At 44.2% G+C, this 1030341-nt stretch overlaps 19 protein-coding genes across 45 annotated transcripts; 10 read left to right on the plus strand and 9 right to left on the minus strand.

Moving 5' to 3' along the window:
• Window positions 1-10650: 10650 nt before the first annotated feature.
• COL17A1 (collagen type XVII alpha 1 chain) lies at window positions 10651-52932 on the plus strand. The gene is given in 57 exon segments (XM_068139435.1): window positions 10651-10930; window positions 15339-15404; window positions 16074-16118; window positions 16873-16971; window positions 18927-19064; window positions 19423-19470; window positions 20340-20375; window positions 21883-21930; window positions 22334-22477; window positions 23412-23555; window positions 24287-24358; window positions 24993-25064; window positions 25425-25490; window positions 26719-26883; window positions 27271-27348; window positions 27476-27520; window positions 28107-28256; window positions 28706-28921; window positions 29522-29560; window positions 30498-30524; window positions 30999-31025; window positions 31625-31687; window positions 31795-31899; window positions 32398-32460; window positions 33089-33124; window positions 33235-33288; window positions 33637-33672; window positions 33860-33895; window positions 34314-34376; window positions 34724-34759; window positions 35105-35176; window positions 35502-35528; window positions 36175-36210; window positions 36751-36786; window positions 37017-37097; window positions 39009-39044; window positions 39732-39812; window positions 41025-41078; window positions 41720-41782; window positions 41941-42000; window positions 42504-42530; window positions 42618-42659; window positions 42828-42893; window positions 43254-43301; window positions 44350-44463; window positions 44724-44861; window positions 45439-45522; window positions 47134-47262; window positions 48350-48439; window positions 48979-49092; window positions 49349-49501; window positions 50276-50683; window positions 50867-51007; window positions 51201-51263; window positions 51468-51508; window positions 51510-51539; window positions 51742-52932. Coding segments are annotated over 56 exon segments (4539 nt in total). The 5' UTR covers window positions 10651-10930; window positions 15339-15349; the 3' UTR covers window positions 51841-52932.
• A 1186-nt stretch (window positions 52933-54118) lies between these two features.
• SLK (STE20 like kinase) lies at window positions 54119-108518 on the minus strand. Of its 3 annotated transcripts, none has more exons than XM_068139437.1 (19): window positions 107625-108518; window positions 85156-85320; window positions 82722-82770; window positions 81832-81981; window positions 78956-79028; window positions 78542-78736; window positions 77727-77808; window positions 76610-76738; window positions 73207-74619; window positions 71782-71912; window positions 71384-71507; window positions 70933-71112; window positions 68828-68920; window positions 65524-65653; window positions 65154-65278; window positions 64056-64244; window positions 62820-62945; window positions 60683-60796; window positions 54119-59657 (listed from the first exon to the last, which is right to left on the minus strand). In XM_068139437.1, the coding sequence occupies exons 1-19, from the start codon at window positions 107772-107774 to the stop codon at window positions 59511-59513; spliced, it is 3765 nt and encodes a 1254-aa protein (XP_067995538.1). In that variant the 5' UTR covers window positions 107775-108518; the 3' UTR covers window positions 54119-59510. The 3 variants fall into 3 exon arrangements, with proteins under 3 accessions (XP_067995538.1, XP_067995537.1, XP_067995539.1); XM_068139436.1 differs by having other exon boundaries at window positions 73207-74622; window positions 107625-108517; XM_068139438.1 differs by lacking the exon at window positions 68828-68920 and having other exon boundaries at window positions 73207-74622; window positions 107625-108516.
• A 164-nt stretch (window positions 108519-108682) lies between these two features.
• Window positions 108683-150919, plus strand: STN1 (STN1 subunit of CST complex). 8 transcript variants are annotated; one of them, XM_068139445.1, is made up of 14 exons: window positions 108771-108813; window positions 114010-114070; window positions 116715-116836; window positions 118829-118875; window positions 121319-121451; window positions 124245-124384; window positions 129097-129192; window positions 134039-134110; window positions 136263-136424; window positions 137635-137746; window positions 138490-138652; window positions 144939-145061; window positions 145643-145715; window positions 149830-150919. In XM_068139445.1, exons 6-14 carry the CDS (start codon window positions 124252-124254, stop codon window positions 149985-149987), a joined length of 1092 nt encoding a protein of 363 aa, XP_067995546.1. In that variant the 5' UTR covers window positions 108771-108813; window positions 114010-114070; window positions 116715-116836; window positions 118829-118875; window positions 121319-121451; window positions 124245-124251; the 3' UTR covers window positions 149988-150919. The 8 variants fall into 8 exon arrangements, with proteins under 8 accessions (XP_067995542.1, XP_067995541.1, XP_067995545.1 ...); XM_068139444.1 differs by lacking the exons at window positions 108771-108813; window positions 121319-121451 and adding an exon at window positions 108696-108710 and having other exon boundaries at window positions 114013-114070; XM_068139441.1 differs by lacking the exons at window positions 108771-108813; window positions 116715-116836; window positions 118829-118875; window positions 121319-121451 and adding an exon at window positions 108683-108710.
• A 13065-nt stretch (window positions 150920-163984) lies between these two features.
• Window positions 163985-435881, plus strand: SH3PXD2A (SH3 and PX domains 2A). Of its 6 annotated transcripts, XM_068139448.1 has the most exons (15): window positions 163986-164247; window positions 209568-209648; window positions 239908-239983; window positions 271525-271601; window positions 281182-281273; window positions 332028-332056; window positions 347469-347516; window positions 356292-356423; window positions 392944-393057; window positions 398521-398604; window positions 410331-410448; window positions 417593-417927; window positions 418791-418840; window positions 421933-422052; window positions 422168-435881. In XM_068139448.1, exons 1-15 carry the CDS (start codon window positions 164176-164178, stop codon window positions 424061-424063), a joined length of 3324 nt encoding a protein of 1107 aa, XP_067995549.1. In that variant the 5' UTR covers window positions 163986-164175; the 3' UTR covers window positions 424064-435881. The 6 variants fall into 6 exon arrangements, with proteins under 6 accessions (XP_067995551.1, XP_067995549.1, XP_067995550.1 ...); XM_068139450.1 differs by lacking the exon at window positions 398521-398604 and having other exon boundaries at window positions 163985-164247; XM_068139449.1 differs by lacking the exon at window positions 347469-347516.
• Window positions 435882-438623: 2742 nt separating this feature from the next.
• Window positions 438624-609836, minus strand: NEURL1 (neuralized E3 ubiquitin protein ligase 1). Of its 4 annotated transcripts, none has more exons than XM_068139455.1 (6): window positions 609562-609834; window positions 506482-506723; window positions 500356-500677; window positions 457780-458460; window positions 443870-444016; window positions 438624-441923 (listed from the first exon to the last, which is right to left on the minus strand). In XM_068139455.1, exons 1-6 carry the CDS (start codon window positions 609644-609646, stop codon window positions 441682-441684), a joined length of 1719 nt encoding a protein of 572 aa, XP_067995556.1. In that variant the 5' UTR covers window positions 609647-609834; the 3' UTR covers window positions 438624-441681. The 4 variants fall into 4 exon arrangements, with proteins under 4 accessions (XP_067995556.1, XP_067995557.1, XP_067995558.1 ...); XM_068139456.1 differs by lacking the exon at window positions 609562-609834 and adding an exon at window positions 532077-532194 and having other exon boundaries at window positions 438625-441923; XM_068139458.1 differs by lacking the exon at window positions 609562-609834 and adding an exon at window positions 579243-579327 and having other exon boundaries at window positions 438626-441923.
• Window positions 609837-631851: 22015 nt separating this feature from the next.
• Window positions 631852-634786, plus strand: CALHM3 (calcium homeostasis modulator 3). Its single transcript, XM_068139265.1, has 3 exons — window positions 631852-632138; window positions 633026-633281; window positions 634325-634786. The coding sequence occupies exons 1-3, from the start codon at window positions 631852-631854 to the stop codon at window positions 634784-634786; spliced, it is 1005 nt and encodes a 334-aa protein (XP_067995366.1).
• Window positions 634787-638175: 3389 nt separating this feature from the next.
• Window positions 638176-640534, plus strand: CALHM1 (calcium homeostasis modulator 1). Its single transcript, XM_068139216.1, has 2 exons — window positions 638176-638724; window positions 640067-640534. The coding sequence occupies exons 1-2, from the start codon at window positions 638176-638178 to the stop codon at window positions 640532-640534; spliced, it is 1017 nt and encodes a 338-aa protein (XP_067995317.1).
• Window positions 640535-643436: 2902 nt separating this feature from the next.
• On the plus strand, window positions 643437-648695 carry CALHM2 (calcium homeostasis modulator family member 2). The gene is made up of 3 exons (XM_068139463.1): window positions 643437-643733; window positions 645570-646522; window positions 646606-648695. Exons 2-3 carry the CDS (start codon window positions 645980-645982, stop codon window positions 647020-647022), a joined length of 960 nt encoding a protein of 319 aa, XP_067995564.1. The 5' UTR covers window positions 643437-643733; window positions 645570-645979; the 3' UTR covers window positions 647023-648695.
• Window positions 648696-650087: 1392 nt separating this feature from the next.
• PDCD11 (programmed cell death 11) lies at window positions 650088-677989 on the minus strand. Its single transcript, XM_068139459.1, has 36 exons — window positions 677899-677989; window positions 676539-676650; window positions 675838-675969; window positions 675490-675657; window positions 674364-674525; window positions 673654-673777; window positions 673120-673301; window positions 672519-672626; window positions 671832-672038; window positions 670785-670909; window positions 670137-670197; window positions 669322-669468; window positions 668946-669197; window positions 667921-668064; window positions 666768-666968; window positions 666058-666228; window positions 665466-665685; window positions 663744-663896; window positions 662881-662996; window positions 662191-662711; window positions 661647-661709; window positions 661087-661195; window positions 660541-660630; window positions 660116-660218; window positions 659424-659601; window positions 658615-658671; window positions 657334-657456; window positions 656908-657030; window positions 656533-656722; window positions 656005-656127; window positions 655534-655677; window positions 654133-654383; window positions 653349-653517; window positions 652936-653089; window positions 652237-652402; window positions 650088-651568 (listed from the first exon to the last, which is right to left on the minus strand). The coding sequence occupies exons 2-36, from the start codon at window positions 676638-676640 to the stop codon at window positions 651397-651399; spliced, it is 5511 nt and encodes a 1836-aa protein (XP_067995560.1). The 5' UTR covers window positions 676641-676650; window positions 677899-677989; the 3' UTR covers window positions 650088-651396.
• Window positions 677990-678163: 174 nt separating this feature from the next.
• Window positions 678164-680974, plus strand: ATP5MK (ATP synthase membrane subunit k). Its single transcript, XM_068139464.1, has 4 exons — window positions 678164-678270; window positions 679876-679973; window positions 680066-680161; window positions 680873-680974. Exons 2-3 carry the CDS (start codon window positions 679887-679889, stop codon window positions 680156-680158), a joined length of 180 nt encoding a protein of 59 aa, XP_067995565.1. The 5' UTR covers window positions 678164-678270; window positions 679876-679886; the 3' UTR covers window positions 680159-680161; window positions 680873-680974.
• Window positions 680975-682037: 1063 nt separating this feature from the next.
• TAF5 (TATA-box binding protein associated factor 5) lies at window positions 682038-695202 on the minus strand. The gene is made up of 11 exons (XM_068139460.1): window positions 694642-695202; window positions 692875-693115; window positions 691418-691733; window positions 690607-690770; window positions 689282-689417; window positions 688666-688786; window positions 687587-687716; window positions 686201-686365; window positions 685603-685780; window positions 685287-685464; window positions 682038-683936 (listed from the first exon to the last, which is right to left on the minus strand). Exons 1-11 carry the CDS (start codon window positions 695168-695170, stop codon window positions 683719-683721), a joined length of 2376 nt encoding a protein of 791 aa, XP_067995561.1. The 5' UTR covers window positions 695171-695202; the 3' UTR covers window positions 682038-683718.
• Window positions 695203-696239: 1037 nt separating this feature from the next.
• PCGF6 (polycomb group ring finger 6) lies at window positions 696240-719899 on the plus strand. Its single transcript, XM_068139461.1, has 10 exons — window positions 696240-696586; window positions 697858-697957; window positions 699407-699503; window positions 700080-700135; window positions 700897-700956; window positions 701580-701688; window positions 703874-703901; window positions 705678-705776; window positions 712883-712969; window positions 718241-719899. The coding sequence occupies exons 1-10, from the start codon at window positions 696305-696307 to the stop codon at window positions 718295-718297; spliced, it is 975 nt and encodes a 324-aa protein (XP_067995562.1). The 5' UTR covers window positions 696240-696304; the 3' UTR covers window positions 718298-719899.
• Window positions 719900-724366: 4467 nt separating this feature from the next.
• On the minus strand, window positions 724367-730949 carry INA (internexin neuronal intermediate filament protein alpha). The gene is made up of 3 exons (XM_068139465.1): window positions 730008-730949; window positions 726380-726504; window positions 724367-725796 (listed from the first exon to the last, which is right to left on the minus strand). The coding sequence occupies exons 1-3, from the start codon at window positions 730947-730949 to the stop codon at window positions 725523-725525; spliced, it is 1341 nt and encodes a 446-aa protein (XP_067995566.1). The 3' UTR covers window positions 724367-725522.
• A 5888-nt stretch (window positions 730950-736837) lies between these two features.
• On the plus strand, window positions 736838-800837 carry NT5C2 (5'-nucleotidase, cytosolic II). 4 transcript variants are annotated; one of them, XM_068139467.1, is made up of 19 exons: window positions 750514-750562; window positions 752964-753099; window positions 756858-756978; window positions 768132-768205; window positions 785273-785390; window positions 786567-786662; window positions 788361-788452; window positions 788617-788674; window positions 789984-790077; window positions 791087-791140; window positions 793129-793212; window positions 793941-793982; window positions 795101-795208; window positions 795558-795624; window positions 796276-796446; window positions 797248-797299; window positions 797551-797611; window positions 798149-798325; window positions 799088-800837. In XM_068139467.1, the coding sequence occupies exons 3-19, from the start codon at window positions 756878-756880 to the stop codon at window positions 799343-799345; spliced, it is 1707 nt and encodes a 568-aa protein (XP_067995568.1). In that variant the 5' UTR covers window positions 750514-750562; window positions 752964-753099; window positions 756858-756877; the 3' UTR covers window positions 799346-800837. The 4 variants fall into 4 exon arrangements, with proteins under 4 accessions (XP_067995567.1, XP_067995568.1, XP_067995569.1 ...); XM_068139466.1 differs by lacking the exons at window positions 750514-750562; window positions 752964-753099 and adding an exon at window positions 736838-736883; XM_068139468.1 differs by lacking the exon at window positions 752964-753099.
• Window positions 800838-804657: 3820 nt separating this feature from the next.
• On the minus strand, window positions 804658-939864 carry CNNM2 (cyclin and CBS domain divalent metal cation transport mediator 2). Of its 2 annotated transcripts, XM_068139470.1 has the most exons (8): window positions 938262-939864; window positions 835466-835609; window positions 829268-829405; window positions 827005-827174; window positions 822843-822936; window positions 819931-819996; window positions 815130-815314; window positions 804658-812940 (listed from the first exon to the last, which is right to left on the minus strand). In XM_068139470.1, exons 1-8 carry the CDS (start codon window positions 939847-939849, stop codon window positions 812731-812733), a joined length of 2595 nt encoding a protein of 864 aa, XP_067995571.1. In that variant the 5' UTR covers window positions 939850-939864; the 3' UTR covers window positions 804658-812730. The 2 variants fall into 2 exon arrangements, with proteins under 2 accessions (XP_067995571.1, XP_067995573.1); XM_068139472.1 differs by lacking the exon at window positions 819931-819996.
• Window positions 939865-944458: 4594 nt separating this feature from the next.
• Window positions 944459-948567, minus strand: AS3MT (arsenite methyltransferase). Its single transcript, XM_068139473.1, has 10 exons — window positions 948273-948567; window positions 947646-947773; window positions 947392-947542; window positions 947183-947319; window positions 946868-946937; window positions 946548-946629; window positions 946329-946460; window positions 946065-946207; window positions 945520-945645; window positions 944459-944657 (listed from the first exon to the last, which is right to left on the minus strand). Exons 1-10 carry the CDS (start codon window positions 948351-948353, stop codon window positions 944571-944573), a joined length of 1137 nt encoding a protein of 378 aa, XP_067995574.1. The 5' UTR covers window positions 948354-948567; the 3' UTR covers window positions 944459-944570.
• A 727-nt stretch (window positions 948568-949294) lies between these two features.
• BORCS7 (BLOC-1 related complex subunit 7) lies at window positions 949295-952804 on the minus strand. Its single transcript, XM_068139474.1, has 5 exons — window positions 952645-952804; window positions 951952-952014; window positions 951452-951495; window positions 951022-951042; window positions 949295-950581 (listed from the first exon to the last, which is right to left on the minus strand). The coding sequence occupies exons 1-5, from the start codon at window positions 952783-952785 to the stop codon at window positions 950530-950532; spliced, it is 321 nt and encodes a 106-aa protein (XP_067995575.1). The 5' UTR covers window positions 952786-952804; the 3' UTR covers window positions 949295-950529.
• Window positions 952805-953831: 1027 nt separating this feature from the next.
• Window positions 953832-957344, plus strand: CYP17A1 (cytochrome P450 family 17 subfamily A member 1). The gene is made up of 8 exons (XM_068139219.1): window positions 953832-954149; window positions 954646-954784; window positions 955334-955563; window positions 955792-955878; window positions 955973-956182; window positions 956387-956556; window positions 956633-956736; window positions 956956-957344. The coding sequence occupies exons 1-8, from the start codon at window positions 953832-953834 to the stop codon at window positions 957222-957224; spliced, it is 1527 nt and encodes a 508-aa protein (XP_067995320.1). The 3' UTR covers window positions 957225-957344.
• A 7481-nt stretch (window positions 957345-964825) lies between these two features.
• WBP1L (WW domain binding protein 1 like) lies at window positions 964826-1029828 on the minus strand. Of its 6 annotated transcripts, XM_068139479.1 has the most exons (6): window positions 1029720-1029806; window positions 1010735-1010881; window positions 1009115-1009249; window positions 981264-981366; window positions 968755-968916; window positions 964826-966801 (listed from the first exon to the last, which is right to left on the minus strand). In XM_068139479.1, exons 4-6 carry the CDS (start codon window positions 981349-981351, stop codon window positions 966059-966061), a joined length of 993 nt encoding a protein of 330 aa, XP_067995580.1. In that variant the 5' UTR covers window positions 981352-981366; window positions 1009115-1009249; window positions 1010735-1010881; window positions 1029720-1029806; the 3' UTR covers window positions 964826-966058. The 6 variants fall into 6 exon arrangements, with proteins under 6 accessions (XP_067995580.1, XP_067995579.1, XP_067995578.1 ...); XM_068139478.1 differs by lacking the exon at window positions 1009115-1009249; XM_068139477.1 differs by lacking the exons at window positions 1009115-1009249; window positions 1010735-1010881 and adding an exon at window positions 1017080-1017229 and having other exon boundaries at window positions 1029720-1029804.
• Between the last annotated feature and the right edge of the window lie 513 nt (window positions 1029829-1030341).

Here is a 1030341-nt window from a genome sequence, read left to right on the forward strand (position 1 = left end):
GAAATGTTTGTATGGTGAGGAAGTCTGTAGCAGGGTGTCAGATGTAGATGTGGAACTTGATCAAGATTACTGAAATGCTGGCATATCACAATAGAAGGGGGTCCACAAATGCTATTATTAAAATCAATGCAACAAGATACCTATGAAAGGCACTGTGAAATAGGTAAATGATATGTATAAAAATCTCTATATGACAACAGAATTTGAGAAAGATAGACCTTGTACCTTTCAGCCAAGATCTTAACAAAAAAATCCCAGTGTGGAACCTCTGTCTGTGCCAGCTTCCTCTGTTTCCTCCATGATAACTGTCATAGAGCAGGCAGCACAATGTAGACAGTTTAGCCTCTCTAAATCTTTTCAGTGATGGGGTTGAACAAGGAAAGGCCACTGTGGTTTCTGCAGACCTGACAGAAAGGTGTCTTTGTAAACAACTAGTTCATCTGGTTGACATTCAGTCAAGATGAAAGAATGTTCTAGACAAAGACAGACGTCTCTGTTGACAGACATCTTAGCAGACTGACTCAGCTTCAGATCTGAAGAGTATGACTCCTTTAATGCCTGTTTTTAGTGTGTTCTTGTGGAGTCAAGGGTTGCTTATCATAGCCTTTGTAGCTCTTATTACTCATGGCAGATAGTTTAAAACTTGTTGACTTTGGTTGTTCTGTACAGTGAGTCTACCATTAACCTTGCTGAAGGATTGAAAGTCTGACATGTTATCATTCACTCTATCCACCTAATTCCTTTTCCTAAGGAATTGGTTGATGAATTTGAAATGGCTTAAGATTTTTATCATATGGAATAAAGATAGGCAATTAAGAAGAGAAAGATACTGTGCTGGTATGCAAGTGATTTAGAACCTGTGACCAAATCCATTGCAGCCTAATGTGATGCCTTCCACTGTAAGCCTCCCATCCCTATGTTGAGGACAAAAGCATTTGTCCTGCTTTCAGGATTGTAGATCAAAGAATTTGTGGATATGGTATTGAAGCTGGGATATGAGTTGCTGGGTTGTATCACTTTAAATAACTTCAGCCAGACTTCTCTTTTTATTCAAAGTGCAATAAAAATGAAGTATTTACTTCTCATATATTCATCCTGCATTTTTGCCACAGGCACTGTGTATAATACAGAATGTAGCTTTGGACTTTATAGCCTCTTTGCTTACCAAAACCAGTATTTTAAAAAAGAAAGACTATAGAACAGTTGCATCAGTCTTTTATTCTGGACTCAGCTTTTTATTGGTGCCATAGATGACATACTTCTTATTTGCAGTAATTCAGTTCCTCATTTTATCAATATTTACTGAGATGAAGAGATTTTGAGGTGTGAGGGAGGGGAGTTTGAAAAGCAAACCACATTTAAATTGATACTGTAAGCAGTGCAATAGCTGATATTTCTGGATAAAAGAATATTGCCTGCATGATGAGTAAGTGCTTATCAAAACAGGTGTTATGTACAACTTACCTAGGCACTATGGAGCTGATGGTGCATTTGCTTACCTCCAGGGAGTAAATGTCCTTCCAGCAGAACTCAGCAAGGATGGTGATGTGTTTTTTGTGGGTTTTGTTTTGTTTTGGGGGTGTTTGTTTTGCTTTGTTTTTTGTTGTTTGTTGTTGTTTTAAATTAATCAGGAAAGCTGAAAATCTTAGCACTTGTAAATTAAAGCTTCAGGTATTGAATCAAGGAGTAGAAACAATGCACTGTAAATGAAACCATCAGTTCTATTTTGTAAATTAAGACTAGTTCAACACACAGTTTAAGTGAATGGGCCAGGGAAATGTACTAAATTGGAAGAATGACAATGTAACAGCTCACACAACTCTGCTGCCAGTCACATGAATTGAAATAACACCTTCCCTATGATCCAAATTCTTAGGAGTTAACACATTTCCACAGATCCTTGCTAAAGAGAGAGGATGGTTTAAAAATTGTGAAAGAAATCGAATGAGGACAGTTAAGATTTCTGTCTTGAAGAGGGACAAGAGAAAAAATGATAGAGGCATAATTTTGGTAATGTAGGCAAATGTTTCCAAAGAAGAGACAACTCTGAAGACAATCAGTTCCCAATGAGATTAAGTCATTTGTTACTCAGTACTTCTTGCAGCGTGAGAGAGAAGGGTCTCCAAGGCAGTCTCCAGCCTCAGTACTGATAACATATACAAAGCTTCCAGCTGCCATGTGAGGTGCATTCTGGAAGGAGATTTTACCAAGAGTCTCATGTCCCGTCTTGTGCTTGCAGTCCTGCAGGAGATCAGCAGTCTTCTAGCCATGTATATTGGATAATAATATTTTATGCCTCTGGAATGTATCTTCTAATAAAGGAGTGCCATTTAAATTGGAGCTCTGCAAGCCTGCACATGGCAGGTGAGGCTGTGTGCCCCAGGAAAAGCAGGTGCAGCATGACAGCAGCCAAGAAGAAGGTTTCAAGCCTTTCTGAGAACCAGTTCAACAAACAAACAGAAGGAGAAATACAAATAAAAACAATTCCACATTGTTACAGTTTGAGCTGGGTGCCCCCCTGCAATGTTTACTTCCTGTGTCCAGAAGTCCAGCCCAGAGGGGTGGACACAGGAAATTATGTAGTATTTCCTACCACAATCCTTTGCACCACTATAAGATCCAGTGCGGAGTCTAGCACTATCTCTTTTCTTCCTCCTCCGTCAGCTGGTAACTGGGGGAGATGTCTCCTGGCTTTGGGCCTGGCTAGGCCCAAGGCCACGGGGGGATGGGCAGTCTCAGATCTGGCCAGCTGAGACTAGCCTAGCAGTGGGAGGGGGAAGAAGGAGCCCTGGGGGTCTCGGGTGTACCCTCAGGTAGGGATGGGATCTCTCTGGGTCTGTTTGGGGATTTTTCTTTGTCACTCTGCTTTTGCTTTTCTGTAAAACTTCACTGCTTTCTATTTAAACTTTCCATCACTTTTGCAATCCGTTTGTCTGAGTGTTTATTGTTGTCAGGGGTGGGGGAGGGGGCTGCCTCAACCCAGCACACACATGCTTTCTTGCTACAAGCAGTCAGCAAGTGGTGTGATGTCGTCTTCAGAACCAAAACAATATCCAGCCTACTCCTCTATAGATTGTGGTGCAAAATCCAGTTTTACACTAATGGAAGCCAGTCTCCAGATTTAAAACTCTCTTATAATATTCAGATAAGCATATGTTTGGAAATTGATTTCTAGTTGTGAAACATCTAGGAGAACACAAAGCTGATGCAGACTGAAATTCCCATCCCTGATTAATATAACACCAATCTTTACTGTGATAAACGTCAGTCCAGGATAAATCTGTAGTGAGCAGTGGCCATAAACAGGGCTCTCAACAGAGCATGTTCCCTTAGAGGGAACGCCTTAGTAGCCCAGCAAGGCTTGTTTGCTTTGGCAGTGAAAAGTGAGCACCACCCTGAAATGCTTGAAAGCCTAATCACAGGAAGTACCTTCCTAGTGAAGAAGGAGAAGGATCATGTTGACAGGGACCATCTTTGGAACAGAAATCTCCTATAATGCTGTAGTCTTTCATTTGAATTCTGACTCAGGAAACCTGCTGAGTGGTCTCAGTCTTCATCATGCATGGGCCCAGGTGGTAGTCAGAACTTCTCAGGGTATACAGAGCACAGCTGTTTTAGCATGTTTGTACAAACCCACTTCTTTTTCCTCTCAGAAACATTTCTACTAAGCTTGACAGTTCCCCCAAGCATCCTACTATTTTAAAGCAAACATAAAATCTGAAGAGCTCAAAAGCTTGATTTGGCTGCTTTTAAATTTTGTTGTTGTTGTTGTTGTTTCCTAAAGTGGCAGACTGGTATGCCTGTGTTAATAAAATAAACTAATTTTGAATCATTTGCTTTCTACCCTGAACCCAAAATCACTAAGTACTTTCAATGGGCCAGGATGGATCCCCACAGAAGGGATCAACATATGCTGCATGTCCTGTGCCTGTAGCATGTTTTCTCTGATCTGATACGATAGTTTCCAGTCTTTTCCAACTTAGACTTTGAAGATTTTAAAAGACTTTTAACAGGAGGGGAAAATCCCTCCACTGTAGACTAAAATAATTTGGCAATATGCTTCTTTTACTTGCCACAGGTTCCTCTGAAAGCCTCTGGCTGAAGACAGTGGGTGAAATGTATTTCATCCACAGTGGGCCCTAAATTGTCAGGTTGCAAACCAGAAAAGCCAACGTATTGAATACACATTTAAAATCTCCTTTCTTTCCCTGGGTGATCATTTGCTTCTATGTAAATCAGAATCCTTGACAACTGAAGCACATTCTCTTGGTGACCTGCAAAGCTGTATCACTAGTAAGTGCTTTAAGAGGATGTGCTCATTGTGCTTGCTTCTAGTGCTGAGGATCCCCCACCCAAAATCAGCAGCCCTGCTGCTAGAGAAGCTGTGCAGAGAGCCCTCTACATTTTATTGACGTGTCTCTCAGGAAGATCCCTTTTTCTTTTGTACCTGGCAGAGCCATGGAGGGTCTATGAACACTGCAAGCATCACCTCAAGAGTGAGCATAAACCTGCCGCATCAATTAAGTCACTGACTTTAATTCCACATACTTGGTTTTGGCTTGATATAGTAGTTTGAGTTCATTCTGTCAATACAGCATTTAGGACAAGCCATGTTCTGGAGAAGATACACTGCCAAATCCCTTACATATCAGTTAGAAAACTTTATAGGGATGGCTACTAGGCTGTTTGGGATATGTGAAAACTGGCAACACCTGCCTATCTGGACTGTGTGAGCAAAGGAGTTCTGGCTGCTGCTTGTGCTCTGGGCCTGCCCCCAAGCTGCTCTGGAGCTCAGATGAATGCTCTAGCTAGCATAAGCTTGTGTGTAAACAACATGGAAAATGAGGAAATGTGTTATGGAAGCAAAATCAGATCTTGACAATACAGATAGGGCTAGGAGGTTGGGAATGGGATACAGAAGGTGTACCACAAACTGCATAGATTAGGTTGCAGTTCAGCTGTCCCTGCAGCAACAGTTCTGGTTATTTCTTTTCTTATTACCCCTGCAGTGATCCGTAGTGCTTGGCCAGGCTGCTTGTTCTGGATAGGAGTTACAGGCTTGATCCAAAACCAATCCTTTGAAACCTAGCAGGGAAAAGGACTTGCAGGGCAGGAATGTACAGAGATAGAGAAGGGTGTAGGGCAGAATAAAATGGTCTTGGAGCCCATTCAGTCACTTTCCCATGCATTTCCCATCTTGCTAATGAGAATTCCTCTCTATAGAAGGTGAGTTGCTGCAAGCTGTACTTGAGTCTGGCAGAGATTTTCCATTAGGATTTTGTTGCCAATGTGTTTTCTGAATTTTCTGTCAAGATGGCAGAGAGACATCAGGCTCATGTGCCAGCACACATCATTTTCTGAGGCAGATCTCCAAGATAAGTGTTGTCTGCAGCTTTTGTCCTGCATGCACTGTTGCACTACAGTTCTCCCTGTGGTGTTTTTTGTAATGGTGCATAAACTTGCAGGCTTTAGACTGGCAGCAGGTAGAACTGGTTGAATTGTTTGTTTGAAAAACTAATTGCTTGGAATTTTCACCATGGGAATAGCTGGTGAGCAATTCACAATTCAGATTTTGTTTTCTTTGGGGCTGCCTGAAAAGTTGGGGTGGTTTTGTTGTGTTTTGATTTTGATTTTTGATTTTTTTTAATGGTGCCAGTCCTTTGTAAAGAGTTTGCTTTGACTTTTCTCCATTATTTATATTGGCAACACCACAGTCAGGTCATCCGTCATTGCTGCCTGGCTAACTAAAACATCTGATGCACGAGGGTAGCAAATAGAACATTTTCTTGTGCATATATCTTACCTGAAAGACACTGTTGCTAAAACTGTTTTAAGGATTCACAGATGGGCTTGCAAACAGTTTGTAGCCTTCTAAAAGCTAGAGGACAGGAAGTCAAAATTTGCATTCTCTGAAATAAGATATTTAAGGGCCTTTGTCTAAGTTTCCTTTGTCTTTGATCAAGCAGACTGGGCTTGGGCTGATTGTGAGTAACTAGCAGCATCAAACAAGAGATTCAGTCCAGCACGTTTCAAGCAACTCTTACCTAGAGGACAATGTGAAAGGGATTATTCATCATGCCAGCACCAGGAAGCAGAGGAATCTTATGGATGAATGTTACTTAGTTTAAACTCACAGTGATACCCCTCAAAATAGCAGTGATCAGGACCATCTGCTTTACAGCTGTGTTCCCTGGCAGATGCTGTGATTTTCTGGACAGCTGGAGTAGCTCTTTAACTGACATAGATGAGGGAGGAGAGGGAGAGGAAGAGAGGCAGAGTAGGAGAGGGATAAAGAGGCAGAGATGACAGGAGGTCTCCTTTGCAAACAGGTCGGTTAACATCCCAGCCTTGATGCCATTAGAGGTGAGTCTGGTATGGCTGATAAATCCTGGCTCTGCCAGCCAATTCCTGCTGTACAGCCTGACCTGCACTGAGATGTAAATGTGGTGCCCAAACACAAATGTGCATAAAAAGCTGCATGGAGGACAGAGGGAGTTTAAGAGGGTGTAGTGCTTTCCAAAGCAGTCCCAAACACGTAAGACAATGCTTATGTCCATCCACAACCTTTGGACTGGGATGCTTGCTAGTAACTATTAGACAGTCGTGGTGCAGAGCAGCAAGACAGCATTTAGACCATAGTGTCTGTAGAGGATGGACTCTGAGCAGAGATAGACACTATCTACAGATGGTAGAGAGTTCTGCTCCTCCTGTCTGCATGATAATAGTAGGGGCAGCAAACCCACATTTTCAACCATCTCCCCCTAGTTTCTGCCCTCTGCCAGAACATCCAAGGCCCTTCTGTCTAGACCAATACAGTTCAGTTAGTGGTTTATAATATTTCTAATACATGTGTAGCTATTTTGTATTTATTACTGTTTATTATTTGCACTATGATAAACCTTGGAAGCTGTGGCAAGCCTCTGATTGTATGGAATGCTATATAAAGGAGAGAGAGAAAGCAGTCCTTAGCTGTACAGCTTTTGTATTAATGAGTGCAAGCAGGCAGAAACAGGCAGAACATCTCTTGATCACTGAAGTGGTCTTGAGACCTGTAAGATTGAGTTAGCAATGTTTTTCTGCATCCTGACATTACTCACCTCCTGGCATCCCAAAACCAATGATCAGTTGCCCACAAGGCCTTTTACTTGCCCAAGTTTACTCACAGTGAGTTTCTCAAGCAGTGTGCAAACCTTCGACTCAGGGCATTGAGTCAAGGGAATGACTCAGGAGGCTCTGGTTGGTTCAGTAGCTGCCCAGCTCCATTGCGTAAAACCAAGGCAGAGGGATCTGCAGTTGCTACCCAGAAATAGGTGTGGTTTCTTCTTCCCTGTGCCAACCATCCTTGTGTAGGCCTGCACTATTCCAATCAGCTTCTTGGCTGATTTCACTAGCCATGTAATATATGTGTCAATGGAGACAGGATTATCAGACCAGTATGTACCTTATCCTGTGCTCCATGGCTCTTTTTGAAGTTGAAGATAAGAAGTTATCATCACTTTCTAAACCATGAACACACCTAGAGGATGGCTATGACAAAAACCAGCTGCTTCATCTTTGGGGCTCCCCTTTGGGCTGCCCTTGTAGAGTGAGAAATTATTTGGATGTGCTATAGCACAGCACCCTTCCAGGTGCAGGGAATGGGTAGTCTAGAGTTCTGCCTCATGTTCTCAACTTTTTCAGTGCCAGCATCAGCTGCTGTAAATTTTTGGAACATCTTTCACCAAAGAAAATGGTGCTGTCTTCAACTATGATTTGATCTCTCTAGCTGCCAGACTGAGGCATCATTTGAAAGCTCAAAGTCTGTAATGCTGCTTCTTGTGTTTGGAGCATGGAAAGCAGCAAACTGCATCTGGTAGAACATTCTTAGGTACACCCAGCAGCAGTGTGACTCCATCTGTACAGATTTCACCTTCTACAAGCAAAATAGAGTAGGACACATGATAGAATGGGGAGATGGTGACTGTTATCTCCAAGAGGAACTCAAGGTGCCTCCCCTGCTCTAACTGCCAGTCTACATACCACTACTGTTGCTGCAGAAGTGGCAGGTGATGACCTGAAGCTAGGTCTGCTGCAGTTCATTGTATTGTGCCAGCTGGACACCTGACTTTCAGTCACTTTAAGTACCTGAGGTGGTCACTGACATCAGTAAAAGGTGAAACATCTCTGGACTTCTCTAAATTACATCCTTGATGTTGACACTTGCCCATTAGGAATCTGAGTGAATTAGTCAGTGTGTTTCAATCAGGCAGCATCCTCAACTTTGTCTTACTCTAAATTTCCACTTTTAAATGCAGAGTTCAGTGATGTGATTTATTTTCAGTTTCCTTTTAAGGGACCTCTATGTCATACTCCCCTTACCCCTTCTTTTTATTTCCAGTAAGAAATAACTCATGGCAAAATGCTTCATGAACACTTTGTTTGTAAGAAACATTAACCCAATGTCTTTGTGACTGATGACACTGCAGGGATTAAATACTGTAATTTTCTTATTTTATCAGAATTCTGGTGGCTACCTTTTGTTTATACATATATAAAGAAAACTGGTAGACAAAGGTAAAGGAGGGAGAAGAATCCCCCAGTCCTGAGAACTTAATATGTGAGGTCCCATCTCTTTCCCTAGTGAAGCCTGTGTGCTGTCCCAGTGAGGTTCCCTCATACTGGTGCATCTTACAGAGCTAGAATAGCTCAGTGAGTTCAGTTCTGTCTTTTCTTGAACAACTTCCTTCTGTGAGCAGCCACAATACACAATATGTCTGAAGCACACAGTTGTGGATGTTACTGGAAGATATAAAATGTGATGACCAAAGGGCAGGTTTAAAGTGCAACTGATCATAAGAGAGACAGTAATGTGTCATGTTTAAAGAGCAGGAACTTCAAAAAAGCTAAAGTCACTTTTACTCCTTTAGGTCAAAGCTTAAGTCAAGTGCAATTTGGCCAGGACCCAGGCCAGGCCTTACACCTTTTAATGACTTAACTGCCACCGGCAACTTGTTTGGACAACTAAATATCCTTTGATTACAGAGTCTAGTTGAAGGCTTGTATTTTGTGGAGTCCCTCACGGGTCAGTACTGGGTCCAGTACTATTCAATATATTCATCAATGACCTGGGTGAGGAAACAGCCCCATGTACCAGCATAGTCTGGGGAATGATCTGTTGGAAAGCAGTTCTGGGGAAAAAGACTTGGGGGTCCTGGTGGACCATAGGATGACCATGAGCCAGCAATGTGCCCTTGTGGCCAAGAGGGTCAGTGACATCCTGGGGTGTGTTAAGAAGGGGAGTGGTTAGTAGGTTGAGAGAGGTTCTCCTCCACTTCTGTTCTGCCCTGGTGAGGCTGCATCTGGAATATTGTGGCCAGTTCTGGGCCCCACAGTTCAAGGACAGGGAACTACTTGAAAGAGCCCAGCACAGAGCCACAAAGATAATTAAGGGAATAGAACATCTCCCTTATGAGGAGACCTCTTTAATTTTTATGAATGTGTGAAGGGTGAGTACCAGGAGGATGGAGCCAGGATCTCCTCAGTGATGTCCAGTGATAGGACAAGGGGCAATGGGTGCAAGCTGGAGCATAGGAGGTTCTGTGTGTACATAAGGAAAAGCTTTTTTAATGTGTGGGTGACAGAACATTGGAACAGGCTGCCCTGGGCTGCATCAAAAGATGCAATGCTAGCAGGTCCAGAGCGGTGGGTCTGTCACTTTACTCTGCTCTGGTGAGACCTCACCGGGAGTACTGTGTACAAGTCTGGAGCCCTCAATACAGGAAGGACATGGATCTGATGGAGAGGGTCCAGAGCAGGGCCACTAAAATGATCAGGGGGTTGGAGTGCCTCTGCTATGAGGACAGGCTGAGGGAGCTGGGGTTGTTCAGCCTAGAAAAGAGGAAGCTCTGGGGACACCTAATAGAAGCCTTCCAGTACCTGAAGGGGTCCTACAGGAAGGATGGGGAGAGACTGTTTACAAGGGCCTGCAGTGACAGGACAAGGGACAATGGCTTTAAACTAAAGAAGGGCAGATTTAGGTTGGATATCAAGAAGATCTTCACTATGAGGGTGGTGGAAAACTGGAGCAATTTGCCCAGGGAGGTGGTTGAGGCCTCTTCCCTGGAGATATTCAAGGTAAAACTTGATGAGGCCCTGGGCAACCTGATCTAGTTGGGGATGTCCCTGCTGACTACAGGGAGGTTGGACTGGATGACCTTTGGAGGTTCCTTTTGGCCTGGACCAATCTATGATTCTGTGGTATACATGAAAAAAATTTGTTCCTTACTCAGTTTGTTGTGTTTGTATTTATTAATAGTACTGTCTTCTGAATAGAGCATAATTATCTGTGGGGTTGGCAAGGCAGTTCAGACCACTGACTTGAGTGGCTTTCAGCCAGCTTTACTACTTGGGAGCTTAGCCCCTTGTATTGTGAGCAGCAAAATATGCTTAGCTTGCAGCCAGCTTTGCAGAGACATCAGCAGGTGCTGTGTAACCTCCTGTAAGAGAATGCCAGATCATGTATCAGAAAATGCTACCATAACAGTTAATTTTCCTTGAACTAAGCTGTCACACCTTTGTCTGTCTGGGATCTAAACAGTTAATCTACCTGAGCAAATAGGTAGGAACATTTTTTCTTTCAATAAAGTTTGATTCCTGGAGGCAGATCTTTTTTTTCCCCAGTGAGTGTCAGATAATTGGAAGGGTAGGGTGAGGCAGGAAACCACGACACGCCTTTGTTGGGACTTGTTTAAGAGCACGGGAATAAGAAAAGCAGAAGAAGGGTGAGAATAAAACAGGTTGAATAAAGAAGAGGTGAACATTTTTGGATGATCACTCAGATTCCACACACCTTTGGAAGGACATGATATAAAGTGTAGGTGGCAAATTTTGGTAGAAAGGAAACAGTTGAGGAGAAAAACAGATTTTCCATTCAATAACCAAAGTACTCCAGGTAAGTTCTATTACTAAAAGAAGATAAAAACAAGTATCCTTTATTTTCCCTCTTCCAGATTCCTTGAAGAAGAAGGCTGTTTGTATTCTTAGGCAAAATAGAGGAGGTTTTACATTTTTCCACGAGGAATACAATGTAAAAATAAGATTGTGTAAGAGCTGGGTCATTTTGGTTTTGTGCCTGTCTGTGAGTATAGCTCTTTTAAACTGAGAATACCTGCTGAGAGATAAGAAGTGTGAACACAGGCTCTGGGTACACTTTTAATGCCTTTTGTGAAGCTGTTGTGCAAATTGATAAAGTTTAGCTGAATGTTCTCTGTTCCATAAGGGTACTGGCGTGGTGAAATATAGATCCCCTGTTGGCTGTCTTTAAAACTGAGTGAATCTGAAATGTGCTGGAGGAATAGTGATAGCAAATTGGAGCTTCAGATGAAGGATGCCAGGTGTAATATTAAGGAATTGATTTCTAGTCCTGAGAATGCAAAAACTGCTTCTGAATGAAAGTTTGTGTTACTATGGACAAGCTTCACTTTATCTCAGACAGGTGGGTTTATTTATCAGCAATGACTCATTGCTTATGGACTTTGGGCCACATATTTTCTTGGAGGATTAGGAGGCACTGTAGAGTGTTTTGAAGCTTTGTCACAATATGTCAGAAAAGCCTGAATCAGTCTGAATCCTTTCTGTTGCAGATCTAGAAATTTGGATATACTGGCATAAAGTAAAAGACTTGTATTCTTTTCCTGCCTTTGGACTGACATGTAGAGTTACTTTGGGGAAGTTACTTGTCCTTCTGTAACTAGTTTCTTCATCTGTGAAATGGTGACAGCAGTAAGAGACTGCTCTGCAAACATTTGTTGTGTACTACCAGATTATTTGTCCCTCTGTGCCAGAGGTGAGAACCTTGTGCAGGTCAGAATGGCCTTACTTTGGCCTCTTTGTCTTTGGGTAGCACAATTAGGTAGGGGCAGTGAGGACGTGACTGACCTGGCAGTGCAGAGTAAAGTCTGGGCAATGCTCCTGCTTGTGCTCTGGCAAATGAGAATATTTTGGTGTCAAAAGAAGCCAGGCTAGCTGTGGGCAGAGCACAATTTTGTTCCTATGGCATGTTCACGCTGCGGTTGGGCATCTAACCTGTTTCTCTGGCATTAGCATCATTGCAGTGAATCTACAAAATGAGCAGATTTGGAAGCATGATTTGGTTGATTCAATTCTGACTGGGTTGGTTTAGGTAGAATCGCTGGAAAGGAACAAATTTTAAATCAGAATGATAAGGTCCAATTCCTATACTGTGGAGTAAAAGAGAGAAGGAGACATTTTTAAGTAGTCCCAAGGTGATGGCACTTGAGAGGCTTGATTAAGAGGAAGGGGCACAAGAGACATTTGATGTGATGGTAGACCTAGCATTTGCTATGTCAGTCACGTGGTACGGAGGAATCTACTGAGTCTCAAGAGTATTCATGATCAAAGGGTTCAACTGACATTAAAAATTATTAATCTCAGAACCTGCTGGTGCCTCTTCTCCTAATGGAACGTCTCACGGCAGGGGCCTTATTAAGGGAGGGAGGAGAGAGCTGAAAGAATGTGCTATGAAAGCGTAAAAGCATTCTGACATGAAAACTGGAAGAGCATTGTGGAAGAATAAAGCATCTGAAACATGCCAGCTTTCATTTTCCATTAAAATATGTCTTTGTGACTATTCTCCTTCCCTTTGAAAAATGTCTATCATAAACTTTATTTTCATTGCATGCAATAACTAAATTCTAAAATACTAAGAGGGATTTGAATGTCTCATCTCAAACTGCTTAGAATCCTTGCCAGTGTGCTGCACTGCAGTCAGGTGGAAGAGGGTGTGCAGAAGGCACCCTGCAGTGTCAGGCTTATGTAGAAAGCAGAGACCTAAGCATGCCTTCAAAGCTGGGCAGCTATCACTACCCTGCTTTTCAGTAAAGAGAGGAAGCAGTGTGCACATGGGAGGCAGTGCTAGACCTCTCCTGGTTTCCAGTGCCATTAAGGTCTGCAAGTTTGCTGGTTTTGTGAGTGCCACAAGTGCACTGCAACCCCTGAGCTCTTGCTCAGGTGATGATAGGGTGTCTGTGTCTTACACTGCCTGCACTGTTTAAGAGTGATCCTACTTCACAAATTCCAGCCTGTTGCTTAGAGATGGTTGCAAGTGGCTTCTCTGATTCAACAGTGCTATTGCTTTGTCACAGACATAGCCCACAGCTATGTCTTCATGAATCCAGATAGGAGCTGGGGAAATGAGTCAGTCCTGGCAGCTGGAAATCCAGCTCAGTCAGCCTGCTGGAGCCTGGGCTGGCTTTTGCACTCGTATGGCAAACACACATGCAAATATAGATCATGTGCTGGGGCTGGGCTATGGCTTGTGTGGCTCCAAAGATGTGATTTAATCTCATTTTGGTTTTGGAGGGGCTTTTTGTTTGTTTTGTTTGTCTGTTTGTTTGTTTTTTAGCTGATATCAGAACAAGATGCATGGCAGTGCTGGCCTCTTCCAACATCCATAACCATCACCACTTCCCAATAGCAGAAAGGAAGTGGAGTTCTGGGACTACAAAGCAGTAGGAAAGCTGTGTTTCCTGCCAAAATAAACCACTGTCAAAGCCAGCAGTTCTGACATCTAGACAAGAGCTTTTAGCACCTGTTTTTATGGAAAGAGCTTAGAAGATGCTTCCACTGTTGAAGCAGTAGAGTAGCAGGAATACTGCTATTCCTTGGAGCCACAGGAGAAGGAACTCTGCTAACGCATATATATATAGCTTCAGTCCTGCATGTACCTTGGAATCAATGGCCTGGATAGTCCTTTGGAAATCCCCAGTGTTAGCAAACACTGTAAGGGCTGAGTAGTAGCCTGTCTTCAAGGTTGTAGACTAGGATGTAGACTCAGAAGCCCCTTTTGCAGAGCCAAGATCACGGTCTGAGGTGCAGAGAATGAGGACTGTGGGCACCGTGGGTGTTTTCTGCAACGTTCACCTAGGTCTGTTATAGGAGCCTAAAGTGGCTTGACTGATAGACTCAAACCATTCCTCTGAAGCTCTGGGAATAGCAGGAGCTGCTCAAAGAACTGAATCTGAACTTCAGATATTCTTGCAGATTCTCCACTTCATCCTGCCTTATGTCACTATTCGTGCATGGGCAGTACAAGCATAGCATCAAGGGGGCTACTTGGTAGATACTTTGCAGAAGGGTAAGCGAAATGAGGATCATACTCAAATGGTACCTGAATTAGAGAACACTGTCTTGGGCTCTGTCTGGAGCTAAGCTCTAAAACTTGGGAAGAATTTTGCCCATTTTTTTTGTTTAGGCTCAACTTGTTAAGTGTGTAGTTTTCATTACAGCTGGGCATTCCATTTTAAGGAGGAGTCTTCAAATGCAGTAGTGAGTGTTGGCCTACTGTCACCTTGCATGTAAATTCAAATCTCTTCTTTCTCATTGTTTGCAGCTGCTCAGGAGAAAATCTCATATTAGAGAGGCTAGGAGTGTGTAATAGTATATGTCCTTCAGAGAGAAGTGGTTTCCCTTTTAGTTAATGTTTCTTTTCCATGATCACAACATTTCTTTATGCTATTCCTGCCTTGGCAGACAGTCACACCTCTTCAAGAGACTAATTTTCACTAGAGAGGTATCCAAGTCATGAAGAAGAGTATACACAGCATGTGCAGCAGTCATTTCAATACTGACCTGAGCTGGCATTAAATGAGATCATATTCTAAATCCACAAACAGGTCCTCCAAACCCTCTCTACCCTTCCTGTAAGGCAAAATAAAACACTTCCTTCCTTAAGTTTCCTGCTACAGAAAATAGCTAGTTTAAAGGTATCTCCTGTGTTTTTCTGCTTCACTAAAGTCAGTGCTGTGGCTTTATCATCAGTGTGCCCTGAGAATGTACAGTATTGCTGTCAACAGTGCAACAGTGTCTCTGCTTGGGTTTTTCTGGCAGTGTTAGCAGGGTGCAGGTAGCATACTCCTGCAAGTGCCTGCCTTTCCAGTTCTGTACTGTTGAGTCCTCCCCAGAGCAGATGTGTAGAGCTGCATTTCAATCCTGTGGTTTTGACCAAGCCTTTGTAGGGGCACAACTGGAGACCATAGTGTAATGCAACAACGTCTAAATACAAATCTAGGTCTGAACTTCTCCCTCATTGAGTGGATTTGCTTCAGTTGCCCCTATCTAACCTGTTGGGTTCACAACCCCTTCTGCTGTTTGACAGCATCCAGTTTTGTAGGCAATCTTCACATGGCTCTGGAATGGCTCTATAAACTCCCTGACATAGATCTCTTCCAGGCAGTCCAGTCCGCAGCTGAATGGAGAATAAAACTGGGACTCCTGGGGAGTTCCTGTCATCTCCTACTGTTCACAGACCTCTGAGTGCATTCTTTCTGTTTTCCCTGCAGGTGGCAATGGTATGGATTCTGTAACAAAGAAGACGAGGCAAGATGGATCAGAAGTTACTGAAAGACGTAAGAAGAGTATTTTTCATTTTTGTGTCAGGCACCCAAAACCACAGAAGTGACTGCCCAGTTTCATAAGGGCTTGAATGCTGACCAGGCCTTCTCTCTGTTGAAGTCAGAGGAAGGAATAGAAGGCATTTAGAGACATATAATATGAGCTGATTGTATAGCCACAGATGATTTCCCTGTGGTAACATTTCTAGCTACAAGTGCAGACAATTGTATTCTCTTCCTGCCTCTGACAGCAGTTCCCTGCACGGCCTAGAGAATGTTCTTTAGATCATTATTTTTTTTCCTGTGTATTATACAGAAGTCCATGTTATGGGAAATAGTTAACAGGGATCTAGTAAGGGGTTTGATTTTGCAGCAATGGCTGTGGTGCAGAAGTGCCCAGAAATACTACTTCCATGTTTTACAGTGATATTGTAAAGAAAACAGTGTCTTTTATGGCAGTGATGTGCTTAGTTACTGTAGAGTTAGAAAGGCCTGTAAGCAAACACACAGTATTGTGTGCTAATGAGACTGCAGGCTCCAGGCAGTATGATATTAAGGGACTTTTCTTTAAATGAGTCAGTCTTCTTTGAATAAGTCATGTTATTCCATGGAAATTAAATAGACTATGTACCTTGTTTGACTATATTAACATGCCATTACTTCTGCACCCTTTTCTTTCCTCAGTTATTACAGAGACTGTAACCACAAGGCTGACATCCTTACCACCCAGTAAGTGTCAGTCATTCCATTACTTCTGCTCCGTGTTCTGTGCCACTCCATGCTGTTTAACTCTGTTGTTTCCATAAATCCCTGGGTGCAGCAGGTCTTGGTGCAGAAAGACTTCCACCCAAAGAGAAGCTATTTTCAGAAATGCCTCTCCCAAAGTACTTATTGGAGAGAAGGAGCAGTATGTGGGGAGCTCTCTAGGTATTGTCAGAAACAAAGCCACACAGTCCACTCAAACTGGTAGACCAGACTCTCCAAGGGCTTAAGCTGTGATATAGGGTCTCCAGTAGTGAGTGGCTGCTGGAGACAAGGGTCAAAAGTGATGGGTCAGCAGCCTCTGCTGCTGGGGCTGCGGTGTATTCTCTTGTCATCTTATCCAGCTGACAACAGTGAGTGAAACTTTTTGGTAATATCAGATGTCAGGAGTGATTTCTACCTCTGTGGGGAAGTACAAGTACTGAGTAGGGAAGAATTCTCCATGCTCTTCATACCATGCTCTTGATTAACTTGCTGCAGTTGGGTTGGGAAGAAATTACACTGGTGATGATTAGCAAGAGTTCAGTCCATGTATAGAACAAAACTTAAATACAAACCTGCTGTGTCTCTGTGTAAATGCAGTAAAATGTCTGCTCTGCCAAGACACCTCTGCAGTTGTGATAATCTTGCCAGACATGAAGCTATACCTGTCACTGAGTGTCCTTGCTTTTCTCGTCTTTTACCCTGAGAGAATACCTCATCTTGTGCTCATCTCTTCCAGAAGGAGGAAGCAGCACTGGGCTCAAAACATCATCCCACACTGGAGGGACCGGAGTGGAAAAGAGATCTTACACCCATAGCAGCAGCTATGTGACTTCAAGTAAGCAATGATGACATTATACAGTGAGGAAACAGAGCAAAGACAGCAGAAATGGTCTAAGCAGAGGCTCAGGGCAAGGAAGTAGGATGAACCAGAGGTAAAGAAAATAGGGTTTATGAAAGTAGAAGAGGTGAATACTGAAAGCAAAAGTATTAATTCCCTAAGTTGTGTGTGAGGATGGGTGAGTAAATGGCAAAGTTCACATTTTCAACTGGGAAATGCCATTCCCAGTCTTGTTAAGAAGTCATTTGGAAACCAAATTTACCTTCTTTTAGGCTTTCCAAATGCAATCTTCTGACTGTTTCTATTCAAAACATAGTTTTCATTAGTCTTTTTGTTAGTCTTGCTGAAGATAGAATATTATAAAATAATTTCATAGAAAATATTTTCTTTCACGTGTGTCCATGGCTTTAGCACTTCAAGCAGTCTACAAGATTTTCTTGATGTGCCAAATCAGTATGTGTTGTCTACTCTATCAAAACAAGGGTCTTCTCTAACAGAATTCTTTGCCCTGATGGGTTGTCATAGCAAAGGTTTCTGAAGAAAAGCTTCCTAGCCAGGTTTCTGGCACACATCTCGCTCTCTCTCTCTCTCTCTCCACAGTGGGACAAACTGCGTAACTAGCCTTGTAGAAAACATTCTCCATGCTCCAAAAGAGCTGGCAAACCAGTGGGAATGAAGTGCAGTTTGGAGGCTCAACAGGAGAATTAGCCATAGCAAATAGATCTGACAGACACCTCCATACCAATTAAAGGCCACAGTGTGGAATCACTTTTCCTCAGGGTAGATGTGAAGTAACTGCAGTGAAGAAGTCAGTCTAATTGTCTGGACTGGCACCAGTCTGAGAACTGAAGCCAGCCCTGCAAACTCAGATGACTGTGAAGGATTCCCATCTTCCCTCGTTATTTCTTTTCAGTGTGTGGAGGAAGAGAAAAGACCCTGCACTTTAGAGATAACCAGCTCTACAAGTTTCACAGAGCATTTTCTAATCTCTGCTTTCCCGCTCCGCTTGCAGAATGCCTCTAACGGCAGCCTGATTGTCATAGTAGTTCTTTCTACTGTATTAAGTAGAAAAGCTGCAGAACAAAACAAATCCTTGTAGAGGGGAAAGTTGGCAAGAGAACACTCTGTTGATATCACAAGGGCATGCTTTTTTGGTTTTTTTCAGGGATGGGTAAACAATATCCAGTCTGATCCTGCTGATATGCATGGATGTGGCACACTTTATATGTTACACAGGGCCCCCTTTGTGCTGCACTCTGATCATACTCCAGCACTGGATTTCATACAAGAGTAGGAACTCATTAGTTATGGCTACTCAGTTTCTTCTCCACAGTACCGATGTGAATTAGAGAAATTCTTTCCTTTGTCTAAATTATAGCAGCCACTAATAAACTCCAGGCTGCCTGGGGCCTGATGCACATCTCAATCACTTCTGCAGAAACTGGACTGACTAAGGCATGACTAAGTGAGAATGTGGACAGGTGCTTTGGAGGGGAAATGGTCTGGCCTCTGCTTTCTCTTATCTCATGAACTGTGTCCTTCAGCACTTTGAGTTTTCCTTAACAATCTCCCAGTTTTTGTGGCCTGTGTCATATAGCACTTGAGTTTACAGGTGGGTTGATATCCAAACCATAGCCCAGCACCAACAAGAGCCAGATTTATTCCTGTACAGGAGATAGTTCATCTGTCCCCTTAGACCAAAACCTGCTGTCATCATATGTATCATTGACAAGTTTTGTTTTGAAACCACAAAGAAAGCCAATACTCCTCACTGCTTGAAGTGTGGAGAAGAGTCAAAGCTAGATACAAGTATGGTTCTTGCCCATCTCTAGTTGTGAAATACCAATGCAAATTTGTCCTGCCCAGAAGACAGTAACATAAAGCATCCAGGGTGTACATCCAGAGCCTATCTTCAGTTTTGTGAGGGTGTTGGTGTTTTGTTTTTCCCATAGGTGGAAGTGGTAGATTGAATTCATCATCATCATCCTGTGGCTACAGACAAACCCAATCTCCCAGCTCTACTCTCACCAGATCACCTGGCTCAACATTTGAAAGAAAAACATATGCCAACCGCCATGCAGCATACGAAGGTATCACAGAGCATGCCATCAACAGCAGGCAATGTGTAGCTTCCACCGAGGTCACATTAATGCAGGATTGTCCCAAATAGCAGAAGAATCCCATTGTGGTTTTGCTAGGAAGTAAGCCATCAGGGATGCATTTTAATGATTAAGTCCTATATTTAGTAATGCTCATTCCTAAAAAAGGTTGTGGCATATTTTTGTAGAGAGACATTAGCAGCTCTTCCATGTAATCCTGAATAGCTCTTTCTTTTAATGGAAATGTTCCTTATCCACTGGGATTTGACAGCTACCAGCAAGACAACTTTTGAAACCTTTTAATGAACTTATGCAAAGTATTAATGAAGATCTTTCTGATTTTTTGCAGGGAGCTCCAGTGCCAACTCCTCTCCTGAGATTCCCAGAAAAGAGTTTGGTATGTTTTAGAGCTTTCCTCTGAACATTATGGCAAGGTCATGTGAGCTGGTGACCACAGTGGCATTTTGCATGTTATTATGCCTTGCTGTACCTTTGCTGCCTTTGTATTGGGCCATCAGTTCAGCTTCATGACTTCAAAGGAGACATTAACAGCTGACAGCAGGGTCTTTAGCTGATACATACTCAAACAGAGGGTGCATACTGTATTCCTACTACCTTAACTGCTTCTGCGATGCTCCCCATATGGCATAGGACATGGATAGGAGAACACAGACGTGGGATGCTTCCTAATATTTCCTGCCCTCTTTCCCTGCACCCCTAGTTGGGACTTCCAATCAAAAAAGCCCAGATACTTAGGATTTTGAGCCATTGCTGGATATACTTTTCCAGTAGCTCTTTCTAGGCTTCAGCGTGTTTATATGGAAAGTTGAACTGGCTGTCAAGTGGTATATTTACACTGAACAGTGTCAGCAGATATGGGCTTGCCCTGTCCAAACTCTGAGCTGCTGATCATGCCATCTTTCTGGCTTAAAGAGTCAGAGTTTCATGGTGTCCAACCTTGGTCAGCGGGGTAAACAGGCCTGCTAGCTTCCTTTTGGCTGTTGGATGGGAGATCACCATGTGGGAGCAAGATGTTTGTATGCAAAAATAAAGAGCAGTTGATCCAGAAAGGCTAAGCATCCTACTTATTCTTTAAGATACCCTAAGGTCTAAAAGGGGTCTGGTAAAAACTCTAGGCTTCAATTCCCCTAGCAGTGCCCCACGTAAAGAAGGCTGCTTTCTGAATCTGAGCACTCTGAGCAAGAGTGTGCTCATTTTCAGAGACAGTAAAGCCTAATACTGCTTTTCTCTCATTGCTGTTCACAGCATCTACTTCTACAAGAGGGAGAAGCCAAAGTCGAGGTGAGTGATATTGTTCTTTTAGAAGCCTTCTTTTGTGTTCTTCAGTGTGATCCAGGGTGTATTAAATGGACCTATTCCTTAGCTGAAATCAACCAGTTTACTATAGAGCAGTCAGAGCTCAGTGTAAAACCTGAGCTCTGTCATGGTTTAGGCTGTGTCAGGAAGGTGGAACTACCTGGGACCTGGACATCTAGGGATATAGGATATAGTCTTCCATCTTGTCTGTTCACTACCATAAACTCAGTTGATCCATCTCTATGACCTGCCTCTGACATATTTACAGTAATTGTATTCATGGTCCTCCCACTGTGATCTACATTACAAACCATAATGCCAAACCTTGAAATTATCTCATGCTGGTAGTAAGGAGATGGTGAGGAAATTAAGGGCTTGCTGTGGTCTGTTTAGCCAGCTCACTGCAAAGCTCTGCATTGTTTAAATCATTCAGCTCTTCTAATAATTTATTAACAGCACTGGGGAAAGCAGGACTATATTGCTCTGTAAGAGTGTAATATCTGTTCCCAGCTGCTTGAAGAGGAAACTATAATGTCACTTTATCCAAGTTAATTTTAGCAGTGCATATAAATCAAACTGTGCTTTTGCACACTCCTCCTGGAGAGTATCACACTTACCAATTATTCTACCTCAGATCTCCTCTAGCATGCTATATACCTGAGCTCCCAGCAGAACTAGGCCATACATAATAAAACAGACACCAGAGAATCAGCTCCAGCTTCTCATATTGCTTCAGAAAATAATTCCAATCCATCAGCTACTCCAGATGAATGCCAAAGCTACTACTTCTTCTATAGTGCATGCACTGTCAGATTTCATATTGAGGAGCATGTATCCCATGTCCTGGCTGGCCAGTTTGCTTGTAGGTAGCAAGCCTAAAGGCTTGCCCCAACCTGATCACATTAACTCTATACTCTCTTGTGCTGGACAGTAAAAGTCAGTAATACGTTGAGTACCTAGTGAAAATGTTGGCTTAAAAATGCCCTGGTTACATTCAGTGAGCCTAAAGAGAAGTCAGCAAGTTGTAAGAGGCTAAATCATATAGCTCATGCAGAGAAGACACAGTGTGAATTTTACCTAAAAAGTAGTATGGAAGTTTTGTGTTTAGTAAACTACTTTTGGCTCCTTAGGTTTTTGTCCAAAAGGACAATAATAATTGTGGTTAATAGGAATATCAGTGTGATTGAGGACTGCATAGTTAGACCTTCTGTATGTCTGGCAGTAGCAATGCTATTGACATCAACAGAGGCGCTCATGGAATAAAATATAGCTCTCTGGGATTAAAAGTAGCAATATGTGACCCCAAACCAAAGTCAGCCTAACCAATTTACAGCCAATTCACATGGGCCATTGCTGCTCAGATCAAGCAGCAAGACAGCAAGATGGAACATATCAAGAAGGAAGGAATTCACTTCAGCCTAAAGATTCATTCCCAGCCCAGGGCACAAATGCATCTCACTCCATATTCATGAGCTGCTTTTTCTCTTTTCAGAGAGTGAAATACGAGTCCGGCTGCAGAGCGCGTCTCCCTCTGGCAGGTGTAAGTGCCATGGCTTTTATTCCAAGGGATCAGATATAAGGCAGAGGGTGTTGCTGCTCTGGGTATGTCTGCAGTGTCTCTGGGACCCCAGTCTTCATGTTGACAGATGGCAGCAAGCAATATTAATTTTTTTTTCTGTTGGGAACATTAATTTGTCTCCCCTTTCTGAACAAGGAAGCCTGCTGTGAGTTGGGTGGTGCTCTTGCGAAGATACTGTTGTACTTAGTTTGAGAAATCAGGCCCCAGAGCTTTGTTATTCAGTGGCACCCCCAATAGTCAGGCCCAGAAAGTACAACTTTATAGACAGTCAGGTAAATTCCGCTGAATGGCTTAGCCAGGGCAAGATTACAGATCAATAAAGCAATGCTTGGGGATGAGTCTGGACGCTTGGTTTTTCTGCCAGGGACGGAGTTGGATGACGTGAAGCGTTTGCTGAAAGGAAGTCGATCAGCCAGCTGCAGTCCCACTCGGACACCATCAAATACGCTCCCGATACCGAAAAAGGCTGTGGTGGAGACAAAGATGGTTACTGAGAGCTCTCAGTCAGGTACTTGGCAAAGGATGGTTAGCAATGCTGGAACCTCTCCAAACACTATTTGCCATTCAGTACCCAATTGCTAAGAACATGTCAATAAGAATACATGGCTTCTGTGCCCAGAAGCTGTGGGAATATAGAAAAAGAGTCAGAATGCTGGAGGACTGTCCAGATGTTGCTCTAAGAGCCATCTTGGGTAGCTTTCTAGTGACTTGTCTAATTTCCATAAAATTATGCCAATTCCTGCTACCACCAGCTTTAATTCAGAGGTGATTCTGGCAGAGACAAGAGCTCTAAGCAAACATGTCTAAAAGCAATTTGATCTGTTATCTCCAAACAAGATGGAGATAGCACTGAAGACAGCATTTGGGTCACACCACACGGTTCAGAGATCACTAGAACTTAGTAATAATAGAAGTGGTGCTTAAAGTACTGGTACCAGCTTTTCTTGTTTACAAGCCTCACTGCAGTGCTTGAGACAGTAGTATTCACATTCAATTCACTATCTTCCACCAGTACCTAGGAACAAGCAAAACCTTCTTTCTTGTGCACGGCTCAAATTCTGTCTAAACTGGAAATTTTAGTCCAATGCACTAATGAATGAGTTAGAGCCACGTGTGGGAAGCAAAAGTTATATGTCCAACTGAAGTGCTTTATTCTGCTTAGCATCTACATGCAATGAAATCTCTTCACAAGTTATTTTGTGAATGATCATACTATCAGGTCAATCTTTATCCCATTGGTTAAAATTCAGGTGGTTGTAATCAGCTGGCATTGGAGATCAGTTATACCATGTTAACCTGGAGTCATTGTGTTTACTCCACAAAGGTAATTGAAATTTAAGGCAGCTGAAGTTGATTGCCATGGCCGTGCCATGCTGTTGCAATGCATGCTAAGCCACAAGCCTGGTCTCATTAAAAACCACTTTTGTTTGTGTTTTTCACAGTGTCAGGGACGTATGATACAACCATACTGAATACTGCCCTCCCTCCATACATGTGGTCTTCCACTTTGCCTGCTGGGTCTTCCCTTGGTGGATACCACAACAGCTCTTCCTTGATCAATGCTATGTCTCACTCTACAGGATCAGGTATGCTCCCTGGACTGCCTAGGCTTGAAGGATGTAACTCCATACTGAAACTGTGTCAACTTCAGAGCTTTGTTTTGCACATCAAGAAGAACTAAAACGATAGAAGAATCATGATGGCAGGGAATATGCTTGACCTTTCTCTGGTTTTCTGTAACCTGATGCTCTCTGCCTCAACGCTGACTGTATTTGAAAATCCTTCTTAGAGATCTGTTGCCCTGACTGCCTGATCTGTCAACTAGATTTTGATGATAGCTTTATCAGTGAGGTCAGGCTCACATTTGCTGTCAATCTAGTTTTACACTAGTTAATATTGGATTGTCATGGTCCATTGTAAGAACAACTGGGCCTAACCCTTTGGTCCTCATACAGTAAAGATGTAACTGATAAGTGTTGAGTGTGCTCACTTCTAAATGCCAGGGATGCTGCATTTCCCAGCTGCAGAGAAAAACCACAGGAAGCCTTATGATGGCATGCTACTGAAAGCTTTGCTTTCTCACATGGTCTCATGATTGCAACTTGTCTGATGTAGGGTTTTCTCCCCGTTGTCAAATCAGTAAAAGAATGGTTTGGTGTCACAATTGTGAAGATTTTTCCCCTGTGCCACTATTACATATTTTCACTTCATTTCTAAGTGACTCTGACTCTTAATTTCTGTGACTGGGCCACTGACCTTCAGGTGCTGGATTTCTGATTCCAAAGAAGTAATAACATTTCACTTCCTCTTTTTGCAGTTTTTGGTGTTCCTAATAACCTATCTCCCAGCAGTCATACTCTGAACACAGGCCTGAGCACTTCCTCTACAGGTCAGATTTTTCTCTTCTTCACTTCAAATAGACTTCATAAGACACTCTTCAATGTGACTAAACCACTGCTCTTCCATTCAGTCAAACACTATGTCTACACAGCACAATGTCATTGTGTAGGATTTCTGACTGGGCCTGCAGAAGGAACTGGGTATATGAGAGCATAGTGTACACTGCACTACTATTGCCACACTGATTCTGGCACTAAAGGTGCCACTTTCTAAACCATTTGCTTCTCTCTGGACATATTGTGTGCTGTTACCTCTTTAAATTTCCCTTAGTCAGTCCAAGGCAGTTTTCTGAATTTATCTTTTTCCCAAGTGTTCCACCTGCAGAAATGTCCATGCAACCATGAGAGTGGCCTTACAATCTAATAATGTTTTTTAATGGTCACTATTACTGCCTTGGGACAGCAGTACCTTACACAGCAAAATTCTCTATGGTAAAAAAACCCAGTATTTTGTAAGGAAGATTGTTGAACAGAAATGGTTAGGTCTGTGATACCTACATCTAGCTGTCAATGTTTCTTGGGAGAGGTCATTGTTATTATAATTGTCTTTGTTTTGGTTTTAGCCAGTATACCACCTTCACTGCAGGATTCCTATAATCCTCATTATGATGTTATTCTTTGCAGTGTTTGGAGTTCAAAACAACCTTGCTCCAAGCTCTTCAACCCTGACCCAGAATGCTACTGCAGCCTCCGCAGGTCAGCAACATTTCAAGCCTAGATAAAGTGTGAGGGTGTGCTGCCTTCTCCCACTTTTTCTATAGTGACTAGAAAGTTCTATGGACAGAGTTTCCTTCATTACCATCTTCTTGCGTGGAGCAATGTGGTATGAAGGGATATTGAGGAACATTTCCTCTGCTTTGTGTGTGCAGAAACAGCTCCCAGTGCCTATGTAAGCATTAAAGACTTGCTTGCTGAGGATGACCTTGCTTGTTTGAGTTGTCCTAGGTACCCTGAATGATAAAAGGGTTTTGAAATGGTGTACAGTCCAAGGTCAGAATGTATGTATGTACCTCATTATCCTTCATCTCTTTCATTCTCTTCATTTTTTCATTACAGCATATGGGATGAAGAACACTTCTCAGAGTAACACCATGACAAGTACTGGTGTGTCTGCCACATCAGGTGAGTGTGCCATTCACAGTTGTTTAGGTACAGCCTTGGAGAAGCATATCATGATGCAAACAAGTTAGAGATTCAGGCAGTTAAGTGACACTAACACCTGGCTCCTCAGAAGCACAACTTGTCACTAGACAACTCTCCTACCAGTACCTTTCTGAAAAGAAAGCAAATGAGCCAGAAGCTATGAATGAGCAAATGAGCTGGTCTGATTCAGATCTCTCCCACTCTTTTGTAACTTGGATGATTTAATTGCAGCTACTTCTGCCCAGCTGGCAGTTAACTGGGTAGATCAGATGTGTGAAATTGTGCTTCATCTGAAGCCAAAATATTTGCAAGGGTGCTTTTAAACATAATTTTGCAGTAGTACCAGCCTCAACCACTTAAAAAACAGGGAATTAGCTTACATGTGATGAGACAAGTTTTTGCAATGGGAGAAGCTGAGGTCCTTTTACTGGCCTGTGGTCCTTGAATGATTTGGCTTCATCTTCTCCAACTTTTTTTTCTTTGAGCAACTTTGAGAGCTATAAATTAGTCTTACTTTCTGTGCAAGGGAAGCCAAGTTTCTTTTGTAAACCAATGGCTCCCAAAGATTAAGCTAAAAAAAGCAGATGTAAATACTACAGAAGTGATGATAACATTTCTAACACAGGTTTACTCCAGGTTTGTGCTTGAGCAATAGAATAATACCATTCTAGTTATCTTGGTTTTCAAAATTGTGTCAATTTGTGTGCAAATTCAGGTTTGTATAGCATTCCAGGCATACCTGACACTGTGTCATGGCAGAAGGGTGACCACACCAATGTTTCTGAGTCTTGCTTGGCCTGTGCCAAACCTTAGTAAACTACAGTACAGTGCTTCATAAGCATGCTTGGCTCACAAGGATATAGACTGCTTTGTGCTTGACAGAGTAGGTCTACTAAAGGTAGTCCTCAGACTGAATTTCTGTGATTCTATAGTAAGAGTGTTTGAGAAGCAAAGAGGTGTTTTCTATATATGATAGAATTAGAGATGCTCTCTATTTCTGAAAGCAGTTGCTCCCCTGCTAGTGAAATACACATATCTAAAGAAGTCTAACAATATGCACATCACTCCTCAGCTTCAACAATGGCTGTGCCTCTTAGTGGGTGTTTACAGTAACTCCAATCACAGCAGGATTATGTATTTTAATGAACAGAAGTGCTGTGGCACACATTCATATCTTCCTCTTTCCCATCATTTACCAATATACCAGGGGGAACTGTTCTGAGCTCCCAGGGAGATGATGTTCTGCACAAAGACTGCAAGTTTCTGCTGATGGAGAAGGAGAATGCCCCAGCAAAGAAGGAGATGGAGCTCTTGATCATGTCAAAGGACAGTGGCAAAGTCTTTAATGCCTCTGCTACTGGGCTTAATGGAGGTAGCTTCTCTTCTTTGGGTCATGTGGATATGCTGAGGGCAGAGAAATGGAGACTGATCTTAGGAGAGAGTTCAGAGTTCAGGACATTACACCTGACTCAAAGGCCTACAAGCCAAATAAAAAGCTCCAGCAGGCAGTTAGCCTGTAACCATGCTGTCTGCAATATAGTTTTAGCTTTTGCATTTGAAGCTTCAGAGTATGCCTTGGAATACTTTACAAAGCTTAGGAGCTTTGAAAACAAAACCCCTAGATCTAGTTGAAATGGTCAGAGCTATTGTGGTTTCTTGATAAAAAATAGGTCTTTTGCCAATGCAAGAAGATAAGCCTGACCCAACTTCTATTCTGATGGTTTTAATTATATTCAGTTCCTTTTCTGGATCTTTGTAGAAGACACCTTGAAAAAAGAGAAGCAAGGATTTTCCTCCTCTTATGCTACAGACACTGGCTTAAAATCAGATGCAAATGGTAAGAACTTGTCCCCTTGCGAATGCATCAGAGCTTTCTCCTTCTCCCTCCATTACTACCTTCCCCTTTCAAGCCCGTGCCCTAAGTTTAATCATGCATACAAAGACCATTAAAATCTCTGTTGCAGGAGGACTGAAATCCATGCCAGCAAGGGACAAAGCAGCTTATGCAGGTAAGTGATGCAATTCAGAGTATGATTGGAAGAAGCACCAAAGCACAATGTATAAAAAAGCAATGGTTCTCAAGTGACATGAGCGGTCTCTGTGCAATGACATCAGAGGGAAGGAATGTTGGGCAGGCTACTCAATCTGTAATGAGCAGGGCACATGCCAGAGGAATCGGTACCAGTGATTTGATTCTGGATGAGTAGGCATTTGGGGTATTTTTTTGTATTGCTGGAGAAAATTGGATAGAAAATGGTACAGATGCATTCTGCTACCAGGACAGATTAATGGGGAGGAGAGGGTTCAAACAGACCATGCTGGCTATTGCTGTCATTTATGGCTCAAAAGTGTACAAAAACCTGAGCATGTTTTTCCAGATGTCATTTTAAAATACACTGAGTATTGTCAGATCTTGGAATTCCTGTTGGGAACGCTCTTCCCAGCATCCACAAGGACTAGAATTAGGCCCACTGTGTGTAGAGTAAGATGTAAAGATCTTTTCTCTACACTGTGGTGGTCTTATTCTAAGAGATTCTTGAATCTGAAGTCAAGTAGCTCCTCCTTAACTGGGAGACTGCCCCTTCCCTCTTCCAGAAATACGGAATGGTGATGTGGGAGGTGCAGTCGGATCAACACCATCCTGGTGTCCCTGTGGTTCCTGCTGTAGCTGGTGGAAGTGGCTCCTAGGTTTGCTTCTGGCCTGGTTGCTTCTCCTTGGATTGCTTTTTGGACTCATTGCTCTGGGTAAGAAATAACTGAGGAACAAAAAATGTTGAATGGGATAGAAAGACCAACAGGGGATGCAAGGTGGCAAAGAGGCCAAGTACCACAGATATCGAGCCAAAGAACTGAGAAGGAGCACATTCAGCATGATGGTGACTGTCATTAAGATACTACAAATAGAATGGATAAAGAATATAAACCCTTGATAAGGGGGTGTATAATCTTGAGATGAGCAGCATAGGAAAACTCTGGGATCTGAGGTCTTACTTCTCAGAGACTAACAGATTCCAAATTTGTCATTTAAACTCCTGTTATACCTAGTAGGATGAAAGATGCGAAGACCAAACTTGCAAAACTCAGTGGCCATAGCTATCTAACACGGTGTTGTCTTGTCCCTGCTACTAGAAGTGGGTATTTCAGGAATGCATCTGTGGCAGCATGATCCTCAGCATTGTGCTTTAACCTTGCAGCGGAAGAAGTAAGAAAGCTGAAATCGCGTGTTGAAAACCTGGAAAAAATCAACGGTGGCCTCCTGGCACTTAACCAAGGGAATTCCAAAATAGAAAAGGATGTTTCAAGGGTAGACTTTCTTCATGGTATTTCACCCTCCTCAAGCTTCCCCTATGAAAATGAAGAGTCAGTCTGGTTGATGGTGAAGAGCAGACTGAACAAGGAAGTAGAACGAGGTGAGCAGAGTCAGTGTCTGTGATGCTGTGTGAGACCAGATTACTTAAAGAGGAGTGGAAGGATTTGCTTGCCTAGAGGCCCTAAAGACCAGGACTTTTTGAGTGCAGTTAAGTCTGTTGAAAGTGGTGTTATCACCTGCCTTCACAGACAGGCTATGCTGGCACTCGGAATGCTGCCACTAACACTGGTACTGCATCCCTTAAAGCCAGCAGAACAGGGAGAAGAAAGGAGGTTGTGGACGTGTCGTCTTGTTCCAGGGTCTATCGTGTTTGCTATAGCAAGTGAGTTTTCCATCTTGAAAGAAGTGCATGGAAAAATGAACCCACACTTTATTTCTTATGCCACTTATGTTAGCAAGGGAATAATCTACTTCTGTTTAGCAGATGATGGAAATAAGAATAGCAGAGCCTACATTTGGAAGTTTCATGGATTTCTGAAAGCAAATTTGCTGAGGAAAGTACACTCACAGAGCCATACTGTGCTTGATAGTCTGTACTGCCTGCAGCCTCAGAATCCGAGTAGAAGGATCTTTGTATGTCAAGCTAATACCTGTTCCCTTGTGTAATGCACTCTAACAGCCTCTTCACGTCCTTTTACAGGATACTTCCGAGGGGAGAAAGGAGAGCCTGGTCAGAAAGGTACAGCCATATAGTCCTTCTCTTCTCCTGTCCTATTCTTTGGCTCTGGCAATTGATGAGTTTGGAGTGGACGTTGCCCACAAGGGCCAACTGGCAGTGATAAAGATGACACTGGTTTATAGTTAAACAGGAATAATCATAGAATCATTTAGGTTGGAAAATACCTTTAAAATCATTGAGTTCAACTGTAAAGTTACCACTGAACCATGACCCTAAGCATCACATACATGTGTCTTTTAAATACCTCCAGGGATGGTCACTCAACAACATCCCTGGGCAGCCTATTCCAATGCTTGCTTTCGGTGAAGATATTTTTTCCACTGGCACAACTTGAGGCCATTTCCTCTCATCCTATTGCTTGTTACTTGAAGGAAGAAGCTGACACCCACCTTACTGCAACCTCCTTTCAAGTAGCTGTAGAATGTGAGGTCTCCCCTGAGCCTCCTTTTCTCCAGACTGAACAACCTCAGTTCCCTCAGCCACTCCTCATAAGACTTGTGCTCCAGATGCTTCTCCAGCTTCATTTCTCTTCTTTGGACATGCTCAATGTCCTTCTTGTGGTCATTGGCCCAAAACTGAACCCAGTATTCAGGGTGCAGTCTTACCAGTGCCAAGTACAGAGGGAAAAATCACTTCCCTAGTTCTACTAGAGTGTAAAACTAGTTGGCTGTGTAAGCTGTAAAGGACCAGATCCCAAGCAGACCTAATACAGGAGGCCCAGTCTTGCACTGTGCCAGTGTGAAAGGCCAGATCCTGTTTTCACTAGGGGGATGGGTCTGATCCTGCACTATTCAAGTGTGAAGTGTCTCTGTTCACCCAAAACTCCTTCATGTTTCATCAAAGATGAGAAAGCAGTTAGAGGAGTAAAAAGTATGAGTAATCACTGGAAATATCTTCAAAGTCAATCCTGATTTTAATTGTTTTCCTCCCTTCTCAGGTGACATGGGAATTCAAGGTCCCAGAGGTGAGTTTGGAGTTACCTGCTTTCTCAGGTAGATTGGCAGCCTGCCATAATGCCTGTGTACCAAAAGTATTTTTGTTATTCCAGAGGTTAGGTTAAGAAGCTGATGCATTTTGCAGTTCAGATATTGTTGTGATGATTGGATAGTTTTGCTCTTCTTGACAAAGAGAATTTTAGAGTTCACAGCAGAAGAAATAACAGGTGTCACTGTGAATCTAGAAACTCCTTTCACCTGGGTAAAATGATTCCTGAAGCCAAGCTCTACCTGGTTTAATCATAGAGAGCTTTCCATGGTGTAAAGGATTCAATCCGTTGCATGAACACAAGGGGGCCGGTGTTGCATGGCTGGAGATAGTAGAACTTCTAAACATGCCAGGAATATAAACTTGTCTTTTGAGGGGCGAGGCTTGGCTGAAGAGGCAAGTGGGCAAAACAAGACCTATTCCCCACTGATTGTCTATTTCTTTCTCTCTACAGGAGAGCGAGGACTTCCTGGTGTCCCAGGTGGGCAGTAGTACAATTCCCCTTTAAGGAGGACATTTAATGACATTACAGTAGGCAGGAATAAATTTTACACTGCAAACCTAGCAGGTGGTTGTCTAGAATCAATATTTAGCATAGACTAGGTCAGTTGTTTACTACCTTAGTGCTAAGGTACAGACACAGCTCAGAGACCTGCTTACAGGCAAGGCCTCAGCTTGACTTCCACTTTGTTGAGCATGTCTAATTTGGGGTTGTAAAGATCCCAGCCTACCTGTGAAAGAGTCCCAGACCTGCATAAGTATTTGGCCCAACTTCTTTGTGCTCCTATATGTATTATGCTCTTCTAAAGACATCTGAGTCCAAGCACTCACCTTCCAGGTAATATAGAATCACAGAATGGTCTGGGTTGAAAGGGACCTCCAAAAGTCATCTATTCCAACCCCCTCTAGAGTAAGCAGGGGCATCCTCAACTAGATCACTTTGCCCACAGCAACTTTACCAGAGCATTCTTTACCCCAGCTGATTAGTCTCTCCAGGCTTCAGGTTCCTCTAATTTGGATGTTATTCTTTTGTAGTACACAGACAAGGACTCTGAACATTTGTTGTGTTTTTCTTTCCAGGTATTCCTGGTCCAATTGGGCACCAAGGACCAGAAGGACCAAAAGGACAGAAGGGCAGCATGGGTAAGCATCTCTGTCACTGCTGTGAGTCCTTCACAACTGCTGACACATGGTGTGATTATTGCCTTCCCTCATGGAGGTGACCTTTACAAGGTATTTGTTTCCTGTAGGTGAACCTGGTGTGGAAGGTCCCATGGGACAAAGAGGTCGAGAAGGGCTTCCAGGACCTCGAGGGGAGCCTGGGCCACCTGGATTTGGAGAAAAAGGAGACAGAGGTAGGAACTAGGTGTCCCATTCTTGCATAAAGAGGAGAGGGACAAAAGCTAGAGTTTGGTCCCAATTTATAAAATGCCCCAGTGATAGAATTTGACTTGATTATTCAAATGCAGATTTCATTTCAGACATTTCCCAGCACAGATCTGGCATAAGGGCCCTTTTTTTTTGGGCAAATTTAAAATGAATAAACTAGAGTTGTTTTGGTTTATCTGGTCTCACAATCAGATTTGAATTTGGCAGAACCAAAAGCACCTTAGTATCAAGGTCATCTTCTTCCCTCTTATCCATTCACCAAAACTGGAGGATTTGTCTTGCTCATTCTAAAGCCCAGTGAGATGTTAGGGTGTTTTCATGGACAATTCATGCTTGCTTGGGTGTTTTGAGCTGGCCAGCAGATTACTTGTCACACTTGCCAGAGTAAGAACAGGAGATAGGATTATGGGAAAACAGGGTCACAATTGTATCCTACAATATCTATTCATGCTTTTATTCTGCAGGTGGTGTTGGTGAGCCAGGCCCTCCAGGGCCACCTGGACCACCAGGTTCTGCTGGCCTTAAAGGTAAATATGAAGACAGGCAGAGAGAGCCTAGCAGGCTGGTTAGGTACAAATGAACACTTCAACCTTCCTCTTTCACTGCACTGCAGTAATCAGAAAAGTGAACTCATTTTGGATAAAATATACTTTGATAGGTACACAGAGCCTTTAGAGCAATAAATTCTTGGAGATTTGTAGTGAGAATGGAGATTGGCAGGGTGGTTTTTCAAAACACCAGTCTTTTAGATGTGTGATGTTCCAGCTGGTTTTGTTCTGCTTTCTGAAATAATAAGGCAAGCTCCTCGTCCCTAACAGGCTTTTAACAGAGCTACAGCTCTACAGTCCAAGTAACAATGATTGAAGTCAGACTATAAAAGAAATGGGACCCACCTGAAGCACAGATCCCAGTGTCTCAGCCAAGATGGAAGGCCTGAATCTCTTTATGTTACTTGAGGGAAAACCACTTTCTCTATGTCACAAGAACTAAGTTGTGTAGGTTTCTTGTCCTGGTTTAGAGGATGCCAGTGATGCAAATTCCTCCAGTGGCTGTGGGACTTAAAATCTGCTAAACACCTATTGATTTGTGGAACAAAAAGGTTTGCTCATTTTCTAATTGTGGTGATACTGAAAGAAGATCCATGTCTATTCACAGGTCTAATGGGTTCTCCAGGCCCACAAGGTCCTCCAGGTGAGTGCTGCATTCCTTTGCCATGGCAGCTAGAGACTAGAGAAAAACAAAACCAGGAATGCATAACTGTGAGTGGAGTAACTCAAACCTCCCATCTCATTTTTCTGCAGGTCCTCCTGGCCTGCAAGGATTCAGAGGAGAAGCAGGTCTCCCAGGTGCTAAAGGTAAGCTTCTTTCTGCCTCAGCAGTTCCAGCAGCACTAGCTGATGTGCTTCCCTAGTGCTGCTCTGAGCAGCAGACTGAGTCTGAGCATGTAACATTGGGACAAATAAAAGTGTAAGACTGGGAAAGGTGAAGGAGAACTAAACTTAGCACTAATAGCAAAAATTGAGAAATACAAGAGACACAGAGATAATAAAGCAGTCTAGATAAGGAAATATGGTTCTATGGATATGTATTGAAGGATACAGGTCTGATATCAGAGAATCTGTGTTTCCCCTATGATTTTTCTTGATGTAAGAAATTCCTTTCCCTTCCTGACTTGTTATTACTATTCTTCAATCATCTTTCAGGTGAGAAAGGAGCGCCTGGAGCCCCTGGACCCAAGGGTATGTTGATCAATTAGATATCTTCTTGTGGATATTTTCTTTACATTCCTTTAGATACTGTCCATAGGTATTAATCCATCTTATGCTTCTTTGGCTTTTTCTTCTGTGCTTTTGTCAGAAAGCAAACTGATGGAAACATTTTACAATGAAACGGTCTAACAGATTCCTTCTCTTTTTTGTACCACAGGTGATCAGGGTGAGAAAGGTTCCCGTGGAATGACAGGTCAGTGGATTGTTTTCCTGGGGTAACAGCCTATCTAATCTACACATGCATGATTTGTGTTTTCAAATGACAGTACAGCCCAGCCAATCCCAGTTTGCTTTCTGAAAAAAAAATACAGTGAAGTTATTTTGTTACAGCAGGATGGGGCTTTTTGCACCCAAGCTTTAAACAAATAGATCTCACTCTTGATTCCCATAATCTTGGTAGCAATCTTTGGATTCAGCTTTAGGGAAATTCCCCCTCACATGCCTGGTGTTCACACCTTGAGCTTTTCTAATGGCCAGAGACTTACAAATCATGAGGCCTGAACATCCTGTCAGTGTTGGTTCTCAATTGCAAAGCACCGAAGATTGCTGAAATCATAAACTGTGTCTCCACCAGGACTTTTTGGATTAATTTTCATACCATTTCACTACAGGTGAACAAGGCTCAAGAGGAATGCCTGGTCCTCCAGGAGAGCCAGGGGCTAAAGGACCTGTAGGTGAGTAACAGCAAACAGCTGTGTTTGTATGTGGGGCAACATCATTTCCACCCAGAGCGTGCTTCTATGAGCTTCTGTGCTTCCACAGGGAAGTGGAATCATACTGTGATCCTGGGTCTTTTCTCTAGATGGCTAGGATTAGTCTGTGTACTCAGAAAAAATGTCCTGCAATTAAGTTTCAAGTGAATGTTTTCTGGATCTTCAGTAACTGCAGCTGAGGTTTGTTTCAGGTGGAATATGATGAAAAGCTACTCTCTTGTGTTCAGGGCTGTGCTCTGCTTAATAGAAGGACAGGGCAGCTGTGGCACTATTTCAGTGAACACTAACAATCCTTTTTCTTTGGGTAGGACAACCTGGCCATGATGGACAACCAGGTGAAAGAGGTAAGGAATTGCTTTGAGGTAGAAGTGCAGGTACTTTGTGATTTGAGAGAAAGTTGATTTGTAAAAGGGTAGAAGGTGGCAGATTCATGTTCTAGGGTCTTGCTGTCTCAGGAGAACTGTAGAGTTAACTGAGATGCATAATGGAGCTGGCTGTAAACTTATGCAAAGTTGGTATCACTGAAGAACTCTTCTGTTACTGATGCTCACCTCCCAGACACTGATGCTGAAAACAGCCATTTGACCATGAAGATACAAGAGGTGGAAAGGAGGGCTGGTGGTCAAGCTTGAACAGATTGTTGGATTGTAATCTTGTTAATAGCTTGTTAATGGTGATTATATCCCTAGGGGAACCAGGTCTTATGGGGATGCCAGGAGCCCGAGGTCCTCCAGGACCCACTGGAGATGCAGGACAGCCAGGTAAAACTACAGAGAGAACAAACTCACTTTTTGTTCAGCTTTTGTTAACAATTTCCAGTCTTAATTTGAAGTTAAGGCTGGCAGATGATCTCTGTACTGTAAAACGGTGATGAATCTAGACTCTGTGATCTCAGGGTTGCACACACTGCAAGCGAGATCAGCTGCTATGAGTCAGCGTTCAGCTTACACAGCATGTGCTAGGCCAATTTACACCACTCATGCAGTGTGTGCTATTTCAAGTAAATGTTGTCTTTTTCTCCCTCTGTATCCATTCCTCATTTGAAATTTGTTTAAACATCTTAGAATTTTTGCCTTCTTTTACCAGGTCTCACAGGACCCCAAGGACCACCAGGTAGGCTTTTTCACCATGTTCCAATTTATCAGTGACAGACATTGATAGGGGCTCAAAAACTCCATGTAATTTTCCCTCTGTGATGCTCAAGGCTTCCAAAGTGTTATCCCAATGTTTATGCATCTCCTTTGGCTTTTGAGGAATACAGGGACTTGGAGCATTGAAAACTTGCCTCTCCCTAAAACATAGTTTTAGTTCCCTGTGCATCACTGAAAAGTCCTAATGAGCAGTTGAAACAGAGAGGAGAGGATGTAGCAGTACAGGTGGAAACAGAGGACATGACGTCTGCAAGCAGAGTTGTTTTGGGGAGCAAGTCACCAGGGAATTTATCCAGGAACCTTGGAACAGAAAGTAGTACTTGGAAGAAGCTACAGTTAAATTTAGGGAGCTGTGCCATCATCCAGGGAGCAGTGGGAGAAGGGGATCCCTTAACTATGCCCAGGGACACTACCAGCAAAGAGTACAGTCCACTGTGAATTCCTTCACTTGCTGTCAGGAATCTGTTTATAAATTCTGAAAGCCAGGATCTTGAGCAGGGAGATTCTTCTGTAAAACCTCAAGTGGAACTCAGCTCAGGAACCTGGAAAAAATAGAGCAAACTGTATTTGCACTAACCATTTAAAATTGTTTATCTACCTTGTATCAGGACTTCCAGGCAACCCTGGCCGACCAGGGGCTAAAGGTGAGTGTTGTTTCTATCCTAATCCTCGTATTTCTACTAAAGCACTTCATTACAGGGAGGATTGTTTGCTGTGCTGACCAGTCCCTGAATCAACAGTGGCATCTAGTGGCTTTAGGAAAGAAAGGTCTGAGAAACACAGTAGCCAAAGTCTCCCTGGGTGTGCACCAAAGGCAGGACGTTCGTTGAGGCGCTCAGCATGATAGTTCTCTGCTGAGAAAACGTTAACAAACCTGGTTCTGCTCTGAGTATACGAGTATGATGCCTGGTGATTGCAATGGAGGTTGCATGCCTCCCTCTGATAAATCAAGGTCTATTACCTATAATGGCAGACTAAGTGCTTGGCAAGCTGATCAGCAGCTCTGATCAGCTCTAATGAGCTTTGTCAGTTCCCCCATGACCTTCTAGCTCTGTGACTTCTCAGACAAGAGGTCACAGGCAGAGAGAACAGAAATCACATGTTCAGTAAGACAAAGTCATTGAGCTAGTGACAGATCTTCCCTAACAAAAAGAATTTAATCTTTTGTCTCTTTGTTTTCTTAGGAGAAACTGGAGCTCCAGGGAGAGTCATAAGTGCTGGTATGTAGTGCTGTGAAAGTTCAAGCACCTCTGCTTTTGGAAGATTTTCTCTGGTTTTCGTTAGGCCTCCTAAATGCATCTTAGCTGTGCGTCAGACCTGTCCTGGGGTTCCCTGCGATGGAGAATGCATATGCTAGAGATGTGTCATTTCTTAATGATACCTTTGTTACACAGTTGCTGGAGGTGTGTGCTTAGGTGTATGTGTGCAAGACTATGTGTTTGTGTTGCAGAGGGTTCGTCGACTGTTGCTTTGCCAGGCCCACCAGGTCCCCCAGGCCCACCTGGCCCCACTGGACCCCCAGGTGTTCCAGGTGAGCTCCTCTGCTGTACTCTTTTCAGGCATCTTACATTGCTGTGCATCCAGTTCTTAATGTAATATGTGATGTTTATTGTCTCTGCCAGGCCATTCTGTCTCTGGGGCAAGATTGCTCAGGCAGACCTTATGGTCCTCACCCTTCCCTGCAGAAAAAAAAATATCTCAGGCTGAGTTAGGAAGATAGCAGCCTCAAGGGGAGAAATGGCATATGATCTCAGAGGGAAGGATGGAAGGAAGGGCTGAGAAGATGAAGAAACTGGGAACACTGGTTATGTCCTTTGATCTGATGAATACAAACTAGTGATAGGTCAAATTCAGCAAGTTAGAATCAAGTTCTTTTGCCTCTCAGGAAAGCAGACTTGTGTCTAATCCCTCTCCCAGCACTGGTACTGTAATGTGCTTGTTTTCCAGTCTTAGCTTTGAACTTAAGACAGCAGAAATCCCACATGAGCTTCTGCAAAACTTTCACACAAACACACACAGACAGACTCTGGCTATGCATGAGCTTAATCCTCAGACTCCTCTGTCTCAGGTCAGACACTGCCCTCCAGCATGCTGGTGTCAGTCAGCAGAGTTCTGTACTCATGGCACTTCTGTGCCTCTCCCAGCTGTACAGCTAATGCTGGAGATGGTTTGCTGGTGCTCACCTATTGAGGCAAGCGACCTTCTGGTTACTTCCTCAGTCTAAGAGGCATCATGCACTTTGATTGCCACATGATGGGAAACAAACATCTCCAGAAATTCAAGTAATACTTGGGACATTGTCAAAAAGGAACAGTATTTCCTTTATTTGTAAATGATATGGCAATAGTAATCAAAATATTAATAACCTTTATTAACATGAAAATTGCCCAAAGATATCAAAAGGTTTGATGTATGGTCAGAATACATTTACAATGGGAATGTACAGTGCTTGGGCAACTATAACAATGTAACTGTTTTGTGCAAACTGGGAGGAATATAACAGAAAGAGAATACCCTGGGAGCAAAATGGCTCTCGACCACAGTGTGGGGGGAGAGATTCAACAAGAACCATTATGCCACAGAGGCAGTGAATTAATTACTCACAGCTGGTTGTACCCAGCTAGGGAGTGCTGCTGCTGTGTATTAGAGGCTTGGGGGCACTCTCATGTGCCAGGTACGGCAGGTTGCCGGCAGGAATGCCACGTGGTCTTCCATGGCTGGTCTGGCTTCAGCAGACAGCAGGCTGTTAATGACGCTATCACGAGGGGCGCTTGCTTTGTCCTGGGGAAACTGAGGCACAGCAAAATCCTGGACACAAAGGGATTGGCTCCGACTCCTAAGCTGGTGGCTTCTCTCGTAGCTTGTGGTGTGTATGCTAGTGGCTTTATCCCAGGTGCTGGGCCGGGCAACTCGAGGCTATGCAACTCGAGGCAGTTTCAAGCCAGACAAGGTCCAAGCAGTTTCAAGCACGCAAGGCTTGAGCAAGGCTTGAGCAAGGCACAGGCAGCTAGAAGTTAGCCTATTTATAAATCTTGCCTGAGATTGATTGGACCAATAGGGCAACAGAACCCAGCACATCGTTACCCAATGGGAAGGGGTTCTGCCAGGCTGTGGCAGGGTTGTTTACCAGACATGCATGGTCCTGTCCCCTTTGTTCCTTTTCCTGCATTACCCTGGCTTTCTGCAGGAAGGAGAGGGGAGAAGGGGACCATGTCTAGACACCTTAGTGTTTGTCTGGGTTTGTGTTGGGGCCATTTGGCCCTACCATGACAGACATTGATAATTCATTCATACCCCATAGCAATTCCATTTACTTGTGCAGACAAATATATTACTTGATAGTCTCCATTCTTGTAAAAGACCTATTGTTTTTTTCCTACTACTGTAAAATACAACCAAGAAAATCTAATATAATCTGTTTTTTTATTTCTGTTGAAACCAGGTCCTGTTGGACCAGCTGGTCTCCCTGGACAGCAAGGTACCAATCTCCAACAGCTTTAATTCTGCTTCTTAAGAGAAATGAATTCATTAGTTTTTCTTTGTTTCTAATTCTCTCAGCCCTTGGCACAATCTTCATCCCTTTTGTTTGCAGATTTCTTCCCTTCAGTTAATTTTGCTGTATTATTTGACTTAATTAATCTTGGAAAGAATTTCTATTCTTTTTTTTCTTCCCCAGGGAAAGAAGGGGGATTGTAAGAGCCAGTGTGATGTGGGATGCTACAAATGTGGTTTTTTTTTCTTATGCTATTTTTTCTGGAGGCTGGTACTGCCTGAGGCATTTCTCAAAGGCAGTTGATATTCTGAGGCAAGGGGGTATAGCCCAGCTACCACTCCTGCCATTTTGAAAGGTGGGAGAACAAACTAGAGACAAGTTGGGAATAATGTCATTGTGAAACTGCTGCCAGGTGGACAGACACCTGTCTAGGAGGATCTGAATAGGGGGGACTCCTGAGAAACTTTCTTAGCTCGTTCTCTATGTCCCTGTTAGAGCAAATTGTGCAGTAATTTTGATGTTTGAATACAGTGTCCCTCAGAGCCAGGGCTCAGTTCATGCTCCCAGTTCACATAAGCAAAGACTGAAGCTCTTGTCAGGGAGGTTAGGAGTGTGTACAAAATGTCACCCTCTCTCAATTAATTTATCTTTTTTTTTCCCTTCTTGACAAAGGTCCACGTGGTGAGCAGGGATCCCCAGGTGAAGCTGTGATGGAAACTATCAAAACAGAAGTCTCATCATTAGCATCTCAAAGTGAGTGGGCCTGCCATTCCACTCCCTCACATGCATGGGTGCCATGTCTCAAGGCCTGCTCACAGATAACTGGAGAGGCCTCTACCTTTTCTCCTCAACATGACATGGAACAAATGTGTGTATCTGTGCTTGGTGGTGGGACAGCCAGACCAGCTACTTTTTCTGCCTTCCTTTCCATATGAGCATCCCAAAGTGCTCTCAAAAGGAGCTAGATTGCAGCAGGCCCATGGCACTAAGGCTAAGGAATGGTGTCTGGTGAGCAGTCACTAACAGTAGAGATGGTCACAGAGCTGTGAGATTTCATCCTGGCCTTTCAGTCAGTGTGTTTACACAGCCTGCTTCCCTATGTAATAGGAACACAGTGTCATCTGTAAGAGGAGAACCAGCTTAAAAGGCATTGTTTAGATTACAAACAAAAGAAATCAAAATATCTCTGCAAATTAGAGGATAAATTCACAGGCAGTAAATGCTATTTTAAGATAAAAGAAGTGGAGCACAACAGAGTGGTTTAGCAGCACCCCAAGAAAGTGTCTGCTTGCTCTGTGCAATCCTAGATGTGTGATGCACTTACAGTCAGTATTCTTAGGGTTTGAGACCCCTGCAAGTGTGCAGGAGAGGTAAGGCAGAAGAGCATTTAAAATCAGAAATGGTCCTTTCCTGATCACCATCTAAAAGGGTTCATGTAGGTCCAGACCATGCTTCAGTATTGTCACATCCCCCATTTGGGACTCTTGGCTCTCAGCCTCAGTGAGCCTTGAGTTTGTGGCTCAGCTCAGAGGTGACAATGCACCTCCAATCAAGGTAACACAGTGCAGCTACTTCTTAAATAAGGGCTGTGTAACATTATCCTCCTACTACTTGCCCCTAGTTGAAAGAATCTTTATTCTCCTTGAAAGTTCTTTCCTCCTTCTCTAGCCTTTGAGTCCTTTGCTCTTTCCCTCAGCAACCAGAGAGATCTCTTCCCTGTTTCCAATACATTTCCAGCCTGCTCAGCACTGTATTTGGTTCATGTCTTAACCTGCAAGGTGACAATAAAACACACCTCTCCGCTCCCCTCTCTGCCTCAACTTTGGCTTTGGGTCAGCCAGGTCCAGCATTAGCCCATTTTTAATTGTAAGAGCTTCTAACAGCAATGTGATGACAATGTTTCCATAGCAGCAGTAGCTCTATAGCAACAATATTTCCTTTTGTGTGTGTGTTTCATGTGCACAGTGCTGGCAGATTTCCAAGGGCCGCCAGGACCACCAGGTCCCCCTGGACTACCAGGTATGTAATATAGCAGGGCTCAGTACATAAGCAGGGGATGTTTGCACACGTGGCACATTTACTAAGTAAATATTCTATAACAGTTCTGTTTCTTTTGTCATTGGGTGAATCTGTGCAGGCAACTCCTGCACCTCGTGGTCCCCCAGGTAAAAGCTTGTTTCTCTGAAATAAACCTGGAAAGTGGGAGGTTTTCCCACTGCCTCGATCCTGTGCCTTGAGATATCCCAGATGCAGTCTTGGACCTAGTGAAGTTAGTGGGGATGACTTTAATGGAAGCAGAATTTCACATAGTGGGTTCCTACTAACATACTTACTGAGTTTCACAGCAGCAAGATGCTGCCTAAGAGAGGAGATTTGCTTTGGTAGAGGTTTGCTGGCCAGAGTAGTAATCAATAAAAGCCATACTTATAGGGAAGACACTCAACATTCTGAAGGGCCCCAAAAGAAGTAACCTCAATCAGTTCTATCTTTACTTACTTATCCAGTCTTAACTTCCTGCTGTGATAGAGGTGTGGAGAAAATAGTGATACTGGCCTGTATGTGGAAATATTTGAGCTATGACTGTAGCTGGAGATGTAGCAGCTCTGACATGCATTGATGAGGCTTGTCCTTCCTGAATCCTCTTTGTCCCTTTCGCCTAGGAATAGGATTGCCAGGGCCTCCAGGCCCACCAGGGAGACCAGGATCTTCCATGTCCACCTCAGGTAGGTTTTTCCCATTCATTCCCCTGCTGTGCCCTGGGAATGTCCTGGCTTTTGGGGTTCCAGAGAGCACATCCTTGGAGAGGACCAGGTGGAGCCAGAGGAAGCTTGTGTCATGTTCTGTTGGATGTCCTGAGGAAACCTTTTTGTTTTAATTACAGAAACATTTGTCACTGGCCCACCAGGTCCACCAGGACCACCAGGACCAAAGGGAGACCAAGGTAGGTATATCCTTCTACCTCACCAAGATCTTAGCTGGATCTTAGTACTTCAGACTGGAAAAGAAGGACAGGCTTCTTTTGGAAGCAGGAAGTGTCCTGCCTTTCAGTGGCTGTAAGAAAGCTAGCACAGTGCTCTCTAAGACTCCTGTCTGATGCCATAAAACAAGTCAGTCTTTGTCAGATAAAGTTCTGTTAGCATCCAGTGGTGCCAAGGCAATTGCTGCATTCAGATCCCAAATTTGCAAGCCCATTGGATTCAGGAGCATTCAGAGCTTCCAGTTTGCCGGTACAGGGGAACAATCTTTTTGCAAAATGCAGTATGGATTTGGTTAAATCAAGTGCTAGGAGGTGGCCCTGTAAAGCATATCTCAGCCCTCAGCTGGCAGGAAAACATGAGACCTGCTTCCTTTACCCATTTCTGCCTCTTCTGCAGTGTTTGCTGGGATGTTGCAGGTCAGAACAAAGCAAATGCTAACACTGTTCCTCTGCCCCCCTGTTTACAGGTGAACGAGGTCCACGAGGATTTACAGGTAAGGAGACGCCCAGGAGATACCAGTGTGGTGCAGGGTAGCTTTCCTGTGTATGTGACTGCTCCTCCATTTCTGTGTCCCCTGCAGGAGAACCGGGTGAGCCTGGCCTTTCAGCATTCTCCTCCCACGGTCAGTTGGTGACAACTTTCCTCCTTTGAATTCATTGTCCCTAGACTGAAACCAGGGGGCAAAATCCTGCTCCGTTGATTCCAGCTGAGTGAATACTAAAGTGGAGCTAGGATTTTGTCCGCACACTTTGTTCCTGTGAATCTCTGACTCTCCTTCTGCAATTGGCAGGTGACAGAGTTACCTTACAGGGACCTCCAGGAGTTCCAGGTCCACCAGGCCCACCTGGACCTAAAGGTGAAGTGAAAAGTCTTTTCTTTCTTTCTTTGCTGGTGGCCTCATACAGCCAAGACTGCTTGAAACTGAAGGATGGAGCATCCTGGTCCGTTGGGAACTACAGCTGTGCCCATCCCTACAGAGCAGGACTAGGGCAATAGAATAGCTCTGAGCACAAGGCACCTGGGCCCTGTCACAGAAGGCTCAGAAAAGCTGCCATGGTCTCTTCCTTAAGCTCTTCCCCAACAAGCTTCTAATTCCAGATCGTCATTACAAGGGCTGGGTAGCTGTTTCTCTGACATGTAGCTCAGCTGTTTTACATGACAAAGTATGCAACATGCACCCATTACAATCATCTCTCTCCCTCACTCTGTTTTCCAGGTGATGCAGGTGTTCCTGGTGCTCCTGGCATCCCAGGAGCATCTCGAGGTAAGAGCCAGACCATCACTGCTCTGATACTATAAAGAAATGCTGACAGCTTGGTGGAGGCTTGGAGAAATCTCCTCTGGGTTTTACAAGTGTGGGTGCCAGCCTAATAGTGTTGGGATTTGCATCCAAAACCTCTTATTCCACAGCCTGCCTTAAATCAGGCAAGTTAAGAATTACAAGTTTTCTGTTTCTAGCCTACTGGGAATCATTTGAGCCAGAGTTTGTCCTCATGGGACATAAAAGAAATGGATAGCAGGTGGCTAGCCATGTTTCACAAGGGATTAGGGAAGCTGCATTGAAGCCTCTAGTGGAAAAACTTCTGATCAGAAGGAGAATGCCCTTTGTTCAGTTCTGCTTATCCTCAGGTGGATTCCTGTGAATTAAGCTGCTGTCATCCTGTGTAAGAGATCTATGCATGCAGACTGTTAATGCAGCTTCACAAAAAGTGTGTATGGATGAACCTCACTGTGTCTCCATGTGGATGAGCCCTCTGCTTCTCCACATCGTGTCTTAGGAGTGCTACCTCTGGGTGCTGGGAAGACAGGCACCTTAAGGAGCATGAGATGTCATTCAACATCATGGTGACAGGAGTCATACAGGGCCTACCTGTATCTTGCAATGGAGATCAATAAAGAGGTTCTTGAGCTGGTGGTGCCTAGACTGGCTGTGACAGGGGGCAGTAGGGCTCTAAGGTCAGCCTGATGAGCTTGAGTGCTTTATGCATCCCCACCTCTATTTCTGCACAGCATTGCACTTTGGTGCACAAACTGGCCAGGTCTGTCACTATGAAGCCAGGGAGGTCTCTGAACTCAGTCCTGCAGACCTGCCTAGGCTGATTTACACAAGATGCCAAATTACTTGAAGCTGTTATACTGCCTGATAATCCCAGCCTCGGGATGTGTTGAGAGGTGGAGAGGGATCCCCTCCATGGTCCACTCACAAAGCTTTTTCCAGGTCTGTGAGAAGGGCTCAATGCAAGCCCACTTCAGTATCACCTGGTCTAATGCAACCATGTCAAAATCTCTCCTGCTTACAATGTTTTCTGTAGGTGGATCCAGACAAATTCAGGGACCTCCAGGACCTCCTGGGCCACCTGGTCCTCCTGGCCCAGGTGGAAGTTCATCTCAAGAGATTCAGCAGTATGTCACTGACTATTTGAAGAGTGAGTACAATGTGATTTTGCCATGGGTCAGCAGACACCTGCTCCTCTCTTTTGCTTCCTGAGCCCCTTGTCACTCTGTCTTTGGACCAGCAGCACTGCTACTCTGGCTTTATCTCTGTTGAGTACTATGAAGTGCTGCTGACCTCTGCAGGACTGTCCTGTTGGTCTGCTTTTTGCCAGGGGAAGAGTGTCCAGTCATTGAGCATATGGCCATTGTCTTGCCTTTAGTAATGTGAGCAAACCTTGTGCTTCCTCCCTAGGTGACAGTGTAAGGCATTATTTGACTGGTGCCCAAGGCCCACCAGGCCCTCCAGGCCCACCTGGAGTCATCACCACTGCAGATGGGACAACCTTTGATTATGCAGAGCTGGCTACCCGTGTTATGAGCTACATGACAAGTAAGCACCATGTTGGTGAAATCTGTAATGGGTCATGCACTTGGCTGAGCTTGTACAACACCTAGCAGGTGAAAAACAGAGGAGAAACAACAGTCTTTAAATAGCAGCACCCCAGATAATCATCTCCTGCAGTCTTGACACAGGATTTCACACATTCAAGGCCACTCTGAGGCTTGTCTCATTTTAATGGTTAGATTATAACTAACTTGCTGCTGTTTAAAAAGTTCCATGTTAAACATTAGCTGTAACCACCCCCAAGACCCAAACAGAGGTGGCTCTCTTTGGTATACATGGTCTGAAGTATTCTGAGGCTGTCTTGTACACTTGGAGCCCTCCTAAATTAGATTAAATTCCCAGAGCTTTTGGAAGTAGCCTGGAATTTCAGTCAGAATAGCACAGAACATACAGCTGTGGACATGACCAGGATGTGTGAGACAGCAACTCATTCATAGCTGGGGGCATGGGAAGCCTATTCCACCAGTTAAACTGGATTAGTTCAGCTTTCCTTTGTCCCTGCCTGACTCCTCTTCACCTTTTGTCTCATCCTGCCTGATGTAAAACCTTTTAATTCCCACAGGCTCTTCAGATCGCTATCAGTCATTTGCCAGTTCAGTATCAACTACATCTGTCTTATATCAAGAACTTCTGGACATGCTACAGAGTAAGTGACCCTCAAGGGAAACATGAAAGTTGGGGGTAAAGCACCTCAGCAGCCTAGAGGTGTGTCCTTCCCTTCCAGTCTCCTATCTCCACCCAGAGTTACCAGCAGCTGCTTCAGAGGGCAAAGGCCTACCAGAGGGGCTGCTGAGCACCTTCCAAGACTCCTTCCAAGTCTTTTGGAGTTTACATGCCTTCCAGAATCCCTGTGTGCTTTTTATACCCTCTGTTGTAATTCTGCAGTTTCCCATTCTCTCCCCTCCCTTCTCCTTGGCTCTCTAGACAGCAGCTCTCTACATCCCTCCTTTTCCCCACAGTTTCCCCCAGTCTCTCATTAAACTTTGGTCTTCTACTTTCCAGCTGCCTCACTCTCCTGGGGTCTCCCCCATTCCTTCTCTCCCACCCCGCAGCCTTGTTCTGTTCTTAAGGTGAGAAGGATACCCAGCTCTGGTATTCTTTTCTATGCACACTGTTATTGTGGGCTGGCAGGCAAATCACCAGGATGTCATTTTCACAGAATTCATCAGGCTGGAAAAGTCCTTCAAGATCATCAAGTCCAACCTATCACCCAACACCATCTAATCAACTAAACCATGGCACTAAGTGCCTCATCCAGTCTTAAACACTTCCAGGGATGGTGACTCTACCACCTCCCTGGGCAGCCCATTCCAATGGCCAATCACTCTTTATGTGAAGAATTTCTTCCTAACATCCAACCTAAACTGCAAAATTGTTTTATAATCATAGAATTATTGGGGTTGGAGGGGACCTCAAGTGTCATCTAGTTCCAACTCCCTTGCCATGGGCAAGGACGCCTCACAGTAAATCAAGTTGCCCAGAGCCACATCTGGCTTGGCCCTAAAAACCTCCAGGGATGAGGCTTCTACTGTCTCCCTGGGAAACCTGTTCCAGTGTCTCACCACCTTCATGTTGAAGAACTTGGTTGGTTGGTTATAAAGCCCACAATCACATGCTCACCAATGGAGTCAGAATTATGCTATATCTTTAAACATACAAGCAGCAGCAGAACATCTGCCTGGAGGTGTTCAGGGCCAGGCCAAATGAGGCCTTGAGCAACCCGGCCCAGCGGGAGGTGTCCCTGCCCACGGCAGGGGAATTGGAACAAGATCATCTTCAAGGTCCCTTACAACACACACAGCTGTGCTTGAAGTTATTGATAATGCTGGCCAACACTGTGCTTCTCCTGTGTGACCCAGGGAGGAGTCAAGCATTTCACCTTCCAAACAGACAAATGGTTTCTGAAATGGCACAGAGCTCAACAGGATCTTTTCCAGCTCAGCCACTTTCTTTTTTTCCCCTTTTACCCAAGATGTCTTCCAGGGTGTGTTGAAGAAACAGAGCACAAGGAAGTCCCTTTAGCAATCCAAATTCTCATCCTCCTCAGACTTTGAGCTGTAGGAAATTGCCAGCCTTGTCACAAGTATTTCTGACACCATACACTTGGAAAAGGAGGAGTGGGGAAAAGGTCTTTGCCTCCATAAGTTTTGACAGTCTCCCTTGTACTGGGGGCTCAGCTCATAGACTGGGAACTCCTCACACCTGGTGTCTCTGCAGCAGCCTGCACAGCCTGAAAAGATGTGTTTTGCCTTTCCAGGAGAAGAAATTCGTCAGTATCTAATTGGACCTCAGGGCCCACCAGGACCTCCTGGACCCGGGGGAGGTGGCCTGTCTCAGTCCCTGGATTATGACGAGCTGACCAGACGCTTTATCAGCTACTTGACAAGTAATGGCCTTTATTAGTGTGCATTTCCCTCCTTTCCTTTGGGAGCTGAGTAGAAACCTCATGCTGCCAGCAAAAACTCTTCCAATGTCTACTGTGTGAATCCCTATGTACAGAGACCTCCTCACAGGGGTTATGAAAGACCTGGAAGAGAACAAAGATACCCTGTAGCTAAGATACTGTCCACAGACTCTGGTAATGAGTTCTGGCTTTGCTGAAAAGTGACTTCAGCAACATAATTTCACCTTAGAAGGCCCATCAACACCTTCAGGAGCCTTTGTAGCCCTTTTCTCCCTGGCTCTGTGGCCAGGATATATCTCCCTGTGAAAGAGCTGATCTGTGCCCACTTTGTGTCAAGGCAGCTCAGGCAACAAACTCTTAGAAGTTTAAAATTAATTGAAACAAACTATCTCTCTGCTTCATCTTCCCATCTGTAAAGGGGTGATAGGGCATGCAAAAATTGTCAGAGAGGACTCTGGAGCATCCCCAACAGTAGTGCTGAATTGCCTGATCCTGGTAGCTGCAACTATGTGCTTCAAAGCCCAGCCTGGTCCCTGCTCTGTCTCTCTGTAGTGCCCTTGGAGACCAGATCTCACTAATGGGCCACTCCAAAGATGGTGGGAATTTGCTGCTTCCAGAGCCTAAGAGCAAGCTGCTGTTTAACAGCAGCACCCCAGCAGCTCAAGCAGGACAGCTGCAAGTTTATCAGCAAGGACATTCAAGCAGATCACAAAGGTGCAAGGTTTTGCACCAGAGCTGTTTGCAGAGGCAGACACAGGGAAAGCATCCCATGCATCAGCCAGGGCACAGCTGAGTTGCTTGTCCTGGGCTGTCCCGAGCTTTTTCCAGGAATAGAGGCCCAATCCCTGCCTGTCTGCAGGTGTCCTGGTGCTGGGATTAAAGGAACAGGCTCTAACTCCAAGTTCAGAACAAAGTTTGAGCCCTAGTTCCCAATACAATCTGCTGATGGAAACACTTCACCCTCAAGGAGTCCCACCTGCATTGCCTGTGAACAAGCCCCTGCAGCCTGTCTGCTCACACCATAAGAGCCCGTTTTGGTAATGTGCTCCTCTTGAATCTGATTCTGCAGGTTCTGGAATGAGCATTGGGCTTCCTGGACCACCTGGGCCTCCAGGGACACCTGGTATATCTTACAGTGACCTGACAGCCTACCTGAGAAGTAAGTCAACTTCTTCAGTCCTCTCTCACAGGTCTCTACATGCCCCAGGATCATTTTACAGGCTCAGGCAGAGATTTTCCCCTCTTACCCATCACAGCAAATAACCTACTAAGTAAGGCAGAGGGACCATCAGCGTCTCTTAGCAGCACTGCAAGCCCCCTGGGCTCTGCCAGGACCTGCACAGACCATGAGGGACTGTGGATGGTTCACTGTGCTCCTATGGAGAGCAGTAGCAGTGAGATGGTCTCCTGGGGATAGGGATGAAGGAGCCCTCTGTCTTCTCCAGACAGTGCAGTATAAAGGAATTTTTATGCCACTTTAAAAAAGATATTTAAGAAGTAGGGACTTCTACCTTCTGTGGGATCTCTTGACTTCTCAGTGTGCTGTCACACAGGGAAGTGAGGTGCACCAGGATGGCTCTGCCAGAAGGTGCTGGGGAGGAAAAAGCTGCAGCTGGAATTAGCTGTATTGTCAGGGAAGGTTCATCATGGGTGCAGTGGTTTGCCTGACTTCTTCTTTTTCTCCCTTGTGTCTTACAGACTCTGACTTCAGTGGTCTTGTTGGGCCCCCTGGTCCTCCAGGGCCCCAAGGACCTCCAGGGATCCCTGGATCACCAGGCACCACTCTGGAGGATGTCTCTGCTTACTTACAAAGTAAAGCACTCGTGTTTCTCACAGCTAGCAGGGAGTTGCTGTTTGTAGGTGCTGGGGGGGACTGAGGCTGAGATTTCACTTAGCAGGGGCATGACTGCCCACTGAGAATGAGCTCATGATTTTACAAAATCCTCATCAACATCAGCTGGGCAGGGATGGAAATTGAGATTGGAGCCTTTAAACTTGGAAGCTCTCCAGATATGTGTGAATTTGTTGTCCTTTCACTGTTGGAAAATAATTCTTCCTCTCTCTCAAGATGTGGGATACTCCTCCCACTCTGGCATCCAGGGCCCACCTGGCCCTCCTGGCCCTCCAGGACCACCAGGCTTCTCAGGAACTGGCCTCCTGTCCTATGCTGACATCACAAACAGCGATGAGTTCAGGAGTGAGCTAATCCAGTACCTGAAGAGTAAGTGGACACCATCCATCCAACCTACACAGTCCCTGACAAGTGCTTTGTCTTGTGTAGGCTGCTGGTTCTGCCACAGCTGAGACAGTCCTGTGGGAGACTTTGCTGAACTGAGGCTGCACCAACATCTTATCTCCACAGCCAGATCTATGCAGGGCAGCAGTGCACCCCTAGGCTTGTGTCCTCTCAGTCCAACTGCAAGGCAAAAGTCCATGCTGTGAGCCAAAAGGGACCGGTGCTGGGCACTTATAATTGCCCTGTACTGAACAGTGAGTCCCTAGTAAGGTCACCTGCAGAGTTTTGCTGTGAGAAAAGCATTTTCCTTGACAAGCATCTGCCTGCAAAGGAAGGGATGTAGGGGTTAGAGGTCAGCACTGAGCCACCTGTGAAGCAGCAATGGTTTGAGCTCTCAAGCTGGCCAGTCATCCCAGGCAGCCTTTCAGAAACATGAGGATCTCCTCACTCTGGGGATACTGGTCACAGAATGGCTGTTTAGCAGAGGTGCTGCAATTGGCCTGAGAGGAACACCCATCTGCAGAGTCATTGGGCATGCTTCCAAGATTTGGCACCCAAAATTGTGGGAGAGATGAGAAGGAAGAGGCTGTCATGCCTTGTGTAGAGAAATGGCACTGGCTGGATGAGGCTTACTGTGATAACTGGCATGACACAATTTCACACTCTTGCCTTCATTCAGGTGGTAGCACAGGACCTCTTCCAAGCTGGAGGGGCCCAGGTACCCCGGTGTTCCTGAAGTACCCCTCTTATATTTTGCAGGTGATGAAGTTCGAAGCTACATCTCAGGGCCACCTGGGCCCCCGGGGCCACGGGGACCCCCAGGACCCAAAGGAGACAGTGGCTGGGTGGCTGGGTCTATGTCTTCATCCTTACGGACTTCTGAGCGCTCACATGGAGGATCCCTTGGTGCTGAGGGATCCCATGGGGGGTCAATGGGCACAGGCAGCTCCTATGGCAGCTCCATGAGCAGCATGTCATCTTACAGTGCCTCAGCAGGAAGCAATGGCTTTTATGATGCCTCCATGGGCAGCGATGAGGCTTTCGATAGGTTGCTGACGGAGGAGTCACACAGGAGAGCAGCAGATTCCAGCAGATCCTACAGCAGCTCCTTCACTGGACCCCTGGATTACAATGAGCTGGCACTCCGTGTGTCAGAGAATCTGCAGAGTGAGTGGAGAGCCTGAACCTCCCTGCCCCAGCCCACACCTCCTACACCCCTGTGCCTGCTGCCAGGCTAGTCACTGCCCTCACCCTTCCTGCTGCCTGCAGCTCTCCCTCACACCTTCCTGCCTCAGCATCCAGACACAGTTTTTCCAGATCTCCTTTCAGATGACATCTTTAATTCCTCAGGTCAAGGTATTCTCCAGGACTTGATGTCTTACAATGCACAGGGCCCTGCAGGTCCCCCAGGCCCTCCTGGTCCTCCTGGTATCAGCAGGGTCTTTGCAGCCTATGGCAATGTCACTGAGGACCTCATGGACTTCTTTAGAAGTAAGTGACATATTGACTTGGGTGTTTCTGGCTCATGCCTGTGAGATGACTCCAACCCCAGTCAGTCAGTCTAATCCCATCTCACCTAGAGAAATGTTCTTCCACTGTGCCTGGCTGCTTCTCTAAGTGAGCACAGAGCCCTTTGCAAGTGGTTTGTCCCAGTCCATCATCCTCTCCTTCATTTCCTCTCCAGAGCATGGTGCCATCCAGGGGCCGCCCGGTGAAAAAGGGGAGCGGGGCTATCCTGGACCCAAAGGTAAGGCTTGCCATGCTTTCCCTCTCAAACCCTGGGATCCCCAGGAAGCAGAGATAGTTGGCACAAGGCTGCACAAGGTCACAGCCTCCTCACAGTGGAGGTGGCACCTTCAGGATCTCTTTGTCCTAACTTGATCTTCCTCACCCTGGCCTGTTTGTAGGCCAGTCATGCTCAAGGGTAAACTTGGTCTTCTAATTCCTCCAGGTGACCCCGGACCGATGGGCCCACCAGGACGCCATGGGCACAGGGGACCCAAGGGAGAGAAAGGGGAGAAAGGTAGGAACATCTGCCACCCCCAGGAGAGCAGAGTGTGCATGTCAGGCAGTAGAGGATTCCTCAGGCACCAAGCCTGTCTCTGGGAACTGCTGGAAAATCCTGAGTCCCTTGGTTTTTTTCTTGTTGTTTTGGGTCTTTTGTGTTGTTTTTTTTAACCCCATATGAACTTTTCCAATAACCTTCCTTTTGATTTCCTGCCCAGGTGAACAAGTGTATGTTGGCAGAAGAAAAAGAAGAAGTGTTGGGGTTTAAGAAGCAGCAGCTTAGTTCTGCCCTGGGCAGCGTTCCCAGCAGCCTATAATCACCCTGAATCTTCACTGCCTTATCTGTCAGCTAACCACTTAGACTTGATAGTTCAGTGTCACTGCTGAGGTGAGTGGCTCTTTCACCTGGCCAGTGGGACCCTAATGTAGGTATTTGCTCTTTTTGCTGGTGTTTGGCTCAGTACTCCCAGGCTTCTATGTCTTTGGGCTGACAAGTGGCTTCCTGTCTTATCCAGTCCAGGCTTCTTGTATTACCCCAAGCTCTGTAAAAACCTTGGCTTCTACAAACCAGCCAACTGTCCAGCAAAAAGGGGAAAAAAAGAATCCAATCCCTCCCCCATCAAAAATTATGGTTTGCCAGAGAGCAGATTCAGCCCACAGGACAAAAGGGCCTGTAAGAAACCCTGGGATTAAGCTTGCTCACCGCACTGGGATTTCCTCTCTACAAACTCCACTGTGCCAGCCCAAAGCAGGAGGACCTGGTGAAGCAGGTGCTGGTGGCACCAAGCGGGGCTGTGGCTCCAGGGTCTCTGGAAAGGGACATGCTGCACTGAGGTACCCCAGCAGTGACCTGCATGAGACACTGAGCCCATCCCTGCCACTGCCCAGCTGCTGCAGCACAGCAGGTGGCACAGGGAGCAAGAGCTGGGCTCTGCCTGTGCCACCAGCTGCCTGGCAGTGCTGACAGCCTCTGCCGCACAGCTTTCAGACCCCTGGAGTCTTCACCTTGGCCCATGACTTGCTTTGGAAAGCGATGGTCTCCCAGCTCAGCAGTTTTGCAATGCTCTTGTGCACCACTAGCCCTGCTCCCAAGCCCAGCTCCTTGGACAAACTGGTACCAGCAGGGCACAGACAGGAGTGGGGAGAGCACGTGCAAGTGCTTGGCAGGACGCCTGGCTCAGCTCGTGCTTGGTGTTTAGAGCGGCACAGCGAGCTGTGACGTGCACAGGGACCAAACTGAAGCACTTTTAATGTAATTTGTTGATCTTTTAAAAAATATTTTTGTAAATTTCTTTTCCTCCTTTTAAACATTGGGGAAAAATATTTTGTAATGTAAACAGCCCAATTAAAGTGTGGTTCTCACCCCCAGCTTGCCTGATCACTGTTGCATTGGGCAGTCAGCACTCTGACCCTGTGGTTTCAGTGGCTGGTTTGTTTCTCATCACTGCTACATGACCTGAGCAGATGCTGAGCTGCTTGCTCAGGTGTCACCAGTTTCCAGTACATTAGCAGGAGCATCTGCACATTGTCCCAGAGTGCCATGGTCATTATCTTCTTCCTTGCAGTGAGGCAGTGCTCACAGAGTTTGGATATGTTGGGGGAAGGCAGGTGGCTGGGTGCTGGCCGAGCTGCGAGGTACCACCTGGCAGAGGCCAGTGTCTAAGTGCAGGAGTGCAGTCAGGGCAGCCGGCAGCGCCTGGTCACCGTGTGACACATCAGCTTTGTGGTGTTCTTGGGGCCACACACTGAAGTGCTATTTTAGTTCCAGGTCTTGGCCAAAGCAGGTTGGTGGCTCACTTCTATATGGCAAAAAGCCCCCTAACTTTCTGGAATTAGGTATTTTCAGTCCAGGTTTAAAAAGCTCCTGCCTGTGTTTATTTCTAGTGTTAGCAATGTCAAGTTTTGGTGTTCTGCCCACATTGCTACTTAGGAGACTTCAGAGCAAAGGCCTGAGTGAAGCAGGTCAGCTTTCAGAGCACAGCACCTTGCAGTGTTTGCCAATAAAGCCTGCATCCTGCTGGGTGATTGATCCTCTCACCTGGCTCTGCTGAAGAGCAGTTTTCCTTTTCTCTCTTTACAATAACAACCAAATGCTGGTCTTGCCGTGTTTAAGCACAACAGCTTTGTCTGAAGTCAGCCCCCAGCTACTCAGAACCACTGGTTCACAGGTTGTATGACAGGGCAGGGTTAGAACAACGTGAGGCACTGGAACCCTACAGCCTCTCATTTGCTCTGTCATCCAGCCTGCAGTGATTGGACCATTGCCTGGTGGAGGGGCCCCTCACACCTTCACCTGCAGGTGAGTGACAAGGGTGGCTATCACAAAGTGGCACCCAGAGACTGGGGGAGGAAGTAGAGCTCCTACAGCTCCAAGCTGAATCACCACTGACAGCACTGGGCAGTCATTGAAAACAGCTTCCTTACAGGTTTGTGCTGACTGTGCATTCCTGCCCTGGGCTATTCCAGTCAGGGACACAACACACTGTTAGATACCTTTTACACTCAGGCATTTTAAAAGCTCTGAATTGTTCCATTCATTCAAACGCCATTTTGTAGCTCATGCAAATTTTCCACCCAGAAAACAAAGAGGCCACCTCAGCAAACTGTGATTTTATTGTATTTACAGCAGAATTATTACAATATTCTACAGAAAGCCATGAAATCAAATTACTTTTAAAAACAAGACCAAAAAAAAACCCCAAAAAAACAACCCAACCCCAAACCCCCAAAACCAAACCAAAACCCAACCAGACCCCAACCCTGTTGTGTGGCTGCTACTGCAAGTTCACTTCCATGAGCTGTACATACAGAGACCCTTAGCCAATTATCCATCCATCTCATGATTTTTGGTTGCTTTCTGTAAGGCAAGAGTAGCTTGGTTTGAAGTTAACATAAAACATTCAACAAACTGCTGGGACAACAGGAGGCTGGAGATGCCTCAGCTGTGTGCTTCAGCACAGAAGATCACTGCTCGGCTTTCTCACAGAGAACTGGGGGATGACAGTTCAACACGACAGATTTCACTCAATGTCCCTTTCTAGTTTCTGTAATTTCCACCATTTTAGGGTTGATATTCAGGAAGAAAGAGGCTTCACCACCTAACTTGCTCATTGTGGAAGAGATTTTGGAAATTCAGAGCATCTTTGGGCTCAGCTATACTCCCTTCTGCTTTCAGTACAGCTGGAGCACATGAGCTGGTCTTGCACATGTTCTTATCTAAGAGGTTGTCTTCTTTCTCTGGCACCACTGACTGCCCAGAAGTAGCTACAGAAACGGAATTATGAGGATTGAGAGAGAAAGGGGATAAAGAAAACTTAAAAGCTCTGTAAGTGCAGAAACACTGCCAAGTTTCTTTTATCTTCTCCTTCCCTTGTATCTGTTCTCACCTTGTAAGACTGAGAAACTACAGGGAACCCTTGGCTTGCCTGTGAATGACCTTATTTTGTATCTGCTGCAAAGATGGCAGGAGTAGTTTGGGAATAGGAAATGTGTGTGGACACATCAACACAAAGAAGTTTTGGAGATCCACACTACAGGCTTTGAAGTAAAATGACCAGATTGTAAGTGTTAGCATTCATCAACAAAAGCAGTTACCTACACAGTGACCATCCTCCTCCCTGCCCTTTCCTGTAACGTCCTCAAAAACTTGCCCCCACTTCCCCAGGGCAGATCAAACAAAAAGCAGCTGTTCAGTGGAAGCTACTAGTGCTCAATTTCTTTGCACACTGAAGCCTGTTCCCTGGTTTTGAGTGAAGATGAGCATTTCTCAGGTTCTAGGAGCTGTAGCTATACAGCAGCTCTGAAAATCAGGCTACTTAAAAGCAGATTTAAGTGCCTGAATTTCAAAAACCCTTATTCAACTCTTTCCTACACCAAAGCATCCCTGAAATACTTGCAAGATAGACACTTTCTCAGGTTGGAGAATCAACCTGGACTTCCTTTGTGATAATGCAGTCATCTATAAAGACACTGTGGTGTGATGAAAGTCATCACATTCATGCATTACTTGGCCCTGTCTTAGTTAAGGTGCTAAGCTTCATACTTTTAAAGGAGGAACTAAAAAAGTCAGTATCCTGGAGTTATCCCAGAGAAAATTCTCTGGGATAGAAGAACACATTTTTTAACCATGTGATTGATTAGATCTTGAATACCCATGAATTTAATTTTTAGCTTTAGCATTTTCATTTTAGCTTAAAGCATCTGGGGGGGGGGGGGGTGGAAAGGGAAAAGAAAGGATGCAGCTTTGGAAGGTTGTGAAAAAAATCACTTTGAGTGAGCACCATGCATCAGGACAGCACAGTACTGACTCTGAGTTCAGGTGTCAATTCAAGGTTTTCCTTTTGAAGGTGTTAGTAAATCAGGCGTAACAACCTCAATATTGTATCTTTTCATGCCATATATGCTTCTTGAGTATTCAGCTGAGACAGCAGAGTGCCTACAAAAAGAACAAATTTCCCTGCATGGGAATCAGAAAGGAACAAATGCTGCAGCATCTCCCCTTCACCAAACAGCAAAGCTCCCCTGGGCGTGCAGGAGGCCAAGGGCTGAGACACAGCCCATGTTCTCCATGGCTGGTAACCTCTCCTCAGACAGCCCCATGGAGCTGAGATGCAGAATTTATTCAGGATGCAGAACCTCATAAAAAACAAGGGGAGCAAGACCACCTAAGTTCTGTTAGCCAAAGATCTCCCTGGGCTACCTGGCAGTGTTGCAACAGCAGAGGACTCTCAAATCCTGCAAATAGCTGAGTCCTAGTACCTGCTGGGCTGCAAGCAGAGCTGCTGGCTCCTCCACTTACAAGGTCCTATCCCAAGAAAACTCACTTAGCAAGTGCCAAGATCTGCTTCCAGAGCTCAGAAAGGACAAGTTACAAGGTAGGAATCTTAGAAGCTGTGGGCCTGCAGGCAAGGTGCTTGTGAGAATGAGTTGTAAATATAGGAAGACAACCAACTGCACTGCCATTCATGCCTCTGATTGCCTCTTCTCATATTCCTGTGGACAGTATTTATGATGTAGTAAAACAGGAAGGCTACAGATTTGTGGTTGTCTTTTGAAGGACACGTGGGGAAAATGAGATCTGCCAAAGTGCATTGTGTGGTCTAAGGAAAATACACCTAACTACCTTGGAGATGGAGCTTCTAATAGTTGTTACAGGGAGGTGGCATGAGATTGGATTTTGTATCCCAGGACATCTCTTCCAGGCCTGTGTGAGACCAAATTAATTTGAACTGAGTTTTCTGATACTGATACAATAAATGCTGCACACCTCTTTCTTGTCTTGCAGTACGTAAAGCCCTTTTTTTTTCACTCTAAATGTGTAGACACCCTTGCCAGTTCCTGATGTCCCCCAGACAAACATTTTCATGCTTGATAGCAGATCTCAGCACAGTTCACAAAGATGCAACTGCTTAATGGTGCTGCATACCTGGAGACCTGAGCAAGAACCCACAAAGGCTTCCATCCCTACCTTCGATCCCTCCCTCCATCACAGAACTCAGTCACTTGTTTGTACAATTTACAGTGAGATCAGGTTGCAGGAGCTTGTGTGGAAAGGATCTTCCAATGAAAGATCTAAAAGACTTAGAGGTAAGCAGGATGCCACTGTGTATCAGCAAGTTACCTGGCTTGGGTTTAGAAAGAGGAGATGCAGGCATTCTGGGAATGAAGTAACAAAAGATTACACTTTCCGGTCCACCCCTGGACCTATCTAGTCCCTGGACTCTATGGTTAAGACATCCCAGTTTCTTAAACCCACAACATTACCACTCAAACTGCCAAAAATGTAAGGAGAAGATGAACATTTTCCTCTGAGGACTTCATGTGGACAAAGGTTAGAGGAAATCCAGGAAGGGAAATCTGCCTGCCCTGTCTTCTCTTGCAATAAAGCACTGAGCCTCCTTCATATGGAACTGCAAAAAGCAAATGCTGTTAAATACAGAGATGAAGATTATTTAATGGTATTTTCCTAACAGTCAACTGATGATGGTGGAGCTGAAAAAGAAAAAGGCCTTCAAAGATATTTTTCACCCTACCAAGTAAACAATTCAAAGAACTTTGCATTTAGCAACAAGTAACATTCTAGAGATATGGTAAGTGAATTGACAACAGTACACAATACACAGACATATAATAAAATGCCAAAAACTTAAGGCTAGCTATTAAAGTAATTATACTATCAAAAAGTTACAAAATTTAAATTAAAACATGCATTTTCCAATTATTTTTATTTTTTTTACTGTGCTGTAAATTAAGTGTCTTCATTGAGAAGGTATCAGTTCATGGTCCAAGGATTTCAGCATCCAAGATTTCAACCACATCTGAGTGAAGTCCTATGTTAATTAAGGAGTTCATTCCCATGCATGAATACTGCTCCCATGAAATGAACATCGTGTACTGGGGCACCAGTCACACGCTTAATGCAAGCCAGCAAAACAAAACCTTTACAGCTGATAACCAAAGAGGCTACAAAGTCAGGCCTCAAATGACAGAAAGCAAAGAGCTTTGTACAAATTGAACTCCAGCATACCCAAGTCCAGCCTGTAATACTGTCTTGATACGACTCAAAGCCAGCCAGCAAAAGGAGTGCAGTAAAAGTGACCTCATACAGTTGCATTTCCCTACCAGCTACAGGAGTACAAGTTCAGACTTTTTTTCCACTGCAGGTCAGTCAGACATATAACTTATTGTACATCAATGAACTTGCAAAATAAAACCCACCTGTGTTAGTACATGGCAGCACAAAAGCCTAAAACCCCAGCTTCATAAAGTAGTTTGTCTATAGAGTTAACTTAAATCTTTCTGTAAAATAGAAGGAGTAAAAGGAAAAAAAAAACCCACAAAGAAAAAAAAAAGAAGAGAAAATCCAATCTACCACTTCTAATCCAATCAGATGTTAGCCATGGTTGTTCATAAATATGACCACCCAGCCCCACTCTTCTGAAGGAGTTCAAATGAACAGGCTTTGGTAAGAACAGAAAAATGGCTCTACCCATTCCAGGGACAGTTAGAGAAACCAGGCTGCTTCCTAACAAAATACATTCTACAGCTGTTCAATTTGTAGAACTAACCCACCTGTAACACCTAAGGAGGATAATAAACTGTGCATCTTAAAAGTTAGCATTTCTTTCACCTTTACATATTTTTAGTGCAAAATATTTTAGGGTGAGGATTTTACAACAAAAAATGGCAGTAGCAGCAAGAAATCTTCTGGTTTTGTACAGTAACGACAACGCCAAGGAGTTTTGTTCCTTTTGAGTGACAAAACACCACCCTGTTGCCAGGATTAGCCTATCTAAGTGTTTCAGGCACTGTAGTAATTAAACTAGCACCCCCGTTTCGTTATGGAACTAATGGACAAAATACGCCATGGAGATCAGTTCAGCTTAATTTATGCCAGAGGTTTCTTTCTAGAGAGGTCGCGAAGGCTTTCGCCATTACCAATCCTGTTTATCAACATCAGGGGTTATTTTTGTGCTTATTGGCATGTTCTGAGTAATTAGCTTCAGTCCTGCCTATCAGGATGCTCTTCAACATTATAGAAATTTAAACCCCTCCCAGCAGTTTGAGTTGTGGAATTCTCTCATGGAGAAGTCAGACACTTAAAAACCCCAGCAGCAGAACTAACATTACACCGTTTAAATGGTCACACCAGAAGCTTCATGATGGTTTTTTGGGTGATCAGAAAGAGTATAATTAATATTTCAGGCTGAAAGTCAAACCCATAGGTAACACACTTTTTGAGACCGAGAGAAAACCCCTTGCTTGTTCTTGAAACATCTGAGGGACACCACGTCACCGTCGTACAGCAACGACTTTGTCCTTCCCTTCAGGGAAGCGAAGAAACCGATCGTGACACTGATTGTCTCCACTGAAAACAGAAAGCGCTAGGTCCTTTGATGTACACCACAGATCAAGTCAGGTTAGACAGTGAGGATGGAGAATTCCATTATGGAAAAACAACCCAACAACCCTACAGCAGTTCCCAGAGTTAGGAGCCAGTGGAGTGAAGGCTGGGGATTGGGTAGAACTTGGAAATCCGGCTTTGTGTGGAAGGGTTAAGGCATTCGGACTCTCCAGTCATTTTAAAGAAAACCTCTTGTTCCTGCAGTTTTCTGGCAAATTCCTCCTCCAGGGTCTAAAACCAAAATCAGATTGTCACAGGGTTACAAAGAAAAGAACAAGAAACCCCTTATACTGGTGGCATATTGTCACTTCACACACCATTGCCAAGAAAGCCTCACAACTCACCTACCAGTCTGAGCACTGCAAGACAGCACAGACACAGCAAGCTAAGAACATCATCTGCCTGTGGGACACTCGCTGAACGGGGTAAAAATCAAGTATTTATCACTTAAAATACGAACCCCAAGATCCACCTCCACCACCCTTCCTCTGTCATTTAGCACTCCATTTCTGTGGCAACCAACTGGATGATCTCAAAGGTCTTTTCCAACCTGGTTAATTCTAAAAGATTCTAAACCTCTGAAAAAAAAAAAAAAGGCTTCTGAAATGCTTCCCTAAACACAGACTAACCTCCAGCCAGTAAGTTTTATGTGCAAATATGCACACAAGTGCTGCAAGGGGGAGCATGGTAAGAGGCTGAGAGCACACACGTGGGGCTGATAACACACGAGGAAATAGAATGGAATAGACTAGAATAGAATTAACCAGGTTGGAAAAGACCTTTGAGAGCATCAAGTTCTAAACTATCACCCAACACCATCTAATCAACTAAACCATGGCACCAAGTGCCTCATCCAGTCTGCTCTTAAACACCCCCAGTGATGGTGACTCCACCACCTCCCTGGGCAGCCCATTCCAATGGCCAATCACTCTTTCTGTGAAGAACTTCTTCCTAACATCCAGCCTAAACCTCCCCTGGCGCAGCTTGAGACTGTGTCCTCTTGTTCTGGTGCTGGTTGCCTGGGAGAAGAGACCAATCCCCACCTAGCTACAGGTGTTATCAGGGGCTGATAACACAGAAGCTTCTTTTGCTGCATGTGCCCATTGCACATTTTCTAACAGCTGTGATTATTCAGTGACCTACAGCAGTTCTGTACAGCAGCTTCATTCTCCTCCTCTGCCATCCTTTTGCTATTGTCTGTATTTGATAAATCCAACTCCCGGTTATTTTCTGACTCATAAACTGCTCCAACTTACCTTTTTCCTTGGTCTCAATTTCTCTCTCCATTCCTTCAGCTCTTGGCTGTGCTCTTCATCCAGCTCTTTTAGCTTCTGAGTCTCGTGCTCAACCAGTAGATGGCATTTTTCATTCTTAAAACGAGATAAAGATAATCCTTATGTAAAACTAATTCAGATTAGGCAACCCCACATTTGTGCAGCGACATATGTTGTCCTAATTCTTTTTAATTAGCTTATTCCCTGTAAATAGTGAGGTGAATAATTACAAGACAAAAGTATGTTAGGAGGCTGCATTATCAAAAGCTGATCTTTCCATCAGAACCAATTGAGATAAGAAATACTTGTAAATCCAAATATACTGTTGAGTCTCATTAAAGCAGCGGCTGACAGTGTTACTCAGAACAGTTTCACTGCCTAATGATGCTTTTCAAGGTCATGCAGCATTTCTGCTTTGCTTTCTGAAGGCAGTTTGTATAATTTATAAAGATCAATTACATTAAAGGGGAGGGAGCTTCTTTGGAAATACTTCAACTCTTGGTGCCAAGGAGCTGAGACTAACAAACGGGGCTTGGAGAGGAGAGAAATGTGCTTGTAGAAGCAGCCTCAGAATTCCCCATGAAAAGGAAAATCACAGGATCATGGAACAGTCAGGGTTGGAAGGGACTTCAAGGATCTTCTATTTCCAACCCCCCTGCCATGGTCAGGGACACCTCACACTAGATCAGGTTGCTCACAGCCACATCCAGCCTGGCCTTAAAAACTTCCAGGGTTGAGGCTTCCACCACCTCCTTGGGCAACCTGTTCCAGTGTCTCACCACCCTCATGGTGAACAATCTCTTCCTAACATCCAATCTGAATCTACCCACTTCTAGTTTTGCTCCACTGCCCCTAGTCCTATCACTCCCTGACATCCTAAAAAGTCCCTCACCAGCTTTCTTGTAGGCCTCCTTAAGATACTGGTAGACCACAATAAGGTGTCCTTGGAGCCTTCACCTCTCCAGACTGAATAGCTCCAACTCTTTCAGTCTGTCTCCATAGGAGAGCTGCTCCAGCCCTCTCAATCATCCTTGTGGCCTTTCTTTGGACACATCCAAAGGGTAATCAAACCACACACCAGCTTCACATTCCTCTCAGTAAAGTGCATATGTATCTCCCTAACTTTCAGAGGACTCCTGAGGCATGGCAAGAAAAAAAATGAAGTATTTGGCTACATCAGATCCTTGATTTTTAAGTGCAGCCAATGTCTGTCTCTAAACCCCGTGTTATTTGTTTCTAGGGTTCCAGTCCCAGCTGGGTCTGAGGCAGAGGACAGAAATGATAAGCACTTAGCTAGATGTGGAGTACAGCTAGGGGCCAATTTTTCTCAGTGAAGCTCAGAGTAGCCCTAATCTGCTCTATTTTACTTGAGCTGAAACTCTCACAACGCTCCCACTGTACTTGGGGATTTACTGAGGCGTATTAGTGGCACAGACAGGAATGGTTTTTGCAGAGTGCAAGAAAGTGAATAGGGCAGAACTGGCTTCATTGGGCTCTGGAGGATTTCTCTAACAAAGGTTATCAGCAGGTAATCATTTAATGCTTTAAAAATGCCTTGTGTCCCTGAAACATGGAAAAGCTGATTTAACAGAGAAGGAGCTCTGGTATACAGCAGCAACTTTTGCAGAATGCATACCACAAGAGACAAATGTCCACCATGAGTTCCCTGCCTCAAGGAAGAGCATTCCTTCTAAGTACCTACCAGAAGCTTAGGTACAAACAGCAGCCTGCACTTTGTAAAAACCACCTCATTGCCACAAACATTTTGTGGGTAGTGCCTGGTGCTGTTTACCTCTGTTCTGACTGATGACATTTCAGCAAAATCAGGTTAAAAGGAAATGCTGCCTACAGAAAATAGCAGTAGGAACCTAACTGATGGTCTCGAGGTGCTCATCTGATTCTGAATCATGCTCTTCCTGCATTTAAAATGATTTCCCTTTAATTGATGTAAGTTTATGAATCTGGTCAAGCAGTATGCTGCAGGCCTTTGAAAGCCAAGTGGGAAAAAAACCTACACCAATCAGCAAAAACGCAGGAAAAGGTGTTTCTGCTTTGCCTGCATCTGTCACTAACTTGAGTCTTCCTACTGAATGTTCATTTAGTATCATCTATTTTTAACCTGTAACTGATGCAGTTCTCTGATGTTTGCTTCACACTGCAACTGAAGGTCCCGCATTTGGTTTTCATGCTTCTGATGCTGAGCCAGTCTCTCATTTTTCTGTCTCTTTTCTTCTTGAATAGCAAACTGAAATGAAAAATAATAAAAACCCCCAGTTTGTATGTGCCTCTAGATACAACATATGTAACAAAAAAGAACAGGTTGAAAGGATTTAAACAATAACTGTATTTTCTTTATTCTTTCTTGGTAAGAACTCTTATGAAAGGAATGCCCTCACAGTTCTTGTTTTGTCTATCACTCCATTTCTCTGCACTCTGGTTGTTCCTAAAAACACAGTACATTTCACTTCCCAGCTCCTGAAATTATCTCCCTCTGAAGTTATGTGACATAAGTGATAGCTAAGGTTGGTGTTACACAGCTGTGGGGGACTCTCTTTTCCAGATGTTGCTTCCTTCCAGGGCTCAGCATGTGAAATGGTGACTTGGGGCTTTTATGCATCAGGAGAAAGCAAACCTCTAAACACCTTCACAACATTCCCTTTTAAAGAATGACGGAATGCCTGCAGTTTTAGTTTAAAAAAACTGACAAAAATCAAGTATTCTTAAAAGCACTTCATAGAATCACTGAATGGTCGAGTTGGAAGGGATCTGTGCAGATCAACAACCTGCCAAACCACGGTCAGCTAGAGCAGGTTATGCAGAAACGTGTCTGCTTGGGTTCTGATCATCTCCACAACCTCTCTGGGCAACCTACTCCATTGCCTGACTATCATGCCCAGAAAAGAATTTCCCTGTTTGAACTACATTTCCTGTATTTCAGTTGTGCCCATTGCCTCCCAGCCTGTCACCAGGCACTCTTCAGTCTGGATTCACCTTCTTTAGTCCCTCCCACTGGGTACTTACACACCCAGTAAGATCCCCCTGAGCCTTTTCTCCTCCAGGCTGAAGCATCTCAGGGTTTTTTTAAACATCTTCTATAACAAGACCCACCAGGCCCTCAGTCATCTTCAAGGCCCCTCATGGGACTTGCCCCAGTAAATTCATGTGTTTTGTACTGGGAAGCCCAGGACCAGACCCAGCATTTCAGGTAAATTTCACCAGAGCAGAGGGGAAGACAACATCCTACGACCTCATCCAGGGCATCAAACCAGTTGTGCACCACCCGTGGGCTCCATCCCTCCCTCCCACTGACACTGCATGAAGGTTTCACACTACCAAACCTGGTTTTATTAATTACCTGCTTAATTTTCTCACGATCCTGGTCTGGAGAGGCTAACGAATTGATTCTTAAACTTTTCTTAAACATAGCCATGCGAGTCTTGGCCTCGCTCCGCTGGATCTTAGGCAGCCTGGCTCTCTCTTGCGTGTGTTTGTTCTTCAGCTCCTCGATCAGGCGCTGATTGTATCTCTGCATTTGTTCTGTTTCCTAAAACGTGAACCATATGGAAATGTTACAGAGTAACTGTTAGAAGATCTGCCTGCCTTTCATCAGCTGGAGGCAGCTTCTTTCAAGGGAAACCAGTCCCAGCCCTAGTGGTATTGATGGGGAGAAGCAGGGAGAGGGCTTCCTGGGAACTCTGGATCATGCCCAACCCATAAAACTCCCTTAACTAATACAAACACACACCTATTTTACCAGTGGTTGTTCAAGTCCTGATTTGCATTTTAAAACTCTATGTTATACAGAGAAGAGAACCTTTTGTGGAACTGAACTTCTGCTGCTGCAGTGGGGCAAGGCTGGTTTCTTGCAAAAGCAGTAGTTGTATGGGGATAAACCAAACCCAACAGAAACCTTCAGTGGGGGCTGAGCATGCTGCTATCAACAAGGAGATCCTGTAGTATCTCTCTGCTGGGCTTACACTTTCAAACATTTGACTAGCCTTGTTTAGTGTACTCTATTAAAAACCCAATATGCCTTGTGGACAGTAAGTGCTGTGTTCTGGGCTTTTATAGGATTTAGCTATAAAGAGACAGTTGTCAGCTCCTTGCCCAAAAGCTAATCCAGTTCATTCTGCTCATTTAATTCCAGGATGATTTGGCTAATGAGCAGACTCCTCTGAACAGAAGTTGGAACTGGTTTTGGTGTATAAGTAGAATTTGGTATTTTTAATAGAGAAAGGCTGATGTTTATTGTGGCTGGGTGTTTGTTTTTTTTCTTTAAGAATCAAACAACCTTCAGCATACTCCTAAGTTATTAAAGTAAGATGATTAAGACAGAACGTAGCTTCAAAACGGCTGCCTGGGTCTTGCCTGTGCAAGCAAACAGCTACCAAGTAAAGACCGTAAGAGAAGGACATTACCATACACAAAAGAAAGCATCAAAGTCAACACTAACTTTTTCATGCCTCTTAAGCAGCTGATGTCTCTGCATGAAGTACTGATCCTTGAGTTGCTGTTTGAGGAGCTGGTGCTTCTCTTGTAGGTGTCGCTCTTCCAGCTCCCAGATTGCAGCTTCACGAGCTGGGAAAAAAGGAGGAAGTCCAGTTCAGCAAGTGCAACACTTGCTAATGTACCTGCTAGCATGTGTTAGAAGTGGCCTACAGGTGCAATGCAAGAACACTGCTATTCCACAGCAAATGCTTTTATTGCAGTTCCAGGTAAGTCATGAAGACTAGCCTTTGGTTTCTTAAATTTAGGGCAGGCTATTTTTTATTGCAGCACAACACCAATGTCTGGTTTTGAAGAGAGAGCCTGATGCTGCATACCTCTCATGAGCTGCTGTTTGTTGTTGAGGCAATCTCGCTCAATAGTGGCTAGCTCTGTCTTCTGCTGCTGAATAATTTTCTTCAGAGATGCATCCAGTTCCTGTTGCTGTTTCTGCACAAATTCCTGCTCCTGGTAAAAGCCAATAGAAGTAAATTAAATTGTGTTCTTCTAACCACATTACATTTTAGTGAAACTCCCAGTTCTCTCAGCATTAGCTATATATGAAAACAGATACCCCTATGAAAATTTGAGCTAACGTGCCTCAGCTGTAAAATCACACATCTTTTGTATTTTCTACATAGACAGTAGGTAAGAGCATATTGAATGTTTAAATAATACCTTCAGAAGTAAGACCAAAGGCAACAAAACTAGCCAGCAATCTGCAATTCGTTCCATTTCTTGTCTCTCCTCAAAACAAGCTGCAGGCTCAAAGCTAGCAAAAAGAAGTACTTAGTATGAAGTCAGTCTCATTTATTAAGGGTTAATTATTCATGGATGTAAGAAAATGAAAGTGTGTATAGTTATTTTGCTTTGGATGATTACTTAAAGCCTGTTTATTTTACACAGTTGGTTTTCAGATTTGTGTCTCAATTTCAAGTGATTTATCTTGTCATGAAAGCAAAGAGGCTGGGAGTTCTCCAAGACTGCTATGAAGACACTCACTAGCTTTTGCAGAAACTGCATATCCTGCAGGACTTGCAGGCTTGTCACACCAGAGCTGAGCTGGCTCCTTCCAAAGAGCTTTGCCATCTGCCTGATGCAGTCCCCATATCACTTGCATCTTCCCATTACCCAAGGAGAGTCACTCTGCTGCATCATTTAAGCAGGGAGTAGTAGGAATTCCCCTCCCATGCCCCAAGACCATACTATTGCCTTTCTCTTTGCAATCACTAAAATAAGGCATCTGCAAGCATGCAAGCATGCACACACACACTCCTGAACAACAAGAAATTAAAGCAGATGTTCTTCCTATGATCTAAATTCAAAAGAAAGGATGATGACAAGTGTCCTGCCAGAGCCAAGGTGGGCAGCTGGAGTATTTGCTGTTGTACCTAATGAAGCAATGTTACAGATGGTCTATTGGAAGGGAGATGAAGCAGGGAAACAGTCCTGGGCTACAGATGATTGGTGGAATGGTCTCCTAAGCCACTGGTTTTGATTTTTTTACCGAACCTATGGTAGTTGATGTAAGACTGGCCCCTTAAAAGTGTTTTTTATTATGACCAGATGAGGTTTTCATCTCCCCCAGCTGACAGTGGTTACACTTAGTGACAGGTAACAGAAAACCAGAGGTGGAGTGAGTTGACAGTGACAGACCCAAGGGCATAAAAAGACCAGGAAGGCCTTTCTGTTTCCCTTTCTAGATACAAAGGATAAGAAAACTACAAGTTTATTATCCTGAGAGTGCAGCCACATAATTTACCTGGTGCTTGATTTGCATGGAATTTTTTGTTTGGAGGGAGTGGGGAGAAAGCCTTTCTAGTATAGCCATGGTCAAAAAGTAATTATGCTTCAGCTTTACTCAGTCATTTAAACCTCACTGCTGGTCTTTCTACATGGTAAATCTTAAGAAGTTTTGTAATTGCTAGCACTGTAAGACAAACCAGGCAGTCTCAGAAAACACTCCAGCATTTCCACTTCCCACATCTACTCAAGTCTCACACAGAATAAGTCATGGACTTTACTGAAGAGCACAGTGGATGGTTAACAGGTTAAAAGATGGTACAGTGCGAGGCAGTCCACCTTTATAAAATGACAACTTGGTTTTGCCCAAGAAATTCCTTAAAATAAACCCAGACATCTTTAAAATACATGGCTTCACTGCACACACGGCACAGAAGTCACACGTTGCCTCTCACATGTGCTGAACAAGTACTAAACACCAGAGACCAGTATTACACTGCAGTTGTGTGAAGCTTCAGTGTCTTGCCCAGAGGTAACCACTGGAATTGTGATCTTTTTCACTGTGAATAGTGCACAATTGCATAAATTTGTGCTGACTAGTTTGGAAACAGCAAGGCTATTGATCAGCACATATGAGCATGAAGAGAAAACACACAGCTGGAAAATTAGGGAGATAAAACTTGAGTTGTTTTGCATTTAAGACTTACATCCTGCATTTGTGCGTTGAAAAGTGTACATGAAGACAACTGAAAAGACTGAATCATAACCTGAGCAACGCCCTGTGGGATACAATGTTACTTCCTATGTCAGAACAGAATGAAATATATATTCATGTTCTTAAAAACAGAAACAGAAGAAAGAAGATCTGTTGCAGGTTAGTAATATGCATTCAAAATGTCAGGCCTGATCAAAGTAGTCACTGTTCTAGAAGTTCTAGATATTCTAAAACTAAACCTCTGCACCTTGTCTAGAACTTATCATGCCACGTAAGAATACCTCACCTTTAAAACAGTCTCCTTCACCTCTCCTATTTCAACAAATTGAAGCCACAAAGAGAACAGGCTAAAGCATTACAAACACTATGAGAATACAGGAGTTTTTCTAGGCTTCCTCAATAATTTCAGACATATGCCCTTGGTACAGGGGAAGTGCTGCAACTCAATCACATGCTACCCTGGGAAATTCCCTCATGATTTAAACACATAATCAAATAAAGTTGGTATTATGCTCAATTAGGGTCACTCATATAAACCTTTAGTCTCTAAGTCGCTCATTCCAAACCTATTCTGCTGTGGTGCAAACTCACTCTGTACAAGCTGTGGCCACCACAAAGCCAGTATTTTTGTAAAATACCATCCCCCTTTCTAGCTGGCTCCTATAAAAGCAGGAAACCTGATGGTGTGAAATTATACATTATTTGTTGCAAAGTTTCCACACACCTCCACTTTGACATTTAAATAACTTCATTTTACCCAATCCATTCTGCTCTATGAACAAGATGCCTCATGCTTACATATTATGTACATTTTCCTCCCCTGCACTCATGTTGTTCAAAACTCACTTCTAACTGTAACCTTTAGAATTTGATGGACCTATAGGGTACTTACCACTCATAAAAGCACAGTAAATGAGCTTGCCATTGAAAAACACTGTTCATTTTCGATAGAGCACACAAAATGTCACAGGGAACAGCACAAACCTGGAAATGGCTGCTCCTACATTTCTAGCCAGTACACTCTATGGGATGTGACAGGGGGGTACTCAAAGGAAGAGAGCAGTACGGAGGGTTAGTCCGAGTTAAGTTCCATATTCACTCAACAACAACAAGAAGTGAAATCATCAAGCTGTGTGAATACTGCTGCCTTTTGTATTTTAGTAGCTTGAAGCTGCTGTTGTTACCTGAGCATGCTGGCTTTGTGCAAGCTCCTCTTTCTTGCGTTTCATGAGCTCTTTTCTCAGCTCTTTTGGTGCTTTCTCCACTTCACATAAAACCTACAGTGTATATAAGCATGCAGAAGGTGGCGAAAAGAACACTTTTTCTCCACAGCAAGCATTACTGTGAACACAGGACATGCAAGTCAAGCGCTAGAGGTACTGGGAAGCATGCATTACTTCAGTGGCAGGGATGTTAGCTTAGTGACAAGAGCTTAATGAGAAGAGAAGGAACAACAGGCGCTTTATGTATGCCAGTGCGGCGCAGAGAGGAGGTATATGCCAGCCTTTTTTGCATGCAAATGCTGCCCAGTGCTCTCTGCCATGGCAGCCTCTCCCTTGCGCTTTCATGCAGCAGCTAGAGGAGTCAATTGTTAAGAAAACCACCACCTGCAAAAGTGGTATTTTCTTGAAGCACTACAGCAAAAGGACCACAGAGTATGTTTACCTCATGGTAAAGCTGTGAAAAACGGTTGGAAGTTTAAAATAACTTCCACTGAGAGCCAACTATTTCTGACCCTGTCTCAAAGGGGAATTTGTAAGATGCCATTTTCAGTGTCTCTAACAACAAATGACATCTACATAGGCAGTGCCTTTAAAATAACCATACAAGCAAATTAAAAATGAATTGGTTGTAAGGGTTTGGTTGTGAAGAATTTAAAGGCAAAACCCACCAACAGCTAAGTATGTTTTCAAGCAACTTTGCATGACACATACGCTAGAATGGAACATGTTTCGGTCCAAAGTGAATTAGACTAGATTAGCAGAAAGGTTCTAAATATAACCTGGCTAAATCAGCTGACTATTAATCTGTTAATTTGCTGATGTGTTTTATTCATTTTACACTCCAATATAGCATGGGCATAGTTTTAGAGCACCAGCTGCACTTCCCTGCAAACTGTAAATCGCCTTCTCAAGCTTTAAAACGATGCACTGAGAAACAAACGCCTGTTTGTGTAACAGTGGAAGCATCATTAGAAAACAGAGTCCAAATCACCACATGCTAGTCCTGTTTCCATGAAAGAACTGCTTTTAGCTCAGAGCGATACGTGACACTCTTCCCGCTTTCCCATGTAGGACCCAATCACCAGTAAAATAGAGAGAGAGACTCAAAAATGCAAGAGGTACCGCAAAAGAAGAAAAATCGTTATTTACACATGAGCATACGGTTCAAATGCAACACAACTCAGATACGTGGTTTTTATGCACCTTTGTACTACAGCATCACTCTATGCAAAAGCATGGACAGCACAGATGTCTAAAGAAATCTAGAGACTACTGGAGCACGTTCTAGAGCCGCTGATATACCAACGAGCACTGCACAATTGATGTGAATATGAAATAAAACAGCTTTTAAGATGCAAAACCTATGTGGAAACACATCACCTTCTCTTACTCTGATACAAGCAAACTCACGGCACAAGCTGTCACTGTCAAATGTCATTCATTTTGCCTTAAGTGTATGACACATAAGAAATTAACTGTAAAAGGCTTTAGGTTACCCAAACTTGTTTTCTTCTGGCTTTCTTTTTGCTTTTGAGTTAAAAAAAAAACTACACCCATGTAACAGCTGTCACTTTCATATAAAGAAATTCTAAACCACAACAGCACCCATTTAATAAAAATGTTAACAGATTCATCAAAAAAAGCTAAAATCTCTGGAATTTAAGTAGTTCTTAGTAGTGAACAAGAACATATTCCTGCCTTGGAAAATCCAATTGGGTAAGCATTTACTAAGTAGCTAAAGCTGGACTTGTTTGAAGTAGAAATCTCAAATATTCTTCACAACCTTTAAGAAAACACTTTTTCTGGATTTAATGTTTGAAAGAAAATATTTTAATGTAGATTCTGTGAAAAATGAAGTCTTCTTTCTAACTTGGTGATGTTTTCTAGGTCTACCTAAATCTTCCCGTTAGCCGCTTGTATTTCACTTGAGGCAGTAAAATGAAAGAAATAACACTGGCTGCTACCCACCCTTCCACAGCCCATGAGAAGGCTTCAGGTAGTTCTACCCTCCACTGTTTGTTATGCCCACAGTTGTTGTTCTGTATGTTGCCATCATTGTCTCTTACCTCTTTTTTCTTGTTCTTCAGCATGTTCTGGAATTTGGACAATTCCTTCTCCTGTTCTGCTTTGATGCGTTTTGCTTCATCCCGTAACCGGTTTGTGTGTTCCTGTTCCAAGCGCTCTATTGTCTGCTTCTGCTGTTTTTCCAGATTTTCTATTTCTTGGTCATACTGTCGCTTTTTACTCTGTAAAAAAAACACATTTTGGCATCTTCTTTTAGGAAACTAAATGCTGTGCAGTGTACCACAGCAGAGGATGGCCACAATGAACTGTTTGAGCAGGTAAGCACTAGCATAAAAGCAGGGCAGCTGGTGATGGAAAACATTGCTATTGGCTAGTAACAATGAAAACTAAGATATAGCCACCAAAAAAGGAAACAACTGATTTCTGCTAGTAGTGTTCTGCCTATTCCATCAGGATGTCATGTTTTAAGAGCACCAAAATCCAGACACTCACTGTCATTTCCTGTTCAAAACGTCTGTATATCTGCTCTCGCTGTTGTAAAAGCTTATTACTGAGTTGCTGTTGGGCTCTCTGCTCTTCTTTCTGAAGAAGCCGCAGCTCTCTTAGCTCTTGACGCCTAATAATGAAAAAGAACACTTCATGTTGATGGGAAAATAAAAGGAGGGGAGAATCACAAAAGAGGAACAAGGTATCTGCTGCCTCCGGTAAAGCTAGTTTTGAATTGATTGTCTTATTAAGAAACGCTTTTTACATTCCTTTCTGCTAATGAAATAACTGAGAAACTACTTCCCAAATATTACAGAACGAAGATTACTACACACCTCCTTTATTCCAAGAGAAAAAAAATTAGCTGCTACCCCCTTGTAAATTTTACTTTGACAAGCACTTACCGTAGAAACCGCATTTCTTCACTTTTGGAGTCATTCTCAGTAACTATTTTTGATGTGGTTACGCTCACTTCTACTCCATCTACAACAAACTTCCGAGTTTTCTTTAACGTTTTCTTCTGTCTTCTGGTTTCCTGAATAAAGCATTGGTTAAGTTATTCTGTACTCATTTAAGTGATATCCTTTTTTCCCTTAAAATTAAATTACTTCGAATATTTCTACACTTCAGGAGTTCTTGCTTATCAGGTACCTCATTAATCAAGTGGGAACTTGAAAGATTCTAACGTAATGAAACTTTCTCTAGCAAAGGCAAACCATTAACATTTATCATCTAAATTACCAGACAGAAAACCAGTATCCAGATAAACCTTGAACAGAGCTGATGCAGTTTTCTTTACAAGAGCTGAAGACAGTTGCAATTACAGCTTGCTTTTGACTGTCATTTTCCCAGTCACCAAAAAATGTATTTAATTCTGAAAAACAGTACTGAAGCAGAACAGCAATTGACTCACCTACTTACTTCTGCATTGGAAATAAACTAAATGAGCAAATCTACTGTTTTTATTTATTTGCATTAGTCAAAAATCATGTGGCAGTCTTGCTGACAGAACTGGAGACTTCTCAGCTTCTCAGAGCTCCTCTGGTTTCATTACAAGAGAAGAGAGCCCTCAGCTGAGATTGTGTCTCCACCACTGTGTTACAGCTACTGCATGCAGGCTGAAGTCACGCTGAGCATAGCTATGCCAAGTTATCATTTTGGTTTGTGTTTTAGGTTTGGTTTGGTTAATTTTTTTTCTTCAAACCCCTAGCTACACAGCTACTATCCTAGCAGGGCTATAATTGTATACAGTATAAAGATATAAATAAATTTCATGATCTGGAATGTGCTTCCTCTGAATAAGGTCATTCACACTGGCATAACTACATCGATATAGTACAATCTAGGAGGAAGCAGCAGCCTGGGAGACTGCCTGCCTTCTAAATCTAAGCAGAAAGGCAGAAGATGCAACTGATAGAAATTCAGCATAAGATCAGGTAGGATAAAGGAGATTTGTCCTGTTATTCTGTGCAGAGTGAGGCACTGAATTAAGTCTTCCTGAAAATCTGAACTACAACCATTCATAATATTTACCTTTGTTAGATTTCCCGTTACATGCTAGTCCACAGTTTAAAAACACAATTATGTAATGAAGTAAGAAAATACTTAGCAGCTCTGTAGCTTCCAGTTTTGCTGCATAACTGCACAAAATCTAAGACACTGCCAGAATGCACAATTTAGAATACTTTAGTTTCTACAAAGTTTTATACCCCACGCTGTCATACTAGGGTCTCACCCAATCATTTTCTTCGTTGAAACACTCAAACTTGGAGACAATTTTGGGGTCACATTGACACTGGATTTTATTAAAAATATATGTTATCACTTACCTGCAGAGATATTGATCCTGTCTCTTTGTTTTTACTAAGGAAACTGGAAATGGACAAGTTCAAATCAATGCTGCTGTTATCAGCTGTAGAACCAGTGCCTGAATCCGCATCGTTTTCCTTCGCACTTTCCGCTTCTAGCTGCTGTAAAGTTTCGGTGCTGTCTCGATTCTCTGCTTTGACTTTCTCATGATTTTCTTCAGTGCTAATACTAATACTGGGGACTGGTGTGACTTCAGAGTCATCAGCTTGTTCATTGACAGTGTCCTGAAGCTTATTCTTTGTCATTTCATCAGAAGTAATTTCCAAATGCTCCTTGTCTGTCTGAATGTTGTTCTCCTGGATATTCTCAGGTCCACGCTCTTCTGAATGTTGGTCCATATCGGCCAGTTTATCCACCACATCACTAGAAATATCCTCAGCCTTGCTCTGTATCACCTTCTGGTCTACCTCATCTTTTCCAGATTCTTTCATTTCTGTTTCCTCCATGCTGCTTATATGACTAATATCCTCATTTTCACTTTCTGCCAGTTTCTTGTCTACCTTGATCGCTTTATCTTGGCTTTCCGATAGAGTTTCTTCAGAGCTGATTATCTCATGGACCTGCTTAACCTGACTTTCCACTGGCTTATCCACAGTCTCAGGTATTTTATCCCCATCACTGATCCGTGTTTCAGCAATATCACCTCTCTCCTTAATGTTGTCAATTCCATGCTTTATTAGTTCCTTTTCTTCATCAGCCCCTTTATCTGCAGCATTAGGCAGAGTTTCTGTAGCGGTGTCTGTTATCACCTCTTTCTGCGCTTCAGCTTTATCTTCCTTTTGCTCTGTAGTGTTTTCTGCAGGGACCTTTTCTTCCTTACTTTCTGAGAGATCTATCCTGTTCTCTTCTTTTTCACCAGTTTCCTTAGAAATTGTTTCAGTTTCTAGACTATTTTCAGCTGCAGGTACTATTTTTACTTTATTATCTCCTGCCTCTTCATTTCTCAAGTCATTTTCTTTCACTATTTGTAGGTTGGGTTCATCCTGTATTTCTGATTTTGCTACCACATCAGTTTCTTTCCCTTCTTTCTGAGGTTCTGTATCTTCATGTTGTTTTTCCAGGCTTTCTGTATCCTTTTCCTCTAGAACAATTTTGCCATGCTCATCTCCACCAGTTGGCACGGAACCGTTCTGCACTTTTATATCACCAGCAGGAGCATCACATATGTCATCAGCTGGTTTCTTAAATTTAGTGTCATCAGATTCATCTCCAGTTGTTTTGTCATGTGGAAATATAGTGCTGGCCTTGTCCTCAATTGCACTGCTTTCTGTTTTCTCAGAGAGCACTTCCAAAACAGAGGCATTCTGTGAAAGTTTATCCTCTTCAGAGCTGGCAATACTAAGGTCCGAGGATGCACGTTTCTCTGCAGGTAGCTGCTAAACAAATTAAAGGAAAAAGAATATTGAGTATTTTTCTAACTTAACTAAAGCAAAGTTCTGTTGAAGAATATCTGAGCAGAGACAAATACTGTATTTATATGCAGAATTAGAGGAATGGGATAATCTCAAGAGAACTTCACTTGGTATTACCACAGACCAAGTGCACGAGCTGCAGACAGGCTCTGCACGCTTTCACAAGAACCTTCCTCCACCTCTCACAATTTAATAAAATATACTGTGGTTGAGGGGGAGGGATCATGGATCATGGTCAGCCTTCTACCTGATGCTTAACAGAATCTTCAAGAGTCTTTTGCCAATCAGGTTGCTTTTGGTTTTCACTAGTTCAGTTCCCAGTATTCACAGCTACAGTTGGATTTAAAAGACATCTTTTTGCCAGTTTGGCTACAGAAGAACCCGTGTAATTTTAGTTAGCACAGCACTGATAAAATGCAGTATTAACACCTTCTTCTGCTTCACCAAGAGCAGCATCTTTCCTTGTGTTCTTGTTAAAAATGCCCCCCAAAATTTTGGTCTTTTTATCCATTGTGAAACTCCCCTAAAACGGTAGAAATCTCCAGGAGATCTGATTAAGTGGCAATATGGAACTAGAATAGAAAGAGTTACATAACTGTAGAACTGGCTGCTGCTGGCACAGGAATGAATGTTATCAGATTACATAGAGACATATGAAAGAATATAGCAATAAAGTATCACTTTAACCATAATTGCCCTTTCACTCTTCAAAGCAAATGTGTTATCAATCTCTCTGTCTATATTTACTGTTAGAAGTCTGTAATTTGCAGATCAGGCCTCTGATTTGCCTCTGGGAATGCACTGTGCTAGCTATTGTAACAAGCATGGGTCTGATCGTGCATTTCTACCTCAAGGTTTTTGTGAGCATGCAGAAAACAAATCCTTTTAAGTCAAAAGTGCATTTAAAGTATTTCTTCACACAGTTGTTCCTGAAGCTGCGTTGATCTCCAGGCAGTTTCTAAAATTACCACAAACCAATAATGTAAAAGCTTCTACCTCACAGCTTCCTAAACTACTGCTTGTGTCAAGACACTTAATTGAGTTACAAGCTGGACCTCACTCCAGCTGTCACAGGGACTGATAGCTTAGCAGCTAATCAGCTGGAAGTGGTGGCCAATCCTTAGGAGACAGAGGTTACGTCCTAGAGAATGCACGTTTGCGGATCTGCTGGGTTGAACAGGGAAAGTGGTATGAAGGCCAGGGGATGTGACTAACACAGCAAGGAGGAAACAAATGTGTACTTCTTGTGCACATGCATTTTGTTTCTTGAGCATTTCTGGCAGCAGCAGCCACTAGTCATACTGGTCACTGTCCATGTTTATATTGCTTGAGCCAGTGAAGTCAGCAAGCACACTGTCTGTATACTCTGCAACCTAATGCCAGATTGATCTTCAGGGTTTTTGCCCTTGATGACCTGAATCTGCACTGCAGGATTCTTCAGCACCTTTAGAAATACATTCATAAATGCAATCCTGGCTTGGTAAAACTAGAGCTTTTTTTGCTTTAGTTTTTCTCTTTGACAGCCATTCTAGAAAAACACAAACTTAGTTTATACCTCGATGATCACATATATTCCTAAATGTTTGAAGCCTCTTATGAAACACAAGTACATATTTCTTCATTCATCTAGTCATTTACACTTCCAGTAACTTACATACAAATCACTATCCGGTTTGTAAATTTTTATGCTACACACACAAGTAAAAATACATAACATTCTTTATCAGACAATATTCTGCAGAACATTAGGTAATATACTTTATTATTAATTCTCAAGGAGTTTAGGAACATGCTAAACTTGGAACTGCTGACTGCTTAATTGGTAATGAGGCTAGAATGTGTTTATATTGTTGATGGAAAAGTGGGGTAGTACATCAGCAACTGAGTTCTCCATAGGAAACCAGTGACTGAAACTAGCTGCATACTTTAAAAAGAGAAATTTTAAACTGACCAGAGAGTTATCTGTTTCCTCTTCTTCATCCTCATCTTTACCGTCTTCCACTTCTTCTGTAACTTCAGCTTTAGCTTCTGCAATCAGTTCTCTTATTGGTTTATTTGAAGTAACAGTAACAAATGGGTGCTTGTGAAAATAAGAAAATAAGTGCAATATAAGGTGCTGACTTCATTATAGGCAGAGGGAAAATGATAGCCTGAAAGAAATACCTCTTCAGGGGAACGTTACTTTGGTTCTCTCAACCTTAAAAGATTCACAGTCGACATTAATCATAACTGTCCTAACTTACTTGTTTTCTGCAGAAGTTTTAAAATCAAAACATTTGTATTCAAATATCCTGTGAAAGTACTCTAAGAAAGTTGCTAAAAATACAGATAATTCATTTGTACTGACCTGCTTCACAATCCAAAGACAAGTAGCAAGATTGTTTAGTATGTTCTTTTTCCTGGAAATGAGTTTCATTTCTTTTCAGTTCCACGTTTAAATTATTTTCTGCTAAGATTTATCTAGACATATTGTTTTCTAGAAAAGAATCTGCTTTGTCTTTAGAACAATTTGTCCTAACAAGAGCACACAAGTCCGCATTTTTCTTTCAGGGGAAACAGCTACCTGCTCTTTTCCTACTGTCTGAATCTTCTTTCTCTGCTTGGCCCTGCTGCTTAAATCTATCCAACTTATGCCGGATGTATTCTGGATAAAGTAAATGCATGCTGACGTTAAACAGAATCAAATGTACCTAGTCACATCTACTCCTCTTTAGCTATTCTGCAGTGACAGCATTACAGAGGAAGGCTGAGCACTAAAGCTTTTAAAACACCTGTCAGCAATTGACTACTTACGTAAATATCTTCTTCATCCATTGTAAGTATTGAAGTATAAATACTTATGCAAAGTAATTAGTTATATTACATCAAAACATGGAAACAAAGAATTTGATCTGCACTTGGTACCACCTAAAGAGATTTTACCAACTGAAGATCATCAGTGCAACAATGTTAAGAACAGATTGTGAACAAACAATTGGAAATAGTTGCTTACAATACTGCTCTGCTCTGAAGAAATACAACACATGCTGGCCTTTGAACAATGGATCTGATCAGCTAACCCTTCTTACCTGTAGAAGCTGCGTTGCACTCCACCTTGCATCCACATTCTTCTCCAAACATTTCTTCAGAAAATCTTTAAAATCTGCTGACCTATACCAAAAGCAAACAGGTAGTGGTTCTTCTTTTGTCTTGACATTAGACTAGTTTATAGTGAAATGTTCTTTTGCTTTCACATGCATCTACACAGCAAGTCTAAGCCCTTCCATTGGTTTACCAAACCACCAAGATAGTACAGGAATGACCCACATGGAACAACATCTGTCCATTAATAGAAGAGTTTACTTTTGGCTCTGGATTTGCAACACACCACATCTGCTTTATCACTAACTGAACCACATAAAGATATTAAAATGACCAAACAGATAATAGCTTTTTAAAAATGTTTTCTGAGTATAAAAATACTTTGGTCTCCTTTCGCCTGATTTTTGGGTGACCATCATATCTTTCATTGCATTTGTAAAAACCTGTTTTGCACACATTTTGAAGCAAAATCATAGAATCAATAAGGTTGGAAAAGACCTCAAAGATCATCGAGTCCAACCTGTGACCCAAGACCTCAATCTGCAAAATATTTCAGCATAAAAGTCTTACAGAACTATGACAAGATGACCATGCATAGTGCAAATTACAGAAAGAGATATGTATATGCATGTATACATGGAGAAACAAACATCTTTAGAACACGTACTTTGATTTTATAGTTAGGCCCATACAATTTTGTAGGTCTATGCCCATGGACTAAGTTTAGCAAATATGTAACTTGGCATGCATTATACACAAAATCTACCAAGTGGGGTAGGAAAGTTGTAAGTGAAATACTAACCACTTTGAAGGCTGTGCTAATGTAGGTGGATCAGATTTTGCTATTTTCAGAAGCACACGCATAGGATTTAGTTCATGATGAGGTGGCTCTATTTGAGCCATTTCTATTAAAGTAATGCCAAGAGACCAAATATCTGCCTTGTAATCATAAGGCCTGTCTTTAGAGGTCTCACACATTACTACTTCTGGAGCCATCCTGCAAAGAGAATAAATGGAGTAACAGATTAGCAAATGTACTCTGTATCTGTTCTGGAAAAGGCTTTAGATAGCTAAGTTTACTGAAGTACTTTAAGAAGCACATTTTACTCTCACGTAATACATTTACATGATACGGTATCAAGCCTTTACTGTTAACAGCAAAGGTAATATTAACACATTAGTTCATACTAAAAAGTCAGCAAAACTGTGCACTTACCAATATGGTGTACCGATAAAAGAATCTCTTCTTTGTATTGTTCTTGTGTTTTTAGCTGATACTCCAAAATCCGCTGAAAGCAAACAGTAAAATGCTATTAACGGGGTGGTGGAAAACATTACATTTTACAACTGTCTTTCAAATTGTTAAATGTTGCAGCATAAACATTCTACAGCATTAAAACTTCACAGTGAGATGAAAATATTTGTCTTCTGAGAACTGAGTGCCAAGGCTCTACAGCATTTTTAATAAAGGATGCTGACTAAATGTTATGCTCCGTCGCTGAAACGTCATGCGATTGCTGAGCGATGTGGGACATGAGCAATGCTTGCATTTACTGGAGGAATAAGTGGGTAAAGTTATTTTAATTAGAAATTAATCTCTTGAGCTTGTGAAGGTTGTATTCCTAACACATGGCATTAGCTCTCTTTTAATTCAATATTTCATTCCATTTTTAGTTTCAGGATTCAAATTCTCATAAATCTACATTTTCCTTTTATCTGATGAGTTTCTTTCCACAAGACTTTTCACTTTACAGTAAATGTCTGAAAGCTTGCAGATCACAGTATCACAGTACCACCAAGGTTGGAAGAGACCTTGAGGATCATCGAGTCCAAACTGTCACCACAGACCTCATGACTAGACCATGGCACCAAGTGCCACATCCAATCCCCTCTTGAACACCTCCAGGGATGGTGACTCCACCACCTCCCTGGGCAGCCCATTCCAATGACTAATGACTCTCTCGGTGAAGAACTTTCTCCTGACCTCGAGCCTATACTTCCCCTGGCACAGCTTGGGGAAGTTTATGCACCTCTAATGTAACATTCAACCATAAATCACTTCATCTTTGCAATTAACATTACCTGTCTCTAAAGCACTACATTTCTCGCTTAGACAAAACCCCAAACCCCCAAACATTTAAATAAGTGTTATATGTTTATCAGAGAGGAAACTTTCTTAATGAAGATGCAGAGATTAGAGCAAAGGGACAAAACAGCTTTATTGCTGTGCTTAATCTGTACAAAATTACTTGATAGGCTCAATGCTTGAGAAGCCTAATGTTGTTCTGTGGTATAAAAAGTCTACAAGAGCTATTTGTTCAAATGCAACAGCTGAAAATCTGAGGGACTACAGATACTGGAATAATAAAATGCAAATCCTTATACAGAAAAAAAATAGTCAATGAAGGGCATCTATTTGCTGTTCACGTATTTGTAACAAGGAATCATCCATTTCTGTGTGTAAAAAAATCCAAATAGTTCAAAAGGAGTAAAATGCTCTTTCAAGGGATGCTGCACACTTTCCAAAAGTAAAGCAACCCTTTTTAAAGATTTAATTAGCAAACTGAATACATCACAAAACGTATGTGTGGAAGAAATCTCCCTGTTGTCTGAACTGGAAGTAGCATCTTGGCAGCCTGCACAGTTCTGTATATCAGCTAAGCCTGACAACCTCCTAAAATAGTTCTGTATGAGGAGGAGCCAAATCATGTGAGGCAAATAAAGTGAATAGAAACAAATGATTCTCTCTCTGACCACCAGACTCTTGCAATGATTTCTTTCACAGCAGTATTAAGAAACTGATAGAGTGCTTCTATTACATTTATAACTAAGGCCTGTGATACTGAGTCCATCACTAAATCTTCAGGCCTTCAAGAAAAGCCAGAACAGTGAGGTTAATCCACACTTCACACATTAAGAGAAACACATGTGCAAGTATTACTTCTGCAAGGAAGAATCTTGTGCAAGAGAATCCATGCAAAAGGCACAGATAAACGTAATTCATCAATGTAGCAAAGCAGGTCCTTAAATATTCTTAACAGAGATTAGGCACTACACCTTGCAGAGACACTGTGATCAATATGAGTTAGGCAGAAGATACAATTGTGAATTTGTCTTGCTCACATTTAAAAAGAAATTCTGTAGCACGTCTGGGAATTCAGAGCCCTTGTCACTGTGATCTTCTGATTCTCCTTACCTTTACCTTCTGTGTAATTTGCATCCATAGAAGTACAATCAAAGAACATTTGTTGAGAAAGAGAACCCTGAATGCAAGCTGCTGTGTCATGGAACTTTGACACTGGTAAAGCCATCAAAAAGGCTGACAGCTTAATACACATTTGCCCCTGATGAAGCACTGAACAAAACAGATCCAGACAATTCCTATCTTTTCCTAGCTGAACAAAGGGATGCTATTCACTACTAGGAGTCCTTTGTCAGCTCATGGAGGAATCTTCATGGATTCCCTACCACATCAGAGGGAAAATGTGGATGACTGATTAAATTCAGATAAAAAATTTGGAACCAACAAGAGCAAGCTAGTGTTAATTTTCTTGTAGACTGTTCTGTCATCATTTCAGTGTAATGAACAATGAAAAATGCATGGGAAAACTAAGTTGAGTAATTAAGATTGCTACTTCTCAGTCTCTCGACAACAGAAGAAACAACACTACTAGGTACTGGTTTTTGGTGGTAGTCAAAGATGTTAATTTTCTAGACTAAAAACTTCAAAGGGAAGTTCTGATGGTACCACAGCAAAGATAAGTATAAATAAGAAGTTTATACTAAGAAAGGTTAGGACCAGTATCTCACTTTGTGCAAACTAGTACAGATATTGATGATACAACTCCTATGCCTGCTGCCTTTGGAGTCTGGAAGATGTGCCAAGAACGGTTAGGATGTTTACTCGAGCTTTTGTTTGTTTGTTTTTCCTTTCTTCATGGTAGGAAACCACTTGCATCTAAAAAACCTCTCATTGTTACATTCATATTTAAATGAATAAATACTGAACCCTACCAAACTACAGCCTAAGGAAAACACAATTATAAGATTATGCAAAGTTCTGGGAAAGACCTTTATATGCAACATGCTTACCTAGTTTAATGTCTCCGTCTAACGTGAAAAGAATATTGCCAGCTTTTAGATCTCTGTGGATGATCTTATTTTCATGCAAGTAGTTCAATGCTTCCAGTGTCTGCCTGCACACCACTTTGATCTGTGGCTCTGTTAATGGCCTTTCAAGCTCTACAAGAGGAAGAGACAGAAATAAACACAGCATTTTTGTGTGCATAGCAATCAGTATAGAAGTAGATGTGAAAATGCATTAACCTGACAGATTCTGAACATCACATGTCAGAAAAACTTCTATCTTAAACTATTAGTTCCTTTCAGTAAAAATTTCATCCCTTGTACCCAAGCCCTCCTCATTATGACTACACATACCTGCCTATCTGCACTGTGAAAAAGCTATAGAGTTTAGAAATTGGTGGTTTTTTGTGGCACACAGACGTGTTAAAGAAATCCTTTACTTACTGGCATTAGTATTTACCTAATCTGAGGAATAAGCACAGAAAAAAAAAATAATCTAACATTAAGGTTAAATTTATATTAAAAAAATTATCATAATGTAATTTGGAAGATGGCAGGGGGAGGGGAAGAATGAGGGCTCATAGAGATTATAAAATCCAGAGAGCTCCACAAGCATATCAGCAGAACTCACCGTGTTCACTTACAGAATCAAGATCAAAGTGTGTTTTGAAAAGAAAATAAACACTTTAAGAATGAAGGAAAATTACTCTAACTTGAGATATTATAATGTCCATAGATAGAGCTGCAAATGCTAATTTAACCCCCTGACATTCAACACACAGAGCACACGACTTACACAAATATTTGCATTTCAAAACAACAGACATGTAAAACAAGTCTTCCAATATACAATTTTAAGATGTTATTAAATTTCTTATTTGAAACAACTTATTTACCCAACATGACTGCATCTACTGCTCCACCTGCACAAAATTCAATCAGGATCTGCATGTAAACAAAAAAATACACAAATTACAAGTTAAATAGTTGTGATGAACTGAACCATTAATTAAAGGGAGTATTACTAGGAGGCCACAGTTTCAAACTATTGGGCCTTCATAAACCATTTCACTATCCTCTGCACTTTCCTTTAGGTGTTACCCAGCTAAAAGCAGAGCTCATTGTTTGCAAAATGCTTGGGGATCCTCAAAGGCTTTAATCCAGATATAAAACTGCATAATAAAATTTATAAAACAGTCAGCTTGAATCTGACTCATTGTAATGTGATTTACATAATCCCTGGAAACTAATTTCTTGATTATTAAGATTTATTTCTATACTACAATCTCTCTGACTTAAAAGTGCAAGCATAAGAGCGGCATGATCTTCCAGTAACAGATTGTTGTCTCCTATGTTGTTTCAGATGAGATGAAAATATGGAAATACACTCTTAAAAGTTACAGAAAATTATTAAATTCAGCTGTCCTCATTAAATTTTGACCATTTAACCCAGAATCCAAGAACAACTCCATCTCCAGTTCTCAGTGTCCATCTGAAACAAAAATAAACTGCAACTATTTTGGGGCACAAACTATGCTGACACGTAGGACAGAAAGAACACACACAAAAGAGAAAGAGGCCAGACAAAGGCAATGAGGAGAGCAATAAAGAGGAAAGGTCATAAAAGATCTACAGCCCACTCTTCCTTACATGTTTTTTCTTCTTTAATTTAAACTTTAACCACTTAACTACAATTTTCAGACTGACAAATAAAGAGTATTTCTTGTCAGAATCTCAACAGTCAATATTCTGGGAAATGATATCCTAATTTTTTTCCTTTGGAGTTATTTTAAAACTCAGGTATCAGTTGCCCACAAAAGAGGAACCCCCAAGTTATACCTTTTACCATAACACTTACATATACACCAGTTACGTTACATACTACTTCAAATTACTACTTTAATTGAGCTTCACAACAATGGTATTAACAAGTGTATTAAATAATGCAACTCTTTGCAAATCCTTAAGACCATTATTCCATTTACATGCTTCTACACATCTGCTGCCAAGTAAGCTGCATGTGACAAAATGTAAACAAAGAATTTCTTTCTATAAAACTTGCTGTTTGATCTGACAAAGGCTTCTTTGGTAAAGAAATTGTGTTTCTAAAACTGGACAGCAAATGTGTATCTTATGTCCAACTACCATTCTTCTCTTCTTTCTCTTCCACTAAATTCTGTTTGCTTACCACATCATTACAGCCTTCCTTTTGTCACTTTTGTGCCTCTGCATTTCTGTAATTACATGACTACAATTTTATTCTCAAACTATTTACTCCTCTTCTATGTTTAGTCTGGCAATGAAGCTATCCACTCAGTTTCATATTCTGCCTCTATGCACACTTGCTTCCATGCTGACCTTGAGGCACTGAAATTTTGTCAGTATTCCACTGTTTTATACAATAACATTATACTCTGCACTCACATCAGACAAAGTTTTCACAAAGCTTATCAAAATTAATCTGCATGAAGAAACATGGTATTATGCTTCCATTGGTTTCATGCTGCAAGGATAGGGCATGTGTCTGAGAATTCCAAGGAAATAGGTTTTTATTTGGTTTAGGTATCATTTTTAAGAAAGAGTTTATCATTTTAAAAATGTATTCTTTGTACCATTCACAAAGCAATTATAACGACTGTATGGGAAGAAAATTTGTACTTTCATAGATAAAGCTGTTCAGTGCACAGAAGGGTGCTGTATAGTTGTATGCATGCCAATGCACAAGTATCTTAGGTTTAAGCAAATCAATTATGGTCCTTCCTGGGAGTACCAATGAATTCACACATACCTAAAATACATACTTCAGAGGCTGACCTTTCCAGCACATTGTTTATTTTTCAGCTGTGGATTCTGGATTTCACCCCAATTTGTGTTAAGGTAATTAAAATCTGAGTCCTGCTGCTACAAATGAGCACTGTTTCCATTCACCAAAATGAATTGTGAATTTCCAAATTTTGGATTCAAAGTCTGACCCAAAGACTCAGTGTAGCTCTACTTTGCAGTGATGACTTCTTGGAAGTCATACTCAGGATTTACAAAGTAGTTTTGAAACAGAACAGAACAGAATAGAATAGAACAGAATAGAATAGACCAGAATAGAATAGACCAGACCGGGTTGGAAGAGACCTTCAAGATCATTGGTTATCCCCAAAAGTAACAACCCACAAGTAATATGATTGATAAATGATATTTTACTACAGTCATGAAAAAAAATATTATTTCAATAATGTTTTGAAATAAGTAAAAGCATTTAGGGAAGAAAAAAAATAAGTAACAGCATTTAGGGAAGAAAAAATAAGTAACAGCATTTAGGGAAGAAAAAATACTTACCCACAGATTATTTTCATAGTAAAAAGCATCTAGGAGTTTAACAATATTAGGATGATCACAAGATGCTAAAATATCAATCTCAACCATGTAATCCTCAAGTTCTTCTTCTGATTTAGTATCAATCACCTTTGCAGCAGCCAGCACTTTTGTTTCTTTGTTCTGAGCCTATAATAGAAAAAATCATAGGAAAAATATAAATGCAAGTTTCACCAGACAACTATCTCCAGAAAAAAAAAACCCACAATGAACCACAGAACTCCTCCTCTTGACAGTTCTGTACTATTTCCTGTCTTTAGTTTGCCTCTCTGCAAAAAGAGAACACCTGCATTTTAAAGACTCAGTAAGACCTATCAGAAAAAGAGATTTTTCTCATTGTCAAGAAACAGTGAGAGGCAGGGACATAAAAATGCTTAATTCTCATCACAGTCATTAAACCACCATGCAAGTCAATAGCTTAAGAGTTGATACTATTTTGTACACCTCAAAAAATATCTATTAATACTTGGTAAAAAATAGGATGTAGCCTCCACTCTCTCATTTCTGACTGCAAGTTTTTGCCCTTGTGACACTCCCCGCATTGTGGCAGCACAGCTGTCATAAAGCTACACAGAAAACCAGATCCGCCACCAGTAATCAGTAGGTTATGCTCTTCTTCAGCTACGGACTATATTCAAGCTCTCATGTAAAAGCTGCCAAGCCTTTGGTAATTTGTGTGGTCATTTTATTCTCTGCTTCAAAAGTTCTAGGAAGACTTCCAGAGATGGCTACCCATTGAAGTTGGTCACACTGAAAATGCTGCCAACCTCTATTACTCCCCACCTAAAGAGTAGGGAGCTAGAACTGTGGTAGTGATAAAGTCAACTGGAGAACAAGCAAGATTGTCATTTGAAAAGCAAAAGAACACACCTATGTGCATGCTTAAGGAAAAAAAGAAAAAAACACCCCAAAAAACCCCCACAAAAAAAAAAACCACAACCAAAACCCCTGCAAACAAACACAAATAAAAACCCAAAACACAAAACCAACCCAAACCCAAAAAACAACCCCAAACCAACCAACCAACCATAAAAAAACCCTCCAGCACTTCTGCTATATTCTTTGTCTTCTTTAAAACATAACACATAACAAACAATTAAAGTGCTGTCAATACTTCTTCACTGAATGCTGCAGAGAAACAAATTCAGGAAAACTAGGAAAAGTGAGATTTTGATTTTTTAGTATGTGGAGGAATATGTATAAGCAAGTATTAAACACACAGTCATACACACTTTCTAATAGTTCTCTTGCAAGTTACATTTGAAGGAATACTATAACCTGGAATTTAGTAAACTTTAATCAGGAAGGTATATTTTCAGCTATCACAGAATCACAGAATGTTAGGGGTTGCTAGGGACCTCTAAAGATCGTCTAGTTCAACCCTCTTGCCAGAGCAGAATCACCTAGAGTAGGTTATGCGGGGAAGTGCCCAGGCAGGTTTTCAGAGCATAAACCACTAGTTTGTCAAGGTGTTTCCAGTGGTTATTTTTTGCCTCTCAACAAATGAATTTGTAGAAATGAAGTTTACTTGACTAATTTTATGTAAAACCACGAAGAAAAGGCCAAACTTTACTCCATTTCACTCCTGACATTCACATAAAATTAAAAGAGAACTGGGTACATTGGCTCTCTCCAAAGCAGGAAAAGACAAAAACCTGCAGAGGCAACTCTTAAGTCCTGATGTGAAGCATCACAAGGTAGTTGGTTCATCCTGACTCTGCTGGTGTGGCTATCACATGGGGAATCTTGGCCTCAAACCTAGTTGATCCCACCTAGGGTTGGGTGATAGGTTGGACTGGATGATCTTGGAGGTCTCTTCCAACCTGGTTGATTCTGTGATTCTATGAAACGAGGGCAGGGTAATAGCAAGAATCCCCAAACCTGGGTTTTGTCACCAAATCCCATTATACTACTATTGGAAAAAAATATAGTATCAGACAGCAAGGACTTTTAAGACTTATTTCCAAAGCCTAGGTATTATTATTTTCACGACTGTTAATAATTCTCTCAAGGTGGCAAAAGAGAATGTTTGAAGACAAACATTTAAGATAGCATTCAGTAAAAGAGCAGCAAGAACAAAACATAAGCATAGCCCTAGCTGATTCATCATTATGCTGAGGGTAAAGGTTTTGACACTGGTTTTTATCTCAATATTCCTTCCAAAACAAGAATCAACCAATCTGTTTAACCTCAGTACTGCCTTCTCATTTTTAACAACAGAGATCTGCATAACATTACTAAAAAACAAAACACTGCAAAGTTTTCCAAAACATATCCTAATAATAAAAACAGCTACTTAATAATTCAAACATCATTTGTTTTGGTTTCATGCTTCATAGTCAGAATGAAAGAGCAACCTTCCTATTCTAGAGCTACACTGTAAATTTAACATGGAAAGTGAAACAGATGCCTGAATCCACAATAGAATGAGACTTGGCAGCTTTACATCTGCAGAAAAAAAATGGTTGCTAAAGGCCCATTGTAGAGAACTCTAATATTACTTTTTTGGTTTTGACATGTGGATGGCCACACACTTTCCACTGTAGTTTACAAGGACACTTGGAAAAAATGAACTAAACAATCTGAAACTAATTTTTACACAAATTGGCATGTAAAGTACAGAATGGTGACAACATTTTGTTGAAATATGACAATTTAAAACTTCTACATCAGGTAACAAGAACAGCTGCCGCTGTTTTCAGATTCAGTTTCACCTCTGTGAGAAAGGAGAGAGGGGCACTGGCAGATGAGCATGCATGATGACATGCCAGGGATTTTCCAGCTTGTATATACTATTGCTTTTGTCTACTGACAAGACTGCATTGTATTTGGATTTTTTCCAGATCCTTTTGCTTGAAGTAACTAGAAATCTGCTTTGGGTAAGTTTATTTCCTCCTTTAGGTTAGCTCTATTAAAACACCTCATTAAAAAACAGAGGACAGCATGATTATCTTTATGAGCATCTTAAAAAGTATATGCAAAACAAATGCTTGTCTTTGTTCTGACTTGGGATAGTAAAATTTTGTAGGTCTAGATCCAGACTTTTCCCCCTGTTCTTAAAAGAGAAAAAGCCTTAGAATTACCACGTATCCACTGGGTATTTATGAGGACTGATAACAGTTTAAATATAGAATCATAGAATTGTTTTGGTTGCAAAAGACCTTCAAGATCATAAAGTTCAACCACTGTCTAACTCTCCCAAGTCTGGTGCTAAACCACATCCTTTAGCACCACATCTATGCCTCTTTTAAATACCTCCAGGGATGGGGATTCAACCATCCCTCTGGGGAGCCTATTTCAGTGTTTGACAACCCTACACATACAGCAAGTTACAGCTGAAAAAAAATTATCTATTTTAAACATTATTTTAGAAGTTGGTTTTGAATAAGACATGTTATTAATTTCCACCTCACAATGTACTTAGTAAATACCCATCTATGTGAATCGCTGTAAGAATTATCTACCCCAAAACCAAGCTCCTTTGAACTGGGTAGGAAAGGATTTCACTGTTCATACACAAGATTTATGCAGCGCTGTATTGTATGGGACAAAAAACAGCCCCTTGATTAAGAGGCACAAAAAGCACTTAGAGCTTTGTGAGGGCTGTTTGTTTTTTCTAGACTTTGGCTGAAGCCTTTCTTCTGTCACATAGCACTCTCCAAAGGTCACAGCAGGATGAAAAAAAACCAAAATGTTTGTGTAGATGCAGTCTTGATTTGCACAGACTCATTTTGCATTTGGGTCCATGAACATTTAAAGTCAAATAACCATTCAGGTTATTCAGAGGTTATGCACTTTCAAAACATGTCCTCTACCAGTAGCCCAGCAGTTTCTTCCTATATTTCAGCTCTCAACTAGCAACTGAGGTTATTTTTGTTTATATTCTTAAATATATTTGATTCTGCTCCCATGACAGGTGACTTAAGCTTCAGTCCTATCCCATGAAATCCAAACTGGCATATTCAATGGTTAGTTTCCAATCCTGCCTTATGTGGAGACAAGGAAGAAAGAGAGAGAAAGATTTTCTTTCCCTGCATTCACAACATTTGATCTTCTCTAATGATTCATCCACAGTGACTGAAAACTGAATTGGGATAACCCACTCTCCCAAGATCTGACTAATGCAACATGACATGTTATTAACTATTACATGCAACACTACATAAAAATTGCAGTCACTCACTAAAACTTCTGTTTTGTTATTTGGATTACATATTTAAGGTTACTGCAGGAAATATTAACTTAGAGAGACCTGCACAAGGGAATAGCAAACTTTGTTACAAGTTACAGTCTTGCAATGGATGGAACAGTCTCAATACCACAAAGCACACAGCAAAATACCCTTATTCTCCTCACTCTACAATAAAGTGCTTTCAGAGAGATGGTTTGCATAGACTGTTTTTTTGCAAATTACTTTCTCTCCAAACCTTAATCCCTCACACTAAATGGCAATGACATCTAGTGCACAAAAATGTCATAAACAGTACAAGAAAGAGGAATAAACTTCCTATACAAAACTAGGACCTGCAAGCATGTGAAATTAGTGACTCCTCCCTACCACTCCTGGATTTTTTTCCAGTAACATGCAACAAAATAGAAGCTCCAGAGCCAGAAGCTTTGCAAAGAGACTGATGGCAGAATATTAAAAGGCAGGTTCACTGTCTGGGCACTCAGCCAAGTTGTTGCATATTCCCAGCTATGGACAGCAGGGAGAGCAGAGCCACTGTTCCTGAGTAATAGGATTACAGCTCAGAGATAACTCCTAGTCTTTCATCTTTAGGTGACCAATATGAAGTTTCAGCCTTGGTAGAGAGGAGCTGTTTCAGTTTCCTATCACCAGAAAACGTTTCCTTCAGAGCTGTGCAGCTCCTCTCCTGCAACACAGCATGCAGGTATCTGAAACCCAAATCCTATTTGCAACTGAAAAAAAAAGTTAAATATGTTCTTCATCTACTGTTCAACCAGAAATGAAGCTGAGATGTAAGATGGAAAATTGTTCATCACCTTTCCTCCTGATGCCTGATCTTTTCTGAGATGTTATATAACCACACCACGTTTTGCAGGCAGCAAAACAAATCAATTAAGCAGCTTATCCTTTCTGACTCAATCTTCTTCTAAACAAAACTGTACTCATAATGATAGATCATAATGGTTGCAAACATGTGTGTGACAAAAAATGGTTCTGCATATTTTTGTTTGCTGCTGGCCTTTTGTTTGTGTGTTTGTTCTTTACACCTGCATAAATGTCATATTGTCAGATCTAGCTCCGTAAATGCCTTCTGATGATGCCCCAGTAATCAGTTCTGAAAGACGCAAAGGCAAGAGCAGTTCTCAGAGCTATCAGAAAGCAATGGATCTCAGGCTTTCTTAAACAAGCCATAAGGAAAGAGAAATGGCAATAAGTTCAGATTTTAACAGCCTGATCAGAGAAATCTGCAACAAACTGTGGCCTACTGGAAAAACTACACTGGATTTTGATTTTCTTAAATTTACTATATCATAGCATTTTCCTGTCCATTGTGAAACAGAACAAAACAAACAACTAACCAGTCATAACCCCAAACTAATAATAATAATAATCACCATTGTCAACACAGTATCACAGTATCACCAAGGTTGGAAGAGACCTCAAAGATCAAGTCCAACCTGTCACCACAGACCTCATGACTAGACCATGGCACCAAGTGCCACATCCAATCCCTTCCTGAACCCCTCCAGGGATGGTGACTCCACCACCTCCCTGGGCAGCCCATTCCAATGGCGAACGACTCTCTCAGTGAAGAACTTTCTCCTCACCTTGAGCCTATACTTCCCCTGGCACAGCTTGAGACTGTTCTGGTGCTGGTTGCTTGAGAGAAGAGACCAACTCCCTCCTGGCTACAACCACCCTTCAGGTAGTTGTAGACAGCAATGAGGTCTCCCCTGAGCCTCCTCTTCTCCAGGCTAAACAATCCCAGCTCCCTCAGCCTCTCCTCATAGGGCTTGTGCTCAAGGCCTCTACCCAGCTTTGTTGCCCTTCTCTGTACACGTTCAAGTGTCTCAATGTCCTTCTTAAACTGAGATAATAATAATAATAACAACAACAACAACAATCATCATCATCATTATCATCACCCACAACTGCATAATTGACCAGTATCAACTCTTCAAGCTTCTTTTCAAAACATGGGAAGATTTCTTTATTAGAGAGCTTTAGAAAAAAAAAAAAAAACCAAACACACCAACCACCAAACTACCTTATTCAGATAAAAGAAGTATTAATTCTAACATCAAATGTTGACACATGCCATTAAAAGTACTAGTCTGAATTCAAGAGTAAGTAGCTACCTCTACAATATCAAAGCACAGTTTTTACAAGAAATCACAAGTTAAGACAATGAAGGGGATGGCAACCTCTGCAGATTTCTGGAAACTGTGATGAGCCATTTCAAGGAAGCTATGTACTTTTGCACCAGCCTCCACTGCACAATGTTTGAAAATGTGGTAATCATTTAAAAAATCCTATACAGAATTTCAAGTTTCTGTTTCATTATAACTCTGGTTGGTCCAAGGAAATAAAACTAACTAATCTGTTAAAACTCATTGAAGTGATTGTTGTGAAAGACCTATCGAGAAGGTAATGATAGTATCCACCAATGAAAATGATACATCCTTAAGCTACAGCCTATCAGCCCCAAATTATTCCTGCCTGCACAACATATCATACTAACTACTGTGCAGTTTATTCCACTTAAAAAGGTGTTCAAGGCCAGGGAAAAAAATACTGAACTAGAAATGTAGATAAAGTGCCTCCATTTCCGACAAGCAAATACTATTACTAAGAAAGTCTTCAACCCAGACTACTGAAGCTCATCTTTATGATACTGTGGTCTGGGGCTGCCTTTGTGGCTATACTGGTTTTGGAGCAGTTTCCATGGCAACTCCACTCTTTTAACATTATCCTTGTACTTCATACTCGTGGTGGTTCTTCTGCTTCCTCCACAGTTATTTTTCTGAGGATACCACAAGTTATTTCTGGGAGTGATATGGAATGTAATTTTCATGTTTAACCTCACAATTCCCTTCACACATTTGCATTAATCCTGTGGTATTTTGTACACTAGCTAAGCTGAGTTTCCATCCTGATTCATGCATTGTGTCTCTGAAATCAAAAGGGATGTTTATATGCATATTTGAACAGTACCAGGGCTAAACTGGTAAATATGTGCAGAATAAGTGAAACTGCTTTAGAGGAAAATAAACAGAGGACATTATATCAGATTTCACTATCATTCTTCTTATTTAAGCAAATCTGTTTAAAAAACAGAGAAAAATAATAAAACCAAAACCCTGATAAACAATGGCAAGAAAAATCTCAAAATCTGCTGTGTTGTTTTATAAGAACACATTCTTGTTTTCCCTTCCCTTGTTGTGTGATAGCTCCCATAAAACCAACAGGGAAAACCAGGTGACAATATTGGGAAAACATGTAGAATTAAAGCATTAAGTGGTGCCAGAGGTGCAGGTGCCAAGAACTGGTATTTTGTTCCTACATTCAGTTATAATAATAGTATATACTACTTGCAAAAGCAGCATTAGAAAACACTATGCTGCAATAGAATCAGCTGTTAGATTTGAGACAGGGGAGGTGTGACAAATTATGATTTATTCTTGCATTGCTAAGCTGCTTTGCCAATATCTTTCATCCACAGAGGACACTAACAGTTGCTGGCAGAGCTTTTCTCCATTTTATGGAGATAATGTCAGCCCCAAAGTGACTTACAGCTTCCCAGGAAAAACAGTAGCCCAGCATATCGACATCTTGGATTACACACATTGTAGCTATTTATTCAGCCCTATGTCATTAGGAAAAAAACCAAACCACCAAACAGATAATGATTAGTGCTTATTGATATGTAAGTTTATTTCAGTCACTACATCTTAAAGTCTTTATTCCAGCAACAAATACACTTTTGTTCTAGTTTACATAAAATTGCTGTGAGTCCAAGAAATAATTTTTAATCTCACAACAAATTACAATTCTAGCTGTTCATGGGAATGACTTCCAAGATAATTCATAAACCAGAGTTGAGGCTGTCTCCAGACTGTTGATTTTTCAGAAAATTATCATGTTGCCAGGTTGAGAGTTGAGAATTCTATTATTTGCTCTTGATAGTTTTATTATTTGTTTGAACATCCGACTTCAGAAACTCCTGATGCTTTTACTTGGGAAGATTCTGTGTTATAAGCTGGCCTCTAGTCATTCAGCACCTGTAACAACGCTTTAGGTCACTTGAGCTCAGAGAGCCAGTCCTGCTAACATCTTTTCACCAGGGAGAAGGCCTAACTGTAACTTCCTGCAAACAGATACACCACAGAGGGTTTTGGCTTCATGCAGCACTGAGTCATTTTGTCTTTTGGCACTTTACAGACTGCATAGTGTACATTCAGAGGAGTACATGTATCAACCTAGAACACCCGTTTTGTTTGTTTTGTTGGTTCATTTGTTTTTGGTTTGGATGTTTTCTTTTGTTTGTTTTTCTCTTTTAAAATACAGTGGCTGGGTCAACCCACAGTTCCTCCTTACCCTGTTCCTTGGAGCTAGTTCACAAACCAAAATTGGGATCTCCTCTGCCCGGAGCCTTTAGCCAGATCAGATGCAAGATGGTTACAGCTGCTTGCTGACCCAGTGCTGCTATTTATGTTTAACAAAACGATAACAAAAAAAGGCATCTGACTTGAGCACAGAAAATTGTCTTGCCAAACTGTAAATGAACAAGTCAACAAAGTTACAAATATGGGAAGATGACAACTTCTTTGGACTTTAAGAACTCTTCAACAAAAGCCTTCTGACATGTTACTAGGGAAACTACACATTCATAGAAATGAAATGTGGCACAGCCATTAAAGTGAAAAAACCTGTACTGTCAAAAAAGTAAAGAATATTATTAAAAGTTCTACATTTATTCTACCAGAAAGAAGACCTTTAAAGACCTCTACTAAGACAATTTATTCTATGTATTTCTGTAGAAAATGATGCAGTATAGCAGATGTAACTTAACTGTCATTTAAAGAGCATACATTTTCCTACATCAAAACTATGGGCAGCTTAGGAAGAGGTTCTGTATAATTTCATACTGCAATGTGAACCATAATCAGGACTTGCAATGAGCACAGAGAAATAGCCAGAGGGGAAAGATAAAATGAAACAAGATGAAGCATTATGAACCCATTTCATTCTTTGTCCTGCTAAAATGAGCAATAAGTGATGTATATTCCATATATTTCAAGGGGGAAATATAAACTATATAGGCAGTTTAATGTTCAGTATTTTACAAAAAGATGCAGCTGTAAAAGTGGGAAATGAAACAAGACTACATCAATACCACATCAAAACTGGCAACAACTCTTGCAAAACTATCAAAGCATATATTGTTGCTTCATGCATGCTCTAGTCTCTCAGGATAAAACTTCCCCTATTCGTGAAGTAACAAAAAGGAAGTAGAGTAAAAATGCCCTGTACAACATCAACCCTGCTTTTTAAACCAAACTGTTGCAGAAATCAATGCAGATCCTCTTTATGGTATTCCTATCTTTTAAAAAGAATGAGAAGTTTAGCATTCTAGAGGGAAGTTATTGCTTCCTTACGTACGGAACTTTAAAACAAGCTTACAGAAACCAACTGCAAAGGCAGGAACAAGAAGAAAGAAACCAATAAAGCTAAGCCAGTGTCTTTCAGCTCTCTCTCACACAAACAAGTTATTTTCAAGTCAGTTATACAATGAACTTTATTAATTACAAAATTCATTATGATGATGCAGGCTATTTAATGCTTTTAGAGACTGTGATTTCTGTTTTTTTGAGTCATGAGTAATGACCTTAAAGCTACAAACCATCTCATGATAAAAAAGTGAAATCTTCTGACATGCAACTTAAAAAGGTTGCAGCACAGGCTGATTAAAATGACCTGGCTGTCTTTGTGCTGCAAGTATGACATCTCAAGAGATGAGGAAGAGCCATTGGAATAAACATTTGGTATTCCTTGAAAAATCAGCTATTCAAGAGCCACAAAAATAGCATCCTGGGTTCTGTAAGTAAACTTCATTCATATTCAGCACAGTAGTGGAACATGCTGCTGCTTCGGATTAACTCTTTGGTTTGTTGGATTTTTTGTAATTGGTGAATTTAAATGACTACACACTTAAGAATTCTTAACTGACTACTCTGAAAAACTCCATGAATGCAAAGTCTATTATTAATCACTCAATTTCAAAACAGATTTTAGCTTACAAGCATGCTGATAATTACAATTGTGGTGGGTTGAAGGGCAGATCCTCCCTTCCCTCCCACCAGGGACAGACAAACAGATTGCACTGGCTGTTTGCTATTTTACTGATTAGTGTACTTCATTCAGAATTTACCTAATGCACTGGTGACAAACACAAATGACCACAGGAATAACTGCATCACTTGACAGAATTATTAAAAACAAATCCAGGTAAACAAAGCCAAGATAAAATACTTCAACACTTTGCAGAGTTTGATGCACTAAATATGCAAAGGAAAACCAGGTGATTTACTCAAGACTTTTGCAGATAGCGGACTTGTGAGCTTTTACCACAAAGATTTTCAAGCAACAAAGGAACAATGTTCTTCCTCTGACAGAACTGCTGCATAAGATGATAATGTTTAAACACTGCAAACAGTTAAACACACAAGATGCTAAGGATGAAGTACTATTCTTGTCTCTTAATAGTGTGGCAACACTACTTTTAATGGAATTACAAAAGCTTTATTTTGCTCATGTCCCCAAGAAGTGGCAGCTATGAGGATGTACCACCACTGCTGTTAGAGATGAAGTAGTTTTCTCTTTGACAAGACTTCCCCTCTCCTCCTACTCTTTTTGTCTCATGTTTATTTTTTAATTCTTTTATTAGACTGAAGGCTTTTTGAAGCAGAGGGCTATCTTTTGTTGTGTATTTGTACAGTGAGGGGGAAGCAAAATGCCATTCTTTTTGGAAAAATTATCTAAGCCACTTCTGGCTTCAAAACACTCTGCTCACTCTGAAATGCAATTCAGTTTCTGTACTTTCCTCATACAGGTAAATTTAGTTCTCAATATGAAGCCTTATAAAATTTTCATTCCTTTCTAGCAGTTATGTAACATGCCTAAATTAGAGAAAAGAATCACCACCTGAAACAGAACTGGGGACATAGGCTTTTACTAGACTTCCAGTTAAAGGTATGTCTACATAACAAAATTCTTCTAGTATGGATGTTAAGTGATGCCAAGAGACAGAACTAGTGGTGGGTAACAATACCAACAGCAGCATTTAGCAAAGCTGCCCTTTTGTAAGTACTGTTGCTAAGAGCAGATTGGTTTTGCAACAGAAGTACATCCATTTTTTCTTTTGTCCTGACAAAATGCATTTACCTAATACACCATAACAACTTCAGAATATCAATATTTCACCTTTATGCTTCCCTTTTATAGCTGTTTAAGCTAATGCAGAAACTGTTCTGTCATTTTTTTCCCCTTATATTGGCACTGTCACTTGTCTGGCTCTCCCATGAGCCGGTCCGCGAGCCAAGAAGATTACATGTACAATCAGCTTTTAGGTGGCTTAGTTCCTTGAAGCAGATCATCATGGAGTTCACAAGCACAAGACCTGTCACAAGGAAGGAGGTGGGAATGGGAATACACTGCCAAACTGTCTGCATTGCCTTCTATGTTGTAGGAAAGACTCCTGGTAAAGATCCACCTACTCATTCAAAAATCACTTCTGTACTTAAGCTATTGAAATGCACCACTTGGAGAAGATCACAGTATCACCAAGGTTGGAAGAGACCTCAAAGATCATCGAGTCCAACCTGTTACCACCGACCTCATGACTAGACCATGGCACCAAGTGCCACGTCCAATCCCCTCTTGAACACCTCCAGGGACAGTGACTCCACCACCTTCCTGGGCAGCACATTCCAATGATGAAAGATGTGCTATTGACTGCTTCACTTAGTGGCACAGTTCCATAACTGTGCAACCCCATGCAACCCCATTCAGAGCTACAGGCTGGGGTCAGAGTGGCTGGAGAGCTGCCAAACGGAGAGGGACCTGGGGGTGCTGATTGACAGCTGCCTAAACATGAGCCAGTAGTGTGCCCAGGTGGCCAGGAAGGCCAATGGCATCCTGGCCTGTATTAGGAATAGTGTGGCCAGCAGGAGCAGGGAGATCATTTTTCCCCTGTACTCTGCATACTGTGATAATGGCTTAGCACTTTTCAGAGATTCAAAAGAATCTTCTTCATATTGCACTGGCATGGTCCCATGCTGGGTGACTAAAGATGAAGAGGTGACAAGAACGTTGAAAGGGGCATCACAAATAGGTCAGTTAACAAGTATGTTTCAATTTTAAATGCCAGGGGAGGTGTGAGATTTTTGGTTTTTATTTAAGTCTAACAGAATCACAGAATGGTTTAGGTTGAAAGGGGGTAACATGCTAAATTAACAAAAACTTCTAGGGTTATTAAGCTGACCACAACATCTAAGTCTGCTGCTGAGAGACAGCTTAAAGTTCTTGGTAGAGACAAAAGCAAAGAGGAATTTTCAAGTACTCCAGCTACCTCTGTCAGTCAATAAGGAAATACTAGACAGTATTCTTGCTTCTATAGTGATCCTTAAGGTCGCATACTTCCTATCCCCCCTAGCTGACAGTGCCTCCCTTCTTTCAGGTCACTTAAAAAAGTCAGTGAGTGCATCTCCACTAGTAGTAAAAAATCAGCTAGAATGAGTGAAAAAGTAAAATGCTTGGCTTAACTCCAAGAATACCCATTTTTCCACATTACTGGAATGACTTGAGGTCATTTTGGAGATTTCTGTTCAAACTCTTCTGACTGTATTACCGAGCCATGATGACAGTTTGGAGTTTGCACAGTGTAACGTACTTACACAGACCCAGCGCTGAAGAAGGGGACAGTTTGCCTGAATGGTGAACTAAAAGACTTGTGGCATCTGCAGAAGTTGAGCAAATAAGACAATGAGAGAAAACCCATTAAAACCATTAAAGGGTCAAGCAGTTGCCTTACAAAACGCAGACTAAAATGGCTGGGCCTCTTCCATTCAAACAGGAAAAGCTGAAGGTGGGGCAGGAACATGACTGAACTTCACAACATAAAAAAAAAGGCAGCACATTAATTGAAAAAAGCCTGATTCAGACAAAGGTTGTGAAGGAGATGAATGCTTCAGCAAGAATTAGCATGTTGCAGTAAACCCTCAATTGACATTTTTCCATTAAGGTTTTACTGCCTTCTGATTACAAACTATTAACTCTTTTCCTGGTAAAACGCTGCTTAGAAATACAAGTTAAAAGTCATTGTCTATACTGTGAAATCCAGACATGTGCTAGAGAAAAGCTTTATCTACAAGATAAAGAAAGAATAAACTCCAGTGCAAAAAGTCTTGCCAAGTTATTACTTTATCATTAACGAAGTTACATTAACTTCCCTCAGAACACTGTTTTCTAAATCATGGTTTCTAAATATTTTGAGACAGAATCCAGTCCTTTAAAATTGTCCTTAAATGAGAAAGCCGCAGATCTAAAATGATCTCCAGTAAAGGGATAGCCTTCTCCAATTCATTATCAAGCTATATGGATTCAAACCCCATTCTCCTTAACATGAGGATTCCCCATTGCTTTCATACTTAAACAATTTTGATGTAGGCACAACTTACATTTTAGGGTAACAGTTCCCCCCAAAACTTTGGTGGACTCTACAGTTGCCCTTTCAGCCATTCATTTTGAATAACTGTATTAATGAAACTTCAGAAGAATTCTTCCTGAAAATAAGGAAAGTCTGTTCATTTATTGTGGCCTCCCTCAGTTTCAGGTTTTCTCAAACAACTCACATTAATTTTTAAGAGTAACACTTTAAGGTTACAGTCCCTTAGTCCTCTGTAGTAAGGATAGTTTTAGCAAATTTTAAAAGCTGCTCAATAAACAGATCTGTCTATTGTAGCATGATCCTGCATTTTACTTTGTCATATTCCTTGCCAAAAATAATATCACAGAATAGCATGCTTCAGAGAATTGGTTATCTTCCTAAAGCCAGATTTTGTGTGGAACTTGACTCAAGCACGAATCTACGCTTGAGCAATTTTGTGCTCTAGGCTACAGGTAATTAACTACATAGAAAATGTCTCTACCATGCAAACATGGCTACATAAAGGGTAAAAAGTTGGTGTATTTCTCTTAGCTTTCATATCAGCAGTCAAGCTCAGTTCTTTTACATGAGCCTCTCTACATAAACAAATGCACTCCCACAAAATACTGCAAACCAGCCTCAACCCACAGAGCAAAAATAAACAAGAAAAATTCGTAACTTAAATATTGTAACTTGCTTTTACAAGCATTTAGAACTGCTTAAAGAAAGAATATATCCTCCTAAGCTAAGTACGACAGTAGGTCCTTTAAATATGTGAAGAATATTCCATTACTATTTTATTGTGAATTGTTTTCTGCACATCCTTCTGCTGCATGTCCTTTAGTTGATTTGCATCATTAATGTAGAGCACATTCAACAGAAAATTTAAACACCAATTGAAAAATCTTCAGGTTTTTGTTGACATATGAGTACTATTGCAGAGCAGTTTGAGGGAGACTACTAGGTTTTATTGAACATCATTGAGTTATTTTTTGTTGGATAACATTCTTCAAACATATTCTGCAAGAATTAGGTTCTCTTTCCCTCTGAAAAAAGAGATTATTTCTGATATCTATCTGGGGAAAAAAAATGGTTTTCCACAAGACACATTTGACAGCTAGAAATTTATTTCAAGCATTCCATACTGTAATCATGTTATAAAGCCATTAAAAATTAATTAGAGGGAGTTCCAGTATATATTTTACAGGAATTTGGAGAAAAATTATAAAACAACATTCTTTTTTGAACACTGTGCTATTAACACATCTGATTTGTTTTCTAACTGCAAACATCATAGCTATTCCATCACTCAGCATTTAAAACTGGAACAATCCAATCAGTATAGAATTAAAAGATAACACAAGCATTTTATTTGAGTAATTTGGCAGCTACTGTAATGTAAGATAACAGGCAAAAGAGGTGAGACTATGAATTTGTCAATTCTGTGCATAATCTGAATATAATTAAAGGTTATTGGGGAAGCACAATGAAGCAAAGACCTAAAAAAAAGCACTCTTAAAAGATTTCCTGCACTGGGATCTCAAGGAATGCATTTAAGATCTCAGACCCGAGTCTTTAATTACATGCTGCCTCTTTCACACAGTCACAACTGTCACTGAAGAAGAATGACTTTTATAATGTTACCAGATTCTCAAAACATGGGTCATGGCCCATCAAATGTGTAAGGCCTATCTGTAATTGCATTCAATTAAAAGATAAATAAAATTTAAAAAAAACCAAACTGGGTGACTCTGACATTTGCAAATCCAACCCAAACAAATTATTTCATCAATATTGTTTGTGGACTGGTCACAACTAGAATCTGAGCCGCCATCAAATGAAACTTGTGAACTACTGCTGTGCAACAACAGCATGCATTACTGCTTGGAGGACTGTACTACTGGAGGACTACTTCCCAGCCAAAAAATTAAGCACAAAAGGTTTAACCAATTTGTTAAAAAAACCACCCAAACAGTATCACAACATTGGTTTAGCTCCTGTATCAGAATTATTCAATTTAATAGACTGCATCTGACTTCAGTATGAAGAATTATTTCACCAAGATAGGACATTTAAAGCAGCTTTGTTCTGCAGGCTATCTGGCAACACTGTCACATTTAGCTTATGCCTGAAATCCAGTTTTACTCTCCAGACAAGAAATCAACAGTCCAAGCACATACACAAATAGTTAGCTAAGAAATATGAAATATTGAGTGACATGAAAAAATTAGGAACTTTTATAAACATAGCTAAATAAAATCAAAGAATGGTTTCCTATTTACTCAGAGTTTTAAACAGTTTATAGAACTGAGCTCACACGTTGGATAAGATGACTGCCTTACCAGGGACTGATCATGAGCATTTATTCCCCACAAACATGTCTGCAGTTCCAATTCTGAATGCAACAGACAATACATTACTCACAAGTTTTGTGATGCTGATTTTAAGCCAAGTGAATTAAAGATGTCAAACAAATGAGACTTGAAACATCTGCTATACTTTTAAAATCTTTTCAATATTTCCTTGCTACAGAAGCTGGAAAGAAGGTACTACCTTCTACAAACAGGCATTTAAAACAAAAAAAATTATCTCAGTTAAGAATCCAGTTGCAATTGCCCATTTCCCCAGAAAAGTTAGCTGGGTGTAAAGTGCTCAGTAAAGCTTTCCCCTTGATATCTTTCCTAGGATTTAAAACAGTGATACTGTCTTTCCTTATCTGCTATTTTCAACATCATAAAACTGCAATGGGGTGAAAATAAAGATAACATAGACCATCTCACCAAGTTGATCAGCAAGACTAAAATCATTCATCTTCTATGAATGGTCACACTTCTTTTTTCATTTAGACCATAGGGAGTACACTTAAAATACCCAGGCTACTTTTACAGCAATTATTGTTCTTAGCAAAATTAAGGGAAGGTTTTAGTTCTATTTCACTCAGACTAAATATTTAAAATTGAACATTGCTCTTGAAAGTGAATCAGCTTGTCTCTCCTCTATCTACTAATGCCTCCATGGCTAAACAAAGCAAGTGAATATTATTAAACTCTCCTGAGGGTAACAGTACTATTTTACTGGTCCATTTCAATTAGAGGTCAACTCAGATAGTCAGTTATGCATTAAAACAGATTAGAACAAAATATATTTAATATACCATTTCAAATTAAAATTGCCACAAGTTCTGCACTGATTTATTGCTTTGCATTAAAATTCAATTTATGACATTTCCCCCTGCTTTTTTCTTTCCAGGTCCAAGCTTATAGCACAGTTACCCATGAAAAATCAGGCTTGAGAAACTGTATTTGACTGGAAATTTTCAAATGTGAATTAATCTTCCATTTAATACCAAACGTACAAGATTTCAGACAAACTCAAGAACCATCCTTCCACAGGGAATGTTTAAGTTCTGATGCAGACTCAAGCAAATTCTTCTAAAGAAGAGATAGAGGCACCAGGTAAGTAAAAAGATAAAAAGCAGACTAAAAACAACCTAGCTGTGCTGCAGATATGAAGTCGTCAAAATTTATTCCTATGAGTGTGAAAACAGAGATACAAGATTACCTACCCTAGCAAGTATCACAATACATTAGTATCATTAAAATAACTTCAAGTTGCAATATACAAATGTAACAATCACAGAATCACAGAAACATTCAGGTTGGAAAACACCCTCAGGATCACCGAGTCCAACCTATAACCCAACTCTACAAAGTTCGCCCCTAAACCATATCCCCAAGCACCACATCCAAACCACCTTTAAACACATCCAGGATTGGCAACTCAAGCACCTCAATTCCTGACCACTCATGCATGAAGTTCAGCAAACCGATAACCTTTCCTCTTTTGTTCCCCTTTCTTTCAACTAATTCAGGCATTGGCAGGGGCAAAGACATGTCTAATACCACAGGTTACAGTGGAAAAGACATTTCCACAATCCTGGAGGAGGAAAGGAAGGACCTCAAATGACTTGGAGCAATGTGCTGTGAGACCACAGAAGCCAGGAAATACAAATTCTCCTTGCTCTGCCCTGATTTTCAGGTCAGAGTAATTAAAGTATTTTCTAGGATTAGAAAATGAGTTACAATGTTAGTGGTACACAAAAAGTACTCCTATGCAGTCACCAACTGTCAGTTCATATTTATCATTAAAAGGACTTAAGACTGCACTATCATCAAATTAGTTAATTGGTCCAGCCTTGTTAAATCACTGTTTAAAAATTCCATTTGCTTCCACCCTCTGCAGAAGACATTAAGGCAATGCCAAGCTCTCCTTGAAGTCATATAGGTATATTACAGGTTAAGATTGTTTTAAATACAGAAACAAAAACAAGCTTAACCTAAATGTTAGAAGCAGCATCATTAGTTTATTGGACTTGAATAAACACTGTTATAAAAAATCCACTATCATTAGCCCAAAATGAGTTTGTATTGGCTACTATTGCAAATACAAGTACATTTGAATAGCTAATGTACTTGTAATTTTGAGAAGATAATGCATTTGAGTAATGCTGTTCACCATGATTATGGCTATCAGCTCCCACAACACTTCACCGAACCTATAAAAAAAGCAGAATAGGCTTTTTAACCCAGCACCAGTTAATTGCTGAGAGTTGGAAAACTTGTCTTAGTAACTTTAAGTGAAATACAAACAATTGATTTTCCAAATTCCTACGAGAATCTGGTATACACAATACTTCCAGCATCTTAGACTCAGGGTTATAAATGGCACGGTATAAATGGGCAGAGAGTATTTTGCATACTGCCACATCTATTCTACAATTATAAAACCTGTTTCCACAGAGGACTTAAAATTGGTGTATTTGGACAGGTGATACCCATAATTATCATAATGATGGCAAAAAACACTTGAGTTCCTTGGAGGACTACCCTCTGGTGAAGGGTGCAGGGATGACACCAACTAAACACTAGAAAAACACCCTTCCGCATTATAAGTGCTCTTGTTCTTACTACCAAAAAAAGGCTGGCAAATCTTACTGAAATATCATCCCAGCACTTTATCTCATTCAAAAGGTTCAGTTAGGAAGATATCTGCATTTTAATTAGTTATATGCATCTGTATTAGAAATATTCTCTATCACAAACTTTAGCAGCAAAAAACCACAGAACACATTCGGCATTTTAGAGGTCTGCTTTCACCTCATGTGAACATTAACTTCTGGGAATTTGGAAAGTAGCTTAAAGCTGATGCAAGTCTTTAACACTTCCTTATACTCATTTATCTTACAGCAATGTCTACTATTTGCACTGAACTGATATGTGACACAATAGGGCAATATGACACACAATAAAGTAATACAGTACAATAACGTAACTGATTTCTAAAGCAAACTGATTACAGTTTTAACAGTTTTAAGTCCTCTGATTCTTCAGAGGACTTAACCGGATCAAATAAAGAGCCATTTCCAACTCTTTTGTTTTTCATTACGTCTGTGGTTTTGTTTTGGGGGTTTTTGTTCTGCTTTGTTTAAAACAAAAAGCAAAACCACACAAAGAAACAAATAAAAGCCCAAGAAAGTGTAGTATGCAACCTAACTGCCAAACTTCAAAGTTGAAATCAGCTCCCAACGGTAATACTATGCCTCTTCAGTAGCTGTCAGAACCCAGGCAGTCCACTCACTCTGAACAACTCATGAAAAGCAATTCAAAGAGACTGGGAAAAAAGTCTATTTTCAGCATCCTTGAAATTCTCTTTACAAGGGCCATCACCTGATACTGAAGTACTGCAAGGGTCTCTAAATTGAAAAAGGATGGAAAACGACACCATTACTCATCAGCCAAGAGCAAAAAAGAAAAGAAAACAGACTAAAAGGGGTGTCTTAAAAGAGGCTGAAAAGGGCTAGAATGAAAGTCCTATAACGCCACAAACCTTTGCCATCAGTAACCTGCAGTTACATCACTCCTCTGATCAGAAGAGACTCACAACAGCAGTTGAAATGCTTAGAAACAGAGTATGTCTAAACATTACTTTGCGACCACAAATGTATGAATTGTCAGAGCTAAGAAGAGCTTTAGAGAACTAGAACAGCTTCAAAGGAAATAAACTCTTCTAGTAACTCACTTAAGTTACTAAAAAAATAAGCAAGACCCTTGTACTTTATTGAGAAGAGGGGGAATGAATCACAAGTTTTCAGTACCCTTAAGACTTCTGTATACAAAACTAGCTATCACTGAATATAGCATTTTTTATCTAACTAAATTTACCAGCCAGGCTTCATAGCACTGCCAGAAGCATTTGAGAGTTGCTCTTGAGTTTTTATATAAATAAGTTTATACTTTGTCCAGAAGATGAATTTAACAGCTAAATCTAATACTTCTCCACAGGAAATCACAGCAAGTAACCAATCTAACCTATTTTTTATTAGAAGTCTAAAGCATATTAAGGCTTATATGATAAAATGGAGGTGCCTGATAACATATGCCAAAACTCTGTCACACGCTGACCTCTAGAATCTTAAACAGAGGCAAATGTAGTTTTGGCAAGTGTAACTGACAGTAGGGTGTGAAAAACAAAGCCACAAAACGAGAATAAACACCACAGAAGCAAAATTAAAACCTACCCCTCCCCCCCACACACACACACTTACATTACTTAAAGACAGAGCCTTCAAACATTGACAGTTTTGTTCTGTTTTTTAGTTTTGATTGCAGTATTTGTGGAAATACTGAACAGCTATTGGTGTGGTGTTCTCATGCGAGGTGTATCTCCAAGGAAGAAGAACCAACACACACCAAACAATTCCTTGTCAAACGTGCTCCAGTGCAAGAACTCAAGCACGGCTAGTATTTATGTGAAATCCTCCTTCTCAAAGTAGATGGAAACAAAGTAAGTAGCTGAATTCACACAACAGGACTTTTTATTTTTTATTGGATTTCTTTTTCCCCAGGCATACTTTTACGTCACGTGTGCTACACTTTAATCTTCACATGTGCTATATTCAACAAGTTTACCAGTGTAATTGCATGTGTAATTCTGACTAGTAGCTTTTAAAACAGGATTTAGTTTTGAAACATTCCAATTCAACAGTTAACACTGTGACATAAAGTACAGAAATTAATCTCAAAGTGAAAAATCACAGTCAACTGGAAAAGTACCTGCTACTGCACACAAAGGACATTGAAATGCAAAAATCTACCAGTTGTCTTGTTCAGGCACCTTCCTGTGCAGACTATTACTAATACAGACATGCCTATAGGTAAACATGAAGTGAGAAGAGGTTTGGGGATGGGAGGGGAAATGCATGTGGGAGAGGAGGAGAATGCATTTAGTATTGTATCTCTGAGGCTTCCCGAGTCATCTCTACGGGACAGAGCATTATATTCACAAACAGGGGAACAAAACTTCACTATGAAGTTTAAAGGACAACATTAATACTCTGCAAATGCCATTAGAGACATTAGGGTTTTTACTCAGAAAGCTTTACAATACAGGAACTTCAGACGTATTTCCCCCTCATTTTAATAAAAAAAATCTCTAACTTTCCACCATCTAGACTACATATTACACCAACATAAAAATAAACTAGATGATCTTAAAATAGAACATTGACACAAATTCCTTGGGTGAGAAAACCCTACCCAGCCTTCTGAGCTAACTGTGGCACTTCTGCTCAAGTTTAAAAACACGTAACACCACAGTACAATAAAATCGACAATAATTTCTACCAAATCTATGACTGGTTTCATGAGCACCCAGATTTCATAAGCTCTTAAATGCAGCACTCTAAATATAGTTGTTGCTTGACTGAAATAGCTCTAAGAAAGACTGCAAATGCTATTCTTTTTCATACTTTATTTTTTGTAGTTTCAAGAACCTGTCTCAGTTCACGTCAGTTCCCCATTTCTCTCATGCTTATCCTCCATGATGTTTTTTTTCCAAAGTATCTCTAAACCAAACGAGGGGCATTAGTGCCCTTTTATAAAGTGTAAAAACAGTTAAAAGATTTCTCTGAAAGCTAGTCTTGTCAAGCACTAGCAGTGTTATCATCTATGCCACTCTACTCGACTTTGTTAGACTACAGATAAGCACTCTTAAAAACACTACTTGTACCACCAGTACCCTTAAGATTTAAGGATTAAACAACTGAGAGAAGTTAGGAGAGCCATCATAGAAAATCTGCCACATAAAGAAAGCCAAGATAACACAACTATTTAACTCCACATGAAAGAAGATCGAATGGCCATTCAATGCGGCGTGTGCTTGGCCCTACCAGCTACGCACGAGGCACACGACTCAATTTTTCTCTGCACGAACTTCAGTCCACACAGAAACTTTACCGAAAAGAAGTATGACCTCCGCATATAAGCAAATAGAGGCTTTGTAATGTTAGAAGCCACACTGTACACGAGCCCAAAATAACAAAATACAGGCGAAGCAAACGATTCAGCAACGGACAGGGTGGAGCAGAAGGCGGGACAATGACCTAATAAGTCTTTTCTATCTTTAGTTTCACGAGCCTCGGTGGACAAGAGGCGTCTGGATCACACGTTCTGCTCTCCAACACACACCGCAGGATCTCGCATACGTCCCTTCTCGCAGGGCAGCAGGTGGGCGCAGCGCTTACCTACCTCACTAAGTTCTCTGGAAACCTGATGCTTACCACAGGTATCCCAAGGTGGCAGAGCTTACAGACAGGCGAGCTTTAGACAGCTGAACTCAGAAGCAATACTACAAGTCACTTTGTTTTAAGCTACGAGCAATAAATACTACAAGTGATTGGAGTCACCCGCATACCCTTACCTTGAACACTTTACCGAAAGCACCATCTCCCAGCTCTCCTATAATTTCCCAGAACTCCTCAGGGTTCAAATCCCTCTTGACGTGCTCGTATTGTTTCTTCTTCTTCTCACCACCCAGCTTGAAGATCTTACGAAAGTTGAAGAAGGCCATTTTTCTTCCTGCCAAGGGAGACCAGCCTAGAGACAACCAGGAGGACGGAGGGGGCGGGCGGCGTCTGTTGATGCCCCCTCAGCGCGCCGTGACCATCCGGGGCGGGCGGTCCTGCGAGCGCGATCCCCTCGAGGGCCGAAGCAAGTCCGTCACCGCCACGCGTTAAGAGGAAACAACACCCCGAGATCACCCGGGAGCCCCAGAGGGGCCGGGCCCTCGACACCAGCCGCAGCGATCTCTTCCCGCGGCGGGTTTGGCGGTCCCTGTCTACTCGGCCGGGCCGGTGACCATCGCGTCAGCAACAAGTGCCGGGCTCCCTCCTCGGGACAGACGGCTCGGCGGCGGCGGACAGGGCAGAGGACACAGTCTCAAGAGGGGCGATGAAGTGGTCCCGGCTCCCGTTGAAAGGGGGCAGTGGCTTCACGCCGGGCAGGAGGGAGCGATTACCCCACTGTCCGCCGAAAGCGCTCTCGCCTCGGATGGACGGGGCGGGTGTGAGGAAGGGGTCTGTCCCACTCCTAACTCCCGGCCGGTGCCCTCACGCCGCGGGGCCCGACGGCGTCCCAGGGTGGCGGAACGGAGAAAAACGACGCTTCCCTCACGATCCCCCTCACGATCCTTCTCACAATCCCTCCCCCGCCCTCTCGCAGAGCGGGGCCCGGGCGGCACCGTTTCCTGCGGGGCGGGGCGGCACGGCACCTCCTTCTCCGCCCGCCGCCGGCGCGTGCGCGCGCCCCGTGACTCCGCCCCTCTTCCCGCGCTCCCGGAACCGCCTCGCACCCCGGGCCGCCACCTTCTCCGGCGCATGCGTAATCGCCATTCCGCCAGCCCGCCTGACGGCCAGTTGCTGGTAGATATGAGGGAACAGGCGGGGCTTTCCGTTCCCACGTGATACAGCGGCACGGGCCAATAGGAGCGCGCCGAGGCCCCCGGCGGGTAAGTTAGTGGCTGGCCCAAGATGGAGAGGGGTTTCACTTCCTTCTTCTTTCCCCTTTTCCTTTGGCTGCGGGAGCTGGTGTTTGTGATAGTCTTGTTCTTGGTTGGTTCCTTTTGTGTGTGTTTTGCTTTCCACCATTTTTTCCGTCGGGGTAGGCTGTGTACTCGAGGGGAGAAGAAAGTGACTTTTCCCTTTCGTCCCCTAATGGGCGTAATGGGAGGGGTTATGTATTCTTTGCCCTCTCTTGGCTCACTTATTTTTAGGGACGGCTTGCTCTTTCCTTATTTCCTCTCAACTATCCCGTATAGGGAAGACTCTTCCAGTCCTGTGGAGTGATGTTTCCTAGGTAGAACAGCTTCCTTTTAGGGATGGCTGCGTAGTTCAGTTCTTTTCGGCACAAGTGGATTTCCTTGTCCCGCTGCATTGCTCTCAGGTCGGATTGTGCGAGCTGAGGGAAGTATGAAGCCCTCTTTGCCTGCCAGGAGCTATATAATGTCGCGGGCGGTACTTCCTGGAGGGTTTAACAGGGAGAGGAATTTTTGAGGAAGGTGTCTCTGGAAAAAAGACCATATTGGACTTGTTTGTGAGCCAGTGCTCCCAGGCTTGCTACTGGTTTGTCACAGTGCTCAGGCATAGCAGAGCATGACGTTACTCTGCTGCACGTGTTTGGTGTCTTGTGAGGCTTAATCAGTGCACAGGCTTGAATTTCCTTATCTACTGGCCTCTTCCCACACGTGATCCCTAAATCAGCCTGAAGTATGGTTGTATGTGTATATATATATATAAAATCTATTGTTTATATGCTGCCAAATATGTGGCATTTATTCACATGAAAACCAGAGATGTTCTGACCGCCTGGATAAGGCTGGTAAGGCAACGATGTGAGGCCTAAGAGAGGTCTGACAGGCAAATAACCAGTGAAAATCTTGTGATGCCTTATCCTCGGGAACCTGAATGCCTGTAGTTAGGACTGCATTTGTAATGAACAAGCCTCTGGTGTGTATCATTCTTCAAACCATTTTATTAGCATGGCAGTAGTTTGCTAAGGATGGTTGTCCTTGTGTAAACTTGGTAATAATAATGAAACATTGAGGAATCATACCACTAAGACCTACTACAGTCTGCTTGCAAGAAGCACGATGTACAGGTACTTGTAATAATAAAGATGAGAAAGGTGGTTCAGAAGGAAGTGAGAACATAGAGTTAGCCTGAAAAGGATCTTTACATCATGTGTTAACAATGTTTTTTTAAGCTGTATCATGTTGGGGTCATATATTGACTAAATTGTGGTGCTAATAGTGTTTGTACCATACAACTATACATTGTGCTAGGCACTGTCCTGCCATAGAACAAGGAGTTGGTCCCTGCCACAAACAATTTATGAATCAAAAAGCAATGTTGTGTCATGAGTTTATTTTGTTAACCTATGTAACGTCTGTTTCAAGGGCAGTACTACTCTATGAATCCTCTAGAGAGCCTGTCAAGTCCTCTTGCTAGCCTGAGACTGGTCCTGACTTGCAATAATCAACATCTATTGTTCAGAAATTATATTGAGCTTTGTGGTTCCTTTGTACTTGCAGCTTGGCCACAAAATGTTAAACTGTTGAGGAAGGTGTTAAACCTGAGACTGTTTGTGTGTAAGGGTAATGCCAAGAAACAGCTGCAATCCAAATGAGTTGTTTTCTCCTCTATGATCTGGCTGGCTGTACCTATTAACTTAATTTGCAGCTTTCATGGATATATCTTAATTATCAATCACTTTGTTACTCGTGGAATTTTGATTTTTAAAATTCACTTTTTTCCTCCCTATGATAACTTTGATTTGTATGCTGGGATGCCAAGATGACTCTAATAATAGTTTTCATTTAGTTTTAAAATTGAATCTTTTTATTTTCAACTTGCTTTCTCTTAGACAAAATGTGCTTTGGGACTGAGTTCCATCTGTTTATTTCAATTGACTAATGGGTAGAGGATGGAGAGAGAAAAAAAAGAATCCAAAGCCACAGAAGGAAATCCTTGTGTCCAGTCAGGATTGGCTTTTCTTCAGTCTCAGGGTTAATGCCATAGGGCAGTGTGTGTGTGTGTGTAGGGGGGGTGTGTGTGTGTTTGTGTCAAAGTTAACAATTACTGTCAATAAATGCAAAAGAAAATTTCTTTCAGCTGTATGTGAACAAACGTTGTTGAGCTTGCTGCTTTAGTCTAGAATCCTCTAGAAACTGGGATACCATGGCCTGGTTCTTTCTCATCGCTATTGATTAATGAACTTTTGACAGAAAGCACTTCATGTGCAGCATCTCTGTAATATATCAGTTTCCGTAGAACATGTCTAAGACTGGTTTGCTCAGAATAGAACAGGGACAGTAGTGTCATCCTACCAATGACTATGTTAGTAGATGTTGCTTTAGACTTCCTTGTTCTGGAAAGCTTTTAAATTTGAATAATGTTGAAAATAATAAGATGAAAAGCTGCCACAAGAAAGGAACAATTAATCTAAAGATTTGCCTTTAACTCCTTTGTTTGCTTACTGTTTAACGAGTAATTCAAGATAAAAATGTTATATCTCAAACCGGAAAACTTAGTCTCAGTCTCAATTTTCTCCTTAGCCTTCCATTCTAGATTTGCAGCTTACCAGTCAAACCTAAAAATAAGCTCGGTAAGGTGAAGGTTAAGTGCTAATAGCAAATCCTTCCCAGTTTGCATGACTTCCTGATGTGGAGGTTGTATCAACCCTGGGTTTTGTGTGGTGCTTTTTTTGTTTATTAGGGGTTGGGTTTGGTTTGTGTTTGTTTGGTTTTGTTTGGGTTTTTTTTGTCCTGATAGCAGGAGTTTTTAGCAGATGGTTTGCAGATGGTAAAGGGACAAAGGTAAAAGTGAATTATAAGTATATTAATTTTTTCCTTCAGGACTTTTAATGTTATAGCTTTTGAAAATTCACAGGTTCCTTAAAAAGTCAGAGTAAAGTTAGAGTTGCTTTAGTTGTGCATCAAATATGCTGGCTTAAGAATACCTGTAGCTCTTTTCTGCACTCTTTATAGCATTTTTGAGGTTTAGAATTCTTGTTATGCTTTCTACTGCTTAATATCATCATCTCTTCCCGCTGGCTTCACTTACATTTGCTCCTCTTCGTAACTCTCTCTTTAAATTCTGCTTGTTTCATTTGACCTCTTTTGGTTTAGCTTCTCATCATTGAAAGTAACCACTTACTTCAGAAATTCAATCAGAAATGGTGTTTTTCACAGCATATATTACCCTTTCACTGCAATCCTACTGCTTCTCTTCAGGTCTTTCAAAATACGTAAAGATATATTTTTATATTGTCTTGAGTTTCTGTCCACCCACCCTTTCACTGATCTCCTCCAATCTTCTTTCTGATGTCTGAGTTCATTGAACTGCTGTAAGGTCACAGGTAGCTTGTTCATGGTTAAATCTGAGGCATAATTCTTTTTTCGTCCGTCTTAATCTGTCTGTCACCTTTGGCACTTGAGGCTGTCCCCTTTGTTTTCTTTATGTGATATATGCCATCTTTTCATGGATTCCTTCCAATTATATGGTAGTGTTTTCCCATAAACTGCCATTTATGCTCATAAAGTTAATGTTTTCTGCTGTATTGGACTTATTTCAGTTCTAAGCACCACTGCAACATCGAGATTGTTCTAGTTAACCCACTACCTTCCTTTTTAACCTCCTTTTTGCATGTAAGGTATTTCACCTCTCGCTTTTGGAAATAACTTCAGATGCAGAGGTTGGACACACTGCCTTCCTTTCCTCTGGAGTTGACTCATTTTTCTTTGGAGTTTAAAGGTTTATGGGATTAAGTTCTGACACTTTGCCATAGCTTTACTAACTTTTTTTGGAGACATTTTTGGTGACTCTCACACTTGACTTTTTTTCTCCCCTCTCCTGTTTCTCATTTACTTTTCCTGTTCTTCTGAATGTGTTGCTTTCTCAGAGGAGCACGTCAACTTGGTTTTAAATACCATGGTATTTTCAGTCTCTTTCAATATAGTGTTTTGACCTAGAACGTACTTATTTTCTTCCCTCTATGCTATTTCCATCTTCTTTGTGTACATGCCAAGTTTTTAACTTTTTGTCCTTTTCCTGAGACCACTCCACTACTTATGCTGCACCTGGCTCCTGTGTGCTAATACCAAGTATAGAGGAGCTTCATTAGTTAATAACTCATGTTTATGAGAAGGTGAAGAAGGAAATGCAGAAGAGGGCTAAAAAATTTCATCAGGGTGTAAAAACATAGTCTAAAAGGCTGTATGTTTTCTTGCAAGTCATGTTGCCCATTTATTGGAATTTTTGAGAAGGAGATGGTATTGTATAGTACTCTTAAAGCCTCTCTATCAAATCTAGTGTCAATAGATATATAGCTTAGGGACTTGTATTTGTTTTGCATTTGAAATTTAAAGCGGCCTTTAAAGGAACAGAAATGAGGCCCTGTTTTGTACTCAGCACTTTGTGAGCCTTTCTGATATGAGTAACAGGAACAGTTTAGTAATTTATCACACAAATGGGGGGTGGTGGGGTGGTGAGGGAGGGGGAATCAGAGTAGAGCTTGCCCACAGCTCATTAGCCAGAATCAGTGCTCAGAATCCTGTTAATAACCTGGAAACTAGACTTTATATGACATGCATTACTGTAGGTCTAGTTAATCTAAGAATTGCCATAGAAACTTGTAACAGTTGGAAGATTCAGCATATGAGGATTTTACTCTCTGCTTGCAGTAAAAAAAAAAAAGGTGTTAAAATGTTTAGGAATAGGATTGGTCTAATTTTGGCTTCAGAAAAGTCTGTTTAGTCTAAATTGGCCTAGTTCTTTCTGTAGTCAGTGGGGAAAGGCACCTTCAGAGGACAATTCACTCTTTTGTATTTTAGATGCTTATCACACAGTATTTAACTGTGAGGGAGCTGTCCTGGAAACGTGTGATAGGGGTGGTTCTTCCAACCTGGAAGATACCCTGCTGAAGATACCACTGCCAGCAGAATGATTGGAGTGCAGTTCTCTTGATAGCAGTCAACACCTCTGTAAATGATGGTAGAGCTAGTATAACAGTTACCGCATTACCTGGATGTTTCCAAGTAAACTGGTGATGTTTTATTGAACAGGTGTTACTTGAAATCGGGTGTCAGAAGAAAACCCAGTAGTATAGGATAGAAACCTTGAATAGGGATTGCAAAGAGTACAGGAACATTTCTTGAAAACATATTGGATCAAAGGCTTGTTCAAGCTTTAATGTGTTAACTCAATTGAAGTTATTGCAAAAAATTAACGTGTTTCTTTTACTCGTTCTAGCAGATGTGCAAGAAAACCACCTTCAAGACTGATACTTGGAAATAACAGTATAATTAGAGGGGTAAGTTGTGCTTTTTTCACTTAGACCAAGAAGCAGACCTCAGGTTTAATGGGAAGTGTCAACAACTTGAAACTTGGATAGCTGGATCTTGTTATTGATTAACAGACTAATGCAGTTCAAAATTTCATGTACTCTTTCATAATAAAGTTTTTCAAGAAGGCTGGATGCAGTTTGTGTTTAACTCAAAAACTCCTTTTATAGTAATTTTTGGGTAATGTTAGAACACTGTGCTGCATTGGTGGGTAGCTGCCTTTTTAAAATACAGAGAAGGGCCATGAGGATGATCAGAGGGCTGGAGCACTTCTCCTATGAGGACAGACTGAAGGAGTTGGGGCTGTTCAGTCTGCAGAAGAGAAGGCTCCGAGACCTAATTATGGCCTTCCAGTATCTGAAGGGGGCCTACAAGAAGGCTGGGGAGGGACTTCTCAGGATATCAGGTAGTGATAGGACTAGGGGGAATGGAATGAAGCTGGAGGTGGGGAGATTCAGGCTGGATGTGAGGAGGAAGTTCTTCCCCATGTGAGTGGTGAAGCCCTGGAATGGGTTGTCCAGGGAGGTGGTCGAGGCCCCGTCCCTGGAGGTGTTTAAGCCCAGGCTGGATGAGGCTCTGTCCAGCCTGATCTAGTGTGGGGTGTCCCTGCCCATGGCAGGGGGGTTGGAACTAAATGATCCTTGTGGTCCCTTCCAACCCTGACTGATACTATGAATTAGCCTAATAAACATTCTTTCCTTCCATGTCTTGATGACTATAACAATCTTCAAGAGAACTACACATGAATCAGTCCATTTAGAACATAGATTGTTTTTTTAAAGTTTAAAATACTACTCAGCCAAAATGCTGTGTTCTTTCTAGCAGTTGTAATCATTTGAGAATGTATTTCCTTTAAAACAATCTAATTGTCCAAAACTGCACATGAACATCAGGCAAAGTATTTAAAACTTGCAGAGCCTCTTCCATCTGATGGCTATTAGAAGCTTTAGTTAAGTCACATGAAAGCATGTATTGCAAATGCTTCGCCATGTTTGTCTTTCCTCCAGATGGTAATTAGACTTTTTCCTCTTGCACAGCAGTCACGAGCTGATTTGCTCTTTTTGTTTGTAGCTTTCGAATTTGCCTTAGCTCACATAGCAGCTAGGATTAGAAATTTATTAAGGGATAAAGATAGCTTTGCATCTTAGTATTGCTTTCAGTCAATATGGGCTCAAAAAAGTACCTGAACAAATACCCTACATGTATTGCTGCTTTTCTTTCTGTGAATCCTGAATTTCTTCCACTGTTTCCCAGGAACCTTTTGGCTTTTTTTTCCTGGAATGGACTTTGTGTTCTCTTGTGATCCTGATCAGTTCTGGAGTTTTTGAACTGACTAACTTGTTCTGTAATATGGAAATCAATTATTTTAAAATCTGTTTGTTAGAGCTGGCCAACTAGCTGGCAAACCCAGTCCTGATTATGTGGTAAGCATAAGCAGGAAGTTTGTTATGCCTTCTACAACTATTACAAATATACCATACAGAAAAGTAGGGAAAGTTTCACACAAAAGCACAAAAGGACCACCTGACAACAAGGTAGCACTGAAAATTACTTTCCTTACTAATATCCCAAAGAGAGACATTGTAGTGGGATACTATTGGAGAGAGTCCAGAGAAGGGCAACGAAGTTGGTGAGGGGCTTGGAACACAAGCCCTATGAGGAGAGATTGAGGGAGCTGGGGCTGCTTAGCCTGGAGAGGAGGAGACTCAGGGGTGACCTTATTGCTCTCTACAACTACCTGAAGGGGGGTTGTAGACAGGCAGAGGTTGGTCTCTTCTCCCAGGCAGCCAGCACCAGAACAAGAGGACACAGTCTCAGGCTGCGCCAGGGGAAGTTCAGACTGGAGGTCAGGAGGAAGTCTTACACAGAGAGAGTGATTGCCCATTGGAATGGGCTGCCTGGAGAGGTGGTGGAGTCGCTGTCACTGGAGGTGTTCAGGAGGAGACTTGACAGGGTGCTTGGTTACATGGGTTAGTTGATTAGGTGGTGTTGGATGATAGGTTGGACGCGATGATCTGGAAGGTCTCTTCCAACCTGGTTTATTCTATTCTATCAGATGTTTACTTGCAAAGAGAAATTATATTTAGAAGATGAGATGTCAACTGTGTATTAATGCAAAGCTAGACTTTATAAACTGATTTGACTGTGAAAACAGCATAGTTTTTCATTGAAAAACATTATATGAGGTCTGTGGTGACAGGTTGGACTTGATGATCCTCGAGGTCTCTTCCAACCTTTGTGATACTGTGATATTACAAGCATGTTTAAAATAATTTCTGTATGTGTAATGTTCTTTTTACCTAGTTTATGTAAGCTGTTGTGTAAATCTCATAGTAAACTTTGTGCCTCAGAAATATGTTGTAAAATTTAATGTGGTTTTATGTTTATGGCTCTGTAGGGGGAAAACAATGAACAAATGCAGCTGGCTTAGAAAGAGAGATCAGTGTCAAGCTACCTGTATTAATCTTTCTAAGAAGATTAACAGTTAGATCTCAGTCTTCCAAAAGAGCTCCAGATGAGTAATCACAGTCTCTTAGTCATGCCCATAAAATGGATGATGTTCCTAGATGGATGTGAGACATCAAAAATGCTCTGATTTGAATTCTTTTGTAGATACCAACAACAGTGTCGTTTGGACACCGTATTCTAAGCTTGGCCTCAGAGTGCTCCAGTGTAGTTGAAAGCAAAGTTGTACAGCAAAAAAAATCCTTAATTGATTGCAAAACTTCAAGCAGGTCTGTAATAATCTAGTTCTGTGTTGTGTGCTGGGAATATATTGAAAACTACTTAGATGAAGTGGTGGGTTAATTTTTGGAAGTCTCTGGTTGTAGTGGAGTGCTCTCTTGTGCTATGAATGCTCATATAAATTGTGATCTTGTTCCAGAGGCTGTCTTAATTTACCCCAGATGCTAATACACTAATTCAAAGGACAGGGAAGGAAATGGGTGGTCAAACTTACCTCTATAAATCGAGTCAACCTTGTCATGGAGTTACAAGCCTAATAGCAAGGGAAAGATTAAGTAGTGCTTGCAATTTCTACCCAAATTTCTCAAATCTGAAAATGTTCATTCAAGAAGTGTCACTGAATCTGTTTTACTCTGCCTTACCAAAGAAAATAAGCTTAAAGATGGAGTGAATTAGGTTCTGTTCTGTTAATTTGAATGAGTTAATACTCTTTTTGTTGGATCAGTAAATGACACATACCTGTCAAAACCAGCCCAACAAAACCCCAGCCCCTCCCCCCAACAAACAAACAAAACCAACCAAACCAAACAAACAAAAAAATCCCACCAATCCAAAAAACTTTCCTTTACCAAGAGCCTGTTTGGAATCCTCTCGCTACAAAAGCTCCCATAGTGCTGTTATTAAGAACAAAAAACTTAACTGTTTACAAGAAGTAATTTATTTTTAGCTTTGCTTTTAATAAAGGCTAATAGCTGAAAACCTTCTCTCCCAGTGAAAGAATGCCTTTTCAGCAGCTCAGCTCGTTCTTGCAGCGCTGTGGGTAATTAAGAGCTTTCTGAGAGAATTAATCATCCTCATAGATGTCCTCCTGCCCTCACTCGAGACAGGCTGCAGAATTAGTTGAAGAAGGTGCTTCAGCATGATTTTTTAATAGCTTTAAAATACAAAGAGCAAGTGAATCTTTCTAATTGGTCATGGCTACTACTTCTTTATTTATGACAGCATACAGCTGTCAATGACAAGCATAGACCTAGTTCATGGGTCTGTTGAGTGATTTCTTTTATATGTAGGAAAATATGACTAATGCATAGGACAAGGATCAGAAGGAGCTACTTCTGTTTATTGCATTCTTGTTAGTTTTCTAGAACCATAGTTTCGGAAAATTGGGTGCCAAAACCTTGTTACAAGGTTTAGCTTGCACATAAACAAAATTCCAATGCCAAAACTGGCAATCTAGAACTGCAAGCTTTGTCCCACTTCCTTCCAAGACTGTTGATGTTGGAGGGTCCAGTATGTGTGGTCTTCTGCAGCCACATACTCCTATTTGGAAGGATTTCTAGGCAGTGGTATGGAGGGGGAAAAAGAATGCATTGGAAGTTAGGACATGGAGACATTAACTCCACTTTAAAAATACTATGCAGGAGTGCTGCCAGTTTATTAATAAAACAAGACCTTTTTTGCACCTGTCTCTAGCCTGATTATTATAGGCATTACAGAGAATACCCTTCTGTATTGATGGTACGCTCCTTACTGGCTAAACATGGAATGAAGCTGGAGGTGGGGAGATTCAGGCTGGATGTGAGGAGGAAGCTCTTCACTATGAGAGTGGTGAAGCCCTGGAATGGGTTGTCCGGGGAGGTGGTTGGGGTGCCATCCCTGGAGGTGTTTAAGAGCAGGCTGGATGAGGCTCTGGCCAGCCTGATCTAGTGTGGGGTGTCCCTGCCCATGGCAGGGGGGTTGGAACTAGATGATCCTTGTGGTCCCTTCCAACCCTGACTGATACTATCATACTAACGTTGGGATGGGGAGGTGTGTAGGGGGATGTCTTTTGTTTTGCACCATCTTGTCTTGCTGCAGAAGGGTATTGCAATCTAATATAATGTAATTAAAAGACACATGACATTTAAGATTTAAAGAATTGATAACCTTTACAGTTAGAGGAGTTCTAGCCCTTAGATTTGAAACCTTCCTTTTATTTTCTAGTTGTAATTGTACTGTTTTGTGTGTAAGACCTACAGAACCCTTATTGACATTTGTTGCAGGGTGGAGCATCTAAACTTAAAGGACTTCACTTGAGCATCAGCAGAAGGTAGTGTATTATGAAAAACTGAAAGTGCTTACCCTACTTTGATTTTGTTGTTGGTGTGTTGTTTTGTTTTTTTTAATAGAATCACCAGGTAAGAAGTGGATCCAAACTGACCATATCTTACTGTTAATTTTCTAACAGCTGTAGTGTTGATATGAGTACACCTTTTTTTCAGGGACTTTTTTGTCTTTCAGTGTTGTATATTGTTAGGGTTTTTTTGCCTTAGAACTGGTGTTGAAAACTTTCTTCTCCATCACCTTTTGAACAATACATAAGGGAATGAAGATTCCAAAAGTAACTTTTCTCGTAGTATCTGTAGTCAAAGGCTTTACTTTTCATCTGACTAAGATCAATAGTATAGCAAAATACTGGGTTTGTTTGGTTTTCATTTAAAATTATGTATGTGGTCTCAGATAATTAAAAAAGTTTATTGAAACATGGTGAATTTAACAGTGTCATGCTGGAGTTGCCTCTGCTGATCATGAAGAATTGAGTAATACTCATTTGTCACATAGAGTGTTGACTCAAACACAAATGAGTTCAATTCAGATGACAGAGTTGTTATAAAACCCAGCTGTTGTCTCTGCTCCTCATTCCACAAGTTGTTTTCTCTGTGGCAGGGATGTCTTACCCATGAAGCAATTCTTTAATGACCACAGTTTACTGTCATTTGTTCAAGTAAACCAATGGTGACTTTAATACACGGGGTTGGCAGCTCTAACAGCTTAAGAGCTGCTTCCTGTGTAAATCATCAGTGCTAGTATAGGGGTGGCAATCTTTGGAGAAGAGTGAATGCCTGGTGGGATGTTTAAGCTGCCTGTACTGGTGGGTAAATATTCTCTTCTGCTGATTCACAACTATCTTGAGCAGTGATCTGCCAGCAGTTGCAAAGTAGTTGCAAGTATTCAGTATTCCTAAGGTTGGAAGGGACCTCAAAGATCGAGTCCAACCTGTCACCACAGACCTCATGACTAGGGTAGGGAGGGCACTACTGCCCACTGCAGGCTTGAACTCAAGACCTTCCCATTAAGGGAAGTAGCTACTGGCAAGATAACTTTTGTAGGGCTCCAAATGATTTATCTCAAACTAAGGCCATTTTCTCCAAGAGCTGTGATTGTTAAGCATATAAGGAGAAAAGATAGCAAGAAACATTAAAACAGATAGTCCTCTTTGAGGTTTCCATTTCACTGGGATTACAAGACAAGGCCAACCACCAATTCTTAATTTTATTTTTGAAAAAGGTACTTGATGAACACAGGAATAGGAACCAACTTATTAGCCAGGGCTGTTTGTTGAGCAAATCACTCATCTGTAACAAGGCTACCAGGATGCTTCCGAGGGAAGAAAGAAAACAGGCTTGATTTTGGGTGGTGGGATTGTTGGGATGGCTGCCAGTTTTCCTTGGTTTCTCTTCTGTCCTTTTTAGAATATCACTTTGAGCTCACAAGGTAGCTCTGAGGATCATACACTTGGTTTAATACTCGCTAGTTGGGAAAGCCAACATTGATAGCAGTAGGTGAAAGAGATAGCCTTGTTTTAATAGGGTAGCAGTATCTAGAATCTTAAATAGAGGCTTTTTGTTTGTTTGTATTTAGATAACTACTGTGTAAACTTTTTTGCCCTTGAAATAGAATGATTTTCCCAAGAAGTGGTCCAAATAGCAGAACTTAACTCTGGATTTGTTTTGGATTATGCCTTTATAGCTCTTCTTTAGAGTTGTTTTGTAGAGATGTAAAAATATAATGCAGATATCTTATATCTAATAAACTTGCGGGCCAGATGCTTCTCTTGTGGGTTTTTTTTTGTGTTGTGTTGTTTTTTCTCTCTCCTGTAGCAGGATTGAATTCCTTGAATTACAGCAACTGTAAAGTCATTACACTGCATTTAAAACAAAATGCAGAAAAGGATGACCTATAGCCAGGACTCTGTTGTTTGTATTGCTAAGCCTTATCGCTGTCTTTCAGCAACAGCCAGTTTAATCCTTAAACATTTGTCCATGTAGTATCAGCTCAGAAGTGTCTTTTGTTCACTGTCTGTGTTCTCATTGATTGTACTGCTGTGCGTCTCCACAATGCCTGCTATTTGCCCCTTGGATCTTCATTTTAGAGGAGAGCTGTTATCTTCCTTGCTGATAGCATATCACCAGTGGTACCAGTTAAGAGCTGAAACTGCTGCCAGCATAATGGAATATTCTGCTTTCACCAGGGTGACTCACTAATTAATTAACCCCTGGGATATTCTGCCTTGGATTGAGAGGCTTCCTGTGACAGCTTATGAAAAAATTGAGACAGTACAAGGTATTCTATTTAGCAAAGAGAAATTGAAAGAATTTTACCTGCCATGTAAGAATTGTTTTCTAGTCTGCCTGAAAGAAGCTTGGGAACACTGAAAAATACATACTTTAGAAAGGGTTGCTTCTCTGATTCAACATCTTCCTTTGCTATAGGAGTAAACAGGCAACTGCTGTTTAATACCACAAGACAAAAGGACTTGTAATAGGAGTGTGTGGAGGGAAGCAGTACAGGAGGCAGCAAATATCTTTTCCTCCCACCAGGCCACAAACTTTGGGCTTCAAACAGGTAACTGTTCAAATGTAGCTGTCAAGTGGCCGCTTGAGAGGGAGGAAAGAAGTGGGTTCAGTTTTGTGTGGTGGTTGGATGAACTGCTGGGACAATGAACAGGCAAGGCAATGTCCTGCAGAAAGCAAGTGAGGGACTGGATTATGGCTTCGCTGTCCCAGTCTGGTGTGGATGGAGTGTCTAACTCATTACTTTAGCAGATTTGCCCCGTGCACTTCAAGAAATCTTTTAAGGCCTTCATAGTGCTGAGGGCATGATTTACTTTTTATCAAGGAACTTTTACTTGGATTGTGAGATTAAACTTGGTGTGTCTGTAATGGACTTTTAACCAAGCCTAGTGGTTCTGTTAGGTGTCAGTTTCTCCAGTGAGGTGCTGTAGCAATGCCTGGGAGATAGAAGGAAGCTCTTGAGATTTAACTCTCAGTTGTTTCTGAGATGGAGAGAAGCAGCTTTTACTGTGGAAATGCTTCTCCCCCCAGGACAAGGGAAGCATCTGGGGAGATGCTTTGCTTAAGCCAGAAGTGGGGTTTTGGTTTTTTGTTGTGGTTTGGTTTTTGGTTTTTCTGGCATTTCAAACTTGTCATAGTTGATGAAATACCAAAAGACAGATACCTCCAATGGTGGTGGTTCATTGATGTCTCCTCAGTGTACACATGTGCAGGTGTGACTTTTGCTTATTATTTCATGAGTGGCTATTCAAACAAAATGCATGCACTTGTAACTCAGTTCTCACTTTTTGGCTTCTTTGCTTGGTGTGTCATATGTCTAGGGAGAAAAAGGGGATGCTGAGCTATGACAGACATTGTAACCACTCAGTAAGTTTTGGGGCATGGTGCTGAAAGGAGTATTACTTTTGCATAAGAGATGATAGAGAGCAAAACTGTGACTGTATCCGTGTTTCTTGTTACAGAAGAAGTACCTCTGGAAGTGAGTAGCTGGGGGAGCTGTAACACCATTAAGAATAAAAGTACATTAAAAGTTCCTCTTTGCAGGTGGGAAGCAGGGTGAAGGTGAGGAGTAGTGCTTCTGTTTGTTACAACTCACATTAACCTTCACTGTCTATAGTGTGTGTTTAGCAGCTGATGTGTGAACTCTTCTAATTCACCATGACAACTTGTTGGACTAAAATTATTTATTGAATTCTTCCCTACTGTTTTTTTAATAGAAACTACAAAAGCACAGTAACATAAGGATAATGCAGGCAGCTTTGTGCTAAAGCAACAAGAGGGATGGGGAAGATTAATTTTGTTATGAAAAGAAATATGCTAAATAAAATACAGGTTCAAACCACGTGATTGCTTGGGAAGGTTTATCATCTAAATTTGGTATAGACTATAGCAAGCAGCCATAGAACTGCCATATGGAGGCATAACAGCTTTGCATTAAGATCATACACTCAACAGCTTAGTTTATAAATTTCTCCTGATGCAGTGTCTGCAATTCAGCAGAAAAAATATGCTTCATGTGAAGGCTTGAGTGAGGATAGGATGGCAAGGTGTTTTTGGGTAGACCTTGCATGTGCAAAAGGGGAGGGTTGGGAAAAGCTGCCTGGAGTGGAGAAACAAATCCAGGTGTAAACAAAACTATTTAGTTTGTTACTGGAAGATGAAGACTCTGATGAAACTGACTAAATCATGTCTTCATCTTGCAAAACAAATGAACAGTCTAAGAAAGGTTAAAGTATAACCAGTTTTTTGTTCTTTAGGAAAATAAAAATTACTTAAAAATTGGAAATCTAATTGCATCTGCAATTCTTTCCACATTGTAGATATCAGCAGTGCTTTAGCCTGTTGTGTTACTCTTTTTTTTTCTGATCCAATTAAAGTTTGAAAATGGTAGTGCTGCCTAATCTAAGCTCTATTTCTCAAAGAAAAAAAGATGCTATCATGATATTTGTGACATGCTACCTCTGCATCAGTAGCTGGAAGTGTCTCCTGCAGATTACAGAGGTCACTGGCAGCCTGTAGCAGGCTGCTACTCCCTTTCAGGAAACTGTAGCTGCCAAATCTTAGCTCTATTACACACTATTTGTAATCAGTCCACTTGCACATTTGCCCTACAGCTCTAAGTGGCTGACACCCATTTGAGGGTGACCTGGAAAGCTTTGTGGGAACAATTCAGTTATCCATACAGGAGCAGCTAATAAAACATATGTTCAGCTTCCAGATCTTTAGAAAAACCATTCCTGAATTGAGTGCTGCTTTTTTTGACACCAACTCTGTAATAAGAGGAGAATTGACTCTGGTAATGGCAGAAGATAACAGGTGTTAAAGGGGACAGTAACAATTACAGTTGGAGCCTGTATGCTCAAATTAAAGACAGACTTGCTGTTTTGTTGGGTTTTTTTATGTAAAATAAGCCACCACCACCACAATAAAGCACAGGATGAGGAGAATATCAGTGGAAGGGAAAGAATGATGGAGGGGAGGAAAGTAATGAAGTATACAGGACGTAAGCAGTTATCATCCCACTATCCTGCTCTTTTAAATAACTGTTGTATTTGATTATTTGGGTTTAGGTCCTTAGAGGAGAAATCCTTGAAAATATATTGGTTTTTTTAAAGGAGCTGGGTGAAATACTGTTGTATCTCAGTACTTCAAGTTAATCATCTGTAGTGTGACTTGGATTATTTAATTTGGTGACAAAAAGATAACGTTTTAGGTAACATTCCTGTGTCTCTTCATCGGTTCTATGTTGTGTGTAAAATCACAAGCTAGTCTTTCATTCTTTTGGAACACATGTGGTCTGCTCTTTACCTGTGTAGAAAATAATTTAAAAGCTCTGTGTTCACAGGTTTTGAATGCAGTCTGAATCCAAGAAGCATGAAGAAGAGACACCTTCTCTACACTGGGGGATGGATCCCGTGTTTTCTGCGTTTGCAAGACTCTATATTAAAGATATACTAGAAATGAAAGAATCTAAACAAGTGCCAGGTATGTACTGACACATAATGATTGTGATGCATGCAGAATTACATTTGATTTGTGTTGTGCTCTTTATCAAGGGCTTCACAAACACTGGTAATTTTCCATGCTCAGTGACATTAGTGTCTTTAACAAGTCTAACAACAACAGGTTGTATGTGAAGCAAAATGAGTTTCTTCTATTGGCTTGTATATAGATGCAGGTCCTGTTTTACATTAAGGTAGCATTGTGTTTCCTCTGTATGGTAGTGCTTGTGAAATTCTAACAAGAGATAATTCCAAGGATGCTGATCCTTTCTAGCCATGTGTTACAGCTATGCGTGTATGTGTGTTCCTTTTCCTATGGATTTTAATAAACACATAGAGATTCTGAGCTTGTGCTGAACTCCTACGTATGGCAGATATGCAACATTCTTCATACACATGAACCTCCTTATTTTAAATTCTAGTATCTGTGCTGAATCTTATACCACACCTTTTATTACCTAACTGTTGTTGGAAATTGTGTGCTTTGCAGTCTCTTTCCTGCTGGTCTTCAGCCAATATCACCCTCGTGTATATCGTCTAAAGCAATATGTGCCTGACCTTGAATTTCTTCTTACAGTATGAAGACTTTAAATAGACTACAGTATGTTTTCTGCTGTAGAAATGCTCATTACTCCAAAATGAAACTTGGCAAGTTGCAGGATTGCCAGGGAAGAATCCGAGGAAATTAGAATTAACGAGGAAAAGCAATAAAGCTGAAGTGGTGTGTGTGGTTTTGGTCTGGTGGATTAGTTTTGGTTTGTTGTTTTTTATGTTGTTGTAGTTTGCTTGTTTTAATTCCACAGAGACAAGACACTTGTGGAATTTTATGCTATTTGGTGTAGGTTTTGTAATTCTTGTTTTTCTTTAACAGCAAGGACAGCCATGGTGCTGTTCTTGTAGAAATGGTGTGTTTTTAACTGTCACAACCACTTTTGTGTACCTAGGGACTTGACAAATTGCAAAGCCCAGTATATATATTTGTTACCTAATGTGATGGGAGACTTCTGTGTTAAATCCATTGCAAGAAGTAAACAACAGTCTGTTGTTGATGTCTTCATTAATGAGTGAGCAGTACTTGGGGACCTTTTTAGCGTGCAGTCTTAGCAGTACTTGTGTAGCAAATGCAACTGGTAAAACCTGTTTCTGCTTCAATTAGAGCAATTTTAATTGTTTTCAAATGAAATCCAAACCAATTCATTATCAGCAGAATAGGATTGTAGTTTGGACTTGAGCATTAAAACATACCCATGCAAAAAAACAATATTCAGAAGAAATTAAGTTTCCAAATATCATCACAAGAGTAGGAACAGTCCTAGGAAGTACAATCCTGCTCTTTCTTTTAAATTACCTGAATTTCCCTTTTCACTTCCCCCCTGGTTTTTTTACTTAAGTGAGTTGTCTTCTGCTTCAAGATTTGTTTCAGTTTTGTGGGGGGGTTCTACTTGTTTTATTTGGAGGGGTTTTAGATTTATTTTTTGTTTTGAGGTTGTGTTTTTATTTGGTTTTGCCTTTTGTTGTGTTTACCTAAGATGTTCCTAAGGAAATGATATCTGTCATGTCAAGTTATCAGCCTTTAAAATTGGTGCACACAAGCTTTCTCTGTTTCTTGTGTATCTAACGTTTTGCACAACTCATCCTGTATTGTTTTCTACATAAAACTTTTCTATGAAATTTAATTTCATTCTTTATAAACATCCTGAATTTTGTTCATCTGCCTGGTGCTGTGTATAAACCAAACCAGACAACCTTTCAGCTTATTTATTGGCAACAAATGGTTGCATAATAGAAACACACACAGGCAAAAAGTACCTTTTGGGGAAGAAAGATGATAGATGTTTGCTGTCAGTGTTTCCTGTCTTTAATGGGTTTGTTAAAGACCAGCTGAAGCTAAGTATAGGATTGGCTGCAAATCAGTCATTAAGTAATGGTAATTAAGAATGAATAAGTGCAAGCCAAAGAGTTGTAGCTAGGAAGACTGGAAAAAACCACAGAGGGAATGTCAGGAAAAACATCCTTAGAATGACAACTGGGAGCAGCCTTCCCCGGAAAAAGGTGGGATACCCTTCACTGGAATTGTTTATATCCTGACTGTATAGATTGCCAGGAATTTACTGTATGAAACTGTCTTGCACTGGCCCTAAGGAAATGGACATAATGACCTAATAAATGTTTTCTTTCCATTTTTAAGCATTAGGATTTGATGCCACAATGACTAATACCTTAACAAAAAACACCACACAAAAAACCAAACCAACAAAAGAAAAACCAACCACAAGGAAGCAAACAAACACCACAATAAACAACCCCCAGAAGACCCCAACAAACCAAACACAACACAGGGAAGCAGTAAACCTGACCAATTAGTCTTCTGCTATAAATGGTGACAAGAAAGCTGGAAAACCTCCCAGATAAAAACCAGCAATTGTGTTGTCTCAGGGGCCTTGAAATGAGAGTGAGTGTCAAATGCTGTTGTAACACATAATCATGTCGTGGAAATGAGATGCTCTCAGAGTTATCATGCACCACTGCATTGTGACAGCTTGTCAACAAGCAAGGAAAGCTACAACTAGCATAAAAGGACATAATAATAATTAAAGCACTATCTAACAGCTCAGTGCTCAGTAATGTTGGTGAGGACACAACCAGAACTTGCCCTAGAGAGATGTCTATCTGTATCCCCCTATACTGCTGCTGTGGCTTCCTGTTGTGCTGACAGCTTAAGATGTGTCATATTACTGGGTTACTAGGAGCTTGAGTGGATGTTTTTATACATAACTTCAAATGTTTAGTATATTTTTATTGCTAAGTGTGAACACAATTTGAACAAATAAGCTGGCAAGAGAAACAATTTACACCTTGAAGTCATCAACTTCAACTTTTAATAGTGTAAATAGATTAATCTTTCAAATTAATTCAGGTAGTTTCTCAGACATTAAGGGTGGAGTGCTATGTGACTTTATGGGCATGGAGAGAACCAGTTTTATCTGGTCTCTGTCATTTGCCAAAACTCAGATTACTGAGAAATAAACATAATAATATGTTGCTTGCTCAGTCAAGAGCTTCGATTCTCTGCTACACAGGCTTACCTTGGAACTGACCCAGACTTTCTTTTATAGAGATTTTGTAAGGTTTAGTGAGTAATTATATTCACCAGAAGCATCTCCATCAAGGGGGTTTTATAGCAGTGTTTATTGGTATCATGGTAAAGAGAATGAGAAAAAAGTGGACTGACCTGCTAAGCATTCTGTGTACCAGACCTGACCAGTGACTGCATGATTATTACAGCTGGCTCTAAGATGACTGTGACAGATGCATCCTCAAAACATGGCAGTGGATTTTTGAGTAGAACTTTTATTTATTAGTTGCTTGGCTAGTCACCTATGATTTCTTCTGAGACTTTGGGGATTTTTGTCTTTCTCATGTAAAGAAAGTTAATTCCAGGCTCATTTAAGGCTGCTGGCTATGTAGGACAAGTTATTTTTATATTTTGGGTTTTATATTTATTTTTTTTCCCCCAAATACAGAACACTTCCTGACTCCCTTGGTGCAGTGTTTCTCTTTCCTTTTGTAAGAATAAGACGTGCCACAGCATATGGAGCCAAATGTTTCCTTCTGATTCCCTTGAGCTATCTAGTTTTCAGAAGACAGTTATTGAACATCCCAGATGGCATACTTGAGTAAAGCAGTGGTATTTGAAAACCAAAGAAAACACATTGACTGAAAATTAGCCTGCCCAGGCTGTATCTGGGAGTTTATTACCCTATTATCCTCCTGTTAGTGAACTGTGAGGCTTTGGTGTGTAATGTTTACATCAGGGTTTGTTAACAACATTTGTCACTCTCTTGCAACGGATTATAGCATATGGCAGTCTCATTGCTGTCAAAGTGCACGGGGCTCTGATTCCTCACTGTTTCCTGGACATGTTTTTATGTGGTGGTATTCCAGTTACTTTTATAGATTCCCAAAAATATCTTTGAAGAGATGTTTTTAGAACATGTCACTTCAGAAACTGAACTTCAGCGTGCTCTGTGATGACCTCATAGTGTACCCTACAATCTAAGAGGGTTGTTTCTGTTCCCTCATGCCCCATGGCTCCTGTTCTTTCAGAAATGAAAGATAGAATGATGTTTGTTTTCCTTTTGGAAGCTCTGCCTTAATCAGGAGCAGCTGCATTCTGACAATCTCAAACTGCTTCCATTGTGTTCTATTTATTCTGAAGCCTGAAGAAATTGGGGGGGAGGGGGGGAAGAGAGAGGGAAAAAACCAAACAAACAAACCCTGAACAAAACCAAAACAAAACAAAGAAGCAACCCCCTCCCCAAAGCAAACAAATAACAATAAAAACACTCAAACCACAATGAAGAACAAAACTAATGGAAAAAAAAAACCTAAAAATAAAATCCTAGTGCCTGCAGCAAAGAAACTGTTTTTCAGATCCAAATATGCAAGAAAACAAAAGGTTAATGAGGTTCTGACACTGCAGAAGAAAGCTTTTCATATCTTAAACAGAGATGTTCCTTCTTCCTTTTAGTGTTCACAGCCCTTACTGATCCAGGGGATTTTTCACATGTATAGGCACTGTATGATTTAAAATTTATTAAATATGCAAGAAAGTATGTCTTTCACTGACAAATGTGACTGTGTAAGGTAGGATGCTGAAAGAAATAGACTTAACCAAGCTTTTTCTGTGTCTAGGGATATTCTTTTATAATGGACATCCAGTGAGACAGGTGGATATTGTTGGGATAGTGGTTCTAACAAAAGAGAGAGATGCCTTTTATAATTTTGGAGGTAAGAAAAGTTTCTTTCTTCTTGGCACTTTAACCTTCTCACCTCAGTTACTGTTAGAACTTAAAAATTGCCTTAATCATTGTCTTCAAAACAGCTGTGCTCTTACCCTTCTATAATGTGTGTCTGCAGCTCAGATTACTTGGCAAACTCCGTGTCCAAGAGGAACACAGTTAAAACAGTGACAGTAACATTTGGGGTCTTCTAGCAAGCCTTAATTTTGATTATTGCTTAGCTGCAGGACTCCACTGTCTTCCTCACATATACACAATTTCTTTCATAAGATTTAAATGGATTTAACTGTGCCTGCAAATGGGAAGTAACTTCTTCCTTAGAAATCCCTTCTAACTTTTTGTATGTTTTGTCATATCTTGGAGTCAAGTCTAAGATGTTTAGCAAATTGAACTCGAGCATTACAGTACCAGTCCTTGCCCAAATTAGCTGGGAATTATCTCCTCCCTATTGCTTTTCCCAATATTCAGACTGGTTTATTAACATGGAAACACTTGATTGTTATTCTGTTCACTTGTCTTTTTCACATGGAGAACCAACAGAGTGGAGTATTTGGGGAGAGGGTGGGGAAGGAGGTGTGTGCTTGGTCATCTGGCAGAAGGCAGAGCCAAATGCATAGATCCTATTGAAGTGCTCAAAGGACTTATGTCCAGGGTCTTCCTCTGCCATGGGTTTCCACCTGATGGAGGTAAGTCAAGGGGCACCTCTTCTTACCCAATTTCTCAACTTATAAAATCAACTCAACCCCAATTCCTTGACTCACAGGACTATTGTGAAGATACAGTTGACAACCAGGTCCCAACTTCCACAATGCCTGCAGTTGCATCACACTGCTGCAGAGTTCTATGCTGTTATAGCATACCCCACACTGGGTGTGGCTGCTTAAAGCTGACCCTGTGCTCTGTAGAAATGCCCCTGCAAGTTTCTTGGAGTGGATGTTTTCTAGCTTTTTTTTAAACTAATTTCTGGATATTTGTTGTCATCCTGCCATTATGCTACATAACTATTTGATAGTAAATGTTTTGAAGCGCAAGTTTTACTGGCATTTGAAGTAGCACAGGCTAAATAAGCACCTGATTTAAGAGGCAGAGATGTTACTAATGATGTAATGAAGTGTTGAAACTTAAATTGAACATCAGCTGTTATCCTCTTATTGCACTAGTATGCAGGTGCAGTTATCACTTCATGAGAACTGAGGAAGACAGAATTGGTTTTGCCTTGGTCATTTAGATTCTATGAGCCAGGGTTTCCCATGCTGCTCTTGGTGCTAGTTTGAGTATCATAGTATCAGGCAGGGTTGGAAGGGACCACAAGGATCATCTAGTTCCAACCCCCCTGCCATTGGCAGGGATACCCCACATTGGATCAGGCTGGCCAGAGCCTCATCCAGCCTGGTCTTAAACATCTCCAGGGACATCCCCCCAACCACCTCCCTGAACAACCCATTCCAGGGCTTCACCACTCTCATGGTGAAGAGCTTCCTCCTCACATCCAGCCTGAATCTCCCCACCTCCAGCTTCATTCCATTCCCCCTAGTCCTATCACTACCTGATATCCTGAGAAGTCCCTCCCCAGCCTTCTTGTAGGCCCCCTTCAGATACTGGAAGGCCACAGTTAGGTCACCTTGGAACCTTCTCTTCTCCAGACTGAAGTGCCCCAACTCCTTCAGTCTGTCCTCACAGGAGAGGTACTTCAGCCCTCTGATCATCCTCGTGGCCCTTCTCTGGACATACTTCAGCACGTCCAAGTATAAACTTGTTGGACTGTTTGATTGGGGCAGAAAATGGAGGAATGGAACTGAAAACAAACTGGATAGCAGTGGAATTAAAGCCTTAGTGTTAGATCAGCTGATCTTTTAAGTACAGCTCTCAGTGAACTGGGCTTCCTGTTGTCCTTTCACATCTAGCTCCACTCTTTGTTCCACAGCAGTTCCTGGTTTGAGCTTTCAGGCTACCTGCCAGGGTGCTCCTCCCCAGCCTGCCCTCCCTTTCAGGCAGGCCGACTCCACCAGCATAAAATTGTTAACTTCTTAGACAGTTTCCTGCTTGTAACTTCTTGCGTCTCTCAGTTCAGCAGCCTCTGGTTGGTGAGTCACAGAGCAGGAGTTGCATCAGTTGAAGTGCTGCGCACTGCTCAGTACTTGCTCACTTTCCATTTGCTTAGAAGTGACTTACAAAGCAATTCCCCCTTTGTACTTTTTCTTTGATAGAGAACTGAAATGTCTTTGTGTCACTGCTGCTATCTCCCCCCTCATTTCCTATCTGTCTACTTCAGAATATACACACTGCTCATTTTAAGAGAATTTAAGGTCCTCTCTATGCTGAAAACCATACAGCCAGACCTGATGATAAAATCCCAGTGGCAAAAGTGAGTGAACTGAATTTTTCCTCCCTTAAAAGGAAAAAAGAAAATTACTCTCTTTGTACAATCTGATGTTCTGGTGTTTTGATTGGGCTGTTTATTTGCAAGTATGATTAATTAGATGAAAGATATCTAATTAAAGTGTAGCTTTAAGAACTCTTATATTTTAGTAAATGTACCTCTCAGACCTTTTTTTTTTTCCCCTTTGTGTCTTACTTTAACAAAAGAAAAGATCTCATGTGGTTTTCTTTATACTCTGGAACTGTTCTGAAAGGCTGGAAGGCACTTGCCTTAAAAAGACATTTTTGGGGGGGTGGGGAGGGGAGGGAAATCTCACTGGGATGTCGGAGGATTCATGCAAGCGCTGCAAGAGCCATACCCTTTTTCTTTTTTTCAATAAGGAAATAAAACTGAAGACAATTATTTAATTTACCAGGGAACTTTGAGGGTGCTACACCTCAGATAGTTAATGGAAGAGTAAAATAATAATAATAAAAGGAAAAAAAAATGAAGAACCCCAAAGCAACAAAACAGAAAACACCTCCTCCCCCAAAACCAAAACAAAGAAATGTTTAAACCCAAGGAGATGATGAAGGGCAGCACAGGGAGCACAGGAAGTTCTCAAAAGCTTGTAGACCCCCTGAGTGCATTCTCCTGTCTAATTTTAATGCAATTATAAGAGTTCTCATTCAGGAGTTATTTGTCTTCTTGATCAAAGTGTTTGTGAACTGGGAAAACTTTGTTTCAGAGTCTTGCTCTGCTACCAGATTGCCTGGGTGGTAAAGAGCGGGTCAGCCTCTCCAGGACTCCATTTTCAGCTGTTACATTGGTGAGGAGGAGCCTGGCCTCCTAATCCCTCACTCTTGTTTGTTTTGTTTCTAAGCCCTTAGGAAGCCTATCTCTCACAGTTGGTGCAACTCCCAGTTACAAGCTGGAACATCTAGAAGCTGCAGTAATGTAACAGTGAAGTGTCATCTGTTGTGTTTCTTGTTGCCATTGCTGGCTTGGCATGGTACATGGGAACTCTGACTCTTACTACAATATTTGGGGTTTGTGTATACCAAGTAGAGAAAACCCTACTATCTAGATCATTATGCTCTGATACAAAATAAATGGTGCTGTGGCAGACACAGCAGCTCATAGTGGGACAGCAATGAGATGCACATACTTCTGTGATGGAATTTGCAATTGCCTGTGTCTTACAGGTGTTTATTAGGAGTGTGCAGCTAAGGTACTGGAAAACAGGAAGGCAAGACAATGATTTGAAATTGGACCCCTCAAATAGGGAGATCGTTTCAAAACATGTGAGACAATGCAAAGGCATTTTGCTTTGATTCTGTGGTTCCCAGAGGAAACAACTGCAGGTATCAATCAACACCTTCTGGTAAACATTGCAGTTACTTCTATAGTAATGGACCTGGTTTAAGGAGCAGAAGAAAATTGCAGATTCCACTTTATGAAGAGCAGAAGCTCAATCCTGGAGATGGTTACATTTAAGGAGCAAGATGCTTGGACTATTAGCTGGACATGAAGTGGCATCCTTGTTGTGATTTGACAGGCATTTAGTGCCTTTTTATTTATAGACTATTAGACATACCACTAATATGCAGTCTCTTCATATTCTTATGATAGTTTTGTAGTTTTCCTTGAGTTTTGTCTTTTTCTTTTGCCCTTTGCACTGCTGTACCTGGGGCAGTAATTGCAAAACTTCTGACTGAATATTAACAAGATAGGAAAAGCTAAGTAGCTGCTGTGCTTAGGAGGAGGTGTTCAGCTTTTGTGGCACGGAAGTGGCTTGCATGCCACCAACAGGTATACTTTAAGTTGGGAATTCTTGGCCTAGAGCAGAACCACAGGTATGTGCTGTCCTCTGTCCTTCCTGGCTAAAGGAGCTGCCTTTTTACTCTCTGGAGCATCTTGTATGGAGAGAGGCCAGCAGAGTTTGTGCGCAATATTAGCATGGAAACCAATGCAGCTGGAGGTAGCAGCACTCCTAGTCTGGTCACATGACTGTACTCCCCAGCGTTGAAGTGCTGTTTCCTCACTATTACAGCAGTGTTTCTGTGGTTTGTGTCTGCTTTCTTGTTTTAATTTGCCTGGTTTCAGCTTTCAGTACTGGTTTTCCTTCTGACCTTGTCAATGTGATTAAACCCCTTTAGTATCCAGTATGTGTACTGAAGTACTGAAGCCTCATATTTAAATTTGTGCTTGCTTGAATGTTGTTGTTTTAATAAACCTGTCACTTTAGGGCCATGTATATAAGCATTGTATCTGGTGCTGAGCTAATTCCATGACTGTAATGACTGTGGGGATTATTGCAGGGGTTGAACACCCACTTTCCCTTTCAGACTGGTTGGAATGAGATATCCTTGGCAATCATCTCCCTTACATATCTGTGTCTCATCATTTCTTAACCACTTGCTTTCTTACTCTGTAATTCTTAATTACTTTTTTGAAATGTTGTTTTCTTTTACAGTGGATGACAGTACTGGAGTTATAAACTGCATCTGCTGGAAAAATCCCATGGTAGAAGAAACATCTTTATCAGGTAATTTATCAAATAATTTTTCTTTTGACACTGCATTTTTACTGATAGCTGTCTTACATAATTTAATAAATGATCAAACTTGCAGAAGAGCAAATTCAACTCTCTTTAGAATTTTAAGCCATCACATCCTACAGCCTGGGCCATTTGGGGAGTTTCATATTACTTTTTGTGTGGTGTGCAGCAAAACCTCAATGTTAGGACCTTTTAATATCTTTATCTGAGTAATATGGTATTTCAATTCTATGCTGTGACATTGTTCAGAGAATCTTCTTCTTACAGTTCTTTTTGTGATTTTTGTCTAGTGAGGAACTAGGCTGGATATCTGCCATATGCCACAAAAGTCAATCCATTTACCAGCAACCTGATAAACGTTCCACCCTTCCTTGTGACACAGTAGTTTCAGGCTTCCTCTTCTTTGTTTGCATTCATATTCTCCTCCTGCTCATTCACGTACTGTCAGTGATGAACTTGAAAGTAGATGAAAACACAGTGGGAGTATGCCAGCAGTCTTTTATGATTTGAGAAAGTTCTACATGTGCTGAAATTGTGTGTTAAGTGCAGTAATTACTGCATTTCAAGCAGAAGAATTCACTGGTGTATGGCTTTCTCTTTGCTTTTACTCCTACAGTTTCCCGTCTATCAAAGTACAAAATACTCTTTGCTTTGGACCCTCTTGAAAGGTCATGTAGTTGACAATCCTGATGTGGAGCTGATCAATTCCTACTGAAATAAATGTTGCAAGCATCATCTGCTAGTTTTAGTGTTATATAAGCACAGAATGGAGAAAGGAAATCTTGATGTAAAAGTTCAAATCTGATGCCTGTGGAACAAGCCCATTTATACCGACAGATAATTCCTACTTACTTACAGCAATGATGTGGCAACTGGAATCTAAAAGACAGCAATCACTTCTAGAATGGTGGTGATGTGGCATAGCTTTCCAGAAAATTAATGGGGGGCCATAATCAAATAATTTTTTAATGAGCAACTTAAACTCATTAAAGGAACTGCATGAAATACTGCTTGAAACAGAATGAGGACCCAGAATGCTTGTTCCAGCCTTGTGTTCTTATTTTACATGCACATCAGTAGTGTTTGAATAGAAAGAAAGCAGCTCCCATGTGGCACAATGATGTTTCTTCCAGCCCTTTGTAATTGTGTTCAGGGATACTTGGATTATTAATCAGGTTTTAAGTCATGAACAATTTACTCTCCCACAGAGGCGTGTTACATAAATGCAAAGTTCTGTCAAGCTGCATTCACCTCAGTGTAGAAGTCAAATTGCATCACTTGAATGCTTTTGACCTCACCTCAGGTGACTCATTCTTCTTTTATGTGAAAGGTTCAACTGACCTTTCTTTTCTCCTTTTATCATAGTATGACAAAATCAATTTAAAATTTCAGTTTTGCAACTCATCTATGACATTTTCCATGGCAAATCAGTATATCTTCCCTTTTATACTTTCCCCTGCTGAACTATTTAAGTATAATACTGTAAACTAGTGTTATCACACACAAGTTTTGCTACTCAGGACATGTAGACCCTGCTACCTTTTTTGGTAATATGACTCCTGTTATGCTTAGGTATTTGGATGAATGCAATAGAATAGAATAGGCCAGGTTGGAAGAGACCTCCAAGATCATTGTGTCCAACCTATCATCCAATACCACCTAATCAACTAAACCATGCAACCAAGCACCCTATCAAGTCTCCTCCTGAACACCTCCAATGATGGTGACTCCACCGCCTCCCCGGGCAGCCCATTCCAATGGGCAATCACTCTCTCTGTGTAGAACTTCTTCCTAACCTCCAGCCTAAACCTCCCCTGGTGCAGCCTGAGACTGTGTCCTCTTGTTCTGGTACTGGTTGTCTGGGAGAAGAGACCAACCTCTGCCTGTCTACAACCTCCCTTCAGGTAGTTGTAGACAGCAATAAGGTCTCCCCTGAGCCTCCTCATCTCCAGGCTAAGCAACCTCAACTCCCTCAGCCTCTCCTCATAGGGCTTGTGTTCCAAACCCCTCACCAACTTTGTTGCCCTTCTCTGGACACGCTCCAGCAAGTCAACATCCTTCCTAAACTGAGGGGCCCAGAACTGGACACAGTAGTGATCCTGACCTTAATGCTTGATCTGTTTTCCCTCATTTCTTTCAGGTCACTCAAGCGCACCTGGCAGTCTTAGTGTGCTCGAACAGATGAAGAAACTGCAGAAAATGGTTGTTCAAAAAACCAAGCTGAGTCTTGGGGATGTCATCAGGGTCAGAGGTCTCATCCGAACCTACAGGCAACAAAGAGAAGTTCAGGCTTCATGTTTTTGTGAGTGTTATGCATCTGACACATGTAACTTAGTTGTCTTGAATTTGAGAAGATCAGAGTTGTGTGTCATTCACTGAATAATTTCCACTTTATTTTCTGGCATCTCATTTTTCTAATGTGGTTTTCATCTCTGTTTCTGTTTTAGCAGTGTAAGGTTAGAAGACACTGATGTGTGTGATTAGATTGCCTGTAGATGAGTCATTCTTGTAAAATCTATACAAGGTGACTAGCATGTGTAGAAGAATACAGATACAGTGGTGGGGTATCTGTGAGAGTGACTTAGTCTTCAGTTTTTCATTGTGCTAAACAGCTAAAGACCATGGGAAGGGAGTTGGTGACCTTTCATGTCATACTTCATCAAGAGTATTAGCTGCTTTGGAGACATGATTGCTGTTGTGGCCTATGTATTCCATTCCATGAGCAGAGAGCAGCGCGTGGGCACACTGTGCAACTGAAGTGCAGATTCTCCTAAACTTTGGCTTTGCAGCATCACTGAGACATGTTCCTCATCTTCAGTCACTTGGGCACCAACCTGTGTGCAGGTGCAGCCCCTATATCTGATGGCATTTTGGGCAGCAGAGTTTTGCAGTCTGTTTACTCCTTGGACCTTTCAGTTACAAACCTTCTTTCTGCCATGTGTGTGCTCTTGTGTAAGAGTTGTTTTTCTACAGTGAAATCTTTCAAAGACAATACTGAAATGATTCCCCTGGTGCAGAGGCCTACCTTTTAAAGCCCTTTATAGCTCAGATTTTTTTCATCTCTAGCTGAAGTCTGAGAGAGAATTCAACCCTTCTTTCCAGACAGAAGACTTATGAATATATAACTCACTTAAAGACTGGTAATAACACCATTGTTTCATTAAAGGAGAACCATGCAATTCAAATAGCCTCTAAATTGCTTTAATTTTGGCCTGAATAAAGCTCCTTGGTATGTGTTAACTTAATCTAGTGCTGAAATGTAAAATAAAGATTATAATTTATGACTAAACAACTTGTTAGACAAAAGTGTAGTCTGCAGTGCACCAGAACAGGTCATTTACCCCCTTGTGAAGTGTAAAAGCAGGATTGGCTTTTGTGGTTTTGTTTCTATACAAACAACAGTGAACAAAATTTGCCAATTTAATGCTGGCATGTGAAGCCCCAGGTATGCTTGCTTAAAAGATTGGTATGGCAGTCTTGGCCAAGCATGTGTGTTCTTTTTGCTGCTCCAGATAAGGTGGATGACGATTTCTGTGATGTTCAGATTTCAAGAATGCTGGAACTCCCCTGTCTCTATAGAGAAGTTTATGATAAACCTTTCCAAGGCTTGGAGGAAGGAAAAAGGTAAACGTGGGATCCAGACTGCTCTTGGGGCAAAGCATGTGGGTTTATTATTGTTTATTTTTTGTTGTAATAACTATGGAGAAAGAGGGCCCACTTGAGGCTTAGATTCTGCATGAGCATACAGTAGCAGCCTGCTTGGCTCTCAAATAATTGGTGATACCTGCAGATGAGATACCTGTCCATAAAATCTGTGGGGGAAAAAAAAAATCTGATGCTGAACTAAACTGAATATTAGGAAGGAAGTAAAGTATTGTGTACAGACCTCTTGCATCTAGTTAAAAACCTTTGGAGCTTTGAACAAGATATAGGGGTGTAATCAAGAGATTACAGGAGGAATCGGTCCTTGCCTGATTTCATGTGTCTGATTTCATCAGACTGCTCTCAACTTCTGCTGTCATTGTCATGAAGTCACAAACACATAATCTCAATAAACTGAGTCAAACACTCATTCCTGTATCCAGTCTAAGGGTAGCTGTGTGCTCATTGCTGACTCCGGTGGGTATAGTGTACTTTCTCAGAGACTGCAGTTCTGTTGCAGAAAATGATTGAACAAGAACAGTTTGATGTTTATTGCTTACAAAAATGGTCTGGTTTAGTTAAGGGTTTAAATTCTTGGGGGTGGGGGGGTGGAGTTAAGGACAGTAAAAGACATTTTAACCTAGCAGACTAACTTTAGGTAATTGTTCTAAAAAAAGTTATTGGTAGATTTCTTGCCTTTTGATGTGTTCTGTGTGTCCTTGTAGTGGCCTGGAGGGTCAGAATTTCTCAGTCAATGTGCTGCATGAGAAAGTGAAAGGCTTTCTCTTAGAAAACAAAATTCAGACCTTTTACCAACAGGACTTGGAAACAATTGATAGTCTGGTGTCACTGGCTGGTGTGCGTCCCCCCAGTCCCAGCTGTCAGGAGGTGAGTGAATCACAGAATATAACAGTTTCAGGTGTTTAGTGGGGGAGAAATAATACTATGCCCTTGTTTGGGTTTTTTAAAAGCCATAAACAACTGGACAAGATACTGCTGCCTTTAGAGGATTCAACCAGAAGTGCTTTAGATTTATGCATGAATTTTTTTACAGAGCTTGAGGAAACCTTGTCACTTGAGACGTAGAAAACTGGACTGAAGAAAGCCCTGTGAGAGAATTCTGGTTTTCAAGGTTATCTTGTATTAAGGTTGAGTAAAGTTACACTCTGCAACTGGCACTAACTTGTCTAGATCTGTAAACAGTAGTAGTATCAGAAAAGGAGATCCCTTCTAGGCACTTGAGCTGCTTAGGACAGGTGTCCAAGATCTTGAATGATCAGGAGAAGGGAGCACAAGAGTCTGTCTTGTATTTTATTTGAAGCTCAATCTATTAATAGAGATGTATCTTTAAAAAGAGATTGTGATCCCTGAAACTTGGTTCTCTTGTTACAAATTCCTAGTTGTGGAAGGCCATGATTGAAAGGATCAGAAGGTGGGATGTAGCTGAAATTGGTTTACATGCAGTTGTGTGTAACTAAACAGTTAAGAAACTTTCCAGTGAGGTAGTACACTCTTAGTCAGCTGCAGAATGGGAAACAGAACAAAATAGCCTTTGTAATATAGCTTTTTATTACTTTGCTGTTTGGATAAATTACAAACTAGATTCTCAGCTGGTGTGAAGTGGTAAATTTCTGCAAAAGTTAGTGTTATGGCTTTTACCATGTTGCCAATGGCAACTGAAACTTAACCTAGAGGGCTGTGACTCACTTGTTTACTTTTGGCTTTTTGTAGAGAAATAAATTCATGGCTGTCATTTCACTGCCTGATTCTGATGTGCTCTGTAAAGTTAACATCTAAGGGTTTTTTTTAATTCTTTAAAAAAAACCCAAAACCAACCACAAAACCCAGTCCCTTGTAGATAAGGTATAAAAAATGAAATACAGCTCTCTTCTTGTTAGCCTACTTGAATTGCTTCTGATAGCTGCTTCTTGAGAGTGGTTTCTTTTGTTTTCATTAAAAGCATTTTAAAGCTTTTTTGTTGTTTGCCTGTATCCACGCTTGCTTTAAAGCAATAACAGGAGCTGCTCTCATTTTTGACATGAAGCTTTGATGCTAGAATATCCAACAGGGGACAGGCTATTTATTTTTCTAAACACTTTACATTAAAGGAAGTAGTGATCATTGTGACTAATGCTGGAAACTTCCATCTTCTAAATTTCAGCATTTATAGAAAGATCAAGATGAATAACTTGAAGCCACTCATAGTAGGAACTGGTATAGAGCAAACACAGAAAGGCACACAACTCCCCCCCACAAACCCAGCCAAAAAAGCACAAACCAGCAAAAACAGTGTAGCATCAATGGTGCTAGCAGTCATGAGGTGCTATCATGATAATTAATAGTTGCTTCTGACCCTGATGCAGGGGTGTGAGTGTATGTCCCAGGAATTTGGACAGATACTTATTTAGAAATTGCAGTTCACTCTACTGCCCTTTGGTGTTGATTCCTTGCAAAGACATCTATATGTCTTCATATAGGGAAGAATCTGCAGTGGTCAAGTTATCTGAGTGCCTTAAAAGGAGCAGATAGCAACCCTGATTCCAGTGTTCTAGAGCACAGTTACTCTCCATGTGCCATACAGATCCTCCAATACCTAGTTCCACTCCTAATGGCTCCCCATCAGTGCAGTCTTCTGGTTCTCCAGAGTAGAGTTCCCTCTAGCAGTTGCATGTGGCAGAACTCAGATCATGTCCTCTGCTCAGGTAAATACTAGGAAACATAACCTACAGAGAAAAGGGTAAGAGAACTAGAAAGCTTAGTTGTTTTAAAAATAACTAAAGATTAACAAATCTGTTATGACTTAAACAGTGGATTTTTATTTCCCATAACTAATGCCTTCTCTATTCCTAAACTGTAGCCTTTCCCTGTCCCTTAAAATAAATTACTTGAGACTGGAGGGAGTGGGTACCCACACAGAAGACTACAAGCAAAACCAGAAAAGTTTGTACTTAGGGAGCCTAAAGAGTGTACTTACTGGACTTAGGCAATTATGTTTGGCAAAGCCTTTGGTTCCTTTTTTTTTTAAAGAAAATTGCATGTGAACTTGATCCATCCAGTTTCTCAAGTGGATTAAATATGACTTGCAACCAGCCAATCTTGATTAACCATTTTTATGCACTCCTTCCATGTATAAGCTCTAGTGTGTGTTATTTTAGTGTTGCTGTTCCAGTTTCTATGTGTCAGTAGCTTGGACACATTAAGTTGTGTCGTGCTTTTCAGACTGTGTGCTTTTCTTGATTCGAATATTATCTCAAGGTCAGCAGTGGTAAGTAGTTAAAGCAGGGAGTTTTACAGTGCTGTTCACACTTAGTGTATAGACCCTGTACATTGTACTGTAGGCATAACACAGTGTGTTTGCTATGGGCATGTCTTTCTGGCTCTTGAGCAAGCTTTACTGCTACTTTAAATGTGCATATTGCAAGGCTTATTATAGGACTTCAGCACTGACATTTCCAGAATTGCTATTACTGAAATTGTCACCTGTCTGAGCTGAGGATTAAACATTGCAAGAGAAGTTGCAAAGGGCAATTCCGTGAGTAGAATCACGTGTGTGGTTATACCAGGAAACTTTTAACACCATCAGAGTGTGTTGTGATGCATAATGAGCCAAAGGTTACATACTTTCGGTGTTTTGAACAGGCTAATTCCTGTACCACTTCATTCTTTGACCTATTATTGATTGTACAGGGAGTTTGTCTTGGTTTTAAAGATCTGAGAATAACTGATTGCGCAGCACCAGTTTGCTAAGCTGTGTGAGACACATCAGATGGAATATATTGATTAAAATACCAACTTAATTCTGAACATATATTCTTCTGCTGGTTTTGCTACAGAGTCCTTGGCTGGGCTTGGGAGGGAGGGTAGTGCTGGTAAATTTGTTATTTAATAGCTGCTTCTTCCTGTGAGAAGAGCAAATATGTTTTGCAAATGATTTTTGCATCCTCCTGTGTTTGCATGTACAGCTTCACTTGAACATGTCCAGAGAAGGGCAACAAGGCTGGGGAGAGGCCTTGAGCGCAAGCCCTATGAGGAGAGGTTGAGGGAGCTGGGATTGTTTAGCCTGGAGAAGAGGAGGCTCAGGAGAGACCTCATTGCTCTCTACAACTACCTGAAGGGTGGTTGTAGCCAGGAAGGGGTTGGTCTCTTTTCTCCAGCAGCCACCAACAGAGCAAGAGGACACAGTCTCAAGCTGCACCAGGGGAAGTTTAGGCTCAAGGTGAGGAGAAAGTTCTTCACTGAGAGAGTCGTTCACCCTTGGAATGGGCTGCCTGAGGAGGTGGTGGAGTCACCATCCCTGGAAGGGTTCAAGAGGGGATTGGACATGGCACTTGGTGCCATGGTCTAGTCATGAGGTCTGTGGTGACAGGTTGGACTTGATGATCTTTGAGGTCTCTTCAACCTTGGTGATACTGTGATAATTATTTGAAAGGGACTTAATTTGGGAGAAGGGGAGTCCCCTGCTGTCAGCACTTTAAGGGGACATGAAATTGTGCACTCTGATGCTAAGGCATGCCAAAGGGTGGCACTTTGCAAAATGTGGTCTGTACATTGTGAGAAGGAAATTAAAAATCTAGAATCAAGTCTTGCTGGTGCTTTGGATTAGCAGTTAAAGTACCTAATACATGCATTTCCGGAAGAAAATCCTTGTGAAAGTGATGGCTAATAGCTGTGACTCAAAAGGAGCTGTGTTAACAGCTACAATACATCTTTAGAACTATTCAAATGCAAGCAGTCCCCTCCTGAAATAAAAGCAGGATGTGAAATTACATAGGATTTCATAGTCCTAGATGTCTTTCTCTGTGTATAGCTCCATGTTCAGTCTCCCATAGATTTCTGCTCAGCAGGCTAAATCGCAAGTTTTAGGTACACATTGATGAAGGGATCGACATCCAGGGGAAATGAAGTCGTGGTTTGGCAGAAAAGAGTGATAAGGTATTAGGAAGAAGTACTATTGACTTAAGAATTTGCAGGATGAGATGCTGGAGATATTTTGGGTGGACCAAAAGAATGGATTAAGTCATTTTAGATTGTGTTCACAAAGGAACTCCTCAATTGTTGCTTTACTGGGAGGGATGGAGAGGAGGAAGCATTTTCTAGGGCACACTAGCAAAAAAGGCCCTCAACCGTTCCTCTCATTTCAGGATAATATTAAAGCCCCTGAAGAGGGCCACAGCCCTTATTTGCTTTCCAGGAGCAGTCCTTCATGATGGAGAGCTTTCTTTTAGACTCTCCAGCACATATGAGAGTGCTGATATGTAGCAGCTGCTTACTTATTTTTCTCATCCCCGAGCCTGCCTCTCTGCCTTCACGTTGTCAGTGCCTTGACTTGCATTCTTAGTGGTTCTGTTTCAGTATCCATCCAGGCTGAGCTGTGTGTCAGTTCACACAGAGCCTGTTTTTAATTATCTCCCTTTTCTGATGGGATCTCAGTGTTAAGCCTAACTGAATAATTATCATGCTTCTTGGGAGATATTTTTATCTTCTTTCTTTTTCTCCCCAAATGTTTGCTTTCACATTAAAAATTGATCAGAGATGGTTGCTTTGCTAGCAGTTTCTTAGATTCTTGAGTATTTATTACTGCATTTGAGTGAGAGGCAAAGTCTCTTCATTTTACATAGGCTATGAGAATGTGCTTTTCCATGAGAGAAATCATTCTTCACCTCACCCTTTCTGCTACATTTTTTGTTTGTTTCTTCAGTTCATCAGAAGAGACACTATGAATAGAAACATGATAGTAGTGTTAACACTGTGACTGGAATGGTGTCCAGATGTGTGGTCAAGTTTGTAACTAAAAGCAGTGTCTGGTTCTACTCAAACAGATAAATCTGTGGTGGACAGAGGGACAGACAGATGTGTGGGCACTTAAGTCCTTTGATCTGGAAGAGGAGAAAAACGGAACCGAGAACAAAAGCTATTGTTCTGGGTTAATTATCTTTAACTATTAGGCAGTTATTTTTGACTGTCAGTTTGAGTGGAAAAGGACAGTTAGCTGTTGTGGGGGACAGAGGGAGGTGTGATTTATGCCTGTTGAAATATTGAGGATTAGCTGGAGGAAGGGGGTGGAGAAACTTGTGATGCGTGGTAATGCTAATATCCCTATTGGATCTCTGAGCTATTCCTAGTTAGATACATCAACTTCCAGGCTTAAAAGCAGTTGGAATGTCACTTGAGACTTGTAAATGGATCAAATGAGTGTTTTCTGAATAGGTATTCTTCCATTGCTAATGTGGTGTCTGTTTCACATATTCTTCTGAATTCATTCTAATGCATAGCAGTTGCCTGTTTCACCCCCAGAGCTTCTGTGAGTGCTTCTGACAGTGAAGCAGGACATGTTTGGAACAGGATGGGAGCATTTCTGGTGATAGCTGAAGCTTGGCAAATCTAGATTTGGTTGCTCTGGTGTGGTTCTTGCCTGTTGGGTTAACTGTCTTGTCAGAGAAGACCATAGGGAGCATGCTGTGCTCCCAACACATGAGGACACAACAGCTGGGGATCTGGAGCAGCTCAGGTAGCAGGATATAGTAGGATAGGTAGAGATGGAGAAGGTAAGTCCTGTTCTTGCTGTTCTATACCCATACTTTCTTCTCTTAACAACTGAGTCTTTATTTCCTTCAGCTTCCCTGTCATTCCATTGTCGTAGCTCTATTGTATTTCCAAACAAAATCTTGATATTTTTCCCTGAATTTTCAACCTTTCCTACTCCTTTTGATGTGTCCCAAGCACAGAACTAGATCTCTTCAGATGTGGCACATTCCAGGCACACTGTTCTTTCACAATATTCTCATTTCCCACCTGCTCTTAAAACTGAAACCTTTGTTCTGTATCTTGTATATCTGGCTTAATTCCTGCATGCACTTTGTCCTTTAATTTCATGAAGCTGCAGAGAAACTCAAGAGCATGACTAGAACATGTGTAAGAAACTTGGAAATGAAGGGAAGAAATAAATACTAGTTAAGAAGAGGAGCACAAGCTTCTGGTGTGTGTTTGTCTTTTAAAGCTCAGGGATGTTGGTTAGTTCATACATAACAGATAGGATTTGTGAATTACTAAATGAAGAAAAATGTGTAACAAAATTGCCTGAAGTCCTCTTGCTCTTGAAAGCATCTGGAGCTTTTGCTGGTAACTCTAGTTGAGCTGAGATTTCTCACCATCTGCTTCATTTCTTTCTTCCCAGGTGAAATCAAAAAGTAACTCTTCTTCCAAAGTGATTCACAGTGCTTTTAAGGAAGCAATAAACATGCTACAAGAAGAAGGAGTGGTTTTCCAGAAGCCTAGTAGCTCCAAGGACTTATACCATGTAAGAAACTGAGCTATGGTTGCAAAGAGGTCAAGGCAGTGAGTAGAAACAGCAAAAGTGTTTCAGAAATAGTAGAAATGTTGCAGAAAGAGAAGCTGGGCATCAAAGTACTATCTGTTTACTCAAAAGTCCTATCCTGAGCTTACTTCACTATGCTTTTACCTCTGTATCACCCACAGCTGTTCTTTCTGTAACTCAGCACCAGACAAGTGCTGCTGCTGTTCCAAGTGCAGTCTGTTTGCTGGCTTGGCCAGCTGTGTGCTAATGCAGCTGAGCACACTCAAACCTGGGACCTGGGAGAGTGCTCTTTACTGAAGTGGGTTGAAACTTGGTGTTTTCTTGAGTCAGTCACCTTCCTTTGGGTTGAATCCTAGTAAATTGTGTTATCCCAACTCATGGTTGCTCCTAATGGTACTAAAAATAATAACGTTCATTATTAATCTCTGAGTCAGCATAAAATGCAGGCTGAAGCTATGACATCAGTTTAGAATATGTCATGGTCTTGGACTGCTTTTCAACAGCCATGCCATCTATGGTGAAATAGACCATTATAAGTTGCTAGTTTGTTCTGTTTTCTCCAGGTGACTGACCATGATAAGGAGCTGCTTAAAGCGACCCTTGATGTGATTAAAGAAGACTGTCGAAAACCCAGGCGTAAGTAGCAGTGTGATCAGGGCTCTGATAAGCTGGTGCTGATATACTGATGACAATACCTACTCCTGCTGGATTAGATACACTTCTTGTCCTTACCCTTGAACTCTGAGCTGAGTTGCTAGTGTAGCTAATCAGTATAGCTATAAGCAGGAGTGCAAGAGCAGCTTCCTGTGAGCATGGAGAGAAGAGCAGGTGTGCCAGCAGGAAGCAAACCTCTAATATCTGAAATAAACAGCTATTATCTCAGATCTTTATCTTTGAGAATACTTAGATTTTGGGAGGAACCAAATGTAATGAAGCTAGGTCAGCATCTAGCAGCTGTTACTTTGTGCTCTGGGTAAGTTGCAAATCTTGCCAGTTCAGTTTCCACAGGGGAGCTGACACAAACGTGACTGTACAGAAAGGTGATAACCCCACCTCCATTAAGTCAACAATAAAACTTACTTAAGTCAGTAAGATATTCTTGGTAACTTTTTAAGCTCAGGTAGAGCTCAGTTGGTTGTTCTTTGTAGGTAGGGATTTCAGTCTAGCAAAATCCTCTTCAGATAATGTACCCCTGCGGCCTCTAAGTTATCCCTGTCCCTTAAGCCTATTGTGTCTTATTGCCATAGTGATAGCCTGTGCTTTACTTGAATGTCTGTTAATTACACAGGTACATTGCTGCAGAGTTTCTTTCAATTCATTGGGCAGAGTATGTCAGCAGGGATCACTTGCTGCTGGAGTGCAGCTATTTGTGGGGTAGAATGCACTTCAGTGCAGAATAAATGACTGACTGGAACATAAGGCATATAATCTTTAATTGCTCCTATCCTTATACTATCATAACTGTAATAATGCATGTGGAACTGGTATGTTAAGGTTATCCTGCAGTGCAAAAAGGCTGACTGAAGTAGTATTATTTTTGGGTTTTCAACTGGATACCTTAGCAATAGTAAAATTTTAGACAGTTTGTATGTGAAGTAAAAGTTCTGGCTTTGAGGGACAGAGAAAGTAAATGTTACTGGGTGTGCAGGTAAAGATGAGCTCATTTGCCTGAGACTGCTTCAGTGCAGCAAGTTATCATATCACTTTTGTCTTTTATTCAATTAACATGATCACAGACAACATCTCTGAGAGTAAAATCATTCCTCTGCCCATTTTATACACCAGCTTGTTCTCCTGAGAACCTGAGGTTTTTATACCGTTGTGCCACGGTAAGAGCTGGAACCTGCATACAGCTGACATACAACACTGAGTGATTTCCTAGTGTTTAACTCCCCTCTTGTGCATTATCACATTGGTAAAGTACTCTTAGAACTTCTAGAGAGGTTTTGAAGTTCTTTCTCCTGCTCAAGAGGAGTCAACAGTAGAGAGAAACTTGTAGATCAGTCATGGAAAAGACACTGAAGAGTCCTCAAAGCCATGTTTTCTGTACTGAGCACGTTAAAAACAGCTACTGCTTTACAGAACCTCTTGTTCCTCTTGACGCTTTCCACCTACGTAGTATCCTGTTGTGAAGGCGGCAATTTCCAGGTCATTGTCTCTTTGCTAGCCTTCAGAAGGGCCGTTTCAATCTCCTGGCCGCAGACGACTTTGACAAGGAAAGCTAAAAGCTTCAATCAAACCCGACAGAGTACTGCGGATATGGTCTCTGAATGATGCAAGAGCATAGAGCTCAATGTAACTGTAGGACCCCCTCTGCTGGAGGGATGGCACTTTGCCACCTACTTGGCCTTGACTAGTGAGCAGTCTTGTAGTGGGAAAATAGAAATATGGTAGTACCTGAAGGGCTTTTGCTTGTCTCTTACAAGAAATTCCTACCCACTTTCTTACAAGAGTACTATTAATATTCCATGACAGAAAGACTGATTTATGGTAAACAAAGTTCTTCTCTCACCTGAGTTACTTCTCTGCCAGTTTTCAAGGCAATGCCTCACCCTGCTGCTTTAGTTGTGACACATTCTCAGGCCCAACCCAGCTGCCTGAAATTATTGTACAAGTTAAAAAAAAATCCTCAGCATGCCTAGTCAGAGCTCCACAAACCCTGATCCTGTAGCATGCTTATGTTACGATCCCTGTCCTTGGCTCTGTAATCCCAAACAGCCTGATCTTAAATACCCTCATTGTGAGGGTACTGTGGGTCTATCTAGAGGCCTAAGAAGCCAGGAAAGGATGACAGTACATTTTGACTCCAGTCTGAGTCACAAAATAGTAGATGTAGGACAAATTTATTTCCATGTTGGTTTTGTTGGTTTTGGTTTTTTTGACAGATTTGCTCTGCTTTTAGGCTTAGATGAGGTTGATAGTAGAGAGAGGGGAAAAACAGAATAACTTGAAGTTTATGTCAGAATGAGCCCTGTGTGATGTGACTGTAGTGGGCAAATAGTAATTGTTCCAAAACTCTCTAATCTCTGATATTAGTGGTGAGGCAAGACAGTCAATCACAGCTTGGCCTTCCTCAGGTGGTGGACTGGCTGGTATCTCAATGAAAGAGGCAGCATCACCCCACTCCAAAGAGTATATTTCTGCAAAGATGGGCTGTAGACTGAGAGTGTTTCTGGGTTACCTACTGATTGTCTACACCTGCAGCTACCCTAAAATGCCATTTTCTACCAGCATCTAGGAGGAAAATATGTATGGTGCTGTTGAGTAACACTTGAGTCACTAATTCATCAAGATTTAAGTTATTGTTGATCAGGGATGGGCACTTTGACCTTCTATGACAAACCTGTGACTAATGCAAATGCAGCTACTCACTTTGTTTGAATCAACAGTCACTTTGACCAGGTTAGAGGTGGTGTTCTGTTCTCTGCACTTATCTGTCACTGGGGTGGTGGATGCATTTTTTTTTAGCTACCAGCCACAAAAGTCTTTTATCACTCTGGATTACTGACTTCTGAAGAAATACCTTTGCCCAATTCAAAGCCTAATAGCAATTAGACTGAACTGGTTTTGGTGGTTTTGTTTTTGACCAATAACCACCATTGCCTCCTCTACCAGTGACTTTTCTCACAGCTTCTAAGGCAGTTCTGGGGCTCATATGATTCTAGAACAGAGACTGGCAAAAATAAAATTCAGAGCAGGAAAAACCAAAATACAGGGATGTCTCTGGCCCTTGGCAATTCCTCAGTACCCTTATCAAACTTCTTTTGCCTGATGTGAACTGAGAGCTGAGGAGGAGGAAAGTCATTTGTTCTGCTATGTCTTATTTATAGTAGTTTTCCATTATTAGCCAGAGAAAGAAATCCGTTGTGGAGTTCAGGGGACCGGCAGCTCTGATGATTAATGGGTTTATAGGGTCTGGTGGAGGATATCGCCAGGGGAAGTTTAGGCTCGTGGTGAGGAGAAAGTTCTTCGCCGAGAGAGTCATTGGTCATTGGAATGTGCTGCCCAGGGAGGTGGTGGAGTCACCATCCCTGGAGGTGTTCAAGAGGAGACTGGACGTGGCACTTGGTGCCATGGTCTAGTCATGAGGTCTGTGGTGACAGATTAGACTCTGTGATCCTCGAGGTCTCTTCCAACCTTAGAGATACTGTGATACTGTGATATGTTGGCTGGGACAGCTGAGTTTTAAGCAATATTGAAGCTGTTAAGGACTTTTGTCTTTGGCTTGACCTCTAGGAAAAGAGGTCGTTTTCACATTTGCATTCTCTCATATATTTTCATGGTTCACTTCTCTGAGGAGGAGATAAAACTGAATAAAAAAGTTCTTTGACTTGCTAGTTGTGTAATTGTTCATGTAGTCTGACGTGCAGGTGTTGGGATTGCATTGCTAGGTTAATGAAAGCTGCACTGCATCAGATTTTCCACAAGATGGCAGCATTGGGCAAGCAGTTACAGGTCCTGGTCACAGACCTTCCTTCTGTTCTGGAGAGTTTTGAAGTTGAATATGAGCAAAAGGATTTTCACTTGGTTTCTCCTGAAGTTGCAGAAAGTGGATGGCTCACATAGGTGGACAGTGGAGGTACTGTTATCCTCATCACCCCTGCTTTACTACCTAGGGTATTCTTCCTCCAAGATAGCTGTACAGTTTATTTATGGCTAATCTGAATAGTAATCAATAAAAAGAGGCAATTAGGCTGAAGTCTTTCCTTCATTCCTGGATGCTTTTTTAATGTATTTTTTTTTCCTGCAGATGCTGAAAAAGGCTGTCATTTTCTTCATGTTCTGACGTGTGTTAGGCAGAGCTACAACCCCTCTCTGACCGAAGCAGTGATGCATCGTGTCGTGGAACTGCTTGAGTATAAAAGTGACATTGTCAGCAGTATGGAAGGATATTATATTGCCTTTTAAAGAGAGAAGATAAGATATATTCATTCTGATCCACTCAGGATAAAGAAGGGAAGGAGGATATGTTGTGTGACCCTGAAAAGCTGATAACGCCTGGTATGAACTAAAGGGGGGCGGGGAGAACATTCTTCAAATGCTGCTTTTGTCCATTTCTAGAGAAGTCATCTGAATAGCACTGGCCTGAGGAAGGTTACCTTGCAAGACATTTGATCTGAAATAATTACAACTCTATTATATGCCACAGTTCCAAGCCCAGACGTATTCAGTATTTATCCTTAGAAAAGACTTGCTGCTGCAGGGTCTTGTCTGTTTAATTAATCTATCTAATGGTGTGGAGGTGAGACCTTTAACTGGAATAGAGTAGAAAGGATTGAATGTATCTGTCCTCTTTCCTCTGCACCTTTCCTGAAACAGTTGAAACAGCAGACTCCCAGGAGGCAGATGTAGTGGTAAAGCCCTATAAGGATTGATATAGCAGGGAAAAATAAACCATACACATGAGGAAAGCCAGTGAGTAGCCCCATGTGCCAGGTCTCTGGTTTGTTGTTATAATGTATGCCTCATTCCAAGCCCTGGCTGCAGTGAGATACAGGCTAACAGAAAGGCATGACAGAATATTTGGCATTTATATTCAGAGGCCTGTGGAAAACTCTGGCCTTAAAGAGGTGGTACATTTATCCATAGTGGAAAACTATGTATGAATCATTCTTTTGCTGTAGATTACTTACTTGCTGCAGGGCTCAATTTCCCTGCAGGCATTCCTACTTCTAGCGTTGCTGTTCTGTTTTGAGTTGGTACCTTCCAAATCAGGTCTTACTGAACAAGTGCTGAAAAGATGTACCTGTGCAGAAGGAAATAAAGAGGGTTAAGAAAGAATTATAGTATCCTTCTCATCCCTTGCCTACCCACCCCCCACAACATCTCTGGAAATCAGGGAGAGAAGTCCAGATTCTGAGTGAAGTGGTATTGAGAGGAATTGCAACTTCAATTTATGCTAATGAAAAGACCTGTTTTGCCACAGGGCAAATTTCATTTTGAGATTCCTGTTGTGATTGCTGATCAGTTTGAAGTAATGTTTAAAAACAAAGGTTATCTATGTAAGAAACATTTGGAATATTTTCCTAAATTCGCACTCACTTCAGAGGTTCACTGTATGTTGCTGCTTGATTGTGGATGGGTTGCCTACCTTAAGAAAGAAGTTGACTCACTGGAACATGTCCAGTTGGTCTCTTCTCCCAAGCAACCAGCACCAGAACAAGAGGACACAGTCTCAAGCTGCACCAGGGGAGGTTTAGGCTGGAGGTTAGGAAGAAGTTCTACACAGAGAGAATGATTGCCCATTGAAATGGGCTGCCTGGAGAGGTGGTGGAGTCACCATCATTGGAGGTGTTCAGGAGGAGACTTGACAGGGTGCTTGGATACATGGTTTAGTTGATTAGATGGGTTGGATGATAGGTGGGATGTGATGATCTTGGAGGTCTCTTCCAACCTGGTTTATTTTATTCTATACTTAGTATGAGTTTGAGAATATTTTAGGGGAAATAAGTGGTGTCTTGAACCATACTGAAGAGCATGGTATCTCATTTAAGAGACTGGCTTGGCTGTTTTCTTGAAATGTTCTGTATTGGCAAAAGCTGATTTTGCTGGGAAAGGGTTAAAAGAACACAACTAGGTTAATGGGAAAGGTGATCTCTCTCAGAGTAGAAGAAGGGAAGATCCTGGTTGTCCTGAAGGTATCCAAGAAATGTTTGTGGGCTGGATGAATTTTTGGAGGAACTAAATAGTGGAGGAAAAGATAGTCTGGAGATTGTGTTTCTCTTTAGGGTGTCTTAAAAATTCATACTGAAATGGTATTGCATCTTTGTCCTATGCAGCTTGTATAGTCATATATGCAATTCCTAAGGGGTTGCTTCCAACTTTGATGCTTCATTTCCTGTGGTTGAAGTGTGTTTCTGTGTGAAACCCCATGCCACCTATTTTAATATGCATTGGAGGTCGATGCAGACACAAAGCGTTTGCCTTCCCGGTCCTGCCCCTGCTGCAATTTGAAAGCAACTGTAAAGCTGGAGATGAGGTGGGAGGAACTTATCCCAGGAAAGACAAATAAGTGACTCTGGAAAGAACCTAGCCTTGAAGTGTTAAAGTTGGTCATTGCTCACTCTGCTGGGCTCTCATCATGGAGGGTGTAATCTGTCAGAGGTTGCTCTCCAAGAACAAGAAAATGATTTTTCTCACTTGAGTTAATTTAGGGAATTAATGTGAATGAACACAAGGGAGCCTACAGTTCTTACAAAAGGAAAAGGTTATGTTACTATTAACAAATTACACAGATTCTAATTCTGAATAACTGTACCCAGTTGTACCTTAAGCTTTTGTGTTTTATTTTTTTCCCCCAGTAGCCACCCAACACAGACTAACCCTTACTCGAGTTCATTCCCTCTCTTGTACCTACAGGGAATACCGTATGCATATTCCTGCACAGAAGTAGCCTGGGTAGCTGTGGGAGCACAGAGCTTACTAGGTGGTTTTACCTATTTATTCAGTATCTCTACAGTATGCTTCTGTGACAGCAGTCTAGACATACCCATATTGGTATAAGTCACCTTTATGTAAGTCTACCTACATACACTAGGGCTTTTACTGCTAATAAACTGTCTCTCTGTTTAAAGATCATATCCTTAACCAAGAGAGTCATATCATGCACACTGTTAAAATTCTTAGACCCCACCTACAGAAGATTGTGCAGAATATTTGGTGAAAGCACCCTTTATTGTTTTGTTTAATTTGAAAACTTGTTAGGCAACACAATTATTACTGGTTTATTAAAGGACTTTGAAGGTGGCACTTTAATGTAGAAAAGACAAGTCAGAATTCATGTTGTAGGGCTGCTTCAAGGCCAATTCCAGTTTCCATAGAAACGATTATGGCCATAAAAAGCAGGTAAGTAAAATGGAGTCTTTAAAAGCTGTCAGCATTTTTCTCTTACCTTAAGATATGTTTCCGTGGAATTGCAGCACCTGAGAACAAAAATTACCAAAGAATCTTAATATTTGCTTTTAGTAAAATACAAGGGGATGGCTGTTCTGGTGAGGAAACAAATTTGCCATCTGCTTAGGTGAGAGAAGAGATGAGCTTCCTTCATGCCTCAGTTCCCTCTTCTATAAACTGGGGGGAAACCAGCTTCATCTGTAGGGGCTTAACCCTCAGTTTTTCTCAAGGTTAGTCATTAAAAGCTCTCAAGATATGTCAGTGGGAGCTGTTACACAAGAATTTTGTGGCTCTGTGGGAGAGGGTGAATGGATAGGTGCTGCAGTGGGACTTAGTTCTAACCCAAGCCACACTTTGGCAAATAGCTTGCTTGCTTTGCCTCTTTCCAAGCATATCCCTTTGCCTGTCTTTGTCTTTCTGCTCTCCAGGTCCTATGAAGTCTTTGTTTCCATTTGTATCCAATATTTTTACAGCTATCCTGCTCCCTCTCATGATTTTTTTTTTTTGATGACTTCCTAAAAATAAGAATCCAGGTGAATGTTCTGAGTGTTCTTACTCTCAAACAATTGGGTTGTAAGTTTGTACCCATGGTACGCGTTTTACACAAGCTACCCGGGAAGTTAAGCTTGTCTTTTGAAGTGAAAAATGAAAGCGTTAACGACTGGCTACATGGCTGAGAGCTGTTGCTTTTGTGTATCTGTCCATACTTGTGTATTCTAGTGATGAACACCATAAGTAGGAGGAGTTGCTAATTCATTATTCAGAAGAGAATTCCTCAGCGAGCAGCCAGTGAGGCATGGAGCAACACGGAGAATTAGGAGACAAAGTACTGAAAATCTGCTTGTCAAAGAAATGCACTTTGGTTTCCTTTGGGAGTAAGCTGAATCTGTACCTAGCAAAATTTTGTATCTTTATACTACCTTTAGATGGGAAAGGGAGCAAGTTCAGGTCCCGTGGGCAATCTGAATTTTGAAACTTTGTGTTAGTGTGGCACTACATTCTTTATTGCTGTCCTTCAGCACAGTTTCCAGCCCCAAGCCTACAGCTGCAAAGATAAAAGAATAATTATAATTGGCTGCTATACTCCTGGAGCCCCAGGATTACAGAGTAATTTTTGTGCATGTTTGTTGGCAGCAGGAAAATGCTGAGCCAGGGATCTTGGGTTTCATTCCCAGCAATATGCCCTATCAGACACAAAGACCTACCTCTAATTTCTTTCATCTATTTCTACTCTCTCCTTTAACTGTCATTTCTCAAGACCCTCATTTCATTCACAGTCTTATGGTTCATCTCTGCCCCACAGATTCTGGTCCAACCTCCTTTCTCTCTACTTGATTCCCTTTTTCTTTTCAAACAGATGTCCTTGTCAGCATCTGGCAATTGCAACTTTCAGTATAACCCTGTTGCTTAACTGGCCTGGCAGTGTTCACAGCCCCTTCTGATTCTAGCAGGCTGTAGTTTGCTCCTTGTCTAGGCATCAGAATAGGCAGATATCCCCCACTTCATTCTTGACCTTCCTTGTGATTTGCAGCAGGAAAAAGCTGCAATTTCAGGACACTTGTGGGTTTTTTTTCCCACTCCACCCTCCCACAGACCCTGTAGCTCCCTCAGATTCTTGTGGCGGTTTTCTTGTGGATATCCAAGTATAAAGTAAATATAATTATAAAATAAATCACTTGTCTTTCCTAGACCTGAGCAAGCACATCTTGGGCCCCTGACAGAAGCTGTCTCCCTCTCCCTGTCACTTTCATGTCCTTGCAGATTTCATTGCAATTTGTGTCAGCTAGTTAGTGTATCTTCTTTTAGCCTACTTGTTTTCATTTGCTGTTTGTTTGTTGTGTGTGGTTTTTTTTTCCTGAGAATGTCTGATTATACTCTGCTTATACTGTGTGTCTGGGTGTTTGTCAACTTTTGTCCCACCACCCCAAGTAACTTTGTAATCTGTTGGCTGGTTAAGAGGGATTAAGGACCCTGAACTGTTACCATATCACACATTTTTAGAAGATGAATGCACTGACACAAGAAAGCCTGAAGTAGTGCCTCTATTAAGAGGAAGGAAGAGACACAGTCATATAACAGGAGAGAAACCACAGAAGACAGTCCTAAGGAACTTGGCTTTATGATTTCAGTAACTTCAGCTGCCACAAGAGGTACTTGTTCTCCAGCGGTCTGTTACAAAATGACTGGATGGCTTTTCCTGAAGTTTGCTCATAGAGATCACCCCAAGCCATTTGTGATAGGAAACTGCAACTCAAACTGTTAATATCTGGTAAACTTACAGCATGGAGATCAGTTGACTCAACAAAGTTGAGTAACGTTGTTTGGGATGCCACCAGCCTGTTCCCACTAGCATCTTTTAAATGCACAGTTGGAGGCTCTACTAACCTAGTCACAGTAATTTACAAGATGAAACCAGCCCAGATTAAAAATGTTGCCTGAGCATAACACAAGCAGGAATTTGCTAGAGAAAGAAATATCCTAAAGGAAGTATTTTCAGCAAGTGTGAACCACTAAACGGTGTGGTGCCAATTAACCTGGCACAACATGTCCTACAGCTCTTGTTTTGGCTTGCCTCTTTTATTTTTATTTTTGATTGGAAGAATAAATGTTTCTTCCTTACCAGCTACAACTGGAGCTCTTTGCCACCTCAGCCTGTGATCAACAGGCTGTGAATCTACAAACATGTAAATGCCAAAATATCTGCTTGTCTTGCTTGAAAGCTGGAGGAGTGGCTGCAGCTAAGCCACTGCTTCCACAGAAGATTGAGGCTTGAGACAAGATAGTTCTTTGTTCTGCTTTTTAATTCCAACCAAGTTGAAAGTCAAGCAGACAGGGAAGTGACAGGGAGGTCATCCCACATCTGCTGTGAGCAAGGTAAGACAAATTGCAAATGCATCACCACCTAACAGCCAATGTGATTGCAGGAAGCATGTGCCCTAAGTCTCTTACTGACCTGGAAAGTCCATTATCTCTTCCAGGTGTGGAGACCTCATCCAAATATTACAGTGATAACTGGAAATAGGAGGGAGGAATAGGTTCTCTCAAATATCTTCTCCCCAACAATAGAGTTGTGCAAGCCCTGCAAGCCTACCTGCTTCCAACATGTACTTTTCTTGGCCAGGTACAAAGGTGGTAGGAAAACTAGAAAGATACTTGGAGTTGGTTTTCTTTCCCCCTATTGCCAATATTTAAGTCATTCACATTGGGCACATAGGAGTTGTCCTCACGTGTGTGTGAAACTCTTCTTTGTTGCAATGTCCACAAAACTCCCAGAGCTGTAACAAGTCCAGCTGGTGTTCTGAAACTACTGCCTGCACTGCTAATACTCTCTCATGGTTGTCTTTCCCACCTTGTCTTTTTTTTTTTGCTTTGCCCCAATAAAATATCTTGACCTTAATTTTTGGTTCAAAGTAGTTGTAGTTTGTCATCCTGTGAGTGCAGCAATTCAGGACAAACAAAACAGAAGCAAACTGATAGAAGTTTTCGTTGGTATTCTGGATGTAGGAAAGGATGAGAAATGCAGAGGAAGGTAAAGGAGGAAGATTTAGCACAAGGATGTCTGAAATTAGTCCCACTGAAAAAGGCTAGAGAAATAATTGCCTAATGATGCTTTAGACATCTGTTTCAGGCCAGGCAGCAGGTGCTGCATGTAATGAAAGCAAGGACTTGCACAATTTTATTTTCTGCTATTAGAAAGCAGGGGAGGAAATGAGAACAGGAAAGAATAGAGTAAGAGAACATTTATCATAAACAGCTGGACAAATTTATATAGAGCACAGTAATATTTATATGTTTTTCTTCTGCCTGCCTTATGCTATCCTTTAACAGTTCCTCTGTTCTGAAGGGTGGTTTGCCTTTCTAAAAGATCAGTGCCTCAGCTGCTCAAAATTAGATGCTGAAGTAAGAGCTGGCCACCAAACTCTCATTGAGGATCAGAATGTTCACAATAATGTAATTGTAGCTTACCCAAGTGCTGTTACTGATGGAAATGGTCCAGATGAAAAAGTTGCCATTGTCTTATAGGGGGTCCCTGTGTGCCCCAGTCACTGGACTAGTGGCTGAGAAAGATTCCCATTACTGAAATGGTCTTTAGAGTTGCAGCCCTGATGGTCATGGTCACAGCTTTATGCAGCCTTGGATCCAGGCCCTGCTAGATAAACTATAGTTCCAGTTTCACAGGATTACAGGATCACAGGGGTTGGAAGGGGCCTCTGGTGATCTTAGAGGCCAACACCAAGACATTTTCTGGTTTGGGATGATTATTGCTTTTAAAAAAGAACCAAATCATCCTATAGAGCATCTGATTTTTCATAGAATTGTTTAGGTAGGTTTAAGGGCTGGACACACAGATCTTTCCTAACACTGCCAAGTCCACCACTAAACCATGTCCCTAAGCATCATGTCTACATCTTTTACGTACCTCCAGGGATGGTGACACAGCCACCACTTCCCTGTTCCAATGCTTGCCAACTCTTTCGGTGAAAGACTTTTTCAGAATTTCCAACCTAAACTTCCCCTGGTGCAACTTGAGGCCCTTTTGTCTTGCCCTATCACTTGTTACTTGGGAGAAGAGACTAAAACTCACCTTACTATGGCTTCCTTTTCCCAGGCTAAACAGCCCCAGTTCCCTCAGCCACTCCTCATGAGATGTTCTCTAGATGCTTTGCCAACTTTGCTCTTCTTTGGATGTGCTCCAGAACCTCAATATCTTCCTTGTAGTGAGGGGCCCAAAACTGAACACTCTATTTGAGGTGTGGTCTTACCAGTGCCAAGTAGAGAGGGACACTGGCCACACTATTCCTGATACAAGTCAGGATGCTATTGGCCCTCTTGGCCACCTAGGCACACTGCTGGCTCATGTTCAGCCAGCTATTGATCGACATTCCTGGGTTATTTTGTTTCAGAGAGCTTTCCAGCCACACTTCCCTAAGCCAGTAGCATTCATGGGGGGTTTGTCACCTGAGAGCAGGACCTGGTACTTCCTTGTTACACCTCATACAATTGGCCTCAGCCTGTCTATCCAGCTTGCCTAGATCCTAAGACTTCCTATCCTCAAATAGATCAACCCTACCCCTCAAGTTGGTGTTGTGTGCAATCTTACTGAAGGTGCACTCAATCCCTTCATCCAGATCATTGATAAAGGTATTAAAGAGAACAAGCCCCAATACCAAGCCCTGGGGAACACTTGTGACCAGCCACCAACTGTATTTAACTCTGTTCATCACAACACTTTGGACCTGGCCATCCAGCCAGCTTTTGACTCAGTAAAGGGTACACCCATCCAAACCATGAGCAGTTTCACCAGAAGAATGCTGTGGGAAACAATGTCAAATGCTTTGCTAAAGTCTAGGTGGAAAATGTCCACAGCCTTCCACTCATCCACTAAATGGGTCACTTTGTCATAAAAGGAGGTCTTGTTGGTCAAGTAGGACCTGCCTTTCATAAACTCATGCTGACTGGGCCTGATCAGCTGGTTTTCCTGTATGTGCCACATGGTAGCACTCAAGATTATCTGCCTCAATCTTCCCTGGCACCAAGATCAGACTGACTGATCAGGCTTGTAATACCTCAGATCCTCCTCTTCCAACCTTTCTCGTAGATGGGTGTCACGTTGGCTAGCTACCAGTCAGCTGGGATCTCCCTGGTTAGCCAGGACTGCAGGTAAAAAGTCTAAAAAAGACTAAAAGTGACTTGATGAACACTTCCACCAGCTCCCTCAGTAGCCTTTGTGGGTAAATCCCATCTGGCCCCATAGATATGTGTGTGTATCGAAGTGGTGCAGCAGGTCACTAACCCTTGGATTTGGGGGGGTTCATTCTGCTCCTCCTCCCCATCTTCTAGCTCAGGGGCCTAGGTACCCCAAAACCAACTGGTCTTACTATCAAAGACTGAGGCACTTCCCCAATGCCCTGCGAGGTCTAACCTGGGAATTACTGAAAAAATTACCATTTGTGTCTACCTATGGGATGCTGTTGCTGCTGAGAAGGTCCAAAAGTGCTCCTCCTAATGCAGTCTCTCTGCTGAAAACCACTTTTCTTTTACATGAAGGTAATTAAAATAAAATAATCAAGGCACTCCACTGCTGAGTGTGAGAGGTTGCATGTCTCAGATCTTCTTACAGTGTCAAGCTTGTGCTTTTATCATTGATGGTCTGACTTCAGTTCCTTGACTGACTTTTCATTAAGGTGTTATTGCTACATTTTTATAACTCAGTCCATCAGTCTGGTTCATCTATTGGCAGATTAACTCTTCCATGTTCTTCAGGGGATGTGCAGACAACTAAAATTGCTGTTAGGTTTCAGAAGGGGATGAACAAGTGAAAGTAATAAACAAGGACACTGGAGTTTTAAAGGGAACTTGGTGTCCATCTATATGCTTGGAGGTAACATGAGAAGAAAATACAAAGAAAGACTTCTTCCTAAATTGACTTCATTTGTAAAATGCCTGCATTTTCAATAATAGGTTGCCAAGTTGTTGGTTTGTTGTGGTTTGTTGGTTTTTTTTGCAGAGAGTGAGGCAGAGGCCAGACTCAAAATGTACTATTTTGTGACCAGGAAGAGTGACTGAAGTCAGGGATAGCATCCAGGGAGAAACCTGGGGAATCCCAAGCCAAACCTGTGATCAGTTTGATAAACTTCATCTGTCTCAAGTGTAAGCCTGACACGTATACAATACCTAAAGAAAAGATTGGTTTGGGCTTGCTTTATTTATTTATTTTTTTAACCGTGGCAACAGATACCTATAAAGCCTCAGTAACAATGGAAAAGTACAAGGTGTACATGGATGAAAAACAGCCTGCAGTTTGCTACTACTCCCCATAACAGAGTGTGCAGTGCATGCACTGCTGTTGCGAATCCTTCATCCATAACTGGTAAGAGGAACGAAGAATTCCACTAGCCCTGAAAGAGTTAAGTTTTAAGATAGCTGCTTCAAGAAAAGGATAATCTATAATTTAAGTCAAGAGGGTGAAGCAGCTCTTTCATAATGTAAGTAAAAGCTGTTGTGCCGTTGGGAAAGAACCTTGCTAGCAGGGGGAATGATTATTTTGGTTTTTCCATTATACTGGCTTACACACAGGGGCTGATAGAGCAGCACCAGAGTGAGGAGAGTGGGAGGGGAAGGGGGCACGCTACTGTGCTTGGGGAGGGGGAGCTGCCCTGCCAGGGCTGCAGCTGGTTCCTTCGTCTCCTTTCTACTACATTAGCTGGGCTATTTATCACAGAGTGAATTTCATTTGAAGAGCAGTAATCTCCTAAGAAGATGAAATGCAATTGGCTTCTAAAAAAATAGGGGAAAAAAGATTGCATCGTGCTTTGTGTTTCAGAGTTATAGATTTGAATGGCAGAGAGGCTCTACTATTCTTCTTGTCCCTATCAAAAGACGTGCATGTTGAAAATCTGAAGTGGAAGGACTGTGTGGAAGGCAGCCCTTTTAAGAAGCTGAGGTTTTGTAAGTACAGAAGCTGAGATGGGAGTGTAACAAAGGCTCTGTGTTGTGCTGTTGCACATCAGAGCCAAAGAAACCCTAAGGGGCACATCTCTAGTACCATGTCTAGCAGATTATGCATGCAACTCCAGTTGCCAGGAATGAGTTGTGTGGCTAATCTGTCATGCATAGCACTGAAATGCTACCCTTCCCCCGAGGACCTGAGCTCATGGGGCACTTTGCTTTCCCCCAGGGTGCTGAACACAGTTAGAGCCTCTCTTGCTTAGTGGGATAGGCAAGTGCTGTGTTCAACCTGGCTGCCCAGCCCTGGCAAACAGAAAAGCAAAAACAAGAAAGGAAAATCATATTTAACAGCCACTACACGGAGGGTTGCTAGGCCATAGCATGGTTAATATTCGGGGAGGGTTATTTATTATCTACAGTAATATGCCATGAATTAATAAGAGGCATTAGAAATGGCCCTAATGGAGCACAGAATATCTGTCCCTTGTTTTTTTCTCACTGATTTAATGATCCAAGTGTTTTCAATTTACAAGTCAAATGCTTATTTACAAGAAAATTGCCAGTGTAATGAAGTCCTGTTGAAATATGAAAACTCAAGTCCTGCCCCAGCTCTGAGACCATCACACACACATTCTGTCACGCATCACCTTTTGCTGTAATTGAATCAGGGTCTACGTTGCCAGACCATGGTTGTGTTAGATCTGTGAGGCTAATGTGATTACCTGTTTGGGCAAAAAAAACCCAAACCAAACAACCTCTTTGCCCAATTACCCACCCAGCAAGTGGCAGAAGAAAGCCTTTAAAATAGCTGGTTTGTCTCAGTCTTCAGAAGTCTGAATTTCCCAGGGTGTTCTTCAGGTGAACTTTATCAAAAGCATGAGTCCATAAAAGTGATTTATTAAATCAGCTGTAAATAGTGATATGTATTAAAATTATTAATAATGGCAGCAATATTCCTATGTAATGAGAAGACTTCAGTAATGCAGACTGTAAGAAAAAAACACAACATAATTACTGAGCTATTTAGGATTAAAATCCCTTGAGTTAGTTATTGTCCTACAAATTGACAGTGTCTCAGCCATGGTCCTATTCAGGGACCTGCTTTTCTGCACACAGGGTCAGTCATCCACCATGACTGCTGTGCTCTTTGCTGCACACTCTCTTTTCTTTTGCTCAGTCCCAGCTGCTGGAGCCCCCCTCTCCAGCACAAGGTTGGAAGCTTCGTTTTCCCAGCTGCTGCCAAAGAGAGGAGCACATTTTCCCAAGCCTGCAGCATAATAAGGGGTTTCAGTTATTTTTCTGCCAGTCTTGCAACAGTCTAGGAATGGACTCCCACTAGACAGGGTGTTGTACATATTTAAAAAGAACAATCCATGCCCCTAGCAACATAGCATTTTCCCTGTGTAGATAGATGGATGCAGCAAACAAACACGGAGAGCAGAAGGTGGCGGTGAGCACAAAACTGTCTGACAATGGAGGAGGGGAAGGGCTGGGCAGGCTCTGCAGCTGGAGGAGGCTGTCTTGAAGAAAGGTGAACAGGGGACTAGGTACTGTGAAAGCACAGGGTAGACATCAAGGGAGCACCGGTCCCAGGGTTAATTGGAAATAGCATCTCCTTCCTTACCAGAGCAGATAAGAGTACCAGTAAAAAGATGCCAGTTAGCAAGAATGTCAGGAAGGATGGGGCAGAGTGTTTGGAGAATGATTTATTTAGTCTCTTTCCCTCACAATGACATGTTTTGAAAGCTGATTTAAAACAAACTCTGAGTGTTTTTAACGATGGAGGAGACCTTTTATTATTTTTTGGACAGGGTGATAGGAGAAGGGGATGGAATGCACAATGTTTATTGATAAAGGCTCACAGGGAAGAGGCATCCAAGACCCAAAAGATGGCCACATCAGCCATATTTTTATCAATGGGCTATTTGAATATTTACATTTTCAAGGAAGAGCTTTCTTTGCACAGCAGGGACTTCTTGGCCAGTCTAAACAGTAAAGGTTGCTAATGTAAGTAATTGCTCTGCTGTTTTGTGTCATGCAAGAAGATTAGAAGTGGGAAGTCCTTCAAATAAGAGGAGGGAAGAGGGTGCTCTGAAGGATGAAAGACAAACCCAAAAAGTGACTACAGAGGTGGCCATATCAGCTGTTCCCCTCTGTCAGCCTTCCCGTTACCAAAAGTGTGTCTTTGCACATCCTGTGGTGGGACACGGGGATTCTAGAATTTTATGTTGGTTCATCAATTTTGATAACCTGTGTAACATCTGAGGAGGCAGAAGCAAGCTGGCTCACAGTAGCTTTCCCTGGCATTATGCAGCAGGTACCTGGTTCCCACCTGGCAGCAGCTGGTAGCTGTGTGCTGCTGCTGCTGCTTCAGGCTTTCCTTCCTTTGTTAAGCTGCTTGTGGAAAGCAGTTACCGTGTGAAACCAGCCACTTTCAAACATCAGACTTTAGGATGAGGTATCTAAGGCTTTATGACTCGGGTGTGTGTCTCATGATTGCTGTTACAGGGCTTATAATGGAGATAAGGTGAAGAATGACCATTCTTACTGTAAATATGGGGCTGCTTTTGCCAGGAGTTGGGACCTTTCTGTACTCTTAGGCTTGCAGGACTGGAGCTGTCAGCAGCACTCCGGAAGGCTACTGGAAAACCTGCATGAGCTGGTGTGGAAAAGACTTCAGAGAAATCACAGATCATAGCGATTTCAGTTAATTTGAATAGCTAATGAATGTCACGAAACAAGCTGAGGATCACACGTATGGTCCCATTTCTGTTGTAACTTTCAAACAGTCATATGCAAAGTGATGATGCATTATTGGGGGAAAAAATACAAACAAACAACAAACCTCAAATTTCTAGGGCACATGCTTTTTGAAGTGTGACTGGGGAAGATGATGCTCATTCATCTACATATGTGCAAAGAGCCAAAACGGGTTTGTTGCACTGAAAGCTCCGTATGACAGAGAGTTTGTATAACCTCTAGCTTTGATCCTTCTGTAGCCCCACAGACCAAGGCAGTGTGGACCTCCCCAGGTTGTCGCTGACCTTGAGCTTCCACATGGAGCCAGGGGGGCTGTGGGCTTAGACCCACTCTCTCACGAGTTTCCATCATGACCTTGGCCGGCTGCTTGGGGAAGGTATTTTTGACACTATCTGCAAGGAAAGTTGACTTAGAGCCATCCCACCCTTCCTGTGCCCCGGGTGGTCCCCTTTCCTCGGGGTCTTCTTGAGGATGATCCGAGGGGTCTCAGCAGGCTCGGGCTGAGGCAGAGCGCGGGGGGCCTAGTTGAGTTTGGGGGCAGCTCCGGGAGGAAAAAGTAGCCCCCAGTCTTCGCCACCTCCCCGCGGGGTTGAGGGGGCACCGGGAGGGTAGCCGGAGACCGCCGCCATCTCAGGGCAGGCCGCGCCCCCTGCCACACGGGGGCGGTGGCTCCCGGCCCCCTCCCGTCCCGTCCCGTCCCGCCGGCGCCCCCCGGGGCCGTCTGGGGGCGGGGCCGGCGGCCGGGCCCTGCCCCTCCCGCTGCCGCTGCCACCGCGCTGGCCGCGCAGCCCGAGGCAGCAGGCAAGGCGCGGAGACGGCCGTCGCCGAGAAGGGGGAGCTGCTGCAGCGGCACGGGGCGGAGCCGGCACCGGGGCATCTTTCCTCTCTGCAGCCCGCCCGCCGCGCCGGCCGGCATCGCCGCGGCGGGCAGCGCGGCGGAGGGTGCTGCCAGTGCCGGGAGGAGTGGCGGAGCCCCGCCGTGGGGTGCGCGAGGATGCTGTCCTACAGCGTGCTAGACGCCAATGTGGTGGACGTGGAGAAGCGGAGGAACCCGTCGAAGCACTACGTGAGTGGCGGAGGGGCCCGGCCGAGCCCCCGGTCCGCCGCCGGGCGGGCTGCCTGCCTGCGGGGGGTGGCGCACGTGTGCGGGCGGCGGGACGGGGCCGGGAGCCGTACGGTGCCCGGAGCGCGCCCCAGGTAGTGTCCTTGGCGGCCGTATCGCTGACCGTAACAAGGCACCCCTGCTCCTGGGCAGCCCTGACTGCTGCCGTGCCCGCTCCTTTGCCCCGGCAGGGACTCAGGTGAGCTGCCAGCGGGGCTCCGGGCGGCCGGGGGGCAGCGTGGTCCCACACGAAAATGGGTCTCGTTATGGAAATGCAGCTCATCTTTCTCGTCCTTTTTCATCTCGTTTATAATTTTGAAGTTTCCTACCCCTCTGAAGGTGGGTCTTATCTTCTTGCTCAACAATATCTAGCACAGGATGGAACGGGTCTCGGTTCCCCGGATTGTTTCCATCTTGGCCACAGGAATACAGAGTACCCCATGGGGAGTGGGGCAAGCCTCTGCTGCTTGTAGGGTCAGTGCTCCGGGGGTGCTGAATGCATCTTCACTCATTCTCTCACGTGAGTTATAGTCAGACCTTTTTTGAGGGGAGAGACGGTCTGCGTGATTATCGAGGCAGATTCAGTGTTTGGGATCTCTTTCATCTCTCTTACGCCTTCCTCCTTTCACACCTTACTGCCAATAGCACAGCATCAGAGGAGGATCTTTAACAACCTTTCTAGACTCCAGTGTTTGCCTGCAAGAGTTTGCAGCATACAGCAGAGTAGCTTTTGCCCATCCACGTTAAGTAGAGAAGCATCTTTTCTTTCCTTTCTGGGGTTTAGTTGCACCAAGTCCTTTAACTCTTTCCTCAAAATACAGCCTGCATTTTGACACACAGAAGGCTGGATTTTTTGCAGGGATAAGGTCGATCATCCAGCCTTGGTAAGGAAAAGGCCGATGGGGTGTTGTGCTTGGTGTGAAATCACTGATTCTTCAGAGCAGGTCAGCATTTGGATGGGTTGCCAGAAAGATAAGGGCAAAGATTGGACATAAAGCTTTGTTATTAGTATTTCATATGGCTGAGCTTTTTCCTCTAAGACTTAAACCATAACTCAGCTTAAGGCTAGAGGGCACTATGTTGCTGAGAGATACTGGTTTGTGGATGTAAAGCAGAAGCTCTCGCTACCATGGAATTAAGCATCTTGTGCCCAATTCATAGGAACGAGTGCGAGTTTTAGGTCTCTGACTGCCAGCTGGACCTGCGCATTCAGTCTATTGTTCATTCACCACTTCCAGACAGGACAGGCTTTAGCTTTTGCAAGCTGCTGCTGTGAATTGTGTCTGACACCACTGCAGGCTATTATGTCACCTGAAAGGTGGCAGCAGTTCAGCATCTGAGAAGTACGTCTGCCAAGCACAAAGATATACAAAAGAACTGGTAACAAAGTCTTCCTGATTGCCAAGAGAAATCGACATTCATTTCTTATTTGTTGGAAAATTGCCAGAAAGTAAGGATTTAAATCCTATAGTCACAGCTTTGAAAGAAAATATTTCCATGTTTTTCTGCAGAAACACATTTGTATTTCCTTAATGATTATTGTAATTGGATTTCAGTAGCAGTAACCTAAGCTGTTCCAAGGAGCTCTCTTCAGTGCTTCCAGTGGCAAATCTATTTCTTCCCCTTCACCCCTCTCTCCATATGTATTTTCTAATACTGTTTTCTGCACAACAGTTCCATGTCCCACTGTGTCCAGTTCTTAGCCAACAAAAGAGCAAACTAAATGGTGTGTTGGGTGACTAGTGTTGTGTCTCCCATGTAATCCTTGATCTCTGGCTGTATGATATTGGGCACAGTAGAGTCTCAGTTCACAAACAAGCTTTGGGGTACTTAGGTTAAAAACAATTGTTATCCATGTCCTGCGTGAATTAACCCACAGATCTAAAAGTCTTGGACTCTTCTTTGTTTTCTAGATTGCAGTTTACTGCAGATGCATGTTCTGCAGTCTTTCACCTGCATAGAGTAATTGAGGATGAACCCAGGCTGTCAAAGAATTGGGGCTGATCCATTGATTGCTGTTAGTTTGATTCTCTGCTCTTTTTTTTTTAACACAAAGCAACTATGTTTTTTTTCTTTCCCTGAAATTAGTATAGATGTAACGGGATTTAGTACTTTCCATTGCCTGTGGATAGTCTGGAGAGTAGAAAGCTTAGTGCTCTCTGCCTTATGTGGCTCTATAATATCAAATAGCCTTTCTACCTCAAACATCCATAAACACCTTCATGCCATGCCTTAAGGCCACACGACACGTACCTTGGCATCAGATTAATGATGTGTTTCTCTGGTGGATGGTGACATAGGTATTACAGGCATTTTAATGTGGCTCCCTTTCCTTTTAATTGTGATCTTTCAGGGCCACAGAGGAGCCTGCAGAGATGAAGGCAAGTCTTAGGCCTTGTGGGCGTGTGTAGAGGACTAAATGTGAGCAGCGCATAAGCCTCTGCACTGCTTGGCCCAGATGCCAGGAATCGTTCCCTGGAGCACATGTCTCACATGTCTTTCATGATATAAGCATAGCTTTTGTGGCCTTGACTCAAGAAAGTGAAAGAAAGAAGGCAGCTTTGCATGTCTTCTGCTATGATCCCTGTGTGTGAAACTTCTGAAGAGATGAATACCTTACTGGAAGATTTGTAGGGCTCTGCAAATGGGAAGAGATTAAAATCTTGGATCCAGCACTGTTTGACAGGAACCCAGCCAGCTCTTTTCTCTCCTTGGGAATTGCTACTAGGGACGGAATCTGGAATGCCTCCCTCTGCGTCCCTTTCAGCAACTGGGTAGCACAACACCCCCCAGCTGGCTGGAGGTCCTTGATGTGAAAGGGTAATCAGAAAGTTGGATCAATAACCACGTGCTTTAATGTAAGCTATTGCTGCTCTTACAGCTTGTGACTTTCCAGATGAACTTACTATTCTTTCTCCATACCAATGGACTTTTAAAATATTGACTTGCCCTTGATAAAACTTCAAAAATGTTAAATCTCCTTGCTTTCCCCCTTCTCTTTTAGCAAGGACAATGTCAGGAAGGTCAGGTCTGGGTTTGTTGGAAAGACCCTTGATGCAACAGGGGTCATACATTGGCTGAGCAATGCTGTGGTGAAGTTGGGGGGATTAGGAAGTGGCAGTTAATGGTTGAAGGTGTCAGTTAATCATTTTGAAGATAAAAAGCTGGTAACAAAATCCAAATCCCTTTTTCTGGCCCCTGCTAAGTTTTAAACAGTCTGAAAGTCTCTTCTCTCAGTTATTGAAGTTTGATTTGCTTATGGGGTAGCTTCTTTGGCCTTTAGTCTGAAATTGTGATTGTCTGAATTAAACTTGAAATGATTCTAAACCAGAAATGCATTCTCTACTTAAAGGGACTTGCTGTTGATACTTGCCTCCTTTAACCATCCATCAAGAAGCCTTTTAATCCTCCTTTCTCTCTCTCTGTTTTCAGGTTATCTTTAGGCAGATACCCTTTACCCAAATAGCTGATTCCTTTATAAACCCTGCAGGAATTGTTTGCCTACCAGATGTGCTTGATCACCTTCTCAGGGAGGTGAGAGTGGGTTAGCACCATCACCTGTTCACAGTTTCACGGAATCTGGGTGATGGCAAATGTTTATTAAAAGCCAAATGAGTGGTATCTCCCATCCCCCTTCCTGCTCACTTGTCTTTCACAGACAGCCAAGCAGTTACTGATGTGCATTATCTCTCTAGATGTTTATATGCTTGAGGTAATTTCTGAAGTCCCTTAAGTGTACTTGTGTTATCCCAAGGGCAGGGATGGATACATGAGTACAGATATTTTTCTTCCAGCACTACCCTACCTTTCTAGCTAGGCTTTGTGTGGTTTTCAGCTTTGTATAGTATGGAGGGAAGGTAAAATACTCTTGCTTTACAAGAGGCTATTCTGTCTCTTTCCAGTTAGAATGAGGTTCATTGCTGATTTTAGTCATCTGAGATGCTGGCATACTGTCCCAATTCCTCCTCAGGGTAATATGTTTCCCAAAGCCATCTCTGAATGTCTTGAGATTGGTCTTGTAGCAATCTCTCTGCTGCATGGATATGGTTGCTAACCTCCTCAGGGCACTAGCATTGCTGAATTGTAAGGGATTGAGCTTGCTGTCTTGGGTTTCAGCATTGCTCCCAGGAGAATGTGAGTGTGCTTGTCACAAGTGACCTGCTGTAAAATATTAGCATACTTTGAAGAAGAAATTTGTACTGCTAGGGTCAAGCTCTGTTCCTTGTGTCTTAGCTGATCCTGCTTAACTATTCAGGCTCTAGAATGCCTTAGATGCAATTCACGGGTTTATTTCTCTTTGTTGCAAGCTGCTGATTATACAAAGACCAGCACTGGCAAGGAGGATATGGACATGTCATGGGCTTAGTGGCAAGGATCTTTGTTCCTGTGTTTGTGTCTCATTTCTACCATGAGAGAAGGAGCTGGATTCCTTGTGCTTGGGCCATCACATGGGCTGTCCAGTGTAGCACTGACTGCAAGTCTGAGTTGAGGAGCTCCAAGTGCCCCATATACTAGCAGTATCAGTAGATTTTGGGTAAGGAAAGCTCAGCCTGGCTTGTTTTCATCCTTTTAATTACCAGAGCCTAGGAACGGTGACCTAGATTTCTTCCAGAGTGAACAGGATATGACATACATGGAGCTCACATGGCTGGTGGCCTGTGGTTAGAGCACAGTGAGGGACCTGATGTGAATCAGAAGGCAGTGTTAGATGAGTAGATGGAATACCGATGTAGGATTTTGCCTTTCTCCCACCAGGACACTCTGTGTGGCTTTCCTTCCAGGGACCATGATCCAGCTTGACTCAAGTCTGAATTAATGTTATTACTGTTATCTTTGCCTGGAGCTCTGGTAAAGAACCAGAAAATTAGCAGGCTCCTCTGTGACTTGATTGTTCCTTCTTAACTGCTGTGCATTGGCAAGGATTATGTCAAAGGTGGCTGTGATCTCCTGTGTGCAATGGAGAGCTCAACAGAAAGCAGATTGGGGTAAAACATTCCCTCTCCCTTGCAGTGGCTTTCTCTGTATGTAGACCCTCACCCTTGCTGGGGTAGTCTTTAGGGATAATTTCCATCACCCTGCCTGTTTTAGATGCAAATCTTGCAGACCACAATATTTTCATTATATTTGAATGTCTGATGAAACATCAGGAAGCAGTCAGTATTTCTGAAACATCTGGAAGCTGTGGATAGACAGTTCTCTGCAGATTGGATCAGCTCTTTGCCCCTGCTCCCAAATGGCCAGAGGAGATCAAATACCAGAGGAGATCAAATACCAGGAGGGAGATGACCAAACCTTGCTAGTCCAAACATATCTGCACCCACCAGTGCTCAGAGGACTTCTCTCTTCCTTCTGCAACCAGTTCTTAATGGACATGTTGCTTGTTGAAGTGAAATTCTACCCTAATAGCAGAGGGTTTAGTTTCTGTGTCCTGTTGGTTTGAGTGGTTTTTTTTCTAACTTTTTTTGGGTACTGCTGTTTTATGAAGCCAACATAATGTACAGGTTTCTCCTATTCACTCTCTTGAAAGACTCACTTTTTTCCTCTTCCTCAGCATCCTCCTAACCCTCCGTGGGAAGTGCTCAAGAGAGGCATAGTCCCTTTGAGCCTTGCAAAGTAGCTCAGATGTTTTGGACATCTACCTGCTTTTCATCATGAGCTAGCTGTCTTGCAGTTACTTTCTCTGTAACTCCAGGCTTCTTCAGCAGGCAGCCCGGCAGACTAAGGAGTGCTCACAGTTCTTTCTTCTAGTGGTGAGTTTGTAGCATTCAGCCAAGAGACAGAACTATCTAAATTCAACAGTCTGCAAAGTAAATGGCTGTCCCTAGCTTTAGGAATAGATTAAAAACCAATAGAGAGATAAGGTAGTTGTCCTCATTTGTTGTGGTTAGGGCAGAATGAAATAATGCAGGAGGCTTTACATCCCGGCAGGCTGCCTGTACTGGTGGAGGGCAGCCAAAAGCAAGCTCGGAGAAAAGCTTTTAGCAAGCTCATGAGCTGGGGGGCAACAGCTCCAAAAGCCTCCAAGTTCCATTTTAGCAAGTGAAGAAGAGGCCACTGCTGACTTTCACTGGGACTTGGTTACCAGGGAGATGCTGCCCTAAGAGATAGCACAAATGCTTTCAGCTACTGCAAACTGCAGGTGATCTCTGGCTTCTTAAGAGCCCTGAATGGGATGTGTGTATGAGTGCTGGGGCACATTTGTGCACTGCTGCTTAATGGGTTGTAGTCAAAATTATGCCAATCTCACTGCTTTGAACTAAAAGGGAGAGGAATGGAGAGGCCAAATCGTGCCTTTTTCCCATAAGGGGTGACTGGAAAGAGATGAACAGACATCCTAAGGAAGCAAATGATGGAATAGGAAATAGAGCCCAGACTTCCTGTATCCCAGAGCAGCCCATCTGTTCATTACCATGCACCCAGCACTTAGAGAGATAGGCAGCACAAAGGTATTGCTCCCCTCCCTTCCCAGCAAGGTAGAGTACATGCTGGTAACCTCACTGGAAAGATGAAGCTAACAGAGATTAAGTGGTTGGCCCAAGGCCGCCCATCTGGACACATTCTTGTGTGACCTGCCCTAAGTGGTCCTGCTTTGCGGGGGGGGTTGGACTTGATGATATCTGGAGGTCCTTTCCAACCCCTAGCAGTCTGTAATCCTGTGATTCTATGAAGTGTGTGGCAGCATTCTCTATTCTTTCTGTGACTTCCAAAGCAGTCTTGCAAATTATCTGATAAAGGTACACAGCCTGAAAAAATACTACTCTCCTGTTCTGTCATTGTCTTTCTCAAAACTCATTTCCCATTTTATACGGATTAAACAGGAAGAGGGATTCAATGTAGCTTTACCTGAGTCAGGAGGTGACGTACAAGCTCTCTAATTTAGTAATTTGGGAGGAAACAGCTGGGCCTTCTAACGTGAAATGACTTTTTTTTTTAACCTTCCTTTTACATGCCATATCCTCAATCCATGCCTGCTCTTGCAAAGGGAACTGCTCAGTAAGCACAGAGCAGAGCAGAATCCTTAGAGAGGAGCTGTGTGTTGTTTGGCATTGTGAAGCTGGAAGCTTTCTTGTAGCTGGAGCTGACACCTTCTTGTCTGGAGCATGCTGTGTAAATATTGCATGAAGAAGGCAGAGAGCTGCACAGTAGCATGCTGTTTGAGATTAGTGGTGTCTGCTGCTTAATCAGGTAGTGTCAAGACCAAATACAGTCAAATCTACAGGAAAAAAACCCTCCTAGTAACTTCCCTGGTCCTTGGTTCACACCTCTGGAGGGAGGCTTTATTACAAGTTTTACTGAGAACTTTGTAATTAGTAAGTCTTTTTTTTTTTTGTGTGTGTGTGTATTGCATCTCCCTTGGTCTTTACTCTTAAATGCAAAAATACAGTCTCCAGGATCTCTTTGTTATCCTCTGCTAGGCAGGGACATTGTCATGTTTGGGGAGGGGTGGAAGGCAGAAGGAAACTAGATGGATTTCTTCACCTGAAAGGTTTTTGAAGTGGAACATCTTGCAACCTAGTTAGAATCTTTCCACTTTACAGAATCAGAGAATTGTCTGGGTTGGAAGGGACTTCAAAGATCATCCAGTTCCAACCCCCCTGCCATGGGCAAGGATACCTCACACTGCATTATGGCCTTAAAAACCTCCACTCTCACTCTTTGCATCACCTTCTAGTGACAACACTAAATATCAGTAATATGGTGTGCTCATTGTATGTATTTACAAATATGGAGGTTTTTCGAATGCATAAGAAGCCAGAATGCATAAAAAGACAGACCTGAAAGATGGTCTGTGTGCTGAGCTGCTAAGACAAGTGATGGCACGCAGATACAGGCAGGTGGGGGCAGTGAGACAACATCCACTAGCTGAGCAGGTAATCATCTCAACATAATGGTAACCCAAGCTACTGTCTGGTGGTCATTTAGGCATCATTGCAAAAAACAGGCATAAAGGAGGATAAAATACAATAACAATTTAAATTTCCCTGGGGTGAAGGTACAGCAGAGAGATGTGGTATTTATTTTAGTACCTGTAAGTGCTTGCATGTGCTGGTTTTAACTGATGTTCTCATGCTTAGGGTGGTCTTTGTGACCTATTGATTTTGGCAAAGCTACTCCGTATTCCAGCTTTTGGAAGAGGAGTTTAGTAAGGGGGCCTGCATGGAAGCTGGAAAGGGACTGTTTATGAAGTCCTCCAGTGATAGGATGAGGGGCAGTGTTTTAAATTAGAGAAGAATAGATTTAGACTGGATGTTGGGGAAAAGTTCTTTACAATAAAGGTGGTTGAGCACAGGAACAGGTTGCCCAGAGAGGTGGTTGGGGCCCCATCCCTGGAGATATTAAAGATGAAGCTCAACATGGCTCTGGGCAATATGATCTAGTTGAATATGCCCCTGCTTCTTGCAGGGGGGTAGGACTAGATGACCTTCAGAGATGCCTTCCAACCCAGGTGATTCTATGTTTCTTTGCAGGTAGCTAAGCACATCTTTGAATCGGGAGCATTCTCCTTTTGAGTCTTCATCAGAATTTCAGATATTGCATAGTATGCTGCAGTGTATACTTATGTGGTCTTAATAGTCAGTGACTATTCTAGCACAGGATCTGGGTGTACCATGGCTTTACCATAAGGCTGTGATGTTGTGTTGTAACATTCATTATTATAATACAACCCTGTAGTTTGTGATGGTTGACTTGGATGGAATAAAATATTTGTAGATGCATAGATTTTTTAAGTGTCCATAACCACGTGTGTGGTCTCATACCTACGGTGTTTGAAACCTAACTAGCAGTAGTTATGCTTTGATATGTTGCTGGAACTGTTTCCCTGGCCAATGGGGTGTGTTTTATTTTTCCTGTAAGCCACACTAGCTGAAAGCAGTGATGCACTAGGCTCCTATGCTCTCAGCAGTCAGTGGCATGATTTTATAGGCTTGATGTAAACTTGTTTGCAAGGAAAACACTCCTGTCTATGCTCTTAGGAAGAAACGTGCCAAACCTCTGCTAAGCATAACTGTGTTTAAACAAGAGCTCCACACTGCCATTCTGTCTCCTTTATGGAAGTCTTCCATAGCTCTCCCTGAAGTACTGGCACCATGGTTCTCCAGTGTCTGGGACGTGCCTGTAGGTGCAAACTTTAATGTGTAAAGTTCATGAAGCATCCCTAAAGGTTTGAACTAATGTCCTGTGTGGTACACACAAAATCCTGCATAGTGTTGTAGAAGAACTCACATGTCCTCTTTACTCCTGCTGTGGCCTTGGATTATTCGTTTAACCTCTCTGAATCTCAGTGTGCTCTGCTGCAAAGCCAACAGAGTTTACCCACCTGTTATAAAACATGAAGATGAGTGTGTTAGCTCAGTGCTTGCTGCTGGAACCCCTGAGTTTGGGTCTTACTCCTCTACCAGCAGGTCCACTGCTGGGAGCAGCAGTTGCAGGGCAGCACAGTCATGTTGTTGTCTGGAAATGGGTGTTAGACCATTGCCACCCTAATAGCATTCAGCAGACACAGTAATGAATAGGATGGTTTGAAAGCTACATCACCCTCTGAGGAAATGTACATTCAGGATGACAATCATGCTTGTCAGCTGTGAGCCTGTTTCTCTGGGGCATTCCTTCCCATTTTGGAGTCCCAGGGTCTGTGAAGCTATTTGAGATGGAGCATGTACTCTGAACTTAGTATATTTCCTTTGCCTGAGAGCTCTCCATTCTCTGACACCTGCCACATTGCAAGCAGCCTGCGCTGGAGGATGGTTATTCATGGGACAGATGCTGCAAGAGGCAGCTGAGCTCCCAGTCTTCAGCAGGGCAGCTGGCACAGCCCCTGGTACTGCATAAGTGGGAGGCCTGCAGTTTCCCAGGGCTGTAACTCCAGCAACTCTCACCAGCATTAAAGTCACTTAGAATTTAAAAACAAACAAATAAGGATATGTGAAGTATTTTCCTGGAAGAAAGCCACAGAGCAGATTAAGTGCATCTCCCTCCTCCCATCTCCCAAACATGTCGCAGGAAGAAAGACTGGAGTTCAGTTTTTCCTAAGATTAAAACAGGTTCTGGGGTGGGCTTCTGGGACAGGATGGAGGAAAGCCAGGAGTAGGAGGGAAGCTCTGTGTGTGTGTATTTTATGAATGTATCTGTATGAGGTGAAACTGTCAGAATTCCTAACCCAGCATTGGGGTGTTATCTCTTTGTAGTATCAAAGGGGCTGCTTGTTTTCCATTAATAACAAAAGATTAGAGCTGTTGGCCGAAGTAGAGAAGAAGTGACTGATTCTACAAGAACATCCATGTCGGTTTTGTGTGTGACAAGGGCTAGCAATACTGTATCTTCTGCATTTTACAAGCCTTGGACATCCTTGACAAGTTTGTTCTTCCCTTGAATCCAGGTAAGTTTTCCTCTAATGCTTCAACAGAGGATGCTTTACTAAAGGGGAATCTAGCACAGTAGCTAACCTCTGAAATATCCTCCCTTGAGACATATGGAAGAGTCTTCTGGCTGTTACTGTTCAAAAAGAGATTTTCTGTTTAATGTTTTGCTACTGTCTTTGTGACTGTAACAGTCTGTGTCAAAACTCTGGACTGCTTTGGGTAATCATCTTTCTGCCTGTTTCTGAGCTAGGCAACTGTAGCATGGATTTTATCCTTTTATACAGACATCCTTGATTTGTAAAGATAAGTCTAAATAGTTCAGTTTAAAAATCTTTTTAAGAGGATTTGTCATGGGTAACAACCTTCAAAGATTGCAATGGGTATGATCTGGGCAGGAGAGTCCATCAGTCTGTCATTAAACCTCCCTCTGTCCTCTTGCCATAAGGACCAGTATTATTTTTATAGCAATGGCAATTTGCTACAGACACTGGGGAGTGAGAGTGTGTGAGCACAACCACCTTGGAGGGAGCCTCCTTTTTTGAGGGAACTGAAGCTCTGGCCCAAGTGAGCAGGATCTGAGGACATACAGCCTGGTCAGGGGAGCAAAGCATTACTGCCTGTGCCCTTGGCTTCCCTGCTGAGGATGCTGTCCCAATTGCTTGGATGTAGCAGTGTTGGGATTTGTACTAGTCCCTTCAGCTGTAAGTAACACTGTGTATCTATGTGCCATTGGATTGGATTACTGGGATTACTGTTTTAGATAATTTTTCTCTTCTGCTGGGGGAGTATGCAGTTATTTTGGAGAAATTGGGTTTTTGATGTGAGGTTTTGTCTGTGCGTGCATGCATGTGTTTTGCTTCTGTTTTAACTTCTGTGCTGCTTTCTATTCGAGCAGGAAGAGGGTATGGTCAAAGAAATGGGGTGGAAAGCAGAAGTTTGAAAAGGATTTTTAAGTCTCCTTGGAGCTGATGCCAAAGTCATGAAACAATACTCTTCTATTCTTCCATTTTTTTTTCCTCATGTGAAAAGCTCTAATCTTGTCCACAGCATGGAGTTATTTCCCATTGTCTTAATTTTGGTGTTTTAGGTGACCTTCCAGGTGTAGTAGGGCTGGACTGGAGATCACCACGTGGCTAATCACTGTGGCCTTCCACTTCTCAGTCTGTAGAAGGATTGAGAGTATAGAACTGATACACTTACTGCAGCCTATACATCTGAGGAGCGGTGACACAAAGATTTCCCTGTGTGCTAAGGGATTTGTGGGGCTCTGCTCACCATGTGATCGTGTTGTGATGCTAAGGCATCAGGGCTTTAACTCATTTGATAAGCAGACTGACATCATGCTCTGCCAGACACTGGCATTTATAGAAGTCCAGGTGTCCTTATGTTGGGATCTTGTATGGGAGGAGCTGAAATTTCGGGGCCATTGTTTTGCTTTATGTGAGAAGTGTTGGCTGGGCATGATGAAAACTTTGATAGACCAGGGTGAGGGCTCAACTGGGCATGTGTTTTGGATCACGGGGGACTTGGAAACGTCCTAAGAAGCCAAAGGAGAAAGTGACAAACACTGTTCTTGTTTGTAGAAAGTAGAGACTTTAGTTAGTACCAGCAGAGGACTGATAGTCCAAACCTGATTGACTGTGTGTTTTATCTGCCAGCATCCTGTCCTGCCTGATCCTGTCTTCTGCATCTGGTTAGCATGAGCTGAAGCAAATCTAGGTCAAACCCTTACTGCCACAAGGCCAACTTGTCTTTTCTGCATGTTGTGACAGAAAGGGTTAAGCCTAAGGTGATGGTGGCTTGTAACTTGTTTTAGGCAGTAACACTGTAGTAAATGCTGACATGGGAACACTCTTCAGCTGACGTCCTCGTGAGCCTCTCTGTGACATCAAACTACTGGACTTTCTCCAGCTGAGTTTGGCCTTGCCCCAGTGACAATAGATGTTAATCTGTTGGCTTGTCAAAAAAAGTGTTAGTGGTTTCTTCACAGACCCATTTCCAGCCCTCAGATTTCCCTGCTAGTAAACACAGTGTTATGTCATTGTTTTACCAGGAGCCAAGCACTAAAGCCAACTTTGCAGTGCTGTCATCAGCAAGCATCTATTCAGTTTGGGGCTTTATCTGAGTTCCCAGGCTTTCTTCCCACTGTTGCCTTTGTTCTGGTCTGTGTCCATCAAAAGCCTATGGATCCTTTATAGGAAATGTGTAGGGTCTGGCAGTTGTGGCTAACGCTTTCCAACTTATTTGTCTTAGATGGGTCTCCAGTGCATGCTTAGCAAAGATACATTGATTTGTAAAGCTTCATCTCCTGGTGACTTTAGCCAAGACAAACTCTTGGATTCATGAATTCCCACATGCACAACAAGGTGAAGGGATTTGCAGCCCAGCTTTGCTCCTAATTGATGAAATAACAGCAAGGTCATAGCCAGGGGCAATAGCCCCCTATGTTAGCTCCAGTTTTTCAAAATACAGTAGCTTGACTTGCTATTAAAAGACTGTTTGTCAAATTGGTAACATTGTGAATTAACTTCCTTAGCTTTGAGAAACATTACCCAGATGAAATAAAGCCATTTATAACGTTCTTGTAACTATTTTCCCTTGTTCTGCTTCTAGACTTTTTTCCAGCTGCCTGTGTGAAGGATATAAAAGTAAAGAATCATAAAGTTACTTTCAGTGGTTGGGAACTAAATCTCTTAATACAACCCTCCTATCCCAAGCTTTGAAAGGCTGACCATGGTACAATCCTTCTCATACTAAACCTGTCTGAAATGATATCCCAAATCATCTGAAGCAGCCTTGAGAGGGGGGAGAGAGATGTTTGTCTGAATGCAGACCATTGAATTCTTCTGATAGAGACACAGATAGATGATGAAGGAACAGGTTTAGCCTCTTGGCAGTTGTGCAGGAATTACAATGTTCTTGGGTATGAGGTGAAATAAAATTAAATGTATTTTCCCCACTCTGTAATTAAGCTGTGCAGCACCTTGCTGAAAAGTGATAGGAAAGCTGAAAGTATAAATGGCTTAAATAAAGAGTTGATGGATTTCTGGGCAGAAGATTGACTGCTGTTGAAGTTATCTGGCTGGGTCAGAAAGCCTGTAACTTACAAATTGCTTAAGACTAAGCACACTGTCTTTAGCAGTTCTCTCTTGTTGCTATTCAGCAGTTACCATCCAGCTTCATTAACATCACAGTGCTGAACTTAGACACAACTTCTTTCTGTCACAGCCTGGGTCTTCTGATGCTTCCCCAGATGCTCCTTAAGTGTATGGCACTAGCTTAGGTTTCAGAGGCTTGCTCTGTGTTATTAATACTAGCGATTGCTGTTGAGTCTTAACCAGGTGAAGTTAGGAAGCGTGGTGCATGCTGCTAGGAAGTGAGTCTCCCATTATGACTTCCAGCTCCCTTCTCTGCTCCAAACACTTTAAAAAAAAAAATCATCATGCATTTATGGGCTAGTGTCACACAGCTGGGCCTTGGCAGATCATTTTCAGCATCCTAGCTTTGGGTCAAGTGGCAATTTATTTTTGTAGAGCTAGCATGCCTGGTATTACTATTAATATACATTTAGGCTTTGTACTTATCTAATGCCTTTCATCTAAGCATCCCCCAACACTCTGCATCAGCTCCTCTTTGCAAGGGGGGGCAGATCAGACAGGGAGAGCATTGTTTTTGTAGCAATATACCTCCTGGCAGAAATGCCTTCTCAAAGCTGCCACAAGACTAGTGGATAAGTTGGACTAATGGAAAAAGCTTGTTTGTTTGTTATTTTTTCCTGGCTGAAAGTACTGTGGGTACATCATGGGCCTGTAGAACATAGACCTGAAACAGACTTAGAATACGATGGGTGTGCAAGCACATTGCATTCTACATACAAACCTTCAAGATCTTTGTGTTGACATGACAGGAAGCTTCAAACTTCTTTTGACGGTTAACAACTTAATTCCCAAGCATCCTGTTTGTTCTCACACCAGTATTGTTTTTTTTGCATAAACAGGTCTCTTCACTTGGTTTGGTCTGACCTCCTGTCTCACTCTCTGCTATTTTGTAGAGAGTGATCATGTCCTGTCTCAGCCTCCATTCTGCTGAGCTGCTCTAGCTTCCTTCTGTAGAAAAGGCAACCCTGAAAGGTGCATAGCAAAGAGATTTCCCTGCTCTATACTACTTGCATTCATTGCAGGCTGAATATGAGAGAGTTCTTTAGCCCAGGTGCTGACAACAATTCAATCTGGGCAACTTCAAGCATGTAGTGATTTACTGAGCACTGCTAGGTACAGTCTTGCCCGTGTTTTCAGGAGCCATATGCAACCATCTTGGAACAAGCTTGACCTCAGTGGGGTGATTTGCCAGATGTAGTCAGGTGTAATTTAAATGAAATGGGCTCCAGTGTCTGTCCTGTCCCTGAACTGTGTGTTTTGTCAGCATGAAGGAGGATGCTTTTTGGAGAGTAACTGGTGGTTCTTCTGTGGTTTCATTTTCTTCCCTTCAGGGAGTCTCAGAGCTAGTCCCAAAGCCTTGCACGTGACACTCCACTTGCAAAGCAGAGAGGAGCAAATGTGGCTGATCATGTTCCCCTGTTAACATTAATGAGGGTAATTTTAAGCAGATGCTGTCTATTTAATGTTCTGAAAGCACAGATAAATTGGTTTTCAGTAGATGTTGGGAATGGAGCAGGTGAGATGAAGGGCACTGTTTTAGTGAGCAGAGACTTCCCCAATGAGATGCTTGGTAGGCTTGCTGGAGCACTTGGATGAAGCCCTCTCATCTGGGCAACCTCTGTGTGTCCCATTTGGGTGATAGGAGAGGTGGCCTGTGGTTTCTGTCTGAGCTTCAACAACAGTAAACAATTTGAGATTGATGTTGTGGAAGCGTGCTGGTTTTGTGAAGGGAGGACAAAGGGGGAGCCAAACGTAATAAGAATATCTCAGTGCTGGGGGAAGAGAGCCAGGGTCACATTTGGAGCTTGTACTGTTGGCAGGCACAGAAACGACGTGCCACATCACACGTGTCTTAGTGGAGATAGCTGGGGTGATTATCAGCAAGCTTCTTTGTGGATTGGTTTGTGATGCTGATGATCCAAAACTGATGCTGGGATGTTTCAGACAAACACTCTCTCTTTTCAGCTTCCATATCTTCTCTCTTTTGTAGTATTTTTTGGCATTTGTCTTTGGGGTAAGGAAGAGGCCATAGCAACCCCCGGGAGTTCAGTTCCCATGAGTCCAAGGTGTGCAGTTATAGATCTGCTGCCGTTAAAATCATCATCGTTTGAAGTTTGTCCGCTTTACAAAGCTGGGTACTGACCCTGCTCCAAAGTACCGAGTTCCTCATCCAGAGCTGTTTGGCCAGCGATCCTCATGGCTGATGTATCTCCATCCTCCTTTGCTGGGGAACATTCCCAGAACCCACATCTTGTAGGATTTATTTGTTATCAGTGAACTTAAGAAAGCTTTGGGATGGCTGCAGCTTACTTCATCAAAGCAATCTGAAAGTCATTTGACCTTCAGATGTTTAAGTGTGTCTTAGAGACTGATTTGTTTGGGAGACCTAAGAGGACAACACAGTGTCTTATGTTTTAAGGCAGTAGTTTTCATAGTGAGGTTTGTGGCCTGTGTCAGAACCACAGAATCACAGAAAGTTAGGGATTAGAAAGGACCTCGAAAGATTATCTATTCCAACCCCCTGCCAGGGCAGAGTAGGTCACACAGGCGGGTTTTGAATGTCTGCAGAGAAGGAGACTCCACTGGTAGAAGCACTGGAAGTAACAACTGCCAGTGGTTTTGCCATTCTTAGGCTTAAATTCACTCTTTGGTGGATGAAAACCCCACTGTGCAGAGGCCCCTTGTTAAAATTATATTTGGTGTCTTTGCAATTCCTCACAAGCTTCAGTAAAACCACAGAAGCACCTTGGGACGTGTGCCTACTGTGAAAGTGTCAGCAATGGGTAGGAGCATGGGGTATCATGAGGGAAAACCGTACAAGTCTTCCATGTAATTAGCAAAAGATCAACCCAAAAGGTTGCAGGCCTTCTGTGGGAATGGAGCAAGACATTTGTGCTGGTAGAGCAATGGTTGTTCAGTGGCAGCATTTTTTTAAAGCTTCTGGCTAAAGGGTTCATGTGTGGAGAGGCTAAAAAATACAGAGGAGGCAGGGGGGGAGCAACCAGTGGTCACCAGTAGCAAGAGCACTGATGCTTTGCACTTCCACCTAACTGCTTCTCTGAGACTTGTGAAAACCTCATGCACAGGTAATGAAACTTCTCTGCAGCCCTGCAAAAGAAATGCCACAGTTCCATCTTAAGAGGTTTGTTGTGGGTTTTTTTTTGGCCTGCAAGTTGGGAGACTCGGCATGACTTGCCTATTTTTGCTGAGCAGATCAGTGGTGAAATTAGGAAAGGGTGGCCCTGAGAGAGTAGATTTGGGTGTTGTTTGGGGTTTTGGGATCCCTGTGATTTTTTTTCTCAGAAGGTGATGAGCACCTGTGTGTTGGAAACTGGACTGTTCCTGGGAGTGTTTGAGCTGCCCACACTAACACCCCTTCTGCTCGCCTTGGCCAGTATCAGCTGTGACTCTGGTTTTCCACCCCTGCTCTAACTGCCTGAATATGTTTCAGAGTGAGGACAAGGATTATCCTCAGCAGTTTCTCAGGTTACTGCTGATCACATTAAGGAGCATATTATTTTAGTGGCTATCCCAACTGATCAGTCAGGAGACAGGAAGAGTCATCTCCTGGGCAGTGGCACAGTTAGGACCTTTCAATGTGAAAGGTCTGATACTACAATGAAATGTTGTATCAGATGCCATTGCAAGCACCTTAGTCAAACAGCTGATACCTCTTTCCAGCAACCCCAGAGATTTGTGCCCATGAAAGCACGGAAACAAAGTGTAAAGTGGTAGGGTAGGACAGCATTAATGATGGGGCCACTTCCTGAGTTGGCAGATGAGGATTAGCAGGAGTTAGGCTGGGGAGTTTGCCAACAGCTATCACTTATTTTAGAAAAAGGGAGGGGGTTAGCATTTGGCAGTGCAACTCTGGCTATAAAGTACTTTCTAGGCTTCTTGTTTCTGTGGTGTTTAACCGTTATACACAGGCAGTTAAAATGAGGAATATCTATTGCAAATTCCCAGTCTTTTCTCCTAGGTGATTCTTCAATAATTGGTTAGTTCTCTTGCACAGCTGAGGGTGAAGCCCAAATGACTCCTGCCAATTAACTCAGCCTCATCTGGATTCCTGCTTGTGACCATTGTGAGATTCCTCACACTTGAGCAATGAACTGTAATAGTGATTTTGACTGCACACGCTTGACACCAATCTTGCAAAAGAGATGCTGTGCCAAAATTGCAGGGGCGGGATTTGCTCTCCCTTTGATCTCAGTTTACATCGCATGGGCAATTTGCTGCGACTTAATAAGGAACAGCACATGAGTGCTGGGCTGCTCACTCTGCCTGCAGACCCACAGTCTGCTCAATATATGGTAGAGCAAAGTTGCTTTCTTTTCAGCTAAACCTGGTCAAATTGTCTTGCAGTGAAGGCCAAGATTTACACAAAGTTGCCATAAATTAACCAATAGATGTGATAAGGTAAATCGTAGCTCTTTGGTAGTGTACCTGACCTATCTGCTGCATGATCTACTGAGCCACCTGAAATGACTTCAGGGCTTGGGAGCTTTTGATTGAATCTCTTCAGTGTGGTTTGGTGTTTGTTCAACATGAAATGATTCATCTGGTGAATTGAGGGTGAATCAAAGGTCTCTTTTGCAATTGCCACTGTTTCACTGGATTTCCTTGTGAAGATCTTTTAATATCTGCCCTGCTTTGATTGATCTTTGTAAACATGCTAATGATGATTCTGGCTTTGGAGTGCTTTGTATTTACCAAAAGAAGAGTCTGTTATCACAAATTGGGATGCCTCCCTCTCTCAAATTACAGCTGCTAATTTGATTTGTTTTGAGCATGTTTGTATTTCAGCAATCTGTGGTTTTATTATCCTGTGTTTGTTGCTGTCGTCTTAGCCTGTAAGACCTTTCCTTCATACTGGGAGGAGGAAGAACAGGATAGAAATACTATTATCATTACTGTTGCTGAAAACTGGCCAACTTTCCAACACACCAAGTGTCTCTTTCAGTCTTTGTTAGAGACACAGTATTATTCCAAAGGATGCCCTAAAATTGCTCTAATTAAATTTATTGTGAGCTGACTAGAACTGTCATTTTCTAACAAACAGGAGTTTTAAAATCGGGATTCAACTGCATGCTTAGCCTTCCCCAGGTAGCACAGACTGATGCTGATAAAAGTGATGTGGGCAGTCCGGTGCTGTGGGAGAGATGTATGTGTAAGGGCCGTGAAACTAAAGTTAGTGGAGCAACTGTTCCACAGATTTTTGCAGAATGCATTAGCTCAGTTTTTCCTGGGCTCTCACCTGGCCCTGCAGCTGTGATGGCTTCTTCAGCACATCTTAACTCGGCAGCTCAGCTGTCAGGGAACAGCACTGAGGCAGAGAAAAGTCCCTTGCTGGCTCTATAAGTGTAGGGGGCTGTCCTAGGAACATAATTCAATCTATTTTTATTTTTGGAGACTGACTGGATATAGTTCTGCTCTGTGCGGTGCTCGGCTATGGCTGAGGGGCATGTGTGTCTCTTCCTTTCTCCCTGCAAGGAAGACTGTGAAGGGTATTTGCTTTATCTTATCCCTCCCCTTCCCCTCCCTCCTCCCCCCCACTACTGTTTTCTGTAAGGGTAGAATGAATGTTGCTCACACCCAGGCAGTATCTTCCACTGGTTTGACTGACACGTGTTAATACTGATCCCAGCCTTTCTCCACTCTTTGGAGCTTGCTGGAGAAATGATGAGTACAGCGTGGGAGGCCAGCAGGCAGGAACCTGGGCTGGCTTTTGGGCTGCCCTCCATCTGGGTCTGTCTCTCCTTAAGTGGGATATAAAGTATAAAGTTCCCTTTTTTCTTTTTCTGAAGGTGACAGCAAATTTTGAAAGCTGGTTTGCAGTGAGGCCAATTCATGGGCAAGGAAGAAGATATGGAAATAATGTAGTTAGAAATGTGTCCACATTTCTGCTAGGAGGGCTAGAGACAGCTACAGTTTTAGCTGTCTCTAGGCATGTCCGAAGCTCACTGGTTGCTAATAGGTGGGCTGGTGAACAGAGGGCAGGAAAAAGAATCTTTGAGCCTCTAAGCCATGACAGCCCTGTCCCTCTGTAGGGCAGTAATGCCTGTAGCAAGGGCCCCTTGCAATGCAGCACCAAACCAATGGCTATTAAGGATCAACCCTCCCTTTTTTGGGGGGTGTTGTATTCTCTTTCCTTTGTCCTACTTCTCTGGGACTTGTTTCAGACATGTTTCTGACATGGTAAAGATGAATCCAGCAGCAGTACCGGTGATGCATTTTAACCCCTTTATTTTGTTATTCTATTTCAATTTAAATTGTTTGTATTTGTTGAGAGCAGAGGTGCTTGGGAAGATATATGTCTCTGTCCGTTCTCACATGTAGCTGATATGAGTTCCTTCAGATAGTTGCCTATCTATGAGTATGGTATATGTTCCTATTCTAACACCCCATGCAGCTCCTGTCACAGTACCAGATGAGTGGAGTCTCATGAGGCTCCTGCTGTGTAGGGTGACAACGCTGCTGAGCCAGGATAACTGCCAATGAAAGTAGTCCTGATCCTCTTTCCTGAACCCGCTATGTTTTGGCACCTCTCTGAGACTGTGGTTAACTAATTCAGTGAGCAAAAAAAGTCCCAATTTATTTCCTTTTTTGGAAGAGAAGCTTTTCTGTTTTATCAGTGGGAGCCTGGATCTGTGCTCAGGGATGCTATCCTGTGCTGGGGTGAAGTGTCATCATTTCCAGCTACTCCTGGCCAGAGGTCACATCCTCCCACAGATTCAGTCCCCAGCACCCTCCCTTCTCTCAAACCAGCAGCAATTAACTAGAGCCCATTTCCTAGAAGGATTTTTCTCATCAGGATTTTCAAGTGACATCACACCTGGTCCTTCTGGCAGATGTGAGATGGTGGTAAGCAGTGGAGGGAAGGGGCAGCGACAGGCTGGTGAGTGGTGGCCAGCTGCCTCCTACATCTGCTCGGCTGCAGCTCAAGCATGTCTGACCTCAGCCGGGCAGTGGTTGCACCTCCGACTCGCCGGTCTGTGACACACACGATGTTCAAAGTGCCTTTTCATATAGGAAGTAGTTTAATCATGATTTTGTTCCTTGTTTCAGCAAATCTGACAAGAGTCTGCATTGTTAAGTGTAAATGTCACATACTCAAAACATAATAACATCTGGTTTAAAGTGAAAAGAGTGAGGAAATGGGTGTTTTGGTTAAAATAAATCTGCATCCTGAAGTCACTCCTCCACAGCTAGGTTTTGTTTAGGGAGATTGAATGTAATCTGTAATATCAGCTTGTATGTGGAGAGTTGGAGCGAGGGTTGAGTTTGTCGTATCCCTGAGCTTTCTGCCCAGGTCATAAACTTTTTGGAAACATTTTTCCTGTCTCCAAACATCCTTTTAGCAAGTTCTCTACAATTCACTACCCCTTACTCTGGTGTGCAGCCTGATAGGGATATCCTCATTGACTTCAGATTATGATTTACTACAAAAGGATAAATTACTTCACAGCCCATCTCAAATGGGGCCCATTTATCAAGACAAGAGCTCCCAACTGCAGGCAGCTGTAGAGAGCTGCCTTCCCAGTGCACATGGCCAGCTGCCTCTCGAGGAACTCGGTGCCGTGTACATGGACCTGGGTCATCCTCCAGCTTTTCTTGTTACTGGAGTGCAGTGCAAAGGAGCATGCAAATAGATCTTTACAGATGGCTGCTACTCTCTCAAAACCCATCTTCTTATTGGCAGCTTTTAAAACTGTGCTTGCTCCAGATTTTTGGCTGCCTCTGGTGTCTGTGGGAAGCGTTTGAATTTTTGATTGCGTGTGTTGTACAACAGCAGATGTGGTGTCACACCGCGCAAAGGTTTAATGTCATTTTCATATGGCCTAGAAATTGTAACTTTTAAAACTAAAACTGGAACCAAGTGAACTTCTTCTTGATGCCTTTAGGACAAGAAAGTGTTGGGTGCTTGTACCTTTCTTATTAGAAACCATTAGATGTCTCTTTAAAGGATGCTCGATATGTGCACCGATTACGTGTTTATCATTTAGACAGAAGCCTTGCACTAGCCTGCAGGCCTCTTTTAAACTTTTTAACAGCATTAGCTTGGAAACAATATATGAAGCCATATCAATGCAGCCTATCAGGATAACTAAATATTATTCATGGAGCAAAATATTTCCCTTTCATTATGAAAATAAGGATTCTCTGCAGTGTTACGCTTCAAGCGTGTTGTTCAAAAGATGTGATCAAGACATCAAAGGGAGGGAAATTATTAAGATAGCAGGAACTGAACCAGCTGCCTTCCCTTTGGTAATTAAGAGACAATCTCATGCATTGCCCTGATGAAATTCCAAACTTACTTTTTTCCCCTGAGAGCTGTGTTCTGAAGTGGGTGTCATTTTACTGCTTTTAAAATGAGCTGTTTAATTTTACAGTCAGAGTAAGCCTTAGCAAGAAGCAACAGTCGGCTTCAGCACTGTGCTGTAACATGGCTCATTAGTCTTCAGAAGAGTTTAAATGGTCAATACTATTTTCTCCTCTGTTTTGGATGGGAGGAGGCAACAGTTTGATGAGTGCCCTTGATCAATCTGACCCGGCCAAGGTGTGCACTCAGGTTTGTCTCTCTGGGGGGTCTGAGAGAAGGTTTCCTAGTGCAAAAAAAATTATTAGATATGCTGTGTTGGCATCCTCACAAACTCCCTGGTTAGGAGGGGTGAAAGCAGTCAGCAGCTCTGGCCCGTTCCATGGTGATACTCAGCAAAGCCACAGTGCAAAGATGTCTGCTTGGGAGCCACTTCTTTGTAAATTGGCATCTTCTCAGTTGCACCTGCTGCTACATACTCCATAGTCATGGTCCAAAAGGCAAGATAAGAAAGTAAATGCAAGCCCCACATGGGCGATAGTTTGATGCATTTCTCAAAATCTGGGGTCCCTGCCTTAGTGCACATCTGGGGTGACCTGAAGTAACTCTTTGGATTCTCATATATCTCAGTTCGTGAATGCTTGAGCATTAAAAAATCATTGTAGAAAAGATGAGAAAAGACTGACTGCTTTCATTTTTGTTCCTGGCAAAACAAGTGAGTGTTGGCTGTGACAGCACTTTGTGTCTGTAGCCTTGAGTTCATGTAGCTGGGACAGCAGAGAGCTTGGTATATGTAGTTTCTCACCTGGATGTGGCAGTTTGCATTGCAGTATCTACCCTGACTCTTTGAGACCAGCTTAGGCCTGCCTGCCTTTGTGCTGTATTGGGGGTGTCTGTCTCCATCCCATGCCATTAAGGTGTTACAGTCCTCCTGTCTCTAGGATTCACAGCCTGGCCCACAGAATCAAAGTTCTCTGCTCAGAGCCTGCAATTGGGCAAGCAACCCAAAATACATTGGATTTTCCTTTTCCTGAGTTTGGTCTGCTGTGGACACATGGCTCAGAAGCCATCACTTTGGTTTGTTAATGTCCCTCTTTAAGAAAGAGGCAGCAGCTTCTCCTCTGGGCAGCAGGAAGAACAACCTGGGGATGAGTTTGTGTGGAAGAGTCATCTTTTTAGCCTGTTGAAGTGAAGGATATTTGAACTGGGTCTTCAATCAGAGCAAGTTTTGAGAGTGAAAGAGCTATGGTGAAATGTCTGTCATAGCAGCTTGAGTGTCAGGAGGTATGGCTTCTTTCCTCACCCTTGCCGCAGACTCCCGTGTGACTGTTGGCAAATCACTGTGGTCTGATTTGTGTTGGTTTTTTCCTTCCTTTTCTTCCCATTTTTAAAAAAATCTTTAAAAATCAGTTGCAAAATTACCATAACAAAAGCCAAGGTGGGCAGTGGCGTTTATTAGCTCCACACAAGTTACTGCCTATTCCTTGTCTTGTCTCTGCTTCAGTTCTAGGGGATATGATGGCGTTCTTCCATTTTTGTCAGATGCTTTCAGCTTAGCCAATGGGAGATAATGCCTTCATAGGGTTGTGCAAGCAATGTTGTGTGGTCACAAGGAGACAGTACTTCAAGGTTTAGATTTGATCCTTGCCCGGTTGTCTTTGACTGGGTATGCAGCAGTGGGTTTCTGGAGCCACATGTTAGAGCAGCCTTTTGCAGAGTGGTCAAACCTGTGCTTTTCCCTCGGATATCAGCCCAAGTTTCAGATAAGGATGAGGGTTAAAACCACCCTGCAAAAACTACGTTGTAAAAATTGGTCTATCAGACTAGCTGTAGCTGGAAATAGAGAAGTCCTTCCATGTGCTGTTTGTGGCAGGTTGTTAATTTATTCCTGGAAAGTTCCTCTTCGTGTTTTCTTCCTCAAAATTGCTTTCTGCTTTTGTACAAAGACACAGTGTAACCCCATCATCTATCACAGAGATGCACTGCATTTAGAGGTGGCAGAATATGTGTGATGTGCTTCAGCTCTAGCCCCGACCAAGCCTTGTGAGTCAGACAATGTCAGGAAGGAGAGAAGATGACACCATTAGCTGTTTAAAAATCTGATCAAGGGATGCAGGTGAATTTAAAACAAAATAATAAAATGGAATGTGAGCTGAGGCTGCTTAGGGAAGCCAGAAATTTAGTTTCTTTAATCAAAATTTCAGCTTGCCTGGGAAGTGATGTTTGGTGCCATCTCTCTGTGTTTTTGGGGCTGAGCTGCAGCCCTAAATCCACCAAGCCTTGATAATAATGCACAGAGGTGTGGGGGAGTAGAGCATGCTCAGCACTTTGCAGGATGAGAGCATTTTGGCATCTTGTGTGAAATCAGAGCTTTGGGACACAAGTAATGGGTGTTAGACAGCTTGAACAAGGGGGAGCAGCCTTCTCCCTGTGAATAGACCATAAGCATTCCCTCCCTCAGTGCTTTTTTCCAGCTGTAACTTTGTCATTAGGGGCAAATTGGTCACAGTTTCATGCACTTACCAAAAACCTCTGCTGTGCGTAACATAGTCCCCCAATTGTCCTTAATTCCTGTTGTGAGAGCGCTCTTGTCAGCAGTTGAAAGCACTGTGGCTAAAAATGTGCATTGAGAACTTTTGTTTTAGTGAAAATAAAACAGATTTGCAATTACACAGAATTGCAATGGCAGTTCATGTTCAGGCAACGCTAATACCTTAAGAAGGGGTGTTTTTCTTGTTGAAAATCAGGTGGAAAAGCTTTTGTTTGGATTTACATGCTCTAGAATAAAACACTGCGTCTCCTGCAGAAACTCAATGCACTGCTGAAAAATACTAAGGGCAACAAATAAGTCATTTATTTAGTTAAAAATATTTTGGAAGGAAATCACTCCAGTTTTGATCACCCTTGCCATAGAAAAGAAGAAATTATCTCTATGTGTAACATAAAAGGGAGTTTAACCAACAGCCAAAATAACCAGGGCAAGGGAACATCCAGTGTTTAAAACAAACAACTCTAGCTTTAAGCTTCTCTCTGATCTCTTCCATTAAAATTCACTCTTGGAGACTATTTGATAGGGAAGCCTCCTGTTTCTTTGGATAAAAGAGAAATGTAGCTATAAGTTTTGCATTGGATGCCCCTGACTCTGTGGCCATGCAGAATGGGACTGCAATGGCAGGAGGTGGCTCTGTGTCCTACTGGATCTTTTCAGCTCCTGCCAAGCAGCAAAGGAAATTGCCTGCCAGTGTCCCCATCACTCTCCTTGGCACATGTGCCGGTCATTGCTTCCTCCTGCCTTATCAGGATGAAGGTGACAGAATGAAAGTAAGCATCCCAGCTGTATAGCCATCTTGTAGCCATGTAGTGACCATGCTGGCTTTTGGGAAACCAGCCACAGTCTGAGCAGGGCTTGCTTGGGATGCCTACTGCCAGTGGTCTCAGAGACAGTTTCCATGGGTGGTGAAGGGGTTGGGATCTCCTGCTGTGCCCTTTCTCAACAGTTTCTGATGTAGCATGAAAGGACTCCTTGCTCACTCTTAACCTCTGATGCGACTTCTTCTGTTCAATCCCTTAGTGCAAGGGCTATACTGAATAAATTAAACATACCTGCCTTTAGCACTCTTGATAAGAACTTAAAGTTTACCCAGAGGGGAACCTTTCTCTTCTTCGTGTTGCACCCTGAGCAGTGCCTAATGAAGGGATATTTGGAAATACTTTGCTGCTGTGGGGAGCAGGCCTGGCAGGGGCCATGTCTGCACCAGGGAACTGAAATAGCGACAAGGGAAGGGCTTGGACAGTGTGCTCCTTTGAGTCATATATATGAGTTGAAACAGCTGCAGACTCTGTTGGTACTTGCTGGTGGAGAAGTTTAGAGATTTTGCACAAAGCCCTCTGCACCTGAATGGTCTGAAGGAGCAATCAAGCACATGGGTTTCAGGCATGACTGCTGCCTGCATAAAAAAAGCCAAGTGGTGTTTTAAGTGCCTGAGAGCAGAGGATCTTGTTCCAGCTTGGTATCATGCTATTCACTTCAGCCTAGTTACTAAACCCAGCACCAAGTTTGACCCTTAAGCTCTCTCTTCTTTTTTTTTTTTTTTTATCATGTGCTTTGATATGGTCATAAAAATACTGACTTGGCTGGCAGAGCTCCAGTGCTTGGCTTTAGATTCTAGCAACTGCAAAACGAATGTGCTTAAAGTGGGTTTATGCTTCAGGATATCATCCTTCCCCCCCAGATTATCTTAAAGATCACATTCCCTGTTCTGGGGACATCTCTGTTGCCCTTTGCACGTTTTGCAGAGCAGGTTCATCTCAGGATTGCCTTTGCCCTGGACATATGGAAACACAGGACTGTAGTGGAAATACTGCTGCAGGCTCCACAGGAGAGGAGATGAAGTAGGAGATGAATTGGTATCTAGGAGGCCCTCCTTCCCCCAGGATGCTGAAGTTTATATTGCTCTCTCCATCAGATGTGACTAATTGTTTTAACTTTCTGAAGCATTCAATACTGGGATATCCCATCCCTGCTGGCCTGGGAGACCATGTGTGTCTGTATGCCTGCACACAGAAGGAGACAAAAAGTATTTTAAGAGAAAATCCCTGTTCGTGACTGAGCTGCTATCCTCCCATGCCAGGCAAGTCAGCAGGCTTTGAGTGTGTCACAGAGAGTGGCAAGCTTATTCTGCTAGCTGGAGGGGCAGCTTTGGCTGAGTGGGGTGCGCTGCTCTGCTGCTGCATTTCAGCAACATGTTCTTAGTGTCGTATTAGTTTTATTTCAGTGTTAGCTGAAAGGTTATTATTTTAAGAATGAATGTGTCCTTGGTACTTGCTTCACTAAGCTGTTTGTCCTTCATTTCTGTGAATAACTGTCCTCTGACTCCTGGATTTTAATCTTTGCTCTGCCTCATTCCTGCTAAAGGACAACTCATTTGTTGCAGAGGAATATTGCACCCTGTAGGTGCCTATGTCAAAGTGGATAAACAGGACTTGAATGCAAGTATCCCAAGAGAACATCTTTTTTACACTGGGGTAGGACACAGAAGTTGAGCTGGACATTATCAGCCTTGGAAGTACTCATGCCCTATGGTAGGCAGCTCTCCAACACATTCCTGGTAGCCTTCTGTTTCCTCTGCTGTCCTGTATGAGGAGTTGAGCTGGGAAACTCCATCTTGGTCCTTTAGAGAGGGCAGTCTGTAAACAGCTACAGGGCAAGCACCAAACTGTCATGGATTCTGTCCGTGGTGTCTAATTTGTTCCCAGATCTGTTAATAATTAGGCAAATAAAATGATTAGTTGGAATGGGAATTCAGTCTATTGGGATCATGTTCCGGGAGGGTTTTAGCACTCAGGAAAAAACAATGTTGCCAATCAAGGAAGTATTGCCGAGTGAAGAGGAACACAGTAGCCAGCTTGGCGGTCAGCAGGAGAGGCCAAGGCTCAAAGTAATCTTGGTATAAAAATTCAAAAAACAAAAGATCTTGCTTCCAAAAAATGTTTTCCCCCCGTTTTGTGCCTGACACTATGAAGTTTACCTGTCCCATCTGTGTGTGCTGGTATTCCCATGGGATGTTGGCTTGTGAATTCCTTCTGCATTTCACCACCTTTTAAGGGTCTTTAAGTGCTAAGCACAAGAATTTCCTGAACTGTTTCTCTTCCCTGCTTGAAAAAGCCTGTCCTGTCCCTCTCATCTCCAGATTCCATCACCTCCTCTTTGGGCCAGTGATGTGGTTGTATTTGCTCTTGGAGGGAGCTTCCAAACATGTTTGGAACAGTGACTCTATATCAATGGTGCAGCTTCAACTCAGTTTTCCTCTGGAACTGCTGAGGTTCTTTTTAAGGCCACATTCTCATGGTTAGGAAATAATTGTGTAGTGTTTCACAGTTATAGTTCAGACTGGACCTCTCATGATCTCCATACATCTATCCCACTGGCATCAATGCCCCTTTGCCTCATGCTCACCTGATTATAGGACTTAGTCTACACACTGTTTAGATTGGTCGGAGTCCTACCTGATTTTTTGGTGAGGAGTTTGGTAAGGCTGCTGGAGCCATAATAAATATCCAAGACCATCTCCACAGTTCTTTCTGGGGAAAAATAGATGGTTTCTTGGTAGTTGGAAAAATCACAAGAACACAAAGTTTGAAGAGAATTTCAGGTTGTATCAATCTGAAAACGGATTGATGATTTACTGTAGTGGTCTTGAAATTACATTTCTAAAGGGGTCATGAAGGTACCTGCAAGAGCTCTCTTCACAGACAAGCTCTTCTTAGAAACAGACTGTTTCAACAGCCAGATGTGTCCGGGCTGAGGCACTTCCTGAAGAGCTTATCTTTGTGAGATAGGAGAGATGCTTTTACCTTCCTAAAGGAGGCTGTAGGTTCATTGCAGTCTGCCCCTGTCAGCTGCTGATTTTGGAGTGGCAGTCACCAGAAATGTTGTTTCCTTCCCCCGTCAGCTGCAAGATGATTGTGGCAATTGTGTTTGTCTACTGGAGGGGGAAGAAAAGAAGGGAATGGGAGTCCAGCTCTTTGGAAAAGTGTTGGAGCCCTGCATGAACTGACTGCATCCCTTCTACTCCCTGGTTAGGGAACCTTTGGAAAATGTTGCTGCTGGTTTCCCTGAGATGAGAGAAACCCCAAGTCTTGCATGCCAGATGTCCTTTCAAGGGGAAAAAGAATAAAGTGACATGGCTGGGATATTATTTGGATTGTTTTTTAATGTCACACCTCGATGGAGTCTGAGGTTATTAACTGAGAGACTGACTCTCAATATTGTGGCCAGATGCAGTAGTTGGCTGAGCTCCCTAGCTTCAGAGCTCACTTTTAAATCATGCTTCGATAATTTACTCTGCCAAGGAGACTTGCAGTTCAGTGGTGTTTTGGAGTCAGTTTCGGAGTGAAGGAGAGCTCCCATGTTAGTGCAAAGGTAGTTGCACCTCCAGTTGGCCTGGCAGGTGTTTCCAGGTAGGCCAGTTGACCTGCTGAGTGGCCAGGTCTGCAGATGTGAATTGGTGTCCGTCTCCCATAGATGGATTTTGTTTGAACTCCTGAAAAAAACCTTCAGCCTCTTTCGTCTGTCCCACTCCTTAAATCCATGGGACAGAAATGGAGCTAGTCAGCCAGAAGATGTGACACATTTTTCTGTTTTCTGTATTTTTGTGTGCTTTTCTTGCTGTGATAGTGATTTACTGACTTCGGAAGTTGGTGACATGCTTGCTCACTGTGGCTCTTCATGGTTGCAAGAGTCAGTGCAGTTGACAGACCAGAGCCATGTGGCAGCCTTGCCAAGGAGTCTTAGCTACTGAGTGACCTGGCTTTCTTGCCATCATGGGGGGCCTGCTTTGGAGCCCTGCCCAGACTGCATTACTGGCAATGTGGTGTCCACAGCTAGGGCAGTTTAACAACAGTTGCAAGTGTGTGTAGACTGCTGCAGCTGTGACAAGAAGTGAGCCAAGCTGGAGGGGATTCAGTCATCTCCAGCTGAAAGTTGGCAGGATGTAACTGATGTGATTGAGGGTATTAGAGCAATTCATGTGTGCTGGAATGAGGGAGGTGTTGGGCTTAGAGGGTTCCTGCTCATCTCTGCAGGGCTGGAAGAGCATCATCATACTCAGTCAGGATTGTAGACTGACTGCATGGACCTGGTTTTGGAAAAGCCAAAATTATGATGGAAGAATGATAGTCACCAAGAGGTAGGATTTTCAACAATGCCTGCAAATATAATTGTACAAGTCCAGGGCCTGTAATTTGTTGCTGCTTTGGCCAAAGTGGCAAAGAGGAAGTCCTTGACAGTCACAGGTTGCAAGTCAGTAATGGAGTTAAGTGTAGGCTTAAATCCCATTGAAATCTCTGTAATTTAGGCCCTTTTGTGAAGTTCAGTGCCTTAGCAGACTGAGCCTCCAAGGGATCACTGTTTTGATCTCTGCAGACCATTCAGTCCTTGGCCTAGGCTTTCCAGGAAGATTTCCTCTGTTGGGGAGATGATATTTTTCCACAGGACCAAAGCAAAACATTAATCATCTAAGTGTTTGGAAAAGGAATTGTCACTGGGGAAAGTGTTTTTGTCACGACAAAGAACTGAAACCATCAGGCTACCATCTCGTATTCAGGTGAAGCTTGCCTCTGTGTTTACAAACCATAAGGAACTTTTTGACTGTCTTTGGGTTGCTGACAGAGAAGGCTTGCAGGCAGTTTGGGAAAGCAGAAAGTACCTTCCATGTAGCACAGACAGCGTGGGTCTCAGGCACGCAGACTCAGGTTTCACACTTGCCTATCCCATCTAGGGCTGTCCTAGGCTTGCTGAGCCACTCCTGGAGAATGCTGGTGGGAGCAGTGGTTTTGCCATGTGGTCAGCTGTGTCTCAGGGCTGGTGGTTTTCCTCCTCTTAAAGTACTGGTCAGTTCTCCAGCTGGCCTCCTTCATTTACCCTCAAGAGCAATTTGGATGGTTTACAGAGAAGAGAGACTGTGGGAGCCTAATGATGTGTCTCTGGCGTCTGGACCTGTGGCTTTCTCATCTGGAAGAGCTCTTGCCTTCATTTTGTCTGACTTTGTCTCTTCCTTCAAATACAGTAGCCATGGTGGCAGTCTCAGACAGGGTTTGGTGTGTCTTGTGACAGACCTCCTCCATGTTTGCTGTTTCCAGTGGGATTTGGTTGACCTGGCAGCAGATCCTTGCACCAGATCTTTTTTTTCTCACTTGTCCTCCAGAGAGTGATGAATCATCCTGCCAGGGCACCCAGGAGATATCCAGGATGTGCATTCCTTCTACCTGAGGCAAACCAGAGCGAATCCTGGAGCAAATGGCCCAGTGGCATTGCTGAGGGCAGCCCCTTTCATATAACAGTCTGCATCTGCTGGTGTGTGGGCAGGGGGCAATCTCCTCATAGAGAGCCAGCTCACATAAGTGGGCTGTAGAGTTGAACCAATGGAGATTGTGAGACTTGAACCTGGAGACCTTCCTTTGCACCTTAGTTTAATTTGTATGGCAGCCCATCTGTTTCTAGTACAGAGCTGAGCATGGAGGTAGATGGAAAGGGAGGCACTCTGCTAGAGCATGGGATGTTATGGCTCTTACCAGACCCGCTGATAGCACCCGTCTATGAAGTGGATGATTTTACATCTATCTTCATGTTCCAAGGCAATGAGTAGTTTATATTTGAAGAGTATTAATTTAATGTTATTGAAGCCTTAAGAAAGGACACAGTGGGCCAAGCCCTGCTAGTTTTGCTCACATTTCACAGGGCTGAGGAGGGTGGGATTTGATCCTCTTTGGATGTATCTCTACGCAAAGGGCAGTTGTGGGGGAGAGAAAGGAGGCCTGGGAATTACAACACTGAAAAGAAATCCTACCTCTGCCCTGAGCCATTTTGCAATAAGACACTTCAGGGCGTGAGTTATGATGCTGTAATTCACACCTCATGTGTCTCATGGCATTCAGCCCACTGCCTCATGTCCTGCACACGTAGCGTGAATGATTTAGGCTCAACTTGCCCCCTGGCCAGCTCAGCCCTCAAGTAGAGATCGCTGCATGGAGATGGCTGCAGGCCTTGGCTCTCCTTCTGCTGCTTTTGGTTTCATCTTCCCTTTGACAACCCAAACTCTAGCTGCTCAGGGCAGGCCTTGCATCTTCCTAATCCAAGACAAATTTGGTCTAAATAGCAAAACCCCAACGATATATTTGGTATTGTGGAAGCAGCATATTGCTCAGTTGTGTCTGCCCTGCTCCTGTTACCTGCTTGAAACATCTATGGCAGTAAGGCTTGGTGCCTGGCATCAGCAAGAAAGTTTTGAAGTCTGAAAATGGGCAAGAATTAGTTGAGCACATCCATCTTTATCTCAGCCTTCTGCTTTAAATCATCTCTGTAAGAGCGAACACTTAGGGGAAGGATTATCAAATCAGGTCATTGTTAATGAAAGGCTTTGCAGGAGATGCATTCATCCTGCAGCTAACTTCAGGGATACAGTAACCCATTCGCTGCCCTTCGGTGGGACAAAAGTTGTTGCTTCCTTTTCTGTCTCTCTGGACACCTGCAGGGTAACAGAACATTTCTGTGGCCTCAGCCAAACGGACTATCCAACTCCATCAGCCCCATCATGTGCCTCTGCCTGGGGATGTGTTGGTAAAGCGACTGCATGTTGAGAGTGCTGCTCTGAACGGGGCAGCTGAGCCAAGTCAAAAAGGAAACATCTCTTGAACTGCATTGTCCTCATCCTAAACTCCATGACCATAAGTTACTGCCTGCCCAAGGTCAGTAAATGCAGAAGCTGACTTTGATCCATGCTGTGCCCGAGCAGGACATTGGTGTGCTGGCAGTCAGGCCTGGCCTGCTGTCATGGTGCTGTTTCATGTGATTATCTTTGCATATCGCTTCATGGTAAATTACAGTGGTGCCTCCAGCTCCTTCCTGTGTTACACTTCATAAATTGGAATTTAAAAATCACTCTGGGGACTCAGGCTAAAAACTTTGAATCCTCTGAATGAGGATTGAAGTCAAATCCTCATTTTTTAAAAGGGTCTGGCATTTGGAAGTGTTACGCTGCTAGCAGTTGGATCCAGTGGCTGTGATAGAGACATATGTGTTCAGAAGTCCCATCAAGCAGAGCAGCTGCATCCAAGGGATGCTGTGCCTTAGCTAATGAGCAAAGACATGGGCCTCTGTTGTGAGCAGGGCTGACAGAGCCAAGCTGCTTTGTGGACCACCATGGACTGATAGTGTTGCATCATGGAGGAGACATAGGTAACCATCAGTTCAGGCATCTCTGCACCATGTCAACCTTGTCTTACTGTACCTCTGCCTTATCTTCAGCCTCATAGACATTAGATGTCTGATATAGGATCCTCATGCAGGCAAAGGAAGAGACACCTTCAGAGACGGATGTCTACCGTAGCCACGTACCTAGAGAAGGCTCTGAGATGAGTAACTTTGGTTTGAGGTCCTGACTTTGGGGTGCATTCCCCCAAATCCTGCCTAGCAAAGTCTTGCTGTCTCCACATGTTGTATGTGGTGAGTGCAGTTGTATTAGTTCTTGATAGGCTGCTGTTACAGACAGTGTTTTTTCTGGGCTTTGGGTGGTCACTTAAGCAGATTTAATAGAGTTTCTTCCTGTGGAACATTAATAATTCCCTTTAACCATCTAAGAGTGGGAGAATATTCAGGCTTGGAGACTGAAAGGAAGAGGTTTGTTTATTGTTCCAAGGCACTGTAAACCTTGAATCTAACAGAAATGTAAATGCATGCAGTCATTTTGCTGATTCATATTTTATTACCGGTTTCGATAGAACACATAATATAGGCATGGCCCTAAAAGGCTTTTTTCTAAGGTGACACATGCTGACTTGCAGCCACACACTCTCCTTCCAAAAATGAATAACTCCTGGGGTATGTGTGGCTTTTGGCTGGCTTATGATAGATAAATGAGAAGGGATTAGCATGGTCACCATCACTGCCACCCTAGGCAGCTCTGACAGAAAGCACATTACCAAGCAGCAGTGGCTCTCTCTAGAGGAGATGTGGAGTTTGTTATAGGGGGGAAGCTGTGTGAGTGACAAAACCCAGCCCAGGGTGACTGAAAATCCCTGGGGATGTAGTTGGCCCCCACATGGAAAGGGTCTAGGCAGGTTGTTAAGGTGATGGTGTGTGCCAATACATGAGACAGATTTGAGGGCTGGTTTGGTGACGGTGTCCTTTGATGGTATGCTTGCAAATGCATCCACAAATTTTACATCCTTTTAATGACCTATCTCCTTTCTACCCTGTGTACAATATGGAGAGAATCAGGCTGGTTTGGTGGGCAGTGCAGGTCCATAGCACAACATGGGAATTTTTCTCCTCTGTCTCTCAGCATATCAGCTGGGGATATACTGTGACAGTCCTGTCCAGTGTGACAGTCCTGTCCAGCAGTTATCCCTTTGCCCAGCAGTTACATTTGTTTTCCACAATAAGATTTGCAAGTTTTAAAGGGGGATTGACGTTTTGAGCAGAGATGCCCAAAGCACAGTATTGCTGCAGGCTGAAAGAGCATCTTCTCCCTATCCCTGTATTCCAGCAGGGCAGATCAGTAGATCCATAGATCCTGCAGCCCAGTGTGCAGAACAAACATGATCTGGAAACTGGTGAGTATGGCTGTGGGTGTCTCTGCCTGTGTGTGGCCTGGACTGCAAATTGTAGAGTTGGAGAGGGATGGGTTTATGCTGTCCATGATAATACTGCATGTCTGCAAGTGGGAAGGCAGGAAGCCAAGCGTGGGAAAAAGAGGGGAAAGGAGGATAATTGTGAGAAGAGTAGGAGGTAAGGAAAGGTCAGAGACAATAGTTCAACTTAGCAAAGAAGCAGTGATTAAGAATGCAAGGATTTGGCAAAGTATCTTCCTGAAAACCCTGAAGTTTCACAGGAAGAAGGTAATTTTTAAGTCAATGTTGTGCCCTGATGAAGGGAATCTGTTCTGTGCAGGACTGTTGCATCAGTTTTCCTGCCCTGGCTGGAAGCACTGGGAGGGAGTGAGGAGGGTAGTCTGAGGGTACTTCACATTTGCCTCTTCTTTGGCATTTCACAGTACAATTCAAGTGTTCTTTGTGAGACTAGGATACAAAATTATTTTCTTCTTTCACTCATCTCCCCAGAAGAAACATGGATTTCTCCAAAGCTCGAAACCAAAGGTCACTGCAGTGAGAGACATTTTTCCAGTGACTTCAGCACTGCATCTTTCTGGGGTTGTGGGTATTTGTTCCTTTTTTTTACAAGAGTCAGTTTCACATTGTTAGGATTATACTGTAGAGAAAAGTAGATTCAGTCTTAAATATGTGTGGACATACATATTGTGTTTGTTGAATGCTGTTTACATCTGAGGCCAGGTTAGTTTTTCAGTCACTGTCAAGCATTTTGCAATTAAAATGCAAATACTCATCTGCCACTACCTCATGCTGGCAGTTCTGTGATGCTTTGCTGGTTGATCTTGTTCACTTCACCCTGAGTTTTATCCTTCAGTCACACATGAAAAATGCAGCTGCACAAACTGAAGAGAAATTAAAAGAATTTTTCACTATTGTTTTTTGTCAGGTAATGTAGATCATGTTTAAAATACTATACCTTCAGGTCTGGCTTTGTACATCTGAGGGTCTCTTGGTTTACATGAAATTTTGTTTCCATCTACTCAGAATGAGAAAGGGGGGGAAAAAAAAGTCATCCCACTATTTTATGGCAAAATCCCAGGAGAATTTCCATTATTTGGACTAAGAATGTCCCAGAGCTTTGTCATTGTTCTGGAAAGGCCTGGAGGAGTTTTACTCCCTTTCCCAGGCCCTTCCTTTGCTTTTCCAACACTGCATCTGGGGGTCATATGTAAGGTTACAAATCAAAGCCAGAAGATTTGCATGCTAATATAAACTACATGCAAGTGTTAGTGCAGACCAGGAATCACAAACATGAGAAGCTGAAAGGGAGGCTGTGTTTTAGTAATGCTTCTTTGCAACTGTAAGACTGACTGCACATGGAGATTTTTCCATTTGCATAAGTAAGGCTACATATCTACATTGTGCAAAGATCTCTTCTATGCCTGTACATGAAACAGGGTCAGCAATGTCATGGTGTGCTCTGTCTTCATGTGGCCACAAGCTCTGTATGCTGTAGCACTGTGTATGAGCTCCACAGTTGGGAAAACACAACAGTACAACCCTGCTGATACACCATAGACAGGCCCTTGCTCTCCAAGCAGAAAGTAAGGTATTTGGAGATCTCCCACAAGCATAAATAACTGTGCAAAGGCATGTGAGATTTGGTGTTAACTAGGAAACATAGATTTCCCAGTCATATTTTCCCTCTCTGTCTGGATGCATTTAACACAATAGCAATCAAATTCATGTTAGTTGTCATTTGACCAAGCTATTTCTGTATCCCTGGCCCCAGAGCACTCAATGACAGAAATCCCTTTGCCTCAAATGTGAGCAGTGCTCTACTCATCCAATTCTGAACATCCCCCAAGTCAGTTCCTCTTGTGCCAAAATCAGTTCATCTGCTTCTGTCTTAAGTCTCTCTGATTTAGCACCATGCTTCTAGTATTTTAGCAGTTCTAGTTTCATGTGAGGTTTGATCCAGCACCATGAAAAGAATGAAACTCTTCCTGTTGGTTTCCATGGGTCTGATGACTCCATAAGGGCTGTCAAAACCAGATGCATGTTGCACCCCTTTAGGCTGGGGCTGGATTCAATTTACAAACATTGCCCTCATCTGAATGGTGGCAGCACTGACTGGACAGCAGAGTAATGTGTTACAGCTGAAGCTCCAAAGACTGTTATGAACTAAGAAGAGATTTTAAAGGAGCTCATGGCTCATTTCCTATCAAAATTAATTTCAGTGGAAACAGGATGAAGCCACTTTTGAGTCAATTTTTAAGATCTGTTCCTGTGTAGAGAGTAAGGGCAATGGAATAAAATTATCTTAGTTTTGGAAAATGGTTTTTTTAAGCACTGTTTTCCCTTTGTGTCTATCCTTTATAACCCACACAATGGCTCTGAGAGAGAGGAGAAGTGACTGGCTAGAGGGAACTCCACCTCACTTCCACATCTGCCACTGAGGATTACTACATTGAGCCATACTATTCAAGGGTGATATGTTTCTTTTCAGGATAACTTCAACTACAAACCAGTTTCTAAAATCAATTTAGTGACCTTGGTGCAATTTTTGTGTTAAAAATCTTCCAGTGAAACTTACCTGAAGTACTTGAAATTCAAGGGTCTGTTTTGTCTGTTGATTGTTGCTCTTGCCAGTTCTTCTTATTTTTGTTTTTAATGGAGTTTTTCCATGAGGATATTCTCATATTTTGGGGTCTTCATGAAACACCAACCACCTGCCAGGGAGCAAGACACAAGCACTGAGCTAAACCAGTGTGTAATTCATGTGGCATGCAGATTTAAGAGGCAGTGAGCTGAAATTTTTTTCCCTTTAAGTGCAGCTGGATTGTTTTCATTTGCTTGCCATAGAGAGCCTCTTTCAGAACCCAGGTAGTGTATTTGAGAAGGCCACAAGGGAGCCAGGTTTCACAGAGAGGCTGTATATTCTTGTTTCCATTTTACATTTGTCATTCTACTGTTCTAATGCTCTTTAGGCTTAGATGTTGTGTTTTCTAATCATCTGTCAGCTCTTAAACGGCAGAAGCTCAGTCCTGTGGTTATTCTGCTTCACAAATAGTTTCATCACACGTGGAAAGTAAATGCAGGTGGATAGAAACAGATTGGAAACAGAACCATGAATCCACATTTTGCTCTGCACAGATGTTTTACTTCCCTCATGCATGTATGTAGTGGGTGTTGTCCACTTCCCTTGGCTGCCCTTTCCTTGCAGGGGTGCTGCTGTTCTGCTTCCCAAAGCTGGGAGGTAGTAGCAAGGAAGTGGCTAGTCTTTACTTGTCCTGTTTCTTGTTTTCTTTCTGTAAGCTCCAGTTACTGGCTATGTTGGAGATAAGATAGGAGCCTTGACAGGTCTTTGATGTGATCTAAGATGTCAGTTAAAAAACAAAGCCTTGGTAATGCAACAGAGGTATTGCATGTCTGCAAAAATTAAACACATGATGTTCTGCTCACACACCCCAGAATGAAATTAAAATAAAGTAATCAAACAAGCCTGGCAAGAGGCTGGAAGATGGTTTGCATCCAAGCTGTAGTGCTCCCAGCCATTCCCATTCTGCAGCTCTGTGGTTAAGTTATTGTCACAAATGATGGGTTCAAATTCCAATTTTTACCTCTTTATGCCTCTCATGGCCCTGCAAATGACCAAAGAAAGAAATGTGGCAGGGAGGTTTTTCCTCTTTTGGCTTACTGCTCTGACTGTATGGAACTTTATAGTGTCTTCTTGGCAGGAAGGTGCAGGGAAGGCCTGAAGTCACTGCTTAAAAACCCAAGTTGGCAAATGCCAAAATCCTGAGGGGTGAATGTGAGATTAAATAGAAATTTGTACCGTGGGCTTTGAAACCTCATCAATGAGAAAAATATGTGAGGCTCTGCCTGTGTAAACACGATGAGCTGGATTCATCATTCAGTCACAACCCTCTTACTTGTCTGGTCCATACCCCTGCAGCTAGGAAACCAGCAAAAATATATAGCCAGGTGCCTCCAGCCTCCATACTCAAATGAGCTCCTCTTCCTGTGTTCCCAGGGGCTTCTGCTGCCTGGCTTGAGGCAGCTGTTTGCTATTCTAATGTGTTTAAGGACCAGGATTTGGCAAAGAGAAGTGTATTTCATCCTGGTTAGCTCTTCACCAGGAAGGTCTGTGCCCAAATAGGATGCAGTAGTAGGGGTGTTTCCTAAACTAGAAAGGAGTCTCAGAGCATGGCTGGATCCAGAGCTAAAAATTAGTTTATTTTCTTGTGCACAGACCAGATTTGATGTGATAGGGCTAAAAAGAGTAGCAGCAGTAATCCTTCTGCATTGTTGTTCGGAGCTTAAATCGGCTCCACAAAAGAAAAAACTGTGAAGGAAGGAAAACTCTTCTAACTCTTCTGTGATTTGTTTTTGTTGTTAGTTGGGTTTGGTGTTTGTTTGGGTTTTTTGTTTTTTTTTTTTGGGGTGGGGTTTTTTGTTTGGTTGTTAGTTGGTTTTTGTTTGTTTGTTTTTCTTGTATGGTGATTTTTGTTAGTTTTCCCCCTCTCTTTGTATGTTTGATTAGACTATAAATTACCTTGCAAATTGTGATGTGAGCTGGAATTGCTGTGTCCTGCTTAAATTGCCTGTATGGTGGTGGTTCTCACATGAGAACTGGTGGACACTGCGGGTGTCCAATTTGTTCCCTCCCAGCATACTGCAACTCCGATTTGGCTTTAAAGCTTTGCTACGTGAACATTTGTCCACGAGACTTGGGGGTTGTTTTGGATTTTTCTCAGTTACATTTTCCCCGTTGGTAATGGAAACATGAGCCAGTTCGAGGGATGTCTGTGAAACCACATCTGCTTCATGAAAAAGCCAGATGCCCTGCACCTGCATACAGCCTGCGTTGGCCCCCATGTTTGGGACTGCTTTAAGGCACCCTGCCCATGGCAGCAGCCACCCTGTGAGAAGCTTTCCTGTTTGGCGATGATTGGGTTTCATATTTCTTCTGAGTCTCATCTCTGCTTCTCAGCTCAGGCTTCAAATTTCTCGAGCAAGAACAGCTCTGGGCTGGGGTGGAAAATAGCTCTTCTTTGGTCCTGTCTCAGCCAAGCTGTGGTCCCTTGGAGACTGTCGTGTTGAAAGGTGACATCATTGAATGGCACTGATGATGGACTTCCAATGGGCTTGGGGCTGAGGGTCTGACTTCATCTCTGCAGGAATTTCCCAGATGTTGTGGTGCTTTTCAGGGTCTTTTGGATGCTGATGAACTGGGCGAGGAGCCCACACTGCACTCTCTGTTCCAGAGTCAAGTGTGATCCAAGCCAAGTGAAGGCACAGGTGATGTGTGCAGGAGGAGGGCTTGCATTCTCCATGCTTATTCCTGTGGCATTTTACTCTCCCTGCTACCATGCTGGCTTCTGTATAGGGCAGGAATTTGGGGGCCCTTGCCCTGGGGAAGCCCTGGCTACTTGTGCCAGTGTCTTGTGGAGTGCTAGAAGGTATCTGAAGTCAACCACGTTGCTTCTGGAAGACAAGCAGCTTTGCTGCTTTGCCCATGTGGCTACTGAAAGTGCTGTCTTTAGCATGTTACTACTCCAAACCTGATTTTGGGCCAACACTGATCTGTGCTTGTTAGAATATCTGTGACATTAAAATGGCTATGCAAACTAAGTCAGTACATTGCCCACACTGGCAACTCAGGGCATAGATGTGTGTGGACTTTGAAGAGGGCTGCTGCTGGTTTGAGCTGTTTTAATGTAAACTCCACCAGCCAAAAGAACCTGCTGAGGTTGCTGCGCTTCTTGCAGGAGTTGGGCTGACTTTGCACGGAAGTGGGGTTGACTTTGCACGGAAGTGGACCAAGGAGTGTTTGTATGCTGAGCTGTGCTGGTGGAAAGTTTCCAGCTCACAGGCAGTGATAGTATCTGAGTAAGGGGAAAAACCAGTGTCCTTTCCAACTCACTCGTGAGTTTAATATGAGACTTTGAAGAAGCTGCCATTCTCCAGGATAAAAGGGACTGTGGTGATGGTATCCGCATACAAATTACACCATGGGATTGTTTTTTTGCATTCATAAAACCTCCTTAAAAGCTGATATTTACTGTAATTATTTATTGAAGGTTAACAGCACCCTCTCTTATGTGTGCAGGGATATTGCTAGTCTCTGCTTTTCAATCTTGTCCTTGCCAATAGCTCATGTATTTGTGGATGTTCTTATCTAGTCTTATCAGACTGTTCATTTCATGCATTTATCTTCCACTCCAGCTCATCTGGCTGTAGAAAACAAAACATTAGCCTCTAAAAAGCCAATTGAAAAATCAGTCACATGAGAATAACCTGAATGCTTTACCTCTGGGGTTTGTGCCAGCTGGAACTGGATATTTTCCATTGAAAACAAGACATTTGGTGATAAAGTCATGCCCAATGGCATTTGAGTGAATGCTTTTTGTATTAGGAAGTCATCTCTCCTCGTGGCTTGATGTAGACAGTAAAGAGAGAGCAGTAACTTCAGTTTGCAATAAATTTTCTGCACTGGGGTGGGTAAAATGGAAATTTCCCAGAATTAGAATGAAACACTAATAAGCAGCTGATAAAATCCCCCCTGACGTCCTGCACGTTCTTTCATGCAGCATGAATATTAAGAGCTGCTTATCAAGCTCCCTTCCTGATTAATATTCTCCAGTTTGTACAGGCTTGCTTCTTGTTTCTTTGAAGAAGGATTTATTTAAACATGTGCAGTGAGTTGTTTGTAATTTGTATTTCCATTACTGTGTATTGTAAAGGACTTTTTTTTTCTCTTATTAAGGATTTTTGAAGTGAAGCATTTGAATAGAAACTGTGTTTTGATTCCTTTAAGGTCATAAACATGGCAGATGTTTTTACCTTAAGTAATTAAGTAATATTGTAGTAAACTGTAATTTGCAATTACAATTGAAGTTTAGGATTTTGCATGTATGGACTGCAGGAAAACAGCAGGTACTTAGGTGGAAGAGCTTGCACCAAGACATGGAAGATGCTTTTATTTTCATTTGCTTTTAGCAAAAGGCAGTGTGCTGAGCACCTGGGACTCTCCTGTGGGCAGGACCAGCTCTGTGTTGGAGCAGTGGCTTGCATGGCAGTTAGATGCCACATCAAGCCTGGCCTTGGCTCTGCAGGAAGCTCATAAGAGCGATGCTGAGCCTGCTGAGTGTTTGAGCGTGGGACAGCTCTCCCTATTTATCTGATATTTCCTGCTGCCTCCTTATCCCATTGCATTTGCATGACCGTGGGCTCCCCCAGGACTGCTTTTCTTATTCTCCCCTGGGATATTGTTGATTGCTTTCACAGTGACCTCTTTCAAGATTTGAGGGGAGGGGGGGAATAAAAAAATGAGGTAAGCTGATGTAATTTTAGCTGCTCATGAAAATATTATGGGTCTAACTAAGGCAGATCTTGCTTTTAGACCTTGGTTTTAAAGTTTGGCATTTTACAGATCTTTTTCAAACAGTTATTCCCCATGATTTTAAATGGTAGCTTTTGAGAGGCAATTAGATTCATGCAAATAAGCCAGGAAAATCAATAGTCATTTCATTTCAGATTTTGCACCTGTGTCCTACCAAGATTTTGAGCCCAATCTTTTTCTGCTTCGGAGATATCCAGGTTATGATTAAAGGCTTTTCTTGCTCCTGCTATGATCTTCCCATGAAGTAGAAGTCAGTGCATCTGCATGCTGCCTGCTTCATTATGCTGCCTGCCTTGCTGAGCTTGAAGAGATCTAAGGCTCAGAAACATTTAATTGCTGCTTTAACGGTGCAGCAAAATCCTGGCTTGACTGAAGTCAGTGGCAGCTTCGCTCCCACAGAGCCTGAATTTCAGAGCTGAGGCTGTATCTGTGCTGTGCAGTGGGGTCCTGCTCCTGTGCCTGCTCCCTGCACCAAACATATAGGCTGAACACGAGCCAGCAGTGTGCCCAGGTGGCCAAGGAGGCAAATGACATCCTGGCCTGTATCAGGAATAATGTGCCAGCAGGAGCAGGGAGGTCATTCTGCCCCTGTACTCAGCACTGGTTAGGCCACACCTTGAGTACTGTGTCTAGTTCTGGGCCCCTCAGGTTAGGAAAGATGTTGAGTTGCTGGAACATGTCCAAAGAAGGGCAACAAAGCTGGGGAGGGGTTTGGAGCACAAGCCCTGTGAGGAGAGGCTGAGGGAGCTGGGGTTGCTTAGCCTGGAGAAGAGGAGGCTCAGGGGAGACCTTCTTGCTGTCTACAACTACCTGAAAGGAGTTTGTAGCCAAGTGGGGGTCGGTCTCTTCTCCCAGGCAAGCAGCACCAGAACAAGAGGACACAGTCTCAAGCTGCACCAGAGGAGGTTTAGGCTGGATATTAGGAAGAAATTCTTCATAGAAAGAGTGATTTGCCATTGGAATGGGCTGCCCAGGGAGGTGGTGGAATCACCATCACTGGAGGTGTTTAAAAAGAGACTGGATGGGGTTCTTGATGCCATGGTTTACTTGATTAGATGGTGTTGGGTGATAGGTTGAACTTGATAATCTCAAAGGTCTTTTCCAACCTGGTTAATTCAGTTCCATTCTCATTCTCATTCTCATTCTCATTCTCATTCTCATTCTCATTCTCATTCTCATTCTCATTCTATTCTATTCTACTCTACTCTATTCTACTCTATTCTATTCTATTCTATTCTATTCTATTCTATTCTATTCTATTCTATTCTATTCTATTCTATTCTATTCTATTCTATTCTATTCTATTCTATTCTTCTATTCTATTCTACTCTATTCTATATACAACTTCTTGCCCTTAATATCCCTTTGCACTCAACTTCGTCACCTTCCATGTGATCAGGTGTTGTGCCACTCACTGTACCACTGACCAATGCTAGACTATTAACTTCTGTCAGGACTAGATCTCAATCAAGCAGACTCGCATGCTACTGAAAAATATAGGGACATGGAGTTTTTGAGTTCTGAAGAGTAAGCATGGCCTGAAATGCCATGAAATTAAAAAAAGACAGGATATCAGTGGCATATGTGTTTTGTTTTTAGCTTCTGGAGAAAAGATACATAATTTAAGGAAAAAATAGAGTCTTTATTTGCATGTACAATATGTTTGGCCCATCCCTCTCTTGTCCCCTTTGTGAGAACTGGAGGCCAGAATGCTAGTATCTGAAGTTGCTTTTGGATCCTAGTCAGCTCCCATCTGTCATGATCTGTTTTTAATCGAATGGGTTTTCCATCTGAAAGTAGCTGTTGGATAGAGAAAGAGTAGAAATATTTGTGTTGTGAATTAGCTCAGAGTGAAGCTACAAAGTTGTTGTTTTTTTTTTTATTGCAACAAACACATGGAAAAATACTCTTCAGTCTAGGGTGGCTGGCCTGAAAGTTGGCAACAGCAGCTTCCTTCCCAGGCTCTGACTCCTCTAGCTTGTCTGTGTGGGTAAGATCTTTAAGGGGGACCTGAAGTCTTCATGCTAGGCAGTTTTATCTCCCTTCCATGAAGCAGGATAGTGCTGGTGTCACCCTTGTTTATGTGGGCTAATGCAGGAGGGAGGTTGGTTGGCTTGGTTTTCCAGGAGAAACATAAGATGCAGCAGAGGAATAACCTGGTTTTGTGGAGAACTGTGCTCTTACCCTTGGGCAGTCATTCCTGTGCTAGCCTGGTCTCTGCTCTGGTGGGAGAAGCAGTTAAGTTTGATACAATATCTGAGTCAAATTCAGGCTCTTAGTCCTTACCCTCAGTGCCCTCCAAAAGGCCCCAGATCTCCTTAACAGCCTGTGCTCAGCATGTCCAGTTCTCAAATGGGAGCAAACTGCCTTAGAGACCAAATGGGGTCATAAAAAGCAGAGAGGAAAGTGAGGCTGAAGGACCTCCATGGTTTCCAGGACAGCAAATGACCCCTGTTTCCTAGCCCAAAAGAAGAAGGAAAAAAATCTCACCGTGGTCCTTGGGAAAGCATTGTTAAGCCTGTTGTTCAATATCCCCCCAGGTTTTTCTTACAATACCTGTTATGATTGAAAGCACAAAAGCAATTGCTCTACATCAGCACTTAGGAAGATGAGCTAGTGCCCTGGGGGAGTGGCTGCAGAGAGTGATGCTTATCCACCCCCCATTGCTGGAGGTCCAGATCTTCATTTCTGAGTCTGTAGTAAAAGGGAGGGCTCCAGCTGCAGTGCTGAGGCTGAAGGAGGAGGGATGCTTTCCTGTTTCCTCAGTTAGATCTTTATCTTACTTCATATGTGAAACATGGAAATTGCTTTAAAGACCCAGGAGCTGACCTGGCTGAGATTTCCATTACATTGGTGTTGCAGTTACCTTCTGTGGTCAGGCTTGATGGCTCCATCCTGTGTTTGCTGAAGTCTTGTTTGTGTATCTGTCATCAAGGTAGCAGGATTAGCATTTGGCCTGAAGGCCAAGTGCATGAGAGAGCAGAATCTGTCTCATTTTTGCCTTCAATAAAAATAGAAAATGTTTTGGAGGTCAAAATGAAACATTTGTGTTACAAACATACATGTATGTGTGCATGCATGTGTGGATACTTTTTTTATCACAGCTTCTGGCAAAACAGTGATTCTGTAAGATGGTTGCTTTGAGGGGTGGATTAGGGATGGACACGGAAAATCCTGGACTTGTTCTGGGCTTGTGTTGCTGTTTCCACTGATGTAAGAAAACAATGTCACTCTCACTGACCTGCTTTATATCACCTTTGATTCAGTCTGATTGGTGTCAGAGGTGCTGAGTGGTATGATGTGACCCAGCAAGGGCTGTGTGTTGTGGGATGGAGCTGTTGTCGCTTATGTAATGGGTGTGCACAAGCAGCTGTGTTGCACAGCTGTAATCCCTCAACCACCCTGGAAGCAAGTTCACTTCGAATTTCTGTGTTGAACTGGAGTCATGTCTTCCCTGGGAAGGGCCACAGTCACATCTCCTTATACGAGGACAACCTGGAGCAAGCATGGGTGTGGAGATGAATAGTCCATGATAGGATGTTCCTTCAGGGGTTGAACAGCTCTCTTAGGCATGCCTGCAGCAGGCCCTGGGACCCTCCAGACAGGCAGAGGTAGAGGGCAAGGTGTGCTACCATGGACTGGAAAATGTGCCATCACTCAAAGCCCTCCCAGGAAGGGCAAAATCAGTGAGCACTGTTGATAGGGACAGATGGGAGAACGCTGGGTACTCTTCTGAGATCTCTGCTAATAGCTGCAGCAGGGCAGTGGTTTTAATTTAGGCCAGTCCTGCACCTGGGTCTATATGCTTCATTGTGAGCAGCAGCAGCAGCCAGCAAGATGTGGAATTAACCTATGCTGACTATTCAGCCTTTGGATGAATCCCATACTTCATGGCCTACACTGATGTGGGTTTTCTTTTTCCTAAACAGGTCTATATCATCAATGTAACATGGTCTGACCTGACTTCCCAAGTCATCTACCGGAGATACAGCAAGTTCTTCGACCTGCAGGTAAGTCTGTCTTACCTAACTTAAAATGTTATTACTACTCACACTTCTAGTTTTGTTTCCAGCTGGGTAATAGTGCCCCTTTAAATAAGGCTTTGTGCTGGCTTTGTCTGTTACATGTCATGGTCTTGGAACTTTTTAGACTTTGTCCTTGTAGGGTATAAGATAAGTGGGTGGCATGCTCACAGTGCATAACTTGCACCACAAAGACACTTCAAGCTGACAGTGTCATGAATGGTTCCTATTGAAGAGGGGTTTAATTTTAAATATTTCAGAAGCACTTAAACCAGAAGAGCAGTTACATTCTGGTTCCCAAGAAACTGCTTACCCAAACTGCTGAAAACAGGGCTTTTACAGACTCCCACAGAATTTCAGTAATGGAGATGGTAGTGGAAACCTTCCAGACCTTCCTTCTAGCCACCTACCCAGCCAGCCAGTGTCCTGGCTCTTGCTGTTTTGTACAGATCCTTTGCTGTATTCTGTGTCTGTATGTTCAGATGCTGGCTGAAGTCTGAAGCCAAGAAATGGGAAAAGTCCAAACTGCAAAGTTTTAGTGTGGGCATCAACTACTTCATATTGGTACTGTTGTTGCAGGGTGCCTGTGTGGTGAGGGAGGGCTTTCTGGCTCTATTTTGCAGTAATCCAGATCCATTGATACTTTTGCATTATTGTAGCTTTGTAGACAGCAAAGCTGTAACTGCCTGAGGTGAAAACAAAAGCTGTGGTTTGACAGACTCCTGAAGTTAGGGGAAAATGTCAGTTTTGAGATGAAGCTTGTGCTTGAAACTGAGATGTAGTTAGAATATCAAGTGAAGTCAAGAATATCCTCACAGGTAGTATTAAGGATGTCCACAGGTGACTGGGCTGTGTCCTGGGAAACTAGATTGAGCATTTTTACCATGATAAATTATGAAACAGAGTTCCTCCCTTGTGTACCTGATCTGAGATATCTTGAAGAGTCCTAGTTTCATCATTGCTCCCCTTCATGTGTCATTTCTGGTATGTGAACATCTGAAGTCTCTAGCCCGTTTTGCAAGCTGTATTGGTTACAGCCTTCTGGTTTTTCTGGTGGACAACAGGACCGTTTCTATGGCCAGTCCTGACTTCTGTGTTTGTTGTGTGACTGGAGACAAAAGAGGGACGTTCTTAAGCTTTCTCTTGTGCCTCTCTTACTTCTTACAGGGCTGAAGTGCCAGACCTGCCAGTTACCCCTCTATAAGGGGTATGCCAGTGGCTTCTCTGTGTCTGATGTACCTGCTAAAGCTGCACAGCTCCAAAGTCACAAACATGTGTTGTCGGCATGCAGACTGTGGCCAAACTTTCTATCTCTCTCTTTTTCTTTTTGCATCAGTTCTGTTTTCACATATATGTTCTTCTGGGTCTCCTGGCCTTTCCTGGAGGGTTTGAAAAGTTCCCATCAAGCATGGAGTTATCAATGGGGTTAGTGTGTTGGACAGGAAATGATGTCTCAATCAGGGAGTGAGTCCTGAAAGGTCCCATTGATAAGTGCAATGGGGCCTAGCGCCAGTGGAAAACTCTCCCAGAAGCACAACGCTTCTCCCCCCACGAGAAAATACGACAAGAAAGTAACAAAATTCCCTTCCTTAACCCTTTTCCCTCACAGAGATCCCTGTCAGGGCCACCACTGCATGAGCAGTGACAGCCTTCTACAATAGCTGTTTAGCTCTTGCAGTGCAAGGCAAACAGTTACCGAAACCAAGGTCATCACCTGGGATTTCCACAGTCTGCCGCTGTGGCAGTCTGTGCCTCAGTTTCCCAGCTGCAAGGTGGGAAAAAGGCCCTGTGTGATCAGCCTGCCATAAGGTTCTTTTAGACTCCCAGTGGTGATAGGTGTTTCTTTTCTATGACATTTTTGGGGGTTTTGATGCTGCCTGGGCATCTCCTGAGTAAAGCAAGGGAAATGTCCATTTGGTACTGAATTGCTACTTCTATTTACAACTCTTCTGAAGTCTGCCAGGGGAACTGGAAAAGCAGATGAGAGATTAAGACACTTTGGGAAACCCTTGCATTTTGGGAAATCTCTGGCTTGATGTGCAGTAATTCTTGCTCAACAGCAAATTTGATCCATATAAAGGGATGACCTGCACTTTCCAGATTTTTGGTGGAAGCTTGAACTTCTAACATAGCCCTGGAGTTTGCAGCTTGATACTGTGCATGGTAATGTGTCCTTAGCATAATCCATCAAATGGTCTTACCATTACTACTTTGGTAACCTCTCTGCTTATCCCCATGTGGCCCTTCCAGCAGGATATCAAGTGAATGCTCAGTGAGTAACGCTTGACCGATTCATGGGTACCACCCATGTCCAAAACAGCTGGAATCTGCAGGTCTCTGCCAGCTCCACTTATCCCACTGTGTCCACAACAGAGCTGCACTTCAGGCCTTCCTAAGCCTGCATGTGTCTCATTGGCCCTTGACTGGAAGCACAGGAACAAAGGCTGACTTGTAATGACTTCATCAGTGCTGCAATGCCTGGTGTTGACAGTGACACAGGATAGCACCCATGGGGAAACCCAAGGGGCTGCCCAGGGACAAGGAGAGAAGCGTACAGGTAATAACACCACTGCAATTTCATGTTTCTTTAAAGAAGAGCTTACCCTTCCCTGAAAGACTGGCTCTGTGGGAAGTGGCTGGGTGTTTTTGAGAGCCCTTGCATTACGATTTTTTGCAATGTTTCCTAACAAGTCTTCTTAGGCACTGCAGACATTATGAGGCTGCTCTGTCCCAAGAATTCAAATCCCAGAAGCAGTGCCTGTGCTTGAATGGGGTGTCAGGTCATTTTCCAGATGAGTAGGAGGTCAGTGAGGCTGAACATACCATGGGATTTAAAGCTGGAATTTGCCCCATGAAGTTGTGAGAAGTACAGCAAACAAGACCCAATGCCACAAGCCAATTGTCAGTCTTGTGCTGCTTCAGCGAGGACTAGAGATCTATAAACACGGGCTTAAATTAAACCAGAGTGTTAATCAGAGTCATTTAACTGAGCAACCATGTCACATCTGCTGCTGAGTGTGGGTCAAGTGATGGCAGCAGAGTACATGTGGGTGCCAGTGCTTCACTAAATAGGATTGAAAGTATTGAATTAACTCCGCATAGATGAAAGCATTACGATAAATTGCTTGTCAAGTCCAATTATCCATTGTCTTTCACCCTGGGGAGGCATTTGCACCTGAGCACCACCTCCTAATGTAATATTTTAAGTGCTGCTTTCTCGTGCACCTGTCCATGATGCAGAATAGTGGAGTGTGAGGTGCCCACCACTGACAGAAATGTGAACATCACTTATAGGTAGTGCTGACCCTTGTGCCGCACTGGTGACTCAGTGAGGCAGATTGCCTGAATGCCATTTGAGGTCTCCCATCATCGCTGGTGGACTTCCTGCTGGTGGTAACAGAATCCTGTCCTCAGCTGGTAGTTCAGCAATGCTCCTGTTGTACCCAGAGGAGCAGAGGAAGAACTCTGTTTTATTGGGATAGCAGGGATGACTGTGCAGTAAAAGACATCTACAGATGTAAGGCCCACATTTTTCTTACTGGAAGGTGCTTTTGGGAGTTATTAGCAGGATGGGGATTTGTGGCTCAGCATGTGCATAAATAATTAACTGAAGTGGAGAAGTGTGAGGATGCTGACAGCTCACCCTCCCAGTGGCCGTGCTGGGTCTGGTGGCTTACCTTGAGTCATTAGCAGTTCATCTTCTGCATTTTATCCAGTGACTCCAAATGCTCTGCTCTGATTTCATGGCTGTGTTATTGGGTGCGTAGAGGCAAGAGTATGAACAGGACCAGAGCCTCTGCAGAGGGACCAGACCCTGCATTCTGATATTGGCCTCTCCATTGCTCCCATGAGGACAGCTGGGTCCCCATATGTAGGACAACCTCTCTCTCAATAGTGAAATGCAGCTTCCTTCAAGGCAAAACACAGCAGCTAGCTTTAGGGGCATGCTGTAATCCCACGCTGTGTTTCTGGCTGTGTGAGACGCAAACAACGTCCTCACTTGGAGCCATGGCAGGAATGTTAGGTAGGCAGATAGTTGTCTCTCTGTACAATAAGCCACACAGACATTTTGGCTGCAAGGAGAGGTCTGAAATGTCACAATTTTGAAAAGGCAAATAAACAAGGCTTTCTTCAAACATTCGCTTTGTGTATTGGTTAGCAAAAACTTATCTGCCCGATGCGGTCTGCTGACCTAAGCAAGTTTTCTTCAAAGTGGTGCAGAAAGAGGAACTCACTAGCAGCCAATTAGAACACTAAAAAAATAAAGAATATCAAGAATTTTATTAGGGAGCGGAAGGAGATGTAAGTTGTTTCCAGGCTGACGATAAAACATCAAGAGCTTCAATTGTTATTGCTAGGGTCATCCTGATTGTTTATAGTGCCATAATGGAGTAACTGAGCATTGAAGAGGACATTAAACAGAAATAAAATCCAGTCATTGCTGTCTGTATCTCTGCTTTTCTTACTCAGACTGGAGTTCATCTGAATGCTGCTGCTATTGATCGTTCTTCCGTTACATGCTCTCCTGTACAAACACCTCTTGCTCTGTTACCCCAAGCTCTACCAGATACTGTAATGCCCATTCTCATTTCCAGTTAGGTGGTTGTAACTCTGCCACATGCCTGAGCACCCTGTATTTCAACAGGTCACTGTGATTTGAAATGGGACCTAGTGGCTTTGGGGGGGCTGCTTTTTGGTGCAAAGCAAAGGGGGAATTGCTGCCAGGTGCTTGCAGAGTTGAGGCTTGATGTGATTCTGATGAAACTGTGAATATTCACTCTGTTGGTTAATTTGGATCAATTGCCTGTGTGGAGACCTACAGTCCTAAATCACAGAGTGTGTCTGGTTGGAAGAGACCTCAAAGATCATCCAGTCCAACTCTCAACCCATCACTGAAGGGCTGACACTATACCATGTCCCTAACTGCCAGGTCCACATGCTGCTTGAACGCTCCCAGGGACAGTGACTGCCCTGGGCAATGTTTGATAATCCTCTCTGTGAAGAAGTATTTCCTAACATTCAGCCTAAACCTCCCCTGGCACAGCTTGTAACCATTTGCTCTAGTCCTGTTCCTTGTCACCAGGGAGAAGAGGCTAGCCCCCTCCTTCTCCAACCTCTCTTCAGGTACCTGTAGAGAGCAGTGAGGTCTCCCCTCAGCCTCCTCTTCTCTAGACTGAACAACCCAGCTCCAAATCTAATGGTCCAGTGCAGTCTAACTTGGTAATGGCTGTTTTTGTAAGACCTACGATAATTTGTGTTGTAATGTTCATCATGCTTTTAGCACTGCAGGAGTAGTGAATGGACAAGCTCAATCATGCACTGAATTTATCAGTGGTGAAGCGTATAGGTAAGAATGCAACGGAGCAAGTGTGCCCCTCCTGTTGCAAATCCTAACTCCTAACCCTCAACCCACCAGGCCTTTTTAGCAGGATGAGTAGAGCTGCTGACCTCATCATCCACCGCATCAGGGTCACTCTGCAGTGCTTGCTGCTCTGTTCTGTAGGAGCTACCCTGCAGCTAGCTCCTGGCACTGTGGGAAGTGAATGGAAGGGAAGGAGGGCTGTTGATGTGGCTCCCTGCGTGATGCAGCTTGTCCCTCTTGTGGCGTGGGAGGTTTGCGCTAAAAAGATTCCCAGCCTCTGACAAGCTCAGGGAGTGTTCTGCTGGGCTACGTGTGTACATCTGAGGGTGCATATGGAAACAGGCAGGAAAGCTGGAGGAGAAGGTGGAGAGAACAGGGCAAGAAAGGAGGTGGGAAGGAACAGCGTGGTAGAGGGTTGCTGCATCAAGCCGTGGTGTGGGTGCACAATGAAACAAAGTGCAAGAGGAGAAAAGGAAGATTTTACTTACTGGTGTTTCTTGCACTGGGCTTTGACAACAGCTCTGAAGTCAAAGCATATGCCTCCCTCTGTTCTGGGCTCTTCTGGCTCAGCCAGGATGGTCTGGGTTGCAAGGATCAAATTTCTCCTGCTCCAATTCCCTCTCTATAGGATGCTGGGCCTCAGCAGCCTGGCCCTGCTGTAGATGTTCAGAGCTTCTGTGAAATCCTCTTCCAGATCTGGGGCCTGGCTCCATATCTGACCCATGAAGTTCAGACCCAGGGCTTGGCTTCAGGGCCATTCCTGTTAGTCACAGGACTGGGGGGATGGAGTTACTCCAGCAATTGGGACATAGAGTTTGGTTTGAAAACAGCTTCCTTAAGCCCAAGACTGAAACTGAAACAAGCCTGGGAAAATTCAGAGGAAATCTGAACATGGCTCTGTCAACATGTCTGTTCCCAAAGGTCAGCGCCGGCTCCTTGGGGAGAGATGGCATGTCCTTTCTTCTGAGTAAACACGGCCACTTGTCTGCTGACACTGTCCCAGACTGCATGTACAGAGGCCAGCAGCAGCATGGTTTGTTGCAGGTGATGCAGAAAAACAGATTTCCAGGAGGAGCCTTGAGCTGCCAGCTGTGAGGGCTGCCTGTGCCTTCTGCATTTTGGCAGCTGTGCTGGAACTCCCAGCACAGCCGTGCTTGCAAGACTTGGCTTTCAGTGGAAGAAACACCCCCCCAATGCCTGCCCTTGGGAATATAGCCCAGCAGCAAAGACTGGCAGCAACAGGGCTTGCTGGGGGAACTGAGATGCCTCTGAAAAAAAATAATGAATAGTTGTCTCAGCTAATTTAAAGGCTATTTAAATACCATTTTTCCTTCTAGCACTCAGTGCCTTATGATAGCAGCTGGCTTAGGGTAATATCTTTGTCTTCGATGAATAAATGGAATTGTTTATAATTCTTATTTCCATCACTATTTAAATGTTTGCTTGGCAAAAGAATCCATTCAGCTTCCAGTATTTGTTTCTACAGAGACTTTACACGTCAAAGATGAGGGCCATGATGGGGAAATGGCAAAGTGCCTGCTAAAACAGTGGCCATATTCAATTAATATAGCAAATAATCTGCAGCTGAGAAAGTGATGCAGCCTCCAGGAACCCTCCCCTTTGTGCTTCTGAACTTGGATGCTGTTGAGCCGCAAAGCTGGCACTTTAATGTTGCCCATCCGTAGCTGTGTGAGAATCTTCTGCATGGTGGCTACAGGGTGATATTTGCTGCTCAGCACTGATTTTAATATGCTCCTCAGTTTGCCCCACGTGGTCTAGGATGCAGACCGAGCTTAGAAAGTGGTGTGTGATGGCCAGCTCCTCAGAGTGTGTTGACATCAAGGTGAGAGCAGAGATGATACCCATGCTACCTTATCTTGATGGTCTGAAGATTCTGTAGAGATAGTGAATTGATTTTGCTGTCAAAGGATTAAGGGATTTATTTTCTCTGGCAGCTGCTGTGAGTCAGAGGTGAGTCTCCTGCTGATGCCCCATGGTGCCATCTTAATCTCATCACTGCGCACAAAAGGAACTGCGGTATCAGGAGCACTCACAGGACTGTTACAGCAAAGTGGTAGGGAGGTTCTGGGGCTGTGGCTTTCTGACTGTCCTGACTGCAGTGTGGGACAAGAATCCCTGGGAGCTACATCTCTGATGCTTCTACCCTTCTCTGTTCCTCTGCCACACCATACCAGGTCTTGGATCCCACCATAGCATGAGTGACTGCAATGAATACTGTTTAGGGGTCATTGCACTATGTGGGCATTATTCCATGTGGATGTTGACAAGTCCTTATTTCCTTGGTGTTCATGTACTCCATGTGGAACCAGTAGTATTGAAACATTTCATTGCACTTTCGAGAAGCTTTCATATTTTCTGACTCAGTTTAAATGCAAATTCACTTCTAAGATCTTGTAGGAGCAAGACATCAAGTGGCAGGCTGCTCTGAAGATGAGTTTTTCCCTCCATTCTTTCAATCTCCTCATGTAGTCTGCTAGAACTATCTGAGCCACTCCGGAGTGGCTGCACAATTAGTCATCTGCTCACACTGCTGAAGGAAATACACTGTCTGCTAATAGCTGCCTTCTGTAGCCTCTGAGCAGAAGTTTAACACTGGCACATCTTTTCTAGTGTTTAATTTGTAGCTCTTTATGCAGGCCCCTGAGCCTAGAAGTGAAATAGAGTTGAATTAAGCTACAGGTTGTATATGTAGTTAAACAAATGGGTAGAGTTGGGTATTGGTTTTGGTGTTTGTTTGGGTGGGGTTTTCTTGTTTGTTTTTGTGGGTTTAGGGGTTTTTATGTTTGTTTTGGTTGGTTGGTTGTGGTTTTTTTTCAGAAAGATTTGGAACATCACAAAAAGGTTATTGACTTCTTTACTGCATCCTTCTAACTATGGACAACCTCCTCCTACTATTCCTTCACCTACTTAGAGGGCATCTTCCATCATCACTCTAAGGAGAGCATGGGTGTGTGAATGCATGCAGACATATCCCACATCTCTGCTCAAGTAAATCAGAATTATTCAACTGTTTGCTTTTGGCCTGCAGGTACATTTTGTTTATCAAGAGAAGAGCCTGTGTCCTTGCTTCCCTAAAGTGCCATACAGCTGCAGAGTGCGTGGTCCCAGGTGGGCAGTGCTTGGAAATTGCTGCCCCTGGTGATTCTTGGGCTTTGCTCTGCAGCATGGCATGAGGCCTGGATCCCACACTGAGTGCTCCCATCAGCCAGGGGAGAGTTTGGAAGTCCATCTCCAAGGTGTGTGATCTTTCTGGGAAGATAGTGACTGCTGGCTCTGCTTCATGGAGGAAAGCCTGGAGGAGTTCAGAGGGGAGTGTGAAGTTACAAAGTGTCTCCCATTTCATGCGCAGAGTGAGAGCTCATAAAGCAGTGTTTGTCTCATCTCTGAAACAGCAGCTATGGGAAGTGTCCTGATTAGGAGACCCGAGTAATTGGTCTGGGCCTGGGCAGCTGGGCCAGAGCTTCCCCTGGCTGCATAGTTACACGTACAGTCAGTGGAATCTTAGCAATTTAATGAATAGTAGAGCTCAGCAGTGATAAACTCTCACTCCTTATTAAGAGCCCAGCGGGGTGGGTATTTTAGAGGATGTGTGGACATCTGAGTATGGGACAGAAGCCTGCACTGAAAACTCTTGGCCTAAAGCTGTGTAAGCTTTGGGAAAGATCTGTGAAAGTACAGCTGTGGTGTTAGTTCCTGGTTCAGGTTCTCTCCACTGCGGATCTGGTGTCTATAAAGTGATGCCACATTACTAGATGCTCACATATTCGTGGGAGAGTATTTTTAGAGTGAGACAAAGGTTGACTAAGTGTATGGATATTGTTTGGGCCCTATAAGCAAATTAGTTTACCTGCTTTTTACACAGAAAGCAGTGAAATCAGCCAAAAAGGGTTATTTAATGGGAATTATTCCCTTGTTTTCTAGAGGTTTTGTATGTATAAGGTTTTTCTCGTTATCAGTACCTATATCCCACACCTATCACTGATCTGGAGGCTGTGAGGATGGTGAGGACCTGTGTTGTGGAAAGGGCTTTCCTGGATACAGTAAAGTTCTTCCAAGTGAACTGAGCTGACTTACATCAGCTGAGGAGGATTCAGACCTATTTCATAGCTGTTTATTGCATTTCTTGTTAAAAATTGACATGCATCGAGATGCATGTGTCCCTGTGAGGTTATGGTGCTAAGGGAAAGCACACATTTGGAAAACATGCCTGAAGTTGCCAAAAATTGGGAACCCTGGTGGAAAAATTTGATACTGGGTACATAACTCCTGGCTTTGTCCTTGGACAATGTGTTGTACAAATTGTTATACAGAATCATAGTAAAACTGGGCTGGAAGTCGTTCTTTAGCAGAGCATGTCAAGGCTCAATATATACCTGCTATGTTATCCCACCCTCAACTCCATTATTCTGGTGGTGGAAGGTCTTGTCATAACCCTTTAAGTCTCCACAGCAGGATTTACAGCTCAGCCTTGGGAGGAGCCCGCTTGTTTGTTAACCGTGTTCCAGGTTTTGTTTGCTGGAACAATAAAATGCAGGAGAGCAGTTCAGCTGCAGGACTGGCCCCAGCCAAAGCTAGGGCTCCGGGGCTGCTCTCATACGGGCAGTGAATTCTCTGAGTGCCACTTTATTAGTGTATTTCCTCTTTTGCCACAGATCAAGATCAACCTTTTAGTTTTTGTTCTGAAATCTCTGTGTGAACATTAAATTCCTCGGCAGGATTTTTCTGTGGGCTTTCTTCCCCAAAATACCTAAGCCCAAAAAGTTCAGGCATGACAATTCCACCCCCTCCAACACTTTGCTGCTCTCCCCTAATCATACTCAGCTTTCAATTATTTATACTACTGGAAAATCGCACAGAGTTCACACCCCCAGCCCTGAAACACAATTCTGCTTTTGTGCAGGGAATACAATCCTTCACTTTCATTAAGTGTGTGGAGACCAAGATGAGTAGTGCCTGTTGTGTTCGCATCCCTTGGCTCGTGATGAGAGGAGCTGGTTGTTTTCACAAACGTCCTAAATAGCCCTGCAAGGGTTATGGGGAGTTTATTTACATTATTGCATTTAAGTGCAAATAGAAAATTGCCCAGCCATAATGGAAAGGTTATGCAGGGCTCTGTCAGGGCTCTTTTCCCTGCCACCTCACCCCTCCTGGCTTTCTGTGCATACAAGCTCCTATGTGGGAAGGCTGCGTCTGGAAGGAGCCATTGCTCTTGGTCCTGTTACACCAGGGTTTGCTTTAAGGACAAACAAAAGCATCAACTGGCATCTCTTCTACTGTGGACTGTGTGCAGACCTGCCTGCCATAGGAAAGGCTCCTCATCAGGCTCACCTCAGCCTGATTTATGAGCATTGGGTGCTGTTTGCTTTTCCCCTGTAGCACATAAATAACTGATTTTTTCTGCAGAAGCATCCCAGGGAGCATGAAGCTGGGTGTTTGTTTTCTACTTTATTCCCATCCTGCTTGCCTAAAGTCACGGCATGCTTCTCCTTTTCTGCAGCCAGAGTGGTTTCATGTCTCGTGCAAACACAAATATTCCCACTGCAGAGCTGTCTTTTGCAATTTCCTCTTTCCCTCCTTCAGGGGAAGTATCGATCAGTCTCCAGTGGAGTGATCAGGGCAGCAAAACCCACAGAAGGGCCACGTTCCTGAGCAGAAGAGTGGTGAAGTCATGCAGAAAGAAGGAGAATACTGGTGCTCTGGGGAAAGCACAGCTTTGTGCACACTCATTCCAGGCTGCCCTGTTTGAACATCACCTGGCCAGTCTGGGGGCTTCGCTCTCCTCCTTTTGCTTTGCTATAAAAGGAGGGATCTGCTCTATAGGATCCATGCAGGAAAGGGAGGACTTGAACTGTTACAGCATGTCAGATCCTTTGGTTCTGCCCAGGTTGTTAACCCACTGACTCCACACCCTTCATTTGGCATTTACCTATATGAGCATCTGTAACCATAGTTTTCTGAAGCCATTCCATTAAACTGCATTAAATGGCATTTGCTCTTCCCTGCCCATGCCCAGGAGAAGTATATCAGAACTGATGGTCCCTTGGTATGTGTGTGAGAGGAGGGTGTTCTGGAAGCATGCCTCAAGCATGTTTCTTGCCTGCTGTGTTTTTAGGTCCAAACCCTGAGACCTTCATTCTGGATGGGAACTGCAGGTACATAGCAGCAGTTCACACTGTTCAATCCTGCAGCTGCAGCAGGGCTGGTGTGAACTGCAACTATTCTAGTGGTGCTAATGGGTCCTTGGATGTGGGGCTCATACAGGTGCATCTGGGACTCTGTGAAAGTGCAAAGCCAGCAGAGAGAGGAGTTGCAGTCTAGTGAGTCACAGAACCACAGAATTCATTGGATTGGAAGGGAGTCTCTAAGGTCATCTTGTCCACCCCCATTGCAGTGAGCAGGGACATGTCCAACTAGGTCAGCTTGCTCAGGGCCCCATCAAGCTTGACCTTGAATGTCTTCAGGGATGGGGTCTCAGCCCCATCCCTGGGCAACCTGATCCAGTATGTCACCACTTCCATTGTAAAGAACTTCCTCTTTATGTCTGACCTAAATCTACCCTGTGCCAGTTTAAAACCATTGCCCTGAGTCCTATTGCTACAAGCCCTTCTTAGCCAGTCCTTGCCCAGCCTTCCTGTGAGGTGGCTCATGTTTTGGAACAAAGTGAGTTGTTGAGAAACTCTTGTGAACAAGCTTACAAAGGACTAAGCAGAGACTCTGAAAACATCTCTGTGTAAGATAATTTCTATAAAGATGTAGTGCAAGCAGGGCTCTCTGGTGAAGCCATTCATGAAGCATCAGTGTTGATGCAGAGAGATCTCTGATTCACCAGGTGCAGTCAAGGGCAGACCCTAATCCTATTTAGTGGCCTTTTTGTAAACTGAGTTAATATTGGTGTCGTGTGCCTGGGTCTTGGTGTATTTGGTTTTTTAAGGGTGTGTTAAGAATACCAGTGGTACTTGCTGAGCTGCTATTTTCAGCCAGGTGTTTTGAGAGAGATGAAGGACAAACCACATAAACACTGTGTGAGAGAGAAAAATGCCGAATGGGAAGGAATGGAAAGCAAACCAGAAAAGGACTAAGTAAAATTATAACAGGGGAAAAAAAATCTTTGGAAAAACTAAGGTGAGTTTAATGATCAAGGTTTTGTCTTACAGGAAGTACATCTTATCCCTCTGGAGCAAAAATTATTTCACAGGCTTATCTTTTTATCTGGCTAATCTCTGGCTTTTGAGATAGCCCCATGAGTTGAGATGTTTTGGCTTCTCTGTGATCTGGGGAGCTTTGAAATCCAAGTGTAGGCTTGTCCTGGTCACTACAGTTTTGTGCTGCTGCTTCAGCAAAACTGACTTGTGTGTCTTCAGGTGAAGAAAATATGTTGTGGGGTGGCAAATGGCAAATTAATGCATCCTTGTAACAAGTCCCCACTTTGTCTTATAGTTTTTGGTAAGTTGGTGGCTTTATTGGAGCTTTGCACCTCTGGAGATATCTGCAGTGCTGATTGCGTTCCTGTGCTGAGGGTTAGATGTGTCTCTGACACATCTTACTTGCACATAAGGGTAGGATTTAGCATTTAGAGCAGTAAAACAGGATGTGCTCCACAAAGGTGGTCTCTGGCCATCATTGCAAACATCTCCCCTTGCGTTAAGTGTTTCCAAATTGGAGAAGAGCCCTGCCAAAGCTTCAGATTAGTTCTGGATGATACAGCTGAGCAAGGGTGTGCTGTGGGCTGAAGGAGCTCTAGGGCTAGAGGTTATTCCTGTTACTGTTAAGAAATCTAATGTAAAATCCTGTTCCACTTTTAGGTCAAAATATAGTTCATCAACTTAATGTGGGCTGGGGTTTTTTTGTGTAATTGGGAGCTGGGGAGTCTGTGGTGTGGAACAAGGAGTGGAGAAACTGCTGGTGTGGCAGGACTGTTATCTGGAAATATCCACCCATAAAATAGGGGCTATAATCAGCCCTCCTGGAGAAAGTTTATTCATTAATGTTTGTAAAATGCTTTGAAGTCTTCGGCTGAAAGTCTTTTTAACAGAGCCAAATGTTAGTTGTATTACAGTAGCTAAGCCAGACCTCAATGACCACGTTCCCTCTCCTCCTCCCTGAGCCCCCAGCCATTTCTAACAGGGTTTGGTGAAGAAGTCAGACATCAGCAGAGTGACCAAAGAGAAGTGAACTGCTCAGCAGAAATATAAATAGTGTTTTTCATTCTTGAGATGATGTCCTGATCCCGTGGACTTTTGCTGCCAGGAGTGGAACTTGCAAAAGAGATGAGGAGTTTGTTTCCAGACTTATACCATGTTATCCTGGTTGGTAACTGCTGTAGTGTCCCCTTGCATTAGTAATCACTGTTGCCCTTTGGATGACTAATGTCATCCCAACTTGCCTTGATGGGAAGTCACCCTAGGGAGACTGGCACACTGGAATGGGAGGGAGCTGTGGTAGTCAATGAGGTTCATTGCAAGCAGGGAAAGGATTTATCTGGGGTGGAACAAGGAGGCCCCAGAACAGAGTGCAGGGGGAAGCTGGTTTGATGGGGCACTTGGATCTGGCTGCCTCTGTGCCTCTTGCTCCATGACTATTCATTTCCTAGTGCATTGCCTATCCTGTTGAAAATCAAACAGCCTTTGCCGCTTGATTTGCTTGATTTCTGGTGGCAGCAGGTTAAACTGGGTGATGGCGTTGGTGGCAGCAAGGGTCGTTTTCTTTTATATGAAGGAAATGAGGCAGGTTCAGTCCATGCTGTGTTCCCAAGGTATTTGTGGATGGGATTGCAGCATGGAGACAAGCAGGTAAATGGGTGTGCCAGAAGTCATGATGCAGGGACATGTCCCAAAGAGTGTGCTGCTGTTAAAAATTTGTTCTCTAGGCTTAGTCCCATTTCCTCTGGGTGGCAAGCAGGAACATCTTATGAGTGTAGCCTGATGTGTCATGTGTTCAAGCACGACCTATGACTTTCCTGGCTAGCTCTGACACCCTGGTTCATTGTGCATCTGTACCCTGGCCTCGCCTAGGATTAGGCTGGGATGTCATCCTGCCTCGAAGACTGTGTTGCTAATCATTGCCTGAAGATTTGAGTTGCCCACACATGCCTTTGTGTGTGGGAAGCTGCTCTGTGTTGGGATGATGGGTTTCAACTGGTTGAGAAAGGAGATGCCTCCAGCCCAGAGACTAGGATGCTGAGGAGGTGGCATGACAAACCAGATAGGAGCCGGCGTCATCCCCAGAAAGCTGATGGTTCTGGTGACACGTCCTTCGAAAGCCTCCTCTGTCCACGGGACTCTTGGGAAAAGATCAACCCAGCCCTTGCCTGTAATCTCATCCTTCCTCTTCAAGTCCCATCCCTGGAAAGATGCAGCTCTCCAAGAAGACATTCCGGGGGGATTAATCAGTGTGCTCCCTGCAGCCCTACTGTGCTTGTGGTCTAAGCACCTGCTATTGCATTTAATTAGCAACAAATGGGAGGCGTAGGCTGGGGGGAAGAGAGAGCAGCACCCTGGTGAAGTATTTGCTGCGATGTGATATATTTTATTTTGGGTTTGGAATGGAGGCCATGAGGAACATTTTCCAGAGGGCTCCATAAACCACCTCTGTTCACAGGGTGATTATTTGAGGAGGGAGGGGTGTGTGTGTGTGGATTCAAATCTGTGACGCTAATTTCTGCAAACAACCACATTATTTTTAATTCATACTCCAGACTCCCTCCACCCATGGCTTGATGTTCAGAGCTGTGAATTTTCCACGTCACAACAAAGTCCGTCTATAAAAGAGAGCCCTTTCAATATAGTTTTAAAAATTGATTTCAGATAGGTCAGGGTCTCAAGGAAGTCAGTCTTCAGAATGGAAAACTAACCCTTTCCTTCCCTCATGGTGACCTGTTAATGTATTTGTATTTCAGTTGCACATGCCAGCTTGAAGCAGAGATAGGTTTCTCCAGCGTTAGTAGAAATGCATGAGAAGCTGCAAGCTCTGATGAATACCAGCTGAAAGAAATAGTTGCTTTTGTTCCCCATGATGAGTTAAGCTTGGGAGCTCTCTGTTAAAAGGAATACATTGCTAGCCACATTTTACTGGTGCAGGAGAAGGAGATGGGATCAACTGGGATGTGTCTTCAGGATCAAGCCTCTTGTGCTGAACATTGCCTGTTACCCTGCCCTTGGGAGATCAGAAGGCAGAGCTTCGTGCAGGGAAGGTTGCAGTCCCAGCTTCTGTGTGCTTTAGCCCATCAGCACTGCGAGAAGTTTTTCCTCATGGGGGTGGCAAGTTTAACTGTGATATCTCATGCTTCTGCATCTTGAACAAACTTTAATTCGTCTTCTAATGACACATAAGGTTTATTTGCCTTCTGTCTTATTTTCTAAGAGTGGTTAAAGCACCACAAGGACTGCAAGGAAGAACACTGTATGTTTTATGTGTTCATTTCCCGCCTCTCTGCCCTGGCTCAAGCAGAATCACTGGGTTTTAGAGATTTGGGCTTTTGATTCCCTGCTCTGCAAGAGTTTTCATCTCCCATGGATCTTGAGAGGATAAATGCATTTGTGGCCATCAGGTGCCCAGATGCAGTGGTGGCTGGGGTCATGATGAAAACTTAGGAGGAATCATTTTGTTCTCATGTGGAGTTTTAAATTCAGACCTTACTACTGAATTCTGGCCCAAGGGAAGTAAAAGGACACAGCAAATTCTCATCTTAAGAGCGTGTCATGATCTTGAACATCAGAAATATGGACATTCTTGCTATATGTCCATCCTACAGATTTCAGTAGTAGAGTATTTCAGTTGGAAAGGACCTACAATTACCCAGTCCAACTGCCTGACCACTTCAGGGCTGACCAAAAGTTAAAACATATTATTAAGGGCATTGCCCAAATGCTTTTAAAAACTGACAGGCTCGAGGCATCAGCCATCTTTAGGAATCCCGTTCTAGTGTTTGGCCACCCTCTCAGTAGAGAATATAAGCCAGTTTGTAGTTATTCATTGCCCACACAGCGTTTGTGTTCTCACTGCTGTCAGTGGCACCGTAATTGCTCCTGGAGACTTCCCAGTTGGGAAGGCAAATGTTAGAAAGGTTTCAGTGGGAAGGGAAGTTGGTTGTGCCTGTAAATCCTGTGGCAGTGTGGAAAAAGAATCACCTTTACATGAAGTGCCCAAGCATGGAAAAATGGTCCTTTTGCAACTTAGAAATCATTGATTTTGCAGCAATCACCCTTCCTCTTGCTTTTCTCAGGAGTTGCTTTTTTTTCCATCTGCTTGCAGGCACACAGGGCACCTACACATATCCTGGCCCTGGCAGACTCCTGCATGTCAGCATTGTGCTGAGAATAAGCCCCATAACCCCTTTGCAGTATTTCTTCCTTCTCTTAGTTTTTCCTCCTTTCTCAGTATTTGTGGCTGATGTTAGATACAGGTTCTTTCTCTGTGGATCAAATCTGGAAGCAATACCTCAAAGGGACACATTCAGACTCAGGATATAAAGTTTGGAGTTCTCTTTCCACCTTTGACATTTGAGAGATGCTATTAAGTAGATGTGATACTATTACAGCACTGGCCCATCTGTCATTGGAAGTATTGATGTTTGAATCATTTTCTTCTGATTGGTTTTAACAGAAAGGCAAATGAAGCTGTTTGGCAGCTTGCCTTGTTGCGTGCCTCAATATGGCTAAGAAGGGCATTTTGTTTTCCAAGCCTCTGTTGTATTTGCACTGTTTAATGCACTGTTTAATGCTGTTCAATCCCACATCCAAGCAAGGGGATTGCCTGCCCAAGCAGCTCTTTACTGCCTGTAATGGAGAACAGCCCCTTTGCTTGCCCCTTCACCTGCTGGTGCTTGCTTTCGAAATATGAGCATCTTCCTCCAGCTTCAAATCCTTCTCCACGTTGATGCTAATCTGCAAGGTTCAAAGCAGGGGTGAGATTTCAAAGCCTCCTCAACCACGTTAGATGTGCGGTGTGAGGCTCAGGCCGTGTTGAAAGCCCATGTGGTGAAGCACGTATAATCACCACTCTGCACCTGTTAGAGCAGGGAAAACGTCGTCTGAGTTGGGTTTCTGTTTTTCTTAACCCACACTCAGGTTTTCCTCTGTTTCTGGCCAGCATGGCAATCTCCTGCATCTGACCTCATGGAGAGACATGCACCAGCCTCAGCTGAAGGGCTAGAAACAATTGTCTGCACCTGGCTGAGCAAAATAGGTTATTTGTGTGTATGCCTGTGTGTCTGGTAGTGTAATTTACTTGTTTAGTTACTTGAGCCAAGGTTTCACCCCAAAGGAAGCCCTAATTAAGTGAGATAACTTTGCATCTGGGTTGCTGGCGAGGAGCAGCGTGCTGGGCTTGCCTGTATGTGATGGCCACAGGTGTGTCATTGCTGCCCTCCCATACCCTTTTCTACCTCTGATAATGAAGGGAGATTAGCAGTAGCTGTGCTTCCATGAGGCTTTCTGATGGAAAACAGACCATTCTGTGCTCTGAAATAGTCTGTCTTGCCCTCAGCAGGGTATATACATGAAACCTAATTTGAAATTGCATGTGTCCTGGTAGAAAGCAATTGATGTGTTGTTCCTTCTCCCACCTCCTCCCCAGTTCTGTCTTTCTTATCTCTTACAGCCATAATGCTGAGGCACTAAAGGCTAATCAAGTAAATAACCCTATGTAGTACATGAGGATCATTTGGGCTCACAAACCCATCAGTAAGGTCTAGGTAGTGCAGTGCCATCAAACAACTTGTCTGCTTCCTGTAAGAGAATTGCAGGGTTTGGATGTGGCCTGAATATCTTTGATGCAAGTTACCATGTTTCTCAACACTTTTTATGACAAAGTATCATTAAGTAATTTCAGGGGTTGGGAGTGGAGGTGGGGGGTTTGATGTGTCTGTGAAATGTTAATTCCCTGCTCTAGCCAGGGGCTAGGGCAGAGTAGAGCTGTGTGATGCAGGTTGTTGGTTAGACTTGGACTTTACAAGACATCTGCAAGGATATTTCCACATGCTGGAAATCCTTCTGATGTCCCTTTTTTTATGGCTTTGCATGATGATGAGGAGAATAGAATAGGTTAGTGCAAACCCATAGGGAGGATGAGAAATAGCCCTGGATGTTTGCACAGTGACCAGCAGGGTCAATGCAAGTGACTGCCATGCTTGTTTAGCCTGCCTGTCTGCTCCACTCAGCTTCTGAAGCTGCTCACAAGATGCGGAAAAGCACAGAAATCTGTATCCTCACTGATCTTGTCCTGGATGGACATCACCAAAACAACTTGTAGGTCACCTGCATCCTCAGAAAACCCCTCAGAAATGTTTGGGAAGGAGCTGCTGGATGGGGTGAATTGTTGTGAATGTGTACTTCCTGCAGCTTGCTCTTCTCAGGACCCTTTCCTTGTATCACCAAAACACACGTGAATCACTGAGTATCCGTCACCTGGCCACAGCATGCATGTGGAGCAAACTGGTGTTTTCATAACATGTGCCCAGTTATGTACAAATGGTCCCTGGTGATGTGATTCTCCTTGTGTCATTGCAAGGGCATCTGCTAGAGTTGAGTAGACATGGATGCTCACTGCCAAGGCAGACATGTAGCCAGCTGTCTACGAAGCAATGGGTGCTGGTGTGCAGCCCACGTGGATCTGCAGCCACTCTCAAAGCTCAGGAAGCCACTGCTGTGACAGGGATTGGAGAGGGTGCAATAACTCTGGCTTTCAAAGCAACACTGCACTTCATGTGGCGAGTAGCAGTGTGCTGGATGCCTCCTGCATCTGGTCCTGCTGACCACACTTCCACATCAGGTCTCCTAAATGCCACACAGCGGGGATGCAGGCTGAAAATCTGATGGGAGAATGGAGCTTGCAGGAATCTCCTTCTGGATGCAGGAGTCTGCCTCCAGGTAGTGCTTGTCCCTCACAACTTGTAGAAGTTTTATCATGTGCAAGTTCAGAGAAGTCATAGCCCTGACAGTATTTCTTGACAATGTGTCTGTGCCACTTAAAAGCTACTGAGATTAAAAAGGAAAAAAAAAAAACAAAAGACCAAAAATACCTCCACTGTTGTGAAAGACCTCCATTGGTGCTTTTAATACCCTGCCAAACAGTGTGTGATTAGTTGGTATAACACACAGAATACCATCTGGTTCACAACTGGTGCATCCAAGGGTGGGTGATGATTATCTGAATGAGAATGCTGGAGTAACATGTGAGCATGCAGAGCATAACGTGGAGGCCCCATAAACACTCAGTGTGCCCACCCTGCTCCAAGCAGTGCATGCACAGCCACCATGGCTGCTGTCCAAACCCATCTACTTTCCCAGGGTTTGCTTTCATTCTCAATTAAATTAACAAAACTCCTCAGGCGCTACTTACAAAAATAAGGTTTCCGTCCCAGCCTCCCTTTTAAGGTGGCAGGGCTGGGTTTATCCTGCAGGATGTGTTGTCCCTCCTGTCAGTGCAGTCTTTTGTTATGGTGTGGTCCATCTGCAAGGTCCCTTGAGATGTCTGTGTGGGTCCCCTGGCATCCTTCTTCTGAGCATGGACCTTAAGGATTTGCATGTTACCCAAATCTCCCTTTTTCTAAAGAGAGAACAGTGTCCATGCTGCACCTTGGGGCAGCAGCTGAAGGAGCTGGCCTGAGTTTGAGTGTCCAGCTGAGATGCCTGTGTCGTGAGATTATGCTAGCGACAGAAGGTCTCTTTACAACAACTTTCCTGATACTGGTGGACTTTATCTTCCCTGCCTAGAAATAAGTCTACCAAGAGAAACCAGTCCATGAGATATCATTCCAATAGGCACCAGTAAAGACAGATTGCTACAAGCCTGGGTTAGTTCTTATATTCTAGCCCCTAAATCCTTCCCTCCCTGCACTGCAAGCCCAAGTGGGCAACCATGACTTGCAGTCTGTCTTCCCTGCATGTTGAACGCCTCTGTTCTCTCTATATGCCAGACGAGTGTGCTGCAGAGATGCCAGCATCTGGGGCCTGGCAGTGCCTGAGCTGAATTGCCTGCACTGGGCCTGGAACCAAGACTGGGACCATGGAGACTGGCAGCTGCCTCTGGACTGTTGGAAGCCACCTGTCCTGCTGGCTCCTTGCTTACCTCCCCTGAGACCTGGAGCAATGTATCTGTTATACATGCAGCTTCATCTGCCTGCTCAGGTGGTAGGATTTGTTGTCTCTACTCCTTTCTGAATCCCCCCAAAGACAGGAGACATGTTTGGAAGCAGATAGACAGGCAAAACGTCTCAGGGTTTGGAGGTTGGGAGAGAGAGAGAAAAGAAGAGAAAAGAGTCTCTTCCCAGTGTGGAGTTAAAACCTGTGGTTATGTTGTGCTTGGCGTGGTTTCTTCATTGTACTGAGCTGGGCGGTCGCTTTACTCCATCTCCACAGAGCTACAAGCAGTGTCCTACAGAGATGAGTAGATACCATTTCAGATGGAGTTTCTGAAGTAAAATGTGCCATTGTGTTCAGAGCTATTGTTTCTGGTTTTAATATTGAAGTTACTTGTGGTTTCCAGGGAACAATATATCAAGCAGAGCTAACAGGCTGTAGAGAAGATGTAGATTATGAAAACAGAAGGATTAAGTTTCATACTTTTGGAGCTAAAATCTCATCTGTCATAGTAGTGTAAGTAGGGGGGTAGCCTTGCAGGCTCACAAAACTACAATTTAACTAAGGGTGTGTTATTAAGCAGGTTATAGTTAAAACCATGGTCACCACTGTGTAAGCAGCAGAGGTCTCAGAATGAATTCTGTGAGTGGAAGACTATTGACCATCAGATATATAAATCAGGTTCCAGAGTGTTCCTGCACCAGGCTTTGCACCAATTCAAAGATCAGTTTGCAAAACTGGTGTCTGGCTGGCTAGCCAGTGCCTGCCTAAAACACCCATGAAATCACCAGTTACATTTTTGAGAGAAGAGTAGCAAAGAGTAGAAGAGGACATAACAGGACAGATTATATTCTACAGCCTCTGACACTCCTATTGCTCTCTGGGGCCCAACTGGATACATAAGGGGACCCTTAAATGAGGAACCAGCGCCCCCTGCAAGATGCCATCCTAAATCTGTGCCGTTGTGAAGCAATCCAGCAGTTCTGTTTTCTAGATAATCTGACAGCACTGGGCAGAACAAAACCAGTCTGGAGATCATGCTGACCTTAATATTTGGTGCCTGATTTTGCTAACAGCAAGTATGTAATTAATGTCAGCACTCTGCTAATGACTCTGTGTTGCTTTTAGGATGCATCCTCCACCCCCTTGCTTGCAGCTGCAATGCAGTGTTCACCACTGGCAGTATCAGCCAGGAGGTTCATAAAGATTGAGGGGTTTGAAGCCATATAATCTATCCAGCCTGAGCTGCTCCTGCCTGCACAAACAATCTCTTGGGCAGGATTTGAGCACTTGCGGTTTTTAACACTGTGTGGCCTTGGGAGGGGCTCAGTAAGGTTAATGCACTGGTAAACCCCAAAAGCTCTGTGGGGCTATGCTGTATCTCAATCATTGGCTTGAAAGTGTTGAAGAGGATGGAAGGTAATTCTTAGAAGCTGTGATTAGTGGAAATGACCTTGGTGCTCTTCCTGCTGCCTTTCAGTGAAGCTCTCGAAATTGCCATCATGTTTAAGGATGGGACCTTGCTGACACGGTGCTGTCAGATGTAGTTCTGTTGCTGTCTGGAGACCAGTATTAGGGGAGAGCTTGGTCCTGGTCCCCTTATAGTCCAAGGGCAATTGTCACTATTACTGCAGTGTCTATTACTGGAACATGTTGGGCTTGTGCTGCTTAGTGCAGTCTGAAGAACACTTGTGGGTTTTGTAAAGGTAAAAGTTGCAGGAGGTAAGGAAAGATGCTCTTCTCTTGAGATCAGCTCTTCTCCCGAGACAGGATTTTCGCTGTGACCAGCAGGGAGCCTTTTAGGACATGCCCAGATAACTCAGTCTGAGCATTTGGGCTGACTGTGGAAGTGCCAGCTCTGGAAAAAAAAGCAAAATACTTGCACCCTGTTGTAAAATTATGAGCCTTCCTCAGAAGCTAATAGACCTCAGTGGGCATGGCATCAGCATGGCTCTGACATCTCTGCATGACCCTACTGTGCCACATAACTGCAGCATTCATCTCCCTGTGCCTCTCTGAAACAGGCATTATGGAATGGCCTTATGTCCCACAGATGCCATCAGGACGAATCCACTGTAGATCCCCGAGTAACAAGGGATGTGTAATCACCATGGATAGATGGAAAAGTATGAAGTAGCCTTTGTCCAGGCATCTTCCAGTGTGGTTAAGTTGGATGAGGCCAGTCTAATTTAGCAGTGGGGAAAGAAAACGCTTCGGGCAGGAAACATCAATAGCTGCTCTGTGAAGGGACAGTGTGGGCTTTCTGAGAGGTTCTTCAGAGATGCACCAAATGCCTCTGTCATCCCAAAGTAGCACCTCCAAATGTTTTGCCAGCCTGTGTTGGCCACAAATGCTGGGCTTATTCTGCAGAGCCTTCAGAGAAAGCTCAGATGGAAAACAGCATTCCCTGTTTTGATGGATTGTGCTGGGGAAAGACCCCCAGTGTCTGCTCCTCCCCCATCTCCTCCCCTGGCTGTTTTGGTTGGATACCAAGAGGTTTGTAAAATTTCCAAGATTTCTGGTGGAAATTTTCAGACCTGTGAAAGGCATTTTGCCTTTGGGGATTGCACCATGCTGTAAATGCCTGATCTCTTTGTTTTATATGCATTTTCCTGCTTTTGTTTGACTTTCTCATGGATTGCACTATATTTAATTCAGAACATATCCTGGAGTGCTGTAATTGTCAGGCGTGTTAGCTGCCTATCTGGACAGATTTTGCTTTATTTATTTATTCTTAGTTTTGAAATAAAAGGAAAGCCAGTTGCTGCTGCTTCTCAGGGATCGAGTTAATGCACTTCCCTTGCATGCTGTGGCATCATGTAACCCCATGAGAGAGCCAGTGTCACTGTCTGCGTGATATAATTATTCCTGCTGCATTGTGGAACATGTTACTGCTTTAGGAGGAGATGGAGTTTCACCTCCTTCTGCTGCATAAGATGTCAGTTGAACATGTGAGTGACTAACAGATGGGCTGTGCTTACTCAGTTTCATGCCTTCACCCAGAGGTCTCCAAGTCTTTTGCAAATTTTTGCCAATTGATACTATCCTCAGGAACAGCTCTGTTCTGACTAGTTTTGAAGGGGTGGGTGTTAGGCAGACCTCCTACTGTCTTGTGCCTGTGAGAGGGAACAGTTTTGTTGTTCCTGTGAGAGGGCGAAGCAGAGAAAAAATAAAAAGAAGCTCAGTGTGACCCACATCTAAAGAAAGTTCTCCAACAGCTGTATCCTGCAGAGGTATCTGCCTTGAGGGCAGGGGCTTTGCTTCCCATCATCCATGTCTTTCTGTCTTTGGTTTCAGTAGATACGGTTCTGGGCTGGAGTAAATCAGACCCTTCCACTTATGTCATGGATGCTTGTCTGATTAACCTTAGCAGAAAACCTGTCCTGAAATAAAACCATTGAAGAAGTGATCTTCTCCAGATGGTCATATAGAAGAATGAATCTGTGGAGATGGGCTTTCATGTTCTCAACTCTGTTTCTTGTTTTCACCTATTGACGCTTAAATGCTGGATGTTACCTAATAGTATGAGATCCATTTGCTGGAAGTGGCGGATAACCATCTTCCTTTAGAACCCCTTTGATGCTCTGGGTAACCAGGATTTGGACTATGCTACAGAGGGACAAACCTACACATGGTAGAATAAGCATATGTGAAGACTACCAATAATAATCCTTCCATTTGCTTCTGTCCTGCTGATGTTAGATGTGTACAGTTCCTCTGAATTCAGTCTCTGACTCCTGCTCTGCTGCACAAGGATCAAAGTGTTTGGTGGCTCTTGATTAGATCTTGTGCCACCTTCCTGACATCTGTCTTGCATTTTGCAGATACAAAAGCAGAGATAGGAGCAGAGGGGCTTATCCATGGGAAAAGTCCAGCTGACAACAGAATTCGGCTTGATTCTGGCGCTTCGTTTTCCTGCAAAGCACACTGTTTATAAGCCAAAATGTAGCTGTTGGTGCTGTAACCGTTCCTCATGTTAGTAAGCAGCACAGTTGGTTTTCAGCTTCAAAATTAAAGGAAATTGCTGCTGCTCCTCAGGGTTTTAATTAATAAGCCTCCTTCTATTCTGGTTTCTTACTTTCCCTTTTCATCTAAGCTTTTTTTATCTACATCAGGAACTTTCAATCATTTCTGATTTGCAGAAGCTCTGAACCCCTTCTGCTGAGGATGTGAGTTCCATCATCGCTAATTTCAGATCCCTCGCAGCACCTTTGCTTGTCTTCCAGTTTCTTTGGCAACCTTCCCTTAGAAGTGTGCACATAATCCCATAAATACACAGGTGCCTCCTCCCTTCCACCCCATCTCTCAGTTGGCTGTAGCCTTTCTTTCCTCTTTGAGACTCTGTGCTCAGATCAACCTCATGAAAAGGGATCTCAGCCGAGAGCTAGGATCACTGTGTGCCCGATGGCTAACTGTCCTCACGTGCTTTACCTTCCAAGTCCAGCTGTGACTAAACTGAGGTTATGGTCAGCTTGCTCGTTTTTAATGAAAAATACATTTTCTGATGAGCACTTGGAAAATGGGAAGCTACTATGTGTGTTGATATTCAGTGTAGGAAGATTTGTAGCCTTGGGACCGCTTGAGTGACTGAAGGTGAGGTGGTAAACTTGCTGCCTTCAGTGTCATGGTCATGGTTTGAATTTCATCTGCTGTTTGTCTAGGACATAAGTAAATCAGGAACTGTGGAAAGGGGATTGAGGCCTCATCTCTCTGCAGAAGGTTGGAGTCTTGCATTCCTTTGCACCAGTGGATGTTGTTTTGCTTGCCAAAGTAAGGGGTTTGGATAAAAGTCATCCTTGGGGTCTTTGTGTGCTAAAATAAATCTCCCATGATTGCTTTGCCGACCTCCTGTGGGGCTTTGATTTTATCTATGCACATGGCAAACTTACATCCACTTGAAGAGGAACCAGCAAGATATGCATACTGATAAGAGATTATGTGGGTGTCCTAATTTGCTCATTTTAAGAGGTGTGGAGAACTTCACTCTTCTGACTGGGGGGAGAGCTAAAACTGCTGCAAGGAAGAGGAAATAACAGCTCAGCAGGAAGTTCCAGCTAGAGTCCATGGTATAAGGCATAGGTGGAGGTCAGGTAACTGCTTCAGTGAATTAGTTTCAGAGGGTTAGGTTTGGTCACAAACTTCCAGAACCTCAAGACCAAAGTAGGAGCAAAGTTCCCCCTGGCAAATGCCACAGGATCAAGCCAGTGAACAGTCTATATGTTCATGTTCTCTGTGTTGGTTGGCTTACATCACAGTAAAAGCCTCTCTTGCAAGAGAGAAGTGACTCCTTAGTCTCAACTGCTGTAAGTCTTTGTAACTAAACCAGAAAGAGATGTTTTATGAAAATCTGACCAAGATACAAAACATGTAGTAAGTAATTGTCAGGAAGATGCTTGGTTTCTCATCCTCAGAGATGCTACTTGAAGCACCTCAAGGGGTGCTTGGTTTTCTTTATGAAGGTTTTTAATCAGGTGGTACCACTGCAAGGCAGACAGGGGCCAAATCTTATTTTCACAGCACAATTGATGTGAAGTGACCACAGATACATCATTGTGATTGCTGACCCCAGTCTGTGTGTGCAGGAGCATCTCTTTCTTAGTGGCATATTTGCACTCTTAGGTAAAGATGACCTAAGGCAGGACTCTGTGCAGGACTTATGTAGGAAAGCTGTTGGCAAACTCAGAACAATTTTGAGAGACAAAGCCTGGGAAGGTGATTTGGGTGGTGAGTTATTTGTGGATCTGCATCTGTTGTGCCAGAAACAGGCGTAGGATGTGTTTGTTCAGCCTGACTCCAGCCATGCTGCCTGAATGGGTGGGAAACTCAGTTCCCAGTTTCCATATACCCTCCCTATGTCAAGACAGATACCCCACCCACTGAAACAGTGAGGTGGTAACAGATTTCTTTCTGGTCATCACACCAGCTGTGTCATTGAAGGCTCCCCCATGGTGGGATTCACATACAAAAGCTTGCAAGCAGGTGAGCTGGGTGTGAGCTCCCCCAGGTTTGCCAAAATGAGTAGCCTCCTTGTGTGTTCTTGCTTGTCCTAAACCAGCTCCAACCCTAATTCCATCCTTTGAGACTCCACATCTGTACCGCCCTTCTTTCCCTTCGTGCTGGGATGGTTTTACTATAGGTGATGTGATGACTTTCCTATTCAACAAATCTTGTTCCAAAGTCAAATGTCATAAAATAAAGATGTGAGCAATAACTTGTGGAGACTGCCCACATCTGAGCAGGATAATGTGGGGCATTAAGTGAAGGGTTTTTTTCATCAGTCATATGTATATTTGCAATAATAACTATAATGATGGAAAAACATTTGTCACAGACTAAAGAGTTTTAAAGTTTCAGATGCTCTACAGACATCTACTTAAGTGAACTGACCATCTGCTTATTGGTCTTTGGCTGCTAATAAGCCACATGGGGAAAATGCTATGACTACCAGGAGGAGTTTCTGTGGTTCAGCCCTTTGCTCCCTCCATTCCTGGCTGCTCCATTCATCTCCATGATTAGTGTCTCCTCTTATCAGAGCTGGGCTGAGTGGGGCTGTTACTCATTGGCTTAGGATACCACATCATCTCTGGGAGATTTGGGATGTTTCATTCCGATCCATTGCTCGTGGTTTTCCCCCTGCATCCATTTCTTCTTCATCTTTTGCTTTGCATCCTTTTCCATGAGGGAGAGGATACATAATCTTGATTTTCTAGGATTTTATGTCTAACATACACAATTTTTAATGGCAGCCCTGGATGAAAGGAAGTGCTGAGGAAGGGTCCATGCTTCTGCTACTCTTTATTTGTCTTTAACATCCTGAAAGGTTTCCTGCACTGCAGAGCTGAAGGGCAGTCATTGCCAGTCAGTGCTGCAGGTTCTCCAGGTCCTTACTACTCATCCATTCAGATGCTGTTGTACTGGGAATGCTTTTATAGGTGTTAATGAGAACAGCAGGGCATAAAGGCAGGAACATAGTTGCTGAGCTGCAGTTGTGTCTTTGCTCAGATCCTTTTTAGGTCTGTTGGGTTTCCTGTGTCATGCCTGAGATTCAGCCAGTAGTTTCCTCATGAACGTCCTACACATCTTCCCGACACCAGCCTGTCTCTATTGCTAGGGTAGCACAAATGACAGACAAAACTCAAGTGGCCTAGGAGATGATGCACAGGCCAGCGACAAGTGTCATCTGGTATCAAAGGCTTGGAGAGGGACAGTCATGCTCCTCTCTGGATACTCAACATTGTATGGCCTTCCAGAGGAGCAGCAGCTTCATTCCTGGTCTCCGGTTTTGCCCAAATGTGTGCATGTTTCCCATTGCATATTGTCTCATATATTGAAGGAGATGGGAAATCTTCCATGCTTCCTGGAGACTTTACACTGGGACAGGCTGTGTCCCCGTGAGCTGCATCAGTGACCCTCCCCCCCAGCTCCTTCCCATCCAGACCCTCCCAGAAGAGACAAGAGCCAAGGCGGAAACTGTTGTCGAGGAAAGTGTAGCCAAACTCTTCCAGCTGCAGTTTATTGTATCTATTTTGCTGATATCCACCCTTTAGATAAATAGTGCTAAGTTAGACACGTTGGGACTCTCTTGATGTGGTTAAAATGCTCCTATTAGCCAAGCTAAGCTAAGTCCAAGAATAACCATGGGAATTTGATTGTATCGGTTCCAGCTTGAATCAGTCACCATGTAGTGAAGTGAGAATTGCCTTCCTGGCTTAAAGACTTCAAGTGAATTGGTGGGGATTCCCTCCCCCTCTTTTTTTATTTTTCTTCTTTTTCTCCTTTTTTTTTCTTCTTTGAACAAAACTTCTGCCCATGCTTGACCTCAGATACCTGGAGCTCTACCTACAAGAAAACAAGATTTCCCATTTTCAATTACAAAACATGTCTCTGTAAGAAGAAAAGTGGGTTAGCTAACAATCTGCAAAGCTCTGGCTTATTTATTTACCAGGCTGACTCCCTGATGGGGAAACATGTGGGATCTTTTAACTTTTTCTCCTGCACAGATGTTTCTTCCACTCCTGAGTTTCCTCTTGATCTCTGGTTTGCTGTACCATCTGGTGAAAACGCTGGAGATGCGTGCACTGGAAGAGGAGGTTTCTGTGTGCCTAAAACAAAAACAGTAAAACAAAACAAAACAAAAGAAATCATCTGTTTTTTCCCTATGTTAGCAAAAAAATATTTTTAAAGGAAATCTCTTGAACTAGCAACACTGCTGTTAACTTACACACCCTCACTGTTGGACATGTAACATTGATGGGATTAAATGCTGACCGACAAGTCCCCCCCTGCAGCTTTTGCTGCCACTTCAGGTATTTGTACTGAACTGTAGATCCAGTTCAGGTGTGGAGATAAGGGTCTTGCAAGGTTAAGTAACAGGACTGCTTGCTTTCTTTCCTTAGAGACTGCAGGAACTGTGAACTGGGTTGAAAGACATCTCTCCTGGTCTCTTAGATACAAGTCATTGTGTTGACAGGAGCTTTGGTGTTCTTCCAGCCCAAAGGAGCCAGGGTTTCTCTGTAGGTTCAACAGAGACACAGAGCATTGCAGTGTACATCTGAAATGGGGGAGAAAATGAAAGAGACTATGAAGATTTGGGTATTATTAAGCCTGGTAGCACCACAGGCTGAGTGACAGTGAAAGGACACAGGAGGTAAATAGGAAGGGTAATAGGCTGTGGCAGCTGGGGATGATCTGGAGCAGGTCTGTGAATGTGCCGCTGAAGCAAGTGCTTTCCTTTTCTGACTGACATTGTCCATGGCCTTTTGGCTGCTGTTCAGCCTCAATGCCACTAATCCATCCAGGCTCTACTACCAAAGAGGAGTTGCAGGGCTCATTTAGGAATATCAGAGCAGCATACTGATTTCCTAGGCTTACTTCCATAGAAAGTCACTGGTGGTCAGCAGTCTGCTCCGCTGTACAAGCTGGCCATAGCTATCAATATCTGCTTGAGCTCCTCAGGTTGAAGGCTGGTTGCAGCCCTGCAGTGCAGCAGGATTCTGAGCCCGGTTGGCCTTTGGGTGTGTGTTAGAAACAGATGGTTGTGATGGGCATGAGTTAAGAGCTGGTGGGGCAAGATATGGCTGATACTTCGTCTCAGATGGTCCATAACCATGTGTAAAGGATGCTTGTCATGAGTTGAGAATATACCTACCTTAAGTTGTGCCTTCTGGCCATTTGTTGTGGTGGTGTTCACTGGGATGCTCTGCTCTGAGGCCTCTCTCTGCTGCCCTTTCTCTGCTACTGTCCTCCATGTAGGGAATACAGTACAGTATATTCTCCCAAAACTGCATCTCCCTGGTAAAGCATGAGTGCTCTTACTTGACCAAAGCAGTGGCCAGTATCTTGCCAGCAAGAAGGCAGAGCAGGTGTTTTGTTAAGTACATTTGAATCTGGCTGCTTGAACAGCATTTTTAGTCAGGGGAGTGGTCTGACACCCAGGTAAAAACTCTTGCCACCATGGTGGGTAGGCTGTGGTTTAGAGACAAGGCGTGTGTTTTGTAACAAAGACTGAGAGCCTAATTTTAGAGCAGCAACAAGGCCAGGCTCAAACATCTGCCTGGGTCCTGTCCCAGCTCCTGTGTGCTGCCAGAAACTTGCCCTGCCTTTCTTGGAGTGAACTGTGTCCTACCTTTTTATATATAGACTCCCCTGCAACGAAGCAGAGGAATTCCTGCAGTTGCTTTGCTTTGCTAATCCTCTTTTAAACCACACACAGACCAAGAAATTACCTGGTCCCTAGACAGCCAGTCCATGTTTTGCCTCTAAAACATTTGTTCTGTTTCCTTTGCAGATGCAGCTTCTGGACAAGTTCCCTATTGAAGGAGGTCAGAAAGACCCCAAGCAAAGAATTATCCCTTTTCTACCAGGTAATGCTGTGGGGAAAGCCCTAAACAAGATGAGTGAAAACAATTCCTCAGCTACTGTCTCTAGTACTTTTTGTGACCATTTTTACAAATACCTTTCTCCTGGGATACCAGACCTGTGCCTTCTTCTAAAATAACTGGCAAAGTACTTAGGACTCCCAGGGGATCTTGCACCAGCTGTTTAGGTTCAGGTTGGCTTGTGCCCTGCCACACAAAGGGATTCAATGACTTCTGGGGAGCAGCGCCTGTGGGGTGCAACCAGACAGTCTGAGCTTGGGCCACCAGTTGGAAGGCTACAGGAAACCAGGGACACCATTGTCCTTGGTTCTGGATATTGTGGCTCTGCAGGCACTGTTACTGTACAGGAAGAAATTAATAATTAGAGTTGCCACTGGGATATAAAAGCAATTGCAAGAAGGTTGAATGCAAACAGAAATTTCTGCAGTGCTGGCCAAAAAGATAAGTAAATAGCTCTTTGGCCAGAGCCACTGTGCCTCTGACAGCCTTCAGTGAGGGCCTGGACACGATGGGTGTCTTCTCCTCAGGATAATGGCAGACACTTCCACACAACTTCTTCCAGCAGCAGCTGCAGGGATGGCATGGGGGAGGTGAGCCACACTGCAGAGTGCTCTTGGAAATGCATGCCTGAGACAGCTTTTCATTGTCTGCTCAATCCTGGCTGTTGGTGTAAGGTTTGGCTCGCTGCACTACCTACCAGAATAAGCAGAGTATTTTCAGCCTGTTAAGAGGTCCATTCTGTCTTCAACTGTAAAAAAGAGATCCCAGCTCTTTCCCAAAGGTCTGTGAAAGGAAATAGAGATGGGAGAATGTAGTGCTCTCTAGAGCGTGATGCAGTCTCTGACTGCAGGCAGAGCAGCTGCTCCAAATGTGTGGTGAGCACAGCTTCAGGGCTAGTGGGGAAGCAGGGTCTTGGAAGACAGCGGCGCAAATACATGACACAAGCCTTGGAGCTGCAGTAGAGCAGCACAGCAGCCTGGCAGCCTCTGCAGACCTTCTGGAAGGCACCCCTAGGATTGGGGGTTACTTTGCAGTGCTGTGTGCTACATCCACACCTTCAGCAGCCAGAAGGAGATGGTGTTGCCCTCTGTTTCCAATCTGATGAGGGGAGGAGTCCAAGCATGAGGTATCTTTCCAGCTAGACTACCAACAAACTCATAGACAAGTAATTTGTGAAACCTTTATACAATGATGATGGATACTTGTTGCCTGCCTTTCTTGCTGGAAAGCACTTTGGGATCCTTGGAAAGCACTGCAGAGGAGTGCACATGGCTTTAAGTGAGGTGCAGGAACAGTTACTCCTTCTGTATTTACTGTCAATAGCCCATTTCTTTTACTTTGTCCTAGAAAAATGCTGGCTGAGTGCAGGTGTCTGATGCTCAGCCTGTATACAGTTCTTAGTGACAGATGTCCTGATACATGGGTGGGTGATATTTGCAAAGGATGAGGTACATCCCATATGCCAATTACAACACTTCCTACCCTCCAAGAACATGAGGGAGATGGTACTGCCACATGTCCTTGAGGAGAAGATTGATATCTGTAAAACATTTGAGCTGACTTAGTGTCCTAAAGAGAGAAGTTGCCAGAGCAGTCTTGATCTCAGCTGTCTTTAATTTAAAAATTCTGTGATATGTGTTCTACTTTTGATATTGAATCTCTGCCTCTTTCTTGTTGAACTACTGAAAAGCCCTCGTTGCTTTACCCGAGAACAAGGTGACTCAGCTAAATGTCAAACACTGTCAAACTCTGTTAAATGAACTAGCTGCTGTAATTAGGATACACATGGCATTTCTGCAGCTGGAGATGTGCCTCACTGAAACAAATACCTAGCTATAAACTGTGTTCATTAAAAAACAGCAGGGCAGATGTTTGTGTTTAAATCCTACTTCAGTGAAGATGCTATGATCTTGCTTGCTTATTACGGGCCTGCTGCAGCCAAGAGGGAGTGACTCTTGTGTACTGGATTCTGAGTGCCCAGGGTTTGCCTGTGCCACTTGCAGGCATTGGGTGACTTCCTGCCATCAGGGCTGGCTTAGGAAGCTGACATAAACCAGACCATGACTCCCATCTGTCAGCAAAGCTATGGTGCTGTCCTGGGATAAAAGCATGATCTGAATCTGGGAATTGAGGAGATGCCTTTGCAGCTCATTTTGCTGTGGCAGAGAATGTGTACAGTACTGGCTGGCAGGTCACCAGTAATGTGGTAGAGCCACAGCAGCAGCCTGTGCAGCCACTGCTCCATGGGCAAGGAGTAAGTGGTGGTGGTTCCCGAATCTTCTGCTGCAGAAAAAGGCTGGGAAGGAAGAAGGAAGAAAGAGGAGACTCAAGGGTGACCTTATCACTCTCTACAACTACCTGAAGGGAGGTTGTAGACAGGCAGATGTTGGTCTCTTCTCCCAGACAGCCAGTACCAGAACAAGAGGACACAGTCTCAGGCTATGCCAGGGGAGGTTAAGGTTGGATGTTAGGAGGAAGTTCTATACAGAGAGAGTGATTGCCCATTGGAATGGGCTGCCTGGGGAGGTGGTGGAGTCGCCGTCATTGGAGGTTTTCAGGAGGAGACTTGATGGGGTGCTTGGTGCCATGGGTTAGCTGTTTAGGTGGGTTGGATTGGTTGATGGGTTGGACGCGATGATATTGAAGGTCTCTTCCAACCTGGTTTGGTTTATTCTAAACAAAGGTTTATTCTACGTGAGGGATGGTCATGACAATCTGGGCTAATGGGTCTCCCAGTCCTGGCGGTGACCTGTTGTGGGTCCCAGAGGAGGAGTACAATGTCTCCCTTTCTGCACCCTGTTTAGCAGTTGCAGCAGGGGTTGGGGGATCCAGGATGCTGGAGGAGAGCTCTCTAAACAAAGAGGTGAATGGTCTCTGGTACACCCTCTTGGTCTGTTTGTGATCATCTGGATGGCAGACAGGGCTGTTTGGATTGACACCTGTTACTGAGACTGACAATTTATACCGGGGTTGACTGGAGAATAGAATAGAATAAACCAGGTTGGAAGAGACCTTCAAGATCATCGCGTCCAACCTATCATCCAACACCACCTAATCAACTAACCCATGTAACCAAGCACCCTATCAAGTCTCCTCCAAGGCTTGCATTGGTTTTTTTTATTTCTCTTGGCACTAAATGGTAGAGCCATCTGGAGACAAAGCTGAGGGATGCAAACTCATGTTTGTCCACTGTGTCTTCCAAAGTGCAGCCTTGGGGAAAATACTGCAGAACATGAAATCATCCTGTCATGCTGGCTGCTGGGCTGCAGATCCCTGTAGTGGCGATACTGATGATAATAGCTCCATCTACCTAAATTCCAGCTTGGTCCCTGCCTGGACTTAAAACCAGTTTTGAGCCCTGCTGAAAGCAAACAAACAAACAAAAACAAACTAAACCAAGCAAATAAATAAACAAAACAGAACAAAAAATAGGAGAATTTTGCATAGGCTGTGCTGGAAGGGAAAATTCTCTCAGGGTGCCTGCTCTGCAGCTTCCATGCTGCCTGGAGAGGGAGACATCCTGCTCCAGAAGACTGTTCTGTTTCCTTGCCTTTGGGGAGCCGAGTCATATCCCAGGGGACCAGGAGAGTTTGGTGCAGTCAGCTGAAGAAGCAGTGTCCAATCTGACTCCAGTCCCTGCTTCCGGCACATTGGAGCCTCTGCCAGAGAGGCACCTTCTCTCTTCCTTTCTTTTCCCCTTGGATTTGTTTAGGGAGAGGGACAAGGAAACTGTCCTTTTTGAAGTGCATGGCAGCATTCCAGGGCACAGGAAGGCATGCCAGCATGGGGGATGAGATGTCACCAGATGTTGTCTGGCCACAGTGTGTCCTAATGCCCTGCTTTACCCCCTGCCTCAAGAAAAGAAATACCCCTACGCGATCTCAAAGAGTTCTCTGGGGCTTTCTCCTTCCTAGGGCCCAAGGCAGTGTGTAGTGTGCCAGCTGAGATATTTGAGGGACAATAAATATAGGGGAGTGTGGGATTATTCCCCCACAGGTAGCGCAGGTCTGACCCCATGGTTTGCTTCTGAGTAGCTTGTGCCAGTGACGGTGGGTGGGAAGTAGGCTGAGCTGAGAGGGCTCAGAGAAGTTCCAGCCTCTCCTCACTCCCCAACCTGAAGTTTGCTGAGGGCTGTTTCCCCAGTGAAGTGGGAGCTGGGGGTGCAAGCCCCAGCCAAGCCTAGTCCCATGTGTGAGTCAGGAGGGAAGGGAGAGGTGCGGTTGCAGAGGGCGCAGGAGGCCATCCCAGCACCGCCCAGATACCTGGGGCTGGTGAAGGGTGCCGGCAGGCGGGGAGCGCTGGCGGCAGCTGGGAGCCTCCCCATTTTGCACAATGCAGGAGGATGGGGAATAACCACTCACCAAAGCCAGCTGGGACCTTCCTCGCCTTGGTTTCTGCTGCTCGCAGGCTGCAGTGGGGAAGGAGATCTGCTCATGAACTGCATCCCAGGTGGATATGTCTGCTTTTTGGGTTTGGTATGGTGTGTTGGGTTTTCCTCCCATCCCCCTCCCCTTTCCAGTGTTGTCTTTGGGGAAAAGAAAGCTGAGGAGAAAGGCTGGAGCAGGTTTGCAACAGCAGGATTTCATCCAAGGTGATGAGAGCAGCTTTTTTCCCACTCTTGTTTATGTATACTCCAGCTTTGCTCTTTTTGTTTTCCTCTGGCCCGGAAGCGAAATAGCATTTTGTTCAGAGATCTTGAGTGGTTATTCTTACACTGAAGCAGAGGTGATGGGCTCATCCTGAACTATCAGCATTGCAGTGACCTTCAGATCCAGCTTTTCATGTTTCTGTAGATTGAGACCAAGATCAGCAAAATGAGGATGTGGCTGGGTGTAATGTTGTTGAACATGCTGTATTTCAGCAGTGGTCACTGCATGTGAGGTGTTTTCAGCATTTATTCTACCCACCTTGGGAGGCAGTGGCATGGTAACTGCAAACATACTGCCCAAGGAGGACCCATAGAAATCTCAGAGATACTTTTATTGTAGGCTGTTTTCTCCTTTTGGAGAGGTGGTTGCTAGCTGGGCACTTAAAAGGAAATGCACTTCCTGTCCTAATTCTTAGGTGGATTTTATGTGCAAAAATGTATTTCATTTTAGACTTGTTTTCCATTTTTGATTATTCTTTCCTGTACTGCTCTGAGTCCCGGCAACAACGTGCTAGTAAGTGATTTTAACTTTTCTTTGGAGTCATTTTATATTCCTGACCTAAATGGAAATGAACAGTGTTGTAGCAGTTCAGAGCCAGCCAAAAAGTAGTTTGAAGATTGGGAAAAAAAAAAACCAGAGGAATCAGATAAAAAATTCTTTTAATCTTAGATCCAGTCATATCTTACTTTCTAGATTAAAAAGTGAATTAAATTACTCTAAATGACATTACAGAGTATGAGGCAGCAGACTTTCTCAGATGGGGAAGAGGGGCTCTACCCTGCATCTCCTTTTACCCACATGCAGTAAAGCAGCATCACAATCTCCTGTCTCCACCTCAGAGGAGCTGCTGGGGAGCGGGGAGGTGGCCCATGGTACTGTGGCATGGGATACTGGGGCCTTGAGCAGCTATGGAGAGCTTTTGGCAGCCCATTCCATAATGCAAAATGTTTTCCTTTTAATATCCATCTTTTCAGTTTTCTTTTCAGTTTTCTTTTCAGTTTTCTTTTCAGTTTTCTTTTCAGTTTTCTTTTCAGTTTTCTTTGAAAGGGGAGAGGCTAGTGTGTTAGCAAGATGGCTAACAGGTCTCTGGCTTGTTTCCATTTCAGCTTGTTTAGGACTTGGGTGATGCTGAGCTTCTGGTGAGCTGCTCTTTAGCAGTTCCTATTGTTTGAGAAAGTGGTTTCTATTGTTTCTTTCTATTTTCTGCCTTGCTAGGAGGGCTATTGCGGAAAATTCATCTCCTGTCTCTCACAAGAGGAGAATGGATTTCCTGTCGGCTCTGGGCTTGAAGGGAAAGCAGGGACTGCTGGGAGGAAGCGGCTGTTGGGTCGGAGGGGCGGTGGGAGGATTGATGATTTCACGGGGGCCAGAAAGGATTATTATTTACTTCGGGCTCCATGGAGGTATTTTTAGAGTTCAAGTCTTTTCTGTTTGAAAGACGAAGTGGTCAAGTGTGAGATCATGGGATACCCTGAGGCTGCTTCCTATTGAAGAACCTAGGGAAAAGGCAGCCACCGGTGACTGCCAGCTTTCAGAGCTGCTTGCGGAGGAAGGGGCTGTAATGAGCCCCACATAATGGAGTGCGGGGGGGCTTTTGGCTTTGCATGCTGAGCCTGTTTCACAGGCATTGTCACGCCTTCTAGAGGTCTTTGGGCCTTAGTAGGGCATGAGCCAGAAGCCTGATTTCATTACATAAGGATGAAAAAGAGAAAAAAACTACCGGTGCTGGCATCTGCCTAAGTACCTGGTCCTCTTCCCTTGCTTTCAGTCTCTTTTGAGTTCATCCTCTGTGTACAGATCCAAAATCCCATGGCTGGCAGCAGGAACAAGGGGCTGGAATAGGAAAAACCTACAGAATATTTTTCTGGGACTTGTACTTGCTCCTGTCAGGCAGATACAGAGCTGATATTTTGTTCAACCAGAAACCACCTCTGGGCAGAAATCAGCATATGCAGAACATGATGTGCCTTTCATTAGACCATTTGAGTCTCCTGATGGGAGTTTTGTAGTGATCAAGCCACAGTATCAAGGGAAAACAAAGAAGGGAAAGGCGGTTTTGGTTTGAGTTTGCTTGAAGCCAGAGCTAATGAGAATTATTCTGCTGGGTGTTTTTACAACACTGGATGCTGGACTGGAAAGGCCAGGGAAGGTTTTCAGTGTAACATAGCAGCTTGGATTCCTTGGGGAAATATACAAATACATTTTTACTCAGAAATTAGTTCGATTTTGATTCTTGTTTTTAAAGGCAATAAACAAACACATTTATAGACTTGAAAAGCAGTTTGAGCTGCACTGGGCTTGTTGTTTCCTCAGGCAGCCATTCCAGATGAGTGTGCCCTCTACTACTATAATTACTTTTTAAAAATAACTCTGCAAGTCTGTAATCTAAAGTGGGTGGTATGTAGCAAGTCTGAGAGCATTCTGCATTCAACCCACAGGCTGGGGAGAGGGTGACTTTATATAAGGGTTTGCTTGTCTTCATCTCTGAGTTGAAATCTGACTTTTTTTCCCACAATCCATCAACAGATGGCCCATATAATGAAAGTGCTTTTTAACACAGGAATCAGGCTTGCCAGGGACTCAGATGGCTTTGCAGCACCACAGGCTCTAGGTATTCCCTCTGGATGTTACTTCTCTGCCCAATCTTGTCCCTATGGTATTCAGATTTAAGGTGCCTGGGCAATAGAGGAGAGCAGAGCCCAGCTGAGATTCACAACTAATAATAGTCTAGACCTCTGTTTGAATCTGTTTTCAGCCCACTTTGCCTTTTGGCTGAGCCAAATGATTTATTCATATACTCACATGCTTAAAATAGGTTGTGATTATTTTTTCCTGTGGATTGGAAACAATGAACCTGGGAATTTGCTGCTTGCTCTCAAGTGATTTCTCCTATGTTATTTTCTCTACTAAGATTTTTTGGGTGCTGATGTTCTTAAGTGTGGTATATTTGCAGACCTCCCTACTCCACAATGCAGCTATTTTCAGGCTCTTGTGAACATGTTTGTCCTTACACATAAGGGAATCTTTATACTTAGGAGCAGAGTGAGGGGATACTGTGAGCAGGGATTTGTCAAAGTGAATCTATTTCCACTATAATGAAATAACCCATGGCAGTATCCAACCCCCTGTGACTTTTTTTTTAATTATTATTATTTTTAGAGTTGTAGTCCTGTTTAATGGGAAGGCTGAGGTGGAGAAGGAAATAATGTGGGAATTGGAAAGAGGAAACCAAGGGTAGGTAGATGAGGAAAAGTAAGTAAATCCTAGAAGTGGGAAATTCAATCCTCTTGAGCTTCTCCCATTCAGAGAGGTGCTAATACAGGCCCCAGGCTTGTATTCAGGATGAAGGTAATTAATGTTTGCTCTCAAATTTCCTTGGGTCTGAAGTTAAGCACTTTCACCATGTCATTTTCTATCAGAGTTTTGCCACCTCTGAATAAAGAGCAGAAAATTACATTCCTTCTTCTACATCCTAAGCCCTGGCAAGTTCAGACTTGCAAGTTCGTTCTCACATTCAGGACTCCGAACAGCACAGGGCTGCCCTGCAATAGGCAAAATATTTGCAATTGGGTTCAGCCCTTGATGGGGTTTTACTGGAGGTGTTCAGGCTGATTGGAAGATTTCACTTTTTCACTGAGCACACTATTAGATGTGATTCTCATCAAATTGTTCCGGCTTTTTTTCCCAACTCTTCCTACCAAACACAGGGTAGCTTGGTACCCTCTCAAGTCGGCCATAAAATCACCAGACCAGAGGACAGAGTAAAGGCATTTGTGCCTATTCCCACTAGGCAGCATTGTCACTGCTGTTCTATTTAAATCATTAGATGCAGAGAATAGAAGAGAAAATATTCCCATCTTAATCCTGGATCCTGCAAAACAAAGCAAATGCAGCATCATGTGTTTACCAAATTTCCTCTTGGGAAAAGAAATCTCCTATAGATAATAATCCTTTTAGCAACATCTCCAGTGAACGAGGCTTTGTCCAAAGAACAAAGCCAAAGTCACCAGCTTGAAACACGCCTGCATTTCCTGAGTGTGCTCGCTGCTGTGTGCAGGCAGGAAGCTGTGTTAGTCTGGGTTGGATGTTTGCTCTGAAGCGGCATAAACAGAGTGTCAGGTCTCCTGGGATCCTGGCCTGACCTGTGAACCAGGGGACAGGGGTTCCTCTAAGCTGTTGCTACAAGAACAACTACCATAGCCAGGCAGCTCTGTGTCTGTGTTCTGTAATGTCCCGTCTCCCCTCCAGCCAAATCCACCCTCTGAAAATCCTGGGTGGACGCAGAAGCCGGCAGCAGAGATGAGCGGTGCAGCCGCAGTAGACCCAGCACACGTGGGTGTTAAGCTGCCAGCCAGCAGGGAACTCATTTCCTGCACAATTATGAAAACAGCTGATCTGTGACATTTTAAGAAGGGGGAGAAAACACAGGGTAGGGGAAGGAAGGCCCTGACTACGTAAATATTTACTTTTGCACAATGTCTCAGCCACCCCCCTTCTCCCAAGGGCTGAGAGAAGAAGGGTTTGCTTGCTGCTGGCTCTGGGACGTGGTGACAGGAGATGGGAGAGCTACCAGTGGGCTGCCTGCAGCTGGAAGGAGCACACTGTCTGCCAAGCAGAAGCTGCTCTGCTGGAGTGTGATACTGCCCTGCTTGACCCCCACTCCATTCTCTGCTACATCCCACATACAGGGATGTGCTGCTGGACCACCAAAAGCTTGCTGGACTCACCTGCCTAAGCCACTCTTCCCCATCCTTTGTTTTGCTCTAACAAACCCAAGTTCCTGAGGTACCCCTGATAGCCTTACTTCCCAAAGAGCATCCCTGGGAAGAGGGTTGGGGAAATGAAGGCACAAAGCTTTCAAGGTAGTCCTGCTGCAAGCAGATGAGGTGTCCGGGATCTGGGCACTGCAGCATCTTGTGTGATGCCACCATGTCACATACTCACTACAGGCCAGGCCTGGAGCAGATGTGAGCCATGTTGTGTGCAGAGGAAGCTCTTGATAGACCTGCTTGGAAAAGACCCTCAGGGTTGGGGAAAATATTTTCTTTAGATTACAGTGCTGTTTAATATGACATAATCCTGGTTTTCAATTCCTTTTCCTGACCCTAGACAAAAAGTGTTTTTTCCATCCTTGTCAAAGAGAGGGTGAGTTGGTGCTCTCAGGCCTATAAATGCTGCTCAGTTGTCTTTTCATTAGCCCTCCTTGGCCAGGGTGGCCAGTGCAGTGCTGTGCAAATGCTGTGTATATCTGACACAGTATCTGACTGCTGGGGCAGCTGTGAGGTCCCTCCTGTGTGTACTCAGCGGGTGGAGAGAAGGCTGTGGTGTGCTTTGCCTGAGTCCAATTAGGCTGTGTTTGTAGCCAAGAATACACTGTCTGTGTCATGTTTCTGTAGTATGGCAGTCTGTGATGGGTCAGCACAAGGTGGTGACCTATGTGTAAGGAAATTCAGTGAGTCCCAGTAATAGTGATGTTGATCCACTGATGAGTCTTGGCACATTCTGCTCTCCCAATGGTGTCTGTGAAACTAGAGGAGCTGGAATAGGTGGGATTCAGAGATATATTTCATACAAGTGGTTGAGGTGGTAACAGAGGTACCTCCAACCTGTTCACCTCCACCCCTTTCATCAAGGAAATATTGGCAAAGCTCACTCCCCAGGACATGCACCATCGCTCAGTGAATAAACACAAGGTATTTGTGTTGTGGGTTAAGTCTGCTGCTGGAAATCAAATCCCATACGTGGTCAGATGACATCTTTTTTTCTTGGCATGGAACCAAGGTTAAGAAGACAAGGAAGGCAGGTTAGTGAAAATATGTTGAAGCCTCTTGGGTTTAAGTAGAGACTATAAATAGAAAGCTTTTAACTTGGAAGAGAAGTTTAGAGTGATATGATCAGGTTCAATTTAGTCCAAATATTGCTTTATGCCATTAAGCTGTTATCAAGTTTTGGTTCAGTTGCGATAGGTTTATGGCTTCAGTGCAGTGGGAACAGTTGTAGCCTTTATGCAAGTAAAGCATTTCCCCTGAAATATTTGCAGTGAAGACTGCTGTATTGTGCAGGAGCCTAGGAGTGGAACTGCCTGGAAATGAATAGTCAGGGAGGTGACCTTCTCTAGCTCTTTTCTTTCTCCATTCCACAGTAACTACACAATCTAAGGATTTATATCATGAACAATAAGGGGATTTAATGAGGTTTAGTTTTACATTCTTGTAAATGAATCCTCAAACTTAGTAAAAAAAGCTGAACAGTTTCACTAACTTCCTCTTAAGCTGCAAGCATGTCTGATTCAGCAGCGTCTTGAGATGATTTGTTAGGTTGAGAAAATAAGTCACATCTCTCTTCCTCTTGGGATTAATAGGCAGCTAAAATAATACTGCACCCATAATGTTATTTCAGTTGGCTTTGCATAATAGCCTGGTAATGGTTATAGTCAATGCAATGCTTTGTAATGATGATGTTTCATCCTTTGAAGTTAGGTTAATTCATGTCACAGTGTCAGATCCACACAAATAATAAAACACCTCTTGTTTTTTTGGTTTGTGGTGGGGTTTTGTTTTGTTTTGTTAAACTGCCCTGCATTTTCTGATTCAAGTTTCACTATGGTTGATTAAAAATGAGTTTTGATTAAGATGAGAATTAATGCTCTTTCTAAAGACATCTGGCACCATCACAGCTGGAGAAGCCTTGTCTCATGTTTGCTGTGTTTACTGTGTGCATGCCTGTGCTTGAAAGATCTACAGAGTGTAGGTAGTTCCACCAAAATTGCTGCAGCTGACCCTCTCTGTCAGCCAGAGTTTTCTACATGCATCTGGAGCCTTAACTCCTGCCTTATATTAGAGTAAGTGAGAGAAATCAGGTCACTCACAATTACTTGCAAGCTGTGAGCTAGGCACATATGTAAATATTTTGAGAGTCACAACACAGCTCTTTATTTTTCATATATTTTGTTATTAATGATCATGTTTTAAAAGGTTGGAAATGCCACCCGTATGTTTCTGCAGCGTCAAGCCTACTCAGCCTTGACCCCTGCTCCTAGTGGTATCATTGAATTTACTGTTGACTTCAGCAGGAGCAGTTACTGTGAGTCCAAGTGCTTTGGAAAAGCGTTTTCCTGTGTTTCTCTGTACAAAGCCCATCACTGTAGCTGCCAGGTTATACAATGCTAGGCTTTAGAATGACTCAAGAATTAAATCAAACTGATAGGAAGGCTAAGGTGTAATAAAACTAAGCAAAGGAGATTTGCTTTCTTTTTAAGACAAAGTGACTCACACAAGGCTTTAATTTTCTCTGGCCCAAGTGGATAAACAATCAAGTTTGGTTCATTCTATGTGTGTATGCTGGGTATGCATCAATACTGTTCCTGTGAAGATGTGGAGATGGCATCCTGCACTCACTACCACATGTGGGCTTACCTTGGGCACATGTGAGCAGGTGAGGCAGCTGGATTCCACTTGGCAGGTTCAATTTCAGTTTCTCACTCTCCCCCAAGCACACAGTGTAACCTTGGGAATCATCAGTTAAGCCCATGCATTGTCATTATTTCCACCCAAAACTCATCCCTGGTTTTCCCCACTGCCAGGTGTGCTTTACAAATAAGAAACAGAACAACTGAGGACTCAGGTAGGACAGAGAGTGTCCAAATCGACCACCAGACCCTCTGCACCTCTTCTACAGGGAAAGAGAGAAACAAACTGGAATTGCCACATCTCCCCATGGTGTTAAAAGTATAAATCCTCAAAACATTGTGTAGCACTCAGGTCCTTCTGTAACTGCCTATGCCCAACTGATGCCTTTATTGCTGGGCTTAGAGTCTCCAGGCTTGGATGTGTTTGCTTCTCTGGAGCAGGGTGGTCTCTTGCTGTAACAGTAATGATAAATGCTTTGCTCTTATGGATTCAATTATCCTCACCAAGTCATTCTCTGTTTCACTGAAGACCAGCTATACTCATCATCATGTGTTAGAATTTGCTGCCTCAGGCCCTTTTCTTTTTTCTTTTTTTTCCAATTAAACCAGATACTTCCTCCTGTAGTGTCAGCACATAGGAGTGTTGCTCCATGAAGCTGCAAAGCAAAAAAACAGGCATGGATGTTGCCTCTCTCTGCAGCTTTCTGCTTCTTTCATTGCCAGTTCCCTGTGTGTGATGCTCACTCCAAGAGGTGCTTGTGTCCTTTCCATACCATCCATTCCTTGGTTCACCTCCCCTTGAAAAGAGAGCCCAGATGTTGTAATCCTCTGTTAAACCCTAGAACTGGCAGGATTTTTGTGTTTGTTTCTCTCCTCCTGTTTTACTTTTGTAAGCCTATAGATTGACTTTATTTCTCTTCAAGATTTCTAGGCTGACACATGACTATACTACCGGAAGGGAGGTTGTAACCAGGTGGGGGTTGGTCTCTTCTCCTGGGCAGCCAGCACTAGAACTAGAGGACAAAGTCTCAGGCTGCTCCACGGGAGGTTTAGGCTGGATGTTGGGAGGAAGTTCTTCACAGAAGGAGTGATTGGCCATTGCAGTGGGCTGCCCAGGGAGGTGCTGGAGTCACCATCACTGGAGGTGTTTAGGAAGAGACTGCATGGGGTGCTTGGTGCCATGGTTTAGTTGATTAGATGGTGTTGGATGATAGGTTGGACTTGATGATCCCAAAGGTCTTTTCCAACCTGGTTAATTCTATTCTATTCTATTCTATTCTATTCTATTCTATTCTATTCTATTCTATTCTATTCTATTCTATTCTATTCTATTCTATTCATTCACTTTTAATTAAAGCATTATAAGGGAATTAGCTTTTCACAAGGGTGGTTCTGGTGATGACTGTGAATGTTTTTGTTATTTTTTCTCCATTCTGAGCAAATGCCTGAAAGTGTGAATTGGAGCTTATTTTTTTTTATTTTATTTTTTTTAATGATAAGGGAGTAAAATTTCTGCATTACAGTGAAGTGGTTTCTTTGCAAAGGAAAAACTGTTTCTTGGCTGCTGCTGTGTGCAGTAATGTCACTAAGAGAGGATGGTTTGATCACCCCTATACCCTCAGAGGACAGGAAGGTGGCAGGTGCAAGCAGGGAATATGAATTTGGGTGTCAAAGGGAAGGATGATCTGTGGCTTTTGCAGTGCAACATGAAGGAGGGAAGGTGAGTGGGAGCCTGGTCCTTGTTCCTGGCTCTGCCCAACTGTCTCCCACAAGTGTTTGGTTTACATTAGGCTGCCCAAAGCACAGTTTCTCTGGTGCTGGTACCACACTGAAAGAGCATTGGTGAGAGTATCAGAGAGCTAAGTACTGCTCTCCCCAGGCAGTTAAGTGTCTTTAATTCCCATTTTCTCCACTTTCAAGTAGTGTTCTTGGGCTCATAAAACACAGGCTGGTGCAGACAAGGTGTAAGAACCTCCCATTGGCATATGGGGATCATAAACTGGGCTTTTTCTGGGAAGGCAGCAAAAGCCTTCTTCCCAAGAATGGTTTGGGGTGAGCAAGCGAAGGGTCTGAAGAGCAGGTCTCAGGCTGACTTAGGGAAGCAGCTGGCTTTTCCGCCCAGAGTGTTTGAAGTATTTCAGGATAGTTTTACAGAGTGAAAGACTCTGGCAGGAAATTTTCAGAAGAGCCTAAGTGTCACCTGACCCCAGCTCCTGTTTTCTAAAATGTCCTTGTGTTCTTGGGGTGTGTGTGTTTGGAAATGTGACTTCTGTTTCAGATTGCTTAGCAATTTTAATACAATGGAAGGAAAGCTAATTACCCTGAGTGTCAAGAGCATCAGTATGCTTGCAGGAAAACCTGCATTTGCTTGTGGGTCTTTGGGGAGAGGGGATAATCCTTCTCAGTTTCATTAGCTGCTGTCTCTTGCTTCTGTCTTTCATGCACATTGCTTTCTTTCCAGCACAATGATGCAGCTTCTCTCGGCTTCTTTGGCCCCACATAGGTTTTTGTGGTGCTATGGAGTAGTCGGCATGGGTGTTTGTGTCCCATTCTGAAGCCCTTTGGGTCAGTCTCAATGCCAGCACATGATGAAGGGACTATGCTCTGCCACGCTCCTCTCTTTTCTTCTCTCATCTAGCCTGAAATGTTTTACTGGCCCTCAGAGGCTGACTGATGTGGCACATTTATAATCCTGTGGGCTGGCTTGATATGTTGGCTCTGATGTCACTCAGTTTGGTTCTGATCCATGCTAGTCCCAGGGCCAGACTCTGCTCTCATTAATGACTTTTTAATTCAGAAATGTGCAGTTTCCTGTTGCAATACATAGAAAAGGCCAAGAAATAATTTTTCATTCCACCATTTGCAATGCTTGGGGCTCCTTGGAGACTGTATCTGTGGTTTGTTACTAATGCAGGTTTCCTGGGGGTTGTAAAATTACCTAAAGCATGGAATCATAGAATCATTCAGGTTGGAAAAGGCTCCTGGTATCATCAAGTCCAACCCCTGATCCTGCTTTACAAAGTTCACCCTGACTTGTTGAGCTGGCTCCGAACCGACCCTCTTGAATGATTCCCAGGCAGCTGAGCTGTCTGAAGAGTTGACTGCAGAGGATTGATCTGCTCATAGTTAAACCCAAAATCTTCTGTATGCCTTAAAAAATGTCAATCATAAGTTAGAATCTTTGTTTTGTGATTGTTTTCAAAAGGTATTTCTGTGCCCTCTTTTTAAACTAATAGTTGTTTAATTAAATTGCAATGCAGCATCTGAAATGTACCTGTCTTACCCTCTTGGCACACCAATGATGTGGTAGTTTTAGGCTGTGCCTTTAAAATTTTGTTACAGATTTTGAGCAGAAAAATAGAAAAATGTAAATAAATCACTAGTGGGTGTAAAAAGGAAACCCAAAGCTCATTCTAAATTATTCCCTTGGAGAAATATCTGCCATAAGACTGTTTGTACCAATACATTCTGGGGGCCCCTCTCCCTCTCCCTCTCCCTCTCCCTCTCCCTCTCCCTCTCCCTCTCCCTCTCCCTCTCCCTCTCCCTCTCCCTCTCCCTCTCCCTCTCCCTCTCCCTCTCCCTCTCCCTCTCCCTCTCCCTCTCCCTCTCCCTCTCCCTCTCCCTCTCCCTCTCCCTCTCCCTCTCCCTCTCCCTCTCCCTCTCCCTCTCCCTCTCCCTCTCCCTCTCCCTCTCCCTCTCCCCACTTTATTGCTCTGGAGAGGATACTAACCCTGCTTCTGCTTGACCTTGGCTGCATTGTTTTGGTGAAGTCTAAACACTACTTTTTCGCTGCTCCTTTCTCCCTTTTTCCATTGTGTGGGGGGGTGGGCAGAGGGACATCTTTCCTGGTCTTCTTGACCAGGGGGGTTCTTGTGTTGATGATCTGAGCTCCCTTCCAGTGCTGTATTTCTATGATTTGGTTATTCAGAGCCATACTGTGAAAAGATTGTGATGAAAATTAATTCAGAGTGTGTTGCAACTAGACGTGAAGGGTCAGTCTCAAAAAAAACCCAAACCAAACCAACCAACAAACAAACAACAACCAAAAAAAAAACACCCAAAAAATGTAGTCTACCCAGCAGAAGCAAACCTCTTAAGATCTGATGTTTTCCTAAACTACTCTAGGTTTGTAATCCAGTCCCTGTGATTTCTGGACAACACCTCTCTGACTTGTAAGTGGCACCAGAGTAATTCTTGTCACCACAACACCGTCCCCTCATTTGAATGTGCTCTTTGAAGTATACATGTATGAATATTGCATTCAGAAGGTGGTGTGTCACAAAGCAATCATTGTAGCAGTTGAAATAAATAATTTTTATTTCCTCCTTCTTCTCTGTCTGTAAGCAAAAAGCCCCATCTTTCAAATCCATTTGCAGCAACATAGTTTTGTGTAACACAGCAGCTAATACTCTCTTGGCCGTCTTGAAGCACAGCAGAAGGATCTGCTGCATGGCGAGGGCAGTTGGGCACCTGAGGAATTTCTCTGCTGGGCTCTACTGGTTGGTCCTGCTTCCTTTCTTTTCCCATCCCCATCCCCATCCCTTCATATGCAGGACCTCACCAGTGGCTGAATCATACCCAGCATTGCTGTGCAAGTGCAGCATCACCAACTGCTGAGCAGGTGGCCTTTAATGCTGCGTATTTCTCACAGTTGAGTGGTTTTGAGGTGTGACTTGGGTTTTGTTTTGCACAGGTGCCCAGTGTTAATTCAGGTGCTTGGCACTGCTCTGCTCTGTATTAGCTTGTTCAGAAGCCACAGTGGAACTGTGCGTTTTGATTGTGAGCTAATTAATCTCGGGAACTGTCTCGTGTTTGTACAGTGTCTGGGGTGGGTGGGTTTCCGCCCTTGTACTGCTGGCTGGGAAGTGACATTTTCACTGTGCTGATCCCTAGAAGAGACCCACTCTTACCCTGCTCAGGGAAAAAGTGAGGGCTCATTCTGCTCAAATCAGCATGGAAAAATATTATGCGAGGTGAGGCTGAATTCCATCCAAACATAAATAGAGTGGCATGCCTCAGAATATCTTTTTGGCCTAAATCTTGCTCAGCAGTTGAAATTCCCAAGTACCAATAAAGTCACTGATTAATGAACATTACTCAGTTCCTTTGGGTGCTTGGCTAGGGGCACTCATAGTTTCCAGTCATAGGATTACTCCTTTTTACTTTAAGCCATCCTGTTTCCCTTTAGTCTTTTGGTCTTAAAGAAACATTGGGTAACTTTGGGTACTGCTTCTTAAGAGCAAAGTCAAAGGATCCCAGGGATGTGGATCTTTTTTGCTTCCTTTCCTGTTATCTGGAAGCATCTTCTTTATTTCTGGTGCCAGCTGAAGTGTTAATTCTTTGGTTTACATTCTTTTACCCTTTCTGAGTCTCTCTTTCATGCCACTTTTCCACTGGAACCAAAACCAAACTTGGGATTTTCCAAAAAGAAGTGTCTCTTAGATATGCAGTGGAGATGAATCGGCACCAGGACATTTGTTATGCATACTGGACATGTCACAAGGAAAAGGGAAGGGATTAATTTGGACTGAATGATTTAGGTAGTTGTGCAACCCAGGAACTTGTTTCACACCTTCCTGTCAGAACATGGGTCTGTGAAATGGTGGCTTGATCTGTGTCACTGAGTGTGGTCCTGAGCAAACCCAGATCAGCTGTTTCATCTGGCCTGGCTCTGGGTGATTTGTTTAGGTTTGCTGGTTTGGAGAGATTTGTTGTCTGCTTCATGAATTTGGCCTGAGTGTGTGTTTTTCACAGAAATAACACCAGAGTATGCTTGGACTGTACAGAAAAGGTAGTGAAAATTCACTGGCAAGTATTTTCTGCAATAATTATCTACAGTCATAGAATCATAGAATGGTCTGGGTTGGAAGGGACTTCCAAAGGTCATCTAGTCCAACCCCCTCTGCAGTAAGTGGGGGCATCCTCAACCAGATCAGGTTGCCTGACAATACCTGACATAGGCCACAATCTGATTTTGGGCTTTGCCATGCTGGTATATTTGACTTTTTTCATTGTGGGCACTGCACAGAAGTGTCATCAGTCAGTGAAATATCTCTATCTGTGGAGTCTAGCGCAGTGAATTTTGGATGGCAACGCTACACCTCAGATTATGAATAGGGATAAAGAAGAATTCCACGTCCAATTGACCATGGCAAATCCAATTCAAACTGCACAGGGATATTTTTCCTCCCATTAGTCAGAATGTGATTAATTTCCCATGTGGAAAATTGTTCAAGACAGACATGCTCGTAAATTATGGCATAAGGGATCCTATTACTACAAGCTCCATCATAACCTACTGTGCTGCCCAAAATAGCAGTAAGAAGATAATTATATTAGCAGCTTTTCTTGTTATTTGATGTATAACTGACATAGGCTGTAAGCTTATTTTCTGCCAGATTGGAGCCTCCATTGAAGGCTGGATGCTTTGGCATTTGTGGATGTTAATAGTAATCCTTGGTTTCTGGCATTTGAAATGAAAAATATTAGAGGAAAGTTTTTTAACTTAGGGAATTGAAAGAAAGTAGGTGCAAATGAGCCCACAATTTAAAACAAGGCATGCTCAGGGAACGATGACTTAAAAGCTTCATATTCATATTCAAACCCCCACATTTTTACTAGGAAGAATTCTTGAAAGTTCTCTTCTGAAATCTGTGCTGTTTAACCTAGGACTTGCAAAAGAGGGTGGTAGTGATATAACTAACTAAGCTGGTCATGAAATCTACTTAGGATGCATAAATTGGGAGCTGACTGTGAAAAGCTGGAGGAGGATCTCATGATGTTAGTGGTAAAAGGCAGTTCATCAGTGTTAATCATGAAGTAGTGCTTTGGCACGAGGACTACTGCCATCTAGGAAGGAGAGTTCAGTAGTTCTTAGGATGTTTCCATGAAAGCTGTAGCTCAGTAGTCAGCAGCAGTCAGAAAGCCAAAGGTGGTATTAGGAAGAATCAGGCAAAGAACGGACAACAACCCCCAGAGCTTTAGCTGCAAATGGTATGAATACTGTGAGGAGGTCTGGTAGCTGTCTCTCAGAAAGGGTGTATACAAAATAAGGTGCTGAGAAGAATGACAGAGCTGGGATGTGGCTCAGTTGGTAGCGCATCAGACCCTTAATGGGAAGGTCATGAGTTCAAGCCTGCAGTGGGCAGTAGTGTCCTCCCTAACTCTAGTCCTGAGGTCTGTGGTGACAGGTTGGACTCGATGATCTTTGAGGTCCCTTCCAACCTTAGAAATACTGAATACTAGTCTAAACTAGATTACAGAGGTGAATTGGCTTCTGTGAGAAGTGAATAAATAGACTTCAGTCTGGAACAAAGGTGATGGTTGGGACAGTAGAAGTTGGTGTCATCTGCAAATTTACTGATGATGGACTCAATACCCTCATCCAGGTCATCGATAAAGATGATCTGGAGCATGGGGCCCAGCACTGATCCCTGGGGGACACCACTAGTGACTGGCTGCCAGCTGGATGTGGCACCATTCACCACCATTGTCTGGGCTCGGCCATCCAGCCAGTTCCTGACCCAAGACAGAGTGCACCTGTCCATGCCACGAAATGCTCCTACATTGCTGCAACAAAGCAGCCTGCTTTTTATTGTAACTACCAGTGAAGCTGTGTGCTTGAGCTGTAGCAGTTAAACACAGAGATGGTGATCCTGCATCTAGAGGTGTAGGAGATAGCATGTGTCTATTCTTGACCCTGTATTTGGAGACCACAAGTCTGCAGGCTAGACCACCTCAGGGGGGTTATCTGAGGTACCCAATAGTGAGACTTTGTACCTCTGGCTAGCTCTGTGGTGCACTGCACACCAGGACACAACAGCAAACAGCATTTGGGGAGCTGCCATTCCTGTGTGGTGGCACGACTGGAGAAAGATCAGTTTGTTTGGTGGTGTGGATTTTGTTGGCTGTCAGTCCCCTTTGGCTGCTCAGTCTCCCCGTGGCTTCAGATGCAATTAATCAGGGCCCAAAAGGGTAGTTATCAGCTCACAGTCCTAATTCAGGTTTCTGTGCCTATTCACATTACTGCTTTTTCTTTAATTTAGCAATAAAGTTGGGGCTATTTTCATGTTTTTTTATGATACTGCCCCAGCAATCCTTATTAGTGTTTTTTTTTTTTTTAAGTAAAATAACAAAACACTGGTTTCCAATCCACCTTTTTTGCTTCTCCCTAGGAAATGAAAAGGCCAAATTAACTGTGAAAGGGAAACGAAAATGTGCATAGTCCTAGAGTCCTGCTGTCACCTTGGCTGAAGGAACTTTTCCTTTCATGGGCCAAGTAAATGCTTAGAGCAGTAATCCCTGAAAGAGGCTTTTTATTCTGCAGTGGGCAAAGCTGTTGACATCTGACAGTGCTGTTTCCTCCTTTGATCAGACCTTAGTGAACCTGGGAGAAGGTGGCCTTGGAGAGCTGGGTACGCCTAGCACCCTCCAGTGCAACAGCTCTGTCCTCTGGGGTGCTCTCACACCCTTACTGTTGTGCTTACTTGCATGTGAAGAATCTGAGAGGAGTTTTTCAGAGAGATCATCCTCAGCTGTTTTCTGGCATCAGCAGGCACTGCTGGTGCCAAGCCACGTGTGCTCATAGTTTGGATTAAGTGGCCTGAGCTGGAAATGGCTGGAGTGCTCACACATGGAGGAGCTAGGTGGGAAGGAGGCTGGTTCTCTGATAAGTAACTATAAAATCATTTCCCTGCTCCTGTGCATCGGCTGAGCTGTGGTAACCACTGAGGTGGGTGCTTTTAGTTGTGCAGTTGAGGTGCAGCAATCTGAGTTTTGCTGTCCCTGGGAGGCTGAGTGACTGGATGCTGGCTTGCATTGGTGCAGGCTACCTGTACCCATGTGGATCTCAGCATCCACTGTCTATCAAAGGAATGGGTTAGCTGTTTATCCATCAGTTAGGAAGGGCAACAGGGGTGGCTCCAAGAGTTGAAGAGGATGTGCTACTGGGTGGCCTGGCCACAAACCTCATCCAAAGGCTGTTTTGTTAGCCAGTGTGGTCAGATTGCATGTCCTAGCTGGGTTATTTCACTGCAAGCTTAGAGGAGGCAAGGGAAAGGGTGTGGGTCTGGCTTCAGAGTCAGCACAGGGAGGTGCAAACATGACTGCACCAGTCATACTCCCAGCATGTGTTGGAAATAGCCCATCTCTCTTCTCCTGTAACACACAGAAATCACAGAATATGTCTGGTTGGAAGAGACCTGAAAGATCATCCTGTCCAACACTTGACCCAGCACTGAAGGGTCAACGCTCAACCATGTCACTAAGCGCCAGGTCCACAGGCTGCCACAAGGATGGTGACGCCACCACTGACCTGGGCAGACTGTTCCAATGTTTGACAACCATCCTGAGATGGTGTCCTGGTCTGCAGATGAGCTTCCTGACTCAGAGGCCAGCCACCTTTGTCTGGATGTTGTTTAAGAGCTTGCTTCTGTGCCTGTTGTTGTCTACTGAAAATTCAGCTTAAAACTAGTTAGAGGTTTCACTTGGAGAACTCCAGGAGAGCACTTCCATTTGGAAAGAGAGAACAGTGCTCTGTTTTGCAAAGCACAGGGGTTTTTGTTTCTGAATACTGCTGTCTGAAACCCTAGCTGGCAAGTTCCAGCCTCTGACAAGCACAGACACCTAGCTATGTTTGCCACCACGTTGTTTGTTTGTTTAATTTTAGTGTTAATTGGTGCCTTCCAAATACCACAACAGCTGTGAGGAGCCCTGTCCCCACCGATCCCCCTGCTGCATTTCATTTCCTGTGGGACATGTGTACCTGGCAGCTGACTTAATCAAGGTCTTCCACAGGAGAGAGTTTTGCCTCATTTGTGTCAGAAATTGAGGATTTGTGTTCTTATTAGAATAAGGGTTTGAAGAGAAAGATTTTTCTGGCCCCCGATGCCATGATAGATGTATTTTCACTCTACATGTGATCTGCAGGAGGATCTAGGAACTGGCTGTATTGCTGTTATTAGCGTGCTCATTTTGTGACCTTGTGAAGCCACTTTTGCATCCCTACCCCTCAATTGCTACCTGCAATGTTCCTGTAAGAGTACATGGCATAGCACTATGTTATTGCATGACCTACCTCCTAGTAATAATAACTTTGATCTATAGTGGTGTGAGTGCAAATATTATTTTATTCATAGCTGCAGTTCTCAACCAGCTTAAGGGTGGAGTCTCCTAAGCAGTGTTTTTGCCAGTCACGCCAAAGGATGTGGCTAGGACCTTACTGTGCTTTTCCAGTGTGCAAGGGTGTGGTGCAAATCCATCTCCCTCCAGCGACCTTGCTGAAAGGTCTTTCACCCCAGTGGATGGAGTTCAAAGGCTCCCTGTCAGTGAGCCTGGTGTTGGCTCAGTGTCTATGAGGCTTAGCATCACACCAGTGCATGCATTAATGACAAGTCTCATAAGAGCTGATAAGACAATGCAAATGTTTTAATAGGGTCAATTCATTAAGGCTCCCTCCTGCTTTAAAAGATTACAGTGGGACCATATGGTACTTCCCTGAGGGTCCATATACCACCAACTGTCAATAGAAAGACTCCTGCTGACTTCAACAGAGACCAGTGTGCCAGGTGGTACTTGGTGTGCTTTTGGAAAGAGCAGAGGAAGACTCTAGTTTGTGTAGCTACAGGGGCATGGCCTTGCTCTTCAGTAGGAGTATTTTTCATGGTTAAGGTGGCACAAAGGTGTTTGCGAGGTTCTTGCCTTTCTCTGCTCTGAGGTCAGGAGCTGGAGTAGCTTGGATAATGCAAACATGTTCACCAGCAAATATGTTGTTCAAACAGGGGTTGCTGGTTCCCAAACTTGTTGGGCCAACGTATAATGATCCTCAAAATTCCCACACTGGCCAGGGAGTAAAAGTTACTCTTGAACATGGCTTTGCAGACTGTCTGTGGGCAGAACACTTGGCATCAGCTGGTACAAGAAGGAAACCAGGTGTTTCAGCAAGGAGACACAGCAGCTGACATTTCAGTGATCAGTTTGGTACAGAGACTGGATAATTTCATCATTATTTAAGCTTCCACATGGTTGATGGCTTTGTCCTGGAAATTTGGAAATGGGTGTTTGTGGAGGATGTTTAGCAGCAAAATGCAGGGCACAGTGGATGTGCAGTGTGCAGATTCTTACCTTAGGGGAGAAGTGTGCATTGGCAAGGGTGATGCTTTGGCTCTGCACGGGATTTCCAGTTTTTCTGTAGCCTCTTGCTCCCAGCATAGCAATGACTGTATGCAAAGAGGGGGCCAGTCCTGCACCCTCTGTGTGAGGAAGCTGTGCTGTTCCCTAAGGCAGTGCTTCTCGGATGTTTTGAATGCGTGACCCTCTTTTGGCTCCTTGTCTCTGTGGGGCTCAGGATTATCATCAGGTCAGTTCCTCCAGGTGAGGGTGTGCCAGCTGCCTGTGTTGCTGGCTTGCAGGTATAAATACCATCCTCCCTTTACTCTCAGACAGACTGACTGCTTTCTGCAATTAAAAGCTGTTGGCTGTTTGCAGGCTAATGTAGCACTTGCAACCAGTATTACAAATGAGTTCACATTCTACCACGCAGGTACTCAGCTGTCTAGTTCGAGGAGGCACCAGCTTCACTGCAGGAGTTGAAGACTTTACTCAGTGAATTAACCCAACATTTCACAACCACTCACAGACTGGAAAGTTCAGATTTAAGGAGTCTGGGGACTTGTGCTCACACTGAGATGCTCTTCTGTGGGATAGGTGCTTTACTTTCCTGTATTCTGGTGTTTTAAGCAAGGTGATAGATCTCTTCTGGTTTGCTGGGGCATAAAACCAATGCACAGAGAGGTGTCCCACAGTAAGAAAACCGAAAGGATAATTTTGCAGCACTTTTGCCCACCCTTTCCATACCAAATACTGCATAATTTACCTGCACCATGATCCCTTCTTGCTTTTAAGAGGTGAGAGATTTGCAGCTGGGGCAGCTGAGGAGCAATAGGTTGTTTGGGTGATAGCAGCAGGACATAGAGCAACATTAATTAGCTCTTGGCTTATACAAAACATTGTACAAACAGTAACAGAGCTGTTAGCTTGAGACTTGCACTCTGGCCCCTCTCTGTCACTCCTGAATTTTGGCATGGGTGCTCATGGCTTTTCTACTTCTAGAACAGCCCTGCCTGGTGCTTCAATTCCCAAAGTCTATACTAGCAGAGCTGTTCTAGAACTGATGTTACTGTGCCTATAGACATTGGAAAGCAGCCAGGTTCAGAGGTAGGAGCTCTCTGTTGATGGAGAATGGAGCCTCACCTCTTGCTTGTCTTTGGTTTCCTCTTGCAATTATTCACGCAGGGGCATTTTCTGCTTATCCCTTCTAATGGAGGAAGATTTCTCTTCCTGGTGATATGCTTTTATACAAGCCATGTTATTTCCCATGTTCTACTGCTTCTTGGTGATTTGCTTTAACATGCACATTAAAAACAGGATCCAAGTGCAGAAGGACACCCTCCCCACCATCCCCCGTATCTCAGGGCAATACTGTTATTGCTTTTGTTGCCTTTCCTCACTGCCCCATCTGTCTCCATCACCTCTTGTCACCTTCCATAGTAATTCTTGCTGATTAGCAAAGGCCTTTATCAGCTGAGACCCTTTGGCAGCCAAGTTCAGCCAACAGTTCTGATTCTGTCAGGAGCTTCTACTTAGTGAAAAAGACCTTCCCCCTCCCACTGCTGAAAACACTATGAATCATTTCCCTCCCCTTTCTTTGTCAGGAGCAAATGCCACCAGTGTTAGGACCCTGGCACTGGCTTTCTGAGTTCAGGAAGTCATGAGTGAAACAATCCATGGAAACTGGGATCCCCAAGTAAAAGAAAGACATTATTTTATAAGGAGCACACCTCTTTTTTGGTCGCTGTCAGATTGCCATCTGGTTGACAATCACACTTACTTCCATGAGAAACAGAAAATTATTCTTCTACCCTATAATGCTGTGCTGTTGAATTATCTACTTTACATTGTGAGGGAATTTGGGTCATAGCTGATTGCACATCTGTGCTACTTCAATGTATACAAATAACAGTAATACCTGTATGTAAGGACTGGAAGCGTTCATAAAAATATCAAAGCAGCCAAGTGTGTTTAGTTAAAGTGGAGGAAGCTGCTTTGCTCAAAAGGAGAGTCTGTAATTGCAGGAGGGCTAAATTTTATACCAATGCAAGCCAAGTGAAACTGCAAAAAGAGTCTGGCCTCTTCTCATAAGCAGATTCTGTCCCTGAGAAGTTGATATGAGGTTAAACACATTACTTGACGACGTATATACAGAACCTGGTACCTCCCAGGTTCTCAGATAAAAAGAGGAAAGGATCAACAACACAGTAACAAGAACAATATGAAGAGGCAGGAACAGGGCCGCTTCCCTGCTTTTGGGAGACAGCTGACTGACAAAGCACCCGCAGCTGGAGCGTCTGTAGTCAGAGGCAGCACATGTCTCTCTTAAACATAAATCAGATGAGACATTATAGCATTTTTAACACACCCATTAGTCTTCAGGCTGTCGTCTGCTGAGTATTTATCATATGACTTGTTTCATGTACTACCCTCTGAAGTGTGGTGACAGTACTTGAAGTAGAAGATTAAATGTGAATTAGTCCATTGTCCCTTTAACAGTGGATTTGGGCTTTTCCTAGCCTCTGACAGATACTCCTTGCATGAAATAATTGGTGTCCTCAGAGCAATCCATCACTTGGACATCCCTTGAAAAGAAATCAAGCTCAGCAATTATAGAGTAAGAGCAAGAGGTGGATCTGTTCTCAGGTAGATTTGGAAAGGAGCTAACCAGAAATTTCCCTGTCTCCCTGTTGCTCCCTACTCAGTGCCTGACTCCAAAGAGTAGCAAAGTTGGCAGCTCAATTCTGAGCCAATGGCACAGCAGTGGGAAGATCGTGAAAGCATCTCTAGAAGGTCTCAAGGCACCTCTCCTTGACAGCCAAAAAAAGTGTTATGAGATTCATTATAAAGGCTGTCTTAGAGCTTACAAATCACCAGTCTAGGGTAGCAGCTGCTGTGACAGCTGGCTCTTTGATACTGGAATGACTGGATTCTACTGCTAGGCATCCCATCTAGGACTTCTAGTGCTTCTTTGCCTAGTGATGCTCAGTGCTATCCTGCCTCCAGACTGTGCTCTGCTGTGTCACCAGGCTCACCAAAAGATGGGCTTCTTCCCTGCATGAACCACCTTCTTCACTATTACAAAGCATTGCTGTGGACCTTTCTAGTGTGTTCACTGTAAACCTGTAGGCTAATGAGAGGACCAGAATGCTGGGATGTTTTTAAGCCTGTTTGTTCTTGTGGTCCATGGCACTTGTTAGAATCCATGATACTCTAAGTATGAAGTTTTGCAGGAATAAAGTGATATTCAGAAGATACCTTTAAGATTGCAGACTCAACAGCTGCTCAAAAGAGAGACTCCTGCATAGTTTTATTCCCACTTTGTGCACCAACTGTGTATACAGGAGGAAACTGAGGTCTGGTGGGAGAAGAGGTGTGTGGTCGCAGAATTAAAGACTCCATATATATATACACACACACACATATATACAGAGAGATGAAGGGATGACTTAAGATGCCTTTACAATGTTGAACCTGATACTTTGCCTCTTATCCACATTAATTTCCTAGGAAAAATATTTTCTTTAAAGAAAAAAGGATAAAAATAAATATTGTTATCCTGTATTAGCAGCAGGGCTGCAGCCCTGTGTCTTCCCCATGTCTCTCTTTTGCAGTGCTGGAGTTCTTGGAGTCCTTCTTAATATGTGCCAGACCTGCCTTGGACCAGTCCAAGCCTGGCACATCATTGAATTAAATATTTGCATGAGGCTGCACCATCCCATAAAGCCTGTAGCTTCCCATCTGAGTCTGAGGCAGACTTCCCATTCACTTCCTAGCTGGGCAGCAGCATGGTTAAAAAACTGCCCATCCTTCTGTAAAAGAGGGGTATAGTGCCTGAGGGGGGCTTTAAGGAGCTGCAGTAATATTTAGGAGAGAGGAAGCAGCACTGTACTTACTTGCATAGAAGTAGATCTCCTCCTTAGATATGTGGAAACTACCCAAAGGAAAGGCCAAGTGGCACATAAACCGTTACTCCACCCTCACAAGGAAATTGCCTGGGTTGTTCTTCATTTACGGGCCACTGTGGGACTTCCTTGCTACATATTAGCACTGCATGAAATTCTCCTTTCCGTTGCTGTCCTGAGGACTCCTCACAGGGTCTTGTGTGCCTCCACTGCTTGGCAGCCTGCCTGCTCAATTTCTTTATGATGACCCTGGTTACCTCATTAGGCAAAGCTTTTCATTAATGAGGTTTGTGTCCAGTGCACCCACTTGGAAAACCAAGAGTTTACAGCGTAGGTCTCTTGGGTTACCTTCCTTTTGAAGTCCCATGGGACCTCCTCTGCATTTGGAGGGAGACCAGTGGAAATGGAGAAACTGCAGTAGTAATTTGTGCTGGATCTGCTGTGGTTCTGCTGGTCAGTTGTGATGGCTTTGGCAAAGCTTCTGTCAGCACAGTCTGTCTTCCCAGAAAAGGGGAAAATCTGGGTGTTTGGGAGGTTGTCCCTCCTTCGAGGTGCTTCAGTACCTCTCTGCCTGAGGACCAGCAGGACTTGTGAGTGGGTCCCTCCTTGCTGCCCACCAGAACTGGATGTGCTTGCAAAATGTCTTTATTTTCCTTCTTGCTTTTTTCCTTTGTTGTCTGGTAGTCCATGATGCTCTAAACTACTCACCTTTCTCCCTGTCTCAGTTTTGAATGCCATACTGGACCAGGCAGCTACAGATCTTTCCCAGCACCTCCCACTGAGCCTTTTCCAGCATCCAGTAGCAGAGGGAAAATCTTCCTGTTTCTGAAGGAATAAAAATGGAAGCACCTTCTGGGCATTCTTCATCCTAACACCACAGTCATCCTGATATTTTCCATCTCCATTTAAGGACTGAATTAAGACTCATCATATCCTGGGATCTTTTTTGTACTCTGTGTTTAATATAACATTCTTTATTATATTTATCTTGTTTCTTATGTTTGAATCTTTCATTTAGTATGTTACTTTGAAGACCAGGGCCTCTCTGTAAACTATCTTTTTAGGAAAGCTGAATTGCATTTACAGGAGATCTTTCATGTGTTTAAGCCTTTGGTTCCTTTATGTTTTGATATGGTCACCAGTTTGACTTTCAACTCATGGTTTGAACTGAAAACAGGAAAGCCAGCAAATGAGAATGTTTCCAAAATGTTGCTTTCTCTTTGCAGTATATTTATAAAAGTTGCAAAGGAATAGGAAGATCTCCCTGACCAGGATTTCTGGAGCACTGAGAAAGGAACTAGTCTTTATTACTACAGCTACCCCAAGACCCTTTCCTCCTAAAAAAACAGCTTCCTGCAGTTGCAGTACAAGTACAGTGTGATTCTGGAGGCTGTCAGGAAAAATAAGAATTGTTTGGGTAGTTTGTAGATAGTTCTCTCCATTTACCAGAGAGAGAAGAAGGAAAACTGCAAGGTTTTAGTGTGGCCAAAGTCAGTTGATACAGAGAGACAGAACTGCCACCTTCCTTCTCCAGCAGTTTTTGGCTAAATCATTCAAGCTTAGATGAACATCTCAGACACCTATGGAAGATTTACCCTGTGCTCTGTGATTGCATCCCATCGCATCCTAAAGGAATGGCTCAGCACCAGCTTTGTAACAAGATAACCACAAGGAACCCAGAGAGATAAATTTATGGCACTAGGAGATGGCTTTACCTCATAGGACAAGCTGTTTTGCTGTCAGAATTGGGGATGGACATAAACCACTTTCTTGTATAGGGAACAAAAGGCTTTAACACCTTCCAGGTTAGCAGTTATGGTAAGGATGACAGAGCACTGGAACAGACTGCCCAGAGAGGCTGTGGAGTCTACCTCTCTGGAGACTTTCAAAACTCCCCTGGATGTCTTCCTGTGCAGCCTGCCCTAAGTGATCCTGCTTTGACAATGATCTCTGGAAGTTCCTTTCAACCCCTAATATTCTGTGATTTTGTGGTTCTGTGTGATTCTGTGAAAAGGCAACTGATAGGGGCAGAATCTGAGAGGATTTATAGCCCCTGCTACTGGATGGTTAAAGGCTGCCATTTCATTAACATAAAGTCATAGGAGCATTTTGGTTGAAATAGACCTTTAAAATCATCAAGTCTGACAAATTATCTAGCTCTACCAAGTCTGGTTCTAAACCATGACCCTGAGCACCACATCTCTGCATGTTTTAAACATCTCCCTGGGCAGTCTGTCCCAGTGTTTGATAAGCCTTTCAGTAAATAATTTTATTCTAATATCCAATCTAAACTTCCTCTGGTGCAACTCGAGGCCATTTCCTCTTGTCCTATCACTTGTTAGTGGTGAGAAGATGCTGACACTTAGCTCACTGCAACCTCCTTTCAGGTAGTTGTAGAGAGCAAGGTCTTCCCTCAGCCTTCTTTTCTCCAGACTAAAGAATCCCAGTTCCCTCAGCTGTTCCTCATAAGACTAGTTCTCCATAGCCTTCAGGAGCTTCTTCACCCTTCTTTGGACCCACTCCAGGACTTCAATGTCTTTCTTGTAGTGAGAGCCCCGAAACTAAATGCAGTACTCAAGGTACTCAAAGTGTGAAGTGGTGACAGTGCAGGGGGGTGGTCACACCCTTGGTCCCGCTTGTCACACTATTCCTGATGTAGGCTAGAATACTGTTGGCCATCATGGCCACCTGAGCACACTGCTGGCTTTTGTTCAGCCAACTCTTGACCATCATGTCCAGCTCTTACTACATCAGGCAGCTTTCCAGCCACTTTGCCCAAGCCTGTAGTGCTGCCTGGGGTTGTTGTGACCCAAGTGCAGGACCTTGGCACTTGGCCTGATTGATTCTCATACAATTGACCTCCATCCTGCCCAGGTCCTTCTGCAGAGCCTCCCTACCCTCAAGCAGAACACCACTCCCTCCTGACTTAGTGTCATCTGCAGATTTACTGAGGGTTTTCTCAATCCCCTCATCCAGATTAGTGATGAAGATGTTAAAGAGAACTAGCCCCAGTTCTGAGCCCTGACTGGCCACCAACTGGATTTAACTCCATTCAGATTTAACCTCTCAGCTTGTGTAGTCATGACAAAATAAAAGCCACATACTTAGATTTTGGATCTGATTTCATTTCCTAGTCCATTTGCTTATCCCATGATCTAAGGATGAGTATCTTATTTGCCTGTTGGCAGAAGAAGTTTGGAGCAGAGGGTGGTATATATGTCAGTGGGGTTTTTTTACATAGACATTTCATGGCCTAAATAATGCTGGCAGATACTGTTTTCTTCCACCACAAGGAGAACATATAATTTATTTTTGTCTCATTACATTAAAAGAAATACAGTACAAAAGAAAAAGAGAAGAAAAACACCAAAAAAGGATATGAAGATATAATCCCTTCTGGCCAAAAAAATACCAACTCTATGACATCCCTGTGTGTGGAGTAACTCAGCTCCTAGATTATTTTGATAAACTTTGTTACAATCAGTTTCACACAAAATCCAGTTGTTTATTTAATCTTAACTGCTTGCAGAAATGTCGTCTAGAAAGGACACCAGGGTTATTTTCTTTTTACTTTCAAAAAACTAGAGTTTGTTTATTTTTCTTCTATTATTTGGTTTCCTCTGTAGATTTATAAGGGTGCTGTCACCAACATCCTTGTGTTTGCTTGTGAACTGGCTGCGTGTGTTGCCTGCCTGCAAGGGCAGGAGCATCCACAGTGGGAGGTAGCTGAATGGGCAGGCATGGGGTGTCGGTGGAGCCCACATCCCACCCCAGTGGTGCTCCCTGTACTGTCAGCATGGACATGCCAAAACAGTCCTGAAGTAGACGAGAGTCATAACAGTGCACTAGTCCCTTCCAGGATACTGCCATCTCTAAAAGGGAAGCAAAACTTTTTGTGTAAGGTACAGGATGAAATCAGAAAACCTCCCTCTGCCCCATGACTCACTGCAGTCCCCTTTTGGTGGCTAACACAAGCAGGATCTCACTGGCAGTTGCCAAGATTTCATGGAACTGCTGTGCCTGTAGTAGTTGTTGGCCATATGCTGCATCTCATGTGCAAACTTCAGACCCACAGTATCTTAGCTGTTAAAGGGGCCTGATAGCTGTTGCCCAATGTTTCTCTGCTGCCTGCCCTGCAGTGTGCTTTTGTGAAGTTTGCTCTGAGGGCAGGAACAGATCTGCTGCTCACAGCTGCTCCAGCTGTGCCATCCTGTCTCTGCGGTAGCAGTGGGGCCATGCTGTCACACAAAACTGCTGCAGTGTGAGCCTCTCCAGTATTGTGACTCCTCCACTGTGGGTATAACAGGGTTGCAGAGCTCAGCCATTGCCACTGCTGAGAGCTGTGGTTGGAGCCAGCTTTAAAACCCCATCTGCTGACCTTTCTGCTCAGTCCTGCTGTGCTATGCCACATGGTAGGTGATGCCCCTAACACTCCCCTTTCATCTGTTTTCTCCTCAGGCAAGATCCTGTTCCGGAGGAGCCATGTCCGAGACGTAGCTGTGAAGAGGCTGAAGCCCATCGACGAATACTGCAGGGTAAGAGCTCTGGGGCAGCGTCTGGCAGTGCTGTTGTGTGGGTGCTCACAGCCACCACCAACTCTCCTGCTAAGCTCTTCACCTGTGTTGAGACCATCACAAGGAAGGATGGATGGTCCTTGCCAAACCCTGCTCCCAGAATCCTTGCAGTGTTTTCCCTGGAGACTTTATGCACCGAATTGGTGCCTCATTTACTCAGTAAAGGCTGTAAGCCTCATCTCCCCTAAACGTGGATTTTATTGCTACATCAACCTCAAGGAAAGCAGGAGCTGAGCAGGCAAAAAGGCACAACTAAGATGGCATTGTCTTCTGTTCCCTCCCTGTCTGTCCTCCAGTGCCACCTGAGGGATAGTGATGGCTGATGCAGCACTGGTAGTGGACCAGTGGCTTCCAGGAGTGCTTCTCCTGATGAGTGAAAGCCTGGACATTTATTGCAGGACAGAAAAGTATGGCTGTGTTGAGAAGAAGGTTAAGTCACCTAATCTTTCCTTTCTAGCTTAGAGTTTGTGATTCGATGATAATTAATCTTCTGACCATAGATTAAAAGTGATTTCTAAGCAGGGCAGATACCCAGGTTTTGTTAGAGATATTGAGTGCATCGGTCAGCACATACTTTAAATCCCAGACTTCCTCTCTTATTTCCTGTGGGGCTTTCTTTCCGTTTGTAGAAAGCCAGTGGAGCAGGTGGAGGGGAAAAAAATACGTTCCCAAGAACTTCTCCAGTCAGACATTGACTCATCCAAAATTGGGAGCAGATCGCCAAAGTGCCCGAGGCATGCTGGGGAAGTGGGGGGTGGTGAGACCCATGCCATCTGCACCCCCTGGGCGAGGAAGCTGCTATTAAAGTCTTATCTCATGAGATCAGGCTTTCTTGCGTGACAATTAATGCACTGTCTTCCTGCCGGCGGCCGAACGGCTCTCGGGAAAAAACGTCGGGTCTTGCTGCACCCCCAGACAGCCTCCTTCAGACAGGAACTGCCTGCAATGCAAGTAGTGAGGGCTGATGTCAGGGTTCACCCAGCAGATGCATGGTGGAGAAAGCAGTTACTTGCCCTGGAGGGGGCAGCTGCTTCTCTGGGACCCCTTTGCACAGACAGAGCTGACCTGACCCAGCCAGGCACTGACGCCCCGCCGATCACAACAGAGGGCTGTGTTGTGGCATTGGCTGCTGGCACGCTCCTTGACACCACAGTGCTGTGATTGCCACCCTCCTCCTCGCTTCCTTTTTCCCTCCTGAAGAAGTCTGGCTCCACTCATAGAATCATAGACTGGTTTCAGTCTGTTTCAGATGATACGGAGCAGATCTGCTGCTACTGCCCAACTCAGAAGCATAGTTGGATGCTTCCCCGAGGCCAAGCTGTTAACTTATTTATTAATAGGTGCTGCTTTTGTAAGCATAGCCCCAGCTGTGTTGGGTTCACAGAATCAAAGAATGTTAGGGGTTGGAAGGAACCTCAGGAGATCATCTAGAAGGCCAGTTTGGCCCAGCCCACTGTTCCCTGTTTCTAGCAGCAGCCATAGTAGTGCCCAGCAGTGAGAATGACATACCTATAGTGACTACTCAAGAATATTATCCTAGTTTCCAGTGATCTCTGGCTTTGCTGTGCCTGATGTATTGTCTTTTTATTTTATTTTCATTTATTGTAATTTATATATAATTTGTGTCTGAACTTCATGGTAGAAGATGCTTAAAACTGGATGTCACTGTAGAGTGAGGCTCATAGTGACTGAAAAACTTGAGTAGGTATTGTATCTCATGTCTGTGTGAGCGCTTCAAGAGGGCTACATCCTTCTTAGTGCCTTTCTGCATGGCATGTCAGGTCTTCAAGGAGAGAAGACTCTAACTCACTCATCCATCCCCCTGGGATGTGTCTTATTGGTTGTGCCTGAACAGTATGGGCTGAAGATAGGTGAATGCTTCTGCTGGTGCTAGGAAGTAAAGCAATGCTGAGCTTTTTTTCCCTCCATTCACTGCTTTTGACTTCAAATCCATGCCTGGATATTAATTCATGTCCAGTGTGGATGGTAGACAAGCCTGTGGCCACCCATTAAAAACAGTACAGAGGTATCTGTGATGTTTTGCCTGTCATCAGATCCAGTTTTCAGTTGATTTCTTTGCCCTCTGCTACAGCCTCCTGCTAATTATAGAGAGTAAATGAAGATAGCACGGCCTGTCCCAGTCATTCCTAAATCCCACAGCAAACAATTGGTAACCAATGTGATAGGTTGGACTCGATGATCTCAAAGGTCTTTTCCAACCTGGATAATTCTATTCTATTCTATTCTATTCTATTCTATTCTATTCTATTCTATTCTATTCTATTCTGAGCAACCAGAGAGTTACAATTCATTGCTTTCCCAGCCTTTTTAAGTCTGCACATTTTAAGAGAATAAGTTTTTCTTTTGAATATTTATGGTTCATCCAATTTGCATTTATTCAAAGAATTGTTGTTCTGTGTTCTGAACCTGACCCAGAATATGAAAGTCCACAAGACTGAAATTAATGGTGAAAATCAAGCACTGAACTTCAAAGGTATAAAGAATTTAGGAAAATAGCTTGTAGGAGAAAAGCTTCTTGGTACACTGAAATCAGTGGCAGTTTTGTTTCGGACAGTCAGCAGGGACAGATTTCATCTCTGGGGCTTAGCAGAGGCTTAAAATTCAGAAATGCTTTCTTGCTACCTTCACCAGAAGTCACCATTTAAAAGGTTTCTGGGAACATGATCTTTATAACTGTTCTGTAATCTTTTAATCCCAATGTGAAGTTAACTAGGGATGAGAGAAAGCTGTGAATTTGGAACAGAAAATTAGATGGTGTGTCTGAACCAGAGTGGCCTCACTTCACCAGCCTAAACTAGTCACAGGGGCTCTCTCCATTGAGCTGTAACTACAGAAGAAACCTGAGTGCCTCACTTAGCTCCAGTGCCAGCTTCTAGAAAGCTGTAATACAATGAAATCACTTCTTGGTGTAAGAAGGGAGAATGCTGTGGGGTTATTTTGCTACTAAAATAATATTACTGCTACTTTTTCCTGCTCCTTAGCAGCTACTAATGCGTGTGTGTGAATTGAGAGTGGGACCATGCCCAGCTCTTTTGAAGTGTTAACTGTTCTCTGCATTTCTTCCCCTGCCCAGTAGATGTTTTGCCTCTTTAAAGAATTGGATAGAACTGTAGAGGAAAAGTATCATTTTGACAAGTTCAGTCCTGCTATAAATGAAGAATGCAAGTCCTAAAATGGGTAGGCAGCCAACATGGTTAATTTTGAAAAACTAAAGAGAATTCTGCTGGAATGATGTGGGTGAAGTTGATGGACAAAATCTGAGATGGATAATAAATGAATAAATGAGACAACAGGCTTTTGTCCACTGGATTGTATGAGGAAACAGAGGAGGGAGGCAGATTCAGGTACAAAGTGTGTGGTACTTTTTTTGTGCCAGATGAGGATTCTCCATCCATTTCACCTACCCTGGCAAGACAAAGCACAGATGGGTCCTGGCAAATGACTGGTGCAAATGTTTGACCATTTGCTGTTTTGTTTTTGCAGACTGGCAATTTGCATGGCTGAGAAGCAGATCTGACTTCAGCTGTTTGGATGTATTGTAGTTTCTGCACCAGGCACAGAAAAAGTGACAGGCAGAGGTTGCCTGAGACTTTATGGGGATACTTGGGAGTAAGGGGAGATCTGTAGGATGTTGTGTATTAGGTGCTTGAGCACTCTGGATGAGTCTCCCAACCCTTCACCCCTGGATTATTCTTCATTGCGTTGTACCAAATTAGTGAAATGCCATCACAGAGGTAATTAGGCCAATGTTTTTGCTAAGGCTGCAAGGAGTTGCAATGAAAAACAGATGAGTGAAACACACAGGGCAAGTTTTCTCATACATAAACATGAAAGTGCAGGGTCTGTATATCCTTACTGGTAAACTGAGTGAGTTACCAAACAAACTGCCTTTTGCCAGTAAATGTGTACTGCTCACTGGCATTGATATATCTGGATGATTTCCCTGTTGAAGGGAATTATTTTAGTATGAATTAAGGTCTTCTGGGCTCATTGGGCTTAATTTTCTTAGTTTATTTAGGAGGTTTTGCCAGTGTGAAGGAAAGAGCAGCTTCATAGCCTTGCCTTGCTAGGGGCATTTTATTTATTAAGCTTCTGATTTTGCAAACACACCTCTGGTGTGTGCCTGTCCAGTGTCCTGTTCAGAAAGGACCTCTCAGGTCAGTGGTTCGCAAACCCATGACTCTCTGCTTACACAGCCCTCTGGGAAGACTGAGGCCGCCATTTGCAGACTTGCAGATTTGTGTGTGTTGGTCCTGAGGGAAGCATGCTTATGCAGAGAAGCTATTAAGATGTGAAGTTCTATTGTCATAAACACTGAGTTTCTCACATGCCTTCATGCTGTCCCGACTGGAGGTGGATTTAAGTAGAAGCTTATAGACTTTTCTGTTGTGAGGCTTAAGAACCCAAGAGCACACTGCTTAAATAAAAATTAGACGAGCAAGGCACATCAGTACCAGGAAATATTGGTCATTCTTTTATTAATGTTCATGATGTGAGAGACCACACTTCAAAACTATAATTACCTCCCTCTTGATCTAGCCCTGCCTCTTTTTCAAGATTTATCCTTGAACCTGTCAAGACAGATGCATAGATGTTTCTGTCTCTATCCATTGTACCACCAAGCTAGTGTTGACTGATGATGGACTAATAGTCCTGGTCAAGAATGAAAGAGTTGATGTGAAAAACTTTGTAAGTCTGTCATTTTTAAAAATACATTTCAGAATCCTGATGCATTTAGACCAATTGCAGCAATGAGAGCCAATTATGTGCAATGCCCCTAAGCATCTGGAGTAGAGCCTTGCTTTCCATTGCCTTACAGTCCCTTCCATGCCAGAGGCCCAGAACCATGTTCCAGTTACTTCCAAAACTCTGCACCCTATTTCCTCCCTTCCCTCTGCTCTTTATTCCTAATTCTTTTAACTTCTCCAGTCTGAGTCACTACCATGTATTCTCATTCATGTCTGACACCCAGGGTTTGCCATCCAACCTCTACACTTCAGTGCTTTGAGTTCAAACTTGGTCTTACTTGAGGCCCTCAACAAAACAGAAATGGGATATCTTTATGTGTAGGTGATACAATTTATTTTCCTGTTCTGAGAAACAAACTATTTTAATTGCACCTTCCATCTTGCTGGACTCACTGCCATCCCCAAATGTCTGGCACTAATGATGAATGTTAATTAAAATGGTAAACCACTGAGAATAGATACTTAATATGAAACATCAGAGAGTCATAACAATGCAGTGCTGTCAGTTGTCTCTGTGTTTTTTGTGCAGACCTGGGATTAATGCCACTGAACATTAGGGGTCTAAAAGCAATGTAGCTGAACTCCCTCAATGGGCTGCAGGGTACAGTCAGTAAATTATTTACCCCATCCAGAGCTAGATGTACATGGTGGGGAAGACAGGGCAGCCTTTAAAAATGCTTGTCTGTCTCTATCAATTTTACAAGTTGATAGATGAGCATGACCAGTTTCCCATTTTAAATATAAGTTCAGTGGAGTGAGTGTCCTTCTGTGCATGGTCACACAGAGGCCTACTCATGCATATCTCTCTACATGCACGTCTCTGTGCCTGCTCTTTATAGATTTATCTGCCAAACATAGCAGACAGCGCTCAAATGCATCCTTGCAAGTACCTATATGGGTTTATACAGATGTGCATGTATTTTGAGCCTTTGAGCTGTAATGTAGTCCCACAGGGCTGTATGCAGTTCATGTAACCTTAAGCAATGAAACCCTGTGCCTGGTGCTCTGCTTTGAGCGCAGTGTGCGGCGTGCAGCAGCCTGCCCACAGCTGAGTTGGTGCTGTGTGAGTAGCCAGCCATCCCCGGTGCCAGGGGCTGCTTGCTCATGCCCTGCCTGATGTTAGAGCTTTCCTAATAGCTTATTCCCTCATCTGCTCTGTGAGACTGTCTGAAACCAGTAACAGGGAAAGAGAGACAGACAGTTGCAGAGTGAAATAACACACGGAAGCAGATCTCCTAAGGAGCACGTGAGGTCTGACCAGTCCGCGTCTGCCTTTGCAGGCTGAGCAAGGAAACCTGCTGTTACTGATAATGCTTAATGGTTGTGCAAGGCTGAGGTCTGCTCCCTGACACTTTTTATCTCTCACCTTTCCTGTGCAAATTCCTTGTGTTTCTGCATGCTTGCTGTTTGTAGCTATGTTTGTTTATGTCTTCTTTCGCCATCCCAGGAAGAATGTCACTTCCCCATCCTTTCCATCCTTTCACCATCTGCTTTCCTCTTTTTTTCTCTACCTTTCTTTCCTTGACCCTTCAGTCTTTTCTTCAGGCTGTTACAGCTCTGCCCTAAAACTGTCTTGCTGGAAATGCCAGAAACTTGCATTTTCCCCTTGCAGAGCAACAGGAGTGTCCCTCTTCTGCTCAATGCACTTTTTGTTCACTCTCTGGAATCACATTGGACTTGGCTTGCTCCTGGGTGGATGTTGTGCATTTGCTGAAGAGACACTTGTTTCTCATGAAAGTGTTGCTGTTCCCTGCCACTGTCTGAAATCAATAGACCAATTCTGCCTCATTTTACACCCTTGTTTGCACTTTCTTACCCTTTCTTAGCATTTTTCACCTCTTCTTAAGATTTTGTTCCTTAACAAGTAAAAATTGACTTACTGACTTGCAGCCTTACACCTGAGTTCCTTGAGAAACATGCAATAGCATGTTACTACTGGGTGGATTTCATTTCACCTCTGTGCGCTGGGCTGAACATTGCAGCACTTTGATTCACCGTGATTCAGAAGCAGGAGAGCCTGCCCTGCCCCAAGGCTGCTATGTCCATGGGGTGGGAAGGTGGATGGCTGGGTGTGGAAATGGATTAGGCTGATTTTTATCCACTGCCTGTGGAACCCTGGGGTCATGGAGGTGCTTTTCAATTGAAGCCCATCATCCCGGCAGGACTACAGTGCTCATGGAGATTTCCAGGCAGGGGACTACTGATTCAGACCAGTCAGATTTTCTAAAACTTCTGAATATTTAGAAGCACAAATCTCCATGGGAACATGGTAGGATTTGTGCTCCTCCATCACTGAAAACCTGCTCTGTGCTCCAGCTAAATATTGACATCTGTAGCTTGGTTTTTTTGGGAAGGATGAACACCTGTGACTTGAGGGAAGTGGTGACTTTGAGAAGGCATCTGATGTGCAAGCCCCCCTGCAATAGGTATAACCTGGGTGTTTGTGTTTCTCTAGTAATGATGTGTATCATTTGCAGTGCTCTTTCCCCATTGACTTCACAAGATCAAGCCATTTGAGATTTCAAAACGCACTGTAGATATTAAATATCTGAGCCTCATAACCTTTCTGTGAATTAGGTAGGTGTTACTGCTCAGCGTTGTAAATGGGTAATTGAAGATATATCCCTGCTGAATTTGATGGGAAAAGGTTAAGCAACCTGCCCAAACTGAGAAGGGCATTAGTAATAGAGCCATTAGTAAATCTCAGCCCATCCACTGTTGGTCAGGCAGTATTACTTCTCTGTGTGTGTCTGTCTCCTGGTTGAGATTCAGATACATGAAACATGCTGTAATGTTGTCTGTGTTGTTGTTAGCCTGTCCTGGCAAAGTATTTGTCTCTTTCTTGTTTTTCTCTTTTTTCAACATGCTTAATTGTTACTTTTCCCAGACAGTTCCTGACTTTTCTCGATTTGCCAGCTGGATGCATATGTTTGCACACACTGGGAATAAGGGTAGAGAGCTCACACCTTCATTAACACTTTTAGGCAAGACAGAGTGGATAGCAGTGAGGGTCAGTGCATCCTCCATTCAGATTAAAGCACTTCAGTTTTCCACCTGCTGTGTTTCATCCTGTGTTAGTGCAGCAACCAGCAGTGCTCTCTATGCATGCCACAACGCTTGGATACACCAGGCTGTTGTCTGGCTTCTGCATCTGATGCTTCTTCCTTTTGTGAGGTATCTTTTTCTGCTCTACAGTGCAGACCATAGGCCAGAACCTCATTCTTCACAGGGTAAATATTGCTGTAGGTGGCTTGGAATTTTAGGTCACCTCAAAACAAGCCTCCCATCATCTAATACTGACACCTGCAGCTTCAAAGAAGGATTTTTTAATTTTCCAGCTCTTTCCATTCACATCCCCAAGAAGGAGTGGTCTGGAAAACAAACCTGGCCACTTCTAAAGCCTGTGAGGGTAACCAAGTGCCCAGTCCTGCCTTCGTGCTTTGACTTGGCCTTCTGTTGTGTCTGACCAAGATCAATCAGATGTCTCATGGGTTAGTATAACCAGTTTGCCCTAATGGACTTTCATTTAGCTCTGGTGCAGTTTTTCATCATCTTTCAAGATTGTTTGTCCTATGTTCAACTTGCAGAAGAGCCAATCTTATTTTGTCAAGCAGGTTTACAGTACCTCTAAGAAGCTTGGTCTATATTTAACCTGTGGCCTATTTTCAACATAGCACAGGAGGAGGTGAGCTCCAGCCTCTTTTCCTCTACTACTGGTCATTTCTGGAGGCAATCTGAGTGTCATGTCACTTCATAGAATCATAGAATCAATAAGGTTGGAAAAGACCTTAAAGATCATCAAGTCCAACCTGTCACCCAAGACCTCATGACTACTAAACCGTGGCTTCAAGTGCCACGTCCAATCCCCTAGAGCTGCTTTCCCATTTATGTGCACTGGGGACAGCTCTTTTTTCTCTTTTGGCACCATCAGGCTCCAGATTCTGAACAGCAAATTTGTAGCATGTTTCTACCTTTATGTGCTTTTCTACTGGTTCGAAGTCTTGCTTCCCAGTCCACTTCAACATAATGTGGTTGTTTCTTCACATTGCTGAATGTGACAAGTGCTGCATACCTGTGCCTTGCAGCGTTCACAGACTGTTAGCCAGGATGTGCTGTGAAGCCTTCTTCAAGCAAAAATAGCCTTTCTGCTTTCCTTTTTTCCAGACACTTAATTAAACTTCCTTTCCTGTTAATTTGTTGTTTGGTTTGGCTTGTTTGTTGGTGGGGTTTTTTTTTAGCCATCTCTATTTTTTCCTATTGTCAGTACTTAATAGAAAACTTTATGAAGCACATTAATCTGTTGTATTAGTCGGTGTTGGGTCTGTAGTTTGCCACTGCTTGAATTTGTGTGCATTGACATAAAGCATGCAAATCCTAACTGAATTGTTTGATGTGTGGTGCAAACACATGTCGTGGAGACTGTCCCAGCCACAGAGTACTTATCTACTCATCGTATAGCTTTGCACATGTGGACCAAATTCTGCTCTTGTACACATGGAAAAAAAGTTACTCCAGGAACCATTGCCTGTCTCAATTCATTGCATCCTGCATGTTATTTGCAGTGAAGACACGCTATTTCCTTTTTTTTCCCCCTTCTCAGGTTAGTAGCCAGGCATGGTGCTTTCCTTTTGTGTTTGCTTCCCCCTGCCAGAACTGTTTTGTGTCCTCTGGCTTGGTAGCTTAAATGTTTGAGGCCCTGATTTGAACCTGACTTTTCTAAGCGCTTCTCCTTCCCTGCTTTTTTCTTTCTTTTTTTTTTTATTTTCCCTCAGGCGCTGGTTCGGCTTCCTCCTCACATTTCACAGTGCGATGAAGTCTTCAGGTTCTTTGAGGCTCGCCCAGAAGACCTCAACCCTCCAAAAGAGTAAGTGCTGTGATGGATTTCCAGTGCTTCTCAGCTAACTTTGATTAGCTGGAAGGAAAAGGTCATTTGTTTTTATTACTACTGTAAATGCGGGAACAGATTTTGTAGCTTTCAAGTACTACCTAGAAAATACCCAGCGGTTGTCAGATCTGTGGAGGACACTCAGGCAACCCTTAGAGACAATTGTCAGCCATCCTCCACCCACCTTTGCATTGTTTCTTGCTGATGGTTCTGATGGGGGAACCTTCCTTAGCTTGTGGTTTTTACTTGATAATTACCACCAAAGAGTCGTTTATTTCCCAAAAGCATTGGCTCAGCAGCAGGGGGAAATCCTACCAGTAAGCACTTGGCTCATAATTACCAGCTGCCTCTTTAAATGTACTCCTGCCCAGAGATACTTAGTTATCTAAAGGGTGCAAGATTGTGGTCCAGATCCAAAACTGTCTCTGGGGAGTCTATTCTTTCTAAGCAGGAAGCCAAGGAAAAATTAAGCAAAGTTCCCATTGAACACGAAACAGAATTGTAGCCTTTTCCTTGGAGCAGACAGGCTGATTCATGCTGATGTAATCAGGGTTCAGACTAATTTACCCAGAAAAAGCATTTGCAGGAGAGCATTCACAAGCCTCTATGCTGCCTCTCCTGATATTTGCTTTTCTCCTTCAATACCACACAGGATGTATTTTATTGTGTTCTGCAGTAAGAATTCGACTTGGTCCCGTTGTGTTTTGAGCTACTTTTTTGCACAGTTTGAAACTTGATTTCAGGCAGTTACTGTAATTTGCTTCCTTTGCTATCTGCACAGACCATTGGATAAGGGGAAATGGACGTAAAGCGTTTGCATTTTGGCACGTCAGTGCACACAAACATAGTGAAAAGATTTGTATTGGCTTCAGGTGTCTGTACCCATGTTGGTGTAGAGGAGAGGATTGCTGCATCTTGCTGTCCCAAACTTTGTCTCTTGTGCATATGTGGTTTTATATGAGGGGATATATTAACATTTATATTAAAGAAAACACTGGTAGCATAGCTGAGAGCTACGGGTGAATAGATACAGTTGCATGTTCATTGTTAAACACATATTGCAACCTTAGAAACTACTACCTATGCTCTTGAGACCTGCTGACCATCACAGTTTCCATTTACAATCTGTAAGGAGGTTTGCAAAGGTTGCTTCATCCCACAACACCCCCATGTCCCAAGCAGAAACAGACACCAAAAAGTGAAGTGGGAAAGTTTACCTGGAGGATCTCAGATGGACCGCAGGAGCCTGCTTTAAAATGCTGTTCAGCACTCTTCTTTGCTTTCTGGACTGATAAGGACTCAGCAGCTTCTGACTTGAGTGAAATAGAGTCAGGGTTGGACCTCCAGAAGGCAGGGAACAAGGGCCATGGCCCACCCCCGGGCTGGCACTAGCCATTTTGGCTTTTTTTCTCTTTTTCCTCCTACAAGTTCTTGAGGGCTTTTTGCTGAGCTCCTTGTTTGACAGCCTTGCAGCAATTTTCAAGTTAGCCATTTGCTCCCTGCCAGAAAAACAAAAACGACTAAATGTTCTCAGCCCAAGCCTTGCATCTTATTCCAACCTAGTAATAAGTGTGATTTATTTCCCTGGAAAATGTAGAGCAATAACCTGATTAAATCTCACTTCACTAATGTCTGCAAGACATTAATCTAGCTGGGTTTAAACAAATCCTACCTCATCTTCTGTAAGCAAACATATCTTAGGGAAGGTGTCTAAGGTTTCTGCTGAGTGTACTTCACAAAAGATGTATTGTTGAAACTGAAGATTAGTCTCCTCAAAAAGACGATGTACAAGCCAATGGAAACATCTTAGTGTTTTTCTTCTGTGAACTGAGGGGGAGGGGAGATCTGAAGCTCACTGGACCACTGTGTAGGGTCCAGGGGAAGGACACCTCCAGGGCAATTCTCATTCTCAACAGCCCCTGCAGGAGGGAGTGCTATCAGCCAGAGACATCCACTCTTTATCTCCTCATTTTGCTATTCTGCCAGCCCCTCCAGAAACAGTGATCCAGTGCTGCCCTATGCATTGGATCTTCCCTGAACATCATGGTTCATCATTTGTCTCATTGGAGGTGGTAGGGACATAGCCTGGGGGCAGCATCTAGACTACTCTAATTATTTTATCCATTTCTTCAACTGCTCCTTTTAGCCCCTAGTGCAGAGGTGGTTCATATATGGTTACATCAGCATAGACATGCTTTCAACCATCTGGATTAAAGGAGAATAAATATTGCCAGGTGAGGGATTCAGCCACCAAGGAACAGCAAAACAGATTTGCTTGTGCCACCTTCATGTCTTCTCACTGTGCACAATGAGATGGTCTTCAGTTTCACAATTGCCAACTCTGTTTTTCTGCAGCAGCTCAGCCTCATAAGACAAAGCCTGGCCTAGAGGTTAATGAACCTGTTTTCAGGAGTGTAGCCTTAATCCCATGGGCATTTGTTGTTGAGCCCAGACAGTCCATTGAGTTATTGCATGTCCACAGAGCAGTGACTGAGCACATGCTCCCAGACAGAAAAAAACATGGAATCCTAAATTCCAAGGGAGAAGGCACTAAATAACATGTTTTACCTCTCAGCTGGGATATGCAGAGAGATATCCATACCTTAATTGCTGAACCATAACTCATGGTGATGCACGTGCAGTGATTTTTGTATCGCTGCAGTAATTTAGCTGTGAAGCTGTGCTCTTCACTTCTGTTTCTATTGTCCTAAAAGAAACCAGCATTTCCCTGTGGTCCCTTAGGCACTTTTGCAAATGTGTTGCCATCTTCTTCCTTACAGCTCTTCATGTGCCTTACTCTTGCCTCCTCCCTGCTTGTGTGTGCTCTCCTTTATGGCATGTTTGGTGTGCAGGCTGTTCCCTACAGGGTCATTTCCTACTGCTGCTGTGCTCCGGTTGCCTGCAGTGCTGAGCAGCAGCAGTGCAGCTCTAATAAAAGCTGGGCTTTCCCAGCACTGTCATAATCCAGCCAATTTGTTCACTTGGATTCACTGGTTAGGTTTTCTCTCTCCTCTTTTGGTGATGGTCCAGGCTTTTGACTCCTGTGACAGTAGGCAGAAGGTATTACTTTCAGACCCATTAAACCTCCTCTGGATACAGCAGCTTACAGATAGTTGGAGAGATGTCTCAAGAAATCACAGAGTTTGAACTGACTGACATTCTCCTTTGAGTCTGCCCCTGCCAGTGGAGCTAGCTCTGGGTTAGATAGATCCCAACCGCAAGTTTTCTTCATGCCGCATGGGAAAAACCACAGTAGGACACAAAATCCCTCCAAAGGATAATCTGGGAGCTTTGTTGTACTGTTTCACATGGTGAAAGCATGGCCTTTGTAAGGGAACTGGCATGCATTGGGAGCATTGATGTTAGGCAGTGTGAAGCTCCAGTGGCAGTATTCCCAGGGCAGTGGCTTGTACTGCTCACTGTCTGCTTCACTGATGAGATGCAGAGAAAGCAGGCTTCAAACCATCCACCCTGGTACAGGAGGAGCAATTTTCAACTTCTTAGGAGTGTAAAATGTGGAATTTTAGTGCTTAAGCAAATGTACATGTGTTTAGTCAAAAGGCCAGGCATGTGTCTATCACCATACCCATGTAAGGACCAGATCCTGCATTGTTATGGGAAAAGATACTCTAAGGTAAGAAGGAAGTACATTTTTATTTATCCCTTATTTTAAGTTAAAACTCCCTCTCACTGAAAGCCATTCATTTACTGGATACTTCTGTTAGTAATTATAATTACTGATAACTAAACCAGAGATGGATTAATTTGAGACTTCTACTGGGGATTTAAATTCAAGGCTGAGGTCAGGCCAGGGCTCACAGTCAACAAACAAAATCTCAGAAACCATTTTTTTGTAATGATTATTTTTTACTAGAAATAACAGGAATGCCCAAGGAGTAGGATTAATCAATTAGACATTGCATATGGTTCACTACTTGTAGGGCTTTTTTTTGCAGTTAGCTTTGAAATATCACAGCCAGACCACTCATGACAGTTTGCTTTTCCTTCCTGGGTCTGGATCTAGTCTAAAAAGCAGATCAGGAGCCAAGGATTCAATCTCCAGTGCTCCTCCTGCAGAAATGCATGAAAGCTCAAATGAGATTTATTTTTAAACTACCACTAGTAATATTTACAACTGAATTTAAAGCAGGGTGTGGTGTCTGAGAATATTTCTCCTATAAGAATCATAAAGCAATTTTCAAACAAAAAGCAAATCCAGGAAAATTAAGGAACTTATTAGGTACATATGTTAAGAGGGGCGACTCAGAAAATGGACTGAATGCTGGCAGTGTCTGTACTGGAGACCAGAAATACTTTATTGTGATCTGTAGCCCTGAGCTTTACTGATCATATCTCTGTCACCTAAGTGGTGTAACACTCAGATACTCAGATACCAGGCAGCCACTGTAAAATAGAAACTAGATTCTGCCTTTATTTTCACATATTAGTGGTTCTTAATAAGGAAACTGGGAAGTTACCAGGGTAATGCAGTGACCATGTTAAGAAAGCATGCTTACTAGCAGTGCTAAAGCACAGCTTTCTCACTTTTTCCTATCCATAGGGATGACTGTGTTTCCATATGACTGTGTCCCATAATGTAGTCTGATCAGCCCTGTAATAACAATTCACTTACCTGTTGGCAGGAGGATGGCAGAGGAGGAAATCTTTTCATCTGTAAAATATCTATAGTTATTCTGATCTGTTTGATATTATGCAAATATTTTCGCTTAGATTTCGTCTCTCATATTTCTTCCTTTGTATTTCTCTTTCATCCCATTACAGTTGTGTTTCCCCAACACATTTGATAGCTGAGTCTCTGAGCAGATGCGCTATGAGGAGAGCTGTCATTCTTTTCATGTGGTTGCTGTTTCTTACAGGACTTACAGTACAATTTTCACATTGTTTAGGAATGTGGTCAGCACCATTTTATGACAATCACTGCTACAGTCTGCACTTGGCACCGATGTTGTGACTGCTCCATGCATGCATTTTATTAGGGCAATTCATTCCATTTGAGAGATGCAGAATAGAAATTCTTTCCCTAAGAAATGCAAAGTCAGAAAAAGGTGGAAGCTTTATTTTTATGTGATTTATCAGCTGAGAAGTAAATTGTAAAATATGGAACAGGAAGAACTCTGAATAAAGATGACATCCACCTGGAGGCATTCCTCTGCACGCTACCCTAAGTGATCCTGCTTTGGCGGGGGGTTGGACTCAATGATCTCTGGAGGTCCCTTCCAACCTCCAGTGTACTGTGATACTGTGATAATGCAGTCAAGACTCACTGTTCTGAAGGGAAGAAAAAGTATTTTCAAAGAATTACTTACTTGCCTTCACTGAGAATTAGGTAGCTGAGGATGCATTATCCTGTTAATGCTGATTTGCCAAAAGCCTTGCTTGGCTACTCCTCTTTAGTCATACAGCTCTCAGTGTTTTCAGTGGTAAGTAGGGACCACAGCTCCTGAAGCATCTGAGTGTAGCAGAGCATCTGTGGGTTTTGTTGTTTGTTGGTTTGGTTTGCCTTCAAAATCTAAATTTGTCATGAAAATGTTTTGTTGGCTTCTGAATCACAGAATGGATTTACAGTACTGTGCTCATAGTGTGGCTGAGAGGTCAGGCAGCCTTGTGTCCCAGAAATAGAGTGAAGTGTGACCAATCCTGCTCTCTCAGTCAGAAGCAGGAGCTCAGTCTCTGGGACTTGGCCTTTGTTTGATGGTGCTCTAGAATTCCCCAGTAGTGTGTGCCTTTGATCAATGCATATTACCATGATCTTGTTTGGAGATTGTTATCTTAATAAACCAAGCCAATGCAGGGACAGGGAAGTCTGGAGATGGGGGGAGGGGAGGGTCAGAAGTAATAGGAAAGATGCATTAGTTGTCCTCCTCTTAAGTTTCACATGGGACTTTCCCTTTTGTTTGCAACAAAACATGATTTGGGCTGGAATATCAAATGGACAATGCTGAAATTTGCTGCTGGCTGCAGCATCGCTGACACCAGCAAATAACTCTGGCATCCTGACAGAATATTGACAGCTTTTTGCTGCTCATCCAGAAAATGAAAGAAAAAAAATTATATGTAGATAAGTGTCAAACAATAAACCTGGGGTAAACAGAAGGCACATTAAATTAAATAGTTGCAGCAACCACACAGAAAAAGCTGTAGAAGAATGGTAGTTGGAACAGCATATGTTACTGCTCTTACTGTCCATCAAGAGCTTTTATTCCTTGCCTTGAATCTCCCATTTAGATTTGCCCATGCTTTGTAGGTCTGACTGAAAGGACATGGAGCTGAAAGGAGCAGATAGTTTAATGCACTGACACTTGACACGGGTAGCCAAATGTACAGAAATAGCTTTTGCTATGAGCATGCTGCAGGGTTTAAAAGCAGCATGCTGTCCTGGGCACAAGATGGATTAAGAATAACCAGATTTATCCAAAATCCATCAGAATATGACCAAGAGCAGAGGCTGGCTGACATGGTGCTGCTTCGGCAGTTGCAGTGGACGCTGCCTTGCTGGGGCCAACTGCAATGATAGTGTCAGTGTTAGTAAAAGTTTACTGTTTATGGGCATAAATTCAATATTGTTTTCTTTTCTTTCACTGTAGAATGTTGAGACTGAAGGGGTGTTATGAAATGTGGAGATGTTTGCTTGAGAAAAAAAATAAATGCTGGGCTTGTTGGCTTGAGGGCTTGGTGCCATGGTCTAGTCATGAGGTCTGTGGTGACAGGTTGGACTCGATGATCTGTGAGGTCTCTTCCAACCTTAGTGATACTGTGATACTTGTCCAGTAATTTTTGTTCATATCCTGGAGGAACAATCACTGCTGATATTTTGCCAGTGCCCATTTTGTAGATTAGAAAGTAATAGTTTGCTTAATGTCTAACTTAACCTGTAAAATTCATTCCTTCCACAGAAAAGAAGTTTAGTGCTTAATGCAGGGGATTGGGAAATCTTTTCCTTACTGTCTCACTGATTTATTTTGTGGTGTTGGAAACATCTCTCAAATCTCCTGGCTGTATATCCAGTATGATTACCGAGGTACAGTATCAGATAATTGTTAAGAGGATTTGATTCTAGTAAAGAAACCCTGTCCCTTCCATAAGAAAAAGTTCTAGAAACGACCAGTTAGAAAGATAATTTGTTTTTACAATCACCAGTCAGTGCTGAAAGAAACATTGCTTCCAAATCTGTGGGGAAAGCCTGTTCTACTGGTGCTGCTATATGCAAATCCAATTAAGGAGCCAAAAGAAGAAATTTATTCATCTGGCATTGGGAGAAAGCTGGGCTAATGAGGCATAATTGGAGCAAACCCAAAATAACTAGATTCAGAGCTTATCAAGCTTGTGAAGGATTTGGGGTACCCTTCATCCATGAGCCTTTACTTCTAGAAATGTTTGGCTCAGTGCCACAGGCTCTTCTGAAAGTCTCTGTTTAAAGACTGGCGGTGCTTGGTTTGGTGCCCTGAAATAGGGGCAGCCCACAGAGATGAATTGCCTATGCTGATAAGCACAGAAGAGATCTTTAGATCCAGACAGGAGAGAGGTGTCCAGTCCTTCTGTGCTTTGTGGGTAAGCATGAAACTGAGGAGACAAAGAGGGATGGGGACTTCCACTTCTTATCTGGATTTCTTGTAAGCCCCTGCTAGCAGGTTAATTGCATGCACTGAGGTGTCTATCACAGTCGACTCATGACCTGCCAGGCAGGAGGAGATGGGGTGGAGTTTTCTGTTCAGTAACATGACAGAGTTTAATATAGCCTGTCTTATCCCCTGTGTGTCATGTCTCTGAAAAACAAGAATAGGCAGCTTATGTTAGAAATATAATTATATCATGGAGAAGAGTCAAGCTTGTCATTGCAATGTCTATATTTAATGTGGTCACACTATTGTTTAATCAAGATCTTTTTCCACTCTGAAGAGGAGTGCACAATGAACAGACACCATCAATGGCATGTTTGCTGCCAGGGTGATAAATTATCCCCTGGGGTGCCTGGGGCCAAATGGGACTTTTCAGTACTCTGTGCTGCTTCTTCTTGTTCACTATGTAATTTTGACATTGCTTGTCTGGGAAGTCATTTTATTTTTAATACTGTTGAGGATCAGTAGCCTCACTGGTTATAAAAAGCGTGAGTTTCTCATGTACATGAGCCTAGTGCAACCCTCTCTGTGCTTCTGAACTGGTTGGGGACAACGTAAGAGAGTCCATTACTTTCAATAGTGTTTTATCAGGCTGTACTATATGTTACAAGGGAAGGCACTGCTGTTGACTAGAGGCCAGGTGGAGGTGAAAATCATGCTTTTTTTTTTTAAGGTGGAGCATTTCTGTCTAAACACTAGAAAGAAGAGGTGTTGTTCTTCAGTAAATAGGACTATGAACTATGAGAGTCCCTGGTACTGCCCTTTGCGTCTAGCAATTGCGACCGAAGAGAGAGGAGGAAGCATTAGTAATCAGAGTGCTAAACAACAGGTAAAGCAAGTCAGGTCTCTTTGGACAGTCACTGCTTCAGGCTTTGAGTTAGGAGGAGAGCTGGGCTTCCTTTCTGGCTTGGCTGTGTCATAACAGCACATTAGATATTGTTGGGTGCACCCTGCTTCACCGTTCACCCCATGCCACCAAAGGATTTGAGCTGGAAATCCATTTCACTACATAGACAGGGCTTGGTGTTCCTTGTCCACACAGTTCTGCATTCAGGTAGGTCCTAGTGCTGTTGCCATTTAGAATCTTGTTTGTAGGAAGGCTGGAAAGAACAAACATTGTGGCAGTAGGGAACTGTCTCCTGGAGTGCTGCAAACATCCAAGATGATCTGTTTTGCTCTATCCTCCTGTCTCTTGAGGAATGGGGTGCCTTCTTAAGGACTTAGGATGTATAAAATACCAGACCTCAAGCGGCTCTGGCTGTAGGTGACACAGATTCATTTCCACCCTTTCAATCTTCTTGACTGGTCTGCAGCTGACTGTCTTGCATGCATGCTGTTCACAGAAACACAAGCAGAGGTTCAAATAACAACATGTTTTGACTCCAAACTCTGGAGTGACTTATCATGTTATCAAAGCTTTTGATTTAATTGAAATTTCACAGATAACCCTAGGCCTGCTTTTAAGTGCAGACTTCAGTGCCAGTGGGAATTCAATTAAGCACGCCCCTCACCCCCTTTAAATGCTTGCATTTTGTTTGGGAGGTTTATGGAAGGGGCTTGCTACTGCTTATCTCTACCTGGAGCTGTGTGTCTGGGTTCAAAGATGCCCTTTGTCTTTAGACTGCTTTCTTTTTCCCAGTTATGCCAGAGTTTGAGTGGAGCAATCCTGCTGACAGTAATGAACTATTCAGGATTTACATTGATGTAAGGACTGCAGGGTTTTTTTTGTGTTAAAAACCAAATTATTTTCTTGTTCCCATTAACATTACTTAACTAAAACAATTGGCCTAAGCTCAGGAAAGATGTTCATTTAAACAGACCTCAGATATATTCTGAATAGAGGATTGATTGTGGTTTTGCAATACTTCAGTCTAATCTAATAAATGCTGGTTATTTGCTGGATTCTTGCAAGCTGTATTAGTATTCCAGCTCCAAGGAGTTTTAATAGCCACTCCAGTAATGCTGACTGCAGTGCACTGTGGTGAACCTCAGAACATTGCATATGTCTGGTTACATTTTTTTTCAATTATAGTCTTGTGGGTTTGAAAAATCAGAGCACTTCAGGCTCATTTGGGAACCACTGCAAAAAATGACTAGTAACCTGAGATACCTAGTGCTTGAAAATATACCAAAAAAGAAGAAAATGTTGAAAGTTGGAGGCCAAAATATGTCTATTTTGCTTTATAAGGAGAGATCCATTGCAACAGCTATAGGGTTAGGATGACAGTATCACCATATCTAACAGATAAACCTTTTCCTTTCCCGTCCAAGTGTGTTGGGAATGAGGTGTGAATGACTCAGACCAGAGACAGCACTCATCAGAGACTTGAAGCTGTCCTGGTTCACTAGTGAATTAGTAATGTTGCCATCATTGCTACTCCCTGTTGAATAGGTTGCTGGTCTCAGTCTTTTTTCTGATGATTGCTTGGTGAACCTGATCTCCTTCTACAACAAGGTGACCTGGTTAGTAAATGAGGATGTTGTTACCTGGACTTCAATAAAGCATTTGGCACTGCCTCCTACAGCATCCTCCTGGAGAAACTGGCTGCTTATGGCTTGGATGGATACTTCAACTGGGTAAAAAAAACAAACTGGATGGCTGAACCCCAAGAGTGGTAGGGAACAGAGTTAAATCCAGTTGGGGGCCAGTCACAAGTGGTGTTCCCCAGGGCTCAGAACTGGAGCTAGTTCTCCTTAATGTCTTTGTCACAGATATGGATGAGGGGATTGAGAGCACCCACAGTAAGTTTGCAGGTGACACTAAGCTGGGAGGGAGTGTTGATCTGCTTGAGGGTAGGAAAGCTGTACAGAGAGACCTGGAAAGACAGGATTGATGTGGTGAAGCCAGTTGTATGAGGTTCATTAAGGCCAAATGCCAAGTCCTGTGCTTGGGTCACAACAACCCCAGGCAATTCTACAGGCTTGGGGCAGAGTGGCTGGAAAGCTGCCTGGCAGAAAATTACCTGGGGTTGCTGGTCAACAGCCAGCTGAATATGAGCCAGCAGTGTGCACAGGTGGCCAAGAAGGTTAACAGCAACCTGGCCTGTATCAGGAATAGTGTGACAAGCAGGACCAGGGTGTGATTGTCACTCCGTACATGGCACTGGTGAAGCTACAGCTTTAGTACTGTGTTCAGTTTTGGGACCTTCACTACAAGAAAGACATTGAAATCCTGGAGTGCTTCCAGAGAAGGATGATGAAGCTGATGAAAGGTCTAGAGAACAGGTCTTATGAGGAGTGGCTGAGGAAACTGGGATTGTTTAGTCTGGAGGAAAGGAAGCTGAGGGTAGACCTTCTCATTCTTTGCAACTACCTGAAAGGAGGTTGTAGTGAGGTGGGTGTCAATGTCTTCACTCTAGTAATGAGTGATAGGACAAGAGGATGTGGCCCCAAGTTGTACCAGAGGAGGGTTAGATTGGAATTAGAATAAAGTTCTTTACTATAACAGGCTGTCCAGGGGAATGGTCAAATCCCCATCCCTGGAGGTGTTCAAAAGGTACAGAGATGTGGTGCTCAGGGACATGGTTTAGCACCAGACTTGGTAGTTAGATGGATTTGATCTTAAAGGTCTTTTCCAACTGAAATGATTTTATGATTCTATGACTGGAACCTCATCAATGTTGTCCTCTCTTGTTATGAGAGCTGCAGAGTTCTTGAGGATGTTAAGATTAAATTAGCTTTGTTTCCCTCAAAGTGCAGTACTTTGTGGAGATGTTGATTATCCTTCAGATCTGGCTGAAAGAGGAGCTTTCTTTTCATGAAAACATTGTTCCAAAAATTAACTTCTCAGTCCTGTTGATATGTGGTCTCACAACAAGAGTTTGAATAGTTTTCGTCACCCCTCCTGAGCAGCAGGATGGCTGTACAGTGAACAGACAAGTACAGGGACATCTGGCTTTGCAAGTAACCCCTTCTTCGGTGGCATTCAGGTCTCTGGGTGCTGCGTGGCTGGAACATTATCTGCTGTTCACAGTGCTGCAGTGTGTCTGCTCTTGCCTAATTAAGCCTCAATCTGCCAGTGAGCAACTCAGTGACAGCATCAATCTCATGCCCAATCCCTTTCTCCCCTACCAGTATCTGGCAAGCAAAGCAAAGGCTGATGAACATTAAAGAGCAATCCCTGTTGCAGCACTTGTTTGGGACAAAATAAAAGGGTCAGGAAGGGTTTCTCTGTGAAATACTCCAGCCACAGCACTGTGGCACCAGTAATAGCACAGTGCATTTTCACCCCAGGTGAAGAGAGTGATTTCAGAAGGTGAGGTGTAAGGCTGTCATCAACCCCCTGAAAGTAAAACAAATTACACAGTAAAGTACAGGCAAAGTAAAACAAGGTACACAGGCTGAGTAACGGGGGATAGCTTTTACTTTACTTTTCTTCACAGAAAGCATTATTGGCCATTGGAATGTGCTGCCCAGGGAGGTGGTGGAGTCACCATCTCTGGAGGTGTTCCAGAGGGGACTGGATGTGGCACTTGAAGCCATAGTTTAGTTAGTCATGAGGTGTTGGGTGATAGGTTGGACTTGATGATCTCTGAGGTCTTTTCCAGCCTTATTGATTCTGTGATTCTGTGGTTTATTGGGGAGATCAGTGCATGTTGACAGTGTTCTACATCTCTTCCTACAGGATGGGACAGTTTTGCAATACAGTTTCCAAATTTGGGGAAACAGGTGGTAAGAAAACTGAACACTTTCCCTTGTGTGGTCCAAATAATGCTCTCCAGCGTGCACATAACCTCTGCAGTTCCTGCATCCCGTTGCCTGGCTGCTGAGACATCTTTCTAGGACTGAATTAGTTCCTTCACTTCCACCTCCTCCACCTACATACCATTGTAATGAAGCTAAGGGTCAGGGAAAAACTGCAAGAGTTGTTCACGTCCCTGCAAACAGCTTTAAACTCTTCCAGCAAGAGGTCAGTGGAAAAGTATCTTATTGTTTGCTGGGTCATCTCAAGGCACAAAGCAGGGCTCTGTTGGACACACACTAACAATGTTATTCATGTTCATGATGCATCAGTGTCATCCCCTGAGGGAAGGAGGAACCCTGGTCGGCTGAATTGCATAGACCATACCAGCTAATGAGATGCTCTTCTTGCCAGGCCTGACAAATAAGCTTCTGTTAATCTTCATTATCATTTTGATGCCCAACTGTGTGTTGGGAGTGGATTGTTTTACAGTGCTTGGCTGAGGGATAGCAGCGTGACCCTCATAGCTAGGGACCAGGCTCCAAAGGTGAGCTGGGACTTTAAGAAGAGGCAAACACTCAGCAGAGGATAAAGCTTTGAATCTCTTCAATAAAGCAGTATGCTGGAGTGAGTAGCTGCAAGAAGTAGGAGTTCTGCAGAGAACAGAGATAAAAGGAGGCTTTCAGGAAGGAGAGAGGATTCCAGCCTTTTCCAGATGTAGCATTTACATTTGAAGAAGGAAAACTGCCAGAAAGCTGGCTGGTGAAGGGTGCTTTATGGTGCTTCCAGCCTATGAAAAAAAACACAGTATCCTGAAAGTTAGGTGCTTTTGGATTATTGGGCAAAGGATGAAATAGACATCAGAAGCAGAGTCGCTTTCCCCTGTTCTTGTGGAAGGCCGGTCTCCAGTGCATTATATAATTACTGCCTTTTCCCCCCTTCTTTTTTATTTGCTTTCTCTGAAGGCTTTTAAAAATATTCACTCTTGCCTCAATCATTCAGCATCCTCATAAATCAGTAAGTTTTGTCAGTGCAGATTTATGACAGGTGTTTCATATTTAATTTTTTTGTTGACAGGCATATAAACCACTGAGCCCTGCTTTACTCTCCAGTAAGTCCTGATCCCTGGCAGGGTAAATAATGTTTGTGGGAGAAATTGAATTAATGTCAGCAAACAGAGAATTTTTGGCTTTAACAAACAAATGCTGCTTTCTTCATGATTTTGCCTATCCTAATATGTGCTCAGGAAATCTCCAATCTTATCTCCATTTCAAATATGCTCAATTCAGATAACTCACATGCCAGGGAATTGTATAAGTAGAAAATGTGACTATCGGTTTAAGAAAGCACTGACCCAAAACAGACCATTTAAGAGCTTAGGGCTCTGAAAGTCCTTTGCAAGTTTTCTGAAGGAGTTTTGCCAGTCATACCTGCTTCTTCTGTTTTATTTTCAAAACATCAAAGCAAATTCCTGATTTTGAATGAAGTAGGACAGAACCCTACAGAGACACATGTCAAAAACATTTCACCTCCAGAGTACTGTAGCTAGATAACATTAAACTTACTGCCAGCCTTATCCTGAGAGTGGCCCTCCTCCTCCAAACATTTATGCACATGGGTAGTTTTCTACACAGTGAATAGCTGTATTGAATTCAACAGGAGCACACATGCATTCAAAGTTATTTGTCTGTATATTCATGTGTATGCTTTCTTTGATGGGAATGAGATTCTGGAAAGGGCTGGAATATATAAAGGATGTTCATTCATCAGTAATGCCCTCTGCAAATCATGTTAACTCTTCTCTTTTGTCTGGAGATGGGTATGCATAGAGTATGTGCACACAGCCTTTGGGGCCAACACAACAAATTTCATCTGAATTAAGTCACCAGCTTTCAAGGGATGAGGGTAGGTAACATCTGTTCTGAGAGACTCCTAAATACAGCAAAACCAGAAACTGGCCTGGGCATTTAGACATTTTATACAGTGGATAATTTGTGTGTGTCCTGAATGCTCTCTTCATGCATTTATTTTTACTAATATTTCATAAAAAAAACCAAAACCAGCTTGAAAGCAAGTAGGTCTGTATCTTCATCTGTGTCTTTGAGGGGCTTTTTAATTGTGTAGCTGTGAGCTGATGGAGCACCAATACAGTATCCATAAGACCATGCAGCTGCTCTGAGACAAAGCAGTGATCACAAAGCTATGCAGAATGCCTTTCTGTGGCTGTGCTGGCTGCAGCATCCTGTTCCATACCATTTTCACTGTGCTTGGTTCACTTCAGCTAGTGCTTGCTCCAAAATCAGAGGAAATTCAGCCATCAAATGGGGTTTGGCAGGTCACACTCCAGTATAAAGGTCTTTGCAAGTTGTCCAAGTGTGTGTTGTAGGCAACTGACTTATCATCTCCTACTTTACATATTCACATACATCTTTAACTGGACACTTTAAAACTGTACTTTGTTCTTATCTCTTGCTTTCATACTACCCCTGACTGCATCAGCTTCTCTGCCCCATGTAGACATATCTTTTCTTGTGCTGTTTCTAAGAATCCCTGGGTTTTTTTTCCCATTTTCCTTACATCTCTTGGATATTGTTTACTTTGTCTTATCCTGCTTCCCCCAGAATTGCTACGCTCATTTCTATTTGTCCCACTGATAGTCTGTATGTTTGGTTTATTTGCTCTCTGATGTATTTCTTCCATTACTTTCTCTCTTTCCCATATCTTTTAATCTCAAATCCCACATAAGAGATAGCAGAGGGGTGGTAGGAGTATCCAGGATGCAGGCCAGATCCTGAGGTTAAGAGTGTCCTCAGCTGCCCAGTTGCTGGATTTGCTGCTATCATAGGCTACAGCCGGCAGAAGCCATTCAGGGGCCATAACAGAAAGTGGAATTAAATCCTGTGTTGTGCTTGGGGTAAGGGTCTGCCCTCACCTGTGTTAGTGACCCTGACAACTAAGACTCAGCAATACGAAGAAAACCACTCTTTTGCCACACTAAAGGCGACTTCTTTCAGGAGAAGTGATGGAAACCTTATTTGGCAGAAGTGAAACCATCAAGGTCTTGTGCTGGTGTGTAACCTGTAATTTTTAGACAAGTTGTCTCTGTGATCTGCCAAACAGAAATTCATCATCTCTGGCCTGAAGTTACTGGGTAATTAATCTTCTGTGGTGGATAAGGCAGGCTAGGTTTTTGGTCTACAGGCAAGGAGAGAGCTATAAGCTAACCTGCAGCACTGCTGAGCCTTTTCTTTCTCCCTTACTTCTTCCTTTTCCCATGACCTTAGGAAAAACAAAAAATAAAATCCACACTTCATCGGTCTTTTTTTTTTACTTCTCCTTCTCCTTCTTCTTCTTTTTTTTTTTTTTCCTTAAATCACACTTTATGGAACACAGTTTTAATACTGTACAGTGGGTGTTTAATGATGTCCATATGGGTTTGTGGGTACAGGAATTAAATACATAACAGTTCACGATGACATAACACGGAAATGCAGCTCCCGCGGTGCTGGTGTGTAGGCTGTAAAGGGTTATTAATAAAAATGAAGGTTTTAAATAGAAAACAAGCTTAGCAGCACCGTTTTGGCCTCAGGCCCATCTCTGAGTGATGGAAAAGGGGGGGGGGGAAAAAAAAAAAAAAGGAGGCTGGAATATGTGGCCTTTCCTCAATACATGAAAATAAATACGTTTTACCACCGTCCCCTGCAAAACGTTTCAGAGAGAAAGCTGCCGGCCTGATGCGTGGCGTTTCTCTTCAATCAGAGCCTGAGCTCGGGGAGGTCTGGAGGGGATTTTTCAGCAGGGTGCAGAACACATCAAACAAATACTAGGGGGGAGATTGATGCCTTAGATTATTAAAATGGGGTAAGGCCACAATGTTTTGATTGGCAAAACCTTTCAACAGTTGGACATTAGTGTTTCAGAGGAGCAAACCACTCTGTTTGTGGGTGAGCCAGGAAAATAACGACTCACACGGTTTGGGGGGAATGACCTCAAGGAAATCCCATCCCATCTTGTAACCAGAATTGCTGCATCAGTAAGCCAAGAAAATTACATAATGCTCCTATTAATATTATAGACAAACAAAACCTAATTTACTGTTCTGTGTTCAGCCTAGTCCTATCTGCTGTTGCTCCAAATCTTTTAAGTCTTTAGAATAAATGAGACAGCAGTGGATGATGTGCTCCGCGTCTCCCACTGAAGAAGCTGTGTCTGAAATATCTCTCTCTGATTTCCCACTGGTTATTAGTGATAGTAAACTACATGGGCAGCACCAGCACAAGTTGAATGTGGTCCTTCTCTTGGCTGTTTCATTGTCCAATGTTCTTGCTGGAGTTTGAGATGGTCCCAGAGCAAAAGACATTGTTCTAAATGCACCTAAACTAATGCTACAGACTGTAGCTTGGGATTTTGCACATTGCAGATGTGTCTAAATTACCACCAGGTTGTTGTCCAGTTCAAGGTTAATGCTTCACAGCAGTTGCATGAGGGTCAGAGTGTGCCAGAACCAATGGTGATGCTGCCCTGTTTTCACTCTTTCAAAATACCAGTCCTCCTAGCTTTGTCCCTGTGCTCCTCCTGCAGTCCCTGCTCGATCTGCTCCAGCACTTACTTCAGCCCATTCTTGCACCTCTGGAACCCAGCAGATGGCTTTCCCCAGCAGACAACTATGAAGGATGCAGAGGAATGCAGGAGGGATAAGACTTTTCTGCTCTATCTGGTGCTGTCTGGGAAAAGTTCACACCGTTTGCTAGTTCCTTGGTGCCTCCAACTGTTGTTTGGTGCGAGATGCAGATGCTATTAACTCAGTGGCTCTTTTCCAACAACCAGATACTTCATCACAAGAGAACCCTTCCCATTGTGTGGAATTGCAGATCATGCTGAATATATGGCATCATGTTTTTTCCCACCTGACCATAGCCAGGACAGTGAACAGAAATGTGGGAACATGGGACAAAATACTCTCCCTGCTTGGCCAATCCTGTGCTGCTGTGTTCACCCTTCAACCTCCTGGCTTAAAACCAAGATCTTCTAAAATAACTGAATGGAAAAACTACTCCTTGCTTGTGTTCTTCTGGAGTGCTGGCTGGGGTCTATTGCACAGGGCATGCTTTACCCCCTTCTCTTATACTCTGGGTCATCTGAGGTACAACTTAACCTTTTGGAAAATGATATTGTGTATATTTTTTCAAGTGTTTTTGCACTGACAGATGACAGTCTTTTGACACTGAGCTTTAAAAAAATAGGTGTTATGTCCCTTTAAGCAGTACAAACCACATGGGAACGGGTTTATTTCTGTCCCTAGCAGCCTATAATCTATCTTTTTTTTTTCTTTATTTAGTGAACCCAAAATCTTCCCAGAGATTGTTCCTAAGAATAGTACTGAAAAGAAACCATCATGTGAATTGGACAGTAGTAGTAATGGCAATAGTACTACATTGCCCTTCTATAGAGCTACCTCACACTCTGTCTCAAGGTATATCCCAAATATGAACCTCCTGCCTCAGCTTGACTGCAAGTCACTGGTTTTATTTTTGAGCTAGGGAAGCAAACACACAAAATTGATTTTGAAAGGTCACCAAGTCTGGAACAGGAGCCAGAAAGTCTAAATTTGAAAGTCTAAATTTTAGCTCCATGTTTTGGCTCTCAGCATACTTTCCATTATTTGCCTTTGTGAACACTGGTAACACAGTTTGGCTTGCTGATATACAGCTCCCTGGATCTGCAGGAATAGGTTGACTTCCATATCAGTTTTTGGAAAATGCTATATTTGAGGTGAATGTAGTAAAGAAACATTAAAAATAGTTTGCCCTAGATTACAGCAGGGTTAGGATTCCCAGAATCACACAAAACATCCTTTTGGAAGAGACCTTAAAGATCATCCAAGCCAACCTTCGACCCAGCCCTGAAGGGTCAATACTAAACCACATCTCTAAGTTCCAGGTCCACGGGTTGCTTAAATACCTCCAGGGACAGCGACTCCACCACTGCCCTGGGCAGGCCATTCTGATGTTTGATCACCCTTTATGTGAAGAAGTATTTCCTAGCATCCAGCCTGAAGTCCTTCCTGTTTCTGTGACAGCTATCCAGATTACTCCATCTGCAGGTCCTTGTCTAGAGTCAGCATTGAATGTCTTTTAATGCCCCCTGCTCTCTACTTTGACTGCCTCCTCCACCATTTGTCTTCTAAGTCCCTTACTGCAGTGTTTGCAGATGGTAGCTTGTGTTGGAGAAGCCTCCAGCCCCACTGAGCTGTTTGCACAGAGAGGTTTGTCTGACACTGTTCAAGCAGTCAGGCAGCAATGTAGTTTTGAGCTTGAGCAGGGTTTCCCTGTTCCAAGTTACCTTCCCAGGCAGATGGAGGAGGCATGTGTCAAAAGTGTGTTCGCCTTCCTGCTGGCTTTGTTCTCTCCCTGCCTGTCCAGTGCTGTGTTTCCCGTCCCTAATTCTTGTGCCTACTGACTTGTGAGCTAACACGAGCACATCTGCCTTGGATAGACCTTTAACTGCCTGACCTCCCCCTCAGGAGCTACTAAGACTTCCCATTAGTGTGTGCTCCATTACCCACGCCATCCTAACCCTTGCTTCTACACATCTTTTCCTCCCACAGGACCCTTTACAACTCTGCCTCCCCATTAGATTTTGCAGTCACCAAATGTGTGGTCCTTCAGCAGTTCATGCTGTGCAGTAATCTGACTGGAGACCCCCTGCTTTGTCCTCCTTTATAGCCACTGGTGCTGAAGATAGACCTTGTCCTACACAAAGCCAACCCTGAGCATGCCCGTGCCAGTGGGTGAGAGAATGCTCCCTTGCATGTGGCTTTTGTTCTCAGTGCACAGCCCACCTCCTGGAGCAGCACATAAACACAAACAGCCTTATTCTGCAGTTTGCTAAGCAGAGCAGAGCAGGGCTTCTGACCTTCTTTTAAACAGCAAGGGCATCTTGGCATCCTGAGCCTCATGTAAGTAAATCTGTCATCACGCTTCAGTCTTTCTTTTGTATAACTTTCTTAGCAGCTCCTCTTAAACTTGCAAAATCATTTTCTGGGAAATTTTGCGTGGGAGATGGGCAGCTCCTTCCATGTATTGCCAGCTAATCCCTAATGCTCTCCTTCATCATAACAAACGAGGCAGGTTTCTCCAAAGCAGTAACTCAAGCTGTTCTTTTATCTCCTTCCTTTTGCTTCAAGTCTGAAGATGAGGTTCTGCCCTGGATTTGGGGTACAAAACGTGGAACCAGGACTCCTGGCTTCTGTCTTGAGCAGTAGATGCTCACGACTGTACTGAATCCTGGTTGTGCAGTATCTTTGTGGACTGGAAGGGGGGCTGTATGCATGAAAAATATTGTGTTTAGTCATAAATGTTACAAAATATAGAGCGGGGTGGGGGTGGGGGGAAAGTGTCACAAAATGCCTAAGAGTCCAGGAAACTGTAACCGTTCTTCACCTTGGGAAAGAGAGGAACTTTTACATCCCACCACTCTCCCCAAGTGCTTTGGACAAGTGAAAGCTCAAGCTTTTTTTGCAGATTCTTGGGATAAAATGTTTTGCATTCCCTGGGATCCATCATCTTTTCACACCTCTTCTCTTCTGTTGATCCATCACCTCCACCACCTCCTCCAGCCTGGTAGGTGGCACAGGAGATATCACATCATCCCTGTGCAGGAACATTAGCACAGAAGTATCTTGGAATTCGGCAAAGCACAGCTCTCTTGCTGCAGCAGGGCTCATCTCCCTTTAATGGAGATTGTGTGTCTAAATCTTTTCATCTTATCCTCTTTCTCAGTTTTACTGTGTGCTCGGGGGTGAAGTTTTGTTGTGCTACATTTATTTCTTCTTGCCAAGACCTTCTTTATGGCCTTGATTTAAACTAAAGTCCAATGAGATGCAGTGGAAGGCTGTTGTGTTGTAGTGCTGGGGATGGGCTTTGGGGGCTGTTTATCTTTTTTTCTAAGGATAACAGCACATTCATGTTTGTGTTGTGTGTGTGTCTTGGGCTTGCAGAAGAGCTTAAGGATCAGATTTTGGTGGGTCATGCTGGCAGGTATCCAGACCCTGTAAATCTGGTCACTGTGCTTTTCCAAATGTTTATTGTGCTGTTTAAGCTTTTATGGGCTCTTGTGCATATTACATATGGTCTGAATAAATGTAACGCAGTATTACTGTGCTTAGCTCAGATGCAGAAGAGCCTCCAAGGGGATCATTAGAGCTGGGGCAGCCGTTGCTGGCATTTGGAGATGAGTTTCTTGCTTGAGCTTTCCAGGGTTGGTGGCTTCAGCCCTGTTCTGTTGGGTTTTAAATGCCACTTGATCTGAGGTTGCAGGGGTGGAAATAAGAGTTGCAAGTTTGTGGATTCAGTCCAGGATTCTTGCAGCAAATTTCTCCTTTCTGAAGCTAATAAAAAAGCCTGGATTTTGCATGCATTTGCTCTATTTCCTCTGTGCTGCTGCTGTGGCAAGCTCTGATGCCAGTGGGCTTCAGGGGAAACCTTTAAGGAATAAGTGGACACATAGCAGGGCAAAAGTCACCCTCGCAGCTGTAAGTGAGGAAACACCTACAGACTCCATCCAAGAGCCAAAGCTTCATTGCTCTTTCAGACAGATGGCAAAGAGGATACTCCCTGCCCCTCTGAGCCTACAGTTCCTCTTTGATCGTGGAGATCAAACACAAGTCAGACAGACTGAGCCAGTCAGACTCTGTCTGTTGGAAGTAGGGGCAGAAACAGGCATGTACAGAAACTTGTGTTTGAGGGATAGCAGTGTGGAAGTGGTACCTGGACCAGACCACCTCTCCCCTCTGTCGTAGCCTTGGCAGCATGTCAGGAGCATGCATGCTGCTGAAACAGTGCCATGGACCCTCTGCTTTGCATCCTTGCTCCCTTCTGGCCCAAATGGATTGAGGAGAGGAACTGCAGAGGAAAACCAGCCAGGCTCTAGCCAGTCCTAAGAGCTGTCAAAGCAGCTAGGCCAAGATCTTGGGACCTTCAGAGTCCTGCAGATCATCTGTGGGGTTTCCTTCGCTTGGCCAGCTGGCCTTCTGTTCCAAGCTCTCCTTCTAGCACTGTTACTTTCTGCTACTAACCACACTGGCCCCAGAAAAATACAGGCTTGCAGCTAAGCTTGCTACCAACACTGGCTTTCTTCAGCTTGGGCTTTCTGCTCCCTTGCCCCTGCCCTGTCTGACTATTCAGAATGCAAGTTTTGGGGCAGAAACAAGCAGGTTTGTGTTTCTGCAGCAGACATACAGGCTCCTATTTGGATTGGCCATTAGGGCTGATGTAACATATACCATCAATAATTGCTGTCTGCTGGGGGACATGCTGAAATAGTGAACACTTCACAGAGGCACGGGAGAGGGATGGAGGAGGCAGATAGAGTTGGGACTGGGAGGAAGCGGGGGGAGGGCCAGGAGCACTAGACGTTTCTTTGCCTCAGGAGAGCTGAAAACTGCAAAATCTGTTCTGATTGCTTTTATTTCATAGTTTGCTTTTTACTGAAACTGAAATTCGGATATCCTCTCTGAGTTGGCTCAAATGTTGGCACTAGTGGGAAAACAGATAAAAAAGAAAAAAATGGTGAAAATGTGCAGGTGGGAGTAGAGTGCTCTTGGCTGTAAAAATGGTTGGATTTCTCTTCCTTTCCTGTTCCTTCAGGCTGAGCATTAAAATGTGGCTTACTGCTGGTTGTGCTGAGATAGGAGCAAAACCTCAGGTAACTACTGCAACTATATTTAGAGAATTCCTTTTGCTAGCTACCTGATGCTGGATGCTGTGTGCAGGGAGAATGAGTGACAGCGCATACTGCAACCCACTTGGATGTGGAAGTGGAAACCTCTTTCTCTGGATAAAGGTTATTTATGTGAGCTCCAAAACATGAATACATTTGGAGCTAGATGATTTATGGAAGAAATCTCTTCTGTTGCAATCTCCTTTCTTCGACCTTGAGGCTGTTAACATCTCTGTGGTCAAACAGAGAGATAGGAAGGATAAATGTAAACAATGGGTAGCACTAACACTGACTGTGATGGGCTACAGCTTGCATGATGCTCTTCATCTTGTCTGGTTGAACCAGGGAAATAGGAAATAATAGGAAAATAAAAATTGAGGCATGTAAATGGCCACACAGTGTACACCTGAAGTTCTCCTTGTACTGTGCTATGAGGACTTTCTTCCTGCAGGAAGGATTTGAACCAGCCTGTGCAGAGCTCATAAAAACAGAGGCACTGCAAAGTGCTGACTCAGAAGCACAGAAACCTTCTTGCTCCCCTTGCTCAGCCTGGTAATTCTTCAGCAAGAGAAGTTCTGTTCCCATTAAAAGCTATCATTCTACTTCCGCCTCCATATCCAGCTGCTCCACAAAACCTGATTTTTCTGGAAGGAAAAAATAATGGTGACCATGAGCAGATAGACTGAGGTGAACATCATCTGAATCTGAGGTGGCACATGGGATCACAGCAGCAGATTTTGCCACTGGAGCTCATATTTGAAAACAGGTATTAGGGAGTTCCATTTATTGGATTGATCTTTCCCAGGTTTGGAAAGGCAGGGGTTTTGAAAATGTAGAGCAAGTTCCAGAGTCCTGGAGTGTTGCAGCCACTTGATCAACTACTATATGAAGACATTTAAAAGTGTATTGTCAATGGAAAATGCTACCTCAGATTTCTTTGCTTTAGGATGTAAGGCCTGAATAGAGGCTGGGGTGTGTGATGACACACAAAATTGGGGGACACCTTGAACAAATTCAGTATTTTTATTACCTGGGATTTGCCTACCTGTAAAATTAAAAGAATAGTATTATTCATCCAACTTTTCTGAAAATAATGGACTTTACTGGGAGCCCACTTGGCTCTTTGACTCCCTCAGAGCTTGGAGGTTTGCAGGGGAAGTGCCAAATGCATGGAAAATGCCATTTAGTGTCATAGGGTTTGTTGGCAGCTTCCTTTCACTTGCAATATCCATTCATGCTGATCATTGGTACTGCTGACTAGGCACTGCACTTATGTCTTGAGTGTGTCTGAGAGTGGGGAAGTAGGTGGAGAAGTGTCACAAAGGGGGCTTTTTGCTAGAATAACCCAATAGCTTCCCTTTCTCTGCTGCTCTGTCAAACGTCCTCAGTGTGATGCTGAAATGTGAAGCCAGGAGGGACATGCTACTGTTTGAGCTATGCTGGTTCCCATCAGTCATGTGTGAAGGCAGGAGTGAGAGTAGAAGTTCTGAATGTAAGCATGAAGTATGTCCCCTTAAGCTGTTTCCGAGTGCTCTTGGGCTGCTTAAAGCATTATCATCATCCCCACCACTAGTTTTGGCCCTTCTCTCCCTACTCCTTGATGGGGTTTCTCCTCTGGCTGGCCATATGAGATGAAATGGAAATGTTACTTTGCTGCTTAGCAAAGAAGGGAGGACAGGAGAGAGCATCTGGGAATGCAGAGGCTCTACTTTGCAGGGAGATATGCTGGGAGAGGAGCTCCCAAAGTGGAGAAAAGTCTTTTTTGCCAGCAGTCTTGTGTCACGTGCAAGTGGCTCCAGGACTCCCAGTTCTTCCCCTCTCACTCTGGATGTGGAATCAGCTGTTTGTGCATTCCCACACAGCACAGGGGGCAAACCCTCTGGCAGAAGGACTTATAATGGGGATGGTTAGTTTGTTCACAAACAGCCTGCTGCAGGCCTGTGCTCAAAAGGTGAACCAAACCACTAGAGCTGCTCTTAGGCTTTCCTCCTTGTATGTGCTTTGCTAGTGGTTCCCACTGCAGGTGTCAGGGGCCAGCTAGGGAGAGGATGGCAAGGGCAGCCTGCTCCTGCATGCCTCTCCTCTGCACATCCCAGGGCTGTGACCTCCCAGCTTTTAGGGAGAGAGGAGGGAGGTGGGAAATGGGGAGACAAGAACAAACTTCCTGCAGTGGAGCCAAGTGTGAGGGTCGGTTCTTATCACAAGAGAACAGCCTTGATGAGTGCAGCTGGAGAGGAGCCTGTCTCGCTTTCCTGAGGCCCCAGCCCTGCTCACTCTGCAGCTTGCTGGCAGCACAGGAGCCTGGCTGACTCCAGCATGTGGCCCTGCCAGTTTTGCCTGCAGAAAACCATGCATCCCAGAAAGACAAGGGCTCATGGCTTGGCAGCACTGAGGGAAATGCCATCCAAGATGCATGACAAGGAAAGGCAAGTTAGCACCTGGCTGCCTGCGGAGTGGCTCCTGCTGCTGCAGGTACTGTGCTGGGAAAGCTGAGCTGTGCTTCCAGGGAGCTCATCAGACTGTGTGTGTTATGGTGAGCAGCTTTGCTTCCTGTCTGGGCTCTGTCTGCTGTGAACAAGCAAGACTCCACTCTCCTCTGAAAGTCAGAGACCAATGCATAGCAGTAACCCTACCCAAATTTGGTCTCAACACACTTTAGTCCTCATTCATATCTCCAGTGTGAAGTGGAAGAAGATGGGAGCGTGTGTTCCATGTAACCTGCCTGGAAGGCAGGTTCCATGGTCGCCGGGAAATGAATTGTGCTGGGCTGGAAGGTCCAACTGAAGGTCCAGAGCAGTCCCTGTGTTGCACAGTTGCATGATGCTGGTCTAAGAATGGAGCCCCAAAAGCCTCTCTAGCTCTAAAAGCAGAACGCAGTGCTGCAGAAGGAGCACATCACAGCATTCTCACTGTGAGAGTGGCAGCACCTGGGCAAGGTAGTGGCGATGCTGCCTACACATCATTGCTTCCGAAGCTTGAGGAACACTGGATTGTCCATAGGTCCTCTCCTGAGTCTTGCTGACTGAAGATGGCTCTTGAACCCAACGTCTGTAGCGTGAACTGCACTAATATCTAATGTGACTTGCTGCTGCCATTGGGTCCCCCTTGATGAACACCTTGTCTCTTCTATAGTGGGTTTTTTTGTTGTTGTTCCCTCATTCCAACAGTTATTTTTGTCAGTGGTGGCACAACTCATTTAGTCTCCCAGCAGATCCAGTCTTGGGCCACTCATGGGCACTGCTTATCAACCCAAGGAATGGGTGGACTAAAGTGTCCTCCAGAAGCAGTGTCAGGAGAGGGCTGATCTCATATGAGTGCTGCTCAAGGAGGACTCACAAGGAAAGCAGCATGAAGATCGAGAGCACAAAGGCTGCATTCTTGGAGACCAGGTGCCAGGGAGTTAACTGCACCTTTATGCCAGCAGAAGGATACATCACTGGGGAGGGGACAGCTTCCTTTCTCATCCTTGCACAATCTGTTTCAGTGTGTCCTGTCCTTTATAGTTACAGACTACATTGAGTCTGCTGTGAAACCAAGCTGATATGTAGTGTCTCGTTGCCACTAGTTTGTGTTTTACAAAGAGCTTCCCCAGAGACAGGCTAAACTAGACTCTGACACCCTGTTCTTCACTACCAAAGGCAGGCACAGCAAACTGAGCTCAAAGGGTGATAGTCAGGGCTCCACTTGCCCTGTGTCCTTCCCTTCCCAGAAAGTGAGAAGACGGACTTCTCAGTACACTTCATGATGTTGGAGGACAAGCAGGGATGTTAACAAGCATGTCCACCCCCATGCACAAAATGCTCTGTGCTCAGCGTTGCCCCAGAGGGCAGACCTTCCTGGCTGGCTTTCACACAAAACATCCAAAAGTCCATTATGCACCAAAAACTGTTTGATGCAGGGAGTAGTATTTTCTGTGCATGTGTTTAGACCTGTAGATGTGTAGAGTCTTTCTACCACAGCCATAGCTCAGCTTCCCTGTGTCTGACTTTCTGTTTAAGAGTGAATGGCAGTGCTTGCACTGCACAAGCAACCTGCAGATCAGCCTGGCTAAAAACACTTGCCAATGAGACATGTGAGACTACATCTTTACGGTTTGCCCTTGGTGTTTTTTGTAGAACTCTCCCACCCTCTTCCAGAGCTCTTCCAGAGCTGTATTTGTCACACAGCTTTTTGCAGCCTTTATAAATAGCTCCACATTGTGACACAGGTCCAGGCATGGGAAGGCCCTTTCTTAGGCGCTTTGCAGGCAGCTACTGCCACACCGTGGGGAGATGATGCTTTACAAGCATTTACTGTGCAGCAAAAGGCACAGGCTGAACCATTGAAAAATGCCTTTGGTTTGTGTGGACGTTGGACACAGTGGTGTATGTGTTCTCCTTTCTCCAGAAATGTGCCCTGCCTGACGCCCTTGCCATGCTCAATTGGTGAAGCTGACTTTCTCTTGGTTCTTACATCTCAGGACAGTGGGACAGCTGTGACATGTTGCTGTGAATAGATATAAAATAGTTTTTCCACCTGGGTTCTTATTAGGTGTCACAGCCTTATCTTTTTCCATTGGTCTTGTGATGGTCATTTTTGGTGTGTGTGTATTTAATTATGTTGCATCTAGGACTTGACAAGGGAATGGGAAAGAAGCGGATTTGCAGTCTCGGATGTTAATAGTAGTAACTCCAGAGCCACATCTGGATCAGATATTTGTAAGCATATGGAAGAGACAGAAGATTATTTAATTGTGTCTTTAACACTAGATACTGGACTGAATCATCTCTCCAGGCCTGAGAAGCTGTGCTGGTCACCAGGCTCTCCTTAATTCTGGTCCACTAGGGTAGAAAGCCAACTTGGAAAGGGAAACCTTTCTCATGCCCAGCTTTGTCTGTGCAAGGGCACTCAGTGGAATTTCACTGTGTAAGGTGTCACTGGCTTGCTCATCTTTTTGGCTGTTAAAGTCAGAGTGACAGCTCTTCTTAATGGCCAGTTTCTGCATGATCCTGTTAGGGGAGTTGTCAGCACCTAATCTGGGTGTTTGCTGTTGTCCAAATAATATTGCCAGTGCATTGCATATGCAGCCTGACACACTACATTAATCCTGGGTTTGGCTTGCTTGCTTGGCCCAGGAATTATTAAACCCTACCCCACATCTGCTGAGGCTCCATTGGACTGCTGCTTAATCACACTGATGCTCCTTAGCAAAGCTCAGAAAAGTCTTTCCTTCCACAGCTTCCCAGGCACAGCTCTTCCCTGTGTGGCAGGGACTGCTCCTTCTTGTCCTGTGTGCTTCCCCTCTGTCCTTCCATCGCTCCCTCTCCAGCACAGTGGTGTCTGCGGACTGCATACAATCCTTAAGGGAATCTGGCAGTCAGCAGCTGATAACCTCTTAACTGGGCAGAGTTATTCACTGCCAAGCCCTGCTCCTGCCTTGCAGTGAGACAAACAGCTGTCCCAGTTGCTCCTTTTAACCTGGATTGCAAATGAGGCTGGAACTACAAAGCTTTTGAAAAAACGATGGAACTAAGACAAATTTCTGATCAAAGCCTTCCCAATACTACTCTGAAGGGAAATTGCCCTTCATTTGCAGGTGAAATGGGAGACTCAGTACAAGGACGTCAGTGGTGAAGAAAAAGATTTGAGTCATCAAGTAAAGAAAAGAATGAATGCTCCTGGGGGAAGGACAAGGGGCCTGGGACCTTTTTAACCTGATTTAATCATTGACTTCTGATGTTTTGCAATTGCAAGCAACTGTCTGACCAGAGCTGGGCAATTTGCAAGCCCCAGAGTTATGAACTGTTGGTGGAATGGTTTTAAGAGGAAAACACATTTGAAATTATGGAAAACCTGAGCAATAGCTCTTGAGGTTTTAGAGCCATGTCCAGCTGCTGTTGTGAGACTTAGGGTCTCTCTGCCCTCCTCATGGCCTCCCACCAGTCAGCAGCATCCAGATAAGTTCCCAGATGAGCCTCCTTGGGCAGCTGCTGCCTTGGCCATGAGGTTCCTCCTAGCAGGAGAGGAGTTGGGGCTGCAGGCCTTAGTCAAGGTGCATCCTTACCCTGGGAAGGGCAAAAAAGCTGGGAACAGCCCCAGGTGATGGAGATAGTGACCCAGCCTGTGGTCCTGTGAGCTAACCAGGCTCTGATTTGAGCCAGCTGCCTGTGGACAATGTCCTGGGCCTGAGAGGAGAAATTTCCTCAAGCTTGTGAGAAGAGGCACCAGTTGCAGTCCAGGTACTTGAATCAGTTAGATTTATACTAAGCAGTTTGTTCTCAGAAGTGCCGAGCGCTCCCAGCTGTGGCTGGGGTTCCCCTTACTGCAGTGCCAACCCTGAAGGGGATGTGCTTGGGCAAATTGTTTCTGGACTGGGCCAAGCAGAATTTTCTTTCTCTTCTGAGAAACTGTCTGGTTTTATACTCGTGGTATTTACAGAGTGCTGACAAAATGCCCTCCCTTTGCCATGCCGCCTGCCTGCTTAAGGTGCTGTTCCCTGGTGCTGCGCTTTTTCCCTTTCAAGGCTTTTGATGTATTTTTCCCATGTTAGAAAATTCCAAAAGGCAGCATGAGAAGCTGGCTGAGGCCGGTGAGTATTGCTGGGGGCAGCAGCTTTGATCCTCAGTGGGAGTTTTGCAGTTAACTTGAGATGCATTTTTCATCATTTGCTCTGTGCGCATATGTGAGTGTGCAGGGGGTACAGGCCCTAATCCTGAAGCTGCACTCAGCGCGGGGGTGAAACCCACTCATAGTTCACCACTGGTCCAAATCCATCGCATCCCCAGGGTAACTCAAGGCACAGTTATCCTGCATGAAATTTGACCCGACCATCTAACAGCCAGGAGCTGCTCTTGTCTTTAATCTGCCAGTGCCTAGTCAGGGCTTTTTTAAGCATTTCCTTGGCCTTTTTTTCCATATACACATTGCTTTTCTTTGTCTGGAATGTTGTACTGCTATCTGACCCATTTTCTTGCAAGCCTACAAGGAGAGCTTGGCTTAGAAGAGAGCTGGGCTTGTGACCCAAATAGGAGTCTTTCACTATTAATTGTATTAGCATTCATAATTGTATGCACGTTGCTAAACTGTCATGATTGCCACATCCTTTTAAAACAGAGAGCAGGACATCAGAAGCATTGTGTCTGCTCAGAAATCAGCAGAGAAGAAAGAAATTGAATTGCCTGATACCTTAAAAACTGTGATGTGAGCTGGTTTGCCCCCTTTATATCAAAAGTAACATAGGAAAAATAAGTCTGGAATTAGCCTTCAAGATGTTGGTCCCTTCCAACCCTGACTGATACTGTGATACTATGGTACTATGTAATGAACAGGAAGCAGGCTGTTTGATGGAGCTGCCCTGCATGTTGCTATTGTATGGGCAGGGGTTCTTGATAGCCAGCACAGAGGGAGCCTTTTTGGATGGGTCTGTGGCAGGACTTGTGGGATGAGTGAGAGGAAAGGGTTAAGAAGTCCTGAATTCAGGGTTTCTCTATGCTGCAGATTTGCTTTACAGGAGCTACTTCCTCTCCCTGTGCATTGCATAGTCTCTATTTTAGCTCTCAGGCCAAGTCCCAACAGAGGATGCTTGTGGCTGATGGGTAGCACAACGATTCTGTGCTCTCTGATTCAGACTTTCCAAAATCCTGCTGGTGACAAGGCAGTGCCAGGTTTGTGCTATGGAAATATATATTTTATGAACTTGAAATACAAGGACATGCAGACATGCTCCATCCCTGAGTCTGGCAGCTGCATGGATCCAGATGCCTTTGTATTCTCAGGTATTGCCGAATACATTTCACCAACAGACGTTTTGGAAGGCGGATGGATTTTGCAGCTAAGGAGCCCTGCTTGTCCAGGGATGCTGTCAAAAGAGATTGTCAGGGCGAGGGAAATGAAAGCATTGCCTGTAACAGAATTGTAAACTTCTTGTTTCCCAGAGTGCTTGACACCCATGAACCCAAGGTGCCTTGTGCATGTTTCGTGCCTGGTGATGGGTCCCCTGTTACAGAGACAAAGCGCAAACTTCTCAGTCCCAGCTGGAGAGTGTTTTGTCACAGCCCTGTGCCAGCCAGAGCTCAGCATCATCACATAGGCGCTGCTGCTTTTATTCTTTATCTGTGTAAGTCCAAGCAGAGTGGGTCTCACGTCACCGAAGGTGCCTGCACAGATGTTGCCACGATGCAAGCAAGAATTAGTCATGCCTGGCCTCCACCAGAGCAAGAAGCATCAGCTCTGAGAGCTCGGAAAGGATGCTGCGCTCAGCAGAGGCAGCCAGCAGAGGGAGCGTGGAGCATTGCAGGCTGTCTGCTTAAGTGGAGTGCCCTGCAAACAGGCCTCTCTATTCCCTTCTCTCGGCAGACTGCTAAGTGGGAACAGAGCAGTGCGATAACAGATTGTTTATTATGGAAACATGCCACTTCTGGAAGATTTACAAGCAGCTTTGTGCAGCTCCTGATGGCTCCGTATTTTTGGATTTAGTCCGTTACTCATCTTGATACATTGTTGGTATATGTCTAACCAGGGTTGTAAAAGATGCTGGTGGGGACATGGTGGAGCCAAATCATGGGAGATAGAAAGCAGCTGTCAGGCAGCATTTCTTCCAAGGGTTTGAGAAGTACCAGCAGGCCATGTCAGCCCGGCTGAGACTGTTTCTCAGTGACTGACTTTACAGTCAGACTATTTTGTAGTTCCTTCAAGGCCTTGTGGTTTAGCAGCTGCACAGATGGTTGCGTTGCATTTAGAGCAAAGTGAAATAACACTAGTTCCTCCCATCCTCTGCTCTCTCACCCTGAGAAATTAGGAGCCTCTTTTGGGAGCTACTAGTCAAAATCCCAGATCCAAACACCTCCGGACTTTCAGCAAAGTTTGAAACCAAGTCAGGAGCTGAATTTCAAGTCTGCTTTTCCTGTGCCAAAACCATGAAAGCTCAATACCTGGGAACTATGGAGGTGGGTTAACTCCCAGACCAAACACACTCTGAGCTTTTCACTGTCTACCTTTAATGCTTAAGCTCTCCCAAAATACTATGTCTAGCACGGTTCTTTCCACAGTTGCTGCTGTAATCACCACTGAAACGTGGATAGTTAGAAATCCATATATGGATCTGCATCTGGGTGAATTAGGCAAACAAAAAGCAGTTCCCAGGAGGCTATTTTTTCCTGTCAAATCATCTGCCAGTTTTGACAGTTTTGATTCATGCTTTTAAAGATTACTGAGTTCTTTTCTGAAAGAGCTGAAGGGCATCTCCACTGGTACTGTTATTGAATGAGTCACTTCAGGAGTAAGACTGGCTTCCAGATCACGGAGTAGCTGGGAGCTTGTGTCTTTTACATGTGAGGTTTCTCTGCCTGTCTTGTTGGTCTCCTGCACATCTTTGGCTCACACAAGTGCTTCCAATTACAGGAAAGCATGTGACATACATCAGTCATGGTCAGGTTTTGTGCACTGTACTTTGAAGTGTTGAACTTGTACCTGCTCCTTTACCTGTTGCTGCAAGTTAGGGTAAAGAAGAAATGTGCCATATGGGTATAGAACTCTAGCTTCTTGTTGTTGGTTTTTTTGGGGGGGCATTGCTTTTATTTGGCCCTGAAAGGAAATAATTTAGGCCAGGTGGAAGTATACAAGGGCTGTTTTGCATAGGGAAAAACAGAGCAGGTGAGCAGTTCTTGGGATTGCTTGTACTATAGCATGGAGTAAGAGACTGATGTGAGGACAGTTAGAAAGATTGGCTGAGTGCAGCAGTCTGGAAAGTAAATTATCTTTCTGAAAGGCATAAAGAAGAAAAATAAGGGATCCACATTCATCCCTTGTGTAATTCTTTTGAAGTTGGTGGCTCACACCAGGATGGTTTAACCCCATTAATTTTAATGGGTCACTGCAGTGTCCCAAGAGTTGATTTTTGCTGTGCAGATTTTTTCTGAGGCAGAGATAAAGCAGACCCTCTGTGTCTGGGCTTGAACCCAAGCTTGGTGTCCTCATACAGCTGGCTTGGGGTTGTGGCTGGCTCCAGTTGGAGAGGGAAAAGATGCAGAAGATGATGATGTGTCTGAGACCCTGTCCCGTGACAGCTGGGTGCTGCCAGGATTTTGTTGTGAGCCATAACCTGCCTGAAAAGTGATATCTGGTCTGAAAACCAAGAATAGCCATGCTAAAAGCACTCACTGGACTTAACATTGCCCCTCACTCTGCTGTGGATCTGCTCATCCAAAGCAAGTAGCACATGGAGAGATAAGGAAGTGCAGAGAAGCATGTCAAAGAAAAAAAAATCTAAAGTCGAGCAGAAACCAGCACCAGATGAGTCCCAGTGAGACTCAGTGGGCAGAGAGCGAAGGTCAGTGCCCTTGACACACAAACAGAGACTCAGAGGTCATGGCCAGGGAGGGATGAGGTGCATTTACCACCTATGGATCAAAGCACGCTGGTCATAGCAGGAGTTGGCCATGCGTGGTTAAAAAGCTCGTGTGTCACAGGCTGGAAAATGTCATCTACTGCCAGAAGAAGGGACTTGTGTTTGTCACCAGGTGGCAACAGCTGAAAACCTGGTGGCAGACACAGCCGTAGTGCTCAGGCAGAAAAAGTGACCGTGCCCCAACCTCATGAGGCAGGATAATGTCATGCACTGTGCTCAGCCCCTGCTCCTTGGGGAACTCTGAGCCCACCTCGCACCTCAGCTCTGTGCCTCTCCTCGTGTGCCTTGCTCCAAGAAACATTTGTAGGAAAGTAGATTACTGTCCTGTTTTGAGGGTTGCACAGATTTCACCTGACTGTCCTTTGTTTTGCAATCATTTCCAAGTCATGCTCAAGTGTTGACCAGAAAACAGGAAATGAGCCACAAGGAGCAGATGGACCACATTGAAGTGAAGTGGTAAATCTTCTTGCAAAAGTTCTTAGTAATAGTCCCATTTGGTGAAGATTGGGTGTAAAGTCAGCCTAAGCAGCCTGCTTTTGTCGAGGCATCAGCTGCTCTTTAGCATGTCACAGATGGAAGGGAAGACGTTTCTCGCTTGACAGGCTCCGTGCACAGTGTGTCCAGGGAGAGGGTGCAGATCTCTGCAGAATCTATTTTATGATTCTATGAATATCAAGGGTTGTTCTTGCAAGAATGGGGGCCTTGGAAAGGCCCTGTGTGCTGATACCCAACATATCAGTGTAATATTGACATGTGAAAGACATGTGCCAGATGTGAAGGGTGAAACTCAATTTGCCTAAGATGAAGAGATGATTGCAGTTCACTCCAAGGACTGGAACAAGTGCTGCTGCCACTCTGCAGCTCCCAGGGAGGAATTCCAACCACGCTCCTGCAAAGACAGATGGAAGATTCCCAGGAAAACCTCACTTTTCTGTCAGATTGCTTCAAGTAACGACAGCAATAGTCTTCACCCAGGGCCCTCTGCATGGACCTTGTGCAGCCTCTTCAAGGGCATACAGGCTGACAGCATGAGGGAGTCCAAGTGCCACAGGGTTCTCTGGGAAATTAAACCATTTCTGTATCCAACGAAGTGACTGAAAACACGCAGGTGCTGCTGAAATCCTGGCTGCACGTCCATGAGCAGCGTCACCAGCCCAAGGCTGTGCTGCAGTGTATTAGTACAGTTCTGTACCTCTGAGCTCCTTGAGTTCATACCCTCAGAGCATCCTACCTATGGACCAGCCCCAGCTTATGTAACTAATAATTTTAAGTAATGGGGAATTCTAAAGAAAAAATGGCAAACTTTATTGAATGAAGGAGATACTAAATATGCTGAGAAAAGCATTTGTTACTGCTCACAGACTCTGCTCAGTGTTAAATGTGAACAGATCCCAGCAGGTGTGAAGGGACGTGATGCAGGCTTGGAAACCCTGGAGTGAGCTGAGGGAAGGTCTGTGAGAAGGAGAGGAAAATACAACTGGATGATGAAATGCAAATATTTCTGCAACTGTGTTTGAGTGTGGGATCAGGAGCCATCCAGCTGTCCGTTGGCTGCTTTCAACCAGAAGACAGCAGAAGGCAACAGATGATCTCACCCTGCTCCTTTTAAATCGACAAATCTCCACAGTTGCTTAAGTATCAGTTTTTTGAAGGTTATTCTTCACCAGCTGTTTGGCAAAGCCTGATGTGGGCTGAATGTTTTCTTCTCTCACTGCTTCCTCATAATGCAGGAAGCAGCCCAAGTGGTTCAGATGGCCATGGATGAGAGGTAGGACAGCCCAGACCTATTTCAGAGGTTTGAAAGTGTGTCAGCAGAAAAACCCTCAGCGTGAGGCCAGCTTTTGGGAGGATAGTGCTGACATAGGGCATGTGGGGATCACAGCCCAGGAGAAGCTCAAACAGGGTTGTCTTTGAAACGCTGGATCCTGCAGGTATAATTGTGGTGGTTTTATCTGACCTGTGAAGATCTCTGACAAGGCATCAGGTCGTTAGTCTTGTGCTTGTTATTGTACCATTTGCTGGAGTGAAACGCTGGCATTTTTAAATCACAGCTATCAAAGCGTATCATAAATTGTAAGCAGTTTCTTCTCCTTTGTTTGAGTATATCCCCGTGCCAGATCATTCAGCCTTCAAATCTTCTAAATTGGGCATGACATTACCAGTGAAAAACTGTGACTGAGCATGAAATAATTATTTTTTTAGGAAACAGCACTTTAAAAAAATCATATGTGTATTTCCTAAGAAAATGAATAGAAAGTGACCCCTACCTCTTTAAACAGTTCTGCTTCCAGCCTCTGATAATAACAGTGTGCTTGACTCCTGAAGTGCTAAAAAGTCTATGCTTTGTAAAGAGGAATTTAAAAGACTTGCTACTCAGAATAAAAATAAAAATACATATATATATATACACACACACTGTGCAGTTACTCCCACCCACAACCTGATTTTCTTGCCTTTAAGTGCTGTGACACATTTTTAAGAGGAGTGATGTATTTTTAAGCTCCCACTATGGCATGAGATGAAGGGTGGCCCATGGGAGCCTTTAAGGGACTGAGAAATTAAACCCCAGGCTCCATTCTTTCTTTGTGACTTTGGACCAGGAGCTCTTTGTTCAGCTTTGTTCTGGCATGTTGTTGCTGGTTCTGAGGAGAGAAATCCACACAGATTTCTGAGTGCTCAGCTGTGAAGATAGCATGGCTATGGTTGCTTTAGTAACCTTTCAGTAACTCTTGAAGTCTTTTAGGTCAGGTCTGTTCCCAGCCTGAACTGCAGTTTTCCTCCTGAGATGTTCCTGACTTTAAGCTTTGAGCCAAACTGCTCCTGGAGACACATTTGCAGCTCTCTGGGCATTGTTGTATTTTTCTAGTCCTCTTTGGGAGATGGACTTCCCTTGAAACTGGTGATGATCCCCATCTCCAGGGTGTGCACATGGTATTTCTGTGTACACCTCATGCCATGTGTGCTGAGAGGTCACCTGCTTTCAAGCCTTCCTCGCCTACACTTGGAAGACCCTCAAGGCAGGTGAAGGAGGAGTCAGGGAGAGGGTATAATGTTGGCATTTGGACTGTTTTTCTGCTGGTTAGAGAAGTTCTGGGACCTGTTGGGCATGGGGTGGCCTGCAGACTCTGAGGGAGTAGGTGCAGAGAGTTGGCAAAAAATCTCTTCACCATCCCAGATTAATTTTGGTATATGCAAGGCTCAAAGATTTTCACAATATTGTTTGAAAAACTGTTTCTCCTTGGGTAAAACTGGAGCACTTCTCCTTTTTCTGTCATTTTACAGACAAAAGGGTCTTGGTATTGCTGTCATGGTAAATAAATGAAGCAACTTATTCCCATACCATAAAACCTTGCATTCTTCAGCCTAAAACAAACCCACATAAATAACCAATATAGGGGATGTGCCCAGCCTCTAATGTGCTTGGAGTTCACTCTTCCAGACCCTTGGTTTCTTCTAGACAGTGATTTAGAAGGGAAAGCTTTTATCTAATCATGAAGTATGTCTCTGCACCACTCCCCAGACACCACTAATGGATGGGATGCACAGCAGAGCTTAAAACTTCTTTTATTCTAGCTGGTAAGACAGAGAGCTAAGTTTATGATGTTGCACACACTGTTGCTAGGTAGCTCTGAGTTGGGTTTTGTGCAGGGCTTGGGATGTTTATGTAGTGATCAGAGCAATTTTGCATTATGAAGAGGTGGATGTTATGAGGAGGGAGGCATGAAGCCAGGAGCAGTGAGGAGAAGATGGGTAGGTAGCTGGTGCCAGAGAGGCAATGGAGACAAAGCATAAGGTTCCAGGAATTAGCTTCAGTCCCAGAGGATGGCTGGGGAAAAAATGGTTAATAGGTAGGTTATTGGCAGCAGGATACTTTGTGCTCTGATTCATAATCCCTACGTGGCTGATGTGCCCAGTTTTGAATCTTGCAGCGTTTTACAGCCATGAGAGATTAATCAAAATAGCTCTGAATTCAGGCTGGTAATGGGAGCTAAAAGCAGTGGTGACCTTTCACATTTACCGTTGGTTTTGTGCAGAGCAGTGGTAGTATAATATGATATCCAGTGTATCTGCTTGGTTGGACACCACAGTGTGGACTTCAGCACACACAAACCTCCCCAGAACCTCAGGGATACTCTTGTCATCCCGTGGGAGATGCGGCTCCACGGGGAGGAGCACACCACCAGGCACAGAATGGCATTCCTCTGTTCCTGCTGAGAGTGTGGTTTCTTGTCATCCAGTTTCTGGCATCTCAGGTAACAAAGGGAGAAAATAGTGTGCAAAAGCCGATTGCAGAGCACAACATTTGCAGAATCTTGTTGATATTCTGAGCTTGTGAATTACTGATTGAATGAGATCAACAGCCTAAAGGGGCAGTGTAATTCCTGACAATCAATGGCATTTTCCCTTCGCCCACATGTGGTATCTGCATCAGATAACTTGAACAGTTCCAGCAGTAATGAGCTGCCAATGACCATTTAGCTTTGAAAACACAGAGATCCTTCACGCTTAGCAGGTCAGAATTACCCTCCCAATCAGTGTTAATTTTGAAGGAATGAGTAATTTCTCTTTTAGCTGATTTAAAACAGCTTCTGTAACCATCTGAATGGATAGAAATAATTGAATGAATTCATTATGCCTCTTCACTTTTATGAACATAGAACATGGAAAGAGATACTGGAAATACCACACACAAACACACCCTTTGGAGATGTATGAGGTGAATCGGAGGTTAATGTCTGGACTGAGAACTGGAAAGAAGTTACATAAAAGGAACAAGGAGGATTTTACTGTTTTCTTCGGGGGCAGCTCTGAAAAACATCCAAATTTGTATCTTAACTGGACTGTGAAATTTTTGGTCTGCTCAAACATGGCACTGTCTCATGGTGTTTGATGGCACTTCTGTGTCGTGAAGCTTTGCAGTCTGCATATGCTTTAAATGCATATAAAGCAATTATTTTCTTGTGGTGCTTTCCAGAGCTATTAATTTATTAGTTAATGTTGATCACCTTAGAAAGTCATTTGATAAGATTTGAAATGCTTTCAGGCAAGTGGATAGAAACATATTTAAGGTCAATGTTATTTTTGTTTCATTTGTCCTCGTAATTGAGTAAGGCTCAATAGGAAGCATTAGTATGGATCCCTTCACCTACCAGCAAAACCATGTTCTGCCTCTGCAAAGTGAGTTTTGAGTTCAGCATCACAATCTCTGTGTGATCAATTACCAGCCAAGCATAATGTACTAGAGGTTTTGATAACTTCGAGTATGGGTATATAAAACTTAGTGAGTATCTGTCCATCTCCAGTCTCAGGAATCTTATGCTGACCCAGGCTGAAACATCTGTGCTGTTTTCTTTGTTTCCTTCCCGAAATGAACTGAGCAGTGAGGCCAAAACAATCTTACTCCATCTTCAGTACAGGGCATTTTTTTATTATTATTTCATACCCACAGTATGAAGAATAGCATCAGCATTCGCTCATGGGGTTCTTAATAAATCCTTCTTCAGCAAATCTGATAATTCCAAGGGTGGAGTAGTTAGGGAACTTTGTGATGCTTTGCAAATGCCACATAATTTAGCTCTTTAACCTTTTAGGGAGCAGGCAAGAGTGAGACCTGTTATCAGGGTTGGATATTTGAAAGGGGCTATGGTCATTACCTGGAAAAGTAACCCTAGTGATGGAAAGGTTTTGTCCTTGGGAAGTTGTCTTCCATTTTCTGACTTAATTGCTGCCTGCCAATGGTAATTTGGAATCATTTCATGAATCCCAGCTGTTATGTTGGGCAAGACCAGTTCAAGACTTCTCTTTTTTTTGGCTTTTATATTTTAATGTTAGAATCACAGAGTATGTTTTAAGGCTGCCTGATGCTGGTAGGTACTGAGGGAAGACAAGACTGCTTTTAGTAGTTGCCAACCCAGCAAAATTTACTAGATATGTTTTGGAGTTTTATAGTTTCTGAAAAAGCTCAGTTCAAAAGACAGTGATTAGAAAAATTTCCTAGAGTTCATGAACTCACAGTAGATCTTACATGCTGTGATTTATGTCTCTGACTAGTAAATTAAAGAACCTGATGACTTGAAAGAGCTTTCCATGTGCTGCTTTGTAGAAATAGGCAGAAAACAATTCCAAGGTATATAAAACTGGTGTCTTATAGAGAACCACATTACTTTTTAGTATGCTGGAAAGACATTTGATGTTGCAAGGCAGTTAACTGAGGGCATGCTGCTGAGGCAGATTTGGGATCCAGCCATGTTTTAATCTCACTGTTCTAACTGAAGGAAATGTAATGAGGAAAGGAAAGACTACAGTCACCACATGAAGAAGTCGGAGTTCATGCTGTGGGCTTGATCTTGTCTTCCCATGTGCATTGTAAGTTTTTGCCTCTCCTGGAAAAAATATTTACCATTCTTAGGGCCATATGTACAACAGATGATATTAAGAAGTCAGGAGAGGGATCTACCATTAAAAGGGGATGTAAAACTAGCTAGGGCAATAAGGTATTTAAGAGTGCAAAGTAAGTACAGATGCAATAGCCATCTGCTGTCTATGCACATTATGATCTTAATCTTTCAGGTCCTACTGCCCTTGGACAGATAGCAGGAGCAGCTATACCGAGGGGTCCAAGCAGCATGTTGCTAAAAAGCCAGCTGAGTATGCAGAAGTGCTGGACACCATGAGAACAGCACCAGAAAGGAACACAAAATTATATAATACCAAGCATCTGGCACGCTTTCTTTTATACTGGAAACTCAGAGATCTAGTAGGGCCTGGGCCATGTCTGGAAATGCCTGTAATTAATTTCTAACTTTTCTAACGTAGATCTTTTAAAATGTCAAAAATGCCAGTGGCAGCCTGGGAATTCCTTGTGCAAGCCTCCAGTGTGTAGGCTGATGCCAGCTCTTGCAACATACACTGAGACAGACTACAGGGAATCCCAGGGAGCAACACTGAGACCCAACATCTACTGTGCAGTGGTTTTGAGGCTGATACAGGGCAAAGGACAGTGTCCAGGGAAGGCTGTGATGGGATATCTTCATGTCCCGGGCAGTCAAAATGAGAAGGGCAGAAAGGAAGATCTTTTGCTTTGCCTTCCTGGAGGGCTCCCTCTAGGGTCCTGTTCGCCTGGAGCTCCCCAGGGCTTGGTGTCCCCAGCCCCTGCAGATTTGTCACAGGGAACTGTGCTCACAGGTCGGATGTCGCTGATGAGGTTGTATGGGTCAAGGACAGTAGCATTTAGCACCACTGGCAATACACCTCCTGGCCACAGGCACTTCACAATGGCTCCTGTCCTGCTGGCATCTCTTCCCTGGTCTGAAGAGATCTGCTCTAACCTATGTCCAGGGCTGTTTGGATGCCACTGGAAGGTCAGGTCAGGCCATCAAAACTCCCAGGTTGCTGCTGCACCACTGAGCTGCACGAGCTTGCTTAGTCACCATTTCTATGTCCCTCAACTCTAAACTTGTGATGAAGTGACTCACTCCAGTTGAATGCATGCTTGAATTTATTAGATAGTCATCAACGCGTTTCACGTGCTCTCTGCTAAAGAATCACATGTTTCTTTCCTTGAATATCTGCTGGAAACAGCTTGGACAGGGGAAGCTCAGTACCCTTTATGAAAAAAAGAATAAATGTGCTATACATTGTCTTTTGTCAAGCACAGGATGGGCTGTATGGGAGAGCTGGGAATGATGAAGTATTTGCTCAAATTGCTAGTTTCCGCTGCATTGAAGTCAGAGACACTGAAGGCACTACAGCATTTATAACTGATTTCCTGAGCAGTGTAGCCAATTGAGATGAGAGCCCTTTTCTTGTAACTCACATTTGCAACAGAAATCACTTAGCTAACATAAATCAGGGTTAAATGGCTTTTAAAGGCTCACAAGACATTTCTGAAAGAGACAGGATGAGGAAACCATTTTGCCACAGCAGAGTATGTCCCCATGATGAGTCCTGTTAAAGCCTGATCAAAGAGCCTTATTGGTTTTTCATTAGAGCCTGGTTACGTATAGTTGAAATTCAGTGGTGTGTTCATTAGTATAGGCACAGAAATATGCACAGGAGGTAAATTTAAGCAGGGATATAGACCATTGAAGTATGTGATTAAGGACAATTTAATGTGCTGAGTAATGCGGTGTGATTTGGATATAATTTATCCTAATCCAGTCTGATCTTTTACAGGAGAATATATTACAAGGCCACAATTAGGTGAGACCAGGACCCCATCTGGCCTCCTGTCTCCAATAGTGGCTTACAGCCAATACAAGAAACAAAGCAAATACAGAGTGAGCTTCCCTTGTGTATGCTCTCTGCTTCTGGCATTCAGTAATTATGGGACTTTTTGGGTCAAGCATCCAGAGCATGGAGTACAATAGCCACCATTTATGTCTCCTTCATGAATTTATCTCATTGCTTTTTGAACCCATGCCTAGTTTTGGTGATTGCAAAGTCTGACACCAGTGAGTACCATGATTCAACTGTGTTGCATGCAGAAGCTTTTCTCTTGGTTTGATTTAAATTGCTGTGCTCCAGCTATTCTTTCTGGTGGAAAGGTTCAGTGGCAAAAGCCATTTTGGACAAGCTAAGCCTGGACCTGTGGTTGAGGTCTGAAAATCTGTATCTGCCAATTTTTATCCTCTTCCTCCTTCTCTCTGTCCTCTCTGTGGCATGAGAGTTTGGAGGATAACACTTTTAGTCTCTGTTGAGGTGATGGTTTTCTGCCTCCTGTGAGCAGGCACAACTTGTCAGGCAGTGGGCAATGTGTCCTTCCAGGGAGATTATCTGTAGGGAGCCAGTGCCACCAGGAGATGAAGGAGACAGCGGTTTTCCACCATACATGTAACTCCAAGCAAATTTAGTCTGAAGTAGCAGAAGGAAAGTGTTCCTGGAGAAGGACAGCTAAAGGAATCTCTCTGCCTTTTCAGCCATTTGGGCTGCAACTGAGAAACCCAGATGGACCATGTGGCTGCTAGCCGGAGGCTGGACCCAAATCTCCAATGGAAACCAGAATTTAAGGGGCCCAGCCTTAAATTAAGAAGGGCTAAAAGAAAAAAAAAAGAAAAAAATACCCAACCCCCCAAAAACCCCAACCACCAAACTGAAAAAGAACTAAAGATTCAAAGCCTGTGCTGCCTTCTTAAGTTCTTAATCAGATTCATATGATGTATATGCAGCTCATTAGCCTGACTGGTTTATAAGATCCATTTGTATTTACGATTCTGATATTCAGTACTTAATTTGTAGCTATGATTGGATGCATCTTTTCCACATATATTGTATCTGCGTGAGGATGTGTGTAATAAAATCCCAAAGTGAAGGACACAACTGGGAAAGCTGCACATGAGAATGATTAGTTTTTATTACCTTGTTTTTATCACTCAGCATTTATGCAATACAGGCTGTAATAAAGCGACACATGCTTGGTCATTGTAAGACAGAGATGAATTTGGCCTCCTCACAAGGGACAAGCAAGGTCAGTTTGGAGGAGGTGAAGAGCACCTCCACCCAGAACTCTTGCTAAGGTAAATACATTATTCTGTCTGATGGAGAACTTTGCCATCAGAAGAAATAAATAAGATAAAACAAAACCAGATGAGGATGTGTCTCTTAGGCAAGATCTTGTTTTTATACTTCTTTCCAGGGAAAAGCTTGCTATAAACATTTCTGTTGTCTTTTTCAAGGCTGCTGAAGCCTTGCAGTGGATGGTCACATGTTGTTTGCTCATTGCCCCAGTGTCTTGCAGCTTCCAGGTTGTGCTAAGCCATCTCTCCCTGGTGCTGGGGAGGCCAGACTTTGCTGTCAGACTACCCTGCCCTGTATCTCAGCCTCATGAAATGCTGAATGTGTGATTCCAAAGCACTGTCTTCCTCCAGGAGGATAATTTCATCGTAAAAAAAGTATATTTGTGGAAAAGTCAAGAGGCTAATTCTGCATTTCTTCATCCTGAGCCAAATACTGAAGCTACATTCTCGAGCCAAGCAATCAACTTCACTGCTGAGGAATCTTGAGACAGAAATCTGTGACATTCCCCAATCATTTTCAAAAGAAGCAGGGTACCTCGAATTCTTCTCTTGTCCTTCCACTCTTTGTACACAAACAAAGACATTATGACAGCTGCCCCAAAACACTCTGGGTCAGCATGGGGCTGAATTGGTCCATGGGAGGATGTCATTTATCTTGGAGCTGTCTGCATCCTCTGCACCTTGGACTTGGTGGCAGAGCTCAAGTTTTGCTGTGCAGGGCTAAACTCCAGGATTTTCTGAGTGCTGAGCAAAGTACACTGGTTTTCCTTGTCCTGCACCTCCCCTTCATGATAAAAATCCATGGATTCAGATGCAGGGAGCATTGCTGGAGAAGAGGCAACATCATCTCTTTCCATCCTCTTTTCTGTGCAAGGTTACTGGTATAGGGAAGGTGTCTTCTGCATTTAGAGATGAGTTTCCATGTTGTACTTGGTGTTTCTCTGGAAGAACTTGGTCTGTCACTGCTGGGTTCAAGAGAGCTGTCAGAAGTCAGCACTAAAACAGGACCTCCAGCTGGGTCCTGGTGAGCCAAACTGGGCCACTGATATTATTTGATGCAGAGGAAATCACTGCAGCCTAACCAGAAGTACATAAAGCTGTGCTGCCTGTTCTATGCCAGCATTGCAGCCATGCTATGAAGACAACAGAAAGGTGGCACAAAGGCAAAACTCTCTCTCATGTCATCTCGGTTCTCTTAAGAAGGTGATTGCACAATAGTGCTTTACCCTTCTTAGTAGCGAGTAGAGACTGCTTCCAGCCATCAAGAAATGCTTGGGTTTGAAGTCACATCACCAGATTTTCTTCTTGCTCCTCAAGTCCCCTTTGCTTGCGGCAAGGAATTCTGGAGTCTTGGGACGGCCACAATGGAGCCCTTTTTGACAGGGCTCGAGAGCTCGACCTCTGCTCAGAAAGGACAGATTCATGTTCGAGAGGGTTCCACAATGCAATGATTTATATCAGGAAATGAGCAGAATATTTTCTGGGGGAAAAAAAGGGTGTGGAGGGTGGGGAAGTGGGGAGAAGCCTTCATCTGTTTGTTTGGCTCAAGGAGGAAATCAGATATGCTTTTATGATTTCAGAAGATGTATAGCTGTATGTATCCATGGGTTTGAGTTTGTGTTCCTGATGCATAATGTATAATTTGCTTAATTATGTGTCACACGGGTCTCAGAGCTCAATGGGAATTAAGGTATCTTCATGCACATAGTTAAACTTTTGCCCTTTGAGAGTTTTAACCCTGTGCTCTCCATATAGCCCCTGTGTGTTTATACAGTATGAAGGCATTCAGAGGCTCCTCTGGCCATAGCCCTTGGTGACAGGCAGGCACCTAGTGACAGTTCTCAATAACTCTTGATTTTGAGCCTTGTCTCACATAGGAAATGTAAGTCTTGCTGTTGAGGAAAATCAGTTAGGAGAGTTCCAGGATGCAAATATATTCTCAAGGGCCATGTTCCTGTGCATGTAAAGAGCAGTAGTAAAGTATTCTTGTATTGGTTTACTTTGAAAACAGTCACAGAATCTGATAGCAGCACTAAGGAAAATACTTGGTGAACAAGTGGTCTTCATTTACTGACTGCAAACCATAGGAGTGTTGAGAAGGAGAGAGTGGACTTTCTTGTTAAAACAGTTCTGTGCTTTTAATGTGCCTGGCAAATCATTGGTGATTAAATGATAATCCAAGTAGTTTGTTTGAAATGTCATGCGACTCCACCGCAGCCTGCCCACACCACTAGAGACTTACAGGAATTCAGGAGCATGGGAACATAAACGCCTACAATGTATTTGCACATGAATTAGTAAAAGCCAACAAATACAGAACAATTTAAATATATGTATTAAAATGCTCTAGAGGATACATACCAGCCTCCATTACTCAAGAGCTGGTTACAATCTCCTTTGGACAGCAAACACTGTGGAACAGTGGCAAAGATTATTTACTTTGCGTTTAGCCTCTGTGTTGTCTGATGAGATGTGTGTTGTACAGCTGCCCTGGTCGTCCTTCTCTGTGGTTCTGAAAGTTCCTCATGCTTTACAGGCACTGTTTGCTCTATGGTTGAAACTCAAGGTTGTCTAAAATCTCTGCTACGTGAGTTGAAGCCAAGCCATGCTTTATTGACAAGCAGAGGCCCTGGGCTGAAAGATGATGTATCTGAGAAGGGAGGAATGTCACAGAGTGAATTTGGGTGGAAGTTGAGGCATAGGAAGTTCCATGTAAACGTGAGGAAAATTTTTTTCACTGTGAGGGTGACAGAGCACTAGAACAGGCTGCCCAGGGTGGGTTGTGGAGTCTCCCTCTCTGGAGATATTCAAAACTTGCCTGGATGCGTTTCTGTGTGATCTGGTATAGGTGATCCTGCTCTGGTGGGGGGGTTGGACTGGACAATCTTTTGAGGTCCCTTCCAGCCCCTAACATTCTGTGATTCTGTGAATTTGCTGGTATGCTGTCCTGTAGAAAAGGAGAAAAGCTTTTAAAGAGGCCTTTGCATTGTGGGTACTGCAGGGATGAAGTCCCCTGACTGAATACGTCACCTCTGATGAGGATCTGTGCAGGAGCCAGGTTCCAGCTTTGCAACCCCACTGCTGATGCAGTATTGCTCTGCAAACACTCCTGGGTCCTACCAGGCTTCCACTGACTTGATGGATCTCCGTGGAATATGCAGGAGAAACCATTTGGGCCAGGTGCAAATCGGAACTGAGTTAGAAGTACAGCTAAAGAGATAGGCAGTCCATTGCAGATGCACCTAGTCACCTCCTTCCAGTTTTCTCCTCCTCTTAGGCTTTTTTTGAACACATGTCAGGATACCCTTCATTTGTGACAAGCTTTTCCCATTATACCACTGCTCGTTTGTGTATCTTTAGATAGATGAAAACACATGCACGCACACATCAGTGTTTATTGAGTACTCTCACTGAATGCAGCAGCAATGTCACTGCCTAAAGAAAGAAAGTGTCGTAAAACTTTTCCATAACACCATTAGTATAACCTTAATAATTAAATTAGATTGCAAGTGACACATAAATTCCATGACATAAAGTATTTTTGTCCTTCACAAATTTCCAGACTGACTGTGGATAGCATAATGTGATAACAAGGCAATCAGCTCTGTAGCAATGCTCATGCTCTACCCTTCACATTCATGGCTAGATTTCAAATGAGTAATATTATCCTGGTGTAATGCTGACAAGAAAGGAGATTTAACCTCCCTCTCCTTTGTCATTCAAGAAGAGTGTGTCCAGCTTGTGTGGTGTGCTTGGCACCAGTGATATTTTAATACTGTTAGCAGCAGGAAATACTTCCCTTGCCAGTAATGAGGTTCAGTGTCAGCTGAAGTGCCCCACAGGAAGACTTTAAACAAAACTGCTATATTCTAGTATGAAAAAGGCTAGAAATACACTATTCCTGCAAAAGGCATTTGTTCGGTATGGAGTCATCCTGGCTAATGAAGCAGGGAGCTGCCAGAGCTACTTTTAGTCCCACCCCCTGGTTTCACTCCTCTTCTTGGAATCATAGAATCAATAAGGTTGGAAAAGACCTCCATCAAGTCCAACCTATCACCCAACACCTCATGACTAACTAAGCCAGGGCTTCAAGTGCCACATCCAGTCCCCTCTTGAACAACTCCAGGGACACTGACTCCACCACCTCCCTGGGCAGAACATTCCAATGGCTAACAACTCTCTCTGTGAAGAACTTTTGCCTCACATCAAGCCTAAACTTGCCCTGGTGCAGCTTGAGACTGTGTCCTCTTGTTCTGGTGCTGGTTGCCAATAGAAGAGACCAACCCCCTCCTGGCTACTACCTCCCTTCAGGTAGTTGTAGACAGCAATAAGGTCTCCCCCGAGGCTCCTCCTCTCCAGGCTAAACAACCCCAGCTCCCTTAGCCTCTCCTCAAAAGGCTTGTGCTCAAGGCCTCTACCCAGCCTTGTTGCCCTTCTTGTGGCTATGGCTGGAAGGGAAATTAGGGTGGCGGTGTCTGTTCTCATACAAGAATGGAATAAGAATGTGTGGATAAAAATAAAAAGATAAAAAGAGCAAGAGCTAGAGAGAAAGTGAGCTGACCTGTGTAGCTGCAGATACACTGCAGGTACATCCATTGTACCTTTCCTTAGAAGGGTTTTTCTTCTGCAAGACCAGGTTCCATGTCCGATTTAGGAGCTAGCTAGTGTAGAGCTAACTGGAAACTAGTGTTTCTATTCTGTATTACAGCAGAGGATCAGAGTTCCTACTTGGAAATTTGGTTTAGTTTTAAAAAAAATAAGTAATTTCCTTTATTGTTCTGTGGACATATTCCAATACTTCAGCCTCACACTAATGCTCCTCTGGAAATAGTAAGGCTAAGAGGTATTCACCTTGTAGATTGTAACTTGAGAGAGGGAAAAGGCATCAAAGAATCACATGCAGAATAATAGGACATAAAAAATAAACACAGAGTCAGGGAGGACTCCATGCTGCTGCAATTACAATGCAGCAGCACAGGCTTTCTTCATTAGCAGAAAAGAGTATGTATACAAAGCACACTTCACAGAGCTGGAGAGATTATTTGCTATACCTTCTTTGCTTTCTATTTTAGCAGTGATTTTTTTTTCCCCATCCTTGTGAGCAAGTTTTGGTTTTTGGAGTTTTACTGAGGAGATGAGGATTTTATTTCACGCTCTGTTTTATTTGGTACTGCTTTGTCCTGGTTTTATGAGTGAAATGTAGGTGGTCAAAAAGTGGCAAAACAGGGAGACATGGGGTACACAAACTTCAGGAACTCCAAAATCAGAACCTGATAAAACTTTAAAACTTAAAGAAAGAATAAAGGAAAAGATGAATATTTGCCCAATAGGTTGCTTGTTGTTTTGGTGGGGTTTGGGTGAGCCTCAAGAGCTGGGGGGTTGTGGTGATTAAGGTAATTTAAAGTAATTCAATGGTTTTCAGTGGTTTTCAATGATCTTGTGCTTAAGACAAGAAACTAAAATCAGAAGTTGTAGGTTCAGGTGCTTTCAAGAGTTGGAATACAGGCTGGATACTCTGCTGATGCTAGTTACCCTCCTGATCTCAAAGGGACATCATTGAGAGCTTCTTGGCGCTTCATCCTCCTGTGCCTGACCCTAAATTGCTGAGCTCTGCACTGTGCAATGGCAGCAAGTGTTTTTTCCCTCTTCAGACTAACCTGAAGGTTTGTTTTCATCATGCAAGAAGCAATGATTGGCTTTGCTGGAACAGAGCTCCTGGCCTACATAAATGCTTACTGCCTCCATTGCCACCATGTTTGCCATTGCCCAGCAATGTGGCTTATATTATAAGGAGAACAGTGCTCTGTGCTTGGACTAGTGGTGTGGTGTGGAACATACCTGCTCACTGCAGGACTTGTCTGAGGAAACTTAAGGGCAAGTACCCTTCCATAAAAGGTGTGCTTTTGCTGTGGAAGAAATGCCAACCAGATAAGGAACTGAGCAGAAGAGAAAAGCACAAAAACTTGAAAAAGGTCTTTAGGGAGTAATATCTCTTGTCATAGAAGGAGAAGAGGGAGGAGCAGGAGGTGCTGCTGGCCATGTCACAATCTGCCTGAAGAAAGAAAAAAACAGTTTGCAAATTTTCCTTTTTATTAATCTCCACCTTTTAAAAATTGTGTGGATGAGTCATGGTTTAGAATTAAGAGAACAAGCCTCATTTAAAACCTTGTTGAAGTCACTCACACAAGCCCTAAAACCAGCTAGAGTCTGGGATGGGAGTTGTGGGAGAGCTCCCAGAGTGAACGTTTGAATTCTGAGCTGTAAAGCAGGAGCATATTGTCTACTGTACTTGCCAAACTTAGTGTTATAGATGTCTGGTACCAACTTCGGCTTGATTTGGTGGACAAAGACATTCAGCAACATTTTTATCCACTTTTGGATGCTCATTAACCACAGCAATCTATCCATACCCCACTTCCAATTGGTGATTTCTTTTTTTCTCTCTAATGGCTAAATGGAATTGGGTTTTCTTTTGCAACTTCAATCAGGCTGAAGGCTCTTCCACCTCTGCCTAATGGCACTTATCATCACCCTTTTGTGCCTGCTCTGTTCACCAGTGATTTCTCTTAGGATGCTTGTAGGGTGTCACTGGCATGGTTGGCTGGCTTGGGATTGCCCTGGAAATGTGTGCTGAGGGTCTTTTAGCAAAGGCTGGGAAGGTGGTTGTTTTTCTCTGGTAGGGACTGTGCATAGCTACACCATCCCCCCAGGGTCCTCATGGTTGATAGCATTTTCGAGAGCTGGGTACAGCCTGTTTGCATGAAACAGGCAAGGGAAGAAGTGGAGATGCAACGTGCTGCAAAGGGAAATCCTACCTGAACCCAACTCCAAGCTGTAGTACTGTGAAGGTCCAGGAGCTTCACTGCAGAAAGGCAGGACAGGTGGAGAAGTTTGAAGTGATCATCAAGCATGTGCATAATGGAGATACCAGGCTAGAGCAAATTACACGTGTGACTTGCAGCAGGGTCACACTTTCTTGCCATTGGCTCTGTCAGAAGAGAGGCAGTTCAGGGCAGAACCCAACATAGATTTCTGTGTGCCAGGAGAGTTGTACTGACAGCAACCACGAAGCTCCAGGCTGGCACAGGAGCAGAGCAGGTTCAGGGGACTAGATTTTGGGGAATGTGCCTTCACTTCTGAGGGATCTCTGTGTTGGGCACCATATAGCAGGCATTGTATTTTAGGAACAAGTTCATTACCATGAGAGTAGTGGAACAATGAAACAAATTGCCCAGGGAGGTAGTTGAGGCCCCACCCCTGTTGATATTCAAGGTGAGGCTCAACAGGACTCTGAGCGACCTGATCTAGTTGAAGATGCCCATCCTTACTGCAGAAGGGGTTGGACTAGATGACCTTTCTAGGTCCCTTGTAACCTAAACCATTTTGTGATTCTATGATACTGTATTTGCATATGATATCACTTGTGTAGAAGCAGCCTATCATGAGCAGGAACATCTTTGTATCAAATGCAACTGCAGACATGGCTGAGAAAACAGCCATTTAACTGAAGTAGAAATGACACTGGAAAATTCAAACAGGGTGCAGAAAAATCCCCAACAGTTCTTACTTGCTGCAAGCGAATCCTATACATGTAGGGCATGGAATGTGCACAAAGTGCTGGCAGAAACACAATGTATGGATACAAATACCTCTGCCTTGAAGATGTGTCATTTCTTTAGGTGATCCTCCAAACTCTCTTGAAATTAAATAGTTTGGGACAATCCTTCTCTGATTCCTGTGGTGTACCATGTTGTCCTGCAAGGGATAAGACCCCACTCCTGACAGCCTGGCCCCCCAGAATTTAGAGGCTGCTGCCTGCCCCTCCAGTGGGGTTCCTGCAAACACAGCCTGCCTCCACAGTGGGTTCATCAGGTGATTTTCCCAACATTAGCACAGCTGAGTGCAGCGTGTTACTGTGCCATGAGCCCACACAGTGATGCTATCTACTCCATCTGTCATTGCCTGGGCTTATGTCTGTGCAGACCACTTCAGAGCAGGGTTTGGGAGGTTCTGGAGATCACCAGGAGGAAGCACAGCCACAGTGAAATACTTCCGTCCTCCGTTTTCCTTATCCCAAATCAGTTCTTTCAGCTCCCTCCTGTGATTTCTTCCCGCTGCTGTAGCAGCTGTCAGAGCTTTCAGCTGTTCTGCCACCAGCAGAAGTGCCAGCACCCTTTGCATTACTACAGAAAAGTAAGGGTGTGTTTCCCCTTCTGGAAGAAAGGATGAAGTTTGGGAGTTTATTGTTATTTGTTGGCTTTATTTTCCCCTCGTGGAAAACAAGTGCTAGTCAGAGATAACTAGGAAAGGTCCGGAGGTTAATCACAAGTTAATTAACCTCTGAAAGAAGAGGACTGCAGGCAATGCCAGATAAGCCTGTAGCAGCTGCACCCCTGCAGCAAACAGTTAATACTCCCTTGCCTCTCCAGGGGAGCCTTAGGGGTTAATTCAGTAGCTGCATTTAATAGCTCAATTTAAAGGGGAAAAAAATGACACCCTTCTCCCCTGCCTTGCTGGTTGTGGATGGTTTGCTCTGTCTCGTTGATCACATGCTCCCGGAGCCCCTGGTGCTGCAGAAACCCCAGCTGCTGCTGCTGCTGCTGATGATGAGCCGGTGCTGCTCAGGATCCGTCCCAGCCCCTGCCTGTCAATGCCTTGCAGTCCTCACCTCCTCTTTAAAGGAGGGAGTGTGCAGGATGAGCCTTTGAGCATATGGGTGGAAATTTGGAAATCACCCATTCTCTCACCACCATTTCCAGCTCTAATCATGTCTATTTGTTGTTGTCTTTTTTTCAGGGACTATGGCTCTTCAAAAAGAAAATCAGGTAAGATACCAGGCTTTCTATGTACTGCATGATTATAGAGATCTTCTCCACCCCCCCTCCCCCCCATCCCTTTTCTCACCCTTTTAAATCTTCCTTTCTTCATGTGTTGCATGAACTCCTGTATGCATGAAATTCTTTAGCAGTTTAACTTTCCATTGCTGAAGCCTGCTAGAGATCTGGGCATCAGTTTCTTTCCTCCTAAAGAGAAGAAACCCACCTTACGTTGTATGCAGTTAAAATGACTACTCCCTTCTGACTGTGTTTATGAAGCTCCCTCTCTATTCTGAGGGAGCAATTGTACTAAATCTCTCTCTCTCTCTCTTTCATTGGATTTTATTTTTTTCACTTAATTTTTACCTGAGCAAGCAGTCAAAATGCAGCTCAGGAGTTTGGGTTCTTTTCTGTAAGGAAATGGAATGCTCTTCTGTTCTGAATCCTTCTCTTTCTCTCTTTCTTCTTCTGTTTTGTTGTTGTTTGTTTCCCCCCGCCTCTTTTTCCAAAAGGCTCTGATGAGGGTTCTGATGTAAAATGTTCTCAATGCCTGTGTCTGGCTCAAAGGCTCTAGCTTAGTGTTTTGTTTTTAAGATTCTGGATTCAAATGTCCTATAAAACTCTGATTTGAAACTATATAAATCAAATTTTTCCCCTCCCCTGTAGCTCTTAGTGATTTTTACAGATGTCTTTTCAGCAGGGACATGTAATTACGGGCCTGTAGTTTTGGCTGCTCTGAGCTGGATGTGTCAGGGCTTTCTCTTTTTTCTTCTTTTTTTTTTTTTTTTTTCCCCAAGCAAGCATTGAGCACCTGCAACTCTCATTGACTTTGTTTGGAGTCTTGGGTGCTCCAGATTGCGTTCAGGGCATCCAGAGAGGCCTTTCAAAACCAATAGCAGCAACTCCTGGAAAACCATGGCCTGTGTTCAGGGGAAAGGAGAGATTCTTTTATTCTTGCTTTTTTAAGATGGTGAAGAAATGCTGCAATGGCTTAATCTTTGGGAAGGAAGGGAAGATAAATGTGACATACTGGACTCCTATGAATAACTGCCTGGATTGATTTGCTGGTTAATTATGAGAGCTTTTAAGCTTCAGTCCTGTTATAAGCTAAATGATGCACTAAGGCAAAGGTGCTGCTTTGACCTTGGCATCCTGTGCATCAGATGGCTTTTGGAAACCTTCCCCTGAACCTCTCTGAGGTGGGTTGTGGTAACAAAGAAGCAAGTGTGGTACAAGGTGCTGTCCTGACACAAACTAGGGCACGCTTCATCTTTCTAATCTCCTACAAAGCTTCTGTTTGGATTGCCCTTCGAGGACCTCCTAAATGTGACATTAAGCAAAGTGTTTCTTCACAATGGCCTGTGAATTACATTGGCGACGGCCCTTCCTCTAGAGTGGCCGACTGTAAGGGTCCAAGTGACTCAGTAGAAGGCAGGAGCTGAGTATGGGAGCTCCTGGCAAATCCTGAGCATCTGAGGGCTTTTGAGCCATGTAAAGACCTTTGAAAAAACATTACAGAAGTCTCTGGGGCAGCCTAATTTAGCACTGACCTAGAACAGCATTAGAAAAATCAGGAAAGCTTTTGGGCTCAATGCACCAGTTGATATGCACAGGAGTTGCAACGCTTCTGCAAACGATGCGAGTAATTGCTTTGGGTGTGTGAGGAAACTGCTGCTTCTCTGTCCCCATGGCTTTGGAGCTGCCATGACATTGGAGGAAGAGGGATTAAGTTGAGTCAGTTTAGCTGAGATGCCATTTGCTGGACTCTTTGTTGGCCTTGTGCCCTGAGCATCCCAAGTGACATGTTCATTCATCCCTGGATGTTCAGGTTTGGCTCTCTTCTTTGGTTGTCCGACCTCCACATGTGGCTGGGTCTCCTTTTGGGATTATTTCCTCTTCTTTGCTTCTTGTTGCTTGGCTCCTAGCACAGCTAGGGTTTGGAAGCAGTGGAGTTTGGGGAGGCTCTTTCTCTGCTTACTGTGTACAAAGAGGAATGTGAAGCAGCTCTCTGACCAAAGTTAGTTGCATAAAGGGACTCTGTTCTCTGCCATCTTCCTGCCTGATTTTAGAGTGGTAGAGGAATGCTGGCTACTGTTTGGAGCTGGATATTGTGAGATACACACAACAAACAAAGGAATATGCCAGGGGAGTTGGTAGTTACAGCCTCTAACAATGACACTTGAACAAGTGATGGTGTAAACAAGCACAGATTCTGATGGTGTGCTGTGAGTTTAAGATGACAAATAGCTTTGAAAGTTAATTTTCTCTGTAGGTGCAGATTACTACCTTGAAATAAGAGACAAATACAGACTTTTAAATGCAAGCAACTCCCAACAAATCAGACTGTGAACACATCTTCTGTCTTGACCAAAGATGTGCTGGGAGGAGGTTTCTGGGTGTGAGCACGACTGTCCCACGCTGTCCAGCAGGAATTTCACAGCTGCTGCGGCTCAGGCATGTGCAGGCACAACATGAGCATGGCTGATCACAGAAACATTTGGAGAATGCCTCTGACAGCCAACATCACCCCTACCCTGACCTCTGCCTTGCCAGAGTGCAAGTCTAGCTAGTCCTGTGCTTGCCCCTTAGAGCAGGGAGAAATTGGATAAGTTCAGAGTTTAATAGGTGTTATGGAAATGTTTATCACTGCAGCTGATGCTGGTTGTAAACATTTGAGACCTTCTGAACCAAATGCAATACTGTGGCATGTCCTTAGCTAAACAGAATTGAGGGCTGGATGAACCTGGGACATCTCTGCATGCCAGCCCTGAGCTGGTCTTCCTCTTGTGCAAAGTGCTATATAAACACACAGCCCTTTACTTGGACATGATATAGTTATAAACACTTCAGCCTCCAGCTCAGAGACCTGGAGATTCCCTGAAGCAGCTGATGCTCAGCGTAGGCATGGTGTTTGCTGTGGCCTGAACTGCTACATTTGCTGTTACCTTGGATTTGTGGGGCTTTGTTTGACATGCTACAGAGCTGCTTCAGAAAGCTGCCTTCATATTTCCAAGCAACTGAATTGTGTTCCAGGACCATCTGTCAGTGCCAAAGACCTCAGCACAACTGTAAGGAGTGGTTGCTGTGGGCGTATTCTGTACCCTTGCAACAAATGGTCTCGTCTAGGTCTCTCTAAAGACCCTCTGTAGCAAAAAAGGAAGGAATTACTTTCCAGGCTCCAATTTCTCAGTTGTGTTAACCAAGTGAACAGTAACTCATTTGTCCCTCAAAACAGGCGTTACTTCTACGTAAGCATCCATTGTGTGCTTTTCTCTCTTCAGATCAAAATAAGGACCTAAGTGCTGCAAGTCTACTAATGGATATTTGCATGGTACATTACAAACCACAAATTAGGTTAATCCACTCTGCAAACCCTACCAGCTACCATCTGTGCATGGTGAACTAATTAACCCTTGAGACATCTGCTAATCCTGATGTGGCTTGCAAAACCAGTTGGAGTATATTTCACCTCAGAGATGTTCTCTACACTTCAACCCCATCCCCCCCATCCTTGCTGGCTAGATAAAGTTTCATATTCCTGGAGTAAGATGGTCTTGCCCTCTTCTTGTGCTGAGAATATTTCTTAGCTGGTTTCATGCCAAAATTATTGTTGCTTCCCCAGTCATGAAGATGAAACAAGCACCTGGAGCCTGGTGTTTGGTGGCAATAGGGAGTGGGTGTGGGCTCTGCAGCTTTTTCACACAGAGTCACTGCTCCTCAATTAATAAGAGGATTCTCCTTCCTGTGGTGGAGTCAGACCCTGCTAAGACATGAATCTCTGCCACCTCCCTGGTAGGTAGCTAAGCCATTGTGCTTGCTGCTTTCAGTCTGCACTAGCAGGAACAATGCTGGCCACCCCCTTCTGAAACCATAAAAAAAAACACCCACTGGTTGCTCACTTCCACTGCTCTTGACTGCCCTGCTTGCTGCTGGGAGCACAGCTGGCTTCAAGCTGCTACTCAGCAGCTTTCTCTGGCACCTTATCAATATGCAGTAGAATGCTCCTCTAAGTGAGGAGGAATAGACCTTAAAAGAAGTTTGTCTCCGTCAGTACTGCAGTGTCTTATTTTTTTTTTAATTAGTTGATCAGCTACTGCCTGCACCAAGCTGGCTGTGCTTTTGCAGAGTCTGCCAGCTGAAGCCTATGTAAATAGCCCCTGTAATTGAGCACTGAGAGTATTAACACTTTGGTCCAAGCCACTGTTGCCTTGGTGAGGATGCTGATGAGGCTTGGCTTCCTCAGCAGATAGAACTGTCCTTCAACTTGTTTCTCATGTCCAGTTACTGGAGTAGCAGATTATGGCAGCACCCAGGCAACACTCTGCTTCATTTCCCTCCTATAATATAAAACTAAGTAGGATGTATCTGTTGGCAAGTAAATGAAAACTTTCGAGTCCTCTGGAAGCTACTTCTCAAACTTTTTGCAGAAACATCTGTAATGTACTTTTCCCACAATGGGGAAATTGAGTAGGCAGAGTTTCAGCAGCGACAGAAGTGAGGCTCCAAGTGAGAAATGAGCATATCACTGTAACAACACCAAGGGTCCTCATGGCTCATCACTTCGTGGGATTTCTGCCTTGGGCTTATGGGTGGAGCTGACAGCAAGAGTGGGATTTTTGCCTAATCCTTTGTTACTAGGGAAGCCCTTTTGCACACTGAGGATGCGTGCTGTCAGCTTCAGGGAGCTGCCTTAGTTGCTGTTCCTTTGAGTTATCAGTTATAGTTTTCTGCTTCCATTGTAATTGCTGAAGGGCAACAGCTTAACTTTTGGCTTTGCCTATCTTTACAGCTGAGCTATGCTCATCACTTCAGGGCTTAACCTTTCTAGTTCTGTCATGCTGCACGTGTTTAGCCTGCACTTACAGTTCCATGGCATGTCTCACATTATTTTTACAAATGAGCTTTATTTTCTTAACTTCAATTTGAACTGCCTCCTTTGAGGCAATATGGAGAAAATGAATGGTGCGTGCTGTCCCTACTCTCCTTAATCATTCAGCAGGGTCACAAATGTGTGAGCCATTAGCTGGACCAGCAAGGCTGCATGGCTGGAGCTGTCCCTACCTGTTGCAGGACTGAGGTGCTGACCCAGGGACAAAGTTCTGTTGATGCAACTGAATGTGGATCTGTCTGCCAGCCTCATAGTTCTGCAGCAGGTATTTAGCTGCACACAGTAGCAACCTAGGGAGAGGAAGGAACATAGAGCCTCCTACTCTGGAAGATATTTTATGATATTTGTGGGAGGTGACGGCAGTGGAGGGAGAAAAAAGAACTTCTCCAAGAGAGGCACAGTGCTGTCTTTCATTTGCCTTAAGGTTGTGGCAGTGTTGATGGGATATCACCTGGAGTATTGGATGCCTTTTTAATATTGGAAGAGCTGTGAATGCAATTGCAAGTGTGCTGTGGACTTGCCTTAAACTTACTCAGCTGACTGCTAAACTCATCTCAGTTTTTTTTCCCCCCTCATCAAGAGGAAGCCTGAACCTTTTGGATGAGTACTCAGAAGGGCCAAAGAAAGATTGTGTTACCAAAGATTTTTAAAAGTCCAATTAACTAACATGGTGAATCCCAGCAAGAGACAACACATCTTCTGTCAGGGTGGTGTTTGTAGTAGATGTCTTAGGGCATCTGTGTTAAGTGTTGCAGTGTGCCCAGGCAGCCAAGAGGGCCAATGGCATCCTGGCCTGCATCAGGAACAGTGTGGCCAGCAGGAGCAGGGAGGTCATTCTGCCCCTGTATACTGCACTGGTTAGGCCGCACCTCGAGTACTGTGTCCAGTTCTGGGCCCCTCAGTTTAGGAAGGATGTTGACTTGCTGGAACGAGTCCAGAGAAGGGCAACAAAGTTGGTGAGGGGTTTGGAACACAAGCCCTATGAGGAGAGGCTGAAGGAGCTGGGGTTGCTCAGCCTGGAGAAGGGGAGACTCAGGGGTGACCTTATCACTCTCTACAACTACCTGAAGGGAGGTTGTAGACAGGCGGATGATGGTCTCTTCTCCCAGGCAGCCAGTACCAGAACAAGAGGACACAGTCTCAGGCTGCGCCAGGGGAGGTTCAGGTTGGATGTTAGGAAGAAGTTCTATACAGAAAGAGTGATTGCGCTATGGAATGGGTTGCCCGGGGAGGTGGTGGAGTCGCCGTCATTGAAGGTGTTCAGAAGGAGACTTGATGGGGTGCTTGGTGCCATGGGTTAGCTGTTTGGGTGGGTTGGATTGGTTGATGGGTTGGACACGATGATCTTGAAGGTCTCTTCCAACCTGGTTTGGTTTATTCTAATAAAGGTTTATTGTAATAAAGTGCATGAGTAAAGAAAGTAGCACTTGGGTTTTGCTTAATGACTCTGAGCCCAGGTGATAGCAACAAAGCTAGAATGTGCTTTTTAACTCCAATGTTAGTTCAAGTCATTCTGTTTTCATGTTTTCTCTGGTCTGCCTCCCTGTGCTCCATACAAAAGGAAAGCTTCAGCTTGCAAGGTTAACTTTTTAAATATTTTTTTTTTAAGGTGGTTGATGGGGATCTAAATTTGTCCAAGCCCATGGCAAGCTCCCACGAACATCTTAAAGCATATAGCTTGGGCTTGGTGTCTTAATCCTTGTAAGAAATCTTTGGTATGACATGATCCCTGCAGACTGGGGCATGTGCTCTTGTTTGTTTCTTGATGAGTCACATGTGCCTGCTGTGTTCCTTGCATTGCTTTCTACAGTTAGTGCAGAAACTGGCTCCTTGGTGCCATTTGGCCTGCTGATGAGGATGGCTGGGTGAGGTACTTTGCCAGCTGTTATTTTGTGATTTACCAAGCATGTGCTAACAAGATTGCTCTTGATCAGGAGTTGGGATCTGTTCCCCCCCCTCATATGATGAACCTTCTTGGCTGTATCTACTAATTACCGCCTGGAATTTAAAAACAGCAGATTCTGGCAGAACATTTTGGTTCTCATATAATACAGCTATTTTTTTTTTTTTTTCTTTTTTTTTTTTCCTTAATAGGAGGATAGTAAAGAAAGATAGAGTAGGCAAGTTCTTCCTGTAATTGAGGGAATGACACTCTGTTTTTCTTCCTAAGCAGTGCTATTGCTCTGTGCTTAGGCGTGATGACACGGAGCAGCATTTTAGGAAGAGCTTCAGCTAAGTCAGACAGTCTTCATCTCCTTGCAGCATCTGTGTGTGACCCATTTCTTCACCTTCAGTCAAGATGTGAATCTGTCCACTCCAATCCCACACTCCAAATCCAGCCTGTGGTATTCTGGCAGGAGGAAAGTGATCTGACACTTCTCCTTGTACACCCACTGTTTAAAGTGAAATGCTTTGGATTTCTGCCTGAGGCTACAGGGGAGAAGAGCAGATAGGAGACTTTATTTGCACTGCTTTAGCTTTCTGCTGACAAGACATGTGGCCAGTTAGATGTATAGGATCACTGTCGTCTTCTGGGTGGCCCATGTGCTGGGGTGGGAGGAAGGCAGGATAAGAGAGAAGAGTTGTTTGTGTGCTCTGTGGGTTTTTTATTTTGTTTCTTGGCTTTGAAACTGAAGTGTGGGGACAGGGTACAGGATTAGGGAAAGGAATGTGTTTGTGCTCTTTGCCGTTCCCAGTTCAGCGTCGATGCCGCACAAAGGCCTGTGTCAGGGAGAAAGGCTAGGGAGGCTGGGCAGGCAGGGAAGGACTGCAAGTATGAGGTGTGGCTTGAACACAGCCATGGCAGAACAGTGTGCACCCTTGTGAATACTTCAGAGAGCCTTCAGCTGAGTGTTGAGAAAGTACTTGGTACCTTAGGAGATGTAATGGCATTTCTTGTGGTTGTAAGGAGTTCTCTCTTCTCTATCTGCTCCTGTTCTGCCTTCCTTAGTCTGTTGGTGGCAGATGGTATTAATACTGCCTGCATGGGTTTTTTTTCCTCTCTGGCACAGAGAGAACTGTGTGGTATCAGATTTTGACTTGGCTTATTAGATAAGGCAGGTGAGAAATGCACTTGGGAGCTGGAGTAGAGGGTGATGATCCTCAGCCTTTGCAGGAATCCATACATGGCACAGACAGGGCTGGCTGACTGAGGAGCAGACCTCTTACTTGGGTGTTTCAGATAACTTCGTCTCAGTCTGGTGAGCACCTGAAACCTGAATCTCTCTTGTGGGGAGAGAACCTGGATGGCAGAGTGTGTGTCCTTAAGCCATTAAGAGCACTCACCCTTAAAGCAGTGCTCCCTAAGTGCCTCCAGCTTTATGCATGGTTTTATACCTATCACATTCTGGCTGGCCTGCATCCAGGCTGTGTGACAAGTCTGCCCTGGATGGTGTATGCAACAATTGGCCAGCTCAGTCTGCTGCCAGTTAAAAGAGGCTGCCTGGACATGCCAGTGCTGCAGTACATTTTCCGTGCTTGGCAACAGTGTGGCTTCTTTGCACTTGGGATTGGACTTTTTTTCCCTTTTCTTTTTCTTTGTTTTTTTTTTTTTTCTTCAGTTGAACCATGCATGAATCCTGCTCTGTGTACATAACTCTGACCTTCCAAGTGGTTGCAGTTTCTCTGCCTTCTTCCTCAGCAGTGCTAGAGGCTGGTTTTCTCCTCAGAGGGTTGATGCTCTCAGTTTATACAGCTGTAGATGTCAATTAGCATTCAGATATTCTCAGCACTTCACAGCAAAGCTGGGAACTGCTGCAAATCTCTGTGTGCAGGGGCTGTGCCACAGTGAGTGTGTGGGAAGCACTCCTTGCTTGCCACGTGGAAAGAGTTAATATGATCTGTGACTGCCAGAACAGAAACTGAACAATCCTGGATACTTCTGGGTCTGGAAATGGGATTAGGACAGGCTTTTGAAGAAATAAGCAGAGTAGAAAATTGGGACTCGGTTTTGTTCAGGTTCATACATTCAGATGGGACAAAGAACTGTATGAGGCTGTGGAAATGCAGCTGGTGAGTGTGTTGCTGTGCAGTTTGTCAGCCACACGATCTTCTCGCCGTGCTGTTCTGTTCTGACTCAGGAAAGGGCTCTCTGGTTGTGGATTTCTCCCCTGCAGGAGTGAGTTATCCAGATGATGAATTTGAGGCATGCTTGAGTCACGTGAAAGCCAGATGTGAACGTTTTCCATGCAGTGTATGTGGGTCTAGCATATGCCAGACAGCGCTGCTTACGTGGCAAGTGGAAGTGGTCTGAGATTGGTCTGCAGCGTGGTGCCAGGGAGGCAAGGAGCCTCCAGGGAGCTCCTGGAACAGCCACTTCCTTTGGGATGAAGAAGGTGCTCTCTAGGCAGCTCAGCACATTTGTCTCCCACCCCCATCCCTGCACAAATGTAGCACCTCTTCCGGAGTACAAGCCTTGCAAAGGCTGTTCATCATGGGGATGAGCTCAGTGAATAGGACTAAAATTAACAGCCTCATTTAATGCCTGCTGCCAGTTCTCTGACTCATGTACTTCAGCTGGGTTTGTATGTTTGATAATCCACTAGTCAAATACTTTTTCAAGATGTACCCCCTTTAAAATACTGTTCTTCAACAGATGGCATGGGGAATGAATGTGATGTTCTGCTTCAAGTATATAGAAGAGGAGATATCTCTGCAAGGATGAGAAGTTGACTTTAAAACAGTCTCCCACATGATGCGTCTGCATCCCTCAGACATAAAAGCAAGGAAAGCTTATTTAAGCTGTTCTGGTGATGGACAGAGGTGGCTGGTGTTTGCCCAGCAATTACAGTGGCAAATAAATCTGTCATTGTGGTACCTAGGAAGCATAATGGCCCACCAGGCCCACTCTGGGTCAGGCACTGGACACAAATGTTGTCTTTGTTTAGGCCCCTGTGGAGCCTGGAGGGAGTAACATCAATGGCACAATTAACAAGGGTGCCTTGAGCAGTCATGCTTAAAATAGATCAAAACACTTGCAACCTTTCTGTGCCAGCCTCCCATTTCTTTGACTATCTGTTGTACTCTCTAATTGAATGAGCTAATTGTGTGAGCCAGCAATGTGTGAAAATAGTTCCAATTTAGATTAAGGCTCATCTGCATTTTTCCTTTCCAAGCTGTTTTACAGCCATGTTACAATATGCCTATGTGTAGACTATCAGTAATTTTCTGACAGAAGTACTTCTGTTTCTGGAGACGATTAGCAACACTAAGTATTTTTTTCTGTCCTCTAGTCTGCTGCATCTTGTTGCCTTCCCATTTAACCAAAGCATCAAGTCTCAGCTGAAGGGGAGGCAGGTAGAGAACAGAAATGTGGAAACAGCCAGATAAGGGATGGTCAATAGGTCTAGGGGTGGAAGGGCTTGGAGGTGGATCACAGAAATATAGGGGAACAGTGAGCATGGTGCTCAGACTGCAGATGGGAGCAGAAACAATCTTCCTTATTAGTTAAGGATGTTGTTCCTCATCTTATCTGAAGAAGGCAGGGAGGAAGTGATGAGGGAAGAAACAGAGACAAAATCCCAGCAGGAAACACTGCAGGAGGGATCAAGTAGACTGAGCCTGGCCCTCTCCAGTTCCTTACCTGCTCTGAGCAGTAAGGTGTCCCACCCAAGCACCTCGGACTACAACACATACTTCATGTATACCAGCTCCTTGACAGCCTGAAATAAAGCTTAACTTCTGGTTTCTGCCATATGTGATAAACATTGCAATGAACAAGGCTCTAAGGTGCACCCTGCTCAGCCCATTTCTTGCTGACTTCTCAAATACCACTTTTCAGATGACAGCTCCCTCATTTTTCTCCTAATGGCTTTTATTTCAATAGTGATGAGCAGAAGCAGCATTTATTTTCCCTAGCTCTGTCCTGAAGAATCACTGCCAATTACTGGACCACCAGTGAAGTTCTCTGGAGTAGTGCACTGATTGTTGACTTCCAGGAAGCCAGTATAGTTTCAGTTTACTTTAGGATTGTACTGCTTAGTCTCTTTCCACCCTTCTCATTAAGACAGGAAGGGTGTATATCTGGGAAATGAATCTGCAAAATGCTCAGCTGCGCTCACCACTGTGGTCCTCAAATAACTCAGCCAGTACTACCTCATCATGGAAAGGACTAACGACCTTCAAAACTGATCACCGTTGGAAAGGGGCAGTGTTTCAAATGCTAGCATCTCTTCTACATGGCCACTTGTAGTTAGAATACTTTTCCCAGTATTTTAATGTGGCCCTTAACAGCTGCTGGGAGATTTCAGTATTCCTGTGTGATTATTTTTTTTTTTAAGGTAGGGTTTGATGAGAGTAACACTTTTATTCTTTACGTGGACCTGGAACCATTCTTCCTTATGGAAGGCAACTTTTGTAGATCATGTTGTGCCTGTGTAACAAACACTTTTGGCCCTCCAAAGCAAGGTAGCCACATTCCTATTACTTGTTGGGACTTGTCTTCTGCCCATGCTAACTTCTCAGCTATGTGCAGAAATCATCTGAGGTGAAGGCTGCGTGGCCAGAACTATTAAGCACATATGGTAGTAACTATAACCAATATGATCCAATTCCTGCAGGACTATTTTTGTGCAATATGTAGCTTAACTGACTAGCCAGATATACAGACACTAGTTTGGGGAAAACACAGTTTGTTTCTGATAGCCCTGACAGTGTAGAACCTGTGACTCCTTAGGAGGGTGTTCCTTCTGGCCCTTTCAGCTACTGAATGGATGCCACACTCAACAATGACCTGAACATTTTAAGCAATGTTAGTGACAAAAAAGAAATCTGCATCAGTAGCTACTGCTGAAATGCCAATAGAGGAGGAATTTCTCCATACTTGCTGGATCAGGACCCAGCTGGATGCTGGGTGGGAGCCATGAACGTGGTATCTTCTGGACTTCGGTACCATTGGGCTTGTGTATTCAACTTTAGACTAACTCTAGATTTCAGAGGTTTTCTTTGAAGCTCACTCTGCTCTAGCTGAATAGAAGACAGAGTCTGCTGCTAAAATGAGATGAGCAGGGATGTATCACAAGCCTAAAGTCGGTCCCCAGCAGTCTGGCACCTGTTCTTTTGCCAGAAGTGGGAGAAGCAGCAAAGCAACCAGTCTCATTGGCAGCAGAAAAGCTGCTGGCAAAATCTGAAAAGCAGCTATTTCATGTGTTTTGCTCGTGACAACAGCAGTTTAATTATATCTTTAAAGCATTCCCCTCCTTCCTCCTCAACTCCTTTCTTTCCTTCCCCACCTGAGAAGTCCAGCTGACCCATTTGGGGTTTGCCCACCTCCATGTTGGCGGATGGGATGGAGTTGAGCAGCCACTTCCAGCGACACGCCTGTTCTGCTGCTATTTCTGTGCAGTGCGGCTCCGGCAGCGAGCCTCCTCTGTGTTCTTCACGACCGCCTTGGCCCCGTGGCTTAGCTGTAATTTATAGACCCGTATTTCTTTTAAACCTTTAAAAATAATTCTGGTCAGCGGGGTTTGTTCTGACGCCAGCTGAAGCTGGCAGCAAGGGCTGGGGAGTTGGTGTTAGGGGTAGAATCGGGATGCCGTTGCTTTAGGAGTGGCTTGCTTTGAGCAGGCAGCTTTAATTTCCCTTCCAAATACTGAGATTTTACCCCCCCAATACCTCCAAGTCATCTGAGATCAGGCAATGCTCAGCTGTGCAGTGACAGGGGAGAGGAGAGGCAGGAAGCAAGGGTTTGTTCATTTAGCATTAGCAGTCTGATTGGAAAACAGCTCCAAACCCCATGCAGAATTCCAGTAAAACTGGCCCAAAGGCAAAACCAGGGGCTGTTCAAAGCTTGAGTTTTGTTGGCTTGGGCACAGTGTGCCTCTGGGGCCTTTGACCTTCTCCCCATACCCTGGCTCCCTCCATGGCTCTTCATTTGAGCTTTCTGTGAAGTGGAATCCATCACTAATGTCTGATATTTTTATTATTTGTAGGGGGAACCTCTTAGAAGCTGGTAGCAATTAGAGCTTAAGTGTCTTGGAATATATCTTAAAAAAAAAATCCCCAAGAAGGAAGTTTAATGCTAAGCACATGTGCAGGAGCAGCTGAAATATGCTAGCTGTCTTCTGCTTCAGAAGCAACCTCATCCACATCTAGCTGCTGTCAGGCTGGGGCAGCTGAGAAGTGCTGCTGGTTTTATGCTGCTTCTTGAGCCTGGGAGCCCACTTTGGGGACCTGTGGAATTTTTTTCCAGTCAATACTTAGATTACCCTTTTGTTCGGTCTTAGACCAATGGTTTTGACAAGGAGAAAAAAATTCTTTCTTTTTTTTCATTAATAGCTCACAGAGCTAGGTGTTGGGTTGCTTTTATGGTGAGTTTGGTTCCTTGAGTTCTCACACAGTGTAGATATTACTGTGGATGTAGGTTTAAATTCCCTGTTTTCTTAGGTGGGCAGATCCAGAGTGTGAAGTGTGGTTTATTCCTCTTTATCTTTAATTGTTAACTCTTTCAGCCTCTTGCAGCCATCTTAGATCAGGGTAAACTGTTTGAAATCTTCCCAGGTGTTCCTGCAATACATCATCTGCTTTATTTATTGCTGCTATAGTCAGGTTCTTCTGTCTGGAAAAAGATCTGACAGCTCACTGAAGTTCGTAATCCTAGTCCTGAAGGCAGTGGAAGTCTATTCAAAAGCTAACAGACAAGTTGCTGACAACTCCTTCACACTCCTTTCCATGCATGCCCCAAGTCTGTACTAGAAACATGTCGTATATTCCCTCCATAAGCTGGAGCACAAATTACTCTGCCAGATAATTTCCTGTTGTAGTCTACCAGTGCAGAGGCTTTTTCTTCCAATGCAGAGCCTTTCCCTTCTTTCTTTCTGTTTTGTTTTTAATTCTTAAATGACAATCCAAAGTAAATTAATTGTAGTTTACCATGGTGTATTTTGTTGATGTATTGTGACAGTGCAGTGAGTTTGAGAGTTAGACGGTTGGAAGACTTGAGGTTTTTCTCCAGGCTGCTGCTGTTGAGAATTTACTGAAAAGTAAGCAAAATACAAAATTCATGAGAATTCCAGTTTAGCTCTAATGCAGTGAAAGCTGTGTGCCCAATTTAAACAGAGAATTTCAAAACCTCACCATTCCCTTAGTGCTGAGGAAATGCAGCAATGTGTTTCTTGGACCTCTGGTTTCCAGTGGGAAGGTTTGAAAGCTATTTCTTTTCCTTTTTATCATGCAAGCAATTTCTCAGTTACCTGCATAGTAGGACTCTCTTACTAATTTTTGACTGTCTTGATGATACTCTGCAGGTCAAAAGACAGTAACAAGTCAGATGGACAAGGCCACCAGTATAGCTTGCCTTTCTCACAGTATCACAGTATAACTTAGGTTGGAAAGGACCTCGAGGATCATCGAGTCCAACCTATCAACACAGACCCCATGACTAGACCATGGCACCAAGTGCCACATCCAGTCTCCTCTTGAATGCCTCCAGGGATGGTGACTCAACCACCTCCCTCTGAGTTCCCACCTTCTCTCTGAGTGATTCTTCTATGCTGTTAAACTGATGCTTCCATAACTGATTTCCTCATTGGAAATGAGTTTTTTGAACTTCATTTTTAGATTTGTTTGTCAGAATGTAGGAAATTCTTAGCCTGTCATATAAATACCTCTTCTCTGGGGCCGTGTGAAAGTAACAGCTGCCCATACCTCCCCCATTCCACAAAAGAGGAATGTTTGCTGGTTATTATTCTGTGATGAGGACAAGTGTAATAACTCTTGACATGCTTCCAGGGTATTCCAAAAAAACCAACCAAACAGAAACCCACAACAACCTCCCCCCCAAAAAAAAACCCAACCCAACCCAACCAACCAAACCCAAGCCAAACCAAAAAATCCCCACCGGTTAACATTTGAAGATTATTTCCGGAATCCCAAACCAAGTGTTTGTACCTCATTTCGTGGAAGGGGAAGGAACTCTTTTGACTTTTATTGGTTGCAGCTCAATTAGTTTTCTCCTTAATCAAGTTTCTGCCTCATATTCATTTGCTTCAAAGTGTTATTTGTGGTTATACTTTGAATGTACCTTTATTGGAGCTTTATATTCTTTCCCATGGAGTATTACTTGCCTATTGTTATTTTCCTTAATGCAATTCCAGGGTAACAAAAACAAAATGCTTGTAGAAACTTGCATGTGTTTGCTCAGCTCAATCTCTGTGAGTTGCCTGTTGGTCTTTTGGGGATCATTAGCAGCTGCAAAGCTAAATACTTTTGCAGGTCTGAGGCTTAATAAGTCAAACTGACTCTTGGTATGTACTCCCTGTTGTACTGGGATCAGCTCAGAGCATATCTTATTCTGAGGTCTCAAAATTGGATCACTACAGATCAGTTTCATAAGTTCTGCAAGTCTCCTAAAAAAATAATAATTAACTGGGTAGTTCTTATGGTTTTGAGTCCCCATCATACCAACACCACTCTTAAGAAAAGCTTAGTGTTTCTTTCAAAGCTGTCTTGACTAACTTTTAACTTTCTGAAATGACTGTTTTCTTGTTTCTCTAATGGCTTTCTCTTTTCATGGCTGCTCTCTTCTTGGATTTCAAGTTTGGATGTCCAGTTTGTCTGAGACTCCAAAAAAGAGTGTTGCTTCAGGTAAATTCTTGTCTTGGTGTTCTGCATGCTGCTAAAAGAGAAGTTTGTTGTTCAAACTATGTGTTGTCTTGAATGTAAGTCTCTGGCAGTGGATATCCAGCATCTGTTGCCTACACAATGCAGGATTTCTGATAAGGAAGAACTTTGCTTTTCTGACTGCTTCACCTTGTTGTCGCTGCTAGCAGTGGATAGTAGTTGCTGTCTTGTATTTTCCTTGCCCAGCTCAAAGCCACACTCCAAAGCAGCTTCCCTTTTTGTGGTGGGTTGACCCTGATCACAGCTAAGTATCTGCATAGCTGCTTTCTCACGATTCCATGTGGAATGGAGGAGAGAAGAGGAGCAAAAGTGAGAAATCTTGTGTGTTGAGATAAAGGAAATGTGACTACATGTGCCTTGTTCTAAAGTGCTCTTTTGCTTTTCCACAGTAAGTAGAGTTTTAGATTAAATACATGGGATTCTGAGGAAGATGGAAAAATTCTCATGGGAGTATCAGACTTATTATAACAAGGAGTTGGGCAGAAGGAGGGATTGGAAAAACAAAGTCTAGGTGACATGTCAGGGTCTGGGGAGAAGTAGTCCAATACAAGGTGACTAAACCAATAGTATAAGGAATTGGGATTTCTGATAACCAGTAGATTTCTTCTGCAAACAAGAAATACCAAAGAGGTCTTCCTTCAAACTTAGGAAGAAAGATCATGAGCTGTAGACTGTATAGGATGTCACCCTGCACACGATGACAAAGCACCCAGGTGATTCAGGTCACACATAGGTCTCAAGGTAAGGAAAGATGGAAATGCTCCTGCTGTTTTCCATACCTGAGCTGGTAAATACATAAGTTCGTGCCCTGTTTAAAGTATGTGAACAAATACCCACCATCCTCAATGGATGAGTGCTTGCTTGCCTGAGATTCTTAGTGAGCAAGATTGCTGTGATTTCAGAAATGCTGCCCTTGACAGAAGTTGAATATATCCCTGAGGGTGTTCTGCCTAATCTTAGCAGAGTAGCTCTAATTTCAGGGTGGTAGTTGGATATAAAAATGCAGAAATATCTGAAGTATTCATTTACAGGAGCCTAGTGGATGATAAGTCATCTGGGAGTTTAGACAGGGAAACAGAATGAGACTAAGCAGGAGTGAAATGTGTTGAAGAGGAGACAGAAGTAGTGGTGTATCTTGGGAATAATGACAAGAAGCCCTACCTAGCAAGGGGGTGAGTTTGGGTTTCTCTGACTCCCTACATCTGCAGGGACTGTTTAATGTTGCTATATGTAAAATAACAAATCGATTGCCAAGGTTTTCATCCTGACTTCTAGTTAAATGAATGTTGCTTGTTCAGCTTACAAAAAACACCTATGCATAGTGATAGGGCAAATGTAAGTGACTGGTTGTATTGCATGGTGCTCAAGAAGAAGGAGAATGTTGATATGTCGTCCTGCTCAGAAGTTCTATGGGACCTCTGTCTGTTTTCCAGTTCACATGGCCTTTCAGTTCACTTCTCATCCAAGTGGCCCCCCAGCTTCAAACACAGCTACTCTTCAGTAGAAGTACTCTTCACCTGCCATGGGCTGTAGCCTAATGTGGCAGGCTGGTGGAGCGGGCCTCAATTTGAATATTACCCACATAGTACATCTGTGTCCGAAGCTGGGGTTTGGAAACTAGAAGAGAAGCCAGGTTCATACTGCCTAACTGAGGGCATGAACCTGCTCCATACCATGGAGACACTAACCAAGGCTTGCAAGTGGTTTAATTTCCTCCTATGGAAAAAGACAGGTGCCATACCGGTGCTGTGGTGTGGCATGAATTTGAATTACCCCAGTTGCCGTTAATTCCTTGGCTGGTCTGCTTCATGCCATGTGGAGTAATGTGAATGTGTTACACTGCTGAGCAGGACTAGGGCAAATGCCAGAGTATATAGGTGACTTCAGCCTGGTAGAAGACCTTGACTAACAGCTGTGTGAAAATCTCCAAGCAGTTTAACAGATTTGTGTGCAAAATACTTAAGTATTCCTAGCTGTTGTTACCTGTAACCTAGTTGGTTGGAGTTGCTGTTCAGAGAGCCAAGTTTCTGAGAAGGAGTGGAAAGAGGACTCAATAATATTTTTTTTTTTTCCTTTCACTCTCCTGCCTCTAATTTTTCTTGGCTCTATCTTAAAATGTAGTAGACCAAAAATAAAAAATAACAATCCTGAGACTAACAAACTCTGCTTGGCAGAGGCCAGCACTGAATTTCTCTGTGTGTCAGGATTTTGTTGGAAGTGCTGCTGAGGACTGTAAAGAAGGAAGAACTGAACTGGAGTGCGCACTTGGGTGGGTCGGCCATTTCCTATGGGCCGAGACACATTCCCTGTGGGGACTCTGTTTTGCTGCTGGTTTTAGCTGGGTGTCAGACATACATTTCAGTGCTGGAAGGTACAATTTATGTTAAAGCAGTCCCTTGTCCCAAGGTCTTGAAGTTAAGATCTTGGTTCTCAGAAGCACTAGGAAATATTACACACACCTTGTGCTGGAGAATGAATCAAGGTGTCAGGTTAATATTCTGGTGCTATGAATGCTGGTCATATTCCCTTCTTGGTGGTAATGCATGCTGTAACTGTATGTAGCAGCAGCCCAAGAGGGAGTTGATGCAGCTCGTGGAGTTACCATCAGTACCACATTTCTGTATGTCTAACCAGAAAGATGATAAAGACTAGAGTTTTATCTGCTCTGCAAGAAAGCTAGTGCCCTGAAAGACTTGAAGAGCACTTGAGCACTGTGGACAAGAGGAAGGTATATGTATGGGTATTCATTTATAGAAAACCTTCTTGTATGTTAAACTTGGCTGCTAACCTGGGGTGAGAGGGTTTACATGCTGACCTGGCCAACACTGGGTGCATAGTGTTCAACCTTGGTTCATTCTCATTCTTTGGATTTGGACAAAATTTTAGGCCAAACTTCTCTGGCTCTGAGTCCTCTGAATTACTTAAACAACGGGATCCAAACCCTTCCCTTTTTTGCTTTCAATCCTATCTCTGCCCAATAGCAAGTGTCACCTGCTTCTGAAACTCTCTTCTGAACACACAACAGAATTGATTTGTTCTTTGTAAAAGAACTATCTGATTGAGCTCAGGAAAGAGCTAAGGAAATGATACTATGTTAATAGCCCATTTGGTGAACTTAATCAGATACTTATTTTCATCTATAATGAAGAAAATGGATTTTCACCAACACTGTTTTATTGTGAAGACCTGGGGACTGGACCGGACTTGTACTGAATTACCTAATTTACTCTGAGTGGTGCTGAATTTCTGTCTCTGTCCCTAAAACTTTGTGGCTCAGGATTGCTACCCCAAGAGTTGTTGGTCTCTGAAGCTAAACACTGCTGGGACTGAAGGGATTTCTGTCTGATAGAAGGGGTGGATGTGAATCCCTTTTCCTATTGCCACAAGCTGTGAGTGAACTTTTACCTCCAAAAGTAATTGATGTGCAAATACAGCCTGAATTTTGATAAGCGGGAAGGGGGCTGAAAAATGCAGGAGTATCGAGGAGATGAGTCAAAAGCCCTGATGGTTTGTTTAGGTCATATTAAGAACACAAGCAAAAAAGAACAAACAAATGAATCCAAAATAAATAAAACCCCTTAAAAAGGAGAGAGATCCTAGGCTTAGAAACATGGTTTTGATCTGAGTTCCTATTTTCCCCACGGAGATTTCTAGGAGGATTCATCAGTCTCATCCCACTGCTTGCTCTAGGAACTGGTTATTTTAGGAACTGCTTTTCTGAGACCCCTTTGAGGTTGTGAGCTCTTGTGTAATCTCATATGCTTTACATGGTAAAGCCTGGTTTTTGTCTTATGTGCAGCAGACACTTAGCCCAGTTTTTAGGCAGACCTAAGCTCTCTGTCTTAAAATACTTGGGGCTAGGTCACTGGTGGAAGGCTCCAAGAAAACGTGCGGTTTTAGCATGTTTATTTATCATAGTAATGTGGTCCTTGTGATAAGAAAGGAAAGAGGTAAAGTTCATAGGGGGAGAAAATCTCTGTGTTTGGAGCTGGGCAGATGATTGTTGTGAGGGAATAGACTGATCTGAGGAGTTTAAGTAGTCTTGCTGCTTCTTGCTCTCGAATAACTGGCTTTAACAAGAAACCACAGCTCTAGATCCAAGCTACCACAGTTATGCTCAGAGAAGTGTGAAGTTCTGACTTCATTGTATGGGAAGCCCTGACACTCAGGGTTGTTTTCTGCCAGGCACTTCTCACACAGACTCTGCACATGTCCTTGGCAGTTGTGCCCAGGTTGGAAGAGCCGAACTACCTGGCAGTTGGTTGTTCAGCTGTGAATCATCCTTTTGGTGTTCACTGACCGTTTCTGTGGTTTTGGCTGCTTCTGCAAAACTTCCACTGACCAGCCCAGTACTAATTCATTTAGTCTGAGTCTGTAAACAGTTGATTGATAATCACAAAAGGGCAACAGAAAAGCCTGGGTGCTGTGTAGATTGAAAGAGCAGACATGTTTATAGTCTGATAACAGCAGAGTATTCTGGCAAAGATCTTGAGTCTCAGATTTCCATATCCAGAGGATTTTATTTTTGGAGTCCACTTGGTGGTTTTGATTTTTGGCTGTTGCAAAACCATCATAGGTCTTAGATGTTGCAACATAGGAGGAGGAGGAGGAAGACGTTGCTAGTAACGGGTGCTCTGCATTCCTATTTAGGAGGCTTTTACAGTAGTTGCTGGTCTCTGAGTACAGCGGGAGGAATGATGCTCCCTCCTCACTGCCTGGTGAGGGGGATAGGGGGCAACTGTGTCACTTAATAGTGCCAGCTTTGAGGGGCACAGACAAGCTCTGATGACATTTCTGCCCAGCCCCGGGAAGGGAATTACTGAGGTGAGGAGCAGGAGGATTGTAAAGTGGAGCCCTATGGAGAGGAGGAGGGGTATCCTCAAGACTTTAACCAGGAAACGGACTCGAGGCAAAAAGAAACGGAGAGGCAAGCAAACTCTTAACTTCAGCCAGTGATCTTTCATATGCTCTGCTCTGGGGAGGGCTTGCAAGTTGTTGCTAAACCAGAATACTAATTTTGCTTTTTGTGGGGAGAGGAGTGGGGATCTTTACTTTGCATATCAGCTTTATCCTATCCTCTGCTTTCCTGGGATGAAAAAGTTTTTTAAAAGTGGGGCTATAGTACTGGGGTGCATTTCACGTGCATGTGAGCTTGCTGGAAGACTCATGTCACTGGGTATTACTCTTCTCTGGCGTGCTTCACATTGAGCAGGCTGTTGTTCTTGAATGCAATGTGTCCTGTGCTACAAATTTGACCTAAACTGATTGGCAGGGATGGAGAAGCACCCACATCAGTGGCTGAAACTGGTGCTCTGCCTTCTGTGGTGTTGCCTGTCTTGCTTTTCTTGGGTGCCTTTTGTGGGGGAAAACCTACAGTCTGACACAACATACCAGTAATATAGTGGTCATCCTGGGTGTCATGAGTAATTCACCTAAAGATGCTTGTGGGGGATGGCAGGCTAAGGAGGGTTTGAGTTCTTCTACCTTACTGACTGTGAAGGAAATAGAGTAACAATCTAAATTAGGCTACCTAGAAAATGTTTTAAGTCTTTTGATCACTGAGATCTTTTCTGTTTTCTTTCCTCCTTTGTTGTTACCAAAGTCTTTCCCACTGTGCAGTGCCAAACCCTGAGCAAGTATCGCTTTGGGAGCCACAGGAACCCCACCCCTTTCCAAAGGGCGATATCCTCTAGGCATGATCTGCTGTAGCTGTAAATGAATAAGTTTATTTGACCCTGGTTGCTTCTTAGGCCAAGGAACTTATCACCATCTGCTTTTCTTGTCTTAATAGGATCCCTGTAACGCTTATACAAGCTTCTGTTAAAACAATCTCTTAATTGTGTGTGTTGCACCAGACACTGTAGTGACAAAGCAATCCTCCTGCAGTCAGTACCTTACCCAAGGCAGGAGAGACCATTGTACCAGCAGGCAACATTGTAAAGTCCTGTTGAGTATGAGTGCAGATATAACTTATCTTGCCAGACTGTAAACTGGTTTTTTTTTCTTGTGTTGGAGCCAGAGTTGTGGAGGTGTATTTGAAGTGCTTCATCTCAGGGTTTCCTGGTGAGGGCATTCCCTTGGCACATGATCCAAGGCTTGGCCTCAGTGCCTGACAGTGACATGTTTGCCAGCCTGCACTCCAGCCTAGTGCTGTCCTTGGTCCGAGCAGGGACATGTGCATCACATTAGTACCTCTCCTGCCACCAAGCCAAACCTGTCTTTTGTGGATGTTTTTGCTTACTCTACTCCCATGAAAACTGTCTAGGAGATTAGAGGAAAGAAGATATTTGGATATCTATTTAGCTGGTGGCTTCCTGCACATCCCCTGCTCCCTTTGCCACTGTTTGGTTCCCTCCTTTTGCCTTTCCACATACTGAATTCTCTGCTGATGCATAAGCATAAGGACATGATGGCTTTTGTTTCTGGTTAGAGAAATTATACTTGTCTTAGGAAGACTAAAACAAAGTAGAGGATGTAGGTGTAACTTGTATAAATAGGTTGAAGATGATAATGGTATGTGGGAATCAGTGTGAAATAGGGAAACCATCTCATCCCACTCTAGATAACCCGATTAGCAATGGTTTAAACCAGAACACACAAGTCATGTTGATTCATCATGAACAGAAACACAATCCTTATTTGGAATGAACAGCTATGGTGAAAATTACTGTACACATCAGTGATGTCAACTCATGGTCTTCTCCCACTGGTCCTGTTACAGGCCGTGGTTCAACTAACTGCAGAAAAGCTGAATCCCTTAAACACAAATTGTCAGAGGAGATGACTCCACCTTAAAAAAGAAAATAATTAACCTATGTAACCTGAGGGGAGTCAGAGGCAAGCTTAGGAAGCAAGGAAGTCTTCTGATATTCTGAATTTCTTAAATCAGGTCCTAAGGGAGGCATTGTGATAGCATTTCCTTTTGGGAAATAGATGAATTAATTGCTTTTTGTTCTAGGATTGTCTTTCATTTCTCAGGATGCTGTTTTGATGGCTGATGCATTCTTTACATCTTTCTTGGCAGGGATGCTAATTATTTGTCTGCAGAATCACTTTGCATCTTCAGGCCAAATTCATATGAACATGCTGTGTTTGGAAATACATTGAGCATCCTGTGCTTGGCTGTCAGTCCCCTGACTTGTCTGGTGGACAGTTTCAGACCATGCTGCTTCCTTCCCATCTCTTGTAGCCAATTTGTCATCAGAGATTCAGGAGACCTGGAGTCTACTCCTAGTTCTGCCAATGTGTCAAGTGAAATGGGACTTTCAGCAAGTCATACATCTGCTTCTGTCTCCCCTTTCCATCTGTGTCTTAATCTAGAGCGACAAGAACTGCCTCTTAATCTGTAAAATGTATAATATTGCTGCTGGCCCAAACTGTGCTGCCCTAATACACATTGCTGTGATTCAGAAAACCTGTGACAGAATTTTGCATTAAGCTTTGTGGGCTTTTAGATGGAAGTTGTAGGTGCTTTTTGTTCTGGTCTGACACTTTGGAGAGTGTATAAATGAGGGCAAATTAAGAAACCCTGATATCCTAAAGGATTTTGTGATTTCTCCAGGCAGAGCAGCATCAGTCTGTGCCGGGGCTTGGAAGGGCAGAGGCCCCATTTGCACTGTTTATGTTGCACCAGAGAGCAGGGATCTATCTCCTATGACAAACAGCAGTGCAAGGAGGGCTGCCTCCACATCTGGCACTGTAATATGCCTGCCTCACAGCTCCACCCCGAAATGCATGATTTTGGTTTGGGGGTGGAAAAGTCAGAAATCAAATAAAGCCAAGAATAAACTCCAGAAGTGTGGGGGAAGGGAGGAGAATTATTATTTTGCACCTTTTTCACCCCTGTTTGTGTGAGAGCCTGCTCTCATTCATAAATTGCTCTGACAGCTGAAAGCCCTTGATACGACGAGAAACCAAACTACTGGAGAGGTTGGCTCCAAGGGCTCCAAAGAGGTGCTGAAGGGCGATGGAGACAGGGAAGCTGGAGTGCGCTGTGCCCCTGTCCTGTTTGTTGCTGCTCTGCCGCGGGGAATGCGGAACTGCGGAGCTGGCGGGGGGCAGGCAGGGGGTGGCTGTGTTTAAGCAAGGATCTGGCGCTATACTTTTTTTTCTTCTTCTGTTTCAAGTAAACAGTCTTCCCCGCCCTCCCTTCTCTCCCTCCACCCCACCTCCCTCTCTTTCAGTCCCGCTCATGTGTTTCTATTTAAGGGCTGCAGTGCAGACGAATATGATTGGCATCTACAGCCCCCTCTTGACTTTCAGCTCAAGCCTTTAGAGTGGAGAAAGAGCTGAGCCGCCAAGGGGAGAGCTGTTTTTTTTTTTCTTTGGGTTTACTGGGGGGATGGTTCAGTTGTGGATTTATGCTGCTTCTGCCCAGGATTTTTCACTCTGAATGGGAGCAAGGATTGTGGAAACCATGTTGGGAAGATGTTTATTTCCAGCATCCATCATGAAACTTTGCAACTAATTCACTGTTTTCGGCTCCTCTTCGTATTTTTTTTTTTCCTCCCCTTTTTAATTTTTCTTCTCTCCAATGTCCCTCTGTGCTGCTGAGTTGTGGGCCAGAGGAGGCTGTTTCTATATGGCCAGCCATTTGGGGATATGCTGTGAGCCAAGGTTGTTTGCTGATTTGCTTGGCTCTAGTGACAAGTTGGCCTGTTGTGAATCAGATGGACGGAGGTCGCTTTCAAGGAGCCATGGCTGGAAGCTGGCTTACAGCTTGCTTTTTCCCTTCTCCAGGTGCTGATGCTAGCTCTGAACCCATGATCCTGGAACAATATGTGGTGGTGTCTAACTATGAGAAGCAGGAGAACTCTGAGATCAGCCTCCAGGCTGGAGAGGTCGTGGATGTCATAGAGAAGAACGAAAGTGGTAAGACATGTTTGCTGCTTTTTCCCTCATCCAGTGGTCTGATTTTTGCATGTGTTCCTCCTCTTTTGCTTCCCTCGTCACTACTTCTGACTGCTCCATCTGGTACAGTTACTATGTCTGGCTGAGGATGTTGAAGTTTCTCAGTGTTGATTTGGGCTGGGGGCCAAATGTTGCCTTCTACTGTAAGAATGTTTCATAGGTTTTGTGCATTAATTAGCCAAAGTACGGTAATGGAAAATGAAGGTGAAGGAGAGAAGGATCTGCAGCTAATGAAACTGATGTATAGTAGGCTGATATAGTTGCCCTGCTGTCTCAAGTCTCTGTCAGCATTTCCATTACTAACTCCCTTTGTGGAGGGTTTATAACATGAGTGTTTAAAAATTGCTGGGGATGAAATTTGGCTTGACAGCTTAGCCCGTGGCCCAGAGCTCAGGAGGGAGGGGAGAGAATGTGCGTAGATAAATGCGTGGCTATGCACAGTTTCAAACCTGCTTGCAGAGTTGTTAATTGGGGAGTTTTGAGGGAAGGAGGCAGAGGCTGCCATCTAAAAGCAAGATGAAAGCTCCTCTTCTGCCGTCTGTGGAACAACCGGCCTCCACTTGGAAAATGAGCTTTTGGCAAGTGTTTGTATAGATGTCTTTTGTATGCTTTAACTCTTAGATGCCTGGTAGCTTTGAGTCAGGCTGAACAAATGCAGGAGACTGTACATGAGTGGCTGGAGCGGGTTAGCAGCTGGTTCAAATAACTGCCTGTCTTCGGCAGCTCTCCTCCTCCCCTTCAGTGATCCTTGTGTATTAATCCAAAGCTGTTGTCCAGGAATGATTTCCAGGCCACTCGTGACTTGTGTGTCCTCATCCAGAGGAGCTGCTGGTGTTTTGGAGCCATTCAAGCAAAGGCTCACATCAGTGGTAGTTCCATGTTCAGGGCTCTCGTTGCTGGCTGTCTCTGGAGAGTTCTGGACACGGAAACCAGAGCACCTTGATCAGAGACTCAAGTCCATCTTCTAGAGCTTTGAGTCAGGTTATCCAGTGATGGCCATACACTGTTTTGTTTTGATTTTTCCTTCTTCCAATGGAGTGGTGATTTCTCTGCTGTATGAAAGCCTAAGGCTCAAAGTGATGCAATCAGTTGCTGGCTGGTGATTTAGTATGGTGTCCAAAAGGATAGTGTGGAAATGCACTGGCTAGCATGAACAGAAGTGCCTGTCTCCCGGGTACTGACTGGATCACTTGCAAAGCTAGTAGAGGCTCATCTGCCCCACTTAAAGCAATCATTTTGGCTGAAAGTGGGGGACAATGACGGGAACCTCTTCTTAAACTATGTCTGGGCTAATGGACAAACATCCTCCCTTCCAAGCCTGAGGGTTCCTCATTGACAATAGTGGGTGTTGCTGCTGTCAAAACAATCGTGGTTATTGTCACAGCTTACATTCTTATCCGTGATACCCCTGCCTTGGATAATGGCTTATGGAGCTAAGGGAACTGGACTGTTAAATAATGCAAGAAGTGTCTGAATTCCAAATTACAGTTTCATTTGGTGTTTTCTTTTAATGTGGCCTTTCTGTCTTGCAGTTTCCATCATACTGTATTGAACGCGCACAGTGTGTGGAGATAAAAATGGAGAGCGTCAGGGTTTGAATCTAATTAGTGTGTCCAGGAATGCTTGAATTTGGATTACAGTGAAGACCATATTCTGATGCTTAGCAGCCAGCTTTCTTAATGTTTGTGTAAACAAGGAAGGAAATGTGAGGTCTGAACTCCATGCTATGATCTTTCCATTTGTGTATATGTATGTATAATACAAAGATACAGATGCAGACTTTGTTAAAAACAACATTAAGTCAAGGAGCAATGGATATAAGCTGCAGCACAGGAGGTTCCACCTCAACACAAGGAGGAACTTCTTTACTGTAAGGGTCACAGAGCACTGGAACAGGCTCTCCAGAGAGCTTGTGGAGTCTCCTTCTCTGGAGACTTTCAAGGCCCATCTAGATGCATTCCTCTGTGACCTGAGCTAGATTGTATGGTCCTACTCTGGCAGGGGGTTTGGACTCAATGATCTCTTTGGGTCCCTTCCAACCCCTGTCATCTCAGTGGAGAGGGTTTGTTTTAACTGTTCTGGCAAGGAAATAGTTTTATTTGTTCTATGAACAGGATTCCAAACATACACTATCCTTCTCCCTTAGGTTAGGGGTACCACAGGAATGACTTTAATACTGTGGCTTCTTGTCTCTTCAGCTATAGTAGCATCTATGAAGGGCATGTAATGAAACTGGCAAAAGTTTCTCAACTGTCAACTTTTAAAACCCATGAGTTATTTGAATTTGGGTATCCTTCAGCATAAGCAGGCAAACCTAGAAGATGTGGTTATGGCTTCTAAGAACATGGGGATATCCTTTTCAAGAAAACATTATTGGATGATGCACATGTGTAGCAATTCATCTGTGTTGGCTTGACAAGTGTGGTGAAAGTATAGCTGTGACTGTATAAAGTAAACTTGTTTTTCTCCTGCTCCAGATAGACACAGGTGATGTAAAGTGTTATGGATGTTATCTGCAGCAGGGGGAGTTACTACTTTTATTGAAGAATGCTGGGTAGCTTGTTATTTGTGTAACTGAGAAATTCTATCAGGCAGCAATGAGCATTGGATGTGCTGTATCACAAACTTCCTTGTGTGTACACATACATAGAGCATTGGAGGTCTAGCTAGATATGAAAAGGCACAGATGACCGATGGATTTTGAAAACCTTGCCTGAACAGGGTTGCTTGCTAATGCCAAGGGACAGTTAAACAGTTCTTTTGTTTCCTGGAGTGGGAAAAGCACTTAACTTGGGATTGTTGTGTAGATCTGCAGGGAAGAACACCTTCTCTTTACTTGACAAATGGCCCTGTTTTTTGCATAGGAAAGCTAAAAAATCTTTTCTGAGCAATGGTGCCTGTTTCATGTCCTGCTGGATGTTTTCTTCTGAACAATTCTAGGGCCTGTCCTGACCTAGAATTACCATCTCTTCCAATGTTTGCCTCCAAATTATGTACCCCCCTTGAAAGGAAGTAAGCTTCAAAGGCCACTGTATAGGGCAGAGGTAGAAAGGGGGGTGGAACCTGATTTATTGTAGTTCTATTTGGTTATAATGAAGCTGTGTTAACTTCTTAAGTAAGTGTCTTGCACTTACTGTAGTATCATCCAGTGTTACTTTTCTCATCTATGAGAGAGAGTATTCAAGGATTCAGCAGGCAGATGTGTGCAGGTTCATGTGGTAGGGCCTTGTCTCATGCTTGGCTTTCTCTTTAACTAAAAGAGTTGGAATAGGTTGTCTTAATTGTGCCAATTGAAGTTACAACTTGGGCATCGTTTGAAATTTCTGTTCAGTGTTGTGACTTAAAAGAAAGGCCAGTGCAGCATATGGAGTGCACAATTGCTGAAACCCTCAGCTGTGAAGCCCATGGGTCACTGTAACCTGACTGTTGCTGCAAATGCCACAGAAGTAAACCTTGCTAGACTGAAGGAAATCTGTAGCATTTCTATACTTCAGAACAAACTATGTAGTAATAGATATTGGCACTTGGGTTTTGCAGCAAATACCTGTCTTGGCTCAATAACTGTTCTTCAGACCTTAATTTTGGTGACATGAGCAGAAAATCCACACTATGCCTGATGTATGTGATGCATCTCTTTCTTCTTTCTTTTTTCATTAGTTGAGAAGGAAACCGTGGTAGCAATGGTCACAAACACATCAGGAGAAAAATGGAGGTTTGCAGGCTCTACAGATGGTGTCTGGGAACAGGCTGCAGTTTCAGGCTTGTGTTGCTTGCTAGAAGTGACTGTGATTTGTTTAAAGGCACTGTGTAACCAACCTGTGCTGTCCAATGCTATCTAAACATTTCTGGGCTCTTTCAAAATAACAATATGAATAGTTGACTTAAGTCTTCTGTCAAGTACTTAGGCTTCCTTTTAAACCTTAACCAAAAAAGCCTTGTGGGATGACTTAAATGTATTTCTACTGCAGAAAAGAAATGTAACTTCAAAGCAGGAATCCAGCACAGATTTCTTAAAGGTAAAAGGAGGAGGGACTGGGCCAGAGCAGCTCCCTCAGTGCCAAGTTTTGTGTGGATATGGCTTGAAATGGTCAAGCTATAAACTGTGGCAGTAGTGTTTGCAATGGAAAACCTGACAGACAGTGAAGTTTAAACATACTCCTGAGCACCTCTGCTGCCACTGCTGCTCTGCTCTTAGGCAGAATGGGTGCTTTTCCCTCGCAGCCCTCAGGAGCCTTGTCTGTGGTGGAGGCATCCTGGGATGGCATTTTCAGCTTCACTGAGCAGAGCCATAGCCATTTCCTTTGCAATTATATAACTGCAGTCCAATTTCCAATATTATATTACATGCAATACATGAGACAAAGCTATTATGGTTAGTGTAGCTTTACCAGGACCCAAAGGGATCTCTGGGAAGAGGCGATACTCTCTTAGCTGAGATGTGGGGCATGGCACTGAAATATCACCACAAGAAATGTTTCTATTTGTCATAGTGCCCTGGCTTTATGGGTCCTGGGACTTGTCAGCTGTCTGCACAGCATCAGGAGACCAGTGTGTGCCTGGCAGTATGCTCTGCTATACCATTTGAATTCACTTGTGCTGCTCACATGTAGCCATCGTGATCTAGGAGGGGGACAGAGTGGCCACAGCTCTCTTGAGACTGACTTTTGGGTGTGTATTGGCTTCCCTATTGCAAACTCCTCCTTGGATTAATAGCTTTTGGAAACTTTCTTCACGGGGAACAGAGCACCCTTTATTTGAAGGCGTTGCTTTCCAGGGTTTCACTTGGTACCAAATTGGGCCAGGATTATTTTCATGGTTAACTACTGCATCTTGGCTAAAGGTGCACCCTTAGCATTCCACGTAGAAACAGAAACTTGGGGGGAGGGGAGGGATTATTTGGGATTTGTTGTCTGTTGTTGTTTTGTAACTCAGCTCTATATCCCCTCTGCCATGCATGTTTTTCCAAGTAGCCTTGATTTTTGGTCCCCTTTCTTTAGTGTTGATGAGGGTTTTGTTTTAAATTCCATAAAGACCACTGTTCCTGTAGTGCATCTGCTTTCTGCTTGACTCCTTCCTCAAGGATGCTGTCTCCATGATCCTCCCTTTGTACATAGGGGGAACTTGACACCCTGTGCACTGCTAGCAAATGTCTCTGAGCATTAGTATTACCTTGTGAAAGCTGTCTCCACTATATTTTTATTTGTTCTGACAGATAAGTGACACACCAGTAATTTCCTAGGTTTCAAATGTGGATGTAGCTCTGCTCCAAATGGCAAACACAGTTACCATGTTTGCTTATGAGTGTTTGCATCCACTGGTCAGATGTGTTGCCAGAGAGAGTATGCCTGATTGCCAACATCATGCCTTATTTCAGGTGTAATTGTGCATGGTGGCTTTCCCTGGAAAGCTCTTTTGTTTTATTTACAAAGCATTTCAGGAGAATGTGATCTATCAGATGCAAGGCAGGACTTGATTTCTGTTTGTACACCCAGCCATGCCCTGCTGTTTGCTCTAAGAAAGCCACTTCAGTGTTCTGCATTTCCATTTCTTCCCAGCATGACTGTGTGTTTGAATTATAAACCTTGTAAGAGACCATGGTTGTGATATAAAAAGTAAATACTCCCTCATACAGCAGCTTCTCCTCTTCATCAGTCCTTGAACTGTGCCTGGAATTTGAGAGGAAGAAACAAACACTTTTGTAGCTTGGAAGACCTTTTCCCTAGCACAGGTTTAGGTGAGTGACCACCACTTAATGTTTGTGTAAGTATTCCTGCATGCACTAGTACTCATAACTCTTTAACAAGCCGAGTCTAAGGACCTCTAAACCTCTCCTTCAAAAATGAAGACCTGTGGACTCCAGTGCCCTGTTCTGAACACAGAGCTGATATGCCATGCAGCCTGCCTTTCTGAGACCATCACCAACAGAGGATACATGATCTGCTTATGAATCAGTTCCTGTCCTACCATAGTTTTCTGCCCAGCATAAGTACTAAGGCAGACAAACATCTGAGGAGGCAGGGTGAGTGATCAGGATTTTTTGGCTAAGGTGTTTAATGTCCTAAAATAGTGTTTGTGGAAGTTTTCCCTCTGAATCAGGACAAAGATGGCAAAGCAGAGATGCTTTTCTCCTTCAGATGCTGGCAGCTCAGGGGCTGGAGGAGGGCTTCTCTGTGCAGGCAGAGTTTCAGACACATCTGTTGTGAGGGTAAGGATGCTCAATGGCACTTGCTGGTCTCAGTGCACAGGTATCTTCAGGCTTTTTGGAGGTAGTGATTAAGTTTGGCTACTCTATGGCTTTGTTTTGCAGCAGTGTAAGAAAAGCATCCTGTTATGTGTCTGGTTGCAAAGGGTGAGTTTTATTTTAAGCTTTAGCTGTCTGGAAGCTGATGTGCATGGAGGGAGCCTAGGTGCTGTGTTTGTCAAAGTCAGTGGAGTGGATAGGAACATTTAGACTAATCCAGGCTCCGTGCTGGCTCCAGGGGAAGCCTGAGACAAACTTCTACCGGAGTGATAAAACTGGATGTGATTACTTGCTCTAGCCAAGTTCTAAGTGGAGATAGACCTTTTCTGGGAATACAGTGCCTGACCAACCCTACAAACAGGCACTCCCTCTTCCAGTGGCCTGTTAGCAAACAGTTGAATGAATAGTGAATTTCCATTCACACCAGAAACAGCCAGATCAGCAGGAGATGAAGAGGACCCCTCCATCCTCATCTCTTGCCCCTGGGAGCCCAAGGATGGGGGTGACACTAATGACTTTAACAGATTTGCTAAGCTGGAAGCGGCCCTTGACTGTCTACGCTGCCCTCTCTGGTGATTCTGTTTTGTAAGCTATTTTCTGGCCTGGGATTTTTTCCTTACCTTTGTTTTTTCTAGTCTGACTGGATTTTTAAATGTGTGTCTCTGCAAGGATAAGGAGGTGGTGGCTGCTTTCTTGTTCTTGGTGTTCAACTTTTAGCAGGAAGAGGATGTTGGTATGCCTGAAGCCCTCCCCTGAGTTTCAAGAACTTAACTTAGATCTACTGTGTCCAGAAAGGAAACATCCCACAACACTTCTGAAGCAGTTACCTCTGAGTTGCAGTTTAAGGCTGCCCTGTACATAGGGTGTAATGATAAACTCTTCAGCCTGACGTTTCTAGACCTGCTTATTACTTGAGCACCACCACCACAACATCTCAGTAGAGGTTTGGAGGTTCCTGCATAAAACAAAGTACTTGCATTCTGAATGTGTTGTAATATTCATGCTGCTTCCTTGTGATGTCTAAATGACTTTCCTCTCCTCACCTAGTAATTTGCATGACAAGTGATGTTTGTTTCTGTGTTTAAGACCTTAGAAGGCAATTCTCTGCACTAGAATCAAAGCAGGGTTAATAATCTGTTTATAGTTGCTCCCTATCACTGGAAAGTTAGATTGTTTTCTATTGCCACCTCCGAAATACCTTTGGTTTTGTAACTGTGCATAGGGTAGAGGTCGGCCCCTACTTTTCTGCTGAGAATGCTTGTTCCAGCCCAGTGACAAGGATAGAGAGATAGTACTTTTAATTGTGCTATCCCATTTCCATCTTCTGGAAAGCCCTTCTGCATTTCTTAGACATTGATGCTTGGTTTTCCTTTGCTCAGCTTTGAACTGCAGGGTGTACTTGCTCTGACCTGGTGACAGGCTCATTAGGAGCACTTGAAATACGACTGCCCGGTCACACTGTGCCCTTTGCAGTGCCTAATTCTGTTGAAGCTTTCCTGGGACATCTCCAGGCTATTCTGGAGCTCTGTTCTAGCAGGGATGTTTTGCTTGTTGGGATGCAGGAGTTGATTGATGACTTGTTTTATTCAGGTCCCACTTGAGTTGGTGACAGCTGAATGTCATAGTAAAGTGACCATCAGTGCATTCATAAAGCCTTGCTGAAGTTAAGTGGTAGTGCTGCTCCTTCATGGACCTTTTCAGTATAGTAGGAAATTAATTACTGTTTTCAAAGCAATGCTGCCTCATCTCATTCTTCCATAGAGAGAGTAGAATGATTAATAAGTAATAGGGACACAAGAGATGTCATGGGGTCATTTCTCTAAAGCAATCTCCTCTTTAAGAGTATCTAGCAGATTCCCCTCTACATAGTGTTTGCTTTTATGTTGTTTTAAATAAACATCTCTCCAGATAGACACAATAAAACTGAGCTTCCAATTTGAAATCATTCCTCTGGAGCATGTTTTCTCAAATGCTTTGAGTTGCAGTGTGGTTTATATTAATTTTTTAGTCCTATTTCCATTGTTTGTCATAATCTTGGGCAACTAGTGTTTTGACAAAGCTACTTCAGTTATGTGTTTGGGTTTCTTTCTTTTTATGGAGACATCTGAAGTCCAGCCACTTTGACTTCTGTACTCATCTCTCCTTTAGATGATACAGTGTTTCTGGGACAATTCTCCCCCACCCCCAAACTTCCCTAAGCTAAAAGGAAGGTTTATTGCTGTGGATAGGAAGTCTCGAGATATTTATAGGGCTGTTTTTCACGTGTACTGTCTTTTAAACATCTCACTTAAGTATACAGATTCCCTCTTAAACTTCCTTCTACCTGGCTTGATATGGAACAAAATACTACATTTTCAGTTCTACATCTTTCTAATATTTCAGATGGGAATGGGAGCCCATGGGAGAGGAATTCCCATGCCTTCAACATCCATCAGAGGAAGCCCACCTGCAGAGGCAAAACCTTCATGCAGGCAGAACTGAAAGAGGTTGCCAGATCAGAATGCATGGAGACTTTTCTAGTCTCCAAACCAGAAGAAGTGTAGTTCAAAGGGAGGGTGGGCAAGTCAATGTCAGCCCTTGCAAAGATTATTTCTTTTCTGCAACTGTCTTGACTTCCCCATATCTATGGGCCTGAGACACATGAGGCCCTAGGAACATGTTCATGTTTCATTGCAGTGGGCGTGAAATTTCTTCCAGGACTTCTGAGACTGCCCTGTTAGTCTCCTTGCTGGGGAGAGGGTGGGATGTGACTGCTGAAACCACAAACTTGAAGACTTAGTTGTCTATAAAGGCAATTTAGCCTTCAAGGAACAGCGTGCACTAGAAAGCATGGAGAAGCCAGGACAACAAGCAATGCCACCTTGAAGTTTGCCACATAACACAGCTAAGTACTTCTGAATAGTAGACTCCCTATCAGGCCTCTGAAAACTTCAGTTCTGAAATTTCCAGCTGCCTGCGAGTTCCCCGTTCATTCCCTTCTCATCTAATCCTGCTGTGCTGAGACTTGATACTCAGGCAGATAGTTAAATTCTCTGTTTCCACTTCATACCCTGTTTGGAGCCCAGGATGGCAGGCTGAAAAGGAAAAAAAATTTACACAGCATCCCTGGTTGGAGTCTGTACTCGTTACCTCCTCTGTTTATGCAGTCACTGCCAGTTGCAAGACCCTGAAGCCTGCCCCAAGAAAATGTTTCCAAGGAAAATCTGCTTTTCATATTAGAATACATAAACTTTCTAATGATTCGGTTTCCTATATCAGCCAAATAGGTCACCAGCTCAAAACTGCTGCAAGAAACTACCTGAGGCCAAGAAGATACAAGGATATTAACTAAGGCCTTCCCATGAGTCCTGTAGGTACTTTCAGGCTATGTTCCTTGGAATATGACTACCTTTAAAAAAGTTAAAAAGCATTGCTTTCATAGGTGTATGTTATAGCAAAGTTTCTTTTGAGAAAGCAAGTTACTGAAATGCTTTTGAATAAACCCTGAAAAGAGTAAACTTAATGCATGGTGACTGAAGTCTTCTGCCCTTTGTTCTAGTTAATCGAGAAAGCCTTAGCTCTTGTGGTGACTTTCAGGCCTGTTTTTCAAAGTAAGCAGACTGTTGGTGCATTTTTGTTGTGTCATATGAGGACAAGATTAATAAAGGATGGAAGAGGTTTGGTTTTGGTTGGTGGTTGGGTGTTGTTTTTTTTTTTGTTGTTGGCTTTTTTCTTTCCCCAAAGCTGCACAGCAAATAAGCAGTTCTAATAATACTTTGGCAGTAAAATGGAAGCTGTAATCATTAGCAGACACATTTCAGTTACAACCAGCAACATAACTCCTTACTTTTGGTTTTCATGTTAAAGAGTTCAGTTTCCCCACAAGCCAATTTCTTGTCCATCTTCAGATTAAGCAGAACCTATAGAAGTAATTGTCATGCTTAGGAGTTCCATAATCAGATTTCAGGGGGTGGCTTGACAAAGGGATATATGTCAGCTCTTCCTGTCTGCCCCTCAGGCTGGGACACCAGACTTTCCAACATTCTTGATGGAGACTTTAATTACTTTGTGGTAGAAAGATGTTGGCTCATGGCTGGATTAACTGAGGCAGTTCTGGAAGATGCAGGGGATGAGATGGGCTCTCTTGGATCTCTGCTTTACTGTCTGGCTTCTTAACTATTTTTATTGGCCAGTTCATTAATATTTTTTTTTCTGTATCTTGATACTGTGTGACTTCATCTGAAAGTTTCACATGCAATGGGACATCACTTTATTTCAAATAAAACTGGACTGAACTTGCATTGGCACTGCAGTCAAACTTCAGCTTAATGCTTAAGTCAAGTATTTCCCAGACCTTGCTGGAGTCTGTATCTCCTGTTTCTCCCTGCAATGTGAATGCATCCTGGAAAGCCCTAGTGTGTTGCTTTGAGAAGCTGTTTTAATTCTGTTCACAGAACTGCCTCTTGCTGATCTTTTACTGTCTCCCATTATGCCTGCACACCTTTTCTGGTAGTGTGCTGGTGGGAAGGGCATCGATGCAAGCATATCTTCCAGTAGCTGGAGGGTAAGGGCAATACTGGGTGCGCTCATGCTGCAGACGTAACTTCACTTTGCTCCTGTATTAATACAGCTGCCATACATTTGATTAAGAATCCCAGTCTGGTTTGATACTTGGATAAAAGAGAAAATATGTTGTTGCTCTTTCATGATTAGCAGCAGCTTGACTACCTAGACTAACACTGGCAAGCACATGTCTGCACTGTCTGACAAGTGTAAGATAACACCTTCATGATTTGATGTCCAGGTCTTGAGGCACTGTGCTGACTGTCAAATGGTCACCATATGTGCAGGTGAAATGTATCCTTCTTAAAGACAATATCTCCTAGGAAGTCCAGGTGACTGTATACAAAACCTGACAAATGCAGTAACAAATTTCAGTGTGCTGAAACTGAAATGAAGTTAAAGAAACCCTGAACACAGTCCCTACTCAGGCATGAAATCTATGTTTCTGGGTGTGGGCAGGGAAAAGAGCGCACTCTCACTTTTGGGAGAGAAGGTGAAGCTTGTTTATTTGCCAGAAAACAGGATCAGGAATCTGAGAGATGGTTTCTTGGAGGCTTATTCTTAAACTGACTAAAATTCTTTACTATTATCTAGAAGAAAACTCTGCAGAGTATGAAAACCAAAATTACTGCATGTCTGTATGCTCAGGGTGAGCTTGCAAATCATTCCCTTGCCTCAGGTAGACCTTCTGTGACTGAAACATCCCTGAATAAAAGTAGAATGACCAGAAATTGGCATGTCCATTGTCTCTTTTGATTCTCCTGAGCATAACAAGCAGAGCTGCTTCACGTACCAGCTACAAGTTAAAATAGACACTCGGTCATTCAGACGTCTTTGGTGTATTTTTGGAGCTGACACTTTCTGGGCTATTAGACTGTTGCTTTTAAAATAAGAAGTGAGCCTCTGGGCATTGGTGCCTGAGCACTTCCACTCAGCTGTGATCTGGGAAGTTTAAGACTTTCTTTTTTTTTTGCAGAAGTATCCAGTTTAAGAGCCAGCCACATGAAAGGGTGGTGCTTTCCCTGTGCCACCCCCAAGTCTCTTGTAAACAATCCCAAACAGAAACCCGCATTCCCTGAGGAGGATGTAGAGTGTACATATGTGAACTCAGGGACTGAAGGGCTCTGGGGATGATTTGCTGGCACTGGTTCAGATTTGGCTCAGGCTACTAGGAATTGTGTAGTGGCATTTGGGGGAAAAAGGGTAGTTTCAGGGAAGCTTCCATTAAAGATGTAGCCACCCTTTGCAATGCTGTGACATGCTGGTGTTGAGACTTCCTTGCGTGGTGTGCTTGAGCTGCACAAAGGCCTTTTTTCCACCAATTATGTGCAGACATGGTAAAAGCTGAGTGACTGACAGTGCTCGCACTTGCTCTTGACAAGTGTGTCTTAGGGGCAGTGCAGCAAAAGGAATAGAAAAAGTGACTGAGCCAAACTCCTCCACACCTTGGCAAAGGCTGCAGGCTGCCAAGTGAGCTACCCTGGCTCCTATAAAAGAAGAGTGCTGGGTCTTTGGTACATCAGGAATGGAATCTTCTCCAGCTGTAACTTGCTTAAACTAGTAATTCTTCTCCATAATGCTAAATCATTATAATCTTTCCTCTTTATCATTGCCTCTCATTTAAGCATACTCCTGAGTGGACCATCTGACTGGCCTCAAGTAAATTTGGTAGAAACTTAAGTACATGCAGGAGGGAAGGCCCAAAACAAGGGTAACTGAGTGCAGGTGAAGATTAGTGACTTCCTTCCTGGGTATCATAGATTCTGCTGTGTTTGTTGTTCTTTTCTACTGAACAGCATGTGGTTAGTGCCTTTTGATCTTTCATGATTGCTTCTGCTAGTTTCACCTGTAAGGAGCACATCCTGATCTAACGAAGTGTAACACAGAGTGTTCCTCAGCTTAAGGAAATCAAAATCCTGTGTTTCTGTGGGACTGAAGTTTTGCCTTAGCCTTGAGAATGTGGTGCTGAGGCATTTTTCTGTAGATCTCTCAGAGCTGTGCCTTCATCAAGTCTTGGTGGATGGTGTAGAACTGCACCTGTTAAGTAGAGCTCTTGAGTGAGACCATCCATTGGTTCATAAGTGTTTTTCTTGTACATGAGTTGGCAGGAAAGAGCCTCAATTGCTGTGGCTGAGCCTGACCTGGACTGGTAAAAGCAGTCATCACTTGAGCAAATTCCACAACTGTAGTCACACCTTTTCAACTGGATCCCCAACGAAGGCCAGAACTGCTTACCTTTTGACTTCTGAAGCTGGACAGCCACTTGCTCCCAGGAGAAGTTAACCTGTAAAGGCAAGTTTGCAAGGCTGGAGGTGACAAAGTTCCACTGAATGCTTACCTATGGCCTACTCACACTTCAGACAGACCACTTCCCTCAGTGATATAACAAACAACTAGAGAATGAATGGCAGAAAACAGTATAGTTAATGATGTGAAGTAACTCAGGGCTTTTATTTTGGTGGTACATGCTCCTGGAGTGTGTCTGTAGCTTCAGTAATATCTAATCTGTAAAGAGTCCTTTGCATGTTTTTGAAGAGGAGGGAGAAGCTGCTGGTTTATTCCTTACGAGTTTTTAACATGAGGCAAAAGAAAAATCTAGGTGTGATGTGTCCCATAGGCTGTACTGTTAATTCCATGAAGTTTGTGAGTAGTATATGACAAGCACCCTTGAAAATGCTCCAGGTACGTTAGTTACAGGAGGTGCCTTGTGGCCTGAGAGGCAAAGCAGCATTAAAATTAACTTCTTTCTTCATGTCTGCTGCTCAGTTCTCTCTGTCATGCACACCTTTCTTTTGCCTGCTTTGCTCTCTGGTGTCTGAGCTAAATTCTAATATGGAGGAGAAAGATGAGTTGTGTAACTGGTCATGTTTTCCACCCATCTTTCTCAGCTCTTTTGCTGCTTTATATTCAGGGATGCCAACAGTGAGGCAGTGATTGACTGGACTTGCGCAGTCTTGCCAGTGAAGTGATGTAACAGCTTTGTTGGAATCAACAAACAGTTTCTGATCATCCTAGTTCCTACAGCTGGGTGCCCACCTGGGCTTGATATTTGTGTGCCCCTTTCTGTTTCTCAAGATGAACCACATCAGGTTTTTGTTTTACTGGATGCGTATGGCTTCATAATCTTCCCTGAAATGACAGAGCTGTGCCTCCTGTCACATGCTCATGTCTGGATATTCCACTGGCATAGCATGTGAGCCCTGTGCCATGCAGGTTCTAAACCAATGGGCACACAGTTAGCCCTGACTTTGTTTAACAGCTTATGAAATGCATAATGCAGCAGTAGCCAGGAAGCTCTTGAGTGCGTAGGAGGCTGACCGCTGTTACGCAGCTATCCTGTTTTGCTTCTTTACTATCCAGCTCTGGAGAACTTGGAAGTGGAAGCTGGCAGAAGGAAAATCTTCTCACAAGACTCTTACTCTGTGCTTGGAGAACTGAAGTCATGTTGTGAAGTCTAAATCCATAGTGGAATTTGATGATGTTGACTTAAGGAGTCCAAGAACTGTGGTAGAAGTACATTTTTAAAAATAAAAATGTAAGGTGTTGACTAGTCAAGAACTATTGAGATGCTAGTGGAGTCTTTTGAGCAAGTGCTTTCAATTTGTATTTGGATGTTTCTGTCCTATTTCAAAGCCAGTAGTATCTTGTAGGTGGAATTGTGCCCAAAAGTGCTCAGAAATTACTGTTGGAAGGTTGGCACAAGAGAATCGAGAGGCAGAGGACTTCGTGGTGTGACCAAGTAGGGGCAGAAGACCTGGCAGTAGTGTAGAACTTGCCATTTCTGCTCATGACTGGTTTCTGAATAGATGGCAGAGAGTCTGGAAAATCTTAAGTGCAGCTTCTAATGAAAATGAGGAGCAGGCTTGGGGTAAAGTGGGACCTGAGTGCCCAGCCTCCCTTCATAAAACTGGAGTTTTCAAGCTCTCAACTCATCACTAAATTGCACATTCCCCCCACCACATCTCTTCTGTGCAGCAAAAGGTTCTTGGTGGGCAGCAGTGGTATCGATATGATAGGGGTTTGCTCCAGTTTATTCTGTGCTGCATTTTGTACTACATTTTGTTGATGATTCTCACACTCTTTCATTAGCTTTCTATGGCATTCACAAGAATAAGCTGTAAATATTGTCTGGCTCCTGAACTACACTTGAACAGCTACACATGGGTTCAAGATGAGAAGTTAGGGATTCCAGTCCACACTTTCCCAAAATAAGGAGGAATGTGGGTTGTGTTCAGTCTAGTGCTTTTGTTTTGGATAGGAGGCTTTTGTTTAATGTCAGTCTTGGAGGAAAGCTGTGAGATACCACAGGATCCCAAATGCTCTTTGTACAGTGGCTACAGCCAAAGACTCTGGAGCCTGGCGTTGCTGCCGAATTAGTGAGTAACTTCTTAATCATGTGACAGCAGCACCAAGGTTTCCTGGCCAAAGATTTAATAAAAAAGTTTAAAAAAAGAAAAAAAGAAAGACAGAAAGGAAAAAAAAAAAAAAAAGAAGAGAGTAAGCAAAATTTAGTGAGTCCTAATAGGAATGTGCCTAAGGTGTATGTGCAGTTAGCAAAAGGTTAACTTTTGCAGGCTTCCAGCATCCAAATCCCTACTTGAAAACCTGACCTTCCCTTGGAGTTTTAGGATACAATCATCTTCTTTCCCCTTCTGCTTTACACAGGGTTTCTACTACGTTAGCCCAGAGTAATCCACCTTCAGCATAATAATGGTTTTGATGCTTTTCTGTGGAATGTGATAGCAGATTTGCTTGTTCCTTAGTCCCCCCCCAGTTAACTGAATAGCCTGATTACTGTGCAGGAGCGGTTCAGGTGTAGATCAATTCTCCCTGTAGTGAATTCTCCCTTCTTTCTGAAGCTGAGTGATCTGAAGTGTCTCCTCATGGACAGGAGCTTTACTATGAAGTGGCTTCTCTTACTGTGGCTTGTATCCAAGCCATCGTGGAAAATCCAGGCATTTCTACTGATGGCTTTGGCATGCCAAGATTCAAATTCTTGGAGCTCAGGATTTTCCTTTTCCTTGCTCTCCTCTTCAAAGCCTTGCAAAACTGAAAAATAAAACTGGACTGTGAGTGGGATAGGCATTATTGCTGGCTTCTTTCCTGTAACTAGGATATACAGTATTCTGAAAACCAAACAAAGCTATTCTCCTCCACCCATACCATGATACTTTTCTACCTCTCAAGCCTGTTTGACATAATGGGTTCAGACTGAAATCTTATCTGTAAGATAAGCTGGGCTCAAGATATTCTTCTATGATGCCCTTTTCAAAGCTCCTGAGGAAAGGGTGAGTAGCTGTGTGCTGGCAGACCTCCTCACAGCAGCTCTGAACCTGGGGAACAAATGGGCAGTGCCTCAGCTGGATGATCTGCTTGCAGCATATATTGGTCAAGCATCAACTTCCAGCCTTGCAGGGGCCATGGTTATGCTGTCAAACTACACAGCCAGAGAAAAATAAAGATCCTAATGGAAACTTCTTGGAAGGCTGAAACTACTCCTGCACATCTGTCCTCTTTTGGAAAAGGTGCTACGTGCTGAAGTTACAAAGTATTGCCATAAGGGAAAGTGCTCTCTGCTTTCCAAAGATCCAAGAGCATCTAAGTGAATGTACATGGGCCATCAGCAAATCACAGGCTCTGAAGAGCCAAATACCATATTCTCCAACTGCATGGAGGACGTGAGCATGACTTCACCAAAGACAGTAAGTTGATACCTACTGGCCAAGAGTTGATATCACTGCCCAGCCTCATCTAACTTCATATTCGTGTGAAAACAAAGATTTGCTTAGCCCGGTGCGACTGGCCTCACAGAACAAAGTGGCACATGAAGTTAATACAGCATACAGCCTTCTGGAGTCCAGGTTTCTGTGCACTTCCAATTAATTTATTATAGTAGATGTTATGTACCCATTTGGAATCACCCTCTGTTCATATTTAAAATTTGGTTGTATTGTTAAAGCATTGAGAACGTCAGGGGTTTTTGGAGAGGGTTTTTGTACTGACTAGCCTAGCTTTGATGTACGTGCCAAACATCTGTGTGCTTTCTATATATTTTCCCCTTGCCTTCAGAAAAAGGATGGTTGAGTTTATTTGTGGATAAAATACTTTGCTAGGAATGATCGTAAATCTGAGGAGCTGAAAATTGTCAAGATGATAGTAACAGAGAATAAGGAATTGAGCCTGGTATGTAGTCTGGAAAAAATGAAATTCCTCAGAATCTGTTTTGTTGTTGTTGTTGTGCACTGGCACGTGGATATCCAGAAACTGGAAATCCAGCAACGTTTCTGGTTTGGAAACCTGAAACCACTGCATGGTGTGGATGTTGTGATGAGACTAGCACAAGTACGACTGGAAGGTGCTGGAATTCTTGTTGGCACAGGTTGTGCTGCATGGGCAAGAGCTGCTGCTGACAAAGATGTCTGTTCTCTTCCTAAATCTTCTGGCACCCTTTGATTTACATGAACAGTGATGTTACTGGTACTTTCTAATGTTAAATTGGGCATTCACATTACGCAGTTGAAAGCCATATTGCTGAATCCATGAAAAAGCCATGACATCTAAACTCAAAAGAGCTTGGTACACTTGAGTTAATGTTTAAAAAGAATTTGAAAATCACAAAAAGCCCAAACAAACAAAAGCCAAACCAAACCAAAAAACCCAAACAACAACACACCTTGGGAAATGGGGCCACTTGCAGCCATGTGTCTCTGGAGGATGTCAACTCTCTAGAGAGCCACTGTGTCTGGAGTGACAACAACTTGATTCCAAATGTGCAATATGAATCAAGTGTTGGACTTCAAGGTTGGATCTTGGCTTGGACATACAGTTGTATTTGTAATCTGAGTGGACTCCTCAAGATGCTTGTGACACTGGTAACCAATAACTGTCTTTTGCTTGCAGCTGGCTTTCTGTAAATCCAGCCTCTTACTGAGCATTTCATCGTGATTTAGAATAAGGGTAGTTTTGGCAAGTTTTCCGTGTGCAGACTTAGATAATCTGAGTGAGAAAATCAACCCTTCAGGGGTGTTTCACAAGTCTAATTCCCAGGGATATCCATCTGCCGGCTTGGAGTGCTGCTGGAAGTGCTGTATCAGTGTTCTAGAAACAAGCGTCACTGGTGCCTGTGGTGGTGCTCAACAAGCATGGGCTGAGCCAAGGAATGTGCCCTTAATATAGCCGGAGTGCCCCAGATGTATTTCATGTATCAGTACAAAGCAGAGCTGTCTAATCTGCTGCGAGTCTCTCCAGCCACGCGTGTGTTTGGCTTGGACGCTGCCGTTCCCACTCTCGGAGCTGGAGTGTGTGTTGGCAGCAGGGAATCATTGTTGCAGAGTGATTCCGAGCACAGAGGAGTCAAACCAAAGTTCATTTTGTTCTTTTTCTTGAAACCTTCAGCTTGCCCGAGCAAGCAGGGGGTGCATCAGCCATTTCTCTTTATGGTGTGTTTGGTTCTTGCTAACTTTGAAACTGAGTAGGATTGCAAGTATTTCATTAAAGGAATGGTGGTTTGAAGCAGAACAAGAGGACACAGTTTCAAGCTGTGCCAGGGGAGGTTTAAGCTGGATGTTAGCTCTTCATAGAAAGAGTGATTGGCCATTGGAATGGGCTGCCCAAGGAGGTGGGTGAGTCACCATCACTGGAGGTGTTTAGGAAGAGACTGGATGGGGTGCCTGGTGCCATGGTTTAGTTGATTAGATGGTGTTGGGTGATAGGTTGGATTTGATGGTCTCAAAGATCTTTTCCAACCTGGTTTATTCTATTTTGTTCTAACCTGAAGCTGACCTTATGTTTGGGGTAGGTAAGTAACCTATATATTAAATATCTTTATATATTTGGGCTGGAAGTGGGGTTTGTGACTTTTTTTCCCAGTCACAAAGGCTTCATCTCACTTTTCTTACTTGCTGTGAAATACCTGGGTCCCATATGTAGTTGAGAAAGGAAGCAAATGTGATTTTCTTACTTTGCTGTATTGAAACCTCTTTAGCTATTTTCTAGGACCTCATCTGGAGAAGCTGCTTGCTGGGTCTGGCTCAGGATTTGAAAATTGAGCTGTGAATAAATAAGCGTAGACTCGTCCAAAGGCCTGTGATATAGTTGGAAGGAAAAGCAAACAAGGCTGGAAGTGACAGCACAAAGCTGTGATGAGTTAAAAGTCTAATGGCACTGCAGCACAGGCATCATCCTCAGTAAAGGAACAAGTGGCTTCTCACAGATGGGGTTTTTATATCTTAAAAATGTTGCTCATTCCTTGGCTCTGCTCCTCAGCTGAGCAAAGTGCTTAAGCCTACACTTGATTAGAACATGTGGTTTGGGGGCATTTCACCATTTTCCTGCTAAATACCTTTACTGAATAGGCAACTGCAACCTACTTGGATAGTCCAAGTGAAAAGAAGTTTTCTGTTGTTATTTATAAGTGCACTGCATGGGAACATTTTTTACAACTGTAAAAACAGAGGTGGAAATGGCATGAAAGATGAGTAACTCCACTGCTTTGTGGTGGGGGGGAAGCAACGCTGCTGGCAACTATCAGAGCTACCTCTGGGCAGAAGATAGGTCAGAAATGAAGAGACAGCCTCTGCTCAAAGATAGATTCAGCTTTTTCTGACCCCCTTGTTGTAGGAGATTGTCCTACTAATGGAGAGGAAAGAGAGTAAGAAAACTAAGTCAACTGGTTAATGGGTTTGCCCATCCTATTTTCTATGGCAAAGAAATACCATGAGGATAAGGGATGTGGGTGTGAAGTTTCTACACTCCTGAAGGAAGGAGCATTAGGACAGGCAGCTCATGCTGACATCTGTAAGTCATATCAGCAAATATATCAAATGTCATTCTGAGCCCTAAGGTTACTGTAATGAAAATGATCTTCTCCTTAGAGATCAGGACTTAAAAGAAAGAAACATGAGCAAAAGTGATTAATTCCTTCTTGTAGTGGGAAGGCACTTTGAGATCACCTCCCTCTGTCACATTGCATCTGATCACACATCCATCGCATTGTATCCAAGTGGAAGCAGATCATGTCCTCCTATAAAATTAGATCTTCTCAGGCTTTAGGAGACTATGAAAATATAGCTCTGCATTTTGCTCAAACTAGAAAACAGGTCATGAAGTCAAACCGTATTCTGAAATAGTTGTGATGCATAGGGCTTTGTCTTGGTCATTCTGACCTCATGTGCTAATGTGATAGACTGACAGAAATATCTGAGGTTTTGTCTAGATCATCCTTGAGGTTTTCTGAGACTGTGGAAGGTGTTGCAAAAGCTGAAATGTCAGGGGAAAAAAACCAATATCAAAGTTAAATAAATTAAAATCCAACTAAACAAGTGTTGCAAGGTTGAATCTTTCTACCTTCTCATCGAAATCTTCAAGTATCTTGGAAACCAGGTTAGATGTCTATATGATAATTTCTCAGATACTAGTTGCTGGTGTTTCTTTCTGGAATAGCTTCCAGACCGTAACTTCAGCTATGACAAAAAGCCATGGTCCTCAGAATGAGTAGTCTGGTAAAGGTTATTAGGCACAGCATTGGTGAGCCAGGTGATAAGGCATTAATGGCTTGTGAGATGCAAGAGTGCAGACCAGATGTTGAATCTCCTTTTGTTGCAGTTTGAGCTGGGTGCCCCCCTGCAATGTTTACTTCCTGTGTCCAGAAGTCCAGCCCAGAGGGGTGGACACAGGAAATTATGTAGTATTTCCTACCACAATTCTTTGCACCCACTATAAGATCCAGTGCGGAGTCTAGCACGCCCTCTTCTCTTTTCTTCCTCCTCCGTCAGCCGGTAACTGGGGGAGATGTCTTCTGGCTTTGGGCCTGGCTGGGCCCAAGGCCATGGGGGGATGGGCAGTCTCAGATCTGGCCAGCTGAGACTAGCCTAGCAGTGGGAGGGGGAAGAAGAAGCCCTGGGGGTCTTGGGTGTACCCTCAGGCGGGGATGGGATCTCTGTGGGTCTGTTTAGGGATCTTTCTTTGTCACTGTGCTTTTGGCTTTCTGTAAAAGTTCACTGCTTTCTGTTTAAACTTTCCATCACTTTTGCAATCCGTTTGTCTGAGTGTTTATTGTTGCCAGGGGTGGGGAAGGGGGCTGCCTCAACCCAGCACACCTTTGAATCTTCATTTTCCTTCAGCTTCAAGTGTGGACTGGTAAGTAGGAGCATACCTTAAAGTACATGCTGGTAGAGGACCCAATAGACTTAACCTTTTCTGGGACACAGAACTAAGCCTTTACTTTTAGCGCCATGTAAAACTGACTTCCAAGTTTTATTAAACTATTTCCTATTATTGCTTGGTCTCTTGATGAACTTGTTCATTAGCAGGGTAAATTGGAAAGATTTCTGGTAGAAATAAAATTAAACTAATACTGCTGAATTTAATAATTAACATGAACTACTTCAAGTATAGCATGTGACTGTTCCCAAAATAAGCACATCAAAAAGCTTGGTTTGTGGTCTCAGTTCGTACTATGTGTGGTGGTACAATGTAGTTGCACTCACTGACTGGTATTAGCAAATGGTGACAAAGAGGTCACATGAAGAAATGATCTCCAGGAAGATGGCTTGTAAGCACAAAAGAGCTGCACTGTATCTTGTAGGATTGAAGAACATCAGGAAGCAGTTTTGAAACTTCAAGAAGCTTCAGTTACTAACCAGAAGATTGACCAAGAAATTCCCTGAGGGACTGGTGTGCCTTGCAGGTGGCTCCACTCACAACTACTGTGGGAGGGTCTCTGCCTAAGTTAGAAGGGGTTTGGATATAATATTTGGTTTTGGTTGTCTTCTGCAGGGTGCATTGCATGGTGTTTGCTGAGCTGGCATCTGAGAACTTGGTGCGTGTCTTGAAAAGCCCATGCAGACAAAGGTGGGGGGTTGATGTCTCTGAAATGCAATGGGAAATCTCTTTGCCAGCAGGGATTTGGCAGCTACAGGAATATGTACTTTTCTTCCTACCCAGGCTGGGTTCTTTCCACTCAATAATCCTTGCCCACAGCCCCAGGGAAGGAAGCATGATGAAGAAAATTCAATTCATTAGTTATCCTAAAAATTTACTAGTGGTGCAGTTGTTCTGCCTGGAGGTACACTGTTGTGTATACTTCACATGTGGACACACAGTCACCAAATGGGATGTTTTGGAATAAAGTTTCAGGCCATATAAGCTTTTGTTAAAACATAGCATTCAAACACTGTAATTAGTATGTCAGCTAACAGAACGATCCAAAGACTTATTTACTATACAGGCTGTTTTACGTCGCAAGAGTCATGCTTCTGTGATCTCTGTTTGGCTTTTATGGCAGTGCCTAAGGCCCCATTGATCAGGGTCCTGTTGTGCTAGACATTTAGGCCTTGTCTCTAGAGAATGGAAGTCTACATAAGGGACAGACAAAGGAAACACTGTTCAAATTTGGGTGTTGGGGGAGGGGAAGGGAAGTAACTAAGACTTGGAAATTGAGAAGGAAAAACTCCTCCTACAAAAAGAATTGGTCTGGTTCTCAGTTCTCTTACAGAGACCTTCTCAAAGTCAGGACAGCTCCCCAGCAGCAGAGCCATCCACTTTCTCAGCTTGCAATGAACATGCAGCCTCAGTACTCCATCACAGACCTTTCCCCAAATAAGAAGGGGAAATCTGTGCATTTGGGGTGAAGGAAGGAGGAGATTTTAAAAAAAAAACAGAAGGGGGGAAAAAAAATGCCATTGACCTGCCAAGAGTGAGATCCTGAAAAGTGCAAGATTGCAAAATGCCTGCACTCAATGCTATGGGTTTGAGGGTTTTTTGATGCCAGAGTGATGCGGGAGTAGCAGTTGCCTGTGCTAAGAAAGAAGATCTATGGAAAGTATGGTACTTGCAGTGGAGTCTGGCCTGGGGTGGTTACAGTCAATCCAGCATGTCCTCTTTTAGTAGTTGTGTACTGGAGAGAGGGAAGGGTTTAATCTTGCATGCTCTCACAGGGTAAGCTTAAGTGACTCCCTGTTGAAAAGATAAACACTGTGCCTCTATATCATCTGTCTAGCAGGTTTACGTAATCCCTTACTGTGCTGCTTATTTATTTTAAATGATGCTGCCCTGTATAACATATGTGTGTTTGTAATGGAGGCTCCACAAATCTCAGGGTTTTTGCCCAAGGACAGCATTATTCTTACCCTTGTTTCATGGTTGATTTATTCCTAATGGAAAGGAATAAGCCTCACAATGGTATATTTGTTTTGTCTCAGCTTTGTGAAATGCATGGAGATTGACAGCTCTTCTGTATCTCACATCATTAATTTGCCTTGCTAGCCTTTATTTGCCATCAGAAAAATCAGCCTCACAGATTATTGCTGGCAAATATGTGGTATGTCTGCTCTGGCTTTATTTGATTAAGCTTGAAGAGGCGGAGAGTCAGAAAATGAAAATGTTTAAATATTGGGACTTGGACTTTTTGCACACTTAAGAGTGACTTCCTGGAGGCAGAGCAGCAACGGAGGCTTCTGGCAACCCAGCCTTTCTCTGTGTCAAGGTGGTGTTAATAGGAATGTTGGTGCTCCTGTAGTGCAAGACTTACTCAGTGAGGTGTTTCTAGTCTCTTGGGGCAGAGCAGTTCTCTGCTCTGAGTTTAGGCTGCCTTTCCCGTCTGTAAGGAGCACCAAAGGCTAAATATCAGTCTTCAAAGTCAATGTGCCAGGTAAGACAATCAAGCAAATGGCAGGGAAATCATATGCCTACTACCATGTAGCAAAGAGGCTGCAAAGGTGCTTGAGCTAAGTGTGTAGTCTTCTTATCCAGAGGCTAAGCCAGAATAAACAGAAGCAAGTGCTTTGTTACCTGGCTGTCTGCAGAGTGTGTTCTGCAACATAAGATGAGTGACCTTTGCAGGGGGGGGGGAGGGGAAAATAGGCATCTTTCCAGAGGTTTTTGTCGTGATAACTTTCCAATGTTCCCCTTCTTTACTTATGCTGCTGGTGCACCTCTTTGTTACAGCTGGTGGAACCAGATACCCCAGTAAGACTTGTTTGCTTTTTAAAAAGTCTCTGGGTGAGCTCAGTTTCACCTTTCTGAAGGTAAATGTGCCCTTCTGTTTCCACCTGCATATGCTGTTCTCACTGTTTAAGTCTTCATGGTGGATAAAGGTAAAAGGCAAATGTTTTCCCTCATTTTTTTTCTTTCAGTTTTCCATAATCTGCTCAAAATGAGACAGGCTCAGCTTCCTATTGAACAAATTATATAGCAATGAGTCTGGAAGCTTCTACATTTTAAAGAGGACTGAAAAAAAGCCTTCAGAAAATACCAAATTAGGTTTGTAATCTCTTCTGGGGAGTGTCAGTGATACTGCTCGCTCGTGTATCTCCTTGTTCAGTACAATGTAGTTCATTAATTGGCAGCCCACTAAGGCACTGGCTGCTCTTGTAGCCTGCTATTCATCACTCTGGTACTCATTTCCGAAGCTGTCATTTCCTGCAGCCTTGTGCAGGCAGCTCTTTGAGGCTCAGCTCCTGGGGTCACTGTAGAAACACGGCTTGAATGGAGCTCAGGAGAAAAGCAATGAGGCTGCGTTGAAGGGAGAGCAGAGCATTCAGTTTGGCTTACATCAGTATTTGTGATAACATACCATCTGGGCTATGATCTTGCCAGATCTAGCTAATAAATAGAGCTGGACAGAAGATGTATTTGGCCAGCAGAACTTCAAGGAACAGCCAGGATATGGAAATGGCAATTTGTGAGATGGTTATCTGAGCTCTGTGGAGCAGTGCTGCTCTGTACGCTTTGCTGAGCACCAGGAAACCAAGGTGTCTCCTTTCCTTAGCAGTATTGTGGTTCAGAAGGATCCCATAAAAGCTGTTTGTAAAAGGCAGCTCTCTTAATCTGGTGAGTCAGCTGTACTTCAGATGGAGCTTGTATCACTGTTGGGTTGCTTATCTTCTGATTTCTGCTGGATGTAGTATAGCCTTTATTCCTTGCTTCAAGCTCTTGTCCAGTGTTTTTCTGTTGTGTCCTGTCCTGAGATAACCAAAACTGGTCTCAGAGGTGACAGATGTATTTTTTGATTGAAGTGCGGGACTGTATGACTGACTTTCACATCTGGAGTGCCTCTTGGTGCTCTGCTAGGATTGTTCCTAAAATGTGTGTCTTTCCTGGTTCTGTGGGGTTTTGAGGATATCCCAGTAAGCAACTGACACCATGTTCTCTGCATACTTCAGAACAAGAAATTAAAACAAAAGCACCTTTTGTCAATCTGTGCAGGAAATAAGTATTGGCTATTCTCTGCTGCCTGCGAAGGCCATTTCCTATCAGCTGGGACTGGGGGTCTGTAACTTTTTCAAACCACTAGGAAGTAATTTGTAATCTTTGGACCAGATTACTATGAGGCCTGTTTGAAAGCTTATTCATGTTTTCCTAAAGAAAGCTTGGACACAAAATGTGTTTGCTTTAAGATTAAGTCCTGTGAACGTAAAGGAAATTACTTGTGAGCTTGACTGTTGCACCCTGTTGGCTGACCACAGAAAACACAACCCCACAACTGGTAATGACTAATAGCAAGTCTTTGTTGGCTCCTGGGGCTGAGCTCCCTATGCCCCATGGGGTGGAAAGCCATCTGTTTGCATGCCTTTACTGGAAAATGTGGCTCTGGAAAATGTACTGCAAGAACTGTCTGTGCTGGCATAGCCCTTCTGAAGGCAGTGGGTTACTTCTCGGCTCCCATGGGCTGGGTTTGCCCTCCTGATTTCTGTATACTGTGCACTCTGTGCTGGAGTTCTTCCTTGTTCATGCCTCAGCCAAACCCACTTGTGTTTGGGAGCTCTTGTTAATTATTGATTTTATGTAAACATGGTGCCTACAAGTATCACTTAGGCAGGTTCACTAAAACCTGGGCTCTATAGTTTTCAACCTCTAAAAGATGGGCTGCTGGAGATGAGATGGGGGACAGCCTTTAAGGATGGTGGGAAATAGATTTATAACTTAACTTTCCTACCAGAGCTACATCTTCTTAGTGGCAGAAACACTGGCAGAGAAACAGAACTCCTTTTGGAGCTCTAATCAAACATGGAGGAAGGAAAGTGCCCCAGGAACTTAACATGATCAGGGAAGCTGTACTAAAAGACGTTCGCACCAGTCACTGTACGTGTGCCCTTTATCAATCTTATCTTGCCTTGTGGTAACTAAAATCAACAAAACCTCATATTTGAAGGGTGCATGTAAATCTGTCACTTTCCAATGGGGTGGGGGGGTAGGGGAGGGTGGGGGAAGAATTGCAAGAAAAGGTGAAAATTGATATGTAGTGTGACCAGAACACGAGCTCAGATAGGAAATCCTATTTCCAAACACGATCAGAAGGAAAAAGGAAAATCAGTTATCTGAAAACAGGTGTTTTCTGTAACAGTTGAGTTGGTACTGTGGCTGGATGGCAAGACTGTGTTAGTCAGTATAGCAGTGCAAGTCAGGAAGCTCTTGAAAGCTATTGGTCTCTTGGTGGGCCTTGTTTTATTCCGGTTACTGTGTAGTACTTGACATTCACAGGCTACAGCTGTGTCCAGGCTGCTTGCACTATATAGTACTAGTACCCAAAAAATAGCTTTGTTCCTTGTCATGATTGATGAGATTTCCTCCCAATAAAGCATTCCCTCTCTTTTGGGTTTGTTTGTTGGGTTCTTTTGTCCTTATATTGAACAAGGACTGTGAAGTGCAAACCAGGTGGGCTGTGTGGAATCCAGCTCGCATGCCCGAACAGTTTCACCTCTACATGTTCTTGAAATGAAGTAAAGCAAGAAGGGAAAGAGTACCTTAAAATTATTTTTAGAAGGTATTAGGACTTTGAGCCTTGGCAAACATTCTTCCTCCACCTTCCCCAGCTTCTTGGGTGCTGATTGGCCTGTAGAACCAGCTGTCTTCAATGCCTTGTTGATCCCCTAATTTCAGTGGTCTAGGGATGCTGGCCAATACCTTAGATGTGTTGGGTTGGCTGTGTGAGTGTCGGAGTTGGCTGTGGGCAAGCTTAGCAAGTGCTGCTTTCCTCTGCTTCTGTCTTGAGAAGCCCGGTTTAGGACAGTTCAGGAGAAGCTGGTGACCTAGAGTTATAATGGGAATTGATCTGAGATTTCATAGAATCACAGAATGCATTGGGTCAGAAGGGACCCTCAAAGGTCTTCTTGTCCAAACCTTTTGCAGTGAGTAAGGACATCTTCAACTGGATCAAGATGCTCAGGTGCCACAGGTAATATTGAAGACTCTTCTAGCTCTTCACCATGAGGGTGGTGAGATGCTAGAACAGGTTGCCCAGGGAGGTAGTAGAAGCCTTATCCCAGGAGGTTTTTAAGGCCAGGCTGGATATGGCTCTGAGCAACCTGATCTAGTGTGAGGTGTCCCTGCCCATGGCAGGGAGGTTGGAACTAGATGATCTTTACATTCAGTAATGTAAAAGGTAGTGCATTCACTCCCTTGCTTTAAGGATGCAACTGGTGTAATTTCTACTGGATTACATGATGGCTTTGTGGATGTACGTGCCAATTCTTGAAAACATTTGGCAGATTCCTTCATTCCAGCTGTGTCAATACACAAATCTGAGGGGCTTGGGTTTTGTTCTTGTTTTGTTTGTTTGTTTGGCTTTTTTAAATGGGGAGGAGAAGCCCCTGGGTAACAATTAAACCGCGGCAAATTGCTGCAGATACGCTTGGTTTGTCACTATCAGTTTATATTATCAGAACCCAAAGGTAAACTGTGTGCTTTGCTTACCTCCACACACATACACAAGAAGTCACAACTGTTTTGAGTGATGAATAAATTAATATGTTGCCAAATGTGCACCTCTGGAAAGCTGGTCACGTACTAGCTTACAAGATTTGAACAAATACAGTAATGTTGTATTTTCTAATTGTCTAATACTCTGAATGTCCATTGTCTCTACTGGTGATGTAACCCATAAAGTATTAGAGCTGAGTTGTATATTATCCAGTTTTCTCTTTTCCCATGAACATTTCCCATGTTCTGGACACTTTTTTTTTTTTTCAGAAGTGTGAGGAAATATGGTTCCAATCCCAGTAGAAGACAAGAGGAATATGTATTTGACTGCAGAGGCCAGGGTGTGAATTTCCACGTATATCCGTGTATGTTTATGCATATAATGTGTTGTGAAACCAATCCAAGCAAACTAGATGTTTAAGCCAGAATCTGAGACACACTTTGGGATTCTTCATCTAGCACTTCTGTACACACCTAGTCAGCCACTTTTTGGTCTAGGAAAACCCTGTGTGGCAGCAATAGCTAGGATAGTTATTCACATGTAGTGGGCACTCTCTGCCAGCCACCTCTGCAACCAGAGGAATTGGAGTATAGCAGCAAGGGGACATGCTAACAGTACAGCTGAGAAGTCTCTACCTACCAACAATACAAGATTAGTAGTAAATGTGGAAGGAGGCAGATTGGAGGGATTAGAACAGCAAATCTACAACTATATATGCTTGAAACAACTAGTTACCTTAATAGCCAATCGTTGCAGGAAATACCTTGATTTTCTCCCTCACGTATTACAGCACCCAGGCTCTGGGATTCACGTCTATTTTCCTTCAACTCAGTAACACCTAAAGCAGTGCACAGAATGCAATTCCTTATGCTACTGCTGAGCCTTAATCATTTGCAGTTACTATCAAGTACTGGTGAAGAACAGCAAACTGTGGTCTCAGCTCTTGCCCTTTTGTTCCAACTTTTAGCTCTGTAAAGCCAAGTGTTGTTCTGTTAATGGCCAAAAACTGCCAACAGGGTCTTGCCTTCCAGAAGTCTCCTCTATAATCAGAAGTGTTTTGGAAGGAAAAGACCAAGATATTCAACCATCCACCTATCACCAACATGGCCATTAAGCCGTGTCCTGAAGTGCCATATCTGCATGTTTTTTGAACACCTTCAGGGATGGTGACTCCACCACCTTCATCGGTAGCCTGTTCCTATGCCTGACTGCTCTCTTTCAGTGAAGAATTTTCTCCTTATATCTAACCTAAACCTCCCCTACCACAACTTGTGGACATTTCTTCTCAATCACTTGATACTAGGGAGAAGAGACCAACATCCCCCTCCTTTCAGGTAGTTGTAGAGAGCAATAAGGTCTCCCCTCAATCTTCTCCAGACTAAACAATCTCACTTCCCTCAGCCGCTCTTGTTCTTCAGATTTTTCAACAGCTTTGTTGCTCATCTCTGGACCCACTTCAGAACCTGAATGTCCTTCCTCTGAAGGCCCCAAAACTGAACACAGTATTTGAGGTGTGGCTCACCAGGGCTGAGTACAGGGGCATTATAACTTCTCTACTCCAGCTGGCCATGCTATACAGACTAGGATGCTGTTGGTCCTCTTGGACACGTGAGCAAACTTCTGGCTCATCTTCAGCTGGCTTATGTTCACCCCCAGGTCCTCTTTACTTTTCTTCCACAAGCATGTAGTGTTGCCTGGGGTTTTTGTGACCAAAGTACAGGATCTGGCACCTCACCTCTGGAAGCCTTAATTTCAAATACTGTTTCCATCACCAAATGAAGCAAAAATTCTTACAGCCTGTACTCCAAGAATACAGCTGAGCTTTCAGACTGTCCCTAAGAAGAGAACAACAAGTGTCTCCAGGGGCACCCCATGTGGGCTTTGGTTTATCAGAGTTCCTAAGTGATGCTAAGGATGGGTTCTTACTAGATTTTTAGTAGGGACTCCTGAATCTTAGTTGAATACTCAAGCAAGGCACAAGAGTTCAATCTCTTTGTGTTCTGTCTTCACTAAGTACTTAAACTCTTATAGTGGTTAAAATATTGAGAGTAGCTTGCTGGGCAGAATGTAGCCTGTAGCTGTCTGACTGCTGTTCAACAGCAGTCAGGTGTGTGGCTTACAACGTATATCCTATCAGATGTGGTGTCGCATCTGGTACCAGGAACAAAGTGCTTGCCTTCTATGTTTCAAATCTTAGCTTCTTTCTCAATGAAAATATGTTCCTTAGGAACTCTGCCTTTGTGTGTGTTTGTAATTCTTCATTCAGCCTTTAATGCTATGACAGAAAAACTGTTTCATAACCTGTATGGAAGCTCCACTTTCCCCTTCTGGGCTGCCAGGAAAGAAGTGACAGGCATGATCCTTTTTTCTCTCATATCTCACATGAGAATCCTAACAACTCTGCCCATCACAGTGCTGTGAGCTCTTGGCATATTTCATCAGCAGTAACTTGGGCTGGTTAGTTCTATTCCTGCATTCCAAAAGCAATACTTGGTACTTAGAGTTGCAACTACAGTAGTTGCAGGAAAGATAACCTTTACACTTGAATGTGAGAACAGTCAGACACACATATTTGGGGCTGTAACACCTTGCCAAACGTGGCTTCTGTGGCAAGTGGAGTTGCCCATACAAACCATGCTTCCTAGTGTGTAGCTTTAGGATGTGAACTGGCTGGAAGGATCATGACATATAGTTGGATTGGAATTCCATTGTGTGGTCCAGTCTGTTTTGGATATAGTACATAAAAGGCAGTGAACCTGTGCTGCAGATCTTCATTGTTTTCAAGTAGGGTATCTGCCACAAGCACATCTTTCTTCCTTGACTATGTCTTTGAGCTCCACTTCCATCTTTAAAAGGAGACAAGTATTGCTTCATGGTTGAGTGGTGGCTGCAGGAAAGTCTGCAGTGCACACAGTCTGGAAAAGAAGATGAAAGCTGCCTTATTACACCAACTTTAATAATTCATCCTGAGATGACAGCTTTAGTCCGCAGTGCAGTGACTCATGCACAGACTTCTGTACCCCAAACTGTAGTCAGCTCCCTGCTAGGAACACCTCTTGCATATATCTCCATATTTAAAAGAAAGATGCCTCTTTTGTGAACTGTAAGGACAAAATGCTTAGAAGGACACCAACCTTCATGCAAATTCAATGCTTTCAACCCAGAGACTGCCAACTGTGTGGGGCTGAAGGAACCTTTTAGAGAGAGAAGAGCCGGCATGTCCAGTGATAGTGTGTAACAGCATACAGACACTGCCGTGAATTTTGGGGAAGTGTGAGAATATGCTTACTGCAGAAAATCCCTCTTGCAAAATGCTACTTCTGTTCTGCTTCTGCATCTTCTTTGGAGGTCTGTCTGAGGCAATTAAGACTGACTTCCCTGTGTGTATGAAATATACATGTACTGTGTGGGAAGGGCTCTAGAGAGGTGGTTAAAGCAAGCACCTTTATCCCTGCAGAATGCTGTTACTTTAGCTGTTTTTAATGAAGCCAATCACATCTCTGAAGTAATGTAATCAGCTGTTGGCACAAAAAGGTCTGTGTACCAGGTCTGGAAGTGACCTTATTGCATTTAGAACTGCTTTGTAAGGAGAGGAAAAAAAAAAAAAGAAAATCAAAGAGAAAAAAACCCCACCCAAAAAACCCCAAAAGAAAACAAAAGAAAAAGCAGCTCAAGACTAAAGAACATAAGGAGGAGGACTTCTGAAGTCTAGAAAAGCACATCAAATATACCAGACTGCTGCTTGAGTGGGATTTTCCCAAGACTCTTGAGAGGTGGAGGGTTATTTAAGTATCTGTTTAGAAGAATGTGTAGTCTACTCCTGCAGGAGAGATTCCTGTTCCCTTTTATAGCATTGCTGTCCTTCTTGTTTACTTTAGTTAAGCTCATAAATTGACAAGGGCTGCAGAGAAATGAATGGCTGGGGGAGAACTGGAAACCAGCATTCATCATAATCCCACAATTTTAATACTTTTTTTAAAAGGTGATTTGTAGCATTTTGATTGGGCAAGCTTCTACAGGAATAGCTATTTTTCCTTTTGGTGTGGAGAAAAGTGCAATATTGAAGCATGGATGGGTGAGGATTCATGTAAACATAAGCAAAACTTGAATTCAAGAAGTCCTTTCACTGTGTTCTGGCAGTTTCCTGGGGCGTGGGTTGTGGATAACGCTTCCTTTAATTCTTTTACTTGTTTAAGTCTTTTGGGGAGAGGACTGGGAATACAGTTGAAAACTAGAGCATGATTGTTAGAATCAAAGTATTTTTGTCACTTATTCACTCTCCAGTGTGACCAATCTACTTTTGCAGTCATCTTGCTGTATGTATGTATGTATGTGGCAAGTGGGACTTTTCATCTCTTAGTAAGTCCATGCTGAAAATGCCTCAGAGTTACCAGAGCCCAAATGGACTCTGAGTGTGGAGACATCTGGGCTGTTGCTAGCAGTTGCCATCCAAAGGGTCAATGTGTGTGGGGAGAAAATTGTATTTTTAAGGCAGAAGTGCATATTCTTTAGTTAGTTATTAAGGAAGGATTTGGAGTATTGCAGTAAAGCTCAAGTGGAACTTGATCTGGGCACAGTGGCTGCAGACCCTTGTGTGCCTTCTGTGAGGTTCAAACTCATTAGGGATGAAAGTTGATGGCTCAGTTTAGACATTAATGCCACATCAGCTTTAAAGTTATATTTTTGAAGCCTGAGAGAGAAGGGCACCTGTAAGGGTTAACTCAAGCTGTAAAGCACTGCCTAATTTTTACAGATGGTGAGTGCAAGAGTGAACCTCAGACTGGCTTGGCAGTGCACAGAGATAACTTTACGTAATTCCCTGCAGATGTTGCTGGAGAATGGTTTTAATAATGAATTGTGAAGTCAAGCTCAATTCCACCGTGGAGGGAGAACTCAAAATAAATGCAGTGTTTTGTTCTGTTTCATAAGCATGTTTTCTAATAATGGATCTGTGATGTTCTGCATTGAGAAAGATGGCATGGAGGGGACAAGAGATGGTTTGAACCCTTACAGCCTTGACTGTCTGAAAAGAAAAGAAAAAAGAGGAAGAAAAAGGCAAAGGTGGCTAATTTATCTGCAAACTATGAAGCTGGGGGGGAAGAGTGGCAGGGCCAAATGCAAGTTGCCCTCATGCATGCTTCTAATGAGGGGATGGTGTGGAGCAAGTGCTTCATGATCAGCCAGGTTCTGCAGTTTGTGTTATGCATGGACTGCAGTGTGGAACATTGTCTGCACTTCACTTGTTTTCTGATAGCAGCTTGTCAGTTCTTGCACTGTGCTGTGATTCCTTTTCTGGAGGGCTATGGTTGAAGTGTGCCTTCATAATTCAGGTCTTTGCTTTATAAGGTCTGAGCTGCCTCTGCAGTGTCTGCTTGGCCACTCAAGAGACCTTGCATGTCTTTCTCGTGAGCATCCAATTTTGAATTCTCTGCTGCTGGACTTTCCTCAGGTTTTTCAGTTGTTCAGGCAGTTTAAGTAAAACACTTTCTTTTTCTTCTGGACATGCTACTCTAATAAGCTGCATTAAAGCCTTTCTTTTGTCCTTCTGAATAGCAAGCTTGAAATAGGAGATAGGGGCTGGTTTTCTCTGAACCTGAGCAGCCCTATGAGGAAAGACTGAGGGAGGTGGGATTGCTCAGCCTGGAGAAGAGGAGACTCAGGGGTGACCTTATCACTCTCTACAACTACCTGAAGGGAGGTTGTAGACAGGCGGATGATGGTCTCTTCTCCCAGGCAGCCAGTACCAGTACAAGAGGACACAGTCTCAGGCTGCGCCAGGGGAGGTTCAGGTTGGATGTTAGGAAGAAGTTCTATACAGAGAGAGTGATTGCCCATTGGAATGGGCTGCCTGGGGAAGTGGTGGAGTCGCTGTCATTGGAGGTGTTCAGGAGGAGACTTGATGGGGTGCTTGGTGCCATGGGTTAGCTGTTTGGGTGGGTTGGATTGGTTGATGGGTTGGACACGATGATCTTGAAGGTCTCTTCCAACCTGGTTTGGTTTATTCTAATAAAGGTTTATTCTAATAAAGATGCTGCTGTTTTCCCAGTAGCTGGCAATGTGTGCTTGCAGCCCAGAAGGCCAGTTGTATCATGGGCCACATCAAAAGTAGCAAGACCAGCAGGCTGAGTGGTGATTCTGCTGCTCTGCTGTGATGAGACCTCACCTGGAGTACTGTGTCCATATCTGTAGTCCTCAGCACAAGAAGGTCATGGATCTGCTGGAGCAGGTTCACAGTAGCGCCGCAAAAACGACCTGAGGGCTGGATCACCTCTCCCATGAAGAAAGGCTTACAGAAGTGGGGTTGTTGAGGCCTGAGAAGGAAAGGCCTGGAGGAGAGACCTTACTGTGTTTTTCAGTACTCAAGGGGACCTGTAAGAAAGATGGGGATAGTCTTTTTTTTTTTTTTTTTTTTTTTCAGCAGGGCCTGTTGTGACAGGAATGGGGGTAATGGTTTTACACTAACAGAGTAGGTTTATGTGATTCAACCCCCAATTAGTATGTGCAAACCTGTTTGTAAAATCAGTGGAGTCATGAGGACTTCATGCTGAGGCTTTTCAGGAGCAAGGAACAGCAGTAGGGAGGCACAGTGCTATGTAGGAGGCATTGTGTATCTCTGTCCAAGCATGGGGGTTAGGGATTGCCTTTTAGCAGGGAGCCCTGTTCAGATTGATGGTGGCTCAGCTATTCTATGGCTCCAAACACAAGACCTTAAACTCAGCTCCAGGGCCATGATGCAGCTCAGTGAGCCAAACCAGAGAAGCTGTATTGTGAAATGGGCTAGCACTGGGTTGACGTCAAGGCTGTGTAATCCAGCCCTCCAAAGACAGCTTTACCATGGTTTGAATTTGCCCCAAGCACACATTTTTAAGTGTAGGCAAGTCCTTTTTGTGCAATTGTGTTTAATTTCTGAGGAAGAGTTTACATAAACTATTCCAGTCTAATTGGTATCAGCTGAAAGCCAGCTTCTGATATTGTGTCTAATTATAAGTGTATATTAAACTGTGTTTGCTACCCGTGTCAATACATTGCTAGTAAAATAAAGAACAACCATGAAGATGTGTTTTTGAAATGCTCTGGCAGATCCTGCGTGTTCGCTGCTGTGGGCTTCATGGCAGGAGAATCCACCTCCTGCTGAGGGAGGATAACTAAATTTAAACTTTCCAACCATGAGCCTTGTGAAGCAAAGTTTCCAAACCTCTGCTGGGCCAGAAAATGGAAAGCCGTGTCTGAGTTTTCAGAGTAAATAAATAGAGCTACCTAGCAGCTGTGTGGTGGCAAGTGGGGGATTTGTCCCTCGGGCCGCATTGTCTCCCGGGCAGGAGTAAGATAGTTTGTAACTACCATCCTCAGTTCTCTGTGGCAGGATTTGGAACAAACTTGGGTGACTTCTAGCATGAACACTTCAGCATTTCTTCAGCTGGGGTTTCTTGCTTGTTTCTTTGGTGGTTTTTTTTTGGTGTTTGGGGGGTGTGTGTGTGTTTGTTTGGGGGGGTGTATTTTTTTGGTTGTTTTGGTTTGGAACTTTTGTTTTGTTGTGGTGGTGGTGTTTTGTTTTGTTTCCTTAAAAGAAAGTTACATGTTACATGGCAGCAGAGCCTTGCAAACCCTGCCTTGCCCTTGCCAAGCCCAGGGCTGCAGCCACCCACCTCTACGGCGGCTGCATCACCATCACACAACTTGAGTCTTTGTCCCACCACAAATTTACTCATTTTTGTGCCCCATCTCTTTAGAGAGCAAGCTGGCTTCTCCCTGCCTTTGTTCATCGGGCAGGCTTGAGAGTCTCCTGTGAGTTTTGTTAGGTTTATGTCGAGGTTTATGACAGCCATTAAAGTCTGTAAATTGTTCTGAGGTGCACATACAGAAATAGCTGTTTTCTCAGCTCCTTTTAAGGAGGCTGAAAGACAGATGTGGAACAATAGCTTGTATTGTCCTGACAAAGCAGCTTGCATTTTGGGGCTGAGACTAGCAGATTGTAGGAAACAGAAGTGGTCTGCCTGCTTGAGGTTTTTTTTATTGTTCCGTGTCTTAACCTTGACCTTTCCTGAACAGAGCAGAATCTAGCTGTGCTCATATTTGAGAGCAGCAAGCTCTTGGGTGAATGAGTCTACATCAAAAGCAGTGAAGGATTCAATAAATCAGTATAGCCAAGCAAGAAAAGAGGCAAGGATAGTTACGATTTAGATGCATTTAACCTAAAAATGGCTCACCTATAATTTTTTATTCATCCATCCATGGATGTGACCCTAAGGTTATATTCATATTGTTGGTGAACATTTACCCTTTTTGTAGATAGTCGTAGAAATCTGGATGTTTGTGTAGGAAGGCAAATAACTGGTGCTTATGGTCTGAAGTCACATTTCAGTTAGCTTTTCTCTCTTATTTCTGTTCTCTGCAGTGCTTTCCAGCTTCCCAGAGCACTGAATTCAGGTCACTTTTGTTAAAACGCCAGCTGTGGTGATAAATGCTCTAGAAGCACTTACTGTTTTGTATCCTGTTCTGAAATCTAGGCCCTTCCAGTGAAGTCCTTCTTTGAACTTCTGTGTTGCCTCATATGAGGATTTGGACAGCGTTTGTGCTGTTTCACACTGACATACCCAGAGATGTGCATGTGAAATGTTTTGATACAGTAGATGCACATGTTGCAAGACTTGCTTTGAGAAACTAGAGATCTCAAATTGAGAATTGTCATGGATAGACTTCAGATTTCCTGAACTGTTGTTTGCTCCATTATAACCTTTTTAACGTGAGCCCTGCCTGCACACTCATTTATCTCTGTGAGAGTATGTGATATAAAGTGGTATATGCGAGTATGTGATATAAAGTGGTATATATGTGGTATAGGAGTGGTATAAAAGAACTAAACTCTTTCCTTCTAGAATTCTGCATCAGAACCCAAATCTGCACTGAAGCTGCTGACATTGTACTACTTTTTCAACAGCATCATGTTATTCTTCTTCCTCTTAATGCTAACCAACTACTTCTTTTACTTCATTTTGTAGGCTGGTGGTTTGTGAGCACAGCAGAGGAGCAGGGCTGGGTCCCCGCTACATACCTGGAATCACAAAATGGAACAAGAGATGACTCTGACATCAATACATCCAAACTCGGGGAAGGTACGGACAGCTTTGTGTTATCAAAGGGAAACTCATGCACTTGCTTTACGCTTTTCTCCCCACAGGACAACTTGGAAAACTTGTGCTGCCACTTGTGGCTGCTAGTGCAGTGCAGTAACCTTTTTCTCCTGTCCTGTATCAGTCAATAAATTGTTGCGGAAGAAATTGAAGTACTATGCCTGTAATCCCTCCGTGACCTGCTGTCAGTGTGACAAAAGGTTCAAAAACTGAAATAGTGCTGATTTTAATACTCAATACAACTAATGTACAAGTCCAAGCGGTACGTTCTACCAGAGGTCTTGTACTCTTGTGTCCATGGAAGGAGAAAACTGACATTCACAGAAATTATACCAGTGAGTGCTTTTATTGGGATGATGATGCTTGCTAGAGCCATAAGCCATTAAAAGGAGTAAGATTTAATTATTGCTTCTCACTACAAGTATTTTTTTTTTAATTAATCCTTGAAACTAGTTTCACTGCTGTATTCTGTGGTCTGTGTGTGGAAAGAAAGTATTTTTGTTTGGTGTGGTCTCATTTTATTAAAGCTTAGATGGCATTTGTCATGTACATGTATTTAGCTGTGCTGGTTTTTTGGCTAAAGATACTTAATCCAGGTTCCAGAAATTGAATAGTACAACCTCACATTTTCCTCTGTTCCATTATGAAAGACTAACCACATCTTAATGGACTTCTCATGTAGCAGCTGTGTACAAAGGACATTTTTATTATGTTTTGCTCCATTCTAATGAATCTCTTGCTAAATTTCTAGGTCCTCTTGACATGACAGTTATGTAAAATGTATGTGGAAACTCAACTGACATTTCCTTAGCTCGGGCAGGAGTCTTGGGGTGTTGGGGTGACCATCTGCCCACTGAGAAAGCACACAGGCAAAACATAACTTTGTGCTGGGCCTCAAGGGTGACATCTGTGGCTCATTGAAGTCTTTGGCTCTGTAACTCATTTTTCCCTGCTCAAAGCTACCCATATCCTGGGTCACTTAGGGTTTAGAGACAGACTGGCTGTAGACTGGTAACCAGTCTGGTATGATGCAACATCTTAGCAAACGTAAAAGTAGTTAGTGATGTTTCCCTGTTGGTAAAGAACAAAACTTTACTGCTCCTTTCTGAAAGAGTTGAAGAATGCCTTGCCTGCCGGTCTGTAGCTTCCTCCCATTTCCTAAGTCTTAAATATGGTGCATGTTTGACAGCCTTATTGCTTAGACTGCTTTTGGTTTAAGCTCTCGTCTGCCTTTCATGTTGCCCTCTGGAGTGTATCTCCACAGGGCTGGGTAATGGAAAATCCATCAAATATTTCTTATCTTTTTCCTCTCAGTCTCCTCAGCTATGGTCAGCAGTCATTCTCCTTGCCTTACTCCAAAGCCAGATGCTGAAACCTGTTCTTTCTGTTCAGTTCCATCTAGGTGACAAATCTAATTACATAACCTCTACAGCTGCTTTGATGTGCCCCAGCTTTTGTTTGCTTCTGAGTAACTTTGCTTTCTGTTATTAGCCACAGAAGCAGAGACTTCTCTTGTTCTTTGTTCCACCACCCCCCAGCCAGTTATTCTTTACTTGGGCTATTTTTCTCCTAGTAGTTATTCTATCAGAAAGAGCAACTCAGAATCACTCTCTGGAGAAAAAGTGTATGAAGGTAAAACCAGTATTACACAGAAAGCGTTCCAATATAACTGCAGAGGAAAGCAATTTAAGTGGATTAAGTGCCCTAGCCTGTAGAGTTCCCACAACTTTGAGTGACTCCTGGAGATACATACTTCCTGCAACTGTGCAATTGGTACTCTGCCTACTTTGAAAGGGTGGAAACACTGTTGTGGGGAGCTTTCTGTATCAGCCTCTTGGCCCTCTTTGTTTGCAGTGGCTGTGGAACAAGTCCACAAGCCTGGCAGATGTAGATGTCTGCCCTGCTGTGGTAGGTCCTTGTAAAGATAAGGAGGTGCTGAATGCAACTTACTTACAATGTTGCCTCTGTATAGCAGTAATATTTCCATGTGTCTCTATTTAAGTATTCTGTTCCCTGAGAAAGGCAAAGTTTTCTCTCTGCATCTGAGCCTGCACAACATCTTTTGTCAGGATGAGAGTAGGCAGTTGGCTGCTACCTGGGCCTGTGTTTAGACCAAAACCATCCTGCAAGGCTTGGCAAACATTCAGAAAGCAATCTAAAGAAACATTTGCAGCCACAGGAGCTATTAAAGTAAACATCTTAAAATGGTCACTGGAAATGTTTAGATAATTTGTTGATAGATAACTTTTCTGGTCACTGTGGTATGACCAACTAAGTCCAAGTCTGAGAGCAAATGGTAAGTTCAGTATTGTTGACAAAAAAACACCTGACTGATAAAAAAACATCATTGTGATATATAAAAGGACTATCACAGCTGCAGTGTGGTGGATATGTGGGACCCACTGTGTTCAAGAGGTTCTTCTGGGTGACTAAATCCTCCAAACTCCTGGTGTGATCACAAAGCTATGGGTGACTGCCCTGTGTTAACACCTGAAGCAGCTTTCTATCCCTTCCACACTCCTTCTTCCTGCAAATCTTTAAGTTCAAGAACTTCAATTTTCTCCCTTCTTGTATAGAAATCTCCTAGTGCAGGCAGCCTTATTGTGAACTTCTTTATCTTCTCTCTCTGCTATGATCTGTTTGTTGCTTCTTCTGTAGTGTGTGCAACTGGCAGCCTAATGTTCTGTTGATTTGGAAGAAGCCTCCAGGTTAAGCCAAATGCAAAGAAAACACTACCTAATGAGTAAAGACAGCTCACTTTCTGTGTTACCATGGGCTTCCAAGAGGATCACTGATTTCTATTAGCAATCTATAAACTTGAAATCCAATTCCTCTGAAAATTTGTCATGGTGCTTTGGCCCACACAGGATCAAAGGGAAGTACAGAGTACCAGAAACTAGATGCGTCTAGTTCATGTGTCTGACCAACACCACTCACCACACCTGCACTAGGGTGACATGGGAAGTAAGCCAAGGACAATTTCAGGAGAATGAGTTGGTCTTATTTAAGCCCCTGACAAAGGGCAGAAAGGGAAAAGCCCCTATGAGGAGAAGCTGTTATTCTTATTTGTTCGGCTAATCATTCCCCAATCAAATAACTTTGCTGTGCCTGATTGTCCACAGAACATAGTTGTTGTAAAAAAACAATGGTGTTTGCTCTCGTAAGGGTATGTTCCCCAACTGAGTGCTCCTAAGCAGAATTGATTGTTCATGATGACAGAATTTATGAACAGCTTCCCTGCATCACTAGCAAAACTTTTGTATTTGCACCCTAATGATAGCTGAAGAGAAACGGTTTGCATTGTTGTGTGGCAGCACCAAGCAGCGCCTTTGCAGTAGTTGCCAAACTCATGTGGAAGCACTTGAATGGCAAGAGGGAAGTGTTTGTTTTTCTGTGATAGTCAAATGCTTCATGTCTCATTCACACCTTCTCAAACAGAAGGAACTGAGTGCAGATCTACTGATGTGATCTCTAATACAAGTGGTGTCCTCTGTGTACAGCTGCTCTCACAATGCCATTTCCCTAGGTGTCTTCTCTTTGTATATATTAGAAGTGTAAATTATTGTTTCAGTGTGTAACTAATTCTCAGTTCAGCCTGTTAGCTTCTTGAGCCTGCTCAATAATTGCAAGGTTAGATTTTTTCCTTGTATTTGTAATTGGCACGTTAAAAGTTAGGATCATAAGAATTAGCTGTGGCAGTGATTGTGAATCACTTCTCGCAAGCAAGGAGACATCAGACGCTTTTGACTTGGGTTATGTTCCTGAGTGCTGTTCTTACAAGTGAACTCCCATTAAAGAAGATTTTTTTTTGTTTTTCTTCCCCTCCTTTCCCCCCCTTCTCTCCTCTTTCTTTCCCCCCTTCTCTCCTCTTTCTTTCCCCCCTTCTCTCCTCTTTCTTTCCCCCCTTCTCTCCTCTTTCTTTCCCCCCTTCTCTCCTCTTTCTTTCCCCCCTTCTCTCCTCTTTCTTTCCCCCCTTCTCTCCTCTTTCTTTCCCCCCTTCTCTCCTCTTTCTTTCCCCCCTTCTCTCCTCTTTCTTTCCCCCCTTCTCTCCTCTTTCTTTCCCCCCTTCTCTCCTCTTTCTTTCCCCCCTTCTCTCCTCTTTCTTTCCCCCCTTCTCTCCTCTTTCTTTCCCCCCTTCTCTCCTCTTTCTTTCCCCCCTTCTCTCCTCTTTCTTTCCCCCCTTCTCTCCTCTTTCTTTCCCCCCTTCTCTCCTCTTTCTTTCCCCCCTTCTCTCCTCTTTCTTTCCCCCCTTCTCTCCTCTTTCTTTCCCCCCTTCTCTCCTCTTTCTTTCCCCCCTTCTCTCCTCTTTCTTTCCCCCCTTCTCTCCTCTTTCTTTCCCCCCTTCTCTCCTCTTTCTTTCCCCCCTTCTCTCCTCTTTCTTTCCCCCCTTCTCTCCTCTTTCTTTCCCCCCTTCTCTCCTCTTTCTTTCCCCCCTTCTCTCCTCTTTCTTTCCCCCCTTCTCTCCTCTTTCTTTCCCCCCTTCTCTCCTCTTTCTTTCCCCCCTTCTCTCCTCTTTCTTTCCCCCCTTCTCTCCTCTTTCTTTCCCCCCTTCTCTCCTCTTTCTTTCCCCCCTTCTCTCCTCTTTCTTTCCCCCCTTCTCTCCTCTTTCTTTCCCCCCTTCTCTCCTCTTTCTTTCCCCCCTTCTCTCCTCTTTCTTTCCCCCCTTCTCTCCTCTTTCTTTCCCCCCTTCTCTCCTCTTTCTTTCCCCCCTTCTCTCCTCTTTCTTTCCCCCCTTCTCTCCTCTTTCTTTCCCCCCTTCTCTCCTCTTTCTTTCCCCCCTTCTCTCCTCTTTCTTTCCCCCCTTCTCTCCTCTTTCTTTCCCCCCTTCTCTCCTCTTTCTTTCCCCCCTTCTCTCCTCTTTCTTTCCCCCCTTCTCTCCTCTTTCTTTCCCCCCTTCTCTCCTCTTTCTTTCCCCCCTTCTCTCCTCTTTCTTTCCCCCCTTCTCTCCTCTTTCTTTCCCCCCCCTCCTTCTCTCCTCTTTCTTTTCCCCCCTGGATTTTGTTCATAGTCTGATGATTTGCTTAGAAAAAAATAGAGCCCTGATTGGTTTGATGTCATATGCAGTAGACTAAATTCTCCAAAGATAATGCAGCCTGACTAGGAGATGGAAAAACAGTGATGTAGATCTCTCCTGCCACTGCAGCTTCCTTGGACAAGTTGTCTTAAGTTGTGCAGCTTGATTTGCGGTGCGTGTATGCTTTTGGGTTTCTTAAGGAAAGACAGTAGTGACAATTTGTGACCATTCATGATGCTCAGGCTCAAGAAGCTAACTTGTTCCACTGTACTATGTAAACTAAATCAAAATGTCTACATCTCACCTAACTCATTCCTGCTAACAAGGTCAGTGCTTGTAAATACCATGTTTTATTTTGATTCCTCACCCTGCCATCACTATTTTTTTTCTTTTTCTTTTTGTTGTTTGTTTCCATCCATGTTCCAAACTAGTTTCTAAGCGACGCAAGGCTCACCTGAGGCGCCTGGACCGGCGATGGACACTGGGCGGGATAGTCAACAGGCAGCAGAGTCGAGGTGAATTAATAGCTTCCTATGGCACTATGCCCTAAGGGTGCACCAAAAGCAATGCTGCAGCTTCAGCTGTTGTGTGCCGGGGTCTGCAACTTTGGCACTCTGGTAAGAGAGGCTGAAGCTCTGGAGTTCAGATGTGGAGCCTATATATGACAGCTTGAGGGTGTCTTGGAGACAGGATTAGGCACACCAAGAGCTGGAGGCTAATAACCAAGGGTGACTCTGTAGTCTGACTCCTTGTGCTGCCTGGAGAAGCTCACATCTGTTGTGTTTTAACTTTGGGCATATTTGTACTCAGTCTTTCCTACCTCAGTAAGGACAAGTGATACTTTTGGGGCTGTTAAAATGAGAAGAATGCCAAAAAGGTGTGGTCAGAGATGTACATGCTGGAAAAGTACTTGGTATGGAAAGATGAGAATCAGTCCACTTTCAGTCTTCTCTCTTCCTTGCAGTCTTGGTACCAAAGACAGCCTTCTTCAGAACTTTTGGGAGCTTTTAATGTTAGTCCTAGGTGTTTAAAATACCACTACTAGTCACTAAATGTCACTACTAGTAGCATTTTGGGGTGGCTGAGTTGGTTGGTTGGTTTGCTAGACAAGGAGCATGGCAGGGGTGAGGGGAACACCTTGTGTTCTGAAGCTGTTTGAATAAAGTTTGAGGATAAACTCTTCAAATCCAAGCATTTTTCCAGTGCATGTGAATCATCTTTCTTAGAGTTAAGGTATTCCTTTCTATCCCTTTTCCCTTTTCTGTCAAGATTGTCCAGTAAAAAGGAAGGCAGTGGGGAGAAGAACCATTTGCACCTTTATGTACATTTTAGGCAATCTAAGGGAGTGCAACCAAATGTAAGCACAAGAGAATCTTCCCAGTTGATGAAAAAGAGGAAATGTGCTTCTAAAGTAGCAAATTTATCTTCTGGATTTTCATGGCTGGTCTATGTACATGTGTTTGTGAAGCACATACAACTTTTCAGTGACCTTTTGCCTTTGCCTCCCAAGTATTTCTGAGGAAACCAAAATGAAGAAAAGACTGTTTTTTTTTTTTACTGTAGCTTGACCAAAAAACTTCTTATGAGCACACATGCTGGCTTCTGATAAAGGTCTTTTGCTTATTTCTGTACCCCAGCTGTTTGGGAGGTACTTCATGGCAATTTAAGTATCAGAATTTCTGGGAATCAGTCTTCTAAACAATGTAATTACTGGTGTAATTAAATATATCCTTTCATATTCATACAGTATTGCAAACAAAGCTCCATAAAATATTGACTGCATGATCAGTCTCTTAACATAATTGACTGGTAAGGCTCAAGACCTAAGTTCTGTTCCCATGTTTTTCCTCTTGCACTTTTATGCCTACTGTCTGTGCACGTCTTCTCCAGACCTGTCTTCTCACCACTGTCACAGCATCTTCCCTAGCACAGACTCTATGGATTCAAAACAATTTCTTCCCTATTAGGCCCAAAGAGTTCTGGGGGGTTGGGTTGTGTTGGACAACACATGGTTTATCTCAGACTAAATCCTGGAACTTGAGGTTAGCACAAACTTCAGGATCTCAAGGTTTGGGGCACCCTCCATGGCCAAGCTGCTTCTATAAGCTCTCTGCAGTGTTTCAGCCACAGTTAGCCAGAATGGATAAAGATGACTGAGTTAGTGTCATCTGAAATAGTGGGTTACAGAGCTCTTACAAGAGCAGGCTCATTGGAAGTAAAGAAAGTTATCTGAATACTCAGGGACAGGTTGGAGACTTTATCTGGCATAGCTGTAGCCTATGTAGATATCTGAATCTTCCAAACTGCAGTTCTTGAAAGTGTGTGGCTCTCTTGGATGTCCAGCCTGCTGTTCTCTTAACAGATCACAGTTTATGTGAGGTCAGGAGAGATTCTTTCTCCTTTCTTTCCCTCCCATTCTAGTCTAAAAGACTTCTAACAAGGCCTAATTTGGGTGGGTTTGCACTGAAATGACAGAATCCATGAAGTGTACACATGCACCCCCTGCCAACCTTCAAATCCCTCCTCCAAAAGCACAGAACAACTAGAGCTGCTCAAAAAAGAGGTTGCCAGAATTGTTCAACACAGGCAAAACAGCTTCCCCTCCCCCACTTGGCTTCTTTCTTGGAAATAAATTCAATTAAAGATTTTGGCTGAAATTCTACCTACCCAGCAATATTCTGCTGTTGGAAGGGTTAGCTCTCAGAGTTCACTAGAGTTTAAAAGCAAGCTGTAAAGGATGCTTCCTTCTTTATTTATGCTTGGGTACCAGTAATAAGCATTTTTGCCAATTAAGTCTATGATAATCACTTAAAAGCCAGAACTGAAGGAACTAAATGTTGGTTTTGAGGGCCAGGGTTTTCTAAGTGACTTGGATATTAAAATCAGTGGGGAAGCCTGAGCACAAAAGGGAAGGGTGTTTGCATCTCTGTTACAGACAGCCCAACAGAGGACTATTACCAGGGGTAACCTATGGCTTATTGATTTCTACCTCTTCGAAAGCCATTTCACAGAATCACAAAATCACCAAGGTTGGAAGAGACCTCAAAGTTTATCAAGTCCAGCCTGTCACCACAGACCCCATGACTAAACCATGGTACCAAATGCCACGTCCAATCCCCTCTTGAACACCTCCAGGGATGGTGACTCCACCACCTCCCTGGGCAGCCCATTCCAATGGTGGACAACTCTCTCAGTGAAGAACTTTCTCCTCACCTCAAGCCTAAACTTCCCCTGGTGCAGCTTGAGACTGTGTCCTCTTGTTCTGGTGCTGGTTGCTTGAGAGAAGAGACCAACTCCCTCCTGGCTACAACCACCCTTCAGGTAGTTGTAGACAGCAATAAGGTCTCCCCTGAGCCTCCTCTTCTCCAGGCTAAACAATCCCTGCTCCCTCATCCTCTTCTCATAGGGCTTGTGCTCAAGGCATCTCCCTTCTCGGGACACGTTCAAGTGTCTCAATGTCTTTCTTATACTGAGGGGCCCAGAACTGGACACAGTACTCAAGGTGTGGCCTAACCAGTGCAGAGTACAGGGGCACAATGACTTCCTTGCTACTTCTGGCCACACTATTCTTGATGCAGACCAGGATGCCATTGGCCTTCTTGGCCACCTGGGCACTCATGTTCAGCCAGCTGTCAATCAGCACCCCCAGGTCCCTTTCTGTTTGGCAGCTCTCCAGCCTGTAGCTCTGCATGCGGTTGTTGTGGCCAAAGTGCAGCACCCAGCACTTGGTCCTGTTGGACTCTGCCCATCTGTCCAGTTGGTCGAGAAGAGCTTAAGCCCCCCAAACATCAGATATTTGGGAGCAATGTTAATGGGGCTGTGAAAAAAACCCATGAAAGGCAAATTGCTGAATCTCATGGTAAATGCTTCTTTTTTAAAAAAGCTGGGGGAAAAAAAAATCTGCAAAGAGAACAGCTGTAGTCTGTTTTTACAAAGAGAAACAGATGACATTTGTTGCTGAACCTCTCTCTAAAATGGTCCGTGGTGTGCCCAGATCTGAGAGATTATGTTGGTTTGTGTTTCTTATGTAGCTGCAGAGCTTGTTTTCTATAAAAAAAGAAACAAAAAAAGTGAAACATTTTAAAATGTGGGAACATTTTCTAAGCATTTCTCTGTATGTTTCAAACTCCAATGCCACAAGTATGGATTGTGAGGAAGGGCCTAAATCTTTGTAGTTTTCCTCAGTTTCCTGACACTTGTTCGACCTGTAAGCTGCAGAATTCATGCTGTCTTATCCCAGTTAAAATGCTAATTCTGCACAAGCATTTATTTGGAACTTCCCCTGGAAGAGGACTTAGGACTGTTTACAGGCTGGTTTCATGAGAAGTCACTTGTTCTACCCAGTTTCAAAAAAAACAGGGGGTTACATGCCTGTTTTATATGCCAAATGTCTGACAGAAGTTATTGCTGCTCTGGTATCATGCCCAACACTTTCAATTGGAGCTGTTACCGTGCAGGAAAATATTTTATAGTTATTCATATCAAAATGTAGTGATATAGGGCTGAATCTCTGCCAGATGAGCCTATTATTTAAGAGTAGTTGCTAACATGAGAAAGAAGCTATTCAGTGAAAGAGTTAAAGTTAGAACTTGGAAGCTTGAAGTCTTCCTGCTGCTTGCTTAACTTAGAGAGGGAGCTGGATAGGAAGAGATGGATGGGGCATAGAGGGATGGCAGCTGTGTAACCCCATGGCCTTGATACTTTAACCCCATCTTCTAGCCTAGGTAGGTTATTCTACAGCCAGTTTTGTAGCTGTGGAGAGAGCCCTCAATCAGTAATGGTAATCCAGCCTACCTGATGTGCTTGTGCACATCCTTTTCTGCATCCCACCAGACCTGTTGTGCCCTCTTAGGCAGCCCCCTCATTGCCCACTTCTGATTTTGTTTTCACTCTTTTTCTGTGCTTGTTCATGATGCTGGTGAAATGTTTGTCACTCACAACACGAGGCTGCTTTGCTGTGCTAAATCAAACCAGCACAGCAGCTTCAGACTTAGCTTGTTCATTCTTCTTTCTTTTTCCTTTGTGTTCCCCCCCCGCCCCGTGCTCCAAGGAAAGTAGTAAATGTTTATTGCCCTTTGCTGGTTGAAGAAAGAGCATGTGCAGTACAGAAATGTCAGAAGAAATGTCATTATTTTGTTCTTTACTATCTTTTGCTCTTACTTAAAGTTTAAAAAAAAAAGAGAGGGGAGGAGGAGAGGGACAAAGGCCGGAGAGCTTCTGTCTGCAGATGAACACATCTGATAACTGTGGATGCTCATTGTCTCTGCTGAATATTTAGACAAGTAAAACAAAGCCCATGTTGAATTAATGCATTGCTTTCTGGAACAGCGAGACTTTTTCCAAAGCTGGTCTGACAAAGTGTTGGGGGGGGTGGAGTGGAGGAGTGGGGGAGGGCGAGTGCAGACTGCTGACTGAGGGGAAAGTATTTTGAAAGAAAATTCTTCTGTGGTTTGGAAGATGGAGGTCTGGGGCTGTTGCGTTTTGCTGAGAAATCATTAATTGGCTAATTCCTAGCCCAGCTCCTCCCTGTCCTCACCCCTACCATCAAACAAGGATTGGGGTCACAGAAAGGTGGGGATGTGTACAAGGAGCAGCTGAGCAAAGGAAATTACTCCCTTACTTGGCTGGCTCACGAAGTGGTGCAGATAACCACGACATTTATTTATGGAGGCAGAGAAGGGCAAACTTTTAAAATATAGGTGAAGTAGAGGTATGCAAAATGGAGCACTCAGAACTTGGAAGCAGAAGCGTTATGAGCGCTGGCCGCTTGCCTGGGAGCGATGAGACTGATTTTTGCAGGGCTGGAAATGTGCGTGGTATTTTAGCTGCCTAAAGGTGAGGTTCCTGCCCCACATAGTTTGCAGCCTAAACAAAGAGAAGCAGATCTCTGCTTCAAAGAAACTGGGCAAAGTGGCAATTTGACATGCATCTCATTACGACCAAAAGGTTTTTCACAATGGAAAGGGATATTTGGTTGGTGTTTTTAAAAGCTTTTAGAAAAGAACTAAAACTAAGCTTGTTTGGCAAAGCAGGAAGCTGGGGTAGGTAAGGCTTATTTTAGGAAGGATTTGAGAATTTCAGGTTATTTGATACCACAGAGGAGGGAACGTACTCAGGTTGAGGAGGTATCATAAGAAAGACATGGGGCTGAGTGGGAAAAGATTAAAGGATTTGGAGGAGTGGGAAATCCAAAGGGAGCAAAACATGTGAGGTATAGTAGGATATTAAAGCAGGGCACAGCACACAGGCTTGAAAATCCAAGATGGGACAACAGAATTTGATGTATACTTGGTAGGACTCTGGCTGAAGTAAGAGAGTGATACTGTGCCAAGGTTGTAGTGGCTGTACAAGAGAAGCTGAAGGGCCAGTTCAGGACTCTAGCTGTGAGGAGCAGCAGTGACAGAGTATTTTTAAGATGTTGGGGAAAGGAACTGTTACCTTGGTGACAGACTTTGAAGAATCTGAGATGAGCAGGGCTAAGGGAATCAGGAAGATTGAATAAGGAATATTTGGAAAGTGGCTGCTGAAGCTCTATGTTACAACTCTAGCAGCAAAACTGTAGATCTGCTTTTCTTGACCTCACAGTAAGTATAAATCCAGACAGCCAGAGAAGGAACCAAGTTGCCTTCTCAATACACTTCATAACTTTTATGTCTAGAATATATGTGCATGAGCACATGGTGTGAAATATGAAATTCTGGTTTGACAGGTGGGATTGGAGGAACCTCACAGGCTGTCAAGTTCTGTGTCTTGCTCTGTCAGATGATTAGGTACAGTTTCTTCAGGAAAGGATGTGGCTTCAATTTAGCTTTTCTGAGGTTCTCCCTGTGGGAGAGGTGTCTTAAGAGGTCACTTGATATGAAAAATACCATGCCCAAAGCCTAAAAAATTTTTGAGATTCCCATTTTACTAGTAGACATAAATACAGCAGGTGAAATGGAAGATGGAAGAACACCTGTTTGGGTATATGCTGTTTAAGGGAGCATGATGGAATGAGTAAGTCTGCTGGCTCTTTAATGACAAGCTGGCAATCTGAAACAAAAGGAGAAAACCACAAAGCATTGTTGCCATGGTCGGCCATTATCCAGAAATAAATCTCATGAACATGAAATCTTCCAATCTTCTACATCTTCCAAAAATTTAACAAGTGAAATGTAGCATCCCTCCTTTTTCTGCAGTATGTTGTGTCATAGCCGTGGAGCAGACTGGGAAAGGCAGAAGAAATGTTTCTGTCCCCACCACAATATGACCACAAAGGTGACTTTTTAGTACTTGAATAGCATTGCTAAGTTGCCTACGAGTCTGAGCAGTCATGGAAAGGCATTAAATGTCTGTGGCTTGTGAAGGAGTGAGCCATTAACTCTCAAATACCACTAGCTACTTTCTAGGTCTATTGAAAGCAGCACAGTTGCACACACTTCTACAAAACATATACTATACAAATTGTACAGGAGAAGTGAAGGCTCCAAGGAGACCTTATTATGGCCTTCCAATATCTGAAGGGGGCCTACAAGAAATCTGGTGAGAGCCTTTTTGGGGCATCAGGTGGTGATAGGACTAGGGGGAAGTGGATCCAGGCTAGAGTAGGGGAGATTTAGATTAGACATCAGGAAGAAGCTCTTCACCATTAGGATGGTGAGACACTGGCACAGGTCAGGCTGGATGTGGCTCTTGGCAGCCTGATCTAGTGGAGGATGTCCCTGCCCATGGACGGGGTTTGGAGCTAGGTGATCCGTGGGGTCCTTTCCAACCCTATCAATTCTGGGATTCTGTGAACTCAAGTTATTTGACCTGTATATCTGCACAACTCCCAGCTGGAGTGCAGCAACCTGTGTTACACCTGTTGGGGGGAAATCTCAGTTTCTAGAAAAAGCCCTCTTTGCACTATTGTACACTGTGCACTGTTACAAAGACAAGGAACTGCCCTGTGCTGTCCACATCGTTTTCCCAGTGATCCACCAGGATATTCCTCTATACTTTTGCCCCAAGCCTTTACTGTCTCTGTCTCTTTGGGAGCCTTTAGGCAGAACCACAGTAAAATAGAAGGCTCACATTCTTGGAGGAGACAAAAAAGGAGAAGTAGTATTTGATAGCAAAGTAAGTTTTCAGAATAATTAGTAGAGTGAGCATCAAGGTACCAGGGTGTCTGGGGAGGCTGCTGGTGATGGGCACAGCATAGTTACAAGTGCGTGGTATGAGTTGGGTAGACTGAACAGTGCAGAAATCAATGTTGTACATGTTTTAAATAGTGTTTGTGTCTGGGGAGGAGGGAGAATGAGCCATAATAATCCTCCCTTTCCAAACTAAGTAGGTTTAGAGTTGGACAATGCACAATGTGACAGAACTGTACCATACCTCTTTACCAAACAGGCTTTTCACCTTTATGCGTGCCTTGTTCAGATGCAAGGCACTACTATTGCAACTGAATTTCTAATAGAGCTACCTCCTTCAGTTGAGCTGGGAGAGATATATCTGCAAATTAGATGTGAAGAAACAAAACTTAAGTTGGCCATCTTCATCTTGAAGCAGGGTAGGACTCTCATTCCAAAGTGCAGCTTTTTAGCTGCCACGTGTGCTTTGTAACATGTAGTAAAGTTTATTCTGCCCGCTTGACCTCAACAGTAAAGTTGATGTAACAGAAGCTGTAGCTGGGGAATACAAATTATACTTTTGTTTGCATTTTTTTCCTTTTGGTAATTGCTGAGGCAAAACCTAATGAAACAAAATTAAACACTTTTGTATTCTCTGTAGACCTGGGCGTACAACTGTGATGGTAGGCCTGAGATGGTTCATTGGCTTGTTTTATACCATTGCCTGTCACAGTATCTGAATCAATCTTGGTATCATTCATGAAGTGTCAAATATCTTCTCTCGGAGACTTTTCAATAGGAATCTGATACACTGAATGCTACATCAATCCTCTTAAGGGGTACATCTCCTGAAAGCTCCACTGCTCCCTTCAGCAAATCTTGGTTTATAGAGAACATCCACTGGCTTGAGACAGTCTTTGAGAAACAAAAAGAATTGCTCTTTGTTTGCAAGGGGGCCCGCATCTCCAGAATACCAAGTTGCAAACTTCATGTATGTTTGTGGTATCCCCTGCTCCACTGAAAGAAACCAAATGTATAATCTTGGAAATGGCTGTAATTTTTGCTGTGAAAGCACTTTGCCAGGGGAAACTGTAGCAGTGGATTCCTGGTTTTGAAACATAGGTATAAAAATAGAAATGCTGAACGAAAACGTTGTTCTTTTCTAAGAGAATTTCTGTAACGCTTTTGATTGTCTTGCTTCATGGGAAAATTTTTTCTCTCCCTCCTACTTTCAGTCAGTCTCTTTTTTTCCTCCCCTTCTCTATACATGGAGGAGTCACCTGAAGGATTGTCCTTTCAAAGAGTAGTCCTGGGTTGAAAGCCACAGGGCTGCAGATGTAAGCAGCAGAGCTGCTCAGTGACAGAATGAGGCAGTGGCAGTTCAGAAAAGCCTTATGCATGCATCCCAGTGTCATGGTATCTGGTCTGGGGTTTCATCCTCCTTAGCAAGCTGATGTTTCAGTTTCTAAAGTGGGACAGTGTCTCTGGTTTTTCGCAGGCAGTGACAACTAAGGCGTGTGCAAAGTGGTAAGGTGAGAGCAGCAACAGGCATAAGGGGTAATCTCAGTACTGGAGGTAGAATGCTGCTCAAAAGCAGAGGCTCTTCTCAGTAAATTTAAGTAACTCTCCTAGCTGTGAATGTAGCTTCCCCATGTAGCTGGCGGCCACTTTTTCAATGCTCCAGCTCAACTGTATGGCTTTCTACCCTGCCCTCTGCAGAAGGGAGGTCACATCCCTGGAGAGTGAGAACGCTCTGCCCAGCAAGCAGAGCAAGTGCTGCTGCTTCTGTGGAGGAAAAATAAGATTAAAAGAGAAGCTTCTGTTGTAGCCGTAGTGGCAAGGGTGAAGTCTGATAGCCTGGGTTACAAAGCATCTTTGATATTGTGGAGAGACAAAGCAGGGCCTTTTTCCAGTGCTCAGAAAACACATGGCTTAGCTTTTTATTACTGTCCTAGAAACATCCCTGAAAATGTCTGAAGCAATGTGTATCAGGGCAGTGCAGCTCTGTGTGCCTGAACTTTCCCTTGGCCCTCTCTCCTGAAGAATGCAATCTAGCAGTTCAGGGATCTTCTGCAGTTCAGTTTAGTGCTTGGAGCTTTGCATGCAGTGGAAACTGGGCATGCAACACCTTTAGCAGCAGTCACTTGAAAGAGAGGAAAATAAGTCCATCTTTATAGCACAGAGCAGAAACCCAGCAATGAAAACCATCCTGTGACATTGGAGCTGGGTTTCATTTGTTGGGTCCCACCTTGTAGCAGAGTATTTCTGTGGGGAAGGTGTCATATCCTGATGGTGCAAATTACAAACTAGCTGGAATTTCTTACTAGTAATAAAGCAGTTAAAGCAGCTCTCTTAGGGGAGAGCAGGAGAAAGTATTTTTCTCTTGGGGCAAAGATTTTTAACAGGTTTTACCCCACAAAACTTAGAAGGATCCAGGTATGACCCACTGAGGGAAGCAGCTGACTTCAGAGATGTAGCTTTGCTGAATGTTTTGCTATCAGATGCTCTGTCAATGTTTTCTTTTCCCTTTCTGAGGCATTATTTCTTACTTTGTCTCAATAAGGTGGTTTTGGCTTTGGTTTTTTTTTTTTTTGGGGGGGGGGTTGGTTGGTTATTTTTTGAAGCTTCCAAGCTTCACCCAACAACAAAATGCAGTTGAGCCACAAGACCAAATGGATCTGTTGGGTCTGCTTCACTCTGTCCGAAAGAGCGTTTACCTCAAACTGCTGCAACCTTTTCATACCTCCTTTGGTTTGCAGTGATCAGGAGCTCTGAATTCACTTAATTTCCTGCCTGTTCCTGTGCACTGACAACCCTCTATTTGTTCCTTGTTGTATAATGCTAGGAAGGCTGTTTGGGGTGTGCTTATTGCTTGCTTATGCTGCCTTTGATCCCACAACAGGAATCCATGCTATTGCATGCGCTGTAGCTTCAGCTCAGAAAAGAAGTTCGGTAACACTTTCCGTGCCTGCTGCTGCAGAGCAAAGCTGGTACAGGTTGCCCAGAGAGGTAGTTGAAGCCCCATCCTTGGAGATCTTCAAGCTCAGGCTCAACAGGGCTCTGGGCAGCCTGATCACTGCAGGCAGGTTGGGCTAGATGACCTTTGGAGGTCTCTTCCAACCCAAACCATTCTGTGATTCTATGGTAGTTCATGTTTGTGATGCCAGTTGTCATTTTTTTTTTAAGCTAATGGAGGATAAGGTTGACCTTGAAGTGTGATGGATATTCTGCAGCAAATGATTTCTGGTGGGTGGAGGATGATGCTGAAAAACTGTGTTCTGTTCTGCTATGCTCATTGGCTTGCTCTCACCAAGTCTGCTCACCCCTGGCTGGCTGGGGAGAGAATAGACACTAGAGATGAATAGGAATGCCAAGGTTTTGGCTCAAACACCATATTTGAAATCTAGCCTGTGCTTATGAAGTATGTTAGATCTGGTTCTCCTTTACCACTGCCACACTTGTATTTCTCTGGAGCAAGGTCTAGCAAAACTGTTTGCAACACACTCCACAACCCATGGATGCAAATGCTGTATGGTTGCCTGTTGACTGCAAAATCTGTTTACTCTTTTGTCACTTTTTTTTTTCCTAATGCTGTTTCAAACTCATTGCTGTAGACCTGTGCTCTTTGGGAGGTGCAAGGAGAGCAGTGTGATGGGCCAGCCCCTCTGAGTTGGGAAGGATCTGTCCCTCTCGGGATGCAAAGCTCGGATTTCAGCAACACAATGCTTTGTGCAGCCATGTGCGTGTTCAAAGAGCCAACTGGCTGCAGCTCCCGCAGTGACGCTTGGCTGATTTGGCAGCCAGGTTGATTCTGTCAAGTTACAGTATGGGAGTTAAGTCCAGCTTCAAATCCTCTCCCTTACCCATTTGAGGAACTTGGAGGGGGGCAGGAAGAAGCGGGGCAGCTCTCTGGGGACTGTGTGTCATTATTGGCTTAGAAACACTTTGTGATTATCAGCAGCAGGGTAGTGGCAAGGGGCTGATTATCTATCATGTCGTCAGCATAAATAATCAGTGGGCCCCTGAGCGGGGCTCCGCCTTTTGTAATGGCTCCACGTAATCACTGCATAACAGTTTAAAAGCAAGCAGAACAGAAAAACAGCTGGACTGATTCTGACCCTAACTGATGTTGCCTTTTCTCCCTTCACTAGAAGAGAAATATGTCACTATCCAGCCGTACGCCAGCCAAGGGAAGGATGAGATTGGGTTTGAGAAAGGGGTCACCGTGGAGGTCATCCAAAAGAACCTGGAAGGATGGTGGTACATAAGGTAAAGAAGCCATATGGATGGATTGCTTCAGAACCTGTGACAATGACTTTTTCTGCTCATTCTTTGACTGTTAGCATTTGAATAATTCTGTAGCTCAGCAAGAAAGGCCAAATTGTTCATAATGGCTGTTGAAAAACTGTAAAGGAAAGGCTAAAACAGTGCAATGGTGATTAAAGTAATGCTGCAGTGTCTGCAAAAGCTGTGGGCCAGTCAGGAGGGAAATTCCTGAACTTGGAGATTTTCTGAACTTTTTTTTTTTCCCCTCTCTCTCTTCAAGTTAAAAGCCTGTATCAGCGTTTAGATCTGAGGCTTAACAAGGCTTTCTGCTGTGTACAATTTCAATGTGTTTCCAGTATAAGAGTTACTCTGCAGCATGTTTAAATCTATTTATAGCAGTGCTCAAAGGCTGATTGTGATCTCTTGAGCTGTTTGGGGTAGGCAGGTAGTGTTATTTTCAGATACATGAGAAATCAGTTTGTTTGCCCCAGGCTTTTTCCAAAATTATTAGTGGTTTTGACTAAACTGCCTGATTTCTGTCTGTCCACATGACACATTCCTCCCGTAGAGGGACTGGGTTCCAAGGGGCAGGTGGAGTTATCATTGTGCATCAAGCTCTCTGTATTTGAATCAGCAGTCGTAGAGGAGACTTGTGACTTTAAACCCCTTTTTAAATGCTTATGGAGATAATGTAGGTTAGATGCCTCAGGGATATGAGGTGTCAGGAGGTGTACTTCATGAGAGCTTTTCCATCTATATTCATGTGGCACTTCAGATTTTAGTGCCCTTTCGTGATTTCTGCCCCCTGTAAACATCTCATCCAGTCATCTTTTTTCCATTCAGCCTGTAATTATAGTGATTATTTTTTCCCTTTTCCCTCTCCAAGTCATAACTTGCTTTTGTTTGAACTCTGCTTGATTTATCAGCTATGAATGATGACTATTGAAATGCTAACTGAAGCAATGTTGTTGGTTTTCCTGAAGGCCTTTACTTAGAAGACTGATATTTTTATTTCATTATTTTTCTACCTAATGCTTTTATAGTGGGAACAGGTAAATAAAGATAGCAGTGGACCCAGGAAGGCACTCTAGATAGGGGGAACTGAAAAAAATGCCTGAGTTTGGTCAGGTCACATTTTTTTCTCCTTTAATCATTCACAGAAGTGGAATCCAAAGTTGCAAATAGAGGAATGAAGAGCACAGAGGTTTTCTGAGGAACAAAACACTGCGAGACATCTTCAATTTCTTTTGGTATTCTTTCTGAAATGCAGCCTTATCACGAAATCACACAATGGGAGAGGCTGGGAGAGACCTCTGGAGATCATCTAGTGCAAATGCCCTGCTAGGGCAGGTTCATCTAGATCAGGTTGCACAGGAACATGTCCAGGCAGGGTTTGAAAGTCTCCAGAGAATGAGACACCACAACCTCTCTGGGCAGCCTGTCCCAGTGCTTCATCAACCTCAAATTTGAAGTTTTTCCTCATGTTTAGATGGAACTTCCTGTGTTCTAGTTTGTGTCCATCATCCCTTATCCTATTGCTGGGCACCACTGAAAAGAGACTGGCCCCATTATCTTGACACTTGCCCTTTAGGTATTGATAAACATTGAGAAGATCTCTGCTCAGTCGTCTTCAAGCTGAATACCCCTGGGTCTCTCAGCCTTTCCTTGCAAGAAAATTGATCCAGGCCCCTACTCCTCTTTGTAGCCTTCTGTTGGACTCTCTCCAGTATTTCCCTATCTTTTGTGGACTGGGAACCCAGAACTGGACCCAGTACTCCAGATGTGGCCTCTCCAGGACAGAGTAGAGGGAGGAGAACCTTCTTCAATCTGCTGGTCACATTCTTCTTAATGCACCTTAGGATACCATTGATATTCTTAGCCATAAGAGTTGTCCATCAGGACGCCCAGGTCCTTCTCTGCAGAGCTACTTTCTAGCAGGTCAGCTGTTACTGGTGCACACCCCAGGTGCAGGACCCTACACTTGCCCTTGTCAAACCTCATTAGATTCCCTTCCACCCAACTCTCCAGCCTGCCCAGGTCTCACTGAATGGCAGCACAGTTTTCAGGTGTCAGCCATTCCTCCCAGTTTTGTAGCATCAGCAAACTTGCTGAGAGTACAGTCTATCCATTCTTTAAGGTCATTGATGAATATGTTGAACAAGGCTGTACCCAGTACTGGGTAGCACCCACTGGGGGAGCACCACTAGCTGCAGACCTCCAACTGGACTCAGTGCTGCTGATCTCTATCCTCTGAAGTCTTGTCCTTCAGCCAGTCTTCAATCCACCTCACTGTCCACTCATCTAACTCACACTTAGTATTACTGTAGGTTCCCTTTTGCCATATTAATGGTTCTACAATAAGCAGAACTCCTCTCCCCCCCACCCCTCTCCCCTCCATTTCCCTGCACTATCCTTTGGGCTAATCCCAAACAAAAGATATTTCTGTACAGCAGAAGTGTGTTCTGGTGGACAGTGACAATGAAACACGCTGTAGTGGTTGAAGTGACTTCTTCATGGTGATCTGTGGATGCCTCAACCACTCAGTGGTAGTTCACAGTATCACTAATGCAGCATGCCCTTGGCTGCTTTATTCTAAGAGGTATTTTGAGTTGAGCAACCCCTCTTGTTGAAAGGTGGATTAGGTGCTCTCTATACGTGTGTGATGTGTGTTGGGTGTCAGCCATCATATTCTCTGCTGCTCTGGATCTGCTCTGGACTGGTGCTACAGTCTTGCTGGAATATTAAACTGCTTTTTTTTCCATGGGCAACACTTTTGGAAATACTGATGTGGTGATCCATCCCTGCAAGCTGGTCCTTTGCAGCCTGAGTAGCTAGCTGATCTCCAACTGTTTATTAGATTTAAACTGCTCAAAGTGCTGTTGGGTACCACTCAGAAAAGGATTAATTTTCTGCAGAAATGTGCTTTTATGAGTACTGAGTGTCTTAAAAGTGCAGCTCCTTCGCCTGCTCTGAGTGTGAGCAGAGAGGGAGCAGGAAGAGACTGCTGTTGGAGCCTGCTGCTGCCTTGTTGTCTGCTGGGCTGGGTAGTGGAGGCTGAGCACACACTTCGACGTGTAGAAATAAAAACAAATTCAGCAGCTTGCAAATGGAATCCACCTTAAAGACATTGGCTTGTTCCACCTTAAATATGTAATTTCTCCAAATTCCTGGCCATGTGCTGATCCTCATTTCCTGTCCTTCTTTTTCTTTTCTTTTCTTTTCTTTTTTTTTTTCTTTTTTCCCTTCCCCTCCCCTTAGTTTGCTTCCCTCTGGAGTAATTCCAGTGCTCTGGAGCTGGAAAGCAGATGTTACACTCAGACTCACAGAGGCACTTCTGACTTTCTTCCTTTTTTTTTTTTTTTAACATTCCTATGGTTTGAATCCATCTTTTCCTTCATGTAATATAAACGGGGAGGGTTTTGGAATCGCTGAGGAACCAAATCTCTGCACCTCATTCCCTGTCCCTCTCAGTTAAGTGCTGCAGAAGCTAGAGGCAATATTGGTGTCTTCCTTTTTGTGCAGTGTGCAGTGTGACTTTTAGAAAGTCTAGACTCTTGAGATGTGAAATAAAGGCTCTGACCTGAGATCCTCCTTACTGTTGTGTTGTTCAGTGGATCTGTGTGCTTCCTGCTATCATCGCAGCTGGCATTTAGTATCCAGTACTTAGATTGTTCTTTGTATCAATTATTGTCTCACGGTGAGTAAGTGGAATGCAGGCCAAGCAAGTAGCAATATTCTAAACAAAGCTTTTTGTTCTTCCCTTGCATCATCATTTTGTTGTTCATTCTGAGCCTCAGGCTCTGTGACTGTAGTGTAGCTGGGAGGTGTTAGTTGCAGTGAGATAAGGAGGGATCTAGGATGGGGTTTGAAACTTCTCCAGTAGGTTGTGAATATAAATGAAGGAAGGATAGCTGGGATTGTTTAGCCTGGAGAAGAGGACGCTCAGGGAAGACCTTATTGCTGTCAACCTGAAGGGCGGTTGTGGCCAGGAGGGGGTTGGTCTCTTCTCCCAGGCAACCAGCACCAGAACAAGAGGACACAGTCTCAAGCTGGGCCAGAGGAGGTTTAGGCTCAAGGTGAGGAGAAAGTTCTTCACTGAGTTGTTAGCCATTGGAATGTGCTGCCCGGGGAGGTGGTGGAGTCACCGTCCCTGGAAGGGTTCAAGAGGGGATTGGACGTGGCGCTTGGTGCCATGGTCTAGTCATGAGGTCTGTGGTGACAGGTTGGACTTGATGATCTTTGAGGTCTCTTCCAGCCTTCATGATTCTGTGATTCTTAGATGTGAAACGAAGATCGTTACCTATTCAGGACTTCTCTGCAGCTGATTAGCAGTTGCCTTGGTTCTTTCCCCCATAAAATGGAGAGATTAAGTAGTTTTCTAAGGTGATATTTGCAAAGGGCTTTGGGAGTACCAAACTCAAGGACTCTGGTGAAAATATAATCCAGTTTGACTTGACTGAGTAGCTTTTATTTGTGACATTGCACAAATAAACTGGCAGCTGCTGGCAAGTACTTCTCAGCATTAACTTCATACTGAATTTACTAACTCATGGAAAGAAATAACTAGCAACAGCCTCTCTATTGAGTGTATGTTGCCCACAGTTGTTAACTGTCCAGCTATTGCAGCTACTATTCATTGGGGTCAGAGGTGTCTGAAGCAGCAGGGTTACATGGGCTGATCCACATACGTACAGTTGGCAGGAGAACTAACGAGTCAGTACAGAACCTGCCTGCAGCAGCCTTTCTGATCTTAAACATGCTAAGTCTCCCACAAACTAAGATGGATGTAAATTGTTTTTTTCTTGCTGATTTTGCACAATCAAGCTCTGTTGAAAGTAATGTTTGGAACCAGAGTGCTTAGTGCGTTGGCCAGTGTGGTTTTCTCACAGATGAAAACCTTTACATCTCCAGATGATGTAAAGTTACAAACTTCCCTGATGAACAGAAAGCAGGAAGCATTGGTCAGTGGTTCTGCAAAAGGGCCATCAGATGCAAAAGTGGATGAAGCAGTAGTCCTTAGGGCTGGAAGATGGCACTGAGAGATACCCTGCGACAATAGTGGATGTGGCCTTTTCTCTTTCCTTTTTTTCTGGCTTGGTTTAGAGCTTATCAGAAAGGGGGGTCAAGGTTTAATAGATAAAAATTATATCTTAACATAGTATCAGTGGCCAGATGCTGTGTATCTGTTGGAAGTCAAATCAAGTTATTAACATTTTGCTACTTCTTGCTAGTCTTCATGCAGCAAACAAAGATCAGGGCTATTGGAATGCTTTCCTTTGACACCAGAATCTTTTGAACAAACTTGTCACTAAACTCTCTCAGGAGGAGAGATCCCATCTCTTTGCCTTCATGTGTGACAGAGACCGCTATGCAGGGTGAAGCAGTATCTCTACTATCCTGGCTGACCTAGGTGGAAGTGGAGGAAAAGGCAAGATTCTGGACAGAAAGGTCCTTGTGGTTATTCCTCGGTGGTATTTGCCTTTGTACTGGAGTAACAGTGGAAAAAGTCTAGGGAAGCAAACCTATGCTGTGTTTTCATATAATCATAGGATGCTTTGGGTTGTAAGGCACCTTTGAAGGGCTAACCTCTCTGCAATGAGCAGAGCAATTTTCAATTAGATCAGATTGCTTAGAGCCCTGTCTAACCTGACCTTGAATGTTTCCAGGGATGGGGCTTCTGCCACTCTCTGGGCAACCTATGCCAGTGTTTCACAACACTATCATAAAAATGATTTTAAAAATTCTTCCTTATCTCATCTAAATCTACATTCTTTCAATCTGAAACCATTATTCCTTGTCCTGTCACAACAGGCCCTGCCAAAAAATACTGTTCCCATCTTTCTTATGGGCCCACTTTAAGTATTAAAAAGCTGCAATAAGGTACACCCAGAGCCTTCTCTTCTCCCAGACTGAACAACCACAATTCTTTCATCCTTTCTTCATAGGAGAGGCCTTCCAGCCTTCTGATCAATTTTGTGGCACTCCTCTGGACCTGCTGTTCTCTCCATAAAGTCCCAGTACCACTCTTGAGTGTCTAGATGTGATGAAAGAGCCCAGGGTGTGCCTTAGTGTAGAAACCTCACTGCAAACCTCAGAATCCACGTGTTGGCATGACAAAGTTCTTACTTGCCAGGGAATGATGTGTTGGTATCACACACACCCCAAACCCCACACCCCCCAGCTTCTTCCTCTGTTGTCTAATGAGCTTCCATTTTCATTAAAGAGCCTTAGAGTCCTACCATTTTAACCTTTGTATTTCCTGCAGATTTCCTGAGTACCCAGGGTTTTAATGGTGCCTTGCTTTCCTACATACAGTCAAGTGCCTGATTTGGGTATCCTGAGAGATTAAAGAGAGAAGGGTTTCAGTTTGGGTTTCCTTACGAAAAGCAGAGTTCATCCATGTGGTCTTCCCTAGAGTCTGATTGTAATCTGAAATCCCTGCTGAGGTGTTAGGAATAGCAGGAGTTAGAAAAACTATCTTCCCAAAAGCCCAGTTGTGTAAGAATGACTTCAGTTTGAAGTGTAGCATGAGCAGCTTGGGCTGGTGCTCCAGGAACGTGTACTGGATTGAGGTTTCTCTTCAGATTCCCCAGTTTATTTCTTCAAATAGCCTCTAGCTTGTTCAGGAAAATGAGTCTCCATCAAACACATTTTTCTTTAGTCAGATTGTTTCCTAGCCTTGCAGTGCTAGAGGAAGCTGCTGTAGTTTGCGTCCCATTAGAGAAGCAGATCTTACAGGGCTGAGAGTTATGGGAGGAGGGGAAGTGTTTGTTACAGTGTTATAGGGGGGAGGTTTGAACACAGGCACGATTTTTTTTGCTGTATGGGGAAGTGCTGAGTTTGCCTAGTAGTGTGGCATGAAACAAACTGGTGAAGCTGTCTGCATTGTGAGTAATTGTATTTCTTATCCAGAGAGACTTCTTACTTAGGGTGAGAAGTGGCTTTTAACAGCAGTCCATAGTTTCCTGTTTGCTCTGCTGACTTTGGTCTGTCTAATCCCTAGGTAATAAATTAGAGATGACAAAAGCTTATATGAGAACCACAATTTTGATTTTGTTATCATCCATCACTTTTGCCTTAGCCATTATAGCTGAAGTGCATAAGAAAGCTGTGTTTGATGTGGTAATGTTTCCTTTTGTATCTGCAGGTATCTAGGCAAAGAGGGCTGGGCCCCAGCGTCCTATCTGAGAAAGGCTAAAGATGATCTTCCATCCAGGAAAAAGAACTTAACTGGACCAGTGGAAATAATAGGAAACATAATGGAGATCAGTAACCTCCTGAACAAGAAATCATCCACTGACAAGGAGACTCAAGCAGAAAATGATACTGCAGAAACCCATATCACCAAGAAGGAAATCAGTTTGCCCATCCTGTGCAATGACTCTAATGGCAATGCCATGATGACCCCAGACAAGCAGGCTTCCAAACTGGCCCAGGGATCCCCAGCCATAGCAAGGATAGCACCGCAAAGAGCTCAAATAAGTAAGGCAGTAAAGTAGTTTGGGTTTCCACTGGGTTGGAAGGAATTTCTATTTTCTACCTTTCATGGCTGGCATTGCCTGTCAGCAAAGGTCTCATGTGTCCTGGCCTTATATCTGAGGCCACTGCAGCAGACCTTTGCATTGTCTGTAGATGTTCAGCGATTCCAGGACATGGTCCTTCATTAATAGTGATAAAATTTACCTTCACTTTGTGCAAGAACTGGATTGTCCTTCCCTATCTTAGCCAGCACATGTTTACTTTTTTCCCAGGGAAGATTTTCTATTTTCTTTCTTTTGAAACTCTACAATATGCCTCCCACTTCCACTTACAGAGAAGACGTGATGGTGTGTTCAAGTCAAGGGGACCACCTATGTCTTCTCTTGCATTTATCCTGCTGTTTTCCTGGGGGGAAGTTTCTATAATGTTTTTACTACTTCATTGGCAAAATGCTGATGCTAATGCTAATCCGTGTAAGGAATGGTAAGATACTGTGGTGGAGGACAGTGTGTTATTAATTTAGTGGATTATTTTTACTGCTGGGGGGAAAACTAGGTATTAGGCCAATTTTTTACTGGCCAATCTCCAATGGAGCTGGTCAGTTCCAGCAGAAAATGCAATCCACTACTTTCTGGCAGTGATTTCCTCTTAAATTTGCTGGCTTAGCTGAGACTAATAGCTAAGCTACCTTGGTATTTCTAATATACCCTCATAGTTTCCTACCTTGTTTTATAGAGATGCCTTAAATATTGCAAATACTGACTTCTGATGTTCTCAAACTGCAAAACAGCAGAGAGTTACTGCAAAATGTGTTTAGCAGTACTTACAAGGTTAAATAAACTCTCCCTTCTCCCTCTCCTCCTCAGGTTCTCCAAATCTAAGAACAAGGCCACCCCCACGAAGAGAGTCCAGTCTGGTTTGTATTGGCTTATGCTATATGTTAGCAGTGGGGTAGGTGTGTGGGTGCTTTGTGAGACTTCCTACAGCTCTGCAAGGTCCAGTGGATATCTGAGAGGTCCTTTATTTGTGTGCCTGTTCCCTTTATTGTTTAAATGTTGAGCAGGCCTCTGGATATCCTGATGTTCATTGGAAAGTTCTCTTTTTTAAAATGTTGCCCCAACTAGGTAATATCCATCAGGTACTGAACTGAGGGGAGAGCATCATAAAGCTATTATGTTCTGTGCATGAGTGTTAAAGCCTGTTTGGCTGACTTGAAAGGTTTTAAACTCCTGTGGGTGTCTTTAGTTCAGGCTGGATGTTTTGACATTGTTTTAACAACTGATAAGGTCTCCCCTCCTTACATTGCTACCATCTTTGAGGTGCCTAAATGTCCCTCCTCTTGTATATTTTTAAAGTGACTTGAAATCTTATGGAAAGGTATGCTCTGCAAGAATGAGATGATCCTCAAAGCTAGAATTCTGGAAGCTTGGACCAGTTTGAGATTAGACATGCCATGTTCAGATAGGAACTGCTCAGTAGTCTATTTGAACAAAACCAATACTAATAGCTTGTTTATAACTAGGGAATAGAATAGAATAGAATAGAATAGAATAGAATAGAATAGAATAGAATAGAATAGAATAGAATAGAATAGAATAGAATAGAATAGAATAGAATAAACTAGGATGGAAAAGACCTTTGAGATTGAGTCCAAAGTATCATCCAACATTATCTAATCAACTAAACCATGGCACCAAGCGCCTCATCCAGTCTCTTTCTAAACACCTCCAGTGATGGTGACTCCACCACCTCCCTGGGCAGCCCATTCCAATGGCTAATCACTCTTTCTATGAAGAACATCCAGCCTAAACCTCCCCTGGTGCAGCTTGAGATTTTGTCCTGTTGGTCTCTTCTCCCAGGCAACCAGCACCAGAACAATAGGTTTAATCATTGCTGTACCCATTATGAGCCATATGTGACCTGTAATTTTTCTGTCATTTGAGATGCCTCTTAAACTAGAGGAATAGCATATCAGTATTTTCCTCCAGTTTCTCTTTGTATTATTTACAAATAGATTTTGTTCTGACAAGAATGCTGCACTTGATCCCATGCTAAAAATAACAATGGAGATACATGTCAGACAACATGTCTGCTGTTTCCAGTTATCTTCATTTAATCAAAACCATCCTGTTATGTGAAGGCATTTTATTATGCTGCACTTTGGCTGTATTTCAGCATTTATAGTGCAGAAACATCCAATTACAACATTGTTAGACACGGTTCCTAAGGTGCAGCGATGCGTTGGCTGTGAAGCGCCACATGCCGTGCATGATGAAATGTGGATTGTTAGTTACAATGGGGATATCTTAGAAATGGAGGGATGTGTGAGTAAGCCACAGTGTGCCAATTGCCTTTCTCCCATTAATGGCTAAAAATGATGTTGTGTCTTTGGCTGTGGCAAAAGATCCTGACGTGCTGCAGTTCTTGCATTTGAACCATCAGCAGTGAAGTGCAGAATCGTAGAATTGTCAGGGTTGGAAGGGACTTCAGGGATCATCTAGTTCCAACCCCTCTGCCATGGGCAGTGGCACCTCACACTACATCAGTTGCTCAGAGCCACATCCAGCCTGGCCTTAAAATCCTCCAGGGATGAGGCTTCTACCACCTCCCTGGGCTACCTGTTCCAGTGTCTCACCACCCTCACAGGGTAGAATTTTTTCCTAACCTTCTATATGAATCTACCCATTTCTATTTTTGTTCCATTCCCCCCTATTCCTATCATTAAGTGACACCCTAAAAAGTCCCTCCCCAGCTTTCTTGTAGGCCCCCTCAAGATACTGGAAGGCCACAATAAGGTCTTCTCAGAGCCTTCTCCAGACTGAATAGCCCCAACTCCCTCAGTCTGTCCTCATAGGAGAGGAGCTCCAGCTATCTGATCATCCTCTTGGCCCTTCTCTGGACACGCTCCAGCACCTCCAGATCCTTCCTGTAATAGGGGCTCCAGAACTGAATGCAGTACTCCAGGTGGGGTCTCACCAGAGTGGAGTAGAGGGGGAGAATCACCTCCCTTGACCTGCTGGCTATGCTTTTCTTGATGCAGCCCAGAATGTGATTGGCCTTCTGGGCTGCAAGTGCACACTGGTGGCTCATATTTAGCTGTGAAGCTTCACCATCATCCAGTCATTCTAGAGATGAGCAATGTGCTAATGTGAAGAGCTTGCAATATTGAAATTCTTGAAAGGACTCATCCCGTTTATCACTTCAAAAATAAATGTAGCAAACTCTAATGTGACAGCTTAATGTATAGGCACTTAGCTTTTAAAGAAGTTTGGTATGCTGCCAGAATGACTGTAAAGAGTAGTGTCCTGTTTCTTGTGGAGCCTCTATGTGATTTAAATGCATGTTGTGTTGGGACTGAGTGTTGCTGCTGGGTCTGTGTTGCGGGAAGGAGATGTAATCTTTTGGTAGTGAAGTCCTTCCTTTTTCCTGTCACTTTAGCTGAGCAAAGCTCTTCATGGGGGTCTGTGATATTATCCTGGTTTCTTGCTAGGACAGATGCCCTAATGCTAATGCTCATATTACTAACTCTTTCAGATTGTTTAAAAATCCAGCAGCTGATTAAGAGCAATAGCTCATAAGGATTACATTTTAAGGCAACGTATTTGATGGCAGGCAGAACTGTAATGCAGTTTCCTGCAGTTGTGGCAAGCCATCCAGCACTGAGTCTTTCTGGACAAAATCTCAGAGTAACTGGGCTCCTGTTACTATGACTGGAATGGCAGCTCACCCTTTATGGCTCATCAGTAAAATGTTTTACTGTTCAGGTAAAGATTATCACAGTTCTTAAGAGGTGGCGAAGGCCAAATGAACAGTGTGTGTTTTGAAAGGCTCCTGTCTTGTGGCCCAACTCAAGACATCAGCTTCCACTCTGGAGAAATGGGAAGTTATCTTTAGGAAGTAGCACAGGAAGAAGAAAGTTTTAGTGAATGAAGGCAAATGTTTTTTCAAACTACTGTTCAGCCCAGGGTTTTCTTGGTTTGGTTGAACAAAACTTCCTATTTGCCATAGGGTTTTCAGCTGCCCAAACCACCAGAGCCGCCCTCAGTGGAAGTGGAATACTACACTATTGCAGAGTTCCAGTCCTGTATCTCTGATGGCATAAGTTTTCGTGGAGGACAAAAAGCAGAGGTGAGCCTTAAGAATGCAACTGGGAAAAATTGTAATATTTGGCTATTGCATGAGGATTGAATGAGGAGGGGTGGAAAGCAATTAATTGAGTAACATGTTCCTTGTCATCTCCTAGGTTATAGAAAAGAATTCTGGTGGATGGTGGTATGTGCAGATTGGAGAGAAGGAAGGATGGGCTCCAGCATCTTACATTGACAAAAGGAAAAAGCCAAATTTAAACAGAAGAACCAGTACTTTAACCCGCCCGAAAGTTCCTCCCCCAGCACCTCCCAGTAAGCCAAAAGACTCTGAAGAAGGAACAACTCCTGGAACAGTTTCCTCGGGAGATACCCAGGATTCTCCCCATAAGCTGAAATATGAAGAACCTGAGTATGATGTGCCTGCCTTTGGCTTTGACTCGGAGTGTGAAGTGAGTGAAAGTCATCATGAAGACAGCACTCTTGAGAAACGACTGTTCCAGCCCCTCAAGCCCTCTTCTGTGTCAACACTTCAGAAAGCAAAGTTCAAAGTAGGAGAGTCTTCAGAAGATGTTGCTCATGAAGAGGAGACCATCTATGAGAATGAGGGATTCAGGCGTTACGTGGAAGAAGCTTTGTCCAATAAGGAATCCAGTGGAGACTCTGACTCTCAGAAAAGCTCCTCCCTCTCTTTGATCCGAAAGAATTCGCCGTGTTTGAGCTCTCCTAAATCACCACTTGTGAAGCTCAAGACAGAGAAAAATATCCAGCCAGATCTTGGAAAATGTCATTATTCCAGGAGTGAGGAGACAAAACCAAGGTCAGCTTCAGATGTTGGCTTACGTAGTATACCAAGAACAGGCATGAAAAAAGAACCTGGGCAGAGTCCTTCCATTAGAGCAAAGCCAATTGTTAGGCCCAAACCCTTCCTGAACAAAGCAGACTCTCAGAGCCAAGAAAAGATGGATATCAGCACTTTAAGGCGTCAGCTGAGGCCGACTGGGCAACTCAGAGGTGGGCTTAAAGGTTCAAGAAGTGAAGAGTCTGAGAGCCCTCCACGCACAGCTTCTGAGAATCAAGATGATCCTGTTAGGAGGGGCTCAGCTGATATCATTACAGCCCCTTCCCGTGGCATTTTCTGCTCCAGCCATCCAGCCAAAACTGAGCAAGAAAATGACTCCAGATGCTTCTATGTGACCACTGACTCATACCAAAAGGTACAGGACTCTGAAATTTGCTTCCCAGCAGGAGTAGAAGTGGAAGTGCTGGAGAAGCAAGCCAGTGGATGGTGGTACCTGAAATACGGAGATGTGGAAGGCTGGGCTCCTTCCCATTATTTGGCTGTCCCTGATAACCAGCAAGAACCCACATCAGCTGAGTCTGATGCCTCATTTACCAGGAACAGGAAAAATGAAAACAAGTCAAACAGTTTAGAGAAGATAGAGAAGAGGGTTCAAGCTCTGAACACCATCAACCAGAGCAAGCGCGCCACACCACCCATCCCAAGCAAACCTCCTGGTGGTTTTTCAAAGCCATCGGGGGCAGTCAAAATGAGGAATGGTGTGAGGCAACTTGCCGTCCGTCCACAGTCAGTGTTTGTGTCTCCACCACCAAAGGAGAACAATCTGTCATGCTCCCTGCGCAGAAATGAGTCTTTAACAGCTACAGATCACCTTAGGACCGTCCGTCGAAATTCCTCCTTCAGCAACGCGTGGTCACAGCCTGGTGACGTGAAGGGAAAGCAGCCTGAGCGGTCAGGTACAGAGGGCTCAGAGGCCACCTCCAACCTCCCTACGCAGAAGAATGGTATTCCTGTGTCCACAGTCAGGCCAAAGCCCATCGAGAAATCCCAGTTCATCCACAACAATCTCAAGGACATCTATGTTTCCATTGCAGACTATGAGGGGGATGAGGAGACTGCAGGGTTTCAGGAAGGTGTCTGCATGGAGGTCCTTGAAAGGAACCCAAATGGCTGGTGGTACTGCCAGATTATGAGTGGTGTGAAGCCATTCAAAGGCTGGGTTCCCTCAAATTACCTGGAGAAAAAGAACTAATATTTGCAATATCTTTAACCTCCCTAATTTATACTGTTCCTGCTGTGTACATGTGGAAAAAAACAAACAACAAAAACACAAAAAACAATTGCTAAACAAAAAGACGTTTCCCTGTGCTCCAGTTTGTACAGAGGGACAAAGGAGTCTATGCTGAGGACAAATCTGCCGTGTTCTGGAGAGGTTTGTGGGCTTAATGTGTCATGAGAAGCAGCATAGTCAAATGCCTTTTTGTGAAGTTGTTAATAATCTTGTATGTGTAACAGGGTATAACATCCCACCTTTCCCATTATTGATAGGAAACCAAATGTGTGCCTTTTGTGAGAGAGAAATACACCTGCATCTACTTGGGGAGTTTCGTGCCAAACTCTGTTGTACAGTCTTGGCTCCCTTTCTTGTCATTCTTGTCCATACCTGGAATACCCAGGAGTCTTGAATGCATTTCTGCAACTCACAGTGAGAAGCAAAATGGAAGTTTCTGAAACACAGAGGGACTCTAATCCTTTGGAGAAATTCACGGTTTTTTATACTGTGTTCAACAGTCGGGTTGGTCAAGAGTCAGAACCTTTTCATCACAGAGAAATTTGGTTTCTGACTTCAACTGTGTTTTGTTGTTACTGGTAACTCACCCAAAAAGGCAATCAGGTGGTATTGGTTGGGGGCCTTTTGTTTCCTCTTCTTCTGTCTTGTTCTTCGAGTTGGGATTTCAGGTGTTCTAAGGCAGCAATGCCTACTGGTGCTTGTGAAAACAAAGCTACAAACCCCGTGCTGAAGCACATCGATTAGTTTCTAGGCTCGGTGTTCAGTTCTGTGCCTGACTCCTGCCAGGTGATACTGGTCGATCCTCTTCCCAGAGTTGGGTTTCTCAAAAATGTTACAATATCAAAATGTACAGAAGTCCCTTAAGACACTAAAGGCAAAGCTGTCAAACGTTACTGAAACGGTTTTGCCATCTGGTCTGAATCCAGGTGTACTGACTGCTGGCAGGGCCCACCAAGGCATTGGTCAGAAACAGCAGTAACCTTCTGCAACATCGCTGTTTACAACGTGGGGGGGAAGCCATCAAACTCAGTCTGCACATCCTTAATTTGTATATTTTGGGGGAATTGGTTTTCTGTGTTTTATTTTTTGTCTTTTCTGTGCATTCTGGGTTTACTTCTTTTTCTTTTCTTTTTTTTTTCCCCTTTTTTGTGTGTGTGTGTCTTGTTTTACCAGGTAACACTTAAAACTGAAGTTGGAGCCAAATGTATGTTTCTGTTCCCACTTGAATCCAAAAAGTACATTTGTACTGGAAAAGTGTGCCTCTGGCTCAGAGATTTAATATCAAAGCAATTAGGTTTACAATGCATCCAACCAGGAAGCTGCCCCTTCTAATTCCATTTCTGTTTGCCTTTCTTAACTCATGCTTGGAAATACGACACGTGGCAGGGGTAGCCTGGTAGGAAAAGGAGGAGAGGTATCCGTTGGAGTATGGAGTTATTTGTGAGGCAGCCAACTCTTGTACTGTAAACATCATTGGCTAGATCCCTACTGTACACAAGGAAGTTGTGGGGTTTTTCAAATGCCCTTATTAATCACTCAATATCTACTTCCTTTAAATTGTAGGCAGCATTGTAAATCTGTTTGGAGGAGGAGGGGACAGACCGTTTCACCTGCTGGGTTACACAAAATGATACACACCCTTTTTTCCAACAGAGTTTTGTTCTGATTTGGCTTTGAAGGTTAAAGGTTATAAAGGCTTTAAAATTGCTGGGATCAAGGGGCTGCTGAGTAAAATAGCACAACAATGTCATGTATCACTGGGATGTGTCACTGCCAAAAAAGAAAATTACACGATTTGTGCATTGTTGTTGTCTGTCTTTTTCTTCTTCTTTCTCTTCTTTTTTTTTCTTTTCTTGTTTGTTTGTGGGGAGTTTTGGTTTGTTTTGGTTTTGTTACAATTTAGGGGTTGTTTAATTTCCATGATAACACTGAGGGAGCTGCTTCTAGCTAACCTGACCAATATCGTTATGATAGCTGAAACAACATCCAGGTGCCACAACTGGCTACAAACAGTTCTGTGGTTCAAGCAGCTCCCTGCATCCAGGTGGGGAGGGAGGCTGTTTGGTTGGGATCCCTTTAAATTGTGGTGGCAAGAGAAGGAGGTATATCTGCACAACTGCTTCTAACACAGTGTGCTGGGTCCTCTTTGTACCTTAATGTCCTACCATATAACATATATATAGGCTTATATCCAGTTAGTTCCATCTTACTGGATGTGCATCTGAGGCGTTGTGGCCCTGTCTCTCATACTTCTCCCCATTTTTAGTTGTACTAATATGGTAGCAGCCATAAAAGGCTGCTGGAGCTGTTGTGAGATTATAATGGAAGTATTACGTTCTTCTGCTGGACAGTATTAAATAGAGCAATACATAGAGTTATCTGCTAGATTGCAGTACTAATAGTAGTGATTTAGTGACTCATATTAATGTTGTTATGACTTTATTTTAACAATAATGATGCGGAAGTGGTTCATTATTTTGAATTAGTGCACTTTAACAATAAAACCAAAATGGAAGTCAATGCAGAGAACTAAGTGCATTATTTAAAGGTGCAGTATATAATTATCATTTTCTTGAAGCACATATTTATTAAGAATTAACTTATTATTTAAAATAGTTTTGTTTTAAAGACATTCCCACCAGGTCATCTCTTTGGGGGGATGTAAAAGCACAGCTCCCAGATCTTCTGCATTGAGCCACTGAATTCTCCAAGTACGGTGCAGCATGCCATGAGCCCCTACCTGAGGAGAGGAAAGAAGCAGGCAGATGGGAGAGCTTGGACTACTAGAAGTATTCACACTTGCATCCAGCAAAGGCGAGCCCAGAGCACCTCTGAACTGCAGGAGACCTGGCCGGGTGTGGGGTGGCAAAGCCATTTTTGGCAGATGGTTGTGGTGCTTGGCTGTTCTGTGCCTTGCATGAGGCTGGTCCCTGGTGGATGCAGGCTCAACATAAGGCTCAAGGTAGTGTGAAGGCTTCAGGATCTGCCGGTGAAACACAGGCCTGCTCTGTAAAGACAGCCATCAGCCTGTTGCTCTCTTGCTGGCTCACTTCAAGTCTGGCTCTTGTAGGGAGGTTTGCCGTGCAGAGGATGACACAGTATGAGGGTGCCTGCAGTACTGCTTGGTTTTCTCAAGCAGCAGCACAATGTCCCATGGCTCACTTGCTCCTTTATCCTGTCTTAAGGGAGTCATGGTGCCCTGAGGAGAGGCCAAAGCCTGTAGACAGGCTTGTGGTCTCCCTCTTCCCACTGCTCTCACCTGCACCAGCAAAAAGGATGGGGTGCAAATTACTTACTTGATGCTAGAAAAGAATGTGGGCCACGCTGGGCGCATAGGACTTCCCCCATGCTGGGAAAGCCTAGGTTTGGGATTCCCTTTTTTTGGTGGCTGTTTTAACTGCTTGTGTTTAAAAATGGCACTTTTAAAGCAAATATTCCCAGTGCAGAATTTTTCCCCCTCCCATCTTATTATTCACAGTGTCTCTCACTTAACCTCTTTTTTGTTTCTTTCAGCTAAGAGATCAGGAAAATAATTGGGGTTTCCATTAGCAAGCAGCTAGTTTCAGTCAGCTCCACTGATACCCAAAATAGCAAGTCCTTTCCACTGTAGGCAGAGAAACAGAGCCTTAAGCTAAACCAGAAAAGCTGACTGCAGGGCAGGAGAGCCTGGCAGGGTGCTTCAGGGGACAGTGTAGTGCTAGAAGTGTTTTAGCTCTTTTCTAAAATGTTAATGTCACCTTAAGCTTTGTTTACTAAATTTGTCAGAACTGACACTGGATCAAGAGCAATATTTAAATGTAACGTACACCTCAGTGAACACTCAATGCAGAAATCAATAGTACTGTTTAAATTTATCTTCTTCTGGTTTATCTTTGAACCAGATTAAGAAGGAAGAGCTCTGCAGGGCTTGGGCAAAGCCATTTGCAGCTGAAGGGGGCCCTCCTCCGGGGGGAGAGACGCCTGCTGGCACTGCAGTGCTCTCACCCGCTGTCCGTGCTTTACAAAAAGTCTTGAATTAGGACCAGAGGAAAATCCAAAGTTCAACGCCAGAGAACAAAAATGTCAGAATGTGAAAATTTGTGTCTTGCTGTATACTGCAACTTTAATAATAATGAGCACTTCTGAGTTCGTTATTGAGGTTTATATAATGCCTGAAAAGTTTAATTGCTAGTTTCCCTTGGCTCCCCTTTCAAAACACTTTCCCGTAACACCGAAGGTAATTAATTCCTTTTTGTTAGCAGCCCTTCCCCATGGGAGGCAATTCCTATTCATTGTTTGAGCTCTCACGCCTTGCAGTGGGTGGGTGTAATCATACACACCAGTCCTTTGCAAGCCAAACTTTCCAAGCTAAAAGCTATGGTGGGTGCGTGTCAAGATACTTAACTGATACGGCAACGGGAATTTTTGCAATAATAGCAAACACAAAAATAAAGGAGGACTGAAATTGGCTCACAGACTCCTAAAAAGGGAATTTCACCTCTGCATGTGCACAGCTAAAGAGATGATTTGGCTTTTGCGGCTACACACACCCCAAAGACTATGACGCTCTCAAGTTCGACGAAGGCATTATATAATTGTTTTCATCGCTTTCAGATCTTAATGAATCATATTTTATTGTAATATATAGTCATTGCTTTCCTCAGTTAAAAAGAAAGGAAAAAGAAGTTACTGCTTTTATCTTATATGAAAACAAGGGAATTTAATAAAGCATTCATTATTTTCATATTACTAGTATTAACACAATAGAACTAGTACTATTTAATTTTAGACCTTCATAGATAGCTTGTTAATAACTCATATTTTCCTGTGTTGTATCCTACGACTTTTTTTTTCTATTTTTCCCAAATACTCTGCATTCTTGAGGAAAAAAAAAAAAAGAAAAAGAAAAAAAAAAGGAAATCCAGTGAGTGGATAAGTGCAATATTCATAGAATAAACAGGCCCCTCATCCAGGACTTGGAGTGGAACGTGCAGTGTGAAATGTTTGCAATTCTCTATTCATGCACTCATAAGGGAAAGGGAAATGCAGGAGAGGGGGTGGCTGGATGAAAACAGGACCCTCAGACAGATAGGGACTGATGGGTGGGGTGGTTTGGGGTGGGAATGAGTATTTTTTTTTTTCATTAAATAAAGAAAAAAAGGCATCACCAGTTACTGAAAGTATAAGGATTATGCAGCATGCTGCCAGAATTATGTGTAGAATGTGCATTAACATCCTTATCCATACAGGACTTCTGAGCTGTGTGCAAAACACTCTATATGTCATCCATGCATGATACTGTCTTCTGTATGTCTCTGCTGCTTGTGTCCTCTGTTATGCCTCTGAATTGATGGTAACCTCAGAAGGGAAAATAATTCTGCTGGTGCAGTCCCAACTTTTGATACTGTATTGTTATTTGTATTTATTTGGAATATTTTTTTACAGATCCTCATTTTTTTTCTTTCCATATTGTTAACCTAAGGAAAAACAAAGAAGGCCACACTTTACCTGGATTAGTTCTCACCTGCAGAATTCCACAGCTGATTTGGGTATTGATTTCATATTTCTTGGCTTGCAAAGGCCAATGTCTCGGGTCTGAAATAAAGTTAGACATAAACTTTGCTCTTCAAAAGAGGTTTTGTCTTAAATCCCATTTGAATGGAAGGAGACCTTCCATCTGTTCAAAATAATGTGACTTTCCAGGTAGCAGTAACATCTACTACCTTTGAAAAACTGGACTGTTTTATAAGATGCAAGAAAAATGTGAAGGCCAGAGTGTTTGATTCTTCGAGCTCTGGGAAGTACATCTTCTGTGGCTCTAGCTCATGTCCCTGAAGAAGGGTTCCTGCTGTTGTCCTGCTATTCTTAAGTTTGTCAGCAGGCCTTGATGTTACCAGAGACCTTTGCATTCAAACAAAACCCCCTGAACTCTGCAGCGGTACTGAAATGGTATCAGTTACATGATTTTGGAAACCCTCCAATACTTTACTAATTAATTTGGTTTTGAGGAGCAAACTTAATTCTTTCACATGGTCTTGTCTAAACTGGCAAGAAGTCTAGAAGCATCAGCAGAGTTACACTGACAGAAGACCCACAGTGGAGCAAAGTGCGTTGTGGGTGCTCAGCATGGGCCTTTGTCTGCAAAAGCAAGCATGATGCGCTCAGTTTCTACGCCTTTGAAGGGTGCACAGGACCACTGAGTCTCGGTGCTGCCATGCCACTTCCCTGCAGGTCTTGCAGCTTTTAAAACTCAACTGGAGCTTTGCTGCTATTTGCTGGTGGCTTCCCATCACCAGTGGCTCCTTCTCTGGCAACTTCAGGTGCTATTTGGCCATGTACCAAAGTGCTGTGTTTGATAGATGCCAGCAGTACCAATATGGTGGTCTGAGAACAAATGTTTGTCTAAATTATTTTATTTTCTTTTAGCTGCTTGCTAGAAGCAGGGACCAGCAATGTGGTGATGCATGAGAGATGTGTCTGCACCCCTGAAGCATTTGATGGCCTCTGCTAGCTCAGCCCAGTGCTTGTATTTCTCTGTCTGTCTGTTGCTCAGTGGTCACGTCTGTCATGTATGTCTAATTTTCAAATAAAGTACTGTATGTAGGGACGGATCCAGAAGCCCCCACAGTCAGCTGATTTGGGGCTGGGATGAAGGTTGCCATTGCTGCTTTTCCTCCTCCCAGCTCCTTAGACTCCTCCCCTCCTCCCTAGACCCAACTTGAAGCAAAGCACAGATGTCTGTAAAAAAAGTCTCCCATAAGTCCAGTATGGGGTGTCAGGTTTGTGGGGTGTGCACGTGTTGCCAAGGGTGGGATGAGGAGATCTTTTTTTCTGGGGTGCCCTCACATCAGGGCTAGGGCTCTGCAGTGATTCTTGGAGCAAAAGCTGTGCCGCACCGTGTGCGCACCTGGCTGATGTAGGCAGAACAAATTAGTTTCCCCATTTTATTATGTCAGGGCTGGGCTGGTCCCATCAATAATGTTCTCCATTTGTTCTTGCATCAAGGTAGTATTGATTCTAGTTGGAGAGTGCAATTTTTTTTTGTTTGTGTTTGGTTTTTTTTTAATAAATGAATTTGGTTGAAAGCTTCACACTGGCGTTTTACAGACCTGTTCTTGTCAGCATAAGCCACTACTGTCCTGAGTTGAGATTCCTGTTTGTTGCTGAATTAAAGTAATGGGAATTACATGGTTAATTTGGAAATAAATACAATGTAACTATATTGGCAGGGGAGAAATAGATAAAATACAAGGGGGAAAAAAAAAAGATGTTTTAATAAGGCCATAAATTATTTGGTCTGACACTGCAGGTGCTTTCTCTGTTTAGATGGTTTAAATACATCACTGCTCTGTGTTTAGAATTTTTTCTTTATTAAGGAAAGTTGGGGTTTCACTCCATGATATGCTATGACAATCTATATCCTGAAACCAGTGATCCACCAAAGGAAGACAAAGATGGATTATGTGTTTCTTACAGTTGAGGCAGGTTGTGTCTGGGAGGTTCAGCTGATGAAGCAGGCATGGGCGGTGGCTGTTCCAAATCTGTCTGCACCGCCCCTCTGTGAAACAGCCCTGTGCTAGTGGCACTTCAGGAACACATTGGGTTTAGTGATCTTTTCCTGATGCTTAGGGTTATTTGGTTACAATGGTACCTGTCTGTCTTGGTCCCTGCTCGGTGGAGAACAGAAGAGAGGGAGAATCACTTGGCACTGTAGGAGAGTTGTTTGTCTTTTTTAGTATAACATTTAATGTTCAAATGTATGTTTTGGGCTTCTCCAGATATTCCCCTTCAAAGCTATGTGTTTGATGTCTGAAATTTAAGCATGGGAGCTTTCTCTGTGCAAACAGTTCTTTTGTGGTTTGAGAGGTTGTTCTTGAACTACGCTGGGTCACCACAAAATCTCACTATTTACCTTTGGGGGGTTAAACCAAGGGGGCATCAAAATGTATTCCAAGTCTGGGTCCCCCTAAACATTCACAATGAGTTTGTTTCTGTCTCCTAGATGCAGGACAGAAGAGAGCAGTGCAGTCACTGGAACTTAAGCTGTAACAATTAGTAAACCTGAAGAAAGGAATTAGTAAGAAAGGAATTAAAAATAAACCTTGTTTCAGAAATGAAATATTTCAGTGAATAGTTGACTTCACTATTTCCTGTCTTGCATTTTCATGGTGAGGCAGGGGGGTATAATTGTTTCCAGTCTCTAGGAAGTTCTTCTAAAGTATGCTGAATAAGCTTGCTGAAAAGGCTTGCTCATTACTCATGATGAGTTCAAACATTCAAATATTGCAAAAGCAAAGTGTGTGTAGCATTACAATGACCTTTTTGTACCGAAATTTGAGTATTGTGGGGTCAGTAGCATAGAGAGTAGGTGTATTTCTGTTGTCTGGCTAACCTCACGTTACATCAGTGCCAGTCCTTTATTGCAGATTGAATTGCAGGTAGCAGTACGCATTACTCATTGCAGTCTTTGAGGAGAATCAAGCAGATGAGCCTCTTCAGTTAAGACTCAGTAATCAAGTTTCATGTCAATTTCTTGCCATCAATTTGATTGCTGCTTAGGCTAAAGTTCAGATGCAGATAACTGAAGGTGGATGGCATTGAAAGCCACTCAGCTGGATGGTGTGCATCTGTAGTTGTTTCTAGAGCTGTTAATTAGCCCCAGTTATCTCTGGAAATGGGTAGTCAGTTAATTGGAGGCTAGCTTGATGCTGAATAAAAGCTGAAACATCTTTGAGCAGTTGTTAGCAGAGCAATTGCATGTGTCTAGAGTGTTTTGCTGTCCCAGCTTTGTGTTTGGAGGGGGGATGGAAAATGAACAAAAACAATCAGTCTAGGCCTGGTCAAAGTGAGGTTCTGCGGTGGGTTTCCTGGATGGTTGGTGGTTTGAATGAGACTACTAGAAGCTGTTGTCATTTCTGTGTCGGTGCAATGCTCCATTTTCTAGTAGTCAGGTGATGGGAATGTACCTGGTGGGAGCTTGGGAGAGTATGTCGGTACCCAGAGATAGAGGAATGTGTGGCTGGTCTTAGTGTGTGTGTAGGCAAGTTGGTGACTGTTGGTTGGGTTTATTTTTTGATGTGTTAACATGGGAACTATTCTGTTTTGCTTAGAAAAAGGTCTTGAAGTTGGTGTGGTTTCTGTTGCAGTGTATGTGAGAAGGAGTAACTGAGAGGGTTTTTTGCTTTTTGTTTTTTTCAAGAGAGTTTATGGGCAGGGGTCTGTTCAGTTTGGTTTGGGTTGCAAGTTAGGGTAAGAGAGGATGAAAATGGGTCTGGGGAAACCCTTTTTTTGTAATAACAGCTTTGGACAGTGTTTTCTTGTGGCTTTTAAGCCAGATCCACTGAAGGTAGTGGAGTGACGCTTGTTCATAATGCAGATGTTAGAACTTTAGGCCAAGTATTGATTCTTTCAGAACTGATAGATACTTTGATATTTTTGGCATCACTCCTTAACACAGTTATGTAGTAAATGGGAGCTAGAGACAGAAGTAGCAATTACAGCCTCATGTACTGTCCAAGTTCTGTGTAATGAACTCAAGACAGTGACCCGCTGAATAAGACTGTTTGTACAGTGAATAGCTCCTGGTCCAGATGTGTCTCTGAGATGCTTTCCAGTGTAATTGAAAATTTTGCCTTTCTCAGTCATCCCAGTAAAATTGAAACCCAGAAAAATGACCTTCACACACACACACATCACTGCCTTTTGCTATTGATGGCAAGAGGTATTGTTAATGAGGGGTCTGTCTGAATTGGCACAAAACAAGACCTTTTTGTGACTGGTCCCTGAGAGAGACTGCATGCAAATGTGGTAGATTTGATGCAGATTAGAGAGCCAATTAACAAATATGAGTAACTTCTCCATGAGCCAACACAAAAGATATATTATCAGTGGGGAAAACATAGCTCTCCTTTTTTGCCAAGTGACCCTGAGAAACATCCTTCAAGCTCTAGCACAGATAAGCTGAGGACATGTGATAATTTAGCTGATGCATACGGTACTTTGATCTTGATTCTGAGACTGGGACAATAGAAATGCAGCTCTGTCCCAGTGAGACTGAATGAAGTCATCATGGAATAATGTTTTAATTGATTCTGGATTTGGCAGTGGTGGGGACAAGCAGAGCATCCCTCTAAACCTGACTTGCAGGGTTTGCTTGACTTTTGTGCCCAGTCCAGAACGGGTTTTGGAGCTGTCCTCATGGTTATATCATAGCCCAAATGCAGTAAATGTGGGGCTGAATATCACCAAATCAGCCTCTGTCTGCTCATGACAGGCATGGCTGACTGGGTCTCAGGGGTTTGCTGCTCTGTGGGGGACAGGGGCTGCACAGGAGGTGCTGCCCTGTTCTGCATGACTGCCAAATGGCTGTGTGCCATTCCCAGGTGCTTGCTCAGAGAAAAGCAAAGCAATATAAAGCAACCAAGCAGCACATCCTGAAGCAGTGAGGTAAAAACAAATATTTGTTTGGAAGGTTTTAATCATGTCTGTGTCTGTAAAGGTGAAAACTCTGCATAGGTCTCTTAACATGAAATAAGAAACACAAAGTAGATCTTGGTATTTCTCTGTAGGCATTTATTAGAACTAGTGTTATCTTGGAATTGAATTGCATTTAATAATGGTTAATTAAGACTGCTCAGAAATGCCTGGAGGAAAAGACAAATTGTGTTCTGGAGACTTGCAGAGCAGGGAGTTGCAATAAATGTAAAATATTGCCAGGTGCTTTATTAACTTAATTTTTTCTCCTAGGATTGTAACAGATCCTTGTGACAGTCTCCGGGCCCACAGTAGTGCTGAGGCACAACAACTGCATAGTGACAGCTCACTGCAAAAAGTCACAGCCATGCATCTGTGGTGATGGGAGTGTGCATGTATTGGAAAAGATGAACCTAAAAAGGGCCTGGAGTAAACTAAGTTTGGTGAAGGAGCTCCTGATTTGCATGCTCCATATATGCTGATGTAGCTTGCATTTAGGCAACTTCATCTCCCTCCAGGCACTGGCCACCGCATGCCCTGGCAGCACAGAGGTGATGCAGTCTCTGCTGCATTTCGGAGGGTTACAAATGCTAGTCCAAAGGAAAATTCAGGGTGCACGCTGTCACTGCCCTTACTGTTCTTCAGCCATGCCCCTAGTCAGAGCTCTGTGAGGCCAAAGCAGCATTAGACCCTTGGCAGAGTATCTGCCGTGTCTCACAGGGCCAAGCTCAGCTCTGCCAAGTGCTTCAAGTGATGTTCGCTGGCACTGTGCACTGCTGCACAGAGGTGATGCTCTCCTCTCCATGTGTGCAGGACCTGGGGAGGTTGTGAGGGGCTGCCAGAGTTTGAGGGCTGTTTTCTCAGAGTTAATACAAGTTCTTGCAACATGAACCTCCGATGTTTTCAAAGACTCAGGCAGAAAGGACTTGCTAAACAGACTGGACCTGTCATCTCCCAGTTAATTGATTGCTTGGACCAAAGGTGGTGCTAAATTTGGTCTTTGTCTGTAATATTTATATTTTGTTGGACTTTTTAAGTGTTTGATAAAACCAGATGCAGTGTCCTCATTACATGAGAAATTTAGTCCCAGCTTGGGACATGGCAAAACTCACTGGACCTTTAGAGTCCAGAATTGTTGCTTGGTAACATTTGAACAGGCTTGCAGTGTTCTCGTGGGAGGTGGGCAAAGGGTACTCTTATCTTCAAATGCTTGCAGACTGTAAGAATAGACTTGTGATTTATTTTTGTTGTTGTTGTTGTTGTTTTGATGGTATTTTGTTTACATTGCCTCATGCTCTAAAGAAAAATAAATTTTTGACCTTTTTAATTGTGATTCAGTTGGGGGTTTTTGTTTGTTTGTTTGTTTGTTTGTTTTTCAAGTTGTTTTGGTTTTTAAAATTCTTTTCAGTCCTGTTTTAATTCTGCTTGTGTTTGTCAAACCACTGACTTTAGCTTTCCCAGAATAACTTACACATGCAATTGCAAAGTTCAGTTTAGGCTTAAATGTATAAACTCCCGTCCCCTGGCCCTGAGTCGTTATTGTATGCTATTTTTTTTGTCTCTTTGCTAATCTGTGAAGTTTTGTGGACTGCTGACCTCAGCCCTTCAACATGAAGACCTTTTGTCTGTGTTGAGCAAGGTATTGAGGTTTAAAATAGCCTGTCAGGATGTTTTTTTGGAGAGGCATGTGGTACCAGATCCAAAAATAAGGAGAAAAGCACACTTTACATGGGTGGCCCTTCAGTTCTGTGATAAAAGGGTTGTTCTGTAGGTTGGGCTGAGCCCTTAACACCTCTGCATGCAGATGATGCTTGAATGTGGGATATTATGGTCCAATCCTGCAAGGTTGCTGGGCCCTGCTGATGACTTTCATCTCACTTTGGAAGTTGGAGGCCCCAAACAGCTAGACAGCTTTGCTGCCTGAAGCAGCAGATAGGTAAAAGTGCAGAGTTTCTCCTTATGGATCCCTACTGCTTAGGTGAGACATCTCTCAGGGATGCAGAAGGCCGTGTGTTAGGGGATAGAGTAGGGGAGCACTTGTAAGAGGAGATGTAATTAAGTAGTGAAGAAATGAGGTGGGTTTCTAGCACTTCAGTTCCCAACCTGGCTATAGGAGCTTCCTGTGAAGAGAGACACTGTCTGTTATGAGTTTGCGAATCTGTAAGTCACACCTTGGAAAGTAAGACTGCAATGTTTTGTTCCTGCAGCAGAGAATGACATCCCATGAATGAATGCATCACTCATTTTAGCATGGGGCTACACCACCATCCTGTGCTGTAGCACTTTATAAACATTCTGTGGACAAATAGTCTCACCCAGGTCCTGAGATGAGCCAGCTCTCATTGGCGGTACAGTGGTTGCTGACTGTGCCCATGAGATGTGTCTCCATGATGGCACACAGGTGGATGTTACACGAGGTTACCTGTTTGTGCACCCCAGCTTCCTGAAGGATACCAAGAATTAGATCTGGGGCAGGATTCAGTCTTGGGCATTTTAAGGCACAAACCTGGTGACATAAAAGGGATCCTCAGGACTCATGCAATCACCATACACTGCTGAGTTGTACAGAACTCAGACTAAATTATTCTGTTGATCCTACTTATGTAGTTTTAGTATTAGTGAAAAGGACCGAAATCAACCTCGGAAAAGTGGGGAGGGGATAGTAAGAAAGGTGAAAGGAGAGAAGAAGGGGAAAAAGAAGGGGGAGGGGGCGGAATAAGGCTGTATGCCGTGCCTGGCACGGAGCACCAGGTGGCGATGCTGCACCAGCTCTGCCACTCCTGGACAGTTTTCGGAGGATCCTCCTCTCCTTCCTTCTTTCAGCTCCTCCTCTCCTTCCTTCTTTCAGCTCCTCCTCTCCCTCCTCGCAGGGTCCGCGGGCCCCAGTCCCGCAGGCTGTGGCGCAGCTGGCCGGCGGCCGGGAAAACCCTGGGTATGGCCCTGCCGTGAAAGCCTGGGGTGCCTTGTCTCGTTGGATTACAGCTTTGGAGCAATGGTGAAAGTGCACATCTGGTTTGGATTCCATCAGCTGATGGTGATGGTCCGGGGAGGTAGGTCAGGGCAGGATGGCTATGGTAGTGCTCAGCAGATGAGAATGCAAAGCTCCCTAGAGCTGTTGCACCTGGCAGCTACAGGAGGGAAGGAACAGGATGGGGCTATCAGAGAGGAAACAGGGATGCCTGCCCTGGTGTCTCTTGCTGATGCCAGGGGAGGATTCAGGTTTAGCCCAGAGCGTTAGCACTTCATTTGTCCTACTCTGTGGCAGTGCTTGGGCTCATCATGTTTAGTAGGGGCTGTCTCTTCAGTGGCTAGGGACCGGCTGTGTTGTACAGATCTGTCTCTTGCTCCTGAAGGAATAGAGGCTTCCTATGTCTAGGCTGTGGCCAGAGTGCTTTCCAGACCCACTAGAGGGCCTTCTGGCCCTTGGAAATGAGGAACTGGGCACGGCTCATGGAGTGTAGCACAGGGATGTGCAGACATGCATTGTTCCAACAACTAAGCTCCTCGGAGTGATACTGGAAAAGGTTGTAGAAGTGGCTTCACTTTACTCAGCCTGGAACGTTTTACTCGAGGAGCTGTTGAGAGTGGAATAGCTTCAGCTGGAGAAGATGAGATGTCCCTGTCCCTTAGCAGACCTAGCAGCCACTCAGTGAGGGAGAAGATGGCAACTCAAATTTGTCCTGTGACAATAGAGAGTGACCCAGCTAGTCTCTTGTCTTCCAACCAGCTGAAGGAAATTTCACACAGCTGTGCTGTAGATGTGTTCCTGAGCAGGTCCCTCCAGCAGAGGACTTACTGGTTTAGGAGGGAACTGACATCACTGGAGACTCCAAATTTCTTTTGGGTCCCTATGTCCTGTGCTACACGCAAGGAAGCACCTGCATCTTGCCTCAGCACCTCCCTTGGCCAGATCACAGCTGGTCAGCACGCCACCTCAGCCTGTTATTTCATCCTGTCACATCTCTGCAGAGCTGGGCTGAGCACACAGGCCTGTTTCGCTAGTGCTCTGCCTCATCATTTAGCCACCTTACCTGGCCCCTACCAGGCTGAGCACTATGGTCCTGGGTTTCCTCACAGCATGCTTTCTTATCATGGTGGAGGGCTGCTTTTTATGGGTACAGGGACACAGGAAAGACTGTGCAAGCAGGGCAAGGAGAGTAAAGCACCTGTGGCTTCTTTCTGGAGAGGGTGTGAGTGGACTCAGGAGCATGGGGCTTAAGCTTGCTGGAATGTAGTTAGCCCTTGCTTTTAGTTTTGTGGCTTCCTTTATTCGTTACGTGTGTATTGGGTCCATCAGGGGGCTCTTCATTATCCAGCTCTCAGCACCCCCTCATTCTCAAGCACTGAAGGAAAGCCTGAGCTCTCTGTCCACCTCTCCCCAAGAAAGAGGCTCTCATGCCACTGTTACTCTTACCTCAGCCTTTTGCCAACACACTGCCCATTGTGTTTTGCCATGCTTCTGGAAGTGGTGAACACTCAGTTGCCCGTGCTGCTGCAGGATACCTAAATGAACTTTATTCACAATCACAGTTACCCAATTTTTTTTCACAATGAGTTATTCTCTTTAAACAGAACACAAAAACATTTTAAAATAAAGCAATGAAATGCAAATGACACAAGAACACAGAGGTACATGGGAACCTACACCAGTCAAACAAAACAAAAGGTTAGTATTGTTGTTACTGTTGCTGCTTTTGCTGTTGTTTTGTTGTTGTTTTTCTCTGGAGAGAGCCTTGCTCTCCTCCTTCCTGCTCTCAACCAGAGGCCAGCTGATGCCAGGAGCAGGACTTAACCCCAATTTGGAGCTCAGATGTTGGGGAAGCTTTCAGCTTCTGCTAACTCCTAGAGTTTGGTCCACAGTAAAACAAACACAGTTAAATATTAAAACACTCTGAATTCAAAAGGTGAGAAGGGAATTCACACCACTGCACTGATACCCATGGATGGAGTTTCTTTAGGAATAAAATATACCCCATGGCTTGCCCTGCACAGAGGGGAACTGGTCCCACTGGTGTGGTTAAGTCTTGGGAGGCTGCTTATTGCACGTTTCCCCACATCCACTATTTCATTGACAACTTTCTATCATCTCATGGGTTCCTCCTTTCCAAGCATTTTGCACTGGAGTTTGTGTAAGTACAGGAATAGGCTTCCTGTGTCTGCTGGTGCCAGCTCTGTTCTCAGGCAAGCTGGAGGCTGGCTGCATGCCTGGGGACCTGCCATGCTCCTGGCATAGCTGCTGTGACTTCCTCCAGGCTCATGCCAACCTGGCCTCCTCCCGCCCCTGGGTAAGTGTTTCTGGGCACAGAAGCAATGATGCTCTGGAGCTTTTGACAGCTGGCCTGGAGTGCAGGGCTGGGTTAGGGGTGTACATGAGAGGTATGCAAAAAAATAAAGTAAATCCCTGTAACCAGAATATCAGCATTCAAGCTGGTACTGCCCGCTGGGGGGGACACCTGCCCATGGGGGAACCCCATGGTAGGCTGGAGTGATGGTGATGACTTTACAGAAAGACTCTACCATGCACTCTCCAGCTAGTAGCCTCTTTCATTTCCTTGAGAGGATGGGGGGGGGGGGGGGGGGCATGATGGACCCAGCAATGAGCAGCTGTGTATATTACATGCCATGCTGTTCACTCATGTTCTATCAGTGGCTGTATGCTGAGGGGTAGGAAACGGCTTAGCAGGAGGGGTGCAGCTCTGTGGCCTTCCCCAACCTGGCCTGGTGGGCAGCATAGTGAGGTGAACACTACTGCTGCTGTGCCTCAGCTCTGATCACCCTGAAGGATGCAGACACTTTCTTTACTTCCTGTGTGGGCCTGGAAGGCAGCAGGATTGAGGTGGAAGAGAGGCTGCTGTGGAGCCACCTTGTCCAGGCCCAAGGGCCAGCAGCGCTGAGCCAGGCTGGTGGCCATGGCAGAGTGGTGGTTGTCACAGCAACCAAGGGAGCTGCCATTGCCGGCACCCATCATGGGGACAGCAGGGTTCCCAAATAGGGCAAGAGGGAAGGGAATTTATTTAAATAAACCAAAGCAAACCAAATCCCTCAAGTTATGTTTTCTTCTTTCCTTGCTTCCTAACATGTAAGGGCAGCCATGTCCTGGTGGGCTGGCTGTGAGGGGCTGAGTACCACCTGGCTGGTTTGGTCTTAAAGCACAGTGATAAAGTTACCAGTAAATGAAACCCGCAGACATGTGGGTTTGTACATTCTTCCCCAGTGGGGCTAGGGGTTGCTTTCTTTTTCCTTTTTTTTTCTTTTTCCTTTTATTTTCTCCCTCACAAGTGCTGTCTGGATGGGAGATGAAGGAAAGGTGGCAGAGACACATCTTCCTCTCCTGCAGGCCCACGTGTGCAGAGATGCTGTTGGATCCCTCCTGCTGCCTGCATGCAAAGAGGTGGTTGGTTCTGAGAGCTGCTCCTTGTGCAGTGGGGTGGCAACAGGTGGTGGCTGGACCCCAGCAGGAGGGAACAAGGCCAGCTGCCAAGCCCACCATAAATGCCTCTGCTAGGAAACAGAGAGGGAGGAGGGACAGACAGCCCTCAAGGAGATGTCATGGAGCTGTTCTTCTGCCTGCAGACATGAAGTAGCTTTTGCTTCACAAATCTTGTGTCCTTTTCTGCATTAGTCCCAGCCTTACCACTGTGAATGTGCTCATTGCACCGCCCTTGCTGGGTCAAAGCTCTGTCCTTCCTATGGTCGGGCTTGTTGTACACACATTGCTCATGTCTCCTCTTCTGTTAAGCTTCTCTCCCCACAGAGTGTCACTGGAAGGAGATGTGTAGCATTGGACCTTTTACTGATGTCCCTACTATATACTGGAGACTCCTCTCTGCTGTGTAGGTGTAGAAAAGGGATGATTGCACCAGCTGTTTTTTTCTTCTGAGATAAAGTTTAAAATCCACAAGGGAGCAGCTTCCCTGACACACTGGAGTTCAGCCCCAGGGCTGGCTTGGAAGGTAGAAGAGCAGCGTCTAAGCTTGTCTCATCTGTTGTCCATGTAAGGGAGGATCAGAGTGGCGGTGGATGAGAGTTTTTGAATCTCATGGATGATTAATTGAGACCAAGACTTGTGTTGTTTCACAGCCTCCTCCCCACCTGTCCAGTCCCCACTACCAGCATCTGCTGCTGCTCTAAGTGCTGCGGTATGTTTTGATGATATCTTTGATGGCTCGTCTGCAGATGGGGCAGCAAGCGTTGGCCATCTTCTTGAGCTTCAACCCACATGAATAGCAGAGACACATGTGTCCACAGGAGTAAATGACTGTGTCTACCATGTTCTCGTAGCAGATGGTGCATTCATCTCCCCAGGGCCCTGAGATGGATGGGGAGATGGGTGACTCAGGCAAGCTGATTGGAGAGTTGGGAGCTGTGCCTGGAACACAAAGAACAGGGTCACTCATGCTGCTTAAACAGCTTCCTGATATCTCAGTAATTTCTGTCCTGAAGCTAGCTAGAGAGGAAGGAACCATGCCCTACCATAAATGTATGCTCCAAAATCAGAGGTCCTTCCTGTGACCTACTGTCCCACTCACTAAGCCCTGGTTCACATGCCAAGCTCAGGGCAGCAGAAAAGCAGTATCTGCTGCTCGTGTCAAAACAAACCAAGAGACAGCTGTTCCCATACAGCAGGGACAAAGAGCACTTTCACCTTTTCCAAACCACTGTCTAAACATTAACAAAGGAAGAAAAGTCTACAGCTTTCTACAGCTACCTGAGGGGAGGTTGTGGACAGGCAGGGGTTGGTCTCTTCTCCCAGGCAACCAGCACCAGAACAAGAGGACACAGTCTCAAGCTGGACCAGGGGAGTTTTAGGCTGGAGGTTAGGAAGAAATTCTACAGAGAGAGAGTGATTGCCCATTGGAATGGGCTGCCCAGGGAGGTGGTGGAGTCACCATCATTGGAGGTGTTTAGGAGGAGACTTGATAGGGTGCTTGGTTGCATGGTTTAGTTGATTAGATGGTATTGGATGATAGGTTGAACGCAATGATCTTGAAGGTCTCCTCCAACCTGGTTTATTCTATTCTATTCTGAAGTCAAGAGGGGAAGATCAAGGCATCTCTGAAAAGCGAGGAGCTGGGTGGCACATGGTGGCAGCAGCTCCCAAGACAAGCCATTGCTGCTGCTTTAGGGCTGCTCCAGGGATGTGGGACCATAATGCTTGCCTACAAACCACCCCATGTGGCTTCTTCAGGGCAGGGGTGGGGTGGTGTCTGCAAAGCCAGCAACTAGCTCAAAGTGGCTCATTGCTTTGAGAGGTATAAGGGGCTGCAATAATTATGTATGTTTGTGGCACAGCTATAATGAGGTCCCACCCCTGAAGCGCGATGAGATGGTGAGATAATAAGAACATTTCTACTGGTTTTTCCCAAAAGCCCATTAAAAATCTGAGTGTTTGCTCTCAGTTATACTGGAGACTGGTGGCTACCTTCAGAGAAAAACACTTAGTTTGCACAACAATGACAGGTATTTGGTAAGTCATATATTCCACCATTAGTGCTTTGGGATCAGGCAGTCACCTGAGATTTTAAAACTGCTGCAGAACAACCTATGATTTTCCTACTGCAAGTACCTTTAGCTAAATCTTACTGGAATTTATCAACATAGTAGAAATATCAATACTGCTTTTTTTCCTGAAGATAGTACTGAAGGTGTGTGGAGAGGGAAAGGGGAACTCTAGGCATAGCCATAGCTCCAGCCTAAACTAGCATGCAACATGCAACTAGCAGGCAACCAACACCAGAACAAGAGAACACAGTCTCAAGCTGCACCAGGGGAGGTTTAGGCTCGAGGTGAGGAGAAAGTTCTTCACAGAGAGAGTTGTTAGCCATTGGAATGTGCTGCCCAGGGAGGTGGTAGAGTCACTGTCCCTGGAAGGGTTCAAGAGGGGATTGGACGTGGCACTTGGTGCTATGGTCTAGTCATGAGGTCTGTGGTGACAGGTTGGACTTGATGATCTTTGAGGTCTCTTCCAACCTTGGTGATACTGTGCTGTAACTGCCACACAGCTTTCCAGAAGGAGCTGTGTGTCACAAGGCCATGCATGTAACACTCTGCTGCTTCCCTTGGGACCTCCCATGACAAAAAGGGTTGAAGAAATGCAGATGTTTAGGCATCTAAACAGCTTCCACATAAAACTGACTGAAAACAGCCTTTGAAGAGGCTCTCCCCTCCTCCTCAAGGGAGCTGACAGGAGACTCTGTGGATCATTAGGGTTTTAGAGTCCTTCTGGGAGACAAGTGTGAGACCAGGAAGGGAGGCAGTGCAGGAGCAGGCAGGGGGAGGCAAAGGAAAGGCGGTGGAGGATCCCACCACACTTACCACTGATAGAGCTGCAGAGGGGGCCAGAGCCACATGTAGACAAAATGGGGTCAGAGACACCGCTGCAGAGGACAGTAGGGGAATTGGGTGTCGATGTGGGCGAGCTTGGTGTGGACAGTCCCAGCCGCTCGGCTAATATGGTGGAACCTGTACCACGAGGAAAAAGAACCTGCAGTTACTTTTTAAAATTGGGAATGATGAGGTACTGGGGAGATATGTGGCATGGGGTGCAGCTCTCAGTGCTTGTCAGGATTTTTGTCTCATCAGCATGAAATGTAGGGAAGAATTAAAGGGAGGGGAAAAAAACCACACCTCATGTGCCTTAAATGCTAGCAGCTGGGACTGAAGAGACATCAAGCTCCCACAGGCCCTGAAAATTTCTGGAGCTTCTTTAGCCATCATAATCTCTTGTTTCTGCCCTTAAATGTGTCTCAAGTCATTAAATGCAGTTATTTTCCTTATGGTTTCATGCTTACATGCACCCTCATCACTATATCCATCAATAGGCTTGTAGCCAGTAGAGGACACAGCCGGCAGCAAGAGTGGGCTGGACAGGAACATTTCACCTTGTCAAAGCACTCTTTGCTAGCACAGCGCAAAACTGCATCACTCCAGGCTCTGAGAATCTCATGCAAAGTTACTCAAGGACTTGCCAGAGACAAGCATGAGGGTTTGGCAATCAGGGAAACTTAGGTCTGCTCACTGCTCTGCCTATTTTTTAGAGTGGATTATGTCTGCACTTCGGATAAGTGACCAAAATGCATTTGGCTCTGAGATGAACAGGGACACTTCTTCCCCCATTCAGGAATGTTTTCTCCACTCCCTGCAAGCCTGGAAGTGATGGATCAAGAGTGCACAGCCCCTTCAAGTACCTCTAAGGGTGTCCCCAGCTCCATTACTTCCTGCTCCCACTGCCCACTACCATCTCTATATCAGCATGCTGTCTACTGAAAAAAAAAAAAATAGCCAGCTCTGCCATACAGCCTGCTTGGCACTGTCCTTCTGTCTCAACCTTTTAATTTTGCTGTTATAACAACAAGTATCTTAAAGTCTCTTCCAGAAGGGAAAGAAATGAGTGTGAGTAAAACTCCAGCTGCTTCAAAGTTTTCTTAGGGGAATTTCATTGTTAATGCTGTAGTTAGACAACGGTGAGACAGTGGCATACATGTGTATGAACCACGTTATGGATGGGTTCTTTGTGGTAAGAACTGGTTTGCCTGTGATTTTAAAGTTTCTAGCTCCCCAACAGAAAAGACAATCAGGGTAACTGCAAATCTGAGCTAAAATGCTAAGACTTCTTCATGTTACCATAAAAGGAGCCAAGAGACACAGAGAGTTTGGATACACAGTGTCCTTAATGAGTCCGAGGCTACTCTCCAGAGAAAAAGCAGCAGGAGGAGGCCAGGAAATCCCTATGCACCAGAAAGGTCCTTCAGTTCCTTCAGGCAGGGAAGCTACAGAGCCAAGGAGGACCAAACCTGGGAAGCAGGGACTCCAACTGCCAGCTGTGGATTGTGCAAAAAAAAAAGCAAAAGCCCAGGAGCAGCCAGTGCCAGATTCTCCTGTCCTTTTTAGCAGAACAACACTGAGCACTTTTAAATGTAGCACAGGGACTGAGGGAGGGTCATGTTAGGGTCAAAACATGTTCTGGGGACTGCATACAGGAGAAGCAGCAATTAGCTTTGGGTCCCAGTCCCTCAGTTTTACCCCTCTTCAGATGAGTGCTTTGCTTCCAACACAATATAAAGTTGAATTAGCCTCTATAAAGGGCCTTGGGGCTCTCACACTTGAGATGCTGTAGTGTGTCCTTCATCACACAGATGAGAGCTGAAGCTGGAGCTTAGCTCAGTAAATATGCAAAGAGAATGATGCAGTCTCTAATGACAGCCACTAGCCATGGCCCTTCCCCTCCAATCTGACAGATGACAGTAGCAGAAAGCTTGCCCTGTGGGTAGCACAGACTGTAAACAGGCCCAGCAGGGGCACAAATTTCAGCTTGTTCACTGCACACAGAACAAATATGAACACTGAACAGCTGAACAAGTTTTTCAAGCCTTCCATCTCCTCCCTGAAGCCTGGAGAGATTTCTTCCACTTGGCTGACACACAGCACATTGCATTGCTAACACCAACCTGATCATTTCATTAAATGCAAAATAAAGACTATTAGGACATTGTTCTTCCCAGACTAAAAGGAGAATTTGAAAGTGCCCCAAGTGTCACAGAGTATATGAACTGATGAAGCAAGCTGGCAACAGTCCAAATGGCCTTTCCACAGTGTAAGGGGAGCTTGTCAGGGCAGGAACCACAATCTTTTCTGGTTATAGCTGGTCTGAGTCCTACAGTGGTCTTACTGAAGGACAGCACACACCTTCCCACTTCTTTCTCCTAACACAAGGCGTAGCTCTCTACTTTTCTCCAGCATATGTGTAGGGCTTTGTTTAAAACAATGTGAGTTCCTTACCAGACAAGACATGCTTCTCCCATGGTGACAGAATAATCAACACAAGATACGTTACTCATGCTGTTAATATATTGCTGGATGGTGTGCAGATACCATGACAAGGAGCATGGAATGAGATCATGTGCAGGGTGGAATGAGTGTGGCCAGCTTGGCTTAAGTAAAACCAGATACATGTGCTCTAGGCCAAACACGCTCATTGTGAGCACAGAGCTCCCACCAAGAGCCAGCTTTCAAACCATGATTTAAACAAACAAAAAAACCTCTAAATAAATCAATATAAACATTCTTCCTCTCTCTAAACTCCTCAGATAAATTGTTGTTGCTGCTATCTTCTCTCATGCTTGATCTCAAACATGCCAAACATTCTGGAATCCCCTTTAAATGGATTTTGAATCAATTCCACTTGCTGTTTTATCTTTGCAAAGTCCAACTATTAACAAAATCCAACACAGACTGATGCTCTGCACTTCTGCCATCAGAATGAGAGAGGTGCAAGTAAATGAAGCTGTATGTCCACCCACAAATGGAGAGTACTTTATTTTCAGTAGAAGAGAGCATTACCACGGAATGTGCAGACAACATCACGCCAGGAAAGGCTGCTTAGTATGCTAAATGTTTGTAATTCAAAATGGTTTTGCCAAACTGGAAATAGAGGATCAGAAATAAATGGGATGGTATTTAATATGATGGAATGCAAAATCTAGCACTTAAACAGAGGCAATCAACTACCCAAATACAACAGGGAATTAGTCCATTCAATTAGAAATAGAGCTGTCCTACAGAAAAAGACCTGGGGATTACTGGAGGTCACCAGATGATAATAAATCAACAATGCCATCTTGTTACAAAAAAGTTGCTCCAATCCAGAGTCATCTGAGGCTGGTTAAGGATTGGAGCAGGAGCCTGGGGGCTCCTGTGGTATCTCTGTCCCTGAAAATACTCAAAACATGGTTGGGCATGGCCTCATACTAACTTGGAAGTTAATCCCTACTTTGAGCAGGAGGTTGGATTAGATAATTCCCAAGGGTCCCTTCTGAGCTAAAACGTTGTATGATTCTATGATTTTTAGATGGCAACATTTTCACAGGCTGATAAAATGAGAGAAGCAGCAATCTGTTCTTTGTGAAAGTTCAGATTCCTCAGGCATTCAGATTAGACATTATGTAGGTAGAGAAGCACCGTGAAGCAATCAGACTTCCCAGAGAGGCTATGGTACGTCCATCATTAAAGCTCTTTAAGACCAGGAAGGTGAAGTAGGTAGTCGCTTGGGATTTCACCCAGCATTTAGGATTTTTATGGGGGCAGTTATCTGTATCCATACTTGTCTTTTTACAGAACAGTCTAACTGTAACCAAAATACAGCAGCTGTGGCCATCAGATGCCTTCAGCTCTCTGTGTCTATTTGGTTTCCCAGAACATTACAATCCACTCTCAGGGGATATTTCCTGAGGCTGTCCCAACTTTTAAGTATCTCTCTTAAAGCAGCTGTCTGGGGAGAGCTATATTGCTGAAAAATTTATGTCAGTAAAAAGGCCAGATAAAAGTCAATACTTCCTAAAAATACAGGAAACATTCAATTAACTCTCCCTTTAATTAATCTGCTAAAATGCTGTTTCTACATTTATTTCTCATAACAAAGTGAGTATGTTGACCTGCTTATTATTGTGTAGGCCCCAGAGAGAATCAAAGAACAACCACAACAGCAAAACCAGGTGGGAAGAGCAATGTGCTGTCTACATTTTGTCTTCTGAATGTGCTTAAGGGCATTTGCTATGATGCAAATGAATGCCCAGGGCATCTCTGTGGCCTAGAGCAGGGAGTAACTGCCACAAATCTGTTCTACAGCTATTCCCAACTCATTGCTAGCAAGCAGTATATTAATACTCAGATTCAAACTACAGTGGAGATGGAAAGAGAAGTAGACTAATTCCAAAGAGCATGTTGTTTCCATAGCACTGTTGACTTTGCATCAATGAAGGTTGGGAAACTGCCACTTTAAGATGTTCATAACACATTTCTTAATCTGGTATTTGTTCCTGGGAGAGGTGATAGAGGGGCAGGGCCATTCCTAGAACTCAAATGATGACAACAGGCTGAATTCCATCAGATTATGAAAAACATCCATCAATCATTGAAAGATAACTTCTTGGGATTTGACCAGGGCATTCCTCACGTTGTCCCAGTCTGGGGAAGAGCACTGATGTTCATAAGGAGACAAATCCAAGACTCAATCCACTCTACTAAATCTCTGTCTCCCTCCCTTATCCCTTTACCCTTTCTCATAAGTAAATTCAATGTTATATTGCACTGTTTCAGATCTTAAAACAAAAGGCCTGCAAGTGCAATGTTTCCATCAGAGCACTGGCACTGTGCTTGTGGAATTCTGGCAGAAACCAGGCTGAAAATACCTGCTGGCCTGAGGTAGAAATGTAGTACTGTGTGATTTCTGCCCACAGATTTCTTTCTGACAATGGCAAACACCATCTAGAGTGTTTCACTCACCTTCTGCTATTTGCATTACCTGTTTGGGCTCTTAAGGACTATTTCACAAGCCTTATGAAAACAAGACATAACCACCAGGTCTGCCATCCACAGCTAAGGATGGTCCTCTGAACCCATCAGGCTAAAACAATGTTTTTCCTGGCTTACAAGATGCTGTTAATAAATGCCCACTACTGGCCAGCTCACAGTTCACACCATTTGATCATCTTCACCTTTTTAATGGGATTTCCTTAACCATAACCATCTTAAGGACTATGTCAGGATCTTAACTACACATTGTACCTAAAAAGGCAAATTATAGAAGCTTCTTTAGAAGATGTGGCGCGAGGATTAAGTTTTATGCAACACACTGACTTGCCCACAGTATTGAGTATCATGTGGAGCACATTGATAGCCTCTTCCCTTTTTATAATACATTTGCTCCATAAATAGGACAGCTAATAAAGATCAGGTAGTTACCAATCATAATCACAGATTTTCAACATTGTTTCATCCTTCTGCAGGTCCCAAAGCTCCCAGCACACAGTAGAAAAGATTATAACAGCTGCTGAAATCTGGCTGCAGCCTTCAACTGCCATAAGCAAGGGTGCTCATGAAAGCTGCACACTTCTCATACATTTGACTCCACTGGGCACCTGACAGTCATAGTGATTTAGAAGCCTGTCAAAACTCTCAATTTCCCTTTAGAATAGCATAAACCAGGTTGGAAGGGACCTTCATCATGTCCAACCCATCACCCAACACCATATAAGCAATTAAACCATGGCACCAAGCACCCCATCAAGTCTCCTTCTAAACACCTCCGATGATGGTGACTCCACCACCTCCCCAGGCAGCCCATTCCAATGGGCAATCACTCTCTCTGTGTAGAATTTCTTCCTGACATCCAGTTTTAGGAGCCAGATTTGTAAGCCTATCAACTAAAATAATTCCCCTATCTCAAAAAACTGCTCAATATCCATTCTCACATTTCACAGTTTTAGGGCTATTGAATTTGTTATCTGAGGATGAAGGTTCTTTTAAAAATCTGGCACAACTGGGGGTACTGAGCTCATGTGAGCATCTGCTTAAGGAGCTCTGTCCCATGAGGCCTGAGCTCCCACAGTGTGAGTGGGCTGTGATGTTGCTAGAGCAACTTAACCCTTAAGAGTCAAAGCTTTGCTTAATCTAATTGAATCTACTACAGATCTTTGGCTTTATATTGACCACCAGAAAGTGAACAGCCTCAATAAATAACCATATGTAATATTGGTAGGGCTGGGATCTCAGTTTTGGTGCTTAATTTTTACTGGATGTTTAGGTTGGATGTTAGGAAGAAGTTCTTCACAGAAAGAGTGATTGGCCCAGGGAGGTGGTGGAGTCACCATCACTGAGGGTGTTTAAGAGGGGACTGGATGAGGCACTTGGTGCCATGGTTTAGTTGATTAGATCATGTTGGGTGATAGGTTGGACTTAATGATCTCGAAGGTCTTTTCCAACCTGGTTTATTCTATTTTTTTTAATCCCTTCTTGGATATAGCTTGTATAGAACTTTCCCACTTTATTTTTCCTTCTCTTCTCCCACCCATTTTACTTTTAGCTATTACAGAAGACAGACTGGTGAAACTGCACAGCTTTTTTTGCCTATTACAAGAGCAGATGCAGTGGGGAACCTGGAGCAGTACAGTTGCAATCTAGTGGCAAGACACAGTTCACAGAGCTCTGCTGGGTTCTTTTCTCAGTATTCTCCCAGAAAGATGAAGTTTCTGTCTTTGGAAGTTCTCCAGGTGGGTCTCAGACTAACATCTTTCCCTTGACACTGGTACTGCATCAGTGGCACATCTCTTAGCAAGATGAGCTTTGCAAGAACTAAATCCTGCATGTTTTATTTCAGTAATTTGTTTTCATTAATGCAAATGTTCCACAGAGAGCACCCCAAAGACCAAACACAGGTTCAGCAAGATAGTCCCAGTGCTAAAATGACAGCCTCCCCCATAGCAGCCACGTGCATTTCTGCACATGATTACATTTTCTTGCCTCCAGCCAAGACTACAGGAGAGCTATTCTGTCCCCCAGGGACACCCAGGTCTTGCCTAACAGGGACTTCTGAATCCATCATGCTAAAACAAAGGAACAAAGCACCTGTTGCTGCCTGGGCACATGGTAGTTAAAGTTCAACAATAATGTCAGTGAAGAATGTAAGCATATCCATCACTTCTGAATGCTATAAAATACATGTATTTACACAGCCACTTGTTATGTTCCCACAGTGACAGGAACAATACTGCATTGACCATAAAACTTCCTTCCCCTTGGGCTCAAAGCTTTTCAGCCAATCATACCCTCAGAGCCCAGCCTCTGTACTGCAGCTCATCTCTGCCCCTTACGTGACTGAGATCAGCTGATGATCCATGAGGGGTTTTGCACTCAGGTATCTCATGGAGGATTAAAAAACTGTTATAAACAGAAGGATATCACATTTTGTTCTTTAAAGGTCCATAAAAACATACAGGATTTTGCATGACACTACAGAAATGTCTAGAAATAGGTCAAAAAGCAGCCTGGCAGATTTTGCAGGGAAAACCATAAAGCATGTATTTGCAGATGGGTGTCAGGCAACCACTGTTCAGGGAAGTAGAAGTTAGATCTAAACCACATGGAGAACAACAGTTCATGTAGATCAGAAAAGGAATGCTTCACTGGAGCATCACTGTCTGCTGTGTCCAGCAGGGCAGCAAGACACCAGCACATCTATGAGTATGATTCTGTATCTATTAGTCATATACATGCTCCAGCTAAGCAGGAGACATGTGAAAGCTCCAGACACTATGGAAGTTTGTGATTCAGCAGCTTTCACAGTCCAAGCTCAATGTGCTGTCTGAAAGCAAAGAGCACACTGCAGACCTAGAGGGTAAGTTTCCTGACCTAGCACATAAAGTGCTAGCACTTCACATCCTATTCAGCACATCAGCTTGCAAAATTCTGAGAGCATGGATACCAAGCAATGAACATCTACCTGAACTGAGGTGAAAGAGCCTCTAATGAGGCTCCATCTCTTGACCTGAGAAACACCAGGACAACAAAACACTCAGACAGATGCTTAGATCAAGAGGTTAAAAAAGAAGACTGGGTTAAGTAAGCTGAACCATGTGAAAAAAAGAGAGTTGAAACTTCCATCTTAAGAAAAAACAAACAGAAGGCCCCCTAAAGGATCACAGATATTAACCACCCCAACCAAAAGTGTTTCTGTTAATAGACAGCACCTTTTCCAGATCCATCTCAAAAAGAGTTGGCTAGGAGTATTTGTGAGACAACAGTAAAAGTAGTTCTGTGAGCAAAAGAAAAATCACTGCCTAGACCAGCACCTCCAAGCTCTATGCTTCCCCAGGAGGGACATGTATAAATAGGGTGGGAGATGCATACAGGAAACAAATACTTCTACTTTTCTTGGCCAGCGCTGCTCTGAATTTCTCTGGGAGGCTCTACTGGATGAAAAAGCATCTGACAAAGAATGAAAAGAAAGAGTTTATTCTGCTGTGTCACTTTCACAGTAGCTAGAATAACTAACTCATGCCAGTGTTAGTTCACAGAATAGGCAGGATTTTATCTGTCCTGACAAGCTGCAATTCAAGGAGGCTAGTGCATGATCCCATATTCTCACAAAGGTATTGTGAGATAAGGGAGATCTATACATTACTTACTTTGAACATCTCACTGCAGCCAGGGATAGTTTATTATCCTATCATTGCTGCTCTTGTTGAGGAGAGGATGAGACATTTGCAGGCCCTGTGACTGTCTCTAGGAGGAGGTGCACTTGCTTTACTCAGCTGCTGGCTGATTCTTCAGTCCATAGGTTTATGCTCACTGACTTACTCGTAGCAAGTGTGGGTTAATTACTTGTCACCAGTGATGAGATCCTTAGTGGGATCGTCAAAGGTGACATGAGCAAGTATTAATTCTGACACTGGTGACACTGACCACAAGGGACAAGCTCTTGACTGCGTTCAACTCTCCACGACCATGCAGCGTTCCAAAACACAAGTTTCTTTATAACTTGTCCACTCTAACACAACTAATTATCTTTTAAAATGACAAATATGGAACAGGACATGAACAGAGAGCCCTGTGCAGTGCTAGAACCAGCGCCAGAAGTTATGGACACTGCAATGTTGTTGTGAAGCTCTTACAAATGAAAATCAGTAATGTGCACTTCACTTGCAATGAAAGATAAAACCATGCATGATAGGAGGGTTTATGAGGAGGCATCAATTAATACAAGTGGATTTCTCTACAAGAGGCACTGAATATTAACCCTACTCACTAAACATCATAAAACAACCTGAAGTGCATAGGAGCTGCAGGCACTTAAGTGCCACAGAACACAGACCTGTTAGATCCCAGTTAGCATCACAAGGCCATTTTCTATACAACCAGGAAATGTTTCCAAAATAAAAATGAAAACATGGATAAGTAGTACTCTAGAGCACTTCTAACTGAACATGTTAAAGAAAGAGATTCATTGCATGCACCTATGTGCAACAATGCCAACCATTTATCAGGCTTCTCTTATGCTCTTTAACTTGGCAGTGCCCACGTGACTGTAATGAGCCAAAGCAGAGAAGGCTCAGGTTCCCAGATGGGTAACATACTTCTGAGATCAGAGATGAGGGTGTGTGATTTACTAAAGAGCTATCTTCTCTCAAACAGGAGATTAGAAACTCAGAGCTGGAGAATCAAGATCCCAGATTCTCCTTGCTTGTGTAAGATACCTTTTTACACAGTGTTGCCCCATGGCAATGTGTAGAAGAACCGTACCTACCACTTATCATGTAAGTGATTGCACATGCAAAGTGAGTCTGTAACTGCACCCAGAGTGGCTGCTGGGACAGTCAAGCAGCAACCACAGCCTAAGAAAACTGTTTACATAAGAATGGACAAAAGCCTGAGAAGAGGAGGTCAGATGGGATGAGTTCACAATAAGGCCCTGTAGATTCTTAGGAGGCTCAGGCCAGACTAATGCTGCAGCAGAGACCAGAGGAAAGAGGAGAAAGTCTCCCTTGGAGATAATCTGGAGACAGTAGTTGAAGGAACTTTATCAGTGAGATAAGTGAGGAATCTTGGGATGCAGAGGAATAATCCTGGTCAGAAAAGAAAGGACAGTCTTCAAGGCTCAGATATGGCCTGTGAATCATTACTTATCTTTGGAGAGGTGGATACTCACATTGGATGGAGCTAAAGTCAAAGAAAATCTGCTTCATTAGTATAACCATTGATGGAGTATGTTATTTCATTGCTCAAAAGAAAATGGCAGTATTACTGGAAAGAAAGAAATTCACAAGGGAAACCACACTAGAAAAACAGAAACTAAACAAAACAAGATAAAAGAAAACAAAACCAAACCAAACCCCAACAAAATAAAGGGGACAAAGGAAGACTTTTTTATACATGCTGATAATTCACTCTGAGACAAAAGAATATGAAAGAATATTCCCAACAATTTGGATCCCCGAATGCTAAATATGTAGTTACTACTATGATAGCTCCTCCAGACATGAGTCATACATTTTAAAACCTTATAGGGTCAATCAGTTTAAATTCATAAATTAATTACACCAGCAAACCCAGACCAATGTATTCAGACTGGCTCATTTCAGCCTCTCAGAGCTGTGGATAAAATGGTGTGTGAGCTGAAATGTTTACCAGCAAAAGCTGAAAGCAGTAAATCAAATTTAGTAGGCTGCTTTTGTCAGCTGTACAAGACAAAAAAAAAAAACCCAACCCAAAACACAGAACAAAACACCAGGCCTGAACTAATGGAATTCCTAAAGGATATGCAAAGACTGTTTCGGTTTTTCATGCCTTATGATACGCAGGTTGGTTTGGTTGCCTTTATGTGCATGACCCACAAGATTTCTCAGTTAAGACCTGCAATTTATGTATAAAATATTTAGGAAGACTTCCAATCATGATAAAAAGATCTATTGCCTCTCTCAATGGGCAGTTCCTGTAGTTAATTGCCCTCACTTGTTTAATTTAAATTGGTGTGCCTCCATTTCCCAGCAGCTAGAGGGTTTTTTAAATGCTATTATCTGCTAGACTGAAGTGCCCTCCTCTATTTATCTTCCCTCAAGTTGCCTTTCTAACCATTTCTTTGCAGCAAATTGACATCCTACCACCTAACAGTACAGATGACTGTGGCTTCTCACTGATACTATAGTGGGGTTTATTTTATTTTCCCTTTGCTGGGATGACATAAAGACAAATAGTGTTTCCAACTTCACCTTAATTTTCTGCATTTTTAGTTCTCCTATTGCAAATATATTTCCAGTATGCAATGCCAGGCTGATAAGATGGAAACAGAACTCAGAATTCTTTATTATCAAACCAAGTCCATACTGCTCTCCTCTCTTGCAGAGTTCGGTAAGACCTGGGTAGGGGTGGTCTCCCCTGATATTTAGATTAGGAAATGTTGTACCCCCTACACTGTGGAATAACTGCAGTTAGCAAATGTCAGCTTCTATGGGGTAAAGCTCTGAGTTAGGGCCAAATAACTAATATCAAGATGCAAAATGTAGTATCCAGTGATTAGGAGCCTAAGCCATCTTGTTTTCTGACTCAAACCTTCTCTAGGCGCAGGACTGGAATTGCTGCTTTCCACCTTCCCCATCCCCCAAATGAAACAGAAAAGATGAGGAAGCAGCAAAGCCAGCAACTTTAATTTCATTTTATAACTGGCTGTAATGCTGATATTCCCTTAACACTACATAACATTGTTTTGATTAATCTAATAATGGTATGCCCCCAGAAGTAGAATGACATCTGCTATTTAAGATTGGTTTGGTACAATAGTGCCTCCTGCAGTATTTGCTTCTCATTTCTTTCAAGGATATGAAACTTCACTTTTTCTATTAAAACTGGGAAAAGATGACTATAAACATGTCTTCTACTGTGATATCAAAGACTACAAAAGACAGATCACACAAAATTACTCATTTGCATTGTGAAGATGGAGCTTGTCATTAGAAAGATGAACATTTTATATTCCTCTTACATGTTCTAATATTATAATGACAGATATTATGGCAGGCACCACAATCTGTTCTACTGCAGTGCAAACAGTGCACATCAGCTCCCTAATAATGCTGCAAAAGCTAGAGAAGGGAGTTCATTATTTTGTTTGCCTTCTCTCAATATATTGCTGATCTGCACAGCTACTGCAGTTGCAGAGATGTGCAGCATTGAGACGTTGTCAGTGCACTTCTCTGGGCAGTCACACTGTACTGGTACTGGGACTCTACTGCAGCACCATTGTACTGGAAGTGTATTTTCAGCTTCTCTACCAGTGTTCAAGGCCAGAAAATTCTGTTACGTGGTGAGGAGTTTTGCAACTCAGCAGATTTCATTTAATAGATCCAAACACAGATTTATCTAAAACATGCACTGGGAGTGTACTTGTTCAGGAGGTAGGAAGGACATGCACAAGGTATGTGCTGCTGGAGGCCTGCCCAGGACGCAGAAAGCCTGAGTTCAAGTCTGTGCTCTGTATGAGGACACAAATCTGTTCTTCTGTTGAGAGACATCCTCACTGCCCTGTTTCAGGACTCATCACAAGCAGGCTATTTGCTTTGTACAGAACTGTCAAGAAGTAGTGATCTCATATGAAAGGAAGCATTGGTTAATGGCTCAGTTTCACCAGCAGCTCAATGACCTAAGGATGTTTTCCTTCTAATGCATACAGGCACATTTAATCTCCTACTTTACTGGGATCTGTTTGGCTTCACCTACCATTATCACAGCGACATGTTGGTGGAGAAGCAGAGCTAGCCATGGATTATACACAGTATTTACAACAAATATAATCAGGCAGAATTATCAGGGATTGAGTTCTGAGCTCCTGGAAATAAACTGCAGTATTACATTTGTTATCTGTCAGCCTTTAACAGCCACAAAACACTCACAGCACAGGGTTGTGGTCAACTTTAAGCACATCATAGTGTGATGAAGGTGAACTGGACCCTGAAGACATATGTATGTTTTCACCACAATTTATCTTCAAAGATTATCTATAAATCCTTAAAAAAGGAAGTGTTGGTTGGCTTTTGAGTTTCCTTTTGGGCGAGAGGAGAGTTTAAATACTGAGGATTTGAAGCAAAAAGGAATGTAAATATATCATAAACAAGAAATAATCTCCAGTCAGAGGAGTACCAGGAATTACACCATGTTCTCAGAATCCATCATTTGCTTTCTGACACTGACACCAGAAGAAACATGATATGGTCCAAATTCAGGGCCAAACACATCCTACACTTGTGTCTAATACACACACACACAAAAGTAAAGCTGATCCTGAGCCACTGCTATTTCAAGGCTTTTCCCTCCACACCTTCAAAACACAACTTTCATCATCTGAATGAAGTACTTCAGTTAACAAAGTTTTAAAACAGAGCAAAAATATCAAGGAAAAGAGACCAACTCTCCAGAGGTACATCATCCTGTATAAGCTACACTGCCTTAAGTAGAGCTGGAGGAGAAGGAAACCCCTTTCCTGTTTAGCTGGTCAGTGCCTCACTCTGTGCACTGCCATGATCACAAAGTACAAGTCTTCCTCTCTACTTGCTAGCTGGCCTGGTCCATATGAGCCTGGGGAAAGGAAAAGGACCACCTTTTTAGGCAATCAGCCATGACAGATAGCTAACACACAAAGAAGGGCACCAAATGTCATTTTTCCTGCTGGCTATGTCTGAAAAGACCTTTGAGACCATCAAGCGAAGGGTGCTAGAGAAGTATGAAGAGGTAAGCTATGTCTTGTAGCTCATATCCATGTGCTTTTTTTTCTTTTATAAACCCAAAATTTGTACCTGATCCTAGAGCAGCGAGGGAGCCTTATTCCACTCCACTTTCCCCCCATGATGTGTTCCCCCTTGCTTACTTGTGCATGAAGTTTGAAAAAAGAAGGTCCAACATACCCAACAGTCGAATCTGCATGACCGCGCCGTGTAAAACGAAGAACATCCAGAGGGGCTGGGAACAGTCCACGCAGACCTGCATGCCCGTGCTGGCACCATTGTGACTCAAGTGCAGCTCCCCATCTGTATTCACCATAAATCCCAGGATGTCTCCACTCTGGAGGGGCACCACGACTCGGCAGATCGCCCAGAACTCCTTTCGGTCAACCAAGGACTCAGGGTTATAGGGGAGGTCGCTGGGGCGCAAGGTGCTGGGGTCACAGGACGTGACCCCGTAGGACAGTGTCCCCATGCGCACAGCGTTGGACTTGTTGATTTTAACAAAAATGGTTTCGTTGATCCGAAGAGGTCTGCTGGTGAAAACCAAAGTCCTCTCCTCCCGGGCGTGTTCCAGACGGGCCACGGTTTGGTCATCAAGGATTTTGACGTGGGGTCCTCGGAGGTGGTGGAAGCGGAGGTCACTCTCCAGCTGGGAGGGGAGAAGGTGGGAGTGCTGGGAGTTGAGGGAGTTCTGCGGGATGGGACACGTGGTGGCCGTCACGTGGAAGGTCTCCTCCTGCAGGTTGAGGTCGCACAGGCTGACGGAGAGACGCGTGTCCTCTGTCTCCCGCCGCAGCGAGGGCCGCCGGATAGCGGTGAATGAGCGCGGCCGCAGGCAGTCTGGAGGAATGATCTCGCTGTCTGTAGGGAGAGAGAAAACAGAAAAGAGGCACTTCAGAGAAAATGAAAATGTCCAGGGGTTTGCAAATCACCACTGGTTTGAATGATAGGTTTAACAGGGAAAAATCAGAGACCTGCTGCCATTAATAAATTTTCCCCTTTAAAGTATGGAAGTAGAGTATCATAAAATGCATTTACAATTGATTTCTGTTCTTGTACTTTCCCCACCAGCATCAACATTTTCAACTTCTGAGCAGGCAGAGCCAAAAACGCATTGACCAGGGGAGGCTCTCCTTGGAGAGGGGCAGCAGAGGGTAAATATCTGAAATACACCCTGAACATATCCATCAGTATCTATAGAGCCTCCAGGTTTTCATGCCTTCTTTATTGTCATCTGAAATTCTCACAGAACCAGGTAATAACTATCTAACTAAGCATTTCTTTGCTTTTAAAACAAATGCTATGTTCAGTTCCAATTTATTTATCACCATATGAAATTTAATTAATACTCCTGTATGTAACGAGTCAGTAGCACTCTAGTGCTTACTGCAAACCAGGGCAGATATGGGTTTCACAGTGCAGAATTTGAGGATATGCAGGTTTCTATAAATAACATATAATCATTTATTATCTCCAAGTGAAATAATTAAAAATCAAATCCATGGATATGTAACAAAGAAAGATGCTGCTCAGACATTCAAATCCACCAGTGGAAACCGAATTGCACCTTATCCTCTTTGTCACTTTTACCTGCTGCTTCAAGAGCTAATCATCAATTTATTTAAAACCTTTTTCTAAGGAACACAATCACCTGCCTTTATTGCCTAAACTACTTGTATTTAACATAGCCTTCATTATGCTGTTGCCATAGGAACCTTAAAGAGCTATATACTGAGAAAAAATGATTATTCAAATAGATCAGAAAAGCAAATTGAGGCAATGCACAGACTTAGACTTATGCCTGACTTTCTGAACTCTGAGAAGCCTGCAAGCATCACTGTGAGAAAACTGAGCATATGGGTTACTCTCTGAAAACATTGTAATAAGCGGTGGCCCACACTGACCTCCTCCTTCACAGGAGCTTTGCCTGAAAATTGTTGTCAATTCAAGCCCAAGTTTGAGGTGGGCCCACTCCATGCATCACAATTCCCATGCAACACAACAAAACGCAGAGGTGGCACAAAGCAACACCACCAGACCTCAGCACCGAACCTGCCGCAAACATAGTGTGAAGAGGAACAACAGGAAGAGTCCGAGGGGCAAAGACTAGTTCCTAACCCATATGCTAGGCCCTTATAGTAGGCACCTCTTCTGGCCACATATCTTTGGGATTCTCTTCTATGACAACAACAGAGCAGCATCTCAGGTTATCTGAGGATTTTCCCAATGGGATGCAGAGTGTGGTTCGGTGCTGGTACGCCAAGGAAAAATGCCAGCTACTGAATAACCAAATCTCCTGCAATATCTGTGGTCTGACTAACGCCTTTCCTGCCCTGCTCTTCTGGGAGCCCTGACAAGAGCACACCCACACAGAGTTTGGCTTGAGTGGAGCTGTTTGCTTTGCTTAAACTGGATTATTCCAGGCTCCTCTTTAAATAAACTGCTATTACAAGGGAAGCACAGTCTCAAAATAAAAATGGGCTTTGTGTCTAATATGTGATTTTCCCCATACTGATATTTCAGCTTCTCTTCCCAGAAGTTAATTAAAGAAAAGAAGGAATAAATAAAATCAGAAATTACCCCAAGTAACCTAGAACTGGGTTGCATTAATGCTTTGTAATATATGGGCTGGCATTTGCATTGCAAGTGCTCCTGCTGGATAGAATTAGATCTATTTGACTCTCCTTTGGCTGGAAACCTACATGGGAGAACAAATTAATACCGGCAGCTGACAGCGATACTTTGGTGTAGGTGATTGGGTAGAGACCTTTCTGAATCGAAACAGAAGGTCCTCTCTATTTTATTCCCTGTAACTATGCATGTGCAGCTTGGCTGACAACTGTGATATGTGGGTAGCTTGCAGCCAGGGTTTTGAAACAGCTTGTTTTCCACCAGGATGCTTGCATTTCCCTTTGGCTGCTGGACAAAATATCTTTTTCCATCTGAAAAGAGGTTAAGAGAGATAGGGCTCTTCTGCAGCCCAGACACATGGCAGTGATAGCAAACCAGGGTTATGCATCCAACTGTCTTACTTAAATCCATCAGTAGCTCAGATGCCTTGCCAGTTAAGGGATGCATGGCATATGGGATTTACTGTGAGATTTAGTTCATTAATGTTTGCAAACACCCATGGAAGAAAAGATTGCAGTTTGTGAACATTTAGAAAGGCGAGTCTAAGAGACACATGCCTGCTCCAAGGATCTATATTTTTATACATCACAAAATAGACAAAGAAGAAAGAAAATGGAAATTCCCATTGACTGCAAAGTAAAACAAAAATGGGATTCATCTTTTGGGGTAGTAGGAAAGTTGGAAGGAATATGGAATGCCATTTACACAGAAGGACTGATAATAATCAAGGGCTATGAAATAACAATTCAGTGAAATGTGAAACAAATGAGGTGATTTTGAGAGTTTCTTTCACCAGAAGATGGCCAGGAATTAGTTGTTTTCTTCCACTATAGCTTCAGTTGTCACTTTTCAAACACTGACCAAGCTGTTCATGCTGAGCACGGACCAAGAGGTCCATAACAACACTCTTACTCCTGAAAAACATTTACAGCTGACTTTTAATGCTTACAAGGGAGGGTCTCTCCATGTAGGAGTGGGTTCAGGCACACTTATATTTGCAGAGAAAAACCTGGAGCACACATCAAAAAGACAGAATGACTTTATGTGAGGAGAGTGTAAAACACAAAATAGGTCCAATGGCTTCTCACTGAGGAGACCACCCAGCTTCAGCCTGAAGAATTTAGAAATCATCCTTTCTCATTAAAACTTCAAGGCTATAAAATTTCCTGCACAAGGCAGTTGGCAGTGTTTCTGTGAAAAAAAATGAACTGGTAAGAGACCTCCTTGGGTGAGAACAGATGAACTTGTGAGTGAAGACCATGGCTCTCACTGAGTCACCAGAGCAAGATTCAAGCAAGCTTTGGGGCACCACCAACAAGCTGGCCATCACCACAATGCAGGATGGCTGCTTAGGGATCTTTTCAAAGAGGTTTTGCTGAGCCCTGCATCAGTGCAGTTACAATGTTAGTGCTGGATTTAGAGATTTAAAGTTTGTGGTAGTAATACAGACGTTGCGAAAGCAAAAAGGATTTCTACTTAATATAATTTTTCTGCTCCTCAGTCGGAGAATCTGAATTTTTGTAAAGGATGCCTAGCTTCACAAGAACCTTTGTGTCTTTTTCTGGCATTGTTTAAGGAGAAAAAAAAAAAAAAAAAAAGAAGAAAAGAAGTACGCAAAATTAATTAAGCAAAGTAGCAATGAAGGGCACTTGAGCAGTTCAGCCATCTTCTGTTTTCTCCTCCTTTTTAGAGTGGCTTTATCTGCAAAATTTATATTTTCAGCAGCTAATTCCTTGCACAGAAAGTTAACTTGAACTATTTCCTGAAACCAGAGGCTCCAAACCTCTCCTTTTTCCTGCTTAGAGTACATGGTAGAGCCTACTGCCTCATGCAGGCTCAAAGCAACTGCAGTCCCACTTTAAAACAGCACTTACAAGGTACTGGTAAGCAGTCACATACAGCTGCAATCACTGCCTCCAGATCAGAGTTATTTCACTTACACCTTTTTTTGTGAACCACTGCCACATGATGTCATCTTAAAACCATCTTTTTCTCAAACAAGGGTAATATGTACAATACCTATTTATTACAGATATCACATACACACATTAAAATACAGCTGTGTGCACATCCAAATATGTTTCTAACCACCAGCATGCGCAGATCAGATCAGCCCCACACAAACCCGAAGAGGATGTGTTGCTGTCAGACTGTCAAATCATTATTTCCTTCCTCTTTTTTCAGTGCTGTCTGTTACTGCCTGAAGGCTTGACTTTCCAAGGTCATAAGCAGCCAGCATTCACCCACCTGTAAAGGATCTGAGAAAGCAGAGCAAACTCAGCATGCATACACACACGTGCTGGAAACTAGCAGAGTCCAGTATTCAACTGCAAGCTCTAGGGACAGAGATCTCCTCTTGATGAGTTTTCTGAGACTGGTGCAATCCCATGGCCTCACATGAACTCTAGAGTATCTGGGCTGCAACCACTCTCCAGAATGAGCTGTGGAAGACCTAGTATAAATAAACCAATCTTGAGATTTACTACTGCAAAAGAATAACCCAAAATGTGGGAAATTAGACTAATAATCTAAGAATCTCTCCCTTTCATAACGATTTTCCCTCCCAGAGAAAGTAATTTGGAGAAGTCAAGGAACAACTTGGTGATTCCTTGAATCTGGAGAGCATTTCTGTCCTCAGCTACTGAGCAAAGAGTGAAAAATCAGTAAGGTCTGAACTGTGTTGATGTTCTCCCTCCCTTACTGTGCAAACCCTCATGTTTTTCCTTCCTTCTGGTCTTTGCTTTACTTCTTCACAACAGCACTTTTCTTCTCTTAATCCTTGACTTCATTGAGTCATAGTACTTGTAGTGAGTACTGGTGCTCACTGTATACTTTCTGTGACCAAGGTGCTAAATGACATATTGGTAAGGAAGTCAGTGGTCCCTACAGGAATACTCTGTATAAATGTATGGCTGCAAAAGGATGCATACAGTAATGTACAGCTGCAAAAAGCATGCATATTGTATTATTCCCATCATGCTGGAAGGGCTCAATTCCTATTCAGGAGTGTTGATGAAGGCTCCTTTTACCACCATCAGTGTTACCTGTCACAAAGGGTTATGTAGGGAAGGCAGCTGGCTTTCTGACACATAGAACCTTGCACTATCTCTTACATGGTCTACAGCAGACTTATGCTGCTAATAGTCACTTTGGGAAGACTCTGATATTGCAGGGACATGAGTTTAAGGTCTGAGGCAGGTGTATCACAGAGTAAAATAACATTGCACTCAAAAGCAATTGGGAAAAGCAACCAGTTATAAGACAAGAAATAAACCTGTGCTTCTGGAAACCTTCTGTCACTCACAGCCTTGTACTCCCCATGGCTGGAGCACAGGTATTAATCCCAGCTCAGCTGCCTGCCTTGCCAGCTCTACCTGTGTCATGCTGTAGCAGTCTATGCTCCCTTGCTGATTCAGTCCTAGTGAGCTGATGTATACTGCTCAGGAAGGGCCATGCTTCAGCGCAGGAAAAGCCAGAATCATTTCTATATGTTTATAGTTCATTTCGTTACATACTTTAATGTGAACAAGGACTGAAAATTAAGTAGAATGAAAACAACTTATATTCTCATTTACCTCATCTAAAATAATGATGACTGTGACTAAGGACAAGGAACAATATCCATTCCCAAACCCTTTTGGTTACCAGCTTGCCTGACATGTATATGGCATCCAGTCCATAGTATCAGCTCCACTGGAATGAAGAAAAGCAGCTATGACTGGGTTTGGAGAGAGAAGGACCACTCTGCAGCCCTGAGTTCCAAATTCACTCAAATTACAGGGCAGCTGGAAGCAAGACTTCATGCAGCCTACGGTACTGGTGACATTAAAGACGTCTCACCACTATGGGACGAAGAGAGCTCTCTGCTCCCTTGGTCTCTGCCACGGGTATCTTAACAGTCTTATTGTACCAGGAGGAACTAAGCAAACAGGAGAGTGAAAATCATCCCTACTTAAAATAAACAGAGAAAAAATGAGAAGTGAAGAAAGCTGAGGCTACATTTACATTCATCAAGAGGCAAAGCTCCACTCACAGGGCATGTCCAAAGTGCCTGCTGGCAATGTGTCTGAGCAGGCACTCATAAAAGTATTTCTTTTCTTGCAAGATTGTACTCTCCATGTGAGGTCTGGAAAGAGGCTCAACCCTGCCATGCTTGGTACAAGGCTGCAGAAACCTATGCTCCTGAGCAGATGCTTCTGCTCTGATGCTACACACAGGGCTCCCCATCCCCTCCCTGCTTGTTACTGTTATATCTTGAATTTATGATTCAAGACCACTCCATTGTGTTTATTTGCCATAAACCATCAGGCGCCAGAATGCAGCTTCTTGGATCATACAATGAAGCCACTTTCAAAGCATTACTGTGGCATGTGGGAGGCAAATGTTTAAAATCCCTCAAAGGAATGATTCAGACTCAAAATCTCCTTTGCCATATATTTAGGAATTCACTTCTACAAAGTACATTTCTCTTTATGAACAGCTGAAAAAAACCATCAAACTGCCCGAGTTACTGTCTCAGATCCTTCTCTTTGAAAACACATCAAATCAAGGACAACAGTCAAGTAAATACCTGCATGTGTTCTTGTCTCTATTTCATTGACAGGATAAATATCCCATTTCAAACAAATCTGCTTCCTTTTGCTCTTGTTGCTCTGGCTCTCCTCTTTTTGCACTTGCAGGAATACTTGCAAAACTACAGCCAACAGACAATGTCACTTGAACTTAGCTGCATGCGTACGATGCCTAGACTGCTCTTTAAGAGACAGTAAAATCTGCCCTGAGGCACGTGGCATTGGAGAGCAGGACTCAGCTGCTGGGCTCTGCAACAGAAGACTCTCCTCACCAAGTAAATAGAAAGGAAATATGGTGAGTGGGAGGCACGAAGAAGTAATAGTCTTATTTTATAGACTGGACACCATGCGATGGAGTAAGCTGTCCAAGGGAACAGAAGACTCCTCTGGCAGAGGATTCCTCATCTAAGGAACGAAAGCATGCAATCTCATACATGAATAAGATTATAGTTGAAGGTAAACGTTGAGTACTGACTGATAAATTGTAGTTCTGGGGCATGTGCCATGTAGTAAAATGCTCTGAGCCAGTCTGGTTCATACCATTCATAGAATTCTAATGGGTGTAAGCATGTCAAATTGATTTGCACATGTGAAACAGCACAAAGAGTATAACTAGCTTCATAAAATTGAAATCAGCTACCGTTTTTCTTAGCAAATATGAATGTTCTGGAAGAGTTTGACAGTAGATTAGGAAGAACAAAATTCTAGATGTGCGTTACAATTGTGGATTCGTTTTCCACAGCAGCTGATGCCTAGAGAGAGCCTGCAGGGTGCTGGCAACATCTGTGTTAGAAACAACACAGCTTGGATTTCGTTCAGGAAGGCTTTCCATTTGGGCAAAACTCATCCTCCTTAGCTAGCAGTCCTGAAGACAGATTTGTGTCCTTCAGGTTGAAGATGTGCATAACCACTGCCACAGCCACTTCTGGACGTCAGCACCTCCTTGTCTGGTTCTTTTTACTGTGTTCATGCATGTTCTGTTTGGTGTTTTCTAACTCCTTGTGAAGTCAAATAAATATAGTCTGAGCAGAAACCATGTGACTTGGGTTTTATAGAGGCCGTCTAATCTCCACTATTCACTCCTTAGTCTATCTCCCACTCATGCACATAAAGTCTCTGAAATTTACTCCCACCCCAATGCAATCATTTCCACCTCCATTGCCCCAGGCCTGCTAGACTCCACGGTCAGCTATTATTATCCCCCATAGAAAACAACATCAGAACAGGCAGCATTTTTAGGTCCATACTGGTGTTATTTTAAGCTCAGTCCTGCCTCTCTTTAGAGTGCCCTACCTTTACCTTACATTTCCTCTTACCCTTTCTACACCTAGCAAGTCTTTTATTACTTGTTTTAATTACCTGTGCAAGATCCAGTTCTGCCTGGAGATTGTCAATTGTCGCTTTATCTAATACTTCCTGATCCTTAAGACGGAAATTTCTCTGTAGGAAAGGTGTTTTGTTCTTCTTCATGGGAAATTGTGGCAGTAATTGAAATCTGTGGTTGTCTAGTAACTTTCTAGAGCCCTCTTTCACATACCTGATGACTGCATTGCTTGCTTCTGGCACTATCACCCCTTTTGCCCTCCTTGCCTCCTAGAAATGTCGATTCTTGTATCTCACTGTTTTTTAAAGACACCCAGCCTAAACTGACACATTTAGCTAAGACAGTAGTTTGGCACTGCTTGCAGCACTGACCCCACAACTTTACCTTCATGTATTGTGTTGCAGATTGTTATGGGACCTCAAACAATTCTATTTCCAGATCTCTCTATATTACTGTGAAAATGTTTCCATAGCATTTCAGTGATCACAGCCAGTTCCTAAGATATATCAGACACATGCCTTCATACCCTGAATCATCTGACAGTAATTTTCTTCAAAATAAGTACTTTCTTCCTTCTTCCCATGCTATTTATGTATCCTACATTTATCCTTTTTCACTTGCTTTCATGTAGCCCTGTGCCTTCATGGAGGTGTGGAGATGACTCCTCCTGCAAATTCTCCCCAAGTTTTACTGTGAAAGGCTCCTGCCACTGCTGACAGTTTTACAGCCAGCTGCTCTGGGAGAATTCAACCCACCAGCCACCTCCCTGCCAAGGTCTCCCCAAGGTCCAGCATTTTGTCCTGCACTATTGCTTATCACATTGAATTAACACCAATGTGTCTTCCCCCTTGACCTTAGGAAACCAAGAAATGCTGCTTGCTGCAGTCCTGTTGGTTTGTCAGAGCTGCCCAAAGGCACTGCTAAATGATAAATTGCCCAGACGTCATAGGCATTTTGCTGTCCCACAGCAACCTCACTAACCAGAGATAAAAGCACATTTTCCAGTGAACACACAGCCTATGAAGGGCAGTGATAATAGATAATATTTGTCAATTGATTGAAAGAAGAAGAAAAAAAATGAAAAAAGGAAAAAATGGGAAAGATACATCAGGCTAACCTGAAACAAAGTGCTCAGTTTATCTTATTCCCTTCTGTAAAAGCAAATAAATACTGAACTGAGAACTTCTCTGGTTGGTTTCTGGGGCTTGTTTGGAAATCACTGGGATTTTCAAAACTGAAATGTTATTTCAAGACCCCAAATTGACATATATAATTTTGAAAACAGTGAAAGAAAACAGCAAGAGTTTGCCAAAAGTGGTTCACTTTTTCAGCCACGACTAACAAAGTTTACAGATCATCTGTCTTCCATCTGGTTCCTCGCTTGAAGATCAAACAACTATATGTCTGAAAGAACACATATTATGCATTTTGTCCAGAATATTTTCTGTGTTTTAATTCCTTTTAACATCTCTTTCTTGGAGATTTTCCACCCTAGAAGCAAACATGAAGAAGCTCTCCAAAAAATTCTGACTTATTTTTCACATGTACAAAACGACAGTGCAGGCATTACACCTCATCCACCCCACTCATATTCCAGAGCTGGCATACACAGAATCACAGAGAATCAACCAGGTTGGAAGAGACCTTCAAGATCATGGCATCCAACCCCTCATCCAACACCACCTAATCAACTAAACCATGCAACCAAGCACCCCATCAAGTCTCCTCCTAAACACCTCCAATGATGGCAACTCCACCACCTCCCCAGGCAGCACATTCCAATGGGCAATCACCACTCTCTCTATGAAGAATTTCTTCCTAACGTCCAGTGTAAACCTCCCCTGGTGTAGCTTGAGACTGTGTCCTCTTGTTCTGGTGCTGGTTGCCAGGAAGAGAGACCAGTCCCCACCCATCTACAACCTCCTTTAAGGTATTTGTAGATGGCAATAAGGTCTCCTCTGAGCCTCCTCTTCTCCAGGCTAAGCAACCCCAGCTCCCTCAGCCTCTACTCATAGGGCTTGTGTTCCAAACCCCTCACCAACTTTGTTGCATCAAGTCCAAATGATCACGCAACCCTGTCTAATCAACTAGACCATGGCACTAAGTGCCTCATCCAGTCTTTTCTTTAACACCTCCAGGGACATCGACCTCACCACCTCCCTGGACAGACCATTCCCATGGGCAATCTCTCTTTCTGTGAAGAGATGCTTTCTAAGATCAAGTCTGAACTTCTCTCTGTGCAGCTTGAGCCTGTGTCCATCTTACATCATCTGCAAGAAGTGGTCTCCCAGTTATGCATGGAAACATTAAAATAAGACTTTGCTTGTTGTAAATTAACACAATTCCTGCAGTCTCTTGCATTTCTTGACAGCACTTTAATATCCATTTCATCCAAACAAGTATTTATATCCCACTGAAGGCAACGGGATGTACAGAGTGAGCAGCAAAGGAGATTTCCTGAAAGAGTAACCCTAAATCAGTCATTCTAGCTATCACAGCTGGACAAAATTAGGGGAGAAATCAAATAGAGAGTCAATGTCCACTTCTGCTAAGGTATGTAGTTTAAAAGTTTATTTCTTCAATACATTCTTTGTATATTCTGTCATGGCAAATGCCCATTAGGCTTGTAATTTCTTTATGAGTTATTTTGATACCCTGAACTAGAGGAACTAAAGAGCTGCATCTTGTTGCCAGAGCTTCAGCTAACTCCTTAATAAGCAAAAAGACAAATTCCACTCCACAAGCATTTTTGCTAAGATGTAACATTTCAGCTTATGCCAAAGGTCACTCTCTCTGACTGACACGTGCTCTAACCCTTTTTCTTTTGTTGTTTTCATACCGGTTTGGCTAGGAATAGGTACCAGTGTTTGTTCATGCACTCATTCAGTTTCAGTCTGTTAAATTCCCATGCCTTTATTTTGACCCTCAACTTCCCTGAGCCCTTGATGCTATATTTCTGTAGTTTGGGAAACAGCTAATCAACCCTCTAGTCTTTGATGGTTTGTAAAAAGATAAAGTTTAGCTCCAGAATGTTGTGAACAAGCTTAATTTTGGAGATTAGACTGAACTGAGTATAATTAGAAACAAAACCAGCCAATACAGCAAATCATAGGCAAGAACCTTGCTGAGATCTGTATGAGTTAGAAAGATGGTAACCAATATAGGGGTGACTCTTCAAAACTCAAGGATTTCTCATCACATTAACAGAATCATTTCTCTTCAGCTTCCATCTCATTCAGCATCAAAGTTTAAAGCAATATTCAAGGAGAATATTATTGTAAACCTTTCTACACACAGTCTGAACTGTTGTAAAGAACTATCACAGTATCACAGTATAACTAAGGTTGGAAGAGACCTCAAAGATCATTAAGTCCAACCTGTAACCACAGACCTCATGACTAGACCATGGCACCAAGTGCCATGTCCAATCTCCTCTTGAACACCTCCAGGGACGGTGACTCCACCACCTCCCTGGGCAGCCCATTCCAATGACTAACAACTCGCGCGGCGAAGAACTTTCTCCTCACCTCAAGTCTAAACCTCCCCTGGTGCAGCTTGAGACTGTGTCCCCTTGTTCTAATGCTGGTTGCCTTGCTATAAAATAACAATTTATGGGCTTACATCAACTGAAATGCCATCACCAGCACCAGTGATGTGCTGGTGGACTAAGGCAGCTGGTGATGTGCTGAGGACCTTCTCAGATTAAGAGAATCTGGTACCAATCCCAGGTCTGTCTGGGACCTAGCTATCAGAGGAAAATGGTCCCTCTCTCCACTATGCTCAGTACAGTCCCACTGTTCCTGATACTATAACAGCTTTAACTTTTACAATATCTGCTTCATTTTTTTCATTTACAACTGGGAATATTTTCTTCATTTCAAAGCAGAGATGTAGTCCAGTCATTCAAGCAAAAGCCTGGAGAGTTCACAATTAGCATTCATTCTTGCCTGACACAGGATGGTACTGGCAATTCACACAGCTAATAAAACATTCATTCCTAGGAGCCAGGCAAGAAGAAAAAGCAGAGTGTGTGCTCAAATTATCCTAATAACTAAGAGAAGAAATGGTTACTACTAGATGTACTTCTGTTCTGTAACACTTTTTCATATCAAAGTAAGCAAGGGTTGGGGGGTGGGGGGAAGAAAGAAACACCGAAAACAGAGAGGAGTGTAGATGCTCTGGAGGAAGCTGTTGAATATGTGCATAAAAGGCCCCATGAAACTGTACACATTCTGCTTCAGCCCAGGCTGAAGCAGTGTTACCACTGGAGACACAAAGCATCCAGGCAGCTGCTGCCATTGCCAGGGTCAAGTTTCCCTCTGCATTGAAATATTATTTATAAGGTGGCTTAGGTGTGCCTTGTGCCTGGCAGTTAAAAATGGCAAGCCCCATCCCAGGGGAGCTTACAGCCCAAATTAGACATAACACAGAGAGAGGGTATGATAAACACAGGGAAGAGACGGTCAGGTCAAGATGGTGAGATGCTGTGTATATGCCCTGTCAGCTCTTCCATTCTTCCTGTCAAACACTGTAAGGGCTCTGCATCCCCAGCTATTTTTCAAGTGTCCTTCTGGTCTGTTACACTACAGCCACCTGGTGATGTCCCTGCTCCATCTGGGACAGGTTCTCCAGGCAAAGCTGAACCCTCAACTCTGGAGCTAAGCAGCCCTTCTGAGGAGCTGCCATGCCCATGAAATTCCTCTTGGCCAAGTGTCATTCCCTCCACTAGGTCGCAGTGGTGCCCTGGCATCATCCCGCTCCAGCCCCAAATCGGGCTGTGGGGTGGCAGGCCTGCCCTTTCCAACAGGGTCTGGCATCTAGTGAGAAAAGGGAGCAGAATTTACTCCCTAAATTGTTCGGGGGAAATCATGGGGCTCATCAGGACTGCTGGAATAAACATAAACTTGTCCTGAGAGCAACAGGACCCAACAGCAAAGAGAAAGAGGAGCAGGGTCTAGAGCACAAGTCTTGTGAGGAGTAGCTGAAGGAACTGGGGCTGTTTAGCCTGAAGAAAAGGAGGCTAAAGGGAGACCTTAATGCTCTCTACCGCTACCTGAAAAGAGGTTGTCGCAAGGTAGGGGTCAGTCTGTTTTTCCAAGTAACAAGTGATAGGATGAGAGGAAATGGCCTCAGGTTGTACCAGGATTAGGCTAGATATTAGGAAATAGCTGGGAGAGCTGCCTGTAGCAGAACAAAACTGTCTTACCTGCAGACAACAGAGATGAATCTGGAAGAGTGGTGATAAATTTACTATCCACAGCATTTCACTTCTTTGTCCTGCCAGAAGCATTTCACTCAGGTCTGTTAAAGCCACCGTGGTCACCCATGCTCTCCCAGACTTAAGCAATGCAAATTCCTTCCTGAGTGAGCTTTGCAGCACTTTCAAAATTCATATTTATGGGTAACATGAAGCAAACAGAATTTAATAAGGAAGCAAATAACTGGATGGCTGCTGGGTTCACTTTTACATCCACCACAAACAAAACATCTGTGGGGTTAGCAGGTCTTTTAACTGTAGCTGAAGCTGCAGCAGAGCTGAAGGTGCCAATTCATTGCTACACAGCATCTTCACCTGGGGTCAAATCAGCTGCAGCACCTGTGGGTGCAATCAGAAGGCACAGTGTAGCTCACATGCTCACTTCATGCTGTCTACTACTACATTAACCCTGAAAGAAATTCCCCAAAGGCTGCTGATTACAAGGCATCATCCTCCAACTCTGTCCCCAGGAGCACACAGTCACCTCTAGACTCATGTCCTCCCGATGGCTGCTGCCTATGCCCCCCAGCACCCAATTTTGCACTCAGCTCAGTGTGTCAGGGTGGCCCTCCCCAGAGGCACTAGTGCTGCAACAGAGCTCATGGTCCATTTGAAATTAGCCATGCCAAGTAACCTCCAGTGCCTACTTTCTCCACCTCTCAGCCCTCTGGGGAACCCTCTTCTCCCCAGAATTTTGACATTTCTTAATCTTGGCTTATTTTCCAGGTCAGTACTCTTGTTCCCCAGCACTCCTGGTCATTCAGCAAAGGCACGTTGAACGCTGTCACAGTTTCTGTGCCTTTGCCATCCTGCTGAGCCTGCCTGCTCCACGGGCAACTGGAAGCAGAGCCGCTGGAGCTGGCTCCTCTGACAGCAGCTATGCCTTCTCTCAGAGGATGCTCTGCCACTGCAGTACTTGCCAAACCACCTCAAAGTCAACACCAGCATACATATCACCGGTCCCAGTAATTATCAGGAGACAAATGATTCAAGGGACAGACACAAGCAAGTCGGGCACAGCCAAGATTAGCCACTGATCTCTTGCAGGCTCTTTCCCTTTCCCGTGGTTGGTCATTTCGATGCCATGCTGGTGGCAGTGTGTAGCCTACCTGTCTACACTGCACAGCCAGCTCCATCTCGCTGGAGCTTGCAGCCCCTGCAGCTAAATTCAAGGCTGCACAATCCAGCACCATCAAGGAAAATTATCAGAATGGTGCCGGACAGCACTCACTGCAAAAAAATGACACTGCTGCAATGAGAGTACACAAATTTCAACAGGCAGAGGCACACTGGGATTCACTGCTATCTCAAAACTGGGGGAGGGTGGGAGGGGAAGTTATCTTTTCCCAAATTAATTGTAGTTCACAGGATGTTAGGGGTTGGAAGGGACCTCTGAAAATCATTGAGCCCAACCCCCCTGCCAGAGCAGGACCATAATTAGCAATATAATCACTAGCCTAGGCAAACCTTGTTGTGTCAAGCCATCTAATTCTGTCCTGCTATAAACCTTGGAGAGTTTTCTGCTCCCCAAACAAGGTGCTTCTGGGTGGACTCCTTGGGTAATTAAAAAAAGGATGAAAAAAAGAACAAGGCACTTGGGAGTTCATGCATCTAGGTACTTCCCATCACCAAACTGTACTTCAAGTCCAGACTGAATGCTGGAGCTCGGGCTGCATTTTACAGCAAGCACCATTTCTGTCTCACAGAGGCATCCCTTGTGCACGTGGCAGTGTTAATGTTCACAACTGTTCAGCTGGTTCTGTGGTATTACATTGAAAATATGTTGCTATAGAGGGTGCAGCACGGGAACGTGCAGCCTCCACAACACACCACAGCAGAAGCAGCCCACAGCTTCTGCTGATATTTGCAGGCCCTCTGCTGCCATCCACACAAAAGCTGAAAATAGATCTAAAGCTCAAATGAAGCAGCTGTAATACTTCATTTCTGCTCAGCCCTCCCCAAGGCATTGAGACTTTTCACAAAAATCATACCAAGCATCCCACATACACTTTGACGTCATCTCACTGATTTCTAATTCCTCACTGCACACATGCCTCAAAAAGGAAATTCCTTCCAGCCCCATTTTCTTCCTATGTCCTATTTTTGTCTGAGAAGTAGGTTTCCCTCTGGAGCCACCTTTTTGCCTGTACCTACAGGTGCTGCTCAGTCCTTATGACCTTTTAGCCACTACATGGAGCAAATCCCTTGCGCTGTTCCAACTTGCTGCCCCTCTGACTGTGAAGGATCGGATCTCTGTCATTTAAAGATGACCTTGGCAAAGGTCATTCAGCAGCAGTAAAGTGATCTGCAGATACATATTCAGTGCAGGGGAAACCTGCCTGAATCATTAAAGCCTCAGCCCTCACAGTCCCTAAAATGAATTGGCTGCATCCCGAAGGAAGCTGAGTATTTAGTGATCTCAGTCACTTGATGAGATTTGGGAGAGCTCAGCCAGAGCAACGCAGACTTGAGTTTATAGCACCATGAATGGAGAACACCTTTGGGGTTTTTTCTTCCATTTGAATTTTTAAAAATATCTGAACTACTGTTTGTTTTCTTTCTCATATTCTGGAAGAATTGATAAATCCTCAGCCACGCCATAAACACGCAGCCATCAGCCCTTGATTTCTTAAAATGTATTTGTATTAAGCAATGAAATTATTTACAGTGGCCATAAACATCCTCCCACACCATCTGGCAGCTGGGAGAGAGCCTTGGAACTCACTAATTTACTTACATTGTAAACCACTTTCTAATAAATAAATAAGCTCTTAATATCTCACCCACAAAAAGAGGCATGTGGCATACAATACTATATTTAGGGGTCCTTTGGAGGTCAAGCATTCAGCAGCCGAATTTCTCCAAGGATCTTTCATTGGTGAGTGTATGTTTATGCTCAAATGAATTGTTAGCTGAAAGCCTTTATTTCCAAATCAGTTTTAAGATCTTGCATTGCTTTGAATGCTGCTTATTTTTCTTTTGGCCTGCTCTGGGGTCATATTCTGATCTAAGGGGCAGAAAGGGACACTTCGGAAGCCAAGCAAATGCCTGCTGATCCTTTAGTAGTGACCTTCCTAGGTGGGACTGCTGACCCTCTGGGATTGCTTCTGGAATAGAGGTGCTCTCCAGGCCAGAAGAATGCCCAGTGCCAGAGCACATGCAGAAAGGAGAAGGTCATGCAGCATTACAAAAAAGTGCAAAATGCCATCCTACATTAGTGCTGCCTTTGGGGCTTACTGCAGAGCAGCAAGTCAGGACTTCCTCCCTCCTGGCTCAGCATCCACAGCAAGGTCACTGCCTTCCAGGTGATACAGAGGGCAGTGAAGAAAAAATAAGCATCCAAACACACCCCATCAGCCACTGTGCAAGGAATGGGCCATGCTAAGTACCCTAATGGATTATGAGAATATTTAAGCTGATGGAAATGTTATTTTCAACTTCTGTGCCCTTGAGAACAAAGGAGAATAAGTGGCTGGCTCAGAACAATTGGTCTAAAATCTGTAATTTGTGAAAAAAAAAAATAGGAACAGTCTATCACAAAACCTAAGGCAAATGAGGACCATTGCCACATGCTACTGCATTTAGATAAAAATAAAAATCAAGCACTCCTAGTATCACATAATCACCATAGTTGGAAAAAACCTCTAAGATCATCAAGTCCAACCATTATCTGTCTCTACCAGGACCACTACCATACCATATCCTTGAGCACCATATCTACATGGCTTTTAAATACATCCAGGGATGGCAATCCAACTGCTTCCCTGGGCAGCCTCTTCCAGTCTTTCAATGCAGAAGTTTTCCCTAATCTCAAACTTAAACCTTCCCTGGGGTAACTTGATGCCATTTCCTCTTGTCCTGTCAGGTGTGAATTGTGAGAAGAATAGAATAGAATAGAATAGAATAGAATAGAATAGAATAGAATAGAATAGAATAGAATAGAATAGAATAGAATAGACCAGACCAGGTTGGAAGAGACCTTCAAGATCATCACGTCCAACCTATTATCCAACACCACTTAATCAACTAAACCATGCAACCAAGCACCCTATCAAGCCCCCTCCTAAACACCTCCAATGACAGCGACTCCACCACCTCCCCTGGGCAGCCCATTCCAATGGGCAATCACTCTCTCTGTATAGAACTTCTTACTAACCTCCAGCCTAAACCTCCCCTGGCGGAGCTTGAGACTGTGTCCTCTTGTTCTGGTGCTGGTTGCCTGGGAGAAGAGACCAACCTCCACCTGTCCACAACCTCCCTTCAGGCAGCTGTAGAGAGCAATAAGGTCTCCCCTGAGCCTCCTCTTCTCCAGGCTAAGCAACCCCAGCTCCCTCAGTCTCTCCTCATAGGGCTTGTGTTTCAAGCCCCTCACCAACTTTTTTGCCCTTCTCTGGACACGTTCCAACAAGTCAACCTCCTTTCTAAACTGAGGGGCCCAGAACTGGACACAGGACTCAAGGTGTCGCCTAACCAGTGCAGTGTGCAGGGGCAGAATGACCTCCCTGCTCCTGCTGGTCACACTGTTCCTGATGCAGGCCAGGATGCCATTGGCCCTCTTGGCTGCCTGGGCACACTGCAGGCTCATGTTCAGCCTACCATCAACCAGCACCCCCAGGTCCCTCTCTGCCTGGCGGCTCTCTCTGTACAACCTCCTTTTGGGTAGATTCCCTCCAACCAGTGCTGGCAAAACAAAAAGTTTAAAACTAGTGAAGAGGAGAAAAAATATTAAAAAATCATTTACTCTCCCTGCCGCAGACATGGAAGACAGGGAAGAGTGAATCAGTCATTAAAATCAGTTTTGTTTTAATCATGTGAGGTTATACTCAAGGGCATCAAGAGATCTGAAAGAAGAGAATTTTAAACAGGAGCCCAAATGGAAGCAGGTCCTACAGTAGCACCAGTGCTATGTGGACAAGCTCCATCTATTTAGCCCATTTATCTACCATTTGAAATGGCTCCAGAGATTTCTGACTAACTGCAGAGCAAAAAAGCTCTCTCGTTTGCCCAAAGCTCCCATCTGCTCCACTCGGAAAGGTGAAGCTCACTAAGATGAAACTATCACATGGAGTCACCCACCGTGCAAGGCATGGGCACTTCACCTTTTTGGTGGCACAGCCAACTTCCCTAGGTGTCCTGAAGAAGCTGTCCCTATAACACAGTTGCAATGGTCTCTGATGTCTTTCAGGTATCCCGGGAAGAAGGGAGTTTCCATAAAATCCTTAGCAGAATGCAAAACAGCTTCTCCTTCTCCAGATGTTTCCCAGTTCCTATGAGTTGTCTGCTTCATGTGTCCCCCTGTTCAGTTAGAACAGAAGCGCTGTGGAAATCTCTCTCACACACAGAGAGCTATGACCTATCTCAAACACAGTGAGCTATGTCTTGCTGCTTTTCTAACCAAATAAATAGATAAATTTCTAGCCAGCAAGGGACTGTTCCAGTAAAACTAAGCAGAATCTGCTGTTTTCTTAAGAAAGATAAGCAAAAAGCAAATGCAATGGGATCTCTGCTGGTTTTCAGAAAAGAAAGAAAGAAAGAAAAATTTGCATGTCAATATTGCAATACTTGAAACAGCATTGATTTCTTGCTGTTGATTGGAAACAACACTCCTGTGGTAACTGCTCCACTTACCCCAAACGGCAACTTAGCTCTACAGTTCTCAAACTATGCATGGTCAGCGTGAATAAATCTCATCACCAAGGGTTTCCTGCCATTCCTGCTGAATATCCAATCCTATTAGTCAATGTCAGGCCCTGGGCTACGTAAAAAAATTGCAGAAATCCATCCTGGCTGTCACTGGAAATCAAAGGTCAATCTCAAAAACTGAGAGAGGGCTTACAGCCTTGGAAGGCATTCAAATTTCAAGACTACAAAGTGCAATTGTCGAAGCCCTGCACATTCATGTGAAACAGGAAGGAAAAATAAGACCCTGGACAATGAGACCCCGGAGGAGTGATGGAGGAATCTGGCTTTTCCTGGGAAGCTGTTTGCCAAAATGTTAAAATAGAGTCCATTTACACAATAGATTGGAAAATATTAACAGCCCTAAACATGTTAGACAACAAGATTTCAGATCAGATTAGAAATAGTAGGTGAGTTGTGTCATGAGCATGCTCTAAAGTAATTTATGGATTCTCCAAACTGAACAAAATTAGCATTTTCTGTAATGACCCTTTTGGTCATTTTACCTCTGCTTTCACTATTAAGCTTCCCTCTCCTCCATATCCACAACCATCTGCCTCTGTCTCATCCCGTTCTCCAGTCTCTCACTCCTCCTGATCCCATCACTACCCAGAACTTCCCTCCCACGGTTCTCCCACCACATATGTAGCCACTAATTGCACCATGTGAACAGGCTGTGCTTTAACTGTACTTCAGAATAAAAGGCAGAAAGATGGGCTCCTCTGTTTCTATTCCTGTCCCTTGTCCTCCCTGCAGAGCCTTCAGGAGGTTATTACATCCTTTCACTTCCATGATCTGTGACTCAAGTCTTCCTTTAGCAAGCAGCTTGTGATGCTCTGAATACCCCTGGGTGTCTGTGGGGAGGGAGGTCCTGGAGCCTTCAGTGACAGATCCCACACTCACTTTGTTGAATGTTGAAACATTTTACATGTTAAAAGAGAGAAGGGGCCCTTTTAAGCCTTTCTCTGGGGTGCAGATGGCCAGCAGCTGAACTTCTCCTGGAAATCTTAGCAGTTTTATGTGGGAAATATGACCCTGTAACACTTCATATAAATCTGTTGTAGACTGTGTAGTAACTAGTGACAGTTGCTTACAATCTGCCCTGTCCTTGCTGTTTCAGCAGCTTTCTTCTGGCTGAACATGAAGTGCTTTCAACATACCTGTGAGCCTTCTCAGGACTGCAGGGGATTCTGACTCCCTGCTTTTGGAGGATATCCTACAATCGATTCTCCCTCACCAGCCAGGTCCCTGCTTTTATCTTTCCACAATGGCCAAATCTATCATCACCATCCAGTATCTAAGTAAAATCATCACAGAGTTCATGTCTGATAATTCAAACGCTCAGATCTGACTCTCTGCTTTTAGTAGGTACATACAGAGGTTGAAAGAGAGATACAAACCGCTGCCTGAAACACATTGTTACTCAGTTAAGATGATGTGGACAGAGAGGACACACTTGGCATAACTTTTAAGTGCTTCTTCATTGAGGGCCTTTACCATTCTGTACTGCAATCACAGTATCACAGTATATTAAAGGTTGGAAGGGACCTCAAGAGATCACCAGGTCCAACCCCCCTGCCAGAGCAGGATCACTTAGGGTAGTCCTCACAAGAGTGCATCCAGGTAGGTTTTGAAAGTCTCCAGAGAAGGAAACTCCACAACCTCTCTGGGCAGCCTGTTCCAGTGCTCCATCATCCTCACTGTAAAGAAGTTTCTCCTCATGTTGGGATGAAATCTTCTATTTTCAAGCTTGAACCTGTTGTCCGTTGTCTTACTACTGTGCACCAGCCAAAAGAGCTTGGTCTCCTCCACTTGACTCCCGCCCCTCAGATATTTATACACATTGATGAGATCCCTTCTCAGTCTTTTTGAGACTAAATAGTGATGCTGCAAATGTGCTTCCCAACATGAAGATTCACACTGGTCATACTTGAATGTTCTCCTGGTAGATAATTTTGCAATAGGTGATGAACTTTGTGCTGGCAGGGAGAGTAATGGTGTTGAATCTTCTGCCCACATGAAAAATAAACAGAATAGCTCTGATCTACAAAACTCTAGGATGTCTGCAATACAAACATATCATGTCCTGCTCTGCTTTTTACTCCCTGTATTGCACAGGTTCAACTGAAAAGATTTTATCCTATGCCTGAAGGTGAGCAGGGAGAAGAGAGGACAGTCTGTAAGATGTTTATCTTCACACTCATTCCTGTTTTTAAGAGCCATCCAGATGGCAGAGCCACATGGCTCCAGCTCTGCACCAGGCTCACCTGGCAGTGCTGGGTGTCTCCCTGCCTGGGGAGTCAGGAGGGGAGAATGGAAAGAACAAGAGCACGCCCCTGCATGTCCAATGGGAAGAATCAAGAGGTACTTTAGTGTTCAAGAGACTTGCTACACTTAGCCCTACACAGAAGTCGCATCTTGTGCTTGTGCAATACAGGGAAGCACAAGACCAGAGCACAATCCCATGACAACAGAAGCAACAACAAATTCCCAATTTCACAAATTCAGAGAAGCAGAGATGAGGCCCATTCTTCTCTTCTGAGACTTAATGCTCAGGTAGAGAGTGGACAGGTTGCTCCCATTGCTCTTTGGACCTTTTCAGCAATTCCTCCTTGCTGTCTGCATGGGATCTGCAGTCCTAAGAGAATTCCCTTTTCAGCTAGACACACTGTGTTATTTCAGTATAGTACTGTCTAGACAACTGAAAAAAAAGTGTGAACAATTTAATGTATTACCTTCCCTCTGCTTTTCATGAAAATGGTGAATGTCTGGAAGATTTCTAGTCTTTGTGCAGTGTTTGTTAGGGGCTTGATTGTTTGTTTTAACATATACATACTTCAAAAAGCCATTACTAGTTTCAGTTAGGGAGAGGATTTGGTCTCACCATCAAGATTTCTACAAGATTCAGCACTTTATTCAGACTATTCTGTGAATCAAGTGGTCACTATCCAACCAGACAGAAAGCAGATACTATCCTCTCCCCCCTTGTAAAGCAACTGACCCGCCTCAGAAACAAGCAGCAGCAGTTATTAAATGCAAGAGAACTTCCCCTTTCACCCTGCTGAACTCCATCCAGCTTCAACATTTCCTAAAACTGAAGAAAAGGATGACACTGCAAAATGTCTTATATAAATTTTGCTGTCCCTGGAGTCTCCACAGCCAATCCAAAGGGTCAAAGTACTTTAAGAAACCAGATTCTTATGAGATTTCCAGCTCCAACTTCCCACTCAGTGACTACAAGAAAGGCAGCCAGGCTTACCCTTGACAAGTACCCACCACTGCACCAATTAAATGTCCAAATTTGCCTGGGTTCCTGCACCTTTTGCAGGAACCCTCCAATGTTTTCCAGTACACTCTGGATGGGTAAAAGCCAGACAGCAGCGTGAAAACCACTGTAGTCTGTTCAACCACTATTGTGTGTTGGGTTGTTGGGTTTTTTTTTAAAGAACCTTTTCTAGTATTTTCCCACTTAAATACTGGAGGAAGCAAACCTTTCTGATATCTGTATGAAGATACAAGAGAGAAAACCCATGTGCATTCCCAAGTCCTGAAGCCACCAGCATCTTAAGTGCCAACGTGAAACTTTGCTCAGTGCTGGCTGGCCAAGGACTTTGAGTTCAGCACAAGCCATTCCAAGAAACATATACAGTGGGACAAGGAATCTTTGCCTCACCACTTGGCAGAGCAGTACACTAGCTATCTAAACTGACAATAAACACAGAACAAATTAACCTCACCCACTCCGCTGGAATCCCAGAGGTGCTTTTTGGAGGCTGCTGTGTTACATGCTGCAAAGTCAGGGCACGTGGGGATGCACACAGTGTGCAGTGGGCAGAGGTGCTGCTGCCGTGGAGGGAAGCTGTGCACATGCTCAGGTAGGCAGATACTTTTCACCTTGGCCTTCACATCAGCTTGGGGGGTGGGAACTTCAAAAGTGCGTGCTTCTTGCTGATATTCGTGCTTCTCCCCTTTCCGCTGGGGTCAGGAATAAAAGGAGAGTAGACTCTTCCCCAGTCCCTCCACTCCTGTAGTGGATGTGGCCAGCAGCACAAAGAGCAGGGGCTGAGGAACATGCTTGAGTTACTGAAGCAAATGTTTCTTGGTGCCTCTGGATGTTCCAAGTTAAGCTGGGACCACACTGCTCTTAGCTTGCGTGTTACCCAAATCAGTCCAGCAGGGTCTAATCCTGATGAATAGCTGAGTAGCTATTAAAATTGTTTTCCTTGAACAGCTAAATGGAAATGTGAGGGCTTGATGCTTGGGCTAGCACTTAAAATGGGCTCAGGTAATCACAACACCAGATGGGAGAGTGCTGGGAGCTTTGGAAAAGCTGAGATTCAGTTCAGCTTTAAGCCTTTAGTTTATTATAGCAAACAATTCCCACTACCTATAAAGGAAACTAGCGCTGGCTCCTTATGGAGACTGGCTGGACCTGAACACATGGTTTCACACTAGCTGCTTATACCTTTTTGGCCAGCAGTGCCTCTTGTGCAACCTAACACCATCTGTCTGTCATTCTGTCATGGCACCTCAGGATGCCACTTGGGAACAAACACATCAATGGTCATCTCTCACTGAAAATATCTGAGATGCCAGCATCCAAGATTAGAGCCTTTTCTCTGTCTGAGCAGCAAACATCCAGGACAAATTTAGAGCAATAAACAGCATGAAGGCAACTCCAGTGCCTGAAAATTATTTGCCTGAATACGTGGCCAAGCTGCAAACCATTACCAGAGAGCTTCTGGCAAATACGATATTCTATGCCAGTGACGTAAGTAGCTTTTGACTCTTACACACTAGCAGCACAGATACACAGCAGAGTGATGGATAAACAGATTAAATATATGAAATTTTGCTGCTATGCTAACTTCCTCCAGGCCCTCTGGTATGGGATAGTGGGAAAGAAGGTGAAGAGCTGCTGAGGAGGTGAGAAGACACTGATAAAGTAACTGGTGTAAGAGTCGGCGAAGGAGGAGACAGAGAGTCTGTGGGTCCTGCATGCCGTTCATTTCCATACTCAACCATTCTCATACTAGCACATCTGAGGACAGGCCCATAAAGATGGAGCCCCCAACCATACAAATTGGGAGGATAAATGGTGGGAAGGTGGTCTCAGAGCACAGTTTCCAAAGCATGGCAGAGCCATATGGCTCCCTGGGCAGCGCTTGCCCCCAGCCAACATCATGTTGGACCACTGGTTGGAACAGGCAGCTCCAGCAAACTGAGGAGGCATTGGAGCCATGTGCCTGCACGTGCATCTGTCCAAAACACCACAGCCAGAAAAAGCTGGCATACTACATCCAACCAGATGAATATTTCCTGAAGAACAGAAACACAGTTCAGACATTTCAGTCAAGTAAACTGGACAGTATATGCATGTGCACAGAGGCAGGTGTGCTGCTTAGAGAAGACTATCAGATACTGAGCTTCACTGATACAGGTTCCTGAGGAGGCTGAGGGCAAGTTCTAAAAGACTCCTCTCCAAGTTATATCCTTACACAGAAGCCTGTGTTGGGGGGGAGGGGGGAAGAAAGAAAAAAAGAGAAAAAGGAAGAAGAAAGAAGAAACCATGTTTTGAGCTCAGCCAATGCTATGCACAGTTCACTAACTGCAGCAGTTCTGAAGAACACTATTGTGGGCTCAGCCTGGCTGCAGAGGCAGCAGATCAGCAGTGCTCCTTTCTGGCAGCCCTGGGTGGCTGTAGAAAGGACATGTGTGCTAACTGCCACCCAGATTGGACAAGGGGGAAGACTTGTTTCCATAACCATAGCCATGTAAAACAATTTGTTACCAAGAGTGGCTCCTGCTAGCAGTCTAGCATCCTTGCTTTCTGTAAAAAACAACAAATGAAAACACACCAAAGAGACCAACACAAACAAACAAACACAAACTAAACAAACAAAAAAACCAAACCAAAATGAAAAAAACCCACAACACAATAAACCAAAATCCAGCAATTCTCAATACCTAGAGTGCATGTACTTCAGGCAGCTTGCTGTTGTGTAATATGAGGACAGCAGCAGCTCTGCAAGGGTTTCACAACAGGTAATCCACGAGTTAACTGAGAGCAAAGGGACAAAAGCCCCAGGAAGAATGTCAATAACATTTGCATAGATCTGATATACATAATAAGAGCTGTGACTCAGACTTCACCTAGGGACCAAAGATGATGCAAAGATGCATTAAATGCTTCACATGTCTCCTTATTTAACCTTTGATGGCTGCATCAGGACAGTGCCAAGGGTGTTCTGGTGCACTGTGCAAGCAAAGCCCAAGCACTTTGTGGGGCTCCCTGGGACTCACTAGGAAATGTGGGCGCCACTTAAGTTGCAAAGCATTGTGCAGAAGCCTTTGGCACCCAGTGCCAGCTATGGGGATGGAGTTCCTCTCTTTCCAGGTGTGGGCACTATGAGACAGTCCGAGCCTTTGGGAGAGACCCCAAGAGTCACCTGTAGCACAATGAGGAGGTTTCTCCAGCTCTCCATTCTATGATTACTCATGGATGAGCTGCACAGGCAGCCCCATGCCACAGCCTATCACCCCTGCAGCCCCTGTGGGACACACTGAGCATCCCCATCCAGCATGGCAGTGGAGCCATCCAGCTGCACAGCACACAGCTTGGGCACGCTGGGTAGCTGGAGGGAGCACACGGCACAAGCCAAGTGTGGAACCTTATGTTCAATGAGACTTGACAGGTCCCACTGAGGTCTGCATGCAGAGAAAGAGGCCAGGGGCCGCAAAGCAGTGACAGTGCCTCAATTCTGCCCAGCCCCAGCATGCCTGGGGCATGTGGGATTCAGCATTTGGATCATCTCACAGCAGGCTGGCAGGAACCCAGCGGCACGAGCATCATCCCATCTGTGAGCACGTGGGGCTGGCTCGCAATGCACTTTTACCCTTGCTATGGGGGTGGGGGGCAGGATGCACACACCGTGACATCCTTCACTTGTCACCCCCGGGCTTAGGCTGTTTCTTTCTTTGCAATCACCTAAAGGTGAGGAAGAGTTGAAAAATATGACACTGACAGTGCTGTCGGAGCTGCGGATATAGGGCCTTCCGCTCCACGCCAAGCAAAGCCTCTGGAATGGTTTGGACACAATAGGTAAACAGTGTTGGGCTTGCTCAGCGGGGAGACATTTGTATTTAGATGTTATAGATAAGTGCTGCATATTTGAGACATCTGAAAGTTATTATTCCAGGCAGTTTCTAAACAGAGAATCACAGTTGCATAGCCCTTTAACTCCGAGCTGACAGGCAGGATAATGATTTAAATTATTGTTAAACATAAGCTCTGTTTTAAGTGGATGGAATTCAACATCATGGTAGCTTCGGGGGAATGGGGGTGTATTGCAAAACACGTTTCCAGTTGCTGGAGCTCTGATCCATGGGAACTGCTCTGCCAACACCGAGCATCACTGTTCATGCTATGAAAATGGCAGCGGTAGAGGTTCTCAAAAGGCAACATCACTCAGCTGTCTTCTGGATCGTTACCACTCTTTCTAATTGCAACAGCTTTGATTAAGAGGAATGCCTCTTCGAAAGTAAAACAATTCACAGCGTGTAAGACAGAGCTCAACAGTGAAACCTAATTATTTTGTGCAAGGTTTTTTTTTTTAATTACAAGTGATTTATACTTCCTTCAGTTCAACAAAATTGTATTTACTATGCTATCACTGTATCTTTAATGAAGAGTGTACTGATTTGTTCTTCATTATAAGCATTTGAAGCAAAACTAGGTTGTATTAAATCAGAGTACCAAAGTTGTTTCACTTCCAAGGGGTTTGTTTTCCAATATTTTAACATATAACTGGTAGCCCTGAAGTCAGCTTCCTCTCGACCCCTTCCACACTGCAGGCATGCTCAGCAGATGCTACCATCACAGAAGGCTTCCCCCCCACCCCCCCCCCATCATAAACTGCCTTCTGACATGCCAAAGGTTAAATGTGACAGCACACACTGGCTCCTTACTGCAGTCTTTACAGAGGCAAAGGTGTATCAGAACCAAACCATCTCTTATGCAGAAAGGAGAAAGGAAAGGAGGAATGAAATGTCTTGCTTATTCACAGAATCACAGAATATAAAGGACTGGAAGGGACCTCGAAATCAGCTGGACATAAACTACAGCATAGGCGGTTTCACCTCCACATGAGGAGGAACTTCTTCACTGTGAGCACTGGAACAGGCTCCCCAGAGAGGTTGTGGAGTCTCCTTCTCTGGAGACTTTCAAGACCCATCTGGATGCATTCCTGTGTGACCTGCGGTAGATTCTATGGTCCTGCTCTGGCCGGGGGGTTGGACTCAACCTCCTGAGGTCCTTTCCAACCCCTAACATCTTGTGGTTGTGTGTGATCCTGTGATTGTCTCTGTCACAAACACAGGCCGTATCTTCAATCTACAGCATCCTCATTTCCCAAGGGGGTAATTCCCACTAATGCAGGTGAGAAGGTCTCATTCATGCATAGCATGAAAATGTAATTGGGCCTAAAGAAAAAGCAATCACACCTTGTCACTCAAGGGAAATTACATGGCTGATTAATAATGGATGAGCCTCATGAAGACCACCCATTCTGCTCAGCATACCAACATCTTATCCTTATTATCCTCAGCAATAATGTTTAGAATTGTTTGCAAATGGAGTTCACTCACCTAAGCTTTAATAACTGCTGTGTCTAGCAGAGTGTAGGAGCATCACAGCATAGCCTTCAGAATATGCAACACTAGATAAAAACTAATAATGAAACAGTAACTCATGTCTCTGCCAGAAACATGCACACAAGGCACCCAAGACAAGGATAAGGCGCTTCTATGGGACCAGTAGCTTGGCTCACCCATTTTAGCACACGAGGAGTCCAATAACTCAGAGGCGTTGAAACCCACAGTTGCTGTAGGGAATAAAAGTGGTATCTCCATCCTGTAGAAAGCAGGCACTTGTGAGATTTGTCTCAGAAAGATGAGAAAGTTGAGTCTGAATCAGGAGTTCAAGCCTTTACCACTAAAATTAAGGATGGTTTGTTATCCCTTCCTGTTAACCCCTAGTTATTGATCTGATATACTCACACCAGTGTGCAAAGGCTTTTCCCTGCCAACAGCACTTGGCTGCTTTTCCTGCACAATTAAATCCTCATAAATATTCTTCCCTCATAAAAATAATGAGCCAATGTATACCTGGCCTTGTTTGTTTGCTTGTTTGTTTTATCAGGTGATAAAACCCCAACAAATCAAGTGAGTATTAAATTTACTGCTGCCTTATTTGAAGAATCCGAGAGAGGCACAAAAGGGAACTGTAGCAATCAATAGAAAACACAGAAATAATTCCTTAGTCCTCAAGCTGGACATTAAATTTGTACAGCAACAAACCCCCTGGGGCAGGCTCACCAGCCTCCTGTGACCTATGAGAAGCAATGCCTGCTCCTTCCTGCAGCCCTTTCAGCTGCTGCTCAGCTGACAGCACAGCCTTCAGAATAAGGAGAGGTACAATGGTGAGTGGAAACAGGATTTCCCCCTGTGTTTGCTTCCAGAGCCAGAGGCTCTGTGCAAGGGAGAGGAAGCTTCCTCTTGCCTCCAAACCCCTGCTGACCACAGCACAGCCCAATACAGACGAATATGCTCATGGCATTCCACTGTTATAATGGACAATCAATGTGGTCTTGACCTCCAAGACACAAAATTTGGGAAACAAATGAGTACTGGAGAGAATAAATAAATTATAAGGGCCTCAAAGAGAGAGTTCTGTGGGTTTTTTGGTGGTTGGTTTGTTTGTTTTTTGCTTGGGTTTCCTTCTGGTCTACTTTCAGTAACTCCAGATAAGTTGCTCACTGAACCAGTGGAGCCCAAAAGGATTCAAAACCTATCTATCTGTAACACTTCAGGATGTTCTGTATTGGCAGATCTCAGCACAATATGGTGTTTGAAACCCCATCATTAATAAATTCTCAAGTCTTGGAAGAAGCTGATAAAGCCACTGTGTTCCCTCCCCACCTATGACCTAAGATTTCTTAGTATTCAGAGAAACAGACACTGCTAGTGTCTGCAGTGATCTTTATGCTGTGGAGCCACTGTGGTTTCCACTACCTGATGATGGAAAACTACAACATTAAAATTGTTCTGGAATATTCTTTGGTGTCACCTTTTTGACCTGTGGTATCAAATGCCAGAACAACAGACAAGTCTCGAAATAAAATCACTGTGGCCTCAACTGCTTAGCTCTACCATAGTCAGAAAAACGATATTAAATACAAAGAGAGGGTTGCAATCAGCCTTTCTGTGGAAGTAACAACCTGGGAAATTCTGACTCATGCTGATTTGTGATCAAGAACTGTGACCAAGATACCAAAAAAAAAGGGAATTGAATCAGATTTTCATGGCTGTGTCAGAATGAATTAATTTTCATCACATAACTGGAAAAGACTTAACATCACAGAAGCATTTTTAGAATGACAGCAGGATATGGAGGCTGTAGCAAAGAAGAAAACATGATTATTGGGAAAAGAGACTGACAGTGAGGAAAGATAAAAAAAGAACTAAATACACCATAAAATAATAGCTGCCAGTAGGAGCATCCTAAGGCAGAGACAGAAGCTGTAAGCATCTGGGACTGCTGGCTGCAAAAATACCTGAGATGATGTTTGTGCCAGCACAACCAAGAGTGACAGCTCCAGGAGTGAGAGTGAAGTTACTTTTAGATCTACCCAAAACAGTTTGAGAAAACTTCTATCGTTCACTGCTGGTTTTCACCCTTCTGCTAATGCCAGGAAGAGAGGGCTGTCTGGATTTCTCCATGGGCCACCATTCGCCCCTGTAACTGTATCAGAGAGGGACCAAGCTTTTGGTTTTGTTTGTTTGTTTCTCAATTCTGCAGTTGCCAGTGAATCTCTTAAAGGAAAACAGTTGGCAGCTGAGCTCATTCTGAATCCGGCTAAACCAAACTAAGGCTATTTCAATTCCAAATACCTGCTGATAGAAATTATTCAGTTTAGCATAGCTAGTCCTGTCTAAAGTCAGGCTTGCAGTTCATTTGCATTAATTTTCTCAGTTGTCCATTGTAACTAAACCCTCTGTTGGAAAACACTGCATTCAAAGCATATTTTAAGGAGGTGGTATTCTTTCCTCAGCCAAGCAGGCTAGAGATGCTACTAAGAGGCAGATTAGACTCTAAAGTGCAGCCCAATATACAGGAATTTATCTGGCAGCAAATTCCACAGGCACAGACTGAGGAGTGTGAAATTCCCACTACAAAGCACTGGCAAACAAAACAGCATCTCCTCTCTCCCCACATAGCCTGCTCCCCTTCATCCAAAACATCCCTTTGATAGATATGTCAGTATTTGTTATTTAGCAGAAGACTTCTATAATAAATTAACCATATGATGAAAAGAGCTATTGCATAAAGAGGAGCAAGTACTACCAAGGGCAGAACAAAACCCCACCAATAAACTGGTGAATAGACTGGGCATTGACTGGCTTGAGAGCAGCCCTGAAGAAAAGGACCTGGGGGTGCTGGTGGATGAAAAGCTCAACTTGAGCCACCAGTGTGCACTTGCAGCCCAGAAAGCTAATCACATCCTGGGCTGCATCAAGAGAAGCACAGCCAGCAGGTCGAGGGAGGGGATTCTTTCCCTCTACTCCACTCTGGTGAGACCCCACCTGGAGTACTGTGTCCAGTTCTGGAGCCACTATTACAGGATGGATCTGGACATGCTGGAACATGTCCAGAGAAGGGCCATGAGGATGATCAAAGGGCTGGAGCACCTCTCTTATAAGGACAGACTGAGGGAGTTGGAGCTGTTCAGTCTGGAGAAGAGAAGGCTCCGAGGAGACTTTATTGTGGCCTTCCAGTATCTTAAGGGGGCCTACAAGAAAGCTGAAGAGGGACTTTTTAGGGTGTCAGGTAATGATAGGACTAGGGAGAATGGGAAGAAAGTAGAAATGGGTAGATTCAGATTGGATGTTAGGAAAAAATTCTTCACCATGAGGGTCATGAGACACTGGAACAGGTTGCCCAGGGAAGTGGTGGAAGCCCCATCCCTGGAGGTTTTTAAGTCTAGGCTGTATGTGACTCTGGGCAACCTGCTCTAGTGTGAGGTGTCCCTGCCCATGGCAGGGAGGTTGGAACTAGATGATCCTTGAGGTCCCTTCCAACCCTAACAATTCTATGAATTAGAATTCAGGACATAAGAAACACCTCTGATGCAGATATTTCTCCATGTATCATTTGTCTCCTGTATCTCCATGATTCTTTTGATAGAGTGTTGGCAGTATGTACTTGACCTGATAAAGGAGCTCACTTATCTTCCAAGAACATTCCAGGCATCCACAGTGACCCACACAGAACAGGTCAAACACACCTAACACTCTGTGCTGTCTAGATTAACAGAATGAAAAAAGCCTCTGGGTTATTAATTAACATAAAATTGAAGTGAGCTAGGGATTTACAAATGTAAACTGAAACTTGTGTGAGTGAAGAAACCAGCCAGAAAGGGATCCTATCTTAGTCACTGGGTTGTTCTTGCCTACCCAATCAATCTAACCAGATCTTTCTTTGCCTGTACTTCTTCCATTGCTTTCAGACAGCAGTCTACCCTTTTCCCATGCTTTCATCTTCCTGCTCCCTTCATGTTTCTGGAACCCTTCTTAACCTTCCTGCACAGAAAATAGCTGTATTTTCCAAGAAAAGCAAGCATTGCTAGGAGGCAACCTCTCTACCTCCCCTCCAACTTTAGCAGTGCATTCCATCCTCCCCTGCTCATGCTCTTCTTTCTCCTCCTCCCTTTCCTCCTGGAAGTCTTTGCTTCTCAGAAAAACCATTAAGCATAGAGCCTAATCCCTGCATTGATTACTGATTAACTACAGACCACTTGATTTGACCTGGCAAGCCCTGCTCAGAACCCAGTAACAAGCAGATGGCAAAGAAAAAGATCCAGCAAAGCAGTTAAGCACATGGCTATCTTTAGGAATGTGAATTAACATAGTTACTCAAGCATATACCTGATTTCTGGCACACCAGATACAACTACGCATGCATAAATGGTGGGTGAGTAGTTAACTACCATGCTGAATTCAGGCCCTGCAGCCTCTGCAGTCATCTTTTCTGAGCAACTCAGAGTAGGTAATCTGCTCAGCAGGAGAGTCACACCTTTAAAAACTACTATTTCACTTCCTACTTGAGTTTTTTGACCATCAGTTTTCATCCATCCTTTAGCCTGTCAACAGAGAGCACTGTCTGCTCCACCATTAGATTGTTACTTGGACTCTTTGGAGTTTATCAGAGTTTTATGGAGCATTGGTCTTTTAGGTCTCACATCCAAAACTGTAACACTAATAATTATCATGTAAATAGCAATAACAACAGCTATGGCCTAAGACAAAATTATCTATCTATTTTTCTTGAATGAACCAATTAGGCTGAGTTGAAATTGCCCATCCCTGCAGATCTCTAGTGAAATTCCCCATCAGTTCAGTTTTCCTTCCAACTGTCTCTAGCACTGACCTTCAGCATGAGGCTAATTTCCTTCCACCTGGCCAAGCAGCATTACAGTCAAGATCTGCAGACTCTACCACATATTTTGACAAAATGCAGGCAGCACTAGGGCTCACCTCAGACACGAGCACACTCCAGCATATGGAGTCATTGAATCAGATCCAGCTAGAACCAGTCAGGCCTAGAAACACGGACAGAAGCCAACAGGACCAATATTTTTATCAAAAAGATGCTTTCACACAAGCCATAGTAGGATAACAGAATAGTCTGCTGATGCTTGTGAAAGGCGCAGGAGGGTGATGGCTGCTGCCTACAGATACAAAAGAGGGCAAAGAAAATCAAACAGGGAAACACAGAGTGAGGAAGAAACATGTTGAACGAATTGTCATCAGTCTCCCAGATGAAATAAATACACAGAGATGAGGTCCTTCAGACTCAAGCATAAAGAGGAAGGGGGAACACTCTGCATTAAAAATTTTGGAGGCTTCAGATCTTTTCATACAAGTGGTGCAGTATTATTGGCATGGCACTAGCTCAGGAATAGGATTATTGGATTCTAAAGGCTTTTTCCCTGCAGTGGTCTTTATCCTCTTAAAAGAAGATAGAGCAATTAAACATTTTTTTTCCCCTAAGAGAATTAATTGTCTGTGAAGGGTCACACTGGTAGCCAGATGCATCACAGGAGATTTTCATCTTCTTAAACACACCAGCCATAGCCAGTGGCACAAGATGTGATTCAGCAGCCAGCAATCTGATCTCTTTATCAATCTCTTATCTCCAGCTACACACTAAAAATTTACCAATCCAAAATAAGTTTAATTTCAATATCTAATGGGAGCAGATGCTATGGAATATTTCTTTAAAAAACTCAGTTATCAAAATTATGCCCAAGAATCAAAACTTGTGACTGGAGATACTGTACTAGCCAATATACACGTTCTAGACCTGACGTAAAGTCTGCATCAAAGTCAGGAGTTGATACAACACATATAGTGTATCTTGGAGAACAGAAGTAGTAGTTCAGTGTGACTAAAGATGAAAGGCAGGAGAAAATAGCATCTCCATTTACAGAACTTTTTTGTCAGGGATAGGACACTGGATTCAGTGGACCTTCAGTGACACAGTGTGGGTGCCCCGAGCAAAGACCAGGACTAGGAACAAGACCTTAGAATCATAGAATCAATATGGTTGGAAGACACCTCAGAGATCTTCAAGTCCAACCTGTCACCCAACACCTCCTCACAACTACACCATGGCTCCAAGTTCCATCCCCTCTTGAACACCTCCAGGGATGGTGACTCCACCACCTTCCTGGGCAGCACATCCCAGTGGCCAATTGCTCTTTCTGGGAAGAACTTTCTCCTCACCTCCAGCCTAAACCTCCCCTGGTGCAGCTTGAGACTTTGTCCTCTTGTTCTGGTGCTGGTTGCCTGGGCAAAGAGCCCAACCCCCACCTGCCTACAACCTCCCCTCAGGGAGTTGCAGAGAGCAATAAGATCTCCCCTGAGCCTCCTCTTCTCCAGGCCAAGCAACCCCAGCTCCCTCAGCCTTTCCTCACAGGGCTGTGCTCCAGACCTCTCACCAGCTTTGTTGCCCTTCTCTGGACACCTTCCAGCATCTCAACATCTTTCCTAAACTGAGGAGCCCAGAACTGGACACAGACAAAAAGCATAGTTCAAGAGGAAGGGCCCATTTAGCCTCAGAGAAGCGATGAATAAGCAAAAACCTGGGGCTAGATTCTCTTCATGGTGTGGCTGCAAGTTTAGGCTGGCAAAACTGAGAGTAGAGCTGGGCTATAGGTAAGGATTTCCAGCCTGAGCCAAACAACAAGAGTTCTACTTATACAACTTGGGGGTTAGAAGAAAAAGAGCGAGAGACTCTAGAGTACACAGGGATCTCATTTTTAGCTCTGGTGTTGATACAGCTAGAGAAACCAATTTAATTTTATTAAAGGTGTCAAAAATTTTTAATAACTCAGACACCTACAAGGATAGCAAAATCTTATCCTCCCTAAGGTAAATTGCATATTCAGCAACTGAGATGCCAATTAGGTGCTGAAATTACAAAGCGCTATCTCACACCAGCAGAGACATGCTGTACAAGAGCCAGTGTTTAGTTTTATCATATAAGCAAAGTTTAGCTGTCATCTGTCATACAAGCTTAGGGGAAAGGGCCTCCACAGCTGGAACAGCTGGAATTGCAAGATTAGCACAATAAATTATTACAATTCTACCGAATCGTTTACCCAGTTCACATGCAAAACTTACCTCCAGCTCCAGCTGTCTCACACTGAAGGAAAACCACTCTTTTTCTTTGCTCAAGCTATAGCTTTATGAAGGCAGAGGAATTAGCTTTCAGCATTACAGCCCAAGGTTTGTACAGTTTCAACTCTTTTGCTAAACATTTTGGAGAAAGGTATTAAGAAAGCTGCGAAGATTATTTTCCTGCACCGACATTTTCTTTCCACCTTTGTTTTTAAAGGCACTTATTACTTACAGGATTACAATAGGAACCACATTAGACAAACCAAGGAAGATACAATTATACATGGTATTAAGGAGCAATTAAGAGATTTTTGTTTGAAAAAGCAGCATAGAAATCTGATTCTAGTGGTTTAAATCAGAACGGCAAAATCTTTGCTAACATAAGGAGCTCTCTGAAATATTTCTCAGAGGAACACAGCAGTCCATTCGTGGGGAGTTATTGTCCTCCGAGGCCCTGTCTATACTATAAACTTCTGCAACTAACTATAGCTGTGTAATAAATTCAGTATATATTCAATTATCCCAGTAGTTTATACCTTTAGTGGAAGTAAAAGAAGGTCAAAGCTCTTTTAAATGGAATTACCATCCCCACACTACAGGGTCCACACTTCTGCTAACAAATAAAAACACCTAGCAAAGGCAGTTTCTTCATGTAAACTGCAGTATTTACCTCTTTAAAGCAACAGCCAAATGTATCACCACAAAAGACACAGTGTGAAGACATCACTTTTAACATAGGGGTCTCTCTTTGAACTGTCAGCATCCGAACTGCAGGGGGGTTGGAACTAGACAATGTTTGAGGTCCTTTCCAACCCTAACAACTCAATGATTATATATACCCATAACATAAATACCACTTACAATTGTCACAGTTTCCTTGAGCTTTTATGGGTAACATGGAAAATAGTATTATGTAGTCCTTGCCTGTGTTGGAAACTATACTTCAGCTTACCAGAACTAAAGGAACTTTCTGAAGATAAGACTTTATTTTTCCAGTGGTCATTCTGCCTTGAAACAGTCTTCGTTTTACTCTGCCTGCTCAGTGACAGCCACACTAATCCATCTCGAATTTATTCCTACCCAGGTTCTCTTGCAGGATCTCCTGACACTAATGTGGCTGTTTTGTGGATATAATGTTCCCAATAGCATGTTATGTGCCAACTTTTCTGTTCACCAGCAGCAATGCTTTAGCTCCATGAGTACTCCTAAGACAAAGGAGGTTCAGGTAACAAGAAGTATGGCAAGGAGAAATGCTGATAAAAAAAATAAATATATAAAGCACACAACCTTTGTGCAATTTCATGATTCAACACCTCATCAAGAACTGGTGAAGCCTGAAATGCTGATCCCTCAGAGACTTCATTTTACTTACTGTCTGGCTGGTCTAACTAACTTGGTATTTGCCATTCAACTGCAGAACCTGACCACTCAGGACTGCCTGTGCAGGCAGTGGGAGCACCAGGCAGGACTGGGGAGATGTTGCCTTCCCCCATTGGCCAGCTCAGGCTCGTGGGCACTGTTTGCAATCAAATAGAAGCAGAAGTTAAAAAGCCAATGTGTTCACACAGCCAAGATGAGCTTTAGCTTGCATGAAACTGCTGTGTCCAGCAGCCTTACCGTCATAAGCAAGACAAACCTGGGAGGACAGACAGCTTCAAACCCAAGGAGCAGCCCTGAGCCTTGTGGGCTAACCTGCGGGCACCTATCACATCTGGGAAAATCCAGTCCCTCCAGAGGTGCTAAGGCAAAGCAGGGATTAATTAAAATGGCAGGACATGAGTTAATTATTAAACTGGTTTCACATTTTTAGCCTTGTAGAGAGCTTCCTGCAGCTGCCATAGAGACAACAGCTACAGACAATAAAATTTTATGAGCGATTTAAATTCCCTCTGCCCTTAGGAGATGCGGAAAAACAATGACAACTGACTATTTGCAGGTCATGTGTATCTTGCCTTCATTAAGTAGGGCTCTATTTAAACACATATTATTCTTTTCCATCAGATAGTCACAGGCTTCCACACAGAGGGTAAATAGTTTATAGCTTCCACTTTCAACAATACGCTATAAAAGTACACTGCAGTCATATTTGATTATCCAATTTTGTTTAGTGCAAAGCACTCCCAGCAGATCAGTCTGCTTACTTGCATGCATCAGAATAGCAACAGGAATGGATTCTCATGGGCAATGGAAAATAAGTTTCACACTTGGAAAATAGAATACCAATCACCACATGGCAAAACTGCAGATGTGTGCAATAAATTAGATATATCATCAGTCATACCATTCACACTTGAAATTTGCCCATAAATCCACCTCACTTGAGGCTTATTTAATGTTCCTTCTGAAGGTGCCTCCGAGCTAGAGACTCGGTTTCTTCTTTCCTTTAAAAACATGCAGCTTCCTTGGCAAATATACACAAGCTCAAGTCCCAAGATCAGTATGTTTCCATCCATTATCAGTTCATATTTTGGCTTTTGATATTTTGCAAACACGAAGTAAGAAGAAACCAGGAAGGGTGTGGGAAGAGGGTTGTTTTCAAATAGCTTTAGAAGACTATAGGGAAGATTTTCCTTTGCTCAAGTTAGAGAAAGCTATGTTTTGTCTTTGACTCTGAGAGTAATGAAAACACCTTGTAACTGAAGGAGAGAAGCTGGGCAGAATCTGGTTGGATGTGTTAAAATGTTGTTTTGTTATTTTGGCCTATTGTATGCCTTAATTACACGTATGCCAGTAGAAAACGACCAATTGAGATGTGACACATGTGCCTTCTGATAGACTATCTAACTTTGCTGCATAAGGTAATAAACATCTTTGTCTGCTTACATCTGGTCCTGAAAGCATTGCTTAGGGTGCTTAAAACCTACAACAAATGGTGACCCTGACGTGATTTGAACACGCAGCCTTCCCACAGAAGGGGCTCTAGGGAAAGAAAAGGTTTCTCAAACATCTCATACACCTTACAGCATTGACAGTTGATTCTACTGGACTCTGAATAGGTATTTATGACTGAAGTATATATTTATACCTTTTCTATTTCAGGTAAACCTAATACATGTACATTGAACACATATGCATTAAAAATCTTCCCAATTTGCAAGGTCTAGCTAGTTTTCCACGTATTTTCTTTACAAGAAGTGGTGAAGCTTTGCTTTCAACAGGTACCTCTCAGTGTGCCAATCTAAATAAAATTATCCTTGTTTTTCCAAGTCTGTGATGGTTAAAAAGAAGACTACTATGGATGGGAGAAGAGCATGAACAGATGGATGCTGACCACAGTAGGAATGAGTGAGACTAAGGAAAATGAATAGACCATTCCTCACATTACCCCACTGGAAATACAGGGTAGATGGAGGAGGGGTAGGCTGAAGTCATGATTTCTTTGCAGTCTGATTTTTCCATACTCTCAGAGCACATGTGCTGTGCTTTAAATGAAAAGACACTGGATCATAAGGAAATTCCCCCCAAAAAGGTACAGGAAAATGCTGAAAACACACATCACGCTTTCACCTACACATCACAGAACTGTCAGGGTTGGAAGGGACCTCAAAGATCATCCAGTTCCAATCCCCCGGCTATGGGCAGGGACACCTCTCACTAGATCAGGTTGCCCAGAGGTCCCTCTAGCCTGGCATAAAAAACTTCCAGGTTTTGTTATATGTTTAGGACTAGTGTCCTGTTATAAATAACAATTTTGCAGTCCTAACCCTGTAACAGGCTTCTACCACCACCCTGGGCAACCTGTTCCAGTGTCTCACCACCCTCATGGTGAAGAATAGCTGCCACCCCTTGCAGTCCTACAGTGAGTCCATAAAAAGGTTACACAAACATTTCTGTCTCTGTGCCAGGCTCACTAACCAAGCACTTGAAAGCAGCAGGCTAATGTGTGGCAACACCATTAGGTCCCCATGAGCTGCCATCCTTTCTCCAGGGCTGTGAAGTTCCCAGGATTTAAACAGCTGGTCCTTCCCCTTTCTTTTTTTTGAGGCTTTATTATAGCAGTGAGGCAGCAGATTGCTTATATTCCATTTTCCTTGGACTCTTTTTGAAGTGTGACTGAGCATGTGTGTATGTTGAAGTGATAACATAAGGCTAAGCCACACTTCTAGTAAATATTACTTTAAATTATCCTGGAATGTAGAAGTGCATTTGTGCAAAACTAGCTGCCCAAAAAGGGAAGCAGAGCTGTAAACCATCCTGCTGGCAATTTGAGCATGTCAGCAGGAGCGTCACTGTATAAGGGCATGTTTACAGGTCATGTAAGCCTGCATCTGCGCCAAGACTCATGCCCTAAAACACAGAACATATGTGCCCTTGACTGTAGCAGCCTCCCCTATGTGGGCCTTTCCACTGTGGCAGGAAACCAGCTGAGACCTTGTGGTCAGAGGAGACCAGATTCCTGGGTGAATTTAAGCCTCTTCCTCTTTGTAACATGGGTAGAGGTGAGGAAAGCAAGGAGTAGCATCTCGCCTGTGACCAAACATGCAGGCACTGTGAACCTCATCACTGAAGGCACCCTTCAAGGTGGATTTAAGCCAGTCTCTCATTTTGGCTCACTCCAGCAGTGCCAGGCAAGATGGGCTGCTAACTCAGGGCTTGGCCTCTGCTCAGCTGATGTGCAGTGGCCCTTTTTACCTTTTTCAGAACCAAATGAAGCAGGCAAAGAAGCTGCTTAAAGGATTCTGCTTCTGAACATACAGCAAGGACAGACAGACTCAGGAGCACTTGAGACAGCCACATTAACATTGACAGCAGTAGTGACCTGTGGGTAATTATCAGTAAGGCTGATGCAATGGGTAAAGCCATAAGTAGGAGGAAATAAAAAATGAAGGTACAAACCAGCTGTTTCATCCACAGGCACAATTTAGTGGTGAATCTTGTGCAATGCCTGCCACGCTGGTAGAGAGGGAGGCAGGATTGAGATAGACAACAAGGCTGATGGCATCCCTGAATCAGATGACTCTGAGATATAACCAAATCATTTAACTCTCCCAGGCTTTGTGCCCCTTTTTCTCCAAGTCTCTCTTTATTAAATCTGTAAAATAGGAAAAGTGTCACTAGACTTGCTCTACTTTACTGAGACCCTTATTTTGACTGGAACTGCTACTGTAATGCAGATCAGCAAGACAAATATGTGAACTTCTGGAAGCTGTGACTTTCAGGAACCTAAATGCACACTGTGCATTCCTCTACACAGCTGGGATCTTGCAGTGACACAAGACAATGTTGCACATTTTTCTTTCAGGCAAGTCTGGTTAAAAGTGAAATTACATTATTGGGAGAGTGGAGGGAATAATTCTCCTATAAACAACCACCAGGAATGTTAGAGCTTTTGGTCAGATTCTTGAATGAAATGCACATACAAGAAAATGGACAGCAGTGCTGTCCCTGCAACCCTGAAGTCATCTGGAAAATAGTGAGGCTCAAGAACAAGGAATATGTTTGGATTTCGGAGGGGGGAATCAATTACTGCACTGGAATCTGAAATGCTAGGCTTCTCTGTTCAACATAGCACTCCAGCATCCCCAGACTTCATCAGATGCCCTGCATGCCATACCAGGCTGAATCCTACCATATGTTTGTAGCTAAGCTATGAAATTCATTTGTCAAGTCCTGGGAGTTTTTGGCAAGTTGTCCTGTACGATATGTGTGGTCTGCTACAGCAGAACAGGCATGAAGAGCATTGCAGTGGGTATATCTGTAGGATCCAGAGGCAACACTGTTACCATTTCACTGCTCTGAATTTTAGTGGTGTGTAAGAATGAATGGAGATAAACAGTCAAATCATCAAGTAAAAGATGTTTCAGCGCAGTTACTAGGCTTAAAGACTGCTGAAGACCGCTGGATCAAGCTACAAATACATATCTCAGCTCCACGCCAACTGTGTAAACTCAGAAGCTGCCTGCTTCATTCAGGGACTTTATACCCACCAGCGAGTCTGGAGCCTGTTAGGCTAGAGGTAAGTCAGTAGCTGGCAAGAGTCACATTTTCCTTGTGAAAGAGTATGCGGAAGGTGCTAGGACAATGCAGGGGCGGATGACGGATAGGAAATGATTGCTTGGGTATTTTTAAAGGAAACACATAATCCAGAGTTATGGGCCCTCATTAATCAGGTGGAGAAGTCCTGAGGTGCCAAATCTCACAAGAACAGCCAGAAGACTTGAAGTAATTCATAAACTCTTCCCAGTTGAACCCTTGTCATGACATTTGCCCAAATTATGAATTCCAATTCAAATATCACCACCTTGGCCTATGAACGGTTGCCTAGTGGCTCTGATTCAAGCTGATTCACAACACAAGATAAATCTTTCCTGCTCCATAAAGAAAGCAAAAAGCTGCTGAAAAATTTTTCATTCCTCTGTCTTGTGCAATCTTGGGCTGGTTGTTTTTGCAACACAAAGAGGCCAGTCCCATTTCTTCATCTTCTGAACCCACATCCCTCTTCCATGTCATGTAGCTTGCTACAGGCAGTTTTGCTACCGTATTTTTTAATACAGCAAACAGTCCAGAAAGGAGGCAAGGGCTGTTAGAATGAGGTTTCATTAAGGTTTTTGATATACAGCACAAAGGTGTTATTTTCACAGAGATTGTCAGTCTGCACCACAGGAGAAAAACCATCTAGCAAGATAGCCTCACCTTCAGGAGAAACTTCAGCTCATAAAGTTCAACAGCTACCAATCTTTCCATGGTGAAAAACAGACTGGTGAAATTACTGTTACATAGAGAAGAACTGTGATTTGCTTTTCAGTGACAATGCAAAACCAGCTCTAAGGCTGTATGTTGACACCCCTGGTCCCCCAGTAACATAGCTGCCCCTTAAGCTGGGTCCTTGGAGACTCTTTTCAGTTCTTCTAAGATGTTAAAACTCAAATAGCCAAAATTTTGACAGCCTGCACATCTGGGGCTAGACTGGGTCCTCATGAATGCCAGACTACCTCCATTTCAGCTGTGGGTGGCAGAAGACACGGGCTTTCAGCACTCCTTGTCCTCCAACCCCAACTGCATATTCAACCTTCAAGCTGCAGAGGATGAACCAAACTCCTCTGCGAAAGCAAGATCCTGACGAAACCAGCTGCAGCTTCTCACAGGTAATTTGGAAGACATCCACATTTCAAATCTGCCTGCCAAACCAGCCATAAAAAAACATAATAGTGCCACCCAGGAAGGATTTAATCCTTACATATAAAATTAATTTCCCCATTTTGGCATGGGGAAAGCAGCAGGTAAAATAAAAAGAAAGTTTTACAAGGTGTATGCCACATTCTAGACTATGGCTTGACACAGCAACCCCTCTGAGAGGAAATCCACTTATTTATAGGTGGCTTCCAGTGCTATACTGTAGCAGTTGCTTCCCACCTCCCACTCATATGATATTTACATGATAAGTTTCAAGCATGAACTAATCCAAGCTGTGGTCCTGAGATGCTCTGGGGAGAAACAATGGTCATTTGCCTGTGACTGTCCCAGCACAGCAAGGATAACAGGCAGTAGAAGGCTGGCCCTCTGCCAGGGAACAACTCAGCATCATGCTGGCACATTTGAACTCAAGTACTCACCTAAGAGCTGCACTCCACGGGTGAGTCCATAGACATCAATCAAAGCCCAGAGGGGCTCTGCCGTCCTCACCCCACTGAAGAAGAGCATTGCAGCGGAGTCATTCACCCGATAAAAAACCCGTCCCTTCTTGTCCACCCAGAAGGCAATGATGTTTCCCTCGTTTGCAAACTCTTCTGGCAGAGCCTTGGCCCAAAAACCACTTTGGGAAACCAAATCAGGGCACGCATACTTGGGCAGAGTGTCAGGGTTAATCCTCGATGGGTCCTTGGAAGTAAACCCCAGCCGAAGAGCTCCACTCCAGCAACACTGCTTTTTGGTGATCTGCAAAGACAATGGCAGCAATAACAGCGTGTGGCACTTGAACGTCTACTTAAGCACCACAGGCTCTGTGCCATCATGGCCACCACACAGATGAGCCCATGGCATTTAGGAAACATTTTATGAAGAAGCATTGCTGTAGCTTTTTCAGCTGCAAGCAGCAACGCTACACGCTCAAGTTAGAATAGACACACTAAAAACCCCAGCAAAACAAGCTGGAACAATCCTCACTTTCGATACAGACTCAGGGATGAGGTGTCAGAAAGCAGCCCTGAGGAAAAGGATTTGGGGTTGCTGATGGATGAGAAGCTGGACATGAGCAGGCAGTGTGTGCTTGCAGCCCAGACGACCAAGTCCTAAGCTGCATCAAAAGATGCATTGCCAGCAGATCCAGAGAGGTGGTTCTGCTGCTGTACTCTGCTCTGGTGAGACTTCACCTGGAGTACTGTGTGCAGTGCTGGAGCCCTCAATATAGGAAGGACATGGAGCTGATGGTGAGGGTCCAGAGGAGGGCCAGAAAAATGATCAGGGGGTTGGAGCACCTCTGCTATGAGGACAGGCTGAGGGAGCTGGGGGTGTTCAGCCTGGAGAAGAAGCAGCTCTGGGGAGTCCTAATAGCAGCCTTCCAGTACCTGAAGGGGTCCTACAGGAAGGATGGAGAGAGACTGTTGATAAAGGCCTGCAGTGACAGGATGAAGGGCAACAGCTTCAAACTAGAAAAGGGCAGATTGGATGTCAGGAAGAAGTTCTTCACTATGAGGGTGGTGGAACACAGGAACAGGCTGCCCAGGGAGGTGCTTGAGTCCCCTTCCCTGGAGATATTCAAAGTGAGGATTGACGAAGCCCTGGGCAGCCTGATCTAGTTGGTGATGTCCCTGCTGACTGTGGGGAGATCAGACTAGATGACCTTTGGAAATCCCTTCCAGCCTGGACCATTCTATGATTCTATGAAATTAAATCTATGTGAAGAAATTCCTTTTGGCCTAAGAACCATCTTCTCACAAAAATGTGCCAAAAACAGCTGTAAGAGCTTCATCTCAGCACCTGCAGCAGCAGAGCTCTTCCCTCATGGTGTTTAGATGATGGAGTCTCTCATGACCCAAGGGAAAAGCACTGGCTCCAGAATCATAGTCACCACCACTGGGTTTTCTGAGTTTGCCAGCCAAGTAAAAGATAGCTTTACCCCTGTTCAGCTTGGATTCAATCACAGCCTTGCAGCAGAGAACTTGTGTGTGGGAAAGCATAATTAAAAGTATTTAACTATATTAAATACACACTTAGGACGTAATAATAAATGTTGTTTCCTGACTGGGGAAAACTATTTATTTCAGCTGCAAGTGGTGTTTTGAAGATAGGTTGTGCACATTTACATTCCACCTGTCAGCACACAAGTTACTCACTGTGTCTAGGATCATGAACACTCACTATATTTTTTGGGGTGTCATATCCACCTTTCTGCACCTAAGAGATAGCAGGAGAAATGACCACAGATGCCTCCAAACTCGTCAGCCTCTTCTCACATGAATTAAGTAAGCCCTGGACTGAAGGGAATCTGAAGGTAGCAGGCAGGAAGTCCTAAAACATCATGCAGCTGCATGGCCTTTTTCTTTCCATGGAAGCAGAGAAGTCTTCCAGGGTTACTATGGTTTAGATGAAGATAATGCCTTTGAGAATTTTTTCCCTCATTTTGTTGAGTATGAACCTGCTGGGAGTTGTTCCTCTCAAAGGGATTCAGCCTGTCAGCATCCAAACTATGAAGTGAAAGGCACAAGAATGCTGGATCCAATCCTGATGTGGGGCCAGGGCATCTCCTGCATACCAGTTGACAAATTATTGCCCTTTCTGTTCACACACTGAACCTGCAGCAAATACGAGAGCACTTGAGATAGCTTTTTTCCATCAAAGACTGGCAGCCTCAAGCTATTGCACTCTTGGTTGCTAAAGGCTCAGATGAGTGACTGAACTGTCCAGGACTGCAGGACTTTGTCCTCAAAAGCCTGGCAGCAGCCCCTTGTGTCCCAGCTTGGAAGCACGGTGTTTTCACCATGGAATTCTCCAAGGCATTTTCTTTGGGCTTCTGAATTCTCTGCTAATCACATTTGTAAATATTGCATTTCTCTTTCACGTGTGCCTCTCCAAAGCAAATCTGGAACCTGTGCCCTTGGGGACACAATAATTTCACAACAAAGACAATCACTCAAATCCTAGAGATCTCTGTTTTATCATTAAAGCATCAGAGAAAATAACTCTAAGCTTCAGAAAACAGTTATCAACAGCCAAGCACCTAATCTGTTTACATGAAACACTTGAGCACTGACCATCCCCATGAAGCTTCTGCTCACTGGATGGACACTGAGGTGGCACTAAGAACTGAAGCAGACTTGCTATTTTATATATGCCTGGGCAGAAGGGATGGGATCATGTGTACACCCAGGTGAAAGGGAGTGGATGGAGTGTGCACATGACAAAAGGAGCAATATTTGCACACCCCAAGAAGAAGCCTGAATTATTTTTTGCAGTAAATGTACTGCAAGCTCTAAAGGCTTTTGGGTCTGAAATAAATATGGCCTCATTGTTATTTCTACAATTTACACTCTCACAGTTTCTTGCCAATACTTCACAGCAATCACAGCCTGTGTGAAGCAAATATTCACATGGTAATCAAGGCTGCACATGTTCCATGTATTAATCAGCACCTATAAACAGTCTCAATACAGTCTGACCACAAGCAAACCAATACCCAAATTAAAATCTAGTATAAAGCCTGCCAAGAATTAGGCACAGCTGGACAAAGGGTACACAGTTTTGCTAAAAAAGGCAATGGTTAATGACGGACCAAGTTCTCTCTTCAGCAGCCACTGCTAGCAGAAAAGCCTGGGAGGTCTACCGGGTACCAGAAAGGAAGAGAAAGATGCAGTCTGCATCCAAACTGCTAAGCCATGATTGCTTGCACAGATCCAGACTCCTGCTCTTTTGCTCATTTGTGCCTTGTGTTACACTCGACAACCTCACTCCTCTCTCTAGCAGCACCCTGAATTACAGGGAAGAAACAATACTGGGAGATAGAGCTTGGAGGCAAAGAAAAAGGAAATCTTGATAGCATTCCCAAAACTGCAAAGAAATCTCAGAATAAAACCCAAGACACAGTATCTAGTAAACAGAATGAAATACCCTAACCTCTAGTTATCCAAAGGGAGTTTAGATTTTATGGGACCTAAATAATTGGGTTCATGGTCAGTCTTTAGATAAGAAAGTTTGAGACAAAATTTTCCCCAGGTATGCAGAGTACTAAGGCAGTTGAAGGATAGACTTATTGGAAAAGCAATTTTCACATTTCCATCCATCCCTAGAGTACTGTTGATTACTCCCATGGGACCCTCCCACTGGACTCAGCAGGAGCTGTTTGTAAACCCCTTGTGCAGATCTGCATGTGTGTTCTTCACACATATTATGCAAGCTAAAATCCTAAAATATACAGTGACAAAGAAGTGTGAATTTCCAGAGAGAGCTACATTGTTTCAGAATGAGGAAGAAATAGCCCCAGATCTTTGTCTAAATCACTACAATCTTTGATGGTGTTTTCAAAAAGAAATGTTGCTTTCATCCTCTCCCAAATACTTTTTCTATTATTATTAATATTTTCTTTGGTAGTTATTTGTTCAAACTGCTAGCCCACATGGAAAGAAATCCTATTAGGCAATGTGAGGTAGTCCTGCTGGGTTCCTAGTCTGAAAGGAAGTAGGAAGAGTGCCACAAGAAAGATAACAAACCTGTAGGAGGGATTTTTTTTTAAACCTATGGGCCTAAGGCAGAAACCACAAAATCTCTATGCTTTCAAAAGGAGGCAGCTTCCTCATTTCTTGCTCCTTTGCTGGCTGTAAGAGAAGAGGCAAAGAGGGCTAATATGCTGCTGTAGGTGCCAGCACTCTGGGACCTCTATCAATGGGCAACAGCAGGATCATTCGGACTCAGCAGCTATACACAGATAAACCTCCTGAAAAGCTCCTTGTGTTTAAATTAAGGATTTGCAGGCAGATCTTTCCTGTGTACCATGAACTAAAGTTGCCAAAGAAGATGACCTACTTTATGCCAATGGAAGGAATGAAATCAGCTAAGAATGGAAAAATGCAGTCCCACAACCCACAGGGCATAAAGGCTGGAATATATCTGCGGATAAAATTTAAAGGGCCCCAAGCTCCTTTGAGGTGCTGAAAGCCTGAAAAGTGCTTCAGTTCCAAAAGGGACCCAGGAATTTCTTCATCAAGAGGCAGTTCCCAGTGCACATGGAGGCACACTGTCTTAAAGGAGCTGAACTTCCCATGCCAGCAGCAGCACAAGGGGTACCAACTCCATCCTCCTGGCTACTATGACACAGTAGAAGTGAAATCAGCCTCTGCCAGCAAGAAAAATGTGATATCTGCAGAGTTCTCTCCTCTGAGCTTAATGCTACCAGGTGACTAATTAAACAAAGCAGTCAGAAGACCATGAGAAATAGCTGTTTCTTAGATGGGAACTGACTGCTCCTTTCATCCTCTCAGCCAAACCCTTTTGTCTTCCTTGCCAAGCATGCAAGCAAGCACTTTCATTTCCAGGTCTTTTTTTACCTTTTATCAGTTGTCTGTGGTGAGGCTGACTCCCACCTCCATGAGACCAGCCTTCATATGCGCCTTGTTTACAGGAAGTGCTCATTGTGGAACTGAACACATTCACTAACTCCGTGCTCTCCCATAGCCCACCCAGTAAACTTCCTTTACAGGATGCACACAAAGCCTAGAGAATATGTTGACTAGACAACCTTTCAGGCTGACCAATTTTTTCTTGCTGTTTTCCCTGCAATCTCAACTTACTCTGTTGTACATTGTCTAACATGAAGATAAACTCTTTTTGAGCATGGATTTCCCTTATGTTACCAGTTTCTGCAGTCGTCTGTCCCAACAGCTTCAAGAACTGCAGTGACAAAAGCAGAAGTACCAAAAAAAGACTGCGGATCTTTAAGCCCAAGTTCTGACTACTATATATACTGGGGGTACTGGTTGGCAGTAGGCTGAACACAAGCCTGCAGTGTGCCCAGGTGGCCAAGAAGGCCAATGGCATCCTGGCCTGTAACAGGGACAGTGTGGCCAGCAGGAGCAGGGAGGTCATTCTGTCCCTGTACACTGCACTGGATAGGCCACACTTTGAGTCCTGTGTCCAGTTCTGGGCCCCTCAGTTTAGGAAAGACGTTGACTTGCTGGAATGTGTCCAGAGAAAGGCAACAAAGTTGGTGAGGGGTTTGGAACACAAGCCCTATGGGGAGAGACTGAGGGAGCTGGGGTTGCTTAGCCTGAAGAAGAGGAGGCTCAGGGGAGACCTGATTGCTCTCTACAACTACCTGAAGGGAGATTGTAGACAGGTGGGGGCTGATCTCTTCTCCCAGGCAACCAGGACCAGAACAAGAGGACACAGTCTCAAGCTGCACCAGGGGAGGTTTACACTGGATCTTAGGAAGAAATTCTTCATAGAGGGCCCATTGGAATGGGCTGCCCAGGGAAGTGGTGGAGTTGCCATCACTGGAGGTGTTTAGGAGGAGACTTGATGTAGTGCTTGGTGCCATGGTTTAGTTGATTAGATGGTGTTGGATGATGGGTTGGACATGATGATCTTGAAGGTCTCTTCCAACCTATTCAATTCTATTCAATTCTATTCTATTCTATTCTGTGTTGTTCAAGGAAGGGCTAAAGGTATGGTGCAAGCATCAAAAGCTTGGTACACCCCAACATTCATTCACAGCAGTTCCCATGACAATAGGGCAGGAATCATTTACTTACCTTAAGCCTGATTTGTTCGTAAATTACAATGGGCCTGTTGCTGAAGGTGATGGCATTGCAGAAACTAGCCTGGCGCTTCACTGCCTTCTGGGTCGTGTCCATGATGATCTGGGATCCCTTTGTGTGAGGATGGAAAAGCAGAGGGCTGATGGACAGAGTTCCACACTGTGGGATAGGGAGACAGTGCTTCTGTTTGTGGTGGCATCGGTGGGAGGAAGCTGAAAATGACCCACCTATGGAATCTGAAAGCAGAGTGAGGAAAAAAGGGTTTCAAATCTGCTGTGAGTCAATGAAAAGAAAAAAAAAAAAAGAAAAGAAAAGAAAAAAAAAAAAAGGCAGGCTTACTTCAGAGAGGAACTATAGGTAAAAACAGAAGTTAGTCATTGTAAAGCACTAAGGCTTTCTAAACCATCTTGAACAATAAAAGGCTATGAGTATACTGAAGGCTAACATCTGGACTGTCTGCTAGTACAGACCATGGCGTGGAGACCACAGCTGAATACTGAAATCACAGGCCATCTTGAGGCCACCAGAAGAGAAGGCAAGAGCCAGTTCCAAAACTGGGGCAACATACATGTGAAGTTGTTTCATTGAAGTTGTCACATTTTGGGAGCAACCTTCCACTGCCAGAGGACTCCCACACAAGCTGACCATTTTTCTCACTCCTCCATTGCAACAGCACATCCAGGGAAGGAGATCCTGCCTTTCTCTAGCCAAGGCCCTAGACAAAGAGTCAATGCGTGGTCAGCACAGTCAGGACAGCAGCTTTGTTCGTGAACAAATGGATGTGTGAGTTTCTTTTCAACAGGGAGCCTGTAGTAGTTCAAGCACAAAACAGTCATTATGCTGAACACAAGTCAGCTGCTTCCTTTTCCTTGTGTGCACATACACACCACACTATGCACATATGTTTGGGAGGAAATACTCATAGATATGGAAACAGAGCATCAACAGAATAAAGGATTATTTTGTGATAGGCTCAGGGATACCAGCAAAGGCAAATATGACCTTAAGAATGTGCCAGCTTGTTCTGCAAAGATGCATGACTAAAGGGTATGGCTAAAACTTCTACCCCTCAAACATGTAAACTATAGAAACTAATTATAGACATTCTTCACACAAATTAATTGCTGACAGTTATGTCTTTTTATAGCCACTATAAAATAATGCTTACAACTCTGGTGCAACTCTTGGCTTTGCTCCTCCTGGCCTTTGAGGTAGCTTTGGCTTGTAGTTACATGAAGTCATAATGGCACATCGTCAGGGTGAGCCTGAATAACTACCAACAGAACTTAAAATCCTAGTTTCTGATGAGACTATTTTAATTTAACTTCAGCATCAGACACTTTGCCCTCATCTCATCTGCTTGCTTCCTCCTCCCCTCACTCCGATTTTCAGCAACAGTCCTATCCCTTCAGAACAGAGCAGGGAGGCCAGACAAATGAGGCTTTTACCTTTAAACTCTGCCATTAATGATTTAAGGGAGAGATGAACCATCTGGGGGTTACTTGATGCTAAAAATACTGTAGAATAGAAGACATCATCCTTCTGCCATGCCTCACACGTGGAAGAGGATGAATAAGGGGCAGAAAACCAAGAAAATGCAGAGGTGAGCAAACACATCAAAGAGAGAAACCCTCAGGAAAAATAGATTGCATGGAAGGGGGAGCTTAACACAAGGAAGGTCAGGATGCAGCAGTTCATATGAGCCTCACCTTTTCTCTTTGGAGACACTACTGACCTCAGCAGTGTACCCTGTGTCTCCCCACAGCCAGGACTGTGTGGTCAGTAGACAATACAAGCTGCAACAGCCTCACAGAGAGAACCTTCTAGGGTTACTTCCTAAGATCTGTTTAATTAGAGGCTGTCTTATGCCCCAAAGAAGAAGGGGCTGAATTACTTTCAGTACCACCAGCTTTTTTCCAAACTGACTACTACTCTCTACTACCACTCCTGTGGAGCCTTGTTAAGTCCTCAGCTTTAATGATACCTTGCTGATGAGTTCTTCAGGCTTAATAGTATTTTGCAAAGAAGTACTTTATCACTGCAAATGTGATGCTCTTCACCATCACAAATGGTTATGAGTCAGAGACAGCAAGAGTGGCTGACTTAAACTTGCTCCAGTTGGGTCATGCTGGTCCGCAGGGACAAGATCATTGACAGATGGTCAAAGCAAACCATTCCAGCCTCTCTTTTGGCTGAAAATTTTTCAGGCTACTGGATCTCCTCACTGTTCATCTCTTAGCTGCCACTCTCTTTCTGCTATATCACTTTTTTACAGGTAGACTAACTGAAAATAAACATCCAGTGTAAAATCCTAAATTTTTCATCTTCTCTAAAATAGACATGAAGTCAGTCATTTCTGAAGCAAGACATATATTGAGGCATACAATCAATTGCTTGAGATAAAGTGAAGTGATCCATAGAAAGTTATGAAAACCTCTTTTTCTGGTCATTTCCAGTCTTGGGTATTATTATTTTTTCAACACCTCTAATAGTTTCTAGGGGTGCATCAATGAGAAAGACAAGCTACTAGTGAATATACATTCAATTCATGCCATCTTTGCATCCAGATTATACTTCTTGCAAGTAGCTACTCACCACAACACACTTGTGCAGCACAAAGGCACACACATTTTAAGCTCTTTGCATATCTCACTGTTCTCATTTTACTCGATATTTTGCTGTGACAATAGCTGACACACCTCTCCAGAGGACATCACACCCTTCTCAAATGCAGTAATGGAGTCACCAAAATGGTCCACAGCTTTCAAAACAGGTTCCAGTAACATCACTGCATATGTCCAGAGCATCTGCTGGAGCAGCCATAGGGTCCTGCCTCACCCTATGGGAAGGATGTTAGAGAAATGCTTATTTCCTGTGACAGCTCAGCACTGCTGTGTGAGAACGGGTCAAACTCATGCCACATCAGCGACTGTAGGATGAGCGCTCCCTGTGCAGACAGCTGAAATGCAGGGCAGTCAAGCTCTACCAGAACAGAAGAAGCCACCCCAGGATCAGTTTCCACAGGCAGATAATGCAAATGGAGGGGAGATCGCCTTCTTTCTCACAAACGTTCTTACACAGCAGTGACTCCTGCATGATGAACACATTTGGGTACAGACCAGAAAAGAGAAAGTCTTAACTGTTGAAAAGTACATCTGTTTTATAGTGGGGATTTACACCTTACATATACTTGGAGAAGTTGCAAAGCAATGGGTCAACATCTTTAGGCAAGTATGTCCGTTCCAAAAGAAGACACCATGCAACTTCAAATGGCAGCAAAACCACCTCACATGGGATTTAGATAAAGGACACTTTAGCTGCACAAGTTGGTGAGACATATTGATGTCCTTGCTTGATAAGCTAAAACTAAAATAAATCATCTGACTAAAGTTTCTGTTCTCACTGGGCTGGACATGGACTCCAGCCTTTTCCCATCCCCTTGTTTAAACTACTACACATTTTGACATCCTCAGCCCTTGGTATACAGCTGGGGCCCTTGCAGTACATTTCATGTTTTTTTCTTCTTTATGTAAAATAATTGAGTGAAACTCTCAAAGCCAGAGTTTCAGCTGCCAAAATAGGCAAGAGCCCTCCTGATTTCCTAGCAACCACAAAGCTATCCCAGGCTTCTCTGCCACAAAGTGACTTATCAGTCACCTAACAAAGGCATGGCTTGAAATAAAAATCACAAGCAAATGTGTGTTTGGGGAAAAAGACTGACATATAAGAATGTGTTCAAGGGCACTGAAAGTTTCCCATTCCACAATAAAACACAATTTCCCCCTGACCAGCAGAAGTAGTAACAACATGCCATGACTAGGCAAACTGGCATCTTGTGATAAAAGTCACAAGGGCAAAATCATGCTACAAATCTGGAGACAGACCGTGTACTTCCACACAGCTCTCTGAGTTTTGTACTGAGCCTGACAAAGAACAGCATCTGCTCACTCATATTGCTTTAAAGACTGAATAGAATCACAGAATGCTAGAGCTTGGAAGGGACCTCCAGAGATCATTGAGTCCAATGCCCCTGCCAAAAGCAGGCTCACCTAGGGTAGTCCTCATAGGAAAGCATCCAGGTGGGCGGATGCATTCCTGTGAGGGAAAACCCATTGAGGGGGGGAAGAAAACCCATCCAAAATGTGGATGGGTTTTGAAAGTCTCCAAGGAAGGAGAATCCACAACCCACCCCGGCAGCCTCTTCCATTGCTCCATCACCCTCACTCTAAAGTTTCTGCTCATGTTGAGGTGAAACCTTGTATGTGCAAGTTTGTACGTGGAAATCAGCTTTAAATTCACATCCAGTAATAGACTGCATTTGAACCCTGAACACAAGATGCTCCTAATACTCTGAGCCCCACCAAGAGAGCAACAAAGTGGTAATGCACCAGATGCTCTACCATGACACATGCACCTGGTCTGGATCTTCTGAAATATTTAGTAAGCCAAAGTGAAGGAGTCTGAACCGCTCTGCTTTCAGTGTCCCAATCCTAAGTGCATCCTTTTCAGAGTGCTGTTTGAGAAAGCAGAATATCACCCCAAATGTGGCACACTTGCCCCTCCATGTACATAAGATGTCCCTGTTCTCCTGGATCACAAGGCCTGAGCAACATCTGCACACTGTATAAGAGGAAGCACTGGATATTCTCAGCTTAGCAAAACGCATCACAAAGCCTGTTAGGGGTTTCCACCCAAGTGCTCATGCTTTGCAAACATTAAGCATAATCTTAAAGACTTGGGATTTCTTAAATGCTGCAAGAAATCACTGGGTTGGTTTTTTTTTAATACTTTTTTTCCAGTTGGAAAAAATCTTGATAGGCACCTATCAGAATACCATCAAAACTCATTTCAGACTGAAAAGTAACTGCAAGGTATTTAAAATTAACTTATACTCTGGCATTCAGGATAGAAAAGAAAAGACTACTATAAAACAGAGCAGGGCTAGGGAAGTCATTCTTCCCCTATACTCAGCACTGGTTAGGCCACACCTTGAGTACTGTGTCCAGTTCTGGGCTCCTCAATTTAAGAAGGACATTGAGATACTTGAACATGTCCAGAGAAGGGCAACAAGGCTGGGGAGAGGGTTTGAGCACAAGTCCTATGAGGAGAGGCTGAGGGAGCTGGGGTTGTTTAGCCTGGAGAAGAGGAGGCTCAGGGGAGACCTTATTGCTGTCTACAACTACCTGAAAGGAGGTTGTAGACAGGTGGGGGTTGGGTTCTTCTCCCAGGCAACCAGCACCAGAACAAGAGGACACAGTCTCAAGCTGTGGCAGGGGAAGTTTAGGCTCAAGGTGAGGAGACAGTTCTTCACAGAAAAAGTAATTGGCCATTGGAATGTGCTACCCAGGACAGTGGTGGAGTCACCATCCCTGGAGGTGTTAAAAAAAAGAAAGACTAGTTGTAGCACTTGGAGCCATGGTTTCGTTGTCAGGTGGTGTTAGGTAATAGGTTGGACTTGATGATCTCTGAGGTCTTTTCCATCCTGATTGATTCTGTGACTGACACACAGCAGCAAGTGGGAACAAATCCCTGTCCACTGGGGAGAAGTCTGTTGGTGACAGAGATATCTGTCCTGCAGACTAGTGACAGTGAAAGAGGGACAGGGCAAAATATCATGCTATGAAAAGAGAAAGGAAAACATCTTTGCATTATTAAAAGCAGCTGACAGATAAAGCACTATCTGGCAGGTGGCCTTACTGTATAAAAAGAAAGAGTTGAGAAGGAATAAAAGGAAACCATGTGCAGGTGTCGGAAACATAAGGGAAGCCCTGCCCCAGGGACACAGGCACAGCACAGCAGAAAAGCCTAGTCATGAAAGAATACTGCACAGCCTCTGCCAAGATGGTTACACAGAAGAAAAAAACAACATAAAAATCAGCTATTAGATGAATGTTTATAAGCCTTATTGCTTTCTAAGGTGGTCCCATAGTTCCAAGGATTATCAGTGAAATATAGTATGACTAGTTACAGCGATCCTTTACATTTCTTAATAAAGTTCTAAAGGAGAAAACCGTAATGAATTCATCGTGCTAGGCTTAGCAAATTAATTCTTAAAAGCACACTTCAAGGTAGAGTTTACTAAAAATAAATATTAGCTTAACACCAGTGGAAACTGAAAAGGGGTTGCAGACCTTGATTTCTCACATGCAGTCTGACCCAGAGCATGTGCACAGAAGGCAACCATAAACTAATGCAAATTAAAAGCAAGGGCTTCTTCAGTGCCTTTAAAAACATGTTTGCTGTTCTAGAAAGAATAAGTCATCATGCGACTCCAGTCTACATCCAACTCCTCCTGTACCCAGTTACAATGATAGTGATCCTGTCAGATTGCTGTCACCACGGTCAGCTGCTAGCCTCAGAATTACAAGATGATCAGAAAGAAAAAGCAAAGCTTTGCTCTTCCACACAGACAAACTAGAGCATTGCAGGTGCTGAGGCATTCCATAACAGAAATGCAAAGGGTTAATTCTGGAGCATTCAATTAAAAACATTTGAAATTATGAAGCATCTTGAGTTAAACTTCAGTGAATTAAGGACATATCAACAAGGTGGATCTAAGCCAGCAGGTCAGATCTAGCACTCCCATCCAAGAGTCCAAAACAAGTCAAAGCCAAAACGTAACTTATTTTCATCTGTGCTATTTTAGCAGTGACAAGATGTATCAAGAGAGTAGGTTTGCACATAGTGTAAGATTTTCCATTTAAATTGCAAGCTACAAGACAAGAGGCAGGTGCAGACAGCCCACATGCACATGAAAGGAGATAATACCAGTCTGGGTAGGGCTTGGAGTTGTGCCTTTTTTTTTTTTTCCCCCTTTCCTTTTTTCCTTTTTTAAGACCAAAAAGCAAACCTGTGTTTAAAGTAATAGATCTGAAAGACAAGAAGGATGAATTTATAGACATCTATGAGAAGCCACCCCCACTATAAAAACTGGGCAATAGAAACTGGAGCATCTCTCCTATGAGGACAGGCTGAGAGAGTTGGGATTGCTCAGTTTGGAGAGAAGAAGCCTCTGAGACCTTGTTGTGGCCTTCTAATATCCGAAGGGGGCCTACAAGAAAGCTGGTGAGGGACTTTTTAGGGTATTGGGTAGTGACATGACTACAGGGAATGGATCCAAGCTAGAGAAGAGGAGATTTAGATTAGACATCATGAAGAACTTCTTCACCATGAGGATGGTGAGACACTAGAACAGGTTGCCCAGGGAGGTGGTAGAAGCCCATCCCTAAAGGTTTTTAAGGCCAGGCTGTGTTGTGCATTTATGTCACATACAGTGCAGCAGCTAGGGAGCAGAGATGTGTCCTGTTCAACAGTCACTCCTCATGTGGAGGCAATAACCTCTGCAGGAGTGCCAGGCACTTACCTGGGCATGGGGCTTGTTTAGCAACACCTGCTGAACCCACTAACTTACAAGCACCCAGGCTCTAGAAGGCCTGCTTGAAGACAATGTTAAGCTACGAGTACTAGCAAGAATTGGGACAGTAAGCAATCTTCATAGAGCTTGAAAAATTAAGGTGAAAAGAGCTGAGGAGTTACAGAAGAATGAGGTCTCTGCTTCAGTTATGTTAAGCCTGAGCTGTATGTAGTATTTATTTATTTAAGAAGGGGGAAAAAAAAAGGGGCAAAAATTCAGGTTGGCCAAAGGAAATTTAAGTATTAGAGAGGAGAGGTGAATCTGTTAATTAACTGTAGGAAGGATATGGCTGAACTAATGCTTTATAGTTGAAATTCTTGCGAGAAGGGTGGGAAGATGATCTTGGGCAGAGCATAGAGGATAGTCTACCAGATGTGGAAAGGAAAGTGAGGAAGACCCATAAAATAAAGGAGAAGACAGCAAGGCAGGACTGAGTTGGGGAGGTAAACCCTCACACGCACCATCTCCAGGAAGAACAATCTGGCTGACCAAGTATGTGAAAATACCAAGCACCATGAAAATGGCTGATAATACCCTTTTCTTTGGTGAAGGAAAAAATTAAATCTGAAGGTATGTGAATATATAAGATTTTCTATATGTGCACACAAAGCTGTCAGGAAGAAAGAAACCCCTTCCTCCTCAACTGAGTTTTAAACTTCTCACCTTCAATAATGATGCCATGTAATCATTAACCATCTCCTGGTCCCTAATTAGGCACTGTTTACTCAGCATCCCCCAGGCTTTTACAGCAGTTCATTCACCAAGGTGGCACACCACAGAGGATAACCATGAGACCTCTGGCACTGCGCTGCTTCCCACAGGCGCTGCCCATGCTTTGCTTCCCTCCTCACACTCCCCATGCAAATCCCCACACACCCCCACCCACACACACCCTGAGTCCCTGTGGACCTAAGTCTGCTAAGCACATAAGAACACCATAAGTAAGCAGCCATATGCTCCTGCTGCTGGGTACAGAGGGAGGGGGTGAGAAGCCCTCCAGAAAGACGCTGAGGAGAAGCAGGATGAATTGCCTCAGGAGCCACATCTTCTGGGTCCAGCCAGATCCATGCAGAGAAGACCCACACTTCTCCACGCGTTATCTTCTAGCAGCTCCTCCGATCCCCAGGTGGAAATGACTTGTATGTGGCATATAATTTTTTGGTTTTGAGAGCAATAAGGCACTTCTGACCTTATTCTCTTTACATCTTAGTGATTTTGCATCTTTGTCATTATTACTAAGGCACCACACCTCAAGTTTGAGCAGAAAAATGAGAAGATCAAAGTAGAAAAAGGTACTCTGGAAGCATCCAGAGCATCTTTCTTGATTTAGAGTGATTTTGCTCTGCTGTGATGAGGTCGGCTCTGTCAGCAGTCTAACAAAAAAATGCAAAAGCATACTTATGTCTTCTAACAAAAGAAAGCAAGATTAAGTCCAGCTCTGTTTAAGATTGAAGGATGTTTCAAAAATTCTGTTTATCCTTCTCTTGCAAATGTGCAGTTTGAGAATATTCTCCTTTGCTAATATCTGATGCTTCAGAAGGAGGAGGAACAGCTTGCCCAGGATGATGGCTGATCTGTCCGTGCTGCAGATGGTGGGGCAGAAGGAAAAAAACCCAAAATACAAACAAAACTTTCCATGCTACCTCTTCTTCATAATCCTTATCTTCTCAAAGATAAGAAGATATACTCTTGGCCATGGAAGTTTGTATACTTTATGTGCTTCTCTGACTCACTGTATTAATGAATCAGTTCTCTGTTGTAGCTCATTTTCCAGAAAACCTCCACTTGGGACAAGCCAGTGAACATTCTCACTACTATAATTCCAGTTATTCATTTTCTTAGTTCGAGTTACTCATTTTCTTAGTGTATATCAGAATTATGCATAGAACATTTTGCACCTGAATGAACAATACAGAGTTCTTCCTAATTTATAACCATATAAACTAAGCCCAGCTAGTTATTGTAGGCATTTAACTATGAGAAAACAACACCTCTGCCCCTGTTTTAAGCTCATACGAGCACACAGAGAGGGCAAGCTCAGTTTCTGCTCTCATTCACATCCTGCTGTAGGTCTTCTAGGAAGCCAAACGATGGCTCCACATGTGTTCTCCCCAAATAGCACATCCCCTTGCTCCCATCAAAGGCAAGCACCTGGGCTACACAGGTCCCAGGGTACAGTACAAGTATAAACCTTGCACCAGTTTTGAACCAAAAGGCTCATCCTCACAAGCCTGGTGTTTCCACTGAAGTGCTAAGGGCATGCTGCTTTTCCCGTTCCACTCCTGCAACACACAACACAGCTGTGATGCCCAGCTAAACTGCTGTCCTAGGGGCAGCCCTCCTTCCCTGCACAGCCCAGTCAGCAGAACAGCCACTGTCCAAGGGTTTATGACAGTTCACACTGCAAAAAAAAAAAAAAAAAAAAAAAAGTAGCTACATAAAAGCAGAGCCTGCCTGCAAGTATTTTATGGCCATGTAATATTTCCATGCACTACAAATCAATGTAAAAGATGTTTTCTTCAAGGGGCCTCATACAGACGGTGTTTTTAAAATGCATTCCCTGTGCTAAATATAAATCACTAAGAGTTTTTGCTCTTCCAAAAGATTAACTAGCCTCAGTATTTTGGGATCTAATTCTGGAATACTTGTAGAGGTGCCAGTATTCTCTTCCAATTTAAATACAGTTTAATGGAAAGTCTGTCCTGGGCATATTTTCCGTGTACAATGTCATAGCTTGGAAGTCTGAATCTTGAGAGTTCACCAGCAACAGAAGTAACCTGTCAAGGTTAAAATTTAGATATTTGTCAAGACAAGAAGGAAGGTGGGAGCAATGGAGAGGAGAGAAAAGGCAAATATGAGTAGTGGAGACAAACAAGTGGATCTGCAGAATCAGAATCCAAGAGATAGTAGAAAATGGTGGAACTATGCAAAGAAAATCCAAGTTAGGGAAGTTGCGGTTCTGAACTCCAGCCATTGAATTATATTTGAGTTGTACTTGGGTAAAATCAAAGGCATGCCTCTGAACTCAAAATGCTGAACTGGGGCCACAGCAGGCTAATCTGCATATTTCCAATATAATTGGAAGGCCGCTCTGTATACTCCATCACCTTGGCATAGCACAGGCTCCCCAGCACAGAACAGAAAGCAGGGACATTTGCAAGAAGGTCATGGGGGTGCTGGAATCATATTCATAGCTCTTGAGCAGATAACAAAGACTGTTGGAAGGTATAAAGAGCTTGGAAAACACTTCAAGACAGGGATAACATCATTTGTCTCCAAGCAAACTCTGGAGTCACCCTAAATGAAATATCTCTGAGATTGTAGTGATTTAACTCTCAAATACCATCAGCTCTTCAAAGCCACAAAAGGTTTAAAGACCAACATGCTAGGTGAGCTTAGACTACAGCAAATAGCAAAGAGCTCCTTCCTCAAGAGCTCATGAGCTTAGCTACACTGGGGATTCAGCATTCACACATGCTTTGTGCCTTCCCCAATACCCATCTCTGTGTACAGTGTAGGTGTGCCCAGTACAGTCTGAACGTGCTCCTGCCTTACAGCACAGCATGTTAGTAAGGCATAATAGCCCAGAAAATAGTTCAGAAACATTGTTGACAACTTTGGACTGTAGCTGTGAAATCTCCAGTGGTTTTGTTGTCTTCTCTCCATTTTGCTGCTTGAAATTATTGAGAATGTTACATTTGTGTGCCCTCATTTGAATTTAGCATCCGAATGGGCCAGGATATATATCCCTTGGCCTACTCTTCTACTGTAGATTATATTTATCATTCAGTACCACACCCATGAAGTTTTATGCCATAATGCCATTTCTAAGGAATATTAGGAAGCAGTTTTTCTTCTATCATACATGACATTTGCATTTAGTGCACACCTATTTTGCAAATATAAACTATCCATTTAGAGTCACTTCAAGGAACTGTGAAGCTGGGTCATTTTGTGTGTAGTCCTGTTTAAAAACACAGGGCTCAAGTCATACTTGTTTCATACTCTTCCTCCTGAAGTTCCCTGCTACTGTTCTTTGCAGGGTCTCTCAAGAACTTGCCTGCCAGTAATGGCTCCTTAAGCTATCCATATTTAACACTAAACAAACACTTCTGCGATGTAGTGATTCTTTTTCTGGAGCCCAGGCAGTGATTTGCCCAAATGCTCTTGTTCCCTCCTTTCCGTGGTTTAAGCACACCTCCTCTGCTGACCGCTGCCTGCAAGTGCATGTGAAATGGCTTTCTTCCAAACCTAAGAGCCAGAGCTCCCCTTCCCATGGAGCAACCAGAGGACACACCTGCCCAGGTGACAGTATAGCCAAAGGATAATGTCCAGCTGCAGATGCTCCTGTGATGCAGACCTACCACCGCTCAGAGACACCAAGAATTTCCAGACCACCGGAATCTGTTTTACAGCTGCATTGCTCTCACCAACCACAGCTGAGGGTCAGCCTGCATTATCCCAGGAGCTGGCTGAACAAGCACTTAGTCTTGTCTCTCTAGGGACAACATTCCTAAGCTGCATGAGCAGGCCTGTGAATCTTTTGCAAAAACCTTCTGTTGGTGATATCCTCTTACTCAGGTCAGTGCTTTCCACTCTGCAGACTGGTGGCCATAGATATACTGTCACACAGTACATCTTCTCTATGTCTTTTTCCATCTGCTTTCATTTCTTTCTCATCAACTGAAAATGTTCCTTTTCAGCACAAGAAAATTGCCCTGTTCACTTTCTTGGTAGCCAGTTCAGTCTCCAAACTGTTTCCATCCACATCACCTAGATTTAGGTTGGACTCGGTGATCCTCGAGGTCTCTTCCAACCTTAGTTATACTGTAATACCTATGTAAATGTCAAAGATTTTCATTGAATACAAAGTCCAAAGGTAATCCTAAAGGGAAGCCCTTTAAACATACCTCTGATGAGGGTTTCCTGGTTGCAGGGTTTGTGCTGTTGCAAAGTGGAGTATGAAAGTTCTTTGCTCACAAAGAAAAATACACCTTAAATTCTAGTCTTCCTGGACACTGACTAGACCCAAAAGATATTGATTCCAGTGGTGTTTTTCCTGGCTATGTTTGGCAGCAAATAAATCCTTTAAGTATGGAGTAAGCCAGCAACCTATCAGGTCAGTGAAAACTTCACCTTTTTTGTCTTTACTATTTGGCCACATTTAACATCCTCCTAAATATTTCAGAGTTACAGGACCCATGTACTTCCTTGAATTCCTCTCTCTGTGTCCATTTCTCCTTGAGGAAAACTCACAGAACACATCATCTTCCCTTTTGCTTGCTTTGCTGTGCCCTCCTCTGCAAAACATCTTCCACCTCCCTCTTTCAAGTCTTCCACTTCTTCACTGCTCTCACCTTATCCAGAGCATTTTTCTCTCTCACTCACTTAAGTTTACTCAGGATTTTTTTGTTTAGTTTTGTTTTTTTAATCTCTTGTAGTCTCTTGGTTTCTTCTCAAGACAGACATGCTACATATATTCTCATTTGGAAAACAAAACAAAAAACCAAATCAAACCAACCTACAAACTCATCTGTAATGTATTCCCGCAAAGTAACATACACTGGATACTAAGAAAGGTTGCAGGGTTTGTGATCAAAACATCACTTTTTCAGGTGCATTGCTGGGCTTAAAGGATGGGAGCTCCATGTCTGACTCCCACCACTGAGCTGTTAAACTTCCAGCCTGCATGGCAGAGCTGGCATGAGGGCACAAAAGTGGACCTGCCAACCCAGTGCAGGACATCAGCCCTTCTCTCCAGTAACTCTCACTGCACAAATAGAACCTAGAACTTTTGCCCGAACCAGAGGGGTTTCAAGTAGCTCTAGAAATGTTAACCACTACATGATTAAAATATTATTTTATTCCAGGCAAATAATTTAAGTACTGCTGAGGCAAAACCAGGAGGAGGGGCAACATTTCTCCCTTTACGCAAGAATTTGGCCATCTAACACGCACATTCCTTTGTTAATCTGCACTTTCTGCAACACAGTCACAAGTGGAATCTAAACTACTGACTTTCCCACTCTCATCTGGCTCTAAAGCACTACCAGTGCACAGCCTACCAGTAATTAACACTGCTTCTTTAACAGGCTGGCACCTGAACCTGGACCACTGAATTAGAATAAGGAGCCTTACCAGACAGTTAGGGCATAGAAATAAGCACAACTACTACTCCATCATCCTTCTTAGCACTTCCCATGCCAGATCCATGAAGTTATTAGAGAACATTATGCTTTAAATAGTTGCTGGAGTAGTCCACAAAGGGACTTTTTTTACCTTAGCATCTCCTGCAACAGGTCAGCCTGTAAAAAAACAAGGGTGTTGAATCCTTACTCTCTGGGCACAAGAGCACATAGAAATGCTTAATTTCTTTTTCAAATGATCCTGCCTGCTAGCCGCTCCTTCATTCTAAAGATGAAGAAGAATCCTGGCCAAAACTGTCTACAGTCTGCATATAAGAAACAGCAAATAAATGGGAGTAAGAGGAAAATAACTTCGTGAGTAATAGTATGTTTTATCTGTATTTCAGTTGATTTGAATGAATGCCAAGACATGTGCTTTTCAATACCCACAGCTAATGTAATTCCTTGCACCAGAGGACAGCAGGAGGTGACACCACAACAGAAAGAGCTCCAGTTCTCTCTGATTTGCATGGGCAAAAATACACTTCAAACTAGGAGCTCAAAGCCCTTTCATTATAAGCCCTCACAGAACTCCCATAAATGTCCATGATTATTTTCTTATGACTTGGGTAACAGAGTCAAAGCCTCAAGTTGTAACCCCATGTTTCATGTAAGAGGGTATAGAATCATAGAATTGTTAGGGTCGGAAGAGACCTCAAGGATCATCTAGTTCAAACTCCCCTTCCACGGGCAGGGACATCTCACACTAGATCAGGTTGCCCAGAGCCACATCCAGCCTGGCCTTAAAAACCTCCAGGGATGAGGCTTCCACCACCTCCCTGGGCAACCTGTTCCAGTGTCTCACCACCCTCATGGGGAAGAATTTTTTCCTAACATTCTACTGAATCTATTTTTGTTCCATTTCCCATAGTTCTATCATTACCTGAGACCCTAAAAAGTCCCTCCCCAGCTTTCTTGTCGGCCCCCTTAGGGTACTAGAAGGTCACATATAAGGTCTCCTTGGAGCCTTCTCTTCTCCAGACTGAATAGCCCCAAGTCCCTCAGTCTACCCTCATAGCAGAGGCGCTCCAGCCCTATGATCATCTGATCATCATGAAGGAAGCTTCATCACCACTTGCTTGGAAATTGTGTTAACATCAACGTGTGACAGCTATGCAGAAGAAAATTTCCCAATGATTCAGTTTTCAGTAATTTTATTCTGCTGCAGACTTACTCACATGGTGTTTCCTGACTCAGATGACCAGTTAACACTTGCAGAATGTGGGTTATGTATAGCAGGTGACTGGGGAGGAAAATCATCAAGATTAAGAAAAAAACCCAAAAAACCCTGCATTTCTAAATAGCTGAAGTAAGAGAAATGTTCTAGAAAAGCAAGCCAGAAACACATGCTGGTTTAAAATCCATGCAAAAGGGCATTTTTGCATATAGAGTATTGATAAGAGTGGAAAGGGGAAGAAATTTGATGCCATGCAATTCAGAGCACTGTACCTGATGTGGCCACATTCAAAACCTGACTGGCTTGAAGGTCATGTGCAAATAGGAAACAAGCCTAAAGGGCTCATAAGGCTTTATTCTCCTGGTGAAAAGACACCTACACTAATTTTGAAGGAGCAATTAAATGTGGAGGGTAATTCATTTATTCATTTTCCTCATTCTTTGTAGCTTGAAAAACTGTGGGAAATCCTTTAGTCTTTGTCCAGCTAAGGGACATATCCACAGATGACAAAGACCACTGGGATTTTTATTTTGTTTAGTATATAATTGCACCTGTTTCTCTAAGCTACAGCTCTAAATTCTAATTTAATAAGGACCACACTGCATCCCCGACAGATGCTCCTTTCTGCCAGCACAGAGAGATGCAGCTGTTGAACTGGAGTCTGCAAATCCAGACCTCTGGGCCACAAAGCATTTCCCTGATTAGTTTTCTGAGCCCCAAAGCAGATCACAATGCATAATCTGAAAATACTGCTGCAAACACAGTACATGGTGGAAAAGCACAATGTATTTGCCATCAAACTGAGCTTGCACAAGGCCAAAACTCCTATCAATCTATGTTTTTTCTCACAGGGTACAGGTCAAAACCACCTCTCTGGAGTACTGAAGTTATTTTAGGTAACTTGCCCACATTTACATTTTATTACAGCTGCCCACACAATACTACATACCTCATCCTACATCAAGTACCAGGCACATAAGTATCATAAAACTACTGCTTCTGCCACACACTAAAGACAAAACAGATAAAGTCTGTCCATGAGTATTCAAGCACAGATTTCCCAAAGCACAGGATTAAGCGAGGATGGGAAGTGTAAATTGCCATGTATATACAGCCAATGAACCTCCAAAGATTCCTGTCATCATATGCCAAAGAACTTCTCCTCCTTTAAGTGATTGCCTGCACACCAATCAATCAGCAGCTGCAATCAAGCCTGGGATGAGGCATGACCTGGAGCCCTCAGTGAGTGGCTTTGCTGTATAAGGATTCAGAACAGAAAGCTGTCTGTGGGATAACTCACAAGAGGGTAAAGATAGCTCAGGTAGTCACTTGATGGATAATGGGATAGGAACATCTTCCAACAAAATGGCTGAGGTTGCCACATCTCTGGTGAAAAGCACTGCAAGAACCACAGTCATCTCTTGCAAGCACACTAAATGACTTTAGCACTCTTTCAAATCTATTTGTAGAACACTTGAAGGTTATTTCTCTGCATTTTATCCTTCCCACCATGGGATCAGACGCCCTGAATGTTTTATTCTTTGCATGACAAATGCCATCGAATATCTGACTAGGAATGAGATAGGGAGATGTAACAACTGCATCTCCATCTCAGGAACTAACTTCTAACGCGATGCAAGATCTTCTACTGCATCCCAAAGACAGCTTTGCCCACTTTCCTAAGTATGACTGACAGCAACCATGCACAGAATGGCGTAGGCCAAGGAGATCACTTAACAGTCTCAGCCAGAGATGCAGAGACATATCTAGATACTGAATCATACATCGTTATTGAAGCAATAGAGCCTTGGGCTGGACACAACAGAGAGAGGTTTTCCAGGAATCTTGTCACAGACATGCTGCTTGATCAATGTCTCTTCAATTAATTTTGTAAAGCCACTGATGGACAGGGGGATTAAGAGAAGGATAGGAGCTACTACCATGCTGCAGCTCCAGCTCGGTTCCTTCTAAATACATCGTTTCGCTCAGAAGCAGAAAGCAAGAAGGCAGCACAAGTGATGCTCTCCTTCCATTTGGAGATGAAAAATCAGAGGGCTGCACTGAAGTAGTTCAGGATAACCAGAAATAAATTGAGCAATTTTCCTTTTCCAAGTTCCATGACATTCACAGCATCAATAATGACTTTGTAAAAGGAATTACTCTTAGGGTCTGTTTTATATTTGATAATCTGATTTCATTTGGTGTGCAAAGACAGAAGTAATTTTGAGCTGAGATGCTTCAGTGGTTTATAGGCACCCATATATTTCTGTTTCAGAGAGATGTTTCTCTTTTAACTTTCTTTTTCAAATCTCAGTCTCTTTGAAAGCTGCTGATTTTTGACCTTTGAGAAATAACAATTTTCAGCAATCCTTATGTCTCCACTCAGCCCCCCCAACAGCCCTAGAGAAAAGTAAGGATTTATTTCTTTATTTTAGTTGAGTCAGTGAATATTAGAGATAGACAGATCAGAGCTGAAGCTGTGACATCCAAAACACATAACCCAAAAGCCCTTTCTGCAGAACTCATCCCTGCAAAGCCCTTTCCCTTCTCTCTCCTCCTCCCAAAGGCTAAGGCAAATGAAACTTCTTTTTCCTGCCTGTCTTCTGACCGAAAGCCTCTGATCTGTTCAACAGAAACAAAAATCCAAGAATTAATTCCAGAAACCATATCCCAAACATCCTTGCCACCAAGTTTCCATTTGTCCAGTTTTCTAATATTTAGACTTTGTAAGAGAAAGTAAAATCATGGAGATCTTATCCTTAAGCAAAAGATGTTTACTGGAAATATTCTTTACTTTAAAGCAATGACCAACCCACAGCGTGTATCGCACTTACGCCAGAGCTGTGACAAATGCCTGTTAGGCTGCAGCACTTAAACCACTTGCATTTTAAACAGCAGTTTGTCAAGTGATGTTAATTATTTGGGAGGTCTCTGCACTAAGAAACATAAACATTTATTTTCATAATGATCACATCTTCTTTTCCATGCGGAGCTTCCCACAGTGGCTGAAATTAAAATGGCTTCTTTGTGTGCCACAGTGTGGTTTATGGCTCAGTTTCCCCTTTACACTTGCAAGTAGGGGCAGCACCACACCAGGGCTCTGCACAGCACCTTTCCCATACTTGTTTTGCAGGCGGAAACCTCCTCTTCCAGGCTCAAAGCCATCCACCCCCCTTGAGGCTATACAACTTCTCTCTGGCTAGCACAGGTCTGGGACTTGCAGTAGCCTGAAGATCACTTGACCTTTGTAAAGCAAGCAAAGGTCTTAGTTGCTAGGAAGCACCACAGGGAACAGAAGAAGAATAGGCTCTTGCAGGAGTCTGAATCAAGAAAAAAATCCAAACCCAAACCCAATCTCCAGAATCACCAAGGTACAACTCAAACACAGACATATGCATCCTTCAAACTGCCTCCCAGTTCAACAGGCACTGCTTTTGACGTTGCAGCCTCTATACTTGAGCCCTGCTTAAGCCAGACCACAAGCCTCACAAATCCTTGAATAATACATTTTCAGTCCTGCCCTGGTATCTCACAGCAGCTCCTGCTTTCACTGACAAATCTAATGGCCATGAATTTCAAATGTTGGTTGTATCCATGTAGTGCCACATGGCTGCACAGCAAGGTCTGTCACTGAGAAAATACAGCGGTATCTGCCAGAGAAAGTTCCATGAAATCACAGCAAGCAACCCAGAGACTTTATTTGCAGCAAGGATTTTTCAGAACGACCTGCAATTCGCTTGCAGGCACTTTACCTAAGGGCTCTGCAAGCTTCAATCCATAAGGATTTATCTCCAAAGATAAAGATAGGCATAGCATCTGCTATCCATCCTGCTTGCAACAAGTGCTGGGTCCCTTTGTCCAGACTTCATCAACAAAGGCTGCTGTGAGCAACTTCTTGGGCCCTGGGCTAAACCAGCTTGTCCTGGCAAGTGACCTTGCATGGACACAAGCCCCTGTGCAGAACTGTTGTATTAGGTACAATATGGTGGGGCAAATTCAGACCACGAGCACATAGTTTTGCTTGACACACACCCCACTGTGCTTCCCCTCTGTGTTAGCATGCATTTACTAGTATAAGCAGAAAGGGATGCAAACTGAACCACAAAAAGGACTTGATTTTCATAGTTAGGGGCCTTGGTTTATCACAAAGGCTTCTCAGAAAAGAGCTGATTTTAACTCGATGGAGAGGGCAAGAACTCCAGATTTCTGGTGACACTGCCTGCTTGGGAGGAGGCAACCAGGAGCACGCTGTTTACATTCTGTATATGGCTTTTATTATATCCCCTTCTTACTGATTTCCCTTTTCATTTAAAATAAAAATCCTATCAGTGTTTGTAACTAGAAAAATATGTTCATGTGTCTGATTAGTGTCCCTTTAAGAGACAATGAAGGACAGTGCCAAGGAACAGAAATGTCAATGAGACTAACTCAACAAGAGCTACAGAAAAGATGGCTCTGACTCATTTTATACCAGCTTCACTCAGATAAATACATCAGATGATCCTGAAGGTCTCTTCCAACCAAAGATATTCTGTGGTTCTGTGATTTAGAGTGGGAAAGACAGAAGAAAAATGAACAGAAAACATCATGAATAGGGATCAACCCTAGAGCAAAGGACAGAGACGGGCAGGGCTGCAGCATATGCTCTGACCGTGGGCTCCTGCACCATGAGGTTTGCGTCTGGCAGCCACACTTATTTAGCCTCTAGGAGGCAAGATCTCTCCTGACTTCCAGCTAGGTACCCTGCTGTGCCGTCAGTAATCCCTGCCGATTCCCGAGGACAATCGATCAGGATCAATTCTTTACTTTACTTTCACTTTCCAGGAAATTCCTCCTACTTTGGGATTAATTCTTTTTCAGTGAATTTAATAATAATAATAATAATAATAATAATAATAATAATAATAATAATAATAATAATAATAATAATAATAATTTGTAGAGACAATTTATCTTATACTATTAACAATACAAATCTTCTGGCTGCAGGAGTACTTGTTTGGATCAAGCATGCAAATCATTCCCTTGAACATGTCAGAGGATCTTACAAGACTCCCTGAAGAGACACCTGCTACATCTAAATTAATTGAATGATAACTGAGCATATCACTCATAATTTTTTAAGAAAACAGGAGTTAAATAATGAAAAGGTAAATAAAGATCAAAGGTAAGAATGCTCCCTTGTCAAAGAGAGGAGCAGTAAAAGAGGACACAAATAAGACAAAATCTGACTAACAACATTCAGTCCCCGGGCCCCATCAGAATAAAGCAACAAGACAAAACCAGAAAAGTTAGCAAGAAAATGCCATGAAAGCAAAGGACAATATGAGAACAGGGATACTCTTTACTCTGACCACTTGTAGCAAGACTCGTACTGTCAAATAATACCACAACTAATGAAAAATTCGTTTGTCTTTCACAATAAATAGAATAGTTCTCAAGTCTAAACATGGTTACTCTACAGAGGTACTACACACTTCATTTTTGTAAGCATTGCCAGCAGTCAATACACTTTCAAACACTGGCAGGTGACCCACAGGTCAGAGGCACAAACCTAAGTAATCCCTGGAAGCCCCACTTTTAGCAAATGCCAACACTGGTTTGGCACCCTGCCCAGGATCTTCTGCACCAGCTAATCCATCCCTGATCAGGATTAGTTTCTTATACACATACATACACACTCATTGTCTTTCAGTGCTATATACTGACTGTGCCAAAACCAGAGTTTAGAGACTTTTTTTCCCCAGTTCCATATTAGTTCTCAACAAGCCAATGTCTGCAGAATGGGAGATGTTAAACCCCCTAGTGAGGCTGATCCCATCACCAGTCACTTATCAAATGAGAAGCCACCCCAAAATCTAGACAGTAACTTAAGATTATGAGAATACAAAGTAATATTAACATACAAAGAAATCTCATTAATGGTTGGTGTTGTCAGATCTTCACTTTGCTGTTGTTGTTTCTTATTCCTACTGCAATATTTGCAGTTTTAATTTGGTATAGGAAAATAGAAATTATTAAATTCAAGGGTGTGCACAGCAGTGTGCAGTGGAGTAAAATGTTCTTTAGTGATACTAACTGCAAGGGTGAAATGTATTTGTCACAGTTATTGTAGTACAGGCAATGCATATACAGTGAGAAACAAAGCATGGGGCTGATTTCAGCACTTGCTTATAGATACACCATTCACTACACTATAAAGAATTAAGAGAAAGCTAAAAATAGAGATCTATTGTACAAAGTAAGAGTAAACAAAATTGCACACAGTAGCTATCTTACACTGGGGAAATGGCCTTTGACCTCTGCTATTTCTCCAGTCCCTACGTCAGCATCTCAGCAGCTCTTGCTAGAGCTGAGGGGTTCCACAGCGCACCCAAATATCCTGTAACACAGGATCAGGGGTTGGAAGGGACCTCTGGAGAACATCTAGTCCAACCCTTCTGCCAGAGGAGGACCATAGAATCTAGTGCAGGTCACACAGGAATGCATACAGATGGGTGTTGAAAGTCTCCAGAGTAGGATACTCCACATCTCTGGAGAGCCTGTGCTCTGCGACCCTTACAGTGAAGAAGTTCCTCCTCATGTTGAGGTGAAAGAAAAACTCAATAACTGTTCTCTGGGAGAATAAAACACAGGAGGAGGACAATGCCAGTGCTTTACACCTCTTCTGCACAGGAATAAATGCTCAGCCAGTTAAAAGAAAATCTAAGGTAAACAAAATCGTGATGAAATGGGAAATTAATCCAGCCATCCATCCAAAAGCCTATTGCCATGCTGTGTGGATGGAGTCCTGCTACACCATAACTCCTGCTTCCTTCTCCCTTTTATGAGCACAACCACACAGCTGTAGCTGAACTGCTCACCAAGTTACTACCATGCAGGTAGTAAGGGGAAACATGGCCATGCACAATACTTATGTGGGCCTATACATACACAAGGACACACAACTAATTATTTATATTGTATCAGCAATTTACAGAGCATCATCTGTAAGCAGCTTAAAATTCAGCAGTTCAGACTGAAAATCCTGTCTTTCAATCAGTACTGCTTGCCAGGCTAAAGAGGCAGTGGGCTCTCACCAGGGGCTTCTGTGCAATTACATCAGTGCCATACAACTACAGTTTGGAAAATGTGGCACAAGATACCTTCTTCCTGACTCCTTGTAAAATTATTCCACTACAGAACACTCATGAATGCCTGCAACATGAAATTAAAAGTAAAACAGAGTCTTGCAATGAGGAACATATTAAGAATAGTGACTTGTAGCAGGGCATTGATCCAGTGTACACTAGCTAGTCAGAAACCCTCTGAAGAGATGTGTAGATGGTAACCCCCAGCCTCTGTATGTCTACACACACCAAGCCCCTCTCGCACCACAGCGCAGCAGCTTCCTTGGCCAGACCATCACTTTGTTTTAGTTTGGTTCTGAGTGAAATAAATTAAATAATTTAAAAATATATAAAAAATTAAAACCTCATTTCTTCCTCCCCCCATAGCCACAAGGAGGAATTAAAAACTACTGCAACAGGTGACAATAGAAATAAACAACATAAGAACATGTTTTCTGACACCTGTTACAGATATGTTTCAAACATGATCAGCTAGCATGTAGTTGAATATATTTAGTAAACAGCCTGTGTTACAGGAGCAGCATAGGATACAGTTAGCCTTGAAGAAGCCAGACTCAGATGAACCTCAAGCAATCATATTAACAGTTCTTGTTTAAAATATGGTTAAACACCTCATATATAGATATTATTTTTTAAATAGGTTGTGATACTTTTGAACTTTCTAGTTCACTTTCTCTTCTCTTTGCACAGAGAGCTCTAGAAAGCACCCCAAGGATTTCTGTGGATGACAGCACAAATGTGAGAGGGAATGGGAAAGAGTAGCAAAGACCATCATAAGGCCAAGCACAGGGACATAGATGGAGACTGCACAAATGCACTTCAACACTGCACAATTTCACGGAGGAGAGTGACCAGCTCTTGCATCCCAAAATGTCAATCCATCAGGTGCTTCCTTTCAGAAAATAAAGGTGGTGCCTTTCATGGCACAAAACCATTTGGATTTCTTTGCTAGCAAGGGAAGAAGCTGGGGGTGGGTCTCTCCTTCCAAACTCCAGCAACTGATGTTTCACTGACCCCAACTCAAAGCTTCTTTTTCCTCCCAGTCCCATCAGGTGGGAAACTTTCCTCCAGATGTCTCAGAACCCATTCAGCACCTACTAACTCCATCATAAGGACAGACTAGCATGACTCTCCTACTCTCCCACTAAATCAATGGGAAAGCAGTATTTTTACTCAAGGAGCTGTTTGCCCATGTGAGCATGCATGTATTTTACTGTATGGCTAGAATCTGATTGTCTCAGCACTGCCTTGAAGGCCTTCACACAACAGACCTCAGCAGCAGTGCAGTACCAGGGAAATCCAGTGTCACCAGCACTGTGAACACAGATCCCTGAGCATGACGTGTCACCCACCCATGACTTTCCTCGTGGTAAAGGAGGATGAGACAGCTCTGCCTGATAGGAATGCTGCATGGCTTTTCTTTCCTGTTTGAAAGCAGATTTGTGGATGAAATAAGGTTAAATGATGCCAGGTGTTTGTATAGTTGCACTTTACTATAACCCCTATCTTCACATCAGGGCACTCACACCTTTTAAACATCACCACTGATTCCATGTTTTTTTGAAAGGGTGCCTCCCTTGTGATCCACTTCAGGAGCTTTTATCTCAATTTCCCTTTTTCAATCCCAACAAGTTCTGAGTGAGGCTCGGAAGAGGCAGGGACCCAGCACACCATTTTGAGAGTGCATCTTAGGGAAGCTGGCTACTGCCCCAAGACTGGCTCAGCAGCCGGCCCATGAAATATCTCCCCATCTGAGCTAATTTTCAGTGAGTTTAAATTACTTAGGTGCTTATAAAAATCCCAGCCCATCCTTGCAATGTGGAGATACCACCAGAAATACCTGGAGGACATGAATTCATGCACTACCTGTACTTTCTAAAGTCAAAAGATGTCAGCCCCCAGGGCTGTCAGTAGAGCTCTTTCCAGTATTGTTACATTTACTTTCGATTATCCTTCATTGCAATGGATAAGTTTCAGTTCTCCTTCCCCAGCTATTCTGAGACATGTATGAAACAGAAATATTAAGCACAAATAAGGAACTGGAAGAACGGTAGCCACAGACAAGCCACAAGCACAGATGCAGTCTATTTTTGTTAAATATGTTTGTTACATGACTCTTAACCTTTTTTTTTTTAATATAATGCACATTTTTAATGATTTTATGTTAAAGAAATCTCTGGGCTAAACAGAGCAGTGCATCACCTCTGAATGTAACACAGCCTGTAGCCCCTCTGCAGGAAGAGGGAGATCTGAGTTAATTACCCTCATTCTCCTCATTAGTCTCCCTTTCCCAACAAAAATAAAGATTAAAAAGCAGTACACAGGCTGGAGTAGAATCGCTGAAAGGCAGAAGTTGCAGGACTGCTGTGCAGTGCACTGCCGGCTGCAGGCAGGGGACAGCCCCAGCAGGAATGCCAAGTCCCTGGCACATAGAGGAAGCATGTAGCTATTAGTCTTTCCCAGCTTGTTTTTAATTTCTTTTTTTTTTTTCTTAATTCATTCAGATAATGCTTTGAAGAGGCACTTACAATCACAAGACAACTGCCAGAGCTCTTTTTTTTTCATGTAGTCACGACAGTACTGTTACTCTGCAAATTGCACGTATATCATGAGATCAGAGAAGAAATATGGTCAGGCCATGGAAAATGCAGAACACAAATGATAAACAAAAATCTCTATTGAGACATGCTTGCTAAATATCTTCAGGGAGAAAGGCAGCTACTTCCTAACCATGACCATTTGTTTCTTAAAATCCACAGAGTTTGGACTCAGAGAAAAATAGAAGAATCAGTACTGTAACATGAATATTCACAGCCTGAGACTACAAACCTCATGCATCTCTGCTCAAGGAAAGAATAAGAGATACTCCAAGCTGTGTCTTTGTGGTGGGTTGAAACTACCACGGTCTTTCATACCTGTATTTACTATCATAACAAGGAAATGCTTCTGAAAATACACTCATACCACACTGGACATGCTGCACATTTACTGCATTTGATGTTAAACAGAACACTTCAGAGCAATAGGAAAGTTTAATATTAAGGAGTGCAATATTCCCACAGAAGTATTTGTGGGCTGAGATTTGGGCAGACAGGGACATGGCTGGTAGCGCACACCATCTGTAGGCTCACATTCTGTTTTAGCGATGGCCTGCGCAGGATGTCCCAGCGCCCTGGCAGCTCTCCTCTCTGCCCCGCTGTAGAGGACCCAGCCAGTGAGCTGCACCAAGGGCTGTAAGCGTCCTCTGACACCAGGCAGCTCAGACCGACCTTCATTCCAAACCGTACCGGTTTAAAACGAAATAAACCAGACTTTGCGTTAGGAAGAAACTGCTAGTGGAAAGGCAAAACAAGGTGACTAGAACGAGAGCTTGCTGAGATGCCTTGCAGTAACCTCTACCACCTCCGAGCCGATTTTTCCCCGGGGGGAGCTGTCAGACCGCGCACACCCCCCCCCTTACTATCTTGTCGACCCTGACACCTCTCAGCACTCCTATCAGCACTGCATAGGCGGATGTTTTGTCCCTCATCCCCCAGCCCGGGCTCCCGCTACGGCCAGCCGCGCTCCGGGAGCGGGATGCTGCTGCTGGAGGACAAGCCGGGCAGCGCCCGCCTCACCTTTCCCAGCCGCCTCCAGCTCTCCCCCCGCCCCGTAGCGGAGGGCGGCAGAGGGTCGGTCCTTACCGTAGAGCAGGCTCCGCGTCACCTGCCCTCCCATGGCGGCACAGCGCGGCGGGGGCCCAGCTGGCCCCGCTCCGCAACCCCCGGCCCAGGCGGGAGCCGGCTGCCCCACGCCGGCAGCCTCCACCCACTCCCACGCCTCCCGCCGCGGCACCGGCCCTGAGAGCTGTCATCTTTATTTACATAAGAAGGAGGAGACTTCGCGGCTTCCTGAAATAGCCGCCGGCGTTTCATGGATGCGACGCGGCCCTCCCGCGACCCCCTCCCCACGCACACACACACAGAGTCCCACGGCGCAGAACGCAGCGGGCAATGGCATCCACTCGCGATGCTCCCCTGGTATCATGCTGCTGGGGCGGGGGGAGCTACTGAAAACGCGGCGGTACCCGGCTCCCCGGCACGGGCACTGGCAACTCCACCGAGAACACGTTGAGACCTCATTTATAAAAATCAAACGGCTTCGGGCATTTGAAACTTTCGCTGCCCGTTGGGGTGGTGCCTACCGCAAAGCCGTGGCATAAATTAGAATGGCGCGCACACACACGCACACACACACACAAAAGAGTTACGAAAATAAATATTACCAGACATCACTGCACCAGAGTCTTCAAACGGCCTCTGCTGGTTAATTATTAATTACTTAATAGCAAAGAAGTGCTTGAAACACAGAATTGTTTGCCACAGAGTGTAATAATAAAAACATTACCCCCCGTAAACTCTTTTGTTCACAGCTTGCACGCTCAGACCACGTACAAAGCTTCCTGCTCTCCCGTTATTACCTCTGTTGATGGATACTGGCCAGCACTATTAAAAACGGTCGGGATACCGAGGGGGGTGCAGGGAGGTGTGCAGAGGGTACCACAGCCAGGGTTTGGTCCCTCAGTTGCTCTCTGCACCCCGCGGTTCGTGCAGGAGCTTGCTACTTCTCTCCTCTGCCTCTCCAGCACCACATGCCCCTGCCCACAGTCATGTCCTGCTGCATCTTTCCTATCCACTGCTCTAAGGGTAAATTAACACAGCAGGCACTGAGCTGATACAGCCAACCATGGCATATCCCAGCTGGTTCGTTTAACACCAGCTCATGCATCTTTATGCTATGCCGCAGTCACTCTTCACTCTGCAAAGGAACAGGAATCAAACTTACACAGCCATGAGTGCAGCTCTGCCTCCCACCTCTTACCATGGTGCTGGGCAAATCCTGCCATCCCACTGTCTTGACTCTGCCACCGGAAAAATGAGAAATAAGATGCTCTCTTGCCTGTGTTATAAGGATTATTGCTTAGGATGCCTAGGTGCTGAGGTCTCAGCAAATCGGGGGGGTAAGAAAAAAAAAAAGTAAAAAAATAAAGCAGCTGCATATAAAGAGCACAGTCAGGGTGTCTGCACTAACCCTGCATGCATGAGGAAAGCTGTGCCCAGCACTTCCAACCTGTGAAAGGAGCCTCTGCTGAGCCCCCCAGCAGCAACCAAGCACCACTGCCAGCTCACCCACTAGCTCCTGCCTGCCCAGACGAGATGATGTGCACTGGGACCCCACAGCCAAGCAGCAGCTCTTCACTAGCTGAGCAGTGCACAGGCAGCACTCCACTCCTCCCTGCCCAAAGTCACACTCTGCAGAGCTTACAGCAGCTTCTTGGCAGAAGACTTTCTTCCTTCCCTTCCTTTTTTTTTTTTTTTTTTTAAACTTTCTATATTTTTTCCCTCTTCCCTCCCAAATGATGCTGCATTAACAGCAGCAGCAGTGCAGGGTGAGGACATGTCCCCAGGTGCACTGCAGCACGGCCTTAGCACCCTGACAGGTGCAGTGCATCTCTTGAGTCACACCAACCCATCATAGAACCCAGCTCTGCTCGCAGATGCCACAAGGACATTGCTGGTTTCATCTCCTGGGGGGCAACCTCTCCGCTCAGGCTGACAGCAAAGAATCTGGGTGTGAATAGAATAGAATAGAATAGAATAGAATAGAATAGAATAGAATAGAATAGAATAGAATAGAATAGAATAGAATAGAATAGAATAGAATAGAATAGAATAGAATAGAATAGACCAGGTTGGAAAAGACCTTTGAGATCATCAAGTCCAACCCAACACTATCTAATCAACTAAACCATGGCACCAAGTGCCTCATCCAGTCTCTTCTTAAACATTTCCAGTGATGGTGACTCCACCATCTCCCTGGGCAGCCCATTCCAATGGCCAATCACTCTTTCTATGAAGAACTTCTTCCTAACATCCAGCCTAAACCTCCTCTGGTGCAGCTTGAGACCAACTACCATGTTTCACTTAGAGGAATGAAGATGGACTTGGATGTTTAGCCCTAAATTTTCTCCTTCAGTTTCTCATTTCAGCTCTGCTTTCCATCCTCACCTTAATCTTGCTACAGCTCTGTGAATAATTGACTTCTTGGTTCACTGCCTCAACCAAGAGATTGCTAAAAAAAACAACAACCAAACAAAAAACTCCCAAACAAAACTCATTTTGTGCTGGCCCAAACCCAAAGGCTTTGTGCGTCTCACTGAACAAAATGTTTCTTTAACTCAAAATGAAGCATTTTATTTTCTGAGGTATTTTTACCTCTTTTTTTTTTTTTTCAAGTTATGGTCACTGAATACAGCTCTGAAATGATGTCTTAAAAAAAAAAACAACAAACAAAAAGAAGGCATCAAGCCCTTTGTTTTGAATGTGCCAAAAGGAAAATTTTGAATTGTTCTTTTTTCAGAATATTTAATACTTCCCCCCCCCCCCCCAAATTTATTGGCTTTGTTTGTTTGTCTGAGGGGGAGAGTGAAGAGGGCAAACTGCCAGAATGAGTCATCTTGTTTGGCAGAAAATTATAAACAATTTCAATTGATTTTAAAATTGCTGCCTTTTCTCTCTTTTTTTTTTTTTTTAAATCCAGCACCCCTGTCTTGAACTTCACCTGCTGCTGTGGAACACCTCCTGGAGGACATGGAGGAGAAGAGAAGGCTTAGGGGAGACCTCATTGCTCTCTACAACTACCTGAAGGGTGGTTGTTGCCAGGAAGGAGTTGGTCTCTTCTCTCTAGCAACCAGCACCAGAATGAGAGGACACAGTGTCAAGCTGCACCAGGGGACATTTAGGCTCGAGGTGAGGAGAAAGTTCTTCACTGAGAGAGTTGTTCACCATTGGAATGTGCTGCCCAGGGAGGTGGTGGAGTCACCATCCCTGGAGACGTTCAAGAGGGGATTGGATGTGGCACTTGGTGCCATGGTCTAGTCATGAGGTCTGTGGTGACAGATTGGACTTGATGATCTTTGAGGAGTCTTCCAGCTTTCATAGTATATAACCTTGGTGATACTGTGTGATACATAGCCTCACGGAGCCAATAGTCAAACAGTTTGTCCACCCTATCCCATGATAATTCTCAAGGATTATTAGCCATATGGCAAACCTTTCCTTCAAAGCTGTGTTGCGGTGGAGCACAGTCCAGGTTTATTCTTATCACCTCCAAGTCCATTTCAGACCTATCCCTTTCCCAAATTCCTCTTCAGTTTTTTGTGCTTCTGATTTTTCTCTAGACATAGAAAAAAATATGAATTCTCTCTACAACCCTGTTCCTATTTTACAATTTTCTCTACCAATACCCTCTAGGTCCCCTCAGGGTATTTCTTTTCCCTTGCCAAGACATGTAAGGCCTCCCATTTTGGCATCAGTTATAAAAATCAGTATCATCACCACTTCTAAATCACTGACAGAGGTATTGGCGTTGGACCCTAAATCCATTCCCATTCATGAACAGCATCCAGCAAATCCTGGCCAAGCATCAGCACTGCTGTCCAAGCTGGGAAGAATCTGCTGCAGGAGTATTTTGAGGCAGTATCTGATCTTGCTAAATATACTTAATCACTGCAAGAGTAGAATGCTGAGGCTGCAGAAGAGTTCTGTAGATAGATTCATGGTCACCAGGCTGTGTATTAGATTAGTACCTTGGACCTTTCCAAATGGCCTTGAGCAGGCAACCCGTCAGTTGTCCCACTCCTCCTGGGATAAAGCCCTCAGGGATAAAGGGATAAAGCCCTGAGCATTGGGTAATGAGATTGAGTATGAAGTCAGGGGGTCATGAGCAAATGCATTGCTTCCCTGGTGTCCTGGTCAGGAGGCTAGCAGTCAGCAAGAAAATGCCAGAAACTCACCATGGTCTGGAAAAAGACATCCCAACATGGCCAAACAGCCCATTCCACCCTGACTAATGGAAAATCACAGAGATCCTTGCATGGAACTACAGTGGGAAAAGCCAATTCTGTAGAGACTTGCCTTTCACAGCAGGAAATAGAAAAAGGTACAAAGGAGATGAGAAAGGAGGAGAGGAAGCAAAAATAAAATCAGTGGAGATCAAGGACAAGATTATACATATGCACAGTCCAGGGAAATTAAAATCCAGTTCATGCAATCCTCATGCAGCTACAGCTCGTTTGGAACTAGATTTGAGTCTGTGAAGAATCAACGTTTGCTCTTCATCAGAAAGGCAGAACAAGCTTGATGGGGGTTTCACTTACTTGAACAGTGCTGCAGGTAAAGACATCCTGCCAAGAACTGGTCCAAAAAGTTTTCTTGAATATCAGCATGAGGGAGAAGAGGGAACTCTAGAAATCAATCAGCTATTTGCCAGAGAGAGTGAACATTCTTTTAGTGAACTCAACTTTATAGTAACAAACAGATTGACTAGAAATTGTTCTTTTTCGCTCAGTACAGTAGCTCTCAGCAAACAGCTGGAGATCATCTAGAAAGTTGTGAGAATGTAGGGGAATGCATTCTCAGGTCCTTTTTCAGCATGAGTCTCTGACTGCTGTTATGGGGAAAACTTCACCTGTACACAAAACAGATTTCCTCCAGGAACCACTGCCACTGTAACTCCAGCAGAAAAATTATGTTCTCAACAGGAGAGCATCCAAGAGAAAATATCTTGTGCTAGTGCACAAGAAACATGCACTAGAACTAGGAAATCTTGCATTCTGTGCATCTTTTTAATATCAATGTGTTGCCATTAATGGAGAGGGCTTAGATGAAAGATGTGTCTCTGATTTCAATTCTTTATCTCTAATTCAAAGATGAAGACACTGCCCTAGCAAAAGGTATGCACAGTAGCTGACATTTATCCAGCCATTTGAGAATATGAGTTATGCTGTTACTAAGCATTAATATAAACCTGCAGCTCTGTATGAAAGAAAATTCTCAATGAGTAAGTCAAAGGAAATTTAAAATTCTGTCTGGAATCCCTAAAATAAGAACCACCTCTCATACCTAAAAACAATGACACCATGATAGCTAACCCAGGCGCTCAGCTATCCCAGTGCAATTCTCTGCAGGCACAGCAGGAAGGGGAATTTAAGGACTGGGAAAATCTTTAGACTAAATACCTACCTCACATTTGCACTCAGCATAAATGAGACATCAGCTGTGTCTGCTTTGGTGACAGGAGCTGCAGTGGCACAGCAGGAAAAGCTGCCTCACGACAGGACAATGAAGACATCAGCGAGGTGTTGTAATAGCTGTCCAGGATGCGGATTGATTCCATAGACATGGCAGTGACAGTAGAGCCTGATGTCTGATGTCACTGCTCAAGGACTTCAAGCCCAGTTCACACAAAGCGAAAGCCATGGACAGGCTTAAGTCTGACCCTGCCAGCACTTGGGTGGAGGAGTGGAAGAGGGGAATAGCAGTGCTGGAGAGAAGCAGGAGGCTGAGCAAGGAGAAAGATTTCCAAGGCAAGGAACTGAACTGACCTCAGGCCAAGTTGCACAACGGTTTTTCCATCAGCATGTAAATGCTCATAAGTCCCCCACTGGATGCTGGGTTTATCTTCAAAGACAGTGACTCAGTGCATGAAGGTGTCAGAAAATAAATTAATGCCCCAAAGGCCAAGAGTTGCCCCTCCTTCTTGAATACTTGTGGGATAATATATGGAGAAAACCCTGTGGGACAGTACAAAGTAGCAGAGACTGGAAATGACAAAATTCAGCATCAGATGTGCCACATATTAAATCATTGCATTGGGCTAACCAGTCATTCTGAAAAGTAGCTTCTAAATGATACTGGAAACCTGTGCCTGTTCTGGGGAAACATCTGCCAAAAAACCCCCACACCATTCCTGAGGGAAAGTATCATGGTGGACATGATACTGACTGTGCCTTGGAAGGCCTCCTTCATTTATACACTAAATTAACATTAATAGCTTAGCTGCTTATTGCCATTTCAGACTAAGTCTTCAAGCACAAGAAGTTCCAAAAATATCTAATTAGAAGAAACATTATAATTAAAAAAAAAAATAAATTAAAGCTTTAAATCCACAAAGAAATGCTGATGTATAATACTCACCTAGAGAGGAAGACCTTTGCTTTCAGAACAAGCATAAGAACCAGTAAAAAACAACCCTGAAGTTTCTCCCTCCAAGCAAAGATTTTCTACAGTCTCATGTGAATACCTTTATTTTCACTCTGAATGAAAGTAGAGCAGAATAACAGCATGGCAGGACCAAGAAATCTGTTATTTCAAGCCCTATTCTGTTGCTGCTAAGCATTTGGAAACTTTGAACAGTAGCATCCCATGTGACAAGGTACCACAACAGCTGCAAAAGCATAGTGTTTTTCCACAGAGAACTACAGGGAATACTGGTGCAATTTTATATAGTATAAATAGCTTCTTCACACTTTATCAGAGGCAACATCCAAACCCTGCACCTGAAACCCCCAAATTATCATCAGCTGGGATCATCATCATTTTTGTGGCATTTTCCCTTTAACATGAGACTGTCAAGGAAACACTACATTTGTTTTCATGATATTCCTGTAGGAAGCAGTAATGCCTCTATGCCTGGTCTGGAGAATCTTATTTTGAGGTTTTGCAAAAAAGTTAAATGAGGATCTTATGAGCAACAGGTGGATTTGCTCTAACAACCTTCATACAATGACCTCTGGAAAGCATACAGGCAGGAGCCATGTGAAACCAGAGGTAAATAAGGTAATCGGAGAGCACTGGCACCAGGGCACAAATGAAGGTTAGATAGATAACTTCCACTCCAGCATGTGTGAGCCTCTGGGAGCTTGGCTTCATAATCTTGATAGTGTTCCCTTGATGCAGGGGTATAATTTCTAAAGATTTTCCTTAGCAAATACAGTGAGAGGAGAGAACAGCCTCTGTGTTTCCTGTCCCGCCCTTTCTGAGAAAAGCCTCTCACATGCATGTGCTGATGTTTACAACCAAGCAAAGGCACCATATGTGTTTGGGATGTAAATATTAGCCCAATAGAGAAACACCTTTTTATTACCCTGTTGAAAGTCCTTCAGAGAGGGTGGTGAAGGGCAGCAGAGTCCAAAAGAAACCTTCTGGGCTGGTAAGATGGGCAGACAGGGCAGTATCACACATCACAGTACATTGCAGGTTGGGAGGGACCTCAAGAAATCACCAGGTCCAAACCCCCTGCCAGGGCGGGATCACTTAGGGTACTCCTCACAAGAATGCATCCAGGTAGGTTTTGAAAGTCTCCAGAGAAGGAGACTCCACAACCTCTCTGGGCAGCCTGTTCCAGTGCTCTGTCACCCTCACTGTAAAGAAGTTTCTCCTCACGTTGAGGTGAAATCTTCAATGTTCAAGCTTGATCCTGTTGTTTCTTGTCTTATTACTGTGCATCACCAAAAAAAGCTTGCCCCCCTCCACTTGATACCCAACCCTCAGATATTTGTAGACATTGATGAGATCCTCTCTCAGTCTTGTCTTCTCAAGAAACAACATTCCCCACTGCATATGCCTGCACAAGTTTTCAGCCTGAGCTTAAAAAGACTCCTGGGGTCACAGAGGAAAGTCCCCAGTACTCTCCCAGGGCTGGCTCCCCATGCAACCCTTCTCACTCAGTAACTTCCTTGTCTCCTGCTAAAACACCATCCTACGGTAAACGAGATTTGTTTACAAAACTTGCTGTTACAAGGCTGCTTTCACAAGCTGTTTTATTTTAGACTTCAAGGAACCAAAGGAGCTAGAGGTCAAATACTTCAAGGACAAAATGCACTGCAAGGGTGAATTTTCCAGTCCAGACGAGATGAATCTTGCAGGTGTAAATAAGAAACAAATCATGTAATGCCTGTTACATATGTTGCTCATTCCCATTCATCATCTGTTGCTCACCCTCCTCTGGTCTCCTGCTCTCCCTCACCAGATACCACTGTCTCATAATTCCCCAACCTAAACTCTGTGGCTTTTCAAGCTTAATGTAAAAATCTACCCTTCCTCCTTTGGTATATCTTTTAACTCCTTTATTTTGTTTCTAAATTTACAAGATATTTTTCATGTAACTCAATCTCACAAAAGTATTACGAAATGCAGTAGACCAGGGATGAGAAATAAGTTTTGGTCCTTCAGTTCAGGAAAACAAGATTTAATTAGTACAAAAATCAGAGCTTTACCTTCACAAAATGCCACTTGTTTTGGACCTACTTTAACACAGCACAAAGCAGATGAACATAAAGTGCAAATACTGTACTTAGCAGAACAATGGTCATGATCCCCCTCCAGCCACCCCTCTGCCCAACATCCCCATTTCTAGGTGGGGGGATCAGAGATCTGTAGTACATGAGCTTCATAGAGTTATCAAATGCAGAAAGACACATGTTTAGGATCTAAACCATTCTAATATGTTCCTCACTTACAGCATCTAGGCTGAGTGTCTCTGACCTACCACAGCTTCTTCAGGTCTGCTGTAAAATTTTGCAAGCCAAAACAACACTGCCTCTGCCATTGCATTCTCTTCCTCCCATACACCATGCCTCCCATCCAAAGGTCTTTTTCACTTCTCTTTCCTCCCTCCCCTATTCTTTGTCTCAGCATCCTCTTCTGTGCCACCCACACACTTGGAGAGCAGACCAATCTGGCAAGCTCAAATAACAACACCAAAAAACAAAAAAGTTTTTCTGGCCTAGCAGACTCCTCTATATTTTTATCTAGAGGGAGCAATCAAAAACTCTTTTCTGTTGAGCAGAAACCAAAGAGAATGGCGATGGCTACCACGTGTCACAAATCAGTCTTGACAAAAATGAGGAGGAAAGCCTGGGATTTCTTGCCAGCACATGGGCACTTTTAAACAGGAACGTTAAGTCTATTTTTAACTGTGCCCTCTTCCAGCATCAAGCACCAGTTAAAAATATCCATTTTTACAAGGTGGGGTTTGATTAGCCAGTTTTCTTGTTTGCTTTTCTTAAAAAGTGCTGAGTACAAGCTGAGGACAGCCAGGCAGTTATCAGCGCTTCAGAAACTGTTGGTTGGCTGGGCATACACCCACACATGCAGCATGAGAAGGGGGTTTGGAAGGGTATAGTTCTTCATATGCAGCATGAACCCCACGGTGCCAACATGGCACCAACAGCATTTACTCATCTAGGCCCCACTCCTGTAATCTCATCAGCATATGCAAAGAAATCCACTCTGGCAGAGAGCATCTAATGACATTAATGGCACACAGCACAGCAATACGGTCCAGGCATGTGGAAATAATCACAGGCCCAGAACCCAGGATGACTGATTTTTTTTTTCCCATTCAACATATGTTTTACTTAGATCTCTGCTTCTTCCCGTTTTTCTTTCCCACCCTTCTTTCTCTCAGTCTCCCAAACTGTTATTTTGGTTTGGTGGAATATGGGAAAATGTCTTTAATACAGGAATACTATAGGTTAAATCACATCTATCTGAGAAAGAAATTAAAAAAAAGTTAAATATAAACAAGAGATTTTACTAAATTTACATATTCCTAATCACAGGCAGAATCTGAGCCCAGCACAAATGGCCACTGAGCTGATAAAATACATCTGAGCTCTGTTCAGCGTGAGAGTCTAACCAAAGAAGTTGAGTTTCAACGAAGTATAAACATTGTTTATTAGGATCAAAGTGTATGTTCCACGGGATGACTCAAAAATTCTAAGCTATTCTGTGCAGCTATTTGCTTTCTTAAGGTGACCTGTGAGCTATACCCTAGGCTAGTAAAAAAATCAGCAATGACATCATTTACAGCATCAACCCAAACAGAGTATCTTTCTCTCCCTATCAGGTCATCTTAACTCAGTGTTCTTATGTCCTGGAGATGTTTTATCGGCACAAAAGCATTTACCTGTGCAGCTACATATCACCTACATTGACTTCTGTCATTTCAGCTTTCTATAGCTACACAGGCAAAATGCCCATCTGCAGCGGCTTTGTCAACACCATTATAGCAACAGGGCCTTCATAATGCAGATACAATCTGTAACCAGGCTTACACAAAGTATCTACTTAGGTTGTTCTGTTGAAAGCAAGTTTTCATGTGTCTGTCTGAAAATGAATCATCCATCACACCCTTCGCCAATGTTCCTGACCTGTCAGGACAGAAGGGGAAATACTCACACATCTCTTCCTGCTTTGTAACTTCAGGAGCCAGTACTAAAGGTTTGGTGGCAGCAGTGCATCTTTGCTCACAGGATATTGTTGTTCTTCCCAGGGGAAGCTCAGTGCTTCCCAAATTCAACCCGATCTTCAAACTGCACCATGACTCACTTGTAATTTACATACAGTGTACTCAGTCCACTGGCATTTTCAAGACCTTCTTCAAGGGTCTGACCATGGTGTCACTCTCACTTCAGAGACTTTTCCCCTTGCAGCTTCAGAGCGTGTTTTAAGAATAATGTGGGGGTTTTTTTCATTAATATAGAGTAGCTTAGAAGCATAAATCTTTTTCAATTTGTCTAGATTAAGATAGGAATGTTAGATACAGGCATTAAAAGATTAATACCCCTGCATGTTCAGTGTTAGCAGGACAGGTCTCTACATTACATGGATGCAGTGTTATTTTAGTTTATGGTCCTTTTAACAGTTAGAAGCCTATTCAAAATCCATGTCTTAGGAGTTCATGATCTTCCCAGGCAGAAGTTTTTGCTTCAAGACAAACCCTAGTATCACCTGTCAAGGCAGAAGTTTAAGAAAATATGTATGAGATATAGGCAACCTATAACACACTGACCCTAGCAAAATTCCTACAGATTTAGTGTTCTTCTTGAGGAGGGCAGGGAGCTATCTGTCCCTGCATGCCCAGAGTTCAGAGTTTCTTTGCTAGTCATTCCTTCTGGATGTTGTTCAGGAAAACCTAAAATTCAATCAGCACCTTGTACTTCTTTCCCCACAACCTGCGGTATACTGCTGATATCATTTAACTATCTGCTGATCCCAAAACTCAGGCTGCAAAGAAAAGCATCTTTATTCAACACTTTATTTCACCTTGTAGCAAACGAAGCAGTATCTCTATCACACTATTGGGATGGACATTTATCTGGGTAAGACCATAGTCTAAGCCAATACTTGCTAGGATTTAGACAGCTTGAGCTGGAAACCTGGAAGATGTTGACATTTAAGTGGGAGACCTGTGTAAAGACACCCAGAAATATTTAAAGGAGATGGGCACAATAAAGAGGAAGGACATTTTTTCCTGGCTCATGAAAATGAAATGTAGGCAAGGCTTAAGCTGTCACCACTGAAATCAATAAGAATTTTGTCAGTGAAGCAAAACAAAAGCAGAAATGGAAACACCATCTGACATTTGCTATGTTAGACTCATACAAATTGCTGTAGTTAATAGCCTATGAGATTAATAAATAACATACCATAGAAAGGGGATGATTTTAAACTTCTGTTTTCACAGCATGAGAGTGTCATGATCTGGGGAGTTTTGAAGCTTGTAAAGGCTGCTTGTTTTGAGTCATATTTAGAAAGGGATTTTCTATTTGGATAGTCAGGCTAAATCCATAAAGACACCAAACAAAAGGACATGTGAGAAGAAAAAAGATAGAAATACAACATAGGGATTAAGCTGCATGCACAAGAATAGAAAAGAATTTGGATAAAATTTGCTGTAAATAATTTATTGTTGAAGTAGATCTCATAAACTTAAACTCTTGGAATGTAAAAGGCAAAGAATTTCTGTAAATTATTAATGTTTGGGAACTGATCATATAAACCTCGGAGGCCAACTCCTTATCCAGTATAAATGAAAGCATCTGGCTTTGTATCTTTAAGATCATAATGAGATAGCCGCTGAGCAGTCACTATGGAAAGCATGGTATTCAGAAATTAATATCTCTCTAGGCACAGAGCATATAATGAAGATAACAAGGCAGAACAGAGAAACAGGACTTGGACTATCACATCAAAACCCAGGGATACTCAGTAGATTAGTCACGCAGGCAGCAGACCCACACTGGGAGACAGAAGAAGAACTGGCACATACACAGATCAAGCTCCAGGACACACAAAGTGTCAGCTGCATTCTCTAAGGGCTGCAGTTTTGCAGATGTATTTGAAACACCTAATGACTGCAGAAAGAAAGTATCTGTAGAAACCCTCCTCTCTCCCACCATCAGCTATTTCAGCAGCCCGCAAAGGCAAAGAAGATTCTCAGCAGTGCACTAGTCAGTAAACAAATTTTTTAGTATTCATAGTTTGATTTAAAAACATTTCAAAACTGAGAATTGCAATAATGTACATTGGTTGGCATCCTTAAAAATTATCTGCCTGAAAATTCCTAAAGTTTCAAATACCAGGGGGTTTAGCTGAAACCAGAGGTCAGACAAGCACCCTTTGCACTCAGCATGGAGACTGACCCAAATATTACCATGTAGCGGTAACCTCACAGCAAAAGGCTGTACTGCTGAGATGTGAAGAAATTATACTGTTCCCAGTACAAATTCAGCATATCACTTTCAGTAATGAACATCAGTAAATGAAGCTCCGGTCTCTGCCAGGAGCACGAGATTTGCTCCGCAGCATCTCTCCTGGACATCTGCAGGAGGGAGGTAGTTGCCAACTGGTCTCTGCTGATAGCAGGGACAACTGACCCCCCAGCCAGAAGGAGGAAGACAGGATTCAAAACAAAACAAAAAAAGCATCTCTAAGATTCTCAGATGTGTTAAATCTCATGCCCTTGGACTCTGCCCATCTGTCCAGCCTGTCAAGGTCCCTCTGCAGAGCTCTCCTACCCTCTAACAGATCAACTCCTGCCCCCAGCTTGGTGTCATCTGCAAACTTACTGATGATGGACTCAATGCCCTCATCCAGATCATCAATAAAGACATTAAAGTGCATGGGGCCCAGCACTGATCCCTGGGGGACACCACTAGTGACTGGCTGCCAGTTGGATGTGGCACCATTCACCACCACTCTCTGGGCTCAGCCCTCCAGCCAGTTCCTAACCCAGTGCAGAGTGCTGCTGCCCAAGCCATGAGCTGACAGCTTGGCCAGGAGTTTGCTGTGGGGGACAGTATCAAAGGCCTTGCTGAAGTCCAGGTAGACAACTATATGCATGCCTAGCATTTCAGGGCAGTTAAAGCTAGGATTAGATCCCATTTGGGAACTCTGTGTGTGTGTGTGTTTTAGAAGCGTTTCTACAATTCACAGTCCTCAGAATGCAACAGGGTCTGATTTCATCATTTTCTAAATACTGTCTGTATAGCAGCTGTTCTATGTGCACAGCACCCCTCAAGCATCTGCCATCTGTTTTTTACCTAACAAGTCAGGTGTTCTTTTTTTATTTACTAAAAACCATGAAGAAAATTGTAGGGGGTTCTTCAGTTATTTTTCACACTCTTGCAAAACCTTGTTAGGAACTTCTGAAAAACACAAAAATTTGGAGCAGTAAGTGGAATGATTCCCCTTTATTGACACATGAAAAATTACAGAACAGAGCTGTAACAGGGTGAACTGGCAGCACACACAATGGAGCCTGACACCACCTGGCTTTCTTTTCCCTATTTAAATAAGCAACGAGTAATATGAAGAGGCACCACGGAGACGGAGAGCTCTGACACCAGGCAAGGAAGAATAATGCTGGATGAATGCTGACATATAACCATGGCCAACAAGAGCAAAGGATGTCACACATGAGTCAGATGCAGAGCCTTTTGGAGACCTCAAACTGTGCTCCCCAGCCAGCCCTGGTTCATACCCCAGAGGAGATGGAAGAGCACCAGATGCACAGAAACAGGAGCACAGTGCTAGGGAGCTGCCCAATCCTCTGCCCCTCTTCCCACAAGGGATGCAAGACAAGAAGCAAACATCTTAATGCACTATTACTGGCAATGGACCAGCAAAAATCAAGCAGCATGAATTCCCAAGCCTTACAATGTGGCCATGATATCACAAGCTCTACCTCAATAAGAACCTTAGACATTGCCAATGCTCTGAAATCATAGTGGCAAACATAAACCCGCCAGACGTGGAAATAGGTTGTATTCAACACTGCGAAACCTGTGCAGGCAAGCAAAACTCTGCTAACAGGAATGTTTGGAGAAAATGTTATTTCCCATCCCAAACCAGACAGCTACAATCACCCAACCAATAAGCAGAGGCACAGTCAAAGATTTGCCATATGCCAGGGAGGTGAGCAGTGAATGAAAACTCATTATTAACAGATCAGCAGCAGTTGATTGTTCAACCAGGAGCAGACAAGAGATAAAGACACATGTAAACATCCCAAATGTACCAAAGGCAATTAAGGAACAGTAAATGGGACAACTCAAACTGTTCTCTGCACACAGTGTACCCAGTCTGAGGAGCTGTTGCTACCCATGGGGACTCTTTCCTACAGTCCCCAAGCCACCTTCTGTAGGTAACCTTCTGTGCAGCCACTGCCATTCTGAGCTTCCCTGCTCACGCTCTCAGAGTGGCAATTTCAAGGGTGACTTTTCTTACCTGTGAGGTGAAAATGGAACTGAATCAAAAGCAAAGCCTCTTTCACCAGAGGTCACCCACACAGCACCTTAAGTCAGCACATGATATCTTTGGTATACAGAGGAGCTGTGGAGGATGATTGACTGTCAACAGCAATGAAATTGTAAAAAAACCTCCCAGCTGCAACCCTTGCTAAGAGTTGCAGGGTTTGCTCTATAACCAGTCCACAGAGGATAACATATCCACAGCACCTTCTTCAACTGCAGCTCCCTTTTTCACACCATCAGCTGTTGGCAAAAAATTATTAACTCCCTTTCTTGTTTTGAGGATTAAGAACAGAATGTCTCCTACAGGACAGAATCTGTTCTGACAATTGCCAAAGTCAGACCAAGGCTGTAGATAAAGACCATCAATCATCTATCCATCCATCTCCATGTGGAGCAAAGCCCCCTCACATGCCTACCTTCCTCCCATCCCCAAATCACGCTTGGTTCATCCTTCTGTGGCTCTAAGGGTAGGACAGGGATGCACAAGGTCACCCCTACCTCTGCTCTATCCAAAGGGGAGCCCAGGAAATGTCACAGAAGGAAGGGCTGTCTCCTCCAGACATGAGGAGGAGAGGCAGTAGGCAGCAACCACTGCCACAGCACTTGCTGCTTCTTACACATTCCCTCTTCTGAGTTGTCTGCCTTTTTCCCATTTGTGAAGCAGAGCACTGTTTACTAAGTCATATGGAAAAAAAAAAAGGGGGGGTGGGGGAATGGGGCAAGGAAACTAAACCCCCCTCTGAATCGTTGTGCTATCCAGGGTGAGGACGAGTTGCATTGGTCAATGCCATGTTCCACCCTGTGCTCACAGGCAACACTCTGCCACAGCTCAATAAATATGTAATAGCAAAACAGATCCCTCATTCAAGGATGCCGGGGAGGACAACACACAAATAAAAACTTTCCTGGCTCAAAAAATAGTGAGAACAGCAAGTTACTCTATTCAGATCACAAGCAATTGGTTTGCTGCCTTTGAGCACGACAACTCTGCAAAACCCCACTGGATCCCTTGCAAAACACAAGGAAGTCTGGGTGCCATGAGGCAGAAAGCAATCAATTTGTTGAGGGACCATTAGGGAAAAGTAACAAATAAGAAGAAAAAAATAGGGTAATGCAGATTTCTTTGCATCCCACTTGCAGACACTACAGCTGCTGCTTCTGTAGTTACATGCAGATGAAATTAACAGATAGTGGTGGCCAAGACAACTCTTCATCTCACCTCTAGAATGTTTATAGGAAAATCCCAGGGCACATGACTTCTCCCACAGAGAGAGGAAAGAGGCCACACAAACCACTGACTTGTGCGAAATGGCAAATAGGATGCACAGAGCTGTGAGCAAGGTTAGGAAGGGAAATGTTCAGAAGTCCTTACAATCCTTGCTTTAAACCAGGGATGCAGGAAGCTCCCAAATTACAGGATGCAAGGGTGGAATCTTTATGGGAAGAATATAGAGATGTAAATAACTGTTGTATATGAAATAGACTTGGTCTGCAGAGGCAAAATGTGCAACTCTCTGGCATATAAACATAATGACTGAGTAGATACTATCGTGATGAACACCCTTCCTTTCACTGTTAGCATTGCTGCCATCTGACACCTCAGACTTTTGGATGGAGCCTGAGAGACAGCAAGCTTTCAGTGTGTTGCTTGCCAAGCAGAAGGGAGCATTTGCAAGCAGAAACCACAGGAAATATCCAGTTGCCTAAAAGGAGGATGCAGGAAGTCGAGCAGAATGATGTCTCCTACCCTCAGCACTGACCAACTCAGCAATATTCTATCTAGCTTGAATACCTTTTACATGATCTAGTTCAGGTTTCCTAAACACACACTAGCATAAAACCAAATGAGTAGTTTTTGTTTTGAACAGCCCCTGGATGGCACTAAGTCAGCAACACACCACGCTGAGTCTGCTTGCAGATGCACACTGTGGGCTTACTCCCTGCAAACAGGGGAGGGAGTTCAGTGATATTATTCATAAACAGATCTGCCCAGAGGCAGTGAAACCACATAAGCTGTGCACAACCTTTCCTTCCTTCTGTTGCCAGGAGGAGGTGGTCATGCAGCCAGCAGCAGCTTTATGGGGCTAATTAAGTGACTACAGAAAAATGGAAAGACTTGGGGTCAAGGAGAGGCTGTAGGTTGAGACCCTCTTGTGTCCAGGAAACCAGCCTCTCCTTGTGCTTATCAGATCCTGTGGATGCCAAATCCTCCCAAGCAGTGCATTTAAATGAGATGTTAAAAATTTGTGAGTATTTTTCCTTCAAGGAAAAAAAAAACCAACAAACAAAAAAAACCCACCACCAAAACCACAAAACAGCTACCAAAAAAACTCCACACACCACCAAACAAACAACAAAAGAACCCAACCACAAAAAAACTTACATATATAACATCACAAATATAAGGAACATTTTTACTTTTCTTTTAATGTGAGTGAGTTTAGTGGCTGATCTCAAGGATGCTACTCCCTAGGCCTCTGCAGTGGGTACCTTCATCAAAGATAGCCCCAGACTCTCCAGTCCAGGAGCCACATTTGGGAAATGAGTAGTGAGAAGTTAGAAGATCAGATCTGAGAGATACAGCATCTATGAAAAACACCTGCCTATTTCTACAACTAGAACTAGGCAATCCTCTGAACCATGAGCAATTTTGCACACTTTCCTACAACTGAGTGGAATATGTGCCAGAGAGAAACAGCCATGTGTTTTGTTATATCCCACAGGTGCTAAGTGTTTTGCAGCTTAAAGAGACTAAGGTGCTCAGTACCTTATAAATATATAAATGCTTCCACAGTTGCAAGTAATTGAGACAAAATCTACAGTAAGAGCAGCAAATTTACAGCTTTGGCTTCATTCCATTCTAAGTTTGTTCACTATTGCTTACAGCATATACCTCAAGACAAGCAGGGCTGCAGAAGAAAAACAAGCTATAAATATACAGGAGACTATCTGAGCCAGCCCAAACAGAATGAGATTTTTTTCCTATATAATTCCTACAAAGCCTTCAAGATACATGCACACCTATCAAGTGAGCTGAGACCCTGAGCAGGACATGAGCAATAAACCTCTTCACAGAGATTCTACTGATAAGCTATAGAACACTCGCTAAAGATGGGACCATGAACAGCATCAGTTCTTGATCACCCTACAGATTTTCAGCGGTCTGGATGATACAGATGGCTGGCTTTCCTTTCCAGCTTAGTTTTGAGCTTTTCTTAAAGAGTATGAAAGCTGGCCATTGTCAACTCTGCTGCTGGAATGACCCAGACAATCACCAGGCTCGTTCATAGTGAGGATAGTCAAAGGGAATTGAAGAAATGTTTAACATCTAGTTCAGGAATCAAAACTGCCCATTGGATTGGAGACTTAAGTAGGTATTAATTGAAGAAAGTTTCAAAGCATTCTACTTAAAAATCCACCAGATCATCTAGACTTCATTTTCACTCTTACTGTGTCCTGTACCAGTACCTTTCCTGAGCAGGCAAGACTGAAAGAGAGAGGAAACAAAAGCAAAACGATGGAACAGGAAAGACTTTTGGGTTATGTGCCATAAACCAGACAAGACAACACAATAGGATGGGCAATACTTCTGCAAGCTATCTCTAACCCCGGTTTGCTGGGACATCTGGCTGCAAAGCACAGCAAACTCATTCAATTTATTTTAGACAAACAGACCTTTCAGGAATTTTTATCATCCCATTTCAGCTGCAGCTTGCACAAATGGTCTTCAGCATTCATTCAGCTCCCATTTCAGAAATAGACGAAAAATATATTCCCAGTGCTGTCACAGAGAAAAACCAAGTGGTAGGGTCTCTCTCAGACTTGCCCTCTTCTTAGAGTGGATGGATGTACCAGTCCCCAGGAATTTTTAAAGTTGCCTATTGTGTCAACATTATACAGGAGCATTTTGTCGTATTACTTCATAAAAATAAACCCCACCATCTCCACAGAGACCAAGGTGCCTTTCATTTCAGAGTTGAGTTGCCCATTTTAACAAAAGGATGCCATTAAGTTGCTGTGCCCAAGCCCAGCAGACTACACCCTGTGGTGAATGTGGATGGGGAGGCAATGAACACTGCCTCTTTGTGCCATTATACAAATGTCTGGTAACAACAGTGGCTAAAAAGGCTGAGAGTTCAAATGACGTAACATATAAGTGAATTCACTGGAAATACTTTCATTTTTTTTAACCTAATAGATAGCCTGAAGATATGCAGAGGCTGGAAAGTGCATTCAAGATGCTGAATCTGATGTTGCTGTTTGTTTACTTCAGTACAATTTCCAAATCAAGATACTGAAGTAAATGGTCTTCCCCAGGGAGCAGATGTTTGAACACAGCCATGGGGACTATGATACAATGGGAATGTTTATATTATTTTGAGGTTCTAGCCACCTTTATCAGATACAAGATGTGACTCAGAAAGGAGATGACTCCACCAGAGACAAGGATGAATAATTAATTTCCTTTTTGCCAATGGTGGACTGGTGGAATGTAGGAGAGTATCTTTCCAAGGGAGATGCTGCCTCACACACCAAGCTACAAAGACAGGCTGAGAGACCTGGGGTTGTTCAGCCTGGAAAAGAAGAGACTCTGGGGAGATCTAATAGCAGCCTTCCACTACCTGAAGGGGGCCTGCAATAAGGATGAAGAGAGACTGTTTACAAAAGTCTGTAGTTACAGGATGACAGGCAGTGGCTTCAAACTAGAGAAGAGCAGATTTAGACTGGGTCTTAGGAACAGGTTGTTTACCATGACAATAGTGGAACACTGGAACAGGTTGCCCAGGGAGGTGGTTGGGGCCCCACCCCTGGAGATATTCACAGTAAGGCTCAGGGCAGCCTGATCTAGTTGAGGATGCCCCTGCTGACTGCAGAGGGGGTGGACTAGATGACCTTTGGAGATGCCTTCCAAGCCAGACCATTCTATGATCAGCTATTTTTGAAAGGCAGTTGCAAACAGAAGACAAGTCTCTGCAGTTCTTCTGCTCCAAGAAATATTTTTCTCTTGTATCTGGTTCCAAATTAGGTTTGTAAGTGCTTCCCTACTTCAAAACATGAACAAAGCAGTATGTGTGAGTGAATTGAAGAAGTAAGAGAACATAACAGGTTCAACGGATGCTGAAACACATGTACAAGTTCACTGCCTTTGCATCTACAAATATATTATTATTATTATACTATTTATATTTCAGCAACATCTTGGGTCAGGGCAGGGTGAAGGCATCATTTTGTCAGGCTCTGTACATAGTTACGGGTAGACAATCCCCATTCCTTTGGATCCAGCTCTATAGCTGAAGCTGTTTACAGGACAACGCTGGCTCACCTTGACTCAACTTTTCCCAGAGCATGCATGGGCACTCCTATGCTGTGCCAGGGTTCACTGCCGCTGCATGTAGAGCAATGTTTTGGGTTACACTGTGTGAGCAGCTTTATATTGTTATTTTGCATGGGTAAATAGGAGACCGTGGCAGCCTAGCAACTTAACAACAACAGAAGACAGGTTGAGCAGTAAATTAATAATTGTGGGTTTAGCACCGTTTTCCTTTCCCCACTTGTGATCTAGATTTTAGCAAGATCAGAAACCATGACTCAAAAGAGTTGGTTCTATTTCCAGCGCTGGCAATGTTTTCCTGACTTTGAATGTCTGTTTGTAGTTGCTAAATTTACAAAATAGAGATGATAAATTTCCTCCACTTTGGACAGATTTGGAGATCTTCAAATGACAAGTGCTATATAAAACAGTGTAAGTTTCTGCCAGCATACTACCTAATAGATGGTCTCTTAGACAGCAAAGCAGCTGGCAGAGTAAGCAATCCCTAAGCAAGTCATATGCCCTATTCAACCATGAACAAAGTTTAGATGAAGTCAGAACCCTGCCTGAGAGAAAGGACCTCTTTGTCTGTTATAGCTTTTGACAAGTGGGGATTCATAAGTGAATATTTTCACAGAATCACAGAAACATTCAGGTTGGAAAAGACCCTCAGGATCACCAAGTCCAACCAATAACTCTACTCTACAAAGTCCACCCTTAAACCATATCCCCAAGCACCACATTCAAATGACCTTTAAACACACCCAAGGTTGGTGACTCAACCACCTCCCTGGGCAGCACATTCCAATGCCTGACCACTCTTTCTGAGAAAAAAAATTTCCCTAATGTCCAGTTGCAGCTTGAGGCCATTCCCTCTCATTCTATCACTGATTACCTGGCAGAAGAGACCAGCACCAGCCTCTCTACAATGTCCTTTCAGGTAGTTGTAGAGAGCAGTGAGGTCTCCCCACAGCTTCTTCTTTTCCAAACTAAACAGCAGTTATTGATTGCTACTGTGTTATCACTAATTCTCTGGCTTGGCAGTACCCTTGTATTTCTCTGTTGTGATGCAGAAATTAAGACAATGATCAGTTTTGCCAGTAAGTTGGCTCTGCAACTGAGTCTTCACCACTTTTCAGCAACACTGATTTAACTGCTGTATCTACAGCAGAAGGAAGTCTGTGCTTGTGCCATAAATGAGAGGGGGCTGCAAGCTGACACAAGGCTTTAAATTACATGTAAATTCTCACCAAGGTTATAAAAGGGCCACTTGAATATGAAACAGGGGTAGTGAGCAAATCCTGGAATAAGCTTTTATAGCGAGAGGAATCCAGGCCAAATGGAAACACACTAAGTATAATTTATAATGAGCAATATGTAAAAAGCTATCCAAATCATGGAGCTCAAAATGAGAATAAACAGTGATCTTCCAACAGGGACAAGTACAGATAAGCTAAGTATCTGCTAAAAGGCTGAACTCTGCGTAACCCTTGTTGAATCAGCTGGTAACACCCAAAGTCATCACTATGTTTCACTAATGGCCATACAGGTCTGCAGGAAAAACAGTGCATCCTTCAACGTGTCCAACCTGGAATTCAGTACCTGTCACCATGTTCAACAGAAAACGATTGTTGCTGGGCAGTAAATTGTGCGAAAGACAGACGTGCGATCCGCTTCTGCCTGCGGTGAGCATGGCTGATCCGGCAAGATAACTGATGTGTCCAACAAGATGGAACAGTGCCTGCAGCCACTGAACTATTTCAATAAAGAACAAACAAATGAACAAAACAAAACAAAAAAAGGAGAGAACAGAGCCTTACTCTAAGCACACATCATGTATTCATCCCCATCTCGATCTGCACATGCATCAGCAAAGGTCAGCATCATCACTTTGAAATGTGAAACGCGTTGAGTGTAAACATGTGGAAGAGTGCTGCCCACAATAGAAAACAATAGAGAATGCCTCTTTAAAGTATTTTTGTACATTTCAAAGTGGTTTTAGATTTGTTAAGGGTCCTTGACAGACCAAATCCAGCACAGAATGAAGCTATTCAGGTATCACAAATATGAGCCCACGGATGTGGTTAAGGCCCTGTCCCTGGACCCAGAGAATGGTGGTGAATGGTGCCACATCCAGTTGGCAGCCAGTCACTAGTGGTGTCCCCCAGGGATCAGTGCTGGGCCCCATGCTCCTTAATGTCTTTATTGATGATCTGGATGAGGGCATTGAGTCCATCATCAGTAAGTTTGCAGGTGACACCAAGCTGGGGGCAGGAGTTGATCTGTTAGAGGGTAGAAGAGCTCTGCAGAGGGACCTTGACAGGCTGGACAGATGGGCAGAGTCCAACGGCATGAGATTTAACACATCTAAGTGCCAGGTTCTACACATTGGCCACAACAACCCCATTCAGAGCTACAGGCTGGGGTCAGAGTGGCTGGCAAGTGGCCAGGCAGAAAGGGACCTGGGGGTACTGGTTGATAGTAGGAGGGTTGGACAAGATGATTTTGAGGGTCCCTTCCAAACCAGTGCAACCTGTGAGTGCAAGGAGGCTCTTGAAGCGCTGTTAGCAGTGGAGAGAGCAGCCTGGGTGGTTGCAAAAATGCCTTCTCCAGGGGGGGTTGGAAGTTCCAAGGTAGGAGGTAAATTGTCACACCAACATCATTTTCAGAGCAATGACTGCCTTTCAGTAGTTGTTTGGTTTTGGAGGATAGAGGTCCTGTGCCCTTTGCCTGAGACAGATTTACTTCTTAACTAGATAGAATTTTAAAATATAAAGTGGCAGCTTTTATATGGAAACCTTTCTCCTTGCCCCAGTCTCCTCCAGACCTCTGGGAACACAAACCATCATCCAGTAGTTTATACCTTCCCTGAGGTGAGCCAAATATTCAGAGTGTTGATGACAACATCTGACTTACAAGCAAGCATTATTCTCTCCAAGGGGAAAGGGGAAATGTGCAAACACACCAGAAATATGACCATGTGTCATGCTGGCATCAATCACCTCTCACCAAACAGAGCAGTTAGAGCTGCAAAGAATGAACCATCCAGGGCAACAGGGCACTTACTGTGGTCTGTAAAGCCACGCTGCATTCTCATAAGCTAGACAGCAGAAAGCAAAAGGTGAATTCTAGACAACTGAAGATATGAGGTCAACAACTGCCCATTGCAATCACTGAGCACAGCAGAAGAACTTGGCCAGCTCAACAAGTATCTCAAGCGTCCCTTGCCAGGTACTTGAGTTTCCAGCAGAGATGCTGTAGTTTCTTCCAAAACTGTTGCCTTCTTAAACAAACTGGACAGATTGTTGTGGAGATGCTAAGAGAATGTCAATCTGCTAAATGTCAGAAAGATTTTGACTAAACTAGGAAGAAAAGTAGTCAGGAATTGCAGCTACATAATTAGTAACAAGTCCTTAATTCTACATGTTTGGATAGCGAGGCTGATTTAGAATCAATTGCTGAAGTGGAGCAGGCAAGAGGACAGATTCAGATCTTCTTTACATCAGTGTAAGTGTGGAACAGCTCCACCAAAGCCAAAAGAATATGTAAGGCTGGAGCAGTCCCATGCCTTACAGCTTGTTAAAAACCAGTTTGATTCTTTAATTATTTTCTTAGTCATCTTGTTACCTATTCGTGAAATGCACCCAAGCCCAGAAAGATTAAAGTCCCTCAAAGGCCAGGGCTGAGCCAGGAACAGGTCCTGGGGTGATCAGACCTCAAGCTGACTGCTTGTTTCAGCACCTGAAAGCTCAGGCCCCATGCTCCTTTTCTTCATGTAAAGAGTAGCTACACCAAGAAAAACACCTCCAGAAAGCAGTTTGTACCTGCTTGAATGGTTGGACTACAGAGCTGGATTTCCAATGCAGACACTGCACTTCCAGCAGGCTGTTGGTATGGAATGAAACTCTTTTGAAATGCTTCTTTAAACTCACAAAAGAGCAAGCAAATCACAATCTGTATCTGAAAGTTGTGTGAACTGACAGTCCTACATTTTTCACATTATTCATTTACAATCTGTAGAAGACAGTCAGTAGTTGACCTCAGTAAGATGCTCAACATCTTCCAGCTCAGAAATGCTTTCAGTGTTCCTTCAATTGAAATGAGAGTGGTGCTTGTAATCACAGAAAAGCTGCTGTGTTTAATTGAACTAAAATGTTATCTTCTCCCCCTTGAAGCTGTTACTACCAGCAACCCTAGACCCTGTCATCACCATGTCTTTCAAAGGAAGCAAGGCCAGAAATGTCAGGAAAGGCCTTTTTACAACAGATGAACATGGGTGGTGAAGAAATTAAAAATAAACCAGAAAACATGGAAATAAAGCTAATACCAGTTGCTTTGGATGCAAACTAAAATGTATTACAGAAACATACCACATATAGCTTCAGACCCTTTCATAATCTCCTTCTGATGACTTTAACATGGTAGCCTTGGATGAGTCAGTGGGAGATTTGCCCAAGTAAAAACCTCAGAATTGCACCCTCCAGAATTATCTTAACCAAAATCCAGAGAGCTTAACAGCCTTGATGTACTCCCACAATGCATTTTGTGTCATTGCAAAGATGAATTCTGGCTTACCAAAATTCTTTGGCTAGTTAAAACACAAGGACAAAAATAGTGGTTCCTACCGAAATGAAAGGAAAATAACAAATCTCAAAGCCATTTGTCTTTAAAGTTATGCTACAAATATGAAGGTGGCATATGGCAGTCATACAGGGTTTTCATCACTCCTTGTAGCACTGAATAAGAGAGAGGAATGTTCAAGATGCAGATTTTGGTGGTTGAGTGGGGTGTAAGTACATGGGGGAGGGAAAAGGGTACTGGAGGACACTGAAGAAGGAAAGCAGCAGGATGGAACTTGGGGTTTGACTTCTGATGAGGGTGTGGTTTATTAAGCATGAAATAATGAACACTAATACTTCTTAAAGAGTCACTACCGGCTTGTACAAGGAATATCAACTAAAGCAATTGGAAGAAATGTCCCAGTTTCCAAGTCCTTGTTTCAGACTGTTTTGAGAGTTGGGGTTCCAGCACAAAATATTTCATCCAAGGTCACATAGCAAGGCTAAAACATAGTAGGAAAATCATGGCAGGCATAAGACCACCATCCCACCTCCTGACTGCTCTCTTTCACCACACTATTCACAATCCAACCATGCAGAAGAACTTCCCTCTGCAACTGCACAGGCCAGGCATCAGTTAAAGGAGTGGTTTTCTCTGGAGAAAGGCAGAGGAAGCTGCAAGATATTCCTTGTGCCAGCTCTTCTCACACCATTAGGTGACAAAATTAATAGACGAGGGGCGAGCAACTGATGTCGTTTACCTGGACCTGAGCAAAGCCTTCGACACTGTCCCACACCACATCCTGGTCTCCAAACTGGTGACACATGGGTTTGATTGGTGGACCACTAGATGGATAAGGAACTGGCTTGATGGCCGCACCCAAAGAGTGGCTGTCAATGGCTCCATGTCCCAGTGGAGGCCAGTGACAAGTGGAGTCCCTCAGGGATCAGTCCTGGGACCTGTCTTATTCAACATCTTTGTGGGTGACATGGACAGTGGCATTGAGTGCACCCTCAGCAAGTTTGCTGATGACACCAAGCTGTGTGGTGCAGCAGACACGCTGGAGGGAAGGGAAGCCATCCAGAGGGACCTTGACAGGCTGGAGAGGTGGACACAGGCCAACCTCATGAAGTTCAATAAGAGCAAGTGCAGGGTCCTGCATCTGGGTCGAGGCAATCCCAGGCACAAATACAGGCTGGGCAGTGACTGGCTGGAGGGTAGCCCTGAGGAGAGAGACTTGGGGGTGCTGGTGGACAAAAAGCTCAACATGAGCTCTCAGTGTGCACTTGCAGCCCGCAAAGCCAATCAGATCCTGGGCTGCATCAGGAGAAGTGTGGCTAGCAGGTCGAGGGAGGTGATCCTCCCCCTCTACTCAGCCCTGGTGAGACCCCACCTGGAGTACTGTGTCCAGTTCTGGAGCCCCTATTACAAGAGGGATGTGGAGGTGCTGGAACGTGTCCAGAGAAGGGCCACGAGGATGATCAGAGGGCTGGAGCACCTCTCCTATGAGGACAGACTGAAGGAGTTGGGGCTGTACAGTCTGCAGAAGAGAAGGCTCCGAGGAGACCTAATTGTCGCCTTCCAGTATCTGAAGGGGGCCTACAGGAAGGCTGGGGAAGGACTTCTCAGGATCTCAGGTAGTGATAGGACTAGGGGGAATGGAATGAAGCTGGAGGTGGGGAGATTCAGGCTAGATGTGAGGAGGAGGTTCTTCACCATGAGAGTGGTGAAACCCTGGAATGGGTTGTCCAGGGAGGTGGTCGAGGCCCCGTCCCTGGGGGTGTTTAAGAGCAGGCTGGATGAGGCTCTGTCCAGCCTGATCTAGTGTGGGGTGTCCCTGCCCATGGCAGGGGGGTTGGAACTAGATGATCCTTGTGGTCCCTTCCAACCCTGAATGAAACTATGAAACTATGAAACATTAAGCTTTCCTCATATTGTCTAATTCAACCCTCACCTCACACCGTCAACCCTTTTTTGTTTTGCTCAATATTTTACTACCCTCTTACACTCATAACTGCTAGGAAGGGCACTCAGCATTTCTGTGATACCCATGGACCTAAAGCCACACAGGACCACTTAGCTGTACCCAGCAAAAGGTCTTGCTGTACCAGGATACCGGCTGCTACCCAGGGCTCTTCCTGCACACCTGGCAGCTTGCACGTGTTTACAGTGGCTTTTCACCAGCAGCATGGAGACTTTCCTCAGAGTAAAGCATCTTATGAAGCCAGTGACAGAAGCTAAGGCCACCTGGCCCAGAGCTGCACCTACTGTCACAAAGGGGATTTCAGCCAGGCTGTCCTTAAGAGGATTAGAGAATCATTTACTTGCAGAAAACAACAGTCACATCTGCTGCCCTAGTGCAAGTTTCTCTTCCCTGCTCTCACAAAGCTCATTTCTGCTCACTCCTGACTACTTCCCATATGATGGGATCCTGCCACATAAAAGATGCTGGCAAAGAACAGGGGGTCGGATACAGGTGGATGATGAGCACTAGATCATGTGTATTCCAAGTGCTTGGCAACTAGCTCTGTCCATCACAGCGCTTTAGACAGAAGTACTCACATCCAATAAACAGACCCAAATTTTAGAGGTTGGCTGTTCACAGCAGGCTGGATATCACAAAGCAGTCAAATTCCTGAGGTGTCAGGGAGGATTTTGTTCAATATTTGTGAAATGTTGACCAGTTATTTAGCAGTTTCAGTTATGCCTTAAAGCTCAGCTCTCAGGTGATATTCCTAATATACTTCCTATATCATAGAATCAGTCAGGGTTGGAAGGGACCACAAGGATCATCTAGTTCCCATGGGCAGGGACACCTCACACTAGATCAGGCTGGCCAGAGTCTCATCCAGCCCGGTCTTAAACACCTCCAGGATGGCACCTCAACCATCTCCCCTGGACAACCCATTCCAGGGCTTCACCACGCTCATGGTGAAGAACTTCTTCCTCACGTCCAGCCTGAATCTCCCCACCTCCAGCTTCATTCCATTCCCCCTAGTCCTATCACTACCTGATATCCTGAGAAGTCCCTCCCCAGCCTTCTTGTAGGCCCCCTTCAGATACTGGAAGGCCACAATTAGGTCACCTCGGAGCCTTCTTTTCTCCAGACTGAACAGCCCCAACTCTCTCAGTCTGCCTTCATAGGAGAGGTGCTCCAGCCCTCTGATCATCCTCGTCGCACTTCTCTGGACACATTCCATCATGTCCATACTCCTCTTGTAATATCAGAGACAGAAAAATCATTGTGTCAGACATACAGGTATAAAATGGTACCAAACTGGTACATCTGAAAGGATGAGTCAAGGAAAGCAAATTGATCAAGAGAAGACCTAAACCCTGCCTGCTTTTCCTAGCTTCTTGAATGCTGGGATACATGCAGACCAGCCACCTTGATTTTTCCTCCTTTCCATTGGTAAGATCAGCAAGGCATCTACAAAGCGCTTTTTACAAGTAATGTTGGGGGTTTGGTTTTTAGATTTTATAACTACAGTTGCAATTTAGATTTGAAGCTATGGTTTTGTAAATTAAAAAAAAATAAAATCCAGGATTTCCCATCTGACCCATAAGCAAATGAATCCTAATCCTGTACTATAATGCTCTTCCCCAGGATTGAGCACCCTTTCATCTCTGGGTTGGTCCAACCAGGTCAGGATTAAACACCATACTCTTGCTCATCCCACTGGTGCCACTGCAGTATACCTGATGCATGGATTAGAGATGAACTTTCTCTGCCAGGACTCATCTTGTGGTCATTAGTAGGATTGGCCTGGATGTATAGTGCATGTGAGGATGGATGCAAGCAAGCAGAGACAAAATGAGCTGCAGCATACATAGGGCATAGGGCACAGGGCAGAGTGAGAAGATGGACCTGGTGGATATTGTCTGACTTGTTGCTAAAACCTCCCACAAACCAGGTTTCTCCTGCAGGAAGCTAGTCTTAGTGCTTATCTACCCCTACCTCTAGATTTTTTTTCCCAAGCATTTGACTAAAATGTGTCCAGCTCTGGGCCCCTCAGTTTAGGAAGGATGTTGACTTGCTGGAATGTGTCCAGAGAAGGGCAACAAAGCTGGTGAGGGGTTTGGAACACAAGCCCTATGAGGAGAGACTGAGGGAGCTGGGGTTGCTTAACCTGGAGAAGAGGAGGCCCAGGGGAGACCTTATTGCTGTCTACAACTACCTAAAGGGAGGTTGTAGTCAGGTGGGGTTGGTCTCTTCTCCCAGGCAGCCAGTACCAGAACAAGAGGACACAGTCTCCAGCTGTGCCAGGGGAGGTTTAGGCTGGATGTTAGGAAGAAATTCTTCATAGAGAGAGTGATTGCCCATTGGAATGGGCTGCCCGGGGAGGTGGTGGCGTCACCATCACTGGAGGTGTTTAGGAAGAGACTGGATGGGGTGCTTGGTGCCATGGTTTAGTTGATTAGATAATGTTGGACAATAGGTTGGACTCGATCTTAAAGGTCTTTTCCAACCTGGTTAATTCTATTCTGTTCTAAAATACTCATTCATAGAATTAATTGAATACCAGGTTGGAAGGAACCCCAAGGATCATCTAGTCCAAGGATCGTCTTTCAGGGAATATAGTTTAAATGAGCTGGCCCAGCACTCTGTCAAGCTGGGCCTTGAAACTGTCTAATGTAGGGGAATCCACCACCTCCCTTGGGAGCTTATTCCAATGTTTAATAGTTTGAATGGTAAAAAAAAAATTTCTGGCATAGAGTCTGAAACTCACCAGTAGCAACTTGTATCCATTATTCCAAAGTTAGTTGCCTCTTCCCTACTGCTGAAGGACAGATTGCTCTTTGCTTTCTCATAGCCTTCTTCAAGAAAGACTTCCCTTCCCATCCTCAAAGGAAATTAATCCACTTCTTTTAGTCTTCTCACTGAAAAGAGCTCCCTGTGCTTCATTCTTGTTTGCCTCCTCTGAGCTCTATTAAAAGCTACTACATCTTTTTCAAAGCATGCTGCCCAAAACTGGGCATGTTACCCCAGATCAGCCTTCTTCACTGAGAGGAACCACTGCCCCAGCTCTGGGGCTTCTGCCAATGCTCCTGAGAACAGTATTTTGTTCTTGTGCAGACTTAGACCTCTTTTTGCTGACTTTTCCTCCCAAAACCCCACTGCACTAGTATTCTCTCAAGAATTCTCTCCAAGAACAGCATTATGTTGCTCTCTCTATTGAGTCACGTCTGTCAATTCCAAATTACTTCGCAAACTTTAGCGTCAAGGTGGTTTTGAATTTCTAACAAGTAAAGTGCTGCCAGATCTGGTCCACTGGTACACCAGATACTGCAACTTACACTCAAATGAAATTACTCCTTTCAAACAACTGTAGGAACTTAAGTCTGCCTCAGACATTAAGTCACTAAAAATACATAGGCAGGCATTTTTCAGATAATCTTCTTTCCAAGTGTAGCTACTAATGCAGTTAGTTATCAGGTTTTAAGGTTACTTTTAAAAAACCCAGTTTCCAAGAATGATCTCATTGAAATCTCCATCAACCATACCTCATGTCTTTGATTCAGAGCTTAGCTGTCCAGGTGAGATCAATACCATAGGCAGAGGGGTGCTGTAGGCACTTGATCAATTGTGAGATTTTTCTCAGGCCCATTCATTGCTTTTAAAATGATTTGTTGCACCTCAAACAAGAACAAATATTCCTTTAACATCACTCTTGACACCAATTCTAGCTGCTTTCCTAGATAACCACTAATGAAAAAGCAGTAGCCTCTTGGACTGGAGGGAGTCCAGGAGCTCAGAAAAGTTTCATAAAGGAATTAGGAGCTGCTGTGCTAGGTTAAGTCACTGATCCAGTTAAAGGATTGACGACATGAGCATATAACCAGTTACTTAACTAATTACTCCTCAGAAAGCAAGCCACACTAATTGGAGACATCCAAGCTCTCAGCCTGCTGAAAGGCGCAGTACAATGCTACAGCTTCCCTCATCATAGGCTGGATGTTAGGAAGAAGTTCTTAATGGAAAGAGTGATTGGCCATTGGAATGGGCTGCCGAGGGAGGTGGTGGACTCACCATCACTGGAGGTGTTTAGGAAGAGATTGGATGAGGCACTTGGTGCCATGGTTTAATTGATTAGATGGTGTTGGAGGATAGGTTGGACTCGATCTCAAAGGTCTCTTCCAACCTGGTTAATTCTATTCTATCATGGAGGAGAATCTATTCCTGAGGGAATGTTTGCTAGCAATGTTCATTTCAGAAGCATCACTGCATTGAAAGCCTGCCCTCAGTGGCATCTTAATTATCACACAAAGGATAATCAATATAGAGAAATCATAACAAGTAGGCTGCTTCACCAAATAACTAGTATTTTAAGACTCTCCAAGAGAAGAGGCAAAACATAAAAGGATCTCACTGGCTATTTCTTCTTATTTCAGAGCTACCTCAATGCTGTTAGATGCTGCCAGTGCAGCAGCAGGGAAAGCAGAAGCGGAGCACTCAGCTCCTCAAATCTGCAGTGAGGATCTTGGATGCTGTCAGCTTGGGAAGTCGTGCGGGGAGAAGAGAGAGCAAATACAGGAGAGGTTCAAGTCAGGACAACAAGGAGGGTCCCACTGGGGATGGATGCCTGGCTAACAGCTGCTTTGGGAATGCAGAACTATAGCAGTGAGTGCCTGATCCAGCAATACCATCAGCAATGAGCTCCTATCCACATCCTGTAAGACTCAAATGTTTAATTGAAGCTAATCTGTAATTTGAACATTCACCTTCTGAGATCACCATTAAGGGGAGAAATGCCACATCAGATCTCATCTTCACACAGAAATAGGAGGTAAAGAATAAAAATAGTAGCAGCCAGGTGCTCCAGTTCCTCAACTTGATTGCATTTGGCATGTGAAATACAGTAAGTGCAAAACAGTAATTACAGAATAATGCATATGATAAAAAGACCCAACTCACAAAACCAAAAGCAATTATAAGCAAAATTAGCTGGGAAAGAGAATTAATGGAAAAATATGACTGATGATGGAGATACTCTACCAGGTGTCAGAAAAGTGACAATTTTAGGGAAAAAAAAAAATCTGCTCTGAAAAAGAGAGAGAAAGAGAGAGACATTTCATCAAATAAATCAACTAGAACTCCAAAATTATGGAACAAGTGAGTGAAAGGAATTTGATAGAATTATTAAATAATCTAATAGTCAGGAGTTGTTTTAAAAGCTGATTGAGAATTATGCACATTCCATCAGTCAAGTCCATTACCAGAGGTAAGTGGGTAGCTGAGCACACAGGAAGAAACCAGCAGCCATGAGGATATTGAGAATGTTTTCCAGGAATGACACTACAAAACCAGTGCCCCTGTATTTGGGAGGAAGTGAGTTGAGGTATCCATAGGACTATTTGATGGACAGATGCATATTGAGTCACATCGCTTGAAGAGGGCCACAGCACATTAAGAGAAACGAAAGAACACACTAACTGGGGAATGTAATCTTTAGGAAGAATTAGTAAATAAGCAAGAGGTGTGGGGAAAGCTGGCAGAAGACAGCAGAGGGAGAGCAGACTCCAAGGATACAAGCTTGATGCATCCTGAAGAAAACACCCTCTACTAAATAAATTCCACAGGGAAAGGAAACTTGCCCACTTCAACAGTATTAACAAGCATTAATGAAAAGTAAATTTGACACAGATGTGAAAGAGGCCATCATGAAAAGCTGAGTCATTGCAGAGGACTGGGGTGATTATACGATGATTTGAATGATTACTGTCTTTGTGATCACATACAACATATGATGATTACACCTGAAGTACTATATGCTCAATGCAGTAATTTCCAGTCCAGCCCATTATCACAAATGGAATATCTGTAAGAATATTTAAGAAGTAGAATTATTTCTGAAGACAGATGAAGCAGGCTTAAATCTCTATCATCCAGCTAACAATCTCCCACCCAAGGTGAGGCCCTGTTGGGTCACACATCGTATTTCAGATGCCACAGTCCTTGGATTAAAGACAGGCATTTTCCAGGCATGATGAATATTTTAGCTTTTCACTGTTCTCTGCTCTTGAAAATTAGAGAAAGTTGTTAAAACAAGCATTGCTACAACTGAATTCACAAGCCATTAAACTGAAGTTCTCTGACTGCACTCTAATTGCCATGCAGAAAACATTTCATGGTGCAGATTTAAATATTAACAGCCTTTTAAAGTGTATGCAAACATTAAAATATTTACAAGCAAGCAATGATTTTGAAGTGTATTATACAATACTAAATGGCAACATTCAGAGCCCTTGTTGGGGAGAGGTGCCTGTCACAGGGGAAAAACCTAGCTTTTGCTGGTAAGCAGTAACTTTGCTTTACCTCCTCGTCAAGATTAAATATAATGAACACAGAGCCAACCAAAAGTGCTATGTTAACAAAGCAACACCTATTATTTGCAGAGCTGCTTAAAACACCTTTGTCTTGAATGCAGATAAGCTGAGATACCTAAAAGAGGCTCTTTCCACAGTATCTACACAAACTTCCCACTATTCACCCATGCTGAAATCCTCCCTTGCTGGAGAGTGTCCAGAGAAGGGCAATAAAGTTGATGAAGGGCCTAGGAGAACAAGTCTTATGAGGAGTGACTGAGGGAAGTAGGAAGGTTTCGTCTGGAGAAGAGGAGGGTGAGGGGAGACATCATTGCCCTCTACAATTACCTGAAAGGAGGTTGTAGTAGCAGGGAGGGTGGTGTCAGTCTTCCTAGTATGAGGTGATGAAACAAGAGGAAATAGCCCAAAATTGTGCCAGTGGAGGTTTAGGGGAAAATCGCTTTACTGAAATGCGATCAGACATTGGAATAGGCTGGCCAGGGAGCTGGTGGGGTCACCATCCAGGTGATCAAGAAACCTATGCACATGGAACTTCAGGACATGGTTTAATGGCCATGGTGATCTTGGGTTGATGGTTTGACTTGGTGATCTCAAAGGTCTTTTCCAGTTGAAACAATTCTATGATCCTGTGTGACCCACACTTGATTGAAACAAATCACAGAATCACAGAAACATTCTGGTCGGAAAGGACCCTCAGGATCACCAGGTCCAACTGAAAATCCAGCTCTACAAGGTCCACCCCTAAACTATATCCCCAAGCACCATGTCCAAACGACCTTTAAGCACATCCAGGGTTGGTGACTCAACCACCTCCCTGGGCAGCACATTCCAATGCCTGACCACTCTTTCTATGAATTTTTTTTTGTCTAATGTCTGGTCTAAACCTACCCACTTGCAGCTTGAGGCCACTCCCTCTTGTTCAATCACTAATTACCTGGGAGAAGAGACCAGCACCAGCCTCCCTACAATGTCCTTTCAGGTATTTTCAGACAGCAATAAGGTCTCTTTTCAACTTCCTCTTCTCCAAACTAAACAGCCCCAGCTCCTTCAGTCGCTCTTCATAAGATTTATTCTCCAGGCCCTTTACCAGTTTTGTTGCCTTCCTCTGCACTGGCTCCAGCACAGAAGAGTCCTGGAATGAAATGTATCTGTTGATCACTTCTTTGCCTTTTAAAGGAATGCTTGCTATATTCACCCTACAGCACAACTTGAGGTCACCTGAGTAACCTCCAGAGGCACATTCCCTGGGAAGCTGTTGGGAACACAAACTCCTATCACAGACCGTGAGCATTCCTCACTGGGTCCTGATGGAGCTCAGTATTAAGCACTGCCTGTATCTCAGCATCTGCCATTATTCTGAAGAATAGGCAGCAAATGAGAAGTGACAATGGCTACTTGTATGCTTAATTTTAGTGAAAATGACAGCAATTGCTCAAAAGGATAAAAATACAACTGAGATTTGGAACCAACTGCAGATACTGCCTGCTGCAGCTTTCACAACCAAAGCACAGACTCCTCTTTCAACACAGCATGAACACAACTTTAGCAACGGCTCCCTGGTATACCCACAGCCTTGAACCACGTTTCTAGAAGCCCCTTGGACTTTTGTCTCTCTCAAGCAATGCAATAGCTGTTACATTTGGCACTGCTGAGTTTTACTATTACATGGCAGCAGTGTTGTGTGTTGAACTTGAGTGGCCAAGAAGAGATCACCAGAGCTTGCACAGACTGGGAAAAGAAAGAAATCTACAAGTGTAGTCTGCAGCAACCAGGGAAGGAGAACATCTCACAGGAACAGATGATTGATGGTTTACAAGGGCAGCTGAATGTAACAGCCAGCAAGACTTGAGGACAGCAGGCAGACAGCATCCAGCCATCCTTTCCAGCAGTACTCCACATTTATTTTCTTTAGACATTCCCCACGCAGTTTTCCAGAGCTCTAAGAATCATTAGCCTATCCAAAACAGACACCAAATTTCCTGGGCTTTCTGCAAACCTGTTTCAGCTGGTCAGGAGCCTGTGATAGCCTCTGGATGGAGACTGCCTGCAGATGCAGCATGTGCCTAGGGAAAGAGGGTATCCCTGAACTTGCAATTCATCCTGCGTGCCCTGTGCCCACTGCAGCATGCTTTCTGCACATCAATGCAGCAGCTACCCAGGTCTCTGAAAAAAGCATATTTGGTCTTCTTTCTCCTTCTGCCCTTTCCTTCTCTAGCCATCAGTAAGATTGTCTCATGGTTAAATGTGAGCACTGAAGAATACCTCAACAACCACACAACTCTCTATCAGCACCACCATGGAGCACACACAGTCCCTCCTGTGTCCTTCTCTCCTGCCACTCAAGTTCAATAGGTAAAGCAGGAGGACACAGAAAAGTTTTCCTTCTGCTTTATGAACTCCAACCAGTTTAAACACAATTGCAGTGTCTCAGATTATTCTTCTATGCTGGCCTCTCCCAGCACAGAAATTAAACCATTAATGATAAAACAAATTAAGCCGTCCTAGCCAGGGAATAAACACCCTCTGGGTGCTGGTCAAAAACACAATATTTGTGCACTTAAAACATGTGGCCCTGATTGTCAAATATGCTGTGACTGTGCAGCTGCCATTCCTTTTCATCAGAGGACCAAGAGCTCAGACCCCTTGACAGGCTGCCCAGGGAGGTGGTAGAAGCTTCATCCCTGGAGGTTAAGGCCAGGCTGGATGTGGCTGTGAGCAGCCTGATCTGGTGTAAGGTGTCCCTGCCCATGGCAAGGGTGTTTGAACTAGATGATCCTTGAGGTCACTTCCAACCCTAACAATTCTATGATTCTATGACAGTCAGGTCTCCAGTCATTCTCTTGACTGTTCAACTCAAGTACCCACAACATTTGAGATTTCCAGGCAGAGTGGACAATGTATTTCACTTGTGAACTCAACAGTCTGTGTTCTGCAGAGCAGTTTCCATCTTGTTTATGCAAAATCAAATCAGGACTACTCCAGAGAGGGCAATAGCATTTTAGGCAGGCATTAGACTCAGGCACCCATTGAGGAAAGAGTTTTCAAGGAAGAGAGACAGCCCTGGAAGATGCTGCTGCCCTATTGCTTGGCTTAGGCAAGACAGCATCACACAACAGATGCTCCAGGTCACAGCCAGAGAAGAAAAGCAGGCAGCATGATGAGCTGTGTGCATACAGGGTGTAGAGCAGCTCCCAGGTGATACCTATTTCTGTGAGCTGCAGCAAGAAACTTCATTCCCCCAACAGTGGACAGCACTGCACTGGGCTGATACCCGGTGCTTTGAGACCGCTCTGCCTCAGCTCTGCTCTGCTCTGATCTCCACAACCTTTGCATCTCCCCCATCTGCTCCAATGAATTGAAAAAATCCCTTACAGTAGTAAAGCACAAAACTCCAAGTCTTCAGCTGTTAGAGTTTGCATGAAGAAAATGCCAGGATGCCCAGCTCTGCCCTGGAGGTGAGATTTGCATGGCTATGAGGAACTCTTCAACAGACAGTGGTACATCCACAGTGGGTTTTGTGGAGACATATCAAGTATTTGTACAACTGAGGAAGGACTGGAGAGCACAAACAGTGGTGCACACAAACATCCAGTTTGCAAATGCAAATACTACTTTGCAAATTGCTCTCCTGCACGTACTAACAGAGAACATAGATGGAGAGCACAGCAGGCAGGAGCAAATCTGAAACCCTAGCAAGTGAGCAGTGCCAAATATTTAGGAGAGTACCTTCTGGACCAAGAGGCTGTCTGCAGTCTTGACTAGCATGAGATGTTGATATACAGGCCATGTCCACCAGTAGATAAGAGGAAGTCAGATACATTGGTTATCTGCAGGATGTTCAAAGTCTTAACAGACTGGGAGCTTTACATATAATACTGAAAAAGCCTTTGTTGAAGATGGGAAGGAAGTAGCTCTTTTTTGTGAGGCTTCAAGAGTCTCAAGATAGTGTCATAGTGTTTAAAAAAAATAAATCTCTGTCTTTTGACAGAGAAGATACAAACCCAAAGACACTTGAGCAGGCTAGGTCCTCCAGCTTTGCTGCAGGAGAGATGATGACAACTTGGGAACCTGCACAGCCATCCTCTGTGCATCACTGAGGGCCATGAGAATGATCAGAGGGTTGGACCACCTCTGCTATGAGGACAGGCTGAGGAAGCTGGGGTTGTTCAGCCTGGAGAAGAGGAGGTTCAGGGGAGACCTTAATAGCAGCCTTCCAGTACCTGAAGGGGTCCTACAGGAAGGATAGCGAGAGACTGTTTACAAAGGCCTGCAGTGACAGGACAAGAGGCAATGGCTTCAAATTAGAGAAGGGCAGATTTAGATTGGATATCAGGAAGACATTCTTCACCATGAGGGTGGTGGAATACTGGAACATGTTACCCAGGGAGGTGGTTGAGGCCTCTTCCCTGGAGATATTCAAGTGGTCCCACACTTGGGAAGAACATAAAGTACTTTTGCAAATATGTGCAATCTGCCAAAGCTTTGGAAATCTGTTAAACACTGCTGAAAAAATATTAAATAGTTCATAATGTCTTATTATCACATTAAAAAAAATCCTAAAAGAGAAGCAGCTTGTATTAACACTCCAGTAGGCAGTGTTACAGATAAGACCACAGCACTCAAGAAACATCACTCAGTTGCATGCTTTACAATGAAAACATGCCCTGAAGGCTAACAGCAATTGTGCTTGCTAGAATCCTGAAATCAGCTAAAGCCATCATATGGTAAACTGGAAATAAAAGCATTATTCAGGCAAAGCTGAGTTAATTCACTGTTCATGCAACACAGCTTCTTGTTTGCACTAGGCTGGGCTGCTTTAAACATGGCTGTCCAGCCATAGCTCTACAGTTCACACAACAGCTACACAGGTATAGTGTGGCCAGCAGGAGCAGGGAAGTCATTGTGCCCCTGTACTCAGCACTGGTTAGGCCACACCTTGAGTGCTGTGTCCAGTTCTGGGCTCCTCAGTTTAAGAAAGCTGTTGAGATGCTGGAACCTGTCCAGAGAAGGGCAACAAAGCTGGGGAGGAGTCTGGAGCACAAGCCCTATGAGGAGAGGCTGAGGGAGCTGGGGCTGCTTAGCCTGGAGAAGAGCAAGCTCAGAGGAGACCTTATTGCTGTCTACAACTACCTGAAGAGAGGTTGTAGCCAGGAGGGGGTTGGTCTCTTCTCCCAGGCAACCAGCACCAGAACAAGAGGACACAGTCTCAAGCTGCACCAGGGGAGGTTTAGGCTGGATGTTAGGAAGAAATTCTTCATAGGGAGAGTGATCGCCCATTGGAATGCGCTGCCTGGGGAGGTATTGGAGTCACCATCATTGGAGGTGTTTAGGAGGAGACTTGATGGGATGCTTGGTGCCATGGTTTATTTGATTAGATAGTGTTGGGTGATAGGTTGGACTTGAGGATCTTGAAGGTCTTTTCTAACCTGGTGTAATCTGTACACTGACACCTTCCCATTCACTTAGGGCTGGATTGCAGAACCTTAAGTCATGGTGTTTACATGACTCAGTCCATTAACATGATGGGAGCAGTTTGCTGCACAGATACAGAATGCACCACTTAATGGGCTGTGCAGAATCCAGCCCTCATGATTATATGCTCTATTATTGTAATAATACAGATCCAGAATACACTGGAAAGCAACATAACACACCCTGCCCTCTGTACAGTAGTATCTTGGAGGACCAGGAGCCCTGAAAGGACTGCTGGAGGAAGGCTGAAAAAGGTATTAAAGGCATTTAACCCTTCTCACAATGTATTGAAGATCCATGTCACAGAAACTGCCTCTGGTAGGGGAATGCTTATGCACTGACATAGAGCATACATTCTCAAAATAGAGCCAACACTCTCAAAAGGTGTTTATCATCTATCCAGTCACTAACCATGATGCTCCTCAGGTGGAGAGCCAAAGACCATGGCTACAAATGCATTTTACTGTCCTGAACTCAAATACAGGGCCCTTGCTTCTGGGTTCCTGGATGTAACGTACCACAGCTCCATCAAACATGAGACCAGCCTTTTGCAACTGACATCTTGCACACCTGTCACAGTTTTAGACTGTACCTTGAAAATTTTCCATGGATCCTGAGCAGAAAAGTAGTAGAATGTAAATAAATCACCGTTGGCTGTAAAAGGGAAAATAATTATAAAGTCTAAATAATCTCACTGGTCTGATTACCAACATAAAGTTAGTTGTGTACAATAACTTTCTCACTTTATGGCTTCCTTCACTCTGGCAGATACTAGCTACTGCTTCTGCTGGCTTTGCTGACCTTGAATGTGTTCGTGTTGTGGTTAAGTACTAGAAGCGACTCTCCGCTCTTCTTTCTCGTCCTGTGTGCAGGTGGAGGGAAGGGAGCAGGGAAAGGGAAGCTGGTGGTAACCCCTTGGTCTAGCCCAGGGCAGGGTTCTTGTGTTGTCTGTAAATTGTAAACACATGTAAACATTGTATATTTGGTACATATTCATTGCATTTCGCATTTCTGGATTGTAGTTGTACTTGCAAACACAGCTTCATTTGCTTTCAACTGAGCTGGCCTGGCAATTTCATGCTGGGAGGATTTTTCAACCCACCACAGCACCAAACAAGATGGAGGTTACAGACAGTAATGTGTAAGGCTGCATCCTAACCCAAGCAGCTGCAAAACACTATCTGATCCAGTTCAGATTCACCTCCTGAAGGCCCCAGGGGTCCCAGGAGATAACACATCTGACAGAAGAGTAACGCTAGATATCTCAGCTCTGCGAGTCAATGCGTGGCTAAGTCCTGAGCACTAAATGTATGGTAGATATCACACTCCAAATATGTATCCTCACTGCAGCACTGGCTCTTTTCTACTCAGAGTTCCTTTTCTTACATACCAAAAACATTTTTTTGTGTATGATTCAGAAACATGCTATAGTAATAGAGGGGAGACAGGGTGTCTGCCCAGCTCCGTTCATTTTTATCTCCACCAGCTGCTGTACAAAGCAATTCAGGAATCATGGCAAAAACATTTTGCTAAATGGTCCTATGCTCTATTGAGAGGGACGGAAGTTTATTACCATCAGTGACTCACTCCCTGCTGAAGATTTTTCCTGGATGAACTGCATTCTGCATTATTATGTTCCAGTAACAATAAATTAATAATAGGCAAGGGAATTCATAGTTTGCCTTACAAAAAAAATGTAACCAAAGCTAGGAAAATATGGAATATGCTATAGAGATTAAGTGAAATCTTTCATTCCTCCCCCTCTGATGTGCAAGAATAACAGCTCTTCATAACAAAGTCTTTCAGTCTCTGTCACATGACATGTGCAAGCACAAAGCATTGAAAATTAATTGTGTTTATACAAAACTCGATTTAAAAAGACATTTTTCCTCTGCCTTTGCCTGTTGTAAGTGTAGAAGTTTTGCTTCCTCTGACAGAGACAAAATGTTAGCAGAGATTTTTAGGATACCTAGGATCAATTCCTGATCCTACTAACCTTCCCCTGTGATCCCTGACAAATCATTTCACCGCCCACTGCCTCTTCCACAATTGGTAAGTTAGGAACAACACTTCCACCTCAGCAAAAGGCTGTGGAATTAGCCTCTGTTAATGAGTTTTAGGGCCAAATTTAGCTATAGGAAAACAGGAAGTGCCATCTTAAACCTAGACCATCTTAAACACAACCCAGACAACTAGAACCAGAACAAGAGGACACAGTCTCAAGCTGCACTAGGGGAGCTTTAGGCTGGATGTTCAGAAGTTCTTCATAGAAAGAGTGATGGAGTGGTGGTGGAGTCACCATCACTGGAGGTGTTTAGGAATAGACTGGATGGGGCACTTGGTGCCATGGTTTAGTTGATTAGATAGTGTTGGAGGATAGGTTGGACTCTATGACCTCAAAGGTCTTTTCCAACCTGGTTAATTCTATTCTATTCAACAGCATCCATTAGGCAGATTGTTATGTGGAGTAAGAAGTTGAACTCCTCTCTAAATAAATACTAGTTTCATTCTCCTGGTTCCTGTGCCACTGGTTATCTTTGAATTTCATGCTATAGAGGTAGGATTTCTGTACCATCATGCCAGAAGCTTTTGTTTTTTAAAACCACGCAGAAATGTGGTGAGCTCTGCAGAGTACCTCCCAATTTGAAAAAAAACAAAACCTACTTTAACACCTGGCTCATACTGGAAACTATGGGTTTTCATACCACACTATCAAGGAACTTATGTTTACAGATAGAAAAGCAAGACAAGACAAACAAGAAAGAAAAGCTTTTAAGTCTGGAAAAGATACTTTGAGCCTCATTTTCATCTATATCTGACACTATGAAACTGAGGCTTCCCCTAAAACTGACTCAGTCCTGAAGTCTAACAACATTCAGTCTCCTCAATCTTATGATGCACTCCTATCAGCATCATAACACCAATGAAGTCATGAGCATGTGTACACTCTCCCACTCACGTGGAAACAGACCCTGTTTCACAAGTTCAGCCATGGAAGTACCAGCCCTTCAGTCTGGGGCTACCATAGGGTTTCACGGATAAGCATCCTCCATTCAGTTTGTGTAGGGAAAGATTTATCTGTTTAGTGCCAGGGAGGTATGACACACACAGCCCATTTACAGGAACGATCAAGGTTCAATAGAGTGAATTTAAAGTATGCCAGATGTCAGGCTCTGTGTTTACAGTGACAGCAAAGCAATCTGAAGGCACCTGTAATTATTGCTTGTTCTGGAAGTGGGAGTTTTAAGGGCAAAGGTGCATGGAAAGGGGAACAAACTCCTGTGGATCTAACTGTCAATTAAGAGCAAGTGTTAGTAATGGGAAGATTTTTAAAAGTAGCAAATGTGCAAAAGCTCATCCAACCCATCTGAGTAAGCAGGCAAAGTAAAGGGCTTGGTTGGTCCAAAATGGTGTGGGACTATGCAGTCTGAACCAGCCTAGGGAGATCCTAGAAGCACCCCGCTGCCCCCATTCCCAGAGCCAAGACAGCTCAGCATTGCTCCATCCTCCCAGCACAAAACATGAGCTAATTGCAGCCATACTGACAAAACTCACCAATTTAACAAGCTCTGGACAGTGTCTCAGATGAGCTCTGACTCATCTTAATTCATTCAAGAAGTCTTGGAGTGGCAATGTGATTGAAACCCTAGATAGACAGCTGCAGCGCTCACAGTAATGCCTTGAGATCATGGAATGGACTGGGCCAAAAAGGACCACCAAAGGTCATCTAGTTCAACCTCTCTGAAGTCAGCAGGGGCATCCTCAACTAGATCAGGTTGCCCAGGGCCTCATGAAGCCTCACCTTGAATATTTCCAGGGAGGGAGCCCCCAACCACCTCCCTATTCCAGATCCCCTAGTTAATTCAAGGGACAGGGATTAGCTGCTTCTGGGTCCCCTCCTGTTTCTGACATGTGAACTGGGTCTCCTTCTCTTGTAGCAGGAATAATTCAGATAGGCACTTCAATGCTTTGTAAAACAGAGAAGGATTGGTAAAATAGATACAGAATTTATAAAGTACCTTGAACAGGAACACAAGTTATTGTAGCAATTAAAATATACAATTATATGTGTGTATATAGACACTCATACACAGATCAGCTTGAAAGGAAACATTTCTTCATGGATTTCCATTGTCTTAGGATCATCATTAGGATGTGAAAACGGTCTGTGAGCCATGTGAGATGGCATGGAAATAATTCAGGCAGTGCTTAAAACTCCATTTATGGAAACTTGGTTAGAACAGTATGAAATTATAAATACCTACCTATAGAAGCAAAATTACCTCCCAAATTTATTAACAAATTTAATAAAGACAGCTGGATTAAAATCAAGTTTATTGATACTGCAAAATCTTTTAGGACAACACTGAATTTGTCTAGGATCTGAGCTTGTCATTAGTACTTTATTTTTTTTTAATAGACTCTTTCAGTGATGAACACATATCCAAGCACCATCATGTTTTAAGTGTGCTTAGCATCTGCCATTCAATATTGGCATGCAATGCAGCTCCAACAAGCAGAGCAAATAAAGGTATTTTAACAGAGGAAGGCCTGGGAGAAAGAGAGAGCATTCTCACCAGTAGCAGCTGAGCAAAAGTAGGCTCTTGAGCCACTAGTGAAGGGAGAAAGCATTAGAGAATGTAAATAATTAGTTTGACATAAGGTACAATAATTTAATTTAAAAGCCATATCTAGAAATTAAATGCACATTTATTGTCAAAGCTAAATAGTAACCAGACTTCAAACACAGAACATGCCCAAGTTGGAGCAAAGACAAAGATGCCAAACCCTGACAGCAAGCACACACACACACCGTCATCAGGAGCTCCGAGAACTCACCCCTCCTTTAGCCATGGATGAAGGGATGTAATTTCGGACCACAGACAGTTGTAAATTCAAAAGGCTTACAAGTCTGCACCATTAGCAAGTTATGGAGAATCTGATGCTTGTAGAGAAAGTGAGAGGACATTAAGGACAATATAATGAGCAAATGGGCTATGCTGTGATCATTTCTGCAGGATTAAAATCACTATGAACAGCAAGAGGAAGACAGTGATGGAGAGGAGGAAGGATAGCAGCAATGGGGAGGTACTGAGCTGGTCCACAGCCACTGTGCCAGCCTGCTAACAGCCAAGGATCACACAAGGATCTTGCAAAGATGGCACCTGCTTGACTGCAAGAGACAGCAGCTCTTCCTGGAAAAACCTGTAGGATGCATCATCCCCTGTAGAAGGGAAGAAACAAACCACAGCCGTGGAAGTTTAGCTCCACACATTTGTTTTGTTTTCATTTTTCTAAGCCCCATTCAGGCTTGCTCCTACAAACTGAGCACAACCAACAGGCAGAACTCAGGACAGAATCCAGCTCATCGAGCTTCTGCAAACACATCCATCAGTGCTCAGTTCCCCCCACCATAGCCCTGCGATGCATCACAAGACCAGTCCGACCCCTCAAGCCCCACTGGGGTGGGAGAGTCTCAGGGCTGTCACACTACAACAGTGACTGTTATTCCAAATAAGGGAACTTGTTGCAAACTCCCCTCAAGCTGCCTTGTTCTGGCTGGTTTATGTTAGGGAGACAAGACTAAACAGACCTTCATATTTTCAGAATTAACCACTAAAAATGAAAAATCGGTTGTTTGTTTCCAGAGCGCAGATGAAGGAGAGTCCTACAGCCAGTGGCCTCTTTTGGAAACCACACCACAGAAAACCCAGCACCAGGTTATCTCCTTTTTCTTAAGGGTCTTTGGGATGGATTCAGTGAGGAATAAACACTTGCAAACCCTAAGTTAAACTTTGGTACAACCACACCGTCTCACTCCGGTTTCTCCTGACATGGACCAGGCTTGAAGTGTGACCCCATGGCAGACCTTCTATTGCCTTTCCTCATCATTTTTGCCAGCGCAGAAGTCAGATTATTTTTTTTTTTTAAAGCTTATCTATTTAATGTCTGATCAGGGGAAGTTTCACTGCTCTGCAGAAAACTTGCACCACATAGTCTGTATCTTTTCACTGCTGCCATGAATGTAAATAGGAAAAGGCCACTTCATTTCCCTCTTGTTATTTAAACAGTGTCAGTTGTCCTTCTAACTATCAGGACTGCGATTTAGTGTAGCAAGGCTTGAATTAGGTATCTTTAGGCTGCACTTCTTGAGCAAATGCAGTATTACTCTGTCCCTTAAGATGTGTGGAGGCTGTATGACCACTTCTTCTGCAGGGCTGAGCTCAACCTAGTATTACCATCTCTCAGCAAAGATTATTTACTCAGGTTCAGCCTAGGCAAACTGTATTTGCCTCTGCCTGACACATGGACATATGCTCACATCGCAGCTGGCAGTATCTGGGTATCACCCGATTAACCCCTCTTCTCCTTTTCCCCATCTCTGCACAGCCACAGGCTATTTACTCAAACTTGATAAACAAGAAAAGCTTCAATGTGGCAAAGAAATATGGAAAACAAAGACAAATACTGCCCAGGAAGTGACATTTATTCAGCAGCAGAATTTTAATACAATGCTTGAGGTTAAAGAGCAAGAGAGAGAAGAGATAGATTTTCTTTTGTGATTCCATCACAAGAGAGAGAGAGAGAGAGAGAGAGGAGAAACAAGGGAAGGTCCTTGTTGCCCTTGTCAACCCTGGGCACAAATCCCATAATTCAGCAACACTTAGAGAAAACCCATCCTCAGCTCCTCTTGCATAAATCAAGACTTAAGCACCATCAATTCAATGAATAAATTATTGCCCTCTAATTAAGCTATTGAGAAGCCTTGTTCTTCTCAAAACTCACATGTGAGACAATGGAGCTATAGCAGGCAGAGGACTGGCATGCAAAAAGGGAAGGATCCCAGCCAAGGATCAGCTCCACTGTTACTTCTCTGCAGGGAGTGTGAAAACTGCCCTGTGTCACTGATGGCTCCCTGGAGATCCAGACAGAAGTCACTACACCAGCAGCAAGCAATTATATAAATAGTCTGGAGGAACACTGAGCAGCAGCATCCAGCTGCAGGCAGGAGAGGCGGCAAAAAAGCTCAAAAGGACCAAACTCCTTATCAGCCATCATCCACATCCCCCAGTCTAGCAGTGTTTCCAAAGCAGGCACCAGGACGTCTCATTTCTGGTTATGTTTAATTGAACTGCATATGTACATACCTTATGAAGAGAAACAAATGGCCTTTTTGATCAGAACATGCTGCTTTGATGATAACTGCATTCCTAAGCCTCTGGTACAAACACACAGTGATGTGGACAGCAGAGGCACGACTGCAAGCACAGCTACTCACCTGGCTCCAAACCAGGCCTCTGTACAATCAAATTAAAGACAGTGCCGATAGGAAAGATGCCTTATCCTCCCTAGCAGCAAAGCCACCTAGTTCAGAAGGAATCTGACTGATGCAGTAGCACAGATGCAAAAGGAAGAACCCATTTTTAACTCAACCGAGCTCTTCCCAAGAGACTCCTCAGGCAGCCCTGGCTGTGCACTGCTTCATGTTCCCACAAATTCTTCCCCTTTGTAGTCAGCACTCCTAATCCAGTCAGGCATTGAGAAAACTATTGAAAAACATCAATTTTCTGTTCTGAATGCTTAGCTTCAAGAGAAACAATGAACAAGAAAACACATGTTTGAGAGGTGACAACAGCAAGTGTGCGAGCACAAGGCAGAGGAGAGGATTATCTATCTCTGCCAGGAGCTCATTTTCACCCCTGAATTATGTTTCTATGAGGCAGGTTCTACTCTACATTTAGAAACTTGAGTAGATTGGTGCTTGCTTCTACCAGAATTGAATTTTAAAGGTCAGGTGCCGCAAATCTAGAGCTGCACTACTGATGGATGGCATGACTTCCAGTTCACATCTGTATCTCACAGCAGAAACTGATTCAGTAAGTATCAGGACCCAAATCCAAAACAAGGTTACATGTAAAACATGGTGTGGGAAGGGGTTTTGCTGCTACATCATTTCCACAAAGTACATTAACAGTTAACTCAAGTAACACTACGCTGACTTGGCCCTCTCAAGTATCAAGCGTGGAGGTAACTGAATTCAAGCAAAACTTGATTATAATAAAGGTAGGTCTCTAAAACCGTTGGTCAGGCTAATTTTAGATGACTCTTAGGCTGATGAACACCAATTGAGTTTTGTTTTTTTTAGCTCAGAACATAAAAATGCAATAATTTGAAGAGACATTGTCAGCTTCCGCAAGTAGCTTTAGAGTAGCCTTCAGCAAACACACATAAGAATGCCACCATCTCTAAGCCATTTCCCACTGGGGGGGGCAAAACTCTATCTCCTTCACTTTACAAGCACAAGCAGTTCTTATTAATTCATTTAAGTCACAGAAATTCATAACAAATACAAGGTGGGAGAAGATGGTTGCCTATGCACACAGAGATAGGTATGTGGAGATCTCTGTGTGTATGGATGCTGCCAAAACTTGCCAGATCCTGCTGTGACCACTACTCCTGATTTACCTTCTCACCCCCACCACCCATCCTCAATTTTACAAACCATTATTGAATCAGAGAAGCAGTTTGAGGGAGTTTTAATTCTGAAATAACCCCTAAAAGTAAAACAAACAAACCAAAACACCAACAAAAAAAAAGAGCCCCACAAACAAACTAAATCAGTTCCTCTAAAATGGTTACATTAAAAAGAGAGAAAATGGGTATGCATTGAAATTATTTCTGGAGCTCTTACAAAGCCTTCTGATAAAGTTGCAGCTTCAGGAACAGGTTAAGGTGAGGCAAAATACTCTCACTTACACCGAGATTGAGCCAAATATCACCTTGGGCATTTCATGGTGACTATCCCGAGGGGACTATCCCGATGGGCCGTGGTCCAGCCTGGAAGATGGCAGTGTAGAAAAGCTGAGCTGTAACTCACAGCCAGGCAAAATGCACTGGCTAGCCCGGGTGTGTGCAGCAACAGTGACAGCTGGCGGACATGGGGGGAAAGCCCCACTCCTCCTTTTCTGCTTAGGAAAGCCTCGGAGGGGGGAAGCGCTGCTTGCGCTGTGCCCTTTGAGCAGAAAGCACCCGGGACTGAGCCCTCCCAGCTGATGCAGGCAGCCCCCTCACCTGGTGCTTTTACCATCAGAGCTGTAGACCCTTCCTCTAATGAGATTTTGGGTGGGTCTGAATTATGCAGGCACATGTGAAAGAGTTTCTAGCATATCCAGGGCACAATTTACTGCCTTGCAGTTTGCTCACCGCCTCCTCCCAGTGTCTGCCATGCTTATCTGCATTTATGCATTTTCTTCTTGTGGGGAAGAAAATGGACTGATGAAGGCACAAAGTCTGACTCTTCATAGATTTAAAGTTACTGGCAATGGCCTCATCTTATAGAGGGGACAGTGAGTGACAAGTGGTGAGGAGTTATGACAGGGCACACCAAGAAAGCCACCAGTAGTGTGAGACAGAAGTCACAGAATCAAACAGGTTGGAAGAGACCTCCAAGATCATGAAGTCCAACCAATCAAATATTGATAGACATTTTCTGAGGCAGATTTCTAATTCAGCTGCAAGATCTTCAAAGTTAACTTTAAAGGTCTCCATGTAAGTGGACCTTTTCTTCAAATTCATGGAGTAAAGTTAGTTTTACTGGTTTCAAGAGGCAAGTGATATGAAACACATCTATTGAAATGGAAGCTATGTTCAGTGTCCTTTGAAGTTACTGTGTTAATGCAAACTCTCACTGAAGTGGGAAAGTAAGGAATAGTGAAGCTAAGTAACAATCAACGTAACAGAATCTTTCCACAGAAATCTTGGTAGTGGTTGAAATAATTCCACTTAACTAAAGAGAAAGTACATGCTGGAAGCATATTCTGAACAAAATGCCTGCCTGCCTCCCCCTCTCATTCCCAAAACCCCCAAATTCCCAACTCCATTACTCAACAGAAAAGCCCTAAAGATGCTAAGTGTCAAAGATTTAGTAATACTTGGGAGCCATCCCATCACTGCATTTGAACTTCAGATCAAGGTAATTAGAGGAGAAGTGCTACTTATATATATGAGGTTGCATGTGTATGGCAAGCAGTGACAATTACACTTCACAGATTTCTGTATTTCCATGGATTTTTGTATCCCCATGGATTCCTCCATTTGTGATATGTCTTGTTAGTTTAGTAATAAAGTAATATGAAATAAAGTAATGTGAAGAAACAGATAACTATTTTGCCATTCATGTACTTTGGTAGTTCAAGTCCCAAAGTTTGGAAAAACCCACAAGTCAAGAAGCACCTTTGGTGCGGTTGGCCCAGGGAGCAGCAGGACCACAGTGCCAGGGTTGGTGGCAGCCATTCACTCCAAGATGCTTAAGAGTCTAAAACCTGATTCTTATTCTTCTTCTGGGAAGAAAAGAGCTTTTTGAAATTGTCCATTATTTTCTCTCACACACCAAGCAGGGAACAGACTGTACTTTTTGCTTTTGCTTCACAAATATTAAATCCCCTTTTCCCAGTATTGGTGACTCATGAAGGTGACTCATTCACCTCCAGATAGTTTTATTTCCTCCACATTTTAAATTAAGGAAGGGAAGAAAAAATAATAGGGGGGGGGGGGGGGGGGGGGGGAAGAGACCCAAAACAAACCTCATGTTGGACTCTTGGGGGAAAAAAATAATAGATAATAGCCTTTCTTCTACTCATCATCCTTTGCTTACAACACAGATTAAAAGAGAGTCCACCTCAGGCTCCAGATATTAACTCACTCCTCTGGCTGGCTTATGAAGTCAGTAGAGTAACATCACAGGGGGAATCCTGCTCTGGCTTTAACCTTCTTACTCTTCCTACTAGGGGCTGCTGAAGTGAAAGCAGCATGACAGCTCTGCTCCATGCAAGGTGGCTCTAGCTTCCCAACCCACCTGCAAGCAAAGCCAAAGCCCTAGAAATAACATTAGGAAAAGGGTGGAAAAGACAATATTTTGCATGTTGAATTGGGATTTGGCTTTGGTGTTGGTTGGGTGGGTTTTTTTATTTTGAGAGGCTCTGCAGTGAGTCATAGATTCACAGGGACTGTAGCCCAACCAGGCAGCTGAGTGACAGAGGGCAGGGAAAGAGGGCACTGACACCCTTGTACACAGACAGTTGTGTGGGAGGAGAGAGGGAAAAAGCAACCATGCCATCTTTGAGCAGCAGAAATCATCCCAGCTTCCTAATGGATGCATCAGGAAGCTGGGATGATTTCTGCTGCTCAAAGCACTTTCATTTCCCTATTGACAAAAAGGGTGAAGAAAGGGGTTAAAGCTAAAATCAAAGCAGTATCAGTCTTCCCAACTATCTGTTGAGGCTGGGAACACACAAGAGCATGACAAAAGGTGCCACACCACATTTCACACCAAGAAAGTTGTTTGTAACAGAGTAAAAAGGGACATGCAAAAGGTAGGGCAGCACACACTAACATCCTTGGACAATTACACAGTGCTCTTCACCACAGATCTCAGAATTTCTCACCCAATTACTCAAGAAATCCCAATTCCCTCTGAGGCTAGCAATATTCCCCTGGCTGCACAGCATCAATAAGCACTTAGGGGGAAGAAAACTTGCTGCAGCAGGGACCAGATCAAAATCTAATCAAGATCAGAATAATTTCTATAGGTCAAATCTATTAATTTTCTCTACTAGAGTCTTAAGATCGTTAGTGGATTGAATTTATCACCCAAGAACTGAATCAGTAAGTCTGATCTCTCAAGGCCTATGGCTTCTATAGCACAGTGACATCTCAAAATTTACCCACTGATCACATCAAGTCTATTTCTCTAATCTTGCTGTATCCACTTCACATTTGTACCCGTCAAGTACAGTAAAAACACCTCTACTTATTTACTCTTTATTCTGCAAAGCTAGGCATATCCAGCTGTTAAAATCAATCTTTTCAGTCCAATTGATAACCATATACTTATTTTTTGATAAATTTTGTGTTAATCTTCCCAGTAACAAGGTGCCCAGAACTGACACAAAAGGCTTGATGTGGTCACTTGCAAAAAAGAAGCACAAAATCATTGTGTTAGAAATAAAGAACGTGCTGAGGACAAGCCATGTGCCAGAGAGCTGGAACAGCTGTTAGGTAATGAACATGATAAAGCAGGGTGCATGTCACCAAACCGCTGTCTGCACAGCTTTGCCAAACCAGTCTTTATGCCCTCATGCTCCCCTCCAGAGTCACACATCCAGATCTCCTTTATATAAAACATTTGTGCAAAGTGAGAAAAAGATCCCTATTTTGAGCATGCCCTCCAGGAATGCTTCTGTTGAACATTTATCATTGTTAGATAAGATAACCAAGAGTTAAAAATAAGATAAATTACCCTGCCTGCAGCAGAGAGTTAAAGAAACCAATTCTTACCGGTAAGGGAATCAGAGAGATACCTTGTAGCTAAAGACAGCTATAAAATCGCTACCTTAGCAAAGCAATTCTTCGCGTCACACAATACACAAAAGACATCCAGGAGCCACAACAACAGACACAAAGCTCCAGCACAATTACACAATTCTCATCCAAGGATCTCACCCCACAAAGTGAAAATGCCAACACCCATGAGGCTAACACAAACCACTGTTATTTCCCAAGCATAGGTTACACTTGAGGTTTTACTATTCCAAGCCCTTTTGTAAGCTGCAGATCTTCCCTCCAGTCAAGCATCAGAATGCCAAATATCAACAAGCTTACAATTAGCAATACTCTTGCCCTGTGATAAATGGCTACATTGTTATGCAGTTAGGGAAAGAGACATGCAACAACTAAAGATGTTTCCAGCAATACACATCTCTGATTTGTAAGAACTCTGGGTAGAGGGGGAACAAATCTGAGTAACAGATACCACTTTCTTTGCTATCCTAGAGTTAGAAACTGATCTTTATCACCCAAGACACTGATTGGAGCAGAGTTGGTACCAAACAGTCAGCCAGTTGGCACCCCAGGAAAATTCAAGAGCTAGATCCAAACACAGAGGCTGAGCCTTGTCTCTGCTTACAAACTTAGATGAAGTCCCAGCTGAAAAGGCAATACAACAGCAGGCAGCAGCAGAGAAGCAGCAAGCAAACCTACACACAGCAACTGTCCATCAAAGACACTTAGTGAGGCTCATCTCCCATTATCAAATGAAAGCACAAAGCTCATCACAGGGCTTGGGCAAAGAGAAAGAACAATGTATTACTGAAATGTCATTAAAATACTGACCTGCTGCTTTCCTCTCCATGAGTTTGAGTAATAAGTCTGAGATATTCATTATTTCTGGTTTAACAAAATCTGTGATACAGAGTTAGTTTCAACCTTTTAGCTTCCAGCTTCCAAAAGAGCTTCCAGAGAGCCTTATTTTTAATGCACTCTTGCACAGGGATAGAGTTTCCAAGGAAGCTGCCAAATCTAGCCAAGGTTTGTGCTTTGCCTTTCCAGCATTTTCTTAGAAAGCTGGAAATAGCATTACCTTGCCTAAGTGGCCATTTCAATTAACTTAGCTTTGCTTTAAAAAACAACAGCAGCCTATTCCCATTAACTCCACCCAAAGCAAAATAATTCTAAGCTTTTAATGCCATAACATATGCCTGGGGAAGTACAGGAAGGCACAGCAATGAACATTCCCACCTGGTCAGATGCAAGCCCTTTCATTCAGTGCTTGATGCTTAGCTAAGTTTCTCACCTATCTCTGGCTCCTCTTGGTCATTAAATAAGAAAAACACATAACCCTACAGAGGTACAGAGGTATCTTAACACTAGCAAATTCTATTAGTGTAGTAAAGGAGAAACAGATTGCCCAGGCTGTTATCGCAGTCTCTCCTGCCTGTTTGAGAGGAGCAATCTCCTCATGAAACGTTGGAAGGAGGCTGCTGTTCTCCATACAATGGGTGAATCACATCAGGCACAAACATTCAGAACACAGAAACAGGGTTTTTAAAGAAGGGTTAAAACAGGCCTAAATTTGTGTAAGCATGCCCTGGTCCTTTGCACAGGCAGGAATGTTCCCCCATGACATCCACACGCCTGACAAATGGCCGAAAGGAACTTTCTGTGCTATTGCATTTTTCTCTTCAAGATAGATACTATCACTACATTAGTCATGCTAGAGCTGAACTGTCACAGCTCTTCTATTATTATTTACCAAAAAGAGTTATCAGCCAGATTTGTACTATTAAATTCCTGTATCACAGAATTACTTTAATACCCAGGAAATGTAATATTCTGGGAGTGCCAATATTCCTCAGCTTGCATTCACATATCTCTTTTACAAGGCTCTTCCTGTGCTGGCTGCTCTACAGGGGACTACAGGAGTCACCTTGTACTTGGGGGTCACAACCTGCATGCTTGAGGTGCTGCTGGCTCACACAACACTGCTCACCAAAACCAGCGCCCATCCTTTTAGATCACCTTATTTTTTGAACCTAAATAATCAGTGCACAACACAAGGGTTTGTAAGTTTTTTTTCCAGCAGCCATTTTGTTTCCTGCAGTAGCTGACACACACTAGTCCTTTGAGCTGACTCAATGCAGGAAGCACTCTTGTTATCTTTGCAGAATACTAATATGGTCTTTGGAAGCAAGTTCCTTGATTGAAGCTAACAGAGTATAATCAGGCCTCTGTACTGAGATGATGAAGAGGCCAAAGTACTGTTTCTTGCAAGAGGCTCACTGTTCCACACACCAAGTGGTCTTGCCTGGACTCTCTGCAAGACAGATTTGTTCCTGTGGTGGAGATACATGGGTGGAAGCACAGAATCACAGAAACATTCAGGTTGTAAAAGACCCTCGGGATCACCAAGTCCAACTGATAACCCCACTCTACAAGGTTCACCTCTAAACCATATCCCCAAGCACCACATCCAAATGACCTTTAAACACACCCAGGGTTGGTGACTCAACTACCTGCCTGGGCAGCACATTCCAATGCCTGACCACTCTTGCTGTGAATAATTATTTTCCTAATGTCCAGTCTAAACCTATCCAGTCACAGCTTCAGGCTCTTGTTCTATCACTAATTACTTGGGAGAAGAGACCAGCACCAGCCTCTCTACAATGTCCTTTCAGGTAGCTGTAGATAGCAATGGGGTCTCCCCTCAACCTCCTCTTTTCCAAACTAAACAGCCCCAGCTCCTTCAGTAACTCTTTGTAAGATTATTCTCCAGGCCCTTCCCCAGCTTCATTGTCATCTTCTGCACTGGCTCCAGCACCTCCACATCTCTCTTTTATTGAGGTGCCCAATACTCAATGTGTGGTCTCACCAGAGGTGAGTGCAAGGGGACAATTGCTTCCCTAATCATGCTGGACACAGCATTTCTGACACAAGCCAGGATGCCATTGCAAAGATGCCATTGCCAGGATGCCAAGCAGTATGACAAGGCTGCCTCATTGGCTTCATCTGTTGAATTCATGATGCACAGCTGGTTCACAGAAACATGAAAAACACAGCCCTGGGAAACTCACCTTCAGGAGGTTGTAAAGGACAGCCTTGCAAATCAGTGCACATAGTCATCTCCAGGAAGGTCCTTTTCCTGGGTTTGGCTAAGATAGGGTTCATTTACTTCACAAGGAGTTGGGAAAGACCACACCCAGGATAGCCAGCTGAACCACCCAAGTGAAGCATTCCATACCACCCAACATCATTCCCACTGCATAAGGGGAGGGTAGATTTGGGCAGTCAGTGATGGTCTGGCACAGTGAGTTTTGGCATGGATGGCAAGCACAGCAATGTCAGGTGAGGTGTCACATTTTATATTACTTGTTTGATATATTATTTCTTTATTACTTCTTTATTATTCCTTTATATATTACTTCTAGTGCTGTTATTGATGTTGTTCATTCCTTCTTTGTATTTTCTACTAAACTCTTATCTCAACCCATGGGGAGAGGCTGGGGGGACAGTTGTGTGAGCTGAGGTGTGGCTGAGCCTGAAACCACAACAGTCCTGCTTGCATGGGGCTGTCAGAGAGAGTAGAAGAGGTGTCATCAGGAAGAGAATCTCCCTTCTCCCCTAAACTGCACAAAAAAGTCAGTAAGTCATGCCAACGAGCTGGTCAAATGACAGCCCACACCCTGAGTTCAACCATGCCTTCTAGTCTTCAGTACAATCTCTCCTGTGAAGTTTAATTTTCAGCAGAGCCATGAGACAATCCTTCCACAGAGATGATTTGGCTTAATCTCCCTGGCCATCCCATCCCATCCCATCCCATCCCATGGTTCACCTCAGGGCACATTACATGGCACAGCAAACCCATATGGGGAGCTGGACTAAGAATACCTTAACCACTTGAAATAAAAGGTGGGGAGAAGAGGAATTGCTTTTTGTCCAAAAGAGAGAGGTTCTTTCATGTGGCCACCACGGGTAGGGGAGGAAATTCAGCAGACCCAATGCTGATCTGCTCAAACCTCCTTTAAACTCACACTGAGTCACTAATTTGGATCTAAATGACGACAGCAGGAACCAGGAGCTGCCAGCTCTTTCTTGACACTCAGTTCTAGTTAGAATTAGACCATAACAATAATGTGACTACATCTCCCCTTCCTTCATCCCTACTCATATGCACTGTGAGGCACAGAGAGGTGAAATGCCTTGGTATCTGTGTGGGAGAGCTGGGAACATCAAGTAGAGGTATTTATCTCCACTAAGCCTTGCAGTGACTAGTAGACCATGCTGTCTTACCTTAACAAGCAGATTTCTGCAGTGTTAAGATTCTGCTCCGCTGCAGAGACTGCTGGAAAAGAGATGATGGGGACAGAAAGTGCCTCACACGCTTTAGGACCGCCCCACCGCCATGCACGTGTCCAAATCAAAAGAAACAGTGAGACTGTTCCTGCCCCCCCTGCACTTCACCTGACTGCAACAGTCCTCAGGAAATCAGAAAAAAGCAGCAAGAAAAGTAGCCAGAACACCACTTTGCTGGCAGTAGAGGCACAATCATTAGCCAAGAGGACTGCTTAATTTAATACTTATTTCCAGACACTGAGGATTTCCTGAGGTTAGATGTTGATTAATCAAGCCACAAAACAGCTACTCAGTGCCTGTCCCACGAAGTTTAAAAGCTACCTTAAAAAAGAAAAAAGACATTTGTACCACAGCAATACTACAAATTATGCTTCCAACAGAATTTCCCATGCTTATCCTGGGGTTTTGGGTTTTTTTTCCCTTTCTGGCATATCACCACCCATATGGAACACAAAAAGAGAGTGTAGTACCTGATTACACAAGGGTAGCCCATCACAGTAGTGATTCAAAGGCTTCTTCTATAAACCAGCAACATTTTTTAATACAAAAGTCTCATTATAGATTGACTGACACAGCTACCCATCCCAAAAGCCCTCCATTCACTACAGCAGTAACCTCATCAAGTGCATTGAGAACTCTGCTGTTGCCTGTCTTTGGTGCATTCTCTGGCTTCATTACATCCATCAGCGCAGCACAAAGCTATGGGAAACTATTTCATCGGGGTCCCATTAGGCTTAGACAAGCTGGTCTTTTTACATGTAAGAGTATAGTGGGGACTAGCTTTGGGTGGAGATTTCAGTGCTAAAACCACTATCTAAAGAACAGCTTCACAGACTTCCACCCATATTGCAGCAGCCCACATCAGCTGTTTTGGGGCCTGGTGCTTATTGTGTGGTGGTATGGGTAACAATGTTCCCCCAGGCTTCTGCAGCTTTTAGGCACCATGTGGACACAAGGGTGATTCACATTAGTTCACTACTTTCTGAAAATCTCTGGAAGCTGTCACTAGGCTGGGAAGGACTCGAAGAGTTTTCCATCTTCTGCTGGAAAGTCAGCCCTGCTTTGTTTGGTTCTTTGCAGTTTGCCTCCTGCACCACTATTGGCCCATCCTGACCTGGCAACAAAAAAGGCACTGCACAAGATGCTTATTATGTTGATTTAGGATAACCCTGCATGGAATATTGCACAAAAGATTTTGATTTTTAAAAGGATAATTTGGTGTATCCATTCAGCTAAACTGAAAACCCTGTGTCATAATAAAGCTGTCATGATGTTCCAGAAATATGGTCTCACTGGAGGAACACATTGTAATTTTATATCCAGCTATTTAAGATGAGGCCAAGACCTCAGTGGCAGACACTTTGATGAAACAACACATGAATTAAACATAATTACATTAGAAAAACAGTAAAACAAAACTAATAATCAAGGCCCCTTTATAGTACTGCAAGCCGTGACATTTGCATTGGCACAGGGTGGCTCCAAATCCTCCATATATGTCAATAATTAAATAGTCTGCCATGCAGCCAAGGGAGGGAGGTTTTGCTGTCCCCGGTTTTGCTCTCCCCAGTTTTGCAGCTAGTGAGGCTGACATCCTGCCATGACCTGCAGGAGTTCCAGCTGCCTGCATGGCCTCACACGCTCCCTCCTGCCTGCGTGGGCAGGGGTCTTCTCCACCTCCTCTTTGCTCTTTGAAACAGTCACTGTGCCATTCTCTTTATTAGGGTTTTCCTGCTGAAAGAAGCTACATGCTCCAGCTAGATTCCACCCAAAATTCAGACCCACGGTCTGCAGTCATAGTCTACTAGGGAAGACTCAATGTATTATGTTAGGAGGAAATTCTACACAGAGAGAGTGATTGCCCATAGGAATGGGCTGCCCGGGGAGGTGGTGGAGTCACCATCATTGGAGGTGTTTAGGAGGAGACTGGATGGGGTGCTTGGTGCCATAGTTTAGTTGATTAGGTGGTGTTGGATGATAGGTTGGACAAAATGATTTTGAAGGTCTCTTCCAACCTGGTCTGGTCTATTCTATTCTATTCTATTCTATTCTATTCTATTCTATTCTATTCTATTCTATTCCTATTCTATTCTACTCTACTCCATTCCATTCCATTCTTCTTAAGAAAGCAAGCTGTAATTTTACATGGGCCTGCCTGCTATAAAGCTGCCTCCATATGCAAAGTTCTCCCCAACCATATTGAATCTACAAACCAGAGCATAATCAGACCCAGGAAATCAGCTTTTTTCTGGGCTTCCATGTAAGCTGGATCTCAAAACTCTTCTTTATGGCAACAGCAGACGACTGTTTCATAGACTTGATCTAGCAGGGTTGGCAACTAACCTAAAAATGGCAGATGGAAGCATTAAATATTTATTGGGCTGGAGTGCATTGGTTTTGGAAATTAACACTTTGCAAATTGCTTCTGTGTGAACACTAATTAAACAGTCAGCCACGGTCCAGTCCAGGTTCTGAGTAAGCAACAACTCTTTTTCTAAAACATATGTATACATTAAAAAATACTTAAGCACAATAAACTAAACCAACTTCCATCTGCTCACATCAAATTGCTCCACAATCGCGAATTAAAATTAATTAAAACTTTAGAATGGTTTTGCACATAAAGTTGGAATGGTGAGAGCCCTTGTGGCAGGCACTCAGGCATCATGCCAGCTAAGCTTGCAGGGAGCAGGAGTAGATGATGCATTGCTTCAAAATACCAAAGGCTTTGTAACCTCATATTCCCAGTGCTAATAATGCTAGGATTGAACTGGTGATAACAGTGGGATTGAACTGACGCTTGCAACAGGAGGAAACCATGAGAGAAGTGCAATTGATACAGCCAGGTACCTTGCAGGCTCCATGTGCTCCAGGAGTGCAATTGTAAATAGCATAACACTGCTCTTTGCTTTTGAGCTCCCTTGTTCATGTGGGAATAGTTTTGCTCAAGAGATATTGCAGTTTTATTTGCTTAGAAGTAGCTTCCTTTTCCTGAACTACAGGTCTGCCTTTCAAGCACTGCCCAATATCCTTTCCAGAACTCTTCCCCCACTCATTGTACCTGCACGCTCAGGATCTCATGAAGGTAAGTGTGTCCTATTCATTAAGGCAACATTAATGTTAATAGCTGCTTGTCCATTAGTGAATTGGATGCGTTGGCTCCATTCTGCAACCTTTCCTTCTTCAGCACAGACTGTTATACACTATATTTTGTTACCATAGCTGGAATTTTTCCACGCTCTGACTACATCACTGCTTTTTTACTTTCTCCCTTCCCCCAAAACATATGTACTCAAAAACACACCAGAAATGAACAAGCCCACCTACACAGGGATGGTGAGTGTGTAAATCGGACTCTGAGCTCTTCTTGTGGCTGTGGTGATTAAAGAGCAGAGGCTTCCCACAGGCTGTGCTCAGGAATAAGCAGCTTATTCTCATTTTCCATGCTGGGCTTTGCTGTGATGGGCAAGGGGTACAGAGGGGGTAGCCATCACTCCAGCTGGGGAGTGATCCTGACCCCAACACACAGCCCATCCCCAGGTACCAGCTGGCTGCAGCTATGCACAGAAGGGGGAACTGTGACGCTGACTCCACAGCAGCATCAGCACCCACAGCAAGAACCCCAAACAAAGCATTGGACAAAGAAGGAAAAATCAGAGGGCTCCTCTGGTTTAGTCCATCCAGGCAAGGGCAGGGTGTTGCTGAGAGCATAGGAGAGGGGACTCAGGTGCAAGGGAGTGGTGGTACTCAGCACAGACACAATCAGAAGCTCCAGTGGGATCCAGATGTGCTGGCAGGGCTATGCTCATTTTATGGTGTGCACATGCATGCAGTTTTCTTCTGTGTGCTTTCTCCCTTTTTCTCTCATTCCAAGGTGCAGACTGGGTTCATGTCCCCAAGAGCTCCTTGGAGCTCATGAGCAAGTTTGCAGAAGATGATGAGAACTAGGCTGCCAGGGGACTTTAATGAGCTACTTCTCATTTCATGGTGCAGTTAAGAGTCACATAATGAAACACAGGCTAGTTTGTTTGTTTTTTAATGAGCTCTATTTACATTTCACTTTAACTACCCTCATTCATTTTCTCTGAATTAAACCTCTACTGCTGAAATCTTGTGCATGAGAGTTAATAAAGGGCAGCTATAACATGATTTACTGCATAGCCCTCAACACAAACACACTTGCAGGAAAGGCCAATAGTTTACAGCAGAAATGTTTAAAGCGGACGAATTGACAGTAAAATTGAACATAACTTCTCAGCTGCCTCACAGAAAGCTGAAGTAATCCTGCAGGCTTGTTTGGAGGCATTTTTATTCCATGTTGTTGTAACACTGAGAGGTTAAGACTGCTATTAAAGCTAGTTTTATGGTTCCCAGGCTGGAAGCTGGTGAAAAGTGAGTGCCTTACCCAACAGAGTTTGTCTGGCTGTCAGAGATGCCTGAGTTTCAAGACACCAGAGAGGTAAACCAGAGAAACTGCATATGAACCAGCCCAAGGAATGAAAGATCCTCTGGCTTTTTACTTTTAATAATGAAGAGGAGAAACAAACCAAAACCAAACTACATGAAGGGAATTTGTGGCTCACTCCCTACATAGAGGTTTAAATCAAAAATCTGCAGTACCATTCCCTTGACTTCTTCCTAAAGCTATTCTTTACAACACAGCTAGAAATCTGAGATGGAGGTTTTTCTCCTTGGAGGGAAAAAAAGATTGCCCCTATCACCAGATTTAAACTTCTAAACAAACACATTCTAAAGGAGCCCTTGTGTAATTAAGCCAATTTGGGGATGAACAAAATACTATTTTAATTACATGCATTAACATTCTGCTAAGAAGATGCTTATAAAAAAAAATTCTTCCCCATGAGGGTGGTGAGACACTGGAACAGGTTGCCCAGGGAGGTGGTGGAAGCCCCATCCCTGGAGGGTTTTAAGGTCAGGCTAGGTGGGGCTCTGAGCAATCTGATCTAGTGTGAGGTGTCCCTGCCCATGGCAGGGGGGTTGGAACTGGATGATCCTTGAGGTCCCTTCCAACCCTAACAATTCTATGATTCTATTTATGTTATTGCATAAGGAAGACCACTAAAAATGCAGAAATTACATGGAGAAGTGCCAGTCAAAGACAAGATAGATAACTTGTATGGTGCAAAAGCTTCTCCCAAGCTACAAAGGAAGCCACCAGCAAGTAATGGAAAATATTTGCATCTGAGCAAGAAGAGAGTAGCCAAAAGTCATCTGTTGTCAGAGGTGAATACTGAATGAGGGACTTCTGTGTCAAAGGGTGAGTCACCCTGTGTCTGCCCCAGCTGCCTGGGAAGGATTTCTGGATGCAGTCTTTTCTGGTTTTCTGTGAAGAAATGCAGAAAGGAGCATTCTCACAGAAACAGGCAGCAAAGAGAGAACTACTGTCAAAACAGGGAGGTTAGAAAGAGGAGTCTCATTTGCAGGACCAGGCACTGGGATGCCCTCCTGCTACAGGGACACACCTCAGTCCTCATCTACAAACCACCTTGATTAGCAGGAAGTGGGTATGAGGGATAGTGCCTGTCCTTGGGTAGGTTAAAAGGGGAGCCAGGCTGGCAGATATGGAGCAGCCAGTGCACGGAAGACAGAAGTGGGGCAGATCAGGAGCTGGAGAATGAAGTCTGCTGCTTCATCAGATGGGATGCAGTATCCCTCATCAACGCCATGATGTGTCCCCACACTGATCCCCTTCATTCTCTTTGAAGCTGCATTACAAAACTGCACCATCAGCTGACCAAGAGAGACAAGAGATTTTATTGTGGGTTAGAGGGCCACGATGGGATGTGAAACTCTTGATTCCCACAATGGACAAACATAAAAAAACACAAGGTCTCAGAAAAGCCAGAGCTGCCCTGACAGTGTCAAAACCCTGGTTGAAGGAGCTTTGCAATTGCACAGCAAGAGCCATCTGGCCTCAGGTAGGCAAGTTGAGCTTGGGCACAGCGTGACTGTGAGGCCCTGTGCTCTCATCAGCCCTAAGAAGCAGGACTGGCTCCATGTGGCAATAGGAAATCTCCAAGGAAAACCCAGGTGCTGTGGGAAGCAAGGCTGTGAACACAAAAGCATTGCTTTTTCCACTGAACAAGCAATGAACTCTCAGCATGCAAAGGTGCTGTTTGGGATGAGACTGCAGTGCAAGTGCAGAAACACCTGAGTTGGCTCAGGTCAAGGCTGCAGTTCAGCTGCATCTACCACCTCAGGGGCAGGTGGTAGATTGGAAGGTAGATAGATGGAGGGGCAGGATCAGTGTACCCTCCAGAGAAACCCACAGGTGGAAAAAGGACTTCACGCCTTTGGATGAACTGGTGTGGTCCTACCTGTCATAGAAACAGTCTGTAGGAGTAAAACACCAGCCAGCTCTTCAGCTACACCAAATCAGAATCAGGTCTAAATCATCCTAGATAGTCTCATGTTTGGTTTTGCAAAATCAAAGCTCAGAGAAGAGCCACAGAAACAAGTGTGTTAAGCAATGACGTCGAGAGGATTTAGGTCTGTTCTTGCTACCTACACATTTTCATTTGGAGACCCCCAAAGTGCCATGAGAGGCCATGCAGAAAAACCTCACTTACCCCTCCTGCCTTTTGATTCTCCCCAAGAACCAGCAGAAAAATGCCAGGAATACTGGGGAGAAAGAACATTTCCCTGTTCCAAGCTGGTTTTAAAAAATAAAATTATGCCAACAAATGTTTAAGAATTTGTTATCCAGATGAAATGTCAAAAACACAGCACCTTGGCTTTCCTGGAAAGAAACACTCCATATCCCGCACACAGCTGAAGGAAGGGCAGGCTGAAGGTGGAGCTCCCATTCAGCAGTCATTTGTTTAAGTTCCTGTGTCCTACTAAGCCATAGGCCATGGTGGTGAGAAACAGCTGCTCAGTTCCTCTACTGCAGAACAATTTATATGCAGAGACAAACATCATCTTGAAATTGGTTCCAAGACCCACTGCAGGAAGGTCATTATGCTGCACAAGGAAAACAGAAACATTTTGTCCCAGGGCTGGAATGGCATCCCATGGTCCACTAACCCCAATGTCGCCTTTACAAAGCAGAACACTTACCAGTGCCTTCAAGTGGGCTCCCAGGAGGCCAGCACAGGAATGGGATGGGGACAAGAAGAGTAATGGTAGGGAGACTCCAGACTTTCCATTTTAATCTCTAAAAGGTTTAGGAAACACTTCTCTCACTCAGTTCAGGAAAGTTTCACTTGCATGCTTTTGTTACTAGAGAGGTAGATTGATGTTTCGGACTTTGCCTTTTACAGCTTGTCATGTACAAGTCTAACAGCCCCAGTGCCTTGCCCTGGGAAAGGGAGATATAAGGGCACCCATCTTGCAAACAAACGTTGCATTGTTACTCATCTTAATATACAGAGGGCTGAGGTCTCATTAAATAGCACTGACATTTACAATGGTGGCCACGAGATATGAGAGATATGAAGATGGATTAATTCCAAGAGGATTTGGGAGCAAAAAAAAAGGGGCTGGGGGGGATGGTTGGGGTTTGTTTTTATCATTCTGAGTTTTCTTTGTAAAGGGGTTCTGTTGACATTTGCACTCCCTTTTGCATTAGCATAGGAAAAACTTCAGTATGTCATTTGCCACATAACTAAATTGCAAGGTGCTGCATGCTGTTGAAATGGAAAAGGGAGGCTTGGACTGGCCAGTCTCCAGTCACTGAACTTGTCTGTGGACCTGAAGGTCACAGATCAAAAGGTGTTTTGTTGAAAAGGTCTGGCTTAGTGTTGGTTCAGAGGATTTCCAAAGAGAATGTGAAAGTCTACCATCTGTCTGCCTCTATGGAAGCAGGATCAAGCTTGTGATAAAATAAAACCATCAACTCTTCAGACTTTCATCACAAACCAGAGTAAATCTCTTTTGATGCTCTCGTGGACTTGGCTTCTTCCATTGTCTTTCTTGTGTTCCAGTGACATTATCTGATGTTCAGATTCCTTGGATGAGATCCTCAGGCAGCAATAAGGGGGATGGAAGTAAAGATCAGTTGAAAACAAAAGCATTCGTGGTTCTTTTGTAAACTTTCTGAGTTTTGGTCATATTGGTTATATTGTTTTTATAACTTGCAGCTTTTCTCTGTAACAGAGAAGTATATTAAACTGAAGAGGGTGGGGGTGGGAAGGTGTTCAAAGATAGGATTCTCATGTGATCCCTTCAGTCCAGCAGATAGGGCTTTAGGAAAAAAAAATCAGTTATTATGAGCACTAGAAAAGCTGTCCCAATTCACGACTCTTTTCTATAGGATAATGCCCGCAGCAGAATCAATTGCCTCGTTTCTGAGCACTAAGTAGCCCCATTTAGAGTCATAGAACCATTTTAGTTGGAAAAGACCTTTAAAATCATTGAGTCCAACCACTACCTAACTCTACCAAGTCTGGTGCTAAACCGTGCTCTCACCTTCATCCCTACTGTTGCTGATCCCTAGGAAATGGTCTTCAAAATTCAACAAAGAAATCCAAATCTGGTTCCAGAAAATTCAGAATCCATTGACAATGATTCTGAGGGAGAAGCAGCACAGCAGAAAGGTAGGAGATCCTGTACTCGGTTCCAGCCCAGAAGGAAATCTTCCACCACCACCTCAACCTCCACATCTTCTTCATGCCAGGTCACATAAATACTCAGCTCTGGGGTCTCCTTTCCTCGCTCCTTTCTAACCTCTAGATTGCAAACTTACTGAGGCATAAGTATGGTATTAGGGTAGAGGGCAGAAGGGCTGACAAACGCAATCTGCATCTCCCAGGGAGGCAAGAGGACACAATGTGTGTCTCTGACAAGTGCCATCAGCAGGCAGGGACAACACTCTCCCTCTGTTTAAAACCTTATATAAACCAAGTCAGAAAGCCACATCACCACTGACAGTGTTTTCTATAGCACAATATGTAAAACACTAAAAGCTCTATGATCCTCAAAACAGCTTCCCTCTCTCCTTTTGCCATCCTGATAATGATGATGTCTGGGGCTATAAAAAGGCACAGCACAAGAGCATGTCTCTCATTCTGATCTGCTTCCGTGTTTATAACCATCGCTTATCTAATGACACTTAGGAAGTGTTACCAAGGAGACTATTTGCATCCTGCATGATGTTGCTAAAGCAACACTGCTAAATTAGATGCAGCAATCTTAGCCTTCACTTAGTGTATTTGCATTGCTATTAAAATGAAATAGTCACAGGCTTAAACTATATTTGAGTCATTTACTCAGTCAAACACCTGAAAATAGTCCAATGGCAGCAGTTACAGAGTTCCTCCTTAAATCCAGCACTTCTAGGTCTCCATCTCCTACATGTATTTCTAGCTCTCTGTGTGACCTGCAAACAAAGCAAGCCTCCTTTGCTTTCATACTATAACCTTCCTCCAGAGGATGTGCTTTTTCTATATGTTTGGCTTTTATTTCAGGACTTCAGGAGATTTTAACTGTCATAAATAATTACAGCATCTTCGTATTTGGTGGAGCATGGCAGAAGGCAATTTGTAAGTAGCATTAATTTTTAAGGAACAAGATGGCTCAGAGGCACTGGAAATGCGACAACTTGCCTGAAGTTTATGGGTCAGCTGTTCACCCTCATCCCGAGTCTTGGTTCAGCTGTAAAGAGTCACTGTTCTAAGGCTTAAAAATGGCCCACGGAAAGATTAAAAGGCCAAATAATGACTAATTGGATAAAATACTCATTAAGAAGGTGATAATAAAATTGAAATCGTTTAAAACCACTAAGAACTATAAACGAGACATAAACAAAAATAAAGGCCAAGGGCTATTTTTTAGGTGAGTTACAGAATAAATTTAAAAAAAAAAAAAAAAGAAAAAGAAGCAAAAAAAGACTACTGGTAGCAGGGAGAGTGAGCAAAAGGAACCAAGCAGTGTGCTGGCAATGGTTTCCAAGGCAAGCAACAGCTTCTCTAGGGCTTGCACTCCTGTCAGTATGCTAAAAACTATATCAGTGTAGACATATGGACAACAGTCAGGAACTTTACAGCAATGTCACAGTTGTGTTGCTGTAACAATACATTGTATGCAGTTGTACATATACAATAAACATAATTTGACCACATTCTTCATGAAATGTTACAAGCAAAGGCATCAGGCTCTCTGAGCTCAAGTATTCTGGTGCAAATCTAGAGCTCCACAGCTTTCTTTTCTGACACTCTGAGCAGTACAATTTGTACAACTACACCTAATAATAAAACATCATCCTACTTATACCCATCTGGAACTCTCTGCCATTATTTAATATGTTTATTCAAAAAAATAACTCCTGCTTTTAACACTTCCAAATTTAACAGATAAACTCAGCTGAGGACATAAATACTTGGCATCTGTCACTGAATTCAATCATCTCCCTGAATCAGAACAAAAGCATCCTGTTCCAGCTCTGCTTCAGAGCATAATACAGTTTGGGTGCTTCTCCTTGCTTTAGCCAAGATGTGCTAGTAAAATGCTCCCAGGTGTGCTTTTAGTATATATAAAAATCTCTGTTCCAATAGCAAATTTGATCTTTCTGCAGAATCTAATCTTGCGAGGGTAACTCTCCTTCCTGCTGAACAGGCAACAACAGGAGAAAACCCATTGTCAAAAAATCATTTTACCAGCCAGTGTTTAGAGATGCTTATGCCTAAGAATTTAAGCTGAAATACCATGGTCTGGGCTGGGAAAGAATTTGTTATCAGTATCAGGCCCAGCTGAGCTAGGCAAGTATGTCCTCTGGCTCTTGTGCTTTTAACAATACTTAAGGATGCATTTCAAAAGGCTGCAAGAGAGAGAAGCCCCCAGGTCATTGGCAGCTGAATGCTATTGCCTCCTCTCAGATGGACACTGCTGATGCATCACCAGGCAGGGAGAGGGTGACATGGGCAGATGGAGATGACTGCCTCCTCAGCTCTGTCTGTGGTCTGGGAATACCAGGGGAAGCCCTCCAGACCAAGTATTTTCCTAGTAGTCAAAATCTGGATCACATGAACTCTCTGGGATTTGATGGATGTAAGGCTACTGCATTCAACAGATGAAATGAATCTTCCTTCTGCTGAACTGTTGTACACAATATAAATAAATAATTTTATCTCCCCAGACATCAGCCTATTTTAAGATGGGAATGGCACAAGCTTTTTCATGCCTCCCTCCAATGGCTGCAGTGAGGGCTCAGTTCCTCAAGCTTTGTCTTTGCTTTAGCTTTTCCATGAGAAGGTGTGATAAAAACACAGAAGGATTTCTGTAGCTGATTGTGTTTGGAGAACATGCATACCTCTCTGCTGAGCTATCTGGTCTTATGCTGAAATAGTGCTTGGTGGAGAGCTTCTTCCAAATCACATGGGTGGGGAAGCCACCTTGCAGAAGGTGAGCAGTGCTGAGGTTTGAACAAACACTCTAAGTCTTCCTAATTCCTCTCATATAGCAAAAAGAGGATGATTCAAGCCATGTGAGGCTCTAAATCTAAAACAGCCATATTCTCTCAAACCTCCTTCAACATCTACACATCCTTCTACACAGAGAGAGTGATTGCCCATTGGAATGGGCTGCCTGAGGAGATGGTAGAGTCACCATCACTGGAGGTGTTCAGGAGGAGACTTGATAGGGTGTTTGGTTGCATGGTTTAGTTGATTAGGTGGTGTTGGATGATAGGTTGGACACAATGATCTTGAATGTCTCTTCCAACCTGGTCTACTCTATTCTATTCTATTTGTCAAAAGAAATTTTAACAAAAGTTTATAAAGCAGTCTGCATATTTCTGTGGGAAAGGTTCATTTGTGTCCATGGATAAAGGCTGCAGAAGGTGCTTTTTAGCTGCACCTGCTCAAGGGGAGCTTTCCCTGGACTCAGCCCTCCTCACTGATTTCAGGTGCCCCATGTCAAATGGACTGGGAGGGGCTCCAAGGAAGGGTCAGAAACAAGGATTTGTACCACCAGCAAGGCAGAGAGAGGGGAGGAGAGGAGGTATTGACCTTAGCACAGGACAGTTCCTCCTTTTACATGGTAAATAAGATTTTTTTTATAAAGGAAAAGCTATTTTCTCTGTGCTAGCTATGCCTCTGAATTTTTTTCAAGGGACTTTCTGTTGGCTTTGGATCAGGTCCTAGACCTGTGTGGACAGATCCCACACTGTATGATTCATCTGGATTATTTATTAGCAAAACGGTTCCCTCTGCAATCAAGCACGTGGAGCATCTTATTACAACATGCCCTGCTTCAGAGCTGACCCAATGGAGGTGCCACAAAAGGTTCGCACTGCACCCTAAGAAACAACTCTGGACTGGGAATTATCAGTACATCCCGCATCTCAGTTCCTACAAGACCTTATCTAAACTATGTCATAAATCTTCTGGCTTTTATCTGAACTCTCCTCCTCTTAGTGACATTCTGTACTTCTGAATAATGTTGTCTCCATATGAAATACAAGGGGGAACAGCAATAATACTCCAGCAGCAGCAAGGGAAGCAGTGGGGGGGAAGGCTAAAATCTACACTGAAGTGTTTTCCTACTTGTAATCTTGTGGCATATTCTGAGCTGGAAGATTAGATAACAAGACTATTTATAGTGGCATTGCTGGGTGTATAACACAAAACCTTTATTGTAAGACCATGGCAAGTATGAAATTTTAATTCTGCCTGCCACTTGCCCGTGACACAGCTTCATTTGCAGTTTTCTTCTTTTGCAGTGAGGTTATTAATAATGGCTGTAGTGTACAATTTCCAAACTGGGAGTGTACCTTCAGTCTCTGTTTCCATCCATCGCTCCATAATTTTACCTCCTGGTCTTTGTGTTGGACTAAAAACCAGAGACTCGCAATATCTGCTCAGCCACACATTGAGTGGGCAATCAATGCTCACTGCTAAAAGTCTCACCTGCAGGACTTCTCTGGTTGAAAACTCAAGCTGCTTTTTAATCTCTGTTAAGTCCTCCAGTGCATGTCAGTATGGCCTGAAAACAACTGTCCAAAGGCAATGCACTGAACACCAGATGATCTCCCCAGGCCATGAGGCATCCAGCAGATGGTGAGAACTTTCTGCCACAACTAACGCAGGGCAGATTGTAAGCAGAGGAGCAAATCTCTCCACTGTCTGTATTTATCACTTGGCATCTCAACCCTGAACCTCTAAAACCAAAATATACTGATGGATTTAAATAGGGAGAAGTTTTTGCTCCTGTATTTTGTTTTATGCCTGTTGAAAAAGGTAATTGTTGAAAGGTCACACCATCAGAACAGTGCACTAAATGGGAGTGGGAAGGTAGAAATCCCTTTCTCACATTAGAGGTTACCCAGGTGCCTTATAATATGTTCATTGCATACAACTGCTCTTCTTTCTGTATTTATTGAAATGCTGCAACATAATCAGTGAGGCACATTTTCTCTTTTCCATCACATATCTTCAAGTGACTCACATAATACACAGATTCTGTTTGCAGCATTTACAGTTATTTGTATCCCATCCTCTACAGTGACTCAATATTTCTATGGGAAAGCATCCTTTCCCTTCCTACCTAGTAAATACTCATTAAGTACAAAAAACAGTCATTCATCATGGGCAAAAACTTGATCCTGCAAGGTAGACAGACATTTTAAAACACAATGGCATTGGTTGCTCAAATCAAAGAAATCCTGAGTAATACCAATAAAATTAAATGCTAGACTAAACAGGTAGCCCCTGAAGAGGAGATCTGGATTAATACCCTGATGAAGAGTTAGAATCTGGGTGGTAATTAAGCTCTGTATCTATGTCTGCTTGGCTTATTTGGCAAAAGTCTGTCTAGTAGCAAGTCATGACTCTAACACTTAGCTTTACATTAGATGGTGTTGATGAACAGCAGAGCACAAATCACAGTCATGTCTCCATCCAAGTAGCAGTTAAAGGGAAATCAAGCAGAGCTTATGCCTAACAGAGGATAAAAGATGATCAGTGGGGTTTTCAAATCATATGTTGACATATGGGAAGACAATGTAAATTAGAATGAATCAAGCATAACATGAACACGTTTCTTCTGACTGGGTCAGGGTTTGAACTACAGATTTCAAGCAGGGTAAAGCCTGCTCCTGTTCAACTTCCCAAGTAAGAAACCATTACCCTAGAAGTGTCTCCGATTAATTCCACTGGGACAAAGGATCCCAGATTTCCAGCTCTGCTTAGCATTCCATAGTCCCTTGTTTCTTCAGAAGCCAAGCTCCTTCTTTGCTATCCCACTGGCAGGAAATAAGATAGCAAGGAGACTATACAAGCAATGGCATTACTTTAGAATTTATTCTGTGTAAAATTTTATTACTGATTAAAAAAAAAAAAAAGTTATACCTGCATGGTATTTTATCTCTAAGGCTGGCTGAGGACTATTAACATTTACTTTGTAGAGTTTGGCATAAAATAGCCCTGAGGTTTAACCTGACAATTATCCAAGAACTGTGAATATCTCCTTCAGCAGAGAACTGAACAGTGGTGGACTAATGGAGAATTGTATAAGCATAATGCCACCATGGCATCCTCCACCCTGTAATTTTAAAACACAACCCTATTTTAATCCTGTAAGTGGAAGGCAAAATAACCAATAGTGCAAGCATGAATTACAATCTTATAGACAACATGCTTTTATCAGCTAGAGATGCCCAAGAATGAATGGAAATTAAACCCTATCCCAACTCAGTTTTAACCACGTAGTTCTATCAGCCTGAATCTTAGTATGGTTAAATATCCAACTGTTTGCCTTGCTGCCCAGGTACGTAGCTAGTAATAAGCTAGTCAGATAGGTTAAAAGGGAGCTTGGGTTCATGCATACATGTTGCAGTCTGTGGTGAGTAGAAATTAGCCCCTGAAATGAAACTGCCAGACTAGCTCAGATGGAAGCAAATGAAGCTATATTTACAAGCAAAACTACAATCTAAAATATGAAATGAAAATAATATGTACAAAATATACATCATTTACATACATTTGCAATTTATAAACAATACAAGAGCCCCGCCCTGGACAAAACCAGGGCGTTACCAACAGCTTCCTCCTCTCTCCCATTCCCCTTTCCCCCTGTACATGGGACTAGGGAAAGAGAAGAGCAGAGTTTGTTAGTACTTAGCCACAACAAAGAAATGCAGCCAAGGTCAGGAACAGCCAAGCCAAAGCCAGCTAGTATTGGCCAGAGTGAGGAAGCAAAAAAGAGCAGGAGTTCATTTACACAGCTAACGTTATGTTAGTAATCAGACCAATGGGATTAATTGGACTTCATCATTATTTTCCTTTTGCATCCAATGGTAATGTATTTACATTCTACTACTTTTCTACTCCATTTACTCCATTTTCCTAGGCACAGCCTGAAACTACCATACAGTCACAGCAGAAACTTTAAACATTGCCCAACCCTAAGCTTCGGTTAAGATTCAGCTCATCCCCAAAACGACTTTGGGATTCATCAATTTGTGGCACAGAGCTAGGCACCTGCATGGTGCTGTGATAAAGGTTAATCTTAGATCAGCCATTCCTGGATAGAGACAATATGCAGACACAGGCATTGCAGACCCAACTCCTCAGGACAGCTGAGAACTGGATTGCTTAGATGGCCTAAAATTTCAAGGCAGTCAAATCATAGCACACGTGGATCCCCAGCATGAAGTGCGTGGCCACCGTGAAGGTAAGCAGTGTCAGGAAAACAACATGTACTTATATGCTTGCCATGGGCAACAATTTCACTATGCTGAAGTAGCTGGTTCCTGCAATTATCCTAGCAGCAGTAGGCAAGAACAACTGCCAAATCTGAGATCTTCCAAGCCTCTGTACTAGAAACCTCCCCAGGCAGGTGAGTACTCACAGAAGCTGCTATTTCAACAGTCCAGGAAACAAAATTAAGCGGGGACTGCTTTGACTCCTGTCACTTGGAAGGTCAATGTAAGCAAAGAGAACTTGCTTTCTCTTATTCCAGAAGAGCTGATAAATGCAAAAGGGCTTTTATTTATTGAAAACATAGGGTGCAGAAGGTGCAGTTTCATCCCAGAAAGATGTGATGGCAGCTTGAACAGGGACATCATCACAAATCCATACCATCACCCAGTTATAGCCCAGATGTTCTGTGCATGACTTTGATGCTGCCATGGCAATGAACCATTCTGTAAACATCCAGGCAGAGTATGGATCCAGCTAGAGACCAGGCAGCATGAGAGCAGGCTCTATTCCTTCTAGCCATCTCTGCAATGTCTGAACAATCCAACTCCATCTGTCTCTGGTATGGAGAAGTTTTAAGTTCTCATCTCAGTGTTAACCTTAACCACTGAACATGTGTAGCCTTAGGAGGATGTTTTTGGGAAGTCTGTGTGAGCAGGGTGAGTATGTGGTATTTGTATGTAGCAAAGCTGGTCACTTCAAAGGATTTGTCATTCATTAACTCCTCCAATTTCCCATAAAACCAGGCCCATTTTGGCATCAAAAGCTTGACAGAACTACTAGCCACCACAGATGGCTACAACCTCCTTTTATTCAAAAGGAGCTGGAATCTACCTATTGACTTCATTTGATGTCCTCCTAATTCTTGTACTGGAAGATACAATGAAGAGTCAAGCTGTGCCCCTTCTCTACAAGCCCGTCAGTTCCCATTCCAATTGTTCTATTTTCCAGAGGTACGAGTCATAGTTTGTTCAATCCTTCTTTATATGACATTAATCTAGACTTTTGACTCTCCCTGTTGCCCTCCTCTGAGCCTTTCCCAGTTCTCCTGTACCTTTTATAAGATGATGGAAGGGGAAGAATTAGAACTACACACAATATTCAAATTAATACAACAATCTAGTGATGGCATCTATTTTCTTCTGCTGGGTTTTCTCTATAATTTCTAATATTTCATTTGCATCTTTAAATGGCTACTAAGCCTTGGACTAACATCTTCAGCTCAGTCGCCCTACTGATGGTTTGATTCCTGGTGGTTTTCAAAAGCAGCCTTTCTTGCCCTTAAGAAATACAGAGCATCGCATGTTTACAGAGCACCACACAATGTCCTGGGAAATTTCTGCAAGGTGCAGCATTATCTGCTCCATCAAGAGGCTTCAGTACCTTACAAAAAGGACAGCGGGGAAAAGGAAGGTTGATAAATTGCTGCCTTTGGAGCACTGGGCAATTTTAGGCAGTTAAAATGTAATAAATCAAAGTTCACTAGCTTGGGACAAAATCTAGTGCTTGGAAGGTCATCTAAACCTGAGAACCTCAGCAAAAACTTTATACCTACAACCCAGACACACTGACAGGTCAGAGGGAAATAAGGACATAGTCTCAAGCTGCACCAGGGGAGGTTTAGGCTGGATGTTAGGAAGAAATTCTTCATAGAGAGAGTGATTGGCCATTGGAATGTGCTGCCTGGGGAGGTGGTGGAGTCACCATCATTGGAGGTGTTTAGGAGGAGACTTGATGGGGTGCTTGGTGCCATGGTTTAGTTGATTAGATGGTGTTGGATGATGGGTTGGACATGATGATTTCGAAGGTCTCTTCCAACCTGGTCTATTCTATTCTATTCTATTCTAAGCATGACCCAGGACAGAATGGAAGCAGAAGGACAGGAAGAAGGAGGCATCCTTCAAAGCCTTGCATGATGAAATTTCTGATTCTCTAAGGTTGGAAGAAAATTAAATAGTACTTCAAAGTATCAGTTATGACAGCAATGGGAGCTGAGGTTATCTCATAGCATCACTATTGGCATCCTGCCTGCTGCACTGCTTGCACCCCAACTTCTAACCCCCATGATCATCAGCTGCTGATGTCCTTTTACTCCCCCATTAGTTTTATCTAGCAAGTGCACAAAACGGAGCTGGCAAGAGGACAGGCTCCTATCAACAAGATATAATTATTGAAATGCCTACACTATCCAGATTACTATGTTCTGCACATATTTCAGAAACCCTTAAAGTACCTGTGAAAGTGGGGAAAAAATCTAACATATTTCTGTATTGGTGGGATTTAATGTTTGGAATAGCAACTGCAAAAATGCAGGCAAAGACTGGTCACCCCCACGGGCCAGAAAAAGCAGCAAAGCTCCTGCCTCCTTGGTAAAGCACTGCACAAGAGGCTGTTTCTTTCTGGCTTGCAGCCGGGAAGGCAGTCACTCCCTTCAGCAAACCCCTGCTGACTCTGCTTCAGGTTTCCTAGCTAAAGAGGTGACTACGAAGCACTACCCTGCCGAGGTTCCATCCTGCTTCATGTGGTACTCCGGAGATATAACCCCCAGAAATTACCCAGACACATGAGCAAGAGCTATCTGTATGAATGAGCAGTAAGTGAAGGGGACCAAGGAAGCACCCAGCACAAATGACTCAAATCTCAATGGGAGCCTCCAGATGCCACTGTAATATAAATGATAAAGAATAAACCGTGAGTAATAAGCCACTGCTGCAAAGAGGATCTCTGACTAGCTCAGGCTGTCTCTGTAATATAGCACATACATTCTTTCTCACAAATATCATATGTGCATTAACCCATGAGAAAACCAAGAGGAAAAAAAAAACTGCTTTCTGTCATTCACCATGGAAATCTACCTTCCAAGAGTGGGCTCAGGAAAAAAACAGCAAACCTGAGTAGGAGGCTAGAAGAAAGGATTTAAAAGACAGACAGTAATACTTCTTAACTTTTAGAATGTAATATTGATCTGCTGTCCACAGAAACGGCTAAGCCTTCTTGGAGACAAGTGGGGATAAAGAGCTGCTTGCCCACAGAGCACTGGAGATGGCATTCAGGTCCCATGCTTCACCTCTGGCCCAAGGGCTAGCAAAAATTCCATTTCTAGCATCCTGGACCAGCAACTCTGAGAACTACACAACATCCCTAACAGGGTACATAGCCCACACATTACAGCAGGAGGGGTCAAACACATCCAGCAAAGCTGAGCAGTAGCTATGGAAGGAATGCAACAGCCACAGAGATTAGGAAGATGCAACACCAAGCAAAGAGGGTAGTTTACCAAGATACACTAGGATTAAAAAGGAGAGTTAAGAGAGGAGATTGTATAGACTGCCTTCGAAGAACCCTGGAGCAGGCAGGTGGGATGAACTGAGGATGTCTGTTGAGAAATAATAGAAGACTCTGTGGTTGAAATAGTTTAAACCAGACTGCCCTGGCACTAGTAAATAAACAGAACTCAGAGCCACTGATGTAAAGGTTGATCTTTTTCATCACAGAATCCAGAAGTTTAGATACAGTTGGAATTTCCCACTCAGTTCCACTCCAAACAGCCACACCACCCTGTTTGACAGTTACCTCAAATCACAATTCAGAGAAAGTGGACAACAAAACTTTCCTGGCATTTATCTGGCTGCATCAAGGAGATCGTCACCAGATAATCATAATCTTTTTCTCAGCATTAGGAAAGTACAAAATGGATCACTTTCCATTGCCCCAGAGAAACAGCCATGTCTCGGTTATGAGAAGGTAAATACTCACCAGAATACCAAAAATAATCTCACCTCAACCTCCCCAACAGACCATCACCATGTGACAACCTCCTTCCAACCACTGGCCATGACTAAGATTAACAGCCACATCAGGACCATGGCACCTAATCCCCTGCAGTCTTGGAGGACCTCTGTTTCCACTGACTTCAGTTGTCACTGACTCCAAACTGGTCAAAGCCTGCAGGCACAACTGTGACACCAAAATCTGGATTAACAATCCAGGCATGACATACTGCTTTGGAATAAGTAATTCCAAAGGGCTTGTTTCTAGTGATTTCTAGTGAAGAGCAATGTGAAGTCCTTTTACAAAGGGCTTCTAGATTTTAAAGTACTATCCTATTCTGAAAGCAACTCTAAAATCATCAGCCCGGGGGTCCAGGTTTGTTGTTGCAGGCAGCCTCAAAGAAGACCTGGCTATTTCAGCTACCTAGTTTTAAAATTGCAGCTGAAGTCTGAGGATCAAGTTGGGTGATTTCCTTCTTATGTACTGACACCAAAAGCAAGGCAAGTATTCTGCCAGCCATGCCAGTCTTCAGTCTTCTGTGTTATGCCTTCAATACCACCTAAAGTATGGCATGGTCTTCAGAAGGCTTGCTTAACTAAAGGTGGCCTATTTTAGCCAGACTAAAAGAAAGGTATAAAAATTTTATTCAGTACATGTGGGCAACAGCTTTACTGCATGTGAAGGTCTTAGTTCTTACACAGCAGAGATGAACTTTTATGGTTCAGAATTCCCAGACCACCTTGGGAAAATTAATGCAATCATAGTTTCTTCTTCAGCAAGAATGAGCCTAAATCACTTCCAGTGCCAGGTTAGAAAGAGGTCATCACAGAAGGAAAGTACTAGATGGTGGCCAAATTACCAAAGTTCAGTATCCTTTACACAGAGCCAGACACTGAGGGAAGAACCACTGAGGACCTTCAATGAAAACACACTTTACAAAATGTTAAACAACACGTACATAACAAAACTGTGTGACATTCATGCTTTCACTGCTATGCCTTCAGACTATTTTACAAGAAACTGTCAGATGCAATCAGACTTGTTTATTCTGCATTTAAATGAAGGACCTGAAGCAGTCTGATTTCAAAGGGAAAAAAAAAAAAGAAAAAGAAAGGAAAAAAAAAAGCACATATTGTCCCTGGTAATTGCTTTTTTTTTTTATAGGGCCTATGTCACATTAGCTCTTTACACCAAACCAAAACTGTGTCAGTGCCCTGCTACATTACAGTCTTGAGATAATTTCTGCTTGCTGCCTCAGCACAGGTAGAAATTTAATCAAAATGGAAATTAAAGGGAAAAAAGAAAGAGACAAAGTTCCATTAACATACAACCCTCCACTCCAACACAATGAAGTGATTCATACAGAGCATCTTCAAAATTGCATGTAGGCCGCTGAAAATGGATTAAGTGGCAGTGTCCCTTCTGGCTCTAGTTTATAAATTCTTATCTGCTTAAGGCTGCTCCAGAAAGATTTCCAGCTGACATCATGATTCTTAGGAGACAAATCCTTCCTGGCAGTTTACAATTGCATACCAACTACTACAGAATCTCATGTGCCTGCATGTTTGCATTGACAGAGGATGATGGTTCACCATTCAGGGTTCAGCATCCCCCTCCTTGAAAAATCTAATTTTAAGCACAGCCATTGTCCGGGCTGAGCTTCTGACCGACTATGTCCATGACAGAGCAGTAAGCATTTGGGAGGTTTTCTTGAACAGCCATCCCAAAAGCCATAATATAATCACCGTCAGTTCATGCAACTGTTCTAAACCATCCAAGTACAAAAGAAGGGAGCAAAGAGGTGCAATGGAAGAATAACATAAGTATCAGAAAATCCTTCGGTATAACAACCAGTCTCCCAGTTCATCATTAACCACTTCCACTCCCCTAGACAATGCCAAAGAAGCATCCAAAATCTGTGAAAATAAGGGTGGACATTGACATCCCCATTTTCCACACTGGTGGCTGCAAATTCCCCAGCACACTGGGAAAGCTGCAACAAGTTTTGATCATCTGAAATGGCTGTGGAAGCAGCACTTTCCCTCATTCCCTGCTGGAGAGAGCTGTCTGACATACTCTGACACCATCACTCACTGCCTTTGGCTGTGAAAATGTGCCTAGTGAGGAGGTACCCAGGTAGTGGTGGACATATACGGTGTTCGCTGCTGCCCTAGGAAATGTCCTTCGAGAGTGAGAGGTTATTTTCTGCTACCACCCACTTGACTTACAGTAAAAGAGGGCAAAAAAGGGCAAGGACAGAGGAGACCTTGGGCAGTCATTCCTGTTCATCTTACAGAGACATTCCCATCAAGTTTGGTCCCGACATAGCCCCAGGATTTCAGAAAAGGGAATTTATCCCTATGAGGAACAGAATAACCGTCTGAGCTAGGGTAACAAGCACCAAATACCACCCCACCCCTACGCACCACACCCCCACACAAGACTGACAATCTCATGCACACACATTCCTGAAGCACTGAGAAAAGACGCAAAGCAAAAAGAGAAACATCTGGGGATGCTGTGGCTGTCGAGTTCCTCTGACATGTTGTCCCTGCTTTCCCAGGTTGCCCCTGCCCGGGGACACCTGTGCACGGATCAGCCATCCACGGGGCACTGCCGGGGAAGAAGCGCCAGGGCTGGAAGAAGGACAGGGGGTTCCACACCGCCAGAGAGCCTGGGATGCCAGGCATGCAGCCATCCCACCCCTGGATGTTCAGGGAGCCCTGCTTGTCCCTAGATGCCCGGGATGCCTGTGTAGCATGGGGTGCCAAGGGCGCTATGAGCGCCTAGATCTCATGCCAATTTGGGGTCCCGGAGGTGCCCATCCCACCTCGGGGTACCCAAAGCACCCATGCCGCTTCGGTTACCCCGGGGTACCGCGGGTGATCGTCCTGCTAGGGGTGCCCATCCTGTCGGGAGTGCCCAGGGCGCTCATCCTGCTGGGGGTGCCAGCCGAGCCGTACCTTTGAGGTGGTGGTGGCGGGCGCGGTGCAGGCGGCCCTGCCCTCCTCGGGGCAGCGTGGGGATGCTGGAGAAGCGGATCCCCATGGCGGCATCCGAGCCGGGCCGGGCGGCACCGCTCAAGGTCTCTCCCCGGGGGTTGTGGCAGCAGCGGCGGGGCGGTGGGGCGTGGAGAGGGCGCTCGCTGCCTGCGTCTCCCGAGCTCACTCTGACGCCGAAAGCCCCGGTCCTGCCCGCCGCCCGCCGGGCCCCATGCCCCGCGGTACCGCCGCCCTCCGCGGGGCCGCGCCGGCTCCGCTGGGCTCGGCAGCGGCTCGGTACGGCGGGGCGGAGCGGAGCGGCGGCACTGCGGCCCCCCCGCCGCGACTCGTCGCCATGGAGACAGTTGTTCTGCCCCGGGGGCGGGGGTGCCGCGCTCCGGCCCGATGCGCCACCGCTGTGGCGACAGGTAAGGACACGCGGGACACTATCTCGACACCCCCACTCCCCAGATCCGTGCCAGCCACACGGACCTGCACTTGCCCAGGACCGTGCTAGGCTGGACTTCCCTCGCACCTGCTGGCCCTCGCTTTCCCAGCACCAGACCAATCACTCCCAGCAAGGAAATTTGTGGCTGACCCCAGAATCCAGCCCCCCACCCCCACAAAAGCTGCACTATGCAGAAGCATCCACCCAAGCAGATGTGTTGTGCTGAAATGCAACTGTCCTATAGCAGTTGGGATTCTCACAGAGGCAAGTATGTCAAACCAGCACTCAAAGGAAGGCAAAGCAGGTGGGCAAGCAGCTCCGAGGCAGGTGGACAAGAAGACAGATAGTCAGAGGGGCGCCTTACTGGTGCCAAACTCATCCATTAAGGTGATTATGTACCCTCACCCACTACTTTACTTGCCCTGGTGTCACAAAGTAGTGAGGAGTTCAAGAAGCAGCCAAGACCAGGAAAGAGAGGTAGGGTAGAAATATGGTGAAAGGAAACACTTCTATGGCAGGTCTCCTATGAAGGGTCAGGAGCTTGCACTGGTGAAGAGCTAGCATGGAATGCTGCCTGCTTATGAAAGCTGCTGCAATACAAACACATCCCACATGAACTGGGACTTCCTGTCTACTGCAGACACAAACTCACTTGTCCACATGGCTCTTCCTCTTGCCACAAGAGAGAAGCTCCAGTCTTAATACCATGCATGTCCATAACCAGCCATGGGAGTCCTCTCTGCCTTGCTCACTCTGGAGCCACTCAGGCCGTTGAGTTGTTCCACAAAAGCAGCCAGGACCATACATCATGGTGAGGTTCCCCTTGTCCTCACCCCAGCAGCACCTTGGCCATACAGGGATTTCTGCTGTGAGGAGCACAGCCCAGGACCAGGAGGAGGTCAGCTGGTACCACATTAAAATAAATCCACAGCTGATTCTGGTCAATTGCATACTTACATTATCTTTGTCTTTAAAGATGACTGTAGGTCCTGGAAACACGTTTGCAAGCCTCATCTGGAGTTTCAGCCAATGCTGAAGACCAAGGGCAGCTTCAGTTCACACAATCACAGAACCACACAACCACAGAATGTTAGGGGTTGGGAGGAACCTCAAAAGATCATCTAGTCCAACACCCCTTCCAGAGTTCAACTATGTCAGGGCTGTAGAATGACCTTTTCCTTCCTTCTGCTGAGCAAAAATGTAATGTTCCAGTTCCTTCCAAAAGGTTATTTTCTCCATCTATCCATCCTCCTAGTAAATGTTTTTAATAAAAGCCGTTCCTGGTCTTGGACCACACATGAACATTTTCAGCTTGAAAACAGTTACTGCCACAATTTCTCTACCCAGAGAGCCAAAAGGCCCACTGTTCTCTGAAACCACTCAAATACATAGCTTCAAGAGGAGAAGCAAAAGACTTCTGGGGTTAAATAAGATGACTTGACAAAAGAACAGCCAAAATCTTGACCCAAATCTGATGCTGAAATCAGAATGAGTATTTCTTCTGTCCAGGAGGCCAAGCTGAAGAATCATTACAGCATGGGTGAGATGTGCATCATGGTTTTCCATCCTTTCTCGTTCTCTCAGAAGCAGAAAGCAACTACTCTGCCAGTCAGAGTGCTGCCATGGTAGTGCTGGTCTTGAACTCCTCTCAATGTTCAGTGCTGCCAGTATATCAGGTCCTGCTCTGTCTCCATGATAACTCCACTGGACACATGAATAGAATAGAATAGAATAGAATAGAATAGAATAGAATAGAATAGAATAGAATAGAATAGAATAGAATAGAATAGACCTTTGAGATCATCATGTCCAACCCATCATCCAACACCATCTAATCAACTAAACCATGGCACCAAGCATCCCATCAAGTCTCCTCCTAAACACCTCCAATGATGGTGACTCCAATACCTCCCCAGGCAGCCCATTCCAATGGGCAATCACTCTCTCTATGAAGAATTTCTTCCTAACATCCAGTGTAAACCTCCCCTGGCACAGCTTGAGACTATGTCCTCTTGTTCTGGTGCTGGTTGCCTGGGAGAAGGGATCAGCCCCCACCTTTCTATAACCTCCCTTCAGGTAGTTATAGAGAGCAATAAGGTCTCCCCTGAGCTTCCTCTTCTCCAGGCTAAGCAACCCCAGCTCCCTCAGCCTCTCCTCATAGGGCTTGTGCTCCAAACCCCTCAGCAGCTGTGTTGTATCTTTTGTGAATGTTTTATTTCCATCCAAGCCATGACAGTGAAAGTTACAGGACTGGAACAGCTCTTAGACAGGCAGCTCCAGCTCCTCATCATACAATACCTTCCATCATGCTGAACCAAATGGTCTGCAAGCAACAACAACAACAAAAATCCATGTTTTTTTCTCAGTTTCTTTTCTCTAATCTCCCTCTGTGCCTGTCCTTGAATGCTCAGAGATTTTGAGTAAGGACTGTCATTTTTCTGGGAAACTTGGTGTTTAATGTGGCGGAAAGAGGTGGCAGCATAAGGCAAATTAAAATGGAAAAAGACATTTTTCCATTATATAAAAGAGATCTTAGCCGGGGGGGAGGGGGAAGTACCTGAGTTTTGGACTGGAGGCATGGTGAGCATCCATCTAATAACAGCACAGGGAGCATTTCTGTGCAGTCATCCATTAAACTGCAGGCACTCACACGTGCATCATGCACGCTGCTAACCATGCCTTGCTTTATAGCTTACTACGTGGTAGACCCACTCCCAGGAGGATCAAGTGCTTTCTGCTTCCACCAAATATGCTCTGAGTTTTGGACACAAGGAACAAATTTAATTTTGGTGCCATGGTGTGACTGTTAAACTATGTCCCACATCACTGATAGACAATGTGCTCAACCAGCTCCTTTTCGCTTTGGAGAACCGAGGTAAAGCATCAGTGAAAAGAGGAAGCTGCATAGATCTGCCTTAGCAACATGTTCAGCTTCTGTGAAGGATGGGCTTTGCTTTGCCTGTCACTGCAGCCTGCAGTTAACACCATGGGGAAGAATGCAAAACAGCATCAGAGTTTTGCTGTGCTCATAGCTTGGTTCACTTTATCAAAGAGTCTTTGAATTTGCTCCTGACTCTGTTTGGAGAAGGAGTGAGAAGGAGGGGCTGTTTGCTGTCCTTGCCAACTTATGTCATCTCTTCCTGCAGAAAATGTTAAGCAGGGTGAGAAATATGCTCTGTGATCACAGGGGCTCTTGATAGACAAAACAGGATCACACTGACTCTGGGGTTTTGCCTTTTTCCTGTGCTGCAGCAATAGGAAGCATTGAAACAGTTTGCCAAAACTGCAGGCTTTCATGCCAGTAAGCCCTTGTTTCTTAGTATTAGTAGTATCACTTGAAATAGATAATTAGGGACATTCAATTTCTTGGTACCTGGTGCGGGTCTGATATAGAGAGACTGCTGTGTGATAGAGCAGGATGAGTTTGCACTGAATTAGAATTCCTCTTCACCTTCTGTATTTGTGTGGGGGCTGCTGACAACCAATTTTTAATCTGTGCTTAGAAGTTGATCGTGCTGTTGGTCCATAAACTTCATCTGCAATGAGCATCAGCTTTGGGAAAGGTGATAACAATCATGACTATCATTAAGAACAAATGCAAGGAGAACGGCACTGCACTGTCTCAGTAAGTTCTCTCTACAGCTACCTGAAAGAAGGTTGGAGCAAGAGGGGCCCAGCCTCTTCTCCTTGGTGTCAAGTGATAGGACTAGAGGAAATGGTTTTAAGTTGCACCAGAGGAGGTTCAGGCTGTATGTTAGGAAATACTTCTTCACAGAAAGAGTTATTAAACATTGGAATGGTCTGTCCAGGGCAGTGGTGGACTCACCATCCCTGAAGGTGTTCAAGCAGCATGTGGACCTGGCACTTAGGGACATGGTTTAGTGTTGACCCTTCAGTGCTGGGTCAAGGGTTGGACTGAATGAGCTTTGAGGTCTCTTCCAACTGGAGGTGTTCTGTGATTCTGTTACATCTATTGCCTAAGTCACAAAACCAGCCACGAATTCTCTCCCCAAAAGCTGGGTGTAAGGAGGAACCTCCAGCTGTTCAGCTCAGGCATATGTGAAAGAGGAGAGAGACAGGATGTGGAGGAGGATTTGTGAGACGGCTGGAGCGTAGCATCTACATGCAAAAATTGCTCACTGGAAAAGGATGTCCAGACAGACTGCTAGATTTGGTACACAGGGGTACTTTCAGACAGTGAAGCAGCAAGATCAGATGAGCTTGTTTGCATCAAAGGACTCAGGGTATTTTGCAAAGACCTCTAATCCTGAAGCACTACACAGCAATGAAGCAAATGTAGTTAAATATTCCCTTTGCAAAGCCTGCATTTGTGCCTTCTGGGCTGCCTATGTTTAGCCTCTATCTAAAGCTAAACTATAGCAGTTGCTCTACCACCTGATGACCCCTCCCCAGCAGAGAAAGGGAATCAGGAAAAGGAGAGAAGAACCATGGGCTGACATGAAAAACAATGTAATAAACCAACAAAACTGATATCAATGAAAATATAAAGTACACAAAGTTATACTCAGCCAGCAAAGGTCCAGCAATCACACTGAAGAGGAAAGCAGTCTTCAGGAGAAGGATAAGAGTCCAGGCAAGAGGATGAGACTCCCCACTCCTCAGAAAGCTTCCCCCTTTGTACTGAGGGCAATGTTTATTGTCTGAGATACACCTGTGAGCCAACTCCAGGCAGCTGCCCCGGCTGACTCGAAACTGCCAACGACCTGAAGCCCATGGCTGGCCTAGGATTCTGTCCCAGCAAAACCAGGACATAGACACACCATCCCTCAAAGGCTTACAGAAGAAACCAGGCAAGCACAAACAAAGTATAATTATGAAGAATCACAAGAACAGGAATTTGTGAAGCCTGTGCCACCGTTGCCAGAGACCTGGGCAAGCACCTGTCAGAATTTACAACCTGAGAGGATGCTTAGAGTAGGAGGCATGACACACAGGGAATGACTGTCTCAAAATAAAACACAGAGCAATGAGTGGATGCTGCCCAGGTCCTTTGGCTCACTGGCACCAACGTGACTGGTGGTGCTAAGAAACAGGGTGTACAACAGTGTGACTGTATTTTCCATGCATTGGAAACATTAATCTCAATCATAATCTAAGAAAGTGGATGCTTCCCTCATTCTTCCTGTCTTCCTGCATCTCCAGATGGAGAAATTGAGGCAAGAATCTGATTTAGTATATGTGGTACTTAAAGCAGCAAAGGGGCTGAGGATGGGGATACTTGCCATATGTCCCTTCTAGAGCAAGGTTTGATTGGCTGGGCCCTGCTGATTTCATACCCCTGTTCACCTAATTGTTTTCCTTACATATTGAAGAAGGATCAAGAGAAATCCACTGTTGCTTGATTTGCTGTAATTAAATGCCTAGCATCAGAAACTGGACAGATGTGGAAGAAACAGCCACACCTATCCACGAAGTCTAAAGATCTGCATGATGCAGGGAGAAATCATTTGGGAGGTATTCACTTCACCTAACCATTGAAGTGACCTCCTAGTTTATATGGGTTTAATTACCTGAATGACAGTTGGCCAATTGCATTTCTGATGTGACATGCATCACCCCAAACCAAAATGCCCTACGGCTGCTACATCCAGCAAGTTTGCCCTCATTGCTTTCACCTCTGATGTAAAGCTGGATGTAAGATTCAGACAGGACAGAAGTAAATTCAGCATTATTAATTAAAATTAGACAGGATGACAAGAGTCTGCTCTCAGTCATAGGTGAATGACTCCTTGTGTATGGGTTTCTGTATCTAGAATGGCAACAGATTTCACAGCAGCAGCCAATACAGTCTGCTAAGAGTTCTAGCAATATTAGCTTACAGTGGAGAGGGCAGACAGATCTGTAGATGTAAAGCTTCATCAACATTTATAAAATGTTTAGTTTCAAATAGCAGTCAACACAATGTCATCATGACCAGTGATCATTCAGTCTAGTGCTCCTTCCCTCAAAAGCCTAGATAGCAGTCCATGTCACCAGTCACCATCCCTGGAGGTGTCCAAAAAATGCATGACATGGCACTTTGGGACATAGTTTAATGGCCACAATGATGTTAGGTTAGACTAAATGACCCTAGAGGTCTTTTCCAACCAAAACAATTCTGTGATTTTCCAGAAAGGGAAAACTTTCAGAAGAGGAAGAAAGGCTCAGAGAGCCTTCACAGGCTTTTCTTATTCCTCCAGTCTTCTCATACTCTGCAGCTGCTAGGGTGAGATCTCTCTCCCGATCAACCACTTATTATCTTTTACATCAAGCAGCCTCATGGAGGACAGCTGTTCCATGATGCCCTTCCTGTTTAGAAGGCATTTTCCCTGAGAGAAAGCAAAGCCATTTCCTTTATCTGTCATAAACATTAACAGCCTCCTATGCTGCAATGCCCTGTAGCCCAGCTGTTAGTGTGGCAGCACAGAGACCAGTGCTGACCACCATATCCAGCACTCCAATAACACTCTGCTCTGGCACAACAGGGGACAAAATTCCATCCATGATTGCTGCCACCACAGGGACTATTTGAGACCGATCCATAGCAGCATTTTCAGGAAGACATACACCCCAACTTGAAAGCACTGTGCAGTAGCAGAGATCTCAGGCTCAAGAGAACTTAATGCAACAGTAAATTATCTGTTTACAATGTGTGTATACTGTCCTGCTGTAAGTGTGCTAACTCATACTTCCAATCCTTGCATCATGTAGTGCCTTCACCTGACAGCTGAAGAAATCTTGTCCTCTCACAAGCTTTCCAGAACCAGATCTAGCTGTAGACATGTCTTTATCTTACCACCTTTTGACTCTTCATTTCTTTCACTTGGGTTGTTCCATTCCCTCTGAAGCTGCTGGTGTGAAATTCATGCAGAGCCAATAACTGCACTACATGAAAGAGCAAGAAAAAGAGCAAAAGTAAGAGAATTGCTTCTTTTGGATAATCAGTTCCTTTGGGAAGTTCTATTTTAACGAACAAAGTCATCCTGCCTGCAGCAGAGGATCATAGCAAGGGTCTGACTCCTGTATGGACAAGCAGAAGCAGGAGAGCTTTCACTTTTTTTGTCAGCCATTTTGCAAAGTGCTACTTATGTACCCATTATGAACTATGCTCTAAGTCAATAATACAAAGACAATTATTAACAGGGGAGAATAAAAAGGCTAGTTAAACAATATGAATTTCTCCCACACGTACTGGTCACATTTGTTGAGCTCTGGCATGCAAGCATCAGTTATACTCTTGCAATACTTAAGTGAGGAGGGTTTAAGTGTCCCTTCTAATTCAAGCCTATTGCACTCCCCACACTGGGGAACTTGGTGGGAGCTGCTGAGCCCCAAGGATATGTTAGAGAAAGCTCAAGGCTGCTTCCTTCCACAGCAGAAAGCTTCATGGAACACATTTGTGCCATATCCCAGAGGGCCAGATCTCATCACTAAGCTGGGGCTTACATGAAAGGCCAGCACTGAGCAGAGAATATTTCTGGGGAAATCAGCTCCTCCCTATTTAAAGGACCCTTTGATCTACAAGAGAAATCTAACAGGAATTTAGCATAGCTAATAGTCGAGCCTTTGATCTTCCCTTTGGAGTTTCACTCTCTGTCAGCCAGCCTGAACCCTTACTTCCAGCAATAGAAGCCAGAGATTTCTTCTTAGCACATTGCAGTGACTTTACCAGCTCCATAGATGGACCAGTGTTGCAGGGGGGTTTGCTCCCATTCACTTCACTTTTGGGTAATTTATCACTTGAAAAATTCTCTTGGACAAGGGACCTTCCCTTCAGTCTCACTTTCACCCTCTGCCAAGATGGTCGTTATTTCTACTGAGGTGGCAGGCAGACCATTGTGACAGAACTCCGAGTCTGAGGGATACTTGGCTTCTAAAGAAGATCCTACATTCTATGCAGATCTAAATGGGTTTCTGTTAAAGCTGGGAAAAATCATTACTTGAATGACAGGTGCAAGTGTAAATCTTATATCCTATTGCTGCATTCAAATATTTGCTTTTAATTAAATTTCCTGCCCAAATTAACCATGGAGCTGCCCATATTTCTAACTGGGTCATTGCAAGTCAACTTGGCATTATGCTGAGAAGTAAGCATCCTCAACGAATATTGGGGGATGGGGGGGGAACAACAAACCAAACAACTTTTACTAAATGTGATCAGTTACAGAAAGGGGAAGTGTGTTAAGGGCTGATAGTTTGTACTTCTAAATGTGTTTTGACAGCCTCAATACCTACAATGGTGGGTTAGAATATCAAAGGGAAGGCACTCAACAGCTTTAGTATACAAGTCAGTAACTAACTGTCAAGGTATTAAACATGTCTTGATCCTACCTCTTGTTTTCCCTGTAGGTGAGGGGTTTATGGTAGTGTTTCCCAAAAGTATTCTACATGGGGGCTGGTGATGTTCTAACACCTTTTTGGTCCAGTTTGTTTTCCCCCTCAACACATTCCTTGCTGTAAGGGCTGACAACAGTCCCTGACCCCACTGCTAGAATGGCAATGGATTAGACTTAAACTTTTTCCTGTCCAGAGCCCTCAACCTTTCCCCATCCAGCTCCAGGACAGCAGTTCAGCTTCACAGCCACTGAGGTTTACAAGCTCCAAATAAGAAAAATCTGTGGTTTTTATGTTTCCCGGTCTTCCACAGGCTGCAGAGAACCAGACAACAGACCTCAGCACCACCATGCCAAATATCAAGCCAGCCAAACAAGACAGTCCTCTTGCATTGGACTCAGCCACATCAGACTGGTTGTAGAAACAGGATGTGTCCAGTACTTGTTCTCCTGACAAGCTCCCATCCAAGCTGGCCACCCTCTATGTAGTTTTGAAGCTGGACAGAACCTTCAGAGATCCCCAAACAGGCTAACCAAACTGTTGATTAATTTCCTCCCAACCCCTGTGAGGAGTCCCAAGCAGATTGCACTGAAGTTGGCTGAATCTCAAAAGAATTACCTGGAAAGAACAGCAAAAATCTTCTCTTCCCAATCTACAGAGCCCTTCTGGTGGCACTGGATGTGCAGCCTGATGGTAGCATCTGAAGACACCATTTGTATTCTTCGCTCTGTCGCTCAAGTGGTGGGAACTAGCCAGAAACAGAAATGCCAGGTTTAGTATCATAAAGCCCCAGTGATTCTCAAAGACAATTTGTAGTGCATTCATGATGGGAAGCACTTGATGCTCACCAGGAAAATACCAGGGAGTGCTGAATCCAGCAAAACAGGTCCAACTATTTCTTTATCCAAGGGGACAGCCCTGTCCCAGTAGTGAGGACTAGCCCCACAGGCAAATACCAGCTGCAGTTTTGGCTTTGACAGCCAGGAACAGCTAGCATGCATTTCAAAACTGTAATCCTGAAATGCACAAATAACCAGGGAGAAACAGAGGAGAGCACAAGTCCCTGACAGGGCTAATTTGAATAATCTTGCTGACAGATCTGTTCTTCTCTCAAAATTTCCAGTCTGCACAACAGATCACAACATGAAATTAGATACTGTCACTGGGCTCTGAGAAATGTGAACATAAGGACTAAACACTCCCTTCCCCTGTGAATAAAGGCTCCAGCTCAAACTGCACCACTCGTATTGTTCATGCTGTCACTAAAATCATGCAGGCACCACTAGAGCCTAGTAACTGAGCATCGCCAACCATTACTCACTTCATGGTCAGATATAGATTTTCAGCTTGCATTTACCGACAAACATATTCCTGACATTATTACCTCTTCTAAAAGCCTCTGCATGAATTATGCCTATTGGATTCGAAAGGCAATGTTGCTTCTCTGCCTATGAATTAATGACGAGATTTTCAGAGTCTCTGAGACATTTAGAAAACAAATTCCCCTGCAATCTTAAAATTGCAAACAAAGGAGAAGCTACTGCACTATTAGGCTAATTTTTGCAGTGTTTAAATGACTTACAAACTTGAATATCCCTCTCAGGCTGAATTTGCTGAGTTGCAAGTTCCATGGCAGTCGAGCTTGTTAGATGTTTTTCTGTTTCATCCAACAAGCAAAGTAGATATTTATGAGTTATGGTTCCATCATTCAACTTTCTTTTCCACAAACAAAGCAGATCAAGACATAGTTACAGACTTACTAGTAGTTGGGTCAATTGCCAAGGCAGAGTTTCCACTTTTATATAATACCTAGAATTCTTATCTTCACCCTCTCCAACTCTGCAGTAATCAAAACCCTATAGGTCAGAATCTAGCCTCATTTTGGGAAGGAATTCAATGGAAAGAGCTGGGCTTGCAATGCTCCTGTCTGCTTCCAGAGTGCACTTCTAGCTGGAAGAGGACACAGGCAATGAAACAATGATTATGCCAGATGCAGAGATTGAAAATTCGATAATCTGAAATAACCCAAAATACAATCCCTGCCTTGCACTTATATGGCTTAATTGTTCTGCTCTGCTGCTCAGGTCAGAAAGCTGTGGCTGGAAGCCAGCAAACATCCCAGTGAAGTCAGCTTCAGGCGCTGCTGGTAACCAGCAGCAGCAAAGCCAGTTTATGGTTGTTTTGTGGCCACTGTTTGCTGGCTTGGTGCCCCCCCTAAAATCAGCTTCAATCACACAGAGATGATTTACTTCTAGTAAGCAAGAGTAGTTCTTGACAATGAATCCAGGGAGGCCAGATGAAAAGAAGAAAGCTGGGAAAGTGAAGGTGAATATCAAAAACAATGCAGAGGCATTGAGCTGAGTTGAAGGTGCTGTTTCGTGGCTGGGAAATTAGCTGCAAGACATCTGTTGATCCATTAACTGCAGAGAGCCCTGCTTAGACCAGTCTGGGGAGAGATCAGTTCTCCTCACCCTCCTCACTCACCTATGCTGTCACTCAATTGCTAGTTGTGATGAAGACCTCAAATATTTTCTGTAGTGCCACTCAGAGTCACTACAGCTTGTTATTCTGTGGAGATGGACTGCCATCAGCTAAACAAGAGGGAATACTTAATGAAGCTTGAAGACAGCCATACCTCAAACGAACATGTTCCCATTACAGAGAAGAGGTGAAGGGACACAAAGGGGTCTGCCCATGAAAAGTCTTGATGAAGGGACAGGAATTAATTTACAACAGAACATTTAATGCTTCATGTGGTACCAAAGTCAAGACACTGAGTTGTCCAGGAGATCTCACACAGAGAAACTCAGGGCCATTCAGAGCTCTTGGAACAGGCTGATTCTAAAGCCCTGTTATTGAAGACAAAACCTAAAAGAGTAGAGCAGAGGCTATAACAGCACAATGGGACCCTATCCTCCCACACAATGTGATTCTAGCTATTTGCTTTGGAAAGGCATGAGTGGCTAGACACAGAATGTTAGAAAAGAGAGACTGAGAAGATGATTATCTTGTGCAGGACACAACTCACAGCAGGTAATTGCTGTTTGTGGGATCACAAGGATTAGCTTGTGACAGAGACTATGGACAATTGCAATGTGCCTTGAAAGACAATTTCTGACGAGTCTATGATTGTTAGTATTAAGTAAAGTTAAAAACTGTAGTCCATAATCTTGTCTTCCAAAGGTATTTTGTGCTGTGTGCTGAGAACCAGGACTGAGAGGATAGAATTTGTTTTGTGAAGAACCTTATGTCTCAGATGTTAGCATATTATTTTCCTTAATGGTCTTCAAGAGCTTGTGGTGGGTTGGGATGGTTGGTGGGTTTCACCATACAGTTTCTATAAGATTACCTGATGCTTTGGATGAAGTTTATTTCTTTCTCAGGATTGCTGCTTCTAAAACAATGCATTAGGTACTCCCTCTGACTGTGTGCCTGAGGACAGAAAGTAGGAGCATGATCACAATCATGATGCACTGCTGCAGTAAATCCACAGCAACCTGCAGCCACCTTTTTCTCCTGTCTTCTCTTTAATAAGGTGTTAGAGCTCAAGCTCTGAAGCTTTTAAGCTCAGAGACAAGCTCCAAAATCAGAACATGTGAGAAGAGATGAGTTGGACAGGGAAAGAAAAATTTTACCTTTGAATCTGAACTTCCTGAGATTCTTTGGGTTTGTTGATTTTCCATTTATCTTAGCCAAGCAGAGAAAAAAATCTACCACAGGCATCATTCACAAGTCACTGTTCACCACAGAAAGTATCTGCTTCTGGTAAAAGAAAGAGTACCCCCTAAGAAGTTTAAGGTAGGCCAGTATTTTCCTGGGAGTAAGACAGAACTGCCTCAGCCAGATAACTGATTTTGTGTTCACAGCATCCTGGAGATGCCCAATATCATAAATATATGTAGAGAAGAAGATTAATGATGTGACAAGTTGGGCTATACATGCAGATAAAGTCAAGAGCTAGATGACAAGACAACCTTTTGAAACAGGACTCTTAATTCTGCTGGAAGATGAATTGCAGCTACTGTCAAGCATGAAGTTTTCAATGCTTCAAAGATGAGCATTTTAGCTATGGTGGCCCTTGAATCAGTAAGAGAGCAAAAAGGTATTTTCATATCAGAACATGAATTTTACTTAGGATCAGAGGTCAGCTATTACTCTGCAGAGGAACTAGTGACCAAACAGCAATGTGAGTGTACACAATATTCTATGTAACAAGCTCTCACAACTCTCATAATATTTAAATTGTCAGCTGATCCCTAGGTACTTGGAAAAGCTCCTTCTTTGCAGCAGATAAAGAGAAGAGCCAGGAGAGAAAATTTGGATATTTGCCTGGATGACTAAGACCTCTTCTTCACAGTTTTAAAACAATCCTTTTATCCCTGCTTCTGAACAAACTACTGAAATAGATCCCCGTTCTGCAGCTGAGCTACTCTGAAACAGAGGAGTCCATAATTGATTAGGTAGGTTGGATGATAGGTTGGACGTGATGATCCTGAAGGTCTCTTCCAACCTGGTTTATTCTATTCTATAAAACAAGACAGATTTCCTTCTGGAAGAAAAGGCTTTTAGAAAAGCAGCAGCAGCTAGGACTAGAGAGATGTCAGAGCTACTCAGCCCTTCCTGCGCAGGCTCCATCCCAGATGACAGTGGCTGGGGCAGCTGCAGCTGCTGCCCATGCGGGGCTGTGTCTGCTCTAATGAGGAGAGGCTGAGGCTTCATCCCCGTGACTGCACTGCTGGAGGCCAGGGTGGTTGGGAAAGGGGGCTGTCAAAGGATGTGACTAAAGACTCCTGATGGGAAAGAGCCCCTGTTTTCTTTTCTTTTGTTTTCTGTGGAGAAATGTTGTAATAAGCTAAGTTTTCTGTCTGTGGCTCACTCCGAGGCAAGTTTGGAGTCAGGTCTGGTGCCTGAGGGATAGCTGAAGACATGGAGACAGATCAAACTCAGACTGCAATTAAATCCAAAACTGCTATATGTGATGGTTTACACCTCTGCAAAGCACACATTATGCCTCACTGCATGCACATGTGTCTCTCACAGAGGCAGACAGTTTTAACCATCATTGTATCTGAGAGCCAATAACTGCACAAAACCCTGGAAAAGTAAATATCCCACCTCACAGTACCAAGAAACCTGGCAACAAGAATTTAACCCCTATGGAGAGAGACTGGGTTTTCTTGTGACAAGAAAACATCTGTAGTGTAGTGATTATGATGTCTTAATGCACACTTAACTTTGCTTGGGAAACTCTGCTTCATGTCTGCTTCATGGTTTGCAGCAGAGAGGAGCAGCCCCTTACCACCACCCAGCCCAACCTGTGGGATTGCTTCACTCTCAGTTACCAGTGCAACCCCTGCAATTTATTTGCAGTACCTAAGAGATAACACTGCTGTAGTACAATTTTAGCCCAGAAAATGATTGATGTCCCTGAGATACATCTTGATTTGTAGCTGATACATCTATGAGACGAGCCCAAGCTGAATGATATCTATGTTTGCGCTTCAACCTCCAGAATTACACCGACGGCTGAACGGATTCTGACAAATGGGTAACACCACGGAAGCGCTGGCATAGCTGATCTGCTCGGCACCACTTGCAGAGATGATCAACACTCCTGAGAAATCTCCCTGAGTATGACAGGACAGCCCGCCGGACGCACGGATGGAAGGACGGACAGCCCCCGCAGCGTGCGGCAGTGCGGGGACAAGCTGCTGCGAGCCGGCAGGATCCGCAGCACCGCTCCGTGGTGATGGGTCCCTCTGCAAGCTGTGCACAAGGACGCAAGGTCGCTCTTTTGAAATGCAGTCTTTGAGACCCGTGCAACTCTGTGCTGCGCCAAGAAAAGGCATTTCCACACCGTTTAGAGGCATTGCTCCGCTCCCTTCCCAGCTCTGGCTCCTCTGGGTGCAAAGAGTTCTAGATTCCCATTTTTAAAGCCGCTGCTCTACTCTGCACCAGAGTGTTCGGCAGTATCACTGGGTTGATTATTCATCCAGTCAGGTTTGTTCAAGGGAGGAGAGGAGAGGAGAGGAGAGGAGAGGAGAGGAGAGGAGAGGAGAGGAGAGGAGAGGAGAGGAGAGGAGAGGAGAGGAGAGGAGAGGAGAGGAGAGGAGAGGAGAGGAGAGGAGAGGAGAGGAGAGGAGAGGAGAGGAGAGGAGAGGAGAGGAGAGGAGAGGAGAGGAGAGGAGAGGAGAGGAGAGGAGAGGAGAGGAGAGGAGAGGAGAGGAGAGGAGAGGAGAGGAGAGGAGAGGAGAGGAGAGGAGAGGAGAGGAGAGGAGAGGAGAGGAGAGGAGAGGAGAGGAGAGGAGAGGAGAGGAGAGGAGAGGAGAGGAGAGGAGAGGAGAGGAGAGGAGAGGAGAGGAGAGGAGAGGAGAGGAGAGGAGAGGAGAGGAGAGGAGAGGAGAGGAGAGGAGAGGAGAGGAGAGGAGAGGAGAGGAGAGGAGAGGAGAGGAGAGGAGAGGAGAGGAGAGGAGAGGAGAGGAGAGGAGAGGAGAGGAGAGGAGAGGAGAGGAGAGGAGAGGAGAGGAGAGGAGAGGAGAGGAGAGGAGAGGAGAGGAGAGGAGAGGAGAGGAGAGGAGAGGAGAGGAGAGGAGAGGAGAGGAGAGGAGAGGAGAGGAGAGGAGAGGAGAGGAGAGGAGAGGAGAGGAGAGGAGAGGAGAGGAGAGGAGAGGAGAGGAGAGGAGAGGAGAGGAGAGGAGAGGAGAGGAGAGGAGAGGAGAGGAGAGGAGAGGAGAGGGGAGGGGAGGGGAGGGGAGGGGAGGAGAGGAGAGGGGAGGGGAGGAGAGGGGAGGGGAGGAGAGGAGAGGGGAGGGGAGGGGAGGGGAGGGGAGGGGAGGGGAGGGGAGGGGAGGGGAGGGGAGGGGAGGGGAGGGGAGGGGAGGGGAGGGGGGAGGGGAGGGGGGAGGGGAAGGAGGGAGGGAGGGGGAGGGGAGGGGGGAGGGGAGGGGGGGAGGGGAGCGGGGAGGGGAGGGGAGGGGAGGGGGGGAGGGGAGGGGAGAGGGGAGGGGAGGGGAGGGGAGGGGGGGAGGGGAGGGGAGGGGAGGGGAGGGGAGGGGAGGGGAGGGGAGGGGAGGGGAAAAAAAATCTTGGGGGCAGGGGGTCATTGTGACATTTCCTAATAAATTTCTCCATCTTTATAAACTTCTTTAATTTCCGACATGAAAATTAGAGAAATACAGGATCAGTCCTTACAAAATATCTGTGACATTTATCAGTTTGCCTCTGGGGAGCTCATACATCATTCCTGTGCATCCCACAAGTACTAGAATTCAACCATGATCACCATAGTGCAGGTAGGTTCAGGTGAGAACAACATCTGTAGCCACAGCACTCTTTCAAGAAACCTGTGTTATGGATTACATCTTGAAAATTTAAGATTCCTTACCCAGTAACCCAGATCATTACTGCCTGAACTGCTGATAAGAGTGAACAGAAGTGTGACTTCATATATGACATTTGTTCTTAACTGTCAATGTGCAAACACCTGCAAAAATTTTTGAAAGCATGATCAGGAGGTTATTCTAGAAAGCCATAATCCCTGTCACACAAAATTGTATTACCTTACAGCCGTTTCAACATAACAGTCAGAAGAGTGAGAGTAAACCACCCTGTGCATGGGATGTAAGCACTGGCAGCCAATGTCTGCAAGTCACAGAATCACAGAATGTTAGGGGCTGGAAGGGACCTCAAAAGATCATCTAGTCCAACTTTCCCGCCAGAGCAAGATCACCTAGAGTAGGTCACACAGGAATGAACCCAGGTGAATTTGTAATGTCTCAGAGAAAGAAACTCCACAGCCTCTCTGGGCAGCCTGTTCCAGTGTTCTGCCATCCTCACAGTGAAAAAGTTTGTCTCTATGTTTACGTGGAACCTCCTATGCTCCAGCTTGCACCCATTATCTCTTGTCCTGTCATTGGACTTCACTGTGAAGAGCCTGGCTCCATCCTCTCAACATTCACCCTTCACTTATCTATAAACATTTATGAGGTCACCCCTCAGTCTCCTCCAAGCTAAAGAGCCCCAGCTCCCTCAGCCTTTCCTCTAAAGTCAGATGTTCCACTCCCTTAATCATCTTTGTGGCCCTGCACTGGACTCTTTCAAGCAGTTCCCTCATTCACCTGCTCAGCAAGAGCAGCTCTGGATGGTGGCAAAAAACAGGTAGCAGAATCAGTTTTGAGCTGAGACTTATCTGAGAGTCTTTGGTGAATCAATGACATAGTGAAGACAAAAAAATTTGGCTTAAAAGCCATGAATCCAGCCATCAAAGGACTTGTTCTGCTTTCTTATGTAGTCACACTAGACAAGGACTGTGCCAGACCCAAACCTAGCGGCAGCAGAAGGCCAGGGTCATGGCACTGAGACGTGTTTCATCAGTCTCCATTTCCTTTTAAACACCTAAAGGATATCTCTGCAAACCAAAGACAAATTGATCTCTCAAGAAAAGTTTGTTATCAGTGGATTTCAATCTGTAAACTGGGGACTCCTCAGGGCTGGAGCTTAACTTTAAGAGGCTGAGAAAAAATAACAAGAAAAGCTAGTTAAATGTCAGCAGCCTTAAGTCTGCTATCTGGGGCCTGCACCTCTGTTGGAAGATATGTGAGTGTTAGCAAATCAGAAAAGATCTGAAAATCACTGAGCTGAGATATTAAGAGATCAGCCTGATTCCCTAATTCTCCACCTTATTCTCCAATTCATTCTCAAGATGAGAAGAGACTCCATCTTAAATGATCTCGCCGCAGCGTCGGCTCCATGGCAGGCAGATAAATGGCCTTGCAACAAGCAATCTCACTCAGAAATGGTGTCAAGGCTGGGATAAAGCAGAGATCAGGAAACAGGGCTTCCATGTTAGCTGAAATGCTAAATGGTAATAGCCAGGAGAGCAATTTGTAACAAGCTCATAAGAAAAACAACACATAACTAAGCTATATAATTCCTCACTGGCAGTCAGCTGCATGTTGAAGCTTTAATGAAGTTACAAGGCAGAACACAGGAGTATCTAATCTCCAGAGAACTTTATTAGTGAAGACAAACTACATTTCACAATGCTGCTATTATTTTTGCAAGCATCTCATTAATCACATAACAGTCATTACTCATTATTTACTTAGCTTGAGCAGTGTACACAACTGTGCAAAAATACTCAGACTCAGATAGGCTCTGCCCCATGGAGTGCTTTAATTTCTTTCTGCTGCCAGTGGCTATCAGGAGTTTGTGTAGTGTTTGGAAGGAGGAGTTGCTGCCTGTGTCTTCCTTCATGGGTAGCTGAAATGGAAGGTGACTTCTACTGTGAGAAATTGAAGATGCTGGAAGACTTCCAGCTAGCGAGGGGTAAAATTCTCTGTCAGCTTTGCAGAGAAATAAGACAGTGATGCTGCTCCTCTGTCCTCAGCGGGAGCATCCCTTAGTGGGAGATGTGTCCCCAAACTGTCTGGAAAAATGAAAAGCAAAAAAAAGTAACAGAAAACAAAGCTCAGCTGTAGCCTGCTCGTCAAGTGTAAACAGACTCATTGATCTATCTACCTGTGTTTCCAAGGGTCAGCAGCAGGCTCACCTGAACTACAAAGGAACAAGATATTGGGCTGGAGGCACTGTTGCTGGTAAAGGCAATTTATGGTGTTAGTGGCCTTCACTTAAACACAAGATGACATATTTCCCCTCAGCCTTCAAAAAGCATTAACCCTTGTCCTCTGAATTAATATGGCCAGGTAGAATGGGTTTTACAATTCACCAGTTTAGAGGTGCCAAAACCAGACTGGACCACAGTCCTCCCCTGGTGGCTCAAGAGAATGTAGCTGCTCTTATGACACAGGGATGAAGAACACTTACTCATTCTCCCAGCACCTGGTGTGAGGGGTCCGTGTGGAACCACGCTCTACCTCACAAAGAGAAACTGAGGTGGGGAACACACATTGCTCCATACCTACTCCTTGTGGCCACATAGTGCTTAGTTTAATTAAACACTGCACGGCATCCCCACAGGGCAATTAATGAGCCAAGAAATTAGGAAGAAATGGATATTCAGAGCTAAATTAATTTCATAGTTGTCTCCTGCATCTGGGAATGTGCTAGTCCATTTATGCATCCTTTCTCTGTCCCGAAGTGACTCTACAGCCAGCAACAGAGACACATGAAAAAGCAAGGTGATAAGTCAGCCTCCTGCAATGCTGGGAGGACACTCCAACTGCAGCACCTACACAGAACACCTACATCATGCCCTGTGCCCTCAATGTGTCAGCTGAGTGTCAGCTGCTACGCCTTTGCAGATAAATTCCACAACACCTGGAAAACAAGTTCTTTCTCTTCTTTTGCCCTTACATCATCTCAGGAGCAGCTAACCAACCCATGTAACAGCTTTCTAAAAATATCTCACCTGAGGCAGATGTTCAGGGCAGAAAAAACCAACCTGGATAATTAAATAATTTGTCAAAATTACAAACAACTGTAAAAAGTTCCTAATGAGGGAGCCCATCACCATTCACCATTCACACCATGGGCCAGGAATGCTGCTAACAGAGCCCTGTAGCCCCTTCCCTGCTGCTGGGACAAGTGCTTGTGGCAATGGTGTGTTTGCAGCAAGGCAAGCTATGGGATGGGTGGATTGTCTGCTCCTGGACACTGGCTTCCCTAAGGGAAAGAGGGTCCAGTCCCAGCAGAGAAAAGGGAGATCAAAGCATGACAAAGCAACTCATGTTCTCCTTGCAGGGTTTGGGGGAGGCCAGGGAGCAAGCAGGGTTACTGGTACAGCGCTCCCGCCTTTGTCCTTCAGGGATCAACACAACAGTGAGTGTGGAGCTGGTGTCACACACCAAGAGCACAGCCCCAGACACACTGGACCTGCTTTACTGCATCTTTGCTCCCCACCTGAATGTATGTACAAGGCCTTGCTCTGGATATGCACACCCCTGAAGGCATGCATGATGCGTGCACAGGCATCAGTGCTGCCCTAGCACTTCAAGTTAGTACACAAAACTAGCCATACCCTTCTGCTAAATTTGTCCTGTTTTAAATGACCAGACCAAATTTTGGTGATGAGATTTTTTTCCCCAAAGCAAGAGGGACTGATGCCTGTGCTGCATCAAAAGGGCTCTCACCTTTAGAATGAGGCTGTAGCCACCACCCTCTCCATCATTCCAGGCAAAAAGCTCACAGCCAGAATTTTACTCCCATAAAGGAGTGAGGAAGGGCATTACCCTGCCTTTCCCCATGTTCTGCAGTGCTGAGGCAAAATCAAAGGGTTGTCCAACATGGGTATCCAATAGATGTTCTGAGGAACAAAAGTTTCCAGCACAGTTTTAGACATTTGCTGCCAAGGAGCAGCTGCCTTCCTCTGATGATAGGGCCCATGCCCAACAGCCCTGGAGAGCTGCAGGCAGCCTTGTGGCATACTCAGGAGCACAACTACACTGCTTGCAACAGGAAGCAGGTCCCCTTGCAGGAGGAGAGGAGATAAATAATTTTAGTCCTTGTTTCCTCTTTGCTTCACCCTAAGAACTGAGTAATCAGACATGCTTAGTTTTGACATTAATTTTGACCATCTGCCCATGTTTAGCAATTGACTTGCCTCAAGGTTCCTTTATCTCCAGGAAGCTCCCAATGTCTTTTGCTGCAAATTAAGAAACATATCCTTTCTTCTATGATTCCACAACTCTGTGTCTCAGCTCTGAGTTGCTAGTAATATCCCAGATCACAACAAAGTGCAGTAATTACCTTGAGGCATCCTTCACCGACCTCTAACATCCAGGCCAGGCGATTCCATTTGGGAGAATTAAAATTCCCATGTAGCTTGTGCTGTCTAGAGGATGCTTCCTACTGTTTTTACATCTTATTTTTCTGAGCTGTGAGGATCTATTTAGCCTTTACTATTTTTCCCCCCCCCCAGGAAAGCTGGAAAGGAAAACTATTTCTCCAAAGTAATTGTTTTACAGAGAGTGCACAACACTTTCCAAACCTGAGTCAGCACACAAATGAAGCTCTTAAATGAGAAAGCCAACAAGCATAAAAGCAGTTGGAAACTGAGACAGGCTGTATCCTGGCTAAAAATCACCTGCAATGTTCAGCCAGAGGTTCTGATGGCCTGTGAGAGCAAAATGGAGGGTTCCTGATGTCCTGAGGTGGCAAAATGGAAACATTAATGGATTAACCAGAAGTTTTTATTGCAGGTAAAGGAGAGCACAAATATTATGCTTGGTGCCACTGCACTTCATTAAAATAATTGTGCAAGTTGATGTTTATGTCAACGGAGATGACAATGTGGCCCTGTGAGTCCACATGTTGCACACATGCTGTGTGTACCCCTGAGCAGCTGTAGGTACCCCTCCTGACTGCTCCCTTTAGGTGCCATCCCATGAAGGCAATCAGCCCTGCAGTGGAAGCCAGTGTGGGCAGAAACCTCAGCGCTGGCAGGAAGTGTACCTCAGTGGAGGTGGTTCTTCACTTTTCAACCAAACAGGTACATCTATCACCCTTATTTGTTTCCCTTTGCTGAATGAGTGTGGAAACCTGAGCTGAGAAGAAAAAACTGAAAATGTTTTCAGATGAAAGCTGGAGAGACCAAAATGAAGTTGAATACATCAGCGGGGGGAAAGAATGAGCTTCCTTGTGTGGCAATGAGCTGTATTTACCTGTAAAATAAACTTTTTCTAGGAAAAGAAGAATTGCTTCTGGGATATTTAAAATAGATAGAGGATGATAATCCAGTCCCATAGGACAAGTGAACCACCATGCCCTTTGACAGGCAGCAAGAAGGAGCTCCAGTGCAAGGGCCTTGGGCATAGATGTAGGTATGGTACAGATGTCACAGTACAAGTATGATGTGTTGCCCGGTGCAGCGTTTGCCCTGAAGTGTCACTGCAGGCTTTGAAAGCTATCAACTGTCACAACCTCCAGGCTGAAGGAGGCTCATTTTCATAGGGAAATCTGAGCTCCCAGTGGTGTGTCATGCACAGAGCCAGGTATGGATTCCCTTCCTCCCCTCTGCCCTCTCAAAGATGGGGACTGCTTCACCAAAAAGAAACAAAGTGGCAGCAGCAACACCGATGAGCTTATGTGACCGGCTGAGTTTCTATCAGTGAACCACTCCAGTCCTCAATCAGCAGAGAAAGCAGCCCATAAGCATCTGCCAATGGCTTTCTGTTGAGAGCGTCTCCAGGAGGGAGGTACCCAGCACTACCAGTGGCTGTTGCTGCCTGGCACGTGGGACAGCCCTGAAAATGAAAAACAGGGCACAAAAAGCAGCTGCCGGAGGCTGCATCCACCTGCTCACCTAGAAAACTACCAACTGCCCCAGAAGATAAACATTGGGTGAGAGACAGATCTGAGAAAGCTGTGGGCCACAGCAGCTCTCTCCCATCCTCATCTTTCTGCTTCAACTAGCTGCAGGCTGGGCTGTGTCGCCTGCCCTTCAACAGCAGAACAGCAGGTGAAGCGAGGCAGACTGTGCTGGGCAGTCCCAGGGATTTCCCAGGAGAAGGATCTCTGGCCAAAGGAGCAAGATGGAACGTTTCCGGATGATCTTCCAGTACTTCCAGTCCAACACGGAGTCTGTAATGAATGGGATCTGTGGGCTGTTAGCCCTGGCTAGTGTAAAGATCTATACCTCCTTTGACTTCAGCTGCCCCTGTCTGCCCTGGTACAACATGGCATATGGCTTGGGGGTCATGTTCATACCCCCTGTCACCCTCTTCTTCTGTGGCCTCATCCTCAACAGACAGTCCCTGGTGATGCTGGAGGAGTGGAGCCGACCACAGGGGAGCAGAAAGAAGGACCTGGCTGTCATCAGGTGGGGTTTGCACCGGGAACGGCATTCCTCCTTTCACCTCCTGCTTAACTGTCTCATCTTCATAGCTTTGAATCTGCTGGTAATTAATTGCCTTCCAAGCTCAGCTCCAGAGACCTTTACCCACGTGCTGAGAGAGTCAGGGGCACAGTAAATGCATCTACAACAGCAGAAATGAAAGCAGAGCTTCATCCCATCCCAGTGAAGAGTGATAGGAGCTGCTTGACACCAGCAGCTGGATTTGTGCCGCCACTTTGGGACACTGCATTGCTGCCTGCCCTGAGCTCAGGAAGGGTTCCTTCTGAGGCTTATCTATGCAAAAAGATGAGACATTCCCACTTAAATATGTAGGAAGAGCAGCATTTCCATCAGTCATTCTTTATCAATAGCCTTGTGGTTTCCCTCCCTTCAGCTGAGTTTTTACTGATTTACACTGGTAGAGGGGAGAGAAGAGTTACATTCAATCTGTTACATAGAAAGTTTTACCCAGCACACAAGCTGGCAAGGAGTGAGACAAGAAAGGCTGCAGAAGAAAAGTGATTTTCCACGTAGAAACTAAGCTGATGAGGAAAGTGAATGTAGAAGACAAGTGAAAGCTGACAAAGATTTGTCCATGGGATACATAAGTATACAATCAAAGCAAGTACTTAATGTGACTGCCCTGGATTGACTGCGGGCAGCACACAGAGCACTGCTGCACGCTGGTACAGATCACTGGGAGGCAGCATCATTCCAGAACAGAAGAGGTGTTAGCTGCAGCAATGCTGGTGACAGTCCTGCAAGTCAGCTCCTTGGCTCCAGGAGGGCTGCTTGGCACAGGACAGCCTGCATCCATCAAGGATCTGGATGAGAGCTCCCAGCATTTACCAACTCTTTCTCTCCCGCCCCAGGTACATGTGTTCCTCTATCATGCAGCGAGCCATGGTTGCCCCTATCGTCTGGATCATAGTCACCCTCCTGGATGGCAAGTGCCTGATCTGTGCTTTCAGTGGCTCTGTGGATCCTGAGAAGTTTGTGGGCTTTGCCAACACAACCCCAGTGCAGGTGCAGCAGCTGCTAGCCAAGGTGCCCTGCAAGGACGATGAGCTCATGAGAAACAACACATCCCGCAAGGCAGTGTCCAGGTACCTGCGCTGCTGGTCCCAGGTAGGTCACTCCAGCAGAGCCCCCTGCGTGGGTGATGTGCCCAGGGCACGTGTCATCTGCTCCTGCCCTTCCTGAATTTGTCATAGCTTCACTATGTTCAGGCTAGAAGCAAGAGGGGCTTCTTTATGCCCCTAAATGTTGCCATCCTCAGCGATACCTCCATAGTCACTCAGGTGGGGAAAAGAAAGGAAATAAAGGATGGATTAATTGACAGAACTTTGTTTTTAGAAGAACCAGTAACTTAGAATCCCAGAATTGTCAGGGTTGGAAAGGACCTCAAGGATCATCTAGGTCAAACCCCCCTGCCATGGGCAGGGACACCTCACACTAGATCTGGATAAATTCAGATAATAAAAAGCAGGCTGCAAGGAATACAGGAGTCTCCTAAGCCTCTCTCCAGCGTTAGAAGATAGGACCTGCTGTTTTAAGTTCAGTGCAGGTGGAGGCAGACCATAGCAGCTTGGCTCAGAAGCAATAGAACAGGACTCGATGGGGAGTGGAGCGCTGGCTGGCCTCTGCTCTTGGTACAGGAGATCTAGGTCAGGAAAACCTGTGGGAGGGCGTTGAAAACAAGCCCTTCCTTCTTACCGAAGGGACCTGCAGGTAGTCTGGGCCATCTTCACTCTGCTGCAGGGACTCCCTGGCCCTGAAGCCAGGGTAGGTAGCAAATGAAGATCTCACTGGAGGCAAATGAAGATCTCACTGGAGACAAATGAGCCAAAGGAGAGCACTTAAATCCCCTTCCCCTGGGGTGCTCTCGTGCTCAAAGCAAATGCCTGGCTGCTCCAGGCTATCTCCGCGAACAGTTATCCTAATGAGCTATTGATGCACAGAAAAATGTCTCATGTTCACTGGGAGGAGATTATATGGACCCACGGAGTGCAGTTTGATCATGCTGGATTTCAGAGACAGATCAAGGAGAGGAGTCCCGATGCGCCATGTCTCACCTCCAGCCACACAAATTCCCCATCTCAGTCAAACAGTTCGTGCCTGTACTTGTGCCTGTCTTGCTCCTGTTCCACTGATTATTTCTTGCCACTCAGGCACTCGGCTGGAGCATTTTGTTGATCCTTATGGTAGCAGCTTTCCTCGCCCGCTGGCTCAGACCTTGCTTCAACCAGGTCACCCTCCTGCAGGCACGTCACTGGAGCAACTACATTGACATCGAGCAAAAGATTTTTGAGGAAACCTGCTGTGAGCACAGCCGGCAATTTGCTCACAAATGCATCCTCCACTTCTTCGAAAGCATGCGGCAGGAGATCAAACAGCACAGCTTCAGATTGCCTAGGGAGGGAGAGGGGGCTGAAAGAAAGGAAGATCTTCTCTGGGGCCTTACAAATCAGGACGAGGTGAATAAACTTCTGAAAATGTGGTATTATCAGAAACCTCCCTTGAATGTCGGTCAGGTGACCCACAGGCACCCCCTGGGGCAAGAGAGATCCTCTCTGCCCTGGGCAGACAGCCCAGGTACCCAGCCCAAACTCCCCCAGCACACCAACGTGTAAAGGGGGCTTTGTCCTGCAGACACTGAAAAGGCACTGCCATGCCTCTGCACAAAGCAAGGACCAGCAGTCAAATGACAGTGGTCCTCACATCTTTCTCCAAAACCCCAACCTCAAAGGCTCTGCTCCAATGTGTGCCCACCAACACCTCCAAAATAAACCAGTTTTGAAGATCCAAAGGTCCCAGATGCAGTTTCTGCTACTGACACTTCTTAACCAAGGGTTCTGTGTGGTACTACTGAGCACGGGAATTGGGCCATGGAAAGGAAACACTGACTGCCTGAGAAGTCTGAACAAATACTTTAAACACTTCCCTGGCAGATTTTAGTACAGGTTGATCTATCCAGATCAACTTCACAGTGCGCAGGTGGGCATTTCCATCCTCAGTTTCAGAACTGTCTGAATGTAACCTTATCACTGAGTCTCTAATGTTAATTAATTTCTCACCTGCCTTTTCCCAGGCCTTGCTGTAGATGGTGCCAGCCAAGATGCTGGCTTGACTGATATTTCTGTGCAGCTTTACTGCTTTGATGCATTAAACTCTTTACTGCAAATGAACCCAGTACAGACACATATATTCATCAAGGCTGAGGCTCACACTGATGCCCATTTTTATCCCTGGGAGTGAGGGGTGCAAGGTGGAGGGGTTGTGAGGGGGAAGGGATGAAGAAGAAATGTCTCCTCAGCCATGCATGGGTAGATGGGGCAAGCAGGGCCTTCAGGAGGAAAGAAAAGGATAGGAAAAGGGCAAAGAAACCTCTCACCACCTTGAGAGTAAATCCAAACTGGGGGGGCAAATTTGAAATGTGTTAATCCCCAAAATTAACTTGCCAAGCTGCTGAGAGATGGGCCATGTCCTCTCCAAGATGTTCGTGTGCACAGACTCAGAGAGGAAGGAGATGCTTAGAAAAACAAGGACAGGCAAAATAATTCCATGGTCCACCTGTGGGTAGCTGCACCCCTCTGGCAAGGAGCTGCAGGGTACAGAGGGATGGGCTGCAGAGCTTTCCTCATTTGCAGAGCAAAATCAGCTTTGGCTGAATCTCTGATGAGCTCCCCTGGACATGCTTAGAGAAGGCAAAAAGCCAGCTGTGACCTGTGCTCCTTAGGAATAACACAGTGGTCTTTCCAGGGGCCCTTTAGGTTCAGGGAGCTTTTGAGCTCCCTTTTGAAATCAGCATTGCATTTTGAATTTCATCTATGGCTTACTTTTATCAGATATAATATCACAAATCTCAAGGTGAGATTCCGTTTGGACTCTCCACTCCAGTGCTAGTCAAATCAGCTATTTTCCTAACCAGCTCAGAGTAGAGGTCTGCAGCTCCCCTTTGCATGCTGCTTTCCATGTTCTCAGGTTTTAAGTCATGCCAAAGTGGCCACAAAATACAAAATGTAAAATAGAGGAAGAGGAACAGCTCTGTTATCTGTATCACAAGGGAGAAAACCAGAACATTTAAGGGAGCAACCACAGACTTTTGCAGATCTCCAAAGGCTCACACACTGCTGAGAAGGTCAGTCTGGTCAAGAAGTAGCTCCAGTTGGATGTTCACCCCTCCCAGCCTCCCCACTCTCCATGCTGTGACCCCCTTTGAAGCAACAGAACTCTTCTCCATTGTGGAAAAGAGTGTCTGTCCCCCATGATGGGACAAGAGACAACAGGTACAAACCCAAAATGCAGGAAATTCCATTTAAAAAAAAGAAAACACTTCTTCATTTTGAGGGTGGTGGAACAGGCTGTCCAGAGAGTTGTGATACCTCCATTCATGGAGATATTCACAACTCTATTAAATGTGTCCCTGAGCATGCTTCGAGCCCAGGGAAGGGAGGGTGGTGCATTTCTGAAGGGCTTGGGTGCACTTTGCTATGAATGACAGCAATGGAGACTGAATGACTTCCTCACAGCCACCTCCTGTGAGTATAATCCCAACTCCCTGTTAAATTTGGAATGTGTAGGAACTGAGAATCCAAGGAGGGTATGTAAATTCCTCCAGTGAACTCCTTGGCCCAAGGGCAGCTGCTGTTCCCTGAGGGACTGTGTTTCCCAGCAGTACCAGATCACCTGCAGGCGTGAACTGTACAGAACTCTTCTAGACCAACAGAACAGCAGGTACCAGCAGCCCCTGGGGCTGAGGGTGTATTGAAGCTGCCACTCCTCTAAAGATCACTTGAACCCTCCCTGAAGGGCAGAGCAAGGACTGCCTGAGCCAGCAATGTGCATCCATTTAGTGGGAGGGGCTGGGGCAGGGGCTGGAATTCAGCTATATGCCTTGACCTGAAGCTAAGATGTCTAAGGGTACATTTCCTTTGCAACCAGTGCTCAATGAAAGCGGGTAAAAAGAAGAAATGCCAGGGATAAATCTGAATCTCAGAGATTTGATGAGCAGGAAGCATCTCCTGAGAAAGCAGAGGTATCCATTCAGGGCTCAGAGGGTCTCAGCAAGATCCACCTGTGAAGAACAGTGCATCCTTCTTGTCCCTGTCCCTGCAGCCTTCTCTCTTTTCTATGCCTATTTTTCTCCATCTCCAAAGCCAGGAAAAGCATTATGTGCCTCTGGATGTTTCCAGATTATGCCAGTGAGGGTTTAGCAAGCCCTGTCAGCACAGGGCAGTGAAAATCAGGTAGATGCATGTGTCATCTTTTAAGTCTGGATGAAATGTGGATGTTTACAGGACAGAGGAGAACCACTAACAGACCTCAGCAATACAGGTACAACACATCGAAGCACTGAGAGCTTTACCCTCCTTCCTCTGCCTTTTCTTTTCTCTTCTCTGCCCTCTGCAGAATAATACAGGTACAGAGCACGTACAGAGGAGGAGGCTGGAAGACCAGCAACGTGCATTAGATCCTACTGGGGCAGTGTAGACATGGGGGGAGGGGGGAAGGTCTGACGTCCTGCTTTTCTGTGTGTGCCAGCACCACAGAGGTGGCACATCCTGTTCAGTCATGGGAGGAGCACCCAGCTCCTGCATTTGCAAACAGGTTCACAGAGGTTCTCTCTGCCCAGAGCATAGATTGCTCGGGGGGCAGCACCTTCATGGTAACTCCTACACCCTGCATCCAAGAACACTGGTGGATGGGAGACCACAGAAATGGGGAAGTGGAGAACACAACCAGGTTTAGCAAATCAGAAACGATCCAGGTCCCACAGACCCAAAGATGAGCAGGAGGAAGCAAACTCTGAACTTTCGTAAGCAGCAAAATCAGCAGGAAAAACAAAAGGGGGATTTAATTTCCTGCTTTAAATACTGAGGCTGAAAGAGTGCATGTTTGAAACAATTAACTGCACAGAGACTTGTGGATGCCCATCATTGAAGAGGGGGGGCTGAAAGAATGAAGTAAACTGAAGCCACAGTTTGGACCCTGGTGGGGGAAGGAATCACTTCAAAGGAAGATGGACAAGTTTCGGATGATCTTTCAGTTCCTCCAGTCCAACCAAGAGTCCTTCATGAATGGCATATGTGGAATCATGGCCCTCGCCAGTGCCCAGATGTACTCAGCCTTTGATTTCAACTGCCCCTGCCTGCCACACTACAACCTGGCCTATGGGCTGGGCATCCTCCTGGTGCCCCCTTTCATCTTGTTCCTGCTGGGCTTTGTGCTGAACAACAATGTCTCCATGTTGGCAGAGGAGTGGAGGCGGCCTCGGGGCCACAGAGGGAAAGACCCTGCCGTCCTGCGCTACATGTTCTGCTCCATGGCACAGCGAGCCATGATCGCTCCAGTGGTCTGGGTCTCGGTGACACTGCTGGATGGTAAGTGCATCACTTGTGCCTTCTGCACCTCGGTGCCTGTTGAGACCCTGGGCAACACCAGCCACCCTGGCTTCTCCCAAGGGGAGATGAAGCGAGTCCTCGCCCGCATCCCTTGCAAGGAGATCTACGATGGACAGGAGCTCATTGCCAATGAAGTGGCTGTCAGGTACCTGCGCTGCATCTCGCAGGTAAGAGACGCTGTGGCCATGCCCTCAGTGGTGGTCTCTGGTTAGGTGTTGCTAGCCTTAGCTCTTTTCTCAAGGGAATCTCTTTGTTAAAATCAAGATGCAGGAGGAGAGACTGGCAATTTTTCAGGGCTGCCAGGTGTTCAGACTCAGCTCCAGGGAATTATGCCTCCAGTGTGGTGAGAAGACTGAAGCCTTAGGTCATCCTGATAATTAGGTTCCCTTTTCTGGGTAGCCTGGGGCTGCCAGGCAGCTGTATTCAGAGACTTAGTTAAAGCAAATTCAGAAGGGGCTGACATCAATGTCACCTGGTGGCTGGTGAGCTGTCGCCCCCCATAACCCACCATTTGCCTGTGGCTGCTCTTGCTGCTTATTATAAAATATACAAGTGGCAGACTGATAACCTTCTATGCCACTTGCCTCTGCCACTTGCATGAAAACAGTCAGTGTGTATATTAACCATCCCAGAGAACCACAAATGAAGAATTGCCACTAATGGCTTCTCCTGTGCTTAATTATTTCCAAGTCCTCTGCTTCTGGCAACGTTGGAGACAGGATGGCCCAGCTCACTCTAGTCACTCGTGTACTTCTGTATGAAAGCAGGAATTATTACAACCAGTTTAATAAAAATGGAGCCCCACGGACTTTTCCAAAGACACAAAGCAGATTTTCCTGGGCAGACCCCAATTACTAGCTGCTGGGAAGCACTGGGAGCTGTAATCCAAGAGGTGCCATGTAGATACCCACCTCCCAGGTGCTCTTTTAGGGAGCTGCATTTACAGTGTGGTTCACCCTCACAAGCTCTGCCTGCACACTGGTGGCAGCCTGAGCTGAGGCACACCAGTCCTGCCTTTACTCTCATCTCACTTTTCCTGTCAGACCCCATTAACAGGGGAGCCTGTCAACTCTGCTCACCCATGATAGATGTTACTAACTCCAACAGCCCAGGAAAAAGGTTAGACAGCGGCATTAACCCAGGGAGTATCTGGAACAACATTAGCTGCAAGTCAGAGAACACAGAATATGTTAGATTCAGATGAGGCATGGTCATATGGTAGGCAGCACCAAGAAAGGGATGGGTGCAGGACTCGGGTGTTATTTATGGTCACTGCCTGTTGAGGCCATACCCAGTGAGAAGCAGAGAGGTGCTGCCTATGTGGGTGCACTGAAGAAGATTTCAGGGTCTCCTTGTCCAGCTCTGCAATGTAAATGCACCCAAATACCAAACAGCCCAAAGTGTATTCATAGCCTGAGGTGCTCCTGTCACCTGGTGGGAAGTGCTAGGCACACCAGGTGCATTCTATGCCTGCCTGTGATGAGTTCAGTTCCCTCCTCATCCCTCCAGGCTCTGGGCTGGTGCTTTGTGCTACTGATGACCACACTGGCTTTCTTGGTTAGATTGCTTCGGCCCTGCTTCACTCAAGCCATCTTCCTGAAGAGCAGGTACTGGTCCCACTACATCGACATTGAGCGCAAGCTGTTCGATGAAACATGCACGGAGCACGCCAGGACCTTTGCCAGGGTCTGCATCCAGCAGTTCTTCGAGGGCATGAGCACAGACCTGGCGGCTGCTCACTGCCACCCACCCAGGAAAACGCCTGCAGATGCTGGTGAAGCTGTTGAGAAGCTCTTGGGTATCACTGACCAGAGCACCATGAACTCAGTCCTCAAGAGCTGGCACAGATGCAAGCCCCCACTGCACCTCCACCAGCCTGCACTCCCCAGCAGCAATGGCTGGGCACAGGAAGAGCGCCCCCCTGCACACTCCCCTGTGCCCCGAAGGGAGATGGCTGCCTACTACAGCCGGGTGTGAGGGGCCACAGGGCTGTGAAGAAGCAGAGCTGCACTTCTGGGAGAGGGGCTGGCAGAGAGGGTGGCCAGGTGGGTGTCTGAGCCTGACAGAGGTGAGGCCCAGTGCCATGAGGGCTGCAGGGGGACAGAAACCCAAATGGTTCACTGCTGCCAGTGCAATCCTATAGCACTGGTAATTCAAGCAGCAAGTTTTGTGATGAGTTGCACAGCTACCCAAGGTCATGATGGACAAGTCCCAGAAATGCTGAAGGGCACAAGGTGGGAGCTGGACAGACATGCCATGTGTCCCGCAGAACCAAGCACCAGATTTGTATTGTTGCCAAGGCAGACACTACCAGATGTGCAAACTTTCCTTTCTTTTACCACCTGCTCAGCACTGGGTAGAAAGTGGGTTTAGGCAGTATTAAAAATCTCCTGGTTGGAAACAAGTTGGGGGTGCCTCTTTCTCATGCCAACCTATGAAACCCAAAAGGTCTCCCCATTACCCCTTCACACACTACATCCTCACAGACACATATAGCTTCCAGACCTAGAAAAGATTTGAAGTACATCTCACCCAAGCAACAATCTAATGAAGGGACATCTCATATTGCATTACACCTGAGGGGAACAGCATGGTTCATGTCACAGGCCACAAATTTGCTGCAGCACAGTTTGTTCTTGCAGTTTTACCTAGATTCCTCCCTGACACACGTTCAGAACCCATCTGTGTGTGGGTTTAAAGAGTCAAATAAATAATTCAGGCTTCAAGCTCTGCTCTCAGGCACAAGGGCTTATAAAAGCTATTTACAAAAGCTGTTGGTGTTTCTTTATTTGAATGCAACAAAAAGGACTGAGAGGCCCCTGAGCCAAGCCCAGGGTTCTGAAGCCACATAAGTCAGTGTTCTGTGAGCACTCAATGGACAGTGCTAAGCCAGCCCTGGCCCTCAGAGAAGCTAGGGAGGTGCAGCTGAGCCTAAGCAATACCAGGTGCTGCCCATTTCCATAGAAACAGAGGATGACAGGATGCAGGCTCCTGAAGTGACTATGGAAATCACAGCCTGGAAGAGTGTTCCCTGGTGGCCCTGATTTTATTACCAGCATGCAGAAGGAGAATCCCTTTTCCAGAGACAAGCTTTACTCCCTTTTGAAACGCTCATCCCCTTGAAATTTCTGCTGCTGCGTTCTTGTTCAAACAAACTCATTATGGCTGACTGGTAACTGAGGTGACTGCCGTTTGCATAAACCTTAATTACCAGTGTGTAACTCCACAGAGGCTGTGGGGAGAGAACAAAGGACCAAAAGGACGAGGAAATTCTCCAAGCTGCTGTTGAGAGTGCCTTAGCAAGCCTGTAGTCAAGGGCAGGCTGAATCTGGCTGACTCCCAGGACAAAGGAGCGTGACACAGATTTATCATTATCTTCACACCCCAAACACTAATTAAGGCATCTGCCCAGAAATTAATAGGTAAGGTACAAAACCTGATTTACAAAGCAAAGGAGATTAAAAGACACAGGAGGTTTCCACTCCTATTATTTGCAGTTCAGTGCTGTTAATGGCTCACTGAGAAAGGTGCGGTTGGAGTCCCCACAACGGTGAGCAGCACACGCAGGGCGAGCAGGTTCCCCACAGCAGAGACATTAAGGTACTAAAAAAAAAAAAAAAAAGAAAGAAAAAGGATACATCTGCAAAGAGAAGCTTTTGGACTTTTGAGATTTTTAGGAGCAGAGCTCTGCCTCTACTCAGCAGTTTCAGTAGTTGCAGAGAGTCCTCAGAGTGCAGGCAGGCTCCTGTCTCTTTGGGGACACAGTTCATGGCCTCAGGGAGAAGATGCTTTGCAATGCAACTGGACATGGCCTCGGGAATTTCAGCTGGGCTGCAGTCCCGGTGCAAAGGCTGGTTAGCAGGAGTGCCCCAGGCACAGAGGGAGCCCCAGGGAGTCCCAGCCAATCCAGGAGGGAGGGGAGCCAGCCCCAGGCAGGCACAGAGGTGTGGGAGTGCCAAGGGGTGCGCTGCGCCCAGATACTTAGGAGCTGCAAAAACCCGTCTACAGAGCCCACATCTCGGAGTAAGGAGCACTGGGTCAAAAAATCCCGACTGAACTGCCAACTCTGGGTTGAGCCTAGCTTTGCTCCGGGCAGAGGGGAACGTGGGTGTTGCTGAAGATTTGCCTGTGCTGAAGACATCCTCTGGGGAGGGCTGAGTTTAACCTCATGGACATGGCGACAAGGAGGCTGGGAAAGGAGGACGGGGGCCTCTGGCTTCTGCAACAGGCTGGGTGGGGACTAATCAAGGGATAGATAGCAGAGGAGAGCGATGCAAGGAGAAAGTCAGATCTCCTCGTCTGCCTAGCAGCTGTCGTTCTGCAGAGGAAGCAGCGAGCGGAAAAGCAGAATTGGACAGGAATGCACCGCACTTGCCAGATCATGGGCTGTGCCCAGCCCCACACGCACGGCCAGCCCTCAGCACCCCTCACGGCAGCCCCGCTGCTCCATCTCGGTGAAACCCGAGTGTACTGCAGAGTTCATGATGGCTGGTTCCTGCTTCTGAAAATTTCAGCCAGGCTAGTATCTCCCCTGCTCAGCCGGCTCCCATGCACAAAAGCAATCATTCCTGCCCCTTTAAGTGGGACCAAGGGCTTCTCCACACTGCTCCTCTCTGCCAAGGGTGGCTCTGGTCTCCTGAGCAGTTATCTGGGTCCCACCTGCATGACTACATCCCCTGGGGACCACGGGACTGTGTCCGTCCCAGAGGCAGAGGGGCTCCACCATTTCCCCTTAGCACTCCAGCCACCCCCAAGCACTCGGCAAACCCCCGACTGTCCCAGTCGGCCTTTGCATAGCTGCCTCAAGGGTCTGAAAAAGGCCGAAGTGTTTTTTCCAGTGACTCATTCACAGTCTTTCCTCTTTTTTCTTTTTTTTTTTTTTTTTAAAGGCACAGCCTCAGCCTTGCACTCAGCAGAAGCCAAACGCCTGCTCTTTGCCCCACCCAAAAGCGCAGGGGCTGAGAACAACCTCCTCCCAAAAGCCTACAGCAGCGCATAGCAGACTGAAAAAGGAAGCCGCCAAACTCTAGAGGCTGTTTGCATCGGCTTTCACTTCGCCCATCAAGCTGGCCTCAGCTGCATCCCCACTTCTGCACAGCCCAGCACAGCCAGAGCCTGAGTGGGAACTACATGAGGAGCAGAGAAGACTCCAGAACTGGTTTCAACAACTTTCCAAGTAAGTGATTTCATTTTTTCTTGCTTTCCCATATGCTTCACAGAAAGACTTCAACAGGGGCTAGTGAAAAATTATCTGCTGCAAAAGACTTTTCCCTTCCCCTCCTGCCCACCTTCCTCTGTCCCAGACAGGCACCATAACCTCCAAGGAGAGAAAGGGTAACCCCTCGAAGGTGGCATACTCCCCTTTGCCAGCTCCTCTTATTTTTGCTTTGCCAGTTGCTGGGCAGTCAGGAAGGTTGCAGGGCCTTGTTTATCAAGACTGTTTACTGGTAACTCTAATAACAGGGGTTTGAGCCCCATGCACTGGATCAAGTTTGCCAGTCCAGCATATGGTTGCAAACATGGTGCACCACAAAGCGTGGCAGCCACGGATGGAGGCCTGGCTCCCCATCCCTTCATGGAGGGAGTTTTGCATATGGAAATCTGGGAAGATCCAGGAAGACATTACAGGCTGCTTATGTTTGAATGCAGTGATATCACAGTGTGAGTTTAACGGGATTTGCATGGGTTAGAAACAGCAAGGAACTGAGGCTAAATTTCCATCCCAGCTCCCCTCCATTGCGCCATGGAAGAGGGAGCTAAAACAGGATTGTGCAAGGCAGCAGATTAACCAAAGCACAGCAGTAATTTACAGCATGGGACATGAACAAGCCTTGTATAAGAGACCACAAAGATTAAGGTGCCTTTGTCTCCCCTGTGTAATGTCCCCACAGCCTTTTCCCTGCAGCTGGGGCTAGCCCTAGAAGCCCTGCTCTGTGCAAAGTGGCCATGAAATGCCAGCACTAGGGCAGATTTTGGGGCAGTCTTGCTGTGGGTCAGGGCTCTTTGGGAGTCCCGGATGCTCAGCAATGCTTCCGGCACTGTGCAGGCCGCAAGAGACGGTTAGCTGCTTGCTGAGGTCCTTCCTGTCTCCATCAAACCCCAGTGACAGCAGTTTCCCGGAGGCCAGTGGGTTTTGCCACATGGGTGAGGGTTCCCAGAGCTAACAAGATGCTCCAGGCTTCCTGACGTGAAACCCTGTGGGGATGTAGGGCAGATAGGAAGCCAACTACAAATTAACCAAATGCAGCTTGCAAGTGGCATGGGAGAATGGGATCATATGCATGGATACACTCCCCAGTTATTTCCCTGTCCTTCAAAAAATTCAGGATACATGCTTTCCTTTGAGTTCCTGAAGTCCATACAGCCCAGTCCTATTTTTGGGATAGGCATCCCAATGTAACTAGTACTGTACTGGGAGCAGGGGCTAGGGAAAGGGCACTGAAGCGTGCAAATCAGTAGTTAAAAGGCTCAGGATCAGGCCAGTAGTTAAAGGCTGAACCAGGACTGTGGCCCAAGACAGGGAGCACAGTTATATCAGTCAGCTGTGGGAGAGAAGGAGTTCATCCTGCCACACCTAATCCCAGCAAAAACTACTTAATTGCTGGCCCAGCTCTATCAACATTTGGTGTTTGTATCCAGGGTCATCAAGATAAGCTCTGCTTTCCCAAGAAGTAGCTTCTCTTGCTGGTAGCAACAGTCCCCCTCATCCCTGTCAATGGAGGCTGCTCCTGCCCCTTCCTCCTGTGTCACATCTCTCTGCCCCCAAGCCTGCTGAGCCACCACACAGCACCTCCTTCTGCTTCCTTGACATACCTTTACCTACTACCAAGTATTAACTCATCATGTCTAAAGAGGGAGGTAAAATCCACACACAGCACCTTCAAGGCAGTGTGGCAACGGCATGCACGTGCCACCTGGGCTAGTGTGAGTCAGTGACAGGCCTGAGAACACATCCTAGTGCCAGTACTGTGGTCCAGTTCTCCCAGTAACACAGCGTCCTCCTTCGTTGTAGGCTTGGGAGACCGAGTGGCAGTGACGCTGACATAATCACCACTGCGAGAGGTGACTAAAACCAAAGAGAAGGAAAGACAATAAAGGTGCAAATGCCAGGGGCAGAAGCAGGTGTCCTGTTGGTAATCTTGGCTGTAGAGACATTTTTGGAGAGCATAGCTGGAAACTGAAATCTCACACACTACTTAGGCTGAATCCCTCTTCGGCTTCTTTTGAAGTATCCCTGGTATCAGCAACAAGCTCCAGAGGCTGGGACAGCAGCACGAAGGTGTCCTGCTCCTGTAGTAGTTGCTTGCACATCAGCCAGTCCAAGGCCATTTCACACTCCATTGGTGTAACCCTCAGTGCCTGGAGGTGGACCAGCACAGACCCCTACTGCAGTACACTACCTGCTGTTGCACCTAGGACAAGATGGCTGCACTCATCGCCGAGAACTTCCGCTTCCTCTCCTTGTTCTTCAAGAGCAAAGATGTAATGATCTTCAATGGTTTGGTGGCCCTGGGCACAGTGGGGAGTGAGGAGCTCTTCTCAGTCGTTGCCTTCCACTGCCCCTGCTCCCCTGCTCGCAACTATATCTATGGGCTGGCTGCTATTGGCGTCCCAGCCCTGGCCCTCTTCCTCATTGGAGTCATCTGGAACAACCACACCTGGAACCTGGTGGCCGAGTGCCACAAGCGTGGTGTCAAGAACTTCTCTGCTGCTGCCACCTTCCTCCTCTTTGGTTCCATCATGGGCCGGGCAGCCGTGGCACCCGTCACCTGGTCAGTCATCTCGCTGCTGCGTGGGGAAGCTTACATCTGCGCCCTCAGCGAGTTTGTTAAGCCATCCTCCCTGGACAAGTTCCCAGCCGAGTCTGGGGCCGAAGTGTTGGCCAGGTTCCCCTGTAAAGACGTGCCAGCAAACCTCACGAAGTTCAGGGAGGAGGTGACACGCAGGCTGAGATACGAGTCCCAGGTAGGCAGGCTGGGGAGAAAGCCACACAGAGTGTGTAAGAACACCTTGCCGTGTCCTAACACAGCCTCTCTCTTCTCTCTCAGCTTTTTGGCTGGCTGCTCATTGGCATTGTGGCAGTCCTGGTTTTCCTCACCAAGTGTCTGAAGCACTGCTGCTCTCCGCTGAGCTACCGGCAAGAGGCTTACTGGGCCCAGTACCGCTCCAGCGAGGACCAGCTCTTCCGACGCACAGCTGAGGTTCACTCCAGAATCCTGGCAGCAAAGAATGTGAAGCAGTTCTTTGGCTTTGTGGCCCTGAACAAGGAGGAGAAGGAGCTGGTGCAGGAGTTCCCAGTGGAGGGTGTCCAGCCAAGCCCCCAGTGGAATGCCATTACAGGTGTCTACATCTACCGGGAGAACAAGGGCTTCCCCCTCTACAGCCGGCTCCACAAGTGGGCCAAGGGAGTGGAAGGGAATGGGCCAAGCCCAGAAGCTCACGAAATGCTCTTTTTGGCTTCCTAAGACAGATGGGTACTGGATGCTGCTCCCCAGACCTCCTGGTAGCCTACCAGTATTGGTGCACAGTTGAGGGATTCACTGGGAATATTCCTCCCAGCAGGATTATTTCTCTCAGTGGGTAAACAAAGATCAACAGCCTCAAGGCAGAGACTGATAAGCAACACACTGAACACCTTGGGAACCCCTCCCTCAGAGACAACCATCTCATTGCTGCTCCCAAATATACAAGGGAAGTAAATCATCCTATGATCCTATGGTTTAGTGTAGACCCTTCAGTGCTGGGTCAAAGGCTGGGCTGGATGATCTTTGAGGTCTCTTCCAACTGGATGTTTTCTGATTTTGTGGTAATAAAGAGCAAATGCACACCTTACCTCCAGGCTGCCAGTGGATCCTGCCATCTAAAGCACCAGCAGACACCTTGGGAAGCAAGAGGTGGGCATGACATTTCTAACCATGACTCCTGCAGTCCCACCTGTCTCCTCAATGGTAGTGTTAGCCCCCGTCATTGCACAAACCTGCTTGTTTTACTGACATTGGTATCTTCTTATGCAGTTGTGTGGCGCCTGTTATGCAGGCAGGTCCCAGAGCACTTTATAGAACTCACAGCACAGGGAATAGAGGGAAGTAGTAGGTAAATTCCTGTGGCAAAGCAGATACAATAGCACCTGGGAAGGAATGGGTCAGCAATACATCATCCCACTAAATAACTGAGAGACTAAGTCAGGAAGAATCATCAATACTCCTGGTATTCAACACACCCTGTAATTACTAAGTTGGGATTTGGGTAGGACACCAAATTCCCTTTTTTCTTACTGAAGTGCATGGCAATTTCTAATGAGTTCAAATGGTCACAATCATGAGTTTTATAAAGCCAGAAGATGGTACCATCAGCTGAAGAGCTTTTGGGTGAGGTAGTTCAATGGAGGAAGAATGGAAGCAGTATCCACACTGAGCTACACAACTGCCTGCAGCTCACTGCACTTCTCATCCAACCACTGGATGAGAGTTTTCCTTGTTTGGGTTGGAAGTTGCAGCAAAACTTCAACCAGCATTAGTTTTCATATATGTGTATATATATGTGCATATATATATATTATATACTATGATTGTAGTCAGTTAGCTCTATTAATGGAGATTCTTTCTTGGAGGGAAAGGGGAAAAGAAAGTTGTCAGCCAAAAAATAACCACATTACGTGCATCCCTCTGCTGCAATGGGACTACAGCCCTGGAGTGACAAGAATGGAATGGAGGGAACAGGCCTCTCCCTACCCTTTTACCACTGAATGTTCTTACACTCTTCCCACTACCTTAAGTAGTTCCTACAGCAGGTGGTCTCTTTTATATACCTGGCCACAGTCTGGGAAAGCAAAGCCAGAAAGGTGTAAAATTACTGCTCTCACCATGATGTTGTGTTGACTACAGAGACAAGGCTGCTATTCTGGCACTGCAGTCCCTTTTCTCCTGAGGGTCAGCTCCATGTACCCAACATTGTTGTAAGAGTTGGCAGAACAATGAAGTTTGGGTTTCCTGCTTGTGCCATTTCTTTATAGATTCAACTTCCTCCTACACTGTGCCACTTACCAAAAAGCCTTAAAGTGACTCAAATCCACAGATCTCAGAGGGGCTTACACACAAGGAGATTTGAAATAAATTATTAAATGAGAGTTATTTTTCAATTGCCTTCTGAGTTGTTGTTTTTTGGGGAGTGGGGGAGAAGGGTGAATGGAGGGCACAAAAGGCATACTTTAGCATTCTCTTTGATCTCAAGGATTGGAAAGTTACTTTTTCTTGCTATTAAACATTTAGTTCCTCTCCTATTCAGATGGACCCAGAATGCAAAGTTTGTAGCTATTCTTGCAGTGAGTAGTACAAACCTTGTACACCAGGACACACAACTGCAGCAAAGGACAGGCAACATATTCAGAAAGTTTTTACAAACACATCCCCTTGCAAGAAAGAGCTGGAGGGTATTCCCTTGCATGAAGAGGCTGAACACTGCTTATTGGGCCAGGCATCCCAGGATCCCTTTTCAGCTTCTTTACACATTTGCCTTGCATTTGTGGGAAGGCTTGGCTCCCAGCCTCACCGTCAGCTAATCTGCAGGAATGATCAGATGCAAGTTAAATAAAATTGCATTAACTTGAGATGAAAGACATTTCATTTGCATTTCTTCTCCTTGGCCCTCCAGTGTGAACTCAGACACGCATGCCACCCCCGCACGCAGGTCAGAAGATGTAAGGTAACTTGCTGAAACAAAGCACTGTAGCTCTTACTTCCTTTACTTCCCTTGCCTTCCTCCTTGATACTACCTGTTCCTTTCAACCACCTCCACTTAAGTTCTTTCTTCTCCCCTTACCTCCTTTGAAGGAAAGGGACAAAACCCGCAATGTTTGGAAATGGGTTTGTTTACCCTAAGAATAAACCAGGAGCACAAACCAGCTCTTGCTCTGTTTACTTCCCTTCTCCATTACTCCAGCCACTTTTCATGTGCTGGGGTGGGACAGGGGCTTGTCTAGCTTGTCTGTTTACTCTCTTCTGTTGGAGGGGCATGTTCGAGTGGACAGCTGACAGTGAGAGGCAGAACAAGTTAATGCACCCAGAAATACTTGTTTATGATTTGTATGGATTTTATCATTTTGCTTCCTCTCCTCTGCCAACCCGACAGCCCTGGGCTTCTGGACCTTGTAGCTCCTTAACACCCTCACAAATGTCCCTGCTTATGGCTCCACAAACAGAAGCAACCAGGCTAGGCTTCTCATTGAAACACTAAGAGGGAAACACCAAGAGCTGCCTGTCTTCCTGGCATGCCAGATCATGTAGACTGTGAGCTCACACTCTGCTTTTCCTCCAGAGGCCAAACCCAACCCCGTCACTGAGCAGTCTACACAATGCCAATTAAAGCACACTTCCCAGCAGCAAGATGGGTTCAAACCAGGCTCCTCTAGCATGAAGAATTGCACACAGGTCTTTCATTTTTCCTGCTGACTGCTGTAAAGACTATAACAGCCCCAGCAATCAAGAAGTAACAATACCTCAAAGGGATCTTGGTCTTTATTACAATGCTTATTTATGTATTCTATTATGTAACAAGCTAATCCAAAAGAAAAAGCCACCATTGGTGCAGCTGTGTCCTCAAAGAAATACAGCAGCTGCTACTGGATGTTGCAAGCACACAGCTCCACTAGAAGTGCACTAAGCAAAATCCAGAGTACAGTGCCCTGCTGTCCCTGGGAGCAAGAAGTGAAATGATTTGCTTCTGGATCCAACAGACTTGAGAACGAATTAAATGTTGAATCCTTCAGCAGAAGAGCTGGGTTCTGCAGAGCTCTGGTTTTGAGGTCCAAGTCCTTACAAAGAGTAAGCCTCAAGTTTGGTGTTTCAAATATGGCCACCCACTCACATGTCTGCACCCTTGCCTTCAGTTCTTCATCTGTAGAACACATGAATGACCACATCCACAGCTTATTGGAGAGTTACAAGAATATGCAGCATAAGGCACCAACAGTAGCGATGGAGCCTACCTAAGCACCCAAGGTAACTGGATTTCTCCAAGCAGAAGGTTAGACTAGGATGACTTTTCTTCAGCATAGAAAAGAACCACTTTTTTTTTCTTTGACTTCACTGACTTCTTTGGATCCAGACTTTTCTTACGGGTGCCCAGTGAAAGAACAAGAGCAAATGGGCACAAACTGAAGCACAAGAAATTCCATTCAAATGCAAGAAAACACTTCTTTGTGAAAAAAGAATTTATTTTTCCCTGCTGCTGTAAATGTGTTCAAATACTGGAACAGGTTGCAAAGAGAAGTTGTAGAATCCTTGGAGAAATCAAAATCAAACCTGGATGGATGTGGAGCTGAATAACCTAGTCTAACTGACCCCTGCTTTGAGACAGAGCTCCCTTCCAACCTCAACTGTGCTACAATTCTGTGTTGCTTTGCCAGTTCCTAGGAGCACACGGGCAATTGAGAAATCTTTCAACCTGTTAATTCAGCTGGAAGGCAAGAATCTTCTCTACCATCCTGCAAACAGATAAACCAATGCATAAGACATCGCTGTACTTAGTAATGGGTCATAGCTGCACCATTTCCCCAGGAAAGCAGAACAGACATGGCTGAAGTCTGTGTTTATTATAAAACAGTCTGTATTTTAAAACATCTCTTCAAAGTCATCAGACCAGGATAATTTGTAACATCTGGACAAAGCTGCAAATATTGATCAAATCTTTTCCTTTGATTGCTTGTTCTTTCCAGTTTAGTTTGGTCATAGACCAATACTCTCCAGAAACTCACTGTCCATGGACACTCATGGCAGAACTCCACACTTCTCAGTTCTCACACTGCATGGACAGCTGACTCTCTATTTTTACTTGTGCTGTAATTAGGTGTCAACAAGGGAACTCTTGGTTTCCACATACTCAAGTGCTGCTCTTTTCACAGCCAGGACACTTTCTGTTGTACCAAATTTCTTCTCATAATCCAGGTAGCGTTTAAAGAAGAATTTCATCTTCTTTGGTGCCAAGCTTAAGTGTATGACCCTCTCAAAGATGTCCCTGCAAAACACCAAAGTGATTTAGGCTGCTATGTTGGTAAAAGAACTCAGTACAAGCCCTCTATTATGCCTTTGAACAAAGAGTAGAAATTCAGGGGAAGCCATGCAAACCACTGCAAAGTGCTGGTGCTTGAAGAAAGATTCTTGATGATTGGCCAAAATCTCCAAGTAGAAGCCTTCTATTTGCTTGATAACATGAAGGCCACTGATTAGGTTAAGATCCAGACACTGTATTTGACCCTGCATTCATTAAGTACATGTGGCTGGATCTGTAGTGTGTGAAGCTGGACCTTCTTTTGTCAACTCTCAGAAAAGAAAACAGAAATAAGAAAAGTTTCTCCACTTTTGTTGTAAGATACACAAGGGCTTGACCTCACCCTTCAGATACAAGGTAATCCCTCCAGGGGGACAGATGACTATCAGTGCACGTCCTCTAGTTTTGTCAGGCCCCTACTTACTAAGAAGTTCCCCGCTGTCCTATGGGTCAATCTCCTTAAAGTGTCCTCAGTCCTGACAAAGATCAAGACTCCCACACACCCCAATTTTCCTTCTCTAGATGACAAAAATTCTCTTTTGCTTTGCACTGGGAAGCCCTGTATGAGCTGATGCTGCAGGGTACCTCTCAGGGTGTTCCAAGCAGCATACTCTGCAGGCTGCAGAGCAACTCACCGTATTTCCTTCTGGCTGCCGTGTTTGATCATGATGTCCATGTAGATGGACCAGATGTCTGTCCGCTTGGGATAGCTGCTGAGGGTGTTCTCAAAGAGGGCCTTGGCGTGTTCTGAGTCCCCAAAACGGAACTCCAGCTGTGCAAACCTTGAAATGACATCCACATCTGGAACAAGTAATGACATGTTAGAGTATCACAGCAGTTTTCTTCCCTATTACCAAGAATGAGTGATGATTACATGGAACAGAGGCAGGCACAGAGACAGCACCATCTGCCCCCAGAGACAATAGGTTCGATTGCAAAGTGGTTCTGGACCAAGGTGGGATCAGAGTGGGAGAAAGAATGGCCACAGTTCACTTTCCATTTCAGCTCTCTGCAGAAGTATTCCTACAATCAAAATGCATCTTGCTGGATCCACCAGCAGCCCCATAAACCTAGGACTAGGCCAATGCAACTTTCCTAGGATTGTAAGACTTAAAGTCATCTTTGCTTTGGGTGCTTTGCTTTTGCCCATCACAGCAAATTCTATTACAGAAGGATTTAGCATTGATATTCAAGTTGAAATTCCGCCCTCAAGGGGAGTAAGTCCAGCACCAACTCATGGCACTTCTCACTTATTACCAACATTGCCACAGGCAGAGACATTAGGGGCCAGTCAACATATGAAGCACATAAAGCACAGGGAAAAGAATGCTTACGTTCTTTGGTGGGCAAAGCCTTGAGAGCACGCTCCAAAAGCCTGTGTGTAGCCTCAGTTTGGCCTTGCTTCAGGAGGAAAGAGGCATATTTCAGCCACACTGATTTCTCCTGACGGAACCGCTTCAGCATTGTGTGGTACAATTCTTCTGCTTTCTGGAAGGGCAGAATTGGGTTAGCTCAGATTCATAATGAAGCTTTAAAAGGCTTACTTTTGACCCACACATCTCTAAACCCTTGAGACAGAAAAGCAATTATCAAGAGTTCCTTGTCCCTTGTCAATCATAACTATTAATCCCCATTAGGAACAGGACAAGCCTAACACGTGACACTCAGAAGCTTATACAGCCACAACTGGTAGTTTATGTCATGACTGAATGGGATACGTGCCCAGGACCTGCTTGCTCTGTCTTACCTTGTTCTTCTCAGAACTGGCATAGATGTCACACAGATGCTGGAAGACTTTCAGAGGTTCATTGTATTGAACAGCTCTCTCAAAGACTTTCATCAGTGTCTCCTCAGTACCATACATGTTCTCCAAGTTCAGCAGTGCTACCCAGACATTGAGCTTCTCCTGTTCTTCCCTTGAAGCAGATGTGAAGGAGAATATTTAGCCTTTTACCAGTCTTCATAAGCTTTTTGCAAACCACTCTACAAAGGTTTACTGACTTGTAGCCTGCCTCTGGGACAAAGGAAGGGAGTGTACTGCACACCAACTTCTGACCACTGTTGTTTGCAATTAAGAACCACAAGGATGATTCAAGAAAGTACAATATACTTAATCAGGCTGTATAGAAAGATGATGTAATACACAAGGGAGCAGCCCTACGGGAAAACCACAAGAGCTTCACCGTTTGTTTCATGTTTTGATTTAAGGACAACATCACTGACAGCATTATGCTCTTCCAAACCCTTCCTCTTGCTCAAAGTATGTCTGTGTGCTCAAGGATACCTCAAGGTATTTATGTGCTCATGAGCAACAAGAAGTCTGCTGCAGGCCAATTGTGGTGACTCAGGTCAGACCTTCAAAGGGCCAGCTGACAATGTTACCATTTAATCCTTTCAAGCTCACTGAAACAGATCCTGCCACTATATACAAACACACACATGCTGCATCTCTCCCAATTGGTAGCATTCTCCCACCACAACTACCTCATCATGATTTATTCTTTGGGACAAAGAAAGGCAGAGCTTATTACCTAAAGCAGATTGTCTTAAGTGCTCTCTCTGCCACAGCTCTGGCCTTCTCAATCTCAGTAGCCTGGAGGTGGAAAGCCATGTACTGTAGCCAGAGGATGGAGCTGTTGGGACTGCTCAGCACCAGGCGGTCAAAGTCATCTGCTGACTGGGGCTGTCGACTGGGGTCCATTAGAGCTGCCTCCAATTTGCAGAGCTCCTTTTCCTTCTTCTGCTTCTCTAGCTCCTTCTCCTTCTTTGTTTGTTTCTTCACCTGAAAGAGCAAAAAAGGAGGACTGGGGAAAAGCTAGCATGTCATGTGGGAATATACAGGCCCAGTTAAAGCACTATCAGACTTTACTGTGTCCAAGGCTAGATGGCTTTCACAGAAAGAGATTAAGTCAATTGCTTAAGAAAAAAGGAAAACAATACACAGACCTCCCACATCTTCACAAACAGTTCACACTTCCAAGAGCAGCAGTACATGAAATCTTTTTGTTCATGTAATATATTGAGGGACAAAATACTTTACTTGTTTTGCACCCCAACTGCAGGATTCACACTTTGCCCCTCCCTATCATGCTTCTATTTTTACCATCCCAGCCAATGCTCACCACCCCTTTTCACTCTAAAAATCCAGGATACATGGGGAGAAACTGTGCAAGACTTGAGTATGTTATTGCATCACCAGAGTGACTCAGGTCTCTTTTGGGAACTGACAGTGCCATAGTTCTTTGCACAAGGCAGCTATTCCTTAGGCAACAAAGAATAGAATAGAATAGAATAGAATAGAATAGAATAGAATAGAATAGAATAGAATAGAATAGAATAGAATAGAATAGAACAGAACTGAACCTATGAGATCGAGTCCAACCTATCATCCAACATTATCTATTCAACTAAACCATGGCACCAAGCACCCCATCCAGTCTCTTTCTAAACACCTCCAGTGATGGTGACTCCACCACCTCCCTGGGCAGCCCATTCCAATGGCCAATCACTCTTTCTATGAAGAACTTCTTCCTCCCCCAGCACAGCTTGAGACTGTGTCCTCTAAAGTATCAGCCATGCCAGACCACTACAGAGGTGAATTTTGAGGGACAGAGGAAACACTCACGAGTGAGTACAAAAGCACTTCATGAGCTTATTTCTGATGAAAATGTTTGTTTGACCCTAAATTATTTATTTTTAGCAAGATGACATAAAAAGCCTTGTTTTCATGCAGCCATGCTAAAATAAGGCTTTTTTTTCCCCTCTGCTTCAGAGGTATCTGCTGCTAAGATCAGCGCTCAAAGTACTTCCATATTAGTGGTCAGAGGTGCTCCCTTGGGTTAAAAGGCTTTGCTATGAGGCAGACAGTCACATACATCATGTTAGAGCCACCACGTGGTGTCTCCCGTGCAAGCAACACCAGTATACAGTACCTTTGACTGAGGGTCCTCCTCCTCCTCACTCTCAGAGCTCTGTTCCTTCTGATTCAGCATAGGTACATCCATTGCATTTATGTCCTCATCCCAGGTGAAGCCCATGGAAACCTGTAACCTGGGAGGTTCACGAGGTTTCTTCATCTGGTTGGAGGAAACAAGGAATGCTCTGGGTTTTCATTTGAAGTTTTTACACTTAGATCAGACTACTGCTGTTTGCTTGTGGATTCTCTCTGGCCAGTACTATTGACTTGCCACACTTGCTAACAGCCCACTACCAAAAACAGTAAACTCCAGTCACCTTTGCTGTAATTTAAACTTAAATCATCTGAAGCCATTTTCAGGTATCACAACGAGCAGTCTGTGTCACTCCTATCTGCAGCAGTGACACTGTCATCCAAGCCAGAACTGACACTTCTCAATAGGGCTGGTAAGTCATTTAAAGTTCAGGTTCTCCCCCAAACTTCTCACCTTAGATTTCCTTTTAGCTGCCACTTTCTCCTGGTCATCATCCTCCTCCTCTCGGTAATATACCTCAATTCCACTGTCATTTTCATCTGCTGGGCAGATCTTCCTTCTTTTTGGCTTTGCCTCCTGCAGTAAGGGAAAATGAGTGGATGGTGAAGGGGAACAACTGAGATGAATCTTAAAGTCAGTTCTGTTTACGAAGTAAAGAGTCTGAGAGAGAGGGGTGCTGCCCTGACACCCTCTTCTGTCCTCTCACATAACACAGACAGCAGGGAATAATCCCCTGCTCACCTATATAGGGTGTGAAGACCAACAGGATGGGCAACACAGACAACACCACTAGGTGGCTAATTCAATTAACTCCTACCCAAGTGGAACAGTTTCTGATCTTTACTATCTCCAGTACAATTTATTGGAGATAATTTCAATAACTGCATAATTCCTCAGCCTGATTCCCATAGATCTTCCTAGTCCCTTCAGTATTTGGGCCAATCAAGACCTTTAGCATGTCCCTTGCAATCCCATCCATACCTGCTCACTGTCAGAGTTTCCTCTTCTCCGTTTTACCTTCACTGTAAGCTTTTCTGTCTTCTCCCTACCATCTGTCTCTGTGTTCTCTTCCTCTGCACCGTACTGTGGTAGACCCAGGGATTCAGGCAAGACATTTGGCATCCCAGTGTCCTCAGGCAAGAGAGAGAGCTCAACATGTTTTCCAGTTACACTGTGGTGCATTGCCAAGAGTAGCAGGAAAGAAGAGGACAAAAGGTCAGAGCATTTACAGTGACTGCAAGGATGTGACCTTCTTTCAAATCTTCTCAGCTTTTATCCTCCCTCTTTCCATCCTCTCCTCCTCCACAATGTCCTTTCTGTTAAATCACAGTCCCTTTTAAATAACGTTGGACCTACCCAAGCACCTTGGCAGTGAGCAGCTTCCCTTCAGGCAGGTACTTTTCATATAAGGAGTGTTTCTGTACAAAGTAAGGGGAAACATTCTGGAACAAGATTCGGCCCAGAACAGAAGTGGACAAGCTGAGGAGGAAAACCAAAAATGAGTATTCCATAGTAGAGGAAGAGAAAACAAAAAAACCCAGAGTGGAGTGACTCTATTTGTGGCACAACTAGTTCTACATAGCATTACACAAATTTTCACTGGTTTATTTTCACAGGCTCAAGAAAGCAGCAATGACATGTTGACTCCCAGGATGGAATTCGTTTTGTGACATCACATTACACCAGAAACCACCCTCCTCAAAGAAGATTCCAGGTTTGTAGGTTCACAGTAAGTTTTCCAAAACCTCTCATTTCCCAGGATAAGTTTCTTATGCTACTCACGCAAACAATACACCTGATGGAGCAACTGATTTGACGTAGCCTCTCACTAGCCGCCCTTTTTTAACATCCTTAATACATGTTATTTCAACATCCTCCACTTTGCTGTTGCTCTTTGGCTTTAGCCTAAAAGGAAAGAGAGGTCAGAAGTTAAAGCACTCGACTGAATAATCCACATTCTGCTCTGGATATATATTAAAAAGAAAATAAAATAATCAGTATTAACAGTAGCCAGCACTTTCTGAACATGTACCAGATCAGAAACACCCTTTGGTTTATCCAAATGTACTAATGGACTACCTGCATCTCACCAAGCTACACACAGCATTAGGAAATAGACACACTGCTGTAAACAAAGCCAGACAAAATAGATCAGCCTGGCTTCCTCTGACACTATGAAAGTGAGAAGAACAGAACGTTGTCTGGAAGTCTGCACAGAATTGGCTTGGGTTTTTATCCCCGCTAAGGGAGCTGGGATTGTTTAGCCTGGAGAAGAGGAGGCTCAGAGGAGACCTCATTGCTGTCTACAGCTACCTGAAGGGAGGTTGTAGCCAGGCGGGGGTTGGTCTCTTCTCCCAGGCAACCAGCACCAGAACAAGCGGACACAGTCTCAAACTGCACCAGGGGAAGTTTAGGCTTGAGGTGAGGAGAAAGTTCTTCACAGAAAGAGTTGTTGGCCATTGGAATGGGCTGCCCAGGGAGGTGGTGGAGTCACCATCCCTGGAGGTGTTCAAAAGGGACTGGACGTGGTGCTTGAGGGCATGGTTTAGTAGTCATCAGGTGCTGGGTGACAGGTTGGACTTGATGATCTTTGAGGTCTTTTCCAACCTTATTGATTCTATGATTTCTAAGACACTTCAATTCACAGAAGTGAATTAAGAAGACAAAGCAAAGGGTTCCATTTCAAGAAACATTTAGGATTAAGTCTGCTATTTAATCAACACAGTTCAAATGAACATTGAAGAGTAATGTGTTTTCATTGTGACTGCATTGCAAATTAAATAGTGGAACTTGCCCTTTCTTTCCAAATAAACAAAAACATTGTCAGGTCTAAAAACAGAAATTAAATCTAAACCCACTTGATCAGCTCTACATTATCAAGACACCTCCACATCTTCACACTTGAAAAATCTTTCTCAAGCACAAACAACTCTCATCCCTTTAAACAAACAAACCACAGTCCTTGTCCTTTTAACACTGATCCACCCAAGCTAAGAGTTACTTTATTTCAATATCCTTTTCTTCCACAGTAGGAGATCAACAGACTGGAGGGATGACACCTACCGGGACTGCCGCAGAGATAACTGGATTTTGCTGTTCTCATTGGACAGGATGTAACACCTGCATGACAGAATAAGGGGAGAAAGCAGAAAGCTTGTTTTACCTGCTAAAAAAAGTCACAGATACAAGACAGATATTTTCACTAGCGGGATGAAGTTCTCAAGGAAACAAACCACTCTGTCCCCTGGAGCACTTGCTAACACAAACCAGCATGTCACAAAGAGTTTGTGAAATCATCTAAAGAGATTTTTGAAATGCATCCTCTTGCCTTAGCCAGTCTCTGTGGCTAGCACAAAAGACTTAAAAGATTGTTACAGCTGAATCACTTGGCCTTTTGTGCTCTCCAACATTCCCACAAAGTCTGTGAAGTAGGAAAATGCAATTACTTGTGCATTACAAATGCACATGGGCCCACAGATTCAGAGCTGAGCTGAGTTAAATGGCTTCCCTCAATCCCAAAGAGAGCAGCTACTCTCAAAACACAGCTCTAGTAGTCAACTTAAAAGGGGCTTCTTCACATGTGGAACATAAAACTCACCCAAATGCATATGAGGTCATAAGACTTTCAAAACCCACCTGGATGCATTGCTGTGCCGACTACCCTAAGTGATCCTGCTTTGGCAGGGGGGTTGGACTTGATGATCTCTTGAGGTCCCTTCCAACCTCTAATGTACTGTGATACTGTGATAAATCAGCATTTTTTTCTTAGCTTCAGACTCACCCTTACAAGTCTGGCATTATCTTATGGCCTATTACCAAGGGGGCTATTTCTAAACTTTGCACTTGAAGGAAGAGGAAAGAGAATTACTGACCTGACAATGTTGCCAACTTTGAAGTCACCCAGAGGATTCTCCTTGTATGTATCATTCAGGTGGAAGATGCTGACTTTGCCAGTTTTCCCACCTGGCAGCATAATGGTTAAACCAATGTGTGGAGTCATCTTTGTTACCATACCTACAGTGATAGTGCCCTGCTCCAGTGACTGAATTCCTGAAAAAAGTGAAGGAGACAGAAGGCTTCATAATACTAAAAAACCCACACAACAAAAGTAACAGGGGTAATGAGTCAGTTAAGCCAATTTTAGTTGTCCAGTCACACACCAAACCACCAACTTTTGGTAAGGTGCAGTCTATCTGCTCTTTCAGTTCACAGCAATATATACCCTGGTAGCCCAGATAAAGAGCCCTAAGTTGCACAGTTCACAATTCAGAATAACTGACAAATTCAGCATCTCATGTCTGAGATTAGAAGGCAGGTTTATAAGGACTCAAAGAGGGGCTTCAGGCTGAGAAACTAGCAAAATAATTCTTGAGTCTGAAGGTCTGACCTCTCTTTGCCTTGCCTGCTGCTACATCTGGGGCAGCGTCCCAGGGGCTACTTCTGTCCTACAGGGAGGTACTGCTTGGCTCCGAGTGTAATATCCTCACCAAAGTGGTCAGTGCAAGGCCACCTCTGATTAAAGCATTATATACAATAGGCTTCTGCTGTTAAGGCTCCACTATACCTGTGAGTGACAAGCAGAGGTTCCTTTCAGTGACATCTGTTCCAGTCACTGTAGCTGATATTGCCTGGCCATTTTTGAAGCTCTTTTCTGGATGTTTTAAGACCTGAAAGAAAAGACATCCATTTCCACTCATTACTAATAAAGGAGCTTTGCAGAAATCTCACTGGTGTCTCTCCCATGAAGCTTTACATTTTCTACACACATCTTTGTTGTGCACACTTGACTGGTAGCTCAGCACTGCTCCAATAGCTCTGCTATCCTGAGCCAAACTAGCTACAGGCATAGTACTTGCTTGCCATAGAGGAATGCCAATGTCTAAAAGGCAGAACATTGGATTAGGACTTATATGCATATCACAAGTGTCTGCAGTCATTACCTGCAGCCATGTGCATAGGAAAAGATTTAATTCTGTAATGCTCTCTTACCTTGGTGTTCAGAGACAGCAGCAGACGAGGAACTCTTGCTCGAATGTCAGGGGCAACTTCTACCTCCAGCCAATTTTTGAGGACATTATACTGAGAAGACACCAAATAACCAGAGATACAGCATGCGATCTTGGGGGAAAACATCCTTCCCTGGTGGATTAGCTAATTTTTAAGGACAGAAAGAACTACTCTGGCCCTCAGTCTTGCACCATAATACTGCTGTGGTTCACAGCAAGCACACTGAGCATACTTTGTGCATGTTGGCATATGCAACTTCTCTAAGGCCATTTTGCTAGAGTGCTGGGTGACAAGCATCTGCTGGCAACAGGCATGTCAAAAAGGATGAGTCAGCTCAACTCTGCCAAGTCTAGAAAATGTGATTTGCCTCTCTTACTCTCCCTGTAAGACACTGCGCTTCGCATGGGCCACTCTCACAGTTAATGAAAGCCACAGTAGTGTCAGTGTTTAGGTCTGAGCAAAAGCCTGTGAGGTCATCCCCACTTGCTGTCTCACCCAGCACATTTCTTTGGAAGACTCTGGTCTCACCTTTTTCACAAAACAGGTGACTGTGTCTCCAACATTGTACAGTCCAAGTTTCTTGAGCGTATTGTCTTCTTTAAGGTTCAGCATTGCTGTGACTTTCCCTGCCATTTCACTGTTTGCAAACAAAGAGGAGATCAGTAAGACAGCTTTGGTCCTAATGAAGAAGATAGGAGTTAGAAACCCAGGAGATTATGGTGAGCCAGTACTACTACAGCAATGCCTTTGCAATGCTCATCCTCTCCCCACCTGCATCCTTCTGCAGGGAATTAATACTTCTCTGGGCTTAAGAAAATCCTTCTGACATGAACAGACACACCAGAATCCAGACTGGCAGAAGCTGAAGCCAAAATGGCATTCAAAAGAAATCATGTATGAAGAGAGCACTGTGAGGTTTAACATAGCTCCCAGCCACAAGTTGGTGTGATAGATAAAGCAAGAGGCCTTGGCACACTGCATAGATGTGAAGGTCCTTGCTCATGGCCAGCTCCTTCACAAATGGAAGAAACAAGGGAGGGAATCTACAAAGACACAAGGTCTGTGAAACAGCAGAGGCCAATGCTCACCTTGGTCGAATGCTGAGCTCTGGAATGGACTCTTTGAAGTGTGGGTGGGTGATGGGCAGGTATCTAAAGGACAGGAAAAGGATTATTTTCTTGAGATCTCCCCATACCCCAGTTACCCACCCATTAATCACTTTGCATTGGCAAAAAAAGACGAGTAAGCCGTCTAAACCTACCAAAGCTTTTCAGGTCCAGTTCCTTCTAGGGTCATTTCAGTGGCACTTTAGGTAACCAAAATGACAAATTTAGCCCCTGTGGCCAAATCTTGCCTGTATTCAAGGCTTCTACTAGAACTTAAAACTTTAGAAATCTTTTTTTCTTGTAATCTGTACTCAATTATAAATACAGTGACACAGGCAAGGAACTAATTTACTGAAACCTGGATCTAGGATAAAAAGTAATAGCAAATTTCCTCAGGCCTCAACTACTCCAGCAGGAGTAGCTGTAACAGCATCTGTTGACAGAGGCAACAGCCTAGATAATCTGAGTTGAGTAACTGTTTCACCCCTTGCATTCCCCAAGAAATAATATGAGCATGTTTTCCCACCTGTGAGTATTCACCTCTCTGCCTCCAATGATGCGAGCAGTCACCTTCTGTCCAGCTTTCAGAGTATATGTTGGAAAAGAGCCTATGGGCACTTCGTCCAGAATCCGGGATGCATGGATTGAACCCATCAGCTTGTCATCAATAGCAACTGTGACATGGGTTGCTTTGACAGATTTAACAGTACCAGTAACAATATCCCCCAGGGAAAGCGAGTGTTTCACAACAGCAATCATCTCTTCTGCTGCTGGCTCAGACTCCTTCCGGACCCTTACATAAACATTCTTCTTTGCTGGGCCTTGCACTGCCAGCAAGATTCCGTGGTCGTTCACCTTTGTTACTTTTAAGGCTACAGAGATTGTCTGTCCCACCTTCAGTTTTTCCGAGTCAAAGCGGAAGGTGTCATTGAAGTGAGATGCTATGGGGATGGCCGCCAGGTGGCCTGTTTCCAACAACGACACAATTGCAAACTGCTCCGCTACGTGCTGCACGACGGCAGAGTGCTGAGAGTTCTCTGCGAGCCGCTAAACAGGAATGGAGATAGTGAGTTCTCCTGCTGAGATTCTGGTTCCCTCCACTCTACCTCCCACAGTTCTTAGAGCAGAAATAGCCAACCCACCCCCCTCAGAATTCAGTAATGATCTGGTTTGCTAGACAAACAGCAACATACAAAACCAAAAACCAAACACATACTTGCTTGGCTCTTTTCTTTAACAGCTCTTCCCGAAGAGAAACATACACCTTAGATGTGAGGGCATCCACATGGAGAACCAATGCCTTGGCTTTCTCACCAGGAACCACTTTTTTGTCTACAAATAAGAATAAAGTAACAAAGTCAACTTGGTACCAAATGTGTAATAAGCCTCTTTAAGAAAAGAACATATTCCTTCAATAGTAATAGCAAGGAGAAAGAAAACAGAAGGGTTTGGCTTTTTCCATTTGGAAAACACCTGATGCTTTCATGGATGAACTGAATTGATTTTATGAAGATGCATCTCCTAAATAACGCAGACAAAGCTGACTAAGCAAAAATTCAAGGTAATACGGGGTTGAAAAAATATTATACTAACACATTTGCACAAAACCATCATCAGTCTGCCTGCTCAGGAGACAAAGAGACTCTCCTGAATCACAGTCCTGCTTTAAAGGCACGATGATCTGAATAAAAAATTAACAGCAATTTCAAATAGAACACACTCTAAGGAACATATTTCTAAAGTAAGAAGAAAAAAAAAGGGGGAAAGACGGAGTTTTGTATTAATAACTTTCTCTATATATAGTATCCTTCAGCTAAGAGCCTTGGAGCATAAGCTAGACCTTAACAAGATGCCCAAGATATGAGGTGGGATTAGGTCCCATCTAGAGGTAGGGTAGCAGAGGCATGGTTAGTTTTAAACTATATATTCTGAATCGTGCAAGTTGCAGGGCAACACATTAGGAAACTAAACTACTTTTCAAGCCCATTCCCACTCCATTCAGATCCCTCTTATGTCACATCCTCACTGGCAGAATTTATTGCAGGACAGTGAAAAACCAGAGCAAGCAAAGGCCCTCACCTCCCAGATGATAGCCAGTGGCCGTTACAGTCCAGCCTGTGACACAGCTGCCACTGAACAGTGCTGAGCCATCCTCTTTCACATCTTGCACAACCAGCTGCAGCTCTTTCCCAGGCACCAACTCACAAAGGCCTCGGGCCATGCTCAGCTCCCCTAAATAAGGGAAGAAAAAGTGTGAAGTTAATTTTAACTATGTTGTTTCTTTCCAAAAAAAAGACAGCCTTTAAGTTTGCTCAAGAGCACTCAAACAAGCCTTTATATCACAACAGAAAACAAAGTTTAGGCTCCTGAATCTGTAGAAATACAAAGTAAATTCTGAGAGTTAATCAAAGTAGAAACACATGATATTGAGGATCTGAAAACTTTGGAGAGAGTATTTGCCAGTCTTCTAGAAACATTGGTAGGCAGTACTGCACAGAGAAAAGGGTGAAAGCAAAACAGATTAATACTAAAATCACTAGGAAACAGCATGTGAGAATACCTATGCTGGAGGACTCATTCAGCAAGCCTACAATATGACTAGGCAGATCTATTTGTATAAACTCATCCTCATGGGAGCACTAAATTTGGGTTATCACAAGCACTTGAGAGCCATCATAATTGTACTTGTACTTTCTAGTTAAGCAGATCCTGGCTAAGGCTCAGAGTGGTTGAAAAATCCCACTGTAAAAATCAGGCATTCCATGCACAGATATCAACCAAAAAACCAAACTGACAATCACAGCATGCACAGAGGCAGATTCCTGTACCGTAAGAATAGTAGGAGCAATTCTCATCTGCCAGTGAAAATGAATGCTAAGTGTCCTTCATTGTCACAGTTAAAAAGATGAAGGTAGAAATGGTAATTCCTCATCAGCTATGAGTTACCAACAAATGCGGGCAGTGAGGGCCTCCCACATTGCTTATCATCAATCCCTTTTCAGGCATTTGAGGAAATTCAGGTCTGGCCATTGGGCAGCCTGTTCTGTTTCACTGGTGCTTTGTAGCAAGTCACTCAGGCACACAGAAATAAACTTCCCCCGGACTTTGAGTCATTCTTCCAGTTAGAAAAGCAACAGAAAGAAGCAGATGCCTACCCCCCCTGTTGGCACATTAAAAAGGTTCCACAGCTTGGCCTAATATTCCTTATATCCATAAGCTCTTCAGAGTTTAACGTCTGTTTACTGATCAGTGAAAATAGGTTTGCAGACTACCGCCACATCTCAGCCGATAAACTTTTAGATTAGTTCACAAAGCAATTGCAAATATTCATAATAAAAAAGTTTCTCCGAGGCTGCAGAAAGGATTTGGTCCACAGAACATCCATTCTCACCCTCACCTCTCCTATTTTCACCTTCACAGGCCCTTTGAGGAATCTATCCTTTTGTATCATTGCATCTCCCTTCCTCTTTTGGTATACAGACCTCAGTGTTCATCTGTTTATGCCCTTATTATGAATTCTCTAAGCTTCAACACAGAGACAATGTAAGAGGTCTAGAAGACTTCAATGATAAGAGCAGTTCTTTGGCTTGTTCCAGTTGTAGTTCTGAAAAGCCTTCTTGGCAATGTTAAAACACTACACACAGATCTTCCTTCTAATAAGCTCCTCTTGGAATCTAAGTCTCTGCTTAAACTACCCTTTCTTTCACTTGAAAGAAAATGGTTTCCCCTTTTTGTTCCTCTGGAGCCACTCTTTTCTTTGGCAATATTACCCCCTTTAGCAGAACATGTGCAATCTTTTACCTCTTTTTTTCAGCAAGTTTCTGATTTCTTTCATCTCCTTGAAATACTGATTCAGCAGGGCAAAGCTCTCTGCAGCAGCATTCCCTGAGCTGCACTCTGACACCTTCAGATTGAGGAGCATGCGCTGCTTCTCTTCATCAATGCTCATCACCTTTGCCATCACAGTCTGTCCCACCACAAAGTGGTCCTTGGTGTCTGTCACAAACTTGTCACTCATGCTCTGTTCAAAGGAAACAAAGGAGTAAGGATTACTGAATGCAATTGCTATCAACCACCTGCAGTACTGATTAAATGAAAGATTTGAGATAAGACTTAAGGAAAACACCTAAGAGAAATGAAGACTAATGAAAAGCCATCAATTAAAATGAATTTCTGAAGGCACATGAAGTCATTGCTGAAGCTTAAGATCACTTGAATGAAGTCCTTTGCTTCATTTTGGAAGTGAATTAAGGTAAAAACCCAGAAGTAGTTTTTGCCCTGCTGAAGGAAGCTGTGTAAATTCAGGATTCACAGTCTTGTACCTTTGCTAAAAGCCATGTTTCAAGCATTCCTCCTTACACAGGATGTCTACTGAAATGAATGCATTGCCTACCACTTTGGGTGCCAGCCCTGTCACACCACAAGGGAACTCCACGAACACTCCAAAGGGCATCACATTCCTCACATAACCAGTCAACAGCATCCCAGGCTGGATTTCAGAGAAACTTCTCACAACTTGCTCCTCCTGTAATGCAGAAATCACTGCAGCCTTTCTGCTCAAGATCTGAATAACCAGTTAAGAACAATACAAGACGAATGAAAGGAGCCTGATGCCAATCAAATCTCTTGTTGCTACTATTTGGGCTAGAGCACTTTGTGCAGGTTAGACAGTGTAGGAGATCAAGTCCTGTAATTCCAATTTGTGTCCTGATCTCTCTCCATTAAAATACAGCAACCAATGTCTCTTAAGCTGCTCAGAATTAAAGATGCATAAGTTTCACACTGGAGGAAACATCAAATTTCTAGTATTTCAGGCTTGATTTTTGGCATAAACCCCGAAAAACATTTGCTAAGGTTATGCTATGACTAACAGCCCAGGAGCTGCTTGGGAAGATCAAGTCCAGGTTCTGATGGGATTCTAGCAGCAGATGAACCTCACTTGTAACGCATGCAAGTTACAATGATTTGTTAAAGCATCACCAGCTTGATGGGCACTTTCACTTCAACACATTAGTCTAGTTTCTGTTTGGTGCAGATACTTTGGTTTCCTGACAGGTATCTCCTCCCCTCCCCTGCTTTGCTGGTTCAGGTGGCAAAGGATACGATACGCTCTCCGTTGTCACTTAAGCACATAACTCTGGGCAGGACATCTCCCTCTTGAAGACAATGCCACAGCAGCTTACAAGTACCAATGAAGTCAGAGAGGTGTGCTGTGGGAATCCAGGCTACTGCATTGCCTTCATCTTCTAAGATGGAAACATCTAGCCCATTATCTTTCTTCTTCAAGACTTTCACATCAACCATCTGAAAAAGAGAACAAATACAGTGATATAAAACTCCAAGCATCTTTGAATTCATTCCTTTTGATGCACAAGGCACCAAATTCTGTGCTGCAGGGTCTCTGTCATTGCCTCCCAGCTATATAAAAGAAAATCTAACACTGAGAGGGCTAAGCCTAAAAAGTGTGCCAATGTCAACAGTAAACCAAAAAGCTCCCAGAGAAATTAAGAGCTAGAAACATTCTCTTGGTTGGGACCTTTCATCTGAAGGGTGACAAAAATAAGCAAGATTAGAACTGCCCTGTTCCTTTATTAGCAGTATCTGCAGGGTGCTAAAAACTTTCATTCCAAACTTTCATTCCAAAGACAATCATGAAGCATTTCAAAGCATTTCTCTGAAGCATTTTTTTTCCCCTGGAAAAAGACAAACTGCTTGTGGACCAAGAACATTAGCAGCATCCAAAAAAAGAACAATCTAGGAACAGGCAGCCAGTACCAGAACAAGAGGACACAGTCTTAGGCTGCGCCAGGGGAGGTTTAGGTTGGATGTTAGGAAGAAGTTCTATACAGAGAGAGTGGAATGGGCTGCCCAAGGAGGCAGTGGAGTCATCATCACTGGAGGTGTTCAGGAGGAGACTTGATGGGGTGCTTGGTGCCATGGTTTAGTTGTTTTGGTGGGCTGGATTGGTTGATGGGTTGGACACAATGATCTTGAAGGTCTCTTCCAACCTGGTCTATTCTATTCTATTCTATTCTAATTGGTACCTCTAGAAGGGCTGTCCTGGGACTCCTTTACCCTGTCCTCTGACAAGGGAGATCCTGCTTTTGACCCAGGAGGCCGATCACACAATAAAACAAAAGCACATTTAATGCTAGCTCCTGACCACCAACAGCTTTTCTTGAAGCAAAATTGTTCAAAGTGATACCAAATCATTTGAAAATGGTGAAAAAAAGGGAGCAGTCACCGAATTCATTACCTCTCCTATTTGGTATTTCACTTCCTGTTTGTTCTTTGGAGTACGCTCCTTTTCTCCCTCTGTGGAAGGCTTGCCTGATAACCTGAAGGACAGCAAGAGTCTTTCCTCCTGGGGCTCACATTTTAAGACTGTTACTTTAACAACCTGCAGAGATGAGAAAAAAAAAAAAAAGAAAGCTTAATTCAGCTGCCCCTCATCCTCAGTGTGCTACCACCCTGAAAAAGAGACAGGGAAATGCACACACTACTTTTCTCTCACACATAAATTAATAGTCAGCGGCCTGCTATCCTTTATAGGTTCAACCAGAAACAAATGTCCTGATCACACAGATAGAAAATAGAAGTACATAACCATTAAATGACTGCTAAAACTATGTAGCAGGTCTGTAGAAGAGTTGAGAATAAAACTCAGATCTCTGGATTTGCAGTCAGAAATCCTGACTAGAAAATTACCCTCACTAGCTAGCCAACAAAACAGCAGGATTAAAACCAAAGCAGAAGAAAAAAAAATTAATAAATACAACTGAGATCCCTATAAGCTTGCCCACAACAAAGACCACAAACTTGATAAACAGAATGGTTCCCAGAGTGCCTGGTTTAAGATGTGCAGGATTTGAAACAAACAAGAAAAATGGAATAATGCAGAGGCAGAAAATCCCTTTCTTCCAATTCTGTAGCTAGGGGTTTTAACTTCCTAAGAAGAAACTGCAGCCTAGAACCCCAAACTTCTACTAAGATCTCAGTAACTCAGCCAAGTGTAGCCCCTGTATCAAATACTATGGTGCCTCCTGCACACCAGAACAGGGAAAGCCTAGAACAAGGGTCTGTGAAACACTCAAAAAAAGAGCTGCTCCTGTCACAGCCTAGTCTGTTTAAATGGAGCACACCTATTTCTTAAAGTGAAAGGACACAAGCATCACTTGGTGTAGCTAGTTCATCCAAGGGAAAACCCATGTTGGGGTCAACTCAACTGCAGATTTCTCTTACGCATTCAAACACAAGGTATGACATTGATACATTCATTACCTGGCCTTCATAAAAGACTTTATCTGGACAAGATATGGGTTCTGAGCTCAGCTCATTCTTGGGAACCAGACCTTTGACATCATTGTAGAACTTCACAACGCAGCCAAATTCCCTTGCACACACCACAAAGCCGTGTGTGATCAGACCTGGGTTTGCATCTTCATAACTGGAGAGAACTGGAAGGTTTGATTGGATAAGACTTTTCTTTAGAGTAAGGATCAGCCTCTTTCCTGCAGGATTGCACTCTAGGACCTGTAAGAATGGAGTAAAAGAGGTTTCAAAAGGCATGCCTGCCATTGCCTGACCAATCCAGCTGCTAATTACTTAGAATAAATAGAATGCAAAGCAGCTGAAGACCTTGTCTGGCAGCTCTCACCCGACACTTGACTTCATCCCCTATGCTGTATTTCTTCTCAGGCTGCTTCAGGATCACATCAGCAAGATGCATGGATGGCACAAGCCCTTTAATCCCCTCAGCCACTTTCACATGCACCCCAACAGGTTTCAGAGCAACCACTCTGCCCTAAAACACAAAATGGGGAAAAGGATCAGTACAGGATCAGTAAACTCAGCCAAGACACTGCATCACCAATCACCACCAAATCTAACCACCCTCCAAAAAATACAATCTTAGTCCAACCCACACCCCGTTCAACCAATCTGACCCATTAATTTTTACACATTTTATAAGGTGGCTTAACAGCCTCTTTTCCTTAAGAATAAGCTACTTCTGCAAAATCTCTATTGACTCTGGCAAACTAAATTGTTTCCAGAGATGTATCCAATACAGTCAGGAGTCAGATGTAAGAATAACAACAACTGTGCATTTTCTGCCCATCAGCTGATTGTGATGTTCCACACAAGAACTTTTACTTGAGTGTAAGGCAAGGTTTTGTTTTCTTCCAATCAAACCTTTCTAAAAGTGTATTCATGGCCACAAATAAATGACTGACTGTGGCTAAAATCTGATTGGCAGCATCATGTCTAAAAACTTGAATAAAATGGGGAAAGTGTCACATTGCATTAACTGAGTCCTGCAATAAGACTTTTCTTCCCCCCCCCTCATTTTCACCTCCCTAGTTTGCATGACACGTTGAACATACATATCAGGCAGAGGAAAGGCATACCAGCCAGATCATTGTTGTACATATAAGAGCCACACAATACTGAACAGGTCTTTCAGAAGCTCACCTGCACCACATCCCCTGTGTGGATATCTTGGTATTGCACAATCCGTGCTTCAATAATCTGACTGGAGACACAGTAAGAGATGACCAATCAGTCAACATGAAGGAAATCCAGGCTAAGAGGAGATAGTCCCCTCTTTGACTTGTCCCACATATAATTAACCCATATGAACCTTAGCACTCTACAACCCCAGAGTTCTGTGGTTTACTCCAACTGACCCATTTCCCAAAACAGTTCTCTGGACACAGAGTTCAGGGACGCTCACCAGGCTCTATCTCAGGTGACAGCCTCAAAGGGCTCCATGAAAGAGGCACATGAAAGGGAGAAACAAAATGGGCTGAGACTTCCAAGATCAAGGTTCAATTTCCTGTTCAGCCAGAGTATTCTGACATTGTCTCAGCAGAAATAACTTAATTTAGCCTTGCTGTGCCTCCACTCACCAACTATATATATAGATGGGGTCCTGATTCCCTATAGTGGGGGGAGAATAGGCAACATACCCAGACAACCTGACCCAAGACAAGATACACAAGCCAAAAAACACCTCAAATGGCAAGTTCTAGTCTCACAAAGCAAGTTCCCACAGTATTTTCCACACTCAATCACACCCTTCTATTCCTTCATTATTTTGGATGAATCTGTGAAACTTACTACTTCAGAGACACAATACACATCTCATCCATCAGGCTGTAGTCAATGATCCGACATTTATGTTTGCATCCTGGTTTAAATGCCCCAGGTTTAAAGGATTTTCTGTTTTTTGAAAGATGTTTCAACTAGGAGAACAAACAAAAAAATTACAATTTAGTTTTTGGCAAATGGAAGCACCTCAGGTTGAAGTGGTAGCATCTGACACACTGTTCCTCTAACATACTGTCTCCGTGCAGCAGTTTCACCAGTGTTTCCACAACACCTCTTCCATATTCCAGCCCCCAAAAAGGGAGGTATTATTTGGAAAACATCCACCACATTGTCTTCTTTTTGGTGTATTTGTCTCACGAAGAGCATAAAGGTGGAACTCTGCAGAAAGGGTTGGACTAGATTGTAGACGACGGAGATAGGAATCAATATGGCTGACCAATATGATCGAGTATTGTTCCTTTATTGTTCCAGTGTTGCAGGCCGATGGTGCAGGCCTGAGGTGCAGGCCTATGGAGCAGGCCTGTAGTGCAAGTATAGCACTGTAAAGTGTAGAAGAACAGGAGACAGGAAAGGCAGAAGTGTGTAGCAAGGCAACTGCTACAACTCATATAAACTCGGAGTGCCTTGTTGGCATAGCTCCATTGGTTCCCTATGAGTGACCACACATTGCACTATTACAGATTATTGGTCCGACTACTAATGACACAACGAGGTTGTTGATGCAGGTGCATGTCCTGTTGTCCCAAGATAACTGTCCATGTTTATAGCTACCAGTGTCTTGTTTTAGTTACATGCTGCAGGCACAGCACTGTTTTGCTACACTGCTAGCTGACTCTGCATTTATGCTGAGCATGGCCTGCCACCATGCCAGGCTCTAGGCCTGCACTGCCAGATTGCTCCCACTGCTCGTCGCTGGCATTGCCACACTAGATGACCTTCAGTGGTCCCTTCCAACCCAGATCATTCTATGATTCTATGAACATAAGACCTCCTAGCTTCCTTCCCCTGGAGACTAAGACAGATATGGAAGACTTGCCTCACCACCTTGGTACTTACCCGTGCAAATGCAAGAGTACCATCATCAAGCTCAAAGACGGCACCAAACTGCTTGTAGAAAGCTTTCACTGTTGCCTCCTCCACCACGGCCCCCATGCGATCACCGGAGAGCTGGTTTGGGGATCCCCCAGGGTGGAGGAAGGCATGCCGTAGAGTAAGGTGCACCACCTTGGATGTGGGGTGGACAGAGAGGATGCAAGCTTTCATCTGGGAGAAGACAGAGTATTTGTTGAACATGAGTTTGTAAATAACAGTTGAGAAAGACACATTGCTCATGTCTTTATGTAGTAAGCTTAGTAGCCAAATTCTCTGCCCACGTACAACCACTTTCAAGTATTATCACTAAGACATCACTTCCATTCTAACAGCTTCACAGAAGAGGGATTTTTGCTTTTGTCTCTTGTTTACAGAGTAGTTTGTTACTAATGCAGTGAGGGGAACATGACTGCACAAGTCATTTTAATATCACTTGCAAGGCTCTCTCAAGTTTCTCAAATAAGTTTTCCATTCCCCCAAGACCAATTTTGCTCTACAGCTCTAAAGCAGCCATGATAATAACTCAAATAAAAGGCAAAAAAAGACAGCTATCATCAATAAGATTTAAGAGACTATTCCACAGAAATGTTGGAGAACCAAAGAGATGTTCTAAGCAACACATCAACTCCAGTCACCCTTCGCACTTCTTACCACTTGATCTGGAGAGTAGTTTGTGGATTTCTCGGGGTCCATGTGCATGAAATCCACGATGCCAGTGAAAGACGATAGAAAGGTCATTTTGACCCCAAATGGGGCCACCTAAGAAGGGGAAGGAAAAGATGCAATTGTCATGCAGCTCAAACAGAAACCAGCTCATATATTTCACAAAAAGACACTGTCAGTACTAAACACAAGCACATCACAAGAGACAGGGAAACCACTTAAAATCTCCTTTCTACATTGCTTTTTAAAAACAATCCTTCATTTTTTGATAATCCTGTGTGTCCTCTGAAGACTACTGCTAACTGGTTGAATACTTTACTCAAGTAAAACCCAAAGAAACATAAAATGGTTTCCATTCTGCTTCAAGCTTTATCACCAGCTTCATACCTTTATAGTCATAGCACCACAACCAGGACATAGACCAGCTCTTAGATGAATGGAGGAAGTGCCTAGCAGATAATAATGCTTGCTGTTGTACATTAATTGAGCCCAAGTACAAAATTTTCCATGGCATAAACATCTATCTCTACTTCAGCAAGACTCAAAAACCCCCAAAACAATGAAAAAACAAAGGCAAACCAAAGCTTACCTTCTGCACTCGAGCTTTCACCACCAGCCCTGGCAATAAATTAGAGAGCGTCCAGTTCTGTCTCTCTGTTGCAAGGGATGCAGCAACCTCTGACCGATCAATGGACAGACGGACCACCCTTCCCTCATTCTTTACTTCCACAATCACACAGTTCAGGTTCTGGCCTATTTTCAGATCAGGCCCTACAAAGACAAGCCACAACATAAAACCTCCAACAGGAACACTCTGGGATTCCCTTCCACTCTTTCTGAATTTTTTTCAGAGGCCACTCTGGTTTAAGAAGTTAGAACTCCTCTCAATCTAAGCGGTCGTACTGCCAGCAGGATGGATGGGCTTGGAACATAGTCCATCAGAAAACAGGCTGAAACCTAATGGCTTCTTGCAGACCAGCCACAGAACTGCTGTTTTCAGTAACTCAAAGTCTCCACCTTGATACAGTTTCACTGAGCTGCACTTATACCAGAGATAGGACAAGCTTTAATCCCTGTCATTCCACACCTCCAGTTTAACCCCAGCAACTCCTCCTGCACTTACCTTTCTTGACTGCTTTGATGTAGTTTTGGGCTTTCTGACGAGGCAGGAAAGCATGAGTCCCACTGACTCCAATATCAATGAGGTAGCCATGGTCTTCCACACTAGCCACAAAGCCAGAGAGCAGCTGTTGGGAGGGAAGCACTGCAATTCAATAACATGACAAAACAGCTGGATCATCTGATTTCACACCCCACTCGCTTGTTTCATAAGGACAGAGAACTGAGTTTGCCAGGGCAGCAGGAAGAACATTACATTATTTCTTATTGCACAGCTGATCTGGCAGTGACATCTCAACTCTGCCTTTACTCAACTGTGCATGTATAGAGCTCACAAATCATGGGAAAAAAATACCAGGTGCTCTAGCCACAAAGACACATCTACAATCATACAGCTGGAAACACAAACAACTGAGCACCGCTGCAATGCATGCTAAATGTTATGCTCTGTACAAATAACCAACAAACCTACCCAGAAAGAAGTAATTAAATAACTTGTCCGTATTGAAACAGAATCAAGTGAATGGATTTCATGAGTGGCAACCAACAGCCAAGACCCAGTACTGCCCTCTCCTCTCAGTCTCTTCCACGGTGGGAGAAGCTCCCGTGTTCTGCTCTGATACCATGCAAGGACAAACTGAAATGCTCCTCAATGTGCTGTGCAAGAAGCATCTCCAAAGCCTAAAGAGGCTGTGACAGACCTGGAATACATACCATGCCTTGTGCTAGCGCTGAAGCGTTCAGACCCTTATTGACCATCTTGGGGTTGATTGATAACTTAATACTCCGGCGTCCGTCAGCACTTTTCTCTACAGTGGTCACCACACACCTGACCAGCATCCCTGGAGAATACATGTCTAACAGCGAATTCAAGTCCTGCCCAGCAAGATGATCAAGAAAAAAAACATACAAATTTTACATCATTAAGTAATATAAGAAGCACAGAATTTGTTATGGAAGTAGCTTTTGAAATCAACACTCTCCTGTTGACACTACAATAAAGGCAGGAATTGCCACAAGCACAAAGATCTCAATACAGAGGCAATGGTGACCCCATGTGATGTTAGCAAGAAGCACCTCTTGAAATCAACCCCTGCCCTGTTGACACTACAATAAAGGCAGGAATTGCCACAAGCACAAAGATCTCAATACAGAGGCAGCGATGACCCTATGTGATGTCAGCAAAACCAGGAGGCTTTGTTTAAAAAGGAACACTGCGTAGCCCAGTTCAGGAGGTTGCAGCTGAGGAAATACCTAGAGAGACAGCAGCGACCTTAGCCTCATCACCCTCTTTAGCAGAGGAAAATGCAACCACTGAAAGGCTGGTGCACCTGGCAGATCCCACCTTGAAAAAAACTATGAAGAGATGACACCAGAGAGACAAGGTAACAAATTACTTTATCCTCCTTCTTTCTTTCTAGCAATCAGCTTTATCAACAGATTGCAAAAGTTGCTTGGAAAAGCCAGGTCCAAACTAAGATCAGCCCACAGCAGGACTACACAGCAAAGCAAAACTGAACTGGAAGGACCACAGTACTGCCCATGCACAAGAAACACTTGCACCATTGCATCATTTTCCAACTACTTCTCTAACTTCTAACATCATTACCTAGAGCCAGGCATCAACATTCAGGTTCACCAGCAGAGGCAACACAAATCTCTTTGTGTTCAACAGGCTGTCTACAAAGATTATATAGCCAAGGCTAAGGCGTTGCAGGTAACTCATCTGCAAGGCACAAACACCAGGCTTCTCAATAAGACCTCAGGGTGTGTTCTGAGGTATTATTAACACTCTCCCGAGCTTTCATGCACAAATCACAGCCACAGTCCAAGGCCTCACCTCCAGGAGCTCTCCTTGGGCCACCTCCTTGCTCAGCATTTTGCTGTAGGCATCACTGATCTGTGTGACTGGCACAAATCCTGATAGTCCATTGGGCAAGCTGATGACTAGCTCATAGTCACTGACCTCTTTTATACAACCAAGGAACAGCATCCCTTCACAGATCGCCTGGGAAAGCAGGAAGAACAGCACAGGGTGGGTATTTGGGCAAGTCAGTAACAACGGTGTGGTAAACATGCTTTTGTCCCAAATCACTGATGTATTTTACAGGTTTGGTGAGGAAGAACGTGCCATTTTTATGTAGCCCTGAAGAGAGCTACACATTAAATCAAACATTTATCCACAAACCTCAACTGTGAGTGGTTCAATATTCAAAATACTGCCTTTAGCAGTGGCTGTTTTGTCTGCCTTGAACTTTTTCTGGCTTCCTTGATCCCTTTGGCTCCTTTTTCTTTTCTGGGATTGCTCTTCATGGTGAACCTAAAGCAAATCAAGAGAGGAAAAAAATAAAAGTGGCTAGAGGTGAAATTTGCACTATGGCAGAACTCTGCTGCCAGGAACAAAATTAGAAGAATATACTATGGTTGGAGAAAAAAAGAGAACAACCTTGCTAACTGCTCTATGTCTATGTGCAAGTCTTCAAAAATATTTATTTAGGGCTGGAGAGGATTGTTTATAAATCTTTCAATCTCGGCAATAAAAAAGAATGGCACAAGTGCTCTGCACCACACTCTACCAAAACAAAAAGAAACATCAAGTTCACTCTGTATCCACTAACATCAGCTTCACTACATAAGCACCTTGGGATAAGATGCTTGTGGGAATTTTAAAAACTAAAGCCCAAACAGTAATTTTCACTGGACTTTTTCTGTCATGAGGTTCAACATGTATCTGACACCATGAATCCTTAAGAGAACAGAAATAAATGTGGATACCAGCAGTTATCTCTTTCTCTTCTATAGAAGTAAGGGATAGAAACAATTGCAGGTCATATTTTGACAAGGGAAAAGCTCTAAGAAGAGTTAATTCAGAACACATGAAGAACCTACATCAAACAAATTGTCCCGCTCTAACTTCAGGTTGGGTGTTTTTCCCTCTGTGGGTTTTTTCTGGACACCCCCTCGAGGAAAGTTTTCTTCCACAGATGCCATGCTTCCACTTCTGGTGAACAAATGACAAAACAGAGATTAAACATGTAGCAATTATGTTTGTTCCTACTGAGGAGATGAAAGAGCAAACTATGTCCAAACCGAGAAGGAATTCAGGTGGCTAATTTACAGTCAGCCAGTGCTAGAATAGAATAGAATAGAATAGAATAGAATAGAATAGAATAGAATAGAATAGAATAGAATAGAATAGAATAGAATAGAATAGAACAGACCAGACCACGTTGGAAGAGACCTTCCAGATCATTGCATCCAACCCATCATCCAACATCATCTAATCAACTAAACCACGGCACCAAGCACCCCATCAAATCTCCTCCTAAACACCTCCAGTGATGATGACTCTACCACCTCCCTGGGCAGCCCATTCCAATGGGCAATCTCTCTATGAAGAATTTCTTCCTAACATCCAGTCTAAACCTCCCCTGGTGTAGCTTGAGACTGTGTCCTCTTGCTCTGGTGCTGGATACCTGGGAGAAGAGACCAACCCCCACCTGACTACATCCTCCCTTCAGGTAGTTGTAGAGAGCAATAAGGTCTCCCCTGAGCCTCCTCCTCTCTAGGCTAAGCAACCCCAGCTCCCTCAGCCTCTCCTCATAGGGCAAGGTTGAAACTCATGCTGAAATACATTTGACTATACTGGTGTTGCAATGGTCCATGTAAGCATGTGCACCCCTATCACTTTTTTACTGCTGCCCAGTTCTGCTAGACTAAAGCATTATTTTTATAAGGCATTTAACTGTACTACATAGATATTCATAAAACTGTTTTAACCATAAGTTTCCTGAACAGATCTTTAGTATATTCAGTCAACAAGCTGAAACTACTTCCCAGCTTTGGTTATCAGAAAAAGTCGTGCATGAAATGCTAAGAAACCTCACTCAGCTTTTTTTTTTTACTTTCTCGATACCATTTTTAAAGGTTAAGACATTTTGATACATCTTTGTAAGTTTAATACATATTTGTTTTAACTTCACTATGTTTCAATCAGTAAACGGCAACTTATTTATTAGGTCACGACTCACACGCTATTGCTGCCTGTGGTGAATTCTGGAGAAATCCGCACTGAAACATTATGCTGTCCATATTAAAGTCACTTCAATGTGAAAGCACAAAATAAAATTAAAGCTCATCAAAGCACGCTCCACCACAGCCCTCGCTAAGCAACACAGACGCCTTCCACGGCCGGTAAGTGAGCCGGCTGGACCCGGCAGGGCGGGAGCTGTGTCCGCAGCGGCCTTACCTCCTCCGGCCGCAGCCGCTCTGGCCCCCGCAGCCCCTCGCCCGCTGCAGCCGCACCCGTGGCCGCTGCTGTGGGAGAGCCACACGCGGAGAGCAGCACGAGCACACCGGAAGCAGTACGCGGGGCAGAGGGGAAAGGGCGAGAAGAAGTGCGAGTCGTTCTTCAGCCAACCAGAGGGAAAGGGCGAGAAGAAGTGCGAGTCGTTCTTCAGCCAACCAGAGGGAAGGGGACCGGGAGAGTTCACTCTCTGGGACTTGCAGCCAATCAGCGCCGCTGCGGTGCCTGCGCGCGGCTCCCGGCGGCCACCATTTTGTGGGAGGGAGCTGGCGAAGGGCAGAGCGCGGCGGCTGGACGGCAGCGGCGGTGGCTGAGGTATCTCTGGGCGGCCGCGAGGAAGGGTTTTCTCCCCGGCCGCAGATCCTTGTCCGCGCCTCTTTCTGTAGGCTTGCGCCGCCGGGCGGGAACGAGGAGTGGCTTCGGCCCCGAGCCGCGGCTGTCCTAGGGCGCGCCCGCGACCTTCAGCTGCGGCGTCGCTCCCTTCCGAGTACTAGGTGTCGCCGCGTCCTTTCCCCCGGCCCGATGCGAGCTGGGTAGGGAGGGCGCCGGGACGCGGCTATCGGCACCAGCGATATGGAGCCGGTTGGTGTGCGGGGCCGGGGCGAGCGCGGCAGCTGGTGGCGCCCAGGGTCAGGGCAGCCGGAGGGGCAGGCCGCGCTGGCAGGGGCACCGGGCTACCTCGAAAAGGAAAACTTGTGATACCTGGCCTCAGAATCGCCCCTGAAGGACGCGGCGATTCTTTTCCAGCTTTTGCATCGCTCAGGCATACGAAAAGATGGCTGTAGCTTTACAGTTCGTGTGCTGATGTTGAAAAGGGTTCTTTCATTGCGATTTTTAGCTGTTGTGTAGTCAGTCCAGTTACAGGTGCGCTTGGGTACTTACTGTGCTGGGGTCACATAAGAGCTGTGCTAATGAACACAGCACCTGGTATAGCGGTTTCCTGTACCTTTCTTCTTTTGGGGCCTGGAGGAGGGTGCAGCATCTGCCTGATTTGGCTGGTGACTGTATGGGGTGCGTGCCTCTTTTGCGGTGGGTTACAGGACAAACAATAAGTGATCTCCAGAGTGCACGGCTCAGCCATTCAGTGAGCCTGCAGGTTAGATACTGTAGCTGTGCCAGGCCTTTGAACTTCTTACAGTAGATCTGAAACGTTGTTCCAGACATGTACACAAAGCCAGAAGTGTACCCTCGTGTGCTTGAAAGTGTTTCTGTTCCTGTGAAAGCACTTTTGAGGCTTTGTAGCTGCTGAAGTAACTTGCTGATCTAGATGAACTAGGGGGGGAAAAAAGTGTGTTTTTATCTAATCCGTGAATACTAGAGTAATCCAAGTAAGATATGTTAGAAACATGCAACTAAGAGCAGTGCAGTTCTTACTTACTGCACTTGCACTCTAATATGGTGCAAATGTTGCAAAGCAACATTTTGATTCACAGAGTAGCCTGAATCTTGTCACCAACTTCTTGAGTATGTAATTGAAGCTGGGTTTTAGCTGAAGTAGCAAAGATTTATCCTGGGTATTGCAGATTCCTGAACAACTGGTAGGAATTTGTCTCTGTTGAAGGGCTGTGTAGGCAGGACTATTCTTGGCAAGTACCTTGAGGAATTGCCATTTTTATCATCATCATACTGACCTTTATTTTTTTTCATATTTAAACTTAAATGAACTATGAAAATCATAAATGTTCCTCCCTTCAGAACCTCTCATGTGCTTATCTGCTTTTGTGTCACTGTACCCTAAGATAAGAGTGCTCTGAATGTTTCCAGCTCCTTATTCCTATCCACTGTCTGCTGAGTGCCCTGAAAAGAGACTTAATAGCTAACAATAGAATCATTAACTTCAGTGCAGAGAGGAGTTTGATTTTTCTTCACACTGTGTACAATTCACTCTAAATTCATTAACTGTTCTTTATTGCTTATTAGGACAAGCAGCCATGGCTGGCCATGACTCGGGATCTCAGCACCAGTTCACTGGATTTCAGAAGTACTTCAATTCCTACACCATCATAGGCAGGAGGAATGTATGTCTTGCATATATTGAACTTTTTAGTCTAGTGTAATGGTATTTTCTGGGTTTTAGACTGAAACTAAACTTAATTTTTATCTTTTCCAGTATGTATTAGCAACATATGCAAGTGTTGCAATGCTCGTCTTGTATTTCAAGTTTAAACCTAAAAAGCAAGCTCCTGCTGTGGCAGATAAGTAAATGGTAAGTGTCTGGAGTTCTTCCAGGACCAAAATGCTTTTGAATGAAGTAGGTTGCTAAAGGAGAATGCAGAAAGTATAGGATACCAGTGGGTTTTTTGTGTTCTTCTGACATGGTGAATGGGACTAGGGACAGCATGCAGGGAAGAAGAGTAACCAAAAAAAGGGGAAATGGAAGGATGTTGCAGCTAAAACCAGTGTATCAAGCAGTGTATCAAGCTTTGACTACAGCTATTGAGTGCCTGTGGTCTGCCCTTCTGCTGTAAAATAGGGTGAGGTGTTGCTTTGTAAATTACTAAAATAGTAGTACTTGAGGACTTACTTAGATGCATTAGAGAATTCCAAGCAGAGGTTAATGCAGCCTGTTAAAATCTTACTTTGACCAGAGTAAAGGAGCACCACACAACAGAATGGTCTGTATTATAGCACACCTCACTATGCCCATATAGAAGTGATTTGACTTGTTCTTGTACAGCAACAACCATGGTAGAAAATTCTAGAGTTACTTTCAAATACAAAATTTCCACTGAAATGGAAAAAAAACCCTACAGGCTGTTTTCACACTCTGCAAAATGGGGTAGAAAAGAGTTATTTCATCATGACGTTTGTGTGCTAAAAACTGCTTGCTAAAATTGTTCAGGCTGGGGGAAAGGGAATGCTGCTGCTAGTACTACTGTGCCAGAGTTGACACCTTTGGTCTCTTTTCTCTTGGCAGGTTGCTGGTATGTCTGAACCTCCAGTCCGTGTTAACATAATGCAAGCTGATGACCTTTGTGGCTAATAAATAAATAATGCCTTGTTTCATTGGCAACATGAAGTGGTGGGAAAAAAAGTGGCATTTCTCTTTTTTTCTCTTTTTTTCCTGGTCAAAAATATTTAGTTGTAGTGGAGATGGAATAGCTGATTGAGGTCACTACTCTCTTACCTAAACTCCTGCTATTAGAGTACATCATAAAGTGTTCTGAGCACTGATAGCGTTTATGGTACCTGTGCTTTTTCTCTTACTGGCCTCTTGCAGAGGTAACTGCCAGAAAGAAAATGGTTTACTTTGCTGATGTTAAGCTCTTAAAATTGCCCCCTTGCTGGAAGGCCAGGTTGGACAGGGCCTTGAGCAGCTTGGTCCAGTGGAAGGTGTCCCTGCCCATGGCAGTGGGAGGATGGATCTAAATGATACTTAAGGTCTGTTCCAACCCAAACCCTTCTCTGATTCTATGAACTCTGCATGTTCATAAGGAGTGACTTAAGTAGTTCAGTGCTTTTTCCTGTACGTAGCCTCCAACTATATTCCTACCACAGTTAGCAGTCCCCTCCCTACCCAACACTAAAATCTGTGTATCCCATTCTCCACAGTCTTTTTCTGTATCTCAATGAAAACTCAGTACCTTCCTTAGGTGGGTGACACATTAGTGCTGATGTGTGAATGGGATTGTGCAGCACTGTGCTTCTTTTTGAAAGGTCCCAGCAGCAGTGGTTGAACCTGAGATATAAGATGCTAAAGAAAGCAAATATGCTTCCCAAACTGAGGTCATCACGGGAGAGACATGGGTGCTGGGAAAAAATGAGAGTGAGATTACAGGGTCTTTGTGCTCTCTCTAGTTCATGTATTCTGCTTGTACATGCTGGGCCCTCTGAATAAATCTAGTCCTCTTCCTTTCCTAGGAGACTGCATAAATGGCCTCTGCTCTATACAACTTTACAACTGAATAACAGTAACAGTGCAACAGCTCCAGTTTGCTAGAACCCATCACCTACCCTTACTTGAAACAGTTGGGTCATCCTCTTGCCTGTTTTCTGGGTTACTCTTTTCTCTCACAGTGCAAGCACTGCTCTTGCTTCCATTGCAAACATCCAGGAAAGAAAATACCTTGTAACAGACAAACTCTGTGGTTTTCATATTTATTACAATATCAAAAGTATAAAACTGTACAAAATATAAAGGCAGAATGTGGCAGTGTTTTCTTGGAAGTTGTCAAAACTACATACTTGGGTTTAGATAATTTGGTTCAGCATAATTGTACTTGAATCCAACCAATCATATGGAGAGCTGGGGAATTTTGTGGTACCGTTAAAAAAAAACAACACTGTAATTTAGTTTTAATGTTTTTTATCTTTAAGGAGAATTTCAAGGTGAGCTCTTTTTTTATTATTTTGATGTATAATGCCTATAATAAAACTTTACTCCAAGAGTTCAAGTTAGATAAGGGATGAGAGGGGAAGTGGTTCTCCATTTACGTTACTTTAGAAATGTCACGACTTGCTTTTACTTTCTCTAGAAAGCCAGGAGGATGTTCAATTATCCAAGCTCTTCCTGGAAAGTAATGAGGAATGTAAAACTTTCCCTAGAGATAGTTTGTAAGATATTAAAATAATTTTAAAAAAAGGACAAAACCAAAACAAGCTAAAACCACACCAAAATGAGCCTACCCTTGGGTGGTGGTGTTTTCTGTTCAAAGACCCAGAAAAGTTACACTTCCCCGTGTTTTGCTTGTTTTCCTTTGAAATAAATCACTGAGCTTTATTAGTTGTCCAGGAGGACTTGCTGGACTACAATGTTTGTGTGGGTGGAAATTGCCACCAGCAGCCAAGCTGGCCTTTCAAAAGCACACTGATGATACACTGAAGGCTGATTAATCCTTTTACTCTGCAATAACATTTCAATGTCTTGGCTAGTTTCACATTTTGATATATTGAACCTCATGTAGAAAGTACACAGGTTTGTAAATTGTTTTAGATGTAGCACACAATGTAAAAGGGTTTAAGTCCACTTCTGTGATGATGGGGATTTTGCTTGTGCCTTAGTCCCCCTTCTTTCCTACAGTAAAGTACGAAAGTAAATAAAGTTCACATTGCACTTCTGGTTGCTTATCCCATCTACAGCATTAAGCTACCAGTGAAAAAAGAGTAACAAGCTCTTCATTTCTGATAACCTCAGAAGAGCACAGGTAGTTGAAATCTTTTCAAGCTTAGTATATGGGTGCATAAAAACCTGCATGTGTAACTTTGCGGTTACACGAGCCCCATGAGCCTCTGCTGCTGGGACCTACTCTTTCAATGCCCTGTTAGTTGCTGTGATACTCTCACCATACCTGTTGTCCAGCTCAGGCTATAGTGAATTAAACTACATTCTTTTCTGAAACTAAACAGTCTTTCCTTATGCTTGAGATTGATTAAACATTTGCTAACCATAAATTAAGTGCTTTAGAAGAAATTCAGTTGAGAACACCTACCAAGGCTGTTAGCTTTCCACAAGTTTCAGTAGAACTCAATACTATGTCTGAGGGGAGACAGCCATTTTCATGTTTGGATTTTTTTTTATCAAAAGCACCATGAACAATTCCTCCTTGTACAGCCATGATGTCTTGTCAAACTCCAGCATTTTCAAACTGTGGATAAGTATGGAATAGCAGAAATGAAAAACATTGCTTGCATCAGTTTACACAGTTTTTTGGTTTTCCTGCAACAGACTAGTGGGATCCATCTGTACAAGACATTCCTCCTTGTCTCACGTCCCGAGGTCGCTACTGCAATGATTTGGCACAGTCAGTCTTGCAGCTTCCCCATTCACTGTGAACTGTAGGCTCCTGCAGCCAGCAGCAAGTTTCTGCGTGTGAAATGGAGGTGTACAACTGGGGTTGATTTGGTCATGTATGTACCTAATAACAAGTCCTGTGAGTTTTCAGGCAAGTTTATATGTCCAGTGGCTGTAGTAAAGTCATCAGTTTCTAAATCTTCAAATGCCTTCACAGCATCCCACAGACGAACTGTATTATCCATTGAACCTAAAAAGGAAAAAACAACAGTTTAAGGTCTTTGTTAGTAGAAATAGATGTATGTATAGACATAAATTAATAATCACTGGGGAGCAAGTGAACAGAAACTGGAGCTCAAAAAGCAGGTTTGCTCCTAATTGTAGTCTTCATCCTTCATCCTGGCAAGGAAACACATCTTTAACAAGCCTCTGACATACTGAACACATACGTAAAAGCTGCCAGGATTTCAGCTTTCCTGTAGTCTAACTGGAATGCCCTGCAGATACAGCACAAAGAACTGCTCTCAATTTGGGTCTGTATTTTAGCACGTAGCACTGAAAAAGCAGGACCCTCCGGTGGGTTAGATTCCAAATTTCAGGAAATGTTAATGATTCTAAGTCACATAATAACAGTTTCTTTGATACGAAGAAGATGGCACCATTTTGCAGGTCCAGGGGCCTATGATCTCAGTGGAGAATTGGTAGATAAACTGAAAAAAACCACCAAGCAGACTGGATCAGACCTACACCGTCTCTATTAGCTTATGCTCCTGCATTAAAGGCTCAGTAAAGATTCTCAGTACAATGCATTTAGGAATACACTACTAATAAATATAGGATATTCCTAGTCTGGTTTCATGAGGAAGTTACCATGATGTAATTATATCCTCTGTCCATCATTTCTTCTGTCAGTAATTTGATTTTTTGGCAAATGTAGACCAATTGACAGAACAAAGAAGTTTAAAGCTCATTAAATCCCTATATGATTTAAGAAATTGGTTCACTAAACACAGCTTTGTGCCTTTGTGAAAGGAAGACTGGCATAGGAGCTGTTTTGTATTAGACACCAGAGAATCTGTGTGGATAGGCAGGAAAAACAAGCAGGCCTTACAAGTTCTGCTGCTCATAGACTTGTTATTAAAACATTTCTATATATAGAAAATAAATATACTGTGAAGAAATAGTACAGGTGTGGATAACTCATCTCCCTTTCTATGCCTTCCTCTCTTGAGTCCTACTACATCCCACTCCCATTCCAGTATTCTGTGCCTCTCTACTCCAGCCACTTCTTGTTTGCCCAAGAGTTATTTCTAACTTCAGATTCCACCCCAACACTGTACACAGAATCAATCACAGAATTAACCAGGTTGGAAGAGAGCTTTGCCACCATCTAGTTGTGTAGCATCTTTCCTTCTGTTCCTGGAGAATGAGGGGATCATACTTCGCAGTCTGGTGAAGTACTTGCCTCAAACCAGTGGTTGCTGCTTTTGCTAAGCAAGTGATTCTGCTTCATATTCCTCAGTTTAAGGAACCAATTTCATCATTCCTTTTCAAACTTAGGGAACACAATGCAAACTCCACTGTTTCCAGTGAATTTTACCTGATGCTAAAATCTCCCCATCTCTACTGAATCTGAGCGCGTAGATAGTGTCTGTGTGCCCTTTCAATTCTCCAACCATCAAGCCATGTCCAATATCCCACAGCAGAACTCTGCCATCTGTTGCTCCAGTAGCCAGGAATCGTCCATTAGGAGAAAATGCCAATGAATGAATTGGTCCCTTAAACAGACAGAGGAAGGACCAAACAAGTTAAGTCTATTCTCATTCAGTCAGTCAGTCAAGCTATATTCATTCTGAACATTACTCTTCAGAATCTCAAAGAACTAGAATCACTTTCATGCTGTGATATTCCTTTACCTTATGCCCAGTGAATATTCTCACACAATTCCCATTCAAAACATCCCAGAGCCGTATAGTCCTGTCCGCTGAGCCCGTGGCAATGTAGTTGGAGTTCGGATGAAATCGGGTACACGTCACATCAGCAAGGTGGCCAGCAAATATCCGTAAAGGCTGGTAGTGATCTGTTGCCCACAGGCTTCAGAAGGAAAAGAAATAAAAGAAACCAAAAAGCTTTATTAATAAAAGAAAAACCCTAATGAAGTTCAGTACCTGGTGCACAATGAGGATTACAAGGAAGTAACTGTGCAGTCATTTCTTACTAGTCAGTTTATTGAATTAGCAGTATCTAGTTTGGAGCAATTGGACATAGTATTGAGTTCTACTGAAACTTGTGGAAAGCCAAGTTGATAAACAAATGGAAAAGGAAAAACAACCAAACAAAAAAACCCACAACCCCAAAAAACTACATTAGAACACTTATTCAGCATTTTAATTGACATGAAATAAAATTTATTTCCAGTAATAGGGTAGGGTAGAGTTTATCAGCTAATCATTCCCAGGGTTAACCCCCCCACAAACTGACCCTAACAAAGGAAAAACTCATCCAGTTTCTTACCGAGCCACTCTGTCATGTCCCCCTGACACAAAGTAATAACCATAAGGAGAGAACTGTGTATCCCATACTGGATAGTTGTGTCCTTTATATCCCACCAAACACGTGAATGTTTGGAGACTCCACAATCTGACAGTGCCATCCTCAGAACAGGACAACAAATAGTTCCTGTCACAGGAGGAAGTATAGCATATTACTTAAGAAACTTACACATGGACTGTATAACCATTGCACAAACAAAGTGAGATGTCTATCGTAAGAAAAACCGGACACTGAACAGCATCTGTTTAGCATGTCACAAATAAATCAACATTATGGTGGGGTAAGCAACAATAACCAATTCAAGCAGAGTCCAGTCCTAGACCCCTGTGCAAAAATATTGATGCCCAATTCTGATGACATTGACAGAAATACTGAGGGGAGAACAAAAGCCAAACAAAACCCCAAAAGCCCTCCCCACCCCCCCAAAAAAAACCCCAACAATACCAACTAAACAAAAAACAAACCACAAAGCAGGTCTTTACTCAGAAATTACTAGTAATTTTTTCATATAACTGGAAACTCTTATGCTATCTTACTTTAAAAAAAAAGAGTATGTTTTTATTAATATAACTCTAAACATGCCATGGGTTAGCTGTTTGGGTGGGTTGGATTGGTTGATGGGTTGGACACGATGATCTTGAAGGTTTCTTCCAACCTGGTTTGGTTTATTCTAATAAAGGTTTATTCTAATAATTTCAGGATTCCCTGAAAAAGAATTCATGTCATGTTCACATTCTCAGTGCATAACTACAGACCCTACATTCATGTTCCACACAATGTTTACCTCTCAGCTGTGTCTCTGTGTTGGTTGTTTCCTGACTAGACACAGGCAAAAGCAAAACTTCAGACATTTAAACTCCCTTTCTATTGTTGAGACTCTCAGAACTATATAATAGTTCTAAATCTCATATTTTAAAGATACTACTCCATACATTTTCAAAATAAAGTCTTGGTAGAATAAAAGTCAAGTGCAGCGATATGCTACTCAGTATGGTTTTGATTTGCAATACTGTAAGGCAAATCAATACTGCAGTATTTTTCCTCTCGACAATTCAGCTGATTAAAACTACAGTTTGCAAAAGAGACGGCCTATTTTGCCATCTAAGTCCTGAACCTCAAAAAAGGTGCTGGCATCCTCATCTCCAGTTGATTTCAGTAACAGCTGACAGTGCCCAACACCCTGAGCATAACAAGCACTCAGAGTTGCACATGGTTTCTTCTAAGATGCACGAACAAGAATTGCTTTAACCTTCTGGAAAAAGCTGCATCAAGAACACGTTTGCATTCAGTAGCATACAACTGAAACTCAAGACAAGCAAACTAGTCAGCTTTTAAACTTAATTTTACCTATCAGGACTGAAGCTGGTGCCATAGACAGGTCCACTGTGACCATATAAAATCTTCAACTCACTTGCTGTTTTCTCATCCATGATCCTCTCCAAGACATCATCCGATTCTTTGTCGATGAGACTGAGGTCTGCAGTATTTCAAAGTTCATGTATCATAACAGCAGTCAGAAGTTCAAAGATAAATGTCATGAACAGGAAAACAAATAATATTCTCTCTAAAAGCCAAGCATGATGTAAACATGACAAAGTACCTGGGGACTATTAAGTTTGCAATATATGATAGCATTTAAAGGATTTTTTACTATTCTAACAGGTGAAAATAATTCTTTATATAAATAGTAATACTTTCTTAAGACTTCACTGAGCTAAAATACATTAATCCAAACATGTTATTTTTCATACATATATGATGTCTTCAAATACAGTAACATCTTTTTGACAGAGATGTCAAGTTTTCACACTTCCAGAATGTTAATATGGCACACACACTTTACAGACATGTTCTGACAGCTGCATACTACACACAACAAAATAATTTTTAGTCTGTGGGCTACTATTTGCTGACCACCTCTCAGTTAAATATCAAATCAAGAAATGTTTGTACAGTATCTAGATTCATCCACAAAACATTGTTACATAAACAGTAGAATTAAAAAAGCTTAGTTTCCATGAATTTCCTAAATATTGAGCTAGAGGACATTTTCTTCCATCCTCAGAATTCCCTCAGGTATCTCTAGACTCTACCCTATATCACCTAAACCCAACTGTCTACTACATCCTGTAGTTACTACCCAGTAAACAAGCCAGATACCTAGTCTCATGTTCATTATGGCTAGTTCAAAGCTCTGTGCCACCTCACGACAGGTGTACACAACCATTATTTCCAGTTCCTTTAAAAATGCTTCTAATGGTAGCATACAAGATGTAATCAAACATTTGTGCACATATTGTTCTTCAAAGTGAGAGCATCTAGATGCTGGAGATGACTCTCCCACCACAAACATGATTTCTCTTTTCATGCAAGATACAGCTGTCACAAGTAATGCAAGCTCATTTAAGTGTTACTGTCTTAATTACCTGCTGCTGTTTTCACGCTCCGTAGCTTTTTCGGCGTCACAGACCACACTCTGACAGTAGAGTCAGCAAAGCCTCCTACAATCATGCTAGAGTCATCTGTAATATCCACTGCAGTCAGACCCTAAACAAAAAAACAGCCATTTATATTGCTTATTATCTTTCATGACACATTTCAAATAGTATAAAATCCTACCAAGTATTCTAGAATAGACCTAAAACTACATAAATTCTTGCACCATTAAAATAAAACTGTATGAGCAAAGCACAGTCAGCGACGACAAAACAATACTGGTTTCCAGTATTCTGGAAACTCCACTGCATTCTGTAGAATCTACTTAAGGCCCCACAGGAAAAGTGAAAGGAGGAGTTACAGCAAAATCAGAGCAAAACCAAGGAACATGGAAATTACAGTTTAATGAGTCTTTTAAAGAGAATTACTGAACATTTTGGAAGGTGAAATTTGTGATACTCATTCCAGATACTCCAATAACCCTGTAAATCATATTCATATTTTATCATATTTCTGGCTTATAGATTTGATCATAAACTATAACAAACCCTTGCCAATGCTGTTAAAGTCTTCTTTCTGCATTACCAAAAGTCTTCTTTTACCAACCTGGTAAGCATTAAGGAATGTGTAGAAACAGATGGAGGGCAAGCACTCTGGGCCAAGACGCACACGCCTTGCAGCTTCCTTCATATTCATTACTTTATCCAGCTTGTCAGAGTCTTTCAGTTCAGGCAGAGGAATTCTACAAGAAGCACACATTTTTACAAAGTAAAAGCACCCTCCACACTGTTAATCTAAACAAAGAAAGGGAAAGCTTTCCATTCAACCCTATACCTTAAGTATGAAACAAGAATTAGAAGAAATGAAAGGCTACATAAAAATAGATTAGCAGGTTAAGAAAAAGAGGCAGTAGCTTTAAGAATTTCAGACAGGCAGTGAAATGATACAAGTAGTTGAATATGACCTGGAAAGATCAGTGGTCAACCAAGTAGGATTTATCAGGCACCATGACAGGCTGGAGAGATGTGTGGAGAAATTAAACAAAGTTCAACAAGGCCAAGTGTAGACTCATGCATCTGGGAAAGAACAACCCAATGGACCAGCATAGGTTGGGTGATGATCTGCTGGAGAGCAGCTCTGGGGAAAAGGACCTGGGGTCCTGGTGTTCAACAGGATGACCATGAGCCAGCAATGCGTCCTCATGGGCAAGAGAGCCAGTGACATCCTGGGGTGTATTAGAAGAGGAGTGGTTAGTAGGTCAAGAGGGGTTCTCCTCTCGAGGTCACATCTGAAATATTGTGTCCAGTTCTGGGTCCCTCAGTTCAAGGATAGAGAACTGCTTGAAAGAGTCCAGCTCAGAGCTACAAAGATGATTAAGGGAGCGGAACATCTCCCTTATGAGGAAAGGCTGAGGAAGCTGGGGCTCTTTAGCTTGGAGGAGACTGAGAGGGAACATCATTAATGTTTACAAATATGAGAAGGGTGAGTGTCAGGAGAACAAAGTCAAGCTCTTCTCAGTGATGACCAATGATAGGACAAGGGACAGCAGATGCAAGCCGGAACACTGGAGGTTATGTGAACACATGAAAGTTTTTTCCACTGTGAGGGTGACAAAACACTGGCACAGGCTGCCCAGCGAGGTTGTAGAGTCTCCTTCTCTGGAGACAGTCAAAACCCACCTGGATGTGTTCCTCTGTCACCTACTCTAGGTAATCCTTCTCTGGCAGAGGGTTTGGACTCTATCTTTTCAGGTCACTTCCAACCCTAACATTCTGTGACTCGGTGATAAGCTAAGCTTTCTATGACATCCCTTTAAAGTCCTACAGCTAAAGCTGTGTACAGCTGAAATGGCCACAATGCTAAAAATGCCATGTGAACAGCGATGCCAATTTGGCATGACAAGACTGAATTTAAAAGGTTTCCCTTGGTACCTGTTTTGGGGAGGAGCATTAGGGTCTTGTTTTTTACTTTTTGACCCTACACTATCTTTTTTGGGTTTTTTCTTCTTTGGCTTTCCTTCCTCATTTTCTCCTTCTTCATCTTCATCATCCAAAGGCACATCAAACTCTGGTTCTTTCAATAAGCCAAAGAAAACCTGCAAACCAATAAAACACACGGGAGACAAATCAGTAATTGCTATTCTTACTGAAAATTTAATTTATTGGAATCTTATGTAATAGTTAAAGCAATAAAGCTGCTTCTTTAAAACTGTTGTGTTGAATAGAATAGAATAGACCAGACCAGACCAGGTTGGAAGAGACCATCAAGATCATTGCGTCCAACCTATCATCCAACACCACCTAATCAACTAAACCATGCAACCAAGCACCCTATCAAGTCTTCTCCTGAACACCTCCAATGATGGTGACTCCACAAATATTACTGTGTACATTACTGTATTACCATTTCTAAGGACTTTTTAAAGCAGAATCCCTACAGCTTGCATCATTTACTGGTATAGTACTGTGGTACTACACTGTCAAGATCTACACAAACAGCCCTCGCAGTAACAACTGGAAGTAAGAAGGAATTACATCTTTCTGAGGTAAAGTTGAGTTCAGTGGGCTGTCTCTCAGAGAGGCTCAAGAGTATCTTCTACCAGGCTGTGTGCAGTTCTCTACTTTTGCTCTGTTCATGCTGCTTGTTAAGATGTCAAGTCACAGTTGTCAGCCTATACCACCACACAAGCTGCAAAATGAAGAATTGTTCAATTATAAACATGCAACAATCTTTGCCTCTCACCTTTGCTTTATTAGCCTCTCGTTTTGCCTCCCCAGCCAAGCTTCCAACCATAGCATCTATCTGTTGTTTACTGCGGGGCATTCCATCGAAGATATCAATGTAAAGATGTTCCTGCACGATGTTCCAGATCTGATTGTTCTGCTTTTCCTGAAGATGCCTCTTCAAGAGTTGGTAAGAGTCACGGGAAATACGCAGCACAAACTTGCTCGTTCTGAAGTCCAGCATGGTCTCATTACCTTTCATGTGCTCTTTTTTGGTTAAGCTAGATAATACACGCAGGTCATCCTGGTAATAGCACTCCTGATCCCCATGAAATCTGTTGAAATAATGGAGGATATGATAAAAGATTTATTACAAAAGCATTACCTCTAAAGTTCACACTTATTTACATTACTTTAATGTGAAGCATGTATGCAAGGACCTTTTGGAAGCTACTGACTACATATGGGATTATTTTTCTACTGAAATAAATTTCCTCCAGGAGAATATACACCAATAACTTGCTGTCTACGATAAAAGCATTCAACAGTTAAAAATCAAGATGAAGAGAACACACAAGTGGAACCTCACAGAATTTCATTTACCCAAGGGGTTGTCAGCTGAAAAATAGTTCCACCATGTTTACTTACAGGAGTGAAAGACTAATTAGCACTATCATAAAGCACAGAGTATTTTTTATTATGTAAGACTACTCGGATCTATTTATACCTGACTCATTATACAGACAAGCACACTTCACAGTGGTTATGCTTCTCATTCTCCACATGCATTATCTGATAGCTAACACATGTCTAGACTTCTCCATTTTTACTCAAACCATGTTATGGAATGGTTGTAGCAGGGAACATTTTAACTACTTATAGAACTATATTTCCTGACCTATTAGCTGGAGACAGAGTTATCCTTTTGGAATTAAATATTTCATAATTCAAAAACCAAATTAAATTTCATCTTCTTCTCCAGTGATAAAGAATTAAACATAGCAAGAGCACAGAAAATTATGGATTAGCCATAAATGTATTCCTTTAATCTCATCTGCTTAGACATCCTATTACATTAGCAAATAGTTATAGAGCACATTACTTTGGCATCTCAGTGCAACATTTCAGTGCTTAAAAACTACCCCACAATCTTTCCCTAAAGAAGCAGCATCTCTTCTTTCATGATTTTGCAGCAGGAAGCCTACCAGATGACCATAAAGATAGTTCAAAATCTGTCCAGAAATAGCTCAAAAGCATGTAGTTTGCACACCTTCATAGCATAGGAGATTGAAGAAGGATTTAAGAACAGCTACTGTTATCCATCATTATTTCAGATTCCAAATCTCTTCAACTTCAGAGAAGAAAAATAGTACACAAATATATATATATATATAAATCTGTGCTACTATAGCTTAGAGATGTAATCAAAGTAGCTAACATAAAACAATGTAAATACACAAATGAAAATAAAACTACCTTTCAAAAAAAGACTTTGCTTCACTCTCATGTTGGTTGTAGACCAATTCCAAGTACATGTGCACAAAGAGAGGATAAAACAGCTGAGACAATTCCGCCCGATGACAGTCCAGGGAACACTCAATGAAGTGTTTTAATCCACTGTAGTACTCCTCATACAGTGCTGGATCCCCCTGTTGATTGTAGGCAGACAACACTGCACTCACATCTGGCTGATCTTCCACAACAACACCTCCTCCAACTGCAAATAAAAAGAGCTTGTAAGACAGCCTGAAAGAACTAACAGTTATACAGTGGATAACAACTCCAGGTGAGGTGCTGGAGGTGCTCTGAAGTGCTCTGAACAAAATGTAATACCAGGTCCTGTGCTTACTCAGCACTAAGTTTAAATGATACACATGTGTACAGCTTCAGCCATTTTTTGAGCTTTCCCTGACAATAGTTGCCTATATTCAGGCAGTGATAGGGTAGGGGGAATGGAATGAAGCTGGAGGTGGGGAGATTCAGGCTGGATGTGAGGAGGAGGTTCTTCACCATGAGAGTGGTGAAGCCCTGGAATGGGTTGTCCAGGGTGGTGGTTGAGGCCCTATCCCTGAAGATGTTTAAGACCAAGCTGGACGAGGCTCTAGCCAGCCTGATCTAGTGTGGGGTGTCCCTGCCCATGGCAGAGGGGTTGGAACTAGATGATCCTTGTGGTCCCTTCCAACCCTGACTGATACTATGATACTATGATAATGTATTTAACAGAGTGCCTAAGTGGGCTAGGATTGTATGTGTGAAGGAAGAAACCACTAACATCACCCAAACAGATTATCTTCATTGCTAATAATGGAAACTCTCAAATGAGGAGTGGAATCTTTCTAAGCCTGTACAATATACTCTCTAGAATGATTTTGTTTCCAATAAACAACAAAATTAAGTTAAATAAGTGAATAACTCATCATGACCACTACACAACTATTACAGGCCAGTGACTTTCTGTCTCTAGCTAACATCCCTAGAATTCTGTTTTACATAGCAGTTACTGAACAATTTACACAGAAGACAAACTAATGAAAAACAATCATATCAGGGACAATCTGACTTTATACTATCGTATATAGTCTACAGACTCACTGCACCTCAGACATACCAGTTCCTGAAATTTCATTACACTATTCTGTAAAGCTGCCCCCAAAGACACCTTGATTAAAAATAGTTAACTCGAATTACCCAAAGGATATCTCAAGTATCCAGCAATTCACTCCAGAAATGTACAGGTTCCTCTACAAGCATCCTATGACTCTTTTGTCAAAATGCAACCTGTACATCAGGCCTCCATCCTTGTCCCTGCGACCATGGATCATCACCTCTAACTACAAAAGAAACCCTCAGCCTCCTGCTACACTGTTAGTCGAGATGAATCACGAAGACAAGGGGAAGCACCTCTCACTTTGACAATGCTCTCTGCAAAGGAGCCAATGTCTTTGGTTCCTTTGCTCCATGGCTGCACGCCCGGGGATCCCAATCTCTTCCCAAGTTGGATCAAGAATCACACACCCAGGAGTTTCCCCAATAAGACCCGAGATGGTTCTTGCCTCCCACTCGAAGGAGGAGCACTCCAAGAGAGCCACGATCTGACTGACACTGACCTTTGTGCCCCAGCATCAGGGAGAGACCCCAGAGCTGCGAGAGGCACAAAGACCCCCCCGGTCTCCACGTTTCGCGCCGGGAGGGGGCGGCCTTTTGCCCCGGGATGCGACCCTGCAGCCCCCGCGCGGACCCCACCTTTCCCCGTCGGCACGGCGGCAACCGCCGCCACCCCGGAGCTGGAAGACGCGACAGTGGAGACGCTGCCTCCTATCGCGATGGCCGCAGATGCGGTGACCCGGCTGAGCAGTGCCTCGCTGCCGGCGGAGTCCGTATCGCCGCCTGCGCCTCCCGGAAGCCCGGAGCCGGCGGGGCTGAGGGCAGCGGCACCGAGGTCATCGCCGAGCAGGCGGGCTTCGCGGCGCAGGATCTCTTCGGACTCGCGGAGGTTGCTGCGCCGCAGGAACTGTAGCACGGCCACGAGTGTCTGCCGGTCCAACGCTGTCGGGGAGGCGGCCGGGCCCGGCGCTGCAGGCTTAGGGGGTGCCGCATCCCCACCGCTCCCCGCAGCTTCCCCCTCCGCCGCCGCAACCGGGGGAGCGACGGAAGCGGCGGCTGCGGCGGAAGCGGCAGCTGGAGGTGCAGCAGGGGGCTGCGGAGGCGTCCCCGCCTCAGGGTCTTGCTTTACCGCCACCACCTCCGCCGGCTCCTCAGGTAGTGCCGCCATCTTGTACCGCCCTCCATTCGCCGGCAGCGGGCAGCCGCCGCCAAGCGCGGGCGCTGTTGCGACAGTGAGGGCAAAGGACGGGTCCTGCCTAGGCTCTCGTCGCTTCATTTTGCGACGCTGCCAGAAAAGCTGCTCACGTCATCCCTAGTGCCCATAGTTGGCCCTAGGGGTGACATGAGCCTCGGGCAGCGGTTGTGAGACGGCCGCTGAACTCTGGGAGTCCTAAGTAAGTGTGATTTGGGGTAGTGACTGTGCTGAAGTGTGTCCGAAGAAGGGCAACAAAACTGGTGAAGGGTCTAGAGAACAGGTCTTCCTAGGAGTGGCTGAAGAGACTGGGACTGTTAAGCCTGGAAAAAGAGAAACCGAGAAACCTTCTTCTTATCTATGAGTACCCAAATGATGTTGAAGTGATGTGTCTTCTCTCAAGTAACAAGTGATAGGATGACACAAAATGCCTTCAAGTTGTGCTAGTGGAGGTTTAGATCAGACATTAATTCACTGAAAGGCCGTCAAGCACTGAAACAGGCTTCCCAGGGAGATGGAAGAATCAGCATGCCTGGAGGTTGTGTAATGTGGTGCTGAGGGACTTGATGGTGCTGGGTTAACAGCTGGACTTGATCTTAAAGGTCTTTTCCAATCTATGGAAAAGGTTGGGCATTCTATGTTCTTGTGACCCTGTGCCCTTAAGGGCCTTGCTGCGAATTAAATTAATTCTGGTGGGGTCACTTGGTTTTCCAGGTATTTCTAATATTGCTTGTTTGTGTTTGGTAAGTGCAGAATCCTTGATCTTATAGAATTAAAACCCATGGGTTTTGAATGAAACTGGTATCCTGTGATTGATGCACTCTTGTAACACATTCTTTGCCTGTGCTTTAATGAAGCAAGTCACTTAATTTTTAGCTGGAGAAGTGAGGAGTGTACAAAAAATAAGGAAGGCTGTAGGTTATAACAATTGCTAGTCGCTCAATGGCGCCGACTACTCAAACTACAGTTCCCAGCATGCCCCGCACCACCTGGGAGCACGCGCCCTAGCAGGTCTGTGAGGCGGACTGCCGCTCCTGTCGTCCCCTGCGGGCGGCCAGCAGACCGTCCCGCGTTCGCCTCGGTCCCCGCCTCCCACCCCGAGCCGTGGACATGGAAGTGGACGCTGGCTCTGTGGTCTCGGGGCTGTCGAGCGGGGATGGAGCAGGTGCGGGCCCGGCCGATGAGGACCGGGAGATGGAGGGGGCTCCCAGCTGTTCAGGGTCGCGCTCTCTCCCCTTCCAGTTCGAGCGGAGCCGCTCGGAGTCCAGTGGCGATGAGGACGACGACGAAGACGACGAGGAAGAAGAGATGGAAGAAGAGGAGCTGGAGGGAGACTCTGGGGCACGGTTCGGGATGGACGACGGGGAGCTCGACTCGGACGACGACCGTGAGGTAAGGGCGAGCCTGCGGAGACCGTTCTCCGAGGCACCGGCCGCCACCGGCACAACGGTTCCGACGCGCGCCAGGCCCCGCTCCCGGCGTGCTCCGCGCGCCGGGGGGCGCGTGCAGCTCGAGGTGGGGGCGCGCGCTTCCCACCGCCGGGATAGGGGTGCGGCCGGAGCCGGGATGGTGGGGGGGGACCCGCCGACCCCGAGCGGAGGGAAGCAAGGTACCATGAAGGGCGGCTGTGAGAGAAGGACGGGAGCGTGAGGAGGGCACGAGCTGGTGGGGAGGGCAATCTGCCCTGCTGTGGGGAGGGCGCTGGGTGTGAACGGCAGCGCCTGCCTGCAGGTGAGGCCTGCCTTCTGCCCAAGTCCGCAGTTTCCAGGCAGGTCCTGCAAGCAATGGATGTCAACTTCTGTGCTTTTGGGGACTTCTGAAAACTTTCAGGTGCCAATCTGGACCTCTGCTTATGCAATCTGAGCTGGATGGTAATAGGCTTTTTATTATTATCCAAGTTCGCTGTATTTGTATCACTTAGCTTATGCCCTTACAAACTCTTGGCGTAGCTGAGAGGGTGGTTATCAGTGACACGGGCGAAATGAATCGTGTCGTTGAGAGAAAGAAAGCTTCTTAATCTGACTTGAGACTAGAGGAAACAGAATGTAAAAGTCTGGTGTGTTACTTTTTTTTTTCCAGACATGTCGTTTAGTTGCTGGTGAAGAAAGGTATTATTTTTTGAAACGGTAGACTGCTGACAGGAAAAGTGTTCTTGAACTACTTGCATGTATTCCTGATTAATGTATTTCATAAGCGGAATTCAGGGCAATGAAATTCCAGTCATTGCTTCAATATGCATTTGTCCGTAGAAACAAGAGACACCATCAGTGATATATCTTGATTGTGGGCTCCAACGCGTTTGCTGTGTGTTTTCAAGTGTCGAGAGTGTTTGCTACAAGTATCCACATAAAGCTTGCTGCTACATTTAACATTCTGTTAAAGGGTTTATCCAAAAGAACTCTCTCAAAAATCATTGTTTATAGTTTGCTTTTTCAGACGTGATTTATTGCCAGTCACCAAAACGTCAATTCAGAAGATTAGAAGAAAGTCAGTATAGGAATAGCTGTATGTGAGCAATGACTGACATCTTGAGAAAATCCATTTCTGTAGCATATTGATCCAGACTTTTATTCATGGTTTCAGGCTGTGATATTCTGGAAGCTATAATCATGAAATTTCATGGTTATTCTGTGTATTCAAACTTATGAACTGTTTCTTTGTAGCGTATGATAAACCTCGCAGACTTGACCCCATACATCCTGTGTTCTATCTGCAAGGGTTACTTTATAGATGCCACAACTATTACAGAGTGCCTGCACACCTGTAAGTATCCTTATTGTCATTCTAAGAGTTTAGCTGCAAATTCAGGCAGAAATCAGCTGTTGAGATGTTCTGACTTCACAAAGATAATTTTCTGTTTGAAGTGACTGTTGTGTTTATTCTGTTCCTTAAGGAAAATATATTTGTGGATATTTTAAGCATTAGTAAATAATGAAATCCATCAATCATTAAGTCAGATTAGTGTCCCATGTAGCAAGGAAGATGATGGAGGGAAAGATAAAGCCCACGTAAAACACCAATAGAGCTTCCATATGATTTTTGTATTTTCATTATTTATGTAGATTCTAGCAATTTGAGTATACAAATGAGAAAAGAAAGTTAAGTGGCTGTGCTCATAATGGACCAGAGAATTTTATAGACTGTTGTCGATATGAGCATATAAATTCACAGAACTCAGTAAGTGTCTGCGTGGAAGTACCTGTTCAGATATGGAAAGAGTTATATGCACCCATGGAACAGTCTATAATCTGATAAATAGGAAATAATGGATATTTAAAAACTGGTTTCAGTGTTCTTGCTATTTCCCCCCTCAGTCTTTGTGTCATCTTAACAGTTCCTCCATTACTAACCCAACTATTTTCTCTTAAAGCCGATAAACCCTTTTCTGTGAAGCTGCTGCTTTTAGCCACATCCATGTTCGTACCTGAATCAAGAACCCTAGCTTCCTACTCCTTTAGTCCTTCTAGCTGCTAACACTACATAGAAGGAAAACTCTTTCTTTTTCCTCCCTTTCTCTCCCCCTCTCTTCTTCACATTTTTTTTGGACACTGTGTACTTCTTTGCTACATACCATGTAATATTCAGTGGAGTTTGTAATTTAGGATAATGCAAAACTGTTATTAAGGACAATGTATGGTGCAAGTGCAACTGTGGTGCTCTCTTAAAACTTTCCTGGTAAATGTTGTGGAAAAATTCTATGTGCAGGCTGATACAGAGCTGATTCAGTAGTTAGTAGATTATTTAGTCTAGATATTTCCACTCTTTAGCTTGCCTTCCAGATATTTAAAGTATGTGTAAAATACCATGAAAATGGCAGAATTGTACAATTCCTTGCCTTGGTTCCTCTACTGAAAATGTCTGTAGGTTGCTTCTTAGCAAACCTTTGTCTGCAGCAGTCAATGTTGAGTTGTCTTAGATGCACTGTTTTTCTAAGTAGCATAATCACAATGTTGAACCCTACCTTTGCAGTCGGATTAGGATTATTTGTAGGAATTATTCATAAGTATAATTCTAACTCAGTAATCGTGAGTGTTGCATCCTGTACCAGGAAGTGAGGTGCTGTTTACTATAGTTTGAAAGTGAAGCAACTTGCTTCATATTGTCTCTGACAGTTTTTTATTTGGGAAGTCTTTGTGTAGTTGCTCCTCTTGCTTAGACAGACATCATTGTATAATGAGTATGTGGCTTTTATGGGGTTTCTTTTCATTACAGTTTGTAAAAGCTGCATAGTGAGACACTTCTACTACAGCAACAGATGTCCCAAATGCAATATCGTTGTACATCAGACACAGCCTCTTTATAATATCAGGTAAATAAGTTCATGCCACTTTTATAGGTAAATTTTTTTTCAAGCTTTGCTGCTTGCTTTTAAATGTTTTGGTTTACAGACTTGTGCTTTTGTATTTCAAAAGAAGGAACAGTTACAGGAAATACATTGTGTTCTTTAATAAAGTTTCATCTCAATAGTGAAGATAAGAGTATTCCATTATTTTTTATTTTCCCATCTAGTTTTTATCCCTGTCTAGAGTGTGTTACCTTCCCCCCTGGGTATTTTTAAGCCTTTTTTTCAGAGTTACAGGTAATACAAGATGATTTGCTTTGCTTTCCTTTCACACAAAGCATTGTTGGCTCAGTGTAGTTATTAACTCTGAATATTGAGGTTTGGTTTCTCGAACTGTTCATGAAGTCTTGAAGGGTGGTGCTTATAACTTTGCATTGCTGCTTCTGTTGGAGCTCTGCAGTCACGACATGAATTTAGACAGATAGGGAGTTGCTGCACTGTCTATGTCAAATTTCAGTGGTGTTATCTGCTGTCTCTTCGAATTTCAACAAAACAATTTTGTATTGCACCAAAGGCACTTACTTTCTTTTCTTTCTTTAATAGACTGGACCGGCAGCTGCAAGACATAGTCTATAAATTAGTTGTCAATTTGGAGGAAAGTAAGTCTGTTTCTTTATTACCATATAGAGATTGAAAAGACTCAACAGAAAAGAGAGTAATTTAAAGCCTCATTTCTATTCTGGGCTCTAAAATAGTTTTCTAATGTTTGTTTGCGAATCTTAATGAATTAGCTGCAACAACTGGCATCTTTCTGGCTGCTAAATTGTGTTATGGATAGTGGTATATACCCTGTCTCATGAAACTCAGGTATCACTGTATCCAGATAAACATTTAGATAGTACTTCTTAGCCATGCCTCATACTTTTGTATAAGTACAGACAATACCACTCCATCTAATAAGTTCATTTGGTGCAGTTGAAAAGTTTGCTGGGATCAATTCTCTCAAATGTTTTTATTTTTCCTTCACTGTTGTATTTATTTTTCTGATTTTAGATGTGTTCATTGTCATGTTATTTACCAATGAATCTGCACAGTCCACAAGGGTGGACTGAATAAAATACCCACATCTAGTGGATATATGTGGACTACAGGTGGTATAAAAATGGAGTCATGACAGAAGTTTTTGCAGCTATTTCAGTGTGATTTATAGCCAGTTTCTCTGATTCTCACCCCCTAGTTTTTGCTAGAAAACTCTTACTCTGGATATATTAATTGTCCTAGCCCCCTATGGAATACTAATGATGAAGACCTGTAGGAACTTGGAAAGTTTTTACTGCTCAGATAATTGGAAACTGTATGGATAGTCTTAGCATCTAAAATAACATTCCAATCTGTTCTATTGTGGTTGGGTTTTTTTCAGGAGAGAAGAAACAAATGCATGACTTCTATAAGGAAAGAGGATTAGAAGTGCCCAAACCAGGTGAGCTGTAATCACTTTGAGGACATTGTTAAGGAAATATTTATTATACCATTTACTCTTCAGGACTTTCCTTCAACAATTAGCTCATAACTGAAGAAGACATCCCATTGGAGAGAGGGGATTCTTGGTTGTCACGATTAGTGTAACTTGTCACAGTTCTCAGCTTTGCAAAACTCAGTGGAACTGGCGGCACTTAAAACCAGATCTTGGTCAGATATGTTTTTTTAACAACATTGTATTTTGCCTACAAACAGGAAATTTACATAAAGTATGTGTTGGGTTTTAATTTTTTTTTTCTGGCCCATAATAAACAATGGATGTTAAAAAGGAGAATAAGAACTTCTAAGTCTCTTGACAGATGAAGGATTATTCTAATTAGTATGTTTTGTTCTTACTATCAAATAAAGAGCTCTTTGGAAAAGTGCCATGCTGAAAGCTAATGAAGTGCTGGTTCAGATACACAGCTTGAAATGTATAAACAAATTATTTAGCAATTTAAAAAAATCAGAATTGCATGGGCTCTTTTTCCTTATGAGCTAATCTGTTTTGCTTGGCACATGTCAGTGTCTTATACTGCTTTTATTTCAAGTTGTGTTTGCATTTTGGCTATTTGAATATTTTAGCTGTCCCACAGCCAGTTCCAGTGAGCAGAGGAAGACCTCGAAAAGTTCTGGGCTCTGTGTTCCGGATCCCACCGGAACTTGACATCTCCATACTTCTGGAGTTCATTGGGTGAGTTGTGGATGTTCTGAGAGTGCTGTTTGTAGGTGTTGGACCACTAACTGGATGTTAGGTTTTTATCAGATGTGCATTTTCTCCTTTCTAAATTGCAGTGAATAACTGGTTTAACTTCCAGTGCAGTAGTGAGAGCCAACTATGCAGTTAGATCATACAGATAATTAAATCCATAAGATGTTTTCCTATGAAAATAACTTCTTATGAAGTGTAGTTTTAAAGCTTGCAGGTCTTTATTTTTAAGAAAGTAGTCTCAGTAAACAAGTAGTCTCAGCAAACAAAATACCTGTCTCTTGCACCTCCTTAATTCCTGTAGGTGGCAGTACCATTAATGCTGACTGTGCTAGGACTTGGTCTTGGACTTGAGAGTGTAACTACAACCTGGACAAGAGTAGTGTTCCTCTAAATATTATAGGTGGGAATAGTACTGTGGTCTGCTCCTAAGTTTGCCTGACAGTTTACAGGATTTCAGTGAATTACACTGAAGCTTTTGTATGGGGAGTCGCCTTTAGCATGGGCAGTGTGTGGAAAATCCAGCCCAAACACTAGAGCTGTTTTTAGGAACACAAGAAGGGAAAATATTAATGCTTTCAGCATATGCAGATTTCTATGTTAGTGATTGAGAAGGGAGTATTCGAGAACTGAAAGTCTTTCAGGCTGGAAGACTTGGTGACTCTGTAAGAAAGCTTCTTTAGATTGTCTGCAGGATTAGATACAGTTTGAACTCACTGTAGTTAAAGTACTTTAGACCTCCACTGTGAAAGTCTCATCATGACTTCTGCCCCCCTGTGATTCTCAGCAGGTATGTTTTGGGTTTGTGGTTTTTTTAAAGTGAGTGGAAAATGTCAGGCAGCTAAGACCTCAAATGACTTTTTACTCTGTGTGGTGGTATTTGTTTTTCTGATACTTTGAAATGAAACTTCCCTTCCAGCGTTGTTGGCAAGGCAGGTACTGTTGTGCCAATACCATCTATAGAGAGATTAATAAAGCATTTTTGATAAAGAAAGTTGAAATAGCTTGAGTTTGCCGGCAGAAATTGTTACTTTTTGAAAGCCTGGCTGTCTACATTGTGTCTTTAGAGCATCTAGTTGCCTGTGGCTGTGGAACTGTATCAAAGAAAGGTGACAGCTGTAGTGGAAAAGCTTTTCTATGTTTGTTTCTTAGTAACTGTAATATTCAGTGGCAGATTTTTGTGACAGCTTTATTTAATGTTCTCTGATAGCTGGTATGTAGTCATATTTAACTCAATTACAGTAACTTGCAGTGCCATGCTAATGTGTAGTCTGTGCAAATACTTCAAGTACATTTGTTTGTAGCATCAAGTGGCCAGTAGAAATACAGTCAGTTTATAAAGGTGTTTGGGTTTTGCCTTCTTCCAGTTCAATGAAATCCTACATCTTTTCCTCTCATATGTACATGCTTGCTAATGCAATGCAGGAATAGTGAAATGTCATTAATTTGACTTAATTGAGAAATTTTTACATTGCACTACAAGATGGAGGTGTGGAGTATAGATGATCCCATGGTTAGACAGTGCATATCAATGAAGCTCTGTTGAAGGCAGCTGGGAATTTGGTCATTTGCCACCTTTGTGTGTTTTTCACCTTCCAGAGAAACACCAGCTGCTTTCCTGTGTTTCTAGACAGCGTTAGCATTCACCCTGTGATATAAACAGTCTGGAAGACCAACAGCTGGCCTAGAAAGCCACTGCAGTGGTTGGGTATGTTCTGTCAGCAGCTTCTTAGGTACTATTTGGTAAAGTTCCAAATATCAAGGATGATGAAGTGTGGGTGTTTGAGCAGCATTAATATTACAACTTATTCCTATGAAAAGGTATGGTGGGTTGAAATTTCTATTGCCTTTAAAAATGGCTTTAGGATGGTGGTGTTTTGTTTGGGGTTTTTTTTCCCCATTTCATGTAGACAAATCTTGAAGTCATAAATAGCCAAATTCACAAAACAAATTGAATACCAGATAAAGGATGGAAGATGAAGATATATAAATTCACTCTAATAGTATTTCATGTGTTAGAGTTTAATGAAAGGAAGGGCCTAGCTTGGAAAATAAGCTTAACGTGCCAGACTACTAAACAGGTAAGTCACTATTGCAATAAAGAGCATGAGAATGTTAATAACTGTTCACCTGTACAATAGTGACTGGTTACTCTTCCCTTGTTTTGCAGAGCTGATGAAGGGACAGGGAATTTTAAGGTACAGATGTGATTTTAATTTTTTCTCTCATTATTTACTTCAGAAATATGTATAACCAATGTATTTCATGTAGTTTGGTTTTCATACACTGAGTGCAGCCTGAACTTTCATCAGGATAGTGAAAAATAACCATGGATTACAGCATACTTCAAAACTTACTATTGTATAGCATCATAGAATAGGAAAAACAATGTTCCTGAGGATACATAATTGAACTTCCAGTGGGAGGATGATGACAAAATTTTACCTAGGTGATTCTAGCTTGTTATTCTTCCATCTCCCTCCACAAGGTACACTACTATATGCCTTTTATTGGAATCTTAAACAGAGGTATAGACATTGTCTAAAATAGTAGTTTCTGAAGAAGATTCTCTAGAAAGCTTTTGTAGGTTATTCAGAAACATACTTTGCCTTTTTTTTACAAGATACTTGTCTCAAACATTGTTAAGGAGTGTTTGTGATTCAGGAAAGGGATTTTGATTATTATTTTTTTCATAAGTGTTTTGTTGTTGCTTTTTTTTGTTTAGGTTGTTTTTTTCCCTTTTAAGCCATAAATGTTCCTGCTCTCTTTAAAGTTAAAGATAAAAGCATGCTCACCATTACTTGCAGTGAACAGTTGTGTGCTGCAAATAATCCTGAATTACTTGGTTATCTGTCTTATTTTTTCGACTAGATGTTGAATTTCATATATGAAAGTTTCCAGCTTTTTTTAAGTAGAGAGGGAAGGGAGAGAACAGTTTGCAAGGTCTGTGGCCATAAACTGTGATTTATACATGCAGCAAGCATATACTCAGCATCACCAAGCTGGCTGCAGCATGGTTCCCTGGAGCAGGTCTGCCCGTCATTTCTGGCTCTTGTACATCAATAAATCAAGCTATAGTTCCAAAAACACAGTTATCATGAATGCATGGTTAGAGTCATTATTGGGTTCAAGGGTAGTCCACAGCTGTCTGCCCCTTCTTTCAAACTGAAAGAATATGATGAACCTAGATAGCAAATCACAGCTGCTCAGAAGCCAGTGTAAAAATCCAATTAACTGACACAATAGGTACTCCATTTATCACACTGAGTGCAGTCATCTGCTCTGCCTCTGTGCATCTTTGCTTAGCTGCCCATATCACTAGTCAGCTGTTTAAAATTTTATCTGTAGAAGAGAAACCCATTAAAATTTTTGAGGCTGAGGTAACAAATGCCTTGTCATTGCAGTCCTTGCTGCAAAAGCATTTAGAAATTATTTCAGACCAGTCTTGCTCTTGTGTTCTTCATAGTAGCAGATTTTCATTGACTCTGGAATTTCATGGACAGTTAAACTGATTCCAGATGAATTCATAATGCTTCTAGAATATTAATGGACTTAAGCTCCTTGCATTATAAAATGACATGGTTTGGTTATCTGAATCATGTTTGGTACACAAGAAAATAAGAAAACTTTCTCATGAGGAAACTCGTGGGAGGGAGAAGTTCTTAAAATGATGTGTAATACTAAATTCTGTGCACAATTAATAGTAAACTTTCTTTGGTGCTTCAATAATAAGATTTAAGTCAGTAGATGGTTGTTTATAAGTGGCTTTTTTAAACAGCAGGAAGTTTGAATCTGGAGTCTTAAAACATCTGTAGTCTTCTTCCTATGAAATGATTTAGAATTAGATCCAAGGAGAGTCCAAAACTTAAAGCTGTGTCCTTCTGTTATTTGGCTTCTGTTGTGGGCTGAGCATTTACAAGGGATGGTGGCTTAAAATAGACATTGTCTGAAAATCTTCCATTTGTTCTCTGTAGCCTTTGGAAAAGAAGTTTGTCCGTGTTTCAGGGGAGGCAACAATTGGACATGTGGAGAAATTCCTCAGAAGAAAAATGGATCTGGACCCTACTTGTCAGGTATGCCACTCTTACAACTCTGCTGTGATCAATGTAATACCTGTGCTCCGGACAGACCATTTTCATTATTTCTTAGCATCTAGAAGTAATGTTAGATTTTTTTTTTCCTGTGAGCTAAGGATTAAAGAATGAAACTCATTTGCAGCATGTTTGAACTTTCATTATAATTTATTGTATATAATTTCTGAAATTCCATGCAGGATTTCAGGGGGTGAAATTCAAAACATAAAGGTACATTGAGAGCTCATGTTGAGCTTCTCGTCCACCAGACTTGGGGGTGCTGGTGGACAAGAAGCTCAACATGAGCTCTCAGTGTGCACTTGCAACCTGGAAAGCAAATCAGATCCTGGGCTGCATCAGGAGAAGTGTGGCCAGCAGATCAAGGGGGGTGATTGTCCCCCTCTACTCAGCTCTGGTGAGACCCCACCTGGAGTACTGCATCCAGTTCTGGAGTCCCTCTTACAAGAGGGATATGGAGGTGCTGGAAAGTGTCCAGAGAAGGGCCACGAGGATGATCAGAGGGCTGGAGCACCTCTCCAGTGAGGACAGACTGAAGGCGTTGGGGCTGTTCAGTCTGGAGAAGAGAAGGCTCTGAGGTGACCTAATTGTGGCCTTCCAGTATCTGAAGGGGGCCTACAAGAAGGCTGGGGAAGGACTTCTCAGGATGTCAGGTAGTGATAGGACTAGGGGGAATGGAATGAAGCTGGAGGTGGGGAGATTCAGGCTGGATGTGAGGAGGAAGTTCTTCACCATGAGAGTGGTGAAGCCCTGGAATGTGTTGTCCAGGGAGGTGGTTGGGGCCCCGTCCCTGGAGGTGTTTAAGCCCAGGCTGGCTGAGGCTCTGGCCAGGCTGATCTAGTGTGGGGTGTCCCTGCCCATGGCAGGGGGGTTGGAACTAGATGATCCTTGTGGTCCCTTCCAACCCTTACTGATACTATGATACTGCTGTTTCAAAGGTAAAACTGAGTATATTGACTGGAAAATGTGAATGTGGAAGGATGTGAAGGCAGACAGGTAGGAGTTGGATAGCAGTAAAATTTAACTGACTTTTGAAGAAGCAAATGGGGTCTAAGGAAGACTTAATGCCATAGATGGATGTGTTGCAATGAAAGGTATGAATGCAAAGGTAGTCACATGCCTCCAAATATGAGTTCAAAGGAGCAGAAGATTACACAAAATCATTTTAACTTCGTAATTGTTTCATAGCCATTTAGATGGGAATTGCATGCCAAACCTGCTTTCAACATACTTCAGCAATCATTCAGCATTGAGTTCTGTAATATGTAAGTGATTCTTAACATTGTCAGTTCTCAGTAAATTGAGCCAATACTGATGGCATTAGGCAGATAGTGGACGTTAAGCCTGGCTTTGGAGTTAAGGCTGTGTTTTCATGCAGCAGTAACTAAAACAATAGAGCATGACCATGTGCCTCAATAGTGAGTATTCATGCCACTTTACAGTGGTGACAAAGCACTGAAGGAAGTAAAATATTTTCATGTGCTGGTTTCTTCTCAAGCGAGAGCTTGTAGATCTCAGGTGGTGATGACTTGATATTCTGAACAAATTAAAGTAGGCTAAAAATGAGGCTAGAGAAACGAACACATTAATTGTGTTGTCATCTAATTGAGTGGAAGGAATTTTGTTCATTTGAAATTCTGATGTACTACTTGTAACTCAATTTTCAGGAGCAGTAAACATCCATAATAGTAACTGTAGTTATTCATCTTTGAAGTCAAGCTAGGCCTGTATGTTGGGTGTCTTTCAGTTTTTGCAATCTTGAGACCATCTAATAGAGGTAATTTGAGAATTTTCCTCTCATTAGTTACTTTCTGCCTGGACTTGATCAGAGAGGATACGATCCACTCTGAGTAAATGTTCCTGTGTCTCAAAAGCTGATGTTTCCATAGACTTCCTTCTCAAGATGTTGCTTGATTCTGACCCAGTCACTTTTATCTCTTCTAACAACCAGGAGTAGGGCACAATCATTAGCTAGTTCTAATCTCAATGATCTCTTCTGTGCAAAAACTTTTCCAACTGGAGGAAAGGATAAATCTACTATTTTCTGCAGTCAGGTGATTATTTTTTTCCCTGTTGTAATTGCTGTGCCACAAATCAGGGCTGATTTCTTGAAGATACTCAGGCATATTTTTAAAAGGTCAAGACAGTGAAGCAGGAAATGTTTTGCCTATCTTGACTGATCCTTTCTTTGTCACATGGGGATCTGCAATTAAAGGAGCGTATGTAGTGAGCTGTCACTTTGTCATTGCAGTATGCGGAACTGAAGTTGATGGCTTGTTGGTAAACACACAGAAAATGAGATGTCAGATATGTCATTGAAGATTAATAAGTCTAATGAATTGTGTCTCACTCCAGTTTCCCACAATGACTAACAAAACAGAAACTCTGAAACCAAATTAGGGAGAATCTGAGTATAAATTAGCACAGGCAGAAGAATTTAGGGAAACAGATTTTAAACCATATGTGCAAGGAATGTAAATGTAGAGAGTGTTTGGCTGCTTTTGCAGTTTGTTGTAGAAATTTGGAAGGCAGTCGAGGACTGCAATGGTTCATTTTCTGTAGGCTTCCTTGAAGTGTATTAAAGAAGAACTAAATATTAACTTAGGACAACAAGCTTTTCCTCTTAATATTACTTCTTTAGGCTTGATTTTTAATTCTCACCAGTTCTTCATTACCTAAAATAATCCATTTTCATATGAAATGTCATCAGTTTTGCATTCAACTTAGAACTAGACTCTGATTGCTGGATTCCCTTGGGAAGGTAGGAAATTTCTTTCAGAAACAAGCAGTTCCGACACCATTGAACTATAATGCACTGCATTTGCAGTATTTTTTCCACATATTTATCTACAGATAATGCCACAATGTTTAATTATACCTTATCAGAGACATGAAAAGATTTGACTGTAGGGAGGGCACAGAGTCTTTCATCTTTTTCTCCTCAGTATATGAATTTCATTCTTAATTTCATTGTTGAAATTTCTAGTGAGGACATTAGGTGTGATTATTTTGTGAGAGTGGTCAGTTCCTACTGAGTATCAATTTAACAAGCTGCAAGAGTATTATTTGAGAGTATTTTACATATTCCCTGTTAGAGCTGATTTAGTGACCAAGTGATAGGAAGCATGGTATCCATTCTGAACCTGACTGTGCTTGGACCTGTTTGCTAAAATTCCATACAAAGAAATTAAGTCAAATATTTGCCCTTCATTGTCCTACACAAGTGGGTTGGACTGAGGTTAATGAAAAGTGTGAAATAAGTCATCTGACTCGTGCAATGGTGTACAGAGAAGACTAAGAAGGAGTTTTGAAGCCACTGCCTTCGTACTTTTTTGTAGTCTGAGGCTTCAAATTACTTTCAGATTTCTGTATTTGAGTTTGCAAATGGATTATGATTCAGATTATCTATGTCTTAAGGCTTCATTTGTTGTTTACTATCACTGGAGCTGACTGTAGTTTATTTTCTCTGAGTCTGTCTGAGTGTTCTGATTTGATCTCTGTGCTTTGGGCAGCAATTAATTTTATGCATTATATATATTTCTAATTGCAAGGTCTCAGTTAAATATTCTTGCTGTAATTGGTTGGTGGAGGTTGTGAAAATTCTTGAGCAACTAGAATTGCTAGTAATAGCTAAGAAGATAACATTTAATTTGAGCTAGATATAGGCTATGGTGTTTGGAATCCATTAGATATTTGTCTTCAACACATATCTGATACACACCTGTATAGTTTGTGTTCTGCTGAATAGTGGGGAGACAGTGAGTTTTCTTTAAAGTCTTACTGCCTTTTCAGGTCATCCTACAGCAGCATTATCCTTTCTGTCATTCATTCTGTAAGGATGAGAGTTTAGTCTAGTATAGTATAGTATCAGTCAGGGTTGGAAGGGACCACAAGGATCATCTAGTTTCAACCCCCCCTGCCATGGGCAGGGACACCCCACACTAGATCAGGCTGGCCAGAGCCTCATCCAGCCTGGTCTTAAACACCTCCAGGGACGGGGCCCCAACCACCTCCCTGGACAACCCATTCCAGGGCTTCACCACTCTCATGGGGAAGAACATCTTCCTCACATCCAGCCTGAATCTCCCCACCTCCAGCTTCATTCCATTCCCCCTAGTCCTATCACTACCTGATATCCTGAGAAGTCCCTCCCCAGCCTTCTTGAGAGAAAACCTTAAGAGACTTGAAGCTTGGCTGGTCTGAATGCATGAATGTAGCTTATGGAACAGAAATGCTCCATTAACAGATGTGCATTCTGAAAGTGTCTGTGTGTGTGTGTGTAAGCTGCAGCACGGGAAGGACTGGAGGGAAGTCTCTGCTCATGCACCACAGTTACTGCATTTCCTTTATGCCAGTCTTAGACTCAGAAATAGAAGTATCTGGTGGCTTTGAGAAGTAAACAGCAGCTTGAGGAAATGGAAAGCGCTCCAGCTTTTTGCATAAATATCCCAAACACTCATGTCAGTCTCTAAAACTGTCATTCTCTAGATAGCATCAGTTGGCATAGAAACTATTGATTTGAGGTCTAATGCCTTCTGGGCCAAATTCCCCCTTGAGATGAGTCTTAGGTGGGATGTTCCTTAGATGCAAGTTTTCCATTTCTGTCTCTCTTACTTGGTGAGTATTAATTTGTAATTGTTTGTTATTGTGGCTTTTAGAGAAATAGCTCTAGCAAACATAATGGAAAAGCTACTTCATTTTAATAAAAGCTTGAACAGAAGTGACTGAGTGTTCAGCAGCTGCACTTTCATGTTTCTTTTCAGCAGAAGGTCAAACTACTTCTCTGCTGTCTCACTAGCTACCAGTACTGCTTGGCTTGGATTTTAACACTCAGCTGAAATTGTAGTAGATTTGTAGCACTTGTGTTGCCAGTGTCTCTTTTGTAATGGAGTGTATTAATTTCTCTATGGCACAAAGATCCCTCTGAGACACATTTTGCAACTGATTTTCATGCTAAACTGGGATTTTTTTCATTGTACATTTTATTATCCTGTCCTTACAGAATGAATCTTAGTATAACAATTAGCAGGCACGAATTCAAGCTTTGATGCTGGAATGGAGAGATTAGGAATTTGGCATTCAGAGCATTCTAACACTGTAAATGTGAAAAACTCCATTTATTAGAAGACACAGAATCTTTCATTACTATGATTTGAAACTGGAGCAGCAGGATCAGCAGTGGGCCATTTTCAAACAAGCCTTCTAATGCTGTTTGACAAGATTGTCTGCAGTTTGCATCCTTTGCTGGGCATTTAAATTCGATTTTCTGTTTCTGTATAATGTATGAATGTTTCAGTGGGAGCAGGATAAGAGTTTCCAAGTGCCTTCTGGCACAATAATTATAAAAGTAAGCTTATAGAACAGAATAATTAAACTCATACCACTGGAAAGTAAAGCAGGACATGTTTGTCTTACTGCAGTAATAATAATGGAGGGTGAAATTCAGGGGAACTAGCAAAAATAGCTGTAACTGGCTTGCACAAAAAATTCTTTTGGGTTCTGTGTTAAATACATCGAATGTTGAGATGTGTATATATGTGTGTGTATATGCAGATCAATATCTAATTATTATTTAGTGTTACATCCAGATTAGTTTTTACTTGCTAGTTTCTTCCTAGAAGCTAAAAGCAGAATACTGAGCAGTTTATATCTTCTGCACATTGTGATTCAACATAGTGTTAGTGGAATAGTCTATATCACTCTCGTACTATACAGATGGTGAAATGAATTAGCCCTTTTTGACCCTCTAAGGAATAGAATTCCTGTGGTCTCAATTTTCAGAACTTGGTCTGCCAACATGAGGCATACATTTTCCTAAATCTTGTAATGAGGAACAAGTGAGACATGGTGTCTCAGCCTGCTGAAGAGCATAAATCCAGGGCAGTACAACAGCTGAAGCACCCAGTGCATCCTGTAATTGAAAGTGACCAGATAGAGGAATATGTAGTGATAGACGTGGTGCTTAGAGATGTGCTTTAGCAGCAGACTTGATAATGTTAGGTTAATGGTTGGACTTAATGATCTTAAAGGTCTTTTCCAGCCTAAAGGATTCTATGATACTGCAGTATGTTCCCTGTCCAATGCAGTGGCAGAGCTTAGATGTTTTCCTTGCAGAAAGCTGTGGGATAGCTTATTGTCAGTATTCTTAACTTTAGTTTTGAGGTTTGCAATTCACAGATGAGTGCCCTCTAATTTCCGTACCCAGAAATTGGTCATAAGGATAATGTGACCGAGCTGCAGTTGACAGAGAAGTGATGCTGTGTTAGCTGCTCTAATTTGGAGTGTCAGAGACTCGGTTTACTGTATGTACAGTAAATTTGTAGTAACTTTATGGAGAAGCTTTTTTTTCATAACCATTAAGGCAAGGAATTCAGAATACCTCATTGTTTCTTTCTGTTTGTTTTCCCCCTTACCAATTTACTGGTGGTGTGGACAGTTACTTAACAAAAGTGCCTCCTGTGGAACTGCACACATCATTGACGTAGTTGGGCTGCAGTAGAGGACATTGCTTAGAATTGCTGAGCATGCCCTTCACTTGCATCACAGAAGTATTGATTGCATTTTGAAGGAGGACTGTGTGGTGTAAATGACAGTTGCACACAGTGAGTAGTTCTTTTCTATTAAAACACTTCCAGTCATATTAAGCAGACTTCCTCAGGTGCTTTCTCACTCGTTGTGAGAATGAGAATAGCAATGGCTCGTTTTCTCTCAGTCACAAATGGCTTGCTGTTTTTTGCAACTGATAAATGACTGGATGTTTGTGGAACTCTTTTAGTACACCATCTAAAGTCACATTAAATTCATGACAGTTATAACTAAACAATTTGTTTTCAGTGGACATGCCAAACTTGGAGTAAAACAATAAAGTGTCCTCTTGGCTCCAGAAGTCAGCCTCAGGTCAGAGATATGGGGTGGGAGGCATTATGGCAGTGCAATTGTGCTGAATATGTTTAGCCAACAAAGGTACAGATGGCTTTAGTGTCTAGTATGCTAGATTTAAACTGTTGTAATCAAATTTAAAGGACTTAGATACTGTTTTGCTAGTCTGAAGGTAGGCTGAAGTTGACCATATTTGTGTTCCTTTACAGGTGGACATAATATGTGGTGATCATCTGCTAGAACACTACCAGACACTGAGGGAAATTCGTCAAGCCATAGGAGAAAGTGCAGTGCAGGTACATGTGGCAGCTGGGCTGGGCTTTGTCCAGGTTTTCTATTTTAGAATAAAATACTTCTTTCTTAAAATAGCAGGTAGCACCAACTTGTCTGAAGGCATTTTCAATATGGTAGATAGAGTTGAGAATTATACTATGTGCTAAGAGTGTTCTTGACAGTTTGACGATGTTCTGAACACGAGAGGTTTGGGGTCTTTTTCTACAACAAACCAAGTTGTTGTCTTAACAGTGCTAAGTTATGCTAGCCTTGCTTTCAATTAACATCCCTTGTTCCCCTCCCTGGCAACTGCATCTCTGCAGGAAATCAAAGAGTTGCAGCATCTCAAATAAGGCTAGCCTTGGGCTTGGGACGGAGGAATAAATTTGCTTGTAAAAATACAAGCCAAAGATACAGAGTAATGAATGCAATTAATATGCTTGATGCACATTATGCTGATCCTGGTCACAGCATGAAGCTGTAGCAAACTATTTCTTGTTGTTAATTTACTGTCTTAAGTGCTGCTGGCTCTGCAAATAAGTTGGTTTTAATTTTCTTGGGAATTTTTTCAAGTATCTTTATAATAGAAGGGTCACACCATTTCAGAAGTGCAGCAAAAACAATTAAGTAGTCTGCCCAGTTCATAACAAGATACAGATGTAAAATTATGATGTATGGTGACCTGTATATTACTCTAAACTTGGAAGCCAGAAAGGTTAATGTTTGCTCTCATACATTGGAAAGAAATAGGTTTTGGAGTGAGACTTCATTTGGAAAGCAATCTAAGCAGATGGCGGAAGGACTAAAATAGTAGCAAATTCAGTTTGCTTGATCTGCTTGCACATGCACAATCTTTTAGATTTCCTGCTGAACCCTTTCATGCTATAAGAAGCTTTCTGTGTTGGGGCAAGAAGTGGAAAGCTGGTTTCAAGGTATCTTGGGCATTGCGTTTCCTGTTATCTAATTTAAAGGCTCCCACAGTGAGGGTAGATGTGACTTATGCAAGCATTAAAAGTCTGTGGTAGTGTTAAAAGTCTGTGAGGCTTAGTGCCCAGCTTGAAGTCTTACCTGCTTATATAATATGTAATAAAAATCTAACCTAACTCAATTAGGGGAGCAGGGGATAAAAAAAAACAGAAGTAAGCCAGTAGTGGTAACAAATTTGTTTCTACTGTAATGATTTCATTGTAAGTAAATACAGCAATCCATACCTAGTGATGGAAATGTCCTCTACTAGATGCTTCAGTAACTAGCAGGAGGATGATTTATTTCTCATTCCAGGGATGTAGACAAATGTACCTGCTTTTAAATTTCCATCCTAATATGTAAACTTTTCATACTGAAAACTGCATCAGTCTAATTCCTTGTCAGAAATGGATCAGCCTAGTGTCTTTCATTTCTTGTCAGAATTGGGTCTGTGTGATTGATGTTTAGTGGCTAAGTACCAGTCAGCAGCTCCACCAAGAGAACAGCTGTCTCAGGATACACTCTCCAGTGGTGTTTCAAGTCTTGTTATTATAATGAGTGATGAATTCATACAAGCCTGCTCTGTTGGGCAAACAGAAAGACAAAAATATTGTTGTGAAGTCTTGGCCTTTCATAGCCAATTTTGCCAGAAAATGGGAAAGATCAGGTTCATCCTTAATTTTTCATCATTTTGTTGCACAAACTCTTAAGATGCCAGATAGTTACAGTAGGAATGTTGCAAATAAACCACGGCTGCTGCTTTTTTCCTTCTGAGATAACTGTGACATTCTTGGATTTTATAGTTTCACATTATATTCTTTTTCAGAACTCAAGAGGAGGCCTTTCTAAGGTTATAAAGCCTTAGAAAATGTCTTTAGATAATTATCTGGGTAGGGGCAGGGGGAAAGATAGGTCAAGTCTAAAAATGGTAAGGGTTTGGGGGTTTGTGTTGGTTGGAGTTTGTTTGGTTTTAATCAAGACCTGAAATTTAATGAGGGGCATGATTGTCCTGTCTCAGTGAGCTTACAGCTACAGAGGAATACTTGATGGGTTTTAAATTAAGCTCCAAGGGCATCTTGTACTAGCATAACATCCCAACCTTTCCAAACCAGTGCTGGAGCTTGCAATGCCCCTGACAGCTCTCACTGGGATGCCACCCTTCAAAACTGCTGTTGTCATTTGCCAGTTTCTGAGTTTCATTGTAGAGGCTTCATGCTAAGAAAATAGCTTCAGTAGCTACTTAGACCATACAAAGTCCTTTAAAGGAGTAAACATCGGATTTGGGTTTTTTTTAGATGAGTACAGTCACAGTACAGAGGAGAAAAATAGCTGCTCTTCTGAAATGAAAATCTGAGAGGAAGAAGCCCATTTTTTCACTTGCAAGTCCATTCATGTCATCAGTTACTCTTTTTTGATGACAGAAGTCACTTTAAAAATGCACATAATTTTTTCTTTGTCAAAGCATTAATTTAAACATGCATTCTCTGACAGCATTTACACTGGAATGTCTTCCAGCATATTTTGTGGTTTGTGTGGTTTATGTTTCTGGACCATAATCACTGTGTGGTTGATGGGGGGGGTGGTGTGGTGTTTGTTGGGTGTTTTTTTAGGAGCTTTTACTCCTCCTAAATGGTTCTTAAATGTTTTATGAAGATTTTGGATGTTTTCTTCTGGGGTTTTGGGTTTTGTTTTCAGTTTGGTTGTCTTACTGAGTCATACAGTGTAGTGATACCTTAGAGACTCAGTAAATGAAAGTCTCTTCCAGGTGTAAGCCAGCAGGATTTTAGCTGGTCTGTATAACCATGTGCCATCCCAACACGTGTGGGAAGATAAGTGTGATCTGAAAGTAAAACAAATATCCCTGATCCTGGCCCCATAGTAACCTGTTTGGGTTGTTTAAATTGGACTACATAGGCAACTAATTGCAGTGGTTGAGTGTAAACAGGTAAGCATGTTAGTTTCAGAGTAATTGCTAGAAAGCTAAAAGACATTCAGGGATAGATTTTGTAGATCTGAAGATATGTTAACATTTCTGAAACTGGGTGGTTGGTTGGATCTAATTAGCTGGAGATAGGATTTTAGGTTCTGTTTAGGGCAAAACAATGCACAGAACCTTTGTAAAAGCAAGCAATTTGCTTTATTTTTTAAACAGTATCACAGTATAACTAAGGTTGGAAATGACCTCGAGGATCATCGAGTCCAACCTATCAACACAGACCCCATGACTAGACCATGGCACCAAGTGCCACGTCCAATCTCCTCTTGAACGCCTCCAGGGATGGTGACTCCACCACCTCCCTGGGCAACCCGTTCCAATGACGAACGACTCGCTCGGTGAAGAACTTTTCTCCTCACCTCGAGTCTAAACCTCCCCTGGTGCAGCTTGAGACTGTGTCCCCTTGTTCTGGTGCTGGTTGCCTGGGGGAAGAGACCAACCCCTTCCCGGCTACAAACTTGTGGAATATACTGCAAGGAGGGATCAAAGACACAGGAATTTTGTAAAGGCTCTCAGTTTTGTTACTGACCTTTGAGATCTGCTTGTAATTAAGAATTTGATAAGTAGCTGAAGAAGGAAGCTTATTAATAACTATGCAGGAATGTAATTTCTTCCCTGCATTGCCTTCCTCCCCTTTGCTGCAGAAATGCCACATGACCCAAGCTGGTAGTTATTTTCACTTGTCTGAAACTGGCTTTCTCAAAACTCTGTGTCACTGATGGCTATTATGAGCTTACACCTGGGAGAAGCTAAAAGGAGTAGCTTCTGTATGTCCTTGGCACAGAGGTCTTGCAGATTATAATGGTCTCTTTGTAACCCAACGCTGTTGTATTTTTTTGGTTTCCTAAGCTAAGCGGTGAGAGCTGTGATATAATTTAAGTATGATGGCCCTCGAGCACACATCTGCTGTGGATGTATTTTTGCTGTGAAGATAATGAATTTGGAAAAACAAGGCATTTTGTTGCTGCTGCTCTTTTAACATCAGAAGACGTTTATACTGTGATGTTTCAGGTTCATCTAGAGCAAGTGAACTTAGTTTTCACAGCTTGCATGGGGATGGAAAGGACCCTCAAAGATCATCTTGTCCAAACCCCACTGCAGTGAGCAGGGACACCTCCAATTAGATCAGGCTGCCCAGGGCCACATCAAGTCTGATCTTGAATGTCTCCAGGGATGGACGTGGCACTTGGTGCCATGGTCTAGTCACAAGGTCTGTGGTGACAGGTTGGACTTGATGATCTTTGAGGTCTCTTCCAACCTTAGTGATACTGTGATATGGAGCTTCAACCACATCACTGGGCAAGCTGTTCCAGTATTTTACCACTCTCATTGTAAAGAATTTAATCTTAAATGTAATCTTACATTTTCTTCAGTCTAAAATGGCTCAGAGATTTTTGCTTTATTTTTTTGGGGTGGTGGTAGTAGTAGTTGAGGCTACACCAACCAGTAAAAAGCATTTCTACACACACACAAATAATTGTTTGAAAAAGTACATATCTTTTCCAAACTATGATATATAAGTACTTTCTACTGTTACTGTGTTACAGTACAGAATCTGTAGAGAGGTGACAGTCTTGTTACTATTTTCTTAATTAATGCTTTATCATTTTTCAATGTGCTGATATACCCCCTCAAACAGAACTGTGTAACTTCTCTGGAACATATGTCCAATATTTTAATAGACAAAAACATCAGAAGCAAAATATGTTAGAAGTTCTGGCATGTCATTTGTGATGAATGTAGTTCTTTCTTCAGAAGAAAGCTTTGATTGAAGCCTGTCCATATAAGTAGGCCTAGTGCAACAAGACTGATTCCTAGTGGATTGATGGTGGAAGCTAAGTGCTAGGCCTTTCATCAACTGTCTGTGAGTTAGGTAAGGTGAGACTAATGAGTCAGAAAGTGTCCTGCTTCACAGCTGAAAGGGTTTTTTTACTATGTGGAGCAAATTCAGAAGAGGAGAAACATGACTTAATAGACTAAAAAGTTTTGTTTGGGCTTTTTATCCCTTGCATTCACTACTTGGTAATTGTATAACAGCAATTGAGGCCCTTCCAGTACAGCTTTTGGCAGCATCTTCCAAAAATACTCAATTACTGCTTTTTCTGCCCCATAATGTCATGTGGAAAGCAGCACAAGCTGTAAAAGAGAGGAAATGTAATCATTTACCTTGATATTTCAAAACCTGGATTTGCCATACAGAAGCGACATGGTACAAGGTTGTGAACAAGATTGAAGAGGAGGTTCTGCCATGCAGCAATTGTCATACTAGGTAGTGACACGAATGTCTCATGCAGATGATGGTGTGATGATAATTTCTTTCTCTTCTCTACAGGATGGTTTGCTTGTACTGCACTATAGCCTGGTAGTATCCCCGCTGCCTATAACTTAAAGATTGCTAGAATATCAGAAGGCAAAAGAATCTGAAGTCATCAAGCTTCTTCACTGCTGTTTTTCACCAAAGAAGGCCGTTGTATTTCCTGTGACAGGAAGCAAGTAAAAAGAACCACCAGTAACTGCTGTAGGCTTGTAATGTAACATCCCATTTTACCACTGTCAAAAATTACAGCTGCTGTAAGCATGGCTATAGATGTTACTATGGTTTGTGTTACTGTCTTCAGATTTCACTCAGCTCAGGGAATTTCAATGCTCAGAGTAGCTGCATTTTATTTTCTACCTTTTCAAAACCACAAGATCTCACGAGGTGAGCAGCCTTTTGTTCCTATAAGCTGTGAGATACTGCTTGCTCTCTTAAGTGTCTAGCTAGAACAGTGTTCTCAGGGATGATCATCGGGGGGCAGTATAATTTATTATGGGGAGGAGACAGTCATCTGCCTGAAAAAAAAGGGGGGGAAAAAATAAGTGTACTATGACCATCTGTCTTTGGATATGATTTGTGGAAGGGAAGGGAACTTGGGAAATTAAGACCAAAATAAGAAAATGCCACAGCATATGCATTGGGGTGTTTTTTTTGAGAAGTAGCATTAAATGTAGTTGTTTTTCTTGAGGAAAGACAATTTTCTTTTTTGCACTGGAAATATATTTGCTGGTAGTTTGGCTTATACCAAATGGTGGATCATGCATCTCTAGTCTTAATGGAGATGAGCTGGCTGTAAGCTGGTTGAACTATGCATGAAAAAAAAAAAAGGAAAGAAAAAAGTAGCACCTCTTTCTACCTGCTTGCTTTATGTAAAGTAACTGTCAGCCTGATTCTGCTCTCATGTAAAATCTGTCGACTGACTTGACTGGCAGGAGCATAAATCCTTTCACTTTAGCACATATCTTTCTAGCAGCCATGAAAATGGTAGCTTTTTCCACTCTTTCTAATGTGTGTTAGTGCATTGTAGTGGAAACCAGGGTTGGGTAATACAGTACTTGCCTGTTACTACTAGATCCAGAGAGGACATTAGGTAACTTTTAACATATTAAAATCATAGGCTTTGTGACAACTTCAAGTACTTCAATTGTTGTTCTGTGCGAGGTTTCCATGGTTTCTTGTGCAGCATTAAGGACCAGAGCCTTGTGTGTTATGATGTTGCTGCATACTAAGTCATTGGTGTGGGGATTCATGAAAGCTACAGTTATGCACTCGGTTCCCTCCACTCCCTAGAGTCAGCATAGAGAAAGGGAAGGGATTCCTCTGTAAGGTGTTTCAGAACACCTCATTATCTCAGATGCACTTGCTCACTGTCAACCTAAGAGGCCTGACATTGTTTATCTAAAGAAAGCTTTCATGAATCCTTCCTCAGGTCTTTACATCTGTGAAGATGACACCATAAAAAAAAAAAGTCCTGTTTGAAGTAATTCTTGTGATGTTTCTAAAGAACGTAACAGAAGCATTTCTAGCTACAAATTCCTATTTTACCTTTAAAGTTTGTATAAAAGTAGTGTCTAAAATGCACCAGAGGATGAGACTATTTTGTAAACACTTTGTGAGTTGTATTGAGAAGAGATTATATATTGTAACAGTAAAATAAACTTTTATTTTAGCCAATTTGAAATGCAGCTGTTGTATTTTCATGCCACGCTCCCAATGTCAGCCTCAAAAGTACAGCAGCTGATCCTGAAATTGCTGCATGTGCTCTGGGGTTTAGAATAGAATCAAATAGAACAGGTTGGAAGAGACCTTCAAGATTGTGTCCAACCTATCATCCAACACCACCTAAACAACTAAACCATGGCACCAAGCACCCCATCAAGTCTCCTTCTGAACACCTCCAATGATGGTGACTCCACCACCTCCCCGGGCAGCCCATTCCAATGGGCAATCACTCTCTCTGTGAAGAATTTCTTCCTAACATCCAGTCTAAACCTCCCCTGGCGCAGCTTGAGACTGTGTCCTCTTGTTCTGGTGCTGGTTGCCTGGGAGAAGAGACCAGCCCCTGCCTGTCTACAACCTCCCTTCAGGTAGTTGTAGAGAGTAATAAGGTCTCCCCTGAGCCTCCTCTTCTCCAGGCTAAGCAACCCCAGCTCCCTCAGCCTCTCCTCATAGGGCTTGTGCTCCAAACCCCTCACCAACTTTGTTGCCCTTCTCTGGACAGGTTCCAGCAACTCAGCATCCTTCCTAAACTGAGGAACCGGACCCAGTTTTCAATTACAAAGTTTGAATAGTGAAGGGTAGCTTAATACCACAGTATCCACTGGAGCTAACTGCCATATTGTTAGCTGGAGTAACATGTGATTTCTGGGACTCTCCTTTTAATGAAGATTTCGATGAAAAGTAGCTCAAAGTTGTCAAGATAATTTTTCAACACAGATACAGGAGAAGTTACTCCATATAATCACAGGACGCCTTTTTTTCTTTTGTCAAGACATACATTTTTTTTTTCCCCCAAGTCACCTCTAGATTATTTTCGTTCATGTTTACAGCTGTTGTTACCAAGCACTCTGGGAGACAGATCTTTCTTTGCTGCTCTGATTGTCCTGGCTGGATGCAAGGCTTCTGGCTCATATTCTTCATACTGTCACTTCCTGTTTCATTTTCATTCATTATTTTATTTTCTATGTATAGCTCTATGCTTATCAAAAAAGTTAGTATAGTCACATTTTACACTGCAGGTTCTCTCCTAATTCAGGCTTGAACTTCACAGCTACAGCAGGGCCTATTTGCAAATCTTAACAGCTGTATAGAAGCTGGCAGTTTATTCAAATCAATGTCACTCTAGGATACTGCTGACTTGCATAGGCTTGGGACAGCAGTGCTGCCGCTGGCTCTGATGTAAGTGTCAGTTTCTGATATTTAAAGAAAAAGACTCACAAGGGACATCTGAATATTTTTAGAGAGGTTGTCTGTAGGGTAAATCAGATGCCAGCTGAGATGCAGATGGGCAGGACTTCATTCTTTCAGTGACTTAACGAAGGAGGATTGAAGATTTGTTGCCTATGATACTTTTGGTACGAATGCTTAGTGACCTCTGATTTCCCATTTGTCCACATCTCTATTTCTTCCTCACCTGCCTTCAGAGAACATATCCTAGTTTTTCTGGCTGAAGGTCCTGCTTTATTTCGACTCATAGCATACCCTGAAGGCAGGGATGTTTTATCTACTCCCCTGCCTGCAGTACCCCCTGGGGCACATCAGCATGCAGCAGGGGTGACCTTCGGCTGTTGCCAAGGCTGATCTGTGGGCTGTGTGGTTTCCTGTGCATAAAGATTATCAGGCTTCTTGCTTTAAGATGTGCCACCTTCCTTACAACTCTCCTGCTGTTATTTTATTTCTGTTGGTTTCTTTTTAACCTTGGCTTTCCTCCAGTCACTTTTGGTCCTGATGATAGAAGATCTTCTGTTACAACATACCATCTTGGGATGGCATCTTTGCCCTTGTGGGAGATGAGCCATCCTCAAGTTTAAGAAGTGAGAGAAGGTGTGCTTGGATTTGTCCATTATTTTACAGACACTGTTATTTCTTTATTTGAAATGATTCTGGTTTTATTTTCTGGTTACCTATTTAGCAGTGTCACAGCTAACACAGATCCTAAACAAATACTTGTTGTATTGCAGTATAACTGAGTTGCTTTTACAGATCTGCTAATTCCCAGCAAGAGGAGACTGTGAGCCCGAGTGTCAGGAGTTCACAAAATATCACACAGAATCAACCAGATTGGAAAAGACCTTCAAGACCATAAAGTCCAACCTATCACCCAACACCATCTAATCAACTAACCCATGGCACTAAGTTCCTCATCCAGTCTCCTCTTAAACATCTCCAGTGATGGTGACTCCACCACCTCCCCAGGCAGCCCATTCCAATAGCAAAACTCTCTTTCTGTGGATGATAGGTTGGACACGATGATCTCTAAGGTCTCTTTTAACCTGGTTTATTCTATTCTATTCTACTCTGTTCTACATTTGCTGAGGTCTCAAAGTTGCCATAGGTACAGGTTTAATCACTGAATGGGTCAGGTTTTATTTTTGGGAGCTAAATGGTAATCCCATATGAGGTGAAATGCAACATTGATTGTGAAATGCAATATTGATTGACTCCTTTGCAGCTGCAAAGTTGTTGCTGGAGCTGTATCACCATCTTCCCTGGGGTTTGAGTTAGTGTAACAACAATGTATTTGTGTCAAAGCAGCAGTGGTCTGCCGAGGTGTTACAGTCCTGGCATCGCCTCCAGAGGCTGGGCATTGCTAGATGGGAGGCTGTTGCAAAGCTGGGGGCAGCCCTGACCTCTGGGGAGCTCTTCCCTTGATGCACAGCACCCGTGGTTGGGCTCTGTCCTTCAGAAAAGCTGTGTCCATCTCCCACAAGGGCTCTTGTTCACCCTTAGTCCTAGGAGAGTATTTGTGGAGTTGGCCAATGACTTGCTGCTATCAGGGTATTTGAAGCTTGGCATCTCAGATTCTGTAAAATCACAGGGCCATGGTCCAGCAGAGGACCTATCAAACTCATTAGGTGATGTAAAATCCATCCTGTTCCTTTCTGGTGTATCCTAATTGTGCAGCTCCCTTCCCTGCTTGCTGCCCCTCTACCCCTTCTGGGGCTTAACACCATGAGAAAGCAACAAAATGCTGCAGAGCTACAGGAATGAAGGAAATCTCTGGAGCTGAGCATTGCAAGGCAGCTGGTTCCCAAAGCAGCGCCTTTTCTTCCCCCTGACTCCTTTGCCCACCTCTGTGGCTGCAGCCCATACACATTGGTGTCACCAGAATAACATTCCCAGCTTTGTTGCTAGCATCCAGCCAGCCAAGCAAGCAAGAATCTTGATAGAGGCTTGTGCTGGGAATAAAGGACAGGTCAGGCTGCTTATACTCAAGAGACAGAAAGAAAACAGCACTGGAGGGTATTTGAGGTTCAGAATCTATTACATTAGCTGCACAGTCACATCTGCCTTTTATTTCCCTTGTGGTTTGAGAGGAATGGTGTCTGCTTGCATTTCGAAACCGACAGCTGAGCCAGGAGATATTTGGAGGTTGCTTGCCATTGCTCTATGTTCCAGTGCCTTGGATTTAACTCTGCAGGTTCCAGCCCCACAGGCTCTGCCTGGGTGTTCCCGATTATCTATGCTGTTTTGCTGGAGGCTGCCAGTGGGATATGCTACCCCAGCCATGCCCTGAGCTCCTCCCCTGCTTCCAAAAAGTACTCCTTGTTTCACCCACCCACAGGACTGCCTCCTCTGGCCCTCTGTCACCCCACGGTGAGTGGCCTTGACAGGGCATTGCCCCCAGGGTTATTGGTGTGGTAGGGAAGTGGCTGTGCTGCTCTTGGCCTGCGACATTAGTAGAGAGGCCTGTGACTGTCACTCTGTGTCCCTGGGGACACGTGACGAGGTGTGACAGTGTGATGTTGGTGAGGCCTCCCAGTCGGGAGCCTGCCTGTGCTGTTCCATGCCCTGCTGCCCGCCATGTGCTCCTCTACAGGCACATCTCTGGCAAAGTATGAGCATTTCTGAATGTATGCCAGCACTGCTCATGCCAGCTCTCTGGGCATCTTTGGTCATTAGGTTTACTTGGGAGGTGGGTGGGGTGCACCCTCAATTCTTCCATCTGCTATTGTGTAAATTGCTTTATCTTCACTTGTGAAGGTAAACAAAGGATACTTTTAACCCCTGAGCATGCAAGCAAGGTAGAAGAGAAATGGCAGGTATCTTGAGACTCAGCTATCAGGGGTGTGATGCAAATCAAAGCCCCAGAGTCCCATTTCCTAGGCAAATGAGAGTACACTTGGCCATGGAAGACCCTGTTTTGTTGGCCACCCAGTGATGAACTCTTCTACGACTCCGGGCCACCATGACAGGCACTTGCAAATGGAACCCAGCCATGTCCCTCTGCCATCAGTGGGACAAGCTTGCCTTGCAGCCCCAGCAGAACACTTTAGCAGCTGCGCACCCCACACCAAGCTCTTTGTGGGGGACTGCAGAGACTTCTGGGGACCAAACCAGCTGCAGGACAGACACTTGAAATGTGTTTCCAAGCAAAGCAGAGCAAAGAAAGGAAAAAAAACACCAGCTCATTTTGACCCACATAACTATTTCTTTCTCTTTATTTGTTAATTTGTGCCTTACAATAGAAGAGGAAAGAGAGTGAGCAAACAATTTGCTGGTTCCAGGAACTACTCTGGCACCACCGTGAGGGCAGTAAGGTCTCTGATGATAACCTTGCCAGGGCATTGACACACTACAACACACACACAGAGTCTCTGGCTCTTGCAAAAGCAATCAGTGGCAGTTTTAAGGCATTGAAGGAAACCTATAGTTGTAAATCCTATATCAAATTTGGCACACATTGGAACACTTAGAGTGGAGACAAGAATGCTTTGCGAGCTGGTGTTTGGAGTCCTGCAGCTTCCCAGCACCATCTAGGGCATGATGCTGATGTGAGCATTGAGCTTCCATCTGATTACTGCGCAGCCAAACAAGTGGCCCTGCAGACCCTTTCATTTTGGAGCCAGCGACACAGATGAGGTACTCTGCCCTATGGCATGGTGATGCCTTCACCTCTGATGCACCAGTTCCCTGCTCTGCATGTGCTGTTAGCAAACCCTGCATGCCTGCCTAGATTATCACTGCCAAAAACCAGAGAACTGTCAGGACATATAGAAAACAAACATTCCTTATAGTTTAAAACAGAAGTGGCTCACAGACCAGACACCAGGTGTGGTAACAGTCCAGTATGGCTATTTCTGTGCTTCTGGAATTAAAAGTGGTTAGCTACAGCTTGAGGAGTGGGGTAGAGTTTGGATAAACATGGATTTGGATAGCAGACAAAGGTCTGTGTCCTTGAAACTACTCATAGTAGACATGTCTCCCTCACTCTCCCATGAACCCCAGGGAGCCAGCTGAGCAGCAGTCCCAGCCAGCTCCTCATTTGTTGTTGGAGGAGGGAGGGGAGGGATGGTGGGTGCTACAAGTCCACTGTGCCACCATAACAATGACCAACATGCATCAAGCTACCTGTCCATGCTTCTGTCCCATTTAAAAGGGAGCAATGTGCCAAGCTCAGCCTCTGCATGGTGGGACCCATGAGGAAGCTGGTCCCAGGTCATTGTCCCTAGAGAGCTATGTGTTTCTAAGGGAGAGCCTCCTGCAAGCCCAGCATATCTTTGTGCCTGAAGGGATGAGTTAAAGGCCAAGTGGAGACTGTGCCTCATCAGATTCAAAATGGGCAGGGTCCTGAGGTTTACATTTTTGCATTTGCAAGGATTCCATCATGCACGTTTAATCTCCCTCTTTTCTTGGCAGAAGTTATGGTCCCCTCGATCATCTCAGCCCTGCTGTGTGATATTTTAGAGGTCACTTTAATAACCTCTCCTTGCTTCTCCTCCATGAAGGACAGAGTAGAGGAACTAAAACCTCTTGGCTGGAAGGAATAAGTGGGGTTAGAGACAGGATAGGGCTCTGAAAGGCTAGTGCTTCCCATGTTGAAGAGGGTCTCCTCTCCCTCCAGCAGCTTCCTGCAAGCACATCATAAGAGAAGAGGTTAGTCTGGGGACATCTCATGTGAAACATCTTCAAAGTCTAAGGGGGTGCTGTGACCTGCAAGCAAGACTGAGTACTCCAGGCTGTCACATCAGCCTGCGGTGGACATTGGCTCGGGTCACACCGCACCATGAAGCTGGTGTAAAATCACATCATTTCTGGAGCACTTGCAATACAGAGCACATGACACCAGCTCACTCCTCTCCTTCCAGAAACACCAGAAAAATGAAACCCCAAACCAGAAGGACTCTGCCTGGAGCATCTACTTTGACTTTGCCAGAGAGCCATGTCTCCAACCCAAACTGCCCCCATCAAAAACCACTGTTCAGGGACAGCTGGGGAACATGGCTGCTAGGCATGTCATGGAGCCATGGTTGCTCCCAGATAGGAGAGTATGGCAGATCAAGGGAGAGGAGAGGAGTAACACAATGGTGTTGCTCCTTGAGTGTGTACCCAGATTTTTTCTGGGCTCTTGAAAATACCCCAGCCTGATAGGGTCAGTGGATTGGGATTGGGCCTAAAACTATCACAGACAGAGCAGGGTCAGAGCAGCCTTACCTGTAGGCAGCTATCTCAATATCAAGGGCCATCTTGACATTAAGCAGGTCTTGGTACTCCCTCAGATGCCGAGCCATCTCATTTTTGGTGTTCCGCAGGTCATCCTCCAGCTGCCCAATTGTGTCCTGCAAAGGCAAGTGTGCTCAGGGACATGTTTAGGAGGAAGGACCTCTCCCATGGGTTTTCTGCTCTGCTTATTGTTTAGACAGGGAAGCTGTCATACACAGCTGGTCCATGATGGTACATCTTACCAGGAATCTGGGGCCATGAAATCTCATGCTGATAGGGATGAAGGAGCAAGCAGAGCACTGGGCAAGGTTTGTGAATGTGTGCAGTGAGGAGAGGCAGCACTGATGGATTTATAGAGTTACCCATCTGTGGCAGGTTCTGTGAAGGGGAAGGGAGGTCAAGTAGTGCATAGTGATGGAGCTCCCAGTTCTAAAGGGAATGAGATAGGCTGCTACAGAGGGACAAGAAGAGCTGCTTGGCAGGTATGGGAAGTTTTAGGCTTAAACTGTCAAAGCTGGGGAGGTGGCTCAGTGGGACAAGTGAGAGCACCCAGCACTGCGGCAGCCCGTGGCTGGAGCAGATGCCTGGAGAAGGGCTGCAGTCTGTGTCTGGGAGGCTTAAGAAAGGTTCAGACATATATCCAGGTTGTGGAAGGAGAGGTGGTGCTGCCAGGGCAGAAGGGAAGAGCTGGCTCCAGGAGAGTAAAGATGACACCTTCCCCAGAAAATATCTCAGGTTGAGGGGTTCTGGATTCAGGGACCTGCCCTGCAAGAGCCAGGGTGCTCACTTGGATGATGATGTCCTAGCATCCTTCCCATCAGCTTTGCCCTGTCATGGCTGCCACTACACCCAGTTCTGCCTGAAATGTGGAGGAGTCCAAGGCTGTATCTCCTGCTAACAAAGAGAACTAATCCCTTCTTTTTCCTATTATTTTTCCCTTCAGAAAACAAGCAGCCTGGTTTTCTCCCACATGCCTTCAGGCATCTGTGCAGTAGCCCGAAAGCAGTGGAACCCACTCCTACAGGGCTCTTCCCAATCAGATGGCTTCCTATGTCCAGACACCCTGCTGTGCCACCCAACTGTGATTTGGAGCAGGAATGAGTAAGCAGTTTCCATTAAGTGACAGTGCAGCCCTGCCTGCAAAACCCTGCAATGACCACTGGCAACATCTGCTCTCCTGCATCCCTTTCTGCAGCAGAGCCTTCAAGATTGCTTCCAGCTCCTTTCTTCCAGTGAAGGAGCTTTACCCTGCTGCATCATTCCCATCCTGTCCCCCTCTTAAGTCCTGCATAGCCTTCCTTGTGCATGGTGCAGACAGCCACAAGATGTGGAGCTGCTGAAGGAGTGAGTTGCATTGAGCCTGACACAGCAAGCCCAGAGCAGATGCCCTCAGAAAAGCAGAGCCAGGTCATCCTGAATAGGGCATGGGGCATCTCGCAGGCAAGTAAGCTGGACACAGCCTACCTTGCAGGACAATTGCAGGACATCCTTGAAGTCTCTGCCTTGATCTGTGCTGCTCCCATGATCTTCTCTAATAAGACAGATGCATAGAGTGGCGCCTCTGGGATTGGGCAATGGGAAAAGGAGACCACTGGGGCACCAACTGAAAAGCTTCAGGATATGCATGGATGCCACTGAGGTACAGATTAAAATCTCTGCTCCAGTGTAGGCAGACTACTGCTGCACTAAACCATGACAGGAGGGAGGGACCTCGGGTGACCCTGCCCCCGGGATAGCCTCACTCTTGCTGCTCTGCCTCTCAGTGCCTTCAGTTTCCTGCTCTCTGCCTGCAGTCTGCAAGAGGAAAATGCTCTTTAAAAATGGATTATCCATGTTGCTCCATCTGTATCTCTCTTCCACTCTATGAGCTGGCTGAACAAAACCCCCTCCCCACAGCACTGCAAACCTGTCCTCTAATGGAAAGCTCTCACATACCAGATCAGACTGGATAATCTAATACAAAGACACACCCCTGCTTTAGCTGTTTATAGGAACGTTTCAAAAGCTTGAACAATAGAAATATTCTCCTTTATGATGGACTTCCTGACTTTTCCACTGGTTGTAGCCAGAGAAATTATTTATCTACACATGCACATTTGCTTGAAAGATTCCTAAGTGTTACCACACCTAAAGCAGATCCTGAGGGTCATGTTGGAAAATGCTGCTGTGCTGTCACTAAAGCAATTTCATTTATTGTGCTGTTTAATCCAGATGCATTATTTTTTCCCCCCAATTGATAGGTTGTCCCCAGAATCCCTCTTTTTACATGGCATCAAGACTGCTTAAGAAGATTACTGTGTGTAATCCCTTCCCTCAGTCCAGAAAAACACCGTTTACTGCCCATTTCCACAATATTTGTTGAAAATAGCCTTAAATACTCAGGAAGATTGCAAGCAGCTTGGAGCTACAGTCACAGATTCTAAAGAGCCTGGCAACACTTGGCCTTGAAAATGACAAGGCATTACTTGGGTGTGAAATAACAACATGCTTTAGGTATGATGTAAGCCTCCCCCCTCCCCATAATTTATAAGGAAACAGCTCAATCTAGAAACCACAGATCATTTAATAGCTATGTAAAAGCTGAATCTCAGCATTTATTTTATTATAAATCATGAATGTTTCCTGTAGCAAGACAATTTAGTAATACTGCAGTAATGGAATGAGAGATATGGAGTGCTCAGTGCCTGCCCCATGTGAGTCTTTCCAGGGATATAAGAGATGTTGGGATCTGGCTGCAAATTCAACCTTAATATTTGCCAAGCTCCAGTTTCTGCAGGTGCCAAGAACTAGGCCCCAGGGCAAGTGGCCAAGCAGACAGCTTTGAGGAATTACCCATGAAAACAGAGAATGTGTGGGCAATTTGGAGCTGACCCTTAAGGAACAGGATGGAGATGGGGCAATGCCATGTCTTGTGAGAAGGGGTTGTTGGAAGGAATATCCTGGCCCTGCCTGTTCTGAAACCTGTCCTCTGAGGTTCTGCCTCTGGATAAAGGCTGAAGGCAGTAGGCAACGCCCTGATGATGCAGGATCCACTGTGCATGGCAGAGAAGCCCTATGTCAGGGTGGGAGGGAGGCTGCAGGGGCACCTTCTTGCCCCTATTTCGGTGTGCACTGCACAAGCAAAGGGGCTGGTGCTGCATGGTGCTGATGTCGGGAGAGGGGTGTTGCATGCAGACCAGCGAAGCAGGAGATAGCAGGGGTGCTGGGCGCTGGATGGTGCGGGGTGGAGGGGCACTGCATGTATCGGGATGTCCGGCACTTCACAGAGCTGCGGGAGGAGCTGTTGCAGAGGATGGAACTGCACTGCAGGCTTTTGCCTGCAGTGCAAATGCTCAACGCTGCACAGGACAAGGGAGGGGCAGCGCTGGCTCGGAGGTGCCGGTGCTGCACGGAGGCTCGGTGTTCAGGGATTTGCACGGGATGAAGATGCCCGGTGCTACACGGTACCGAGGGAGGCTGCTGGGATGGCGGTGCTGAGAGCTCGGGCACATTACCCGAGAGGAGGATGCTCAGTGCCGCACGGTACCGAGCGCCGGGGCGGAGCTGTCCGGCGCTGCTCGGTGCTGCGGGCCCTGCGCGCGGAGGGGACAGTGACGGTTCCCGACGCCGCCCGGCTCACCTGCAGGCTGGCGGCCTCGGCGTTGTGCCGCTCCTCCAGCTCCTGCAGCTGTCTCTCCAGAGACTGGTGGGCACCGCGTAGACTCTCCATCTCCGCCAAACGGGCCTGGAGCTGGCGACGGCACTCGCCGGCCTCCCGGCGACTGGCGCGGACGGCCTCCTGGCTGCGGGCCGCCCGCTCGTGGAGACGTGCGCAGCGGGCGCGGTACCAGTCCTCGGCAGCCTGCAGGTTGCGGGCCGCCAGATCCTCGTACTGGGCCCTCAGCTCTCGCAGCGCCGCCGCCAAATCGGGCCGGCCGGCAGTAGCCGGCGCCGGGGGAGCGGCAGCGCGGAGCTCGGCGCCCAGCTGGGCCAGCTGCTCGGCGTGGGCGCTGCGCATCGCCGCCAGCTCCTCCCGCAGAGCCGCCGCCCGCCGCTCCAGGTCGGCGCCTGCCCGGGCGGCCGCCTCGGCCGCTTGTTGCCGGGAGCGCAGCGCCTGCTCCGCCTCGGCTCGGCCCCGCGCCTCCTCCTCGCAGCGCGCCCGCAGCCGCTGCGTCTCCTCGGCCAGGCGCGCCCGCTCCAAGGCAGCCTGAGCCCGCTCCCCGTGCGCCTCCTCGAGCCGGGCGCGCAGGGCGCGCAGCTCCCCGCCCAGCAGCTGGCCCAGCCGGCGCGGTTCCAACGACCGCTGCCGCAGCGCCGCCAGCTCTGCCGCCAGCGCCCGATTCCGCTCCTCCAGCGCCCGCACCCTTTCGATGTAGCCGGCGAAACGCTCGTTCAGGCCCTGCAGCTGCTCCTTCTCGCTGGCCCGCGCTCGCTGCGGCTCGGCGCTCCGTTCCCACCCTAGACCCAGCTCTGCGCCCGGGCGTGCCCGCAGGCCCACCGACCCCTCGGAGCGCCGCGGGCCCTCCGTATATAGGTGGCGATAGGAGGCGGCCAGCGCCGCCGGCTCCGCGCTATAGCTCATGGCGGCGGCTCAGGACCGCCGGCGGCGGCGACAGCGCTTATGTATGGCGGGGCGGGGCGCGGAGCGGAGAGTGGCGTGGGGCGGGACGCTCCGGTGGGGAGGGGGAGCGGGTCGGTGCGCGGTGCGGTGCGGGATGCAGTTTGCGGAGCAGTGCGGAGTGCGGAGCAGTGCAGACTGCGGAGCGGTACGGGACGTCGAGCGGTGCGGGATGCCGAGCGGTGCGGTTCTCGGAGCGTCCCCGGGAGTGCCGCAGCAGGAGGCGGCAGGAGCTGTCCGTAGGTTCTCGGTGCTGAAGAGCCGTGTCGGTGGGCGGGCTACGGGTAAGGACAGAGAGATTTACGTGGGTAGGGATGGACAGACACAGAAAGAGCACACAAACTAGGCGAGCAGACAGACAAGGTCACACAGACAAGCAGATAGACGGAGCACAGGCACATGAAAAGCGATAAGTACATTCCTTTAGACTCACACATACACGTGCTCAGAGCCAGGCAAACAAAGGGACGAGCAGACGGGCAGAGACACACACAGACACACACGCAGATGCACAGGCAAGAAGAAGCAGAACCACAGAAGGGAGCAGGCAGAAATGGGCAGGTGGAGAGACAAGCACGCAGACACACAGAAAGACAAAGAGACAGACAGACAGACATGCAGACACAAACACTCACACATACACATCTCCCCTGCGGGGATACTCCCAGCTGCTCGTGGTCAAGGAAACCTGCACTGTGTGTCTGTGCCCGGGGGTGAAGATGTCCCCAGAGGCTGGTCCTGTCCCCTTTCCTCTGGTGTGGACTGTGGTGCCTACAAGAATGTATAGTGCCTGCAGGATGAGGCCCTGAGCAGGTTGGGATGCAGGGGTGATGCAGAGGTGGGAACATACCTGCAGGAGAGTGTGCCCAGGACAGAGACTCATGACTGGCCCAGTCATGCCACAAGGAAGAGATGAGGGAGAATTTTGTCTCCAGGTTGTTTGCCAGGAACTGAAAGAACTGCTTCAGTTTCTCTCCTGTCCACACAAGCAGACTGGTTCTTCCCACTGGCAGAGGTTTGCTGAGAATATGCAGGGCTGCAGAGCTGACAGGAAGGGGAACAACACACTCCAGGCCAAGTGCCCTGCCTGGGAACACAGTACCCCAGGTTAGGACCTGCCAAGAGACCAGTGAGAAGTGTCTGATCTCTGGGAGCAGCAGCACAAAAAGTAGCTGTGAGATGGACAATCAGTTTAAAGTAATTGTGATCCAGGTGTGAGGAACATGGCAAAACATACAACTGGATTCTGTCTCCTGCTGTGCACCTCTGTGCCACTGAGATCTACACTGATGCCTAGTTTCTCTACTTCACTTGTCCCCATTTATTCTCACAGATGACTACGGGACAACATGAGGGAGGTCCAGCAGATGTGCAGTGCAGCAACCCAGGGCTAGTGTTGGAGAGAGCCATGACTATCAAAAGAGATGTCATACAGCCATGTTGAAAGGGCATTGCCTGTGGCAGAAACCCTGTGGGGAAAACATCCCTTTTGCTTGGGAGTAAGGTGAGCCCAACCCAAGGTAGAGCACTGCCCTGCTGCTGCAGCAGGCTGGTCAGGGATTGGGGATAGAATAAACACACAAAAATGTATATACCCCACCTTAGTCCCATAAATATGTCCCACATAGGAAAGGAGGAATGAGAATTGTCAGTCAGTGGAGTGAAAGGAAAGGGACAGGAGCTGTGCGCACACACTTCTGCCTCGTTTTTTCTGGGACTCAGCTCTGCTCACAGGTAGTTTTTCTGGAATAACTCAGTTTTCCTGAAGCCCTTTTTAGGTCAGTGACAGCAGGAGTACAACACTTGTATGATCCAAGGAGTTTAACGTTTCGGTGGCAGGGCAAGCCAGGCAGACAGTCTCACTGCAGCCTGACAGCTGTCCTGACCTTGGAGCTGCCTGGCTTACACTACTGATGCAGAAATCTTCTCCTTCTTCTGTTTCATTTGTTTCTGTTGGTTTTGTTTGGTTTGTTTTGGGTTTTGTTTGATTCGTTTTGTTTGTTTGGTTGGGTTTTTTTAGTGTTTTTCACTTCCCCAACACCTGTTGCTTTGCTTTACAATATCATGAGTCAGGTTTCTGCTACTAGGAGTAGCTGATCAAATAACTGAGAAGTGTCCAGCTCTGTTTAGTTAGGTGTGGGGCATTGTTCTGATGACTTTGCACTGACACTCATTACCAATGACAGGGGCTTCTGCGGTTCTCTTTTGCCTTGGAAAAGTGGAGTGCAGCTTGTCCTGGCTTCCTCACTTGTGTTATTTTAGCACTGCCATACACATATATCATCTAAATGCAGAATTAAGAGTGTCACCATTTCCTCCAGCAGAAGAAATGCAAAAGTCTCTGCAGGGACTGCTGATGTCCACAAATAAAGACCCTGGGATTGAATTCCTTTGCCTCCCAAAGGATTGAGGTATTCTGAAGTCTTTCTACGCTGAAGGAAAAAACCTTCATGAAAGAAGCAGGACTTGAACCAGGTGACAAAGTGACTGAAGGGACCTTGTAGCTGAATGAGAACAAGAAGTTGAAGTGAATAAATGATAATAAGTGCTGCTGTCCCACAGAACAAGGATGTGGCTCTAGCACACTGGAAGGCTGCTTCTTAGAGAAGCAAAGGGTGGCTGAGGTCTTGGGAATCACCTCAGCATGAGCTGCCACTTACGAGGGTGCTCCGGTGTTCCAGGCAGCTGCAGCAGGACCTCCATCACAGGTGGTTGGCACTCAAACACCGTTCCCTTGTGAGCCCCTTAGGCACCTGATCTGGCTCTCAGTGAGCCTCAATGAGAGGGAGAGCTGCATTGTGGCCATGTCCTGGAGAAGGAGCCATGTCCTGGAGAAGGAGCCATGTCCCAGCAAACTGGAAGGAAGTCCTTGGGAAAAAAAAATAATTAAAAAACTGTTCCATTCTGAAGACTGGAACTGAGATCAGTGTATCAGACCTGAAATGAGGCGGCAAAATGGAAGTGGGCACAAATTGAAACCAGAGCAGTGTGTGGGTTGTGTTCAGCCTCAGGATACCTTGATGTCTATGTAACACATAGATCTCTGTTGGTACACGTACACAGGTCATTAAAAGGAACTTTGTAAGGCAGATAGAAGAAGAAAAAGTCCCATAGCTAAGAATTGTGCATTACTGAATCCTGCAGGGTTGTATTGGGGATTAAATTGCCCAGGATCATTCCATACCTCCCAGTTGCTTCATAAATCAAGTACTGCTTGTGAGAGAGCAAGAGGACTCCTTAAAACTCTGTGATCCCCTCTGAGCAGCAGCTGCCTGATGATGGGGATCATTAAACCGTTTATCTCCCAAGTTGCAGTCTGCCTGGGTTTGTGATTCAGAGAAAAAGCTGCCCTCTGAGTATACATTCACAGCAATAGGACACATTCCTTCTGGCCAGTTTTCAGCACAGACCTTTAAAATACTGCTTTGGGTAGGTGTTGTGTCTGGACTGGTTGTGTCCATTTCTGGGCCCCTCAGTTTAAGAAGGACATCGAGACACTTGAATGTGTCCAGAGAAGGGCAACAAGGCTGGTGAGAGGCCTTGAGCACAAGCCCTAGGAGGAGAGGCTGAGGGTGCTGGGATTGTTTAGCCTGGAGAAGAGGAGGCTCAGGGGTGACCTCATTGCCCTCTACAACTGCCTGAAAAGTGGTTGTAGCCAGGAAGGGGTTGGTCTCTTCCAGGCAATCAGCACCAGAAAAAGGGGACACAGTCTCCAGCTGCACCAGGGGAAGTTTAGGCTTGAGGTGAGGAGAAAGTTCTTCACTGAGAGAGTCACTGGTCATTGGAATGTGCTGCCCAGGGAGGTGGTGGAGTCACCATCCCTCAAGGTGTTCAAGAGAAGATTGGACGTGGCACTTGGTGCCATGGTCTAGTGATGACGTCTGTGGTGACAGGTTGGACTCGATGATCCTCGAGGTCTCTTCCAACGTTAGCGATACTGTGATACTGTGAAAAAGACAGATCTAAGAACCTCCTGGAAGCCTGCTGCCAGATCTCAAGCAGCAAAGGCAGGTTTGACTGCTTTCAGAAGAGCTCTATATGTAAGGGCAGCAAAATCAGGGAGAAAATGTATATAAGTAATAAGCATGTAAATATAGGGGAACATATTCCCTGAATTGTGCACACACAGAAACACTAATGAAAACAGGGAAATGGCTGTACTGGCCTGCTCTAACTCAGGAATTTGTTTCTGACAGTGGCAGAATTATGCTTCCCTGGTATAACTCCTTTGATTCTGGCTGTCTGCAGCTCTGGAGCTCCTTGGGCAGCAACTACATCCCTGTTTGCTGGTCCTTATCTAATCAGTGCAAATTTGTTTCCTGGATGCCACTGTGCTCTTTAATCCAGTTTGATAATATGCCATATGAAAAATCCATCATCTTTCTTTGTGCTTAAGAGTCGCTTCCAGCCAATTTAATTCCCCTGGCTTGTGTGACACAGTGGAAGAGCTGGGATGCAGTTCCTTCCCACTCACCTCCTTGTGCAGGACTTTGCAGACCTCCTTGGCTGAAGGATTTTCATCTGTTTAATTTCCCTTCTTGCTTTTACTCATCTTTCTTGGCTTCAGTGCATCTCCTGTGCATATGGGTTGGAAAGACATTTAGACACAGACAGACACACGCTCCAGGATAGGCTGTGTCATGAGGATGCATGGAAATGAGCTCCCCAGTTGAGGTGGATGCATCTCCAACTGCCCAGTGCATGTGTTCTGAGATGTCCCAGGGCATTGGGAAGTGCAGGCTGAGCTTCCCAGGTAGGTAACATCACCCTGCCATGGGCTTGGCACCAAAACTGGCCTCTCCTTAAGCTAGAACTAACAGCATATGCCAAAGGCTGGTGCTATTGGGTGCTTCCCTTTGGCAAGGCCATGGAGCAAGGCCTGCAGAGTGTGGGGAGCCATGATAGGCCAAGTGTGCCCAAGTCAGCAAAATCCTGCCCAGTGGTGTGTCCTCATGCTGTGGAGGGCAGTGGCAGTACCTTTTTACCCAGAGCAGAGAGTGATAGAGAAAGCTGAGAGTGCAGAACAGAGGGAGATAGAGAGAAAGCTGAGTGAGCATCCTTGGGGAGATAAAGGAAGCACAGGAGCAGAAGGGCTGGAAAAGCCACTGCCAGAGGAGGAGAAAGTAATCCCAGCCTGCAGCTACCCGTAAGGCATGGGAAGGGAGACTGGATGCAGGTGCAGGTGGTGCTGGCCCAGTGTGGTACACTAAGGAATGAACTAATGAATATTTTTTGCTCTGCACAGTCATTCCCTGAGCCTTTCCAGTGTGGACCACCATGCCCACAGGTGTAACAGACTCGGGCCCATGCTCACTGATGGCAGTGGACCTTTATTCTGGATGGGCAGGCAGAACTCCATTCCTTATGCCACTGTCCCCCAACACCTGGCCACGACCCGCAGTGCCACCTGCAGCTGCTCCTGGGACCTTCTCACCACCCTTTTCGAAGCAGATGGGTCGCACCCAGCCCCTCTCATATCATCCTGCGCTTTAAACACACCTCCCCCAAAATCTGTCATTAATTGCGTTATTTTAATAAAAGCTGTGTCTCCTTTAGCCTTCACAGCACACAGCAACACTGAGGCCAGCTGACAGAACTGCGGGATCTCAGGCATTCCGGGAGTGCCGGGCTAAAGGGAGGTGCAGGGCCACTGGCGCACTGGCCAGAGAGGGCTCGGGGGGCGGCTTTGGGGCGGGGGCGGTGTTTGTACGGCTGTTCCGCGGGTTGGCACATTGCTACCGCTCCCTGTCACCGTCGCTCTGCGGCTAAGGGCCGAGCTGAGACACTCTCCCCGGTCCCTGCCGGCGGGAGGGGCGGGGCGCGGGCCGCGCCTGCGCACTGCAGCCGCCTGGGCGCTGCGGCAGTCGTGCGGGGTAGTTCTTCCGAGCGCGGCAGGAGGTGAGAGCGGCCCCGGCGCGCGGGGGCAGTGCGCGCGTGCGCGCGCCGGGCGTGTGGCGGGGACCATTGGTGGGGACCGTTGGGTGGGGGGAAGCGCCCTCTGCCCCCTCCCCGCAGGCGCGTATCCCGGGAAGAGGGGGGTCTGTCCGTCGTGGCCGAGGAGAGGAGGGGAGGGGCGGCGCGGCGCGGCGAGTGGAGCCCGAGTGCCCGCCGGCGGCACTTCCCTTTCTGCCGATGAGGGGGATCCCTTCAGAGGCAGCGCCCGCCGGTTCCGCCGCTTCTCTCGGGGCTAGACTGACTCCTACCCCTGCCTGGCCACGATGCCCCGACAGCCCCTGCTGCCTCCCCATCTTGTCCCAAGTAAGGCGTCCCCAGGGTACAGTCCCCCGCAGGATGAATCCCCGAGCCCTTTCCCTCCTTATCGCGCTCCCACGCAGGGCCACGAGCTGCCTCCTCCCAGCCGCTGGCTTCCTGGAGCTGCCCCCTTCCTGGGGCAGGGTGGCCGGCCGCTGCCGCCCCGGAGCTGCCCCCTTCCTGGGGCAGGGTGGCTGGCCGCTGCCGCCCCGGAGCTGCCCCCTTCCTGGGGCAGGGTGGCTGGCCGCTGCCGCCCCGGAGCTGCCCCCTTCCTGGGGCAGGGTGGCTGGCCGCTGCCGCCCCGGAGCTGCCCCCTTCCTGGGGCAGGGTGGCTGGCCGCTGCCGCCCCGGAGCTGCCCCCTTCCTGGGGCAGGGTGGCTGGCTGCTGCCGCCCCGGCGCGGGGGAAGCTCCCTTGGTGCCGTCCGAGAGGTAGCGTGAGGAGTAGGAGCCCTAGGGAAGATGTTTTTTGGGGCCCTAGCCCGTCCTGTTCGTTTCCGCCTTCCGTCCCACGTGGATCAGAGGGGTCCCGGCGGCACCTTACAGCTCGCTGCCACCTCGGCTATGGAGGTGGATAGGGGCGATCCTGTTCGCTGAGGATAGGAAGTCTGATTCCAGGGCTGGGCAGAACGCTTCCCGGACAGCCTTGGTACAGGGCGAGGGTTCATTGTCACTGGTTTGTTTCGTTTGAGTTGCTGTTGGCAATTCTTCTGTATCAGACTTGAGCTGATAACCTAAACACGGGAGCAAGACACCAAAAATACATAATTTTTTTAAAGAACCCAACCTACCACCACCAAACCCCCCCCCAAAACAACCCACCCAAACAAAGAAAAACAAACCCCAAACCCAAGCAAAACCCCCCGAAAACCAATCAACCAAGCCAAATCCCTAAAACACTTAAATGTACTTTGCTCGCATTTTGCATGTTGGTTTTTTTTAATACCTCTGTCTGTGCCAGAAATGATGTTGAAAAATGCATGGCGGAAACAAACCTACACTGGTTTCTGATAGACTAGATGACTTAATAGGGCAGTTCTGTTTCTTGTAGCATAGGCAGGTTTAAAAATTCCTGGAACTGCTGAGATGATGAAACCCACAAGTTTATTCCCTTGCTAGTGTTTCTACAGCCTGCCAAGCTGGCTACTAAAGATCCTCTCTGACGTGGTCTTGAGAACATTCCTCTCGTGTTCACTTATGTTTTGAAAGACTTCTTTTTTTTTTTTTCCTCCCCTTGTCTCTGGAAGTTTTACCATTTGAGTGTCAAAGACTGCAAAATGCTTTCAAGTAGCCACTTAGAAATGCCTCCCTCTTACCTATCCAGATGATCCCCTCTCTCAGTTTAGAGTAACATCTTGTTGCCGATTGAAATAGATTGATCCATATCTCTCTTTGTCACTAGTGAGTAAATAAAAAATGTGAAGATTTTCAGGACCTTTCAGGTGTCACGTGGCTTTGTTGAAAAACAGAAAACTCAAACCTACATTTTAATCTATCTTTGGTTCATGTGCTGAATTTGTAGTTCTCTCAGCGAGGGAAAAACCCTGATGTTTTACTTGTGAACCCATCAGCTTAGCTCTGGAAGTCTGTCCGTCTTTGTCAGCCCATGTCGACCTAAACATATTTTAGAGTAGAACCGCTATTTAAAATAATCTATTGCCATTAGTCCAGAGTCCAAAAGATCATTCAGGAGCTTGCTGGTTTGATTAACAGCAGTTGGAGTTTGTTCAAGCATAGACGTAGTTTCATTATATAGTACAATGCAACCTTTACTCTGTAGAGCGTCATTCAGACAAATTGTATGGCAAAATGCACCACCGAATTACATTGAAAACGCTCCATTGAATTAAGTACAATTGCAGAGATAAATGGGGAGAAAAATTGTAAGAATGGGAGAAATGTTTTCAGCTGAGGTTTGAAATTAACAGCCTGTTAGTATATTTGCATTGACAGCATTAGCGACATATGCTGTTTCTAGGATATAGGCTAGCAAAGATCAGGTGCAGGCTGAAATTTCCCCAGGCAAATTTCCACTTTGTAGGCCATTTAAAATAATAATAATAGTTATAAATCCCTCTTGAATTGTTACTCCTTGTCAACTTTGAATTGAAATTTACGAGTCCCTTCCTAAAATCACTAGGAATATTTATCCTGGAGTTTTTTTAACTTCCAGGGGAATGTTTGTTTTTGAAAAAGCAGACACCTTAGTGTGGTGTTTGCTGGTAAACACTGCAATATAGTACTCTCTGGGGAAACACTGAAAGGAGTGTTTTATTTCCCTTAAAAATATGCAAGTGTATTATTTTTATGCCTAAAGCACAAGGGAAGCAAGCGATTCAAACACGATGTTTAACTGATGCTTATTGAAGAAGCAGATAGGTTTATTTGCTCACATCATGCCTTGCTGTTTGCAGTTCAGCTTAATAAAATAGTGCTTCTTTTAAAAACTAGTAGATGAGTGGTTGGCTTGCAGTGTGAGCTGTTATCTAGGGATGGCCCCAGAGCAGGCTTGCCGTGCTCCAGGACAAACGGAGCTGATCTGCAACCTTTGAATCCTACAGAAATTCTAGATACTGACACAGGAGGAGGTGCAGGAAGAAAGGCTGACTTCAGCTTTGCCCTGGAAGTCTTGGGCAAGAGACACAAGCGGGGTCATGCAGTCACACTTAGTGAATCCATTCTTTCATAGGAATTTGAAATTAGGATCTGGGTGGCTCAGTACCCTGCAACCTGCCACTGCTTAGCCACTGCTGAAAAGTCATACAGAGGTCTATGATGACCCAAAGTAACATTACCACAGAGAAGCTGCTTGGCCTGGGGAAGGATAGGTTAATGGGCTCCAGCCAGGCTGCGGTGGAAAGTTGTCATAGGAACTGGCTTGCTGTTTGGCAGAGCTGTGCCTTGTCTTCACTGCCTTGAAAGAACACCTCTGTAACTAATCACTTCAAGATAAGAAATACTAGTATGCCACCCAGTGTAACCTCATGAAGAGAACAAGGCACTTTGGCTCTGCCCTAAGGGAAACTGAGGACCGTGCTCTACATCATCAGAGGGCAGCCTGAGTGATATACCTTGGGCTGAGTTCACAGTGCCCGCTCTACACCGTGTCCTTGCCTCGGGTGGCTCATGAACGCTGGGTGTCCTGATATAAAACAGCTGTGCTTTGTTAGCAGTGAGAATAATGGGGCAGAAAACTGAACAGAATGTGCCTGGGAGTGGATGCTTTGTCTTGTTCTTTGGGATGAGATATGTTACCAAGTCAGCACATGGGAATTCTTCACTAACTCTGTGTACTGCATCTACTTTTTTAACATTTTGTTTATAGTGTCAGCAGCACAAATACCATTTGAAATGATACTTGAAATGGCCATGATCTGGGTCTTCAAAAACTGGGTGTTCTGTGCTGAAGCATATCTTATTCTTTGAGCATCTCTAAAGTGCACATTCATGGAAATATTTCCTATTATAAAATGCCAGTTTTGCACCACTAAAGAAATTATTATTATGTGTCATGGTTGCAATGAGCTGCATTTTGTTTAAATCATTATGACTCCTTAGCTGGAATGGTTCCTAAAACCTTGGACTGTGTACTCTGCATGGAGAGCGTGTATAACGTGTGTCTGCTTTCTTAACACAACCACAGACAGGATCTGGCATGCACAATAAATAGAACTTAATGTACAGTAAATAGACCTTAAGCAACATCTGGAAATAATTGCATAGCTATTTAAGGTAGCCACTGTATGCAATTGGTAATCTGAACCCACCTACATAAGGTTAGTCGTTAAGTCTCATGAATGTTGTTTGCAGAGCTAAAAAGGTGCTTGGGAGACCTTCCTGTATGAAACCACAGTAGGAGAAATAATTTTTGTGGGTTTTTTTTTTTTGGTATGATAGCATGAGATGAAGAAGAGAGCTTGAATAATTCAGCCTAAAAAAAATCCCACAGCAGTCTCTGTCAAATTTTGCTACTACCTGAACGTGTAACAGTGTGTGCACCTTACTATAAAGTCAAAAGCAGATTTGTTCTTACTTTCTGGATAGTTGTGCCTCCAAATGTAGGAGTAGTGAGCAACTGTGTGCCAGTTCTCTCAGTACTGTCACTTTGTCAAGTCTAGTACAGAAATGTAGAGACTAAACTTCTTCCTTGGGGCAGTGTTTGGCTTATCATCCTCTGGGCATAAATACCTGCTGCAGGATTTACCAGCACAGCAGCCTTTTTTTGGTAGCTTCATTAGAGAGAAAGTTCTGACTAAACTTGAGAGGCTGGAAACTCCACTGTCATTATCTGCATGCTACCTTCTCGTTACAGATAAGCAAGAAAACAACTGGGTTCTTACCCTGTGCATTGTACCAGCTGATATTGCTTTAAATTCTGCAAAGGTGTGAGCCCATGGAATGTGGAGAGCGAGGGTCATGGTGATGAGATGCCTATAGAAATGCTGCTGGGATGTGAGCAACCTGTTAGTTTCTTTTTTGAAATTACAGCATCTGTGGGTAGGTGGATGGAAGAAGAAGGGGAGGTCCAAGGAGGTGTGATTCTTCAGATACGAAGGTGGCTCCAACGTGAAGGAAGTTAGTAGAAATAGATGTGTGGGAACAATGTACTCTGGCACTGCTTGTGTTGTACCCATCCTTCAAATAATATGACAGTTACAGTCTCCAAAACTACCATTATGACTCTTTGCATGGCAATTGATTTATTTAAAAACAAAGGTTCCTTGAAGTCATTATGCAGCCCAAACTGAGCTTAATTTAGTTAGAGTGTATTCACAGCTCCCAGCTGCCTTCAAGACATTTTTAAACAAAGACTTGCTAGTTTGCATATATCCTTACTACAAGATTATCATTTAACCTTGCTTGGCACAATTGGTTCAGAGGAAAGGGTAAAACAGAGATTTCCTGTACAAGTTTCTGCAGGAGGCTCTGAAGTACAGTGGTTTTCCACTGTTTACTTAAGAATAGGCCTTTGGATTAGCTGGCTTTGACCCAGGCCTTGTAATTCTGTTAACATTGGCATAATGCACGAAACACTTAAGATACATTCTCGCTAGGTTTACAGGAGGCAAATTCTCACTGAACCATCTAGGAAGGTACACTTCCATAGAATGCTTTCCACACAAGATGATCCAGATTTGACAGTTGTGGTGGCCAGATCTGAATTATGGGAGCTTCTGAGTGCATTGTCCTTCTCTTGCGTGAGCTGCTGCCTGCACTGCTGGGGTAGCAATATCTGCATCCCAGCTGTGCGTGCTGGGCTCAGGTGGGAGCATTTAGCTGTTCAGGAAGTGTTTGCTGCTGAAATCAGTATTCCTTATCTCCTTTGGAGAATGGTAGCTGTGGGTGGGAATCAAGTTGTACTTTACTACTGGGGCTGTGCTTCTGTTGGTGTTTGTGTTAAATATAATGCATCTGGCTGTGCTGTATAACCAGGCTTCTAGAGTAACCTAGAAAGGAAGGTAAATTTGAAAGATTGAAGACCAATGGTTTAGCATAAAGGATATAAAAATCTCTAGATCAGCTGAATTCAGCTGGTGTTTGGGTTGATTCAGTTGGTGATGAGTTGCACATAGGCATACGTGGTGACTAAGTAGGAACATAGGGTCAGAGAAGAGCGTGTGAATGTTTGGCATTTGGAAATTCAAAGAAGTGCTGAGTGAGATTTATACTAGTGCTTTGTAATCATAACACAGCAATTACCAGCAATAACATCTAAGAGTAAGTACTGGTAAACTTCAGGCTGCTTAGGTAATTTTGGATGTCAGTGAATGGAACTAGTTTAAATTAAAAATAAGCAATCTTTTACTTCCTCCATCTCACATATCTCCTTCAAGCCCCTCTTTCAAAGGAGGAGCTGAACATATTGGTAGAGGTATTTCAAATGTTTCTGTCTGATCTTCTGAAGTTGCCTTTTTGGATGTTACAAAGCAATTCCACTTCAAGACTATGCAGACATATGTGGCCTTTGAAGTCACAGGAAGTAGCTGCAAGATTTGGTCCCAGGTGTCCTGGTTAAATCATGTCCTTTCTGATACGCTATACACTATTCACTGAGGCCTTTTTAAGAACAGATACCCACAGTTAGCTGCATAGCTGTTTCTTTTTCATTGCTTGCTCAGTTCCAGTTTTATAACATTATTCTCTGTGTGTGCTTTTAGGTCAGGATGAGTACAGTGCCTGAATTTTAAACTGATCAACTGATTGCAGGTGTTCTGAGCACCAGTTACGTTGAGGCTGACCCAGGAAACTGCTCTTCCAGTTCAGTTCCTGTAGCTTTCCCATCATTGAGCACAAGTGGCTGAGTGAAGCTGGAAAGAGGAATTTGACACAGAAGCAAGCCAGACTGGTAAATCATCTGTTAGTTCTGCTGTCTGGAAACTGAGGCAGGAGTCAGATTTCATTTTCCGCTTCATGTTGCAAGCATCAGTCAGTCCATTGGTGATGTTTAAGGACAGGCCAGCAAGGCAGTGCCTATTTTGAGTCTTTTGGTGTTCTGGGATGCTCCATTTCCACAACTTTCCTTTGTTTAAAAAGGGAAAATACAACACTGCCTAAAAGGAAGTGCGTTTCTGAAGGGGGAAGTGATCAGAAGACTTTTCCACCTATAATCAAAAGCAGAGCTGCAAGTGACAAGGCTGGGTAGAGCTGTGTTAGGGAAAAATGGTAAAAATAAGCATTTGCTACCTAAAGCTGTAAGTGGTTCAAGTAAGTAGGCACAAACCCCTTCTTTATTCATCAGAATGCTTGCTCTACCCAGAAGTGTTGCTGTTAAGCAGTGACTAGCATACCAGATGATCTCCTAAGTCCTTTTGAGTTAACAATAAGAATTTAGCCTCTAGAAGGCATTAGCTTGCCTGTACCGTTAACCACTTGGTGTCTTGCACATGTTTTGGTGTTTGTATTACCCTCTAGACAGTGGTGTTGAAGTGGAATGGCTTGATAGAGAGTGAGAATGTTGAAAAATGTCATTGCTGGAGTCATCAGCAGACGTGTGTGATACTTTATGAGCACATTTTATACAAATTGGAAAGAGCTTTACTTGCTGTGATCTGAGATGAAATACTCATCTGTAGCCTTCAATAATTTGGAGACTTTTTCACTTCTGATCCAGAAAAATAACACTGTAGCTTTCCTAAGAGTCTGTTAAAAACACATATGTAATCTAACCTTTCCTGTTTGTTGGGGTTTTTGGGGGTTTTTTTTGTTTGTTTTTTTGTCCACATGCTAGTAGATTAGGTAGGTTCTTAACCTCCTGTTTTACATGTATTTCAACTTCTCTTGAAATATTGCTCTGGCAGTGTTATGAGCCAAGGACAAAAAACTGCTTGCTAAACTTGAGCAATCAGGAGGGAACAGATGATGAAAAACTAACAATGTTTTACTCATCTACCACATGTTTTACTTCACGGGGATGTAGTGAGTGGATATTAACAAAGACAGTAATAAAGAGCACTTTCTGTCCTCATAAATCGATGTGTGCTGGTGAGGTCAAGAGCAAATATTGAAAGGTTAGGGCACGTATAGAACTGTCTTCCCATGTTGTGACGCTTAGAGCCAGCTTAGGATTTTTTTCAGTTGCTGTTTTGAAAGCAGTTAGAAGGAGGTATTTCTGTGGCTGAACGGGAGGCTTTGTGCTGGCTGGGCGCATGGTCAGCTTTTTCTTCAGCGGCCTCAGTAGGTCAGGTAACATGCTGAAAAAGAAATCCTTCTCAGTGAATCAGGGCTTTTGTACTACTCTGCATGGGACAAATGTTTATGATGGTGTCTTAGAACCCAGGGGGTTCAAGCTGTTCGCTCATCTGCAGCAGAAGATCACATTGTTGAATGTATCTTCAGGTCTACACTAACGAGACTCCAGAGAAGTCCTGGGCAGAGGGAATGTTTAGCATTGGGAACTCTTGGCTTTGATTACGGAATAACAGGGATCTGCTAATGATGCCTTCTTAGTTGTTTGTTAATGTTCTCTCACCCTTCAGGCTGACAGGTTTCTTCCAGGTTTCAGCTGATGGAGTAGGTCTGTCACTTCATCTGTATTCTGTCTGCCTATGATGAGATATGTAGAGAGAGAGAGAGAGCACTATGTGTGTCCTCTTCATCTCTTGCTGGGGAACAGTCTCCTATGTCAGCAGGATTGATTTAACATATTTAAAAGCAGTGAGTGAGCTGAAGGGACCGTGGGATGTGTTTTGCTTGGATGAGGGTAGTGAAAAGCAGTTAGTACTGTTGGGAAATGATATAATGTAGGCCTTTGGTATGACTTGATAAAGCTGAGGCAGTTAGGTTATCAAAGAGAAGCCAGAGGCTCAACAAAAACCAGAGTCATCATAGACGTTCAGTTATTTTACTGATGCATGAAGTTACATAGGTGCCTAAGAAATGCTGCATGAATTAACAGTCTTTTGGAAGAGCACAGGAATGCTGCAGAGATAGTATTTGTAATATTAATTTACTTGTAGGGTTTCCTGCACTGGCACTACAGTACTACTCATCTGTTAAGATTAAATGGGATTCAGGGGCTGATAACATCTAGGTGGGGACACGATTGTGCCCTAAGGACAGATCTGTAATTTCATTTGTAATCAGGCAGACTATAATTACTGTGTTTGTCTCTGATTAAAAAAAACAGGTCAGAAAAGGAATGGATTATACTCTTTATGTGGAGGGGAACTTCACACTGTAAGAACACTTCAGTACACCTATAGCTTTCACGTGCCCTGTTTTTTCATCTTTGTCCTTGCTCCCTTGGTAGGTCTGTGTAGTTTGATTTTCATTGGCATGGAGCTGTTGTGTGGGACTGCCTGCTGAGAACAGAGGGCAGGAAAGGGTTTGGGTATGCACCTTTCCGATCTCCATGATGGGTGATAAGTACACATCCAATCCCTAATCTGGGCAGAGAGAGGATTTCTGTGTGGCTAAGATGTGAGGTACCTGTGGTTACTGATTTAGGAGGAACATAGAGGAGGCAGGGAATTGTACTTCTGGAATTTGTGAGCATTTAAGGAAAGTGTATGAGCCAGCTCCAGGAGCTTGATGAGCTCAGTCTGGATGCAGGAGACTCTTGCCATTCCCACTGGAGAGGCTAGGTCAGCCTCAGGGGAGGCTAGGTCAGCCTCAGGGGAGGCTTCTTGAAAGAAAGCTGGGTAACTGTTATTAAGGACAAAAGTAGGAAGCCTGTGAAATCTGCAGTGGGAGCATAGGCATCTGGAGCCCTATGTGTTAGGGTAGTTGAGAATCAAGATCTTCTTCACTAAATAATTTCTGTATCTTCACAGTGCCCTTTATAGCTAAGGAGTATCATGATTTTATGTTGTTTGTGTTTTGTGGGCAAACAGCAAGTTGAGAAATGGACAAGTTTTGCATATGAAATCTGTGGCTTTGCTGGATGTTAAGGTTTTGTCTCCTTCCTGGCTTATTTCCCTGGCCCTCAGCTCATCTTTCTTCTTTTGGAGAGATGGGTTCATTTGTCAAAGATCTGCCTGTTGTTGATGGGTAAGATCTCAAAAGGAAGAGAGACCAAGTTGTTGGAGCATTTGGTAAGCTTTTTCCTTAAAGAAGGTGGGAGGCAAAGGAAATGGTGCTGGAAGACTCTTAGCGGGTGGGGCGGGGGAAAATTCTCACTGGTTTGAACAGAGCAGCTCTCAGAATTACCACATCATCCTCAGCTGTTGATCTCAGTGTTTATTTTCAGTAACTTTTTTCATGAAGGAGGAGCCAGTGTTCCCCAGATCAAGTATGCCAACTTCTTTACTCAGCAGCACGTCCCATGGCAGGTGTTCTGTCCAGAGCCCTGGGACTCATGCTGACTAGCCAGCTGGCTCTCCACACCTGGGCTGAGCAGGAACTGCTTTCAGCCAAGGCTGGAGGCATATGTGAACTCATGTTTCCAGCCTGTGAAGATGGTTTAGCTGCTGATTCTGCTGTCACATCTGCTTATGTAGCCCATAAACATGTAGAGAGGGTCCATCCTGCATGGAAGAGTATTTGAGTGTCCCTAAAAAAACAGATCCTTATTCTTCCTTTTACTTTCAAAGGTTAGAAAAAAAGCCAGAATAAGCTTTCAATATCTCAGCTTTTTCCATAAAATATTAATGAAGCAGGGATCTTCAGAGACAAGACATTTTACCAGTAAGGAAAGCCAATTAAAGTGTCCTCCCTTGCCTTCAGTGTTTAGAAGATAAAGAGGACTTTTGGCTCTTTGTGTTATCCAAGCTGACCCAGTTGCAGGCTTTCAGAATGGCTGTGCTACTGATTGGAGTTGTGCATCTCAAATACTTTGTCGGTTGCTGCTGCACTTCTGGAAAGGCTGTTAGGTCTGTGTGTGCTTCCTGAAACAAAGTGGAATTAATGAAGAGGGTCATTGTTTTGGAACACCATGATCTGCTGCCAAAAGAACTACTGTTGTATAATCCCTAATAGCAGGTTAGAGTGGCAGTTGTTCGTTGTTTTGAAGTCGGCATGTGGAAGGATGGCTTTCCAGTTCTCTGGGGATGGCACGTCTTGTCTTGTTCTCTCTCTTTGGGAATTCTTAACTCACACAGAAGCATTCAGCTGTCATGAGTTGGCAATAGATCCTTGCAGAAGTTTGAACACCAAGAGTGTAACTCAGAGGTAACAAGCTGAAAGGGATGGAAGAAACCATCAGTCTCCTTTGAGAAGTTGGAGCAGTGCTCTGGCCTCTGAGTTGCCAGAGTTTCTATTTGTCAATTCTTGACAATAAGTTTATTTTTGTTGTTAAAGATACTTCAGGTTGTTCTGATGTAAACCAACAGATTTGGAATAGAAAATTTAATCTTGACTTTCCTTGCTGACTTGCAGAATTCAGTGTATTCACTTCCATGATGACATTTCTGTCTTTCATGCTGTTTATGCTACCCTGCAGTTCGGCTGGCATGCTGTTGTGCTTCATCTTTTTAGCAGTCCTGTTAGTATTTGCAGATATCAGTCAAACAGTGAATTCCTGTTGTGGTGGGCATTTGCATCAAAGCTTACCTCTCTGTTTTCAGCTAAAGCAAATACATGGAAACTCTTAAGGATTTTCTTTAGGGTGGATATATCAGAGAAAACAGATCAAATTCACCTCTAATCTTTGAAGTCCTTGTGCAGCCAGCACATTAGTTATGGGAAAACCAGTGTGAGTAAAATGTTTCAATTACCTTCCATGTTTCTTACTGGAATTTAACAGCTGGAAACAAAAAGCAATGAGAACAACATCTTTTTAGCCAGGTCCTTGCTTGCAGTTGGCAGACATTCAATTGGACAGCAGTTTGGGAACCTCTGCAGCAGAGGTTGCTACAGGCTACTGAAGATCTTTTCCCAAGGAAGTAAGTTTCCCAGGGCTGTTAGGGTGCACAGTTCATGCTAGTGTAGGCCCAGAAGAGCCTTTGTTTGTCCATTCACCTTCTCTCCATTTGAAACTTCTCCCTGGAGGTTTCTTTCCAATATTGCTTGTGCCTCAGCCTCATGTTCATTGATACGTTAATTTGTAAGGTGAGAAAACATCAATCAATTTACAAGGTGAGGAAGAGTCACCTGAGTCCTGATACTCAGTTTGACCTGCTGTGTACCTCAGACTGTTTTAATTTCCTGCATTAATTCTTGACTCTGAAAACAGGCCGATTTAAGCAACGCCCCCCCCTTCATTTAGAGCCTCCTGATAATGGGACAACTACTTCAGATTTTTTTTAAGTTGTTTCATAGTTAACTGTCCTCTCTAGTGATATTTTTTTGGGTGAATTTATTTAATTTCTAGGCTCTTGTTCTGTCAGTGCTGTACTGAGTGCTCTCCACAGTCATGCTGCTTTCCTGTGCGTAAATGCTTGTAGACTATTTTCAAATCATCTGCAGAGAGGCTCTTGGTAAAATGGCAACCCTCTACTCCAGCCCTACTCTCACAGCTTTATTCCTTTCTCAATATAATCAGTATCATTCCTGGATAGGGACAACTCATTGACAGTTTTCCAGTAGTGTTTGTAGCAGTGACAGATAGGGACATGGAGTCTTGTACATCCAAGAACCATAGCTGACCTGCAGTTGCAGCATTTCTTTGGGAGCTCGTGTTTGCTGGTTCTTCTCTATGACATAGGTCTTGCTTTCCTGGATCCAGTCTCACATTCCTTAAATATGGTCCTCCTACTGTGTTTTTTTTTTTTTCTAGCAGTGGAGAATTACCTCTAACAAACTAAGAAACTTTATGTTAGAAACAACTGAAATGGTTATTCTGCAGGAAATAGTCAGATAAATGCATGACTGGGAGTGTTTGACCAATTTCACTGAAGGTACCCTCTTGGTGAAAGCAGCTTCATTGACACAAGCACTGTGGTGGTGCCCAAGAGCTACCCTTTCTTCTGCAGGAGGACTGAAAACCAGCATTGCAGGTTGCAAGACTGGAGGTTCCCACCTAGTACAATCCATGGAGCAAGGAGAGTGCTTTCAATTTAATGTAATCCAATGGGTCTTTGTGACCTCTGTCAGCTCAATACAGGTGATCTCTGTAAGCTCAATACATGGTTAAACTTATCAGGTTCTTAAGAGCAGATCTCTACCTCTTTAATGCTCTATAATGGGCATACCGAATTATCCTGCTTAAAGCTAACTTCAAGTATTAATTATCATGAGCTGAGAGTACACTTTGAAGTGTCACTTGGAAGTAGCTAATATTCTAATAGGAAAAGTGTATTTTGTCCTTCATGCCATCAGGAATCGTAAGCCTTGCTGTCAGAGGTTCAGCCACCCAGAAGTAGAAGTTCTTCTGTAAAGAACTTAGCTTTGGGCACAGGATGGAAAAAAACAACTCACTTTTTTGGTTTAGTTTTCATTTGCAAGCCTCGCTGCTTCTATTTGGAAACTCTGGGCTTTCCAGTGTTACCAGAGATCTCAAGTCATGGACATCCTAATTTTCTAAAAGCATCACTGATTGAAAACAACTTCTGGAAGCAATTTGCTATTGGCTTTTAAGCAGAAGTGTTGGCAGTAAAATACAGAGTGGTTTGCATTCACATTCCAGGGTTGTGGAGGAAGAGGGAAGTAACTGTTAGAACTAATAGAAGTAGAGTATAAGGCTGTAATTCAGAATGAAATCAAAGGGTTGTTTGGCATCCATACTATCCCCTGCGGCTTGGAGCAAGTCAGAAACCTACTGCTTTGGGGTGTTTGTTATGTGGTTTTTTGTCATGCAGGTAGCTCTCAGTCTTCAAGAATTCTAAAGATCATCTAGATACCTAGTGTAACTGATACCTTGACCAAGACTGATTGTGGTTTTGTCTTCTGATTCTCCTTTAGCTGAATCCAGTGTTGTCATTTGAAGTGCATTTCCTACGGTTGCCATCAGGTAAAGCTGATGTAGCCTAAAATATATCTTGCTAATTATTTTAGGGTTCCTGGGGAGACTTAATCATACAGGCTGGTTAAATGTGTTCATCTCTGTATTGCTTAACATTCTTGGTAGCAAATTCAATGGAATATGCTTTGTTATCTCCAAGAGATTAACTAACTAGCTTTTTTTGCCCTTTCTGCTAAATAAATGCAAAGTAGAGGTATTTCCTGAGGAATTCTACCCCTTCTGCCTTGTTCTTCATCTCTGTTCAGCCCTGCTCTCTTCCAAGCATTTATTTTTAGAAAGTCTCCTTTTTATTGTACTCAGCTCTCCAAAACTGGGACCTCCACCAAATTTTGCAATGTGGTTTATCACAAGACTTTTGGTTTTTTCTTCCTTTTTCACATTGTACTGGTAGGATCTCAAGTAGAAATTGGTCCTGTTTTCCAGCATGTTTTTCTGGCTCTCCAGGGTTCTGGGATCATAGTGACTTCTGTACATCCGGGACCTGTACTTCTGAATTATCAGGAACATTAAAACATGGACTGAGGAGTCCCTCGCTCATTTTCTCTGCATTGTTCCTCCCAAGCAGAGCATGAGCAGAGATTTTGCTGTTTAGTTCATGTGAATAGTACTTCCCCTGCCTTTTAGAAATGCCACTTAACAGATTTTTTTTCCTCATTGGTTGGCATTTATAGTTCTCAAAATTTCACATCACCTTGCCTTCTAGCATTCATCTGCCACATCCCTTTGGTGAGTTTGTGACTCACAACATTGGGGTTCATGGAGTGTTTGAGGGCTCTTCCCTTAAGGACATTGCTAGTGGGGCCTCTGGCTGCTCAGCTGCTCCCCAGCTGAGTTGAGACACTGTTTGGCTGAGGTGGAAGCCTGCACAGAAAGGACTGTTCCACAGAGGTAGCCATGAGAGGGCCAGCACATTAGGGCAAGAGGAGTAGCTATTGGTGTTTATATGCTGAACAGAATCATTGACATTACAGAAGGCTTCACTGTGGACATGGCAGGTGAGATTAAGCACAGTGCCTTAGTAGCAGCGTTGAAGAGGAGACTGAAACAGTTGCATGGCAAACTAGTAAATAGGCTGGGAATGCAGTTGCAACATGGGAGAGCCAGAGGTCAACACAGGGTTTAGCCTCAGTAGGGAGCAAAAGTCAGGCATGTTTAGAAATGTGTAGAGATTTGAAGCATTATTCCTACTGTGCAATTTCAAGCAGGGCACATATATCAAGGCTTGCTTATGTTTATGAAGCTGGCAGCGTTAAGCATGTAATTGTATTAAATACAGCTGACCTCTCGGTGACTGCCAGTTGATGCCAAGTACTGAAATTTGAATTTGCATTAAAGTATAGCGTACAAGGAAGATGTAGTGTGTCTCTGATTCGTCATGACAGCAGTACAGCAGTAGGAGCTCAGACTGGTTTTTAGCACAGGGACTGAAGAATAAGGACTTCTGCATTTGATTCCCACTTGCTCTCTGTTATACCTCCTCTGTGCCCTGCTATCCCTACCTAGCAAAATGGGGACAGCAACTTTTGCTGCCCCCAAGTGCAGTGTCTGTACGATAGGTTTGAAAGTACTTTGGGGTCACAGGTGTAAGAACTGCCCTTCTGGGTGAGGCCAGAAGCCTGCCTAGCCCCTGACCACATAGTGGCAGTAGGACATGCTGTTGAGGGGGATGACATAGTCCTGGCCACTTTTCACAGCTCAGCCCAGGATGCTCCAGAGGATATCATGCTGACTAGAGTGGGTTTCACCTTCCTCTGATGCTAGCTCTCCCAAGTGTCTAGCCTAATCTAGGTGCAAGCTACTTCTGCCATCAGTGGAGGGAGAGGGATGCTGGTAGGAGATAAGCTTTTCAAAACCATGCTCTTAGCTGAAGAAAAACTGCTTTCCCCTTCCCATGCTCTGTTTGTGAGGCCATGCCATGACCTGGACCACAAATTTGATATGAGTCTTGAAGAAACCAACCCAAATCCTGCTTTCTTTGCTTTTTCTCTTTCTCTGGATTTTAACATGGTTCATTCCTTCCTTCCCTACAAAAAGCCCCTTGAGGCTCCCCTTGCATTGCAGTGGGGAGCCAGGAACTGCTCTAGGCTTGACAAGGGCACCAAGAGACTTGTCTGTACACCCACAGCCTCCAAGTAGATATAAAGCTTTGAAGTAGCTAGTGTTAGATGTGATGATTTTTCTCTCTGTTCACTTTCTTCTGTGCACATACATCTGTGGGTAGTACTGACAAGGTCTTAATGATTCTTGAAGAGGCTGAGGTAGTACATGGCTGCTGAGTATGCTACAGTCTTGGGATTGGTTAGTGATGCTTTTTTCTGCTGTATAAGCTTTCAGAGAATATCCTGGGAAAAGAATTGTCACTGCTATTTTGTTTATCTCTGCATTTCAGTGTTTGTGCCCCTGATTTGGCATTGCATCATCAAAGTGTTAAAGTGTTGAACTCAGGAAAAAAACACAGGCAGTGCACTTAACCTGAACACATCATCAGGTGCAGAAATTTGTAACTATTTGTTGACCAAAAAGAGGTAAGAAAAATAGTAGTAAAACTTGCAGGGGAATGTTCCTGGATGTGTTGTTTTGTGTGGCTGAGTACTTGATAAAAACACACTATGGGTAGTAAGTGAAAGCAGCCAAAATCTGACAAAAGAAGCAAATGGGCTTATTTCAAAATATGTGCTAAAAGTCTTGTGTTCTTTTGGATGAAAGCATATGTGTTGGATGGTAGCTCTGAATCAAAGCTTTGAAGCTGAGATTTTAAATACTACTTCAAAATGAACCCTGTATCATATATGCTATCAGATGCTTAATTAAGACTGCACTACCAAGAAGCATGTTTGCAGTAAATTGTGGGGAGGTGTTCTCACATGTTCTATCTATGTAAAGATTTCTATTTTAATGCAAAGCTATTTACAGATTATTGATTTCCAAAATAGATTCATAACTAAGGAAAGATGCATCATATTTCAGTTGCTCGGGGTTGAGAATCTTGCCTGGCTGGCTGCCTGCTCTCTTAGATGTTTATTCCAGTAGCTTACAACTATGTGGAGTGATTCAGTCCTTCTCACTTGTCTCTCTGTATTTGGAAGAAGGAATTTGTATTCAGGGATCAGGTTCCATGTCCTTTGCCCAAGCAGGTAGGCTGATTTTTACACCTTTGAAACATATGAACAGTTTTATTGAAGGCTGTTAGGTTTACTTTTTTTGTGTAAGACTTTTGGGCAGGGAACATCCATCACAGCATCTTTTGTCAGTTGTTACTGTTTAATTTCAGAGCAGTAAGCTGTTGCCACAGTGCCAGTGGAGCCTGCTAAGCTACATGAGTGCCTTTGAGTTCACGTACTACAAAACTTCAGCATGAGATGTTTTTGTTTTATACTTTGTGAACATTAAGAGAAAGATTTTAATAAATATATCAGGGCAAAGCCTGAAAGCAGAAGTAATATCTTTTACTAGAGCAACTGACAGTTTTTGTTTGAAAACTTAGGCTTGTGTGCCCAAGAACTTGTCTAGCTGTACCTGTTGGTCTAATAATAGATATTACCTCTGTCTACAAACCCTGTCCTGTCTATGAACTCTGTTCATCACAGCTGCAGAAAAATACAGCTGGATAATTAAAACAATTCAGGCCTTTCTTACTTAATTTTGGAAACTCAGTTTTTTGTGGTTTCCTCAAGTCTCAGTTTTTTTGAATCCTAGCACAGACAAAATGATGCTATCTGGTTTCTCCTACTGTAGAGGAGGGTTTCATCACACAGGAGCTCAAACTGTTTCACCAATTCTAAATTTAGAAAGAATGTTATTAAAAGCAGCCTGCTGAAAGTCTTCTGCCAACTGAATTCTAGGATGTTTTGTAGGATACTATTAGTGAATGATTAGATGTCTGGCATGGATGGCCATCTGAAGCAGTCCTGTCCTAGCACCTGTATCAGCATCTCTGATGTGGTGTAATGGTGACAGGAAGCAGATGAAGTGAGACAAGACTGATAGAATAGAAAGTCTCTGGCTTTGGCTGTGGCTGTAAATCTTTGAATCTTGCTCTGTCTCTGACAAGGTAAGCAGAATAGTGTAACCTTTCTAAATGGCAGGAAGTTTGGATCTGGATTTCACCTGGAAGATCTAGTCCCAGAGCTGTCTAAGAGTCATAAGACCATCCATGCAACAGTTTCTTTCAAAGCTGCTAACGTGCCCTTTAGAAGCCTGAATTGTGTATGTCTTTAGAAGCAGAATCTGTAGGTTTGGTAGCTGTAAAACAGCTTTAGATAAGACCATGATAGAGATAATCTGGACTATGCATGGGGTAGATCCTTTTCCATGCTATGGGGACACAAAACCTTTCTGAGGTTTGCAGTCCTGGGGTTATATTGGATCCCTCACTTTGCTGCATGTCTCTTCGCTGCTGACCTGGAGTCGTCACTCTTGCACAGGCACTGCTCCTCTCCTGAGGACTGCTGTAGCTCTTGCTGCTTGTCAGGAAGAGTTGATGCAGGCCTTTGAAGTGGAACAGGTTGATGCTTAAGGGCTGTGCTCTGTGCTGCTTTACATCTGCCTCTGGGCATGGCTTAAATAGCTAGTAATTACTTACAAGCCCTTGGTAGCTGGGATGTGGGCTATTTTAGAAGCTGCTTCTCCCTGCATGCCCTGTTGTGGAAGTTGTGGCTGGCTGGAAAGGCTCGTCACCCTCTCCCTGCTGTGACCTCCTCTCCTGGGTGTGTTGCAGGGAATTCGGAGGGGAGAGCTCTCAGCTCTGGCATGCAGTCCCCTGGGCTGCCTGCCAGGGCCTAAATTTGGTGACCTTTAGGATGTGGCAGAAGATACATTAGTAAACCTTGGTTATAGTAACTAGGAGGCAAGCAGAGAATGCTGGAGGAGAGAGGAACATATTTTTTATAGAAAAGCTGTTTGCTGTCTGTTTGATTTTTATGACCAGCAACTAGTAGGTAAATAGACTAACAAATACTGCGACAATTGCAACTGTTGCTCTTTAATCAAATTTAAAACTAAGACATTAAACAGATTTCCTCTAGGAGAGCGAGCAGGCGTGTGACTGCCGAAAGCACTGTTCGCTCTGCTGTCTACTTCGCTGAAATCATCTAGTTTCCCTTCCTGTAAAATGAGAGCAGTCATATTTAAGAGGTGTCTAGAAATGGTTGCTGTCTCATTACCCATGTAGCTTGTGGGTGGTTTTGTTTCTCTTAAGGAAGAGCAAACAAGCCAAGCCCTGTGGTTCAGCAGTTGTGTGGGTTACACAACGTGGTTTCATGTTATACCGAATTTGGTATAACTGTGGGATGCGTCTCCCACCCTGTTCTTACCAGCTCTAATGACAGCGTTGTGGTAGGTTGAGCTGAGTTCAGCCTGCTGACCAGTGACCAAGTACCTAGTTTTCATTTTATTTCAATCAGTTAGCTTTGACTTGGACTGGTGAACTGAACTGGCCCAACATGAGGCTGCTTCATCATCCTACCTGGTGCCATGCGCACAGCAGGACATGCTCCTGGCTCTGGGGAAGGCGGCCAGCAGAATTGTCCAAGTCTGCTAATAGCACAATTGGGAAGGATACCTCTTTCTCCTCACTGTAGGGCCTTTCTGACAAGAAGCACTGTCCAGTAGTTTGATTTTGACGAGTACTTGTGCATACATTTGTGAAGATCTGCTTGGGAACATTTCTTTGCTAGTGTTACAGGTTTGCAGCGTGTTCTCATTCTGTCTCAATGTGACCGACCTGCAGAGGACAGAATATCATCTTTCTACTTTCCTTCCAATTGTTTCTGCAAATTTAGCATCAGCCTGAAGCTTTGTCTTTGCTTAGAGATCAAATGGCCTGGACAAGGCTCTTTTATTTTTACTGCACAGTAAAAGTGGCAAGGTCAGTCCCACCAGGGTTTGTAGGGTATGCCCTGCTTAATTTATCTCATGTATAAAGGCTAGGTTTGCCATCACCTGTAGCAAACACATATTAGTAATTCCAGGGTCAAAAAATACTCTTCTTTCAGCAACAAAAACAAGGTGTCTGTTTCTAAATGTGTTTTCACCATAGTGGATAGGAATATCTTTACAGTTTCAGCCATGTGGAAAAGCCTTTCCAGCTCTCTATCTTCACACCTTATCTCAGCAAACACCTCAGAGAAAGGCACCTTTCTTGACCTGCAAACTCAGATCATTCCACTTAATACTTTGCAAGACTTCCTGAGTGGCATTGCATCTCTTCTTACTGGGAAACAGGCAACTTTCTGGTGAAACAAACCTTGAGCTTAAGCAAGCTTTTCTCTTCTGCCTCTTTCAGAAATAAATAAGCATTTGAAGATGACAACCTCATGGAGTGACCGACTTCAGAATGCAGCAGATCTCCCTGCAAACATGGATGGGCATGCTCTGAAAAAGTACCGTCGGGAAGCCTATCACCGGTGAGTCATTCATGTTAACCACAAAAAGAAGGTGCTGAGACAGAGGGAAATAAACTAACTATAAACCCCCTTTTCTTGGTTTGTTTTTTGTTTGTTTGTTTTTCTTTTTGATAAAAGAGAAAGGTTATTCTCACTTCCTTGCAGAAGTGTTAATAGAAGGCTCCCCAGAAGGGCTGTGGAGTCTCCTTCTCTAGAGACTTTCAAGACCCATCTGGATGTGTTCCTGTGCAACCTGTGCTAGATTCTATGGTCCTGCTCTGGCAGGGTAGTAGGACTCAATGATCTTTGGAGGTCCCTTCCAGCCCCTAACATTCTGTGATCCTGTGAAGAAGTCTTAGATGATCTAACACAATGTTGGCATGTGGGAATTTGAAAACAGGAAAGTTGAGGCACATGTACTACAGCGAGTGAGGGTATGCTTTCATAATGCAGTTGAAAGGGATAGAAGCTGTAAAGTCAAGAAATACTCAGGAGGAAAAGTGTTACAGTAAATACTGCAATGCACACTTAGACAGCCTAGCCTTAGGCAGTGGAAGGCACAAACAAATATGGGGGAAATCAAATGGGATCAGAAATTAAGTGTTTGAGAATTGTATCTAGCATGATTCATTGTGTGCACCACAGGAGCATGCAGAAGCACTAGGTAAGATCTCAGCCTGATTTTCTGTTGCATGTTTGCCTAAACCCATCTGTGCTGTAAAACAATTACAATCTAAATAAACGAGGTAGAGTACAGGATAAACCAAATGTTATCACTCTTTTTTTATAGTTTGGGAAATCAAAGTACAGATACCAGATTGTTTTCACAAGATCACTTTGGAGGTTTGGTTGAGCCAAGAATTTAGCCCACGGCTCCTGGAGTCGTAGAGGATAAAAGATGGATGCAATCTGTATCCTTATCAGATGTCTGGATCATTACAGAGTTAAAAACAACAGCATTGGGTAATTGTCAGTATTCTGTTTGTGGGAGGTGTACCTTGAAAGTTTAGCTTGTTTAATTTGAGAAGTCATGCAGTGTGATGATCAGAGTGTATTCAGCAGGCGTTAGGGAGACGTATGGCTAATGTAGAAGCAGAAAAAGAAGTCAGGTTTCCCAACCTCATGCTTAAATGCCATTGCATTTGTGATTCATACACAGTGGTATTTCTGAGGAAGTGTTTTGGAAGTGTTAGATAGCTTTTGATTCTCCACATGGAATCCAATTAGAGAAAAACGCCTTAGTATCCTGTAATAGGCCAGGTCATACAAGTTGCAGTGTCTAAGGCTTAAAGTAATGGATCCTGTGAGACCTTTCTGAAGCTTTCCAATTTCCATTGGACATATCTGGCACACATCTTAAGTGGTGGCATTATTGGAGTCTCTATGTGTCAGCTGGTTTGTCCAATAGGGAAGCGTCTAATGAATGTAACTATATATAGCATGTAAAAAGAGAGAGATTTTATATTATTCCCTGGCAAAAAAATCTTCATATTGTTGAAGTCATTGACAGATTTAACTTTGTGTCATAGTTTTATCTATGACTTCAGTTGTGCTACTCCTGATTTAGCCTGATGTATATTAGGTCAGAATAAGGCCTATATTTTTTTCTAAACATTTCCTCTACATTTGTTATGGTTAGGTGCTGACAAGTCTGTTAAGTGTTCTACAAGATCCAAAAGAAGCAGTACTTGTACTTAAAGCTCACTCATTCAAGTCCTCATCATTTTTACCCTTAAATTGTGTAGGAAATCTTTACTTTCTTGAGAAAGAATTTCCTTATGGAAGATGAGTGAACTCATGAAGGAAGCTTTGTCACTAGGACCTGGGATCTGGTGGTCCAAAATTAGTCTGTGATGCAGATTATGTACCTCTTTTTAGAACGTAGAAATGTCTTGCCCAAAATATATGGAGCAGAAATGTTGCTGGCACTTCAGCTCTCCATGGAAAGCACAACATTGGCAATACATTAAGGGAGGGCACATTTTTGTTTTGAAGTTACTAGCTTCTTTTAAGGAGGGGAAGCATGAGGGAGAGGGAGGTAACAGGAGAGAATGAGAGAACCTGATGCCAAGACTGTAGTATAAATCTGTGCTATTAATGGCTTTGGTGTACCAGTTTCATGGGAGTTATTTTGATAATCCAGTATTGTAAGGATCTGAAACAAACTCATTCCAGGGGCAGTGTTGTCAGATTTCTATTTCTGGTATTTTTTGTGATCTTCAAGTTAACAGATGTAATGCTACTTAAAAGGTAAGTGCAGACTTAGCATGATAGAGTACCACTGAAGTTATTTTGCCCCTGTTGTCTTATCTGATCTTTTTTAGTGGTTTAATAATTGTTCAGATGTATGGTGGGCACATCAGTTATAGGATGTAAATTTGTTTCAACAAGTAATGCCCTGGCTTTTGGATGTTGCTGAAGCACTGTCAATTTTATGAATAAAAGAAATACATAATACAAGGCATTCATTGTATTTGTTTTGTTTTCTTTCAATCTGTGTCTTTTTTCCTGTCTCTTTTTCTTCTTACTCCAGCAGCTAAAGGAAAAAAGAAAATAAATCGTTGAAACATGAATCTGAAGTGACTTAGAAACAGAAAACAAACCCAAACAAACATTGAATTTAAAACTATTAAATTTACTTGCCTTAAAGCTTGTCCCAGTGATTTTATGTGCTTAGTATGGAAGGATGAAGGAGCTTGGCAGCTGGGCTGCATTTACAGATGAGTATAACTGGGGCTAGCTTGATACCAATGTTGGAAGCCCAGCTGGGCTCAAAGTAATTCATTGTGATTGTCTAAATGCTGCCAATTATGCTTGGTTTTCTGAGGTGTGAAATTTAAAACACTTGTTTCACTGTTTGTTTACTTCATGCTTACTCAAATAGCAGTGGAGATACTTAGACAACTTGATTTGACTTTCTGGTTCTCGCGGACTAGCTCAGATTTAATAAGCTTGAATTGTAATGTTCTCTTGGGCATGAAAATGTAAAAAAGCTTCCAAAAAAATCTCATTATGCCACTGTAATAGTAGTATTTTACTGTGGTCATTCATGCTAGGAATGTGTCCTTTCAGGTCTTGCACTTCTTATTGTATCATTCTTGATGGGTGGATGTTCAGTGTATAATATTGTTGGCAGAAATCCCAGCTGAGACTGGTTTAACTGGTGTAATGCATACTGACTCAATGTGTGATGACTATATCATAATCATGTCTGAATGCTGTGAGCAAGAATGCTCAAAATCAAATATTTATAGCTGTTTTCCTCCCAAAACTTCTGCTTGATGTTTGGATCGGTTTATATGGCTGCTTAAGAAATTAGAGTATTGAGGTTATTGCTGAAATGTGCAAAGCTTGTGAATATAAACACCTGTGTTCAAGGGCCATAAAATCAACATCAAGAATCAGAAAAGTCTGCAGGGGAGAAGTGCTGGGGTTATTTATTTAGGGTGTTTCTGGTGACTTTAACTAGGACTTTCAGTTAGCTAGTATTACTATCAGCTCCAAACCTCATTACACAACATTGTTGGCGCCTGTTGGAGGTGAGGTCTAAAGACGAATTAATATACAAGCTAGATGTTATTCATTCTCTAGCAGAGGTCACTGGTAAGAGGATACTGCATTACTGTGCTATTGGCACCATACATTTTAATTCAGAAATAAAATGGATGTGTAGCTGTTAGGTGGCTTTTCCTCAGTGTGTGTGGTTATGAGGCCACCTCCCTCATGCACTACTTGTTGACTTTTCCGGGTAGAGGATAATCACTAGGTCATTTGTTCTGGAGGAGTACTGTCATTTAATGTGATTGTAATTAGGCAAGAACTAGGTTGACTCTGAGCCACCAAATTGCCCTAGTGTCTATTTTTTAACTTGGAGTGTGCACTTCTAGGCACCCTCTGGATTATCTCACATAGCTCTTTAGGGTTTAAATAGCAACCACATCTAGTTAAAGCAAATAATGGAAAAAGTTGTTGTTCCATCCACTCTTGTTTCTGACAGTTACCAAGATCCAGGAAACAGGTATTTGCATGTACTTTTCTTCTGTGGATTTGGCTTAACAGGGCAGCAAAGCTGAGATGGCACTTTTGTTAAACAGACAGACTTTGGGATGTTTTACTGTTTTGCATCATAGTAATTTGAGACTGCTCATCCTGAACGTGGGGTTTCTGTTGCTTTAGTTTGGGTTTCTTGCTCTGTTGTTTACTGACTAGCACAAGGGATGTGGTGTGATTCCTAATCTTAATTCTTCTGCTGACTGCTCATAAAACACTGAATAAATGGCTTCATTGTTTTGTGCTTCAATTTGCTTTCAGAACGTCTTACGGTGGTTATAGGAGTTAAGTGTATGCATCAACAGTGACAAAGCAAAAGCATTACCAATTGGTTGTTTTGGTTTTTAGAGTTAAGGATGTATTTCAGTTTGTTTGAACTTGCAAACTCAAGGCTACTCACAAGGCTGATCTTGTCTCTTCACTTTATTGATACATGCTCACCTCATGAATGCAAGTAGGTGGAAATGTTATATAAACTAGGCTGTGAGGCTTGAAACTGTTCATCTGTTTGGGTGGCAATATATGAAGTCTCTTTAAAATTACTAGTTCATTGAGGTGTCAAATGAGACAAAAATCTTTAGCAGTCTGAAAGTGCTCTTTTCATCATACATGTTCAGATAGGTGATGTGTGGTATTTTGAGGTAACCGTAAATGAGGTAGCTCTGTAGGCACTGCTGCTTGTGGTCTGTCCTCATCTTTGTGCAGCCACCTTGGACTCGTGTGGTGGTGGTGGCATGCGCGTAGTGGAGGGCAGCGTGGGGCTCTCCAATTATTTTGCTTTAGTACTTCAGACATTAGAGAAGGGAGAGGGAGTGTTAAGGCAGCAGAATGAGTGAGCTTATGAGAAAGCAGAACACTTGCCAAATTAATAATAAAGAAATGACACTGCCTTAATGGTTTCACAGTGCAGACAAGTGTTATTTTGGGATGGAATCCATATGTGAACTTCTTGGCACTTTGCTGTTGCCTGGGAAGAAAACCCAAACAATGGAAACAGAGGTGGCCAAGGCTATCTCCTTCCATCTGATTCCTGCTTAATTTCAGAGGGAAGTGCTCATAGTTGTATTTCTGGATACAACTTCATCAAACTTTAAAGTTCCACTCATAACCTGATGTTCCAGTTTTATGTCACTGTAATTGTGCAAGGGTCATTAGTCTTGTGAAATTGCAAGGCACTATGTTGGAAATGTTACTAGAAGTGGCCATGAAATTTTGATGCCCTTCTGTCTTTCCTATTCAATGCTGTTTCATTGGCCTAAAGTAATCTTGAGCCCAAACAACATCTGTAAATGTGGTTACAAACATCCTGACCTGTCAGAATAAAATGGAACTCTGAAAATTTAACACTGTAAAAAGAAAAGACCAAATAATATGATAAGTAGTAATGTATAGAATGGTCAGTATTCGCCTAACAAGGCAAAAGTCTGATTACATTTGTTTTAGTAGTTTAAAGCAGGTTGTTATCTTCACTAAGACAGATACAAAAGCATCCAGCACCCAAAGACAAGACAGTTTGATCTACGTTGCTATCTTCTTACGGCTGCTGACACGACTTGTGCCAGGTCAGTGAGGGATTTATTGGAGTCCACTGCTGTTGGTGGAAGTCATCTCTAGCCAGAACTGTATCATCATGGAGTGAGACATCTCCCACAAGCACACAACATCTGGGGGCTATCTAGTAATGCTGAGAACAGCCAATTGTCGTAAGTGGGAGTTTTTTTCCTTTATTAGCCTATTTAAAGATGCCATAATGAACATGGACATGGGAGGTTATTCAAAACTCATCCATTTAGTTCCTTCTTATTTCTTTTTAATTCTTCTAGCTTATTGTTATGGAAGTTGTCCATACAGTGAAGATTTAACCAAAGTGCCTAAATTTTAAGGAAGCAGGAATCTGAGCAGGAATATGAGCCTTCTGGCTAGTTGGTACCTGTTTCATGGCTGGCTTGGGCCCAACTATTCACCAGTCTTTTTAAACACACATGTAGGTCATGGTCAGCCAGCTCCCACTGTATTTGTTGTTCTACTCAGCAGTGTTTCAAGTTGCTTTGTATTTATTTGATTTCCAATTAAGCATACTCTCCTGACAAACAACGCCTCTTGCTTCAAGGTATTTCCAGACTCATTTGGAAAATCATTATGAAAGTACTCTGTTGCACAAACCTCACTTCACGTTGTTCATTTTCATCTTCTCGCTCTGAAGAGTTGTGAGCCATGTGCCAATTTCCTCCCTACTTGTATAATTCTGTGTGTTTTGTTTATTTTGTCAGGCATATTACAAGAATATTTTACATGCAGATTTCATTCAGGGCACAGGATTGTTTTGAGATTGTGCACAAATCAAACAGAAGCATTTCTCTCCCTCTCTGCATTTGTTCCTCTCCTGCGTTATTTGAGAGGAGCTGGGATTTAGATTCCTGCCTTGGAACTGATTGACAAGAACAGTAACAAAACCAAGATCAGTTCTCTTGTAAAAATATAAAGGACTGTGAACTGCAGTCTTGAGGATATCAGGGCCCTGTGACTCACTTTGTGCATGCTCAGCAGTTTCTTCTTCCTTGCAGTACCACACATTTTTCTCTTCTCCAGCACAATTCGTAGAGCTCAAAAGGAAAATAAATACTGTCACCATTGAGAGCCTTCTGCTGTGGGCAAGCTGCAAGGCTTAATGCTTGAGGCAGAGTTCATTAGAGAAGAAATGCTCTTCATGCTTTCCTATAAACAGCTCTCTAAGTGAACTTTTCAAAAGGTATGGACCTGTTCCTGGCTAAGCCATCTCAAGGCCAAGCTGCTGCCTCCCCACTCCCAGCTGTGCCATATGCTGGCTCAGGAAGCCACTGGGGCTGGATGGAATCCCTCAGCCAGCTTCTCCACAAGCACCAACATCTTGGACCACTCTAGCTACACTGCACAGGGAGTGTAAAAACTGCAGAGTGTTCACAGGGATGTTCCTCAAAACAGAAATATAAAGCTTGTTTTTCTCATCAGGAAGGAAAGATGAAGGCAGTGTCCTGTTTAAGGAGATGCTCTGTTGAAAACGTGTGGAGCTGGAGAGTTGGGTTTAGGTAGTATCCACCTCTGCCTGTCATGACAAGGAATGGAGAGCATGTTCTCATTCTGTGCATGCAGTTTCATTTGTCTGATTTTCTGACTGCTCTTAAATTTTTAGATCAGCTTAATGTTTTTTTTTTAACTCCAATGCTCCTAGTTAAAAAGTATTCTATTCTGAATGGGAAAAATACAAAATCAGGAAGATGTGGTTTCTTCTGATTCTGGCAAGTGGGAAAGTTATTCTAGAATAAAATTACTTGCCTAAAACTGTTGGGTTATTTTAATTTTCTTCTTACTCTGTCTTTATCTCAGCTGTTTGTAATCTGGAAGCTTCTTTGAGTTTTGTTTATCTGGATGAACTGTAATAAACTTTTCATCTCATCTTTTCCTTTTGAGTCCAGAGGATTTTTTTTTTCCTCTCAGATGGTTGGACTTCTTAAGGTCTTTGTGTTGGTTTTGCTTTATAGTCGTTAAAACCAGCTTTTGGCACTTCTATATACCGTGTCTTTTGTGGAGATGTCACATTTTTGTTGCCAACAGACATGTTTTAACTGCTATTCTTGAAACAAGGCAGGGCATACTTTTGATTAGGACCTAAGCATGGCTTTGAAACCGGCTAAGTCTGTTCTGAATCTTGTGGGAAGCCCCTGGCTCTTCCCAGAAAGTGTCATGGTAGTTTATTTTCAGTTTTTCTCTTGGGTTTCTAGCATGCTGCAGATATTTACTGCTGCGAGTAAACCCCCTGATTTTAGCTGTTCAGAGTAAATATTTGTAAGTATCTCTACCTTGCCCCTTGTGTCTAGTGGGACACTGTGAGTAAGGGACATCTTCTTTTATCAGCACTTGAAAGTTCAGGTCCCGAGTGCAATAAACCAGTATCTGGCTGGGCCTTCACAAGTCACAGAAGAAGTTAAATTGGTTCAAAAAAAAAATAGTGGTGGGTTTTTTGAGTTTTTTTTTTTGCTACTGTTTAGTCTGCCATTTAGTCTGCCAAGGCATATTCAAGTTTAGATTGATTAAAGTGTTCTCATTTCCTGTCCTGAACATGTTGTGTAATAGCCTCCTTCAGCTTTCTTTAATATTTGCTCTGTTTCGCTCCAGCACTGGTGGGTGAAGTGATTGCCATGTCAAATCAGTCAGTAGGATTCCTTGAAATCTGCCAGGTCCTGTGTACTGCTGGGGCATGATTAGACCCTGCCACATACTGTTTCTAGGTCATAGGCAGTGTTTGCGGGTTCGATGGAGAGAGATCTTCACCAGCTTCTTACTAAGAGGGGGCTGGTATAGTAATTTTCAGGGGGCTGGTATAGTAAGTTTCATATTTTAGCCATAAAATTTACTTGGAACCAAAATATGCTAGTAGGTGTTGTTCATTTAATTACCGTTAGTAAACGTTACCAGATCTTCAGTATTAATGTGTACAGGTTTGGGGATTTTTCAGTCAAGGAGTTCAGTTTGTATGTACTCTGAATGCCAATGATGAAAAAATGTCCAAGTCTTAGAGATCTTTCCACGGTTTTTGGTCAATTTGGTGTCATCACCATCTAAACACAGGCAGGCTGGATTGTGGAAGACATCTCTTGGGTCACAGCTCCCTTGTTTTTTGCATCTCACAGACACTGTCATATTACCCTTTTTATAAGCACATTCAGATCTGTCTTGCTGCTTGTTTTTGTCCTCATTCGAGAAACTGTTCCCAAATGTTGCAATTCTTTAGATTTCCCTTCCTATTCCTGTCAAGTTAAGAAGAATGTAAAACTGTGCTCTGAGGGCTAAGCCTAAAAGCAAGGACAAAATTGGACTGTGCAGGTCAGACTAAAAGTGTTGCTAGGTTCTCCCAGAGGTATGTTATTCCTTCCTAAATGCTCCACTTCAGAAAGAAACTGCACAAGCATAAGCTCAGAAATGTTGTGCTTCAGTTGGCTATTAAATAATGCTTCTTGGCACCAGCAGCAGCAGAACATAATCATCTTCATTACACAAAGTATGAGACTGTTTAGTAACAGACAGCATTTCACGTTGGCCTCTTGTAAATCACAGCTATCTCCATGTTAAAAGACAAACATGGATTCAAACTGCAGATTCTAATAATTTACTCCACCTACTCAAAAGCCAGCTATTGCAGGAGTGAAACACAGTGATTTACAATCCCATCTCATATTTCCAAAAGGCATTTCTATACCAGTTTTCAGTTTGTTTGTTTTTTCCCCATCACTTTGTCTTGTTTAGGTAATGCATAAATCTATCAGAAAAGACCATCATCTATAACCTCTGAGGCCCCTTAGTGACAAGCCCCTTTGTCAAAGACAGGCACTTTGCCAGGAAACTGTGACTCCCAGAGAGAGTGTGCAAGGTTAGGGGGAAAGTATACTATTGCCAGAGAAACTGTATTCCAAGTGGATTTGTGTGGAACAACAATGATATCCAGTGACTGGTTAAATTAGCCGCAGATGTGTTCTCTGCAGCACTGTCCAAGAAGATATACAGTACTTTAAGGCTTGGTTCAGGCATAGTGATCTCCTGAAGTCAAATCAGATCCAAGCAAAATTGCATTAGTACTAGGGAAGCGTTAAAGGGATTGTGTAATGTGATTCAGACAAGTAGATGAATCAGGCTGCTGCGAACTAAGCTAGGAGCACATCGGTCAGAGATGAGGTAAGACGACTTGCTTAGAAGTCTGACAGTTTGATGTTAGCAGTTTGCTGTTAGAATTTGAGCAGTGGCAGATTGACAGGGGCAGTTAAATGAGCACATTCTGCCAGCCACCTGCCCGGAACATGTGTGTGGAGGAGAATCTCACAGTGGTTTCTTTCAGCTTTTCAGAGCGTGCGGGTGCCTGGTTTTGCACTTGCTGTCTCCATTGCTGTGCTGCTGTCCCTGCGCCACTCCTCCTACACGGCAGCGCTGCCGATTTCAGTTTTTGAGAGGATAATTACTCTGCTGAGAGCAATGCATGTATTAAATATTTGGAGAATTTTCACATACTGAAACCTGAGTACAGATGAAGGCTCTGGGACATTTCTCATACAGGAGAATTTTGTCTTGGCACCACAGCTCGAGCAGTACGTGGGATTTCGGTCTGAGATCAGTGTTGAGAAGCTCAGCTTCCGTCCCTCAGCCAAGTTCTGACTCTCGTTCTTAAAGTTCAGCTAAAACAGACAGTGGAGAGAAGTCCTGTTGAATTACAGATCTGTAATATGGTTTGAAGTTCTGGGGAAACATAAGTGGCTTAGTTACTGTAGTAGTTGGAACAGGAAGCAAGGAAAGCTTTTGTTGGATGCTCTGACCTATTTCTTTACCATGCTATTTACATGAACTAAATTGAATATGGTGTATTAAAATGTTGTCAGCAGAAAGGGCCTGGAAATGTTCAGCTTAGGTTGCCATTGCAGTAATCATTAAGAGTAAAAGTGGCATTTAATAAACAGCAGTTTTGCAGAGGAGTTGCAGAGAACTTCTAAATAAAGAGATTTTCTCAGTAGAAATAACAGATTCTTGTGCATTAAAATTTGTCTCAATTGCTGTTTTTCAGACATTTATTAAATGTTTTTAATGCTGTTGGTGTAAATGTAGAAACAGATCTGTTTAGATTTGTTTTGAATTTCCAGATACAGTTCCAAAGAGGGCTTAAATGCTGTGAGTTTATTCACAGACATGTTACTTTCTTTTCCTTTCCTTGTTATCACTCTGTAAGAATTTGCTTTAATCAAGCAAATTGTGTTACTTCCCATCCTCTGCTTCCAGTTTCCTTTTACTTGGGCTCTGAATTCTGCTTCAGGAGATTTTGCACTTCTATTCTTAGGAATTTTTGCAGGTCACATGCAAAGCCGTGTGTGTGTGTGCATGCATGCGTGTATGTCTTTAGACAGCACACCAATAATTAGAATAACCCTGCAAAGTCATGGCTTTGCTTCAGGAGAACCCACTGCAAAGCATTAAACATGCCTCCATTTTCAGGTATATTTTCTAATTTTGACCTGAGAGACATCTGACAGATGGCAGAATATCTATTCTAAACTACGACTCTTTTTAAAATGCTTGTACCTATGGCTTGATTTCTTCTCTCTTTACAGGGTCTTTGTAAACAGAAGCTTAGCCATGGAAAAGATAAAGTGCTTTGGTTTTGATATGGATTACACACTTGCTGGTGAGTATCTGCTTAATTGTGTTTGTCATTGCCTTAGTTTGGAATCTACTGCGTCTCGTTGAGCAAAACCCAGTTACTGGTTGGACTACTCCATTTAGCACGTGCTGATTCTCTAAGCAAATATGTCATTGACTATTCATTGCACTTTGATTTTTGATGTTTCTCTTCAATTTGTAACCTGCAAGTGATTATGGGTGTCAAGGAAACCAAAGCTTAGTAAGATGACTTGCTTCTTTAGATTCCACTACATTTTGATACTGCCCTCAATGCAAGCTTGTCTTTGAATAATGAAGTGCTTTCTTTTGTCCTGGGTGCGTATGGTGAGCTACACCTTTATCCAGCAGGTTCTCCTGTGTCCTGGAAGGGTCACTTTTTCAATAAGTTTTCCTTTTCCCCATTCCTTGGTTGACCACATCAGTGACTCATTTTGAGAAGAGGCAATGCAGGGGGAGTGTCTTCTGTCAGCTGGAGAAGTTAATTTAGAAAGCTTTGCCCATCCTTTGTGGCAGGTAGGCTTTAGGAGATTGCAGAAGGCTATTTAGTTTCATGCAGTTTGAGTGACTTCTCCATTTTCCAGATACTAGACAGGCAAGTTCTCTGAGGCTCTTGATGAAAGGGGGGTGGTGGGTAAGGTTACCATTTTCTTCATAATCAGACTTGAATGATGTTATGTATTTTAAAAAAGGAGATCAAAAACCCACTCCACTTTCTGAGGTCTGAGTATTACATAGGCTGTAACTGAGGATGTCACATGCAATTCTACCTTCTTTTTCATTGCCACATCCAAGGTTGTGGATAAAAGGTTCCTATCACCCTTGATATTTCGGTTTAGAATGGTTGTGAATATAAACTGAGAAAATGTGAGGTAGAGTGTCAGGGTCACCTAATAATAGGTTAATGCAGTATGTCAGCTATGGTCATCTAGTTACTGTGTCTACTGAGAAGGAATGTGAGATGAGTAATGTGGCTAGGGACAGTGTGAGGGTCACAGGAGCCAGGATCAGTGGATAAGCAAAGGGCAGGAAGGTTTCTGTGTGCCTGTGGTTCAACACAATACTGCAAGGAGCAATTTTGGAGTCTGTAGCAGGTAATTGCAGTTTATATTTAGACCACTTGCTTTTGTTCTTTTAAGCAGTTGCCCATGAAGCAGTAGTTCTATAAAAGGTTTGGTTGTTCAGCACCTTATTTATTCATCTGTTTAAAGTTCCTGCCACTTTTTAAGTCCTGCCGTGTCTGACTACAGGCGTGTGCTTTCAGTCCGGGCTGTGACAGCCCTGTAGCAGTGCCTTTAAGGAGCACAAAACAGTTGTTCAGCAGCAAATGCTTAGGAAAAAACCAACAGCAAACAAGGTTTCACTTCTGTAATGGAAAAAACTACTTCTGTGCCTTTGGCAAACTGGCAGCATTTCCCAAGGACTCAGGTGATTCCAGTGGGACTGGCGTGGATCATGAAGCGTGTTGCTAACTTTCATCCTGACAGAAGGAGAGCTTCAGCACTGTCTTCACTTCTCTGACTGTTCATTTTACTTAAGTGTTGCTTACTCCTGTAAACACAGAGCAAATGTGTTGTTATCCACAGAATGAGGCTTGGTTTGATGAGAGGAAAAAATGTGAACTTTTCAGGTGTCCTGGAACAGTGCCCAGGGACATGGAAATCTGGACTTGCCAAGGCTGGAACATCACAATGCTACAGTTAAGCAGGCAAGGTTGTTGCATTCAGGGCAATCAAATGACAGAGCATGATGCAGAAAGAGAAATGGAATGTGGTCCAAGCAGAAAACTGGAAATCTGGACAGCACTGGGATAAGCTGCAGTCCTATGACTTTTTCCTTGGTACAACAGAGATAATAGCTGCAGATCATTTTACAGGGAGTTGTGAGAATGTAATTAGGTTGGAAAGCCTTTTGCTGATGAAAAGCATTATGCCTGATAAGTTCTATTTCCCTTTTTTTACACTTGACTGGGAAATTAACAGTTTGTCTTCTTATGTCTTAGAGTCATCCTTTCTTCTCTGTGTGTGCTGTGTATGACTGCTGCACACAAGAAAAAATACTTACTCATTGCAGAGGATTTTAAAGAGGGTAGAGTTAGAACATGATTATAATTATAATTAATTTATTTGAAATTAATTAAGAAGTGGGCCAAGTACAGTATGTTTGTAGTGCATTCATTAGACCTTGTCATTTTTTCTACCCAAGCATGGTGTGTTATCCCTTGTATACTCTTTCACATGGACTTGCTGCATTCTCAATTAAGAAAAGGAAAACAAATAATAAAAAGCTGGTTTATCTGTAATTTAACATCTGGAAGTGGTATCTGCATACCAGATGGTGAATGCTGAGCAGAAGCCTTTTGGAGACCATTCAAGACATGTAAATAGACTAAGGAAGAACAGAAGCATCTCTAGTGTCATCAGCTCCTCAATCAGTTTCTGCATTTGTACTTTCAGATCTAGCTAAGCCACTTTTCTGTGAAGTTGTTTAAAAATATCCCAAACACAGTCTTTATATGCAGAGACTGAAGGCAGTCAGAGCCTCTGACCATGCCAAAAACTATATCCACTTGCTTTCCCCATTCTCTGTCATGGACTTGCACATCAGAAATAAATGGATGGCATTCATCCCATAACTGGCAGACATACACCTTGACATTTGGGAAGAAGAAGGATTGTTTTGGAGCACCTTGAATTACCCATCTTGTGAAGAGGAGGCTGTGGTGTCAGTAAAAAAAAAAAAGCAACCCACACTGTCACTTCTCTTTTTTGTTTTGTCAGAGCAGTGACCACTGATAGCTCTAGAAGTCTTGCTTAGGAGATGGCCCAGTACCAGAGAAGTCAGAATCACTTGACTTTGAACTTCAGAACTTTAGGACAGTGTTGTTGTTGTACTTTGTGAGTTTAAGGACACAGACCTACTTACAATAAGACTTTTTTTTTTCTGTTAAGAATAGTCTGATTTTGGTAGGGTCCTGGCAGTCCATTTTGAAGTGTATTGTAACAGCTACTAAACACATGCTGCAGTGATGTGAGCTGCTGCTAGCATAGCTGAGAATGTCAGCTTGCTAACTGGCAGCAGTTTTAGTTTCATCATGTTACATTACACATGGAATATGATTTCATGTGCTGTTTTATAGGGCAATATTTCTTAGCCTTATTAAATCAGAGGGCCACTTGGAATTAAAAAAAATTAAGACTGTCTCATCTAGCATTGCCACAGTGATTTTGTTTGCTTTCAAGTCAAAATTAGGCTAAACTTTGTGTTCTTGTTAATAACTTCTATGTTCTTTCATTGTGTTTGTGTCTTTCCTTGCATAGGGTTGAGAAATACTGTTAAGGGCTGGGTTGGGCAACGAATGTCTTGAAGAAAAGAGCCTGAAGGTTTTAGCCTTCTGAAAAATTATGGGCATTAAATTACTGATTGTGTAGCCACTGTAATTACATCAAGAAATAATTTGACTGCTGGCAGCTCAAAATAAAATAAAATCAAAGTAACTCTTATATGTTTTAGATTCCTTGTTTTTCTGTCAAGGGTTGCTGTTACATCCTCATGGAGTGAATAAGGTCTCCTACATGTATGGAAACTCACAGTCTCCCTAGGTTTGTGTTCTGGATACACTAATACTAGAGGCTCAGAAGTCTGTGTTGTGTATTAATCTGACTGTTCCCTTCCTATTCAATTTGGTTTGCTTGTGTTAGTGAATCACATTTAGTACATTGAAGAATGTTTCTTTTAAGTTAGGTGTTACTGGGAGGGAAGGTGAAAGAGCAGGAAGAACAGCAAGGTTTGACTGTGGTTTCTGTGCAAAAATAGTTGAAGGGCTTGATGTAAGCAAGAGTCATCAGCTATTTCAGCCCTCACTGTTAGTGGAGGTTAAGACAAGTTTCTGTGATGTTACACAGCCTGTCACCCCAGCTGCCCTTCGTTCCCCGCTGCTGACCTTGCTGCCTGTCAGCCCGGGAGTGAGGCCCATGCTGATTGCCCTGGGTCCCTTGGCTCCTTGGAAAGTAACAACGTTAAGCCAGGCTCTGTAGATACCCATGCAGGGCTGCATTTGCTTTCAGGGCAGAAATGGGAATTGTTTTTTTAAATTCCTTTTAAAATTCATAAGTTAGAGAGGTTCGAGGGTCATTTGGTAGGGCATTTTTGTGCACTAAATAGTAGTTTCTTTTATTGTCCAAATGATTCATCTCTGTTTATTCCTCCTGACTGGCTAGAAAACCAGTAGTCAGTAACAATTCTGGTCTGCCTTCCTGTTTTACTAGTACTGTCAAAACTGCCCATGCCTTGGTAATGGAAAATGTGGCATACAACCTGAAAGATTCACAACCTTCTCAGTTTTGTGTTTACTGTAAATTGCAGGATGAAAGATAAAGATATGTTAGCATGAAGTCTTCACTGCAACACTTACCTGATACTAGGAGTTGATGAGGCCTGTTGGAAATGCAGCAAGGAGATTGGATTTATTTGGCTGCTTCCTTCTCAGTGTGTGCTACACTTGTAATTAGGTTTAGATCCAAGTAAGGCAGGAGGCCTATGGTGTTACTTAGGTCTTAAATGGGACAGGTTGCACAGTGAGGTCCCTTGATAGGAGCAGGGCTAAAGCAATGGGGTTCTCAGACTGGCTGTAATTTCATACTGGGCCACTGGCAGATAGAGAGGGAATTAGTGAGAATTACAAATTCAGTTGTTCTTGGAAAAATTCCTCTGTGACTGCTCTCCTTCTCCAAAAGTTATGGCCTTGTTGAAAGCTTTATCTTCTTCCTCTGAGGTAAATAAGCTGTAGTATCAATAGGCAGGATGTCTTCATTTGGAGTGCTTTTCCTGTACTTAAATCACTGCGTCTTCCACATTCCCCAGAAATCAATAATAAAATTATTGTTGGCTGCTGGAAACTGTTTCAATAAAAAAGAAGGGGAAATGAGGCTTGAAAAATGCTGGCTTTATTGTGTGCAAATATGATTAATACAACATAATCTGATTGGAATATAGCTTGTATCCTGGAAACTGCCAACTTAATGCCAAGATTTGGTGCACTGCACAGATTTTGTTGCATAATTGCTTATACTGCAACTATACTGTTTCCCTTCTTATCACACAGAGAAAGACATGGGAAGGACAGCTTTAGTCTTTTCCAATTTTACTCCTAAGTGCAATATGCGTAAAGAGGTTTGCCCCCTCCTCAAGTAAGCATTTTTGTCTAAGCCATCCTTGCTGTTTGGAAGAGAAGGGTATTTTCCACATCTACATTTTATTGTTGAAATGCTTTTCTTTGCCTGTTGACTCTGGAAAAGATCCACTCAACCAGAAGATAGGATTGGCTTGTTGGTGTGTGTGATCTGGGAGAAAAGGTGGTAACTGTAGCTGAGGTGCATGAGTTTGCTGTGGTTCACTTTCCACGGTGGAGAAATGGGACTAATGAATGTATCTTGTATAAGATATTTCTGGATTGCACATATGAAAAACAGAGTATAAGCATGGGAGTTTTATACATGAAGGATTTAACTGAATACTTAAAAAAAGCTCCTGTGCTTGTAATGTAAGAAACTACAAGGAAATATTTGTTCTTCTGTTCAGCAGCTGAGGGAGCTGGGGTTGTTTAGCCTGGAGAAGAGGAGGCTCAGGGGAGACCTTACTGCTGTCTACAACTACCTGAAGGGAGGTTGTAGCCAGGTGGGGAGTGGTCTCTTCTCTCAGGCAACCAGCACCAGAACAAGAGGACATAGTCTCAAGCTGCACCATGGGAGGTTTAGACTGAATGTTAGGAAGAAGTTCTTCACAGAAAGAGTGATTGGCCATTGGAATGTGCTGCCTAGGGAGGTGGTGGAGTCACCATCACTGGAAGTGTTTAAAAATAGACTGGATGAGGCACTTGGTGCCATGGTTTAGTTGATTAGATGGTGTTGGGTGATAGGTCGGACTTGATGATCTCAAAGGTCTTTTCCAACCTGGTTAGTTCTGTACAAGACATTTTGTACAAGATAGTTACTGCCTGTTTATTGGTACTGGACCCTAATACCAATATTCTGATGAGGCTCTCCTGCTTAGGTTAAAGGCTTGTCTTTAGTTTCAGCATGATGTAAGGACTACAGGTTTTGAGGATCTTCTGGGGAAATACTAAACAGTTTTCCTTCTTTTCCAGTTGTCTAGGTAGCACGGTTCTTTGTGCCATACAGAAATAAGTCTGATGGATAGAGAAAGGAGTTGGTGGGTGTGACAATAGCCTTCAAAGTGTCCTAGTGAAAAATGGGAGATGTCTTTGCTGTCATGCATCTGCTGTCTGCATTTTCACCTTTTCTTTTTTCCTGGTTAACAAGTGTGGATTTTGCAGATTTAGGAGGCTGGTTTAGCTATTAGTGTTTTAAAACTAAAGGCAGCTGGAGACACTCAGTTGTTCCTAGTATGTTTTGAGCTAGAGGTTTTCTTGAATGCCAATGCAGTGCTCAAGTGGCTATTGTCCCTGCTGTATTTGTGCTGCTGGCCTACCACATTTGACCATTTAAAGCTGTGCACTGAACAAACCAAGGCCTGGAGCTGTGGGAATGAGGAGTGGAGGAAGCATGTGTTGCTTACTCTGTCCCAGTAAATCACTGACTGACAAACTGCTAATCTGCTGGCTGTGGATTCTTGAAAAAATCAGAGTGTTAGCCAGGAGCTGCTGAAAGAATAAATCTTCACAGTGTAAGTAAGGTTTCAAAGGCTGCTGTCTTCTGTTTTCTTGCCCTTAAACACATAAAAATAACACCAAGATGGGTCAGCAGGCTCTTAGTATATCAATGGTCAATTCTTGTTGGTCCCATGTGGATGGAAATATGGAATTATTTTTCACTCTGATAGACCTCCTTATCAAGTAATCTTAATACTGTAACAGAAGTCCTATGAAGTTGCAAATACCCTCGTGATGACAGGAACAGATTACTCTGCAGAAGGAACCAAAGCTGAGAGAGCAAGAGGCTTTAACTCTGAGACCACATGTGCTATTGCATTGTGAATGCTGTATTTTAGCACACTACAGAAAAACTAGTGTATGTGGCTTGTAGTCAGCAACTGGGCTATGTATAGGCCCAGGTACACACTGTCAAACAAATGTTTAGCTTTTGAGCCTCATTCTCTTAAGTGAATATGGAGAGAAATAAGCAACTCAATCTATTTGAACACTGACACATGCCTCAATAATGCCTTAGATAGTGCATAAATAGTTCCTATACCTTTAAATAATTTTCTTTTTATTTCTAGATACTAGCAAATTTTGTTTGAGCATGAAGCCCAGACAACTACTTCTTCCCTGTTTAAAAGTCTTCATTGAAGAGCTAAGCCTCTGTTTTGGCGCAATAGTTTGTTTCCATGAAATACAGGGATATTTCCAATATGGGATTATGACTCCCAGTGGGCTGTATCTGAGAGGTAAATTGTGAAGAATTGTTAAGCACAAGACAAAGAAAGAAAGAAAGAAAAAGAAAGATTCTCTTGTGCCAGGGAAACCCTAAGGAATCTCCATAAAAGAACAGGTGACTGTGGAGTCATCTTTAAAATATTATTCCAGTGTAAAGGAATGCTATGCCAACTATTAAAACAAACTGAAGTTTCCTTCAAATACAGAGTCTGTCTGAATTGCTTCTCTCAACATGCAAAATGTGACCTCAGTGTTGTTGTTACCTCAAGCCATGCATTTTTATTCAGCAGAAGAAGCCTCTCCAACACTAAGCTCTGTTTTGCCAGCCTCTGAGGCATTTCCAAACATCCCAAACCTTTGTTACCTTGAAGGCAAACAAAATGTAACAGCAAGAAGCTAAAAATATCTGAAATTTACCAGTGAGAGCACTAATAAGCCTGCTTTGGGAAGAGTTAAAGCTGATGATACTTGACAACACTTTTGTTTTAAAAACCAGTAGAAATGCAGCACTAAAACCAACCTGGAGTGTAGAGCCAGCAATTCAGAGCCAAGCTGGACACACAATACTGTGTCAGTCCTTGAGCAACAACAAATCCTGTCTTTACAGATCCAAATAGAATAGAATAGACAGGTTGGAAAAGACCTTCGAGATCATCAAGTCCAAACTATCATCCAACACCATCCACTAAACCATGGCACCAAGCACCCCATCCAGTCTCTTCCTAAACACCTCCAGTGATGGTGACTCCACCACCTCCCTGGGCAGCACATTCCAATGGGCAATCACTCTTTCTGTGAAGAACTTCTTCCTAACATTCAGTCTAAACCTCCCCTGGTGCAGCTTGAGACTGTGTCCTCTTATTCTGGTGCTGGTTGCCTGGGAGAAGAGACCACTCCCCACCTGGCTACAACCTCCCTTCAGGTAGTTGTAGACAGCAATAAGGTCTCCTGAGCCTCCTCTTCTCCAGGCTAAGCAACCCCAGCTCCCTCAGCCTCTCCTCACAGAGCTTGTGCTCCAAACCCCTCGGCAGCTTTGTTGCCCTTCTCTGGACACGTTCCAGCATTAGCATGCAGAGTGGGAGAATAGGAGCTGATAGAGTTCCAGGTTAGAGGTTTTAGAGCTGAAAGCTGTTCTGTGCACTTGAGGATGTTTGCAGGAACATTAGAAGTAAGGAATTTTCCATTGCTCTTAGGCTGCAGAGGGGGTGCATAGCTGCTTTATGGGCACTGCTGCAGCTGAGGACTGCAGAGCCTTTGTGCTTCTTTCTAAGTGTGTGCTGGTTTCTGCCCAGAACTCTGTATTTGGCACTGGCAGAAGAGAGTGCTGGGCAGCCACTAAAGCTCATATCCAAATGCTTCAACCCTTTGGTGATTAGTGACTCCTACCTTGCTTCCTGTTGTCATACTTACTGTCAAAAATGTCTGTGTCTGTGAGAGTCTTAGTGCAAGATCTGACTGGTGATGCACAGCAGAACAGCTTGTATGTTAAGCATACAAAAGTATCCTGGGAAGCAGCTGGAGGTTTTGTCAAGGTCTTGTTTGCTGATTACTACAAATACATAATTTCTAGTGAAAAAGAAAAAGGTACATTAAATGCTAAGTGTGCTTAAAGCTTTACTTTTTCTTACTGCACAGAACACTTCTGTGATTCAGAAGGATAAATGAAAATTATAATCATTATGTCAGCACTTGCTTCTCATTTGAGATTGAAAAACTGTCAGTTCAATGAAACAAAACATACAGTTGCTACCCATTCTGTTTGTTTGCTACTAGCAAAACTGTTTAAATATAGGCTGAAACACCACAATTCTGCTTTGCATAATACAGTGCATTTTTATTTATGGTCTAGTGGTTAAAATCTAAACCCCAAGAGTCAATAGGACTGGGGTCTGTTCCTGGCTGTTTTTCAACTTGTTTTGACCATAGACAAACCCTTTATGGTCACAGTTCAGCTGAGTCTGTAAACAAATGGCAAGTCAGTGATTCACCACGTTCCTAACTGAAAACATGAGTTGTCCCATGGGTTTTGTTTGGGATTTCTTGCAGTTACAATTAGGCACGTTTACCACTTTGTCAGTTTGTTTACAGGCACTGAGCTTACAGGTCAGCACAGCACAAACATGCATGACTCCATTGCTCTGCATGCAGGGAGGCACATAGCCAGCAGATGGTTGTGTGGGCAGAGGTGAACTGGAACCAGTGCTGTGCGCAACCAGGGCTTTAAACAGCAGTTTCTGTTTCCTGGCAAGGTGCTGTGCAGCAAAATGTCTGCAGTGGCTGTGCAGAAGTTGAGGTAAGGTTTGATGGGTCTTTTAAAAGAGAAATGCAAGGGAAGGAGTGCTGGAGGTTTGTGCTTACCCACACTCCTGCGATTGCCAAGCCAGCTGAGCGCAGTTGTACGAAGTCTCCCGCAGTACAGGTTCCTCTGCAGGGTTTCCAGTTCTCATGGAAAAGAAAATCCTCTGCCTTCTTTCCAGTACAAAATGACAGCACCCTGCCAGGCTGTGCAAACCAGGAATGATTCTGAGCTCCTGTCAGGGCTGAATAGGCTGACTCCTCTCTCAAAACCAAAGGAAAGCTAGCACCCAGATGTGAAATTTAAACATGACATTTCAGACTTCTTCTCAAGTAACGAATTGGTTTAGTATTGAGAGCTGCATACCTTGAAATGTTACTGCTTCCCTTTTGTTACATTTCAGTAACAAGTGCCTGACAACACTTCCCCTGGTTAGAAAAGACCCCGCAGCACAGAAATAATTAGTATTCTAAAGCATAAATCTTCTTCTAAATATATATGAAAACTGGCATTGCTCTGTAAAGACTTATGAAGGTAATGGATATCCTGAAAGGAAAATCATAGAATCAATAAGGTTGGAAAAGACCTCAGAGATCATCAAGTCCAACCTATCACCCGACACCTCATGACTAACTAAACCATGGCTTCAAGTGCCATGTCCAATCCTTTTTTGAACACCTCCAGAGATTAGTATATTGAGGTGAGATAGCATTCTTCACTATCTGGTTATATCTGGAGATCTCAGACCTCTGGCCTCACAGCTGAGACAAACTTTCCTCAAACTCTGGCAGCGTGTGAATTGGCTGCCCAACACTTAACTAGTGTGTTTAATCAGTATTGTTGCTTCAGTGGGGGTTATTTTTTAATTAAGTTTAGTGTCCCAAACTCCTCCAGGACTGTCACTCACTCTTTCCCTCTGGATTCTCAGCTGGAGTTGCAGGTCAGGCGATCACAAGTGCTAAGGTATGAGTATTTGGTGCCTACATGAAATCGTCTGGTCTGGTTGGTCGTGGAGGTGTGACTTTCACAGACACTCTCCCTGTAGCTGGCACTAAATGCCCAGCTTTGAGGCTACCTACGTGGGAGATGTTGTCAAAATGGTGAGCTCTGAGGATAGATCTATCCTTCCTCGAAGCCCTAGTTTAGTATCCTTTTGATAGACATTGTTGAGGCAGGATACATTGATACTTGTGCTTTTACAGGGGGTGGGGTTGTAAAAGGGGTCCTCGAGGCTTTAACTTAGCACTTTCTGTCAGCACAGCAGTGATCTCAATGTATTTCAAATAGATACTGGCATTATTTATTTCTGGTGCCATTCAGAATATGGAGCAACATAAAATGGGCAACACTTTGATCCTGCTCTTTAAGTCAGGTTTGTGTAATATCAGGAATGCATTTGCACAAGCTTAATTATGCATGTTGTGTCTGAGACTTGTATAAATCTGGATACTAGTTCCCCACCTGGCTCTGTATGCCCCTAACTGCCTGCTTTGCATGCCTTACTCACTGGGGAATAAGCAGCAACTGAAATAATCTGTTTCTAGTCATGTTACTTTCATTTCTTAAAGACTTAGCACAAAGTAATTGGGCTGCATTTCCTATGCTTCAGAGAAAAGGTTAACCCCTTGCATTATCTGTCCACATTTTGGTTTATCTGTCTTTGTGTGACCTCTGGAGACCCCAGATAGCAGGTAAAATTTCTGAAGACTGAGTGTTTGTGAAAGCCTTTCGCAGCCCCTTAGAGGAGGCTGTCACCTCTAGCTTGAGAAGTGCTGATCTTATCTGAACACCTGAAAATCAAAAGCCAATTAGTTTTATCTACCAACCAAAACAGTGTGGTCAGAGTAAGGTGTTTCAATTCTCAAGAGACTCTCAGTGGCTAGGGCCAAGGATGGCAAAGCCTACAGCATGGACAGTGTTCTCAGCACCTTCATGGTGAAGGGGTTGATCCTGGATGTGCCCAAAGGATCAGAGCAGGTGATGCATCAGCTGCAGAAAGCAGCTAATCCCATGAAGTCTCCTGCCAATGCAGGGTTTTTTCCTGGGGGCACTGCTAGCACCTTTCCCTGGGCTGCTCTTGACTTCTAGATGGCAGGGAAGGCAGGATGGCAATGAGGAGCTTCTTCCTTAAAGCTGCCTTGGTGGTGTGAGAAATCAGCATATTGTCACTGTTCTCATTTCAGGGCTTTTGCCAGCACCAAATCTGTGGTGGTGAGAAATAAAATGGCTGGGCAGGACAGGCTGGCAGGGGTGCAGTTAGTGACTGCAAATACATCTCACAAAACTGATGTGGCTGAAGCAGTGTGAAAAGGGGTGTTTGTTGTAACTGCAGATACTGCTTCTCTCCTGTGATCCATGAGTACAAACTTATAAGAAGCACTGACAAAGTCTGCAAGAAACCATGTCATATCTTCAATGAATTTGAAAACTCGGTGTGTCTAGGAGAAAGAGCAAGGAAAGAAATGGGCAGCCCTTGTAGGGCTTTCTCCCCACAGCTTAAACAGAGCATTCACATGCACTACAGCCTTCTCCAGCTATTGATTTTGAAACAAAGCAGGTTTTAAACCCGTATTTCCAGAGAGGCCATCCAAGAGGTCTGCATACTTCTGTGGGTCCTTTTTGCAACATCCTCCCAACTCATTCAGCTTTATATTTAGTGCAAATTGGATCTCCAAGTTGTTCCTGATTACTGTGTGCATACCTGAAAGTTGCAGAATCAGTCTCGTCTTCTTACTGTGTGTGCTTGTAAACCAGTGCACTGCAATACAGTGCAGTACTGTGTTCAGGTTTGGTACTGGTTTATCCTGCGGTGCCTTGCACATGAAAGCCCAAGCATAAGCATGTTAAAGTATACAATTGAATTTAGACCTGCTACATCAGCCTGACCTGCTGTGTGAGGCTCTTGCTGGGAGCACCTTCAAATATAGCGCAAAATTCTCTTCTCAGATTCCTGGAGTAGCTCCTGACTCACTCTTTTGAGTCTCCTGCACTGACATGTGCAGGCACTTTGTGCTGTGAAAGAAAGTGAGCGCCCTGAAAGGAGTAATCTGTCACTGACTGAGGAATGGACAATAATGGCAAAGCCCCAGAAAGAGCACGAGGCCCTTTCTTGAACCAGTGCTCTGTGTCTGAGAGAAACTCAAAGGGTTTGTGTCACGTGGGCATTGTGCTTGTAAAGCCTCTTCCTCATAATTATCACTTATCTGATGATCTAAGACTGCTTTGTGGATATGAGGACAGAATTTTGCCTGCAGGATGCACGATTGCCAACTGTGCCTCTTCTATAAATCAATTTTAAGTGTGTTTGGAATAGCTGCCAGGCTGGCTTCTGAGCTTACCAGAGGACCGAGCTCCAGCAGATACAGTCCCACATGGCACAGAGCTGTTGCAGTTTTAAAATCAGTCTGATTTTTTTCTTTAACAGGGGAGTCCAGTGTAACTCCGTCAAGACTGGAGTGACACTCTGAATCTGCATCTGCCTCATGTGAGTTAAAATCCTGGCAGCAGCATTTTGCATAAGCTGGAGCCTCTGTAGAGGTGTTATTATTTTTTTCCCCCCTTTTTTTTTTTCCCCCTTTTTTTTTTTTTCTTTTTTTTCCTTTTCAGGAAGGCTATAAAATTGTTACTGTACGTGTCCTGGCAGCAAAGGTAAAAACAACCACACAAATGCATGAGAATTGCATACCTTACTGCACAACCCTTACTCATTCCAGATTGACTGCTCCCCCCTAGCACACCCTGTGTCAGGGACACCTGCATTCATTGCAGACCACTCCTAGGGTACTGCTTTTTCCTTTCAATACTATAACCTTAAGCCAAGTGATGGTATTAAGGAGAAATTGGCTTCTCTTTTTTTTAAACCTTGGGTTGTTTTCTTTCCACCCCAGCTACATAATCCCTGAGGGCTGGGTGTCAATTGCCCTGCGCCACTGAAGCGATTGCCTGTGCTGGAACACAGGCTGTTAAAATAATGTGGTCCTCTGAAGCTGGGGACTTAGCATGGTGGCAGAGCCATGGCCACCAAATAGGAAGAAACAGGAAAAAAACCCCAGAAACATAACAAGTTGTAGCACGTGCTTTGGTTTTGCTGTCATGATGCTTGCGTTGGGCGAGGATGCTCTGAAAATGGATCTGTGGCTCTGCCTCTTCACCGGCCGCAGAGCTGAGGATGCTTGAAGAGTGGGCCCTCCTCTCGGTGAAAGAGCTGAGCATGGGAGACATTGCATGGCAAACAGCTGAATTCATTACATTGCCATGGCACACAAATTACCTCCAGTTGTGAGCCCAGCAACCAGGTCTGAAGGAGAGCAATGTTCCAGGAAAATTTCGAACTTTTTCATTGCACAGCTGCTGAAAACAACAAATTTGATCTGTCTTGCCTACTCTTTTCTCCCATGGATGCCTGAAGTGAACAAGATATGAGAGAGAGTGACCAGCCCTGCATACAATATTGAAATATGTTTTTACATCTGGTAATGCATGTCACAGGGGCATCTTCCCTGAGTGTGCTGCTGTAGTTGCAGTGGTGTTATCATGTCCGTACTTGATCTGAAGGAGGTGGATTGTTCGTTTGGCCCGAAGCTCCTGTTACTGGAACAGACATTCACACAGCTTATGAGAGGTGTCAGTGGGTTGTGGCTTGTGCTGGTTGATGCAGCATGTGCTGTGGGGTAGGGTGCTGTCCAGGTGGGCTCCCTGAGCTCTCAGTCTGTTTCCAGCTGCATGGCTAATTAAAGGAAAGTATCTTGAAGTCTATGATGGTAACTGAAGAATGTGTATTGTCCCTTTTGCTGTTTCCAAGAGTTCAGTTTCCTATGTCTTTGTTTAGTTCATGTACCAAGGAGAAGGCTTTCATTTTCAAGATACTGTGGAGTGGCAGAGAATTAGGGAAGGACCTGAGGGGTGAATGAATTAGTAGTTTGGTTTTGTTCAAAGGGACATCAAGGAAGCAGAATCTAGGACATGAGAGACAAGGAGAATAACTGCTCCCCCAAAGAAAACATTCAGATTAATCCTGTCACAGTACTGCTTCAACAGAGACTTGGGCTGATGAAGGCTGATGATAATACTTGTTCCTCAGCCTTTTTCCTGTTGGTGCTTCAGCTTGTTTCCTTAGACTCAGAGAGCTAAAAGGAGGGAGGCCTGTAGTGGTAAATACAAGACAGAGAGGCATATGCAGCAAGGAAGAAGTTAAGTGAGGGCATTTTGTGAGCAGCAGGCCACATGTCCCACCCACCAGGGCCATTCTCTGGTGGAGTTACCAAGATGCACAGGTTGTTTAACACAAAGCATTACAGTTTGCCTGGAAAGTTTCTGTTGGAGCTGTTGATAAACCACTGCTGCTTGTCCAGAGGAGATTGCCTGATGCTTCTTGAGATTCTTTGTGTCTGAGCAGTATCACTGTGGATGTGAGTTCAAAAAGAGCAGAGTTTTCCTGGAGAAATGTTTTGTTTAAGAGTGATGCTTTATGGATAAATGGATAACATGGTCAAATTCCCAGGAAGCTAATGAGGAGTGCAGCGGCTTTGTAGACAGAGTGGGGAACTGGAGGCTGCTTCACATGACAGGGAGCTTGGCAGTGCTTTCACCTTCTAAGAGTACATGCACGTGTATTTATTGCCATTTTCCCTGGGAACTGCCTTTACTGTCCTGCATCAGGAATTCCTTTTTCCAGATGATGCTCAGGTGTCACTCTCACAATGTTGTTCATCACCTAACTATCTTTTACTCCCTCCAACTCTAGCTCACTCCCCAGAATTGCCTTGTCAGTCACTGCTTTCTTCATTAGCTGTAGCTTTTGGTTGCTTATTGCTGTCTATAGCTCAATCAACCCTTTCCTTCCTAAAGAACAGAAAAGACTACGTGCATTGAACATTGTATCATGTTGTTGATGTTTGCCATTGCTGATATAATGCTTGACTATCTTGTAAGTGGTTTATTGGTTTTATTTATCTGTTTAAGAACTTTACAAATTTGCTTATTACATTTTGAATGGTGTTAGTTTAACAGGGGAAATTAACTCAGGATTCTGGTGCTATTGAAAGATACAGGAGCCCTTAGTCACGGTTACTACAACCTGAGGCTTTTGACAGTCTCATTTCTGCTATAGCCCTTGCCTTTTTAGTATATCTGTAGTGTTTTATTTTTTCTTTTTCCCCTCTCAGATTGAGCTTTTGCATTTCACTGTATATATATATATATATGGCAGTGATTACCTGAGTAGTATAGATAGTGTGTGTTTAATATATATTGTGAGGCCCACAGATGCGCTGCAGCTGTCTCAGGAAATGCTCTTTGTCTTCTAACAAGCTTACTAGGTAACATGCACATTTTTGTACTTTACTGAGCTAAATTTGGAGTATCCAAGTGTTTGACACAGTTGAGCCCACTGAACCCATGGTAACCATTATCGTGGTCAACGGTTGTATTTGCCCTTGTTGCATCTTAACACTAACTTAAGACAGCAACGTGCAGCATCTGTAAAGACACCTTCAGAGAAACACAGTGATTTCTGCCTGACCTAGAAGCAGAGCAATTTTCTTTTAAATGTTAATTTAATAATCTGATTAAGCAGTAACATTTCCAATACATGGGAGGGTTGTTTGCAGGAAGAAGACAGGCCCAGTGGTAGGAAGGACTTGGTTGAACAGGTCCACTTCTTTTGCATTGAGCTAAGATATGTGTCACAGCTGAGTAGCTCCTCTGATGTGTGAGAGCAGTAAGGTTGCTTAAGAGGGTAGCATTTTGATGCACACTGGTAGTAGCTACCAGATTTTTACAGTACCAAATGCTGTTATTAACAAGCAAATCGTATGTTAACTTGACAGCTCTACCTTCAAACTACCTTAGCCTGCAACAAACATAAATTCCTCTGAGGAAAGCTGGAGACAATACTAAGCTGTGGGATTGTATCCAGGGCAGTAACAGTAGCACAGCAGCAATGAATTCCAGGCTTTCTGACCAAAATTTACTGGTTTCTTCATCAGTTTTGTGAAAGCATAGCAATCAAAACCTGATCCGAGCAGGTGGAACAGTGGGGCAGTGACACATGTGCCTACCGGGACTGCAGGGAGAGGAGCTGCAGTTTGAAATACATTTTCCCTGATGCAGAGAGCTGTGATAGACTGATGGATATTTCATCTGGTGCACTCTGCTGCTGAAACCTGAACTGTGGCTTCACTCAGCTGCAGTCCTGGAGCATGAGCTAATTCCACCGTGTCTCCGGGCTGTGGGACCTGAGGCAGTGAAGGGCAGAAGTGAAGACGGGAATGTGTGATGTGGAGGAGGGAGGAGGGCAAGTGGGTATATTACTTTTAACTGCCTTCTTGTTTAACCCCCTAGCTGTTTTCAGATTTTCTAACTGAAATCTCATCTTGGTACAGTGTATAAATCCCCTGAATACGAATCTCTCGGATTTGACCTGACCGTAGAAAGATTAGTTTCCATTGGATACCCTCTAGAGCTGCTCAGTTTTGTGTATGATCCTGCATTCCCTACCAGGTAAATGACTAACAGACACCAACCTAGCCTGCTTGAATGCTTGAATATTTGTTCTGTAAAGTTCATAGGCAACACACGAGGCCAGGTTTTCAGAGTTGTGCCTCTGAAGCTTGTGGTTGACAGCAGATAATAGGGAAGGGAGCAGACTGCCCCAGTATTTGAGGGCCTTTGCACACATGAATCCATACTACCAAAGAGGGAGTGTGCAAAGAAAGAGGGCTGCTGAAAACATGTCCAAAAACAACCTTTCAAAGCAGACAGCAATCACAGTTGGGTTGGAAGTTAAGTCAAGGGGAGGAGGAGCCTTTGCTGTCCATCAGACTCTAGAATGTCTCAGAGAATTTTTCTCTTTATTTTAATAGTGTCCTGGTGGATAGGACACCCTTAAAATTACGATGACATTAAACAACAGTAAAAGTGGGACCAATCCCGTCCCACTGGATTGTTTCCATTTGTGTCTTTGCTGGATTTTGCTTTTTTGACTCCTTGGAACTTCTTTACAAAAGACCACACCACAGGGTCATTGGGTTCTTGTTTCACTTTTCAGTCAGTCAGCCTCCTTCCTTCCCTCCTGTGAGCATGTTTTACACTGAGATGGATGTTGTGCGTGCCTATGCCCACAACAAGACAGTAACCCTTCACAAACCTGCCTGCATCCCAGGGAGGGGACAGAAGGGAAGTTTCTGTGGGAAGACTACACTTTCTAGATGCAAGCTACTAGATAAGTGAGGCAGAGGTTGCTGGAGTTGGAACTGGCAGTGTCGAAAGCATTTTGTGCAACTGATACATTCCCCATTTGGCTCTGTGACAGAGCAAGGAAAGAGGGGAGAAATTCCTTTATCACAGTTCACTCTTCCTTGCAGCCAAGCAGAGCTGTCAGGCAACCACAAACACAAGTGTCACATTCATGACCCTGTGGAACAGGCCCCTTAGATGGTTCCATTTTCATGTCCATGGAAAGCAGATCAGCTGTATCTTTCACCTGGCAGTGTAGGGTCTTGTTGCTCACCTGCAGCCAGGTAAAAGAGACAGCAGAGGCCCCATCTGTGTAACAGCAACTCTGTTCTCAGGCCCCATGCCAAGTGAGACAACTGTTCTAGAGCTGACTTAGAACTGCTGTTAAAATGGTCACTGCTTAGTATGTTCACTTCATATATTTAATCCCTTTCTTAACAGAGGCCTGGTGTTTGATACCCACTATGGAAATTTGTTGAAAGTCGATGCCTATGGGAACCTCCTAGTGTGTGCACACGGCTTTAATTTCCTCAGAGGGTGAGTGCTGACTCTTGGCTATTCTTTTTGACTTCATATACTCTTTTGAGTGACTGATCTTCCCCATTTTATGAGGAGCTGTGGGGACTTCATTAATAGCAGGCGCTGCATTGGTGTTCTTGCAGCTCCAGGATGGACCAGGGATGCACTGAGGGTTCCAGATACAGCAACCCTGAGTGTTTGTAGAGGAAAGCTCTGTGCTGGCACAGGCACATCTGCAGCGTTTTGGAAATAGGAGAAAATATGCTGTGGGGAGGGGTTGATTGGATAATCCATGGGCTGTTCATCTCTCCTGGCACAGTTTAACATCAGCAGCATGTCACTTAAGACAAAGCTATAGTGTGAGGGTTGCTGGGAGTAGAGAGGATCTGTGGCCTGTGACACCGTTAACTCCACAGCTGTTGCTAAGAAAGTTCAAAGGCCTGAGTTGGCTTGGGGAAGAGCAAGCTTCACAGAATCATAGAATGTTAGGGACTGGAAGGGACCTCAAAAGGTCATCCAACCCCACTGCCAGAGCAGGATCACCTATACCGGATCACACAGGAATGCATCCAGGGGGATCTTGAGTATCTCCAGAGGGGGAGATTCCACACCCACTGTGGGCACCCTTCTCCAGTGTTCCATCACCCTCAGTGGAAAAAAATTTTCCTCCTGTTTCCATGGAACTTCCTATGCCTCAAATTCCACCCATTGCCCCTTGTCCTGACATTGGGCATCACCAACAGAGCCTGACTCCATCTTCTTGGCACTCACCCTTTACATATGTGTAAACATTAATGAGGTCACTCCTCAGTCTCCTCTTCTCCAAACTAAAGAGACCCAGCTCCTCAGTCTCTCCTTGTAAAATGTTCTACCCCTTCCTGTTTCTGATGTTTGAGGGTGTTAGAAGTGAGTCATTGCAGGCTGTTTCCTACAGCCTTCCCTGGTTGCTTGCATTCCTCTTGCCCCAGAGAAGGTGCTGTAGAAGGAGGACTGCAGTGCTACATGCCTGATTTGTCCTAGCAAATCCCCTCAGATCCCTGCTTCCACGGATGGAAGGCCAGCTCAGGGCCCCCAAGGTGACAAGTCTTGTCATTGCAGGCCTCTTAAGTCCTTGCATCAGGAAGCAAAAATTCAGAAAAAGCCCTTATATATGCACTCAAATTCCCCTTTGAGTCAGAGGTGATCTTCAAAAGCTCCAGAAATGAAGGAAACCAGAATAATTAAATTACTTCAATCATTGCCACCCTGCTGATTAATTGCAGAGGGCTCCAGGCAAGCCTCCCACAGCACAGCCTTGCACTCCTCTGCTGAAAGCTGCTTGGGAGAGTGTTAAGCAATACATGGAAAGTGGGAGAAAGTTTAAAATAAGCAAACAATGAAAGCAGAGATGATTTAAGGCATCCTCATAACCAGCAGCATGGGGCTTAAGGTTGAGTTGTGGACTCCCAACCACTGTTTCCCTAATGGGCCCTGCTCAGTTTGCTGACTCAGCAGTGAGAGTTTTGTGTTTGGCTCTGTGGAGCAGGCTCAGTGAAGGGAATGCCAGAAGATGTACTTTTGCTTTTGCCCCTCTAGTGCATGTGAGAATGCTGGGTGTTGGTTAAAGCACAGCAAACTCTAGTTAATGAACCCCACTACAGCTGCGTTCTGCAGGTCAGCCTGTGTCGTCCTCAGTATTGTTGTGGTTTCATTCTTTTCCACCTTCTCTGTTCTCAGGCCTGAAACACGGGATCAATATCCAAACAAATTCATCCAGAGAGATGACACAGACAGGTTTTACATTCTGAACACGTTGTTCAATCTACCAGGTGAGTCTAATACTAGCCCATACAGGCCCACAGCCATTAAAGCTTTGCTACTTAACCTGTTTCTGGTTTTTTGCATCAACTTCCTTCTCATGGGCACAAGGCCTGAGGTTAGCTGGATGCAATACACTACCCCTGTTTTAAAATCTGGCTTTGTTTCTTTGCAGAGACCTACCTGTTGGCTTGCCTAGTGGATTTCTTTACTAACTGTGACCGGTACACTAGGTGCGTATTCCCTCTGGTTCAAGGTGCTGATGCTACCGCAGGATGGTGATTATATACAGCAGTGCAGCACAGATGGAGCTGTGTTTTATATCAGTGTAGGTCCCTCAGGTGGTTTTGTTGAAAGAAAATTCAGGTCCCTTACCCTTCAGATGTTAAGAGAATTTAGTGGTGATAAGATGATCTGTGTGTACAGCAGAGACTAGTTATGAGGGTTTCCTTCAGAGAGAAGTGTCACCGTGCTGACTGACACTGGTATTGGGGCCAGCTTCTAAGACCACACATGTATTAGAGGGTTATTACAGGCACCAGACAGCTCATTTTGAACACATGTGCCTTACAGTTATATTTGAACTGGTAACTGAAAAAGGCTGAATTTCCTCAGCTGGGTACCACAAGTCCCTTGTGTCCTGACTGAGGACCTTGTTCACTTAAAGGTGAAATGCTCAGGCACGGTGTGGTTTAAAAGGCTGTTTGTGCAGCATGAGTATTTACCTAGCTTTCAAATAGGAATGAGCATAAAACCAAGCTGTGGTTTAAATTGGCAAATGTGATTGCTGCTGTGCTGCTGACTCATGTGATGGGGTATCTTTGCATATTGTGTGAGTGGAAGGCAAAGGTTTAATGGGATTCTGCCTGGGAGCAGAGGAACTGTTTATGCTGACAATCCATCAGGTGAAGTATCCTTCCTCAGGACAGGCATGATGATTGCTGTCATAATAAATACAGCTCTGTTTAATTCTCCCTGATTTCTTCTAATGCATACTCTCATGGGTGTCTCAAAGATACCTCCACAGAATGTTGTACAGGAAGTTTCTCATGTGAAGTCTAACAGTTCAACACAGAAGTAGTTCCTCCTCTCAGCAGTACTACATGTAGTCGATTTCCAGGGCACCCCCTTCTTTAGTGTTACAAGGAGGGAGAAAGCAATATTCTGTTAGCTTTCTCAGTACATTCATCTTTTGTAAAGTGCTGCCAGCTGCAGAGTCCCAGGATTTTTTTTTTCCTTCTTGTAACACTGTGGGGGGAGAAATAAGAGTTGCAGTCACAGAAAGGTGTAGTGCTGCTATGCAGGTACAGGCTTGCTGCTAGGAAATCACATCCTAAAATTTTAAACAGACATTCTTGGGTAACACACAGATCTTGTTGAAGTCTGATTGTAGCCCTCCTCAAAGTCTGAGCTGCAGTAAAGTAGTATATAAGAAACCATTATGGTAAGATTTCAACACAACATTTGGAACTGTCTCTGTCCTTGACATGTTTTTTACCTGCTGCAACTGGCTGCTACCATCTCTCTTCTTTTACTTCACAGCTGTGAAACAGGGTTTAAAGATGGAGACCTCTTCATGTCCTTCAGGAGCATGTTCCAGGATGTCAGAGATGCTGTTGATTGGGTTCATTATAAGGTGATTGCAAGAGCTCCTTGGGGTGCCTGTAGTTGTAGCCGAGTTGGAGGGACTAGTTTGTAACTCTTGAGTTAAGATGTGTATTCCACTTTTGGGCAAGAGCCCTTCTTTGCCTCCTAGTGAGCAAATAATAAATTGCAGCTCTATGTAAGTCAAGATCTTGACTGCCCTCCTAGTACTGGAACATATCTATCTTAGATTGCTATTCCTTTCTAATGTGCCTAGATTCCAATTCTGTATTGTAATTCAGGGGGTTTAGAACATAATGCCACAGGAATATTTGCACTTACAGACCATACTTTATACATTGTCCTGTTAAACCAGCATTTTACTATAAATGTTTTGCATTGGTACTATGTTATGTTGTCTGAAAAGTACCTGCATTAAGCAGAGAAATCCATCAACTCTTCTCTCTTTAGAGAGGAGAGGCAGTTCATCTTTTTCACACACTTGTGTGCAAATTTAGAATCTCATTTTGTGAGCATTAACATCTGGTTAAACACCTGATTTTCTTGGTTTTCCTCATTTGAGAGGTCTGTTGGGGTGGGATGGAGAGCCCAGACGAGAAATCTGCTCATGGTTGTATTTGTGGTGGTCCTTTTTAGCCATGTAGTAGCCAGGAATCTATTTTCTTTCCTTATGCAGTGTTGTGTGATACATGTTGGAGTTGGCCTTTGAGTAAAGCATTATGGTCAGTGTTGGAGACAGGTCATTGACTGTCTTGTTTGGTATGGCAAATCTATTTTTTTGTTTGTTTCTATTGTATTCCCTTCTGAAAGGGTTAAAATGCTGTTGAAGTGGATTATTTACCATGGTGAGGGAATCGATGGATCACAGAGTTTGTGATGGTCCCTGCTACTCAAAGCCTCTCATCTCTAGAGTCACTGGTTCAGATTCGCCCTGGTTTGTACTTTCACAGCATTTTAAAGTGTGAAAGTTGGCATTACTTTGATGTCTCTTACATCATAAGTTTCCCTTACCTCACTGGGTCCTGTTGTTTCTATTTCAGGGGTCGCTCAAGGAAAAGACCCTCGAGAACCTGGAAAAATACGTGGTGAAAGATGTAAGTGTGAGATTACTTCAGCTGTGCTGTGTGACATCCTGTACTGAGTAAGCAGGCAAGAAATAAACCTGCCCCTTCACTTTGCTAAGGCACGGAACAGATAAGGCTGTGATTTCCATTGCAACAACCAAAGACAAAGTAGAAAGTTCAGAGAGGCAGCCTTTATTCTGAGCCAGTGATTTTGTATTCACATGCACCTTCTTTTACATAAAATGTAGAAGATGGAGGAAACATTATCATGGGACGCAGGTGAATACGCTGGCAGGACTTGTGGTGTTTCTCTTGGTGGTGAAAGCAGCTGTGTTGCCTGGCTGCTTTTTCTCTGCCCAATCAGACTTCTGTTTAAAAAGCATCTTTTTAGACAGACCTATTCCTTAGCCATCCAACTATTCCTTAGCCATCCAACAAAAATGTCATATGCACAGGATGGTTAAGGGAATGGAACCTCTTCCTTATGAGGAGAGACTAAGGGAGCTGGGTCTCTTTAGCTCAGAGAAGAGGAGACCTCATTACCAACAGAACAAGAGGACACAGTCTCAAGCTGCACCAGGGGAGGCTTAGGCTGGATGTTAGGAAGAAGTTCTTCACAGAAAGAGTGATTGGCCATTGGAATGGGCTGCCCAGGGAGGTGGTGGAGTCATCATCACTGGAAATGTTTAAAAAGAGACTGGATGAGGCACTTGGTGCCATGATTTAGTTGGTATTTAGATGGGTATTGGGTGATAGGTTGGACTTGATGATCTCAAAGGTCTTTTCCGGTCTGGTCTGGTCTGGTCTGGTCTGGTCTATTCTATTCTATTCTATTCTATTCTATTCTATTCTATTCTATTCTATTCTATTCTATTCTATTCTATTCTATTCTATTCTATTCTATTCTATTCTATTCTATTCTACAAATATGTAAAGGGTGAGTGCCAAGAGGATGGAGCCAGGCTCTTCTTGGGGATGCCCAATGACAGGACAAGGGGCAATGGGTGGAAGCTGAGGCATAGGAAGTTCCATGGAAACATGAGGAAAATTTTCTCATTATGAGGGTGACAGAACACTGGAACAGGCTGCCCAGGGGGTTTGTAGAGTCTCCTTCTCTGGAGATATTCAAAACTCACCTGGATGCATTCCTGTGTGATCCGGTATGTGTGATCTGGTATAAGTGATCCTGCTCGGGCAGGGGTGGTTGGACTAGAAGATTTTTTGAGGTCCCTTCCATTCCCTAACATTCTGTGATTTAACCAGGAGGGACTGAGGGAAAGATCTTGAAAGGCTCATCCATATGCAGTTTCTTGATAGCCCCAAAAGGTGTGTTCACCACATCTAAGCTCCATCTAAGCAAGCTCCAGTGACTCCCTTACTTTTGACCTCCCCGCAATGTGCAAGGCCCCTCTGGACCACTTACAGGATAATTATTCTTTGGTTTAGATGAGCTTTGTGGCAGAGTATCACTTTAAAGCAGTTAAGCTTGTTTCTAGTTACACGCAAAATACTCAGGCAACCGTTCTGTGAGGTAATCATCTACTCTGGCAATGGACTGAGATTTATGATTCAATAAAAATAACCCCAGGAATAAATTCTCCCTAATTTGAGGTTGGAATTGTAATGCTCTCCAACTTGCAGCTCGTGTGAGCTCAGATTTCACCTGCCTCTGGGCCTATTTTGGGAGTGGACTTGAAGCTAGAGGAGCTGCTCCAGTGTGCCTGGCACGGAGCAGATTGGTGAGAGCAGCAATGGATTCCTGGCTCTGTGGTTGGCAAAGGCACCACAGTCCTTCTGAGCACTTCGCCGTTGCCTTTCTCCCCTGGGCTGTGCTCTGGAGGGGTGTTACATGGATGGACCAGCAGCTTTCCTGGCTCTGACCAGTGCAAAACATGAGTTTGCTTGCCTGCTGGTTTGATTTGCCCTGTTTTGCCTGGTGGGATTGTAGTTGAGAATGCTTTGTTGATGATGAACCTCTGTAACTTTTGTGTGTGACTTGTGTGTCCCTTGGTTTTCAGGGGAAGCTGCCACTGCTGCTCAGCCGCATGAATGAAGTTGGGAAGGTGTTTCTGGTCACAAACAGTGACTATAAATACACAGACGTAAGTGCTGCTTGAATTGTTGTCTTGGGATATAAGGGGATAAGCAAAAGCTAGCCATTCATTTGTATGGGTTTTGGTAGGACATCTTCTGGTGGAGAACTGGATGTTTTCTAAGCTAGGTGTAGGATGTTATAGCAGTGAATTCACATTAGGTCTTGAGCCATCTCTTGTAGTCCTGGTTCTGCTACTTGCCTAGCGTGGGCCTAACTTAAGTCACTCTGTGCCTCACTCAGCTCTCCAGCAGCTAAAAGGCTAAAAGGGAAAGTGCTACTCATTTTATATTTCAACATTGTTTAAAATGCAAAACTTCCATTCCAAGTGAGCTAAGTCTCAGCACAGACAAGCTACCAAAGCCATGGTTCTGTAGAGGTCTAAGAGCCAGAAAGGGCTGTTTGCTGTGCTGTAGGAATAAATGTGGTTGATTCGAGTCTGGGTAAATGTCAGAATGTTGCAACACTGCTAAGCCAGAGATTTATATACCATTTAAAAGCATTGCAAGATATGCCTGAAGCAGTGTGCAGATTTCTGAAGCAAATGTGTTCTTTGATGACAAAAATTATGGTTCAGTTCCTGTCACTTTTTGTCTCCAAACCTTATGCTGACTTCCATGCAAATACTGAAAATAAAGTTCTGTAACCTGAAAAGATAAAAGCAGAAAAGTATGCACTTACAAATTAAACAAATGTGTGCTTGAAAACATGTTTCAATGCTTTCTTTCTGTCTTTCAGAAAATTATGACTTACTTGTTTGACTTTCCACATGGACCAAAGGTATGTGATCTCTAGTCTGCAGTTCCAATAGAAACTGATGTGCCTAATTATCTGTGTAGCTGGAAAGCATTTTAATCCTGTTTCATTGGCTGCATGGGATTAGTTGCTTTAATCTGGTTAAAATACACTCGCTGTCTTGTGTCCTGTTTGAATAGGATCAAAGCAAATACAATATAACAAAGAGAAAAGAGGCATCATCTAGTCTCAAACAATAATTCATGCTAATGATAACATTATTTTAGTGATAATACATTTTAACTGTGACATTCTGCAGCCAAGGGTCTTAGAAATCTTGCACAATGTTTTAGGTGTCCTTTAAAAAAGCCTTGATAGAAAGGAAGGAGTTTTATAAAATAGCAGAAACATTTATGGGTGATTTTGCCTTGATTATAGAATACAGAATTAACCAGGTTGGAAAAGACCTTTGAGATCATCAAGTCCAACCTATCACCCAACACTATCTAATCAACTAAACCATGGCACCAAGCGCCTCACCCAGTCGCTTTTTAAACACCTCCAGTGATGGTGACTCCACCACCTCCCTGGGCAGCCCATTCCAATGGCCAGTCTCTTTTTCTGTGAAGAATTTCTTCCTAACATCCAGCCTAAACCTCCCCTGGTGCAGCTTGAGACTGTGTCCTCTTGTTCTGGTGCTGGTTGCCTGGGAGAAGAGACCAACCCCCACCTGGCTGCAACTACCCTTCAAGTAGTTGTAGACAGCAGTAAGGTCTCCCCTGAGCCTCCTCTTCTCCAGGCTAAACAACCCCAGCTCCCTCAGCCTCTCCTCATAAGGGTTGTGCTCCAAACCCCTCACCAGCTTTGGTAACTCCAGAAGTTTTAATGATGCTTTTTCTAGTTTTCTGAGGTCAAAACTCCGTCCTGCAACCTTTGTAAAGAGGCTTGTGAGGTGAATTTGTACTGCTTGCTTGACCTCCCAGTGGGGGTGCTTTAGGCAATGGCACTGGCAACCCACCATTGTACCACAAGAGGCACGAGCTAGGGGATTTTGGTGGACCAGCAGTGTCCTAAGATTGTGGCTATGGACAGTGATGCTCCAGCTAAACTCTCACTGGGTGTTTGTGTTGTGCCTCACTCTGGAGTTTGCTTTGCCTTTGCAGCCTGGGAGTACCCACCGGCCCTGGCAGTCCTACTTCGACCTGATCCTGGTGGATGCACGAAAACCTCTCTTCTTTGGGGAAGGCACCGTGTTGCGGCAGGTGGACACAGTGAGTGGCACATGGAGGGGACCTCTCTGGATGGAAGGGCCTGTGCACCTCCTCTGTGGCTTTTCTTAGTGGCAAGGGGCAGCACAACGGTTGGACAGGACCTGCCCTAGAGCAAGTGGGCTTGCTTCTCCTCTTAGTGATTCCTGAGCAACCCCATCATCACCTGGGGCATGGCAGCCCTGGAGGTTTTACTGGCTTCTGTAATGTACCACCAGTGGAAATGGGAAAAGAATGGGGGAAGCCACCGCTAGGCTGGCTGGAAGTGAGAGGCAAAGACTAAAGTATCAGCAGGACAGAAAAGATCCATACCATCAGCTGTTCTGTACTAATGCCATGTCTCTTTCCTCAGGTGACTGGGAAGCTGAAGATTGGTACCTACACTGGCCCGCTGCAGCATGGCATCGTGTACTCAGGAGGTGAGGCAAGAACCCTTCTTGATCTGTGGAGCGGCTCTGATGTGCCCTTGTGGCCTTAAGCCACTGCCAGCCGTGACAAGAGTCTTGCCAGGTTCTAGGCAGGGTTGTGTTTCCCAAGGCACATTGTACTGTGCCCTCCACACACTGCAACAGAAGTTGCCCAAGACAGGGAAGAAATGGACCCATTCCTCCTCAAATGTCCTTGTCTTCCTTGCCAGGGAGGGTCTGGGAAATGTTAATGAAGGGCTTGTGGTGGAGGGGGAGCTGCAGGGCCCTGTGCAACATTCTGAGCTGTATTCATGGTGCTGCCATCAGTGTGACAACCCTTGGCAGGTCCCCTGGACGAGGGGAGGGCAGCAGCTGGTGGATATACAGGGCAGTTAGTGATACCCAGGGCTCCATTACTCTCACATGGGGTGGGAAGCAGCATGGCCCCTTCATTTCTGCCATTCATGTGGGGGTGTGCTTGGGCAAAGCTGCCCTTGGGTGGACTCCTGAGTAGGTAGGCAGTGCCCCATGCTGCCATGGCTAAGCAAGGGTGCTACATTTAGGAGTGGTGGTTTCTGGGAGGTGCATTGTCCCTGACACTATGAAGTCAGCAACATGTTTCCTTTTGGCTCCCTGTTCTGAGGCATACTGTTCTTTTCTCAGGCTCTTCAGACACAGTCTGTGACCTTCTGGGGGCCAAAGGGAAGGATATCTTGTACATTGGAGACCATATCTTTGGAGACATCCTCAAATCGAAGAAGCGCCAGGGCTGGAGGACCTTTCTGGTGATCCCTGAGCTGGCGCAGGAGCTGCACGTCTGGACAGACAAAAGCGGTCAGCGGCCAGGCAAACCTCAGGCCAGGCTTGGTTCTTGCTTGCCTAGTGCTGCACCTCTCTGACATCTCCAGGGCACAGGGGTGCAAGAGAGAGATTACCCTGGCTTGCTGCTTCTCCTTTCAGCTCTTTTTCTGTGGGTCTGGGTGTTGCTGGCAGGAGTTGGGGCCACTTACGTGTGATCAGCCAAGCACTGATGTAGCTGGGATAGAAGCTGTAGCTGGGTGGGGTTGAGTAGTTCCTCATCCATTACACACCACCCCAAAACCTCTTCCTCTGCCTGCATGGAGCCATGATTTCTCTGGTAAAAAGCCTCTGACAAGCCATTTGGTTTATTCTTCCTGTAATGCCTGAGCCATGACTGCTCTCCCATCTGCAGGGAGTCCCTGCTCACCAGCTGCTTCATTCTCCTCCTTCCCGCTCCTTCTGCTGCTTTGCTGCCACAGTGCTGTGTGTTTCCCATCCTCCAGCACTACTGCTTTTCTCCCAGGTTTGCCCTTTGGTGTGTACATAGGTCTGGGGGTTATACAAGCTATCCCGTGGCTGGTTGGAAGGTTTTGGTGAGGACTGCAAAGGTTCCGCATCAGAAACAAAAGGTGCAACCAGATACCAAGCCCAAAGCTCTGCCAGTGGCACAGAGCATGGTTGAACCTTCTGCCTGCACAGTGGCTGCTTCTTGATGCTGTGCCCCTCCACTGCCATGCAAGGGGAGTGGGCAGGATGCTGGGTTTGCTTTCAGCCCGTTTCATTTCAGCAGTTTAAACTTACATTTCCCCCTCCTTTCTTTTCTGGATTTTCCAGCCCTTTTTGAAGAGCTGCAGAGTCTGGACATTTTCTTGGCTGAGCTATACAAGTGAGTGTTCAAACAGTGACAACTTTCCTGTTGCCTCTCCCAGCCTAGCAACAGCTAATGAGCAGCTCTGATGAAACATTGGGGTGGGGTTGGCAGCACTGCTGCCAGAGCTTTGACTCAGGCCTGGGCTCTCTACCTGTGAGACCACCCTTCCCCTCCAGACCAGCCTCCCTCCCCTGAGCCCCCATCCCACGGCATCTGATTCTGAAAGGCTTTTCACACAGTGTATTTACCTTCTCGCCTGTAACTAGGCATCTGGACAGTAGCAGCAATGAACGCCCTGACATCAGCTCCATCCAGAGACGCATTAAGGTACCGACCATAAAAATCTCTTCTTGTCCTTTTGGATCCTAGAGGGCTGGGGTTGTCCAGCCCCAGCCCACTGCTCAGCCCCGAAACGCTTTGCACAGGCATGGCAGGCTTGGCAAAGCTGCTCTGTCTTTGCAGATGCAAACGGATGAGCTTCTCAGCTCACTGCTGTCATTTGCCCTCCTGAAAGGCAGCCTGGTCTGGAATAGGGTCTCCTTCCTCATGCATACAGCAGTGCTGACTGACAGTGCTTGCTGCTGCAGAATGGGGCACTGGCACACACAAACTTGGAGGGGCTGTAGCTTCTGGTTCAGCCATTCCAAGGGTGCCATCCTGGGGCGGGTGCTGGTCCTGAGCCCACTGCTGCGTTCCCCTTGGTTAGCTGGGACATGGCTGTGCTCTGATGCCACGAGGTGCGAGCACAGAAAGTCTGGCTAGAGATCCTTGTATCCCCCAGCTCAGTGTGCTCTGCTTCAGTGGTGGTGTGGCTCCAGGCTGCTACCTGCCTAGTCCAGGGTCTGACCTGCCCTTTTCTTGTAGAAAGTGACCCACGACATGGACATGTGCTACGGGATGATGGGGAGCCTCTTCCGCAGCGGCTCTCGGCAGACCCTCTTTGCGAGCCAGGTGATGCGCTATGCAGATCTCTATGCAGCCTCCTTCATCAACCTCCTCTACTACCCCTTCAGCTACCTCTTCAGAGCCGCCCACGTCCTGGTGAGTTGCAGACCTCAGGGAAGTGGGCAGGAGTCCCAGAGGTGCCTGCACTTGTGCTTGCTAACGCTTCCACGAGCTACAAGCACCAGCAACAGTACCTTGGAGGGTTGGGTGGTATTTGATGCACCATGGGCCAAAGGGTCATGTGTTCTACATGTATTGTGCTTCTGGAATATTGTGTCCAGTTCTGGGCCCCTCAGTTCAAGAAAGACAGTGAGCTACTTGAAAGAGGCCAGTGCAGAGGCACGAGGATGATGAAGGGAGCGGAACATCTTCTGTATGAGGAGAGACTGGGGGAACTGGGGCTCTTTAGCTTAGAGAAGAGACTGAGAGGTGACCTCATCAGTGTTTATAAATATGCAAAGGGTGTCCTGAGAGGATGGAGCCAGGCTCTGCTAGGTGGTGTCTAATGACAGGACAAGGGGCAATGGCTGGAAGCTGAGGCATAGGAAGTTTCATGTAAATATGAGGAAAAATATTTTCACTGTGAGTGTGACAGAGCACTGGAACAGGCTGCCCAGGGAGGTTTGGAGTCTCCTTCTCCAGAGATAATCAAAACACACCTGGATGTGTTCCTGTGTGATCTGGTGTAGGTGATCCTGCTCTGGCAGGGGGCTTGGACTGGATGATCTTTCGAGGTCCCTTCCAGCCCCTGAAATTCTGTGTCTGTGTGATTTCTACAGTTTGCCCCCGCTCTGTCTCAGGGAGATACCCTGGGGCTGGGACGCTCCTCGCCATCTCCTCTCTCTGTTCCGTGTTTAGATGCCACACGAGTCCACGGTGGAGCACACCCACGTTGACATCAACGAGAAGGAGTCACCGATGGCCACGCGCAACCGCACCTCCGTGGATTTCAAAGATTCCGACTACAAGCGGCACCAACTGACCCGCTCCATCAGCGAGATCAAACCGCCCAACCTCTTCCCCCAGGCACCTCAGGAAATCACACACTGCCACGACGAAGATGATGATGAGGAAGAGGAAGAGGAGGAAGAAGAGGAGGAAGAGGAAGAGGAATAAGAAGGAAAAAGAAAAGTGTTCCTGAAGACAAACCATGACTCTAGCAGTGATCAGGAGCGGATTCCTTTCTTAGGGCCCTTGGGGTGATGGATTGGGGGGGTGTGATTCTTGCAAAGGCACATTTTGAAAGTGTCTGGAAACTTTTAACAAATTAACACTAATTAGGAGGAGTCCCTTGTTTTCAGTTTTGCAGACGGTTCAAAGAGCTGATGGATTGTGCCTGGGTGGTACATTCAGGTTGGACTGCCCACCTGTGCTGTCATGCCGCTCCCCATTACATGTAGGGATGCTGCATGCTTCTCCCTTTCCCATGGTGTGTGTCATTTAAGTTTCATCTGTATGGTGTCCTGTGAACGGTTTTTGCCATTTGTTACATTCTTTGTGGAGGAGGAAGGGATGTGCTAAGCCCGGCGGGGAGACAAAATGATCCAAAGCCTGCCCCTTGGGTTGCTGCCCTCAACCCTCTGTCTTCTGGGTTACAAACTCTTCCCCTCCCCGTGTTAGAAAGGGTTTTGCTGTGACTTCCAGCACTCAGTTACCCTCTGCTTGGTGTGAGTTTCTCCGTGTGAGTGGTTTGATTCCTCCAGCCATCACAGGTGGTGGTGGGATTGCAGCTCTTGCATATCAGCAGCTGTACACGTTTTGGCTTGTAGACTCTTGTTTCCCCTCCCAGTGTTTCAGAGCTCTTTCATCATCAGCATGTGATGCATGATTTCCAGCGCAGTTCTCGGGCAGCTGAGCCGCACACTGTGTTCTCAACCTCTGTAGTTTCAGCAGTAAATATTAACCCAGGAGCTTGAAGCTACTGCTTTAGCATTACGTTAGTTGGTTTGTTTTCCTGCTGCCTGTTGCTGACCTTTCTGTCTGCTCAGCTTTAAGAAGTTGAAGCATCCCAGCCACCATCTGGAGCGAAAGGCCCTGTTATTCCAGGGTGCTGCGGGCCACACGTGTCTGCCCTAAACTAGGAAACAGCCCCACAGTGGGAGCCAGCAAATTCCAGTCCGGCTGGCAGCTGCCCTGGTCTTTGGCCTGGCATGCAGCAGCAGAGTCTCACTGCAAGTTATGATGGGCAAGGCTGCCTCCCCAGCCAAGGAAGGTGACGCTGTAGGCTGCCATGCAGGAACCAGGGGTGCCCCGCAGGGATGGGCAAGCGATCCTTGTGCCTGAAAGCCAGGCCAGGGAAGGCATGGGACTGGCACACGGCTGGGCAGCGGTGCCCTGCGGTTTTCCTCCGTTGTGGGTGCAGCCTCCCTTACTCCAGCCTGTGCCGTTCGCTGGGAAGGGATTACAAGGGCCCTCTTGTAATGAATTCACCTGTTGTTTCAGTACCATAAACTCATTTAATCTTTTTGTTTGTTTGTTTGTTTTTTTCCATTTTAAAAGTACCTTAGGAGAAAATAAAAACAAAACCACACCACCAACATCTGAACAGGAAACACTGCTGCTCCAGGGGCAGTTGTTCAAGTCAATAAAGGATGATATTTCTAAGAAATGCCTGGTGCTTTGTGGCATGTTGCTGAGGTGATAAGGGCTGTGCCAAGGTGCAGGGAAAGCCGAGAGTGGTCCTGGGGAGGGTCCTGGCAGGACAGGTGGCTGAGGAAGAGGGAAAGCGTCTCCAGAAATGGCTTGTGTGGAGCACTGCCAAGCAGTTGCTGTGAATCTGACTTTCATGGGCTTGTCTGGTTCTTGGGGAGGAAGTGGGCAGAAAGCAAAGATGGGGGAGCGGGGCACAAGGCTTTTGTTATCCCCATTGAAACTGGGAGGCAGGGAGGAAACAGAGAGACATTTTGGCCTAGACTCAAGAGACGGAGGAGGAGGGGTTTTCCACAGCAGGAAGGGCAATACCGCAACCCTGCCACCACCTTCAACGTTTTGCCTTCCCAGGGTTGCTTCCCACAAGCATTACCACAGCCTCTTCCCCCACTCTTTATGACAAACGGTGGCAGTAGCAGCACCATGCTCACCAGGAGCTGCAAACATGGTTAAACAGAGGAAAATACCTGGGAAAAGCCAGAGCTGCCACAGTGATGGCACCAGCTCGCCTAGCCAAAGTCTGCATGTACCCTGTGCCCAGCACATTGCTGTGCTCAGCTCTCCCCTGGTTTATACCAGATGAGGCCCCCACCACAGAAAGATATTCAGGTCTCAGGGCCCAAAGTGCCAAACAGAAAATCAATAGTAAATGGCTGCAGATGGTGGCCAGTGATCAACAGCTGACACTTTAGGAATTGCTAAAAGACCCAAACTCAGTGTTTGGGTCCCTGCCCCCTTGATTTCAGGTGTGAAAAGCAGCTATGTGTACCTACAGCAAGGCTGACTGCAGAAGGGATTTGAGGGAGCAGTTCTTGAGCCCTTTCACTGAAGGCCATGTTGGGCTTTGCTATGTTTAAACCTCATTTCTCCAAGTATAGCCACTTGGATTTTTTAAGCTTTAGCTCAGCAGCTGGGGAGGGCATGTGGCTGCGGGAAGGGAGATCTGGGGAGCTCTGTGCATTCCTTCTTCCCAACAGGTCACCACAAATAGCTCACTCCCAGCCCAGGGCTATTTCTGACTGCAATGGGGAGAAGACTCTTCAAGGCTGGAGCAGTGGAAAGTATTTGACCCTCACTTGATGGTGGGAAAGTGGCAGGCAGAGCCTGACAGACACACAGGCAATGCTCACTGCCTGACCTTGTGCCACTCTGCTCATCCTGCACCATTTCCATGATGGTGCTGCAGTAAGAAATTACTGAGCAAGAGCTAAAGAGACATGAAAAGCCAGCATGAGCCACACCTGCAAGCTGCTGCTGCTGCTCTCTTGGCAGCCTAGTCTTCCCTGTCCCAAAAGACAGGCACACTGTTGCCCACCAGCAATGATGTCTCCTGTGGCAGAGGCCTGGTGGGAGCAAGACAAGCACCACATACAGGCCTCCCTCCTGTGCCCCAACTCTTGCTGGATGGATTTCTGATTTGTCCCACTTTCTCCACCACCACACACCCACCCTCAATGCCCCACTGGGGCTGCACCAATCAAATTCAGAATCACAGAAACATTCAGGATGGAAAAGACCCTCAGGACCACCAAGTCGAACCCATAAACCTACTCTACAAAGTTTGTCCCTAAACCATATCCCCAAGCACCACATCCAAACAACCTTTAAACACATCCAGGGCTGGCAACTCGGCCACCTCCCTGGGCAGCTCATTCCAATGCCTGACCACTCTTGCTGTGAATAATTTTTTCCTAATGTCCAGTCTAAATCTACCCAGTTGTAGCTTGAGGCCATTCCCTCTTGTTCTATCACTAATTACCCATGAGAAGAGACCAGCACCAGCCTCTCCACAAGGTCCTTTCAGGTAGTTGTAGGGAACAAGGAGGTCTCCCCTCAGCCTTCTCTTTTCCGAACTAAACAGCCCCAGCTCCTTCAGTCACTCTCCATGAGATTTATTCTCCAGGCCCTTCCCCAGCTTCCTTGCCCTCCTCTGCACTGGCTCCTGCACCTCCACATCGCTCTTGTATTGAGGTGCCCCAAACTGGACACAATACTCATTCTGATTACCCCCCCACCTCGACTCCTGTAGGGTACATGAGGCTGGGTGTCCAGGGAACTGCTGGTTACAGTGCTAAAGACCGAGGCAAAGTAGGCATTGAGGACCTCAGCCTTCTCCTCATCCTTAGTCACTATGGTTCCCTCTGCATCTGATAAAGGATAGAGATTATCCCTAGTCCGCCTGGAAACCTGAAGCTCACTCTGCCCTCAGCCACAGGCCTGCAGGGGATTGTGGTGAGAGCTGCCAACAAGTACTTCTGAACAGGTCAAAGTAATTAGAGCTAAACCCAGCTTCTCTTCCTCTATGCCATTTCCTCTTGCAGCAGTGAGCAAGCTCACTGCAGCTGAACAAACCCAGCACCAGGGTATGTCTAACCATGATGGAGAATGCAAAGTACTGCACCAACCCCTGAGCAGCAGCGACTGCAACATGGGCAGCAGAAGCCCAAGCCTCCTGCAATGTACATTGACCAGGCAACCTTGCAACACCATCAACTCCCCCTGCCCCTGCAACAAAGGGAGCTCACCTCCAGCAGGATGGCCCTGGGGCATGCTGGGGAGCGTGCAGCAGGAGCCCAGGGCTGATCAGGCACTCACACAGCAGGGTAGGGCAAATGACCAGGACTTAGCAACCTGGAGGAGCAAAAGGTGCCTTTGCCCATGACTCACATAGTATGCAAGAACTGGGTTTTACTACTGGGATGGCAGGGGTGTCCCTCCCTGCTGCTGCAGCAGTGCACAGCCCAGCCACACAGCCTGGGTGCTGCTGGAGCCTGGGACACCCAGACCTTTACCTCAGGCACTGCTTCCACCTTGCTGCCACACTGTGGCCTGCACCCAGACAGGCAGCATCCATCCCATCTCCCTGCAAGGACCCAACATCTTGCACTCAGTCATCCAGGAGCTCTGGGCTTGCTTGCCCTGCTCCTCCTTTCCATTGCTCTTCATGGCCAGAGTCAGCCCCCAAGTCTGTCCACATATTAACTCTACTTAGATCCTGCTTGCTGCATCCCACCATCTCCCACCCCTGCCAGGACAGGCACAAGCAGAGGAGCAGAAAGTCCTCACAGGACCTGCCACTTTCCTCACTGCCCTGATACAATGGCAGGTGGATGGGGCCATTCTGCAGCAGAGGAACAGGGACAGAGGCTGCACTAGGTGCAAGCAAAACCCCAGACAAATCTTGAGCACACACTGCCCAACTCCAGGGTATAGCAGCTCAAGAGATGAGAAAGGAAGCAAGCCCAGTCACATCTGGCACACAGAAAAGGGTTGGACATTCCTCTGCCAGTGTGAAGCTCAAAGTGATGCTGGGCAGGGAATTAAGCACAAACTCACTCTCCTGCTCAGACATATGTCTCTGTCACTGCTGGCTCTCCTGCTGCCAAAGCCAGAACAGCAGGAGACCAGGCAGCAGCACCTAATGCAGATGGATCATAGGGCACTGGAACAGGCTCCCCAGAGAGGATGTGGAGTCTCCTTCTCTGGAAACTTTCAAGACCCATCTGGATGCATTCCTCTGTGACCTGCAGTAGATTCTATGATCTTGCTCTGGGAGGGGGGTTGGACTCAATCTCCAGAGGTCCCTTCCAACCTCTAACATCCTGTGATCCTGTAACGGATGGGCAAACTCACTCCACCAGTGATGCCCATCCAATAGGGCTGCTGTTGGCCCCAGCTTCACTGGTGACTCCCAGTCACACACCACCTGTGTGCAACAGCTGGACAGTTAGAGGACATCCGTCCTTCTGGACAAACAAACATGATATAGAGAGAGCAGGTTGTAAATAAAAGGTTTTTATTAGTGGAAGAAAAAAGTCCCTCACCCCTGAGGGAACTTCAGAAAGAGAAAGTCAGCTGCTTGCCGTTGCCACCACCTTCCCAGCTCTTGGTCAGCAGAATCATAGGCACAGCCCTCCCTGGCTCAAGGACTTACAGGACCACCAAAGCAAAGAGCAAGACTTGGCTCCAAGGGGAACAAGATCAGGGCCCTCCATGGCTCTTGACAGCTGAAGCAGAGATTATAGATTGCAGATGTGTCAATAGCAAAGGTTTGGGTCTGGGATCGCTGACACCAAGTCCCACCACCCACATGCCAAAATCCATCCCTTGGAAATGAAGAGGGAGCATGAAGGAAGGGAAAATGCATAAACTGGAATGTTCAACAGGGGGGGAAAGAGAGAAGAAAAAAAAATCATCATTTATCTAAAAAGAATAGAAATAAACAAATGCTTTTAAACAAAATCACAAAATATACAAACAAATCTGGTACAAAATAAATAGGAAAGATTGGAAATCTACAACAAAATTGGAATAATTATAAAATCCATTCATATGACAATCAATGTATGAAACGTATACACTTCATCCAGGAGCTCACTTGTGCTTGTTTCAGGTTTATGTACACAGATGGAAATGCTGTAGTCAGAATACTACAACTCTGGAAACTCCAAGGCATGTACAATATGATACAGTTTGCAAAGAACCATAGCTGATGGCGACTAAGACACAGGGAAGAGCCGGCTGGAATGGCTGAGTGGGTTCAGATAGCCATGAAAACGCACCACAGAGGGAGAGCTGTCACGCATCTGAGCATGGGAGGACTGAGCCTGAGCCAGCAGTGGCCAGGAGGGAGGCTCAGGGCAGCCAGGAAGGACACGACCGCAGGAGAAAGGTTTGGTGTGTGAGATCTCCAGCTGCTGAGCACCAGGTGCTCGTGGCTTCCAGGAACACTTCTCAAGTATTTGGTTTTTCAGATTCTATGTGTTTGGCATCCAGGCACCTGCCCCATGACTCAGGTACTGAGGTTGGCTCTGCAGCTGTGTGTGCTGGAGTAACTACACCCCAAAAGCTCTGAGGTCCCTCAGCAGGGTCCAAGTCTGTACTGCTCGTAACCACCCTTGAGCTGAGGAGAACACAGATCAAATGGGACAGAAGCACTGGTGCTGGTGTCCTGGTAGGTTTCCACTTTCCAAATTCCATGTGGTCTGCAATGAAGACAGAGTCCCTTGAGCAGTATTTCCTACCCCTAGTGTGAGGAATGAAGACAGGACAGCTGCAGTACCATCCGTTCCTGACTGCTGCACCTCCTTCTCTCGCCCTCCTGAATGCTCAACCAAACCACGACGAGAAGAGCAGAGCAGCCATGGCTGATGTGAGAGCAGCAGCCACAGAAGGCCACATTGCTGAATCCAAGCCAGCATGATGCAGGACAGGGCACACAACCTGGCTAAAAACCTGCTGGCCAAACAGCCCAGCCCAGTCTTCTGGGACCTGAGACTTTAAAGGAGGCATGACGCTAGAGCTGATCTAGGCCCAGGCAGCCTGTCACTTGTGTGAGCAGAGGAGCTGACCAGGAGCCCCCTCCAGCTCCCCACACTGATATCCAGACAAATCCAGAAGGCATGCATTCAATACAGGCACTTCCATCTAAGGCCTATGATTCAGGCTACTGACACCTACAAGTTTCTTACTTGAATTTGGAAGTAATTCCTTGAGGATAACAAAACACCTCATTTTATATAGCTCTGCAGTTTCCAAACAGCTCACAGACTAAATGCTGGGACAGATCCTTCTCCCCAGCAAACCCTGCTATCAAGCAACTGCCACACTGCTTTCTGCTAGACAACAGAGACACCAAATCCACCTCTGGAGCATTGGAGCCAGCTGCAGCCCTTGCATGCTTCAGGTGCTTGTTTTGCTCTCAACAGCTGACAAACATCAAGCCCAGCTCTATGACAGGCAGCTTCTGTTGAGAACAGCCAAACCTCTCCCACTGGGGCAAGGATTAAACATCAAGCACTTTGTTAGCCAGAAATCTGTGCTGGAGGGGTGAGATCAGTCAAGACACTGTTCTCTGCAGGATCCCAGCGATAGGCCTGGCTCAGAGGAAAACAAGGCCCAAAGGAGAAACCTCAGGAGAGAGCAGAAAGTTATTTTTCAGCTGGAGACAGAAGATAAGCAGCTTTGAGTACCATATTTCTGAGGTGCAGAACTGCTATACAGCCCAACCTCGGGATAACAAGAACAAGATGTCACTTGGACCACATTCAGCACTACCAGTCTGTGAAACACCACCCTCCACTAACTGTACCATACTACAACCTGGGGGCAGCTTTCTGGCAGCCCCTTCCCATTCCTGTAGTCAGGAAAGGAAGGGTGCTGGGATAAAATGGACTTTCTCCTAAGGAATGTTCTGGCCTCCCCAGATTCAGCATCCAGCTGCTACAGAACACAAATCTGCACAACCAGACCAAAAAGCTCAACTGTATCACCAGAGACCTGTAGCAACAGCGTCCCCTCACCTGGGCACAGCCTCAAGGATGCAACTATGAAACTAACCATGGAGGAACCTAACCCAGCACAAAGCCAGGAGATTCCAGAATGAGAAGAAGACACTGTGTGGGATTTTCTGGTGCGGGCTGTGAGGAAAGCCGTGGATGTCTCTGAGTTCCCTGTGCTGCTAATGCATGGAAGAGAGGCCAGTATCATCACAAAGATGGCACCAAGAGACCTGCAACTGTTGGACCAAGTATAACATCAGAGCAAGGATGAGGGCAGCTTCCCAGCCCAGCTTGCAATGTAGAGCTTTCTTCCCTGCTAGTCAAGATGAAGGCTGATTTCTCCTCCATGCCATGAATAGATGCCTGGCCTTCGATCACATTAGTTAAACATCATTTCGCTGTTGGGCCAAACCAACCCTCAGTATTCAAGGACTATTTAGAGCCCCACTGCAGAGCCAGGCAGCAAGGCAGGCAGCAGGCCCAAAGCCATATCACACTGAGCCTTTCTGCTTTGTGCCAGCTCAACACACAGCAGTGCACAGCACAAATGCAGGAACCCCTCAGTGCTGGTTGGACACCTTTGGGATGAAGCCTCAAGTTAGTATGACAAATGAGAGAGACTTTGCATCATCCTTCCCCACCCCCCAGCCCCTTTTCTACTGATAATCCAGACACTGGATAACTTGACAACTGGTACGCAGGTACTAGTTTTAAAACCACAGACATGTGTATTGGATAGCATATAAAATATGGTACATCCTTCACATGGGAATGATTTCTATGGATAGTGTATTCCAGCACAAGGAAGGTCTATGCCCCAAGGGGTCCTGGAGAACTAGGCTGCATTCTCCATCATGTCAGATATTTACACAGGATGCTTGTGAGGAGACAGTGCTGCTCTTTGCTGTTTGCACCCCCATGCCCCTCAGCTGAGCTCTGCAGAGATCACATGAAGCACCGCTGCTGCGCAAGCAGCCCCCCTCACATGTAGCTACCTCTTTGGTTTTCTTTGAGCTGACTTGAGCCAGAGCTTAACACCACTAGTACCAGAATCTCATCCTCATCTAAGCATGTTCCTGAAGGCTGAGAAGCAGCAACAGGTGATGTTTATGGGCCATCCTGGGCAACTCGCCCTGCTTCCCCTGAGCTTTCTCCAGGTCTGAGGTGAGTGCAAAGGGCCACATCCTGAGGCTCCTACTCTTGCCAGCTCCATCTGCACATAAAGGCACTTAAAGAAAAGAAGAAAAAAAAAACTCCAATCAAACAAAAAAAAACAACCCTGTGGTGAGGAAAAGGGGAGTAAGTCCAGGATAAGAGAGGAGGAACAGAATAGTTGCAAACAGCTATAACAGTAAATGAGTGGCTGACCCCTCTTCCAGCAGGGCCCAAGAACTGCAAACCCTGTGCAGCCAGCTCCAGCTGCCCCATACAGATCTTGCTATCATCTCACCCATGCTCAATTTGGAGCTGGAGTGTACATGTGAGCAAAGAGAGCATGAGAGGGAACATATATGACTACAGGCAGAGCATAAGGGGAGAGTGGTGGAAAGACCTGCCCTGTGGAGCTTGCTCTGCTGGTGCAACCGTATGGGGGAAGCACCTCATCGTGCCAGCCCAGCCTCAGGGGCTCTGCTCCCTGGCCAGCCCAGACACACTGCCAGCATCCCTTGTCCCTCCATGGGATATCCCATCCTCAGCAACTCCAGGGCAGTGGCTTTCAGCTGCACAGGGATTTCAGGGAGTGAGCAAGCTTGGGAATAAATCAACAAGCACTTTGTAAACTCTGGAGGGTCTGAGCCTGGGTTCTGCAGAGAGGCCAAGGCTGGTCTGCTAAGCCCACCCTGAGTCCCTCTCCTCTCAGAACTAGCATGCTTCATATGATCTCCACATCACCAGAGTCAGTCTTATTTGGAGAAAGATTCTCATTGGAAAGCAAGAACATTCCTTCAATCTTTACAAAGATTTGGCAATACACAGAATTAAAAAAACATAACTCCTAGTTACAACAGATTCAGGGTCATTTTGTTTAAAGGAAGTTCAACCAACAGGAGTGTAAAAGTCATAATTCACAGTTGTGCATTTAAGATACTAGTGTTGAAAACCTCACTTCAAAGAACTCTTGTGCAAAATTGTATTGACAGTAGAAACCATGGCTAGATGCCCTCCCAGCCTCCCCAGGCCAGCAGGCCATTGTCCACCCCTCTGCCTGCACACAGAGGCAGGCGGGCGAGGGGAACAACAGCAGCAGGAGGAGTTGACACAGAAAGATGCAGTATCCTTTCTACAGGTCAAAGCCTTGCCAAGGTCTGAGGTCAAGTCCAACGGTTCCCAAAGCCACAAGCTGGTGCCCCGCACTGCAGTGATGACTGGCAGCCCTGCCACGCATCCTTATGGCACTGCAGCACGGCATCTGGCATCTGAGCCCACCTGAATGCAGGCAGGTGGCCAGTGAGGCAGAGGAAGCAGACCTGCTCTGGCAGGACTCCCTCTGCAAGGGCACAGACTCAGATGCCGTGGCATCTCCGTTGCGGTCGGGAAAGCCAAGCCCCGGCACCAGCAAATGCCAGATAGAGGCTCAGAAGTAATCCTGAGCTGGATGCTGGGCTCCTCTGCTTGTGATGGTTCCCACCAGGAGGGCTGGGAACCCCCTTTGCATTTGTTAAACAGTAAAACTGTAAATACCCTGAGAACAGGGAGACTGGATTTCTTCCTCTCTAGGGAGAGGATCATGCTTTGTTCTCCAAGCTAACGGGTAGTAGCAGCTCCTAACCCCTTTGGGTCAGGTACATATTTTCCATACGAAACATATCTATCATCAACTATTTTCATGGAAATCATTTCACTTTCCATTATTGGATCCTTACAAACGATGAAAAGCAGTCATGCAAAAAAAATTGCCTGCAAATTTTGGAGCAGTGCAGCATGGGCAGAAGCAGGAGGTATTTGCTTTGGGATCACATGGCTTTGGTTGGAGAAAACTGGCTTTTCTTTTTCTTTTTTCTTGCCTTTTTTTTTCCCCATTTTTATTTTTTAAACAGGGAAACAGACACTGAAACAAAGCCATAACCTGCCACAAGAAGCAGAAGTCAGATCCAGTGAGCAACCTCATCCCAGAGAGAGAGAGCTGCCTTTGACTTGAGCCTTCCCTCCCTTTGGCAGGTTTGACAAAACAAGATACTGCATCTCGAGCTCACCACCGAGCCAAACGCCTACAACAAACTTGAACATTCAGAAACGCCAGGTAAAAACTGGAGAGGTCAGCCCCTTGCCAAAGACAAAGGCTGCAACAGCTCAACAATTTGCTTCAGGAGAAAGGTGCAATATTGGCAGCTCTCTGGGAGCGAGCAGGGCTTACGTCAGACCGGGCTGACGCCAGGCCACATCCTCTCGGCCGTGGCAGGCTGGTGCGTATCAGAGTGAGGATGGAGACTAAGGAAACACTCTTAGATGGGACTCAAAAAAGTGTTAACTAAAAGCTAAACATCAGAGTAAGGGTTTGGGGGCTCCCACTTCCTCCTCACTGGGTGCACAAGTTAGATATTGTGCAATTTCTGTGTCTCCTTCATCCTCAGGGATGGCTCCATGGGAGAAGTGCATCTTTTCCATTGGAAGCGCAGCCAAATTAAGGCTGCTTTCTGAGGCCAAAAGAGGAGGAGAGATACAAGCAGACCAAACTGACTCTGACACCACGCACTCCAGTTTCCTGTGGGGAGATCCTGCAGCAAAATATTGCACCTTTCCAGCCACCCTTGGCAAAGATGGACCACAGGAACTTGCGGCAAGTGCCTTCCCCAGCCTGTAAGCAGGAGAGACAGGGCAGGCATGCAGACACAGAGAGCTCTGGCAGTTGCATTTGGGGCTTGGGGCTTCTCTGAGGGTCAGATGAGATTAACCAAGTGTAAAGAAAGGAAAGGAAATGCTACATAGCCAGGGGCCACAGAAGGGTCTCAAAACAGACAATTCACAATGCCTGATTTATTAATCGCCTCAGATACCGAGGGAAATGTTCACATTTAGTTTGAGACAGCACTGGATGGGGAGAGGATGAGGGGGAAACTGGAATTTTATATTTTGTTTTATATTTGAGGACCTAAATTCCATCTGTGGAAGTGGGGAGTGTGTGATGCACAACTGCCACAGTGTGCCTCTTGCTTGCATCCAGTCTGCATTCAGTTTTTTGGAGTGGAGGAACTGGTTTCTGCTGCCCAACTCAGGGTGCCCTGCAGTAGCAGCACCTGGGTGGGAGATTCTGTTCTACTACCATGGTAATCCCTAAAATGGCTGTTAAAAGGGGTAAGAGAAAGGGAAATGCACTAAATCTGCTCCAAGGAAGGAATGTGGCTACAGACAGCCTGGAAAAGAACCTCACCAAATCCCTAAAGTGCAACACACTCGCGTCTGGAAAGTTTTGTCAGCTCTTGGAGGGAAAAGAATGGTCCTGACTCCTCAGCAGAGCCCATCCTGGCACTGGCAAAGGTTCACTGTCACCTGGAGGATGTACTTTGGGCATAACCATAGCAGCACTTTTTGTGTTAATACTAGAGATGGAAAGGGGGATGGAAACTGATGTTCTCTGTTACTTAGCAAAGCCTGAACATCTGCTCTGGCCAAGGTAACGGTGTGCAGACCACTACAGCACAGGAGGGCTGTGCACATTACTTTACCATGCAACTGTCAGGAACATCAATCAAAAATCTCCCAGTTACTTCACTGTGGAAAATTACACCCAGGTTTCATTTCACAAGACTGCAGTTTTGCCAATTAACTCCTTTCCCCCCCCCACCTTCAACATATGCAAGGTCATTACAGTTACAAAACTGTAAGCATAACAATGCTTTTGCCTATTGTACAAAGAAACCTTCTGAAATCTGAGAGATCATTAAACAGCAAAGTAACCATTCCTTCCCTGAACCATAACGGGAAGAATGCAGTAATAACTCATCCCTTGGCCCTCCAGGTGACTGAAACTAGAGGTTCCTTGAAGCTCACACATTCTTAGGACACAAATAACATACAAGTACCAGTTACTAACCTCTCCAACAGGGCAACAAAAATGACGTGAAAGGGGTGAAAAGAGACCTAAGGACACTGGAGCTAATTCACAAAACCATGACAGAGCCCATTTGAGGTTCTGGAGGGACAGAAACAATTTAAAACTCTGCAAAATACTTTTTAAAAACATGATCTCTCTTGAAAAAAATAACTGGAGGAGCCTTCAAACTTCTCCATGTGTGTTTGGGGAGGAAAAAAACCCAACGAGGATCAAAAATACGGATAAAAAATAAACATGATTCTACTTTGCAAGAAGTACTTTCATTGTTCTCAAGGGCGGCTCACCATTCCCCAAGTGCACTTGGGGCTTTAAGTCTCTCTTGCTCTTTGCTCCTTTCTTCCTGTTTCTTCCTCTTCTGCTCCCAGAACAGACGCAAAAGTCTTTGGTCTCAGAACACTGGATGCAGCACAGTGTTGCAAGCACGTACTAACGGTGTTCACACTCAGGGAGGAGGCAGGAAGGAGCGAGGGCTGGTCCTGCTGAGGAGGTGGGATGAGTGGGTTGTGGGGAGTCAGCTCCTAGATGGCTCCTTCACTGTGCATACTGTGGTTGGGCTTGTTGTGAGTCACACAGTTCTGCTCGTTCAGCAAGTTTGCTGTCTCATCAGGCAAACCGTCGTGCAGCTCCGTCAGAGTCAGTTCGATTTTAGTGTTTTCACTGTCCGAGGACTGAGGTGTTTTGTCCATCCGGGATGCCATCAGGGCATTTTGGTACTGCTGTCTTGAGATCTGCTCCAAGGACAGAAGGAAGGAACAAAAACAGACACTTTTGAGCCTCCCATGTGCCACACTGAGCAAACGCAATGCCCTCCCTTTCCAGATGATCACAGCTCGACCCCTGTTTACCTCTTTCTACAAAACATCCCTGCGCTTTGCAAGCCTAGAGCATCCCAACTCAACACCACAACATGGTGGCACTTCCAGACAGGATGGAAGCACAAAGCTGTGCAATCACCATGCTGTTCAAAGGCAGGGATTTATTCCTATGCAGAGGTTTTTAAAATCAGACCTCCATTTCTTTCTAACCATGCAAGTTTCTCAAGCCAAAACCAGAGTTCAGTGAAGTCTGTCCCAACTTCATCAAACTCCTGGTGAGATTCCAAGAGTCCCTGAAGAGTCAGAGTGTACAAGCATTACTGCTCTTGTCTAGGCCAGCAAATACAGCAAGGGCTACAGCCTTATTCTGATACATAAGGACTTTTGATTCTAGAAAAGACTGGGTTCTCCATGGAGAGGAGTCCAAATTAGCAACCCATGAAGTCTTCCACTGGTCTTTGCAAGAGATGGCTGCACTCAGCAGAATAGTCATGACAGGAGCTGGCCTAGAGCACAGTGTTACTGTCCATAGTGCTCCAGAGGTAAGGAAGCCCATAGCTCCATATATCTGCATATGGTGGTAGAGGGGAGAATTCCTCCTGGAGCCACAAGCAACAAGCCCATAAACTTGCTGAGTCAGCTTCAGCCAGGACAGGCAGCAGGATGCATGTGCACTGGCAGCCCCATGTGCTACAACAGCAGTGGGTTATCTCAGCAGGCAGGAAGGTAGAAGAGGTTAAGCTTTTAGAAGAGGTCAGACTTTTAGAAAACCATACATTTCAGTAGCAATGCAAAAGGGGTACTGGAAATGATGGAGAGAGTCAGATGGACCAGGTCACAACTCCCAAAAGGCAAAATCCAAACATGCATGAACAGGTTACAACTCTGGTTTACAAGCTATTAATTGAACAAATGTCCACATGGCACAGTGAAAACAGTGATGTTGAGTACTCTGTCCTATGTGTAAAGCAGAGTGATGCAAAAAGAAGTGTGCAAGTCTGAGTGCACAGACACCAGACAGTTTAGAATTCATTAGGGAGACACAGTGAGAGCTGGAAGGGCTCCACATAAACCAGCATAAGACGAGCAGCTTCTCTGTACAGCAGATCAGCCATTGAAACCTGTAGTGAGAATCACCTGCCCAGTGATATTTACTGGGCTAAAGCTGGAAGGCTGGAGCCATCAACCAGTGCACTTGCATCTGTCAAGTTTTGAATGCAAGACTGTACTCTGCTTTTGAACTCTGGCTATGGAACAATCGATTCAGCACTTTAGTATTTCTACTCCATGCCACATTCTTAATATTGAATTAACTTTGGCAGAAGTTGAGTCCACAAATCACTTGAGTCACATACAAAGAAACTGTCAAGGTGCACTTAAATTTAAGGTCAGCTTCTGGCCATGGGACATCAGCTTCCCTGGACTTCCAGCTGGGCTGTAACTGCTGCCAGCATTGACCGTTCCTCAGCCCAGCTGTGTTTCTTATCCCACAGGACTCAGACACATTTCAATGTGGGATGCACCATGCTGGGAAATAAAGCTCTATTCATGCAGCAACTCACTGGTAGTATGAGACATGAGCCTAACAAACACATGAAGTTAAGATAAGAGAGAAATGTTCAAGACTTCTCCAAGCAGAAGTAGGATGACAAGTCAAAAAGTAAGATCGAGAACCCCAAAGTGAAACCAAAATCAAAAGTGAATAAAAACTTCAACCAACAGGAACTGTCTCATCTTTTAGACAAGGACACTGTCTGATAATGAAGGGTCTCCATTTTGCACGGTTCCAAAGGCTTCACAGGGGTATGTCTTTCATGATAAAAAGCAGAGAGAGGTTATTTTCTATAATCTTTCCTCGAGGCACCTGAAATCCAGATATTTATGTGACCAATCTGCTTACAAGCCTAAATGAGAGGAACAGTGGAGACAAAGCAGTGGACAGCGGATACTGGGAAGAAGTAATTTAGAGTTAGTTTTTAAACAGCTGCTTTTATAATCCCATTTACTCACAGAGCAAGCTAGAGGGACCTCCCTTTCCCAGGCTCTCCATCCTATCAGTCAAGCCCAGCTTTCCAGCAGGGCCTTTTCAGCTTTTTTCCTACCTTGACAAACTGAATGTCTGTGAGTGCTTTCACTGAGTAGTCTGGAACATACACTTGCAGGAACGATGCATTCAGCTGGTTGTTGCTGCTCCCTAACGTCGGTGTCACCGCATCGATGCGATCGCTTCGGTTTAAAGAGTCTGAGTGATTCAAGCCGCAGGGACGAGGTGGAGACTTGTTTTCAGCTGAGAAATGGCCAAGAGTGAGAGAGTTCTTAAATCCAGTAGAAAACACTCGAAGCCACCAGTTTCAAAAGGACATAATAAATCACAATGTACTGCAAAAGCACTGGAAATACTTAACCCACGTAGCTGAGCAACCAAATTACCCTGAAAACCAGCACAACCTGAGTGCAGAGCTAGTAGCCATCATTTGTTGAGATGCCTTAAACAAACCTCGTTTTGCTTATGCTGCAATGGACATACCCTGTGCACAGCTGGTCACAGTGCTTCAGCTGATGAGTGATAATCACCAGAGCAAGGTAACTTCCCAGGGCTCTGCTACAGGAGCTCCTATTAGTCAGACCACACTTAATAAATTGATGTTTTTTTTCCCTGATAGTTTATAATCATAACTTCATAGCAGACCGTTCATCCACAGTCAGTCCCAGCTAAGCCTTGCCCACTTTTATTCCACCTTGTACCTATATATGCTTTGTTTCCCAAGCTAGAGCAGACTTTTTTGAAATCTTAAGAGTGGTAGAATCTTGGGAGGATGAGAGTGCACTCCATGTGATGGTTACTTCATTACCTCTAGTACCTCCCAGTGCTCAAAGGAGCAATAGTTCAGTGAAGGAAAGCAAGGTCACAGAAATCGGCACATTAGGGGTTGGAGAGGACCTTGAAAGGTCATCCAGTCCAACACCCCTGTCAGAGAAGGATCACCTAGAGAAGGTCACACAGAAAAGTGTCCAGGTGGGTTTTGAATGTGTCCAGAGAAGGAGACCCCACAACCTCTGTGGGCAGCCCATTCCAGTGTTCCGTCACCCTCACAGGTCCATGTGGCACACACCAGCCATTAAAAGAGGGAAAACAGTTAATGCCTTTAAGCACTGCAGGGATTCCCTTGAAAACCATGTAGCTGTGCCCTGCAAGTGTGATGACCCACAGTTTATCTCAAGTAAATGTGCTTTCAGGAAGCCACAAACATGTTGCACCCCCAGTTTCCACTCACACAGTGATCCAAAACACAGGAGATGTAGAAATTGATCCTCAGAGCGATCCCAAGCCCTTCTGCAGATGGGCTTCTAACACTGGGTGCACATACAATACCTAACAAGCCAAATACTGGTGAATTTCTGGATCTTAGTGCAATCAAACTTCATCCAGCCTGCCCAAACTGACATTTGATGTAAACTATGCCACTCACTACATGACACCCACTCTCAGCCAAAAGCTCATTTTCATTCCATATTAAGATACATAAACCTCTTTGAGCAAAGCAGCAGCAACATGCTTGCAACCTTTTCAAATTCTTCTTGGAATATTTTTTCTATACATAAACTTCCCCCCACCCCCATAATAACCAAACCTCCTCCCAAAAAACCTCCCTAAAATTCAACCCCACCTCTACTACTTAATCACTATAAATAACCTCTCCTTGACCAAATAGCAGTGCCTGTTCTACACCTCTGCAGCTAGCCTTTCCTAAACATAATGCTTTAGATGCTTCTAGATGCACAGCAGAATTTGGCTGTTGTTTATTTCCCCCTTAAATATCTTTGAAATCTTTCCTTCAATTTTAGAAAAGGGGACAGAAAAATACAAGCTCTGACAACCTGGCAATTTTTCTGCCATTTCTGCACTATGGAATTAGTGCAGGTCCCTATGGCAACACCAAATACAGGCTTAGGGGGAAGCTATTTGAGCCCTGCAAGGTTCTCCTCCACAATGACTTGCCATCTTGAAAGCCACAGCAGGCTTCAATAAGTGCTGCTAGGAGCCAAACCTCTATCTGCAGACAGAGCTTGATGCTGTAATTCCTACTGCAGAACAATAACTGTGAAGGCTGAGTGAGTTGGCCCCTGTCTTTCCCACCTGAGTAGCACAAAATGTGACTGTGTCTGACAAGAACAGCACCACTGCTGCTGAAGATAATAGTATTCATCTGGAACAGCCTTACACTAGTATGACTTGCACCTGCCCTTTCTTTTCACCAGGGTCTTATGGTGAAATAACAGTAATAAAACCCAAAGAAGGACAGAGAATGATATGACAAAGGATATTAAAAACAAAAAAGAAAGAGGCAAAACAAACAAACAAACAAAATCCAAACAGGTGAAACTAAAGGACAGAACAAAAAAGTATGGTTACTAAAATTCTGAGAAAAAGGACAGCACTTATGGACCATGTACAAGTCAGGGAGGAAGAAGAAAAGTTAATGAGGAAGGCAGGAAAGAGCAAATGCTAGAAAACTAGCAGGGCAGGCCTGTGTTTGCAGAACAGTGTCCTGCCAGCCCAGATCTGGACAGAGCCTTTCTACAAAGGTTTTCCTATACTCCTCTCCTTCCTATACAGAGGATAAAGAGCAAACCACAGGATAAACATCAACAAACCTGGATTTGGAGTTAAATAATACAATCCTTTTAGAAGGACCCAGCAGAAGATCTGAGTTTCATCAAAACTGGTACCACATCGTCAGAGTGACCATAGTGACCTGTTTCTTTCAAAGGAGGTTCTTCTCATTATTATTTTCCATTACCAATGTTTTACTTTTTCTTTTTTTTTTTTTTTTAAGTTGGGGAAAAAAAAAAACTATGAAAATATGCTTGGCATTTATATTGGAAACAACTTGTATGTTCAAAGTGTACACTGGGATGTAGCAAGGAAAAGGTTTTCTTTCCAAAAAAGACAAAAAGAAAAAAGAAGAACAAAAGGGAAAAAGGAAAAAGGGGGAAAAGGGGGAAAAAAGGGGAAAAAAAGAAAAGGAAAAAAGAAAGGGGAAAAAAAAGAAAAGGAAAAAAAGAAAGGGGAAAAAAAAAGAAAAAGGAAAAAAGAAAGGGGAAAAAAAATAAAAAGGAAAAAAGAAAGGGGAAAAAAAGAAAAGGAAAAAAGAAAGGGGAAAAAAAGAAAAGGAAAAAAGGGGGAAAAAAGAAAGGGGAAAAAAGGAAAGGAAAGGGGAAAAGAAGGGGAAAGGAAAGGGAAAAAGAAGGGGAAAGGAAAGGGAAAAAGAAGGGGAAAGGAAAGGGAAAAAGAAGGGGAAAGGAAAGGGAAAAAGAAGGGGAAAGGAAAGGGAAAAAGAAGGGGGAAAGGAAAGGGGAAAAGAAGGGGAAAAGGAAAGGGAAAAAGAAGGGGAAAAGGAAAGGGAAAAAGAAGGGGAAAAGGAAAGGGAAAAAGAAGGGGAAAAGGAAAGGGAAAAAGAAGGGGAAAAGGAAAGGGAAAAAGAAGGGGGAAAGGAAAGGGAAAAAGAAGGGGGAAAGGAAAGGGATAAAGAAGGGGGAAAGGAAAGGGAAAAAGAAGGGGGAAAGGAAAGGGAAAACGAAGGGGAAAAGGGAAAAAAAGGAAAAAGAGGAAAAGAAATGGGGATGGGGGCAGAAAGAAGTAAAAACAAGGAAAATAAAAAAGAAGATCTGGCAACACTAAAGAATCAAGATGAAAAAGATAAAGCCATCAAGCTCAAAAGGAAGCCATGAGGTACTTTAATTAAAGAAAGATTAAATTTCTCCCCCTTCCCTAAAGTTTAGCAGCAGGAAACCAGTTCTCTGCAGGGCCAACAACCTGTAGGTTTGTATGGAATGTGCATGACCCTAAGTTAAGGATTGATGGTGAAATGCATTTTCAAAAGTGAAAAAGGAATGGGGGAAAACCACAGGAAGCAGATTGTGGAAGCTTATGAAACAGTAGGTATTCATCTTCAGGAGACATTTCAGTTCAACACGTGTATTGTTATCCACTTTGGTTTTAGGTCTAGACACTTAATTTGAGAAAGAAAGCTTCAAAAGGAAGAAATATGCTCATGGTGGCCCAAATGATTTTAGGACTCTGCTCTTCCTGCAGCCCTTCTTGATGAGTTTGGGTGGTTGTTTTGTTTGTTTGTTTGTTTTTTCAGCTACTTTGTGCATGCAGTCTGAAAATCTTAGTTCTTGACTGTTCCTAACTCCCAACTGCTCGACCACATCCCAAGCTCTTTTAGCTCAACTCGTTCCCTCCCTGGTCTCTCTTTCCGAAGGGATTTCTGTGTCAGCTGAACTGGTTACTCAGCAAGGAAAGGTCTTAAACAAAAAGGGAACGAGGAAACCTTACAAGAGGTCCCACAACCTTCATATACATTGTTACAAATCTGTCCACCCAGTAAATCACTGTGCTTGTCAACAGCGGGACCCTCACGGAGAGAAAGCTCAAAGCTTTTGAGGAAACAAAACGGTCAGACAAGACATAGAATGTCCCCGTAGGAGAACAGAAGAACTCTTTCTATTAAAGAAGTTTTCCTTGTATGGCAGTTTAGCAGCAGACATTCTCCTCTGCCAAATGTATTTTCTTCAGAAATTTTTTAAGCCTCAGCTTGGGAGAGAATGACTTCTTATTAAAAACTTCCCCTCCTCGTTTTTTCCACCGGCGTACACGTGAGGAACAAGAGCGAGCACACATTACCAAATACGTTTCCTTCTTTTTAGTTCTTCCCATTTTGGTGACTCTGTCCAGTTACCACAAATGAATGCTCAGGATACCTACCTGTGAGGCATAACTCTGTGCTGGACTTCTCCCTAACGAGCAAAGGGGTCAGATAAATACAGACTGCAGCTGACTTTTTATGGCATCAGGGCAGTCACAAGAATGGTGAAAATAGAAGCATGCGGATTTACCTGGAGAACCTGCTGCTAACAACTCTGTTCTGCTGACAACAAAGGTACGAGACAGGGACAAGGGAACTAGAAGAGGGAGAGAAAAAGGATGAGATCACGACCAGAAAGGTGGCTGCTATCCACACAGGGGAATGAGCCAGTTCACACACTGAAGAACTCAAACCAAAAGTGCAAATCAACTGTGAAAAGGTAAAGGGTTAAAACAAAGCAAAACAAAACAAAAAGACAATTAAACAAGTTTAGGACTAAAGCAAAAAAACAAGCCTAAGGAATCCCAGTGAAGTGAACAATTTTCACTTGCTAATTCGGATGGTTATGCAGCAAAGCACAGCCCATCAAGGTACACAGGTACACTAAAGTTTTAAAATAGTCCAAAAGGAGCAACGGTGCCCACTCCAGTCTGGAAGGCAATGAGTTAAAGCAAGTCAGAAAGCTTTCACAGGTGCTGCTCCAGGCAAAAATAGGAGGGGAAATTAGGGGAAATAAAAATACTTCAAGTTTTCAATAAAATGTCAAGTGAGGTTGTGATTCTCTAAGCCCATCCCTGTCAAGATGGGTATCATATTGCTCATCCCTACTGCAAACCCCTCCCCAGCTATGGTTAAAGGAAAAAAAAACTCTTTTGTTGGTTTTTGGTTGGTTGGTTGGTTTGGTTTTAACTTCGCATTTCAGGGTCTTATTTTGTTTGGTTGAGGGTTTTTTTATGTGCTTTACTCTCCTGCTACTGATTTCACATTCCAGGCGGTAAGATGAGACACATGAAATAGAATCAGGACACAGAGGAGCAGAAGTTTTCTCTCATTCTGAAATTACTTATACTTCCACTGAGTTTTCCTGCCTACAGCAAGCAACAGGATTTTATTTTTATGAGCTCATCCTAACAGAAATCTCAGGATGCTGAAAGACATCATAAAACTTGGGTGTAATGCCATTAAAATGAGGGGCCTGCTATTGGTAAAATCCAGCCAGCTGAAGGTTAACAAACCTAAGGTTGGTTAAGATCACTTTAAAATAGGTTGTCATGACAAAATCTAGGGCACACAAAGAGGACATAATTTGACCTCAGAGGACTTGGGGCAACTGGCATGGTTTTGGGAAGGGTTAGCAACACAAGGGAAAACAACACGTGGGAACATCCAAACTGAACAATGGTGGCACAACAGAGATGCCACAAGTGATTTCCAAGCATAGGTCTGGTTGGGGAAGTGACCATGACTATAGTGCAAAAGCTGAGCTGCAAAGCTGAGGGTATGGTGTAGCTGTTCACACGTATGTCAATTCCTCACGGACACTGCTGCTACCACTTGGATAAAATCCACCCAGTGCTCTGCACATTGGCAAATCTGTCAAGGCTCAAAAGGTGTGAGATAGACTGATCAAAGTGTACACAATTAAGGAAGAATTAGTCCAGCCTGAAAAAGTGAGCTCACACAGCCAAGAGAACTGCTGTTTTGTGTAGAGTTGCTGAAGGCTGTAATCTTAACCTACAAACCCATGTTCATTTAAACACCCATCACCACTGTACATACATGCAGATACACATACAAATAAAACAAGCTGGCTCTCAAGTGAAATAGAAATCCTGCTGTGACAGGAGGACCTGATTTCAGAGTAAGAAACATCTCTCCCTGAAGCTAAGAGAGTGGCTTTGGGTCAGCTGGCAGCCAACACCAGCCCCCCAGCTCTCTGCATGGCTGCCAATTCCCAGCTGAGGTCAAGATCTAAGCAAGGACATTGCTGGCACCAAAGTAGAATCATAGAATCATTAAGGTTGGAAAAGACCTTTAAGATCATCGAGTCCCAACTGTAAACCAGCTACCATGATGACTGGCCACTTCTGTGAAGGACAACAAAAAATGCTTTTACAAATATAAGAAGTTCTTCACAGAGAGAGTGATTGGCCATTGGAATGGGCTGCCCAGGGAGGTGGTGGAGTCTCCATCACTGGAGGTGTTTAAGAAGAGACTGGATGAGTTGATTAGATGGTGTTGGGTGATGGGTTGGATTTGATGATCTCAAAAGTCTTTTCCAACCTGGTTAATTCTATTCTATTCTGCATCCTGAAGTGCCACATTTGTATGCTTCTTGAACACCTCCAGGGATGGTGACTCTGCCACCTCCCTGGGCAGCCTGTTCCAGTGCCTCATCACTCTCTCAGTAAAGAAATTTTTTTAATGTTCATTCTAAACCTCCCTTGGCACAACTGAAATCCCATTGCCTCTTGTCCTATCACTAGTTGCTAGTGATACATCACCAAATGCTGAAATACAGCACTGGAGCCTACTCTTGGTGGATTGTAAGACAAAGCCAAGCTGTGCCTGTGAGGTTATGGCTTGCATGCTGAGCACTGGCTCGCACCTTGGTGGGAACTGGCTTGCACCTTGCCCTCAGACACTCAGCTCTCCCCTGCTGCCGATTTCGTGGTTACATTTCCACACACGCTGACAGGAGCAGTTCCTTCTCTCTCAGGGCTCTCCTCCTTTTTCTCAAGACAGCTTCAGAGCTCAGCGTGGTGAAACCAAGCAGCTCTAAACTGTAGTCGTACTTTGCACCACTAGATGTCCTCCTGCCACTAATTACTTATTCCTCTTCATTCCATCCCTGTTACCCTACCCTAAGCTGAACTACAAAGCTGTTCTCCAGTACCGAACACATCACTTGCTAAGGCCAACGCTCACATCCTCTGGGAGCTGGCCAGCCCTTGGGTTCCGGAGTCAGATTCACCACCAGCCCATGTTCCTCCCAGGGATGTTGTGCCAGGCAGGTGGTTTCACTGGCAAGGAGGTATCTTTTACATCACACCCACAAATGTGGTGGTGAGGATTCCCTGCACAGCCTCCTCCCGCCCCACTCACAGGACAGGCAGGCATGTGCAGGAGCACATTCCCAAACCAGAAGGTAAGAGGACATACCTGGTGATGCTGTGAGGGCCATCACCCCATAGTAGGAAAAAGCACCAGCTTCAAACTTCATCCCCTCTTTCCCAGCCTCCACTTCCACCTTCCCCTGTTAAGGAAAAGGAGAGAGAGCTGCAATGAAAAGGGACCATAGGCACAAGACCAGCCTTGAGCCCTGAAAGCTATTTTTGCCTGACATTCCTGAGCAGTGTCAGGGTCCCTCGACTATGTAATGGTGCTTGAACCAGGACACACCCTGGAGGGCAAGATGCTCTTGTACCCTGAGCTATCCTGCTCTTTGGTGCCCTGTGGCCAGCATAAGTCCCTGCAAAAGAGCAGGATCGTCACAGCATTGTAGGGTGGTATTACTGCCCTGCTCCAAGTGCTGTCAAGTTTCTTTCCCTCAACTGCCCTAGTCCAAGTGCTGTCAAGTTTCTTTCCCTCAATGCAGAGTGAAAAAAAGTACTCCCCCAGTGTCACAAGAAGCTCCTGTGAAGCATAGTCATCTGGGGTCTCGAGACATCTAGACATTTTGGGTCACAGCCCACATTCACACAGAGTCCCCTCTAACACAAATAGAGAAAGGCAGATGGGAGACCAACATGCAAGGAGGCCATCTGCCTTCACCAGTGAGGTTTCCACAGAAACAAAGCCTTAATCCTGAAGGAGCAGACTTGAGGCTACTTTGGTTTTCTTGGTTTCTAGCAGTTTTACCTATTCCAGCACCCTGAACTTAAGATTCTGCTCCTCCACAGGGTTTTGCCTAGAAGGACCCTCAGTACTTCCCATGCTGCAGAAAACCACACTGCCACTCAAGTGAGCCCATTTCTGATGTGTGCTGAACCAAATGTTTAACATTGTGCCCCACAAATGACTCTAGAACAGAAACCACCTCAAACAGCTGTAAGCATCTGAGCTGTTTTCATATACAAACAGCCAAAACTAATTAGCCTGGTTTACATGTTACCCATCCTTACTGGGACTGCACTGGGAGTAGCAGCACACCACTGCAGACAAGAGAAATCTCATGCAGCTTTTAATCTGAACTGCACAAAGGTTGGGGTTTTCAGGCAAACATACTTCCCTTCCCCTCTGGTTAGGCTAGAAAGGGCAGACAGATTGCCTGTCCCATGTGTACTAAATAGTGTGAACACCAGCTGACACGTTCAGATTAAATGAATCCAAAAGGCAGATTTTATTTTCATGTGTTTATGTCATTAAGAGTAACTTAAAATCAGTAATCATGCCTTTAACTTCACAGTACTGTAATAAGAAAACAAGAAAATTAACTCAGTCTGCATGAGTCCTGATACCAAGTTGACTAACTGTCCCAGGTGAGAAAACCCCACCACATTTACCTAGCAGGAAGAGAATGCCTAGCTCACAAATCCACTTTCCTGCTATCACAAGCAACGACTTCATATAATCCCTTTTAAAACCAATTTCACTCCACAACCCATATAAGTAGCTTATTTTTTCATTATAAGCCTTCCAAAAGGTACAGTTTTGTAACCCAGGCAAAGACTGGTTATAAACAGAGTTCCCAACCTACTTACTGCTGGTAGTTATTCACCAGCCAAGACCAGGGCTCCAAAACACATTCACAACCAGGCTTTGATCTTCATATACAGCGAGTCTGCAGTTAGTAGAATCAAAGAATGATCCAGGCCAGAAGGGACCTCCAAGGGTCATCCAGTCCAACCTCCCCATGGTCAGCAGGGACATCCCCAACCACACCAGGTTGCACAGGGCCTCACTGAGCCTCACCTTGAATATCTCCAGGGAAGGGGCCTCAAATTGGGCAACCTGTCCCAGTGTTCCACCACCCTCATAGTGAAGAACTTCTTCCTGACATCCAATCTGAATCTGCCCTTCCCTAGTTTGAAGCCATTGCCCCTCGTCCTGTCACTGCAGGTCCTTGTAAACAGTCTCTCCCCATCCTTCCTGGAGGACCCCTTCAGGTGCTGGAAGGCTGCTATTAGGTGTCCCCAGAGCTTCCTCTTCTCCAGGCTGAACAACCCCAGCTCCCTCAGCCTGTCCTCATGGCAGAGGTGCTCCAACCCTGTGATCATTTTTGTGGCCCTCCACTGGACCCCCTCCATCAGCTCCATGTCCTTCCAATATTGAGGGCTCCAGACCTGTACACAGTGAGGTCACACTTCAGGTGAGGTCTCATCAGAGCAGAGTAGAGTGGGAGAATCACCTCTCTGGATCTGCTGGCAACGCATCTTTTGATGCAGCCCAAGATGTGATTGGTGTTCTGGGCTGCAAGCACACACTGCCTGCTCATGTCCAGCTTCTCATCCATCAGCACCCCCAAATCCTTTTCCTCAGGGCTGCTTTCTAACACCTTATCCCCCAGTCTGTATTGATAGTAGCTAAATACAAACTAGTAATTAGTAGTAGGGGCTGAGTTTCAATTCCAAGACCATTGCTCTACTGGCACACAGAGCAGCACTTCCAAGTTTCCCAGTGGTGGCCATATGAAGAACAGGCATGCTTGGCCTAGTCACAGTAGCTGAAAAGCTGTTAAGAATTCCACAGGCATGCTATTATGTGTGTTCTGTTTAAGTGCCTGCATGTGTGGTTTCTGGGTTTCCACTGTTTAGAAGGAATTCTGAAAAAACACAATCAGCAAGAAAAATAACAACAATAAAAAAAATAATCTCCACCTCCTAGAGTATAACTTCTCATTAGCTAAGAGCAAAGCTGTTGCAAACAGGTGACTTTCCAACTAGAACCCAGAGTTTACCATGAAGGTATTCTTGATCTCTCAACACAAGAGATGAGCCTAAGTCCATTTAAATACAAAAGAAAAGTATTTATCCCTCTTGATGCTTGCAGAAGCAATCTTGATACCATTTTTATATTAAGTACCTACTGCAAGACTCAATTTTCCAAATGCAGTACAGAGCTAGCACGTTGTGTGTGCTAAATATTTATTGGTTGCAGAATAGCTCCAAAAGAACTGACTGTCCTTTTTTATCGCCCATGTCCTCCGTCCTCATCTCTGCAGCATTACCTCACTCAGGAGTATTATCTGGCCTCTGGAATATTTCAGATTGTAAAAATTCAGCACATAAAGAGCAGTTAAAGAGCTACCAGTGGCTCCTCAAATCCTTGGGGGGGAAAAAAAAGACTCTTTTTTTAAGGAGAATTATGTTGAATCCATAACCTTGCAGTTTTTCCTTAGTTGTTTATCACTGACAGCATTCAAATCTCCCTTGCCATGGCTTTTTGTTTTGGGGTTTTTAAGGCCATTGTAATGAAGATTTCAAACCCTGTGTAACAACTTTATTATCTACAATGCCTGTGGCTTTGTAATTGAAACTGATTTTGGTCATGCAGGATGGAAAAATAAGCAACTTCCCAGCAATACCTCTCTTAAAAGACTGATCCTGATCAAACAGTGCTAGACAGAAGCTGAATTTCTGTGTAAAGCTTTACCTAGCCATTCAATCTTCCTGTCAAGTAGCAAAACCTGGGAGGTAATCAGTACTGGAAGCAACCCTGCACAGAACAAGCAGAAATCAGTCCTTCCACACCATGTAAGGCTCCAATCTCATACACACCCAAATGCAATAACCTTGAAGTAGGGCAAGTGCTTGGATGGCAGGGTGCCCAAGAATGGCAGAGACTGTGACAGGAGGTGTCACCCCTCTGGATACTGCAGTGCCCCACTGAAACCTATGTTTCTCACAACTCTAAAGGCACAAATTTCAAAGCAGCACCCAAAGAAAGTCACTTCTCTCAACTATCAAACCCCTCAATGCCTCCTTTGGCAAAAGGAAAAAACACATTCCAGACAGCATCCTGGTCACACTCCTATGACATGACATTTCTTGCATCCCTATTTTCCAAGCAATGCCAGCTACATGCACGGATTTCTTTGCATTGCCTATCCTAGTAATACCTACAGCATAAGCATTGTTCAACAGGTGACTCAAAGTGGGAAGTGCTCCCTACCCCTCATAGCTGTTTTAACTGAAGCTAAAAGCAGCTGAGCAAGCTCTTCCAAGTTGGTCAGGTCATAAAGGATGAAGGAGCACTTCCCAGGAGCCATAGTTCCACTCCCATGTTTGAAAGGAAGCAAACTTCAACAACTGGAAGAGGTATAAAGAGGGGTATGTCAGGAGATGAAGGATTTTGCACATATGTACATAATCATGTGTCTGACCTGTAAAATGAGAACAAAGTAGTCGACAGGCTTGTTTCGCTGGTAGAGGTAGTGTTCTGGGGCTTTCTTGTTCTTCTCGTCGTATTTCAGCTCCTGGATGACATTGGGATGTTTTAGCAGCCTGAGAAGGATCTTCTCTGACATCTGGGATGGACCAAATGCTTCAACTTCTATAACACAAGACAGAACTTGGTATTACACATCATATGTCTGGAAAGAAGTTAGCAGCACTCGTTAATAGACTTTTGCCTATAAAAGACACACGGATGCAGAGAGATCCATTATGGAATTGTAGGCTTCAAGACTTTTGAGACTGTTAGATTTGTAAGAGGTGGGGGGAAAAGCCTGGAATGCCCCAACTTTAATCACTGAAACATTTTTCCAAACAGCCAAAACCCATGTCTTCATCTGAAAGGGAAAAGAAAAAGGCAGTCTTGCCTGCTTGAGAGTTCAGAGTCACAGATGTGTAGGCTCACTGGAGAGTTGTGTAAATGGAAGAGTTTTACAGTTGGGGCACAGAGAACCTTTGAATTTATCATTCCTCAGAAGGTATTAAAATGCATGTTTTACACCTTTCTAACAAAATATCCCCCCAAAAAATGACTGTTTGGGGCTTAGAAAGCTGTTCTGGATAGATGCTCTATATAAATCAAAGACACAGTTGGGGCTGTCATGGTTCATATGGGAAGAGTTACTCAAAATGAGAGGCAGTGCAGGTCAGTTCAAACCACATGGGATTAATGCCTGACACACACAACGCTACTATTAGCCACTTGCTCTTCAGTATTCCCAACAGGAGCTGTTTGAAGAGGAAAAGCTCATCCTTGTATGGGAGAGCTAAGCCAGTGATGTCAAGACTTATACATGCAAATTGATAAGCTTTCCTAACACCTCATTTCAGAACAGGACCATTAATAATCCAGTACCTTTCATCTGCTAGAGATACTATTCTCAAATTAGAAGAGAGAAACCAAAACTGTAGCTTTCATGTTATTTGGCAGTGGCTTCACAGACAGACTGGGATTTAAGCTATACAATCTTTTCATCCAAGAAGCAGCACTGTAAGACTATGTCTGTTGAGCAGGTGTTTAGGCAACTCCATCAGGTCTTGCACCACTACAAGAACAATGCCTTGCTTGCTGTTAAATCCACATCTTCCTCTTGAACTGCTTCCTTTCATCAAGGACATGCTCACATGCACATGAGCTGTAGGAATCCAAGCCTTTTAAGGAATTACTGCCCCTCAGTTGAGAGGGGATAAACGATCACATACACGTTTCTTTCAAGAGAGAGGCAAAATAAAAGCATGAAGGTGGACTGGGCAGGCAGTTACTGCACCTTAAAGGAAGGGAAGTACTAATTTCCAATTGGAGCTGGCAAGCTTGAGACAAAACAACTTTATAATTTTCAACCCACAGATACATGTTGAACATCACAGTGAAAGACTCCCATCTGAAAGGCCTGCAAGCCAGAAGTCTTTAGATGTCAGAGAGCACAGGCAACAGGGAGGTGTGCTTCCCACAAGCTCTTAACAGGTCTGCTCCTCTCTGAGGTGAAGGGACCAACTTTACGACGAAAGGCAACACCAGCTGAAAGGAATCATTCAAGGCCCTGGCCTCTCTGCCAGACTGCCCACCCAAGGGCTAAAATATCAAGGTGTTCTGAGATGGTGACAACTGTCCTCTGAAACCTGAAGTCATCAACGGAGGTCACACAAGCCAGCCAGAAATCCGTTTTTTAAAGTACAGTTCACAATCGCCTGCGCAGTCTGCATTAAACGTGTCAGAAGAGTTTTTCACTTGGAGTCAAAAAGTCTGATGGAACAGGTTTAGACCTTCCTGTAAAAAGTCCAGCATCTTTTTCTGGAGAAGGCGCCAGAGTGCAATTACAGTCAGCTGGCCCAGTGGTATCGAGTCCTCTTTGGTTTGTTCCCTGAGCTCTTCCTAATGGGCTGCACTTGCTAGTCGTTAATCTGATGGACTCTAGACATGCAGTGCGGCACTTGGCATTCATCCTTACCTTTCAGACCAATTTAAAGTTACTGGTCCACCCCTGGTAAATGTCTCAGAGGGTTCATGCCGACACTGAACACAGGAGAGGAGAGAATTTAAAAAGAAAAACACAACAGTGGCATTATTTGTCACCCCACAATCCAGCCTCCCTTCCCGCCTGCACTCTCCCACCCACCTCAGCGGCCTTTGCTGACAAACTGCCTCTGAGGCTCTGGCACAGCTGCAAAGAAAGATAGCCCAGAAGCACTTGCCTGTTGCCAGGAACCGGTGCATTGCCAGGAGGAGCTGCGGTGATATTTTAACCTTCATCTCGCTGTCTGTCTGCTTGAAGGCAGAGAAGTCCTGCTTCCGGTCCCGATGAGCTACTTTCTTTTTCGTCTTGTTATCAGCTGGGGAAGGGAGGGTAGGAAAAGAAAGGAAAGAAGTGATTTCTGTTAGAACAGGCTCCAATGTGAACTGTCCTGGATGGAGTCAGCCAGGACAGCCACCCAGAGCACAGGGCACAGACAGAGCCCTCTGCGGCTTACGCCAAGCCCTGCTCATCAGCATGCAGCCCAAATCAGAAACAACTAGTGAGCCGTGCTGCAGGCTCATCTCTCCGTGAGCCCCTGGCCTGCAGACACGGTCTTTGTCACTTCAATAGGGAGAAAATCTCCACCTGCAAACATCTAATTGCAGAGCAGGTCTGCACAATGCACACAGTGTGTGCACATTTCTAGGTGCAGGGCAGGAGTCGTGCTCAGTGTTACTAATGATCAAAAGGTGTTGCTCTGCAAGAGTACCTGTAAGTACCTCCATTATTTTTTTCATATATATTCCTTGGAAAATCCCCAGCAAGAACATAAACTGACTATACAATGATACATCTCTTACACTGTGGCACGGCTTCACTGACAGCTTTGGCAAAACCCCCACGTCTTTGATCCAAGTACCTCCTGAAGTCTAGCATATGCAGTTCCTTTTGTCCTGTCCAAACATCAACAAAAGCTGGCAAGCTGCACAGCCTGGAGGTGGGAATCTCTGGCTGCTTTACAGGCACTTTAGAATGAAGTACCTTTTTTGCCTCAGTTTTTAATAGCAAGATAGGTTATCTTCCACAGAACTGGCCTCTTGAGCTGGCAGATGGAGTCAGGGAGCAGTACAGTTCCCCTGTAATCCAGGAGGAAGCAGTTAGAGACCTGCTCAGCCATTTGGATCCCCACAAGTCCATGGGACTGAATGGGATCCATCCTAGGGTGCTGAGAGAGCTGTCAGATGAGCTGGCCAAGCTGTTCTCCATCATTTACCAGCAGTCCTGGCTCACTGGAGAGGTCCCAGAAGACTGGAAGCTGGCCAACATGATGCCCATCCACAAGAAGGGCCAGAAGGAGGAACCAGGGAATTACAGGCTTGTCAGCCTGACCTCAGTGCCAGGCAAGATTATGGAACAGGTCATCTTGAGTGCAATCACACAGCACTTACAGGATGGCCAAGGGATCAGGTCCAGCCAGCATGGATTTAGGAAGGGCAGGTCCTGCCTCACCAACCTGATCCCCTTCTATGATTAGATGATTGCCTGGTGGATGTGGGGAAGGCTGTGGATGTAGTCCACCTGGACTTCAGTGTCCAGTTCTGGGCCCCTCAGTTTAGGAAAGATGTTGACTTGCTGGAATGTGTCCAGAGGAGGGCAACAAAGCTGGTGAGGGGTTTGGAGCACAGCCCTGTGAGGAGAGGCTGAGGGAGCTGGGGTTGCTTAGCCTGGAGAAGAGGAGGCTCAGGGGAGACCTTATTGCTCTCTACAACTACCTGAATGGAGGTTGCAGCCAGGTGGGGATTGGTCTCTTCACCCAGACAACCAGTGTCAGAATGAGAAGATACAGTCTCAAGCTGTGCCAGGGGAGGTTTAGGCTGGATGTTAGGAAGAAATTCTTCACAGAAAGAGTGATTGGCCATTGGAATGTGCTGCCCAGGGAGGTGGTGGAGTCACCATCACTGGAAGTGTTTAAAAAGAGACTGGGTGAGGCACTCGGTGCCATGGTTTAGTTGATTAGATAGTGTTGGGTGATAGGTTGGATTTGATGATCTCAAAGGTCTTTTCCAACCTGGTTAATTCTGTATTCTGACTACACAAGGTTCAGAGTGGTTGTGCTTGGGGCTTGGAAGTACACAGTCTCAGGAACTAACAGGTTTCCAAAAAAAAAAACCCAACCAAACAACTCTTCCCACATCAGCTAGCTTTTTATATATGAATACTTATAAATCTTCAACTTTCCATGGACAAGCCTCCATTACAGGACTATCACAGACTCCAGAGCAACACAGTGAAGTACCTACTGTAGATATCTAAAGCTCATTCTTTGAGCACTGCAGATCAGAAAATTTGAGATACCTGTTCCAGTAAACATGGAGATGAATGATTAAGACCTAGGTCCTTTTTTGTCTTTGAAACCAGAAACCTCTTCCTTTTGTCGCACTTTACCCAGGACCTGCACTACATCAGGGGCTGCAGTTTCTCTTCCAAAAGCAGGGATAGAAACCATCCAAGGGTTACAGACCGCAAACAATACCTGCTTTAGGAATATAGTATGAGACAGAGTTTATCTGTACATGCAGTTAAAGAAAGACAGATACCAAAGCAACATAAAGTGAATAGAAGAAAAGTTCCCCAGAAGCTATCCCTATGTTCTACCTGTTTTAAGAGCAGAAATTGCTTTTTTTCTGAAAAGCTCAGTGAATGCTGTTTTTCACAATGCTGTGGCTGACATTCTTTCTCACAAGCTCTCTTATTGGTCTCTTTAAGGAGATAAAAATCACCGCAAATACAGGTTTTGTTCCTAGGACAGGGAAACGTCTCTTCAGTGGGGCAGTAAAGCATCTGTGTTTCTCCTGTGAATGAGCTGTGCCACAACAGGATTCACACTGCACTTCTGGTACTTGAAAACAGTGCCAGCATCACACCGTGGGAGGATGTCTTAAATCTTTCCATCTGCGTCTGTCCTCAAGGTAAGAGACCCAGGCTCTAAATCAAATGATGGGTGATTTCAACTCCTCCTTCTGTTTCCTGGCAGCTTGTCCAGAAACCTTTCCCCAAGCAAAATGTGACACAGTGAGAGCAGGGCCATATGGCTTAAAGCCATTATCTTGGTGAGAGGCCTCGAGCATAAGCCCTATGAGGAGAGGCTGTGGGAGCTGGGATTGTTTACTCTGCAGAAGAGGAGGCTCAGGGGAGACCTTATTGCTCTCTACAACTACCTGAAGGGTGGTCGTAGCCAGGTGGGGGGTGGTCTTTTCTCCCAGGCAACCAGCACCAGAGCAAGAGGACACAGTCTCAAGCTGTGCCAGGGGAAGTTTAGGCTCGAGGTGAGGAGAAAGTTCTTCACTGATAGAATTGTTAGCCATTGGAATGGGCTGCCCAGGGAGGTGGTGAAGTCACTATCCCTGGAGGTGTTCAAGAGGGGACTGGACATGGCATGTAGGTGAGGACATGAAAATGTAGTGCAAGCTTACAACCAGACTGTTTGTCTGCAACATGCAGAACACAAGGGTATCTTAAGGTGTTTAATTTGTAGAAATATTCCAGATTCTACATGGGGCAAACCTCTCTGAATCTGTAAGAGTGAAAACCAGCAGCATTCCAGTTGCATTTCAGGGGTGATTAAACTTGTTTCCCCTTAGAAAGAGGTAAATAAGATAGGCCACTAGTCAAACCTGGGTCAGAATGGTAAAATCCATGTTCCTCAAGTGGACTCTGTGGTTAACACAGAACATACAGTTTTCTGTCTTGCACCTCTGAGAAGATTGAGAAATACTCTCCCACCATGGCAATGGCCATAGGAGTACAGGACAGATTCCTGTAGTGCATCAACCATGAAAAAATGCTCCAGCTTTCCATTAGTAAGAGCCAAACACACTAACAGCTCTTCATAATGACACTGGCTGAGATGTAGTGAGAGCTTCCCTGTGTCATAACAGAAAACTCTTCTCTCCTCCCCATCAGAATCCCCAATACAAAGTTTCATGCTCAGAAGTACTAACACAATCCAGATGTTGAAAGGTCAGACATATTTCATAGTTTTCTTGCTCCCATCTTCCTCTCCTTGCTCCCAATATCTCTGCTAGCTATAAGACACAGGAGACTAACAATCTAAAGAAATAGCACACATTTATTAGGCACCCAATGCTTGAAGAAATTCAGCTGCAGAGCTTCAGCAGTGAGAGCAGCTTTCAGCTAAAACTGTAAATACACAATTCCTTCTACCCTAACACAGTGGAAAATGTATTTGTATGGAAAGAGCAGAAAGGCAAAGCTCCAACACCAAGGTCAGCCACTTCACCAAATTTCAAGTTTCCATCAAAACAAAACATTTTTCAAACTTCAGCACAAAGGTGTAGCAATGCTGCCAAAATTTTTCCTAAGGTCTACTTTTAAATAAACACCTAGCATGGAGTAAATCAGTCTAAAGGTTTCAAGTTGGCTCATTCTGAGCTGAGCAAGCCAGCTTGGTCTTATGATGAGGATCATCAGAGAATGATGATCATTCATTACTAGATGGGGTTACTAGCAGTGACACACTGATAATAACACATCAGACATGAGCTGCTTTAACATACTGTGGATAATAAGCTACCTTCCCATCACTGGAGCACATTCCCACCACTACACCAGTTGTGGTTACAGGACACTAATCTGCCCCAAACCCAAAACCTATGGCATCTTCTGCAATCCTCCTAGTTTCTCTGCTCTATCCCTTACTGCTACAGTTTCCTTCAATTGAAGAGTGGAATGACATTGAGAACCTTGCAAAGAAACTAGAAGTTCATCTTCATGGTATATAGCAGGAGTCACCCTCCAAACTTCCTGGAAGTTTAGGCTCCAGGAAGCCTAAGAAGTTAAGTTTCCCTCCAGTTCTGAACCAGGAATTTTCATAGTAAATCCTTCCCAGAAAGGAAGGTTTCAAATGAACTCATGTTCACCAGCTCTGTTTTGTTAATCTAGGAAGTCTCCTAACAGTAAAATTAAATTCTCATTTCATTTCCTTCTAACATGCTATTAATGATCAAAGAGTTTTTTTATCCTGAAGAATAACACTGCATGATCCATGTTTCTTTTAACAAACAAGGGAAAAACACAACATTGAAAAGCATATGCAATGTCTTTTCATTTGTAGAAGCATGGAAGTATCTCAAAGATGATGAGACAAAGATAGGATCTGTTTGGAGCACAGAAGGAGGCCTGAATTCAGCATTATGTTGTAACTGATTAGCCCAACAGTGAGGGTATAAAAAGAAATTGATAGGAACTGGATTTCTGTGATTTGCATAGTAATCAGAGTGTTCAGCACACTGTAAAACACAATGCAATTTACATGAACCTTTGGGCACATAAATACTGGCAAAATACTGAGCAGCTACAGAAAGTAGTTCAGGCAATAGCAATCTATAAGGAAAAAATACAAGTAGGGTGCTCATTTGGCTTTTGGTTTGGAGGGAGGATAGAAGATTCTTGCACTGGCCTGTAAAAGATGCTGTAGAAATGCTCAGATCCCTTTCATGAGGAAAGAAAAAGACAGAACAGCCTAACAGTGTTAAAGATATTTAACATTACTATTTGTGCTACAATAGAACCTGCAGATATCCTTGTGCTACACACAAACACAGTGAAAACTAGCATCTGCCAGCAAGTGATCAAAACACAGAAGATGGCAGACAGATGAAGAACGACAGACAGGAAGTATTGTATGTACAGGCCAGAATATGTAGATGGAAGAGATGCAAAGATACTTTAGGTAACTGGCCGAAGACCAGACAAACTCCAAACTGGAAAAGAAAGGAGTCCAGATATCTCAAGTTCAAGGTAATAGGTGACTTGCAGCATCATGTTCCTCAACATATGTTAACAGAAAGGAAGGAGTCTTACTGAGTGATAAAGAGAGGAGTCATTCAGAACATGCTGGTTTTCAGCCTTGAAGATGACTTCTATTCTCAGCTTTTCTGAATGAGTGACAAACTGACAGTATAAGGAGACTACATTCTCCTTCCTTGAGGCACAATGTTTACCTGCCTTCTTGCTAAGGTAGGCAGTAGATGAACTACAGGCCCTTGAGGCTGAAAGGGGTTAGAGGAAAATGTGGGAGTTCATCAACATTTTAACAAAAAGATTTATTAAGGCCACTGTGATGGAGAACAGATAGCAGGGGAGACCAGACTGCTGCAGATGTAAACCATCTTGATGGGAGGGTCAAACACATAAACCTGTCCTGTTGCTGAATTAGTACAGCATAAAGGGGTGAGGCGCCCATGCTGCAAAACCAAAAAGTACTTTGACCATGTGAAGGATCTGCAGGTCATTTGACCACTGATATTTTAAATCAGCAACTTAACATCTCTCAAAACACAGCTATTAAATGCCACTGCTACCGTATGGAGGCTTCCCTCTTATCTATACATGAACTGCAAATACTTTTACTCACTGTACAGATCTGTTTCATCCAGAATTTCAGACTTGATGATTTCTTCAATCACATCTTCTAACGTGACAATTCCCAGGACTTCATAAAAGGGATCCCCTTCTCCTTCATTGTTTACTCTTTGTACTATAGCCAGGTGAGACTTGCCTGCAAGGAGACAGATCAGCAATTTAGACACTTCAGAAATTCCTGAAAGGTCAGAAATTACAGCAGAATTATAGACACACAGGTGTAAACAAAAAGACAAAAAGGTTGGTGTCAGGCTTCTTAATAAAAAGATAAAAGTTTAATGGGTGCCTAAAATCATATTCTGATTTCTGACAAATGCATTAACAGGTCACATAAATCCACCTAGTGCACTAAAGGAGGAGGGATAAGGAGATCCCTCTCTAATGTCTTTCCCAGTGAAACCGTCACTCTGGCATTGAATTAATTACATTATCTTGTCAATAGTTGTTCCACTTCTTGTCTTACACGTTGGCAGAGGAATGCCAGGCTGGAGCCCTCCTTTACAGCAAGCTCCCATGGATGTTCTCCTCAAGCTTGGAAACCATAGCAACAATGCCCAAACCACAGAAGCAAGTGGGCAAGGTCGTGTGGGGAGAAGAGGCCAGTCCAATCCTTGGGTTTTACTTTTTCTACTCCCTCCCTCAAAAACTAATTTATTTAGCTATGCTCCATAAGGAGGAATGGGGAGTGTAGGACTCATTTAGGAGTTTAATTAATTAAAACAAAGTGGCAATATGTGCTCAACAAAAGGAAAAGCTAAGATGAGATGCACTAGTGACTCTAAAGATGCCTAAGTTGGGTATCATTCACAGTGTGTTCTGAAGGCTTTCTGAAGGCTCTTCTGCCACAGAAATAATGGTAATATAGTCACTACCCTTTGAATCTGCTTTAATATGCCTGGTTACCAGTTTCCCCAGCTGGTCCTCTATAAAGCTGTGTAAAAAGTGCATTCAAAGGGTTTACCAAGTACATGTAGCATTTTGAAGTGTAAGTAGGGCAGATACCAAGATGCTATCTGAACTATCAGGAGGTAAGCAACATGGTCTCACATTGTTCTTCACTGGGCTCAAAAACAATACTTATTCCCACCCGTGCAAGATAACCAAAATAGTTCAGTTTGACTTAGACCCCCTTTATAGGCAATAATGTCTGCATGTTTCAGCATTCAGATTATTAGGCTAACAAGCATTCCAACTATTCCAACCCAGGCTTACTCATGCTTGAAGAATGAAAATATCCTGAACAAATTAAGACGAGGGAGGAAAACTTATCAACTACTGATATAAACACTGCATCAGGTCAAGCCAATTCACTTTGGTAAGTTTTTCACATCTGCTTTCCCAGGGACCCAACATAAGCAGTAAAAAACAAATTCTTGGTGAATGCTGTCTGTCGAAAGTTAAATTCTTTTGCTATTCCCAGCTTGTGATCATTTAAAAGGAATTTTCCAAAGCAGGGTCTAATATTAGCCTCAAAATGAAGTTTCCATTCCACTTAGGCGATATTCTCACCAAAGTAACTACTGCATAATCTGATTGTCTTGGAGCTACTCGTTTAGATGCAGATGGACATACTTTAAATACCAACTCCACAGTACTGCTGAGACTTATCATGAGGAGACCTTATTCTACAGTGAATTAAGAGAAGGATGATTTGTGATTCTAAAGTATCAACATTCATATTGTACTGAAAGTCTTTTGCCGTGCCAGGTTTTATTTCTTTGCATTCCTTGCAAGACTTCCAGCTCTTTTAATTGCTCAATGAACAGCATTTGGGGGGGAAGGTGGTGAAGTGACTTCATACAACCCTGAAAGATTAAAGTACTATTATCATTGCTTTCCCCTTGTAATATATTACTCCAATTATACACTCTCAATATAATTATGTTCAAGGAGAAACACGGCACATAAAACCGACACACTGGCAAATCAAATGTTGTAATTCATTTCCTTGTGCCTGCTCAGGTATTGGAATATTTGCTTTCAAATCAAAAGGCATGAGTCCTTCAAGAACCATTTCTACCACCAAACAGAGCAGTTCATTTGCACATCACAAAATCCTCTGTTTAATTTCTTACTCGTGGGGATGCACCTTACTCATTCAGATCCACAAATCCAGAAGGATCACCTGTTCTCACTTATTACTAAATGGTAAGTGTGCTCAGATCTGCACAAGTGGGTAAAATAAAACCAAGCACAACACCAAACAAGGCTATCAACTCAGTCTTTCAGCTTTGATCAGAATTGCCTTCTCCATTTCAGTACTGCCTATGACAAAACTGAACTAGGTGCTAAAACTTTACATTTTGAAAAGGACAGTCTGACAGTGGAGTCCTTTATGCATCTACAAGCAGTAAGAGAGATTCATGGAAATGGGATGCAGGAAGAACCGGAGTGGCTATAACACCATAAGTAGTTGTGCACCACTCCCAGTCACAAAATGAGTTATGTGCCCTTTCCATTGATGTGGTCTTCAGCAACAATTTAGGATCACAGAAACATGTTATGCCACAGCAGCCTGATCTGACCGACTGTATCTAATGTTTGTTTTAAAGTTGGGCACATACTGCATTGTGCTCTGGTGAGACCCACCTGGAGTACTGAGTCCAGTTCTGGAGCCCCTATTACAGGAAAGATCTGGATGTGCTGGAACGTGCCCAGAGAAGGGCCACGAGGATGGTCAGAGGGCTGGAGCACCTCTCCTATGAGGACAGACTGAGGGAATTGGGGCTATTCAGTCTGGAGAAGAGAAGGCTCTGAGGAGACCTAATTGTGGCCTTCCAGTATCTTAAGAGAGCCTACAAGAAAGCTGGGGAGGGACTTTCTAGGGTGTCATGTAATGGTAGGACTGGGGGAATGGAAAATAAAATAGAAATGAGTAGATTAAGATTGGATGTTAGGAAGAAATTGTTCACCATGAGGGTGGTGAGACACTGGAACAGGTTGCCCAGGGAAGTGGTAGAAGCCCCATCCCTGGAGGTTTTTAAGGCCAGGCTGGATGTGGCTCTGAACAACCTGATTTAGTGTGAGGTGTCCCTGCCCAGGGCAGAGGGGTTGGAACTAGATGATCCTTGAGGTCCCTTCCAACCCTAACAATTCTATGGTGCTATGATTCTAAGTGACCAAAATCTGTACCAGCTACGAGTCTCTTATGCAAAGTGAGCTGATAAGGAAATAGTTATAGACCAGTATTGGATATTACACACCTTTTACAATGAAAAATAAGGTTAGAAACATATATTTTTTTCCCATGGCTCTGCCATACCTTCTGTTTTAAGTTTTTCTATTTAACACCCAAAATACAGAGACTATTGAAACTTGCCATAGTTTCAAATGTCATTGGAGTTTTTGGTGGGTAGCATTCATGTTCAGCTCTACCTTCATTATAAAACCATAGCTTGCAGAGAGTTTGTCTGTTGATAGTAGATAAATTATCCAAATGCAGGCTGACACTAAGCTTTCTTTTATCTTTACTTCCAAGATTTCCTTTTCCAGACTTTCAAGAACCTATCACTTTGCTGGGGTCAGATGAATTTAAGCCAATCTAACCGGGTTGAATCTAAAAGGCTGCTTTTTGCACCTATAGATTACTCTTTCCTTTGCACTGGCTCTAATGCTTATGCAGTCACTTGATGATCCAGATCAGATCCAAGAATTACATTTCTTGTCATGATCTGTACAATGGTTTGCCAGAAATCATCAGACAGCAGAGAAGCAAGCATCAGGACTGATGATGAAGGTGTGACAAAGATGCATTCCCAGACTAGCTGCCCTCTGACTGCTGCACAGATGACTGCAAAATACCCTCTGTGTGTGGAAGTAATCAAGGCAGAAAAGGCTAAAGGAAAAGCCAGAGGAGTGCAAAGACTGTTTTATACATCATAAAAGAGCACAACGCAGCATGTGCCCAACTTTAAAAGCGTCCTGTGAGTAAAATAATGGCTCCTCCGAGTGTTTTAAATAGAAATTGGCTACAACTTTATTCAAAGACTTTATCAGCCCACTGACACTTGTTATACCATTTTATTCAACTGAGAAAGAGCTTTCAACTGTATTTTCCACTCCTAAGGATATACAATGCGTAACCAGCAAGGAGCTGAACAAAGTCAACACCCAGGGAAGGAAATCCAGACTGTCTATACTGTTCCTAGGGCTTTGAGAACAGAAGACAAATTAAACAGAGAGCAAGCAGGCATGGGAATAAATAATTTCTATACTTCACTGATTTTCTGGCCACAGTCTCTTAATGACACTACATCTTTGACATTAATTGTTCTTTAATCACTTGTTTTAAGTGTTGATGCAATGTGATATAGCAACCAGGAAGCTCTGCAGCACTGCCAGATCTCATGATAAAGGCAGACATTACCTGAGTGATGTGTAATAAGCATCACCAGGAGAGAACTATGAGCAGTGCTCCGACCCACAACTCCTTAGTTGCCGCAGGCAGTGTTTGCTTCTGGCCTCAGCTTCCTTTATCTACAGCAACAGTCAGTAACATCAGCAAGAGCCTAAAGAGCTTGTAAGTGTACATGCCTTAAGACACAAGCTGTGACAAATGCTAATCTCTCAGTTACATTCATAGGCAGCTAAAGGACCAAGGAGTTTTGTCAAAACCAATCCAGTCTCATCCTATTGCTCAAAATCCTGCCACTCAGCTTGGAATTTGGCTCTGTACCGCACCTTCCAGGTAATTTATCCATCTAATCAAGAAACATGAAGATGCTTAGTGAAATCCACATGAATCAATGAACCCAGAATGAGCTCCTGGAAGTCCATATGATTGACTGAACTCACAGAACAGCACTGGGAGAAACGCCTGAAATATTGATTCTCTTCCATTTATATGTTTAGAGCAAGGACCTCAGGAATATTGTCACACAGTTCAAACTAGAGATGAAAACAGCTGACCAAGTTCAACATCTGCTCTTGTCTGTAGAAAGGGTCTTGTCTACACGTAGAGTTTTGCCATATGAACAGAGCTGCATTCACCTTGTTCTCACATGCCACAGACACAGGCAGAAGAAATGGATGATGGGGAACACTACGAAGTTCAGTAAATGTAAATGCAAAGTCATGAAATAATCCCTGTGCTCTGGTACTGGGGACTGACTGGCCTGCATCTGCAGAAAAGAACTGCATGGTCCTGGTGCACAAGCTACATGAGTCAGTTGTGTGTCCTTGCAGCAAGGAAAGCTAACTGCACACTGACTACATTAGTATACATGCAACTAGCAGGTCAAAGGAAGGGAACATTAAGCTGTAACCTGTTTAATATCCCTACAATGACATGGAGAAAAAACCCAGGAGGTGTTCAGCTGCCCCTGAATTTGCTAATAAACCAAGGATCTGTGCTCTTGAAAAATCTCCCAGCTTACTCTGTTTTGGTTTTGGCTGATTTCTACAAAGGTAAACGATTTGGTGTGTCAGAGTGAGACGCACAGCACATTATGCACAAGAGCCACTAAAACCAACTCCCTCTAGAACAGCAATGGCCTACAAGCAATTATAACAACCTAACAAATGTTTCAGTAAATTTCTTCCCTGCAGCACAAGTTCAAGGCCTTCCTTCCCTTAGCAGAAATTCACATTCGTGCTGTTTGCTTTTGCACTCTGATTATTTTTCAATGGGGAAATCAGATCCCTACTTTCACCCCCAGCCTCCACCCCACTAACCGGTGTGCACCGCCTTTGGATTCACAACACAACACTGTTTACAGAATGAAGAGAAATTCAAAACTTCTGCACAAACATAGCCTAGATTTAGACTAGGCTTTTCAGAGCCTGCTCTTTTCAGCAGCAAAACACACCATTTTTTAATGCCTTTTGGGGAAAGTAACCCAATTACTAACATTAATTCAATACAGTCACATGAAACTCATCCAGACCCCCAAGGAAAAGAGTGAAAGTACCAGCACAACCACAGGGGATACAGTGATTCTTTGCCTTTAAAACCAGACAGCCTGCAGCCTCATACAAACATTAACTAGAAACCACATCAGCATTCACAGGAAAATAAAAAAAGTAGCACTTTAAATAGATTCTTTGTGTTAAAGCCCATTTTAGTGGGAGGACACCAAAAAAAAAAGAAGAGAAAAATTAGGGAGAGTTCCAGAATGACTTCCTGACAATGAATTGTACTTGTAAGCAATACTTTCCCAAGGGAAATAGCAGAAGCTCATTTACTGCAACTTTGAAACACCAACTGGACGAAGCTCCTAGTAAGGACTCAATAATTCTCTACTGCCCTGTGGCAGATGGAAGAGAAGTGATCAGCTAACATTTTCCATCTCCAGCAGCCTATCATTTGGTGCAGGTGCTCCAGCTCAGCTGCTGCATACTCTCCAATTCATTCTAGTCAGATCTTGGTGAGAAGCATATTGTCAGACTTAATTCACTTTCCTGCTGCTTCTACAGCAGAACATAGTTCTAGAGAGCATAGTTCTAGAAAGCTGCTACCTGCTGCAGCTCTACATGTGATTGAACTGAATCTGTCAACAAACTCAGGTCAGAACCATCAGTAAAAGAAATTAGCTGGGAACCAGAAATAACTTGAATAAGGAAAAAGGTAATTCTAACTCAGAGCTCTGTTATGAAGGTGGAAACCTTAGGGAAGAACCAGGAGAAGTAAGAACATTTAGGAAGAACTATTAACAGGTGTAGGCCAAGAGCAAGCAGTGGTAGCAAGTAGCAAGCAGAGCATAAGTTTCAGAAACTCCTTGAATAGCAGTAATGGTTCCCTTGCCGTGGACAATGTGCCAATGCTTCCCAGTCACACAGTTCATATCTAGGAGGGAATATGGGCTGGATATGTCTGAGACTGACAATACCTGGGGTCCACAGGCATACAAAATGCACAGCACTAGCAGAGCTGCTCTCAGTGATGGCTAGAACATGTGATATCAGCCTGATAAATGGACAAACACAAACTTCCCAAAACTGGAAGCTAATGCCCTAGAGAAGTATCTGCTGCATCCAAAGCAGGAGAAGAAGAGACAGAAAACATAAAATTCTTTGTGACATGCCTCTGAGGCTCTAACCTGAGTACAATGTTGTGATATCCAGACACTGGCGGCTTGAGATGAGGAACAGGCTGGAAGTTTAAAAAACAAATCAAGGAAGCACTTCAGGGAGCGCAGCAAACTAAAGCTGATGGAAGAGGTGGCAACAATGAGAAAAGCAAATATTGAGTCTGGAGAGAAACCTATCGCTGTGTGGGCTAATGCAGAACAAAAAATTCAGATAAAATTTAAGATGAACAAACAGAATGCTGAAGTCACTCTTGGGCTTGGTTCAAGTCTTCCACACCAGATTCAAAAGATACTGAAGTGTGACTTATGCTGCTGCGATTTCTTCTGCGCCTCTCCTTCCCAAGGCAAATAATGACCTTTTGGAAAGAATCATAAGGATTGCGTCTCCTTATTGACTTGCACATCCAAAGCATGGTTAACAAGGATTTTTATTTATTTATTTGGTGTTCAAGTACCCTAAAAAGGAGCCACGCTAATTTTACTGCTTCCCTCTTCAAGATTGTCACCAGTAATTTCAGCATTCCTTCAGCGATGAAGAACGGGCATCAGCCAGTAAAAATGCAGCCAGTAGAGGGAGCGCAAAACCTTGGGTCTGCTGAACTCAAAGCTCCAAGTCTTCCCCAAACCTCAGTCCAGCACTGAGCAGATGGAGAAGTGTCCCAGATTCTGGCATAGGTGGGGTCTGGGTCCTGGCCTGCTTCGAAATCTAAGCAGGTCTCCTGAGAGATTTATACTTCAACCTGGGATTCCACAGCAACAACCAACATCTGCTATGGCCTGTCCAGTCTCCTGCAGTTCTGCACTGCTGCTATGACTTGTGCCCATCCCACCCTTTCTCCCTCTCCCCTCCTCCCCTCTCCTAGGTGGGACTGTTCCTTGATCACTTCGTAAGAGCACAGGAAAAAAAAATTACCACCCTGCTAGCCTCCTCCATCACTCCACCTGTCCAACAGGCTGCCTCTTTTAACCAACAGTTAATCCACTAAATAAAAACAAGATCATCAAGAGACGTTTCTGAGCAACAAAAATAGAAGCCAACCTGAAACAACAATGAAATCAGATGACTTTGATGTTCAGGTAACCAAAGCACGACACCACAGAAACAACGACCTTATTCTGTATCACTGCAGCCAAAAATTCTACTGATCTAATCCTCCCTCTAATCCTGCCTCCCTCAATTCTTAGAACAAACCGAGTTTAATTTGGTGATCTTCTAGATTTTGGCATCTGCACTATGAGATTTTAAATCCGACAAAGGTAAAGTACTAGAAGGCACAACAGAAACATGTTTGGACATTCGGAGGAGGTTAGCTGAGGCCAGCACGCTTACATAAGGACCTAAACCGTGCTGAGAGCAAAGCATACGAGCTGAAAGAGAAGAGCAGCATCTTGGGACTATGGGTCATGAAAGGAACTGAAGGCTGGGTATATTCTCTTCTTTATCACCATGATCAGCTCCTGCAGTTTACTTTTAGGTCACTATTGAGGACACAAATTTTAAAATGTTCTTGTGTTACCAACATCTTAGATCATGAATATTCTATTTTAATGACCTGGTTTACTTCAGGCTATTTATATCACATGCAGTTTGCAGTTCCAGCAGCTCAAAACTCTGGCTGGTCGATGATGGCACCATCAGATTTTTCAATGCGGGCGCAAGGCTTTCTAATTCATCCTGCGGACGGAGCCGGGGGAAGCTTAACAAAGAGGTACCCTGGTAACTTTCTAAATTGGTGACATCCTTCACCCAGCAGGATTTACACAAACCCCCAAGTGCTTCCAGAGCGAGGGAAGCTGCAGGATAAACACATTTGTAAACACAGGCAGCAGCAGTGACCTTGACTTCGCACGAGCGCAGGGCCGGGGCCATGTGAGCACTCGCGCTTCAACGCTGCGCATTTGGTTCTCCCAAATACAATGCAGGGCACAACGAGCTGCACACCATGCTGGGGTGACTGCCATTACAGACCAACTTCCAACTGCTTCAGCAGAAAATGAAGGCTACCACAGCAATTTGAAGGCACAAGAAACACAAGCTTCTTCTCCTACTGCCAGCAAATTCAGTGGGAAGCAGGGAATATCCTCCATCTGGAAAGCAATTCTCTTGAAGACTAAAGGTATCGCACATCTAAGCACAGCAGAATGTCAAGAGAGATACCGAAAGCCAATGACCAGAGAATCTCAACTGGAGCGACCATTTCCAACCTTCTGAAGCCACCAGCAGCATTCTCACATTGCTTTGGTGTTAATGGCATAGAGCAGAACTAAAACCTGGATCCATGCCTCTTTATCAAGAATACAGACTCAACCAGAATGGAAAAGACCATCAAGACCACCAAGTCCAACCTATCACCCAACTCCATCTAATCAACTAAACCATGACATCACCCATGCCTCATCCAGTCTCTTTTTAAACACTTCCACTGATGGTCACTCCACCACCAACCTGGGCAGCCCATTCCAATGGCCAATCACTCTTTCTGTGAAGAATTTCTTCCTAACATCCAGCTTAAACATTCATAAAGACACATACATACAGATCTACCTTTACAGATGGAACAGGGCAGGGGAAATCATTTGAATCACCCAAAGATATGCTGCAACTGCCTTGCTGCAACAGCAAACAGACAAGAGCGCCTGTGATTTCTGAACTGAGCATCACTGGTCCCTACCTACCTACAAACTGCAGGTGTTTTGCAAAATAGTAACACTGTATAGACAGTATTACTAAAATGCATTTGTATTAGATCTATGTATATTTGTTTATAGTATAAATATAAAATTAATCTGTGTACAGTAACACAAAGTATTAAAAATGTATGGGGGGGAACCCACATGATTTTGCATTTTGCTAAGGGTTTAAGCAGCTTTTATAGAATAGAATAGAACAGAACAGAATAGAATAGAATAGAACAGAATAGAATAGAACAGAATAGACCAGACCAGGTTGGAAGAGACCTTCAAGATTATCGTGTCCAACCTATCATCCAACACCACTTAATCAACTAAACCATGGCACCAAGCACCCTATCAAGTCTCCTCCTGAACACCTCCAGTGATGGTGACTCCACCACCTCCCTGGGCAGCACATTCCAATGGGCACTCTCTCTGTGTAAAACTTACTCCTAACCTCCATCCTCCAGGGAGGCCCTGGTGCAGCCTGAGACTGTGTCCTCTTGTTCTAGTGCTGGTTGCCTGGGAGAAGAGACCAACCCCTGCCTGTCTACAACCTCCCTTCAGGGAGTTGTAGAGAGCAATAAGGTCTCTCCTGAGCCTCCTCTTCTCCAGGCTAAGCAGCCCCAGCTCCCTCAGCCTCTCCTCATAGGGCTTGTGTTCCAAACCCCTCACCAACTTTGTTGCCCTTCTCTGGACTCGTTCCAGCAAGTCAACATCCTTCCTAAACTGAGGGGCCCAGAACTGGACACAGGACTCAAGGTGCGGCCTAACCAGTGCAGTGTACAGGGGCAGAATGACCTCCCTGCTCCTGCTGGCCACACTGTTCCTGATGCAGGCCAGGATGCCATTGGCCCTCCTGGCTGCTGGGGCACACTGCAGGCTCATGTTCAGCCTACCATCAACCAGCACTCCCAGGTCCTTCTCTGCCTGGCTGCTCTCCAGCCACTCTTATCTTGAGGACGTGCTACTTTTGAAGTCTCTATCATGCAAAGAGGCCAAAAGAACTAGTTCAAGTGCTGACTCACCATACCCAGGAAAAGGAAAGTTAACTGTAACCCACTTTGTTTGAAAGAGTGACAGCGCTGATGGTACATTTGAATGCATTCTCAGTATTATTTGAGAAACAATGCTGAACAACTAGCTTTGCTCCTAAGAGTTTTCAATTCCTCACATACAAGTGTACTTGTAATACAACTTTATCATTCTATCTACACAAGGCAAGATTAATTTTCTTCAAAATGGTATTACTGGGTCAGATTTGGAAATTAGGACTTAATACAATCTCTGTGGCAATTACACCACGAATATTTTTAATTACTGACTCTAAAAAGCACCTTTTAAAAGTTTCCATTTGTGAACAAGAATCTAATTAGCTTTGAGTCACCCTGCATAGCCCTCTGGTAGTCTGAGTTTGCTCAGAGCTCTTGAAGGAGGATAAAAGCCTCTCAGATAAGACAACAAAACCTTGCTCCTCCAGCAACAGCCACTGGAGAGAACTGTAGATAAGGTGAAGAGGTAGTCATGCCCTTGAGCAACAAGACACTGCATATAAAATGAAGAGGGCAAAAGGAGTTCAAAGCAGGAGACTGTGAACTTGCCACCACTGGTTTTGCTGCAATGATGAGTTCTTTTACTCCCTATGACTACAGTTCAAGAGGATCTATTCAAATTGTGAAGAAAATCAGTTTTGAACTGAGACCAGTCTACAGTGAGTAATGAACATCAGCTGTCTTTCACAGGTCTACTTTATACTGCTCTTTTAAGCAGCCCCTTGATTTATTTCCTCACACAATGGCAGACACATTAAGTGTGGTATTTGAGGAAGCAAGATGAAAACAAAAATAATTAGTGGAATGGCTGCTCATTGTTTTATTCTAAAATCCATGCCAAAATTATTCCAAAGATGGCACATAAATCAGGACAGATCAACAACTCTTCCACTGCTGGGTGTGGATGACAGGGGATGACACACGAGTCACACGTAACATTAAAATATTATTCAAATTCTGCTTGTCAAATATTTATCCTGAAGTAAAGAGATGTGATAGTTTAGTGACATAACAGGAATTCTGCCAGGATTGTGTTTCTTTTATCATCTGCCTGTTTTGCTCAGGGAAGGTGTAGTAGAGCCAACACTGTCTTCTTTGGTATTCTGTGAAGTCACTTTCATTATTTTAGCCCATTCCAAAATGAATCAAAATATATTTGGCTTCCAAATGACCTAAGTGGTGGTGAATGGTGCCACATCCAGCTGGCAGACAGTCACTAGTGGGGTTCCCCAGGGATCAGTGCTGGGCCCCATCTGTTTAATATCTTTATTGATGATCTGGATGAGGGCATTGAGTCAATCATCAGTAAATTTGCAGATGACACCAAGCTGGGGGCAGAAGTTGATCTCTTAGAGGGTAGAAGAGCTCTGCAGAGGGACCTTGACAGGCTGGACAGATAGGCAGAGTCCAAGGGCATGAGATTTAACACATCTAAGTGCTGGGTTCTACACATTGGCCACAACAACCCCATGCAGTGCTACAGGCTGGGGTCAGAGTGGCTGGAGAGCGGCCAGGCAGAAAGGGACCTGGGGGTACTGGTTGCTAGTAGGCTGAGAAGGGCCCAGAGAAGGGCAACAAAGCAACGCAGAGCTACAATCCGTTGACCTGATGTATCCAGCTCCTCTTGCAACACTCTGATGAAAGTTATGGAGCACAACTTCACCAGCTACGGAAACAATGCCAGCTACCATGGCTGAACCCACTGGCACAGGTCAGATTAGCTTCTGTTGGGAGTACAGAGGGTGAATTAAAACTCCAGCATCCATACAGCTTTGACCACAAAACTGTACAGGCACTAAGAACACTTTGACACTGTACAATACCAGCATCCTTGCATCCCCAAACCCCTCTGACTGTGGAAATGGCCTTAGAGCAATGGTGTCCTATTGTCGTGACTTCTGCCTTGTATTTATTTTTAGCTAGGATTAGGCTGAACTCTTCTCCATCCTAATAAACAGTGAAGTAAATTAGCTCAAACTTCTGCTAGAAAAGACATGGGCAACTAGGTCATGCAATGTACATACACACACACACACTTCATTGTTATTTTCCATGACTGCTTGTAAATCCAGACATTCTGGGTATGCCCATATGAAAACATCAACATGAACCCCAACCAGAAAACCAGTCTGCTAGGCTCTGAGGACTTGTTCTTGAATCTGTAGTATAAACAGCAGTATTTATCTAGTATATTAACAATAGCGGAACGGATGTGTGCTGCCGCATGTGATTCATAGGAGAATATCCAGGGACTGGGGCATGAGAGAGTTTAGAAAAGCTAAAGATTCACAGCCATACATAGATATATAAGAGGGGAGGTTGTTGGGTTTGTGGTTGGTTTGTTGGGTTTTTTTTTAAACAGATGAGTCTAACTTTGTGTCTTTCCCCACTGCAATACCCTTACTTTCCTCTGTTCATCTCCTACTTTAATAACAACACATCTACACCTTTCCTCAAGACCCTGTCTTGGGGCCCACAATTTTCTTGGTCTTCTTTCAAAAACTTCTGCCTGTTGAAGAAAGATCCCTCCACAAATGCACACTACCAGCCAGAAGGTTCTGTCTTCCCAAACAGGTCAGGGCTGGGATTTCATCTCTGCCCAAGAGGGAGCGACTGGAAAAATGTTCTCTTAGTCACACACCACAGTTTCATACAACTGGTATTTCTGACTTTTCTAACGCAATGACTTTCAAAGCTACGTTGGACTAGGACGGGTAAGGAAAAAATAACCAGCCAGATGACAAAATCCAAAACAACTGACAAAACTCCAGATTTTTAAAAATCAACCCAAACAGACAAATCAGCCAACCAACCAACAAAAAAACCCACCCAAACCAACCAACCAAAAAACACACCACACACCCTCCAACAAAATCAACCCCCCAAATCCTCCCCAGGTAACGCCCCCTACAGCAGTAACAGTGCAGATCCTATGGCAGGCCCTCACATCACAGGAGACAAGGTCCAAAATATTGCTATAATTTCCACGTGCAGGAAGGTGGTTGGCATTTCTTCATGACAAAAGAGACACCACCACCACCCCCCCGGCTTTGCTAGAAAGATATGAATGAAAGTGATTGTACAGACCTCTACTTTACACTGTGTACAATTTATTTACTTGAACTTGAATTTATTTAAGAATAGAATAGAATAGAATAGAATAGAATAGAATAGAATAGAATAGAATAGAATAGAATAGAATAGAATAGAATAGAATAGATTAGAATAGAATAGAATAGAATAGAATAGAATAGAATAGAATAGAATAGATCAGACCAGACCAGACCAGACCAGACCAGGTTGGAAGAGACCTTCAAGGTCATCGTGTCCAACCTATCATCCAACACCATCTAATCAACTAAACCATGGCACCAAGCACCCATCAAGTCTACTCCTAAACACCTCCAATGATGGTGACTCCACCACCTCCCCAGGCAGCACATTCCAAGAAGAATTTCTTCCTAACATCCAGCCTAAACCTCCCCTGGTGCAGTTTGAGACTGTGTCCTCTGGCGCTGGCTGCCTGGGAGAAGAGACCAACCCCCACCTGTCTACAACCTCCCTTCAGGAAGTTGTAGAGAGCAATAAGGTCTCCCCTGAGCCTCCTCTTCTCCAGGCTAAGAAACCCCAGCTCCCTCAGCCTCTCCTCACAGGGCTTGTGCTCCAAACTAGAGCTCAAAGGCACACTTTGTCTAAGTAAGGTGGACCAGGTATGACCTGCGTCTTCATGCACACCAGCTTAGTACACGTGAAGGCCGCAGCTACGCAGGCTGTGTGGCTGTCCTTACAAGGGTTAGACAAACAGAGCAGCAAACCCTGGCAGAAAGGAAATGCATTTTGAGTTCACAGTGGGGCTATCACTTGGCTATTTCTGTAGAGCCTGCTTCTAAAAAAAGACCCAGTTCACACAAGTAGCTATTTTACCTTACTGTCCCACAAGATCTCAATGCATTTTTTCCGATTACCCTTTCCCACCATAAAACACACGACAAAATGTGACAAATATTTCTAAATATTCCTAGGAAAGCATTTTGCTTATATATAGAAACATGAGTATATTTGGAAACATACAAAACTCTGTGTTTATATATAGACGTCTCCTCACTGTACAGCTAATATTAGTTCATGGAACTGAAGTCACACATGACCAAGAAAAAAAAGAAAAGCTTTGCCATAAAGTAGACCAAAAAAAAAACACAACAAACCAAACCCCTCTTTGATTTATGATAATATCTGTATGAAATGCTGAATAGTAAATTCTCTCGGGAAATTCTCCGACACGAGAAACACACAACAAAACCAAACCAGGAGATGAGTCTGAGAGGCTCACTAAAGAGGCATCTAGTCCGCATCTTTCCCAACCCTGTTCAGTCTGGAGAAGAGAAGGCTCTGAGGTGACCTAATTGTGGCCTTCCAGTATCTGAAGGGGGCCTACAGGAAGGCTGGGGAGGGACTTCTCAGGATCTCAGGTAGTGATAGGACTAGGGGGAATGGAATGAAGCTGGAGGTGGGGAGATTCAGACTGGATGTGAGGAGGAAGTTCTTCACCATGAGAGTGGTGAAACCCTGGAATGGGTTGTCCAGGGAGGTGGTTGAGGCCCCATCCCTGGAGGTTGACATAAATGCTGGACTATTCAGTATTCCTAAGGTTGGAAGGGACCTCAAAGATCATCGAGTCCAACCTGTTGCCACAGACCTCATGACTAGAGTAGGGAGGACACTACTGCCCACTGCAGGCTTGAACTCACGACCTTCCCATTAAGGGTCTGAGGCTCTGGCCAGCCTGATCTAGTGTGGGGTGTCCCTGACCATGGCAGGGGGGTTGGAACTAGGTGATCCTTGTGGTCCCTTCCAACCCTGAATGATACTATGATACTACTATGAACCCCCCATCTCCATTCCAGCAAAATCCCTGTCAAAAATGACAGGAGAGGTGCAAAGAGGTTTTGTTGGGGCTTGAAGCCTGTCTCCTGGGGATTAAAAGGCCAATAGCTTCACTAAGGTCCTGGGCATTTACAGCTGGGTTAGAGGAAACATTTCAAATGACTACAACTGCTACCCTTGAGAGAGCGTTCCACACTCTAATGCCACTCCTATATGTAAAAAAAAAAATCCAAACAAACAACTTTTGATAAAAGTTTCTCACAGGACTTATTTGCACAAGTCTGAGGGGCTTGAATTTCACTCTCTAATTAATCCTCTGTGGTTTGGGGTCCCAAACACCACATTTCTTGCATTTAAACAAAAGGCAGATGTAAAATTTACTAATTTGTTTCAGTGTTTAAGCTGAGGGAAACAAACGAAGCAGAAAATAGGAGGGTTGGGGGGGGGGAGTTTAACAGCCAAAATTTAAATACTTTTTCCATGCCCCCAGGGGAATTAGTAAAATGGATGAAGACTAACACCCTAGCAACTCTCAATCTCATCTATTCAAGCATTATTCTTAACAATGAGTCACCATCCACAGCACTTAAGACTGTAATACTTAAAACTGTCACAGGAGCCTGTGTTACCATCCAGCCAAACACTCCTGCTGGATGAACACAGAATCCTGATTTTCAGCAAAGGAGAGTTGTCAGCAATAAAGGCCAGACACTTTTGTAGCAGTTCCACAACAATTGCCATCAATAAGAACCCTTGGATGATGTGAACAATAAACTACCTCGTTTCCCCCCTGCCCCAGAATAACAGTAAAGCTATTAAAAAAGGCATGCCCAGCCCTGCCTCTCAGAGCTACAACTTTGTGTAATGCGCTGGAGTCAGACAAAGCAACTAAGAGAGGGGCATGCATGGAGAAGGGTTGGAGTAGGCACTGTCCATAGAGCTCAGTGTCAAGCTTCATGCAGCAGCTGTAAGGTGTAGCAGGAGTGGCAGATGGCTTTCCAGAAATGAAGATTAATTACTCTCAGAATTTGCCTCCTTTGTGTCTTAAAGGCTAGAAGCATCTCACCTGCATACTTCTGTGGCAACTGGACTCCCTTCTAATCAAAAAGCTCTGTCTTCTCCCCTGCCCTGTAATTCCTGTTGCATCAAATGGACAGAGGGGCAAAGGGGATCGAGAATGAACAAATTCAATTGCACAACTGAAGCAGTAACATTTCAAAGTTTTGTTATAAAAATGTATAGATTTTGTCCCACTTCACAACATCATCACTTCCTTGCTGGCTAAAAATTAACCGTTACACAAGAGGTTCAGCTGCATGGGCACAAGGGAAGGGTACCACTGTCTGATCTAGAAGCAGATTAGATCAGTGTGGTATCACAGAAAAAGCCTAGTCCTAGATCTTGGGACCAAGAACTCCAAATCTATCCCACCTCACAGGAACACCAAGTTCTTTTATGAGCACAAATGATCAGGAGCTCAGATCTATTATTTATTGAGATGATGACATGTCTGGCAGAACAACAGCTCTTGGCAGGACAGCAAAATATTTATGCAGCGTAACGACTCAAAGGAAATCATTTGCCAAACTGACTGCAACAATAGTCCTCAACTTCTTCGATTTATGGACTGCTAAAAATGCTCAGTGGGAATGCAGAATTCTGTGCAGCTGAGCTCTCTGCTGATGAGAGGCTGATTGTTTTGAAGATGCTTTTTATTGAAACATCAGAAATAGTCCTTGGACCCAAGTTAAAAATAAATCAATCACCAGACCGTATTGTTTTCTGGAAGTTTTTCATCCAACTATTAAGCAACCTTTCTTACCATACAGAATAATCAAGAATTATAAGCCTGAAATCTAATTGCTACAGATTCCTGCAAAATAAAGATACTCTTGCTAGTGACATTAGCAAGAACTTGCATGACAAATCTAGAGACCAATCACCACCAAGTAAAGAGATCAGATGATAGAATTCAAAAGCAGAGAAGCCCCCAGATGAGGAAGGGCATAAAGCTGTGTATCATCAGTGTCCTGGGCTCTTCCAGGCAAGAAGCCGATGCAAGCAGATGCAGATGCAACCCTTGGAGGGACCCTGAGTATTGTATCCCACATGGGTGCATTTCTAAGGAAAGCCAAAGCTGAAAGCAGTGCTTGGAGACAGTGGTTTTTCTAAAGGCAGTATTTAGAGACTTATCAACAGAAATAAAATATGGGGAAGAGAAGGAAAGGGAGGAACTCTGGGAACTGCAAATGAGATTCATGTTATTTCCACTGGTAGTTCTTGAATCAGAGCTCAAACCACCATCTCTGCTCCAGCTCATTAGACTTCCTACCCCATAATTTGTCTGCTCTTCTACAGTAGCCCATGGTGAAAGCCATGGCAGCGCAGGGAAGAGAGAGGTTAGGGGACCCAGCCTCACTGGGGGAAAGGGAGGAGGAAATCAAAGAACCTGGAAGATGGCTGCAGGGACAACATGACTGTCTTAAGTACTGATGGGTTCCATCAGATGTTCTGTTTCAGTAGATAGAAGCATGAGCAAGGTGGCCTGGTGGTCTAGCCATTATGAAATGGCCATTTCCTGTAGGTGTCACCACAGAGGTGGCCTGATGAGAACACTTCACAGCTAATGCCAGGAAATCTTATATAGGTTAAAGGAGCAGTGCAGAAGAGCTTGTGGCAGGGGTTGACACTGTGCTGGATATTCAGGGGTGAGACACTTAAAAGGGTACAGGAACAAATAGGAAACTCTTGCCCACCCTACATCTCAGTTGCTCCCACCCTCAGTAGCATGCCGTAAGTTCCTCTCTCCATTTGAGGCAGCATTACTCTGCCCTTACACTTCTTGCTTTAATGCCTTGCTATTAAACACCAAAAACAGTTCCTTCTCCCTTTGTGATGGGTCTCAGCCAATCTCTCAGATGAGAGCAGAGAACACAATGTCCAAATCTTTAATCAAGAACAACCACTGATCCACAAGCAATCTCTTTGTCAGAGATATGGGAAGACATGTTTTCCAAACACCAAGGCTAGTGAAATTTGATTAGTGGGAAGGCCTGAGAAGAAAGTGATGCTTCTGGAAACAGGTTCAAAAATGGCATGGAAAAGCACATCAAGGAAGTATCTTGAGAAAGAGATTTCACTAACCTGACAGGAAAGGAAGACATCTCAGAGCTGTCTTACCATTCTCAAAGGAGACAGGGAATATCTTCAACTTTTTAAGGGAGTATGAAAAGGTGACTGGAATGGAAATGTGCAAACCTAAGGTAGAAAGTATAGCATGAATATAAATTAAATGATCAGAAGTGCTAATAGCCATGTGTGAGTGTGGGATAACACCAGAGGATGAGCACAGGAAGTACCAAGAAGAGAGGCAAGAGCATGCTAAGACAAAAAGGTAGAGCTGCTGTAGCAGTTATCTGCTCAAGCAAGTAAAATACTCCACAAACAAGAGAGTTTGTGCACAGAAATCCCCTCCAGTCATACAAGCAAGCTACCCAGGAGTTTATACCAAGCTGTTCGTGAGAAAGTCTCCTGAACCTTGTGAACAATGAAAGGAGCGCTTTTTCCATCCATCTCTCCCAGAGTATTTAAAGATTTGAATTTTCCCATATCATTTTTGGTTCATCTCTCTCTTCCTATAAATAGAGAAGCAGCAGTGCATCCATCTCTTCTTCATCTTTTTTTGGTGGTCTAGCATTGCACACATTCTGGAATGTTTTTCTAGTAAATGATAAGCGATGGGAAACAAGTCAAAGACAAAGGACAAGAGACCTTGAGCTCAGACAAGTAGGAGAGATGGGAGTCTTCCCCTCTTTCCCAAGAGGCAGGTATCTTTCCTCTGGCCCAAAGGGTTTTGTTTTGGAAACAAGCATATCTATTTCTGTCATTTCCTTTAGAGATGTAGTCTTCGTGGGCTGATAGCAAGACTGACTACAGTGTCTGAGAATGACAAGTTGGCCCCAAAAGAAAGCATTTCTAACCTAAATATGAAACCCAAAGGAAACACACCCCTGCTGCTAAGCACACGTCTCAGTGGACTAACACTGTGATCTGTGCTCTGCTCCCAGAGCCTTTACTTTAATCCCAAGCCTAATAATCAAGTTAGCGCTTTGTGAGGAGAGCTGAAGCCCCCCGGGGTTTCTGACGAGTGGCCGGCTGGTGGAGAGGCCGAGCTGGACATCAGCAGGTGGTCTGGCTGCCATGGGAAAACAAGCATGGCGTGGGCAGCTGGACAGCTGAGCAAGGAGCTGCAGGAATGTCTATAGTTCTGCCCTGACCCATTGGAGGTCTACCACACCATTGGATGTTCCCAACAAAAACAAAAACATGAACAGAAGAGGAAGGGCAAGCCATGGTGGAAGGAGAAAACGCCAAGACTAGGCAGTTTGGGTTTGGAAGTTGTTTCACAAGTCAACAAAGCCAACAACTTCTGTACTGAGATGTTGTAGCACAAGACAAAGGCAGTGCAGGAATCTCAGGCTGCAGCTCTAATGTACCACTGCAGTGATGAGCAGGACAAGCCAGCCGCATTAACGCAATGACACGCACGATATACAGGGAAGGAGCTGGGGAGAGCAGCAGCGGGGTGGGGGAAAGTAACAAATTCCAGAAGATCACAGTCTTCCATTCCTGCTTAAAAATAGGAACTGTGGTCAGGGGTTTGAGACAGAGAGAGTCAAACCTCAGCATTTGGATCCAGATTTTGAAACCACAAGAGGTCAGAGTTAATTGACGGTTGGTCATTCAGAGGTCCTGGGACAACTTAAGAATCAACAATGTGCTGTAAAGTCTTGTTGAAGTTAGGCTCCCATCTCCCATCCAAAGACATAACAATATCCCTTAAAAGAGTGGCCCTGATCAGCATCCTTACATGCTCAGCACTTGGGGGAAATGATCAAATTGCCGACTAGCAGTAGGGTCAGGCACAGCAAGAGCTGCAGGAGGGAAGAGATTTCAAAGTGGGGAGTAGTGGGCAGGTTCTTGTGGAGATTCTAGGGATGCCAGCTCTGGGATAGCATAGTCCACTGACAGGTGAGTTCCCTCCACAAAACATTACTTCCTGCCTGAAAAAAAGAAAACAAAATGAACCCAAAAAAACCCACACAACACTGTTTGGCAACCAAAGCCCCCTACTTCACTCAGAGTAAGAGCTGGGGAGGAGTGTGACCTGTGGCTCCTAATGGGAGAAGATCACAGCACACAGAGTACCAGGCTGAAAGCTGCTCAAGCCTCAGCATATGGGACTGTCCAGTAAACTGTCCTGCCTCCATGTTCATGATCATTGGTTGGCAGGCAGGACACTGGGCACTAAGATTTGGTGCTTGCTGTGCTATTTAGATACATGAACTAGATGACCTTTAAAGGTCTCTTCCAACCCAAACCATTCTATGTTGAAGATGTCTCTGCTCATTGCAGGCGGGGTTGGACTGGATGACCTTGAACAGTCCCTTCCAACCCAAACAGTTCTATGATTCTGTGATAGGAGACTCTCTCTCCAAAGAGCTGGATCTGCAGGAAGGAGGAATTATCTTTGGTGGTTTTGGCAAACGTCATCCCAAACATAAGGGTTTGTCCTCTGGTAAAGACAACACAGAAGGGAACTCAATGGCCTTAAATGAAAGGCAAGGGAGAAACTTCTGCTTTGGACCCTGCTTCAACATGCTTACAGACATTGTTGTAGGGTCTCAGGCAAAAAGAGAGAAGAGATTACGACCACGTTACTGCAAGGTGGCCAGTCCTGAGATCCTCCTAGTTTATCAATCCCTCTGTTCAGCTTTTGCTCTATGACATGTAAGTCCTGTCAAACATCACTATGTTAGCACACCAAACAACTCAAACTTCTGAGGCTACTAATGAAGAGAGACAGATCCTCTCCCTTACCCACATCATTAGAGTAGCCAATATTTGGCACATGTACTAAAACCAGGCAAGAAAGAAAATGCTAGCAAATCCCACCCAGGCAAGTCATTTTTATCAAGATGGTTTAACCCCAAATAATGCAGAAAAATGCCTTTTGTTTTGGTTTGAATTTTGGTTGTTTGGGTTTGGGTTTTTTGTTTGTTTGTTTGTTTGTTTGTTTTAAGTTTTCCAACATTTCTTTTTTCAGCTTTTTCCAGAGAAGGTTTAGAATGCAGGGATACGAAACACTGCACTGTAGCCATGCTGCTGTCTTTGAACAGAGATACCTTACTCCCTGCCCACATACAGATCCACAGCAACACGTTCTTCCCCACCCCAACAAAGGACATTTCTCAAGTGCTGGAAAAACCAAAACAAGTTTTGGGTTCTGCATCATCTAGGAAAATAGATCACTGTTTTGGCTCACCACTAAAATAGGTATGGAAAAGTACTACAAGGAGGGAAGAAAGAACAAAAAAGGGATTTGATAGGTAAAACATCTAAACATGAGGAGAACCCAAGGGGAGAAGTACATATGAACAAATAGAGCCATATTTCAGACCAATTACTTCTCTTTATACATATCAGAACTACTTTTGCATTACTATTCCTCCAAAGATGGATCTGTGGTAGGCTTGCAGTTAACTATAACCAATAATTTCCTGTATTGTTTTAGTATCTTGGTGCACCGGACATGTATCGGAGGTGGTTTTTATTTGCTCAGTTGTACACCGTGAGATGCAAGTCCTTGTTCTTTAATAAACTGAAGGAACAATTAGGGTATGTTTAGGACTCTCTTGCTTCCAGGTACCTGCAGCTGCCAGAACCAGTGACTTGGAGCAAGCTATTGAGACAGAACCCTTTGGAGATGCAATTCAATAAACTAACATTTGCTTTGGCTTGGTTTTGCAACTAAATTTTCAGGGAGAAGCAATCTGTACTTGGGGCTCTAAGAACATTCAAGAGCTGATAAGAAATCTATCATGGCTCACCAGTCTCTAGCAGGATTGTACATACAGCTTCAGAGTTTTTCCTCCCTGTTTTGGAGAATTTGAGCTGCTTAAGAATTTTCTCTCCTTGTAATTCCCCATTGGAAATAATCAGAACTGCTTCTCAGAAGCCTGTCACATTGGTAAAAAACAAGGCACAGAGGAGATGCAAATAGCAACAGCAATACTTAGTGAAGAGGAGTGAGGAGATGTGAAGGAGAAGGGGGCTCCTCATGGAATCACGAGGGCTCACAGGTAACTTCTTCACTTTTACTGTCAGCAACAGCCAGGCATTATAATAACTGTAGAGCTGCTCATGGTAAAGAACAGATGTAAAGTGATAAAAACACTATATTAAAGAGAAATGAGAAGAGACAGAGCTTAAACAAAGGAAAGATCAAATTAACAAAACAAGGAGCTCCTTCAGCTAGCACCTCTCCTCCAAAACCAACACACCTCCCAGGCAAATCAAGACAGCAAAAGAAAGCCTTTAGTCTTCATGGGAATGGCAGCACAGAAGATCAACAAACAAACACATTCCCTTTAGAATTAGTGAGTAAGAGAGATTTTAAACGAGAGTACATGTGCATGTAACTTTGCTTTCTAAATCAAATTCCCTTCCGATCACCCCTTAGCTTCTCATCAGCAGTTTTTTGCTTCGACTCTGAAGGGCTCTAGTGCAATTATGCTCAGTTACTGAAAGCCTCTTTACTCTAATCCTCTTCTTAGCCTCAGAAAGTAACAGCAAGGACTGACACCTGTGAGCTTAGCCTCCTCCATGAGAAATATTCTATAGAGTTCACAGCAGAGAAAAGCACCCTTGGGACATACTCATCTATGCCAGCCCCTTTGCTCACCTTACCAGTGCTAAATACCAGATCTTCTAACTGAGCCAACCCAAACTTTCAAGGCAAAACTTCCTAATTTTGGTACTTTTAAGAAGCAAGCTCCAAGCAGAAAATAGATGGGAAATCTCATCTTGTCATGATGACACATACTACTTTGTCTTTATTAAAAATATTTTAAATTATGTTAAAAATGAAGTTGTTTGCCATGAGCCTGGTGAGAAGGGGGTGCTGAGGAAGGGGCACTGTGTTCTTTGTTCCTTTTGGCATGGATGTTGAAATCAGGACCTAACATGCAAAATTATGGGGTAGACTGAACTCTTCCCTGATGAGTTCTCATTAACCATAAAGCTCAAGGCAAAATTAAAGAGCAGTATAAACAATTCTGATTCAAGCACTGAAACAAGGAGAAGCAAGCAGAAGTCCTTTTGAGAGTTATTGGAACTATTGAATGACTACAGATTTCCCTTTAATTCAGAAAGCTGCAGGTCTCTAAGTCCAGCTGTTTAACCCCTGCAACGCACAGTGACCTTTTTATTTTCCATTGCTCTTGCAGTTTTCCAGCAGTTTGAGCTCATTTGGGCTAATTACCTCAACATGGAGCCGCAGATGGAAAATGTTGCCAGTAAGTTGTTCCATTCACAGCCATTTAGTCTCGCGCTGCTTGCGTCACGGTGCACTACCTGTGTTGCCTGTCTGCTTAGGTGGTGAGACTTCAGACCATGAGGCTGCTCTGCTCCCAGTGCTTACACAGGCTCTGTGAAGTCAGTGACCTTCCAAAGAACTCCACCCCATGCAGAGTTCACATGTATCATAGAATCATTCAGGTTGGAAAAGACCCTCGGGATCAAGTCCAACAGATAACCCTACTCTACAAAGTTTACCCCTAAATTAGATCCCTAAGCACCCCGTCTAAATGACCTTTAAACACATCTAGGGTTGGTGACTCAGCCACCTCCCTCCTGGGCAACCTATTCTAATGTCTGACTACTCTATCTGTGATAAAAAATTTCCTAATGTCCCATCTAGACCTACCCTGTTGCAGCTTGAGGCCATTCCCTCTTGTTCTATTTCTAATTACTTGTGAGAAGAGACCAGCACTAACCTCTCTACAGCATCCTTTCAGGTAGTTGCAGAGAGAGCAGTGAGGTCTCCCCCTAGCCTCCTCTTCTTCGAACTAAACAGCCCCAGCTCCTTGAGTCCACTCTTCATGAGATTTATTCTCTGGACCCCTCACCAGCTTTGTTGCTCTCCTCTACACACCTTCCCTTTGCAGCCTGCTTTGTGCTGATACTCAGGCGAGGGTCACTGTGCCACACGACACAGAAGACCACACTCCCTAACTCTTTGGAGAATCTACACTCCTTGAATTTCCCTGTGAAGTAACAGCAGTCACTCCAGAGCTGAGATGCCATTGTGTTTCCATCACAAACCAAAGCTGACTTTTTCCTGACCCTGTCTTCCAAAAACCACAAATTTATAAAACCTCCCATCCACAGGAAAATTGGTAGGGCTGACTTGGTAAAGGAGAAGAAAAAGCCCTTTCCCTGTAGACTCCTTGTAAACGTGCAAGCTGGCTTTCAAAAACCAGAGTCTGTATGCTCAAATATCTAACTGTGGATTTGCACTCACCTTTGTGAGATGTCATCAAAACACAGAAACACTGATGCTTTAAATTAGTATTTCTAAGTCCTTTTTCTAACTAAGATGGAAAACAAAACACTACAGCAAGGCTTGTCTACCACTGATGGCTCAATACCAAGATGTCACTAGGGTGCAGATTTGAGTTATCAGTATTACAGGTACACTTGCCAGAGCAGTAACTTTTGGGTAATCTCAAGTACAACAAGAATAGTTAGAAAGTTCTTTGTGTATTTCTGGAAGCTGACAGTCCTTCTGTTTCTCCTTAAGAAACTCAATGAAAGCATAAGCAGACTTTCATCAACACAAAAGCCCTCCATTGCCACCCAAAGAGCTCCCACCTGATGTTTAGTCATCTTTACTTAGGGAGTGGAAGATTTCCCCCAACTGCTTCTGCTTTTTCTTCTACAGGAACTTTCTGACATCTACATGAACTTAGTCCTTCAGAATATGGCTCTGTGCAAGGGTTGACACAGCTACACAAGGTTCAAAACTACTCCCTTGGAAGCATCTGCTATCCAAGACCTTAAGAGAGCTGTAGGAGAGAAAGTAGCTGGTCCTGCAGAGATCTGAAAAAACAAATGCTCAATTATCTCACAGGGTCCAGAGGAAAGTCCTTAAGAGCCCTGAAAGCAACTTGTCTGAAGTCACCTCCAATTCTCCAGGAATGTCAGGCACAAGAATATTTCATTTAATGAAGACAAAATGTGCCAGCTCAGTGCAGGTCAGGGGGAGGCAGACAGCAGGAGTCAAGCCAAGTGGTAAGGATTGCCTTCTTCAACACCTCAAGCATGAGAGAGACAGGAAACCTGGAGTCAAGATACCACCTGTCCAGGTACTTAACTCCATCCTTGGCATGAGAAAGGCCATTTCACTACTTGGAGCAACTGCATTTAATCAGCCACCACACAACTTAAAATGCCTTGGATCTAACTGTAGACCACAGAGGTTACTCTGCAGACTTCCTTACAGCTACATGCTGTACACGAGATGACAAGTTCCCAGTACTACAGTGACTACAAACTAAACAGCCACTCACCTCCCAGGCCTTGTGAAGGACTCTCAAAAGTGACAAGGGCATTTAGGACACAGCTTAAAGCACCACGATCAACAGAACTCTTTAAAGGGCACAAGACCTAAAGCTAGCATGCCTCTACACCAACACATCACTTGCCCCGACCAGGAGTTTAGAGGGCTGGCCTGGAAAGCTGCATACTTAGTTCCAGCCTCACATCCGTCAGAAGTGGGTAATATCTGACAGGTGTTTTCAGAACTTCCTATGCAAAGACAATAAATGGGAAAAGAAGGAAAGCTGGCATCTGGGAAAATGAAAAAAGTTGGTCATGTTGCCTGGGAAGTACTGTCTTACTGTTCCTACATACCTATGCAGTGTAGGGGAAAGGGAAAGTTCTTTAGATGGCTGATATTCTTGAAAGATAAACTCCATATGCCACCCACGGCTGCAGACTATTTCAGTTTACATTCCTCTTTATTTAGCATCTTCTATATTTGTCCCAGCAGCACCAAATGGAAATTTTCTTCTCAATACATACAAACAGTCCTCAGATAACAACTCAGCATGGACCTGCAAGGTGAAGCAAAGCAATCAGAAACACATGGGCTGCGTTCAGGCTCAGCTCCAGGAGCAGTGCCGCAGTCAGTACCCACCAGCGCTGCATCGTATCTTGGGGGACATCAAATCCATAACTGTGTTTTGCCTGTCTGTGCCAAGCACAGACTGGGGGGTTCCCAGAGGGCTTACATGCTTTTGCTACGTTCACACTAGACCAGAGAAGCTAAACCCTTGCTACCTCAGCGTTTCAACTAAATCAATGACACAAATAATTTGTTAGTGTAACTGTAAGTACTTAGGACTCTCAGCCTCATTTCCCAATTCTTCAGCTCCCAATCACTTTTTGGTTTAGTTGTGGTTGGCTGTTGGGGCTTTCATGTACAGGATGTCCTTGGGTCAATGAGCCACACTGAGCCTAACGAGAGCTGCTTGTGGTTCATTCCCACTAAAATCCAAGCGTGGATGTAAATAAAATGTCTGAGTGGGAAGGAGCAGGACATACTCTTAATGGTCCATATACCTACACAGTCACTCCAGTTTAGGTCTTCCTGTGCTTCTTTAACTACTTCCCTACAGATGGCACTGTACCACTATCCAAAACAACCCTGCAGGAAAAAACAAGCTTAAAACAACGTAGATTCACGCTGAGACACCAAAGAAAAGCTAAGTGACCAGCAAGGTTCCCACTTCCTCATCCAGAAGGCTTTCTGATGGGGTATCAAACAGTGAGAGGACACAAGACTTTAAACATTCAATCTTCTCAGCTGTATACCTGAATGGGATCTAGAGGGAAGATGGGTTCTAATATACATAGAAATCCTTGTTCTGTATTTCCCTGACACATTGGTCCCTGCCACTGTTGAAGATGTGAAACTGGGTTGGACAGACCTGGGGTATGACCTTGTTTGGCAATTCCTATGGAAGGCAACTGGGAAACCTCACAAGGAACCAGTGTCATGTCCAAAGATTTAGAATCAGGGCTGCAATGTCAGTAATTGGGTGAATATCATAAAATCTGCAGATTCTTCCTTCCTCCTTTTCTATTACTTTCTCTGTGACTGTTTCACATCCAGTAAAAACATGCTGCATAGAAAACACAGTAGTAGAAGTTGCCCTATGCTCTTGGTAAGAAGAATAGTTCAACGGTTTGGCATTTCCCAAGGCGTGTGTGACAGAGAACAGCACTTGGCTCACAAAGGCTTATAATTATTAGCAGCAAAATCAATCTGTGGTGTGTTTAACCAGATGCTTCTTAAATTTCATTGCCTCTCAGCTGCACTGATTTACAGCATCCCATAGCTACTGAAATATATTTTGCTTTTGATTCTCCTTAGTGAAGAACTTTGTCCTTGCATGCACAGACAGAATTTCTGCAACTTTCCAAGGCTTCTTAAGTGCTGAACTTGACACCTTTAAAGGATAATGTATTTCAGAGAGTACTAGAGGGACTTTATAGATATCTCTACCTTGCTGACTATCAGAGCATCACGAGCACTTAACTACTCCCACTGTTAGTACTGCTCTCAGTATCTGCATAAAATGTAGCAGTGCCCCTCTAGGCTGTGCAACAGGTTATTAGGAGGTGGAAATAACAATGTTAACTACTGAAACTACAGAAGAAAATGATGCTATTATATGGTGAAAATTACCAGAAATGCCTAAAAATTACAATCAGTATTTTCAATCACCAGGTAAGATGACATCTATCAGCATTGTATCTGCAACAGGAGCACTTCCTAACCTTCTGATCCTGTATGTGGAGTAAAAGGAGGTAGTAAATCATAGAATGGTCTGGGTTGGAAGGTACCTCCAAAGGTCATCTAGTCCCACCACCCCTGCAGTAAGCAGGGGCACCCTCAACTAGATCAGGTTGCTATGCCCATTCTACCTCCACAGCTCTGAGATTACTCTTGATCAGAAATAATCCTGCTCAGTTTTAAAAAGTTAAAGACATTACAACTTACCGTGGTATAAAACTAAGTTGCATCCACAGGTACCCTGGTAGTAACATCACACCCTACCTACTTTGAAGAGGCTTTATTTAGCAACATAGACCAGTGGCCATATACCTACAGCACTTAATTAAGCAACAGTGCACTTATGTTATGAAATACAAAAATCCATTATAATAAATTTCCAAAAGCCATTGTAGTGGAACATTTTGTAGCATCTGACTACCCTGTCCAGTTCTATTTCATCATCTTCACCTTGCCCAAATTTCATCACAGTGATCTAATTCACTTCGTTCTATTAGGAACCAACCAACCAACCAAAGCCAAGAAACAAATCAACCAACCAACAACTACACCAACAACCCACCAAAACAAACTCCCTCCACCACCCCAAAAAACCTTCTGAAACATTCATAGAATCATAGAATCAGTAAGGTTGGAAGAGACCTCAAAGATCATCAAGTCCAACCTGGCACCCAAGACCTAATGACTACTAAACCACGGCACCAAGTGCCACATCCAATCTCCTCTTGAACACCTCCAGGGACAGTGACTCTAACACCTCCCTGGGCAGCACATTCCAATGGCAAACAACTCTCTCAGTGAAGAACTTTCTCCTCACCTCGAGCCTAAACTTCCCTGGCGCAGCTTGAGACTGTGTCCTCTTGTTCTGGTGCTGGTTGCTAGAGAGACGAGACCAACCCCTTCCTGGCTACAACTACCTTTCAGGTAGTTGTAGAGAGCAATGAGGTCTCCCCTGACCCTCCTCTTCTCCAGGCTAAACAACCCCAGCTCCCTCAGCCTCTCCTCATAAGGCTTGTGCTCGAGGCCTCTCCCCAGCCTTGTTGCCCTTCTCTGGACACGTTCGAGAGTCCCTTTCTGTTTGGCAGCTCTCCAGCCACTCCGACCCCAGCCTGTAGCGCTGCATGGGGTTGTTGTGGCCAAAGTGCAGCACCCGGCACTTGGACTCGTTGAATGTCATCATGTTGGACTCTGCCCATCTGTCCAAAGGGATAAGGGTTTTAAATTAAAAGAGGGTAAATTAGACTAGATACAGTGAGGGTGGTGAAACAGTGGAACAAGGTGCCCAGAAAGATTGAAGAGCCCCATCCCTGGAAACATTCAAGGTCACACTGGACAAAGCTTTAAGCAACCTATTGAGTTGAAGATGTCCCTGTTCATTGTAGGATGGTTGGACTAGATGATCTTTGCAGGTCCCTGGCTATTCAAACCATTCTATGATTCTATGAAAACAAACAAAACCAAACCTAAAAACAACTAACCAAATAAACCCAACAAAACCCCCAACGAATCCAACCAAAAGCAACCAAACAAAAACCCAAATAACCCCCACCACCACCAAACAATATCCCACAAAACCAAAACAAGCAAACAAAACCAACACAAAAGAAACTCAAACCAAACACACAAAACCCAAAATGTCAAAAACATTGATCTTCTTTGTACAAAAAGGTTGTATACTTGAGTTCATCTTACCAGCCAAAAGGTAACTTGGCCATTTTTCAGAGTACTACACAGATACTACTGCTTCCTTCTCATAATTTCAGACATTCCAGAGATACTAGACCTAATGAAACACAACTCTATAGAAAAACAGGGGCATTTCCAACTTCATTCACTGCTTGCCTCTGGCATTTTCTGTTTCACATTCTTCCTCTGCTCTCTTCAACTCTTTTCTGATCTATATTCCCCATCAATACCTTCAGGCTCTTCATAAACCTTCCAAACCTGGGCAAGGAACAGCATATGCACACGCTGGCTCCAAAATGTGGGCACAGATCTGACAGCCAGATGAGCAGAACAAAGCGAACAGGTGCACGATAAAGTTGATGGTGCCATCTTCACTATAGGGGAACATGAGGTTGAGTGATTTTAGCTCCCCTTACCTCAAGCTTAACAGAACTTGTAGGAATTTAACATGTTTGAAGCATTTTTTTCATCTACAGAATTGATAGAGTATCAGATGTTGGGGATAAAGGATGAGAGAAGGGGGTGAGAACAGCAGAGTTCCCTTCTGCAGGAAATCAGACTAAGTAAGTCAACCCAAAGCCTGCAAACATAAAACTAGGATGTTTTTATCAGACAACGAACAATCCTATCAGGAATCTCGCTGCTGCAGAGCTCTGTAACAGCAAAGCTTTACCAAGGGTAAAAAAATTAGGACAGATGTTCACCTGCCCAAGCTGACTATTCAATAAGAATCCAATACTTCAGAGTTGCATTTATCACCTGTTATTGTGATCAACATGGCAAAAGGGACAGGTAATTGTACCTCTACCTTTTCCTAGGCTCTTGCATGCATTTCAGAGGGGGCTTAAGGGGTAATTACAGGCAACAGTCTAATCATGTAGGTAGCACCACCTGCATCTCAGCTAAAAATGCAAGTTTGCTCCTGCCTAGTATCTTAAGAACAAGTAATAAAGTGAAAGTATTTCCCAGCTCCACGCTGGTAGGACAGAGAGGACCGTACTTGTCTTCCTTCGCTCTACTGTTATCCATTGCTTGTGATCAGCTCTTCCTTTTCCAATCCAGCTACATTCAATATTGGTCAAGAGCTGCTTTTCAGTCACAAATATAATGCCTGAACCAAATGCCCACCAGGGAATACTAAATGAGCCTTGTCTTCCTAAGCGTTTAATCACAAATGTCATAAATGAATAAGCAGCCAAGCATAGCTCTAATGAGGTTGTGTTTGTCTGGGAGTTTTAACTGGGTATGCAGCTCGCTCCTTTAGTAACAAGAATTCATTTCCTGCTCCCCATTTTCTGAGGTGATAACATTGCTTTAAAGACTGACTTATTTATAACTTGTGTCTTACTTCCTCACACAGTAGTGGGACTGGAAAAGCTACTGTGTGGCAACTGCTAAGACAAATTGTTTTATAACCCCTTTTATAGGCACCATTGAGCACCATCTTGCTGGGATCTTGTTCCTGTGACTGATTGGCACACCATTCCAGACCTACTTGCTGTAATGGTGAATGAACCTTCCCCCCAGTTCCAGCAGAAAAACATCCATAGCCACTTTATACCAGCTCATTCTTGCTCTAGTACCGTCCTTTCCCTTACATGGGAAAGGAAATCTCTTTTCTGAGATTTAACTTTCCTACTCAATGCAAAAATCAAATACATTGATTCTCACCCTTAGTTTAGCTGGGCTGAACAAGGCAAGCTTTTAAATTTCTTCTGATGAAATCACGTTTCCATCCTAACCACTGCATTGAGAATCCAACGGAGGAAGGCAGGATCAATAGCTACAGTTGTCTGAGAGTCAAGAGATGAGGAACAGATCCCTGGAACAATGGAGCTGAGTAGCATTCTAGATTTCCCCACTGCATCCTGCAAGTTGCTTCTCAAGAGCTGCCTTTCTCAAAATACTTTAATGGAAAGCACATTCTCTTGGCACCGAGGGAGCAGAGCACAACCTCCAAGCAATTAACAACCAAGTACAAAACTGGAGAAAGCTTGTTTCTTGAATAAACTCTTGGGAAGACACCAAGCCTGCAGATCAGTTTATTCAATAGGAAGCGTACGCCTTCCTTATGTGTTTGTCAGTGCCCATACACTGACCACACTACATAAGTGTCCTTCTGCATTCAGTTGCAATTGGCACTGGGATTTGCTGAACAGCAGCACCACCCCAGGTTTAAACATAACCCAGAAAATGGGCTGCTTCCAAGAGTTCTGTAAGTACATACTGTGTTGCAATTCTAATTCTCTCTCATCACAAACCATACCTACCTTCCCAGTAACTTCAGAATTCAACTCTCTCAGCTCCTATATGTCACTGCACTTAGATCGCACATTTATTTGGTTTCTGCTGTGGCTGGATGACATGGCACTCACAGGAGCATGCTCCTGCCTCCCCACACTGCATTGCTGCATGCGAAGAACTAGGTCAGAGCCCAGCACCAGATTACTCCAGATCTTTCCTCAATGGCCTGGCAGTTTATCACTCATTATCACAAGGTCCATCCACACTTCTGTCAGATCCTGAGTTTTACTGCTCTTGATTAGAGTAATATTCTCAGCTCATGTAAAGAGGAAACTTCACTATTAACTCCTCTGTGTCGAGAAAACCAATCATTTTGTCTTTACCTCAGATTCTTTAACTAATAACACAACCATATAAGGAACCCTTTTCATCCCGCTGCTGCTTACTACTACTGATTTGTTGTTTGTAAGATACAACTTCTCTTCAGACAAGCTCTTGGAAGCCTCCCTAACACACACTACTGGCTCTAGCTAGTACAGTCCTTAGTCTCTTACCTGCCAGTGGGGTTTACAGTTTTGAGAATCACACCCCAGTATGGCATCTTCCTTACACGACGTAGTTACCACTGGGCAACAAACCTGCTGTTACTCCTCTGTGCCATGTCCCTACCCTCTCTTCCACCTTTCTCAGCACATCACAGTCACTCTCACAACTGCTTTGAGGTAATTCTTAAACTGTGGTTTCCCCTTTGAGAAAGCTACCTAAGGAGCTACTGGGGGAAGAAACAATCACTTCCATGAACCAAGACCAGGGAACAGCATATGTGTGTAAGTCACCACCACTAGACATCCCAATCCAGCTCTTCCAAGAGTGACATGGCTCAGTGTTGAAGACCTAGTGTGAAACACACTGACAGCTTCATTGTCTCTCACAGAGCTGCATCATTCCTGAAGCTGAATTTGCTCCTATCTCTGACCCAACAACCTTCAGCCTTTAGCTCTGATAGCAAGGATTTATGCTTTAACATTCAAAACTGAAGGATTGTGCAGCAACAGGTGTCTGTATCACTTAATGAGATGCAACTGGTCTGCTCATCAGCCTTCCTGGCAAGAGCTGTTGAGGTGGTAGTTGTAGAGATGTTCCTCTACGGCTCCCTCCACCCTTCCAGCCCCTTGCCACAGACTCCTGCCTCTGTGTACAGCCCCTGTGACTGTACTGATACAGAGGGATGTGCAGAGACACAGGGGATGAATCACACTTAAAAACAATCATTAGAGGGGGAGATTTTTTTAATTCAGTTCCATTCCCTGATTCAGTTCCAGGTGCAGCCCTTTAGACATTGATATTAGCAGAATCAAGCAGACAGAAATACAGGCTACTGCAGCAGGCTCCCTGTGTCACTCTTGCCACCAAAAAGTGTCTCTGCAATGGATGGTGACAGAAGATCTAGAGTCCAAGCATGAGACTTGTGTCATAGTCGGTTACCCCAACAGTAGGTAGGTGAAGTAGACTGATAACAGCATCTTTACTTCCCAAAAGAGTCCAGACAGAGGGAGCTCAGTGGGGTTTTTAATTGCATTCTCTCCAGTCCATTCCCACTGCAGGCACTGCATGGTGACTACACATACCAGCCTGAAGTCCTGACCTCCTAAGCTGAAAGTTGATGGTAGCATTATATATCATCCTTGTATGGACATTGAAAAAGTACTTGCTTGAACTTATCAAGAATACTGTTGTAACTTTCACACCACTTTCCCTGCACTGCACAACGAGAAACTCATGCAAGCTGCTGTATACCTTAGAACTTAAAGCACCAAAGGGAGGTTGAGGAACAGGATGAGCACAATTTAGAATAAACCTTTATTAGAATAAACCAAACCAGGTTGGAAGAGACCTTCAAGATCATCGTGTCCAACCCATCAACCAATCCAACCCACCCAAACAGCTAACCCATGGCACCAAGCACCCCATCAAGTCTCCTCCTGAACACCTTCAATGACGGCGACTCCACCACCTCCCCGGGCAACCCATTCCATAGCGCAATCGCTCTTTCTGTATAGAACTTCTTCCTAACATCCAACCTGAACCTCCCCTGGGGCAGCCTGAGACTGTGTCCTCTTGTTCTGGTACTGGCTGCCTGGAAGAAGAGACCATCATCTGCCTGTCTACAACCTCCCTTCAGGTAGTTGTAGAGAGTGATAAGGTCACCCCTGAGTCTCCCCTTCTCCAGGCTGAGCAACCCCAGCTCCCTCAGCCTCTCCTCATAGGGCTTGTGTTCCAAACCCCTCACCAACTTTGTTGCTCTTCTCTGGACTCGTTCCAGCAAGTCAACATCCTTCCTAAACTGAGGGGCCCAGAACTGGACACAGTACTCGAGGTGTGGCCTAACCAGTGCAGTATACAGGGGCAGAATGACCTCCCTGCTCCTGCTGGCCACACTGTTCCTGATGCAGGCCAGGATGCCATTGGCCCTCTTGGCTGCCTGGGCACACTGCAGGCTCATGTTCAGCCTACCATCGACCAGTACCCCCAGGTCCCTCTCTGCCTGGCTGCTCTCCAGCCACTCTGACCCCAGCCTGTAGCACTGCATGGGGTTGTTGTGGCCAATGTGCAGAACCTGGCATTTGGATGTGTTCAATCTCATACCGTTGGACTCTGCCCATCTGTCCAGCCTGTCGAGGTCTCTCTGCAGAGCCTCTCTACCCTCCAGCAGATCAACTCTTGCCCCCAGCTTGGTGTCGTCAGCAAATTTACTGATGATGGACTCAATGCCCTCATCCAGATCATCAATAAAGATGTTAAAGAGCACAGGGCCCAGCACTGATCCTTGGGGCACACCACTAGTGACTGGCTGCCAGCTGGATGTGGCACCATTCACCACCACTCTCTAGGCTCGGCCATCCAGCCAGTTCCTAACCCATCACAGTGTGCTCCCGTCCAAGCCATAGGCTGACAGCTTGGCCAGCAGTTTCCTATGGGGGACAGTGTCAAAGGCCTTGCTGAGGTTCAGCAAGGCAGAACATCCTGAAATGTTTTTAACTAGCCTTGCCTTACACTTTCCCCTTCCAGAATGCCTTAAAGATTCAGGCAGCATATAAAGTCCAATAATGCATTTAGCATTGATCTTCTTACTCAAAATACCCTTACAGAATAGTGCCTGCTCTGAAAGATAATTTCAGAGGTTACTTTCCTCATTTTTAAAATGAAGAATTTATCATTACTAACCTTGGGCTTTTTTTTTTTTCCTCTTTGTAAGAATTCTCTTAATAATATTGAGAGGAGGAATAAATTAATGGCACTCTGTCAGCTAAAAGGATTTACGGGTGAGTACATTCTAATTCCAGCTGCTGTAGGTTTATGAAAATAGATTTGTGTGGCAGTTTTAGGCTGATGCCTAGGAAATTTTCCACAGATTGAGTAGAAAGTGGTAGAATGTAAACAAATTACCATTGGATGTAAAGGGAAAATAATGATAAGGTCTACATAATTCCATTGGTCCGATTACTAACAAAGTTAATTGTATAAACTAACGTTTTCTCTGTCTCAGCCCTCCACTCTAGCAGATGTTAGCTGGTGCTTTTGCTTGGCTGTTGCTGACCTTGGCTGTGTTTCTTTGTTGTGGCTAAGTACTAACAAGGTACACTGCTTTTCTCTTCTCTTTCCCTTGTCAGAGTGTGGGGGGGAGGGGAAAGACAGGGAAGCTATTGGTAGCCTCCTGGTTTTGTCCAGTGGGGGTTCTTGTGTTATTTACAAATCATAAATACTGTGTATTTTGTACATATTCATTGCATTTCTTATTTCCAGATTGCAGTTTTGCTTGCAAATACAGCTTCATTTGCTTCCAACTGAGCTGGTCAGGGAATTTTATTTTGGGGCTAATTCTCCAAATTAGTTGGGGGTTAGTCTCAACCCACCACAATTTGCCAAAGAAAGTTTGCATCTCCTGGCTTCTTTTCAACTCCACCTAGAGAGAGAAACTGGACAATAGTCTAACAGTCCTTCCCAATTCACAGATGTCTTTGCTCATTGAATTAGTTTATCTCTTTGGATCAAGGGCACCTTGAAATACAAAAGCACTGCCCTCCACCTGGTTCCATCCCTAGAGGGGAAGGAGTTTCAAGTAGGGCTCATGTAACAGGTGGTCAACAAAACGGTGCCAAGCAGAACAAGAGCAGGTACGGATGGTCCAGAACACTTATCTTTACATGCTGCCTTTTATACATGTAACTCGTTGAGCTGTCAGAAAAACAAGTGTTTCAGTGAAGCCTAACAACTTCAAATGCTGTCCCAGCAGGCCTGTCAAACCATGCTTGTAGGCTGAAGATGTTACAATGACAAGTTCATGCAACTTTGCAGGAATTTCCCAATTACACGATCCTGTTTCAAATTAACTTTAATCCGATTTTATTGGCTAGTGTTTTCATTCCACTGATGGGATCTGTCATTTTCATACATCTGGGGAATATTAAAAGATTTTGGGGGAATCTATACAGGCTGTTGCCTTCCACTTACCTCTCTATTTATTCCAGATAAATAGAAGATTTAAACAGAATGGCTGGCATTTGGAGAAGCAGACTTTTCTGTGCTATGGGGGAAAAAAAAAGGTTTTTCACCACTAAATTAGATCAAAGTTACAAATTCTGCAGCATTTACAGAACATCTGAACAAGGATATCTGTGAGAAATTAATCCAGTAGCCACGAGGTAAGCTTTCAGTAGTAAGCAGTCTTTATCAGCATGGTTTTCATGCCATCTTCAACCATGGAAGGTGGGCCCAGGTCTTTTATTTATCAGCCTTTGTGTTTTCATTTTCCTTTACTAAAGATGAGATACAAGCATGGGACCTTTTTTGCACAAAAGTTGTCTTGATTCACTGTACAGGTATAATTTGAAACAACATAAGCTTTCCTCACAAACCCAGACAATGTTTTTGATGCAGCCAATTCCAGTAAAACCAAACAAATAAACAAACAACACCCAAGTGTGGGATTAGTAAAACAATTTCATTGAAGTCAGAATGGTGAAGAAGTCCTGACAGTGGAAAAAAAAAAGCTTTGCAATAATATTACAATTAAAAAAAACCCACCCAAAAACAACACTTTTTTTTCCTGCTAACAGAATATCCTCTGGCTAGTCAAATGCACAACTAACTGCAGGAATAGGTACTTAATTTGTCAGCGTTGTTACATCAGTGATACGTGCCAAAATCCTACCCTCTACTTGCTCTCACTGGGTTTAATGAGACACTTAAAAAGGACCACGCTACAGCAGCTAAAGAAGCTATGCTGCCAGAGCTGGAAGTTCCCTGCTCCTCAACTGGGAATAAGTGACTGACCCCTAAGCATTCCTACTCCATTACAAAGCAGAGCGCTATGGGTCTGACAGCTCACAGAAAACAGGGAAAGGACTTGAGGCATATTGCTTTGGATCAAACCAGGACAGAAAAGAATGTAAGAACACTTATGCTTTTGCTTCTGGGCAATTCGTTTGGTTTTGTGAACACAACAGTTTTGAATGGAAATAATGAGCAAAGAGTTTACAGGTTTCATGAGGGCAAAGCTGCAGTCCTTACTGGCCTCCTACTGAGCAGCATCATTGGTTTGATGCCTATTGAAGAGAAACAGGGTTCTCCTTAAACATCAACTCCTATGGAATAACCACAGGAGTGGCTATAGCATATTATTCTAAGCCCAAACACCCCAAATTTGCAAGCCAAGATCCCAAAGGAGGTGAAACAGATTGAAGGGATCCCTTAGAGTACTAGGTTTGGGGTCTTCCAAGTATCATATTTCAGTGTCAAATGTGGATGTCCACAGTCAGAAAAGCTGAAAGCTCTCTTTGCAAAATGCAAACGTGCAGTAACAGAGCAAAAATATTTCTCCAAGTCCCACACACAATTATGACCAGCAATCACTGTCCAACATTCCTCCAGTTGCTGAACACCAAAACACACTGAAAGCAGACATGACAGTTTGAAACCACTGTTTTCATGCAAATTCTTCCACAGGAGCTCTTTCAACAGCAAATAGGAGCAAGTTAACAGAAGAGCTTGTCTAGAGAGGTCCCCTCAAGAGATGTAGAACAAACAGAAAAGCAGTAGTTCTCCTCAGGTTCATTTAAAGTGCTTCAGGTTATGACAGAAAGACATCAGACCTTAAAACAAAGACATGCTACAAAGCATCTCATTCTCCTTCTGCTCCAGTTCAAGCAGAGCCTTCTTTTAACAGAGGCTTCGTGAATTGTTACAGTTTGAGACCAATACTTCATACTACCTGAAAGATGGAATTTCAAAGTTGCCTTCAGAGACTACAAAGCAGGGGGTTTCTAACTTCAGTAGTTCTCAAGGCCACTATAATCAGGTTGGACTTCTGACAAAGAAATAAAGGTACATAATTTTGAATTACAATTCCTGTTAAGAACACCGGGAACTGAAGCTCTATTTTCCTCAAGCTAAAGAAACACAGATACAACTTTTCAAGTAGAAAACCAGGTTCTCTGCCATAGCTTCAGAGTATTTGCTTCCATCCTGAGTAGCATAAAAGAACTCATCTCCTTGATCCTTAAAACTTCCACAGAGCTTTTGGCTGCAGTTTCACATTTAGCAGCAAGGACAGCCTGTCTTAAGTAGCCCTGTCCCTGTCTCCTGGGCTGGTTCCTATCACCTTTGCTCCTCCTGATTTCCTTTTGGCTTATGAAATGGTGTTAGGTGTTGTGTTTATTGTTGTGTGGGTTCTTCAAAGCATACATATAATTTGTATCCAACTAGAAAAAAAGCAGACTTGAATTTACATGGAAAAAGATGACAGCATTTAAAGTTATTCAAATAGCTCAGGTTTTAACTATATCTGATAAAGAGTTTTTAAATGTTTAAGTTCACCTGGACATGATTTGCATTATAAAACTGTTCCATCAAAGAGGAGGTTTTGTCTGCTGGGAAAGAAGTGAATCTGTCTGAAATATATGATAATCAGCTCTTGGAACTAGGAGATGCCATCATCTCACTCCTGCTCTTTTATTCATGGATGAACTTACTTTACTTTGTTTTTTCACCCTGCTTTTCAATTCCCAGTTTGATTTCATTTGGTCATTAAAATTCAGAAATTGAAATACCCTATCTGTATGCCTTTCTATACCCACCCTGATCGAAAGTTTCTGAGCACTCAACCAGTGATCTCTACAACTTCAGTCAATGACTTGAAAACTCCAGCAGGATACATGGGCTGTTTAATGAGTGCAGGTCTCATTAAGCCAGCCAACACCATTTGAATATGCTGAATATCGCAATCAAAAATCCTACTTAGGTACAACATGAAAGAACCGAGTTTCAATTTTTATTAAGTAATATTTATGCAGCCTGTTCTGCATGCAATGCAATCTTTCTTTAATTAAAAAGTGCTTTATATAGAAAAATCCATCAGAACAATACCGCAGGCAGCCAGCTAGCCGCAGACTTGGCATGTATCTTGGCAGAGGTCAGCAACCCTGACACTGCTGCGTGTTGGTAAAGCTCCTTAGTTTGATCCCTCTTCTCTGGAAAATCTGCCAGGTTTTTGCATAATCCCTCCTTCTCTCCCAAGTATGCTGCCCTCATTCTCACTTGCTTTGTTAATTTTACATCAGCCTCTGGGAGAAACAATAGAGAAACACCACTGCAATCACCAGTCCAAAATGCCCAGAAATCAGCAGTTGGCTAAAAGCTCCAAATCCTTTGATTAATGTAAGGAAAATATAGTGAAGTTGTCCAGGATGCTCTTCCAAGCCTCACACATCTGCTTGGAATAGAGAAATCCAAACTCAAACACATCTTAGTTGTATGGGAGGGATCACTTTTACACCTGCCTGTCATAATTTCAATTGCAGTGCTTTAAAGCCCCTAAAATGCACTATCACTGCACAGAGCAAAGCATCAGTTAGTTATCTCACTGGAAAACTGATTCTTCTTTATCAACCAGAAGAAACCTACTTGGCTTCTCAAAGCTTGGGTGATTTAGGCTATGCAAAATGGAAGATGGTAACAACTCTTGCAGTAAATTGATTTTTAACTTACCAAAGAAACCTTTAATCCTTTCACAGAAGCACATCATAGTGTACACGCAAAATCATGCGCCACGTGTGTTCTTGCACAAACACAGATGAGTACAACTGCCAGGCACAGAGAGTGACTGATAGGATTTAGCATCCATCTGGATGCAGAGAAGTTAAAACCCACTTCCAAAAGTGAGCAGAGATAATGGGCAGTGGTGATGTGACCAAGGTAGCAGAGGTGTGCAACACTGAAAACATTTGGCTTTGAGAGATGAGAAGATGGCATTGAACACCCTCAGTCTCTCTTTCACAGAGGCTTCAAAAACAGGGCATTTACTTGTCTGACTGCTCAGAGAAGGCTGGGTTCCTCTGGATGGGGGGTGGGGGGAAGGAAAAAAGGACAGCAAAGGTTCAATTTTATCCTTGCCCATCTTGAAAGTGCATTCAGTATCTTTTCCGTTAGCCTCTACTCTTAAGACTGAAATGAAGAGCCTTGGTGGAGCCAAAAGGTAGCAGAATATTCCACAGGTATGACAGCAATGGAGCAACACCAAATACTAAAATATGGTACTGACTCTTGAGGAGATTTTCAGGATTTTGTGTTGAAAAAAAATCTTATCTTTTCCCTGGTCACAATAAATGAGAGAACTGAACTTTTTCAAACCCCAGAGAGGAACATTTCCCGCTCTCCTGGAGGGCTGGGCAGCACATAAAGTCCCATTCCCAGCAGCCAGGCAGCTCGCAGGAAGCATGGCTCTGGCCTCACAGACTGGAATGTGTAATTCCATGAGCTTTTTTGGAAATGAAGTGGGAGGTGAATATCAGTCATAGTTAAAATTCCCAAACAGATGAGCCATACAGGATTAAAGTGACTCAAAACTGGGTTCATGTGTGCAATCACAGCAAATGAACAGTAATTAGAATGAAGAGCAGGAGTCAGGCGATCCTAGCTCTATTCCCACTTTACAGCCAATTGATCATCATCCTAGGCAAGCCTCCTCTTCTCCATACCCATGTTTTGCTGTCTATTCAATGCACCAATACCAATTTAGTACAGAATTTCACTGAACAGCATTTGCAATCTTGTGGGAAAGTACCAGAAAAGTGTAAAGTCTATGCAGGTGCTTGCAAGCTGATAGACTATCCAAGGCATATTTTGACTTGGCTAATGCATGAACATTGTCACACTTAGCACTAACAAGTTGTCACCTCCACTATCTTATTTAGCACCGGGACCCTCTCCTGGCACCAAATGGATCAGTTCTATTGTTAATGACCTTGAGATATAAGAGGAGAGTAAGCACAGACAGTGTTTCTTTTGCTATATAAATATAATAACATTCTACATGTATTCCAGGCAGGCCAGCAATCTTTTCCTCCTTGTGAAAAACACACTCACTTCCTCTTTCCCTTCGTAAGGATTTCCAACATACAATACAGACCACTAGAACATATTCCAATTAACAAGGATTTGATTATAGGAGAGTAGGAAGATTCAATCCAAGCACTGTTCCAGTCAATTAAGTACTATTGCTAGTGATGCTGACACGGTAAAGTCTTGAAAGGTTCAACTGTGTAAGGTATAGAGCAAAGGAGTGAATTGCTCAGCACCTCACAGGAGCACGGGGCAGCTTACAAAACTGTGGCCAGGAAGACCTGCAAATGGGTTAGGGAAAGCTGTATCCCCCACCAGAATCACCATTCATTTTAATCAGCTGAGCACTGTAATAAGCTTAGAGGTGATTGGGTTGAGCAGTGGGATTAAACCCATTCATTAATCCCTAGAGTTTACTATTCCCAGCTCAAATGCATTAGCCCCTTCCTGAAAGATGACACAGTCAGAAGCAGTGTGAGACATTTGGTAAAGGAAAGTGATTTTTAACACCTTTAAATGAACACCCTTGATTCCTGCCTGCAGAGCATGTGTCACAGCTCAGTGGCCTGGCTGGGCTGCTCACCAGCAAACAGCCTTATCCTACCAGGAGACTGCCCAGAAGAGCAGTAAGCTTCTGCCTCAGAGCTGTCAAAACTCATCAGAACAGGATACTACTGAGAGGGGAAGCTATCCCTATAAGAAAATTACAGAAGTGTCACAAACAGATCATGGATATTTAGTCTTCTGTAAATTATTATTTTTTTTGCTCACATCTGAGGATTCTTTGAAGGATAAAAGAGTAGAAATAGAAAAACAGTGGAGTATTCAGGAAAATCTGCTGCAGTCGCTGCAGAAAGAGGAGAAAATATACTAACTACAGTAGCAAGCTATCCAAAATAATTCTGTATTGCAGCAGGGCTGTAGGTGGGTAAGGCTAATACCAAAAGATAAAGAAGCAGCAGAAAGGCATCTGTGCAGGGGATGCAGAAATACTTTACAAACATAAGAACTTGTTTGAAATGGGGAAGAACAGCGAATGGTTACACAATCAGTGAACCACAAAAAGTGATGAGCCAAAATAGCTACCAAGAACACACCAAGGCTGTTCCTCTGGCCTTTAGCACAACCCCTTTGTTGCTTCACTAAACTTTTTACACCAATGTATATCACAACCCCTGCCACTCCCACCCTCCCCACCCTTTCTGAACAGCATCTTTTTGGGATTCCATGCAAGCCCTTATTTCCTGCAGGCCTGCTTTCTATTCTAACTTGCCACTAGTTATCAGACTAAGGACTCATTTCCATAGCTACTTCATGCACTGAATTGTCTTCAATTCTCCAATTATAAAAATTCACCATACTTTTAAAAGACAGGAGAGCCTCAGACTACCTGCTGGGTTCTGCACATTGGCCACAGCAACCCCACACAGTGCTATAGGCTGGGGTCAGAGTAGCTGGAGAGCAGCCAGGCAGAAAGGGACCTGGGGGTGCTGGTTGATGGTAGGCTGAACATGAGCCTGCAGTGTGCCCAGGCAGCCAAGAGGGCCAATGGCATCCTGGCCTGCATCAGGAACAGTGTGGCCAGCAGCAGCAGGGAGGTCATTCTGCCCCTGTACACTGCACTGGTTAGGCCACACCTTGAGTCCTGTGTCCAGTTCTGGGCCCCTCAGTTTAGGAAAGATGTTGAGTTGCTGGAACGAGTCCAGAGAAGGGCAACAAAGCTGGGGAGGGGTTTGGAACACAAGCCCTATGAGGAGAGGCTGAGGGAGCTGGGGTTGCTTAGCCTGGAGGAGACTCAGGGGTGACCTTATTGCTCTCTACAGCTCCCTTAAGGGAGGTTGTAGACAGGCAGGGGTTGGTCTTTTCTCCCAGGCAACCAGCACCAGAACAAGAGGACACAGTCTCACGCTGTGCCAGGGGAGGTTTACGCTGGAGGTTAGGAGGAAGTTCTACACAGAGAGAGTGATTGCCCATTGGAATGGGCTGCCCAGGGAGGTGGTGGAGTCCCCATCACTGGAAGTGTTTAAGAAGAGACTGGATGAGGCACTTGGTGCCATGGTTTAGTTGATTAGGTGGTGTTGGATAATAGGTTAGACTTGATGATCTTGAAGGTCTCTTCCAACCTGGTCTGGTCTATTCTATTCTGTTCTACCTGGAGACAAAGAATCAAACATGATCCCTGAAAAATAGCTGCTATTATTTTTGCAATTAGACAGGTAGGAAAACCAAATCAAATCTGAATATTTACAAAGAAATAAAGCTGATTAAAAAAAAAACAAAACAACTAACAAAACCTCTCTCTCTCTCATAATCAAAAATATCCCCAGAGGGAGAGTTACATCTACCAGCATTCACCATTGCCCAATTTGCTTAATTTTCTCAGAACACTGTGCTCCTTTTTTGTCCTGAGCAGCCCAAAAAGGCAGGCTGCTAACAGAACAGGTATTAAGCACACTTTCAAGTAACCCACTTTGTCTGCTGCTAACCTTTCAACAACAACATCTTTCCTTAATGCAACCAACTTTCATTTGGCTGGGTGACTTGTGTGGGTGACCACTGACCTAAGGGCCCTTCTAAGGACATTAAGAGAGTTTGAAAATTCAGGAGCTGGAAGAGCTCTTTCCTCTTGCATGAATCACAGAGGCTGAAGGAGGCACTTTGTGGCTGCTCTGTGCTTTGATGACTGTGAAAGCAGAGCCTCTAACAGTTACTGCTGAGACATCTCAGAAAAGGCAATCAATATGCAAGTTTCTTCCCTTAAATGAAGGGTTTACCTTAAATGTTAAAGGCACCTCCAGTACCACACTTACTGAAAGCTCACAGAAAGAACCAGAAACACTGAGTATAAGCATCTCCACAAAGCCATGTTTTCTGGACATTTCCCATGTACCAGTGCTTTAACTTCAGTCTGAGGCACAGGCCAGGACAAAATGGCTGGATTATGCAGCCTTTTCACATTATGGTTTTCAGGCTATAATTAGGGACAAGGTTCACAGAGCATGAGTACTGCAGGACTGAAGTTCAAGTCTCTGCATCAGCAACTCCTCCTGCAGCACACACTGCTATTCCAGCAAGAGTTGCGCTGTTCCTCTAGAGGCCAGCCAAATCAAGCCCTGGAAACAATTACAGAGCCCACCACATCCAGAGAAAGGCATGGACCACTAAAACATACATTCTTGCACACAGCAAGCCTAATGAGGTAGGAATTCAGAGACTGTCACAGGACAGCTACTCAACACCACAGACAAACGGAAAGTGTTAACCTTAAAGTATAAGGTGCTGTTCATATCAATTATTTATTCTAGGGAGGTTCAGGATGGCAACTTCATTTGGATATTTACCAGATTAGGTCTTAAGCACAATGCTCTCCAAATTCCACACAGCTGCCATTGATGGTCCTGCAGGCTTTTTCAAGACATGCCTTCTGAACTGTCATTAGAAGGTTACATGTCTGGAAAACACACAAGCCCTGGCCTATCCTTCCAGCCTTTCTTTCCCTGCATGTTAAGTCTCAGCACCAGGCACCTGTCATTCCAGAAAGTGCAGTGTCTTTCCTATATGACAAAGAGTCCAGAGAATCCAGATTTGGCACCTAGCACGCCTGAGTTCAGGAGGATGACAGAGCTGCCAGCCTGGGTCTCATGACCTCAGTAGGTTCTCAGGATCCATGGCGTTTTCAGTCTCTGATCAGCCAGTGTCTGGTCAGACACACTAAGGCAATGGTGAGTGAGATTTTTTTTTAATTACTCTTAATTTACTTATTAAGAAGACTTTCCAAATTATATCTCTGTAACACTTACACATTTCTTTTCAGCTAGTTCAAGACCTGACTTAGGTCTCTGTCTTTGGTGTTTATCCCCTGTACCTTGTTCAGACTGAATGGGGATTTGCTTTTCAGCACAACAAATGGCACTTGATAAAAATAGAGGATATTTGACAGTGAGGATAAATCCTATTTTGCCATTTGCAAACTGCAGCACCAAAAGAACATGACTAACTCCAGGCCAGGATGCTTAGAGGAGAGAGTCAGGAGTCCATTTCAAGCTTTCTCAGATAATGACCACAACATAGTAGAAGGTAGTTAGGTGGAAAGTAACAGACAACTGGCAAAAAACAACAACAACAAAAACCCAACACAAAACCAAACCAACCCACCCCAAACTCTTATTTTCATCTCTAAAGCCACTCACAGACCAGGCAGCAGGCAAGCAAGCCACATGGGACACGGTGGCACACCATGGAAGAAAGCCATCTCCTCGTCTGCTCCCTTCCAGAAGGAATTTGGCAGATTGGGAATATTTGCATGCAGTAGTTTGTGGGTCCAGGCCAGACAGCCACAAACTTTAAGGTAAAAGGAAGTGCAGGAATTTCTTTCTACTCCTCTTCTCCTCTAACACTGTTTTTATTTCTCTTTCAGCTCTCTCCCAGAGCAGGGGCTGTGTTTTGCAGCCACAACTTAGAGCTGTATTAACACAGAAGCAAGGGAAAGAAGTTTTTGGCCACTAGTTCTATCAGCATGTATATGATGGTTAACTACAGTGTCACCAAGGCAGTGGGGAAGATGAATGAGCAGCTTCCCAGGACATGTCCCCTGCAGCATCACACAGCCTTACTCACTCACTGGATCACAGCTGCACTGGGCAGAGAGGGGATGAAGGGGATGTCAGTAATGAAGAATAATCAAGAACATGGGAGAAACTGTTACAGTGGAAGAATGTGAGGTAGACCAAATTAGAGCACTGTGCTCAATCCAAGAGATTTGCCAGACCTGCACATTGTGCTAATTACTGGCCAGAACATAGAAGATAAAATCCTCATCCCCAAAACATTCTAATTCCCATATAATGAGGGGAAAGAAAAGGTAGTGGGAGGAGGACAAAACAGCAAAAGTATTAGGAGAAACACAACAGGCAGCAAACCTGCAGAAAGTGTCAGTTGTGGACACTTTGCTGATCACTGCACTGAAGTATATGAGGTCTCAGCTTTTCAACCACTAGTTACAGCTTCAGAGCATGTGTTTTGCTGCCTACCACACATACCAGTACTGCACAGCACACAAAGGTACAGAGACAGGCAAGATGCAGAATGGAGCAAGTTAAGACAGAAACAAGGCAACAGCCAACTGGAAAACACCAAGCATGAGTACATTAAAGGGGAAGGGTTAGAGAACAGAAAATGCAAGGCAAAATAGGTGTAGGAGAAGTTAGGCAGGATACAGACAGGAATGAGGCTCCCAGAAGGGAAAGGCTGCTCCAAAGAGTCTGATATTAACAGTAAAATTCAAGAAGCATTGCTGCAGCTCCTGCAGGCAGGTTTTTGCTCAAGAGTTCATTACTTATTCTGAGCATATTAGGCAGTCACAAATCCAGCATGGTTTCAGACAGCAAAGGAAATCCAAATTCCTTCCAGAGAGCCACTACATTTGCTAGAGATACTTTTTTTTTTCCTTCATGATGTGCTAGCAGTGAAGTCAGATCCTCCTCCCATACAGTAAAAAACCTCCAGCAATCCCATGTCCTCCCCCTCAAACAGAGTTCCTCTCTGCAGAGGAGGGAAGGAAGTGGACAAGGCACACATTCATCCCAGCCTACTTCTAACCTATTTCTCTTGAAAAAGGAATGACCAGAATGAGGAGTTTGGTCATAGTCCAATCTATATTTTTTTGCAAAGCTAGTCACTAAAGCCAGTCTGCTCCAGACATCTTTCAAGCCTGGTATTCTCACTGAAACATCATGCATGCATGATCTGAAGCACAGGGAGGGCAGGACAGATGCCACCTCAAGTTCAGAGACTGGTTTGGAGATTGTCTATTTGTGTGTGTGTATATATATATATATATATACACGAGTGCAGAGATGCTTACTGGCACTTAAAAGGTGTCCCTTACACTGCATGTTTAGCCTACACAGGCCATATCCACAGACATTCCTGTGCTGATAAGTAGGAGGGAAGGAGGCTTGCTATGCATCTCGCTCCAGCTACAATCAGACTCCAAATGGGACAAGTGAGACCTCGTGATAGCTCCCTGCAGGCCTTCCCTCCACACAGCTGAGAGATTGCAGAGAGGAGCTAAGTGAAGACAGCAGGCAGCTGAGCAGAGAGGCAGAAGGGAGCAGCAATTCAGGCAGCTTCACAGTTTTGCTCCCATTTTAACTGAACATAGCCACCTCATCTTTGATTGTCTGATTTGTCTTCTCATGTGACCAACTTTTACAGCCCTATACCATCCCTAATTTTGCTAACCATTGCTCCAAAAAGCCTCCTCACAGCTCTGGCCTCGAACACTACTGCCTTCTCCCCAGCCCACTGGCACTAGGGAGCCAAGGTAAGTCATTATCCTGCACACTGTACTTTTACAGCAGGATACCTTATTCTAGGGTAACAAACCCATGCTACTGTAATACATATGGCAAAGGTGGCTTTGTCTCTTGACTTCAGCAGTCCCTCCAGTACGGCTCTCAGATGCCAGGTATTGAACCCAACAAGCACACACATCAAATCAGGAGAGCTCTGAATGGCCTGAGAACAACAATGTTCACCTGGAAAGGTACTGTGGTCCAATACTGTCTCAGGAATAGCTAAAGAGATAAAAGAACTTACCTGGTCCCAGGCAAGTTTTCACTTGAAATATAACCTGGCCTGTGCAAGGGCCAAGCATCATCTTTCCCTTACACACATCTGAGACCTCTCTGTTCTGCTTCCAGAGTCCATGTTCCTCTGATACCAAAAGAAGTTTACATACTTAATGTTGCAGTAGCTGCCAGAGGATGAAATAACATCCCAACAGTAGAATTACTACAAAGAGCACATTGAAAATCCATGGAGAAGACAAAGGTGGTTCATCAGAGGTCAAAGTATCCTGGAATCACCCATGTTGTTCAGGGACAATGCTAGAGAAGGTGAGAAATAAAAGCACAAAGAGCACAGCATAATTTAAAAAGAAGAAAATGTATACAGACATTCAGAATGGACAGGGAGAGACTACTGTTTCCTCACAAAACCTAGATAAAACAGTGTCAACTTTCACCAGAATGGTATTGCCAGATAGAAAGAAGAGACATCATTTAGGTTGCCCTGACTATAACGTACCCCGAGTCAAAACACAAAGCACAGCAGAAGTGGTCAGTGCAAGCCTGCTTTGATTTCAAAGCTAACATCCACTGAAGGATTGAATTTGGGGCTGAGCAGTGCTTGAAGTTCTGCTCCCCAAATACAATCCTTCAAACCACCACCCTGAAAAACATAGGATGGCACCAGGCCATATATACATATACACCTGGTAATAACCACAGAATTTATTCACAGCTCTTCAAGGTGGAAAGTAAAGGAGGGTGTCTTGGAGACTAAAATAAACCCATAAATTATTACATTTGTCACAAAATCCTGGGGGAAAGAGATAAGGAAAAATCATCACCCTCTGTCTCCAGCCCTATGATGCTGTACTCCCAGTCACAGATCTCATGTGCAGACTGGAAGCATCCATCAGGCACTTGAAAAGAGCACATCTAAAGCAGAAAGCAGGTTACAGCACAGAGACAACTCAACCAAGGACAGATCTGCAAGACCCTGCAGCTTGTTAGCCTAAGTGCAGCAGCAGATTAACACAAGTAGATTGGATGTACTAGCTTCAGGCCCAAGGTAATCATGAAAATCTCTGCACTGGGCTCTTCTGTATTTTGGGGGTTTAGGATTAGCCCAAGGAAAGTCAGTTCAGTTCTCTGTAACTGCTGGTTTAAAAATATCCCATCTGCTGTCAAACAAGACTTAGCTAAACCTTGTTATAGTTTGTGTCAGACTCCATTCAACTGTGATCTTATGTCCATGGGTCTACATGTTTTAGGACAAGTAATGAAGTCCTCCAGGACAACAATGAAAAGAAAACATGGCTATTTTTTTACCTGTTTTAATTCAAGCACAGCATTAACTAACACTGATGTTAAAATGCAAGGAAAAAAGGGAGGGGAGGGACATGAGTAAAAAGGGATAAGGTACTTAACCTCTTTTCAGAAAAGAAATGTTAATTTAGTATGTCAGGGAGACAAGGAGTTTGGCCAGACCAGCCAGGATGGTGGGGTAACTACAGATGGACTGAAACAGTAAAACAATGTGTACTGTTTACCTAAGATACTGAAACTGCTCACATTTGGACATTTGTTTAAAGCACAGCTTGAAATTATTTCTAAATTTCCCCCCCCCCCCAAATTCAGTGATAACAGCACAAGGGAATCTAGCTGTCCAGTACAGAGTGTAAAAAAGCTGCAGGCACTATCCGAGCCGCAGGCACTATCCAAGCCGCAGGCTGAACTTATCTTGAACCAAGATAGCTCTGTCACTTTAGATTACCTCCAAATCCTGCTTTCCAAAATGCTTTTCTAAAAGCAGTCCTATTTTTCTGTGTATTTAAAAAATAAAGCATGCTGTAATTATGGTTAACAGAAACATCTGAAATGCAAAGCATTAAAACTCATCTAACCAGAGCATCATCAGAGCTCACACCCTCTGAACCACATAACAACCTTCCTACTTTGAGTTTTTTGAGGTGTTAATACATTTTATTTATAGTACCTGTGAACACAGAGAGATGCAGTTTTGGGGGGGGGGGATTCCTCACAGAGGGGAAATATGCCTCAGTGGTAAACAGATGGAACCAGCTTATTATGAAAAAAATCCATCCCTTTATTATCTTCCTCTATCTGAGGTCTACAATGGCAAAGGGAAACAATCTCATCTGGCAAACATGATGCCATTTTCATCTTCTCTCTAATCTCATCCTTTTGAGTGTCCTCACCTTCCAGTTAATTTCCATAATTAGCCCATTCCATCGCTCTGTCATTACTTTCCTCTGACATGTAGCCTGAATCTTCATGGGTGCTATTTTCTTCACACTGCAGCCTAATACAGTGGGAATGACAACAAAAAAAAATGATTCAACCAACCAGGTAAGAATAGGGAACTAGAACCTGCCAGAAGCAGCCAGCTCCTGTAAGTCAGCTGATAGGTCACAGTTTTGCTGCTTCAGTTTCTCACTGATAATATGCTTGTACTGTACCATCAGGATAAACAGTTTTGAATGAATAAGCATATCCAAATTCATGCTGGCTTCTGCAAGTCTAAGAAAGCCAGTGACAGGGAAAAAGTAGCAAAGAAAGCAGTGCTCATGCTCTTTCCCAGCAGAAATAAGGAATATGTACTGATAGCAAGGTCAAAACTACCAAGGAGGCAAGTAGCCCCATGCACTGAAGCTATGGATGAGAATGTCTTGGCACAGGACACCGAGAGCAACAAAAATAAATGAATTAAAAGGACCAAACTGGCTGAATTCATGGAAAATCAACCTGAGCTGGCATCCTGATCTGACTCAGGATGGTCATTCCACACATCAGGACTTGTGAGCAACACCGCAGGGCAAACATATTAAGACACATCTTTGACTGAATCCAGCTTCATCAAGCCACCCAGATTTGATATGCTGCTAGCAGTGGCAATGCCAAAGGTGACAGAGGAGCTGGTCTCAGGAGAACAGAGAAGCTCTTGTGCTTTAGGAGTGGGTGTGAACTACAAATTCACTGCAATCCCCAGGCTACTGCTATCCTTCCCTCCCTCACTACTGTTAGACATTTCATTCTGGTTTTGAAGATCCTTTTCCAATGAGGCTGGGAATTGAAATTTCACATGTGAAAAAAACCCAGCTAGCTAGTCCAAGTTCAGTGCAGAGTTAATTACAGTCATATCTAACCAGTCTTAAGAAGTACTCTGATGTCCTCACATGAAAGCAATGTTCTTTTATCAGGCAGGCATTAGAAATGTGTCACAACAGGCATCCTTCCTAGAAGCAGGCATGTAAGGCTGTGGACACAGCACAGTGCTGCTTAAAAGGGGGAAAACCCTTTGAATCAGCGGAGGATTCACTGCTCTTTAACTAGGAATAGGATATAATATAATCTTGCCTGCTGACAAGATAAAGGTAGATTCCCATCTTAAACCCAAATGTTTTTAAGAAACACTATCACTGTTCAGGAGCACACAGATCTCCTAGAGGTTACACAATTAGAGCCATCGGAAGTTCACAAGGACCAAGCATGGGAACAGTTTAATGCCAGCAGAGGGTTTTATCTCCCTCATCAGTGAGACTGAACTCTTTGTGCTCTGAGCTCATCAGATGCAGACCAACTGCTCCTGAAGCAGGGTACAGCCATTCCGATTGCAGTAACAGCAAAGCTTTCTCTACCCAAACTATCAGATTTTCTGCTAGCTGCACTTAATTAAGAAGCTTCAAATAACAGAATTGTTTTGGTTGGAAAAGACCTTTAAGATCATTGAGTCTGGCCATTATCTAACTGTACCAAGCCCAGTGTTAAACCATGTCCCTTAGCACCACATCTATGCTCTTTTATACATCTTCAGGGAAGGCAATTCAACCACCACCCTGGGGAATTTGTTTCAGTGTTTGATAACCATTTCAGTGAAAAAGTTTCTTCTAATAGCCAAATCTTCCCTGCTGCAACTTGAGGCCATTTCCTCTCATCCTATCACTAGTTTCTAGGGAGAAGAGACCAACAGCCACCTTGCTACAACCTCCTTGCAGGTAACTGCAGAGAGGGAGAAGGTCTTCCCTCCACCTCCTTTTCTCCAGACTAAGCCCCAGTTCCCTCAGAAGACTTGCTCTCCAGACTCTCCACCAGCTTCATTGCCCTTCTCTGGAACCACTCCAGGACTTCAATGTCTTTTTGTAGTCAGGGCCCCAAAACTGAATACAGTACTCAAGGTGTGACCTCACCAGTGATGAATGCCAGGGAAGATGGAAGGCAGCTTCTATTTTCAATGGTAGATAAAACAAGGAGGGAGAGGAAGAGGGGATATCCATGATCACAGAATACAGTTAGGAAACTGGCTTCAATACCTGTACCCAGCACAAGTCATGTCAAGGTGCTCCCACATCATCCAAGTGGCATTGTGAAGAGCAGTATCATGTTCCCTGTGACACAGCACACAGCTCAGCTTCCATGTCAGAAGTTGTGGCAGCTTCCTCTTGTGACAACAGAAATGCTAACTCGACTTCTTGAGACTCCCACCAGCAAGGCCCACTAAGAAGTGTATGGACAGCAGCAGCAGCTGTACAAGACACCTGGCTGGAGTAGAGGTGGGATTTTTTTATTTTTTTTTCTTTTTCTAAGGCAGGAAAGACAGAAAGAAAGAAAGTAGAGGGTGGAGGAAGCTAATAACACTGTGTTGGGAATTTGGAGAGAGATCAGTAGTGGCTCAGGCTCAATACAAGCTATTTACATCATTCTAGTAAGCCTATCAGAAGGCTAATGCACACAGTGATAGAAGGGCTGTGGGCTATTGCACAAAGCACCAGCTCAGTGTTGGCCTTCCCCATACTTACCAGACACCACTGACACTAATATACTGAGTTATTTGTTCATGAATTGCCCCTTCTGGTTATTTTAAAGCCCTCCTCCTGGCTCAGGACACATGATTTACAGAAAGCTAACCCAGAAATAAGTTAATAGCTTACTCTGGGTTTTGTATCTTGAAGTTACTCGTGAAGGGTGAGGACAGACCAAGTGTGGCTCTGACAGGACCATCTCACCTTGCTTTACAGTTTTGATCTTTTAGGGAAATGTGGCCTGAGTCCCAACACTCCACTAGGAGCTCTCCAACAGAACAGACACACAAGGTCAAACCAAAAGAGGTCCACCTAGTTCAGCACACTCTTTGCAGCAAAGGTCAAGAGGTGACACCAACAGGTCGGTGTGTCTTACCTCTTACTGATAGTCCCCCAAACATATCTGCAACCTTTGTGAGGTGGGTGCCATGGAGGAGTTCTGCTCCTTCAGCCTTCTTCACGTCAGTGCTTAGCCAGCTGACCCTTCACTCCTCCCTCATCAGTTTACCATCTGGCTTTAGTGCACTTGGAATAGTTATCCCTGAGGCAGTAGGCCTGAGCATTTAACAAAACATTTTGTACACTTGGTCAGCACCTTGAACACTATGTCCAGACTGAAGTATTTTGTATAAGTGTTAATACACTTTTTGCCTCTGAACACTGAGCAGAGTAGGCTATGCATACAAAGCATGCAGAACTAGCAAATCAAATCAGTCTAGAGGTTTAAATATTGAGTAAACAGAACCATATCTTTCTTACTCACAATACCAGTTCCCAGGTAGACCCACTTAGCCTGTACCACTTACAGCACAAGCACTGAGTTATCCAAAAAGAGCATGTGATGCTTATTTTGCTCTTAATTTTAAGCAGATTCTGAATAGATTTTGAGAGAACATTAGTGACTTGCCTTGATCCTGCATAAAACAACAGTTTCTTGATGGAGAAACAGGAATGGGGACAATTTCTGCTGAGAGCCTGAATTCAAATTTGAAGGTACCATTAGAGCAACAAGCAGGTGCTGCCACAGAAACCCCGAAGTTTGCCACAGCTTTCAGAGAAGAAATGGCATATGATCTAATGAAAATTACTCTGTAACTGAAAAACACTGCCTTGAATGGTTATGACTCAGATATATAAGCTTCTCTTACACCAGGCTTGTTATGCTAACCAACACATTAAAATGTCCATTTATTTTTAACAAAGCCAGCTATCCTTGATACCACTTTTTAATTCAGTGCATTCTATCATCTGTCCTTGATATGCAGGCTACATTAGCCAGTGCATGCAAGAATGTAACAGAGTTTTAAGCATCTCACCTGCCCTGGGATCCTGAGTAGTTGCAAAATGTATTTCCCTGCTGCGCAAGAAAAGGCTGAGCTAAGTAACCAGAGCCTCGTTTCAAAGTTACTCTGTTCATTTGAGGGTTATTAAAATGCACAGACATGAAGATCCAAATCACCTACACTAAAGACTACTCAAATTGGTAAGTTTAATGGACTACTTGCATAGTATCATTGTTATTCACATCATGCATACAGCTTGCTTCAGAACAGGCTCATCTTAAGCACCAGAATCACAATATATTTAAAAAGGGAAAATATCTCCTACAAAATGTCTCAAAGTTTCTCCTAACAGATGGCAATAAAAAAACACCACAAAACTTAGGAGTTGGACATGTTTCTTCTTTAAGGAGGAGTAATCAAATGCATTATAGTAAATAGTGTCCTGAACAGCAGTCCACACCCATGCATCCTACCCTATCCTCTACTTCAGAAACGTGTTTCCTCACTAGCCCAATAAAGGCCTTTCTAAGGAAGATTTTTTATCTTTTTTTTTTTTAATGCACACAGAATCACAGAAAACATCGAGCTGGAAGAGACCACAAAGATTATCCACTCCAACCTTTGACCCAGCACTGAAAGGTCAGCACCAAGCCATGTCCCTAAGCACCAGGCCCACATGCTGGTTAAAAAAATTAGTAATTAAAAGCCACACAACAAAAGCCCAAATCCCTGCCCACTGCAGTTTTCAAACATGTGAAGAGTTGATACTGCAAGACATTTTCTTTGGTTACAAAGATGTTTTCTACCTTGTATTGATATAACAGCAGCTGCACAGCAACAAAACAAACACCTCACACAGCTATGCTACCATAGTCACATTACAAATCCAGCACCCTGATTCTTACAGTAAGTATCAAAAGCAGAGGGAGTTCTAAGATGAGGTAAAGTGCTTCTCCACACAAACCTATGCTTTTACACTAAATTAAAATGATCATTTCCCTTTCCCGCATCTTAGAGAAGCCCTATAAGGAGCTGCAATGATAAAGGTGAATTTAACAATTCTAGGTCAAAGATTTGTGTTTCATTTAAAACATACAACAACAAACAAATATCATTTTAAGGCCTTGGAGTGGTGGTTGTAACCAGAAGGGAGTTGCTCTCTTCTCTCAAGCAACCAGCACCAGAACAAGAGGACACAGTCTCAAGCTGCACCAGGGGAAGTTTAGGCTTGAGGTGAGGAGAAAGTTCTTCACTGAGAGGGTTGTTAGCCATTGGAATGGGCTGCCCAGGGAGGTGGTGGAGTCACCATGCCTGGAAGGGTTCAAGCAGGGATTGGACGTGGCACTTGGTGCCATGGTTTAGTCATGAGGTCTTTGGTGACAGGTTGGACTTGATCTTTGAGGTCTCTTCCAACCTTGGTGATTCTGTGATTCTGAATTTTTCCACTGCATTCTAAGTCCTACAATTCTTTAGCCTTTAACAACAAGAAGACAGAATTTTTTTTTTTTTTTTTTAAGAAAAAAAAAAAATAACCAAAAGACTCACCCCTTTTCACAAATGAACCCAGACAATGCTTTTCTGCATCCAAACTGGCAGTCTGGGGTTCCTTCAGAGGGTGAATACCAACCCACATCCAATTTAGGCAACTGTAACAGCAACTTTAGAGACAGACAAAAATTTTTCAAATCAAGTCATTCTAAACACACTTAGGGACACAGATGACTTCTACATTTCTGGATTGCATCTCCTGGTGTTAAACCAAGGAGTATGTTCTGTTTAACACGGTAGGACTGGAAAGCTGCTGAAGTTCTGTGTTTCACCTACACGCACTGTAGGTTTCACATAAGTTTTTAGTTTTGAACTCAAGAGTGTTGTGACTGGGAAAGAAAACTCAATGTTCATTAGTTTAATGACATTCTGGAGCCAAATTTACTGTCAGCTGTTATGTAATCTTCCCCTTTGATTTCCCAAGGCAAGATGACATGTGCAGCCTGCCAAAGAGTAACTTTCATATTACTTAACAGCTGGAATAATGTGTATGACAAGGATTGAAGGCAAAAGAGTAAATTAGCTTTTAAATGAAAAATAATAATGGAATAAACAATGGTCTCTGCTCAGCAGGGAAGTGTTGAGTTCTCCATGCTGAGTCACCAAAGGAAAGGTCAATAAGCAGAGAACCCTCTCATCCAACTGAGCACCAAGAATTCTTGCCTTAATTACACATGAACTGAAAAAAGTTGAACAAATCTTTACAAATGAGACCTGAACTGATAACCTGGTGCAAAACTTGCTGCTGGCAAGAGGTTCTCTTGACACACTTACATTGGAAAACATTACTGTTGCCTCAAGACATCAAATCAGATGTGCCCTCCTTTGCTTTCCCATAAATTTGGGAATGACAGGATGCAGTCAGCACACACAAAAATTTGACTCTGAAACTGCTCAAAGACAGTCAGGCTCACTTGGCCAAGCTAGACAGTGCTAACGAAGATCATGAATGCTGACAAGTCTATTTCTAGAGATCTCAGCTGTAAACTTTTTAGTGTTTTGCTGTTCATCATAAAGGAATCTTCAAAAAACAGCAGACCTTTAAATGAACAATCCAGATGGATGAGTGCATTTACTGAGGCAGTGCTATGCCAAAGGCTTCTGCAAGCTCTTCTGGCTACTTCTGTCACTATTGCTCTCCGATATCACTTCTGACTGGAAACATTTAGCAGATCAGTCTCTTAGATTGGGAGTGACTTAAAATTAAAGTGAATAAACCTACTTAATTCCAGCTGCCATTTTTTTCAGAAGACTGGAGACTCATTAACCAGTAGTGCAGTAATGAACATTTGTGCCGTAACTTGCTGCCTAGGCAACAAGGGACTGTATTTATCAAGCATGAAATTAGCATTAGAAAGTAGCTCCTATGGAAATCAAGTAGAAGCTATTGTAGCACTGTAGCTTCCCAGTGAAATCTGAACAGTTGTGATGCCCTCCAAAAAGAAAATGAACACTTGTGGAGGGGATCTTTTCTCTGTTGCAGAGGTGAGTCAGCGGTAGCTCCCATTAAAGTACAGTCACAGTGGTGTATATTCATCAGGAAAAACTAATCAGTAATTCTGTAAGAATATACATGTATATTCTGTATGTAAGATTATTATTATGTATATTCTGTAGGAATATACATAATCTGAATACTAATTGAGAGTTGAACTGAAGGTCTGGAGGGCAAGTGACTCAGTTTCAGCATATTAGGACAATCTTCATACTTATCTCCTTAATTTTCCCAATCACCTACTCCTAGATGAAGCTTGATATGTACCTTACTTGAAGGCACATCTACAGTTAGTCTAGCAGGAGGATTAAAGTGTTTTGGTGAATTAGCAACTCTTTACTCTTTGCCACCATGAAAGCTTTATGAACTTCTGCAGCAGCCTTGCACTTGCACATGAGAACCATTTCTCCATCAAAACAGCAGAAATAGTTGAGCCTGCCCCGCTGAAGAATTTCATGCTTCGTCCTTGGCCCACCTCCAAGGGACTCAATGAAAAGCTCACATCAACTATAAAATGAAAGACCTCTCAATTTCACCTTATTTTCATTGAAAGTTAAAGTCACATGCTTAATTCAAGACAGACAAAAAGGCTCTTATCTCCCTGTAAGCAGAAGGCATCCTTTTAAACCCTTCAACTTTCCCTAAGCATTCTTGGTTTCACCACTCAGTACCTTTCCTGATCCTAGATGACTCTGGATCTTGCTCTTCTTCCACCTGTTCAGATCTGTACTGCTGCTTGGCTAAACGCATGATCAGACTGCAGAAAGTCTAACAGAGTTAGTTAAGAGGGGAAAAAAAATGTAGTGACTTCAAAATATTGGCAGAACAGTTTATTTTGCCAAGCCAGACCTGCTAGCTATGCTTGATGAGATTAAAGAATACACCATGAGTGAGATTCATTACAACATACTAGCTCCACTGGGAAAGCTATTCCATAGCTCCATAAGCATCTTCTCACAAATAATCTGCTTGCAAAAAAACCCCAACCCTATGCTCTCAAAGACACAAATCCCCCAGCAAAACAACACATAAGAACACAGTCTGTAAAGCCAGACAAGTAGGCTTTCAAAATACCACAGATCTGACAATAACTTGGAAGTCTCCACACATGCAACCAGACATCACTGTGGATGAACACTGCATACACCCCTGCAGTTCTAGATGTTTCTAGATGAAAACATATTGCATTAAACTGTCCTCCCCTTCTCCTTCCAAATATATTGGGATTGTGGATGTCTCTCTACAGTTAGCAATAAGAATCATTGCTAGAACAAGAATTTCACTTTTTGCCACCAGGTCTGAACTGGAGTAGCAGATAAACATCAGCATTAAGTGTCTGTAGGAGAGTTATTTTCAGCTCCAGTAAGACCTATTACCCTAAGGTGAGGGTGAACAAAACAAAATCAAACCTACACGACTGAAGTTCAGGGAAGACAGTTTGCCTTTTGACAAAACAGGCGCTTACAGGAGTCGACTTCTCATATATAAACCAAAATCTGAGCCTGGCTTTAAAGCCATTTGTTTTTCTTGCAATCAAGTGTGCTCATACGAAAGTCAGGTAAGTGGCATACCTTGGTGATACTGTGATACTGGCATGGATGTGAACCCGAAGGTCAGCGAGTTGAGAAAATTATGATGCACGCTACCCCAACAGAGTTGTGGTGACACAAGCAGGGTAGGCGCACATTCACAGCTCATTAACTCCTCTGTCGTAACAGCCTATATGGAAACTCTTACCTCCCAGAACACACAAGCAGCCAGCTCCACTTCTGCTGAAGGGTCAAGCTCTGTTGCAATTCGCCTGCTATTTATCCACTACACTAGCTGCCTGTGTAGGCCTGCCATGTGGAAACAAAAGCCAATGTTGCTCTCAGCGTAACAGCTCAGGGTAGCAAATATTGTAACATAAACAAGATCAAAAGAACTTTCATCCTGTCCAACAACTGTTTGGCTTCAGTTAGAGATGTGCCAGATACTCTTTTTCTAAAGGAGGCAGGAACAAAAGGAACACTTTTCCAGGGGCTTTCTTTTTTAAGGAAATGCCATCAAATGGAGCAGTTACAGGCAAGTTGCACAGGTGGCACGCACGGAGCAGGACGCAAGAAGTGACACAACAATCTTTAGTCAAACAGCATGGCAATTACTGTAGGCTAAAGATACATCAGAAAGGGCAGGAAGCAGCTATTACTGCTCCAGCTGTGAATTCGTGGGGATTGGATGTGGCACTTGGTGCCATGGTCCAGTAGTCATGAGGTCTTGGGTGACAGGTTGGACTTGATGATCTTTGAGGTCATTTCCAACCTTACTGATTCTATGATTCTACAATTCTCCTACACCTGTGCTACTATCACAGCCTTATTTAGCAAGCACACATGATCACTTTTAAACCTCAGCAGCAGAGCACTGTCATGGTAGTGATAGGACTAGGGGGAACGGAATGAAAATGGAGGTGGGGAGATTCAGGCTAGATGGGAGGAGGAGGTTCTTCACCATGAGAGTGGTGAAACCCTGGAATGGGTTGTCCAGGGAGGTGGTCGAGGCCCTGTCCCTGGAGGTGTTTAAGACCAGGCTGGATGAGGCTCTGGCCAGGCTGATCTAGTGTGGTGTGTCCCTGTCCATGGCAGGGGGGGTTGGAACTAGGTGATCCTTGTGGTCCCTTCCAACCCTGAGTGATACTATGATACTATGGTTATGGCTTCAGCTTAATCAGACCCAAGTGGTTTCACTGCAAAGTTTGCTCTAAGAGGTGAGATCAAAGATCACCCAACACAAAACCTCTTCTATCCCCACATCCAACAGCAGATACCCAAGGAACAGAAGCACACAGTGAGCACTCAGTAGCCTTCCCAAAGGAGCTCCTCCAGCCCTCTGCAGCTCAGTTCAGAGGCTGAGGTGATGTTTGGCCACAAACCAATAACGCAGCCCACAAGTTGGGTTGGACACGATGATCTTGAAGGTCTCTTCCAACCTGGTTTATTCTATTCTATTCAAAGCTGCAACTGTACTGAGAAGCATGTGCTGATGGGCAGGGAGAAGGGAAGGTAGGTACAAGTACTGCCTTATGGCAGGAGGAAAGGCTAGAAGCAAAGCCACCTCCCAAACATCAGGTAATTGCTTTCCTTATTTAGGTCAGGGGAATCATCTCAGTCACACGTTGTGAGCCTACTATTTTTGTACAGCCCAACCTTCACACTGAGTAAAGACAATATGTTTCCTGGGTTTTGTTTTTTTAAAAATAATCCTGAAGGAGATACTGATGCCAATTCCAACACTTAAAACCTTACACAGGTCAGACCATCTGTTTCTTAACTTGGAAGGGGAGATCGGAAAAAAACATCTTCCCCTATCCTTTTACATAAATCAAAAGCAGACAGATCTTGCAATAGAAATCAAATTACCTAACATACATCATCCCAGTTTCCTCCTATATCCCACTACAAAACACTTTTAAGGAAAGGAAATTGGCAATAATGAAAGTGCCTGAAGAATTTACCCAAAGGAAAATTACTGCTCAAAAGCCAACTTATGATTCACTTTTTATTACCTCTGCAAAATTAGTTTGTCAAGGTTGGGGGTGTTTTTTTCATGGTTAGACAAGTACTGAGAGAGTTCTTAGTAAAAATCAAAGGAAGAGCAAGTGGAAGGGAGGAGGGAACCTGCTGGAGAGAAAGCCCAAGCCTAGCACCACCAATTAGCCTCCTTGGGTCCCTGAAAACCTAAGCCTAGCACAAACAGTGTTTCTCAGAGTCTAAGAGAAGATGGTAACAGCTTTTCTCACAACAAATGGACAGCTAGCTAGTATTTTTCTTCCCCAAATAGCAGCTCTGTCAGACATTACCAATGCATTAAAATAGCTCTTGCTTTCTCACAATTCATGACTAGAGAGCTGCAAAAGCAGGTACCCTGGTTTGGGTTGTTTGGTTGTTTTCGTATCTCTCCTTTTCACTGATGCAAATCAGAAATCCAGATATCCTATCATCTCTACTAGCTCTCTACCTGAGTCCTTGCTATCCACTCTATCTTGCTTGGTCTCAACAGCCACAAGAGGAGGTTGGGAGCCTTCCAAAACCCTTGGTATGTAAATCCTGTTTCTTTGAGCAGTGAGCAAGTTCTTCCCATACTAAAAAGGAAAAACTAAGTTACAGTGAATTCAAAGGAAGATTTGCTGTCAGCTTCAATAGGAAGATAATTTAATTTGACTTCTTGTCAGGCACTGCTTCTTGCAGAAAATCAGGAAAATAACACTGGAAACAAAGCCAGCACCAGTGACACTGAGCTGGTAAGTCTGTCCTGTGTAAACACGCTCTTCCCGCCTCTGAAGATTCAAGTTAAATCATTTTAAAGTGTATTTATAACAAGATCTTAAAAGCAGGGCCTTTTGAAAAGTGGGCTCTCAAAGTCCTTGCTTCGATCCAGTCAAGCCATCATATTTAACCCAGATTACTCAGAAAGCAAATGAGCAAGCCATTTTCCCCCCACAGTTTTCCAGACTGCAATGCAGGAAACTCAATAGCATCTAGGAGGTTAAAAACATGTTTTCCATACACTTCTCTGCAACAACAATGAGGGCAGTGCAGAGCTAACACAGGGCTGAACAGCAAAACAGTCATGTCTGCAAACATGCACATTCTTGGCTATAGCTGTTTACAAGTTTGTGATTCATAATTAATACCCCCAATGAAAACAACTACTCGTGTCTGAAAGCCCTAAAGCCACAACGAGCTAATTACTAATAAAAGCTCTACAGTCTCAGTTAAGCTGTGGGAATGCAACCAGGCACAGCAAATAGTGCAATGGTGAGCAAAGTTTAAACAGCCTGGGCACTTTGGTAAACCCTCTATAGTTCTGCCTCTTCCCCTTTCCTTTCCCCATGAAAATAAAACACCTCACTCCCCAACACAACACATGAGAAGGAAGACAAAGACGCCAAGCAGGGGAAAAGCAAACAACACACTCACCACCACTCCCACCCCAAAATAAAAGCCAACAAAACCAAACCAAACAAAATCCCCACAACCCTGCAAACAATTAGGAAACCCACACCTAGGTTTCTCATCAGGACACTGGGATGACAGTGCAGTCATCCCTTGCAGTCACTCACAGCAGCAGCAAGCTGAGCCAGCACTGCCACTGTGCAGAAGGCATGTTGGACGTGCTTCTGTCTCCACAATACACCACACAGGACACACCAAGGTGTGCTGTGCAGAATATATACTTGATCTTAATGCTGCTTTTTCCAGGAAGAATCACAGAATCAGAAAATGTCAGGTTGGAAAGGACCCCAAGGATCATCTGTTCAACCTTTCTAGGTGTTAGGATAGTTTAAACACAAAGGCTCAGCACCTTGTCAAGCTGAGCCTTAAAACTGACCAATATAGGGGAATCCACTACTCCTCTTGGGCGATTATTCCAATGTCTAAGTGCTCTCGTTGTGAAAAATATTCCTCTGGACTCCAAGCAGAATCTTCCCAGGAGTATCCTGTACCCATTAGCACCTGTCTTTTCCATGTGACTCCTTGTAAAAAGGTAGTCTCCATTGTCCTGGTGGCCACCCTTTATGCACCAGTACATGGTAATAAGGTCTCCCCTCAGGCTTCTCTCTCAATGCTCACAAACCCAGTTCTCTCAGCCTTTCCTCATACAGCAGAACAAACAAACTGGTTTGAGAGCTACAGATTTAATTGGGGTTTGTTTGGTTGGTTGGTTTTGCTTTAAAGGACTGCTAAAGTCCATTCTCCAGTGGCAGAAAGTCCTTCCTGGTAGTATCAAAAGTGTACCAAAGACCTCCAGGCATATTTTTTTCTCAGATTCTCTAACACATCTGAAGTTTCTCACAGCACACATAGTAAAGATAAGTTTCCTGCAATAAACCTTGCTCACAGGGCCTTTTATGTATTTTTAAAAGTATCAAGTGGGTTCTTAAATCAGTAACCAGCCAGAGCTTAGTTTCTCAACTTCATTGAGACTTTTCCTTAAGGGATCTGACAAAGGTATCAACTGCATTTGCCTGGTATATGGCACAGGTTTAGCTGCTGTCTGTACAATAGGGTAGTCTATTCCACTCAGGCTGTGATTGGGACTAATAAACCAATCAGCTCTGTGGTATGGCTTTCTGGAAACTCAGGACACACAACTGGAACATAATTTGGTTTCTAAGGATCAGTACAGGTAAGTTACAATGCAATGTTTGCAGAGATTAATATCTGCTGCCTTCATGTTACTGGAGAGTCAATCTAAAAAGGGAAAATACAAGAGCATCAGGATCATCTCCTACTGGGACTGTTAGGCCATTCTGGTATCAAGAGAAGGGAAATGGGAGCACATATGTATATAGGCATAGGAAAGTATCAAACCGTCAAGGGCTGTCAGTATCAGCACACACTTCACTGAGCACACATCCAGGCAATAGTGCTCTGCTTAACTGAGTCACCAGTTAGCAGTTATGTTAGCAGAGAAGTTCCCACCCACCATGAGATGGTGGTTATGCCAGACATACCAACAGCAATTGTGTCAATTAATGATGAAGCTGACCAGAGGTATTGGTTCTGAAATTTGGAATTACAAGGTCAGAACAATGATCTATTAGCATCAAATCTCAGAGCTCATCTTTACTTCTCTGCTGCCCCATGTACAACCATTGCCAAACTGGAAGGCAATAGTGCTCCTAGGGGGTCAGATCTGTACTTCAGTGCTGCTGTTGAGTATTTGGTGGGTAAAGAAAAAGAGCCAGGAAATGACATCAGCTGTAACTCTTTGCAAAATTTAAACAATTCACAAGACGAAACTGCTATGTTTGGACATACAACAGGGACAAGAGACCAGCTGCAAGTACTGAATATTCATGGAGCTATTTCTGTTTAGAAAGGGTTCTTCTGCATAGTGTAGGTTGAGTGACTGATAAATTCCCCTCTTCAGAAGAATAACCATTTCTCACATTTAAAAAGTTAATCCAGTCCAGTGAAACATTAGGACTTCCTTTTCTATTTGTTTTCTTTTAACCATAGATTCAGGAAGATGAACTTTTTCAGCTGTTTCAGAACATGGACACGTAACAGTGTGTTGTCAGTTGGGTTGTCCAAATGGCATAAGCTAAGGCAATCATGACAGAAATTGTCACCACAGCAATGTCAGTTATGACTAAAAGGCCTAGTACAACAGGCTGTGACTGGGGCCAGATCTAATTCTCTGGGAGAGGAGGAATTTCTGGGAATGGAGGGAAAACAGCAGGTGGAACCTCTTGCTGAAAACATGGCATTGCTATATTCCCTGCTGAGTAAGGCTTAACATTTCAGTATCTATCCACACTAGCTTGTTGCTCATTATTGAAAAGTCACAAGAATTTCATAAGCATAAAATTAGCAATCCCTTCTCAGCAAACAAAGATGTCCACAGCAGAAGGCAACTGAGCATTTTGACACAGCACCCACACCACTTGCATTTATAACCCATGTGTTGGAAATTAAATTAGTCCAGAAGCATCAGGGCAGAGATTCATCAGCTTCATTTGCTTCTGCATGATCTTAAAATGAGTATTGATTTTGCCTTCAAGTCAGACAAAAATTCAGATCACCTCCAAGCTCCTAGGCAAGAGGGGATGAAAGAGCCAGTCTCTTAGCTGCTAGAAATACAACTGCTTTGCTCTAGGACATGCTTCTGTCACAGCAGATCTTCAGCCCTGTTGGTAAAGATGAGATTTGCTGTAATTCTGTCCAGAAAGGCAGGAAATATGCCTTCTTTTTTATTATTATTTGGGATATTAAAACAGGGTTAATTTGCAAGTTGCCCTAACTGAATATGACCATGATCCTGACCCCAGCCAGTCCTATACAGGAGCACATGTGCATGACTGACGTAACTCCTTCCAAGTGCTTTGAAAGAGCAGAAAACTGAAAGAGAGAATCTTCCCTTATTCCAACGTGCTCAAAATAGATGCAAGTCTTAATACATTCTTCAGCACTTATCTCTGCCTCAATACTGACCTTCCCAGGGAAGCATCAGAGCAATTTAGAAGAGATGCTGGAAACAAGCCATTAAATCATTTGGAGAACATCCTGAAGAGAGTGAAGTATACAACGTTTCACCCTCCCCCACCTTCCCACTCAATACAGCTTTACAGGCAGTGTTTCACTGTGCAACAGGGCCAGAGTGAAGCCACAAAGAAATCTTGTAAGATAAAGAGAAGGAATAAATAGTTAAAGCAGGTAAGTTTTCCCTGCTTATCCCTTATCAATAGTCAAGCTGTAAGGTAAGGAGATGCACCCTTCACTTGCAGAGTTGACTACCAGACCTTTCTCATTCTGAATTCTAGTGTTAAATTATCACATGAACTTAGTAACTAACATCACATACACCACGCAGAAGTCACCACTTAAATTAAGACAGCTTTACTTCTTAATGATCTTCCAGTCACTTCTTGCTCTGCTTGCAGGATATTACGAGAAACAGATGATCAATAGTCTGACAAATTGGTGATGCTGCTATGGATTCAGTCCTGGTCTTGTATTACACAATGCAGGTAAGACAAATCAACACAAGAATCCTTCATCAATTCCAGTTAGCGTTTGTTTTTCCTCAGCTTAGCTTCACTGGTGAACATATACTATAACAGGAACGGTTGGTACATTGATGAGCTACTTAAAGGCTCAGTGTATCTGTCAAGAAAAAAAAATGTCTGGACACTGCTTGGCCTGGTTTTGAACACCAAAAATTAAGATATAAATTGCATGCTGTAGTTATCCCCAGAAAGGGGGGGGGGGGGGGGGTTTGAGTTATTTCTTTACATTAGTTTTAGGATGAAAAGGGAGTTGACTACAAAACCTAGAGCAGACAAGATACTTCAGAAAGCTTTAGCTGAAGACAATGAAGAAGTCCACTAAGCAAGAACACCTTTATTGCTATGGGAGGTCTGACTGGCTGTGCAAGTCTGAGGGCAGGATTAAGCCCCATCATTTCCATGGATGGGCTGATTACTGGCACATGCAATTCTATGAAAACTCCTGAGCATATGATGGTACCCTCCTACCCTGCCCCAAAATTAGTAGATACCTTCATCAATGAATGCAGTTTGCAGCACAGAATTTGTATATTCTCACAGTAATTTTCCACCTCCCCAATAAACTGATGTCTTTCAAACAATCCCCAAGCTCCTGCAGCTTGTCTCCCCCTCTCCACCCCATTTCAATGTTCTGCCCTGTACCCAGGATTAAAAGTGAATTTTCACCTGCCACATTTATTAATATTGGGCTCACCTAGGACATTGGCAAAGCTCCAAGGCAAGCAACTGGACTAGAATTCTGAATTCCTCTGTTTTAAGTGGAATGTATTCATCTTTCTTTATAGACACTATGTATCAGTTTTATCTGATGATTTATACACACGTCTGAGTCATCTCTGTGGAACTCAATCAGCATCTATGTTATCAGCTTTGAACTCACAAACTAAGGACAGATGGGTCAATAGGGTCAGGACTCACAAAGCAGATTGCCAAGTGGCTTGCTTTCTAGCACGGTAACAATTTAATAGGTGTGACTCTTCCTAACACCAGCCAAGGTGCCTACAATACTACACCATTTTATAGCTACCAGAGAATTTCTACCAACCACCAGCCAGAGAATGGCTTCCATAAAGGAATAGGATTTCAAGTATTTGCCATCACAGAAGGGCAAGAAGCTTTACTCACATCAGCAGCTTTTCACTCAGTTCAAAGTAATTTCCAAACCCTTCTCACATGCCTCAATTGCTGTGAAAGAGGCAAGCTGCACTCTAGACCTTCGCTTTGCCACTCAGCTATTAAAAGTCACATCAGAAACTACTTGCACTGTACAGGATGCAAGCATGCAAAATGCACTTTCCCCCTCACTTAGACCCTGCAGAGGTCAGCTTTTAAGGAAACAGTGTTAACTGGCATTGTTATCTCATAATTATACACAGAACACAGTAACCTGAAGCTCTGGAAAAAATCCAAATGCCAAGAGACAATCTTGCACATAGGAAAAAACCCAGAAGGCTATTCCCTTTGTGGCAAAAGATGCTGCAATACCATAACCATTGCAATGGACCACTGTAAATAGTTTAAACAGAACAGGCCTGTCTTGATGACAGTTTTTGTCACCTCTGCCAATCAAAACCTTGAGGTTTGACCTTCTACTGTTTCAACCAGACACACAGGCTGGGGAGACATGGCACCATGTGCAGGGACCACTGCTGGGAAAGGGACAGTTGTATGCCAGTGGCTTGTAGGAAAAGATAAAATGGTTATCCCTGACAACAGACTTTAAATGAACTTACATCGTCTCCACATGAACAGCTTGCTTGATCTGTTTCCAAATAACACTCATTCCAGTACAGGACAGGAGTACACTTTATGGGGCAATTTCTGCTAAGCAATCCCTAGATGGCCAGCTAGGCAAGTAAATCACAGAAAACAACACATCTAACACAGAAGAAACTTTCAACAGAGCTTAGAAGGAATGCATTTCAGAGCACACCTGCTAAGCAGAGAGAGAGTCGTTCAATGAGAAGTAGTTTATTCACCTATTGCAAGTACAACAGTAGAGCAAAAGCATTGGACAGTCTCAGAGCACAGGAGTTACTCAAGACTAACCTGTGGTGATAACCAAACTGAAGAATGCAGCCACACAAGGCCAGAGCTGCTGAGATCGATCCATAGTGAAGAGGAAAGGTGTGTCAACACAACCTGACAACTAGAGACAGCTGACAAGAACAAACAATATAAGAACGGACACTGGATCACCAGGGGCTGCCAGGAGAAGATAGTTACGTTTAGACCAAGAGGCTCCAGACTACACCCAGGTCAGTGCTATCTGGCAGGAGCCAAGGAAGGTTCAGACATCAAGATAATCTTGCTACTGCCTTAAAAGGAATGGAATTAATGACCACTAGCATGAGGACCATAGTTTTGTGAAAGGTCAGACACATGCTTCCTGCTAAGCAGTGGACTGTGTCCTCTGAACGACATCAACATCATCAAAGCAAGCTTTCCACTAGTCTTTCTCTGCTGTAACAAGCCCCAGTTCCCACGGGGTTCTCAAACATAGAATACACAAGATGACATCTCCCACCCACCCTGAAATGTCAGCTAAACTTATGGTAGCCACCAAATTGAAACAAGAGGAGGACACTCACTTCAGTGTTGCTACTCGGCCCAGCAACCCTGGAAGAATTTAGTTTCTTCTTACTGACACGAGAAGGAACCATTGGTGTACAGTTTCTTTAATCCTTGATAGTCCTCTGCACTGCTGAGACCACACAGATAAAATAACAACATAAAGCAAAGCAGTGGGAAAAGTGTTAATTCACATTGCTCTTCTACACTAGCCCAAGAAAAGTTTTGTGCTTATTTTTTCTGCCATATCATGGTAACCACCCTGCACTCACTGCAGCTGCTGAATCTGCAGGCTCAGAGTGGTGAACATGTGCACCTGAAGGCCCTTCCTGACCTCCACAACTGTTTACCACTGCACAGTATCCTTTGCATTATGACTCTGGGTGCTTTCTGGATATGTGTCTATTCAGAAAAATTTTCTTACCCAGCAAAGCATCTTTATCAAAGATGTTTTATCTTGAAGGATAGCAAATGACTTGGATTACTGCCTGAACCAGCAAGTCCTTCTGCAGGCTGTGGTCCTCCCCCAAGGACTGTCTGCACTAAAAACAGTGGGGAACAGACATGGAAGCCTGTGAGCACCAAGTACCACACTGGACACTGACAGCCTTGAATGGGCACCAAAAGTAAACAAAAGTCCAGTGCATGCTTTCCAAAGAAAGTATCAGCACAGCTAAATAACACAAGTAGACATATTGTGCCAGTTTCTGTGCTCCCTTCTTATCTGATAGTATAAAGAGATGAATTACATGAGAATCTTATTCCAAGAGCCTCTTAATACTGGCTTTATTTTTTTAAGAGCACAAATAAGCAGAGACACTTTTAGACATCTTGAGGAACTCCCATCTGACTCAAACTCTTCTAGTATGGATTTCCAAACTGGACTGATTACACTCCAGTTTTGACAGGATTTGGCAGAATTGTGAAAGACAGTGGGTTAGATTGTCTAGGTTAAATGTTGTGTTCAGTTCAGCATTGCAACCTCACAGCAAAGAACGGGGCAGGCATGAACCTCCCTTATGTGTTTTCATTGACCTTCTCAAAACTGTGAGCAAGTCACAAACACAAACACTGCTTTGGCACTCCTAGGCAGCTGCATGGAGCTTTGCACAAGTGGACATCCAGCTCTCCCAAAAGAGATCTGAACACATTGAAACACTTTTCCCATTTGACTATGCATCACCTGACAGATGGAGGTCACACAAGCCTGCTGAAGCAGGCACCGTGCAAGGGTGTATTGAGAACTGCTAAGCATTGCACAGGTGGCATAATACAGCAAAACATGATGAATATTTGATTCGACACTGGTCAAGAAGCAGCAGCAGCAAGATCATGATTGCTCAGAGTAATGGTTTTGCTGTTGGTAAGCTATCTTCAGTTTAAGGAAGCCAGTTAATTCCTGTCTTTACTTTCATAGAATTTAAAGTCAGAAATTGCTATGAGGTACCTTAGGTAGCCGAACTGCAAGAAGCACTAGTCTGACAGTATCTCTGTGAAGTAACTGAAATACAACCATTTTATAACCCATGCAAGGATCAAGTCTGGCTACTTATCTTTAAAACTCACATTTTCAACAGCTACACCACTCTTTAGCCTGTAAAAACAGACAGGTTCCCCGTGACAACAGGTTCTGTCTCTTTTAGATAATGGCTTATCAAAGTAGATTGTGTCTGCATCCTCATAGGATATCCTCTGATCTCTCCTGATGAAACTTCTCCAGAAGAATTCTGACACTCAACAGTAAAAAAAACCCCACACTTCCTGTTAGTTAACCTCACAGGTCCAGAGGGTTCACTCTGGTGAATACCTGAAGAAACAGAAAATGGCCTCTGCAGACCAGAGAGACCACAGGAAGAGAATACAGCTCACAAGCTCAGTGGCAGCAATGGGGCAGCAAAAGGTAATTCCTCACTTCTGCCTCATTCCACTGCCAATTCTTTCCATCAATTACATCTAGAGTGCAAGCATAGGAGACAGATGGCAAAAGAGAAGTCAGGACTGAAAGGAAGTGCACCACAGAGAAACATTATGCCATGTTTGACTACCAAGCCTGTTTGCTTTATCCTCCAGACAGAGTGTCTACCTTGCCCTCCTATGTGGCTACATAGAAATAGAAAAAATTGAATGTATCACTGTAATTAGAGAGCATGTGATGAAGTTATCACCACTGTGACTGATCTGTGGAGACACACAAGGTATACTTTCAACACAAAGACTGGCTACTCAGAAAAGGCATACCAGTAGAGAAGGACATGTACTCAATCCCTTCCATATGCTCCAGAAAGGCTTAGGAGAAGTCTTATCAACATTCTTCAATAAGACACAAACTAAACCACCTGCAGTATGTATCAATCTCTTCCCCACTATCAGGATTCAAAATTACTTTGATTTAGGCAGTGTCCTTCATAAATTGTAGAAGTCACTTAGAAAACCCAAGGCTCTAAGCACACAGCTACAGCACCAGCCATTTGTAAGCAGGCAAATACATCAAGTATGAATTTTCAAAATCCCTGCCAGGGCCTCTGCTCACAAGCAGCCAGAAGCACAGCATCTAAATAATTTGTATAAATCCTCCATCACTGTGTGAACTCTACTTGGGTATGCAGTAGCAGTGCTTCTGTACTCAGGATGACTAAACAGTGAAGAACAAATAAGCCTTGAAACTAAGTTGTTTCTTTCATCAGTTTCTAATTGATGACTACAGATAAGACAGATGGAGAGCAGCTTTTCTCTTCATGCTGTGTTGGTCCCCCTCTGGTGAAGGCAACATTAGGAAGAAAAGCAAAACCACCACAACAATTTTGATAAGCTAACTGAACAGGCAGGGTACTGGGAGTCACACTAAGATCTCTTTTCCCCAGGGGTCTTCCAACTCGATTAGAAAAACCAAGAATCACCAAAGCAGGTCAGAAACACCATCAGCCTAAGACTGATAAACACATGCACTTGTCTTCTGTTCATGGGCTAACGAGTCCACAGCCCATTTCAGCAGTTGTGCTGGCTTCAGATGCCTCAAAAACTGCCATTTGGCAATAAGCTAGGAACGTGGAAGCCCTTTTAAACAAGCTTTATGTTGAGCCAAGTCACTTGACCAATGTCTCAATTTTCAGTTGAGTGGATGTAGCAGAGCTTATACTTTGCTACATCACTGGCTGTTGCTCTTTTGACCACCAAGAGATTGCTAAATAGCTGATGTATAATAGCAGATCAATAATGCATTATCTTCCCTGCTCATGATTAGGCATCTATTCCACATTTTCACCTGAAAAAAATCTGTATAAAACCTGATGCACCAAAACAATCAAACAAATGAAAATCCACACAAAGACCCAACAACCAAACCAAAAAACAGGTGATGCCTGCCCCCTAACATCAGTCTAGTTAGAAAGTTGTACGACTGTCAGCTGAGATGCGGTCACTTCATGCATTTAGCAAGTCTACCATCTTAAGGCCAACAAGGCAGACTTCATGAGATGGGTTTTAAGGCAATTTGAATCCTGGCTCCTGCATAATTCTTTTTGCACCTCTCCAGTTAGCCTGATCAAATCAAAATACACAGCATCATTATAAAACACCAGACTCTAGTCCTGAAATCCAGTTGGCTGAAGCCATCACAGACTCTTCCAGCCTCCTCTGGACCTGACCTTCATCAGAGAATGGGCAGCATCTCCTAATCTAACCCAGCACAGGCTAAATGTAGCTTAACTGCAAGTTTCTGAGGAGGATTCTGTATTCTGTCCTTTTCAAAAATTAGTAGCAGGGCTATTTTGGGAAGGCAGGAAAAACATAACACCTAATACAGGTGAGTAGCTGTATCACAGGTGAGTAGCTGTATCACAGGTGAGTAGCTGTATCACAGGTCAAGTTGGTTTTTCAGATTTCAAAAAAGTCCCTTTTAGTGCTGTATTTTCCAGATGCTCTCCTAGTAGTTGAAAGTTACTCTCACAGTGAGCCAGTCTTTCAAGTACTAAGCATTTCCTGAAAACCTTGTACCTTTACTGTTATTTTGGACTATCATCACTTGCAAAACTCTCATCTTCACAGACCTACACATTCACAATGCTCAGTACTTTTCCTGGTTCCTTGAACATGCACCAATTGCTTCTATATTTGTATTACCTCCATTTAAAATTCACAGTGATTCTTGTTAGATTGCATTACTCTTTCTACAACACCAAATTGGACAGATTAAAATCATGGAATCATAGAACAGTCCTGGGTTGGAAGGGACCTCTGAAGGTCACGCAGTCCAACCCCTTCTGCCGTCAGCAGGGGTACCCTCAACTAGATCAGGTTGCCCAGAGCCCTGCTGAGCCTCACTTTGAGTATCTCCAGGGATGGGGCCCCAACCACCTCCCTGGGCAACCTGCACCAGTGTTCCACCACTCTCATAATAAAGAACCTGTTCTTTTCATCCAATCTAAATCTGCTCTTCTCCAGTTTGAAACCACTGCCCCTTGTCCTATCACTGCAGGCCTTTGCAAACAGTCTCTCTTCATCCTTCCTGTGGGCCCCCTTCAGGTACTGGAAGGCTGCTATTAGGTCTTCCCAGAGCCTCCTCTTCTCCAGGCTGAACAACCCCAGGTCCCTCAGCCTGTCCTAGTAGCAGAGGTGCTCCACCCCCCTGATCATTTTTGTGGGACTCATCTGGACCTGCTCCATCAGGTCCATGTCCTTCCTATACTGAGGGCTCCAGACCCTGATGCAGTGCATTACATGCAAGGACTTGCATGCAATTTCCCTCTCCTTTAGGGATGAAGTTTGCCAGTTCACATCAACGGTTTTAATAATTCATCTAAGAGTACAACCCTTACCTCTTAATGTCAGAAAACAAGACTTGTGTTTTCCAGAAGAGATTCTCTATGGACAAAACAAATGTATCTTAGCCAAACCTTCTTAACAAGCACCTGAAACCTATTAAGACAGCCACATTTCTTATTTGCTTGCCTAATTAAGGAAAAACAAAAGTGTCTGGGATGACAAGAGGCAAAACAAACAAACAAAACCACATAAGCAATCTTTTAGTGAAGCAATTAAACTCACAACATTTTAAATACAGTAGGACTTTCAAAAACAAAATTATTCAAGTCATTAGTGAAGGGGGAGAGGGGGAAAAAAAAACCCCACACAATCCACTCCACTAACCTCAGTGCACAATTTATCTAACCCTGAACCTTCATAGTACAGTGTACTGACAATTTTGGCATATTAGCTCCCAAGAGGAAAAGCAATGGGAGGAAAATTGATTTGTTCTGTCATGCGTGATGAAGCAACTGCTCATCTCAGGCAGTCATATTTTGTTATCCTCTACCAAAATGTAACACTGCATTTTCAGCATGAAGAAAACCTTCGTGCTGTACTTTAGGAGCCTAGAGACTCAGTCTTTGGTAGTCATATGTTTGACTGTTCAATTCAAAACACAAAAGGGCACTCTAGAAGGCAAGGAAAGCATTTTGGAAAACAAAGAGCACCTCCTCCCTGATGTCAAGCAGGTTAAAGAAATGTTTCAGGGTTGGACTATGGTGTCTGCGAGTGCTTACATTTGAATTGGACAATAAGGAAAATCCAGTCCTCAGAGGGAGGGCTAACATGGGTCCATTTAAAAATAAATAATTAAATAAATACCCAGTAGAAAACTCCCTTTACAATGCACCGCTCCCTTCAAAGCCCATAGGAATCAGGTACCTAAAGATTCTGCATATTTGGAGCCAAGTAACATTTCAGAGAGCTCCCTCCCTCCCCATCTTTACTCCTTCTCTGGCAGAGCATCTGTTTACTCTTTTCACACCAACCTAAGTGCTTTACCACAGGCAGTAGACAGGAATCATGTGCCCTCCACTAGGCAATCCAGAGACACGGTGCAGTATAACCTGGCAGAGTATAATTCAGAGGATAACATCAGCCATTTTAAACCATACCACGGGCAAAATCAGGTGTCACTTCTTGCATGAGTAAGAGATAAGAGAATTGTCTCATTATTTCTTAATATGCAAATTCCACAAAAGGCCACTAAGATCCTAAAGGTGTCCACACCTTAAGTTACAAATTCTCTCTCCTAAGTTTACTGAATCAAGGTCACGCTACAAGGCAAGAACATCCCCATCCCACCCCTGCCAGAGCCCAGCTCTGCAGAATATGAATGCTCTAGCCACACTGAGAAGAGCCTGGACTGTGCCGCCCTCATCTTTCACACACCCAGGATTCCTTGCAGGGAAGCCAAACCCTGAAAAAAAATTTGGTGTCAGGACAATTGGGAGCCAGAACTGAAACACAGACTCTAGAGGCACTGAAAGATCTTGTCCCCACACACTCCAAGATGTTCACAAGTCAAAAACCTTTCAGGTTTTATGTAAGCCTAGGTAGTTTTAGTGAAAGTTAATCAATTATGGGAGAAGTAAACACTTTTACTGATACCACCTTTATGAGCTTAAAGGATTCCTCACTGCTTACCCTCTACAGTCATGGAATTTCAATACCTAGTTAACTTAATTGTCCAATCTGTTTTCCTGTTGAAAGAATCACAGAATTATTGAGGCTGGAAGAGACCTCTGAGATCATCAAGTCCAGCCTATGACCCAGCACCACCACATCAACTAGACCATGTCACTAAGTGCCACATCCAATCTTTCCTTAAATACCTCCAGAGACAGTGACTCCACCACCTCCCTGGGCAGTCCAGTGTCTAGTTACCCTTTCCATGTAAACCCCAGTGCTACAGGCTGGGGTCAGAGTGGCTGGAGAGCAGCCAGGCAGAGAGGGACCTGGGGGTGCTGGTTGATGGTAGGCTGAACATGAGCCTGCAGTGTGCCCAGGCAGCCAAGAGGGCCAATGGCATCCTGGCCTGCATTAAGAACAGTATGGCCAGCAGGAGCAGGGAGGTCATTCTGCCCCTGTACACTGCACTGGTTAGGCCACACCTCGAGTACTGTGTCCAGTTCTGGGCCCCTCAGTTTAGGAAGGATGTTGACTTGCTGGAATGAGTCCAGAGAAGGGCAACGAAGTTAGTGAGGGGCTTGGAACACAAGCCCTATGAGGAGAGACTGTGGGAGCTGGGGCTGCTTAGCCTGGAGAGGAGGAGACTCAGGGGTGACCTTATTGCTCTCTACAACTCCCCTAAGGGGGGTTGTAAACAGGCAGAGGTTGGTCTCTTCTCCCAGGCAGCCAGCACCAGAACAAGAGGACACAGTCTCAGGCTGCGCCAGGGGAAGTTCAGGCTGGAGGTCAGGAGGAAGTTTTACAGAGAGAGTGATTGCCCATTGGAATGGACTGCCCGGGGAGGTGGTGGAGTCGCCGTCGCTGGAGGTGTTCAGGAGGAGACTTGACAGGGTGCTTGGTTACATGGGCTAGTTGATTAGGTGGTGTTGGGTGATAGGTTGGACGTGATGATCTTGAAGGTCTCTTCCAACCTGGTTTATTCTATTCTATTTTAAGAGAGGCAGGAGTCCATTGTATGGCTTTTAGAATTCATCTATCCAAGGTAAAATTGGTTTCAAATGGGCGGGGGGGGAAAGAAAAGTTTAGACTTTCTCCTTTCAATTAAGCAAGGCTAAATATAAGTTTTTTTGCATTCTCTTTGGCTGTTTAACTTGTTAAGAGGTGGTGCTGATCTCTGTCCTCCTACATTAAAATACATGGTTTTCCTGGCATCTAAAAACCGAGGTGCTTATGGATTGTTTAAGTGCAACTTCTGTCTTCAGTTAAAAAAGGACTTTTCACCCTCCCCAGTTTCCAGATATAATTGACTCTGAAGCAAACACAAAGTTAGTATGGCAGATGCTATGTGGCTGACAGCAAGAAGGAAAGCATTTGAGATTGAGGCAGAAAAATCAAGTAATATTTTCTCAGAATGTTATTAGCTACTGATAAGCACATGAAAAAAATACTTAGTTTTTCATGTACCTTGGAATCTAAAAGTCAGTAGGAATAGCAAGAGCATGATGCTAGAGAAAGTACTGTACTTTTTCCCCACCCCCCTCCATATAGGACCTTAGAAATTCTTCTTAGGAATTAGTCTTACTGAAGCCTTCCTGGCTTAGTCACCTGGAAAGAAGAACTAGTTCATACTTTGAAAGGTTTCTATTTCTCATGTCCCTTACCTTGCTTCCAAATGGGAAGAGATTACACTGCTCCAGCCGAATATCTATGTCGGTGGTAGCCACCACTGTCTCAAAACTAATTTGGGAGAAGCAAACATGCTGCCAAATGCATTCACCGACAATTCGGTCTGTGGCCTCCCCTGGCCCCTCCTGGGACATAGACACTATACAGTCCAACAGGAGCTGAATCATTTCCTCAAAACTACAGGAGCAGGGCTCAAGCCTTTAAGTCTCTGCTGCTGCTGCTGAAATGCCATGTAAAAACAAGCTTCACAAGTCACAAAGTAGCCTAACACTCGCAGTACTCCCAGCGCCTCACCAGATATATTCCTCTCTATCACCACCACACACACAGTAACCCTGCTTCCAACAAACCTCTGATGAGGAGAGTAACATTTCCCTTCATTTTAAGTATGGTACATTAAATAAATTTATGTCTTTTAAAAAGAAATAATTAAAAAGTGTCTGTCTTTCAGCAAAGCCTGAGGGAAATATTCAAGCACCTGCTTGCACAAATACACAATGCATGCAGCACTGCAATGGCACAAATGGCCCCACTGGAACCCAGAAATGCAAGTAAATAGGCAGAAACCTTCCCAAACCCATCCATAAGAACTGTTTACTGACACAGGCACATACAACTGTACACCCTCAGCTCAGTGTCAGATCTCCTGCAGCACCCTGAACATGCCACAGCCATGTGTGTATGACAAAGCCCAAAGCTCTGCTTATAGCTGGAAGGCAGAAGAGGATGTTGAGCTCATGCTGGTCCCCAACACCCTCCTAGGGCTACAAAGAAAACATCAATTCCCCTGCAATATGGAGTACCCTTGAAAATGTTAAGCCTTGAAATAACCTGCAATTGTACTCCACTGCAGTACTCTTGATGTCTGTAAAGAAAAACCTGAGCCAAGAACTGCCCTGGGGATCAGCAGGGTACACCTAATGTAAGCTTGGGCAAACCACTACTTCAGCAGCCTAGCAGAGGGACCTGGGGCTTGAACACATGCAGAAACAGCTCCAACCCATTAAGTGAATGTCCAGGCTATTAGGGAGTCATAAGAATAAAGAGAAGGTACAGCCCAAAGCAGTGCTGACTTGGTCTGCTGCTGACACAGGGAACTTAGTCAAGGAGTGTTCTGTCATACTCACCTAACTTCCACATTTTGGCCCTTCAGAAGGTCTTTGTTCTGCCTAAACCCTCTCACCTACAAGTTCTCAATACCCTAAACTGAAGCAGCCCTTCTGAAGTTAACAAATCCTTTGACCGGCTCAGAAACAGCCTTGGCTGTTACATCTTCTCATTCCAGAATATCTCCATGACATTATTCAGTTATTTCTGCTCTTAACCATGAAAATAAATATGGGACTGATCTCATTAAAGTCTCCTAGAGCCTTTGATGTAATTTTAGTATATTACCACACTTCTGTTCTTACAGCTCTCTTGGGCTGAAGTGACACAGTTTTCCAGCTGCTCTACCCAAAGCAGCCTGTAACACAGGTTGGCGTGAGTCAGCTTCTCCGGCCACACAGCTCGGCTAACAGAGGAAGTAGAGCAAGGTGATCTGTTGGGTTTTTCAATTTTTTAATTCTTAACAGTCTTCTCTGCTTAATCTTTACTATTTCCTTTATTAAGGAATAAAAGCTGCAGGTGCTTTACTCAATACTCCCCTGTGAGGAGAGGCCGAGGGAGCTGGGGTTGCTTAGCCTGGAGAAGAGGAGGCTCAGGGGAGACATTATTGCTCTCTACAACTACCTGAAGGGAGGTCATAGCCAGGTGGGGGTTGGTCTCTTCTCCCAGGCAACCAGCACCAGAACAAGAGGACACAGTCTCAAGCTGTGCCAGGGGAGGTTTAGGCTGGATGTTAGGAAGAAATTCTTCACAGAGAGAGTGATTGCCCATTGGAATGGGCTGCCTGGAGAGGTGGTGGAGTCGCCATCATTGGAGGTGTTTAGGAGGAGACTTGATAGCGTGCTTGGTGCCATGGTTTAGTTGATTAGATAGTGTTGGATGACAGGTTGGCCACAATGATCTCAAAGGTCTCTTCCAATCTGGTTAATTCTATTCTATTCAAGAGCTAACACTCTGCTGCTAAGCTGCTTTTTGGTAGCTTCTTTCAGTGCCTTTCTTTTGCTTGCCTTCTCACACTCCCTGCAACTTTCAGAAGCATCAGTCACTCCCTTCCCTTAGAGGGGAAACAAGGGACCACAGCAGTCTAAGAATAACCATGCTTTGTAGCCACCTAAAAGTATCTTTGGGGACTATCCTTCTCTACCCTTTTCAATTGAAGTCAAATATGACACTGAATGAACACCACTGCTCTCGCACATGTGTATTCAGTCACCTTTTGCATTCTGCTTTGAATGCTATGAAATATAACATGGCAATACTCCACAGCTGCTTCCTCAAAAAACAACCTTCTGCCAGAAGAAAATAATTAAAAACACCATTGGGATTTAACTGCTTTGAAAATTCAGTTCTCACTTGTTGCTTGCAAAACATCTAACTTAAAAATAAGATGTTACTTGAAAGTAAAAACATCCTGCAGGTGATAGCTAGACCATCTTACACCCAAATAGGACTTTAAGGTGAAAACTACAGCCAAGGCTAACACAACAACCCAGACAAAAGAGCTGATTTGCAGGCCAGCTAGCAGAGTCACCATCCCTGGAGGTGTTCAAGAGGGGACTGGACGTGGCACTTGGTGCCATGGTTTAGTCATGAGGTGTTGGGTGACAGGTCGGACTTGATGATCTTTGAGGTCTCTTCCAACCTTGGTGATTCTGTGATTCATTGCAGTGACACCCAAAAAATGGGTAGGTAGGTGAGGCAGCTCATTTACAGAACTATTTTGTTTGACAGACTGAAAACATCACTAGGTACATTTTACAAGGATACAGGCAAGAAACTTTATGCTTGCTCAGTGTACTTGATGTCACATCTCACCAGTCAGTTCCATGGCTGTCACCGTGGAACATTACATCCCTGTAATTCCATTCTGTGGCTTGGCAGTGGCCTGTTCTTTAGTTACTGCAGCAAGAGACTCTGCAGTAACAAGACATTACCTCAATTCCCTTTTCCACCAGGAAAGCAATCAATATTTTATGATGAAAATTCCTGGCTCCCAGTCCTGTAACTCTGCGCAGTTGATCACTGCAGCAATTCACATACTGATGCTGCTTCTAATCTCCAGTCCATGGGTAGGGAAACTCAGGGTTATCTACTCCACATTTTTCAAAGAATTTGGGATTATTTACTTGGGCTTGCATTCTGTGATGCAAAGCCATAAAATCTTCAAACTGTCCAGACAGAAAACAATTCTAGGCCTGAGGAACAGTAACCACAACTTTTTATCCTTTTGGTTTGGTTAGGGATTTGTTTTTTTTGGGGGGGGGATGGACATAAATAAATATCCAGCAGAAAGATGAGTTTAGGTAGAACAGTTTTATAGACATAAGTGCTCCAAGGAAAATCCCAACTGTGCAACAGGCACTACAGGACACAAAGTGAAACAGTACGAAGCCAACAACCTGGACAGACTGACAGGTCTGGATATGGAAGAGGGTCACAAGTACAAACCTCAAAAGCCACAGGAAAACTCCACGTGTGAAGACTTCACCTTCTGATCTGAAAACCTTCTTGCCTATAGAAGTGACTCACTGTCGTAGCTATAGTAGCTGTGAGTGGGGAGAGAAGAGTTGACTACACTCATATATGGAAGAGTAATCATTTAGCCAACAGATCCTTATATACCTGTTAAAAATGCCTAAGCCTTGTCTATTGACATAATCACATCCACACTACCAAAGATGCAGCAGTGTAGCACCATGAACTAAAGTACCACTTGCAGTTCTCAACCTTTTCAGCCAGTTTAAAAACATTCATCAGGCTTTCCCCGGAGCTACACTCTCAAAGGTTTCTCTTTTCCTGCCATGCCCTTCACCTTAGCCCTCTGCTGCTTTGCTGATCAAATTTTGAGAAAAATACTTACAAAAATTAACCTAAAAATCTCTACAAGTTGCAAGCCAGGACATGAATTGGAGCAGAGTTTGGTCACCATCAGGCAACTGTTTCCAGAAAAGGAACTGAATTCTTATATTTCAAATGAGAGCAAACTACTTCACTTCTACCATTCCCCCTGCTCCTGTCCCCTCTTACATGGCAGGTCAAGTAGGCCTGTAAACAAAACTTTGTGAGCAAGAAGCTTTCTTCAGCATCAAAGAGAAAGAGCTGCAAACAAGTGACATTTTGCAAGCTGGGGATTCTTCCTCTTTGTGGAGGGAGAAATAGGCAAGGGGCATCTTATACAAATCGATGAAACTGGGCTCACAGAAGATAAAGTAAGGAGCAGCAGTTGAGCAGTTCTCTAGGACTGGAGAGCAAGACCTCATTAACAACTCTGATAACAATCCTCAGAAATAGAGAACAGGAACAACTCATTATTTCCTACCCGCCTTATTCCAAATCTCCCACACCCAAGGAACTGATTAATACTCACTTCTCAATACAAAAAGCCCTGCAAGGCAAGGAATGAGCTGGGGAAGGCACAAGTGAGAGAGGAAAAAATCCAAACCAAACACCACACAAGCAAACAAAATTTTGAAAATATATAAATAATCATTTGAAAAAAAAGGGAAAACCACACAGAGAGCTAGAGCCAAGTGGCCTACATGTGGCTGAGATGAAGGTAGAAGTTTTAATTTTGCTTCCATGGATTTTAAGAGCAGCAAGAGCCAGGGCTTACTCAATTGAGATTCCTAAAAATAGCACTTGTCTAAGTAACCACACAGGACCACATGGGGCTCTATTTTCCTTAACTAGCTTTTGATCTAATGGAATTCTCCAGTTAAGCAAAAGAAGAAACAGGGTCTTTGTGGTGAAAGCACATGACAAGGACTTAGGAGAACTGGCTTCTCCTCCACAGTGCTACAGATTTCTTGTTCAGTCTTTCATGCAAAACAATGTTGCTCTCAAAAGTATTCTTCAAGGGCAGACCAAAATCTGTGACTGCACTTAAAAGCTGAAACATCTCTGCCAGTTTTGCTCCTTCCAGCAAGCCATCAAGACAGTGGTGCAGCCAGAGTTCAGCAAGAAGCAAGCTCTTACCCATGAGCCAGACAAGCACCCAAATGTCCAGGCTGGTTGCACTCCACACTGCCATAGCTACGCTGGTTGCAACTGGGCTGATGTTAAAAACAGGTCTGGTCCACCCCCGTGTATTGCATTCATTCTTTTGCACTGTGTTGTACTGCTGACCTCTGCACTTCACTTGCCTCTCATAGGAAATTAAAGTAAAGCTTATGGATGTAAATGTTGTTCCTTAACTACTGGTAAGATGTTCATCTATCATCCAAAGATGTACAAATACCACAGCAAACCAGTGAAGCTAACGCACCGAATGCAAGAAAGCATAGAGGCAGTTCAGCAAAGCTAGAAAGTGCAAGAGCAGAGCGGAAGCAACACATGCTGATATTTCAAACAGTCAACAAGCGAGTAACCTGGTAAGACCTCTGAGACCTTGACCAGGATAGACAAGCTCTGCCCTGCCAGAACCGGCTGCTTTCCTGACTTCGCAGAACCCTTCCCACTTCCCACACCCAGGAGAGGACTCTGAAGGACTCCCAGCTGAGATGCTTCCTCCCACCCTGTAACCTGCTGACAGAAAAAACCCAAAAGCTCCCCTCTGCCCTCTGTAGGCGCAACAAAAGCTGCCGCAGCAGAGGAGTTAGGAGCTGGGATTCCTCCCGAGGGCAAGTTCAAGCAGAAGAGACTGGACAGCAAGACATAAACTGGAGTGGACTGTAACAGCAAGTTAACTCCTCCTCTCTCTGACAGGAGAAGTGAGGCAAGCCTAGCGCAAGAGGAGACATTTCAGCAGACACATTTCAGAGAAAGGACACAACACACCTGATGACACATTTAAACAATGCAAAACATCCTCTCCACCGCCTGCAGCAAGTCAGCTCCTATCCTAAAGATCTAACACGCTCAGGCCCACAAAGCACTTGCCAAGTTGTCAACATGGCCTTTGATATCAGCAAGCTCTGAAACCCCTGCCTTAAAGGCTAACGCTTGTTTCTCCGCCCGTATTTGAAATGCAAGATGCCTGAAAGCTATAGAACTATTTTAACACCGAACATGCAGGAGCCCACAGCGCGGAGCGGACACATTCACTGGGAACTGCAGCTGGAAAACTAACAAGTCCCCTACTGCTACAATAACCGTAGCTGCGTAACGGAAGACGTGCCAGGGAACGCAGGAAGCTGAAGCCTTCCAGCGCTTTCTGCAGTCTTCATGGAGAGACGGGAGCAAGGAGCACCTTAACTAAACCCACGTTACATGATAAGCTAGCGAGGGATGTGGGGCAGGGAAGATAAATTGCCACTTCTCTCACATAATGAAAACGCTTTCACCCAGTTGCATGCCAAACTGAGGCCTTATGAGTGTCAGTTGTTTTCCTTCAGGAGGGAAAGAAAAGTCAGTTAAAAGTTATTTCCTCACGTGTCAACAGAAAACCCACACATTGCACCCCGGAACTCAAATGTCACAGCTAGGGGAGGGGCACTTCAGGCATTTTTCACCTAAATGTAATCCATTCTCCATTTCACTTCTATTTCTTTTCCTGGGGTTAGTTCTGATGTAATTCTGATTTTCCAAAGGCGGAGGACACCTTCCGAGTTTTCCCTCCTTCACTTCATAGCTGGCCACAATGCACCCCTGCCTTTTTCTTCACATGACCCAGAAAGATTCCACAGCACTTGAGAACACGTAACTCTCCACCAACTCCTACCAGGTTGGAGCCCCAAGGTGCCAGCCCTCAAATTTACAGCTACTGACTCAAATGATGGTTTCACTACACACACACCCCAGAACTATTCCCCAACTGCTTAAAATAACCTTCTCTGCAGTCACACACACAACCATTGCAGCACATTTTTCAGTAGGAGTCTAGTCTTACTCCTTTGGCACAGTAATTTAGGAACTGTAAGACATGGATTAAGGTTGGTCTGATCCAGACTTTTACAAGCTTTACATCTCACACTGATGTTATCAGCTCATAAATCATATACACTGCCAGCAAAAATAATTTTTAATATGCTTTTCCTATATATGTTCCTCAGAACTGAGTGTTCTGGATACACTAATTGTTTTCTGACAGTCATCTTCCCAATTAAGATCTGCTGCTTTGTTCCTTCCTAATTTTTCCAGTGTGTTACACAAAATTTTGTTGCTGACATGTTTCAACAGGGACAAGAGGAATGATCAGTAGAGATTAAAGCATGCCATGCATCAGCCAACTTTCCAAACAACTGACAAAGGAAACAGAAAACATCTTTAAAAGAGAGGTTTACAGGGATGGCAGCTCTCTTATGATGGCTGGTCCCAAGATCATCAGCATTTCTGTCAATTGCCAGAAGTGGTTCATGGGTGCATTTAAAAGAACGGCAGTGAAATCCCCAAACACATACAACAGAAGAGTCTCCAAATGCTCTCTCTACATTTTGTTGATTCAAATACAACCAAGACCAAATGCTTCCTATAGGGTCATCTTTAATGTCTACTAAATAGTTCTACTAAATCGTACTACAGGAACTCTATTCCAGGTTATGCAGAGGCAGGATGACCAATGAAACTTAAAGTCAGCCATGCCCTTATAGATTACTTTCCACGCAAGCATCCTTGCTGTTCTGCGGTCCTTATGCATAAGCATTTGTCAAGGATTCCAAATCAAGAGCTTGTCTGGTCACATATATCTTAGAATAGAGACTGGCACCCATCACATGACTCCAGATGAACAGTAAATGAACCATTCACTCACTCCACAGAGAGCTAGTGGTAGGTTTTGTTTTCAAATAAAGATGCTACTGATTATACACCAGCAAGAAGTCAAGTTGCAAGGCATTAACTAGTATGCTCTCATCTCATTTTCCCACCAGCAACAGGATTCTCAGATCCAAGTTTTATTGCTCAATAGTCACAGCTTCTGCCAAAAATCACAAGGAAGTCAGGGGGAGGGGATGGCAAATATGAAATGGGACAACAGCTGTCAAGGTAATTTGATAGCAGCGATGGCTTCTTGAACCAGTGGACACTCTTGAGAATGTGAGCCAAGGCCTCCAGGCATCCACAGAAAAGCCAAGTAAGATAAAGAGCTCGGAGAGAGAGCTGATACAGATGTCTGAGACAGAAGAAAGAACAAAGAAAGCCAAGGCCATCTAACTTCTAAGAACTTCAGTTTTCCAAACAAAACAAAACAAAACAAATCACAAGTGTCCAAATGAACCCTCCCAGCCATGCAGACAAACCATCTTTTGTTTGAAAAACGTTTGCGAGTTTTCCCAGTACCCTTTCCAAAAACATCCCAAAACTACAACATCCAAACAGAAAACAGGAATGAAGAATGAGCTGACAGATTACAAGAGCATCAGTAATCTTCTATAGGTTCAGATAGAGCTCATCTCCCACTACTAAGCAGCTACCAGTGTTACAAGGCTCACAAACTTCTCACTGCAAGTCAGCTCCTAGTAGGTCGATGTCTACAGTCAAAAGTTTCCTTGCTGTGTCCGTAACACAACAAAAATAACCAAAGGAAACAGTTATCACTGGAAACCCTGACAATTTCCATGCTTTTAGGCAAAGTGCTCTGCTAAATGAACCACCACTTCAGCAATGAGTCATATCCTTCGGTGGAACAGCAAGGAGAAAGCTCATTTGCCTGTGTCTAAGCGGCACCTGTTTTAGTAACACTGAATGGATCGCTGGGACACCAAAAACACAGGCACGTATAAACAGCAAGTCAGGAGCACTTTAGCTCTGACAAGAACAGCAGCAGGAGGTCAGATACTTCAGTGATTATACTTTTCAGTAGGATTTACTCATCTGAATTTTTTTTTTTCCTATCTTTCTATGACAGTTGTAATTTTCTGTATTTTATGCTTTAATCTTCTACAATGAACAACTGCAGTTCTCTCACTGTCCATGTCTTTCCAGAGCTTCTGGATCCTTCTTGACCATCCCCAAACCCAGGCTTATCTGCAATCTCACAGGAGTCTGCAACAGCTGGAAGGTAAAAAAAAACAAATACTAAATGCTCATAGCTTCGTTTGGTATCATGGTCACCTGCTCCAGACATGCTACATGCCAAGAACCAAGACTGCTGCCAAGATGCATCTATGTGTACAAGATGCAGATAGACTGTTTCTTCATCCGTAAGTCAGTACTTTGACAAACACTAATGCAGTCAGTCACTTAGGTTAAAAACAGATTATTCTGGTAAGGAAAATAAAAATCACATGGCAATTGTCTTCAGGAATTTAGTATCAGATTTTATATCAAACTGCAAGTCTAGCTTGAAATTCAATTTCTCTAATTAGGTCTTCAGACATTGTACTCCAGCACTCTCCCTATCGTGAGGGATCACTATCTTGTTCAGACTCTTACCTGACACTGGAGGGAGGGAGGGATGATCTACTGCTACTTTTGTAAGCACTTACTAAAACCCCTCACCCAGCACAGGAGCTTTTACCTCAAGGACTGGTCTTGCAGAGATGGGAAGAAAAGGGTGGCTTCTGCAGATCTCCTGACCTTCAGGAGTGCAGATAAAAGAGAATCCCCAGAATGACTGCCTTGAAGCCAAACAGGTTTAACAACTGTTCACCATCTCTGAGGCAGAAAGCAGTTTGCTTGGTATGTCACAGGTAAAAATGTGCATGCATTGGGGCAAGGGTAATGAGACATGTGCCCCATGCCACTTCAGAATGTTAACAACTCAAAGGTTGCTGACACTCCCATCTCTTCCTTTCGCAGCCTTCAAAGGCTGCCCAACCTAGTCCTGCCACCGCTCACTCTGTCTGAATGGGACAAGCAGCAAAACTCTCAGCTCCTCCATCCTGTTCCTACTTACTATGTCAAAACAACAGAGAACCAGGATGATCAGAACCATGGCAAAATTCTTATACCAGCACAACACAATGGTGCCCCTGATTATGATTCCAACACTGAGCTTCTGCAGTAACAGACATTTTAATCAGACATCAGTCACTAATGGAAGCATAGAGACATAGTGATAACGGTATCAACAGCACACAGGCTCATTCAGCTCTGTTTCATGGAGGCAAGTCCAGCCTACACCCTGATGTGCACATGGGCCCAACACAACCATCAGAGCAGTGGCAGAATCCAGTCTCTACCAATACATTCAGAAAAAACAGGTCAGAGTGGCATACCAGCAGCACCCAAGAGCAGGGTTGGACCACCAAAAGGACAGATCCTGCACACACTTCACTGTTGATGGATAGAAGGTTGTTGGGCTGCTATTTCCCCATATCACAACATCATACACAGAGTAAGGGGAAAATCCAAACCTAGCCATCCTTTCCATCCCAAGGCTCACCAGCAGTATGAACAGGCTTGGATCTATGTCACTGCATGCCTTTTACCCAGCCTGCTTAAGACTCCTTAAAATGGATGCAATGAGGAACACTGTTGTGTTAGCCTCTGGTGTAACCATCCTGTCCATAGTGCAAGAACAACTTTCCAGCTGCACTAGGAATAGAGCTTGAAACTCCTTGGCCTCCCTTCATGAGGGAAACAAGGATTTTAATCAGACCTTGGTTACCTACAGGGAAAAAGGAGAGCTCCTTGCATATCCCTCAAGACTGGGAATTGAAGCAATAACAGGCATGTCCTTTAAAGACTTACCTGCTAGGTTTTCAGCCCCGCAAAACAGAAAAATATTTACTTCATCACTTACTCTAAACTGGACATTATTTTAAAACTGAAAACAAAAGTCAAGCAGCATATGATAAATGGCACCTGTGACACTGAAAAAACAAACAGATTAAACACCCCTGTGTTTAGAAAAGAAGCTGGAAAGCACCTGACAATGACCTTTACAACAGCAATTTTAGTATCCATAAAGCTAAACAGAACAAAGCATGAACTGTTAGGGCATTCACCTTAACATGGGGCCCAAGGGTATGTATGCAGGAGTGCTAAGGGAGCTGTCAGATGTTATTGATAAGCCACTCTCACTCATCTTTGAAAGGTGACAGAGAACAGGAGAGGTGCTTGAGGACTGAAGGAAGGCCAATGTCACTCAAAGAATGCAAAAAAGGATCCAGGAAACTACAGACTGGTCAACCTTATTTCCACCCCTGGAAAGGTGATGGAACAGGTCATCAAGAGATCATCTCTTAAGCATGTGGAGGAAAGGATGATTATTTGGAGTGGTCAGCATGGATTCACCAAGGGGAAATCATGTTTGACCAATCCTATAAACTTCTATGATGGCATAACTGGCTGAGTAGATGAGGGGAGAGTAGTGATCATTGTCTACCTCAACTTTCAGCAAGGCTTTTGATGCTGTATCACATAACTTCCTCATAAGTACAGTTAGGAAGTGAATTAGATGAGTAGGACAGTCAAGCGCATTGAGAACTGGGTGAAGGACGGAGCTCAGTCATGATCAGCAGTGCAGAGTCCAGCTGGAGGTCTGTAGCTAGCAGTGTGAAACAAGACAGTACTGAGGCCTGGGGAACATACTCATCAATGGCCTGGAAGAAGGAACAGAGTGTACCCTCAGAAAGTTTGCTGTGACACAAAAACAAGAGCAGTGTCTGACACACCAGAAGGCTGTGCTGCCATTCAGCAAGACCTGGACAGACTGGAGAGCTGGGCAAAATGGAAGTTCATGAAGTTCAACAAGGGCAAGTGTAGGGTCCTGCACCTGGGGAGGAACAGCCACATGTACCAGTACAGGTTAGGGGATGACCCCTTGGAAAATAGCTCTGCAGAGAAGGACTTAGGAGTCTTGGTGGACAACCTAATTGTAAGCTATCAATGTAGCTTTGTGGCCAAGAAGACAGTGCATTAAGAAAAGCGTGGTCAGTAGATTAAGGGAGGTTCTCCTCTCCCTCTACTCTACCCTAGTGAGGCTGTATCTGGAGTATTTGGTCCAGCTCTGGGCTCTTCAGTTCAAGAAAGACAGGGAACTACTAGAGCCAGTCCAGCAAAGGGCAGTAAGATGACTAGGGGACTGAAGCATGTCTTTCACAGGAAAGACTGTGAGACCTGGGGCTGTTTAGCCTGGAAAAGAGAAGACTGAGAGGAGATGTTATCAATGTTTGTGAATATCTAAAGTGCAGGTGTCAAGAAGATGGGGCCAGTCTCTTTTCAGTGGTTACCAGCAACAGGATAAGGGGCAACAGGCACAAACTGGAACACAGGAAGTTCCACCTAAGTATAAGGAAAAACTTCTTTCCTAAGAGGGCAGCAGAGCACTGGAATAGGCTGCCCAGAGTGGTTGTAAAGTTTCTCCTCTGGTGAAAATCAAAACCAGCCTGGACATGATCCTGTACAACCTGCTCCAGGCAAATATGCTTCAGCCTGGGGGTTGAACTAGATTAGCTCCAGAGGCCCCTTCCAAATGTTACCATTCTGTAATTCTGTGTCTCCGCACACTTGCCTAGTGGATGGCCTCATCTCACCTGTTGCTACTGTCACCTAGTCTCTCCCTGATTTTCCTCACTTTCTGCCAACAAACGGTGCCAGGAGAACTACACATTCATCTGTAGAAAGGAGAGTGAAAATGCTTAATAATGACAATGACAGCCAAGGACCTCAGGGCATGAAAAACAAAACGAGTCATTGGAGGGACTGTCAGACTAAAAGTTGCAATCATCATGCAAGGAAGCTATTAGATGAAGATTAAACCAAACTCCTGCTATATACCTTGAATTCAGGAGAAAAGCTGAAAAATACTGGCTTCCACAAAACCATTCAGTTGATACAAAGGAAGAGGGAAAAATTTGTCCTCAAGTCTAGAGTGAAGAAGAACAAGAAGGCTGCACCACCACCTGTACAAAACTTTAGGCAGCACTAGTAAATTCAAAAGATCAAACCCTCCACTATATCCTTATCCAACTCTGAACTCACTTGAAGAAGTTATGCTCTTGATTTCCCTTGGGTCATTTTTTCCATTTAGGAGGAAACAAATGGGGAATAAGGAAATTAAATCTCCTGTATGCTTTAAACTCAGTTTTATGAGTTTAAAAAGAATAATCTATTCCTATCTGCATGGACTTCTACAGCCAGTCATTTCTTCAGGTTTTTTCATTCCCCAATCATCCTCAAAGCCACAGAAAACACAGAGGTGAGAAATCCTTCTGTTAGACTTATTCACCAACACTACCTCAGCAAGAGTTCTTGCTCCCAGAAACTGTATGTTGGCTCTAGGTGTAGTATGTGTTTAATCACAGCATGCACTGATTCCTTTTCAAAGCTATAAGCTGCACCACTGGAGAGAATGGTTAAAACAACCTCATTTGTTGAAAGAATATCTTGAGTTTAAACCAACTAAATCCCTTCTGAAAGAATGGTCACATTGAAGTTTCCTCTTCTTTGCTCAGCATCCTCCTTTAAGCCTTTCATGCACTTCATGGTACTCAATTCATTACTAGTGATCACAAGGCAGATGCAAGCAGAAAGCAAGGTACCTGGATGCAGTCTTCAATACTTTCAGTGGGTGTTCACTTAGAGATTAATTGGATAGCATGAAAAATGGCAAGCTAGGGAACATCATCCATACAAACTCAGGAAATAGCATTTTGTTAATTTCTCTATTCCATGCTTGGACTAAGGTATTCCAGCATAGCTACTCTTTCCAGCATGGCTGCATGCCTATCTGGGAGAAAATAATAAAGGCATACTGATCTCTCTGCAAAGCCCAACAGTTTAAATGCAAAACTGTCAGAGATGCAGCCAGAACACTTCCCCCTTTCTGAATATTTTCCTTGGAACTTTCTGGTTGGAGCCTGTGCATTGCATGGAGCTGAAAAGGCTATTACTCTTGGAAGCTATACTCCCAAATTCTTTCCTTTACTGGAAGATGTGAGGTTGATGATTTGCAAAGAAGAAATGTATTCAAGCCTCTTACCACTGGACCATGTTCAAGTAGCAGGCAAGCAACAAGTTTAAAACCAGTTTTCAAGCCAGGAATCAGCAATGAAAATGCCCTCGACACGCAAATGATGTATGTGTGTCTTCCCTCCACCCAAGACCCTTTCCTGCTCGCTCGCTCTCTCAGAAAAAAAAAACAAAAAGAGAGAGAAAGGTTGTTAAAAAACTACATTAAAACCCCAGGAAATTCAAAACGGCTGTTCTGGAAACATTAGCAGAATAGAGCCCCTGACATCAGAGCTCTCCTGGCAGATCCTATGCTCAGCAGGTGTGCCCTTGCAAAAAGAAGAAGAGACTGGGATTCCCATCTGTGGTGCATCACACAGTACAGGAAAACCTTCATCCCCACCCTTAAACCCAGAGGCAATGGAGAAAGCAGGAAAATGAAAGCTGCTGTATTTGCTTGCACGTTGGCTGCACACACTACAACTGCACTCACAGGTTCAGCCCTTAGATTGGCATCAAGCAACAGATTGCTGGAGTTCTTGGAGACTGCATCCATTATGTAGGTAATTAAGTTTCTGCACTGCCCCAGCTGCCTTCCTCAAGCTCTAACCTCAGGGGATTCCCACGCTGGGAAGCTTCACCCCCCACCAAGACTGCCTACAAAGTGAACTGTGCAACTTCTCCATTTCCAGGTTCTCCTTGGGAGCCTTCAGACAATACAGCACAAGCTGGATTAGAACAGTAAACTATAGCAAAACAATTTCACATTAGTGATCATAACCCCCCCTGGGCCTTCATCAAACAGAACTACATAACTGTCAGTCCTAACTATGACAGAGGCACAGACTCCAGCAGATGTAAAGGGAATAGAGCTTTAAGAGTGGTGTCATGTCTTCAAGGGTCACAGGGAAACACAAACACTAGTATAAAAGCAAAGAAAGGAAGAAGGCTTTCATCTAACATGTGATACAAGAAAGTCTCTCATTTCTCTTGCAACTGAGTACTCAAACTTCTAGTAGCTGACATTAAGTCTAAAGTACACTGTACAGCACATTCATTGAGAGAAACAGGCAATGATTTTGACAGGGATTTTGATTTCTCTGGGAGAAATGCAACAGCACAAGCAATTCTTCAACACTAAGAGATGGGAAAAAAAATATTCCCAGTGAGCAGTAGGAAATTCTGAATTTATCTGCAAGTTACCAATATTTTCAAGCCTAACCACCCCAAAAGGCTCCAGGCAAACTGGAACGGCAATAAAACATAGATGTTATTCTCCATGAGGGCAGGGAACCAGCATGCAGAAAATATCAGACCACATCTGAACAGCAGCACAAGTCCCATACTGCTACAACCATGTAGTTCATACAGTGAGTTACTCACAGAACCACTGCCTGGCCTCTGATGAGACATCACTTACTCCTTTGCTGGAGGAAAACCAAGTCTTCATATAACTGGTATCCTGAGAAATGCTTCATCCCTGCCCTCCCCACATATTGCAACAAGGCACTAAAATAAAAGCTGAAAGTCAAAAAGATTCATCTGTACACAAACCTCACCTACACAACAGCAGGGAAAACCCACAGAAAGTCACATAGCAAAACATATCACAGCAATTTATGCACCTCAAAGCAAAACCTTTGTGATGCCCCTTGGAGTTCAAGCTAGAGTATCATAGTATCATTCAGGGTTGGAAGGGGCCACAAGGATCATCTAGTTTCAACCCCCCTGCCATGGGCAGGGACACCCCACATTAGATCAGGCTGGCCAGAGCCTCATCCAGCCTGGGCTTAAACACCCCCAGGGACGGGGCCTCGACCACCTCCCTGGACAACCCATTCCAGGGTTTCACCACTTTCAAGGTGAAGAACCTCCTCCTCATATCCAGCCTGAATCTCCCCACCTCCAGCTACTGAATAATTCTAATTCACAATTTAGACCTTCCTTAACTAGTACAAGATTTACCTGAAGACTCTGACTGATATGATACCCTGTAATAGCAACTGAAAGCCCCTCTCTGCACTTGCTTTGTATGGGAATTAAGAGCTGTACTTGCTTCCAGTGGAAAGATGTCCTAGGCTTGATAGGAAGAACTAAGCTTGTAGCTTGCCTAAAACCCACAGCCACACCTACTTTCAGTGCCAGATTGTAAATCTTTATCAAGAGCAAGTTCACACCGGCAGATCTTCCTCTTCTGTAGAAGTCCAGAAATTGCTGACATGCAATTCACAAGTGGGCAACTGATCATTCCTGTCATTACAAAAATGTTGCTTGGAAAAGGGTCCTTCAGGCTCCCTTTCAGCCAAGGGCTGCACTTTGAACCCCCCCCAGTACAAAGGGCAGGCAGGACAATCTTCTGAAAGGAGGAGGCAGAGTACTGGAAGGAAACTAGAAATGGCAAGATCCTGCTTAAAATTGTTTGCTGGCAGCAGTGTACCCAACTATGGCAGAGTCGGCACTTTGTTCTCCTCACTACCTGTGGACCAGCGGGGAAAATAAAGCCTTGCTCACCTCCACAAAGATCAACAGTCATGGGTGGCTCTGTCATATCACTATAAGAGATTATACCACCATAAAAAACTCAGTATAAAAAAACATCAATAAAACTTTCATTCGTGTTTGCTGTGGGAGAGAACCTCAAACAAGTAGGAGCCTGGTCTTGGTGGTGTGGTTCACCCTGCAGAGAGCAACGTTACAAAACTGCTCCCATTTGAAGACCAGATCCTTTTAGGACTGCCAGCAAAAGGATGGTGCAACCCCAACAGAAAGCATTGCAGAAAACAGAACTATAGAGATCTTTTGTACTAAACCTATGTGCTCATCTTCTGGCCCCAGCTCCTTTGGCTGGAGCAAAGCTCTTGCTTGCTTGGTTAATTAGTAACTGCAGCAGAATCACGTTAACTTGTAACTCTTGAGGCCTCAATAATCATCAGGTTTCAGTTCCCAGATTGACAAGCATCACACCTACTCTGCCCTTCAAAGCACAGTTCCATTATGAGAACGACTGTTGCTTCATATTTAAACACTGAACTTATTATACCAAATAATTTGCAAGCAAATGCTTCAATAAAGAGACAACAAGTCTCATTCACGGCAGCTTTCTGTTCAGTCTAGGCCTGGGGTATTCTAAGACAAGTTAGTTATAAGACAAGTTGCTTTTCCAGCATTCTTTCAACTAGTCCTCATCACCAGCAGGTAAAGCACAATACTGGCTCCTCTCTTTAAGTCACAAAAATAACTACAAAACCCCATGCAAGAATCCTAATTTCCAACATGCCAGCCCCAACAGAGAACTATCTCTTGCATTTACAGGTTGTGTACTAAAACACAAAGACAGTACATATGACATCCCATAGACAACACAGACATGGCAAATCCCAAGTCATCTCTTCATGAAAGCTGGCTAACTACCAAAATTCTGGAAGGCTCCCAGGCAATTTCAACACAAAACACAAGGGCCCCTAACCATGACCCTTCAGAGTGGAAAGCTACTACAGAGCCATAACAGGGAAGAGAGCAAAAAAGGAGAGAGTTACACAGAATTGTCAGGGTTGGAAGGGACATCACGGATCATCTAGTTCCAACCCCCTGCCATGGGCAGGGACACCTCACACTAGATCAGGTTGCTCAGAGCTACATCCACCCTGGCCTTAAAAACCTCCAGGTATGAGGCTTGTACCACCTCCCTGGGCAATCAGTTCCAGTGTCTCACCACCCTTATGGTGAAGAAGTTAATGGAGCCAAGTTTGTAAAGAATTAAAGCTCCTTTGTAACTGTGGACCAGGAATGGAAAGATAAGCTGAGCCAGTGGCTGTGTTAAGCACACCCAGTGCATGCAACTCTACTGGCAAGTCAAAATACCATGCATGATGGATCTCTGCTATCTACCCTTCAATATTACAATTCTGTGTTTCAAATTGGAGTGTAAGGTTGCACATCCTGAAATCACAGCAATAGTGGGGCTTCTGGGTGGATTTTTTGTTTGGAGATTCGTAATTTTTTGTCTTCAAAGCAGCTATGGGATGTCTTTTAACAGACTTTAGTTTCTCTGTCTTAGTTGATAAGAATATGGTTTGAAGAATCAGAATTTCATTACTCCATGTTGCACAAAAAGCCACTTAGAACACTAATGGGCTTCTCAAGTTCCAGGACATCCCTTTCTCTTCCCTACACCTACCTTTCTGTAAGAAGACCTACACTGAAGTGACTAGGTCACCTCCTCCCCTTGTAGTTCCTTAACTAGCTTTACTTTTCATACCCTTTGCACAGATGCTTTGTACACCATCACACTTAGCAGTAATTTATTCCCAGCAGAGCTTCTACTCCCAGCAACTATTGGGCCATGCCCATTTCTAGGCCAAGGGGAAATGGGAAATCCATACAAGGACTACTGATAGATTTATGCATCTTTTTTCTTATAATTATGTACTGTTGTAAAGTGAAACAAAACCCCATCAGTAGATAGTTCTGAGATGGCTTGGTGGCCTAGGCAGGAGCCAGGCTGGATCAGCTGACCTGAGACTCTTAGCCATGTACTGTTGACTGTAGCTCATTAGCATGACGTATTTACACTCCTATTCATAGCTGATAGGCTGTATTTCAGGACCTTGTCAAATTAACAAGGGTACCAGGGTATGGTTCAGAGTTCTGGAGCACTCTGTTGAGAGCTAGTTTTACAAGCTCCATTAGTGAAATTGGGAGGGACTCAATACTAGAAATGCAATTGGTCTATCTAAACTGAAAATTGCACCACAGGCCTGCAGAGCCATGTAAGTTAATGAAAAAGTGAGCTCTTGTTAAGTATTTATGGAAGAACCAAGACAGGTTGAAATATAAACTAATTCAACCCACTGCTTGGCCGTTCCTTTCATTCTAGGCCTACTTGATGGTAAACATCTGTAAAATCAACCTTAACTCTTAATATTAAGCATACATTGCAAAGTGTTTAGAATAAGTGAAAGTAGCAAGACTCCACTTTCTCCAGGACTTACTTCCTGTGCACTAGAATGTCTGCCCTCCAAGTGAGCATTAAACACAAGACAGATGAGTAGATATTTTCTAGAGTTTAATAGCATTCATGCTCCAAGCTAAGTGACCTAGTTAACAACCCCCCAATACACCTACTCACTATAGTGATTCCTTCAGTAAAGAAGGGAAGGGACTGGGGCTCATAACATACGAAGCATGAGGTGGCTAGTGATGTCAGAGCCTGCCAAAACAACACCTACCTGTGGATGGCTTCATACAGAAGTCAAGAGTCAGAAATAAAACCTTTAAATCCATCTCTTTCTACCACTAGCACTACAAAGCTATTGACAGGAGATACCCCATGACTTCTGTTTGTCCATGTGTGAGAGCAGACAAAGGTTCAGTGTTGATCAGACACTGAGGAAGAAATAAGCACCTAGGGCTATTTAATAAAGACAGTATCTTTAGTTCCAGAAATTCCTGAATCGCAGCCTGATGAGATCAGTAAGCTTCCATGGGGAACAAAATAAATTTACTCTCTTCTAATACTTTCTCCAAGCACTCGGCCATTGTCAGACACACAGTTACTGCAGATGATTCACTGTCATTGTTCTTACACCCTCAGAGTCAACTGAAGTTCACTGAGAAAGTGTTCTGCTTACCAGAACCTCATGTTGACAGAGAAAAACTGAAACTCAAAAAAAACAAAACCCAGCCCTGGAAGAATGCTGCAATGGCCAAACTACCAGGGTTAAACTACCTGATCTTTTCCCTGCACTCAGAAGTTGATATTCTGCTACTTCTCTCTATTTTACTCCGAAACTGGCCATGAAATGCTGCTGGCTGCACAGACTGACCTGAAGTTTACATCTCTGGCTGATACAGATAACCTTTACAGACACAGAGAAAGCAGAGAGGAGCATGGTTCACTTGTGGTGGAATTCACCCCCGTCAGCTGCAGCGCAGGAAAGCATTTGCTAACTTAGCAACCACATGAGAGGAGGAAAAGGCGACTTCATGTCTTTGTTGAATGACAAAGAGTTGTTAGCAATCAAATTAAAAGCAATCAAAGAAACACACCCAACAAGAGCATCAGATTCAAACCACTGCTGCTCAAGCCATTTAATTCTCCTACTCCTCTCCCTGCCAGCCATCTGAACCACATTTCTTTCTACTCCCAGCAGCAGAACAGAGCCTCCAGCTGGGCTCCTCACTAAGGCCAGGGTGAGGAAGCACTGCTGCTCTCCAGCAGCATCTCTTCTTCTGGTCCCTAAAAAAGCTTCACAGTAGGGAGCCCAGGAAGAACTGGAGCTTTCTCTAATGCATTCCCCTTGACACCTCCCCCATAGCATACCAGTAAGAGGGCTGCCTGCAGTAACCCACATCCGCTCCTCTCCAGTGGAACAAGCACACATCCCTCCAGGAGCAATGCAGGGCCAGCAAAGGTCTTGGAAGCACAGTACCTGCGGGTGCTACACTGTCAGACAGCCAAGAAATACTTTGTCATGAGGCAACCCCCCCATTCCTACATGTAGTTTTTGTTCAGAGAACAAATCTGCAGGCGTATCATGCTAAGTCTTCTGCATCTTGGTGGCAAACTCCCTTCCATCTGCTGCTCCTCTAGTCTCTTCACACAGAAGATTCTCCACACTGGACCTCCTCCACACCTTTCCCTTTATATTAATGCCTCCAAAAGGATCAGAGCAGGTGCCTTTTTTTAGCCAAGCAGTCTTGAAAACGGTATTGTTTGCCAAGGAGTTTTACATGCCTTTCATAATCCCAGAAGGGATTTAGCTAATTTCTTCCAGTTTCTTGTAATGCTGCAGTCACAGGTTCACACAGAAAAATGGCTCACGAGACAGACAAGCTATTAGATAAACCAGAAAGTGAGCATTCAAATCCATTAAATAAGTTACTTATGGCAGGTCTGGACTCAGATTCAGCAAGATGGGAACCCATAAAAAAAACTGATAGAGACCAGCAACCTGCAAGCTTAGGTTAGAGCTCTACCAGAAAGGTAAATTACCTAATCACACACAAAAATCCAATCAAACAGAGACAAAACAAACAAAAAAACCCACCCCCAAAACCAAATAACAACAAAACCAAAAACAGAAATAGAAATAACTCAGACAACCAACAGTAAAGCAGAACTTTGAATTTATGGGTTACCAATCACTTGCAGTCCTACCTGCTTCCAAAAACCAGGATCTACATGCCTAAGGAAGGAGTAAGAAGCTCTAGGTATTCTTTTCTTCTCCCTCCAAAGTAAAGGGTTTATGGTTCAGGTTACTGGGGCTTGGCTTTCTTTGAAGGGGGAAGAAGAACTAGAAAAGAAATGGACACATTTCCTCCAGGTTCTATGTCCACACTAAATATAGCCACCAAAGACACGTGCTATTAAAAATAGATGTCACAAGACTAACAGAGCCTGAAGAGCAGAGCAAGCTAAATTTGGCAAGGCTTTTAAGAAAGAAAAAGAAAAAAAATAAACCAACTTTTAGGGTCCAGTTGATAATGACTTTAATAAAGAATCTAGGAATTTTCTCAAGGCTGCCATGTGATTCAGAAACGAGCTCAGAACTGCTGCATTACTGTGGCTTCTTTGTCACAGGTTATTAACTGTGATCTTTAGTATAACATAATAGTGGAGACATATAAGATGAAAGCATATGACTCAAAATCCCCAGATAAGGAAGAGTCTGGTTGAGAAACCACTGCCCTCTGAAGCTGTTCAGGCCACCAGGAAAGCAGCCATACAATGGCCTGTAAAAAGTGAGCCAATCTTAAAATATTAGTATTACAACACGAGGCTTTTCAAGCTGAATTTTTGCAGTTCTGGCAGGCAGGGAGCTAGAAATAGAGCACTTTGGATTTAGGATCACACATGCAGAGATCTGCCTGTGAAAAACACCAAGAGCAAGCGCCACAGAGCATTTGAGCAGAGACCTCAGAAAACTGTCAAAAGTGAGGGGTGGGGGGGAACATCAAAACAAGCCCACACTCATCAACAACAAAAAGGAGACAGTTCACTAGCTTCTTTCCAAAGACTACTTTGTTGCTCGCTCACTCCCTGCTGTAGCTTAGGAGCCAGGACACAAACCTGTCCTGGAACAGGTAATGCCTGGCTTCCCTTTACAGCAGCAACCAACATCAGAATAGCTGAAACTGGACTTTTTTCAAACGAGATCTCTGTTTGTGCTGAGCAAAGTCAGGCAGGTCATCCCCTAGGCCAGTGTAAAGGGTACCTTACACTTCCTTGCATTCAATTTGAATGCTCAAATAAAATAAGCTCAACATTCAGGTTTGCTCAACGTGTGGGCAAAAAGATTTGACAGTGTTGGCAGAGGTTTAACATCCTTTCAAAAGCTATTTATTTGTTGATTTGTATGTAAACAATGCCTTTTAGATGAGAAACCTTTTTGCAGACTGTTTCAGAAGTCATGCATATTCATACTTCAAGAGATTAGAGCAACAAGGGAGTGGGAATGTGCAGAAGCTTTCTCTTAATTTTAAGTTTCTTGCCTGGCAGCATAGAAGTGAGAGAGACTTATTTTGCATTTGTGGGCAAGAAACACTAATAACAGGCCCACCACCAAATCCTCCAGCTGTTCAGCCTGAGCAAGAGAATGACTAGAGAGCTATCCATGTCATCTTTTACAACAGCATAAGGACATATATCCTGCCACACTTGGCTTTTCATCTCCTCCTCCCAGATCTTCATTCTCTGTTTTAGGTTAAGTATGTTTTGCTCCCATCCATAATGTGAGCTTCAAAACCCCACCTGCCCAGCTAATTAACAAACTTCTTCACAAGACAAACAAACAAACAAACAAAAACCAAAACCCAACAAAACAAAACCCACCATACCTCTCTCCTTAAACCAGTTAAAGTATTCACCTGACAGCACCACATAACAGTAGCAGGGACCTGGGGGGGGGGAAAGAAACAAAAAAAGCCAACCCAAAACCCACACACAAGACATGAAGCAAATTTAGTGCAGCAGAAGGTTAATGTGGTGGGAAATGAATGATTAAAAACTGTAAGCTTGTTTATTTTCAACAACCTCGTAGAGAGTAACATGCAATCTGATTCTCACCCTTAATTTGTACATTCTCACGGGAATTTGGCAAGGTTGCTCTGAAGAAGAAAGTTTGAGGAACTCTTGCAAAAGACGCCGTGCCATGCCAGATCAAGCAAGCTATCAGTTATTTACATTCATTTTCAAAGGACACAAAGGAAGCTATTTGCTTCCACCATATCTGCACTTTCAAAGAGAAAGCAGTTAGGAGAAGGCCTGCTTCTAGTACCAGGGCTGGTCAACACAAACCAACCGACGTGGCTGTTCTGGAGTAAACATTTAAACTACTCTCAATTAATTACAACTACAGAGATTCTTCCAGGACACAGCAAAGTCAGGAGAGAACATACATGTTACTTAGTCATTCTAAACTACTTCTACTGGGACATTTCCTCATGCAGGCAAGGGAAAGCAATCTGTGGTCTGCACCTTCTAAGCCATCCAGGAGGATTTTAAGAAGTCTATTTTAAGCACAAGCTTCAGGAACTGTAAGGAGGCATATTTGGCTCAGTCACACTTGCAGGATTAAAATCTACATCTAATTCTCCCAGATATTAAATAAAAGTACTCCTATGTTAAGACAGAGGAGTGTGTTTTTTCTCTTTCAGACAGAGAAAACAGGGACCAACTTAATACTAATTTTTTTAGACACATCTCTACACGCAGCACTACAGAGAAGCCACATTATCACTACAGGTTAAAAACCCCATCATGCTATCTGGAGTCCAAATAAGCACGGCTGCAGGTGAGAGGAGAACAACTGCCCTGTGCCCATACATGCAGCAAAACCCATCTCAACCAGACAACAGTTGTGACATCTATGCCACTTTTAAATACCTGCAGGGAAGAGGACTCAACCACCTCCCTGAGGAGCCTGTTACAGTGTTTGAAAATCCTTTTGGTCAAGAAGTTTCTTCTAGTACCTCATGCTATCAGTTGTTACTAGGGAGAAGAGACCAATGACCATGTCATTATAACCTTCTTTTCTCCAGACTAAACAATCCCAGTTCCCTCAGCTGCTCCTCAGAAAGCTTTGCTGCCCTTCTCTGGACCCACTCCAGCATCTCAATGTCCTTCTTGTAGTGAGGGCCCCAAAACTGAACCCAGTACTCAAGAGTGACCTCACCAGTGCTGAGTACAGGGGGACAATCACTTCCCTGGTCCTGCCTGTCACACTATTCCTGATACAGGCCAGGATGCTGTCAGCCTTCTTGGCCACCTGAGCACACTGTTGGCTCATGTTCAGTCAGCTGTCAAATCAACACTCCCAGGCCTTTCTCTGCTAGGCAGGTTTCCATCCACTCTGCCCCAAGCCTGTAGCATTGCTTGGGGCTGTTGTGACCCAGATGCAGGACCCAGCACTTGGCCTTGTTGAATCTCATACAGCTCACCCCAGCTCCTTGATTCAGCCTGTCTAGGTCCCTCTGTAAAGCCTTACTAACCTCAAGCAGATCAACACACCCTCCCATCTTAGTGTCATCTGAAACTTACTGAGGATGCATTCAATGCCCGCACCCAGATCACTGATAACTGTATTAAAGAGAACTGGCCCCAGTGCTGAGCCCTGGGGAACACCACTAGTGACTGGGCTATGTCACAGATAGAAGGTATGTTCACCTTCCATCTATGAAGATGAAACAAAGATGAGGACAGCAGCAGAGTAACTCTAAATCCTCAAAACTGAGTTAAGCAGGAATAAAGATCAAATGTCAAACTGTCAAAGCTCAGCCTGTGGACAAACAGCACCTGAAATTTAAGTGCCAATTTAATTTTATTACCTAGAAAGCCCATTCACCAATTTACAAAGTGCTTCTCAAGGTAACTTTTGCAGTTGATAAAGGTGAACTCAAATATTCCCCTTTAGCTGAACTGTGAGGTAAGTGCAGCTGTAAAGATCACCAGATCACAGGACATTAGGAGCTGGAAGAGACCTCTGAAGATCATCTAATCCAACCCTCCTGCCAGAGCAGGACCATAGAATCTAGCACAGGTCACACAGGAATGCATCCAGATGGGTCTTGAAAGTCTCCAGAGAAGGAGACTCCACAACCTCACTGGGGAGCTTGTTCCAGTGCTCTGCGACCCTCACAGTGAAGAAGTTCCTCCTCATGTTGAGGTGGAACCTCCTGTGCTGTAGTTTATATCCATAAAATAGAAGATCTTTCAGCCAGATCATCTCTTAGGGACTGAACTGCTCAGCAGTATATTGATTAGATCTACCCAGATATAATAAGCTCTGTGGGACTCCAATGGCCTTTAGTTTTCCAACACAGAAGTCTACACGTCAATCTGTTTGAAAATTTCACTTAACTATTTCTTTGAAGTCACTTTCCTGCACAGGCTGTATAGCATTATCGTTTGGCTTGCGGAGAGGAACAGGTTTGAAAGAAGAACACACACACACACAGAGAAACCCCCCACTTTTTTACTATCTCATAAGCAAAAGCTTCTAAGAGGAATTGAGATGTATTCATCAGGTCAACACCTCCTACCATTAAGACAGGGATGGAAAACCTCAGTCCTGTTCTGACATAATTAGTGTGTACGTTACATTAGGGAGGCAGAGTCACATCTTGCCAAGCCTGTGGTCCTGGAGGCAGAGGGAAGCCTAAGGAAAGAGACCTGCAACCCTAAAGCACAGCACCGACAGGTGTTTTTGAATATATTTTAAGACCCTGAAACTATTTATGAGTTACAAGACCAAAGCATCAATCAAACTAACTGGAACATGACCACAGAGCTGAGGTCAGCCGGCTGAGCCTATGAATGGAGCGAAAACGCCTTGTTTATCTCAGCACGTGTGTACGCACTAAGCCAGAAAGACACCCGAGCAGCCCACCCGCTCCTCACTGTCAGGCCAGCTGAACAAGCACGGAGAAGACACAGCCAAGTAACAGGCGCGGATTCCCGTCAGCGGTTCTCACCATAATGGACAGATGAGTGGAAAAAGCAAGAAAGAAAACAACCTTGCTCGGCACCATGCCCACACACACATCCCAGTGCAGTAGGAAAAAGAGGCCGGGGGCACATACCAGCCACGTATCAGCTTTCTGGCCTGGGGAATGAGCAGATCTGAAAGATACCTAAACACTGGCTGCTGGCTGTCCTGAATGCACCTTCCCAAACTTCTCAATGAGCAGGAACCCAAGAGGCCTCTCCACAGGGTTCCCTCGCCTCAAGAAAGTGACAGCCATCAAGCAGCACCTCCCACCCCCGCCGCAAGCCCACCTTTCTTGAACTCCTCCAACATAGCATCGAGCTTGGTGTCATTGAAAACGAAGTGCAGCGGATGGTTGTAGAAGCGAGTGATGGTCTTAAGTGGGGTGCAGTCATCAGGGTCCACAAAAGCCAGGTCCTTAACAAAGAGCAGGTCCACAATGTTGGAGCGGTCACCCTCAAAAACGGGGATGCGGGTATAACCGCTCTCCATGATCTCAGACATAGTGTTGAAGTCGAGCATAGCCTCGGCAGTGATCATGAAGCAGTCTCGGAGGGGAGTCATCACATCCTCCACAGTCTTTGTGCGCAGCTCCAGGGCTCCTTGGATAATGTTGAGCTCCTCCTTGACTAGATCATTATAAGGGTCGGTGACACGCAGCATCTCCAGCAACTTCTCACGGTTATAGACCGTGCCGATCTCCTGGCCCAGGACACAGTCCAGCAGCTTGCTGACGGGATAGGAGGCCGGGAAGGTCATCATCATGAAAAACTTGGTGAGGAAGATGGTGTTGGCGCCCACGGCCAGACCGTGCCGAGAGCAAATGGCCTGCGGCACGATCTCGCCGAAGATGACGATACCGATGGTGGAGACCACCACGGCCACCAGCCCAGAGCCGGCAATGTCATCCAAAAGAATGGTAAGTGTGGTGTTGACCAGGACATTGCCTAGCAGGAGGGAGCAGAGCAGGTAGTTGCCCTGGCGGCGCACAGGCTCGATGCGCTTGGCATAGTTCTTCTCTTTGTCCGTGCCACAATTCTGCACAATGCGCAGTTCCATGGGGTCCAGGGCCATGAGGCCCAGGTTGAGGCCACTGAACATGCCCGAGAGGCAGAGGAGGAGAGAGATAAAGATGACTTGCAGCCAGAAGGGCAGCAGGAACTTCTTCTCCTCACCCACGATCATCTTGGTGTCTTCACCGTCATGGTAGATCCACGTGGTCTCGCCCCAGGGCGGGGGCCCGGCTGGCCCCTCGGCGCCCGACAGCCCTCCGGCGGCCCCGGGCCCCAAGGCGGCGGCGGCGGGGGCCGAGACGGAGGTGCACAGGTAGTAGGACTTGCTCTTCTCGGTCTTACGCAGGGGCTTGATCTCGATCTCGATGATGCCCGAGGTGCGGCGGTTGAGCACGATGTGCGGCAAGATGATGATGTCCGAGGTGCGGATGCCGCAGCGCTGCGGGGCGCCGCCGCCGCCCGTCACCCCGCCGCCACCCCCGCCGCCGCCGCGCCCCGCCGCCCCTGCCACCGCCCGCCCGCCCCGCCGCCGCTCGTGCTCCGTGAAGGCGATGCGCGACCAGGTCTCGTTGTTGATGTTCTGCCCGTAGACCCGCAGCTTCACCCGCGTCCGCTCGCTCACCCGCAGCGCGCCCCCTTCCATGAAGGAGACGTCGTCCGTGTCCTCCAGCCGCAGGCCGATGATCACCGTCTCCTCTGCCGCCGCCGCCGAGGGGGGAACGGCAACGGCGGCAGGCGGCGCGGCAGCGGCTGCAGCCGGGGGTCGCCGGCCCAGGCAGCCGCCGAGTAGCAGCAGCACCACCACCACCACTACCCGCGCCCCCCGGCCGCCCCCCGCCATGTTCCCACCGGGCAGCGCGGCCATCTTTAGTCAGGGCTCGGCGCCGCCACGGCCCCGCATTGCCGCGCGGCGCCTGCGGCGTGCCCCGGCTCCCCCGGCGGCGGCGGTGGCGGCAGGCACGGCGGCGGGGAAGGCGGCAGGTACGGCTGCCCGCGGGACCCGACAGGCGGCGACTGCCGGGCCGGGCCGAGCCGAGAGCCGCCTCAATCCGCTGCCCTCCCCGCCCCTCCCCGCCCGCCCTCCGGGGCGGGGCCGGGACCGCGGACTGCCAATCAGCGTACGCCTCTCTGCCAATGGCAACCTGGCCCCGCCCCGCCTCCCGCCACCGCCTCCCCAGCCCGGGGGGCGCGTGACTCCGGTGTGTACGCCAGGCGGGCGGAGGCGGGGCCGATAGAGCGGCCGCAGCCAATGACGACGGGGCCTAGGGCCGGCGGGGCGGAGCCTCGGACGGGCGCAACCAATGGGGGTGCGGTGCGGCCGGCGGGCCGGGCCGGCGCGTGCGGCGCTCGGCGGGGCGGCTCGCGAGTCCCCGCGCTGCGGGACGGAGCGGCCGGGACAAGAAGGGATGGACGAGACCGGACCCGCTCTCCATTCCTCCCTTTTCCTGCCCGGCCCGCTGCAGCGGCAGGTGCCGCTGCCCACGGACCTCACTAGGCTGCTGGCCTCCCTCAGCGGCCCCGGTGATCCGCCGCTCGCCCTAAGTTCCCCACACAAGTAAGCGATCATGCAGCGCCTCCTGGCGGCCCCGCGTGGCGCAGCACTGCCCGTTCTAGTCCGACCAGGCGGAGAGCATCCCCTCGCCCCCTGCCGCTGCGGACACAAGGGCTCCTCGGGGTTGCGCTGTGTACTTGGGGCCGCGTCCTTGGCATTGGTTCTGCTAGCAGCAGGAGACGACAGTAGCTAAACCGGTGCGTGCCGTGCCCGCACTTGGCTCTGCCGCGAGCCGCCTTCGGTGTGGTACAGCGAGGAGATCTACGGCACGGAAGTCATTCAGCCGTCGCTCCGCCCCCCGGGCTCCCCACCTGGAACCCGGACATTTCTCTGGCTAGGTTATTCCTGCGAGCGAAATAAAACGTTACGTGTTAAATACGAAAGGACTGCACCACTCTTCTATCTTACTGGCGTTTTCTGCTCATCTGCCTGGGGCACCTTCAGCCTCCTAAAATTAGACAAACCCCTATGACAGGACCTGGCATGAGTGGGGCTGGGATTGTGGAGCTCCCACTAGAGACCATAAAAAGCCTCTCTGCCTGTCTGCTCCTCTCTGTTCTGCTCGCTCACAGTGCATGGATGCATGAGGGGCTGAAGGGCCTCGAGTCAGGGGAAAAAAAAACATTAAAAATTTTTCAGTGTGTGCTTAAATTCAGCACTGAGAGCCACGCTGCTTCCAAGGCCTCACCTGCTGTGCCACAATCCCAGATGGGGCAACAAATGTCCCAAAGCTCAGTCATCTCTACAAGTACCTGAAAGGAGGCTGTAGCAAGGTAGGGGGCAGCCTCTTCCACCATGCAACAAGTGACAGGACAAGAGGAAATGTCCTCAGGTTGTGACAGGAAAGATTTAGGTTTGATCTTAGGAAAAAATTCCTCACCAAAAGGGTTGTCAAGCATTGGAATAGTCTGCCCAGGAAAATGGTGCAAATTGAAAGTACTTAGGTACCCTGGAGGTACTTAAAAGACATCTCCGTGCGGTGCTTAGGGACGTGGTTTAACTGTGGACTTGACAATGCTGAGGATGATCTTAAAGGTCTTCTCTAACCTAAATGATTCTATGACCATCCCTCCACCATGCAATTACCAATACACAGTACAGGGCATAGTGTAGTATCCTAGACAGCCAGAGAACAACAGCTGTGAGAGCATCCAGTATGGCTTCTGGTAGCTGCACTTTGGGTTTGGGTGAGCCTTTAGAGGGGACAGAACAGCTTCCCTGCCATGCAAGTGCTTGGAAAATGGAAGAATAGAGGACTGTGCAGCACAACCCAGTGTGGTGGCAAGCAGAACTCTGAAGGCTGTAGCCACAATTTTTTCCTGATCCCCAAAGTTCATTCAACTCAGTCGTGAGGAATTCTGCAGGTCTGCTTCCCCAAGGAGACAACAGGTGACCCTGAACCACAGCAACTCCCTACTGAAGTCAGTGAGCAGAGTCTCAGGAATCACTTCCCTCTCACTTCGGGGTGAACCCTAATTTACAGCTCCTGCCCTCTCAGCACCTGAAGAGGGAAGACTCCAAATGCCACAGAGCTTTGCACAGGGAAAAGGGGATTTGGCTCATCTCTACAATCACCAAAACACTTTGACCAAGTTCTTGGGCAGGTTGTTTTGAGGTTCCCCACATAGGATGAGGCTGCAGGACCTTCTCTTTACATGGTTTGAAGGCTAAAACCCCCCAGGCTGTGCATACACAAGCAAAGCTAGGTAGGCAAAACACCCCATACCAACAGCCTAGCAAGGACCCCTACTCTAGTGCTCAAAACCAGTCAAGTCCTCTCGGGTTACTTCCTGACAGGAATGCTGAGAACCTGGAAAAAGTCAATGCTTTGCAAATGCAGTGGTATTTAGCTGTGACCTTTTTTCATATGCATGCAAGAGGGGGGACCTCACTGCAGGAGCCTCTCTCCCTAGGCATGCTGAAAGGTGCTGAAAGGCCACCACAGGGACTCATACCTTTTTAATGAAGGGCTTTGCAGGTAGGAGCCCTGCACCCCATCTGCTCTTCCATTCACGCTGGGAAGTTTCACTTTGATAGCAGGAGCTAATTGCTGCAGACCTGCTGGGATGGGCTATCTGAGGACTTTGAGAAAGTCTTTGTAAGTAATTGCAGAAGAGGACTATGCAGGAAGGGAGTAAACTACATTTTAGTTGGATTTTCAGCAGATCCTTCCCAAGGTCCTATCAGTGAGGTTACTCCACACAATTTCGGAGCTCCTCTCACCTGCTGAGTCACAGCCACCTCCAAGGCTGGTCTTTCAGGGAGAAGAAACCACCTGTAACTAGCTAATCAACATGTCCTGTTGGTTCCAGATACCAAGGATTACTTCTTTTTTTTTTTTTTTTTCCCCAATCACGGTATAGCTCTAAACTTACAAATTTTTGTACACCCAATAGGTCAGGCTTGTAGTCTTGTCTAAAGCCAGAAGGACAGGATAGCGAGGTGACTTTCCAGGAAACCATATTTATTAGCATTGTTTAATTTCTAAACTGTAAATTAATTGCTTCTCAACTCTGTTGCTTGAGAGGGCAAGTTCAGCATCTGGACTGTCACATCTGGTTTTGTATTTCCTGTCACTGTGTGACAGTCAGGAGTTCCCTGACCACTTACAATTTTCATTCCAGATGTTCCTGAAGTGCCTCCATACCACCTGAACCCTTCTCAGCCACTGCTACCACAAAGCATCCTTGGCACTTGCCCTTGTTTCTTTTTTTAACTCAAAATATGTAACTGTTTGCTTTTTTTCTTCCTCCATGACACAGCAAGATGCTGTTTAAAAAGAGGGGATAAATTTGGTCCCTCCTGGAAAATCAGTGTGTGAGGAGAGGTGGAAACAGTCTCTCATTTCTGAATTCAGCTACTTACCCAAGGGTTCAGCCACTGCTGCTCTTCAGCAGCCCTCAGCCTTTCCCAGACAGCCTATGTGGCCCAGGTCATGCAGGATTCATATGAGGCAGCAGGAGCACAGCTCATCACCTCCCACCAAAGTCTCCAAGTCCTCACCCATTGCTCATTGCCCACTGTGGGTCACAGACAGCCAGGTTTCTGCTTTTCCAGAAATGCTGCATTTCCCTGCAAAATTCCACAGGCTTAATGCAGAGGACGCTGAGCTTTCCCACTAGATGGAGTCCAGGGGAAAAACAGAAACCCCAGCAGGACTGCACAGGGAAAGGAAGAGAAATTCTCATCTCCTGGAATGGGCTGTAGGGCTGCAAGCATGGGGAGTTGTACTTTGAGCATGCCCCACCCTGAAAGCAAATAATGAAGACATCCGTCTGCACCTCATGTGCCAAGTTGTGGTCTTCGTGGAAAAGCAGGGCTGGCAGAGCCCTCAGAAAGGGACCGATCCTCTTGCCCACCATCCTGGGGAGATGTTTTGTTTGTGACCACGTTATCGAGCTGCTTAGCAGGCAGGGACTCTGCCTGGTGAATGCTAGCAGCTCTGTGTCGGAGGTTAGCACAGGGAGATCAAAAGAAGGAAAAAAAGTAACTGGACTGCTTACTGCTGTCTCTTTTGCATCTCAGAAGCTTTTATGTCTCAGTTGCAGGCTCCCCAAAACTGGAGCCAGGCTCACACAGAGGGGTGCATGCTGCAGGGTCAGGCTCTGCATGGCACTGGGGCCTCCTCTCACACTCCAGTTTACCAAGCTGCCTTCCACAAATGTCTCTGCTCTGGTCTGTGGGCTCAACGCCAGCACACAGCACTGCCAAACCCATGCCAGACCTGTCGTCACACATGTAGGAACCCAGGACCTCTTTCCCACAAAGACCCTGTCTGTGTGTCCATGTGTCCAAGCCATGCAGCTGCTGCCACAGAAATGCTGCACATCCTCACCACAACCAGGCACAACATGCCCCACCAGCCTCACCAAGGAAGCACAGCACACTACAGCCCTGTGGTCCCAGATACAAACACACAACCTTTGAGCTCAGACATTTATTTGCTCTCTGGTGGAAGCCACACACCATGCAGGGCTGTACCCTCCTGCCCTGCTGGCATCCACCAGGGCACCACTTGCCACTCAGCAGCATCCTCAGGGACCACAGGTGCCACCAGGACAGCAGGCAGGACCAGGGGCTGCCAGCTGGTCCAGTAGCTCGAAGGGATTGCAGATCTTCTTCTGGAGGACAGAGAACAACCCGGGGCAGGATCAGACCAGAGGGAAACAAGAAGCGCCCTGGCAAAGTGGCATTTTCCCCTAACTGTGTTCTCTGACAGCAGGGCAGCCCAAGCAGATAGCTAACATTGGAGCAGCCCCAGGTCACTCCAGCAGCTCTTTTCTGATGTGAGGAGGAAGCCAAGAACTTCTCTGGGACTTTGGCTCTGCTTTTATCTGAGAAATGCCTCCTGCTTGGACAGGGACCCAAGAACATGTCCCACTCCCCAAGTACAAGGTTGTATTTCAGGGACACACAGCTGCAGGATGTTATCTTCCTTGCCTCTCCTGGCCCATGTACAGCCTAAAGAGCCCACCAAAGAAAGGAAAAGAGAGGCTTCAAGCAGATAGAGGCACTTTGTGCTGCGGGATCAGAGCTGGCAGCTGGCAGCTAGGGTCAAGTTAATATCAGTAGCTGGGAGGGCAACAAGCAGAAATTGCTCATTGGGATAGGCCTTCACCCCTCTGGAGCAGCCTGTCCCCAGCTGTTTCACCAGGGAAAGGATGTCTTCCCTGGGAGACCTTGGGCAGGTCTAGCTGTCAGCCTCAGCAGCCCCCACAGACATATTGTGGAGGTAAGGCGCTCTCATACATGCTGGTTCAAGCAGACCCCTGCTTTGGAAGGCTTCACCCCCTGCTGTGGTGCAGTTGCCCAAACTCAGGCACCAGGTACCACCCTTGGTGCCCCATGAGTTCCTGCCTAGCCCAGAAGGACTCAGATGTCTTGGTCCTATGGCACACCCCTCTGATATCCCAATGTAACTGATGCCACAGGACAGCCATGTCCCCGTCCCTGAACCCAGCTGTGGAGCTGCCTGCTACCAACCTTTGCTCCCTTGCAACAGCAGCCCTGTGGTGTGGCAGTGCTGGCTTGGACCAGGAACTCCTTTGCAAACCTAGAGCTCTGCAGGATCGCAGCCATCTCGGCATCCACAGCTACCGCTTCTCCTTTCTGGGAGCAAAGGAATGGTCACAGAGCTGTAGTTCAGGGTATGTGTGGCCCAGGAGACCCTAGCCACCCAGCCAGATGAAGGGAGGAATGATAGCAAGGACATAGCCTGGCCCAAAACCTTGAGAAACACTCACAACCGCCAAGCACCTGGCTTTAAACTCCCCTGTGAAACCACCAAGGATATCCTGGTCATACCTTCAACCCAATGCAATGCATGGGTCTGGATCCTTTTCTCACCCTTTTGCACCTCCCCTGTTGTATACAGCCCCTTTGCTCTCACCCACCACATCCTCCACCCAAGCTTACCCCCCAACATCATAGATCATGCTGCTGCGTAGCACTGCTTCAGCAGCTTTACCCCATCCCTACAGACCAGGACTGCTCAGCATCTTGAGGAACCCCAGGGTGCCTCCCCACACCTTGAAGGTGAAGTTGGCATCAAACACCAGCTCTCGTTCGTGCCCAACAATTCCACCACTGTAGGTGACCTGGCTCGGCCCAGCCTGGCTGCTATCTGGCACCTTGAACAGACGGAAGGTTGCAGAGACAAAGCAGCAATCGCCTGCAGGAAAGAAGTTGGTGTCTGGGGTACCAAGTGCCTGTGCTGGGACCCTACAGAGACTGGGATCCCAGCACAGCTCCCCGTGGCGCCCAGAGCCAACAGTCCTTGATTAGACCCTCACCGATGATGTTCTCCAGCTCCTTGCAGCCAATGGTGATGGGGCTGGCAGAGACCAGGCATGGGGTTTTGAACCCCACCTCCTTAGCAATGCTGTACAGGTCTTCCCAGTACAGGGCTCCTGCCAGGCACTCCCCTAGCACAAGACCATGGGCACAAGTGATGAAAGCAAAAGTCTAGTCCCACCCATCCCACACCACCCCCTCCCTGGAGCACTACGCACCCCACAGCACCCTGTGCTTCCGGATGGTCTCACTCAGGCGCTGGCTGGCATAGACATCACTGAAGTAAATTTCTCCCCCAGGCTGGAATGTAACAAGGAGTGAAAGGAGACCCCAAAAAGCAATGAGACAAAAGGGGCAGGGAGAACTGGGTACCTCCAGTGCTACCCTGCTTGGGATCTTCTGCACAGGTGTCCTCCCCTGGCCCCGTTCTGCATCCCTACCTTGCTAGATCCCATTTGCTACATTCTAGTGGCACCTCAACAACAGGATCACCCCAACTCTGCTCTGTCCCTGCCGCAGGAACCAGGCTCAGCATTACCTTTAGCACACGGTAGGCCTCACGCAGCACAGCCCGCTTGTCAGGGGCGAGGTTGATCACGCAGTTGGAGCTGGGGAGGAGACCAAGATTCATTTGCACCCTCTTGCATGCTTAGCACCACTGGCTGCTGCATGTCACATTACTTCATGCAGGATTTGGGGACACCAATTTGATCATGAAAAGGGCAGCTCTAGCCCAGACTCTGCCTTCATACGTTCCCTTTCCTAACAGGTGCTCCCAGTGGGATGCAGATCCAGACCCCATCCCAAGAACCTCAGCAGCACAGGGGGTAGCAGTGCCCTGAACAGTACCTACATGATAATATCATAGCTTTTGTCAGCCAGCCCAGCATCACTCAGCTTCTCTATGTAGCCCTGGAGGAACTCCACGTTTGGCTTTTGGTAGCCAAATTTGTCCATGTGGTAGGAAATGTGCTTCTTTGCAAGCTCAACCTGGGGGCAGGAGGGCAGTGACAGTGGGTTGATGCTGGGGGGAAGAGGGGAATCCCTGGCTATGTGCTGTACCTGGTCCTTCGTCATGTCTATCCCTGTCACATGGCCTCGCTCCCCAACCAGCTGGCTCAGCAGGTAGCAGTCTCTGCCGCTGCCACTGCCCAGGTCCAGGATCCGGCATGACTCCAGGGACTCAGGAATCACCAGACCACAGCCATAGTACCTGAAAGGATGCTGAGCTGGGCAGAAGTGCCCTCACAGTATGGTGGTCCTGGGGGCTGCAGCCCATGGGGAGGCAGCAGCGGAGGGGAGACCTTAGGGTTTACCTGGCTACCACCTCCTCGTGGACACGCTCCAAAGCATCTCTCACCACCTTGGGAAGAGGCCTGGCCAAGGTGACACATGCATTGGTTTTCAGGTCCTCTGACTTCTGCAGCTCTTTGCCATAGTAATCCTGAGATAAAACAGACAAAGGTCACTGAACTACAGCAAGGTGTGGCCTAGGAGCTCCCCAAGAACCAAAATGTGGGGACCATGCCTGCATTCAGCTTGCACACACTCCTGGTGTCCTCTGTCACTGATGCTTTCATCTGCATCCAGCTGAGAATCAGGACAAGAAGTGCCCCATTGTCCCTATCCTCCCTAGCCCCCCTTGCTTACAATCACAGATGTATTTGTGCTGTGGGAGAATTTTAATTCCCGCTTGCAGGAACTCTGTAGTCTGCCGACACCGTGTCTCCAGCGAGAGGTGCCCGGGGAACAAGGACAGGGAAAGGCGAAGTTGCTCAGCTCCCCATGCCTGCGGGAAACGGCAGCAAAGCAGCCGCCCGCACCTGATGGTTTTATCGGCGCCCCGAAACGAACTGCTCTGTGACCGCGGCAGGCAGCGCGGCACAGCCTGGGCTCGACCCTCCTGCCCAGCCGCCCCGCTGGCCCCTGCCCGTGCTCCTCACCTGCACCTCCCGATGGATCTGGTCTCGCAGGGGGCCGCCACTGCAACAGGAAAGTGGAACTGGTGTCTGACACCACACCATCGGCACGGCGCCAGGCCCTCCCGAAAGCCCTGAAGCTTCCTTTACCCCAAATATCGGAGCACCTTTTGCCCAATTGCCCACACACACACTCGGCAGTACCCAGAGAGAAGCTCCAAACGCGCAGCGTAGTGAAATGCTGCTAGGGAGACCTGACAATCTTTCCTTCACACACAGTCTCAGCTGCTCTGAAGAAACGAGCCCCCAGAAAATTCCCCGCACGGCAAACACACACACCAGCACCCCGCCCCGCTTCGCACAGAACCCTCCATCCCACGGGGTGCCCTCAGGGAGGCCCCAGGATGCGCAGCAGACCCCCGGAGCTCCGGACACCACAGCGCCCCGCCCCGCCTTCGCCCGGATTCTGACCGGCCTTGGCCACGCTCCGCCCCTACACCCTGCGCCGCCCCAGTAACCTTGCACCTCCCCGACAGCCCTCCACCGCCCCAATAACCTTGTACCGCCCCGACAGCTCTCCACCGCCCCAATAACCTTGCACCGCCCAGACAGCGGGTGCTGGCTGGTCCGCACACCGGGCACATTGTCCCGCAGCCTCCCCGCACTCAGAGGAGCTTGCCCGTCTCCGATGGGCATAACGCTGCCATCACCCTGCCCATACCCACTGCCTCTTCATACCCCCGCAGCCCACAAAAACCACCCCTCTGCCTCCTGCCCCAACGGGTCTGCACCCCAGTGGCACAGCCCTATTCCTGCTTGCCCTAAACGCAGGGAGCGCTGAGTTTGATGCCGCAGGGCTGCTCTGGCCACTGCAGAAGGTGGGACCTTGGAAGGAACAACTACCTGCAGCACAGAACTGCATGTGCAAAGCCACCCTCCAAGCTGAAGCAGGCTGGCAGACACTTCAGGACAAAGATCCACCGTGATTAAGTCTCCCCGCTGCACAAGGACTACCAGCCATGGCATTCAGCACAGACTCCACTGCATTTTGGTGGTGGTCAGGGCAGCTTTTATTCTCAGTCAGATTCTATAGCAGCTTAGAGGAAACCCTCATTCCCAAAGCGTACCTGCAAAGCCGCTGGGCTAACAGTGGGGGTGCAGGAGTTGTGCTACACCAGATGAAGCCGAAACATGCAATGGCACTGAAGCAGATGGTGGAATGCAGCAGATGAGAAGGCTCGACAGCACAGGAGCCAAACCCCAGCAGTGCTCCATCAGGAATGTGACAGGCCAATGCCAGCTTCCAGCCTGCCTTCTCCTATCAGCTGATGAAAAGCACACTCAAGCAAACAAGTGCTTCCCGTGTGCTCCAAGTGCTCCAGATAAGCAATTTACCAAAAAAAAACCTCAGTATTTATACTCTGGGCAGGAGGTTGCTCCCTGGGACATGAGTAGGAGCCCGGTTGCTAGTCCCCCAACACCAGAGAGTGCAGAACTAAGCACACCAGCTCGTGATGCTCTCCCATTTGCTTCCTGGTCAGGCCTTTGGATACCTTCCCAACCAGATACAAGCACACACCACAGCCAAGGCTGCTTCATCAAGAGCTGGAGCAGCAGCCCAGGAAGAGGAATGCAGCTGAAGGCCGAGGGCCGTGCAGATGGGCTGTCAAGGGGATGAAATTCCAAAGTCTGGCAGAATGGAAAATAAGATAAACTCCAAGCAGGATGCTGGACAAGCCACGTCCAGCTGGGCCAGCAACAGGGCTGTGTGCCCAGACTCATCTCTTCAGAAATCCTGGGCTGAGGCTGACATCTCAGTCTATACTGCAGCACCGCTCTCACCCACCCAGGCACTTGCAGCTCCCACTGATTAACATGCCCTAAATTGTACTCTGTGTCTAAATACACACCAGTGTCAAACTGTAGCCACCTGCACCTAGAATGCATGGCTAGACTTTATGCATTTCTTTCATGGGGTGCTGCTGTGGGCTGAGTACCTCACACTACATGGGAGGGAAGTGGACACAGGAATTGTTGGATGGAGTAAAGTTTCAAGTAAATTTGTTAGGTGCTGGTGAGCAGACAAGCATCCTGGAACAGAGATGTGGATGGAGGCACAGAAGAGGGGCCCACATGCCCAGAAACACAGAATCTGCACATATCCCAGCTGACGTCCAGCACCATCCAGACACAGGTCTGAACCTCGGGGTCTGGAGGGGCACGGACACTTCGCTGCCCTCAGTGCCAATCGAGATGTCCTTGTGCCTTCTTCAGCTATGCTTCATTTCAGCAAGTGACTCAGCTGGTCCTGTAGGTTTGATGACTGCTCAACACTGGGAACCAAGCAAGAAAAGATTCAGTGAAATCTGCTCCACAGATCTCATCCCATGGCATCAGAACAGCTTGGGTGCTGACCCTATAGCAAAGAGAAACCCTGGGATTCCACAACCCACCTCAGTGTCCCAAGGCAGACCTCATTTTGTGCATTCATAAGCAGACAGCTCTACACTACACCACCCTCAGCTCCTATCACAAACCCCTCACAAGTTCCACCATGCTAATGAAACAAATGGAAGTTCTGGTAGAAATCCTCCCTCCACTCAAATCTCCAACTCTTCACACTCCTGAAACACTCTCCCACTGGGCAAGATCTGCCAGCTGCCAAAAACTTTTTCACTCTATTTTCTCCCACCCTACTCCATCACTTTTCCCTTTGCATCAACCCCCATACATCCCCCAGGTTCTCCTGGTGTTTCTTCATCTGACTACTCACTTCTTCTGAATTGCTTCTTGCCTAGATGAGAAAAGGAGACAAAAAGAGCATTAGAGAGCAAAATCTCAGCAACTGGGTTCATGTTATATTAAGAAAAGGGACTTGATCAAAAGCTCAGGAAGCAAAACCCCTAGTGTGTTTCCAGATTAAGTTCTGAGAGGACAGCAGCAGCATTGGCTTCTCCCCCTTAGCCTTAGACGTGTCACACACTTTCAAAGGAGATACAGTGCAGGAGGCAAAAAGCCCAGCTCCCACCCCAAAACAGCCTGAAATATACAGCGGGTCTGAAAAGGAGCTGGAAGACAACAGTTTTGAGAAGCCAGGCAAGAGGGATCAGCCTGAGTGGGCTTCATGCAGTTTTTAAATTGAATGGAAAGGGATTGAGAGATGCACTCAGCTCCCTAAACAGAATGTGGTGACTCCTACTTACTGGTACTGTAGATGAGTCGTTATTATGGCCATTTTCCTTAAACTCTGTGGGAGAACAAGACAAAGGATGAATGTTTGATGGGAGAAGCTCATCAGAATGAGAGAGCAAACTGTGCCAGTGCCCCGAGGAGCTCTTCCAGCACAACCATCATTGTACTATTGCACTTCCTCCAAAACACCCTCACCTGCATCTGCCAGCAGTGGCACATTCCCCTCCTCCTCCCAATGACAGGCACAGACACAAAGTGATTTATTTCAACCTATACCCCTCCTAAATCTTCTGGTAGTGACAGCACAGCTTAAGGGCTGTGGGCTTGGGCTGTACACTGGAAGACCAGCCACAGAATTGGGTTTAAGAAGCACTGTTCTGGCCACCAGACTTGTTGCCTGAACGTGTTTCATTTCAGAGCCCCAGAAAGATGTCTGCATATCTGTTGTTAAACCCTCCTCTCTTCTGGTCCACTAGAAACACTCTTGCTCTAAAAGGTATACAGTGCTTACATCTTCTGAGTGCAGGATGGCATCTTCTTGCATCACCATGTTTCTAGCAGCTTGACCCAGCAGCTGAAAGACAAACGAACAGAGCAGACTGAAAGGCAACAGCTCCGAATTTGCCAAGACGCTTGTGACAGCTGCTCAGCAGACCTGCAGGCAAGGCTGACAACTCAGGGGCCGCAGGTGACACGTCTGGAGGGGAGCACCGCGGTGCCGTGCCCGCACCTCAGAGCACTGGAGTTTGGGAGATCCAGAGGCGCCGCTCCAGCCCGTCACTCAGGGCAGCCTCCAACTTCCCACCACCTCCCCAGCGCTGTCACAGGCAGCCGGAGCGCAGGGACGCTGGCACCTGCGACCCAACAGCAGTCCGGCGGCGCCCCGACGGCCCAGCCACGCCCGCTGCCGGCCCATGACGTTCTCGTCCCCCGCCCGGCCTCAGGGCCACCTCTCCCCCGGACTACAACTCCCAGTGTGCCCCGCGTCGCCCGCCTGCTCCCGGCGGTCCCGCTCAGCAGCCGGCGGCGCTCGGCCGGGCCGCAGCTCCCCGCCCACGCCGCCCCGCCCAGACGATGCCCCCAACAAGCGGGTGGTGACCGGACCGGGCCAGGTCGCCCACTGTCCCCGGCTCCTTCTCGCCTCGCGGCCGCGCTGCATGCCCGGCCCCCTGTAGTCGGCCGTCCGGCAGCACCCGCCCCTCACCTCGGCGCTACGGGAGCCCTTCAGCACCTGCTTGGTGAGGGCGATCACGTCAGTGCCGCAGCTCGTCACCTTCTCGGTCAAAAGCCCCTTCACCGAGTGGCCGAAACGCGCCTGGGCGTCCGCAGCGCCGCCCGCCGCCATCTTACCCTGCCCGCGCCCCGCCTCGCCCCGCCGGGCGCCGCTACGGCGAGCGCCGGAGGCCGAAAGGCTCGGGAAGGCGCAAGGCTCGTGGCGAGTTGGGGTACTGCCGTGGAGGGATAGTTTCTGCCTGGCGCCGGCTCCCTTGGGGCTCTTGCTCCCCTGTTACCTCCCCCAGGACACCTCAGGCTCAGACATCACCCCAGGCACTGACACCCGAAGCTTCCCAGCATTGCCCGGGGCTGCCCGGTGCTCACTGTCGCTGCCCAGCACTGCCCAGTGCTGACCAGGACTGATGAGGGCTCACAAAGGCTTTATGGCACTGACCACTGCTTGCCCAGTAACCGTCCGGGGCTGACCAGTGCTGCCTATAGCTTTCCAGTGCTCACCAGTGCTGATCAAAGTTGTCCAGCACTGCCAAGTGCTGCCCATTGCTGCCCAGCACTAACCAAGGTTGATGATCCGGGCTGATTAGGGCTTCTTAGCATTCCCAGTGTTCTTGGGTGCTGTCCAGCAGGCTCCAGTACTTGCCCAGCACTCCCCAATACTTGCCCAGCACTCTCCAGTGCTGACCGGGGCAGATCAGCACTCCCCAGTGCTTGCCCAGTGCAGTCCAGTGACTCCTGGCCCTGTGCTGCTTATCCCTTCCCAGGCATGTTGAGGGGTTTCCAGGTAGAGGACAGACTTAAATGCCCCACCAGCAGCACTCATGGCACCCAGGGGAGAATAGGTGCCCCCACCCCATACCCTTTCTCACCCTCTCCAAGGTCCTGGGGATGGAGCCCTCAGGACAGATCCCATCCTGGGTATCTCCTGGCACACAGCCCACTGGATGCAGCTCCCCCATGGCCACCCACTGCAGCCATGGCCCAGCTGCCCTCGTTCCCTACTGGGTGTCCAGCTGCAGAGCTGGCCATGGGCCCAGTGCTCGGTTTCCCCCTTGCAGTCCCCCCCGATAAGGAGGCAAGCTTGCCTCAGAGTCAAGGTGACAACCCCACAGACAGTATAAAGGCCCCCTGCACTGTCACAGCCCCACAGCCAGCCCCATCATGCTGCTGCTGGGTGCCCTGCTGCTAGCCCTGGCCCTGCTCTGTGCCTGGGGACTGGCACACCAGCGAGCCACCGCAGCCATGGGGATGGGTTCAGGGCGCCCACGGAGCCTGCCAGCCCTGCCTCTGGTGGGGAGCCTGCTGCATCTGACGGGGCACCCCCAGCTCCACCTGCGGCTTTGGCGCCTGCAGGGCCGCTACGGCAGCCTCTACGCCCTCTGGATGGGCTCCCACTACGTGGTGGTGGTCAACAGCTACCAGCATGCCAGGGAGGTGCTGCTGAAGAAGGGGAAGGCTTTCGCTGGACGGCCCCGCACTGTGAGTCAGCAACAGGTTTTGGGGGATTCCCTCCCACTGTGGCATGGGGTGAGGTGGGGGTGCTCCCAAGAAAAGCACCAGCACCCAGAGTGGTCTGTCTCCTCTGCCCATCCTGTCTGCAACAAGACAATGGCAGGGGCAGCTGCTCTCTGCCCAGTTCCCAGGGCAAATCCTACATATCTTCTATCTCTAGAGTGACTTCCCTGGGGGCTGGCTGTATCTCGGGGTGTGGGGATGTGGTTCAGGTGCCACCAGGCTCCCTGCACCCCCTAAGTTTGTTGGGCACCCCAGCCCCTAACCTTGATATCTATCCCCAGACTTCTTCACCGGTCCCTGGGAGGGAGGGAAAGCAAAACTCTTGGCCCACCAACATTAACCAACAGCCTGCTATACTGTTTCTGGAATGAGATGATCACCTAGCATCACTGCTCCCCAGTACACGGTCCCAGTGTGGCTGCCCTGCAGGGGGGTGACCTGGGGGCTGCCTGTCGCACAGGTGACCACGGACCTACTGTCCCGGGGGGGCAAGGACATCGCCTTTGCCAGCTATGGGCCCCTCTGGAAGTTTCAGCGCAAGCTGGTGCATGCTGCCCTCTCCATGTTTGGGGAGGGCTCACTCGCCCTGGAGAGAATCAGTAAGTGCCCTCCACCAGCCCACAAACTCCCTCCCAGCTCTGTCTCCCTCTCCTGCTTGACCCAGGCTGGACTATTCTTTTCTCCATTCCCTAATCTCCTGGGAAACAAGGAGAGACTCATTGGCACAGCCCAACCTCCCCGGCATCCTCCCGGTTTTCCTAGCAGGAGCTCAGGCCCTCTCCTTCCTTGCCCAGTACCTCGCACCACCTCCCCCTATGTGTTTTCCACCCTGAGCTTTGACTCCTCTCACTCACTGAGGCACGGAGCCAGCTCCGGGTCCTCCAGGCTCCTTGCTCCACCCACGAGGAGCCTCAAGCTGCACACAGAGATTTCTCTGCTTGTCTCCGCTCTCTCTGCTCCTCCCTAGCACCCAGCATCGTTCTTTCTGCCTGTCCCAGCCCCTCAGGGCTCAGCCCTAGCTGGAGGGTGCTTGCTGCAGGCAGCACACCCTGCATGAGTGGGGGACTCCTCTTTCCAGCCCCGAGCTGCCCCCTCCATCCCCTTGGCGTCACCACCACGCCCTTACCTGCCTCTCCCCTCCACCCCAGTCTGCCGAGAGGCTGCATCCCTGTGTGAGACTCTCAGCGCTGTGCAGGATATGGCCCTGGACATGGCTCCCGAGCTCACACGGGCTGTCACCAACGTGGTCTGCTCCCTCTGCTTCAACTCCTCGTACCGGCGTGGGGACCCTGAGTTTGAGGCCATGCTGGAGTACAGCCAGGGTATCGTGGACACTGTGGCCAAGGAGAGTTTGGTGGACATCTTCCCCTGGCTCCAGGTGAGCAGGGACATGGGAACTGCCTATTCCTCTCACTTCAGATGAGAAGAAGGAGCTGGGATGTGTCCTGTGGGAGCAGGACCTGAGGCCCCCACGGTTAGGAGGGTCCTTGGTCCCTGCCCCAGTGTCCCACAAGAATAGGTGCCCTGGTAGGCATGGAGTGACAGCCTGGAGGTCTGCAGAGGCTGAGCTGGAATCTCTTGTTGTGATGGGCCTTTTCTCCCCCAGATTTTCCCCAACAAGGACCTGGCCCTGCTAAAGAGATGCCTCAAGATCCGGGACCAGCTGCTCCAGCAAAAGTTCACTGAACACAAGGTGCCAACAGGGCTAGGACAGGGAGATAATCATGAGTGGTGGGGTGGAGAGGACTGTATCAAGAACAGCCCAGCTCACATGTGTCTCCTGGTAGGAAACCTTCAGCGGGGACACTGTGAGGGACCTCATGGATGCCCTTCTGCAAGTGAGGCTCAGTGCCAAGAACAGCAGCCCACCAGCACCAGGGCTGGAGCTGACTGATGACCACCTCCTCATGACAGTGGGGGACATCTTTGGTGCTGGTGTGGAGACCACCACGACTGTGCTCAAATGGGCTGTGCTCTACCTGCTCCACTACCCTGAGGTAGGGCTTCAAGACAAGCAGATACCAAGAGTGATGTCAGGTCTTACAAATAAGCAGGGTCAAGATGTGGGCATTTCATTTCTGCCTGCACAACCTGCCAGGATGTGCTGCTGATGCTGGGTGTACCTCACTGCCATGGAGAGCCCTCATGCACAGGGCATCCCCCTCCTAAGGCTCCAACCCCAGCCCTTGTTCCTCTCCCAGGTCCAGAGGAAGATCCAGGAGGAGATTGACCAGAAGATCGGGCTGGCACGTCACCCCCACCTCAGCGACCGCCCGCTGCTGCCCTACCTGGAGGCCACCATCAGTGAAGTGCTGCGTATCCGTCCTGTGTCCCCTTTGCTCATCCCACACGTGTCCTTGGCTGACACCAGGTGAGACCCTACCAGGGGAGAGCCTGTACGAGGGCTGAGACTGCAGGTGCCATCTCATTCTGTGTTTGCCTTGCAGCATTGGGGAATACTCCATCCCCAAGGGCGCCAGGGTCGTCATCAACCTCTGGTCTGTGCACCACGATGAGAAGGAGTGGGACAAGCCTGAGGAGTTCAACCCTGGTGGGTTGGGTGCTCCCTGTCCTCTTTGGGGAACAGGGAACAGCAGAGTGAGCCCAGGGGAGACTTGGTGGTAGGATCCTGCTCCCCCCACTGTGTGGGGCATTTGCACCATCCTCTGCTTTTTGCAGCTCACAGGGGACACACACGGCGAGCTTGGGCAGGTCTGGGGCAGAAGGAACAATCTCTGCTGATGCCAATGGTGCCCTTTTCCCCTTGCAGGCCGTTTCCTGGATGAGCAGGGCCAGCACATCCACTCACCCTCGCCCAGCTACCTGCCATTTGGAGCAGGGATCCGTGTCTGCCTGGGTGAAGTCCTGGCCAAGATGGAGCTCTTCCTCTTCCTGGCCTGGGTGCTGCAGAGGTTTACGCTCGAGTGCCCCCAGGACCAGCCCCTGCCCTCACTGGAGGGCAAGTTTGGTGTCGTGCTGCAGGTGCAGAAGTTCCAGGTGAAGGCCAGGCTGCGGGACGCCTGGCGAGTGGCCTCGTGATGGGGACAAGCCCTGCATCCCAGGCAGTGGTTCCCAGAGGGGATGGAACAGGACCGTGGAGGCTATGCCCTGCCTGTCCCACGAACGTGGGGCTGTCCAGATAAAGCTGTTCCCAACGCAGCATGGCTCCGGCTATTTTTTGGGCAGGCAAGAGAGGGGCAGGGAGTGGCAGAAGGGTGCTTGAGGCATATCATGGCCCCACAGCTTCACGTGAGCACTGGGCTGAGCCGGGAGGCCACAGCCCCTCTGTGGGGCCGCTAACATGGACTGCCCCTTCACTTTCCCAGGGATGTGAGGTGGGGAGCCCATCCAGAGACAACTGTAAGCCATGGAGACCAGCCACCAGCTTAGCTGCTGGGGGAGGGGCCCACTCCAGCTGAGTAAGAGGGGAAAATAAGACCAGTGGGCTGTTTAGGGGTGAGGGATGACCAAGTTATGCTCAGCAGCTGTGACCCTCGGCTGGCCCCTGCCTCAGCTTCCCCACTGGAAGCAGGGAGAACAGGTTGCCCAGAGAGGTTGTGAATGCTCCCTCCCTGGAGGTATTCAAGGCCAGACTGGATGAGGCCTTGAGCAGAGCAACCTGGTCCAGTGGAAGGTGTCTTTCCCCATGTCAGGGGAGTTGGAAATAGGTAATTGTTAAGGTCCCTTCCAATTCAAACCATGCTATGAATCTATGAAAACAATGTGATATGGGCTGGGAGCTGAGCCCACCACAGGGTAGAGAGAGCTCCCCCAGCCCTGCCTTACTCTGCCCCATCTCAGAGCTGCATGTTCCCACTACTGGGACTGCCTTACCCTGCTCCTCCCAGGGAAAAAAGGAAACAGTTTTGAGTTTCCTGCAATTCTAGCTCCCTGTCATCTTCCTCTCCCCCCCCTGCTGCCAGCACAGGCAGGCAGTGCACACGAGTGCCTGCACGCACAGGTCCTTGACAGCCGGTCTGTGTGCAAAGCACAGGGCTGCACTCGAGCACGTACGTGCGTGCACCTGTGCTCATGTGGACACACATGGCCCCTTCGAGATGGGACGTGAGCTCCTTGGAGGACTGCAGGGCTGTTCAGCTGCAACCCCTCTAGCAGCTGCTGTGGGAAGGCACAGGCAGCCCCAGCTCTGGCTGGAAGCAGGGCCCCCCACTGCCCAGAGACACAGAAAATAGGGACTTGGGGGTGCTGGTGGAGGAGAAGCTCAATGTGAGCCACCAGTGTGCACTTACAGCCCAGAAAGCAAATCCCATCCTGGGCTGCATCAAGAGAAGCACAGCTAGCAGGTTGAGGGAGGTGATTCTCCCCATCTGCTCCACTCTGGTGAGACCCCACCTGGAGTACTGTATCCAGTTCTGGAGCCCCTATTAAAAGAAGGATCTGGACATGCTGGAACATGCCCAGAGAAGGGCCATGAGGAGGATTAGAGGGCTGGAGCACCGCTCCGATAAGGACAGACTGAGGAGCTGGCGCTGTTCAGTCTGGAGAAGAGAAGGCTTTGAGGAGACCTTATTCCAGTATCTTAAGGGGGCCTACAAGAAAGCTGGGGAGGGACTTTTTAGGGTGTCAGGTAATGACAGGACTGAAGGGAATGGAACAAAACTAGAAATGGGTAGATTCAGATTGTAAGTTAGGAAGAAATTCTTCACCATGAGGGTGATGAGACACTGGAACAGGTTGCCCAGGGAAGTGGTAGAAGCCCCATCCCTGGAGGCTTCTAAGGCCAGGCTGGATGTGGCTGTGAGCAACCTTATCTAGTGTGAGGTGTCCCTGCCCATGGCAGAGGGGTTGGAACTAGGTGATCCTTGAGGTCCCTTCCAACCCTAACAACTCTATCATTCTAAGAGTACCCAGAGGTGTCTGGTCCCCATGGTCTGAGCTCAGCTGCAGCACCCCCAGGCCCAGTGAATGGGCACCATGAAGCTGAGGGCTGGTGACACTCACTGTGCAGCAGCATGGCATCTCATGCCTGCACGGTGTCCCCAGGCCCAGATGTTCACTGTCTGGGTGGATCATGGCCATTGCTTTCAGCAGCATAACCTTCCCGTAACACGAGGGGCTGTGTTTGCTTTCACTGAAAACTACTGTGCCACGGAGGGCAGCGTGAAGTTAGGCTTCTGGTTCTCCATTACTTGACCTTTTAATATTTAACTAAAGAGCAACACAATTATAGCTCAGGGCATCTGGAGGGAAAGGAGCGGGGGAAGAGGGGAAAGCCCTGCACAGCCCCAAAATAGTGCAACATCCCCACCCTGAACATCCCCACATTTTGCACCTTTTCTGTTTCCCCCTGCCCTCTCTCTCATGCTAGCAAGCATGCAAACTGACATAAAACTTCCCCACCCCTAAACTTTCTACCTCTCCATCACAGTGTGTATTTTCTTTCTAAGTGCCAGCACTTTGATTTCACCCAGCCTTCTCATTGCTCAGCATCTGGTGCCAAATGGCTCTCATCGGCCTGCAGTGTGGCACAGGACTGATGAAGGCAATGCATTTTCAGCCTGGCACAGAGGCAGGAGCATCTTCCCTGCTCCCAGCACCTTCTTGTATCAGCTCAGGGTGGAAGAGAGGAACTGGAAGAACTACCATGCACATACCTGTCCCTGGGGCATGCAGCTGACCTACCAGAAGCAGGGCAGAAGGGAGCAATGCCAGCAGAGTCTGAAACTGGGTGGGTGAAGGGGGACTGGGCTCAGAGTGGGTTTGGAGAAAACTTGGCTAAACACAAATGCTCTGGGCTTTGATGGGAACTGGCACCTGGTCCTTCCCCCTGCTCTAGATCCTGTCCCAGGCAGCATGTGCTGGCAGGGAGGCTCCTTTCCAGCATCCTGCAGTCACCAGTAACCGCAGCATCTCGCTGACTCCAGGAACATCAGCCCAAGATTTCCAGCATCTCTCTCCCCCTTGGCCAAGGCACTACATTTGTTCTCACTGGGCCAGCACCTTGCACATGCACTGCCACCCCCAATGCACTCCCAGCAAGATTTGTGCACTCACAGCAAGTACTCAAAATGGGCAGAAATGGGGACTTTGGGACCAGGGATGTTTCTAAGCTGGAGAACACCTCTGGCCGCTTGCACAAAGTGCACTCTCTGGCTGGGTTTCCCTATTCTCCAGGGCCACCACGTGCTGTTCCCAGGCCTGGAGACCAGCCATGTGCTGCAGACCACATCATGCTGAGCACAGCCCTTCTGTGGGTGTCTTGCTCCCTGTCCCAAGCCACCTCCTCCCAGTCAGCTGACTGGGAGAAGATGCTGCTGCAGAGGGCTTCAGTACCCAGCAGCAGCTGCCTGGCACCCTGTGAGCTGGTAAACAGCTGCCAGCGTGGCTGCTTCTCACTCTGGGAACGAGCAGAAATGCTGCTGAATCATCTGGATGGTGTTTATGACCTGACAGTTGCTCTGGGGCCATGTTGCTGCGCTCCAACTCCTGAGCCCACCAGACAGCATCACATGAGATGCTGGCAGTGAGGCAGCACCAGACTCAGCCTGTGGCAGATCCCTGCCTCCTCCCTGAGCCCCCTGTGGAACTCAGGGTCACTTGAGATGTAAGACTCTCAAATCAACCACCTTAGATGAGATCTTTGGCTTCATTCAGACCTGGCACTGGGCAAACTGGCACTCCAAAAACTGGTGGAAGGAGGTGACCATGCCTACAGGAGACACAGGGGAACCTCAGTATCTGCCACTGGGTTCAGGTGGCCAAGCATGGGCAGCAGCTGAAAATGATGAGGCGTTTGCTGCTGAAATAGTACTGCTGTAATGGCTTCAGTCATGTTGGGTCCTTGCCCTCCCTCTGGGGCCATGCAAGGTATTTGCACAGGGGGAGCCCAGGACAGGAGGGAGCAGTGCCAAAGAGCTTGGAGGACAAGTTCAGGGGTGTTGGGAACCCTATAGGGGCTCTATCTCCTTGAAGCAGAGGAGATCTGCAAGAGAGGAACTAGCGACAGTGGAAAGGATGAAGCTGCTTCATCCATAATTTTTCCCACAGCGTACTCCAGGTACCCCATGAAGTAGAGATGCAGCACACTGAGGACCCAAGTGCACCAGGAAGAGCAAGCCCAAACCTTCCCATTGCACAAACTCATTTTCTGGGGGTACAGTTACCCCACAGTGCCCATCTGACCTAGATGTTACAGCGCTCAGCTCTGGAGCCCTTAAGTTTCAGGGGCTTTGCTTTGCACCAGGCATCCGACAGCCAGCCCCGAGCTTGTGCCAGTTTGCTGCAGCTGGGATGGGAGGAGTGAACAACACTCAAAATACCTTCTGGCCCTGAGGAGGGCATGGCATCAGGAAGCTGAGTAAGCACGAACCTCAGGACACAGCTGTTCACAGGACAAAAACAAATCAAGAAACAAGTCAGCAGCCTGTGACCCCCCCAACCCCGACACAGAGACTGCAGTGCTTGCACCACTGCTGGAATGCTCTGGTGTGGGCACCAGTCCCATCTGATAAAAACAGATCTGTACTGCAAGGGAGAGCACAGAGGAACCAGCTCTGATGAAGAAAGGTGACTCATCCTGACCTTCCCAGGCTGCCTGCTTATGGGATGCTCTGGGTCCAGTCCAGGCTTTTCCTTTAGAAACAAAAGAAGAAAAAAGAACAAGGAGGGGAAAACTTTCCCAGAATGTGTTGCTCAGGGAAGGTGAGTGAGGGCCAGGAGGCAACAGGCTGTGGGAAGAGGCACGAAGAGTTTATTCACTGGAGTGAGATGATGCCTTGGGCTCCCTGCCAAGCTCCACCGGGAGTGGGCCACTGTGGGATGAGCCCAGCCAGGGCATGCAGAGCACAGGATATTTGGCTGTGGGAGCCCGAGCTGCATGGGGCAGGAAGTGAGCACGTTCCAGGCTCTCACTGCTGACGTACATCACAGAATAGTAGAGGTTTTGAAGGGACCCCTGGAGATCATCTAATCCAACCCCCCTGCTAATGCAGAGCTCCAAGCAGCAAGGGGCACCCAGGGAGCCCTGAGTTCCCATCACTAGGTGGCACAGTTTTCAGTGAAGCCTCCTGAGTTTGTTTTTGTCCTAGAGGGTTGCTCAGGTTTCCTGCCCTCAGGAAGTTTTTGATGACTACACGTAATGCAGAAGTTTAACTGCACCTCAGTTTTCTTTAGCCTCGGGTTAGGCAGGTACAAGCTCTGAGAGCAGGCTGTCAGCAAGCACCAAGACACTCGATTCACTCCTCCTCCTCCAGCCAACACCCATGCACTGGGTTGTACAAATGCAATGATATACTGCAGGGAAATCACATGGGTGCTCCCAGAGAGGGGAATTTGCATCATCAGAGCTGGAGTCCCTTGGGAACAATGAAGCAGTGCTGGAGTACCCACCAGCCCCAGCAGTCCCTGCTCTGCCTGGAGGACCCTGTGGCGGTGCTACTACATGAAGCTCTGCAGAGCCTGTCCCAGGTGACACACCCCAAGCCTGTCAGGAGGCCCACTGGGTCCTTGCCCTCGGAGCCAAGGTAAAAACATGCTGTGTAAGTGTCACTGCACCATCACAGACTCCAGCATGAATAAGATTTCAAGGACTGGCATCAACACTTAGAGCACATTGTAAAGAAAAATGAGCAGTGGATTGACACTATTTCATTCTCAATTGTGCTGCATTGTTTACAACTCAGTTTTGAAATGAAATTTTCATGACTCCCATAAATCACTTGTCCCTTGTACCTGGCAATAGGTGGGTTTAGTGCTCTGGTGTTAGAGATGCACACTTACCTGCGTGCTCACACCTTCCTTCTGCATTCTACACCCATAGCGTGTGTCTGGGGGAAGAGCTCTCTTTGGGCTCTGTTGGCTTTCTACAAAGGGCGAATCCAGAACCTCTTTAAAGCTCCAAAACTGGAGCTCTGGAACTCCTCTGCTTGTCCCTGGTTTTCCCCCTGTAGAAGCATCAGCCAGGATGTCTCTGAGGAGCTCACCTGCCCGGTGTCCTGCCCTGCACCATTCCTCCTCCCCCTATCAGCTGCCCCAGTCCAGGTCTAAAAGCACAAAGCACCAAGAGTCACAGTGATAGTCCTGTTCCTACTCAGGCATACATGAACTTAAAAGACAACAGTTTTGCCCTGTTTGTTCCTTATGGTCTTGAAAAGCCTAAAAACCCTCCAGGAGTCATAAAACCTGCACACCACTGCTTCTTCTGGACTTTTAAGGCTAGAAACATCAGCTCAGCTTATTGGTACTCACCTCTATGTCCACAGTAAAAGTAGGGAGGGTTCCCTGAGCCCATAGTGGAATAGCAAGAAAGCAAACAAGGAGATTTTTCTCCTATGCCAACAGAAATGTTGGCAGAAGGTCTCCCACTGGCACACAGCCATCCCCAGGATTTACAGCAGTAAAACCCCACTCTGCTTTTTTAGCTTCCTCTGTGGTGCAAGGAACAAAGCCAGGTGCTGATACATACAGAATTCCTAGGGGTGGCACTGGGAATCTTTAATTCATTTCTCAAAAGATGTGCATGGTCAGCAAATACAGCTGGAAGCTACCAGTCCTCAGGTGGTCTTGGTGCACAGTGAGCCAGCCCAGTGCTGGGGCACACACAGCCTCCCCGTTACCGCTCACGTTCCAGGCATCCAGGAACGAGGCCTTCTGAATCCAGCCCTTGTAAAACACTTAAGAGCATAGTAAGATGCAAAACTGAAGAGTCACTTTCATCAGCTGTGCTGATAGAGGAGAAAGGCTGTGATGGGCAAAGGAGTGAGAGTCTCCTAAACCTTGTAAGGTAAAAGTGCTCTCCTCAAATACATGGGTACAACACTGAAATGAGCACCACTTGCCTTGCTCCATCGTCTGTAGCCACCACCTCCAGCTCAGAAAAACTACACAACCTCCAGCTCAGAAAAAAACCAAACTACAAACCAAATGCACCACCTAAACCATCCTAATTCTTACCCCCACAAAATGATACGCACACACATGGGGGAGTTATCAGAAAAGGCATTGTATTTTGGTTTCCACCTCATTTAAAACTGATTTTGGTGTTCAATCAATCAAATCTGAGTATGTTTGAGTTCAGTTTTAAATTATTGTTATTTCCCCCCCCTCCCCTCATAACAGTAATGATCTGGACAACCATCATTATAAAAGGGACAGGGAGAAAACCCAAGAACAAGAGACATAGTCTGAACTGTGCTCTCCTCCACAGGAGCACTCTAGGGAATGTTAGTTTCAGCTCTTTGTTTCTTTGTTTGTTTTTCTTCGCTTCTCTTCTTTCCCCCCCCAACCCCTCCCCCCCTTCAGGTTGTTACTAACAAAATCTCTACCATTTATTAAAGCAAAGCTACAGTAAATTTTCTTGCAGTCTTACAGCAGGCTTTCATATTATACCAGTAGGACTTGCATGCATGGATTGCAGTCACACACACACACACACACACACACTCTCTCACAGACATTATACAGTAGCCAGTTGCCACCATTAAAAAAAAAAAAAGGGGGGAAAAAGGAAGAAAGAAACCAAGCAACCAACCAACCAAGCAACCAACCAAGCAACAACAACCTGCCCCGCCAGACATCAATTTCTTTTAAGTGGTCAACATTAGAATCGCACCAAACTTATGGATTAAAACCAAGAAAACCAACACAACAAAAACCACCCCAAACCCTCCCCCCCCCCAAAAAAAAAACAAACACCCCAACACCCAAAACCTAACCCAAGCCAAAACACCTGCACAGGTCTTCCACATGGACACAGTAAAAGTCATCCCTTTGCAATGGCCGGAGCTCTCGTCTCCATTTGTTCAACATGCATGGCTGAAGCTTGAAGGCACGCTGGCCAAAGAGAGCCCTGTTCTTTGTTATTTCATTTATTTATTTATTTAGTCATCTTAACTCAAGTGTGCTGCTCTCAGGGTGCAAGGAAAAAACAAACAAAAAAAAAACCACCAACAAAGAAAAAAGAGGGGGAAAAAAATATAACAAAATGAAGGCAAGCCCTTTCGCAGCACACCGGGAAAAGGTCATTCGGAGACCACAGTACTTGGAAGGCAGCCCAGCTGCCTGGATTCTACTTCTAGCTGTGCTCTTCGAGGCATTGAAGGAATACACTCGTCTTCAAAAATGACAGAGAAAGGCAAATTTCTGCAAACCCTTTCTTTTTCAAACTGCTTACAGTAGACTTAACAACTCCTTCTGGATGAAACTGGTCCTTCAGTCACCAGCTTCAGGTGGGAAATACCTTACCTGCTGTCTTAAAACACTGAAGCACCAGAGGTTATAGGCTGATGTGTTCAGGCATTCATCAGCTCCAGGAAAACTTAACACCAAAAAGGAGAAGAACAAAAAGAAGAACAACAAAAAAGATCCCAAGAAAACCCAACCCCAAACCAAAACACCTGCAATGAAAAGAAATCCCCAATGCCTCAAGAGCATTGCATCAAACCAGACCTCTTGGGCTACTGACTGCTGGCACTGTCAGAAGCTGCTTGCTTCTGGGAAGACACCTGGAGGTTGAAGCCTTACAGTGATTTTGAATCCTCGCAGGGTGAGATTTGCTGAGCTTTACTGATTGTGAGATAAAGCAGTGTTTCAGAAAACTAAACCCAACAAACTCGTAATAACCATCACCAAAATCACAACTGGGAAAATTCCATTTGTCAGAAGGTCTTATTGAAAAACATCAGTCCCTGTCCTGCAGAGCAGGACTGACACGATTAACAAAACCCAGAGCGACCTGTCCCCCACAAGCTGAGCCTTCGAGGACTAGTCCCCGAATTACACTGGAGGGGGGAAAAGAAAAACAAACCCACAAAAAGAAGGCTGTATCACCTTTTCCTCCTGTTAAAGTTTTAATCCTCTTACTCCACTTTCATTTCTTTGTATTTTCCCCCAGTCCTCCTTTCCGCTCTGCCACCTTAGCTGGGGGAGTTACTAGTACAAGAGTTTGGAGAGTCCTGCTCGTTTATTGTGTTCAAGAGTACACACACCGGCTGCCGGGGCAGGTGGTGGTGGCTGTGTTCACGGTGCTCCTCTTCCGTGGCATTAAAAAGCCCTTCCTCCTCGTCCCCGTGGGGACGGCCGCTGCAGCTGTCACAGAAGTCCAGGGGCCCGTCTAGAGCATCATCGATGAGCCCGTCGAACTCCTTCAGGTCGTCATCGTGATGGCCCCGGTTGCAAACGCAGACCTCGATGCCCGAGTCGCCGGTGAAACGGCGCTGCCTCCCTGGCGTCTTGTCCTTCCCGTCGGGAATGGCGCTGCTCTGCTCTAAGCTCTCAGAGCTGTAACCTTTCAGCAGTCCCTCCTTGCACTCCGTATCCTTATCGGGACCGGCCCTCTCCACGAGCTCGGCTCCCGTGCTGGTTCCGCCGGGCTCGACGCTTTGCATTTTGGCAACCGCTCGCTCGGGCAGCGAGGCGGTGGAGGGCTCGGGGTCCCTGAGGCTGGGCAGCCCCCCGGCACTGTCAGTACTGCTGTTATTGCCGCTGGCTCCTGCTGAGCTGCTCTGTGCTGGCTGCAGGTTTCTTGGTGTGTCTGGGATTGTGCTACTGCTGCCTGCTGGGATGCACTGCTGATGTAAGGCACTGTACGGTGGCGGCGGGGTCGGTGGTCGGTTCACCACTTCCTCATAGGGAGGTAGTAAATAATTTGGCAAAAACCCTAAAATTGGGAAGCAAGCAGAAGTTATTTTGTGAACAGCTGATCTGGGGAAACAAGTCATTAGTATCAGCATCTCGTCTGTCACCTACCAGCTCAATGGGCTTCACAGGGGGTGCTAAAACTCAGCCCAAATGAGACTCGGCATGTTTTAGAGAAGCAGCAGCTGCGGCACAGGAAGGCACCATTACAGTGGGGGATGGATACAGTTGGGACCAGCAGCATAGTCTCCTGGCTCTCAAGTCAATGCTGAGAGCTGCCAGGAGAATGTCCCCCCACTGCCTTGTACCCTAGTGTAGCCCCACATATCACACCAAGGGTGAGTGGAACAGCTCAGGAGATAACTCATCAGCCCTCTCCAAATCTGGCTTCTCAGCTGAGTTGCCACTTTCAAGATTAATATTTTATCTCTTCAGCACTGGTTAGGCCACACCTTGAGTACTGTGTCCAGTTCTGGGCCCCTCAGTTTAAGAAGGACATTGAGACACTTGAACGTGTCCAGAGAAGGGCAATGAGGCTGGGGAGAGGCCTTGAGCACAAGCCCTGTGAGGAGAGGCTGAGAGAGCTGGGATTGTTTAGCCTGGAGAAGAGGAGGCTCAGGGGAGACCTTATTGCTCTCTAAAACTACCTGAAGGGTGGTTGTAGCCAGGAGGGGGTTGGTCTCTTCTCTCAGGCAACCAGCACCAGAACAAGAGGACACAGTCTCAAACTGTGCCAGGGCAGGTTTAGGCTTGAGGTGAGGAGAAAGTTCTTCACTGAGAGAGTTGTTAGCCATTGGAATGGGCTGCCCAAGGAGGTGGTGGAGTTACCGTCCCTGGAGGTGTTCAAGAGGGGACTGGACGTGGCACTTGGTGCCGTGGTTTAGTAGTCATGAGGTCTTGGGTGCCAGGTTGGACTTGATGATCTTTGAGGTCTCTTCCAACCTTATTGATTCTATGATCTCAAAAAGCTTTGTGTGAATAGGAAGAGACATGAGCAGCTACACAGAACTCAGGCTTTTGGTACTCTCGTGCTGGATTCATTTTTTTCTGCTGCAGCCAGAATAAACTGGCAATACAGGCAAGAGAATTTGGTTTATTACTTACATCCCCTCAAATCCACAGAAGATTTTGTTTATTTTTTAAGAGGCACAAAGTATAGACAGAATGGACTGGAAATATTTAAATAGATACTGGAAACATTTAAAGATAGAACTGCAATTTTCCATGTGAAACTGCATATCCCTAGGGCTGGGGAGAAAAAGGCTGCTGGGATTATTTCTGGGGTGGCTGCAAGAGTTTCAACACCAAAAGCAAGTTCATACATGCAATTCAATGCAATCCAACAGTCCAGGTCAACAAACTCAGTTCTGGTACCTCCAGTCAAAAGGCTGAGACTTGCTGTTCAAGCACAGCATAGAAGGTCACATTGGAGAGCACAAAGCAATTGTGCTTTCCCTGAGCTGTGGGCAACAGCTCCTTTGTGCCAAGCCCTAGGGCTGCTCACAAGCAGCGTGGTCTGGGAGTGGTAGCACAGGGTGGGAGCCAGCATGGTCCCTGCTGAGGCAACACTTCCACCCAGACTGTGTGACTGAATTCTGTGAAGCTAATTCCTGTATCTCAGTCCCACCAACAGCAAGTGAAGGCTGGAATCAGGAGGACTCTCTGTGAAGTCCTGAAGGAGATGTTTTAGGAACCTTCTCAGAAAAACACCCAGGGAATCTATGCACTCAAGAATGCTCAATCAAGGGGGAGTGTGAAGGTGCTGTAGCTGGTGTGGTTCAACTCCAGACTGAAGCAGGCTCACATGCACCCAGCAGCTGGAATACGCCACCTCCTCTCTACAAGCCAAGGTTAGGCAGCAGACCTGCCCACTACCTCTCGTGGAGCCCATCCACTGGTCCCTGCAACACAGGGACCCTGCTGCTGCCCTGCCTCTCCTGCCCTCCAGGAAAAACAGCGTGAGTGAGATACCTACGGAAATAAAACGGCAGGGCCGAATAGTTGTGGGCTTCCCGGTAAGCGATCAGGTTGATCTCGTGCTGCCGCTGCTGGGCCTGGAGGCGATGCTTGGTGCGTCGGTGGTGGCAAACACAACAGCAGCTGAGGATGATGATGATGGTCCATACCAGCCAGAACCCTGCAGCGGGGTAGAGCAAGTGTTATCTGGGGTGTGAGAGCCACACTCAAATCCATGACGCCCCATGAGGACGATGGGGAAAATCATCATAAAGCCTGGATCTGAAGCCCACACTGCTCCACAGGCAAAATAGTGCATTGTGCCTCGACACAGAATCACAGAACCATTCAGGTTGGAAAAGAACCTCAGGATCACCAAGTCCAACCCATAACCCTACTCTACAAAGTTCATCCCTAAACCATATCCCCAAGCACCACATCCAAAGGACCTTCAAACACACCCAGGGTTGGTGACTCAGCCACCTCCCTGGGCAGCTCACTCCAATGCCTGACCACTCTTCCTATGATTTTTTTTTTCCCTAATGCCCAGTCTAAACCTACTCAGTCATAGCTTGAGGCCATGCCCTGGACTTAGCAGTCACCCACACAGACATGCTGGCAGCCTTGAAAGATCTGCTTAAATCTGTACACACTTGGGTACAACGTGGAGTATGTTCAGTATGTACAACTCTACAGGAGAACAATATATGGAGACAGGGCTCAGTTCCCCTCCACCAATACTCCCACCCCTTGGATACAATTCCTTCTAGCCAAAAACATGAGCAGAGCTGTGAATAGCATTGAACTTGTCTCCCATAGCCACTTTGGTTTGAAAACAACAATTAAGACACAAAAGACACTCTGCAGATCGACCACAGAAGAAGAGAAAAACCCCAAGCACTATGTTTGGCTTTTGTTTGTGCTGCTCTTTAATTTCCAGCCCAAACCTTTCATTGTTATGTTTAACAAAACCATACTCTTTTTACATAAAAGTCTAAAAATACTTCTTAAACTTTTTTTTTTTTCCCAGTGTCTTAAATTATCCAAAATTAAACCAGCCCCCACGTCCCCACACAGTCAAGAAACCTAACTTCTGCTCTGTTTGTGGTGACTGCTGGTTTCTGTGCACTGTCACACCATATGTGGACTGCTCCTTAAAAAGGGATTTTAAAGCGAGCACTTCCTGAGTTTTCTCCACACCCTGCAGCATGTGGAACAACTCCCCTTTTTCACAAATCCCCCTTCACACTTGTATGCAACTAAAACAACATTCCTGAGCCACACTTCAAAACAGCTCCACCATTCACTTTAGATTAGGCTTTTGTCTTCTGCAGCTCCAAACCCACAGCTCTACCTGCCTCACAGGCACCTGCAATCTATCTGTGTTAAACTCAGTTTTTGCAGCTCAGGATACAAAGAGAGCTCCCCCTTTAGAAACACCTAGCCCTGGCAATCACTCCTCAGAAGAGATCACAGCACTGACTTTCTTCCAGGAAGACCTCTGCCACTGTTGACTATTCCCAAACAGACATAATGAATAGAATAGAATAGAATAAACCAGGTTGGAAGAGACCTTCAAGATCATCGCGTCCAACCTATCATCCAACACCACCCAACCAACTAAACTATGCAACCAAGCACCCTGTCAAGTCTCCTCCTGAACACCTCCAGCAATGGTGACTCCACCACCTCCCCGGGCAGCCCATTCCAATGGGCAATCACTCTCTCTGTGTAAAACTTCCTCCTGACCTCCAGCCTGAACCTCCCCTGGCGCAGCCTGAGACTGTGTCCTCTTGTTCTGGTACTGGTGGGCTGGGGGAAGAGACCAACCTCTGCCTGTCTACAACCCCCCTTCAGGTAGTTGTAGACAGCAATAAGACTCTTTGTGCTACAGTCCCCTTTCAGCCCTGTGAGATCAAACTGCCTTCTTCTCCCCAGGAAAAACCTCTAGTCCCTCCTTTAAAATACCTTGGTGTTCTCAGCATCCTGTGCTGAGTTAGCAATGTTTCCTCTGCTAAGAGCTGGGTGAGGAAAGGTGAACAGTTCAGGAATTTGAAGAATGAGAGCAGTATTGCTCTGGCACAGGACAAAGTGCAATCAACCCATGTTACCCATCTCAGAGTCCAACACTGGCCCGTTTGTAGGTGAATTGGATATGCCGCATCACGCCTCTGAGCATTTTGAGCAGGGACTTTCACCTCCCTGTGTCATAACCCAAATTCTTCATGTATTTTGGCACAGCAAACTGAAATCTCTCTTATGAGTTCTGCAAGTGATTTCCCTAATGGGCTGGATGCCACCCTATATCCAAACTTACCAACACCCGCTATCAAATAAAAAGCATTAGCCGCTCCACTATTTTTGCTTGGCTGCAAATCAAGGCTCCCAGGCAGCCTGCTCAGCTCTGCCATGAAAGGCAGAGAGAAGACTGTGATCTTTGCTCCAGAGAAGCAAAAGACAAAGCACTCAAGATGCCCTCTGCACTTCCTTCAAAATGAACTGAGAAAGTTCTTCACCATGAGGGTGGTGAGACACTGGAACAGGTTGCCCAGGGAGGTGGTGGAAGCCTCATCCCTGAAAGTTTTTAAGGCCAGGCTGGATGTGGCTCTGAGAAACCTGATCTAGTGTGAGGTGCCCCTGCCCTTGGCAGGGGGGTTGGAACTAGATGATCCTTGAGGTCCCTTCCAACCCTAACAATTCTATGATTCTAAAGTGTCCACCTCAGTCCACCCACTCTCCTGCTTCTAAAAAAGCCTCTTTATACAAACTGAAAGGCTTGGTCTAGTCCACCCTTCGCTCTGAAGCCAGGCATCTGCAAATATCCCTGCAGCTCCTTCATTACCAGCACCTTGCCAGGCAAACCCAATACACACTGACTACCCCACTATACAGTGTTTCTTGCCAAGAGAAGGTGCCTTGGCTCTTGCTGGCTGAGGAAGAATGAACACACTCATAAACCCCAGCTCATTAGCACAGCGTGCCACCATACACTGGAGCAGTTCATCTTCTAAGCGCTCCGTATGTTCCAAGAGCAATCCGTGATGGTGTGTTCCAAAACAACGGAAAGTTACACCCAGCTATCCAGGGATTTTAGCTACAGTTATGAAAACAGATGCTTTTTGACACATCTGATCGTGTCCTTTCCCAAAGACTATAAATGTAATGGTAACAAGCAGCACTTAGTTAGTTAAGATGTCCTGGAGAACTGCCACTGTTAAGCAATCTCAGCTGCAGCAGACAAATTTTTCTGCAGGGAATTAAGGGCTCCCACCCAAGCCTGTATCCAGAAGATGAAAAAAAGTATTGCTTTAGAAAACTTCTCTACTCATTCCAAAGAAATCCCAAAGTGCTTTGCAGACAAACCAATGCACAAGCTCTGAGCAGGGGTCAAAGCAAGCTCAGCCATTCCTGGGAAGACGTGCAGCAGCTCTGTACACAACAGGCAGTAACAACACACAACAGCTTAGGGTAATGAATTAATGCTGGCTCCTACTGAAACCGCAGGTGGCATTTTAAGTAAACAGACCACAATTTGCTGGACAGCAGCCTGGCCATGGTGCCAGGAATACCACCTCCCTGCTCACGCAAAGGGTCTATGCACGCTTGCCACCACAACTGGATGAGATCTGCTGGTTTTCATAGGAATTTTGAGAAGAATAACCCACTAATAGCCTGGTATTGCCTGGTTTCATTAACTGCTGACACTTCATAGAACTTCTAGGAAATTGCTCAACCCCTGACTCAGCACAAGCCCAAGGATTTGCCTGGGTGATCACAGGAGACCAGTAGCACGTACCCACCACAACCATTTGCTGACCTGGTTTCCAGTGCCCTTTGCACGTTTTGCCTCCACCTTGTCACACAACAGAACATCTGCACTGCAGGGTTGAAAATCTCTCCCCCAGCACATAGAAACCAGTAAGATGGGACACCCATAGGTGCTGAGGCACATGAGGGGCTTCTTGGCTGCTGCTTGAGCAGGGCTGCCAGCTCTGAGATCTGGGGCAATTCCGGTCGCAAGCCCAGCGTGGTGCTGGGACTCTAGGGCCTCCATAAAAGGCTCTACAGTATGCCCTAGCCAGAAGTTTGGGCACAGCTGCAATTTTGGCTGCAGTATAGAAAAACTGTAAAAGCCTAGCATATAGAATGCACGGTCACTTCTCTGGAACAAAGCTGCACGCAGGAGGCCAAGTGCCACTGTAAATATTATGTCTGAAAGTATGAAGTGAACACTGAAGATGTCCAGGGCTGAGCTGTGCATTTGTGCACCTAGTGATGCCTGGCTTGCAACCAGCAGCAGGGAAGTAAGCTGAGCAGACCACTGGCTCATTTGGCAGGAGGGGAAGGAGGGGAATTTCAAATTCACCCGAAGCCAACACCATGCCAGCAGGAAGCGTGGAGGCTGGGCGCAGCAGCCGTACACACCAACATCTTGATCACGGCAAAGGCAGGTACTGGCTCTGCCTTGTGTTGAAGACAGGAGAGATGTGCAAAGGCAACCTAAGTTTAGCATTAAAAGGCCTCTAAAAGCCAAGTAAAATTGGGCTTCCAGTTGCCTTTGCAGTCCCCAAAAGCTTTCGCTGTCATCAAGCTTTCCCTGAATTCTTCAGTGTGTTCCTCCTTACCAAATCATCACAAACTGGATTCAGCTGCATTGTGTTTAGCACTAGGACAAAGGGGAATAGTTTTAAGATGAGGGAGAGCAGGTTTAAGCTAGATTTTAAGAAGTTGTTCTTCAGTACAAGGGTGGTGAGACTCTGGAATCGGCTGCCCAGAGGGGTTGTGGATGCCCCCTCCATGGAAGTTCAAGGCCAAGTTGGATGAGGTCCTGAGCAACCAAGTCTAGTTGAGAGGCATTCCTGCCCATGGCAGTGAGGTTGGAATAGATGATCTGTAAGGCTCCTTCCAAGCTAGCCATTCTATGATCACTGCAAAAGGAGAAAAGCTTAGGAGACACTGGGTATCCTGAGCTAAGATTGTCCTTGAGTGTCTGATTTGAGAGAAAATTATTTGCTGCTGCCAACCTGAAGGTGACTGCTGGGAACAAAGGTTCACAGCAACCTGATGATAATATGTCAGGTAGAGAGCAAACAGGGTCTTTGGAAAAACCACCACTGATGGACAGCATCAGCAGAAGCAGTGAACCATTTTGGAGCTAAATGCACCAGGGGCCCATCAGACTTCAAGGCAATTTCAAGCTCACTCTTGGTTTATGGAAGAGTGAGAAGCTGAAACGCTTTTTAGTCCAAAAAAGGCAGAGTCCTGAGAACCACTGCTGTATTTTCTGTCAGATTCCCTGGTGATGCCAGCAGGTGGATAATGATGCAACCAAAGGGTGAATCAGACACAGCCAAGGACCTGAGTTTTGCCAAGAGGTTTCCCTGCCAGAGCATCAAAACCTTTCATAAAAATAAAAAAGAAATACCAACCTCTTACTCAGCATCAGGCAGGCTCAGAGCTGAAAGCCCTACATGAGCGCCAAGCTCAGAGACTCCGAACAGGAGCTGCAGAAAGACCCAGGCACAGAATTAGCTCCCACGAAAGCCATCTCTCACAGGCAGAGGGAATACAGAAGAAAGAGAAGGCTGCTCTCTTTACAGCAACCTTGGGAAAGGAAGCCTCATTACATGGTCATGCACCAGAGGTGTTTTTACCAGCTGTGACAGAACACGCCATGCTTAAAGCTCCCAGAAAATCTCTCCAGGATACTGACCGTAGTGTTTTGCTCAATCTGAATAATAAAATAATTTGAGAATAAAAACTCCAGAGTATTCCCTCCTCATGAAAAATGAGGGAGCGATGTTCAGCCTGATGCTGTACTGTTTTTGCTGCCTGGAACGTTGCCACCAGCATTCCCTCTGAGAGGAGCTCCTTTTATCCTGTGCAAAATGGAAAACATTTTCTGGGGCATTCCAAGGGTAGAAACAGAGAAATCTGCCCTCAAGTTCATGGTAAACTTGGACAAATGCCATCACTCTGTTGGCAGGAACCCCCCTAAGAGCAAGCCAAAACATACTGCAAAGTGGTTTTGTGTCTTCCTGACAAGCATCTGGGTAATAGTTTTGGCTCCATGAGAGCCGGTTCTGAACAGAAGGAGAAGTGGAACAATTTCATTGACTAAAAAGTGATGTCCCAAATGGCAGCCCCAGTCAGCTGTGGCTGGAAAGACAATTGTCTTTCACATGGCCAATGCCATCAAAGATATGAGAGAGACTTAACTGATACCACAACCTGGATGCACTCGGGTTTCACAGTGTCCTTGGCACAGAGACTGCATTGTCTCCTTCCACTTCAGACATGAGCCTACATGAGTCAATGCTGCTGCTCAAGAATGGATCCAGGCCATAGGCCTATGAACATTTTAAGAAAGAAAAACAAGCTGGCAAATGCCACGGTCCTCTTCTGCCTCTCTCTTCCATACCTCCTGCTGCCTCCTCCACCTCTTCTTGTGCCAGCACAAAGTTGTGCGCAACTGTGGTTTGAGGGAATGAGAGCAGGTTGTTACTCATCTGCCAAACACAACAGCAGCAAGGGAAAGACTGTGACTGTCAGTGACAGTTTTATGTCAGTTTAAACCGGTGGAACTGCAGCGCCAGCCTGACCGTGCTGCAGGAAAAAGTTACTGAATGTTTGCAGAGTACAATGGCAAAAGGAAAAAAAGACATCTCCAAATCCTGCTCACTTGCTCCAAGGCTGGTAACTCAGACACAACAAGATGGGCCTTAACTGCAGCTGGCTTCTAGTTTTCAGTACAGTTTCTAGTTTTCAGTACAGTTGGAGAATAAATCTCATGAAGAGCGACTAAAGGAGCTGGGGCTGTTTAGCTTGAAAAAGAGGAGGCTGAGGGGAGACCTCATTGCTCTCTACGTCTACCTGAAAGGATGTTGTAGAGAGGTTACTGCTGGTCTCCTCTCACAGGTGATTAATGACAGAACAAGAGGGAATGGCCTCAAGCTGCAACTAGGTAAGTTTAGACTGGACATTAGGGGGAAAAATTCACAGAGAGAGTGGTCAGGCATTGGAATGAGCTGCCCAGGGAGGTGGCTGAGTCACCAACCCTGGATGTGTTTGAAGGTCTTGGATGTGGTGCTTGGGGATATGGTTTAGGGATGGACTCTGTAGAGTAGGGTTATGGGTTGGACTTGGTGATCCTGAGGGTCTTTTCCAACCTGAATGGTTCTGTGATTCAGTATGCACAGAGAGGAGTTGAGAAAAATCTTTTACTTCTCTTGCAGTGAGAGTCAGCTTGAGGCACTAAATCTGTAGACGCTGTTTTTATACCTCTCTTCTTGGGGGGGGAGCCTTTGAAGAGCAATTGCTCCAGTGCTCCAGTTTGTAAGTCCAGTCACCATTCCAGGTGACTTACCCCTCCCAAGATATCTGTGTTGGTAGAATGTATGTTGAACAGTGATCTAACAGATCAGAGGGGAACATCCAGCTGAGACCACATCCAGAACATCTTGGAAACAAGATCTTGAGAACAGTCTGCACTAACAGATCTGGATAACTGGTGAGGAGCTGGGTTGGAGGTACAGAAGGCAGGGGGTGAACCAGCACCAATGAGCTCTCTTGCCTTTCCTTGCTGTTTTAACACAGAGCAGGTGGAAGCAGGCCATGTGGGGCAAAAGTCAGTATCTGCACAGTCAGACCACACAAGACAGCTTGCCTTCTCCTTTGGATTTGTGAATTTCAGCCAGCCACACCAAAACAAGCTTAAGATAATTTTGTTGTCTGGATTAGGCTACAAAAAATACAAGGAAATCAGGAACTAACTTCCTTGGTGACCCTATACCTCCTGAGTTCCTGGATGGTTGTGATATCTCTTTTGTTTGCCTTACACTTTCAGCCAGGCTTTGGCAGTGGAGGTTTATAGCTGAAGCACAAGCTGAGGAGTAACAACAGCAGCCAAAGGTGAAGTTTGATACATGAGGAAAGAGAAAGCAAGTACAACCGTGGAGAAGACTAGGGGAAAGGCAAGGAACAGGGCAAATCCCCCCCTGAAAAAGGGCATGATTATACTGAAGGATAACATGGGGTGAGGAAGGAAACACAGGACTGATGTGGGTTATGACTGAGGGCTTTGGAGAGTGCAGCAAAGTCTTGGAAGTGAATTCCTATTATAAAGCTGACCTGGAACATGTACATGGAACAGCAGTTGCTTTAGTTTTAGCAACTAACCAGATCCTTGCCAAATTTCCCTGGCAGCATGCTTCTGGGGGAAAATAGCTGTCTAGAGATTCCAAGGGCAAGCGTGCAGACATGAGCAAAATGTTCAAAATCAGCAGAAACATCAACTGTGCTCCCTGCAAACAGAACATTTTTTTCCTATGCAACTCTCATACTTGGGGCCAGTCAAGATCTTTTGTCTTTTTTTGTTTTTTCCTTTCAGAAACAGAGGAGCTCAGCATCATTCTTAAAGCAGCCAAAATGAAACAAAATAAGTACATCCAGCACCTGAATATCCACTCATTGCCATTGCTGGCTTGTTGTACAGTACTTAAATGATCCAAGACCAGCTAAGCCCTCTAACTTTGAAATCCTTCAGCACACACTGACCAGCTGCCCATTTCCACGCTCCATGACTCCTGTCTAGAAGCACAGTGTACTCTTCTACCAACCACACTATGCTAAATACTTTCTACAGCTTTGCTTGTTGCATTCAGAGCCTCTGGAATCATCTAATTTCATGCTGGCACTCAATAGGCAAAGAGAGACAGAGAGACGGATATCAGGAGATCCGGATTTGGTTTTCAGTTCACATTATACACTTAGGAAAATCCAGAACATCAAGGTCTTAATTCTCAACCTGCAAAACACAGGAACAGCATTCCTTGACCATCTCCTCTCCTGTATTTGAAATGTGGTATTTTTTTGGAACATGTAAGCAGAAAGATACCTATCAGGCCTGGATAAAGTCCAGCAAGGGAAAACTCCAGCAAATCACAATCACATCATAACAGACCTGAATAAAACCTGTTAGTAATCAAAATCAGTGGCTGCTGCCATTCTCCAAAGATCACAATCTCCTCTTTGGGGAACATGAGGTCGCTGGGGAACCCAAAGAAATTGTTATTGGCTACCAAGCTCAAGCCAGGAACTAATCAGACCTTTATATATCCATTAGACTTACATATATATAAAAATCTGGATGTCATTTTATTATTTGGCAACATGGCACCATTTTTTTTTTAAGGAAGGGTTGGGTGGGGAATCTGAACCAGGCTGTTATCTAATTTTAAACACAGGCTGTCCACCTGCTTGGCATATCATGTTCTCCATTCCTCCACTCCACCCCTTAACAAAATAATACCTTGATTTTGCATCCTATTCCACTGCCCTCAAGAACTGGTTTATAATTACTGCAACCTTACTTGCTGCCTGGAAATGTTGAGATCAGCCATTTTCAAAGACCAACTTCTCTCAAATTCTTCAATGGGAAAAAGATTATTTTTTTTTAATGGGGAAAAACTTCAAGTGGCCACAAGTGAGGATTACATTTCAGAAGGCAAGTCCAGAAAAGAGAACAGTTTTCTTAACCATTTCAAATGCTGCCCTCCTCAGCTTCTTCGCCCCAGAAAGCTATGAGAGTAAATAAATCCAGGATTTAATTCAACAGGCCTAGCAAGAAAGTCTGTTTTCAGGCACAAAAAAGTACTGGGGGTCTGAGAATGTCTGAAACAGACGTTCCCAAAAGCTGCTTCAGTACATGCATACAATAGTTAAAATCAAAACACAGAATGACTGTGAAGCCATACCTAAAAGGTGCTGCTGAGTTAACTGTTCATTAACCTAAAGTTATTATTAACTTTTAAAAAGCTAATCTATTCCCAAGCATGTCAAGCTCTTGCTTTCCACACCATCAATTCATGCCCATATTAAAACTATTCACACACACTATCACTGCTATGTACCTTGAAGGTCTTGAGAGTGCCCCACCACACATACCTAGCAAAGAAACTCAACAATTCCTGAAGCAGCAGATAAATTCTGCAGCTCTGATTGTGAGCACTTGAATACCAGCTTGCGCTTAAAGGACATGCTCCTCCTATGCCTCCTCCTCCTCCCCATCCCAGAAACCTTTTCCTAACACTCATAATGGCAAAGCAAGTGTTGAACACATTACCCAATCTTAACTCAATGTTGGATGCTTGCCTGAATTTGCAGAAAGCACAGAAGATCTGGTGTCATGTTTGCATTACTCTCCTCATCTCAGTGTGGTATATGGTGCCCTCTTCAATGGGGAAGGAACATGAGTCTCAGCACAGAAACTCAGCCCTCCTCAAGAATTATCCACCAGTGTGCCACTACCATGTTTCTTCCATGATCTCAGCACGACCTGTGTGCTTGCCTTAGAAAGGAGACTGAAACATTCTGCTTCTTTCTAACAAAAAATGGTTTTATCATCCAAGAATTTTATGATGTAGTCAGGCACTGACAGGTATCAAAGTCTGTGCTATATTGAAAGTGTAAAGACAGTTAAAGTAAAATGATTCCATTAAAATGGCAGGGGGCTATTGTTTGAATTGCATTGTTTCTATGAAATTCAGTTAAGCCTCTCTTTCAAGATGTCCATGGGAGAAACATGGTGACTGTGCAACCAGCTCCAGTGTGCAGCTGTGCTCCCTCCTGTTGCTCAATTTAGATCCTGCTTGCCACAGAGTCTGTAAGCCCTTGCACACATGCATCTTCCTCTGCATTCCCACCCACAGAAATCCAAAACTGGGTCTGACCTTCCCCACTCTGCTTTGTCCATGCATCCCCACATAATCCAAACAAATTCCAGCCATCTGTCCTGCCTCTGCTGCCGACTGTTACAATCTGAACCAGGCAGTCTAAGGCATCCACATATTCACGCCTGTGCCTCATCTCCTAGGGTCCCTACAACTGCCTCTCAGCCCTGAATTGTTTCTTCAACAGTTTGGGGACTTCTGAAAATAAAGCTGGTAAGAAGTTCTGCTGTAATATATTGAAATCCTGCCATTAGTGTTGACATAGCCAGGCCCTACAGTCTGATGCATAAGATGTCTTGAAGAAGTCTATTAGAGTCCTGTTTTGTTGATAGCCACATCCTCCATGCTTCACTGGTTAATTTGAGAAGTAAAAGCATGTTCCTAGACTGAAGGATGATGTGCCCTGTCCTTGGATCTAAGTTAAGTGACAGTCTTTGTCTGAGTAATACATTTCCACACACATGGCCTTTGAGAAAATGAAACTGTGAGCACAGCAGAGCGATTCAGTAGATAGCACAGCTGCATAAGAGCTATAAGATACCATTGATACCTCCAGCCTCTAATGTGGGGGTACAGTGATCAGAGTTCCACATTTCCAAATTCTGTGGGCACAGATGACTTCCCATCCTAGGCTTCTGGCAGTACAACAGCATCTCAACATCTATGTTCAACCCTTTGCATTCTTCCCCAGGAAAGGAAAACACCATCAGAGGATCACAACTCTAAAAGTTTGCCTCTAAAATCCAGCATTTCTTGCTTTCCTATCCCTTTGGCTTCTCATTTTTCCATATATCTTTATCAAAGTTTTGCTGACCCACTTTGACTTGCCTGCTGTCATCTAAAGGGATTGAGCAGGTACAGCCACCCAGACATTCACTACAAACATGAGTAGTTTTAAATCCCAGATTTCAGGAATAAGGAGGTAAGAGGGGTAGTAGCGGGCAATGCACCTTCCTCTTGGCCCACAGTATTCAGCCACTGCTGGCCCACCAGAGCTGCCCAAGATTCTCTCTATCCAAAGAGCTCTGCTCCAAGCACAACGTGTCCTGAAGAGAATAAATGTCCTGGCCCCTGCTCCTTGAAAGGACAGCTTGAAAATAGATACATCAGAATTAAACTGCTGTTCTTGCAAAGAACTAAAACAGTAAGATGAAAGTTACTGATTTAATTCTCTATTGGAGTGTGTCAAACTCTAGTGTTGAGTGCATCAGCATTTCTCCCTCAAGCATGGTTTCCTCACTCATACAATGTTATTTTGAGTACGGTCAGCATTGCCCAAATCAGTGAGAAAAATCATCAGGAGATCTCCATTCATGAATGGCAACCAGCACTAGAACAAGAGGACACAGTCTCAGGCTGTGCCAGGGGAGGTTTAGGCTGGATGTTAGGAAGAAGTTCTACACAGAGAGAGCGATTGCCCATTGGAATGGGCTGCCCAGGGAGGTGGTGGAGTTACCATCACTGGAGGTGTTCAGGAGGAGAGTTGATAGGGTGCTTGGTGCCATGGTTTAGTTGATTAGGTGGTGTTGGATTAGTTGATAGGCTGGACACAATGATCTTTAAGGTCTCTTCCAACCTGGTCTGGTCTATTCTATTCTATTGTGGCAAGATGACCTCAAAAAGCAGCCTATGCCCTCTGGAACGACCTCATTTCCCTTGCATATCAGGTCCATTCCAGTGAAATGCAGTGGCAACGCATAACAAGGGCTGAATACAAAACTCCACAAGCCAAACCTGTAGTATGGTATGAGAGCCATGCAGATTAGGAAGGGAATCCATACAAAATGGAAGGACTTACACCAGAGTTCATAGTAGTAGTTGCAACACTGGGATTGTCCACAACAGTGGCCCGTTTCACATATGTAACTTTGATTGTTGACACCCATGCAGGTTTCCTTGTCCTAAAATTAAACAGACACACTTTTAAGAGGCTTTGTCAGTATCTTCTGTAAATGCAATCTTTTATTCAATGATCTGCAAGCATTTAAAAAGTCACAAGGTTACGGTCTTGGGAAGCTCTAAAATACATAGAGAGGTTAAAATACAGCTAAAGGTCACCAAAACCCACAAAGGATCGTTCAAAAGAAAACCCTGTATCTCCAAATCCATGAGTTACATTGCTTTAGCATCCAGTCAGCACTGCTTTCTCATCACCCCTTTCTTTTTCCATTAGAAGTTACCATGTTTTGGGAGCCAAGCATTCCCTTAAAGACAAGATGTCATTTGCTCCACATTTTACACAACATTGCTGCATTATTGGGGCTGAATGCCAAGGGGAGGAAATGCATTCATACATGGAACGTTTATAACTTAAGAAAAGACTGCTTGGATTCATTTAGATCTAAATGATAATTACAGCATGTTCCTGTGAGATTCCAATCTAAAATGATTCCTGCATAATTAGCCATGTGCTTTATATAAGATCAGCATTCCTGTAAAACTTCTTCCTGGAATAGTGAAGTAGAACAGGAGCAGAGCCAAATCAGCTGTACTGTGTCACCCAGCAGGTCCTCAGGACACTTAAGATGGAAAAGGACTACAGTGGACGTGAGGTCTCAGTCCCCAACACGGTACACCACAGAAGTCCACAGTTTCCTGACAGTGTGAAAACATGGTGGGGAAGAGGGTTAGGAAGACAGAAGCATTTTACAGGTTGTGCTTTGTGCATCCTCTAATAAGCTTTGGAGCAACCTGGAAGTTAGACGCCACAGAATTTCTGAAGAAACAAACAGATCTTAAAAAACACTGATGCTGCAAACAAATCTGTAACAAAGCCTGGCTTTTAAAACTGTCTTTCATTTAAAATGTGTTGTAAGGCAAAGAAAACATGGGGAGGTTTACACTGAAACATGTTAAAAGAACTCATAATTTTGCAAGTACCACCTTGCAAAAATCAACCAACCAACCAAAAACAAACAAAAAGGCCCAAGAAAACCCAACCAGCTAAAAAGAGCAGCAAGCCCAATAAGCAGGCTACAGGAATATACATTGCTGGATCCCAGCACCTACTGAACTCCACTGTTCCTCTATTTCATGTGAGTGCACCACAGCCACACTTCTGACAAGACTCTACCAAGTCCCCACATACAAAGCTCATTTCAAACCATGGACCACCTCACTGGAAAAGTGAAGTAAGGCAGCAATTCCAACGCAGAGGCATCCTGCACTGATTTCTTAAGGAGACAGTTCATTTGGGCATCTGAGTGAGCACCAACACTCCTCCACCACACAGCATCCCAGGGCCTGTGGGTCCCTCACCTGAGCATCCATATTACAGCAACAGTGCAACTTGTAAAACCAGAACAATCTCCTAGCACCTAAGGTTCAACAGAAATAGTACCCCCTTGCATTTCTCTCCTGAGAAGTCACAACTACTTTTTTTGATCATCTCAGGGCACAATTCAGCAAGCACAACTCAGCACATGATACACTGCTTCCTCTCCTGCCACAGGCACCATGATTTCCACAAGAGGCTCTAAAAAGCACCAATGGGCCAACTCCTTAAAACTCAGAGGCAACAGGCTGGTTAGGGCACCTGCCTCCTTCTTCCAGGAAGAGAACAACATTTGCTGGACAGACCAGTCCAACTGCTTTACTAAAGCAAACATTTTATATTCTGGTCTTGAAATACTGCATGCCAACAGCAGGCACAACATTTTCCTATAAGGCAAGGAGGTCTTTCCATAGATAATTGGAGCAGCTTTGAGCAACTTTTAGGAGACACTAAACCAGCATTTTCTGCTTCAGACATACTCTTCATTCCAAAAAATTGTAATTACAGTTAGTAAAAGAACTAAACACAGGACAGACACACTCCCTTATCTGTTCTTATGGCTTTATTTACACGTTTCCTCATTTTTGCTGGCCTTACAGAGTTAATGTAACTGACCAACAGCATAGATTTTGGCTCTCCTACCAACAGAATTGAGAAATTAAGATCCCATTGCAAAATTGCAATCCCGTTGATAATGCACAAGCCAGAAAGTGACCAGCTGAGGTCTGCCTTTGTGACACATGAAGATCAATATGACTTGTTGAACCAGCAAATGAATCATGTGGAGCTGGTGAAAGAACAGAAGCCCACAGTACCATTTCAGGAACTCCTCTGCCCTGCAACACTAATCCACTCTTGACCATCTATGTTTATGCTCCCAGTGTTTGTTTCATGCGGCTTTGTCTGCTTCAAAGAGTAGCAATAAGTAACACACTGCTGTCTTTTGGCAGCAGCAACCTACAGCAGCTTCAACATCACTGTATTTTTCCCACTTCAGAACTTGTAGCAGTCCTGTTTACATAGACTTTCATCACATTATCCTTTCATTTGAACTTCCTGACTCCTCTATTGCCAACCTTATTGTATTTGAAATGACCTTTCCACAATGCCATGCTTACATGCAGGCAAACAGGTGTATAATGGGATGGGTGTACATGATAAATAGAAGATCCTCAGCAGCTATGCTGATATTCTGCAGGTTGTTCCTGCCTCCTTATGAAGTCTCAAGCAACATTCTGTCTCCCCATTTAGAGTTAGCTTCCTTGCTAACGAGTGTTTGTACCTTTGAATAATCTCACAGCTGGCTCTCAGCTCCCACAGCTCAGAAAGTCCAGGGGTTGAAAGTCCTTTCAGTGTTGGCCACCAGCCACGCTGCTCCAAGTCTAAGCAGCTCCTCTTAGAGCCCTTCTGCAGCCAACTGCCAGTCTGGCCACCAATGGGCTTCTGGGAAAGTGAAGCCGTCAGACTCGGTGCCACGTGTCAGAGCCAGAACTGTCACCCTTGTTTCCAAATAGTTTCACAGAATCAAGGAATAATTTAATTTGGAAAGGATCCCAGCAGGTCACATGGCCCAACCCCTGCTCAGAGCGTGGCTACCTCCCATGCTAGGTTACTCAACCTGGCACAGGGAAAGATAAAATGTAAAGGGAACAAATCTTTGGAATAATTCAATGAGGCAGATTCCAGTGCAAAGAGAGCATTGTTTTGGGACACGCTACAGGTGTCTCCTTTGGACTGAGTGTTTCAGACTCCTTTCCTCTCTCCACTTCAGTCAAGACTCATTCCTGTGAAAAGCTGAGCCACTGTACAGTTTCTTTCACTTTTTTTGAATAATAGAATAATAAACCAGGTTGGAAGAGACCTTCAAGATCATCGTGTCCAACCCATCAACCAATCCAACCCACCTAAACAACTAACCCATGGCACCAAGCACCCCATCAAGTCTCCTCCTGAACACCTCCAGCAATGGTGACTCCACCACCTCCCTGGGCAGCCCATTCCAATGGGCAATCACTCTCTCTGTATAGAACTTCTTCCTAACATCCAACCTAAACCTCCCCTGGCGCAGCCTGAGACTGTGTCCTCTTGTTCTGGTACTGGCTGCCTGGGAGAAGAGACCAACCTCCGCCTGTCTACAACTTCCCTTCAGATAGTTGTAAAGGGGAAGCCAAAAGGTAATACACTTCCATCAGTATAGGGCATAACAGAGACTGTGCCATTTTTTGTTAGGAAACTTCTGCCTACCCCCAAGCATTTCTGATCAGTCTTAAATCTCTAACTAAATCCCAGCCTGAGCTTCTCATACTATCAGAGCTGTATTATCTCTGCTTACTTCTCCCATTCATTCTTTGTTTCATATGCTGCCAACGTGTAACTACTGAAGACATATCAGCAATATCATTATCCATAGTCAAAACATCTCCTGCAACATCCCCACCAGTGTCTGTGCTATGTGAACACATTTTCTTTCACACACCAACAAGCGTGAACAAGGCACAAGACTGATAAGAAATCTCTATACAGGGAGGAAAAAAAACTCTCATGGAAGCAAAGTTGGAGCACTTGCATCTTACTGCCCTGCCTTTGTTTCTAGTTTATGTTGCAGTTAGTGTTTGTAATGATATTTGTTAACCCTTCTTAGCAGCATGGAGCTTTTATTGAACTACTACAGAGCAGTCTTACGAAACCAAAGAGGAGTATTCCTTTCTGAAAGCACTTTTTCCCCCCAGTAGTCAGTGGCTATCACATTCCAGTGCAGGCTTCCCTGCTGAAGGACATTCTCATTTTCTTGTTGTCTAGGCAGGCATATTGCTTCCCACCAGCCTTTGTTCAGCCAGCTGTAGACACCAGACAGGATTACTCAGCAGCATCCACACTGGTCTGCTCTCAAAGAGGGCTCAACTCCCGTATTCCTGTTTCACAACTAAGAAGCCTGAACATGCCATCCTTATCTCCCACCTGCAAAGCCTAGGAGATTTCCAGCTAATTTCAAGGCCTGGCTTTGTCCTGTAAAGCAGCATGAACTCTAGGCTGCGTGTACATCGCTGTCTCCTTGGCACCAACCTAAGAGCTGACAGGGATCTCAGAAACTGAAATCACTGAATCCCTGACACACACTCCAAAGCTGGGAGCTTTCAGGAGAATCCTCTGCAGTCTTGGAGTCTGTGTTCTCTCTCCATCCAATCCAATGTTGGTAGCGCATAAGACCCTTAAGGGGAAGGTTGTGAATTCAAGCCTGCAGTGGGCAGTAGTGTTCTCCCTACTCTAGTCATGAGGTCTGTGGTGACAGGTTGGACTCGATGATCTTTGAGGTCTCTTCCAACCTTAGTGATACTGAATACTGAATATGGGGCAAGCTCTTTCTAAAGGAACTAGTTGAGCTGGGGAGATCACATCTTGGTGCCTCTGGAGAGTCTCTTCCTATTTCAGATGTGGCATTTCGGTTTAGTTTTCACTTGTTACAAACTTTAGAAAGCAACTTTGTAGAAAAATATGAATTTTTTAGATTATTTTTTAAACTTATTTTCTTGCTGCTATTTGGCATTTGTGGTAAGCCCACAACCATGCTGGAAACTGACAGCAGCACACTTTTGTTGTTAAGGACTTCTACAAATAATCCTTAAAACGTCCAGCAGTGGTCAGTATAAGAGAATTCAGGGCAGTGTCGTAAGTTGTCACACCTGAAGCTATAGCAAACATTACCTTCAGTGCCAGGGTGGGGAAAAAGGACAATTATTTTCTCCACCTCCCAGTTTAGTATTGGACCTTTGCTGGAGGTTTACATGACAAAATAAAGGTCAGAATCTGGGGTATGGTCAAGGCAGAGGCTGTAGGTTGCCTGAGTCACTTGTCGCTGCAAAAAAAAAGGCTGGAATCAGACCTCCCTGCCCTGCTTTGTAAAGGTGTTCAGTACTAAACGGTTGGGGTTTAATACCTATAAATCTGTAAGGATTTATTGTGTCTGAAGCCAAGGTAGGAAATGAAGGGCAATGAGAATGACTCACAGTGGAGTACCATTACAATAAAAGGATAAAGGCACTTCACAATTTCCTACTCTCAAAAGTCAGCAGTTAAGCTGGGAACATTGTTGCTGTGTCAAAAAGGAGAAAGATGAAGACGAGGCAAATCCCAGACCAGTGGGGCTATTTTCCAAGCTGAAAATTAATATGTGCAACTGCAGCAGCAAATACCACAGCCCACGCTCAGGAGTGCATAGTTGGCAATGAACCACCTACAAAAGATGATGCCTCAGCTGGCATTAACCAGGTAACCAAAACCAGCAATAGCTGATATCACAGAGATCTGATAACCGTTTCAGCTTTTTGCTCTGTCTCCTCTTCCCACAGAAATTCAGCCTCTATTACTCTAAATATGAGCACCTTGCATTTGTATGGCCCCTGTGTGTCATTCAACCTGCCAGAGTACCTACTCATTCTAACTTGGGTAATTCCCAAGCATCCTGGAAAACACTTTCAAATGCAACTTGCTTTCACTGACAACAGGCTATATACCATTCCTGTCTCCTAGGATGGCCAGTCTCTTAGACCTCTCTAAAGCTGTATGTACCTTTGGTACATCACTTGAACTGGAAAAGATGGGGATTAGTAACAGAATGATGGGGGTGAGTAAGGAAGTGAGTAACAGGCTTACAAATAGCAGGACAGTGTAAAGCCCAGCAGCAGGACAAAGGGAGACTGCCAAACTGGCATCTGCTGGAGGGCAAGATGCTACTGGTTTTAAGAGGGCTGAGGCTCAATCCAGGACTGCTCCAGGCATTCTGATTTCACAGCTCTTATAGGGGACTTTGTAATAAGCCTCTGTTTAACAATTAAAAAATCCTGACCTAGTTATTTCACTGATCTCATTATTCACAGGCAAGAGCCCCCGGCTTTCAGCACCTAGCCACACCCATAACAACAAAGGAGGATAGATAAACACAAGTTACACAATCTTAGGGGGAAAAGCATTAAAAATATGTGTTTTGAGTAACTTACAATCACTATTTGAACCATGCATACCCTTTAAGTACCCAGAGTAATAGAATGGAAGTGATTGTCAGTACATTAAAAGTCAGAAACAATCAACAGGAAAAACTGCATTTGATAATCACTATTTATGAATTGCCACCTTGGCTTTTACTCAAACTCACATCTGCAATAGCTCATGAGAATGCAAACACAAAGCTACCAAAGAAGATGAGCATCTCTGTCAGGAAAGAGACTCAGGCGGTAGCAAGTCAAAATTGCTACTGAAAATATTAGTCTGGAATGTCAAACATCGACACAGGATTTACTACAATTCCTAGTCTGCCTGCTGCTTTCCAGTTTCTAATCAAAATTCACCTTAAATAAAAAAAATCCCCAGATCCTTTCAGAAAAGGACAGTAGGTGTGATAGCAGCAAGGACAGACAAAACCACAGGGGAATCCTGTACTACCAGGGCAGCTAAGCACTGCTGTCCACCTGGCTGAATGTACACTGAAGCCTCCAGTCATCTCTTAGCCTCGTAAATATTACACTTGTTAGTCCTTTGGAACATGAAAGTAAAAATCCACCATCTGAGCAAGTGCTGTGCCTTTGGCAGGTTCAATTTAACAAAAGCTCCTAAGATTGGTAAAAATAGAATAGAATAGAAATGAATAAGAATAAGAATAAGAATAAGAATATGAATAAGAAAGAATAAGAATAAGAATAAGAATAAGAATAAGAATAAGAATAAGAATAAGAATAAGAATAAGAATAAGAATAAGAATAAGAATAAGAATAAGAATAAGAATAAGAATAAGAATAAGATAGGAATAGGATAGAAAATAGAATATAGAATAAACCAGGTTGGAAAAGACCTTTGAGATGATCAAGTCCAACCCATCATCCAACACCATCTAATCAACTAAACCATAAACCAGCTTTGACTGCTGAGAGTTACTGGAACCTCAGGTGCCAGCCCCTGCCAGCATGACAGGGGATAAATTCCTGTAAGAATGCCTTGCAACAGACAGCTGAGGCCAGGAAATAAATCAAGTCTGGACATTTCTTCATAAGACACCCACTATGAATTTTGGTTTGCTCAACGTGCAAAGAAGAAAAAAAGTGTTAAGTGCAAACACCCAAATACTTAAAGTATAATAAGTCAGGGAGGAATGATGCCTCTAAGCTGTCCCAGGCACAATAAAGAGCTTTAAAATGACAATTCTAATCCACAACATTTATTGCTTTGCTAATGCCAGTATCAGGAGAATTATATTTAAATCACCATGATTAATCAGCCCCAGCAGATGCATCTTCACCCCCAGCGAATGCAGAATCTCCAAGGTTTTATTAACCTTTATCTGAGGAACAAATTTGTCTGTAGCATCCATCTATCACGGAGAAATACTTCAACAAGCTTTAAAGGAGCACTGTCCTGTCACAGATTGTGGACACTAACACATTTCAGTATGAGCTGGTTTCATTTTTGTTTATCACGAGTTTCACTTTCAGACTCCAAGAACTGCACACTCACATCTTAAGCACCATGTGAAAGTGTTTACCTCTTTCAAGCCTTCCTAGAAGCTTCCCAGCTGTAGTTTCAGCTCTTTCACATAAAAGACAGATTCTTCTAGGAAATAACAGCTTTGAGGAGGCTGCCTTGCATTTTGTTGTTTTAAACCACCAGTTTACAACACTGAAAACCTTGAGTAGTTAAAATTAAGACTGGAAAGGTTAGGATCCTCTGCAACTGTGTTTCCTGGGACAGGAGCTTTAAACACCCACATTGCACTGATGTCAGATAGAGCTGATCTAGCTTTTTAGGCATTTAAACATCATCCCCACAGCAATAAAAAACAAACATCCTAAACCAAACACCCTTTTTTTACCACGTGTTCGGCAGTCCATCTGCCATGCTGCAATGCACTTCCTTCTTTTTGACCCAGTGGAAAGACAAAATCCAGGGGGGAACCAGTTGTTCTGTGCAGTGCAGCAGTGAGCAAAAAGTGCCTGTCTCAGGGAGCTCAGGCTCCCTCCACAATCATTTTGTCCATGTCTCACAGCCCACAAGAAGGGCACCCCATTCGGGATCCCTTTCTTGTGCCTGAAGTGAAGCTCAGGATCAGCACCCCTTGTGTTGAATGGGAACAACAGCAGCTAAGGACATCCCAGACAATCAGAGTGCAAACACAAGAGACAATAGACATGGTCAGACGTTCCTGAATTCCTCACACACTTTTAATTAAATACCACTGTTCACTAATAACCCTTTCTTCCCCCATTTTGGAAGTGGAAAAAGAAATTCCTGAATACTATCTGCATGCAGGACACAACTGCAAATATTTAGATTCTTTTAAGTCTAAAGATGATTAAAACTAAGAAAAAGCATAAGCAGCTCCATAAGCAGCTCTTTCCCACTGGATACTTCATCAGTGGATAAAAATAGTCAAGAGCTTTGCTCTTGTGTTCTTGAGGCAACACCTTTGTTCTGCTTCCTGTAAATGCCTCTGTATCAATGCCAAACAGAGATAAAAAGTACCATCCATCCTACTGAAATGACCAGACATTTGCAGCTTGAACAAATGAAGCCAAATTACACCTAACTTCTGCTTTTAAACCTTATGCAGCACCTCAATTGTCCCAAATAAATATCTAAAACAAAGAGATTAATTTAGAACAGGAACTTTACAAGACAAGCACACCCATGACACTCCAGCCATCTCAACACCCTAGCCAGCTGTCTCACTGCAAGCTGAGGGTTACCTAAAGCCATTCAGCCTTTGAGCCCAAATTTCCCTCCTTGGTTCAGTTTAAGGGTTTGAGGGGAAATCTCTTTGCCCTGAGTGCTAACAAGTGAACTATTATTATAGCTATTGCATTCAATTACAGAAGGTCATTGTGCTAGAGGTAGTTTCTTATGTAAAACTTTTTTCAGCTGGGAGGGGGATGGGGAGAGCTAATTTCACCAAAAACTGAACTGATAAGGAAAGAGACAGAACTGTTTACTCAGCAGCGTGCTTAAGTCCTTTTGCCTTCACTTCTAAACAACTGAAAGTAGATAGTTTAAAACATGCTACGGTTAGGTCTTGAATATTGAGTTCCAAATGAGAAACTGAAAGAAGCACTCTGATACCATGCAGTATCTATTTATTGTGCATTACAGATCCCAGCAGGGCTGAGGAGAGTTTACAGTTAGATTCCCCTACAGACTTGCCTCCCAGACCAAAAAAAGGGTTTGCTCTCCCCTAGGCTAGGAACACATAGTTGGCAGCTCCTCCAGTGGGGAGCAGCTGGGCATTTGCTACTGTTTCTCATTCCACCCAACATTACCAACTATTAAACTATCCTAAGTTTCTCACTCAAGCTGAAACTCTCCCAGAACACTTAAAAAGTCACCAGGGCTGGGGGGGGTCACAGCACATTGCCTCTTTCCTCTGACAAAGGTCACCCAGATGAAATATATAAACGCCTCTTTAAAAAGTAAAACAAAAATCCCTCCCAGTTTTAACGCTCCAAATACTGCCCGCACTGGAACGCGGCTCAAAGTTTGGCAATGTTTTTAAGCCACGTAAAAGCAATTTCACATCGAGGACTGCGGAAAGTACGCTGAAACTCAACCAAACGAAAACGGCACAGGGGCAGGACACAAAGAGCCACCCTGCCGCAAAGCCTGGAACAACAACAGAGTTTCTTTCCCCGGCTTGCAGTTCTGTTCCTTCCTCGTTAGTAACACAGGGCTTTCGCACTGCCCTGCGCCCCGATCAAACACCACGGGTGGGGAAGGGCTGCTTGTACGGTTCCATTTTGGGAAAGTCAGAAATCATCTCCCTGGGAGGGGAGGTGGGAATAAAAGTAAAAGCAATCAGCCACGTCCTCCGCCTGAGCGAGCAGCTCCCACTGCACCGAAGCCGGTTACCTGTCTGAGACCCAGGAGGAAAGGCATTCTGCAGGCTCATCCTCCGCACCGGCGCATGGGAAGGCAGGAATTTAAAGCCTCACAGCGACCATTTCCTCATCTGCTGTGGGCAGCCTGCTCCTCCGATCCTATTTAAACCAGGGCTTCCTCGGCTGGGAATGCTAAGTAAACAGGGTCCTGGGACACTGCACGCACTCGCTGGCTCCCCCTCCTCCTCCTCCCACTCCCCGTGACATATCTCAGACACAGCCCAGCCGGGGTGTTTGCAAGAGGGAAATGACATCAGGTCGGGCAGTTCTGGAAAAAAAAAAAAAGAGAGAGAGAGAGAGAGGCAGCCCTGAACCTTAAGACAGCTGCTGGGTAACACCAGGCAGCTGGTTGCAAATGGGAGCTGCGTCCTGTTGGGCAGCGGTGACTATGCGGGCCCCTGGCAGGGAGCGGAGGAGGAGCGGCAGCAGCAGCAGCCGCCTCCCTGCGAACTGGCTGTGGCAAGTGGAGGGGAGTCTATTAAAAACGCTGGCAACAGCAGACAGCTCCTCAGCGATGATTAAATCTCACTAAGCAAAAATAGACATTTAATCTATTTTTGAGGAGAAAGCTAAGTTTGATGCTGCTTGCCGAACAGCACTGGAGCCCTAAGAGCAACCACCATGGTTTCTCCGAGCACCTCCAGAGCCTGGGAAACGGGGTAAAGCCTTCACAGAACCAAAGCAGTCCCACACCTCCTTCTGCCTACCACCACAGCTCCATTTTTTATGAGCAACTGTTACAGCACTGTTCAACTCTCTGCCCTTCCAGATAACAGCCATCCCACTGAAGATACGGTTAACAACTCTCCTGATTACATTAGGAGCAAGGCTGGGCCTCTCCAGCATCAGACAGGTGATGAGAAGACATTTTAACCCACCCCTCCACAAGGAAAACACAACTAGCCCTGACAGAAGGTTTCTTATTCTCCTTGAGCTCATTTCACATTTTCATGCCATAGGGCAATTAAGCCTTATAAACAAATTTATCATCTGGTGTCCAGGATGGCACGTCTTGTTTGTCCTCTCCCAAGCAAGGAGTACAGCAAGTTCCACAGCAGTGTAGGAGATGACACTGCAGAAGGTAATCTAAATTTAACTTCCTTTTCTACCTCCACTCTGAAAGTTCAGCAACCTCTTTTTTTTTGTGCTTCCCTTTAATCAGCAGCTGTCCTCGTCTGTCGGGAAGGGGGGGACACTGGACAGGAGGAGGAGGGACGACTAGGACACCACTGCCACTCCTACATGCCCCAGCAGCAGCTCGAGGGATATGTGACAGAGACAACTCCCCTTGCTTTTGGCCTTTTTGGCTTTTGGAGCTCCACACATCAAAATATTTGATGAGGGATGGAATATAGTTTTCTTTTCCACAGAAAGTTCTCTGAATCCCTTTTTTAGTAGCAGTTTTAGCAATAATTCCAGGACTTTAGAAGAGACAGAAAAAGAAACCACATGTAATTCTTACAAATGATAATTTGCAACAGCAGAGGAGGGAAAAAAAATAGAAAATGAAAAGAAAAAAAAAAACCAGAGGAAAGGGGAAAAAAAAAAACCACCACAAAACCCCCACACCATCAAACTGAACAGAGCCCCCCAACAACCAGAGAGCTTGCAGCAGTGTCAGAAAAAGACATCCATTTCCCACATGCCAAAACCTCTCAGTGACCACTGCTGCTGCCTCCTTCCAGCCCAACCCAGCCTGGGGTTCTCTTCCAAATGAGACTGACACAGTCAGTCTGCAAGACTACACACAAGTATTACTTATTTGTACATCAGCTCCCAGTCACCATATAAACTTGCTGTTTAAGGTAAGCACAACTCTGTTTTTCCCAAGAGAAAACAGGCACACAAGTAACTTCCTGAAGGATACAAAACACCAGCGTTACCCAGCGTCAGCCAAGCAGTGGGGCTTTCCAGCCTTTGTGCCCTTGGATCAAAGAAAATCTCAACCTTTGCTTTTCCAATTCTACAGAGAAACACCAGTGATATAAAAGGGCAACTTTCTGGTTTAGTAATCTGTTCTGTGGCCTCATGCTGTCCTTTGAAATATCTGATTTTGGCTGTTGCTATCCAGAGCCCTGGACTAGGCAGATCCCAGGGCTGAGCCAATGCAGCAATTTCTAAATCCCTACTGTCAGAAGGAATCTAACTTTAACCACCCGCCTCTCCCTCAGCACGTACTCAAAAGGCAAAGCATCATTCCAGATCTAAGACAAGTTGTGAAAGGACTATCAAAGACAGTAACTTAGTGGAAAAGCAAAAGCATCCTCATTTACATGTGAGTTTAGCAATCCTAGAAAGACTGACACACACAAAAAAAGATGGTTTGCAAGCAGGCATTACCACATTTGCTACAGCAGCAGCAGCCACTCTCTCCTTCAGCCTCTGAGTGACAGCGGCCAGTAACACACTGCACAAACTCTGCTGTAGGTGACTTCTGAAAACGCCCTGAAGGGCACCCAAAAAAAGAAAAAGAAAAGAAGGATGAGTTAGCTCATACACTTATAATACTCTAATCAAGAGCCTCTTCAAAACACCTGAAGTTCTTCTCGTTGTTGCAATTGCTTTGAAGAGGATGTTCCAACTGATATAATTTCATCCCCTCTTCTTTTATTTTTTTTCTAATTCATGAGTTCTTGCCCCAATGCTTTGTCTTGTGGCAATGAGTTTTGAAGGCAGTGGTTGTGAACAAATAGTTCCTTTCATCAAGAGTGAATTCACCACCTTCTAATCTGACTTTCATATTATTAGCAGGTGGGAACAGAAGTCCACATCCATCTTCTCACCCATTCATTACTCTGTACCTGTTAGCTATCCTTTTATAAAAGATATCAATCTTCTCTATCCTCTTAATGTAAAATCTTTTCCCAAGTGCTCATTGTCCATTTCCAAGACTTTCTAATTTTCTGTGGCTCTCTGCTTGGAGGAAACCAGAGCTGAAATGATAATTGCTTTAATGAAAGCAAGGCAGTCTCAGCGTGGGTCTCACTTTTTTATGATTGTGGAGTTAAAAATCTACGACAGTCTATGACACAAGAGTGTGTCCATCCAAGATATGATGAATGGAGCAAACATAAGTTTTTACAGCTTCTCTGCAGATGAATCTCTTGAGGACTCTGAAAAGTCAGAGGTAATGTCAGGACGGATTATGGGACCTACAGCATTTGAAAATGTGCTTGTTTAGGCAGCCACCCTCTTTTGACACATCAGTGTGGATCCCAGTACAGGCTAAGAGTAAACAAGTTTCTTTTGAAAAAGACAATAAAGATCTCTATGCTGTATTAGTCTGTAGCACTGCTCTCCTGAACATGGCATCTGCCCCAAACATTATGTCAAGCAAAGGATGCTGCTTGACATCTTCACACTCCCAACACAATGTGCCTTGTGACTTCAGATATTAGCATGCAGCTGAAGTTGACGGTGGAAGTTCTTTGGGCTAATTTACAGGTGGCCTTCCATGTTAGATGGGAAATACTTGCAAGCAGATTTAGTAACCCAGCAAGATGCACTATTCATTTTTGATACCCCCGAGGAGACAGCTTGACCTTCGGATGACCCAGTTGCAACAATACAATTGGAACAAAACTTGAAGCTGAAGCACAAGGCTACTCTCAGTTGCTCCATTATTAGAGTTGTAGGCAAGGAGAGGTTTTGAGCAGTATATATGGGTGGTGTGCAATACCCCCTCAATTAAAACTTTAACACCATGGTTCTGCAGCTATATATATATATATATATATTTAAGAACTGACCATAAAGTTGGAACAATTTTATCTAATGACTCTTCAATTTGCCCCAGTGCACTCTGTCATTTCCATGTTGGTAACAGCAGTGTTGGCGATTTGTTTTCACTAGTCAGCCCACAGCTTTGGGTACTAGAACTTAGACTATGCAAGACTGTCAGGCACTCAAAGTGTGCAAGAAGCACCATGAATGAAGATTACTTTATCTTTCCTCATCTTGAAGATGGCTCTGAAAGTAAAGAATAAAAAGGGGAAGAAATTATGAAACTATAGAAAGGCATAAAAGCAGATCTCTGTTTATTCACAGTAAGACAACAAGCAGGACCAATCAAGCTCTATCTGTCTTGACAGCGACTTGTTTATCATCAAACCCAGCATAAGGCATTTGGAGACCACCAATGCTGGAACAATGATACAATGCTAAATCTGCCTGGAAACCATTTCCCACAAAATCTGCCCATTTGTCAGTTCCTGAAGAGTGAAGAGCCACTTCCCCACCCTAACATCACCATTACAAGAACACAATATGAGGGCCAGGTGTCCTGGATTCATGTAACATGTTGCATTGGTGCTGCTTACAAAGGTCTTCAAGGGATTCCAGAGAACAAACAGGGCAGGTCAGTCTGGTAATTTCCCAGGACATAGTGTATCTACTCTCTTGCTTAAGGAACACAGGATCCACAAGCAGATCCTTTGTGTTTAGGACTATTGTATTATTTAGGACTGGGGTAAAGTGTGTCCTCAGTCTGCATGCAGTTCAACCACAAAACAAAGACACCAGAGTCACTTTCATCTACCGTTTGTTAAAGAGATGCAGGAAGAGACCATGCGTGGTGGAACTGGCTTGTAAGCCAGTGCTGCAACCAGTCTGCTGGATCAATACATTCTAATGTGCAAAGCACAAGGGCTTGCAGTGCTCAGAATCTGCCCTTGGGCAGGTCCCTCTTCCTTGCAGCCTTTCACCACTTCTGTCAGCTCAGTGGTTTAGAAGTGCAAGAAACTTCTGCAGCTTATTAAGTGAAGATAAGCAAATATAGACAGCATATTTCAACTTCACTGCTGTCATCTGTCTTTGTCTCTAAGTAACTGGTTAACCAGGTAGAAAGAGACTGCACACTCCTAAACATGCTTGGTGCTGCAAGAGAGGCCCAGGAGCAATAGCTCATGCTTGATTCCAGCTGAATCTTGATTGCAACTGAATCCTAAACAGCAATTGTCACCCAAACAGACAAGTACAAATATATGCCACATCCTCCACCTAAAAGCCACATGTGAGCTCTGAACCAAAGGAGGGGCCATTGCAGAGGAAGCCACTACCCACTCTGTCACCTGGCATTTCAGTGTGAGCCTGTGGGCTCAGTGTGGGCAAAGAAATACCAATGGCAAAGCACATTCCTTTGCACTTTTGTACAGCAAGCAATCCCTCCTTCTGAAGCTGTTTTCTGTATTAAGCTATCATAAGGAGGGCACTCAAGAAAGGGCAGGGAGCAGACAAAGTGCAGATATGGAGGAGATAACCCAAGGGGAGTTCCCTGAAATATCCATTTGAAAGAGGAGACAACAGACCTCATCCAGGCAGTTGCAGACAGTCCTACCCACTCTGCTGTTTAGCTGATGGGAGAGTGGTGGCAATGAAAAGTCCAAGCTCCTTCTCCAAGATCAAAATAGCTTTTGCTAGGTGTAGCTTGAAATTTCCATGCCTCAGTGACGCTATGTCCAACTGCTTTTTAACCCAACAAGAAGAAAACTGATAGCCATAGTCCCAGCACGTTTTTCTTCACAGCAGCAGAGTTGTGGCCAAGCCAATGTAACTATAATGCCAAAGACTATTTGCATCATCTATTTTGTGTGACCACTGTTTCAAAACCCAGGCCTGCCATTCAAGCCCAGAGATTGTAAAAAGCTTTAAAGTCCTTCACCACTGAAGCAGAGTTGAAATTGCCCTATTGAGAAGTGATGTTAACTGCTTCAGTGGAGGCAGTGTTGGCTCTGCCCCTTCAGCATTCCCAGGCATTGGGCACCAATGTCAGGCTTCAATTTTAGTGTGGAGTAGGTAATGAAGTCACTGGAAAGCCTGCTCATCTTTCTCTGAGTCTGCTGGCAGGGGGGAGAAGGAGGAGGGAGGAGGAAGTTCAGCTATTAAACATCTGACAAAACTGTCTCCACGAGGGCTCTAGTGTGTTTGGGGCAGTACAGGGACATTCGCCTGGCCACTTGCTCTTTGGCACTCTTGTTTTCCTTATGCCCATGTATGCAAACAGGACCTTTGGTAACAGCTCAAGAGCAGACGATCTGCTCCAGACAGAGAAGAAGGCAGAGCCTGCAGACAGTAACAGGATCCCCCAAATGGGGAGTCAAGACGGTAAGCGCCTGTTCTAGTTTTAGAGCCTTGTACCATGTGGGTACCAAAAATACAGCCTGCGTGTCCCCTTTGGTCACATCATCACCGGAGACAGTATTGTCCCTAAGCTGCTTACCAGCACAACCTTGATGAAGATCTCAGATGCCCTACTCTTAGCAGTGCTATTTGTTTTCTCTCCAAATGACAGCAGCTCACTATTTTTAGTGCTCATCTCATGTCTGCTTGGCATTTCCCTTGGGCCTTACCCTTGTTTCACAGTGTTGGTGCCAGCTCCCACAAAGTGTTTTTTTGGTGCCAGAGGGGCTGATGCCAAGTCTGTCTGTCTTGATGCCAAAATGGCAGCTGGCTTTATTGCTGATACAGGATTTGCCAAAGCTAACAGCACTAGTGCTGGGGTGACTAGCATGGATTTTAAGATCATCTTTAGTCTTCTGCTGCCTCTAAATTTTATGGGATAATGCTTTTGGGGGTTCTAGGAGATGAATCAGGGCCTAAGGCAAGAGGCAATTATACAGAAGACGGTCTTAATTTACAGGTCCCTGAAAACAAGGACACTTACATACATGGACCAGTTATCTGGGATGCTGCACTGACACTGCTAGGTCCAACTACGCAGGACCAAGTCTCACTGCAGGTCAGGCAGGGCTTGATCTTTCAACCTGCAAATGTGTTTAAAAAAAACAAACCCTACCACAAAACCAGAGAACCCTCTGAAGATAAGGGTAGTTACCTGGCATTTCACCATCAAGATATACCTAAACCAGAAGTCTGGAGCAGAAGAGGGCCAGGGATAAGCCAAATTGCATCATATCATCACAAGCAAGAAGACAAATCCCAGGAAAGGTCATGGCCTTTTGCCCCTTTTGCCCTCTCACAAGTACCACTCCATGAAATGCTACTGTGAGATAAAATCCAGTCTCAGAGAGGCAGCACAGGCATCTTGGCTGTGAGAAACACCCACAGAGATGTGAAATAGATAGCACATGTGCTAGGTAATCACACATGTACAGATGTATGTAATTTGAAGTGGAGGTATCCTTGAAGGTATTTCAATGTTGAACTCTGCTACTTTTCTTATAAACCTAAAACCCACAACTTGTTCACACACAGTGGTGTCAAATGAGCATCTGACTGTGCAAAGATGCTTGGCTCTTTCTTCAGGAATGCTGCAGTTAGTTAATGTGACAAGAGGTAGACAATTGGTTAAAATACTTTTCTCATCATAGAAGACTTTGCTGGGGATCTGTTATGCATATGGCCTTGCCAGATCTTTCTGAAGTTCCTTGGCCTTTCCTAAGCTTAAGTTTACATGTCAAACAAATTTAGAAAAGCCCCCAAACCCCAGCAGTCTGCTTTCTTCAGCACATTTCACTTGAAAGAGATTCTTTTACTGAGTTCCAAGAATGAAGTTTCTGTTTCCAGCAGAGTGCCACTTCTATGTGGCACACACTCCTTGAGACTAACAGATTTCATGGGAAATCCTTTAGGGGGAAAAATAAAAGAGACATCAGCAGCTGCCTCTTTCTGAGCACCCTGCTGCATATTATGGTTCAGTAATGTTACACAGCAAAGCAATATTACGCATGGTACACTGAGGCAAAGGAATGTCCTTAAACCGTCCTATACGTACAGAGCCTCAAACACTTTCCTACTGTAATCGCTGGAGCAGGTCCAGAGGAGCACCATGAAAATGATCAGGGGGTTGGAGCACCTCTGCTATGAGGACAGGCTGAGGGAGCTGGAGGTGTTCAGTCCGGAGAAGAAGCAGCTCTGGGGACACCTAATAGCAGCCTTCCAGTACCTGAAGGGGGCCTACAGGAAGGATGGAGAGAGACTGTTCACAAAGGTCTGCAGTGACAGGACGAGGGGCAATGGCTTCAAACTGGAGAAGAGCAGATTTAGATTGGATGTTAGGAACAGGTTCTTTACCATTAGGCTGGTGGAACGCTGGAACAGATTGCCCAAGGAGATGGTTGGGGCCCCATCCCTGGAGATATTCAAGGTGAGGCTCTACAGGCCTCTGGGCAGCCTGATCTAGTTGAGGATGTCCCTGCTGACTGCAGAGAGGGTTGGACTGGACAACCTTCAGAGGTCCTTTCCAACCCAGACCATTCCATGATTCTATGACTTTACACTCCAGGCCCTGCTGTGGCACCTCCATCCCACCAATAGGTGGATTCAGGATTGCACTAGGTCTGCAGAACAGAAAACACAAACAAATGGTTTAACCTAGTCTTCTTCCTCTCAGAAAATACATGTGGATCACAACATGGTACCCCCAAAATTAAAAGTCTGTCAGTTAACACAATGGGCTGTGTAGTACCTAGAGGTTTACAGAATTTCTGTTATCTAGCAGAAAAGTAATGTCACCTGAACTGCTACAGGTAGGCTGCAGCTCAGAGTTTGTGGCTAAAGCCTGGCACAAACATGAGGAAAGGCCTCTCACATGGCATGGTCTGAGTGTCAGAAAGATAGGAAGACTTCTCCTTTTTCAAAATGAAGAGCACTGGAGATCACACACATACATCTTCATGCAGCCAAAGCAAAGAAATAAAGGAAGACACAAGTTAAACTATTAAAAAAAGCATTTAAGAGATCAGAGCACAACAGTGTTAAAGACTTCACTTTTAAATTACTAGACAAAGCTCTAAGGGAGATACCAGTTCTTAATGTCTATGGTTAGAGACTTCCTTAAACATGCAATCTGAAGGAAAAACCACTTCAGAAAACTCACCTTAAACACAAGCTTGTCTTTTCTAACTTGAATTACTGTGTTACTTAGGATCTACAAGTACTTGGAATGAAAACATGAACTCATCTCTATTCTGAAATGAGTAAACAAGAAAAAGAAATAAACAAACCAGTATAGTGTATGGTTAAGTGTAGTTTCAAGCTCAGTTTACCCAGTCTGTGAAACAGCCAGACATATCAAGACCTTAAACTGAATCTTTCCTCTGTTGTAGTATTGGTTCTGCTTTGGCCCACATCTTTATCAGGAAGACAAGAAATGCTCCCCAAAAGACCACACACTCTGTCACTCTGGAGCTTTTGGGATGCCCTCAAACAGGACAGCCCTCAGAAAGCACAATCTATATAAAGCAGAGAGCTCACAGAGGCAAGTTTCCAGGTATAAATAAAGCTGGTTCAACCCAAGCTTACGGGGCAAAAACTTCAATGCTTCCCACCTCCAGCTTCTGCATCCTGCTGCATTTTCCCCCCTCTGCAGCTATTTTCCCTAACTGTACAACAGGGAGAGCACCAGAAAGTTGTTCAGGATACTACAACTGTTGGACTCTAAATGCAACTAATTGTTATTCTCTCTCTGTCTGGTAGAACTGCCACCGGTTACCCAAATATTTCCTGTTGGGCTGAGCTCATCTGGAGGCCACCCTGGGACAGCCAGCAGTTATGTAAAGGAACAGGCAGCTGAGAGGAAGCGATGTCCCGGTGTCATGTTTCAGCATCAGCTATGGCATTACGCAGTTTGCACTTTGCTTAAGCACTAAAAGCACTGCCAACACCTGGAATCACAGCCAGTTTCTGTATTTCAGCAATGTACCTGCAGACCAGGTGGTTTTGCCATTCCAAGGGCAGGCACCTTCCACACCCCACTGTTTCACTTCACCACCTTCATGGCTATCTGTAGGATTTCCCCCTTGGGAATGTGGGTAACATGTGCTCCCCTTGTGTACATAAGCATGATTTATTCCATGTAGTTAAATAACCAATAATTAAAAATTCATGCCAGCTTTATCTTGGGAAGAAATGTTGATCCCTATAACCTGCCTTTATGGGCATTATCTTATCCTAACTGCTGTAATTTCTGTTAGTGCTTGTTTTTCTACTGGCAGATAAAGCAAGCACTCCCCTGGCCGTATCATGCTGAAGGAGGACAGGGTGACCTACGCTGCTTTACCTCTTCCACACATTTCTCTGCAGCAAGGTTTCAGGCTGTGGAAAAGAGAGAAGGCTTCTGCAGCAAGGTTTCAGGCTGTGGAAGAGAGAGAAGGCTAAGTTCTTCTTTCTTATTGCTAACGTCTGGCTTCCAGACGTGCCTTAACTCTAGGTCACAGTACCACAGGCCTGGTACCTCCTGCAATCACTGTTTTCTTTTAAGTTCTCCCACAGCACAAATGAACTAGTCCATATGCATTTCTATAAGAAAAATCAAAACAAATCAAAACCTGACTGACACCCTACCTTTTTACAGAGGTGACTGGTGCTAATTAGCATGACTACAGTAAAACAGTAAATCTTAACACATAAAAAAACCTACACCAAGCCCCACTGAACTGTCAGAAGCCAGTTATTTTCTTCAACAGGTGAACAATATACATGTCATCCTCAGCACTAAGACAGCTCAAAGTCATGTGGGTTACTGTTGAACCAAGAAACACTAAGGCAAGGAAACATTTTCAGTTTTCAGACATACTCACTTCTGACACACCGTAGGGCTCCTACAGTAATACCCCTGAAGCAGGTGGTTTGCAGAGTAGGAATTCTGAACGTTTCCTCTAGAAAACCAGGACCAACCCTCCTGTCTCAGAAACAAGCGAGAAAATTGCACACCAATTTCACTGCAGAGAGCCAGCCTGCACCTTGTAAAACCATCAGACCATTGAGGCATCTTCCAGGTAAAAATACATGAAGAACTTAGCGATGGACAGCAACATTTGTGAGCAGGATTTAATTACAGAGTGGCTATCGGATTGTCCTCCTTTCAGCACTCCTTAACACAGGCTTCAAATGTCAGGGCTGTTCAAAAATACAAGATGCAAACCCAGAGGCACCAGGCTGAAAGGCTTCTCAAGAAACCACCCTGTCAAACTGCTCTGTGAAACAAAATTTGCTGCACCTAAAGCATCAACATTTCTCTAACCTATTCTTAAGACAACTGTAATCACTGGTGTTCCCACTGAGCATCAACATTTCTCTAACCTATTCTTAAGGCAACTGCAATCACTAGTGTTCCCACTGCCTCAACAGGCAGCGTGCTCCTGTGCTCAATGTTCCTTAAAAATTAAGATGTTCTTTCTCATTAACTTCAATTCAAGCCTTAGCACAAGACAAGGCAGTAATTTCTTCTCCACTGAAAATGAGATAACTGATCACAGTCATCTTCTTAACTTAGCTCACTTGGAAAGCTGTCCCATTCCTCTGTAAGCTGCTTTCAGAAGACAAAAGAAGTCTTTATTTATTTTTTTTCCCATATACTGTAAGGATTAAATCCATTTTATTGCTCTTCTCAGTCTGCAATTTAAATCCAAAACATGGAATCCAAAATGATGTGCATCACTTACTAGCATGGAAGCGTTACAAAATACCTGTAGAGGACACTTCTATTACTAAATCACTGAAGATTCAGAGGTTTTTTTTTGCAACAACTGCACTCAGTTGCTGATACATCCCAAAATCCCAGACTACTTCTGTTTAGCTTTCTCCAGACAATAAGTACTCTGCACTGTTCCTTCAGTAAAAGTGAAACAGGTTTCAAACTGTTTCTTCAGGTTGTTCTCCCACCTAAAAACACACAATCCCACCGTCTGCATCTCAAGTGCTTTCTCTTCATCTCTCAAACTGCTGGCACAGAGGAAGAACAAACCCCTCCACGACTCCAGTCACCACCACAGACTACCCCTTAGCATGTATTCCAGTCACTTAATGAACCCAGTGTATTACTGTTTAATGCTGAACACAGATCCCTACTCAGGTTGGGCTATAAAACATCCATTGAATAAACCAAATTAAAATTTTTTTCACCTATGAGGTTGTTACTGATAAGCCCACACTGCTCATTTCCTGATGCTGTAGAGATGCTTAATAAAGCCTTCAAGGATTTAATCCAGTGCTTTACTAGAGACTGAAACACTTCACCATTTTCTAACTTTTTCCTTACTTAATCTTTTCTTTTAACTCATCCCTTTTACATTTAGTATTTGCTTTAATGTGTGTAGAATTACAACCAGGAGTTTGTGTGCTTTGTGGTTTTTTTCCCCTTCAGAACCATGAGTAGCAAAGCTGAACATGAGCCTGCAGTGTGCCCAGGTGGCCAAGAAGGCCAATGGCGTCCTGGCCTGCATCAGGAACAGTGTGGCCAGCAAGAGCAGGGAGGTCATTGTGCCCCTGTACACTGCACTGGTTAGGCTACACCTTGAGTACTGTGTCCAGTTCTGGGCCCCTCATTTTAAGAAGGACATTGAGACTCTTGAACATGTCCAGAGAAGGGCAATGAGGCTGGGGAGAGGCCTCGAGCACAAATCCTATGAGGAGAGGCTGAAGGAGCTGGGATTGTTTAGCCTGGAGAAGAGAAGGCTCAGGGGAGACCTTATTGCTGTCTACAACTACCTGAAGGGTAGTTGTAGCCAGGTGGGGGTTGGTCTCTTCTCTCAGGCAACCAGCACCAGAACAAGAGGACACAGTATGAGTCAAATGGAGCTTGCATGTGCCAAAGTGTGCCCAGTGGTATTCAGTGTGCCCACTACCCACCAAAAGAGACACTTAGGAATGCTTAAAGGACTCCGTTAGGAAACCAGATCAAGGACAGATGTGAATCAAGTAGCTCTGCTGTCCAATCAAGCATGCTGCACAAGGTTTAGTTCTATAATATGCAGTTAGAGCATGCTTGAGCTTTGCAGTTAAAGTCTGTGAGTCAGAGCTTAAGTTGTGTAGCTCTGAACAGCTGAGCCTCCGTACTTCTTTCAAAGCAGGCCAGAGGAAGTACAACCCTGTTGCTTCCGCACTAGCGTAAAGTACTGCTGTGGAACCATCTGCAGCTGGCTTTAGAATTAGCCTGAGGGACAACCACACCTCAAAAAAAACCCTCAGCAAATATGGAAAATGCTCCTTCCTAAACTCCATTTTCCCCCCCCTCCCCCCATCAGAAAGATGCATCAATGACTCCTGAAGTCTACAAACTGCAACTAGCTTGCAAGTGTCTGCTCCTTGCAGTAGCTCTTACTGGGTCCTCCAGTTCTAGCCGGAAGAAAACTGGATGCATACAGACCAAAGGATGTCCCTTGTGAATTGTATCCTCAGGTATCAGAAACATCACTTAAGCCAGGGGTCGGAGAGAGCACCCAGACCTTGCTGTAATGTGGTAACTCTGCCAGAGCCATCCTGCCAGGTCTGTATTTCACACAAAATAGTGGAATCTGAAATAAGATTTGCTTCTGAAGGACAAGCTTCTGGTTTAGAGGTTTGGTTTTATTTCAGAGTATTGCCCTGGGTTGGTCGACCACACAAACAAGAAGCACAAGCACACACACTGCTGACATACCACTGTGCATCTCAAGCATTCAGTAAAGGCAGCAAATGCTAACGCCAGAACAAAAGACAAGACCATTTTCACAAGTACAGCAGAATTCCCCCCACAGACCCAGTTTTACATGGATTGTGTCTAGCACAAAACAGCCATTTTTTCACAGCAGAGACCAATTTACTCCGGGCAAAAAAATTAATTGGCGGGTCAGATCTCACAGAGACAAGCTGGCATCTTCAAGAAAGGTCAAGAACTTACTGAGAAACAGAAATAAAAGGACTCCTCTCTATTAAATATCACAGATTCAGACATTCTGTCATGATCTCAACACTTTTGCCATGTTTTTTCCCAGCACAATCCAGGACTCAAAAGAATTCCTGAACAGGAAAGTTCATATAAATTCACCAGATTTGAGTCAGACAGATTTTCCAATCTCAATCTATGTCCCAGCAAGCCAGCAAAAATACAGAAATCTGACAACTGAAAGAGAGGGCATTACTCACTGCATTCCCCCCACTTATAAACACTCTGACAGCTGCATCAAAATTTGTTAGGCAATAATTTCTTCATGAGACAGTTGATCTTTAGTGATCTAGGAAGTTTGGATAAACCTCAAGAACTAAGAATGTTTTTAAGTGCATATTCTCATTTCTCCCCAGGGAATATTGCTCTTCAGAGGAATATTAACTTGAACTATGTAAATTATTTTGTGGACTGTTTATAACCTAATGACTTTACATGTAACCTTAAATGCCATTCTGCAAAAAAGCTAGCCATGGTCAGCAACTTGAGCCAAAGGAGGATGTTAGAGCCTCTCAGGCTTCCTTTAATAATAATAAACAACCAGGTTGGAAGAGACCTTCAAGATCATTGCGTCCTACCCATCGACCAATCCAACCCACCTAAACAACTAACCCATGGCACCAAGCACCCCATCAAGCCTCCTCCTGAACACCTCCAATGATGGTGACTCCACCACCTCCCCAGGCAGCCCATTCCAATGGGCAATCACTCTCTCTGTATAGAACTTCTTCCTAACATCCAACCTAAACCTCCCCTGGCACAGCCTGAGACTGTGTCCTCTTGTTCTGGTACTGGCTGCCTGGGAGAAGAGACCATCATCCGCCTGTCTACAACTTCCCTTCAGGTAGTTGTAGAGAGCAATAAGGTCACCCCTGAGTCTCCTCATCTCCAGGCTAAGCAAGCCCAGCTCCCTCAGTCTCTCCTCGTAGGGCTTGTGCCCTTTAGCTTTGTTCAAGCAATTTCACATAATACAGTTACCTTATACTGGTATCAGCGAAACACTGCTCAGAATCAAGCTGACCTAAAACTCAGGGCTGCATTATTAACTAGTAAGAGGACTGCAGGGACATATGTTTGGAAATGTCTATTCCCACATACAGCCAAATCTGAAAATCCAGCTTCAGCTCTTGATTAAACATTACTTAATGGTTAAAACTAGCATTCTCCTGGAAAAGAGATTTTGAAAGAAATACTCTAATCCTTCACTAAAGCCAGCCATGAAAAGCATATGGCTCCCACTGGGTACACTTCTTGTAAATCAAGTTACAGTTTTGGAAACTCAGAATGTATTTGCTAAATGAAAACAAAACATCTGTTATGGTTTCACAATTAGAACCTAAAAAGCCAGATGCTGCAGGAGTTAAATGTTTTCTTTGCAATGTTAGTTTACACAGATAGACATCCTGAAGGCTACCCAAAAAAAAAAACCCTATTTAAGGAGGAAGAGTGCTACAATCTGTGAAGTTAATACTGATGTTCAACATGCTCATGGAAAAAACTAGCTGTCTGCTTTCCAGAAGCCACTATTTGGTCTCTTCTATTTCTCAGATGAGAAGAGGCCTTTGCAGAATATAACTGTAACACTGAAAGCTCCACGTGACTTTCCCATATGTAGCTGTTCAACAGCCAAGTGATTTCCCCTACCCTGTCTCCACAGTTTGCATACCAAGGCAGCATTTGCCAAGTTCCAAGCAGAGAATTTTGAAGCCAAATTTGTAAAACCAAGAAGACAACTATCCTTTGACCTATGAGATACACCTCATAAGGAGAGTTAAACTGCAGGGGAAGCCAGACCAAAAACCAGAAAGAAAAGAGAAAAAAAAAAAAGATCACATTTTGCCATGAATTTACAAGAAATGTCAGTGTGTCAGTATAGATGATGTGGGAAATGGTGAGAATGCCAACATGAGGTTCTCTGAGTTTTTGAGAGCAGTATATGTAGCCATCCCACTTCTGCACATGTTCTGAGGCAGAAAATACTCTTCACTCATTGAACAAACCAGTAGGGTGAGGGAGGTGATTCTCACCCTCTAATTCTGCTCTCATGAGATACCACCTGGAGTACTGCATCCAGTTCTGGTGAATCCAGCATAAGAAGGACATCATAAATCACAGAATGGTCTGTGTTGGAAGGCACCTCTGAAGGTCATCCAGTACAACCCCCTCTGCAGTAAGCAGGGGCATCCTCAACTAGATCAGGCTGCCCAGAGCCTCACTTCAAGTATGTCCAGGGATGGGGCCCCAACCACCACCCTGGGCAACTGGTTCCAGCATTCCACCATCCTAATAGTAAAGAACTTGTTCCTAATATCCAAACTAAATCTGCTCTTCTCCAGTTTGAAGCCACTGCCCCTCGTCCTATCAATGCAGGCCTGTGTAAACAGTCTCTCTCCATCCTTCCAGGCCTCTTCAGGTACTGGAAGGATGCTGTTAGGTCTCCCCGGAGCCTCCTCTTTCCCATTGAACTGCTAGAGCAGGTCCAGAGGAAGGCCACGAAGATGATCAGAGGGCTGGAGCACCTCCCCTATGGGGATGGGCTGTGAGAGTTGAGGCTCTTCAGACTGGAGAAAAGAAGGCTCCAGGCGGACCTTGCAGCAGCCTTCCAGTACCTGAGGAGACCTACAAGAAGGCCATGAAGGGACGTTTTACCAGGACTTGTAATGACGGGACAGGAGGGAAAGGATTGAAACTTGAGGAACATAGATTTAGACTGGATATTAAAAATAAATTCTTTACAGTAAGGGTGGTGAGGCACAGGAACAGGTTGCCCAGGGAACCCCTCTCTGGAAGTGTTCAAGGCCAGGCTGGAAGAAGCCCTTAAGCACCCTGGTCTTGTGGAAGGTGTACCTGCCCATGGCAGGGGGTTGGAACTAAATGACTTTTAAGGTCCCTTCTAACCCAAACCATTCTATGAAAAGAAGAGTTAAGAAAATATTTTGGTTTTATTCCTCTAGGGCTACTGGCAGATGCATCAGACAGGATGATTTTCCTGGTTGCCTTCATCCCTGCCACAATATCCAAATATCTGGAAGCTCAACATCTGAATGATTCCCATGCTGTGCATCACATCTCAAAAACTTCTGGAGGTGACCTCAAACCCTGTCTCCAGCTTTCTGAAGGGCATCTTACATGAAGTAACAGAGTAGATAGTTCTAAGACAAGAGAAGACAGCAGACAAGGCTGAAGTACAAGTACTAGGACAACAGAAAAGATCCCATACCAGAGGAAAATGCAGATGACAAAGTACAGAACTGGTCTTGAACATGGCAGCCCCAGGAAGAGAAGAAAGCCACCTGCCATATAAGACTGCCATGTTAGACTGAACGCCCCAAAACAGAAGTTGGAGATGTATTCTTCCCAGGACACCAAAGCACCTCTTTTCCAGTCTGAGCTGCAGCACAACATTCATTCCTACTGACCTCACTTTTCACCTTGGATGAAGAACACACCCATAGTACTATCTTGATCAATGCAATCACAAAAGATCCTTCATTGCATGCAACAGTTCAGTGAGGCACATCTGGCAGCATGACAAAAACTTGCAAAGGGACACCTTGAACTGCTCATGTTTGATTTGACCTATATCAAATCTTCCTAATACCTAAATACCCCTGTGACACCAGGAGTAGAAGAGCCATGGCTGTGGGCTGGTGACATTCTGCAGCATCACTCCACCTGGCCCTGTCTCTGCCGTGAAAATCTAGCACTAACATTTGTATTAAGACACTGCAAACATACCAAAGAGGTTTGAAAAGACTGCTCAACTCTCATGAAAGAAAGTGCTCTCTGGTCTTACTTACAGCCCAAAAAGTGAGGGGAAAGAAGTTCTGTCTTTATTCTTTGCAGTCTTGTTCAGCTGTGCTCGATGCCAGCATGCCTTCTAAGTTTATGGTTACTTCCTGTTGACAAATATGTTCCTCTGCAATCTATATTGTCTATTTTCAAAAAGACAGACAACACAGTTTTTTAGCATTAGCCAAGTTTTCTGAAAGACAAATGATGGCCTATTTATATAACACAGACCCAAGACTCCACATAGCTTGTGGTCCATTCTCAAACTGTACCTGACTTCATGTTTGGCAAAGTCACTGTCTTCTGTTCTTTTATTTTCCATCAGCAGAATAAGGAGGATTTTACCATATCAGAAGTGGAGATAGAGTCATTAATGTTCACAGATAACATCTATTACTTTTCACTATGCATGAGATTAGGCATGTCTTTTCATGCCAGTTCAGTGTATTAATGTTTGTAGATCAAGTATTGAAAACAGCCAGAATTCACAGCTAAGCTGAGTTCACCTTGCAGACATTGACATCCCATGATTTAGTTACCTGCTGATAATACAAAGTCATCCCATTTGTGAAAGCTAGCAATTGTTGATGTTGACCACATTTTTAGGGCCAGTATTTAGAAAGTTACCAGTAAAAAAGTGGCACTCTCCTTTTATTATCCCTGTCCTAGGTCAAATAGATGGTCAATAAATTCATTTGTAACAATCAACAGAACTTTCTGTTACTTTTCTACGATACCATAATTCACTCCATTTTCTGTAAAGGAGGGTTTCATTGTTAACTATAGTAAGTAAACACTGGATTTAAATTTTCCCTTGCAACTTGCCAATATTGTCATGACTCAGCTTTACCAAAAAAAAAAATAAAAATGAAAGGGTTTCCTTTGCACTTCAGTAACTTTCCTCTTTTAGTCTCCAGCAAAACGATGGATGATAATTTAGAAAGATTCCTAGCCACGCACTATTTCTGGCTGAAATCACACTTACAAGCCAAAAAAACAAGCAGAGACTTAAAATACAGGCAGAAACTGTTCAGTGGTCAGCATTCCTTTGCTAAGACAGAACTTCACTACTGCCTCTATAAAGCAAATCAACCTTAAAAGAGAGGCAAAAATGTGCGTTCAATGCTTCTGACATATTTGGTTGGAACAGAGTATCCTAAACAGCAAAAGTCATGAATAGATTGCCAACAATCTCTGAGATAACCAGCAAAATGGTAGCAAGAAGCAGCCTCAGAAAGGAAAATTAATGATCTCAATTTCTCCCAAAGTGTCAAGAACTCAGACCTCCACATGGCTGAAGACTCTTTACAGAGTATATGCATATGATACTGTATTTTTTAAACTCACAAGGCTGGAATTCTTGATACAAAGTGTCACAGTGATAACTCAGGTTCTACATACAGTTTGTTTTGGTTTTTTTTTCCCCCCTTCATGTCATTAAATACCTTTTTTTCCTGTCTCCACACCTCACAATCCACTTTTTGTACCTTCAAATACTGATAAAAGTCACCAGCAATCTCCCACAGCACTAGATGTGTGGGAAGCTATGCAACAGCCTTCAGAGTGGGGAAGCCAACTCAAATCCTCATTTCTCAACTCAGGAGCACAAAGAAAGAGAACACTTGTACCGGCTTGCACATCTCTCTTCTTCACATCTTGACGTCTTTGCTAAAAGATTCTAACAATCAGGACACCAGAATTCATACTTCAGCATCTTCAACTTCTTTCCTGAAGGACTCCAGCTATTGATTCCTGATACGCTGCCAAGCTGGTCCCTGAAACAAGCCAGAGAGTGCTCAGGAAACATTCAGGAAAAGGTTGGAAGTCAAAGGCCGCTTCAGGCAGATCCCAGCACTCAAGAAGTTATCTGCTGACTGCAGGGATTTGCAAGGCTTTCCACAACCCAACGTATCTCAGAGAGATTGCAGGAATTTCCCAACTTCAGAATAACAAATTGACAAGAAGCAGCATGAAGCAGCAAAAGCCCATATGCAGCTGAACCGAAGCATTTCAAGCTTTCGACAGACTGGGGAATGCAGAGGTACCGCAAAGACAAGATTCTACTCTAAGCTGAAGCTCCCACTTATTGACCAGAAACCTGAGATTAGAGCTCAGACTTAGAAGTGAAGCTTTACACAGAGATCCTGAGGTGAATGCCAGAAGTAACAAGAAGAAAGGACCCAACAGCCAACCAATCATCATTCCTTAGAAGAGCAGCTGCCTGGAAGAATTTGAATAGTACTTTGTCTAAGTGTTTCCGTCGCCACACAAAACACTCTCATGTTGCATTCCCAATGTCAAAATATCTTTCACTTCAAAGTCTATGTCCTCCAATGCTTTCTTCAAAGGCTCTTGCAACTTAAAAGTCATAGGAAAGCACACCAAAAATATAACATTTGTCTAATGCATAGACTTCTCTGCTAGATGCATGTTATGGAGCAAAGCACACACTCCTCTGGGAAGAGGCTACCTTTACTCTTTCTAAAGCACCATGTATGCTGGTAAGCATACTCAGATACCAACAAAAGTCAAATGGGAATCTTTGCTATAGAAAAACCTTCTTCTAGTCTTCATTGTCCACTTGAATCCATAATTCTGAAAAGCAAATGCTCTGGTTTTAGTTGAAGCAACTAAACATAAATGCTGATGGAACACATTACAAATATAAAAATGCCCATTACCACTTGGGGCTAGATTTGAACTGGCAACCTAATGATGTGATACTTAACAGTTAGTTAACCACCTGTGGTCACAAAGATCCCAGGACACTTTGTGGGAAGAAAAGAAATTTGATGAAATGCAATATTCAGAAATAAAAGGCTCTAGATTAGTGCTATTTTAACAGGCAAGAAAACGCAAGGAACAACCTCTAAATTCCTATGAGTTTCTGGAAGATCCTTATACGTACCTAACACACAACTTTGTACCAGAAGTCAGTATTTTCAGAGATCAGCATTTACTACTAGATTGGGGTAAATGCAGCAAGTCCAAAAATAATTCCATTTTGAGTCAATGTATTAAAAACTACAATTGTCACAACCTGTTCAGTTGCATCACACCAAATTGCAGAGCCTGGCAGGGTATCATCTACCCTACCAAAACTATTCAGACCCTTTGGAATCCATAAACCTTGCATCAGTATCCTGGTGCTATGACTGCAGAGGGAGACTAGAAAAGAAAGAGAATAGAATAGACTAAAAAAGAAAGAGAATAGAATAGACTAGAAAAGAAAAAGAATAGACTATAATAGACCACACCCTCAATATCATCATGTCCAACCTATCATCCAACACCACCCAACCAACTAAACCATGCAACCAAGCACCCTGTCAAGTCTCCTCCTGAACACCTCCAATGATGGTGACTCCACCACCTCCCTGGGCAGCCCATTCCAAGGGGCAATCACTCTCTCTGTGTAAAACTTCCTCCTAACCTCCAGCCTAAACCTTCCCTGGCACAGCCTGAGACTGTGTCCTCTTGTTCTGGTAGGTGCAAGTCCCAATGACGCAAGCGTGCGTTTCTCACTTGGTTTCAAAGAGGCAATCATCTGAAAGCAGCCATCGAGTTTCCTCCTGAAGAAAAGCATCCCCCAGATATTTTATTAGGTTGTAAAAGTTTCACAATGGCACATCTGCTGGTGAGGCAGAGAGTGCCAAAGTCACAATTAACGATTCCCATCAGAGGGCAGGTCCTGTGTAACGTTTTTAAAGACGTATTGCATACCTGCAGGTGCTCCGTTTCATTGGAGAAGTCACAGCAAGACCATTACTCTCCCTGAGAAATAACACTCCCTTGAATAGCCATCAACCTCTCTCCCTGCACACATCAGTAAACTCAACCACAACTACGACCATTCCTACAAAAAGGCTGTAGAGTAAAAGCATCTGTACAAACTCCTTCCTGGGGGGATATCACAGTATCAGTCAGGGTTGGAAGGGACCACAAGGATCATCTAGCTCCAACCCCCCTGCCATGGGCAAGGACACCCCACACTAGATCAGGCTGGCCTCATCCAGCCTGGGCTTAAACACCTCCAGGGAATATGAATTCTTTTGTTTTATATCTGTAGCTTCGAAACAAATCCTTCAGATGCCCTGCACTCATTCAGTCAACCCCCAAACACACTAGACAAAAATCTTAGGCCATCCACATGAAGACAGTCACGTTCTCCACTTTGCATCCAAGAAGTGTGCAATTTAGGGCTCGCCAAGCAAAGTTGCTTATCAGAGTTCATTTTAACAATGTGCTACAAAGCATTAAAATAGCTTCATGAAAGGACAGAAAAATGTCATAAAAATTACAAAGGCAGGTGATAAATATTCAAAAACAACATCCCAAAAGATCACAGTAAAAGCTCATAAGGGTAAACAACCTGGTTTCACAATCCTGCTTCTGATTAACCCTTTTGAGGCTTCAAAAAGATACGATCTCTGTTGCTGCCAAGCATGTCTGCCAGAGCTTGCCAAGGAAAGCATGAGCAAGCAGCTTCAAAGGCACAGTGACGTACCTATAGCAGTAAACCCTAACCCTCCCTGTGGAAACCACACAACTGAACTTAGTCATAGAAAATGGGATTAGAAATTCTGAAACAAAACAAGGGGCTGAAGGAATTAGCAGTCATCTCAAGATCATGTTAAAAAACTATTGAGCAACATTGGAGTAGCAGCTGTTGTCAGGGTTGATAAAGGGGAGAATAAAACTAACAGCCTTCAGAGAAAACCTATCACAGAAACATTCAGGTTGGAAAAGACCCTCAGGATCACCAATTGATAACCCTACTCTACAAAGTTCACCCCTAGACCATAACTCCAAGCACCACATCCAAATGACCTTTAAACACAGCCAGGGTTGGTGACTCCACTCTTTAGTGCATAAGGATAGGAGGAGGGTATCTGGGTCAGATTAAAACCCTACATACTGGCCCCGTATGGTGGCTTGGCGAAGAGTGGAGGTGCTACAGAGCACCCCAGTCATCATCCCTAGAAACTAAAGTGCACAGATCCCTAGCAAAAGGTTTCTTTGATTTGACCAAAGGAAACATGGCATGGATCAGAGCAGATGGTGCCTTAATGATCAGCGTGATGGCTCCTGTGCGAGGGCAGAGGAAGAGTCTCTGGGAAGCAGTTTGGGAAGCACAGGATTACTCTTTGGACGGTTCAGAATGTCATGCAAACACATGTACACAAGAAGGTCACAACTGCTCCAGCGGCTGCCTTTGCTAGCGTCATACAACGGCACATGGCAGAAATGCCGAGGTCAGGATTTCTGAGACAACTCTCCAAGGAGACATTTCATGTGAGTTTCTGAAGTTCCCCACGTTTCTTGCACTGTAACTTCCTGGACAACAGCATCACATATTTTCCAATGACCGGACCTGACCCACATTAGCTGTTTACACAACCCACGTGAAACTCCGGTTTTGACAAATGTGTGTTTTCATTGAAAAGAACAAGAGCTCAATTCCTACCTTGAAACAATCTTTCACAAATAAATCATGTCTGCACGTAGGGTCAGGATGCCTAGAGAGATCCTGAAACAACAATTAGGTTAAGTGAGCTTCCCTGGCTGCCTCACTGCCAAAGAAGCTTTATTAGCAAGTACCAAGTATTCAACTCACTGATCAACAGATAAAGAGATCAGGAAAAGAAAGGTAGTGGCAGGAATAAAGGAGAGAAAATAATACCTTGAGACTGTGATGCAGATCTAAGCGCTGATGAAATGTGCTCCTGATCAATATGGAACGTGACCATAAGGCACAAGGCCACAACAGAAAGCATTATTCTCCCTTTGATCATTGCCCAGTGTCAATGGAAACCAACTGGAGCTTGGAGAGATATCAAATCTTTCAGAGATTGATATCTAAAGTAGCACACAGACCATGAATGAAAGTACAAGTGAGCTTCCACCCCTCCACATCAGGCCCAAGTCTGTCATTCTATTTAATGAAGTCTGAGTGGTCAGATTTCAGTGATCTCCCTCTGCTTTCTCTCAGCCCAGGCATGAGGCTCTTCCTTCTTCCCTCTCACCACAATGAAAAGGAAACAGGATAGATACTAGGTGCATACACGTGGCTCTTCATGCCAAACAGCACAGGGCTGTCCAAATTCACAGCAAGAACAGAATGACTCTGTTATCTTTTGTTTCCCATCAACACCACCATGAGTCTTTTCTCCCTGAACCATACAATAGCTCCCAAACCAAAGGCTGTGGCAGTTTTGAGTGGAGAAGACTGGAAATAGCTTATCTGCAGGAAAGCAGAGATACTCAAGGATCATCCTGTGCCTCTCTGCAACCATAAAAGTAACCAGACCTACTCAAACTACACAAAGATTCAGCCTCCACCAGTAGCAGTATCCTGATGAACTAACAGAGCCTCTTTGCTATGCTTGGACAAAAAAAATGAAAGGAAGTTAGGGCCTTTCACATTTTGCTCAGTCTCCTGACAAATGAAAGCAAAGAGGGCATTTTTTTATTTAAGCACTTGCTTGTAAGTTCAGAGAGGGGGGAAAAACATCTCTTAGCTTTCCTTCTGTATTTACACAGAGACTTTTCATATTTCCAGTGTTGCAAAACACAGAAGAAAACAAATTTACTTTGACTACACAGAAGTGCCAACAAGACAAAAAGCCACAAATACTTGTACAAATACATGCACATCCCTAAAAACAGATGCACCTACCAAAAGCACTGTTTACAGTTTGCTTAAGAGTCTAACTGAACTCCTTGTACTTGCTGTTAAGAAGAATCTTACTCCAAGTACTAACAAGGATTCAAACCGAGTCAGAAATAATGAACTCGGGTTTAATTGGTTTGCAAGAAACCCCATTTGCAAAGGCTACCCTTAGCCAGCTATTGAATACACAAGTTGATAGAGCCCAGAAGGCACTGTGATGAGTGACTTAAGTGGAGGCACCCTACACCCACCAACATTCCTGCTGAATGAATGCGAAAGCTGCAAGAATTGCTTTTATTTATCTTAGTAAAAGCATTTCTTGGAAGGGCTGGGAAAATTTATTTCAGATGGATTTTTTCAGCTGAGAACAAAGTTGCATCTATTATAATTATTCTCCCTCCAGTGTGGCCTGCCTTGCTGAGAAAGAACATTAAATTCAGCTGCGCACGAACTCACGGAAGTGACCTTTTGAATGAAAACGCTGCAGCGAGAGACTTGTGGAGTGTTCTCACTAAATAATAACCCACTGTCTGCAACTTGCAGATTAGTGCTCCAACCACTGATTTCAGCTGCTACTTACACAGGCAGAAGTCCACATGAGGTCAATCAGCTGAGAATAAATCATGTTTGCTGCAGTCTACAATATGGAGAGCTGTACTTGGGAACCTATTGATAGTCTACAGTCCAGTATGGTTTTATGAACTTTCATTAATCATCGTGTGGCAGCATAACCTTGCAAGGCACTTTAAGGAGGCCTTTTCTGCAGGACAGCCACTATCTCATTTAAATAATACTGACACAACTTGAACAAGCTCTCACTTTGATGAGAGTAACAAATGCAAGGCAAAACACCCATTACCCACACAGAAGTACCCTGCTTCCTTCGCAGGAGGACATAGGATTATCTGAAAGATTTCTGCCATATGGAAGACCCAAGCACTTGGGGAAGCATGCAGGTTAGCACTCAAGAATTAGGAAGTAAAAGTGGAGGATTCATTTCCTCTCTTAAATAAAAGGTGGGGTGTGAAATAGCAAGCTGTGGGAGATGTGCTTCTTTGGAAAAGGAAGATGTCATTTACTGGGCAAATACAAAATGTCCTCCGACTCAGGAGATAACCTTACCCTTTGCAGAAAGGTTGGGTACTGTAGAAAGTATCCCATCCTGTACAGACCTTAAAACAGATATCTGAGCCTTCCCAACAGCTGGGTTGAGGGGTAGTAAAATTCCCTGCTGCCCAAGAAAGCAAGGCAAGCTTGAGTGCTGACATCCACACCTCGGGGGCACTTGGAAGCCACTTACTCTGCCTGCCCGGCCCAACACCATCCCACAATGGACAGGATCCGCTGCCAACTTGCTCTGGGCTCCCTCTCTCCTTCATTTCCCAAAGTATGCACAGCAGTCTCTCCTGGTCCATGGCCATCCAGAGATTTTGGTATGCAATTCAAAGGTCTAGAAAAGAGACTATACTCTTCTAAGTATCTGAGGATTTATCAAGCCAAAACAAAGCTATCAAAACAGTTTGCACTGCCACTTTGAGTTCTGTACTCCCTTTTCAGATTCTGTTTGCATTTCAGCAAGCTGGCTCTCATCTCACAGCTCTGTGCACTGAACCTGCTGGTTTAGTCCCAAGTCTACGTACCTACATGCTGTTGTCTCCAAGAGGAAACATGACACAAGAAATCAAACTTTTTGATTTCACTACAGAATCAATTAACTGAGGGGTGTGAAGAAGGGAAAGCTTCTTCATTTTCTGTGCAATAAACACAGCACATGCCATTTGTGAGGCGCACCAAACCTTGATCTTCGTGAGTCTTCACATGTTGATTATTTACAGTAATGCCTTCCAGACAAATAGAAGAACAGTTCCCACTCAAGTATAGAAGAAGCCAAGAACAATAAAATTGTATTACAGCAATTGGGTAAAGTTTGACCATAGTACCTGAGGGCACTGAAAACCTTTGGACCGAAACCTTGCAGAAGAAAACCAGGAGTTTCTTGGTTAGCAATTAATAATTTAGACCTGAAGACTCTCATCCAGACTTCCAGCTGAAGAGTGAAGTTACACAGTAGAATAGGATAGGATAGGATAGGATAGGATAGAACAGGATAGAACAGGATAGAACAGGATAGAACAGACCAGGCTGGAAAAGACCTTCGAGATCAGAGTCCAACATACCACCCAACACCATCTAATCAACTAAACCATGGCACCAAGCACCCTATCCAGTCTCTACTTAAACATCTCAAATGATGGTGACTCCACCACCTCCCTGGGCAACACATTCCAATGGCCAATCACTCTTTCTATGAAGAACTTCTTCCTAACATTCAGCCTAAACCTCCCCTGGTGCATCTTGAGACTGTGTCCTCTTGTTCTGGTGCTGGTTGCCTGGGAGAAGAGACCAACTCCCCACCTGGCTACTATCTCCATTCAGGTAGTTGTAGAGAGCAATAAGGTCTCCCCTGAGCCTCCTCTTCTCCAGGCTAAGCAACCCCAGCTCCCTCAGCCTCTCCTCACAGGGCATGTGCTCCAAACCCCTCACCAGCCTTGTTGCCCTTCTCTTGGCATCATAGAATCTCCCAGTATTTTGATACAAACACACACAGAGAGAGTTCTCAGCACATTCACCATTTCAATGTATCTGTTTTAGATGGGAAAAGTGAGATTACTTTCTTAGTGTCATGCGTTAAGGCAGGATCGGAGCAGAAGAGTTCTTGCAAAAAGTACTCATGTCAAAAGAATGACTCAGGAACACACTGCAGTGCTAAAAAACCTATTATTTTTTTATAATATTTATACATTCACCCTCAAAAACCACCCCACCCACATCTAAACCCAAGAAACTTCCTTAAGAAACACTTTTTTCTCCCCCATTGTTTACCCTTGCACTAATTCTTTGGATTAGGTAAACTATCAAGACACTTTGTCCTCAAGAGCCCTCACCTGTGGTAGAATATGCAAACTGCCTGCTGTCAGGATGGGGGAAAAGCTGACAAACACAGAAGAAGTATAAGACCTGGGAATGAGTAAGTTAATTGGGCTGAACCAGATAGGAGCAGTATTTTCAAAGCCTGTTTCTTTAATTAAAGACATTAGTTAAAGGCATAAACAAGTTTTACCTTGCACCCCTGTCCTGAAGGAAAGTGCCTTCAGAAGAACTGTGGGCAGGAGAAAAGCTAGTTGATAAAAAAAGTGCTCTCACAGCAAGGATACAAATAAACAAAAGCTGGGGTCATTCATTCCAGAGTCTGTCCCAACTTGTAAAATGCCAACAGAATTTAAAGCTTCCAGATCCGTAAAACTAACTTTTCCTGTATTAGCAGTGTGGTAATGGCTACAGCAGCAGCTCAGCCAGCCTTCAGGTTACACTCATGCAAGGCATACAGTTTCACAGACACAAATATCCTCTTGGCTCCAGAAGATCAAGATGCAAGTAGCACAGTACGCAGCCAGACCAATGTGAACATCTTGTCTAAGTGTTGTTTTCCTGCCCTGTAGGTGTCTACATTCTCAAGTAAAATCCATCATGCTCACTGCTTTCATACACTAGCTTAGTCCTGTCTTATTAGGACAATCAGAATGTGTTTAATCCCTCAGTCATGCTTCTAAAATTTTTCAGAGTAGGATCATAGTGAGAAGAGTTCTGGTTACACCGCTAGGTGTACAACACAGACAAGAAACCATCAGTGCCACTCTTTCTGTTTCCCAAAGCTGATCTGCTCTGTTAAAGGATACCAAAACAAAATATGAAGTTTTGTCTTGGCTTTGTCCAGGTGAAGAATTCAGCAAGCTCTGACACTTTGTATTGGTTTGAAGTTACATCTCAGCAAAGGTGAAACAAGGCAACAGCGATTTTCTCCAGTCCCTTAATCTAAAGTTTTCCGGGCACGATGCTTGTCAGTAAAAGCACAGCGTGCTGAAAATAAAGGGAGGACTGCTGCTTCAGCTAGTCCAGCTAGCAAAAACAAACTACAGGTTTCAGAGTGAAAAACAATACTGTGAAGAGCAAAATCACTCCAGACTTCCTCAGCTTATCTTTTAATGCCAGGATGGTCTTCGGATTTTGCAGTCAAGGGATGTGCCTAAATGAGTCCGAGAGGCAAACTCCTGACACTTGCTTCCACAGCCTAACTGTGCTCCAGTGGTTTAGTATGCTCATATAGTCTGGGAAGTACAGAGATACAAGATCAGAGCAGAAAAGCAAGAACTTCAGTGAAACAATGTGTGATTATGAGGAAAGGCTGAGAGAGCTGGGTCTCTTTAGCTTGAAGGAAGCTGACAGGTGACCTCATTCATGTTTATAAACATGTGAAGGGTGAGTGTCAGGGCGAGTGTCAGGAGCCAGGCTCCTCTCAGAGATGCCCAATGGTAGGGCAAGGGGTGCAAGCTGGAGCACAGAAGGCTCCATGTGAACATAAGGAAAAACTTTTTCACTGTAAGGGTGACAAAATGCTGGAACAGGCTACCCAAAGAGGTTGTGGAGTCTCCTTCTCTGGAGACATTCAAAACCTGCCCGGATGTGTTCCTGTGTGACCTGCTCTAGGTGATCCTGCTCTGGCAGGGGGTTGGACTGGATGATATTTTGGGGTCACTTCCGACCCTTAACGTTCTGTGATAACAATAAAGTATGGTGTGACCCAAAAATATCCTAGTAAGATGGCCAGGAAAAAGAAGCAAAACAATAAGACAAAGAGAAAACAATATAGCTAGGGAAAAAGGAGAGAAGAATAAATGAAGAGCTCTTATTTTTGACACTACAATTTAAGACAAGCTTTGTCAGTGTCAGTCAGTGGAGACAATCAGTGATGACAGATGTCTGCAAGCCCATTTTAGCTAAGCTTAAAATCACAAGATTGGAGAGTCAAATGCAAGCTGTTTGTAAGTTTTGCTGCTTCTAAAGTGACAGAAGTCAAAATGACAAGGCAGTTTGAAGGCAACACAATACACACGCAACTCTTGCCCTCTTCTTCAGCACTCTGATAAGTGGTCTGCAAATGTACAAATTGCATAGCCTGTAAGGGAATGAGGAGTTCAGCACATAAAAGACTCCACCATGACCTTCACATGCATTCAGGTAGCTGCATTAAATGCTTTCCAAGTACAGAGTAAAAGTCTCTCAGGTTGTATCTGAAGAAGCGTCTCTCCTCCCTTTAAGAGGGTGCAGGGAAAGCATTTTTGGTAATTTTCCCACTAAAATTACAATTGATACACAGGATGAGACAAAGTCAGCCCAGTAGCATGGCCTTGAAGATATGCTGTCTTCTTCAAAGGTTTTGTCCAGTCTTTATAATGCCCACCACCTACGAGAGACCTTCCCCCCTACCTCCTGGCTCAGACCAACCCCAGGCACTGTTTAACCCTTCCATTCCACACCAATTACTTCCAGTTCTTGTTAGTTCAGCCAGAGAGCTCTAAAAGTTGCTTTTGCAGCAGGTTCCTAGCTCCGTGGGACCAATTTTCTGCCCACAACCAGTGGGATGGCTGTCATGTGGGATACTTTATGCAACAGAATAGCCTGATCTTCTCCAGCAGGCAGAAGACATGCAGCTCCCACAACTTCCTGTTGGCCATCATCCACCACCTGGGATTTAATGAGGATCCCACATAAAGAAAAAGGCTTTAAAAAAACATGCAACTGACTTAACAAATAACAAGCTTATTACAGAGAGTAAGGAATACAGAGCTTGGCAAAGGCATGTTTTGCACTCCTTCTGTATCAGGCTTCTGATGTAGCTGTCACAACTACACCATAGTTAGACTGACAGCATTATTCCAGGCTGTCTTGATTATGAGCTCCAGTTCCATATTAAGTTAAACAAAAAAGTGTCTTGTAGATAGCAGTACTTGACCTGCTGGTCCTGTCTGTGTGCTAGGAGACAAGAGAAAAGAGTGAATCGGTTCTGCTCAGCGAAAGCCTTTACACCATCTTCTGGCACGTCATTAATGCTTGAGTTTCCTCCCCACTTCTGACAGGCAATGCTCAACACCTTTTACACAGGGGAAAGCTCAAGATGGTTGGAGAGATTCCTGGCAAAACACACTCTTCATAACTGTTTCTATAGCTTACCAGTCCTCAATGTGCTGTTCAGCTAATGAGAGGGGGGCGAAAGGGGAAAATAAACCTAGTTCTGTAACCACTCTTGGAGCTCCTTAAAGCTGACCTTCCATCAGTTTGTTTCACAAAGCCATTGACTTTTCAGGCTAGCAAACTGTGAGCTCCAACTGAAGTTTTTCCAGAAGCTAGAGCATATATCAAGTCAATCAGAGACACAAAAATTTTCCAGTGCTTAATCAGCTCACAACTGTAGCTTCTCACTCAGTGATACTTCCCTGTTGCTTTTTAGTCTGGTCCTTTTCGTTTGTTTTTAAGATCTCTCTGTGCCTGCCTATCTTGAGGAATTCAATCGAAATCTCATGCATCTTTGAGGTGCCTTCCCATCAAATGTGGTTCAAGCTGGTCAGTGGTTTAATTAACGGGGCAAGAGACACTGATAACCACATAAAGCTCACCTCCTTCTATGAACTATATTCTGTGTACTAACAAAATCCATTTTCCTGCTAAAGTCACTGTCCCGCTGCAGGACTTCTAGCAAATTGGAGTCTTGACAAGCTCCTTTGGCCTCAAGCAGAGACAAAATATGGTTAGTTTTTGTGTTGACCATGATCCCTCACAGATCTCAAAACCAAACCAACCTAAACCAAAATACAAATCCTGTGGACCTCTGCTCTTGAAATGCCTCTGAAATGTCTCTCACTGTCTCGCACATGCCAAAACTAGAGATGAAATAAAATAGCTCCTCCACTAGAAGTAATTTCTACTTCATAGTAATGATGAAGATTAAAGAGGAGAATTTATTTATTCTGCCAGCCCTAAGGACCACACTTACTGAGGTCTTGAACTGCCATAAGAAAAGAAAAGGTCCCTGTTCTCACTTCTTCCCTAAACTCAGCACTCTACAACTTGTCAGCTGCTTGCCATACCCACATACAGCTCTGCAACTCATGATCAGCAAGAAGCTAACAGCTTTTCAAATGGCAAAAGCCTGTCCCAGATGCACCAGGGATTTCATCCACGCTTAAGCTGCCACTTGCTAGCAAGTATAATGTCCATGGCTGGATTTATTTTACAGTATGCTGGTGTGAAAGTGCTTGGGAAGAAGGAAGTCAGGAAACTGCATGTAAATCTCCTACACAACCCAGCTCTCACATACTTTTTTTTGCTTGCTGATTTGGAGTGACCTTGGGCGATGCCAGGTGGAGGGATACTGGCTCAGTGGAGGAAGGTGTAAGCCAGCAGCATCACAAGCTAGCTCCACATAAAACACAGTCTTTCCTTTCTCTTAGCAGGCATTTTTCAGGGCACAGCATGCTAGGGAGCACTGGCCACACTGGCATTAAATTGTTCAGTCTGCCAGCATCACCTCACTTCACACCCAGCAGAGCACCCTTCTTGCAAAAGGCTCCATTACAGTTTCACAAGCCATTGCAGAGACTATAGCAGTTATCTAAATATCATACTGGGGGCAGTGATACCACTGATAATCACACCATTAGAGCAAAATCAAGTTCCTCCTTGTCCAAGCAGATAAATGGCAGGTCTCTGCAGCACCTTGACCCTTCCTTGGCAGTCAAACAGTATGTGCTAAATCACAGAAAAGCATCATTTGTGACTGCCACAGCAACAGGCTTCTTGTCACAGGCACGCAATTCCTGCTTGGCAAGCCTGTTCTCTCTAGCCAGCTGTTATTTCAGGTTTGTGTGTTATGTGCACTGTTCACAAGCTCAGCCACACAGGCAATCAACTGTCAGAGCTCCACTGTCACAGCACCCAGTATTGGTGTCTCAAAACCTGACTCTACTAATCACACAGGACAGCAAAGGGAAGGAGGAACCCGGCGTCCCCATCAGCATCTCTCCATGAAGTCATCCAGCAGCACCATCCCACTCTCCATGCTTGTTTTCCTTCCAGCTGAGAGGCACAGACCAAAACCTGGCGCAATCAGGTTGTCTTGCAATATGCAGTGAGCATCTCTGCCCTGCCATGACTAATGGCCCTACCCCAGAGAATGCTTTCAAGATGTCTCTGACATGCCGAGTCCTTCCCTCCCTGTTGCAAAAACAGCAGTGCAACCCTAGGAGGAGCAGCTTGCCCAGTCTCCCTGGATTCATGAACTTACTGAAACAAATGCAAGGCAGGAGGCTATACATCCACAAAGTCGTTAGCTAAATGCTTTAATAAGCAAAGATTCCCATGCAGTTAACGGGAAAGGGCAGCTCAGATGAGAGGAGCACTCCCAAACCCAGTACCAAATATGCACATTATCAGGGGACAGAACAAAAGGCTACAAGTAGCTCAGTGTTTCCAAAACTGCAGGGCATGCCTCAAGGAGACATTTGCCTAGGCAAAGCCACGACCAAAGGGCACAGCACAGACAATACTGGGTAGAGAAATAGACTAGAAGATAATTAGCCCATCACTAGCTTTTTGCCACTAGCTGATAGGTGCTCAATGCTGACAGTCCTCCCCATACGACTTAAAGGGGAAAAAAGGCAGAAAGAAAAGGTGGACCATTTGCATTCACTACATGTGCGCTGCCCATGAGCTCAGAGGATATCCTGGTGTTTTCAGATTTCAAAGAAACACAAACTGTTTCCTACATTTAATGCCTTTCTGATACCACAAAAAAGGGGAAAAAAAGAACCTCAGCATAACACTGGTTAAAGAGGCTGCCAAAGTTATGTGAAAGAGCACAGTTCCCACTTTTGTAAGCAAAAACGTGACCGCCCAGGACGTGTAGGGGAGCAGCACTTCTAGAAATCAAAGCAAGGGGTCCACTGGTGTTTTAGACAGGGCTGAGTAATTGCCATTGAAAGGTGGCCAAACACTGACCATCCCTCCACCTCACTGGAAGGGCCAATGCAAGTTCCACCACTTTGGGCAGGATGTCTGCTGCCCAGCAACATGATACCCCAGCAGCATGGCACCCAGCTGAGCTGCCAGACAGGGGACACTCAGCACTGGATGCTGCCTTTAGCCAGATGAGGCTGATCTGGTCCAACACTGCCTGGCTCACAAGGCTGGGAGGATGGAAACCCCCCAACAATATCAAAACAGCTCTAGCAGATATTTTTTTGTGTGTCCAGTTCTGGGCCTCTCAGTTTAGGGAAGATGTTGAGTTGCTGAAACATGTCCAGAGAAGGGCAACAAAGCTGGGGAGGGGTTTGGAGCACAAGCCCTGTGAGGAGAGGCTGAAGGAGCTGGGGTTGCTTAGCCTGGAGAAGAGGAGGCTCGGGGGAGACCTTATTGCTCTCTACAACTACCTGAAGGGAGGCTGTAGCCAGGTGGGGACTGGTCTCTTCTCCCAGACAACCAGCACCAGAACAAGAGGACACAGTCTCAAGCTGCAGCAGGGGAGGTTTAGGTTGGATGTTAGGAAGTTCTTCACAGAAAGAGTAATTGGCCATTGGAATGGGCTGCCCAGGGAGGTGGTGGAGTCACCATCACTGGAAGTGTTTAGGAAGACACTGGATGAGGCACTTGGTGCCATGGTTTAGTTGATTAGATGGTGTTGGATGATAGGTTGGACTTGATCTGGAAGGTCTTTTCCAACCTGGTTAATTCTATTCTATTTTTCCATGGAGATGCAACCTTCCAACCCAGAGCATGGCAAGACTCCACAAAAGTTGCCCAAGTTTATTCTTATAGCAGTCTTCTTTTTCTTAACTAATATTTGGAGGATGGCAGGGAAATTCTCAGAAGGGCAATGACAGGTCCCAGTCATGGAGATGTTCTGACTATCCTGAAGGAAACTGCCAGAGTCCTCCCCAGGATGCACCCCACACTTTCAGAACAGGCTTCCAGTCTGCTGCACAGCTGCAGGGATGCAAGGAGAAGTTCTTACAGCAATGTGTGTAATTGTGAGGGCAACTCACAAACAAAATTCTCTTCTCAGGGGGAAAGTGTGCTATACAGATGAGACACCAGAGTTCACAGCAGTATATTGTCATGGTACGAGCAGTCCTTAATCCATTCTGCACAGTTATTTAGAGGTTCCTGTTCTGAGCAAGTACAGGACGCACTTTGATCTCTGCTGCCTCCTGCCAAAACTGTGGAAATTAGCAAGCAAAAAACCCAGAGTCACAAAGATATCATGGCAGATAAAATACATACACAAACAGCTCTCCTCCTGAGTGACCTGATGCCTTTCAGGAGACATAGAAGTGAGGCTGCAAGTAACTACCTTCACCTAAGCAAGAAAATTGTCTTAAACTCACACATGCAGAGCTGAGCCTCTCTTACATGAGGCTCACTGAAATCTTGCTGTTCAAGTCACAAACTACTTGAAGTGATGCTCTAAAAGGGCCCAAAGACAGCCAAACTCTTGGATGAGGCATGTTAACTCCCTGTTTGTGCAATCAGAGCTGTGGTCACAGCCTTGGAGAGAAACTCTGTGTTATGGGGGGGTGTTAGCCACAACGACAGTCATGCCGAGTTCTTCCTCAGAGCAACGATGTGTCCTCAAGCAAACTCTTTAATTTGGGATTAAATCAGTCTTTGAGAAGTGCAAGCTTCTGTCAGAATCTGGCTCAAAACCACCTTATTAGAGAAAGATGAATTCTGCAGACTTGTCACATAGTTAACATTTGCTTAAATCCCTTGTTTTTAAAGAAAACAACAGTTGAGAAAACTATGTGATAATTAAGCTGCAGGCATGGGAAGCAGGCAGATAGTTAGGGCAGTCAAATAATCTTTATTCTGCCCTGTAGAGAACAAACTACAACAGACAAATTTTAAAATGTTCTAAATGTTTCATTATAAATTTGACCAAGCTGATTTTACAATACATTATTTTCTCACTTCCTTCTCCCTCAAATGAAGAGGTGAGCGAGCATCCAGCCAAGGTGTGCAGTTAAGGCTGCACACCTACAGTCACAACAGAATAGGGCTAGATTTCTTCTCCCTGTTGACATTTATCCTAATTTATTTATTACTACATCCATAATTGCAGCATTTCTGACCATAATTTACTGATAAATGCCTCAAATCCAGTTAACAGAGTGTTGTGATCTGATTACAGGGGAAACTGCAATGAATAGCCATGGAATCACTTAAAACAGCTTGGACTCAGGATGGAGATGAGCTAATTATCTTCATTCTCCTCCATCCACCACCCCAACCAACTCTTAGTTAAGAGAAAGGTCTTTGAAGATCTTAGGCAGCCTGGACTTATTTTAACCTGAAAAATCAGACCCCCCTGCTGAGTACAGCATGTTCTCGGGAATGTTTGTTCAGTGCAGCTAGGCAGTACAGCTCCACCTCCTGAATTATTTAGAGGACACATTTCCTGCAGCACCTCCCAGTCTTAGACCATCAGGTCTGTGGGACAGTTTTTAGAGGCAAGGAGTTATGGACACTGAACAAGTAGCTCTCCCAGGCAGGAGAAGCAAACAGGGCATGACAAATGCCTGCAGAGTAGATGGAGGTAGGCAGCAGTCACAAGAGGCAGCAAGGGCAGCAACAATCTGGAGAGGACAATAGGCAAATGCTGTCAGGGCTTCAGCTACCAACACAGGAACCCTCAGTGCAGGGATCTTCCAAGTCCAGAACTGCTCCATTGGAGCTCTTCTCCAAAATCTTGTCAGCTCTGAGAAAAACAAGCTCTAAGGCAACACCAAAACAGACAAAGTTTTCTTATGTTCTCATTTTCTAGATCTTACATTTCCACTGTCATTTTTGAGTGGGTAGCTGTCAATCTCTACTATACACGGAGAGATGATACCAGCCTTTAGACAGACAGAGTCTACACTTAAGATCTAAAATAAACCATGAGAGTTTTATATAGACAGACTATGAAAAGAAAATGAGTAAAAGATGCATGTGTATCCAAGTGTTCTAAAGAAAACAGAGGCCGACAAAGCTCTTCTCCTCTACTCTCATATATTGTACCACTCAAAGATATTATTTTAGGATTGTTTCTGGTGCACTGAATGGAAAGGATACCCAAAAGTCTTGTACACAACTATTCCCCAAGCAACCTAGCTGTATGATTGCTTCCATGCCCTCCTCCTTCTTCTTTTCCTCATTTTCTACTCCCTGTTACTTTTTCCTAGCAGCTCCTTGATCAATGTATAAGCTATAAAAGGCAGGGACCACCTTTCTCAGTGTTCAAAAGAGGTATGGTATTTTTATTAGCATGTACAGAGTTAAAGAACTTCATGGCTTCTACACAGATAATCTACAGATAATTACAGAGTTGTTTGGGCTGGAAAAGACTTAAGATCAAGTCCAACCATTATGTAACTACCAAGTCTGATAATACCTGACCATTGCCAGCAGCTGGAATACTGCAACAGCCAGAGAGCAAAAAGGAGTAGAGATGTGCTTATATATACTTAATGTACCTCAGCTTGCAGATGAAGCAGAGCAAGCCCTAGGACTTCCATCTGTTAAAGGCAGTTGAGACAACATGCAAAACACACATAATCCAGCATCTGGTTCCCAAGGGCAGCAACAGTCAAACCCTAGCCTCAGTATGGGGGAAGGAGGTTTAGGATGGCACTACTAATGGGGAATTACAGTTCTTAAAGTACCTCTGGTGCTCTCAGTACCCCAAAAAGAAGGAAAAGTAGTAGTCCTTGACAAACTTCTCACTTACTCCTTGTGAAGTATTGGGAAGCATTACAATGGACAAGACATCCCCCAGTCTGCACCCCTGTGACACTAACTACTGTGCAGCTCCCAGCATCTGTGACCTACACTCACAGCATCTCACTGGTTTAGACCTTCAATAAACACAAACTACAATTTGCACCTTATAATAATACATCACATCAAATCAGAAGTCATCACATTCAATCTGCATTCTACATAGGGTGAAAAAGACATCTTGACTCCATCAACAGCAAGATCCATCGTGCACAGGCTGTGTGGCTGCTCTCCAAGTGACACTGAGCATACAGATAAAGGTGGGAGAGGTTTACAGTCATCTACACTCGGTAACCCAAGAACTTCATAGGAGAGCTGAACAGTACACATTGTGATATAATAGGAAACAAAATGAAGAGGTGAAAAGAATCAAATTTATTAAACCCCTTTACAGGCATGAAGAAGGTAGAAAACAGGTGGTCAGAGCCTACAAAGACATGATTTCCCCTCATCCCAGTCAAGACACGTTCCCTTCTCCTTCCCTCTATGCAGAGGCTTGCACCACACCACCTCACCACAGTTCCTGCCGTGGGAAGACAGCTCACTTGGCCTGTGCAGCCCCATACAAGTCCCACTTCTCTGCTGACCCAGGTCCTCTGACCAGCTTGCTCCATGGCACATCCCAAACCTCCTTCAGCACTGTCCTCTTACAGGCCACCTTCTTCCCTGTTGCCACCCCTGAAAGACACATGCACCTCCATCCAAAGGCCCCTGTGCACCTGCCAGCTCAAGCCTTCCATCCTCACTATAGCCATCTTTCCCATAATCTCCAGTCAACCATCAGCAAACACCTTTCTTCTGTGTCCTGCAGTCACTCTGCCATACAAAGGACCTTCAAGAAGCACTGCCACCCATACCTAGACCCCTACAAGACTTATCCATTCCCACCATATACAAGCACCCCCGAACTCAAGTCTCTGCATCTCCTCCAGCTTTACTGAAACCAAGGGAGATCCCCAAACTTGAGCCAGCCCCCCAAAAGCCTCTTCCTCCTCCTGCCCCATGAGCCCTAGGTATTCCATGCAGGCTCCTGCCCCTGCCAGTCCAGCTTGAGCCCCTGCCCCTATGGCCACCTCCCTTACCCGGGACGGCACAGCCCGCCGCGCTCACGCTGCTGCCCCACCCAGGTCTGCGCGCCCCCCGCCACTGCCGGACCCGGCCCCAGGGACACGGCCGCCGGCACGGTGCGACCCCAGAAGCCCCCCGGGCGGCACCTCCAGGGCAGTCCCTACCTGGGCAGGCTCCACGCTGGCGGGCAGCCCCTCGGGCAGGGCCTGGAACAGTAACAAGGCCATGGCGGCACGGAGCCTCCTCGCCATCCCCCCCACCCCCCGCTCCCCGCCTCCCCAACCCGACTGCGGTCCGGGACGGGAGCCGAAGGAGCACCCCACGCGCCGGCCCGACCCAGAAGGCCGCCTATTGGGCAGTGGGCGCACGACTGACTTCTCCATTGGCTGACCTCGCTGTCATTTAGGGCAGAACCGGGAGGGGCGGGGTCTGCGCGCAGGGAGCTGCCATCTTGAGTGTGGCGCACCGGGGAGAGAGCCTGGAGCAGGCTGAGGATCGCCATATTGTGAGTGGCGGAACTGGTGAGGCGTTGGGGGCTGCCTCTTGGTTCTGCCTCTTCAGTGCAATGCACCCGCCGGAGACAGAAGTGAGCAATACAAAAAGAGGGGTGCACAAGCACCCTCTGGCCTGCTATGGCCTCCCTCACACCCCAGTGGCAGCCAAGCACTCATCCCCCATTCACCTGGTCACACCCGATGACTATGATCCCTGCTCAGCCTCCTCCCCAATGTACCTGCAGAGCCCTAAACCCAAACAATTTACTCAGCCTGGGTACACCAGAGAGCT

The sequence above is a fragment of the Melanerpes formicivorus genome, unplaced genomic scaffold, assembly GCF_026170545.1.
Source record: "Melanerpes formicivorus ecotype bairdi unplaced genomic scaffold, bMelFor1.0.p_v2 SCAF_6, whole genome shotgun sequence".
NCBI classification, from domain to species: domain Eukaryota; kingdom Metazoa; phylum Chordata; class Aves; order Piciformes; family Picidae; genus Melanerpes; species Melanerpes formicivorus.

Excerpts from the sequence above, each read along its gene's own strand:
- CNNM2 (XM_068139470.1), bottom strand. The coding sequence starts at position 939,849 with ATGGCCGCGCTGCCCGGTGGGAACATGGCGGGGGGCGGCCGGGGGGCG. Across the intron at positions 827,175-829,267 it reads GCACCGGTTCCTGGCAACAG|AAGTTGAAGCATTTGGTCCA; the intron begins GCAAGTGCTTCT and ends CTTGTGTTATAG. Across the intron at positions 819,997-822,842 it reads GGCCCTCACAGCATCACCAG|TTCCCTTGTCCCTGTCTCGT; the intron begins GTATGTCCTCTT and ends TCCCTCTTCTAG.
- AS3MT (XM_068139473.1), bottom strand. The coding sequence starts at position 948,353 with ATGGTGTGGTGTCAGACACCAGTTCCACTTTCCTGTTGCAGTGGCGGC. Across the intron at positions 947,543-947,645 it reads CACGAGGAGGTGGTAGCCAG|GTACTATGGCTGTGGTCTGG; the intron begins GTAAACCCTAAG and ends GCATCCTTTCAG. Across the intron at positions 944,658-945,519 it reads GCTGTTGCAAGGGAGCAAAG|AAGAAGATCTGCAATCCCTT; the intron begins GTTGGTAGCAGG and ends TCTGTCCTCCAG.
- SH3PXD2A (XM_068139448.1), top strand. The coding sequence starts at position 164,176 with ATGCTGTCCTACAGCGTGCTAGACGCCAATGTGGTGGACGTGGAGAAG. Across the intron at positions 393,058-398,520 it reads TACATCCAAACTCGGGGAAG|TTTCTAAGCGACGCAAGGCT; the intron begins GTACGGACAGCT and ends GTTCCAAACTAG. Across the intron at positions 422,053-422,167 it reads GTGGAGGACAAAAAGCAGAG|GTTATAGAAAAGAATTCTGG; the intron begins GTGAGCCTTAAG and ends GTCATCTCCTAG.
- SLK (XM_068139436.1), bottom strand. The coding sequence starts at position 107,774 with ATGGCCTTCTTCAACTTTCGTAAGATCTTCAAGCTGGGTGGTGAGAAG. Across the intron at positions 85,321-107,624 it reads CTTTCGGTAAAGTGTTCAAG|GCTCAGAACAAAGAAACAAA; the intron begins GTAAGGGTATGC and ends TTTCTATTATAG. Across the intron at positions 68,921-70,932 it reads TGAAGAACAAGAAAAAAGAG|GTTTTATGTGAAGTGGAGAA; the intron begins GTAAGAGACAAT and ends TATACACTGTAG.
- NT5C2 (XM_068139466.1), top strand. The coding sequence starts at position 756,878 with ATGACAACCTCATGGAGTGACCGACTTCAGAATGCAGCAGATCTCCCT. Across the intron at positions 793,213-793,940 it reads GTGACTATAAATACACAGAC|AAAATTATGACTTACTTGTT; the intron begins GTAAGTGCTGCT and ends TCTGTCTTTCAG. Across the intron at positions 797,300-797,550 it reads TTCTTGGCTGAGCTATACAA|GCATCTGGACAGTAGCAGCA; the intron begins GTGAGTGTTCAA and ends GCCTGTAACTAG.
- INA (XM_068139465.1), bottom strand. The coding sequence starts at position 730,949 with ATGAGCTATAGCGCGGAGCCGGCGGCGCTGGCCGCCTCCTATCGCCAC. Across the intron at positions 726,505-730,007 it reads CCGAGGCCGCCAGCCTGCAG|GACACAATTGGGCAGCTGGA; the intron begins GTGAGCCGGGCG and ends TTGCCTTTGCAG. Across the intron at positions 725,797-726,379 it reads ATTGAGATAGCTGCCTACAG|GAAGCTGCTGGAGGGAGAGG; the intron begins GTAAGGCTGCTC and ends ATGTGCTTGCAG.
- ATP5MK (XM_068139464.1), top strand. The coding sequence starts at position 679,887 with ATGGCTGGCCATGACTCGGGATCTCAGCACCAGTTCACTGGATTTCAG. Across the intron at positions 679,974-680,065 it reads CCATCATAGGCAGGAGGAAT|TATGTATTAGCAACATATGC; the intron begins GTATGTCTTGCA and ends TATCTTTTCCAG.
- STN1 (XM_068139441.1), top strand. The coding sequence starts at position 124,252 with ATGCAGTCTGAATCCAAGAAGCATGAAGAAGAGACACCTTCTCTACAC. Across the intron at positions 124,385-129,096 it reads AGAATCTAAACAAGTGCCAG|GGATATTCTTTTATAATGGA; the intron begins GTATGTACTGAC and ends TTCTGTGTCTAG. Across the intron at positions 129,193-134,038 it reads TGCCTTTTATAATTTTGGAG|TGGATGACAGTACTGGAGTT; the intron begins GTAAGAAAAGTT and ends TTTCTTTTACAG.
- PDCD11 (XM_068139459.1), bottom strand. The coding sequence starts at position 676,640 with ATGGCATCTGTGGAAGAAAACTTTCCTCGAGGGGGTGTCCAGAAAAAA. Across the intron at positions 660,631-661,086 it reads TCACCTGTTTTGTGAAAAAG|TATAATGTCCTCAAAAATTG; the intron begins GTGAGACCAGAG and ends GTGTCTTCTCAG. Across the intron at positions 660,219-660,540 it reads TGCTGTCTCTGAACACCAAG|GTCTTAAAACATCCAGAAAA; the intron begins GTAAGAGAGCAT and ends CTTTTCTTTCAG.
- CALHM1 (XM_068139216.1), top strand. The coding sequence starts at position 638,176 with ATGGACAAGTTTCGGATGATCTTTCAGTTCCTCCAGTCCAACCAAGAG. Across the intron at positions 638,725-640,066 it reads ACCTGCGCTGCATCTCGCAG|GCTCTGGGCTGGTGCTTTGT; the intron begins GTAAGAGACGCT and ends TCATCCCTCCAG.
- WBP1L (XM_068139475.1), bottom strand. The coding sequence starts at position 1,029,806 with ATGGCGAGGAGGCTCCGTGCCGCCATGGCCTTGTTACTGTTCCAGGCC. Across the intron at positions 968,917-981,263 it reads CTACTACTATGAACTCTGGT|GGTTCTGGCTGGTATGGACC; the intron begins GTAAGTCCTTCC and ends ACCCCGCTGCAG. Across the intron at positions 966,802-968,754 it reads GGCCCTGCCGTTTTATTTCC|GGTTTTTGCCAAATTATTTA; the intron begins GTAGGTATCTCA and ends TCCCAATTTTAG.
- CYP17A1 (XM_068139219.1), top strand. The coding sequence starts at position 953,832 with ATGCTGCTGCTGGGTGCCCTGCTGCTAGCCCTGGCCCTGCTCTGTGCC. Across the intron at positions 955,564-955,791 it reads ACATCTTCCCCTGGCTCCAG|ATTTTCCCCAACAAGGACCT; the intron begins GTGAGCAGGGAC and ends TTTCTCCCCCAG. Across the intron at positions 955,879-955,972 it reads AAAAGTTCACTGAACACAAG|GAAACCTTCAGCGGGGACAC; the intron begins GTGCCAACAGGG and ends GTCTCCTGGTAG.
- BORCS7 (XM_068139474.1), bottom strand. The coding sequence starts at position 952,785 with ATGGCGGCGGGCGGCGCTGCGGACGCCCAGGCGCGTTTCGGCCACTCG. Across the intron at positions 952,015-952,644 it reads AGGGCTCCCGTAGCGCCGAG|CTGCTGGGTCAAGCTGCTAG; the intron begins GTGAGGGGCGGG and ends TTTGTCTTTCAG. Across the intron at positions 951,043-951,451 it reads ACGACTCATCTACAGTACCA|GCAAGAAGCAATTCAGAAGA; the intron begins GTAAGTAGGAGT and ends TTTCTCATCTAG.
- CALHM3 (XM_068139265.1), top strand. The coding sequence starts at position 631,852 with ATGGAACGTTTCCGGATGATCTTCCAGTACTTCCAGTCCAACACGGAG. Across the intron at positions 632,139-633,025 it reads AAGGACCTGGCTGTCATCAG|GTACATGTGTTCCTCTATCA; the intron begins GTGGGGTTTGCA and ends CTCCCGCCCCAG. Across the intron at positions 633,282-634,324 it reads ACCTGCGCTGCTGGTCCCAG|GCACTCGGCTGGAGCATTTT; the intron begins GTAGGTCACTCC and ends CTTGCCACTCAG.
- NEURL1 (XM_068139455.1), bottom strand. The coding sequence starts at position 609,646 with ATGGGGATCCGCTTCTCCAGCATCCCCACGCTGCCCCGAGGAGGGCAG. Across the intron at positions 500,678-506,481 it reads ACGAACAAATCAGGCTTAAG|ATCACCAAAAAGCAGTGTTG; the intron begins GTAAGTAAATGA and ends TTGTCTTTGCAG. Across the intron at positions 444,017-457,779 it reads CATGCAGATTCGACTGTTGG|GTTCCACCATATTAGCCGAG; the intron begins GTATGTTGGACC and ends CTCGTGGTACAG.
- PCGF6 (XM_068139461.1), top strand. The coding sequence starts at position 696,305 with ATGGAAGTGGACGCTGGCTCTGTGGTCTCGGGGCTGTCGAGCGGGGAT. Across the intron at positions 699,504-700,079 it reads CAGCCTCTTTATAATATCAG|ACTGGACCGGCAGCTGCAAG; the intron begins GTAAATAAGTTC and ends TTTCTTTAATAG. Across the intron at positions 700,957-701,579 it reads ATTAGAAGTGCCCAAACCAG|CTGTCCCACAGCCAGTTCCA; the intron begins GTGAGCTGTAAT and ends TGAATATTTTAG.
- TAF5 (XM_068139460.1), bottom strand. The coding sequence starts at position 695,170 with ATGGCGGCACTACCTGAGGAGCCGGCGGAGGTGGTGGCGGTAAAGCAA. Across the intron at positions 689,418-690,606 it reads AATGCTCCTCCCCAAAACAG|AATTCCTCTGCCTGAACTGA; the intron begins GTACCAAGGGAA and ends TGCTTCTTGTAG. Across the intron at positions 687,717-688,665 it reads GAGCGTGAAAACAGCAGCAG|ACCTCAGTCTCATCGACAAA; the intron begins GTAATTAAGACA and ends GAAATACTGCAG.
- CALHM2 (XM_068139463.1), top strand. The coding sequence starts at position 645,980 with ATGGCTGCACTCATCGCCGAGAACTTCCGCTTCCTCTCCTTGTTCTTC. Across the intron at positions 646,523-646,605 it reads GGCTGAGATACGAGTCCCAG|CTTTTTGGCTGGCTGCTCAT; the intron begins GTAGGCAGGCTG and ends CTTCTCTCTCAG.